The 820611-nt window shown below is 45.9% G+C and overlaps 6 protein-coding genes and 1 long non-coding RNA gene across 17 annotated transcripts in view; 5 read left to right on the top strand and 2 right to left on the bottom strand.

Moving 5' to 3' along the window:
* The first annotated feature begins 4713 nt into the window (after positions 1-4713).
* Positions 4714-143128, top strand: ccdc175 (coiled-coil domain containing 175). Of its 7 annotated transcripts, XM_086003297.1 has the most exons (20): positions 4714-4810; positions 14319-14430; positions 21778-21913; positions 52117-52345; positions 53324-53446; positions 62198-62307; positions 63594-63675; positions 76551-76687; positions 87083-87193; positions 94814-94885; positions 102784-102919; positions 110873-111004; positions 116621-116759; positions 118944-119023; positions 127961-128113; positions 141068-141170; positions 141773-141816; positions 141931-142084; positions 142174-142237; positions 143031-143128. In XM_086003297.1, exons 3-19 carry the CDS (start codon positions 21846-21848, stop codon positions 142221-142223), a joined length of 1923 nt encoding a protein of 640 aa, XP_085859423.1. In that variant the 5' UTR covers positions 4714-4810; positions 14319-14430; positions 21778-21845; the 3' UTR covers positions 142224-142237; positions 143031-143128. The 7 variants fall into 7 exon arrangements, with proteins under 7 accessions (XP_085859423.1, XP_085859422.1, XP_085859420.1 ...); XM_086003296.1 differs by having other exon boundaries at positions 141773-142084; XM_086003292.1 differs by lacking the exon at positions 4714-4810 and adding an exon at positions 21500-21583 and having other exon boundaries at positions 14349-14430; positions 141773-142084.
* Positions 142121-159716, bottom strand: jkamp (jnk1/mapk8 associated membrane protein). Of its 5 annotated transcripts, none has more exons than XM_086003302.1 (8): positions 159470-159574; positions 154027-154292; positions 153771-153859; positions 152082-152236; positions 147543-147749; positions 146969-147150; positions 144059-144135; positions 142121-143572 (listed from the first exon to the last, which is right to left on the bottom strand). In XM_086003302.1, exons 2-8 carry the CDS (start codon positions 154043-154045, stop codon positions 143354-143356), a joined length of 948 nt encoding a protein of 315 aa, XP_085859428.1. In that variant the 5' UTR covers positions 154046-154292; positions 159470-159574; the 3' UTR covers positions 142121-143353. The 5 variants fall into 5 exon arrangements, with proteins under 5 accessions (XP_085859428.1, XP_085859427.1, XP_085859430.1 ...); XM_086003301.1 differs by having other exon boundaries at positions 154027-154270; positions 159470-159562; XM_086003304.1 differs by lacking the exons at positions 154027-154292; positions 159470-159574 and adding an exon at positions 159617-159716.
* A 56-nt stretch (positions 159717-159772) lies between these two features.
* Positions 159773-170561, top strand: l3hypdh (trans-L-3-hydroxyproline dehydratase). Its single transcript, XM_086003299.1, has 5 exons — positions 159773-160253; positions 162135-162304; positions 165410-165532; positions 166212-166349; positions 169546-170561. Exons 1-5 carry the CDS (start codon positions 159773-159775, stop codon positions 169669-169671), a joined length of 1038 nt encoding a protein of 345 aa, XP_085859425.1. The 3' UTR covers positions 169672-170561.
* Positions 170562-182596: 12035 nt separating this feature from the next.
* LOC147109389 (uncharacterized) lies at positions 182597-247241 on the top strand. The gene is made up of 3 exons (XR_015080264.1): positions 182597-182670; positions 235058-235189; positions 246069-247241. It is a non-coding gene; the product is annotated as an uncharacterized LOC147109389 (long non-coding RNA).
* Positions 182630-187094, top strand: gpr135 (G protein-coupled receptor 135). The gene has a single exon (XM_086003290.1). It carries the CDS (start codon positions 182951-182953, stop codon positions 184244-184246), a length of 1296 nt encoding a protein of 431 aa, XP_085859416.1. The 5' UTR covers positions 182630-182950; the 3' UTR covers positions 184247-187094.
* On the bottom strand, positions 238284-503358 carry daam1a (dishevelled associated activator of morphogenesis 1a). Its single transcript, XM_086003291.1, has 27 exons — positions 503101-503358; positions 469898-470023; positions 433712-433941; positions 374826-374915; positions 318493-318564; positions 315061-315155; positions 314213-314546; positions 312783-312893; positions 312401-312504; positions 312252-312318; positions 312031-312148; positions 311413-311551; positions 311218-311276; positions 306685-306872; positions 306095-306409; positions 305625-305732; positions 304160-304189; positions 302293-302399; positions 281080-281164; positions 263969-264075; positions 262857-262945; positions 250934-251102; positions 249224-249331; positions 246995-247055; positions 245543-245674; positions 243173-243343; positions 238284-240245 (listed from the first exon to the last, which is right to left on the bottom strand). Exons 3-27 carry the CDS (start codon positions 433898-433900, stop codon positions 240039-240041), a joined length of 3255 nt encoding a protein of 1084 aa, XP_085859417.1. The 5' UTR covers positions 433901-433941; positions 469898-470023; positions 503101-503358; the 3' UTR covers positions 238284-240038.
* A 270627-nt stretch (positions 503359-773985) lies between these two features.
* LOC147109387 (potassium channel, subfamily K, member 16-like) overlaps positions 773986-820611 on the top strand; it is a 47021-nt gene continuing 395 nt past the window's right edge. Inside the window, exons 1-5 of the mRNA XM_086003289.1 lie at positions 773986-774193; positions 782423-782539; positions 794835-795001; positions 805994-806162; positions 816222-820611. The exon at positions 816222-820611 is cut by the window's right edge and continues 395 nt beyond it. Of these exons, the coding sequence (XP_085859415.1) occupies positions 773986-774193; positions 782423-782539; positions 794835-795001; positions 805994-806162; positions 816222-816616 (1056 nt within the window). The 3' untranslated portion in view covers positions 816617-820611. The remainder of the gene's footprint in view (positions 774194-782422; positions 782540-794834; positions 795002-805993; positions 806163-816221) is intronic.

The raw sequence follows: 820611 nt of genomic DNA, 5'->3' as shown, positions 1-820611 counted from the left end.
GCCCCCATCTCCCCCCGCCCCCATCTTCCCATGCCCCCTCTTCCCCCTCTGCCTCCTCCTCTTCCCCCTCCCGCTCCCCCTCTTCCCCATCCCCCTCTTTCCCCTCTTTCTCCTCCCCTCTTCCTCCTCTTCCCTCTCCCCCTCTTCCCCCTCCCCCCCTTCCCCCTCCCCCCTTCCCCCTCTTCCCCTCCCCTCTTCCCCCTCCCCCTCTTTCCCCTCTCCCCCTTTCCCCTCCCCCTCCCCCCTCTTTCCTCTCATCCCTCCCCTCTTTCCCCTCATCCCTCCCCTCTTTGTCCTCATCCCCTCCCCTCTTTGTCCTCACCCCTCCCCTCTTTCCCCCCCTCCCCTCTTTCCCTGCCTCCTCCCCTCTTTCCCCGCCCCACCTCTCTTTCCCCGCCCTTCCCCTCTTTCCCCTCCCCTCCCCTCTTTCCCTCCCCTCTTTCCCCTCCCCCCTCCCTCTTCCCTCCCCTCCCCTCCCCCTCTTCCCACCCCTCCCCACTCTTTCCCTCCTCCTTCCCCTCCCCCTCTTTCCCCTCCCCTCCCTCTTTCCCCTCCCCTCCCCTCTTTCCCCTCCCTCCCCTCTTTCCCCCCCTCCCCCCTTCCCCTCCCCCTCCCCCCTCTTTCCCCTCCCCCCTCCCCACTCTTTCCCCTCCCCCTCCCCCTCTTTCCCCTCATCCCTCCCCTCTCTCCTCACCTCTTCCCTCTTTCCCCTCCCCTCCCCTTTTTCCCCTCCCCCTCTTTCCCCTCTCCCCTTTTCCCCGCTTTCCCCTCCCCCCTTTCCCCTCCCCCCCTCTTCCCCTCCCCCTCTGTCCCTTTCCCCTCCCCCCTCTTTCCCCCTCCCCCCTCTTTCCCCCTCCCCCTCTTCCCCCTCCCCCTCTTTCCCCGTCCCTCTCCCCCTCTTTGCCCCTCCCCCTCCCCCCTCTTTCGCCCTCCCCCTCCACCCTCTTTCCCCCTCCCCCCCTTTTCCCCTCCCCTTCCCCCCCTCTTTCCCCTCCCCCTCCCCCTCTTTCCCCTCCTCCCTCTTTCTCCTCCCTCTTTCTCCTCCTCCCACTTTCCCCTCCCCCTCTTTCCCCTCCCCCTCTTTCCCCTCCCCCCTTTCCCCTCCCCCCTCTTTCCCCTCCCCCCTTTCCCCTCCCCCCTCTTTCCCCTCCCCCCTCTTTCCCCTCCCCCTCTGTCCCTTTCCCCTCCCCCCTCTTCCCCCTCCCCTCTTTCCCCCTCCCCCTCCCCCCTTTTTCCCCTCCCCCCTCTTCCCCCTCCCCCTTTCCCCTCCTCCCTCTTTCTCCTCCCTCTTCTCCTCCTCCCACTTTCCGCTCTTTCCCTCGTTCCCCCTCCCCCTCTTTCCCCTCCCCCCTCTTTCCCCTCCCCCCTCTTTCCACTCCCCCCTCTTTCCCTCCTCTCTCTTTCCTCCCCCTCTTACCCCACCCCCCCTCTTCCCCGCCCCCTCTTCCCCTGCCCCATCTCCCCCCGCCCCATCTTCCCCTGCCCCCTCTTCCCCCTCTGCCTCCTCCTCTTCCCCCTCCCGCTCCCCCTCTTCCCCACCCCCCTCTTTCTCCTCCCCCTCTTCCTCCTCCTCCCCTTCCCTCTTCCCCTCCCCCCTTCCCCCCTCCCCCTCTTCCCCTCCCCCTCTTCCCCGCCCCCTCTTTCCCCTCCCCCCTCTTTCCCCTCCCCCTCCGCCCTCTTTCCTCTCATCCCTCCCCTCTTTCCCCTCATCCCTCCCCTCTTTGTCCTCATCCCTCCCCTCTTTGTCCTCACCCCTCCCCTCTTTCCCCCGTCCCCTCTTTCCCTGCCTCCTCCCCTCTTTCCCCGCCCCTCCTCTCTTTCCCCTCCCCTCCCCTCTTTCCCCTCCCCTCCCCCCTCTTTCCCCTCCTCCTTCCCCTCCCCCTCTTTCCCCTCCCCCCTCGTTCCCCTCCTCCTCTTTCCCCTCCCCTCCCCCCTCTTTCCCCTCCCCTCCCCCTCTTTCCACTCCCACTCCCCCTCCCCCCTCTTTCCCCTCCCCCTCCCCCCGCTTTCCCCTCCCCCTCCCCCCTCTTTCCCCTCCCCCTCTTTCCCCTCCCCCTCCCCCCTCTTTCCCCTCATCCCTCCCCTCTTTCTCCTCACCTCTTCCCTCTTTCCCCTCCCCCTCCCTCTTTCCCCTCCCCCTGTTTCCCTCCCCCCCTCCCCGCTTCCCCTCCCCCTCTTTCCCTCCCCCTCTCTTTCCCCTCCCCCTCTTTCCCCTACCCTCTCGTTCCCCTCCCCCCTCTTTCCCTCCCCCTCTGTCCCTTTCTCCCCACCCCCCTCTTTCCCCCTCCCCCCTCTTTCCCCCTCCCCCTCTTTCCTCTTTCCCCCTCCCCTCCACCCTCTTTCCCCCTCCCCCTCTTTTTCCCCTCCCCCTCCCCCCTCTTTCCCCTCCCCTCCCCCTCTTTCCCCTCCTCCCTCTTCTCCTCCCACTTTCCCCTCTTCCCTCTTTCCCCTCCCCCTCTTTCCCCTCCCCCCTCTTTCCACTCCCACCCTCTTTCCCCTCCCCCCTCTTTCCCCTCCTCCCACTTTCCCCTCTTCCCACTTTTCCCCTCTTTCCCCTCCCCTCTCTTTCCCCTCCCCCCCTCTTTCCCCCTCCCCCTCTTCCTCTCCCCCTCTTTCCCCTCCCCTCTTCCCCCTCCCCCCTCTTACCCCACCCCCCTCTTCCCCGCCCCCATCTCCCCCCGCCCCATCTTCCCCTGCCCCCTCTTCCCCCGCCCCCCTCTTCCCCCTCCGCCTCCTCCTCTTCCCCCTCCCGCTCCCCCTCTTCCCCTTCCCCCTCTTTCTCCTCCCCCTCTTCCTCCTCCTCCTCTTCCCCCTCCCCCTCTTCCCCCTTCCCCTCCCCCTCTTCCCCTCCCCTCTTTCCCCTCCCCCCTCTTTCCCCTCATCCCTCCCCTCTTTCCCCTCATCCCTCCCCTCTTTGTCCTCATCCCTCCCCTCTTTGTCCTCACCCCTCCCCTCTTTCCCCCCTCCCCTCTTTCCCTGCCTCCTCCCCTCTTTCCCCGCCCCTCCTCTTTCCCCGCCCCTCCCCCTCCCCTCTTTCCCCTCCCCCTCCCCTCTTTCCCCTCCCCTTTTTCCCCACCCCTCCCCCTCTTTCCCCCTCCCCCTCTTTCCCCACTCCCCTCTTTCCACCTCCCCTCTTCCCCCTCCCCTCTTTCCCCTCCCCTCTTTCCCCTCCCCCTTTTTCCCCCCTCCCCTCTTTCCCCCTCCCCTCTTTCCCCCCCTCCCCTCTTCCCCCTCCCCTCTTTCCCCCTCCCCCTCTTTCCCCCTCCCCTCTTCTCCCCCTCCCCTCTTCTCCCCCTCCCCTCTTCTCCCCCTCCCCTCTTTTCCCCCTCCCCTCTTTCCCACTCCCCTCTTTTCCCCCTCCCCTCTTTCCTCCCTCCCCTCCCCCTTCCCCCTTTCCTCTTCCCCCTCCCCTCTTTCCCCATCCCCTCTTCTCCCCCCTCCCCTCTTTTTCCCCCTCCCCTCTTTCCCCCTCCCCTCTTTCCCCCCTCCCCTGTTTCCCCCTCCCCTCTTTCCCCCCTCCCCTCTTTCCCCCTCAACTCTTTTCCCCCTCCCCTCCCCTCTTCCCTCTTCCCCCCTCCCCACGTCCCCCTCCCCTCTTTCCCCCCTCCCCTCTTTCCCCCTCCCCTCTTCCCCCTCCCTTCCTTCCCCCTCTCTTCCTTACCCCTCCCTTCCTTCCTCCTCCCCTCTTCCCCCTCCCCACTTCCACTCTTCCCCCTCCCCTCTTCCCCCCCTCCCCTCTTCCCCCCTCTCCTCTTCCCCCTCTCCTCTTTCCCCCTCCCCTCTTTCCCCCTCCCCTCTTTCCCCCTCCCTTCCTCCTCCCCTCTTTCCCTCTTCCACTCTTCCCCCTCCCCTCTTCCCCCCTCCCCTCTTCCACTCTTCCCCCTCCCCTCTGCCCCTCCTCTCTTCCCCCCTCCCCTTCCCCTCTTTCCTCTCTCCCCTCCCCCTCCTTCACCCTCCTTACCCACCCCCACACCCCTCCCTCACCTGCACTCCCCTCCTCAACCCACACTCCCCTCCTAACCTCTCCCTGCAACATCACCCCACCCCCAACCCCAGATGTAAGAGACTGTGTCACCATCCTTGGCCTCTCAGCAAAACACATGGCTAGGAATGGAGACTATGACCTCCCTAACAACCACTGCAGCTCCCGCTGCACAGGCTACCTGTTTCACATCCTGAAAAAGACCAAAAGGGCCTGAAAGGAACTGCAGGAAAGAAAGAGAAAGACATACATTTATATAGCACCTTTCACGACCTCAGGATGTCCCAAACGCTTTACAGCCAATGAAGTACGTGAGAGGTGTAGTCACTGTTGTAATGTAGGAAATGCGGCAGCCAGTTTGCGCACAGCAAGCTCCCACAAACAACAATGTGATAATGACCAGATAATGTGTTTTAGCGATGTTGCTGAATGATCGGTATTGGCCAGGGACACTCAGGAGAGTGCATCCAGAAGAACCCTAAACTACCACCATTGCAGCATCCAGTTAGTTCTTGAATGTACAGATCACCAGAAGATTGATTTTTGGGGGATTTTTTTTGTATGATGTCAGCACTAAAATTTTGGGAGGAATAAAGAGCTACATTCTATACTCTGATGTATATAATTATAAACTTTCTGTTGAAAACCATGCTGTCACAATATCTACCTTTTTATTTCAGCTAAATGTACAATACAGGTCCAATTGTTAGGGTGTGTGAATAACTGGATATTGTTTGTTTTTCAGAAAAACAACTGAAAAAAAAAGTTTGTTTTGGTCATGATGGTGTTCGACATTTCACAGAAATTGCAGAAGGAATTAGTCAGCTGGTAAGATGTAGGATTTGTATAAAGTTTAAAATACTCATGTGGTTACCATCTTCATTTGTTTTTGTTCTGAGCGTGCCCGTTCGAGACAAAGGGTCATCGACCTGAAACGTTGACTCTGTTTCTCTCTCCACAATGCTGCCTGACCTGCTGAGTGTTTCCAGCATTTTCTGTTGTTTCAGATTTCAGCATCCGCAGTATTTTACTATAACATCCCATGTGAGGTGTTAATGGCAGTTTGGTCAGAACAATAGAGGCACCGAAACTAACACATTAGCAACTATTAGCAAGGTCACATTAATTACTAGTACAATAGCAAAATATTGCAGATGCTGGAAATCCGAAATAACAACAGAAAATGCTGGAAAAACTCAACAGGCCAGGCAACATCCGTGGAGAGAAAATAGAGTCAACGTTTCGGGTCAAACCCTTTGTCAAGACTGGAAAAGCACAGGAAATGAAATAGATTAAAAGGCCAGGCTGGGAGAGAACAAAAGAGAAGTGAAGAGACATTAAGAGGTATTCAAAACGAGACGAGATGGTGATAGGACTAGTGGAGATAAAAGACGGCTCTAGATTAGGTGTGAAATGCGCTGGCAGAATGGGAGACAGCTGCCATGTGGGAGAGAAAAAAAAAAGAAAGAGGGGGGTGGGGGAAACCAAAACAAAGGTGTGGATAAAAAATAAGTAAAAATGTAATGGGGGCTGAGGTTATGATCTGAAATTGTTGAACTCGATATTATCCAGGTCATCTCCTGTTCCTTTGTAACAGGAAACATCAGGTTAAATTGAATAGCAATTAAACCAAAGATGGCCATTATGTCAGGTTTGGAGAAAAGAAACCTCAATTCAATATACATTCTAGGCAAAGTCTCAAACAGCCCATGATTTGCCTTTAACAAATCCATGCTGTCTGTCCTTTATTAACCCATCTGAACCACAGGAGCAGATTTAATGTCTCATCCCAATAACAAATAGATTGGATATTATGGGTGGAAGGAAAACACTTGATGAACTAAATGACATGTTCTGTAGTTTTCTTATTATTACACCAGACATTAGCAATAACTTTGTTTCCAACATTTGTTGGAAGGTGGTGAGAAACTAAAGCTGGAGTTAACGTACATTCAGTGCAAACATAAACCCACATGAGACTCATGCCTCACGCCTTTAGTACCCTCAATTATCTCTTAGGTTATACCACCACTCTTTCATTGAAGTGCTCCCAAAACCACTTTCCATAGAATCAAAAGCGCTTATAGAACTGCGGTCTAATTTAAGATTAAAAAGTGCTTCCCTTTCCCTCCCCTTGCCGCTTTGGTATTGTTCAGCTTTAATCAGACACTAATTCACATCAACATTTCCAGTTCAGAACTGTCTTCTTCGGTTACACATCCACAGCTCACCTTTGTCTGCATTACAGCACATGGATTGAAACATTAAAAAAAAAAGTTTTGCCTGAAAAGGTTCACCAAGACACTCAGGGCAGGATTTTCATTGGGCCATGGAGGCGGGATTGGAGGCGTGCGGGTGGTTAAAATTGCAAAAACTGGCGGGCGGGCCTGACCCCACCTCCACGCAATTTTCAAAAATTCGTGTCTGATGGTCCCATCTCCGTCCCGCCTCCAAGAGGCGGGATAGGCTGTTAAGGCCCTTAACAAACACTAAATTGCCTCTATAATGCCATTTTGAATGGCCATTGCAATTTTAACCCTTTTCCCACGTGAAACGCGCCTGTTCTGAAACACGACGGTGAAACCTGGTGGGAGCACAATTGGATTGCTGACTATCAGCTGTAGGTCAACCATTAAAGAGGAGATTTGATCAGCCATTATTTGCAGGTGGCAGGACTTTGTAATCCCAGGTCTTGGGGGAACAAATTAGTAACAATACTGTGGAGGAGGAATTCCTGGAGTGTTTACAGGATGGTTTCCTGGACCAATATGTCGAGGAACCAACCAGAGATCAGGCCATCTTAGACTGGGTATTATATAACGAGGAAGGATTAATTAGCAATCTTGTTGTACGAGGCCCCTTGGGTCGGAGCGATCGTAATATGATCGAATTCTTCATTAAGATGGAGAATGAAGTAGTTGACTCGGAGACTAGGGTCCTCAATTTAAATAAAGGAAACTACGATGGTCTGAGGAGCGAGTTGGGTAGGATTGATTGGGGAATGGCACTCAAAGGGTTGATGGTGGATAGGCAATGGCAAACATTCAAAGACCGAATGGATGAACTACAGAATTTGTTCATCCCAGTTTGGCATAAAAATAAAACAAAAAAGGTGACCCAACCGTGGCTAACAAGGGAAATTAGGGATACCATAAGGTCCAAGGAGAGGGCATGTAAATTGGCCAGAAAAAGCAATAATCCTGAGGATTGGGAGCAGTTTAGGATTCAACAAATGAGGACAAAGGGATTAATTAAGAAAGGGAAAATAGAATATGAGAGTAAGCTTTCAGGGAACATAAAAACTGACTGTAAAAGCTTTTATAGATATGTGAAGAGAAAAAGATTGGTGAAGTCAAGCGTAGGTCCCTTGCAGTCAGAATCGGGGGAATTTATAATGGGGAACAAAGAAATGGCAGACCAACTAAATACATATTTTGGTTCTGTCTTCACAAAGGAGGACACAAATAACCTCCCAGAGATGCCAGGGAACATAGGGCCTGATGAAAGGGAGGAACTGAAAGAAATCAGTATTTGTAGGGAAATGGTGTTCGGAAAATTGATGGGACTGAAGGCCGATAAATCCCCAGGGCCTGATAATCTACATCCCAGGGTACTTAAGGAAGTGGCCCTAGAAATAGTAGATGCATTGCTGGTCATCTTCCAGAACTCGATAGACTCTGGAACGGTACCCATGAATTGGCGGGTAGCTAATGTTACCCCACTATTCAAAAAAGGTGGTAGAGAAAAGGTTGGGAATTATAGACCGGTAAGCTTGACATCGGTAGTGGGGAAAATGCTAGAGTCCATTATAAAAGATGTAATAGCAGAGCACTTGGAAAGCAGTGACTGGATTGGACAAAGTCAACATGGATTTACAAAAGGTCAATCATGCTTGACTAATCTACTGGAATTTTTTGAGGATGTAACTGGTAAAATAGATAAGGGAGAACCAGTGGATGTGGTGTATTTGGACTTTCAGAAGGCTTTCGATAAGGTCCCGCATAAGAGATTAGCATGCAAAATTAAGGCACATGGGATTGGGGGCAAGGTATTGACTTGGATAGAGAACTGGTTGGCGGACAGAAAGCAAAGAGTTGGAATAAACGGGTCGTTTTCCGAGTGGCAGGCAGTGACTAGTGGGGTACCGCAAGGATCGGTCCTAGGACCCCAGCTGTTCACAATATATATTGATGATCTGGACGAGGGAATTGGATGTAATATCTCCAAATTTGCAGACGACACAAAGCTGGGTGGGAGGGTATGCTGTGAGGAGGATGTCGTGAAACTCCAGTACGATTTGGACAGGTTGGGTGATTGGGCAGAAACATGGCAAATGCACTATAATGTGGATAAATGTGAGGTTATCCATTTTGGTGGCAAAAACAGGAAGGCAGATTATTATTTGAATGGCAATAGATTGGGAGAAGGGGAAGTGCAAAGAGACCTGGGTGTTCTTGTGCACCAGTCGCTGAAGGTAAGCATGCAGGCGCAGCAGGCGGTTAAGAAGGCAAATGGTATGTTGGCCTTCGTAGCAAGAGGGTTCGAGTACAGGAACAAGGATGTCTTGCTGCAGTTGTACAGGGCCTTGGTGAGACCACACCTTGAGTATTGTGTGCAGTTTTGGTCGCCTTACCTGAGGAAGGACGTTCTTGCCATGGAAGGAGTGCAGCGAAGATTCACCAGGCTGATACCTGGGATGGCAGGAATGACGTATGAGGAGAGATTGTGTCGATTGGGCTTATACTCACTGGAGTTTAGAAGATTGAGAGGGGATCTCATCAAAACCTATAAAATTCTGTCAGGCCTGGACAGACTAGATGCAGGAAGGATGTTTCTGATGGCCGGGGAGTCCAGAACCAGGGGTCATAGTCTAAGCATAAGGGGTAAGCCATTTAGGACTGAAATGAGGAGGAATTTCTTCACCCAGAGAGTGGTGAACCTGTGGAATTCTCTGCCACAGAGGGCGGTGGAGGCCAGTTCATTAAGTATATTCAAGAAAGAGTTAGATATATTTCTTAAGGCTAAAGGGATCAAGGGATATAGGGAGAAGGCAGGGACAGGGTACTGAGTTTGGATGATCAGCCATGATCTCATTGAATGGCGGAGCAGGCTCGAAGGGCCGAATGGCCTACTCCTCCTATCTTCTATGTTTCTATGTTTTAGAAGGCATAACCACAGCTGTGGAAGTTTGGAGTCTGACATCCATCTCCAGTGTGACCTCCTGGGAAACCCCTCTTGCCACCTTGACTGAGTGCTTCCTCAACTGAGGCATCTGCCAGAAGCATGGGAGCCATTTATTTCCTTCCCTTCTGGATATTAGATGAGGCTGAACAACAGCAGCAACAACAACAGCAGCCCCAACAGCAGCAGCAACAACAGGCACGCCAAGCTGCTGCTCACCCACCTGAAGATGCACAGGTCAGAAGGGGCCGGCGCATGGAAGCCTGTTGGCGCAGGAGATACCCCCCAAACAGGGTCTACAGACAGTGGGCCAGCTATCTCAACATGTCTGAGCAGCAGTGCCAAAGGCGGCTCCGACTTTCGCAAGAGGTAGTGGGTGACATCTGTGCAATGCTGCAACAAGACCTGCAGGCCAGAGGACCAGGTGGACAACCCTTACCAGTGGCCGTCAAAGTCACCACTGCACTCAACTTTTTTGCCTCAGGCTCGTTCCAGGGATCAACAGCAGACATCAGCGGCATCTCCCAGGCGGCCGCACACACTTGCATCATGCAGGTAACCGATGCCCTCTTTGCCCTCATGCACAATCACATCCATTTCACCAAGGATCGAGCAAGTGTCACGGCACATGCGGTTGGATTAGCTCATCTGGCAGGCTTTCCAAGAGTGCAGGGCGTAGTTGACTGCACACATGTGGCCCTTAAGGCACCCCATCACAATCCATGTATTTTTGTCAATCGCAAGGGTCTTCCACTCCCTTAACGTTCAGCTGGTGTGTGACCACAAGAAGGAAATTTTGCATGTTTGTGCCAAGTACTCTGGCAGTTGCCATGACTCCTTCATACTGCGCTAGTCTTGTGCGCCTCTGCTATTCAGTCCGCTAGACCAACTTAACAGATGGCTACTTGGAGACAAGGGCTATCCCCTGAGGACGTGGCTGATGACGCCATTGAGGAGACCATCCAACGAAGCTGAGGAGAGCTACAACTCCAGCCACATGTCCACCAGAGCCATAATCGAGCAAACCATCGGTTTGCTGAAGATGCGCTTCAGATGCCTGGATAGATCAGGTGGAGCCCTGTAGTACTCAGCAGCCAGGGTCTCCAGAATCGTCATGTGGTTTGCTGTGCAGTTCACAACATGGCACAGCGTCGTGGCTTGCAGATTCCTGAGGACCAAGTGGCTCCTCACATATCCTCATCAGATGATGAGGAGGAGGAGAGCGAAAATGAACATCCTGCAGAGGCCCATCAACCAGTGGCCGCAGTACGCGAGAACATAGTTGCCCGGGATGTAAGGAACGCACTCATCTTGGCCAGATTTGCTTAGCCAAGCCACTCAAGCACTTTTGCCTCGCAGCTTCTTACCTGAGCATCGACAATGGCCACGAACCAGCTGATTCCTAGCAATTTGACCACCATACTGACAATTGCAAGTAATCCTAAGCCCTCAATGTGGAAGTCCCATTCACGAAATGACACACGCCACAACTACAACAGTAGCCATCAGATTTTTTATGTACATGATTCATATGATGGCTTTTACACATAAAACATCAAATTTCACCCAAGTGACTACCCTTGTGACTATTTGTGCAGTATCTTCCTCTTACGCATGCTCCTACGTGGTGCTTCCCCTGTGGCTTCAGCAGATGTGGAGGCCCCTTGCTCAGTTTCTTGCTGCTCCTGTCTCGACACCTTTGGCGGGCGTCCTCTGGGGTGGCGAACCTGTGAGGGCTCGTCAACAGTCTGCTGCTCCTGTGGCTGTGCAGGGGTTGAGACACCGATCTCAGTTGGGTGTGGACTCTGGTGGGGCTCTGTCCGAGGGCTCTGCAGTGGCATGGAAGTGTGAGCGCTTGGAGAGGAGCCTCCACTTGATGTCTGCCACCAACTTCCCTCTCATGGGTCAGGTCCTCCTCAGCGCTCGCAAGTGGCTTGAGAGCACTTTGCTGCACATCATTGGGGCCATGGGGACCCATATCTGCAATGGCAGTCCTACTCAGAGGGACTGCCATGAAGGTCTGGTTTCTCTGTTCAATAGCTGACCATTGCTCCTCCAGAGATGTCAGTCTATTCTGAACACTCACCATGTTTTCAACACTCTGGTGACTTAGCACCTCCATGGAGGTTGCTATCCTTTCCATGGTGATGCGTTCATGCGCCAATGACTCCACAAAGGCTCTGCTCATGTTAGCGAGGGTCTCCTCCATTCGCTCCACACTTGCAGCGACCCTGGAGACAAAACCTGCCAGAGACTCCTGCATCTTTTCCTGGAGTGCCATCACCGCTGATACTGTGGATGGACCCAGAGGCAGAGGGTCGACATGCAGCTGAGCCGAGCTGGCAGAGTCCTGCGCCCTCCGACTAGGACTCTCCACTGCTGTCCCTGTCTCCACAATCTGCTGATGCTCACTTGTGAGCTGTGATACACCAGGTGACAACACTACTCTATGTCCCGAAGGTCCCACCAAGGTGTGAGTGTCTGCGCTCGCGCTGGGTGCGCTGAATTCTGCTGACGCTGCGCCCTCGGAGGTTGCAGCTTCCTCTGAGGTGTCTGGAGGCTCAGCCTGTTCCTCCTGGCTAGTGGGGACGGGTGCTTGCGATGGTCCTGTGAGAGAGTAAAGGAAAGAGTCAAGAGATGTGATGCCAAGGTTACATGCACATTGCATATTGCAAATTCTCATCATCTGTTAGAGCTTCCAAAACATTATCAGTGACTCATGCAATGTCAATGAGAGAGATGGAAAACTATTCTGTTATCAGCTTGGTGTGATGCACCCGTCTGTCCGTCCCCCACATGCGCGCCATCCTCACTCCTACAATCTCCAGGACCGCCTCCTCCCAGGGGGTGAGGTGGGCTACTGAGAGTGGCCCTCCTCCTGTCCTCGCTCGTTCTCTTTTATTGTGAGCTCTCTTTTCCTGCAATGGGGGAGACAAGTGGAGGTTGAGTGAGAATGAAGGAGTGAGTGTAGAGGATCCATAGCATAGATGCTTAGAAGGAGACAAAGATGGAGTGAGGATAACACGAAATGCGGATTACACAACACCAACCCGCACCTGAATTAAAATCCAGCCCTCACTGTCTAGAGATCAGGAAAAAAATTTGTTAAAGTTAACCTAAAAATAAATATATTCCAAATATAAGATAATAAAACTATAACTGTATTCACTTTCCTGCCTGCCGTGCACATTAAGGTCCTCAACTTTCTCCAATAGGCTCCAGCATGAGTTGCTCCAAAGTGTGGCCGGAGACTGCCTGTCTTTTTTTTTGGTTGTTCTTGGAATGTGGCCATCGCTGGCCCTAGTTTCCCTTGAGAAGGTGGTGGTGAGCCGCCTTCTTGAATTGCTGCAGTCCATGTGGTGAAGGTACTCCCACAGTGCTGTTAGGGAGGGAGTTCCAGGATTTTGAAGGAACGGCGATATACTTCCAAGTCAGGATGGTGTGTGACTTGGAGGGGAACTTTTTTTTTAATTCATTGATGTGATGTGGGCGTCGCTGGCTAGGCCTGCATTTAGTGCCCATCCCTAATTGCCCTTGAGAAGATGGTGGTGAGCCGCCTTCTTGAACCGCTGCAGTCCATATGGTGTAGGTACACCCACAATGCTGTTAGGAAGGGAGTTCCAGGATTTTGGCCCAGCGACAGTGAAGGAACAGCGATACAGGTCCAAGTCAGGATGGTGTGTGGCTTGGAGGGGAACCATGCGTCTGCTGCCCTTGTCCTTCTAAGTGGTAGAGGTCGCGGGTTTGGAAGGTGCTGTTGAAGGAGCTTTGGCGAGTTGCTGCAGTGCATCTTGTAGATGGTACACACTGCAGCCACAGTGCGCCGGTGGTGGAGGGAGTGAATGTTGAAGGTGGTGGATGGAGTGCCAATCAAGCGGGCTGCTTTATCCTGAATGGTGTCGAGCTTCTTGAGTGTTGTTGGAGCTGCACTCGTCCAGGCAAGTGGAGAGTATTCCATCACACTCCTGACTTGCGCCTTGTAGATGGTGGAAAGGCTTTGGGGAGTCAGGAGGTGAGACACTCGCCACAGAATTCCCAGCCTCTGGCCTGCTCTTGTAGCCACAGTATTTATATGGCTGGTCCAGTTCAGTTTCTGATCAATGGTAACCCCCAGGATGTTGATAGTGGGGGATTCAGCGATGGTAATGCCATTGAATGTCAAGGGGAGATGGTTAGAGTCTCGCTTGTTGGAGATGGTCATTGCCTGGCACTTGTGTGGTGCGAATGTTACTTGCCACTTGTCAATGGAGGTGGTGGTGTTCCCATGCGCCTGCTGCCCTTGTCCTTCTAAGTGGTAGAGGTCGCTGGTTTGAGAGGTGCTGCCGAAGAAGCCTTGATGAGTTGCTGCAGTGCATCTTGTAGATGGTACACACTGCAGCCACATTACGCCTGTGGTGGAGGGAGTGAATGTTTAAGGTGGTGGATGGGGTGCCAATCAAACAAGCTTCTTGAGTGTTGTTGGAGCTGCGCTCCAGGTAAGTGGAGAGTATTCCATCACACTCCTGACTTGTACCTTGTAGAAGGTGGAAAGACTTTGGGGAGTCAGGAGGCGAGACACTCGCCATAGAAAACCCGGCCTCTGACTTGCTCTTGTTGCCACAGTATGTAAAAATGTGGCTGGTCCAGTTAAGTTACAGGTCAATGGTGACTCCCAGGATATTGATGTAGAGATTGTGAGGGACTGTTTTAAATGTGTCTTTCCAAAATAACTTGCTGTAAGAAATTAAAGAAAGATGGTCACCAAAAGAAACAATGTTTGAGTACTTTTATTTTGAATGGCTCTATACTTTAAGCAAAAGGTTATCTTCCTAGACTCTCCTGTTTAAATCGACTATTTAGGAAAACCACCCAGACAACACACATTATTTCAATGACTTTATATGATGGGAGAGTGAGATAAGATCACCCACGTGTACACGCGATAGGTCGAGATGATCTGGAACTTCCTCCCTAAACTTCTCTGCCTCTCTACCTCTCTCCTCCTTTAAGACGCTCCTTAAAACTTACCTCTTTGACCAAGCTTTTGATCATCTACCCTAATATCTCCTTATGTGGCTCTGTGTCAAATTTTGTTTTATAACACTCCTGTGAAGCGCCTTGGGATGTTTTACTACGTTAAAGGCGCTATATAAATACAAGTTGTTGTTGTTACTAGGAAGAAGCTAGAAGGCACATTAATGAAGTACTTGAAGTGGAAACTATTGAAGCCAGTAAACTGCGGTACAAACTGTCTCACCTTCCTAACAAACTAAACCAGCAAATAGCAGGTAAGAAGATGTGATGCAGCTTTGTTTGATTTGTAACAAAGTTTTCTTGGTGATGTCATAGGGTGCGACGCGAATCTTTTAGAAAGTAATTTAGTAATTTATCTTAGATTTTGCAATGGAAGCAGAACTGTATCTCACTTCAAACAATTGTATTAAAAAGGCAAAATACCATGGATGCTGGAAATCTGAAATGTTAACAGAAAATGCTGGAACATTCAGCAGGTCAGGCAGCATCTGTGGTGAGAGAAACAGAGTTAACGTTTCAGGTCTCTGACCTTTCGTCAGAACTGGAGAATGTTACAGATGTAACATGTTTTAAGCAAGTATAGAGGCAGGGAAAGGGGGTGAGGGGAGGAGTGTGATAGGATAGAAGGCAGGGGTTATTTAAATGACTAAAGGGATGATAATGCAAGACAAAAGGGGGTGGTAATGGGACAAGTAAAGAAACAAAAGATGGGTCTAGAGGAGCTGTAAATGGCAACAGCAGAACCATTACCAGCACCTGCTATCCAATAAAATGGGGGCAGTGGTTATGATCTGAAATTGTTGAACTCGATGCTGAGTCCAGAAGTCTGTAAAATGCTTCTGTTGAGCTTCATTGGAACAGTTTAGGAGGCCGAGGTCAGAGTGGGAGTGGTGCAGGGAATTAAAGTGACAGGCGACTGGAAGCTCGGGGTCACGCTTGCGGACTGAACAGCAAAGCGATCACCCAATCTGTGTTTTGTCTCCCCAATATAGAGGAGACCGCATCGTGAGCAGCGAATACAGTATACTAAATTGAAAAAAGTGCAAGTAAATTGCTGTTTCACTTGGAAGGAGTGTTTGGGGCCCTGGACAGTGGGAAGGGAGGAGGTGAAAGGGCAGGTGAAGCATCTCCTGCGCTTGCATGGGAAGATGCTGCGGGGAGGGGGGCGGGTATCGGGGGTGATGGAAAAGCGGACCATGATGTCGTGGAGGGAACGGTCTCTTCGGAATGCTGCAAGGGGAGGGAAAGATATGTTTGGTGGTGGCATCGCGGTGGTGGCGGAAATGGTGGAGGATGATCCTTTGAATGTGGAGGCTGGTGGGGTGGAAGGTGAGGACAAGGGGACCCTAACATGGTTCTGGTGTAAGGCCTGCTTTTACCAGCATAAGAGTTTAAAAAGTTTAAAAAAAAAAAATTTTTCACTCATTTATAATGTAAAAATACTTTTAAAAAAGGTAAATTTATTTTTAGCCCCATAAAAAACTTAAATTTTTTTCAAAAAATTAAATTTTTGTTTAAAATATTTAATTTAATGTAATTTTAACTCATTTTAAAAACGTGATAATTTTTTTAAAATTTATTTAATGTTGTGGGATCCCCATTCATACTTTTGACACGTCTACCTGTCAAAAGTATGAAGGGGGATTCCCTTCACCCATTGGCTCGCCTGGCCCACGTGATCCCAGGGATGCTTGCGAACCGCATGCGCCCCGGGATACCTGGGTCTTTGCGCGTGTGCACCAGAGAGGCCCAGGAGCGGAAGAGTCCGGACCTCGGGAGCCCTCCTTTAATGGCGGAGATTTTTTCCCGATAGGAGGCACCCGCACACAGGAAGCCTCCTATCGGAAATTACGGGCCATTAACTAAAGGGGGTGCATGAACAGAGAGACTTGGGGGTATGTGTGCACAAATCGTTGAAGGTGGCAGGGCAGGTTGAGAAAGAGGTTAATAAGCATACGGGATCCTGGGCTTCATAAATAGGGGCATAGAGTACAAAAGCAAGGAAGTTATGATGAACCTTTATAAAACACTGGTTCGGCCTCAACTGAAGTATTGTGTCCAATTCTGAGCACCGCACTTTTGGAAGGATGTGAAGGCTTTGGAGAGGGTGCAGAAAAGATTTACAAGAATGGTTCCAGGGATGAGGGACTTCAGAGACCGGAGAAGCTGGGGTTGTTCTCCTTAGAGCAGAGAAGGTTGAGAGGAGATTTGATAGAGGTGTTCAAAATCGTGATGGGTCCAGACAGAGTCGATAGAGAGAAACTGTTCCCATTGGCGAAAGGGTCGAGAAGAAGAGGACACAGTTTTAAGTTGATTGGCAAAAAAAACAAAGGCGACACAAGGAAAATACTTTTTACCCAATGAGTGGTTAGGATCTGGAATGCACTGCCTGAAAGGGTGGTGGAGACAGATTCAATCATGGCTTTCAAAAGGGAATTGGCTAAGTATCTAAAGGGAAAAAATTTGCAGGGCTACGGGGAAAGGGCAGGGGAGTGGGACCAGCTGAAGTGCTCTTGCAGAGAGCCGGCATGGGCTTGACCGGCCGAATGGCCTCCTTCTGTGCTGTAACTATTATATGATTCTATGATAAGTCTTGCAGTTTATACGACTGTGTAAGAAATATGCTCTGGACAATTCCTGTGGACTGTATGTATTGATATCACTAATTTCTTTCATTTATGGGCGAAGCTACTTCTTGTTAAAAGCTCTAGCATGCTGTTTTTTATGCCTATTGAGGTCAGAGGGCACATTGGGTTTTCTCTGTGGAATTCTGTGTGAAATCTCAGTAAAAGAATAATTATTAATCATGAAACATGCTTAACTCCATGGCCTAGAAATTCAGTTGGTAGCGCCAGCCGCTAGCGCCTTAAGAGGGCGATAAGTGGGGCGCGAAGCGGCTAGTGCCCGGGCGCAGCGCGATCTGCACCTCTCTCGAACTTGAGTGAAGATTTAGCGGCGGCGCAAAACCGCAACGCCCGTTCAGCTGCGTGCACAGATCCTGACGTCATTTCATGGTGCAACGCCCTTGGTGCGCCCCGAACTGGAACTTCAGTGGCGCACCCCTTCTTTCCGCCTGGCGCTCCCAGCGACTGGTTGAGTGGAACGGTTCCCAGTGGCTGGGGGGGGCGCTATTTAAAGGGGGCTCTTCCTGCATTCTTTGTGGTAGCCATTTTAGACCACGCCTGTGTGAGAGAGAGAGAGATTTGCAGAGAGACAAAGGGAGAGAGCTTTCTGCTTTGACTCAGCGCTCGCACAGGTACTTCTGGCTTCAGCCCAGAGCTTTGCATTTGGATTTATTTTTCAGTGCCATAGCCTTGAGTGGCCACATATAATGGGGGCTGCAATGGGTGGAAACGTTGGGTTTCTCCATTGCATTGAGAGGGCTCAGAGACGCCGAGAGAGAGTGCCAATCATGGCCAGACGGAGGAGGGCCAACAGGCGTCGACACAGGAGGCCTTACCCTCCCAGGGTATACTGCCAGCAGTTCTGCTATCTCAGCATGTCTGAGGAGCAGTGCATTCAGAGGCTTCGATTCAGAAGGGAGGTGGTCACTGAGATCTGCCACGTGCTTCAGAGAGATCTGCAGCCTCAGCTGAGGAGCAGGACATCTCTGTCGGTGGCAGTGAAGGTGACAGTGGCTCTCAACTTCTATGTCACCGGCTCCTTCCAATCCGCTACTGGGGACATTGCCAATGTCTCCCAGTTCGCGGTGCATTGCTGCATCCGCCAGGTCACGCATGCCCTCTTCAAAAGGAGACGTCAGTACATTTCCTTCCCCATGACCCTGGACAAGCAGCAAGAGCGTGCAATGGGATTTGCAAGAATAGCGGGCTTCCCCATGGTCTAGGGCGCCATTGACTGCACGCATGTGGCTTTGCGGGCGCCTCTAGAGAATGCCGAGGATTACCGCAACCGGAAGGGGTTCCATTCGTTGAACGTGCAGTTGGTGTGTGATCACAGGCAGCTGATACTAGCTGTCAATGCCCGCTTTCCAGGCAGCAGCCACGACACCTTCATCCTGCGCCAGACTTCTGTGGCAGACATTTTCGAAGCCCCGGCTCACCCAGGAGGCTGGCTTCTCGGAGACAAGGGCTATCCTTTGTGCACCTGGCTGATGACCCCGCTCCGTGCGCCCACCACCCCTGCTGAAGAGCGATACAATGACAGCCATCAAGCGACGAGGAACATCATTGAGCACACAATCTGCGTGCTGAAGCAACGGTTCCGTTGTCTGGACCATTCCGGGGGAGCCCTACAATACTTGCCTGAGCGAGTCTCCCATTTCGTTGTAGTGTGCTGCATGCTGCCCAACCTGGCTATCCTCAGGACTCAGCCACTGCCATCAGACATTGGAGGACCACCAGAGGAGGAGGAGGAGGAGGAGGAGGAGCACCAAGACGGGAGGGAGGCACAAAGTGCAAGGGCCGTCCGTCAGCGGCTTATTGCAAGTCGGTTCTAGGCCCCCTCTCAGGGAATGGCTTGTGCCATTGAAACAACATGAATGGACCCGCTCCGCAAACCCTGAGCCGGTCAAGGCAACAAATAGTTCAAAGTGCAAACATGAACAATCCGAATAAAGAGAATTATTTATTTAACAAACTCTGTGCCCTTCCCGCATGACAAACAAATACAGAGAACCCCCCAAAAAAAGTCAGACACATAACTGGCTCTCACAACCTGGAGACAATTAACAAAAGAGTTAAACAAAAATGACCATGATCCTCGGCTTTCACAAAAAAAAACACAACATTTTGCCAGACCTCCTACTTTTTGGCCTGCGAGGGTGATCTGCCTCGCTCGCGAGTGTGGCCCCTTCCCACCTTGCAGCTCCTCCGCAATGGGACCCTAGTGGCTGCAGCAAGGCTGGGTGAAGGCTGCTGAGGGTCAGATAGTGAGTCGGCAGATGCCCTTGGGGGACGGCCTGGACCAGCTCTGGGCCTGGAGGGCCCAGCTGCTGACTTTCCAACTCTGCTTGGGCGGCAGCAGTCTGTCCTACGGGTGGTGGCAGCTGCAGTGGCGGAGTGACAGTGTTGGCAGCAGGAATGCTGCCAACCTGACAGAGCACATGCACTCCCTGGTCGGACGAGACACTGGCACTCGCACGGGGCAGCACTGAAGCATGCGCAGCAATCTGCTGAAGCACAGACTGCTGGCCCGCTGTGGCGCGGCGAGGGCCCCGGCGAATGCTGGCCGATCCAGCGAGGGTGGCAGCAGTTAGTGCTCGTGTGGCCCTGATCTGTGTCTGCATCAGAGCAGCCAGTGACTGCATGGCACGACTAAGCACTTGGCTGGAAGCTGCGTGTGCTGCACCGAAGTCCTGCAGACTCCTTGCCTGTGCTGCACCGACGTCCTGCTGACTCCTTGCCTGTGCTGCACCAACGTCCTGCTGACTCCTTGCCTGTGCTGCCCCGAAGTCCTGCAGACTCCTTGCCTGTGCTGCCCCGAATTCCTGTACACTCCTTGCCAGTGACTTTATGGAGTCAGGCATCCTTGCCACTGCAGCTATGAGCTCAGTGTGCCTGCGCTCCACCTGGGCGCCCATTTCACCAAGGAGCCACATCTCCTCTGTGCTCACTGTAGCAGGACTGGAGGCCACACTCTCCCTCCGGGGAGAAGGCCGCCGAGCTTCCCTACCACCTCCGCGTTGCTGCAGCCCGCTGGGCCCCGGAGCTTCACCCTCCTCAGACCCTTCCCCCCTGCTCCCCTCCAGGGAAGACGTGTCCCCATCATGGCCATGGGCTGCCTCGGCTGAGGGTGGCACCAATGTTCCGGCTTCCTCTTCCTCCTCCTCGCCTTCCGATTCACTCACAGTGCCAGCTTGAGGGCCCGCCTCCTCACCTGGCAAATCAGCATCTGAAAGCAGGGAGGTACAAGAGTTGCTTTAGTGTGAGGACAGGGCAGCAGCGAGGGAGGCATGAGTGCTGCAATGCACTGCATTGGTTCGATAGTGGCAAAGGATGCTGGTGTGAGGCACAAGTGGAAAGAGAGAGGTCAAAAAGGTGATGACCTTACCATTGCTGTCCAGAACGGGGTCGGCATCTCCAGTGGCGACGGGGCCAATCAGCCGGCCTGCCATAATCCATTCCACTCGCTGCTCCAGATCGCTGAGGTCTTTAAGTTCAGGACAGCCTCCCCTGGTCCGTTGCTGCTGCCTCCTATTGTAGGCCAGCTTGCCCTGCAAGAGAAAGGACGGGCTCTGAGTACAGTGTGAAGCCCTGATCTTGGCTGCACTGCCTCCCATGGTGGAATAGCCCTGACAGTGTCAAGCCCTGATCTTGGCTGCACTGCCTCCCATGGTGGAATAGCCCTGACAGTGTCATGCCCTCATCTTGGCTGCACTGACTCCCATGGTCGAATAGCCCTGACAGTGTGTAAAGTGGTGAATGTGCATGTGATTTTCATGAGAGTCCCATAGGTGTTGGATGAGGGCTGGGCATTGGGGCTTTCAGGACCCTTTGGCCATAAAGTGAGGTGCACATGCAGGGATGAAGAGGATACTGGAAAGGGTACTTATCCTGACAACCCGAGTGAGGCCGTTTAACTTCTTCCTGCATTGCGTTGGGGTCCTAGGGACCATGCTGCTGGAGGTCACTCTGTGTGCCACCTCCCTCCAAGCTTTTCTATATTCGCTGGGCAGCGGCCTCCTGCCACTGTCAGGAAAGAGGATAGGTCACCCGCGCTCCACTGCGCCAACCAGAACCTTCAGGGCCCCCTCACTGAAGCGCTGCGCTCGCTCCCTGGCCTTCTCCATGGTCGTAGGCGTAACGATGTCACAGCAGGTCTGTCCAGGCCTAGAATCAGGGCTCCAATGTGCAGGGCGTGGCTGCAAGCCAAATCGACCCTCCCCCTTTAAGAGGTGACCGGCGCCAGCGTGTCTGCCTGTAATCGCTAACTGGCCGCACCTGCGCTGCGCCCGCCCTCGGTGGTAGCGCCTCGGCTCGCCAGCTTAGCGCCTTAGGATAGTCGTGCACCACCTGCTTTAGCGCAGCAACAACCTCTTGGGGCGATGCAACTCAATTTCGGTGAAGGTGACGCTAAGTTGTGCCGGGTGCTAAATTTAGCGCACGCTCGACTGTAGCGCCCCAAACGTGGCGATACTGAATTTCTAGGCCCATAAGTTTTAGAGCATAGGAGATGCAGGTTTGCCTGTGGAATTTTTTTTTCAGTGAGCAGGAATAGTGTTGGGCAAAAGGCCCAAATTGTAACAGAGTATAACAATTTTGTTAACTACATGTCCAATTTTCATGTTATTTCTAATCTTTATTCCTTATGTATACACATCATGTGCTGTTAAATATACATTGAAATGTAATTCTTGGACAGTGGAATTGCTATTAACATCATCAGCGCAAGGACTAAAGCAGTTCAAGAAGGCCCACCACCACCATCTCGGATAATTAGGAATAGGTAATAAATGCAGCCATATCAGCACTGTCCTCATCCTGAGAAATTTAAAAAATCTATCCTCAATGATATTCAAGCCATTTTTTTTCTCGCTAATTTTTATTTAATACTCTGAGAAATGAAGCTTTCAAAGTTGGGAGTGACTCTGTAAAAGCATTCTTTTTCTTAAACACTAAAACTGTTCGCTTTTTTTTAAGCCGCTGTTGCTGCTGCCCGTGAGTCAAAAGCAACACACTTGAAAGAATTACAGGCCAAAATTGAGACCATGACACAACAAATTGAAGCATTGGAAAAGGAATACAGCAGGCTGGAGAAAGAAAATGCCTCCCTGTGGTAAGTACATATTAGTGGTACATCTTTCAGCACCCTGCATCGTACAGCATTGCACAACATATTCAACAGCACTCTAGGTTTTGCAAGTAAAAGATGTATTTTTTTCCCCTCAATGACTGCATGTTGCACATTAGTCTTTTGCCTCTGAGACCTTGGAGTGCATCCAATTAGAGTGATGGGATGAAAGTCTCATTTGTTTTCTGGCTGTAAGGATCCTATGTCATATTAGTTTGAAATGTGACTAATATGTTGGTACCATAAAATGTAAACACTTTATTACAAAATTGAGCTAATTTATGAGATTTTTTCCCCTTAAATTGCCAGTTCTTTGAGTGATGGAAAAAAGATTTTAAATAAATGAGCTATATCTAATTCTGTTATAACAAACACAAAAATAGCAACTTGCATTTACATAGCACCTTTAACATAGTAAAACATCCCAAGACGCTTCACAGGAGCATTATCAAACACAATGTTGACACCGAGCCACATAAGAAGATATTGGGACAGGTGACCAAAAGCCTGGTCAAAGAGGTAGGTTTTAAAGAGCGTCTTAAAGGAGGAGAGAAAGGCGGAGAGTTTTAGGGAGGGTATTCCAGAGCTTAGGGCCTAGGCAGCAGAAGCATGGCCGCCAATGGTGGAACGATTAAAATGGGTGATGTGCAAGAGGCCAGAATTGGAGGAGCACAGGGATCTCGGAGTGTTGTAGGGTTGGAAGAGGTTACAGAGATAGGGAGGGGCAAGGCCATGGAAGGATTTGAAAACAAGGATGAGAATTTCAAAATTGAGGCGTTGCTGGACTGGGAGCCAATGTAGGTCAGCGAGCACAGGGGTTATGGGTGAACGGGACTTTGTGCGAGTTAGGATACGGCAGCAGAGTTTTGGAAGAGCTCAAGTTTATCGAGGGTGGACGATGGAAGGCCATCCAGGAGAGTGTTGGAATAGTCAAGTCCAGAGGTAACAAAGGCATGGATGAGGGTTTCAGCGGCAGATGAGCTGAAGCAAGGGCGGAGATGGGCGATGTTACAGAGGTGAAAAGACATCCTTCAAATATTTAAATCTTAATAACATAACATTGTTTAACAAAAATAGCTTTATAAAATTGTTTAAGAAGTATTAATGGATTAAGAAATCTCAGCTTAGTCTGTACCCCTATTCCTCTGGCACCTTCTCCTCCTTTGAGCACTTCACCTTGGTCCACCCCGTTCGCCTCGCCCTTAAAATTCTCAATCTCTACTGCCCACATATGCCACACGTCAAGTTTCTCACCGCGATATCCTCACTGCATTCCTCTCGCAGCTTCTGCACTGAGCGACTTCTCATCCTCCATCTCAAAACACCTTGCCCTCTCCTCAGAGTTCAGTGCTCTCCTGTTCTCCAATAACCTCTCCCTCCATGTAAACTCTGCTATCTATACTCAAGGCCACCCCGTTGACCTTGCCATCTCACGTGGCCTCTCTATTCCCATTGTTTCAATCAAGATAAGACCATCTCTGATCACTTCCTTGTATTCCTCACCATTCATAGCCTCCATTCCCCCTTCCAAACCCACTTTCCTTCTGTGTCCGTCCCTGGAAAAAAAATCCCCCAAGTCAATCACAACAGCACTTTCAAGATCCAACGCTCTAGGCTTTGGACCGCCATTAACCATGATACTACTGCAGCTACCAGTCTGCTCAATCACACCCTCACCTCCACCTTTGATGCTCTTGTTCTCAGTAAAACTCTTAACATCTCCCAGTCTGGTCATTCCCCTTGGTACAAGCCCCATCTTAGCTCCCTTAAATCAAAGGGATGCAGATTGTGGCATACAACTGGTCTAGCCAAATTTGGCAGAACCACATCAAGCGCCACCGGGCCCTCGCTACTCCAGGGTCATCATGGAATGCAAAAATAACCCAACTTCTTTTCTCCACTACCAACCATGCATTTAAATCACTATCCCCTGACCCCTACACCCTCACCTCCAACAACAAGTGTCAGGAGCTCAAGCCACTAAGATTGAGACGATCCATTCAGCTGCCTCTGCTGCATCCGTCCTTTCCCCTTTCCAAAGCTCCCTCCTGCTCTAGCCCTAAATTTGACATTTTCTTTACTTTCCTATCTCCCCATATTCCCTCTCTGAGCTCGACTTGTCCATGAGACCCACCTCCTGCTCTCTCAACCTTAATCTCACTAAACTGCTGACCACCCAACTTCCCTTCCTGGTCACCATGCTAGCTGTTAATTGTAAATGGTTCCCTCTCCTCTGGTACTGTCCCCCTTGCTTGACAAATCTGCTGTCATCACCACCTCCTCAAAAAAAACCACCCTTGACCCCTCTGTCCTTACAAGCTATCATTTCATCTCTAACCTCCCTTTTCTCTCCAAAGCCCTTGAAAACGTGGTCACCTCACAAATCCATGCCCATCCTTCTTGCAACTTCATGTTTGAACCAATCCAATCAGGTTTCCACTTCTGCCATAGCACTGAAACAGCCCTAATCAAAGTCACAAGTGACATCCTATATGACTGTGACCATGGTCCACTATCCCTCCTCATCCTTCTCAACCTGTCTTCAGCCTTTGATGTTGACCACACCATCCTCCTCTAACGCCTCTCCTCTGTTATCCAGCTGAGTGGGACTGCCCTCAACTGGTTCTACTCTTACCTATCCAGATATAGCCAGAGAAACAACAGCAATGGTTTCCCTTACCATCCCCACACCGTTAACTCTGGAGTCCTCCCAAGGATCTATCCTTGGCCGCCTTCTATTTCTCATCAACGTGCTGACCGTCGGCGACATCATCCAAGAATACAATGTCAAGTTCCACTTGTACGCTGCCAACACCCAGCTCTACCTCACCACCACCTCTCTCGACCTCCCAACTGTCTCTGTGTTGTCAGACTGTTTGTCCGATATCCAGTCCTGGATGACCCACAATTTCCTCCAACTAAACATGGGGAAGACCAAAGACATTGGGCTCGATTTTCATTGAGCTGTGGAGTCGGGCTTGGAGGCGTGCGGGGGGTTAAAATTGCAAAATCTGGCGGGCGGGACCCCCCCCCCCCCCGCGCCTGGTTCCCGACTCTGAGCAATTTTAACTCCGGCATGTCTGATGGTCCTGACTCCATCCCGCATCCAACAGGCGGGACTGGTCTTTAAGGCCCTTAATTACTACTAAATGGCCTCTATAATCCTATTTTAACAGGCCCTTGCAACGTTAACCCTTTTCCCACGTAAAACACGCCTGGTGGGAATCACGAATGTGAAACCTGGCGGGAGCACTATTGGATTGCTGACTATCAACTGCAGGTCAACCATTAAAGAGGAGATTTGATCACCCATCATTTGCAGGTGGCAGGACTTAGTGGTCTCAGGCTTGGGGCAACTTTTACAAGGCTTAACCACACCTGTGGAAGGTTGGAGCCTCACACCCATCTCCAGTGTGGCCTCCTGGGAAACCCCTCTTGCCACCTTCACTCAGCGCTTCCTCAATGGAGGCATATACCAGAAGCATGGGAGCCATTTGTTTCCTTTCCATCTGGGCATTAGAGGAGCTCGAGCACCAGCCGCGGCAGCAGCAGAACCAGGAACAACAGCAGCACCAGCAACAGCAGCAGCAGCAGGAGCGCCAGGCTGCTGCTCACCCACCTGAGGCTGCACAGGCCAGAAGGGGCCTGTGCCTGGAAGCCGGTCGGCGCAGGAGATACCCCCCAAACAGGGTCTACAGACGCAGGGTCACCTACCTCAACATGTCTGAGCAGCAGTGCCAAAGGCGGCTCCGACTTTCGCGAGACGTAGTGACTGACATCTGCGCAATGCTACAGCAAAACCTGCTGCCCAGAGGACCAGGTGGACAAGCATTACCAGTGGCCGTCAAAGTCACCATCGCACTCAACTTTTTTGCCTCAGGCTCATTCCAGGGATCAGCAGCAGACATCAGCGGCATCTCCCAGGTGGCCGCACACACTTGCATCACGCAGGTAACCGATGCCCTCTTTGCCCTCGCGCACAATCACATCCATTTCACCAAGGATCGAGCAAGTGTCACGGCGCGAGCGGTTGGATTAGCTCATCTGGCAGGCTTTCCAAGGGTGCAGGGCGTCGTTGACTGCACATATGTGGCCCTTACGGCACCCCATCGCAATCCAGGTATTTTTGTCAACCGCAAGGGCTTCCACTCCCTCAACGTTCAGCTGGTGTGTGACCACAAGAAGGAGATTTTGCATGTTTGTGCCATGTACCCTGGCAGTTGCCATGACTCCTTCATACTGCGCCAGACTGAAGTGTGCCTCCGCTATTCAGTCCGCCAGACCAACTTAACGGATGGCTACTTGGAGACAAGGGCTATCCCCTGAGGACGTGGCTGATGACGCCATTGAGGCGGCTAGCCAACGAAGCTGAGGAGCGCTACAACTCCAGCCACATTTCCACCAGATCCATTATCGAACAAACCATCAGTTTGCTGAAGATGCGGTTCAGATGCCTGGATAGATCAGGTGGAGCCCTGCAGTACTCAGCAGCCAGGATCTCCAGAATCGTTGTGGTTTGCTGTGCACTTCACAACATGGCACAGCGTCGTGGCTTGCAGATTCCTGAGGACCAAGTGGCTCCTCACATATCCTCCTCGGATGAAGAGGAGGAGGGCGAAAAGGAACATCCTGCAGAGGCCCATCAACCAGCGGCAGCATTACGCGAGAACATTGCTGCCCGGGATGCAAGGAACGCACTCATCCTGGCCAGATTTGCTTAGCCTAGTCAATCAAACACTTGTGCCTCTCAGCTTCTTACCTGAGCATCGACAATGGCCAAGACCCTGCGGATTCCTAGCTATTTGACCAGCATACTGACAATTGCAAGTAATCCTAAGCCCTCAATGTGAAAGTCCCATTCGCAAAATGACACACGCCACAACTATGGCAGTAGCCATCAGATTTTTTATTAACCTTATTAATCTGATGGCTTTTTCTAACAATACATCAAATTTCACCCAAGTGACTACCCTTATGACTACTTGTGCTTTATCTTCCTCTTACGTGTGCTCCTACGTAGTGGTTCCCCTGTGGCTTCAGCAGATGTGGAGGCCCCTTGCTCACTTTCCTGCTGCTCCTGCCTCGACACCTTTGGCGGGCGTCCTCTGGGGTGGCGAGCCTGTGAGGGCTCGTCAACAGTCTGCTGCTCCTGCGGCTGTGCAGGGGTTGAGACGTCTATCTCACTTGGGTGTGGACTCCGGTGGGGCTCTGACCGAGGGCTCTGCAGTGGCATGGAAGTGTGAGCGCTTGGAGAGGAACCCCCACTTGAAGTCTGCCACCAACCTCCCTCTCATGGGTCAGCTCCCCCTCCGCGCCTGCAAGTAGCTGGAGAGCACCTTGCTGCACATCAGGGGGGCCATGGGGACCCGTATCTGCAATGGCAGTCCTACTCAGAAGGACTTCCATGAAGGCCTGGTTTCTCTGTTCAATAGATGCCCATAGCTCCTCAAGAGATGTCATTCTATTCTGAACAATGACCATGTTTTCCATACCCTGGCGACTAAGCTCCTCTATGGCCGTGGCCCTCCTCTCCTCTACTGTAGCCATCCTCTCCTGTACGGTAGCCAGCCTTACCACGGAGGTAGCAATCGTTTCCACGGAGGTAGCCATCCTTTCCGTGTTGATGCGTTCATGCGCCAATGACTCCACAAAGGCCCTGCTCATGTTCGCTATGGACTCCTCCATTCGCTCCACACTCGCAGCGACCCTAGAGACAAAACCTGCCAGAGACTCCTGCATCTGTGCCTGGAGTTCCATCACCTCTGATCTTATGGATGGACCCAGAGGCAGAGGGTCGACATGCTGCTGAGCTGAGCTGGCAGAGTCCTGCGCCCTCCGAGTAGGACTCTCCACTGCTGTTCTTGTCTCCACAATCTGCTGATGCTCACTTGTGAGCTGTGATACACCAGGTGACAACACTACTCTATGTCCCAAAGGTCTCACCAAGGTGTGAGTGTCTGCGCTGGTGCTGGGTGCGCTGAATTCTGGTGATGCTGCGCCCTCAGAGGTTGCAGCTTCCTCTGAGGAGTCTGGCTGCTCAGCCTCTTCTTCCTGGCTAGGGGGGACGGATGCTTGCGATGGTCCTGTGGGGGAGTAAAGGAAAGAGTCAGAGATGTGATGCAAAGGCTACATGCACATAGCTTTTTGCAGATGCTCATAAGTGCATCTGTTACAGCTTCACAATCATTATCAGCGACTCATGCAATGTCAAAGAGAGAGATGGGAAACTTTTCTGTCACCAGCTTGCTGTGTTGTACCCGTCTGTCCGTCCCCCATGCGTGAATCATCCTCAATGCCGATGATTCCCAGGGCGGCCTCCTCCCAGGGGATCAGGTGGGCTATTGAGGGTGGCCCTCCTCCTGTCCTGCCTCGCTCTCTCTTGTTGTGAGCTCTCTTTTCCTGCAATGAGGGAGACAAGTGGAGCTTGAGTGAGAATGAAGGAGTGAGTGTAGAGATTACATAGCATAGATACTTAGAAGGAGACAAAGCTGGAGTGAGGTTGCAAGACCAAGGGCCCTCCCTGTGTGTTGTCAGTTGTGTTCAAAGCATCAGAGTGATGGGGAGTGTGAGGGCTGCATAGTTGAATAGTTATGTGAATGTGAGCATAGGGAGGGAATGGGTAAGGGTGCATGGATGTCAGTGTCAAGTGGGATGTGGAGGAAGAGATTGCTAAAGCTGAGTGCTGGTGAGGAAAGGCAATGGAGATCAGATTGAGGGTGATGGGAAATTCATACTCACTTTTCCAGTGCGCTGAAGGTCATGAAATCTTTTCCTGCACTGTATCCAGGTTCGCCGTGTGACTCCCAAGGAGTTGACCTCCTCAGCCACCTGCATCCACACAGCCTTGGTCTGAGTGGGAGGCCTCTTCCTCCCTGATGAAGGGAACAGGACCTCCCTGTTGGCCGTAGCCCCATCCATAATGCCTGCAGTGCCACCTCGTCAAAATGAGGAGCTGCTCTTGCCCTCCCGCTTGTCATCTTTCCTGCAGGTCCCTCTGACACCAAATGGAGGAAGCTTGGAAGCCTGCAGAAGAAGCAAGACTTGCTGTGGACCTTAAATGCAGCAGCAATAATGATGTCATCGGAGGGGACTTTTAGTCATGAAAAACCCCTATGCAAAGGCTTCCCACACGTTGGAAATCAATTGGCCAATTGAGTTAAAATTGCATCAATCTCCCACATCCATTTAGATTCGTGTGGGGAACACGAAATTCGGATAACATGACAACAGCCCGCACCTGAGTTAAAATCGAGCCCATTGTCTTCGACCCCTAACACAAACTCTGTTCCTGAGCCACCGATTCTCTCCCCCTCCATGGCCACTGGCTCAGGCTAAACAACATTGTACGCAATGTCATCTACTTGACCTTGGGCTAAGCTTCTAACCCCATATCCTCCTATCACAAAGGCTGCCTACTACCATGTCCGTAATATCACCCAGCATTGCCCGTGTCTCGGCCCATCTACTACTGAAACTCTCATCCATACTTCTGTTAGATCGAAACTCAATTATTCCAATGCTCTGGCCAACCTCCCATCTTCCACTCTTCGTAAACTTAAACTCATCCAAAGCTCTGCTGCTTGTATCCTAACTCGCAACAAATCCCATTAACCAAGCACACCTGTGCTCACTGACCTACATTTGCTTCCAGTCTACCAACGCTAGACGTTAAAATTCTCATCCTTGCATCTAAATCCCTCCATGACCTCGCCCCTCCCTATCTCTGTAACCTCCTTCAGCTCAGCAACCCTCCGAGAACTCTGCGTTCCTCCATTTGCGGCCGTGCCTTCAGCTGCCTAGGTTCCTAAGTTCTGGAATTCCCTCCCTAAACCTCTCCGCATCTCTACCCCTCTCTCGTTCTTTAAAACACTCCATAAAATGTATCACTTTGATCAAGCTTTTAGTCACCTGTCCTAGTGTCACCTTCTTTGGCTCAGTGTCAATTATTTTTCTGATTAAGCTCCTGTGAACCACCTTAGCTCATTTTACTACATTAAAGGTGCTAGATAAATACAAGTTGTTGATGTTTTTTATTTCCAGTTAAAGATAAAAGTTTTTCCAGATGTGGCATAAGTAAAATGGTACAATTCCTTCAAAGTTATTGCTGCTACTCCTCATAGATTTTGCCTTAAATATGCAGCTAATGCAAATTGAAGGTTAAAAGTTGTATAAAAGCAAAACACTGCAGATGCTGGAAATCTGAAATAAAAACAGAAAATGCTGGAACTACTCAGCAGGTCAGGCAGCATCTGTGGAGAGAGGAACCGAGTTAACGTTGAAACATTAACTCTGTTTCTTTTTCCACAGATGCTGCCTGACCTGCTGAGTATTTCCATTATTTTCTGTTTTCATTAAAAATTATGTAATGTAATAAAAATTCTTAGATAGAAGTTCAGAAAAAAGCCATAGTGTAGGGAGGATAGGTTCAGAATCCTTACCAAACTATAGCAAATGGGGTGAATTTCTGCAGGTGTCCTCCCGCTCATCCGCCAGAAGAGCCGCAGAAATTCCAGAAAAATGTTTTTTTATGTTCATTTTCAGGATATGGGCATTGCTAGCAAGGCCAGCATTTATTGTCCATCGCTAGTTGCCCTTGAGAAAGTGGCGGTAGCCCTTATTATTGAACCGCTAATGTCCATACGATGAAGGTACTCCCACAATGCTGTTAGGAAAGGAGTTCCAGAATGTTGACCCAGCGACGATGAAGGAACAGTGATATATGTCCAAGTCGGATGATGTTTGACTTGATGGGGAACTGGAAGGTGATGGTGTTCCCATGCACCTACTGCTGCTGAAGAAGCTTTGCTGAGTTGCTGCAGTGCATTCTGCAGATAGCACACACTGCAGCCACGGTGCGCCAGTGGTGGGAGGGGGTGGATATTTACGCTGATGGATGGAGTTCTGATCAAGTGGACTGCTTTGTCCTGGATGGTGTTGAGCTTCTTGAGTGATGTTGTAGCTGCACTCATCCAGGCAAATGAAGAGTATTCCATCACACTCCAGACTTGTGCCTTGAAGGTGATGGAGAGGATTTGGGGAGTCAAAAAGTGAGCCACTTGCCGCAGAATACCCAGCCTCTGACCTGCTCAAGTAGCCACGGCATTTATGTGGCTGGTCCCGTTGAGTTTCTGGTCAATGGAGACCCCCAGGATGTTGATGGTGGGGGATTCGATGTTGGTAATGCCACTGAATATCATGGGGAGGTGGTTAGGCTCTCTCTTGTTGAAGATGGTCATTGCCTGGCACTTGTGTGGCACAAATGTTTCCTGCCACTTACCAGTCCAAGCCTGAATATTGTCCAGGTCTTGCTGCATGCGGGGATGGATTGCTTCACTACCTGAAGAATTGCAAATGGTGCTGAACACTGTGCAATCATCAGTGAACATCTCTACTTCTGACCTTATGCTGAAGGGAAGGTCATTGATGAAGCAGCTGAAGGTGATTGGGCCTAGGACACTGCCTACATTACAACAACGAATACATCTCAAAAATACTTTTTCGATTATGTCGCAGCATGATACAATTGAGTGGGTTGCTGGGCCACTCGGCAGTTAAGATTCAACCACATTGGTGTGGGACTAGAGTCACACATAGACCAGACCAGGTAAGGTTTTTACAACAATCTGACAGCTTCATGGTCACTTTTAGTGATACCAACTTTTTATCATGGATTTATTTTTAAAAACTGAATTCAAATTCATAAACTGCAATGGTGGGATTTGAGTTTGCATTCTCTGGATTATTAGCTCAGGCCTCTGGATTACTAGTCCAGTAACATAATCACTACACTACCATACTTAGAATCAGCACTAAGCTGATTTTCTGGGGTTTTCACAACTCCTTTGCTGAAGATAAGGTGGACAAGCAGGAAAACTCGTATGGAAATTTACTCCTAACATATTTTGTGGCAGTTGCTGCAGTGCATTCTGCAGATAGCACACACTGCAGCCTGCACCTGTACTCACAATAAAAACCGTGTTTTGCCCTGATTTAACACAACCATAGTGAAGAAGAGTTGAAAACCAATAATACTAATGGTTAGCACGTGGAAAGTCAGGACAAAGTGAATTTCTCTAAATGGATTAGTGATGCCCTTAGCACAGGTATGGGGAACCGCTTCTGGAGCTTATCAATTTCCCTCTGGTAGCAGAAGTGAGAAACTGCACGTGTGACTGTGTCACGCAAAGGGGGGGAGGGTGTGCACTGCACAGACCTGTTCACGTGGACGCAGGGTCAGTGTGAAATTGGTACAGGAAATTTATTATCATGGGTTAGGTATACAGCCAGCGCTGCTTATTGGCTGTGCGCTTGTTTGGGGGCAGGAAATCAGGTGTCTCTGATGCCACTTGAAGGCAGCCAGGACCTCTTAAAGAAGGGATGTACTGTGGTTGCTGACAGCAGGAAGAAACATCGGTAGTTGAAAAATGATTGGAAGAGATCCAGAGAGGTCACCCAAGTTCTTAAATGCAGTGTTGGAGGCCCTTGTCAATGCAGTGGTCAGGGGGAGGGAGATCATGTTCCCCAGGGGGGAGAAAGACCTTCAGGTAACACCTTGCTGCCAGTGGGAAAGGTTGCTAAGGAGGTCAATGCCATGAGATTAGCTCCCAGAACATAGCTCCAATGCCAGAAAAAGCTTAATTACCTCAACAGAGTTATCAAGGTAAGAATCTTGCCTCTCGCCTCAATTGCTCTCTCCTCACACCTGCATCACCTGCAGTCACACTGCTCACAACACTCTGCTCCCTCGTTTCCCTTCACTTTTCTACAATCACTGCACCACACTTCTCTTTTTTATTCACGGCATATGGGCGTCGCTGGCAAGGCCAACATTTATCCCCCTTCCCTAATTGCCCTTGAGAAGGTGGTGATGAGCCGCCTTCTTGAACTGCTACAGTCTGTTTGGAAAAGGTACTCCCACAGTGCTGTTAGGGAGGGAGTTCCAGGATTTTGACCTATCGACGATGAAAGACGGAAATATATTTTCAAGTCAGAATGTTATGTGACTTGGAGGTGGTGGTGTTCCCATGCGCCTGCTGCCCTTGTCTTTCTAGGTGGTAGAGGTTGTGGGTTTGGGAGGTGCTATTGAAAAAGCCTTGGCGAGTTGCTGCAGTGCATCTTGTAGATGGTACACACAGTAGCCATGGTGCGCCGGTGGTGTAAAGAGTGAATGTTTAAAGTGGTGGATGGGGTGTCAATCAAGCGGTCTGATGGTGTTGAGCTTCTTGAGTGTTGTTGGAGCTGCACTCATCCAGGAAAGTATTCCATCACACTCCTGACTTGTGCCTTGTAGATGGTGGAAAAGCTTTGGGGAGTCAGGAGGTGAGTCATTTGCTGCAGAAATAACCCAGCCTCTGACCTGCTCTTGTTGCCACAGTATTTATGTGGTTGGTCCAGTTAAGTTTCTGGTCAATGGCGACCCCCCAGGATTATGATGGTGGTGATTCGATGATGGTAATGTCACGGGGAGGTGGTTAGACTCTGTCTTGTTGGAGATAGTCATTTTCTGGCACTTGTGTGGTGTATATGTTACTTGCCACTTATCGGCCCTAGCCTGGATGTTGTCCAGGTCTTGTTGCATGCGGGCACAGACTGGTTCATTATCTGAGGAATAATGAATGGAACTGAACACCGTGAAATCATCAGCGAACAACCCCACTTCTGACCCTATGATGGAGGAAAGGTCATTGATGAAGCAGCTGAAAATGGTTAGGCCTAGGACACCACCCTTAGGAACTCCTGCAGCAATGTCCTGGGGCTGCCATGATTGGCCTCTAACAACCGTAATCATCTTCCTTTGTGCTAGGTATGACTCCAGCCAGTGGAGAATTTTCCCCTTGATTCCTATTGACTTCAATTTTACTAGGGCTCCTTGATACCACACTCGGGTAAGTGCTGCCTTGATGTCAAGGGCAGTCACTTCCACCTCACCTCTGGAATTCACTCTTTCGTCCATATTTGGTTCAAGGCTGTAATGAGGTCTGGAACTGAGTGGTCCTGGTGGAACCCTACTCACATGCTCTGCACTTTCTACTCTCAGCACTATTGCAACTCTCACTACCCAATCCTCACATTCTTACAACAGCTTACAAGGCTATCACTAACACACTCCCTTCTTTCTTGCAGGAGAAAGCCGCATACAACATGAGGCAGGAGGTGGTGACCAGAGGTGGCCTGTTCACCCTTACCCCACTGGAAGAAGCCGGGCTGGAGTTGAGTCATGGCCATGGCGAGTGACAGTACTGAAGGAGGCATTGCGCGGGATTCTTTGCAGCTTGTCCTCTTTTTCTCTTCTTACTTCTATCCCACCCTATGCAATATGCTTCTATCCCACCCTATGCAATATGCATGTCAAACTGACGCTATAGCAAGCACCAGCTCAGATTGGAACCATGGGTACTTCTAGAGGAGGGGTTCACATGATGAACCACTGGGAACAAGTGTGCAGGAGCTAAGGCGGGGGGGTTAGAAAGCCACAGGTGCCAGCTCAGGGTGAGATCACGTACTAACTCTGCTGCAGAGGACTCAGATACAGACTTCCAAGTGCACATGCTACTGAAGAAAGCTGATGAGCATACAACAGGAAATATGAGGGGCATCGGGCTGTCTGCCAGCGACCTTGCACACAGTGGCTCAGAGCATGGAAAGGTCCAGCTCCAATTTGTGCCGGGGCTTTGCGCAGAGCATGGAGACCATTCTGTCCAACAAGGAGCGAGTGGTCAGCTCTATGAACATAATAGTGGCCCCAACCATGATGCACCCTCTGGTGACAACACTTGCAGCTTGCATGGGGCAGCTCATACTGGTGCCATGGACGCTCAGACTGCTGTTCTCTTAACTCTGTGGTCCAATGTTGATTAGGGCTTCCATAGCATCACATCACTCCTGCATTCTGTTCTGGAGCAGAGCAGTAGGAATGCTGAGGCACAGTTCTTAGAGAGTGACCTTGGCTCCATGGGAGAAGCATCTGTTGTCCTCTTCCTGGATGACAGCATACCTGCTCCTCTGCTACCCGCTCTGCTAGTGCCCTTGTCAGTGCCAAATAACCAGCTGAAACCCAGACTTCCCTGTCCCATGTTGAGATGCTGCAGTCTGCCCTCAAAGCCCAGAGCTGCTTGAGATCGCCCACCTTTGCTGTCTAAAGTGCCCTCATTGGAAGCTCAGCAGTTTTCCACCTCCCAAACTGTAGCCATTGGGGGTGCACAATTAAGTAATCCAGCGCACAATACAGCCATTTGGAGTTTGCACAAGTATGATTCTTAATTATTCCTGTTAACTATTGTGTACATATGGAATAGAGTTGTTGGAGTAAATTCTTTTTTCTCTGGATGTGGCATTGGTGGTGTCATTTATAGTCAAGGGACAGCAAGCTGTCAGGGCGAGGCTGGTTCTGGACCCAAGTGCAGACAGACAAGGCGAGAAGCAGGTATGCAGTCTTAAATAAAAGTACTTTACTAGAATCACACAGGTAAACAGTTACAAACATAGGAGCTCAAGACAAGCTACCACTAGGCAAATGGCTTGTCAAGACTGAGCACAGAGGGAAGAAACCACAGAACTTAAATACAAGCAAAAACAGGTGAAACCAATAAACCTGATAAAAGGCAGTTAAGTAAACTAGTAACAATTTAGCAAAGGGAAACAAACAAGTGAAGGTGCCATCTAGGGGTTACTGAGGGAACTAACCGGCACCCTCACACAAGATCCATAAAGCTGGACTGAAGGAAGTCAATCAGATAGTGGTCGTAAGGATGGTAATGATAAGTATGCGGTACTGTTGATGTATTGGGGATGGGAAGCATGGTTCAGGTGAAGCACTCTTGGATGAGTTGCTGTCAGAGCTCTGGCAGCTAGGGGCACTGGTGGTTGATGCTGCTCCTGCTCTTCCTCCTCTTTATAGTGCTCTTCCTCCTCCTCCACTTCTTGTTGCCCAGGTGGTGGTAAGAGCCGGTCTCTCAGTTTAGCAAAGTTATGCAGCACACGACCACAAATCTCCTCCGAAATGGTCCAGCCAGCGGAAGCGTTGCTTCAGCGTGCCGACTGTCTGCTCAGTTGTATTTCTGGTGGTGGTGTATGGCTTTCGTTGTAGATCGCCTCTGCATCTGTGCCTGGGTTCTTGAAAGGAGTCATGAGCCATGTCTGAAGAGGATATCCCTTGCTGCCAAGTAGCCAGCCTGTGACCTGTCAGCCTGATTGGAATAATGGCAGCACAGCGGACGGGTGCAGGATGAATGAAGCTTGTCAGCTGCCGGGAAACTGGGCACAGACCTGCATGATGCGATGCCCGGAGCCACGTCATGATTCAAAAAGTGACGCGGACAAGAGGAAGCCACTGATTGGGTGAGTACGGCCAGGTGAGTATTTATACTACTCTATAGTTTGACAATTAAGATTAATAGTTTATAAAATTTAGAAGGTCATAATTTTTGTGGTTATAGATTCTAAGGTCTCCGTTGTGTATCGGGGAGTGCTAGTAACCAAGGGCCCTTGAGTATATCATTTAATTGTAGTGTAATTAGTGGTATTGATTTGATTTAATTTAATTTAATTAAAGGGTACGTCATGGCAGGACAGCTTGGCCCTGTGGCATGCTCCTCCTGCGCTATGTGGGAAATCAGGAACACTTCCTGTGACCCTGACGACCATGTGTGCAGGAAGTGTATCCAGCTGCAGCTATTGACAGACCGCATTGTGGTGCTGCAGCTGTGAATGGATACATACTGGAGCATTCACGATGCTGAGGATATCGTGAATAGCACGTTTAGGGAGTTGGTCACACCGCAGGTAAAGGCTGCACAGGCAGGAAGGGAATGGGTGACCACCAGGCAGCGTAGTAGGCGCAGGCAGGGGTCCCCTGTGGCCATCCCCCTCTCAAACAGATATACCACTTTGGATATTGTTGAGGGAGATGGCTTATCGGGGGAAGGCAACAGCAGCCAACTTCCTGGCACCATGGGTGGTTCTGCTGCGCAGGACGGGAGGAAAAAGAGTGGGAGAGCTATAGTGATAGGGAATTCTATTGTAATGGGAATAGATAGGCGTTTCTGCGGCCGCAAATGAGACTCCAGGATGGTATGTTGCCTCCCTGGTGCAAGGGTCAAGGATGTCTCGGGGCGGCTGCAGGGCATTCTGGAGGGGGACGGTGAACAACCAGTTGTCATGGTGCATATAGGTACCAACGAGATAGGTAAAAAACGGGATGAGGTCCTAAAAGCTGAATATAGGGAGTTAGGAGGTAAATTTAAAAATAGGACCTCAAAGGTAGTAAGCTCAGGATTGCTACCAGTGCCACGTGCTAGTCAGAGTAGAAATAGAAGGATATTTCAGATGAATACATGGCTAGAGGAATGGTGCAAGGGGGAGGGATTCAAATTTCTGGGACATTGGAACCGGTTCTGGGGGAGGTGGGACCAGTACAAACTGGACGGTTTGCATCTGGGCGGGACTGGGACTGATGTCCTAGGGGGAGTGTTTGCTAGTGCTGTTGGGGAGGGATTAAACTAAAATGGCAGGGGGTTGGGAACCTCTGCAGGGAGACAGAGGAAAGGGAAGCAAGGATAGAAACAAAAGACAGGAAGGAGAAAAGCAAAAGTGGAATGCAGAGAAATCAAGGGTGTAAATCAAACAGGGCTACAGTAAATAATAATTCTAAAAGGAGTAAGAGTGTTAAAAAAACAAGCCTGAAAGTTTTGTGTCTTAATGCGAGGAGCATTCGTAATAAGGTGGATGAATTAGCTGCGCAAATAGATGTAAACGGATATGATATAATTGGGATTACGGACACATGGCTTCAGGGTGACCAAGGCTGGGAATTCAATATTCAGGGGTATTCAATATTCAGGAAGGACAGGCAAAAAGGAAAAGGAGGTGGGGTAGCATTGTTGGTTAAAGAGGAGATTAACACAATAGTAAGGAAGGATATTAGCTCTGATGATGTGGAATCTGTATGGGTAGAGCTGAGAAATACCAAGGGGCAGAAAACGTTAGTGGGAGTTGTATACAGACCCCCAAACAGTAATGCTGAGGTTGGGGATGGCATTAAACGGGAAATTAGAGATGCGTGCAATTAGGGCACAGCAGTTATCATGGGTGACTTTAATCTACATATAGATTGGGCTAACCAAATTAGTAACAATACTGTGCAAGAGGAATTCCTAGAGTGTATACGGGATGGTTTCCTGGACCAATATGTCAAGGAACCAACTAGAGATCAGGCCATCTTAGACTGGGCATTATGTAATGAAAAAGGATTAATTAGCAATCTTGTTATGCGAGGCCCCTTGGGGAGGAGCGATCATAACATGATAGAATTCTTCATTAAGATGGAGAGTGAAGTAGTTGACTCAGACTAGGGTCGTGAATTTAAATAAAGGAAACTACGATGTATGAAGTGCGAGTTGGCTACGATGGATTGGGGAACGTTACTTAAAGGGTTGACAGTGGATAGGCATTGGCAAACATTTAAAGATCGCATGGATGAACTACAGAATTTGTTCATCCCTGTTTGGCATAAAAATAAAACAAAAAAGGTGACTCAACCGTGGCTAACAAGGGAAATTAGGGAGAGGACATATAAATTGGCCAGAAAAAGCAGCAAACCTAGGATTGGGAGTAGTTTAGGATTCAGCAAAGGAGGACAAAGGGATTATTTAAGAGGGAGAAATAGAATATGAGAGTAAGCTTGCAGGGAACATAAAAAACTTGACTGTAAAAGCTTCTATAGATATGTGAAGAGAAAAAGATTGGTGAAGTTAAGCGTAGGTCCCTTGCAGTCAGAATCAGGGGAATTTATAATGGGGAACAAAGAAATGGCAGACCAATTAAATACATACTTTGGTTCTGTCTTCACAAAGGAGGACACAAATAACCTTCCAAGATGTCGGGGAACATAGGGTCTAATGAGAGGGAGGAATTGAATAAAATCAGTATTTGTAGGGAAATGGTATTAAGGAAATTGACGGGATTGAAGGCCGATAAATCCCCAGGGCCTGATAATCTACATCCTAGGGTACTTAAGGAAGTGGCCCTAGAAATAGTAGGTGCATTGCTGGTCATCTTCCAAAATTCTATAGACTCTGGAACAGTTCCCATGGATTGGAGGGTAGCTAATGTAACCCCACTATTTAAAAAAGGTGGTAGAGAGAAAACGGGGAATTATAGACCGGTAAGCCTGACATCGGTAGTGGGGAAAATGCTAAAGTCCATTATAAAAGATGTAATAGCAGAGCACTTGGAAAACACTGACAGGATCGGACAAAGCCAACATGGATTCACAAAAGGTAAATCATGCTTGACTAATCTACTGGAATTTTTTGAGGATGTAACTGGTAGAATAGATAAGGGAGAACCAGTGGATGTGGTGTATTTGGACTTTCAGAACATAAGAACATAAGAAATAGGAGCAGGAGTAGGCCAATCGGCCCCTCGAGCCTGCTCCGCCATTCAATAAGGTCATGGCTGATCTGATCCTAACCGCCAATCCACTATCACAGAACCATCTCCTGAATCTAACAGAATTAGACACACGAAATAGGAGCAGTATCAGGCTACACGGCCCCTGGGCCCGCTCTGCTACCCACAGGGCCATGACCGATCCGAACCTAGACTCATGTCCAAATTCCTGCCACCTCCCCGTAACCCTTAATTCCCTTTACTTCTAGGAAACTGTCTATTTCTGTTTTAAATTTATGTAATGATGTAGCTTCTACAGCTTTTTGGGGCAGCATATTCCATGGACCTACCACCCTCTGAGTGAAGTAGTGCCTCCTCATCTCAGTTTTGAAAGAGCAGCCCCTTATTCTAAGACTATGCCCCCTAGTTCTAGTTTCACCCATCATCGGGAACATCTTCCCCGCATCCACCCGATCCAACCCCTTCACAATCTTATATGTTTCAATAAGATCGCCTCTCATTCTTCTGAACTCCAATGAGTAGAGTCCCAATCTACTCAACCTCTCCTCATATGTCCATCCCCTCATCCCCGGGATTAACCGAGTGAACCTTCTTTGTACTGACTCGAGAGCAAGTATGTCCTTTCTTAAGTATGGACACCAAAACTGTACGCAGTATTCCAGGTGCGGTCTCACCAATACCTTGTACAACTGAAGCAATACCTCCCTATTTTTATATTCTATCCCCCTAGCAATGAAAGCCAACATTCCATTGGCCTTCTTAATCACTTGCTGCACCTGCATACTAACCTTTTGAGTTTCGTGCACCAGGACCCCCAGATCCCTTTGTACTTCAGTACTTTCCAGTTTCTTGCCATTAAGATAATAACTTGCTCTACGATTTTTCCTGCCAAAGTGCATAACCTCACACTTTCCAGTATTGTATTCCATCTGCCAAATCTCTGCCCACTTACTTAGCCTGTCGATGTCCCCTTCCAGGTTTTTTATGTCCTCCTCACTCACTACTTTCCCCCCCATTTTGTATCATCTGCAAACTTTGATATGTTACACTCGGTCCCCTCCTCCAAATCGTTAATATAGATTGTAAAGAGTTGGGGACCCAGCACTGACCCGTGCGGAACACCACTAGTTACTGATTGCCAGTCTGAGAATGAACCATTTATCCCAACTCTCTGCCTTCTGTTAGATAGCCAATCCTCTATCCATGCCAGAATATTACCCCCAATCCCGTGATTTTTTATCTTAAGCAATAATCTTTTGTGTGGCACCTTGTCAAATGCCTTTTGGAAGTCTAAATACACTACGTCCACTGGTTCCCCTTTATCCACCCTATACGTTACTTCCTCAAAGAACTCCAGCAAATTTGTCAAACATGACTTCCCCTTCATGAAACCATGCTGACTTTGTCCTATTAAATTATGATTATCCAAATATCCTGTTACTGCCTCCTTAATAATGGACTCCAAAATTTTACCTACCACAGATGTTAGGCTAACCGGTCTATAGTTTCCAGCCTTCTGTCTACTGCCCTTTTTAAATAAGGGTGTTACATTAGCAGTTTTCCAGTCTGCCGGGACCTTTGCCGAGTCCAGGGAGTTTTGGAAAATTATTACCAATGCATCCTCAATCCCTACCGCCACTTCCCTCAAGACCCTAGGATGTAAGCCATCAGGTCCAGGTGATTTATCCGCCTTGAGTCCCATTATTTTACCGAGTACCACTTCCTTAGTGATTTTAATCGTGTTTAGCTCCTCCCCCCCTTTAGCCCCCTGTTTGTCCAGTGTTGGGATATTCTTAGTGTCTTCTACTGTAAAGACTGATACAAAATATTCATTCAGTGTTTTTGCCATCTCCATATTTCCCACCATTAATTTCCCGGTCTCATCCTCTAAGGGACCAACATTTACTTTAGCCACCCTTTTTCTTTTTATATAACTATAAAAACTCTTACTATCTGTTTTTATATTTTTTGCTAATTTACTTTCATAATCTATCTTCCCTTTCTTAATCAATCTTTTTGTTATTTTTTGCTGTCTTTTAAAGTTTTCCCAATCCTCTATCCTCCCACTAGATTTGGCTACCTTATATGCCCTTGTTTTTAGTCGAATACTATCCTTAATTTCTTTACTTAGCCACGGATGGCTGTCTTTTCTTTTACACCCTTTTCTTCTCAGTGGAATATATTTTTTTTGAAAGTTGTTAAATAACTCCTTAAATGTACACCACTGATCATGTATCGTCTTACCCTTTAATCTATTTTCCCAATCCACTCTACTCAATTCCGCTCTCATACCTTCATAGTCTCCTTTATTCAAGCTTAGCACGCTTGTTTGAGATCCAACCTTCTCACCCTCTAATTGAATATGGAATTCAACCATGTTATGGTCACTCATTCCAAGGGGATCCTTTACTAGGACATTTTTAATTAATCCCATCTCGTTACACAGGACCAGATCTAAGGTTGCTTGCCCCCTGGTCGGTTCAGTTACATACTGCTCAAGAAACCCATCCCTAATACACTCAATGAACTCATCCTCAAGGCAGCCCTGCCCAATTTGATTTGTCCAATTAATATGATAGTTAAAATCCCCCATAATTATAGATGTTCCCTTATTACAAGCCTCAACTATTTCCTGATTGATACTCCGTCCAACAGAGTTGCCACTGTTCGGAGGCCTATAGACTACGCCCACTAGTGTTTTTTTCCCCTTATTATTCCTTACCTCCACCCAAACTGTTTCATTATCCTGATCTTTTGACCCAATATCATTTCTCTGTATTACAGTGATTCCTTCCTTTATTAACATAGCCACCCCACCTCCCCTTCCTTCCTGCCTGTCCTTCCTGATCGTTAAATAATCTGGTATGTTTAATTCCCAGGCATTGTCACCCTGCAGCCATGTTTCTGTAATGGCCACAAGATCATACCCATATGTAGTTATTTGTGCCATTAACTCGTCTATTTTGTTACGAATGCTACGTGCATTCAGATAGAGAACTTTCAAAGATGTTTTGTGACACTTAGTTCCTGCTTTTGCCCTTTTTATTACTTTACCTTTTACTCCATACCTTCTGCCCCTTCCTGACATGCTCTGGATTTTAATTTCCCCACTGCTACCTAGGTCTATGACCTTCTCTGTTGTCATTTTTATTATTTGCTCTCTAGGAACCTCCCCCCCACTAGTTAGTTTAAAGCCCTCTCTACAGCCCTAGTTGTATGATCCGCCAGGACTCTAGTCCCAGCACTGGCCAAGTGAAGCCCGTCCCAACGGAACAGCTCCCTCCTGCCCCAGTACTGGTGCCAGTGTCCCAGGAAGCAAAACCCATTTCTCCCACACCAGTCTTTGAGCCACGCATTTAACTCTCTAATTTTATTTGTCCTAGCCAAATTCGCTCGTGGCTCAGGCAATAATCCAGAGATTATTACCCTTGTGGTTCTGCTTTTTAATTTGGCCCCTAGGTGCTCAAACACCCTCAGCAGAACCTCCTTGTCCTATCTATGTCGTTGGTACCAACATGGACCACGACAACTGGATCCTCCCCCTCCCACTCCAAGTTTCTCTCCAGTCCAGAGGAGATGTCCTTAACCCTGGCACCGGGCAGGCAACACAGCCTTCGGGACTCTCGCTCTCGGCTGCAAAGAACTCTATCTATCCCCCTAACGATACTATCCCCTACCACTACAACATTTCTTTTAACCCCCCCCCCACTTGAATGGCCCCCTGCTCCATGGTGCTGTGGCCAGGTTGCTCATCCTCCCTGCAGTCCCTGCTCCTGTCCCCACAGGGAGTAAGAGCCTCGAACCTGTTGGACAAGTGCAAGGGTTGCGGCTCCTCCAACACTACCTCCTGGATCCCCGTACCTGCCTCACTTCCAGTCACACCATCCTGACCCTGGCCACGGACTACATCTGAATTAATTAATCTAATTGGTGTGACTACCTCGTGATACACAGAGTCCAGGTAACTCCCCCCCTCCCTGATGTGTCTCAGTGTTTGAAGCTCAGACTCCAGCTCTTCAACACGGAGCCGGAGTTCCTCGAGCAGCCAACACTTACTGCAAATGTGATCACTGTGAGCATCAATGGTGTTCACCAGCTCCCACATATTGCAGCAGCAACACATCGCCTGATCTCCCATTCTATGTAATTAATTAAAATGTATTAATTTATTCTTAAATATCCTCTGCCCCGATTCTAGATGGTGAATATCACACCTTAGAAACTATAAACCAAAGAGATTTAAGCTTAAAAGGGAGAAATACTTATCAACCAATCACTTACCTGCTTTCTGGTGACGTCACACTTGGATTACTTTTTACCTCTCTCCTTCCAGACTGGAGACTGGTACGCCTTACCTGGTCTCTGGGACTTTTATAGCCCCACTCTGCCGCTCAGGATTCCCACCGACGCTGTGAGGCCTTACCTGGTCTCTGGGACTTTTATAGCCCCGCTTTTGATAAGATCCCGCATAAGAGATTGGCGTACAATGTTAAAGCACATGGGATTGGGGGTAAGGTACTGACTTGGATAGAGAACTAGTTGGCAGACAGGAAGCAGAGTGTTGGAATAAATGGATCTTTTTCCAAGTGGCAGGTGTATTGATTTCTTTGTGGGTTCAATGATGAGACACTTATGAAAGAGAATGAGTTTTAATCTAAAGTCTGTTCAACTCTTTCATACAGCTTTTACAGGAGACACGATGTTGTGATGCATCTAGAACGAAACCGAAACTAAACCAGCTGCCTTGCTTCTCTCGGTCACATGCCCTCTGCTGGTCAGGCACAAGCAATCAATACATGCAATCATGCTATTAAGGCATCATAATCGAACAGGCAAATACCATCTCTATTTGCTGATATCATTACATCTCCTTTTCTTAAAACAAAAGTATTTTACTTTTAACTAACAACATGTTTTCTTTGTATTAATCTGCATTTTAACTGTAACACTTAGTGAACTTACATTATCATTATCATGGTCAAGGTTTTTTAACCTTGCTTTGTGGGTTCACATGAAATATGTCAATACACTAGAACTTGAAGAAAGAATAAGATAACATGACTTCCTTCTATAACAATAGTCCTTAAATTTGCTCAATGAGTCTCTCAGGAGGCTTCACGTGTCTTGAGGATTTTCTGATTGATTGTCCTTGAATCTGAGTTGTTGCCTCAGATGATGTGTTCTCAGCTGTGTGATCAGGTTGTTCAACAGTATCAGTCTCTTGACCTGCTGTGGCTGGTCCCATGAGAAGATCCCTACGATTTCTTCTCAGAACAGCACCCTCATCTGTCTGAATGGTGTATGATCTTGGTTGAACTTCACTCAGGACAGTCCCCTTCTGAGTCCATGTGTTTGTTTTGTCTTTCAACCTTACTTGGTCACCAGTGTGGAGTTCAGGTAGGTTTTGTGTTCCTCTGTCATAGTAGTACTTTTGCTTTTCTTTCTGTTGTTCTTTGAATTTCCTCACTTTCTCCCCCTCTTTTGTTTTCAGGAGGTTCTCCGGGATGGGTAGGTTTGACCTTAGCCGACGTCCCATCAGGAGTTGGGCTGGTGACATACCACACTCGAGCGGCGTTGTGCGGTATACAAGCATGCTTTGGTAGAAGTCAGTTCCACTGTCTTTTGCCTTGTACTTCAGTCTTTTCACTGTGTTTGCGGGCTCTCCTGGGTCAACAGCTCTGGACAACGTGTCTGCTGTATACATCAGCTTACCCGGTGTGTACGCAACATTCAGTTCATCATAGACTGTCTCTCCTTCGCTTTCCACAACGAGGACTCTCTTTACCAGGTTCAGTCTCTCACAGGCTTTTAAACCTGTGGACCCCTCCGGAGGGTCGCTGCCCTAAGCTTGACATGTATGCTCAAGCTGTCAGGAGATGCATCAACGCCAGATTCATCAGCCGCACTCACAAGACAGTCCAGAATGTCACCCGAGCACAACGCAACGCCATCCACGCTCTCAAGACCAACCGCAACATCGTCATCAAACCAGCAGAGACAAAGGAGGTGCCATCGTCATACAGAACAGAACGGACTATTGCAAAGAAGTATACCGACAACTGGACAACCAGGAACACTACAGACAGTTACCCGCAGATCCGACCAAAGAACACACCCGCCAACTCAACAGACTGATCAAAACCTTCGATCCAGACCTTCAAAGCATCCTACATGCTCTCATCCCACGTACTCCCCGCGTGGGAGACTTCTACTGCCTCCCAAAGATACACAAAGCCAACACACCTGGACGTCCTATCGCATCAGGAAACGGAACCCTGTGTGAGAACCTCTCTGGATATGTCGAGGGCATCCTGAAACCCATCGTACAGGGAACCCCCAGCTTCTGTCGCGACACTACAGACTTCTTACAGAAGCTCAGCACCCACGGACCAGTTGAACCAGGAACACTCCTCGCCACGATGGACGTCTCGGCACTCTACACCAGTATCCCCCACGATGACGGCATCGCTGCGACAGCCTCAGTACTCAACACCAACAACAGCCAATCTCCAGACGCCATCCTACAACTCACCCGCTTCATCCTTGACCACAATGTCTTCACCTTCGACAACCAGTTCTTTACCCAAACACACGGAACAGCCATGGGGACCAAATTCGCACCCCAATACGCAAACATCTTCATGCACAAGTTCGAGCAAGACTTCTTCGCTGCACAGGATCTCCAACCAACGCTATACACCAGATACATCGACGACATTTTCTTCCTATGGACCCACAGCGAAGAATCACTGAAAAGACTACACGATAACATCAACAAGTTCCATCCCACCATCAAACTCACCATGGACTACTCCTCAGAATCAGTCTCATTCCTGGACACACGAATCTCCATCAAAGACGGACACCTCAGCACTTCACTCTACCGCAAGCCCACGGACAACCTCACGATGCTTCACTTCTCCAGCTTCCACCCTAACCACGTTAAAGAAGCCATCCCCTATGGACAAGCCCTGCGAATACACAGGATCTGCTCAGACGAGGAGGAACGCGATGGACACCTACAGACACTGAAAGACGCCCTTGTAAGAACGGGATATGACGCTCGACTCGTCGATCGACAGTTCCGACGGGCCACAGCGAAAAATCGCATAGACCTCCTCAGAAGACAAACACAGGACACAACCAACAGAGTACCCTTCGTCGTCCAGTACTTCCCCGGAGCGGAGAAACTACGCCATGTTCTTCGCAGCCTTCAACATGTCATCGATGACGACGAACACCTCGCTAAGGCCATCCCCACGCCTCCACTACTCGCTTTCAAACAGCCGCCTAACCTCAAACAGACCATCGTTCGCAGCAAATTACCCAGCTTTCAGGAGAACAGCGACCACGACACCACACAACCCTGCCACAGCAACCTCTGCAAGACATGCCAGATCGTCAACACAGATACCATCATCACACGTGAGGACACCACCCACCAGGTACATGGTACATACTCATGTGACTCGGCCAACGTTGTCTACCTCATACGTTGCAGGAAAGGATGCCCCGGAGCATGGTACATCGGCGAGACCATGCAGACTCTGCGACAACGGATGAACGGACACCGCGCAACAATCACCAGGCAGGAGTGTTCCCTCCCAGTCGGGGAACACTTCAGCAGTCAAGGACATTCAGCCTCCGATCTTCGGGTAAGCATTCTCCAAGGTGGCCTTCGAGACACACGACAACGCAAAATCGTCGAGCAGAAACTGATAGCCAAGTTCCGCACCCATGAGGACGGCCTCAACCGAGATCTTGGGTTCATGTCACGCTACATGTAACCCCACCTGATGCAGGGTCATCCAGACTCGAGTCGACATTGGCTTGTTCTCTCTACACAGATGCGGCCGGACCTGCTGTGATTTCCAGCCAAAAAAAATGTTTTTTGTCTTTTTTTGTTTTTCATACAGACCCCAGCATCTGCAATATTTGACCCCTTGTGACCCCACCTCATTGTTCTTTGATGTAATGTTTCCCTGACTGACCTGTTTGGACACCATTCACACCTTTGACTGCTGTGATTATCTCTCTGCCAAGGTGTGATAAATGGCAGTTGGAAAGGTTACCTGTAAACATCTGACATGATTCTCTGACTATATAAGCTGTGTCTTTATGTATTTCTCCACTTCACCTGAAGAGGGAGCAGCGCTCCGAAAGCTTGTGATTTCAAATAAAGCTGTTGGACTATAACCTGGTGTTGTGTGACTTCTTACATTTGTCCACCCCAGTCCAACTCCGGCATCTCCACACCATGGCTTTTAAACCTAGTATGGCTTGCACATCCTTTGGCACCACGATTAATGCTAGCGTGTGCTCTCTGTCCTTGTGTGTCACTTTGACAATGCATCTTCCTTTCACTGGTATTTCAGTACCTGAGTATCCTGTCACTTTCACTTTGATTCCATGTATCTTTGGTCTGGGTCTAATTTTCTTAAAATCAGTCTCTGATATCACATTAACTTGTGCTCCAGTATCCAATTTAAATGGAATGTGTATGTCATTCACTTTTAGTGTCAACATCCAGTCTCTTTCTTCTTGTTTGTTTTCAGACACAACATCTACATAGAACTCCTCTATGTCGCTTTCATCTACTGCATGGACCTTGCTTTGTTGCACTTGGTTCTTGCAGCAACGGACATAATGGTTGTTTTTGTTGCAACTATTGCATGTTTTACCATATGCTGGACACTTTTTTGGTGGATGCTGTGTACCGCATCGACTACATGTCTTTCGATTGTCCCTTTCATTTTCGTTCGCTGGCCACGCCTCTTTTTTCACATTGGCGCTCTTTTTGTTAAACGGTTTGTATCCGTTCTTTCTCACTGCATCCATGTTGCAGCTATTGTCACTGAACAGCTCCTTTGCCTGCAACTTCACAGTCTCTGTAGCCCTACACAGTGCTATGGCTTTTCCCAGGTCTAGATCTTGCTCTCTTAGCAGTCTTTCCCTTAGACCATTATCTGGAATACCACACACCAGTCTGTCTTTTATCAGCGATTCTGTCAGTCCCCCCTATTCACATGATTTGCTTCGGTTTCTTAGTTCAGTCACATACTAATGAATAGACTCTCCTGTTTTCTGTACACATGTGAAAAATCTATGCCTCTCAAACGTCACATTACATTTAGGTATACAGTAGGCCTCAAACTGTTCCATTATTTTATCTAGCTTCATTTTGTCTCCATTAGCAGCGAATGTGAAGTTATTATACACCTCCAGCGCTTCATCACCCACGACATGTAAGAACACTGACGATTTCTTATTATCACTTTTCTCGTCAGCTCTGATTGCTGATAAATACAACCCCACACGTTGTTTGAATCTCCTCCAATTTTCAGCCACATTACCTGTCAACTGAAGCGTCGCCGGTGGGAGTAAACCTTCCATTTTTCACTTCGTTAGCTATTCTCTAATGGTAAGCAACGATGTTCTCTTTTGGCTTGCTAATCTGTGGAGAGCTGATTTAACTTCAGATTTTTTCTCTTCATCTCTTTCAATCACTTCTGACACCATGTATTGATTTCTTTGTGGGTTCAATGATGAGACATTTATGAAAGAGAATGAGTTTTAATCTAAAGTCTGTTCAACTCTTTCATACAGCTTTTACAGGAGACACGATGTTGTGATGCATCTAGAACGAAACCGAAACTAAACTAACTGCCTTGCTTCTCTTGGTCACATGCCCTCTGCTGGTCAGGCACAAGCAATCAATACATGCAATCATGCTATTAAGGCATCATAATCAAACAGGCAAATACCATCTCTATTTGCTGATATCATTACAGCAGGCAGTGACTAGTGGGGTACCGCAGGGATCGGCGCTAGGATCCCAGCTATTTACAATATATATTAATGATCTAGATGAGGGAACTAGATGTAATATCTCCAAGTTTGCAGACGACACATAGCTGGGTGGGCGTGTGTGCTATGAGGAGGATGCAGAGAAACTCGAGTATGATTTGGACAGTTTGGGTGATTGGGCAGATGCATGGCAGATGCAGTATAATGTGGATAAATGCGAGGTTATCCACTTTGGTGGCAAAAACAGGAAGACAGATTATTATCTGAACGGCAATAGATTGGGAGAAGGGGAAGTGCAATGAGACCTGGGTGTCCTTGTGCACCGGTCGCTGAAGGTAAGCATGCAGGTGCAGCAGGCGGTTAAGAAGGCAAATGGTATGTTGGCCTTCATAGCGAGAGGATTCGAGTACAGGAGCAAGGATGTCTTGCTGCAGTTGTACAGGGCCTTGGTGAGACCACACCTTGAGTATTGTGTGCAGTTTTGGTCGCCTTATCTGAGGAAGGATGTTCTTGCCATGGAGGGAGTGCAGCGAAGATTCACCAGACTGATACCTGGGATGGCAGGAATGACCTATGAAGAGAGATTGGGTCGATTAGGCTTATATTCGCTAGAGTTTAGAAGAATGAGAGGGGATCGCATTGAAACTTATAAAATTCTAACAGGACTAGACAGACTAGATGCAGGAAGGATATTCCCGATGGCGGGGGAGTCCAGAACCAGGAGTCACAGTCTAAGGATAAGGGGTAAGCCATTTAGGACTGAGATGAGGAGGAATTTCTTCACCCAGAGAGTGGTGAACCTGTGGAATTCTCTACCACAGAAGGCAGTTGAGGCCAACTTATTAAATATATTCAAGAGGGAGTTAGATATATTTCTTAAGGCTAAAGGGATCAAGGTATATGGGGAGAAAGCAGGGACAGGGTACTGAATTTGGATGATCAGCCATGATCACATTAAATGGCGAAACAGGCTTGCGGGGCCGAATGGCCTACTCCTGCTCCTATCTTCTATGTTTCTATGCCTGTGGTGCCAAACAAGCTGCACATTCAGGAAGTGGTATCCCTTTCTAGTCTGAAAGATGCCAGGCTGCTGATGGGGAGCACACATGGTAATGTGGGTGCAGTTTTTGGTACCTTGGACCCTGGCGAAGTCTAGTGCCTTCTTGTCCTGCTTCGCTCTGTCCATTGGGAATGTGACGTTTGTGTTCCTTCTAGCATAGGGAAACTCAGCGACCTCCCGGATACATCCGTGCACTGGTATCACTGCTGCAGCCTGGGAGGATCTTGTTGCATAAAAGCTGCGGACCACGATGACCTTGACCACCACAGGCAGTGCTGTTTCTGCCCTGGTTTGGGGCTCGAGATGTGGCTGCAGCAGATGTCATAGCTCCCCGACAGCATCCTTGGTAAAGCAAAGGTCCCCACGCATTGCTCCTCGGTCAAGTTGAGGTATGAGAAGTGTTCCCCAAAGACCCGCTATGGATATGGCCTCCTGCGCAGTGCCCTTTTCTCAGCTGCTCCTGAACTCTGCTGTCTTCTTCGCTGCTGCACCTCTTCCTCCAGCCCAAAAGGCAGACCTATCAGACCACCCATGACTGCAATAAACGTGTTTCAAAAACAGTCCCGCACCAGCACAAAGTTGTTCCCAGAAGTCATATTTCACTTGTGGAATACAGAAAATAGGCAAAGAAAAGGCCCAGAAGTTAACCAGCAGCCTTAGAGGATAAACCAGCAACTTACTTCTATGGAGTGGATGAGCCCTTTTAAATAGTGTTCCTGCAGGGTCTTTGCTGACTCTTAGCGCCATGATTTGTTGGGCGAGTTTATCACATAGCGAATCATGTGCAGGGGCAGACAAATTTCACAAAAGCATTCTACAACAAGCGTAGGACCCTTATTTTAATATTTCCGGCACGCCTATAGGTTGCCTATTGAGCAGCCCGATCCAATATGGCGAGCACGCACTTCAGGCACAGAATAAGCACGTGCATGCCATCCGCAACATTGGATTCTTAGATGCCTGTAAAACGGGCACAACGCAATTGGATTTCTAGGCCGTGGTGCCCAAATAAGTGTGCAAATTTAATGGCCTGTAATTTGCGGTCTGCGGCGAAGAAAAGGCATTCGCTGCTGGGCCCAAATTAAGCTCGCGATCTCTGTGTCGAGAAGTTCGGGTTTTCTGACACGTAATTGAAATCAACGCAAGTTAAGGGGATTCCCAGCGAAGAGCTGCTGTGACATCAACATGCTGTGTAAGCAGCCAATCAAAATGCAGAATACTCACAGACAGGAAATGGGTAAGCTCCTTTGAGTCTAACTTTTTGAAAATGTTAGAGGAAGCAAAACAAAGATTGGGGCTCTCGCATGGGGAAAAGGTAAACCTGAAATAAAGATGAACGAACTTAAATTTTTAATTTTTTTTTTAAGTTTCTTAAAAATATTGCTTTTTATTAAAATGAATTAATTTGACACGCCACAAAATTAAAATTTGTTTTTTAGAGCCATAACCTTTGTTTAGCAGTCAATACGCTGTTAAAACCCCAGTTACACCTAATCCAAAAGGGTCTAACTTTTAGTGGGACATTTACTGCAGAAGAGCTGAAATTTTTGTCAGTTTCCATGATTTAAGAGAGTACACTGATCGCCAGCTCTGTGGGATAGGGCGGGGAGTGCAAAGCACAGCCTGTGGAGAAACAGTGAATGACTGATTGCAACTTCAGGATTTCCGCGTTAGGCTGCGCATGCACTAAATCCTGAAGTTGCGGTCAGTTTCAAAGGTGAAATGACAGCGAACGCTGCCAGTTTGCCATCATCAGGACCGCCAATTCCGGGCCAATATGTTGTATAGATATATGCTGAATTCAGAATGATAAAGGGTGCATGTGTAGAGATGAACAGATGAGTGAAACTACACACCATTTACTACATTAGGATGAACCAGTCATATTTTTTTGTATCATTCCTTTTCTCAGCCCTATACAACAAAAGGCAGGAGCACGATATGATGATATTGTATCCCTGTTGAATAACGTGATGGACGAGCGAACCAGTAACCAAATTACATTGAATGAAACATATGACAACATAAGAAAAACTCAACAGCAAACTCTTCATGTAACCAGAGATATTGCAGATTTGAAAGAGGATATGGAGCAGAAACAAAAAAAGTTTGAATTAGAAAAAGAATCCTTGACAGCAAAGGTAATTTCCTCTTGTGTTCTAAAGGAAAAAATGAAATTCTGTTCTACATTTTGAAATGAATTTAAATATTAACACAAATATATTTAGTTACAAATTTAAATTCAGAAATCTCTTTAACATTGCTTTTTAATCAAAAAATAGTTTCCCTGGGCATTTATGAGTCAGCGGCCTGGAATTTCCTGTGCATTTGCGCCCAGAGACACGCGCAATATAGGCGCAAATCAAATACGCGGCCTGGACGATTGGGTGTAAGTGAGTTATATGCGCAACTACAATACGGCCAAATCTCCTCGATCTTTCACGATCGCCTATTGATCCTTCTGCCCGAACACATCTTCGCCCATAATAAAGGCCCACCTCCAGGTTACAGAGCCTTGCATGCAAGTTTTCTACGGTTGCCTTTGCTCAGAGGCCCTCTTCAAATTATGACCCGAATTTCAGGCGCAGCAGGAAACCGGGGCATTTTTCTGGTGTTTTAGCAGGTTTTCGAGCGTTTTTTTCTTTGAATGGGTTTTTATGGCATGAGTATAAGTCACATTGAAAATTAAAAATCTTCCCCATTGCAGGTTCTTAAACATGCTATGCCTGGTGTGCATGAATGATGGTTAAATGAGTTGGAACTTTAATTTTCATATTTAAAGAAATATGTGATCTGAAATCGCCACATTCCTTGGGCCTCAATTGTTTACGTTAATTTGCACCTATTTTACATACGAGTGTATTCTAATAAGATTTTCAAGCGTAACAGAATAGGCACAGGAATAGCCGCATTTTCGGGTCTAACTGCCAGGCTGCATCCACAGAGGAAATTCCAGGCATAAAACTCTATAGGAAAACAATGAGATTTGTGTTTATTTGAACTTGCTTCTATGACACCTTAATTTTCAATGGTATGCTTACATGCAGTTTATATTTTGACATGTTTGTAATCTCCATATAAATAAAAGTAAAATTTAGGAAAAAAATATTTTATTTTAGTTTACAGAAATACATCTACAGGTTCAGGATCAGAACACAATTAATATTGACAAGAGAAACAAACTTGACGAGTTAAATGTGGAATTGTACAAGTTGAATGATAATGTGACGCTCCACAAAGAGGTAAGAGTTACAGTAAGACTTAAAATATCATTAATACAAAAGCAAAATATGACAGATGCTGGAAATCTGAAATAAAAACTGAAAATGCTGGAAATCCTCAGCAGGCCAGGCAGCATCTGTAGAGAGAGAAACAGAGTTAATGTTTCAGGTTGATGACCTTTTGTCAGAACTGGAAAAATTTAGAGATGCCACAGGTTTTAAGCAAGTGCAGAGGCAGGGAGAGGGGAGTAAAGAACAAAAGGGAAGGTATGATAGGGTGGAAGGCAGGAGAGATTAAATGGCAAAAGGGATCTCTCTGTCCCTGGCCTCCTGCACTGTTCCAGTGAAGCTCAATGGGTACTGAATTTGGATGATCAGCCATGATTGCATTGAATGGCGGAGCAGGCTCGAGGGGCCGAATGGCCTACTCCTGCTCCTATCTTCTATGTTTCTATGATAGTGCAAGGCGAAAGGAGATGGTAATGGGCCAATGAATTCTAAAGATTCACCACTCTCTGGGTGAAGAAACTTCTCCTCATCTCAGTCCTAAATGGCCAACCCCTTATTCTGAGACTGTGACCCCTGGTTCTAGACTCCCCAGCCAGAGGAAACATCCTGCATCTACCCTGTCAAGCCTTGTAAGAATTTTATATGTTTCAATGAGATCACTTCTCATTCTTCTAAACTCTAGAGAATATAAGCCTAGTCTACTCAATCTGTCCTCATAGGACAATCCCCCCATCCCAGGAACCAGTCTGGTGAACCTTCGTTGCACTCCCTCTATGGCAAGATAAGGAGACCAAAACTGTACACAATACTCCAGGTGTGGTATCACCAGGGCTTTATATAATTGCAGTAAGACGTCTTTACTCTGGATGATGGGTGCAAGTGTGGAGTGGTAAGTATGTTAGGTGAGTGCTAAGTGTTATAAAATGTTCACTTACCTTTGTTTCTGCCTACAGCCTTCAGCCGCGGTGGATCCAGAATCCCGACATCTTCATTGTAGATTTCACAGACGGTCTGTTGGATCCTCCGAACCAACAGCCAGGTGATTTCTGCAAAGTTGAAAGGCTTGATGAGTCCTAAACACAAGGACTCATCAAACTACAGAGAATGTCAGTGTTTGACAGCTTCACAGAGCTGTCAAACGCTGACATTTCTTCTTTCAAGAAATCTTGACAGATGGCACGTCAGACGTTGACGTGCTCTGTCAGTGACTTCCCCCTAAGAATCAGGGGAAATTACAGTCAGAATCAGGGGAATTTATAATGGGAAACAAAGAAATGGCAGGCCAACTAAATTCATACTTTGGTTCTGTCTTCACAAAGGAGGACACAAATAACCTCCCAGAGATGCCAGGGAACATAGGGCCTGATGAAAGGGTGGAACTGAAAGAAATCAGTATTTGTAGGGAAATGGTGTTAGGAAAATTGATGGGACTAAAGGCCGATAAATCCCCAGGGCCTGATAATCTACATCCCAGGGTACTTAAGGAAGTGGCCCTGGAAATAGTAGATGCATTGCTGGTCATCTTCCAGAACTCGATAGACTCTGGAACAGTACCCATGGATTGGAGGGTAGCTAATGTTACCCCACTATTCAAAAAAGGTGGTCGAGAAAAAGCGGGGAATTATAGACCGGTAAGCCTGACATCGGTAGTGGGGAAAATGCTAGAATCCATTATAAAAGATGTAATAGCAGAGCACTTGGTAAGCAGTGACAGGATCGGACAAAGTCAACATGGATTTACAAAAGGTAAATCATGCTTGACTAATCTACTGGAATTTTTTGAGGATGTAACTGGTAAAATAGATAAGGGAGAACCAGTGGATGTGGTGTATTTGGACTTTCAGAAGGCTTTCGATAAGGTCCCACATAAGAGATTAGCGTGCAAAATTAAGGCACATGGGATTGGGGGCAAGGTATTGACTTGGATAGAGAACTGGTTGGCGGACAGAAAGCAAAGAGTTGGAATAAACGGGTCGTTTTCCGAGTGGCAGGCAGTGACTAGTGGGGTACCGCAAGGATCGGTCCTAGGACCCCAGCTGTTCACAATATATATTAATGATCTGGACGAGGGAATTGGATGTAATATCTCCAAATTTGCAGACGACACAAAGCTGGGTGGGAGGGTAAGCTGTGAGGAGGATGTCGTGAAACTCCAGTACGACTTGGACAGATTGGGTGATTGGGCAGAAACATGGCAAATGCACTATAATGTGGATAAATGTGAGGTTATCCACTTTGGTGGCAAAAACAGGAAGGCAGATTATTATTTGAATGGCAATAGATTGGGAGAAGGGGAAGTGCAAAGAGACCTGGGTGTTCTTGTGCACCAGTCGCTGAAGGTAAGCATGCAGGTGCAGCAGACGGTTAAGAAGGCAAATGGTATGTTGGCCTTCGTAGCAAGAGGGTTCGAGTACAGGAACAAGGATGTCTTGCTACAGTTGTACAGGGCCTTGGTGAGACTGCACCTTGAGTACTGTGTGCAGTTTTGGTCGCCTTACCTGAGGAAGGACGTTCTTACGATGGAAGGAGTGCAGCGAAGATTCACCAGGCTGATACCTGGTATGGCAGGAATGACGTATGAGGAGAGATTGTGTCGACTGGGCTTATACTCACTGGAGTTTAGAAGATTGAGAGGGGATCTCATCGAAACTTATAAAATTCTGTCAGGCCTGGACAGACTAGATGTAGGAAGGATGCTTATGATGGCCGGGGAGTCCAGAACCAGGGGTCATAGTCTAAGGATAAGGGGTAAGCCATTTAGGACTGAAATGAGGAGGAATTTCTTCACCCAGAGAGTGGTTAACCTGTGGAATTCTCTGCCACAGAGGGCGGTGGAGGCCAGTTCATTAAATATATTCAAAAAAGAGTTGGATATATTTCTTAAGGCTAAAGGGATCAAGGGATATGGGGAGAAGGCAGGGACAGGGTACTGAATTTGGATGATCAGCCATGATCTCATTGAATGGCGGAGCAGGCTCGAAGGGCCGAATGGCCTACTCCTGCTCCTATCTTCTATGTTTCTATGAGACCCGGCAAGCAGCAGTCTGGCCTCCATCACGTCTCCATTGAGAAAATCCAGCCCAAAATATTTGTTTAATTTCTCTGCCATTTCTTTGTTTCCCATTATAATTTCTCCTGTCTCAGCCTGTAAGGGACCCACATTTACTTTCGCTAATCTTTTCCTTTTTACATACCTGTAGAAGCTTTTACAGTCTGTTTTTATGTCTCTCGCTAGTTTACTTTCACATTCCATTTTCCCTTTATCAATTTCTTGGTCCTCCTTTGCTGAATTCTAAAATCCTCCCAATTCTCAGGCTTACTACTCTTTTTGGCAGCATTATAAGCCTCTTCATTTGATCTAATACTATCCTTCTCTTGTTAGCCACAGTTGGACAACTTTTCCTGTGGGGTTTTTGTGCCTTAAAGGAATGTATATTTGTTGTAAGTTATGTATTAATTCTTTAAATGCTAGCCATTGCTCGTCCACTGTCATTCCTTTTAATGTAGTTTCCCAATCTTCCTTAGCCAACTCGCCCCTCATACCTACGTAGTTTGCTTTGTTTAGATTTAAGACCCTAGTTTTGGATTTAACTAAATCACTTTCAAACTCAATATAAAATTCCATCATATTATGGTCACTCTTCCTTAAAGGCCCCTTTACTACAGGGTTGTTAATTAACCCTTTCTCGTTGCACAATACTAGATCTAAAATAGCCTGTTCCCTAGTTGGTTCCTCAACATACTGATCTAGAAAACTATCTTGCATACATTCCATGATCATCCTCCACACTATTACTGCAAATTTGGTTTGCCCATTCCATTTGCCAAAAACCATCACAGTATTAAGGACCATATTTGCCAGGAATGGGCTGCCGGAACAGATATGTTCTGATAATGGACCGCAATTTGTGTCCGAAGAATTCAGAAAGTTCTTAAAGAACAATGGGGTAAAGCACTACACGTCCGCCCCATACCATCCCGCCACCAATGGATTGGCTGAAAGGTTTGTCCAGACCTTTAAGAAGGCCATAAAGGCCATGGGTAATGAAGACATAAAACTTCAGCACAAGGTGGATAACTTCTTATTTGCATATAGGAATGCAACACATATGGTTACAAACCAAACTCCCGCCATGATGTTCTACAATAGAAACCTAAGATGCCGGCTGGATTTGGTCAAGCCCAACATCCGAAGGGACGTGGAGAACCGGCAGTTTCAGGGCATGAATGAAAGGCCAACTAGGGCCTTCCAGATAGGCCAACCGGTTTTGGCCCGGGACTACCGTACCGATAAATGGCAGCCTGGAACTATCTGCACACGACTAGGACCACTGATGTATACCGTGGACATCGGAGAAAGCATAATAAGGCGCCATGCTGACCAAATCATCAAGTCATCCGAAAAGGGACAACCTACACCACCATGCTATACATCTAACGATGAAGTAGAGATACCCATATCTACCTCCGATCCGGTGATACTGGAACCCGATGAACCCGACACTGGCCTTCAAGCCGAATCAGCCTTGCCAGAAGAACCTACTACACCACCAGAAACTACTACACCCCCGAGGCGTTATCCGGACCGAGTCAGGAAGCCTCCTGAGAGACTAACTTATAATTAATTAATACAGCAATGTATATTATTTTGCATCTAACATGTAATTAATAATTACTTAAAATATGATGTACTAGTTAGCTAGAAGGGGAGGAATTGTGGTGTATGTGCCTTTAAGAGCAATTGTGGTGTATGTGCCTTTAAGAGCCCCAGGTGTGCGTAATGCCGGTAATTGCCACTTGGGCTATATAAGCCTGTGTATTGTGTATATCCTTTAGAACCCCCCCCAGACTTGCTTAGTAAATACCTATGAACCAACTCCTGTCTTCAGTGTCTTTATCTACACACGGACACTACAACAACAAAACAGAGCGAGCCAGGACAGGAGCAGGGACAGCCTCAATAGCCCACCTGACCCCCTGGGAGGAGGCCGCCCTGGAAATCATCGGCATTGAGGATGATTCGCGTGTGGGGGACGGACAGACGGGTGCAACACAGCAAGCTGGTGACAGAAAAGTTTCCCATCTCTCTGACATTGCATGAATCGCTGATAATGATTGTGAAGCTGTAACAGATGCACTTATGAGCATCTGCAAAAAGCTATGTGCATGTAGCCTTTGCATCAAATCTCTGACTCTTTCTTTTACTCCCCCACAGGACTATCACAAGCATCCGTCCCCCCTAGCCAGGAAGAAGAGGCTGAGCAACCAGACTCCTCAGAGGAAGCTGCAACCTCTGAGGGCGCAGCATCAGCAGAATTCAGCGCGCCCAGCATCAGCGCAGACACTCACACCTTCAGGACATAGAGTAGTGTTATCACCTGGTGTATCACAGCTCACAAGTGAGCATCAGCAGATTGTGGAGACAGGGACAGCAGTGGAGAGTCCTACTCGGAGGGCGCAGGACTCTGCCAGCTCGGCTCAGCAGCATGTCGACCCTCTGCCTCTGGGTCCATCCATAAGATCAGAGGTGAAGGAACTCCAGGCACAGATGCAGGAGTCTCTGGCAGGTTTTGATTCTAGGGTCACTGCGAGTGTGGAGCGAATGAAGGAGTCCATAGCAAACATGAGCAGAGCCTTTGTGGAGTCATTGGCGCATGAATGCATCAACACGGAAAGGATGGCTACCTCCGTGGAAACGATTGCTACCTCTGTGGTAAGGCTGGCTACCATACAGGAGAGGATGGCTATGGCCATGGAGGAGCTTAGTCACCAGGGTATGGAAAACATGGTCATTGTTCAGAATAGAATGACATCTCTTGAGGAGTGATGGGCATCTATTGAACAGAGAAACCAGACCTTCATGGAAGTCCTTCTGAGTAGGACTGCCATTGCAGATACGGGTCCCCATGGCCCCCCGATGTGCAGCAAGGTGCTCTCCAACCACATGCAGGTGCGGAGGGGGAGCTGACCCATGAGAGGGAGGTTGGCAGACCTCAAGGAAGTGGGGGTTCCTCTCCAAGCGCTCACACTTCCATGCCACTGCAGAGCCCTCGGTCAGAGCCCCACCGGAGTACACACCCAAGTGAGATAGATGTCTCAACCACTGCACAGCCGCAGGAACAGTAGACTGTTGACGAGCCCTCACAGGCTCGCCACCCCAGAGGACGCCTGCCAAAGGTGTCGAGACAGGAGCAGCAGGAAAGTGAGCAAGGGGCCTCCACATCTGCTGAAGCCACAGGGGAATCACTACGTAGGATCACGCGTAAGAGGAAGATAAAGCACAAGTAGTCACAAGGGTAGTCACTTGCGTGAAATTTGATGTATTGTTAGAAAAAGCCATCAGATTAATAAGGTTAATAAAAAATCTGATGGCTGCTGCTGTAGTTGTGGCATGTGTCATTTCGCGAATGGGACTTTCACATTGAGTGCTTAGGATTACTTGCAATTGTCAGTATGCTGGTCAAATAGCTAGGAATCCGCAGGGTCTTGGCCATTGTCGATGCTCAGGTAAGAAGCTGCGAGGCAAAAGTGTTTGATTGACTAGGCTAAGCAAATCTGGCCAGGATGAGTGCGTTCCTTGCATCCCGGGCAGCAATGTTCTCGCGTAATGCTGCCGCTGGTTGATGGGCCTCTGCAGGATGTTCGTTTTCGCCCTCCTCCTCCTCCTCATTTGAGGAGGATATGTGAGGAGCCACGACGCTGTGCCATGTTGTGAAGTGCACAGCAAACCATGACAATTCTGGAGACCCTGGCTGCTGAGTACTGCAGGGCTCCACCTGATCTATCCAGGCATCTGAAGCGCATCTTCAGCAAACCGATGGTTTGTTCGATAATGGATCTGGTGGAAATGTGGCTGGAGTAGTCGCGCTCCTCAGCTTCGTTGGCTGGCCTCCTCAACGGTGTCATCAGCCACGTCCTCAGGGGATAGCCCTTGTCTCCAAGTAGCCATCCGTTAAGTTGGTCTGGCGGACTGAATAGTGGAGGCACACTAGACTGGCGCAGTATGAAGGAATCATGGCAACTGCCAGGGTACATGGCGCAAACATGCAAAATCTCCTTCTTGTGGTCACACACCAGCTGAACGTTGAGGGAGTGGAAGCCCTTGTGGTTGACAAAAATACCTGGATTGCGATGGGGTGCCCTAAGGGCCACATGTGTGCAGTCAACGAAGCCCTGCACCCTTGGAAAGCCTGCCAGATGAGCTAATCCAACCGCTCGCGCCGTGACACTTGCTCGATCCTTGGTGAAATGGATGTGATTGTGCGCGAGGGCAAAGAGGGCATCGGTTACCTGCGTGATGCAAGTGTGTGCGGCCACCTGGGAGATGCCGCTGATGTCTGCTGCTGATCCCTGGAATGAGCCTGAGGCAAAAAAGTTGAGTGCGGTGGTGACTTTGACGGCCACTGGTAATGCTTGTCCACCTGGTCCTCTGGGCAGCAGGTCTCGCTGTAGCATTGCGCAGATGTCAGTCACTACCTCTCGCGAAAGTCTGAGCCGCCTTTGGCACTGCTGCTCAGACATGTTGAGATAGGTGACCCTGCGTCTGTAGATGCTGTTTGGGGGGTATCTCCTGCGCCGACGGGCTTCCAGGCACTCGCCCCTTCTGGCCTGTGTAGCCTCAGGTGGGTGAGCAGCAGCCTGGCGCTCCTGCTGCTGCTGTTGTCGGTGCTGCTGTTGTTCCTGGTTCTGCTGCTGCCGCGGCTGGTGCTCGGGCTCCTCTAATGCCCAGATGGGAAGGAAATAAATGGCTCCCATGCTTCTGGTATATGCCTCCGTTGAGGAAGCGCTGAGTGAAGGTGGCGAGAGGGGTTTCCCAGGAGGCCACACTGGAGATGGGTGTGAGGCTCCAGCCTTCCACAGGTGTGGTTAAGCCTTGTAAAAGTTGCCCCAGACCTGAGACCACTAAGTCCTATCACCTGCAAATGATGGCTGATCAAATCTCTTTAATGGTTGACCTGCAGTTGATAGTCAGCAATCCAATAGTGCTCGCGCCAGGTTTCACATTTGTGATTCCCACCAGGCGTGTTTTATGTGGGAAAAGGGTTAAAGTTGCAAGGGCCTGTTAAAATAGGATTATAGAGGCCATTTAGTGGTAATTAAGGGCCTTAAAGACCAGTCCCGCCTGTTGGATGCGGGACGGAGTCTGGACCATCAGACACGCCTGAGTTAAAATTGCTCGGAGTCAGGAACCAGGCGGGGGGGGGGGGGGGGTCCCGCCCGCCCGCCCGCCAGTTTCTACGCCTCCAAGCCCGACTTCACGGCTCAATGAAAATCGAGCCCAATGTACACGTATGTGGTGTCTTTAATGCAGCAAAATATCCTAAGGTGCTTTACAGGGGTGAATTTGTACATCAAGCAGTAACTGAAGAATTGAGGAAAGTGCCTAAAAGTGAGATCGAAGATGTGGATTGTGTAGAAACTTTTGACGGTGACGAGAAATGAAGCAAAGTGAGTAGTTATGAAAGAGAATTCCATAGAGCAAGGCCAAGGTGGCTGAAGGCTCTGTCGCCAGTGATTGAGCGGAAGGAGGGCAGAATCCACAGTAGTTTAGACCGAGAACAGTAAAGAACAGCAAGTTGGGAAGTAGGGCTGAAGGCTGGGATTAGGCTGTTTGGGAATCGGTTCATATTTAGTTCTGATTTTCTTTTAACCAAAATTAGGCTCAAATATTTTATTATTTACATTTCTATTTATATCCAATAGGATAATGAATTTTTATTTTAATCACTGCAGTGAATGTGTATGTTTTCTCCATTTTTGCAGAAGACTGCACTGTTAAGATTAGAGAATGAATATCTTAAAAAGGAAGAAGACGCACTTGAAAGGAAGTACAGTGAAGAATTGAAAGCAGCTGAAGAGCTAACTGCTGAGAAGTAAAAATAAATCCTGTTACATAAAATATTCTTGGGCAATTTATTATAAAATGATACAGATGCTTGTGCACAATTAGCCAATGCTGAAAGTAATTTTATCATTGATACTGTATTTAATTGAATTTAGGGATATATATGTGTAATATAGGAAAGAAGGAGCTCGGTACTGTAAACATCACACTGCATTACAGATGCAAAACAGTGTTAAATTTCTGGGTGTTTCTGTGCTGCAGCCTAAAACTGATGAGCACGTTCCAATCTTCAAAGGAAGAGGAGAGTGGAGGGGGAGAGGAAGGAAAGCAGTAGGGGAGGGGGAGTGTGGGTGGGTGAAAGGGGGAGAGAGGGAGGTTAGGGGACAGATGACAGGTTGGAGAGGGGAGAGGTAGGAATAGCAGGGCAGGAGAAGAGGGGGAAGGGAAAGGTTGGGGTGGGAAGGTGGAGAGGGAGGGGAAGGAGAGGGGGAAAGCATAGGGAGGGATGGGGAGAGGAATGACAGAATGGAGAGGGAACATAAGGAGTAGGGTGAGCATGAGGGTAGCGGAGAGATGCAGGAGGAATGAGTGAAATGGACGGAGAGGGGACAAATGGAAGGGTGAGGAATGGGTGTTTGGAGAGGACAAGAGGGAAGGGAGAGGAGATGTGGGGAGGGGAGTGTGGGGATAAGGGGGTGGGGTTGAGTAGGCAGGAGAAGAGGGTGGGTGGATGAGAGGAGGAGGGGGGAGAAGGAAAGATGATGGTCAACATTTGTCTCAGTCATAAGGTGTCAGGAAAAATCCAAATGTTGCCACAGCTATTTACATTGTTTCCCCAGGATTTCTACCCAATCTCCGTCTGAAGTTAACAGTAGGAGATTGCTAGAATTTCCATGGATATTCAGGGCCAGCGTACTTTATTTTGTTCTTTAGCTAACTTTAGAACTGCTTTTTACTTAAATCAGAATCTACAGCTCTAATCTAGTGCATACATGTTTAATACTGAATATATGAGAAAACTGCTTTCCTGGGCACAATAAAGGAGAAAGCATCAATTAATTACTTCATAATTTATTCTTCCTTCATTGCTATAACAAGTCATAGGAACTTTGCTCTGCATAACACACAGCCTGTATTTCTTCTTGACTCACATTAGTTTTATACAATTAAATCCTTAAATGGAGGATGCAAGTTATTTACTTGTTCAGTCTTTACAGCATGTAAATACTGTTAGCTTTATTGTTGCTTAAATAATTATTGAAGTTGCTTAAATAATTATTGAAGTATGATACTTGTGTATTTTGTTTTCAATAGGGATAAAATTACTGATGAATTAAATACCCTCATTGAAAATTTGAGAAGAAAAAGTGAAATTTTACACAAACAATCCTTACAGGTTGGGTCTTTTAATGTATTAAAATAATTATTTTGGTAGTATCAACAATATTGCGTGCTTCTGAGATTAAAAGAAAAACGTGAATACTATAATTCTGAAATAACAACAATAAGTGCCTGGAAATACACAGTTCCATCAGCATTTGAAACAGAAAAGACAGTTTAATGTTTCAGGTGGAGACTCTTTCTCAGAACCGTTCTACCCAAAATGTTAATTTTTTTCTCTCATTTGTTGACAGACCTGTTACATATTTCCAACATTTTATGTTTGTGTTTAATTTATATAACTTTGTTTTGGAATTTAGTTTGTCAATGATGTCCATTTGATATAGTATTAATATACTTTATTTTTATTCACTTATGGGATCTGGGCATCACTGGCAAGGCCAGCATTTATTGCCCATCCCTAGTTGCCCTTGAGAAGGTGGTGGTGAGCCGCCGCCTTGAACCGCTGCAGTCCGTGTGGTGAAGGTACTCCCACAGTGCTGTTAGGGAGGGAATTCCAGGATTTTGACCCAACGACGATGAAGGATCAGCGATATACTTCTAAGTCAGGATGGTGTGTGACTTGGAGGGCAACTTGGAGGTGATGGTGTTCCCATGCACCTGCTGCCCTTGTCCTTCTAGGTGGAAGAGGTCGTGGGTTTGGGAGGTGCTGCCGAAGAAGCCTTGGCGAGTTGCTGCAGTGCATCTTGTAGATGGTACACACTGCAGCCATGGTACGCCGGTAATGGAGGGAGCGAATGTTTAAGGTAGTGGATGGGGTGCCAATTAAACGGGCTGCTTTGTCCTGGATGGTGTTGAGCTTCTTGAGTGTTGTTGCAGCTGCACTCATCCAGGCAAGTGGAGAGTATTCCATCACACTCCTGACTTGTGCCTTGTAGATGGTGGAAAGGCTTTGGGGAGTCAGGAGGTGAGACACTCGCCGCAGAATACCCAGCCTCTGACCTGCTCTTGTTGCCACTGTATTTATGTGGCTGGTCCAGTTAAGTTTCTGGTCAATGGTCAATACTAACCTTTGAGATCTGGGTTCAATCTAGTTGAAGCATAGAATTATAATACAAAATTTATTTGGCCAATTTCAAACTGAAACACAGAAGGAAGATTAAAAAAGGAAGAACAGCAAATGAACAAAAGTTAAATAAAACTTGAATAGATAAGAAACCTGTGTTGCCTGTATTATATGGGGTGGATAATATTTGGTCAGGTCCTTCTTAAATACTGCCTGATTTTCCTATGATTTTTCCTCCTCCATGATATAGGCATATAAGGGTATGTTCCTAAGGGAATGCCATACCTTTTCCTGAGAAGCCGTCACCACAGGTATGGGGCTGAAAATCTCCCAGTGATCTCACATTGACAGAAGCAGTGAGAATCAGTTCTAGGCCTATGTAGGCAAAATGCCAGAAAGCACTGCAAATTGCCATTCTCCGATGCAGAAATTGCTACTGAAACTCTCTACACCCTTCAGACTCAGACATTTCATTTCTGTCTGTCTTAGCTGATATGGCAACGCTGCACCTTATAATTCTCTAACGTACCCCCGAATGCTTTGCAAATGTAAAAGCAAAAAACTAGGAGCCACAGTGCCACTTGCCTTCGGTATATTTAAATGAGCTCACTGGGGATTCAGTGGGCAGATCGTGGGAAGAGCGAGAAAGTGCAAACAAATTTGGAGCAATCGATTTATGAGGTGGAACATTTTTCAAATTAAATGCTTGAATCATGCCAAAAATGATGTGCATATTCTAGTCCCATATAGCCATTCAAAATATTGTGGTGGTTGGAGCTCAAACATCACAGCCCCAGGACATCACTGCAGGAGTTCCTCAGGGCAGTGTCCTAGGCCCAACCATCTTCAGCTGCTTCATCAATGACCTTCCCTCCAACATAAGGTCAGAAATGGGGATGTTCATTGATGACTGCACAGTGTTCAGTGCCATTCGCAACCCCTCAGATAATGAAACAGTCCATGCCCGCATGCAACAAGACCTGGATGACATTCAGGCTTGGGCTGATAAATGGCAGGTAACATTCGCGCCACACAAGTGCCAGGCAATGACTATCTCCAACAAATGAAAGCCTAACCACCACCCATTCAACAACATTACCATCTCCGAATCCCCCACCATCAACATCCTGGGGGTCACTGTTGACCAGAAGCTTAACTGGACCAGCCACATACATACTGTGGCAACAAGAGCAGGTCAGAGGCTGGGTATTCTGCGGCGAGTGTCTCACCTCCTGACTCCCCAAAGCCTTTCCACCATCTACAAGGCACAAGTCAGTAGTGTGATGGAATACTCTCCAATTGCCTGGATGAGTGCAGCTCCAACAACACTCAAGAAGCTTGACACCATCCAGGACAAAGCAGCCCGCTTGATAGGTATTAAATCCGTGTGTTAATGGAGACACGGAATGCAGGAGTTGGTTTAACAAGTCTTTACTGAATGGAGACAATCGGGAACTGAAACTACAGAAGGCTGCTAGCGCCTTTTTATACAGGGGTCATCACTGCCGGTACTGCAGTCTGAGACCAGTTATTCTCTTAAAGGTACACATACACAACAATTCCTCCCCTTTTAGATAAACAGTACATAACATTCATTTAACAACTAAATGATAACTAATTACAATCACAATTACGGTTGCTAGATACATTGGTTGAGGTTAAGCAATTATAAGTTCAGTCTTTGAGGAGGCTTCCTGATTCTGTCTGGATAACGCCTCTTTGGGGTATCAGGTTCTTCTGGCAAGGTTGAGTCGGGATCAATGTCGTTGTTTGGTTCATCTGCTTCCAATATCACCGATTCTGCGGTAGATGCAATTGGTACGTCGGTTTCATCGCCAGGTGTATCAGATTGTGGTGTGGAGTTGACGTTTTCCCGTGACTCTAGAATCTGGTCCGCATGGCGTCTTACAATGCTCTTTCCAACGTCCACGGTATACATGAGAGGTCCTTGCCATGTACAAATCGTTCCTGGCTGCCATTTCTCTGTGCGGTAGTCCCGAGCCAAAACTGGTTGACCTATCATAAAACTCCTGGTCGGTCTTTCATTCATATTCTGAAACTGCCTGTTCTCCACATCTCTTCTGATGTTCGGCTTAACCAAATCCAAGCGGCATCGTAGTCTTTGATTGAAGAACGTCATGGCAGGAGTTTGGTTGGTAACCGCATGTGTCGCATTCCGGTAGGCAAACAAGAAGTTGTCCACCTTGTGTTGTAGGGGTATATCTTCATTACACATTGTCTTGATAGCCTTCTTGAATGTTTGAACAAACCTCTCGGCCAATCCATTAGTGGCAGGATGATATGGGGCAGATGTGTAATGCTTAACACCATTGTTCTTTAAGAACCTCCGGAACTCTTCAGACACAAACTGTGGTCCATTGTCAGAGCAAATCTGTTTAGGCAGCCCATTCCTGGCGAATATGGTTCGTAAGACTGTAATTGTTTTTTCTGTGGTGGTTGAGGACATTTTTATTACCTCTGGCCACTTTGAATGTGCATCCACCGCAATTAAAAACATCAAGTCCATGATGGGACCAGCAAAATCAATGTGCACCCTTTGCCATGGAGATGAGGGCCACTCCCATGGATGTAGAGGGGCTTGTGGTGGGGCGTTTTGGACCTTCTGGCATCCTGTACAGCTCTTGGTCATCTCTTCGATTTCTCTATCGATTCCCGGCCACCACACAAACGCTCTAGCTAAGCTCTTCATTTTTACCCCTCCCAGATGGCCCTCATGAAGCTCATTGAGCACTCTATCCTTCAATTTGGGTGGAATTACTACTCTGGATCCACACATCAAGGTTCCTCTGCACACTGACAGCTGTTCTCTTCTCGGCGAGAATGCTGGCAGCAGTGGTTCGCCATGTGCTGGCCATCCCTTCACCGTTAAATCATAGACCCGGGATAGTGTCGGGTCATTTCGTGTTTCCTTTTCTATGTTTGCATTCGTCACAGGGAGACATTCGACTATGGTCGAGTGGAATATCTCCATTGGATCCACTGCAAGTTCTTCTTCCACCGTCAGCAACGGTAGGCGCGACAATCCATCAGCATTTCCATGCTGTTTAGTTCCTTTGTACTCAATGTCATATTGGTGTGCCCCTAGGAAAAGGGACCACCTCTGTAGCCGTTGTGCTGTCATTATCGGTACGCCCTTCTGAGGATTGAAAATGGAGACAAGAAGTTGATGATCAGTTATTAGAGTAAATTTTTGACCGTGCAGGTAGTGATTGAACTTCTTCACCCCCCACACTAGGCTGAGGGCCTCTCTCTCAATCTGGGCGTAGTTACGCTCGGCTGAAGTTAACGAGCGTGACGCAAAAGCTATTGGCCTCTCAGAACCATCAAGGAATTTATGTGACAGTACCGCCCCAATGCCGTAGGGAGACGCATCACACGCCAGTCTTATCGGTAGTGATGGGTTGTAGTGAGCCAATACTTCTCTTGAAGTGATTAGGTCCTTACTCTTCTGAAAGGCCCGCTTACATTCATCGCTCCATTTCCATGCTACTCCCATTCGTAGTAGGGCGTTCAGTGGATGCAGAATTGTGGACAAATTCGGCAAAAACTTATGGTAGTAATTCACCAATCCGAGGAATGACCTCAGTTGCGACACATTTTCAGGCGCTGGAGCCTTAACTACCGCTTCAATTTTGTCAGGGGACTTATGCAACCCCTCTTCATCACTCACGTGACCACAATACGACATCTGTTTCTTAAAAAACTCGCACTTGGGGCAATTGGCTCGTAGCCCATGTTCACGTAGCCTAGTGAGCACCTGCTCTAGGTTGGCAAGGTGTTCACTGTCATCTTCACCTGTCACCAGGATGTCGTCCAAGTAACACTGAGTCCTCGGAATCCCTTGCAGGACTTGTTCCATCGCTCTTTGCCATATCGCCGGAGCTGATGCTACTCCGAATACCAGTCGATTATACTGGTAAAGACCTTTGTGAGTGTTTATCGTGAGATACTTCCTAGAGGATTCTTCAACCTCCATCTGCAAATATGCTTGTGCGAGGTCAATTTTTGTAAAACGCTTCCCTCCAGATAGTGAGACGAAGATATCTTCTATCCTTGGAAGAGGATATTGTACTGTGTGAAAGACTGGGTTCACTGTCACCTTGAAGTCCCCACAGATGCGAACCTTCCTTGGCTCCTCAGACTTATTGTTTAACGTTTTCTTCATGACAGGAACGATGGGTGTCGCCCACTCGCTCCAGTCTACCTTAGATAACATGCCTGCATTCTCCAGATTCTCCAGCTCTGCCTCAACGGCTGGGTGAATTGCATATGGTACCGGTCTTGCTTTGAAAAACTTGGAATTGCATTCTCCTCTATTTTTATCAAGGCGGTTACGCCTTTAAGAGTGCCCAGTTCTTGTTGAAATACCTCTTTGGCGTCAGCTAAGATTGTTGACAATCATCCAGGAGTGACGTCGTCATCCTTTTTACCAGCCACAGTCAGTGCCTGAATGGAGTGCCAGTCTAAACTTATCTTTCTGATCCATTCACGTCCCAATAACGGTGGTCCACCATCTTGCAGAATGTAGAGATACAATTTCCGTATTTTCTTGCCGTTGTATTCGACAGGCACCCTTATTTTTCCTCTGGGGTATACTTTTTGCCTCGTATACGTCCTCAAGACAATGGATGTCTCTCTCAAGGGTATGTGTGAGAATAGCCGCTCGTAGTCTCGTCGATTCATGACGGTTAGAGCTGATCCTGTATCCAATTCCATTTTGACTTGGGACCCTGCTATCGTGAGGGTGACCCACATGGTTCGGTGATCCTCTTTTGCGATTACGTTGTGAAGTTTGAGACAGTTTAGTCTCTTGTTCCCAGATTCACTATCGCTCATCTGGTCTTCGGAACTACTGTCCGTCATCTTTTGTACTTTCCTGTACGGTTCCTTCATAGCCTTTTTATTGTCGTGGTCTTCATCTCAGACCTGCAAACTCGTGCAGTGTGTCCCATCTTTCCGCATTGCCTGCATATTTTGTCCTTGGACCAGCAGTCCTTCTGGTCATGGTTTGTTCTGCCGCAGCGATAACATTTTGAAAATCCCCGTGTCATTTCGTGGGTGCCGTATTCCTGTGGCTTTTGTTGTATTTCCGCAGCTCCCCTTGCTGCTGCTTCGTACGATACTGCCACGCTGAAAGCCTTATCTAATGTCAGCTCTTTCTCTGAGAGTAACCTCTTTTGGGTTCCTTCACTCAGGAGTCCACAGACAAATTTGTCCCGTAAGGTATCTGCCAGTCCTGCTCCGAACTGGCAGTGCTTTGATAGCTTGCGTAGTTCCGTAAGGTAATCAGCATTGCTCTCATTTTTATGCTGATTTCTCCTGTGGAATTTAAATCTTTCTGCTATCAGCAGCAGTGTAGGATTTAGGTGTCCCTGTAGGATAGCAACAATTTCGTTAAAACTCTTCGCCTTCGGTTTGGCTGGAGTAATCAGGTCCCGCAATAGGCCATACGTTCTTGCGCCCATTAAATTTAGCAATACCGATGCCTTTTTCTCCTCGGCTATTTCGTTTGCCTCGCAATATACCTCGACTCTTTCCACATACGTGGTCCAGTCTTCTATTGCATTATCGAAGGCAGTGATATCGCCAGTCTTTGGCATCTTGAAAATCTAAGATGGCGTCTCCCGCACTTTTCCTTCGTCCCCGATGGATCAAAATGGCGCCTCCCGCGCTTTTCCTTCTTCCCCGCCGAGTTAAGATGGCGTCTCCCGCGCTTTCCCGCCGCTGCCGCTGCTGTCAACGCCGCTCTCCGCGGTATTTTTATTTTTAACCGTTCCCGTCGTGGAGCGGACCCTCTTGGACACTTCCCTCCCTCTTCTTAGGTCCAAACGCTGCCCGGCTGCGAAGCACCGGCCGCGCCCTGTGTGCTCCACCCTCTCTCTCTCTCTTTGCTTCCCGACTCGCTGCCCGGCCCCGTTGCAGAGCCACCCGATCGAGCTCTAGCCCGCCGCAGCCTAGGAAGGATCAGTGCACTACCTGCCACAAGCCCGATTGGCTGGGAAACCACAGACTGGAGACCAAGCCTGGTTCTCGACAGTCTCTCCTGCACTTTTCAAGTCGATGATTTGGAGGCGGTTGCCCATGGTCGACGCCCGTTTCTCGAGTTTCTGTGGATTTTTTTTTTTTTTCTCCTGGCTTCGACCGTCAATAACGTCGTCTGAGGTGCTGCCGAGTTGTAGGTAAGTTCGTTTCTTACTCGTCGCCAGTATTAAATCCGTGTGTTAATGGAGACACGGAATGCAGGAGTTGGTTTAACAAGTCTTTACTGAATGGAGACAATCGGGAACTGAAACTACAGAAGGCTGCTAGCGCCTTTTTATACAGGGGTGGTCACTGCCGGTACTGCAGTCTGAGACCAGTTATTCTCTTAAAGGTACACATACACAACAATAGGCACCCCATCGACCACCTTAAGCATTCACTCGCTCCACCACCGGCGTACCATGTCTACAGTGTGTACCATCTACAAGATGCACTGCAGCAACTCGCCAAGGCTTCTTCGGCAGCACCACCCAAACCCGCGACCTCTTCCACCTAGAAGGACAAGGGCAGCAGGCGCATGGGAACACCACCACCTTCAAGTTCCCCTCCAAGTCACACACCATCCTGACTTGGAAGTGTATCGCCATTCCTTCATCGTCGCTGGGTCAAAATCCTGGAACTCGCTCCGTAACAGCACTGTGGGAGTACCCTCACCACACGGACTGCAGCGGTTCAAGAAGGCAGCTCACCACCAGCTTCTCAAGGGCAACTAGGGATGGGCAATAAATGCTGGCCTTGCCAGCGACGCCCAGATCCCATGAATTAATTATAAAAAAATGACTGATGCCTCATACAAATTTCAGATAGCTGCATAATGTGCTTATGAGTATTATAAATTTCATACAGTAAAAAATCACATCATATCTGCAAATTTCTTTCCTCAATAGAATAGCTTCTGATGATAGGTCAAATGTGATGGATTTTTTTTCCTAGTAGTTTCACAGCTTTACATCAGATAGAGATTTCTTTTGAAAAGCTTCATCAAAGGGATCTGAATTGTGCTGACCTTTAAATGATCTGGATTACCATAGTCATTTGTGAAAGGTCTTGGCATACTTCAGAGCAGAAAAGCCAGAAGGGATTAAACACCCTGTCCTTCAGAAAACATGAAAGGATAGAGTCCAGTGTTGGTGATCAAATGGATTGACTTTCTTTCCCTCTCGGATGTTAAGTCACATGGTCTACAGAAGCACTCTACTTTCTGCTCATAGACGCATTCTGATATATTCAAAAATTATTTTTGCTGTGTTATATATATATATATTCTTTAAATGATACATTTCAAATATGCTCAGTGGACTCCAAAAGGAGTTGGGCAGTTTTATTTTTAGGAAATTCCTCTCCCTTGGGGCTTGGAATGTCACACTATCTGTGCAGGCAGGGGAGGAATTTGCGACAGAACCCAGTTATGTCAACTCTTCACCTCTTTTCTCGATGTAACAAAATTCCACAAGAAGTGGAGATGGGCGCTCCTTACAACCGATGTCAATGAGAGAGGCAGAGCTGATGAGCTCATATCATCAGCCCAAATTCCACCAGTCCTACCTCAGTTGTCCCTGATGAAATGTATGTTTGCATGCAGCAGTTTTTAAAATATTACTGGGCCCCATGTGATCCTGGTGGAAGTGCGGCCCAGCTCTGTGAAGCCAGAAGAGCAATTTCTAGCCTGGGAACTTTTCATTTAACAAATCACAGTCAAAAAAACCTATGTCTTGCACTGCACTTTAGAGCACTAGTGTACCACACCCAGACTGAGACACTGCATAATTAATGTATTTTTTTTAAATGAGCTCAGTAACTGCTGGAACTCTTGTTCCATTTGAGGCAAGAATTCCAGCAACTTTTTGTTATTATGCTTTAATATTTTTTACAGATTGTGATGACCAGAAAACTATGAAATAGTATTTATGGTGGTTAAAAAGCCAAAATTTATAGCATTCAAAGTCAATAAGTATCCAAATGAGAATTTTGAGTGTAACTCATCTTCGAAACTAAGGCTCTGCTTGCACTGTTCAAATCTCCAGCAAGATCAACTCACTTCTTAATTTATTTTGTTCACCAAATTTCTGCCTTCCTCTCCTGAAGATGTTGGTTCTTTATTGGGGTACAGTTCTACAGCTGCTGACTACGCCCAAACACGTTGCCCAAGTGTTCATTGCTTATATGTTAGCCCTAACTGGGAGTATTAATGGGCCATTTGACAACGACCACACATGAAATTCCAGCAACGGTCACTGGATAGCGATATGAAGTGGAATTCTGCCAATTCCCACCAGTTTCTGCACCGCCCCCGCCCCCCCCCCCCACGCCAACCCCAAACCCGGCCACTTAACCTGGGGCATTGAGATCCATTGTAGTGCCCTACATAGTTTGTATACCTCAGCTACTCACTGGATACATTCGCTGAATCATAACCAAATTACAAAATATTAAATACTGTTTTTGCAATGGGAATAAAATGTATCTGTGCCTGTATAAGTGGTACTAGTTCAAATTTAGAACTTTTGCAAAGGACAAAGTTCACCGCACTATTTTTTTCTTATTCATTTGAAGCTTGAGCAAGTATTTTGATTATTATTGAAGAAGAAAATTATGCACTAGAAATTGGTTTGCCCCCGAAAACGGGCGCAGGGATTGCGATGCACGATCAACCAGCCCCCGTTCAGAGGAATGTAGGCAGCACGCGAACTTCGTTCTGCCTGATCATTCCCATGATTATGGCATTTAGCTCAGTGGTGAACATGCTGCTGAGTGGCTGAAAGCTCAGCAAGGGCCCCAAGTTTGTGCGCCACTTAAAGCCAACTTGCACTACTGAAAGGCAGTCTGCACCTTTTAAAGGGGAAGTGCATTCTGCCTGCAGCAGCTCATTGAACTGGCTGGGGAAGACAGTGAAGCACAATTAATGATGGCACAAGAGGGGAGACAGCGTGTACCAAAGTTCTCGGATGCAGCACTGGAGGCCTTGGTGCAGGAGGTGGATAAGAGGAGAGAGGTGCTGTTTCCACAAGAGGCCAGGAGGCCCTCCAGGCAACAGCATAGAGTACAATGGGAGCAGATAGCCGCTGTGTTGAATGCCAGCAATGTAGCTCCGAGGACATGGATGCAGTGCAGGAAGAAATTTAATGACCTCACACGAGTGGTCAAGGTCAGTGAATTCATCTTCAAATGTTATATCCCACAAACTGCAACACTAGCCTCACACACTGCTCGCTCAATGCACCACACCTCCATCACTCACCTACCAACAATCTCTACTAAATACGACTCATACCTCACAGTCATAGCTTCACCTCACCTTCGCACACTTACCACTGCTACAAGCCTCACACCTACATCTCACAGCTTGCACACACTGGCAGCTATTCAACCGTGGCAGGCATATCACCCAAACATATTGCATCACTTTCACTGATACACTTCCTTTTCCCTTGCAGGAAAAGGTGGCTTATAACCGACACCAGCTGCATCTAACCAGCGGGGGACGAGCGCACCTGCATAACATCACCCCCATGGAGGAGACGGTGCTGACCATTCTTGGGAGGGGCATCGCTGAGCCCATGCCGGGGCTGAAAGAATACAAGATGCCGGTATCCTCCTACATTATCCTCTTTCTCACATCCCACTTCCCCCTCATCCCACAATCTCTTCTGATTTACAAGTTGCACTTGGTGTAAGCATGCACCTCTTGCTTCCCCCCCCCTCCACAGCTCCTCTCACCACAACCCTACCCTTGTGCCTTTCTCATTTCAGAGACCCAAGAAATCCAACCTACCTAGCCAGTGGGTCAACAAGAAGTGGAAGAGGAGAGTGAAGAAGAAGAAACACCATCACTCGATCTGAATGTCTCAGCCACTAACTCAGATACTGGCACTGCGTGTAGTTTAGAGGGTAGCTTAGAGGCGGGATCTGCACGTGGTGAGTCACCGGGCACAAATGGGCTGCAGCCACGGCAGGGGGAAAGGGTAGCACAGGTGCCAGCTTCCCGGAGGGCGAGGTCGCACACGAGTTCTGCTGCAGAGGACTCAGATGGGGCGGCCTACAGAAGAATGCTGATGGGTATGCACAATGAAATGCTTGATGCATTGACAAGCCCACCAGAAAGCCTGAGTGCAATATCAAGGAGCATGGAGGAGTCAGGCACCAACCTTGCACAGGGCTTTGCGCAGAGCTTGGAGCTCACGATTTCCAGCTTGGAAGGGGTGGGTAGATCTATTAATGCATTTGTGGACCCAACCATGATGCATCATCTGATGGGCAATGTCTCAGCTTCCATTGGAGCACAAGCAGAAGTCACCCAACATCTGAGTGCTGCCACGCAAGCTCAGACTCCTGCCTTCATGGCTGCATTTACCAGTGTGGAAAGGGGCTTGCAGAGTGCCACAGCTATCCAGCATTCTGTCCTTCAACAGAAGGCTAGGAATGCTGAGGCGCCGCCCCGGGGGAGTGGGAGTTGCTTTGTGGAGCAAGAACCTGCTGTCCTCTCAGGATGACAGCATTCGTCCTCCCACCACTGCCACTCTGCCAGTGCCCTGTCAGCCAGCCAGCCCAGACTGTGGCCGCCCATGCCGAGGTGGCGGAGTCCGCAGCTGGGCCTTCTAGGCCCAGAGGTGCTCGAGATCGTCCTACAGTCTTCCCCACTGAAAGTCAGCAGCCTTCCACCAGCCATGCTGCAGCCACTGGTGTAGCCCTTTGTAGGAGCATTAGGACAGGCAAAGGCACATGCAAGACAGGCTAGGAGAATGCACAAGGGTGATTAGTTGACTTTGTTATGTAATATTGGATGGATTGATGTATAAAGTTGGATTGGAATGTTTCTTTTGTGGTGGCTTTTATTTCAGCATTGTGGCCAAGAGGAGGCTGTGATGGTCAGTAACAGAGGGAGGGTAAGGTGTGGGACTATTGCTGAATGGGGAATTGGGGTTGATCACTGGTACCGCGGCCGGATGAGTTGATCATGGACAGCCCAGGCAGAAAGGGGCTGTTTGGGTTGCCTTCTCCCTTCCTCTTCCTCCTCCTCTTCCACTTCCTCATGATGGCGAGGTTGTGGAGCATGCAGCAGACCACGATGAATCTTGAGACGCGTTATGGTGAGTACTGCACGGCTCCTCCAGTGCGGTCGAGGCAGCAGAAATGTTTCCTCTAAGCCAATGGTCTGCTCTATCAGATTCCATGTGATCATATGGCGCTCATTGTATGCATGCTGCCCACGTGTGGTTGGGTTGCGAAGCGGAGCTATGAGCCAGGTGGTCAGTGGATAGCCCTTGTCGCACAGCAACCACCCTCTTGTTTGTCTTGGTGGCTCAAAGACTGGGGGAACAGCGGACTGGCATGGAATAAAAGCATCATAACTCGGCATTTAGATGCGGCGCCCACAAAGCCACATGCATGCAGTTGATGGCGCCATGCACCATGGGGAAGCCCGCTATCCTGGCAAAGCCACATGCACGCTCCGCCTGCTTCTCTCTGGTCTTGGAGAAGACAATGAAATCCCTCTCCTGGCATAAAAAACATTTGTCACCTCTCTTATGCAGCAGTGGACGGAGAACTGTGAGATGTTACAGATGTCGCGACGGAGCTAAATTTTTCGCCCATATGTCTTTTTAATAATGAATGCAAAACATTCTTTTAGGTGGAGATTTAATGGCAATAATGAAGAGGACGGCAATTTCAGAATATGGTATCAGGATATTTAAGCAAAAAAACCTGTCATTTTAAAACTGTATAATTTTGCCACTGTCTCTTTTTAACCTGGTGATGTTCCTTTGTTATTAGCCTGCCTAACAGTCTGCTGTTCTCTACAGGCTCAGAAGGACATAAATGATGCTCAAGTGTTAAATCAGGAACTTGTAGACAAACGTGAAACTCGCAATGTAGCATTTGAGAAAGCAAAAGAATATGAAACTGCAACAAGGAAAAATTTGCTTAATCTAACAGAACGGTGAGTTTATCTAGCATTATAATCCACGTTGCAATCTTGTATTTTACAAAAAAGTATTTGCTACAAATAGGGAAGACAAAACTGGTATATTCTATCTATACAAACTAGTTGACCTCCGTTAGCATTGCTCACAAAATAGAGACCTCCTGTACACTCAAAAAGTCACAATAGTCATACACAAAGAACACAAGAAACCCTACACAAAATAGCAGTGCCACCCACACAAAACAAACAGACTCTGTTGTACACAAATTGCCAGATCCTCTGACACAAAAAGCAAGATCCCGGTAAAGAATATTATATCAAGCTCCCAACCTAAAACATTCAAGCTATCCCCTTCTTCCCACCCCAATCCTTCTACCCCGCCTCGCTGCCATTCTTTTCTCCCCCTGTCTTCACTCTCAACGTTCTCTCTCTTCCTTCTACTCGCCTTCCAGGAGATAGAGAGTAGGGATGAAGAGTTTGTTCTTTGATTGTCAGGATATGACAAGTGGTGTTCCCTAGGAGTCTGTGCTGGGGTCTCAGCTTTTCACCATATATATTAATGACTTGGATGAAGAAATAGAGAGTTGTATATCTGGAAGTCCGGGTTTCTCCAAACGCTGTGGAGGTTTAACTCCAGGACATGTGTGGATTTTCTTTTTCCCCAAGTTCCCCGGCCAAAATCCAGCCTGATTGACAGCCTGGGCTGACTGTCGGATGGGGAAGGTTGTGGCACAAGGCCACAGCCGAGGAGCAGGTAGGTTCAGTGGTGGTGAAGACACTTACCTTATAGATCCAGCACTTCTCACCACCTTTTACCTGCCAGGTTTCCCGAGGCCAAGGAAACCCGGCCAACATGAGTCAAAAATATAAACCTTGTTAAAATGAAGGCACGCAGCCTCTTTAAAATATTTCAATGACCGACCCGTCTCCTGAGAGTGGATTGGTCAGCCACCCCTCATCCCACCTCTGTTAAAACTGGAAGTGGATGATTTGGGATCCTGTTTCAAACTTTTAACATTTTTACTTCCCACCTGACCCAAACCCACTCCTTTTTGGGGGTTAAAATTACCCCTGTACCTCTGGAGGTGGCAGATTCAAGGGATTTGCCATGAATGTGAGTTTGGAGTATTTATGTGATTATTGAAGTTGAGGGAGGAAAGGAGGGCAGAGAATTCAAAGGAGACAAAGCAGAGTGAAGTTGCTAAGCTGAGGTTTCTCAGTGCAGCAGCTGCGTGACAACAGACTTTCATCAAGGAAAGCATGAAAAAATGCATTGGAGGGCCTTCGAGGATGAGGATTTTGAAAGTGATGCAGAATTTGGCTCAAAAGTCATCCTACATAAACCAATTTAATTTAAAAAACACAGCCACAGCTCAGTAATCAGCATGAATAATATTATTGAACTCTCAGCTCACCACAGAGATGCCAAGGATTGAACGTGACATAGTTTAATGTACTGCTAGCTGCTTTATTTTAATTTTACATATGTAACAATGAAATTATCAGCATAATCATCACAAACCACCATAATTTGGTCTCAGAATTCTAATAACTCAACCGTAGCTAGGTTCATGCAGCATAACTCAATTACAATATAACGCATCCGTAACTAGGTTCATGCAGCGTAACTCAATTACAATATAACACAACCATAACTAGGTTCATGCAGCGTAACTCAATTACAATATAACACAACCATAACTAGGTTCATGCAGCGTAACTCAATTATAATATAACACAACCGTAACTAGGTTCATGCAGCATAACTCAATTATAATATAACACAACCGTAGCTAGGTTCATGCAGCATAACTCAATTATAATATAACACAACCGTAACTAGGTTCATGCAGCATAACTCAATTATAATATAACACAACCGTAGCTAGGTTCATGCAGCATAACTCAATTATAATATAACACAACCGTAACTAGGTTCATGCAGCATAACTCAATTATAATATAACACAACCGTAGCTAGGTTCATGCAGCATAACTCAATTATAATATAACACAACCGTAGCTAGGTTCATGCAGCATAACTCAATTACAATATAACACAACCATAACTAGGTTCACGCAGCGTAACTCAATTATAATATAACACAACCGTAGCTAGGTTCACGCAGCATAACTCAATTACAATATAACACAACCATAACTAGGTTCATGCAGCGTAACTCAATTATAATATAACACAACCGTAGCTAGGTTCACGCAGCGTAACTCAATTACAACATAGCACAATCATAGCTAGGTTCATGCAGCGTAACTCAATTACAATATAACAATCTTAGCTAGGTTCAAAAGATAATTACGGATGAGGAAGGCCACTTGCCCCAACTCAGTTCATCCATCGAGAAAGAAATTAAAGTGTCTCCATTGTGGTTATGTTTTCCTTCACAAGGGTCAGCCTTGGATCAATGGTACCACTTTTGCTTCTGTGTCAGAAAGTGTGAATTCAATGACATAGGCCCCGATTTTTCCGGAGCCGTCGGGCGGGGTTTCAGGTGGGCAGGGGCTGAAAATCGCAGAAATAGGGGGTCACGACCCCCCCCCCGCCCGATTCTCCGCCCCGCCCGACTTTCGCCCCCGTGTTTCAGCACAACCCGAATCAGTCCCGCCCGCAGCAGGCGGGACTGGTCGGCGGGAGCCTAATGATCAATAATTGGCATGTTTAATCCCATTTTCAAGGGCCCTTGGAATTTTCAGCCGTTCCCCACGTAAATCACGCCTGGTGGGAACACCGCTGATGAAACCTGGCGTGAACAATGTTGGCTTGCTTGCTTTTAGCTGCAGGTCAATCAGGAATGAAGAGATTTAATCAGCCAGCATTTGTAGGCTGCAGGACCTTGTTGCTGAAGGCTTGGGGCAACTTGTTGAAGGCTTAGGCACAGCTGTGGAAGGTTGGAGCCTCGCACACTTCTCCAGTGTGAGCTCCTGGGAAGCACCTCTCACCACCCTAACTCAGCGCCTCCTCAACGGAGGCATCTGCCAGAAGCATGGGAGGCCTTTTGTTCCTTCCCTTCCTGGCATTAGAGGATCTCCAACAGCAGAGGAGGCTGGAGCAGCTCCAGCAACAGCAGCACCAGCAGGAGCGACAGGCTGTGGTTCAGCCACCTGAGGCAGCACAGGCCAGAAGGGGCTAGCGCATGGAAGGCCGTCGGCGCAGGAGATACCCCCCAAACAGGGTCTACAGACACAGGGTGAGCTACCTCAACATGACTGAGCAGCAGTGCCAAAGGCGGCTCCGACTTTCACGAGAGATAGTGACTGACATCTGCGCAATGCTCCAGCAAGACCTGGAGCCCAGAGCACCAGGTCGACACTCCTTACCAGTGGCCATCAAAGTCACCACCGCACTCAACTTTTATGCCTCAGGCTCCTTCCAGGGATCAGCAGCAGACATCAGTGGCATCTCCCAGGCGGCCGCACAAACTTGCATCGAACAGGTCACCAATGCCCTCTTTGCCCTCGCGCACAATCACATCCATTTCACCAGGGATCGCGCAAGTGTGAGGGCGCGAGCGCTTGGATTAGCTCAGCTGGCAGACTTTCCAAGGGTGCAGGGCGTCATTGACTGCACACATTAGGGCACCCCACCGCAATCCAGGAGTTTTTGTCAACCGCAAGGGCTTCCACTCCCTTAACATTCAGCTGGTGTGTGACCACAGAAGGAAGTTTTGCATGTTTGTGCCAGGTACCCTGGCAGCTGCCATAACTCCTTCATACTGTGCCAGTCTACTGTGCCTCCGCTATTCCGTCCACCAAACAAACTTCAGGAATGGCTACTTGGAGACGAGGGATATCCCCTGTGGTCTTGGCTAATGACGCCGTTGAGGAGACCAGCCAACGAAGCTGAGGAGCGCTACAACTCCAGCCACATTTCCACCAGATGCATTATCGAGCAAGCCATCGGATTGCTGAAAAAGCGCTTCAGATGCCTCGATAGATCAGGCGGAGCCCTACAGTACTCATCAGCCAGGGTCTCCAAAATCGTCGTGGTATGCTGTGTGCTTCACAACATGGCACAGGGTCGTGGCTTGCCGATTCCGCAGGACCAAGAGGCTCCTCACAGAGCCACCTCGGATGAGGATGATGCTGAGGAGGAGGAGGACGGAAACGAGCATCCTGCAGAGGCCCGCCAACCTGCGGCACCAGTGCGCGAGAACATTGCTGGGCGGAATGCAAGGAACGCACTCATCCTGGGCAGATTTGCGTAGCCTGGTACATCAAACACTGCAGCCTCGCTGCTTCTTAACTGACCATGGATAGTGGCCCATGCCTGTGCATTTCTACCTATTTGACCAGCTTGCTGACATCTGCAAGTTATCCTAAGGCCTCAATGTGATATCCCCATTCGACAAATGACAGACGCCATAACTGCAGCAGTTGCCACCAGATTTTTAATGTACAGGAAACTGATGGCATTAAAACTATTTACAAGATTTTTCACCCAAGTGACTACCCTTGTGATTAGTGGTACTTTATTTTTCTCTTATGCATGCTCCTACGTAGTGGTACCCCTGTGGCTTCAGCAGATGTGGAGGCCCCTTGCTCACTTTCCTGCTGCGCCTGTCTCGACACCTTTGGCAGGCGTCCTCTGGGGTGGCGAGCCTGTGAGGGCTTGCCAGCAGTCTGCTGCTCCTGCAGCTGTGCAGGGCTTGAGACTCCTATCTCACTGGGGTGTGGACTCCGGCGGGGCTCTGACCGAGGCCTCTGAAGTGGCATGGAAGTGTGAGCGCGTGGAGAGGAGCCCCCACTTCCTTGAGGTGTGCCAACAACCTCCCTCTCATAGGTCAGCTCCCCCTCAGCGCCTGCAAGTGGCTGGAGAGCACCTTGCTGCACATCAGGGGGGCCATGGGGACCTGTCTCTGCACTGGAAGTCCTGCTCAGAGGGACTTCCATGAAGGTCTAGTTTCGGTGCTCAATAGATGCCCATCGCTCCTCAAGAGATGTCATTCTATTCTGAGCACTCACCATGTTTTCGATACCCTGGCGACTAAGCTCCTCCATGGCCGCAGCCCTCCTCTCCTCAGCTGCAGCCCTCCTCTCCTCGGCCGCAGCCCTTTTTTTAAAAAAAATTATTAATTGATAGGATGTGGGCATCGCTGGCCAGGCCTGCATTTAGTGCCCATCCCTAATTGCCCTTGAGAAGATGGTGGTGAGCCGCCTTCTTGAACCGCTGCAGTCCATATGGTGTAGGTACACCCACAATGCTGTTAGGAAGGGAGTTCCAGGATTTTGGCCCAGCGACAGTGAAGGAACGGCGATACAGGTCCAAGTCAGGATGGTGTGTGGCTTGGAGGGGAACTTGTAGGTGGTGATGTTCCCATGCGTCTGCTGCCCTTGTCCTTCTAAGTGGTAGAGGTCGCGGGTTTGGAAGGTGCTGTTGAAGGAGCTTTGGCGAGTTGCTGCAGTGCATCTTGTAGATGGTACACACTGCAGCCACAGTGCGCCGGTGGTGGAGGGAGTGAATGTTGAAGGTGGTGGGTGGAGTGCCAATCAAGCGGGCTGCTTTATCCTGAATGGTGTCGAGCTTCTTGAGTGTTGTTGGAGCTGCACTCATCCAGGCAAGTGGAGAGTATTCCATCACACTCCTGACTTGTGCCTTGTAGATGGTGGAAAGGCTTTGGGGAGTCAGGAGGTGAGACACTCGCCGCAGAATTCCCAGCCTCTGGCCTGCTCTTGTAGCCACAGTATTTATATGGCTGGTCCAGTTCAGTTTCTGATCAATGGTAACCCCCAGGATGTTGATAGTGGGGGATTCAGCAATGGTAATGCCATTGAATGTCAAGGGGAGATGGTTAGAGTCTCGCTTGTTAGAGATGGTCATTGTCTGGCACTTGTGTGGTGCGAATGTTACTTGCCACTTGTCAGTCCAAGTCTGAATGTTGTCCAGGTCTTGCTGCATATGGACACGGACTGCGTTGGTATCTGACGAGTCTCGAATGGTGCTGAACAGTGTGCAATCATCAGCGAACATCCCCACTTCTGACCTTGTGATGGAGGGAAGGTCATTGATGAAACAGCTGAAGATGGTTGGGCCTAGGACACTGCCCTGAGGAACTCCTGCAGTGATGTCATGTGATTGAGATGAATGACCTCCAACAACCACAGCCAACTTCCTTTGTGCTAGGTATGATTCCAACCAATGGAGAGTTTTCCCCTTGATTCCCATTGACTTCAGTTTTGCTAGGGCTCCTTGATGCCACACTCGATCAAATGCTGCCTTGATGTCAAGGGCAGTCACTCTCACCTCACCTCTTGAGTTCAGCTCTTTTGTCCATGTTTGGACCAAGGCTGTAATGAGGTCAGGAGCTGAGTGGCCCTGGCGGAACCCAAACTGGGCGTCAGTTAGCAGGTTATTGCTGAGTAAGTGCCGCTTGATAGCACTGTCGACGACACCTTCCATCACTTTGCTCTCCTCGGCCGCAGCCCTCCTCTCCTCAGCCGCAGCCCTCCTCTCCTCGGCTGCAGCCCTCCTCTCCTCGGCGGTAGCCAGCCTTACCACGGAGGTAGCCATCCTTTCCATGGTGATGCTTTCATGCGCCAATGACTCCAATAAGGCTATGCTCATGCTCGCCATGGACTCCTCCATTCGCTCCACACTCGCAGCGACCCTGGAGACAAAACCTGCCTGAGGCTCCTGCATCTGTGCATGGAGATCCATCACCTCCTCTCTTGCGGATGGACCCAGAGGCATAGAGTCGACATGCAGCTGAGCTGAGCTGGCAGAGGCCTGCGCCCTCCGACGAGGACTCTCCACTGCTGTCCCTGTCTCCACAATCTGCTGATGCTCACTTGTGAGCTGTGATACACCAGGTGACAACACTACTCTATGTCCCGAAGGCCCCCCCGAGGTGTGAGTGTCTGCGCTGGTGCTGGGTGTGCTTACTTCTGCTGACGCTGCGCCCTCAGAGGCTGGAGCTTCCTCTGAGGAGTCTGGCTGCAAAGCCTCTTCCTCCTCGGCAGTGGCGACGGGGGCTCCGGATGGTCCTGTGGGGGAGTAAAGGAAAGAGTTAGAGATGTGATGCCAAGGCTACTTGCACATTGGATTTGGCAGATGCTCATAAGTCCAAATGATGTGGCTTCAGAATCATATCAGCAACTCATGCTGTGTCAATGAGAGAGATGGGAAACTATTCTGTCACCAGCTTGCGGGCTTTCTCCTGTCTCTCCTGCCCCAGCTTCCGCAGGCACGTCAGCCTCAGCAATCTCCATCACAGCTTCCTCCCAGGGGCTCAGGTGGGCGATTGAGGGTGGTCCTCCTCCAGTCCTCGCACGCTCTCGTCTATTGTGAGCTCTCTTTTCCTGCAATGAGGGAGACAAGTGGAGTTTGAGTGAGAGTGCAGGAGTGAGTGTAGAGATTGCATAGCATAGATACTTAGAAGGCGACAAAGATGGTGTGAGGCTGCAAGACCAAGGGCCCTCCCTGTGTGTTGTCAGTTGTGTTCCAAGCATCAGAGTGAGAGGCAGTGTGAGGGCTGCATGGTGGAATAGTTATGTGAATGTGAGCATAGAGAGAGAGGGAATGGGTAAGGGTGCATGGATGTGACTGTGAAGTGGGATGTGGAGGAAGTGATTGCTGAAGCTGAGTGCTGTTGGGAAAAGGCAATGGGGAGCAGGTTGAGGGTGATGGAAACTTCATACTTACTTTTCCTGTGCGGTGAAGGTCATGGAAGCGCTTCCTGCACTGCATCCAGGTCCGACGGGTGACTCCCAGAGAGTTGACCTCTGCAGCCACCTCCATCCATGCAGCCCTGGTCTCTTTGGGAGGCCTCTTCCTCCCTGAGCTATGGAAGAGGACCTCCCTGTGGGCCCTAACCCCATCCACCAATGTCTGCAATGAGGTCTCATCAAATTTGGCGGCAGCTCGGCCTCTGCCACTGGCAGCAGCTGGTGCAGGCTCCTGTGCCATTCTGTCCGACTGGTTGGGAAGACTGCAGAGGTTGAGAAGCTTGCTGGAGACTTTAAAAGCACCACGAATGATGACATCATAATGTGGGGCTTTCTGACTGGAATTGGACACTTAGCAAGGGTGCCCACACGCTGGAAATTAATTGGCCAATTGAGGGAAAATTGCATGCAGCTGGCTGACCCATTTAGATTCGGGTCGGAACCCAACATTCGGGGAACCCGACAATTCCCCGCACCTTCGGGAAAATCGGGGCCATAATGTAGGCTGACACTTCAGTGCAGTACTGAGGGAGGGCTGCACTGTCAGGTGCCGTCTTTCGGATGAGATGTTCAACCTAGTCTGCCCTCTAAGGTGGACGTAAAAGATCCCATGGCACTATTTGAAGAACAGCAGGGAGTTCTCCCAATGTCATGGCCAACATTTATCCCTCAGCCAACACCGAAAACAGATTAAAAATAAAAACAGAACATGCTGGAAATACTCAGCAGGCCAGGCAGCATCTGTGGAGAGAGAAACAGAGTTAACGTTTCAGGTCGATGACCCTTCGTCAGAACTGGAAAAAGCTGGAGATGTAACAGATTTTAAGCAAGTGTTGGAGCAGGAAAAGGGGGGAGGAGAGGAAAGAACAAAAGGGAAGGTCTGTGATAGGATGGAAGGCAGGAGAGATTAAGAGAGATTAAGAGATGGTGCAAGGCAAAAGGAGATTAAAACAGATTATCTGGTCATTATCCCATTGCTGTTTGTGGGGACTTGCTGTATGCAAATTGGCTGCCACATTTCCTACATTACAACACTTCAAAAGTACTTCATTGACTGTAAAGCGCTTTGGGACGTCCTGAGGTAATGAAAGGTGCTATATAAATGCAAGTTCTTTTTCTTTTTCATTACTCTGTCAGAAGTCCATTTCATGTATTGATCACTCTTTGTGTGAGGAAGAACTTCCTGATATCAGTCCTAAATTTGCCTTTTACAAGTTTAAACTGTGCCCCTTGTCCTACTCACACTAAGTAATATTCTAAGCTTAACTTTTACATATCATGAGCCTCCTTTCAATACTGAAAAGTCTATAGGGGAGATTTTCCTGGGGTCTGCATTCCTTCCATTTAAATTAAAGAACAAAAATCAGGCAGCATCTTTTACAAGTGTACTGTGGCCTACCTGTTTTTTTTTATATTTGCTGTGCCCAGATGGTCCAGTGCACGAGTGTAGACCCAGAAAAATCCAACCTTGAGTTTCTCTAGCTTTTCCTCCAAATTCAGACCGCTATCACTAGGGATCAGCTTTATATCTGTTCTCTGCACAGCCTACAATGCTTGAATGATTCCCCCATGATTTGGTGATGGAACTGGATGGAGTACTCAAGGTGTGGCATAACCAGAACACTGTACAGTTTGGGCATAACCAGAACACTGTACAGTTTGGGCATGACTGCCTCTCAACTGTATTATTTCACTGTGCAGTTCAGCATTCTGTTGATTCTGTTGATTGCTGCTCTGAATTGGTTGAACACGTTGAGGGTCGAGTCAACTAAGACTCTGCAGTCTCCTTCATCTTTACCTGATTCAATACCATTCATGGAATATGTGAGCCACCCATTTTCATTTCTATATGCAGTTCTGTACACTTGCCTACATTAAATTTCACCTGTCTTTGTTGCGTCCACTTGCATCTTTTGTAAATTCTGAGCTACTACACACCCTCCTAGTTTGTGTGTAGTCAGATGAAGGAGACCTTTAGCCAATTTCTTTCCATTCCCATGATTTACCTGAATGCCTACCAACTTAGTGTAACAAATCAGTAAAGTACAATTTCCAGATCACAATATTTTAAAAACGATGAACATTAAAAACTTTTCTTTTGTGTCAGATGCAAAAATTGTGCATTGTCAAAATATCAAGATATTTTATGGCAGTGCAAAATGTTTCTATCACTAGTAATTTCCATGGGAGTTCTCCCGATTGTAACTTTGATGGAAACCTCTGTGGAAATATTGCATTATGTGTTAGAAAATCGGGATGCCCGTGCGGAAATTCAACCCCAATGTTCTAGAAGGGTGCACGAGCACTGAAATGGATTTGAGGCACAGATCCATGATCTAATGGTGGAACGGGTTTGAGGGGCTGAATGGGTTACTCCCGTTCCTATGGTAAGACTTATTTTGCAGTGCACAAATAAAATAGAAAGATCTTAATTTAAAATGATGCCCTTTTAGTTTTAGAATGACATTTAGTTGTCTCTGTGCACTGTTTTCTTGTGATATTTTGACTCCCTTTTCAATAATTTCTGCAACTTCTCTCTCATTTCTCCCAGGGTGATTTTTGTGAATGTTACCGTCTAGCTGCTATAAATTATATTACCTGAATATCTTGGGTGAGAGAAAGCCAAATACTGAAGTGAAATTGTCAGGTCACAGGTTTCAAACACAAATTTCAGCAATATTATATATAAAGTTATAGGTTTGTAATCAATCAGTTTATTTAACATTCCAGGTTAGCTGCAATAAAAGCTTTGCTTGTTCAGAATGAAGAAAATGTGTCACAAATACGGAAGGAGATCCAAGAACTTGAAGAAATGCTACTATCTCTTGGAGAAAAACACAAGTAAGACAATTTAACATGTACTGACTAGCCATTAGGTAAAATATTATTGAGCTATTCTGCATTTACTCCAGCTACATATAAATAGACATGGTTCCACACAATTAATATATATAGAATTTTTGTTTAAATTTGTAGATCTTCAAATTCACCAGATTTACTTGTGTAAAAATTTAACTTGCTTAATCTTCACTGTTGAACTATACCCACATCCTGAGGTGACCAGAGAGATGCTTTTTTTTATTCGTTTATGGGATGTGGGCGTCGCTGCCAAGGCTAGCATTTATTGCCCATCCTTAATTGCCCTTGAGATGGTGGTGGTGAGCCGCCTTCTTGAACCGCTGCAGTCTGTGTGGTGAAGGTACTCCCACAGTGCTGTTAGGTAGGGAGTTCCAGGATTTTGACCCAGCAACGATGAAGGATCGGCGATATACTTCCAAGTCAGGATGGTGTGTGACTTGGAGGGGAACTTGGAGGTGGTGGTGTTCCCATGCGCCTGCTGCCCTTGTCCTTCTAGGTGGAAGAAGTTGCGGGTTTGGGAGGTGCTGCCGAAGAAGCCTTGGCGAGTTGCTGCAGTGCATCTTGTAGATGGTACACACTGCAGCTACGGTACACTGGTGGTGGAGGGAGTGAATGTTTAAGGTGGTGGATGAGGTGCCAATCAAGCGGGCTGCTTTGTCCTGGATGGTGTCAAGCTTCTTGAGTGTTGTTGGAGCTGCACTCATCCAGGTAAGTGGAGAGTATTCCATCACACTCCTTACTTGTGCCTTGTAGATGGTGGAAAGGCTTTGGGAAGTCAGGAGGTGAGACACTCGCCGCAGAATACCTAGCCTCTGACCTGCTCTTGTTGGCACAGTATTTATGTGGCTGGTCCAATTAAGTTTCTGGTCAATGGTGACCCCCAGGATGTTGATGGTGGGGGATTCAGCGATGGTAGTGCCGTTGAATGTCATGGGGAGGTGGTTAGACTCTCGCTTGTTGGAGATAGTCATTGCCTGGCACTTGTGTGGCACTTACCTGCCACTTATCAGCCCAAACCTGAACGTCATCCAGGTCTTGTTGCAAGCGGGCATGGACTGCTTCATTATCTGAGGAGTTGTGAATGACACTGAACACTGTGTAGTCATCAGCGAACACCCCATTTCTGACCTTATGTTGGAGGGAAGGTCATTGATGAAGCAGCTGAAGATGGTTGGGCCTAGGACACTGCGTTGAGGAACTCCTGCAGTGATGTCCTGGGGCTGTGATGAGTGACCTTCAACCACCACAACCATCTTCCTTTGTGCTAGGTATGACTCCAGCCAGTGCAGCGTTTTCCCCCTGATTCCCATTGACTTCAGGTTTACTAGGACTCCTTGATGCCACACTCGGTCAAATGCTGCCTTGATGTCAAGGGCAGTCACTCTCACCTCACCACTGGAATTCAGCTCCTTTGTACATGTTTGGACCAAGGCTATAATGAGGGCGGGAGCCGAGTGGTCTTGGCGAAACCCAAACTGGGCATCAGTGAGCAGGTTATTGGTGAGTAAGTGTCGCTTGATAGCACTGTCGATGACACCTTCCATCACTGCTGATGATTGAGAGTAGACTGATGGGGCGGTAATTGGCCCGGTTGGAATTGTCCTGCTTTTTGTGGACAGGACATACCTGGGCAGTTTTCCACATTGTCGGATAGATGCCAGTCTTGTAGCTGTACTGGAACAGCTTGGCTAAAGACGCGGCTAGTTCTGGAGCACAAGTCTTCAGCACGATAGCCGGGATGTTGTTGGGGCCCATAGCCTTTGCTGTATCCAGTGCGCTCAGCTGTTTCTTGATATCACATGGAGTGAATCGAATTGGCTGAAGACTGGCTTCTGTGATGGTGGGGACCTCAGGAGTAGGCCGATATGGATCATCCGCTCGGCACTTCTGGCTGAAGATGGTTTAAAACGCTTCAGCTTTGTCTTTTGCACTCACGTGCTGGGTTCCACCATCATGGAGGATGGGGATATTCATGGAGCCTCCTCCTCCCGTTGGTTGTTTAATGGTTTACCACCATTCACGACTGGATGTGGCAGGACTGCAGCGCTTTGATCTGATCTGTTGATTGTGGGATCGTTTAGCCCTGTCTATAGCATGCTGCTTCTGCTTTTTAGCATGCATGTAGTCCTGTTTTGCAGCTTCCCACCTCATTTTTAGGTGCTGCTCCTGGCATGCTCTTCTACACTCCTTATTGAACCAGGGTTGGTTGGTAATGGCAGAGTGAGGGATATGCCGGGCCATGAAGTTACAGATTGTGGTGGAATACAATTCTGCTGCTGCTGATGGCCCCCAGCGCCTCATGGATGCCCAGTTTTGAGCTGCGAGATCTGTGCTGAATCTATCCCATTTAGCACGGTGGTAGTGCCACACAACACGATGGAGGGTGTTCACAGTGTGAAGATGGGACTTCGTCTCCATAATGACTGTGTGGTGGTCACCGCTACCAATACTGTCACGGACAGATGCATCTGCGACAGGTAGATTGTGAGGATGAGGTCAAGTAGGTTTTCCCTCACCACCTGTCGCAGGCCCAGACTGGCAGTTATGTCCTTCAGGACTCGGCCAGTAGTGGTGCTACCGAGGCACTTTTGGTGGTGGACCTTGAAGTCCCCCACCCAGAGTACATTCTGTGCCCTTGCTACTCTCAGTGCTTCTTCCAAGTGGTGTTCAACACGGAGGAGTACTGATTCATCAGCTGAGGTTTCCTTGCCCATACTTGGCCTGGAGCCATGAGACTTTATGCAGTCCAGAGTCAATGTTGAGGACTCCCAGGGCCACTACTTCCTGACTGTATACCACTGTGCCGCCATCTCTGGTGATGGAGGAGTTTGGGACATTGGCTAAAAGGTATGATTCTGTGAGTATGACTATATCAGGCTGTTGTTTGACTAGTCTGTGGGACAGCTCTCCCAATTTTGGCACAAGTCCCCAGATGTTGGGGAGGAGGAGTTTGCAGGGTCAACTGGGCTGGGTGTATTGTTGCCGTGTCCGTAGCCAATGCCGGGTAGTCCGTCTGGTTTCATTCTTACTATGTTTCGTAGCGGTTAGTTACAACTGAGTGACTTGCTAGGCCATTTCAGAGGGCAGTTAAGAGTCAACCATATTGCTGTCGGTCTGGAGTCATATATAGGCCAGACCAGGTAAGGACGCCAGATTTCCTTTCCTAAAGGACATTATTGAACCAGATGGGTTTTTACGACAATCCGATAGTTTCATGGTTACCATTACTGATACTAGTAATTATTCCAGATTTATTTAATTAATTGAATTAATTCCCCAGCTGCCATGGTGGGATTTGAACTCACATCTCTGGATCATTCCAGGCCTCTGGATTACTAGCCCAGTGACATTAGCACTACGCTACCGTTCCTACAATTGACCTTAGTGACCCATAGATTAGGAAGAGGAAAATAGATGATGGTTCTTGCTCCTTGTTGCTATCCAGTGACCCATATTAGAAAGGTGCATGTGTACACGTTGAATGAGGTTAGGATTGCACTCGGTTGTGCTGCCTCCAACTCATTGTCAATGCTTACATATGAATAATGGTCACTTGGACAAGGTATCAGAGGGAGACCTGTGCCTCTAGAACAGTACAACAGCAAGGTTACAGACTGGATGGCTGTTCTAGACTAGCGTATTTGGCAGTAACCGTAAATTTCCAAAATTAGACTATTCTCATGAATGTGCAAAAATAATATTTTTGAACTTCAAAGTAGTTTAAATTGGGGGGAAAAATCATGGCAGATTTGCCACAGATTCTGTTATGATCCTCACCTCTAAAAGCTTTAGGCCATTTACACACCAGTACAAAATGAGTAGTACACCTCTTCATGTTTTGCAAGCCAATTTTGAATGGACATAATTGGTTGTTTCAACCAGATAAATATTTATCCAATAAGTGTTGTACGTTCATAGAACATCAGGTGATATTACACCTGATGTTATTTGAATGTTCATTAAATCACCTGTACTGCCAAACAGAGCATCAAAAGGAACATGATATCTGATACACAGTTACTCCTCTGAACTAGATTACAGCAGATGTTGATCAGAACCCATAGACCCAAAATCAGACAAGTAGGGCCTGTACTTTTTTCTACACTGAAATTACAACCCAGACAATTTAGAACAGTTGGAAGCTATAAACTACTAACACAAGGGAAGAAAGCAAAGATGATGAAGATTATAGCAAGAGGAAGATACCACAACACACTCAAATAAGAGATCTATACCTTAAAATTGTGCTGTTGTGCCCATGGGCAGACGAAGCATGTGACGAGACCCTCCACAGAGCTATTTCTGCATTGTACCATACAAGCTGAAGAGTTTACTGCAAAAAAACTAAGGCCGGAATTTTGCCGGCGCTCAGAGGGCGTGTTTGGAGGCAGGTCCACTGTCAAAATAGTAAAGATTGACAGCAGGTAAGAAACCTGTCAACCCGCCTCCACGCAAGTCTCCCAGGTGTTGGGTCTGTAAGCGCAGAACTGACCCAACACCAAGCGGTGGGGGAGACAATTGAGATCATTAAATGGCTTGTTAAGAGCCAATTTAATGCTATTTTGAGGCTTCCTTCCAATTTTACGTGCTCCCCCATGGGTTACCCGCTGCTCGGGGAACACGCCAGCTCACCCTGGTGTGATTTGAGTTTGCTCTGATGTATATCTGATAAGCTAACAGCTGCAGAAGTGGTGTAAAGGATGCCATGTTGCAGATGGACAGTTTCAGAGCGCAGAAACTGTTGGTTACTGCATTTGTAATAGATTTCTTTAGCTTGCAAGTGTTTAGAGGCAACTGTATATCCAGTGCCACCTCATTGGAACAACCTCTCTGACCATTAACAGATCGCCTCTGTCATCTCATCTGCAGCTTGATGTGCCTCAATAATTCCGAGACTCGATGTTAGCGAAACAAAACAAGGCTTTTATTAACTTAGAAGGTAACACGCAGTGGAGAGAGGTATCTTCCATCTGGAGGTCTGCAGTACTGGATATGAGGCCAGACTGAGCTTGCTTACATAGGGGCCAGGTATGGGCGGAGCCCTACACACAATACATTACAATATACAATACAATGGTGAGGAGACGGAACTGAGGTAAGGGAACTGAAACCTGAAACCAACCACAGTCACAGGCAGTGATGAATGGAATATTTCATCACACAGCTGCCACCTATTGCAGCAACATCGGTGCCCTTGAAAAAATCAGACTTTGGTCCTCTGAATCACGCCACGATCAGCCCCAACACCAATATCACCAGATACACCAACATCATCAACCTTATTCACCATCACCTGATGCTGCACAGGACACAGGGCATCAGCCCCTGACAACATTGCTGCCCGGGAGGCCAGCGATGACATCACCATGGCCAGATTTATTTCACTTGACGCTGGAAACCCTGGCTGCCACATGATGCACCAGGTTGACACCATCCCACACCAGCACCATAAAGCATCCCTTTAATGTCCAAGCCATTCCATGCACACTGATCACTATAGCGAGGAGGGGGGGGTTATGTCTGAGCGTTCACCAGAACACTTCTCAAGGTGCGCACAGATCTGTCCAATAAGGGGCAGTGTTGAAAATATAGGTTTCACTGTATGACAACACATTACCAGAACCATCACATGACATTGGCTAAACCTCTCAAGTGCCTACCCTTGTGTGTTGTTAGTTGGAATGCTTGCAGTAGGATGAGGGTGAGTGTGAGGGGTGGCTAGTGAGATGGGGAAGTGATAATGTAGATAGAGGGGGATGGGTGGAGGTGAAAGGTAAGTTGGTGTGAGTAAGGATGTGCAGGAGAAGGGTAGGGAAGGCAGAGTGATGGGGATGTGTTAAGTGGCACAGCAGGGTGAGTTTGAGTGTGGCTTTGCAGTACTGTTTCGTAATCCACTGAGATCATTGAAACGTTGGCGCCAATCCAGCCAGGGACCCCTGATGACATCCTTGCTTCTGCCCTCCTGTGCAATGTGCAACCAGGCTGCCTTGGTGTCCTGGGGAGGTCTCTTCTGCCCTTGGAAGGGAAGAGAAACCTCCCTGCATGCTGTGGCTCCCTCCATAAGCATATGGAGGGTGTCAGTGGAGAGCCTGGGTGCAAGCGTCCACCTTTGTGCGGTGCTTGTCAGTGTTTGTAGCACCTCAATGCTGTCAAACACTGACAGAACAACTGTCAAACTGAATGTGGCCATGGTCCCTTTAAGGAAACCGGCTGATGACATGTCATCAAATGACGTCATCAGACCCGCTTCCTGTTAATTGGCCGGACAGCCCGCTGCAGAGCAGCCGGGATCAGGACTGGAACACAGAAACCAGCCCTCCCGCCACCATTCCAACGCCGCTGAGAAAATCGCGGCCTAACAGTGGGCAGGAACAGGCTCCTTATCACATCTACTCTCCATGTTGCAACTCTTTTTATAATTTTCGGTCACAATATTTTGCTTTGGTTAACAGATATAATAGAATGTAGCTAGGCTTTTGTGCAAGTTAAAGGAAGAAAGTATTCCCTGCACAAAAATGTTGTAATTGTAAACTATCCTAATGCAAATAGATTTGATGCACATATTGAACAAAAAATTTAGAAAAGTCATTTGTATTATTTCTTGCCACATCATAATGTAACAGTAAGCATGCAGTTCTAATTACAAAGTCCTTGAATGTGTTGTCGCCTTCCAAATCTGTGCCCATCTTTTTTGCAACTCCATGTTTGAATCTCTCCAATTAGGTTTCCACATTGGCCTGAGCACCGAACTGATCCCAATAAAAGTCGCAAAAGACATCAAGGTGATTTTAGACTTTGACCCAAAATGGGCACCAATTCTGTGGTGTGCCAGCCACACCTGCCACCACAGTCACGAGGCCCAAACCGTGTTCCGGTACGGGCATAATTTGAATATTACTGTTGAGCTGCGAGTGCCAAAAAGATGCTCTGCTGCAGCTCACTGGTTTGGGATGGCAGAAAATTGGCCAGCTTCTGTAGAGAGCCAGCTGGCAAGTAGAGCCTTTGGGGGGTGGAGGGTGGGTGGCGGAGGGAGACTGGATCTGTGGGGTGGGGGGAGACAGGAATGGGCCAGCAGCGGGCCTTAAACTTTTGAAAGCTCCTCCTGTCTCCACAAAAATCTTTTTTTTTAAACTTATATTTTCCAGAGTGGTTAGTGCTCTTCTGGGTCCCACAAAGAAAGTTTGGGCCGCTGACGTCCTGGGTTGCCCCCCATCTTGTACATTCCCCCCTCCCCTCCCCCCCCCGCCTAGGTACTTACCTGAATGCTGGAAGCCGCCTGCTTTTTGCCACTGGAACCAACTGTACTTCCTCTGGATGCCCGTTTTGGGTAGGCAGCTGGTCACATCTATGTTAATGAGACATGACCCCTCGCAATAGCTCCCAGACAACAGGCCCGCATGTTCCACTGGCCTGGAGTTGAAATTCCTCCTATTGATTCCATTGGCATGCCAATGTATTTGTGAAGAGTTGGTGTAGCTCTTGAATCCTTAATTGTTTGATATAATGTTGAAACTAATATTACATGAAACAATTTTTTTTCTATTAATTTCAGTGAATGTTTTTTAATAAAGCTTAAGGTACTAAGAATTTATTTTATTTTAGGGATGATATGGATCTACTAAATGGGGAGTTGCAGAAATACGCAAACAAGTTTGAAAAAGAACAACAATTAAGGTAAGATTTGTAGACACAGAGAGGGCTAATTTGGATAGCCCCCGAAAACAGGCGATTAACCCGCACCTGTTTATTGAAAGAAAAAAATACTTATATTTATATTGCGCCTTTCACGACCACCGGATGTCTCAAAGTTCTTTACAGTCAATTAAGTACTTTTGGAGTGTAGTCAATGTTCTAATGTAGCAAACGCGGCAGCCAATTGGCACACAGCAAGCTTTCACAACAGCAATGTGACAATGACCAGATAATCTGTTTTTGTTATGTTGATTGAGGGATATTGGCCAGGACACCGGGGATAACTCCCCTGCTCTTCTTCAAAATAGTGCCATGGGATCTTTTACGTCCACCTGAGAGAGCAGACAGGGCATCGGTTTAATGTCTTATCTGAAAGACGGCACTCCCTCAGTGCTGTACTGGAGTGTCAGCCTAGACTTTTGTGCACAAGTCCCTGCAGTGGGATTTGAACCCACAGCCTTCTGAATCAGAGGTAAGAGTGCTACCCACTGAGCCACAACTGACACACAGGCAGCATGCCAATTTTGTGCTGCCTGCTCATTATAATGATTGCTATTTAGAGCCAGCGCTAACCACACTGTTCAAAGGCTGCATGTATCAACAGGGGGCCCAAAATCATAACTTCCTAGCATTTCTTAAAGCTAGCCTGCATTGCTTAAAGCTAGCCTGCACCTCTTAAAGGGGTGGTGCATTGTGGCTGGAGCAGATGCTGGCAGTCATGCAGGAAGTACTCTTCCCCCTGTCACTGGCTCATCCATGACTCAGACAGGCAGCCTAACAGTACAGAGATGGTTATGGAATCAGAGGAGGTTGTGGAGAAGTAGAATTGGGTACAGCCAGCATCCATATGGAAAATAACCTTCAGTCTATGGATGATGCTAACTTGAGAGGTAAGAAGAGAAGCTTGGGGAGATGATCGTTCTGGGGTGGGAGTAGAAATCAATGGGGGGATGCAGTGTCACTGCAGCCAAGGATATTTTTGTTGGGCCTGGAGGAGCACTCCTGCTTCTCCCAGTCCCTCAAAATACATTTCTGGGCTTCTCTGCAACTGGACCACCAACTGAAACTGTACAGAGCGTGCATGGCGCACACTCCACCCAGTTGAGTCTTAAAATGGCAATTGTAGTTCTTTGTATGTCCTAAGACCCTGATTTGCATACCTACCTGATTCAGGCGGGCACTTCAGCCGCCCAGCAAGAGGTTCTTGGGAGGTAGTGTGGCCGACGAGATCGGGGCAGCAATCATACCCCACTGTATTTCGGGAACTACCACCATACATCTGCTAGGAAAACAGAGAACTACAGACTGGTTAGCCTAACATCAGTAGTAGGGAAAATGCTAGAGTCTATTATAAAGGATGTGATAACAGGACACTTAGAAAATATCAATGGGATTAGACAAAGTCAACATGGATTTATGAAAGGGAAATCGTGTTTGACAAACCTACTGGAGTTTTTTGAGCATGTAACTGGCAGAATAGATAAGGGAGAACCAGTGGGTGTGGTGCATTTGGACTTTCAGAAGACCTTTGATAAAGTCCCACATGAGAGGTTAGTGTGCAAAATTAAAGCACATGGGATTGGGGGTAATATACTGGCATGGATTGAAAATTGGTTAACAGACAGGAAACATAGAGTAGGAATAAATGGGTCTTTTTCGGGGTGGCAGGCAGTGACTAGTGGGGTACAGCAGGGATCAGTGCTTGGACAGCAGCTATTCACAAAATATATCAATGATTTGGATGAGGGAACCAAATGTAATATTTCCAATACAATAGCAAAATACTGCGGATGCTGAAAATCTGAAATAACAACAGAAAATGCTGGAAATACTCAGCAGGCCAGGCAGCATCCGTGGAGAGAGAAACAGAGTTAACGTTTCAGGTCTGGGACCCTTCAGAACTGGAAAAAGCTGGAGATGTAACAGATATTAAGCAGGTGCAGAGACGGGGGGGGGGGTTTATGAGGGGAGGAAGGAATTGAAAGAATATACTGTACTTTTGTAAGGCAGGAAAGATAAAATGTTGCAAATAGGAATGGCAAAAATCATACAGCATGAAAAATGGGGGCAGGAATTATTATCTGAAATTGTTGAACTCGATGTTGAGTCCAGAAGGCTGTAAAGTGCCTAATCGAAAGATGAGGTGCTGTTCCTCGAGCTTACGTTGAGCTTCATTGAAACAATGTAATACGCCGAGGACAGAGAGATCAGAGTGGGAGTGAAGCGGAGAATTAAAGTGACAGGCGACTGGAAGCTCAGGGTCACCCTTACGGACTGAACGGAGGTGTTCCGCAAAGCGGTCACCCAATCTGCGTTTGGTCTCCCCAATGTAGAGGAGACCGCATCGTGAGCGGCGAATACAGTATATTAAATTGCAAGAAGTACAAGTAAATCGCTGTTTCACCTGGAAGGGGTGTTTGGGGCCCTGGACAGTGGGAAGGGAGGAAGTAAAAGGGCATGTGTTGCATCTCCTGCGCTTGCACGGGAAGGTGCCAGGCGAAGGGGAAGGGCTGTTAGGGGAGATTGAGGAGTGGATCAGGGTGTCGCGGAGGGAATGGTCCCTTCGGAATGCTGAAAGGGGAGGTGAGGGGAAGATGTGTTTGGTGGTGGGATCACGTTGGAGGTGGCGGAAATGGCGGAGATGTTACGTTGAATGTGGAGGCTGGTGGGGTGAAAGGTGAGGACAAGGGGAACCCTTTCGTGGTTCTGGGAGGGAGGGGAAGGGGTGAGAGCAGAAGTGTGGGAAATGGAACGGACACGGTCAAGGGCCGTGTCAACTACAGTAGAGGGGAATCCTTGGTTGAGGAAAAAGGAAGACATGTCGGAAGCACTGGTATGGAAGGTGGCATCGTCAGAACAGACGCGGCGGAGACGGAGAAACTGGGAGAATGGAATAGAGTCCTTACAGGAAGCGGGGTGGGAGGAAGTGTAGTCCAGGTAGCTGTGGGAGTCAGTGGGCTTGTAGTGGATGTTTGTCGAAAGCCGATTGCCAGAAATGGAGACGGAGAAGTCAAGGAAGGGAAGGGAAGAGTTGGAGGTGGGCCATGTGAAGGTGAGGGAAGGGTGGAAATTGGAAGTAAAGTGAATGAACTTATCTAGTTCAAGCCGAGAGCAGGAAACGGCACCGATACAATCATCGATGTACCGGAAAAAGAGGTGAGGGAGGGGACCTGAGTAGGACTGGAACAAAGAATGTTCCACATATCCCATGAATAGGCAGGCATAGCTAGGGCCCATGCAGGTTCCCATAGCAACACCTTTAATTTGGAGGAAGTGAGTGGAGTCAGAGGATAAGTTGTTCAACGTGAGAACAAGTTCAGCCAGGCAGAGGAGGGTGGTAGTGGATGGGGATTGGTTGGGCCTCTGTTCAAGGAAGAAACAGAGCGCCCTCAGGCTGTCCTGGTGGGGGATGGAGGTGTAGAGGGATTGGACGACCATAATGAAAAGGAGACGGTTGGGGCCAGGAAACTGGAAACTGTTAAAGTGATGGAGGACGTCGGAAGAGTCGCGAATGTAGGTGGGAAGAGACTAGACAAGGGGAGAAAAAATAGAGTCGAGATAGGAAGAGATAAGTTCCATGGGGCAAGAACAGGATGAAACGATGGGTCTACCAGGGCAGTCCTGTTTGTGGATCTTGGGAAGGAGGTAGAAGCGGGCTGTGCGGGGTTGGGGGACTATGAGGTTGGCGGCCATGGAGGGAAGATCTCCAGAGGAGATGAGGTCAGTAACAGTCTTGGAAACAATGGCTTGATGTTTGCTAGTGGGGTCATGGTCCAGGTGGAGGTAGGAGGAGGTGTCGGAGAGTTGGTGTTCAGCTTCCGCACGGTAGAGGTCGGTTCGCCAAACAACAACAGCACCACCCTTATCAGCAGGTTTAATGATAATGTTAGGGTTGGATCGGAGAGAATGGAGTGCTGCAAGTTCAGAGGGAGGTAGGTTGGAGTGAGAGAGGGTGAGAGTAATATTTCCAAGTTTGCTGACGACACAAAACTAGGTGGGATTGTGAGTTATGAGGAGGATGCAAAAGAGGCTTCAAGGCGATTTAGACAAGTTGAGTGAGTGGGCAAATACATGACAGATGCAGTATAACGTGGATAAATGTGAAGTTATCCATTTCAGTAGGAAAAACAGAAAGGTAGAGTATTATTTAAATGGTGATAGATTGGGAAATGTTGATGTACAAAGGGACCTGGGTGTCCTTGTATACCAGTCACCGAAGGCAAACATGCAAGTGCAGCAAGCAGTTAGGAAGGCAAATGGTATGTTGGCCTTCATTGCAAGAGATTTTGAGTACAGGAGCGAGGATGTCTTACTACAGTTATACAGGGCCTTGGTGAGACCACACCTGGAGTACTGTGTGCAGTGTTGGTCTCCTTACCTAAGAAAGGATATACTTGCCATAGAGGGAGTGCAGCGAATGTTCACCAGACTGATTCCTGGGATGGCAGGACTGTCGTATGAGGAGAGATTGGGTCAACTCGGCCTGTATTCACTAGAGTTTAGAAGAATGAGAGGGGAATCTCATTGAAACGTATAAAATTCTGACAGGGCTAGACAGACTGGATGCAGGGAGGATGTTTCCCCTGGCTGGGGGGTCTACAACGAGGGGTCACAGTCTCAGGATACGGGGTAGGACATTTAGGACTGAGATGAGGAGAAATTTCTTCACTCAGAGGGTGGTGAACCTGTGGAATTCTCTACCACAGAAGGCTGTGGAGGCCAAGTCACTGAATATATTTAAGAAGGAGATAGATCGCTTTCTAGACACAAAAGGCATCAAGGGGTATGGGAAGAGAGCGGGAATATGGTATTGAGATAGAGGATCAGCCATGATCGTGTTGAATGGCGGAGCAGGCTCGAAGGACCGAATGGCCTACCCCTGCTCCTATTTTTCTATGTTTCTATGTTCTATGTAAGTACACATAATCAATGCCTGCAAATTAAAACCTGTGCAAAGTCATTTTGTTATAAAACAGAACTCTTAAGCATAACTCAATCTGAAAATCCTTTCTGTGAAAATAAAATGATCAAAATTCCTGAAACATAACAATCATATATAGCTTCTCTGGGGACCCTCAAAAATAGTTGTAACTTTGAGAAACTAATAGCTTGTTTTACATTTTTCTGCTTCAAGTTCGTGTGCAACCAACTGTAGGAGAAAGTAACTGATCTGATCAGTTCTGACAACCTCCAGTCCTGCCTTCCCAATAATCTAGTTGGTTGATACTAACAATCTTCAATTCTAATGAGAAAAGCTTGTGAAACACGGAGAAGCTGGGACATGGGTTAAAATGCTGGTAATTGGCAACAACGTTAATACTAAGAATGGTAACTGACCAAATATATATTGTGAATGGAGCATGTGCATGTTATTTAGTACAAAATGGTAGATTAAAAATGAATACATGTGGCCTGTGTTTCATGTAAGAGTTTTTATTTACTTTTTGCAACCCATATATTACTTCTCACTGACTGATTATGCTTATCTGTTTGTACTTCACATAATACCCTTGTAGTAGTAACACTGGAGAAAAGAGTAACATTCTTTTGGGTTTTGGGGATGCTGTAAACTAGTGATCAGTGGCACTCCATGATATTTGTGTATTGGTATGGAGAGCGGAATATATTTGAGCTTTAGAGGATGTGACATACACTTTTCATCATGATCAAATCACTAACTTGAGTCCCAGTATCCTAATTCTAAGGTCCCAGATTTTGGCCTAAGGTGCTCTGCAGTTACTACAAGCAGTCATCTTTAAACCTGCCCATCCTTCCCTCCTGCTCAAATGCTGTGATGCTGCAGGATCTGTCGGCCCTAGCTACAGTGCTGCTCGGTAAGCTCACCTCTGTAAGTGGACCATGAGGTGGTGACTCAATAGGGCTTTACTGATGTCTGTTCAAGTAGTTTTGTGGTTTGTGTAGATTGTGGTGCATTGTGTAGATTGACCAGGACCTCAAACCCGGCACTAAGCTCATGGTCTACAGAGCAGCAGTGATACCCGCCCTCCTGTATGCCTCAGAAACATGGACCATGTACAGCAGGCACCTCAAAGCACTGGAGAGGTACCACCAACGCTGCCTCCGCAAGATCCTGCAAATCCATTGACAGGATAGGCGCACCAATGTCGGTGTTCTCGCGCAGACCAACATCCCTAGCATCGAAGCTTTGACCACGCTCGATCAGCTCCGATGGACGGGTCACATCGTCCGCATGCCCAATACGAGACTCCCAAAACAAGCGCTCTACTCGGAGCTCCGGCACGGCAAGAGAGCCCCAGGTGGGCAGAGGAAACGCTTCAAGGACACCCTCAAAGCCTCCTTGAAAAAGTGCAACATCCCCACTGACAACTGGGAATCCCTGGCCCAAGACCGCACAAAGTGGAGAAGAAGCATCCGGGAAGGCGCCGAACACCTCGAGTCTCTTTGCCGGGAGCAAGCGGAAGCCAAACACAAGGAGCGCACGTCAACCCAAGCACCCCACCCACCCGCCCCTTCAACCACCGTCTGCCCCACCTGTGACAGAGACTGTAGGTCCCGCATTGGACTCATCAGTCACCTGAGAACTCATTTTTAATGTGGAAACAAGTCATCCTCGGTTCCGAGGGGCCGCCTAAGAAGAAGAAGGTGCATTATGTTGTACTATTTGTTCTTGAATTGTAGATTAATATTTTTACTTTTTAGTTTTACATACATTTTATGTATGTTTAGAAGTTCTATTTTCAGTCTATGTTTTTTACAGAAGAAGGAATTAATATACAAGAAATTGAATGTCTGGAGCAATAGACTTAATTTGTTTACTGTCTACTGGCCCAGTGATTTTGTATCCTTGAACATGCAACAACTTTGCAGCATGTTATCTTTCATTTTTAAGAAACTAGTCAGAATCTTAACAAAAGTTGTTTTTGTCGTGACAGAGTTAAAGGTTTTGTGTGTTTCAAACTTTATTTCTGTTCAAGAAGAGAGAAGAGATAACGATCATTTTTGTATTTGTGTCAAGTGCAAGTCATGTCGGTGATGCATTTCAATGAAGGTTACATCATTTTGTTGTGCTGGTCAACAAATGAAAAAAGATTTGCAATTACTTCTCGATAATAAAATAATCCCCTATTTTAACTCTGCCCACCTGGCAGGAATGGTGCAGGTTGAGGGGGGGATTAAATGGTGACCGGGCAGAACTCACTGCCTTCCTGCAGCGTTTCCACCCCACCATTTTAACACCTGGCTTTATGAGAGCATGGAGGCTGCCTGCCAGAGGTAGGTGGGGCCACATAAATGTTGAATTGTCAGGTCCGCTGATGGAATTTGGACCCCGATATAATTTGAACTGTGATATGTGTAAGCAACATTGGGCCAGAAGAGGCCCAGGTACATAGTTAATATGAGGAGTAAGAATGCTCTTTCTGGCCCAAAAAGGAAACCTTAGGCCTACTTCCTTCCCCAACCCCACTCCCGGCTGCGGTTTCCCCAGATCCCCCTTCTTCCTGATTTAGCTTGTCGAGGACCACTTCCTTGGGTCCCGGGCGGCGTCAAGCTCCTGGCACGATTCCCGCTCCCGCCAGCCAGTCATGATGTCATTCTCACCGGTTTCGAATGAGAGACATACCTGAATGATTCAAATGAGGCCCGGGAGTTAAAATGGCCCAGGCCTCACGCTGAGACGTCCGCTTCGCAACCCACTTGCATCGAATGCACCCGAGTTAAAATTGAGGCTTATATCTTTAATTGTCTATACACATAAAACATGAATTTTGAGAGAGAATTGCAAAATGTAGACTTCATTACATTTTTAGAATGGTTTTATTTCATTTAAGGGAAATGTAACATCCTAGTTTCTGTTACTGAACTTTCACTTATATTGACCTCTTTTGTTCAACAAATAGAGTGACTACTCAGCATAAAAGAGAAGAAATGTCAAAAGAAGCGATGCTCATTCGAGGAGCTGTTGAAGATTACTTGGCTAACATGAGTTTACGTTCAGTCGCCTTGAAGAAGAAACGTGAGAATTTAATTGCAGAGGTATGAGCCCCGATATTTAGAGGAGGGAGCGGGGGGAGCACAGTTGTGCAGGGGTGGGGGAGAATCCTGGGAACGCGGGGGGTCCTGCCAAATTTAACGGCAGGACCTCATTGTTATTTCTTTTTCCATTTCCTGCCTGGCAGCAGGCCAGATTGACCAAGAACTGGGTGGGAAAGTCAGCGGCAGAAGGCCACCATTGGGGACGGTCCCCAGAAACCAGGAGAGATCCTGGGGCGGGAGGGCGTTGGACATCAATCGGAAGGGAGGGGGGACGGGAAGAGATCGTGTGGCAGAAGATGGGGGTTTGGACCAGCAATCGGGAGGGAGTGGACACCGGGAGAACGTTGGGCAGGAGTGGGGGGATTTGGGGGTGGGGGTGTGGATGGGGGTGGGGGTGTGGGTGGTGTGGGGTCGTTGGAGGGGGTGGGGTGGTGTGGTTGGTGGGTGTGTTGGAGGGGGGTGGGTGTGGGGCAGTTGGAGGGGGTGGGTGTGGGCGTTTGGGGGTGTGGGTGTTGGGGGGTGGGTTGGTGGGAGGGTGTTGGGTGGGGGTGTGGGTGGTGGGGTGTGGGTTGGTTGCGGGGGTGTTGGAGGGGGGTGGGTGTGGGGGTGTGGGTGTTGGGAGAGTGGGGTGGTGTGGGTTGATTGGGGGGGATGTTGGAGGAGGGTGGGTGTGGGGTGGTGTGAGGTGGGTGGTGGGGTGGGGTCGGGTGGTTGGGGGGGTGTTGGAGGGGGTGGGTGTGGAGTGGTGTGAGGTGGGTGGTGGGGTGGGGTCGGGTGGTTGGGGGGGTGTTGGAGGGGTTGGTGTGTGTGGTGTGAGATGGGTGGTGGGGTGGGGTGGTTGGGTGGGTGTTGGAGGGGCTGGGTGTGGGGCGGTTGGAGAGGGGTGGGTGTGGGGTGGTGTGAGGTGGGTGGTGGGGTGGGGTGGTTGGGGGGGTGTTGGAGGGGGGTGGGTGTAGGGCGGTTGGAGGGGGGTGGGTGTGGGGCAGTTGGAGGGGGGTGGGTGTGGGTTGGTTGCGGGGGTATTGGGGTGGGGTGGGTGTTGGGGGGTGGGACCAACAATCGGGAGGGAGTGGGCACCGGGAGAAGGTTGGGCGGGGAGGGGGGGGTTGGACTAGCAGTCGGGAGGGAGGTGGGATCGGGAGAGATCGTGAAGCAGAGGATTTGCTTGAGGGGTCGGGGGGAGCATTCCTGCTCCTCCTGGCTCACATGTAGTGCTATAAAAACAAGATACCTGCTTGATTTGGCTGCTCCCGTCTCCATTTAGCTGCCGAGTTAAAATTCCCCCCATGATGTTTTAATATTGGATGGTATAAATAATACTGAAATATTATTGAGCACATTTCAGTAATATCTTTAGAAAAACAATTAGGCTAATTTCCCTCATTGGCATCTGTTTCTGGGCCATTCCACTGTGGTAAAGTGGATGTAGACCCATAATGCTGGGTTTCTAGCCCAGTAGCACGTGACATGCATTTCTGGCTGGATATGGGGTAGGCGATGGAATTCTTTCAAAAATTGTTCTTGTAAAGTGGACTATGCTGACAAAACCACATTTATTGCCTAGTTGTCCTGAAAAGATAGCTTTGGGCCTTGAAACAATTTTTACACTGAGTTGCTTACTAGACCACTTAAAAGTGAGACTAGAGTCACCTGGAGGGCAGACTGGATAGAGAAGATTCATATTAGTGAACCGTTTAAGTATTTATGACAGTATGGCAGTTTCCATGGTAAAAAAAATTCAGGTACCACTTGATAAATTACAAGATTTATTGAATTCAATTTCACAACTTGCCATGGTGGCATTTGAACTCTGAGCCCCTGGGTTGCTAGTGTAAAACCATAACCAGCCAGGTGCTTCATTACAATAGGTAAATTCTTGGATAGCATTGTTCTGAGGCCCCCCACATCTTTTCACAGACTCTAAGGCCATTGTAAATCATGCCAATTTTAATTGGATGCCCAGGGTTGCCATGCACTGCCTGAAAGGGTGGTGGAAGCAGATTCAATAGTAACTTTCAAAAGGGAATTGGATAAATACTTGAATAGGAAATGTTTGCTAGGCTATGGGGAAAGAGCAGGGAGTGGGACTAATTAGATAACTCTTTCAAAGAGCTGGCACAGGCACGATGGGCCGAATGGCCTCCTGTGTGTAAGATTCTATATGAAGAGCAATACAGATAAGTAAATTTAAGGGGCCACAAAGAAACTTTTTATGTCTGAAGCCATTTCTGCCCCATTTTTCTGTTTTTCATGTTTTCCTCATGGCTCATTGGTTCTCAGGAGCCTTTGTGCCAGTTTTATTTTTTATGCCCATTGCACCATAATGGTTATCATATTGCTTAATAATTTCCCCGATGTGAGGTACAAACAGAGGTGTTCAGACCTCCCTTTGGTAAACGATTAATACATTCCCATGGTTCCAATTCTCAAGGTAGGTTGTGACAGCAGTCACTATAGCATAGACAAGTGTGAAGGTCTGACTAATCATTATATTGTATGGTTCTTCAGAAGCACCCCTATCATAGCATGTCTTGCTTTACAAGTGCTCCAGAAAAAGACCCATCACTTCCTTAGAGCAAACTAGGTATGTGCAATAAGCAAGGCCTTGCCAGTGTTGCCGACATCTCGAGAACAAACAGATTAGTAAAACCCATGGTCCTGCATGAAAGAAGGCATTTCAGCCATTATATGTTAGAAATCCCTTTAAGAAGTTTCCCCTGTGCAAGCGTGTACACTTTCTGGATCCTCAGGCTGAGTTCTGGTGCATTCACAAGATAGGTATAGATGAGCAAGGCCATTCGGCTTATCTTAACTCATCCACCTAGAAAGCTACTATAGTCCTTCCACCATCATCCAGCTGTTTATTAAATATAGGGGTTAATGATATAATGTGGAATTGCACAGAGGCTTTATTCTTTTTGTGAAGAACGTCCTGTCCTTGATTTGTGTTTTAGTTTGAACCTGTCCTTCCTTATCCAAGTGTCATAGTTTAGTTCGAGGTAGTGATCTGAATTTATCTTCTCTATACTGCTTACTACTTTATGTACAATTTTAAGGTTCTCGCTTAGTCTGCTTTAAGGCTGAAAAACACATTCTGTGGGTTAGAAATTCATGTGGTTTGCGCCACACGTTAGCGCCACAAGATGGCGCTAAAACGCCGTTGACAGCTGTAACGACAGCTGATGCCGGTTCCAGCATCACACGCCATATCGTTGTTGTCAGTAAACTCGATCGCCAGGGACCTCGCCATCATGGAGATCATGACGTCAGTGAGTGTGCAACACTCACTGGACATCCGATCTCCCAACTTCATTATAGCCGATTAGCTTAACAGCAGCGCAGAACAATGACAGGGAGAGTTGGCGTCTACTAGCAGGAAGCAGGCTGCAGCAGCGATATTTAAATATACCATCCCCAATCAGCTCCAACTAAGATGGTTCTGCAGTTTTAGTACCTGTTTGCTACTTTCTGCAACTGAAACAGCTCTCTTTAGTTATTTCAAGTTTTTTTAGTGACAGGGAGTGTTGATTCAAGTGCAGAAGTCACTCATTATTTGTTAAAGGCTTCTGCTCACAACACTTCTTCACAGTCATGGGGGCTGTGAGATTACAGGATTACCTCAGGAGGAGGAACAGGAGGCGGAGGCAGCAAGACAATTGGCCTTCTGGACGGACTGTCCATGACCAGCTCATCAGACTCCGATTCACATGAATGAAACCCCAGATCTCTGTAGCTCACCACATCCCCAGCATACAATCCCTTTCTCATGGCCTATCACAGCGTCCTCCTGGGCAAAAAGCTGAAATGAGAGAGACCACAAAATATTCCAAACACACTTAATAAATTTATCTCTAAACATATCACAAATTTGACATGAATTCTAATAACTAATGACCCTTGTGCCTGCCATAGTTGAATAGTTGTCATTGTGTGTAAGATGTGGGTGTGAGTGTTGCTAGGTAGAGATTTTTGGTGGGTAAGTGCTGGGGGTGTGGTGCAGCAGTGTGTGAAGCTTGTGGTACAGATGGTGGTATGAAGCATTTGTTGACGCCTTCACTCACCCTGACCATCCGTGTGAGGTCGTTAAACTTCTTCCTGCACTGGGTGTGGGTCCTGGGGACGATAGTGCTGCCCATGATGTGGTTTGCCACCTCCCTCCACATAGTCCAGCAGACTTGTGGCGAGGGCCTCCTGCCAGTTGGCAGGTACAGGACCGCCCGCCTTCTCTCCACCGTTAAAACCGATGCCTCCAAAGCTTCATCCGAAAACCTCCGGGCTCTCTCCCTGGGGCGGCGATCTGCCATCAGGATTTGAAAATAAGTGCTCCTTCTCCTTGTCCTTTTTATGGTTGTTGAGGCAGCTGCACACCCAATAAGGTGCTGTAGCATCAATGAACCTCCCCTTTAAGTAGTGAAAAAAGCCGGTGGCAATCATTACTTGAGTTTAGACTACACCCGATATTGGTCCATCCTTTCAGTGTAACGCCAATGAGCTTGGGTTTTTAGAAGAGAATCATGACTGCAATCATTTTAATGAGGAGTGAGGACGAATTTTGCATGCAGCCTAGATGATTTTCAACTGCCGCTACTTAACCATTTTTAGTCTAAACACTGCCCATTTCTTGGCTATAATGAATTTCTAGCCCATAGAATCTTAGAATGATACAGCAGATAAGGAGGCCAGTCAGCCCATCGTGCTTGTGTCGGCTCTTTGAAAAAGCTATCCAGTTAGTCCCATTCCCCTGCTCTTTCCCCATAGCCCAACAAATTTTTCTTTTTCAAGTATTTATCCATCTCCCTTTTGAAAGTTGTTATTGAATTTGTTTCCACCACCCTTTTAGGCCGTGCATTCCAAATCATAACAACTCGCTGCGTAATTTTTTTTCCTCATGTTGCCTCTGGTTCTTTTGCCAATTACCTTAAATCTGTGTCCGCTGGTTACCGACCCTTTTGCCACTGGAAACAGTTTCTCCTTATTTACTCTGCCAGAATCCTTCAAAAAATGTTAAACACCTCTGTCAAATTTCCCCTTAACCTTCTCTGCTCTAAGGAGAACAGCCCCAGTTTCTCTAGTCTCTCCACATAACTGAAGTCCCTCATCCTTGGTACCATTCTAGTAAATCTCCTCTGCACCCTCTCTAAGGCCTTGACATCCTTCCTAAAGTGTGATGCCCAGAATTAGCCACAATACTCCAGCTGAGGCCTAACCAGTGTTATATAAATGTTTAGCATTACTTCCTTGCTTTTGTACTCTATGCCTCTATTTATAAAGCCAAGGATCCTGTATGCCTTTTTAGCAGTCTTCTCCATTTATCCTGCCACCTTCAAAGACCTGTGCATGTATGCCCCCAGGTCTCTCTGTTCTTGCACCCCCTTTAAAATTGTACCATTTAGTTTATATTGCCTCTCCTCATTCTTCCTACCAAAATGAATCACTTCATACTTCTCTGTACTAACCTGGAGACAATGAACAAAAGAGTGAAACAAAAATGACCATGATCCTCGGCCTTCACAAAAAAAAAACACAACATTTTGCCACACCTCCTACTTTTTGGCCTGCGAGGGTGATCTGCCTCGTTTGCGAGATTGGCCCCTTCCCGCCCTGCAGCTCCTCCGCAATGGGACCCCAGTGGCTGCAGCAAGGCTGGGGGAAGGCTGCTGAGGGTCAGATAGTGAGTCGGCAGATGCCCTTGGGGGACGGCCTGGACCAGCTCTGGGCCTGGAGGGCCCGGCTGCTGACTGCTCCAACTCTGCTTGGGCGGCAGCAGTCTGTCCTACGGGTGGTGGCAGCTGCAGTGGAGGAGTGACAGTGTTGGCAGCAGGAATGCTGCCAACCTGACAGAGCACAGGCACTCCCTGGTCGGACGACACCCTGGCACTCGCACAGGCCAGCACTGAAGCATGCGCAGCAATCTGCTGAAGCACAGACTGCTGCGGCGCGGCAAGGGCCCCGGCGAATCCTGGCCGATCCAGCGAGGGTGGCAGCAGTTAGTGCTCATGTGGCCCTGATCTGTGTCTGCATCAGACTAGCCAGTGACTGCATGGCACGACTAAGCACTTGGCTGGAAGCCGCCTGTGCTGCACCGAAGTCCTGCAGACTCCTTGCCTGTGCTGCCCCGAAGTCCTGCAGACTCCTTGCCTGTGCTGCCCCGAATTCCTGTACACTCCTTGCCTGTGCTGCCCCGAATTCCTGTACACTCCTTGCCAGTGACTCTATGGAGTCAGGCATCCTTGCCACTGCAGCCATGAGGTCAGTGTGCCTGCGCTCCGCCTGGGCGCCCATTTCACCAAGGAGCCGCACCTCCTCTGCGCTCACTGTAGCAGGACTGGAGGCCACACTCACCCTCCGGGGAGAAGGCCGCCGAGCTTCCCTACCCCGCCCCCCCCCCCCCGCGTGTTGCTGCAGCCCGCTGGGCCCCGGAGCTTCACCCTCCTCAGACCCTTCCCCCCTGCTCCCCTCCAGGGAAGACGTGTCCCCATCATGGCCATGGGCTGCCTCGGCTGAGGGTGGCACTGATGTTCCGGCTTCCTCTTCCTCCTCCTCGCCTTCCGATTCACTCACAGTGCCAGCTTGAGGGCCCGCCTCCTCACCTGGCGAATCAGCATCTGTAAGCAGGCAGGTACAAGAGTTGCTTTAGTGTGAGGACAGGACGGCAGCAAGGGAGACATGAGTGCTGCAATGCACTGCATTGGTTCGATAGTGGCAAAGGATGCTGGTGTGAGGCACAAGTGGAAAGAGAGAGGTCAAAAAGGTGATGACCTTACCATTGCTGTCCAGAACGTGGTCGGCATCTCCAGTGGCGACGGGGCCAATCAGCCGGCCTGCCATAATCCGCTCCACTCGCTGCTCCAGATCACTGAGGTCTTTCAGTTCAGGACGGCCTCCCCCAGTCCTTTGCTGCTGCCTCCTATTGTGGGCCAGCTTGCCCTGCAAGAGAAAGGACGGGCTCTGAGTACAGTGTCAAGCCCTGATCTTGGCTGCACTGCCTCCCATGGTGGAATAGCCCTGACAGTGTCAAGCCCTGATCTTGCCTGCACTGCCTCCCATGGTCGAAAAGCCCTGACAGTGTGTAAAGTGGTGAATGTGCATGTGATTTTCATGAGAGTCCCATAGGTGTTGGATGAGGGCTGGGCATTGGGGCTTTCAGGACCCTTTGGCCATAAAGTGAGGTGCACATGCAGGGATGAAGAGGATACTGGAAAGGGTACTCACCCTGACAACCCGAGTGAGGTCGTTGAACTTCTTCCTGCATTGCGTTGGTGCCCTAGGGACCATGCTGCTGGAGGTCACTCTGTGTGCCACCTCCCTCCAAGCTTTTCTATATTCGCTGGGCAGCGGCCTCCTGCCACTGTCAGGAAAGAGGATAGGTCGCCTGCGCTCCACTGCGCCAACCAGAACCTTCAGGGCCCCCTCACTGAAGCGCTGCGCTCGCTCCCTGGCCTTCTCCATGGTTGTAGGCGTAACGATGTCACAGCAGGTCTGTCCAGGCCTAGAATCAGGGCTCCAATGTGCAGGGCGTGGCTGCAAGCCAAATCGACCCTCCCCCTTTAAGAGGTGACCGGCGCCAGCGTGTCTGCCTGCAATCGCTAACTCGCCGCACCTGCGCTGCGCCCGCCCTCGGTGGTAGCGCCTCGGCTTGCCGGCTTAGCGCCTTAGGATAGTCGTGCACCACCTGCTTTAGTGCAGCAGCAACCTCTTGGGGCGATGCAACTCAATTTCGGTGAAGGTGGCGCTAAATTTAGCGCACGCTCAACTGTAGCGCCCCAAACGTGGCGATACTGAATTTCTAGGCCGTAGTGTTTTCAATATGTTGCCAGCATATAATTATTAACCTTTGCTTTAGAGTTTGAGTAGATGGATTAAGTGCCTTATAAATAAATATGTTTGTTTACAAGGCCATTGTAGTAAAGAATGAAACATATTTTGTATTTACTATTTTATTCTTAAAACCAGATTAAGAGATTACAGCAGGGGATTGATGAGTACATTAAAAAGATTGCGGCTCTTAGACAACAACTTGCAGCAGAAGGAAATACAGTTGACAGCGAGGAACAGCTTTTGGCAAGAGAAGTCGAACAATTGAAAGTAATGTATAGTATGCCTACTATTTCTTATGCTATGCTCATCAGTGGCTGCTGATTACAAATTGCAGTCACCAACATCTACATCTTCTAACTGAAAATTGTAGTCTGGGCTTACATGCATACACAGAGCTTCATTTATAGCCAGCAATTTTTAAATGTTTTGAAAGTGCACACAGGAGTATCCATGTTTTTAAAACATAAAATAAATGTAATTCTAATTGATAAAGTACCTGTGATGTCCAGTAGACGTCCTGAACAATTTTAAAGCCTATTTGATACTTCACCGGAGTTAATAATCAATGAAGTGTCAAGTTCATGCGAGACGCCCTCCCCAAGTAAGTTTCACACTGCTGAGTTCCAGAGTCTGATCAGGAAGCCACTGTACAGTGACAAAAATAACATTATAACTGCATTTTTTAACATTGTCTGATGTTGCTTATAAGTGATTCAAATGTCAGGTACATGAATGACATTTATGTAGGACTTAAAAGTTACTTTTTGAACAAGTCACTTTTATGGGGAACAAGCATATCATCTCAACGTTTTTCCAAATTAAGGTTACACCTTTTCATTTTAACTTTTTTTGTAAATTTTATCTGTTACCCCAATGACATATACGGCATTCAGATTTTGGTGTCTTCGAGTGCTTTTGAGCAAACCTGCAAAAAATTATTAATCCTGATTGAGACAGAATCAAAAGGAAACCCCTGACTTGCACACCCCATCATCCACCATCATGCCCTTGTTGTTTCTCTGGATAGATTCCCTCTTACAGCAGTGAAGAATTTCTGCTCATCTTCAGATGAAAACATCATATTACCTTTTAAACCTTTAAATCGTATTTCTATTTTTATCTTGTTTAACTACGCAATTGTTGCTTGTTTAGGACAGATTAAAGTAGTAGAGCAATGGAGACCACTCTCTCTCCATATGAATTTCTATTCAGTAAACAGGGTCATAGAAGCCATAATAGATTGCAACTAACTAAATTGTGCTTCAAATTGATCTAAACAAATAGAAAGAAGGATCATAGATTCTATGGGGGAAAAATTCAGTTGGTTGCGCCACCCGTTAGCGCCTTAAGAGGGCACTAAGTGGGGCGCAAACCAACTAGCGCCCGGGCGCGGTGATATCTGCGCCTCTCGCGAAATTGACCGGACATTTTGCGGCGGCACTAAACAAAAGCGCCCGATCTCCTGCGCACGCAGATCTTGACGTCATTCGAGAGTGCAACGCCCTTGGGGTGCCCCAGACCGGAAATTCAGTGGCGCCCCCCACCTTTCCGCCTGGCGCTACCAACGACAGGTTGACTGGAACGCATCCCAGTCGCTGTGGGGCTGGGGGGGCGCTATTTAAAGGGGGCCTCTTCCTGGCTTTTCTGTGGTAGCCATTTTTGCACCACTCGTTCTGAGAGAGACAGAGAGATTTGCAGAGAGACAAAAGAGAGAAAGAGAGACTTCTGCATTGAGTCAACGCTGTCTGAGGTAGTTTTGGCTTCTGACCATAACTTTGCAGGTATTTTGCTTTTTGACCTTCATAACTTTGATTGGCCAGATACTATGGGGGCTGCAATGAATGGGAACGTCGTCCTACTCCATCACATTCGGAGGGCACAGAGACGCAGAGAGAGAGTGGCAATCATGGCCAGACGGAGGAGGGCCAACAGACCTAGGTACAGGAGACCTTACCCTCCCAGGGTTTTTCGCCAACAGTTCTCCTACATTAATATGTCTGAGGAGCAGTGTTTGCGAAGGCTGCGATTCAGCAAGGAGGTGGTCACTGAGCTGTGCCACCTGCTTCAGCCAGATCTGCAGCCTCAACTGAGGAGCAGGACATCTCTGTCAGTGGCAGTGAAGATAACAGTGGCTCTCAACTTCTATGCCACCGGCTCCTTTCAATCTGCTACTGGGGACATCGCCAATATCTCCCAGTTCGCGGTGCATTGCTGCATCCGTCAGGTAACAAATGCCCTCTTTAAAAGGAGACGAGAGTACATCTCTTTCCCCATGACCCCGGACAAGCAGCAAGAACGCGCAACGGGCTTTGCTAGGATAGCGGGCTTCCCCATGGTGCAGGGCACCATTGACTGCACGCATGTGGCTTTGCGGGCGCCGCAAGAGAATGCAGAGGATTTCCGCAACCGTTAAGGCTTCCATTCCTTAAACGTCCAGTTGGTCTGTGACCACAGACAGCTGATACTCGCTGTCAATGCCCACTGTCAAGGCAGCAGCCACGATGCCTTCATCCTGCGCCAGACTTCTGTGGCAGACCTTTACCAGGCACCGCATCACCCAGGAGGTTGGCTTCTCGGGGTCAAGGGATATCCTGTGTACACCTGGCTGATGACACCGCTCCGTTCGCCCAGCACCCCTGCTGAGCTACGATACAACGAGAGCCATCAAGCTACCAGGAACATCGTTGAGCACACAATCGGCGTGCTCAAGCAACGGTTCCGCTGTCTGGACCATTCTGGAGGAGCCCTGCAGTACTCGCCTGAGCGAGTCTCCCACTTCGTTGTTGTGTGCTGCATGCTGCATAACCTGGCAATCCTCAGGACCCAGCCAATGCCAGCAGACATTGGAGCACCAGCGGAGGAGGAGGAAGATGAGGAGGATGATCATCAGCAGCACCAAGGCGGGAGGGAGGCACAAAGTGGAAGGGCCGTCCGTCAAAGGCTCATAGCAAGTCGCTTCTAGGCCCACTCTGAGGGAATGGCTTCTGCCATTCAAATAACCTGAATGAAACCATCCCGCAACCCCTAAGCCGGTCAAGGCAACAATGAGTGCAAAGACCAAACATGCACATTTTGAATACAGACACTTCTTTATTTCACAAACTGTGTCTCATTTCCGCATGACAAAGTAATAGAATGAAACACAAAAAAAAACAGTCATTCACATAACTGGCTCTCACAACCTGGAGACAATGTCCAAAACAGTAACAAAAATTTGACCACGAACCTCAGCCTTCAATAAAACAATGAAAGACATTTTGCCACACCTCCTACTTTTTGCCCTTCGAGGGTGATCTGCTTCCCTTGTGAAATTGCCCCCTTCCCACCCTGCAGCTCCTCCGTAATGGGACCCCAGTGGCTGGAGCAAGGCTGGGGGAAGGCTGCTGAGTGTCAGAAACTGAGACTGCAGATGCCCTTGAGGGACGGCCTGGACCAGCTCTGGGCCTGGAGGGCCTGGCTGCTGACTGCTCCACCTCTGCATGGGCGGCAGCAGTCTGTCCTACAGGTGGTGGCAACTGCAGTGGAGAAGTGCCAGTGGTGGCAGCAGGAATGCTGTCATCTTGAGAGAGGACAGCAACTCCCTGCTCGACCGACACACTGGCACTCTCACGGGGCAGCACTTCAGCATCCGGAGCAATCTGATGGAGCACAGATTGCTGGCCTGCTGCGGTGCGGTGAGAGCCCTGGGGAAATCTGCCCGATCCAGCGAGGGTGGCAGCAGTCAGTGCTCGCGTGGCCTCAATCTGCGTCTGCTTGAGACCAGCCACTGACTGCATTGCAGCACTTAGCATTTGCGTGGCAGCTGCCTGTGCTACAGCAAAGTGCTCCACACGCCTTGCTAGTGATTCAATGGATTCGGGCATCCTTGCCACTGCAGCCATGAGCTCAGTGTGCCTTTGCACCGCCTGGGCGCTCATTTCGGCGAGGACCCGCTCCTCGTCTGCGTCCAGTGCAACAGGACTCGAGGCCATACTCTCCGTCCGGGGAGAAGGCCCCCGAGCTTCCCTACCCCCCTCGCGTTGCTGCAGCCCGCTGGGTCCTGGAGCTTCACCCTTATCAGACCATTCCCCCTTGCTCCCCTCCAGGGAAGGCGTGTCCCCAGTATGGGCATGGGCTGCCTCGGTAGAGGGTGGCGCTGATGATCCGGCTTCCTCTTCCTCCTCACCTTCAGCTTCACTCTCACTGGCAGCTTGAGGGCCCGTCTCCTCACCTGGTGAATCACCATCTGAAAGCAGGGAGGTACAAGAGTGGCTTTAACGTGAGGACAGGGTGCCAGCAAGGGAGGCATGAGTGCAGCGATTTAGTGATTTGGATTGAAAGTGTCAAAGGCTGCTGTTGTGAGGAACAAGTGGAAGGAGAGAGGACAAAAAGGTGATGACCTTACCATTGCTGTCCAGAACGGGGTCGGCGTCTCCAGTGGCGACGGGACCAATCACGCAGCTTGTCACAATCCTGTGGACACGCTGCTCAAGATCGCTGAGGGCTTGAAGGTGAGGCTACCCTCCACCGGTCCGTTGCTGCTGTCTCCTATTATGAGACAGCTTGGCCTGCAAGAAAAAGGACAGTGTCTGAGTAAATATGCAGCCATGATCTTGCCTGAAATGCCTCCCATGGTTGAATAGCCCTTACTGTATGCAGCCATGATCTTGTCTGAAATGCTTCCCATGGTTGAATAGCCCTTACTGTATGCAGCCATGATCTTGCCTGAAATGCCTCCCATGGTTGAATAGCCCTTACTGTATGCAGCCATGATCTTGCCTGAAATGCCTCCCATGGTTGAATAGCCCTTACTGTATGCAAAGTGTGGAATGTGCGTGTGTGTTTCATGAAAGTGCCATAGGTGTTGGATGACTGTTGGGCATTGGGGCTTTCAAGACCCTCTGGCCATAAAGTGAGGTGGAGATGGAGGGATGAAAGGCACTCACCCTGACGACCCGAGTGAGGTCGTTGAACTTTTTCCTACATTGCACATGGGTCCTCGGCACCATGCTGCTTGAGGACACTCTCTGAGCCACCTCCCTCCACACTTTCCTGTACTCGCTTGGCAAAGGCCTCCTGCCACTTTCTGGGTACAGAATGGATCTTCTGCGCTCCACCCCGCGAACCAGAGCCTCCAAAGCTCGCTCGCAGAAGTGCTGTGCTCGTTCCCTGGTCCTTTCCATAGTGTCTGGCTGCTAGATTTAGCCACAGGTCTGCCCAGGCCGAGATTCAAGGCTCCACTGAGCAGGGTGTGGCTGCAGAGCAAGATCGACCCTCCCCTTTAAGAACTGACCGGACCAGTGTGTCTGTGTTCAATCGCTAACTGACAGCACATGCGCTGCGCCCGCCCTTTGAGGTAGCGCCTCGCTCCTCAGCCTTAGCACCTTAAGAGAGTTGTGTAGCGTCTGATTTAGCATTCCAATCAGCTCCAGGGGCGATAAAAGCCAAGTTTGCTGTCAGGCGCTAATCTTTGCGCCAGCCGATAATTGCGCCCCAAATGGGGCGATACCGAATTTCTCCCCCTATGATTCTTCAAATTGATCTAAACAAATAGAAAGAAGAATTATAGAATAATCACCTGGAACATATCAAATGATAAGTGTTTAACCATAGAATTGTATTCCCCTTAAGAAAATCAGCATTGGCAAGTAGGGAGCTATATACATTTAGAAACTGAAAGTATCAGTGGATTGGACCTAATTTATATCCATTGTAAATGGGCAGTGCTGAACATTTGAATCCAACTGGTTTTAATAATTCAGTAGATAATTTATTGTAAAATATCAGGTGTTATTTGCAGTTGAAATGAAATATATTCCCCCTAACTTGTTAGTGAACTCACAAGTGTATTAAAGCACAAGTATAATAAGTATTCCTTGTATCTTCTATTTCTCTCTTCAAAAGAATGAAATTAAAGATATGAAGGAAAGCTTAATGCAGGTGAAAGAGGAACTACAGGCAAAAGTGTCCATCCAACAGGGTCTAGAATCCAAGCTTGCTGAAGAGACAGCAGGTTGTGCTGAACTACAGAAAGAACTTGAAGGTATTGTAATAACAGCATTTGAATTTTGCATTAAGATATATAAAGGAAAACGAAAAGTGCAGAAATTTGATGTTACAAGGAAACTTTTTTATCCGGCTCTGACGGGACCGGCGTGGTGCCGGTTTATCAAAAAGTCCGGATTACAGAGAGTTATAGTTAAAGGTACTAGAGCTCCGTACACAGTAACAAATCCAGGCTTCCCTGTTGCTTAGCAACAAGTGCAAGAAGCCCAGCCACAGACCAAGTGCCCCTGTTGCTTAGTAACAAGTGCAGGAATCCCCGATTACACAGCCAAGAATCAAGAAACGGCCACTAATATGAAGAAAAACTTAACTGAACCTACTCCTGAATTTTGCCGGTTAACCGAGATTTCCGGTTGTTTGGGTGCTGGTAAATCGAGAGTTTCCATTAGAAACTGCTGCTCAATGCACCAACTGAGCCAGCAGCATGATAGAAAAAATAGTACTGATAATGTTAAAAGGTTAAACTAGCAGATAGATTTATAAACACGTTCTGGAGAGATAAAATAAATACATTTCTCTAGGTTTCCACAGTGGCATGGTGTAAATTGGGGCTGACAGAGCCACCTTGCACTGCTGGTTTCCCCATTGCTCTCTATTGAAGAACAAAAGAGCTTTCTGTATCTATGCTTGCACATTTGCACAGGTCCCCAGTCACTAGCTTCTAGGTCTGGATCTTTATAGGATATGGGAGTAAGAGACTATGCCTATCTACAATATCATAAGTCATTTTTATATGCGTGTTAAAAACATGGGGGTAGTATTTCTGCTTTGAGCGCAATCGATGATCCAGGCACAAATTGCGCCCAAAATTGCGCTATTTTGAAGTGTTTTTTCTCGAGTTTCTGGTCAATCTTATTTGCATATCAACGAACATAGGTTCTGTCATGAACCAGCGCAATCGGCTAGCATTTTAGAATGTAATTTTTTTTTTTAATTTTGCTTCCAAAAATATTCCTTGATATATTTTAAAGTGGTAACTTGGTGCAGTTTGATTAATACAGCTGAAAATAAGTTTATCACAAAAAATAAGCATTTTTAATCAGAGTCTAGTCCACCACCTGTGAGTAACCTGATTTTAAATAACTGAAAATTACTTTTTTTTTTAAAACAGAACCATTTGTTGTTATAATGGGGTTACAGTAGTCAGTTTCTTAGTAAATTAAAAAAAAATTATATTCAGAAGCTTCTAAAATGTGCCAATTAGTGTCCTTGTGCCTAGAAAAAGCTTAGAACCTCCTCAAAGGCCCACAAACAGACACAATTAGCAGAAATTTGCAATGGTGATTAATTCAATCTAGGGGGCGCAGCCAGTTTTGTGGTGCTAGAACGATATTTTTTAAATTAGCGCAAAAGATCGCGGAAACTTGATTTGCGCTGAACATAATTGGCGCTTAAAATTCCGCGATCTTTTACACTGGTTTCGCCGTTTCAGGTGAATCGCACAGAAAAAACCAGCACAACTGAGCGAGTACTCCAGGCCATTATTTTGCCAAAACTAATCAAGCTAGGAATAGCTCCTATAGTGCGTGGAGGATGCATATCAATTGATAATTGAAGAAGACCTACGAGATAGTTAATCTAACTTTGTTGTTATAATGTTAACACAGTTTTCTTAAGAGTATAATCTGTAGGATCCAAAACTTTGTGAGCAGTAGAGCTCTTCACATACCCACAAAATAAATCTATGCATAATAATTTCCCCTTCCTGTTTAAAAAAATATTTTTTTTCCCTACCCCCCTTTGATTTTTCACTGTACTGAACAAGAACCCAGCCATCTCTTTTTAAGGAAATTCTAATAACCTCCCAAGGGAGTCAATAGCTAAATTAAATTTAAAAAGTTATTTTGATAACTTATTATTATTAGACTTGGAAGGGAAGCATGAGAAGTGTCCAGAGAATCTGCTATAAATATCTACCAATAGAACAAGACATCATTAGAGAATTAATTCATCACCAGCATATCCCCTGTATACTAACAATCTGTATTGTACCCATACTGTGCAGGGAAAGTATGATGTGCAAAATAACGTTCCTGATCATGCCAAGTTAGAGCATAAATTAAGTTTGTGTGCCTCTCCATTATTCAAAATGAAATGAAGTTTTGACTCCAATCTTTAAATATTACCGCTAAATAGGTGATTTTTTTCCATCTTTTTGCAGACAAGAAAAAAGAGAAATATGACCTTGATGACACCCTCGGTCAGTTAAAGATAAAAACTGGAGTGTTTTGTTCGTCTAAGGTAACATTCAAATTAGAACTGTAAATACTGGATAAGAATGTAAGAACATAATGAGTGGCATTGAAGACTTTCAATTAATTTAAGCCTTTCACCAAGTTATTGTAATATTAGTTACATGCCTACTTGCTTATATAAACATCTAAATTAAGATTCTTTTGCCCAGAACGGTACAGTAGTCTGGGAATTAATCAACCTAAAGTAAACTAACTGCTTGGCCATACTGTGTCTTATCACTTGAATTTGCATCACATCATCTGCATAGACTTCCCTTACCTTTTCCTTTCATCTTTATTGATGATGGTGTTGTCCCTAAAAAATCTCTTACCCTTACTATAGTGCATTAAAGAAGTTCATATTAAACAAGATGTGTCTTTGTGTGAAGTAGTTATAATTTTTTATATATTTACCAACATCACATGATTCAAATTAGAATATGTTATGCTGTAAAAACAGTCATTCACATTGAAGGCAAAGCTTGCGTTCTGCCCACCCATATAAACAGGCATTAGAGATTGCTAAGTTTTCTGCAACAGGAATATATGCACCACATAAAGGAAAGCTGGATGCCAAGAACAAGCAGGCATCCCCGTCATCCAGTTTTGCTATGATGCCAGTGAGGGGAAAATGGCATTTGCATATCATTTTAATATACCTGCCCATATAGGCAGACATATTTTTGTAATTTTTTTTAAATTTATTCATTCATTGACAGGATGTGGGCATTGCTGGCAAGGCCAGCATTTATTGCCCATCCTTAACTGCCCTTGAGAAGTGCTTGAAACGCTGCGGTCCGTGTGGTGAAAGTCCTCCCACAGTGCTTTTAGGTAGGGAGTTCCAGGATTTTGACCCAGCGACAAAGAAGGAATGGTGATATATTTCCAAATCACGATGATATGTGGCTTGGCGGTGTTGGTGATCCCATGCGCCTGCTGCCCTAGGTGGTAAAGGTCACGGGTTTGGGAAGTGCTGTCGAAGAAGCCTTGGCGAGTTGCTGCAGTGCATATTGTAGATGGTACACACTGCAGCCACTTTGTACCAGTGGTGGAGGGAGTTTAAGGTGGTGGATGGGGTGCCGATCAAGCGGGCTGCTTTGTCCTGGATGGTGTCGAGCTTCTTGAGTGTTGTTGGAGCTGCACTCATCCAGGCAAGTGGAGAGTATTCCATCACACTCCTGACTTGTGCCTTGTAGGTGGCTTTAGGGTCAGGAGGTGAGGCAGTCACTGCAGAATACCTAGCCTCTGACCTGCTCTTGTAGCCACAGCATTTATGTGGCCGGTCCAGTTAAGATTCTGATCAATGGTGACCCCCCAGGATATTGATGGTAGAGGATTCGGCGATGGTAATGCCAAGGGATGGTGGTTAGACTCTCTTTTGTTGGAGATAGTCATTGCCTGGCACTTGTGTGGCATGAATGTTACTTGCCACTTATCAGCCCAAGCCTGCATGTTGTCCAGGTCTTGCAGCATGCGGGGACGGACTGCTTTATTATCTGAGGAATTGTGAATGGAACTGAACACTGCAATCATCACTTCTGACATCATGATGGAGGGAAGTGTAGTGTATGTACCTTTAAGGGGAGAACTACTTTTTACAGCTCCTGTATACTGTAGTACCGGCAGTGACCACACCTGTATATAAACGCTGAGTAGGGATCTGTACTTTTAGTTTTAGAGTAACCCTCATCCAGTAAACACCTGTTGATTGTTCCTCTGCAGTCTTTGTCGATTTATTGAAGGACACCATACATCAAAATTCACAGATTTAACATTGGCGACGAGTCGATTCGAACCTACCTGCAACTCTGCAGAAGAAGGCCGATTCCACCAGTGCGGGCGGCGACCATCCAGAGAGGACTTGAGCATCGCAGAGGAGGCTGTGGAGAGCTGGGCTTGGTTCTCCAGTCGCGACGATCCAGTGCAGCGGGCTGGCAGCAGGTACGGCACAGACCCTCCCCGGACGGCGGCGGCTAGAGCCGACCGACGGCACAGAAAAAGGCTGAGCAGCGTCGACGGGGTAAGAGAGAGGGTAAGGCGCACAGGGCGCAGCCGGGGTTGAAGACCGAGCGGCGTCAATGAGAGAGGGTAAAGCGCACAGGGCGCAGCTGGGGTTGAAGACCGAGCAGCTTCGATGGAAAAAAAAAAGAGAGAGGGTAAAGTGCACAGGGCGCAGCCGGGGTTCAGGACCGAGCGGCGTCAACGAGAGAGGCGCGCAGAGCGCGGCCGGTGTTCAAGGGCTGAGCAGCGTCCGCGGGGGGGGGGGAGAAAGGAAGCGCAGGAGACGCCATTTGAGCCGCAGCGGAGAAGAAGGGAGAGCGCGGGAGATGCCATTTTTGAGCCGCAGCGGAGAAGAAGGGAGAGCGCGGGAGACGCCATTTTGAGCCACAGTGGAGAAGAAGGGAGAGCGCGGGAGACGCCATTTTTAGCCAGTCTAACCACACCCAGGGATGCCGAAGAGTGGCAGTGTCACAGCGTTCGACAATGAAGTCAAAGATTGGGCGACATATATAGAACACATAGAAGTGTACTGCAAGGCGAATGAAGTGCCAGATGCCAGGAAAGCACTGGTATTGTTGAATTCCATGGGTGCAAAAACGTACGGCTTACTGCGAAACCTAGTAACCCCAGAGAAGCCAGTGGAAAAGGATTTTGAAAGCATAGTGGCAATCCTACAGGACTACTTAAACCCCACACCACTGCTGATAGCAGAAAGATTTAAGTTTCACAAAAGGAACCAGCATAAAGACGAAAGTAATGCTGAGTATTTAACGGAACTGCGCAAGCTATCGAAACACTGCCAGTTTGGAACGGGACTAGCAGATACTTTAAGGGACAAGTTTGTGTGTGGGCTTCAAAGTGAAGGAACCCAGAAACGGCTTCTATCAGAAAAGGATCTTACGCTGGACAAGGCTTTCATCATGGCAGTATCACACGAAGCAGCCGCACGGGGCGCTGCAGAGATACAACGGAGACCGCAAGAATATGGCACAAATGAAATGTCATATGGAGCAGTGAAGTGTTATCGCTGCGGCAGAACAACACACGACCATAAGGATTGTTGGTTCAAGGACCAAGTGTGCAGACAGTGTGGAAAAGTAGGACACATAGCAAGAGTCTGCAGGTCGGGAAAGAAAACCAGCAGCAAGAAATCTCCACAGGAGAAGTACAAAAAGGTACATAAGGTGACGGAGAGTAGTTCAGACGAACAGAAAAGTGATACAGACTCCGGAAGCAAGGAGCTGGGTTGTCTGAAACTACATAATGTAATCAAAATGGAGGACCACCACTACTAGGACGTGAATGGATCCGGAAGATACAGTTAGATTGGCATTCCATACAAGCACTGACGGTAGATGCCAAAAAGGATGACGACGTCACACCTGGACGACTGTCAAAAATGCTAACTGACGCACAAGAAGTGTTCCAGGAGGGACTCGGAACACTAAAAGGCATAACAGTGACGATCAAAATAGAGGAAAATGCAAGCCCAAAGTTTTTTAAGGCCAGACCGGTGCCTTATGCGATCCGCCCAGCCGTCGAAGCAGAGCTGGAAGGGTTGGAACGTTCTGGAGTACTGTCCAAAGTGGACGGGAGCGAGTGGGCTACACCCATCGTTCCTGTAATGAAGAGGTCGTTGAGTAATACGCCTGGGGAACCAAAGAAGGTTCGCATCTGTGGGGACTTTAAGGTGACAGTGAACCCAGTCCTTCACACGGTATAATATCCGCTTCCACGGATTGAAGATATTTTCGCCTCGTTATCTGGAGGAAAACGCTTCACTAAGTTTGATCTGGCCCAGGCGTACCTGCAAATGGAGGTAGAAGAAGCCTCGAAACAGTACCTCACGATCAACACTCACAAAGGTCTCTACCAATACAACCGGCTGGTGTTCAGGGTAGCATCAGCTCCGGCTATTTGACAAAGGGCAATGGATCAAGTCCTGCAAGGGATTCCAGGGACCCAGTGTTATTTGGACGACATCCTGGTCACGGGCAAAAATGACAGTGATCACCTCGCCAACCTGGAGCAGGTGCTCACTAGATTGAAGGAATATGGGCTCCGAGCTAATCACCACAAATGCAAGTTTTTCCAGAAGCAGATCTCGTATTGTGGCCACGTTATTGATGAAGAGGGGTTACATAAGTCACCTGAAAAGATTGAGGCAGTAGTCAAGGCTCCAGCACCGGAAAATGTGTCACAACTGAGGTCGTTCCTCGGGCTGGTGAACTACTACCATAAGTTCTTGCTGAATTTGTCTACAGTACTACACCCACTGAACACCCTACTGCAAACGGGGGTACCATGGAAGTGGAATGACGAATGTAAACGAGCTTTCCAGAAGTGCAAAGAATTGATCACATCAAAAGAGGTGTTGGCTCATTTCAACCCAGCACTACCAATTCGGTTGGTGTGTGATGCATCACCCTATGGTATTGGTGCGGTGCTGTCGTACAAATTCCCGGACGGCTTGGAGAGGCCAGTAGCCTTTGCGTCTCGGTCACTAACCTCAGCCGAGCGTAACTACGCCCAGATTGACAGGGAGGCCCTCAGCCTAGTGTGGGGAGTGAAAAAGTTCAACCACTATCTGCACGGGCAGAAGTTCACCTTGCTGACTGACCACCAACCACTTGTCTCCATCTTTAATCCAAAGAAGGGCGTTCCGGTGATGACTGCGCAACGGCTACAAAGATGGTCCCTTTTTCTAGGGGCGAACCAATATGAAATAGACTATAAGGGCACGAAACAGCATGGAAACGCTGATGGGCTATCACGCCTGCCACTGCCTACTGCGGAGGAAGCACCAGCAGTGGACCCTGTCGAAATATTTTATTCGACTGTAATTGAACGCTTGCCAGTAACTAACGCGGATATAGAGAAGGAGACCCGAAATGACCCGACACTGTCTCGGGTATATGATTTGACGGTGAAGGGATGGCCAACACATGGCGACTCACTGTTGCCAGCATTCTCATCCAGAAGAGAACAGCTGTCAGTATGCCAGGGGACCTTGATGTGTGGATCCCGAGTGGTAATTCCACCCAAGTTAAGGGAGAGAGTGCTCAATGCGCTTCACAAAGGCCATCTGGGAGGGGTGAAAATGAAAAGCCTTGCTAGGGTGTGATGAAATATGTCATTCATCAGACTCTGTATTTAACTACATATATTGTATTGCCTGCTCCTGTGTTTTTACCTTGTATTGTATATAGTGCACCGCCCCCTTTCTCCCCATTGGGTGTGTCGGCTCCGCCCATACCTGGCCCTACTTAAGACAAGCCCAGGCTTGTCTTGCAGCAGAACAGCAGAATGCTAGGTGAAGACACAGGCATCTTTCTTTGCTAATAAAAGCCTAGTTTTATCCAGTTAACTTTGAGCCTTGAAGTTATTGAGGCGCATCAATTTTATTAGCAAACTTTCAACGATGGATCAACTTTTGAAACCGGAACGCTTGGATTTGGACCCGCATGCTTCGGATGCATCGGCACGGTTTGGACACTGGTTCCAGGGTTTGGACACTGGTTCCAGTGCTTGGAATTTTTTATGGCCAACTCCGAAGCCGTCACAGCCTCTAGAGCCACCGGAGATGTGAAACTCGGGATCCTGCAGAATCGGGTAAGCCACCGAGTTTTTCCACTCATCCAAGACGCCGCCACCTACCTGGATGCCTGCAACATTCTAAAGGCCCACTATCAGCGGCCTACCAATGAGGTGTACGCCAGGCATCTGCTTGCTACCTGCACACAGCGACTCAGAGAGTCGCTAGAGGCCTTTCTAGTCACCCTAAAAGTGCTTGGCAAAGACTGCAAATGCAAAGACGTGAAAGCCACGGTATACACAGACGAGCTTATTCGGGATGCCTTTATCGCAGGCCTTAGCTCTAATTACATCCGGCAGAGACTGCTAGAGAAAACGGGCCTAGATCTGACACAGGCTGTGGACACAGCGCGATCGACCAAATGTACGAAGAAATGTTGAGAATAAGCAATTCCAGCACATCAATGAGAAGCTGACAAGGAGCTTCAATGTAGGGCAACCAGTCTTGGCCCGCGACTACCGAACAGAGAAATGGCAACCAGGAACGATATGCACACGGCAGGGGCCACTAATGTACACAGTGGATGTTGGGGAGAACATTGTGAGACGCCATGTCGACCAGATCCTAGCGTCACAGGAACGAGTCAACCCCACGTCTCGCATACCTGGTGATGAACCCGACATACAGGTAGCATCTACCCCAGAAACAGTAGCATCGGAAGCTGATGAACCAACTGACGACAGGGGGGCAGAATCGCCTCCACACCAAGAGCAAGACACTCAGGAAAGGCGCTATCCAGAAAGGATCAGGAAGCCGCCCCAAAGACTGAATTTATAAATGGACTATTTTCAGTTAATGTTGCATGTTAAAAGTGTTAACTGTTAAATGAATGTTATGGTACTGTTAATCTAAAAGGGGAGGAATTGTAGTGTATGTACCTTTAAGGGGAGAACTACTTTTTACAGCTCCTGTATACTGTAGTACCGGCAGTGACCACACCTGTATATAAACCCTGAGTAGGGATCTGTACTTTTAGTTTTAGAGTAACCCTCATCCAGTAAACACCTGTTGATTGTTCCTCTGCAGTCTCTGTCGATTTATTGAAGGACACCATACATCAAAATTCACAGATTTAACAGGAAGGTCATTAATGAAGCAGCTGAAAATGGTTAGGCCTAGGACACTGCCCTGGGGATCTCCTGCACTGATGTCCTGGGGCTGAGATGATTGGCTCCAACAACCACAGCCATCTTCCTTTGTGCTAGTTATGACTACAACTAGTGTAGAGTTTTCCCCCTGATCCCCATTGACTTGGGCTCCTTGGTGCCACACTCGGTCAACATTGACTAGGGCTTCTTGATGCCACACACGGTCAAATGCTGCCTTGATATCAAAGGCAGGCACTCTTACCTCACCTCGGGAATTCAGCTCTTTTGTCCATGCTTGGATCAAGCCTGTAATGAGGTTTGGAGCCGAGTGGCGGAACCCAAACTGAGCATCGGTCAGCAGATTATTAGTGAATAAGTACGGCTTGATAGCACTGTTGACGACACCTTCCATCATTTTGCTGATGAGTAGACTGAGGGGGGCGGTAATTGGCCAGATTTGATTTGTCCTACTTTTTGTGGACAGGGCATACCTGGGCAATTTTCCACATTGTCAGGTAGATGCCAGTGTTATAGCTGTACTGGAACAGCTTGACTAGAGGCATGGCTAGTTCTGGAGCACAAGTCTTCAGCACGATAGCCGGGATGTTTTTGGGGCCCATAGCCTTTGCCGTATCCAGTGCTCTCTGCCATTTCTTGATACCACGGGGAATAAATTGAATTGGTTCAAGACTGGCACCTGTGTTGGTGGGGATCTCAGGAGGAGGCTGAGATGGATCATCCACTCGGCACTTCTGGCTGAAGATGGTTGTGAACACATCAACCTTGTCTTTTGCACTCGCATACTGAGCTCCGCTATCGTTGAGGATGGAGCTGTTCATGGAGCCTCCTCCTCCCATTAGTTGTTTAATTGTCCATCGCCATTCACGACTGGATGTGGCAGGACTGCAGAGCTTTGATCTGATCCGTTGGTTGTGCGATCACTTAGCTCTGCCTATAGCATGCTGCTTCCACTGTTTAGCATGCATGTAGTCCTGTGTTGTAGCTTCACCACATTGGCACCTCATTTTCAGGTACTCCTGGCGCTGCTCTTGTCATGCTATTCTACACTCATTGAACCAGAGTTGATTGCCTGGCTTGATGGCTATGGTAGAGTGAGGGATATGCTGGGCCATGAGGTTACAGATTGTGGTGGAATACAATTCTGCTGCTGTTGATGGCCCACAGCACCTCATGGATGCCCAGTTTTGAGCTGCTAGATCTGTTCTGAATCTATCCTGTTTAGCATGATGGTAATGCCACACAACATGATGAAGGGTGTCCTCAGTGTGAAGACAGGACTTTGTCTCCCCAAGGATTGTGCAGTGGTCACTCCTACCAATACTGTCGTGAACAGATGCATCTGCAGCAGGTAGACTGGTGAGGACGAGGTCAAGTAGGTTTTTCCCTCATGTTGGTTCTCTCACCAGCTGCCGGAAGCCCAGTCTGGCAGCTATGTCCTTCAGGACTCGGCCAGCTTGGTCAGTAGCGGTGTATCAGCTCTTTTTTTAACCACTGAAATTCTCTTCTGTTATAGAACCTGCTCAAAGTTCTTTGAAATAAAACCTATTTATTTGGAAGGGAAAATTAAGGACTAACAAGCAATGTTCCCGCGAATTCTTTTTTGGGTGCACGGCCCATTCAGAATTCCGCGCTTGCAGGGCTTTTCCATTTCAAAGCCGCTGAGCGGCCTGCACATGACCTCCAGACTGCTGCGCGGCCACGCAGCTTAATGGAAAAATTGCTAACAAGTGACAATTCAAATGTTTCAAAGCATGTATAATTGTATTTGTGAATGTACAGATTTGACACATTCCATAATTTGTCCATCATTTTATTTTAATATTTAACATAAATGCTATATTTAGTATAAATAGCAGGAAGTAGAATTTCCATGGGATTACTCCCGATCTCCTGCTATAACTTTGGCAGGTGACATTTTCTGCTGTTTTTCCAGGCTTTCTGCCAAAAATCCACTGAAGTTATGTGCAATTGGGAAAACCCCCACGGAAGTTCTAACCTGGTTTCTTTCTTGATCCTTAAATATAATTGGTTATGGAAATAGACCATTGGACACGACGCTCAGAAGGTCCCAGACTTCGTCATCGCACGTCATTATCAATTCGCACTTCCAGCAACTTCTGGGCCATTACGTTTTGCGAAGTGATTTTTTGAGTGATTGAAAAGCATCAAGTATACAGATGTCAGAATAGATATATTAAATAAATATACATTATCAGATTGTATTAATCTCTTTCACCAGCCAAATCTAAAATCTATGTTGTCTGCAACACGGAATAGCCTCTTCCACCAACTTAAAAATACTGCTGAGCAAATGAAATTGATTGAAGTAGATATATATGAGGCAGGTAGAAGACTTGAACATGTTACGATAGAAAACTGCAAACTGAAACTGGTGAGTAAAGAGCTATTTTTGTTTGTGTATTTTGTCTTCTCTGTGCTTGGAAAACCAAGAGTCTGCAAATACAGTATTGTGGTAGATGTCCATCTTAAACACTTCTACAGCAGTATAAACATCTAACAACATTTAATCAGCAACATCTCAGTATTTATATTTACTGATGTCACTGGATAGTTGTCCCAATATTTATGCGTTACAAACCAGTTGAAAGATAAGAGAATTTAATCCTGTCATTATACTATCACTCTTGCATTGGTGCAAAATGATTTGAGATCCACACCAGTGCAAAATTAGCAGTGTAAGTCAGGACCTAGGTCAATTATCTAAAAATTGAAGTACTGTAGTCATAATACAGCTTGACCTTAACAGTTGCTACTGTCTTGTTTTGCAGACTTTGTACAGAGATAATAAATTGCAGGACAACGGAGTATTACAGTTTAAACTCTTTTAATGAAGCATCAGGTCTGTAAGCTTTCTCAATCAGTACAGCACCGTGTGCACAAAATGGAGTCAGGACCCTGGGTCCTCCAAAACAATAGCAGTCCTTACAGATGCCTGCGGACCAATGATAATTCAGTATGCAAATGTTACATCCCCTTTCTTTTAAAAGTAAAATGTTATGCATTACTTTTGAACCTTTCTTCTACATAATGTTCTCAGTAGCATCAACATATAAGTAAACTCAACATTTAACTAGCACTGAAAACATCTCAACGTTTCAATAACGATGTACAGTTTTTTTTTAGGGCAGCGATCTGCCTACACCCTTTAGCAGTTCACAAGTCAAGGATAACTCTAGGCTTGACCTCTCGTCCCGACCTTGTGTGGTATGGAATTGAGCATGCTCCTGAATCGGTCAACAAATCAGGTTCAGGTTTAGGTTCAGGTAAGTATGATGTGTTTTGTGTATTGCTCTGTTCATCACACTCTGTTGAACTGATCCTCTCGTCGGAATGACGGTGTTGTTCCTTGGTGTTCAGGAGGTGCCTGCGATTGCGGCGGTACACCTGTCCTTCTGGGGTGCGGACGTGATACGATCGCTCAGTGTCAGCTGGCTGGATGACGACTGCTGGCTTCCAGTAGTCATGCTCCTGGATTCTGACGGATTCTCCATTGTGCAGCGGCGGCAGTAGTCTAGCTGACCTGTCATAGTATCTCTTTTGGTGTTGCTGTCTCTGTACACATTTTGCATGCACTTGCTTGCAGCTGACGACCTGCCAGGGCCTGTCTGGGATACGGTGAGGTATCATGGGCTCTTTGACATTTGATGGGCGGCGTTCTAGACAAATGGAACATTTTCCGACAATGTCCTCAATGTGTTTGCACATTCCGGGCCAAAACATAATGTCACGTGCTCTTTGTTTGCATTTTTCCATGCCCATATGTCCAGCATGAATTTTTGTCAACATCTCTTTGAGACTGGTAGGAATGATGATTTTCTCCCCTTTGAAGACGATTCCGTTGATTTGTGACAGTTCGTCTCTGTGGTTCCAGAATTCAGATATGCTCTGAGGGCATTTCCTCCTTTCCTCAGGCCATCCTTCGTGTATGACTTTGCTCAGCAGTGTGAGTTGTGCATCTTTCTCTGTTCCTGCTCGGATCTCCTTCAGTTTTGAGTCACTCACAGGTAAGCTGTTGTACACCATGTGCACCTGCACATCCATGCCTTCACTGAGGCTGCTGTCCTGGTAGCTAAGAGACTTTCTGGAGGGCGTGTCTGCGACAGGAATGTCTTTGCCTGGACGGTGAATGATTGTGAAGTCGTACTTCTGTAGCTGAAGGATCATTCTCTGTAGCCTTGGTGGGGCTGCGGCTAGTGGTTTCCTCATGATTGACTTGAGGGGCTTGTGGTCGGATTCCACAATGACTTGTCGGCCATAGACGTATTGGTGGAAACGCTTACATCCAAACAGAATTGCATATAGCTCTTTCTCGATTTGAACATAGTTGATTTCACTGTCTGTGAGAGATCTGGAAGCGTAGCCGATGGGCTTTCCTTCTTGCAGTAATACTGCGCCTAGTCCGTACTTTGATGCGTCCACTTGTAGTCTGAGCTCTTTGTTGGGGTCGAAGTAGGCAAGAACTGGTCCTGGTTCTCTGGTGATTAGGTCTTTCATTTTCTGAAATGCTGTGTCATGCTTTTTGTCCCACAGGAACTCATTGGATTGTTTGAGCAACTGACGCATGGGTGCGTTGATTTCGGAGAGGCTCGGGGCAAACTTGGCTAATTAGTTAACCATGCCTAGTACTGTCTCTAGCTCTGCGCAGTTCTTCGGCAGCTCCATCTTCTTGATGGCGGAGATTTTCTCTGGATCCGGCTTAATGCCATCAGTTGAGAGGCGATGCCCGAAATAACTGATCTCGGTGGATCCGATTATGCTTTTCTTGGGGTTGAGCCGGATACCTTTCTCCCGTGATCTTTGTAGCATCGCACGGAGGTTCCTGTCATGTTCCTCTCTATTCCTGCCATAGATGAGGATGTCGGCTACGATTGCGACTACTCCGTCGAGGCCTTCATAGGTTTCGTCGAACTTCTGCTGGAATTCATCCTGAGCTGAGATAAGACCAAATGGTAAACGCAGAAATCAGTAGCGTCCAAATGGTGTGTTGAACGTTGTTAGCTTAGATGACTTTTCCACGAGCTTGATATTCCAGTATTCTGATCGTGCGTCCATTACACTGAAGTAACGTGCTCCCACTAGCTTGGGTGTGATGTCATCTAGTCTTGGTAGAGGGTAGTGAGGGCGTTTGATAGCCTTGTTCAAATCTCTGGGGTCGAGACAGACTCTGAGCTTGCCTGTACGTGGTTTCTCAACCGCTACTAACGCGTTGACCCACTCTGTCGGTTCTGTTTCCCGGACGATGATTTCTGTATTCTCCATGCTCTGCAGCTCCTCCTTCAGGCGACTACGTAGAGCAAGGGGTATCCTTCTCGGTGGGCAAACCACAGGGGTTGCTGCTGGGTCAAGGTGACTAGTGCATTCACCTGGGAATAGTCCAATTCCTTTGAAAACATCAGCAAACTCCTCCATGACTGTCTGCTTATCAACTGGTGCCGTCAGTGATAGTACTAGCTTGATGAGGTCCATGTCTAAACATGTCTTTAGACCTAGCACTGGAGGTGCTCGAGTGTCAATAATGTAAAAGTCCAACATCATGTCGCTTTCTTTGTACTTGCATTTCATCACGCATGTGCCTTTTACAATGAGCTGCTCACCCCCATAGCCGGTCAGTCTGCGTGAGGTGGGCTGTAGCTCACACTCATCCTTCAAGCTGTGATACTCACTCAGAGGAATTACATTAACCTGAGATCCAGTGTCTAGTTTAAACTTAAGCTCTTTGCCCTGTTTTCCTATCTCAATATCGGCAAAAGCTTGCTCAGTCTCTGAAATCTGTTTTTTCTGTGACACGGAATCAATAAACAGTTCTTCTGCATTTGGCTCTCTATCTGGTATTTGGCTGTCACTCACTGTGTGTACTGCTTAGTAAAGTGGTTCCGTTTACCACATGTAGTACATTGCCTTCCTTTGGCAGGGCAGTACTCCTTTTCTCCATGCCAGTTGTTTCCACAATATCCACAGTTTTTGAAGCGTTTTATGTCTGTGTCGCCCATTTTTAGAACTCTCGCTGTTCTTTCTGTTCTGAAACACGCTCTCTGGGCAGTGTTCTTTGGTGTGTATCTATTAATTGCGTGCACTGTCTGTTCACTCAAGCTGCTCGTGGCGCCGGTTATGGTTTTCAACTGTGCTTAGGCTATCTTGTGCGATCTAGCTATGTCTATAGCTTTGTCCAGCGTTAGCCCGGACCCAACATTCAAAAGTTTCTCTCTCACTTTAGCTGAATGTATTCCAAACACGATGTGGTCTCTGACCATCTCATCTTTATCTGCATATGCACAGTCTTTTACCAGCAGTTTTAACTCAGTCACGAACTGTTCAAACGACTCACTAGCTCCTTCTACTTTCTCCTGAAACTTGTACCTAGCGAATATCGTATTTGTCTTGGGCATCACATATGCTTCAAAACGGTCAAAATAACTTTTCAGTACCTTTGCTTCATCCGCGGTGAGAGACCATGTGTTGAAAATGTCTCTCCCTTTTTCTTTAATCCACAGGAGTAGGTAGCTGCATCTTTCTTCCTCCCCTTTGCTTTTCAGTGGACCCGAGAACATCAATTCCACGTGTTGCTTGAACTTGCACCATTCTCTATGTAAGTTCAAAGATCCCCAATTCATTCGAGGTAAGGGAGCTCCAACGATGTCCATTTCAAATCCCTGTTCTGATACCATGGCCCCGATTTTCTGCCAGCCGTCGGGCGGCTTTTCAGGCGGCCGGGGGCCGAAAATCGCCGATAAAGCGGGTCGCGACCCCCCCCCCCCCGCCTGATTCCCCGCCCCGTCCGACTTTCAGACCGCCGTTTCACCGCGACCCGCTTCAGTCCCACCCGCCGCTGGCGGGACTGGCCGTCGGAACACAAATCACCAATATTACCTTGTTTAAGTAGATTTTGAGGGGCCGTTGCGATTTTGGGGCTTTCCCCACATGAAACACGCCTGCGGGGAACTCCGCTGATGAGACCTGGCGTAATGACAGTTGGCTTGCTTGCTGGCAGCTGCAGGTCAATCGGAGAAGCTGCGATTTAAAGGGACAGCACTTGTATGTTGAAGGACCTTGTTGCAGGTTTGAGGCTACTTCTTCAAGGCTTAGGCACAGCTGTGGAAGGTTGGAGCCTCACACACTTCTCCAATGCGATCTCCTGGAAAGCCCCTCTCACCACCCTCACTCAGCGCTTCCTCAGCAGAGGCATCTACGAGAAGCATGGGACGCCTTTTTTTCCTTCCCTTCTTGCCATTAGAGGATCTCCAGCAGCAGAGGCGGCGGCAGCAGAACCAGGAACAGCAGGATGAGCACCAGGAGCACCAGGCTGCTGCTCACTCACCTGAAGCTGCACAGGCCAGAAGGCGCCAGCGCTTGGAAGTGGCTTGAGAGTACCTTGCTGCGCTTTAGGGGGCCATGGGGACCCGTTTCTGCACTGGCAGTCCTACTCAGAAGGACTTCCATGAAGATCTGGTTTCTCTGTTCAATAGATGGCCAACGCTCCTCAAGAGATGCCATTCTCTTATGAGCACTCACCATGTTTTCCGTACCCTGGCGAGTTATCTCCTCCATAGAGGTTGCCAACTTTTCCATGGTGATGCGTTCATGCGCCAATGACTCCACAAAGGCTCTGCTCATGGTCGCTATGGACTCCTCCATTCACTCCACACTCGCAGCGACCCTGGAGACAAAACCTGCCAGAGACGCCTGCATCTGTGCATGGAGATCCATCATGTTGTGTCTGTGTGTTGATAGAGACACTGAAGACAGGAGTTGGTTTCACAGGTGTTTACTAAACAAAGTCTGGAGGGGAACTAACTGATACAACACAATATACAGGCTTATATAGCCCGAGTGGCCATTACCGGCATTACAGTACACATGGGGCTCTTAAAGGCACATACACTACAATTCCTCCCCTTTTAGCCAACCAGTACATAATATTTTAAGTAATTATTAATTACATGTTACAAGAAAAATAATCTACACATTGCTGCAGTTAATTAATTATAAGTCAGTCTCTCTGGAGGCTTCCTGACTCGGTCCGGATAACGCCTCGGTGGTGTAGTAGTTTCTGGTGGTGTAGTAGGTTCTTTTGGCAAGGCTGATTCGGCTTGAATGCCAGTGTCGGGTTCATCGGGTTCCAGTATCACCAGATCGGAGGTAGATATGGGTATCTCTACTTCATCGTTAGGCGTATAGAGTTGTGGTGTAGGTTGTCCCTTTTCGGATGACTCTATGATTTGGTCAGCATGGCGCCTTATTATGCTTTCTCCGATGTCCACGGTATACATCAGCGGTCCTAGTCATGTGCAGATAGTTCCAGGCTACCATTTCTCGGTACGGTAGTCCCGGGCCAAAACTTGTTGACCTATCTGGAAGGTTCTAGTTGGCCTTTCATTCATGCCTTGAAATTGCCGGTTCTCCACGTCCCTTCTGATGTTGGGCTTGATCAAATCCAGCCGGCATCTTAGGCTTCTATTGAAGAACATCATGGCGGGAGTTTGGTTTGTAACCATATGTGTTGCATTCCTGTATGCGAACAAGATGTTATCCACCTTGTGCTGAAGTTTTATGTCTTCATTACCCATGGCCTTTATGGCCTTCTTGAAGGTCTGGACAAACCTTTCAGCCAATCCATTGGTGGCGGGATGGTATGGGGCGGACGTGTAGTGCTTAACCCCATTGTTTTTTTAAGAACTTCCTGAATTCTTCGGACACAAATTGCGGTCCATTATCAGAACAGATCTGTTCCGGCAGCCCATTCCTGGCAAATATGGTCCTTAATACTGTGATGGTTTTTTCCGTGGTGGTGGAGGACATCTTTATTACCTCCGGCCACTTGGAGTGTGCATCAACCGCGATTAAGAACATTGAGTCCATAAATGGACCAGCAAAGTCGATGCGTACCCTTTGCCAGGGAGATGAGGGCCACTCCCATGGATGTAGAGGGGCTTGGGGTGGAGCGTTTTGGACCTTCTGGCATCCTAGGCAGCTCTTGGTCATTTCTTCGATGTCTCCATCGATACCTGGCCACCATACAAACGCCCTGGCTAGGTTCTTCATTTTCACTCCACCCAGATGCCCCTCGTGAAGCTCCTTTAGAACTTTATCCTGGAGTTTGGGTGGAATCACCACTCTGGATCCACACATCAAGGTTCCTCGGCACACTGACAGCTGTTCTCTTCTTTGCGAGAATGCTGGCAACAGTGGTTCGCCATGTGCTGGCCATCCCTTCACTGTTAAATCGTAGACTCGTGAGAGAGTCGGGTCATTTCTAGTTTCCCTTTCAATGGCAGAATTTGTTACTGGTAGACATTCGACTATGGTAGAGTGGAAAATCTCCACTGGGTCTACGGTAGGTGCTTCTTCTACCATTGGCAACGGTAGGCGCGATAACCCGTCAGCATTCCTATGCTGTTTTGATCCTTTGTATTCTATGTTGTATTGGTGTGCCCCTAGAAAAAGGGACCACCTCTGTAGCCTTTGCACTGTCATAATGGGAACACCCTTTTTAGGGTTGAATATGGAGATGAGGGGTTGATGGTCAGTCAACGAGGTAAATTTTTGTCTGTGTAGGTAATGGTTGAATTTCTTCACTCCCCATACCAGGCTGAATGCTTCCCTGTCGATTCGGGCATAGTTACGCTCAGCTGAGTTCAATGAGCGTGACGCAAAAGCTATCGGCCGTTCTGAACCATCAGGGAATTTATGCGATAATACTGCTCCTACGCCGTAAGGGGATGCATCGCACGCCAGTCTGATTGGCAGTGATGGGTTGTAATGAGCCAAAACTTCTTTGGACGTGATTAAGTCTTTGCATTTATGGAAGGCACGTTTACAGTCTTCGCTCCATTTCCAAATTACTCCTGTTTGTCGCAGTTCATTAAGTGGGTTCGAATCCCATCCTCGTCGCCACTGTTGTGTCTGTGTGTTGATAGAGACACTGAAGACAGGAGTTGGTTTCATAGGTGTTTACTAAACAAAGTCTGGAGGGGAACTAACTGATACAACACAATATACAGGCTTATATAGCCCGAGTGGCCATTACCGGCATTACAGTACACCTGGGGCTCTTAAAGGCACATACACTACACATCACCTCTTCTCTTGCGGATGGACCCAGAGACAGAGGGTCGACATGCAGCGCAACTGAGCTGAGCTGGCAGAGTCCTGCGCCCTCCGACGAGGACTCTCCACTGCTGTCCCTGTCTCCAGAATCTGCTGAGGCTCACTTGTGAGCTGTGAAACACCAGGTGACAACACTACTCTGTGTCCCGAAGGTCCCCCCCGAGGTGTGAGTGTCTGCGCTGGTGCTGGGTGCACTTACTTCTACTGACGCTGCGCCCTCAGAGGTTGGAGCTTCCGCTGAGGAGTCTGGCTGCACAGCCTCTTCCTCCTCCACAGTGAGGACGGGGGCTCTGGATGGTACTGTGGGGGAGCAAAGAAAGGAGTTAGAGATGTAATGCCAAGGTTCTTCTGGTGACTCCCAGCAAGTTGGCATCTGCTGACACCTGCATCCATGCAGCCTTGGTCTCAGTGGGAGGCCTCTTTCTGCCTGACCTAGGGAAGAGGACCTCCCTGTGGGCCCTAACCCCATCCAATAATGCCTGCAGTGAAGCTTTGTCGAATTTGGAGGCAGCTCGGGGTCTGGCACTGGCCACAGCTGCTGCAGGCTCCTCTGCCATCCTGTATGGTTCGTTTGAAAGCCTTCAGAGGATGCAGTGCTTGCTATGGACCTTGAAAGTACCACGAATGATGACATCATACTGTGGGGCTTTCTGACTAGAAATGGACAATTAGCAAAGCTACCCACATGCTGGGAATTAATTGGCCACTTGAGGGAAAATTGCGTGGAGCTGGCTGACATTTTTTTGTGTCAGAAACCCGACCATTTCCCACACAAGCCGAAAACCGGGGCCTATGTCTTGTTTTGCACACTTTGTACAAAGATAATAAATTGCAGGACAACGGAGTATTAGTTTAAACTCTTTGAGAAAGCTTACAGACCTGATGCTTCATTAAATCAGTACAGCACCGTGTGCACAATATGGAGTCAGGACCCTGGGTCCTCCAAAACAATAGCAGTCCTTACAGATGCCTGCAGGCCAATGATAATTCAGTATGCAAATGTTACAGCTGCAATGTAACTTTAAAAGTTGTCAAGGAGACCAATGGACAGCCTGGGAACTTCTAAATTTATGCTTGAATGTTTCTGCTTTGAGGAGAGAACGCATGTTCTCCTAATAAAATATGCTGGACAGCAGGTCTGCCTATGCATACTTGAATGTCTATGTAAACTATTTTGTCACGAGGATAAGTGTGACACAAAGCTGCCAGTATAACAGGTGAACATCTCAGTATACAGGTACCCAGTACCTGTACTATTATGACACCCAACCATTGTTTTGTACTTTGTAAAGGTTATATTATTTCCTGATAGCAATACGGTATAGTTAATACTGAAGATGACTGTGACAAAATACAAGGAGACATTAATAAACTTGCAGAATGGGTATGTAATTGGCAAATGAATTTCAATATAAATGTGAGATAGTGCAATTTGGTAGGAAGAATAAGGAAGTCACATACTCCTCAGAAAATAAGAATCTAAATGGGGTAGAGGAGCAAAGAGATCTAGGCGTACAGATACATTGGAGTTTGCACATTCTCCCCGTGTCTGCGTGGGTTTCCTCCGGGTGCTCCGGTTTCCTCCCACAGTCCAAAGATGTGCGGGTTAGGTTGATTGGCTATGATAAAAAATTGACCCTTAGTGTTAGGGGGATTAAATACATGGGGTTACAGGGATAGGGTGGGATATGTGTTGGTGCAGGGGTTATGGGGATCGGGTGGGATGTGTGTCGGTGCAGGCTCGATGGGCCGAAATGGCCTCTATCTGCACTGTGGGGTTTCTGTGAAGTCACTAAAAGTAGCGATGCAGACTAATAAGGCCATAAGAAAGGTAAACACAGCACTGGGGTTCATTTCTAAAGGGATAGAACTAAAAAGCAGAGAAGTTATGTTAAACTTGTATAGAACCTTGGTTAGAACTGTGCACAGTTCTGGTCTCCATATTATAAAAAGGATATAGAGGCACTGGAGAAGGTGCAAAAGGATGATTCCAGAACTGAGAGGTTATACATATCAGGAATGTTCGAACTGGCCGAGGGGTGACCTGATAGAGGTCTTTAAGATTATGAAAGGGTTTGATAGAGAAGATGTTTCTACTTGTGAGGAAGACCAGAACTAAGGGCCATAAATATAAGATAGTCACTAATAAATCCAATAGAAAATTCAGGAGAAACCTCTTTACCCAGACAGTGGTTAGAATGTGGAGCCCACAAGTAGTTGAAGTGAATTATGTCGATGCATTGAAGGGAAAGCTAGCTAAATACATGAGAAAGAAATAAAAAGGTTATGCTGATGGGGTTAGATGAAGAAAGTTGAGGAGGAGGCTCATGTGGAGCATAAACACCGGCATAGATCAGTTGGGTCGAATGGCCTGTTTCTGTGCCGTATATTATAGGTAATTCTGTTATTCCTAGTGTTGTTTAATGCAAGTTTATGTTCCAAAAGAATGGAGTTAATCGCCCCTCATACATAATCTATAATAAACATAATGAAATAGCATTTTTACAGTTACACTTTAATGACTAAAGCTTTTTAAAAAAAATTATATACAATCTGTGTTCATCAAGGACAGAAATGTTAGTTCTAAAAAATGAAACTTTTGCATTTTGGATTGCTGGTGTCAAGAATACCATTGTCAGATGCAAAATTCTCTACTCAGCTCCAGCAATGGCCCATGAGATTTCCAGTTTTGTGCAGTATGCTACCCAAATGCAGGACCCTTATAGCAAACAGACTAAGGAAACCTTCTAGCCTGGATATGAACCAAGCTTTAAAAAATCAAAAACGTCTAGCACTCAGTACCATGCCAGACCCCTTTTGTTTGCTTTTAAACCCATATCAGTGTGGTGTTTTTCTGCAAGGTTCTCCCAATCTCCCACTGTAACTTCAGCAGAAATCCTGGAGAAATTAAATAAACGGCCGTTTGAGCCTTTTACTTTGTTTCTCCAGGGGTTCCGCCGGCAGTGCACCAATAGATTAGGGGAAGCCCAGGTGACTGATTTTTTTTTGTGTTGATGTCCTCAAAATAGTCTTAAGACAAATAACTGTACATAATGACATTTCGCAAGCATTTCCAACATCTACACAGCTGAATTTCTTCAACAACTTGTATTTATATAGCACCTTTAACATAGTAAAACGTCACTTCACAGGAGTATTACAAGACAACACCAAGCCACATAAGGAGAAATTAGGGCAGATGGCCAAAAGCTTGGTCAAAGAGGTAAGTTTTAAGGAGTGTCATAAAAGGAGGAAAGAGGTAGAGGCGGAGAGGTTTAGACCGGGAATTCCAGCGCTTAGGGCCCAGGCAATAGAAGGCACGGCCACCAATGGTTGAGCAATTAGAATTAGGGATGCTCAAAAAGGCAGAATTAGAGGAGCGCAGATATCTTTGGGTGGCGGGGACCGATTTAATTGGAGAAAATTTCTGCTCATTGTAAGATTCGAAATTTTCAGGAATTCAATCACACAACAAAACAGGGTTGATAAGACAGTTTATTGACCAAGAGAAAGCTTGTACAGAAAAACCTTTGATAAAAAGGGGCATACAAAATGGCCGCCGGACCTCGTGATCAGTTTCTGGGACCATTTGATTTCTGTTACTGCAAGCCAGCCAGGCTTGTGGATTGAGGACAGTAAGCCCGCGAAAGCCAGTATCGGGAAACCGAAACTCAGGGAACTGAGCATACATATTAATTGGATTCTAAGTACAAGACAGTTTCAGGTAACAGGATGGGGCCCATCAAGAAATGGGCAGACAATTGAATGAACACTTAAACGGTCTTTCCTTTGTACAGTAAATGGGTTTAACAGCCATCAAGGGCAATCTCCAGACCGATCAATATGCAAACCGAGTTACGGTGACAAAGTAAAAGACATTATCGGCCAGGAAGGCCAGTTAAGCTATCACCGGCTCCCGTTACAAGACAAAGCGCCCCTGCAGAGATTTCTGCCCGCCAAAAATATTACAAAGACTGGACTATGATTTGGCGGGAGATAAGACTGTCCCAAAAAGGTATAACTATGGATTGAAAAGTCCATCAGTACGCTTAACGCTTCACGCTTCAGAACTTCGTCAGGAGCTTCGGAACTCAAACGGTTCTTCTACGGTACGCTTCTTCTGGAATTCAAGCTTCACCTCGGGTTTTCATTTCTTCAACGCACCGGGACAGACTCTCCGGTTAAGACAGCACTTCGGTTTCGGGACGTGGTCGATGTTCGGCCAGGCAAGGCTCGGCCACAACGAGAAGACGACGAGGGTGGCCCAGGTACTTTTGTCGGGAGATCATCAACGACCCAGGCCGAAGAAGAAGACACCCTCAGGAAAACCGACGATCCAGGCCGGAGAGAAAGGACATTCCGGGCCTAGCCCTCCAGGGCCTCAACATACCATTCGACCAGGGATCGGTGACTGAGTCTCCCATGGACATCCGGTTCTTCAACAACTTTTAACGGATTCAGTCATGACGAGCGCGTTGGGAGAAGCGATGGAGTGGTCAACCATGTCAAAGGAATTAAAAAAGTTAAGAAGGATGAGGAGGGATAGTTTACCTTTGTCAGTCACAAAGGATATCATTTGTGACTTTGATGAGAGCCGTTTCGGTACTGTGGTGGGGCGGAAACCTGATTGGAGGGATTCAAACATAGAGTTCTGGGAAAGATGGGCACGGATTTGGGAGGCGACAAGACGTTCAAGGACTTGAAAGGAAAGGGAGTTTGGAGATGGGGTGGTAGTTTGCAAGGACGAGAGAGTCGTCAAGGGTTGTTTTTTTGAGAGGTAATGACAGCAGATTTGAGGGAGAGGGGAGGACAGTACCCGAGGAGAACTGTTAACAATGGGAGCCAGAAAAGGAAGTTGGGTGGTCAGCAGTTTGGTGGTAATAGGGTTGAGGGAGCAGGAAGTGGGTCTCAAGGTGCCAAGGAAAAAAATATTCCTGCATGACAAGTTGACAACGTAAAAGAAGAAAGCATATTCACTTGGGTTTTTAAAGGAGAAGCATTAAGAAAAATAGCAAGAACTGCTATTGTGGTCAGGCATTGATAGGGGCACTACAGTGCCCTTAGCTGAGAAAGGTTAGAAATCAGTCCCAGGTTCCTCTGGGAAAATGTGCGTGTGTGGGCATGACCTGAGGGCAGAATTAGGCTCAGCTGTGATTGCACTGAAGAAATTCCACTTTAACAACTGTGTTTGAATTAAGTTTTCATTATTTTTCATTGGCAGTGCAATTTCCAACTGATTAAGGATATTGCCTCACTAGATGAAGAAGCAGAAAAGCAAAAAACAGAAAAGAAGGAACAGGATGTGGAACTCCAAATCATTTATGGTGCATACATGAAAAAAAAATTTTTTTTTTTTTTAAAGAAATAAACACAATATGCTGTAATGGTTTTGGTTCCAATGTTTAAAGATCACCTCTTAACTATTAAAGCTTACAGCTAGCTCTTATCCCCAAAACTTCCTCCCACAAATTAGCAACAATAGTGCAATCTTTGACTGATCATTAGGTACCTTGGATATAAATAATTTCATTGTAACGAAACAAAACATTTTAAATGCCCATTTAGCTATAAACATACTGCTCCAAGCATGCAAGTCAAATCTCTTGTTGTCAACTATATTTTGAATAGATTTCAGAATTTCCTAAAACATTTTATTTTGCTTCCAAAAATCAAATTTAAGTAGTACAAAGTTTTTCCTAGCACTGGTTTTCCTCTCATATACATGCACATATTACTGACATTTCAAGCAAGTCACGTACAATGTTGTTATCATTGCATTTCTAGCACACTTGCATGTATTAACTTCCAGCTACTTCAAAAAGTAAAAACTGTTTATATTTAATGTTACAAGGAACAAATGTACCTGAATTAAAGCTGTCTACCAAGTGTTCTAAAAAGCACACTATGATTTTTGTTTTGTTTTTAGACAACCTTCTGAAAAGCTGGGCATTGGATGCTAATATTCAAAAGGTAGCCAGTGACAAAAGCGTTTTCCCCCATATGTATTTATTCTGTACTTTATGTAAACTTGTTCATCAAAGACATAGAATTCATGAATGGTGTTGTTTCTTGCCACTTTTGCAGGAGTATGCAGAGTGTGACCAGTGTGTCCTTCATACCATGGAGGAACTGCTCAAAAAAATGCACCACAGAGAGCAGAAGGTTGGCAGCATTAGTGATCACCTCAAGGAGCATTTAAGTAAACTGCTATCCTTTGTGGGAAGCACACATTCTACTGGTAGGCCACAAACAAATAGGTTTTGATCAAACTTACTTTCTTAGGTGAATTAAACATGTTTTACGTTTTATTTTGTCTTTGAATCACAGAAGAAACAAAGGAAAAATGTATGATAAAGCAAACCAAATCACTTCAATGACTTTACAATATGGGGTAAGAAAACATCATTGAATTACATCAGTAACTGCATTTTAACTAGAATACCACGAGCTTTTGAAAAATATTTACAACTACTGTACTTTTAACTGGCTATATCGTAGGTCTCTGCTCTCAAAACATTTCCAGGTTTATTTGTTTGAAGAATTTTATCACTAAGTTTGCTGAAAAATATACTTGTCTGATTTTGTTTGTGTTGTATTCTGAAACATTATTTTGCTATTTTATTGCCCTAAAATGTGACTTACTCAAGGGTCTTCCTGCCTTAAGAAAAATGTAATCCCAAAGGTTTACCTCAAATAATAGAAAGCTAACAAAAGGATACAGGTAGAGCAGCATATGCTCCATTTAGAAAACGGTCAACTCAATCACAAACAGTGAAATAATGTGGACAGATTATTAGTGTGGCAACCTAAAAAAAAATTCTTATCTAAAATATCAAAACCAAGGACAGCGCCCGAGAAAAATTCAATCAACAATTTAGACAGTTCCCTTCAACTTTCTACCAATCAGCATGCTCAATGTACTGTCCTTCTGAAGGACCACTCCCATTGTTCATTGTGGGAGGATTGACTATGGAACATAGCATGAACACGACATAACATACCTGTTTCCAGAGAACAAGGGAATCTTTAGAAGCACTGGCAATAGCAAAAACTCAGAATGCCATGTCATCCCATCAGGCAAATTAGTGGTGGGGGAGGGAAATATTAATTGAATTTGGACAGCTACAATACTGCTTTTATATAAATCTTTTCCAACCTTCACCATTTATATTTTCTTTCCACAGGGTAACAAAGAAGCTGAAATTCACATCATTTATGTTATCCATGGTGGCTGTGTGATGTATTCAACTTATTTCAATAAAGTTTCTTTTGTGCATTTGAATGCTATTTTGTTAATGCACGTGAATATACACACATACATACTTTAAATATAAATAAAGCAGACAGCACATCAACTGAACAAGCAATAGTGTAAAAAAAGTAGTTTCTACAGTAATTACATTGATATTTCTACCCAGGCTTCTAGAATAATCTCTGGATAGTTTCAAACATCCATTGTTCTCATCTGTATTTTTATAATGTCCCCCTTTTCAATCCTCCAACTTCTTTAATGTCCATTGCCACCTTCTGACAGTATCCTTGAAGGCTCTGTGTATTTAGCAGTCAACAGGTAGAAAAGTGCTGGAGTGGGCACTAAAGCCAGCAGAGGCAGATCTTGATCCAGTTTATCTAATCTGGAAATTGAGATAATTCCATAGGCATGCAGCATCCAATGACTAAACAGGACAACCAGCCTCTTCTTTTTGGTGATCAGATCCTTGTATGTCTGTTGATGAAAAACAGTCATTTTTGAAATTATATTTATAACCTGATGTTACAACACAACCCCATTACATTTGATCTGCATTTTTAATAGTCTTGTACTGAAGACTGAATCAGAAATTTCATTATTTTTTTCCCCAAATAGAACTTCAGTAATTCAGCAACATCCTAAAACTTCTTCCGAACCATTAGCAGAGTTCATCATACTTCTCATTCCCATGATTACTTAAAACTGAGTAGTTACACAGCTTCCAATCATCACAGATTAAACTTATTTGTTTATATAACAATTCTTACAATAAAACCTTTGACGGCATATACTCTGATTTCACAAAAGATGAGCTTTAACTCAGTACCAGGTGCTAACGTTCTCCAAACCATGTTGTAGAGAAACAGTTTCTACAGCATTAAATCCACAAAACTGTGTACAATTTATGGTAAAATTACAAATAGTCTTCATAGTTTTGATTTTTAGAGTGTTCCAACTTACCTGTATTTCTGAAGCAGACATGTATACTGCCAAAGTTACCAAGGATAAGACCAGAATTATGTATGGAAAAGCATAATCTGAAATAAATGTATAGACCAAAAATTAGGATAACGTACAGAAAAGCAAATTATTAACAGACATTAAAATGATGTATAAGTGCATAAATTTTGCTAATAAGTTAACATACAATAATTCTATTTCTATATATAATAAAATTATTGGCTGTATGTTGACTTATTCACAAAATGTATACATTTATACAATATTTGAGATATATAGGAGACAGAGAGATCATATAACAGACACATATAAGAAATAGGAGCAGGAGTAGGCCATTTGGCCCTTCGAGCCTGCTCCAGCATTCAATGAGATCATGGCTGATCTTCTGCCTCAATTCCATTCACCGGCCCTATCGCCATATCCCTTGATGCCCTTACTAGTCAGAAATCTATCGACTTCTGTTTTGAATATACCCAATGACTGAGCCTCCACAGCCCTCTGGGGTAGAGAATTCCAAAGATTCACCACCCTCTGTGTGAAGAAATTTCTTCTCATCTCAGTCCTGAATGGCCTACCCTTTATCCTGAGGCTGTGGCCTCATGATTATATGGGAACCTAAATGGGGGATGATATTTCAACTGACCCTAAAGAGCCTTAAATGCTCAGCCATATTGTCTTGTAAAGAAAAGGAAAACTGACCTTTCCAGTGTTCAAACATAAATTCTGACTGGTCAAGTAAGGCAGCAGTGTTAACACTGGCCACAGAACTATCTGCAAGCTGGACTATAAACTGTCCCAATTGAGTATAGCATCACTATGGGGGTGAATCTGAGTCAAGGGAAACTGATTTTATTTTTTAAATCTTATACAAGGGCATTGTATCTTTAATTATGCAATATAATGTTTTCATGTGACTATTTTTGAGCAGATCAAGCAAACTTATAGCTGCACCAGGTGATAAAAAAATCACATTGGAATAAAATACTCAGTACTAGAGACCACATAACCTTAAGTCGCCTTCAAAAAAAAGGAGCCACATATTCACAGCTGTCTGTTTATTACAGAAAGATGACTACAGAAATGAACAACAGTGGGTGGGTGACATAATAAACCCCTGTGGAAATTCCAGGCACTCAAATATTGCAATACGGGGCCGATAACAGAGTCCAAGCAGACTTGCACCATATTACAAGGTCACCTCATTTACACAAGATGATGGTGTTCCCAGTGCACTCCTAGCAAGGGAGTTGGGGGCAGGATATATCATGCACCATCTCCTAAAGGGCTGCTCCTCACCATTTAATCTGCCTTGTGGGAAGAAATGGCTAGAGCAAGTTACAGAACTCAAATTGCTCCTTTCAATTAAGTTGGTTTGGAAGCACTGCTGTGGAAAATCCTTAAAAAGGCAGCCCTTTTTGGAGCTGAAGGCCACCCTGCAGTCAAGAGCAGCCTGGATGAAGGTAGCAGAAAGAATCATTGCTGTCTCACCTACATACCAGAGATTGCAAAGGTGCAGAATAAATATATACCATTAAGAAAGACACTACAGCAAGTTTCAGGATGCCATGGATAAATAAAGAACTAAAATTGAAGAAGAGGGCCTGTTGTTTTGGAACAAAAAAGAGTGAATACAATAAAATAAGGAAAGGAGGGAATATGACAGAATCTCAAAAAATATTTTAAAAAGCAGTGTTCCACAAATATATAGTTAAAAAAGAGAATTGTTCAATGTGAGGCGAGATCCTGGAGATGAGAGGATTTACGGAAATTGGCAGGGATACTTAACAAGTACTTGGCTTCAGTGCTTATAAAAGAGAGAGGATATTGGGGAGGAGGTAAATCCTCAATTGGTTAAAAGCAAGATAGTAGATATTATAGTAAAAGGAAAGCATTGGAAAAGTTAAGTTAAGCTAAAGGACAAAGTTCCAGTTCTTGACTGGATACATCAAACATCCGGTGGGAAATGGGGAAAGAAATAGCAGAGGCCCTCAAAATTACATTTAAAAGTTCTATTGAGTGAGGATGTGCACCAGAGGACTGGAGAGTGGTCACTAATACTCCTTTTTAAAGGAAGACAGAGCTAATGCAGGTAATTACAAGCCAGAGACACTGTATGGGTAGAAGCAGGCAATGTTGCAGAGGTGGAAATTCACCAGGCACCAAGATTGTGAAGTTTGATTCAGCCTCAGACAGTGGCCAGGGAGTGAGAATGGAATCAGTGGCAAGGGAACAGATTTTATGGTGGAAGCTAAAGACGATAGCTTCAATCTTCCCAATGTTGAGTTCGGGGAAGCTAGGACTTTAATTGGACAAGCAGTTTGACAGCACTAACTAGGGGATCAAACAAAGTGGTGAAAAGTCAGAGTGGGCATCATCGGTATACATGTGGACACTGACTCCCATGTTAGTAGATGATGTCACCAAGGGACAGATGCCGAAAAGAAAGGAGCCATGAATAGATCCTTGGACAGGGAGAGAAACCATTGCTAGAGATATACTGGTTGCATTCAGACAGGTAGGAATGAAGCTATGCAAGGGCAGTTGCATGGTGCTGCACAACGGAAGAAAGGCACTGGGAGAAACATGGTCAACTGTATTGAACATTGAGGAAAGGTCAAAGATGAGAAGGGACAGTGTATCGTGATTATAGACATAGAGGATGTCTTTCATGACATGGAATAATTAATGGAGCAGCAAGTAAAATTTAATATAGGAAACAAGATTTCTTTATCTGTCAATGATGGTCATTACATACCAAAAACTTCAAAATATGTGGCAACAAACTAACATTATAAAATCAATTACTATCTGTAATTGAAGTCAAGTAAGTTGTGGCCAAACTTTCAGTCAGAGAAGTTTTGAAATGTAGCTAGAACCAAAGGTAGCATCTAAATATGACAATGTACTTACAAAGCAGGCCTCCACCAACTGCCTGAAGCACTGTAAGAATAGGGAAAAAGTATAGGGCTGCATAAATACTTTTGAATCGGTCAGATTTTCCAAGACCACAGGCAATCTTTTTAACCAGGAGTGGACGAAGCAGCATCATAAAAACCAGACAAAAGGCATAATATATGAAGACGATAGTGTATCTGAAAACAAACAGACAAGACTGACTATCAGAATAACCATTAGAGATGAACAGTCAATGAAGTTGAAATTCTCATTTTTCAGAATGCTGGCTCCCAATTTAAGATGTATATTCCCTCACCACTTCTAACCATCAGTTCTTCGAGTAATAACACATGCTCAAAAGGTTGAAGGTGCATTTGCCTGAACTGGCTAGTTAATGGAAGTGGAAAAATGGCAGATACTCTAATAGTTTTTAATATGTTTGGATGTGCACCAGAGGACTGTATGGAGTTCTCACCTGTCTAGAAAACATTTTATGTCAAACACATACTTAGTTATGGCAGTGAATAAATTAATGTAACCATAAAGTGAACAAGTCAATGTTGCGCTTTACTGAAAATCATATACTTACAAAGGGAATACAGCTTCCTGTGTACAATGCAATGTGTTGATATAATCTGGACTGGGATTATAAAGCATTGTATACCAATCTGAAAGCATCTTCACACGGCAGGAGCGGATTTTCAACTCTCCTACTGGATCATTCACCAACAATGTAACAATAGCTGCAACACTGCATTCCAATAATGCAGTCACATGTTGAAAAAGTGCACTGGAACTGTACAAAAAAATAAAGCATCAACAATTGTTAAGGTGAACTTCAGTTTTTTCTTCAAAATACCGACAATAGATTTCACCTGCCTGGTATGAGGATATACAAATAAGAAAAACCTGAAAAATTGCAGGCTGTTTTCATTAGGATGAAGGAGATTTTGGGGCGATTTAAAATTATGAAGGAATGTGACAGAGTAGATAGAAATAGGCTGTTTCCAGTGATTGAAGGGTTTAGAACACGGACATAGATATAAGATTAAATGAGATTTAGGGCAGAGGAATTTTTTTATTTATTTATTTATTTATTTTTAAACAGAGGGCTGTGAAGCAGAGTTAGTGACTAAACAGAGACCATAATCAACATTTAAGAATAGGTGGTTGAAGGAAAGGGAAATAAAGCGATATGGGTTTTGAGCAGGCACATGGGATTAGGACCACTGCTCATGTGGAAGATAAACACAAATACGGACTGGTTGGGCCAAACGTTCTGTTTCTGTGCTACAATTTCTACATAATTCTAGCTTATATTGTCTACTAAAAATGTGTAATTTGAATGCACTTGTTTGATAATACTATCCAACGATGTGAGAAGTCATCCAGAAATGTCCCAGCCCATATGTGTCAGCCAAACCTCCTGACTGCACAGTTCCAGACAGGGAAATGGAGCAGTAAAATTAGGAAGTTTGCTTACAACACCAGGAGTTGGCAAGTACTGCGGCCTGCAGAATAGTTCATGAGACTTGCAAGATATGTACAATACTGCAAATCTGCTTTGTTGTTTCTCCCACCACAATGGGTAAATTAGTAAATAAAATGTTAGCAAAGCCTTCTTAATGTGAACATGTATACATTGTGTGAAAGGTGCAAAATTCCAGAGATCAAAGGCTTGTTCAGAATTCAGAACCTGCAGAAATTATTGCTGTAAATTCACTGGATAGCTCATGAACTAAATTGAAATGCTGTTATGTCGCTTTACATGCGGAGTCGGGGACTGGATAGTAGCAGAATGGATAGCTAGCTGGCTGAGAGTAGGTTTAAAGAGTAGCTATTCAGAGTGGCAGAAGGCGAGAAGTGGGGTACCACAAGGATCAGTGCTGCGACCACTGTTGTTCACTATTTATATTAACGATTTAGACTTTAGAATCAAAAGCCAACAACTTCTAAATTTGCGGATGACACCAAATTGGGAGGGATAGTTAACACTGAAGAGTACTGAAACAACTTACAAGACATTAATAAACTTGCAGAATGGCCATATAATTGGCAAATGAATTTCAACATAGATAAGTGTGAGGTATTACATTTTGATAGGAAAATGAGGGGATATATTACTTGGAAAATAAGAATGTAAATGGGGTAGAGGAGCAAAGGGATCTGGGAGTACAAAGACACAAATCACAAAGTACTGACACTGGTCAATAAGGCCATAAAAAAAGCAAAACCAAGCACTAGGGTTTATTTCTAGAGGGACTGAATTGAAAAGTAGAGAAGTTATGCTGAACTTGTATCGAACTTTAGTTAAACCACACTTGGGGAGTACTGCATACAGTTCTGGTCGCCATATTAGAAAAAGGATTAAAGAGGCACTGGAGAGGGTGCAAAAACGATTTACAAGGATGATACCGGAATTGCGAGGTTATACCCATCAGGAAAGGGTGAACAGGCTGGGTCTCTTTTCTCTTGAAAAGAGAAGGCTGAGGGGTGACCTAATAGAGGTCTTTAAAAATTATGAAAAGTTTTGATAGAGTGGATACTGAGAGAATGTTTCCACTTTTGGGGAACAACAAAACTAGAAGTCATCAATATAAGATAGTCACCAAGAAACCAAATAGGGAATTCAGAAGAAACTTCTTTACCCAGAGAGTGGTGAGAATGTGAAACTCTCTACCACAGGGAGTGGTTGAGGCGAATAGTATAGATGCATTTAAGGGGAAGCTAGATATGCATATGAGTGGAGCATAAATGCCAGCATGGACTGGTTGGGCTGAATGGTCTGTTTCTGTGCTGTATATTCCATGGCCTGTAATTTGCGGTCAGCGGCGAAGCAAAGGCATCCGCCGCTGGCCCTGAAGAAAGCTGCTCACAAAGATCTCGCGATCTCTGTGGCAAGGAGTTCGGCTTTTCCGATGTTTAGTTGAGATCAGTGCAAGTTAATGGGGAATCACTAACGCTAACTGCTGTGACGTCAACAAGCTGTCTAAGAAGCCAATCACAATGCAGAATTCTCACATACCAGGAAATGAATAAGCTCCTTTTATTCTAACTTTTTAAAAATGTTAGTGAGAAAATCAAAAATTGGGGCTCCCACATGGGGAAAAAGTAAACCTGAAATAAAGATGAACAAACTTTTAAAAAGTATATATATTTTTTTTAAGTTTCTTAAAAAATGTAATTTTTTTAAAAATGGATAAATTTGACACTCCACAAAATTAAATGTTTTTCACGGCCATAACGTTTGTTTAACAGTCAATACGCTGTTAAAACACCAGTTACACTTAATCCAAAGGGGTCCAACATTTAATGGGGTATGTAACAGCAATATTACTGCGGAAAAGCCAAAGTTTTCATCAGTTTCACTGATTTCCCGCTATGGGGGGGGGGGGGGGGGGAGCGGGGGCACAGTGCAGCTAGTGTCAGAGCAGTGAAAGACTGATTGCAACTTCAGGATTTCCATGTTAGGATGTGCATGCACTAAATCCTGAAGTTGTGGTCAGTTTCAAAAGGGGTAATAACAGCGAACGCAGTTCGTTCACTGTTATTACCCACCGCAAATTCCAGGCCTATGTACTACCACTAGAGGGAGATCTACTGGCTACATAACTTGCAGGGACTTTCAATGGCAGAAACCCAAATATGGTTGAATTTGTGCCAGTAGAAGCTTGTAGAATGCTACGGTGTCTCCATCCCTGCGCAATATAATTATATTAGTTTAGGGAAACAAGTCAAGTATCAGTAGATGTAGGAGACAAAAAATTCATACCAGGGTTAAATACTTTCTTGACAGACTACAATTTAAATAAAATTATTTTTTAAGAATTCTGCATGAAACTCATACCGTAGAGAGTGCTTCAATAATCTGATCAGACTATCTTGTAGTTTACACTTTCCTGATTACTTGTAAATGTACGACAAGTTCATGCATTTTCTTTATCATCTGTACCTCGAAGATATTTTCCCCTATGGTTCTGCCATTTGTAATTTATTGTCCACTTTCCCAAAATAGACCCAAGAAATTGGTGAAAAGTAGGCAGCGGGCCAGGGAACAGGATCTCCGCCATCCTGCCGACAGCCTGGACAAAGACCTTCAACGCTGCATTGGAAAAACTCACTGGAGCTCTTGCGGCCATTTTACACCTTTCCTGTTGTCTGCAGCCACAGTGCACCTCCCCTTTAAGAGCTGCTGGCTGCTTTTAACTGGCGTCAGAGAAGCTCGATTTTCTGCTTCCCCCAAACAGTCGCATAGCCAATAAACAGCGCAGATAGTGCTGGCAGCATGCCTGTCCCATTACAATGAGGTCCCAGCAGCAATTTCTTGTCATCCGTGTGGCCACGTGAACAGGCGCATGTGCGCCTCTTTTCAGGCGCAGTTTAATTTAGGCCTTGAAGAAATGCAATGGACAGAGAAATGCATGCTCGAATAACTGTTTCTATTATACCTATTAAATAGAAACAGCAGTCATTTTAATTCACAGACCTGGAAGTGTGAATTTAGCAGCATCTGCTGCCGCAAACTTCAGGATGTACTTGTTTACAGCAATTAAGACAATTTTAAGTGACCCTAAAAGGGACAGGCCAGTTAAACACAACTCCATTTTAGCAGCAAAATTATACATTATCAATTATGTGGTATAATGTTCCTGTCAATATAAAACAGTGCATCATCTGACTTACCATAGGCAATTCCTAGCATACAAGTAAAAGATATTTGATGTTCACCAAACTAAAGAAAACACACTTAAAATTATATTTTAACAGATGTATTTGTAAAGCAGAACAGCAAGAAATCACAGAAATCACAGAAACCCCACAGTGCAGATAGAGGCCATTTCGGCCCATCAGACAACAGCATCAACTTCAAGAGTAATTTAGAGAGAGAAAGAAATAATTACAATGTTCAGTTATGCCCAAGAGAAACTGAATTAAGATTGCTCAATCTCATTTCAGGTTGGCTCCTTGTAGCAGACAAAAAAGCGACTTTCACCCCCTCAGTCTCTGCTGGATTTAAATTCATGCCCCAAAGGTAAAAATCCAATGTTTAACCTACTGTGACACCTACACGTCTAGAAAGACTATACAGTAACACCGTTTATGTTGATGTTTCTCAAATAACACTAACCTCTTTTTGCCTGAATACCATTCAATAAAGAACCAATGCAAAACCAAAGGTAGCATTGCCATGAAACCAAGATACAGCCAGTCATATAGCTCTGGTGATGCCTCACATTGACGACAAATCTTCAGAGCATCTGTTCTTTCCCCTCTTGGGCATACCTGCAGAGGATTTTTTTTTAAATAAATGAAAAATCTTTTTATTATTTCATTACTATGTTATAAATAAATGTTTAGGTAGCCACATTGATACAGGTTTAATACATGGAAATACATTTACAACATATGCAATCTCTCTCCAATTAAAACAAACTTCCATGATCTAAATTAGAAAAAAATTCAACCTGGGGTTTGAAATTAGATCAGGGATGATAGTGGAATCACTAAACAACCTGCCATTGATTTGTTTCTGGATTCAAACTACAAATCCTTCCATTTCAACCTTTAATCACAGGCTGACATAACCTCGAATGCTTATAGTTTGAAGCAAATCAATGACAGGTTATTTAGTGACTCCACCTCATTCAATGTCAAATTCCAGGATGAATTACCTCTTATTCAAATCATGGAAGTCTAAGAGCTTTGCGGAAGTCGCCTGTCACTTAATTCTCCGCTCCACTCCCACTCTGATCTCTCTGTCCTCGGCCTCTTACATTGTTCCAACAAAGCTCAACGTAAGTTCGAGGAACAGCACCTCATCTTTCGATTAGGCACTTTACAGCCTTCTGGACTCAACATCGAGTTCAACAATTTCAGATCATAACCACTGCCCCCATTTTTTCACATGGCAGCTGTTGATGATTCTGCCATTGCCATTTACACCTCATCTAGACTCATCTTTTCTTAACTTGTCCCATTACCATCTCCTTTTGCCTTGCACCATCATCCCTTTTGTCTTTTAATCTCTCCTGCCTTCCATCCTATCACAGACCTTCCCTTTTGTTCTTACCTCCCCTCCCCCCTTTCCCTGCCCCTGCCTTAAAATCTGTTACATCTCTAACTTTTTCCAGTTCTGACGAAAGGTCATCAACCTGAAACGTTAATTCTGTTTCTCACTCCACGATGCTGCCTGACCTGCTGAGTATTTCCAGCATTTTCTGTTTTTACTTAAGTCTAAGAGCCCACTTTGAATATGCTCCTTTGAATACATATGAATAGGGTGATGTTATAAATTAATGAGTCTTAATATATTTCATTAAAAACAGACCAAGACATCAGCTTTCAGGTTGCAGTACTGCATAATGAATTCTGTATACAGATAACACAACTTAACCACTGATCAATAATGCTCATTTTGTCATTAGCTCTACACTTTGAAATATCCAACGTGCACATGTACTGTGAAAGCAATTGGCAAAAGTAGGCCATTCAAAAGAAAACACTGCATGCCAGAGTCCTAGCAGCAGTAAACAGCAGCAAATTAGTGGGTAGAAAATGTACTTATAATGATAATGTAGATCTATGACAGTATGATCAATACAAGTTCCACATACTAAACAATCATTGACAAATTAAAAACTTTAGTTATTTAATGATTACAAATATATATTATATACTGGATAACATATTTATTGCTTGGGTAATAGCTATCATTCAAGTAGGCCAGTGATCTTTAAACACTAATCCTGCCCAGTAATCATAAAATATTGTCAAGTTTACTCTATGCAAGAAATATGAAAATGCACAAAAAGCTCACCCCACAGTCTCCATATTGCAGCTGACTACCATTTAGGCTTTCTGTTATTTGCTTTCCACAGTATAATCCAAGGCACATTAAATCAACATCTGAAATTAAATTTACATTTTTTTTTAAAACAGAGTGCATCAACTGTTAAATTATAATTATTATATAAGCCATTTAAAAGGAACTGGATATCAAAGCAGCATTTGACTGAGTATGGCATTATGGAGCCCTAACAAAACTGAAATCAATGGTAGTCAAAGGTAAAAACCTCCAGTGGCTGAAGTCATATCTGATACAAAAGAAGACGGTCGTGATTATCAGAGGCCTCTCATCACTGCCCCAGGACATCACTGCAAGAGTTTCTCAGGAAAGTATCCATGGCCCAAACATCTTCAGCTACTTCAGCAAAGTCTTTCCCTCTGTCTTAAGTTGGGGCTGTTTGCTGACGATTCCAGTGTTCAACTCCATTCACAGCTCCTCTGATGATATCCCATGCCAGTCTACTGCAGGACCTAGAGAAGATTCAGGCTTGGGCTGACAAGAGGCAGATAACATTTGCACTACATAGATGCCAGGCAATAACCATTGTCGAGTACCCCAGCAACATCCTGGGAATTACCAGACCAGAAACTGAACAGGACCAGCAATATTAACACACAACTACAAGAGCAGGGCACAGGCTGGGTATTCTGTGATGAGGAGCTCGCCTCCAGACCCTTCAAAGCATCTCCACCATCTTCAAGGCACAAGTCAGGAGCGTGATAGAATGCTCACCACTCACTCGGATGGGCACACCTGCAACAACTTGCATTGATAGATAGTGTCTTTAACATAGGAAAACATCCCAAGGCGCTTCACAGGAGCGTTATCAAACAAAATCTGAAACCGAGCCACATAAGGAAGTATTAGGACTGGTGACCAAAAACTTGGTCTAAAAGGTAGCGTCTTAAAGGAGGAGAGAGGTGGAGAGGTTTAGGGAGGGAATTCCAGAGCTTAGGGCCTAGGCAGCTGAAGGCACGGCCACCAATGGTGGAGCGAAGAAAATCGAGGAGGCACAAGAGGCCAGAATTGCAGAAGCGCAGAGACTGCGGAGGATTGTCGGGCTGGGGGAGGTTACAGATAGAAGATAGGAGCAGGAGTAGACCATTCGGCCCTTCGAGATAGGGAGGAGTGAGGCCATGGAGGGATTTGAAAACACAGATGAGAATTTTAAAATAGAGGCATTGCCGGAGCCAATGTAGGTTAGCGAGCACTGGTGTGTGTGAACAGGACTTGGTGCGAGTTAGGATACGGGCAGCAGAGTTTTGGACTTGCTCAAGTTATGGAAAGTGCAAGGTGTGAGGCTGGCCAGGAGAGCATTGGAATAGTCGAGTCTAGAGGTAACAAAGGCCTGGATGAGGGTTTCAGCAGCAGGTGAGCTGAGGCAGGGGCGGAGACAGGCAATGTTGTGGAGGTGGAAGTAGATGGTCTTGGTGATTGAGAGGATATTGGGTCGGTAGATCAACTCAGGGTCAAATAGGACACCAAGGTTGTGAACAGTCTGGTTCAGCCTCAGACAGCGGCCAGGGAGACAGATGGGGACGGTTCCCAATGTTTAATTGGAGGCAATTTCTGCTCACCCAATACTGGATGTCAGACAAGCAGCGTGACAAACTGCAGTGGAGAGGTCGAGAACAACACTCAAATTGAACATCATCTAGGACACAGCAGTTTGTTTAATTAGCACTTCTGCCACTGAACGTAATAGCCACCCCCTCCATCACCAACACACTGTGCGTATAGTATCTAAAATCTATAGAATGCACTGCAGCAACTCACCAAAGTTACTCTGACAACACTTCCCAGCCCAGCAAACTCTACCACCGAGAAGGGCAAGCGCAGTAATGTTGTGGAAATACCAAGCCAGGCAAAAATAGATGGAGGCTGCAGTCCTTGTCGATGTACAGGAAACTTTCTGGTATCCAGCACGGACGGGACCGACCTGGTGCCGGTCCATCAACAATGCCGGATAACCAAATGCTATAGTTAAAAGATATGGAGCTTCCGAGCTCCGTCTAAAGCAACAAACCCTGTTGCTTAGCAACAGCTTCAAAACAATTAGCACAACTTGCAAGCGTCTCTGTAGCTTAGCAACAGCTTCAGCTACACGCTTGCACAGCCACAAATGAGTAAAAAAAGTAACTAAAAGTTAAAAAAATTATCTGAACCGACTCCTGAATTTTGCCGGTGGATAGAGCGTTCTGGTTATTTAGTGGCCGGTTAATCGAAAGTTTCCTGTAATAGGAATGAGAGTTCTAGGTGCAGGTGTCAAACACTTACATGTTTATTAAGTTAAACAAGTTAAATAAACATACTCTCAAAACACCCCAGAACACACGGTGATGCATTAATGAGTAATGTTATATATAGGCGGCCTGCTCCACAGTCTTTACAAAAGGAGAACAATCCCAGAACCACTGTAACCTAATTAGGTCACTGGGCAGAACTCCATAATGTCATTGCAGATGGAATTTTACATAAAATCTCAGGCTATCTCCAACTAGCAGCATTTTATTTTCATGTTAATATTTTTGAGTGATCAGGTAAGTAATACCAGTTCTCAGGACTAGCATTTTTATCATGTAGCATCAGTGTTAATCACTCCAAGGGCAAGCATAGTGTAAATTATGGACAGAGTAAATCTCATCTGCATTGCTCCAAGAATGTGTCTTTAACAGATTTCCCTATATCGTATGTGTGAGTTGTACTTTTCTCACACATTAACTGGACATTCATCGCTCTTGTATCTGGAACCTTGATGGGTGTAAAATGTTTAATGTGTTTACAACAACAACTTGCATCTATATAGCACGCTCAACATAGTAAAACATATTGTTTCCCTACAAAACAAGTCACTACACAAAGTCATTCATTGTGTGCAAAGTGTTTTCAGGCGTTTGAGATACCTGAAAAAGCACTGTATCAATGCAAGTATTTTCAATTGATATCAATGATCACAGAATCACTCGTACTTAAAATCTAGCAACAATAATCTGCCAAATAGAAGTACACAAATAAAAAATTACTCCAGTTATTCTACAAGGGCTTCCATTTTGTCTATGGGTGAGTTGTGCACTCCCATACTGCTATAATTCCAACCATCTTCCAGTAAACTGTAATGAAAACTGAGTGATGAGATAGATTTGCTGCAGTGTCTGTGGCTCCCAATCAGACACAAGTAGCTGGATTTCAAGATCAGCTACCAAATGACTTTAAAGCTTTTAAAAGTAAAAGCTTTTTGATTTACCTTGTTCTAAATACAGGTTAAGGGTACGCTTGAGGCCTTTCACGACCGGTGGGCACTGCAGGGATTGGCATGCATAATGGGTAATAGTAATACAATTATTATTTAAGTTTTACAAGTTCCCTTTGGTTTTGTGGTTAAGTTAGTTGAGCCCCTTTAAAAGGGGGGGATATTTTGTTTGGTTTTCATTTGGTGAAACAGGAGCAACCCAGTGTCTCCTTATGGGTTATTTCAGAAACAAATACAAGTTACGGGCATTTTCCCATCCAACCCCTGCACTTTAGACATTGGGTTAATTGCCCCTTCTCCATAACCCGCCTTCCTGGTCAGGACAGAAGCAGCCACAGCAGGTGACAAGTGGCCTGTACATGATCCATATGCACATGATCCAGCTTGTAATTCCTACACTTGATGCTTCAAAATGACTTCATTGGCTGTTAAGCACTTTGGGACATCCGGTGGTCGTGAAAGGCGCTATATAAATACAAGTTTTTTTAAATTCTCCAATGCTAACTGTCTTCTTAAACCCCTCTCCCGTTTCCTCCACCCTCAACTCAGACGACAAGCGTGAGGAGCTCATGGACTTTTTTGTCTCTAAGATTGAGACCATCTGTTCAGCTGCCTCTGTCACTTCCCTTCCTTCCCCTAGCCCACCAGGCCAAATTTCTTCTAAGGCTCCCCTCTGCACTAGCCCTGAACTCACATCTTTCTCCAGTTTCTCTCCAATCTCCCCTCATGACCTATCTGCGCTCATCTTGTCCATGAAGCCCACTTCCTGCTCCCTTGACCCTATTCCCACCAAACTGTTGACCACCCAAACTTCCTTTTCTGGCTCCCATGTTAGCTGATACTGTTAACAGTTCTCTCTCCTCAGGTACTGCCCCGCCCCCCCTCAAATCTGCCATCATCACCCCTCTCCTCAAAAAAAAACCCTTGACTCCTCTGTCCTTGCAAACTACCGCCCCATCTTCAACCTCCCTTTCCGCTCCAAAGTCCTTGAATGTGTTGTCGCCTCCCAAATCCATGCCCATCTTTCCCGCAACTCCATGTTTCAATCCTTCCAATCAGGTTTCCGCCCCTGCCACAGTAGCGAGACGGCTCTCATCGAAGTCACAAATGACATCCTTTGTGACTGTGACAAAGGTAAACTATCCCGCCTCGTCCTTCTTAACTTGTCCGCAGCCTTTGACACGGTTGACCACTCCATCCTTCTCCAATGCCTCTCCACCGTCGTCCAGCTGGATGGGACTGCACTCGCCTGGTTCCTTTCTTATCTATCTAATCGTAACCAGAGAATCACCTGCAATAGCTTCTCTTCCCACTCCAGCATCGTTACCTCTGGTGTCCCGCAAGGATCTATCCTTGGCCCCCTCCTATTTCTCATCTACATGCTGCCCCCCTTGGCGACATTGTCCAAAACACAGCATCAGTTTCCACAAGTACGCTGACGACACCCAGCTCTACCTCACCACCACTTCTCTCGACCCCTCCACGGTCTCTAAATTGTCAGACTGCTTGTCCGACATACAGTTCTGGATGAGCAGAAATTTTCCCCAATTAAATATTGTTTTCGGTCCCCGCCACAATCTCCGTTCCCTAGCCACTAACTCCATCCTTCTTCCTAACATCTGTCTGATGCTGAACCACACTGTTCGCAACCGTGGTGTTATATTTGACCCTGAAATGAGCTTCTGACCACATATCGATGGCCTATTTCCACCTCTGTAACATCACCCGTCTCTGCCCTGCCTCAGCTGCCATTGCTGAAACCCTTATCCATGCCTTTGTTAATCTAGACTTGATTATTTCAACACACCTCTGGCTGGCCTCCCATCTTCTACACTACGTAAACTCAAGGTCATCCAAAACTCAGCTGCCTGTATCCTAACTCGCACCAAGTCCTGTTTACCCATCACCCCTGTGATCGCTGACCTACACTGGCTCCAGGTTAAGCAACACCTCCATTTTAAAATTCTTCTTGTTTTTAAAATTCTCCAAGGCCTCGCCCCTCCCTATCTCTAATCTCCTCCAGCCCCACAACCCCCCACCAAGATATCTGCCTCTAATCCTGCTCTCTAGCATCCCTGATTATAATTGCTCAACCATTGGTGGCCGTGCCTTCTGTTGTCTAGGCCCTAAGCTCTGGAATTCCCTGCCTGAACCTCGCCATCTCTTTCCTCCTTTAAGACGCTCCTTAAAACCTACCTCTTTGACCAAGCTTTTGGTCACCTGCCCTAATTACTCATTATGTGGCTCGGTGTCAAATGTTTTGTCTTCCAACACTCCTGTGAAGCGCCTTGGGACGTTTTACTCCGTTAAAGGCACTATATAAATACACAAGTTGTTGTTATCTACGGGTGCACGGACTACAAGCGGAGCAGGTAATCGCTCGACAAGTAGCTAGTGAAGCGCCGACAGGCCGCCTTACCCATAGTGAGATCCAGTGGCGGCCGCTCCACAGACTCCGACACGGCGAGCCCGGGGTATTCCACACCGGAACACTACCAGCGTCACTCATCGCCTGCTTCCGGTTATGGCGGCGGTGACCTTTGCCCTTTCCCCTTTCCCCGCAAACCTTTAGTCGGGCGCTCGCGAGCGAGTCCGTTAACCCCCCTCCGGGGTCCGCGAGCCGAGTCCGTTAACCACTTCGGGGCCCGCGAGCCGAGTCCGTTAATTCCCCGGGCCCCCCGGCCGAGTCCGTTAACCCCCCGGGGCCCCCCGGCCGAGTCCGATGGAGTTGCGACGAGCACCGCCGAGTGACGGCGCCGTGCTGTCTGTGCTGGATATGCACACGGGCGGCGAGCCGCTGCGGATCGTGACCGGCGGCTTCCCGGCCGTCCCGGCGGGCGACATACTCAGCAAGCGGCGCTACGTGCGCGACCGGCTGGACGGGCTGCGGCGGCGGCTGCTGTTTGAGCCCCGCGGCCACGCCGACATGTACGGCGCGCTGCTGGTGGACTCGGAGCGGCCTGACGCGCACCTCGGCGTCCTCTTCATGCACAACCAGGGCTACAGCACCATGTGCGGCCACGCCGTGCTGGCGCTCGGCCGCTTCGCCCTGGATTACGGCCTGATCGCCGAGCCCAGCTCTCCCGAGACCCAGGTCAACATCCACTGCCCCTGCGGCCTGGTGCGGGCTTTCGTGCAGTACAACCAGGGCAAGAGCGGCCGTGTCCGCTTCCACAGCGTGCCCGCCTTCGTCTTCGCTGCAGGTGGGAGTGCCGGGGTGCGGGTCTCAAAGATATTATCAGCGCCCACAGCCGTTGCATAGGCTAGTTAGTTGCTTTTTAATGTCACAGTGCGCCAAATTGGCTGCATACTCAAATCTATGATCATCACTTGGCTCTTTTACTATCCTCTTCGAACTGTCTGCAGCCTTTGACACGGTTGGCCATACCATCCTCCTCCAACATCTCTCCCTGGGTAGGACTGCATTTGCCTGGTTCCATTCTTACCTATCTAATCGTAGCCAGAGAATCACCTGCCATGGCTTACCTTCCCGCTCCCACACTGTTACCTCTGGTGTCCCCCAAGGATCTATCCTTGGCCCCCTTCTATTTCTCATCTACATGTTGCCCCTTGGCGACATCATCCAAAAACAGTGTCAGTTTCCACATGTACGCCGATGACGCCCAGCTCTAGCTCACCACCACCTCGACCCCTCTGCTGTCTCTAAATTGTCAGACTGTTTGTCTGACATCCAGTACTGGATGAGCAGAAATTTCCTCCAACGAAGCCAGTGTCTTCGGTCCCTGCCACTGACTCTATCCCTCTCCTTGGCAACTGTCTGAGGCTGAACCAGACTGTTCGCAACCTTGGTGTCACATTTGACCCTGAAACTAGTTTCCAAACACATATCCGTGCCATTACTAAGATTGCCTGTTGCCACCTCCATAACATCGCCCAACTCAGCCTCTGCCTTAGCTCATCTGCTGCTGAAACCCTCACCCATGCCTTTGTTACCTCTAGACTTGGCTATTCCAACGCACTCCTGGCTGGCCTCTCACGTTCTAACTTCTGTAAACTTGAGGTCATCCAAAACTCTGCTGCCTGTGTCCTAACTCACACCAAGTCCCATTCACCCATCACCCCTGTGCTTGCTGACCACACTGGTTCCCGCCTCGATATTAAAATTCACATCCTTGTTTTCAAATTCCTCCATGGCCTTGCCCTTCCTTATCTCTGTAATCTCCAGCCCCACAACCATCCGAGATACCTGCGCTCCTCAAATTCTGGCCTCTTGAGCATCTCTGATTATAATCGCTTCACCATTGGTGGACGTGACTTAAGCTGCTTGGGCTCTAAGCTCTGGAATTCCCTCCCTAAACCTCTCCGCTTCTTTAACCAAGCTTTTGGTCATCTGTCCTAATATCTCCTTGTGTGGCTCGGTGTTAAATTTTGTTTTATAACGCTCCTGTGAAGCTCCTTGGGACATTTTTACTACATTAAAGGCACGATATAAATGCAAGTTATTGTTGAAGGTACTTGCAAACACTTCAGCCTTGTCTCTTGCACTTGTGTGTTGGGCTCTGCCATGGGTGAGGATAGGATGTTCACGGAGCCTCTTTTTCCTGTTTGTTTGTTTGATTGTGCTCCACTATTCTCAACTGGATGTGGTGGGGCTACTGCGAAATTTTCTCTGCCCGGTTCATTGTTTGACCATTTAGTTCTTTCTATAGCCTGTTGTTTTTAGTGTTTAGAGCTCATTCTAAGCTATACCTATTTCTGCTCCTGGCACACTGATCTATCCTCCCCATTGTAGCTGGGTTGATCTCCTGGCTTGCAGATTTGTGCACAATTTTCCAGTCATTATTTTTAAGTGGTTAACAATTGTGGGTAAACTGTGCCCAAATTTCCATACGTGGTGCTAAATGATGAGGCTCCATGTCACAAGCTCAAACTCACAAAATTAGTGTCTTTAATAAAGCAAAATGCCCTCGGGCATTGCAAATTGTCATTTACGCTATTCCTCAAGGAGTTCTACCAGTCTTTTGGACGTACAGCAGGAGACTGGCAGAATCCTGCATAAGTTCAGGGCCTTTATACAGATGTGTACATAGAATATACAGTACTAGTTTGCTGGTCTCTTTCAGATGTTGCGGTTGATGTACCAGGACATGGGAAGATTGTGGTGGATGTTGCATATGGAGGTGCTTTTTATGCATTTGTGAGTGCAGATCGTTTTGGTTTGGATGTTTGTTCCTCCAGGACCCGGGACCTTGTAGATGCAGCAGTAGCTGTAACTAATGCTGTGAAAGCACAGGTACATAAAGAAGCCAAGTACTGTTCTGATTAATCAGTGTTCATCCAGTAAGCAAGTTAAGTCACCTTGCCACAATCTATTTGCAAATTAGTGATACTGTTTTTTCTCCCCTAATTTCCCCAGAGGCTGGGAAAATGTGCAGATGTGAATATCAGCTAAGTGGATCACTCTTTCCTCAACTAAACTGAGATTGGTTATATGTAGTGAATTGAACACAAAACCATTTGTACAATTTTACTTATATTTTATCTTGCAGACCTAGCTATCCTAGCTTAAGGGCAAAAAAATGCTTTTAAAGAAAATTGGGACAAAAATGTTCAGCCTCCCCAGATCATACAGCTGTGGAACCTCAACACGAGGATCAGGCAGCTTTTGCACACTTTTTGCCTCCAGGTGGAATGCTGGAACTCAAAAATTGCTGCACATTGTGATCTAGTTTGGAATTGACATAACTTTCCAAGCAGGCCTATATGGACCTTGCAAGTCTGAGACGTTAACCCACAACTTTGTGACTAGGAGTCTCTTGGTTGCTGGATATTTAGGAGAATATTTTAAAGCATTAAGAAAGACTGTACTTTTAAATTTTGGAGTGAGTTACCACTATTTTTACAGTAGGGCTGAATGTTCAGCATCTTTCAGTTTGTGAAGGAATACAAGTTTAAATTACTAACCAGATGTAAAAACAAAGTTAGTGTTCATTTTGGCATTCTTCTTCATTCAGCATTCGCCACACTCTGCAAGAGTTGAGCAATACTGAATTCAACACTTGGTAAAACTATGGTGGATGTCATTGCACCATTGACTGACATTGGCACATACCAATGCCATATGACAATGAACCATTTGGCACCCGCGCTATCATTCTAATGAATGTTCGCTGTACCCTTTTACTGGTCTATATCCCCATAAGTTAGCCAAAATTGCACTCAGTACTCCAAGTATGGCCCCACCAATGTCTTGCACAAATTCAACTTTTGTAATTGATACTTCTATATATAAAAAACTTAGAACCCTATTTGCCTTTTCATGGACTTTTCTACCTGTGCTCTCATCTTTAAAGAGTTATGTATCTGCTCTCGTATCTGTTCCTCCACTCGGTTAAAAATCTTAATTATACCATTTCACGTTTCTCTGCACTGAACTACATCTCGTTTATCTGCCTGCTCTGCTGACCTGTCTATGTTCCCTTGAATTCTTGCTCAGGTTGCCTTTCCCTCTAATTTGGTATCATCTGATACCTTTGCACCTCGCAGCAGTTTTAATCCTTCATGACACTCCTGCATTAAGATTGATAGGATAGCTGATGTCTCAAATTATGCAGGCCATCTGGAAGTTAAATTTTGACAGGTCACCACCCATACCCAATTGGAATCAGAGTCTGGTCCTACACAAGTTAATGTACCCTCATTTCAAATCACATGCATTTAAGCCGCACTTTTGGTGGCTCTGGGTTGAGCTTGATAATTAGTGAAATCCAGGCATTGGTTGCCAGTCACCCCGTTTGTACAAGCAGTTCTTCGAACACCACCTTTGTTTCCTGCCTAAAGTAGATTCCCATTTTCATTTGTCACTTCCAATTGGATTTAGAATGTCACTTCCACTGTGAATATCCATAGAACTCTGGAAATTTATATGAACTGTATCAAATGACTAGATGCAACAATTGTGATATATGTGGTCTTGAGAGCCAAGGAAGACCATATTCCAAAGAAAGCCTTGCAAATGGATGGTGAAGGCCTTTGCTAATATTTATTTGGTTGGAAATCCAGCAGCCCAGTAAAAGATCATTCTGTTTCACACCTGCCTGAAACATATGCCCATCAATAGCATGTGTAAAACCACCAAATGGAATAACCTCTTAACATGTACATAGAAACATAGAAGATAGGAGCAGGAGTAGGCCATTCGGCCCCTCGAGCCTGCTCCGCCATTTAATGAGATCATGGCTGATCATCCAAATTCAGTACCCTGTCCCCGCTTTCTCCTCATATCCCTTGTTCCCTTTAGCCTTAAGAAATATATCTAACTCCTTCTTGAATATATTTAATGAATTGGCCTCAACAGCCTTTTGTGGTAGAGAATTCCACAGGTTCACCACTCTCTGGGTGAAGAAATTCCTCCTCATCTCTGTCCTAATCTTTAGACTGTGACCCCTGGTTCTGGACTCCCCCTCCATTGGGAACATCCATCCTGCATCTAGTCTGTCTAGTCCTGTTAGAATTTTATAAGTTTCAATGAGAACCCCTCTCATTCTTCTAAACTCCAGCGAATAGAAGCCCAATCGACCCAATCTCTCCTCATACGTCATTCCTGCCATCCCAGGTATCAGCCTGGTGAATCTTCACTGCACTCCTTCCATGGCAAGAACATCCTTCCTCAGATAAGGCGACTAAAACTGCACACAATACTCAAGGTGTGGTGTCACCAAGGCCCTGTACAACTGCAGCAAGACATCCTTGCTCCTGTACTCTAATCCGCACTACTGTTCACAGATTATAATATTTTTGGTAGATCAGTCCTGGTGGGAAGGATCTCTACCTTCCCCCCAAGGACCTTCTTCCTCCTTAGTCTCCAGGAGTGTGTGAAAGATACTGAATGGAAAAGAAATATTACCTACCTCGTGTGGTTTTCTTCATTGTTAAAATGATATAGCGGCCATACATCTTGCTACTTTGTTTAGTTTACTTCTGGTCAAATGAATAAGATTTTTATACAGTGGGTAACCTGGTGGATTGGTGTCACCCAATGTCAGTGCATACCAATGTCACTAGGAGGCATTACCCACCAAATAGTTTGCCCAGAATTCACTCTCGCTCCACTCTATCTCTGTGTGGAGGAGACATAATTTAAAAGAAATCTACCCTGCCAGGTAGATTTTTTTTTTGTTTTAACAGTAATTCAACTATATTCATGCCAAATACAGTAGTTTACATAGTACAAGTTCTACTAACAGTTGTTGGTTCACATTTTGAGATTCTGATGGGCACTTAAATATGAAAATAAGTAACTATTAAAATAGACTGTCTGCTGGTATGTACCAGAAACAACTACTGCTACTGATCCAATAAGTTAATATCAAACCCTGTTCAGTAATAATTTTTACAGGTTAAACTCCACCACCCTGACAGTGAAGATCTTGCCTTCCTCTATGGCACTATATTAATTGATGGGAAAGATAAATTTTCTGAAGAACCAACAGCAAATGTCTGTGTTTTTGCAGATGCTCAGGTAAGAAAAAGAAACACTGATTTGCAAATTTTGTTACAATAAATCTCACAATACAGGCTTTTGAACAGTTCTTGAAGTGTAAACATTGGGTGATCTTTAGTGATTTCATCATAGCCAATCTACACTGCATAATTAAAGTGACACAAAATAATCTTTGCTCAGAAATTCTGTGCTAGAGATTCTCAGTCAGACTTGTTTTTAAGACATACCAATTTACAATAAACTTTATTGATCAAAGTGTACATTACATCCCTTCTGTATTGTATAATTAAAAGGGAAAGAAAGTACTCCCTGTAGACATGATGAATTGATTAACTCAGTTGAAATTTCTGACAATTTTGAAAATGTCTTGTTTTCCTGCTGTCAGCTCCAGTAAAATCCATTATAGGGAAAACTCCCGCGTACACTAGAGCAACTCCATTGCAAGCACAAAAGGGGCACAATTAAGCAGGACTGAATACCATCTAGGCAACAGTTGGAACTTGCACCCTCACCTCTTGCAATGTCCTCTCTATCAAGATTTGATACTTTTCAAATTCCCAAAACCAAAATATTCTGCTCATCCTACTGTTGATTTTTAAGCTGAGAGAAAATTTTGAATTTAATGACTAAGTTCAAATATAATACATATATACAAAAAACATTTCAGAGTCATTTTTGTTTAACTTGTCTTGAGTAGGTCGACAGAAGTCCCTGTGGCTCAGGTGTGACAGCCCGTATTGCACTGCAGTACCACAAAGGATTGATTCTATTGAATCAGACCAGGACATTTCAAAGTGGTCCAACAAGCTCGCTCTTCACAGGAAAAGCTGTAGAGGTGATTGACAAATTATGAATATTGTTGCTTTTTGAACACCTAACATTGCAGCACATTTTGATCCAAACTGTAACACTTAGCAGCATTTAGATTTCTACTAAATCTTTGCTGGTAGCAATTTAAATAATAAGAGTCAGTAATCTATAACAAGTATATCTGGAAACTATAGCATCACTATGCAATATTCACCATAAATTGCATAAATTTACACTTATTCCAAGATATACGTGGTATAGAAATTAATGGTTATTGGAAATTCAGTTTTTTAATTGCATATGTAAGTTGCTTCTTTCAATATTCCTAAATGTTGCAATTGTTTTAAACAAGACATAACTTCAAGTGTATGATCCCCAAATCACTTAACAATAAGGGAGGTATTTTTCTTCATTATAAAGTTAAAGAAAAAATCTTATAAAATTATCTAATTTATCAGGACAGTAAATAAAATGCATTTTGCACCAATGTGGCACTCACAGGACAAGACTCATGCCATTTCAACTGCGCACTCAGTGCAAATCAGTTTAAGTTTCCCATTGCACTACCTGGAAACTTTTTCGTTTATTTTTTTTTAATTTTTTTTTTATTATAAATATTAGAGAGCCAATTCAGCTATCCTCTCAGCTTTTTACTAAAATTTAAATTTAACCAGAATTTAGTCATCAGTACACAGTACTTTCATCAAGTAGAGAATTATGTAGAGTGAATAGTATAACTTGGGTCTGTTCATTCCACTTTACTTAAAGTAGGTACCAGTCTTAAACCAGTATCTCTAATATACTGCCCAGAAATGCATTTGAACAAAGAATACACTTTTTCCTGTTAATTCCTTGTGCGTGGTGTGTTTCACTAAGTTTCTGTCTGCATGATTAGGATAAGGCAGAAAGAATTGAGAGATTATGCAAAGTGCCTATATGGCATGGTGAATGCTACTCATGCTCACCAACTAGTCCTTGAAGTGTCTCAAAACTCCTAATAAATGGTAATTTTGACAGAACAAACATGTTAGCAGTATATGGGGCAATTAAGAAATACCTAAGTGACAATGTGTGAATCAGACTACTTGCACAATCCCAGCACCTTGGGAAAGCCAGCTGCTGCATTAACATTTTGGAATATTTTCCCATTTTTATCAAAGCAGCTGTCACCTGCTTATAAATTTTATACAATTGGCAGGCAGTAAATAAGCCAGAAACAAAAGATGAGCAACTATCCAGTTGAATGTTATTAGCAAGTCTCTGCTCACCTGCAAACTCGGTCCTAAAATTCTGCTTAAAGTCAAACATTTTGTTTTTCAGCTGAAATTTTGTGTGCTGTTGGTTGTTCAGGTTAAGAGTACAGGAGGATGGCTCCTCTGTATACGTTGGCTTTCTGATGTAGTGCCTCATTGAAGAAATAAAGCTATCACATTCCTTCAGTTCTTCAATGCTTCTTTGCTAATGCTTGGACTTGATATTGGAGGGAAAATAATATGATGGTGATACAGGTAGACTACCCTTTATCCGGACTTCCGAAAACCGAAACCCTCTAAAAACCGAAGGTTTTTTCGTTCAGCGTAAGTCGTGCGTACGAACGAAAAAACCTTCGGTTTTTAGAGGGTTCCGGTTTCGGAAGTTCGAATAAAGGGTAAGTCGTGCGCACGACCCCCCCGCCGGCCCCGACAACCGCTGACCCCCCCGCCGGCCCCGACAACCGCCGACCCCCCCGCCGGCCCCGACAACCGCCGACCCCCCCGCCGGCCCCGCCGACCGCCCCGACAACCGCCGACCCCGCCAGCCCCAACAACCGCCGACCCCCCCGCCGGCCCCGACAACCGCCGATCCCCCCCCGCGGACCCCGCCAGCCCCGACAACCGCCGGCCCCGACCCCCGCCGACCCCGACTGACTTACGCTGAGCGTCAGCGTAAGTCCCGCGGACCCCCGCCGACCCACCTTCCGAAATCCGAAATTCTCCTTTATCCGAAACTCGGCTGGTCCCGAGGTTTTCGGATAAAGGATAGTCTACCTGTAGTGGCTGGTTATTCTCCTAACCAATTCATTCAGAACGCACGGAAAGAGACAGGCAGAATTGTGGGGTTTTTTCTTGTATGCACAACAAATTTAGAAAAGGACTGCAGTTAAATACGCACAAATTAATATTTCACCAATACATGAAATAAATGTTTTGCCTTTCTATAAAGACCCTAAATGTTTTCTCCAAGATAATCTTCAGATTTTAATGGCCTGGATTTTGCATTAATAGTAACGGTGAAACTAACCGCTCCTTTGACAGAATTTTTGACAATTTTTCCACAGAAGGAATTTGGAAATGAGTTACATTGAAGTGGTGTATTTTCAGGTTTGCACGGGCTTAAAGTTCTCCTTGCTGCAGCCACTGAGACAATGTCATTTGTGAGCTCATTTCAGACTTCCTGCAAACTTCCATCCCGATTATTGTTGGGATGACCCTATTCATACAGAAGCAGTTCAGTACAAGATCTTGTAATGGGGAGAACGGTCAGACAGATTCCCATTTGAGAGGTTGATTAAGCCCAGAGAGAGACGGTCAGTTTTTAGGGATACGGCTGTCCAGAAAAAGTTAAAAGTGAGTCTGCTAATGGCGATAGTGTGAGATTTTTCATTTGCCGAGAGGAGTGATATACACCAAATCATAGTGTGCTGAGAATTATTACAAATGTTTCTCTGTTCACTTAGCAATTGCAAAATAAACTAATTTGTGGATCTGCATTCAGCATGCCTCCTTTTAAGTGTAAAATGGTCTGCCTTTCGAAAAATTGGAGAAGCACACTTGAATGCACACGTGAAAGACACAATATCCTGTTCAGATTACAATTGTAACCTGGGTTATGATTAGAATGTAAGGCACAGGATCTGCTCATGGGAGTGACCTGCACTGCTGAACCTCAGAATATCTGAAGAATTGTAAGCAGAGTATTAGGTTCAGAAATGCATAATAATTATTTCTAACATTAACAGTTTCAAATTAATCTGGAACAAGTAACTAACAAAAAAAACATTTGTTAAAGCTGGTCAAAACAAAAGCACTTACTGTGATGGTTATTAGAATTACTCTGTCTATATAATATTAAAAGTTTTGCGCAACAGTTTCCTCGTCACATTTTTGTGATAACAGCTATATTGTTATCCTCCAACTGACCATGAACAACAAGGCTGCTAAAAATCTGTAACTTTTTTTCAGGAAACAAAATGTGGCGATTTCAAAGCTGTTATAGTAGAAGTATCAGGACAAGCACATTACACAGGAACGGCAAATTTTTATGTGGAAGATGACGACAGTCTGAAAGATGGGTTTCTTCTTCGATAAAGCATGGAAAAAAAATTTAACCATTTGTACTTAAAGAATCAAACTAGTATTTTAATAATGTTGAAGTCCTAAATCTACTTTCTTACTAAGTGCAATTTAGCATTCTTTATATGAATCTTAATATTTCTTAAGGACATTTTATTACAAATTATTCATGTATAATTAAGTTGACATCATGTATGTGCTTAGTAATCTGTTAAATCATGAGTTCAAATATTTGATGTACAATGAATTTAGAACCAAATGTTAAGTTATGATTTTAAAAATCAGTGTCTTACACCAGAAATGTTTCATACTGAGTAAATCTAAACTGATATTTCAATCTGCACTATGTGCTTTTCCTTTAGTTATTCGTGCATTATGCAATGAAATTCTGTGCAATATTAATTGTAAGGACTGTGTAAGCAGATAAGAGAGTTAGTCTCTGCAGAATATTTCTACTCCCATTGAATCACAATACACTCGTACTGTTATTGAAGATATTAATCTGAACCTTAGAACATGTATTGAAAATTTTAGAACCTGTAAAGTCACTGATTTCAAATATCACTACAAAAATTTCAAAAGTGGTATTTCTATATAGAGAAAAAGCTTTCAAACTAAATGTTGCTGCTGGAAAGCTAAATTTTGCTGCTGAAGAAAGTAATTACAAGAGCTACTTGAAATTTGTATTATGCATGTGACAAATTAATTTTTTTACAATTAACTTAATGTACACATTCTGCATCTTACTGTTTGTAAAATTAGACTTTGATTTTATGTATCCTAATTGCATAATTCTAAAGCAATTTTGATAAGTCTAGTACTGGCCAATCTACATTACAAAGTTAATTGTATATCATGTTTAATTAAAAAAAGCAGATGGAGACCAATAAAGCATTGTCCTGCCACGCTGTGCATTTAGTTTTGATTTGTAACAATTTTTGTTTGATAAAGCTCCTGGGACGTAGGCACAAGTTGTTGTTCCTGATAACAACACAGCAATCCATACAGGAAGTGCACCTATAAATAGTGGGTGAAGATAAGATTACATAGAAACATAGAAGATAGGAGCAGTAGGCCATTCGGCCCCTCGAGCCTGCTCCACCATTCAATGCGATCATAGCTGATCATCTAAATTCAGACCCCGTCCCTGCCTTCTCCCCATATCCCTTGATCCCGTTAGCCTTAAGAAATATATATAACTCCTTGAATATATTTAATGAATTGGCCTCTACTGCCTTCTGTGGTAGAGAATTCCACAGGTTCACCACTCTCTGGGAGAAGAAATTCCTCCTCATTTCAGTCCTAAATGGCTTACCCCTTATCCTTAGACTGATATCTTTCACAGTTCGATAGCCAACTGGCTCACATGAATAATGGTCACTTGATGCAGTATCAAAGGGTGACTGCCTTCAGAGTGAAGGACCAAAATATTGGAGAAAAAAATTGAATCACTTGAAATATTTTGGATCGATATAACTGGGCCATTCAGCCCCTCGAGCCTGGAAACTGACCCCGATGTGATTCGAACATTAAGCTTTCTGATCTGAAGTCAGACACGCTACTGTTGCACCACGAGGTCACTACAGTAACACAGCTAATGTGTCACAACAATGTGATGGGAAGTTTACAAGAAATGCGACATACTGTGTGCTATACATGAGACTTAATATGTTACTAGTTGATCTCCCATGGTGTTGAATGTAGTAAGTCAATGAATATAGTCACTGATGTTTTCATGTTGCTGTTTCTTGGTTTCTCTTTTGCCTCACTCCCTGTAACTCTTTTTGCTTCTCTGCCATTTTTATTTCTTTGGATGGGAGGTGGTGGCTGGTGACAGGGAAAGGAGCCACCAACAATTGTAGGCTGCATTTGGGTGTGGTTGTGAGGAAACTATGACCTTCGGTGGCTCCCCAATCACTCATGTTTACTGATGGTAAACATGGTACTGATGGATCTCAGTAAACTCGGCAAATACTTAGAATTTACAGCACAGAAACAGAACATCCAGCCCAACAGACCCATGCAGGTGTTTATGCTCCACACCAGCCTCCTCCCATCCTTCTTCATCTAACCTCATTAACATATCCTATTCCTTTCACCCTCATGTATTTATCTAGCTTTCTCTTAAGTGCATCTATGCTAGTCGCCTCAACTACTCTTTGTGGTAGCGAGTTCCACATTCTTACCACTCGGTAAAAAATTTCTCCGAAATTCATGTTGGATAAAATAACTTTTAACATTGAAAATACCCATTACAGAGCCACCTACAGGAGTAACCAATACGATTTTCAATGAAGCGCATGTCCCACATACAGAATTTAACATACAATATATATAGTATTTTAAGTAATGGCTCATTTTGTGGTTAATGCTACTAAATTTTAAACAAAAATAATAATTAGTCTTTTAATGTCTGGTCTGTGATCATATCCACTATTCTGAGAAGTTGGGAAGCCCTATCTGAGAAGTTGGGAAGCCCTATCTAAAAACCAGTAAGCAAATTACTACGAAGAGCTAAGCGCCAACTCCGTGGGTTCCCACTTCTGTGTTGAAAGAGTACAGGAAAGCTGCAGCTTCCAGACATAGGAGATACATCACTTGTTTACAGTAATTATTACTAGACAACTGAGAAAGAAGCCGGTTATAAAACCCCCAAACTAACAGATCACAATTCACTGAATGGCTGCCAATCCATTAATGATAACATCTGAACTTCAAAGCTCCGATGCTTTAAAAAGCAAATTCAATTGCTGGACTGTGTTGTACTTGGAAAACTGTTTTCTCTCTCACCCTATTCAATGCAAATAAGACAATTCAGTGCATTGAAACAAATGATCGTAAATTAACAGTTAGTGTTGCCTATACTGGCAAAATTGAAGATGACATTTGCAATACCAAGGTGCGTTAGGACAGCGGAAAATGTCACAGTGGGGATCACAACAGTCATTTCAGTAACTAACAACGTAGAATCATTGAATGATACTGCACAGTAAGGACATTCGGCCCATCGCGCCTCTTTGAAAGAGCTATCCAATTAGTCCCACTCCTGCTCTTTCCCCATAGCCATGCATTTTTTCTCCTTCAAGTATTTATCCAATTCCCTTCTGAAAGTTATTATTGAATCTGCTTTCACCGCATTTTCAGGCAACGTAATGTAAAAAGGTCCGTTTCTGTTTAAATTTCCATCAGAAATTGCCCATTTTCCTTACACTGAGGTTGTAGAGGTTGCAGCCCCTCTTCCATTATTTGAAGGGGCTGCTCCTCAATTTTTGGCTGCACTTCAGTCCCACGCTCCTGATCTTTGGTCACCCGGTGCGGAGGGGAGCAGGCAGGTCGGGGGACCTCCTCGTTGGACTGCTCCTGGGTCCAGGCAGCGAGCAGTCGAGGGGGTCGTTCAGCCCAACTGCCTGTCTCTCTTCTATGGCCAAGTTCGCGCCCAGGTGGCCCTGGAGATGGAGCACGCGGTGTCCGCCGGCATGCTCGAGGCCTTCCGCGGCCGGTGGGCACCGCAGGGACTGGAGTGCATCATCACCCCCAGCAACCAAATTTTAATTTAAGTTGTTAAGTTTCATTTAATGGTTTTTAAGTTACAGTTTATTTGTTTATGGTCCATGCAAAAGAGTACACTGAGGTTGTTTACCTTTCTGTACATGATCTGTACTCAGTAAGCTTGAAATGTTTAACGTTTGTAAATGTAACCATTAAAAACATTGAATTACATTTATGTAATTACACTTTTCCTTCCTAACTGATGAACATAAAAATCGTTAATCGCAACCAAAAACTGCGTCATCTAAAAATACGTTTGGATGTCACAAAATCTGGTATTCCTTTCGTCAATAAAATGTATTACTGAAGCATTCAAGAGTTCTCAATGGTGTTAGCGATCCACAACACTGGGCATTTTTATGTATTCTCTTTAATAGTTATGTCTTTATGTAGAATTTAATGTGTTGGTTTTTAGCTATGTGAATGCATTCACTATATAAGTTACGTGTACTGTTTCCCCCTCTCATTTAAAGAGCGCCAGTTTCCTCATGTTTTAAGTTTCCTATCTTTGGCTAGAGAGGTTTAGTAGCCTGTAAATTCAGAGGTAGCCCTCATCTTTCAGTGCTAACTGAAATCCATCTTTCAAGCCCCTTGACGCATAAGACGATAGTTTGTTTTTAAAATGTTGATTTAGGTTTTACCGTAGAATTGCCACACTGTACTTCAAAGTACATCGTGACATCCTCTGAATTTCCCCAAAATGCTGGAGTAATATGAGTGGACAAGTCTTTGTTTTGAGAAACACAGGCAAATACTAACTGACGTGCGATACCTTGGCTCCTGGCTGCATATTGGCAGGACAGAGATTGGCAACTTTTTTTTTTATTCGTTCCTGGGATGTGGGCATCGCTGGCAAGGCCAGCATTTATTGCCCATCCCTAGTTGCCCTTGAGAAGGTGGTGGTGAGCTGCCTTCTTGAACCACTGCAGTCCATGAGGTTACTCCCACAGTGCTGTTAGGAAGGGACTTCCAGGATTTTGACCCAGAGACGATGAAGGATCGGGCGATATACTTCTAAGTCAGGATGGTGTGTGTATTGGAGGGGAACTTGGAGGTGGCGGTGTTCCCATGCACCTGCTGCCCTTGTCCTTCTAGATGGAAGAGGTCCCGGGTTTGGGAGGTGCTGCCGAAGAAGCCTTGGTGAGTTGCTGCAGAGCATCTTGTAGATGGTACACACTGCAGCCATGGTGCGCTGGTGGTGGAGGGAGTGAATGTTTAAGGTGGTAGATGGGGTGCCAATCAAGCGGGCTGCTTTGTCCTGGATGGTGTCGAGCTTCTTGAGTGTTGTTGGAGCTGCACTCATCCAGGTAAGTGGAGAGTATTCCATCACACTCCTTACTTGTGCCTTGTCGATGATAGAAAGGCTTTGGGGAGTCAGGAGGTGAGACACTCGCCGCAGAATACCTAGCCTCTGACCTGCTCTTGTTGTCACTGTATTTATGTGGCTGGTCCAGTTAAGTTTCTGGTCAATGGTGACCCCCAGGATATTGATGGTGGGGGATTCGGCGATGGCAATGCCATTGAATGTCAAGGGCGGTGGTTAGACTCTCGCTTGTTAGAGATAGTCATTGCCTGGCACTTCTGTGGCGCGAATGTTACCTGCCACTTATCAGCCCAAGCCTGAACGTCATCCAGGTCTTGTTGCATGCGGGCATGGACTGCTTCATTATCTGAGGAGTTATGAATGATACTGAACACTGTGCAGTCATCAGCGAACATCCTCACTTCTGACCTTATGTTGGAGGGAAGGTTATTGGTGAAGCAGCTGAAGATGGTTGGGCCTAGGACACTGCCCTGAGGAACTCCTGCAGTGATGTCCTGCGGCTGTGATGATTGACCTTCAATCACCACAACCATCTTCCTTTGTGCTAGGTATGACTCCAGCCAGTGGAGAGTTTCCCCCCCCGATTCCCATTGACTTCAGTTTTACTAGGACTCCTTCATGCCACACTCGGTCAAATGCTGCCTTGATGTTAAGGACAGTCACTGTCACTCCCCAGCTGCCATGGTGGGATTTAAACTCACGTCTTTGGATCATTAGTCCAGGCCTCTGGATTACTAGCCCAGTGACATTACCACTATGCTACCTTTCCCTACTGTCAAACCAGGTAGATTCGTGAAGAAGGTCCTTATTTGGAAGCACATTACTGGTGTGGAACAATAGGGGTTAGCGACCTTTGAAGTGGTCTTATGTTTCAGTGCTGAATGTTTACATTGTTACTTGTCATTTCTGGACCAAGAGCCCCCCTACTCACTGGCCTGTGGATATAATGATATAACATCTCCTCCCTTGCCTCAGCTCATCCGCTGCTGAAACCCTTATCCATGCCTTTGTTACCTCTAGACTTGACTATTCCAACACACTCCTGGCTGTCCTCCCACATTCCTCCCTACGTAAACTTGGGGTCATCCAAAACTCGCACCAAGTCCTGTTCACCCATCTACCCTGTGCTTGCTGACCTACATTGACTCCCGGTTAAGCAGCGCCTCGATTTCAAAATTCTCATCTATGGGGCAATGTTCCCACTGGAGGTGGGATGGAGGCGGGTTTCGGTTTGGGTGGGTTTGAAACCCGCCTCCACTGGAAAGTTTTCAAAAAATTGCGATTTTCCCCTGATTGACCAGTTGATTTCAGTGGTGTGGGATGCCCTTGGTCAATTAGTGTTTTGGGACTGAAACTCGCCTCTGCTGACATCACTTTTCCAGCCTGATTTTAGGGCTGCTTGCTGCCTTGGATCATTCCACTGGATTTCTGCCGATGCTGCACCACCTGCAACATATTCTGAGAAACCACTATGTCCAATTCCAAGGCAAGGGCCTCCCCGAGGTTCTCGGATGAGGCGCTGCAAACGTTGTTTGAGGGGGTGAGCGCTAGCAGGGAGCTGCTCTTTCACTCATCTGGGAGGAAGAGGCCTCCCAAAGAAACCAAGGCTGCGTGGATCCAGCTGGCAAGGGATATAACCTTCAGATGTGTGTGCAGATTGGGTGAATGTTTATGTGTATTGATGAAATTACATCCCTGCTGGAAATCATTAAAATGATTTGATCCCAAAATGTTGGCGTTATGGCATCTGTTTTCTCGACTTAGGCAGCTCCACATTGCGGGCTCCACATTGCGGGAGTGAAAGGAGACCAGAGAGTCATGTCCATTGTCCCTATGATGTCTTAAGATGGAGCCAAGGATATGTGCCACCTTGGGCAGCCTATGCAAATCTGGCCAGGATAAGTTCATCCCTTGCATCACGGGCAGCCATGTGCTTGCGTGCTGCTGCTGTTCGATAGACCGGCTGTGGTAAACCACTGTTATACCTGTCTGTATGTGTATGTGTATTCCACTAGGTACAGGTCTGGACATGCCTCGGCTGACTCCTCCCACTATTCCAGGTATATAAGTGACTACCTCCCAGTCCCTTAGTATTCTGGACAGGTCGACCACTCGAGACTAGACCTTCATTCTTTAGTTAATAAAAGCTTGGTTGTTACTCGCTTAACCTTAGTCTTTTGAGTAATTGATGGCGCATCAATTTTATTAACTACATTTTTTATAATGGAGAAGATCCTCACACCAGCATGCCTGGACCTGGACAGTCGGGAAGCGGACGCTTCCACCAAGTTTGCTCACTGGCTCATGTGCTTCGAGGCATTCCTGACTGCCTCCACTGCGGTCGTAACGGATGCGAACAAACTGTCTGTCCTGATCTCCAAGGTGAACCACCGAGTGTACTCAGTCATCCGGGACGCGACCTCGTACACAGCCGCCCTCCAGCTCCTCAAGACCCAGTACACGCGCCCTGTGAACGAAGTTTACGCCAGGCACCTCCTGGGGAGTTGCAAGCAACAACCTGGGGAATCGACTGAGGAATACCTCCAAGCACTGTCCGTGCTTGGCCGGGCCTGTGGGTGTAAGGCGGTAACGTCCACTAAGTACACGGAGGAACTGATCCGGGATGCCTTCGTAGCGGGCCCCAGGTCCAACTACACCCGACAGCGACTGCTGGAGCAGAGTGACCTCACCCTCGACAAAGCCTCCGAAATCGCACTAACGCTGGACGCAGCCTACCGGGGCATGGATGCCTACTCCTCTGCACCGTGGACGCCGCGGGGAACGACAACCTGGGACACGGTAGGACAGCCCCATAGCACCGTGCCACCCCAGCCACAGCCCAACAACGGCCCAACCACCGCAGCAGTGTCCCAAAGCCAGACAGCAGTATCCCAAGGCCAGAAATGCTACTTCTGTGGCCAGGCCAAACTGCCCGGCGAAGAATGCGACCTGCTCGGGTTGCGGGAAAAAGGGACACTACGCTAGCGTCTGCAAGGCCAAAGCCACCCTGAGCGCCAGCAGCGCCGCGTGTGGGCCGTGCGAGCCGCCATCTTGGGCCCCCAACAGCGCCGCGTGTGGGCCGCCATCTTGGGCCTCCCCAGCCATGTGCGAACCACCGCAGCAGCAGCCATCTTGGACGACTCCAGCCACATGGGAATCATGGACGCCGCCATCTTGGACACCAGCCGGGACGCAGCAGGCCGCCAACCCCCCCCCATCTGATACCCGCAGCGACACACCGACCCCTACGCTGGCCTCTGTTACGCTGGACCAAACGAGACCGCACCAACTAGCTCGGTCCAAAATGGACGTTAAGGTAAACGGCCATGCAATAAACTGCCTTTTTGACTCCGGGAGCACAGAGAGCTTCATCCACCCCGACACGGTGCGGCGTTGCTCTCTCCCAGTCCTGCCTGCGCACCAGCGGATTTCTATGGCCGCCGAGTCCCAGTCAGCGGACATTGGCGGCTACTGCGTGGTGACACTAGTAGTAGATGGGACTGTGTTCAATAATTTTAAACTCCTGGTCCTGCCCCAACTTTGCGCTGCCGTTCTACTGGGGTTGGATTTCCAGTGCCACCTCAAAAGCGTTACGATGGCCCCCCTCCCCCCACTCACAGTCCGCAGCCAGCAGCCTCCAAATTGCCCGCCGCGCACCAGATGCAACCTCTCCACACTCAGAGTCCCACCCCCCCCACTGTTTGCTAACCTCACCCCCGACTGTAAGCCCATCGCCACAAAGAGCAGGCAATACAGTGCCGGGGACAGGGTTTTCATCAAAACCGAAGTGGAGCGGCTCCTGAAGGAGGGGATTATTGAGGGCAGCTCCAGCCCCTGGCGAGCCCAGGTTGTGGTCGTTAAGACCGGCGAGAAACAACGCCTGGTCATCGACTACAGCCAAACAATAAACCGCTACACCCTGCTGGACGCCTACCCACTCCCCCGCATAGCTGACATGGTCAACCAGATCGCGCAGTACCGCGTCTTTTCGACCACTGACCTGAAATCAGCGTACCACCAGCTCCCCATCCGCCCCGAAGACCGCCAGTATACTGCTTTTGAAGCAAACGGCCGCCTCTATCACTTCCTTAGGGTTCCCTTTGGCATTACCAACGGGGTCTCCATCTTCCAAAGGGAGATGGACCGGATGGTCGATCAAAACGCGCTGCAGGCCACTTTCCCTTACCTAGACAATGTGACCATCTGCGGCCATGACTTGCAGGACCATGACGCAAACCTCAAGAAATTCCTCCGCACCGCCCAACTCCTGAACCTGACATATAACAAGGAGAAGTGCATATTCCGCACAACCCGCCTCGCCATCCTTGGCTGTGTTGTGGAACACGGGGTCATCGGTCCCGACCCGGACCGGATGCGTCCCCTTATGGAACTCCCACTGCCCCACTGCCTAAAAGCTCTGAAGAGGTGCCTAGGGTTTTTTTCCTACTACGCCCAGTGGGTCCCCTACTATGCAGACAAAGCCCGTCCGCTGATCAAATCCACCTCTTTTCCCCTGATGGCAGAGGCCCGCTCGGCCTTCCACCGTATCAAGGAGGACATTGCCAAAGCCACCATGCACGCAGTGGACGAATCCATCCCCTTCCAGGTGGAAAGCGATGCGTCCGACTTCGTTCTGGCCGCCACCCTTAATCAGGCGGGGAGACCTGTGGCATTCTTCTCACGAACCCTCCAGGGCCCGGAGACCAGACACTCCGCGGTCGAGAAGGAGGCCCAGGCTATTGTGGAGGCTGTGCGTCATTGGAGGCACTACCTGGCCGGAAAACGATTTACCCTGCTCACTGACCAGCGTTCAGTTGCTTTTATGTTCAACAACAAGCAGAGGGGCAAAATCAAAAATGACAAGATCTTGAGGTGGAGAATCGAACTTTCCACCTACAATTACGAGATCTTGTACCGGCCTGGGAAGCTCAATGAACCCCCAGATGCCCTGTCGCGTGGCACCTGTGCCAGCACGCAGATCGATAGGCTGAGGGCCCTCCACAATGACCTCTGCCACCCGGGGGTCACCAGGTTCTTCCACTTCATCAAGGCCCGCAACCTGCCTTACTCCATTGAGGAGGTCAGGACCATGACCAAGAACTGCCAAGTCTGCGCTGAGTGCAAACCGCACTTTTATAGACCAGACAGAGCCCACCTGATAAAAGCCACTCGCCCTTTCGAACGCCTGAGCGTCGATTTTAAAGGGCTTCTCCCCTCCTCCGACCGCAATGTGTACTTCCTCAACATCATTGACGAGTACTCCCGTTTCCCGTTCGCTATCCCCTGCCCGGACATGACCAGTGCCACGGTCATTAAATGTCTGAGCAGCCTCTTCACCCTGTTCGGTTTCCCCAGCTATATCCATAGCGACCGGGGCTCATCGTTTGAGCGACGAACTCCGCCAGTACCTGCTCGCTAGGGGTATAGCCACAAGCAGGACCACCAGTTACAACCCCCGGGGGAACGGACAGGTGGAAAGAGAGAATGCAACAGTTTGGAAGGCCGCCCTACTAGCCTTAAAGTCTAGGGGCCTTCCGACCTCCAGCTGGCAGGAGGTGCTCCCCGATGCGCTCCACTCGATTTGGTCACTGCTCTGCACTGCCACCAATGCCACCCCTCACGAGAAAATGTTTGTCTTCCCAAGGAAGTCCACATCGGGGACAGCGTTACCGCCATGGCTGACGTCCCCAGGGCCGGTACTACTGAGAAGACACGTGGAGGACCAATAAAACGGACCCCCTGGTCGAGAGGGTCGACCTCCTCCACGCCAACCCCCAGTACGCTTACATTGCGTACCTGGACGGGTGGGAGGACACAGTCTCCATACGAGACCTCGCACCCTCGGGGACCGCTGTAACCCACTACCCATTACCACCCCCCCCCCCCACGACCCGATATCCAACCCCAGCAGCCGGCTCGCCTTGGACCGTCACCCACGAGGACTACAGTCCAGTGCCCCAGCCTACACGGGACGCGACGCCGGAAGCTCCACCACCCCTGCCGTCGCCACGTCGATCACAGCGGCAGACAAGACCTCCGGAGAGACTCCAATACACGAGCTTTTAAATACACTTCACCCCGCCGGACTCATTTTTAAACAAGGGGTGAATGTGGTAAACCACTGTTATACCTGTCTATGTGTATGTGTATTCCACTAGGTACAGGTCTGGACATGCCTCGGCTGACTCCTCCCACTATTCCAGGTATATAAGTGACTACCTCCCAGTCCCTTAGTATTCTGGATGGGTCGACCACTCGAGACTAGACCTTCATTCTTTAGTTAATAAAAGCCTGGTTGTTACTCGCTTAACCTCAGTCTTTTGAGTAATTGATGGCGCATCACCGGCGCTCTGACCTCCTCCTGCTCCTCCTCCTCCTCAGCCTCTTCATCTGAGGTCCATGGTAAAAGAAAATGAATGGTTCCCATGCTGCTTGCAGATGCCTCCGTTGGGGAAGTGCTCATTGCAGCGGGGAGAGGGTCCTCCAAGGGGATCCCACAGTTGATAGATTCAAACTGCAGCACCTCTGACTTCGGAAGGCCTGCTAAAAGTGCTCAAAGGCCTTCTAATGCAAAGTTCTGCCACCTGCAACTAATCCTTGATGAAATCTCCTATTTAATGTTTGAGCTTCAGCTGTGAGGAGACCACTCACTTGTCAACCCACCAGGTTTAGCTGGCGTGGTTTAGGAGGGTCGTGGAACACGCCGAAATAGTCGAAAAATAACGAGGGCCTCTCAAAGTAGGCTTAGTGACGCTCTTAACGAGCATTTAAACCTTTTAACAAGCTCTCTGGCCAGCTGAAGGCGGGACCGTTTCCCGCCCTGCAAAACGGGCACCTGCAAAATCCCGCGGAGGCGGGTTCCGAACCCGCACTCATTTTTTCCGATTTTCCTGCCTTTCCCGCCTCCAAACCCGCCTCCTTGGACCTCAGAAAATCACCCCCTTGTTTTCAAATCCCTCCATAGCCTCGCCCCTTCCTATCTCTAATCTCCTTCAGCCCCACAACCCCCACCCCGAGATATCTGTGCTCCTCTAATTCTGCCCTCGAGCATCCAATTATAATCGATCAACCCTTGGTGGCTATGCCTTCTGTTGCCTAGGCCCTAAGCTCTGGAATTCCCTGCCTAAACCTCTCCGCCTCGCTACCTCTCTTTCCTCCTTTAAGACGCTCCTTAAAACCTACCTCTTTGACCAAGCTTTTGATCACCTGCCCTAGTTTCTCCTTATGTGGCTCGGTGTCAAATATTTTATCTTAAAATACTCCTGTGCAGCACCATGGGATGTTTTACTACGTTAAAGGCGCTATATAAATACACGTTGTTGTTGTTGTTGCGTGCTTGTATTTGGTGCAGTGAAAGCTTTGGCCTCTGCAAATTGCGGCGCTGTTTGGCGGTGCGCAGACTCTGCCCCGTCCCTCCCCTCAATTCAATTCAATTCAATTCAAATCGCTTTATTGGCATGACAAGTTACATCTTATGTTGCCAAAGCATCGAAAAACATTCATGTTTGTACACAAAAATACAGATCTATCCATACAGTGTATAAACAGATATATCCCTGAGTGTATAAATATATACTTTCATATAATTTATATATACTCTTTTCTTATATTTAGTGGTTGTCCCTCTGTTTATGGCAAGCTGTAACATAGTGTGCCGCTAGTGTTACACAATTTCTCTCTTCCCCTAGTAGGTATGGGAGTTTTTGGTCGTCATTCAAATTTCTGAATTCCGGGCATATTTTTGTGAATTTTGGGTAGAAATTCTCCCTTATGCCTTGATATTTTCTACAAGCTCTCCCCATCCATCGCACCCGGGGAGGCGGCTTCAAATCAAGAGCTACACCGACCTTGCACAATGCAAAGGTGCGCAATGCAAAAACATTTCAGTGGCTTGCCAACATCAGCTCTCTCTTCAACCACCAAAAATGCAGGCAAGCCGTAGGTGGAAAAACAGCAAAAATAAAACATCAACTCCGCCCTGGTGACGCGGGACGCACGCTTGCCGTATGTACGTACGTGAGTGCGTGACGTCGTGGTCATGCGACTGGCAGCTGCCCCGCCCCCTCGTCATGGTCATGTGACTGACAGCTGCCCCTCCCCCTCCCTCCTCTCTCTCCGCCGGCTGGGCTGCAGTAACTCATGTAAGTTCACTTGTTATTTTATATGCTTATAAAACGTTGATACTCTTTCTAACTGCGTCTGCCATTTAAAGAGGCATCGATACACCAGTGGGCAGTTATTGCACAGAAAATGTGCAAATGAGGGGAGGTTGGCGAGAGGGTTCCGCCATTGGAGCCTGAAGCAGGTGCGGGACGTCCAGGTCCAGCTGCCGCAGGAGCCGCTTCCACCCCACTGTGTGTGTTGCCGCTGAGGAAAGTCCAGTGATGAATCCTCCATTTGGCGGATGTGTTGTTCAGCCCAATGGATCTTTCTACCCCGAGTCCCCTGTTGAACAATCTGGCGGCGGCCAACACCCCGCCCGCCGCAGTCAGCAACCAAACCGGGGCGGCTCAGCAGGACCGAGCCGGCGGCCAGCCCGACACCGGCTCCCTGCTCCACGGCATGGCCGTGGCTTCCAAGGCCCTCGTCCTGCTGCTCATCTTCCTGCTCTCCAGCCTGGGCAACTTGGCCGTGATCGTGGTGATTATCAAACACCGGCAGCTGAGGACGGTGACCAATGCCTTCATCATGTCCCTGTCCCTGTCCGACCTCCTCACCGCCCTGCTCTGTGTGCCCTTCTCCTTCATAATGCTCTTCAGCCGGGACGGGGTCTGGATCTTCGGTGACCGGTTCTGCGTCGCCAACGGCTTCTTCAACTCTTGCTTCGGGATCATCTCCACCCTCACCATGACTCTCATCTCCTTCGATCGCTACTACGCGATCGTCAGGCAACCTCAGGAGAAGATCGGTAGAGGCCGGGCCATCCAGCTGTTGGCCATCGTCTGGTTGACCGCGGTCCTTTTCTCTTCCCCCTGGTATCTCGTCTCGCAAGCCCAGGGTCAACTGGTTGTCCACAAGAAGGGGTTCTACCACTGCATGTACATCTTCCATTCAGGCAGCTCCCAGATGGGCACCAGTTACAGCATTGCCCTGATCGTCATCTGCTACCTTCTGCCCTTCTCCCTAATGTGTTTCTGTCACTACAACATCTGTAAGACGGTGAGGCTGTCGGCCATCCGAGTCCGCCCGGTCACCACCTACGCCCATCTGCTGCGCTTCTACAGCGAGATGAGGACGGCCACCACCGTGCTGATCATGATCGTTTTCATCATCTGCTGCTGGGGCCCCTACTGTGTCATGGGTATCATCACGGCCACTGGCGACTTCCATTTCACCCCCATCATGGACACTGTAGCCATCTGGCTTGCTTGGGCCAATGGGGCTCTTAATCCAATCATCTACGCCACCAGGAACCCCAACATCTCCATGCTCTTGGGCAGGAAAAGGGAAGATGGCTACAGGACTAGAAACATAGCGGCATACTTGTCCAGCCAGAACCAGAGCCACGAGGCCAGGAGTCAGGTGGACAGGATAAGAGACCGCTATGTCAATCGGCAGGGGGCTGGCAGCAGAATGTCCTCCTCCAGCCCTGCAAATGGAGACGTCGCAATGTGGGCCTGTAAAAACCCGGCTGTGCTATTCTGCAGCGATGGACAACCCGATACCGTGTCTGAGCCTGCTGTACCCAAATCAGAGACTGCAGACACCAGCCTTTAAATGGAATTCAATCCAGATTAATCACATTGTTGAAGTTTGATGGAGGGGGTTAAATTCAAAGTCTTTCTTGAAAGTGCAGAAGTTTGTAGCAAACAGTTTCTGGTGCAAAACCTGTATATGATGCAGTATATTTTAATATAATCAATTACTAATTTGGACTTGAGGTGGTATCATTCTAAATTGTCAATTACAAAGTAAAAGTTCAGTTCCCAACAAAGTAATTGGAAGCACCAGTGAGAACTCTTTTTCAAGCCTACTTTATACTTCAAGACCATACAATAGAGAGACTTCATTTTAGGAGGCTTAGTAAATGTTCTGAAATACTGAGTGCAACAAGATTGCATGTTGTGCCAACCAGTAATAAACATAAATAACACTGGAAAAATAACCTCTCCCCAATCCAGGAGAAAACCGCATTATTTTCAGTTGCTACATAATTTGTTTTCTTTTAAAATATCAAAGACCATATGGTAAAGTCTTTAAGATAATTACAACAGTCTCCGGTTGGTCTGTTTGGCAGTCTCATCTTGAGAGTAGCTGAAGCATACAGACTACAAAGTCCCAGCTTTGATTCTCAGTCTGTACTCTTATTTAACTGAGAACTCACATTTATATAGCACCTTTCACCACCTCAGGACACCCCAAATCACCTCACATCCAATGACATAATTTTGAAATGCAGTCATTGTTGTAATATAGGGGCAAGCAGCAGCCAATTTGTGCACAGCAAGGTCCCACAAACAGCAATGAGATAAATGACCAGATAATCTGACGAAGGGTCACAGACCTGAAATGTTAACTCTGTTTCTTGCTCCACGGATGCTGCCTGGCCTGCTGAGTGTTTCCAGCATTTTCTGTTGTTATTTCAGATTTCCAGCATCCGCAGTATTTTGCAATTAGACCAGATAATCTGCTTTGGCAGTGCTGGCTGAGGGATCACTATTGGCCAGGACACAGAGGAGAACTCTCCTTCGAAATAGTGCTATGGGATCTTTCACATCCACCTGAAAGGGCCTTGGTTTAGTCTGATCTGAAAGATGACACCTCTGACAGTGCAGCACTCCCTCAGTATTGCACTGATGGGTTCAGCCTACATTATGTGCTTGTTGATCTTAGAGGAGCAGTAGGTTCACTATGACTGGCCACAGCAACCCTTGATTAGAGAGAGGGAACACAAACCGCTCCTGCTCTTGATTGCTATCATCGGGCCCCTGCTACAGCTGTAGAGGTTAGGTGAAGACTGGATCAGCTGTGATGATTCCCCCTCTCGCCCCCTGCAACCCCCAATAGTAAGTCAACATTCACTATTGAAATTCACACACAAGTAATGGTCACTTGGGTAAGGTTTCAGACGGCGATCACCACCTATGGAACCATACCCCGGCAAGAAGCCAACACCTTGGGAGGGGAAGAAAGAAAACTGGTGAGAAAAGAATAGAAAATGAATGGGTAAATCAGTAAACAGACTGCAGGAGTTAGTTAACATTATACGGCGCAATGTTAGCAAGTGTACCTTCCATACAGTCGCTAATAATGTGCCAACATCAAATATCTGCGCCCAAAGTCCCAAAACAATAGGAGAAATTTTGTTCAAAAACCAACTAGTCTGTTAGACATACCTCAGTTGAAAATCATGTAATTTCCCAGCCTCATCAACTTAACAGTCAACAGTAAAAGCTAGTGACTAACTAGCCAATCAGAATCTCATCAGCAGCAATGCCCGAGAAATATAACTGTGTTACATTTTAAAACAATTAAAATATAACGACCACATGAAAACTTCTTCAAAAGGCCAATACCTTGGAGTTTATTGCTTCGGCATTCTACATTCTCCTGGTGACCTGACACTTGTTGGTTTTAAAGCCTTAAATATTGAAGCTTTGCAGTATAAAATACAATTTCATTCCTCAACTGCCTTTCTAAGACAGGGGTAAAAAGGAGCAAAACATTTGCCTGTGAAGCATTATAAAGCCTAATATAAATGTTTTATTCAGAATTTGCCAGTGTTTGTGAAAAATATTTTGTAAACAGATCAGAAATAAATTGTCTTGTATTTTACGTATCTTAATGTTGCTTTTATAGTCTTAAGGAAATGGTGCAAGTGTATTGCTTCAGAGTGCTGAATGTTTATTGTACGGTGCCAAACCACGCAACAATTTTGTGTATGCCAGTATGTTCTTTGTTCTGTTATTAAAGTTTAATTTAAGAAATATTTAGTGTTCAGTAGCAGTGTTGTCAATATGTGTCAACAGGGCAAGGTCACTGCATAGTAATATTAAAAGGTATTTAGTAAAATGTATTGACCAAAATGTACACTTTATTCATGCATTAACAATCTACATATATTTCATTGATTTACTGTAAACTGGTGTATCATTGGCCATGTCAGTACAAAAGCATGGTTTAAAATATAACTACTGTGGTGATCAGTTAAATGGATGGCAGAAATAACATTTTTTGTTTATTTTAAATTATTTACCCAAAAGGGTTGTTAATTATAAGTATTTATGAAATCATAAACTATTACCTCTTACATTTTTATAGGATTTCACAGTTAAAAAAAAATTCACAAAGCATTGGCGTATAGCCTTTGTTGTGTTTTTGTAAAATTAAGTTGCAAGAGTTCCAGTATTATGATTCCTTAGGTTTTTTGTTGTATGTGACCGCTGAGTGCTCAGAACTGATACATAGTGACAAACATGTAACAATGTTGTTTCCTCAGCACTGAACCCCTCACTGAAACCGCCCCTCCGCTTTTAAAATGCTGGTGTCAAAAATCTTCTGTGCTTCTGATTTATTCTGTAATGTTTGTTTACATGGAAGGCAAATTAAATTATTCCAAATAGTCTCTCTTTCTGTCATATTAAATGTGGTGGTACATGGTCTAAAACAATACTGACTGCATATAAATAGAAGAAATAAAAGAAATTATACACTTAATTTACCATAGCCAATTATGTTATCAGTGACCAACCCTTGCTGATAATTAGGACTATAGAATATCAAAAGATGTGTTAATAGTGTTTCAGTTTTTGTCAAACAAGCCTTTTGGACAATTATTTCATCTTGAACTTCATGGATTTTGCATCACACACGCCACAGATCCCCTATAGAGGGTGCCGCGCTGGATCAGACGCCTGATGACAGTAAGTTGCTGCTCAAAAGTCCACAAAATATCTGGGCCGCTGTCAGCGTAGTGAACAGCGAGCGCTGTTCCTTCGCTGCTGACTGCAAAATCCGGGCCATTATATAAAATCAGTGCAAACAAACGAGGTAGAAACTATGCATTATTTCAGACAATACAGCCAATGTAAGGACGGCATTAGATCGGTTTGGACCTTTCTAAAGCTGTAGTAATGGTTCAAATATAATTTTCAAAATCTGAGAGCTCACAATTAAAAGGGGAGGGGGTAATACAGCAGCACTATTAACTCCAAAATAATGTTTTTTGATAGGCTAAATAGGGGGAAAATATTTCTTCGGATTGGGGAATCAGTGGAGGGGGTGGAACTTTCAAGTACGACCGGGTGTAAAACTGGCGGTATTGCATCAGCTGCCTATTCTACAACACGATTTTCCTTTCCATTGATTTCAATCAGGCACATAAGTTAGAAAAGAGACATTTCTGATCTGCAAAAGTATATACGTAATTTATTGTGACCAGCGTAAGAGTGACATAGAATTTACAGCACAGAAACAGACCATTTGACAACAGGTCTATGCCCGTGTTTATGCTCCACACGAGCCTCCTCCCACTCTACTCACTTCAGCTAACCCTACCAACATATTCTCCTATTCCTTTCTCTCTCGCGTACTTATCTAGTTTCCCCTTAAATGCATCTATGCTCTTCGCCTCATGCAGCAGTGACTTCCACATTCTCACCATTCTGAGTTGTGACCATGTGGTGGAGATTTACATCTTTACCTCCCATTAAGCATCACCTGGGTGAAGTGCAGAGAGGAAATTTTTGGGGGGAGGATGACACCCTTGTTACAAAACATGTCTGATGAAAATCAGGAGGGTTCTGTTGGGGATGTATAATTGTCCCTGCTGGATTTTGCTCTCTCTGCTGCTCCCAAACAATGCTTTATGCCCAGGCAGTAAAGATGAAAACCCACCTTCGTGTCTGTTGTGAACACACATCAGTTTTCTTCCCCATTGGGTAAGTGCATATTTTGGGTTTTTTCTGCTATCCAATTGGTTACTTTATACTTTCATTATCTCACTAATCATATTGCACAAAGCTTTTCTCCGCAATCAAAAAACATTTTGAGTTACAGCCAACATGAAAGTTCCTCTACCCTACTATGTACCCTTAGAAATAAAATAAACGTACAAAATTCAAAAGAAGCAAAAAATTTCAAACCTATCCATCCATTTTCCAATTGTTCCACAACTTCTGGTCAATCAGACCTTGTAACATGTTCCATATTAGGTACAAAATCTGATAATTCATAGCCAACCTACCCAGATGAACCCTGATGTTCTGAGCTGAATAACAGAAATCAATGCATAGCCTGGTCTCGATCACAAATGTACAAAGAGCCCAATTCTACAATGAGACTGATGTGACATTACCAAGCAATCAGATCACAACTTCCAGAAGCCTGAAACTTCCCCACTCCCTCCTGGCTTCAAGCTTAACATAGCTGCAAATAACAACAGAAAATGCTAGAAAAACTCAGCAGGCCAGTTGGGTTTCCAGTCTTGACAAAGGGTTTCGACCTGAAACGTTGACTCTATTTCTCTCTCCACGGATGTTGCCTGGCCTGCTGAGTTTTTCCAGCATTTTCTGTTATTTCAGATTTCCAGCATCTGCAGTATTTTACTATCGTATTAACACAGCTGCATCCACTTTCAATCCACTGTCTTGATTTACTAACCCCGATTAAGCTGCTCCTGATGCAAATCCTGCTCGGGCTACTTTCTCTCCTCAAAAGGAGCTCATTTCAAAGCACTCTCCCTCGAGCAAGCCAAGCCCTGCCTCAGCACAAATCTCTGCTGTAGCCCCATGTTTAGATATTCCTTTTCCCTCTTATTGAAAAGAAAATACAGTGGGCATTTTACTTGCTTTCAATTTTTTTTAATTTTTTTAAAAAAGGTCAAGATATGCCACCGTGCTGATAATTCATAGCCAACCTACCCAGTTGAACCCTGATGTTCTGAGCTGAATATCAGCACGGTGGCATAGTGGTTAGCACTATTGCCTCACAGCGCCAGAGACCCGGGTTCGAATCCGGCCTTGGCTGACTGTCTGTGTGGAGTTTGCACATTCTCCCCGTGTTTGCGTGGGTTTCCTCCGGGTGCTCCGGTTTCCTCCCACAGTCCAAAGATGTGCGGGTTAGGTTGATTGACTATGATAAATTGACCCTTAGTGTTAGGGGGATTAAATATGTGGGGTTACGGGGATAGGGTGGGATATGTGTTGGTGTAGGGGTTACGGGGATCGGGTGGGATATGTGTTGGTGCAGGCTCGATGGGCCGAAATGGCCGCTATCTGTACTGTGAGGTTTCTGTGAATTCTGTAATATGCACAACTAAACAGATAATTTAAAAGTATTAATTTAAGAGAGAGATCGTGGGTGGGTGCAGGCAGAGATCGTGAGGGGAAAATAGCTCACAGCTGGTTGGCTTGAGGGCTGGGGGAAGCACTCCTGCTCCTCTTGGCCCACAAGCTGTGCTGCAAAAGCACAGATCTGCTGGATCTGGCAACTCTCATCTCCCTTCAGCTGCCAGATTTCCCGAGCCCTGGGAAACCTGGCCCACAGCCGTTACATTCAAATCGATGACAAAATCCGAGGCACAGAGCCTCATTTAAATATTATAATCACTGACCGCCTCTCCAGAGTGGGTTACTCTCCCAATCCCAAACCCGCCACGGTTAAACCGGATTGTAGGTGTGTTCGCGGCAGGTTGGGATCAGGTTTCTCATTTTTAATAATATAACTCCCTCCCCCACCACCCCCCTGACCCTGTCCCGCCCGTCCTGGGAGGTTAAAATTTCCCCCATTGTGTTTCTGACCGTTTCAATTACATTTTCTTTAACTAAAATTAATTAGTTAAGAAATTGATGTGTAATCATGCTTCCTGCTACATGATTTTGACCAATCAAATGTAGAAAATTTGATTGGTATATGTTAGAGGCAACGGGCTGGTTTGGGCATATTCAGGGAACCTTTTTACATATATTTTGGTGGGAAGCTTTTCCATCAAAGATCCCTCTGCAAACATGAAAGGAGCCACTTCCAAGACTCCCATCAGGAAAATCCTGTGGGATTGCTGAGCCAAAACAACTAGAGCTGGCTACAGAGTCTGGGATTTTCCCCACTACCCTGTATTTACCACCGAGTCCCATCCTTACCTTCTCATACATACTTTTTTTTAAAGCAAGTACAACCCAAGACAAACAATTGCTCATATTCTTTGTCTTGGGGAGAAAACAAAAGTTCCTTTCCTATGGTGTCTTGCCTGATATTATCCATGGTTCTCCTCAAACCCCTTGTAGAATGAGCTGTTTTATATGGTTTTCTTTCCAAAATCTGCTGTTTAATTATCAAACATCAAAGAATCCCTCATCAGTTTGCAGGCCTTATCTCTGCAACTGTCCACATTGTTTATCAGTTCAGGTATAATCTTACACAGGCTCCATTTCGTCCGGCTAACAAGTATGTTTCTTTCTCTCAGCATGCTGGGCAATATGCATGCTGATTTTAGTCAGGCTGACAGCTGTGTTCTTTACTAAGAAAGACGGGTTCATTCAAGCCCATTGTTTTAGTCGTCTTTAAAACAAGTATAAAAAGTCCAAAATCCTTGAGCACCAACCCTAGATTCCTACTCCTTATTGTTTCAAACCCCAACCCCAATTTCTCTCTTACCTGCACACGTTTCAGCAACTCCTCGGTAATCCTGTCCTCACCTCTGGCTGGTAAATATTAGACGCCATCTTGGTGTGTACTCTGGGCTTTTAAAAAAGGTAACACATAGAAAGTGAGAACATTAGTGAAGGAACATGTGTGAGAGCCACAGAGACATTGGGAGACATACAGAAGAGATGAGACGGACCAAAGGAGAATCTTACAGAAACATTGAGAGAGACAGATTTGGGCATCAGAGAAACAGACACCAGTGAGAAAAGTGTGCGAGAGCCGGAGAGAAAATGACAAGTGAATGGAGAAACAGTTACAGAAAGAGATATACCATACAATTTTTTGTCCTTAAGCACTGCTGATCAACCTGTGTAAACTAAATCTAGTGGCGGCAGTTAAAGCCTGTAAAACAATCCTGGAATTCACTCCAGCTTTGTTTGCATGGTTTATGATTATGATAAAGGAGTTAATAATTGTTTTTGACTGTCATCTGTAAGACAAGACTGAACATCTTGTAATTACAGAAATCTTGTATTCTCTTTGTAATAAAATGAAATGTAATTTTTTCTGTTAAAGTTTACAGAAGTACTTGCACTGCATTTTACAACATTCTGTGAACAGAACTATAAAAGCTGTAATTAACGGATATACTTAAAGAAAAAAAATTGTAGGGCTATGGGGAAAAAACAGGGAAGTGGGATTAACTGATAGTTCCTTCAGAGAGCCGACACAGGCACGATAGGCCTCCTTCTGGGCTTATGTCCCTTCTGTCCTAACTCGCACCAAGTCCCATTCGCCCATCACCCCTCTACTCGCTGACCTACACTGGCTCCTGGTTAAGCAATGCCTCGATTTCAAAATTTTCATCCTTGTTTTCAAATCCCTCTATGGCGTCCCTCCCTATCTCTGTAATCTCCTTCAGCTTCACAACCTCCACCACCCCCCCCCCCCCCCCCCCAAAGATACCTGCGCCCCTCTAATTCTGCACTCTTGAGCATCCGATTATAATCGCTCAACCCTTGGTGGCCGTGCCTTCTGTTGCCTAGGCCCCAAGCTTTGGAATTCCCTGCCTAAACCTCTTCGCCTCGCTACCTCTCCTTCCTCCTTTAAGACACTCCTTAAAACCTACCTCTTTGACCAAGCTTTTAGTCACCTACCCTAATTTCTCCTTATGTGACTCGGTGTCAAATTTTTTGTCTTAAAATACTCTTGTGAAGCGCCTTGGGACGTTTTACTACGTTAAAGGTGCTATATAAATACAAGTTGTTATAATTCTATGATAAACACCCCTGCAAAGATCAGTGGATAACACTACAGGCTATCTGTGATAAGCTCCAGCCAGTTTACAGTGGGATGCCAAGCAAGGCCTCCCCCTCAGGTTGGGAGAAACACTGGAATAGAGTTTTTACTCCTTTACGCCAGTAATATCAGCACAATCCGGGCGGAATCGGCTGAACCAACGCAAAAGATCGGAGAATTTAAAACGTGAGTTAAGCCCAAAAACAATTACGTTTCTGTTTTCTGTGATCTTTTACGGTAGTTCAAGATTCAACTTGCCCGGATCTGGCCATGCCCCCAGGTTGATATTGGGAGTTTCCACTGATTGTGCTGGTTTGGGAAAGCTTTTCAAATTATGCAAATTTTATTAGGCACTGAGGCACTAGTAGGCACGTTTTTAACATTTTTTCATATCAAAAAATACTTAATTTACTAAGAAACCTAGTGTACACCAATGAAACGTAAATGGTTCAGCTTAAATTTTAAGTCATTTTCAGTCATTTTAAATTAGGTTATTCGGAGAATTCAGTGGAGGACTGGACACATAGGAACAGGAGTAGTTCATTCAGCCCCTTGAGCCTGTTCTGACATTCAATGAGATCATGGCAGATCTGCGACCTAACTCCATATACCCGCCTTTGGCCCTTATTACTTTTGGTTAACATAAAGCTATCAATCTCCGATTTAAAATTAACAATTGATTGAGCGTCAATTGCTGTTTGCGGAAGAGAGAACCAAACTTCTACCACCCTTTGTGTATAGAAGTGTTTCCTAATTTCACTCCCGAAGGGTCTGGCTCTAATTTTTAGACTATGCCCCCTAGTCCTAGAATCCCCAACCAGCAGAAATAGTTTCTCTCTCTCTATCTTATCTGTTCCCCTTAATATCTTGAAAACTTCGATCAGATCACCCCTTAACCTTCTAAATTCTAGGGAACACAACCCTAATTTGTGTAATCTCTCCTTGTAACTTAACTCTTGGAGTCCAGGTATCATTCTGGTAAACCTACGCTGCACTCACTCCAAGGCCAATATATCCTTCCTGAGGTGTGGTGCCCAGAACTGCTCCCAGTACTCCAGGTGTGGTCTAACCAGGGTTTTGTATAGCTGCAGCATAACTTCTACCCCCTTGTATTCTAGTCCTCTAGGTATAAAGGCCAGCACTCCATTAGCCTTTTTGATTATTTTCTGTACCTGTTCATGACATTTTAATGATCTGTGTACCTGGACCCCCAAGTCTCTTTGGACATCCACTGTTTTTAGCTTTTCACCATTTAGAAATGGTTCTACCCTTGTTCGGTCCAAAGTGGATGACCTCACATTCCCTTCACCTCTTTAGTCGTCCATGGCTGGGGTTTTGGTAAGTAGAGCCCTTGCCCCTCAGGGTATAAACTGGTTCGGTATCACAAATTCTTTTTTGAACATCTCCCACTGATATTCTGTCGTTTTACCCATTAACAGATTTGCCCAGTTTATTATGGACAGTCTCTGCCTCAACCCATTGAAGTCGGCCTTTCCTAAATCTAGAATCTTAGTAGCTGTTTCGTGTTTCTCCCTTTCAAAAGTACGTTGAACTCGATCATGTTATGATCGCTATTGGATAAGTGTTCAGGCTGTTAACTAAATCTGGCTCATGACTAAATCTAATATGACTTACCCCCTTGTTGCCTCTAGGACATATTGTAGAAAACTATTCCGGACACACTGAAGAAATTCACTACCTTTCTGACAGGTGCTAGTCTGCCTTTCCCAATCTATATGAAAGTTAAAATCCCCCATTAAAACCACTCTGCCTTTGCTACACACTTGTCTAATCTCTGCATTTATACAATCTCGCACTTCACAGCTACTACCAGGGGGTCTATCCACAACTCCCACTAGAGTCTTAGATCATTTCCTACTTCTTAATTCAACCCATAAGGTCTCCACTGGCTGCTTACCTCTCTTTAAATCCTCTCTTACCATTGAAGTGATTTCATCCTTAATCACTAAGGCTACTCCTTCCCCCCCCATCATTTTCCCTATCTTTCCTGTAGACCTTATAACCTGGTATATTTAGTTCCCAGTCCTGACTGTCTTGCAGCCATGTCTCAGTAATGGCTACCATGTCATACCCTCCAATTTGAATTTGCGCCTGCAGTTCATTCAATTTATTCTTTATACTTCGTGCATTTGTATAAATAACATTGGGCCACACACCCTTCAGTTCTAATGTTTTACTCACATGTTTCTTATTTCTCTCCTGGTTTAATTGCTTTACTTTTAGTTTTCCCTTTACCTGTAGTACCTAATGCACAATTTATGACTGCTACTCTCTTCCCTTTCATTTGTTTTTGAACTACTATTTGTACTGCAATTTCTCCCTGAGCCATCAGGGGGAACCACAACAACTGGATCCTCCCCTCCCTCTCCAATATCCTTTCAAGCCGGTTAGAGATGTCCCTTACCCTGGCACCAGATAGGCAACATACCATGGGGGACTCTCGATCTTGCTTACAAAGGATGCTATCTGTCCCCCTAATTATAGAATCCCCTACAACTACCACATTATGCTTCCTCTCCTCCTCCTCCACCCGCCCGCCCTTAGGACAGCCTCCTGCTCCAAAGTGCCATGGTCCACATTCTGGCTGTCCTTCTGACAGTCTTTATTCGTATCCTCACAGGTAGCAAGTACATTGTACCTGTTGGATAGGATCAGTTTCTGTGGATCCTCATTCCCTTTCTTACCTGGGTTCCCCTTACTCTACACACTATCGGTCACATCAACCCCATTCTGATCCTGCACTTCTCTATAAGGTGTGACCGAAGTCTGGAGCAAACTGTCCAGATACCTCTCACCTCCCTTCTGTGTCAGAGTGTCTCCAACTCACACTCCAGCACAATGACTATGAGCCGGAGAGATCTGCTGCAGACGTGTTCGCTCGGGACAGTCTCGCTGTCCACAAACTCCCACATAGTGCAGTCCAGACACACAACCTGCTCTGCCATATCTTAGTCTAACCTTATTTTATTTAGTTAATTAGTTAAAGTCTTTATTTAATGACTATTTAGTTATATTAATTAGTTTAACTAGTTAAGTTAGAAATTTAATAAAGTGCGTTATAGTTTCCCACTCTTAGTTTAAACCACTGTCCTAGCTTAGAAAGAAAAAACGTTAATGCTCACCAACCAATCACCTACCTGCAGTCCTGTGACGTCACTCCTTGGTTTTTGTTGTTGTTGAAATTGTTGGAGGTGTCGCCTCTGCCGAGGCTGCCACCGCTTAGGACACTAATTAAAAAGGGTTATGTTTTGTGAGAAACCCATTTTCTGCTGATTTAATAAACCTGTACTGGGTTACCAATCTTAAGTACATCAAGGAATACTTATAATGGGGGAAAAAAATTAACAATTACGTTTTTTATTCAATTATGGGATTGTGGGTGTCGCTGGCAAGGCCAGTATTTATTACTCATCCCTTGTTGCCCTTGCGAAGATGGTGGTGAGCCGCCTTCTTGAACCGCTACAGTCCGTGTGGTGTAGGTACTCCCACAGTGCTGTTAGGTAGGGAGTTCCAGGATTTTGACCCAGCGACGATGAAGGATCGGCGATATACTTCCAAGTCAGGATGGTGTGTGACTTGGCTGGGAACTTGGAGGTGGTGGTGTTCCCATGCGCCTGCTGCCCTGTCCTTCTAGGTGGTAGAGGTCGCCGGTATTGGGAGGTGCTGCCGAAAAAGCCTCGGCGAGTTGTTGCAGTGCATCTTGCAGATGGTGCACACTGCAGCCACGGTGCACGGGTGGTGGAGGGATTGAATGTGGTGGATGGGGTGCCAATCAAGCGGGCTACTTTGTCCTGGATAGTGTTGAGCTTCTTGAGTGTTGTTGGAGCTGCACTCATCCAGGCAAATGGAGAGTATTCCATCACACTCCTGACTTGTGCCTTGTAGATGGTGGAAAGGCTTTGGGGAGTCAGGAGGTGAGACACTCACTACAGAATACCCAACCTCTGACCTGCTCCTGTTGCCACAGTATGTGTGTGGCTGGTCCTGTTAAGTTTCTGGTCAATGATAATCCCAAGGATGTTGATGGTGGGGGTTTCGGCTATGGTAATGCCATTGAATGTCATGGGGCGGTGGTTAGACTCTCGCTTGTTGGAGATAGTCATTGCCTGGCACTTGTGTGGCACGAATGTTACTTGCCACTTATCAGCCCAAGCCTGAATGTCGTCCAGGTCTTGCTGCATGCCGGCAGAGACTGCTTCATTATCTGAGGAGCTGTGAATGGCACTGAACACTGCAGTCATCAGTGAACATCCCCACTTCTGACCTTATGATGGAGGGAAGGTCATTGATGAAGCTGCTGAAGATGGTTGGGCCTAGGACACTGTCCTGAGGAACTCCTGCAGCGATGACCTGGGGCTGTGATGATTGACCTCCAACAACCACAACCATCTTCCTTTGCGCTAGGTATGACTCCAGCCAGTAGAAAGTTTCCCCGCCCCGCCCCCCCGATTCCCATTGACTTCAGTTTTACTGGGGCTCCTTGGTGCCACACTCGATCAAATGCTGCCTTGATATCCAGGGCAGTCACTCTCACCTCTGGAATTCAGCTCTTTTGTACATGTTTGGACCAAGGCTGTAATGAGGTCTGGAGCTAAGTGGTTCTGGCGGAATCCAAACTGAGCATCGGTGAGCAGGTAATTGGTGAGTAAGTGCCGCTTGATAGCACCGTCGATGACACGTTCCATCACTTTGCTGATGATTGAGAGTAGTCTGATGGGGCGGTAATTGGCCGGATTGGATTTGTCCTGCTTTTTGTGGACAGGACATACCTGGGCAGTTTTCCACATTGTCGGATAGATGCCAGTGTTGTAGCTGTACTGGAACAGCTTAGCTAGAGGCGCAGCTAGTTCTGGAGCACAAGTTTTCAGCACGATAGCTGGGAAGTTGTCAGGGCCTATAGCCTTTGCTCTATCCAGTGCACTCAGCCGTTTCTTGATATCACGTGGAGTTAATCAAATGGTGGGAACCTCAGGCGGAGGCAGATATGGATCATCCACTTGGCACTTCTGGCTGAAGATGGTTGCAAATGCTTCAGCCTTGTCTTTTGCACTTGTGCTGGGCTCCGCAATCGTTGAGGATGGGGCTATTCATGGAGCCTCCTCCTCCCATTAGTTATTTAATGGTCCCATCACCACTCACGACTGGATGTGGCAGGCCTGCAGAGCTTTGATCTGATCCGTTGATTGTGGGATCGCTTAGCTCTCCATAGCATACTGCATCCGCTGTTTAGCATGGATGTAGTCCTGTGATGCAGCTTCCCCAGGTTGGCACCTCATTTTTAGGTACATCTGGTGCTGCTCCTGGCATGCTTTTCTGCACTCCTTATTGAACCAGGGTTGGTCCCCTGGCTTGATGGTAATGGTAAAGTGAGGGCTATGCCGGGCCATGAGGTTACAGATTGTGGTGGAATACAATTCTGCTACTGCTGATGGGCTACAGCGCCTCATGGATGCCCAGTTTTGAGCTTGTAGATCTGTTCTGAATCTATCCCATTTAGCACGGTGGTAGTGCCACACAACACGATGTAGGGTGTCCTCAGTGTTAAGACAGGACTTTGTCTCCACAATGACTGTGCGGTGGTCACTGCTACCAATACTGTCATGGACAGATGCATCTGCGACAGGTAGATTGGTGAGGATGAGGTCAAGTAGGTTTTTCCCCCTCATGTTCGTTCTTTCACCACCTGCTGCAGGCCCAGTCTGGAAGCTATGTCCTTCAGGACTCGGCCAGCAGTGGTGCTACCAAGCTATGCTTGGTGATGGACATTGAAGTCCCCCACCCAGAGTTCTATTACGTTGTCCGATTGCAGGTTCATGGAAGATTTAACGTGTGATTATGCAAATGATCTTTAGTGCAATTTCAAGCGCATTTTGGGCGTAATTTCCTGATTGCGCCCAAAGCGGAAACTTTACCACACTCTGTCCACCCGATCCTAATAAGATCAAGTCCTGAACTGACATTGAAAGGCCAGCCTATTTAACCTGCCCAGGAATTGGGAAACTAAGTTGAAGGGCAAGGCACATAGTGTAGTACACCACAACGATTGAACAGAGCACAGCAAATGACCGGGTAAATCAGAAGGCATTGATTAGATAACATCAAGCTTGGCTATTAAAAGCCTGAACATTGTAGAAAGGAAAGACTGACCATGATAAAGAGTTGCAGAATTTTGATTTCTTGGGGGAAAAACGACTGCACTAAGACTTGATTTCAACACAGTGAAGATTCAGGAAGGAGGTGTGGGTGTATTTGGAGCTTAGGAAGGAAAACAGGAAAGTTCAGAGCAGCAATAAGTAGAACAACAACTTGCATTTATATAGCACCTTCAACATAGTAAAACATCCCAAAGTGCTTCACAGGAGCGTTAGCAAACAAAATTTGACACCGAGCCATGCAAGGAGATAACAGGACAGATGACCAAAAGCTTAATCAAAGAGGTAGGTTTTAAGGAGCATCTTAAAGGAGGAGAGGTAGCGACACGGAGAGGTTTAGGGAGGGATTTCCAGAGCTTAGGCCCTAGGCAGCTGAAGGCACGGTTGTCAATGGTGGAGCACAAGAGGCCAGAATTGTATGAGGACAGAGACCTCATAGGGTTGCTGAGCTGGAGGTGGTTACAAGATCGGGAGAGGCAAGGCCATGGAGGGATTTGAAAACAAGGATGAGAATTTTAAAATTGAGTGGTTGCCGGACCGGGAACCAATGTAGGTCAGCTAGAACAGGGGTGATGGGTGAAAGGTGATCTGGACTTGGTGCAAGTTAAGATATGGGCAGGAGAGTTTTGGATGAGTTCAAATTTATGTAGGGTGGAAGATGGGAGGCCGGCCAGGAGTGCGTTGGAATGGTCAAGTCGAGAGATAACAAAGGCATGGATGAGTGTTTCGGCATGGATGAGAGTTTCAGCAGCAGATGAGCTGAGGCAAGGGCAGAGATGGGCAATGTTACAGAGGTGGAAGTAGGCGGTCTTGGTGATGGAGCGGATACGTGGTCGGAAGCTCATCTCGGGGTCAAATACGACACTAAGGTTGCGAACAGTCTGGTTCAGCCTCAGCCAGTTGCCGGGGAGAGGGATGGAGTCAGTGGCTAGGGAACGGAGTTTGTCGCGGGGACTGAAGACAATGGCTTTGGTCTTCCCAATATATAGTTAGAGGAAATTTCTGCTCATTCAGTACTGGATGTCAGACAAACACTGTGACAAATGAGAGACAGTAGAGGGGTCAAGAGAGATGGTGGTGAGGTAGAGCTGGGTGTTATCAGCGTACGTGTGGAACCTGGCGTGTTTTCAGATGATGTCGTTGAGGGGCAGCATGTAGATCAGAAATAGGAGGGGGCCAAGAATAGATCCTTGGGGGGACACGGTGCAGGAGCAGGAAGTGAAGCCATTGTAGGTGATTCTTTAACTACAACTGGATAGATAAGAATGGAACCAGGCGAATTCAGCCCCACCCAACTGGACGATGGAGGAGAGTTATTGGAGGAGGCTAGTGTGATCAACGATGTCAAAGGATAGACAGGTCGAGAGGATGAGGAGGGATAGTTTACCATGGTCACAGTCACATAGGATGTAATTTGTGACTTTGATAAGGGCCATTTCAGTGCTGTGGAAGGAACGGAAACCTGATTGGAGGGGTTCAAACATAGAATTCCGGGAAAGATGGTGACATCACATTCAAGGAGTTTGGAGAGGAAAGGGAGGTTGGAGATAGGGTGGTAGTTTGCAAGGATAGAGTTGTCAAGGGTGGGCTTTTGAGGAGAGATAACAGCAGATTTGAAGGGGAGGGGGAAAGTACCCAAGAGGGGACCTTATCAGCTAACATGGGGGCCAGGAAGGGAAGTTTGGCCTGGTGACCGAGGGGAAGGTGTAAGGGGTGATGTATGTAGTCAGCTTTCCCTCTGACTCCTTGAGCGGTTCGAATCGCTCCCACTCCCTTGGTTCTAGACTTTGGACTTATTTGGGGGTTGTAATGAAATTGCAACAGACAACTGAGTTGGTGAAAAGAACTTGGATTTTTATTTGAGACAAGAAAATATACACAACACAATAATCTTACCACTCTAAAAGGGGGAACACTTCGGAATATACGAGGGAGAATGACAATAGACAAAATACTTCACCCCTCCCAATCCCACTACACTAACTAGGTTGGACTCCAGAGTACCAGGGAAAATGCTCACCAAATGACTTTCTTGACAGTTGTAGAGGTTTGCGATTTTGGGGTTCTCTAGGTGTGGCGGTTGGGGCCTGCCGTACCCCGGATGTGGTAGAAGACTTCACCTGCGTTGGTTTTTCAGCCTTTGCGTGTCCGCTGATGCGGTCGGGTGCATATTGGATCTATCGGGTAAGTACCCAATTTCCTTTGGTGAGGTATAGGGTTTAGAGTCTTTTTCATCAAATCTTACCCAGGGGTAAGTCAGGATAGCTTGTAGAGTGGAAACAAACTTGCGAATCTTCGGTTTCTTCCAGGTTGGTTTCTTGTTGGTCGCGGTGGCCCAATATTACCTAGTTGTTTGTTTCTTGGGGCCCTTGGTTGCCGCGATTCCTTTCTCCTTTCCTTCCGTTCTCCTTCTGTTGTCCTTCCGTCAATCTCCGATTCTCCGACTGTGTTGTTGTTCCGAATGACCGTTGAACTGACAAAGCAGGCCTCAGTTATACCGTTTGAGGCCTTGCTTATCTGCCCGCCAAATCTTCTCTGGCCCATTGTAAATTTTGGCGGGCTCATTAGCAGTAATAGTTTTGAATTTTTTTAACGGGTTCCGAGCTGGTCCCATCTATTTTTAATTGACTTAAGTTGGTGTAAACTAGTTTCGAGATGGTCCGTCGAAACCCAAATTGGCTTTTAATGCCTGTTTAATCTTTGGTCCGATTTGTAAGTTTTGTCTTCTCCTGCTGGGGTCAGGGTCCCTTTTGTTGATCAGTGGCATGTACTGTATTATGCATATTCTTGATGGCTCTAATTTTGGCAGGAACTGTTCTTCCGTGGGCCTTTTGTCATTTATGTGAACTGACTGAGACAGTCCAGAACATTCCCAGACAGTTTGGCCTATGCCAATACCCAAACTGCTTGTTTTACAGAGGCCCATCCCAACCCCTTTGTCGCAGCCTTCCACAGGCCTGGACATGTAAAATGACCAACATCCTGGGGTTTTAACTTTAAGCCCCTTTTTGGCCCAATATTCTTTAAAACAGTAATCTTCTTGGTTCGAACCTTACAGAAGGGAGGGAAGTGGCTGAGGCAGCTGAACGGATGGTCTCAGTAATGAAGTCGTCCATGAGCTCCTTGCACTTGGTGGAGGCGAGGGTAGAGGAAGCAAGGGAGGGGGCTTTATAAGAGGATTTGTAGTGGAGAAGAGAAGCCGGGGATTATCTTTGCATTCCAGGATGATCCTTGAATAGTGAACAGTTTTGGCAGAGGAGAACAGGACCTGAATGCTTTATGTGGTCCAGCCAGATCTGAATAGTTAAACCAGTTGTCTGCCATAAATGTTCAAGTCTGCGTCCTTTGGATGTAAGGGAGCAGATATGAGGGCTGTACCAGGGGGAACGACCAGGGTGAGAGAGAGTAACGATTTTATTGCAGATAAGAGCATCAAAGCTGGAGGTGACGGTATGATTAAGCCGATAGCAAAATACTGCAGATGCTGGAAATCCGAAATAACAACAGAAAATGCTGGAAAAACGCAGCAGGCCAGGCAACATCTGTGGAGAGAAATGAGAGCTGACGTTTCGGGTCGAAACCCTTTTTCAAAACTTGAAAGGAAATAAAATAGATCGAAGTCAGGGTTGCGATAGAATAAAAGAAGTAAAAGAGACATTAAGAGGTATTCAAAACCAGACGAGAAGCTAATAGGACAGTGGAGACAAAAGACGGCTCAGATTAGGTGTGAAGTGTACTGGCAGAAAGAGAGACAGCTGCCATGTGGGAGAGAGAAGAGAGGAAAAAAAAAGGTGGGGGGGCAGGGAAGAGAAGACCCAAAACAAACTGGTGGAAAAAAATAAAAGTAAAAATGTAATAGGGGCCGAGGTTATGATCTGAAATTGTTGAACTCGATATTGAGTCCGGAAGACTGCAAAGTGCCTAATCGGAAGATGAGGTGCTGTTCCTCGAGTTTACGTTGAGCTTTCATGGAACAATGCAAGAGGTCGAGGACGGTGAGATCCGAGTGGGAATGGAGCGGTGAATTAAAATGACAGGTGACCGGCAGCTCAGGGTCACCCTTACGGACTGAACGGAGGTGTTCCGCAAAGCGGTCACCCAATCTGCGTTTGGTCTCCCCAATGTAGAGGAGACCACATCGTGAGCAGCGAATACAGTATACTAGATTGTAAGAAGTACAAGTAAATCGCTGTTTCACCTGGAAGGGGTGTTTGGGGCCCTGGACAGTGGGAAGGGGGGGGGGGGGTATAGGGGCAGGTGTTACATCTCCTGCGCTTGCACGGGAAGGTGCCAGGCGAAGGGGAAGGGCTGTTGGGGGTGATAGAGGAGTGGACTAGGGTGCCGATCGGTAGCTGCAGAAATAACGTGGTGAATGGAGGGCAAAGTCTAGACAGTTGGGAATTTTAAAGTCCATGGCGATGCGAGTACCAATAAAGCACCAATGAAGACAAGGTACATAAACATATAATGGAAAGAGAGTTAAGAGAAGGATCACCTTTCAGGCAAACTTTTTACTATATCTTGTCCAGGAGTGTGAAAGTAGTACCAAAATTATTACAGAGGCTTCAGAATGCTATCAGGGCTTAGACGGTTAAATTAAGAGGAGAGATTGCATAAACGTGCTTACATTCCATTGAGTATAAGAGAATGAGGGGTGATCTGATTGAGGTCTTTAAAATGTTAAAAGGATTTGATAGGGTAGATACAGAGAAACTATTTCTCTGGTGGGGAATCAAGAACAAAGTTAGAATTAAAATTAGAGCCAGGCCATTCAAGAGCGAAATCAGGAAGCACTTTTTCACACAAAGGGTAGGAGGAATTTGGACTCTCTTCCCCCAATAGGATGTGGATGCTAGGACAGTTTGAGCTTTCAAGACCGAGATGGATAGATTTTTGTGAGGTAAGGGTATCAAGGGATATGGCGCAAAGGCGGGAAACTGGAGTCAAGGCCATGATCTAACTGAATGGCGGAGCAGGCCTTAGGGGAGAATGGCCTACTCCTGTTCCTAATGTTCCAAAATCTTTCCCAGGTAAAAGGAGCAGCATTCAAGTCTTAAATCAACTTTTGAGTTAATAACAGTTTGCATTTCTATAGCGCCTTTAACATAGTAAAACTTTGCAAGGTGCTTCACAGGAGCATTTTCAAACAAAATATGACAGCAAGCCATATAATGAGATGGCCACATGACCATCCAATCAGCTGCCTCTGCCACTTCCCTTCCATCCACGAGCCCACCGGGCCAAACTTCCTCTAAAGTTCCCCCCTGCCCTAGCCCGGAACTCGCATCTTTCTCCAGTTTCTCTCCGATCTCCCCTCTTGACCTCTCCTTGCTCATCTTGTCCAGGAGACCCACTTCCTGCTCCCTCAACCCTATTCCCACTATACTGCTGACCACCCAAACTCCTTTCTGGCTCCCACGTTAGGAGAGAGAACCATTAACAATGTCAGCTAAAGTACTGTCCCCCTCTCCCTCAAATCTGCCGTCATCACCCTTCTCTATGTTTGAATCCCTCCAATCCAGTTTCCGCCCCTGCCATAGTACCGAAACGGCTCTCCTCAAAGTCACAAATGACATCCTGTGTGACTGTGATAAATGTAAACTATCCCTCCTCATCCTGTCTGCAGCCTTTGACATGGTTGACCAACGCATCTCCACCATCGTCCAGCTGCATGGGACTGCACTCGCCTGGTTCCATTCTTATCTAATTGTAGCCAGGAAATCATCTGCAATGGCTTATCTTCCCACTCCCGCATCGTTACCCCTGGGGTCTTCCAGGGATCTATCCTTGGCCCCCTCGTATCTCTCATCTATATGCTGCCCTTTGGCGACATCTATTCCAATGGCTTCAGTCTTCCCTATATTTAATTGGAGGAAATTTCTACTCATGTCGGACAAGCAGAAAGCAGATGAATACAGACATTGAGGCCATGGAGGGATCGAGAGAGGAGGTGGTGGTGTGGTTGATGAGGTAGAGCTGGCTGTCATCAGCGTATATGTGGAATCTGACATTGTTTTCAGATGCTGTTGCCGAGCGGAAGCATGTAAATGAGAAATAGGACGGGGCCAAGGATGGATCCAGAGGTACCGACGTGGGAGCGGAAAGAGAAGCCATTGCAAGAGATTCTCTGGCTATGACTGGACAGATAAGAATGGAACCAGGCAAAGTTCCAGAGGGAAGGTGGTGATGGAGTGGGAGACAGTATTGTCTGACAGACGATAAGCTTTTTCTCATGTCCCATCCCAGCAGCAGAGTGCGGTGTGAGCAGTTAAAATCACAAAGGCATCCATTTACACTGGCTACCTGCAGAGTAAATGGTTGTAAAACATTTTTTTAAATGGACAGAAGGGAAATGTTTCTATTCCACGACATTTAATTACAGAAATGTTGCATTTTAAGATGAATACAGACATGTAGTTGAAAGTGAGAACGTTACACAACTTTAAAGTTTAGAGCAAAAAGTATAAGCAAGAAACCCCAATGGCAGAGCCAACAGTAAAGTGTTCTAAACAAATGCAATTTTTTGCAACTTTTGATGCAAAAATAGACAAAGTGTTGATTCATTAACAAAAAATTTCCTATTTCTGAACACTATGAAAAGAATTATGTATTAAAATGCATTTTCTCCTTTTAAAGAGAGAAAATCAGGCTATTTCTGTTCACCCTTTGAACTTATTCCTGCAATTCTTAGCCAGGCCACATGATGGCATCATTGTATCATAACACTCTAAATGCAGCAAAAGTATTTAAAGATTCTGGAATTTTGGTACAAAGCATACAATAGTAAATGTATAGTTTTTCTTCTAATGAGCACTTCACATATTTAAAAATGCATGAAAACATCAGTGATGTTTCCTTATCCTGTTTTTCAAAACCTTGCACTAACTGTCTCCTTCTGCAGCTCTGCACTTACTGGCAGATCAACAACAAAGGGCTCTGGGGCCAACATGCTTCCCTCTTCCCAGAGAAAAATGTAGTTAGTATCCCTTCTGAAATGAATTATTTTATTTTTTTTAAATCTGTAACTGTAAGCACTTTAGCTATGCTTGATATGATGAGTGAAAACACTCATCCTGTCAAGATGAAAGGTTGCCCAAAACACATGTTTGCCTGCCTACAATCCCAGAAGACATATTGAGAGCAGCTGGACCGGCTGGTGTGTGGTAGAATAAAAAAAAATCCGGAATCGTTTCCTGCAGATGAGGATATGTAGCGGAGGTGGAGTCTGCTGGGACAATGGGATTGTGCTGAGCTGAGGGAAGGAAGCAGTTATGTCATTGTGGAAATGGGCAAAAAAACAAGAAACCCATCAGCAATTATTTGATTTGAAAGCTCAGGCTAGTGTGTCCCAGGCTAGTGTGTCCCCAATAGTAGCAGCAACAAGAGGTTACCGGGAGCATTTAGAGCCGTTACTTAATGTGCACAGGTAGAATCATAGAATCTTACAGCACAGAAGGAGGCCATTCGGCCGGTCGTGCCTGTGCCAGCTGTTTGAAATAGCTATCCCATTAGTCCCACTCCCTCGTTCTTTCACCATAGCCCTGCAAATGTTTCCTTTTCAAATATATATCCAATTCCCTATTGAATCTTCTTCCATGCAGTGCATTCCAGATCATCATAACTAGGTGTGTAAAAAAAACTCATCTCCCCTCTGGTTCTTTTGCCAATTATCTTAAACCTATGTCCTTTGGTTACTGACCTACCTGTCAGTGGAAATAGTTTCTACCTACCTACTCTATCAAAATCCCTCATAATTTTGAGCATCGCTATTAAATCACACCTTAACCTTCTTTGCACTAAGCAAAACAATCCCAGCTTCTCTAGTTTCTCTGCCTAACTAAAGCCCTTCATCCCTCATATTGTGGTAAATCTCCTCTGCACCCTCTCCAAGGCCTTGACATCCTTCCTGAAGAGTGGTGCCCAGAACTGGACACAATACTTTAGCTGAAGCCTAACCAGTGATTTATAAAGGTTTAGCATAATTTCTTCGCTTTTATTCTCCATGCCTCTATTTATAAAGCAGAGGATCTCGTATTCTTTTTCAACAGCTGTATCAACTTGTCCTGCCACCTTCAAAGATTTATGCACGTGAACCTCAGGTCTCTGTTCCTGCACCTCCTTTAAAATTGTACCATTTTGTTTATATTGTCTCTCCTCATTCTTCCTGCAAAATCGAATTACTTCACAATTCTGTTAAATTTCATTTGCCCATTTCACCAGTCTGTCCTCCTGAAGTCTGCTACTATCCTCCTCACTGTTTACCACATTTTTGAGTTTTGTGTCATCTGCAGACTTTGAAATTGTGTCCCTTTTACCCAAGTCCAGATCATTAAGATATATCAAAAAGAGCAGTGGTCCTAATACAGACCCCTGAGGGACACCACTGTACACTTCCCTCCAATCTGAAAAACCACCATTCACCATTACTCTCTGCTTTCTGTCTCTATGCTGCCACTGCCACTGCCCCTTTAATCCCATGGGTTTCAATTTTGCTAACAAGTCTATTATGTCACACTTTATCAAACACCTTTTGGAAGTCCACATACACATCAACTGCACTACCTTCATCAACCCTCTCCATTATTTCATTGTAGAACTCAAGTCAAGTACCACCCATCCCTTTAACCTGGACATCTATTTTGCATGGTTAAAGCTAAGCAATCAATGGAATATAGATGGCTCATTCTATAAATAACCTTTATAATATAATTGTTCTATCTTAGCATTAACCCACTTGGGCTGGACCACAAAATTCTGGATTCATCCAGTAGAAGGATAAATTCAAACTTGGCAGATTGCAGGATGTGACGTTAAACTAGGTTTCGTTTTTGGCAGAGTGGCAAGCTCAGATTCCCTGCGGGAAGACAGCTGTTTAGGACTGCAGCCAACAAGGACAACCAGGAGAAAACTGGGATTTTGCATAAATAGTATCTGCTTATGAATGTCTCTCCTGCTCCAAGATACAAAAATAAAGAATTTAAGTGAAAAATAATGGCAATGTAAACAGTGATAGTCTTCCAGTCACACTGGATTTAAAAGGACGTCAGTTCAGCATAAAATTGGAAGGAGTTAGTCTTTCCTGCATCAGAAAGGTATTATTTGGTTGTTAAAGCCTCTTGCATAACAACTATAAAGCTCGGATTTAGATGTTAAAATTGTTAATCAACGTGTTGTCTGTATTTTTATACTGTGCAGTTGGAGTTGACTTAATGGGTGTGTTAAGTTGAGTCTATTGCTAGCTATTAGGGATAAAGATTCCATTTTTACCAGTTGTTCTGATTCAGAGGTCATGAAATTTGAGTGTTCTGGAAGCCATAGCATGATAATACAAGACAGTATGTACAAACTTTCTGGACTGTGAGGAAGTGTTGATGTATTTCCTTACTCCATCGTGACAAACAGCTAATTAGTGAGAGTCTCCTACTCACCACTGTAGTTGGAGGCATAGTCTGCAAAACTAAGGCATAGAGGAAACAATTGTTGATAACGCACCAGGACAAACTGCTCAATCGAAACATGCATTCTCACTGAGTGCCACCTACTTGTCCATTCCACACACATCCCTGAAATTCACTTTGGCTGTATCATTTAGAATCATAGAATGGTTACAGCACAGAAGGAGGTCATTCGGTCTGTCGAGCCAGTGCTGGCTCTCTGAAAGAGCACTTCAGCCAGTCCCACTCCCCCGTCCTTTCCCCGTAGCCCTGCAAATTTTTTTCCTTCAGGTACTTATCCAACTCCCTTTTGAAAGCCACAATTGAGTCTGCCTCCACCACTCTTTCAGGCGTTGCATTCCAGATCCTAACCACTCACTGCGTAAAGAAGTTTTCCCTCATGTCACCTTTGGTTCTTTTGCCAATCACCTTAAATCTGTGTCCTCTGGTTCTCGATCCTTCTGCCAATGGGAACAGTTTCTCTCTATCTACTCTGTCTAGACCTCTCATGATTTTGAACATCTCTCAAATCTCCTCTCAACCTTCTCTACTCTAAAGGAGAACAGCCCCAGCTTCTCTGGTCTATCCATGTAACTGAAGTCCCTCATCCCTGGAATCACTCTCATAAATCATTTCTGCACCTTTTCTAAGGCCATCACATCCTTCCTAAAGTGCGGTGCCCAGAATTGGACACAATACTCCAGTTGAGGTCGAACCAGTGTTTTATAAAGGTTCATCATAACTTCCTTGCTTTTGTTTTCTATGCCTCTATTTATGAAGCCCAGGGTCCTGTATTTAACCGCTTTCTCAACCTGCCCTGCCACCTTCAATGATTTGTGCACATATACCCCCAGGTTCATGCACCCCCTTTAGGATTGTACCCTTTAATTTATATTGCCTCTCCTCGTTCTTCCGACCAAAATGTATCGCTTTGCACTTTTCTGCGTTAAATTTCATCTTCCACGTGTCCGCCCATTTCACCAGCCTGTCTATGTCTTCTTGAAGTCGATCACTATCCTCCTGTTTACTATACTTCCAAGTTTTGTGTCATCTGCAAATTTTGAAATTGTGCCCTGTACACCCACATCCAAGTCATTTATATCAAGAAAAGCAGTGGTCCTAGAACCAACCCCTGGGGAGCACCACTGTATACATTCCTCCAGTCTGTAAAACAACCGTTCACCACTACTCTCTCTTTCCTGTCACTTAGCCAATTTCAGAGTTAAACCCATTTGCTTATTTTCTCTCAATTTTTGCAAGGAAATTATTTACCCCTCTTTAAGGACACTTCCTCTGATATTAAATCCAGTTAATAGTGTTTTTTTTTGAATAGCTGAATACCATTTTTCAAAGAATAAACCCATAATCATTACAAAAACCATCTTTCTTACTTTTGATTCTGAGGACGACACCTAAAGTTAGGGTCAAGTGATCTTTTTAGGAGTCTCACCTCTTGGGCCGTTTGTCTAGTCTTTCAGCACCAGGAATATCAATCAGTTATTCATTTGCTAACACAACAGTATTAGAAGTGGAAGCTGACTGTGTGCACAGACTGATAAATTACTTGAGTAGTGGTGCCCTGCAATCCGATGGTGGCCCCTTAATCTCGGGTCATGGTTGTATTGAATCCTAGTGTGTGGAACTGGTTTACATTGTTTATAAACCAAATGAAGAGAGATTAAAATACTAATGTGTTAGTGACAATTCTTTGGATTATATCCCTATGTACTATTACACTGCATTTCACACGTCTTCTGTTTCCTCCCAGAAAAAAATTGTAAGAAATAAAAGTTCACTGTTACTCATCAAACATAATAAAGGTGAGAAAAGATGATGGGCTGAATTTTAACGGGGAAGGCAGCAGAGGGTGGGGGGGGCTCCGAGGTGGTCAAGAAACCCGGGAGAAGATCGGGGTGGGGGGGGGTGGTCCGAAGAGAGTTGGGGCCGGAGAAGGACGGTGGGGGTGGGGTGAAATAGAGGTGTCCAAAGAGGATCGGGGGCTGGAGGAGCAGTACGGGGAGGGCCAGAGAAGGAGGGCGAGATGGGGAGGTCTTGGACGGGGGGGGGGGGGGGGGGGGAGGGTTAGGCAGGGACACTGGATCCAGAAGGTAGGTGTAAAGGCACTTACCTCCTGGATCTATAGCCCTCACCTTGCTGTAGCTGGCGAGCTATACGAGATGTACAAAACCGGAAGTGGGCGGGTTGGAGTCAGGTTCAGTTCAGGATTCTGATTTTTAACACTAATTATCTCCATGCCTCCAACCCACCTATTTTTTGGGTTAAAATTCCCCCACGTGTCATCAACACTCAACAGTGGAACCTCGTACATTGCCCTCCCCGCTTGATAGTGATGCTAACTCCTGGGGAAGGAAAAAAAAAGAAATCTATCACCAATTTCAGGAAAATCCAATAAATATCTCTCCAACTTCAATCAAAATTCTCCACGCGCAGTGTTACCCCATGAGACATCACTAGGCAAACTTAACAAACCATCCATCCTCAGGACTTCATCACGTCACTTGTTAATGATCTGATGTGTACTTAGCAAATCCACGGGAAACCCATTCTAGAGAGCAGCTACCCTTTGAAGAAATACTTCCTGGTATCCAATCGCTTGGCTTACATATTTTGTAGACATGTCCTTGAGCAATATCAGCAAAGTCATACCTAGCACAAAGGATGATGATTATGGTGGTTGAAGGTCAATCATCACAGCCCCAGGTCATTGCTGCAGGAGTTCCTCAGGGCAGTGTCCTCGGCCCAACCATCTTCAGCCGCTTCATCAATGACCTCCCCTCCAATATAAGGTCAGAAATGGGGATGTTCACTGATGACTGCACAGTGTTCAGTGCCATTCACAACTCCTCAGATAATGAAGCAGTCCATGCCCGCATGCAACAAGACCTGTACGACGTTCAGGCTTGGACTGGTAAGTGGCAGGTAACATTCATAGAATCGTAGAAAGTTACAGCACGGAAGGAGGCCATTTCGGCCCATCGTGTCCGCGCCGGCCAAAGAGCTATCCAGCCTAATCCCACTTCCCAGCTCTTCCCTGCAGGTTACAGCATCCCAAGTACACATCCAAGTACTTTTTAAATGTGGTTAGGGTTCCTGCCTCTACCACCCTTTCAGGCAGTGAGTTCCAGACCCCCACAACCCTCTGGTGAAGAAATTTCCCCTCAAATCCTCTCTAAACCTTCCACCAATTACTTTAAATGTGTCCCCTGGTTTTTGACCACTCTGCTAAGGGAAATAGGTCCTTTCTATCCACTTTATGCCCCTCATAATTTTATTCACCTCAATAAGGTCTCCCCTCAGCCTCCTCTATTCCAAGGAAACCAGACCCAGCCTATCCAGTCTTTCCTCATAGCTAAGATTCTCTACTCCCGGCAACATCCTTGTAAATCTCCTCTGTACCCTCTCTAGTGCAATCACATCTTTCCTGTAATGTGGTGACCAGAACTGCACGCAGTACTCTAGCTAAGGCCTAACTAGTGTTTTATACAGTTGAAGCATAATCCCCCTGCTCTTGTATTTTATGCCACGGCTAATAAAGGCAAGCATTCCGTATGCCTTCTTAACCACCTTATCTACCTGGCCTGCTACCTTCAGGGATCTGTGGACATGCACTCCAAGGTCCCTTTGTTCCTCTACACTACTCAGTGTCCTACCATCTAATGTTGTATTCCCTTTCCTTGTTCGCCCTCCCCAAATGCATTATCTCACACTTCTCCGGATTGAATTCCATTTGCCACTGTTCTGCCCACCTGACCAATTTATTGATATCTTCCTGCAGTCTACAGCTTCCTTCTTCAGTGTCAACCACACAGCCGATTTTAGTATCGTCTGCAAACTTCTTAATCATACCCCCTATATTCAAGTCAAGATCGTTGATATAAACCACAAAAAGCAAGGGACCTAGTACTGACATTCGCGCCACACATGTGCCAGGCAATGATTATCTCCTAAAAGCAAGAGTCTAACCACCGCCCCTTGACATTCAACAGCATTACCATCGCCAAATCCCCCTCCATCGACATCCTGGGGGTCATCATTGACCAGAAACTTAACTGGACCAGCCACATAAATACTGTGGCAAAAAGAGCAGGTCAGAGGCTAGGTATTCTGCAGCGAGTGTCTCACACCTCCTGACTCCCCAAAGCCTTTCCACCATCTACAAGGCACAAGTAAGGAGTGTGATGGAATACTCTCCACACTTGCCTGGATGAGTGCAGTTTCAACAACACCCAAGAAGCTCGACACCTTCCAGGACAAAGCAGCCCGCTTGATTGGCACCCCATCTACCACCTTAAACATTCACTCCCTCCACCACCAGCGCACCATGGCTGCAGTGTGTACCATCTACAAGATGCACTGCAGCAACTCACCAAGGCTTCTTCAGAAGCACCTACCAAACCCACGACCTCTTCCACCTAGAAGGACATGGGCAGTAGGTGCATGGGAACACCACCACCTCCAAGTCACACACCATCATGACTTTAGAAGTATATCGCCGTTCCTTCATCGTCACTGGGTCAAAATCCTGGAATTCCCTACATAATAGCACTGTGGGAGCACCTTCACCACACGGACTGCAGCGGTTCAGGAAGGCGGCTCACCACCAGCTTCCCAAGGGCAATTAGGGATGGGCAATAAATGCTGGCCTTGCCAGTGATGCCCAAATCCCATAAACGAATTAAAAAAAAAAAAAATTCTTCAGTGATGAATGAAAATCAACCATAGTCTCAGAAAATGTTAAATATCCAGCTTCATGTGTTCATATGTTAGATAGTCTGAGGGGATCAATAGGAGTAAAGCATGAATGTAGAGTTTAAAAAATGAAGAAATCGTTTGGCAACTGAGAAAATGGACAACTGCTGTTAGAAAATCCGAGCTTCCCAACACAGAAAAATTTATCGTCGGTACTGATGAGAAGAAAGGATTAAAACTTGGCAGGTCAATGATATCTTGGGACCTAACGCAAGTTTCTGCCCCAAAATCGTACTGGCAGATCTTCCTCCAGCCCCGACACCTTCAACTAATCTAGTGACGTTGCGTGTGTAGTGAGTGGGTCAGATTTCCTGCAGGGCCATATTCCCTCTTCTCTTACCCCATGGCACTCAGAGATGGACAATGCCTTAGGGGAAAAAGCATTGTGGGCCTGCTTGTGGCAAGCTTCATTATTCAAAGCCTGAATCACTGAACAGAAGTATTTACATATTATTACTTACGTTTTTAAAACTATTTTGAAGTTTATATTTTAAAAAAAAGTTTCTTTTTTCTTCAAAGTATGTTAAAAGCATATTTAAGGTTATTCTTAGTGGTTTTTTAAAAATTTTAATCTTGCAGACTGGGCCTCAGGAACCAATGGGACTTCCCTTAGACATCCCTTGTTCCTCTACTTTGATGAGGATCAGGAGGCCCACTGCGGAGATGCCAGGCTGAACAGGCAGGGTAGGCTGCCTCTAGCTATGCCCGTTGTTACTCGTGCCTTCTTGTCTGCGGGCACAGCTATTTCATTGTGACATAAGAACAGAAAATGCTGGAAACACTCAGCAGGACAGGCAGCATTCAGTGGAGTGAGCTAACATTTCAGGTCAATGACAATTCATCAGAACGAAGTTTTTATTTCAGCTTTCCAACATCCGCAGTATTTTGCTCGTTTTGTTTCATTGTGACCCTTGACACTACTTCAGATGGCTATACTACTCTCACACTGATTGATAACTGAGTTGTGCCAACTGGCAGACATCTACAGGCATTGCTCATAAGGAAGACCTTCAGTTCACTTGGAAGATTGAGGTGGTACTTCCTTGTCTTTAGTTGTTGGCTGTTTCACCTTTAAGAATTAAAGAGTGTGAAAGCCTCTGTGCCATCATGAAATGCAGTCCAGGTTGCAGAAGGCATCCCTGAAAGTAATTTGTCACTTACTGCCATCTCCTTCCATGGGTGCAGACCATGCCCTTTGAGGGTTGTCATCCCTTCATGCCAGTAACACCTCAACTGAAGAATCTGTCAATTTGTGGGCTCTGTATCCTGAGAAAGCACCAGCATAGACATTGCATTGAGCCATATGGTTACAGACACAAAATGGCTGTCTGGAACCTTTTAGCTGCTATAGCAGCATTGGATTTTCCTCTCACTGCCTCCCTCCCACCTCTAGAGCCTGGAGGCCACCATGAAATGAAGGTGCAGAGAGTAAAATGAGGTGGGTTCTCAGCTGTAACAGTGGGTTGAACAACAGATCTAGTGCAGTTCTGGTGGTAAATCTGCCGATGAGGAAAATCCAGCCCTTTGTCTCTGTACTTGGCCATCAACTCTGTTTTTCAGCAAGTTTCTTTATTAGGTCTCCTCTAACCTCATTGCCACTATTTCCACATTCTGTCAACTTTGATCATGGCACGAATCAGAAGCTGGATATGGTACTAATTATCTGTACTTGAAAAATAATCTTGTTTCTACCCCCCCCCCCCCGCCCACCTTCAAAGTCTGCTATTAATCTCTAATCTTTTGTACCAATGAAAAATTTCCCCTTCCCCTCATCCTTCATGAACTCAATTAGTACCTGCTGTTTTTTATTACCATCTTGTATCTGCTCCATCTGCTGCTACACTGCTTTAACAGCTTCAGTACCTAATTATGGCTCCATACGTACATTCCCAAATTGAACCTTATCTCACCAAGTTTGTGCTAGTTTGTAACAGATGCTACTTAACAAGAACCTAATCATCTAGTTAATTCTTCAGAAGACCAGAGGAAACTATAAAGGGATATTGATAAATTGGAGGAATGGGCTAAAAAGTGGCAGATGGAATTCAATGCCAGTAAATGTGAGGCGATGCCTTTTGGTAGAAAAATAGCAGCAATTATACTCTGATTAGAAGTCGACTCAGTGATGTGGAGAGCAGAGGGACTTGGTGTACAGGTTCACAGAACATTAAAGGCAGCACCGCAGGTTGATGAGGCTGTGAAAAAGCTAACAGAATTCTAGGTTTTCTCTCAAAAGGCATAGAATATTAGGCTAAGAGGTAATGACGAGCCTACATAGAATGGTTACAGCACAGTAGGAGGCCATTCGGTCCATTGAGCCCACGCCGGCTCTCTGCAAGAGCACTTTAGCTAGTCTCACTCCCCCGCCCTTTCCCCGTAGCCCTGCAATTCTTTTTTCCTTCAGATCCAATTCTCTTTCGAAAGCCACAATTGAGTCTGCCTCCACCACCCTTTCAGGTAGTGCATTCCAGATCCTAACCACTCGTTGCGTAAAAAAGTTGTTCCTCATGTCGTCTTTGGTTCTTTTGCCAATCAACTTAAATCTGTGTCCTCTGGTTCTCGACCCTTCCGCCAATGGGAACAGTTTCTATCTACTCTGTCCAGACCTCTCATGATTTTAAACACCTCTATCAAATTTCCTCTCAACCTTCTCTGCTCGAAGGAGAACAACCCCAGCTTCTCTAGTCTATCCACTGAAGTAACTGAAGTCCCTCATCCCTGCAGTCATTCTCGTAAATCTTTTCTGCACCTTCTTGAAGGCCTTCACATCCTTGCTAAAGTGTGGTGCCCAGAATTAGACACAATACTCCAGTTGCGGTCAAACCAGTGTTTATAAAGGTTCATCATAACTTCCTTGCTTTTGTACTCTATGCCTCTATTTATGAAGCCCAGGATCCCATATGCTTTTTTAACCACTTTCTCAACCTGCCCTGCCACCTCCAATGATTTGTGCACATATACCCTAGGTCTCTCTGTTCATGCACCCCCTTTAGGATTGTACCCTTTAATTTATATTTCCTCTCTCCATTCTTCCTACCAAAATGTATCACTTCGCACTTTTCTGCATTAAATTTCATCTGCCATGTGTCCACCAATTCCACCAGCCTGTCTACGTCCTCTTGAAGTCTATCACTCTCCTCCCCACTGTTCACTATACTTCAAAGTTTTGCGTCATCTGCAAATTTTGAAATTGTGCCCTGTACACCCACATCCAAGTCATTAATATATATCAAGAAAAGCAGTGGTCCTAGAACCGACCCTTGGGGTACACCACTTTATACCTTCCTCCATTCCGGCAAACAACTGTTCACCACTACTCTGTTTCCTATCACTTAGCCAATTTCATATCCATGCTGCCACTGTCCCTTTTATTCCATGGGCTTCAACTTTGCTGGTAAGCCTATTATGTGGCACTTTATCAAATGGGCAAAATAAAGGAAAATCCCAAGATGTTTTAAAAGTATATTAAGGGCAAGAGGATAACCAGGGAAAAAATAGGGCCCATTAGGGACCAAAGTGGCAATCTTTGTGTAGAGCCAGAAGATGTAGGTGTGGTTTTAAATGAATATTTTGTATCTGTGTTCACTATGGAGAAGGACGATGTAGGCATAGAAATCAGGAAGGGGGATTGTGATATACTTGAACAAATTAGTATCGAGAGGGAGGCGGTACTAGCGGCTTTAGCGGGCTTAAAAGTGGATAAATCCCCAGGCCCAGACGAGATGTATCCCAGGCTGCTGTGTGAGGCAAGGGATGAGATTGCAGGGGCTCTGACACAAATTTTCAGAACCTCTTTGGCCACAGGAGACATGCCAGAGGACTGGAGGACAGCTAACACAGTACCATTATTCAAAAAGGGTAGTAGGGATAAACCAGGGAATTACAGGCCAGTGAGCCTAACATCAGTGGTTGGGAAATTATTGGAAAAAATTCTGAGGGACAGAATTAGTCTCCACTCGGAGAGGCAAGGATTAATCAAGGATAGTCAGCATGGCTTTGTCAGAGATCATGTCTAACCAATTTGATTGCATTTTAAGGGGGTGACTAGGTGTGTGGATGTAGTCTAAATGGACTTTAGTAAGGCTTTTGACAAAGTCCCGCATGGGAGATTGGTCAAGAAGCTAAGAGCCCATGGGATCCAGGGCAATTTGGCACATTGGATCCAAAATTGGCTTAGTGGCAGGAGGCAGAGGGTGATGGTCGAAGGTTGTTTTTGTGACTGGAAGCCTGTGTCCAGTGGTGTACTGCAGGGATCGGTGCTGGGTCCTTTGCTGTTTGTAGTGCACATTAATAATTTAGATATGAATGTAGGAGGTATGATCAGTAAGTTCGCAGATGACATGAAAATTGGTGGAATGGTAAATAGCAAGGAGGGAAGCCTCAGGCTACAGGACACTATAGATGGGTTGGTTAGATGGGCAGAACAGTGGCAAATGGAATTTAACCCTGAAAAGTGTGAGTTGATGCATTTTGGGAGGACTAACAAGGCAAGGGAATACACAATGAATGGTAGGAAGGACAGAGGATCAGAGGGACCTTGGTGTGCATGTACATAGATCCCTGAAGGCAGCAGGACAGGTAGATAAGGTAGTTAAAAAGGCATATGGGATACTTATATTCTATGCCTCGGCTAATGAAGGCAAGAGCAGGGAGGTTATGATGGAGCTGTACAAAACACTAGTTAGGCCACAGCTGGAATACTGTGTGCCGTTCTGGTCGCCATACTATAGGAAGGATGTAATTGCATTGGAGAGGGTGCAGAGGAGATTCACCAGGATGTTACCTGGGCTGGAGCCCTTCAGCTATGAAGAGAGACTGGACAGGCTGGGGTTGTTTTCCTTAGAGCAGAGAAGGCTGAGGAGGGACCTGATTAAGGTGTACAAAATTATGAGAGGCATAGATAGGGTAGATAGAAAGGAACTTTTCCCCTTAGTAGAGGGGTCAATAACCAGGGGGCATAGATTCAAGATAAGGGGCAGGAGGTTTAGAGGGGATTTGAGGAAAAACTTTTTCACCCAGAGGGTGGTTGGAATCTGGAACACACTGCCTGAAAGGGTGGTAGAGGCAGGAACCCTCACAATATTCAAGAAGCATTTAGATGAGCATTCGAAACGCCATAGCATACAAGGCTACGGACCAATTGCTGGAAAATGGGATTAGAATACAGGGCTTCATGGCCGGCGCGAACACGATGGGCCGAAGGGCCTCTTTCTGTGCTGTATAACTCTATGACTCTCTGACGGAAGTCCATATACACCATGTCAACCATTGCCCTCATCAACCCTCTCTTTTACCTCATCAAAAAACTCGATCAAGTTAGTTAAACACGATTTGCCTTTAACAAATCCATGCTGGCTTCCCTTAATTAACCCATACTTGTCCAAGTGACTGTTAATATCTATGATTATCGTTTCCAAAAGCTTCTCCACTACCGAGGTTAAACTGACTGGCCTGTAGTTGCTGGGTTTATCCTTACACCCTTTTTTGAACGAGGGTGTAACATTTGCAATTCTCTAGTCCTCTGGCACCACCCCCATATCTAAGGAGGATTGGGAGATAATGGCGAGTACCTCTGCAATTTCCTCAACATCCCTTAGCATCCTAGGATGCATCCCATCTGGTCCTGGTGACTTAATTTTAAGTTCAGACAACCTTTCTAGTACCTCCCTCTATCAATTTTTATCTCATCCAGTAACTTCACTACCTCCTCTCTCACTATGACTTTGGCAGTATCTTCTTCCTTGGTGAAGACAGATGCAACATACTCATTTAGTACCTCAGCCATGCCCTCTGCCTCCATGTGTAGGTCTTCTTTTTGGTCCCTAATCGGCCCCACCCCTCCTTTTACTACACGTTTATTATTTATATGCCTATAGAAGATTTGAATTCCCTTTTGTTAGCTGCCAATCTATTCTCGTACTCTCTCTTTGTTCTTATTTTCTTTTTCACTTCCCCTCTGAACTTTCTATATTCAGCCTGATTCTCAAATATATTCTCAACCCGCTATCTGTCATACGTGCCCTTTTTCTACTTCATATTACTCTCTCTCTTTCGTCATCCAGGGAGCTCTGGCTTTAGTTGCCCTACCTTTCCCCCTCGTGGGAATGTGCCTCGACTGTACCCGAACCATCTCCTCTTTAAAGGCAGCTCATTGTTCGATTACAGTTTTGCTGGCCAATCTTTGATTCCAATTTACCCGGGCCAGATTCATTCACAAGTATTTTTACTCTAGATTGCTCCCTGTCCTTTTCCATAGCTAATCTAAACCTTATGATACTGCGATCACTGTTCCCTAAATGTTCCCCTACTGACACTTGCTCCACTTGATCCACCACATTCCCTAGAACCAGATCCAGCAATGCCTCCTTCCTCATTGGGCCAGAAACGTACTGATCAAGAAAGTTCTCCTGAGCACACTTCAGAAATTATTCCCCATCTCTGCCCTTTACACTACTACTATCCCAGTCTATATTACAATAATTGAAATTGCCCATTACTACCCTATAGTTCTTGCACCTCTCTGTAATTTCCCTGCAAATTTGCTCCTCTATATTTTCCCACTAGTTGGTGGCCTATAGAATATAGCTAGCAGTGTAATGGCACCTCTATTGTTCCTTAACTCTAACCAAATAAATTCTGTCCTTGACCCCTCCAGGACATCCTCTCTCTCCAGCACCAACATTCTCCTTAACCAATACCGCCACCCCACCTCCTTTCTTTCCTTCCCTAAACACCTTATATCCTGGAATATTTAAAACCCAATCTTGCCCTTTTTTGAGCCAGATCTCCGTTTTCGCCACGACATCATATTCCCACATGGCTATTTACGCCTGCAGCTCACCAACATTATTTACCACGCTGCGTGCATTTACACACATGCACTGTAAACTTGTCTTAGACCTTCTTGTCTCTCTCAATGGCCCAGAACTTCGGGTCCCCATGGGTGAGTACGCACAGGGCACTCACCCGTAGGCCCAACGGAAGTGCCGGTTTCCTGCATGCACTGCTCATGCGCGGGAAAGTGGAACTTCCGTTCCCTTAAAGGAAGGAGTTCAGAGGTCGAACGCGTGCGCCGGAGAGGCAGCACGTGCGCATGGAACTTAGGTTTTTTTTCCAGGTTTCTCTGGGAGGGTAAGTCTCCAGGAGTTACACATGTAAAAAGCAGGCGCAAGGCCTGCTTTTAACAAGGTAAGTGGTGAATTAAATAAAATTAAAACATTTTTTCCACAGGTTTATTATTTTTAAATACTTTAAAGAAAGGTAAGTTTATTTTTAGCCGTTAGAAAATGTAATTAATTTTTTCAAAAATTTAAATTATTGTTTAATAGTTATTTTATGTAATTTATAGTTATTTTAAAGTGATGTTTTGGGGCTTATAGTATTTATAGTTTTGACAACTCATCCTGTCAATTTTATGAATGAAGCATTCCCTGCTGCCATTGGCTCTCCATGGCCCACGTGATCCCAGGAGACACATCGAACTAACTGCGCCCCTGGGATACGCAAGCACTGTGCGCCGGTAGTTGGAGCAGGCCCAGGATCGGAATCCCACAGCACAACGGCCGGCGCGCTAAGTGCAGGCCGGAGGCTTACACCCACGGAAAGCCTCCGACCCGAATTTCTGGGCCAATATGACCCCACCCAATACCTTACTATTTCTTACACTAGTGCTATCTGTCTCTCCCAATCCTTTGTGCACTTTTCCTCCTTTCTAATGCTACATCCTGGTGCCCATGCCCCTGCCAAATTAGTTTAAACCCTCCCCAAGAGCATTAGCAACCTCCCCCCAGCCTGCGAGGATATTGGTTGTTGCTCTGTTGAGGTGCAACCCGTCTGGCCTGTACAGGTCCTACCTCCCCCAGAACCGGTCCCAATGTCCCAGGAATCTGAAGCCCTCCCTCCTGCACAATCTCTCCAGCCACACATTCATCTGCTCTATCCTCCTATTTCTATACTCACTAGTTCGTGGCACAGGGAGTAATCCAGAGATTACTACTTTTGAGGTCCTGCTTTTTAATCTCCTAGCTCCCTAAAATCTGCCTGCAGGACCTCATCCCTTTTTCTACCTATGTCATTGGTACCGATAGGGACCACGACCTCCAGCTGTTCACCCTCCCCCCTCAGAATGTTCTGCAGCTGCTCAGTGTCATCTTTGACCCTGGCACTAGGGATGCAACATACCATCCTGGAACCACGTCTGCAGCCACAGAAATGCCTGTCTGTTCCCCCAACCATCGAATCCCCTACCACTATTGCCTTCCCAATCTTCCTCCTCCCCCCACCCCATACAGTTGAGCCACCCATGATGTCGTGGACTTGGCTCTGGCTGTACTCCCCAGAGAAACCATCACCCTCACGAGTATTTACTGGTTGGCGAGCGAGATGCACTCAGGGCCCTCCTGCACTACCTGCCTGGTCCTCCTTGTCTGTCTGACGGTCACTCATTCCCTCTCTGCCTGCACACTCTTACACCGCGGGGTGACCATAAAACCTTAAGACCTCAATTAGAGTAATGTGTGCAGTATTGGGCTCCACACTATAGGCAAGATATTGAGGCTTATTGAGGGTACAACACAGATTCACTAGGATTCTGCCTGGAATGAGGAAATATAAATAAGACGACAGATTAAAAAGTATTTCATTAACACAACACAGATTCTGAGCTGCTTTAATAGAAGTTTTTTTTAATTGTTAAAGGATGGGACATGTAGATAGAAGCAGACCTTTTCCAGTAGGTGAGGGGTCAAGAACGAGGAGCTGTAGAGACAAAATTAAATTTCTATGTAAATTGACGCTGCCCCATTGACCAAGCGTGATCCAATGATATACTTAATTCCCCAAACCATCTCACTCCACTTGTGCACCCTGTGACGCCATTGACACCCTATATTCTTACTCACCTATTCTCACTTTCCACGTCACCAGTTCACACTCATCTCTCGTCTTTTCAAAAGGCCTTTGATAAGGTCCCACATGGTAGATTCATGACTAAGGTCAGAGCAGGTGGAGTCAGAGGACGAGTAGAAGAATGGATAGCAAGCTGGCTACAGAACAGAAAACAGAGTACGAGCTAAGGGTTGCACCTCAGAGTGGCAAAAAGTGGGAAATGGTGTTCCACAAGGATTGGTACTGGGACCACTGTTGTTCACAATTTACATAAACTATTTGAATACGGGAATCGGAACTAAAATTTCAAAATTTGCGGGTGACACCAAATTGGGGGATACAATTAATACTGAAGCGGACAGTGACAAAATACAAGATGATATTAATAAACTTGCAAAATGGGTGTGTAATTAGCAAATATATTTCAACATAAGCAAGTGTGAGGTGGTGCATTTTGGTAGGAAGAATATGGAAGCCACACGCTGCTTGAATAATAAGTCTAAATGGGGTACAGGAGCAAAGAAATCTAGGGGTACAGATACACAAATCACTAAAAGCAACATAGGTTAATAAAGCATAAAAAAAAGCAAAGCAAGCACTGAAGTTAATTTCTAGAGGATGAGAATTGAAAAGCAGAGAAGTTATGTTAAACTTATATCGAACCTTGGTTAGACCACAATTGAAGTAGTGTGTGCAATTCTGGTCTCCATATTACAAAAAAGATATAGAAGCACTGGAGAAAGTGCGTAAAAGATTTACAAGGATGATACCAGAACTGAGGGTACAATCATCAGGAAAGACTGAACCGGCTGGGGCTCTTTTCTGTAGAAAAAAGACTGAGGGGTGACCTGATTCATGTTTTTACAGTTATGAAGAGGATCGATTGAGTAGATGTAGAGAAGATGCTTCCACTTCTGGGGGAAACCAAAACTGGAGGCCATAAATACAAAATACTCACCAATAAATCCAATAGGGAATTCAAAAGATACTTCTTTACCCAGAGTGTTAAGAATGTGGAAATCACTACCACAAGGAGTAGTTGAGGCGAATAGCATAAGCTGCATTTAAGGGGAAGCTAGATCATCAACAATAACAACTTGTATTTATATAGCACCTTTAATGTAGTAAAAATTCCCAAAGCGCTTCACAGGAGTATTATAAGACAAAAATTTGACATGGAGCCACATAAGAAATTAGGGCAGATGACCAAAAGCTTGGTCAAAGAGGTAGATTTTAAGGAGCGTCTTAAAGAAGGAAAGAGGTAGAGAGGTGGAAAGGTTTTGGGAGAGAATTCCAGAGCTTAGGGCGAGGCAGCTGAAGGCACGGCCACCAATGCTCGAGTGATTATAATCAGGGATGCGCAAGAGGGCAGAATTTGAGGAGCGCAGATATCTCAGAGGGGGGGTTGTGGGGCTGAAAGATATGAGATAGGGAGGGGCGAGGCCATGGAGGGATTTGCAAACAAGGATGAGAATTTTGAAATCGGGAGCCAATGTAAGTCAGTGAGCACAGGGGTGATGGGCGAATGGAACTTGGTGAGAGTTAGGACACGGGCAGCCGAGTTTTGGATGACAAGTTTACAGACGGTAGAATGCGGGAGGCCAGCCAGCAGTGCATTGGAATAGTCAAGTCTAGAGGTAACAAAGGCATGGATGAGGGTTTCAGCAGCAGATGAGCTGAGGCAGGGGCGGAGACGGGCAATGTTACGGAGGTGGAAATAGGTGGTCTTAGTTCTGCCGCGGATAGGTGGTCGGAAGCTAGTTTCAGGGGTGATGCGCTATCAATTACTCATAAAAGACTGAGAGTTAGAAGAGTAACTAAAGGCTTTTATTAACAACAGAATGGAGGTCTGCCTCGCGTGGTCGACCGGTCCATGATACTAAGGGCTGGGGAGCAGTCACCTTTATACTAGGACCTGTGGGAGGAGTCAGCCGAGGCATGTCCAGGCATGTACACAGTGGAATACAAACAGGACAAACAGGAATACAAACAGTGGTTTACCACATTCACCCCTTGTTTAAAATTGAGTCCGGCGGGGTGAAGTGTATTAAAAGTTAGTGTATTGGAGTCTCTCCGGAGGTCTTGTCTGCCGCTGTGATCTGCGTGGCGACGGCAGGGGTAGTGAAGTTTCCGGCGTCGAGTCCAGCGTAGGCTGTGGCACAGGCGTGTCGTCCTCGTAGATGTCGAGCGGGTCGCGGGGCCCAGGCCTGCCGTCTGCTGGGGCTGGATATCGGATCGTGGGGGGGGGGGGGGGTGGTAGTGGGTAGTGGGTTACTGCGGCCCCCGAGGGTGCAAGGTCTCTTATGGAGACTGTGTCCTCCCGCCCGTCCGGGTATGCGATGTAAGCATACTGGGGGTTGGCGTGGAGGAGGTCGACCCTCTCGACCAGGGGGTCCGTTTTATGGGTCCTCACGTGTCTTCTCAGTAGGACCGGCCCTGGGGACGTCAGCCATGGCGGTAGCGATGTCCCCGATGTGGACTTCCTTGGGAAGACAAACATTTTCTCATGAGGGGTGGCGTTAGTGGCAGTGCAGAGCAGTGACCGAATAGAGTGGAGCGCATCGGGGAGCACATCCTGCCAGCGGGAGGTTGGAAGGCCCCTAGACTTTAAGGCTAGCAGGACGGCCTTCCAAACTGTCGCATTTTCTCTTTCCACCTGTCCGTTCCCCCGGGGGTTGTAACTGGTGGTCCTGCTTGTGGCAATACCCCTAGTTAGCAGGTACTGACGGAGTTCGTCGCTCATAAACGATGAGCCCCGGTCGCTATGGATATAGCTGGGGAAGCCGAACAGGGTGAAGAGGTTGTTCAGACATTTAATGACCGTGGCACTGGTCATGTCCGGGCAGGGGAAGGCGAACGGGAAACGGGAGTACTCATCAATAATATTGAGGAAGTACACATTGCGGTCGGAGGAGGGGAGAGGCCCTTTAAAATCGACGCTCAGGCGCTCGAAGGGGCGAGTGGCTTTTATCAGGTGGGCCCTGTCTGGTCTATAAAAGTGCGGTTTGCACTCAGCGCAGACTTGGCAGTTCCTGGTCATGGTCCTGACCTCCTCAATGGAGTAAGGCAGGTTGCGGGCCTTGATGAAGTGGAAGAACCTGGTGACCCCCGGGTGGCAGAGGTCATTGTGGAGGGCCCGCAGTCTATCGATCTGCGCGCTGGCGCAGGTGCCACGCGATAGCGCATCCGGGGGTTCATTTAGCTTCCCGGGCCGGTACAAGATCTCGTAGTTGTAGGTGGAAAGTTCGATTCTCCACCTCAAGATCTTGTCATTTTTGATTTTGCCCCTCTGCTTGTTGTTAAACATAAAAGCAACTGAACGCTGGTCAGTGAGCAGGGTAAATCGTTTTCCGGCCAGGTAGTGCCTCCAATGACGCACAGCCTCCACAATCGCCTGGGCCTCCTTCTCAACAGCGGAGTGTCTGGTCTCCGGGCCTTGGAGGGTTCGTGAAAAGAAGGCCACGGGTCTCCCCGCCTGATTGAGGGTAGCGGCCAGGGCAAAGTCAGACGCGTCGCTTTCCACCTGGAAGGGGATGGATTCGTCCACTGCGTGCATGGTGGCTTTGGCAATGTCCTCCTTGATACGGTGGAAGGCTAAGCGGGCCTCTGCTGTCAAGGGAAAAGAGGTGGACTTGATCAGCGGACGGGCCTTGTCCGCATAGTAGGGGACCCACTGGGCGTAATAGGAGAAAAACCCTAGGCACCTCTTCAGGGCCTTGAGGCAGTGGAAGTTCCATAAGGGGACGCATCCGGTCGGGGTCGGGGCCGATGACTCCGTGTTCCACAACACAGCCAAGGATGGCGAGGCGGTTTGTGCGGAATATGCACTTCTCCTTGTTATATGTCAGGTTTAGGAGTTGGGCGGTGCGGAGGAATTTTGAGAGGTTTGCGTCATGGTCCTGCAAGTCACGGCCGCAGATGGTCACATTGTCCAGATATGGGAAAGTGGCCTGCAACGCATTTTGATCTACCATCCGGTCCATCTCCCTTTGGAAGACGGAGACCCCGTTGGTGACGCCAAAGGGAACCCTAAGGAAGTGATAGAGGCGGCCGTTTGCCTCAAAGGCAGTGTACTGGCGGTCCTCAGGGCGGATGGGGAGCTGGTGGTACGCTGATTTCAGGTCAATGGTCGAGAAGACGCGGTACTGCGCGATCTGGTTGACCATATCAGCTATACGGGGGAGTGGGTAGGCGTCCAGCAGGGTGTAGCGATTTATTGTCTGGCTGTAGTCGATGACCAGGCGCTGCTTCTCGCTGGTCTTAACGACCACAACCTGGGCTCGCCAGGGGCTGGTGCTGCCCTCAATAATCCCTTCTTTCAGGAGCCGCTCCACTTCGGTTTTAATGAAAACCCTGTCCCCGGCACTGTATCGCCTGCTCTTTGTGGCGATGGGCTTACAGTCGGGGGTGAGGTTAGCAAACAGTTGGGGGGGGGGGGGGGTGACTCTGAGTGTGGAGAGGTTGCACCTGGTGCGCGGCGGGCAGTTTGGAAGCTGCTGGCTGCGGACTGTGAGTGGGGGTAGGGGTCCACCGTACGCCATCGTAACACTTTTAAGGTGGCACTGAAAATCTAACCCCAGCAGGACGGCAGCGCAGAGGTCAGGCAGGACCAGAAGTTTAAAATGATCGTACACGGTCCCGTCTACTACGAGTGTCACCACGCAGTAGCCGCCGATGTCCGCCGACTGGGACTCGGAGGCCATAGAAATCCGCTGTTGCGCAGGCAGGACTGGGAGAGAGCAACGCCGCACCGTGTCGGGGTGGATGAAGCTCTCCGTGCTCCCAGAGTCAAAAAGGCAGATTGTATCGTGACCATTTACCTTAATGTCCATTGTGGAACTGGCCAGTTGGTGCGGTCTCGCTTGGTCCAGTGTAACGGATGCCAGCGTAGGGGTCGGTGTGTCGCTGCGGGTATCAGATGAGGCGGTGTCGGGGGCCTGCTGCGTCCCGGCTGTCGTCCAAGATGGCGGCGTCCATGATCCCCATGTGGCTGGAGGCGTCCAAAATGGCTGCTGTACCGGTGATTCGCACATGGCCGGGGAGGTCCAAGATGGTGGCCCGCATGGCCCACACGCGGCGCTGCTGGGGTTCGGGGTGGCTTTGGCCCTGCAGACGCTAGCGTAGTGTCCCTTCTTCCCGCAGCCCGAGCAGATCGCGTTTTTCGCCGGGCAGCGCGCTCTGGGGTGTTTTGCCTGGCCACAGAAGTAGCATTTCTGGCCTTGGGGCACTGCTGTCTGGCCTTGGGACACTGCTGCGGTAGTTGGGCCGTTGTTGGGGTGTGGCTGGGGTGGCACGGCGCTATGAGGCGGTCCTACCGTGTCCCAGGCTGTCATTCCCCGCGGCGTCCACGGTGCAGAGGAGTAGGCATCCATGCCCTGGTAGGCTGCATCCAACGATAGTGCGAGTTCAGAGGCCTTGTTGAGGTCGAGGTTACTCTGCTCCAACAGTCGCTGTCGGGTGTAATTGGATCTGTGGCCCGCTACAAAAGCGTCCCGGATAAGTTCCTCTGTGTACACGGCGGCCTTTACATCCTTACAACCACAGGCCCGGCCAAGCACAGACAGTGCCTGAAGGTATTCCACGGTCGATTCCCCAGGTTGTTGTTTACGACTCCCCAGGAGGTGCCTGGCGTACACTTCGTTCACTGGGCGCGTGTACTGGTCCTTGAGGAGCTTGATAGCGTCCGCGTACGAGGTCGCGTCTTGGATGACCGAGTACACTCGGTGGTTCACTTTGGAGGTCAGGACATCCAGTTTGTCCTCGTCCGATTTGATTGCTTCGGAGGCGGTCAGGAATTTTTCGAAACACTTAAGCCAGTGAGTAAACTTGGTGGATGAGTCCGCCTCCCGATGATCTAAGTCCAGGCATGCTGGCGTGAGGATCTTCTCCATTATAAAAATGTTGTTAATAAAATTGATGCGCTATCAATTACTCATAAAAGACTGAGAGAAGAGTAACTAAAGGCTTTTATTAACAACAGAATGGAGGTCTGCCTCGCGTGGTCGACCGGTCCATGATACTAAGGGCTGGGGAGCAGTCACCTTTATACTAGGACCTGTGGGAGGAGTCAGCCGAGGCATGTCCAGGCATGTACACAGTGGAATACAAACAGGAATACAAACAGTGGTTTACCACAAGGGGCAAATTTAACAACAAGGTTGCGAACAGTTTGGTTCAGCCTCAGACAGATGCTAGGGAGGGGGATGGAGTCGGTGGCTAGGGAACAGAGTTTGTGATGGGGTCCGAAGACAGTGGCTTCAGTCTTCCTAATACTTAATTGGAGAAAATTTCTGCTCATCCATGTTGGACAAGCAGTGTGTCAATTTAGAGACCGTGGAGGGGGTTGAGAGAAGTTGTGGTGAGGTAGAGCTGGGTGTTGTCAGTGTACATGTGGAAACTGATGCCTTGTTTTCAGATGTTGTCGCCAAGGGGCAGCATATAGATGAGAAATAGGAGGGGGCCGAGGATAGATCCTTGGGGGATCTCAGGAGGTAACAATGCGGGAGGGGGAAGAGAAGTAATTGCAGGTGATTTTCTGGCTATGATTAGATAGGAACAGCAACTCATCTTCCGACTAGGCACTTTGCAGCCTTCCGGACTCAATATAGAGTTCAACAGTTTCAGATCATAACCTCGGCCCCTATTACTTTTTTACTTATAATTTTTTCCACCCCTTTGTTTTGGGTCTGCCTTTCTCCCCACCCCCTTTCCTTTTGTTTCTCTCTCTTACCTGCCAGTACACTTCACACCTAATCTCAGCTGCCTTTTGTCTCCACGGGCCTATTACCATCTCGTCTGGCTTCGAATACCTTTTATTGTCTCTCTTGTTCGATCGCAGCCTTGCCTTCGATCTATTTTATTTTCTTTCCAGTTTTGAAGAAGGGTTTCGACCCGAAACGTCAACTCAAATTTCTCTCCACAGATGTTGCCTGACCTGCTGAGTTTTTCCAGCATTTTCTGTTGTTATTTTAGATAAGAATGGAGCCAGGCGAGTGCAGTCCCACCCAGCTGGACAATAGTGGAGAGGCGATGGAGGAGGATGGAGGAGGATGGAGTGGTCAAACGTGTCAAAGGCTGCAGACAGGTCGAGAAGGACGAGGAGGGATAGTTTATCTTTGTCACAGTCACAAAGGATGTCATTTGTGACTTTGCGGAGAGCCGTTTCAGTACTGCCTTTCTCAAGGGTAATTAGGGATGGGCAATAATTGCTGGCCTCGTCAGCGACGCCCACATCCCATAAATGAAAAAAAAACATGACGGGCAGAAACCGGATTGGAGGGATTCAAAGATGGAGTTGCGGGGAAGATGGGTGCGGATTTTGGAGATGACAACATGTTCAAGGACTTGAGAGGAAAGGGAGGTTGGAGATGGGGCGGTAGTTTGCAAGGACGGAGGGGTCAAGGGTTGGTTTTTTTGAGAGGGGTGTTGACGGCCGATTTGAAGGAGCAGGGGACAGTAGCTGAGAAGAGCGAACTGTTAACAATGTCAGCTAACATGGGACCCAGAAAAGGAAGTTGGGTGGTCAGCAGTTTGGTGGGAATAGGGTTGAGGGAGCAGGAAGTGGGTCTCATGGACAAGATGAGCGCGGAGAGGTCATGAGGGGAGATCGGAGAGAAACTGAAGATGGATGCGAATTTAGGGCTAGGGCAGGGTAAACCTTAGAGGAAGTTTGGCCTGGTGGACTGGAGGAAGGAAGTGGCAGAGACAGCTGATCAGATGGTCTCAATCTTAGAGACAAAGAAATCCATGAGCTCCTCGCATTTGTTGTTGGAGGTGAGTGTGGAGGAGACAAGGGAGAGGGCTTTAAGATCGGAATAGATGGTTATGCTGAGAGTTAGATGAAGATGGGTGGGAGGTGGCTCATGTGGAGCATAAACACCAGCACAGACGAGTTGGCCTATTTCTGTGCTGTAAATTCTATGTAATACTCGAGATCCAAAACCTCTGAAGTCAATCCTTTCTCTTCCCCTCCCACAACTGTTTCAACTATCTCTCTGAATTTCATTTACTGGATCAATAATTCTAGCTGCTCCTTATGCATTCATACTTAGATTTTAAAGTATGCTTTTGGAGGGTCTGTAGACTTTCTCATCACCAGTCCCACCTGCTTACACTTGAATCCATCCACCAATTAGCTGAAGGAATGATTTGAAGAGGTGACTAAAGTAGTGGACAGGGGACTGTCTCTGGATGTTATTGATATGGGCTTCCAGAAGGCATTCGATAAAAGTCCCACATAAGAGATTGTTATCTAAGGTAGAAGCCCATGGAATAGAGAGCATATTATTGACCTGGTTAGGAAATTGGCTGAGCAGCAGGAGACCAAGAGTAGGGATAATGGGCAGATACTCAAATAGATAGGATGTGACTAGTGGTGTCCCACAAGGATCTGTATTGGGGCCTCAACTATTCACAATATTTATTAATGACTTAGATGATGGGATAGAAAGTCATATATCCAAATCTACTGATGACACAAAGATGGGCAGCATTGTAAACAGTGTAGATGAAAGCATAAAATTACAAAGGAATATTGACAGATTAAATGAATGGGCAAAACTGTGGCAAATGGATTTCAATGTAAGCAAATGTGGGGTCATCCACTTTGGACCTAAAAAGGATAGAACAGGGTACTTTCTAAATGGTGAAAAGCTAAAACAGTGGAGGTCCAAAGAAAGTTGGGGATCCAGGTACATAGATCATTCAAATGTCATGAACAGGTACAGAAAATAATCAGAAAGGCTAACGGAATGCTAGACTTTATATCTAGAGGACTAGAGTACAAGGGGGTAGAAGTTATGCTGCAGCTATACAAAAACCTGGTCAGACCACACCTGGAGTATTGAGAGCAGTTCTGGGCACCACACCTTAGGAATGATATATTTGCCTTGGAGGAAGTGCAGCGTAGGTTTACCAGAACGCTACCCGGTCATCAAGAGGAGAGATTACACAAATTAGGGTTGTATTCCCTAGAATTTAGGTGGTTAAGGGGTGAGCTGATCGAAGTTTTCATGATATTAAGGGGAACAGATAGGGCAGATTTGAGAGAGAAACTATTTCCGCTGGTTGGGGATTAGAGCGCATAGTCCAAAAATTAGAGCCAGACCTTTCAGGAGTGAAATTAGGAAACACTTCTATACACAAAGGGTGGTAGAATTTTGGAATGCTCTTCCGCAAACAGCAATTGATGCTAGATCAATTGTTAAAGTTAAATCTGAGATCGATAACTTTTTGTTAACCAAAGGTGTTAAAGGATATGTGCCAAAGGCGGATATATGGAGTTAGGTCGCAGATCAGCCATGATCTCATTGAATGGCGGAACAGGCCCGAGGGGCTGAATGGCCTACTCGTGTTCCTATGGCTGAAACATGCCACTCGTTCCATATGATCTGCATGTTCTGGACACTCCCAAACCATCAATTCAAGTGTGCATTCACCTTCTCTCCCATATTCTCAAACTGTGACAATCCCACTTCATAAATGGTTGGCAGCCACAGCAATGATGGAAACAAGCCTAGCAGATAGCACCACACTCTGGCCCCAAAATTCCATGGCGCTTTCAACATTTCTGCAGCCTAAGGTTGGGGCAACTCACTTTACTGGTCAGCAAATTGGAGTGGAAGCCCTTTACACTGGTTTTCCACTCCAAAACAAAACGCCCACATTTCCAAATGCGGTTTCGCCCTGTAATGAAATCTGTTTGTCTTGATCCTGTATTCGTTTTGCACTCATGTATATTACCCTCCCCCACTGTGTATAGTTTCACTTCCTCTTTCCCGACTAACCTGGGAGGTTCCAGGTCTTGGCTCTTGGCTCCGCCCCTGACTTCTCTTACATAAAGATCCCAGGATCTGTATGACTCATTCCTGTGAACCAGTCGGCGTGTTGAGATGTTAGCTCTGATCTTAAGTGATTAAAAGCCAACTTGTTTAAGTCTATAACTTCTAGTTTTGTGGTTATTGAAGGCCCATCAGGCCCTTACCATGATCTACTCGCTAAGTCCTCATGAACCTAATTTGAATATATTATAAAGAGAGCCAGTGGTACTGGAGCCCTAAATGTTCTGTAGTTACATTCACAATGCACTAGGGGCAAGTTAGAATGAGAAATATAGATGCAGCTATTGCCAGGATAAGCTGAGACTAGTGAAAACAAAGAGTTTTTGATTTAAACATTGGTGGAAGTTTGAGTACAGATTACTGGAGCTGGGAGTGATTTTTTTGCATTGAGCAAAGACTGCCTTGAACTTGGTTTGGACTGCCTGTGTGAGTGTAAGACCATCAGGAGATTTTGACCCCACTCCCACCAACCAGGAGGGCTTCTTCGGAGCCAGTATGGCACTCTCAATAGGCATACCTTTGTTTGCCATTATCTTGATGCAAACAAGAGTGAGGCAGCATTTAAAGAAAGATATTAATACCCCTCCCCTCCAAAGAATAAACAGGCAGCACAGGTTCTATGATGACCTTTGTGCAGATGTGTATTAGAAAAGTGTACTTTACCAAAGAGGCAATGGGGGAAGCTATGCCAGCTACTCCATGACGACCTGCAGCCACGGTGATTTGCTCACACTGCTCTGTCTGTGGCTATGAAAATGGTGACTTCCCTCAACTTTAATGGCACTAGGGGTAATTTTAAGGCAGCTATAGGGGATAATATCTCTACTGTCACCCAGGGGAACATATTGGCATGTGTTTGTCAGGTGACTGATATACTTTCCTGAAAAGCTGGGAATTCAGTCAGTGTGGCATCACAGCAAGGAACAGAAGTTAGGGCCAAGCTAACAGTAGAGCTGTCCAGTTTTTAATGCGATTTCTGGCTCTCTCAAGACCCAGGGATTGCACCCACGGTGCTTTCCAAGCTCCTATAGTTAACCCCCTCAACTTCCCTAAAAGAAGGGGCTTCCATTCCCTGAATGTACAGATGGTGTATGATATTATGCAAAGGATCCTGTGTGTCAACGTGAGATTTATGAAATTGCCATGATGCATTCATCCTTTGGAATTCAGCCTTTCCTGACTTCAAGGGAATAAAAATTATGACAACTAACTACTTATGGGTGGCAAGGCTTGCACCCTGCTCTCAAATATAGTGACCCCACTAAGTTTTACAAATAGTGGCAGAGGAATATTACAGCGAGGCATATACTTCTATTAACGTGATCATCAAAAGGACCATTGGGTCTTAAAGGAACACTTTTGCTGCCTTGACAGGCTGCACAGTATGCTCTAGTTAATGTGTCCTGCATACACTTGTGTATACTGTGCCTGGCACAACTTTGCCATCAAAAAAGGTCTGGATTTGACATTGCTGGGGAGACAGAACTACATAGAAGTTACAACATAGAAATAGGCCATTTGTACTGGCATTTATCCTCCATGTGAGCAAATAGACCTAATCATATTTACCCACCTTGTTCCCTTGACCCCTTTTCCTTCATCCATCTATCCAGTCTAATCCTGAACGTTGATATTGTGGTTTTCATTCAGTTACTGCTGCTGCTCTACATTAGACATGTTGGTGAATTGCTGCACAGCTGCTTCACCCTATCCACTTCTTTCATGGTGCATTCCAACTCCCCTGCTTCCTTTGAATGTTCACCCACACACAATACAAGTTTGCTAACGTGGTTCTTTATTTGTGAGTTTCCCCATTAGCCTCCGTTAATTCAGAAACATGCCTTGATCCACCCAGCCTGTTTGGTAGCTAATGTCTCCAGGGCTCCTGGAGCTAAAGCAGGCACAGCATCACCCTGTTACTTTTAGAATGAAGTATAAATGTTCACTTTATGTTAGACTTTAAGAGTTCAAACTAATTTTCAGTACTTACTCGGCTGCCTCTGCCACAACATCATAATCAACGAGGATCAACTCAAATCAAGTAAACTGCTGGAATAAAAACCATCTGCAGTTCATTTACTATAAACCTCCTCCCTAACCCATGTTAATTCATAAAATTCAAACTGAGTTAAGGATACCATGGAAACCTATTTTGGAGCAGTATAAAATCCAGGTCTGGAAGTAAACTACTATAATGTTTTTAAGTCATACAGTCTTCACAGTTCGGCAAAACCTTTTTTTTTGATTAAGCAGGGAGAATAGTGCAGCAGGTCCAAATGAGAGATACATTTCAAAGCAATTTACAGCACATCTTTGTCATTAAATAAAAAAAGGTTTGTCAAATACTTTTTCATTTAGATAACATCACTTAAAAGCAAAATACTATTCCTGTTACCTCACTAGAGATACCATTTTGCATGTGGCTTTATTATTAATATACAGTGAGATGCATACATCCAGAAGGTAGGGTAGAGGGAGCAAGGGCCAACTGGATTCCAAAATTGTAGATGTAAAAATAAAAACACCCTGAAAAGGAATGAAGACACACGAAAACATTTTAGAATAAAAGCCCTTAGCTGTTACACAAATTGCATACTAAAAAAGTTGTGCATGCTTTCCAAAATCCAAAACTTACTTCATTCTGCTCTTCACCACATCCCCAGAACTGCACAAAAGCCAGCTAAGGATATATTATGAATCAAGTGCTCAGTACAGGAAAGTTTTTTTTATCCGGGACCGACGTGGTGCCGGTTCATCAAAAATTCCAGATAACCGAAAGCTATAGTAAAAGATACGGAGCGGAGAGCTCCGTATAAAGCAACAAACCCTGTTGCTTAGCAACAGGTTCAGAACAATGGCCACAAGTTCCAAGCGGCTCTGTAGCTTAGCAACAGCTGCAGCCACACCCTTGCACAGCAACAGATCGAGGAAAGCAAGTAATAAAACTTACCTGAACCTACTCCTGAATTTTGCCGGTTAACCGAGATTTCCGCTTATTTAGGTGCCGGTAAATCGAAATTTTCCTGTACCACAATACAGAGTTAAGCAACAGATTAATGAACATTCTTTGCACTTTATGTCTGTGTTGATCTGTTGGTTTTCCTTAGAAGAACCAAGAGGAAAATAGAATGTCAATGCTGGCAAAAATGTGTTAAATTAGTTCTTTATACCACCATATTGGAAATGGAGGCTCTGCTTAGATTCCTTTACATATTTGTCAAAGGAGTAAACAATTGGTAGTTTATTCACAAATTCCCTTTATTAGTTTATTATGCCCATACATTTGGAATTTTTCAAGGCACTGTGCACACAGCACACAATATTCCCACGTCCCAGATGGACAGAAGGCTGATGACCTCATAGACCCCCAAGGGCTGCCATTTAAAAATCTATGTGCTGATTGTTTTGATGAAGTGACAGTACCACCAGTCTCAAAATCCTAGTTATTGTAGTTTACATATAAAGCAAACCTAATAAAATGGATATGCGATTGTACGAGACAGAGTTTTGTGGCCACTAACTGCTCCATTTCTCTTCCACCAGAAAATACATCCCAAATCTGAAAAAAAGTGAGCATCTACAATCACCACAGTTCATCATTTTCATGCCTTTCAAGCAGCTAGATTTCAAGACAAATTCTATTCCTTACTTTACCAATTGATGCGGACCAGTGAGGTAAAAAGAACACCATATAGATTGTGTGCAGATTTCTCCTGCCGTTTCTCTTCTGCTCATGGTGTTCTTACAAGTGTATCAGTAACTCGGTTGCTTGACTTGTGACTGGCATCTGAATGATTTGCTCCATAGGACTATGGCAAGGATCAGTGGTATGAACTTGTGCACCTTGCAGCTTTTGCTGTTGAGGCTAGTATTTCAGCCTCTCATGGTGATATTTTTAAGACAATCCTTGGAAATGATATCAGTACAATACAAAGTCACACCTGAAATAAAAAGAGAGAAATTATTTTAATCAGTGATAGGAAACCAGCAGTTTACACCAGTTTCAAAATCAAGACAACATAAACTTTGGATATTTGCAAGTTCTTAAAACTTACTGAAATTTGTTCCCAGAGAATAAAATTACATATGGCTCACTTATGGGAAGAGTGTAATGTGACACTTTTTTAAATCTTAAAATGGAGAGCTAAACAATTAAATAACATTTTTGTAGGTCAACTAAATTTTATGAAAATTAACATTAATATAAGACTCTATTGGGATAAAAAAGACTAAAATGAAAACATTGGTCAAAAAGTCCACAATGTTTGAAACAGATGTTGAAAATTAAAATTGAAGAATAAGGGCTTGGTCAAGTAGCAGCTTAGTAATTCTCAACATTTCACGTGGCCTTGTGAGCTGTGAAACCATTACTCAAACACATTTTGAAAATAAGACAAGCAAAAATGTAAAGTCAGAACTACCTTGACATCACCCATCTCCGCCAGATTAAAACTAAAATTTGGGACTAAAAATCTAAGTTAAATTCTGAGACTAAAGCAACAGTGATGACAATTTAACGGCAGCATGGAAATGCTTAAGCAGAAAACAGGAAATGGAGGTCACATCACAGGAGGGTGCCATTCAAGAAGGGACATGCATCTGTAAACCTTACATTTGGGATTTGCTCTCTTTACATTGCACAAAGAACAATTGAAAAATTAAGAATCCATAATAGTTTACCTTAAAATGTGAAGTGCTGTTTTTCTTCAATTCTTCAGATTTCACAAAGCTCAGTAGGATAGCCACTGTGAAAAAGTGTAACTCTATACTAATTCTGTCTGTGAAAGTCTGTGTACTTAGTGAGAGCATTTCAGATAGCAGATGTTTACAGTGACAACATTTTACTACTTTTAACTTGAGCCAAAAGAATGATTCACAGAACACAGCTCCACACAAAGCTACTCGTGTCCCTTTGTTTGAAATGCAGCTTCAGGACTGAATATTTAATTTTTCTCAAAGAAAAATGTCTTTGTCATTGCACCTAAAATACAATGGCCAAATGATTTCACAGGTGTATGTTCCAAGACAGTGGCAATTTCTTGTCCATTGCTGAAAAGCTTTGAGTTATATTTGGACATTTTCAAAATGGAGCTATTTTGACTAAACTCTGTGTTCCATGTTTTAAAAAAAACATTACTCCAAAAATACAACTTTTCTAAAAACTTATTTCTGGCATGTCACCATACATGTGCATTTAAGTTCCAGCAAATCCTCAATAATTTTAATACTGCATCTGAACATACCTTGTGCACAAACAAAATAATTTTTCTAAAACTACTTGTTTAACGAGCCTTATTGGCTGTCCTATCAGGAACTGGGTGGGCACTGTCTAAGCTCATTTCACATTGGGCCTTCATAGAGAGAGGAGAAATTTATTCCATCAGTCTGGGCTGGATTTAAACTCAGTTTCCAGAAGTGAAAAGACACTCAGCACATACCACGTCTCACAAATTGGGCAAATACTTGTTTGCAATTCTGTTGCACAATTTTTGCTCAAATCCTAGCCAGCACTGAATTTTCATTTGCAATGGAGTACCGAGGTGCAGGGTATCAATTACCACTCGGAACCCATATGCAATGAAAAGCAGTCCAAGAGATCTCATTGACCATGCGTACATTAACTGTTAATGCACTTACCTTTTATATGATGTGATCTCTGCCCCAGCAAAGAACCAGTCCAGTTCCCTCTTGAAGGCGTGCACAAGCCAGTAACACATTCCAGAGGCTCACTACTTTCTGGGAAAAGACGAACTGCCTAACATCTAGTTTATTCCAACTGTTGCGTGTTTAAATGCATGTCCCCTGTTCCTCCCCAAGCTGTCACATTAAAATAATCCATCAATATTCATGCAATCCAGCCTTTTCGTTATTTTATATAGCTCAATCAGCTTGCCTTTAAGTCTACGCTGTTCTGAAGTAAATAGACCCAGCTCTTTAAGACTATCGGAGTAACTAAATCAAGAACAGTGTAGGATTCTAACAAAATGTAGTTAAACCTAATGTTTCCCAAGAATAAAGTTATGCAAGTAGATTCCTATGAAGCACACAAACCGTGTTCTCCATAGCTTAAAGATACTTTCCATTGTTAAAAAAAATCTGATTTCAAACCATTGGAAATTTCGTGACTATTTTCAATCAGAATTAATAGCTATGTTTGGCCACTTAGATGTGGAAAATTGTTTAGTAATCTGTATTTATGTGTTTTAATGTAATCATGCAGTTGTTTACAGGAGGATATGGAAGGGATAGTGTGATCAGGATTCAATTTGTCAATATACACAATAACCTTTATTCTATATCACACAACCATAAATAGAAATTAGTTATCAAATCTGTTTATCTCAGAATTTTATATTAAAATACTTCAAATATATCATTGGGTAGTAAGGTCTTGAAGTAGAATTTTGATAAAAGTTTGCAAGTAGCACTAGAATGCCTAAAAGCCTGCCTGGTGATTTTACGATCAACCAGTTTTTCCAATAATTGATGAAGTCAGCTTGTCAACATTAGGCTCATTCACGTAGCTAAGATTTGTACCCAGAACACACTGCTTCATCAAAAAAGTTTGAAAAATGTCTAATTTCTTATTAACCCACAATAGAACAGCAGTAATGAATACATCCCACGTGTATGAGGCATTAAACCATATTAAATGTCAAGGTCATAAGTCACCAGCATTGGAAATTTAAAAAGCATTTAGTGGCTGGTTCACTTCATAAAACTACTTTTTGCAAATATTCACCGTCTTTTGACAGGATACACAAAACAATTGTTCAACTACTTTTCTTTATTGCATTTTACCATTAGGATCTTACAAGTCAAAAAGGTACATGGCATTTGTGACTGCTCACGTTATTAATGACATCCCACTAAATTACCATACAAATGAGATCCTTAGTGTACATTCCTGTTTACAAATATTATAACCATTTTTGGCATTATTTAAAAAAAGTCAAATAAACCCAAGAAACAAATGAGCTTCTACCTGAACCAGCACCAGTCTAAAACACTTTATAACAGTGGCACATGGAACTGCTTTCACACTTCCACTTTGGAAAGGAAAAGCAAAATGGGCGTATCAAAGTCTGTCAGGAAGGACAGGGTACATGTATACAAACATACACACACGCACACCAAACAGACCTAAGCTTTTATAGTGTTCTCACTCTTTACAGGACCAATCAGAACACTTATTTCCCCTAGCCAATAGTTTAAACTGCACAGTGTCCAAACAGTTTTAAAACAAAACATCAGATCCTGAATCACAAAACTTACTAGAGCGAGCCCTATTCATAAACACAAACCTGTTTGCAGGCACTTTGGTTAAGGGATCAAGTCACTGTACAGTGAAAAGAAAGGCTCTTCATCAGTTGCTACCAAATTAATGCCTTATGATTTGGCTAGAAAATTTGAATAATTTGTTACAGTACTTGAATATATATAATGTCTGAAACCTCTTCCCAAATATGTCCAAATATAAATAGGCTGTAGAGTTCGATTGTCTTGAATTATTCACACTGTCCTTTTTACAATAGCAATTTTCAGACTGCAGTTGTGAGTTATAGTTAGATACGAGGTTATGAATGTCATTTTCTATTCAAGTTTCAAGCACACACATTTTTCTTTTCTTCTTTTAAACAAAATTCTACACTTTTCCCCACAACCCCCCCCCCCACAAACCAATATAACTGACAAGAACCACTTCAATTATATTTTGTGTCTGGTTATGGTCCTGCTGTAGAGCTGCCAGCAGCAAGAAAAAGGTTCAACATTTCATTGTCCCTTACTATCATCCCCATTAATTATGGAATGTTTTTATAAAAGCAAAGGAAATCTGGATATCACCAAGGTACTATAAACATATTCCCATGATCATACTCGTTTTCAGTCAGAAAATAGTTTGAGTAAACAGTGTTTAAAATAAAACATTTCCCAACTAAGAATTGTTTTTAAAAAATGATCAAGGGAAATTACTCAATTCCTTGGAACCAGCTCAAAAGCCACAGATGTTTGAGGGTCTTCAGCAATACACACTTTAAATGTTCCTTTTATGCTCCACTTATTTAAGTCTATACGGTCTTCCCAGCATGCTTCAGCCACTTCAGATTCAAATCCAAGTAATCGTCAGCTCCATAAATCTCTTAATTGCATCAGCACCATCTTTAATCCATTAGGTCGCTTAATTTTTCCATTCAGTTCGGATGCAATGCTTATGCAGTGGAACATTTGTGGAAGGGTATATTTTTATTATGAAATCATGAAAACCGAGTTCTACTCATCAGTTGTGTGAATCCTAGGAATGCTTCAGTGTTTTCTGTGCTTCAGCACCACATAAACAAACTTCTCTTATATTAACAGTGGTGCATGCAAAACCCAGCTACAAAGAGGAAAAGGAGCCCGCTATGAAGAGCAGCAGCCATTAATAGGGCCAATAGGCAGTATAATCGGTCAGTATAATCACAACAGGACAGTAACGCGTAAGCCGGCTGCTACACAGCCATAATTCTGCACTACAGGCGATGGCTTAATAGTTGAGCTTCATGACTGGTCGTTCTCGGCTACCATCCGTCACTTGGCTGGTGCCACGCTTCCGGTTGCGCTTTAGCTTGAAATCTTTATCAAAAACTTCTCCTGAACGTAGAGCTGAAACGAGGTCATCAAATTCTCCACCCTCCTCACTACCTTCTTTTGCCTTTTTTGCTTTGCGCTCTCTTTCTCGTTGTTCTTTAAGCTAAAAAAAAGAAAAAGAACTTGTGAAAGCAGCCAATTGTTTCAACTGGAGATAAAAGACCATATTTTATATATTATACACACACATAGTACAGATTGCAGAATTTACTGCTAACTCACAGCCTCACTAAAAGAAAACAAAAAAAAAGGCTAAAAAAAAGGTTTCAAAAAACTATCACTTTGCCTCCACAATCACTCTATATAGAAATGGAGGAGGAGCAGAAGACTTCATGTTATGTATTAAAGTGTCCTAGGAGATCCGATGAGCAAACCTGCTTTGTTTAATGATAGTTATATTTTAGCTCCTGTATGAACAAATATCCAATCAAGGACAATGTAATATCCACATTGTCAGTAAAAGATCTTTTCAATTAGCCATTATGTATCCTATTGTTAAAAAAAATACTATTGATACAACACATCAGAATGACAAAGCAACATCACAAATTTTTGTTGGGTGGTAGGAACATACCAAAAGAGACATTAAAAGATAAGTTGGGGGAATAATAAGACTGCATAAATATGACAGCCAGCAATATGAAAAATATATCCATTAACTACAACTCACTCGATGAATTAACAGAAAATGCTGGAAATACTCAGCAGGCCTGATGAAGGGTCCCAGACCTGAAACGTTAACTCTTTCTCTCTCCATGGATGCTGCCTGGCCTGCTGAGCCTTTCCAGCATTTTCTGTTGTTATTTCAGATTTCCAGCATCCGCAGTATTTTGCTATCACTCAATGAATGACCTGATTGACTTTACTTGTTACTAGTGTATCTCTTACATCATGCCTACATTTATAACCTATCAAAGGTGATGGCTTATGTCAATTTTAAAGTTAGAACACGGTGGGCTGGATTGATACTGGAGGCGGGACTACAACTTTTGGGGTTGTAGTTCCGCCTCCATCGAGTTGTGGCCAACCCACGCGATTTTCACTTGATTGACCTTGTTGAGCCCGCCCAGCGGGCTCAGCAGGCCAATTAAGGACCACCCGGCAACAGGTGACATCACAGATTGACATTTCATCTGTCAAGAGCTTTTGACAGATAAAATATCAGCATTTGACAGCTATTTGAAGCTGTCAAACACTGACAATCTGTACACTAAGTTAATTCCTTCCTCTCAGGCTGATTTAAGAGATCTCTCCAGAACAGAAAGCAGAATGCTGCAGATTTTGACAGCTCGCAGCCATTCTGCTTTCTGTACCGGTGAGATGAGGGACTCCCGAGACCTGAAGGAAGGAAGGCTGTAAAGGTAAGTAAAACTTCTTTAAACACTCTACACACACCAAACACACTTACCTCTGCACTTATGCACCCATCACTCACCTGAACACCGGACATCTCGAACCCTCCAAGCCCTTCAGCCCGAGGGTCTGCCTCGCTAACTTGGCGTAGTTTGGAGCTGTCGGGAATCCCACACTTCAGGGATAAAAATAGGGATTAGGCTAAAAACTGCCTGTTAACTACCTGTTAACAGGCAGTTAATTGGCACTAATCCCCTTCCCGCCTTGGGGAGGCGGGTCCCAGCACAGGTCGGTTATCCGCCTCCTTTGAAACTGGCATGGAGGCGGGATGGATTCATGCCCCCCGATTTCGCGATTTTAAACTCTCACGTGCCTCCAATCCCGCCTCCACAGACCAATGAAAATCCTGCCCCTTGTCTTTATTATAAAGGATCTTTAACGTAAAAGCAAGTATGCAAACTAAAAAAACTAAATGCAACTAACCCACAGATGCCAAGCCAGTATCAGCTGTGAACAATGCAATTGAATAATTAATTTAATGTACACATCCGGGGTTCAAAATGATCCTCAGCTACAAAATCTACTTGTCCAAAATCAAGTTTCCTTGGTTACACTGGATAAGGAGGAGCTCCACACCAGATCTACAACATTCTGAACTCAGAAAAATCTGAATTGCATCAGAATTACAATAATTTGAAAATGTCTGGCTTTAAGACAACATATAACAGGAGCTTTCTTGTTTTTTTTACATCAAACTTTTCTGCAAACGTGATGCCACTTTGGAAGTACTGTACCTACTCTCCATAATGCCCTCTCTCACCATACAAATGCTTTAGGAAATAGTAGCATCAACTGGAAGGAGTAATATATATTTCTTGTAGATCTATTCATTCAATCTGTTAATGCCCATGTTGGTCTAGTAATTATGCATCCTTTTTGCTAGTATTTCAATGGATCCCATTATTATATTGGTCTAAAAGACTCTCTTATTGCTAACATCACATGTGCAAATGAATTTTAAAAAAGTAATCTGGGTAAAGAACAACCAAAACAAGGAACACTCCAGGCCATGTATGAATACAAAAATGCATCTACAAGACTGGTAGCATACAACTTGTAATTAGTTACAAGAAAAGCAAGAAATAAACATATAGGGAGAAGGATCACACACACAATGCTGTTGTGCTAGAAATCTGTAAAGGGTCCTTTGGACGTAAATATCAATTACATCCTAACCTAAGCTGAGTCAGTTCGCACTTCACAAACAATAAGCCAGGAAGGGACAACCACACTTGGGAGGAAATGACTCAAATCTTTGTGCCCAATTCTCTGTGAATGGACTATTTTCCAGCGCACTGAAGCCTGGTAACTGCTAGAACAGCACTATCTGAATGCAATGACATGGAATGAATGCAATGACATGGAATGAAGAACAAGAAATTATAGGTCAATCCATGTGGGATATCTAGATCAATTCAAAGAGACAGTTTAAAAAAAAGTATACATGGAACTTGAAATAATTGTCATTCATTCCTGCTACTACCTTCCAATTATTTCCAAATATAAAAATCAAAGGATACCTATTTATTCTGCAAACAGCTATATTTGTTCAAATTTGCTATTATTTAGCTTGCACACTAGAGTTTTCATGTTCCTATGAAATTCATATCATCTGACCTGTGCTTCCATTTTTGCCCTTCGTTCCTCCTCCTCTTTTCTCCTCCTCATGTTCTCATTTTCCTGTTTGGCCTCTGCGAAGGCTTGGAGGAACTGATCAAAAATCCCAAAGAATTCATCAGGCTGTATTTTGCCGGTTTCTTCTCCAAAGTGCTTTACGGCTTTATTAAACTGGGAGGGGAGATGGGGAAGAGAAGGGAAACAGAAATTTGTTTACAGATCAATATAAAAACAGAAAGCACATTTGTAACACCAAAGAAATAGTTTTCCAGTAGATAAAATTGCTCAAACAGTACAGTTCACTATTGTTTGTCCACTTTCAGTTGCACGTATCAGAAAATTCTCTCAACTTATGATTTTTAAAAAAAAAACGAATCTTTCCATTCCTCACATGGATTTCAGCTCAAAATATGTAACCCAAAATCTGATGCTTGGCCAAGTACTAGCTGCTAACACAGGATGCAATTACTTCTTTTTAAGATATCGATAATAAACCTCTTCCAATTGGATAAATTACAAATTTTGCGAAATAGCAATGAGATTTCTGAGACACATTTTTAGAACAAGAGATGTTTTTGAAACTCTGGAAATTCCTTCCTCATCTACATTTTTAAGTTATATTAGGATTTCATCTTCCCTTGCATCAATCCCAAACCTCATCCAATTCTACTCTGATCCTGGGTTCAATAACCTGCAGTCTCCCTGCCCCCCCTCTTCTGGGAAATGCCACTTCACAACTCATCATCTCTAGCAAGAGACTAAGTAAATCATGGCACAAATCTGCATTCTACTACAGTATTTGGCACCACTCTCTCTGTCTCCCCCATCCAAAAAGAAAAGCTGATTTACATGTCCACCATCTTCAATTGTGCTAATCCAGCAATGCTCTAGTTATACCATAGTCTTCTAATATTATACAACAGTGCCACATCATGCACAGAATTACTGGAGCAGGATCTGCACATTAACATGAATTAATATGCAATCTAGTTAGGTATTATCTGTTCCTGATTTCAGCATGTCTCTTCAACCCCCACCCACGCTCTCCCAAATCTTGTTCTGCTCCTCATCCCTATTCCCCCTTTACCAAGAGCCAATAAAAGCAGCAGTAAAAAGATTAATACACACTGTAGTGCACAACAATTTATTTTAGATCATAAAACTATAGTAAACATTTTATGAGTAAAACATTAATTTACTAAGTTGCTTTGATGTAGCTTTTATTTCCTCTCATCATACAGTTTCACTATTAATACCATCTGTACACATTTCTTTATAGGTCTGAGGGAAACGTATTCATTTTATTAAGCACAGAAGCTAGGCATGTAGCTTAGCATTCAAATAAAGGATGTATAACCACAGAAATTCCTAAGATCATCAGGTGGTCAAAAATATTCATTACAGAGCTAATTTCTACATGGCCGATGTTAGGCACATTTGTGTTCAGATATTAAATAATGACAACAGGGCCCCACTCAAAGACAAAAGATTTTCACTTCCCAAGATGAGTCATGGATGCAAACAGGCAGACCAAAATTTATAGGGAAGATTACAACACAATTAAATATTTAAAATAAACCATATTAAAAAGTTGATTGCCAATGAATTTCTAACAAAATTCGTGTTTGACAGCAGGGACTGATAAAAATGTTATTTTCCAATTGGAATAAAATTAATGTTCAGGACTCAAACAGTGCAACAATAAAAGGCTAACTTTTTGAATCTGTTCTTTTCCCATAGATTCTTAAATAAAATAGGTCATTTTTCAATTAATATTCTATAAGCACTTGACTTTTGCAGTTCTGCCACAGATCTTGACTTGATGTAACCATTTTTTTCTCCTGTGTAAGCGGTCTAGAAACAGCAGTCTTAATTGTGCTAGTACAGAAGCTGAAAATGGCAAATCATTTTATTTATACTGACTCTGCCAGCAAATATCTGGCTCTGGTTGTGTAGTTCTAAAACCAGGTAACTAGTGGCAGTACGATGTTGTTCCACGTTAGAACATCATCATGTGGCACCAGAGTGGAAGGAAGTACGTCTGACTCCCCGACTCCATAGTTTTCAATCTCAGTCATCCTGCATGGGGAGTTGCTGAGCAGTGACCAGCCTACTCCCTGTTGGGAGATAGTGAATCTCCATCTACAACTGTGCCACGGCAGTATTACCAGCAGTCCAAGAGCAGGATGCACACTCACGCAGCAAGTCCATGGCATGGAGAGACTGAAAGGTATAAGGAAAGAAAACTAGAAAAAATGGGGTTCATGTCCACAGGGGGCACAAGTCCCATAAAACTTCAAATGTACTGGGTTGATACAGTAAAGGGATACAAGATTCTAAAAATACTTAAAACTTTGTATGTTAATTTACCAGATCTTTAGCTTCCAACAGAAGATCCTCCACATCAGAGAAGCTAAAACTTGCAACAGTGATAAACTGACTCACTACAGAAGCAAACTTGTCACCGGACTGTGCAGGTTGTGACTTCTGATATTCCAACTCCTATGAAAAAAAAAACAGAAAGTGATCTACTTTTCTAATAACTCAGTTTAAAAAAAACATTGTTTAAATATTTTCCCCTCTTCACAGATCTTGACAGTTTATAGCACTGACAAGTGATTACAAAACTCCTTCAATATTGATACTCGGGGCAGAGGGGTGGGGGGAAGAACAGAAGTGCTTGCGGTAGTCTGACTAGCAGCAGCCATGTTTTTCATCAGCTCTTTTCTAGCTTCTGCTGATGAAACTGTATCACATTACAAAGAGTCATTTTACCAAAACAATTAAATGACAATTGTTAGCTAACCACTTTAAAAGGCTGCGTAGTATAAATACAGTACTAGAGTATTTCCCCTTTCCAACTTCATTTGTGCTTTCCTCCCACTTTTCTTTAAAGCACGAAAGATGAAAGACAAACAGGAATCGTGCAAGATCACAGCAAAGTGTGTTACTAAGCCAACAATAAAAAGCCACCCTTTTTGAATAGTGTACACTTATTTCCATCTGTGATGCATAGGCATAATTGTCAGCACAAATAACATGGCACTTATTAAAATAACTTAAAAGTCAGCCTTTACTTTTTAAAATACCATAATTTGAATTCCAAATCCAAATCATAAAGGGGAGAAATGTTGTATTCTGACCAAGAAATCAGATATGTAATGTTATTTCAGGCCTCACTAAAAATAACATTCATAAAGATTTCATAGTTAACGAAATGCAAAATAATTCTAACTTCAGAAATAATGCTATTAACTAGTTTATCGTATTACAATTCATAATATTCTAAAAGGTAGTCCAAGGATGCAGAGAAGGACAAGCCACTAAAAAATCCTACAAAGTTGATCTTGTGCATCTAGCTTCCCCCTTTTTAAATGCCTGTAACAATAGAATTACACAGGAAAGCTAAATAAAAACACAAAGTAACCAGCAAATCAGAGCTGGCCAATGTGTTTCCTGTGACTGAAATGCAGATCACGTACAATGCACGACTCCTGGTCACCTCCAAGTGTCAGCACAACATCGCACTATCAGTAGAAATATTTTGTACAAATGTGCAAACGCTGAATTAACTGTAACAAGCTTATTAAAAGTTACATTTGACACAGAGAAATCGGGGTGCTCTGGTGCAAATACAAGTGCACAATATGGAAAGGAAAAGGCACACATGTAGTGGAGGAAGGAAATACGTCTGATGTGAAGGGAAATGGGATAACACTAATGACCGTCAAGGCTTCCCACCCTGGCTTCCTTTGAATATATAATAAAGAAAACAATCTAACAAGGACTATAACAATGAAAAAAAGTACAGGGAATACTTACATTCTCCACAGCCTTCAGACCACTTCTCAAGCTATTGAATTCTTTTTCCAGCTCAATCAAACTACAAAAAAAAAATCACACATCTCTGATAAATGAACATGATACAGAGAACAACTTTCCAATCATTAACACTAAATCCCATTTTAAACTTTAAAAAAAAATTAAATCCCACTTCTCCAAGATTAGAGATTGATTTTTTGACATTTTAGAACATCAGGTTGTTTTATGGGGAGGGGGGGGGGGGGGGAGAATGACATCATCATCAATGTTACATCTAAAAGCCAAGCAGTTAAATTATAATTTCCAAGATCTGTTTATTTTCTGGTGCATTTCTAGAATGATTATTCAATTAAACATAATCAGTGAATGCTGAGATCATCATCATCTAGGTCACTCAGCCAGACTGGCAAGGAGTGGAAATCAGCTCTGAAATAGTTAAGAACTCACAATGCTTCAGCAATCCAGTCATTTGAGCTGTAGTTTAATTCAGCTTTTATGAAGTTAGACAAAGTTATTTGCTCCAAAAGACACACATTCTTTATCCCAACCCAACTCCACCCTACCCCGCCAGTGTTACCAGTGCTTATGACTGGCTCATCATCATGCGCAATCTCATCACTGACAAATCCCACTTTTTAGAGTCAGTGTCAAGTACCAATGCCTGATTTGCAACAACACTCAACAAGCTTGGCACCATCCAGGACAGAGCAGTCTGCTTGGTCGGCAGCCCATCCACCACCTTAAGCATTTACTCACTCCACCACTGGTTCATTGTAGCTGCAGTATGTACTATTTACAGGCTGCACTGCTGCAACTCACCAAGGCTTCTTCGGCAGCACCTCCCAAACCTACGACCTCCACCACCTAGAAAGACAAAATTCTGGAACTCCGTATCTAACAGCTCTGTGGGAGCACCTTCACCACGCAGATTGCAGTGGTTCAAAAAGGGGGCTCACCAGCACCTTCTCAAGGGCAACTAGAGATGGTCAATAAATGCTGGTCTTGCTAGAGATGCCCATAACACAAGAATGAATAAAAATAAAGGCACTGCATGTAGCCTGTCTCCTCCTTCAACCCAGGATGACTTGCTTCCACACTAAAAATGAGTTCTCCGGTGACTGATTAGTCCAATGCGGGACCTACAGTCTCTGTCACAGGTGGGGCAGACGGTGGTTGAAGGGGTGGGTGGGGTGCTTGGGTTAACGTGCACTCCTTGCACTGGGCTTCCGCTTGCTCCCGGCGAAGAGACTCGAGGTGTTCGGCGCCTTCCCGGATGCTTCTCCTCCACTTTGTATGGTCTTAGGCCAAGGATTCCCAGGTGTCGGTGGGTTGTTACACTTTTTCAAGGAGGCTTTGAGGGTGTCCTTGAAGCGTTTCCTCTGCCCACCTGGGGCTCTCTTGCCGTGCCGGAGCTCCGAGTAGAGCGCTTGTTTTGGGAGTCTCGTATCGGGCATGCGGACAATGTGACCGTCCATCGGAGCTGATCGAGCATGGTCAAAGCTTCGATGCTGGGGATGTTGGTCTGAGCAAGAACACTGACGTTGGTGCGCCTAGCCTGCCAATGGATTTGCAGGATCTTGCCGAGGCAGCGTTGGTGGTACCTCTCCAGTGCTTTGAGGTGCCTGCTGTACATGGTCCATGTCTCTGAGGCATACAGCAGGGCGGGTATCACTGCTGCTCTGTAGACCATGAGCTTAGTGCCGGGTTTGAGGTCCTGGTCTTCAAACACTCTCTTCCCCATCATAGCCTGTAATGCTTCAACAAGAGGGAAATTGGCATGAGGATTGGATGTCAAGGGTAGAGAAGGGCTGCTGGTACTTTTTCAGTTGCATGAAACAAGAGACATTTCATTCCTACAGATGCATGTTGTCTGAGATGACAACGTAGAACAGAAGTGATGCTGCCCAAGCCGTGCATCTTTTATACAGCATGGAAGGGAGAATTGCAGGACTAAAAACCTGATGCTATGTTATCACTAGCACTCAAAGTGGCACAATTTTTGCCATTCTATTAACAGCTCGATACGTGAAGGACAAAAATGAAGAAATCTGTTTCTGAATCACACGCCGTACGTATAATTCACTGTTGCCCGAAAAAATTCGCAAATTAACTGAAATAAATAGGGATGGCTCAACCATCATTTGGTTAAGTGGTTTAATCTTTCAAAAGCGTGTTGCGTAAGGCTCTCATTACACTAATTATTTGCAGTCACATGTCTTGAGAACTTACTTTACTTTGGCTGCATCAGGAATGCTATGCAACTCATCATAGATGTTCACCACTTTTGGGTATTTCTTCTCCAAAATTGTAATCAAATAGTGCAAAAGGGTAATGTTCCTTGAACAAGAATAATAATGTTAATTCTTTTTACGCAAAGATACAAAGCAATAAGAATCTATGATGCAACATCAAAGAGAACCCCAAAAGAATCTGCAGTCACAAAATGGCCAAAATATCTTCCTAATTCCTCCCAATCTGGACTGAGTAAAATGTAAAAGAAACCCTAAACATAACCTTATCCCCTGCTGTGATCAACTTCCAATGTCCAAATGTTCAACAAAAAAAAAAGGTACTTCCTTCTGGTATAATCATCAACTCCTTAATTTAAAGCCAAATCTGTTCCCTCTGACATTTGACCATGCTGGAGACGCTATGCAAGATGCATATGGAGATTCTATGTGAATGACGGCTGAATTTTTAGGGAGGCATTGTCAAAGGGGTAGGGACGGCGTGAGAAGGGCAAACAACTAATCTCAGTTGGAACAGTACCAATTTGTTGAAGGTTTTCGGTGTGGTCCAATAAATCTGCATTAAAAGCACACAGTGCATACTTCTTTATAACAATTTATAAAAGCAGGAAGTTACAAAGGGACATACAGACTATGTGAATGGGCAAAACTATGGCAGATGGGAGTTCAATGTGGGGAAGTGTGAGGTCATCCATTTTATATCCAAGAGAGACAAATTGGAGTATTTTCTTAATGGAGAGAGACTAGAAGCTGTGGAGGAGAAAGGGGATTTAGGTGTCCATGAACACAAATCATTAAAAACTAGTGCACAGGTAGAAAAAGTATTCAAAAAGGCTAGTGGAATGTTGACCTTTATCTCAAGGGGGATTGGAATTCATATGTGGGGAAGTGATGCTTCAGTTCTACAGAGCCTTGGTTAGACCCCATCTGGAGTATTGCGTTCAGTTTTGGGCACTGCAGCTTAGGAAGAATATATTGGCCTTGGAGGGGGTACAGCAAAGATTTACTAGAATGGCACCAGGGCTTAAAGGGTAAATTATGAGGTCAGGTTGCATAAACTTGGTTTGTATTCATTTGAGTTCAGAAGGTCGAGTTGTGATCTAATTGACATGTTTAAAATGATAAAGGGATTTGATAGGGTGGATACAGAGAAACTATTTCTTCTGGTGAGGAAATCCAAAACAAGGGGCCACCATTTTAAAATTAGAGATAGGCCTTTTAAGAGTGAAATCCAGAAGCACTTTTTTGTTTACACAAATAGTAGAAGAAATCTGGAACACTTGCCCCCAAAAGGCTGTGCATGCTGGGTCAATTGACATTTTCAAGACCGAGATCGATAAGATTTTTGTTAGGCAAGGGTATCATAAGGGATATGAAGTAAAGGCAGGTACAGATCAGCCATGATCTAATAGAATGGCAGAACAGACTTGAAGAGTTGAAGTGGATTGTTTTACTGATTTCTGAGGTTAATGTGTAAACCCCCAACCCGGCTTTGAACACTTGGAAGACTAGCCTCTGCTAAGGTCATGTTCTTGTTCAGTTTTAATGTTAGCCTCTATAGCCAACAAGCATAATAGACTGAAGAAAAATCTTTGATTATAATCTAGGTAAGGTAACAGGGAGCAGCACTGCCTCTAAAGTTGACAAAGCAGCAATCAACAATCAACGAGCAGAGTCAGTAATATCTTACTTTTCAATACTAGACTTGGTGTCTCCAATCTTGTTGAGACTAGAGAGTTTGAAACCATAAGCATTGCCTCTTTGTCCCTTGTTCATGTAATTGCCAAAAGCTAAAACCACCTCCAGCAGCTGCTTCAGATTTTTGCTCTGCAGAACTTCCTTGGAACTCGAACGAATAGCTGGAAAATAAAAAAAACAAATCACATTGGTGAAACTAGCTCTGATAATAGTATACTAAATCCCAGCTGAGGTACAAAATATTTAAAATTAAATGGACAAACTTTACAACTTAACAAAATTAAAAAGAAACTCAAAGCATATTCTGATGCTAGCTTAAGCTTTTGCTTGAAGTGATAAAGCAATGAAATTTGTCACTTTCGATGGTTTGGCAAAAATAAAATGAAATTTGCACCAGGAACTTTGCATTAAAATAGTAAACAAAACAAACTTGCTATAAAGGAGCAACCTTCCCAGCTCCTCTGATAAACAAGACACTTCATTTGCCAGGTTTCATAATCAACCCTGGATATAATACACTCAATTCAAATAATTTTTTTTAATAACCTCTAATTCAAAGTTTCATTTGGTGGGTCCTGAAACATGACAGTAGCATTCTAGGCATGACAAAAAAGATGCAAGTACAAGCCCTTGAATTAAATTGGGCCAGATATTTTGTTAAAATTTGACTAAAATTGTAACAGTTGAATTCTGATGGAGATTTGCTCTGAAACTGCTCAATAGAAATGTTAGTGTCGCATAAATAAGGAATGCTTTTTTGCGTGGGCTGACATTTCCTGAAATCAGTGGTAGTTACATTTCTGCCAATATTTCTCAGATTATGGTATAGTACTTGCTTGCTTATTTTAAATACTATGCCCGAGTTGAATTATGTAACTTGGAATTTTCATGGTTCAGAAACATAGAAGATAGGAGCAGGAGTAGGCCATTCGGCCCCTCGAGCCTGCTCTGCCATTTAATGAGATCGTGGCTGATCATCCAAATTCAGTACCCTGTCCCTGCCTTCTCCCCATATCCCTTGATCCCTTTAGCCTTAAGAAATATATCTAACTCCTTCTTGAATATATTTAATGAATTGGCCTCTACTGCCTTCTGTGGTAGAGAATTCCACAGGTTCACCACTCTCTGGGTGAAGAAATTCCTCCTCATCTCAGTCCTAAATGGCTTACCCCTTATCCTTAGACTGTGACCCCTGGTTCTGGACTCCCCCGCCATCAGGAACATCCTTCCTGCATCTAGTCTGTCTAGTCCTGTCAGAATTTTATAAGTTTCAATGAGATCCCCTCTCATTCTTCTAAACTCTAGTGAATATAAGCCTAATCGACCCAATCTCTCCTCATAAGTTATTCCTGCCATCCCAGGTATCAGTCTGGTGAATCTTCGCTGCACTCCCTCCATAGCAAGAACATCCTTCCTCAGATAAGGGGACCAAAACTGCACACAATACTCAAGGTGTGGTCTCACCAAGGCCCTGTACAACTGCAGCAAGACATCCTTGCTCCTGTACTCGAATCCTCTCACTATGAAGGCCAACATACTATTTGCCTTCTTAACCGCCTGCTGCACCTGCATGCTTACCTTCAGCGACTGGTGCACAAGGACACCCAGGTCCCGTTGCACTTCACCTCTATTCCCAATCTATTGCCGTTCAGATAATAATCTGTCTTCCTGTTTTTGCCACTGAAATGGATAACCTCGCATTTATCCACATTATACTGCATTTGCCATGCATCTGCCCAATCACCCAACCTGTCCAAATCATACTGGAGTTTCTCTGCATCCTCCTCACAGCACACACGCCCACCCAACTTTGTGTCGTCTGCAAACTTGGAGATATTACATCTAGTTCCCTCATCTAGATCATTTATATATATTGTGAATAACTGGGGTCCCAGTACCAATCCCTGCGGTACCCCACTAGTCACTGCCTGCCACTCGGAAAAAGACCCGCTTATTCCAACTCTTTGCTTCCTGTCTGCCAACCAGTTCTCTATCCAAGACAGTATCTTACCCCCAGTCCCGCATGCTTTAACTTTGCACGCTAATCTCTTATGCGGGACCTTATCGAAAGCCTTCTGAAAGTCTAAATACAACACATCCACTGGTTCTCCCTTAGCTATTCTACCAGTTACATGCTCAAAAAATTCCAGTAGATTAGTCAAGCATGATTTACCTTTTGTAAATCCATGTTGACTTTGTCCGATCCTGTCACTGTTTTCCAAGTGCTCTGTTATTACATCTTTTATAATGGACTCTAGCATTTTCCCCACTACCGATGTCAGACTTACCGGTCTATAATTCCCCGTTTTCTCTCTACCACCTTTTTAAAAAACATTAGCTATCCTCTAATCCATGGGAACTGTTCCAGAGTCTATCGAGTTCTGGAAGATGACCAGCAATGCATCTACTATTTCTAGGGCCACTTCCTTAAGTACCCTAGGATGTAGATTATCAGGCCCTGGGGATTTGTTGGCCTTCAATCCCGTCAATTTCCCTAACACCATTTCCCTACATATACTGATTTCATTCAGTTCCTCCCTCTCATTAGACCCTATGTTCCCCAACATCTCTGGGAGGTTATTTGTGTCCTCCTTTGTGAAGACAGAACCAAAATGTGTTTTTAATTGGTCTGCCATTTCTTTGTTCCCCATTATAAATTCCCCTGATTCTGACTGCAAGGGACATACGCTTGACTTCACCAATCTTATTCTCTTCACATATCTATAGAAGCTTTTACAGTCAGTTTTTATGTTCCCTGCAAGCTTACTCTCAATCTATTTTCCCCCTCTTTTTGTCCTCCTTTGCTGAATCCTAAACTGCTCCCAATCCTCAGGTTTGCTGCTTTTTCTGGCCAAATTATATATGTCCTCTCCTTGGATCTTATGCTATCCCTAATTTTCCTTGTTAGCCACAGTTGAGTCACCTTTTTTGTTTTATTTTTATGCCAAACAGGGATGAACAAATTCTGTAGTTCATCCATGTGATCTTTGAATGTTTGCCATTGCCTATCCACCGTCACCCCTTTAAGTAACATTCCCAATCCATCCTAGCCAACTCGTGCCTCATACCATCGTAGTTTCCTTTATTTAAATTCAAGACCCTAGTCTCTGAGTCAACTATTTCACTCTCCATTTTAATGAAGAATTCTATCATATTATGATCGCTCCGACCCAAGGGGCCTCGTACAGCAAGATTGCTAATTAATCCTTTCTCATTACACAATACCCAGTCTAAGATGGCCTGATCTCTAGTTGGTTCCTCGACATATTGGTCCAGGAAACCATCCCATATACACTCTAGGAATTCCTCCACCACAGTATTGTTACTAATTTGGTTAGCCCAATCTATATGTAGATTAAAGTCACCCATGATAACTGCTATGCCCTTATTGCATGCATCTCTAATTTCCCGTTTAATGCCATCCCCAACCTCAGCATTACTGTTTGGGGGTCTGTATACCACTCCCACTAATGTTTTCTGCTCCTTGGTATTTCTCAGCTCTGCCCATACAGATTCCACATCATCAGAGCTAATATCCTTCCTTACTATTGTGTTATACTCCTCTTTAACCAGCAATGCTACCCCACCTCCTTTTCCTTCCTGAATACCCCTGGATGTTCAATTCCCAGACTTGGTCATCCTGGAGCCATGTCTCCATAATCCCAATTATATCATATCCGTTTACATCTATTTACGCAGCTAATTCATCCACCTTATTATGAATGCTCCTCGCATTAAGACACAAAGCCTTCAGGCTTGATTTTTTAACACTCTTAGTCCTTTTAGAATTCTTATTTACTGTGGCCCTGTTTGATTTACACCCTTGATTTCTCTGCCTTCCACTTTTGCTTTTCTCCTTCCTGTCTTTTGATTCTATCCTTGCTTCCCAACCCCCTGCCATTTCAGTTTGAACCCTCCCCAACAGCACTAGGAAACACTCCCCCGAGGACATCGGTTCCGGTCCCACCCAAGTGCAAACCGTCCAGTTTGTACTGGTTCCCCACCTCCCCCAGAAGCGGTTCCAATGTCCCAGGAATTTGAATCCCTCCCCCTTGCACCATTCCTCTAGCCACGTATTCATCTGAAATATCCTTCTATTTCTACTCTGACTAGCACGTGGCACTGGTAGCAATCCTGAGATTACTACCTTTGAGGTCCTATTTTTTAATTTACCTCCTAACTCCCTATATTCAGCTTTTAGTACCTCATCCTGTTTTTTATCCTATATCGCTGGTACCTATATGCACCACAACAACTGACTGTTCACCCTCCCCCTCCAGAATGCCCTGCAGCCACTCTGAAACATCCTTGACCTTTGCACCGGGGAGGCAACATACTATCCTGGAGTCTCGTTTGTGGCCGCAGAAATGCCTATCTATTCCCCTTACAATAGAAGCCCCTATCACTATAGCTCCACCGCTCTTTTTCCTCCCGTCCTGTGCAGCAGGACCACCCATGGTGCCAGGAAGTTGGCTGCTGCTGCCTTCCCCCGATAAGCCATCCCCCTCAACAATATCCAAAGTGGGATATCTGTTTGAAAGAGGGGGATGGCCACAGGGGACCCCTGCACTACCTGCCTGGCGGTCACCCATTCCCTTCCTGCCTGTGCAGCCTTTACCTGCGGTGTGACCAACTCCCTAAACGTGTTATCCACGATGTGCTCAGCATCGCGAATGCTCCAGTATGTATCCATTCGCAGCTCCAGCAATGCGGTCTGTCAGTAGCTGCAGCTGGATACACTTCCTGCACAAGTTTTGAAAACTGATCCATGATCTGATCTCCTGTGTGACCGAGCTTGGCTGGTACGACTCAACACCAAGGGACCAATTTTAACTACCCTCGCCTGGCGGAAACCAGGCAGGAGCTGCAATTAAAATAACCGGAGTCAGTCGCCCCCACCCGACCGATCCCACTTCCTTCCCACTGTGCCCCCATATTAACCTGCTCTTTTGAATAGGTGAGCAGGACACCCGCAGGAAGGAAGTGGCGTCCTAGTTAAAATATGCAGATCGGGTCCAATTATGTCATCAGGACCTGATCTGCAATTTCAAGCTGAGTCTTGAGCGGGTAAAGGAACCAGTGTCGGCTCCCCTGTCAGGCAAAACCTGTCAGGAGCTGGATCCTGGGCCAGAAAAGGGTCAGAAGGTAAGTTGTAAATTTATTTTTCAGGTTTCCTTGTGAACCTCACAAGGAAGCCTTGGGCCTCCCTTGTCCTCAGCTCCCCCCTCGACTGCAGCCAGACCCACCATCGTGGCCAGAATGCCCCTCCACCCCCAATCGCAGCCAAATCCTCCAGCACCCCTCTCGATTGCAGACAGAGCCTCCACTAGCGGTCCCTGGCTGCGGCCTCCCGCTACAATTTCCTGCTCCCGCCTAGCAGCCAGGCTGTCAATTTGTCCGGCTGTCAGGCAGGAATCCGCATTCTTTTATTTAAATGAGACGCTGCCGTTAATATCAGCAGGGGCTCCACGTCCCTGGCCTTGCCGGGTTTTCCCCGCGCTCCCCCATTACTATCGGGGCCCAAGTGTCTGACTGGCTCCTACCCAAAGAGAAAACATAGAATTTGCAACATTTTGTGCGGCAACGCGGTAACTGCATGTGCTCACCCTGTATTTTTACTGATCAGGTCAAGGTTTTTTACATTTGAATGCCATTTGTTTTTTCAACTGGCACCGGTTAAAATTGATGCACACAATAGCTTACCATTATAATTTGTAGATATTAAGAGCTAGGTTCTGATTTTTAATAAGAAGGAATCAGTTTTTTCAACTATTTCACTAAGGATTTGGCACAATTGTTTTTGTGAATTTTCTTTCCAATAAAACAAATTACTGATGAACAGACTTTCACCATATTCAATTTGCTTGGGGTATAATTAGTCTGAATATATTGTCCTACAATTCTGATATACCACTTAACCTAACTGGATAAAAAGATGCACTTGCCCACGGCTCATGTAAAGCTTCATTGGTCTCCCAGAAGCCTATGGCAGCCACAAGAAAACATGAATTCAGTAGATTTTGTAATAAACTTCCACACGAAAGTTAATGAACCTTTTGTATAGGACTGTATTTAGCAGGGAGATAGAACAGGTGGAGATGACATCGGATGATGAGATTAGTATTGAGATAACTGCATTTAAAATAAAATTAGGAGATATATTAAATAAACTAATGAAACTCAGGATAAAACCCTTGGTCCGGACGGATTACATCCATGCATTTTAAAAGAATCTAGGGAAGAGATAGCAGAGGCATTACTACACATATTTAGTAATTCATTAGAAAAAGGTGTAGTGCCAGAGGACTGGTGGATAGCTAACGTAATACCTATATTTAAGAAGGGAGATAGAACATGTCCAGGGAACTATAGACCAGTCAGCTTAACATCGGTGGTAGGAAAAATAATGGAATCCCTACTAAAAAGGAGAAAATGGAAGAACATCTAGAAACTAAAAATATAATAATAAATAGTCAGCATGGATTTCAAAAGGGAAAGTCTTGCTTGACCAACCTAATTGAATTTTTGAAGAGGTAATAGAGAGAGTAGACAAGGGTAATGCAGTAGATGTAATTTATCTAGATTTTCAAAAGGCCTTCGATAAGGTACCACATAATAGACTAATGTATAAACATAGAAGATAGGAGCAGGAGTAGGCCCTTCGAGCCTACTCTGCCATTCAATGAGATCATGGCTGATCATCCAAATTCAGTACCCTGTCCCTGCCTTCTCCCCATATCCCTTGATCCCTTTAGCCTTAAGAAATATATCTAACTTCTTCTTGAATATATTTAATGAACTGGCCTCCACCGCCCTCTGTGGCAGAGAATTCCACAGGTTCACCACTCTCTGGGTGAAGAAATTCCTCCTCATTTCAGTCCTAAATGGCTTACCCCTTATCCTTAGACTATGACCCCGGTTCTGGACTCCCCGGCCATCGGAAACATCCTTCTTGCATCTAGTCTGTCCAGGCCTGACAGAATTTTATAGGTTTCGATCAGATCCCCTCTCAATCTTCTAAACTCCAGTGATTATAAGCCCAGTCGACACAATCTCTCCTCATACGTCATTCCTGCCATCCCAGGTATCAGCCTGGTGAATCTTCGCTGCACTCCTTCAATGGCAAGAACGTCCTTCTTCAGATAAGGCGACAAAAACTGCACACAATACTCAAGGTGTGGTCTCAACAAGGCCCTGTACAATTGCAGCAAGACATCCTTGTTCCTGTACTCGAACCCTCTTGCTATGAAGGTCAACATACCATTTGCCTTCTTAGCCACCTGCTGCACCTGCATGCTTACCTTCAGCGACTGGTGCACAAGAATACCCAGGTCTCTTTGCACTTCCCCTTCTCCCAATCTATTGCCATTCAAATAATAATCTGCCTTCCTGTTTTTGCCACCAGTGGATAACCTCACATTTATCCACATTATAGTGCATTTGCCATATTTCTGCCCAATCACCCAACCTGTCCAAATCGTACTGGAGTTTCACGACATCCTCCTCACAGCATACCCTCCCACCCAGCTTTGTGTCGTCTGCAAATTTGGAGATATTACATCCAATTCCCTCGTCCAGATCATTAATGTATATTGTGAACAGCTGGGGTCCTAGGACCGATCCTTGCGGTACCCCACTAGTCACTGCCTGCCACTCGGAAAACGACCCGTTTATTCCAACTCTCTGCTTTCTGTCCGCCAACCAGTTCTCTATCCAAGTCAATACCTTGCCCCCAATCCCATGTGCCTTAATTTTGCACGCTAATCTCTTATGTGGGACCTTATCGAAAGCCTTCTGAAAGTCCAAATACACCACATCCACTGGTTCTCCCTTATCTATTTTACCAGTTACAGCCTCAAAAAATTCAGTAGATTAGTCAAGCATGATTTACCTTTCGTAAATCCATGTTGACTTTGTCCGATCCTGTCGCTGCTTTCCAAGTGCTCTGCTATTACATCTTTTATAATGGACTCTAGCATTTTCCCCACTACTGCTGTCAGGCTTACCGGTCTATAATTCCCCGCTTTTTCTTTACCACCTTTTTTGAATAGTGGGGTAACATTAGCTACCCTCCAATCCATGGGTACTGTTCCAGAGTCTATCGAGTTCTGGAAGATGACCAGCAATGCATCTACTATTTCTAGGGCCACGTCCTTAAGTACCCTAGGATGTAGATTATCAGGCCCTGGGGATTTATCGGCCTTCAGTCCCATCAATTTTCCTAACACCATTTCCCTACAAATACTGATTTCTTTCAGTTCCACCCTTTCATCAGACCCTATGTTCCCCGGCATCTCTGGGAGGTTAGGGAATGCGGAGTCAGGGGGACAAGTAGCAGAATGGATAGTTAGCTGGCTTCAAGACAGAAAGCAGAGAGTAGGGTATCACTGCTGGGATCATTGTTGTTCACAATTTATATTAACGATTTAGATTTTGGGATCAAAAACACAATTTCTAAATTTGCAGATGATACCAAATTTTTTTTTTTGGGGGGGGGGGGGGGGGGTGGTGGGGAAGATAGTCAATACTGCAGAGGACTGCAACAAATTACAAGAAAACATTAATAAACTTGCAGAATTGGTATATAATTGCCAAATGAAATTCAACATAGATAAATGTGAGGTATTACATTTTGGTAAGAAAAATAGGGAGGTCACATATTACTTGGAAAGTAAGAATCTAAGTGGGGTAGAGGAACAAAAAGGGATCTCGGAGTACAAATACACAAATCACTAAAAGTTGAGCCACAGGTTAGCAAGGCCGTAAAAAAGCAAACCAAGCTCTAGGGTTTATTTCTAGAGGGATAGAATTGAAAAGTAGGGAAGTTATGCTAAACCTGTATCGAACTTTGGTTAGACCACACTTACAGTACTACGTACAGTTCTGGTTGCCATATTATAAAAAGAATATAGAGACACTGGAGAGGGTGCAGAGATGATTTACAAGGATGATACCAGAAATGTGAGGGTATACATATCAGGAAAGGATGAACAGGCTGGGTCTCTTTTCTCTTGAAAAGAGAAGGCTGAGGGGTGACCTAATAGAGCTCTTTATCAAAACCGTTCATGATTTTAGAGTAGATACAGAGAGAGTGTTTCCACTTGTGGGGAAGAGCAGAACTAGAGGCCATCAATATAAGATAGTCACCAAGAAATCCAATAGGGAATTCAGAAGAAACTTCTTTACCCAGAGAATGGTGAGAATGTGGAACTCGCTACCACAGGGAGTGGTTGAAGCGAATAGTATAGATGCATTTAAGGGGCGATTAGATAAGCATATGAGGGAGAAGGGAATAGAGGGTTATGCTGACAGAGTTAGATGAGGAGGTTCGAGTGGAGCATAAATGCCGGCATGGACTGGTTGGGCGGAATGGCCTATTTCTGTGCTGTATATCCTATGTAGGACTAACTCACTTTTCCCACACAATATTTTATATATATGTGTATTATTTTTATGGGGTGATTTTCCGCTAGGCTTCTCCCACTTGTCTGCCCTAATTTTGGCGGAAGACCCACGGAAACCCCAGAAAGATGCCATATTCCATGACTCTTGCACCAAATTATGGCTGATGAGCAGGAGAACCTCAGCGAAAATTCACCCTCATAGTGCCTTGATTGTTGATATTGTGATAGTTAGATAATGGGCCACAATTTGCTGTAGCAGGGCATCTAATGCATCTGCCCTTGCCATTTAGGTTTTTTTGCATGGCAAGTTGCTGAAAGTACGAGCTGATAACATCGCAGCGAGGGAAACTGGGCATCTGGGACCTGAGTGAACAGGGCAAGTAACTGTGCATCTCCAATCATATTGTGGATTGAGAAATAAACAGCATAAGGACTGAGGAGGAAGTCTAAATTAGAGTGGGTGAATTCAATGTCAAATCAGGTAAAGAAAGAAATGAAGAGGGAAAGAAAGATTGGATTAAGAGAGCGAGAGAGACAGAAAAGGAAAAGAAAAACATTTAAACATTTTAAATTTGACATTTAATAAATCTCCAACAATTAATACCTGAAGAAATGAGACTCCACACAATAGTTAACTTGCAGTGTCAGAGGTTGTTTGGCAGTAATTAACACTTATCACATCGTTTAAAGGGTACTTAGACTTGAAATGACAAGACTTAACTTTCTGTAGTAAGTTTAGTTCGTATCTACTGCACAAATGCAGCAACTTCATCACATTCAATGTATTTCAATGGTGAGGCAGACAGCAAGATACCATTTTCTTGAAGCTAACGGCTGAACAGCGCAACTCAGACAGCAACTTTTGGTTATTCGCATTTAACTGCGTATCTGTCCCTCGCCTGAAGTTGCTATACCATTTACGCATAAATAACAACGAGCAGCATTAGCCTCATCGTAATTTTGACAGCAAAATCTGGCCCAATATGTTTAGTTCTGCAGGCTTGTTCTATAACGGTCCATAAACAAAATGCACCATTGTAATTAGGGCCAAGTCTTAGAAAATCACAAGCTCTGATCACAGAAATTAGTTTGGAATAATATACCTGACTGGTTTTCCTGTTCAATTGTTTAACTGCACTGAAGCTATTTAAATAAATTATAGTTGTCATTATACCACCACAATGGCAATAATGCAATGGATTTCTGATGTACATCAACATGAATGTGCGCTGAAACTGGAAGTTGTAAGACCACCATCAGCAGATAGTCTTACACCACTTGAGCTTCACACCAGATGAGGATTTGCAGAGAAAGTCAACGACGTCTTAATTCTAATGCTTCGGGTACTATTTGTGGGACGTTAAAATTTGAGGGGTCTACCAAGGTGGGGGCCTCATTAGGGTAGACAATCGAAGTTCCAATTACTTTATGCTTTTCATCGGCATGTCTCCTGATAAATTTAGGGGGAAGTACACAACCTTTTCCAGTTAAAACCTGTAAATATAAGTAGAGCAAATTTTAACTCTTGTATGGGCCTAATGCACTGAGGTGAACCACTTCCAGCAGAAAAAATTTAATTGAGTGGGTGTGGCACTCTCAAGGTACAGTAATATGCATTGGGGGCTAAATTCGGTTATTTGCGCCTCCCGTTACGGGGCGCAAATCAACTAGCGCCTGGGCGCAGCGCCGCTAATGCTTCCCGCGAAATTCAGCGGGAGGTTAGCAGCGGTGCTAACTTTATCGCCCTGCGCAGTGCCCCGGCTGTAATATTGGGTGGCACCCCCCGACTTACCGCCAGATGCTACGTCTGCTGGGGTCAGAGGGGCCTACCTGCGGCCGGGGCAACGCTAGTTAAAGGGGAGGTGGTGGGCGACCATTTTTGTTGCTGACCGCCTGCTAGCACCTGCCCCCATTGCTGTCCCTGGCCCCCATGAAGCCCTCGCGTGGCGTGCCGGCTGCTCTCAGTGAGCCCGGCACTTCTCTCGAGTGCTGGGCTCGTTTGCCAGCACTCCCGATCCCTGGTGTCCCAGCTGGTCGCCGGGACACGCTGCGCCAGGCCCATCTCCTTTAATAATGGGAGGAAGGCCTGCAGTACCACAGCGTAACGTGCCGCAGTGCTTCCAGTAGCACCCCTCCTCCCTCTCGGGGCGCTACCTGGGAAAATTGGCTGCGGGGGCACTAACTTTTTCAAGACGCTACCCAATTTTTACCCCATTGTGTTTACACACACTAACTAAAAACTATTTAACTTATGATTATTGTTGAACACCACAGTCTTTAATTTTATACACTGTAAATAAAAAAATTGGTATATTATAAATCTATTGGCACACATTATGTGTTTCCAGCACACAGCATGACAAAGTGTAAAATTGCAGAAGAGAAGTCACATGCAATATTAAAGAAAATGTCCAACAGCTTTCCATTGCAAATTCTTAAAATAAACCTTATGACTTCTCTTATACAATGGCTTTTAGCAAGAAGCCCTGATGACAAGAACAAAAGTTGTACCTTCAACTTTGGGTTTAACTTCAGCTACTCTTTCAGCAAATTTCTTCTTGAAATACAGGGACTGTAATCTCTGCTGGTAGTGAGGAATTCTAGTGAAAATAAAATCAATACATGTAAACGTGAATGCAGAGTGTTTAGCAGCAATTTTATTAAAATGGAATTCCTGCTATCTTTCAAATCAGATCATTCTAACACGAATATGCATTTCCTTTCTAACATTGACATTTTAACATTAGGGTGTGACATCCTGGAGCTTAATGTACTTTAAAACTACTACCTGCAAAAATAATCTTCTCCGTATACACACACAAACAAGTCCTAAAGCGTTAACGTGTTTCTTCCAATTATTTAAGACTTTGGAGGTGAAATTCAACTTTGGCAGGGACACAAAATGAGATCAGCCACCTGTTATGCACCCTACCCAATTTTGTTTTCTTGACTTCAATGGAAAGAAGAATTGGGGCAGAGTGTATAACTGGCTGCCGATCTGCTACCGCCATTTTGCGCCCCCACTGAAGTTGAATTTCACCCCTTTTGTATTTAAAGCCATTTCTTAGTATAAATTTTTAAAACTATAGACAGTCTCTAAAATATTGATCAAATTATGGCACAGAAACCTACCTAAAATCTTTACGTCTATAACACTACCAAAAAACTATAGGTTGTTGCATTCCAAGTGTGAAAAACCATTTGTGTTTCTGACTGTAGTTCAGTGTCAAGAAATAAAATGAAGCTGAAAAATCCTTTGTGCATTTGAAAATGTTTTTGTTGGTTCAAGAAAGTTTTGGCTTAATATTTTTAATATAAAAAAATACAATTGTTTTGATACACAAAATCTTTTGTCAGTCTCTTTATCCCCCACTTTGCTTCCTCCTTTCCTGTTCAAAGCAAATAATATTCGAACAGTCTACAAGTTCCATGAAAGTGCCCTCCAATTCACTTGCCTTTTTAGATAACCCAGCCCTGATGGGAACTCCCCAATTGGGGAATTTGCAGACAAAAATATGTGCCCTAATAACATAGGGAACAGCATGTTGGCATACAAAAGCACGGCATCACTAAACTGTTTAGTTCACAGATTTTTGCTTGCATCAGTGTTTTGATGTACATACCTGCTCATTTCATACAAGAACCTGTCTGCTTTTGCCATGCGCTCAATTTCATGTTTGTGTTCTTCCAGCATATCAACATCACTCTTCTCGGGGACAAATTTCAACAGCTAAAAGGAAAATCATAAGTAATTTCTATAAAACACAAAAATAGGCTTTATTTGTTTACCTTCGTACAATTAACCTGAAGAATCTAACTCAGTTCTTGTAAGTTAGTTTTTGATTTCCCCCCCCACAAATTGAACACTCCCTGTGCTACATATCTCTGGTCAAAACAAAAAGCTGAAGAACCAATTAAAGCATTCCAACTAAAAAGTTTCTCCAAAAACATGAACTAGGTTGCACCTGAATAACCCAAAGACAAGTCACCAGCTCGATCAACTTTCATCTCTCCGCATGTGGAGCCTCCGGTCCCTTTTAGGAACTTCTACACAATGGCATGATTGATCATCTCCCATTACATGGTGTAATGCACTGCAGATCAATCCACTGTGCCAACATGCTTTTCAGGCACCATTTATTTTTGAATATTTGCAATTTCATTTTAGATGGCTAAGGTAGTGCAATAAGTTACAAAACTTTCCTTCATCTCAGGAAAGAATCCAACCTAAAGGTCATCGACCTGAAACGTTAACTCTGTTTCTCTCTCCACAGATGCTGTCTGACCTGCTGAGTATTTCTAGCACTTTCTGTTTTTATTTCAGATTTCCAGCATCCGCAGTATTTTGCTTTTGTAAGAATCCAACCTAAACTGATTTGGCGGGGGGGGGGGGGCGGCGCACTACCAATGACTGTAGGGGTTTTATGGAAATTAATCTGGACCATATTCATGCCCATAGCTTCAAACATTTTTTCCTAGCCTTATGGAAAAATTCTTACATCAGTTTGGGCATATAGACTGTGTTACTTGCTGGTATCAGGGACATAATTCCTACTTAATTTCTTTCTACCAGAGGCAATTGTTAAATTATGTTTATAGTAGTACAAAATCAGTTAGAAATTTAGACAAGCTGTCCTGATGGCTTAGCTGATTAAGACCAAGCCATACAGACCAGGAATGCTTAGTTTGATCCCTGTTTAAAGAGTTAGCTGATCGCAATTGAAGTGGTGGTAGGATCACTACAATTAGCCTCAGCACTCGAGTTTAAAAGGGGGGGGGGGGGAAAAGAGGGAAAAGAAGAATCTGCTGTGGTTCCTGATGGCTATCCAGTCTTAGTACGTGGATACAAGGTGAGAACAAGATCAGGCTCAGCTTTGAAGCTCCTCATGGTCAAATACCCCCAGCAATGTTCACTGCCTAAACTCATTTGGGTCAGGTATCAGAACGTAATCAACATCTATGGAACCCGTATCCTACCAAAGTCTTCAGGCAAGTGGAAGGAGGAAATGTGTGGTCGAAAAAAAAAAAATCAATCTTTTTTGATAAGCTGTGCTAATTAACAACATTTCAGAAGCACCAACTGAGGTTGTTCTGGCAACTGCATAGAGTATAGCAAAGTACTCCTAGTACTCGCGTATAAATAGATTATTTGACCTACAGCTGAACAAAACGTTTAAATATGTTGAAATCAGGTTAATTGTCTGAGCATTGTGGATTCTATTTAACTGAAATACATTTGGTTACTGACATTCAAAATATTTACAACAAATATTTTGAATATCTCAATTCAATTTTAACTAGACTTGTAAAACAAAACAATTAAAAACACTAATAAAAAATTTCTTGTGGTAATTAATGAAGAGTCATACTCCCTCTTTTGACCTCAAAGTTGTACCAGACCCCTAAGCTCCCTCCCAGTTTTTATTTTTCTATGGATACTTCAAGACTTTGGTTCAGGCAATTTATCCTCGACTTGTGACCTTAATGATCTAAACATCAATAGGTTTCAAGTCTCATAATACAAACATTTTACAAGAGAACTTAGTCCTTGAAGTAGTTGTGAAATTGTATTTTCCTCAGGTTACTTTTTGGTTTGGTTAACTGGCAACAGTCGGCAGTGACTGGTGCTTTTAATGCCTTTCCTTCATCTTAAGGAGCGAAGACCCTTGATCTGGACTACATTACAAAGCTCCCAATTCATGCAATCTTGAAAGAAGAACCATTTTATTTTGTTCACATTTTAAACTGTAACCAGCTGTGTCCACTCAGTTGACTAATGGCAGTCAGATGTGGCAGCATGAAGCTGAATTGATGAAAGAGAAGTGAATAAGGTGCAAGGAGATTCCTATAAAATAACGAGCCAGCTTCTGTCACCCTAAAGCAATGTTATATATGTCAAACATGAACAGAAAAGCTGTCTGTACTTTCAAATTGTAAACCACATGTAATTCATAATCCACTACTCAAACTTTTTACAAATCACTTAACTTCATTAAAGAGGTCTTGTATTTCAGAGCAAAAAGATTTAAATCCACAATAAACAGTTTTTTTTTTAAGAAAGTGCATGACTAACTGAAACAGTATTAATAACCTTTTAATGCCACTCCCCAACAGGTAAACAATATTCAAGTGAATGTACGAGAATTTCTAAATAAACCCTTAATATACACATTTCTAAACAACCTGATTTGGTGGTACATTAGTTTTCTTTAACTGAACAACCAATACACAAACAAATGCAAAGAAAAACACAAAACTGTCCATCTGTACGACATCAAGCAATCTGGCACTAATATGCTTTTGTTTAAGAGCTTGCCTCAGTAACTTCACTATAGAACGGCCTGCTTGAAATTTTAATTTAAAAAATGGTTCCGGCTTTCAACTCAATTTTAATTACAGTATTAATTATTTAAGTTTTTTAATTTAGTAAATTACAGTACATTTTAATACTAATCATCTACTTTTTGCACTTTATAAAGGTGCCATTTATTCTATTACTATGGAAGAGATAATGTGTACACATTGGGATGTACTTACTTCAGTGTCATTTAGGACAGTGTGGTAAACCACGTTCACTATCGTATCACTGTTAGTAGTTAGCACTGTTCACCACTGTTCGTTATAACTGTATCACTGACCACTATTGTATCACGGTACGAGGTCGCCTCTTGCCACACTGCTATACCTGGGATGACCACCGCCGACTCCGCCTTGGCTCCACCCACCAGGCCAGGTATAAAGGTGAGCGACTGACTGGTATTCCTCCTGCTTGGATCGGATCACCCACGAGAGTGGGCTCTGTTATTTAGTCAATAAAAACCTTTAGTCACCTTCGTAACTCTTCGCCTTTTATTGGAGGAATTGATAGGTATATCAATTTTATTGACTAAATTTAATGATGTCCGACAACGAGTCACAACCGGCGGAGGAGCCACCAGCGCAGCTCCCAGGAGCACAGCCACACCAGCCAGCTTGGCTGCGAGCCCTCAGACCGCCGTACCTGGACCTGAACCCACGAGCAGCAAACTCAGCCGCAGACTTTAAACACTGGCTGGTCTGCTTCGAATCATACCTGAGAGAATCCAGCGTCCCTCAGGCATCCAAACTAAGTGTCCTGCAGGCGCAACTGAGCCCGAGAGTATACACTCTCATCGAGGACATGACTACCTACGAGACCGCCATCAACCTGCTGAAACAGAAGTACCGGACCCCGGTAAACTACATGTACGCTAGGCACCTCCTAAGATCACGGCCGCAACAGCCAGGAGAATCAGTAGCCGAATTCTCACAGGCGCTATATGCACTCGCCAGGAACTGTGACTTTAAATCGGTGTCGGCAGCCGAAAATACTGAAGATAATATCCGCGACGCATTCCTGAAAGGCCTACGGTCCGAGTACTCACGGCAAAGACTGCTGGAAGCTAAAGACCTCAGCATGGAAAAAGCTGAAGCCCTCGCTATCTCCCTGGAAGTGGCCCACCAAGATCAGGAAGCATTCACCAGGTACTGCTCGCGACCCTGGGACTCGGGCCCGACCCCTACCACAGCACCCTTCCCAGCGCCGCCCCCGGGACCTACCTCTGCGTCGGCGTCCCGGACCCGACCGGCCCCGCCACCCCCGGCACCGGCCCCGACATCGGGCATCCGCGATCGGGCCGCCGGCTGTTTTTTTTGTGGCCAGGAGAAGCACCCGAGGTCGCGCTGCCCAGCCAAGAACTCCACATGCAGAACCTGCCTGAAGAAAGGCCACTTCTCCAAGGCCTGCAGGAGCGGATCCTCAGAGGCCAGCAGTGCCGCATGCGAACTATGGGGGCGGCCATCTTCGTTTAGGGCAACTGAGGCCAGCATCCCCACACATGAGTCATGGGGGTGGCCATCTTTGTTTAGGGCAACTGAGGCCAGCATCCCCACACATGAGTCATGGGGGCGGCCATCTTTGATTAAGGCAACCGACCCCAATAGTGCCTCATGTGAGCTACGGGGGCAGCCATCTTCTCCGTCATTTTGCCCTACCTCGTGGGAGACGCCATTTTACTCACCACGCCCGACCGCCTCGCCCGCAGATGACAACGACTCGCTCAGCTACACACTAGCTTCCGTCACCCTGGACCAAGCCCGCCCGCACCATCTGTCCAAGTCAATGATGGACATCAAAGTGAACGGCCACGCCACGACCTGCCTGTTCGACAGCGGAAGCACGGAGAGCTTCATCCACCCAGACACGGTGAGCCACTACTCCCTCTCTGTCCTACCAACGCGCAGCCGAATCTCGATGGCATCGAGGTCCCACGCCACGGACATCAGCGGCTACTGTGTCGTGACCCTGTCGGTTAAGGGCACGGAGTATAAAAACTTTAAACTCCTCGTCCTCCCCCATCTCTGCGCTGCCGTCCTACTAGGGCTGGACTTCCAATCCCACCTCCAAAGCGTAACCCTAGCATACGGTGGACCCCTCCCCCCACTCACAGTCAACAACCAGCAAACGTTAAACCGCCCACCGCGTAACACCTGCAGCCTCTCCACCCTCAAGGTCCCGCCACCCTCTCTGTTTGCTAACCTTACCCCTGACTGCAAACCCGTCGCTACCAAGAGCAGGCGGTATAGCGCCGGGGACAGAGCCTTCATTAGCTCTGAGGTGCGGCGCCTCCTGAAAGAGGGCATTATCGAGGGGAGCAGCAGCCCCTGGCGTGCCCAGGTCGTAGTCGTAAAGACCGGCGATAAAAACCGCCTGGTCATCGACTACAGCCAGACCATAAACAGATATACCCAGCTGGACGCATACCCCCTCCCCCGCATATCTGACATGGTCAATCAGATTGCACAGTATAAAGTATTCTCGACCATCGACCTGAAGTCGGCCTACCACCAACTCCCTATCCACCCTGAGGACCGCCAGTATACCGCCTTCGAGGCGAATGGGCGCCTATACCACTTCCTTAGGGTCCCCTTCGGTGTCACTAATGGGGTCTCGGTCTTCCAAAGGGAGATGGACCAGATGGTTGACCAGAACGAACTGCAGGCTACATTCCCCTACCTAGATAACGTCACTATCTGCGGCCGCGACCGGCAGGAACATGACGCGAATCTGGAGAAATTCCTCCGTACGGCCCAACGGCTGAACCTCACCTACAATAAGGAGAAATGCGTGTTTAACACCACACGCCTTGCCATCCTCGGCTGCGTAGTGGAGAACGGAATCATCGGCCCCGACCCAGAAAGAATGCGCCCCCTCATGGAGCTACCCCTCCCCCACTGCCCTAAAGCACTTAGGAGAACCCTGGGGCTTTTCGCCTACTATGCCCAATGGGTACCCAATTACGCGGACAAAGCCAGACCCCTCCTGAAAGCCACTTCCTTCCCCCTCACGGAGGAGGCGTGCGCGGCCTTCTCCCTCATTAAGGGAGACATAGCCAAGGCCACGATGCACGCAGTGGACGAGTCCATCCCCTTCCAGGTGGAGAGCGACGCATCCGACTTCGCCTTAGCCGCCACCCTAAACCAGGAGGGGAGGCCAGTGGCCTTCTTCTCAAGGACCCTACAGGGCCCCGAGATCCGACATTCGTCGGTCGAGAAAGAGGCCCAGGCGATCGTGGAGGCAGTACGGCGCTGGAGGCACTACCTGGCAGGCAAACGATTTACCCTCCTCACCGACCAGCGTTCGGTGGCTTTCATGTTTAATAACAAGCTGAAGGGCAAAATCAAGAATGACAAGATTTTGAGATGGAGAATCGAGCTCTCCACCTACGATTATGAGATCTTGTACCGGCCAGGCAAGCTGAACGAATCCCCTGATGCCCTTTCACGAATGACATGCGCCAGCGCGCATATCGATAGGCTTCAGACCCTCCACGACCAGCTCTGCCACCCCGGAGTCACCAGACTCTACCATTTCATTAAGGCCCGCAACCTGACCTACTCCATCGAGGAGGTCAGGACCATGACCAGGAACTGCCAGACCTGTGCGGAGTGCAAACCGCACTTCTATAGGCCGGACCGAGCAAGCCTGATCAAGGCCACCCGCCCCTTCGAGCGCCTGAGCATCGACTTTAAGGGGCCCCTCCCGTCCTCTGACCGTAATGTGTACTTCCTCAACATCGTTGATGAGTACTCCCGTTTCCCCTTTGCCTTCCCCTGCCCCGACATGACCAGTAGCACGGTCATTAAGTGCCTGAATGCCCTCTTCGCCTTGTTCGGGTTCCCGAACTATATACACAGCGACCGGGGCTCCTCCTTCATGAGCGAGGAACTCCGGCAATTCCTCCTAGAGAGAGGTATTGCAGCAAGCAGGACCACCAGCTACAACCCCAGAGGTAACGGTCAGGTGGAAAGAGAGAACGCGACGGTATGGAAGGCCGTCCTCTTAGCCTTAAAGTCTAAGGGCCTCCCAACCTCCCGCTGGCAAGAAGTCCTCCCGACAGCGCTGCACTCCACCCGGTCATTACTTTGCACGGCCACTAACACCACCCCCCATGAACGAATGTTCGTTTTCCCCAGGAAGTCGACTACGGGAACCACTCTACCAACCTGGCTGACCGCCCCGGGGCCGGTCTGGCTGCGGAAACACGTGAGGGCCCATAAAACGGACCCCCTGGTCGAGAGGGTGAACCTCCTGCACGCCAACCCCCAGTACGCCTACGTGGCGTACCCAGACGGGCGGGAGGACACTGTCTCCCTACGAGACCTCGCACCCTCAGCCGATCCGGAAACACCGCCACCACCCCCCCCAACCCCAGCCCAGGTAGACGGCATGCCGGAACCCCACGAGCCCTCGCCGACCACGCAAACACCAGCATCAACACCGGATAAGGCACCAGCACCGGATAAGGCAACACCACCGCTGCGGCGATCGGAGAGGCTTACGAAGCCTCCGGACAGACTGACCTACCAGAATTGGTAGTACACTTCACCCCGCCGGACTTAATTCTAAACAAGGGGTGAATGTGGTAAACCACGTTCACTATCGTATCACTGTTAGTAGTTAGCACTGTTCACCACTGTTCGTTATAACTGTATCACTGACCACTATTGTATCACGGTACGAGGTCGCCTCTTGCCACACTGCTATACCTGGGATGACCACCGCCGACTCCGCCTTGGCTCCACCCACCAGGCCAGGTATAAAGGTGAGCGACTGACTGGTATTCCTCCTGCTTGGATCGGATCACCCACGAGAGTGGGCTCTGTTATTTAGTCAATAAAAACCTTTAGTCACCTTCGTAACTCTTCGCCTTTTATTGGAGGAATTGATAGGTATATCAGACAGCAACATTAAAAAAAGAAAAACTGGTGGATTTAGAGTTAAACATCTGAACTGATGGACAAACACTATACTGTCAGTTCAAAATAAAAGTCCAACGACTGTATGGTAGTAGAGCTTGTGAGATTTCTATTATGGTACGCAATGGAGCAGGAGGATGCTAGCAACGTCGCACAATTCCCTCAAATCAACCTCCTGCTATTCGCCACACTACCTAGCATTTCCTTCTAAGGAGGAAAACCCAGCTGGTGTGTCACGCTGGACCATTATTGTACACTTCCCATTCATCAGCTTAATTACAGACGCTTCGGAGTAGGTCAACTGCATGAACTTCTGGTCACAAAACTTTTGGTACAGGACATGCTGGAGAGAATAAAAATGCATTTAATAATGGACAGGGACATGTAGTAACAACACTTCCATTGCATTTCACTTTTCCAATCATGTTGTTATTGCTAGAATGGCCTGCTGGCCCTATACAGTTCCCCATGTCAAGTGCCAATGCTGTGACTAGCAGGTGCCCTTCCATAGGGTGGCACAGCCAGAATCCCAGATATTCTTTCCCCAAAGGGATGACTATTCAGCAATCCCATTGAGAACTTACAGCATGTAGCTGAATAGACCAGAACACAGACATTGAAAAAGAAAGAATCAAATGAAACAACAGCAGCAGGAAAACAGTGAGCTACTAGAACAATGTCAATATTAACTAAAAATGTGAATGCTCAAATTTTCGGTCTCCACCCATCCCTATTTCAAAATCATATTATTGTTCATAGTAATGCGATAGCATTTAGATGATTAAAATGATTTCCATTCTTATAGTCTGGTAGCCATTTGTAATGAATTCCAATTAGATATTACTGGATTTTCCTTTACAAATACAGTAATTTTATGTACAATTTAGTTACCACCTTCAAAAAGCAGAGCAGCTAATACCAGCATTACTATGTACATAGACCTATCATAGAATCATACAGCACAGAAGGAGGCCATTCGGCCCATTGTGCCTGTGTCGGCTTTTTGAAAGAGCTGTCTAATTAGTCCCACGCCCCTGCTCTTTCCCCACAGCCCTGCAAATATTGCCTTTTTAAAGTATATATCCAATTGCCTTTTGAAAGTTACTATTGAACCTGCTTCCACCATCCTTTCGTGCAGTGCATTCCAGATCATAACAACTCACTGCGTAAAATAAAACTCATCTCCCCACTGGCTTTTTTGCCAATAATCTTAAATCTGTGTCCTTTGTTACTGACCCTCCTGCCAGTGGGAACAGTTTCTCCCCAAGTACTCTATCAAAGCACTTCATAATACTGAACACTTCTATTAATTCTCCCCATAACCTTTTCTGCGCTAAAGAGAACAATCCCAGTGGGGGAGTGGCTAGCTGAAGTGCTCTCAGGTTCAACGGGCTGAATGGCCTCCTTCTGTGCTGCTGTAGGAACTGGGGTTCCCAGCCGAAGAATTGAGATCGACTCAGAAAATCAAAAACAATAAAATTTAATGAACAAACAAAGCTGTACAGGAAACTGTAGGATACAATGCAAATAGGTCTGGTCTGCTTGAAAGCCTCTCTGGAAACTGCTGGAAGGTTCCGAGCTCAACTGCTAGAAGGTTCCGAGCTCAACTGCTAGAAGGTTCCGAGCTCTACTGCTAGAAGGTTCTGAGCTCTGATGTCATGACATCACGTTCTTCCCGCCGTTGAGAGATCACGTGACGGACGGCATGACATCATCACGCGGCGTACAGGAAAGAAGCCCTAGTACAGTTAACAGATACATTAAAAGGTGCAGCCCCCAGCTGTACTACATTGCTGTGAAAGGAATTATATATAATTGTCCGTAATCCTCTGGTGGTTCCGCCACATGTGCCCCCCTAGAATTGCTTTTAACAGAAGGTAAGGCGAGAAGGGGGTCTGACGAGTCTGTCCGACCGACTGCGATACCCCGGCTGCTGGAATGGAGCGCTAGAAGATGAACTGGCCATTGGCTGTGGTTGGGATGACGCCGCAGGCGGAGAAGAGGAGGCCGGCTGTGGTCGACCCGGTGAGGCGGGCACTGGCGACTCGGCGGATGACTGTGGCTGTACTGGACCGGCAGTCGACGGTGGACGACCACGACAAGGCGGCTGAGCGGGGACGACTGGTTCGCTCAGATCCAGATGCGCCGGTTTCAACCGGTCGATGGAGATGTGGTCAGGCTTACCGCCGACGTCGACTGTGAAGGACTTGTCACCTGACGAGATGACGCGGAACGGACCTGTGTAAGGCGGTTTGAGTGGGTTTTTGCGAGCATCCTGCCGAATGAACACGTATTCTGCGCTCTTAAGATCCACCGGGACATGGGAGCGCCGCAGGTCACGATGTGACGTAGGCACTGGGATGAAATTCCTAGCCGCTTCCAGGTGGCTGACGAGCTGCTGAGCTGGGGACCAGGGTTCCGTGTGAGGAGGAAGAAAATCGCCAGGCACTCAGTGGTTGGCCGTAAAGCAGCTCTGCTGAAGAAGAATGCAGGTCGTCCTTAGGCGCCGTGCGAAGACCTAGCAGCACCCAAGGGAGCCTGTCCACCCAACTAGGCCCACGGAGACTAGCACACAGTGCGGCTTTAAGGGACCTGTGGAATCTTTCCCACAGACCGTTCGCCTGTGGATGGTAGGCGGTGGTACGATGAAGCTTGGTGCCCAAACCTTGAGCTACGGCGTTCCAAAGCTCAGATGTAAATTGAGGCCCCCGGTCGGAGATGTCAGCCGGTACCCCAAACCGAGCTACCCACGACGAGACAAAGGCTCTGGAGACATCTTCCGCTGTGGTGGCAACCAAAGGAATTGCCTCTGGCCACCTGGTGGTTTGGTCTACCACGGTGAGGAGGTGAGCGTACCCGCAAGAGGAAGGGAGAGGACCAACCAGGTCCACGTGCACATGGTCGAATCGACGCTCCGGAACTGGAAAAGTGGCGACTGGGGCCTTAACATAGCGTTGTATCTTGGACTTCTGGCAACTCACGCAGGTATTGGTCCAGTCACTGACGTCGAGATGCATGCCCTTCCAGACAAATTTCTTTGCCATGAGTCGTTTTGACGCTCTCATGCCAGGGTGTGACAACCCGTGGATAGTGTCGAAAATTCTCCTGTGCCATTCGACTGGAACGATTGGACGTGGGACGCCCATCGAGATGTCACACAGGAGTGTGGTCCCTGCGGCCTGGAAACTGACATCAGCCACTTGTAAGCTGGAAGGTGCGGTCCGGTATGCCTGCACTTCAGGGTCTGCCTTCTGTTCTTTTGCCAAACCAACATAGTCGACTCCCAGGTGTACTGCGTGGAGCTGGGCGCGGGAGAGACAATCCGCCACCAGGTTGTCTTTGCCCAAGACATGTTGTATGTCGGTTGTAAATTCAGATATGTACGTAAGATGACGTTGTTGCCGTGCCGACCATGATTCCGCTGTCTTGGCCATCGCAAAAGTAAGTGGCTTGTGGTCTACAAAAGCTGTGAATGGGCGTCCTTCCAGTGGGAAGCGAAAATGGCAGATGGCCAGAAACAATGCCAACAACTCCCTATCAAAAGTACTATACTTGCATTCGTCCTTCCGCAATTGGTGGCTGAAGAAAGCCAGTGGTTGCCATGTGCCGTCGACCAACTGCTCCTGTACTGCCCCGATGGCATAATCAGATGCGTCGGTGGTAAGGGCAATGGTTGCGCCCGGAAGGGGATGTGCCAACATGGTCGCAGCAGCCAAAGCGTTCTTAGTGTCGAGAAAAGCCTGGTCCATCTGGGGTGTCCAATCGATCGGGTCTTTGCCCGATTTACCTCCGAGGGCCTCGTACAAAGGTTGCATCAACAATGCCGCCTTGGGGACGAACCGATGATAAAAATTGACCATTCCCAGAAATTCCTGGAGGGCCCTGACGGTCTGAGGAAGAGGGAACGAGATGACTGCTTCCACCTTCGTGGCCAGCGGGACGGCGCCTTCTGAGGTGATTCTGTGTCCCAGGAAATCAATGCTGTGCAACCCAAACTGGCACTTGGCCGGGTTGATAATAAGGCCATGTTGGCTGAGACGAGAAAAAAGGGTACGCAAGTGCGTAATGTGTTCTTTCGTGCTGTTACTGGCAATAAGGATGTCTTCTAGGTAGACGAAGATGAACGGCAGATCGCGCAACATGGAATCCATGAGACGTTGGAAGGCTTGTGCTGCATTCTTCAGCCCAAATGGCATACGAAGGAACTCAAAAGAGCCTGAAAGGTGTGATGACGGCAGTTTTGGGGATGTCCTGCGGATGCACGGGCACTTGATGATAGCCTCGGACGAGGTCTACTTTGGAAAAGATGGAATTCCCTGCTGGATGGGCCGAAAAATCCTGAATGTGAGGAATTGGGTACCAATCCAGTGTGGTAGCCTCATTCAGGCGTTTGTAGTCGCCGCATGGTCGCCATCCTCCGCCCGGCTTAGGAACAATGTGTAATGGCGAGGACCAAGGACTATTCGAACGTCTAATAATACCCAGGCATTCTATTGTGTGGAACTCCGCCTTGGCGGCTGCGAGTTTACCGGGTTCCAGCCTTAGAGCTCTCACATAAACGGGGGATCCTGTCGTGGTAATGTGGTGTGCCACACCGTGCCTCGCAACTGAAGAAGAAAATGTGGGCCTGGTGAGCTCAGGGAACTCACTGAGATGACGAGAGAACTGATTTGGAGATGGGACTGCACAGGCAACTGACCAAGACATCGCGGTGCTTCGGTGGCAGGGGACCGAGTGAAAAGTGGAGGCACTGATTAGCCGGCAGTGTCGGACATCGATGAGAAACCCGTTTGCGCAGAAGAAATTTTCCCCCAGGATGGCCTGTGAGACTTTCGCCATGATGAACTCCCAAACAAAACGTTGGCCGCCAAAACTCAACTGGACCCTACGCTTTCCGAATGTGCGAATGGCTGCACCATTGGCTGCCTCGAGGGGGGGAACTTGACCGCCGGATTGAAGATCTAGCTTCGACGCTGGTAGGATACTGCACTGGGAGCCAGTATCAGAGAGGAAACATCACCCTGACAGGGAGTCTGTAATGTATAGGAGTTTCCCTGTGGACCCGATGGCCATCGCAACTCCGGAGCGTCCCTTAGGCCTTATTGATCTTCTCAGAAACCGCTGGTTTGAGGTAGGATTCTTTTGGGGTGAGAAACTGCAAGGCGGACGGCAATTTCTGGCCTTCGCGCCGAAACGAGCATGGTATGCACACCAGCCTGCAGGAGGAGGAGGAGGATTCGCTCTTGTGGGGGATGGGCGCCTCGTGGCTGCACAAGATTGTTGTGAGACGGTGAATATTTTATCCGCTTCCGCGGCGAGTTCAGCACAATCCGTGATTGCGGAATTGGCCAAGGCCGTCTGTACTGGCTCTGGTAGTTGACAGAGAAACAGCTCACGGAACAGAAAACATTGCGATTCCGAGCCCAAAAGTGTGAGCATTTGGCTCATGAGCTCTGAGGGTTTTGAGTCTCCATGCCCGGCCTCGGGGACAAGTCTGCGAGCGTGCTCCGACTTGGACAGACCGAAAATCTGCTGTAAATGTGCTTTTAAAGCTTCGTACTTGCCATCGTTCGGTGGACTCTCGAGGAGGCCGACGACCCGCGAGGCCGTGGCGCTGTCGAGGGCGGAGACCGCGTAATAATAACAATGGGTCGAATCCGCTGCTACTCCCCGGATTGCAAATTGGGCTTCCGCCTGGAAAAACCATGCGGCCGGTTGTTGCTCCCAAAATTGCGGCAGTTTGAGGGTGACGGCGTTCGTGTCCATGATGTAACTTCAACGAAAATTGTTCAAAGAAATCGGGGTCACCAATGTAGGAACTGGGGTTCCTAGCTGAAGAATTGAGATCGACTCAGAAAATCAAAAACAATAAAATTTAATGAACAAACGAAGCTGTACAGGAAACTGTAGGATACAATGCAAATAGGTCTGGTCTGCTTGAAAGCCTCTCTGGAAACTGCTAGCAAGTTCCGAGCTCAACTGCTAGCAGGTCCCGAGCTCAACTGCTAGAAGGTTCCGAGCTCTGACGTAATCACATTCTTCCCGCCGTTGAGAGATCACGTGACGGACGGCATGACGTCATTACGCGGAGTACAGGAAGGAAGCCCTAGTACAGTTAACAGATACATTAAAGGTACAGGCCCCAGCTGTACTACATTGCTGTAAAAGGAATTATATACAATTGTCCGTAATCCTCTGGTGGTTCCACCACACTGTCACCATTCTGTGATTCTCTAGTCACTTCATATAACTGGTACCATTCTGGTAAATCTCCTCTGTACTCCAAGGCCTCGACATCCTTCCTAAAGTGTGGTGCCCAGAATCGGACACAATAGAAGACAACAACGACTTGCATTTATATAGCGCCTTTCACGACCACCAGATACTCCCACTTCTCTACATTAAATTTGCATCTGCCATGTATCTGTCAATTTCATCAGTCTGTCTATTGTGGTAAACCACTGTCATACCTGTCTGTATGTGTATGTGTATTCCACTAGGTACAGGTCTGGACATGCCTCGGCTGACTCCTCCCACTATTCCAGGTATATAAGTGACTACCTCCCAGTCCCTTAGTATTCTGGACGGGTCGACCACTCGAGACAAGACCTTCATTCTTTAGTTAATAAAAGCCTGGTTGTTACTCGCTCAACCTCAGTCTTTTGAGTAATTGATGGCGCATCATCTATGTCATCCTGAAGTCTGCTACTATCCTCCTCACTGTTTACTACATTTACAAATACTACATTACTTGTGCTAGTTTTAGTTCTTGGGAAATTTGGCCATTTTACCCAAGCCAACAGGACTAGACAGGAAGATGGAAGTAGTCCAGACCAAGGGTTACATTCTTTGGTGTAAATGGCCCAATCACAGCTCAATTCCACCTTCCGGAATCTGTGCCATTTCTGTCTCCAAACCTCAAATGTTTTTGCAGCATCTGTGATGACAAAGAGCTCGTAAATACAGTAACAAATGCAGTAGAAATTTTTTTTTATACTGGACAGAATTGTGTGATAATATATGGAAAAGATATATAGCAGTTATAAATACTATATACCTTCAGGGACATTTAAGAGTTTTTGAGGCATTAAATAAGCAATAAACAAGCAATAAACCTGTTACTCAGCAGGCTTGATAAGGGACTGGACTGTTTAATTTATTTTCTGGCCGTCTCTACTTTTTGCAGGAAGGTAAGGAGGGGTGGGGGGAATTTAATTTGAAAAGCGAAACATTATTTTGAAGAATTTATTAGAAATACATGAACCACAAAATTACTAGAAATCATATACTGCTGTAAAGGTAAATTCTTCATTGTGTTTATAATATTCTGTATCTAACATTTAACTTTGCTAACATATGACCTTTCTAACCCTGAACTAGCCAACAATCCTAAATGTTCAATCATAGCTGCAACTGGATCCGATTGCTTCAGTTAGCTAATCCAGTTCTACAAGTATCAATCTTATTTGCAACACATTTTTCTCTATTAACATGAAAACCAATGTACAGACTGAACTTTGAATACATGTGTTTTAAATTGAGAGAAAAGGCCAAACTTCCATTCGTGATCCAAGCAATGCTTATTTTATTTTGTGACTTAAAACACACACAGTGGTGAGTTTCACACCCTTTAGGTTGCTATTAATAAAGGTGTAGAACAAGAGGGTATGACCACAAGATTTAGAAGAAAAAACCTAACAGGGAATTTTGATGGTGATTCCTTTTTCAGAGAGTTAAAAGTTGGAACTGTCTCCCAGTGCAGTGCCGGCAGTAACTGCTGCTTTGTTGAAGTATTTGATACAGGGAAGACTAGAGTGTTACATGGTAAGATGTTTCCACTTGTGGGGGAGTCCAAAACTAGGGGACATAAATATAAGATAGTCACTAATAAATTCATTAAGAAATTCAGGAGAAACTTCTCTACCCAGAGCGCCAGAGTTAGACTGTCAAACCACAAGGTGTAGTTGAGGCGAATAGCATAGATGCATTTAAGGGAAGCTAGATTAGCACATGAGGGAGAAAGAAATAGAAGGATATGCTGATAGGGTTAGATGAAGCAGGGTGGGAGGAGGCTCGTGTAGTGCATAAACACCGGCAGAGACCAGTTGGATCAAATGGCCTGTTTCTGTGCTGTACATTCTATGTAATAGTGAATGACAACAGGCTACTGCATTTGCTGCTCTAATTGATCTGGAGAAAGGCTGGACCAAATGAGCTCAGACTCTCAATGACGAAAGAACAAACATTTTTTAAATTAATTCGTGGGATGAGGGCGTCGCTGGCAAGGCCCGCATTTACTGCCCATCCCGTACTGCCCTCAAGAAGGTGGTGCCGAGCTGCCGCCTTGAACTGCTGCAGTCGTGTGGTGAAGGTAGGAATGTCCAAGATTTTGACCCAGCAACGATGAAGGAACGGCAATATATTTCCAAGTCAGGATGGTGTGTAACTTGGAGGGGAACCTGGAGGTGATGGCGTTCCCAAGCGCCTGCTGCCCTTATCCTTCTGGTAGAGGTCGCAGGTTTGGGAGTTGCTGTCCAAGAAGCCTTGGCAAGTTTCTGCAGTGCATCTTGTAGATAGTGCACACTGCAGTCACGGTGTGCCGGGAGTGAATGTTTAAGGTGGTGGATGGGGTGCCAATCAAGGGGGCTGCTTTGTCTTGGATGGTGTCAAGCTTCTTGAATGTTGTTGGAGCTGCACTCATCCAGGCAACTGAAGAGTATTCCATCACACTCCTGACTTGTGCCTTGTAGATGGTGGAAATGCTTTGGCGAGTCAGAAGGTGAGACACTCGCCACAGAATACCCAGCCTCTGGCCTGCTGTTGTAGCCACAGTATTTATGTGGCTGGTCCAGTTAAATTTCTGGTCAATGGTGTGACACCCCCCCCCCCCCCCCACAATATTGATGGTGGGGGATTTAACAATGGTAATGCCATTGAATGTCAAAGGGAGGTGGTTAGACTCTCTCTTGTTGGAGATAGTCATTGCCTGGCACTTGTATGGCATAAATGTTACTTGCCATTTATCAGCCCAAATCTGGATGTTGTCCAGGTCTTGCTGCATGTGGGAACGGACTTGCATTTATCACTGTTGTTCTGTAGATAAACTATAAACTAGGAAAACAATTTGGAAAATCAGAAGTATAAGACAACTGTCCACTGATTAAAAGAAGTCAAGTCTGATTTCTGGCCAAGATTCTTATCTCAATGGCAAGGCACCAAGTGGAGGTGTGGTATTTCCCCACAGGGAGGGATAGTCATTCCCAAGCTCTTTCCACATGCTTCCTAGCAGAGTGACTTGGTAGAGACTCATCATCTCAGCTGATGTGTGGTGGCCCCTCACAGTCAAAAAGTAAATTACCGTGAAATTGATATAGCCTCCCATCACACTCCTCCACCCCACACCAAGTACACACATTATTAATTAATACAAAAAGCTTGTTACAAACAGCAATAGTACCTGTTCAAGCATGTCCTTAGGCAGATCCTCTTGTTCATCCATTGTTAAAATAGCACGTTTTATCTCCTCGTTGGACAGCTTTAACCTAAATAGATAACAGATACATAATTCAAAACACTACAGTGATGCAAGTTACTGCATATATACTGTAGCTGGATCTGTGAAAATAATGTATGCTTCCACATTATTTAGCGGTGGTTCTCCATGCCAAACCTCCTACCACTCCTACCTTAGCTATCATATAACTTCTTTTTTAAATGAGCCACCGAAAAGTACTCGTTAAGTCTGTAACTTGATGTGTGATTGAAACATAGGTTGAAGGGGGTGGTGCAGCAGTTAGAACACGATGGTTTCATATCTGGAACTCTAAATTCAAATCAACCCCTCACTGATGGCTTCATGTGCCAAGAGCAAAATGATTTCTGGGAAGGTTTGAATCCAGTTTCTAGAAGGAACAAGTTTAAGGTACAATTCTGTACCATTTGACAATAGCTATAAGTAAAACTTTTCAACCAGCTAGTCAAGGATGGTCACCTTTAATCGCATAATCCACTTCAACTCTATCTTGCACCCCAATTTACACATGCTGTGTAGCTAAGCAACACTCTTAGCTGAACCTTTAGTTTTGCCGCTTCAATACTGCATTTTTGGTACTCGCATAGCACCTTTGCGACACAAACCCAACACCAAAAGCACAGTATGAAATGGGTAACTGGTACATCAGCAGCAAAGTCACCTGGAAAAGATGATGTCCAGTGATTAGACTGAGCTTCAGCTGCAGTAACAAAAAGCAGCTGGAGTGAAACGCCACTAAAAAAAAAAGCAATATTTTTAAAATGGTGACCTATGATATCAGCATTTATATTTTAATAACAGATAGCTATATACGAGTTATAGTTTTAGTCATGTACTTTCACTTGTACTCTACAAGCTGAGACAGCCCTGCTGTTACAACGTTCTCTTGCTTATACTCACTGGAGAATAAGAGAAAAGCATATTGCTAAACTGAGATTTACTAATGTAGTCCATGCAAGCATGATAAATGTTTCTCGCCCCACCACTGATAGAATTGGGTCACCCTGGACATTTGATGGGTATGCCACAGGGATGGCTTGAGATGAAAATGGAAGTCTAATACCAGTGCAGTAGTGTGTGCTGGAGGCTCATTGGAAGGCAGGATAGAAGGAGTTGCATCAAAACAGTGCCACATGTGACTCGATAGTACTCAATGCAAGAAACGGAAAAGTGCATATTTTCCAAGACAGGTGCCACTCACTTACAGCATAAGGATCAGCATTTTTTTTTTTTTAATCTCGATTTTTCATTGCCTGCTGTATGAAAACTTAAATTAATGTTAACTAAAAAGTTTTGTTATTTTAATATTTTAAACACAATGGGCTGGCTTTTGTTGTAGAAATTAAGGTGAGGCTAACAACAGTCACTGCTACTGAAGTGTAAATCGGACAGCAACTTCCGGTGACCACAAATGCACAGTTAAATGCATAAATTAGGAAGTTGCTGTCCAAGATGTCCTGCTCCTCCATCAGCTGCGCTATATCGGTATCTCGCCGAGAGACTCAGCATTGGAATATATGGAACAGCATGAAGTTCCTGTACTTGCGTGATATATACCTACTAAACACGCCAGAAAAGGTATGGGCTAGTCCATTCCAGTGAAAGTACATTTTTAACGGCGTGATAAGTCTTAATTACTGCCAAACAACCTCTCTGGCACTGACAATTAACTAACATGTGTAGAGTTATAATCCTTCAGATTTTAATTATTGTTGGATATTTAAAAAAATAAAGTAATTAAAAAAAAAACTTTTTCTTTGTCTTTTATCTCTCTTAATCCAATCTTTCTTTCCCTCTCTTTATTTAGCTCTCTGTACCTGCTTTGACATTGAATTCAATATTGTAACTGACTTCCTGGTTCAGACTCGACACACCTCATTAACAATTCTTCAATCTGATTGGTAAAGGAGATACACAGTTGCTTGACCTGTTCTCACAGGTCCCAGATCCCCTGTAGAGGGTGCTGCATGTTTTGGCTCTCTAATTTACAGTAAGTTCCAGTGAAAAATCCCATAGAAAATCTGTGGGCAAGTGCAAATGTAATGAACATTTGTTCGCCGCTGAGAGCAAAATTTGGTCCAATATAAAAAGAGACAGTATGAAGTAATAAAATTACTTATAACCTGGGTGCAGATTTCTCAATTATTTTTAGTCACATAGTTAATTATTTAATATTCTCGATTATATAAATAGTCGTGTCCTGGGCAAGTGGCTTTAAATGCAGACCAGTAGATGCCCAAACCTTAGGGTTTATTGCTTTATTATACATTGGTAAAGGGTTGCCGCGAAATAAAAAAGCCCATCTGTCTCTGTAAAAGTTAGAAGGACATAATGTAAACTATGCAGACTGTAAGCACATCCAAGCCTATTCCACATGTTATCATTTTAAGACGTTCCCCAAGAAAATCCAATACATTTAGCTGTAGTGCAACTGGTATGCAATAATACAACAGATAGGTTATATGGTGCTCTTCTCATAAAGCTGGGGTGGGGGAAAGGAGAAGTGCAGACAAGTGTATGTGCAGCTTTAGGCAGCATATAGTGTAACGTATACTGAATGCACCTACTTTTCATTTTCGAAGGTCAACATAAGAATTAAACATAATTTGAAATATTATGTCTCCATAAACCCAAATTCATACCTGTTTCTCATTACATACTATGGGTAATCAACATTCACATACATTTCCAATTACCATTATACACTTTGCTTAATCCTCATTCATAAAGATGCTATATATTAATGACAACAGTTTTTCCCTTCATAAATGGAAGTATTATTAATGAAGGCTGATAATACATCTCCATTTCCACTATTAAATATACAATTATGAATGGTTTATGGTCCATATATTGGTTTATCAGTGCCTACTGCTCAAACATGTCATCTGATTAATGATTTATGTACATTTCATCCTTGTTTGTTTCTATACTGCTCGGAAGGCGAGGCTTTCATTTAAGATGTTTTTCAGAAGTTACAAAGCAGTTCATTCATTGATCCACTTATAATTTGAATCAACCTAATTTTGAAAGTTACAAAGTAATGAAGGCATAGAATAATTATGTAAGAAAAATAAAAGTTACCATAGAACAGTAGATCTGGTCCCAAACATGGCAAGACTTAAGTTGTGAGCCTGAATAGACCACCTCCTAGATTGTGAGACTTAAAGAATAGATCAGATTCTGGCTTTAAAGTACAAGATGGTAAATAACACAAGTTCAAAGCAATGCGGTCAGCCATCTTCTGGTAAAAATCCCAAGATTCTGTGATGGTCACAGCATTGAAGAACTATTTATATATGCTACTGTCAATGACTCATTTTGGTACCAAAGCCAGGAAATAACTGGCTATATTAGTAGATGGACTGTTTAATGCATTTGTATGATATTCTTCGTCACTATTTTAACAGAGGTGTTAACTTGTTTAAAATAAATGGGTTGATGCCCATATTAGAATATAAAACAAAGGAGCATCATAAAAACACACAGTATTAAGCATTCATCCATTAATATGGTCAAAAGTAATTTATGAGCTCAAAACCATTTAGCTGTAAAGCAGGAAACAATTTGAAACAGGCGTCAAGAAACAAGTATATTATTTTATCAATAGATTACCAGTGTACGTGATTTGCCTTTACCAGTTAGTTTCTGTCCAAATTAGTGAGGTATATGCCCTATAAAGTAGAATGACATGTTAAAAATATGTATATATGTATGCTTTTAAATAGTATCAAAATTAAATTCTCCATTGGGGGAGGTTGAAGGAGAAAGAGAACATGTCCCTAGAGTCCCTAAAAAAGTAAATCTTGGATGTGATGTACAGTAATACCCATTTCTACATTTTGATTTTAAAACTACATTGCGTGAGCTGAAATATCTAAAACAAATGGGAATAAAACCTGTAATGTTTACCCAAAATGATGCCTAAAAATGCAGATCCACTTTTTTTAAAATTTTTTTTTTTAAAACCAGGTGTATCTGGCCCCCAGCTCCAAAAAGGTTGGACATCCCTGATTTAACATCGCTCTCAGGCAGATGAACATGCCCAACAATTTTTTTGTTTAAAAAAAATCACTTGACAATTCTAGTTGCTACTTGACCGATCACGAAGCTCAGGACATCTGACAGAGGTTAAAAAAATACATTCCCTTAGATTGCACACCATTTAAAGCACATGAATATAGGAAACGATTCTTCAGGTCCAAATTTAACACTGCATACATTTCAAACATCAGTCTGAATATTTTTTCCAGTGCACAGCCAGGAATAGGTTTGTAGGTGGAATATTTTATGTTGTGGTCAGTTAGGAAATGCTCCACACAAAGGGGGTTAATATAGCAATGTTCATAGGCTGCAATATACAATTCAATTAACTTGATGGAAGTAGATTACAATGGGTATACAAGACAGCAGTATATTAAATCAAATCTCTTATTCACATATTGGAAGGATGAATGCCATTAAACACACCTCTTACTATCACATAGGAGGACAGCATAAGGCCAATTAACCAGAAGCTGTGGTTACTGCATTTACACTACATTGAGACTTATTGCTGCCGTCAGTTGAAAATGAATAAACCAAAGAACCATAGAAATTTACAGCACAGAAGGAGGCCATTCATCCCATAATGTCTGATCATAGAATCTTACAGCATTGAAGGAGGTCATTCAACCCATCGTGCCTGTGACAGCTCTTTGAAAGAGCTATCCAATTAGTCCCACTCCCCTGCTCTTTTCCCAGAGCCCTGCAATTTTCTCCCCTTCAAGTATTTATCCAGTTCCCTTTTGAAAGTTACTATTGAATCTGCCTCCACTTTGCTAGCTCTTTGCTAGAACAATCCTAAATGAAGCCCACTGCCCGTCTCTCGTCATAACTTGTAACAGCCTCTGTTTCAAACGTTAATCCAATGCAATAGATATGGCACTAGTGCCACCAGCTCAGGAGGTGCTCTTTCCACATGCCACTTGCCACCATTTTTTCTGGCTACCCATACAGGCCAGCAAAGCAGCTTTTGCATTGCTTACCTGTATCAATTTTTCCCAACAGTGTGGAAGGTCCATTAGCAGAAAATACAACTTGTGACGATGATTTTTAAACAACTGGACATGTAGTTTTATATTACTGTACTTCCAGCATTCTGAAATCTATTCTGCAATGTAAATGGGGTGAATTTCAAAGTACTGGCAGCCAAGACAAATGGAACCAATTCTATTTTAAGCAGCTCTGTTTAATATAAACATGGCATTAGTCATGGTGTGTTGTCAGGTTCCCACTTCATTTATTTTCAGGGTTAGAACAGTGTTATTAATGGGGAAGTAATTTCATTGCTACTACCTAAAACAATTGTGAATAGTAAAAAAAAATTAAACTATTTTTCTTTCAATAGAGTATTGCTATGAGAGAACTTAAATTGGAGGAGTTACTAAGCCCAGGAATGTGGGACACTGAATTATCAGTAATCATTAACTAGAGTGCTTACTCAGTTATATCCCAATGGGTAGGTGAAATTTCAGTTCATTTGCAGTCTTGCTCAGTAGCTAAAGTTAGTTCTCTAATATTGGCTCAGAATTTGTTGGAAAGTTTTAGCATTAAGCACAGTGTAAGAGGAGTGTCCCACCGTTTTTGCGAGGAAATTCGCACGCGACTGATTTAAGCAGGTTTTACACTGAAACATTGCTACGCACAAATTTCCTCGGTCTTGTGCGCCACTTCTGATCCACATTCGCCCAAACCCTCCACCATTCATTAACATTGCTCCGCACCCATGCAAAGACTAGCTCACGCAAATATCATGGCCCAGAAATTCGGGTCTCCACGGGTGAGTACGCAAGGGGTACTCACCCGTAGGTCCAAAGGAAGTGCCGGTTTCGTGCATGCACTGCGCATGCGCGGGAAACCGGAACTACCGTTCCCTTGAAAGAAGGGGTTCAGAGGTGGAACGTGTGCGCAGGAGAGGCAGCGCGTGCGCATCGAACTTACGTTTTTTTTCCGGGAGGGCAAGTCTCCAGCAGTTACACATATAAAAAGCAGGCGCAAGGCCTGCTTTTAACAAGGTAAGTAGTGAATTAATTAAAATTAAAACACTTTTTCCACAGGTTTATTATTTTTAAATACTTTAAAGAAACATAAGTTTATTTTTAGCCCAGTTAGAAAATGTAATTAATTTTTTCAAAAATTTAAATTATTGTTTAAAAGTTATTTTATATAATTTAGTTATTTTAAAAATGTGATTTAAAAAGAAAATTTATTTGAAGTTTTAGTGATGTTTTGGGGCTTCTACAGGAAACTTACTGATATCCGGCACTGACGGGACCGAGCTGGTGCCGTAACATCAAAAGTGCTGGACATACCAGAGTTAATGTTTAAACATACGAAACTGAGAAGCTCCGTGAGAATCAACAAACCCTGTTGCTTAGCAACAGCTTCAAAACAGTCGGCTGCAGCTGCAAGCGTCTGTAGCTGAAGCTGTTGCTATAGCTACAGACCTCGTAGTGCTTGACTGGGGAAAAAAAAGCAACGAGAACTAAAAAAACATAGAAAACGGCTCCTGATTTTTGCCGTTAGTTCGAGTATTCCGGACATATAACCTCCAGATAAACTAAAGTTTCCTGTAGTATTTATGGTTTTGACAGTTCTTCCTGTCAATTTTATGAATGGGCATTTCCCTTCTACCATTGACTCCGCATGGCCCACGTGATCCCAGAGGACGCATCGAACTAACTGCGCCCCTGGGATACGCAAGCACTGCACGCCGGCAGTTGGAGCAGGCCCAGGATCGGAATCCCAAGCGGGCCCACAGCTTAATGGCTGGCGCGGTAGGTAAGTGCAGGTCAGAGGCTTGCACCCGCGGGAAGCCTCCGACCCGAATTTCTGGGCCCATAGATTTACGTGAATAATGTGTGGGCGTAGGTCTGTGTCCAAAAATGTATTGCAGCATGGCCAATAGTCACCTGATATCGGTGTAGTTAAGATTAAGGAGTTTGATGGCTATTTATTTTTTGGATTTTTCTTACCAAGACCAGAACTATACTTAATCAGTGTGTTGTCAGTCTTAGTGCACCCAAACTTTTTTGCCCCCACCCATGTGAGCAGAAGGACTAAGCAGCTGGAATGGCCTTCTCAATGGGCATACCTCTTTTCCACAAAATAACGGAAAATGAACAGCATAGGTAAGATGCAGAGAGACTGAGACGCCATCGCAGAAGTACTGACAAGAGTGAAATCACTAGCACAGCAACTATTTCATATTCCACACGTGCAAGTTTCCTGATTTTACAAAAAAATCCACTAAATGCAATACAAACACGTGCAGCATATCTGAGGGGAATACACCGGTTAAAAAATATCATTTACAATTCTAACAAAAATGGGCAACAATTGATGACTCTGCATTTGCAGCTGTTTTACGCCAATTTTTACATTCCGGCTTAGGCAAATGAGCTCTGCAGGAAATTCAGGTGCAAGGTTCCGTTGGCAAGATCGACGGAGAAACACATTTCGGTATAATTTCTGTGTAAGTGTGGTACAGGAAATTTGGGCCATTATGAATACCAAGTAAAGAAAAAATAGCCCTGTAACATCAGAAACTAAAAGTAAATGTAAACATATTTCTTTGTAGCAGATTTTAATTTAATTGGGATTCAGATGATTGCTTAAAGTAATATTTAATAGAATTATTTTTTAATAGAAATTCATATTAGAATACAAAGAAAGACCACTTCAAGTACTTTAGTGCTAAACCATCAGTTACAGGAGCAGCTATATGACTGACTAGGTAGTAAATGGTGCAGTTTGTCACTAGATTTATGTAAGCCAGAGGCTCAACCTCAAAAGTCTGTAATAAATAATCTCAACTGGAGTGCCGAGTCCGGCTTTCTCTCCCTCTTATCCCGGAGAACTGGTGCACAGTTGGTTTATTTTTGTCTTTGTAGTCTCAGCATGCCACAGCATCTCCTGGGCAGGGAACAACTGGGAACCACCTCCATCTGCTGCCCATGACATTCCATGACCAGCTGCTAAAATTTGCACAAGCATAAGTATATAACATATTCCAAAAGGCTTAAATATGTATCTCAGCAAACTAAGTACATTACTTCTTAGGTGTATCCCCTTACAACATCCCAAAATAGCAGCGGTTTACATTTATCAGCTGCAGTATGAATTTTTGTAATATTCTTTATCCCCACTTGCCATTCCCTTCCCTCTAATTGCTTGTTAGAATCATAGAATGGTTACAGCACAGAAGGCCGCCATTCGGCCCATCGAGCACGTGCCGACTCTCTGCAAGAGAACTTCAGCTAGTCCCACTCCCCCACCCTTTCCCCATAGCCCTGCAAATATTTTTCCCCAAGGTACTTATCCAATTTCCTTTGGAAAGCCACAATTGAATCTGACTCCACCACCCTTTCAGGCAGTGCATTCCAGATCATAACCACTCGCTGCGTAAAAAGTTTTTCCTCATGTCGCCTTTGCTTCTTCTTCCAATCACCTTAAATCTATCCCCTCTGGTTCGCGACCCTTCTGCCAATGGGAACAGTTTCTCTGTATCTACTCTGTCTAGACCCCTCATGATTTTGAACACCTCTATCAAATCTTCCCTCAACCTTCTCTGCTCTAAGGAGAACAACTCCAGCTTCCATGTAACTGAAGTCCCTCATCCCTGGAACCATTCCTGTTAATCTTTTCAGCACCCTCTCTAAGGCCTTGACGTCCTTCCTAAAGTGCGGTGCCCAGAATTGGACACAATACTCCAGTTGAGGCCGAACCAGTGTTTTATAAAAGTTCATCATAACTTCCTTGCTTTTGTACTCTATGCCTCTATTTATAAAACCCAGGATCTCGTACACTTTTTTAACCGCTTTCTTAACCTGCCCTGCCACCTTCAACGATTTGTGCACATATACCCCAAGGTCTCTGTTCCTGCACCCCTCCCCCCCACCCCCCTTTGCCTCTCCATGTTCCTCTTACCAAAGTGCATCACTTCGCTCTTTTCTGTTTAAATTTCATCTGCCACGTGTCCGCCCATTCCACCAGCCTGTCTATGTCCTCTTGAAGACTATCACTATTCTCCTCACTGTTCACTATACTTCCAAATTTTGTAATTGTGTCTTGTACACCCAAGTCCAAGTCATTAATAGATATCAATAAAAGCAGTGGTCCTAGTACCAACCCCTAGGAAACACCACTGTATACCTTCCTCCAGTCCAAAAAACAACCGTTCACCACTACCCTCTGTTTCCCATCACTTAGCCAATTTCGTATCCATGCTGAACCTGTCCCTTTTATTCGTTGGGCTTCAAATTTGCTGGCAAGCCTATTGTGGCACTTTATCAAATGCCTTTTGGAAGTCCATGTACACCACATCAACCGCATTGCCCTCATCAACCCTCCCTGTTACCTCATCAAAAAACTCAATCAAGTTAGTTAAACACAATTTGCCTTTAACAAATCAGTGCTGGCTTTCCTTATTTAATCCACACTTGTCCAAGTGACTGTTAATTTTCTCCCAGATTATCGTTTCTAAAAGCTTCCCCACTACCGAGGTTAAACTAACTGGCCTGTAGTTGCTGGGTTTATCCTTACACCCTTTTTTGAACAAGGGTGTAACATTTGTAATTCTCCAGTTCTCTGGCACCACCCCCGTATCTAAGGAGGATTGGAAGATTATGGCCAATACCTCTGCAATTGCCACCTTTACTTCCCTCAGGATGCAAGGATGCATCCCATCAGGTCCTGGTGATTTATCTACTTTAAGTACAGACAGCCTTTCTAATTCATCCTCTATCAACTTTTAGCCCATCCAGTATCTCAACTACCTCCTCTTTCACTTTGACTTTGCATTTGTTTTACCAAAGGAAGATGCTGCCAAAGTCCTCATTTAGCACCTCAGCCATGCCCACTGCCTCCATGCATAGATCTCCATTTTGGTCCCTAATCGGCCCCACCCCTCCTCTTACTGCCCGTTTATTATTTATATGCCTATAGAAGACTTTGGATTCCCTTTTATGTTAGCTACCAGTCTATTCTCATTCTCTCTGCCCCTCTTATTTCCTTTTTCACTTCCCCTCTGAACTTTTTATATTCAGCCTGGTTCTCACTTGTATCTCAACCTGACATCTGTCATACGCGCTCTTTTTCTGCTTCATCTTATTCTCTATCTCTTTCCAGGGAACTCTGACTTTGGCTGTCCTATCTTTCCCCCTCATGGGAATGTACCTTGACTGTACCTGTACCACCTCCTCTTTAAAGGCAGCCCATTGTTCGATTACAGTTTTGCCTGCCAATCTTTGATTCCAATTTACCCGGGCCAGATCCATTCTCAACCCACTGAAATTGGCTCTCCTCCAATTAAGTATTTTTACTTTAGATTGCTCATCATTTTCCATAGCTAATCTAAACCTTATGATACTATGATCACTGTTCCCTAAATGTTCCCCTACTGACACTTGCTCCACTTGACCCACCTCATTCCCCAGAACCAGCAGTGCCTCCTTCCTTGTTGGGCCGGAAACGTACTGATCAAGAAAGTTCTTCTGAACACACTACAGAAATTCTTCCCCTTCTCTGCCCTTTACACTATTACTATTCCAGTTTATATTAGGATAGTTGAAGTCCCCCATCATCACTACTCTATAGTTCTTGCACCTCTCTAAAATCTCCCTGCTAATTTGCTCCTCTATAGCCTTCCCACTAGTTGGTGGCCTATAGAATGCACCTAATAGTGGAATGGCACCTCTATTGTTTCTGAACTCTAACCAAATAGATTCTGTCCTTGACCTCTCCAGGACATCCCCTCTCTCCAGCAATGTTCTCCTTAATCAATACTGCCATCCCACCTCCTTTCTTTCCTTCCCTATCTTTCCTGAACACCTTGGCCACGATTTTGCCGGCACTCAGATGTGGGTTCGGAGGCCGGTCCGGTCAAAATCGAAATGATTGACAGCAGGTTGGGAACCCACTCCAAACCTGCCTCCATGTAAGTTTCCAAAGTGTCGGGTCTGCGATTTCAAGTAGTGGGGGAGGCATTTAAGATAGTTAAATGCTTGTTAAACACTTGTTAACTACTATTTTGCCAGCGTATTTCTATTTTCCCACTTTTTAAAAAAAATTTTATAAACAGGTTTCACTTCATTCAGAGATCACGTCAGGTAAGTAGGTCGGGTTCTCTATGTCTCCCCATTGTTGTGAATAGGTGACAGCTGCAAAAGTGGTATGAAAGCTGACATTTCACAGCTGCACACTTTCCAATGTCGGTGGGTGGAGGTGCAAGGTAAGTTGGTGAGTAAAGATGTGCAGGAGTAGGGTAGGGAAGACAGAGTAATGTTTATGTGATGAGTGGCACAGCAGGATGAGGTTGAGTTTGGTTTTGCAGTAATGTTTCGTGATCTGCTTAGATCATTGAAAGGCTTGCGCCACTGCAGCCTGGTCCTCCTGACGACATTGCTGCTTATGCCCTCCTGTGCAATGTGCAACCAGGCTGCGTTGATCTCTTGTGGAGGTCTCTTCCGCCCATGGGAAAGAAAGAGAACCTCCCCGCGTGCCGTGACTCCTTCCATAAGCATATGGAAGTCAAGGGAGAGCCTGGGTGCAACCATGCACGTTTGTGCAGTGCTCGTCAGTGTTTGCAGCCCCTCAATGCTGTAGAACACTGACAGCATAACTGTTAAGATCAATATGGACATGGTCCCTTTAAGGAAACCGGCTGATGACACGTCATCAAATGACATCATCAGACCCACAACACCAGGTTATGGTCCAACAGTTTTATTTGAAATCACAAGCTTTCGGAGCGCTGCTCCTTCGTCAGGTGAAGTGGAGAGATGAAGGAGCAGCGCTCCGAAAGCTTGTGATTTCAAATAAAACTGTTGGACTATAACCTGGTGTTGTGTGACTTCTTACATTTGTCCACCCCAGTCCAACACCGGCATCTCCACACCATGTCATCAGACCCGCTTCCTGCTAATTGGCCTGGAACCTCGCAGGGCGGGCTTAACAAGCCCAATCGACGAAAAATCGCTTGGAGAGTGCGGGCTGCAGTAGGCAGCGGGCTGGGACAGCAACACCAACCCCGGCCGCCCCGGAGGGCATAATCGCGGCCCTTATTTCCAGGAATATTTAGTACCCAATCTGGCCCTTTTTTGAGCCAGGTCTCAGTTATCACCATGACATCACATTTCCATGTGGCTATTTGCGCCTGCAGCTCACCAACCTTATTTACCACACTTCATGAGTTTACACACATGCACTTTAAATCTCTCTTGGACCTTCTTGTATTCTCTCTTAGTCTGACTCCACCTAATACCGTACTATTTCTTACTCTAGTGCTATCTGTCTCTCCCAACCCTTTGTGCACCTCGTTTTGCCTTTCTAATGCTACATCCTAGTAGCCTTCTCCCTGTTCTTTTCATCCTTTTAAAAAGCTTCAAATACATTCCTAAGTGTTTCATTCACAATAAATTATAATTGCTGTGTAGTCGATGTTATATAGCCAACTGAGTTTTCTTGGTTTGCCACTTCTTTCATTGGAGAAACTTTTGCCAAAGTCTGCGAAAGCTGAAGTCTTAAGGGTAAATTTTGCAAAGCTTGGTTCCCAGTGTGGAACTTCATTCAATGCGAGCAGGAACAGGATAATTGGCCATGGAGGTCTCGGACACTTCCGATTTTGTGATGATGAAAAATAATGGGAATCTTACTTGTCTGATCTGTGAAATCTGATGTCCAAATTTTACAGCACTACATTTTTAAAAAACGTCTTTTAAGGTTAATGGAAAACTAGTACCTAGCGTAATCTTCAAACAAGATTTGGAGGGCTCCTTGCCCCTTTTCAGACGGTTCCTTCCAAACACCAAGAAACAAATTTAAAATAGGTTACAATAGAATAGGTCACACTACCAATAGTAAATTGTTGTCACAAACCACTATCCCTCTTCTAGTTAACATTGTTGTGTTATATTGGTTCAAAATTCGTCAGCTGGTCTTAAATACTAACTACATTTTCAATATTTTATGATCCAAACTACCAATAGCTGACTTACTCCGAATCAATACAACATTCAAACCATCCATCCCTTCTTGCCAGCTACCCGACATGCATTTCTTCCCCTCACTTTCCACAAAGTAGTGGCATTAAACCCTTCCTCCTCCATTATATGTAGACAGTAAGCCATCTTCCCACTTTCCCTTCACAGCTTCAACGTTGTTGCTTCTTGATGTCCTTGCAGCAACAGGAAACGCTATGAAGCATGAGGGAGGGGTACAGGCCGTCTCAGCATCCTGAACACCAGTGAAGGAAACAGATTACTTTCACTGTGGCCGAGAATGCTGAAATACCACTGCTGCCCTTGCAATCTCACTAGTACAGCAACAGTGAAAGGGAACTGCTGCACCAATAAAGGAAAGGCAAAAGCAGCAACTGGAATGGAGGGCAGTGGAAGCTGGTTCAGGTGAATACCAACATTTGGCAGCCTCATTAAGTTCTCATTTTCAAAAGTGTGAAATAGCAGCAGCAGTTACAACTATTTGATGATTTTATACAAGTAAATGAATGCTCTGACAAGAGCAGTGCACCAGTGCAAAGATTGTTTAGTGGAGACAAGTGCATAAAAACTTAAAGAAAAAAACTGCTACTAACTCTACCTCAACTAAAGCAAGGATAGGCAGAAAAAGAAAGATAAATGAAACTCTCAAGAGTAATACATTAATCTTGGAAGCACTGGACTAGCAACCAGACTTTTTCCTCCAGTAGAAAATACAGTGCCAGCCAATGGCAACATGCTTGAATAGGTCTCAATGACATTACTATAACAAGTCATTAAATGTATTTGCTTTACTACTGGATAGCAAAATTACAACGTTCATTCAATCATCAGCCTGCCTGAAAAGGACTTCTGACAATAACCTGTCACAAAAAGCTTTTTAATATTGACACTCTTTGAAAAAGATAATACAGTTGACTTTGAGCCTTGTGGCAAGCTACAACAAACAGCAAATGAAAAACCATCTGCAGACACTGAATGGAGTTACCAATCTGACCTACATAGACACAGCTTGTGATCATGACCTTCAGATGGCTGCATTCAGAGCAGAGCTATTACATCATGGAAAACAAACAGAGCAGTACATTAGTGACATTCTAAATAATCAAGACAGAAATCAGTGCTTTAAGATATTTTTCTAAAACACACATGTACAAGAAGACAAATGTCAATCAACAGAAAGTAACCAAATAATGTAACGAACGCAATGAAAAACTGCAGAAATATAAAAAAAGAATGCATTGGTTATTAACCTGCCCCACCTTCTATCTCTTCAAATATTTTGAGCCATTTTCTTGTGGAAAAAATGCAATTTCAGGGATAAATAGTGATAATGAACTAGAAATGTGTAACCTACAATGTTCAATCAACTATTTTTATAAAAACTGAATGCCTGCATACAGCTAATAGAGATTATAATTGCTGGACACCAGAGGGCAAGATCAACCACAGCTGTCTGTTATTTCACGGTCAACAGCCTCCTGAGGAGGTACATTAATAGAACTTAATGATTAAAATACACGTCTCCTCTATTAAGTATGCCATAGTGCCAAAACCTGTTTCTCTGTACAGTACCCAGAAACTATAACTATGTATCTATCATTAGTGCAGCTGCAACTTCATTTTAAAATATTTCTGCATGAAAACAAAACAAAATCTTGGTTTTCATCCTCAGTAGGCTAGTTGCTAAACTTCCCATTTGCAAGTCAACAATCTATCCTGCCACTGTGGCATCAAGCTGCAGCGTCCATTGGCGAGATATTTTTGAGGATGTACCAGGATATTTGGTGGCGGTATTTTTTTTGTTTTATAAAGCAGGCAGTGACCCAAAGGCAATAAGACGTCTATGATAATTGCTTCAGCAATGTGACCTGGTGGATGGTGTGGTAAATTCCACTTGGAATTTGAATGGAGCATGATAGGACACATCAGAGTTACAGTAACTTCGGTAAATAGTATTTATCCATTGAGGACACTCCATTTAAAAAAAAATCATTCGACGAAACTGCAGCTATTCCATCTACTTATTTGATAAATCTACCTAAACAGATTGATAGGTATCCTCTATTACACTTCATCGAGCACCCTCCCACATTTCTGATGCAACAACCGAAGCATGAGATAATATAAGTCTTGCATATTAAACAAAGAAAAAACCTTAATGATTGACTTAATAAAACTCACTACGCACTTGGTATGAGTATAAAGCAAGGCTTTAATCAACTTGTTTCAAACATGGAGGTCTAGTTGTCCTTCACTAGTTCCTTGTCTTACAAAATGTCCCTGGGCAAGCTGGGCCCACACCCAAGTATTTATACTCCTTGGACGGCGCCACCAGCTGGCCGTCCAGTGTTATTTCATGAGTCGTTTCTTCATGATGATGAGATTTATAACATTCTTCCTGCCGAAAAGATTTGGAAGTCCGACGACTTCCTCTGAACAGATTAGGCGGACCACAAATAGCCGCAGTCTTTTAGATCTTTGTTTATGGCTGGAAGGCACGTCTCCCCGGACCATGTTTTGGTCCCTGGGCAGCTTGATCTGTACTGGTAGATTGACAGGGCCCGTGTCACCTTGATCGACCTGTGGAAGACTGGGGAGATCGTGACTCCGGGTGCGGGTCCCCACAGGCACAGAGCTGGCGTCCTCTTGGTTGGTAGCCGGGGATTGACCGGCGTCCTGGCTTCGGGTGGCCATCCCACAGGGAGCGCTCAGCTCCCTGAGTGGATCCGGTGGGGTAGCCGGCAGATCTCGATGTCCCAGGTAGGGCGTCATCTTCAAAGGAGTGCAGAGTGTCGGCATCATTACCGTGGGGTCCCTCTATCAGTTGGGTCCGTGGGACCGGTTGGACAGGGAGCCAGATCTCGGAGTGAAACGGTGGACTCCCGGCCATCAGGGTACTGCACGTGCGTGTACGTGGAATTAACGTCCGTTAGTTCCACCTCGTCGAAGAGGGGATCGTTTTTGGAAGATCGGACGAATTTTCAGAGCAGCATGGGGCCGGGAGCTGCCAACCATGACGGTAGGGGCGTCCCATGAGTGGAGCAACGCTGGAACCTAAAGATTCGCTCGTGAGGCGTGACATTGGTGGACGTAGAAAGAAGAGACCTGATGGAATGCAACGTGTCAGGGAGCACAGTTTCGCACTGCTGGTCTGGTAGGTTGTATGACCTCAGTGCAAGACGAACGGCGTTCCAAATGACAGCGTTGTATCTCTCAACCTGTCCGTTACCAATGGGATGGTATGGTGTCGTTTTACTTGTGGCGATTCCCCGTTGGGAAAGATAACTTTTGAGTTCGCTTGACATGAAGGAGGGACCCCGATCAGAGTGGATGAAATTGGCCGTACCGCAAAGGGAAAAGACTTGATCGAGGCATTTGATCACTGTGGAAGTAAGCATATTGGAACAGGGGAAAGCAAAGGGAAAGCGTGAATATTCGTCCACCATAGTAAGTAAGTAGGTGTTTCGCGTTGAGGAAGGCAATGGCCCTTTAAAGTCAATGCTGAGTCGCTGCATAGCCTGTATGAGCGAGCCATCCGATGGATGGAAAAATTGCGGTTTTAATTCCGCACAAATTCTACAGGAGGAGCATGTTCTTTTCACATCTTCCGTAGAAAACGGGAGATTTTTAGATCACACAAAGTGCAACATATGGGTAATGCCAGGATGGTATAAGTCAGTATGAAGATCCGCAAGAGTCGAAGTTGACACAGAAGAGCAGAATGCCCGCGAGGGTATCCAGGGCCACATTCTCTTTGCCGAGTCAATAATGTACCAAAGGCGGCAATTCCATCCTCCAGAGTTGTATTTTGTTATTCTTGATCTTAGTACGTTTCCGGTTATCCAGCATTAAGGCCACGGAGCGCTGATCGGTTATAAGTGTGAAATGGCGACGAGCGAGAAAATGACTCCATTTACGTACAGCTTTGATGATGGCCGTAGCCTCCTTCTCGACAGGAGGATAATGGAGCTCGCTACCCTGCAAGGTTCTGGACAGAAATGCAACGGGTCAACCACCTTGATTCAAGGTAGCCGAGATCGCCGCCTCCGATGCATCGCACTCGACCACGAAAGGAAGATTTTCATCAATGGAACGAAACGTGGCTTTTTCCAGTTGTCGCTCGAGGAGGTTGAAAGCTGAAATAGCCGTTGCCTCCAATGGAAATGACTTTGCATGAAGCAGAGGCTGGATCTTGTCGGAGAAGTGGGGTATCCACTTCGCATAATAGGCGAACATGCCGAGTGCCCGACGAAGAGAGCCGAGATTCGTAGGGGGAGGGAGCTCCTGAAGCGGACAAAGTCGCTCTGGATCCAGTTTGAGGACACCGTTGCCCACCCAGTAGCCAAGGATGTTGCCTGATGGTATTGATTTCACAGATTTGGACTCATTTAAGGTTAAGTTGCGACGACGGAGAACGTCAAAAAATTTCTGGAGATTGGCATCATGCTCCTTCTGGTCATGACCAGCAATGGTGATATTATTCAGATATGGAAAAGTGTCCGTTAAGTTCTCCTGTTTGACTAGGCTATCCATTGCCCATTGAAAGACAGCCACCCCATTGGTGACCTCAAATGGAAGGTGACAAAACTGGTAAAGCCGACCATTGGCCTCAAAGGCCGTATACGTTTTGTCAGAGTCCTTTAATGGTACTTGATGATATGCGCTCTTTAAATCAAAAGTTGAAAATACCTTGTAGTTGGCAAGGTTATTGACCATGTCATCGATGCGTGGTAGTGGGTAGGCATCCAGGTCGGTATACTGGTTAATAGTTTGCGAGTAATCGATGCAAAGCCATTTCTTGTGTTGCTTCAGAGGATTTTTAGCAACGACGACTTGAGCCCGCCAGGAAGATGAACATGGCTCAATGATACCGTCAGCTAGAAGGCGAGAGATTTCTGCCTCGATAAAGGATCGATCATCTTGCTGAAACGTTGTGATTTAGTGACTATGGGCTTACATCAGGGGGAAAGATTGGCAAACAAGGAGGGCTTGTCGAGCAAAGCCGCCAAAAGCACACAAAACGGTACTTTGGAAATAGTGAGCTCCGGCTTTGACCCTCCAAACTCAAAAGTGAGTCTTTTGTGTTGTTTCTGGAAATCCTGTCCCAGGAGCACATCACTGCATAGGTTTTTGAACACCCCGAGCCAGGTGGAGAAATAAGTGCGGCCATTGAGAATAAGGTCGACAAGACAAAGCCGGAAGAGTTGGTGGTCAGTGTCGTCAGAGCCATTGCAATTTCCCTGTCCGAGGGGTAAATACGCAGTTTTAACTTACTGACAAGCCCGCTCACTAATGAAGCTGTCAGAGCTGCATGAGTCGATTAGTGCGCTCAAAATGTGTCCATTTACCGAAACCGTCGTGGCTGCATGGGACAGACTTTGGGGGAAAACAGCTGTGATGGGAGGAGGGGCAGTTTTACCCTCGACGGCTGTAACCTTAGTAGTGGTTCTTGGGGGAGGAGCAGTTTCATAGATAGCAGCTGTAACCTTAGTAGTGGCTCTTGGGGGAGGAGCAGTTTTATAGATAGTTGCTGCAAAACTAACAGGAGCTCTAAGGTATACCGGTTAAGAAAAGTGGCCTTTCTTACTAACAGAGGCTCTTGACTGGCATACCTTAGAAGTGACCTTTCTTGCTGCAATGATTGCAGGTTGCGTTACGAGCAGGACAACATTTCCTATAAATGGAACACACCTCCACAGAAGAAACACTTCCTTCCAGATTGTCAAGATGCCGCTAGGGCAGAGTCGTCATCAGTGAAGGCTTCTAGGGTAGGGTTGTCATCAGCCAGGTTGGAGTCATCATCCGTGAGGGCTCCCGCCCGAGGCCTATCGAAGGAGTCACTAAAAGTGATAGCAGTAGCCCGTGCACGTGGTGAAAGATAAGTATCTGCATTCCTCTTTGCTAAGTCCAGAGAACATGCCTGGTCATAGGCAGCCTGTAACTTGAGAGTTTTATTCTCCAACAGGCGCTGATGTATGAAGGGAGACGCAATCCCATTAATAAAGGAATCATGAATTAACTCCTCCTGGCACTGCTCAGCTGTGACATCTTTAAGATTACAATCCTTGCTGAGCCTGCAAAGTTTCTGAAGGAATTGTCGTTGTTGAGTTGTGGCCAGTAGATGCCGAGCAAAAATTTCGTTTGGGGACTTGACATATAGTTGCTGTAGTATTTGGATAGCGGTGTCATAGTCTATACAGTCTTCGATATGAGGGGATACATAATTAGCAAGCATTCATAACTTATTAGGAACATTCTCACCACACTCAAGGAATCACAGAATCACAGAAACCCCACAGTGCAGATAGAGGCCATTTCGGCCCATCGAGCCTGCACCGACACATATCCCACCCGATCCCCGTAAGCCCTACACCAACACATATCCCACCCTATCCCCGTAACCCCACGTATTTAATCCCCCTAACACTAAGGGTCAATTTATCATAGCCAATCAACCTAACCTGCACATCTTTGGACTGTGGGAGGAAACCGGAGCACCCGGAGAAAACCCACGCAAACACGGGGAGAATGTGCAAACTCCACACAGACAGTCACCCGAGGCCGGATTCGAACCCGGGTCCCTGGCGCTGTGAGGCAACAGTGCTAACCACTGTGCCACCGTGCTGAAGGTACGATACCAGTGTTTCCATACCTTAGCAGCTGTAAGTGAATTCGGGTCCAGATCGAGACAGGCGGGTCTGAGTAGTTTCTCCATGATGGATCAATTACTTCGTCCGAGTTCCCTTCTACGGTTTGAGTCGTAGCTGGCTGTTCCGAAATCACCCAGAGTGTGGTGTCGATAGCAAGTTGATTAAATTGACATAATAAAACTCACTACGCACTAGGTTCGAGTATAAAGCAAGGCTTTAATCAACTTGTTTCAAAACATGGAGGTCTAGTTGTCCTTCACTAGTTCCTGTTTTACAAAATGTCCCTGAACAAGCTGGGCCCATGCCCGAGTATTCATACTCCTTGGACAGCACCACCAGCTGGCCATCCAGTGTTATTTCATGAGTCGTTTCTTCATAATGATGAGATTTATAACAATGATGATTGAGACAGACATCTTCATGTTAGGATGTGAAATACAAGATACTCTCAATTCAAGTCGTGACTGTTGCTCATGGGCTACGAGTATCAGTCGGCTACATTGGCACAACCATCAACAAAATTATAGAGGGAATAACACATGCAGAGAAAGAAATAAAGAACGAACTTGCATTTATATCGTGCCTTTCACAACCTCAGGACATCTCAAAGTGTTTTACAGCCAATTAAGTACTTTTGAATTGTAATCACTGTTGTAATGTGTACACCCACACACTCAACTTTTCATCAACCTCTTTATTGCACTATAATAAGGATGATACTCAATGTGTAAGTTCAACAGATTTGTGTTTGCAACTGCAGTACATAGCTATCTTTGAAGAGCAAACATTGAAGGCAAAGTGAGCACAAACAGTATTTTGATTTGTTGAAAGACAGCTGCAATCAGCTGCAGGACAATGAGCAGGGGAGTTTTCAGGTGCCCAGGTTACAGAAGCCCGGGGGGGGGGGGGGGGAAAAGGGGGCACGGTGGTCAGAATCCGGAGCAAGGGAGTCATTTTCCCCATTGAAAACTGGGGTTGGGCAGGGTGGAAGAGCTCCCAGAATCAGGAGTGGAAGATTTGGGGGGGGCGGTGGGTGTGTAGAGCTGAGGGGGGGCAGGGGGTAGTGGAGAAAGAGAAAGTCACACAACCTGGAGCAGCAGAGGCAGCAGTGCTGGTGCAGTTGGCTCTTATAGTATGTTTGAGTTATTAAAGAGAAGCAGCAACACTTTCATACTAACTCAAAAGCCAACTCTACAAGCTGCTGTTCTAGATATAGCTAACAAATGTTGGTCAAGACATTCCCACCCATTGTGGGCAGAGATTGTGCCCACGGTATGCTGGTAACTTATTTCACAGTTTCATTGTGTGTCTATTGTGATGAATAATTAAGTATTGAGTGATAGGAATAATTATAATCCTTTTTAGAATTTATAATAATGCGAAAGTCAGAAAATAAAATTTATAAACTGAGTGTCAAGTTTTCTTGTAATATATTATAAAATAGTTACCTGGATAGAAGAATATTGCAATTCTGGGCTCTTCTCCCATCTATTACTGACAGTTCTTTGACTTTCTTGGTGGAATTTAATGTGTCTTCATTGGCTTCTGTCTCTTTCTGTGGTCCAAAAAAAGTTACAAGTAAACAGTAAATAAACTGAATCTGCCACCATAATATTTAACGGCCTAAGTAAAGCTCTATTTGAGAGACCACCTTCATAGCATATTTGTAAACAAATTTGAGGACCAAGTATCGCAAAAAATTTCTAGGCATTTGGATAGATCTATAAAGTTTGAGGGTTAAAAGGTATGATTAGCTCTGGACGTGGATTTACTTTTCAAGCCATAAAGATGGTCTGACAGACCAATGTATTCTCATTGAAGTAAAGATGATCCTATTGAGCGAGCCTCATTACCTACTCCAGACCAAAACCTTGCACTAGATATGTCAGTACTCGGAATAATGCACCATAGTCATAGAAATATCTCCAAAGTGTTCAAACTTTGCACAACTAATTAAGTTTTCCCCGGTCTGGGTGAAAAGCATAGTTAGGGTGTCACTGACGGCGCAGGGACAGACAAAATTCAAACTGAAATTCAATAACAAGCGTCATATAATATTCCCTCAGTTTTATCACTTATGGACGACAAACTAAGCTGTTACAGTCAGTATTAATATAAAACACAAGTCAATTTGTGTATAATTTGGCAAATATTCCTTAAAAGTAATTAGAGTGCCATGTGATGGCTCTGTTGGTAAATGAACTACCCAATTTGAAACTCAACTATATAGACAATGAGGTCTTGGATTCAATATATATCTATGCCAAGTTAGTAGCTATTAACTGGAACGATTGGCTTTAAATCCCTGGTGAGGGGGAAAAATATCAGTTAGGATTCACACTCCTGATCACTATCCACTGACCCCTGCTGGAAAGTGTGAAAGTGTGGGCATTGGTGAGGACAGGGATAGCCTTCACAGAGGTGCTTCATGGAGTTAAGTAGCACTGTCTAGGCTCAGACATGAAGAATGGCCAAAAGGTATAAAGAGCAAATGCAGTAGAATCCACATGTATGGATCTTTAATGCATGCAAACCCCCGATTGTATAAGCTTTTCTCATGTCCAAATTCCTTTACAATTATAGGAAATCTGTATAGTCCTGTGGTTAAATGTAGCCTCTCTGCACAGGGCAACCTATCCCATACAGTCATCATTTAAAGTGGTTAGATCTCTACTTTAGTAAATAAAAGTATTGCATGACCAATAAACTGATCATGAACTAAAATACGGAACATCTACATTTTATGTCCTTAAAATTTAGATACAAAGCACTTTGAGTTCACTATCATTTACTAGTATTGAAATTAACCTAGTTTTTTATTTCAACTTTGTGCAGATTTTGCCAATACTATTATGGATCATGATGCGTGTCATTACTATTAAATGAATAATGTTACAAGATTCATACCTAATTAAACAAATACTGGAGCCTTTATTGTCTCTAATAACTTTTTAATAAAATTAAATTAATCTGCACAACATTCTATTTCCTCTTCTACCTTGGTGATAGCTAAAAGTATTTCCAAATTATTTTAAAACCAGGCTGCAGTAGTAGTAACAATGATCATTTGCATTTTCTTAATAAATTATTCAGTATCTTTTATACCTTTGACATGTTTTCAGTGAGTTAGAAAGTGTTACATTAATTGACTTGTCAGTTATGATATAAATGTGCAGCTGAACATACGCAACAAAACTACCGACATGTGCTCATTACCAAAACTAACTTCAATGTGCATTTTCACCATTATAAACTTCATGCTGCGATTTATACTACAAGTAGACTCCTGCCACTTTATTAAAAGCACATGCTTACCTGCTTGGAATGATTGCTCAGAAAGAAGTCCTAAATGCAGGCCAAAGGCAAAAGGAGGATAACAGGTAGCATCAGTTAATAGCAATAAAAAACTGCAGTTCAGCGATTGTTGCAAAATGGAAAATAAAATAACAGACACAGCACAATAATGAAGGTAAAGAATTTTCAAAACAAAACGTGATTGGAGATGTACAAGTATCAAGCAACAATGCCATCTGCAAAAGTTAACCCTTTCACCATTACAAGGAAGCTCAGGCAAAGTAAAAGTTATGGATGAGTGCAAGTTTTTAGAACCTGGAAATTAACATTATTGTTGAAGTTATCAAACTACACAGTCCAAATACAGCCTGTTCACAGAATGTCAAAATTAATATGAAATTTCAATGATCCTAGGAAAAAGGTTAAAACTTGCAACACTCCAATGCTGTGAAAACTAATGCTATAGTGGTAAAGTTTTATTGGAGCTTGTAAACATGTCCATGTTACTGAAAAGGTTAGTGTGTCTCAGTGTGTTGGGTAATCAAGCAGTAATGCTTCATATAATGCAACAAGCTATGGCATGCAAATCAGAGACAATTTAAAAAGCCATATCAGCATTTCTGCAATACCAGTACATTTTATAATGCTTATAGGCGATTCACATAGAATGATTTGAAAATCTTAAGCAAAAGAAAATAATGCGCTTGAAATTCAAAATGAATAGAATCATAGAGGGTCTAGTACGAAGGAGGTTTTTTGGCCCATTGTGTATGTGCTGGCTCTTTGCTGGAGCAATCCAAAACTTATCACAGTACCCTGCTCTTAAAAGGGGCAATGGTCTCTGCCGTAACTACTCTCCAAGCTCCAACAACTCTGAGCATCAAGAAATTTCTGCTAAACTCTCACTCTTCACTTTCAGTGAGGATCTTTGATTAATTACTTCTCATCAATGACTCAACAAACAGATGATATAGTCTTTCCATGTACACACAGTCAAAAACCTTCACAATTTTTTTAAACCTCCACTGAATCCCCTCTTAGCCTTCTGTGCTGCACTGGAAATGGTTGCAGTATCTCAAGAATAAATTGCATATTGATTCTCTGACTGTCTCTCTGATTTGAGTTCTCCAAGCAAATTTTACATCATGTTGGTGATATTAGATGCTATCACATTTCTTTGGATACTGCAGAACTATTGGAAACATGCTGGATAACCAGTGTATCTATCACTACAATGAAGGCTTTACCATAACTTCTAAATATTATTGGATTCAAATGCAATTGTTCCATTGCTAAAACATACAAATGCCACATATTTCACGTACAGTAATCCAATCTGCTGCGGAGAAACAATGCAATGTGAGTGTATGTATTTGACCATAAATGAAACACAACAATTGATCTGATCAACACATGTTTTTATGTCCTGTTTTTTATGCCTATGTTTGTTCCACATTTGTTGAAACAGGAACTTCATTTAGGTTACCTGTTGCCTTTGGTAAGCAGAGAATGTCTTTTCTATGTCTTCCAAGTCAAGTACTTTGAAAACATTCAAATCATCAATTTCTAGCCAGACTGTTTCCCCAAGTTTGTTCTATAATCAAAACAAAATATTTACGGTTAACCAGTTCAAAATGCAGATTAGCATTGTGCAAATTCATAAAACACAGACCTCAAAATGAATTAAGTTGCTGTTTCTTATAATGCAACATTTGTAATTTGCTGTAGAATATATGAATCATGTAATTGCACACATATTGTAAGTCTACTGTAAGCCTTACTTAAAAATGGAGGATTACGAGAACTTGTAATTACAAAAACAATCAGTAAAATTGAAGTAAATTCAACAATCAATGCAGATAAAACATTTTAACTTAATTTCTTTTTAGACACAAGATTATTCAAACCAAAATGGTATCTTGCTGTTACGTTCAACATTAACTGTGTATAACTCACCTCTGGTAACTTGGACCAGTTGAAGGATTTTAAAGCATTTCCTGGTTGTGGAATATTTTTCTTCTTCAGTCCTGGACCCAAAGGGGCTCCGGGAGGAGGTAGTACACCACCCAATAGCAGCAGACCTGGAGGTGGAGGGGGTCCACCTGGGGGTGGGGGTGGGGGTGGGGGTGGTGGTAGAAATCCACCAAGCGGTGGTGGTGGAGGAGGCAGAGGGGGAACACCTACTGAAGGAAGAGCAGGAGGAGGTATTGGACCACCAGGGGCTCCAGGTGGTGAAAGGGGGCCGCCAGGAACTCCAGAATACCTTGCTCTCTAAAATTGAAACAAAATTGCAAAGAAAGCATTAGGCAATGAGCTGTCTATGTTTTAATATGATCAATACCAGATAGATACTTTCTCGGAAAGCTGTAGCAGGCAAAATAGACTGTACCAATATATTTATGTTTTCAACATCTTATGGTCAAAAATAATGTATACGGATTTTAAATCGTGTACTGCAATTAACTGAAGTATTGCAAAGAAAGCTCCAAACATGGCATGTTTGACAGGAAGCGATAAAACATGCTTAACTACACATAGGAACTTGCATTGCTTAGATCCTGGATCTGGGCCATCAGATCAGCTATCTGTTTCTTGGCAGCTTTGTGCTCCTGAGATTCTTTTTCCAGTTTTTCTTTCATTTTATTCAGTGTTTGCATCATCTCCTCCTTTTCCTGTGTCTTAGCTTCACACTCCCTCTCTTTTTTCTCCAGTTTTTGCTGTAGCTCATTGTGCTCTATAAACAAAGAAATCTTTTGAGATTCCTGATCAGCAAAAAAAAAAGCATAGGCTCTCTTACAAATACTAGTTCCAGTTAATTAGATTTTATTGAAATAATGTTTGGCTTTGTTTGCTAAACCTAAAAAAACCTATAAACCCTATTAAAAAAATGTTCACACAGAAGGTCCCAGGTTCAACCCCTGCTCTGCGCAGAGTCAGCAGATCTCAATTTACGCAGTTTGTTAGAGGTACGAGACTTATCCTCAGCACCCTTGAGTTACTATAGGAAGGGGAAGTCAGCCAGGGATCCTGCTTCTGGTTGCTATCCACTGACTCATGCTGGAAGATACATAAATATGGGCATCAGGTTGGCTATGATGCCCTTCATGGTGAACACTCGTGCACGGTCCTAGTTCACACATGAAGGATTACTACTTTGATGAACTATTGGACAGGTGCTGATACCCATGAAACAGCAAATTCAATAGCAGTCAGCACCGTCAGGAGAGGACAGATGATGATTTGGTGGGCAAGGTATAATTACATTTAAAGAACAGCTATTCACAATGACTGCACGGTACACATATATCACAGCAAAGAGTTAAAACACTATGGCCTAGAAATTGGGTATAGCCCCGCTTGAGGCGTTAGAACTGGCGCTGCGCAAAGTTTATAGCCAGACGAAACTTAGCGCTGCCTGGCAAGATATTGGGTTGCATCGCCCCCAAAGGGGATTGAGGCGCGAACTCAGACGTTGCATGGGGCTCCCAAGGCGCAAAGGTTCAGGCGCTACCCAATATCGGCGCGGACGGGCGCAGCGCAGGCGATCTCAATTACCGGAAACCATGAGACTTCCAGGCGCCGGCCGGCTCTTAAAGGGGTGGGTCAGTCAGCCTGAGCTGCCACACTCAACGCCCTGTAGGCCTCAGAATCGGCGCTCGCCCTTCTCTGGTGCAAGAAACTTGGTCAGGATGGAGAAGGTGAGACAGAGAGCAGAGCGCTTCAGCACTGAGGCTCTGGACCAGTTGATGTCTGCAGTTGAGCGCCGTCGAGATGTTCTGTATCCTGACAATGGCAAGAGGCCGAATCAAAAGGCTTACCGGCGATCTTGGAGGGAGGTTTCTCAGAGGGTCAACTCCAACAGCATGGCGACCAGAACCCCTGTTCAGTGCAGGAAGAAATTCAACGACCTCACTCGGGTCGTTAGGGTGAGTGCTGGTTATGCAAACTTCTGATTCCCTCCATCTGCACCTGACTTCGAGCACCCTGTTGCCATGATGCCCCAATGGCCATCTGTCAGCAAGCACCCATGGCCCTTTCTGGGCACACACATGGACATTTCACTCAAGGCCTCATGTAAGGGCTCTTGCACCATGGGGGGCATGAGATGATCTCTCAAGGCCTCATGTTACAGAACTTCCCCTTCTTTCCCCTGCAGTCCAAGCTGGCGGCGAGGCGAAAGGAGCAGACTCGAACCGGTGGCGGGCCTCCACAAGTCGTCACTCTGACGGATCTCGAGGAGAGAGTGCACCAGATTCTTGGAGGACGTCTACCTGGTCCTGTTACCATTGCAGCTGCCGACCCCATTTCCGACAGCGAGGGTAAGGCTCTCTCCTTTTTCAGCTGTTTCCTTCCACTTGGTCCCCCCGCCAGCATGCTTCCTCAGTGTGCAGCCATGTCAGAGCCTTGCCGCAATCTGGCATGCCTTTCCGCCAACCTGTCCTTTTGCTAAAGCCACTCTTCCACCTACCTGCTTTCAGATGATGCATCACCAACTCAGGCTCAACGCCCTGAAGCTGCCAGTGCCAGTGCCTCCGGAGGCGAGGATCAGGAGGAAGCCGGACCATCCATTCCAATCTCAGGGGAGCATACACATCTACAGACTGGGGATAGTAGTTCCCTGGAGGGGAGGGGGGAGGGCGCTCTGAGGATCAGCCAGTTGCCGGAACAAGCGGCATGCAGCAACGCAAGGGGGGTAGGCAAGTTCGGCCACCGTCTCCCCGGAGGGCAAGGCAGGTAGTGATGACTGCTGCACAGAGTGCAGAGGAGGTGCGTCGCCTGGCTGAAATGAGCACCCAGGCCCGGCTCAGGCACACTGAGCTGATGGCTGCAGTGGGGAGGATGCCTCAGTCAATAGAGACACTGGCAAAGAGTGTGTTGGACTTCGGGGCAACAATGGAGAGGACTCTCCAGGGCTTCGGGGCAACAATGGACAGGACTATCCAGGGCTTCGAGGCCGCTATGGAAAGGACTGTTCAGGGCTTCGGGCCAACAATGGAGAGGACTGTGCAGGGCTTCGAGGCCGCTATGGAAAGGACTGTTCAGGGCTTCAGACAATCCCTGGAAAGGTCTGTCCAGGGCTTGTCCAAGGCAGTGGAGCGGTCGGCACCGGCCTTGTCCGAAGCAATGGGAAGAACTGTCCAGGGCTTCTCCGAAGCACTGGCACCTGGCTCACAGGTCCTCACTGCTGCCACGCAGTCACTTGCCGGCCTCGTCCACACCCAGATTGAGGCAACGCGAACTCTCACTGCAGCCACCCTATCTGCATCAGCTAGGATCACCCCGGGCCCTTCCAGTCCCATACAAGGCCAGGAATCAGTGGAGCATGCGATTGTGGCGGATGAGCCGAGCCAGTCCCCTCAGAGAGCCAGTGTGCCGTCCGACCATGGTGCAGGTGTCCTCTCTCGGCAGGTGACCATTGCACATGCCAGCACTGGTACGTCTGCAGTGCAGCTGCCACCACCTGCAGGGCACACTGCTTCCAGCTATGCTCAGATCAAGCATCCTGCGTCCGCACCCTTCAAGCCCAGAGGTCGGCCAGGCCGTCCCTCAGGGGCTTCTGCGCTTCCACACAGTCAGCAGGCATTCCCCAGCCTTCACCCCGCCACTGGGGTTCAATTACGTAGGAGCAGCAGGGAGGGAAGGGGCCGACCGCGAAAGAGAAGTCGTTCTCCATCAAGGGGCCAGCAGTAAAGGGAGGTGCGGAGATGTTTCTTTGGCCAAATTCAAGGACACCCTCACCTGTTGTAATTGTTGGAAATGGTTTGTTTAAGTTTTGCGGCTTTGCTGAAGAGTTAACTGTTATTTTGTTAGTTATGGTTTCTGTTGACATGACGTTGTTTTGCTGTAATGAAAGACTTTTGTGACAATAAAGAGAAGTTTTAATGTGCTATGGTGCACGTGACTAATTTCAGTGATGCTGGCCTTCAGAGGCTTTCAAACATCCAAAGTGCGCAGGAGTTAAGACACTCATCATTCCGCCAGAGGGGCCTCGATACGAGTCCTGATGAGCCTCTGACGGATGGCCCTTCCACTTTCAGGAGCCCTTCCATCTTCCTCCTCATGCTCCTCCTCCGCCTGCTTCTCCAGGGTCAAAGGGAAGGTGATGAATTGACGCCTTCGCCTATAAAGGGCAGCTGTAACTTGCCGGATGCAACAGTGCACTGCAACCTGAGAGATATTCGCAATGTCCCCAATGGCTGACTGAAAGGATCCGTTGCCATAAACATTGAGGGCAACAGTCAGTTTAACGGCCACCGACAGAGAGGTCCTGCACCGTAGACGTGGCTGCAGATCCTCAGCAAGCAGGTGGCACAGCTCAGTAACAACGTCCCTCCCGATTCGGAGCCTTCGCACACACTGCTCCTCCGACATGTCAAGGTATGACACCTGCTGCCTAAAGACCCTCACAGCATACCCTCGGATTGGCCGACCTCCATTGCCCCTCCTCCTTCTGGCCAATCCCGGCCCTCTCTCCCGCCGTCTCTCTGCCCCTTCATAGTGTTCGGCCATGAGGCCGTCGCCCTCCAAAGCATCTCCCATTCCAATGCCAGTTGGTCAAAAGGCTGTTAGGTCTAGTGCTCCAACTGCTCCGGACAGGTTTGAGGGTCCCAAGTACTCTAATGCTAAATTCCAAAAACTCTGCTCCACAGTAGCTCACCAACTCTCTCCACCAACGATCGCAATGAACAGGCCAAGTGGCTGAAGCTTCTATACTAGAGCTGTCCCCTTTAAATAGCGCCCCCCGACTCCGAGAAGGGCCTGCTAACGCTCCTTCGAACTGTCACTAATAGCGCTAGGCGTAAAGGCTCCGGGCACCACCCAATATCCGCTCAGGCGCCCCTAAAAGGCGTTGCACAATGAAATGACGTCATGATCTGCTTGCGCTCGCGGGCGCGCACAAACACTTAGCGCAAGCGTTAAATGTATAGTCAATATGGGAGTTGTCGCTATCTTCATTGTGCCCGCCCCAACATTAGGTAACGCCCCAATTCTCGGTCTCTTTAGGCGCTAACTGCTGGCGCAAACAACTGAATTTCTAGGCCTATAAATTTCTTAAGTGAATAAAATAATGATCACACCTTTTCGCATTTTTTCTGCTTGCTCCTTCCATTGTTTGACTTCATTTTCATTAACCAACCTATTTATGTTGAACATTGATTACAAAAAAGACACAATAAGGTTTAATAGATAATATGAATAGGGTATGCTTCAAAATTAAAATATCTAATACTATAATTCTAAGACAAAGCAAAGTATAGGGGCAACAGACTTACATTCTAACAACATTCTTCACATTAAAATTTTCCAAAGGAGTAACATCAGGATCATGCCCTTTATCATTCTGTAAGACTATCTGCTGCAATATTCGGTCCAGCAGTAGCCAATATTGTACAGTGTTTCCACTTCGCTTATCTGAAAAAAAAAAGTAGAGGAAACTATTAAAGTGGAATAAAATTATAGCAAAATGCACAAAGCAGTTAACATAGTATTCAAAGCAAACTTTAAGATCAGTAATTGAGACAGTGTAAAAGAGTACTATTCAAAGATACATCCATAACATAAACCAGAATGGTGCATGGTATTGGAGCTTCTGCATTACAACTAGCTGGTAAAAGGGTTAAGCAGCTAATAGCATTACAGTAATAAAAGCAACATAGTTGTATATTGTTACTTTTGAATAGTTTATATAAGCAAATTTAATGTGTAGAGTCAACCATATCGTCTAATTGTTTTGAAGCAGAATTCAAAGATATTTCAGATGATAAGTCACATTAATTAAATATTTAACTATTATTTTAGATCAAGTTTTTCATTTTCTTTCATTTTGTTCGCTATTCAACTGAAAAGTAAATGCAACATTTTGCTAAATAAAAATGTTGTACAGTACTCACACGGCATTTGGAGACAATGATGGAGAATTGACATAAAGTGCGGGTATGCATCTGTGTAGCTGATTTTTTTCCTAACCAGTTCAAACACCTGGGTGGCACTTTTTGTGTCGATGTGGACCTGAAGTAATATGTTCATCAGCCATGAGTTAACAGAACATACTTTGTATTGGTTTCCACATTCCACAATGACACAAAACATAAGCAGCAACTCATCTACTCACCATATCAAATCTCTTTGCTAGTTCCATTTCGTCCTCATTTCTCAGCATCTCAAAGAAATCCAAATGCCTAACAAATCATTGAAGTTAGTATAAAAAGTAGCACCAGAAAATTTTCAGTAAATAAAATTGAATACATAAAGTACACTTACCTATCTAAAGTTGAATTTTCATGTTCACGTAATTTGTCAATAACAGGTTGAATACCTAACATCAAAAATTCATATCGGAGATGTACTCTAAAATCAAGACTTTCCTATTGAAACAAAATAAACAGTGCTGTAACAACAGGTATTCCTTTCTCTAGGGCTAAAGGTTTAAAAACCTACATTAAAGATAGAGGTGAAATTGGTCAATGGCAGTAGCACAAAACGGGCTGACAGTGAATCATTTTACACTGCGCCCAATAAAGCGGGCTGTCGATTTGCGATGGGCACGGTGTAAAACAGGCTGCTGATTTGCTATCAGCCTGTTTTGCACTACTGGTATTAATTAATTTTATCCCCCCTGAATAGCTGAGATAGAATTTCCTACCTCTCCTGACCCTTGACTTAGGACAGCATTAATGAAAGACATGACGGCAGTTTTGAGATTCACTTCATCCTTGTATCTTCCTGTGTTTCTGTCCAAGTCATTGACTAGTGTCTGATGGAGAGAAAAGTACCACACAATAATTCAATAGGAAAGCAACATATGGATACACAAAAACACTGAAAAGAAACATAACCATTTCCAGTATATTCCTCCTTTTTAGGCAGTCCCTCGGAACCAAGGATGACTTGCTTCCACACTAAAAATGAGTTCTCAGGTGACTGATGAGTCCAATGCGGGACCTACAGTCTCTGTCACAGGTGAGGCAGACGGTGGTTGAAGGGGCGGGTGGATGGGTGGGGTTCTTGGGTTGACATGTGCTCCTTCCGCTGTTTGTATATAATACTGAGGTATCTAGCAGTACTTGGTATTGGGGTAGAGAACCGATAGCTTTGGATCAGCAACCAAGGATAAAAAGGATGCCAGACCTGAACTCTTCATACACTTGCTCACTGACTGAGCCTGTGGCTGAATGTAAATGAGGGTCTCTATGCAACCTGATACATCTGGCCTTCTTGATGTAGTTGCAAGTCAGCCTTTCCCCCCAACAGGACATTTTTCATAGTGGTGCTGAGATATTAGTACAATAGATAGAAAGTATTTCCCATTTAGGTGTTAAACACCAAAGCAATTACTTTTCAAAATTTACGTTGTACATTTTATAAAAATTACTAAACAATCTATTGAATGCAAATTTAATGGTCAGACCAGGAACGTTGGTGGAGAAGAATTTTAAAAATGGCAAACTGTAGTAAAAGATGGCAATTAAAAGGAAAGCTAAACATTACATGGACCTTGCTGGAAGCACTGAGTACATGCTTACTTTTCATATGTTTATGCATTCACCATATCAACCCACGGTACAACAATATATTAGAAAGCAAAGGAACAAGAATGATTTCAGTATCTCAATCGCGGAACTATGAAGTCAGACTAAATGAACTTTCTAACTGAAACAGGAGATGTAACTTACTTTTTTTTTCTAAATCATGTGTGAGGCGGATAAGTGACTTTAATTCAGAGAAACTATACAAGAAGCAAGACAGTAATAAAAGGACAGATATTTTCAAAGACTAGGGATCTCGAGGTAAAACAGTTAGGAGCTACATGTTAATCAAATGTTGATCTGTCTGTATTCTACTGAGATAACATGCCTATGCTACAACTGGCTGACAATATATTCTAAAATTAAACTGAAAAGTAGTTAGTCAGGAAAGTTTGGCACAGGAAGTCAGGAGAAACTGATTTTTTTTAGTACATTCCTCAGCCTCATTTTAGCAGGGATGCATACTCAAATTTTTAGATGAATTAATTCCATTTGACAAAATTGCACATTTTCATTTTGCGGTTCACAACTAGTGCACAAACTGTACCTGGAAACGTGTTCTTTCACTTGCATATTTCTGGTAGTGCAGCATTGCCTCCAATACCTTCTTGTGACCGCCTGGCACCAAACACACAGCACCCAAAATTTCCAGGACTGCTACTTTAGTCTTTATATTTTCTGTTGTAAGACTTTGAGCTATTACATTAATACTCTCTACATGAGCCAAAACATGGGCCCTGCCCTGAGAGTTGTTCATTAGTGCTTTGATACAGCCTATTAGAGAGGTATGTATTCGAGATTCTGATGTTTCGTAGTCCATACTTTTCAGAAAGTTCAGAATGCATGTTAACCCATCCAAGTCAATGAATCTGGTAACAAACCTGCCAAATGGAAGAACATCATTTTCAAAAAGAGCAAATTAAATAATCCAGTTGATCCTATACAACTTAAATAAAACACTTAACAGCCTTATGTCCTTCTGGATGGGTGGCAAAAAATGTATTTACATGCTGTGTCAGGAACTACTGATGTAGTGTTTTTGGGGGGGGCGGGGAAAGGAAAAAAAAAACCACACCTAAATCTTAAGATAATTTAAAGCATGAGAGTTTCAATCAAGATTAACAACAGTGTAATGTATTTTTCAGTCTTCATGATACCCACTCACTGATTTCAGTCAAGCTACCTAATAAAATAGTCATCTTTGAAAAGCTTTATACTTCATATGCTGATCTGCCAATACATAAAATGAACAGGGCAAATTTAAGAACCTAAAGAAGCGTTTTATCGATTGCGAGAGAAAGTTATAGTAACGAATTGCAATTGATTAATAAAATTAAAACTATGAATGCTTTCTTTAATAATAGTCACATAAATATAAGACCAAAGATAGTTTGCCTCATTGGTTGCGTTCTTAGTGCAGTCTTCAAACTCTCGATGGTTTTATTCCTTTCTTCCTCGTCTTCTTTTTCCAAAGCCAAGAGTGATTTTCTCTAAAAAGAAAATAAAAGGTCAGCTCACTAATTCTTCATTTTATAATTACAACATGTGAAAATTGTGATGAAAATGAGCATACCTGCTGACACCATAGTTATACATTCTTTTCTGGATAATTTTATGACTAGGATTAGCTTCCCAGTTTCACAATCAATGAACCATCTTTAGGATTGAAGCCATAAGAGTCTATGGTACTATTTTCCACAACCATCAAGGGCACCATGACTGGCCAATATGAGAAAGATGTGCAGAAAAGAACACCATTTTCTTCAACACATAACACAAGCATCCCATTGACATTAAGGGGCTACACCAAATGACTCAGCCTAAATGGAGCCATTTCATTCTAAATAGCGTTAGCTAAGACTTTATGAATAGATCTGGGAGTTGAAACATGACCCTGTGATTAAGACAATCACTGAGTTATCAAGATATCAGTGATGGAGGAGTTCTAAATTTTAATGCCAGCATCATTTAGTTATTTAAGTAACACCTCTTGATGTCAAACATCTTTTATTTGTGGGCTGGGGGAGGTATGGAGATGCAGAGAGAGAAAATCAAACCAAAGTAATTAGGTCACCTTCATCAATATTCAGTCAAGAACAAATTCATATTTGAAGCCAATTGGCATCTTCAGCAAATAGAAATGCATGTGAGGAGGTCAAATCCAGTGTGAAAAAGTGCTTCCTGATTTCACTCCTAAAAGGCCTAGCTTTAATTTATTTTAAGATAATGCCCCATTGTTTTGGATTCCTCCACCAAAGGAAATAGTTTCTCTGTATCTCAAAGGGTTTTGACCCGAAACGTTGACTCTAATTTCTCTCCACGGATGTTGCCTGGCCTGCTGAGTTTTTCCAGCATTTTCTGTTGTTATTTCTATCAAATCCCTTTATCATTTTAAACACCTCAACCTTCTAAACAGAAGGGAATGCAAATCAAGTTTACACAACCTGCTCTCATAAATTAACCCTTTACACCCTGGCATCATTCTAGTGAATCTGCACTGTACCCCACCAACGTCACTATATCCTTCCTGCGGTTTGGTGCCCAAAAGTGAATGCAGTACTCCAGATGAGGTCTGATCAAGGCTCTTTACAACTGAAACATCACATTCTCACTTTTGTATTCCCCCCCCCCCCCGTCTTAAAGGAGGAAAGAGAGGCGGAGAGGTTTAGCAAGGGAATTCCAGAGCTTAGGACCTTGGCAGCTGAAGGCACGGCCACCAATGGTGGAGTGATTAAGATCACTGGTATTTGCATCCTTTTCACAGTGAAGGAAGAGGACCAAAGTATTCATTCAACAAGTATGTAATTTCCTTATTGTCAATTATACTCTCACCTGTATCTGTCTTTAATGGGCCCACATTCCCCTTTACCACGCTTTTCCTCTTAATATATTTATAAAAAAACCTTTGGTATCAGCTCTAACATCCCTTGCAAGGTTTTTTTCCACACTCCCATTTTGCAGCTCATTACTCTTTGTTTCCCTTTGTTGCTTTTTATAGCTCTCCCAGTCTACTGGATTTCCACTTTTCCATGCATTTTTGAGGCTTTTCTTTTAGCTTGATTTAGCCCCTTACCTCAATTGTTGACTATGATTGCTTAACTGCACAAATGGAGCCTTTGCTTGTTAGAGATAAGTAGTAGTTTTGTATTGTACCAAATACTTTGAATATTTCCCACTGTTTGTCTGTAGTTCATCCCAGTTTACTGTGTTTAATTCATTTCTCATCCCTTCGAAGTTTGCCTTACTCAAATTTAAAACCTTGGTTTGTGACTTTCCCTTCTCCCTATCAAACCTAATATTAAATTCAAGTTCAGCAGTTGACAATGAAACCAGACAGCTGACATTGCAGTGCTGCAGAATGGAAGCAACCCTAAGGCACATAGAAAGGATGTTAAAGTTGTACCAAGTGAAGTCAAATGTAATCCTATCAGAATGAACAGTTCCAATGCAAATCTTGCCATTTCTATTTCAGTGCACTATTCATTCTGATGCAGAACAAACCAGCAGCAGCTCTGTTACAACCCAAGCTGAAATCCATAATAAAGAGCATCACACTGGGATTCTACAATGGCTCAATGAGGCTATCCAGTGAAGAGCTGGATAGTACAGATCAGGAAGGTCCTAGCTTCAATCCTTGATCTGTGCCGAGTTATCTAATTTCAGCTGGAGTGGCAGTAGGGGACTAAAATTGGCTTCGGCACCCCTGGGCTGGGAGGACATGGCCAAATTCCCACCTTGCTTGATATCCAGTGGCCCCCTTCTGGAAGTGCATGTGCAGACATCATATGAGGATGGATCAAGCTTGGTTGCAATATTCTACTGTGGTGAATAGCCTATTGGCATTCATGGGCAAGGCTCATACATTTGAGAATAACCACTTGGGCGAGGTACCAGAGGACCATCAGTCTCCATGGAACTCCACCCTCAATACCTTCAGGAGAGGAGAAAATTGATTAGAAAGGAAAATATTAAGTAAAAGCTAATCAAAAATAAAAACATATCGAGCAGTGATGATAAAGGCCTACATTTCACTTTGCCAAGTGTGAAAGACCTACAACTTATGGGCAAGGTCTACGTTAACCAGGTTGTGTTACAGAAATTTCTGTCCCCATGCGTAAATGGCTTGACCTTCTGGCATTCAGGGAATGCATTTAAAAACTATAAGTAGGAATTTGAAGTAAGATATGGATTCTCTTGGGAAGGTATTATTGGTTCAGAACCATTTGTGAAATGAGCTACTACAGACTAGAGCTGAAGGTGCAAAATTTCACACTCACCAAGTGCTCTAGGAATTTGAATTAAAGGTTAATATTGAGAGGCTTTACGTTCTAAATTTTGAGTTGTAATACAATAGCTGCTTTCCCCCGCCCCCACCCCACTCATTAAATAAAGTAATTTAACAGCTTCTTTGTAGAACAATATGCGTTGTAGGAAAATACTGACAGAATTACAGGAAACTGTGTGATATCCGGCACCGACGGGACCGAGCTGTTGCGGTCCCATCAAAACTGCCGGACAAACCAGCGCTAATGTTGAAACATACGTATCTGGCAACAAACCCTGTTGCTTAGCAACAGCTTCTAAACAGTCGGCCGTACCTTGCAAGCGTCTCTGTAGCTTAGCAACAGCTTCAGCGAGACCTTGCAGAGCCTGACTGGTGAAAAAAAAGCAACGAAAAGAAAAAAAAACTAACGAAACAGCTCCTGATTTTTGCCGGTGGATCGAGCATTCCGGACAGTTAACCTCCGGATAAACCAAAGTTTCCTGTATGACTCTTAAGGAATCAATTGGTTTATAAATGTAGAAAATAGTAAAACAAGCACTCACAGCTGCCATAGAATTCAGTTGATCGATGTAAAACTCTGGCCAGCTTGTGGCTCCTTTATTTTCTTCTTGTTCCTGAAAAAGGCAGATTTCACAAATCACCATCACGTACACACCAAATATATTTTAGGAGGAGAGGAATGGAAGGGTTCATTAACAGGAATAGACCGAACCTTTCCAATGACCTGCTGGGTAAATACACCACCAAGTGTAGACTAAGTCATATAGACCAGAAGATTCCAGGTTTGATCCCTGGTCTGTGACGAGTTAACCAATCTCAGCTGGAGGAGGTAAAACTGGATCACAACTTTTCTGGGCTACGATAAGAAAATCTGCCAGGGTTGCTGTTCCCAAGTACTATCCAGTCTCCTCTGCTGCCAAGTGTGTGTTTGAATGTACAGTGAAGACAGGCTCAGGCGTGATGCCCTCGAGTGAATAGCCAGCCAATACACTGTACAAACTGCCAGGAGGAATGGCCACTACGTACCAGAGAATTGAACAACTGTGGAACTGTACCACAGCTCAGAAGAAAGAAGAAATGTTATAGGGATAAAACCTTAAATACAGTACATTTCTATGCATCACTTTGTGCATCAGTCTATCCTTACGTATTTCTAGCTACTTAAACCGGTACTTTTAATTAATTTGTTCTCTGGATGTGGGCAATGCTGGTAAAGCCACATTTAATGTCCACTCCTAGCTGCCCAGAGATGATGGGGAGCCTTTTTTATTTTACAACAGAATGGCTTGTTAGTCCACTTGAGAGCATTAAGAGTCAACCATATAGTTTAGGACTGGAGTCATGTGTAGGCCCAACTTGGTATGGGTGGCACGTTCCCTTTCCTAAAAGATAGCAGTGAACCAGTTGGGTTTTATATATCTATATATATAAAAAAACTAAAAGGTAAAACAATGAAGGTTAACGTGAACATGGTAACAGTTTCAGAAACAGCGCACTATGTTCTCAGCCTAAAGGCAATTCTATTATCTTCAAAATCAGAACTGATAGAACAAACATAGAAATGAGCTGTAGCTGAACGCAAATTGATTAGAACCAGTGGGGGGAAAATGACACAAAAGATGCACCTCACATACTATCGTACAGCCTTACAGGGCCAGTGGGTAAAAACAGTTAACACTGAGCAGAAAAGAGACATGAGGGAAGAGAGAAGATGGGCAAAGTTGTTCAGTGAGTTCCAGAGGCTATGGCCAAAGTAACTGAAGGAGCCATCACTGATGGAGTGGGAAACAAGGAGTAAGACAGCATCAGAACAGTGAAGGGTACACAGAGACTTATAGCTTTGAGAATTCTTTGAGGACGTAACATACAGGGTGGATAAAGGGGAACCAGTGGATGTAGTGTATTTGGACTTCCAAAAGGCATTTGACAAGGTGCCACACAAAAGATTACTGATCAAGATAAAAAGATCACAGGATTGGAGGTAATATACTGGCATGGGTGGAAGATTGGCTATCTAACAGAAAACAAAGAGTTGGGATAAATGGTTCGTTATCGGGCTGGCAATCAGTAACTAGTGGTGTCCCACAGGGATCAGTGCTGGGACCCCAACTCTTTACAATCTATATTAATGATTTGGAGGAAGGGACCGAGTGCAACATATCCAAGTTTGCCGACGATACAAAGATTGGAGGGAAAGCAGTGAGTGAGGAGGACATAAAAAACCTGCAAAAGGACATAGACAGGCTAAGTGAGTGGGCGGAGATTTGGCAGATGGAATATAATATTGGAAAGTGTGAGGTTATGCACTTTGGCAGAAAAAAATCAAAGAGCAAGTTATTATCTAAATGGAGAGAAACTGCAAAGTGCTACAGTACAAAGGGATCTGGGGGTCCTGGTGCATGAAACACAAAAAGTTAGTATGCAGGTGCAGCAGGTGATCAGAAAGGCCAATGGAATCTTGGCTTTTATTGCAAGGGGGATGGAGTATAAAAACATGGAAGTCTTGCTGCAGTTATACAGGGTATTGGTGAGGCCACACCTGGAATACTGCGTGCAGTTTTGGTTTCCATATTTAAGAAAAGATATACTTGCTCTCGAGGCGGTTCAGAGAAGGTTCACTCGGTTGATTCCGGAGATGAGGGGGTTGACGTATGAGGAAAGGTTGAGTAGGTTGGGCCTCTACTCATTGGAGTTCAGATGAATGAGAGGCGATCTTATCAAAACATATAAGATTGTGAGGGGGATTGATCGGGTGGATGCGGTGAGGATGTTTCCACTGATGGGTGAGACTAGAACTAGGGGGCATAATCTTAGAATAAGGGGCTGCCCTTTCAAAACTGAGATGAGGAGAAACTTCTTTACTCAGAGGGTGGTAAATCGATGGAATTTGCTACCCCAGAGAGCTGTGGAAGCTGCAACATTAAATAGATTTAAAACGGAGATAGACAGTTTCCTAGCAGATAAGGGAATTAGGGGTTACAGGGAGAGGGCAAGGAAGTGGACGTGAGTCTAGGTTCGGATCAGCCATGATCCTATTGAATGGCGGAGCAGGCCCGAGGGGCCGTATGGCCTACTCCTGCTCCTACTTCTTATGTAGCTAGTGGAGATCACTGAGGTAGGATGTGGCAAGCGTATGGAGAGATTTGAAGGCGAGGATGAGGATCTTAAAGTCAATTTGCTAAGAAACTGGGAGCGAATGGAGCTTAGTGACAAACTGGGCTGATGCGGATACAGGTGAGGAAATGGGCTGTGGTATTCTGCATATGTTGCAGTTTGAGTAGGGTGAAATGGGCAGGCTGGAGAAATCAAATTTCAAGCATCAATCCTGAGCGGCAGAGCGGGGTATAAAAGTCCCCAGAGACCAGGTAAGGCCTCACAGCGTCGGCGGGAAACCCGAGCGGCAGAGCGGGGTATAATAGTCCCCAGAGACCAGGTAAGGTCTCACAGCGTCGGCGGGAAACCCGAGCGGCAGAGCGGGGTATAAAAGGCCCCAGAGACCAGGTACGGCCTCACAGCGTCGGCGGGAAACCTGAGCGGCAGAGCGGGGCTGTAAAAGTCCCAGAGACCAGGTAAGGTCTCAGCGTCGGCGGGAAACCTGAGCGGCAGAGCGGGGTATAAAAGGCCCCAGAGACCAGGTACAGCCACACAGCGTCGGCGGGAAACCTGAGCGGCAGAGCGGGGTATAAAAGGAGCCAGAGACCAGGTAAGGCCTCACAGCGTCGGCGGGAAACCTGAGCGGCAGAGCGGGGCTGTAAAAGTCCCCAGAGACCAGGTACGGCCTCACAGCGTCGGCGGGAAACCTGAGCGGCAGAGCGGGGCTGTAAAAGTCCCAGAGACCAGGTAAGGCCTCACAGCGTCGGCGGAAACCTGAGCGGCAGAGCGGGGTATAAAAGTCCCAGAGACCAGGTAAGGCCTCACAGCGTCAGCGGGAAACCTGAGCGGCAGAGCGGGGTATAAAAGTCCCAGAGACCAGGTAAGGTTTACCAGTCTCTGAACTCAGAGGGAAGGAGAGAGGTCAAAAGTAATCCAAGTGTGACGTCACCAGAAAGCGGGTAAGTGATTGGTTGGTAAGTATTTCTCCCTTTTAAGCTTAAATCTCTTTGGTTTATAGTTTCTAAGGTGTGATATACACCATCTAGAATCGGGGCAGAGGATATTGAAGAATAATATTAATAAATTTAATTAATTACATAGAATGGGAGATCAGGCGATGTGTTGATGCTCACGGTGATCACATTTGCAGTAAGTGTTGGCTGCTCGAGGAACTCCGGCTCCGTGTTGAAGAGCTGGAGACCGAGCTTCAAACACTGAGACACATCAGGGAGGGGGAGAGTTACCTGGACTCTGTGTATCACGAGGTAGTCACACCAATTAGATTAATTAATTCAGATGTAGTCAGTGGCCAGGGTCAGGATGGTGTGACTAGAAGTGAGGCAGGTACGGGGATCCAGGAGGTAGTGTTGGAGGAGCCGCAGCCCTTGCACTTGTCCAACAGGTTCGAGGCTCTTACTCCCTGTGGGGACAGGAGCAGGGACTGCAGGGAGGATGAGCAACCTGGGCACAGCACCGTGGAGCGGGGGGGCCAATTCAAGTGGGGGGAGTTAAAAGAAATGTTGTAGTGGTAGGGGATAGTATCGTTAGGGGGATAGATAGAGTTCTTTGCAGCCGAGAGCGAGAGTCCCGAAGGCTGTGTTGCCTGCCCGGTGCCAGGGTTAAGGACATCTCCTCTGGACTGGAGAGAAACTTGGAGTGGGAGGGGGAGGATCCAGTTGTCGTGGTCCATGTTGGTACCAACGACATAGATAGGACAAGGAAGGAGGTTCTGCTGAGGGAGTTTGAGCAGCTAGGGGCCAAATTAAAAAGCAGAACCACAGAGCCACGAGCGAATTTGGCAAGGACAAATAAAATTAGAGAGTTAAATGCGTGGCTCAAAGACTGGTGTGGGAGAAATGGGTTTTGCTTCCTGGGACACTGGCACCAGTACTGGGGCAGGAGGGAGCTGTTCCGTTGGGACGGGCTTCACTTGGCCAGTACTGGGACTAGAGTCCTGGCGGATCATATAACTAGGGCTGTAGAGAGGGCTTTAAACTAACTAGTGGGGGGGAGGTTCCTAGAGAGCAAATAATAAAAATGACAACAGAGAAGGTCATAGACTTAGGTAGCAGTGGGGAAATTAAAAACCAGAGCATGTCAGGAAGGGGCAGAAGGTATGGAGTAAAAGGTAAAGTAATAAAAAGGGCAAAAGCAGGAACTAAGTGTCACAAAACATCTTTGAAAGTTCTCTATCTGAATGCACGTAGCATTCGTAACAAAATAGATGAGTTAATGGCACAAATAACTACATATGGGTATGATCTTGTGGCCATTACAGAAACATGGCTGCAGGGTGACAATGCCTGGGAATTAAACATACCAGGTTATTTAACGATCAGGAAGGACAGGCAGGAAGGAAGGGGAGGTGGGGTGGCTATGTTAATAAAGGAAGGAATCACTGTAATACAGAGAAATGATATTGGGTCAAAAGATCAGGGTAATGAAACAGTTTGGGTGGAGGTAAGGAATAATAAGGGGAAAAAAACACTAGTGGGCGTAGTCTATAGGCCTCCGAACAGTGGCAACTCTGTTGGATGGAGTATCAATCAGGAAATAGTTGAGGCTTGTAATAAGGGAACATCTATAATTATGGGGGATTTCAACTATCATATTAATTGGACAAATCAAATTGGGCAGAGCAGCCTTGAGGAAGAGTTCATTGAGTGTATTAGGGATGGGTTTCTTGAGCAGTATGTAACTGAACCGACCAGGGGGCAAGCAACCTTAGATCTGGTCCTGTGTAACGAGACGGGATTAATTAAAAATGTCCTAGTAAAGGATCCCCTTGGAATGAGTGACCATAACATGGTTGAATTCCATATTCAATTAGAGGGTGAGAAGGTTGGATCTCAAACAAGCGTGCTAAGCTTGAATAAAGGAGACTATGAAGGTATGAGAGTGGAATTGAGTAGAGTGGATTGGGAAAATAGATTAAAGGGTAAGACGATACATGATCAGTGGTGTACATTCAAGGAGTTATTTTACAACTTCCAAAAAATATATATTCCGAGAAGAAAAGGGTGTAAAAGAAAAGACAGCCATCCGTGGCTAAGTAAAGAAATTAAGGATAGTATTCGACTAAAAACAAGGGCATATAAGGTAGCCAAATCTAGTGGGAGGACAGAGGATTGGGAAAACTTTAAAAGACAGCAAAAAATAACAAAAAGATTGATTAAGAAAGGGAAGATAGATTATGAAAGTAAATTAGCAAAAAATATAAAAACAGATAGTAAGAGTTTTTATAGTTATATAAAAAGAAAAAGGGTGGCGAAAGTAAATGTTGGTCTCTTAGAGGATGAGACCGGGAAATTAATGGTGGGAAATATGGAGATGGCAAAAACACAATGAATATTTTACATCAGTCTTTACAGTAGAAGACACTAAGAATATCCCAACACTGGACAAACAGGGGGCTAAAGGGGGGGGGGAGGAGCTAAACACGATCAAAATCACTAAGGAAGTGGTACTCGGTAAAATAATGGGAGTCAAGGCGGATAAATCACCTGGACCTGATGGCTTACATCCTAGGGTCTTCAGGGAAGTGGCGGTAGGGATTGTGGATGCATTGGTAATAATTTTCCAAAACTCCCTGGACTCGGCAAAGGTCCCGGCAGACTGGAAAACTGCTAATGTAACACCCTTATTTAAAAAGGGCAGTAGACGGAAGGCTGGAAACTATAGACCGGTTAGCCTAACATCTGTGGTAGGTAAAATTTTGGAGTCCATTATTAAGGAGACAGTAACAGGACATTTGGATAATCACAATTTAATAAGACAAAGTCAGCATGGTTTTATGAAGGGGAAGTCCTGTTTGACAAATTTGCTGGAGTTCTTTGAGGAAGTAACGTATAGGGTGGATAAAGGGGAACCAGTGGACGTCGTGTATTTAGGCTTCCAAAAGGCATTTGACAAGGTGCCACACAAAAGATTATTGCTTATGATAAAAAATCACGGGATTGGGGGTAATATTCTGGCATGGATAGAGGATTGGCTATCTAACAGAAGGCAGAGAGTTGGGATAAATGGTTCATTCTCAGACTGGCAATCAGTAACTAGTGGTGTTCCGCAGGGGTCAGTGCTGGGTCCCCAACTCTTTACAATCTATATTAACGATTTGGAGGAGGGGACCGAGTGTAACATATCAAAGTTTGCAGATGATACTAAGATGGGAGGGAAAGTAGTGAGTGAGGAGGACATAAAAAACCTGCAAGGGGACATCGACAGGCTAAGTAAGTGGGCAGAGATTTGGCAGATGGAATACAATACTGGAAAGTGTGAGGTTATGCACTTTGGCAGGAAAAATCATAGAGCAAGTTATTATCTTAATGGCAAGAAAGTGGAAAGTACTGTAGTACAAAGGGATCTGGGGGTCCTGGTGCACAAAACTCAAAAGGTTAGTATGCAGGTGCAGCAAGTGATTAAGGCCAATGGAATGTTGGCTTTTATTGCTAGGGGGATAGAATATAAAAATAGGGAGGTATTGCTTCAGTTGTACAAGGTATTGGCGAGACCGCACCTGGAATACTGCGTACAGTTTTGGTGTCCATACTTAAGAAAGGACATACTTGCTCTCGAGTCAGTACAAAGAAGGTTCACTCGGTTAATCCCGGGGATGAGGGGATGGACATATGAGGAGAGGTTGAGTAGATTGGGACTCTACTCATTGGAGTTCAGAAGAATGAGAGGCGATCTTATTGAAACATATAAGATTGTGAAGGGGTCGGATCGGGTGGATGCGGGGAAGATGTTCCCGAAGATGGGTGAAACTAGAACTAGGGGGCATAGTCTTAGAATAAGGGGCTGCTCTTTCAAAACTGAGATGAGGAGGAACTACTTCACTCAGAGGGTGGTAGGTCCATGGAATATGCTGCCCCAAAAAGCTGTAGAAGCTACATCATTACATAAATTTAAAACAGAAATAGACAGTTTCCTAGAAGTAAAGGGAATTAAGGGTTACGGGGAGCGGGCAGGAATTTGGACATGAGTCTAGGTTCGGATCGGTCATGGCCCTGTGGGTAGCGGAGCGGGCCCAGGGGCCGTGTAGCCTGATCCTGCTCCTATTCCGTGTGTCTAATTCTGTTAGATTCAGGAGATGGTTCTGTGATAGTGGATTGGCGGTTAGGGTCAGATCAGCCATGATCTTATTGAATGGCGGAGCAGGCTCGAGGGGCCGATTGGCCTACTCCTGCTCCTATTTCTTATATTCTTATGTTCTTATGTAAGGTGGTAAATGCAATAGCTTATGGTTTCAACAATAGAAGAGAAGAGCTATGGGTGCAGGCAGACAATGTTTCAAGACATTCTAACATTTTTACAAATGTCAGAAGGGGAAATCCACAGCAACAGAAGTTCACTTGGAAAAAAAAATCATTGATGCAGCATGCATAGTGAAACTAACTGAAGTTTGAATATAAATATGTGGAATTAATCTGTAGTAATGATGGGCTCCGCACAGCAACATTATAGATATAAAAATTAAGATGCAATCAAATAAACCTTTAGTTGCTTGCTCCATGGACAAAAATTTACACCTAAATATGGATATATACACACACAAAATTTTATGCAATCTCAGTATTAATGATTTTCAAAAAAATACCAAACTCTTGAGCGGAGAGGAGGCATTTCCTCACTGAGAAGAGAAAAGGAAAGCATTTTCTTGCATATAACTATGACTTGCACTGCCTTGTGACTGGAAAAGAAATCTTTAAGCAGTCTCTCAGGACAGGAGAATGGTTAAAGGTTAAATCAAAGAGCAAAAAATCTGCTCAGTTTTCAAATAAAAGGACACAGCCATGTAAAAAAAAGGGATATCAAATTTATGGCATATAGGAACTGAACTTTACAGGTTAAGCTGCACCACTACTTTTATTAATTGGATAAAACACAATACTCCAGAGGTTAGGGCATTATTGGATCTACTGGTGCACAAAAGTTGCCAAAGCAGCATGAAAATACCAAGCTAGACATTGTATAATGACACAAATGCCAAGTATCACTTGAAGATTATCTAGGCTTTCCTCTACATAACAGCCCTAATTTAGCTGTCATTTTCAAATTCAACAGAGTTGATGGCACTTGCTTATGCCTAGAAATACTGTCATTATAAAGAGGTAACAATAAATATATATTGAGAGAAAACGGGACTTAAAACAGATACATAAATCAACAAATTAACAAAATGCTACTCAGTATTAAAAGTATTCAATGTTACAATGTTAATATGCAAAATACAGAAATTTTCAGAATATAACAGGAGGCATGTCAGCCTTCATCATGAGATGTTAAAAGGAATTTACCCAGCTATGGTACAATATACCACTTTCTGTGCTGATAAGGAGTTTATCATGACAGAAACCCCCAAAACAAGACTTTTGGTGAAGTACTCTGCCAGTGCAAAACTATAAAAGGAGAACAAGATGCACTGCAGCAACTCGCCAAGGCTTCTTTGGCAGCACCTCCCAAGCCCGCGACATCTTCCATCTAGAAGGACAAGGGCAGCAGGTGTATGGGAACACCACCACCTCCAAGTTCCACACTATACTGACTTGGAAGCATATCACCGATCCTTCATCGTCACTTGGTCAAAATCCTGGAACTCCCTACCTAACAGCATTGTGGGAGTACCATCACCACATGGACTGCAGCGATTCAAGGCGGCGGCTCACCACCACCTTCTCAAGGACAACTAGGGATGAGCAATAAATGCTGGCCTTGCCAGCGATGCCCAGATCCCATAAGCGAATTTTAAAAAACGGTCTTTGTGACAAAAAGTTTTACAAACTCTTTCCTGTTTGCTTAAAAGCTCCAACGCAGTTATGTAAATCATCTCAATACTTATGACCGAGGCACTTGACTGTGGTATCATTGTGATACATCTGGATCTGGACACATTGACAAACATGCTAGATTTAAAATTCTTACAGGGCTGGACAGGGTAGGATGTTTCCCCTGGCTGGGGAGTCTAGAACCAGGGATCACAGTCTCAGAATAAGGGGTCGGCCATTTAGGACTGAGATGAGGAGAAATTTCTTCAGAGGGTGGTGAATCTTTGGAATTCTCTACCCCAGGGGGCTGTGGAGGCTCAGTCATTGAGTATATTCAAGACAGAGATCGATAGATTTTTGAATATTAAGGGAATCAAGGGATATGGGGATAGTTCAGGAAAGTGGAGATGAGATAGATCAGCCATGATATTATTGAATGGCGGAGCAGGCTTGAAGGGCCAAATGGCCTACTCCTGCTCCTATTTCTTATGTTCTTATGATGAACGGCACCAAGGCAAAATGGCGATGAAAGAACAAAAGAGAAGTGAAGAGACATTAAGAGGTATTCAAAACAAGACGAGATGGTGATAGGACCAGTCAAGAGACAAAAGACGGCTCAAGATTAGGTGTGAAATGCGCTGGCAGAATGAGACAGCTGCCATGTGGGAGAGAAAAAAAGGGGGAAGGGCACAAAACAAAGGTGTGGATAAAAAATATATATAAAAATGTAATAGGGGCCGAGGATATGATCTGCAATTGTTGAACTCAATATTGAGTCTGGAAGACTGTAAAGTGCCTAATCGGAAGATGAGGTGCTGTTCCTCGAGCTTACGCTGGGTTTCAGTGGAACAATGCAAGAGCCCGAGTACGGTGAGGTCCGAGTGCAAATGGGGCGGTGAATTAAAATGACAGGCGACCGGAAGCTCGGGGTCACCCTTACGGACTGAACGGAGCTGTTCCGCAAAGCAGTCACCCAATCTGCATTTGGTCTCCCCAATGTAGAGGAGACCACATCGTGAGCAGCAAATACAGTATATTAGATTGCAAGAAGTACAAGTAAATCGCTGTTTCACCTGGAAGGGGTGTTTGGGGCCCTGGACAGTGGGAAGGGGGCAGGTATAAGGGCAGGTGTTGCATCTCCTGCGCTTGCACGGGAAGGTGCCGGGCGAAGGGGAAGCGGTGCTGGGGGTGATAGAGGAGTGGACTAGGGTGTCTCGGAGGGAGCGGTCCTTATGGAATGCTGAAAGGGGAGGGGACGGGAAAATGCATTTGGGGATAGGATCACGTTGGAGGTGGCAGAAATGGCGGAGGATGATCCGTTGAATGTGAAGGCTGTTGGGGTGAAAGGCGAGGACAAGGGGACCCCTATCGTGGTTCAGGGAGGGAGGGGCAGGGGTGAGGACAGAAGTGCGGGAGATAGAGCGGACACGGTTGAGGGCCATGTCAACCACGGTAGAGGGGAATCCTCGGTTGAGGAAAAAGGAAGACATGTCGGAAGCACTGGTGTGGAAGGTGGCATCGTCAGAGCAGATGCGGCGGAGACGGAGAAACTGGAAGAATGGAATAGAGACAACAGAAGGTGAGTTGAGCATGCGTGGGTGGCGAGGCTGCAGCAGCTCCTGTAAACACTGGCTGGAAACCGAGCTCCGAGAGCAGGAGGGGCGGACCTGCGAGAGGAGAGGCATGAGAGGCTGATTTAAACCGAGCTCCGAGAGCGGGAGAGGCGGTCCTGCGAGAGGAGAGGCGGGAGAGGGTGATTTAAACCGAGTTCCGACAGCGGGAAAGGCGGACCTGCGAGAGGAGAGAGAGAGAAGTAAAAAGTAATCGAAGTGTGACGTCGCCAGAAAGCAGGTAAGTGATTGGGTGGTGACTATTTCTCTCTTTCTCGCTTTTTTCCAAACTTGAATTTTGTGGTTTATGGTTTCAAAGGTCTCTGTTGTGTAGCGGGGACTGCTGGTAAACAAGGGCCCTTGAGTATATAATTTAATTATAGTGTAATTGGTGGGATTGATTTGATTTAACTTAATTAGAATTAATTAAAGGGTAAGTCATGGCAGTACAGCTCAGCACCATGGAATGCTCCTCCTGCACTATGTGGGAAATCAGGGACACTTCCTGTGTCCCTGACGACCATGTGTGCAGGAAATGTATCCAGCAGCAGCTACTGGCAGACCGCATTGCGGCGCTGGAACTGCGAATGGATTCATACTGGAGCATTTGCGATGCTGAGGACATCTTGGAAAGCACGTTTAATGAGTTGGACACACCGCAGGTAAAGGCTGCACAGGCAGGAAGGGAACGGGTGACCGCCAGGCAGAGTAGTAGGCGCAGGCAGGTATTGCAGGGGTCCCCTGTGACCATCCCCCTCTCAAACAGATATACCGCTTTGGATATTGTTGGGGGAGATGGCTTATCGGGGGAAGGCAGCAGCAGCTAACTTCCTGGCACCATGGGTGGTTCTGCTGCACAGGATGGGAAGAAAAAGAGGGGTAGAGCTATAGTAACAGGGGATTCTACTGTAAGGGGAATAGATAAACGTTTCTGCGGCCACAAACGAGACTCCAGGATGGTATGTTGCCTCCCTGGTGCAAGGGTCAAGGATGTCTCAGAGCGGCTGCAGAGCATTTTGGAAGGGGAGGGTGAACAGCCAGTTGTCATGGTGCATATAGGTACCAACGATATAGGTAAAAAATGGGATGAGGTCCTAAAAGCTGAATATAGGGAGTTAGGAGGTAAATTAAAAAATTGGACCTCAAAGGTAGCAATCTTAGGATAGCTACCAGTGCCACATGCTAGTCAGAGTAGAAATAGAAGGATATTTCAGATGAATACGTGGCTAGAGGAATGGTGCGAGGGGGAGGGATTCAAATTCCTGGGACATTGGAACCGGTTCTGGGGGAGGTAGAACCAGTACAAACCGGACGGTTTGCACCTGGGCTGGACCGGGACCGATGTCCATGGGGGAGTGTTTGCTACTGCTCTAGGGGAGGGTTTAAACTAAAATGGCAGCGGGTTGGGAACCTGTGCAGAGAGACAGAGGAAAGGGAAACAAGGATAGAAGCAAAAAACATGAAGGAGAAAAGCAAAGGTGGCAGTCAGAGAAATCAAGGGTTTAAATCAAACATGGCCACAGTAAATAATAATTCTAAAAGGTCTAAAAGTGTTAAAAAAAAACAAGCCTGAAGGCTTTGTGTCTTAATGCAAGCAGCATTCGTAATAAGGTGGATGAATTAGCTGCGCAAATAGAGGTAAACGGATATATGATTGGGATTACGGAAACATAGCTCCAGGGTGACCAAGGCTGGGAACTCAACATCCAGGGGTATTCAATATTCAGGAAAGACAGGCAGAAAGGAAAAGGAGGTGGGGTAGCATTGCTGGTTAAATAGGGGATTAACACAATTGAAAGGAGGAAGGATATTAGCTCTGATGATGGGTAGAACTGAGAAATACCAAGGGGCAGAAAACATTAGTGGGAGTGGTATACAGACCCCCAAACAGTAATGCGGAGTTTGGGGATGGCATTAAACGGGAAATTAGAGATGCATGCATTAAGGGCACAGCAGTTATCATGGGTGACTTTAATCTACATATAGATTGGGCTAACCAAATTAGTTACAATACTGTGGAGGAGGAATTCCTGAAGTGTTTACGGGATGGTTTCCTGGACCAATATGTCGAGGAACCAACCAGAGATCAGGCCATCTTAGATAGGGTATTATGTAACGAGAAAGGATTAATTAGCAATCTTGTTCTGCGAGGCCCCTTGGGGCGGAGCGATCATAATATGATCAAATTCTTCATTAAGATGGAGAGTGAAGTAGTTGACTCAGAGACTAGGGTCCTGAATTTAAATAAAGGAAACTACGATGGTATGAGGCGTGAGTTGGGTAGGATTGATTGGGGAATGTTACTCAAAGGGTTGACGGTGGATAGGCAATGGCAAACATTCAAAGATCGCATGGATGAACTACAGAATTTGTTCATCCCTGTTTGGCATAAAAATAAAACAAAAAAGATGACTCAACCATGGCTAACAAGGGAAATTAGGGATAGCATAAGATCCAAAGAGAGGACATATAAATTGGCCAGAAAAAGCAGTAAACCTGAGGATTGGGAGCAGTTTAGGATTCAGCAAAGGAGGACAAAGGGATTAATTAAGAGGGGGAAAATAGAGTATGAGAGTAAGCTTTCAGGGAACATAAAAACTGACTGTAAAAGCTTTTATAGATATGTGAAGAGAAAAAGATTGGTGAAGTCAAGCGTAGGTCCCTTGCAGTCAGAATCAGGGGAATTTATAATGGGGAACAAAGAAATGGCAGACCAATTAAATACCAACTTTGGTTCTGTCTTCACAAAGGGGGACACAAATAACCTCCCAGAGATGTCAGGGAACATAGGGTCTAATGAGAGGGAGGAACTGAATGAAATCATTATTTGTAGGGAAATGGTGTTGGGGAAATTGATGGGATTGAAGGTCGATAAAGACCCAGGGCCTGATAATCTACATCCTAGGGTACTTAAGGAAGTGGCCCTAGAAATAGTAGATGTATTGCTGGTCATCTTCTAAAATTCTATAGACTCTGGAACAGTTCCCATGGATTGGAGGGTAGCTAATGTTACCCCACTGTTCAAAAAAGGTGGTAGAGAGAAAACGGGGAATTATAGAGCGGTAAGCCTGACATCGGTAGTGGGGAAAATGCTAGAGTCCATTTTAAAAGATGTAATAGCAGAGCACTTGGAAACAGGATCGGAAAAAGTCAACATGGATTTACAAAAGGTAAATCGTGCTTGACTAATCTACTGGAATTTTTTGAGGATGTAACTGGTAGAATAGATAAGGGAGAATCAGTGGATGTGGTGTATTTGGACTTTCAGAAGGCTTTCGATAAGGTCCTGCATAAGAGATTAGCATGTAAAGTTAAGGCACATGGGATTGGGGGTAAGGTACTGACTTGGATAGAGAACTGGTTGGCAGACAGGAAGCAAAGAGTTGGAATAAACGGGTCTTTTTCCAAGTGGCAGGCAGTGACTAGTGGGGTACCGCAGGGATCGGTCCTAGGACCCCAGCTATTCAAAATATATATTAATGATCTAGACGAGGGAACTGGATGTAATATCTCCAAGTTTGCAGATGACACAAAGCTGGGTGGGCGTGTGTGCTGTGAGGAGGACAGGTTGGGTGATTGGGCAGATGCATGGCAGATGCAGTATAATGTGGATAAATGCAAGGTTATCCACTTTGGTGGCAAAAACAGCAAAGCAGATTATTATCTGAACGGCAATAGATTGGGAGAAGGGGAAGTGCAACGCGACCTGGGTGTCCTTGTGCACCAGTCGCTGAAGGTAAGCATGCAGGTGCAGCAGGCGGTTAAGGCGGCAAATGGTATGTTGGTCTTCGTAGTGAGAGGGTTTGAGTACAGGAACAAGGATGTCTTGCTGCAGTTGTACAGGGCCTTGGTGAGACCGCACCTTGAGTATTGTGTGCAGTTTTGGTCACCTTATCTGAGGAAGGATGTTCTTGCCATGGAAGGAGTGCAGCGAAGATTCACCAGACTGATACCTGGGATGGCAGGAATGACGTATAAGGAGAGATTGGGTCAACTGGGCTTATACTCGCTGGAGTTTAGAAGAATGAGAGGGGATCTCATTGAAACTTATAAAATTCTAACGGGACTAGACAGACTAGATGCAGGAAGCATGTTCCCGATGGCGGGGGAGTCCAGAACCAGGGGTCACAGTCTAAGGATAAGGGGTAAGCCATTTAGTACAGAGATGAGGAGGAATTTCTTCACCCAGAGTGAGTGGTGAACCTGTGGAATTCTCTACCACAGAAGGCAGTTGAGGCCAATTCATTAAATATATTCAAGAAGGAGTTAGATATATTTCTTAAGGCTAAAGGGATCAAGGGATATGGGGAGAAGGCAGGGACAGGGTACTGAGTTTGGATGATCAGCCATGATCTCATTGAATGGCAGAGCAGGCTCGAGGGGCTGAATGGCCTACTCCTGCTCCTACCTTCTATGTTTCTATGTTTCTATGAGTCCTTACAGGAGTCGGGGTGGGAGGAAGTGTAGTCCAGGTAGCTGTGGGAGTCAGTAGGCTTGTAGTGAATGTTGGTCAATAACCTATCCCCAGAGATGGAGACGGAGAAGTCGAGGAAGGGAGACGGAGAAGTCGAGGAAGGGAAGGGAAGAGTCAGAGATGGACCATGTGAAGGTGAGGGAAGGGTGGAAATTGGAGGCAAAGTGAATGAAATTGTCTAGTTCAGGGTGAGAGCAGGAAACGGCACCGATATAGTCATCAATGTACCGGAAAGGGAGGTGAGGGAGAGGACCCGAGTAGGAGTGGAACAAAGAGCGTTCCACAAAGGCAGGCATAGCTAGGACCCATGCGAGTACCCATAGCAACACCTTTGATTTGGAGGAAATGAGTGGAGTCAATTGAGAGGAGCAGGGAGGAGAAGGAATAATATCCATCAGGTTTGGAGAGATGGAGGTGAATGCGGGCATGGACTGCTTCATTATCTGAGGAGTTGCGAATGGAACTGAACACTTGTGCAATCATCAGCGAACATTCCCGCTTCTGACCCTATGATGGAGTGAAGATCATTGTTGAAGCAGCTGAAGATGGTTGGGCCTAGGACACTGCCCTGAGGAACTTCTGCAGCAAAAACTAAATTAGTCACAACAGCCGTGAACTGCATATATTTAAAAAAACACCCAAAGCAAGTGTTTTGCCACTGAGACACATCACTGAAATGAAACAATATAGTTGAGTACTGAATGTGTTTTAGAACTTGCACGTTTGTTAACTGCCAACAATGATTTTTTTAACTGCCAAAACAGATTATGGCTGGCGCTTTGAATTGTAATTTTAATTGAGGATTGTGCAGCCTCTTGCCTCCATGCTTCACATAAGGGGCTCTGGCCACTAAAGTGGATGACATGCTATTCTGTTTCCCACTCACTCCCTTTCACCTCCATCTCTCCAAACCTGATGGATATTATTCCTTCTCCTCCCTGCTCCTCTCCATTGACTCCACTCATTTCCTCCAAATCAAAGGTGTTGCTATGGGTACCCGCATGGGTCCTAGCTATGCCTGCCTTTGTGGAACGCTCTTTGTTCCAGTCCTACTCGGGTCCTCTCCCTCACCTCTTTTTCCGGTACATTGATGACTGTATCGATGCCGTCGCTCCCCTTCCAAAATGCTCTGCAGCCGCTCTGAGACATCCTTGACCCTTGCACCATGAATATCTTGGGGGTCACCATTGACCAGAAACTTAACTGGACCAGCTACATAAATACTGTGGCTACAAGAGGTCAGAGGCTGGGTATTCTGCGGCAAGTGTCTCACCGCCTGACTCCCCAAAGCCTTTCCACCATCTGCAAGGCACAAGTCAGGAGTGTGATGGAATACTCTCCACTTGCCTGGATGAGTGCAGCTCAAACAACATTCAAGAAGCTCGACACCATACAGGACAAAGCAGCCCGCTTGATTGGCACCCCATCCACCACCTTAAACATTCACTCCCTCCACCACTGGCGTACCGTGGTTGCAGTGTGTACCATCTACAAGATGCACTGCAGCAACTCGTCACGGCTTCTTCAACAGCACCTCCCAAACCTGTGACCTCTACCACCTAGAAGGATAAGGACAGCAGGTGCATGGGAACACAACCACCTCCAAGTCACACACCATCCTGACTTGGAAATCTATCACCGTTCCTTCATCGTCACTGGGTCAAAATCCTGGAACTCCCTCCCTAACAGCCTGTGGGAGTACCTTCACTACACGGACTGCAGTGGCTCATGATGGCGGCTCACCACCACTTTCTCAAGGGCAACTAGGGATGGGCAATAAATGCTGGCCTTGCCAGCGACACTCACATCCCGTGAACAAAAAAAATCTTTCGTGGCCAGAGCTCCTTATGTGAAGTGTGGAGGCAAGAGGCTGGACCATCCCTAATTAAAATTACAATTCAAAGCACCAGCTGTAATCTGGAGCTACTGAAGTACTGTTGTGATGCTGGATTTCAAACTTAATTCTTCAAATTTGGATGTTGAAAATTTGTCACTTCACGAGAATTTCTTTAAAAAAAATTTCATATCCACAAAAGTGATGCAAGTTTTGAAAATAAAAGCACAGCTTCCTCTTCCCAATAAATGAGTAACTTACAATAGATGGAGATACTCAGCAGGTCAGGCAACATCTGTAGAGAGAGAAACAGAGTTAACGTTTCAGGTCGATAACCTTTCATCAGAACAGTTCAACCTGAAACATTAACTCTTTCTCTTATTACAGATTATGTCTGACCTGTATTTCCAGCATCCACAGTATTTTGCTTTGGTTTTGAACTTACAATAGCTGCCTGGCAGTTTTCAAATGCAATTGCTATTTGTTTTAATTTTAATTTATTTTACATGGCAGAGATCATGCCCATAATCTTCTTCAAAGATTAAAAAATCTCTCCTTATAAGTTTAAAATGATCTTAATGCAATTTCTGATAATGGCAAACTTGAAAATCACCATCTTTTATTAATAGTTTTAATGTGTAAAAATGTTTGAAAGTCAGGAGGAGCTAATTCTAATAGAACAACCCAACCTTCCTGCTTCTCACTGTCCACTGACACATCAGCTCCTGGATAGGAAGTTAGTTCTTCTGTCTGCTTGCCTAAGCTACCAAGAAGATTTCAATTTTTTATACTTCATGGCTCTAATTCTGAAAACAAGCTATTCAAAAGATCTAATTTCAAAAATATTATCCAATTATCTAGAAAACTTGTTAGTGGAAACTTAGCCTTGTAAGATGATTTAAAAATTAACTTACGGACTAAAAGAGTCGACATGACAAAACTTATTAAGTTTGGTGCAGTCTAGATCCTGGGAGAGTGAAGCCAGAATGACTGCCTCAAATCAAATCCTCACCTTTAATATTTAAATCTGGTGCTGGTTTACTATAGGTGCATTGGAGGATGATTGGGTACATGGAGGCCACTGGAGGATGATTGGGTACATGGAGGCCATTGGAGGATGATTGGGTACATGGAGGCCATTGGAGGATGATTGGGTACATGGAGGCCACTGGAGGATGATTGGGTACATGGAGGCCATTGGAGGATGATTGGGTACATGGAGGCCATTGGAGGATGATTGGGTACATGGAGGCCGATTGGGTACATGGAGGCCAGTTCTGCTGTGCTGGCACAAAATATCTTGATATCCTCATGCATACATTGAGCCACTTAGTCTTAGATTATTTTTACTGATTAAAAAAAAATTACTTTCAGCACGTTTTATTTCCAAAATGTACCAAGAATCATTTCCCCCCCCCCCCAACTTTTATTTAAAAAGAAAAAATTCCAATCAATAATTGCCACTGAGGCGGACTCATTTATCAGTTTATTAACATCATGATTCAAGCACGCTGATGTATTGAAACGCTTCCATACATTTAACGACCCACCGGAGAAAGCCGTTTTAACAGTGTTTGCAAGACCCACGAAAAAGTAGGTCTGTTGGCAGTACGAAGAGCAACCTGTTTACATTGAGAAAGGCCACTGACTGCAGAAAAGCTGCAAGTTGGCAGTTAAAGGAACTGACCAGAACATAAATCTCAGCAATAATACCAAAAACACACACAGTGTAGAGGATAAGCAGACACAGTCGTAAATTGAGAAATTTCACCACTTTCAGTTGGAATGGGTGTACTTTGGGGCATCACCATAATAAATCTAACAGTATATGACACACGCACGCACACAAATTAAATGTATCCACTGAACTGTATTTTTTGTGCCTTTTAGTGCCTTAATTAAAAATATTAGTTGAAGACTTGGCCTATTCCAAAAATGCCAGGGCTTGGCCTTGATATTTTTGCCCAGAGCTGTGAATTGGCTAAATTTGGATTCTATCGTCTGTATATGTGCAGTGTACCTGATTTCCCAGGTTGCATCAGTACCAGTCAACTGGACTAATGGGATATTTTTCTTGAGGTCTCAACATTTTCTGCCGATTTGCTTTTCCTCAAAAATTTGGAACAACAGGACAAATTTTAAAAGCTTCACTCGGGTAAAAATGTATATAGAATGTTCTTTTCAAAGAGAGGCTTTGCATGTGTATGTATATGTGAAAAAATGACAGTGTTCTGATGGCACACCTATTGTAGCTCTTGATTTTTGCTCTAAAAAGTCAGAGTGTACGAGAGAGACATTCACCATTTAATATTACTGCATTTACAAATAAAAGTTGAAATTTTGAAGCCAACTAATTATCCCTACCTGTTTTTTGTTGACAGAAAATGTCAATGCTAATTGCATAGACCTGAAAGATAAAGATTCTGATACTAATGAGACCAAGGGAGAAATATAAATATATAAAAAGATAGACAGTTTCTTTCCTCATTCTAATTTCATTTTTTGAAAGAAAAACCAAGCTGGATTTTGAAAGAAAACAAGGCCAGTGAGGGTGAGAGAAGAAAGGACTGTGGGAAGAAAACTGGTTAAGGGCAAGGGGGCCTTTGGTCTGTCGCCACCCACCTTTCAGAGGTTATGAGTGGAGGGGAATGGATGGAGGGTTAAGCCTGAGGTGACTGACAGCAGAGCAAGGGAGAGAGGAGATATAGGGGTTGAGCTGGTAGCTCAAAGAGGAAGAGGTAGAACTAGTGATGGGAGCAAAGGAAATGGATAGTTTGAAAATGAATGGGTAGGGATAAAGTGGCAGTCAGGAGATAGGAAGGGGGCTGCTAAGGCCCACATTTTACCTGTAAACTCTTGCCTAAATGCAGTCCATCACCATTGGTGACTTATTTCCCTGCCACACCACACTACTACCCAAAAGGAAATTTTAAAAGCAGCAGAGAAGAGAGATACAGAAGCAGAAGGTGAGAGATGGAGAGAAATAGCAACACAAAGGGGTCGATTTTCCTGAAGCTGTCGGGAAGGAGGCGGGACTACAACTTTTGGGTTTTAGACCCGCCTACTTCAACGTCTGGCCAATCCGTGCGAATTTCCCTCGATTGACCTTGTTGAGCCCGCCCAGCGGGCTCAGCAGGCCAATTAAGGGCCACCCGGCAACAGGTGACGTCACAGACTGAAATTTCATCTGTCAAGAGTTCTTGACAGATGAAATATCAGTGTTTCACAGCTGTTTGAAGCTGTGAAACACTGACAGTCTGAGTTCTTACATGAGTCCTTCTGCACAGACTCAGTTAGAACTCTCAGCAGCACTCAAAGCTGAAGGCTGTCACTTTTCACAGATCACAGCCATTCAGCTTTAAGTTCCGGTTGAGTGATGGGCTCCAGACGGCTACAGGAAGAAAGGCTGTTAAGGTAAGTACAGGCAAGTAAAAGTTCTTTACACACTTTAAACACACCAAACACACTTACCTTTGCACTCATGCACCCATCACTCACCTGAACACTGACATCGCGGCCCCTCCAACTCCTTCAACCTGACGGCCCGCCTGCTCTAACCTGGCGTGGTTTGGAGCCGTCGGGAATCCCACACGAAACCCCTCAAAATAGGGATTAGGCTAAAAACTGCCTGTTAACAGGCAGTTAATTGGCACTAATCCCTTCCCGCCTGGTTTCAGCGGGTACCCGCCGCCCCTGAAAGTTGCGTGGAGCGGGGTTTTGGGCGGGATGGTGTCGGGACCACCAAATTCGGGATTTCCCCCCCCCCCCCCCCCACACGCCTGAAACCCTGCCTGACGGCTCCACGAAAATCAACGCCAAAGACACCAATGACAGATAAGAAAGTGACCATATTTCCCAACTTAATGTGTGCAATTCCACAGGAGCTCAGCTAAGGTATATTTCTCTCACACATACACAAAAGTACCTACAAGTAAAAGAAACATGAAGCCAACCCAACTGTAATTTAAAAAAATAAATATTTTAAATACTAAGTTTATTTTCAACAGGGTAGCTTCTGTGAACACCACGGAAATTAACACTTTTGTAAAAGTTTGTCCTGTGAAACAAATAATGGTATACGTCCTACTCCCTTGAGAACACCCACTTTATTTCTTTGGCTAATCTTTACATCTTGCCAACACTAACTGCAATTGAAGCCTGTAATGTTTAAATGAACCTCAACTAGCATGTGGCCTCTCAAGGGAGCTTCCATTAGAATGGCAACAATCCAAGCAGTTTATTGACCGATCACTAGATGTTTGCTGGATTACACTGAATATTACTCAGGAATGTTCACGGTTCTTGACTTATTTGCTACTGGGTTTTTTTTAAACTCAAAAATGAAACACCTGCACTCAATAGCAAATAGATGCAGATATTAAAATGTTAGAAAGGCAAAATACAAAATGGCTTGGCAATAAAATATAATTTTACTTCTAGCATTTGGACGAAAATCAGTAGCTTTGTCACAGATTGAGTGCTGTAGTTAGGAACTGACATACAGTTATATTAATGTCTATTCATACTGACCCAGCATCCAATAAAATACTTATAATCAAAAGGGTCAACATTATGTATTAATTTCAAACCTGCAATTTACATTTACAGGTCCATGTCAGGCGTTCTGAATTTGCAAATCATACTCTAATTTACAGAAATTCAGCCACAAAGGCACTCGACCAGTATCAAAATCCTTAACAGCAATAGTCTCTTGTTTTTAAACATGAAGCTATTCAACTAAGTCACTAATGTAGTGCTCAGATCCAACACAATCTGCAATGCTGTGCTTTCTCTTGTAGCACTGCCTTGGTTTTTGACAGCACACTATTTTGATAGCTTCTTTCTTTGCACATTTGAAATAAAATTGGAGGAGGACTCCCCAGTGACTTCCGATTCTCAAGCTTACTTCTTCCCATAGCAGTGATCGCATTTATACCCTAGTGAAGTGAATGCTACATCTCAGGACACCAACACTCAACTAGCCACTATACCTAGTCCAATTTATCAATGTAAAGCCAGTGCATTGTTCACATACAGGCTCTAATGACCTGTAACTCTGGGAGTGTGAGTAAAGAAGAATTCAAGCACACAAACAATGATTGTGTCCTCCAACGAATGCAATGGTGAATTAGGTGGTAGTTCTTATTAACAGGTTATCATTTGCACATTTGGGGGGATAAAAACTGCAGATCGAACTTACAGCAACAGACATCAAACCCCATGATTTGCTGTAAGCCATGGATGTCCAACTTTACAAAGCCGAAGAGATAGAGATAAATTGCATAAGAACTTGCATTTATATAGCACTTTTAACATGGAAAATTATCCCAAGGTATTTCAGAGGTGTGCGGGAACAGATGCTGAACCAAAGGCGATTAGGAGAGGGGACAAAGCGCTCCATCAGTGGTTGATTTTAAGGAAGGTCTTAAAAGAAGAGGGAGGTGGCAAGATATAGGGAATTAATTCCATAGAGTGGGACATAGGTGGCTGAAGGCAAAGTGGTCCGTAATGACAGTGAAGGAAGGTGTTTGCACAAGAAGCCAGAGGAGCAAGAGTTCGGAGGTGGGGGGGAGGGGGGGGGGCGAGTTGTACGGCTGGAAGTAGTAGATGTGGAAGTTATGGGCGGGGGGGTGGGGGTGGGGAGCCAGTCGACTAGGGAGAGGTTTAAAGACAAGGACAAGAATGTTAAATTTCAGGGGAACAAGGAGCCAAAGTAGGTCAGCGAGGACAGCGTGATTTGTTGCTGAATAGGATACAAGCAGCAGAGCTTTGGATGAACTGGAGTTAATGGAGATTGGGAAGCTGACTAAGGGAGCATTAGAGTAATTGAGTCTGAAAGTGGTAAAGGCATACATGAGCATTTCAGCAGTGGATGGGTTGAAGCGAGGGCAGAGGTAGGCAATGTTACAAAAATGGAAAAAAGCTGCTCTTTGGAATGGAGAGGATATGGAGTCAGAAACTCAGCTCAAAGTCAAACAGGACACAGAGGTTACAAACAGCTGAGTTCAGCCTGGGACAATGGCTGGAGGAGGGAATGGAGTCAGTGACCAGGGATGGGAGTTTTTGGCAGGCCTCTTCCAGTATGAATTTAATACAACTCTTTAGTTTTCATGTTACAGACTTGTGGACACCGCTTGTGTAAGATGCAAGGTTAACCATAGGTTTGTTAAACAAATCAGTCACACTCTTTTCTACAGTTTTTAGTCGTTTAATGTTCAATCATAAGAAAGTTCTAACCAATGTTGTCTGAGCTAACAAAGGCCTTCAATCTAATTAATAGTAGTTTAAATAAAACATTCTGTTCTTTAAATAAAGAGTATTTTGTATTTATTTTGGAAAATGCACACTGCGCTCTTCTTGGAGCTGCCAAACTGAGGTTTGGCTTTGTTCACAAACTGAGTGTTAACAGTTTAACGAGCCAACAGTTTGATTTGGTGCAATTGGCAGTTTTCACACAAAAAAAATGCACAACCACAGAACCTGAACAGTTTTCCTGTGGAATGTCATTCTGATAAAACTGGATGTAGGGCCTTCATAAAAGTAAAAGCCTCTGCATTTACAGACAATCAGTAACATGCCCAATAAGGTGGGTACAGCATTATCATTGCTAATGAAAACAACACGATTATTACTTATGGATTCATTTTGTGTATTTCATAGAACTACAGAAATGTTCTTCATTTCAAAGAGTAAAATACCATTTTAGCCTCAACCACTTATAGGAGGAATGGTCCCATGAACCCTCTTCCCCATCTGCTTATGGCCAGGATGTCCATTTGATACTGTTTGTTGTGTCCAAGAAATAACTTTCATCTGGTTCCTCTGTATTTCCATCTCAAGTTCTAACATTATAATGACACAAGGAATTTAGTCCAGTATTCTGTTCCAAAATTTTACTTTTATTCTTGGATATTTCTCTCAACAATTTAGCTTTCGCTTTCTATATTTCAATTTTAGTCAAGCTTCTCACAAAACTCAAGGCCGTCAGAATATTGAGAACAACAAAATGGTGCTTGAACATCAAATATTTCATTTGTCCATTTCAATTTCCAGTACCTCTTCCAAAACCTGTGAACGACTGACCAGTGTTGTAATCCTAGAAATAATTTTATAGTTTCACCTCTTACATTTTTGTGTTATTTTAGTTGTAGCCTTCACAAGCAATTCTGTCCTACTTTTCGTCTTGCGACAAAAAAAATTTTTAGTCAAGGATTGTTTGAGTCAACAAGAGTTGCTGGCTCTATCCATTAGCTTGTCATGGCTGTAATGTTAACTCAGCTTCATGCACTTGCACAGCATTGCCCACTTAAGGACAGAGCCATCATAGAAAAGATACAATTTCTTGACTGTTTTCTTGTTTTGTAACTAATCAAAAAGGTACAAAGTACTTAAGAAAAGGATAAGAATAGCCCAAATTGTTGCCAGAGATATACAAGGTCTTGAAGTTACTCCTCGAGTACAGTTGCATGAAACATTTTCCAATGCACTGCGGAATTACAAGATTAAAAGCAAAAACTGATCAGAAAATTTAAAAATCAATGCCAATGAAATTTATAAATTAATAATAGGATTGACTTTTTGGCTGAAGCATGTGCAATTGCTCTGAAAACAAAAATTAGATTTAAGCTTCCACAGGAATTTTACACCAAGCAGTTTCCTACATGAAAATCAGTTTCAACATGGTTTTTCAATTTTCAATGCAATTGTGAACAGAGTTAAGCCCCGATAGTCACTGGGGCAGGGTTCTACATAACATAAGAACATAAGAAATAGGAGCAGGAGTAGGCCAATCAGCCCCTCGAGCCTGCTCCGCCATTCAATAAGATCATGGCTGATCTGATCCTAACCGCCAATCCACTATCACAGGACTATCTCCTGAATCTAACAGAATTAGACACACGAAACAGGAGCAGGATCAGGCTACACGGCCCCTGGGCCCGCTCCGCTACCCACAAGGCCATGACCGATCCGAACCTAGACTCATGTCCAAATTCCTGCCCGCTCCCCGTAACCCTTAATTCCCTTTTCTTCTAGGAAACTGTCTATTTCTGTTTTAAATTTATGTAATGATGTAGCTTCGACAGCTTTTTGAGGCAGCATATTCCATGGACCTACCACCCTCTGAGTGAAGTAGTTCCTCCTCATCTCAGTTTTGAAAGAGCAGCCCCTTATTCTAAGACTATGCCCCCTAGTTCTAGTTTCACCCATCATCGGGAACATCCTCCCCGCATCCACCCGATCCAACCCCCTCACAATCTTATATGTTTCAATAAGATCGCATTTCATTCTTCTGAACTCCAATGAGTAGAGTCCCAATCTACTCAACCTCTCCTCATATGTCCATCCCCTCATCCCCAGGATTAACCGAGTGAACCTTCTTTGTACTGACTCGAGAGCAAGTATGTCCTTTCTTGAGTATGGACACCAAAACTGTACGCAGTATTCCAGGTGCGGTCTCACCAATACCTGGTACAACTGAAGCAATACCTCCCTATTTTTATATTCTATCCCCCTAGCAATGAAGGCCAACATTCCATTGGCCGCCTTAATCACTTGCTGCACCTGCATACTAACCTTTTGAGTTTCGTGCACCAGGACCCCCAGATCCCTTTGTACTTCAGTACTTTCCAGTTTCTTGCCATTAAGATAATAACTTGCTCTACGATTTTTCCTGCCAAAGTGCATAACCTCACACTTTCCAGTATTGTATTCCATCTGCCAAATCTCTGCCCACTTACTTAGCCTGTCTATGTCCCATTGCAGGTTTTTTATGTCCTCCTCACTCACTACTTTCCCTCCCATCTTAGTATCATCTGCAAACTTTGATATGTTACACTCGGTCCCCTCCTCCAAATCGTTAATATAGATTGTACAGAGTTGAGGACCCAGCACTGACCCCTGCGGAACACCACTGGTTACTGATTGCCAGTCTGAGAATGAACCATTTATCCCAACTCTCTGCCTTGTTAGATAGCCAATCCTCTATCCATGCCAGAATATTACCCCCAATCCCGTGATTTTTTTTATCTTAAGCAATAATCTTGTGTGGCACCTTGTCAAATGCCTTTTGGAAGTCTAAATACACTACGTCCACTGGTTCCCCTTTATCCACCCTATATGTTACTTCCTCAAAGAACTCCAGCAAATTTGTCAAACATGACTTCCCCTTCATAAAACCATGCTGACTTTGTCCTATTAAATTATGATTATCCAAATGTCCTGTTACTGTCTCCTTAATAATGGACTCCAAAATTTTACCTACCACAGATGTTAGGCTAACCGGTCTATAGTTTCCAGCCTTCTGTCTACTGCCCTTTTTAAATAAGGGTGTTACATTAGCAGTTTTCCAGTCTGCCGGGACCTTTGCTGAGTCCAGGGAGTTTTGGAAGATTATTACCAATGCATCCACAATCCCTACCGCCACTTCCCTCAAGACCCTAGGATGTAAGCCATCGGGTCCAGGTGATTTATCTGCCTTGAGTCCCATTATTTTACCGAGTACCACTTCCTTAGTGATTTTGATCGTGTTTATCTCCTCCCCCCCTATAGCCCCCTGCTTGTCCAGTGTTGGGATATTCTTAGTGTCCTCTACTGTAAAAACTGATGTAAAATATTCAGTGTTTTTGCCATCTCCCAGCAGGGGAGGAGCAGTTATGGTCAGGTTTTTTTTTTATATAAACAGATTCTTTGTGCAGAAGCCAGCCTGATTGACAGGCTTAGCTGCCTGTCAGGCGGGAAAGTTCTCCAGAAAAGGCCACAGCCAAGGGTCTAATAAGTTATGTGGTAGATCGTGGGGGTGGGTAGGTGTGGTAGGTAGAGCGGGATTGGAAGGGTGTCAGGGATGATGGGGGGGGTCGGGGGAGAGTCAGATGGTGAGGGAGATCAGGGGTCAGTGATTGGGGGGAGTTGATGATTGCGGGGGGGGGGGGCTGATTGGGTGGAGCAAGAGGAGATTACAGGTAAGCTTGTTGGGCCTGGAGGAAACACTTCTGCTCCTCCTGGCCCACAAGCAGTGCTGTAAATACACATATCTGATGGATCCAACTCTTCTCGCCTCCTTTTACCTGTCATGTTTCCCGATGCCCGGGAAACCCGGCCGACATGGGTTAAAAATAGAAACACTAAATTTAGAAGCACGCAGCCTGCTTAAAAACTTTCAACATCCAACCTGCCTCCGTTAAAACCGGAAGTGGGCGGGTTTGTGGCAGATTGGGTTCCTGTTTCAGATTTTTAACATTTTAACCTCCCACCCATTTTTGAGGGTTAATATTACCCCCATAATGTTCTAGACAGCACTACCCATTCACTAGAGATAAACTTTGTAACATCAGTAGAGATGAGATTCTACCCAAGGAGTCTATTTCAAGATTGTATGACTAGTGGACATGCAGACAGACACTCCTTTATATCATTTACGATTTTGTAGCAATTTTAAAAATGTGTTTGTGGGATGTGAGCGTCGCTGGCAAGGCCAGCATTTATTGTCCATCCCTAATTGCCCTTGAGAAAGTGGTGGTGAGCCGCCTTCTTGAACCGCTGCAGTCCGTGTGGTGAAGGTACTCCCACAGTGCTGTTAGGGAGGGAGTTCTAGGACTTTGACTCAGCGACGATGAAGGATCAGTGATATACTTCTAAGTCAGACTTGGAGGGGAACCTGGAGGTGGTGATGTTCCCATGCGCCTGCTACCCTTGTCCTTTTAGGTGGAAGAGGTCGCGGGTAGGGAGGTGCTGCTGAAGAAGCCTTGGTGAGTTGCTGCAATGCATCTTGTAGATGGTATTCTTCAATTGACTAGATTCTTGATTTAAACTGAATCCATATTTTAGTCAGGAATAAGAGGGTTCAAAAGGGAAGTAATAAAAATACAAGTTTGCGTACTGTCACTGATTCGTGCTGAGTTAGCTGATCTCAGATGGGGCAGTGGCAGGGGTAGTAGAATTGGTCTCAGCATCCCCAAGCAAGGGAAGGTGAAAAATAAACGAATGTTCACACTCCTGATCATCACTATCCATTGATGTTTAATTTTAGGACAACATACTCTCAAATGGCTGGCACAGCAGTTCAAGATCAGATGCAGTGAGAGATGCCATAATGCATTGGCAGGAAACTCGGCAGCGGGGCTATAAAAGGCCCCAGAGACCAGGTAGGCCTCACAGTGTCGGCGGGAAACTCAGCGGCGGCAGCGGGGCTGTAAAAGGCTCCAAGAGACAAGGTAGGCTTACTAATCTCCAATCTCACAGAGAGGGAGAGAAGTAAAAAGTAATCGAAGTGTGGCATCACCAGAAAGCAGGTAAGTGATTGGTTGGTGAGTATTTCTCTCTTTTTAAACTTTAACTCTGTGGTTTATAGTTTCTAAGCTCTCTGTGGTGTAGCGGGGACTGTTTGTAAAACAAGGGCCCTTAAATATACCATTTAACTGTAGTGTAATTGGTGGGATTGATTTGATTTAATTGCAATTAACTAAAGGGTAAGTCATGGCAGGACAGCCCAGCCCCGTGGTATGCTCCTCCTGCGATATGTGGGAACTCAGGGACACTTCCTGTGTCCCTGACAACCATGTGTGCAGGAAGTGTATCCAGCTGCAGCTACTGGCAGACCGCATTGCGGCGCTAGAGTGGCGAATGGATGCACACTGGACCATTCGCAATGCTGAGGACGTCGTGAATAGCACATTTAATCAGTTGGTCACACCGCAGGCAAAGGTTGGACAGGCAGAAAGGGAAGGGGTGACCAACAGACAGAGTACCAGGCGCAGGCAGGTAGTGCAGGGATCCCCGTGGACATCCCCCTCTCAAACAGATACACCACTTTGAGTACTGTTGGGGGGATGGCTTATCAGAGGAAGGCAGCAGCAGCCAACTTCCTGGCACCAGGGGTGGTTCTGCTGCACAGGACGGGAGGAAAAAGAGGGGTAGAGCTATAGTAGTAGGGGATTCTGCTGTAAGGGGAATAGATAGGCGTTTGAGGCCACAAACGAGACTCCAGGATGGTGTGTTGCCTCCCTGGTGCAAGGGTCAAGGGTGTCTCAGAGCAGCTGCAGAACATTTTGGAAGGGGAGGGTGAACAGCCAGTTGTCGTGGTGCATATAGGTACCAACGATATAGGTAAAAAATGGGATGAGGTCCGAAAAGCTGAATATAGGGAGTTAGGAGGTAAATTAAAAAATAGGACCTCAAAGGTTGTAATCTCAGGATTGCTACCAGTGCCACGTGCTAGTCAGAGTAGAAATAGAAGGATATTTCAGATGAATACGTGGCTAGAGGAATGGTGCAAGGGGGAGGGATTCAAATTCCTGGGACATTGGAACCGATTCTGGGGGAGGTGGGACCAGTTCAAACCGGACGGTTTGCACCTGGGCAGGGCCGGGACCGATGTCCTAGGGGGAGTGTTTGCTAGTGCTCTGGGGGAGGGTTTAAACTAAAATGGCAGTGGGTTGGGAACCTCAGCAGGGGGACAGAGGAAAGGGAAACAAGGATAAAAGAAAAAGATAGGAAGGAGAAAAACAAAAGTGGCAGTCAGAGAAATCAACAGTTTAAATCAAACATGGCCACAGTAAATAATAATTCTAATAGGTCGAAGAGCGTTAAAAAAACAAGCCTGAAGGCTTTGTGTCTTAATGCGAGGAGCATTCGTAATAAGGTGGATGAATTAGCTGCGCAAATAGAGGTAAACGATTATGATTTGATGGGGATTACGGAAACATGGCTCCAGGGTGGCCAAGGCTGGGAACTCAACATCCAGGGGTATTCAATATTCAGGAAAGATAGGCAAAAAGGAAAGGGAGGTGGGGTAGCATTGCTGGTTAAAGAAGGGATTAACACAATTGTAAGGAAGGGTATTAGCTCTCATGATGTGGAATCTGTATGGGTAGAATTGAGAAATACCAAGGGGCAGAAAACGTTAGTGGGAGTGGTATATAGACCTCCAAACAGTAATGTGGAGGTTGGGGATGGCATTAAAGGGGAAATTAGAGAAGCGTGCAATAAGGGCACAGCAGTCATCATGAGTGACTTTAATCTACATATAGATTGGGCTAACCAAATTAGTAATAATATTGTGGAGGAGGAATTTCTGGAGTGTTTACGGGATGGTTTCCTGGACCAATATGTCGAGGAACCAACCAGAGATCAGGCCATCTTAGACTGGGTATTATGTAACGAGAAAGGATTAATTAACAATCCTGTTGTACGAGGCCCCTTGGGTCCGAGCGATCAATATATGATAGAGTTCTTCATTAAGATGGAGAATGAAGTTGTTGACTCAGAGACTAGGGTCCTGAATTTAAACAAAGGAAACTACGATGGTCTGAGGCACGAGTTGGGTAGGATTGATTGGGGAATGTCACTCAAAGGGTTAACGGTGGATAGGCAATGGCAAACATTCAAAGACCGCATGGATGAACTACAGAATTTGTTCATCCCCGTTTGGCATAAAAATTAAACAAAAAAGGTGACTCAACCGTGGCTAACAAGGGAAATTAGGGATAGCATAAGGTCCAAGGAGAGGACAAATAAATTGGCCACAAAAAGCAGTAAACCTGAGGATTGGGAGCAGTTTAGGATTCAACAAAGGAGGACAAAGGGATTAATTAAGAAGGGGAAAATAGAATATGAGAGTAAGCTTGCAGGGAACATAAAAACTGACTGTAAAAGCTTTTATAGATATGTGAAGAGAAAAAGATTGGTGAAGTCAAGCATACGTCCCTTGCAGTCAGAATCAGGGTAATTTATAATGGGGAACAAAGAAATGGCAGACCAATTAAATACATACTTTGGTTCTGTCTTCACAAAGGAGGACACAAATAACCTCCCAGAGATGTCGGGGAACATAGGGTCTGATGAAAGGGAGGAACTGAAAGAAATCAGTATTTGTAGGGAAATGGTGTTAAGGAAATTGATGGGATTGAAGGCCGATAAATCCCCAGGGCCTGATAATCTACATCCTAGGGTACTTAAGTGGCCCTAGAAATAGTAGATGCATTGCTGATCATCTTCCAACATTCGATGGAATCTGGAAAAGTACCCATGGATTGGAGGGTAGCTAATGTTACCCCACTATTCAAAAAAGGTGGTAGAGAGAAAACAGGGAATTACAGACCGGTAAGCCGGACATCGGTAGTGGGGAAAATGCTGGAGTCCATCATAGAAGATGTAATAGCAGAGCACTTGGAAAACAGTGACAGGATCGGACAAAGTCAACATGGATTTACAAAGGGTAAATCGTGCTTGACTAATCTACTGGAATTTTTTTGATGATGTATGTAACTGGTAAAATAGATAAGGGAGAACCAGTGGATGTGGTGTATTTGGCTTTCAATAAGGTCCCGCATAGGAGATTAGCGTGTAAAGTTAAGGCACATGGCATTGGGGGCAAGGTACTGACTTGGATAGAGAACTGGTTGGCAGACAGAAAGCAAAGAGTTGGAATAAACGGGTCTTTTTCCGAGTGGCAGGCAATGACTAGTGGGGTACCGCAGGGATCGGTCCTTGGACCCCAACTATTCATAATATATGTTAATGATCTAGACAAGGGAACTAAATTTGCAGATGACACAAAGCTGGGTGGGCGTGTGTGCTCTCAGGAGGATGCCGAGAAACTCCAGGATGATTTGGACAGGTTGGGTGATTGGGCAGAAGCATGGCAGATGCAATATAACGTGGATAAATGTGAGGTTATCCACTTTGGTAGCAAAAACAGGAAGGCAGATTATCTGAATGGCAATAGATTGGGAGAAGGGGAAGTGCAACGAGACCTGGGTGTCCTTGTGCACCAGTCGCTGAAGGTAAGCATGCAGGTGCAGCAGGCGGTTAAGAAGGCAAATGGTATGTTGGCCTTCGTAGCGAGAGGGTTTGAGTACAGGAACAAGGGTGTCTTGCTGCAGTTGTACAGGGCCTTGGTGAGACCACATCTTGAGTATTGTGTGCAGTTTTGGTCGCCTTATCTGAGGAAGGATGTTCTTGCCATGGAAGGAGTTCAGCGAAGATTCACCAGGCTGATACCTGGGATGGCAGGAATGACGTATGAGGAGAGATTGGGTCAATTGGGCTTGTACACGCTGGAGTTTAGAAGAATGAGAGGGGATCTCATTGAAACTTATAAAATTCTGACAGGACTGGACAGACTAGATGCAGGAAGAATGTTCCCGATGGTTGGGTAGTCCAGAACCAGGGGTCACAGTCTAAGGATAAGAGGTAGGCCATTTAGGACAGAAATGAGGAGGAATTTCTTCACCCAAAGAGTGGTGAACCTGTGGAATTCTCTACCACAGAAGGCAGTAGAGGTCAATTCATTAAATATATTCAAGAAGGAGTTGGATATATTTCTCAAGGCTAAAGGGATCAAGGGGTATGGCAAGAAAGCAGGGACCAGGTACTGAATTTGGATGATCAGCCATGATCTCATTGAATGACAGAGCAGGCTCAAGGGGCCAAATGGCCTACTCCTGCTCCTATCTTCTATGCTTCTATAAATCAAATACAGTACAGAACTGCACCAAGCAATTCAGTGAGGCTGAGATGGATAGGAGTAAGCATCCACAATCCTCATACTCAATTCAATTACAATGTGGCAGCCCGAGTAAATGAGCAGCAAGTCACCTAGCAAAGGGGCAAAAAAGGCAATATTTTTTAACACTTCGTTTTATTTTGAGTTATTAGCTGAATTGCTGTAATGAATTAGCAATTGCTACTGTAAACAGAGGCAAGAAATGATTTTTTTAATATAAAAATATTGTATTGCTTTGTTGCAAAGCAGTTTGGATCTTAAGCTACTGAGCTTCATCAATCTAAAATGAGAGATAGTCGTAAAATTACTCCTTTACTGACGAGGTCTCAAAAATCATGCTGTGAAGGTTCTCTATACAATATTAAATCCTCTGCTCTGAAATAGGCATTTTTGATATTTTTCAGGGTTCAAAGGCAGACTGATCGCCAAATTTAGCTCAGATGTAATTTAAAGCTGCATTACTTCACTAGATTACACGTTAAAAAATTCCTCAGAGTGCCAACAGCAGCCATTTTGGCTTTTTATGGGGACAACCCTTATATCTAAATATAAAAGAATGTGTTGTGCTTGGAACAAGGAATAACTTCCATTCTTGACTAATGTAATGACCAAATGCACAAAACATTTTCATTTAAATTACCGCACATGACATAACTCCAGCTTTCTATTGTTACATTTGACTTTTCACATGTGCCAAAAATGTTCTGAAAACATCAACAGTTCTATTCCAATTCTAATTTTGAAATAACCACATCATTCACTGTTAAATTATACTTGGATCAACTATAGGTAATATAATTAAAAGTATATTTGGAAGTAAAACAATATTGTCTTGCATTTCAATAGCTATTTAAATTTATTGCTGTGATAAAGGAAAATCTTCATAGAGAACACAGCAATGTCCTTTTCATGACATACACCATAGAAAATTGCTACTGGTAGGAGTAGGGATGCAAAAGAAAACAATTTAGCTTTACACCAATTAGGGAATGTTGGTGTTCAGAGAGATTTAGGTGTCCTAGTACAAGAAACACAGAGTGTTTGCATGCAGGTACAGCAAGCAATTAGGAAAGCAAATGGCATGTTGGCCTTAATTGCTAGAGGGTTGGAGTACAAGAGTCAGGAAGTTTTACTACAATTCTACAGGGCTCTGGTGAGACCACACCTGGAGTACTGTGCACAGTTTAGGCCTCCTTATTTAAGGAAGGATATACTTGCCTTAGAGGCGGTGCAACAAAGGTTCACTAGATTGATTCCTGGGATGAGAGGGTTGTCCTATGATGAGAGATTGTGTAGAATGGGCCTATACTCTCTGGAGTTTAGAAGAATGAGAGGTGATCTCATTGAAACATATAAGATTCTGAGGGGGATTGACAGGGTAGATGCTGAGAGATTGTTTCCCCGGCTGGAGAGTCTAGAACTAGGGGGCATAGTTTCAGGATAAGGGGCCGGCCTTTTAAGACTGAGATGAAGAGGAATTTGTTCACTCAGAGGGTTGTGAATCTTTGGAATTCTCTGCCCCAAAGTGCTATGGGTGCTCAGTCGATGAGTATATTCAAGGCTGAGACAGATAGATTTTTGGACTCCAGAGGAATCAAGGGATATGGGGATAGGACGGGAAAGTGGCGTTGAGGTCAAAGATCAGCCATGAACTTATAGAGTGACTGCTGCCAACGACCGGAAGCTGCGCAGAAGCGTACTGCGCATTAATCTGGAACCGGAAGCATAATGTTTGTTTCCCCCCCCCCCCCCCCCCGGCATTGTTCCCCAGAGCCCCCTCCCTCCCCGGCATTTTCCCCAGAGCCCCCTCCCTGCCCGGCATTTTCCCCCACACCCTGCTCACTCCCCAGCATTTTAAAAATATTTTTAACGAGCCCACTCCCATAACGAGCCGGAAGCACGCATGCGCAGAACACTCCTACGGAGCTACCAATTCATTGGCAGCAGTCGCATCCACGATCTTACTAAATGGCGGAGCAGGCTCGAGGGTCCGTATGGCCTACTCCTGCTCCTAATTCTTATGTTCTTATAAAGTAAGAAAATGTAGAATACATTTATTAGCGTAAAATTAATGGTAAAACAAATGAGAGAAAGAATCATAGAAAGCCATTCAGCCCATCGTGCCTGTTCCGACTTTTTGAAAGAGCTCCCCAAGAAAGAAAGGGGGAAATATGCATCAACAAGGTAAGCAGAAATGTTTAAATTTAAATTTTTGTTTAAAATTGTGATTTTAATGTTTATTTTAGTAGTTCACACCTATTAACAATAAAGAAGTCCTGGGATTCAGTAGCTGGGAGGGGGAACTGAAAAAAAATTGCTACATTATGAAAAGGCCAAGAGAACGGACTCAAGCTCAAGAACAGCCTTATAAAATAGGTCTCAAGCCAGACGAAGAGAAGGAGTCAGACTGGAAGTGCTGTGTAACATGGAGTTGTCATAACTTAGGCAGGTATATCCAACATTCCATCACTTTTATTACAGGGGAAAAACCTAAAGTGCAGTTTTCCACAGTAGTAACATTGCTGAAGAGGATGCAAATGCTGAAAGGATGAGATTTATTTTCTAGTGGGATTTAGAGGCATATTCCGCTGAAATTTTAGATTTTTTTTTACATTTGGTGCATTTTGGAGCCTACTATTAATTGTACCTTCTCAAGCCAAAAATAAATTCCCCATGAACGGTGACAGACATTTTATGGACTTCAGTACAACTTTACAGGGTCCAATTCCTTGCATTGGAGAATCTCACCTGAGATACATCGTGTTAAACTGTCAAGTGAAACCTTTTACAATATGCACCCTAAAATAATCCCAACTAGTAGTGCATTCTATATTCACAAGATAAACCTGGTGCACTCTCACACCTGTCCATTGTCCAGTCCCCATAATGGAATTAACTGGATTGAGGGCACGTTGATTTAATTATTTAAGGTACAGAGGACTGGAAAAGACCACTGCAGTCCAGCTAGCCAGTCTCAAGAGTCTAGGAAATACCACAATACTTCTCACACCCATGCATCAAGTTTTTCAACGGGTACTCAGATAATTATTTCTTCAATTTGCAAATACAATCAGGTCTCATTGCCTCCTTTGGTAGCCCATTCCATATAATTACTATCCTCTATGTAAAGTATTTCAATCTAAATGGTCTTGTTACCCTCCCTCGTCTAAACTTTGAGGCAATGCCTTCTTGTAGAGTCTGTGACTATGTTAAAGATATTCACATTCATCTTGTCTATACCAGTTAGAATCTTGAATATTTCATTAAGATCACCTCTGAGCCTTCTCTGCTCCAGTTAAAACATTTCCAGCTTCTGCAGCATCGCTTCATAATTCAGATGCCTAATCCCATCCGTTTAATTACCTTTCATTACACCTTTACCAATATTGTTAAGATGAACCTTTATAAAACACTGGTTCGGCCTCAACTGGAGTACTGTGTCCAATTCTGAGCACCGCACTTTTGGAAGGATGTGAAGGCTTTGGAGAGGGTGCAGAAAGGATTTACAAGAATGGTTCCAGGGATGAGGGACTTCAGTTACATGGATAGACTGGAGAAGCTGGGGTTGTTCTCCTTGGAGCAGAGATGATTGAGAGGAGATTTGATAGAGGTGTTCAAAATAATTAGGGGTTTAGACAGAGTAGATAGAGGGAAACTGTTCCCATTGGTGGAAGGGTCGAGAAGCACAGGACACAGATTTAAGGTGATTGGCAGACGATCCAAAGGCGACGTGAGGAAAAGCTTTTTACGCACCGAGTGGTTAGGATCTGGAATGCACTGCCTGAAAGGGTGGTGGAGGCAGATTCAATAGTGGCTTTCAAAAGGGAACTGAATAAGTACCTGAAGGAAAAATATTTTCAGGGCTGCAGGGAAAGGTTGCGGGAGTGGGACTAGCTGAAGAGTTCTTGCAGAGAGCCAGCATGGACTCGATGGGCCGAATGGCCTCCTTCTGTACTGTAACCATTCTATGATTCTATGCATCTATGATTCCATACCTAAGTGTCTTACTCAGTGCAGTAACCAGAAAGTTGCCTCAGGTGGGGAGGACCAGCACTCTGTACAAACTCGAATACTTTGGGATTTGCAACTATTCACTGAAATAAACAAATCTCATTTTTAAGTAGCCTCAGGATAGACAAGGGTGCATGAAGATCATTTAAAAGAAAACTTTAGAACAAAGTTCTGTTGCAGGATTGCACCAAACTTTAACACATCTTTTCCTTTTAGAGTCATAGAGTTATACAGAGATGTTGATTAATCTGCTGCATAGAGTTATACAGAGATGTTGATTAATCTGCTGTGCATTTCAAACTTAAAACACGAGGCTAGAAAATTCTGCTGGCAACAATACTGAGCAAATGCTTAACATTTTGATATGACACTCTTCTATCCTTTACTTTAAAAGGAGCTGTTAACCAGCAAACCGGTTTTAAACAGCATAGCAAACTAGTTTCCCCAGTGAAGAGGACGGATGTAGGGTGGGATGAGGGCAGGTGAAAGCAGTTATAGTCTAATGCTGCTGCAGTCTGGAGATATGCTGATAGCAGAGACATAGGTGGGACTGGAAGATGGCATATAGAGCAGGGAGACACACGTCACCAGCAGCCCCACCCAACAGCCAATGCCTACAACTGTACAACAGCTGACAGAGCAAATGTGACAAAAAAATGCTGACACAGCAACTCACAATGGGAAATACAACATAAAATCATGACCAATAATAGGAAGTGAGACTTGTTGACAAAAAAGGCATGTCCTATGCAAGATTTTCTGTAATGTATATACACGTAGACTACCCTTTATCCGAACTTCCGAAAACCGAAACCCTCTAAAAACCGAAGGTTTTTTCGTTCAGCGTAAGTCCAGCGTAAGTCGTGCGCGCGACCCCCGCCGGCCCCGCCGACCCCCCCCCCCCCCGCGGACCCACGCCGGCCGCGACCCCCGCGGACCCGACCCCCGCGCCGGCCGCGACCCCCGCGGACCCCCCCGCCGGCCCCGACCCCTGCCGACCGCGACTCCCGACCCCCCCGCGGACCCCCGATGACCCCGACCCCCGCCGACTTATGCTGAGCGTCAGCGTAAGTCGTGCGCACGACCCCCCCCCCCCGCGGACCCCCGCCGGCCCCGACGACTTACGCTGAGCGTCAGCGTAAGTCGTGCGCACGACCACCCGCCGGCCCCGACCCCGACCCCCAAGTCGGCGGGGGTCCGCGCCGGCGGGGGTCCGGGCCGGCGGGGGGGGGGGGGGGTGTCCGCGGGGGGTCGTGCGCCCGACCCCCCGGCGGACCCCCGCCGACCCACCTTCCGAAATCCGAAATTCTCCGAAAACCGAAACACGGCTGGTCCCGAGGTTTTCGGATAAAGGATAGTCGACCTGTACCTTTAAGGGGGGGGGGAACTACTTTTTACAGCTCATGTATACTGTAGTACCGGCAGTGACCACACCTGTATATAGCATTGTGAGTAGTAATCTGTACAGGCAGTTCCACTGTGAGCCACGTTGAGTAAACACCTGTTGTACCGTTTCTTCTGCAGTCTGTGTCTTATTATACACGGACGCAACATTGACGACGAGGCATGTTCGAACCTACCTGCAACTCTGCATCACGTCCCGGGGATTCGTTCCTGGAGATCAGTGGATTGGAGGTCAAGGCCAGAGACTCAGGCGTCGACCACGGGCAAACGCCCAGTCATCCAGCAGAGACTCGAGAATTGCCGGGGAGGCTGTCGAGAGCCAGGCTTGGCTTTCCAGTCAAGGTGGTCCAGCGAAACGGGCTGGCGACAGGGAGTGCGCAGACCCTTCCCGGGCAACGGCGGGCTAGAGCCGGACCGAGCGGCACAGCAAAGGGCCGAGCAGCGTCAACGGGGGGGAGAGAGAGAGAGAGAGAGAGGGCAGAGCGCACAGGGCACAACCGGTGTTCAGGGGCCGAGCAGCGTCGGAGAGATGGAGAGAGAAGCGCGCGAAACCTACAGGGCGCCGCCATTGCCACGAGAACCGCCGGGAGCGGGGGAGGAAGGAAAGCGCGGGAGACGCCATTTTAAACCACACCCAAAATGCCGAAGCGTGGCAGTATCACCGCATTTGACAATGGAGTCGAAGATTGGACTACATATGTCAAACGAATAGGTGTGCTGCAAGGCAAAGGAGGTGTCAGATGACAAGAAAGCATCGGTATTGTTAAATTTAATGGGTGCAAAGACGTATGGGTTATTACGAAATCTAGTAACCCCAACGAAGCCAATGGAAAAGAGTTTTGAAGACATAGTAACGATACTAAAGGAACATTTAAACCCCACACCGCTGCTGATAGCAGAAAGATTCAAGTTTCACAAACGGAACCAGCATAAGGATGAAAGCAATGCTGATTATTTAACAGAACTGCGCAAACTATCGAAACACTGCCAGTTTGGAGCGGGACTGGCAGATACCTTAAGGGACAAGTTTGTGTGTGGGCTTCAAAGTGAAGGAACCCAGAAACGGCTTTTATCTGAAAAGGACCTTACGCTGCAAAAGGCTTTCAGCATTGCGGTATCATATGAAGCAGCAGCACGGGGCGCTGCAGAGATACAACAGAGACCGCAAGAATATGGCACAAACGAAATGTCATATGGAACAGAGAAGTGCTATCGCTGCAGCAGAACACAGGACCAGAATGATTGCTGGTTCAAAGACAAAGTGTGCAGACAGTGTGGAAAAGTAGGACACATAGCAAGAGTCTGCAGGTCGCGAAAGAAAACCAGCAATAAGAAACCTACCAATGGAAAGTACAAGAAGGTACATAAGATGATGGAGAATAGTTCAGATGAACAAAAGAGTGCTAACGACTCCGAAAGCAGGGAACTGAGTTGTCTGAAACTACATGTGATCACAACGGAGGATCACCGAACCATTTGGGTCACTCTCAAGATAGCAGGAGTCCAGGTAAAGATGGAATTGGACACAGGATCAGCCCTAACAGTCATAAACCGACGGGACTACGAGCGGCTACTCTCACACATACCCTTGAGAGACACAAAAATTATTTTGAAGACGTACACGGGGCAAAAAGTCTACCCCAAAGGAAAAATAAGGGTGACCGTTATATGTAACGGTAAGGAAACACCAAAACTAGACCTGTACGTATTGCAAGATGGAGGACCACCATTACTGGGACGTGAATGGATCCGGAAAATACAACTGGATTGGCATTCCATACAGGCACTGACTGTGGCTGACAAAAAGGATGACAACGTCACACCTGGGCGACTGTCAAAGATCCTAACTGACGCGAAAGAAGTGTTCCAGCAAGGACTCGGAACACTAAAAGGCATGACAGCGACGATTAAAATTGAAGAAAACGCAAGCCTAAAATTTTTTAAGGCCAGACCGGTACCTTATGCGATCCGCCCAGCCGTCGAACCAGAGCTGGAGAGTCTGGAACGTTCAGGTGTACTGTCCAAGGTAGACTGGAGCGAGTGGGCTACACCCATCGTCCCTGTGATGAAAAAGTCGTTGAGCAGCATGCCTGGGGAACAAAGGAAGGTTCGCATCTGTGGGGACTTTAAGGTAACAGTGAACCCGGTCCTTCACGCCGTACAATATCCACTTCCGCAGATTGAAGAAATTTTCGCCTCGCTATCTGGAGGGAAACGCTTCACTAAGATTGATCTGGCCCAGGCATATCTGCAAATGGAGGTAGAAGAAGCATCAAAAAAATACCTCACAATCAACACCCATAAAGGTCTCTACCAATACAATCGGCTGGTATTCGGGGTAGCATCAGCTCCGGCTATTTGGCAGAGGGCAATGGAACAAGTCCTGCAAGGGATCCCAGGGACCCAGTGTTATTTGGATGACATCCTGGTCACGGGCGAAAATGACAGTGATCACCTTGCCAACCTGGAGCAGGTGCTCACTAGATTGCAGGAATATGGGCTCCGAGTTAACCGCCCCAAATGCGAGTTTTTTAGAAAACAGATCTCGTATTGTGGCCACGTTATCGATAAAGAGGGGTTACATAAGTCCCCAGAGAAGATTGAGGCAGTAGTCAAGGCTCCAGCACCGGAAAATCTGTCACAACTGAGGTCGTTCCTCGGGCTGGTAAACTACTACCATAAGTTATTGCCAAATTTGTCTACAATACTACACCCACCGAACACCCTACTGCAAACTGGGGTGCCATGGAAGTGGAGTGACGAATGTAGACGAGCTTTCCAGAAGAGCAAAACACTAATCACATCGAAAGAGGTATTGGCCCATTACAACCCAGTACTACCAATTCGGTTGGCATGTGATGCGTCACCCTACGGCATTGGAGCGGTGCTGTCGCACAAATTCTCGGACGGCTCAGAGAGGCCAATAGCCTTTGCGTCACGATCACTAACCTCAGCCGAGCGTAACTACGCCCAGATTGACAGGGAGGCCCTCAGCCTAGTGTGGGGAGTGAAAAAGTTCAATCACTATCTGCACGGGCAGAAATTCACCTTGCTGACTGATCACCAGCCTCTTGTCTCCATTTTTAATCCGAAGAAGGGCATTCCGGTGATGACTGCGCAACGACTACAAAGATGGTCACTTTTTCTACGGGCGCACCTCTATGAGATTGAATATAAGGGCACGAAACAGCATGGAAATGCTGATGGGCTATCACGCCTGCCACTGCCTACTGCGGAGGAAGCACCAGCAGTGGATCCTGTCGAAATATTCCATTCGACTACAGTTGAATACCTACCGGTAACTAACGCTTGTATCGAAAAGGAAACCCGAAATGACCAGACACTGTCTCGGGTATATGATTTGACGGTGAAGGGATGGCCAGCACATGGCGACTCACTGTTGCCAGCATTCTCGACAAGGAGAGAACAGCTGCCAGTGTGCCGGGGGACCTTGATGTGTGGATCCCGAGTGGTAATTCCACCCAAGTTAAGGGATAGAGTGCTCAATGAGCTTCATGAGGGTCATCTGGGAGGGGTAAAAATGAAAAGCCTAGCCAGGGCTTGTGTGTGGTGGCCGGGAATCGATAAACAAATGGAGGACCTGACCAAGAGCTGCTCAGGATGCAAGAAAGTCCAAAATGCACCACCACAGGCCCCTCTACACACATGGGAGTGGCCCTCATCTCCATGGCAACGGGTGCATATTGATTTTGCTGGTCCATTCATGGACTCAATGTTTTTAATAGCCGTGGATGCGCACTCGAAATGGCCTGAGGTCATCAAAATGTCCTCCACCACCACGGAGAAAACTATTGCAGTCCTACGGACCATTTTTGCCAGGAATGGCTTGCCAGAACAGATTTGCTCCGACAACGGACCACAGTTTGTGTCCGAAGAGTTCCGGAGGTTCTTGAAAAAGAATGGGGTACGGCATTACACATCCGCCCCGTATCATCCAGCCACAAATGGATTGGCTGAGAGGTTCGTACAAACCTTTAAGAAGGCAATAAAGGCTATGTACAATGACAACATTCCGCTGCAGCACAAGGTGGACAATTTCCTGTTCGCCTACCGGAATCCGACACATGCAGTCACCAACCAGGCCCCAGCCATGATGTTCTTTAACCGAAGGTTAAGATCTCGCCTGGATTTGCTCAGACCAAACGTACGAAGAGATGTTGAGAGTAAGCAATTCCAGCACATCCATGAGAAGCCAACAAGGAGCTTCAATGTAGGGCAACCAGTCTTGGCCCGCGACTACCGAACAGAAAAATGGCAGCCAGGAACGATATGCACACGGCGGGGCCCACTAATGTACACAGTGGACGTTGGGGAGAGCATCGTGAGACGCCATGCTGACCAGATCCTAGAGTCACAGGAACAAGTCAACCCCATGCCTCACCCATACGTACCTGGTGATGAACCCGACGTACAGGTTCGCACCTACCCCAGAAACAGTAGCATCGGAAGCTGATGAACCAACCGACGACAGGGGGCCAGAATCGCCTCCGCACCAAGAGCAAGACACTCGGGAAAGGCGCTATCCAGAAAGGATCAGGAGGCCTCCCCAAAGACTGAATATATAAATAGACTATTTTCAGCTAATGTTGCATGTTAAAAGTGTTAATTGTAATTAGTTTGATATTTAATTGTTAAATGAGTGTTATGGTACTGTTGATCTAAAAAGGGGAGGAATTGTAATGTATATACCTTTAAGGGGGGGAACTACTTTTTACATCTCATGTATACTGTAGTACCGGCAGTGACCACACCTGTATATAGCACTGAGTAGTAATCTGTACAGGCAGTTCCTCTGAGCCACGTTGAGTAAACACCTGTTGTACCGTTTCTTCCGCAGTCTGTGTCTTATTATACACAGACGCAACGTTTTCCATCGGTGATTATTAGTGAATCATTCATGGTATTACTTATTACGTCCGTGAATGATTGAGACACGGACAGCAGGAGTGGAACAAAATAAGTCTTTACTGATGGAAGTCAATAGTGAAACTGAAACAACAGGGGCTCACTAGCTCCTTTTATACAGGGGTGGTCACTGCCAGTACTGCAGTCTGAGACCAGTTATTCTCTTAAAGGTGCATACACAACAATTCCTCCCCTTTTAGATAAACAGTACATAACATTCATTTAACAACTAAATGATAACTAATTACAATCACAATTACGGTTGCTAGATACATTGGTTAAGTTTAAGCAATTATAAGTTCAGTCTTTGAGGAGGCTTCCTGATTCTGTCTGGATAATGCCTCTTTGGGGTATCAGGTTCTTCTGGCAATGTTGAGTCGGGATCAATGTCGTTGTTTGGTTCATCTGCTTCCAATATTACCGGTTCTGCGGTAGCTGCAATTGGAACGTCGATTTCATTACCAGGTGTATCAGATCGTGGTGTGGAGTTGACGTTTTCCAGTGACTCTAGAATCTGGTCAGCATGGCGTCTTACAATGCTCTCCCCAACGTCCACGGTATACACGAGAGGTCCTTGTCGTGTACAAATCGTTCCTGGCTGCCATTTCTCATTGCGGTAGTCCCGGGCCAAAACTGGTTGACCTATCTTAAAACTCCTGGTCGGCCTTTCATTCATATTCTGAAACTGCCTGTTCTCCACATCTCTTCGGACGTTTGGCTTAACCAAATCCAAGCGGCATCGTAGTCTTCGATTGAAGAACATCATGGCTGGAGTTTGGTTGGTAACCGCATGCGTCGCATTCCGGTAGGCAAACAAGAAGTTGTCCACCTTGTGTTGTAGGGGTATATCTTCATTACACATTGCCATGATAGCCTTCTTGAATGTGTGGACAAACCTCTCGGCCAATCCGTTAGTGGCTGGATGATATGGGGCAGATGTGTCGTGCTTAACACCATTCTTCTTTAAGAACCTCCGTAACTCTTCAGACACAAACTGTGGTCCATTGTCAGAGCAAATCTGTTCAGGCAGCCCATTCCTGGCGAATATGGTTCGTAAAACTGTGATAGTTTTTTCCGTGGTGGTTGAGGACATTTTTATTACCTCTGGCCACTTTGAATGTGCATCCACCGCAATTAGAAACATCGAGTCCATGAAGGGACCAGCAAAATCAGTGTGCACCCTTTGCCATGGAGATGAGGGCCACTCCCATGGATGCAGAGGAGCTTGTGGTGGGGTGTTTTGGACCTTCTGGCATCCTGCACAGCTTTTGGTCATCTCTTTGATTTCTCTATCAATTCCCGGCCACCACACAAACACTCTGGCTAAGCTCTTCATTTTTAACCCACCCAGATGACCCTCATGAAGCTCACTGAGCACTCTATCCGTCAACTTAGGTGGAATTACTACTCTGGATCCACACATCAAGGTTCCTCTGCACACTGACAGCTGTTCTCTTCTCGGCGAGAATGCTGGCAGCAGTGGTTCGCCATGTGCTGGCCATCCCTTCACCGTTAAATCATAGACCCGTGATAGTGTCGGGTCATTCCGTGTTTCCTTTTCTATGTTTGCATTCGTCACAGGGACACATTCGACTATGGTCGAGTGGAATAACTCCATTGGATCCACTGCAAGGTCTTCTTCTGCCACCGTCGGCAACGGTAGGCGTGACAATCCATCAGCATTTCCATGCTGTTTAGTTCCTTTGTACTTGATGTCATATTGGTGTGCCCCTAGGAAAAGGGACCATCTCTGCAGCCGTTGTGCTGTCATTATCGGTACGCCCTTCTGAGGGTTGAAAATGGAGACAAGAGGTTGATGGTCGGTTAGTAGAGTAAATTTTTGACAGTGCAGGTAGCGATTGAACTTCTTCACCCCCCACACTAGGCTGAGGGCCTCTGTCAATCTGGGCGTAGTTACGCTCGGCAGAAGTTAACGAGCGTGACGCAAAAGCTAACGACCTCTCTAAACCATCAAGGAATTTATGTGGCAGTACCGCCCCAATGCCGTAGGGAGATGCATCACACGCCAGTCTGATCGGCAGTGCTGGGTTGTAGTGAGCCAATACTTCCCTTAAAGTGATTAAGTCCTTACTCTTCTGAAAAGCACGCTTACAATCATCGCTCCATTTCCATGCTACCCCCGTTCGTAGCAGGGCGTTCAGTGGGTGCAAAATTGTCGACAAATTCGGCAAAAACTTATGATAGTAATTTACCAATCCGAGGAATGACCTCAGTTGCGACACATTTTCAGGCGCTGGGGCCTTAACAACCGCTTCAATTTTGTCAGGGCACTTATGTAACCCCTCTTCATCAATCACGTGCCACAATACGATATCTGTTTCTTAAAAAATTCGCACTTGGGCGGTTGGCTCGCAGCCCATGTTCCCGTAGTCTAGTGAGCACCTGTTCTAGGTTGTTAAGGTGTTCACTGTCATCTTCACCTGTCACAAGGATGTCGTCCAAGTAACACTGAGTCCCCGGAATCCCTTGCAGGACTTGTTCCATCGCTCTTTGCCATATCGCCGGAGCCGATGCTACTCCGAATACCAATCGATGATACTGGTAAAGACGTTTGTGAGTGTTTATCGTGAGATACTTCCTAGAGGATTCTTCAACCTCCATCTGCAAATATGCTTGTGCTAGGTCAATTTTTGTAAAACGCTTCCCTCCATACAGTGAGGCGAAGTTGTCTTCTATCCTTGGAAGAGGATGTTGTACTGTGTGAAGGACTGGGTTCACCGTCACCTTGAAATCCCCACAGATGCGAATCTTCCTTGGCTCCCCGGACTTATTGCTTAACGATTTCTTCATGACAGGAACGATGGTTGTCGCCCACTCGCTCCAGTCGACCTTAGACAACACGCCCGCCTTCTCCAGATTCTCCAGCTCTGCCTCGACGGCTGGGCGAATTGCATATGGTACCGGTCTTTCTTTGAAAAACTTGGGAACTGCATTCTCTTCTATTTTTATCGAGGCGGTTACGCCTTTAAGCGTGCCCAGTTCTTGTTGAAATACCTCTTTGGCGTTAGCTAAGATTGTTGACAATCGTCCAGGAGTGACGTCTTCATCTTTTTTACCGTCCACCGTCATTGCATGAATGGAGTGCCAGTCTAAGTTTATCTTCCTGATCCATTCCCGTCCCAATAACGGTGGTCCACCATTTGGCAGTATGTAGAGATACAATTTCCGTATTTTCTTGCCGTTGTATTCGACAGGCACCCTTATTTTTCCTCTGGGGTATACTTTTTGCCCCGTATAAGTCGTCAAGACGATGGATGTCTCTCTCAAGGGTATGTGTGAAAATAGCCGCTCGTAGTCTCGTCGATTCATGACGGTTAGCACTGATCCTGTATCCAATTCCATTTTAACTTGGGACCCTGCTATCGTGAGGGTGACCCAAATGGTTCGGTGATCCTCTATTGCGATTACATTGTGAAGTTTGAGACAGCTTAGTCTCCTGTTCCCGGATTCACTATCGCTCATCTTTTGTACTTTGTACGGTTCCTTAGTAGCCTTTTTGTTGTCGCTGGTCTTCTTCCCAGACCTGCAAACTCGTGCAATGTGTCCAATCTTCCCGCATTGCCTGCATATTTTGTCTTTGGACCAGCAGTCCTTCTGGTCATGGTTAGTTCTGCCGCAGCGATAACATTTTGCAAATCCCCGTGTCATTTCGTGGGTGCCGTATTCCTGTGGTTTTTGTTGAATTTCTGCAGCTCCCCTGGCTGCTGCTTCATAAGATACTGCCACGCTGAAAGCCTTATCTAGCGTCAGCTCTTTCTCTGAGAGTAACTTCTTCTGTGTTCCTTCACTCAGGAGTCCACAGACAAATTTGTCCCGTAGGGTATCTGCCAGTCCTGCTCCGAACTGGCAGTGCTTTGATAGCTTGCGTAGTTCTGTAAGATACTCAGCATTGCTCTCATCTTTGTGCTGAGTTCTCCTGTGAAATTTAAATCTTTCTGCTATCAACAGCGGTGCAGGGTTTAGGTGTTCCTGTAGGACAGCAACAATTTCGTTAAGACTCTTCGCCTTCGGTTTGGCTGGAGTAATCAGGTTCCGCAATAGGCCGTACGTTCTAGCGCCCATTAAGTTTAACAATATCGATGCCTTTTTCTCCTCCGCTATTTCGTTTGCCTCGAAATATACCTCGACTCTTTCCATATACGTGGTCCAGTCCTCTATTGTATTATCAAAAGCAGTGATACAGCCAGTCTTCGGCATCTTGCAAATCTAAAATGGCGCCTCCCGCGCTTTGCCTTCTTCTCCGATTTAACAAAATGGCGCCTCCCGCGCTTTGCCTTCTTCCCCGCTGTTGTTAGCGCTGCTTTCCACGGTTTCTTGCGCGTTTAATATTTTTTTATTTTCCCGTCGTGGAACAACCCTGTGGGACTCTTGCCTCCCTCTTCGCGGGTCTATACGCAGCCCGGCTTCGTAGCACCGGCCGCGCCCTGTGTGCTCCACCCTCTCTCTCTCTTCTTCCCGACAACGCTGCTCGGCCCCGTTGCAAACCACCCGCTTGAGTTCGCGACCGCCGCAGCCCAGGAAGGATCAGTGCACTACCTGCCGCTAGCCCGATTAGCTGAAGCACCGTCGACAGGAACCAGGCCCCGCATCCGACAGCTTCTCCAGCAATCTTCAACTCTGCAACACAGGGCGGATGCCCACGGTCGACGCCCGTTTCTACTGCCTCTTACTTTCTTTTCTTTCTGGCCTCGACCTCTGCTCACTTCGCTGTAGGAATGGATCCCAGGAGGTGGTGCAGACTGTAGGTAGGTTCGTATCTGCTCGTCGCCAGTATTACGTCCGTGAATGATTGAGACACGGACAGTAGGAGTGGAACAAAATAAGTCTTTACTGGTGGAAGTCAATAGTGAAACTAAAACAACAGAGGCTCACTAGCGCCTTTTATACAGGGGTGGTCACTGCCGGTACTGCAGTCTGAGACCAGTTATTCTCTTAAAGGTACATACACAACATTACTCATGGTAAATTGGAAGATATGTATTGTAAGATTAGGAGTGTTACAGCAGGTTATAGAAGTGACTTCACTTTATTAAAGGGAGAATACAATTTATAGAAGTTTAGATTGGAGTTATTTATGAAATGCAAACATTAGAAATTTAATTTATAGCCATTTATTTAATATGGAAGCAGTTTATTAAAAAACAGGGCAGCAGAGGGAAATGTATTATTTAATTATTTATTTTAAGATCAGAATGATTTATTAATAAAAGGCTGGCAACTAGGAATGTTTTTTAAATTTTAACATTAGATGATTCATTAATATACTGGGAATGAAGTGGTTTAATAATAATGTTTATTTTAAGATCAGCAGTTGCTATTTAATTAAAGAGTGGTGCAATGACCTGGAAGAAACATTGAAGAATTTGTTTATGGGGGGTGGGGGAATGGGGTAGAACAGGAGAAATACAGTTGAAATTTAAAATAAAATGAAGCATTAATTGTGACTGAAAGTTGAAAAGAAAAACTGGGGATTGAGGACGTTAAAGTTTTGATCTGGGAGAAGTGAGCAATTATTTACTTTAGCAGAAAGAAGGAGTGGGAAAGGACACCAACAAAGAAAGTTACATTTTATATATTTGAAATTTAAAATGAATTAAATTATTAATGGTGAGGAAGAAAACAGCTACAGCTGGAAGTTAAAATTTTTAAATTAATTAATTTATTTATTAATGGTGAGGAGGAAAACAACTACAGTTGGAAGTTAAAAATATCAAATAAAGGGCTGAGGTAGGTCTGACCTGGGAGAAGCAGTGATTTACTCATCAGGGACAGAAGACCGTGAACAAGAGACTTATTTATAAAAGGCTGAGAATACACTAAATGAAGAAGAAAGTTTACCTGCATAATAGGGCATAAAATGGCAAACTGAGTTAGGAGACACATTTTATCGACTTATGCCAGAGCACTAGCTAGTAGCTGGAGTTCTGCAACAACATCACGACAGGCATTTGTTTACATGCAGACTTTTCATTCTAGGTATTTATATAGGCAATTTCAATTATAAATGTTGACATAAAAAGCATTGCTCAAAAATGTGACACAGGAAGCAAAGTTTGTGGAGAGGAATTGTGTGCCATTTGCAAGAATTTTAATATGTAGATGTTTATCAATATGCACACACAATCTGAATCTTATGGCATTCAAAATATCAAAAAAAAGTAGGCAGTCTATTTCTAGGGATTTAAGTGGCAAGTAACATTCATGTCACACAAGTGCCAGGCAACTACCATCTCCAACAAGAGAGAATCTAACTACCGCCCCTTGACATTCAACGGCATTACCATTGTCGAATCCCCCACCATCAACATCCTGGGGGGGGTCAACATTAACCAGAAACTTAACTGAACCAGTCACATAAATGCTGTGGCTACAAGAGCAGGTCAGAGGCTAGGTATTCTGCGGTGAGTGACTCGCTTCTTGACTCCCCAAAGCCTTTCCACCATCTACAAAGCACATGTCAGGAGTGTGATGGAATACTCTCCACTTGCCAGAATGAGTGCAGCTCCAACAACACAAGAAGCTCAAAACCACTCAGGACAAAGCAGCCGATTTGTTTGGCACCCCATCCACCACCTTAAACATTCACTCCCTCCACCACTGGCGCACAGCATCTGCAGTGTGTACCATCTACAAGATGCACTGCAGCAACTCGCCAAGGCTTCTTCGACAACACCTCCCAAACCCACGACCTCTACCATCTAGAAGGACAAGGGCAGCAGGCGCATGGGAACACCACCAGCAGCAAGTTCCCCTCCAAGTCACATACCATCCTGACTTGGAAATATATCACCGTTCCTCCTTCATTGCTGGGTCAAAATCCTGGAACTCCCTACCCAACAGCACTGTGGGAGTACCTTCATCACACGGACGGCAGCGGTTCAAGGCAGCAGCTCACCACCACCTTCTCAAGGGCAACTAGGGATGGGCAATAAATGCTGGCCTTGCCAGCGATGCTCACATCCCGTGAATGAATAAAAACATTTTTTTAATGTTTAGGCCTTTTAGAGATCTGCAGATCAACAGGAAGCAACAACTAATTACATAACCACTTAATATCTGATGGAAAATTACATTTGTGAAGGCTGTCAACATTTGGGAAACAAGGTATGGCAACTCCTTTTCAAGATTAAATAGATCTCTCCCCCAAAAAGCTGTGGGTGTTGAAACTTTGAGACTATTGGAGCTTTCAAGACTGCGATAGATAGATTTTTGTTAGGTAAGGGTATCAAAGGATATGGAGCAAAAGGGGGAAAATAAAGTGGAGGTGCAAATCAGCCATGATCTAATTGAATGGCAGAGCAGGTTTGAGGGGCTGAATTGCCTACTCCTGTTCCTAATGTTCCAATCAATGCTAGATCTTGAGTGTGCTTCTGAGAAGAACCAGATGAAGTCTCATTTTGGTTCTTCAGCAAACAGTTTGCCATACATGTGCTAATTTCATTTTCACCTAAGTGTTAGATACAAACTGACAGTTTGATCTACACCTTTGTTAATTATTCTGATTGATGACTTCAATTACCATGATAGTGATTGGATAAAATGCTGCCTAGTATATACCAAAAAAAAACCTGCACATACATAAGTGAAGGCTTGGAGAGTTATTTTTTTGGTTAAAAAAAACCCTCATTTCCCCTAACAATGTCAAGACTTGAGTCTGGAGAGGGAACTCTGAACAAGGCAGTTGCCTAAACAAGCAGAAACATTGAAGTGCCACAGGCAAAGGAAAGTTGCCATTTCTGACCATACCCTGGATACTGAAGTCAGATTAGAGGAGACAAATGGTCTGAGTATCTTACTACCTGCATAATGAACCTAAAAGTATATTATGTGAAACCGCAGAGCCTCGAGAGAGAGAGAGAGAGAGAGATATATATATAGTAAACTGACCTCCCGAATATACTGCCTTGTACAATGTGTGCTACCTGCAATGACTGCTTTTGGACAAATATGAAGAGATTTAGGCCGCAATTTTGTAAATGGATGCGGCTTGGGAGCGGGTCAGCTGGTTTCCGGGTTCCAGTCCCGCCCCCAACTGCATCCGGCCAACGGACATGATTTTATGCCGATTGGCCTGGTTAAGCCTGCCCTGCGGGCTTGCTGGCCAATGAAGAAGCCGGTCAGATGACATCATTTGATAACGCGTCATCTGCCAGTTTTCTTAAAGGGACCACGCACAATTTTTCTTTGACAGCATTGAGATGCTGCAAACACAGACAATGACTGTTCACAGGTAAGCTCTTGCACCCAGGCTCTCTAGTGACTCCCTCCTTAGGCTAGAACAGATGGCAGCTGCAGGTGAGGTTACAGAAGCGATCTGTCACTGGCGAGAGAGGTTCTCCCAATGAGGTGGGACTAGACAGCCAATTCAAAACTTGTTACCTACAGAAATGAGTAAATACATTAAAAATTATTTTCCCAACATTTTCTTACCTCTGAAACTCACCAGTGCACTATTGGATCCTTCACACCACTTCTGCAGCTGTCATCAATGCAGAAACATTACAGCAGACTCACAGCACACCACACTTACCTGGCATGGTGTCCAGACGTCAGGGAACCCAAAGCAGAAGTGGCAAAATTGAAAAAGAGCCTGTTTACAAGTGTCAAGTACCTGTTAACAGCCAGGTAAGTGGCTATAATCCACTTCTCGCCGCTAGGTGTCGGGTCCCTGTGCAAATCAGGGACCCGACACTTGGGAAGATTGATTGGAGGCGGGTTGACAGCGGGTTTCCTGCCCGCTGTCAATATTTGCGATTTTGACAGCGGTCTCACCTCCAGTCCCGCACTCTGAGGACCGGCAAAATTTAGGCCTTAGGCTCAGGACATATGTTCCCAAAAGGCTTACAAAATATCAGGATTTGGATCTTCTGTTTACCAGGCACTCAACTGCTCAAGAGTGCAGTGGGACAGGGGTAAATGCACTGAAGGCTGAAAATCAGCAGAACAGGGTGTTTGGGAGGGGATATAGGGCTAGAGGAGATCAGAGGTAAAATAAGGCAAGGCCAAGGAGAGGTTTGCATGCATGCATGCAAATGAGATACCACTTAGATTTTGAAATCATCTGTGATCTGCTCAGGAGGCGTGAAGAAGTGCATGGTGGCATAGTGGTTAGCACTGTTGCCTCACAGCGCCAGAGACCCGGGTTCGAATCCGGCCTCGGGCGACTGTGTGTGGAGTTTGCACATTCTCCCCGTGTTTGCGTGGGTTTTCTCCGGGTGCTCCGGTTTCCTCCCACAGTCCAAAGATGTGCGGGTTAGGTTGATTGGCTATGATAAATTGACCCTTAGTGTTAGGGGGATTAAATACGTGGGGTTACAAGGATAGGGTGGGATAGGTGTTGGTGTAGGGGTTACGGGGATCGGGTGGGATATGTGTCGGTGCAGGCTCGATGGGCCGAAATGGCCTCTACCTGCACTGTGGGGTTTCTGTGATTTCTGTGAAGATGGCATGTTGCTCCTCGTTACTTCCTTCCGATTCAAAAAGCACCAAGGATTATTTTAATCAAAGATTTTAGCATATAAATCAAAATAAATAGAAGCAGAGGAGGAATTTCAGAGTCAGCCCAAACCATTGATCTTTCTGAAGCAGACACCAAGACTTATATTAGTTGAACACACCTGTTCCCTTCTCAAATGATGCCAATAAATTATTTCACATAGAGGCAGAGAGAGAGAGAGAGGGTGCAAGTGAGAAAGAGGTAAACAAAGTCCCTAGGTCAGAGGTGTAAGATAGAGGTGGCACCCATGTATTTGTCACAGAATACAGAGGCTGTTGCTGTTGGTGCCCGTTAATAACTAGGCTGCAAAGCAAAAGATAGCTTTTGCTAAAAGCTAAATTTACCAGATCATGACTGGTTTGGATAGGCTAGACGGCAAAAGGCTGTTCCCACTAGTTGATGGTACAAGGACTAGGAGACACAGATTTAAGGCTTTGGGTAAGAGATACAGGGGGGATGTGAGGAAAAACTTTTTTATGCAGCAAGTGGTGAGGACCTGGAACTCGCTGCCGACAGAAGTGGTGGAAGCGGAGACACTCAGTGTTTTCAAGGGGAGACTGGATAGGCACTTGAGGGAAGTAAACTTGCAGGGCTACGGGGATAGAGCGGGAGAACGGGACTGACTCGATTGCTCTGCAGAGAGCCGGCATGGACTCGATGGGCCGAATGGCCTCCTTCTGTGCCATTATAACTATGACCATTTCCCAGCCACTTCAGATAGTGCTCAGCCTCTCTCAACTGATTCCATTAAAAGACTGGTACTACAACCAACTACAATGTTCTCTTATGCTGGAGGAATCTTTCTCCGAGTTGGAATGTTTGCAGTTCCTTTTGGAGGTGAATTGCAAACCCATATTTAAAGAGGTGGAACTGGTGCATTGCTCAAAGCCATCCTTGTCTTCAAAACCACTTTCCAGCACTTGAGTCATTCTAAGAGATGCACCCAGTGAGAAACAAAGACAACACTGTTGTTGATCATCACCAGCTGTAAAAGCTCCAAAACAGGATAAGCAAAATTCAAAGCCTGTTCCAGGCATGTATCAAAGCAAGTTTTAATTTTCTTTTTAGTTGAAAACAAAAACACTGCCCCACATTGAGAAAAATAATGGAGAAAACATTTAGCTGATTTGAGGCGAACACACTGACGAAAAAAAGTCAGCTGTTTGTACAAAATAGGAATAGCTAACTCACAAAGCAAAGAAACATCAAAACGTTTTTCTTCAACTGAAGAACAGTGGCACTGCTCAAGACTGGGGGAAAACAGAGGGCTGGTTCCAGTTCTTGGCTTTTTTACAGCATGGGAATTTTGGCAATTGGGAAAGAGATCACATGACTCAAGACTACAGCAAACAAAAGTCCCTAGTAGAAAACTATTGTGATTTTCTCCTGTTCAGCAATAAACCTAACGTAATGTATGTGGAGAATAAGTGAAAAGAGGAAGCTCTGTTCATTCTGCCTTTTGAAAGTGGGGCACTGTGAACATTTGACCTTAAAGACATGACCAAGTTTGATCTAGAGAGAGAACAATATCAAAAAATGTCAATGAAACATTCAAAATATGTCAAAGCTATTAGGCCAACCTTTCACATTTAAGCAAGTACGCCTCCCAGAAATAGAAAATGTGCTATCTCATTACACTAAATAGGCACTTTGCCTGCTTTCACCAAAATTTAATCAACACAAATGGAATGCTAGTTGCTATTTTAAATGGTTTTGTCCATTAAAGTAATTTATCAAGAGATATTTAACTTGATTACATTGTTATGTAGGACTTTGGTTGTTTCTTATTCCTCGCGCCCCCCCAAAAAAAAATTACCACCACTATCTCTTCCACTACCACCACCTCTCACTCCCCCTGTTCCAAGGTTGTTTTCAAAGCACCAGCACAACTGACTCCATCTCTTCCCTTCCCTTCCTCAACTTCTCCGTCTCCATCTCTGGGGATAGGTTATTGACCAACATTTACTACAAGCCCACTGACTCCCACAGCTACCTGGACTACACTTCCTCCCACCCCGCCTCCTGTAAGGACTCTATTCCATTCTCCCAGTTTCTACGTCTCCGCCGCATCTGCTCAGACGATGCCACCTTCCACACCAGTGCTTCCGACATGTCTTCCTTTTTCCCCAACCAAGGATTCCCCTCTACTGTGGTTGACACAGCCCTCGACCGTGTCCGCTCTATCTCCCGCACTTCTGCCCTCACCCCTGCCCCTCCCTCCCGGAACCACGAAAGGGTTCCCTTTGTCCTCACCTTTCACCCCACCAGCCTCCACATTCAACGGATCATCCTCCGCCACCTCCAAAGTGATCCCACCACCAAACGCATCTTCCCCTCCCCTCTCAGCATTCCGTAGGGACCGCTCCCTCCGAGACACCCTAGTCCACTCCTCTATCACGCCCAGCACCCCTTCACCTGGCGCCTTCCCGTGCAAGTGCAGGAGATGCAACACTTACCCTTATATCGCCCCCCCCTTCCCACTGTCCAGGGCCCCAAACACCCCTTCCAGGTGAAACAGTGATTTACTTGTACTTCTTGCAATCTAGTATACTGTATTTGCTGCTCACGATGTGGTCTCCTCTACATTGGGGAGACCAAACGCAGATTGGGTGACTGCTTTGCGGAACACCTCCGTTCAGTCCGTAAGGGGGACCCCGAGCTTCCGGTCGCCTGTCACTTTAATTCACCGCCCCATTCCCACTCAGACCTCACTGTACTCGGGCTCTTGCATTGTTCCACGGAAGCTCAACGTAAACTCGAGGAACAGCACCTCATCTTCCAATTAGGCACTTTACAGCCTTCCGGACTTAACATCAAGTTCAACAATTTCAGATCATAACCTCGGCCCCCATTACATTTTTTGCTTATATTTTATCCACATTTGTTTTGGCCCTTCCCCCCCCCCTTTTTTTTCCTCTCCCACATGGCAGCTGTCTCCCATTCTGCCCGAACATTTCACACCTAATCTAGAGCTGTCTTTTGTCTCCACTAGTCCTATCACCATCTCGTCTCGTTTTGAATACCTCTTAATGTCTCTTCACTTCTTTTGTTCTCTCCCAGCCCTGCCTTTCGATCTATTTCATTTCCTTTCCAGTTCTGAAAAAGGGTTAGACCCGAAACGTCGACTCTATTTTCTCTCCACGGATGTTGCCTGGCCTGCTGAGCTTTTCCAGCATTTTCTGTTGTTATTTCGGATTTCCAGCATCTGCAGTATTTTGCTATCGTGATTCCATCTCCTCTTTTCCTGGTTCTCTCATTATACGAGAATTAGTTACTTACAATGAGGAAGGTAATGCACTGTTCCACAGGGCAGATTAATAGCTTGACTTCCTATCTGGAAAATTTATATCATACCATTTGGAGTTGAAAAGGAGGGAAAGAAGTCAAACGGAATACAAATGCTACTGCACTACAAGGGGAGGAGAGAAAACACCGTGAGCTTCCTCTTCAATGCTATTCTCAGACACCCCACAACAGCCAGTTATGACAGCAGTAGAAACTTGGAACAATGCTGCCTCTCTATTCTCTTGCTGTTTTCTGAGTAGGATGAGAGAATGAAGAAAAGAAAGCAACATTTTTTTAAAAAGGAACACAAAAGTAATGGTGAATAATAAATATTCTTCCACTCATGCAAATCACGAGTGACAAGTATCCTCTGAATTCCGGTTCCTATACTTTCACCTTTGTTACTTTAAAAAAAAACAAGTTGTCCTCTTTTAAAGAGTATAATTTCTTACCTTTTTCTTACTGCAGTAGATCTGCCATTTCTTTTCTGCAGGAAGTGCAAACATGGCTTCCCTGTGTTTATCAGTAAGGTCAAGTTCATCCTAGGAAGATGAAATACAAAAGTTATGATCTTGGCAAACACAATATAACTATGTTTTAGTGCATATGTTGTCATTTATTACTATTACCAGTAAGCGTAATTGATATTAATAGTCACTAATTACAGGAAACTTTCGTTTATCCGGAAAGCTCTATCTACCAGCAAAATTCAGGAGTTGGTTCAGATAATTTTTTTTCTTTTCGTTGCTTCTTTTCTCCAGTCCTGGCTCTGCAAGCGTCTCTGTAGCTAAGCAACAGCTTCAGCTAGATGCTTGCAAGCTGCATCGACTGTTTTGAAGCTGTTGCTAAGCAACAGGGTTTGTTGCTTCACACGGAGCTCTGAGCTCCGTATGTTTTAAACATTAGCGCTGGTTTCTACGGCAGTTTTGATCTAACGGCACCAGCTCGGTCCCGTCGGTGCCGGATAGCAGAAAGTTTCCTGTATTTATATGCTGGGGTCTGGCTGGTGAAGTGGATTAGCACTTATCTTGTCACCTCTTGTACCTAGGTTGGAAACTGCCAAAACTGACCAAATTAAAAGTTTTTGTCCTCTCTGCTCTGTTAAAAGGTCCTGTGTAAAATCAACTTTTTAAATCTTAAACCTATTCCAAAGCCACAACGCAAAACATAATTCCACACAAATTGGCCCCAATCACTCAGAGAGGTCATATAAATAGCAGGTGTAAGATGAGTCAGGCTATTATAATTGAGAATGCACTTTTGAACCTAGGGTTTAAAGCACTTTTTTTTTTAAAGAGTAAGTTTTATGTTATATTGAACTTACATGGATGCTGATGTTGCAGGCTGAAGTTTTATATTGCACTAAACGGAACTGGAGGTATTCGAAACAGAAGCTGCTGTTGCAACAGTAGAAAAAAAATGTTCTATTCCCGGTCACCAACACCGCCACAGCCACATTTAGTAGCAAACTGTACAATCCACAATGAAGTGGAATGAACGTTTCAATATCTACAAAATCCACAAAACAAAATCTTGGCTTCTCAGTAGCTCCATGCATATAAGGTGTTATTATGCATGCGATTGAGCCTGCAATTAGGAGGTTATCAGATTTTATCCCTTGTCTGCACAAATTTAGCAGAGCTAAGCCAAGCCAATGGAGATACTTAAATGGGTGTCACAATCCCCAGGCTTTGGGAAGAGGGAAGAAAACAGCTGGTAGTCCAGCTCCTCATCACTATTCAAAACCTCATAGCATATGCTCATGTGAGGACATGATTGAAATGAGCTGTGAAACTCTCTCTTCAATTAACCTGATAATACTCACTATCTGCACTCACTCATGAAGAATACCCAATTGAGTGAAGTACTGAGGCAGTCAGCAAACATGGGGTGTGTACAGGGGGGGGGGGGGTGCGTGTGTGTGAGGGGGGGGGGGGGAAAGAGAGGGGGGTGTTTGCATGCGAGGGGGGAGGGGGTGCGTGTGCACGAGGAGAGGGAGGAAGAACGACCAAGGAAAGGAGAGGAATGAAGAAAAAGAAAGAATTTTGGCCAGAATAATAGGATATATCTTCAAGTAGCGATATGGGCTCATTAATGTCTGCCTGCGCCACCAGAACAGAGGTGGCCTCAATTTAACATCTCACCTGAAAAAGGGTGCCTCCCAAAATACTGAAATATCAGCTTAGATTATGATGGAAAAGCCAGAGTGACAAATATATTGTAAAAGTCTCCCTTAATTCACAAATCAGTTTTCTATTAAATGCAGTGATATAATTTGGTTCGCTTTTCACAACAGAACACACAATTTGACTTAAGCCAGCACTGGATATTTTACCCATTCTTACCTAGGATGTTTGTGTCCAGGAAAAATTTTATTACTTAGTGTCAAGGCAACCGCAAAATACTCAACAGCTCAAGAACAGCAGGGATGTCAAATCTAATTTTGCCACAATGGGTGATTCGTAACAGCACATTCTGGTGTATTTAAACACAACTTAGCTGTGTGACTGACACAATTAAAATATTGAAGTAATTTTGCTGCCACTGCATAATAAAGTTATTATAATATCCTGCAAGGGCTGGGGAAGTCAGTCTGAATAGTTTATTTCCAACACCAACTATGTGCATGTTAATTCAGTTCTTCACAGTCAGTAATGATTCTCAACCAGCCTATCACTTTTTAAATACAAAGTAGCAAAATAATTTAGCAATATTAGTCATAGTTTGTTTTTGCTTTTTTTGTTAAAAATAGCATTCTGGTGGGGTATCAAAAGGCTATTTTCTTCTGGTCTGGAGCCAGAAATTTGCAAGCACGTTAGACATTTTTTTTTGTTGTTCCTTCATCATCGCTGGGTCAAAATCCTGGAACTGTGGGATTACCTTCGCCACACGGATTGCAGCGGTTCAAGACGGCAGCTCACCACCAGCTTCTTGAGGGCAACTCGGAATGGAAAATAAATGCTGGCCTTGCCAGCGACACCCACATCCCGAGAATGAATACATTTTTAAAACAGCTCCTGTTAATCTGCAAACTTCCCTCAGCAACAGCAATTAACTTAAAGATTTCCTATTGGCAATACTTTGACCTGCTGTCTTAAAGGAACAGGCGTGGTTAAACATCGTAGCAATATAATAACATTGTGCATAATGTGGCATAAACAGAACTATAAAATAGTACATTGTGACTTATGAGCAATGTTATGGGAATCCACACACACACACTCTTCCTGTTGATCTTTCCATACATTATTTTAACATTTTCCAGGTAAAAATGTTCATTTAAGTTGAAATAACCAAACACAGTTCTAGGTATCATCAGTGTGGAGTTAGATGATCTCAGAAGTTACAGCAATTGGAGTAGATTTCTCAGAATGGTTACAGTACAATAGGAGGCCATTCGGCCCATCGAGCTTGTGCCAGCTCTCTGCAAGAGCACTTCAGCTAGCCCCACTCCCCAGCCCTTTCCCTGTAGCCCTGCAATTTTTTTTCTTTCAGATACTTATCCAACTCCCTTTTGAAAGCAGTGATCGAGTCTGCCTCTTACCCCCCTTTCAGGCAGTGCATTCCAGATCCCAACCACTCGCTGCATAAAAAAGTTATTTCTTACGTCGCCTTTGGTTCTTTTGCCAATCACCTTAAATCTGTATCTTCTGGTTCTCAACTCTTCTGCCAATGGGAATAGTTTCTCTCTATCTAATCTGTCTCGACCCCTCATGATTTTGAACACCTCTATCAAATCTCCTCTCAATCATCTCTGCTCCAAAGAGAACAACCCCAGCTTCTCCAGTCTATCAACATAACTGAAGTCCCTCATCCCTGCAATCATTCTCGTAAATCTTTTCTGCACCCTCTCCAAGGCCTTCACATCCTTCCTAAAGTGTGGTGCCCAGAATTGGATAAAGTACTCCAGTTGAGGCTGAACCAGTGTTCTATAAAAGTTAATCATAATTTCCACATTTTTGTACTCTACACCTCTATTTATGAAGCCCAGGATCCCATGTCTTTTTAACTGCTTTCTCAACCTGCCCTGCCATCTTCAACGATTTGTGCACACATACCCCCAGGTCTCTCTGTTCATGCATCCCCTTCAGGATTGTACCATTTAGTTTATATGTCCTCTCCTCATTCTTTCTGCCAAAATGTATCACTGCACACTTTTCTGCATTAAATTTCATCTGCCACGTGCCCGCCCATTTCACCAGCCTGTCTATGTCTTCCTGAAGTCTATCACTAGCCTCCTCACTGTTGACAATATTTTCAAGTTTTGTGTCATCTGCAAACTTTGAAATTGTGCCCTGTACACCCATGTCCAAGTCATTAATATATATCAAGAAAAGCAGTGGTCCTAGAACTGACCCCTGGGGAACACCACTGTGTACATTCCTCCAGTCCAAAAAAACCACTCACCACTACTCTCTGTTTCCTATCACTTAGCCAATTCCATATCCATGCTGCCACTGTCCCTTTTATTCCATGGGCTTCAACTTTGCTGGTAAGCCTATTAAACATAGAAGATAGGAGCAGGAGTAGGCCATTCGGCCCCTCGAGCCTGCTCCGCCATTCAATGAGATCATGGCTGATCATCCAAATTCAGTACCCCGTTCCTGCCTTCTCCCCATATCCCTTTAGCCTTAAGAAATATATCCAACTCCTTCTTGAATATATTTAATGAATTGGCCTCCACTGCCTTCTGTGGTAGAGAATTCCACAGGTTCACCACTCTGAAGAAATTCCTCCTCATCTCAGTCCTAAATGGCTTACCCCTTATCCTTAGACTATGACCCCTAGTTCTGGACTCCCCGGCCATGGGGAACATCCTTCCTGCATCTAGTCTGTCCAGGCCTGACAGAATTTTATAGGTTTCGATGAGATCCCCTCTCAATCTTCTAAACTCCAGTGAGTGCAAGCCCAATCGACCCAATCTCTCCTCGTACGTCATTCCTACCATCCCAGGTATTAGTCTGGTGAATCTTCGCTGCACTCCTTCCATGGCAAGAACGTCCTTCCTCAGATAAGGCGACCAAAACTGCACACAATACTCAAGGTGTGGTCTCACCAAGGCCCTGTACAACTGCAGCAAGACATCCTTGTTCCTGTACTTGAACCCTCGTTACGAAGGCCAACATACCATTTGCCTTCTTAACCGCCTGCTGCACCTGCATGCTTACCTTCAGCGACTGGTGCACAAGAACACCCAGGTCCCTTTGCACTTCCCCTTCTCCCAATCTATTGCCATTCAAATAATAATCTGCCTTCCTGTTTTTGCCACCAAAGTGAATAACCTCACATTTATCCACATTATAGTGCATTTGCCATGTTTCTGCCCAATCACCCAACCTGTCCAAATCGTACTGGAGTTTCACAACATCCGCCTCACAGTATACCCTCCCACCCAGCTTTGTGTCGTCTGCAAATTTGGAGATATTACATCCAATTCCCTCGTCCAGATCATTAATTATTATTAAACATTATGATGTTGCATTTTGTCAAACGCCTTTTGGAAATCCATGTAAACTACGTCAACTGCATTACCCTCATCAAACCTCTCGATTATCTCATCAAAGAACTCAATCAAGTTAGTTAAACATGATTGCTTTCCTTAATTAATCCACACTTGTCCAAGTGACCGTTAATCTTGTCCCTGATTACGGTTTCTAAAAGCTTCCCCACTACCGATGAAACTGACTGGCCTGTAGTTGCTGGGTTTACCTTTACACCCTTTTTTGAACAATGGTGTAACATTTGCAATTCTCCAGTCCTCTGGCAGCACCCCCATATCCAAGGAGGATTGGAAGATTATGGCCAGTACCGCCGCGATTTCCTCCCTCAATATCCTCGGATACATCCCATCCGCTCCTGGTGATTTTTCTACTTTAAGTACAGCCAGCCTTTCTAGTACCTCCTCTTTATCAATTTCTATCCTATCAAGTATCTCCACTACCTTCTCCTTTACTATGTCTATGGCAGCATCCTCTTCCTTGGTGAAGACAGATGCAGAAGTACTCAAAGGTGCAAAGTGGCCCAGAAAAATCTAAGTTAGGGATTACAAGGAGAGGGAATAAAGACCGTCAGCCAGGGTTCCTCTGCTGATTACTGTCCAGCGACTCATGGTGTGCACAGGTATCAGGTGAAAACAGAACCGAGTTGAGCTGTGATACCACTTTGTCAGATGCGGTGCCATTTAGGCTCACATAATAATTTGGGTTAGGTAATGGAGGGCGTTCAGCACTGATGGAACCATACTTCAGAAAGTCAGCATCTTACAAAAAGGGAAGTGGAAAAATTGTCAAATTTAAATGGGACAAACTTGCACCAAGAACAATGAATTTTATGAGTGAAAACTTGGGTCTCATTTTTAATCCTGCCACCATTTTCCTTCACAATACAAGTGACAAGTTTTATTAGAAATAGCAAAGCTTTTGTGGGACCCTTGTAGCAATTTGCTCATCCTTGGGATCTGTCACCACTTAATTCACTCTTTAGAAAACAGAAAAATATTAAACAGCAGACCACAGAACAGATGCATAACATATTATCCAGTTGATCTTGAACAGCTGTTCTGATGTAATTACAGTAAAACAAATGCCCTGCTTGAAATCCTGTCATTCAGCTAAACAAAGCAGGCACTTCCTCCCAATCTACTTTGATTTTAATAATAAATAGAAGCATTAGTAAAGCGTCTACAGAAGTGCAATGTTACCCAACAATTTCATAAATTGGTTAACACCAAAATCCACATTTTGGAATAAAGCACATTGTATAATTGATGTTATAGTACAGCTGTCTGAAGTGAATGCTGTAGCTACAGGATACATCAAACACCCAGATAGCTGTCTCCAGCTAAGTGCAGACGTTTGTATGGAAATGTAATCAATTACTGAATTGGATAAATTATGTGTTATACATTGTACATCAACATCCCACACAATGAAAGGAATCACTTCAACACAATGTCTGTTCACAAGTGTACATGACATGCATTTATAGTTCAAGGATAGTTTATCCCAGCTACCTAAAGCTGTATCCAATTAACTTGGACCAGTTACAAAATTACAATATCGTAATTATTTCATGTCGAAATATTAAAAATCTATTCAATGCTACAGATGGGGAACCATTATAATTATAGATTCATTTTCTAACAGTAATTAAATAAGCACAGCATCAAAATGAAAAGCACTATTGCAATACATTTTTACACACATTTAAATGTGAAGCGTACTGTTAACTGCTATCTATTCCAGACTACTCCTTCCATTCCATAGACCTCTTGAATCCGATCATCTCCTGCTGCTTGAACTCTTTCCCACGTCTGTTCCATTTTATTAGTATTGCCTTTTTTCCCTCAGTTTAGTCTGTTCAGCAATTTGTCTATCCTATTCAGTCGTTCAGGTTCCAATAAGACTATAGCTGCTTGTCGTTCTCATTCCCCTCTCAAACAGGTGAACAGTAAGTCATTTAAACCAGTATACTTGAGTAGTTGTTCCAAATTACCTTAAGAGTTTTACATTAACAAAGGCTCAGTCATTTGAGATTAGTGAGCCAAAATAATGCACTACGATTCCATTTTAAATCCAGTTTTCGTTACAAAATATGTATAATGCAAGCAATATTCTGCAGCATATAAAATAAATGTGAAGCTGTCAATTCATCAAAATAATTATTCCTCACTGTTATGAGCACACGTTCTTTTAAGCAGAAATATGGTGCAGGAAACTCGTTTAAACGGCACCTAAATATCCGGAATTCTCTATTAACCGGCAAAATTCATACTCCGAAAACAACACCTCAATAACTGGAAATGTTGCAGAGTCCGAGTCTCCCGTGGTGGCCGAGTTAGTCAGTGGGGGTAGTTCTCCAAACTGCCACTACTCGGCTTCTTGGCGCTGTCGGAAGTCATTAGAGTTACGGATTACCCTCAACTGGCAGTACTGTACTTAATCAAGCATCTTCCACCATCCATTTAACACAACATTCTGTAGGTGAGTACCCAATTACTGTATACTACACATTTCTTGATTTTTTAAATTTTTGTTTGTTAAAAATAGCCTCGGTAGATAACCCTCTCCGTCATCCAGAATTTTTAATCAACCGGCACCATCCCGGTTCCGTCGGTGCCGGATACCAAAGAGTTTCCTGTATATAGTCTAATTTCTTTAGAATTTTAGAATTAGGGCAGACTTAAACTTAGCATATTGCTCAAGCACTGGGGTTACAGCTACATTGCCTCTGGAGGAAAAAAATTCTCAGACTACACTGTCAGCTTAGGTCAGTTGGGAGCGCTCTCACCTTCAGGCAGGAGGTTGAGAGCTCAAGCCTCACTCCAAGACATCAGCATATAATCTAAGGTAACATTTTAGTGCAGCACTGAGGGAGTGTTGCACTGTCAGATGTGCTATCCTCCAGATGAGATGTTAAATCAAGGCCCAACATGTCTGTTCTGATGGTTCAGGTTCAAGCAGATATTCAAAATCAATTGCACTATTCAAAGAGAAGCAGGGAGTTTGTCCCCTACCACCGCCACCAGAAATATATTAATTGGTCATTTATCTCACTGTGGTTTGCTGTGTGCAAAACACTGTCATGTTTGCTTACATTTCAGTGATTTTTATTTTCTTATTCATTCTCAGGATGTGGGATTCGCTGGCAAGGCTGGCATTTATTGACAATCCCTAGTTCCCTTGAGAAGGTAACTGAGTGGCTTGTTAGGCTACTTCAGAGGGAACTTAAGAGTCAATCACATTGGTGTGGGACTGGAGTCACATATAGGCTTGACCGGGTAAGGACGGCAGGTTTCTTCCCTAATGGACATGAACGCACCAGTTAGGTTTTAATGCCAAAAGCTTCATGATCACTTTTATTAGTACCAGCTTTTTAATTTCCAGATTTTGTTTATTTGTTTTAAAGTTGAAATCAAATTTTCAAACGATATAGTGGGATTTGAATTTATGTTGTCTGGATTATTAGCCCAGATCTCTGGATTTACTAGTCCAAAACAACCTGTAAGGATTACATAGGATATACAGCACAGAAACCGGCCGTTTGGCCCAACCAGTTCATGCCGACGTTTATGCTCCACTCGAGCCTCCTCCCGTCTTTCCTCATCTAAATCTATCAGCATAACCCTCTATTCCCTTCTCCCTCACATGCTTGTCTAGCCTTCCCTTAAATGCGTCTACACTATTCACTTCAACCACTCCCAGTGCTAGCAAGTTCCACATTTTCACCACTCTTTGGGTAAATAAGTTTCTTCTGAATTCCCTATTGGATTTCTTGGTGACTATCTTATATTAATGGCCTCTAGTTATGCTCTTCCCCACAAGTGGAAACATTCTCTGTATTTACTCTATCAAAGTTTTTCATAATTTTAAAGACCTCTATAAGCTATTATACCCATCTAAAAGTAATTCATTGTGTAAAGTGCAAGTTGGTTTGTTCTTCAAATATACAAGTTATTTTAACACAGAAGTTAATAGTTTCATTTAAACTTTTGTGGAATGATGTGTAAAGATGATGAAGGAATAATAATAGATATCCAAGTCAGGATGGTGTGGGGCTTGGAGATGAACGTGGAGGAGATGGTGTTCTGACAACATTGCTGCTCTTGTCTTTTTTGGTAACAATGGTCCCAGGGAAGGGAGGTGTTGTGGAAGTAACCTTGGTGAGTTGCTGCAGTGCCTCCCGTAGATTATATATACACTGCAGCTACAGTGAACCATTGATGGAGGGGGTCAATATTGAGTCGATATTCAGTCTGATGATGGGGTGCCAATCAAGTAAACTGTGTTGAACTTAGAGTGTTGAGGCTGCACTCATTTGGAAAGTGCAGAGTATTCTCACACTCCTGACTAGAGCCTTGTAGATAATGGAAGTTTTGCGGGGTCAGGTGGTGAGATACTCATCGCAAATTACCCAGTCGCTGCCCTGCTCGTGTAGCCATGGTGTTGATATACACATGGTCCATGTGATCTCCTGGACTGGTTTTGATTGCCTGAGGGGGTCAGAAAGGAATTTTTCAGGAGGGTTTTTTTTCCCCTCTTATTGGCCCTGGGTTTTTCTGCGTGGCGGTATGTTATTCAAGGACTAATGCGTCTGTGAATGGTAGGCTTGTGAGGACAAGGTCAATTAGGTTGTCTCCCTGTGCTGGTTCCCCCTGACATAGGCTGGCAGCTATGTTCCTCAACAAATCAGCTAGCTCAATCAGTGGTAATACTACGGAGCCATTCTTGGTGGTGGATATTGAAGTTCCTACCCATTCTGTGCTCTTGTTTTCCTCAGAACTTCCTCCAAGTGATGTTCAACATGGAGGAGTACCGATTCATCAGTTGCTGGGGGGGGGGGGGGGGGGGTGGACAGGGGAGGAGGCTGTACGTGATCATCAGCAGGAAGTTTCCCCGTTTAACCTGCAGCTGTCCACAGAAATAAAAAAACTCAAACTACATGGTAGGAGGCCAGCTCTGTCGTCGTTCAAATCAGGAAAGTAAATATTAATCTGCAAAAAATAATCTGCAATCATCTTTGGATGCTTTTAAAACCTCCAGAGGTTTGGAATCAATTTTGCCCAACAGCGGATAATCATACCATGCACTTGTCATGAAACAATGTACCAGTCTACCATCTAACACTGTGAGCAACATCAGAGAGAGATTCACAAATCAATTAAGAGGATTGTTGCTCATCTTTACATCATCTCCAAGTCATCAGGACACAACGGTAATCAAGCAGTCTGATCAGCCAATGAGCATTTCCAAAAAAAGTCAAAACCAAGGATCTGATTAACCAAATCATGCTACCAGTGGGGAAAGTGTTGAGAAATATTAAGGATCGCAAAACACAACAAAGCAAGCTGCAAGATATTTGCAAATAATTCTTCTGACAAATGATGATATATTTTATTCAGAATATATATTTTTCTAGATTCACTGCATAGCTTTGTCATGCAGTATTTACAGGAGAATACAATGGTACATTGGGATTGTTCAACACACATTTGGAGTCAATAATTTGGTGGTTCTCTGGGGCTTGGCTCAGTCATCAGAAATTGGGAAAGTGCAGGACCAAACTGCATTCCATCTGGCCAGTCGCAAAAATCAATACTCCTCAATCATCCACTTGTCCAACTTTTCGCACACTACCTCTCTGGGAGGTCCGTTCCCCATGTTCCCGAACCTCTGCATAAAGCAGTTAAATCTAAACTGTCTGTGCATCTTCTCTTTTCTAAACCTGAGCCAGTATTGTCTGGTCCTGGCGTTTGTAGCAAACTCTAACATATTATCGAAGATCTTAAATACTTTAATGCTGCCTACTGAACAAGCAATCCTACGTTCTTCAACTTCTCTCCATAGCTCAGATGCCTTCAGGTTGGCATCAGTTTGGTTATATTTCTACACTGCTTCCAGTGCCTGGATATCCAGGGTCACATGCAGACACGCCACACCATGTTTCCTGGCATCTTTTGGCACTATTATTGATTTTGCCAGACGTTTTCGTGCGTTTAAAATGCGCTACAAAAGTAGCTCACACACCACTGCCAGCAGTCAGCTTCAAGATTCCACACTGAAAATGGCAGCTCGTATGTGAAACTGTCTCGTGGCTAAAATACTCAATATACTCCAATGTTGATGGTGTTTTTTCAGACAGAGAATGGTGCATAGGGTGTGGGAATGGAGAATTTTAAATGGTAAAATATAATCGTACCCTTTTTATTTAGAGAAGCCAAGGTGAGGGGCTAAGACCCACAGTGTAGGTTAACACCAGGGTTGAAAATATCAAGATAAATCAAGGTGATGCTACAATTAGTGGATTGTAAATGTTCTTGGTATTCCCAGTTCCTCGGGTTTTTAGAACGATACAAAACCTCTCTCGTAGTGAAATGACAGTAAACAAAGTATGAGCTGAACTCCCACTGTGACGTTTTACAGCACTGTTCTGTTCATTATTCAAGGTCAATGAAAAGAAGGAAGATGCAAGGAGACAGGGAGCGAATGCAAAGAAATGCAAGACCATAACATGGTTGAGTTCCATATTCAATTAGAGGGTGAGAAGGTTGGATCTCAAACAAGCGTGCTGAGCTTGAATAAAGGAGACTATGAAGGTATGAGAGCGGAATTAATTAGAGTGGACTGGGAAAATAGATTAAAGGGTAAGACGGTACATGACCAGTGGTGTACATTTAAGGAGTTATTTTACAACTTCCAAAAAAAATATATTCCACTGAGGAAAAAAGGGTGTAAAAGAAAAGATAGCCATCCGTGGCTAAGTAAAGTAATTAAGGATAGTATCCGACTAAAAACAAGGGCATATAAGGTAGCCAAATCTAGTGGGAGGATGGAAGATTGGGAAGTCTTTAAAAGACAGCAAAAAATAACAAAAAGATTGATTAAGAAAGGGAAGATAGATTATGAAAGTAAATTAGCAAAAAATATAAAAACAGATAGTAAAAGTTTCTATAGTTATATAAAAAGAAAAAGGGTGGCTAAAGTAAATGTTGGTCCCTTAGAGGATGAGACCGGGAAATTAATGGTGGGAAACATGGAGATGGCAAAAACACTGAACAATTATTTTGTATCAGTCTTTACAGTAGAGGACACTAAGAATATCCCAACACTGGACAAACAGGGGGCTCTAGGGGGGGAGGAACTAAATACGATTAAAATCACTAAGGAAGTGGTACTTGGTAAAATAATGGGACTCAAGGCGGATAAATCCCCTGGACCTGATGGCTTGCATCCCAGGGTCTTGAGGGAAGTAGCGGTAGGGATTGTGGATGCATTGGTAATAATTTTCCAAAACTCACTGGACTCAGCAAAGGTCCCAGCAGATTGGAAAACTGCTAATGTAACACCCTTATTTAAAAAGGGTAGTAGGCAGAAGGCTGGAAACTATAGACCTGTTAGCCTAACATCTGTGGTTGGTAAAATGTTAGAGTCCATTATTAAGGAGACAGTAACGGGACATTTGGATAAACATAATTTAATAGGGCAAACTCAGCATGGTTTCATGAAGGGGAAGTCATGTTTAACAAATTTGCTTGAGTTTTTTGAGGAAGTAACATACAGGGTGGATAAAGGGGAACCAGTGGACGTAGTGTATTTAGACTTCCAAAAGGCATTTGACAAGGTGCCACACAAAAGATTATTGCTCAAGATAAAAAATCACGGGATTGGGGGTAATATTCTGGCGTGGGTGGAGGATTGGCTCTCTAACAGAAAGCAGAGAGTTGGGATAAATGGTTCGTTCTCAGATTGGCAACCAGTAACTAGTGGTGTTCCGCAGGGGTCAGTGCTGGGTCCCCAACTCTTTACAATCTATATTAACGATTTGGAGGAGGGGACCGAGTGTAACATATCAAAGTTTGCAGATGATACAAAGATGGGAGGGAAAGTAGTGAGTGAGGAGGACATAAAAAACCTGCAAAGGGACATAGACAGGCTAAGTAAGTGGGCAGAGATTTGGCAGATGGAATACAATACTGGAAAGTGTGAGGTTATGCACTTTGGCAGGAAAAATCATAGAGCAAGTTATTATCTTAATGGCAAGAAACTGGAAAGTACTGTAGTACAAAGGGATCTGGGGGTCCTGGTGCAAGAAACTCAAAAAGTTAGTATGCAGGTGCAGCAAGTGATTAAGAAGGCCAATGGAATGTTGGCTTTTATTGCTAGGGGGTTGGAATATAAAAACAGGGAGGTATTGCTGCAGTTGTACAAGGTATTGGTGAGGCCGCACCTGGAATACTGCATACAGTTTTGGTGTCCATACTTAAGAAAAGACATACTTGCTCTCGAGTCAGTACAAAGAAGGTTCACTCGGTTAATCCCGGGGATGAGGGGGTGGTCATATGAGGAGAGGTTGAGTAGATTGGGACTCTACTCATTGGAGTTCAGAAGAATGAGAGGCGATCTTATTGAAACATATAAGATTGTGAAGGGGCTTGATCGGGTGGATGCGGTGAGGATGTTCCCAATGATGGGTGAAACTAGAACTAGGGGGCATAATCTTAAAATAAGGGGCTGCTCATTCAAAACTGAGATGAGGAGAAACTTCTTCACTCAGAGGGTGGTAGGTTTGTGGAATTTGCTGCCCCAGAAAGCTGTGGAAGCTACATCATTAAATAAATTTAAAACAGAAATAGATAGTTTCCTAGAAGTAAAGGGAATAAAGGGTTACGGGGAGCGGGCAGGAAATTGGACATGAGTCTGGGTTCGGAATGGTCATGGCCCTGTGGGTAGTGGAGCGGGCCCAGGGGCCGTGTAGCCTTGTTCTGCTCCTACTGTGTTCTAATTCTGTTAGATTTCAGGAGATGGTTTTATTCCTGTTTCTGGCTGGGGTGGAGATCGCCTTTACAGAAGGTAAGTACTGTAGAAAATATAGGGACAGAGTGATCTCCTGGAAGAATTTCGATCGCCTAGATGGGTCGGAGAGGAATTTCCCAGATTTTTTTCTCCCAAATTGGCCTCTCCCGGGAGATCACATGGGTTCGGGTGGATGCAGAGTGATAGAAGATTTGAGGTTAGGATCAGATCAGCCATGATCTTATTGAATGGTGGAGCAGGCTCGAGGGGCCGATTGGCCTACTCCTGCTCCTATTTCTTATGTTCTTATGTTCTTATAATACTTTCTAAATGGTGAAAAGTCAGAAACAGTGGAGGTCCAAAGAGACTTGGTGGTATATATCTTATTAAAATGTCATGGGCAGGTACAGAAAATAATCAAAAAGGCTAATGGAATGCTGTCCTTTATATCTAGTGAACTAGAATACAAGGGGGTAGAAGTTATGCTGCAGCTATACAAAACCCTGGTTAGACCACACCTGGAATACTGTGAGCAGTTCTGGGAAGCACATCTTAGGAAGGATACATTGGCCTTGGAGGGAGTGCAGCATAGGTTTCCCAGAATGATACCCGGACTTCAAGGGTTAAATTACGAGGAGAGATTACACAAATTAGGGTTGTAATCCCTGTAATTTAGAAGGTTATGGGCTGATTTGATTGAAGTTTTCAAGATAAAGGGGAACTGATAGGGTAGATAGAGGGAAACTATTTCTGCTCGTTGGCAAGTCTAGGACTAGGGGGACATAGCCTAAAAATTAGAGCCAGGCCTTTCAGGAGTGAAGTTAGGAAACACTTCTACATGCAAAGGATGGTAGAAGTTTGGAACCCTCTTCTGCAAACAGCAGTTGCTGCTGGGTCAATTGTTAATTTAATTCTGAGATGGATAGATTTTTGTTAACCAAAGGTATTACGGTATATGGGGCAAAGGCGGGTATATGGAGTTCGATCACAGATCAGTCATGATCTCCTTGAATGGCAGGACAGGCTCAAGTGGCGCAATGGCCTACTCCTGTACCTATGTTCCCTCTGCAGAGAGAGAGACTCCAAGGGTGTACCAGTGCCTTGGACTGACTTATCACCTCCTGAGATTTGTGCTGTTGCTCTGGCTATACATTTCATGATCAAGTTAGCTTTCCTTACTGCAGCCACACACTGCACTGCTAATTTGGTAAGCTGTTGAAATACCTCTCCTATGTTGCATCTAGTAGCCTAGGATCACTGTGGGGCCTAGGATCACTTAGTTTATGTTTCCTCTGCTTATTTCCCTTCCTTTGTTGCATTGTTTTGCATTTACCACTCATCAGCCTGCCTTTCATAGAAACATAGAAGATAGGAGCAGGAGTAGGCCATTCGGCCCCTCGAGCCTGTTCCACCATTTAATGAGATCATTGCTGATCATCCAAATTCAGTACCCTGTCCCTGCTTTCTCCCCATATCCCTTTAGCCGTAAGAAATATATCTAACTCCTTCTTGAATATATTTAATGAATTTGCCTCAACTGCCTTCTGTGGTAGAGAATTCCACAGGTTCACCACTCTCTGGTTGAAAAAATTCCTCCTCATCTCAGTCCTAAATGGCTTACCCCTTATCATTAGACTGTGATCCCATGTTCTGGACTCCCCCGCCATCAGGAACATCCTTCCTGCATCTAGTCTGTCTAGTCCTGTTAGAATTTTATAAATTTCAATGAGATCCCCTCTCATTCTTCTAAACTCCAGCGAGTATAAGCCCAATTGACCCAATCTCTCCTCATATGTCATTCCTGCCATCCTAGGTATCAGTCTGGTGAATCTTCGCTGCACTCTCTCCATGGCAAGAACATCCTTCCTCAGATAAGGCGACCAAAACTGCACACAATACTCAAGGTGTGGTCTCACCAAGGCCTTGTACAACTGCAGCAAGACATCCTTGCTCCTGTACTCGAATCCTCTCGCTATGAAGGCCAGCATACCATTTGCCTTCTTAACTGCCTGCTGCACCTGCATGCTTACCTGTCCAAATCATACTGGAGTTTCTCTGCATCCTCCTCACAGCACACATGCCCACCCAGCTTTGTGTCGTCTGCAAACTTGGAGATATTACATCTAGTTCCCTCGTCTAGATCATTTATATATATTAATAGCTGGGGTCCTAACACTGATCCCTGCGGTGCCCCACTAGTCACTGCCTGCCGCTCGGAAAAAGACCAGTTTATTCCAACTCTTTGCTTCCTGTCTGCCAACCAGTTCTCTATCCAAGTCAGTACCTTACCCCCAATCCCATGTGCTTTAACTTTGCACGCTAATCTCTTATGCGGGACCTTATCGAAAGCCTTCTGAAAGTCCAAATACACCACATCCACTGGTTCTCCCTTATCTATTCTACCAGTTACATCCTCAAAAAATTCCAGTAGATTAGTCAAGCACGATTTACCTTTTGTAAATCCATGTTGACTTTGTCCGATCCTGTCACTGTTTTCCAAGTGCTCTGCTATTACATCTTTTATAATGGACTCTAGCATTTTCCCCACTACCGGTCTATAATTCCCCATTTTCTCTCTACCTCCTTTTTTAAATAGTGGGGTTACATTAGCTATCCTCCAATCCATGGGAACTGTTCCAGAGTCTATAGAATTTTGGAAGATGACCAGCAATGCATCTACTATTTCTAGGGCCACTTCCTGTACCCTCGGATGTAGAGTATCAGGCCCTGGGAATTTATCGGCCTTCAATCCCGTCAATTTCCTTAACACCATTTCTCTACAAATACTGATTTCATTCAATTCCTCCCTCTCATTAGACCCTATGTTCCCCGACATCTCTGGGAGGTTATTTGTGTGCTCCTTTGTGAAGACAGAACCAACAACCTATCCAGATCCCTTCGTATTTGGTTTGCTTCTTCCTATTTTTGAATAGACCCTCCCTAATTTATCATCTGCAAACTTAAACAGCTTATTAAAAGATAATTACAGATGAGGAAGGCCATTTGACTCAGTTAAGTTCATCCATCCACAAAGACCCTAAAGTCCCTGATTTGCAGTATCTAATTATTTCTGAAATGATTCCAGGGTTTTCACCTCCGTGACTCTGCCTGACAGTCCATTCCATGTATTGATCATGGTGTGTGAAAAACAACAAAATTGGTTCCAATTTTACCTTTTATTAGTGACTCCTTCAGTATCAAGCAATTAACTGGATTTACCTTTCCTATACCATTAAACTATTTTGTACATCTCCATGAAATCACCTCTCTATCAGCTCCATTTAAGGCTGAAAATGGGGTTGCAATTCAGAAGTAAGGAAGTGATGCTTCAGTTGTACAAAGCCTTGGTCAGACCCCATCTGGAGTACTGTCTTCAGTTTTGGGCACTGAAAATCAGGAAAGATTTTTTGGCCTTGGAAGGGGTACAGCGCAGATTCACCATAATGATACCAGGACTTAAACTTGGCTTGTATTCCCTTGAGTTTAGAAGGCAGGGGGTGATCTAATTGAGGTGTTTAAAATAATAAAAAGGAATTTGATAGGATAGATACAGAGAACCTATTTCCTCTGATAAGGGAATCTCAGAAATTAAAGCTAGACCATTCAGGAGTGAAATCAGGAAGCACTTTCACAGAATGGGTAGTAAAAATGTGCAACTCTCGCCCCCCAAAGGCTGTGGATACTGAATGATTTTCAAGACTGAGGCAGATAGATTTTTGTTGTGTAAGGGTATCAAGGAATGTGGAGTAAAGGTGGGTAAAAGGAGTATAGGTGCAGGTCAGGCTCGAGGGGCTGAATGGCCTACTCCTGTTCCTATGTAACATAGCAGTAGACTTCTTTCCCATTTCAGGTCCTCCCTGAGGCAGTGTCTCAGCTACAGGACCATCAGTGAGTTCCCTATTGGAAACACTTGTGATTAGCATTCTTTCTGATTCTAGAGGCAGAACAAGGAAAATTCAACAATGGCAAATAGTCCTATGTTGCCAGTGCAGTGCCACCCGAAAAGGCAGGTCTGCAAAGGAAGGAAGAAAGATACAACTAAATTTTGTGTCGCCCAAATATATTTTTTGATGGGATGAGGAATGGGTGGGGGGGGGGGGGGGGGGGGGGGGGCGGTGGCGGTGGTTATAACTCAAAGTACTGCTACCTACAATTTCCATAAGAGTGATATATATACTGTATTGTCTCACCGCTGACAGTAAAGCCTGTAAAAACAGATATTCACAGCTGGTTAAAATATGTCATTTTATCTCTTCTTCAAAATAACCCCACAAAAAAATAAAAGCTTGTTTGGGTGGATCAATGACATGGAAACAATGCACAGACACCAAAGTAATTTTCCAGCAATTATTTCTTAGAAGTGGCTTTTACGTTTGTAGCAACTGAGCTGCTTATTGGACTTTAATTGTTGCATTTTTCTGCAAGAGCAGCTGTTCAAGACAGCCTGGAAAATGGGAATAAATAGTAGGCATGAGTGAAGGTTCACTATATCTTTCTCTTTCACGCAAGACATTAAACTGAGGCCCTGTCTGCCTACTCAAGTGGATAATAAAGGTTGCAGTGCACTATTTGGAGAAGAGTAGGGAGTTCTCCCAGTATCCTGGCCAATATTTGCGAGTTAGGTTGATTTGCAAGATGTGCGAGTTAGGTTGATTGGCTATGATAAATTGACCATTAGTGTTAGGGGGATTAAATACGTGGGGTTACAGGGATAGGGTGGGATATATGTGTTGGTATAGGGGTTACGGGGATCGGGTGGGATGTGTGTCGGTGCAGGCTCGATGGGCCGAAATGGCCTCTATCTGCACTGTGGGGTTTCTGTGATTCTGTGAATATTAATCCCTCATCCACAAGCCAAACAGATCAACAGTCAGAAAAATCAGACAATCTCCATTACCAGTGTGCGATCCTCGCTGGACGACTTTCCTCTATCTATTGCACCTAGGTGTTCCAATACGCCTAGGTGCAATCACAGCAAAATCTGCCCCAATAATTCTAAATTGCCAAACATCACACCACACAGAGCACTAGACTTACACTCTTTGCAAACAGAAGGCATGTGTGCAATGCAAAATATTCACAACTTAGTATCTGCACATACTTTACTACTTAGCAACTTATGTGCTAAGACAGTGTCTATTGCTGCTAGGTCGCTGAATGTTCTACATTTTCAGCCAAAGGCTACATTTATGCTGTAGCTGCCGGCTGAAGATCAGTGAACACAAACTTTAAAATTTAAGATTACAAAATCAGTTATAGTAATGAAAGCACGCTGTTGCTAATCAAAGCGTACAAATGAAAGGATTAATATTGAAATGAATAAGTGACCTTGAAGAGAAAATCTGGAGGTAACATGAACAGATAAGGTGTAATTTAACTAGCCGCTGTTGCATCAGGATCATGCAAGGGAGTACTCAATTAACACAAACCGTGTTCTGCTGTATTCCTTGCATTGTACCAAGATTGAATTACCTGCATTTATTATATGCATACATGCCAAATTATAAAATTAGCATAAACTGACAAACAGCTTCAAAAATATTGGTACAACCCCAAAAAATCCAACTTCTACAAAATGACCCTACATGTCATGTGCAAGCAAGTCATTACACAAAGTGCAGCAGGGCGCACTTGTAACTTAACCTGCAAGTTCAGTCCTACCCACTTGTGTCGACAATTCGAGAACCATTCTAATTGTTGACATAAGCGGTTCCCTTTGAAATTGTCGCAAAACTTTCTTCTCCCAGTAACAGCGGGTGATCTATAACTGGGAGATGAAAAGTATCAATTTTCTTGCCCAATAAAGCAAATACGGAATTGGAACTCAGGTTTAAGTGTCTATAGTCAGGCCTGTAAGCAGTAATTTACAACTACAGTATAACAATACAACAATCCTGCTACATGCTATCCCCTGCAGCCCACTTCGTACAAACCATCTGGTGGTGATTTTTATTTTGCCTGGGGTTGGGTGGGGGAGGGGGGTGTGGAGGACAGAGTCCAGGAATATTCTTCCTTAAAAATAGTTAATTGTAATAATAAAATGGTGCAACCTGGTTCATTTTAATCCCTTGTTAAAACTATAATTGATACAATTTTGATTTTTGAAAAATGATACAAACCAACCAGACCCTGCTTCCCTTCACTATCTTCAGTCTCCAAGTGCTGTTCACAGCTTGGCCTCTCATTACGCTACTTGGTGTACTTTATAGGCCACCAAATAGTGGGAAGGAGATAGAGGAGCAGATTTGCAGGAAAATTACTGAGGTGCATAAACTATAAAGCAGTGATAAATGGGAGACTTTAACTACCCCTGTGGTGTATGTAACCGTTCCACCTTTAAGAGAACTATTTTAAGGGTTGCACTACTTTATCTTGGCTGCTGTATACTGTAATACCGGCGGTGACCACACCGGTATATAAGTGCTGTGTAATGATTTATTGGGCAGTTCCGCCCTGACCTTCAACCAGTAAAGACCTGTTAAATTTTACTCTTGTGGTCTGTGTAGTAATTCTCAATAATAACACACAGACTTAACAATGGCGACGAGTACGATCTTACCCTGCGGCAGAGATACATCCAAGGCAGTTTAACGGGCGTCGAGAGGAGGCATCTGCCCTCATCATTCTGCTGAGAAAAGACTCGGGTCTGCAGAGCAAAGGAAGAAGGAAGAATTCTGACACGAAGCCTTCCATCAGCAACAGGCAGTGATCGTCCCTTCTATCACGGTGGTGGGTGAGCCGATCAGCGACGAGAAGCAAGTCGGCCACGTTGACTGTGAGTAGGGGAGAAAAAAAAACGGAGGATATAAGGGCGGAGAACTCAACCACGGCCGGGGAAAGGAGCCGGACAGAAGTCGGGGCCAGAGGCGCTGAGACTGGGGCAGCGTAAGGCACGGAAGCCGCGGTGAAGGCAAACGCAGCCGGTGCGAAAGACCGGGCTGCAAGCAGGCTGGGAGACGCAACAGCGTCGAGAGAGAGCTCGACCGCGACCGGTGAAAAAGGCCGGGCAGCTACCGAGGCCGCGAGGCGCAGCGACCGGGTCAGCGTAAGGCGCGGGAGAAAATTTAAAAAACCGCGGAGAACTCAGCCGCAGCCGGGGGGAAAGGACCGGACTGCAAGAGGGGCTGGGAGGCACGATTTGAAAACCGCTGGGGGAGGGCGAACGCAGCAAATCGGCAATCGCCATTACAGCCAGCGGGGGGGAAAGGCAAACGCGGGAAGCCGCCATTTTCGGAGGCAGGGGAAGAAGACAAGCGCGGGAAACCACCATTTTGTAAAAAAAAAAAAAAAAAATTCTTTTGTTTCTCAAGAAGATCGCGAGGATGCCTAAGCGTGGTAACATCAACGATTTCGACTCCGATGTTGAAGATTGGGCCACGTATGTAGAACGCATAGAGATATATTGTAAGGCAAATAAAATATCAGATGAAGATAAAGCACTAACCTTACTAAACTCAATGGGTGCGAAGACATACGGGCTATTGAAGCATCTTCTATCACCAGCTAAACCGGCGGATCAGACTTTCGCTAATATTGTTGCTGTCCTGAAGAATCATTTGAACCCCACACCGCTGATGTTAGCGGAACGATTTAAATTTTATGCGAGAATGCAACTGAAAGAGGAAAGCAACGCAGAGTATTTAATTGAACTGCGCAAGCTAGCAAATTACTGTCAGTTTGGGGAAAGCCTGACAGAGGCACTGAGAGACAAATTTGTGTGTGGATTGTCGAAAGAAGGAACACAAAAGCGGTTGCTTGAAGAGAATGATCTTACACTTGATAAGGCTGTCACTATTGCAGCATCGCACGAAGCCGCAGCGAGAGGCACCGCGGAAATGCAGCTGAAGGCAGCGGTACTCAGCGTAGATCAAATGGCTTCAGGTACAACGAAATGTTATCGTTGTGGGAAGACAACACACGATAAGAACCAATGCTGGTTTAAAAACCAGGAATGTAGAAAATGTGGCAAGCTTGGTCACATAGCTAAAGTATGCCGGTCAGGAAAGAAGACCAGCAACAAAAAGTCACCGCAGAAAAAGTACAGAAAGGTACATAAGGTGGCTGTGAAGAGTTCGGATGAACAGAATTCTGACTCAGACTCCAACAGCAAGGAACTGGGTAGTCTGAGAATTCACAATGTGAGTAAGGAAACTGACCGACAAACTATCTGGGTCACACTGCAGATTGCAGAAGTCCAAGTGAAGATGGAATTGGACACCGGATCGGCGTTGACGGTCATGAATAAGCAAGATTACAAAAAGTTATTCAAACATATTCCCCTACGGGACACGAAGATAGTATTGCAGACATACACGGGGCAAAAAGTATACCCCATCGGAAAGATAAAAGTCAAGGTGATACACAAGGGCAAAGAACACCAAGGAATGGACTTATATGTACTACCTGAGGGAGGTCCACCACTTCTGGGACGGGAGTGGATCAGGAAAATAAATATGGACTGGCACTCTAACGGTAGATTCCGGAAAGAAAGATGTCAAACCTGAACGATTGTCCAGAATATTGGATGAGGCTCAAGAGGTGTTCCAACAGGGACTGGGAACACAGAGGAATTAAGGCAAAAATCAAGATTGCAGAACATGCAAACCCAAAATTTTTCAAAGCCAGACCGGTACCGTATGCGATACGACCTGCTGTGGAAGCTGAGCTGGAAGGGCTGGAACGTTCAGGAGTACTGTCTAAGGTGGACTGGAGTGAGTGGGCCACGCCCATTGTGCCAGTCATGAAGCGTTCATCGAGTAACAAGCCAGGGGAACCGGGGAAGGTCCGCATCTGTGGAGACTTCAAGATCACAGTTAATCCGGTGCTTCACACGGTGCAATATCCGCTTCCGCGGATTGAGGATATCTTTGCTTCATTGTCTGGTGGGAAACGCTTCACCAAGATAGACCTGGCGCAAGCGTACTTACAGATGGAAGTTGAGGAAGAGTCGCGCCAGTATCTCACAATCAGCACGCACAGAGGCTTGTATCGAAAAATAGGCTGGTTTTTGGAGTGGCTTCGGCTCCGGCAATTTGGCAGAGGGCCATGGAACAGGTATTACAGGGAATTCCAAGCACTCAATGTTACTTGGACGATATCCTGATTACAGGAGATGACGATGAGGAACACCTTGCAAATTTGAAACTGGTGCTCACCAGGTTGAAGGGATATGGCCTTCGAGTTAATCGCCAGAAATGAGTTCTTTCAGGAACGGATCTCGTACTGTGGTCATGTCATTGACCAGGAGGGGCTGCACAAGTCACCTGACAAGATCGAAGCTGTTATGAAGGCTCCCGCTCCGGAAAATGTATCCCAGTTGAGATCGTTCCTAGGGTTGCTTAACTATTACCATAAGTTTCTGCCAAATCTATCCACGGTGCTGCACCCGCTGAATGCTCTTTTGCAGAAAGAAGTACCATGGAAGTGGAGCGAGGACTGTAAGAAGGCCTTTCGCAAAAGCAAGACATTGATCACCTCAGAGGAAGTGTTGGCTCACTTCAACCCAACGCTACCTATTTCGGTTAGCTTGTGATGCTTCTCCTTATGGTATTGGAGCAGTACTCTCACACAAGTTGCCAAATGGCTCGGAAAGGCCAGTCGCATTTGCATCCAGATCATTGACCTCCGCTGAGCGCAACTATGCTCAGATAGATAGGGAGGCTCTCAGCCTGGTGTGGGGAGTAAAGAAGTTTCATCATTACCTGCAGGGCCAGAAGTTTACACTGCTGACAGACCACCAGCCGTTGGTATCCATATTCAACCCTAAAAAGGGCGTTTCCATTATGACAGCGCAAAGGCTACAGAGGTGGTCCCTTTTCCTAGGGGCACACCAATATGACATAGAATACAAAGGATCAAAACAGCATGGGAATGCTGACGGGTTATCACGCCTACCGTTGCCAACGGTAGAAGAGGCGCCTACAGTGGACCCAGTGGAGATGTTCCACTCAACCATAGTGGAATGTCTACCAGTAACAAATTCTACGATCGAAAAGGAAACAAGAAATGACCCGACTCTCTCACGAGTCTACGATTTAACGGTGAAGGGATGGCCAGCACATGGCGAACCACTGTTGCCAGCATTTTCGCAAAGAAGAGAACAGCTGTCAGTGTGCCGAGGAACTTTGATGTGTGGATCCAGAGTGGTGATTCCACCCAAACTCCAGCAAAAAGTGCTAAAGGAGCTTCACGAGGGGCATCTGGGTGGAGTGAAAATGAAGAACCTAGCCAGAGCGTTCGTGTGGTGGCCAGGTATCGATGGAAACATCGAAGAAATGACCAAGAGCTGCTCAGGATGCCAGAAGGTCCAAAACGCCCCACCACAAGCTCCTCTGCATCCATGGGAGTGGCCCTCATCTCCATGGCAAAGGGTACATATCGGCTTTGCTGGTCCATTTATGGACTCAATGTTCTTAATCGTGGTGGATGCACACTCCAAGTGGCCGGAGGTAACAAAGATGTCCTCCACCACCACGGAAAAAACCATCACAGTATTAAGGACCATATTTGCCAGGAATGGGCTGCCGGAACAGATCTGTTCTGATAATGGACCGCAATTTGTGTCCGAAGAATTCAGGAAGTTCTTAAAAAAACAATGGGGTTAAGCACTACACGTCCGCCCCATACCATCCCGCCACCAATGGATTAGCTGAAAGGTTTGTCCAGACCTTCAAGAAGGCCATAAAGGCCATGGGTAATGAAGACATAAATCTACAACATAAGGTAGATAACTTCTTGTTGGCATACAGGAATGCAACACATGCAGTCACAAACCAAACTCCCGCCATGATGTTTTTCAATAGAAGTCTAAGATGCCGGCTGGATTTGATAAAGCCAAACATCAGAAGGGACGTAGAGAACCGGCAATTTCAAGGCATGAATGAAAGGCCAACTAGGACCTTCCAGATAGGTCAACAAGTTTTGGCCCGGGACTACCGTACCGAGAAATGGCAGCCTGGAACTATTTGCACACGACTAGGACCGCTGATGTACACCGTGGACATTGGTGAAAGCATAAGGCGCCATGCTGACCAGATCATAGCATCATCCGAAAAGGGACAACCTACACCACAACGCTATACGCCTAATGATGAAGCAGAGATACCCATAGTATCTACCTCCGATCCGGTGATACTGGAACCAGATGAACCCGACACTGACATTCAAGCCGAATCGACCTTGTCAAAAGAACCTACTACACCACCGAAAACTACTACACCACCGAGGCGTTATCCGGACCGAGTCAGGAAGCCTCCAGAGAGACTGAATCTGTGAACTGTTTTTACATTAAGTTGTGTATATATGTTATGATGTTATGTTTAATGGGAAGATGTACTGTTAACCTAAAAAGGGAGGATTGTGGTGTATGTAACTGTTCCACCTTTAAGAGAACTATTTTAAGGGTTGCACTACTTTATCTTGGCTGCTGTGTACTGTAATACCGGCGGTGACCACACCGGTATATAAGTGCTGTGTAATGATTTATTGGGCAGTTCCGCCCTGACCTTCAACCAGTAAAGACCTGTTAAATTTTACTCTTGTGGTCTGTGTAGTAATTCTCAATAATAACACACAGACTTAACAACCCCAGTATTGAATGGGTCAGTGATTGTGTTAAGAGCAGAGAGGAGGAATTTCTGAAATGTGTTCAGGAGAACTTTCTTAATCAATATGTTTCCTGCCCATCAAGGAAGGAGGCATTGCTGGATCTAGTCCTGGGCAATGAAGTGGGTCAAATGGAGAATGTCACAGTGGGGGTGCATCTCAGGAATAGTAAATCGTAGCATCATAAGGTTTAGAATAGTTATGAAGAAGGACAAGGAGCAAGCTAGAATAAAAATACTTAACTGGAGGAGGGCTAATTTCAGCGAATTGAGGAGGGATCTGGCCCGGGTAAATTGGAGTCAAAGGCTGGCAGGCAGAAATGTAATGGAGCAATGGACAGTTTTTAAAGAGGAGATGGTTCAGGTACAGTCTAGGTACATTCCCACAAAGGGGAATGGGAGGGCAACCAAAGCCAGAGCTTCCTGGATGACAAAGGAGTTAGAGAGTAAGATGAAGGAGGTGTATGACAGATGTCAGCTTGATAATACAAGGGAGAATCAGGCTGAATATAAAAAGTTGAGAAGTGAAAAAGGAAATAGAAGTGGCAAAGAGACAATTTGCGAATAGATTGACTGCTAACATAAAAGGGAATCCAAAGGTCTTCTATAGGCATATTAACAATAAAAGGGTTGTCAGAGGAGCAGTGGGGCTGATTAGGGACCAAAATGGAGATCTATTGGTGGAGGCAGAAGACATGAGGTACTAAATAAGCACTTTGCATCGGTGTTTACCAAGGAAGAGGACTTTGCCAAAGCTACAGTAAACGAGGGGGTTGTTGGGATACTGGATGAGATAAAAAAATCGACAAAGAGGAGGTACTAGAAAGGCTTGCAGTACCTAAAGGCCCAGAAATTCCGATCGTAGGCCTCCCGCGGGCAGAGGGCTGCGACCTGGAAAAATCTGCGCCAAGACCGGAGGGCTCCCAGGAGGCGCAGAGCTCCGTTGCTGGGCCTCTCCAAACTGCCGGTGCGCAGGGCCCACGTATCCCAGAGGCGCAGGCGGTTCGCAGCGTCCCTGGGATCACATGGGCCATGGGGAGCCAATCAGAGAAGGGAATCTCCCTTCATACATTTGACAGGAAGAACTGTCAAATATATGAATGGAAATCACCCCCAAAACATAGTAAAACTTTAAATAATTTTTTTTTTTAAAAATCACATTTTTAAAATGACTTTAAATTACATTAAATTACATATTTTAAACAAAAATGTTATTTTTCGAAAAAAATAATTAAAGTTTTTAACAGGGCTAAAAATAAACTTACCTTTCTTTAAAGTATTTTTAAATGATAACTCAGTGGAAACATTTTTTTTTTTACTTTTTTCAACTTATCCTGGTAAAAGCAGGCCTTATGCCTGCTTTTCCAGGCTCAAGAATTGTAAGTGTTTTCTGCGGGTGGAGGGTCTCCAAAAATCGAAACTCTTCCCCCGCAGAGGCCCTTCTCCCGGGCAACCGGAGGATCTAAATGCCAGTTTCCAGCGCACGCGCAGTGCATGCCTAAAACCGGCATTTCCGTTGGCCCTACGGGTGAGAACATAGCGCACCCGTAGGGAACGGAATTTCTGCCTCATTGTGAATAAGTCACCCAGTCCGGATGGGCTGGATCCTAGGTTGCTGAGGGAAGTAAGGGTAGAAATTGCAGAGATGCTGGCCACAATGTTCCAATCCTTCGTAGATACAGGGGTGGGGCTAGGGGACTGGAGGATTGCAAACGTTACACCCTTGTTCAAAAAGGGGGGGGGGGAGACAGGGAAGAACAAACCTGGCAGTTACACGCCAGTCAGGTTAACATTGGTGGTGGGGCAGCTTTTAGAAACAATAATCCAGGAGAAAATTAAGTCACTTGGACAAGTGTGGAATAATAAAAGGAAAGTCAGCACAGATTTGTTAAGAGAAAATTGTGCTCGACTAATTTGAGAGTTTTTTGATGTAACAGAGAGGGTGGATGAGGGCAGTGCAGTTGATAATGAATATATGGATTTTCAAAAGGTGTTTGATAAAGTACCACAAAATAAGCTTGTTGGCAAAATTGAAGCCCATGGGATAAAAGGGGCAGTAGCAGCACGGATACAAAATTGGCTAAAGGATAGAGAGTTGTGGCGAATGTCTGTTTTTTGGACTGGAGGCATTCCCCAGGGTTCAGTACTAGGGCCACTGCTGTTTTTGATATACATTAATGACTTGTTTGCATGTATGATTACAGATCTGTGAATTCTAGGTTAAAACATTTCATTTTACTGCATTTCTTGAACTGCCCATTTATGCACCATGAAGTACATTGGATTTATAATGTATTGTATAGCCAGACCAAGCTTTGCATAACCAACAACTTGAGCAGAAGGCTCAGTCTTGACTTATTTCAGTAAATATTACTGAACTGCACACAGTACAGTACATAGAAACATAGAAGATAGGAGCATGAGTAGGCCATTCGGCCCCTCGAGCCTGCTCCACCATTCAATGAGATCATGGCTGATCATCCAAATTCAGTACCCTGTCCCTGCATTCTCCCCATATCCCTTGAGCCTTAAGAAATATATCTAACTCCTTCTTGAATATATTTAATGAATTGGCCTCAACTGCCTTCTGTGGTAGCGAATTTCACAGGTTCACCACTCTGGGTGAAGAAATTCCTCCTCATATCTGCCCTAAATGGCTTACCCCTTATCCATAGACCGTGACCACTGGTTCTGGACTCCCCGACCATCGGGAACATCCTTCCTGCATCTAGTCTGTCTAGTCCTGTAGAATTTTATATGTTTCAATGAGAAACCCTCTCATTCTTCTAAACTCCAGCGAGTATAAGCCCAATCGATCCAATCTCTCCTCATACGTCATTCCTGCCATCCCAGGTATCATGCACTCCCTCCATGGCAAGAACATCCTTCCTCAGAGAAGGCGACCAAAACTGCACACAATTCTCAAGGTGTGGTCTCACCAAGGCCCTGTACAACTGCAGCAAGACATCCTTGTTTCTGTACTCGAATGCTTTCGCTATGAAGGCCAACATACCACTTGCCTTCTTAACCGCCTGCTGCACCTGCATGCTTACCTTCAGCGACTGGTGCACAAGGACACCCAGGTCTCATTGCTCTTCCCCTTCTCCCAATCTATTGCCATTCAGATAATAATCTGCCTTCCTGTTTTTGCCACCAAAGTGGATAACCTTGTAGGAATCGTCAGATCCCTAGCTGAAATACTGAGGTTGAGTCAGTCCGATAATTAAACGAAGTTTAATGTAAACTAAAGAACAAACAATGGAATGTAGGAGAAACAATCAACAGATCTTTTCTTAAGGCTGGCTTCACGAGGTCTAACCTGGGAACCTCCCAGCCGGACGTCATGACGTTTCCCGCCGTTCGGGACGTCACGTGATGACGTCATCGCGCTGGTTCTGGAACTTACCAAGAACGGGTTATTTACAAAGAGTAAACAAACATAGGTGCTGTAGCACTCTGTTAAAGGCAGTTATATAGTCATACAGGAGTCCCTTGGTGGCTTTGCCACATGCGCCCCCCCAGAAGTGTCTTTAAACACAAAAGTCAATCGCAGAGGAGGTCGGACAAGCCTGTTCGAACGACTCTGATATTCCCAGAGAGGAATGGGCTGGGCAGACGATGAGCTGGCCGGCGGAACAGTCCGGTCAGGTGTGGTGGCAGCGGGCGGCCGCCCACGACGCGGTGGCTGCGCTGCCTCGACCGGTCACTCGAGGTCCAGGTGTGCGGCCTTGAGGCGGGCCACGGAAATGTGGTCAGGCTTGCCCCCGACGTCCACTAAAAAACTCTTGGCACCCGCCTGCAGTACCTGGAAAGGGCCTGTATATGGAGGTGTGAGAGGACTACGGTGGGCGTCATGCCTGACAAACAAATTTAGCCTGCATAAGCTCCAGCAGAACGTGTGACGCGGGCAAACCGTGATATGACGTCGGAATTGGCCTAAAAGATTGAGCTGCGTCCCGGTGGGCCTCCAGTTGTTCGGCTGCCGACCAAGGTCGCGTTGGTGACGGAAGAAACTCGCCTGGCACCCGGAGTGGCTGTCCATAAACCAGCTCGGCGGCCGATGCCTGCAGGTCCTCTTCGGGCACTGTGCGTAACCCGAGCATCACCCAAGGCAGCCTGCCTATCCATGCAGCCCCCTGGAGGCTGGCCCGCAGCGACGCCTTCAAGGACCGATGAAAGCGCTCACAGTCCATTTGCCTGCGGATGGTAAGCCGTGGTCCGATGGAGCTTGGTGCCCAAACCCAAGGCTACAGCGTTCCACAGTGCAGATGAGAATTGCGGCCCGTGGTCCGACGAAATATCAGACGGAATGCCGAAACGTGCAACCCAGGAGGAAAGAAAAGCCCGGGTGACATCCGCGGAGGTGGTGGACGTCAAAGGAATGGCCTCCGGCCACCTGGTGGTACGGTCGACAATAGTCAAGAGATGTGTGAAACCCTGTGACGGCGGTAGTGGGCCAACGAGGTCGACATGGATGTGATCGAAACGCCGCTCCGGTACTTCGAAAACGGCTACGGGAGCTTTGCCGTGCCGCTGCACCTTAGCCCGCTGGCACATGATGTAGGTGTTGGCCCAGTCGCGGACGTTCTTGCGCATCCCTCTCCAGGCAAACTTGGACGGCAGTAGTTTTTGTGAAACCCTCACGCCAGGGTGCGCAAGCCCGTGGATGGCATCGAAAACGTTCCTACGCCAGGATAGCGTAACGATCGGGCGGGAGCCCCCCCAAGGAGACGTCGCAGAGCAAGAAGGTGCCGGCAGAGTGGAAAAGCACATCCGCTGGCTGAAGGCAGGAGGAGTCGGTACGGAAAGCTTGCGTTTCCGGATCAGCCGCTTGGTCAGCAGCCATGAGTGAATAATCGAGTCCCAGCTGGACGGCCTGGACCGTCGCACGCGAGAGGCAATCGGCGACCACATTGTCCTTGCCGGCCACGTGCCGGATGTCGGTGGTGAACTCAGAAATAAAGGTGAGCCGTCGTTGCTGTCGAGCCGACCACGGCTCAGCCGTCTTGGCCATGGCAAACGTCAGGGGCTTGTGATCCACAAACGCGGTGAATTGGCGTCCCTCCAACAGAAAACGAAAATGGCGGATGGCCAGAAACAACGCCAACAACTCCCTGTCGAACGTGCTGTAGCTGCGTTCGTTACGACGCAATTGCCGACTAAAAAGCACCAGCGGTTGCCACGTCCCGTCGACCCATTGCTCCTGCACGGCACCTACAGCGTAGTCCGAAGCGTCAGTCGTAAGCGCGATGGTGGCGCCAGGCAGCGGGTGCGCCAACATCGCTGCGTTTGCGAGAGCATCTTTCATGTCCACAAAATCGCAATCCATCTCTGGTGTCCAGACCACAGGTTCCTTCCCCGGTTTGCCTCGGACTGCATCGTAGAATGGTCGCATAAGCTGCGCGGCCCGGGGAACAAACCGGTGGTAAAAATTTACCATACCGAGGAACTCCTGGAGCGCTTTAACGGATTGCGGGCGTGGAAAAGCAGCAATCGCCTCCACCTTCGACCGAAGTGGCACTGCTCCTTCCACAGTGATGCGGTGGCCCAAAAAGTCGATCTGTCACAGCCCGAATTAGCATTTGGCCGGGTTAATTATGAGGCTATGCTGATGGAGGCGGCGAAAAAGGGAGGCGCAGGTGACCGAGATGTTCCTCTTTCGAAGTACTGGCGACAGGATGTCATCGAGATACACAAACAGGAACTTAAGATCCCGCAGCACTGAAACGCCTGCGCCGCATTCTTGAGCCCGAACGGCATTCGGAGGAATTCAAAAAGTCCAAACGGGGTAATGACCGCCGTCTTCTGGATGTCCTGGGGGTGGACGGTCACTTGATGGTACCCCTGGACAAGGTCGATTTTGGAAAAAAACGAATTGCCCGCCAAATGTGCGGAAAAATCTTGGATGTACGGTATTGGGTACCGGTCGGGCGTCGTGACCTCATTGAGGCGCCGATAATCACCGCAGGGCCGCCAACCACCGCCGGGCTTAGGGACGATATGAAGTGGCGAAGACGGTGAACAATCCCCAGCCGCTCCATGGTGGCGAACTCTGCCTTCGCGGCCTCAAGTTTACTGGGTTCCAGCCGCCGAGCCCGGGCATAGACCGGAGGGCCGGTCGTCGCGATGTGGTGCTCCACACCATGTTTAGCGGTCGTTGCCGAGAAGGTGGGCCGAGTTAGATCCGGAAATTCCCCGAGAAGGCGGGCGAAGTTGTCGGGCGCCGGCACGGTGCAGAAAACCGTGTGAGTCGCGCCTAAGCCCCGAAAGCACGGGATGGAAGCAAATGTGGCGGTGTGAATCAGACGGCGATTTCGTAAATCAACCAATAGGCCATTGGCACAGAAGTCGTCAGCGCCAAGGATTGCCTGTGCGATTTGGGCGGTGATAAACTCCCATAGGAAACGTTGCCCGCCGAAACACACCTGGATCCGCCGCTTCCCGAACGTACGAATAGCACTGCCGTTGGCGGCCTAGAGTGGAGAACTGCGCCTCCCGGCCCTGACGTCGAGGAGCGAAGCGGGGAGGATGCTGCACTGGGCACCCGTGTCACACAAAAACCGCCGACCCGAAATGGAGTCGGTGATATAATGTAACTTCCCGGAATCTCCAACCGCCATCGTAGAAGCGAAACCGACCTCGGGGTCGTTCTTCCATTCACACAGTCGGTGCTGTTGTTTTCTCGTTGCATTAGGCACGAAACTACAGGGAGGACGGCAGCATCTGGCTTTTGGGCCGAAACGGGCGTGATAGTAACAGAGACTGGATAGTGGAGGCGCCAAGACGGGGTTCTTTGGGGCGGGACGCTTCGAGGTGGCGCAGTACTGCTGCATCACCGCATTAATAGTGTCGGCTTCGGCCGCGAGCGCTACACCGTCCGTAGCCTTCGACCTGGCGAGGGCTGCTTGCACCTGCTCGGGGAGCTGGCTCAGGAACAGTTCCCGGAACAGAAAACACTGTGGCTCAGAACCAAGGAGCGTGAGCATCTGGCTCATCAACTCAGACAGCTTGGCGTCGCCTAACCTGGGCAGTGTGAGTAAACGTCGCGCGTGCTCCACTTTCGTGAGGCCGAAAACCTGCGTTAGTCGCGCCTTAAGCGTATCATACTTGTTATCCACGGGCGGGTTTTCCAGCAGGCTGATGATCCTCGAAGCCGTCAAGCTGTCCAGTGCGGAGACCACGTAAAGATAACGGGTCTGATCCAGCACGATGTTCCGAAGTTGGAACTGAGCCTCCGCTTGGACGAACCAGGAGGCCGCCTGTTGTTCCCAAAATTGAGGGAGCTTCAAGGTCACTGCATGAACATCCATCGTGCTGCGTCGCGCTTCCTCCACGAAAATCGTCCGCGAAGCTTCGGGGTCACCACTGTAGGAATCGTCAGATCCCTAGCTGAAATACTGAGGTCGAGTCAGTCCGATAATTAAACGAAGTTTAATGTAAACTAAAGAACAAGCAATGGAATGCAGGAGAAACAATCAACAGGTCTTTTCTTAAGGCTGGCTTCACGAGGTCTAACCTGGGAACCTCCCAGCCTGACGTCATCACGTTTCCCGCCGTTCGGGACGTCACGTGACCAACGTGATGACGTCATCGCGCTGGTTCTGGAACTTACCGAGAACGGGTTATTTACAAACAGTAAACAAACATAGGTGCTGTCGCACTCTGTTAAAGGCAGTTATATAGTCATATACAGGAGTCCCTTGGTGGCTTTGCCACAACCTCGCATTTATCCACATTATACTGCATCTGCCATGCATCTGCCCAATCACCCAGCCTGTCCAAATCATACTGGAGTTTCTCGGCATCCTCCTCACAGCACACACGCCCACCCAGCTTTGTGTCGTGTACATAAATTGCTTCTAGAATAAAACAAATAAAGTCATTCTATACTATTTCTTCGCTCCCATTCTACTTTACATATATTTAACTAGGATAAATGAAGTTCTAAAAAATGTATTTTGCACAATTACAATTGCAGTTAACTAGTTTTACTGACTTTGGTGCATTAATTAGTGCCCGTGGCCATGCTTTGCACCAGATAGCCACAGTAAAGACTCAATTGAAGCAACATTAAGAAAAACCATAACTTTAACTCGCAAAAAATGCTAAGTCGCTCTATTGCTATCAGAAACAGACAGGCTGTGCAAATTTCTGAAAAAACTACAAATAGTGTGCTGGAGTGAATATCTGTTTGTACAGCATTATCAAGAGGAACTGAATGATATCAACTTCCTGATTCCTTCCCCATTCACCTCAAGTCTCCAAACTAACAGTGTTTGTAAAGACAACAAATTGCCTTACATAGCTAATTTCTCATCAGTTTGAGACTGCAGCTAAATTACCAAAACAGAGCAGTTAATCTTTATTTCAGCCACCCTAGTCGCACAAGTAGTCCAGGAGCAACCATGGCAGTCAAGAAAATTACATGCTGAATGTGGCACGCAAAAAAAAGTGGTCATTTATAGGAATATACTCCAGGATTAATGTCATTATCCTTAATTAGTTATGCAAAAGGCCTCTTATGGAATTCAATTATTTTAATGACTGTCTCCCAAAATACTACCATCATATTTCTGATGCTAGATAGCATGTATTGATCTAGTTTTAGCTCCTGGCAACCCGACTGGTTAATTAAATGAGGCTAGGCACTGACACATCACTATTCTGCACCTGCACACAAAAAAAGCACCAGTGGTCATTTATAGGACAACTCCAGGATTAATGTCATTATCCTTAATTAGTTATGCAAAAAGTCCCTCATGGAATTAAATTATTTTAATGACTGGTCTCCCAAACACTAGCATGCATTGACCTGGCTTTAGCTCCTAGCAGCCCAACTGGTTAATTAAATGACGCTAGGCACCGACACATCACTTTTCTGTACCTAGATCTGGAAATGGAATTTTGGTGGTGAGCCCATGTCACGATTTCAATGTTTTAATTTTTTTCTGAGCGCTTTCTACAAGTAGAGGGGCCTAAAAATTCTGTGGGGGGGTTCTTCTGATCACCTGCCACAACGTCGAAAGTAGGGAAAGCAAATAGATGTCATGTACATTACTGATCTGTCAATACATGCAATACCAAAAGCACTATACTTCAGTTCGAGACAGCTCTGGTTTGTCCACACTTGCATTTTGATCTCCAGCTCTGGTGATGGACATTGAAGCTCCACTGACAGAGCAGAGAAAGGCAACAGGATCATACCTAAATTAAGGGGACAACTTTAGGGCTGCTGCAAAACGCATTCCCTAATAGCCGTATTAAAGTTGCAGTACAACTCCAGAATCAGGTCCCAACCTGATTCGAGAAGCTGAGTGAACCTGTTGCAGAAGGTAGTCTCGTGCAGCATAGAATTTAACTCTAATGCCGGGTCAAACCTAGTTTAAACTGCCCTATATATGTTAGGATTGACTTAAATGTTTAGAGAGTGCAGGCACTTCCACCTATGCTGTCTAAAGATTTAAATGTTAACTGCTGGAAGAGAGGCTCTGCATATTTGTGTAACCAGAGCTTGGAGACAGAGCTGGGAGATCGCAAATGGAGTGAATCGCAAGCAGAGTGGAGGAATTTTGTGAGCGCAAGAATCGGTGGAGAGGAGGAAGGCGGTGGAGACGCCTGACTGAAGAGGAGGAGCGGAGCCACAAACCCAAGGTCTCGAAGTGAATAGACATGAGAACGGACCTGTGGGAGAGCGAGAGGAGCGGCCGTAGAAAGAATGAAAGACTTGCATTTCTGTAGCGCCTTTCACAACCACCAGACGTCCCAAAGCGCTTTACAACCAATGAAGTACTTTTGAAGTGGAGTCACTGTTGTAATGTGGGAAACGCAGGAGCCAATATGCGCACAGCAAGCTCCCACAAACAGCAATATGATAATGACCAGATAATCTGTTTCTGTTATGTTGGTTGAGGGATAAATATTGGCCAGGACACCAGGGATAACTCCCCTGCTGTTCTTCAAAATAGTGCCATGGGCTCTTTTACGCCCATCTGAGAGGGCAGATGGGGCCTTGGTTTCACGTCTCATCCGAAAGACGGCACCTTCAACAGTCCATCGAGTGGGACTTGAACCCACAAACTTCCGACTCAGAGGCGAGTGTGCTACCAACTGAGCCACAGCTGAACACCTGAATAAAGGTAGCCCAAGAGCCCGGAGGGAGCACAAGTATCAGGGAGCAAGGTAAGTGACATCAGCACAAGGGAAGGAGCTGATTGAGTAGTTGGTCATTGTTTTTTTAAGTCACAAGTTTATTTAAGTTACTTAATAGTCTATTAAGTAGAGACATGGCAGGGCACCTTGGTCCTGTGGAATGCACATCTTGTGCCATGTGTCAGCTGTGGCTCAGCTGATAGCACACTTGCCTGAGTCAGAAGGTTGTGGGTTCAAGTCCCACTCCAGAGACTTGAGCACATAAATCTAAGCTGACACTCCAGTGCTGCACTGGGGGAGTGCTGCACTGTCTGAGGTGCCGTCTTTCGGATGAGACGTTAAACCGAGGTCCCGTCTGCTCTCTCAGGTGGACGTAAAAGATCCCACGGCACTATTCTGAAGAAAAGCAGGGGAGTTATCCCCGGTGTCCTGGCCAATATTTATCCCTCAACAAACCTAACGGAAACAGATTATCTGGTCATTATCACATTGCTGTTTGTGGGAGCTTGCTGTGCGCAAATTGGCTGCTGTGTTTACCACATCACAACAGTGACTCCACTTCAAAAAGTACTTCATTGGCTGTAAAGCGCTTTGAGATGTCTGATGGCCGTGGAAGACGCTATATAAATGAGTCTTTTTTTTCTTTTTCATGTGGGGACTCCAGGACGCTTCCAGTGTCCTGGACAACCACATGTGCAGGAAGTGTCATCAGCTGGAGGAGCTCGAGCTTCAGATTTCGGAACTTGAGCAGCAGCTGTCATCACTGTGGTGCATCTATGAGGCTGAGAGCTACATGGATAGAATGTTTCAGGAAGTGGTCACCCCACAGCGTAAGAGTGTGCAGACAGAGAGGGAATGGGTGACCATCAGACAGACGAGGACGACCAGGCAGGTAGTGCAAGAGGCCCAAGTGCATCTCGCTCTCCAACCAGATTACTGGTGAGGGCAATGGTTCCTCTGGGGAGTACAGCCAGAGCCAGGTCCATGGCACCACAGGTGGCTCAGCTGTACAGAGGGGGGGGGGGGGGGGGAGGGGGAGGAGGAGGAAGGTTGGGTAAGCAATAGTGATAGGAGATTCGATAGTATGGGGAACAGACAGGTGTTTCTGCGGTCGCAGAAGTGATTCCAGGATGGTATGTTGCCTCCCTGGTGCCAGGGTCAAGGATGTCACTGAGTGGCTGCAGATCATTCTGAGGGGGGAGGGTTAACAACCAGAGGTTGTGGTCCATATCGGTATCAACGACATAGGTAGAAAGAGAGAGTAGGTCCTGTAGGCAGATTTTAGGGAGCTAGAAGAGAGATTAAAACCAGGACCTCAAGTACTAATCTCCGGATTACTCCCGGTGCAACGAGCGAGTATAGAAATAGGAGGATAGAGCAGATGAATGCGTGGCTGGAGAGATGGTGCAGGAGGGAGGGCGTCAGATTCCTGGGACACTGGGACCAGTTCTGGGGGAGGTGGGACTTGTACAGGCCAGATGGGTTGCACCTCAACAGAGCTGCAACAATTGTCCTCGCGGGGGATTTGCTAGTGCTGTTGGAGAGGGTTTAAACTAATTTGGCAGGGAGATGGGCATCAGGATGTAGCATTAGAAAGGAGAAACAAGGTGCACAAAGGATTGGGGGGGGAGACAATTAGCACTAGATTAAGAAATAGTATGGTATTAGGTGGGGTCAGACTAAGAGAATACAAGAAGTTCTAAGATAGGTTGACAGTGCATGTGTGTGAATGCATGAAGTGTGGCCAATGGGGTTGGTGAGCTGTAGGTGCAAACAGACACATGGGAATATGATGTTGTGGTGATAACGGAGACCTGGTTCAAAAAAGGGCAGGATTGGGTACTAAATATTCCAGGATATAAGGTGTTCAGGAAAGATAGGGAAGGAAAGGAGGTGGGGTGGCAGTATTGATTAAGGAGAATATTAAAGTGCTGGAGAGAGAGGATGTCCTGGAGGGGTCAAGGACAGAATCCATTTGGTGAGCGTTGAGAAACAAGAGGTGCCATTACAATACTAGCTATATTCTATAGGCTGCCAACTAGTGGGAAGGATATAGAGGAGCAAATTTGCAGGGAAATTACAGAGAGGTGCAAGAGCTATAGAGTAGTGATAATGGGTGACTTCAATATCCTAATATAGACTGAGATAGTAATAGTGTAAAGGGCAGAGAGGGGTAAGAATTTCTGAAGTGTGTTCAGGAGAACTTTCTTGATCAGTATGTTTCTGGCCCAACGAGGAAGGAAGCATTGCTGGATCTGGTTCTGGTGAATGAGGTGGGCCAAGTTGAGCAAGTATCAGTATGGGAACATTTAGGGGACAGTGATCACAGTATCATAAGGTTTAGACTAGCTATGGAAAAGGACAAGGAGCAATCTAGAGTAAAAATACTTAATTAGAAGAAAGCCAATTTCAGCGGGTTGAGAATGGATCTGGCCCGGGTAAATTGGAATCAAAGATTGGCAGACAAAACTGTAATCAAACAATGGGCTGCCTTTAAAGAGGAGATGGTTCGGGTACAGTTGAGGTACATTCCCACAAGGGAGAAAGGTAGGGCAACCAAAGCCAGATTTCCCTGGATGACGAGAGAGATAGAGAGTTAGATGAAGCAGAAAAAGGGGGTGTATGACAGATGTCAGGTTGACAATACAAGTGAGAACCAGGCTGAATATAGAAAGTTCAGAGGGGAAGTGAAAAAGAAAATAAATGGGGAAGAGAGAGATGAGAATAGATTGGCAGCTAACACAAGGGAATTCAAAAGTCTTCTATAGGCATATAAATAGCAAACGGCTAGTAAGAGGAGGGGTGGGGCCGATTAAGGACCAAAATGGAGACCTACGCATGGAGGCAGAGGGCATGGCTGAGGAATTAAATGAGTACTTTGCATCTGTCTTTACCAAGGAAGAAGGTGCTGCCAAAGTCATAGTGAAAGAGGAGGTAGTTGAGATACTGGATGGGATAAAAATTAATAAAGAGGTACTGGAAAGGCTGGCTGTACTTAAAGTAGATGCATCCTCGGATTGAAGTAAATGTGGAAATTGCAGAGGTACTGGCCATAATCTTCCAATACTCCTTGGATGCGGGGCTGGTGCCAGAGGACTGGAGAATTGCAAATGTTACATCCTTGTTCAAAAAAGTGTGCAAGGATAAACCCAGCAACGACAGGCCAGTCAGTTTAACTTCGGTAGTGGGGAAGCTTTTAGAAAGGATAATCTGGGACAAAATTAACAGTCACTTGGACAAGTGTGGATTAACTAAGGAAAGCCAGCATGGATTTGTTAAAGGCAAATAGTGTTTAACTAACTTGATTGAGTTTTTTGATGCGGTAACAGAGAGGGTTGATGAGGGCAATGCGGTTGACATAGTGTACATAAACTTCCAAAAGGTGTTTGATAAAGTGCCACATAATAGGCTTGCCAGCAAAGTTGAAGCCCATGGAATAAAATAGACAGCGGCAGCATGGATACGGAATTGGCTAAGTGACAGGAAACAGAGAGTAGCGGTGAATGGTTGTTTTTCAGACTGGAGGAAGGTATACAGTGGTGTTCCCCAGGGGTCGGTACTAAGGCCACTGCTTTTCTTGATATATATTAATGACTTAGACTTCGGTGTACAGGGCACAATTTCAAAATTTGCAGATGACACAAAACTTGGAAGTATAGTGAACAGTGAGGAGGCTAGTGATAGACTTCAAAAAGACAGACAGGCTGGTGGAATGGGTGGACACATTGCAGATGAAATTTAACGCAGAAAAGTGCGAAGTGATACATTTTAGTAGAAAGAACAAGGAGAGGCAATATAAACTGAAGGGTACAATTTAAAAGGGGGTGCATGAACAGAGAGACCTGGGGGTATATGTGCACAAATTGTTGAAGATGGCAGGGCAGGTTGAGAAAGCGGTTAAAAAAGCACACAGGATACTGGGCTTCATAAATAGAGGCATATAGAGTACAAAAGCAAGGAAGTTATGATGAAACCTGTTTCAAACACTGGGTCGGCCTCAACTGGAGTAGTGTGTCCAATTCTGGGCAACGCACTTTAGGAAGAATGTGAAGGCCTCAGAGAGGATGCTGAAAAGATTTACCAGAATGGTTCCAGGGATGAGGGACTTCCGTTACGTGGATAGACTAGAGAAGCTGGGGCTGTTCTCCTTAGAGCAGAAAAGGTTGATAGAGGTGTTCAAAATCATGGGGTGTCTAGACAGAGTAGATAGAGAGAAACTGTACCCATTGGCAGTGAACCAGAGGCCACAGATTTAAGGTGATTAGAAGAACCAAAGGCGACATGAGGAAAAAACACAGCGAGTGGTTAGGATCTGGAATGCACTGCCTGACGGTGGTGGAGGCAGATTCAATTGTGGCTTTCAAAAGTGAATTGGATAAGTACCTGAAGGAAAAAAAATTGCAGGACTACGGGGAAGGGTGGGGTATGGGACTAGCTGAAATGCTCTTGCAGAAAGCTGGCATGGGCTCGATGGGCTGAATGGCCTCCATCTTTGTTGCAACCATTCTATGATTCTATGCACAGAATTCTCTGCTGGGCAGGGAAATGCAGTTCAAGTCAGGCAGCATAAATGAGGTGCACCCTGCCTGGGACTAACACTGCAGCTACCAATCAGATTCAAAGCTGCAGTATAAATGTACCAGTGTAGGAACTGGGGTTCCTAGCCGAAGAATTGAGAATGACTCAGAAAATCAAAAACAATAAAATTTAATGAACAAACAAAGCTGTACAGGAAACTGTAGGATACAATGCAAATAGGTCTGGTCTGCTTGAAAGCCTCTCTGGAAACTGCTAGAAGGTTCCGAGCTCAACTGCTAGCAGGTTCCGAGCTCAACTGCTAGAAGGTTCCGAGCTCTGGCGTCATCACGTTCTTCCCGCCGTTGAGATCACGTGATGGACGGCATTACGTCATCACGCGGAGTACAGGAAAGAAGCCCTTGTACAGTTAACAGATACATAAAAGGTGCAGCCCCCAGCTGTACTACATTGCTGTAAAAGGAATTATATACAATTGTCCGTAATCCTCTGGTGGTTCCGCCACATGCGCCCCCCCAGAATTGCTTTTAACAGAGAAGGTAAGGCGAGAAAGGGGTCTGACGAGTCTGTCCAACCGACAGATACCCCGGCTGCTGGAACGGAGCGCTAGAAGACGAATTGGCCATTGGCTGTGGTTGGGATGACACCACAGGTGGAGGAGAAGAGGAGGCCGGCTGTGGTCGACCCGGTGAGGCGGGCACTGGCGACTCGCCGGATGACTGTGGCTGTACTGGACCGGCAGTCGACGGTGGACGACCACGACGAGGCGGCTGAGCGGTGATGACTGGTTCGCTCAGATCCAGATGTGCCGGTTTCAACCGGTCGATGGAGATGTGGTCAGGCTTGCCACCGACTTCGACTGTGAAGGACTCGTCACCTGACGAGATGACGCGGAACGGACCTGTGTAAGGCGGTTTTTCCAAGCATCCTGCTGAATGAACACGTATTCTGCGCTCTTAAAATCCACCGGGACATGGGAGCGCCGCAGGTCACGATGCGACGCAGGCACTGGGATGAAATTCCTAGCCTCTTCCTGGTGGCTGACGAGCTGGGGACCAGGGTTCTGTGTGAGGAGGAAGAAAATCGTCAGGCACTCAGTGGTTGGCCGTAAACCAGCTCTGCTGAAGAAGAATGCAGGTCGTCCTTAGGTGCCGTGCGAAGACCTAGCAGCACCCAAGGGAGCCTGTCCACCCAACTGGGCCCACGGAGACTAGCACGCAGTGCGGCTTTAAGGGACCTGTGAAATCTTTCACACAGACCGTTCGCCGGTGGATGGTAGGCGGTGGTACGATGAAGCTTGGTGCCCAAACCTTGAGCTACGGCGTTCCAAAGCTCAGAGGTAAATTGAGGCCCCCCGGTCGGAGGAGATGTCAGCCGGTACCCCGAACCGAGCTACCCACGACAAGATGAAGGCTCTGGAGACGTCTGCCGCTGTGCTGGCAACCAAAGGAATTGCCTCTGGCCACCTGGTGGTGCGGTCTACCATGGTGAGGAGGTGTGAGTGTACCCGTGAGAGGACCAACCAGGTCCACGTGCACATGGTCGAATCGACGCTCCGGAACCGGAAAAGTGGCAACTGGGGCCTTAACATGGCGTTGTATCTTGGACTTCTGGCAACTCACGCAGGTATTGGTCCAGTCACGGACGTTGAGATGCATGCCCTTCCAGACGAATTTCTTTGCCACGAGTCATTGTGACGCTCTCATGCCAGGGTGTGACAACCCGTGGATAGTGTCGAAAATTCTGCTGTGCCATTCGATTGGAACGATTGGACGTGGGACGCCCATCGAGATGTCACACAGGAGTGTGGTCCCTGCGGCCTGGAAACTGACATCAGCCACTTGTAAGCTGGAAGGTGCGGTCCGGTATGCCTGCACTTCAGGGTCTGCCTTCTGTTCTTTTGCCAAACCAACATAGTTGACTCCCAGGTGTACTGCGTGGAGCTGGGCGCGGGAGAGACAATCCGCCACCAGGTTGTCTTTGCCCGAGACATGTTGTATGTCGGTTGTAAATTCAGATACGTACATAAGATGACGTTGTTGCCGTGCCGACCATGGTTCCGCTGTCTTGTCATCGCAAAAGTAAGTGGCATGTGGTCTACAAAAGCCGTGAATGGGCGTCCTTCCAGTAGGAAGCGAAAATGGCGGATGGCCAGAAACAATGCCAACAACTCCCTATAAAAAAAAGTACTATACTTGCGTTCGTTCTTCCGCAATTGGCGGCTCAAGAAAGCCAGTGGTTGCCATGTGCCGTCGACCCACTGCTCCTGTACTGCCCCGATGGCATAATCAGATGCGTCGGTGGTAAGGGCAATGGTTGTGCCCGGAAGGGGATGTGCCAACATGGTCGCAGCAGCCAAAGCGTTCTTAGTGTCGAGGAAAGCCTGGTCCATCTGGGGTGTCCAATCGATCGGGTCTTCGCCCGATTTACCTCTGAGGGCCTCGTACAAAGGTTGCATCAACAATGCCGCCTTGGGGACGAACCGATGATAAAAATTGACCATTCCCAGAAATTCCTGGAGGGCCCTGACGGTCTGAGGAAGAGGGAACGAGGTGACTGCTTCCACCTTCGTGGCCAGCGGGACGGCGCCTTCTGAGGTGATTCTGTGTCCCAGGAAATCAATGCTGTGCAACCCAAACTGGCACTTGGCCGGGTTGATAATAAGGCCATGTTGGCTGAGACAAGAAAAAAGGGTACGTGCGTAATGTGTTCTTTCATGCTGTTACTGGCAATAAGGATGTCGTCTAGGTAGATGAAGATGAACGGCAGATCGCGCAACACGGAATCCATGAGACGTTGAAAGGCTTGTGCTGCATTCTTCAGCCCAAACGGCATACGAAGGAACTCAAAAGAGCCTGAAAGGTGTGATGACGGCAGTTTTGGGGACGTCCTGAGGATGCACGGGCACTTGGTCATAGCCTCGGACGAGGTCTACTTTGGAAAAGATGGAATTCCCTGCCAGATGGGCCGAAAAATCCTGAATATGAGGAATTGGGTACTGATCCGGTGTGGTAGCCTCATTCAGGCATCTGTAGTCGCCGCATGGTCGCCATCCGCCGCCCGGCTTAGGAACAATGTGTAATGGCGAGGACCAAGGACTATTCGAACGTCGAATAATACCCAGGCGTTCCATTGTATGGAACTCCGCCTTGGCGGCCGCGAGTTTGCCGGGTTCCAGCCTTCGAGCTCTCGCATAAACGGGGGATCCTGTTGTGGTAATGTGGTGCGCCACAACGTGCCTCGCGACTGAAAAAGAAAATGTGGGCCTGGTGAGCTCAGGGAACTCACTGAGAAGACGAGAGAACTCATTTGGAGATGGGACTGCACAGGCAACTGACCAAGACATCGCGGTGCTTCGGTGGCAGAGGACCGAGTGAAAAGTGGAGGCACTGATTAGCCGGCAGTGTCGGACGTCGATGAGAAACCCGTTTGCGCAGAAGAAATCTGCCCCCAGGATGGCCTGTGAGACTTTCGCCGTGATGAACTCCCAAACAAAACGTTGGCTGCCAAAACTCAACTGGACCCTACGCTTTCCTAACGTGCGAATGGCCGCACCATTGGCTGCCTCGAGGGGGGGACCTTGACCGCCGGATTGAAGATCTAGCTTCGACGCTGGTAGGATACTGCACTGGGAGCCAGTATCACAGAGAAAACGTTGCCCTGACAGGGAGTCTGTAATGTATAGGAGTTTCCCTGCGGACCCGGCGGCCATCGCAACTCCGGCGCGTCCCTTAGGCCTTATTGATCTTCTCACAAACCGCTGGTTTGAGGTAGGTTTTTTTTTGGTGAGAAACTGCAGGGCGGACGGCAATTTCTGGCCTTCGCGCCGAAACGAGCGTGGTATGCACACCAGCCTGCAGGAGGAGGAGGAGGATTCGCTCTTGTGGGGGATGGGCGCCTCGTAGCTGCACAAGATTGTTGTGAGACGGTGAATATTTTATCCGCTTCCGCAGCGAGTTCAGCACAATCCGTGATTGCAGAATTGGCCAAGGCCGTCTGTACTGGCCCTGGTAGTTGACAGAGAAACAGCTTGCGGAACAGAAAACATTGCGATTCTGAGCCCAAAAGCGCGAGCATTTGGCTCATGAGCTCTGAGGGTTTTGAGTCCCCGAGGCCAGGCATGGAGATAAGTCTGCGAGCGCGCTCAGACTTGGACAGACCGAAAATCTGCAGTAAACGTGCTTTTAAAGCTTTGTACTTGCCATCGTTCGGTGGACTCTCGAGGAGGCTGACGACCCGCGAGGCCGTGGCGCTGTCGAGGGCAGAGACCACGTAATAATAACGGGTCGAATCCGCTGCTACTCCCCGGATTGGAAATTGGGCTTCCGCCTGGAAAAACCACGCGGCCGGTTGTTGCTCCCAAAATTGCAGCAGTTTGAGGGTGACGGCGTTCGTGTCCATGATGTAACTTCAACGAAAATTGTTCGAAGAAATCAGGGTCACCAATGTAGGAACTGGGGTTCCTAACCGAAGAATTGAGATCGACTCAGAAAATCAAAAACAATAAAATTTAATGAACAAACGAAGCTGTACAGGAAACTGTAGGATACAATGCAAATAGGTCTGGTCTGCTTGAAAGCCTCTCTGGAAACTGCTAGAAGGTTCCGAGCTCAACTGCTAGCAGGTTCCGGGCTCAACTGCTAGCAGGTTCTGAGCTCTGACGTCATGACATTCTTCCCGCCGTTGAGATCACGTGACGGATGGCATGACGTCATCACGCGGAGTACAAGAAAGAAGCCCTAGTACAGTTAACAGATACATTAAAGGTGCAGCCCTCAGCTGTACTACATTGCTGTAAAAGGAATTATATACAATTGTCCGTAATCCTCTGGTGGTTCCGCCACACTAGTCCATTAGTTACGAGGATAGGCTGAGAGATCGGATTATTGGCTTTAGAAAAACATAGGCTCATGAGAGATAGGGCTAAAGTTTTTTAAATTATGGAATGAGTGGAAGTAGATTTGGGCAAGATATTCAAAGTGGATAATAATAATGACTAGAGAGCATTTGTTATAGCCAAGGAATGGGCGGTGTCAGTAAAAAATTTGGAGAATTGGCGCCAGACGCAAATGCTTTCAACTGCACGCAAAATTCATGCTCACCGTTCAATAAAATGATTGGAGTCCTAAATCAAGTCTTAAAACCTAAGCTCATTGGTGTTACAGGGTGGACCAATCATAGTCTAATTACAACTCATCATTGCCACAGGCTTTTTTCACTACTTAAAGCGGAGGTTCATTGATGTTGCAGCACCTAATTCTGAGCATGGCAGATCCACGCCACAGGGAGAGAGCCCGCAGATTCTCCGATGAAGCACTGGAGACATCGGTTTTTGCTGTGGAGACATGGAGGGCGGTGCTCTGCCCGGCAAGTGGCAGGAAACCCTCGCCACAAGTCTTCCGTAGGGAGGTAGCCCAGCACATCTCAGGCAGCACTGTGGTCTCCAGGACCCCCACACAATGCAGGAAGAAATTTAACCACCTCACTTGTGGGGTCAGGGTGAGTCAATGCTTCAACAAATGCTACAAATCACCATCTGAACCATAGTCTGCAGACACTGCCCAAAGCACCACACCCCCAGCACTCACCCACCAACAATCTCTGCCTATCAACACTCACACACACATCTCACACCTTGCACACAACGTGACATCTGTTGAACTATGGCAGGTACATCACCCAAACACATTGCTCCACACTCACTTGCATACTTTCCTTTCTCTTGCAGGCCAAGGTGGCTCACAACAGGAGGGAGCAGGAGCGATAAGGCGGGGTACAAACTGACACCCAGCCACTGTCTGCACTGGAGAAGCGAGTGCTGCAAATCATTGGGTGCCAGGTGGTGGGCGCCGTGGCCATCAGCGACATTGACCCCCCTTGGGGAGATCGACGGTATGTTCATCGCTACTCCTTCTTCTCACATCCCACTCCCCCCTCACCCCACAAGCGTTTTGCACCTTCAGGCTAATCATGCTGTATGTATGCATTACTCCTTTCTTGCCCCCCTCCCATCACCGTAAGCCGGCTCTTGTGCCTTTATGCTTTCAGATAATCAGCAAACACCTGAGCAGCCTGTCCTCGAGGGCACGGTAGAGTGTGACGCAGGAGAAGAGGAGGAGGAAGAACACATCGCGTCACTGCATCTCACCCACAGACACCAGCTCAGATACTGGCACTATGCATTCTTTAGAGGCTAGTATAGTAGCGGGATCGGCACAAGGTGAGGCACCGGGGACAAGTGGGCAGCAGCAAGACCGGGGGAAAGGGTAGCTCGGGGGCCAGCTCCCTGAAGGGCGAGTTCTGCTGCACAGGACTCCGATGAGGACCTCGATGGGGAGACCTTTAGAAGGGTGGTGGGCATGCACACGGAGATCATAGGTGCAATGACAAGGTTGCCCGAGAGCCTCTAGGCAATGGCAAAGAGCATGGAGGAGTCCACCTCCAACATTGCAGAGCTCTGCGCACACCATGGAGCCCATCATTTCCAGTCTGCAAAGGATGGTGGATTCCCAGAGAGACCATGGCAACCCAGACCTGATGCCGCGTGTGATGGGCGATCTGGCAGCTTCCATTGCAGCACAGGCTGTAGAGACGTAATGTATTTTAGTGCTGTAATGCAGTCTATGCTTGGTGACATCCAATCTCAGACTGCTCTCATGCAGTCTCAGCTTGGTGCCACACAAGCTCTGACTGCTGCCATCATGGCTGGGTCTAACACCGTCAACCAGGGCTTTCATGGTGTCGCAGCAGGCCAGCAATCTGTGCTCCAACAGATTGCTAGGAATGCTGAGGTGCTGCTCCGGGGGGGGGGGGGGGAAAGAGTGTAAGTGGAGCAGGAACCTGCTGTCCTCCGTCAGGCTGACAGCATTCCTGCTCCCACCACTGCCACTCCAGCATTGCCCTTGTCGCTGCCTGTCATCCAGCCAGCCCAGACTGCTGCCGCCCATGCTGAGGTGGTGCAGTCTACAGCCAGACCTTCCAGGTCCCAAGCTGGTCGAGGGCATCCAACAAGGCCATCTGAAGTCTCCTACACGGACACTCAGCAGCCTTCCACCAGCCCTGCTGCAGCCACTGGGCCAACACTTCGTTGGAGCACGAGAGTAGGCAAAGGCACAGTAACGACAGGCACAAAAGGATCACAGAATCGTGAATAGTTAATATTTTTGGTGTAAAAATGTGTTCACTGATTTTTGATAAATTTATTCATTCACTTATTCTTTTCTGATGTCTGTCATTTCTGCTTTGCGCTGTAATACGGCCTGCGAGAGGGACTGAATGATGGGGATGTGGTGAGTAAAGGGGATCTGGGCTTTAATTCATCCTTGTGTGAAACTGGAGGTGGCAGCAGAGTTCTGTGACCACCTTGGTGAGGCAGAGCCATCTAATACACTGCTCCTCGCTTAATTGAAGGTAGGTAGGAGAAGTGCTCTCGGCATACCCTCGGAGGGCAAGTCCTCCCGACAAGAGCCCTGATGTCCTTCCTCATCTCTCTGCGCACATGTTCCTGTATTTCTCGCTGCCTACGCTCCCTCCGCCATAGATCCTGGAGGGCGAGGTGGCATGCCAGTACAGCCCCCATTAATGTTACCAAGTGTAGCAGTTTGATTCTTTGAACACTAAATGTAACTACTTTTTAGTTGCCAGAAGACTCCCGATACAAAAGAACCTTGAAGAAACTGAAACTGTTGCAGTGGGTGAAACTAACAAAAAAAATCACTGAAACTGCACTAACCCGACAGCTGCAAGTGATTACTGATGATCCCTTTAAATAACGTCCCTGGAGCCAGCTTCCTGGTGCTGCACGCCAGCTTGCCCAGTCGGTGTTTACTCCAGGCGGTGAGGTAAGTGGCGAGAATCAATTTTGCAAATCGGGCGGTCAGTGAGCGTTGCACGCCCACTGATGTAACTATCTTCCTGGCGTCGACGTTCCCGGCGGCACTACGGGAAGGGGTGGATGGATTTGGCATGCGGTGCTGGATTTGTCTCATCCCGGCAATACTAGTCTAGGGCCCCATTAGCGCCATCTACAGGCACTAACAGGATGAATTTTCCCCCCAAAGACTTAGAACAGATGCCAAGAAATATTTAGAGTTATAAAAACTACAGCACAGGAGGAGGACATTTGGCCCATTGCATTTGTCCTAGCTCTTCAATTGGAGACAACACATCAAAAACCCTTCAATGTACACCTTTGTATTTTTCCTTTTTAAATTATTAATCAATCAATTCCCCTTTAAGCAATGTTATTATCTTCTGGCAAGGCAGTTCCTGAGTTTAAGTTTCCTTGTTACAGATTTGCTAACTAGTAGAACTACTCTTTTTACTGTTTATCCTCTCAGACCTTACATTTTCAAAAACCTCATTAAATCTGCAGCAGCCGTCTCCATTTCTGTGAAAAAGCCACAATTTTTTTGAACTTTTCTGCATAACTATGAATTATCATTCTTGATATAATTCTGGTGAGCTTTCACTGTACTCTTTTCATGACTCTAATATCCTTTCTACAATGAGTTGCCCAGAACAGCTTGAATTACTATAAATGTGGCCTACAAATGTCTGGTGCAAATTCAACACCATTTGCTTGCTTTTGTATTCAATGCCTCTATATTAAAACCCAGAATCACATTTGCCTTTTTAATCATTTTTTTTTATGTTCTTTACATTTTTTTTTTATAAACATGCTCTCCCACCTCTAACTATCCATGAATCACACCATTAGATCCTTCTGTTCTTCTAAGTTGAAGAATCTGAAGAATTTATTTTCTCAAAAGGCATTTCCACCCTCAAAAACAGGTTAGCTATGGATATGACCTGTATGGTTATACTGCTCGCCTTCAAGAAAGGATCTGATGAGGTACAGAAAAAGGAGGAAGACACTGGAGTGTATCAGAGGAAATGTTCACCTATAAATCGCTCATGGGTAAATATGGTCTCCTGGAGCATGCTTGATTGTCTTAAGCAGTTAGGAAGAAATTTCCCATAGTTTTCCCTGAAATTGACCACAGATTTCTTTTGCCTCTCCGGAGTTAACATTACTAGCTGTTGGGAAGGACAGTCCACGAGTTTGCAGTATTTTGTGGATAGAATGAGCATTGATGGGTCCAAATTTTCTTTCGACACTGTTCCTTTCATATGTCCATAATAAAAGTTATGTAGTTATGAACTTTTAATTGTTTGAAAATTTTTAGATGAGCAGTTCTACACTTACAATAATGTGCAGCCACAACAGGGATAGTGCCCCTTTATTTCCACCCCCCCCCCCCCCCAATAGAACTAGGTTACACAAATCCATACAATTATTTAAATAATTAGGACAGGGATTCCACATGTTCCAGATTACATAACAGACAAAAAAGTGCGTATTTAGATAACACACAAAGTCCTGCAAATAAATAAGTCATATATATCCCCACCTTCAGTCTTTATAAAAAAAATTAACCAGTACTATTAGATTTTTACTGTTTGCTCTTGGGCATATGCCTCTGAAATACTTTAAAATGAAAAAATCATTGATTCTGCATGACCAGCCAACTGATTGATTCATGAACAAAATAGAAACATTAGTGTTAGCAATACTTCACCGCTCTTAATCCAGTTTTGAATTGGTCCTGGGCTGACCAAGTTAGTGATCTGATATTGTTGATTAAGCAGCCCGAATTTAACCTGTATATAATACAGTTGTTAAAAATTACAAATTACATCATGTGACTGAAGTGTGTTAGCCATCCTCATCCTCTCTGCAGCATTCAATATTGATGACCACCTAATCTTCCTCCAACATCTTGCTTCCATTGTCCAGTTTCATGAGACTGCCCTCAGATGATTGCATTCCTACCTATCTGAATAAGCCAGCTCATCTCCAGCTATGGCTTTTTCGCCCTCCCCTGCAGCATCCAAGGTCTTTTCCTGGCCCCTTCCATTTCCTCGGTGTTATCGTCTGCAGGCATGTGGTCAGCTTCACATGTATGCAGAAAATGCCCAGCTGTACCACTCCTCCACCTCCCTTGACCCCTCCAGTGCCTCTGTGCGGTCAGAATGCTTATCCAATATTCAGTCTTGGATGAATCACCAATTCCTCCAGTTTAACATTGGGAAAACTGAAGCTATGTTCATCAGCCCCCACCAAAAAGCTCAGCTCCCTTGCCACCAGTTACTTCTCTCTCCCCAGCCATCATCTCAGGCTCTACCAGACCATTCACAACCATTCCATTTTGTTCATCTTTGAGCTTTGTTGCAGACACACCTTCGTTTCTGCCACCACAAAAACTATTTACATCCACCTCCACAACATTAGCTCGCTCTTCCCCTTTTCCACTGAAACACTCATCCCTTCGTCACCTCCATTCTTGACGACTCCAACACTCTCCTTGCTGGTCTACCACCCTCCACACAAACTCCAACTTGTGCAAAACGCTGCTGCACAGATCCTGTCCCACACTGAGTCCACATGTCCATCACCCCATCCTCACTGACCTACAATGGCTCCCCGCCCCCAACATACTAAATTTAAAATCTTTGTTCTCATCTTTAAATCCCTCCATGGCTTCATCTCACCCTACGTCTGCAATTTCCTACAGCCCTATAATACCCCCTCCTCCTCACCCCACACTGAATGTTATTATTCCTCTGACTCTGGTCTTTTATGCATTTGCCCCTGCCCCATATCCTTTGTCCCACCACTGGTGGCAGAGCCATCAGCCACCTTGGTCCTACTCTCAAGAATTTGCTCCTTTAATTTCTCCACCTCCCTCTCATCCTTAAAATCTTAGAAGTCCATCTCTTCGACCAAACTTTCAGTTATGTCTCTTTCCTGGCTGAGTGTCTGTTTACCTTATACCCCTCAGAGAAGCACCTTGAGGCATTCTTAATGTTAAAGACATTATATGAATCAAAATTGTTGCTGTCTTTTAGGATTGCTACAAAAAAAAGAGCTATCATATGCCTCCTGACAAATATGATGAAACATTTCAATGGTCACACATAAATGTTCTAAAAAGTCCTGGAAAAGGTTCTGACTACAACTTGTTTTAAAGATTTGAAGGACGTAATAAGGCATTTCAAAGAGCAGTAGAAGTTTACAAAACAGGAGGAGGCCATTCAGCCCATCATGTCAGTGCTAGCTCTTTGCTAGAACAATCCAAAACTAATCCCATTATCCTGCTCTCTTCCCAAAGCCCTTTATTTTCCTCTTCACCAGAACTTTAGTCTACCATCATAAACAGATACAATGCCCTTTACCTATCAGATACTATGAAAGACAGCAAAAACTCAGTAACTGTAATGGAGTGGTCAGCTGCATTAATGGAAAAATTCTAAATCAACAGGAATAGATTCAGAACGATCATGAACACAAGATGTGATGCAAACCTTTCAGGTATATTTAAGACTGCAATTACAGTACAACTGTTGCATTGGTGCAAATCAGTTTTGCTTCACACTAATAATGCAATTACAGTGTAATTGGAGGAATCTCACTCCACTTCACCTTGACACCCGATTCACACTATGCAAATTTAACAGCGGTGCAAAACTGAACCACCGCTGCAATTCCAATGTAAGTACAGCCGTAATCTTCTAACACTCCAAGACATTTTAGACAAAATGAAATTTATACACTTATACAATATACTGTTAAACATGTCCTTTCACATGATCCAATACATAATCAAATCCTATGCTCAAATACTCGATTCATCAGATGACAAATGCTTGATCTTTAAATAGCACAGGAAAGCTCCATATCTAACTAACAGTTAGAAACCAGATTTTTCTTTAAATTGCTTTTTACGCATTTTGAACATTAGCAATCTCCCACTGAATTAACTTCAGAAATCCAATGCGAACACCAAAATGACATTTATAAACCTCAGCTGAACCCTTCAATTGAATTACTGCCAAGTTACTTAAAAGTGTACATAATTGTGCATCTCTAACACAGCTGCCAAGATTAGCAAGACACCTGTAATTGTACCAATAAGGAATTTACTGGGCTCCTCTACATAACAGACTTGAAAACCAACAACTGAATAAATCTAATATTACCAACAGTTTTAAATCTGTTATATTTTGACCCCTTTATGTTTTCAATGGAATCTAACGCACCAATACAGGATGGTTATAACAATATCGAAAGGCAGTGTTATTTTTCAGTTCAGCATATATGGAAAAGGATAGATTACAAGTGTATAATTGCATGGATCTTTGGTTATTAACTAGATATTCCAATGCAGTCTTACTACTCGAAATGTAACAAGGTCACACAGAAGCCAGTCTTCAGCCAATTCGATTCAGTCCACGTGATATCAAGAAACGGCTGAGCGCACTGGATACAGCAAAGGCCATGGGCCCCGATAACATCCCGGCTATCGTGAAGACTTATGCTCCAGAGCTAGCCGCGCCTCTAGCCAAGCTGTTCCAGTACAGCTACAACACTGACATTTATCTGACAATGTGGAAAACTGCCCAGGTATGTCCTGACAACCAAAAGCAGGACAAATCCAATCCGGCCAATTACCGCCCCATCAGTCCACTCTCAATCATCAGCAAAGTGATGGAAGGTGTCATCGACAGTGCTATCAAGCGGCACTTACTCATCAATAACCTGCTCACTGATGCCCAATTTGGGTTCCGCCAAAACCACTCAAATCCTGACCTCATTACAGCCTTGGTCCAAACATGGACAAAGGAGCTGAATTCCAGAGGTGAAGTGAGAGTGACTGCCCTTGACATCAAGGCAGCATTTGATCGAGTGTGGCGTCAAAGAGCCCTAGTAAAACTGAAGTCAATGGGAATCGGGAGAAAACTCTCCACTGGCTGGATTCATACCTAGCACAAAGGAAGATGGTTGTGGTGGTTGAAGGTCAATCATCACAGCCCCAGGACATTGCTGCAGGAGTTCCTCAGGGCAGTGTCCTAGGCCCAACCATCTTCAGCTGCTTCATCAATGATCTTCCCTCCAACATAAGGTCAGAAATGGGGATGTTCGCTGATGACTGCAGTGTTCAGTGCCATTCACAACTCCTCAGATAATGAAGCAGTCCATGCCCGCATACAAGACCTGGATGACGTTCAGGCTTGGGCTGATAAGTGGCAGGTAACATTTGCGCCACACATGTGCAAGGCAATTGCTATCTCTAACGAGCGAGAGTCTAACCACCGCCCCCTGACATTCAATGGCATTACCATCACCGAATTCCCCATCAACATCCTGGGGGTCACCGTTGACCAGAAACTTAACTGGACCAGCCGCATAAATACTGTGGCAACAAGAGCAGGTCAGAGGCTAGGTATTCTGTGGCGAGTGTCTCACCTCCTGACTTCCCAAAGCCTTTCCACCATCTACAAGGCACAAGTAAGGAGTGTGATGGAATACTCTCCACTTGCCTGGATGAGTGCAGCTCCAACAACACTCAAGAAGCTCAACACCATCCAGGACAAAGCAGCCCGCTCGATTGGCACCCCATCCACCACCTTAAACATTCACTCCCTCCACCACCGGCGTACCGTGGCTGCAGTGTGTACCATCTACAAGATGTACTGCAGCAACTCGCCAAGGCTTCTTCGGCAGCACTTCCCAAACCCACGAGCTCTTCCACCTAGATGGACAAGGGGAGCAGGTGCAGGAGAACACCACCACCTCCAAGTCACACACCATCCTGACTTAGAAGTATATCACCGATCCTTCATTGTCGCTGGGTCAAAATCCTGGCACTCCCTCCCTAACAGCACTGTGGGAGTAACTTCACCATACGGACTGCAGCGGTTCAAGGCGGCGGCTCACCACTACCTTCTCGAGGGCAATAAATGCTGACCTTGCCAGCGACGTCCACATCCCATAAACTAATTTTTTTTTTAAAAACACACAACATAACAAACCTTCAACATGTCAAATGACTTGGTTGGATTTATAAACCCAAGAATGTCACCTGAAGTGACATATGACAATGACAGTCTTGAAATCTACATTTTTTGTTCTATATAACACTAGGCTTTTTATTTTCGAGATCACAATGGCAAACCGCCTGGCTGAGTTAAACAATGAACAGAAATTGACCGAAGCGAGTAATAGTCACAAGATTGATACAGATAAGAAAAGCCAGTCTGCTCTAGCTCACCCATTCAGAAAATAAAATCTGCAATGCCCCTCCCCAAAATAACATCCAGTTGTTTAATTCCAGGATTTTTGCCTCCATTGCCCTATGTGGAAGTTCATGGCAGATGTTGGATCACTTCATGAGAACTTCCTGGCAAGTCCTATTTGCCAGTCTGTACTTCTGCCCCATTGTCCTGTCAAATTTTAATTTGCAGTCAGTATCAATATAACAGCATGAGGGCAGATTGGGTATTGTTATTTCAAAGTATGCATGCTGCAACAGGTTGATTCCGATTTTACACATTGCAATGATCATGTTTCAGAGTGAAAAAGATATCTGCAAACAAGCTTGACAATTTAGCTTCAGTTACAGCATTCAAAATTTGAAGATAGAAGGCAATATTCAATAAAACAGAAACTCCCACTTAATGCAATTAGGTTAATTATCAGCAAAATGGCATCACATACTTCAAGTCGCGAACATTATTCAATTACTGTTGTGGCAAACAAATTATATATTCTGGTAGCTACAAGAAATTATTTCAGCCAATCTTCTACCATAAACCACTTGGCAGAGATGACTGCAACTGAGAATCATAGACTGGATACAGCACAGGAGGTGGCCATTCGGCCCATCGAGTCTGTGCCAACTCTGTGCAAGAGCACTTCAGCTAGTCCCACTCCCCTGCCCGTTCCCCGTAGCCCTGCAAAGTTATTCCGCCTTTTCTGATGATACAGAGCTGGATGGGAATGTAAGTTGTGAGGAGGATGCAAGGAGGCTCCAAGGGGATATAGACAAGCTTAGTGAGTGGGCAAGAACATGGCAAATGGAATATAATGTGGAGAAATGTGAAGTTATCCACTTTGGTAGGAAAAAAAGAAAAGCAGAGTATTTTTTAAATGGTGAGAGATTCGGAGATGTTGGTGCTCAGAGGGACCTGGGTGTCCTTGTACACGAATCACTGAACATTAACATGCAGGTACAGCAAGCAATTAGGAAAGCAAATGGTATGTTGGCCTTTATTAAAAGAGGATTTGAGTATAAGAGTAAAGATGTCTTACTGCAGTTTTGGTCTCCTTACCTAAGGAAGGATATACTTGCATAGAGGGAGTGCAACGAAGGTTCACCAGACTGGTTTCTGGGATGGGGGGGGATTGTCCTATGAGGAGAGATCGCAAAGACAAGGCCTATATTCTCTAGAGTTTAGAAGAATGAGAGGTGATCACATTGAAACATACAAAATTCTTACAGGACTTGACAGGGTAGATGCAGGCAGGATGTTTCCCCTGGCTGGGGAGTCTCAGAATAAGGGGTCGGCCATTTAGGACTGAGATGAGGAGAAGTTTCTTCACTCAGAGCGTAGTGAATCTTTGGAATTCTCTACTCCAGAGGGCTGTGGAGGCTTAGTCGTTGAGTATATTCAAGACTGAGATTGATAGATTTTTGAATATTAAGGGAATCAAGGGATATGGGGATAGTGCAGGAAAGTGGAGGAGGTGGTAGAAGATCAGCCATGATCTTACTGAATGGAGGAGCAGGTTCGAAGGGCCAAATGGCCTACTCCTGCTCCTATTTCTTATGTAGGTACTTATCCAATTCCCTTTTGAAAGCCATGATCGAGTCTGCCTCCACCACCCTTTCAGGCGGTGCATTCCAGATCCTAACCACTCGCTGTGTAAAAAAAATATTCCTCATGTCGCCTTTGGTTCTTCTGCCAATCAGCTTAAATCTGTGTCCTCTGGTTCTCGACCCTTCCGCCAATGGGAACAGTTTCTCTCTACTGTCTAGACACCTCATGATTTTGGACGCCTCTATCAAATCTTCTCTCAACCTTCTCTGCTCTAAGGAGAGCAACCCCAGCTTCTCCAGTCTATCCACGTAACTGAAGTCCTTCATCCCTGGAATCATTCTCATAGATCTTTTCTGCACCCTCTCTAAGGCCTTCACATCCTTCCTAAAGTGCAGTGCCCAGAATTGGACACAATATTCCAGTTGAGGCCAAACCAGTGTTTTATAAAGGTTCATCATAACTTCCTTGCTTTTGTACTCTATGCCTCTATACATGAAGCCCAGGATCCCGCATGCTTTTTTAACTGCTTTCTCAACCTTCAACGATTTGTGCACATATATCCCTAGGTCTCTGTGTTCATGCACCCCAATTAGGATTGTACCCTTCAGTTTATATTGCCTCTCCTCATTCTTCCTACCAAAATTTCATCTGCCACGTGTCCGCCCATTTCACCAGCCTGTCTACATCTTCTTGAAGTCTATCACTATCCTCCTCACTGTTCACTATAATTCCAAGTTTTGTGTCATCTGCAAATTTTGAAATTGTGCCCTGTGCACCAAAGTCCAAGGTCATTACTATATATCAAGAAAAGCAGTGGTCCTAGTACCGACCCCTGGGGAACACCACTGTATTCCTTTCTCCAGTCCAAAAAATAACTGTTCACCACTGCTCTCCATTTCCTGTCACTTAGCCAATTTCGTATCCATGCTGCCACTGTCCCTTTTATTCCATGGGCTTCAACTTTGCTGGCAAGCCTATTATGTGGCACTTTATCAAATGCCTTTTGGAAGTCCATATACACGTCAACTGCATAGCCCTCATCAACCCTCTCTGTTACCGCATCAAAAAACTCAATCAAGTTAGTTAAACACGATTTGCCTTTAACAAATCCGTGCTGGCTTTCCTTAATTAATCCACAGTTGTCCAAGTGACTTATTTCTAAAAGCTTCCCCACTACTGAGGTTAAACTGACTGGCCTGTAGTTGCTGGGTTTATCCTTGCACCCTTTTTTGAACAAGGGTGTAACATTTGCAATTCTCCAGTCCTCTGGCACCACCACCCGTATCCAAGGAGGATTGGAAGATTATGATTAGTACCTCCGCGATTTCCTCCTTCGCTTCCCTCAGCATCCTGGGATGCATGAAGAACAGGCATTGGTTGCAATATAAAAGCAGATGGTGCCGAGCCTCACCAATAAAGGTACGTTTTTAAAGTTAAGACAAGATTTGGTAGTCTGCTGTACAATCATTTGCATTTGAATGATTTAAGATATTGGTTAACTTTAGCAGTTGTGATGAAGGATGGTGTGGGGCAGACTTGACGAACCAGCTGGTCTTTTCCTGCCTGTCAATTTTGTATGTTTGTAAAGTCCTGCCTTTCCCAACTTCAGAATAATGAGGGCAGGCAGTGAAAACCTGGCTCCCGTTTGCATTGCTATAGAATAGCACGAACAATGCATCCTTTGATGCAGTACAAATACGAGATTTATCATCTCTCTTTTTCTTATTTTTCTCAACATTTTGATTTTTCCTCTTGCTTTTGTTAATTTTTTTCTAGATTTTCTGTTACTCTTTGTTTTCAACACTCTCCGGATTGCAAACGAGTGCCTTTTTTTTTTTAAAACCATTTTCTCTCTGGGAAAGCCCATCTCCATGCTGTTTTGCAAGAGAAAGAAAATACCACAAAGCCACAACTCTAAACCCAGTGCAGACAGAAAACAATGATCCTCAGGTGGGAGGCTTGCAAGTAGGACCAGATCCTAGTGAGCGCCACAATATATAGCCATATAATGGGTATACTTAATCTGTACAAACAGAGCTGCTATTCTTGTCATCAACACTATCTCTACACCCACATTTGCAAGCACAGCTGAAAATAGGTACCCAAACTGGAGGTTCTGCATTCCACTGAAAGCTCCCTCTAGTCAGCAATTTCAAACCCGACACAAAGAACCATTGTAGATTTTTTAATTAAGTCCAATTTAATACGTGTATTTTTAAGAAGAGAACCCCTTCAATTATTTATTTTAAAAAAACAGAACTTTGTTTCATTGAATAAGAGAAATCTATGAGTCAGCATATTAATGATCCCTGTTTATTGTCCATCGACAGGCAACTGTTTATGTAATAAGATGCACACTACAGTGAACATTCTTATGAACTATACACAGCTCATTGCAAAAGGCGTTGTATAAAAAGCCATCTGTGGAGAATCTTACATTCTCTCTAGAATTTCAAACAATGTGATTACAACTGCAGAATTACCAGGTTAATGATGTTACAGTAACCAGATATATTTGTAGAGACTAAATGTACATTTGGTATGAAATAGAGTGCGCAGAAATGTGTATAAATTTATGCTTGGAAATGTACATATAAGCTGATCAGCACTCCTTTCACCCACCAGCCCCCCCCCCCCCCCCCCCCGGCCACATTCCTTCCTTTTGGTCTTTAGTATCTCTCATCCCATGGGAAGGAGCCAGGTGGCTTGTTTGCAGGTCTCAGCCAACATCACTGCAACACTAACATTACAAGGGATGAAAAAGTGGCATGGTTAAAAGTTCCCTAAAGTTTTACCTCTCTCCTGTCAAGAAGTTACCATCTCTTCCTAACATCTCAGCTAGGATTAGTAACTTGACACAGCAAATCAGTGGCACAAGAACAGGCGCAACAAGCACATATTTTATTAATTTCTAGTCATCAACACAAACACAATTATTCCTATTTTATGCAAGCCTTTACTTTTTCCACAGATTTCTTTGGAACAGGATTTCACAACAATTATGAACTCACACAGAAACTGGCATAAGTCATTGATGTGCAGCTTAAAATGAAGGTTAATGTTCAAATACACTGCTTGTGAAGACAATGTACATACCACAAGTTCAGTGAACATGATATCCAGTTCTTCAGGAGGAGGCATGGGCAATGCTGGCTCCATTGTCTGCAACGCAAAATTGCTGTCATTTCTTAGTCTGTACGTGATCTCTGGGTGGTCACTTCCTCGAAAGCAGCAGAATATGAAGGAAAGACCCCGACTACTTCTCTTTCGAGGGGCCATGTTCATAATTCTTTATTTACTTGTCACAGCTAATGGCTCCTGCAGAACTGAAGAGAGACAATAGCACTTAGTATAGAAAGAGCTAAACTCAAACTTCAGTGAAGTGTACATAGATTACAACATTCAGCATGTATTAACACTGTTAGTTTCCTCCTGCAAACATTCTAAATATTCTGCACACTCAATTTACACAAGAGAATCCACCAGTGTAATTTTAATTTTAATTCAACCTTTTGAAAACTAGAATTAATAATGGTTGTCCTTGAGTAATAAATGTTCTTTTCACTACAAGGTACTCGAGACATGTTTGGAGGAGCAATTTCAGTATTTAAAATAGCACTAACATAGTCACATCAGCTTCCACATATGTCAAGCAGCATACTTAGCTACGAAGTATTTCAATTTAGTACAACCATTGATAGAAACAGACAAGGCTGTTCCAGTGCCTATCTGCCAACACAGCATGACAAAAAGGTTTGCAATTTAGATAAATTTAGATTTCTGAGAGAGGATATGAACATATCCTGGTAGCCCATTTGGATGAAGAATAGTTCACAATGGGACTAGTAATCGGAGCAGAACAGGAACACAACTTTGAATGAGCAAAAATTTGACATCAATACTATATCCACCAACTGTTTTCCATAGTGTCGTACCAACTAACAGTCAGATATTTTAGGTCATGATTCTATTGCAAAATTTTCAGCAGTTATAATTGCTGTAAACTTGCTATGATTTGAGGCTTGCATTTCAAATGGAATTTATTGAATGTTTGACTTCCACACAAGTCATTGGACCTTCCCCCCCACCCCCCTACAAACCCTGTACAGTTGAGAGTGTAATGTGCACCAAAACATTTCAAGACAAGGGAGGGAAGGAAAAGAATGGTTCTTGTATAACCAAATGCGTTTTGGGGTATGTGTCTTACAAACATGCCACACCAATGTCGAAAATAAACAGTTCATTAGTAGATTTCAAACGTGTGTGGTGAATGCATATGGTTTTATTTTAGTAGAACTGCATTGTTCGGGCACTTAAGCTACAAAGTAGATTCAGTTTCATACAAGACTCAAATTTGTAAAGACAAACAATTCAGTCCCCAACTCAAAATATAATAGTCTAAAAAAAAAATCAGGAATAATTGTGTTACATATATGAGCACTTTTAAGAGATCAGAACCACAGGCAGTACAGTATTTATAATTAGTCACTACACAGTGTAACTTTGGCATAAAATTACATTATTCAAAAAAAGCAAAAGAAATTAGACAATTTTTAGTTTGTAATATAAAAACTTGCTCAACGTATTCCAAAAATTTTACAACAGTAACATTTACAGTCTACAGGAGTAAGAGAAATATGTTGGTGTTCTTTTGCTTGATTTCTAGATAAAATATGTAAATCTAGAATCGGGACCCCAACTAACTTCTTGCATTGAAGCCGATTGGCACCGACGATGGATACAGTGCAAACGCAGCCTATGTGGTTGCAGTCAAAATGCACAAGTCTCTTATGTGAGGAATTATAACAAAGCAAACTAAGCCAAGAAATAAGTTAGAAATTTACCATTTTTTTAACCCTTTTACAAGGCAGAGGAAGCAAGCTGCCTTGCAGTAAAAATCATTACATCTTTTGCTGCTTTTTCGATTAAAAAGCTATCCACCCTGAGGTTTTGAACTTGGATTTGTATTTGTTTTGCAGCATCTGCTGAAAATATGGTGCCACAATGCAGCTCCAGTTGGTCTCATTACATTTTTCTGTTCTGTTGTGCAAACGGATATTTTAGTTGCTATATGTTAACTAGCTGGTTAGCACGTACTGTGCAAGTAATATTAAGCAATGTAATTGGGTTTCCTCTGATCTTTTGGACCCTTTGCAATCTTGCATGAAGCTAGAATTTGAACATCTCCATCTGTACTTAAAGTATTTGGACTTTCAGAAGGCTTTTGATAAGGTCTCGCATAAGAAATTAGTGTGTAAAGTTAAGGCACATGGGATTGGGGGCAAGGTATTGACTTGGATAGAGAACTGGTTAGCAGACAGAAAGCAAAGAGTTGGAATAAACGGGTCTTTTTCCGAGTGGCAGGCAGTGACTAGTGGGGTACCGCAGGGATCGGTCCTTGGACCCCAGCTATTCACAATATATATTAATGATCTAGACAAGGGAACTAGATGTAATATCTCCAAGTTTGCAGACGACACAAAGCTGGGTGGGCATGTGTGCTGTGAGGAGGATGCCGAGAAACTCCAGGATGGTTTGGACAGATTGGGCAGAAGCATGGCAGATGCAATATAACGTGGATAAATGTGAGGTTATCCACTTTGGTGTCAAAAACAGGAAGGCAGATTATAATCTGAATGGCAATAGATTGGGAGAAGGGGAAGTGCAACGAGACCTGGGTGTCCTTGTGCACCAGTCGCTGAAGGTAAGCATGCAGGTGCAGCAGGCGGTTAAGAAGGCAAATGGTATGTTGGCCTTCGTAGCGAGAGGGTTTGAGTACAGGAACAAGGATGTCTTGCTGCAGTTGTACAGGGCCTTGGTGAGACCACATCTTGAATATTGTGTGCAGTTTTGCTCGCCTTATCTGAGGAAGGATGTTCTTGCCATGGAAGGAGTTCAGCGAAGATTCACCAGGCTGATACCTGGGATGGCAGGAATGATGTGTGAGGAGAGATTGGGTCGATTGGGCTTATACTCGCTGGAGTTTAGAAGAATGAGAGGGGATCTCATTGAAACTTATAAAATTCTGACAGGACTGGACAGACTAGATGCAGGAAGAATGTTCCCGATGGCCGGGGAGTCCAGAGCCAGGGGGTCACAGTCTAAGGATAAGGGGTAAGCCATTTAGGACAGAAATGGAGGAGGAATTTCTTCACCCAGAGTGGTGAACCTGTGGAATTCTCTACCACAGAAGGCAGTAGAAGCCAATTCATTAAATATATTCAAGAAGGAGTTAGATATATTTCTTAAGGCTAAAGGGATCAAGGGATATGGGGAGAAAACAGGGACAGGGTACTGAATTTGGATGATCAGCCATGATCTCATTGAATGGCGGAGCAGGCTCGAGGGGCCGAATGGCCTACTCCTGCTCCTATCTTCTATGTTTCTTTATACAACTTTTAATCTAATTATTTAACTAGCTGTTGAGTTCCTGTTTAAAAGAAATGCAATTCCATATTTCTACTACAAAATCCAGCCTCTATTGTTACTGGAGGCATTATTACATATTTATACCATTCAATATTTGACTCCATATCACATTTAGTAATAACCCTAAAGTTACGGAGTTCCTTTGTAAAGATTTGTCAATTTCACATTCTCATTTAAAATTCAAGAAACCTGTGCTTCGCAGTTGACTTGGGAGAAAGCATTCTCATCAAACTGGCTATTAATTACAGGGGAACCTTAGTGATCTCCAGTAATCTCTGCTTGGCGCATAAATGAAAACTAGCAGATAATCGAGAATCCCAAATATTGGGCTCCACTTACCACAATAGCTTTGACACAGGAATGACAAAGAATAAAATTAATTTAACTTTTCTTGGACTGTGAGGTTGATTTATGTTACACTGGAGGATACTGGCATCAGCAGGCTGTACAATGCGACAACTTTCCACACTTTGTTCTGCCATTGATAATTAGAATGAGGATAACTAATAGTGATAACTACCACCCCACCAAAATGGAGGTTCCAGTATACTACAATAAATTAAGATGCCTCTAAATTAAAAAAAGTTACAGAAATTCAGCTGCACAAGCTATTGTGCTAAAACGCTGAGAAATAAGAACATAAGAAATAAGAGCAGGAGTAGGCCATGTGGCCCCTCGAGCCAGCTCTGCCATTCAATAAGATCATGGCTGATCATCGACCTAAACTCCACTTTTCCGCCCAATCTCCATATGCCTCGATTCCCCTAGAGTCCAAAAATCTATCTATCCCAGCCTTGAATATACTCAAAGACTCAGCATTCACAGCCCTCTGGGGCAGAGAATTCCAAAGATTCACAACCCTCCGAGTGAAGAAATTCCTCCTCATCTCAGTCTTAAATGGTCACCCCCTTATCCTGAGACTATGCCCCCTAGTTCTAGACACTCCAGCCAGGGGAAACAACATCTCAGCATCTACCCGGTCAATCCCCTTCAAAATCTTGTATGTTTCAATGAGATCACCTCTCATTCTTCTAAACTCCAGAGAGTATCGGCCTATTCTACACAATCTCTCATCATACGAGAGCCCTCTCATCCCAGGAATCAATCTAGTGTTCTGACGAAAGGTCATCGACCTGAAACGTTAACTCCGTTTCTCTCTCCACTGATGCTGCCTGGCCTGCTGAGTTTTTCCAGCGTTTCCTGTTGTTATTTTGGATTTCCAGCATCCGCAGTATTTTGCTATCAATCTAGTGAACCTTTGTTGCACTGCAAGTATATCCTTCTTTAGATAAGGAGACCAGAACTGTGCACAGTGCTCCAGGTGTGGTCTCACTAGGGTTGCGAAGGGGTGGAAAGTTTCCGGTAAATTTCCAGAAATTTTCCACGGGAAGTTTAGCTTGGGAATATTAGCCAAAAAAGCACATACAGTACAAGCATAATATTGGTTTTTTTTTGTATTTTATATTTTTTTCCCCCCACAGGTCCTCTCTTAAATTTCTAACAGAGATGGAATCTTAATTATTAAGGAATTTCTTAATCAATATATGTTTATCTTCTTACTTGGCTTGTTTTTATAATTACAAGTTTTGTGTGTGACTGTGAACAACTGTGTCCTGATTGGTTGGATGAGTGGATGAGCGATTAGCCCCCTCTATTGGTGATCCCACCTTCATCAGTGGCCTCAATGAAATGGGTCACTTTTTGGGAATACGCATACAAAGGTGTGCAACAGGCTGACTAACAAGAGAGTGGAGAAACTGGTGGCTATCCGGGTGAACCTACAACTTATTGAGCCAGATACAGAAGTGTCCACCACACAGCTAGACAGTGACACAGAGGAGGAGCAATGATGAGTAGAAGACTCAGACAAAATAAGGACAAATTACAGGCTAAATAAGCTGACGCTCGTTTTATTTTATTTTAGATGGGTTTATTTTGTGGGGGTTCAATAAAGTTCAAAATTATAACCTAAATAAAGTTTTGAAAGCCTGTTTTTATTTGTATGGAACAGTATGTCTATTTTGATGACAAAGATAATATAAGGGTCAGAGACAAAAACCATTAGTGTGCAAAAAACTCAAAATTCCCATGGAAAGTTTCCTCTTGAAAATTCCCAGAATTTTGCAACCCTAGGTCTCACCAAGACCCTGTACAATTGTAGCAAGACTTCCTTACTCTTATATTCCAACCCCCTTGCAATAAAGGCCAACATGCCATCTGTCTTCCTTATTGCTTGCTGTACCTGCATGCTAGCTTTCTGTGTTTCTTGCAGGAGGACACCCAAATCTCTCTGAACACCAATGATGGGATGGAAATTTACATCCTCATTTCCACACTGGTTTTTGACCTGTGCAGTGCCCGAGAAATGTCGGCAGGCAAGTTGCATCAGGACAATTCCTTAAGATTAAGAGCAACAATGGCAGAGGCCTGGTAACAGGTTACAGATCTGCCCTCTAGGCCAAGCCATGACTTATAGCGTGGTAATATGGAGCTTGAACCAGCAGACAAGCTGAACACTCGAGACAGTCATTAGACCTGGGAGCTTTGAATTCAATTCACTCCAGAACTTGTCATGGTAAGCTGTATGTTCTAATGACACTCTTGCTTTATACCCACACCATCCAATTTCAAGGTATATATTAATTCAGATGCTGAGCACCGTCAGGCACAGCAGTTCCTCCAAGCCAATTTTCCCAATTAAGTCGTCAGCACTCAGTATTTGAAGAAAAAGTTAAAACCAATGAGATGTAAAAAGCTTTTGAGAATCATATCAACAACACTCGTACTCAACGAAATAAAACATTTTCTAAGGCATCAGAAGTCAATTTCTGAGAAGTTGTGAAGAAAGTGGCGGGTGGAAGAGTTGCAAGAAGAATATTAAATACAGTAATACGCTTTTCCTATTACCATAGACAGATTCAACAACTTGCCTCGTTAAATACAGAAAACCAGAAACACAAAGACCAGGCAAGTCAATGCCTATCAAATATAAAATAGACCAGCAGAATGTGCTCAATTAAAACTGCAGTACTCAACCATGAGACATTGGTGGTTATGTGAAACTAGAACATTATTAAAATGAGTGGCACGCGTTTTAACATGCGATTATATCACTCAGTGGGGCTATGACTCAAACTGTAATACGACTAACTGAAGTGAAAAAAACTCTTCAGTTTCACGTATAGCAAATTAAAACAAACCACATGAAACTTCTAGCAGGCATTATATTTGATAGGCCCTAACTCCACATACAGTGGAACTCACTATATCGTAACAATTTATAGGGAAACAATTTGTTTCTGAATTCAGTTACTATGTCATTAAATGCGATAAAATACCATTATAAGTTACGAGTAATTTATTGGGAAACCAAGTGCGAAGCCGCAACAGAATGCATCAAAGAGACTAATACCTCCACTTACAAAGCAGTAATCTCCATCTATAATTAGAAGTCTGTTGTTTGCAGTTTTTAAAAAAAAAGCATTCAAACCAAGTTCAGCTATCAATCTCAGCATTGCACTTTTGTGATGTATTCAGTTTCAGGTCATGTTTTATCTTGAAGCAGATAATGCAGCACGTTCTTTGGATTGCAGAGGCTTTGAATCATCATTCTTTCAATCAATGTTGAGAATGTCGCTCAACTTGAGTTGTTAATTTAAATATATATCTGGTCGCCTCCAGTCCAGCTCCAAGGTCATCCCATCCTCTGTCATCGAATTACAGTATGCAGACAGCGCTTGCGTCTGCGCTCACTCGGAGGTCGAACTCCAAACCATCGTCAACACCTTCACCGATGCGTACGAGAGCATGGGCCTTACACTAAACATCCGCAAGACAAAGGTCCTCTACCAACCTGCCCCCGCCACACAGTACTGCCCCCTGATTATCAAAATCCACGACAAGGCCTTGGACAATGTGGACCACTTTCCATACCTTGGGAGCCTACTGTCAACAAGGGCAGACGTCGACGACGAAGTCCAACACCGCCTTCAGTGTGCCAGTGCAGCCTTCGGTCGCCTGAGGAAGAGACTGTTTGAAGACCAGGACCTCAAACCCAGCACGAAGCTCATGGTCTACAGAATTAAACTACCTGCTGTCCAGGATATCTACCCCGAGGAGGTGACGGGGGAAGGCCCCGAGAATCATTAAAGACGCGAGCCACCCCAGCCACAACCTCTTCGCCCTGCTCCCGTCCGGTAAGAGATACCGAAGCATACGGTCTCGTACCAGCAGGTTTTGAAACAGCTTCTACCCCCAGGCCATAAGACTCATGAACGTATAATTTATTATTTATTACTGTTGTTTTATTTATTATTACTGTATTTCTATTAGTATTTTTTATCATTGTTATGCCATATTTATTCCAATGTTGGGAGACTTGTAAAAATCAACATTTCATTGTGCAGTGCACACGTCTGCTGCATATATGACAAATAAAATTGAATTGAATTGAATTGAGCAGCAGTGATACCCGCCCTGCTGTATGCCTCAGAGACATGGACCATGTACAGCAGGGCACCTCAAAGCACTAGAGAAGTACCACCAACGCTGCCTCCACAAGATCCTGCAAATCCATTGGCAGGATTGGCACACCGTCAGCGTTCTTGCTCAGGCCAACATCCCCAGCATCGAAGCTTTGACCACGCTCAATCAGCTCCGATGGACGGGTCACATTGTCCGCATGCCCGATATGAGACTCCCAAAACAAGCGCTCTACTCGGAACTCCGACACGGCAAGAGAGCCCCAGGTGGGCAGAGGAAATGCTTCAAGGACACCCTCAAAGCCTCCTTGAAAAAGTGTAACATCCCCACCGACACCTGGGAATCCCTGGCCCAAGACCGCACAAAGTGGAGGAGAAGCATCCGGGAAGGTGCCGAACACCTCGAGTCTCTTCGCCGAGAGCAAGCAGAAGCCAAGCGCAGGCAGCGCACGTCAACCCAAGCACCCCACCCACCCGCCCCTTCAACCACCATCTGCCCCACCTGTGACAGAGACTGTAGGTCCTGCATTGGACTCATCAGTCACCCGAGAACTCATTTTTAAAGGTGGAAGCAAGTCATCCTCGGTTCCGAGGGGCTGCCTAAGATGATGATATCTGGTCCCAAAGGAGTTTTTTTTTTATATAAAAGAAATTGTCAGTAATACCCAGCCAGGTCCCAACAACAAAACTCTTGCTTAGTTTAAAATTTCATCCACAGACAGGTTAAATTTCATTATTCACCTGCAAAGAATAATTCACTTTTACTACAATTGTCTACTCCTGTGCCACCTCAACAGGTTCCCGAGATCATGTTACACAGATATCTGGAAACAACAGAAAAAGCTGGAAATGCCCTGCAGGTTTGTGGCAGCCGACGTTCCAGGTCAAAGACTCTACCTCAGGACATTTTGTTACACAGATATTTGTTGTGGGCAAAATCTAAGTTCAATTACCACAAAGAACTTTTTTGCATAACTAGCAAATCTCCTATGGTGCTATTCAAGTAAGCTAGCAGCTATGCTTAACTGTGATGCCTACAGCAAGAGTAGTGTTATATGCAAGATTTTAATATACTGTATACAGATTTACAATTGTAAATCTTTACTTTCGACTGCATCTATCCATGCTGGCGCCTCCCAAATCCATGCTCATCTTTCCCAGAACTCCATGTTTGAATCCCTCCAATTAAGTTTCTGCCCCTGCCACAGTACTGAAACAGCTCTCATCAAAGTCACAAATGACATCCTATGTGACTGTAGTAAACTATCCCTCCTCGTCCTTCTCTACTTGTCTGCATGGTTGACCGGTCAACCTGTTTGACATGGTTGAGCGCACCATCCTCCTCCAACGCCTCTCCTCCGTCGTGCAGCTGGGTGGGGCTGTGCTCTCCTGGTTCCATTGCTATCTATCCAGTCGGAGCCAGAGAATCACCTGCAATGGCTTCTCTTCCTGCTCCGTTACCTCTGGTGTCCCCCAAGGATCTACCCTTGGTCCCCTCCTATTTCTCAGCTACACACTGCCCCTTGGCAACATCATCCAGAAACAGGACGTCAGGTTCCACACGTACACTAACAGCACCCAGCTCTACCTCACTACCACTTCTCTCGACCCCTCCACTGTCTCTAAATGGTCAGACTGCTTGTCAGACATCCAGTACTGGATGAGCAGAAATTTCCTCCAACTAAATAGTGGAAAGACCGAGCTATTGTCCTCAGTCCCCACCACAAACTCCGTTCCCTAACCACCGACTCAAACTCTCTCCCTGGCAACTGTCGGAGGCTGAACAAGACCATTCACAACCTTGGTGTCATAGTGACCTCGAGATGAGCTTCCGACCACATATCCGCACCATCACCAAGACTGCCTACTTCCACCTCCGTAACATAACCCGACTCCGCCCCTGCCTCAGCTCATCTGCTGTGAAACCCTCATCCATGTCTTTGTTACCTTTAGACTTGACTATTCCAACGCACTCCTGGCCGGCCTCACATCGTCCACCCTCCATAAACTGAAGCTCATCCAAAACTCTGCTGCTCATATCCTAACTCACACCAAGTCCCATTCAACCATCACCACTGTGCTCACTGACCTACATTGGCTCCCAGTCCGGCAACGCCTCAATTTTAAAATTCTCATCCTGGTTTTCAAATCCCTCCAGGGCCTCGCCTCCAGCCCTACAATTCTCCAAGATCTCTGCGCTGCTCCAGTTGTGGCCTCTTGTGCTTCCTCTATTTTAAATCGCTCTACCATTGGTGGCCATACTTTCAGCTGCCTAGGCCCCAAGCTCTGGAATTCCCTCCCTAAACCTCTCTGCCTCTTTACCTGTCTCTCCTCTTGTAAGATGCTCTTTAAAACCTACCTCTTTCTGTCCTACTATCTTCTATTGTGGCTTGGTGTCAAATTTCATTTGATAACGCTCCTGTGAAACGCCTTGGGATATTTACTACATTAAAGGCGCTATGTAACTCTACATAAAGAGTACCATCAAATAAACTGTTGATGCACGTGTTATGTGTATACATGTTCATTCAATTTTTGCAATGTTTACATGTAAATCCAACACTGTAGAACTGCAACATTGCTACTGGAAACAGCAGTTTCTACTGATTCATCATATGCTGGGCACAGATTATACATAAAGATTCTAGTAATTTGTTATTTTTTTGGGGGGGGGGGGGGGAGAAAGAGGGGGAAAAGAAAACAACTTTCAAAGCAGAATAAAACTGACGATTTTTAGGAAAAAATCTTTGCACTATGATTTAAAATAAATTTAAAGTAATGCAAATGGAACCAAATTTAAAAAGACATCTGTGTTTTAATTAAAAAGGCAGATTTCAACAGTAACTTGCATTTTTGTAATTGAATGGGTGGTGAAGTGGGTTGGACCAGTTCTGGGACCTGGGCTCAAATCCAGCCCAGACTGATGACCGCTTTAAGGGTTGTGTGTGAAAGGAGTTCGGACCTCCAATTCAACCCCAGTTGGCAATTTCAGGAAGGTATAGGAAGCTCAAACATGTTGCAGTGGTGCAGTAGGTGCTGATGTTGTGATTATGGCGGAGGCACATTTTTGGGCAGAATAATGGTTAGCCTTACTTCACATCTAGCTGTCCTATAACTGACCAAAGAGGGCTTGAAGTTGACATTGGGTGCCTAAAATGGAAAGTGTTCCACTCCCCAGCAGGACGACACTGCCATTCAACTTTGTGCCCTTATGAGTTTTGTCCACCATTAATAAAGACATTGGTTCATTTTAAACCCCTTTCTATATAATCCAATCTCAGCAGGTTTTGCTCCTACTTCAAATTATGTTGGTACTGAGTATACATAAAACTAACAAAAAACAATTCCTGGCATCCTGTCAGCATAACAAATATCAATATATTTCTCACAGACCAAACTACAGTAACTTAGAAACATACCAGACCCAAACACTTAGTGTGCTTGCATATCACAGCTATCTAATATGTCAGCAAAAAGATACATTCCAGATCCACAAAGCCTGTTTTCACTCCACCACAGATCTTGACATGAGATACTGGTTTCCTTCAGGGCTGTAGAAGTTACCTCCAAGCCATTCTCTCCAGAAGCCGTTCTCATACGCTAAAATAACTCTACTCTTCTACTTAAAAGTTTTAAACTATTTAGGTACAGCGCTTGCAATTGGCTCAACTACGAGCTGGCCATATGTAGCGTGCTGCTATCATAGGCCCATCTCTGCTGTAGCCTTTGTTTAACCCAAAACACTAAAATGACAACTCCATATGATAGTTATTTTAAACTTCACTTGGAGACACTGAGACGGCACAATAGCTGTCATTATACAGGAATATGACAGAAGATGACAAGTAGTATTTTGAGGTTATTATCTCTTCACTGGAGGCATGCTAAACCAGTTTATGTAGCCAACCAAAAATACAAATTAAGGTTTATTATATTAAAAAAAGACAATGAACTGCAAATTGACTCCAAATGTCTTCAGTAACCAATAAAAAGCAAGTGAGTAATCAAGAACAAAAATTGTTTTCTTACTCTTCACTCAGGATCTATTTTAAGTATTTTTAGATCATGCAAAACACAAAGCAGCAATGATGGGCTTTCTACATTGGGCTATTAACACAGCTCAACCAAGTTTCACAATTATACTGTCAAACTTTTCTCCATTTTATTCCAAAATTAATTTACCAATTTATACTGAAATATTGCCTTTGTTCTCAAGTTAAGGATCATCAATACTGGAGAACTAAGGATTTTTATCACCAATGTTTGCATTCAATGTCATCTGCCAGTGGCCAGATGCCCACAGAGTAGTCTCTGCACTGCCCGATCAATGCTCAAAACAGAAAAAGGGAGGGAAACTGGCCATACTATTTTGTTGAAAAAAAATAGATGCATGGTTGGCTTTGTACATATTTCACCGTTTCATCTGAATAATTTTTGTAAATAAATTTAAAAAAAAAAAAAAAAATTGAGACACCGTGGGGAAAGCCCAAAATCACCGCAGTTGAAGAGAACAGGAGACAAAAGAAGATAACCCAAGTAGTAGCGAGTAGGCCACACAAAGATTAGGATGTAAATGCAAATAGAACATAGAAGAAAGGGTCGACTGAAGGAAGTATTGAGTTCAAAAACTAGGATCCGAGGAAGAATGGGGTAGACACAACAGCAACCTGCATTTATATAGCACCATTAACATAGAAAAACATCCCACAGAAGCACAATCATAAAAAATTGACACCAAGCTAAAGAATGAGATGTTGTGAGGTGAGAATGAAAGCTTGATCGGAGGTAGGTTTTAAGGGGTGGTCTTAAAGGAGGAGAGAGAGCTAGAGGCAAGGAAGATAAGGGAAGAATTCTAGAGCTGAGGACTGAGACATTGAAGGCATGGCCACCAGTGGTGAGACGAGGGGAATGGAGATACACAAGAGGACGGTGTTGGAAGAAGCCAGAGTTCTCGGAGGGCTGTTGGGCTGGGGGAGGTTACTGAGGTAGGGAGGGGTGAGGCCATGAAAGTATTTGAATACAAGGATGAGGCGATGTTAGAGAGATGGAAGTAGTTTTTTTTTGCAAGGGGGCGGGCGAGCGAGCGAGACGGGGGCGGGCGAGCGAGCGAGACGGGGGCGGGCGAGCGAGAGAGACGGGGGGCGGGCGAGCGAGAGAGACGGGGGCGGGCGAGCGAGAGAGACGGGGGCGGGCGAGCGAGAGAGACGGGGGCGGGCGAGCGAGAGAGACGGGGGCGGGCGAGCGAGAGAGACGGGGGCGGGCGAGCGAGAGAGACGGGGGCGGGCGAGCGAGAGAGACGGGGGCGGGCGAGCGAGAGAGACGGGGGCGGGCGAGCGAGAGAGACGGGGGCGGGCGAGCGAGAGAGACGGGGGCGGGCGAGCGAGAGAGACGGGGGCGGGCGAGCGAGAGAGACGGGGGCGGGCGAGCGAGAGAGACGGGGGCGGGCGAGCGAGAGAGACGGGGGCGGGCGAGCGAGAGAGACGGGGGCGGGCGAGCGAGAGAGACGGGGGCGGGCGAGCGAGAGAGACGGGGGCGGGCGAGCGAGAGAGACGGGGGCGGGCGAGCGAGAGAGACGGGGCGGGCGAGCGAGAGAGACGGGCGAGCGAGAGAGACGGGGCGGGCGAGCGAGAGAGACGGGGCGGGCGAGCGAGAGAGATGGGGCGGGCGAGCGAGAAAGAGAGAGATAGGGGGGCGGGCGAGCGAGAAAGAGAGAGAGATTGGGGGGCGGGCGAGCGAGAGAGAGAGATGGGGGGCGGGCGGGCGAGCGAGAGAGAGATGGGGGGCGGGCGGGGCGAGCGAGAGAGAGATGGGGGGCGGGCGAGCAAGAGAGAGAGATGGGGGGCGGGCGAGCAAGAGAGAGAGATGGGGGGGCGGGCGAGCGAGCGAGAGAGATGGGGGGGTGGGCGAGTGAGAGAGATCGGGGGCGGGGCGAGCGAGAGAGATGGGGGGAGGGCGAGCGAGAGAGGCGGGGGGAGGGCGAGCGAGAGAGGGGGGGGGAGGGCGAGCGAGAGAGGGGAGAGGGAACATGCCTCAGTCTCTGCTGAACTAGGTCTCTACCCTTTTCCCTCTGCTTTGTGTAGAGAATTGAGAATTCCCTGGCACAAAGCAGAGGAAGATTGACCCCCTGTATGTTTAATATATATCAGAGACTACGGTCACTATTTTTAGCCACGAGTTAGAAGACATAACTAATCTGCTAATCTTTTCTGTTGCCCTCTATCTTCATTTTTCTCAAACCAGACAATAAAGGCACCATTGGATGAAGAGCAGTATGTCAAAGAATTGTCCCCCGCCAAAAAAACATTATTTTCAACCTTTTCCAGTATCAGACATCTTCCCCTGACTAAGGCAGCCTCTTCAAAATGTGAACTATACCTTGCAATCCGGGATCACCACTGGGCACCTACAACTCACTTAAAGAATATAGCTGGAGGCAATGAGTGTTTTGAAGAGGGTACAGATTCCTCCTTTCCAGAGATGCTCAGTAACATCAGTGCAGTCATAGAGTCATCCATTCGGCCCATCGAATCTGCGCCAGCTCTTTCGACAAACAATCCAGTCCGATTTAAACAGAGCTCCGAGAGCGGAAGAGGCGGACCTGCGAGAGGCACAGAGCTCCGAGAGCGGGACAGGCTGATTTAAACAGAGCCAAGAGCGTGAAAGAGAAGTAAAATGTAATCGAAGTGTGACGTCACCAGAAAGCAGCTAAGTGATTGGTTGGTGAGTATTTCTCTCTCTCTCGCTTTTTCCAAACTTAAATTTTGTGATTTAAAGTTTCTAGGGTCTCTGTTGTGTAGCGGGGACTGCTGGTAAACAAGGGCCCTTGTGTACATCATTTAATTATAGTGTAATTGGTGGGATTGATTAGATTTAATTTTATTTGAATTAATTCAAGGGTAAGTCATGGCAGCACAGCTCAGCACCGTAGTATGCTCCTCCTGCACTGTGTGGGAAATCAGGAACACTTCCTGTGCCCCTGACGACCATGTGTGCGGGAAGGGTATCCAGCTGCAGCTACTGGCAGACTGCATTGCGGCGCTGGAGCTGCAAATGGATACATACTGGGGCATTCGCGATGCTGAGGACGTCGTGGATATCACGTTTAATGAGTTGGTCACACCGAAGGTAAAGGCTGCATAGGCAGAAAGGGAATGGGTGACCGCCAGGCAAAGTAGTAGGCGTAGGCAGGTAGTGCAGGGGTCCCCTGTAGCCATCCCCCTCTCAAACAGATATACCGCTTTGGATATTGTTGGGGGAGATGGCTTATCGGGGGAAGACAGCAGCAGCCAACTTCCTGGCACTGTGGGTGGTTCTGCTGCACAGGACGGGAGGAAAAAGAGTGGGAGAGCTATTGTAATAGGGGATTCTATTGTAAGGGGAATAGATAGGCGTTTCTGCGGCCGCAAACAAGACTCCAGGATGGTATGTTGCCTCCCTGGTGCAAGGGTCAAGGATGTCTCGGAGCGGCTGCAGAGCATTTTGGAAGGGGAGGGTGAACAGCCAGTTGTCGTGGTGCATATAGGTACCAACGATATAGGAAAAAACCGGGATGAGGTCCTAAAAGGAGAATATAGGGAGTTAGGAGGTAAATTAAAAAATAGGACCTCAAAAAGGTAGTAATCTCAGGATTGCTACCAGTGCCACATGCTAGTCAGAGTAGAAATAGAAGGATATTTCAGATGAATACGTGGCTAGAGGAATGGTGCAAGGGGGAGGGATTCAAATTCCTGGACATTGGAACCGCTTCTGGGGGAGGTGGGACCAGTACAAACTGGACGGCTTGCATCTGGGCAGGACGGGGACCGATGTCCTAGGGGGGGGAGTGTTTGCTAGTGCTGTGGGGGAGGGTTTAAACTAAAATGGCAGGGGGTTGGGAACCTGTGCAGAGAGACAGAGGAAAGGGAAACAAGGATAGAAGCAAAAGACAGGAAGGAAAAAAGCAAAAGTGGCAGTCAGAGAAATCAAGGGTTTAAATCAAACATGGCCACAGTAAATAATAATTCTAAAAGGTCTATGAGTGTTAAAAAAACAAGCCTGCAGGCTTTGTGTCTTAATGCAAGGAGCATTCGTAATAAGGTGGATCAATTAGCTGCGCAAATAGATGTAAACGGATATGATATAATTGGGATTATGGAAACATGGCTCCAGGATGACCAAGGCTGGGAACTCAACATCCAGGGGTATTCAGTATTCAGTAAAAACAAGGAAAAAAAGGAAAAGGAGGTGGGGTAGCATTGCTGGTTAAAGAAGAGATTAACACAATTGTAAGGAAGGATATTAGCTCTGATGTGGAATCTGTATGGGTAGAGTGGAGACATACCAAGGGGCAGAAAACGTTAGTGGGAGTTGTATACAGACCTCCCAAACAGTAATGCGGAGGTTGGGGATGGCATTAAACGGGAAATTAGAGATGCGTGCAATAAGGGTACAGCAGTTATCATGGGAGACTTTAATCTACATACAGATTGGGCTAACCAAATTAGTAACAATACTGTGGAGGAGGAATTCCTGGAGTGTATACGGGATGGTTTCCTGGACCAATATGTCGAGGAACCAACTAGAGATTAGGCCATCTTAGACTGGGAATCATATAATGAGAAAGGAATAATTAGCAATCTTGTTGTGCGAGGCCCCTTGGGGCGGAACGATATGATAGAATTCTTCATTAAGATGGAGAGGGAAGTAGTTGACTCAGATTAGGATCCTGAATTTAAATAAAGGAAACTACGATGGTATGAGGTGCGATTTGGGTAGGATGGATTGGGGAATGTTACTCTAACGATTGACGGTGGATAGGCAATGGCAAACATTTAAAGATCGCATGGATGAACTACAGAATTTGTTCATCCCCGTTTCACATAAAAATTAAACAAAAAAGGTGACTCAACCGTGGCTAACAAGGGAAATTAGGGATAGCATAAGATCCAAGGAGAAGACATATAAATTGGCCAGAAAAAGCAGCAAACTTGAGGATTGGGAGCAGTTTAAGATTCAGCAAAGGAGGCAAAGGGATTAATTAAGAGGGGGAAAATAGAGTATGAGAGTAAGCTTGTGGGGAACATAAAAACTGACTGTAAAAGCTTTTATAGATATGTGAAGAGAAAAAGATTGGTGAAGTCAAGCATACGTCCCTTGCAGTCAGAATCAGGGGAATTTATAATGGGGAACAAAGAAATGGCTGACCAATTAAATACATACTTTGGTTCTGTCTTCACAAAGGAGGACACAAATAACCTCCCAGAGATGTCGGGGAACATAGGGTCTAATGAGAGGGAGGAACTGAATGGAATCAGTATTTGTAGGGAAATGGTGTTAGGGAAATTGACGGGATTGAAGGCCGATAAATCCCCAGGGCCTGATAATCTACATCCTAGGGTACTTAAGGAAGTGGACCTAGAAATACTAGATGCATTGCTGGTCATCTTCCAAAATTCTAGAGACTCTGGAACAGTTCCCATGGATTGGAGGGTAGCTAATGTTACCCCACTATTCAAAAAAGGTGGTAGAGAGAAAACGGGGAATTATAGACCGATAAGCCTGACATCGGTTGTGGGGAAAATGCTAGAGTCCATTATAAAAGATGTAATAGCAGAGCACTTGGAAAACAGTGACAGGATCAGACAAAGTCAACATGGATTTACAAAAGGTAAATCGTGCTCGACTAATCTATTAGAATTTTTTGAGGATGTAACTGGTAGAATAGATAATGGAGAACCAGTGGATGTGGTGTATTTGGACTTTCAGAAGGCTTTCGATAAGGTCCCGCATAAGAGATTAGCGTGTAAAGTTAAGGCACATGGGATTGGGGGCAAGGTACGGACTTGGATAGAGAACTGGTTGGCAGACAGGAGGCAAAGAGTTGGAATAAACGGGTCTTTTTCCGAGTGGCAGGCAGTGACTAGTGGGGTACCGCAGGGATCGGTCCTAGGACCCCAGCTATTCACAATATATATTAATGATCTAGATGAGGGAACTAGATGTAATATCTCCAAGTTTTCAGATGACACAAAGCTGAGTGGGTGTGTGTGCTGTGAGGAGGATGCCGAGAAACTCCAGTATGATTTGGACAGGTTGGGTGATTGGGCGGATGCATGGCAGATGCAGTGTAATGTGGATAAATGCGAGATTATCCACTTTGGTGGCAAAAACAGGAAGGCAGATTATTATCTGAACGGCAATAGATTGGGAGAAGGGGAAGTGCAACGAGACCTGGGTGTCCTTGTGCACCAGTCGCTGAAGGTAAGTATGCAGGTGCAGCAGGCGGTTAAGGCGGCAAATGGTATGTTGGCCTTCGTAGTGAGAGGGTTCGAGTACAGGAACAAGGATGTCTTGCTGCAGTTGTACAGAGCCTTGGTGAGACCACATCTTGAGTATTGTGTGCAGTTTTGGTCGCCTGATCTGAGGAAGGATGTTCTTGCCATGGAGGGAGTGCAGCGAAGATTCACCAGACTGATACCTGGGATGGCAGGAATGACGCATGAGGAGAGATTGGGTCGATTGGGCTTATACTCGCTGGAGTTTAGAAGAATGAGAGGGGATCTCATTGAAACTTATAAAATTCTAACAGGACTAGACAGACTAGATGCAGGAAGGATATTCCTGATGGCAGGGGAGTCCAGAACCAGGGGTCACAGTCTAAGGATGAGGGGTAAGCCATTTAGGACAGAGATGAGGAGGAATTTCTTCACCCAGAGAGTGGTGAACCTGTGGAATTCTCTACCACAGAAGGCAGTTGAGGCCAATTCATTAAATATATTCAAGAAGGAGTTAGATATATTTCTTAAGGCTAAAGGGGTCAAGGGATAGGGGGAGAAGGCAGGGACAGGGTACTGAGTTTGGATGATCAGCCATGATCTCATGGAATGGCGGAGCAGGCTCGAGGGGCCGAATGGCCGACTCCTGCTCCTATCTTCTATGTTTCTATGTTTCCACTCCCCCGCTCTTTCCCCATATCCCTGCAATTTTTTCTCCTTCTAAGTATGTATCTAAATCCCTGTAGAAGGCTACTATTGAATCTGTATCCAGCACCCTATCAATCAGGCAGTGCATTCCAAATCCTAACCACTCATTGCACAAAAACGTTTTCCCTCATGTTGCTTCTAGGTCCTTTGCGAATCACCTTAAAGCTGTGGCCTCTGGTTATCGACCCTGCAACCCTTGGAAGTAATTTCTCTTTATTGACTCTATCTAAACCAGTCATGATTTTGAACACCTCAATCAAATCTCCTTTTGGCCTTCTCTGCCTAAGGAGAACAACTCCAGCTTCTCCAGTTTATAACTGTAATCCCTCATCCCTGGAACCATTCGTCTTCACATCCTTCCTAAAGTGTGGTGCCCAGAATTGAACACAATATTCCAGCTGGGGTCAAACTGGTGTTTTATCTAGGTTTAGCATAACTTCCTGGCTTTTGTACTCTATGCCTCTATTTATAAAGCCCAGGATCCCATATGCTTTATTAACTGATTTGTTAACCTGCCCTGCCACCTTCAAAGATTTGTGCACAAACAACCCCAGGTCTTTCTGTTCTTGCACCCCCTTTAAAATTGTACTATTTAGCATGTATTGTCTCTCCTCATTCTTCCTACCAAAAGGTATCACCTCACACTTTTCTGCGTTGAATTTCATCAGTCATGTGTCCAATGTTTTCTCTTATTTTTTGGGGCCGTGCAACCAATTCACAGTTAACTTTAAAAAAGCTGGTCCCAAGTTGTGTGGCTGCATGGCCACACAGCTTATAGGGAACGATGCATGTGTCTGCCCTTTCCACCAGCCTGTCTATGTCCTCATGAAGTCTGTTACTATCTTCCTCACTGTTTACTACACTTCCAAGTTTCGCATCATCTGCAAATTTCGAAATTGTTCCCCGTACTAAGTCCAAGTCATTAATGTAGCAAAAACAGCAGTGGCCCCAGTATTGAACCTTACGGAACTCCACTGTATATCTCCCTCCAGACTGATGGAGCATTGCAGCAAGGAAGATCGAGATGAGCGTTGGTGCGATGACACAGCCTTGCTCGACTCCAGTCCGACGTGAATTGGGTCTGTGGTGGAACTGTTGGTCAGGATCGCGGTTTGCATGTCATCGTGAAGCAGGCGGAGGATGGTGACAAACTTTTGAGGGCAACCGAATTTGAGGAGGACACTCCATAATCCCTCATGGTTGACAGTGTTGAAGGCCTTTGTGAGATCAAAAGCGGCCATGTACAGCGGTTGGTGCTGTTCCCTGCATTTCTCTTGTAATTGACACGGTGAAGTTCATGTCCATTGTGCCCCTTAGTGGACGGAATCCGCATTGCGACTCTGGGAGGAGTTCTTCGGCCACTGGGAGAAGGCGATTGAGGAGGATTCTTGCGATGACTTTCCCTGTGGCAGACAGCAGGGAAACTCCTCTGTAATTACCACAATCGGACTTGTCACCTTTCTTGAAGATGGTCACAATTATGGCATCTGCGATCCCCCAGCATGCTCTCCTCCTTCCAAATAAGATAAATTAGTTCATGAATTCGTGCCAGTAGTGCTTCTCCGCCATGCTTTCGTGCCTCAGCAGGGATTCCATCTGCTCCTGATGCCTTGTTCTTCAGTTGTTGGATGGCCTGTTCAACCTCATGCCGGGCTGGGGTTGTGCGGAGATGGTGGGGGGTAGCATGCTTCAAGATGGAGTTGAGGATGCTCGCGTCGAAGACAGAGTCTCAGTTAAAGAGATCTTCGAAGTGCTCCTTCCAGTGGGCACTGACTGCCTCTCCATTCTTGGCCTGCAGTGGGGTAGAACCTTGGGTGCTTGGGCCATAGATGGTCTTGACTGCGCTAAAGAATCCACGCACGTCGTGGTTGTCAACTAGCTGCTGGATCTCCTGCGCTTTCTTCACCCATCTGTTCTTTAGGTCGTGAGTTTGTAGAGCGTCTGTAGAGCTGCTTTTTTGCTCTCGAGTTCTGTTGCTGTATCCAGATCAGGAATTCCTTGTGGCTTATTAGTTCCTGGATCTCCTGGTCGTTCTCGTCGAACCAGTCTTGGTGTTTCCTGGTCGAGTGACCGATGGTCTCGTCACAGGTGCTGATTATGGAGGCCTTGAGTGCAGACCAGGTGCTGTGGACACTCTGTCTCTGCATCACTGGGAGTCATTAGGTTTGTGAGGCGCAGGCTGAATAGGGCTTTCTTAGCGGGGTCCAAGTGCTCCAGCGTTGATTTTCCTGCAGCATTGTTTCTGTTGCCACCGCTGTTTTGGGGCTACATTGATGGAGATGACAGAGCAGATTAGGCGGTGGTCGATCCAGCAGTCGTCCGCTCCGGTCATGGTGCGGGTGATGCGGACGTCCTTGCGGTCCCTCGCTCGGACGAGGACGTAGTCCAGCAGATGCCAGTGCTTGGAGCGAGTGTGCTGCCATGAAGCCAGTCTGAACAGCCATTCACCACAACACTGTTTTCTATCCCTTAGCCAATTTTGTATCCATGCTGCTACTGCCTGTACAGTCCTGCACACTGCTTTGTTTGATGTTACAAAGCTGGGCATTTTAGATAAAAGGGCCCTTTTATTGGATTCTCACGGAAGTACTTTTTTCAGAACAGCAACAAAAAAAAAAAGCACAAAACGATCATAGAAAGCTTTATAAAAATGTCTCAGCTGTGAGACTACCAAACCACAGCTAAATAAGGAAGGTACTGCTAGAAATAGAACAGATTACATAATAAACTGTACATTACAAATACTAATTTAAAAAAGGCATCCTCTCAATTCAAGTCTTTGGGCAGAAATTGGAAAAACAGATTTCACTTGAAAGGAGACAGAAAAGGTCTAAGAAAGATATGCGAGTGCACATGTGGGAGGAGGAGCGGTTTCGATACAAACGCAGTGTTCATCTAGGCAAAGATTTTTTCATCCATCATAAAAGACTGCATCATAAGTGATAGTAATTGTAATGCTCTTTTCTCTTTGGCTGGAGGCCCACTATTTAGAAGAAGCTCCAAATGACGTCAGCAAGCAACTTAATGGGAAACCCTCAACATCCATGGAGTCTAGGTGGTGACCAGAAGACTGTAATGTCCTGAAGATTCAGTACTAGCGAAATGCACAACATTCTCCGCAAGGATGAGAAAGGAAATAAACTACAAATATCTCCTACTAGGTAGATTAACAATCTTGCATTATCCCTGGACAGAGAAATACTTTGCATCAAAACACATTCACATCTTCAAAGCAGATATTCTCCCCAAAAAACTCAGGTAAATTTCATGCAACGTTATGTTATTGCTGCTTAATGATTTGATAACTTGGCCTGATTCCATATGTGGTTGATCAGTTGACCCATTGAAATGGTTGAGTTTTACTTTGAGAAGATATTACCACTCGAATTCAAGGAGTTTTGTTGGTTCTCCCCTTGGTCTTCACGCTAAGTATGGCATTTCAAGGCCAGGGAGGGAGAGAGTGCAGAATTGCAACACCACATGCTGACCATAACCTACACTGTTGAATCAAGTGGCCTGCAAGATACAGGAAACTTTGGTTTATCCAGAGGTTGTATGTCCGGAATACTCAATCTAATGGAAAAAATCAGGAGCCATTTTCTAAAAGTATTTTTAGTTCTCATTCTTTTTTTTTTTTTCCCCCCCAGTCAGGCACTGCAAGGTCTGTAGCTATAGCAACAGCTTCAGCTAGAGACACTTGCAGCTGCAGCCAACTCTTTAGAAGCTGTTGCTAAGCAACAGTGTTTGTTGTCAGATACGGAGATGAAAACCTCCGTATGCTTCAACATTAACTTTGCATGTCCGGCAGTTTTGATAGATCGGCAACACACCGGTCCCGTCGGTGCCGGATATCACAAAGTTTCCTGTACTGAAATGTCAGTTATAGCAAGACTCATAAACCATGCTCAGCATTTTGTTACCCCCACGGGCAAACAATGGAACTACATCAAGCATGTATTTGTGTTATGCCCTCAATTAGGCATTTCACATTTCAAAACTCTCCAAAGAAGTCATTCACACTGTATAGATGCAGGGTCTATCAGTTTCCAGCTAGTGGGAGAAGGGGATGGATGAAAAGGTCTCGACTGCTGACAGTTCAGACTGGCGTGCATGAATCAATGCCGACGTGAAACCAAACAAGGTAGCCGTCATCTACACCAGCACCAATTTCTAACCCATAAATAAAACAATATATATACAGTAACATGTTGGAAGTTTGAATATAATCTAAATGCCAAAATAGTCTAATTCTTTGTATCCCCAGACTTTTAAAACTTTCCTTTTACTAATCCATACCAAATTCCAAGAAAATGCCAATATTTTCCAGTCATCACATACTTACTTCAGCAGACCCCACTTAATATCTACCTCTTCCAAGTCAATACTGCCACAGTGCAATTTCTGACTGCAACCAGTAATATTCCCAAAACAAGAGGTCAACTGAAAATGTTTCAAATCAAATGCTTCTTTTGGGTATGGACGTGCTACATGTGGAAACCGCACTTCAATCCTCTACCTACACATCAGCTATCAAAGACAAGCAAAGATTAAAAAAAAAAAACTTTTTAAAGGGTTGGGGGAAAGTGGAGGATGATTGCACTTCACATCAGTAATTCCCTTCAGGCAATGGAACTGTCTACATAAGTATCGATTCCTCCCTCCCACTATCTTGGCACTGCTCTGTATTTATTAATCATACTATACCAATCATACAAGGATTTAAAAACAATTGGTCAAAATAATGAAATCATTTGATTTTTTTACTCTTTTGGATTCCTACAAAACACAGCACAGAAAATAACAGACTAATGCACTAAAATGCTTTAATTCTCTTCCAATTTGTTGGGAATTCAAGTCATCTTCAAAAATACATTTCTGATCTTGATTCATAGCATTTCTCGCTAGGCGTCCCATTTCAGTGCACCACATTTTATCCCTAATCCCCAATGGCAAGTTATTACATTGCTACAGGCCAATCTAAGTACAGGTAATGATATTTTTTTGAAATAGCAGCTCCACAACCAAGCTTCTAGTGAATACTACATATCTACTGGGGAAAATTCTGTCAAATATTACATACATTAACAATGACAAATTACTATGGAAACAGCACATAGCATGATTCAGAGAGTAACATGAAATTCTGGCCATACACAGAAGAAAAGCATTCTTGCAATGTAATTAACATTTCTTAAGCAGAAATATTTAGTGTAAGTGTTGTATGTAAATATAGCTCAAAAAGTATCTTACAGGATTTAATATCAGGACACCAAAATAAGACCATCAATTTGTATCAGCTCACTCATCAGTAGCTTGCATGTTCATTCTAACCTGAACTGTATAACTGTATATATATACACACACACACTTCCCAGTTTTACAGAAATCAGACAAGTAAAACAAATTTGAAAGAAAAAAGCACAACTCTTAACAAGAAACATTTGGAGCCCTATGACAGAAGTAGAATTTTTAATTTTAATCTTAGGAACGGGTAAAATAGGGGAGATTTGCAATAACAGCACAACCTGGGTCTTACTGCGGGGGAAGTGTGAGTAGATTCCATTAAAATTAAAATTCCTGAGCTAATTTTTTTGCCGAGGACAACAGCGCTCTCTACATCCAAACATATGTTTCCAAGAGTCTATAGGGAATGAATGCGTGAGATGGCCAACATCCTAGGATAGCTCAGAAGATACTGTTTAGCATTATGAATGTGGAGGAGGTCTGGAGTGCTAGAATATGGGCCAGGGATGGAAGACAATCTACTGGACCTATTTGAAGCTACCAAGCCAATGCAACTAACCCAATATTTTTTCTTCTTTATATAAAAAAAAAGCAAAATTTGTGAATAAATCATATCAATGCCCATCACTGTTTTTCTGCATGAAACACTGATGGGAGTATATGTGGGTGATTAAAAAAAATGAACAAATTCCTCGATTTTAATAGCTAGCATTTTAAATAGTTAAAATGGAAGTAAGCTTCCCTTAGCAAATTTAAAAAGGGAAGTCAGGAGACAAGTGATCTGTGGGATCGGGTCTGGTTGACTGATCTGGAAATTAGTCGTTATGGGGCTTTTGTTCTTAATGCTGTTGAAATTATACTTGGTCATGGCATTAATATGTAGCAGACACCTAATTTGCATGAGATGGAATATACCCTATATTATATTTTTCTCCTGGTAACAAACATGAGAGAACCGGAAACAGACCACGCGCCATACTATTCAGAGAATGGTACAACCTCAAAACCACCGACTTCCCCCCCCCCCCAACTATACAAAAACACGTCAAAATCTGCAGCCAATTCAGAATATTCCTCTTAGAGGAGATGAGAAGAATTTTATTAAATATAAAACAGTGTGTTGTTAGAACATGGAACACTCTACCATAAATAGTTTTGGAAGCAGAATCCATAATAGCTTTTTTTTAATATGGGGGGGGGGGGGGGTCAATATATCAAAAAATTAAATTTTAAACGGGAGTGAGGAAATGGCCTAAATGGATAGCTCTTTCAGAGAGTCACTCCAGGCGTGATGAGCAAAATGACCTCCATAAGTGCTATAAAATTCAACGATTCAAATGCCTCCTTAAATTAATTAAGCATGGTCCCAGGAGACCACGGTAGCACATAACTTCCCATAATCCCAGATAACTAACTGCCGAACCAGTCCTCAAAAAACGTATCAAATTCTCTTTTAAAACTTAAAGGTAGCAAACGTAACCCCACTATTCAAGAAAGGAGGGAAGAGAGAAAACAGGGAACTATAGGCCAGTTAGCCTGGCATCAGTAGTAGGGAAAATGCTAGAATCTATTATTAGGGAAGTAATAACAGGGCACTTAGAAAATCATAATATGATTGGGCAGCATCAATGCGCATTTATGAAAGATTTATCAAATATGATTTCCCTGTTAAGAGTTTTTTGAGGATGTAACTAGCAGGATAGATAAGGGGGGGCAAAATGAGTGGATGTGGTGTATTTGGATTTTCAAAAAGTATTCGATAAAGCGCCACACGAGGTTATTCCACAAAATTAGGGCTCACGGGATTGGGGGTAATATATTAGCATAGATTGAGGATTGGTTAACGGACAGAAAATTCGAATAAACAGGTCATTTTCGGGTTGGTAGGCTGTAACTAGTGGGATACCACAAGGATCAGTGCTTGGGCCTCAGCTATTCACAATCTATATCAATGACTTAGATGAAGGGGTCAAATGTAACATACCCAAGTTTGCTGATGACACAAAGCTAGGTGGGAATGTAAGTTGGGAGGAGGATGCGAAGAGGCTGCAAAGGGATATAGACAGACTAAGTGAGTGGGCAAGAACATGGCAAAAGGAATACAATGTGGAGAAATGTGAAGTTATCCACTTTGGTAGGAAAAATTGAAAAGCAGAGTATTTTTTAAATGGTGAGATTGGGAAATGTTGGTGTTCAGAGGGGTTTGGGTGTCTTGTACACAAACCCCAGAAAGTTAATATGCAGGTACAGCAAGGAATTAGGAAAGCAAATGGTATATTAGCCTTTATTACAAAGGGATTGGAGTACAAGAATAAAAATGTCTTACTGCAATTATATAAGGCTCTGGTGAGAGTATTGTGTAGAGTTTTGTTTCCTTACCTTAGAGGGAGTGCAATGTAGGTTTACTAGACTGATTCCTGGGATGAGAGGATTGTCCCATGAGGAGAGATTGAGCAGACTAGGTCTATATTCCATAGAGTTTAGAAGAATGAGGTGTGATCTCGTTGAAACATAAAATTCTTGAAGGGTTCGACAGGGTGGATGCTGGGAGGATGTTTCCCCTGGCTGGGGAGTCCAGAACCAGGAATCACAGTCTCAGAATAAGGGGTCGGCCATTTAGGACCGAGATGAGGAGAAACTTATTCACTCAAAGGATTGTGAATCTTTGGAATTCTCTACCCCAGAGGGCTGTGGATGCTCAGTCATCAAGTATATTCAAGACAGAGGGCGATAGAATTTTGGATACTAAGGGAACTAAGAGATATGGGGTTGTGCAGGCAGGTGCAGTTGAGGTAAAAGATCAGCCATGACCTTATTGAATGGCGGAGCAGGCTCGAAGGGCCGAATGGCCTACTCCTGCTCCTATTTCTTAAGTTCTTATTTTAAAAGGACTGCAATGATTCCTTGCCATTGCATATTATAGCAGTCTGTTCCAGAGAACAAGGCATTATTCAACAAAAAAAATACTTTAGCATCCAACCTATGGATTTATATGTAGTCCCTCTAGTCCTACCACCCTTTCTATTTCAAATAACAAATCCAAACAAAGTCTAATCCTTTCCATCATTTTAAAAGCCTTAGTAATAATACTTCTAAGCAAGTATTTCTCCAAATTAAGTAACCCCAACTCTTGGAGCCTGTCCTTCGAACAGAGTTTAAAGAATAATTATTAACCCCATCACCCTCCTCTGCAACTTGTCTAAAGCCTGGATATCCTTTACCAGGCTTGAGACCAAAAACTGGACAATACTTCAAATGTGGCTCTACTAGAGTGTTACAAAGCCTAAATACAGTATTCTTAATTTTGTACTCAATTGTCCTAGATACACAACCTGATACCCTATTAATTTTCCCTATATCACTTCATCAATGATTAAAGGCACAACCAGTGTGAATTATTATCCCCAAGGCTCTCTTCCTGATCCATTACCTTTAACGGGTAACCCTGCATGCTATAAATATGCCTGGAATTTCCTAACTCAAATGCGTAATACAGTACTTCATTTGTCCACATCAAAGGATATCTGCCACATAATAGCCCATTCCATTAATTTTTTAATGTCATCAGCAATTTCAAGAACAGCTCTGTTTATGCCCTACTCTACATCGTTAATGAGAATAATGAACCGTCAAACTCTCCAAGTGATCAGAAATTGTGTCCCATAGAACCAACACAGGGGAAAAATGAGCCCAAAAAGGTCTATGCTGGTGGCTCTTTGCAGGAACAATCCAAAACTAATCCCACTGCCTTGCTTTTTCCTCATAGCCCTGTAACAACTTCTGCTTCACTAATAAATTTCCTTGTGGCCTTCTCTGCTCCAATATAAATAGTCCCAGTATTTCAAGTCTCTCATTTCAGTATCATTCTGGTGAATCTACACTGTACATTCTAAATGGCTTTATTGTCTTTTCTATAATGAGGTGCCCAAAATTGCACAGTGCTCCAACTGTGGCCTAACAGCTCCCTGTACAAACTCATCATAACCTCTTTGCCTTTGTCCTTTATCTACAAATACTAAAATGCAACTGCCCTTTCAGTAGCTTTAAACTACCTGCACTAGAACTTTCAAGGAATTCTGTATTTGCAATCCTAGGTCACTGTTTCTCCAAACCTTTCAGCATCTTTCCATTGAGTTCATACTCTCATTCTGTGCAGCACTTTCAGTTTTAAGTGCATAATGTTTGCTAAAAAAAATTTCTGCAGTTAGCTCTGTTGAAGCAATTTTAGGTGCAAACCTATCTTATAATACTGAGACAGTGGCATTGTCTTCAGAAGTGAAAAATAGTGCAAAGTATCTGATTAGCTCATCAGCCGTATATTTATCTTCCTATTTATGGACAGCTTGGCTCGCAAGAGCCCTTCGGTCTTGTTGTGTTTGTACCGCTATACACAACTACATAAAATAATAAAGCAGCAGAGACTGAGTGTAACTTCAAGTGATCTTTACTGGGTAACTGGAACTTCGGCACTGACTGTACAAATCGATACACGTCTGTTATATACGCTCGCAACTAAGGATATACATCCGCAATACAAAGTAGTCCCTTCAATGTTGTATACATTACAGGTCTGATATACGTGAGAGAATTTTCTCCTGTCTTTATTTCTGCCAGACGATCCAAATTCTGTGCATGTACTGAAATTTGTATAGCCATCCACAGACAACATCAAAGCATGAAAGCCAACTAAACATTCTCATCCAAGCTACCGTATGCCAGCCCCAACCGAGTTGCATCCAAGGAGTAAAGATCATAATATTGCATGTCAACGGTGGCAGTTGGATCAAGCGTCGTGCTCATGCAGTAGGCAAATTTCAGTCGGAATTTCTAACGGAATTACTTGAGGTTGCCAGCAACTGTAAAGCCCCAAGCTGGCCAGCATAGGAACTGTGGACCGTCTCTCATATGCTCTCCCTCTAAAAGAATAATGATCTAACAGTGGAAAAGCTAGACACACCCATTACATTAAAGTAGGAATGTCCAAACTTTTTATCTTCATGGGCAACTTAAGTGCATTCCATGGAGTCTTGTGGGCCATATAAAAAGTTTAAATGAACTCTCCCTTAATTTGTGTACAGGAAACTCTTCTTTATCCAGCACAGACGGGACCAGCATGGTGCCGGTTGATCAAAAAGTCCAGATTACAGAGAGGTATACTTACTAAGGTACGAGAGCCCCGTACATGGCCACAGATCCAGGAACCCCGGTTACACGGCCATTAATATGAAATAAAACTTACCTGAACCTACTCCTGAATTTTGCCAGTTAAGAGAGATTTCCGGTACATCTCAAGCTGCTGACTAACAAATCATGTTCAGATTATGAATTTATTCACTGATGAGTTAAGAGCACTGAGGTAGCCCTTTCCAAATCTCCAAGTCCATGAAATTCAAACAGGACAAATTTAAGCATAAATAGGAAGCAAGTTGCCCGAGTTTCATAGGCCAGATTGGCATGGCTAATGAGCAGCACATGGCCAGCGGACAATAATCCGGACACGTCAGTATTAAAAGCACTGGTAAAGTCATCATCTAGAGTGTATATAAACTAACTTTTAAAGAAGACCAGCTATTCTTTTCACTAGCAATTTTAGTGCAATTACCTTTTCAGCCTTGAGAATGTTTCTATGTTTTTATGAAACCATAGGAGCAGGAGTAGGCCATTCAGCCCTTCGAGCCTGCTTCGCTATTCAATAGCATAGCTGATCCTCTATCTCAATACCATATTCCCGCTCTCTCCCCATACCCCTCGACGCCTTGTGTGTCTAGAAATCCATCTCTCTTTCTTAAATATATTCAGTGACTTGGCCTCCACAGCCTTCTGTGGTAGAGAATTCCACAGGTTCACCACCCTCTGAGTGAAGAAATTTCTCCTCATCTCAGTCCTAAATGTCCTACCCCGTATTCGGAGACTGTGACCCCTCGTTCTAGACCCCCCAGCCAGAGGAAACATCCTCCCTGCATCCAGTCTGTCGAGCCCAGTCAGAATTTTATACATTTCAATGAGATCCTCTCTCATTCTTCTAAACTCTAGTGAATACAGGCCTAGTCAACCCAATCTCTCCTCATACGACAGTCCTGCCATCCCAGGAATCAGTCTGGTGAACCTTCGCTGCACTCCCTCTATGGTAAGTATATCCTTTCTTAGGTAAGGAGACCAAAACTGCACAGTACTCCAGGTGTGGTCTCACCAAGGCCCTGTATAACTGTAGTAAAACATCCTTGCTCCTGTACTCAAATCCTCTTGCAATGAAGGCCAACATACTATTTGCCTTGTAATATTGTTTGAGATGTAATAAAGCAGACGGCAGGTTGTAATGGGATGTTTGAAATGAAGATTTAGTTCAACCAAGATTTTAAGTTCCTCTGCCCATTAATCCTCAAAAAGGAAGTGAAAACAAAAATCACTAAGAATGGGTAAATACTTCAATTTGTGTTACAGCAAATGAAAATTACAAAAATAAGTTTGGTAATCATGTTGCATATATAAACAAAGAAGTTAATCAAGGGGAACCAAAACAACTGCTGCGCTTTTATAAATTAAGGGTTGTAAATTTTGTAGAACATTAACTATAAATTTGAATTCCTTGCTTCCACAAATAAATCTACAAGTATGGTATTTCCTTTAATACAGTTCCTATTAACAGCAATAGAGTCATAACGGTACAGAAGAATGGCCATTTAGCCCATCGGTCCGTGCCGACACTCTGTGGAGCAATCCAGTCAGTCCCATTACCCTGCTCAAAGCTAATAGTTTGGCAGAATTACTAAATTCCCTGTAGGCAAGAATATAAATACTTCATAATTTTTTTAAATTTTTTAATTGAATTGTTTTACAATACTTATGGTTTCTACAACAGTTAATATAGTACCACCACATAACTTTAAATTTATCAAGTGGTGAATCACACCCGCCAGCAATGATCAGGTGTCAACACTTCAGGTTGACTAGTTTATGCTGGTGATTAAACAAAAGTCCTTTCTCTTCTATTTAAAATACAAAAAAAACAATTGGTACAACTCCCCCCCGCCCCTTCTTTACCTTCTCAGGCATTGTAATGTGTTCGAACATAACCTCATTGCAAGTGATCATTAAATTACTACACAGAACTGTTTCATGTTGCATCAAACTTAGAATATTTAATAATGTATTCAAGTTTTTTTTTGCCTAGCTATTTGTGATGAGCCTGGATAGAAGGTTTTATACAGTACAGATCTGAAGCTGTAACATTTTCATCATGTGTTCCAGCTTTAGATATATTTAGACTTTTACAATTCACAGAAATTAAAAGGAGCTGTACATTCATACTACCTAGTTTTCTCACTCTCCACTATATATAAATAATTCACATTAAGGTACAAGAAATTCTTTATTAGCTTCTAACTTACAACACTAAGAGAAAGTGAACACGGTTGATTAGCTACCTGCATCACCATCAACATTCCAGGTTCATGCATCTCCAACCAGGCTTGATGACTGGTAACCATGATGAAAATCAAATGCAAAAATTCTCTCGTACCTCACGTTTTGCTACATGAATCCACTCCGCATGTATTTCTTTTAAATCTATATTGTAGACATCAAACTGAACACATTAATTTTTCTAATCAAATGCAATACTTCACTGAACGCCTGGCAGCCATTTTCTTTTGCACAGAAAACAAAAAGGGCCAATATGTCCACATCTGTTGCCAGCCTGTGAATAGCATGCAGTCAATAGGAACTGCACAGATGGGATTCTATATTCACCCCACAGATAAGCTGCAGCTCTTTTCTCTAATCATTAGAATCTCTTCACAGCAAGGAATATAATTCTAAACATGTATTGCCTAGTCTGAGGCAATTAGGAACAAAACTACTGCATTTGGTCTGAAAAGAAAAAAAAGCTCAAATGCACAGCCTGGAGGTGTCTGCTCTAAAGCATGTTTAGTAATTCAGTAAAATGTTGTGCAAGTGACCAGGCAAGTTGAAGATTGCGCAAGATTCAACTTGACTGCGTTCCTGTGGGGTAAAAGAAAAATAAATATTTTTGTGCAAGGCAACTTCTGTGTAACTATTGTTACCTTTTACGTTAGGCTACAGTATCCCTTTTCCATAATTTAAACATCTGAAGAACTTAAGTTTGTCTCTCCTTTCTAGGATAGCTTTAGCCGAACTGTTTTTCGTTAAATGAGTTTCACCAAATGAAAAAGTGCTCACACCCTTTGGCTCCCACATTTGTTCACAAATATATGACGCAGTGATGCAAATCATGAAACCCTGCATCATGTCCCTTGTGGTGTGAAGGAAATGATGCACTCCTCGTCTGGTTCTTCACCCGCCCTCAACAAAAATGATTGACCAAATGCATTTTCATAAACCCAGCGGCACTTCAAATTTTAATATAGCGCTCTTCCATTAATCTTATTAGGAATGCAGTGGCGTGAAAAAAACTTAGATAAACAAGGACAAGAACTCTTGGTCCTGTGAACATTTCACCAATTCTATTGGACAATACTCAGGATTCACACTTGCAGATTTGTTAAAAAAAAATTTAAAATATCTAATTTACAACAGAAAACATGCATGCAGAAGTGTTGTTACTACGTAATACTCTAAGTTTTGTGATACCTTTCTGTGTGATACAATTAATTCACCACAACAAATTGTTCCCACCACGACCACTGTCAGTGCAGAGCCGCAGCCACCAGTATGTCACTCCTATTATATAGTTCAAAATGTTTTCTCCAGCTAGAAGCCCATTTTGGTGCAACAGAACATTTAAACAGACATACACGGCTTTGTATTTTTCAATTGCACACAGTCATTAATCATACCGAAATCCTAAAACCACAAACGCATATTGCAAGTGATACTAATATTATTCCATAGATAAATAGGCATACTGATTTTACTACACAAAATTGGTAGGAACTTCAACTTCTATAATCACCACTTTCACAGAACATTTATCAATTATTCTTCATCCACCTGCAGTAAAGATTATTTTTGAAATTGTTATGTTGGCACATTGTAATTGTGGGGACCAGTTTTTAAAAAAATCTACAACTGTAAACTGCTTTTATCAGGAATTCCAATACAAAAACATACTGGACCAAATTCCTGTTGAACTGGACCAGAAATAGAGTGCAAACAAGGCCACTGGGCCGAAGGAGGCGAGGGGGAGGGGTGGGTAAAAAGAAGCAAGCTCTCAACTGCCCTCTGAATAGGGCCACTACTCTTCCAAATCAATAGGAACTGCCAGTATGCTCAGCTGTCTATCCTAATAAAAAAAAGCTGCACAACAGAATACAATCCCCAAAACAACGGTAAATATCCTGCAATCATTATGTAATAAAAATGGAATCTGGCATTCAATTACCATAAACCAAAGGGCTCAATTATAAACTGATAAAATTATGGAATGCAATCCCCAAAACACCCTTAAAAATCCCAGAAAATTCTATAATCCCATGTAACAAAAACTGAATTCAACTTGTTCTGTTGCCATAACCCGATGGGGCCCAATTAGAACTGGACTGGAACGCAGATTGAATCCCTAAAATACCTGTAAAAGTCTTGTAATCCCATGTAATAAAAACAGAATTTGTTTTTTTCAGTCATCATAAAACAGTGGCTCTGGTCAAGGTATCTGTAAAGCTGGTCTCCAAACCGAGCTGTACTGGAACTATTCCAGACACAGGCAGTACAAGTAGAAATGCATGAAACCTCTTTCCCATTATTGTTATAACCCTGTTATCTTTCCAATAATCTGAAAGCATCAGACCTCCAGAAATATTAACATTAATTTACATTTTCGATCTGGAATCATCAAAATTCTGGTGCTCTGAATGAAGCAAAAAAGCACAAGGTAGGAAATCCTGCCTAAGAACAGGGACCTATATCTTTCCTGCCGACCCATTAGACTACAAAAATCACAAATAATTTTGGTTGTCAGCATTATTAGCCTTTTTTTTTTTTAAATTCATTCATGGGATGTGGGCATCGCTGGCAAGGCCAGCATTTATTGCCTATCCCTCAACAAGGTACAAAACAAAATACCACCATGACATCTAGGAACCTGCCTAATTAAGAAACTACCTTTGCTCAAAAGGTAGGTACAGACTTCACTCTTTTTTAAATAAAATCAAAAAAAAGTATCTTTGTCCATTTCAAACCAATTCTTTTTTCATATCTATCAATGGCATACTTCTTCGGAAAACACCACTCCCCCTCCATTTACAGTTCTAGTATAAAGTAGCTGACGGGTACTGTGAAAAGATTAATTTATTACAGGTTACAACAAGCCCCTTCAAACCACTATATAATTTTATGACAGAGGAGTGCCTGGAGGCTAAACAGTTAATTTTAACCTTGGTAAAATGCAATAATGAAAACGCAGAAACGAACTGAACTTCTTTCTGCATCTTCTTTTAAGGAGTCTTGCGAACAAGCCAATAAGCAGCTAGTTGACAGATTACTATATCGCAATGTGAATCATCAGCACTTCAGTGTAATTATTAATTGGTGGCTTAACATCTCTAACAAGAACACAGGTCCAAATTCAGATACCATTCTGGCAGGCGCTGCATCTGCAGTTTACAGACTCAGCAATTTATAGTGCTACTTTTCGTTCACTGCATGGATAATTGCTGCACTCAATTCAGCTCACTTCCTTTCCCTTTGTCATGTTGTTTTCAGTTGATTCATAAAAATAAAATTGTAGTAGCCCAAACATTAATAAGAGAATTTACCTTAATGACTAGGTTGCGATCAATTAAGATAGTCTCCTTGAGGTAGTCACATCATCGGGGTGTTTGGAACCTGAAACGTGCTCTGAAGACTATCTGTCCAGTTATTAGTTAACTTTAATCCAAAACACATATTGATTTTGATCCTGCATTAGCAAGTTGCCAAGTCAATTTGAGACAGGTTTCACAACATACTGTACCCGCAGCTTCCTGAAATATGGCAAGTTTAATTTTAGACAAACTATCTGCAAACGTCTTTGACATATCATTAGCTTGCAGATCGCCTAGCTTTCCCTTCACAAAACTTTAAATTTTTAATTTTTATAAAAGCATTGAATTGGGTACTATACATCTAAAAAATAATGGGAATGATATAGGTCCAAAGGTGAGTACTGAAGTACAGGAAACTTTGCGATATCCGGCACTGACGGGACCAAGCTGCTGCCGATCTATCAAAACTTCTGGATAGACCAGCGCTAATGTTGAAGGATACGGAGGTTTTCATCTCCGTATCTGACAACAAACACTGTTGTTTAGCAACAGCTTGTAAACACTCGGCCCGTACCTTGGAAGCGTCTCTGAAGTTGTTGCTAAGCTACAGAGACGCTTTCCAGAGCCTGACTGTTTTAAAAAAAAAAAAAAAAATGCTAGAAGAAAAAAAAACCTAACCAAAACGGCTGCTGATTTCTGCCGTTAGATCGAGGTTTCCGGACATACAACCTCCAGATAAACCAAAGTTTCCTGTATATCAAAGTACTATATTGGGTAACACCAATAACATGCACCTTGTAGTGCAGATATATTTTTTTTAAATATTCCATAGTTACAGACAACCAGTAGTTCAACTGGATATCACTATACTCCTAACTTTAGATGGACAGACATATCCTGCTCCAGTTATATTGCCAATGAGAAATACAAAATCAGTCAACATTTACATGCAAGATGTTATAAAATGATCAATAGTGCACAATCTAATTATACACGATTATTGAGGTTTGACCCAAGTCACACTATCTCTGCAACCTCCTCCTGCCTACCCCCCCCCCCAACCCCACAGAGCCGGCAATCAGCAAAATCTCTCAAATCATGGAAACGGACGAAAATTTCGGCTCTTCCGCAGTAATTACACTGTTAAATATTCCATTAAAAGTTAGACACTTCTGGATTAGGTGTAACCAGGGCTTTTTTTTTTTTTTTTTTAAAAACAGCTTATTGACTGCTAAACAAAGGCCCTGAAAAACTAATTTTAATTTTATGGAATGTCAAATTTGTCCATTTTAATAAAAATTAAAATAAAAAACTTAAATATATTTTTAAAGTTTGTTCATCTTTATTTCAGGTTTGCCTTCCCCCCCCCTCCCCCCGCCATGCGAGGGCCCCAATCTTGGTATCGTTCTAACATTTTTAAAAGTTAGAATAAAAAAGCTTACTCACTTCCTGGTTCGCTGTCCGAGAATTCTGCGTTTTGATTGGCTGCTTAGACAGATTGTTGACATCACAGCAGCTCTTCGTCAGGAATCCCCTTTAACTGCCGTTGATTTCAATTACACATCGGAAAACCTGAAATTTTCGACACAGAGATCGTGAGTTCTTTGTGCGAAACGTACTTCGGGATCAGTGGCGAATGCTTTTGCTTCGCCGCTAACCGCAAATTCTGGGCCTATGTTCTAGTTTGAGCAAATTGCCCTTCTGGCAGAAAGAGCCATGTGAATTTCATACTCAACTTCAGGACTTATTTTTTAATGCAGGTGGAGAATAGTTTTCACAACAGCAACAACTCACATTTGGTGAAAGACGGAACAATTATTGCAAAAAGAAATTGGAAATATTAAACGTGCAAGCTGTGCTTATAAAAAAAAATCTCCACTAAAACTGGAATTTACATTTTTCTACATGTATAAAATGCCACAATTATAAACAGTGGAATGTGTATTGCAGTAATGAAGGTACAGAAACATTAAAAAAATCTCAAGACTGGTCCCACAGACCCAGTCTGCCTTCTTAGCAGTTGTATCTGATGCATTTCCCACTGATGCTTATCTAATCTAACTTGAAGATGTCAGCTACTTACCCTCTACATAAGCAGTTACAAAAACTGACTTTTGTCTCAATTTTTCCTTGCATCCCACCTGAAGCTCATGTTCTCATCACCTTGTTTTGTTGTCTCGTGCCAATACAAGTAGCCATGACTATCTTCCACATCCTTAAACCTTATTCATTTGAAAACCAGTCATAACCCCCACCACCCTATCTTATCTTCACCAATGAAGAGTCCCAGTTCTTTGAGCTTATCCTTATATTTTCTTTCACTACATTATAACCTTAGTAACTATTAACCATACTTTTTCCTAGGTCAGTTACATACTTACTGGGTTCCAAAACTGCACACAATATTCTAGGTGGAGCCTGACCATTGCTATTTATAATTGCAGAATTATTTCCTTTAATCTACACTCCATTTCTCTTTTTATTCCAAGCAAACGTCCTTAGGTATTTGACAGATGTTGGCTTATATCATGAGATCTCTATTTTTTTTAATTTTTTTTTTTTTATTCGTTTCTGGGATGTGGGCGTCGCTGGCAAGGGCAGCATTTATTGCCCATCCCTAAATGCCTGAGAAGGTGGTGGTGAGACGCCTTGAACCGCTGCAATCCTCGTGAAGGTACTCCCACAGTGCTGTTAGGGAGGGAGTTCCAGGATTTTGACCCAGCGACGATGAAGGGACGGTGATATACTTCTAAGTCAGGATGGTGTGTGTATTGGAGGGGAACTTGGAGGTGGTGGTGTTCCCATGCGCCTGCTGCCCTTGTCCTTCTAGGTGGCAGAGGTCGCGGATTTGGGAGATGCTGCCGAAGAAGCCTTGGTGAGTTGCTGTTGTGCATCTTGTAGATGGTACACACTGCAACCACAGTGGGCCGGTAGTGTAGGGAGTGGATGTTTAAGGTGGTGAATGGGGTGCCAATCAAGTGGGCAGTGTTGTCCTGGATGGTGTTGAGCTTCGAGTGTTGTTGGAGCTGCACTCATCCAGGCAAGTGGAGAGTATTCCATCCCACTCCTGACTTGTGCCTTGTAGATGGTGGAAAGGCTTTGGGGAGTCAGGAGGAGAGACACTCACTGCAGAATATCCAGCCTTTGATCTGCTCTTGTTGCCACAGTATTTATGTGGCTGGTCCATTTAAGTTTCTGGTCAATAGTGACCCCCCAGGATATTGATGGTGGGGGATTCAGTGATGGTAATGCTGTTGAATGTCAAGGATCAGTGGTTAGACTCTCGCTTGTTGGAGATAGTCATTGCCTGGCACTTGTGGCGCGAATGTTCCCTGCCATTTATCAGCCCAAGCCTGAACGTCGTCCAGGTCTTGCTGCATTCGGGCATGGACTGCTTCATTATGAGGAGTTGCGAATGGAACTGAACACTGTGCAATCATCAGCAAACACCCCCACTTCTGACCTTATGGTGGAGGGAAGGTCATTGATGAAGCAGCTGAAGATGGTTGGGCCTAGGACACTGCCTTGTGGAACTCCTGCAGTGATGTTCTGGGGCGGAGATGATTGACCTCCAACAACTACAACCATCTTCCTTTGTGCTAGGTAGGACTCCAGCCAGTGCAGCGTTTTCCCCGATTCCCATTGACTTCAATTTTACCAGGGCTCCTTGATGTCAATGGCAGTCACTCTCACCTCACCTCTGGAATTCAGTTCTTTTGTCCATGTTTGGACCTAGGCTGTAATGAGGTCTGGAGCAGAGAGGTCCTGGCAGAACCCAAACTAAGCATCGGTAAGCAGGTTATTGGTGATTAAGTGCCGCTTGATAGCACTGTCGACGACACTTTCCACCACTTTGCTGATGATTGAGAAGACTCAATCTACGGCAATTGGCCGGATTGGATTTGTCCTGCTTTCTGTGGACAGGACATACCTGGGCAGTTTTCCACATTGTCGGATAGATGCCAGTGTTGTAGCTGTAATGGAACAGCTTGGCTAGAGGCGCGGCTAGTTCTGGAGCACAAGGCTTTGGCATGACAGCCAGGATGTTGTCAGGGCCCATATCCTTGGCTGTATCCAGTGCGTTCAGCCATTTCTTGATATCACGTGGAGTGAATCGAATTGGCTGCAGACTGGCTTCTGTGATGGTGGGGACCTCAGGAGAAGGCCGATATGGATCATCCACTCGGCACTTCTGGCTGAAGATGTTTCCAAACACTTCAGCCTTGTCTTTCGCACTCGTGTGCTGGTCTCCGGCATCTTTGAGGATGGGGATATTCAGGGAGCCTCCTCCTCCAGTTAGTTGTTTAAATGTCCACCACCATTCACGACTGGATGTGGCAGGACTGCAGAGCTTTGATCTGATTTGTTGATTGTGGGATCACTTAGCTCTCGCTATAGCATGCTGCTTCTGCTGTTTAGCATGCATGTAATCCTGTGTTGCAGCTTCCCCAAGTTGGCACCTCATTTTTGGTACACCTGGTGCTGCTCCTGGCATGCTCTTCTGCACTCCTTATTGAACCAGGGTTGGTCCCCTAGCTTGATGGCAATGGTAGAGTGAGGGATATGTCAGGCCATGAGGTTACAGATTGAAGTGGAATACAATTCTGCTGTGCCTCATGGATGCCCAGTTTTGAGCTGCTAGATCTGTTCTGAATCTATCCCATTTAGCACAATGGTAGTACCACACAACATGATGGAGGGTGTCCTCAGTGTGAAGATGAGATTTCCTGGACTGTGCGATGGTCACTGCTACCAATGCTGTCATGGACAGATGCATCTGCGACAGGTAGATTGGTGAGGACGAGGTCAAGTAGGTTTTTCCACTTGCGTTAGTTCTCTCATCACTTGCCGCAGTCCTAATCTGGCAGCTATGTCCTTCAGTACTCAACCAGCTCGGTCAGTAGTTGTGCTACCAAGCCACTCTTGGTGATGGACATTGAAGTCCCCCACCCAGAGTACATTCTGTGCCCTTGCTACTCTCAGTGCTTCTTCCAAGTGCTGTTCAACATGGAGGAGTACTGATTCATCAGGTGAGGGAGGGCAGTAGGTGGTAATCAGCAGGAGGTTTCCTTGCCTATGATTGACCTGAAGCTGTGAGACTTCATGGGATCCAGAGTCAATGTTGAGGACTCCCAGGGCCACTCCCTCCTGACTGTATACCAGTGTGCTGCCACCTCTGGTGGTTCTGTCCTGCCAGTGCAACAGGTCATACCCAGGGATGGTGATGGAGGAACCGGGTCATTGGCTGAAAGGTATGATTCTGTGAGTATGACTATGTCAGGCTGTTGCTTGGCTAGTCTGTGGGACAGCTCTTCCAATTCTGGCACAAGTCCCCAGATGTTAGTGAGGAGGACACTGCAGGGTCGACTGGGCTGGGTGTGCCATTGTCATGTCTGAAGCCAGTGCCGAGGTCGATGCCGGGTGGTCCGTCTGGTTTTATTCTTATTATTGTTTTTCGTAGTGGTTGTGTACAACTGAGTGGCTTGCTAGGCCATTTCAGAGGGCAGTTAAGAGTCAACCACATTGCTGCGGGTCTGGAGTCACATATAGGCCAGACAGGGTAAGGATGACAGATTTCCTTCCCTAATGGACATTAGTGAACCAGATGGGTTTTTACAACAATCAGATAGTTTCATGGTCACCATTATTGATTCTAGCTTTTTATTCCAGATTTATTTAATTAACTGAATTAAAATTCCCCAGCTGCTGTGGTGAGATTTGAACTCACGTCTCTGAGTCATTAGTCCAGGCCTCTGGATTACTAGTCCAGTAACATAACAACTATGCTACTGTTTCCGTCTACTATGACTCCATAAACCTTTTCCATACCCGACATTACCTGCCGATGTCATTTGCTCCGAAGTGGATCACAAAGAAAGGCTTTTCCCTACAGTCCATCAGATCAACCACCTGCAATTTGAATTCATTCACCCTCTCACACCTAAGGCAACATACCTGGTGGTTATGGTCACATCTGCATATATTCTTGTCTTCATCTACCATTACTGTTATGCTCCTTGATATCCCTCCCCTTTGTTTCTGACTGGAATCTAAAGTGCACTGATTCTGTAGCCATCTCCTCAATCCCCATTTCCCAGACACGATACTCACCGAGGGAACAAATCTGTTCTGATCAAGCTCCTCCTCCCTTTTGAGGACAATCTACACTGGCCTTTCTCCTGTTTCGAACCGTGTCCCACAGTTTCACTTGCCCTCAACCTTTTTACCTTTTGCAGGGATAGCCACATAAATGGTTGATAAGACAACAGCACTAACGCTCAGGAGTAGCAAATAATCAGTAGCTTCTGAGAATATGAAGAGTCTGTCAGTTTCCTGCTCAGCTCAAAACCACCCATTTTTTTTTATTTTTTAAAGTCAGCAGGCAAGAGGAAACATGGCTCCTATTCACCCTTCCAAAGTCAATTTGCAATCCTACACAATTGCTTTTCCCCCACCCCATCCCAATGGTTGCTGTGCAGAAACTGGTGGCAGGATCCATTTTTAAGTAAGTGTGTAGGTACAGATATACATAATGCTCTTCCAGTTCCATTACTTTTTACCTCAGTTCACCCCTCTGCAGCTGTTCAAGTGAACTGAAGCAAAGCATGTGCACGGTCACCAGCAGCAATCATTAAAAGCAGCATTTATATTTATAGACACAGAATTCAGGAATAACATGCAGTAAAGAGATCTGGATAAATGGTCAAAACTAAAGTACATTATTTCAAATTTACAGCATCAACTACTTATTTAAAAAAAACTAAATTTAATTCCCGGTTTTAAAATCTATTTAATAGCACAATACTATGATCTTAAATTCTACACTGAACAAGAATTTCTCAGCATAAAAGGTGACAGCCAATAACATGCGGTTCCAGCCCCACAAACCAATTATGCATAAATATGGGGAGCTTTTCCTGGGACTGCGCCCAGGTGCGGTAAATCGACTGGGTGCAGCAAATATCGGAAAATCTGAGAGGTCAGAATGTAGACAGGTAAAGGAACTTGACCAATTTTCCTTCCAGACCCAGTAAATTCTCCCCTTGTGAAATCTTGTGCATTACAGAGAAAACATTACAGAGTCCAGCTTAAATTTCTGGAACTTTAAATAATTCCTCAGCTCACATCCATACACATTGATATCCAAAAGTAAAAAAACAGTTCGCTCATGTTGACATCACTGAACTTCCAAGAGACAGTGCAAGGCAAAAATCTTCCATGAGGAGTCCAGGAGGGCTGTTGCACAGCTCTAGATATAATGGTGACCCAAAGGTAGCTAAAAATTAACAACCAGCAGCAAAGGCACAAACATCAAAAATGAAGGTGAGCAAGAAAATCAAAATGGCAGCACAAGAGAAAGCAAAGCAAGCTGCGGGACTGTAAAGGAAGTGTTTAGTCATGATGCTCGAGCCATCACGGTGTGGGGCAGGCTGGATGGACCAGCTGGTCTTTTCCTGGCCATCAATTTCGTATGTTCTATGTTGATATAAGCTGGCTGGATCTGTGAGGAGCTTTCTGTATGAGCTTCTGACTCATAGATCTTGTACAGTCTCTGCAACACAAAACTAAGATACTGGGATTTACTAAAGCCAGTGGTTCCAAAGAGCTGTTTTTACCAGAACACATATATAGGAAGTCAGCACCACGAGTACAAACACAACCCCTGATGCCAAACAATTGCCTTTCATGTTTCTTTCTCGCTCTCTCCTAACTCCCCCACCCATTACAGAATACAGTCAGCTTATTACAGATAAGAGGCCAAGTTGCGTCCACAACTTCAAAGTCCATCAATATTATATTCCTGAGCTGTGCTCCTTCACAAATAACTGCAATGACTTTCTACAGTGAAAAACTATTAATTTCCAGTTAAACCCGAAACGTCAACTCAAATTTCTCTCCACGGATGTTGCCTGACTTGCTGAGTTTTTCCAGCATTTTCTGTTGTTATTTCGGATTTCCAACATCTGCAGTATTTTGCTATCGTACTAGTGTTTGGTTCACTGCCACACCTCTTCTAGGAATGCCTACCTTGAAGAAGTTCTGCCAGTTTTGAAGAAGGGTCAAACCCGAAACGTCAACTCAAATTTCTCTCCACGGATGTTGCCTGACTTGCTGAGTTTTTCCAGCATTTTCTGTTGTTATTTCGGATTTCCAACATCTGCAGTATTTTGCTATCGTAAGAGAATCTGCTTGATATTTTGTAGGTCTTTTACAGTGTAGCCAAAATAGAACACTCGAATTTTGAAAGAGTCTTTCACCTCAGTGCAAAAGTAATGGTATCACATGATGGCCTATATCTGTTGATGTAACAAGTCACACCAATCATCCTCGTTAAGACACAAGTTTATCAACCACTCTCCCCAGCAGTATAGAACACTATCAGCAGCTTCTTTACAGTAGAATTTTGTTTTCAAAATTTAGATATCATGGGGGGAAAGTCTAATATAACAAGAGATAGTAAAATCTTCAAACTCCACCAAGGCTCCAAATTGGCTACGTCAGAGCATAGTCTGGGCCTTGAAGTTCTTGTCACTAAACAGTAACGTAGCCTCCATTCCCGAATATTGCATGTCAAGGTTTGACTGCCACGTCCCGTCGTTCTACATTAATTTCTCTTTCTTCTCTCCTCTCCCCGCACCCACTCCCTTTGCGTACTATGGCAATCACGCAAGGATTGTTCAAAGGGAGCAAAGAAATATTCAAATCATACATAGTATATGACCAGGCATTGTCATTTTTAAAAAATAATTTCCCAAATCACACTTGTTCCAGCTAATCCCTACCAATCAAGACATGCAGGGAGGAGGAAGAAACAGAAAAACAGACAGAAGTTGCAAGCTGGTTATGGGAGACGGAGAGTCAGGAGAAGTGGCCATGCGAGTTCTCTTGCCTGCTGACTCAAAACTGCCCATAATCAAAATGGAGCAATTTTCTCAAGCTAGCTAATTCAGTTAAAATACTAATTCCATAAAATCGAAGGTCTGTTTAGCCAACAAGGTTCATTCTATCAAAACAAGCTCGGCCCATAAAATTTGTTTCCAAGGGGAATTGATACTGTCAAAACTGCAACTAAAACCCCAAAGTTCAAAAAACCTAGAAGTGTAAAATGCAACTTATGTTGCAGGTTTCAGCTTTAAATGTACAATACAGTGGCTACAAGCTTTAACTGTCCTCTATCTCTTAAAAATTAAAATCCCCACCAACACAACCAAGATCGTTCCATTTCATCAGATCTGTGAAGCAAGAGAAATATTTCAAAAATTGTATTAAAAATTGAATAACCAGTCGTCCAAGCTCCAACTGAAGCTCGTACTTTTCATTTGAAACACTAGGATCAGTACCCACAAATAGTTTAAAAACAATTATTTCAACACAATTAAATATTTGTGAGGCATTTTCTTGCAAATTAGTTTATGAAGGGAATGTCGAGAGATATGGAATGAGACCTTGGTCCCAATAGGGTTTGATCAGTAGGAGTAAATGAGGCTCCGCTTCAAACTGTTTGTTCTTATTAATAAGCTGAGTCACTCTACAATCCAACACAAGAAGCCACCGTGTCCTTGTAACAAAATAGTTAAGATGCTGTTATACAGTTAGAACAACTTTTATTGTTTTCTTTTAAAAAACTGCTCATCAAAATCTACCAAGGTCTGTCATAATCTTTATCAGTTCTTAGCCAAAATTGAACTGCACTAGGCTGCACAGACTTCCACAAATCCAAACCAGTCTGCCTTTCTGGCATATTCCAGAAGTATACTGGCATTGGAAGGTCAGGATATTAACAAGTGTATGCAAACCAGGGAGAACGGCAGTTGGAATCATTTATGAAAAAGGTGTATTTTACTTAACGTCAGCATAAACTGAACAGTTTAACATATTCCAATTTTCCTTAGGCTAGACAAACAAAGTAGAGGAAACGTCAAACATACTATTTAAAGCACATTTATGCTAGAAATAAAGTTCTGATGCATTTACCAGGTTATAATGCAGAGTTAATGAATGGATTTCTCTATGCCAAAAAACTACTCCATCTTATTAGAAGTAAACTGCATTAGTCTATTGAAACATGGGAATTTATGTTGCATTACTCAGTTTGTAAGTACAATTTCTAAAGTACAGGAAACTTTCGATTTACCAGCACCTAAATAACCGGAAATCTCGGTTAACCGGCAAAATTCAGGAGTAGGTTCAGGTAACTTTTATTACGTGCCTTCCTCCATTTGTTGCTGTGCAAGGGTGTGGCTGCAGCTGTTGCTAAGCTACAGAGACGCTTGCAACTTGTGGCCATTGTTTTGAAGCTGTACAGGGCTTGTTGCTTTATATGGAGCTCTCAGCTCCATATCTTTTACTATAGCGCTCGGTTATCCAGAATTTTTGATGAACCGGCACCACGTCGGTCCCGTCCGTGCCGGATAAAAAAAAGTTTCCTGTACATCTCATGAAAAGCGCATGGCAGGGACAAATTTGGAGTTGCTTTCTTACTATGAAAACATCCTCTCAGAGAACAGAGTCCTCCACCTACTACAGTATTGCAACACCACATTTTGATCAGTCTCCATTGACAGTTCCATTGGAGAAAACGTTAAGTTGTACAGAAACACAACCTAACCCTTGTGTGTGGATAGTTTCAAAACGTAAAATATAAAATGTATGGCTGTAAACTTTCTCTCTGCTTTTTGATTGGTCCAGCAGCAATTACACTGCAAAACCTCGCATGATGCAAAACCAAAGAGAAAAGTCTCCATGACAAGTACTGCTTTGAGAATCATGGAAGACTTTTAACAGCAGCAGGTGAGTGTTGGGCCTGAATTTGAGCGGCACTGGCAGGTCAGTAAGTTTCAGCAGCAGGAAGACCACAGGAGCAAGACCACAGTAAATATCAGAAACTATACGCCACATCCTGGACAACAACAACTTGCGTTTATATAGTGCCTTTAACATAATAAAATGTCCCAAGGCACTTCACAGGAGCATTATCAAACACAATTTGACACCAAGCCACAGAGATATTAGGACAGGTGAGAGGTAGGTTTTAAGGAGTGTCTTAAAAGAGGGGGGAGAGGTAGAGAGGGAAAGAGGTTTAGGGAGGACATTTCAGAGCCTGGGGCCCAAGCAGTTGCAGGCATGGCCGCCAATGGTGGTGCGATGAAAATCAGGGATGCGCAAGAGGCCAGAAAGAGCAGAGATCTCTCAGAGGCTCGTAGGGCTGGAGGAGGTTAGAGATAGGGAGGGGACAACCAGTCTGATGTGCTAGTTACTTAAGTAATAATGGAAGTGCAACCAAACCAAACTTGGGTCAACTGTGGGAAAAGGCGAGTTGCTACATAGAAGAAAGTACATACTTGTGAAGCTGAAGTAAAAACACTTGAAGTTTATGGTGAACAAATTCATTAATATTCCTTTCAGAATATTCAGGTACTGAAACCCTTAAAACCCAAATTAATAGGCAACACATTAGACTTTTACAATTCTGCAGATTAAAAATATCAACACAATTGTGCCCATTTTATATTTGCAAACATGCAAAAATCATCGACCTGAAATATTAACTCTGTTTCTCTCTCCACGGATGTTGCCTGGCCTGCTGAGTTTTTCCAGCGTTTTCTGTTGTTATTTTGCAAAAATTGAAAGCAGCTCAAAATTAGTTAAACATACAAGAAATATGAACTGACAAGGAATGACTAATAGCTAACCCAAAAAGTTCATGTGTGCAGAATCTTTCCTATGGCATCATAAAGAAAAGTCTCATTAACAATCCCCCGTCCCAAAACCAATTTGAATGTCCTTCAAAAAACAGCACCTTAGCAACAGTAAAAGTGGTTTAATAAAAACCAGAACTGGCTTATATTTCATATTTTACTTTGAGGACAAGATGTATTTAAATAAAACAATTTAAAAGATGGTCATTATATTCCGTGTTGAGCTACGCTTTTCATTTCAAAAACCAGACAATTGCTCTTAAGCCACAATGAAAGAGCCAGCAGAATAAAAGAACCAAGGGCCCTCTCCTTCTTGCTTCATCAAACTGTCTTTGTGATCAAGCATCACTGTTACTTTTGGCACTTCCCCTCTTTCTGTCCGCCCACCCCACCCACCCCACAAGCCACCATGTATATACATCCATTCTCATTATATGAGAAATAGAGGGCATGGAACACTCTTTGGTGCAACAAGATTGCCCTGCAGAAATCCAAGCAGCAATGATATCCGAGTCACAATAAATCATGTTTTCTCTTGATGTCTCCAGACTGAACCTTCCTCACATCTTCACCAGTCAGCAACACAGGTCTCAAGAGTCGAACATTTGTCATGAATGCATCTTTTGATTCAGCCAGCCAAAGAAGGGTTTTTAAATTATTGCAGTTGCACAAGGTTTTTTATGCTGAGTTATGCAGTATTATGAATTTGACCTATTAAGGTTAGACTAAAAGTGCATCGTTTCTATCACAAGAGAGTCTAAGAAGCATAGTAAAATGCCAATATTGAATCAAGTAATTTCTCCATCTAAACTTAACCACTGACATGCTATGCTCACTGGAACCAACAACTGGGTCACAAGAATCATTTGTTATAACACCAGTTTGTAGCAATCAAATTGACTGATGGTTATACTTGTCAGCACCACTTTAGTGTATTTTCTGCTCACAGCCACCTACTGTATCTTAGTGTTCTAAAGTCAAGTTAAAAAACAATTTTCCACTACAAATTGGAACCAGCACAAAAAACATTTTCCATTCTATTTTAAGCTCAGCATAATTTTTTGAATTATCTCTACTTTGAAACAACAGGCATGTTGTAACAGAGTGTCAGAATGTACTATGAACTGAGTGTTCAAACTACCTTACTTATTTGCCTCATGAACTACATGAATGAGAAAAAGCTATAACACGCCTTACAGTGCAAGGAGGATAGAACCAAAGTGTCAAATACAGCTTTAAACAACAAAAAAAACTACTCTGCAATGGATAGATATCAGACACTTTGGGGGAAAAAAAAGGCAGCTGGATTAAATTAAGAATTATTAATAATAATAATAATAATAAGAATCTATCGATATCTATAAGGCGGTTCTTCTGTCTGTCATTCCGTCTGTCTGTCTGTATTGAATAAACTCGAAAGTTATAGAGCGTACCTACACGTGTGTTACATCGAAAGAAAGCTTACGATTCCAGAACCGTCATAAGCGTATTTTACTTTTCGGTCGGACGAAAATTGTTCGCGCGTTATGCAAAAAACCTTCAAAATTAAACTCATTATCTGCTAATAGCACTGATTGACTGACGTCAAGGTCGACCAATCCTGTGCCATCACGATTGACCAATCCTACAGTTCAGTCGCCTGATGTTTGGCCAATCGCTGCATCTGTGGGCGGGACTAATGCTTTTCAACTCAGGCATCGGGCAGCCATTGCTTCACTACTTCCAGCTCAAAATCTGCTAATCCAGCTTCGAAAAAGTTAGCATCTCTTTTAAAAATAACATAACATTTACCAAAAACGTTTTATAAGTACTTTCACTTTCATCTTTGAAGCTATTAAAAAAAGGTAGAAATGTTACCCGGCAGCAGATTCACACAGGGACAGAGACAGGCCCCAAAGCCTGGGACTCGATTTTAACCGCCCGGCCCAAAACAGCCCTGGCAAAGCCGGGCTCCCCCAGCTAGTATATATATAAAGCGGTCGATCTGTCTGCATTGTATAAACTCGAAAGTTAGAGCGTACCTACACGTGTTACATCGAAAGAAAGCTGTCGATTCCAGAACTGTCATAAGCGTATTTACGTTTCGGCGAGACAAAAATTGCGCCAGCGGTATCCAAAAAACGTTCAACATTCTGCTCATTATCCGCTCATTAGCATAGAGTGATGTCGAGGTCGACCAATCGTACGGTCGACCAATCGCTGCGTGGCGGGGGCGGGTTCCTGGCGCGTGCGGACGGGCCCTCCTAGAGTCGAGTGACGGGACGATTGACGCCCCCCCCAGTCGCTCTCTCTTCCCCCCCCACCATCGCTCTCTCTCTCTTCCCCCCCCGTGTCGCTCTCTTTCCCCCCCAGTCGCTCTCTCTCTTCCCCCCCCCCGCAGTCGCTCTCTCTTCCCCCCCCACCATCGCTCTCTCTCTCTTCCCCCCCCCCCCCGTGTCGCTCTCTTTCCCCCCCAGTCGCTCTCTCTCTTCCCCCCCCCCGCAGTCGCTCTCTTCCCCCCCCACAGTCGCTCTCTCTTCCCCCCCCAGTCGCTCTCTCTTCCCCTCCCCGCAGTCGCTCTCTCTTCCCCCCCCCCGCAGTCGCTCTCTTTCCCCCCCCCCGCAGTCGCTCTCTCTTCCCCCCCCAGTCGCTCTCTCTTCCCCCCCCCAGTCGCTCTCTCTCTTCCCCCCCCGTCGCTCTCTCTTCCCCCCCCGTCGCTCTCTTCCCCTCCCCGTCGCTCTCTTCCCCTCCCCGCAGTCGCTCTCTCTTCCCCCCCGTCGCTCTCTCTTCCCCGTCGCTCTCTCTTCCCCCCCACAGTCGCGTGCTCTCTTCCCTCCCCCCCCCCAGTCGCTCTCTCTCTTCCCTCCCCCCCCAGTCGCTCTCTCTCTTCCCTCCCCCCCAGTCGCTCTCGCTCTTCCCTCCCCCCCAGTCGCTCTCGCTCTTCCCTCCCCCCCAGTCGCTCTCTCTTCCCCCCTCCCCCCCAGTCGCTCTCTCTTCCCCCCCCAGTCACTGATGTGATGGTTGACCAATCCTACAGTTCAGTGACGTGATGGTTGAGCAATCGGTGCGTCACGGGGGGGGGGGGGGGGGCGTTTCATTCCGTGTGTGGGTGGGCCTATTCCTGCAGCCTCCCGAAACTTCGCGAGAGAGAGAGAGAGACACAGGGGCAGGGAGAAAGAGGGGGAGGGACAGAGAGGGAAGGAGTGACACAGAGCGCGGGAGCGGCAGCGCCCAGCCGTAAACCACGCGGCCCAAAAAAGCCCTGGCAACGCCGGGCCCCCCCCCAGCTAGTTAAGAATACTGTAGAGAATTAACACATTCTGAAGGAAATCCTGTTGAAAGATAAAGAATGGTTTAATTGGTCCTTGTCCAAGTCTCGGCAAACAAGTATTCCAACAATCATATGTATGGGTTAATCTGCCTAATTAAGACCCTATCGAAGTCATGCAAGAAGGAGCTTAGAGTACATAACATAATTAACCACTTCATTGTCAAGTATCCATGACCAAAAATATTTCTGGCTAACAAGCAGCAGAGCTCTTTGGGACTATTCTTCCACTTTGTATGTCCGTACATTTCATAACATCCAGTTTGAGCTGGGAATGCCACAGCTGCCTTCCATCTCTGCCAATAGGAAACGTTTCAACGCAAAGTCTGTTCGAACTGAATTCGACACACGCAATATGCCTCTTGGTGCTTTTACATTTAAGAATCAGACAGATTGAGTAAGAGGACAAACACCAAAGCAACCTATTTGTACCAATCTACTATATTTATATTGCTAACTTATTCTTGTCTTCATGTAGGCAACAATAACTTGCATTTATACAGCACATTTAAAGCACCAACAATATCCCAGGGCGCTTCGCAGAGGCGTAATCAGACAAAAATGGACACAAAGCCAAAGAAGAAGATATTACCACAAGTTCCTTGCACTTTTTTGGAAGGGAGGGTGGAGAGAGGCAGGAGAGAGGGGTTTAAGGCGATGTTTGGTTGTGGAGAAGAGAGGCCGGGGGTAACCTTGCTCTCCAGGATGATCCTGTAGTACTGGGCGGTTTATGGCAGAGCAGTGAGAGATTCAATAGAGTTACGCCATAGGTGCGCAGGCTTGGAAACACTGCATCATGATACACTGCATCGTGCACTGAGCAGCATAAGGAGTTTGATGCTCAGCCTATCCTGTTGACTCACTGAACCACTACAGCACACTTAGCAGGGCAACAGGGGAGGTCACCCACTGCTCCAATTGCAACTCAGCCAACCTATTTTTAAAAAATTGAAGGCAAAATAGAAAACAAGACCTTCTCTCTCATCCATTGTCCTTCACCTGCAACACATCAAGAGAGGAAAGGTGGGTTTTTCGAGCAAGATAATTCCTAATGGTCTCGCTGATCTCTGTTCAACAGAATGGTGCCGATCAGTATCATAAGCATTAACCCACAGCGTAACACTCCATGACATTATTTGGAGCACCAATATGTTGCACCACTCCAATAATATATTTTAAATAACATAGCTCCATTGAACTAGTAAGCAGCAGTTGCTGTTTTTTTTGTGAGTTTCTTTCCCTGGAAAGAAGTTACAAAACTCTTACCACCAACATGGGAGACTTTTTGAAGAGGAGGGAAGTTTATTTTTTTTTATCTGCAACAGAATCAAAGGCAATTCTGAACTCGAGAAAACAGAATCTTACAAATAATTTGTATAATTGAATTAATAAATCTAACATTCCATACTACAGCAATTTTGCATTTAAATACAATTTTCCTTCTGCATCCCTGGATGGCCTTACAGCTCTTCTGGTTACATACATATCCAAAGCAGTTGGAGACAAGTAGAAATCCGTATCTTCTTTGCAGAAATTACTCTACCATTAAAATAAATATCAAGTCAATATTGCCGCCTCCTCTGTCCTTCGAGTCCTTTCAAACCACTACATAATAATTAAGGAGGAATACTTCATCAGAATGATTGTACTGAACACTGAATTAACAATTCCCAGCAAATCAACAGGAAGAGGAGAATTTGGATTCACTCTTGTCAAAACAAAATTATTAGCATAGAGTTATAGATGAATGTTACCAGCAATTGTACACCAATGATAGTTTGGAGTCCTGATTTGTTCAATTTGTACTTCAACAAACTGCCAATGTAAATTGATTAACTTGCTCACTTCACTTACTCACTTCTAAGAAAACTAAGTCTAGCAATCAGACACCAACAAAAAATACCAGTACCGAATATTATATTAAAATATAGACAACCACACTGGCACTGGCCACAGGGGTGAACGTGCAGTGTTGATCAAGCAACTTCAACTTGTCCAGAGTGTATGAAACCGTAAACAACTGCCATGCAATTACACTAATTTGGCCATAATCGTGACATTGTGGCAGAACCACTGAATGACGCTAGCTGACTATATATAATTCGCTTTAACGATGTTCTAACACCAGCCTAAATCTGTACCATTGCGTTAGGCATTACTGTGTTTTGTATATAGAGTTTGCATGTACGGGGCGTGGCCCCTTGAAGAGTGCGGAAAAACGCGGGCAAACGTGATGACGTCACATCGCAAGCCACAGGGCTGCCCAGGCAGTCCTCGTGGAGTCTCTGATCAGTAAAGACCTGTTTACTTGTTCCCTGGTGTCGATCTCAGTTATTTATAGGAATTGGTCAATTCCTACATTGGTGACCCCGTTTTTTGTGAACGTTTTCACAAAAGAGCACAGCATGGAAACAAACGCTGTTTCACTAAAGCTGCCACAGTTCTGGGAGCAGCAAGCGACCTCGTGGTTTATTGAGATCGAGGCCCAGTTCGCCCTGCGGAACATCGATGTGGATCAGACCAAATACCTGTGCGGAGACCGCATACTCGACAGCTCTACCGCCTCTCAGATAGTCAGCTTCCTCGAAAACCCCCCAACGGAGCGCAAGTATGAAACCCTCAAAGCGCGGTTACTGCAGGTTTTCGGGCTCACAAAATCAGAGCGTGCCCAATTACTCGCGATGCCCAGCCTCGGGGACTCCAAGCCTTCAGAGTTGATGAGCCAAATGCTCACACTCCTGGGCTCAGAACCGGAATGCTTCCTGTTCCGAGAAATTTTCCTCAGCCAACTGCCTGAACAGGTGCAAGCTGCCCTGGCCAGATCTGAAATCGTGGACTGTGCAACACTCGCTGCGGAGGCTGACAAATTTCACTGTAACTTGGCAGTACTGCACCGCCATGAGGCACCCATCCCCCCGCAGATGCCGCCCCAGCTCGTCAGCCTGCTGGGCTGTGTTTCTACCACGCGCAGTTCGGCGCGAGGGCGAAGCGTTGCCGCCCTCCCTGCAGTTTCCCCCCAAAAAAAAACAACAACTGTGACCACTGAGGAACAGGTCTAACGGGCACCCCGCGGCCACGATGGCGATCGGCAACCCGGGAAAGTTGCTCTTGATCACCGGCACTCTCTCCGGTTGCCGTTTTCTGTGCGACACCGGAGCGCAGTGCAGCATTTTAGCCACGTCTGCCCTCGATGTGCAGACGGGGAATCACGGCCCCACGCTTGAAGCGGCCAATGGCGGAGCAATTCGGACCTTCGGCAGACGGCGAGTTGAGGTGTGCTTCGGGGGGCAACGCTTTCACTGGGAGTTTGTTACGGCCAAAGTTTCCCAGGCCCTCCTCGGCACGGATTTCCTGTGCGCCAACAGCCTCCTGGTCGACATCAGGAACCGGCGGCTGATCAACGCAGCAACTTTTAATTCTCTCCAGTGTTACCGCAGTAACACTACGTCATGCACCGTCTCCTGTGCGTTCCAGACTCCTGATGAGTTCGCCCGCCTGCTCGGCGAATTCCCCGACCTGACAAGACCCACGTTCTCCTCCTCGGCCACGAAACATGGTATGGAACACCACATCACCACCAACGGCCCCCCGGTCTACGTGCGCGCCTGGAACCTGGCAAGCTGGCGGTCGCAAAGACGGAGTTCGCAACCATGGAACAGTTAGGGATTATTCGCCGGTCGAATAGTCCCTGGTCTTCACCCCTCCATATCGTCCCGAAGCCTGGCGGCGGATGGCGGCCATGCGGCGACTATCGACGCCACCACTCCTGATCGGTACCCGATCCCCCACATTCAGGATTTCTCTGCCCATTTGGCAGGGAACACCGTGTTTTCAAAAGTTGACCTCGTCCGGGGCTACCACCAGGTCCCTGTGCATCCACAAGACCGCAGTCATCACCCCATTCGGCTTCTTCGAGTTTCTACGAATGCAGTTTGGGTTAAAGAACGCCCTCCAGGCTTTCCAACGCCTGATGGACTCCGTGCTGCGGGACCTCAAAATTCCTCTTCGTCTACCTGGATGATATTTTAATTGCCAGTCCTACTAAGGAAGAACATACCTGTCACCTACGCACCCTTTTTCAACGTCTCAGCCAACACAGCCGGATCAACCCGGCCAAGTGTCAATTTGGCCTGCACCAAATCGATTTCCTGGGGCGTCGCATCACCTCAGAGGGAGTGGTTCCTTTACCTTCAAAAGTGGAGGCGGTGACATCTTTTCCACGCCGGCAGAACATAAAGGCCCTGCAAGAATTCCGAGGCATGGTAAACTTTTACCACCACTTCGTGCCTAAGGCGACACTGCTCATGCAGTCCCTGTATGAGGCCCTCAAGGGCAAGACTGGCAAGAACCTGGTAGACTGGATGGATGACATGGCCCGAGCGTTCGCCGACACCAAACGTGCCTTAGCCAACACGACTATGCTGGCGCACCCGCTGCCAGGAGCCACCATCGCCCTCACCGACGCGTCGGACTACGCAGTCAGTGCCGTGTAACAGCAGTGGGTGAACGGGACGTGGCAGCCATTGGCATTCTTCAGCCATCAACTACGGCAGAACGAGAGAGCATACAGCACGTTCAACCGGGAGTTGCGCGCCCTTTTTCTGGCCATCCGCCATTTTCAGTTCCTGCTAGAAGGACGTCCTTTCACCGCCTTTGTGGATCATAAGCCGTTAACCTTTGCAATGGCCAAGGCCGCTGAACCGTGGTCAGCCCGACAGCAGCGTCAACTGACCTACATATCCGAATTCACCATGGATATACAGCACGTGTCCGGTAAGGACAACCTGGTGGCAGACTGCCTCTCCCGCGCGATCATCAATACGGTTCATTTAGGCATCGACTGCACCCTCATGGCAGCGGACCAAGCCTCAGACCCAGAAGTCCAAGCTTACAGAACGGCCATCACTGGCCTCCAGTTGGCCGACGTCATGTTCCATGCGGCAGGTACCACACTGTTGTGTGACGTCTCCGTACAGGATCCTCACCCTGTCATGCCGGTCGTCTGGCGCCGCTAAGTGTTCGACGCCATACATGGGTTGTCACACCCAGGAATGAAGGCCTCTCAGAAACTGATGTCAGCGAAGTTTGTATGGCATGGCATGCATAAGGATGTCCGCGACTGGGCCAACACCTGCGTAGTCTGCCAAAGGGCCAAGGTACAGCGCCACGTCAAAGCTCCGTTGGCCACCTTCACAGTTCCGGAGCAACGTTTTGACCATGTCAACGTCGACCTGGTAGGACCACTTCCACCCTCCCATGGTTTTTCACACATCCTGACCAAGGTGGACCGCACCAGCAGATGGCCGGAGGCGGTCCCCCTGTCATCCACTACTTCAGCAGACGTGGCCAGGGCGTTCATTTCCTCCTGGATCGCTCGTTTCGGAGTACCTGCAGATATATCAGACAGGGGACCGCAGTTTTCCTCCGAACTCTGGAATGCAGTGGCCCAAGGACTCGGTATCAAATTACACCACACCACAGCCTACCACCCACAGGCAAATGGCCTTTGCGAACGCTTCCACCGGTCAATGAAAGCCGCCCTGAGGGCCAGTCTCCGGGACGCTGGATGGGCAGACAAGCTACCGTGGGTCCTGTTGGGTCTTCGCACGGCCCCCAAAGAAGACCTTCACTCTTCATCAGCGGAGCTGGTGTATGGTCAACCGCTGCGAGTCCCAGGGGACTTCCTACCAACATTGACAGAGCCATGGTCCGCGTCTGCTCAGCTTGCTAGTCACCAAGAGGCGGCCAGATGTTTCGCACCGGTACCCACTTCGCACCACGGACTGCAGAGGTCACACGTTCCCACGGGGCTTCAGAAGGCTGAATATGTTTTTATTCACCATGACGCACATAGGGATCCGCTCAAGGGCCCATATACCGGTCCCTTCCGCGTGTTGGAGGCAGGGGACAAAACCTTCATGGTAGATGTCGGCGGTAAACCGGACCACATTTCGGTCGACCGAATAGAGCCAGCACATTTGGACCTCGACCGCCCCATCGAGACCGCACAGCCGCCGAGACGGGGTCGGCCACCCGTTGTCGTCACCACAGACCAAGTGCACCCGCCCGCCAGACCGCCAGCCGCCCAGCAGCCTCCGCCTCGAGTGTACAGGAGTCGTTCTGACAGGCTCGTCAGACCCCCTCACCGTTTGACTTTGTCCGTTAAAGCGAATTCTGGGGGGGCGCATGTGGCAGAACCACTGAATGACTCTGGCTGACTGTATATAATTCCCTTTAACGATGTTCTAACACCAGCCTAAACCTGTACCATTGCGTTAGGCATTACTGTGTTTTGTATATAGAGTTTGCATGTACGGGGCTTGGCCCCTTGAAGAGCACGGAAAAACGCGGGCAAACGTGATGATGTCACGTCGCAAGCCACAGGGCTGCCCAGGCAGTCCTCTTGGAGTCTCTGATCAGTAAAGACCTGTTTACTTGTTCCCTGGTGTCGATCTCAGTTATTTATAGGAATTCGTCAATTCCTACAACATAATCAAAATGTTAAAGTTATTTATTCCTATGAATACTTTGACCAAAAAGAGACAACAATGGCCCAGGTTTTCCTGGAGACTTGCTCCATTGGAATAGCACATCTGCGACATAGGGTTTGACTTGCACCATACAAGTCCCAGGAAATTGCAGCATAAGTAAGTTATGCCATTATTCACACCACACCAAAATCTCCTGGGACATTTACACCGCTCCTCCCTTTCCCTCGCCATAACATTTGCTTCGCACCCCATCCCCCCTCCCCTTAAAATCAATGGTGATCGCAATATTGCGGAATGAATGCTGCTTTGATCGCCACTGCCACTTAAGATTATTAAATAATGTGGTTGATGTGCTGTGTGTTTGGTTAAAAAAAAGCAGGTTGATGAATTTATACATAGTTCTGCCTAACTTTTGCACGAAGAGCTTCACTTAAAAGTAGGAGAAATCTCAAATTAAACACCCACTAAATTTAAATCAGTTTGGACAGGCCTTTTTTGTCACTTTTTAATGCATTTCCATGTTATGGAGCAGCTTAATGTTCTCCGTGGACTTGTTTGTATTGCATTAAGTTGAAACGCGATCCTGATGTGCAGAAGGGCTGGCTCTCAGTAATAAATCTCTTTGGCTGCTGATCTACCCCACTGTCCAGACTGCCGTGACAAACACTTTCATCCTAATTAATCTTAACAAGCACTTTTTCAGAAAAAGTCAGGCAGAATTCCTTCCATAATACCCTTATCCGAACAAATTGCAGTAACGTGACAAATACCGAGTCCATTTGATTTCGATTCACCCTTGCGAGTTAGGACATGTCAAACCCAAACTAAATCAAACAGTTGTATTTTTTGGCTCCGAGATATGCTGGAGGTATATGTAACCCACAAAAACGGATGGGTTAAAATGCTAAAAATCTGAAACTGGAACCCAACCCGCCTACTTCCTGTTTTAACGGAAGCGGGACAGGGATTGGCGACCAACCAGCTCTCAGGAGGCAGGTCAGTCATTGAAACCTTTTAAGGAGGCTGCAAGTCTCAGTTTTAAGAGTGTTTCTATTTCTAACCAATGTCAGCTGGGGCTTCCTGGGCCTTGGGAAACCCAGCAGCTAATAGGAGGCTAGAAGGGCTGGATCCATCAGCTAAGTGCCTTTACAGTACTACTTGTGGGCCAGGGGGAGCTTGCGCACTTCCTCCAGGCCAAACAAGCTTGCTTGCAAGTACACCACAACCCCCCACCCCCACCTCCTCAATCTCACAACCCGCTCCCCCCCAAGCCCCGACACCCACCCCCAATCAAACCCCATCGTCGAGCCTCCCGATCTCCCCCGTAATCTCTGACTCTCCCCCAACCTCGCCATGACTTCCCGTGGTCTCCGACTCTCCCCTCCCCAACCCGATCTCTGACCCCTCTCCAATCTCTCCCCAACACCCTGCGATCACCCACGATCCACCACACCACGCTCTATCCACCCGCTCCCATCCCCCCAGGCGATCTGTACCCCCAACAATCACGAAACTTACCTTATCCTCGGCTGCAGCCTGTTCTGGAGAACTTCCCCACCCGACAAGCACCCAAGCCTGTTGATCAGGCTCAATTGCGGGAGGGAAATCGTTTTAAAGCTCCACAGCATTTAGGGAACCCGACCATAACTCCTGGCCGCCATCCGAAAGCCCGCCCCACTGACTATCAGGGCTGCTCTCTCTAAAAGAGGTACCGACTCCTGACACCAAAGTGTGTGTGGTGCAGAATGTGGGTCATAAGAACATCACACAAGAATTAGGAGCAGGAATAGACCATACGGCCCCTCGACCCTGCTCCGCCATTCAATAAGATCATGGCTGATCATCGACCTCAACTCCACTTTCCTGCCCTTGATTCCCCTAGAGTCCAAAAATCTAGCTAGCTCAGCTTTGAACAGGGACTCAGCATCCACAGCCCTCTGGGCAGAGAATTCCAAAGATTCACAACCCTCCAAGTGAAGAAATTCCTTCTCATTTCAGGTCTTAAATGGCCTACCCCTTAACCTGAGACTATGCCCCCTGGTTCTAGACACTCCAGCCAGGGGAAACAACCTCTCAGCATCTACCCTGTCAATCCCCTTCAGAATCTTGTAAGTTTCAATGAGATCACCTCTCATTCTTCTAAACTCCAGAGAGTATCGGCCTATTCTACACAATCTCTCATCATAGGACAACCCTCTCATCCCAGGAATCAATCTAGTGAACCTTCGTTGTACCGCCTCCAAGGCACGTACATGCTTCCTTAGATAAGGAAACTAAAACTGTGCACAGTACTCCAGGTGTGGTCTCACCAAGGCCCTGTAGAATTGCAGTAAGACTTCCTTACTCTTATACTCCAACCCCTTGCAATAAAGGCCAACATGCTATTTGCCTTCCTAATTGCTTGCTGTACCTGCAGGCTAACTTTCTGTGTTTCAAAAGGTGGTATGACAGAGTACTCTGAATACACCATCATACCGACCACAACTTCCGCCCCAAAATTGGCAAAAAATCCCAGGATGAAATTAGGAGAATTTCTTTTACACAGCGAGTTATGATGATCTGGAATGCAATACCTGAAAGGGCGGTGGAAGCAGATTCAATCGTAACATTCCAAAGAGAATTGGATAAATACTTCAAAAAAGGAGAAATTTGCAGGGCTAATTGGATAGCTGTTTCAAAGAGCCGCCACAGGCACGATGAGCTGAATGGCCTCCTTCTGTGCTGTATGATTCTATGATAGTGCTGTTAAATTTAGGAACTGTAACACTACAATTGACATCTATTTACCAATGATGCAATGCTACAGGTCCAGGCAAATAAAATTAAAATTCCACTATGGTGAATCACCAACTATTACTATATAAATCATTACATCAAATTAATGAAAAACTAATTTGTCACATTTTCTAAACAAAAAGGCAAAACTAGCCAAATATCCAAGAAATCTAATGACAAAATAAATGGAAATTGAAGTTTTTAAAAAAAGTAAAACACCTTCTTCACTTTCTCCAGCTAGTATTAAAAGTGAGAAGCTCAACATTATTTGAATTCCTAACAGTGTATAATATTTATAAATTTTATTTGATAAGTTTATGCCAAGTAGAATGCACAAACATATTCACTGGAGTATGCTCTAGTGAGTGCTTCTCAGATTCACAGCATCAACAATATTCTCCACAGTTTTTGTTGTATAAAGAGCAAATGTGCTTGAAATAAGCTTAACTGTTTTAGAAGCTAATGTGAAATCCATTCATAATGATGGTAAACAGATTTTTAAACCCCAATTCAAATGTTAGTTATTGCATATTGATAAACACAATACATAAACATAAATGCAGCACTTGTCCTCTATTAGTTAAAAAAAACCTAAAACAAAAATATGGAATTTATGTCAAGGATTATTGACCTGGTTGTTTGCCTTGAGGCGGCCCTGTGTAAAGGTTTGGTTTGGAGCCCCTACATTTTACTGGACTAAATACTGCCCACTTAATCTGGTGTCAAATCAGCATCCGAGAAAAGGATTCTCTGGAAGGGACTCCACCCAAAACATTAATCTGTCTCTTCAAATACTCACTGAGCCACTGCATAAATTTCAGCAGTTGTTGGTTTAACTGTAAAGAGTTGAGTTCCAACTAGCCTGTATTTGTTTTAGTCTGCTTCATTTTTAGAGACATTCCTTAAATGAATGGGCCTGAGTGACACCTAGCAGTGTGGATATGGGGGTGAAGGAACTCCCCAGCAAGGCTGAGGGCAAGGGAAATAAAGAAAATCCCAACAGGGCAAGGGAAGTAGGGAATTCCCCAGCAGCATGGAAAGGGAGAGAATATAGGCACCGGAAGAGGGGGGGGGGGGGGGGGGGGAAAGAGGAAAATTCACCAGCAGCTTAGGGGCTGCTCCTTACCCTTGACTCTCCTCACATTTTCAGAAAATTAATTGTATTCCATGTTACAAGCATACTATTGTCAAGCTACTTGCCCCATTAAAATAATGGCAGTACTTTATTATCTGGCAGTACTTCCTGTTATCTTGTACATCTGTTTCAATCATGAAAGTAGCCCCATAAACTGATATGGATCTATTGGGTACCATAACAAACAACTTCTGCATTGAAAGTGCTCTGTGCCATCAATAGAATAGGCAAGTTCAGCGTTACTGCCCTGACTTCTTTGGAGATGTGGAAAATGCAGAGCTGCTTCCTCCAAAAGCTGCTCTTGCATCATTCAAGACCCTCACTTGTGCCATCAATGACCAAATCGTGTATCTCGTGCTGACAACTGCAAGCCAAGAGGAAAGGTACTTTTACACTGAGCGACACCCACAACTTAAATCGGTCTTCCTGGCTGCTGATCTTTACAAGTCCCAGCAGTTTTACACTCGGCTTACAGCAGGGCTGCTTAAAACTCGCACTTTGGGAACCGATGGCATTAGTGCGGGTCTCACACATGTTAAAACAGCTAAAAGGTGCCAGCTGTTGCCAAAGCCAGCAGCCCAGACCAGACCAGCTAGAAACAGGTCCTCCCACCAAATCATCACAGTAAACCCCAACAGTTTTACATTTGACTTGCAGCTGACTATGCAAGACCCACACTTCAAGAAAAGGGAACACTGACATTTCTTGTGTAATGTAAAACCAGCTAAGCAGTATGCCGATAAAAGACACTCAGCGATCACAGGTCTCCGCTTGAACTCAGCATCAATGTAAAAGTGCTACAAGAAATTCATTTACCCAGGCCCATTTCAGACCTACCAACAACCCATAGCAGCGATGTGTGTCGGCACGGTTACAATCTCCTCTGCCTCCAAGAAAAAGCAAATACCCATGTAATTTTTTAACACAAAATGGAAATCAACAGTCAAAAGCACAGGTGTCAGTCTTGCATTACAAACAGAATAATCCAACGTCCGAATTAAGACTCGACCGGACTTGTGACCCAAAACTTTGCTCTTGGGTTATGAGCCTGGGCATTCACGGAATAGTTGTACTAGCCCACAGGATAATTGTGTAGTATCCTCTCCATGTACATGTTGGAATAGATGCAACAAATAGCCAGACTGTCATAGGACAAAAGTACACTGTAACGGCTCTAACTAGGTCATGAACAAATTCTCTGGGACTGACACAAAATCCCTCCTCGTCTGCTCTGCAGCTTTCGACACAGTTGTCCATACAATCGTCCACCAATGCCTTTCCTCTATCTTGCTCAATGGGACTACCCTCAGCTGGTTCCATCCTTACCTATCTAATCATAGCCAGAATGCTCATATGCCCCTCACAATGTAATCTCTAGAATCGATCCTTGGTCCCCTCCTCGTCTTTATCTACATGCTATCCCTTGTCAACATCATCCACAACTATGGGGTCAGTGTCATTGTGTACAGTGACGATACCTAGCTCCACCTCGCCACTTCTCTCAATCCCTCCAATGCCTTTGTGCTTGTCCAACAAGAGTCCTGGATGAGTCTTAACTTCCTCCAGCTAAACGTTGGGAAGACTGAATCCATCATTTTTAACCCCACCACAAACTCCACTCCTTTACCACTAACTCCACTCCCTTCCCAGGTCACTGTCTCAGGTTGAACCAGATTGTTCACAACACCTGCACCCTGTTCAACCCCAAGGTGAGTTTATGACCCCATAACCTCTCCATCACAAAGGCCATGTACTTCTATCGCTAACATCACACACCTCCACCCCTACCCCAGCCGACCTGCCACTGAAACCTTCAGGCCTTCGTAACTGGAATAGAAGTGACCGGTGTTACTATTGATTTTAACTCGATTACTCCTTTGTCGGTTTCACATTCTGCCACCCTCCACAAACTCGAGCTAATCCAAAACTCTCCTGTTAGAATCCTATCCTGCACCAAGTCCCACTCACCGATCACCTCAAACTTAACATTTCTCTTCAGGGACTTAAAAAAAAAAAAAAAAACAACTAGGCTATCAGAGACCATTTAGAAATTTAAAATATTGATGATGCAGAACTGCACCAATCATCTGAGCACTTTAACTGGGGAGAGGCACAGATTATTCACATATTTTGCCTGTTTCTGCTAGATGCCAAGACTGCAATTTACCAAGAGTACTGCTGCAGTAAAGACTAAAAGTGTCTATAATATAGGGAAGTACTGACTTTGGGTTATATCTTTCACCAGCACAATGGTAAATTGCTAATTAATGTAGCACACAATACACGGAGAGTAATTCACATATAAATTTTACCAATATACTGGTCTGACACCATGCGCTTAACAGGCACAAGCCCTGTTACTTTGAGTGACTGTGAATCACACTTTTGCTGTCAGTAGAGGGCTCTGCATGTGCACAGCTCTGCTCCCAACATTCATGGCTCCCAACATTCATGTTTTGAGAATTCTGTGTACTGGGAAACACACTTTGAAATATTCCATCACACAATTCAGAACACTGAGAAACATTGTACATACTAAAGAGCAAAACTAATCTCACTTTAAATTGAAGTCATCCTTCTTCCATTTTATTACCATTATTATATGCAATCCGTTTAGCTGACAAATCATGCCACACTATTTCACTGAACAACTTTCATTCCCACACCAAAATAACACAAAAGGTACTGAAGGTCCCAAAGCAAACCAATAATGCTGAAGTTAATATCAGCACTACAATAAAATTATTCAATCCCATCCAGTCTTTCTCCATAATGCCAACAGAACCTAAACATGTGCTTTCTCAATAAAAGTTACTGCATCAAGTATTTCGAAGCAGCTTTGTAATCTCCAATTGAATAACATTGGGCCTAAATAAGTTTACAGCAAAAGTCTTTAAATTTTGGAAGTTATTTAAGTTCATCCTACTTTCCAGGTGATCCAAGAATTCAATCCAGAATAGTTTTTATAGTTAAAACGCACTTACATCTTTCTAAACCTATATCTAGTATATTACGGACATGAAATATTATTCATTGTTCCTCCCCATGTGGCACTTTATAATTCATCCAAATAGTGGATTCACATTATTAAAGCGATCACTCAACAACTGACTTTTCTACAAAGCATGATCAACGTTTCATTTCTAAAAGTGACAGCCACAGTCTTTTGTTGCATCTTTTATGCACTAAATAATTCATCACAAATGGACTTTTTGCTCCAGTGATGTCACATGTGGAAGCCTCATAGCTTACAAAAACAAAAACAGAAAATGTTGGAAGTACGCAGCAGGTCAGTCAGCATCTGTGGGGAAGGCAAGTTAGCATTTCATGTTGAGATCTCCAGGACTAAAAGATAAATAAGCATTTTTGTAAAAATGGGACAAGAGGAAGAGGGCAGGAAAACAAATATTACAATCTCAGAGAGGTAGTTAATGGGTTGCATGACATGCAACCTGCTTAAAAGGAAAGGCAAGCGATTATTCGATGATGCAAAAAATCACGAGTGAAGCCGTAAAAAGACATTTACAAAAGATCATAGCAATAGCCAAGATGGAAAGAGGCCCACCCAAGGTAAAATGGTGAAATAGAGGGGTAACTGGGAGGAGAAAAAAAAAAGCCTGTAGATACAGATCTAAAATTAAAAACGGAAATGTTAGAAACACACAGCATGTATGTCAGTCCCGCAAGATGGAACAACAGGCCAACAGCAAGGATGTAATCCTCTTACCCACCCAAGAGCTGTGTTCTGACAAAAGGTCAACACTGGATCGTCAACCTGCGCCCCCTCCTTCCCCTAGACACCAACAAGTTCATCCTCCATCACTGCCTACTGTAAAGAAATGAGGGGGGTATAATTAAGTATTGAAGTTATTAAAGCCAATGTCCAAACAGAGAAACTGGCAGAATAGGAGTGAATCTTTGCAGGACGTGCACAAAAAGTATACTCTAGGTAGTACAGCTGTAGTGGGAATCAAGAGAAGGACCACATGAAGATGAGGGATGGTTCAAAATTGGAAGCATAACTAATGAAATTCTCATGATCAGAACAAGTGCAAGAAACAGCACCAACACAATCATCAATGTAACAGCAGAGGAGAGGGAGGGGTTCAGAGGTTTTTTTAAAATCCATTCTTGGGACGTGCGCATTGCTGCCAAGGCCGGCATATATTGCCCATCCATGATTGCCCTGAAAGGGCTGAATTAGGGCAGTTAAGAGTCAATTACATTGGTGTAGGACTGGAGTCACACATAGACCAGACCAGTTGAAAGTTCCACATACGATGTTTGGAATCAGGCAGCTTTTTAATGCTAGGGTTAGAAGTATTACAAGTTCAGTGGGACATAGATTAGAGTAAGAGGAGCAGATAAATTAATGTGGCCAAAATCACAGGGGCAGTTCTTTGTGATGTTTTTCCAATATTCTCCAGTTCCTCGCCTTTTGGATTTTCTTGTTAAAATGTCTTTTCACCACAGCACCCTTATCTAACAATCTTCTGCTTTTCTTTTCATCAAAAAATCTATTAACTTCCTCTCGGATTAAAAGTAATTTTTTTTGAGTGTACTAAAATGTTTATTTTCAGTTTTGAAGAGTTCTACTTGAAATATTGGCCCAGAATTTTAGGGAACTTTTCATCATAACTACAGCTTAAGAATGGTGTAGCACTTTTTTTTGCAAAGATATTCACACGCAACTGATTTATGCTGGTTTTATGCTGAAATATCAGTACACTCGAATTTCCTCGATCATTTGCACCGCTTGCAAAATACATCCGCTGAATCCCTCTGCCACTAGCTCCGCCCCCTGCAAAAGACCAATTTGATAGTGATTTTCTTCGCCATAGTAAAAAAATTCTTACTGAGACCAGCACTATATTTAACAAAAGTCTTAGTGCACCTGATTGGAAGCCAGCAACCCTAGAACTCCACTAAACACTATATAATAAAGGATTAAATGCCGTCCTGGAGGGGTCTTGCATCTCATTGCACTTGATAATCTCCTGAGTTATACTACTTCATTTGTATTGATGCATATTCAAAGAACAGTTTTGTATTGAAGCACCAGTCATAGTACCACTGCATACTGCATCCCTAATCAGCAATGCGTTACTACCATACCATATAAAAATAGGCTATTCTATAAGCTACATTCTAATTTTGTTTTCTCCCCTCCTTGCAAAATTTCCCTTACCAGCAGGTCACAATGGCCGATGTTTTCAGGCTGCATTGCTTTTGTGATGTTCACAGGAAAGTATGTGAGAAATGAATGACTGAGATCAGGAACTCAGTGTACAGAGGGATCAGGGGTTGCAAAACTGGTGATACTGCATAGTGGAGCGCTGTCCAAGTGTTTCATTATCACATACTGGTTGCAGCAATACACCTGTGCCTCATGCCTGCCTGCACAACATCAACTCACTATTCCGTCTCTGCCCACAAAATAAGTTTGAAGATGCAACTTATGCACTAGATATCACAATTTGCTCAAAAAGAGAGAAGTTCTCATTTTCAAAATCAGTCCTGGTCTTCCTGGAAACAAACAAGGAGACACTTTTCTCTACTTAAAAAAAATATTTTTTTAAGAAGCAGTATTGCAAATCCAAGAAGAAAGTCTTCTTTAAAGGATAGTAACTGACACACTGAATATAATGTTGTAGAACAATATACTGTTGTAGAACAAAAACCATATGTATTTGAAGGGTACAATTTAGCAATGAAATGACAGCACCTGTTATGTCTCAGGTTCAAATATATACATGCATAACTCTAACTCAGCTATCGCCTACAAACTAAAGTAATATCAAGACATGAAAATAAACACTGAAAACTGCTTAGATCATCCATTGCAAAAACTGTTATATAAAACAAAGCGCCAAAGTTCAAAATGGAAAAAAAAGTGAACAAAATATATCCTCCGATAAACTAAGACCATCGATGGAATGATTACTGATAACCAGTATTTCATAGAGAAAAATATGCCCTTAATACAACTGAGAAGTTATTCACGTTGTTCTCAATAACATATGATTCATAGTAACGCTTGTGCTTTACACCAACGCAGATAAACTATTTCTGTGAAACATCATCGCACACAGTTCAGCAATGCCATCCTATCCAGTTATGGCAGTCATTACCTGCCCCAGCTGTGAAACATCTATTTCTACATTCAAGAAAAATGCTGCGATCTTATCAATTGAATCAATTTCACACATCCTTACTGTTTAAAAACAAAACAGAAACTTATACTTCTGTTTAAATAGTCCTTATGTTCCTATGCCACACATTTTTCACAGACCTTCTTAAATGTTGGAATTTGGCATTTGCTTGCCCATACACTGATCTAATTGCAATGAGGACACAACTATTCCCAGCCAGATCTACATTCCCATAACTTGAAATCAGCATCGTGTAACTTGCTGCTGGAAGTTTTTTTTTAATGTGGCTTTTACTTCCCTGAGGATGAAGAAAAATAATCTTATACTAGAACAGAATGACCTATAATCATTCAGATTAATTAAATTACTCTTTTTATGGCCTTAGTTCCTTTCCCCTCAGCAATTCCTTTGCTGAAGGACTAGACAGACTAGATGCAGGAAGGATGTTCCCGATGGCGGGGGAGTCCAGAACCAGGGGTCACAGTCTAAGGATAAGGGGTAAGCCATTTAGGACTGAGATGAGGAGGAATTTCTTCACCCAGAGAGAGTGTGAACCTGTGGAATTCTCTACCACAGAAGGCAGTTGAGGCAAATTCATTAAATATATTCAAAAAGGAGTTAGATATATTTCTTAAGGCTAAAGGATCAAGGGATATGGGGAGAAAACAAGGACAGGGTACTGAATTTGGATGATCAGCCATGATCGCATTGAATGGCAGAGCAGGCTCGAGGGGCCGAATGGCCTACTCCTATCTTCTATGTTTCTATGTTTACTGATTTGTAAAGCACTGAAGTACATCAACATTTTACTCTGACAATATATAATTATAAACTAGCCCGAGATATGGTTTCATACCTTCAAACATAACGCTTGATGCAATTGCAGCCCTGTATATCTGCATGTCACACTTCTAGGAATTCTATAGCAGTATTCCCAACAGACATCTTTGACAACTTATTTTCAGAAGTAATGTTAATCATTAAACAGTACATGTTGTAAACCTCATCATATTCTTTCTGAAATGTAATATATTACATTAGTTATATTATATCTGGAGGTGCAATGTTCCAATCAACAGAAATAACCTTTTGTTCTGCATTACAATCGTGTTCACCGTGAATGCTTCATAATCATAAAAATAGAGTTTTAACTTTAAAAAAACAGGTTATAGAAACATTTGGGGCAAATGCAGGCTGTAATTGAATTAAAGAGGCTGGGATGACATTTACAATCTGCGAGAGCAGAGCTCAGGCAATTTAGAACAGAATCTGTACATTTCTGAAAGATAGGTTTAATCTAAACTGATTTGTCGAAATCATAAAATGTTACAAAAGCTAAGTACCTATACATTTTCAACATTTAAGATGGGGCAATTTGGAATATCACACTTGTCCTTTAACGAGAAATTACAGCAAGCTTTTTAAAGCAGTTTTGAATAAAACACTGTACTCCAAAGTTTTGATCTATTATACAGATTAAAATCTCAGTGCCTTAACTGGTAACCCCAACATTGCATTAATTTATGTTGTTATCGCTTGTTTAAAAAAAAGTCTAAATTGCTTTAAAACAGATGACATCTGCTTTGTATATTCAAACAAGTGTGTTATTCAATATTGACTAATCTGACATTGCTCCGCGTACGAAGGTAAACAACCTTCACCCAAAACATCTGTCCATGTAGACAGAAGAGCTTCGCCCACGCCCGACTTGTAAATTGCATCCTGTTCATAGTCTGACTCCACCTCAATCCTGGTCATCTGAACAGACCTTTATATAGACTACCACCTATATTTTGCAGCACGTTCTTACCTTTTACGAAGCTTTGTCTATTGATTCTGTTAAACCTTTTCCTTCTGTGACCTCACGCACAAATCGGACACACCCAAAATTACCATTTTATCACATAATCCAAATACATATATCTGACCGCAGTAATGCCCGCTTTCCATATATACGCACACACACCAATCCTCGCCAACCTCCCTCACCCCGTGTAGGAGCATACGCCTCCCAGTCCCATTTGGCTGCGTTAATTCTGTCTTTACCTCAACATCTCCCCCCGATCGCATGGCAAAATTGGCTGAAGATAGACATTACATACATTTCTAGTGGAGGTAGACTAGAAGCAAGTGTTTTCCCGACTCTCGGCTTCCTGAATATTGTTACGTGCAAGTCTGACGAAGTTACAATGAGGAGTCCACCGGTCTGGTTCCAGGGTAGAGCCCACACTGAAACCACAAAGCAAACCCTCCCCGCGGCCAGCTGTTTTAAACATACCATTTTCATTAGACACCACACAAAGAAGGGTGTAGGTAGGCTGCGGTGACCAGAAACACGGAATCCCTTTACAGGTGATTGTCTTCATCAAATTACAGTCCCGACCCCTCGCTCTCCCTAATCGGGAATATTTAATCAGCACTCTGGTGTGCCGGCAGCACGCCGCATTCTTTGAAACATCCAATACAAATAAATGATCACTCGCTTTATAGTTCTGTTCTCTTATCTAGCCCGCTTCGCAAACATCACAAAACAAGAGAAGCCTCCTGTCTTTAACCTCACCTTAACAAAAGCATCCACAACACTGACAAACAAAAGACGAAGCGCAGGATGGGACTGGGAAAGATTAATGATTTCTGACATGTGGGCTTGGCATTTTAATTCCATGAATCAGAAGAAAATCAGCCGAACAATTGACACATTCTTCGCTGTCTCGGGAGCGCACTCCCGGCTCTCGGGCACCCGGCACAAAACTCAAACTCGTCTGCAGACACGAAAGTAACAGCTGCAAATCTGTGGAATTTGGAGACTCCGTTAAAACCTCCCCATCGGTGAAAGGCAGAAAACGTGCAGGCGGTACATCCTTACTGAAGACAGCCCTTACAGCTCACGGCGTTTCCTTTTGTTGCGGGGAATGCAGGCTCGCCTGACAATACCTCTCAAGCACGGAACCCCGTGCAGTCCCACCCATGCTCGTGCCCTAACCTGAACGCTTCGTTCATTTTCCACCTACTTTTCCCTGATGAACACAATAAAGAGCCAGCCGCAAATGTCACCCTCACTGGAAAAAAATAACAAAAAAAATTGCTTACCAACAAATTCCACCCATCCGTGCAGCAACGTCCATATTTTTTCCCCTCTTCTTTACAAAAGGATTCAGTTTAACAATTTCCTCTCACTGCAGGTGACATCATCCTGTTTCACCCATAGAAGACAGCAGTGGGTTAATGCGCATGCGCTGCTAGCGCGCTGCACATTGGGAGTTGCAGTTCATTGGTCGGCGCAGGTTTGACACAGCGGAACAGCCAGTCAGACAGGACTACAATTCCCAGGGTCAGCGGCGCAATGGGGAAACGCCTCTTCATTGCAAAGGCCGTTGCTATTGGGTGTAGATAAGGTGCTGGCTCGGGATGGTAGCCCTGCCCCCATTGGCTGGGTGCGCGGCAGGGTTCTGCGCTTGCACTGGCTGCAATGTCGCTCACGTGCGGTGCCTTTATTTGTTGGAACGTCACCCGGGTGGTTCGAGGTCCGCGCGCGTCGCACCTGGCCCAGGAGGTGACCAAGGTGGCACTCGCTGCGCTCCAGTCAGCGCTGTGTGCTGCAGTTTCACATACAAACTTCGGCCCAAACAGCAGCGGACTCATTTTTAACACAAAAAAATTGGTATCTTTTAAAATTCCTGTGCCGTGATAGCGCAGGGCGTCACGCCTTCTCTGTACCTTGAACATTCGCTCATTTATGTCAATAATAAATGGATCTCTGTTTATGGTTTGAACCGTCGTGCGAACATTTAAAGTTAACTGTTGCTAAGGTCAAGTCAGTATTTTCTTTTTGTTCACCAAGGATGTGCGTTGCAAATTCGTCAAAATGGCCAGATCTTTTTAAACGGTGATCTGAAGACTGCTTATATCACAATGTGATTGTTTTCATGGCCATCTGACAAGGGTTTATTTGAGTACAGTCAGGTAGAAATATTCCCTCTGAACAACTCTAGGCAGGGGCAATACAGAGGACACGAGGAGCCATATGGCTCTTATTACACGTGTGTCAAAGATCGAATATACAGATCTTCCACAAGAGTGTAATGTAATACGTATCTCAGGAATCCGCGGATGTTTATATCAACAGCATGTTTAAATTAGCTTTTAAAAATACGTTGTAACATTTTTTTGCAAACTGGGCATTGGCAGCGTGACAATGTAACCAATGATGATACGATATAAAATAAATCACTTGTGTGATTTTATCATAGTTTCAACTCTTTTAGATTTGTTTTAAAAGCTAAATATTGGAGTTCGAAACCGATGACCACAACTGATTTGAAAGATCGATCGATTCCCTGGACTTACCGTTTTCAGTTTTTTAATTTAGGTCGTAATTCATTTTATATCCGTTTGGTAAATCATAAATGTTATTAGATCCAATGGCATTAAAACACCCGTGTGTGATAATGGACCACGCACTTGTGAAAATATTTGTGAAAATTTGGAATTTTTAATAGTAATTTAAAACATGTTTTCACAAAACTGATTGGAATTGTACATGTATCCTTTGTTTTTAAGCGCTATTCGGCATAACGTTGTGTGTACATTTCAGGTTTAAATTGTTTGTTTCTCTGTTTATTAGTTTACAAACTACATGGTTCATGTTTTTCAAGTTAATTAAAAAGCTTCTACATTTCCAGTTACTTTTCAAATAATAGAAACCAGTAGAGCAAAACAGTATTTACTCAAACCTGGTCAATTTACTCCAGAATTCTCAAACCAGATTAAAGTAAAATCAACAAATATCGTAATATACCCTCAACACTCAAATAATGTTTGCAAAAGTAATTTTCTGGAATCACATTGCGCAATAGCTTCTGTTTTATATACTGCTTTTACAACATTTCTCCAGTAAATTAAAATGCAACAAAATTGTATTGTCTTGAGATGACAACAGAACTCAATGTCTACAAAGAAATGGAAACTGGACCCTAATAGAATTCTCAGCCCCAGGGAGATAAGTTTCTAGATAATTGTGTGTAATCTGAGATATCAATATTGTGGCACAAAGCCATCAAATGCAACATGTATGCACTTAATCAACCTGTAGCCAAATCACTTAAGTACAAATGATCCTAAATCAATGAGCACTTGCTCATCAATAACCTGCTCACCGATGCTCAGTTTGGATTCGGCCAGGACCACTTGGCTCCAGACCTCATTACAGCCTTGGTCCAAACATGGACACAAGATCTGAATTCCAGAGGTAAGGTGAAAGTGACTGCCCTCAACATCAAGGCAGAATTAGACCGAGTGTGAAACCAAGAAGACTAAGTAAAACTGAAGTCAATGGGAATCAGGGGGAAACTCTCCACTGGCTGGAGTCATAGCTAACACAAAGGAAGGTGGTTGTTGGAGGCCCATCATCTCAGCGGCATGATATTGCTGCAGGTGTTCCTCAGGGCAATGTCCTAGGCCCAACTATCTTCAGCTGCTTCATCAATTACCTTCCCTCCATAATAAGGTCAGAAGCGGGAATGTTCGTTGATGATTGCACAGTGTTCAGTTCCATTCGCAATTCCTCAGATAATGAAGCAGTCCATGCCCGCATACAGCAAGACCTGTACAACATCCAGGCTTGGGCTGATAAGTGGCAAGTAACATTTGCGCCACACAAGTGCCAGGCAATGACTATCTCCAACAATAGAGAGTCTAACCATCTCCCCATGACATTCAATGGCATTACCATCATCAAATCCCCCACCATCAACATCCTGGGGGTCACCAATGACCAGAAACTTAACTAGACCAGCCACATAAATACTGTGACTACAAGACCAGGTCAGAGGCTGGATATTCAGTGGTGAGCGACTCACCTCCTGACTCCCCAAAGTCTTTCCACCATCTACAAGGCACAAGTCAGTAGTGTGATGGAATACTCTCCACTTGCCTGGATGAGTGCAGCTCCAACAACACTCAAGAAGCTTGATACCATCCAGGAAAAAGCAGTCCGCTTGATCGGCACCCCATCCACCACCTTAAACATTCAGTCCCTCCACTACTGTCAGTGTAGCTGTAGTGTGTGCCATCTACAAGATGCACTGTAACAACTCATCAAGGCTTCTTCAACAGCATCTCCCGAACCCCGACCTCTACCACCTAGAAGGACAAGGGCAGCAGATGCATGAGAACACCACCACCTGCAAGTTCTCCTCCAAGTCACACACCATCCTGACTTGGAAATATATTGCCGATCCATCATCGTCGCTGGGTCAAAATCCTGGAACTCCCTACCAAACAGCACAGTGGGAGTACCTTCACCACATGGACTGCAGCGGTTCAAGAAGTTGGCTCACCACCACCTTCTCATGGGCAATAAATGCTGGCCATGCCAGTGATGCCCACATCCCATGAATGAATACATTTAAGATATATTTTGAATCACAGATCAACATTTGTGGAGTAGCACATGACTAAAAAAGTGACCATAAATCTGTCAGATTGTCACAAATACCCAACTGATTCAATAATATGCTTTAGGGAAGGAAACCTGCTGTCCTTACCTGGTCAGGCATATATGTGACTCCAGTCCTACACCAACATGATTAACTGCCCTCTGAAGTGGCCCAGCAAGTCACTCAGTTGCCTCAATAGGGATGGGCAATAAAAGCCAGCTTTGCCAGAGATCGCCTCATCCTGAAAATGATTTTTTAAAATCTCTACATTGCGAACTGTTCTAACCATGATGGAGAAGATTACTACTGCCCTAAACTTTTATGCAATTGATTCCGTCAGGAAACAATGGGAGATCTTTGTAACATCAGCCAGTTGGCTCTGCACGCATGTATTCAGCAAGTGACCAATGTCCTCTTTGCAGGGCTACACAGTTCATGTAATTTGGCATGGCCCACACATAGATGAATGAAAGGGTTATCGACTTTAAATGTGTGGCTGACTTTCCAATGGCACCAGAGCCCTATCCTACTGTCCCAGATTTCCATGGGGAATGTGATGAAAGTATTTGCTCTAGCTGATGCAATCAGGAACTACAGACTGACTGATGTTGTTGATATCCCATGACAACCTCAAAGGAGCCACATGCAAAGAAGTTGAGGATTGCAATGATCTTGACTGGAACACACTGCTGTACTATCTGTGATAGTTGGTTGTGGGTCTTGTTGCGGGAGGGGACACAATATGTGATAGCCTCCCTAGAGAAGCACAGCCTGTTTATACACTGCTCCTCAGAGAAGTGCAGGTATGTTATCCTAGGCCTATACACTCTGTTAGGAGGGTAAGGACTTCTGCAAGTATGCCTCCTTCTATTTACTGTCCCTGCAGCTGCAGCTCTAGCTCTGCATTCTCCTTCCTCCTGAGCCTCCTTCACTTCCTCTAGCCAGAGTGGAATTGCCAGAAGGACGCCCTTGATTAAAAAAAAGGAATTGCCAGAAGCCCCTTCAGAGTTGAGAAGATTCTACAGCCACTACAAGCATATTGAAATTGTCTAAGTAGGGGTAAAGCACAATGTAATAGAGGCAAAATATCCCCAAATCTTTCCAGCATGTAACCTGAGAGCAGCTGAGCATCCCTTTCAATATCGCAGGAAATGGCCGTCTCCCGACTTTTACCATGCATGGTTTGTGGGGGGGATGGGTTGAGGAACTGGCGATAGCACCATGAGTGGAGACCAAAATGGCATCTGGGTCCTAAATGTGCATTAGAAACTTCATTTACATATATGCATTAGGTTCCCACCTGCTTCTGGTGGGAGTGCTGGCTGCCTACTCTTCATGCTCCTCCTCCTCCTCCTGCTGCACTTCCTGTTGCCCAGGTAGTAGTAAGGGCTGGTCCCTCATTATCACAATGTAATGCAGCATGTAGCAGACTATCACAAATCTGGATACCCATTCAGGGGTGTACTGCAAAACTCCTCTGGAATGGCCCAGGCAGCAGAAGTGTTGTTAGATTGCTTGTTCAATCATGTTTCTTGTGGCAACATGGCTCTCAATGTCAGCCAGCACTGCAGCTATGCCTGGGTTCTTGACAGGAGACATGTGCTGCTTTGGAAGAAGATAGCTCTTGTTGCCCAGTAGCCAGCCTGTAGCTTGGTGGCTTGGCTGGAATAAAGGTGGCACAGAGGACTGGCGCAGGATAAAAGAGTCATGATTGCTGCCAAGAAAGTGGGCACAGACCTGCATGATGCTCTGGCTGTGGTCGCAAACCAGCTGTAATTTAAGAGAGTGGATTCCCTTTCAATTGATAAAAATGCCAGGCTGGTGATGGGGAGCATGCAAGGTGATGTGGGTGCAGTCTATGGCACCTTCCAACCTGGGGAAGACTGCCATGCTGGAAAAGCCTAGAGCTCTATCACCCTGCTTTGATCTGTCAATGAGAACAAGATGTAGGTGTTCCTCCTTGTGTAGAGAGCTTTGTTGACCTCCCTGATAAAGTGGTGGAGTGCGATGTCACCTGTTGCAGCCTGAAAGTCGCCCATGGCATAAAAGTTAAGGGTCACGGTGACCTTGACAGCCACAGGCAGAGCTGTTGTGGCTGGATCAGATAACAGCTTGGTGGCAGCCTTCTTTGTGAAGCAAAGGCACCTCATACATTGCTCCTTAGTTAAGCTAACGTAGGAGCAGTGCTCCCTGAATATCTGTTGTGTGTATGGCATCCAGCGCAGTGCCCTCCTACTCCTCCCTCTAATGACAGTTGCTCCTGCTCTCTGCTGTCTTCCTTGCTGCTCCCTCTCCTCCAATCGTGAAGGCAACCCTATCAGACCACCCATAACTGCTGTCAAATTGTTTGCAAAGCAGCCAACAACAGTGCAACACCAGCAAAATCTTCTTCTCAGCAGACAAACTTAACTTTCCAGAATCAGAAAGCAGACCAAAAATCACTTAGAAGTTAACCAACAGCCTGAAATGAACAACCAGCAACTAACCTGTAAGTAATGCCTGATCCCTTTAAATAGCACTGATGAAGGGTCCTTCCCATTAGCCGCACGAGTTGCTGGGCGAGTTTAGCACATGACAAGTCAGCAGCTGGGGCATTCCAAAATCGGAAAAGCGTTCTCCCACAAGCGCAGGATCTTAACTTGAATAAGTTACTTTGTGTTTTCCATAGTTTTGGTGTGCACTCTGGATGCTTGTGGAGAAACCCAATCCAAAATGGCAGGCAGCACACTTCCAACTCTTAATGAGCACGCGCGTCTTGCCCGCCATATTGGAAGCTTATGCGCCTTTTTAGCACCTGAAAAATGGGCTCATCGTGATCGAATTTCTAGGCCTCTGTGTGAAAAAGCTAATTATGCAACAAACAATGCTTGGTGGTTTTCAGACACATACTGAAGTGGATTATATTATCTTCTGTCAAATCAACAGGTTTACTACAAGTGACTTAACGATAATATATGCAGATTATAGCATTCATTCTACTACAGGTCTTAAAATGGCTGGCGGGGGGGATGAGCACATAGAGAAATAGTCTTTCACAGTTCTATCTGAAAATACAGCGTCAGCCAATGGACCTGACAACTTGCAGGGTGAATACACTTTCCACTAAGAGAACATAAGATCTAGATGTATACACTGGGCTTTTGCTGATTTTGCATAAAAGGAAGCAACATTAACATTCATAGCCAACATCTGAAAATGAAGGTATGCAGCAGGAAAGTTACTGGTTCACTAAATTTCAGTTGAATATAGTGCTTTTAACAACACCGTCATCTGAGTTCCAGTAGAGCAATCTTTCAGATTTTTATTGTCCCAAAGTACAAGATGAACACTATGGGCTGAGCAGGTCATTAAAACATTGTGGACGCTACAAAAAATGAGAGCTGGGCTAGCAGTAGTATACCGACACACAGAAAACCCATTCCTGAAAAGCAAAGAACTTGTGCATGAACCCAACTGAAACAAAAGCTTGAAGGACGGTCCTGAGCTGGCAAGGGAAGCCAGAGATATATCAGTTCTGGGAATGTAGCAGAAGTGTAGCAACCTGCATCGCTCAGAATAGCTGACACAAGCTCAAAAAAAGCTAACAATTCAAACAATGTATAACTGAAAACTGGCCCTGAATAAAAGCCTGTGACCAAGGTCACTGTTTCAAGGTGACTGAGTAAGTTAAATTCCTTTTTATTACATTGGATTTGAGGATTGTTATTGGTGTTTGGGGATAACATTCAGGTTGTTTTTCTGTGAAAATTGAAACCCAACGGCCTTAGGTATGACATACGAAAATAAATAGTTACAACAGGGCACGGAATTTCCTCGGATCTGCTCTTGCTATGGAACTGTGGCCTAGAAATTCAGTATAGCCACTTTTGGGGCGGTAAAGTCGGGCGGCCGCTAAAGTTTGCGCCCGGCGCAAAGTGAAGGCCACTTTGCCGATATTCAGTAGCTTTGGCCAAGGAGTTTGCTCGAGCGCTAAAACTGGCGATGCACGGCTATCTTTAGGCGCTAAGCCGGCGGTGCAGAGTGATACCGCCGAGGCCGGGCGCAGCGCAGGTGCGGTCATTTCTTGATTGACAGCAGACACCCTGGCGCCGGCCAGCTCTTAAAGGGGGAAGGGTCGAGTTCGTCTGCTGCCACGCCCTGGATACTGCAGCCCTCCAGCTAGGCCTAAACACTGCTGCTGGAGAGAAATAGCGCCAGGAAGGATGCAGAGGGCCCGTGAGCGAGCGCAGCGCTTCTCTGCCCATGATTTAAAGGTGCTGGTTAGGGCTTTGGAGAGGAGACGCCATATCTTGTTCCCGGATAGTGGCAAGAAGCCTGCCACCAGGGTGCACAGGAAAGCCTGGAGGGATGTCGCCCAGAGGGTCACAGCCACCTGCGATGTCCCCAGGACTGGTATCCAATGCCGGAAAAAGTTTAACGACCTCACTCGGATTGTCAGGGTGAGTACCCTTTCCAGTGTCCTCCTCATCCTTGCATGTGCACCTCACATTATGGGCAAAGGGACCTCAAAGCCCTAATGGCCAGCCCTCATCCAGCAGCTATGGCACTGGCATGAACATCAATTGCACTTTCTGCACTTTACACACTGGCCAAGCTATTCGACCATGGGAGGCAGTGCATACAGCAACTGGGCACCACACTAGCCAAGCTATTCGACCATGGGAGGCAGTGCATACAACAACAGGGCACCACACTGCACTTAGAGGCTGTCCTTTCTCTTGCAGGCCAAGCTGGCCCAGAATCTGAGGAGCCGGACTGACACCGGGGGAGGCTGTCCCCAGTTCCAGCAGCTCAGTGACCTGGAGGAGCATGTGGGTCGACTCATGGGTGGCCGGCTGATTGGCCCCGTTGCATGTGGAGATGCCGACCCTGTGCTGGGCCCCAATGGTAAGGACATTGTTAAGTATGTGTATTGTATTGAACAATTAACACAAAGACTTAAACGTATAACTCAAACAGGTCTTTACTGGTTGGAGGTAGGGACTATACGTAGGTCTTTACTTCATGCCCACAGGCGGGAACTGAGGGGAGATCAGTACCCACAGTACTATTTATACCCCTATGGCCAGGAGTGGTACTGCGTATCACTGCGCCCAACAAGTAGTGCAGTCCTGTCCATAGGTTCAAAGTAGCACACATATTACATACACAACATTCCTCCCTTCCTAGCTTTACAGTCATCTCCCCATTTAACATAACGTAATAACATATATAACTTCAGGTTTACATAACAGAATAACATAGATACATAGATAACTTCATGTCAAAACAGATCACAGATTCAGTCTCTGCGGAAAACAGTTCACAGATTCAATCTCTGTGGTGGAGTCAGTTCACATTGCTGGAGTGACTCATTCAATAGTCCTTCCATGGATTTAACAGTTTGAACTTCCGAACTGAATTGGCTCCGTTCGGAGGGACCACGTGTGTGATCTGGTAGAGGTAATAATGGTTCAGATGGGTCATCTTCTGTTTCGACTTTTCCTTTTCTGCTTCTTGGAGACTCTCTGGGCTCCACTGTCAGCTGCCAGCTGCATGCGCAGTTCCTCCTTCTCTCCCTCCTTTTTCCGTAGTAGAGCCACCTTCTCCCGATGTTCCGTAGACTTTCGGTGCTCCTCCATGATTTCTGTATGGTGGGAGTCGAAGTTACAAGTTGGGCAGGACAGGACATAGTAATATTCGGTGTCGTCCTGATCTAGGCCAGCGAGAGGGTCTTCTATTTCCTCCATACCCAGCTGGGCGTTAGCCAGCTTTTGTTCCAAGTCCAGACATCTTTCCTGAAGAGACTTCTTCATGCGTACCTCTTCATCCAGCTTTTTCTGGGCTTTCAGCAAGTCGTTTACTAATGACCTCATTTGAGATTTTACTACTTCAACTTCTTTTGGAGATTGACTGATCGGACTATTCAATCCCTCTACCGGAGCAGCTGTTTCAGCGGTCTGTTGTTCTACGTTGACGTGAGTCAGCGTACTTTTGGCATCCAAGGGCTGCTCTGTTGCAGTCATCTCAGTCTGTGTTGCCACCTCAGCTCTTCCAATAACCTTTGAGAGCTCCGAACCCCTTTCGTTTGAATATTGAAGTTCGTGTTCACGTTTTTCCCATTTCAGAGTCCTGTCCTTCAGCATATGCAGGAGTTGGCTGACCGTTAACTCCTCTGACATCAGACGTTTTGTGTGCTCCTGCATTGGTGTCTCCTTGTGAAAAGGGCATCGGTAACCTGCCGGATGCAGCGATGCACGGCGAACTGGGATATGTTAGCTATGTCCCCAGCAGCGGCTTGGAAGGAGCCGCTTGCATAAAAGTTCAGAGCCACCGTGACCTTCACTTCCACCGACAGAGATGTCCTGCACATCAGCTGTGGACGCAGATCTCTGTGAAGCAGCTGGCAGATCTCTGCAACCACCTCCCTTCTGAAGCGCAGCCTCTTAACACACTACGCGGCAGTCATGGTGAGATAGGACACCTGCTGGCGGTATTCCCTGAGTGGGTAAGGCCTACGTTGCCGACGCCTGATGCCCCCTCTGCGTCGAGGCATGGCTGCCCCTCTCACACAGCGTCTGCGAGCCCTTCGCACATAATGCTGGAACTGAGGGTTGGCACCCCATGCAGCCCCCATAATATACTGGCAAACAATGAAATCACAATGAGGCAAATTGCCAAGCTCTGGCCAGAAGCCAAAAATACCTCTCCTATGTTGGGCCAAATCAGTAAGCTCTCTTCCTTGGTCTCTGTCCAGAAATCCGTTGCACAAAAGTCATTGCAGCAAAATGGCTGGCCTTTATAGTTCAGTGTAAGTGCCCTTTAATTAGCGCTCCCCGAGGCCCGCAGGGCCTCTGCTGCATTCCACTTCACAGTTCTTAGCACCGCCACGCCCACATTGGGCGGGCGCGACTGAAGTTCCGGATTGGGGCGCACAAAGGGCGTTGCACGACGAAATGACGTCATAAGCTGCGCGCGCAGCTGAGCGCGCGCAAACACTTTGCGCCAGCGCTAAATGTCTACTGAAGTTGGGCGTAGGCGCAGATCGCGCTGCGCCCGGCCGCTAAGTGCCTAGCGCTCGAAGTCTACTCCTCTTAAGGCGCTAACGGCTGGCGCACGCAACTGAATTTCTAGGCCTGTAACTTTTCTGAATGGGCGGCGCAAACAACGGTTCAACCGCACTTCCGACGAAGATGCGGCAGCAGAGCGGGAGCAGCACCAAGAAAATTCCTGGCCCAGGAATGCAGCAGGACAGGAACTTATCGCTTAAACTGCAACTATACCCAATATTCCATCAGTTCTACGATAGAGAAAAATCAGAAGTATACAAAAGTTTAATTTTTGCAGTGGTAAGGTTTATGAAGGGGGAATTGAGGTCTGATGGTGCAAAATGTATTTCCTAGGAGGACCGAGGACCCGGGGGTGGGCACATTTCCAGCATTTTGAAGTGTATTATGATTTTTTTCCCTTGCCCGCTTTTACTGCTCTTTTGGTATGTTTTCTCTTATATCCATATAAATTTATTCTTTTTTACCTTTCTGTTGAAATTCAGCCTTGATCTTAAATCTTTACCATATTCCACACTTGCGGAGTTGCATAGTCCCATTCTTTCGATCCATGAGACAGAATTACTGTAGTTAAATTAGAAAACTCAATGCAATCCAAAATGAGTGTGTCTGATATGAAACAAATAAATATGCAAGATAAAATGTGTTGCATTGTGTTAAAAAATGCCATTGGACAAATAATATTCCGTAACTATTAAGTTAATCTTTAGTTTTAATTTTGGAATCAAATAACCTGGTAGAGTTTATATACTGTGTTGTTTATATTTTATACTGAGTCTGAGGGCCACATTCATCAAGCTTCCATCTTTAAAATTAAACTTTCACTTTTACTTTCTATGCTGATTCTCTGCATAAGAATTGAATAAATTTCAGCATTAATGCCATTGTTTTAGTTCACCTGAATATGAAAGGGACAAATCACCATTATTTATACATTCTAGAAATCAAACAACAACAACGTATTTATATAGCATCTTTAACGTAGTAAAATGTCCCAAGGTAAATAATCATAATTAAATCTAAAATCTAACCTGGGCTTACCTGCCTTTCTATAAGGATTTTGTTATGTTACCAGTTGGTGACCTGTTGAAATTTAATCCAGTGTAAGTTACTGTAGTTCTCCAGATACAATCAAGAGATATTAAGCCATGGTTCCTGATCTATCATTTATCCATTAAACCATATGCAAAAATTACTGACTTTTTTTCTATCTTTGACTACACTACTTTTATTTTTGATGATCCTGCAGCCTTCAGTAGTGGAAACAGCATTGTTGAAAACAGAATTTACAGATATTGCAGTAGAAAGTATATAAGCCTGAATTAAACTGCTGCAGCTCTATATGTTGTTACACTATATTCTAACACACAAAACTGAGTGCAAAGTTTGAAATTGGTCTCATAAATTAAATGTTGTGAGCATTGTGACCAAATAATTTAATGTGTATAGATAGAGAATGGACTCTGAAAACAGGAATGAAAAGGAAGTAGCAATGCAGTCTAATAATCGGCAGTGCCTGCTAAATTACAGCTTGCCAGGCCTGCTGCATGCCCCACTTAAGTGTCTCCTATTATAATCTGTTAGTTCAGGTGAAGGGCCAATATTACTGTAGGGATAAGCAGACCTCGCAATGTTTCCAATTCCTACTTCCATCAGCGGACCCCAGGGAGTGATAAACATGCTCATAATGCATAGCATCTTCTCTCTTCTGCACATGCATGCAAACATAATGCATATACAGAAGAGGGAAGATGCTTTAAGGGATGCTTTAAGGGATGCTCCCAAGTGAGATTTTCAGCCAAACAGCCAGTCAAGTGGACAAAGGCCAAAAAAGCTAACTGGTGATTTGAAATAAGAGTGGTTGGCAACTGAGTAGCCTTGAATTACCGTGAAAGCAAAATTGTGACTGAAAGCACTTTCATAAAATATTTTGAGTGATTTTATTGGTCCACCTTTCCTGCTTGCTTAGTTGTTTTATGCTGCTCCACTGGCCACTTTCATGCCTATTTAGCCATCATTTAGGCAATCAGCATTGTTCCATTAATAGTGATTTGTTGTAATTGTTGCTTTTTTATAAATCATTTGCCCAGGATATTTTTGCTCATTTAGCCTTTGTAAGTATAACAAACACTCTGGGAGTGTAATGTTTTGATGCGACCTACAATATCTCCATGTGCTACAGATGTGTGCTAGATAGAAGACCTCTTGGCAAATGGAAGCATTACAAAAAATATAAATTGCTTTAGGCGAATATTTCAAACCCCAGTGAAAATGGCACTAAACCAGTAATAATTAATTTTATACAAAGGATATCGCAATGGTGCAGTTGGAGTGCTTTTCAAAGGTTCGAGTTAAGGCACATTGTTTGGTTGGTTGGATTTGGAGCTTATTGTTGCTACACAGCACAGGAAGATTTAAAATAACAACAAAAACGCTGGAAACACTCAGCAGGTCAGGCAGCATCCGTGGAGAGAGAAAAACAGAGTTAACGTTTCAGGTCTGTGACCCTTCAGTAGAACTCTATGGTTGAGTCTGCCAATAGGTACCTGAAATGGGAAAGTATTCCATCCGCAGTACAAATATCCCTAAACAGATCAGCACAAAAGTTCAGCAATTTTCTTAAATGGTGGCATTGGTGGTGGGAGAGACAATGGGGGCGATTTTGCCAGCCCTGGGGAGGCGGGTTTGGAGGCGGGACTGCTGGGAAAATGGCAGAATCTGGGGGCGGGTACCCATCCCGCCTCCAACCTGCCTCCGTGCCATCTTCCCAGGAGGCGGGTACCCGACCCGCGCCGGGTCCCGTCTCCTGGAGGCAGGAAGGGGATTACAGCCACTTAACTGCCTGTAAACAGGTAGTTAACAGGCAGTTAAGAGGATTATCCCAATTTTTCCATCAGAGGCGCGGATTTCCCGAGTCAGCGAGGTGAGCAGTGGGTCTGCGGCTGTCGGAGGGGTCCAAAAGTGCGCTGTGGAGGTGAGTGATGGGTGCAAGTGTGGAGAGGTAAGTATGTGAGGTGAGTGAAAAGTGTTAGAAAAAGTTTACTTACCTTTGTTTCTTCCTGCAGGCTTCAATTGTTGGAGATCCGGAGGCTCCAGCATCTCAATAGCAGAGATGACAGAATGGCTGCTGCATTCTCAGATGCAACAGCCATCTGCTGTGAGGGTGCCGGTCAGTTCCTTCAGTAACCTCTAGATGGCACCTTCACTTGTTTGTTTCCCTTTGTTAATTGTTTCTAGTCTCTCCTCTTTTGGTAGGGCCAAATAAATTGAACAAGTAAACTGTAACTAAACCTCTAAAAAATCTTTAAATAAACCTTAACAAATCAAATTAAAATTTGGTTGTCCAATCCAATTATGCACTCCAGTCCCCACGGCGCCCACCGGTCACGGAAGTGCTCGAGCGCGCCGGCGGACACCGCGTGCTCCATCTCCAGGGCCACCCGGGCGCGAACATGGCCGCGGAAGAGAGGGAGGCAATCTGGCTGGATGACCCCCTCGACCGCCCGCTGCCTGGACCAATTGATGGCTTTTTTCGCCAGGCCCAGGAGCAGACCCACGAGGAGGTCCTCCAACCTGCCCGCTCCCCTCCGCACCGGGTGACCGTAGATCAAGAGCGTGGGACTGAAGTGCAACCAAAAATCGAGGAGCAGCCCCTTCAAATAATGGAAGAGGGGCTGCAACCTCTCACATTCAACATAAACATGAAAAACGGACTCCTCCAGACCGCAGAACAAACAGGCGGTCTGGGAGTCCGTGAACCTATTTAACAATATATTGCACGGGACTGCTCCGTGCAACACCCTCCAGGCCAAGTCCCCAATAGAACAAGGGAGGACTCCCGCATAGAGAGCACTCCATTGGGGACCTCCGCCTCCGCCGGAAGACAAAACGGCACGCCACGGCGTGTCCGGACGGCAGGCGAAGATGACAAAGTGGAAAGTGTGCAGGAGCAGCCCGTACAGGAAACCCCTCCGTGTGGAATGAAAAGGCACGGAGGGCATCTCCTCGAGATGGCTCAAGTTGTGAGGCGCCGGTTCCCGAGGGGGGTTTCGGGGCAGGGCGCCGATGAGGAATTCCGTCCGAACGGGGGAAAGCTCGGATGGGATCGCCCCACGTGCTTGAGCCACCTCGATACACCTCGTGGCGCCGGGGTGCAGCGTCACTTTCACCGACTCAATGGCATCGACCGCGAGCCGGACGTTGTCCCAAGACATGCGCCGCGCCAACTCCTCCGGCGCCATCCAGCCCGCTCCTCCACCATCGAGTAGGTCCCCGACTCTAGTCACCTTGCCAGGCACAGCCCTGCGTTCCGCCAGCCACCCGAACTCGCGGACGTGGAGGTGCAGATTCCTGAACAGCGGCTCCCGAAGGACAGCCGCCATTCCTGACGGGGGAGAGCTCCGCCTGGAGGCGACGTAGTTCCAAACCCATAGCAGTTCCTGGTAGAAGACAGGCAGCTCCCGCAGGCTGATACGCCTGCCGCCCACTTCCAAAAACAGGAGCTGCATGTCGTAATTGAGGCCGTGCAGCTGGCGGAAAAAGTACGTCACCAGCGCACACCATCTCGGAGGATTCTCGACGTACAGGTATCTCTGCAGCGTCTGAAGACGGAAAGTCGCAGCCTGGGTGCGGAGGCACACCAACGCCTGACCGCCCTCCCTAAGCGGGAGACTCAGAACCGCGGCAGAGACCCAGTGCTTCCTTTTGTCCCAGAAGAAGTCGACGAGCTTCTTCTGTATCTTGGCGACAAACGCAGGGGGAGGGATCAAAGTGACGAACCGGTACCACAACATGGCGGCCACCAGTTGGTTTATGACCATCGCTCGACCCCTGTAGGACAACACTCGGAGCAATCCTGTCCAGCGTCCTAAGCGAGTGGTGACTTTGGCCTCCAACTCTTGCCAGTTCGCCGGCCAGGCGTCCTCGGCAGGGCTGAGGTAGACTCCCAAGTGGAGGAGGTGCGTGGTGCTCCAGGCAAAGGGCCTGAACTCCTCCGGCAGGGAGTCCACCTGCCACTGACCCACCAGGAGTCCAGAACATTTCTCCCAGTTGATCTTGGCGGAGGATGCGTCCGAGTAAATCTGCTGGCATTCCCGCATCCTCTGCAAGTCAGCGGGATCCGTGACCGTGAGGAGCACGTCATCGGCGTAAGCCGAGAGGACCACCTCCATGCCCGGTCCTTGCAGAGCCAGTCCCGTCAACCTCTTCCGCAAGAGGCGCAGGAAAGGCTCTACGCAAACGGCGTATAACTGGCCGGACATGGGGCATCCCTGACGCACCCCCCTCCCGAAGCGAAGGGGCGCCATCAAGGACCCGTTAACTTTAATCAGACACTCTGCGGCAGCGTACAGAAGTCAGATCCGGGCGACAAAATGCGTCCCGAACCCGAATGCGCGCAGAGTCCCGAAGAGATACTCGTGATCCACCCTGTCGAACGCCTTCTCCTGATCCAGGGAAAGGAAGGCGACCGACAGACCAGCCCTCTGGGAATGGTGGACCAGGTCCCGGACCAGATGGATGTTATCGTGGATGGTCCGGCCCGGGACCGTGTAGGACTGGTCTGGGTGGATCATGTGGGCCAGCACGGCGCCTAGGCGAGCAGACATAGCCCTGGCAAAAATTTTATAGTCCGTGCTGAGGAGGGAGACCGGGCGCCAGTTCTTAAGGAGGCGGAGATCGCCCTTCTTAGGCAGCAGGACAATAACCGCCCTGCGCCAAGAGAGGGGCATCTCCCCGGTCGCCAAACTTTCCCCCAGGACCCGCGCGTAGTCGCCCCCCAAGACGTCCCAGAACGCCCTGTGGAACTCCACGGTCAGCCCGTCCAGCCCCGGGGACTTTCCCCTGGAGAGCTGGCGGAGGGCGCCGATCAGCTCCTCCAGACTCAGAGGAGCGTCCAATTTTTCGGCGCCCTCCAGGCCGACCTTCGGCAGGTCCTCCCACAAAACTCTGCGCGCAGCCTCGCTGGACGGGTCCAGAGAGAACAGAGCCCGTAATAGGCGCGGGCCTCCGCGCTGATTCCCTCCGGATCCGAGACCAGAGATCCGTCGTCGGCCAGCAGCCCCAAGAGCTGCTTACGGACCCCCTGTCTTTTTTCCAGCGAGTAGAAGAAGGGGGAGCTGCGGTCCAGGTCCCGCAGGAACTGGATCCGTGACCTCACGTACGCGCCTCGGGACCCGACAAGCTGCAGGTCCTTCAGCGCGCCCTTCTTCTCTTCGTACACCATCCGCAGGGCCGGGTCCTTGAAGACTTGACCGAGACGGGACTCCAGGTCGAGCACCTCCTTCTCCAACCACCCGACCCGGGCCTCCCGCCTCTTGGTCGACCCCTTCACATACTCCTGACAGAAGAGACAGACGTGAGCCTTGCCCACGTCCCACCATAGCCTCAAGGAGGGGAAGCCCCCCCGCTTCGTTCTCCAGTCGGCCCAGAACCGGCGAAACGAATCCTGGAACCGCGCATCCTCCAGCAGCAGGTTATTAAAATGCCAGTACGCGGACCCCCCCCGTGCGCGCAGCGGAACGAGCTCCGCCCACACCAGGTGGTGGTCCGTGCACGGCACCGGCCGCATGGAAGCTGCCGGAACGCAGGAGACGTACGCCCGGGAAATATAAAGGCGGTCAATTCTGGACCATCCTCCTCCAGACCTCACGCTAGTGAAGGCGCTGGAGTCGGGGTGGAGATGTCGCCAGACGTCCACCAAGTCGAAGGACCCAACCAGGTCCCTCAACTTCTCCATCGCCGCCGGGCATCGCTGGGGGGCCGAACGGTCCCTCGCCTCGAGGGTGCAGTTAAAATCCCCCCCGAGGATGATGCACTCGCCCGCGTCGATGGAGCCCAGAAGAGCGGACACTTCTTCAAAGAAGCGCACTTGCTGCGCACCGGCCTGAGGGACGTACACGTTCACTAGATGGAGCGGCACACCCCCCAGGCGCACAGTGACCTGGAGCAAGCGGCCCGGCATGAGCTCCTTGACCCCCAAGATCTCCGGCTGAAAATGCGGGGCCAGCAAGATAGCCACCCCGCTGGAAACGCTGGAGAGGTGACTCATGTTGACCACTCCTTGCCACTCCAGGAGCCACGTGGCCTCGTCTCCCGGAACGGTGTGGGTTTCTTGCAGGAACCACACCGCATACTTCCCGTCCCGAAGGACCGAAAGGTTATTAAACCTGCGGCGAGCCTCCCTGCTGCCGTTGATGTTGAGGCTGTCTATGGTTATCTTCATCTCAGAAGCATAGTGCAACCTCTACCTACAACTAACGGGGGGAGGGAGCGCAGCCGCTAGTCGACCGCCACTCCCTCAGCAGCCCAGTGAGGAACGACCTGAGCCGACGCAGCTCAAGCGGGCTCATGTCCGCGCCCATGGTCTTGACAGCGGCACGGACGGACCCGATGAGCAGCGCCAGCTCCGACCACCTGGCGAGGGCCAGCTGGGTTTTGTTGGGACGACCCTGGCACACGGCCACAAAATCCCGCAGTTCCCTGACGGGAATGAGGGGGGACTCGGCGAGGGGCACGAGGTCATCCATCGCCTCGCCGGCGATGGAATCCAACTCGTCCTCCATGCCCATCACAGAGTCCCCATCCTCCTCCGGGGGGTCGTCGCCGGCGGCCGACCCGTCCGTCGCGCAGTGCGCAGCGAATGGCTCGGCCGCAACAGTCGGCCCCGCCTCTGCCCGGACCCCACCCCCAAGATCGGTGGCAGAGGAATCCTCCCTGGGCTCCTCTGGGGGCGCCGGGCCAGAAGAAGGCGGCGGTTCGAAGCCCCCCTCCGCCTCAGACGCCGGAGGAATCAGGGAAAAAACAAAACCCAACTCCTCCAAGACGTCCGGCGCCGGAGACACAGTCAGAGGGCCCTCCTCTTCCCCGCCACCGGCCTCCGACCCAGCAGATGGGGTGACCTCGGCTAAAACCTCGACCAGGTCGAGCAGCCCCTGGGAAATGTCCGGGACACTTTGGGCGAGCTCACTTCCATCAAACTCGCCCAGCCCAGACCCCAGGCTGCCCGACCCGTCGAGGGGTAACAGCACCGAGAGATAATCTACTTCTGCCGCGGGTTGTTCCGCGACCCCCCCCATGGGCAGGGTCACGTCCCCATCCCCGGGAGGCGTGTGCTGGACAGACACATCTGCCTCAGCCTCCCGAGGGACAGGCGACCCCTGCCGAACGCCGGAGATGGTGACAGCGGGGGGGGGGGGGCGCAGTATCCGCGGCGGGCGACGACTCCCCCTGTTCGGAGGGACCTTCCTCCTCCCCGTCCTCCTCCTCATCCAGGGGGTCGCGCCTTCTTTTTAACGCGGAGGGAGCGAGGGAGACCTCCATACCTGTAGAGGCCCCCTCCTCTGCTCCCTCCGGCGGGGCAGGTTCGTCAGGTCCCTCGGGCCCGAGCCCGGCCGCAGGTATTAACGTTTCCGCCTCGGCGGCGGCGGCCACAGGCTCGGGCACGAGGCCCCTCCCACCCTCGCCTGCCCTGACCAACTCCGCAATGAGTGCGGGTGTCAGGGGCTCTAAGTCCAGGGGCTCGCCCTCCACGGGGGGACCCACCCTGAGATGTTTGGATTTGCACCGCGCCTTCTTTCCGCCCGGATGCACTCCCTCCCCCCCCGCCGGAGGCCTTGATGGCATCGGCCTCCGACGACGACCGCGCATCAGTTGTTTGGGGGGCGCGGCCAGACCCGGGGAGAGGAGCGGTGGCGGCGCCAGCCTCGGCCACGCCAGACGATCTGGCGGCCTTGGAGGCGGGGCAGTTCTTTCTAATGTGCCCCACCTCCTTGCAGGCGTGGCACCGCACACCGTCCGACATCCAAAAGGCGCGGTAAGCGGTCCCCTCATGGAGGACGACAAATGCCCCGTCGGTGTCCTCCTCCCGCGCCAGCTGGATGTAGACCTGGTGCCGGAAGGAGAAAACGTGCCGAAGGCTGGCTTCCCGGCAGCCGAGCGGGATAGGCGCAATCCCCGACCTCACCTCCCCAAGTTGGCGCAGGTGGGGGAGGAGGAGCTCACCAGAAATGTACGGCGGGACGTTGGAGATAACGATCCTCCGCGCGGTGGCCTCAAGAGGATCCACCGGCAGGAAGGTCCCGCCCACGGTGAGCCCCTTGGCGATGGCCAGGGACACCGCCCGCTCCGACCCCAGGAAGAACACAGCCTTCCCGTACATTTTTGAGGCGGCGAGGATGGCTGAAGGGCCGACAACCCCAGCCATGGCCTTAACGCACGCCTCAATTGTCATGTTGGGGTGGGTGTAGCTCTTCACCCCAAGCTTTTTGGTAATAAGTTTAAAAGGTGACGGGGCAGCAGAAGAAGTGGGAGCGGCTGTGGCTGTGGCTGCCACTCTCATGTACGACCTGGCTGACCCCACCACCGGCGAAGATGTACTCGCCATTATGGGGTGGTTCTTTTTTTTTAAAAGAAAAAGCTACACTCACCCCAAGTCACAGGCCTGAAGATGTTAAAAGGCCTCCGGAAAATTAAAGTCTTCCCTTGAGCAGAGGGAGCTGTTAAACTAAAGGCCCACCTCTCCCCTTGTTAATTGGAATTGGGAGAGGGGCCTTCACCCCTCTGCTCAAGTGGCAATTAGTAAAAAGTTTTGAAACAGAGGTGCCTCCTGAGAGACAGGGAGAGAGACAGAGAGAGGGAGAAGGGGGGGGGTGGGTGGGATGGAGGGAGGCCGCAAAGGCAGGGGCGCCACTCAGGATGGCAGGTGGGTGGGTGTCGGCAGGGGGTGCACTCCCCGATGGAAAAACAAAGTCTCTTGTGGTCTTCAGGCAGGGGGAGAAGATGTCTTCACCTGGGAAAGCTGGAGAAAAGCCCAGGCTCAGCCCCACACCAGGTCTTCATGATGTACTGAAAAGGCTTCACCTGGGCAGCTCCAGCTAACCCAGGCCAGGCAATGGAAGGGGCTTTTGACACCCCTTGGTCTTCCGGCCCGGTCTTTTTTCCTCCCCCTACCCACAATACAAAGTCTTTGGGGAATGCACCAAATGACACCCCCCTGCAGAAGTTCAAATAGAAAAGAAGTTGCTCCTACCCTCCTTCCAAGTAGTGGGTGTTGAAGGCCGCTCCTCTCCCCTCTCTCCCTCTCCTGGAATGGAGGCCAATTTGGGGAGGCAGTGATGGAAAGGCCTCTCCTGTTGTAAATGCTGGCCTCCTTTTTCCCTCTCCTCTTCTCTCTCCAGGCACCTCGGTAGATGATGTTGGTAGATGGTTGATGGTAGTGGTGGCCTGGGGTCTCTCCTTCCCCTCCACTCCCAGGTCAAGGCGACCACCACTCTCCACTCAGCAGCAGCACAACCTGCTCCACAGAGAGCAAGGTCTGGAATGAGTGTGAGGGTGCCGGTCAGTTGCTTCAGTAACCCCTAGATGGCACCTTCACTGGTTGGTTTCCCTTTGTTAATTGTTTCTAGTCTCTTGTGTTTATTAGTTAACTGCCTTTTATCTGGTTCATTGGTTTCATCTGATTTTGTTGGTATTTAAGTTCTGTGGTTTCTTCCCTCTGGGCTCAGTCCTGACAAGGGAGTTAGTCTTGACTCGGTGCTCTGTCTTGACTAGGTGCTCTGTCTTGACTAGGTGCTCTGTCTTGACTAGGTGCTCTGTCTTGGACAAGCTGATTGCCCTGTGGTAGCTTGTCTTGAGCTCAGTTTGGACAAGCCGGTTGCCTCACGGTAACTTGTCTTGAGTTCCTATCTTGACAAGCCGGTTGCCCTGAGGTAGCTTGTCTTGACAAGCTGGTTGCCTTAGTGGTTGCTTGTCTTGAGCTCCTATGTCTATAACTGTTTATCTGTGTTATGTTTTGCTTGTATTTGAGTTCTGTGGTTTTTCCCTTTGTTCTCGGTCTTGACAAGGTGCTGACAAGTTGCTCAGTCTTGATAAGGTGCTCAGTTTGGACAAGCCGGTTGCCCTGTGGCAGCTTGTCTCGAGCTCAGTTTTGACAAGCCGGTTACCTCACGGTAGCTTGTCTTGAGTTCCTATCTTGACTAGCCATTTGCCTATGTGGTAGCTTGTCTAGAGCTCCTATGTTTTGTAACTGTTTACCTGTGTGATTCTAGTAAAGTACTGTTATTTAAGACTGCATATCTGCTTCTCGCCTCGTCTGTCTGCACTTGGGTCCAGAACCAGCCTCGCCCGGACAGCACGGCCCCGTGTCTACACGGCCCCGTGACAGCACCCTGACAATCTGCTTGCTGCTTAGAAAATAGGTTTGTTGAACCTTGAGTACAAGAATTCACCAAACTACAGAGAATGTCAGCGTTTGACAGTTTCTCAAAGCTGTCAAATGATGACAATTCATCTGTCAAAAATTTTTGACAGATGAAACATCATACGCTGGCATTCTCTGTTACCGGCTTCCCATTAATAGAAACATAGAAACATAGAAGATAGGAGCAGGAGTAGGCCATTCAGCCCCTCGAGCCTGTTCCGCCATTCAATGCGATCATGGCTGATCATCCAAATTCAGTACCCTGTCCCTGCTTTCTCCCCATATCCCTTGATCCCCTTAGCCATAAGAAATATATCTAACTCCTTCTTGAATATATTGAATGAATTGGCCTCAACTCTCTTCTGTGGTAGAGAATTCCACAGGTTCACCACTCTCTGGGTGAAGAAATTCCTCCTCATCTCAGTCCTAAATGGCTTACCCCTTATCTTTAGACTGTGATCCCTTGTTCTGGACGCCCCTGCCATTGGGAACAGCCTTCCTGCATCTAGTCTGTCTAGTCCTGTTAGAATTTTATGTTTCAATGAGATCCCCTCTCATTCTTCTAAACTCTAGCGAATATAAACCTAATCAACCCAATCTCTCTTCATATGTCATTCCTGCCATCCCAGGTATCAGTCTGGTGAATCTTCGCTGCACTCCCTCCATGGCAAGAACATCCTTCCTCAGATAAGGCAACCAAAACTGTACACAATACTCAAGGTGTGGTCTCACCAAGGCCCTGTACAACTGCAGCAAGACAATCATCACAATTACACATCAATAGTTCAGTACGCAGGGAATAAAATTAGGTATTTATCTGAACCATGGTACTTCACCATGCGAGTAGAATTGCCCAGCAAGAACATATAACAAATATAGATTTTAGTGTAATAAAGTACAAAATAGTAGAAACTTCTTCTACATCATAAAATCAATCATTCCAAAATGTTGTTTGCTCGTGATCATGATGGTTGATACCATGACCGTTCTCAGAATCACTTCACTGCGTCAAAAACCAGCTGATTCACTGACTTAAGGCTAAATTCTGAATTGGTGAATTCATACCGTCCGGATCACATGCCATGCTACTTGCAAAATGAAGAATGTTCTAAGCATCCAGTATCATTTTGGTCATAGAAATTCCAAGTGTTGTTAACACTGAATTTTTAATTCTTAATGAAAAAGTAAACTTTTATCATCATCATCTGAAAGAGAACAGTTAAAAACAAATGATTATTTCACAAGATAATTAAAACATGCACAACAGGATACATTTTATATTAATTAATATTCTGTGCAAAGCTATTGTTTGTTTTTTTGATTGCAACCCCTAGCATCCTGAAGATTTAAATAGTTGTCTGTCATTTGCTGGACTATACAGATATTTCTGATGATTTTTAAACCTTTATTTTAAATAGTGAAGAGCATAAGTCAAGCTGGCTTGGCTACAATGTTATTTTCTGATAAATCTTCAATGGACTTTTGTTTGTGATCCAACTTATTTACAGGAGAACGGTGAAAATATTGTTGCTATTTGTAAATATCTTCAATGATATAATGAGATATTGTCTTAGAAAACAAAACAGTACCCATTTTACTCAGACATATCAAAGCATCTTTGTATGACCAAATCATTTGTCAGTAATTGGCCTTCACTGAAATGTTGTTCTGATACAATACTAATTAATTCCACTGGTCAGTACAGAGGATCAACAATCTGCAACTGAGTATCATGCTTGTCATGCAGAAGTTTGCTTTGATTTTTCATGACTGAAAAATAATATTTTCACAATTTTCTATAGGTTTTTATAATGTTCAAGTAATGTTTGCTGTTTCATTTTGAAGATAGAATGGCAAACGCGATGATTTATTTGATAGCAAAATATTGCGGATGCTGGAAATCTGAAATAACAGCAGAAAATGCTGGAAATACTCAGCAGGCCAGGCAGCATCCGTGGGGAGCGAAACAGATGAAGGGTCCCAGACCTGAAACGTTGGGGTAGATTTTGCCGAACCTGTCGGGAAGAAGGCGGGACTTCCCCTTTCGGGTTTTTGACCCGCCTACTTCGATGTCCGGCCAACCCGCGCGATTTTCCCTTGATTGACCTTGTTGAGCCCGCCCAGCAGGCTCAGCAGGCCAATTAAGCGCCACCCGGCAACAGGTGACGTCACAGACTGCAATTTCATCTGTCAAGAGATCTTGACAGATGAAATATCAGTGTCTCACAGCTGTTTGAAGCTGTGAAACACTGACACGCTGAGTTCTGACATGAGTCATTCTGCACAGACTCATTTAGAACTCTTACCGGCACTCAAAGCTGAAGGCTGTCACTTTTGACAGATCGCAGCCATTCAGCTTTTAAGTGCCGGGTGAGTGATGCAGCTCCCGACGGCTACAGGAAGAAAGGCTGTTAAGGTAAGTACAGGTAAGTTAAAGTTCTCTACACACTTTAGACACACCAAACACACTTACCTTTACACTCATGCACCCATCACTCACCTGAGCGCCGACATCGCGACCCCTCCAACTCCTTCAACCCGATGGCCCGCCGCTCCAACCTGGCGTGGTTTGGAGCAGTCGGGAAACCCACACGAAACCCCTCAAAATAGGGATTAGGCTAAAAACTGCCTGTTAACTACCTGTTAACAGGCAGTTAATTGGCACTAATCTCTTCCCGCCTGGTTTCGGCGGGTCCCAGTGTGGGGCGGGTACCCGCCGCCCCTGAAACTTACGTGGGGCGGGGTTTTGGCCGGGATGGTGGCAGGACCCCCAAATTCAGGATTTCCCTCGCCCCCTATACGCCTGAAACCCCGCCTGACAGCTCCCCGAAAATCTAGCCCGTTATCTCTGTTTCTCTCTCCACGGATGCTGCCTGGCCTGCTGAGTATTTCCAGCATTTTCTGTTGTTATGCAAGGATTTATTTGATTGGCGCAGGTAATGGAGACAGCTATATGTCATTAGAGTGACTGAATTAATTATGGTTAAGGTTGATAGTAGAAAAACTTTGAATTCTCCAAATTGTCAGGTCACTGTTTAGAAGGATTAAAAACCCAAAGGGTAGGAACTAACATATATTCTTGATGTAAACTTTAAAGGACAAGTGTTTTAATCTCAAATGCATACATGCAAAGCAAATCTCGTTGTTCTTTATTTTAAAGATAATGGACAGTTGTCCCATCCCAACTGTTGTGAGATACTTCATACATGAGTATGCTGCTTACTCAACATCCTAATGTAAATTACAGATATATGGCATAATAACCTTGGAGATTATGCACAAGCTAATTTAAATGTGCACCATGCATTCTGCTCCATAAGCAGGAAATAAAAATAAGAGGTATAAGAAATAACTGCAGAGAGACAATGGCAGAGCTGAATTAAGAATTCATGGAGCCCTGAGCACCAACAACGTTTGTGGCCCCGCTCCCCCACCTTCGACCCATTAAACCTACCCCATCAGAAAAGGCTGGACTCTTGCTCTGCGGCACATCTTTGGCCTCACAGACGTTGACAGAGGGCTTCTTGTCCCAGTGGTATCTGAGGTGGGGAGGTTGAGCTAACAGCTGGGCTGCCTAGTGGGCGTGGCTCGCTGGACCTGGTGGCTGAGTCGCAGGCCCGTACATTAATGCACCCCTGCACCATGCAAATCTCAACAATGGACAATAATGGCTGATATACATACAAGCGTGGCAGCCATGATAGTGATTTACTGATTGCACTACATCTATACTTGTGGATGAAGTGCCAGCAACAAATATTCAGGTTAGAAGGATATACAGCAACTAAAGCCTTCCAATTTCATTTGAGGAAGGTGTTGTATCCGTGTGTTAATGGAGACACGGAATGCAGGAGCTGGTTTAACAGGTATTTACTGAACAAAGTCTGGAGGTGAACTAACAGATACAAGACACTATACAGGCTTATATAGCCCGAGTGGCCACTACCGGCATTACAGTACACAGGGGCTCTTAAAGGCACATACACCACAATTCCTCCCCTTTTAGACAACCAGTACATAACATTTTAAGTAATCAGTAATTAACATGTTTACAAGAACAATAATCTACACATTTGCTGCAGTTAATCAATTATAAGTTAGTCTCTCTGGAGGCTTCCTGACTCGGTCCGGATAACGCCTCGGTGGTGTAGTAGTTTTCGGTGGTGTAGTAGGTTCTTTTGGCAAGGTCGATTCGGCTTGAATGCCAGTGTCGGGTTCATCTGGTTCCAGTATCACCGGATCGGAGGTAGATACTATGGGTATCTCTGCTTCATCATTAGGCGTATAGAGTTGTGGTGTAGGTTGTCCCTTTTCGGATGACTCTATGATCTGGTCAGCATGGCGCCTTATTATGCTTTCTCCAATGTCCACGGTATACATTAGCGGTCCTAGTCGTGTGCAAATAGTTCCAGGCTGCCATTTCTCGGTACGGTAGTCCCGGGCCAAAACTTGTTGACCTATCTGGAAGGTTCTAGTTGGCCTTTCATTCATGCCTTGAAATTGCCGGTTCTCTACGTCCCTTCTGATGTTTGGCTTGATCAAATCCAGCCGGCATCTTAGTCTTCTATTGAAAAACATCATGGCGGGAGTTTGGTTTGTAGCCACATGTGTTGCATTCCTGTATGCAAACAAGAAGTTATCTACCTTATGCTGTAGATTTATGTCTTCATTACCTTTATGGCCTTCTTGAAGGTCTGGACAAACCTTTCAGCCAATCCATTGGTGGCGGGATGGTATGGGGCGGACGTGTAGTGCTTAACCCCATTGTTTTTTAAGAACTTCCTGAATTCTTCGGACACAAATTGCGGTCCATTATAAGAACAGATCTGTTCAGGCAGCCCATTCCTGGCAAATATGGTCCTTAATACTGTGATGGTTTTTTCGTGGTGGTGGAGGACATCTTTATTACCTCCGGCCACTTGGAGTGTGCATCAACCGCGATTAAGAACATTGAGTCCTTAAATGGACCAGCAAAGTCGATGTGCACCCTTTGCCATGGAGATGAGGGCCACTCCCATGGATGTAGAGGGGCTTGTGGTGGGGCGTTTCGGACCTTCTGGCATCCTAGACAGCCCTTGGTCATTTCTTCGATGTCTCCATCGATACCTGGTCACCACACAAACGCTCTGGCTAGGTTCTTCATTTTCACTCCACCCAGATGCCCCTCGTGAAGCTCCTTTAGCACTTTATCCTGGAGTTTGGGTGGAATCACCACTCTGGATCCACACATCAAGGTTCCTCGGCACACTGACAGCTGTTCTCTTCTTTGCGAGAATGCTGGCAACAGTGGTTCGCCATGTGCTGGCCATTCCTTCACCGTTAAATCGTAGACTCGTGAGAGAGTCGGGTCATTTCTCGTTTCCTTTTCAATGGTAGAATTTGTTACTGGTAGACATTCCACTATGGTTGAGTGGAACATCTCCACTGGGTCCACTGTAGGTGCCTTTTCTACCGTTGGCAACGGTAGACGCGATAAACCGTCAGCATTTCCATGCTGTTTTGATCCTTTGTATTCTATGTCATATTGGTGTGCCCCTAGGAAAAGGGACCACCTCTGTAGCCTTTGCGCTGTCATAATGGGAACGCCCTTTTTAGGGTTGAATATGGAGACGAGGGGTTGATGGTCAGTCAACAAGGTAAATTTTTGTCCGTGTAGGTAATGGTTGAATTTCTTCACTCCCCATACCAGGCTGAGTGCTTCCCTGTCGATCTGGGCATAGTTACGCTCAGCCGAGTTTAATGAGCGTGACGCAAAAGCTATCGGCCGCTCCGAGCCATCAGGGAATCTATGCGATAATACAGCTGCTACGCCGTAAGGAGATGCATCGCACGCCAGTCTGATTGGCAGTGATGGGTTGTAATGAGCCAAAACTTCCTTGGACGTGATCAAGCCTTTGCATTTATGGAAGGCACGTTTACAGTCTTCACTCCATTTCCAATTTACTCCCGTTTGTAGCAGTTCGTTAAGAGGGTGCAGAACAGTTGACAAGTTCGGTAAAAATTTATGATAGTAATTTATCAATCCCAGGAACGACCTTAATTGTGAGACATTTTCAGGTGTTGGGGCTTTTATGACCGCTTCAATTTTTTCAGGTGACTTATGCAATCCTTCTTCGTTAATTATGTGGCCACAATATGATATTTGTTTCTGGAAAAATTCGCACTTGGGGCGATTTGCTCGTAGGCCCCGTTCTCTCAGCCTAGTGAGCACCTGCTCCAAATTGGCAAGGTGCTCGTTGTCGTTTTCTCCTGTTACAAGGATGTCGTCTAGGTAGCATTGAGTCCCCGGAATCCCTTGCAGGACTTGCTCCATAGCTCTTTGCCAGATAGCTGGAGCTGATGCTACTCTGAAAACCAGTCGATTGTGCTGGTACAGGCCTTTGTGTGTGTTTATCGTGAGATACTTTTTAGAGGCCTCCTCAACCTCCATCTGTAGATATGCCTGTGCCAAGTCAATTTTGGTGAAACGTTTCCCTCCGGATAGTGAGGCGAAAATATCTTCTATCCTCGGAAGAGGATACTGTACCGTGTGAAGGACCGGGTTTACAGTCACCTTGAAGTCCCCACAGATGCGAATTTTTCTCTGTTCTTCAGCTTTATCATTATTCAACGTTTTCTTCATGACCAGGACGATGGGTGTTGCCCACTTGCTCCAATCTATCTTGGATAACACGCCTGCCTTTTCCAAATTTTCCAGCTCTGCCTCAACTGCTGGACGAATTGCTTATGGCACCGGCCTTGCATTAAAAAACTTGGGAATTGCCGCATCTTCCACCTTTATTGAGGCGGTGACGCCTGATGCGCTATCAATTACTCAAAAGACTGAGGTTAAGCGAGTAACTAACAGGCTTTTATTAACAAGAGAATGAAGGTGTGCCTCGAGTGGTCGACCAGTCCAGAATACAGAGGGACTGTGGAGCAGTCACCTTTATACCTGGACTCGTGGGAGGAGTCAGCCGAGGCATGTACAGACATGTACACAGTGGAATACAAACACCCACACAGGCAGGTATAACAGTGGTTTACCACATTCACCCCTTGTTTAAAAATGAGTCCGGCGGGGTGAAGTGTATTAAAAGTTTGTGTATTGGAGTCTCTCCGGAGGTCTTGTCTGCCGCTGTGATCGACGTGGCGACGGCTGGGGTAGTGAAGCTTCAGGCGTCGAGTCCCGCGTAGGCTGGGGCACTGGTGTGTAGTCCTCGTGGGTGTCGAGCGGGTCGCGGGGCCCAGGCATGCCGTCTGCTGGGGTTGGATATTGGATCATGGGGGGGGGGTGGTAGTGGGTAGTGTGTTACTGGGGCCCCCGAGGGTGCGAGGTCTCGTATGGAGACTGTGTCCTCCCGCCCGTCTGGGTATGCAATGTAAGCATACTGGGGGTTGGCGTGGAGGAGGTCGACCCTCTCGACCAGGGGGTCCGTTTTATGGGTCCTCACGCGTCTTCTCAGTAGGACCGGCCCTGGGGACGTCAGCCATGGCGGTAGCGATGTCCCCGATGTGGACTTCCTTGGGAAGACAAACATTTTCTCATGAGGGGTGGCGTTAGTGGCAGTGCAGAGCAGTGACCGAATAGAGTGGAGCGCATCGGGGAGCACATCCTGCCAGCGGGAGGTCGGAAGGCCCCTATACTTTAAGGCTAGCAGGGCGGCCTTCAAAACTGTCGCATTCTCTCTTTCCACCTGTCCGTTCCCCCGGGGGTTGTAACTGGTGGTCCTGCTTGTGGCAATACCCCTAGCGAGCAGGTACTGGTGGAGTTCGTTGCTCATAAACGATGAGCCCCGGTCGCTATGGATATAGCTGGGGAAACCGAACAGGGTGAAGAGGTCGTTCAGACATTTAATGACCGTGGCACTGGTCATGTCCGGGCAGGGGATGGCGAACGGGAAACGGGAGTACTCATCAATAATGTTGAGGAAGTACACATTGCGGTCGGAGGAGGGGAGAGGCCCTTTAAAATCAACGCTCAGGCGCTCGAAGGGGCGAGTGGCTTTTATCAGGTGAGCCCTGTCTGGTCTATAAAAGTGCGGTTTGCACTCAGCGCAGACTTGGCAGTTCCTGGTCATGGTCCTGACCTCCTCAATGGAGTAAGGCAGGTTGCGGGCCTTGATGAAGTGGAAGAACCTGGTGACCCCCGGGTGGCAGAGGTCATTGTGGAGGGCCCGCAGTCTATCGATCTGCGCGCTGGCGCAGGTGCCACGCGATAGTGCATCCGGGGGTTCATTGAGCTTCCCGGGCCGGTACAAGATCTCATAATTGTAGGTGGAAAGTTCGATTCTCCACCTCAAGAGCTTGTCGTTTTTGATTTTGCCCCTCTGCTTGTTGTTAAACATAAAAGCAACTGAACGCTGGTCAGTGAGCAGGGTAAATCGTTTTCCAGCCAGGTAGTGCCTCCAATGACGCACAGCCTCCACAATAGCCTGGGCCTCCTTCTCAACAGCGGAGTGTCTGGTCTCCCGGCCCTGGAGGGTTCGTGAAAAGAAGGCCACGGGTCTCCCCGCCTGATTAAGGGTAGCGGCCAGGGCAAAGTCGGACGCGTCGCTTTCCACCTGGAAGGGGATGGATTCGTCCACTGCATGCATGGTGGCTTTGGCAATGTCTTCCTTGATACGGTGGAAGGCTAAGCGGGCCTCTGCCGTCAAGGGAAAAGAGGTGGACTTGATCAGCGGACGGGCCTTGTCCGCATAGTAGGGGACCCACTGGGCGTAATAGGAGAAAAACCCTAGGCACCTCTTCAGGGCCTTGAGGCAGTGGGGCAGTGGGAGTTCCATAAGGGGACGCATCCGGTCGGGGTCGGGACCGATGACTCCGTGTTCCACAACACAGCCAAGGATGGAGAGGCGGGTTGTGCGGAATATGCACTTCTCCTTGTTATACGTCAGGTTCAGGAGTTGGGCGGTGCAGAGGAATTTTTCGAGGTTTGCGTCATGGTCCTGCAAGTCATGGCCGCAGATGGTCGCATTGTCCAGATATGGGAAAGTGGCCTGCAACGCATTTTGATCGACCATCCGGTCCATCTCCCTTTGGAAGACGGAGACCCTGTTGGTGACGCCAAAGGGAACCCTAAGGAAGTGATAGAGGCGGCCGTTTGCCTCAAAGGCAGTATACTGGCGGTCCTCAGGGCGGATAGGGAGCTGGTGGTACGCTGATTTCAGGTCAATGGTCGAGAAGACGCAGTACTGCGTGATCTGGTTGACCATATCAGCTATGAGGGGGAGTGGGTAAGCGGCCAGCAGGGTGTAGCGATTTATTGTCTGGCTGTAGTCGATGACCAGGCGCTGCTTCTCGCCGGTCTTAACGACCACAACCTGGGCTCACCAGGGGCTGGTGCTGCCCTCAATAATCCCCTCCTTCAGGAGCCGCTCCACTTCGGTTTTAATGAAAACCCTGTCCCCGGCACTGTATCGCCTGCTCTTTGTGGCGATGGGCTTACAGTCGGGGGTGAGGTTAGCAAATAGTGGGGGGGGGGTGACTCTGAGTGTGGAGAGGTTGCACCTGGTGCGCGGCGGGCAATTTGGAAGCTGCTGGCTGCGGACTGTGAGTGGGGGGAGGGGTCCACCGTACGCCATCGTAACACTTTTAAGGTGGCACTGAAAATCTAACCCCAGTAGAACGGCAGCGCAGAGGTGGGGCAGGACCAGAAGTTTAAAATTATCGTACACAGTCCCGTCTACTAAGAGTGTCACCACGCAGTAGCCGCCAATGTCCGCCGACTGGGACTCGGAGGCCATAGAAATCCGCTGGTGCACAGGCAGGACTGGGAGAGAGCAACGCCGCACCGTGTTGGGGTGGATGAAGCTCTCCGTGCTCCCAGAGTCAAAAAGGCAGGTTGTTTCGTGATCATTTACCTTAATGTCCATTGTGGACCGGGCCAGTTGGTGCGGTCTCGCTTGGTCCAGCGTAACGGAGGCCAGCGTAGGGGTCGGTGTGTCGCTGCGGGTATCAGATGAGGCGGTGTTGGGGGCCTGCTGCGTCCCGGCTGGCGTCCAAGATGGCGGCGTCCATGATCCCCATGTGGCTGGAGGCGTCCAAAATGGCTGCTGTTCCGGTGGTTCGCACATGGCTGGGGAGGCCCAAGATGGCGGCCCGCACAGCCCACACGTGGCGCTGCTGGGGTTCGGGGTGGCTTTGGCCCTGCAGATGCTGGCGTGGTGTCCCTTCTTCCCGCAGCCCGAGCAGATCGCATTTTTCGCCGGGCAGCGCGCTCTGGGGTGTTTGGCCTGGCCACAGAAGTAGCATTTCTGGCCTTGGGACACTGCTGCGGTAGTTGGGCCATTGCTGGGATGTGGCTGGGGTGGCACGGCACTATGAGACGGTCCTACCGTGTCCCAGGCTGTCGTTCCCCGCCGCGTCCATGGTGCAGAGGAGTAGGCATCCATGCCCCGGTAGGCTGCATCCAATGATAGTGCAAGTTCAGAGGCCTTGTTGAGGTCGACGTCACTCTGCTCCAACAGTCGCTGTCGGGTGTAATTGGACCTGTGGCCCGCTACAAAAGCATCCCGGATAAGTTCCTCTGTGTACACGGCGGCCTTTACATCCTTACAACCACAGGCCCGGCCAAGCACAGACAGTGCCTGAAGGTATTCCTCGGTCGATTCCCCAGGTTGTTGTTTACAACTCCCCAGGAGGTGCCTGCCGTACACCTCGTTCACTGGGTGCATGTACTGGTCCTTGAGGAGCTTGAGAGCAGCCGTGTACGAGGTCGCGTCCTGGATGACCGAGTACGCTCGGTGGTTCACTTTGGAGGTCAGGACATCCAGTTTGTCCTCATCCGATTTGACCGTTGCAGCGGAGGCGATCAGGAATCTTTCAAAGCACCTAAGCCAGTGAGCAAACTTGGTGGATGCGTCCGCCTCCTGATGGTCTAAGTCCAGGCATGCTGGTGTGAGGATCTTCTCCATTATAAAAAAATCTTGTTAATAAAATTGATGCGCTATCAATTACTCAAAAGACTGAGGTTACGCGAGTAACTAACAGGCTTTTATTAACAAGAGAATGAAGGTGTGCCTCGAGTGGTCGACCAGTCCAGAATACAGAGGGACTGTGGAGCAGTCACCGTTATACCTGGGCTCGTGGGGGGAGTCAGCCGAGGCATGTACAGACATGTACACAGTGGAATACAAACACCCACACAGGCAGGTATAACAGTGGTTTACCACAACGCCTTTCAAGGTTCCTAGTTCCTGTTGAAACACTTCTTTGGCGTTGGCCAAGATGTCTTTTAATCGTTCAGGTATGACGTCATCATCATTTTTTTTCTTACTGGTCACCGTCAGTGCCTGAATGGAGTGCCAGTCTAAACGTATCTTCCTGGTCCATTCACGTCCCAACAGCGGTGGACCACCATCTTGCAGAACGTATAAATACAACTTCTGTATTTCCTTGCCGTTGTATACAACAGGCACCCTTATTTTCCCTCTGGGATATACTTTCTGCCCCGTATATGTTTTCAAGATAATGGATGTGTCTTTCAAAGGTATATGCGGAAATAGCCGCTCGTAATCCCGTCGATTTATGACGGTCAGAGCTGATCCTGTATCTAGCTCCATTTTAACTGGAGACCCCGCTATCGTGAGGGTAACCCAAATGGTCTGGTAATCTTCTTTGGCAATGACATTATGTAATTTGAGACAGCTTAGTCTCTTGTCTCCGGAGTCACTATCGCTCTTCTGGTCTTCGGAGCTACTGTCCATCATCATTTGTACCTTTCTGTACTTTACCGTATTGATTTTTTTTTTGTCAGTGGATTTTTTGTTTCCAGATCGGCATACACGTGCAATGTGTCCCATCTTTCCGCATTGCCTGCATGCTTTGTCCTTGAACCAGCAGTCCCTCTGGTCATGGGTGGATCTGCCGCAGCGATAACATCTCTCAAAACCCTGTGTCATTTCATGGGTGCTGAAGTCCTGTGGCTTTTGCTGTATCTCTGCAGCTCCTCTTGCTGCTGCTTTGTATGATACAGCCACACTGAAAGCCTTGTCCAGTGTTAAATCTTTCTCAGAAAGTAGCCTTTTCTGTGTTCCTTCACTTAGGAGACCGCAGACGAATTTGTCTCGAAGAGAATCTGCCAGTCCTGCCCCGAATTGGCAGTGCTTTGACAGCTTTCTTAATTCGGTGAGGTAATCAGCGTTACTTTCATTCTTGTGCTGATTCCTCCTGAAGAATTTGAATCATTCCCCTATCAGCAGCGGTGTTGGGTTTAAGTGCTCCTGTAGGGTATCAACAATCTCTTTAAAATTCTTGTCCATCGGTTTGGCTGGAGTGATTAAGTTTTGTAACAGCCCGTATGTCCTTGCGCCCATTAGATTTAGAATTACCGATGCCTTTTTATCATCCTCTATTTCATTCGCTGTGCAATATACCTCCACTCTTTCCACATATGTGGTCCAATCCTCTACATCACTATCGAAAGCAGTAATATTGCCAGTCTTAGGCATCCTGAAAAAAAAATGGCGCCTCCCGCGCTTTCCTTTCTTCCCTGCCGAGAAAAAATGGCACCTCCCGCGCTTTCCCGCCGCTGCCGCTGCTGACAACGCTGTTCTCCGCGGTTTTTATTTATACAGATATTTTTAATAGTTGGAGACTCGTTCCCGCCGGACTCTCTGGGACTTTTCCCTCCCTCTGCTTGGTCCGAACGCCGACCTGCTTTGCAGCGCTGGCCGTCTCCCGAGTGCTCCACCCTCCGTCTCTGTTTGCCTCTGCCTTCGCTGCTCGGCCCCGCTGCAGAGCCAGCCGATCGAGCCCCAGCCCGCCGCCCAGGAAGGATTATTGCAGTACCTGCCACCAGCCCGGCTAGCTGGTGAAACCAGAGTTTTTTCTTTTTTTTTTCTTCGACCTTCGTCTGAGGAATCGATCTCCTTGAGGTGCTGCCGAATTGCAGGTAAGTCCGTTTCCAATTCGTCGCCACTGTTGTATCCGTGTGTTAATGGAGACACGGAATGCAGGAGCTGGTTTAACAGGTGTTTACTGAACAAAGTCTGGAGGTGAACTAACAGATACAAGACACTATACAGGCTTATATAGCCCGAGTGGCCACTACCGGCATTACAGTACACAGGGGCTCTTAAAGGCACATACACCACAGAAGGAGGTAACACGAAGGGTTGATTTCTCCTCCGTGAACCCACCCAAAATCAGGCCAAATAGTAGTGGAGAATGATGGAAAATTGAAGGACTGAGGCCAGCGCATCTGCTTTTTAGAAAGCTCCAGTTTGGTGTCTCTGGAGAAATCAAACTTCCACCTGCAGCAATAAGTATTGTTGCTGCCTCAATTTATCTGGTCTCTCCTGGGTTTACCCCTATAGCAATGGGGCATTAGGCCAAAAATGCAGCAGAGACTAGGAGCCCCAGACAAGTAGAGATACACATAGATGCCACCATAAACTGCAGCAACACACCTTCTCATTCGGCCCACTCAGCTCTGGCATTGCGGGATTTGTTTCCATCAGTCAGCTCCAGTTTTTCTTGGTGCCATGTTGCACCTCCTTTGCACTCTGGAAATATGAAGGACTAGGAAAGCAGGATTTGTGACCAGCTATGAAACTGGCAGAAGTCTCAAAAAGCTGTGGGAGAAAAATTGGGTCGCGCCCTCTCAGGGCACTAATGGGAGGCTCAAATCAACTGAATTTTTCCCCCTATAGCTCTTAACTTACTATATGCATCCATACACAGGAAAATGAGTTCCTATATAAAAAAAGTTGATTACTTTTTTAAAACTAATGAATGTTCAAAAAATAATAAATTCAATTTTCCTGAAGTCAATTGCTTTAGGCCATATTGCCATCAACAAAGTAGAAAATCATCACAACAGACACAATAAACTTTTCAGTGGAAATTTTATAAAGGGGGAGAGGGAGATCAATAGAGAACTAGATCTGACTAATGTCGAGAAAGAATAATCCATGACTTAATTGGTCGATTAAAATATAATCAAAAGGCAGATCAGGTGAATAATAATTGTTTGAAGTGAGATGATGAATGCATTTGCAAATGAGGTGAATGCATTTTTTAATGAGGCTATCGTGTATGATCGAGTACACTGAAGGCTAGATATGGGGACAGAGAGCTGATTGAAATGTGAGGTAACAGCTGAAAGCTGAAATCTGCTTATTCTAGAGCTCAGCTTAATGCATCATACACTGTAGTTAATAGTCGATGTACAGGATGAACTATATTTACATCTATTTTAGGTAACCATTTTTGTTCTACTTTTTCAGTTCCAGTTCGGAATTTATACTTAAAATACTACATTCTGCTGGTAAGATATATTATTGATTATTTTTTCTTCAATTCAGACCAATAACTGACTCAGAAGCTGGTAACTTTAGATGTTACTCAATCATCAAGTATTTTCTAATCTTTTATAATCTGGGGCTGTTACCAGCAAATCAGTCATCAAAGCAGTTTTTAGTTAGGGGTGCTCTACATCGCTGTTTTATATTTAGTAAGATGTACCACATGCTTGAGGAATGCAATTTAAAATGTAGACTGAGCAAACTACAGTCTCATGTTTCCACCCACCTGCAGCACAGTATATTTCTAGGGCGCAAGATATAGTGAATGACACAATAAGCTTGATATAACATCAGTCACTAAAGCCACTCAAGAGACAGGTGAGACCATTTGGGTTTGATATATCTTAGACTAGCTCCTCTGATAGCTCAGTGGGTAAGTACACCATGTGGAATGTACTAAGCCGTACAGACCATGACCATTGTAAATTCAATTTCTGGTCAGTTGGCTGTCCTCAATCAGGGCAGCAGATCAACATTTGATCTCAGGGCCCTTCAGTTAGGGAGGGGAAAATTAGCTGGGGTTCCCTCTCCTGAATGGTATCTACTGGACTCCAGTTTGCAAGAATGCAAGAACGAGGACAGGATTGGGCACAATTGTGAAAATGCCCTATGGTCCAATGGTCTGCAGGCACACAGGGGTAATCTTTACTTTGGCCGATGGTGTAAAACTATTAATATCGATTCAGCCGTCCATTATACACCTCACCTGGGAGGGAAAATCGGGCGAGATGATTAATGGCCGGTCAATTCGATTTCGCCCATTTTACAACATTGCCTGAAGTTAAAATTACCCCCACACTCTCTAGATTCACACATGAAGGTTGGCTACGTCAGTCAGCAAGGTGCATAAAGGCTCCAAAAACCCCAAAACCAAACTCCACAATGAATTAGTGCCTGCATTAGTGAGGAGAGGAGAAAACTGAAAGGGGGAAAAATGCCTTAATCTTTCTGCATCTGTAAAAAGAAAAGACAGGCTTTGACATTTATCATAACCTGTTATTACAGATGTTCACCGACCTGCTGTGTATATCCTGTATTTCCTGTATTTATTCCAGATTTCCAGCATTTGCATGTTTTTAAAAAAAGTTACTGCCTTAGTCTATCTATTTGATTAAAGGCTTTGCATCTGCCATATGTCTGACATTACTGAAGTATTCGTATTAGGAAGCCATGCTGATTGATTCATATTCACTAAAAGGCAACTAACAATAAAACACTTAAATATTCAAAAATACACAGTACATTTCACAATCTCTCAAAAAAATTCTCATTTACAGAAAAGGAACTCATTACAAACCTCATTGTTTTTCAATCATATCCTCGAAAAAGTTTTACAAAGTCCTTTGAAGCAGCCATGTTGACTTCCCACCCAGCCCACTAATATGCCTGAAAATAAAATTTATAACATAGTAATTAAAAATCAACAATTATATTTTAAAAAATCACAAATTTACCCTTTCAATCTTCCAATATATCCAACAACTTTCTCTCACAGGACCACTCACTCTCAGGGGCATTAAAGAAGCCTTCCATTCAATTTCCACAGTTTTAATTCTTCAGCTAGGGTTGCATCCCAGTATTGTTTCTGGCTACACACAGACAAGACCATCAAGGCATCTGTACTCATATGACCCCAATTCCCTCTGTGCCGCTCAGTAATTGCCAACCCTGCCACGCACCCCCCCCCAAAAAAGTTGTTTTTCATATTTACTTCTACAACATGAACAACTTGCATTTATATAGCGTCTTTAACATAGGAAAACGTACCAAGACACTTCATAGAAGCGTAATCAGAGAGACATTGACGCCAAGCCAAAGAAAGAGATGTTCGGAGAGGTGAATAAAAACTTGCTCAAAGAGGTAGGTTTAGGGAGGGTTTTAAAGGAAGAGAAAGGTGGAGAGGAGGAGAGGTTTAGGGAGGGAATTCCAGAGCTGAAGGCCTGGCTGCCAAATCATCAACACAATGCCACAGTTTAAGAGCCTGAAGGGAGTGGGGAATGTGTAAGAGGCTAGAGTTGGAGGAATGGAGGGTTCTCAGAGGGTTGAAGGGCTGGAGGAGATTGCAGAGATAGGAAGGGACAAGGCCGTGAAGGGATTTCAACAGAAGGATGAGAATTTTAAACCCGAGATGTGTACCGGGAGCCTAGGTAGATCAGCGAGCAGAGGATGATGGGTGAGTGGAATTTGGTGCGGATTAGGATACGGGCAATAGAGTTTTGGATCCGCTTAAGGATGGCAGGCTGTCCCAGAGAGCAATGGAATAGTCGAGTCTGGAGGTTGCAAAGTCATAGATGAGGCAGCAGATGGGCTGAGACAGGGGTTTAGAGGGGCGATATTATGGTGGTGGAGGTAGACGGTCTTTGCGATGGAGAGGAAATGAGGTTAGAAGTTCAACCTGGGTCAAATATGGCACCAAGGTTGTGTTCCGCTTGAGTCAGTGGCTGGAGAGGGGGATGGAATTGAAGGAACGGAATTTGTGTGGGGTGGGCCAAAAGACAATGGAGGAGAAATTCAGTATCACCCCATTTGGGGCGCAATTATATGCCGGGCGCAAAGTTTAGCGCCTGGCGCTAATTATTGCCTCCGACTGCAAACTTGACTTCTATCGCCCCTGGAGGTGATTGGAGCGCTAAATCAGGCGCTGTACACCTCTCTTAAGGTGCTAACGCCAAGGAGCGAGGCGCTACCTCAGAGCGCTAGCGAAGCTCATGTGATGTCAGTCAGCAATTGAACACAGACACACTGGCGCCGGCCAGTTCTTAAAGGGGAGGATCGATCTTGCTCTCCATCCACACCTTGCTCATTGCAGCCTTGAATTTCGGCCTAGAGAGACCTGTACATCAAATCTGCTGGAAAGAACAATGGAGAGACCCAGGGAAAGAGCTCAGAGTGCAGCCCCCATTGTCTCTTCTAAATCGATGCAAGGAAGGTCAAATCAAAATGAACCTGCAAAGTGTTGCTCAGTACCCAAAACTCCTCCACAGTGTTGAATATCTCCAGAAGTCTCTCTCTCAGAATGCGTGGTGTAAAAATGTCGCCGACAAAAAAAGGCAGGAAGCAGTCGCTTTTAAATAGTGCTCCCCCAGTCTCTTCCCGACTGCAAAACGCTCCCCTCAACTTGTCGTTGCTATCGGCAGGCGGTAAGGCAGGGGCGCCACTCAATAGCCAGTCCGGGGTGTTGCACGCTCGACTGACATCACGATCTGCTGACTCAGGAGATCGTGGCGGTAGTGTTTAGCGTCGCCACAAAATGTCTGGTCAATTTTGCGAGCAGCGCAAACATCGCCGCGCCCAGGCGCTAGTTGCTTTGCGACCCATTAGCGCCCTCTTAGGGCGCTAATGGGAGGCACAAAGCAACCGAATTTTTCCCCCTGTGGCTTCAGTCTACCGAATGTTTAATTGGAGGAACTTGTGGCTCATCCAGGTCTGGATTCTTATTAGGCCCACTTGTTGCCATTTACTTACTTCTTTGAAGACCTTGCATTCATATTTATTTACTTGATGTTTCAAAAACTCGACTGTTCAAAAATATTTATTCAATTATTTGAGGTTCAAATTGTTCATATTTACTTTTATAGTTCTTATAGAAATTGGGAGCTTGGGCCTAGGCTTGGGAAAGAGAAAATATAGTGAGGAGGGAGCTCAGTCATGCATACTTAAATAATTTCATTCTTTCTAGATGAATATATTTAATTCTTTTAGTCATTTAGCTCCCCAAGCCTAATATTTATCTTCCTAGCCCTACCTTCTTTGCCCATTCCACCACTGCCTCCCACCCCATGTTCCAAACCACCGCTCCCTCCTCACTATATTTTCTCTTTCTCAAGCCTAGGCCCAAGCCCCCAGTTTCTCTCATAGTATTTTTCATAGCAGCTTTAACTGCGCCAATTCTACTGTAGCTCCATACCTAGTTCCATTGGTATAGGAAAACCATTCAACAACTATAAAACCACCTCAACCCTAATGTCACACTTTCTCGCATGTCTGACCACTATACCACCAGCAGCATGATCCATGCAAACCCATGAGCATTGCCATGGGAGATCCATGAGCATTAGTGATAGAAAAAAACACAACACAACATTTAGAAGCCAATACAAAAAGAAAATACTGCAGATGCTGGAAATCTGAAATAAAAACAGAAAATGCTGGAGAAACTCAGCAGGTCAGGCAGCATCTGTGAAGAGAGAAACAGAGTTAACATTTCAGGTCGATGACCTTTCGTCAGAACTTCGTCAGTTCTGACGAAAGGTCATCGACCTGAAACATTAACTCTGTTTCTCTCTTCACAGATGCTGCCTGACCTGCTGAGTTTCTCCAGCATTTTCTGTTTTTATTTAGAAGCCAATAGCTGGGAATCTACTTTTTATGGCACAGGATCAACCCTGTAGGGGATAACTCTGCCATTAGTTAGGTCTTCATAGCTAAATGTGTGTCTTGCCTTACAACTCCGTTAACTAAGAGAGGAAGTCAATGCGACAGATTTTGCTGTCAAAATTATGGTGAGCCTAATGCTGCTTTCCTTTAATTATGCATAAATGGTACAGCAACTTCAGGCGAGGGGCAGATGCGTGATTAAACACGAATATCAAAAAGTTGCTGTCCGAGTTGCGCTCTGCTGTTAACTTCATAAAAATGGCATCTCGCTGTCAGGCTCACCATTGACATGCATTGAATCATACTGCCAGACTTGGACCATGACAATAAATCCCCAAAAAACCAAAGTCCTTGTGTTCCAGCAAAGATCCAGACATCAGGGACCCAAAATAAATTTCACACTAGGAACAACCAAAATTGAACAAACCACTAACTACACATACTTGGGCTTAAAAATCAGTTCTACGGGAAATTTCAAACTAGCTGTGAATGAACTGAAAGAGAAAGCAAGAAGGGCTTTCTATGCCATTAAAAAATCAATCCAAATAGAAATCCCAATTAGCATTTGGCTCAAAATTTTCAAATCAGTAATTGAACCAATTGCACTCTATGGCAGTGAGGTGTGGGGACCGCTAACACAACAAGAATTTGCAAAATGGGACAAACACCCAATTGAGATCCTACATGCAGAATTCTGTAAAAGTATCCTCCGGACTCAAAGGAAAACCGTAAACAATGCATGCAGGGCAGAACTAGGCCAATATCCATTAATAATCACTATCCAAAAAAGAGCCACCAAATTTTGGAAACACCTAGAAATGAGCAACCCCCAATGCTATCATTACGAAGCCCTGAAATGCCAAGAGAGGACCATAAAGAAGAATACCCTCAGTCAACTAGTCCTGGGACTCAGTGAAGTAACTACTAACACTACTAACAATAACCAGCCCCAGGACAGTGACAGCGTAACACAAAGAATTCGACCCAACACAATCGTCGCTAAGCAAAAGGAAAAATATCTGTCATATTGGGCAGAAACAACAAAAACCCAAAGCAAACTCAATTGCTACTTGGTCCTAAACAGACAATACAACATGGCTGATTACCTGACCATGGTAAAGGATAGCAAACTGAGAAAAACTTTGACAATGTACAGACTTAGTGAACATAACCTGGCGATCGAAAAAGGTAGACACAGACAGACCCGGCTACCAAGAGGGGACAGGATATGCTCTCACTGCAGTTAGGGAGTGGTGGAGACAGAGATGCACTTCCTCACAGCTTGTAGAAAATATCAGGGCATAAGGGAGAATTTCTACCCAAAATTCACAAAAATATGCCCGGAATTCAGAAATTTGAATGACGACCAAAAACTCCCATACCTACTAGGGGAAGAGAGAAATTGCATAACACTAGCGACACACTATGTTACAGCTTGCCATAAACAGAGGGACAACCAGTAAATATAAGAAAAGAGTATATATAAATTATATGAAAGTATATATTTATACACTCAGGGATATATCTGTTTATACACTGTATGGATAGATCTGTATTTTTGTGAACAAACATGAATGTTTTCCGATGCTTTGGCAACATAAGATGTAACTTGTCATGCCAATAAAGTGATTTGAATTGAATTGAATTGAATTGAATGGCGTGAAGTTGCTGTATTTGTGTGGGAGATAACGCACCACAGAAAGTTAAGTCTTGTCATTTCAAGTCTCAGTACCCCTTTAATGATGTAATTACTGCCAATCAACCTCTCTGGCACTGAAAATTAACTATTACAAGTGTGGAGTCTCATTCCTGCAGGTATTAACTGTTGTTGGAGATTTTAAAATGGCAAATTATTTTTTTTTTTTTACTTTTCCTTTCTGCCTCTTTTTTCTATCCCTCTTTGTCCAATCATCCTTTCCCTCTCTTTATTTCTCTTTCTGTACCTGATTTGGAATTGAATTCACCCCCTCTAATTTACACTTCCTTCTCAGACCTTGCACTGTTAATTTCCCAATCCTTCAAGCTGATTGGGTAAGGAGATACACAGTTGCTTGCCCGGTTTACTCAGGTCTCAGATGCACTGTTTTCCTCGCGGCGACATTATCAGCTTGCAATTTCAGCAACTTGCCACGCAAAAAATGTTAAAACCTAACCCTGCAAGAAAAAGTCTAACTAACGGCAGATGCCATTAGATGCCCTGCTACAACCAAATCTAAGCCATTACTATATTTCCTTCCCATGCAATGATCCTTCAGCAGCAACAGCAACCCAAACAAACTTAATTTTAAGGCTTTCCTAATGGCCTTGGGCAAACTGCACTTTCAGAAAACAAACACATTTTCTCCTCAATTGTAAATAATTTCACCGAATGACTAGGCAGATTACGTGTGTCATGCCAAAAATAAATTACTGATGTGGTTACATAACATCCAGCAGCATGACATGGCTCTTAAACAGCACAGCATCTGTAAGCAAAAATAGGGTGGTTTCACCTGGTTTCTCCTGGTTTTTGATGAAACTACCCTATTTATACTTTTGTAGCAGTCTTACCAACTGGAGAAAGAAAGAATGATGGCAGTGACAAAAATGGGTCAATTGGGACTTGGATTTTCATTTCATGTCATTAAAAATAAGCAAAGAAAAGAACATTAAAAATGTATTAATTTCAGGGTATGGGAATTGCTACAGCAGGCATGGTTGTATTATATTATAGTATTAGAAGAACATTATGTTAAAACAAAAGTTACATTCATCCCTGAACTTAAATTATAGTAAAGTCATCTACAATATTTGTATTTATTTCTTGAAAAGAATGGTGCTGATGATGGGAGCACTCTTTGGACTGATATTAAGAACATAAGAAATAGGAGCAGGAGTAGGCCATTTGGCCCTTCGAGCCTGCTCCACCATTCAATATGATCATGGCTGATCTTCTACCTCAACTCCACTTTCCTGCACTATCCCCATATCCCTTGATTCCCTTAACATCTAAAAATCTATCAATCTCTGTCTTGAATATACTCAATGACTGAGCCTCCACAGCCCTTGGGGTAGAGAATTCCAAAGATTCATCACCTGCTGAGTGAAGAAATTTCTCCTCACCTCAGTCCTAAATGGCCAACCCCTTATTCTGAGACTGTGACCCCTGGTTCTAGATTCCCCAGCCAGGGGAAACATCCTCCCTGCATACTTTGTCAAGCCCAGTAAGAATTTTGTATGTTTCAATGAGATCACCTCTCATTCTTCTAAACGCTAGAGAATATAGGCCTAGTCAACTCAATCTGTCCTCATAGGACAATCCCCCCATCCCAGGAACCAGTCTGGTGAACCTTTGTTGCACTCCCTCTATGGAAAGTATATCCTTTCTTAGATAAGAAGACCAAAACTGTACACAATATTCCAAGTGTGGTCTCAGCAGGGCCCTATATCATTGCAGTAAGATGTATTTACTTTTACACTCAAATCCTCTTGTAATAAAGGCCAACATACTATTTGCTTTCCTAATTGCTAGCTGTACCTGCATGTTAACTTTCAGTGATTCGTGTACAATGACACCCAGGTCCCACTGAACACCAACATTTCCCAATCTCTCACCATTTAAAAAATACTCTGCTTTTCTATTCTTCCGACCAAAGTGGATAACTTCACATTTCTCCACATTATATTCCATTTGCCATGTTCTTGCCCACTCACTTAGCTTATCTATATCCCCTTGAAGCCTCCTTGCATCCTCCTCACAACTTACATTCCCACCTAGCTTTGTATCATCAGCAAACTTGGATATATTACATTTGGTCCCCTCATCCAAATCATTGATATAGATTGTGAATAGCTGAGGCCCAAGCACTGATCCTTGCGGAACCCCACTAGTTACAGCCTATCAACCCGAAAATGACCCGCTTATTCCTACTCTCTATTTTCTGTCCATTAACCAATCCTCAATCCATGCTAGTATATTACCCCCAATCCCATGAGCCCTTATTTTGTTTAATAACCTCTTGTGTGGCACCTTATCCAATGCTTTCTGAAAATCCAAATACACTACATCCACTGGTTCCCCCTTATCTATTCTGCGAGTTACAACCTAAAAAAACTCTAACAGATTTGCCAAACATGATTTCCCTTTCATAAATCCATGTTGACCCTGCCCAATCCTATTATTATTTTCTAAGTGCCCTGTTACCACGTCCTTAATAATAGATTCTAGCATTTTCCCTACTACTGATGTCAGGCTAATTGGTCTGTAGTTCCCTGTTTTCTCTCTTTCTCCTTTCTTAAATAGTGGGGTTACATTTGCTACCTTCCAATCCGCAGGAAAAGTTCTAGAATGTATGGAATTTTGGAAGATGACAACCAATGCATCCACTATCTCTATAGCCACCTCTTTTAAAACCCTATGTTGTAGGCCATCAGGTCCAGGGGATTTATTGGCTTTCAATCCCATTAATTTCTCCAGTACTATTGTTTTACTAATATTAATTTTTCAGTTCCTCATTCTCGCTAGACCCTTGGTTCTCCACTATTTCCGGGAGGTTTTTGGCATCTTCTTCCATAAAGACAGACACAAAGGGCTGCATTTTACCAGTGCTCAGAGTGTGGGTTCGGAGGTGGGTATGCTGTCAAAATCACAAACATTGACAGCGGGTCGGTATCCCGCTGTAAACCCACCTCCTTGTCAGTTTCCCAAGTGTCGAGTCTGTCATCACTGAACAGACCCGCCACCAAGCAGCGGGTCAGCCAATTTAGATAGTTAAAAGCTTATTAAAAGGTATTTAAGAACCATTTTCCCATCTACTTACCATTTTATAAGGTTTTCAACGAGGTTCCCGGAGAGCGGCTATCACATCAGGTAAGTATGTCAGGTTTTCAGTGACTGTGGATTTCTGTGAATAGGTGAAAGCTGCAAAAGTGGTATAAAACCTACCATCTCACAGCTGTTCACTTCCCAATCTTAGAAGCTGGACATTTATACACTTTTGAAGTGTTTAGAGTAATCTTTCTCTATCCACTGTCACCTCCTTGGAACAACCTATCACAACACTGACAGATTACTTCTGTCATCTCAACCTCATCTGCCATCTATTCCATCAGCATCGCTGCCCTTGCAAAAATTTCACCTTGGTCCTCAGAAACCCAACGCGATCAGCCCCAACACCAGCATCACTGGGCACACCAGCAGCACTAACATCCAAACCAACCTTCTGCGCAATCAACTGGTGCTGCACTGGACACAGGGCATCATTACCCGTGCACATTGCTGCCCAGGATGCCAGCGATGGTCTCACCATGTCCAGATTTGCTTCACTTAACACTGAACACCCTGACTGCCAGATTAGCACCACCCCACACCAGCAACATAAAGCATCCCTACAATGTCCAAGCCATTCCTTTCACACTCATCACCATTGGGAGGGGGCTGACATTATGGGCTCAATGTTGTTACTGGGGCGGGCTGGGGCCGTGTAATCCGCTTTTCGTGTTAGCCACCCGATTCTAAATCAATGTGAGAGAATGATGCGATTTTAACTTAAGTGGGCAATTGAGTTCCAGCGTGTGGGAACCCATGGCTCAATTAGTTTTTTCAGTCTGAAACTCGCCTCCGATGACGTCATCATTGCTGCTGCATTTAAGGTCTGCAACAAACTTGCTTCTTCTGCAGACTGCCAACCTTTTGGCCTTTCATGTTAGAGGGACCTGGAGGCAGAATGACCAGCGAGAGATCTAGGTCTGCTCCCAGGTTTGATGATGTCGCCCTGCAAGCTTTAGTGGAGCGAGCAAGAGCCAATAAAGAGGAAGAAGCCTCCCCAGCAGACCAAGTTTGTGTGGATCCAGGTGGCCCAGGAGGGCAACTCTTTGTCGATAACCCGCAGAACCTGGCTTCAGTGCAGGAAGAGGTTTCATGACCTTCTGCGCACTGGAATAGTGAGTATGACTTTCCCATCACCCTCAATCTGATCCCCATTGCCTCTCCTCACCAGCACTCAGCTTTAGCAATCTCTTCCTCCACATCCCACTTGACACTGACATCCATGCACCCTTACCCATTCCCTCTCTTTCTATGGTCACATTCACCTAACTATTTGACTATGCAGCCCTCACACTCCCTATCACTGTGATGCTATGAAAACAACTGATAAAACACAGGGAGGGCCCTTGGTCTTGCCACCTCACTCCATCTTTGTCTCCTTCTAAGCATCTAGTCTATGGATTCTCTACACTCACTCCTTCATTCTCACTCAAACTCCACTTGTCTCCCTCATTGCAGGAAAAGAGAGCTCACAATAAGAGGGAAAGAGCGAGGATAGGAGGAGGGCTACCCTCAGTAGCCCAGCTCACCCCCTGAGAGGAGGTGGTCCTGTAAGAGTTGCAAAATTTCTACATTTCCCCAAAGGTTATTATTAATAAAAGGGACCCTGCGTGGACATTTAAAAAAAAAGGGTACCCAAGATGGCGTCCGTGCCTCATGGCAGAAAGCCTGTGAGATTTTAAAAACTTGGACTCTGCGGCACAGGCAGCTTGTGGAGAAATCGAAACCAAAGCTGCAGTTTCTGTGAAGAGAGACTTTGCATTTTGAAAACCAGACAGGACTTTGAATTATGTATTAGGCCAAATCGGAGATAGATCAAAACCCAGTTAGGCCTATACTTAAGGCCATCAAGCAGTTTGCATAAATAATCAGGAACAGCTTAAGGAAGCCATCGAGGCTGGACAGGCCCATTAAGATGTATTAATAGCAAAACAAGTCAATTATCAGGCCAGTAGATGCGATTACCGGCCATCTAAAAACAGTTAGTGTAGATTGCTACCATTATTTAAAATAGCCCACCAAGATTGGGACAAAGAACTAACCTGATTTGGCGCGCAGATAAGGGCCATCTGAAGGAGTATAACTGAAGGCCCCGGGTAGCAATCTCTCTCTTCTCCTTCTTGCTCCTCACCCTCATGGCTGCTGCTCTTCCCCCATCCCGCACTTACCCCCTGGCCTCTGCCCGCGCCTTTCCCCATTCCATCAGGAACGCCGGGCATTGCACCGGGCGGACATGGACGAACCAGGCCAGGCGGGACGCGACGAGGCGAGGAGGTGATCTTCATGCAAACTTCAACTGCCGACCGAGGAAGAGGAACCATCATCCCTGCGAGGTAAAGTACCCAAGCAGGGCCTTTAACTTTGGGGTACTTGTACCTGGACAATGCCCTTGCAGCACCCCGAGACCACGTGACAACGGCAGGCTCCAGAGAGCACAAAGAGCGAACCCCAAACCCCACCGCTGTTTTGAATTCATCAGATCTTTGATTGGTGAGCATAAATTCTGGCCCCTCATAGCTTAATCTAGTTAGGTATAGGGGGTGGACTAAGGATAAGGGGATTGTTAAGATAGTTGTTTTTCCCTCGATGAGCCGTGTGTTCCCCATTCCCTGTAGAAGTATAGTTATTTGTATTTGCCTGTAATTTTATACTGGTAACTTCTCGTAAGACTGTGTTATTTTTCTGTTGAATAAAATCCTGGTTTTGCTTACATCCAAACCACCTATCTACTCGAGTCTTTTTCTGTATCGCCACCTGTACCTAAGTACGGTGTCTAGAACCCAGGGGCATGGGAGCGATTTGAACCACTCACAAACAGCCAGAGGCATAACTGACTGGGCGCACCTGCCAACCTCACCACCACCCCCTACAGAAATGGCGACCATGGCAGGACACCAGCAACAGGGTTGCGATACAGTAGACAATGGTTCAGATGAGCAAACCATGATGGAGGAAAGGATTTCTGATTATGTGTTTAGCAAGGTGAATATCACTAAGTGGATCACCGCTCTGTTAAAGGCTGGGCGTCCGGTAGATGCAGCAGCTAAGTGGACAGAGGGAAAGGAACACAAGAAGTCCTTAGAGAAGGCAGTTTGGCTGATGTGTTTTAAAAAGCAGGTCCAGCTTTTTGACAGGCTCGTTGCAGCACAGGCAGTCGAGTTAAGGGAGTCAGCCCTAGAGATCCAGGATAAGGCTCTCGCAGGGGAGAAGCTATTAGTAGCTTTGCAGGCTTTGAATCAGGAGAGAGTGCATTTAGTAGGAGAACACAAGGCCCAGTTGGAATATCTACGGTGCCAAGTCACCGAGGCCAAGGGAAATGAGTTAAGGTTGCGGGAGAAAAACGCCTGCTTGGCAAGGCAGATTAGGGAACAGGAAGAGAAAGTACAGGAGGTAAAAGCTGCAAGCTAGCGAGCGAGCAGGGGTTTGAGGAGGCAGACCACGGCCCCTGTAAAGAGAGGATAGAAAATCTGAGCCGGGCCCTCCGGAAGGCAAAAGGCATGGTATGCCTCATAAGCCCAAAGGCAGGTCAGGCAGATTTTATGGGGAATGAGGGGAGGACAGTTCCAATGTCACCGGTAGTGCCTAGGGACGACCCGGTTAAGAGAGAGGAGACCTCACGACCACTGCCCGTAGCGCCAAGTTTCAGCGAGGTTTGGCAGCAAGGGGGGGTGGAACCAGGAGTGGAGCCAGAGGTGGAGGCGGAGGTAGAGCAAACCCCGCCCGAGAGGTCAGAGCCGGGACCGATGTGCCCAGCACGGCATCGGATGTTCGGCCCACCCGCCAATGCCGACAATGAGGGACCGCTCCAAAACCAGTTCGTATTACCCTTTAACACCCAACAGCTTAGCGTTATGGTCAACCATATCCCGAGGCTCCCCGAAAAGGGAGACCCCTCGATCCACTTCAGGGAAATAGAGCAGACAGCCAGCGTCAACGTCTGTGATGACGCTGAGAAGGCCAAGATGCTGCTATTCTCCCTGGAGAGTAGTCTCCTCCAATCCCTCTCTGACGAGTGTAAAAGGGGGCAGTGCGGGTACGAGGAGCTTAGAGATGCAGTTCTGGAGGCCATGGGGATGGATGAGGGAAGTCCTTTCTCCCATGTGGAGAAGACGATCCAGCTCCCAGGGGAAACCCCGCAGGCTTTTGCGGATCGGCTGTGGCCAGTGTACCGGAATGCCTGCCCGGGGACGCCGGACCGAGCGTTCCTGAACAGGGATTCCCTGGCCCATTGGCTCCGTTGCCTGGTGGCGAACAGCTTGCCACAGGTCCGGGCCAAGGCAGAAGCCTCGTTCGACCCCAGAAATCCCCAGACCACCGAACTTACGGTAATTAGGCAGCTCACTCTGGCCTATAAAAACGGTAGGGGAGCCGATGCACACCCACCCAAGGGAAAGGTGCATGAGGTAAAACCCGGACCGGGTAGGAAAGAGTGGCACCAGGAAGGGAGTAACCCCCTGCAACACGAAGACCAATTGTTACGGGTGTGGGAAAGACGGTCACTGGCAGAAGGAGTGCAAAAACCCTTGGAAAGCTAACAAGGGAAAGCATTCCACAGCCCCAGCCCAAAAGGCGGGGGGAAGGGATCCCTTCTGCAGAGGTCGAGTCATTTTTGGACGCCATGAGGCCCATATTGACTGGCCAGGGGAGGATAGCAGCCACTACAGGTGCGCTGACCCCGTCAGCCCCATCCAACCCACAGCCCTGACTAGAGCCAGCGCAGCCTGTCGACCTGTGTCCCCTTGAAAACGATGAGGGGAGCAGGCCCTGTGTTAAGATGTGGGTGGAGACGGTGCAGGAGAGATATTCGGTGGACACTGGAGCTTCCAGCACGGTGGTTCACTCGGAAGACCCGACCAATCCACCCAGGTCTAACAAGGTTCCATTTAGCTTAATGGGATCTGCAGGGAATGAGTAGGCTGGGGGAATGGCCAAACCTTTGGCCATAGATTTAGGATCCCTCCCTACCACGCGGGAGGGTAACCAGAGGGCCAATGAGGTAGCCGAACAGGGGGCCAGGGAAGGAGAGTTCTGGGATCCCTGTAGAGCAGGCCCGGTAGCCGCAATCCGGGACAAGGGAGGCACACAGGGGGTAGCTTTGGCCCCAGACCTAAAGCAGGTCCAGGCCCAGGATCCCGTCTGTGAGGCCATCCCGGTAAGGGAAGAGAACGGGGAGGCCCTAGAAGGTCCGTACGGGGCAGCGGACGAGGTTTTAAAACAGGCTGCTGGTTATATTAACCAGTGTAAGCTGTTTACACCTGAAAGGGGAAAGCAGTCAGTTGGGGTAGGTCTGAGGATAAAGCTCCTCAGCCTGCAGCAGGAGCGAGTTCACAGACTGCACAGGCAGGCGCTGTGGCTTGCTTGAAGGGAGGGGCCATCACGACCATCGATTGGGACACTCCCCACTCTTCTGGGACCCAGACGAGGGGGAGGGACCTGAGGGCAAAAACCCCGCCCCTAACCCAGGTGTAGAGAGGGAGGGAACTGAGGTCGAAAACCCCGCCCCGGACCCAGTCATGGGACCTGGGGGCAGAGAGTCTCAGTTCACAGCAGCAGGCTGCGAAGAGTTACCTGCCCCTAGACCAGGTTCGGGAGAGGTCAAGCCTGAGGGAGCAGCGGTTCGGGTTAAAGGCCCATCGGCCAAGAAAGCCCCGCCCGCCAAAGTCCCTAGAAGGTCCCCACGGATGCCCCAGCCAAGAAAGCCATGGTCACTGTTATGTTCATTAATAACTAGACATTCTTATTATGAACAGCTAGCTTCTAGCTAGACATTTATTCAGTACACGTTCTCTAGGTACAGCATCTGTAGAGATTCAGCATGTGTGCTTCTGTGTGCAGGCTTCCATCTTGACTACTGCCTCCTGGGTAGCCTATTGCATCGTGGGTAGTGTAGTCTTAAACACATAAAATGAAATATATAGCTCTATACAGCTCTACGGCTCCATCTAGTGTACCACTCCAGAATGACATGTTATTGATCATTACATCCCCCTTTCTTTGAGGTTAACAAAATCAATATCAATCAACTTTCAAGAAAAAACGATAAAGATGATATCAGTAACACTTTGTTAGTGCTCTATAAACATAAACATTTTCACAACAGTCAATACATTTTCAATATAGTTTTTCTTTGTTCTCAGAGATTAAGTCTATCAGGCTTTTTTACTACACGTGTGGGTCTTCTCAGCACGGGTAAGTCTGATGTGTTTTCATGAGATTGTTCTGGTGGTGAATGACAAGATTCAGTTGCGGCATTGTCATCAATCTGCTCTTGGATAGTTTCTTGTGTTTTCAGGAGGGAACGGCGGTTCCTCCTGAGAATCTGTCCTTCCTCAGTTCTAACAGTGTATGACCTTGGTTGTACTTCCTCAAGAACTGTAGCTTTCCAGTTCCATGCATCTGGATCCTCAATCCTGACAACATCATCCCTTGTCAATGGTGTTAGAGTTTTGGATGACTTGTCATAGTATGATTTCTGTTTCAGCTTTAACAGTTGAAGTCTCTGTCTCAGTTCCTTACTTTGCTGTTCTTTTGCACAGCAGGGTAGTGTGGTGCGCAACTTGCGACCCATTAGTAGTTCAGCAGGTGAAGAACCACAGTCTAAAGGTGAGGCTCGGTAGCTCAGCAGGGCGAGATAAGGATCAGACTTGCTTTCTGTCGCTTTCTTCAGTAGCTGCTTGAGAACTTGAACACCTTTCTCTGCCTTACCATTTGACTGAGCATACAAAGGACTGGAAGTGATGTGCTGAAAGTCATACTGTGCTGCAAACTGTTGCCACTCCTTGCAGTTGAAGCACGGACCATTGTCGCTAACGGCAATCCTGGGAATTCCATGTCTGGCGAAGATGGATTTCACATGCATTATGACACTGCTTGCTGATGTGCTTGAGAGCAGCGCAATCTCAGGATAGTTAGAATAGTAGTCAATCACTATTAGATATTCTTTACCATTTAAATGAAAGAGGTCCATACCAACCTTTTGCCATGGTGCTGTTGGTAAGTCAGCTACTATCATTGGTTCCTTTGTTTGTTTGTTTTGGTGTTTCTGACATGTCTCACATTTGTCTATCATGTTCTCAATGTCCTTATTTATGCCAGGCCAATAAACAGTGTCTCTTGCTCTCCTTTTGCATTTTTCAATTCCGAGGTGTCCCTCATGAATCCTTTTGAGCATGTCTTGACGTAGAGCCTGTGGAATGACTATTCTGTTCTGTTTTAGTAATAGTCCACTTGCGACACTCAATTCTAACCTTATGTGAAAATATTTTGGACAGGAACCTTTTGGCCAACCATGATGAATGTTCTCTATTACTGTTTGTAACACTGTATCTTTTACTGTTTCTTCTGCTATTTGCTTTGATTTTGTGTCTGACACGGGCAGCGCAGCAGTGACCATACTCACATGAACATCCACGTCTTCTTCAGTAGAGCTCACTTGACTCATTGTGGGTGCTCGGGATAGTGCATCTGCTAACACTATGTATTTGCCTGGTGTGTAGATCAGTTGAAAGTCATATCTTTGCAGCTTCATCATGAGTCGTTGAATCCTTGGAGACATCTCATTCAGATTTTTTTTAATGATGGCAACCAGTGGGCTGTGGTCTGTCTCAACTGTGAAGGTGGGAAGTCCATATATGTAGCCATGGAACTTTTCTAATCGAACTACCAAGCCTAGACATTCCTTTTCAATCTGGGCATATCGACACTCAGTATCAGTCATAGACCTGGAGGCATAGGCAACAGGCTTCCAATCTTCACCCTCTGCTTGCAGCAAGACCGCGCCTAGGCCATCTTTTAATGCATCCGTTGACACTTTGATTCTCTTTGTTGGGCCAAAGAAGGTGAGTACAGGTGTGGTTGTCAGCACTGTTTTGAGATTCATCCACTCTTGTTCATTTCTTTCTGTCCATGCAAACTCATTTGTTTTATGTAGCAGTTCTCGCAGACAGGCTGTCTTGGCTGACAAGTTAGGAATGAACTTTCCAATGAAGTTTATCAACCCCATGATGCGTAGCACTTCTTTTTTGTCAGTGGGTCGGGGCATGTTGAGTATGGCGTTTACTTTTTCCATATCTGGCTCTATTCCTTTACCAGATAGATTATCTCCTAGGAAAGTGACTTCCTGGACGCCAAACTGATACTTGGCTTTGTTGAGCTTCAGTCCATTCTGGCGTATGCTCTGTAGCACTTTAGTCAGTCTCTCATTGTGTTCTTTCAGTGTGGAGCCCCAGATGATGATGTCATCAACATAGACCCGAACTCCTTCCAGACCTTCAATTATGTGTTCCATCGCTCTATGAAAGATTTCAGATGCAGATATTATCCCAAAAGGCATTCTGAGGAAACAATACCTGCCAAATGGTATGTTGAAGGTACAGTATTTGGTGCTCTCTTCATCCAGTTTTAGTTGCCAAAATCCTTGTGAGGCATCGAGCTTTGTAAAGTATCTGGCACCTGACATTTCACTGGTGATTTCTTCTCGCTTGGGAATCTGGTAGTGTTCACGTTTTATATTTGCATTTAAGTCCTTTGGATCCATGCATATTCTTAGATCATTGTTCTTTCTCTTCACACATACCATAGAGTTAACCCAGTCTGTTGGCTCTTCGACTTTCCTGATGACTCCTAGTGTGGTCATTCTGTCCAGTTCTTTCTTGAGCCGGTCACGCAGGGGTGCTGGAACTCTTCGTGGAGCATGAACCACTGGCTGAGCATCCTCCTTTAGCTGGATCTTGTAAGTGAATGGTAGAACTCCAAATCCTTTGAACACATCCTGGAAATGATTTACTACAGAATCCACTGAGTCATCTGGTCTGTTTATGGCACAGCTTATACGGTATACTCTCTTGGCCAGTTCTAAGTCCTCACAAGCTTTGTCACCCAGTAGTGAATCAAGTCCTTCAGCCACAACAGAAAACATGAGATGATGTACTTTGTCTTTGACTGTCACTTTAAGTCTGCATACACCTAAGCTATCTATTTTCTGTCCATTATAGTCCTTCAGTAGTACTGACATTTTCTGTATTTTGGGCTTTTCTTTCATATTTTTAATGTTACTCATACTGATTAAGTTTGCTTTTACCCCAGTGTCTATCACAGAAATCACAGAAATCACAGAAACCCCACAGTGCAGATAGAGGCCATTTTGGCCCATCGAGCCTGCACCGACACATATCCCACCCGATCCCCGTAACCCCTACACCAACACATATCCCACCCTATCCCCGTAACCCCACGTATTTAATCCCCCTAACACTAAGTGTCAATTTATCATAGCCAATCAACCTAACTCGCACATCTTTGGATGGTGGGAGGAAACCGGAGCACCCGGAGGAAACCCACGCAAACACAGGGAGAATGTGCAAACTCCACACAGACAGTCGCCCGAGGCCAGATTCGAACCCGGGTCCTTGGCGCTGTGAGGCAACATTGCTAACCACTATGCCACCATGCTGTCTAGTGTCAATGTAACTAATGCTCCATTTACCTGCAGTGGGATCATCCATTTGTCCTCTTTTACTGCATTAATTTTATGTTCAGCATTGTCCATATCTGAGGGCTGCACATTTTCTGTATCATTTTTGACATTGTCACATGACACCATTCGTACAAAAAATGTCTCACTTAAATCAGTGTCCTCAATCATATTGACTTGTTGCCCTTTCTTTGCTTTTACTTTTGAAAAGCATTGTTTGGCAAAGTGATTCTTTCCATGACATTTTGTGCACATTTTTCCAAACGCTGGGCATTATTTTAACTGGTGTTTGTAACCACAGCATTTACAATTAAAAATTCCTTCCTCCGATTGCTTTTCATTTCTGTTCTGCCCATGTTGCTTCCCCTTGTAGAACACAGCACCGACAGCAGCACTTACTACAATTGCATCATTATTGATTTCACTGAAAGTCTTCGCGTGCTGTCGAGCTAGCTCACTGGCTTGGTATATATTCACAGCATTTTCCAATGTTAGTTCGGTTTCTCAAAACAGACGTTCCCTGACTTTTTTATCATGAATACCAAACACAATCTGGTCATGAATCATGGATGCTTTCAGCTCAGAGAAATTACATGTCTGTGCTTTCAGTTTCAGATCGGTCACAAAGCTATCAAAAGTCTCATTTTGCCGCTGTGTCCTCGAACAGAACACGTATCTTTCATAGGTTTCATTCTTTTTGGGAGAACAATGTGTATCAAATTTCTTTAGCACATCGTCTAAATTTTCTCTGTTCTCCTCTGGATTAAATACAAATGTATTAAATACCTCTATTGCCTGTGGGCCTGCAACCGTGAGCAGCAACGCTATTTTTCTTGCGTCTGGCTTCGTACCGAACCTGATGGCAGCAATGTAGAGTTCGAATTGTTGTTTGAAAGTTCGCCAATTGTAGTCGACATTTCCCGTGAGATTCAAAAACTCCGGTGGCTTCAAATTCTCCATATTGCGTTTCACAATTTTGAGCAGATCTTCACCAATCCTGGTACCATGTTATGTTCATTAATAACTAGACATTCTTATTATGAACAGCTAGCTTCTAGCTAGACATTTATTCAGTACACGTTCTCTAGGTACAGCATCTGTAGAGATTCAGCATGTGTGCTTCCGTGTGCAGGCTTCCATCTTGACTACTGCCTCCTGGGTAGCCTAGTGCATTGTGGGTAGTGTAGTCTTAATCACATACAACTAAATATACAGCTCTATACAGCTCTACGGCTCCATCTAGTGTACCACTCCAGAATGACATGTTATTGATCATTACAGTCACCAGCCCTCCAGTTACCAAGGACCGCCCCTCGAGTCAGGGAGAGGCCCAAGGACAGAGGTCCTCAGCCAGCAGCCACGGGCTGCAAGGGACCAACAGTGAAGGATGTTGCGGTCACGCCGGGGGTAGCGGTGAACCGCAGTCGGACCAGGGATTAGCCTGGCCGCCCGGAGATGGACGGCGGATGTATATAGTTTTAGTTTAAGTAAAGTTTAATTATTTAGCTTAAGTTTGGGTATTTTAGTTTAAGTTAAATAAGGTGATGGGTAGTTTTAAGTAAGTAATCTGCTAAGAGTGTGTATATTTGGGTCGAGGTCGTGGGACCCGACCATGCTTCACCAAGCCAGAGAATCTCTTGGGGGCCTGGCTGCATGTTTTTACATCTTTTTGCAGGAAGACTTTCAGGATGGAGGGGATCATGATCTTATTCGCCCTGATTGGGATGAGCATGGGAAGATGAGGCGACGCCCAGGATTCCCATATCTATGGGTGCTCGGGAGACAGGGCGCCTACAGCGACCGATGGAAGTGGTGAACGGGATGCGGAGGAGACCACCGTCTACGTCCATGAGGGAAGGTGGCCAGGATGGCTGGGGTCCAATTCGTCTCAGTACTCCAGCCAAACCGGATTCACGTACAGGGAGGCCTCCCTCCTGTGCCCCAGGGTACGGGTCGTTACCACGAGGGTCAGCGTCACCGTTGGAAAATGAATATGTTTAACGTGTAAAGGACACATTCCACTGGATAGGTGGTGGTGGCTCAGAAAGCTGAGCAAGGACATGAGGAACCCCGAAATCGACTGGGAACAGTTGGGGAACAACACCCACCGGACGATTACAGGGACTCATGGAGGATTAAATGTGTGTTGGGACAAGTGTTGGGAACCGGATCAAGGGATTTATATCTGTATGTGGGGGTCAAAGAAGGTCTGCCCCGCAGGCATATCCATTGTTTTCCACCAGCAGTGGCATGACACTGGGAAGGGGATGAGGTGGGATGCCAGCCGGAAGTTGTGCGCTGTCCCATTCTCCCCGATCCCAGTCAATGCCACTGAGCTGGTAACCCGCCCCCGTAAGCCCCCGCCCACGGCGCAGGCGGCGAGGTTATCCAGGGAAGGTTACCCCACCGCCACTAAGGGACCAGGGAATGGGTTGGTACTAGTCCCCACCGATCAGGTGCTGTACCAGGGGGTACACTACACGGTAGCCTCCGTGATTTTAAATCTCACCGAGGTACATTTACCAGAGTGGTGCCCCAAAGAAACAGAGCAGCTATACCAGGCCCTATTAAAGGACATGTTCAAGAGGTTTTATGAGTTCGATTTCGCCCACGTGGACAAAACCGAACTGTACACCACACACCGAGAATTTTTGGGTAATGCAGGGAGGCAAAGAAGGAGAGTATGGAATGATGTTTTTATTGCGTTTAATACTGGGTCCTCTGTCATCAACAGTTTAGATGACATAGAGCTGCAGACCCAGATAAATGGTTTAAAAACACAGTTAAAGAAAATATTACTGGATGAGAACAAGGTAGTGGGCTCGGAGTTGCATGAGGACCAGGCCATGACGGTCCATTTAAAGGAAATCATAGCCGAGTTGGAAAAGTATGCAAAGGCGGTAAATGCTCTCATAAGGGAGGACAGAAATGCTTCTGACCAGGCTGCGCAGAATGAGGTGTGCGTGCTATACGGGGCGTGGTTACTGGGCGAGGGCCGCAGTAATCTGGAGGATTTAAAACAGGGTTTAGTCCCCTCCTGGATTAGCAACAAGCATCTCGCAGCCCTCCACCCTTTTGAGAATGCATTGAGTCCGTGCCAACTCCGGCTAGCCTCTGAAGCCTACCCAGTCCCCGTGGATTGTGGACGTTCCAATCACACAATCATGGGAGTAGTAGTTAGAATGCCGGTCATGGGTAGGACAGCCCGACCCGCACCGGTACACAGGGTCGAGAACATTGGAGTCATTCAAGGGGGTGCGCACATTCGTTTCACAGCGGTCCCGCCTTACATCATTAAGTGGGAGCATGCTATGACAGGTACTGACCTCTCAGGGTGCCGGAACCGGGGAGCACACATAATCCTGTGTCCCCAGCACTTGAATGCCTATTCAAAACCGCAGTGTGGGTTCAGAGCTGCTGGCGCTAAGCCTATAAATTGTACCATGGAGGCAATGGCACAAGGCCATGTTCCCCCGCAGGTAGCATATATAGGAGGTGGGACATATTGTGTCACCACCGGCGCGTTCCACTACCAGCATGGACAGCATAGCTGGTGTCCGGTTAGTGACAGCAGTTTCTGTTTTAAACCCGAGGCAGAAGTTCAAGTGGCCCAGAAGTGAATTGTCCCCATTCCTGAACCCTCCACTGTTCACCTCATGGTGAAGGAGAATTTTACGAATTTCTAGAAGTACGTAGCGCACTTTGGCTAGGAAATTCCCCCTCTCCCTGAACACCTTACCAAAATACTCAAAGCCATTATAGTTTCGCAGAAACATTTTTACACTCTAGAGCAGAAAACAGTAGAGATAGGGACTAAGATATTGAATATTGTGATTCCACCCTGGTGGGACATTTTCAATAACATAGAGGTCCCTTCGTGGATCAGGCTGGCTTCCCACATTCTCTTGGTTTGTCAGTTAGGGATAGTGTTGTATCTAGTTTGCATTCAATGTAAGGGAAAAGGTCAGTGGTCAGAATTCCGAAACCAGAGGATCTGGAAGGAACATTATGTAAAGGTGGAGGGAGATACGCCTGTATTTTTGATTAAAGGGCGGTTGTTTTTTTTGTGTTTGTTATTTTTAATAAAGGTTTTTCTGGGTTTTTTTGTGACTCGTTTAATAAAGATGTATGTGTACCAAGTGGTGCAGGGGTGTTGGACCCCTCCATGCTTGGATGTGTGTAAAGTCTGTAATTTTATCCTAGGTATGCTTATGTACACTACATTTTCACGGAATGGGAAGTGCATGTGTCGTGGGTATATTGGGTAGGTAATTACAGGTGATGGTTGACTATGGAGGGTCAGAAAAATTTTGCTCACCTTGTAAGAATGATGCTTCAAGCAAGTTTTAGTATCACAGGGGGGAGTGTAAGATTTGCAAAATTTCTACATTTCCCCAAAGGTTATTATTAATAAAAGGGACCCTGCATGGACATTTAAAAAAAAAGGGTACCCAAGATGGCACCCGCGCCTCGTGGCAGAAAGCCTGTGAGATTTTAAAACTTGGACTCTGTGGCACAGGCAGCTTGTGGAGAAATCGAAACCAAAGCTACAGTTTCTGTGAAGAGAGACTTTGCATTTTGAAAACCAGAGAGGACTTTGAATTATGTATTAGGCCAAATCGGAGACAGATCAAAACCCAGTTAGGCCTATACTTAAGGCTATCAAGCAGTTTGCATAAATAATCGGGAACAGCTTAAGGAAGCCATCGAGGCTGGACAGGCCCATTAAGATGTATTAATAACAAATCAAATCAATTATCAGGCAGTAGATGCGATTACCGGCCATCTAAAAACAGTTAGTGTAGATTGCTACCATTATTTAAAATAGCCCGCCAAGATTGGGACGAAGAACTAACCTGATTTGGCGCGCAGATAAGGGCCATCCAAAGGAGTATAACTGAAGGCCCTGGGTAGCAATCTCTCTCTTCTTCTTTTGCTCCTCGCCCTCGTGGCTGCTGCTCTTCCCCCGTCCTGCACTTTCCCCCTGGCCTCTGCCTGTGCCTTTCCCCATTCCATCAGGAACGCCCGGCATTGCACCGGGAGGACACGGACAAACCAGGCCAGACGAGGTGGGACGCGATGAGGTGAGGAGGCGAGATGAATTGGGCGAGACGAATTGGGAAGACGATTGAAGACAAGCTTCGAATAATCGGGCCTTCAATCCAGCCGATTTGTGACTATCTTCATGCAAACTTCAACAGCCGACCGAGGAAGAGGAACCATCATCCCTGCGAGTTAAAGAACCCAAGCAGAGACTTTAACTTTGGGGTACTTGTACCGGGACAACGCCCTTGCAGCACCCCGAGACCACGTGATGATGGCAGGCTCCAGAGAGCACAAAGAGCGAACCCCAAACCCCACCGCTGTTTTGAATTCATCAGATCTTTGATTGGTAAGCATAAATTCTGACCCCTCATAGCTTAATCTAGTTAGGTATAGGGGGTGGAATAAGGATAAGGGGATTGTTAAGATAATTGTTTTTCCCTCGATGTGCCGTGTGTTCCCCATTCCCTGTAGAAGTATAGTTATTTGTATTTGCCTGTAATTTTATACTGGTAACTTCTCGTAAGACTGTGTTATTTTTCTGTTTAATAAAATCCTGGTTTTGCTTACATCCAAACCACCTGTCTACTCGAGTCTTTTTCTGTATCGCCGCCTGTACTTAAGTCCGGTGTCTAGAACCCAGTGGCATGGGAGCGATTCGAACCGCTGACCCCACCACCACCCCCTACATCCTGGAGATCGTGGGAGTGGAGGACGATGCGCAAGTGGGGGACGGACAGTCGGGTGCATCACAGCAAGCTGGTGCCAGAATAGTTTTCCATCTCTCTCATTGACATTGCATGAGTCACTGATAATGATTCTGAAGCTATAACAGATGGACTTATGATCATCTGCAATATGCATTGTGCATGTAACCTTGGCATCACATCTCTGACTCTTTCCTTTACTCCCCCACAGGACCAGCGACAGCACCCGTCCCCACTAGCCAGGAGGAAGAGCCTGAGCATCCAGACTCCTCAGAGGAAGCTGCATCCTCTGAGGGCGCAGCGTCAGCAGAATTCAGCGCATCCAGCACCAACACAGACACTCACACCTCGGTGGGACCTTCGCGAGCTATCGTAATTTTGTCACCTGGTGTATCACAGCTCACAAGTGAGCATCAGCAGATGGTGGAGACAGGGACAGCAGTGGAGAGTCCTCGTCGGAGGGCGCAGGACTCTGCCAGCTCAGCTCAGCTGCATGTCGACCCTCTGCCTCTGGGTCCATCCACAAGATCAGCGGTGCTGGCACTCCAGGAACAGATGCAGGAGTCTCTGGCAGGTTTTGTCTCCAGGGTCGCTGCAAGTGTGGAGCGAATGGAGGAGTCCATTGCAAACATGAGCAGAGCCTTTGTGGAGTCATTGGTGCGTGTACGTGTCATCATGGAAAGGCTGGCAACCTCCATGGCGGTGATAAGTCGCCAGAGTGCAGAAAGCATGGTGAGTGTTCTGAATAGAATGACATCTCTGGAGGAGCGATGGTCATCTAATGAACAGAGATACCAGACCTTCATGGAAGTCCTTCTGAGTAGGACTGCCAGTGCAGATACGGGTCCCCATGGCCTCCCTGATGTGCAGCAAGGTGCTCTCAAGCCACTTGCAAGCGCTGAGGGGGACCTGACCCATGAGAGGGAAGTTGGAGGCAAACATCAAGGAAGTGGGGGCTCCTCTCCAAGCACTCACACTTCCATGCCACTGCAGAGCACTCGGTCAGAGCCCCACCAGAGTCCACACCCAACTGAGATTGGCGTCTCAACCCCTGCACAGCCGCAGGAGCAGCAGACTGTTGGCGAGCCCTCACAGGTTCGCAACCCCAGAGGACACCTGCCAAAGGTGTCGAGACAGGAGCAGCAAGACAGTGAGCAAGGGGCCTCCACATTTGCTGAAGCCACAGGGGAAGCACCACGTAGGAGCACGCGTAAGAGAAAGATACTGCACAAATAGTCACTTGGGTGAAATTTGATGTTTAATATTAAAAAGCCATCAGATGGTTATTGTAAATAAAAAATCTGATGGCTACTGCTGCAGTTGTGGTGTGTGTCATTTCGCTAATGGGACTTCCACATTGAGGGCTTAGGATTACTTGGTATATGCCTCAGTTGAGGAAGCGCTCAGTGAAGGTGGCGAGAGGGGTTTCCCAGGAGGTCACACTGGAGATGGGTGTCAGGCTCCAAACTTCCACAGCTGTGGTTATGCCTTCTAAATGTTCCCCCAGACCTGAGACAACAAAGTCCTGCCACCTGCAACTGATGGCTGATCAAATATTCTATTTAATGGTGGAGCTGCAGCAATCCAATTGTGCTCCCGCCAGGTTTCACCACCGCATTTCAGAGCAGGCGTGCTTCATGTTGGAAAAGGGTTAAAATCACCAAGGCCTTTCAAAATGGGATAATAGAAGCAATTTAGTTCTTGTTAAGGTCCTTAAGGGCCTATCCCGCCTCTTAGAGGCGGGACGGAGACGGGACCAGTAAATACGATTTCTTGAAAATTGCTTGGAGGCGGGATAGAGGCGGGGTTGGGCCCACCCGCCACTCTTTGCAATTTTAACACCCCACACGCCTCCATTCCCACCTGCATGGCCCTGTGAAATTCGAGCCCTATATCTCACCATTCACCGAAACTCACTGAGACACTTTCAAAGGTGCACACAAATCTGTCCAAGAAGGCAAAGTGGTGACAAAAAGGATTTCAATGCTTGACAACAAATTAACAGAAAGTTTACACGAACATTGGCTAAAACACCCAAGTGCCTACTCTTGTGTGTTGTTAGTTGGTATGATTGGACTAGGATGAGGGTGAGTGTGAGGGGTGGCTAGTGAGATGGAGAAGTGATAATGTAGATAGAGAGGGATGGGTGGAGATGCAAGGTAAGTTGGTGTGAGTAAGGATGTGCAGGAGTAGGGTAGGGAAGGCAGAGTGATCGGGATGTGATGAGTGGCACAGGAGGATGAGGTTGAGTGTAGCTTTGCAGCAATGTTTCGTGATCTACTAAGATCATTGAAAGGTTTGTGCCACTGCAGCCTGGACCTCCAGATGACATCCCTGCTTGTGCCCTCCTGTGCAATGTGCAACCAGGCTGCGTTAGTGTGCTGGGGAGGTATCTTCCAGCCATTGGAAGGGAAGAGGACCTCCCTTCAAGAGCCTGGGTGCAGCCGTGCACCTTTGTGCAGTGCTTGTCAGTGTTTGCAGCACCTCAATGCTGCAGAATACTGACAGCAGAACTGTCAAAATCAATTTGTATTGGCCCCTTTAAGGAAACTGGCTGATGACGCATCATCAAATGACATCATCAGACCCGCTTCCTTTTAATTTGCCAGGAATCTTGCAGGGCAGGCTTAAGAAGTCCAATCAATGTAAAATTTTAATACAATAGCAAAATACTGCGGATGCTGGATATCTGAAATAAAAACAGAAAATGCTGGAAACACTCAGCAGGCCATGCAGCATCCATAGAGAGAGAAACAGAGTTAACGTCTCAGGTCGGAGACCCTTCTTGTTGGAGGCCGGGATCGAGGCAGATGCGAGGTGCCCCCATGCCTCGGACATCGCCCGCCATGGACCCGCCAAGGTTGGAAAAATCCAGCTCAAAGTATTTGTTGAATTTCTCTGCCATTTCCTTATTCCCCATTATAATTTCTCCTGTCTCAGCCTGTAAGGGACCCACATTTACTTTTGCTAATCTTTTCCTTTTTATATACCTATAGAAGCTTTTATAGTCTCTTTTTATGTCTCTTGCTAGTTTACTCTCATTCTATTTTCCCTTTCTTTATCAATTTCTTGGTCCTCCTTTGCTGAATTCTAAAATCCTCCCAATCCTCAGGCTTACTATTTTTTGTAACATTATAAACCTCTTCCTTTAATCTAATACTATCTTTAATTCCTTTTGTTAACCACGGTTGGACCATTTTTCCCGTGGTGTTTTATTCCTTAAGGGAATGTATATTTGTTCCAAATTATGAATTATTTCTTTAAATGTTTGCCATTGCTTTTCTACTGTCATATTTTTAAATCTAGTTTCTCAACCTAGCTTAGCCAACTCGCCTCTCAAACCTACGTAGTTTGCTTTGTTCAGGTTTAGGACCCTAGTTTCAGACTTAAATAAATCACTCTCAAACTCAACATAATATTCTATCATATTATGATCACTGCTCCCCAGAGGCTCCTTTACTACAAGGTATTAATTAACCCTGTCTCATTCCACAGTACTAGATCTAAAATAGCCAATTCCCACGTAGGTTCCTTGACATACTGATCTAGACAACTATCTTTAATGCATTCCATGAACTCTTCCTCTGCACTATTGCTGCAAATTTGGTTTGCCCAGTCTATATGAAAGTTAAAGACTGTAGAAATTAAAGGGGGGTATAACTGGGGTTATTGCCTCTGGCCAGTCAGAAGTATCTGAGCTGCTCCAGAGCCCCATGCGGTTTCGAATCGCTCCCCTTTTCTGGTTCTGACCACCGGACTTATTCAGTAGCGATGTAGACAAAATGAGACTCGTGGTTGGGTGCAAAGAAGACCAGTATTTATTGAAATAAAAGGAAATAAATTGAAAATAATCAATACAGCACACCTATGCTTAATACAGCGCTTTACTTAATACAGTACACTTTTGCTTACTACAGCACTCCTTTGCTTAATACAACACTCTTTTACTTAATACAGCACTTTTACCTAGTGCAGCACACTTTTACTTAATACAGTACACTTTTGCTTACTACAGCACTCTTTTGCTTAGTACAACACTCTTTTACTTAATACAGCACTTTTACCTAGTGCAGCACACTTTTGCTTAATACAGCAGACTTTTCTTAGTACAGCACTTTTACTTAATAGGGGAGAGGAAACAGACACATCGAGGGAAAATTGACTAAAATTACAATTTTAACACAATTTCCCTTAATTACCACCCCTAATACCTATCTAAGTTGCCTTGTAATGGGCCAGAAAATCTATGCTCACCAGTGAAACGCCTGCTCTGTGCCCCTGCGGTCTATATTCTTCACCGCCCCAAAGTATAGATACCCCAGTATTTAAAAGTAACTGCTGGTATTCCACTTCTTCGGGCAGGCTTGCTGAGCTGTTCTTCTGTAGGCAGAGCATGGAGGCGAGGCGGCAGAGAGAGAGAGAATGGCTTCCCGAGAGGCTATCTATATACCCCAATTGGGAGCCGAAATCTTCGCGCCCAAATCTGGATGTATCTGGGCTATACAAAAGGGAATCGATCTGTCCCCATTGACTGTGATGGGTTCTAATGTATTACCCCATTCATTGACTGGTTTGAATAAAGCTGTCTTAGTTTGAAAAAAACATGCCTGTTTCCTTAAGTGCTGAGTAAACAGCCCTTGGATGTTAGTGTAAACAAATCCATTGTCCTGCGGTCACTGCCCAACCGCAATTGATTGACAGTCTCAAGTACTTAATCTCTTGAGTCAACATTGTAGAGAGTTCGTGTAAACAAAGTTCTTTGTTCATGTTGCAGCTTCCCAAACCGTATTTGATTGACAGTTTAAATACCTCATTACTTCAGAGGCTGTTTTTTTTTCAAATCCTTTATCAGCCATCTTTGATTTTCCTTCCACATACACACAGGCTGTGTTGTGTCTTTTGCCACGAGGCCGGACAGCCATCTTTGATTTTCCTTTTCACATACACACAGGCTGCCTTTTTTCCTTCTGCCACGAGGCCTGACAGCCATTTTTGATGCCCTGGATTTTTAAGGTATATTCTACTTTTAATCAAAAATATAATCTTCGGGGCTGTAGAAATTTTGGACATTCTTGCGAAACCTTACAGTCCCCCATCAGAAACTAAAACTTGCTTGTAGTATCCTGTCCAAAGGTGAGCAATAATTTCTGACTCCCCACAAACAACCTTCCCTTATACTTATCTATATCTATCTTTGATCCCCCGACACCTCCATCTCCCCTACCCAGAGAGAATCGCAGTACACGGTAGGCATCTATTGACAGAAAAACATGATTACTACAATAATTCAAACACGGAGGGGGTCCAATGCCCCTGCACCACTGAGCCTTTACAATAATTCAAGCATGGAGGGGTCCAATGCCCCTGCACCACTTGTGACATAGTTTTAACACGATACAACATCTTTAATGGGATTACCACCAAGCCAAAACATATCTGTTAAAAAAACAAATGGAAGAAAATGAGCTTCCCTTTTCCTTTTTTTTTATATAATGCAATAGCCTGACACTTTAATAAATGGCACCATTCTACAGCCATAAATGTATTTCAAATTTTACAATCTGCAAACATGACAATCCATAGGCATATGTAATTTGTTCAATTAACTCTAAACGAGTAGTACAATCTTACAGTTAGGAACTAAATTCACCCATTATTTCCTTTGGAGTTGGGACCAATACATAATACAAAATATAAAATAATTAACAAGCTTTTTGTAAACTCTTAATCTTAATCGGGATCTCCAATAACAGTTTAAATGCTGTGGGCATCTGCCTCCTGCAGACCCCTCCCGTCGTGGGCTAGGGGTGCTCCTTTCCTCGAGCATCCAAAGACACGATGGTCCTCTGTACTTTCCGGAACTCTGAAAAAGGCTTTAAAAAGAAAACATCTAGCCAGGTCCCCTGGCTCAGGGGAGTGTGATCAGGTCCCGCGACCTTGGCTCACATAATACAACTTCTGGAATGGTACCATACTTAAAACTTATACTCTTTTAATTAACACTACCGATATTGCAATATAAACTTTAAAATTAACACGTTCTACCTTAATCCTTTATACACATTACTTGAACAAAGCTATATACAAGCGCCGCCCATCTCCGGGCGGCCAGCCTAATCCCTGTTTGGGCTGCCACAGGCTGCTCCCTGCGGCGTGGCTGGATTGATCCCAACTTCCAGTCCCTCGCAGCTTATGGCTGCTGGTTGGGGACTTCTGTCTTTTGGCTTCTCCCTGACTCGGGAGACCGCCGTATTCCACTGGAAAGCTGGTGACCATACTTTCCTGGGCTGGGGTACCCGAAGAGACCTCCTAGGGAGTGTCGCTGGTGGGGCTACCCCGGCGAGCGGACCCTTAGCTCGGGTCACACTCCTTGCTGGCTGGGGACCTCCTCCTTCGGGTCCCTCCCTTCCCAAACCTCTCCTGCACCATTTCCTGGATTTGCTGGGCCTGATTTGCATGCGAAGCCTCAGTTTCCCACCCACAGCCAGCCAGATTGAGAGGCTGGCTGGCTGCAGGCAGGTAGGCCTGCGGCTGCACAGAGGAGGGAGGGAGGGTTCACGTGGGTCCTGGCTGTTAAATGAATGGATCGCGGGGGTGGGTAGAGGATCGGGGGTCGGGCCAGGCTGTTAAGTGGATCGGGGCTGGGAGGTGGGTGGGTAGAGGATTGGGGTTGGGCAGAGGATCAGGGGTCGGGAGAAAATATCGGGGCCGGATGATGGGAGGGGTGGGTGGGCAGCTAGCCACCAGTGGATCGGGGCTGGCCACCAGAGGAACGTGGCCGGCGTGAGCATGATCGATGGGAGAGGGGGGAAGCCTGGGCGGGTGATTGGAGGCGTCATGAGGGGGTCTACAATCGCGGGAGGTGGGTTAGGCAGGGACCCTGAATCCAGGTGGTAGGTAAAAAGGCCATGCAGTAACTGCCGGGTTTCACCAATTGTGTGAAACCCGTCCACATGCAGTTAAAAAAGAGGCTTCCAGTCTCATTATAATATTTAAACTGACGTTCTGTCTCCGGGAAGTTTGCATGCTGCCTCCTGTACTTTGAATGGGCACGGGTTGATCCCGCATCATGATTCCCGCTCCCATTTTCGGGGGCAAATGAATTTTTAGCCCATAGTGTTCAATCAAAAAGTAAATCTACAAAAAATGTAACACAATTGTTAGTCAATAGCTTAAGTCTCTGAACACAGTGAAGTTTAGTGTAACAAATCAAAGAAATAGCAAGTTACATACCTGTTACATCTCTAATTTTTTCTAGTTCTGACGCAAGGTCATCGACCTGAAACATTAACTCTGTTTCTCTCTCCACAGATGCTGCCTGACCTGCTGAGTATTTCCAACCTTTTCTGTTTTTAATTAAAGATAGCAAGCTTAGCTAATGCTAGGGCAAGAGTACAACTGAAGAAAAAAGACATAAGCACAAATGACAATTCACCGCAGACGTCTTCAGCGGCGCTGGCCAAGTATGTCAGAAGAAGGCAGGAAGGCTTAACATCACAGCAGATAAAGGACAAGGTTGTGTATCTTATGCTCATGTCACAGAGCTACAGCTTTAATACTGGAAACTCATCAGTAAAATGTTGACTGTAATCTTGGATGCTGAATGTAGCTGTGATATACTGTTAAGAAAAATCCAGCTACTGTTTAAATATTGTCATATACTTAAATTATTATTGTACCTTTAAAAACATGGATTCTGTCAATTGATACTAAGAGGGGGTTCTCTTCTTTGGAGTGGAGTTCCAGTGGTGCTCATTAATTATGGACAATGGGCTCCTGGTAAGATTCCTACCATCACGAGAGAGCCTACCAGTGCAAAGGAGGAAACTCCAACCAGAAGATACAGTGAGGGAATTTAAAGAGGCTGAAGTGCTCCCAAGATCGGAAACCAAGACCCACTGAAGGTGTAATGTATGTACCTTTAAGGGAGAGAACTACTTTTTACAGCTCCTGTATACTGTAGTACCGGCAGTGACCACACCTGTATATAAACCCTGAGTAGTGATCTGTACAATTAGTTCTAGAGTAACCCTCATTCAGTAAACACCTGTTGAATCGTTCCCTGCAGTCTGTTGTCTGATTATTGAAGGACACAACATTAAGATACACGGATCTAACAGTGGTGACGAGCAAGTTCGAACCTACCTGCAACTCCGCATCACCTCCCAGGGATTCGCTCCTGGAGAACAGTGGAAGAAGGTCGAGTCCAGAAGCACGGGCGTCGACCACGGGCAACCACCCAGTCATCCAGCGGAGATTTGAGCATCGCAAGGGAGGCTGTCGAGAGCCAGGCTTGGCTTTCCAGTCATGGTGGTCCAGCGAAACGGGCTGGCAACAGGTACTGCGCAGACCCTTCCCAGACAGTGATGGGCTAGAGCCCGACTGAGCGGCACAGAAAAAGGCCGAGCAGCGTCGACGGGAAAGAGAGAGAGGGCAGAGCGCACAGGGCGCAGCCGGTGTTCAGGACCGAGCGGCGTCAACGGGGGAGAGAGGCGAGAGAGAGCAGAGCGCAGCCGGTGTTCAAGGGCCGAGCAGCGTCAACGGGGGAGAGAGGCGCGCAGGAAAACGCGAGGTGCTGCCATTGCCACGAGGACCGCAGAGAGCGGCATTGGCAGCAGTGCAGGAGCAGCGCACGAAACCCACAGGGCGTCGCCATTTGCCACGAGGACCGCCGAGAGAGACGTTGGCAGCAGCGCGGGAGATGTCATTTTAAGCCGCAGCGGGGAAGAAAGGAAAGCGCGGGAGACACCATTTTAAGCCAGTCTAACCACACCCAAAAATGCCAAAGAGTGGCAGTATCACAGCGTTCGACAATGAAGTCAAAGATTGGACGACATATGTCGAACGCATAGAAATATACTGCAAGGCGAATGAAGTGCCAGATGACAAGAAAGCGCTGGTAATGTTGAATTCAATGGGTGCAAAAACGTATGGCTTACTACGAAACCTAGTAACCCCAGAGAAGCCAGTAGAAAAGGATTTTGAAAACATAGTGTCAATCCTGCAGGACCACTTAAACCCCACACTGCTGCTGATAGCAGAAAGATTTAAGTTTCACAAAAGGAACCAGCATAAAGATGAAAGTAATGCTGAGTATTTAAAGGAACTGCGCAAGCTATCAAAACACTGCCAGTTTGGAACGGAACTAGCAGATACTTTAAGGGACAAGTTTGTGTGTGGGCTTCAAAGTGAAGGAACCCAGAAATGGCTTCTATCAGAAAAGGATCTTACGCTGGACAAGGCTTTCAGCATTGCAGTATCACATGAAGCAGCAGCACGGGGCGCTGCAGAGATACAACGGAGACCGCAAGAATATGGCACAAATGAAATGTCATACGGAACAGTGAAGTGCTATCACTGCGGCAGAACAACACACGACCATAATGATTGCTGGTTCAAGGACAAAGTGTGCAGACAGTGTGGAAAAGTAGGACACATAGCAAGAGTCTGCAGGTCGGGAAAGAAAACCAGCAGCAAGAAATCTCCACAGGAGAAGTACAAGAAGGTACATAAGGTGACGGAGAGTAGTTTAGACGAACAGAAGAGTGATACAGACTCCGGAAACAAGGAGCTGGGTTGTCTGAAACTACATAATGTGATCAAAACGGAGGATCACCAAACTATCTGGGTCACGCTCAAGATAGCAGGAGTCCAAGTGAAAATGGAATTGGACACAGGATCAGCCCTAACAGTCATAAACCGAAGGGACTACAAGCGGCTATTCTCACATATACCCTTGAGAGATACAAAGATTGTCTTGAAGACGTACACAGGGCAAAAAGTCTACCCCAAAGGAAAAATAAGGGTGAACGTTACATATAACGGCAAGGAAACACCAAAAATGGACCTATATGTATTGCCAGATGGAGGACCACCACTACCAGGACGTGAATGGATCCGGAAGATACAGCTAGATTGGCATTCCATACAAGCACTGACTGTAGATGCCAAAAAGGATGACGACGTCACACCTGGGCGACTGTCAAAAATGCTAACTGACGCACAAGAAGTGTTCCAGCAGGGACTCGGAACACTAAAAGGCATAACAATGACAATCAAAATAGAGGAAAATGCAAGCCCAAAGTTTTTTAAGGCCAGACCGGTACCTTATGCGATCTGCCCAGCCGTCGAAGCAGAGCTGGAGAGTCTGGAACGTTCAGGTGTACTGTCCAAGGTAGACTGGAGCGAGTGGGCTACACCCATCGTCCCTGTGATGAAAAAGTCGTTGAGCAGCAAGCCTGGGGAACCAAGGAAGGTTTGCATCTGTGGGGACTTTAAGGTAACAGTGAACTTGGTCCTTCACACCGTACAATATCCACTTCCGCGGATTGAAGATATTTTCGCCTCGCTATCTGGAGGGAAACGCTTCACTAAGATTGTTCTGGCCCAGGCGTATCTGCAAATGGAGGTAGAAGAAGCATCAAAAAAATACCTCACAATCAACACCCATAAAGGTCTCTACCAATACAACCGGCTGGTATTCGGGGTAGCATCAGCTCCGGCTATTTGGCAAAGGGCAATGGAACAAGTCCTGCAAGGGATCCCAGGGACCCAGTGTTATTTGGACGACATCCTGGACATGGGTTAAAATGACAGTGATCTCCTTGCCAACCTGGAGCAGGTGCTCACTAGATTGCAGGAATATGGGCTCCGAGCTAACCGCCCCAAATGCGAGTTTTTTAGAAAACAGATCTCGTATTGTGGCCACGTTATCGATAAAGAGGGGTTACATAAGTACCCTGAAAAGATTGAGGCAGTAGTCAAGGCTCCAGCACCGGAAAATGTGTCACAACTGAGGTCATTCCTCGGGCTGGTAAACTACTACCATAAGTTCTTGCCAAATTTGTCTACAATACTACACCCACTGAACACCCTACTGCAAACTGGGGTGCCATGGAAGTGGAGTGACGAATGTAGACGAGCTTTCCAGAAGAGCAAAACACTAATCACATCGAAAGAGGTATTGGCCCATTACAACCCGGCATTACCAATTCGGTTGGCGTGTGATGCGTCACCCTACGGCATTGGAGCGGTGCTGTCGCACAAATTCTCGGACGGCTCAGAGAGGCCAATAGCCTTTGCGTCACGATCACTAACCTCAGCCGAGCGTAACTACGCCCAGATTGACAGGGAGGCCCTCAGCCTAGTGTGGGGAGTGATAAAGTTCCATCATTACCTGCACAGGCAGAAGTTCACCTTGCTGACTGACCACCAACCACTTGTCTCCATCTTTAATCCAAAGAAGGGCGTTCCGGTGATGACTGCGCAATGGCTACAAAGATGGTCCCTTTTTCTAGGGGCGCACCAATATGAAATCGAGTATAAGGGCACGAAACAGCATGGAAACGCTGATGGGCTATCACGCCTGCCACTGCCTACTGCGGAGGAAGCACCAGCAGTGGATCCTGTCGAAATATTTCATTCGACTATAATTGAATGCTTGCCAGTAACTAACGCTGGTATAGAGAAGGAGACCCGAAATGACCCGACACTGTCTCGGGCATATGATTTGACGGTGAAGGGATGGCCAGCACATGGCGACTCACTGTTGCCAGCATTCTCATCCAGAAGAGAACAGCTGTCAGTATGCCAGGGGACCTTGATGTGTGGATCCCGAGTGGTAATTCCACCCAAGTTAAGGGAGAGAGTGCTCAATGAGCTTCACGAAGGTCATCTGGGAGGGGTGAAAATGAAAAGTCTTGCTAGGGCTTATGTGTGGTGGCCGGGGATCGATCAGCAAATCGAGGACCTGACAAAGAGCTGCTCAGGATGCCAGAAGGTCCAAAATGCACCACCAACATGCCCCTCTACACCCATGGGAGTGGCCCTCATCTCCATGGCAACGGGTGCATATTGATTTTGCTGGTCCATTCATGGACTCAATGTTTGTAATAGCCGCGGATGCGCACTCGAAATGGCCTGAGGTGATCAAAATGTCCTCCACCACCACGGAGAAAACTATTGCAGTCCTACGGACCATTTTTGCCAGGAATGGCTTGCTAGAACAGATTTGCTCCGACAACGGACCACAGTTTGTGTTCGAAGAGTTCCGGAGGTTCTTGAAAAAGAATGGGGTAAGGCATTACACATCCGCCCCGTATCATCCAGCCACAAATGGATTGGCTGAGAGGTTCGTACAAACCTTTAAGAAGACAATAAAGGCTATGTACAATGACAACATTCCGCTGCAGCACAAGGTGGACAATTTCCTGTTCGCCTACCAGAATGCGACACATGCAGTCACCAACCAGGCCCCAGCCATGATGTTCTTTAACTGAAGGTTAAGATCTCGCCTGGATTTGCTCAGACCAAACGTACGAAGAGATGTTGAGAGTAAGCAATTCCAGCACATCCATGAGAAGCCAACAAGGAGCTTCAATGTAGGGCAACCAGTCTTGGCCCGCGACTACCGAACAAAAAAATGGCAGCCAGGAACGATATGCACATGGCAGGGCCCACTAATGTACACAGTGGACGTTGGGGAGAGCATCGTGAGACGCCATGCTGACCAGATCCTAGAGTCACAGGAACGAGTCAACCCCATGCCTCGCCCATACGTACCTGGTGATGAACCCGATGTACAGGTCGCATCTACCCCAGAAACAGTAGCATTGGAAGCTGATGAACCAACCGACGACAGGGGGCCAGAATCGCCTCCGCACCAAGAGCAAGACACTTGGGAAAGGCACTATCCAGAAAGGATCAGGAAGCCTCCCCAAAGACTGAATTTATAAATAGACTATTTTCAGCTAATGTTGCATGTTAAAAGTGTTAATTGTAATTAGTTTGATATTTAATTGTTAAATGAGTGTTATGGTACTGTTAATCTAAAAGGGGAGGAATTGTAATGTATGTACCTTTAAGGGAGAGAACTACTTTTTACAGCTCATGTATACTGTAGTACCAGCAGTGACCACACCTGTATATAAACTCTGAGTAGTGATCTGTACATTTAGTTCTAGAGTAACCCTCATTCAGTAAACACCTGTTGAATCGTTCCCTGCAGTCTGTTGTCTGATTATTGAAGGACACAACAATAAGATACACGGATCTAACAGAAGGCTTTGGTGAAGACCAGAGCTTTCAATAGTAAGTCACTGGGAACAGAATAAAGGAAGCGGAGGCCATTACAAGGCCCTCTCCGTCCATGGGGACACCTCAGGGTAATTACCACTGCTTTCCGGTAACACCATTCACAACTCCTCAGATAATGAAGCAGTCCATGTCCAAGACCTGGACAACATTCAGGCTTGGGCTGATAAGTGACAAGTAACATTCGCGCCACACAAGTGCCAGGCAATGACTATCTCCAACAAGCGAGAGTCTAACCACCGCCCCTTGACATTCAACGGCATTACCATCGCCGAATCCCCCACCATCAACATCCTGGGGGTTACTATTGACCGGAAACTTAACTGGACCAGCCACATAAATACTGTGGCAAGAAGAGCAGGTCAGAGGCTAGGTATTCTGCGGCGAGTGTCTCACCTCCTGACTCCCCAAAGCCTTTCCACCATCTACAAGGCTCAAGTAAGGAGTGTGATGGAATACTCTCCACTTGCCAGGATGAGTGCAGCTCCAACAACACTCAAGAAGCTCAACACCATCCAGGACAAAGCAGCCCGCTTGATTGGCACCCCATCCACCACCTTAAACATTCACTCCCTCCACCACCGGCGTACTGCGGCTGCAGTGTGTACCATGTACAAGATGCACTGCAGCAACTCGCCAAGGCTTCTTTGGCAGCACCTCCCAAACCTGCGACCTCTTCCACCTAGAAGGACAAGGGCAGCAGGCGCATGGGAACACCAACACCACCAAGTTCCCCTCCAAGTCACACACCATCCTGACTTAGAAGTATATCGCCGATCTTTCATCGTTGCTGGGTCAAAATCCTGGAACTGCCTCCCTAACAGGACTGTGGGAGTACCTTCACCACACAGACTGCAGCGGTTCAAGGCAGTGACTCAGCACCACCTTCTCAAGGGCAATTAATGCTGGCCTTGCCAGCGATGCCCACATCCCATAAATGAATTTAAAAAACACAGTGAAGAAAGTAAAATCCACTGGAACCCGGTTCCTGCCCCCAAGCCACCATTTGCATGCACTGGGTGGGAAAGGACTGGGTAGCAGCAGTCCTGGTGGAGGTGCGGGAAGGGAAATCCCAGTGAAGGTGGTGAGGCAGTGGGTAAGCCTTGCCTCCCCATTTTCCCACTGTTTCTCCTGCAATCCTGCCACAAATCGAGTCAGATCACAGAAGAAAATGCCTACTAAATGTCCAATTATTTTACTATGATTCTTATCTTGTGTTGGTGTAATTGTATTATCATAGATAATGTTAAACAAAGTAATCTTAGTTTATGCATATCTGTCTCCGACTTCACCTTTGTTAACTCTGGGTGGTTGGAGTTAATTACATTTCACTCAATTTTGAACTGCAGTCCTGCTATGATTAATTTGTCTTGATTGACTCAATATAATTTAGATTGGTGTATATGGACAGGCCAAAGGTGAGCTAATTTAAATATACTATAAACCCTAGACATGAATGGTAGATCCAAATCCAATTTTTTGATGTGTAAATGTTGGAGTAAAGCGGTGAGGGGTGGTGGTGGGGGGCGGGGGGGGTGCGGGGGTGGTGGGGGGAAGTGGCTAGATATCTCTGATACTCTTCGCCTCATAAAGATAACGGGGCTATGAATTAATGGGGCAATGCATTCAGAACTAATAAAAATTACAATGCAGTGAAAAAATGCAGCTTTCAGCCCTTACTGCCTTTCAATAAAAAATGTACCATTAAAATGAAGTCCCAGAAGTCTTCAGCTCTTACAGCTGAATTCCCTTCCAAACCTCAAAAAATGGGAAAAGTGCCTCAGCACTAACACAAATGGCTCAGCAAGCCAGAGAAGGGGCATTCAGGGTCTCGTACGCAGCACTCTAGCTTTGTGCAGGGGATCAACACTGCAAGAGAGGTCCTCTACCCACAGGGGCCAGGAGGCCCTCCAGAAAGAATGATGTGGGATTGCATCATCAAGGACGTCACTGCCAGCAGTGTTGCCCCCACCACCTGGCTCCACTGCCCAAAGAAGCTTCATGACCTCAGACCACTGGTCAAGGTCAGTGAATGCATCTTCAAAAGCTGTCTCCTACCAACTGCACCACTAGCCTCACACACCGCTCAATGCATGACTCCCTCCATCCACCCACCCCCCCTCACTGCCGCCCGCATCACTTACCTAACAACAATCTGTACCAATCACAAAGCACACCTCTCATTCCTAGCCTCACTTCACCCCCTTGGAGGAAACGGTGCAGGCCATTCTTGGCAGGGGCATGGCTGAGCCCTTGGCCAGCGGTGGGGCTGAAAGGATAGAAGATGCTGGTATCGTTATACTTCTTCTGGGATGCACCTCTTGCTTTCCCACCCTCCCCTCACCACAACACCACCCTTGTGCCTTCCTCATTTCACACACCCAAGAAATGCAGCCTGCCTAGCCAATGGTTGACCAAGAAGAGGGAGAGGAGAAGGCCATCTGCAGTGACTGCCAGTGAAAGTCAGCAGCCTTCCACCAGCCATGCTGCAGCCACTGGGGTAGCACTGTGTGACATCACTAGGATAGGCAAAGGCACACACAAGACGGTCACTAAGAAAATGTTACGGGTAATGAGTTGATTTCTTGATGTCACATTGGATGGATAGACGTATATAGGTGGATTGGAAAGTTTGCTTCGTGGTGGTTTTTATTTCATCATTGTGGCCAAGAGGACACAGTGATGGTCAGTAACAGAGGGATGGTAAGGTGTGGGACTAATGTTGAAAGGGGAATTGGGGTTGTGGTCAATGGGACCGCAGGCGGATGATTCCATCCCGGATATCCCAGCCAGAAAGAGGCTGTCTGGGATACATCCTTCCATCTGATTCCTCCTCTTCTGTGTCCTCCTTTCCGTTTTCCTCCTCTGCAGCTTCCTCCTCTTCTGCTTCCTCCTCTTCTGTGTCTTCCTCTTCCCTCTGTAAGCAAATGCTGTAAATGTGAAATGACAGCATAAAATGCTGGAAATACTCAATTGGTCAGGCAGCATCTCAACCTGAGGCATGGGCCCCGATTTTCCCGAAGGTGCGGGGAATTGTCGGGTTCCGACCCGAATCTAAATGGGTCAGCCAGTTGCACGCAATTTTCCCTCAATTGGCCAATTAATTTCCAGCGTGTGGGCACCCTTGCTAAGTGTCCAATTCCAGTCAGAAAGCCCCACATTATGATGTCATCATTCGTGGTGCTTTTAAAGTCTCCAGCAAGCTTCTCAACCTCTGCAGGCTTCCCAACCAGTCGGACAGAATGGCACAGGAGCCTGCACCAGCTGCTGCCAGTAGCAGAGGCCGAGCTGCCGCCAAATTTGATGAGACCTCATTGCAGACATTGGTGGATGGGGTTAGGGCCCACAGGGAGGTCCTCTTCCATAGCTCAGGGAGGAAAAGGCCTTCCAAAGAGACCAGGGCTGCCTGGATGGAGGTTGCTGAGGAGGTCAACTCTCTGGGAGTCACCCGTCGGACCTGGATGCAGTGTAGGAAGCGCTTCCATGACCTTCACCGCACAGGAAAAGTAAGTACGAAGTTTCCATCACCCTCAACCTGATCCCCATTGCCTTTCCCCAACAGCACTCAGCTTCAGCAATCTCTTCCTCCACATCCCACTTCACAGTCACATCCATGCACCCTTACCCATTCCCTATCTCTCTATGCTCACACTCACATAACTATTCCACCATGCAGCCCTCACACTGCCTCTCACTCTGATGCTTGGAACACAACTGACAACACACAGGGAGGGCCCTTGGTCTTGCAGCCTCACACCATCTTTGTCTCCTTCTAAGTATCTATGCTATGCAATCTCTACACCCACTCCTGCACTCTCACTCAAACTCCACTTGTCTCCCTCATTGCAGGAAAAGAGAGCTCACAATAGACGAGAGCGTGCGAGGACTGGAGGAGGACCACCCTCAATCGCCCACCTGAGGCCCTGGGAGGAAGCTGTGATGGAGATTGCTGAGGCTGACGTGCCTGCGGAAGCTGGGGCAGGAGAGACAGGAGAAAGCCCGCAAGCTGGTGACAGAATAGTTCCCCATCTCTCTCATTGACATAGCATGAGTTGCTGATATGATTCTGAAGCCACATCATTTGGACTTATGAGCATCTGCCAAATCCAATGTGCAAGTAGCCTTGGCATCACATCTCTAACTCTTTCCTTTACTCCCTCACAGGACCATCCGGAGCCCCCATCGCCACTGCCGAGGAGGAAGAGGCTTTGCAGCCAGATTCCTCAGAGGAAGCTCCAGCCTCTGAGGGTGCAGCGTCAGCAGAAGTAAGCACACCCAGCACCAGCGCAGACACTCACACCTCGGTGGGACCTTCAGGACATAGATTAGTGTTGTCACCTGGTGTATCACAGCTCACAAGTGAGCATCAGCAGATTGTGGAGACAGGGACAGCAGTGGAGAGTCCTCGTCGGAGGGTGCAGGCCTCTGCCAGCTCAGTTCAGCTGCATGTCGACCCTATGCCTCTGGGTCCATCCGCAAGAGAGGAGGTGATGGATCTCCATGCACAGATGCAGGAGTCTCTGGCAGGTTTTGTCTCCAGGGTCGCTGCGAGTGTGGAGCGAATGGAGGACTCCATGGCGAGCATGAGCAGAGCCTTATTGGAGTCATTGGCGCATGAAAGCATCACCACGGAAAGGTTGGCTACCTCTGTGGTAAGGCTGGCTACTGCCGAGGAGAGGAGGGCTGCAGCCGAGGCGAGGAGGGGTGTGGCCGAGGAGAGGAGGGCTGCAGTCGAGGAGAGGAGGGCTACAGCCATGGAGGAGCTTCGTCGCCAGGGTATCGAAAACATGGTGAGTGCTCTGAATAGAATGGCATCTCTTGAGGAGCGATGGGCATCTATTGAGCACCGAAACCAGACCTTCATGGAAGTCCCTCTGAGCAGGACTTCCAGTGCTGAGACAGGTCCCCATGGCCCCACTGATGTGCAGCAAGGTGCTCTCCAGCCACTTGCAGGCGCTGAGGGGGAGCTGACCCATGAGAGGGAGGTTGTTGGCACACCTCAAGGAAGTGGGGACTCCTCTCCACGCGCTCACACTTCCATGCCACTTCAGAGCCCTCGGTCAGAGCCCCGCCAGAGTCCACATCCCAGTGAGGTAGGAGTCTCAAGCCCTGCACAGCCACAGGAGCAGCAGACTGCTGGCGAGCCCTCACAGGCTCGCCACCCCAGAAGACGCCCGCCAAAGGTGTCGAGACAGGCGCAGCAGGAAAGTGAGCAAGGTGCCTCCACATCTGCTGAAGCCACAGGGGTACCACTACGTAGGAGCACGCGTAAGAGAAAAATAAAGCACCACTAATCACAAGGGCAGTCACTTGGGTGAAAAGTCTTGTAAATAGTTTTAATGCCATCAGTTTCCTGTACATAAAAAATCTGGTGGCAACTGCTGCAGTTATGGCGTCTGTCATTTGGTGAATGGGGATATCACATAGAGGCCTTAGGATAACTTGCAGATGTCAGCAAGCTGGTCAAATAGGTAGGAATGTGCAGGCATGGGCCACTGTCCATGGTCAGTTAAGAAGCAGTGAGGCTGCAGTGTTTGATGTACCAGGCTACGCAAATCTGCCCAGGATGAGTGCGTTCCTTGCATTCCGCCCAGCAATGTTCTCGCGCGCTGGTGCCGCTGGTTGGCGGGCCTCTGCAGGATGCTCGTTTCCGCCCTCCTCCTCCTCCTCAGTATCATCCTCAGCATCATCCTCATCCGAGGTGGCTCTGTGAGGAGCCTCTTGGTCCTGCGGAATCAGCAAGCCATGACGCTATGCCATGTTGTGAAGCACACAGCATACCACGACAATTTTGGAGACCCTGACTGATGAGTACTGTAGGGCTCCACCTGATCTATCGAGGCATCTGAAGCGCATCTTCAGCAATCCGATGGTTTGCTCGATAATGCATCTGGTGGAAATGTGGCTGGAGTTGTAGCGCTCCTCAGCTTCGCTGGCTGGTCTCCTCAACAGCGTCATTAGCCAAGAGCGCAGGGGATATCCCTTGTCTCCAAGTAGCCATCCTTGAAGTTTGTTTGGCGGACTGAATAGCGGAGGCACAGTAGACTGGCGCAGTATGAAGGAGTCATGGCAGCTGCCAGGATACTTGGCACAAACATGCAAAATCACCTTCTTGTGGTCACACACCAGCTGAACGTTAAGGGAGTGGAAGCCTTTGCGGTCGACAAAAACTCCTGGATTGTGGTGGGGTGCCCTAAGGGCCACATGTGTGCAGTCAATGACGCCCTGCACCCTTGGAAAGTCTGCCAGCTGAGCTAATCCAAGCGCTCGCGCCCTCACACTTGCGCGATCCCTGGTGAACTGGATGTGATTGTGTGCGAAGGCAAAGAGGGCATCGGTGACCTGTTTGATGCAAGTGTGTGCGGCCGCCTGGGAGATGCCGCTGATGTCTGCTGCTGATCCCTGGAAGGAGCCTGAGGCATAGAAGTTGAGTGCGGTGGTGACTTTGATGGCCACTGGTAAGGAGTATGGACCTGGTGCTCTGGGCTCCAGGTCTTGCTGCAGCATTGCGCAGATGTCAGTCACAACCTCTCGCGAAAGTCGGAGCCGCCTCTGGCACTGCTGCTCAGTCATGTTGAGGTAGCTCACCCTGTGTCTGTAGACCCTGTTTGGGAGGTATCTCCTGCGCCGACGGCCTTCCATGCGCTGGCCCCTTCTGGCCTGTGCTGCCTCAGGTGGCTGAGCCACAGCCTGTCGCTCCTGCTGGTGCTGCTGTTGCTGGTGCTGCTGTTGCTGGAGCTGCTCCAGCCTCCTCTGCTGTTGGAGATCCTCTAATGCCAGGAACGGAAGGAACAAAGGGCCTCCCATGCTTCTGACAGATGCCTCCGTTGAGGAGGCGCTGAGTTAGGGTGGTGAGAGGTGCTTCCCAGGAGCTCACACTGGAGAAGTGTGCGAGGCTCCAACCTTCCACAGCTGTGCCTAAGCCTTCAACAAGTTGCCCCAAGCCTTCAGCAACAAGGTCCTGCAGCCTACAAATGCTGTCTGATTAAATCTCTTCAGTCCTGATTGACCTGCAGCTGAAAGCAAGCAAGCCAACTTTGTTCACGCCAGGTTTCATCAGCGGTGTTCCCACCAGCCGTGTTTTACGTGGGGAAAGGCTGAAAATTGCAAGGAACCCTGAAAATAGGATTAAACATGTCAATTATTGATCATTAGGCTCCCGCCGACCATTCCCGCCTACTGCGGGCGGGACTGAGTCGGGTCGCGCTGAAACACGGGGGCGAAAGTCGGGCGGGGTGGGGAATCGGGCAATGGGGTCGCGACCCCCTATTTCTGCAATTTTCAGCCCCCGCCCACCTGAAAACCCGCCCGACGGCTCCGGGAAAATCGGGGCCATGAACTCTGTTTTTCTCTCCACGGATGTTACGTGACCTGCTGAGTATTTGCAGCATGTTCTGTCTTCTCAAAGGCCTTCATTTACCATCTGAGCCTTTGCAAACATCCAGCAGCACGCCCTACACACTTAAAATACTTTTCACATCTATAGCAGCAAGCCACCACTTCAGTAAAATAAAAAAATAACAGTCCAAAATCTTAAATCCAAACTTACCTGAAACATAGAAACATAGAAACATAGAAGATAGGAGCAGGAGTAGGCCATTCGGCCCTTCGAGCCTGCTCCGCCATTCAATGAGATCATGGCTGATCATCCAATTTCAGTACCCTGTGTAGTGTATGTACTTTGCAGAAGGAACTATATTCTGCAGCCCCTGTATACTGCAGTACCAGTAGTGACCACCCCTGTATATAAGCCTGTGTAGTAACTTTTGCATAGTAGTTCCAGTTTGTCTCCACTCAGTAAAGACCTGTTATAACCAACTCCTGCAGTCCGTGTCTCAATTACACACGGACATAATACTGGCGACGAGCAGATCCGAACTTACCTACAGTCTGCACCACCTCATGGGGATCCATCCCTGAAGCGAAGTTGTCAGAGGTCGAGGCCAGAAGGAAGAAAGAAAAAAAAGTAAAACAAACAGAAGAAACGGGCGTCGACCGTGGGCAACCGCCTCTGATTCATCGGAGTTGAAGATTTGCAGGAGAGGCTGTCGAGAGCGGGGCTTGGTTATCCTGTCGATGGTGTTCCAGCTAATCGGGCTGGTGGCAGGTAGTACACTGATCCTTCCTGGGCTGCGGCGGGCTAGAGCTCGATCGGGTGGCTTTTCAACGGGGCCGAGCAGCATTGTCGGGCAGAGGAGAGAGAGAGGGTGGAGCACACAGGGCGCGGCCAGTGCTACGTAGCCGGGCAGCGTACGGACCCGAGAAGAGGGAGGAAAGTGTCCCGCAGGGTTGCTCCGACGACGGGGAAATAAAAGAAATTAGAAGCGCAGAAAGCCGCGAGGAGCTGCAGTTTGTCACGGGAACCGCGGAGAGCGGCGTTAGCAGCAGCGCGGGGGAAAGTGCGCGAAGACCATAGGGCGTCGCCATCAAGGCATAAAACACCAGCAACAGCGCTCGCAGCAGTGGGGAAGACGGAAAGCGCGGGAGGCGCCATTTTGTTAAATCGGGGAAGAAGGCAAAGCGCGGGAGGCGCCATCTTAGATTTCCAAGATGCCGAAGACTGGCAATATCACTGCCTTCGATAATGCAATAGAAGACTGGACCATGTATGTGGAAAGAGTCGAAGTATATTGCGAGGCAAACGAAGTAGCCGATGAGAAAAAGGCACCGGTACTACTAAACTTAATGGGCACAAGAACGTACGGCCTATTGCGGAACCTGATTACTCCAGCCAAACCGATGGCGAAGAGTTTTAACGAAATTGTTGATATCCTACGGGAACACCTAAATCCTACACCGCTGCTGACAGCAGAAAGATTTAAATTCCACAGGAGAAATCAGCATAAAGATGAGAGCAATGCTGATTACCTTACGGAACTACACAAGCTATCAAAGCACTGCCAGTTCGGAGCAGGACTGGCAGATACCCTACGGGACAAATTTGTCCGTGGACTCCTGAGTGAAGGAACCCAGAAGAGGTTACTCTCAGAGAAAGAGCTGATGCTAGATAAGGCTTTCAGCGTGGCAGTATCATACGAAGCAGCAGCAAGGGGAGCTGCGGAAATACAGCAAAAGCCACAGGAATACGGCACCCACAAAATGACACAGGGATTTGAAAAATGTTATCGCTGCGGCAGAACAACCCATGACCAGAAGGACTGCTGGTCCAAGGACAAAATATGCAGGCAATGCGGAAAGATGGGACACATTGCACGAGTTTGCAGGTCTGGGAAGAAGACTAACGACAACAAAAAGACTACTAAGGAACAGTACAGGAATGTACAAAAGATGACGGACAGTAGTTCCGAAGACCAGATGAGCGACAGTGAATCCGGGAACAAGAGACTAAGCTGTCTCAAACTTCACAACGTAATCACAAAAGAGGATCACCGAACCATTTGGGTCACCCTCACGATAGCAGGGTCCCAAGTCAAAATGGAATTGGATACAGGATCAGCCCTGACCGTCATGAATCGACGAGACTACGAGCAGCTATTCTCACACATACCCTTGAAAGAGACATCCATTGTCTTGAAGACGTATACGGGGCAAAAAGTATACCCCAGAGGGAAAATAAGGGTGCCTGTCGAATACAACAGCAAGGAAATACAGAAATTGTATCTGTACATACTGCAAGATGGTGGACCACCGTTATTGGGATGTGAATGGATCAGAAAGATAAGTTTAGACTGGCACTCCATTCAGGCACTGACGGTGGCTGGTAAAAAGGATGACGACGTCACACCTGGACGATTGTCAAAAATCTTAGCTAACGCCAAAGAGGTATTTCAACAAGAACTGGGAACTCTTAAAGGCGTAACCGCCTCGATAAAAATAGAAGAGAATGCAATTCCCAAGTTTTTCAAAGCAAGACCAGTACCATATGCAATTCGCCCAGCCTTCGAGGCAGAGCTGGAGAATCTGGAGAATGCAGGCGTGTTATCTAAGGTAGACTGGAGCGAGTGGGCGACACCCATCGTTCCTGTCATGAAGAAAACGTTAAACAATAAGTCTGAGAAGCCAAGGAAGGTTCGCATCTGTGGGGACTTCAAGGTGACGGTGAACCCAGTCCTTCACACAGTACAATATCCTCTTCCGAGGATAGAAGATATTTTCGCCTCACTATCTGGAGGGAAGCGTTTCACAAAAATTGACCTAGCACAAGCATATTTGCAGATGGAGGTTGAAGAAACCTCTAGGAAGTATCTCACGATAAACACTCACAAAGGTCTTTACCAGTATAATCGACTGGTTTTCGGAGTAGCATCAGCTCCGGCGATATGGCAAAGAGCGATGGAACAAGTCCTGCAAGGGATTCCGGGGACTCAGTGTTACTTGGACGACATCCTAGTGACAGGTGAAGATGACAGTGAACACCTTGCCAACCTAGAGCAGGTGCTCACTAGACTACGTGAACATGGGCTATGAGCCAATCGCCCCAAGTGCGAGTTTTTTAAGAAACAGATATCGTATTGTGGCCACGTGATTGATGAAGAGGGGTTACATAAGTCCCCTGACAAAATTGAAGCGGTAGTTAAGGCTCCAGCGCCTGAAAATGTGTCACAACTGAGGTCATTCCTCGGATTGATGAATTACTACCATAAGTTTTTGCCGAATTTGTCCACAATTCTGCACCCACTGAACGCCCTACTACAAACTGGAGTAGCATGGAAATGGAGCGATGAATGTAAGCGGGCCTTTCAGAAGAGTAAAGACCTAATCACTTCAAGAGAAGTATTGGCTCACTACAACCCATCACTACCGATAAGACTGGCATGTGATGCGTCTCCCTAAGGCATTGGAGCAGTACTGTCACATAAATTCCTTGATGGTTCAGAGAGGCTGATAGCTTTTGCGTCACGCTCGTTAACTTTAGCCGAGCGTAACTATGCCCAGATTGACAGAGAGGCCCTCAGCCTGGTGTGGGGGGTGAAGAAGTTCAATCACTACCTGCACGTCAGAAATTTACTCTACTAACTGATCATCAACCTCTGGTCTCCATTTTCAACCCTCAGAAGGGAGTCCCGATAATGACAGCACAACGGCTACAGAGGTGGTCCCTTTTCCTAGGGGCACACCAATATGACATCGAGTACAAAGGAACTAAACAGCATGGGAATGCTGATGGATTGTCACGCCTACCGTTGCCGACAGTGGAAGAAGCACCTGCAGTGGATCCAGTGGAGATATTCCACTCGACCATAGTCGAATGTCTCCCTGTGACGAATGCAAACATAGAAAAGGAAACATGAAATGACCCGACACTCTCCTGGGTCTATGATTTAACGGTGAAGGGATGGCCAGCACATGGCGAACCACTGCTGCCAGCATTCTCGCCGAGAAGAGAACAGCTGTCAGTGTGCAGAGGAACCTTGATGTGTGGATCCAGAGTAGTAATTCCACCCAAATTGAAGGATAGCATGCTCAATGAGCTTCATGAGGGTCATCTGGGAGGGGTAAAAATGAAGAACTTAGCCAGAACGTTTGTGTGGTGGCTGGGAATCGATAGAGAAATCGAAGAGATGACCAAGAGCTGTACAGGATGCCAGAAGGTCCAAAACGCCCCACCACAAGCCCCTCTACATCCATGGGAGTGGCCCTCATCTCCATGGCAAAGGGTGCACATTGATTTTGCTGGTCCATTTATGGACTCGATGTTTTTAATTGCGGTGGATGCACATTCAAGGTGGCCAGAGGTAATAAAAATGTCCTCAACCACCACAGAAAAAACTATCACAGTTTTACGAACCATATTCGCCAGAAATGGGCTGCCTGAACAGATTTGCTTCGACAATGGACCACAGTTTGTGTCTGAAGAGTTCCGGAGGTTCTTAAAGAACAATGGTGTTAAGCATTACACATCCGCCCCATATCATCCAGCCACCAAGGGATTGGCTGAGAGGTTCGTTCAAACATTCAAGAAGGCTATCAAGGCAATGTGTAATGAAGACATACCCCTGCAACACAAGGTGGATAACTTCTTGTTTGCCTACCGGAATGCGACACATGCGGTTACCAACCAAACTCCAGCCATGATGTTCTTCAATCGAAGACTACGATGCCGCTTGGATTTGGTTAAGCCAAACATCAGAAGAGATGTGGAGAACAGGCAGTTTCAGAATATGAATGAAAGGCCGACCAGGAGTTTTAAGATAGGTCAACCAGTTTTGGCCCGGGACTACCGCACAGAGAAATGGCAGCCAGGAACGATCTGTACACGGCAAGGACCTCTAATGTATACCGTGGACGTTGGAGAGAGCATTGTAAGACGCCATGCTGACCAGATTCTAGAGTCACTGGAAAACGTCAATTCCACACCACGATCCGATACATCTGGTGATGAAACCGAAGTACCAATTGCATCTACCTCAGAATTGGTGATATTGGAAGCAGACGAACCAAACAATGACGTTGATCCCGAATCAACTTTGCCAGAAGAACCTGATACCCCAAAGAGGTGTTATCCAGACAGAATCAGGAAGCCTCCTCAAAGACTGAACTTATAATTGCTTAACTTCAGCTAATGTATCTAGCAACTGTAATTGTAAATATGTTATTTAATTATTAATCGAATGTTATGTACTGTTTAGCTAAAAGGGGAGGAATTGTAGTGTATGTACTTTGCAGAAGGAACTATATTCTGCAGCCCCTGTATACTGCAGTACCAGTAGTGACCACCCCTGTATATAAGCCTGTGTAGTAACTTTTGCATCGTAGTTCCAGTTTGTCTCCACTCAGTAAAGACCTGTTATAACCAACTCCTGCAGTCCGTGTCTCAATTACACACGGACATAATACCCTGTCCCTGCCTTCTCCCCATATCCCTTGATCCCTTTAGCCTCAAGAAATATATCCAACTCTTTCTTAAATATATTTGATGAACTGGCCTCCACCGCCCTCTGTGGCAGAGAATTCCACAGGTTCACCACTCTCTGGGTGAAGAAATTCCTCCTCATTTCAGTTCTTAATGGCTTACCCCTTATCCTTAGACTATGACCCCTGGTTCTGGACTCCCCGGCCATCAGGAACATCCTTCCTGCATCTAGTCTGTCTAGACCTGACAGAATTTTATAGGTTTCGATGAGATCCCCCCTCAATCTTCTAAACTCCAGTGAGTATAAGCCCAATCGACACAATCTCTCCTCATCCGTCATTCCTGCCATCCCAGGTATCAGCCTGGTGAATCTTCGCTGCACTCCCTCCATGGCAAGAACGTCCTTCCTCAGGTAAGGTGACCAAAACTGCACACAATACTCAAGGTGCGGTCTCACCAAGGCCCTGTACAACTGTAGCAAGGCATCCTTGTTCCTGTACTCGAACCCTCTTGCTACGAAGGCCAACATACCATTTGCCTTCTTAACCGCCTGCTGCACCTGCATGTTTACCTTCAGCGACTGGTGCACAATAACACCCAGGTCTCTTTGCACTTCCCCTTCCCACAATCTATTGCCATTCAAATGATAATCTGCCTTCCTGTTTTTGCCACCAAAGTGGATAACCTCACATTTATCCACATTATAGTGCATTTGCCATGTTTCTGCCCAATCACCCAACCTGTCCAAATCGTACTGGAGTTTCACGACATCCCCCTCACAGCTTACCCTCCCACCCAGCTTTGTGTCGTCTGCAAATTTGGAGATATTACATCCAATTCCCTCGTCCAGATCATTAATATATATTGTGAACAGCTGGGGTCCTAGGACCGATCCTTGCGGTACCTCACTAGTCACTGCCTGCCACTCGGAAAATGACCCATTTATTCCAACTCTTTGCTTTCTGTCCGCCAACCAGTTCTCTATCCAAGTCAATACCTTGCCCCCAATCCCATGTGCCTTAATTTTTCACGCTAATCTATTATGTGGGACAGATATGTGTGTCCCTTTAAGAGGTGCAGACATCGCCACTGTCTCCCTACTTGCACGCCAGGTTAAACTGGCATGCTTAGGACCCAGCGCTGAATTCAGCTTTAGGGTTGAAGTTTGCACTTGTGACATTAAGTCAGCGTTGCACGCTGATTTACGTCACAACGCCGCCATTTTGTTCGGGATGGCACTGCCAGTTACTGGCAGCGCAAAGGACAAAAACGGCTGGTGTAGGACCCGCCAGCAGCTGGCAAAAGAGCGGCAGCCATCGTTTTAGCACCACTAAAGCCACGAATTTCTAGCCCTACATATTGGAATTTCCAATTATTTGGGGTTTAACTTTATCTATTCCACAAAATGAATCTTAATTCAACTTCTGAACTTGTATTTTGAAATTTGAATTGTTCATTTGAACACTATGGCGCTGAAATGTGGCTCCTGCCACATTGGCATTTCATGTTGATGGTGCACAGAGGGGACTTCCCAGGATTTCCTGCTCTCCCTTCATTGAAATGCAGCTGTGTGCTCCCAGTGCAATTCACATCATGTGCTGGGAGTATAGAGGTCGAAAGGTTGTCAGAATTTCCTGGGCAGGATCGTAAATGTCCTGGTGCAGCTTCTGATAAGTCACACCTGCAATTCCTGTTAACTGCACCGTTTGAAACTCGGCTTTTCCTGTGACATGTGATGCTGAGATGAGCCAGGAATTGGTTAATTCCCAGGGGACAGGGAGGACAGCCATTGTCAGGGAAAATGTCTTAAATGATGAGGTTCAATACTAAAGCTGAAACCAAAGAAAAGAAACAAATTAAGATCGAATCCAAAGCACAAGCAATGGTGCAATGGCTTGAAACCAAAAGAAGCCCATTAAGTAGGATGACTGTAATGTATGTACCTTTAAGGGAGAGAACTACTTTTTACAGCTCCTGTATACTGTAGTACCAGCAGTGACTACACCTGTATATAAACCCTGAGTAGTGATCTGTACAGTTAGTTCTAGAGTAACCCTCACTCAGTAAACACCTGTTGTACCGTTTCTCCTGCAGTCTGTGTCTTATTATACACAGACACAACATTGGCGACGAGCAGATTCGAACCTACCTGCAACTCTGCATCAACTCCCAGGGATTCGCTCCTGGAGAACAGTGGAAGGAGGTCAAGTCCAGAAGCACGGGCGTCGACAACGGGCAACCGCCCAGCCATCCAGCGGAGATTTGAGCATCGCAGGGGAGGCTGTCGAGAGCCAGGCTTGGCTTTCCAGTCACAGTGGTCCAGCGAAACGGGCTGGCAACAGGTACTGCGCAGACCCTTCCCGGACAGCGGCGGCTAGAGCCGACCGAGCGGCACAGAAAAAGGCCGAGCAGCGTCGACGGGGGAGAGAGAGAGGGCAGAGCGCACAGGGCGCAGCCGTTGTTCAGGACCGAGCGGCGTCAACAGGGAGAGAGACGAGAGAGAGCAGAGCGCAGCCAGTGTTCAAGGGCCGAGCAGCGTCAACGGGGGAGAGAGGCGCGCAGGAAAACGCGCAGAGCGCAGCCGGTGTTCAAGGGCCGAACAGCGTCAACGGGGGAGAGAGGCGCGCAGGAAAATGCGAGGCGCTGCCATTGCCACGAGGACCGCAGAGAGCGGCATTGGCAGCAGCGCAGGAGCAGCGCACGAAACCCACAGGGCGTCGCCATTTGCCACGAGGACCGCTGTGAGCGGCGTTGGCAGCAGCGCGGGAGACGCCATTTTAAGTCGCAGCGGGGAAGAAAAGAAAGCGCGGGAGATGCCATTTTAAGCCGCAGCGGGGAAGAAAGGAAAGCGCGGGAGACGCCATTTTAAGCCAGTCTAACCACACCCAAAAATGCCAAAGAGTGGCAGTATCACAGCGTTCGACAATGAAGTCGAAGATTGGACGACATATGTCGAACGCATAGAAGTATACTGCAAGGCGAATGAAGTGCCAGATGACAAGAAAGCGCTGGTAATGTTGAATTCAATGGGTGCAAAAACATATGGCTTACTACGAAACCTAGTAACCCCAGAGAAGCCAGTAGAAAAGGATTTTGAAAACATAGTGTCAATCCTACAGGACCACTTAAACCCCACACCGCTGCTGATAGCAGAAAGATTTAAGTTTCACAAAAGGAACCAGCATAAAGATGAAAGTAATGCTGAGTATTTAACGGAACTGCGCAAGCTATCGAAACACTGCCAGTTTGGAACGGGACTAGCAGACACTTTAAGGGACAAGTTTGTGTGTGGGCTTCAAAGTGAAGGAACCCAGAAACGGCTTCTATCAGAGAAGGATCTTACGCTGGACAAGGCTGTCAGCATTGCAGTACCACACGAAGCAGCAGCACGGGGCACTGCAGAGATACAACGGAGACTGCAAGAATATGGCACAAATGAAATGTCATACGGAACAGTTAAGTGTTATCGCTGTGGCAGAACAACACACGACCATAATGATTGCTGGTTCAAGGACAAAGTGTGCAGACAGTGTGGAAAAGTAGGACACATAGCAAGTGTCTGCAGGTCGGGAAAGAAAACCAGCAGCAAGAAATCTCCACAGGAGAAGTACAAGAAGGTACATAAGGTGACGGAGAGTAGTTCAGAGGAACAGAAAAGTGATACAGACTCCGGAAGCAAGGAGCTGGGTTGTCTGAAACTACATAATGTGATCAAAACGGAGGATCACCAAACTATCTGGGTCACGCTCAAGATAGCAGGAGTCCAAGTGAAAATGGAATTGGACACAGGATCAGCCCTAACAGTCATAAACTGAAGGGACTACAAGCGGCTATTCTCACATATACCCTTGAGAGATACAAAGATTGTCTTGAAGACGTACACAGGGCAAAAAGTCTACCCCAAAGGAAAAATAAGGGTGAACGTTATATATAACGGCAAGGAAACACCAAAAATGGACCTATATATATTGCCAGATGGAGGACCACCACTACTAGGACGTGAATGGATCCAGAAGATACAGCTAGATTGGCATTCCATACAAGCACTGACTGTAGATGCCAAAAAGGATGACGACGTCACACCTGGGCGACTGTCAAAAATGCTAACTGATGCACAAGAAGTGTTCCAGCAGGGACTCGGAACACTAAAAGGCATAACAGCGACAATCAAAATAGAGGAAAATGCAAGCCCAAAGTTTTTTAAGGCCAGACCGGTACCTTATGCGATCCGCCCAGCCATCGAAGCAGAGCTGGAAGGTTTGGAACGTTCAGGAGTACTGTCCAAAGTGGACTGGAGCGAGTGGGCTACACCCATCGTTCCTGTAATGAAGAGGTCGTTGAGTAATACGCCTGGGGAACCAAAGAAGGTTCGCATCTGTGGGGACTTTAAGGTGACAGTGAAACCAGTCCTTCACACTGTACAATATCCGCTTCCGCGGATTGAAGATATTTTCGCCTCGCTATCTGGAGGGAAACGCTTCACTAAGATTGATCTGGCCCAGGCATACCTGCAAATGGAGGTAGAAGAAGCCTCGAAACAGTATCTCACGATCAACACTCATAAAGGTCTCTACCAATACAACCGGCTGGTGTTCGGGGTAGCATCAGCTCCGGCTATTTGGCAAAGGGCAATGGAACAAGTCCTGCAAGGGATTCCAGGGACCCAGTGTTATTTGGACGACATCCTGGTCACGGGCGAAAATGACAGTGATCACCTCGCCAACCTGGAGCAGGTGCTCACTAGATTGAAGGAATATGGGCTCCGAGCTAATCGCCACAAATGCGAGTTTTTCCAGAAGCAGATCTCGTATTGTGGCCACATTATTGATAAAGAGGGGTTACATAAGTCCCCTGAAAAGATTGAGGCAGTCGTCAAGGCTCCAGCACCGGAAAATGTGTCACAACTGAGGTCGTTCCTCGGGCTGGTGAACTACTACCATAAGTTCTTGCCGAATTTGTCTACCGTACTACACCCACTGAACACCCTACTGCAAACGGGGGTACCATGGAAGTGGAGTAACGAATGTAAACGAGCTTTCCAGAAGAGCAAAGCATTGATCACATCAAAAGAGGTGTTGGCTCATTTCAATCCAGCACTACCAATTCGGTTGGCGTGTGATGCATCACCCTATGGCATTGGAGCGGTGCTGTCGCACAAATTCCCGGACGGATCGGAGAGGCCAGTAGCCTTTGCGTCTCGGTGACTAACCTCAGCCGAGCGTAACTATGCCCAGATTGACAGGGAGGCCCTCAGCCTCGTGTGGGGAGTGAAAAAGTTCAATCATTATCTGCACGGGCAGAAGTTCACCTTGCTGACTGACCACCAACCACTTGTCTCCATCTTTAATCCAAAGAAGGGCGTTCCGGTAATGACTGCGCAACGGCTACAAAGATGGTCCCTTTTTCTAGGGGCGCACCAATATGAAATCGAGTATAAGGGCAGGAAACAGCATAGAAACGATGATGGGCTAGCACGCCTGCCACTGCCTACTGCGGAGGAAGCACCAGCAGTAGATCCTGTCGAAATATTTCATTCGACTATAATTGAATGCTTGCCGGTAACTAACGCTGGTATAGAGAAGGAGACCCGAAATGACCCGACACTGTCTCGGGTATATGATTTGACGGTGAAGGGATGGCCAGCACATGGCGACTCACTGTTGCCAGCATTCTCATCCAGAAGAGAACAGCTGTCAGTATGCCAGGGGACCTTGATGTGTGGATCCCGAGTGGTAATTCCACCCAAGTTAAGGGAGAGAGTGCTCAATGAGCTTCACGAAGGTCATCTGGGAGGGGTGAAAATGAAAAGCCTTGCTAGGGCTTATGTGTGGTGGCCGGGGATCGATCAGCAAATCGAGGACCTGACAAAGAGCTGCTCAGGATGCCAGAAGGTCCAAAATGCACAACCACATGCCCCTCTACACCCATGGGAGTGGCCCTCATCTCCATGGCAATGGGTGCATATTGATTTTGCTGGTCCATTCACGGACTCAATGTTTTTAATAGCCGTGGATGCGCACTCAAAATGGCCTGAGGTGATCAAAATGTCCTCCACCACCACGGAGAAAACTATTGCAGTCCTACGGACCATTTTTCCAGGAACGGCTTGCCAGAGCAGATTTGCTCTGATAACGGACCACAGTTTGTGTCCGAAGAGTTTCGAAGATTTATGAAAAGGAATGGGGTAAGGCATTACACATCCGCCCCGTATCATCCAGCCACAAATGGATTGGCTGAGAGGTTCGTTCAAACCTTTAAAAAAGCAGTAAAGGCCATGTGCGATGACGACATTCCACTGCAGCATAAGGTGGACAATTTCCTGTTAGCCTACAGAAATGCGACACATGCAGTCACCAACCAGGCCCCGGCCATGATGTTCTTTAACCGAAGGTTGAGATCTCGTCTGGAATTGTTCAGACCAAATGTACGAAGAGATGTTGAGAGTAAGCAATTCCAGCACATCAATGAGAAGCCGACAAGGAGCTTCAATATAGGGCAACCAGTCTTGGCCCGCGACTACCGAACAGAGAAATGGCAACCAGGAACGATATGCACAAGGCAGGGGCCACTAATGTACACAGTGGATGTTGGGGAGAACATTGTGAGACGCCATGCTGACCAGATCCTAGAGTCACAGGAACGAGTCAACCCCATGTCTTGGCCATACGTCCCTGGTGAGGAACCCGACGTACAGGTCGCATCTACCTCAGAAACAATAGCATTGGAAGCTGATGAATCAACTGACGACAGGGTGCTAGAATCGCCTCCGCACCAAGAGCGAGACACTCGGGAAAGGCGTTATCCAGAAAGAATCAGGAAGCCTCCCCAAAGACTGAATTTATAAATAGACTATTTTCAGCTAATGTTGCATGTTAAAAGTGTTAATTGTAATTTGTTTGATATTTAATTGTTAAATGAGTGTTATGGTACTGTTAATCTAAAAGGGGAGGAATTGTAATGTATGTACCTTTAAGGGAGAGAACTACTTTTTACAGCTCCTGTATACTGTAGCACCGGCAGTGACCACACCTGTATATAAACCCTGAGTAGTGATCTGTACAGTTAGTTCTAGATTAACCCTCATTCAGTAAACACCTGTTGTACCGTTTCTCCTGCAGTCTGTGTCTTATTATACACCAACACAACAATGACCATATGTCCCTGTTGTCCGGGGACAGTCCCCGGATTAGTTACTATGTTCCCCGGCAAACAGGATATTGCCAATGGAGAGCTTTTGGAGGCGGGACTCCCACTTGTCGGGTTTCAGTCCCACCTCCATCAACTGCTGGCCAACCCACGCTATCTTCCCTTGATTGACCTTGTTAAGCCCGCCCAGCAGGCTTAGCAGGCCAATTAAGGGAAAGCTGGTTACCGAGAACGTCAACAAAAAATTTTGACAGACGAATTGTCATCTTTTGACAGCTCTGTGAAGCTGTCAAACAGTGACATTCTTTGTAGTTTGATGAGTTCTTGATTTCAAGGCCTCATCAAACCTCTTTCTTTTGTAGAAATTAGATGGTTGCTGCATTGGAGAATGCAACGGCCATCTGGCATCTCTACTGCGGAGGAACGAGACTCTCCGCTTACCCACTGATTGAAGCCTGCAGGAAGAAACAAAGGTAAGAACACTTTTTCTAACACTTTGCACTTACCTCAGATACTCACCTCTCCACACTTGCACCCATCACTCACCTCCACAGCACACTTTTGGACCCCGCAGACCCCCGCAGACCCACTACTCGCCTCAGTGACCCTGGCGGGTTTCGGAGCCTTCAGGAAGCCCGCACTTGTGTGGGAAAAATGGTGATAAGCCTATTTTCTGTCTGTTAACAGGCAGTTAAGTGGCTTTAATCCCTTCTTGCCTCCAAGGAGACAGGACCCAGCGTGGGACAGCTACCCGCCTCTTGGCTAGATGGCATGGGCACCCGCACCCAAATTCTGGCATTTTCCCGGCTGTCCCGCCTCCAAACCCACCTCCCCAGGGCTGGCAAAATCCAGCCCAATGACCCTGGAAGAATCCCCAGTTCAGGAAACCCTTCCCCAAATAGAGCTATATTCATTGGTCCGCTGGTTAGCAGAAGTTGGATTTTAACTTTATTTTTGAATAAATGGGAAAAATTCAATCTTTCTTTCTTTAAACACGAATGTACAGAAACCCTGGGCAGGGCACTGTAGTGTATGTGCCTTTAAGAGCCCCCTATGTACTATAATGCCGGTAATGACCACTCGGGCTATATAAGCCTGTATATTGTGTTGTATCAGTTAGTTCACCTCCAGACTTTGTTCAGTAAACACCTGTGAAACCAACTCCTGCCTTCCGTGTCTCTATTAACACACGGATACAACAGTGGCGACGAATTGGAAGTGGACTTACCTGCAATTCGGCAGCACCTCAAGGACATCGATTCCTCAGACGTCCAAAGTCGAAGAAAAGCAAGAAAGAAAAAAAACGGTGGTTTCACCAGCTAGCCGAGCTGGTGGCAGGTACTGCAATAATCCTTCCTGGGTGGCGGGCTGGGGCTCCATCGGCTGGCTCTGCAGCGGGGCCGAGCAGCGAAGGCGGAGGCAAACAGAGACAGAGGGGGGGAGCACTCGGGAGACGGCCGGCGCTGCAAAGCAGGTCGGCGTTCGGACCAAGCAGAAGGGGGGAAAAGTCCCAGAGAGTCCGGCGGGAACGAGTCTCCATTTGTAAATTTAAAAAAAACGCGGAAAACAGCGTTGTCAGCAGCAGCAGCGGCGGGAAAGCGCGGGAAGCGCCATTTTTTTTCTGCAGGGAAGAAAGGAAAGCGCGGGAAGCGCCATTTTTTTTCCAGGATGCCTAAGGCTGGCAATATTGATGCTTTCGATAACGATATAGAGGATTGGACCACATATGTGGAAAGAGTGGAGGTATATTGCACAACAAATGGAATAGAAAATGATAAAAAGGCATCAGTACTTCTAAATCTAATGGGCGCAAAGACATACGGGCTGTTACGAAACTTAATCACTCCAGCCAAACCAAAGGACAAGAATTTTAAGGAGATTGTTGATACCCTACAGGAACACTTAAACCCAACACCGCTGCTGATAGCGGAACGATTCAAATTCTTCAAGAGGAATCAGCACAAGAATGAAAGTAACGCTGATTACCTCACCGAATTAAGGAAGCTATCAAAGCAGTGCCAATTCGGGGCAGGACTGGCAGATTCTCTTTGAGACAAATTCGTCTGCGGTCTCCTAAGTGAAGGAAGACAGAAAAGGCTGCTTTCTGAGAAAGATTTGACACTGGACAAGGCTTTCAGTATGGCTGTATCATACGAAGCAGCCGCAAGAGTAGCTGCAGAGATACAGCAAAAGACACAGGACTTCGGCACCCATGAAATGACACAGGGTTTCGAGAGATGTTATCACTGCGGCAGATCCACCCATGACCAGAGGGACTGCTGGTTCAAGGATAAAGCATGCAGGCAATGCGGAAAGATTGGACACATTGCACGTGTATGCTGATCTGGACAAAAAAAATCCACGGACAGGAAAAAAATCAATAAGGAAAAGTACAGAAAGGTACAAATGATGACGGACAGTAGCTCCGAAGACCAGAAGAGCGATAGCGACTCCGGAAACAAGAGACTAAGCTGTCTCAAATTACATAATGTCATTGCCAAAGAAGATTACCAGACCATTTGGGTTACCCTCACGATAGCGGGGTCTCCAGTTAAAATGGAACTAGATACAGGATCAGCTCTGACCGTCATAAATCGACGGGATTACGAGCGGCTATTTCCGCATATACCTTTGAAAGACACATCCATTATCTTGAAAACATATACGGGGCAGAAAGTATACCCCAAAGGAAAAATAAGGGTGCCTGTTGTATACAACGGCAAGGAAATACAGAAGTTGTATTTATACGTTCTGCAAGATGGTGGTTCACCGCTGTTGGGACGTGAATGGATCAGGAAGATACGTTTAGACTGGCACTCCATTCAGGCACTGACGGTGACCAGTAAGAAAAAAAATGATGATGACATCATACCTGAACGATTAAAAGACATCTTGGCCAATGCCAAGGAAGTGTTTCAAGAGAAACTAGGAACCTTGAAAGGCATCACCGCCTCAATAAAAGTGGAAGATGCGGCAATTCCCAAGTTTTTTAAGGCAAGGCCGGTGCCATACGCAATTTGTCCAGCAGTCGAGGCAGAGCTGGAGAATTTGGAAAAGGCAGGCGTATTATCCAAGATAGATTGGAGCGAGTGGGCAACACCCATCGTCCCGGTCATGAAGAAAACGTTGAATAATGATAAACCTGAAGAACAGAGAAAAATTCACACCTGTGGAGACTTCAAGGTGACTGTAAACCCGGTCCTTCACACGGTACAGTATCCTCTTCCGAGGATAGAAGATATTTTTGCCTCACTATCCGGAGGGAAACGTTTCACCAAAATTGACTTGGCACAGGCATATCTACAGATGGAGGTTGAAGAGGCCTCTAAAAAGTATCTCACGATAAATACACACAAAGGCCTGTACCAGTACAATCGACTGGTTTTCGGAGTAACATCAGCTCCAGCTATCTGGCAAAGAGCTATGGAGCAAGTCCTCCAAGGGATTCCGGGGACTCAATGCTACCTAGACGACATCCTTGTAACAGGAGAAAATGACAACGAGCACCTTGCCAATTTGGAGCAGGTGCTCACTAGGCTGAGAGAACGGGGCCTATGAGCAAATCGCCCCAAGTGCGAATTTTTCCAGAAACAAATATCATATTGTGGCCACATAATTAACAAGGAAGGGTTGCATAAGTCACCTGAAAAAATTGAAGCGGTCATAAAAGCCCCAGCACCTGAAAATGTCTCACAATTAAGGTCGTTCCTGGGGTTGATAAATTACTATCATAAATTTTTACCGAACTTATCAACTCTTCTGCACCCTCTTAATGAACTGCTACAAACAGGAGTAATTTGGAAATGGAGCGAAGACTGTAAACGTGCCTTCCATAAATGCAAAGACTTAATCACGTCCAATGAAGAACCTAGCCAGAGCATTTGTGTGGTGGCCAGGTATCGATGGAGACATCGAAGAAATGACCAAGAGCTGCCTAGGATGCCAGAAGGTCCAAAACGCTCCACCACAAGCCCCTCGACATCCATGGGAGTGGCCCTCATCTCCATGGCAAAGGGTACATATCGACTTTGCTGGTCCATTTATGGACTCAATGTTCTTAATCGCGGTTGATGCACACTCCAAGTGGCCGGAGGTAATAAAGATGTCCTCCACCACCATGGAAAAAACCATCACAGTATTAAGGACCATATTTGCCAGGAATGGGCTGCCTGAACAGATCTGTTCTGATAATGGACCGCAATTTGTGTCCGAAGAATTCAGGAAGTTCTTAAAAAACAATGGGGTTAAGCACTACACGTCCGCCCCATACCATCCCGCCACCAATGGATTGGCTGAAAGGTTTGTCCAGAGCTTCAAGAAGGCCATAAAGGCCATGGGTAATGAAGACATCAAACTTCAGCATAAGGTAGATAACTTCTTGTTTGCATACAGGAATGCAACACATATGGTTACAAACCAAACTCCCGCCATGATGTTCTTCAATAGAAGCCTTAGATGCCGGCTGGATTTGATCAAGCCAAACATCAGAAGGGATGTGGAGAACCGGCAATTTCAAGGCATGAATGAAAGGCCAACTAGAGCCTTCCAGATAGGTCAACAAGTTTTGGCCCGGGACTACCGTACCGAGAAATGGCAGCCTGGAACTATTTGCACACGACTAGGACCGCTGACGTATACCGCGGACATTGGAGAAAGCATAATAAGGCGCCATGCTGACCAGATCATAGAGTCATCCGAAAAGGGACAACCTACACCACAACTCTATACGCCTAATGATGAAGCAGAGATACCCATAGTATCTACCTCCGATCCGGTGATACTGGAACCACATGAACCCGACACTGGCATTCAAGCCGAATCAGCCTTGCCAAAAGAACCTACTACACCACCAGAAACTACTACACCACCGAGGCGTTATCCGGACCGAGTCAGAAAGCCTCCAGAGAGACTGACTTATAATTGATTAACTGCAGCAATGTGTAGATTATTGTTCTTGTAACATGTAATTAATGATTACTTAAAATATTATGTACTGGTTGGCTAAAAGGGGAGGAATTGTAGTGTATGTGCCTTTAAGAGCCCCCTGTGTACTGTAATGCCGGTAATGGCCACTCGGGCTATATAAGCCTGTATATTGTGTTGTATCAGTTCGTTCACCTCCAGACTTTGTTCAGTAAACACCTGTGAAACCAACTCCTGCCTTCCGTGTCTCTATTAACACACGGATACAATAGGCACGTTTCTTGTTCCGTTCATCCCCGGTTTGAGCTCAGGATCGGTTTCCAGGAGCCGATTGAACGGAGGTGACGATGGCGGCCCCATCTTCCCACAATGCAGCGCAGCGGAGAAAAGGCCCCATCGATAGCTCGAGCCACACTGCACTCTGTGGGATTGAGTCTCCTGGCCCGGTGTTTCAGCCAATGGTGCACGGGAGAAGCCGAGGGCGCAATGAGTTGGTGGGTGAGTCTATTTACTTTACCTCAGAGATCAGCATGGTGCATCGTGTTATTTGTAAAGAATAAGGCAAGATCTAAATTCACCCACCAGGAAGAGGTTTCTGAAACCTTCTGAGACAGAGGGCGTTTCATACCTTATATGGAAAATCTCAGTCTGTTTGGAACAGATTTAAAATTGAGAAATGAATAGTTAGGGTATTTGGGGACAAGTTTCAATGGCACTATTGCCAGAACACATGCAAGATTCGAGATTCAGAGTAAAGTGAAAATGGCGTTGTCTCTACGCGTATTCCACGAACAGAAGCAACAAAGTCGGAATGCCAGATGTCTTGAAACGCGTCCTGGCTACTTTGCTGTGCTCCCACCCTGTGTGTCCCTGGATTCGGTTCAGAAAATATGGTCACCCTACCATAAACAAGGATTACTCTCACCAAAAGGTCAGCCCAGACAATTATAAATTTCTGATAGCTGCCTGCCTGCACAGTAGTGTGCTTTTCTGCAACTTTTTAAAGGTGCCTAGCCCTAGCCTTAAATCAAAGATACAACGCATCAGAATTCACGGGTCAGCAAGGATGTGCCCCCAAAGTAAGCTTTAATATAGCTTGCAGCACAGAGCAGTGCAAGCCTCCTGCACCCCCAATGCATGAAACATAGAAACATAGAAAACTAGGAGCAGGAGTAGGCCATGCAGCCCTTCGAGCCTGCTCCGCCATTCAATATGATCATGGCTGATCCTCTGTCTCAATACCATATTCCCGCTCTCTCCCCATACCCCTTTGACGCCTTTTGTGTCTAGAAATCTATCTATCTCCTTCTTAAATATATTCAGTGACTTGGCCTCCACAGCCTTCTGTGGTCGAGAATTCCACAGGTTCACCACCCTCTGAGTGAAGAAATTTCTCCTCATCTCAGTCCTAAATGTCCTACCCCGTATCCTGAGACTGTGACCCCTCGTTCTAGACCCCCCAGCCAGGGGAAACATCCTTCCTGCCTGTCTAACCCTGTCAGAATTTTATACGTTTCAATGAGATCCCCTCTCATTCTTCTAAACTCTAGTGAATAGCGCCCATAGGAAAATCAGGGTCAAGCACGAATTGGGCCTCTGAGACCAGTGCATCCCTGCACTGTTGCTGCATGGGAGCAGAATTTTATCCCCTAAATATTAATAATTTTTAGTGTAAAAAATGAAAAATTTACTATTGACACAATTACTGATTAGAAACAAATACCCCGATATTTACTCGAGCGGAATTTCCAAACTGGGGGGAGGAGTTCTGGGCGGGCTGAAGGCTGTGGAGTTTTAACTCCTGCTTCTGTGAAGCACCTTGGGATGTTTTACTACATTAAAGGTGCTATATAAATAGTTGTTGTTGTAATTTCATCCCAAATTTAAATGTTTTTTCTCCTAAGTAACCAACTTTAATGCTCATGGCCCAAACAACATATTCTCTTTGCTGTCCTGAACTATTGTCTCACATTCTACAGTTGAATATTTTATTGCTTCTTGCCTTACCTGTGCTTAATTTTCTCAACCACATTGTGCCACGTTGAATGCACTGTCATACAAATGGCCTTTAACCTTAGTGTTAGGGGGATTAAATATGTGTGGTTACGGGGATAGGGTGGGATATGTGTTGGTGTAGGGGTTACGGGGATCGGGTGGGATATGTGTCGGTGCAGGCTCGATGGGCCGAAATGGCCTCTATCTGCACTGTGGGGTTTCTGTGATTCTGTGAATTGTCCCACCTTTAGCATTGCATTGAGATGTCTCTTCTTTATTGGATAGTATCATTTCCCTCTTCTGAATAATATTATGAAAATGTACTAAAAATAGAACCGCACTAATCAAATCATTCCAAAGGGAAATTCTTTGAAAATTAGGTTCATAGTGTGGAAATGACCCACTCGACTATCCTTTTAAAAATTCTCTTCAGATCTGACATAAACATAAATATTATATGAGCAATGTTGTTTAGAACATGATGGTTAACGTGTTTACCATGAAACAACCAAGCATGCAAAACTGGTTTCATGGGAAAAGGTGATGAATGTTGTGTTTTTGAATTATTATTAAGTACATAGTGTAACAGAAATGTTTATGTAGTGTATGGTTGGGACTCCAGGCAAAGAGTTCATTTCTTAGGTAAGAACTAATGCAAACTTTTGCTAAATATGCCAACGTTAGCTCAGAAAACTGCATTGTAAGATATATTGAACTGTTAAACTGGCATAAGTCCATGTTAAGGTTTCAACAAATTTATCTTTGGATTCAATCAAGCAACATGTAACCCATATGTTATGTCCCTACTAGCAACAGAAATGTGTACTGTGCTTACATTGATAATTTATCTTAGAGGCAATTGTCTCAACTTGTTTCTTAGAGGTATAATTATAATTAGATGTTCATGAACTCACTCTCTCATGATAGAACAGGATATTCAAATGAAGCTAATAGATAAAAGTATTTTTACTCTGATTAGAAAGGTGTCAGTATAAACGCTGTCTCAATTTTAATGCGCCTGGACCATTGCTGCTGAATTTTTTACATCCTTTTGTAGGCCATTTGCTGTGCTATGGTCCATGTTTTATGCTATAATGCACAAAATACTTGGTTTCTCAGGGCTGTGTCATAAGGGTGGAATAAAATTAAAGAAGGTGGAATAGAATAAAAGTTCAGGTCTCAACCATTCTCTCTAGGCTAGTCAAACAGTTAAACAGAATGGTAAAACAGCATTGAAAGGATGAAAAGGCTGGGTCTCTTTTCTCTTCAAAAGAGAAAGCTGAGGGGTGACCTAAAAGAGGTCTTTAAAATTTTTTAAGGTTTTGATAGAGTAGACACAGAGGGCCAGATTTTCAGTGTGCCGTGAGGTGGGCTTTTAGGTGTGCGGGGGGCAAAAATCCCGAATTCGGGGGTCCCGACACCATCCCACCCAAAACCCGCCTCCACATAAGTTTCAGAGGAGGCGGGTACCCGCCCCGCACTGGGACCTGCCGACCTGAGGCGGGAAGGGATTAGTGCCAATTAACTGCCTGTTAACAGGTAGTTAACAGGCAGTTTTTAGCCTATTCCCTATTTTGAGGGGTGTCGTGTGGGATTCCCGACGGCTCCAAACCACGCCAGGTTAGAGCAGGCGGGCCGTCGGGTTGAAGGACTTGGAGGGGTCGTGATGTCGGTGTTCAAGTGAGTGATGGGTGCATGAGTGCAAAGGTAAGTGTGTTTGGTGTGTCTGAAGTGTGTAAAGAAGTTTAAATTACCTGTACTTACCTTAACAGCCTTTCTTCCTCTAGGCGTCGGGAGTCCATCACTCATCTGGCACTGAAAGCCGAATGGCTGCAATGTGTCAAAAGTGACAGCCTCCAGCTTTGAGTGCCGGTGTGAGTTCTAACTGAGTCTGCGTAGAAGGACTCAGGTTAGAAGTCAGACTGTCAGTGTTTGACAGCTTCAAACAGCTGTGAAACACTGATATTTCATCTGTCAAAAACTCTTGACAGATGAAATTTCAGTCTGTGATGTCACCTGTTGCTGGGTGGCCCTTAATTGGCCTGCTGAGCCCGCTGGGCGGGCTCAACAAGGTCAATCAAGGGAAAATCAAGTGGATTGGCCGGACATTGATGGAGGCGGGACTAAAACCCAAAAGTTGTAGTCCCGCCTCCTTCCCGACTGCTGAATGAAAATCCAGCCCAGAGAGGGGGGGCCTAGAAATTCAATGTTATAGTGCCGGCTGTTAAGGGTGGTTTTGTAGAAAAAATGGTGGCCGCCTCGCTTCCGCCTGCTTCTGGTGTGGGACACAGCGGCCGCCATTTTGGTAAGGGCCATAGCGCTGCCTCTCAAATTCAAATAAGCAGATTGTGATGTCAATCGGTGTGCAACGCCTGATTTGATGTCACGACTGCTAATTTGGACGTTCTCGCTCTCCAGGTCAGGCAGAATCCGTGGAGAAAGAAAGTTTACGTCTCAGGTCGAGATGCTGCCTGCTCTGCTGAGTATTTCCAGCAGTTTCAGCTTTTATTTCAGATTTCCAGCATCTGCAGTATTTTGCCTGTAGAAGACCACGTGCACACAGTTCTGGGGGGCACATGGAGATGAAGTAGAGGTAGAAAGGGGACAAGCCACTCGCAGAGGGAAGAGGAAGAAGCAGAATCTTAGAATCATAGAATGGTTACAGCACAGAAAGAGGCCATTCGGCCCATCGAGCCCATGCCGGCTCTCTGCAAGAGCACTTCAGCTAGTCCCACTCCCCCACCCTTTCCCCATAGCCCTGCAACTTCTTTCCTTCAGGTACTTATCCAATTCCCTTTTGAAAATCATGATTGAGTCTGCCTCCACCACCCTTTCAGGCAGTGCATTCCAGGTCCTAACCACTTGCTGCGTAAAAAAAGTTTTCCCTTAGGTCGCATTTGGGTCTTTTGCCAATCACCTTAAATCTGTGTCCTCTGGTTCTCGACCTTTCTGCCAATGGGAATAGTTTCTCTCTATCTACTCTGTCTAGATCCTCTCAAGCTTCTCTGCTCCAAGGAGAACAACTCCAGCTTCTCTAGCCTATCCACGTACCTGAAGTCCCTCGTCCCTGGAATCATTCTCGTAAATCCTTTCTGTACCGTCTCTAAGGCCTTCACATCCTTCCTAAAGTGTGGTGCCCAGAATTGGACACAATACTCGAGTTAAGGCCGAACCAGTGTTTTATAAAGGTTCATGATAACTTCCTTGCCTTTGTACTCTATGGGCTGGATTTTCTCAATAGAGATGAGTTGGAGGCGGGACTGCTGCTTGTCGGGTCAATGTCCCACCTCCATCAGCTTCTGGCCAACCAGCGTGATTTCCCCCTAATTGACCTAGTTAAGCCCACCCTGCGGGTTCAACAGGCCAATTAGGGGGGAAGTCACTGACAGAGCACGTCAACGCCTGATGTGCTATGTCAAGACTTCTTGAAAGAAGAAATGCCAGCGTTTGACAGCTCTGTGAAGCTGTCAAACACTGACATTCTCTGTAGTTTGATGACTCCTTGTGTTCAGGACTCATCAAACCTTTCAACTTTGTAGATTTCAGATGGCTGTTGGGCAGGAGAAAACAAGGTAAGTGAACATTTTTTAACAATTAACTCTCACCTTTCATACTTACCACTCCACACTTGCACCCATCACTCACCTCTACATCTTACTTTCAGGTGCCTCTGACCCCTGCAGACCCCCTTCATGTCTCCTCCAATCCGACAGGGTTCTTCGAGGTCGGGAAGCCTTCACCTGAGAAAGTAAAATGGCACTAATCCTTTTTTCTGCCTGTTAACTATTTGTTAACAGGCACTTGAAAGGATTTAATCCCTTTCCTGCCTCCAGGAGACGGGACCCGAAGCAGCATATCTTCCCGCCTCCTGGCAAAAGGGCACAGAGGCGGGATGGGGGCGGTTTTGCCATCCGACCCACTTTTTGCTACTTTACCTGCAGTCCGGCCTCCATGCCCACCTCCTCAGGGCTGAGAAAATCGGGCCCTATGCCTCTATTTATGAAGCCCAGGATCCTGTATGCTTTTTAACTGCTTTCTTAACTTGCCCTGCCACCTTCAATGATTTGTATACATATATCCCCAGGTCTCTCTGTTCATGCACTCCCTTTAGAATTATACCCTTTTGTTTATATTGCCTCTCCTCGTTCTTCCTACCAAAGGGTATCACTTTGCACTTTGCTGCATTAAATTTCATCTGCCACATGTCCGCCCATTTCACCACTTTCTATGTCTTCTTGAAGTCTATCACTATCCTTCTCACTGTACACTATACTTCCAAGTTTTGTGTCATCTGCAAATTTTGAAATTGTGCCCTGTACACCCAAGCCCAAGTCATTAATAAAGATCAAGAAAAGCAGTGGTCCTAGAACTGACCCCATGGGAAATCGACTGTATACCTCCTCCAGTCCGATAAACAACCATTCACCACTATTCTCTGTTTCCTGCCACTTAGCCAATTTCGTATCGATGCTGCCACTGTCCCTTTTATTCCATGGGCTTCAACTTTGCTGGCAAGCCTATTATTTGGCACTTTACCAAATGCCTTTTGAAAGTCCATGTACACCACATCAACTGCATTGCCCTCATCAACCCTCTCTGTTACCTCATCAAAAAACTCAATCAAGTTAGTTAAACACGATTTACCTTGCTGGTATTCCTTAATTAATCCACACTTGCCCAAGTGACTGCTAACTTTGTCCCTGATTATCGTTTCTAAAAGCTTCCCCACTACCGAGGTTAAACTGACTGGCCTGTAGTTGCTGGGTTTATCCTTACACCCTTTTTTGTAAAAGGGTGTAACATTTGCAATTCTCCAGTCCTCTGGCACCACCCCCATATCTAAGGAGGATTGGAAGATTAAGGCCAGTACCTCCGCAATTTCCTCCTTAACTTCCCTCAACGTCGTAGGATGCATTCCATCTGATCCTGGTCGCTTATCAATTTTAAGTACAGCCAGCCTTTCTAGTACCTCCTCTTTATCAATTTTTATCCCATCCAGTATCTCAACTACCTCCTCTTTCACTATGACTTTGGCAGCATCTTCTTCCTTGGTGAAGACAGATGCAAAGTACTCATTTAGTACCTCAGCCATGTCCTCTGCCTCTATAGTAAGGTCTCCATTTTGGTTCCTAAACAGCCTCACCCCTCCTCTTACTACCCGTTTATTATTTATATGCCTATGGAAGACTTTTGAATTCCCTTTTATGTTAGCTGTCAATCTATTCTCATATTCTCTTTCCCCCTCTTAATTCCTTTTTCACTTCCCCTCTGAACTTTCTATATTCAGCCTGATTCTCACTTGTATTCTCAACCTGACATCTGTCATACGCGCTCTTTTTCTGCTTCATCTTACTCTCTATTTCTTTCATCTACAGGGAGCTCTGGCTTTGGTTGCCCTACCTTTCTCCCTCATGGGAATGTACCTCGATTGTACCCGAACCATCTCCTTTTTAAAGGCAGTTCAATTGCAGTTTTGCAAGCCAATCTTTGATTCCAATTTACCCGGGCCAGATCTGTTCTCAACCCACTGAAATTTGCCTTCCTCCAATTAAGTATTTTTACTCTAGATTGCTCCCTGTCCTTTTCCATAGCTAATCTAAACCCTATGATACTATGATCACTGTTCCCTAAATGTTCCCCTACTGACACTTGCTCCACTTGATCCATCTCATTCCCCAGAACCAGATCCAGCGATACCTGCTTCCTTGTTGGGCCGAAAACATGCCGATCAAGAAAGTTCTCCTGAACACACTTCAGAAATTTTTCCCCCTCTCTGTCCTTTATACTATTGCCATCCCAGTCTATATTAGGATAATTGAAGTCCCCTATTGTCACTACTCTATAGTTCTTGCACCTCGCTGTAATTTCCCTGCAAATTTGCTCCTCTATATCTTTTCCACGAGTTGGTGGCCTATAGAATACACCCAGTAGTGTAATGGCACCTCTATTATTTCTTAACTCCAACCAAATAGATTCTGTCCTTGACTCCTCCAGGACTTCCTCTCTCTTCAACATTCTCCTTAACCAATACTGCCACCCCAACTCCTTTCTTTCTTTCCTATCTTTCCTGAGCACCTTATATTGAGGAATATTTAATACCCAATCCTGCCATTTTTTGAGCCAGGTCTCCGTTATCACCATGACATCATAATCCCACATGGCTATTTGCACCTGCAGCTCACCAACATTATTTACCACGGTTCGTGCGTTTACACACATGCACTGTAAACCTGTCTTAGACCTTCTTGCATTCTCTCTTAGTCTGACCCCACCTAATACCTTACCATTTCTTACAGTAGTGCTATCTGTCTCACCCAATCCTTCATGCACTTTGTTTCTCCTTTCTAGTGCTACATCCTGGTGCCCATTCCCCCTGCCAAATTAGTTTAAACCCTCCCCAACAGCACTAGCAACACCACACCCCTCGAGGACATTGTTCCAGCTCTGTTGAGGTGCAACCCGTCTGGCCTGTAGAGGTCCCACCTCCCCCAGAACCGGTCCCAATGTCCCAGGAATCTGACGCCCTCCCTCCTGCACCATCTCTCCAGCCATGCATTCATCTGCTCTATCCTCCTATTTCTATACACTAGCTCGTAGCATCGGGAGTAATCCGGAGATTACTACCTTTGAGGTCCTGTTTTTTAATCTCTTTCCTAGCTTCCTAAAATCTGCCTGCAGGACCTCATCCCTCTTTCTACCTATGTCGTTGAAACTGATATGGACCACAACCTCTGGCTGTTCACTCTCCCTCCTCCTGCAACTGCTCAGTGACATCCTTGACCCTGGCACCAGGGAGGCAACATACCATCCCGGAATCACGTCTGTGGCCACAGAAACACCTGTCTGTTCTCCTAACTATCGAATCCCCTACCACTATTGTCTTCCCAAACTTCCTCCTCCCTACCTATACAGCTGAGCGACCCGTGGTTCCATGGACTTGGCTCTGGCTGTTCTCCCCAGAGGAACTATTACCCTCACCAGTACTGAATACTGGTTGGAGATCGAGATGCACTCACGGGACTCCTGCACTACCTGCCTGGTCCTCCTTGTCTGTCTGGTGGTCACCCATTTCCTCTCTGCCTGCACACCCTTATGTGCTATCCACATAGCTCTCCAGACTCACGGAGGCACTGCAGTGATGCCTCCAGCTGATGACACTTCTTGTACACGTGGTTGTCCAGGACATGGGAAGTGTCCTGGAGTTCCCACATGGCACAAGATGTGCATTCCATGGAAAAAGCAAGACACAGAGAGGAGGAAGAAGAAGGAAGGATGCAACCCAGACAGCCCCCTTCTTGTCGGGATATCCGGGATAGAATTAGTCACCTGCGGTACCAGTGACCAAAACCCCAATTCCCCTTTCAACATTTGTCCCACTGTTACCTTCCCTCTGTTATTGACCATCACAGTGTCCACTTGGCCACAATGCTAAAATAAAAGCCACCACAAAGCAAACTTTCCAATCCAACTTTATCCATATATATATGGACCTGATTGGAGCGAGGCAGCACCGGAGGTAAATAAAAGTGGCAGCGAGGCTCAAGAGGCCCCATAGCGGACCTGATTGGAGCGAGGCAGCACCGGAGGTAAATAAAAGCGGCAGCGAGGCTCGAGAGGCCCCATAGTGGACCTGATTGGAGCGAGGCAGCACCGGAGGTAAATAAAAGCGGCAGCGAGGCTCGAGAGGCCCCATAGCGGACCTGATTGGAGCGAGGCAGCACCAGAGGTAAATAAAAGCGGCAGCGAGGCTTGAGAGGCATACCAGTCTCTGATTACTTTTTACTTCTCTCCCTCTGAGCTCAAAGTGTGACGTCACCAGAAAGCAGGTAAGTGATTGGTTCGTGAGTATTTCTCTCTTTATAAACTTTAACTCTGTGGTTTATAGTTTTTAAGGTCTCTGTGGTGTAGCGCGGACTGTTGGTAAACCAGGCCCCTTAAGTATATCATTTAACTGTAGTGTAATTGGTGGGATTGATTTGATTTAATTTAATTTCAATTAATTAAAGGGTAAGTCATGGCAGGAGAGCTCGGCCTTGTGGCATGCTCCTCCTGCGCTATGTGGGAACTCAGGGACACTTTATGTGTCCCTGACAACCATGTGTGTGGGAAGTGTATCCAGCTGCAGCTACTGGCAGACCGCATTGCGGCGCTGGAGCTGCGATTGGATTCATACTGGACCATTCACGATGCTGAGGAATTCGTGGATAACACGTTTGAGCAGTTGGTCACACCGCAGGCAAAGGTTTGACAGGCAGAAAGGGAAGGGGTGACCAACAGACAGAGTAGTAGGCGCAGGCAGGTAGTGCAGGGGTCCCCTGTGGACATCCCCCTCTCAAACAGATATACCGCTTTGGTTACTGATGGGGGGGATGGCTTATCAGAGGAAGGCAACAGCAGCCAACTTCCTGGCACCAGGGGTGGCTCTGCTGCACAGGACAGGAGGAAAAAGAGCGGGAGAGCTATAGTAATAGGGGATTCTATTGTAAGGGGAATAGATAGGCGTTTCTGCAGCTGCAAACGAGACTCCAGGATGGTGTGTTGCCTCCCTGGTGCAAGGGTCAAGGATGTCTCAGAGCGGCTGCAGAACATTTTGGAAGGGGAGGGTGAACAGCCAGTTGTCGTGGTGCATACAGGCACTAACGATATAGGTAAAAAACGGGATGAGGTCCTAAAAGCTGAATATAGGGAGCTAAGAGGTAAATTTAAAAATAGGACCTCAAAGGTAGTAATCTCAGGATTGTTACCAGTGCCACGTGCTAGTCAGAGTAGAAATAGAAGGATATTTCAGATGAATACGTGGCTAGAGGAATGGTGCAGGGGGGAGGGATTCAAATTCCTGGGACATTGGAACCGGTTCTGGGGGACGTGGGACCAGTTCAAACCGGACAGTTTGGACCTGGGCAGGGTCGGGACTGATGTCCTAGGGGGAGTGTTTGCTAGTGCTGTTGGGGAGGGTTTAAACTAAAATGGCAGGGGGTTGGGAACCTGAACAGGGGGACAGAGGAAGGTGAAACAAGGATAAAAGCAAAAGATAGGAAGGAGAAAAACAAAAGTGGCAGTCAGAGAAATCAATGGTTTAAATCAAACATGGCCACAGTAAATAATAATTCTAATAGGCCTAAGAACATTAAAAAAACAAGCCTGAAGACTTTGGCCTAGAAATTGGGTTGAGGCGCCAAAGTAGTGCAAAAGTTGCCTGAGCGCAGGATTTAGCGCAGCGATCGGAATAATACCGATCGCCAGAAATTCAGTTTCAGTGCCGCTCGAGGGACACGGGGCGAGGCTCGAGGCGCTCCGCGTCCCTCTTGGGGCGCTGCAACTGATTATCGCAGTGCAACGTGCCACAGCGCCACACGCTGCGGCACGGCACGCTGCGGTACTGCAGGCCTTCCTCCCACTGTTAAGGGGGAGGTGCCTGCAACAGCGCGATCCCCGCTTGTGAGTGCCGGCAAATGAGCCCGGCACCAAGGAGAAGTGCCGGGCTCTCGGGAAACAGCCGGCAATGCCGCTGGGGGGGGGAGGTTAGGAGGCCGGGGACGGAGGTGCTGGCAGGCGGCCGCCGAAAAAGCGGCCACCCCGCACCTCCACCTTAACTTGTGCCGCTGCCGGCACAGTAAGGCCCCGTGAACCGGGCGCGGGTAGCAAATGGCGCAACTGCGCCGTTCGCTACCAAATATCGTGAATGGGGCACAAATGGGGTGCTGCGCACACCGATGATGTCATCGGTGGCGGCACAGCGCAAATGCCTAACGCCACCATTAGCGCCCCTACTGAATATCACGGGAGACGCAGCCAGTGGCGCTACAGCCACTGACTGCCTCTTTAGGCGCTAACAGGTGGCGCTGCTCACCCAATTTCTCCCCCTTTGTGTCTTAATGCAAGGAGCATTCGGAATAAGGTGGATGAATTAACTGCACAAATAGAGGTAAACGAATATGATTTGATGCGGATTACGGAAACATGGCTCCAGGGTGGCCAAGGCTGGGAACGCAACATTCAGTGGTATTCAATATTCAGGAAAGATAGGCAAAAAGGAAAGGGAGGTGGGGTAGCATTGCTGGTTAAAGGAGGGATTAACACAATTGTAAGGAAGGATATTAGCTCTGATGATGTGGAATCTGTATGGGTAGAACTGAGAAATATCAAGGGGCAGAAAACGTTAGTGGGAGTGGTATATAGACCTCCAAACATTAATGCGGAGGTTGGGGATGGCATTAAAAGGGAAATTAGAGAAGCGTGCAATAAGGGCACAGCAGTCATCATGGGTGACTTTAATCTACATATAGATTGGGCTAACCAAATTAGTAACAATACGGTGGAGGAGGAATTCCTGGAATGTTTACGGGATGGTTTCCTGGACCAATATGTCGATAGATCAGGCCATCTTAGACTGGGTATTATGTAATGAGAAAGAATTAATTAGTAATCTTGTTGTACGATGCCCCTTGGGTCGGAGCGATCATAATATGATAGAATTCTTCATTAAGATGGAGAATGAAGTCGTTGACTCAGAGACTAGGGTCCTGAATTTAAATAAAGGAAACTATGATGGTCTGAGGCGCGAGTTGGGTAGGATTGATTGGGGAATGTCACTCAAAGGGTTGACGGTGGATAGGCAATAGCAAGCATTCAAAGACTGCATGGATGAACTACAGAATTTGTTCATCCCAGTTTAGCATAAAAATAAAACAAAAAAAGTGACTCAACTGTGGCTAACAAGGGAAATTAGGGATAGCATAAGATCCAAGGAGAGGACATGTAAGATTCGCAAAATTTGAACATTGTCCTATAAAGGTCTATTGGCAGAAGAGGCCTTAATTTTTAAAGACTGTTTTAAAAGAAGCCCAGAAAAAGGGGACACACGAAATGGCCGCCAGACCCCGTGACCAGCTTTTGGGACACTTTAAAATGGTTCCTGCAGTCCCCAGACAACCTTTGTGGATTCAACCCACAGTAAGTTCTGGAAGGCCGTTTCAGAGAAAACGAAACCAGACAGAACCACATACATATGGATTGGATGCAGATCCAGTCAGATCGGCCTGTAGATAAAGGCCATCTAGATGTTTACCCAGACAAAGGAAAACAGTTTCATATTCATATGGGGGAACATCAAGGACCGTTTAAGACATCAGTAGGACAGTAAAAACAATACAGGGTCATTCTAGACCAGAGATGGCCGTTACCGGCCATCCCAAAGTAGTTTAAAACATAATAACTACCCCACTGTGCTGCAAGCCTGCCAAAAGTTAAACAAAGACTAACCTTGATTTGGCGGGAGATAAAGGCCTCTTTTGAGAAGTATATCTGGGGACCCGGGGTAGCGATCGATGTTCTGAGAAAGTTCACAGGATCCGGGGCTTCATCTTGGGCTTCAGCTGGGCTTCTACATCGGTACGGGGTTCAAGCAGAGACGACGGAGGATCGAGGTTCGAGATGGGAGGTCGAGTCAGCATCTAGCCCCAGGGTAACTGTCGGGAGATCATTGACCAACCCCGGGACGCTGACAAGTACAGGTGAAACCTATATGAAATCGGTGAACCAACTGGGCTGTGCGACGAAACCCATACGAAAATGGTAAAACAGTTGGTCTCTCCCCGCACCGACTTCCAGGCCTGCTGACATCCAGCCTGTCCGTGACCTTCACCTTGAGGAAGAAGAGAGAGTGTTGCTGACCACGTGGAGACAGGACGCCTGAAAGGATCAAAACGCAGACCTTTTTCAAAACTCTATACTTTCCAACTGGATTGGTGAGCATGTTTCTGGCCCCTCACAATCTGATCTAGATAGGCTTAGGGGGTGGGCATTTAAGGGTTAATTTTAACAATAAGTTGTTGTCCCTCAATTTTCCGTGTGTTTCCCCATTTTGTGATGACTTTTGTAAAGTATAATATGCCTGTATATATCTTAGCCAGTACTGTATTATGATTTGTTTTCCCCTCCCATATACCTTATTGGCTTGCAGTTTGATCTGTTCCTTTATGCAATAAAGTTTCATTTTGTTTTCATTAAACCTGGTCTTTTGAGTTTTCGCTGCATTGTAGTTCCTGCCTCAAAGTCCAGTGTCTAGAACCTAAGGGGCGAGTGGGTCGAACCACTCCAGGTTTTACTGTGCAAGAGAGAGGGAGGCCCCTGGAGAGAGAGAGACCTCTGCGACCTAAGAAAACCCCTTACAGACATATAAATTGGCCAGAAAAAGCAGTAAACCTGAGGATTAGGAGCAGTTTAGGATTCAACAAAGGAGGACAAAGGGATTCATTAAAAAGGGGAAAATAGAATATGAGAGTAAGCTTTCAGGGAACATAAAAACTGACTGTAAAAGCTTTTATAGATATGTGAAGAGAAAAAGATTGGTGAAGTCAAACGTAGGTATTACGTCCGTGAATAATTGAGACACGGACAGCAGGAGTGGAACAAAATAAGTCTTTACTGATGGAAGTCAATAGTGAAACTGAAACAACAGAGGCTCACTAGCGCCTTTTATACAGGGGTGGTCACTGCCGGTACTGCAGTCTGAGACCAGTTATTCTCTTAAAGGTACATACACAACAATTCCTCCCCTTTTAGATAAACAGTACATGACATTCATTTAACAACTAAATGACAACGAATTACAATCACAATTACGGTTGCTAGATACATTGGTTAAGTTTAAGCAATTATAAGTCCAGTCTTTGAGGAGGCTTCCTGATTCTGTCTGGATAACGCCTCTTTGGGGTATCAGGTTCTTCTGGCAATGTTGAGTCGGGATCAATGTTGTTGTTTGGTTCATCTGCTTCCAATATTACCGGTTCTGCGGTAGCTGCAATTGGAACGTCGATTTCATTACCAGGTGTATCAGATCATGGTGTGGAGTTGACGTTTTCCAGTGACTCTAGAATCTGGTCAGCATGGCGTCTTACAATGCTCTCCCCAATGTCCACGGTATACATGAGAGGTCCTTGTCGTGTACAAATCGTTCCTGGCTGCCATTTCTCAGTGCGGTAGTCCCGGGCCAAAACTGGTTGACCTATCTTAAAACTCCTGGTCGGCCTTTCATTCATATTCTGAAACTGCCTGTTCTCCACATCTCTTCGGACGTTTGGCTTAACCAAATCCAAGCGGCATCGTAGTCTTCGATTGAAGAACATCATGGCTGGAGTTTGGTTGGTAACCGCATGTGTCGCATTCCGGTAGGCAAACAAGAAGATGTCCACCTTGTGTTGTAGGGGTATATCTTCATTACACATTGCCTTGATAGCCTTCTTGAATGTTTGGACAACCCTCACGGCCAATCCATTAGTGGCTGGATGATATGGGGCAGATGTGTAATGCTTAACACCATTGTTCTTTAAGAACCTCCGGAACTCTTCAGACACAAACTGTGGTCCATTGTCAGAGCAAATCTGTTCAGGCAGCCCATTCCTGGCGAATATGGTTCGTAAAACTGTGATAGTTTTTTCCGTGGTGGTTGAGGACATTTTTATTACCTCTGGTCACTTTCAATGTGCATCCACCGCAATTAAAAACATCGAGTCCATGAAGGGACCAGCAAAATCAATGTGCACCCTTTGCCGTGGAGATGAGGGCCACTCCCATGGATGCAGAGGAGCTTGTGGTGGGGCGTTTTGGACCTTCTGGCATCCTGCACAGCTCTTGGTCATCTCTTCGATTTCTCTATCGATTCCTGGCCACCACACAAACGCTCTGGCTAAGTTCTTCATTTTTATCCCACCCAGATGACCCTCATGAAGCTCATTGAGTACTCTATCCGTCAACTTAGGTGGAATTACTACTCTGGATCCACACATCAAGGTTCCTCTGCACACTGACAGCTGTTCTCTTCTCGGCAAGAATGCTGGCAGCAGTGGTTTGCCATGTGCTGGCCATCCCTTCACCGTTAAATCATAGACCCGTGATAGTGTCGGGTCATTCCGTGTTTCCTTTTCTATGTTTGCATTCGTCACAGGGAGACATTCGACTATGGTCGAGTGGAATAACTCCATTGGATCCACTGCAAGGTCTTCTTCTTCCACCGTCGGCAACGGTAGGCGTGACAATCCATCAGCATTTCCATGCTGTTTAGTTCCTTTGTACTCGATGTCATATTGGTGTGCCCCTAGGAAAAGGGACCATCTCTGCAGCCGTTGTGCTGTCATTATCGGGACACCCTTCTGAGGGTTGAAAATGGAGACAAGAAGTTGATGATCGGTTAGTAGAGTAAATTTTTGACCGTGCAGGTAGTGATTGAACTTCTTCACCCCCCACACTAGGCTGAGGGCCTCTCTGTCAATCTGGGCGTAGGTACGCTCGGCAGAAGTTAACGAGCGTGACGTGAAAGCTATCGGCCTCTCTAAACCATCAAGGAATTTATGTGACAGTACCGCCCCAATGCCGTAGGGAGACGCATCACACGCCAGTCTGATCGGCAGTGCTGGGTTGTAGTGAGCCAATACTTCCCTTGAAGTGATTAAGTCCTTACTCTTCTGAAAGGCACGCTTACAATCATCGCTCCATTTCCATGCTACCCCCGTTCGTAGCAGGGCGTTCAGTGGGTGCAGAATTGTCGACAAATTCGGCAAAAACTTATGATAGTAATTCACCAATCCGAGGAATGACCTCAGTTGTGACACATTTTCAGGCGCTGGGGCCTTAACAACCGCTTCAATTTTGTCAGGGGACTTCTGTAACCCCTCTTCATCAATCACGTGGCCACAATACGATATCTGTTTCTTAAAAAATTTGCACTTGGGGCGGTTGGCTCGCAGCCCATGTTCCCGTAGTCTAGTGAGCACCTGTTCTAGGTTGTTAAGGTGTTCACTGTCATCTTCACCTGTCACAAGGATGTCGTCCAAGTAACACTGAGTCCCCGGAATCCCTTGCAGGACTTGTTCCATCGCTCTTTGCCATATCGCCGGAGCCGATGCTACTCCGAATACCAATCGGTGATACTGGTAAAGACCTTTGAGAGTGTTTATCGTGAGATACTTCCTAGAGGACTCTTCAACCTCCATCTGCAAATATGCTTGTGCTAGGTCAATTTTTGTAAAACGCTTCCCTCCAGACAGTGAGGTGAAGATGTCTTCTATCCTTGGAAGAGGATATTGTACTGTGTGAAGGACTGGGTTCACCGTCACCTTGAAATCCCCACAGATGCGAATCTTCCTTGGCTCCCCGGACTTATTGCTTAACGTTTTCTTCATGACAGGAACGATGGGTGTCGCCCACTCGCTCCAGTCGACCTTAGACAACACGCCTGCCTTCTCCAGATTCTCCAGCTCTGCCTCGACGGCTGGGCGAATTGCATATGGTACCGGTCTTGCTTTGAAAAACTTGGGAACTGCATTCTCTTCTATTTTTATCGAGGCGGTTACGCCTTTAAGCGTGCCCAGTTCTTGTTGAAATACCTCTTTGGCGTTAGCTAAGATTGTTGACAATCGTCCAGGAGTGACGTCTTCATCTTTTTTACTGTCCACCGTCATTGCATGAATGGAGTGCCAATCTAAGTTTATCTTCCTGATCCATTCCCGTCCCAATAACGGTGGTCCACCATTTGGCAGTATGTAGAGATACAATTTCCGTATTTTCTTGCCGTTGTATTCGACAGGCACCCTTATTTTTCCTCTGGGGTATACTTTTTGCCCCGTATACGTCGTCAAGACGATGGATGTCTCTCTCGAGGGTATGTGTGAAAATCGCCGCTCATAGTCTCGTCGATTCATGACGGTTAGCGCTGATCCTGTATCCAATTCCATTTTAACTTGGGACCCTGCTATCGTGAGGGTGATGCAAATGGTTCGGTGATCCTCTTTTGCGATTACATTGTGAAGTTTGAGACAGCTTAGTCTCCTGTTCCCGGATTCACTATCGCTCATCTGGTCTTCGGAACTACTGTCCGTCATCTTTTGTACTTCCTTGTACGGTTCCTTATTAGCCTTTTTGTTGTCGCTGGTCTTCTTCCCAGACCTGCAAACTCGTGCAATGTGTCCCATCTTCCCGCATTGCCTGCATATTTTGTCTTTGGACCAGCAGTCCTTCTGGTCATGGTTAGTTCTGCCGCAGCGATAACATTTTGCAAATCCCCGTGTCATTTTGTGGGTGCCGTATTCCTGTGGTTTTTGTTGAATTTCTGCAGCTCCCCTGGCTGCTGCCTCATACGATACTGCCACGCTGAAAGCCTTATCTAGCGTCAGCTCTTTCTCTGAGAGTAACTTCTTCTGTGTTCCTTCACTCAGGAGTCCACAGACAAATTTGTCCCGTAGGGTATCTGCCAGTCCTGCTCCGAACTGGCAGTGCTTTGATAGCTTGCGTAGTTCCGTAAGGTACTCAGCATTGCTCTCATCTTTATGCTGAGTTCTCCTGTGGAATTTAAATCTTTCTGCTATCAACAGTGGTGCAGGGTTTAGGTGTTCCTGTAGGACAGCAACAATTTCGTTAAAACTCTTCGCCTTCGGTTTGGCTGGAGTAATCAGGTCCCGCAATAGGCCGTACGTTCTAGCGCCCATTAAGTTTAGCAATATCGATGCCTTTTTCTCCTCTGCTATTTCGTTTGCCTCGAAATATACCTCGACTCTTTCCACATACGTGGTCCAGTCCTCTATTGTATTATCAAAAGCAGTGATACAGCCAGTCTTCGGCATCTTACAAATCTAAAATGGCGCCTCCCGCGCCTTGCCTTCTTCCCCGATTTAACAAAATGGTGCCTCCCACGCTTTGCCTTCTTCCCCGCTGATTAAGATGGCGCCTCCCGCGCTTTGCCTTCTTCCCCGCTGTTGTTAGCGCTGCTTTCCGCGGTTTCTTGCGCGTTTATTATTTTCTTTTTTTATTATTTTCCCGTCGTGGAACAACCCTGTGGGACTCTTGCCTCCCTCTTCGCGGGTCTATACGCAGCCCGGCTTCGTAGCACCGGCCGCGCCCTGTGTGCTCCACCCTCTCTCTCTCTTCTTCCCGACAATGCTGCTCGGCCCCGTTGCAAACCACCCGCTCGAGTTCGCGACCGCCGCAGCCCAGGAAGGATCAGTGCACTACCTGCCACCAGCCCGATTAGCTGAAGCACCGTCGACAGGAACCAGGCCCTGCTTCCGACAGCTTCTCCAGCAATCTTCAACTCCGCAACACAGGGCGGATGCCCACGGTCGACGCCCGTTTCTACTGCTTCTTACTTTCTTTTCTTTCTGGCCTCGACCTCTGCTCACTTCGCTGTAGGAATGGATCCCAGGAGGTGGTGCAGGCTGTAGGTAGGTTCGTATCTGCTCGTCGCCAGTATTACGTCCGTGAATAATTGAGACACGGACAGCAGGAGTGGAACAAAATAAGTCCTTACTGATGGAAGTCAATAGTGAAACTGAAACAACAGAGGTTCACTAGCGCCTTTTATACAGGGGTGGTCACTGCCGGTACTGCAGTCTGAGACCAGTTATTCTCTTAAAAGGTACATACACAACAGTAGTGTGATGAAATATATTCCATTCATCACTGCCTGTTTTCTGTGTCTTGTAACTGCCTGCTTTCTGTGTCTTTTCCCTTCCCCCAGTCCTCATGTATTATGTATTGGAATGTGCTGGAATTGGTTGTGTGCAGGGCTCCGCCCATACCTGGCTCCTTTGTAATCTAAGTTCAGTCGGGCATCAGCCTCCGGAAGGAAGACATCTCTCTAGTTTACGTGTTATGTTCTAAGTTAATAAAAGCCTTACTTTTGTTCTGCTAACTTCGAGTCTCGGAATAATTGAGGCACATCAAGTAGGTCCCTTGCAGTCAGAATCAGGGGAATTTATAATGGGTAATAAAGAAATGGCAGACCAATTAAATACATATTTTGGTTCTGTCTTCATAAAGGAGGACACAAATAACCTCCCAGAGATGTTGGGGAACATAGGGTGTGATGAAGGGGAGGAACTGAAACAAATCAGTATTTGTAAGGAAATGGTGTTAAGGAAATTGATGGGACTGAAGGCCGATAAATCCCCAGGGCCTGATAATCTACATCCTAGGGTACTTAAGGAAGTGGCCCTAGAAATAGTAGATGCATTGCTGATCATCTTCCAACATTCGATGGAATCTGGAACAGTACCCATGGATTGGAGGGTAGTTAATGTTACCCCACTATTCAAAAAAGGTGGTAGGGAGAAAATGGGGAATTGCAGACCGGTAAGCCTGACATCGGTAGTGGGGAAAATGCTAGAGTCCATTATAAAGGATGTAATAGCTGAGCACTTGGAAAACAGTGACAGGATCGGGCAAAGTCAACATGGATTTACAAAAGGTAAATCATGCTTGACTAATCTACTGGAAATTTTTGAGGATGTAACTGGTAAAATAGATAAGGGAGAACCAGTGGATGTGGTGTATTTGGACTTTCAGAAGGCTTTCGATAAGGTCCCGCATAAGAGATTAGCGTGTAAAGTTAAGGCACATGGGATTGGGGCAAGGTATTGACTTGGATAGAGAACTGGTTGGCAGACAGAAAGCAAAGAGTTGGAATAAATGGGTCTTTTTCCGAGTGGCAGGCAGTGACTAGTGGGGTACCGTAGGGATCGGTCCTTGGACCCCAGCTATTCACAGTATATATTAATGATCTAGACGAGGGAACTAGATGTAATATCTCCAAATTTGCAGACAACACAAAGCTGGGTGGGCGTGTGTGCTGTGAGGAGGATGCTGAGAAACTCCAGGATGATTTGGACAGGTTGGGTGACTGGGCAGAAGCATGGCAGATGCAATATAATGTGGATAAGTGTGAGGTTATCCACTTTGGTGGCAAAAACAGGAAGGCAGATTATTATCTGAATGGCAATAGATTGGGCGAAGGGGAAGTGCAACGAGACCTGGGTGTCCTTATGCACCAGTCGCTGAAGGTAAGCATGGAGGTGCAGCAGGCGGTTAAGAAGGCAAATGGTATGTTGGCCTTCGTAGCGAGATGCTTTGAGTACAGGAACAAGGATGTCTTGCTACAGTTGTACAGGGCCTTGGTGAGACCACATCTTGAGTATTGTGTGCAGTTTTGGTCACATTATCTGAGGAAGGTTGTTCTTGACATGGAAGGACTTCAGCGAAGATTCACCAGGCTGATACCTGGGATGGCAGGAATGACGTATGAGGAGAGATTGGGTCGATTGGGCTTGTACCCGCTGGAGTTTAGAAGAATGAGAGGGGATCTCATTGAAACTTATAAAATTCTGACAGGACTGGACAGACTAGATGCAGGAAGGATGTTCCCGATGGTCGGGGAGTCCAGAACCAGGGGTCGCAGTCTAAGGCTAAAGAGTATGCCATTTAGGTCAGAAATGAGGAGGAATTTCTTCACCCAGAGAGTGGTGAACTTGTGGCATTCTCTACCACAGAAGGCAGTACAGGCCAATTCATTAAGTATATTCAAGAAGGAGTTGGATATATTTCTTAAGGCTAAAGGGATCAAGGGGTATGGGGAGATAGCAGGGACGGGGTACTGAATTTGGATGATCAGCCATGATCACATTGAATGGTGGAGCAGGCTCGAGGGGCCGAATGGCCTACTCCTGCTCCCATCTTCTATGTTTCTATGTTTCTATATCCAATATGACATCAGGAAATCAGCTCATCACCCTTATGCATTCCCTTAGAGACTGTTTTGTATGTGCCTTTGCCTAGCCTACTGATGTCACGCAGTCCTACCCCAGTGGCTTCAGGATGGCTGGTGGAAGGCTGCTGACTTTCGGTGAGGGACACTGCAAATGGCCTTGCTGGTGGAACTTGAGGAGCTGGTGGCTGGGAGTGTCAAATCAAATAACAGTGTTCTTCTTCTTCTGGCTGGGCAGGCTCAATTTCTTAGGTGTGTGCAATGAGGAAGGCACAAGGATAGAGTTGTGGTGAGGGGAGGGTGGGAAAGCAAGAGCTGCATGCTTATCCCATGCACACCTTGTAAATCGAAAGATATTGTGGGCTGAGGGGGAAGTGGGATGTGAGAAAGAGGGTAACATATGAGGATACAAGTATCTTGTATTCTTTCAGCCCTGCTGCTGGCCAACGGCTCAGCCAAGCCTCTGTCAAGAATGGCCAGCATGATCTCCTCCAAGGGGGTGAGGAGAAGCTAGGAATATGAGGTGTGCCTTGTGTTTGATACAGATTGTTGGTAGGTGAGTGATGGGGGAGTGGCAGGGGGTGGGGGCGGTCATGCAATGAGCAATGTGTAAGGCTAGTGGTGCAGTTGGGAGGAGACAGCTTTTGAAAATGCTTTCACTGACCTTGACCACTGGTCTGAGGTCATGAAACTTCTTTGGGCACTGGAGCCAGGTCCTGGGGGTGATCTGACCCCACATCATTCTTTCTGAAGGGCCTCCTGGCCCCCTGTGGGTAGAGGACCCCTCTTGCCGTGTTGACCCCCTGCACAAAGCTGGAGTGCTGTGTGCAAGACCCTGGGTGCCCTTTCCCTGGCTTGTTGAGCCATTTGTGTTAGTGCTGAAGCACTTTTACTTTATTTGACGTGCAGATGGCAGTTCAGCTTTAAGAGCTGAAGGCTGCCATTTCAGAATTATTTTTATCATTTAGTTTATTTTCAGAAGGCAGTTGAGCTGTAATGGCTAAAGACTGCCTATTTTTAAATGATTTTTATTTTTTCATTTTAGAAGTCAGTTCCCCTTTAAGGGCTCGAGACTGCTTTCTAAAATGACAGGCAAGCTTTAAGACAACACTGCCTTGCTCCAGGGACACTTCAGCCATGCTACATTGGGCCTCCTGCTGAGACTACCGCCCGAAACAGCTCGTTACATGGCAGGTTTTGCGCTCTTTTTACGGGCGGGAGTTAACCTCGCCCCGCGGTGGCATTGGCTGTTTTGCCATGCTGTCGAATTTCTAGGCCATGGCTTCCACAGCAATATTAGAGGCCATCAATATAAGATAGTCACCAAGAAATCAAATAGGCCGTATTTCTGCCCCCCAGGGCCAGGTACCTGCACTATCGGCTCTCCAGCCTCCGCCAGTCAGAAGGCGGAGACTTGCTGACACAGTCCCTATGAGCAGTAACAGGCAGCCAGTGCGATGTCTGTAAAATAATTGCTTTTGCCAGAACCTTTTTCATTTCAGGGATAGGGCCTGTGTATGGCCATGTTTTGAGAGGACTTGCACAGGCCTCTGTTATCTCTCTAACAGCAGCCCTGGTGTCTAATATTTGAAGAGTGGAAATAGCTGGAAATGGAGGCCATGAGGAAGAAATTCCACGCACATCCATCCATTTTTCCTGAATTTTCCTCCCCTCCCAGAATTTCCTTCCCCCTCTCAAAAATATTGGGCCCTTTTAAACAAATGGAATACTCCACAATACATTCTGTTATACCAGCGATGACAATAAAATGTTACTTTGTTCTAATGGTTCTTATATATCCTTTTTCCTCACAGGACTATTTGATAGACAACAGTGTCCCATCAGTTTTTATGTTGTCATGTGAGTTGCTCCCTACTGATCAAACTGAAATTAGTCCATGTCCTTGTCTTTAGGCAGAATGCTTTCAGTAGATTCTGAAAAGCTCCCCTTTGTACAGAGAATAACAGCAATCATAAAATAGATCTGGGAAGCATTGCTTGAGATTTTCTATTTCTACTGGCTTTTAATACTTCAATGAATGATGTAGACTGGGGTAGATTTTCTTGTTTAAGCACATTATTTTGCAGTGGTTGTTGCTAATTATCTTTTGTTGGCAGAAAGAATAAACAAGTAAAAGTAGAGGTAGAGAGTAAAGGATGTGAGAGAAGCAGCAAATAAGCAGAGGAATATAGAGAAGCAGAAGGCACAAGAGAAAAAAATGGTCAAAAAAGACAAAACAATAAAGACTGAGAAGACTAAAAATATAGGAATACAGTAAATTTTAAGCATTATATGGGATAGATTTTCAACTTGCCACCCAAGCATAAACCTGGCATTGCAGATTGGCTGCTCGTTACAGGAACGACCCAATTTACATTTCCTTTGAAATTACTGGAAATGAAAATCTGGTGATTTCTGTAACTGGTAGCCAATCTGCAATGCCAGGTTTATGCTTGGGTGGCAAGTTGAAAATCTGCCCAATAGTATAACCTCAGATCAATATTTTTCATTTATTAATGCAAGTGAAGACACAGCAAGAAAGGATTTACAAAAATCATTTCATTAAGTGCCTGATTTACACTCAATAGTATATCATAGATTTGACCTGGTCTCTTCACTGACATGACCAGGTCAAACTATAATAAGATGAGTCACAATTAATTACAGAATCTTTGTTAGTTAGTATGTAAATTTACTGGCAGGAGTTACAAGACCAAAATAGAACTTGAACTGTCCTTGCAATCTTGCTACCCTAGGCATCAGGTCAGAAGTGGGGATGTTTGTTGATGATTGAACAGTGTTCTGTTCCATTCACAATTCCTCAGGTAATGAAGCTGTCTGTGCCCACATGCAGCAAGACTTGGACAAAATTTAGGCTTGGGCTGATATGTGGCAAGTAACATTCACGCCACACAAGTGCCAGGAAATGACCATCTCCAACAAGAGAGAGTCTAACCACCGCCCCTTGACACTCAACGAGAAAACCATCACTGAATGCCCCACCATCAACATCCTGGGGGTCACCATTGACCAGAAACTTAACTGGACCAGCCACATAAATGCTGTGGCTACAAGAGCAGGTCAGAGGCTGGGTATTCTGTGGTGAGTGACTCACTTCCTGACTCCCGAAAGCCTTTCCACCATCTACAAAGCACAAGTTAGGAGTGTGATGGAATACACACCACTTTTTTTTAAATTCGCTTATGGGATCTGGGCGTCGCTGGCCAGGCCACCATATATTGCCCATCCCTAGTTGCCCTTGAGAAGGTGGTGGTGAGACGTCTTCTTGAACCGCTGCAGTCCGTGTGGTGAAGGTATTTCCACAGTGCTGTTAGGTAGGGAGTTCCAGGATTTTGACCCAATGACGATGAAGGATCGGCGATATACTTCTAAGTCAGGATGGTGTGTGACTTGGAGGGGAACTTGCAGGAGGTGGTGGTGTTCCCATGCACCTGCTCCCCTTGTCCTTCTAGGTGGAAGAGGTCACGGGTTTGGGAGGTGCTGCCGAAGAATCCTTGGCAAGTTGCTGCAGTGCATCTTGTAGATGGTACACACTGCAGCCACGGTATGTCGGTGGTGGAGGGAGTGAATGTTTAAGGTGGTGGATGGGTTGCCAATCAAACGAGCTGCTTTGCCCTGGATGGTGTTGAGCTTCTTGAGTGTTGTTGGAGCTGCACTCATCCAGGCAAGTGGAGAGTATTCCATCACACTCCTAACTTGTGCCTTGTACAGGAAACTTTGCGATATCCGGCACCAACGGGACCAAGCTGCTGCCGATCTATCAAAACTTCCGGATAGACCAGCGCTAATGTTGAAGGATACGGAGGGTTTCATCTCCGTATCTGACAACAAACACTGTTGCTTAGCAACAGCTTGTAAACACTCGGCCCGTACCTTGGAAGCATCTCTGAAGCTGTTGCTAAGCTACAGAGACGCTTTCCAGAGCCTGACTGTTAAAAAAATGCTAGGAGAAGAAAAAAAACCTAACCAAAACGGCTGCTGATTTCTGCCGTTAGATCGAGGTTTCCAGACATACAGCCTCCAGATAAACCAAAGTTTCCTGTAGATGGAAAGGCTTTGGGGAGTCAGGAGGAGAGACACTCACTGCAGAATACCCAGCCTCTGACCTGCTCTTGTTGCCACAGTATTTATGTGGCTGGTCCAGTTAAGTTTCTGGTCAATGGTGACCCCCAAGATGTTCATGGTGGGGGATTCAGTGATGGTAATGCCATTGAATGTCAAGGGGAGGTGGTTAGACTCTCGCTTGTTGGAGATAGTCATGGCCCGGCACTTGTGTGGCGCGAATGTTACCTGCCACTTATCAGCCCAAGCCTGAACGTCGTCCAGGTCTTGTTGCATGCGGGCATGGACTGCTTCGTTATCTGAGGAGTTGTGAATAGTGCTGAACACTGTGCAGTCATCAGCGAACATCCCCATTTCTGACCTTATGTTGGAGGGAAGGTCATTGATGAAGCAGCTGAAGATGGTTGGGCCTAGGACACTGCCCTGAGAAACTCCTGCAGTGATGTCCTGGAGCTTCAATCACCACTTGCCTGGATGAGTGCAGCTCCAACAACACTCAAGAAGCTCGACACCACCCAAGACAAAGCAGCCCGCTTGATTGGCACCCCATCCGCCACCTTAAACATTCACTCCCTCCACCACCGGCGTACCGTAGCTGCAGTGTGAGAGAGTTGCACTGCAGCAACTCGCCAAGGCTTCTTCGACAGCACCTCTCAAACCTGTGACCTCTACCACCTAGAAGGACAAGGGCAGCAGGTGCATGGGAACCCCATCACCTGCAAGTTCCCCTCCAAGTCACACACTATCCTGACTTAGTATATCGCCGATCCTTCATCATCGCTGGGTCAAAATCCTGGAACTCCCTCCCTAACAGCACTGTGGGAGTACCTTCACCACACAGACTGCAGCGGTTCAAAGGTGGCTCACCACCACCTTCTCAAGGGCAGTTAGGGATGGACAATAAATGCTGGCCTTGCCAGTGAAGCCCACATCCGATTAATTAATTTTTAAAAATCAGAGGGCATCATTATTCTGTCAGCCCTCCAGTCCTCAATTTCCAAGCAGATCTGACTAGCAATAGGCCTAAATGGAGTGCCATTGCAGTCTACAGATTTACTATAGAAACAACCTACTTGCATGGCTGCTCAAATTACTTCCATATTATGATGCAAGAACATTATGTAATTGTGATGTGAAAAAGGATGTGGTCTGAATCCACTGTGGCACTCCCAGTTTCCTGCACTGTGGGAGTGTGTCTGGTGTGACTCTTCACGTATTTTATGCGATTCTTATTATTCCTGCTTTTTATTGAAGTGGCCCTGCGGAAGATGAGGGGATTGAGGTGCCTTATGTTTGTATTATGCCCCTTGGATATTGTCTCCTTGATGCTGGCAGATTTCATACCTCCTCTTCCTCTGTCTTATATAACTCATCACCCTTCTCTTCAGATATGAATATGACTTTTTTTGTTTGAAGATTATTGTCGTGTTTGGAATGTACCAGAATAATATAATTTCATTAAATTTTCTTTCTCCAATTTTTCTCTTTCCCTCCTGAAAGCAGGTATTCCTGAAAGAAGCCCTCCATTACCTCATGAAAGTGGCCATTTTTCATGTATGACCCCAGACAGGGAGTGTTGATAAGCTATTCAGTTTTGAGGAACATGACAGCTGAGCCCAATCCTGTCAATAGATGTGTACTTGTCAGAAGAGTTTACTGAAGAGGGAAACTATGATTGACTTTTCCCCCTCCTTAGCCCAGTAGGCTGAGGTCAATGGCAGTGTCCTTATTATCACCCTAGCTAAGATCAGCAAGCCCTGGGATTTGAACCTAGAAGTGACTGTAGATTCAATCGATTTCCTTAATTCTTCTAACACTCAGTTGGTCTGCCCTATGTGAAGTCCCTTGGAACATTTTATTACATTAAAGAGACAATAATTACACAAGTTATTATGTAAATAAAATTAAATATCATAAGTAAATGATAGAAACTTTTTTAAAAATCTGCATGTGCAAATTTCAAATTCAAGCTCAAATTTTCATTTGTTTTCAAATTACTGTACTTGCCTTCGAATTTATTAAAGTACTTCATGATTGTAAGTATGACAGCTATTATCAGTCTCGGCTACCATGCTGAACACTGACAGGGTTGGGTGAGTTACTGCAGTAAGTGAGTCACTTCAGGTCTCATCATTGCAAAGTCATTTTAATTCTGTCCAATAACATCACATGCCTTGTGCGAGTACATATTTCTTTCAAAGATACAGAAGTACTTGATTAATTGCAGTTAAAAAGGAATACTTAATCTGTAATTAGCACAATATTATAATTTGAATCCCAGGAACAGTTATTTAGTTGTAGAGGCCTTGATTTTCTTCAGGGGTTCTGCTGGGCTCCAGCTGTAACTCTGGGAAGAGTCCAGCAGACCCCAGCAGAAAAAAGCAGAGAGCCGGTTGCGACAAATCCCAACTGTTGCTGGGATTTTCTAGGCAAATGATATCAGGGGATGTCCTCAGCTTGGGGGGAGGGGGGGGTGGGGTGCTGGTGGGGGGGAATGGGAGCCAGAGGCCGGGACTTCTTAGTTTGAACATCCACAGCTCAGTTAGGACACAGTAAAAGACTGCAGGCCAGTACTCCAAGATAGATGAGTGCTCTTGAGGCCTACTAGGTAGGGGACCAGGGCGAAGCCAGGAAACTGTCCTGGACCCCTGAAGAGAGGATTTAAAAAACGACATAACAGGATCAGCCTCCTTGCTCTGGATGTGGGGGCTCCATGGGGTTGGGGGCCTGGGAAATCCCCTTGAAAAGGGTAGCCAGGCACCAGTTTTATCAGCTGCATGGCAGGCAGGCACCAGATATGTCCCCAAAGTGGCACGAACGCCCACCATCCCCATGCAAATTAGGTGCCATCCCACAGCCCCCATAAACTCCAAGGGGCAGAGTCCTGACATAAGCACCGGGATCACAGCCTGCATATTTTAGGCGTCAAAGTAGTTTTGTATTTACCAGCGGGTCCATACATTGCAATGGAACAATAATAAATGGAATATCTACAGGAGCAAGAGATTATTTCCACTTACGTAACTGCCCTATAAACCTGCACTGTCTGGTATCACAGACCAGCAAACCTCATTTTGGTCACTGCTGGTTACACGAATCACTGTAATTGCAAGCCACAGCTGCTATCACATCTTTGCATTGACAGTTCCGTCCCTCAGGATCTGATTTGTGCCTATTTTACTGCAATCCCCAATTACCTTTTGCTTTTTAGTTTATTGATTACATCAGAGCTCTTTTAGAAATAAAATAACAAAGTCCAATGGACCAGGTTCCTGATTTAATATTCATTTTAATTACTTCTATGGAAAATATGATTGCGGATGCATTCGTTCCAGTTCTGTAATGAGGACAAAGAGTCAGCTGCTGTGCTGTAGGAACTGGGTCCAGCTTGTCCGTTGTGATTTATTAGAATTTCTATTTTTTGCCTCAATGCTGTCCATTAAAATACTAATCAACTCTAACAGAACCTCGGGACCCAAATAAAAAAAAAATCAACATTTTGGTCTGATCAGGTATGTGGGTTGTACAGTATGTTGATGTATTTGCATATTTATGATAAATGAAAATGCCATTACCTGTCAATTGCAGTCTCAAGGGAGATAGATTCCTGCAGCACTAATTATTTAATCACTAACCAGATGTGCAACTTTCTTTTCATTACATTTTCCCCAGGTTCTATTATAGAACACCAGCCCTAAGGACATTTTAGATAACCTTCATATTTGGATATCACCCATGAATGGCTTTAGATTGCAATGCGTCATACTTATTTTGCATTAATGAATGAAATAAATGGCCTATCAAATTTAGCCTCAAGGGAGAACTCCCATGCCAATAATTGCTCAGCCACTGCCCAAATATGTCACTTCGTGTTCTGCAGAGAGGGAGGCATTGACTATGGCCCTCAATATATTGATTCTGAAAAGACCCCACTCCACACAGCAGGGAAGCTGAATACAGATGAGAATCTAGAAGTCCGCACATTTAGCAACAAATATGACGGGGGTGAAATTGGGTCCCTTTGCGCCTCCTGTTAGCGCCCAGGGGTGCTAATGGGGCGCAAAAGGATTTGCGACCGGGTGCGGCGCTGACATCGACTCCCACCATATTCAATGGGAGTTTTGCGGTGGTGCTACAGCGTTGGGCCCCGATCTCCTTTGCCTGGAGATCATGACGTCATCAGCGTGCGCATCGCCCCGGTAGCGCCCCGGACCCAAAATTGACTTCCGCCCCCTGCAGCAGCGCCAGGCGAAACACCGACAGCTGCAGGAGGCGTGCATCGGTTGGTCGGCCACTTCGGGGGTGATGATTCACGGCGAGGTGGCCGAGGTAAGTAAAAATAAACTTACCTTTGTTGTTCTGCTTTTTTTCGTGGGATCCTGACTCTGCTTGAGTGCCGGGCTGATCACGCTGGATCGCGGCTGCCTTGGTGGTCCAGGTAGGTAATTTTTCTATTGCAGAGCCTGCAGCGATGGCCCTTCCCTTTAAGGGAGGGAAGGAGCCTTTGAACGCGGCAGCGCTGCATGGCCCAGTGTGCAGCGCTGTTGAAGTCTCCGCCCCGCCTACTGCCGATTGCGCTCCAAGAAGGAAGTGGAGTGCTTGATTTAGCGCTCCACTACCTTCTTTCAGCGCAAAACCACAATTTTTAGCGCCTGCTGCTAATATTCCAAACTTTTTTAATTTAGCGCCCCAAACAGGGCTATAATGAGTTTCTCCCCCGTAGCTTTGGATCAGTCTCCTCCCTCCAAAAGGAAGGAGGACCTAACATGAGAGCATATTCAGGGAAGAGAGTACCAATGCAAGCTTATAAATTAATTTCTGCCTTAAATTATATGAGACCCCAAACTGTTTGTTTACAAAATTCCACAAATGAAGTTATTTTCAAATAATGCATATTAAGGTCTGCATCAGTAAGACTACAGAGAGAGAGAGGGAGAGCGAGCATTTCTGCTGCTGGAATTATTTGTGTGTGCTAATGTCTGCATGCGAGTAGCTCTTGCCCAGGCTGGACTGTGGAACAAACAAGGGTTACAGTGACGTGAGTTAACACTGCTGATGTCAGTTACATTTTAAATAAATTATCCAGATAAAAGCAACTTGGTGGTTTTTTTTACTTTTAAAGATAGTGTCATTACTAATTTGTTTGCTGCTGCAAGATAACTGGTAGTAGCTTCTGCTCAGTCCCACTGGAGTCTTTGTATTGAATTAATTTATGATAAGAGAAGCTATTGTTGGCTCTGCCATGTGTGGGGATGAGGAGGGTGGGGGGCAGCAGTAGCGAGGGTGTATGCATAATGATATAGTTGTGTGTCACTGGCACTGCAAAGTTTACTACTTGGGGATTTGTTTTGTTGCTCTAACCAGGTTTAGACTTATTTCTTGTTAATTTGGTAGAAGATATTATGGCTAATGTGAAATCCCAGAAACCATATCAGAGGGAATGTGAGCTACTCATCACCAGAGGAACACTCCAACTGTCGGCTAGATACGAGGATTTTTATTGGCATTGACAAAAACAATATCTGTTTTTAAATTTATCATGTTAAGTCTTTCATCTATCACCATTTTGTTTGTAAATAAAATACAATAAAACAATATTGTATTCTGAGATACCATGATGTAATTAGTGAAGATACAGGAAGTAATTTTGCAAGGCTTGGTCCCCAGTGCCAAGCCTCATTAGCAGCAATAACAATTTGTATTTATATAGCGCGTTTAATATAGACAAATGTTCCAAGTTGCTTCACAGAAGTGAAATAAAAAAAAAATGGATGCCATGCTAAAGAAAAAGATATTTGGATGGGGTGACCAAAAGCTTGGTCAATGAGGTGGGTTTTAAGGAGAGAATTAAAGAAGCAGTGAGAGGTGGAGAGGTGGAGAGATTTAGAGAGGGAATTCCTAGTTGGCTGAAGGCATAGCTGACAATGATAGGGCTAAAGGAATGAGGAATGAACAAGGGGCCAGTAGGAGGAACATAAGTTTGGGGGGTGGGTTGTAGGACTGGAGAAGGTTACAGAGATAGGAAGGGGCAAGGCCATGAGAGAATTTAAACACAATATCAGAATTTAAAATTTGAGCTATTGGGGGAATCGGGAACCAATGTAGTCAGTGAGGACAGGAGAATGGGTGAGTGGGAATTGGTGGGGGATAGGATACAGTCAGCAGAGTTTTGGATGAGCTGAAGTTTATGGAGGGTGGATTGGATGTCAGACTACGATGTTCATGGGTCAAGAGAGGTGGTGGAGAGGGAGAGCTGGGTGTTGTCAGCGTACATGTGAAAGCTGACCCCATGTCTACAGGTGATGTTGCTAGGGGGAGTATGTAGATGATAAAGAGAAGGGGCCAAGGATAGATCTGTGAAGGACTGTAGAGGTAATGTTATGGGGTGGGAAAGAGAAGTAATTGAGAACCTATAATTTAGGGCTGAGAGAAAATGAACTAAAGGAAAGGTACTTGATGAACATTGAATCTGCCCACTTGACTTCATTGCATGGAGCCAAAGTGCACTGAATGAAGTGTTTTTTTGTCTGATAAAAGTGTTGGAATACTTAAACTTTGGAATGCAAACTCAGCAAGTTATAACAATGGTGCAATGTTGCACATCAGAGTGGGAGATATTGGGAGATTTATCAGAGATCACATATTTCTTCAGCAACACTTATCTTCAAAAATAAGCAGAATCTCCTCCCCAACACAAAAGTGAACTAAATTATAGAAAAAAAATCAGTACATGACATATTTATATTAATATGCATGTGGAATGTTCAGCTTCTATTTCTAATGCTTGATTGCAATGTCTCTCTATACTAATACAAAGTTTAGCGTCTGTATTCATAGATGAATGAATGTAAAACCATTGTCCCTTTTTTCCTGAGTAGTGAATACTAACCATGTGGTATTATGGGTCATATGGTTAACAGCAACAAATCAGTCTGAAATAACAAACTCAAAAAGTAGCATGAGAGTTGCCAGCCAACTCCACCTTCAGTTTCTACAGCCAACCTGGCAAACAAGAAAAAAAGTGACCACGATAAAACATTTTCATAACAGTGGCCTCCCACAGGAGCAGCTTGGCTTCATGCTTCATTCATATATAAAATATGACAACTAAGTTTTTTTTCTTATAAAGTAAAGAACTTGCCTTTATATAGCACCTTTCACGACATCAAGATGTCCCTACGTGCTTCACAGCCAGTGAAGTACTTTTGAAGTGTACTCATTGTTGTAATGTTAGGAAACACAGCAGCCAAGTCACACAAATAGCAATGAGATAAATAAGCATTAATTTGTTTTAGTAATGTTGGTTGAGGGATAAATGTTGGCCAGGACACTGGGGAGAGCTCCCCTGCTCTTCTTCAAAATGTGCCATAAGATCTTTTATGTTCACCAGAGAGGACATATGGGTGTCCATTTAACATCTAATCTGAAAGACAATATCAGCCTAGCCTCCAGAGTGGGGCTTGAACCAACAACCTTCTGACTCAGAGGCAAGAGTGCTATCACTTAGTCAAGCCTGAACTTACATTTTTCTCCACTTGTCCTCAACACGGTGACATCCTGCAATAAGGTTCTAGAGGCCAGTAGTTCTCTAGTACTTTGCTAAGTGACCACTGTTAATTTATGAAATTTATGAGCTTTTAGACTATTTAGGCAAATTGGCTGCTGCGTTTCCTACATTACAACAGTGACTACACTTCAAAAGTACTTCATTGGCTATAAAGAGCTTTGGGACATCCTGAATTCAGGAAATACATTTTAGAAGTCCAAGGCCTAGAAATTCGAGATCACTAAAAAACTGCCGGTGCCACAGCGGGTCGGAGTTAATGGCCGACAAAATTGATGGCACTGGCAGGACCGCGATATTCGTGCTGGTTGCTAATTAACATTAGCCCAGCACTAAACACACCATGCAAGGCCATTTTCGTGGTGTTAGTCCTGGCAGGAGGCCCAATGTAGTGTGGCCGTAGCATCATTGCAGCAAGGCTGTCTCTTAAAGCAAGGCTGTCATTTCAGAAAGCAGTGGAAAGGGGAGCTGCCTTCTAAAATGAAAAAAATTTAAATCATTTCAAAATAGGCAATTTTTAGCCCTTACAGCTCAACTGCCTTCTAAAAAAAATTATCATTAAAAAGAATTCCCAAATGGGAGTAAACCTGAATTGCCTTCTGCACCTATAAAAATGGAAAACGTGCTTCAGTACTAACACAAATGCTTCAGCAAGCCAGGGAAAGGGCACCCAGGGTCTCACACGCATCACTCCAGCTTTGTGCAGGGGATCAACACTGCAAGAGAGGTCCTCTACCCATAGGGAACCAGAACAACAACTTGTATTTATATAGCGCCTTTAACATAGTAAAATGTCCCAAGGCGCTGCACAGGAGTATTTTAAGGCAAAAAAATATTTGACACCGAGACACACAAGGATAAATTAGGGTAGGTGACCAAAAACTTGGTCAAAGAGGTATGTTTTAAGGAGCGTCTTAAAGGAGGAAAGAGAGGTAGCGAGGCAGAGAGGTTTAGGCAGGGAATTCCAGAGCTTAGGGCCTAGGCAACAGAAGGCACAGCCACCAAAGGTTGAGCGATTATAATCAGGGATGCTCAAGAGGGCAGAATTAGAGGAGCGCAGATATCTTGGGGGGGGTTGTGGGGCTGAAGGAGATTACAGAGATAGGAAGGGGCGAGGCCATGGAGGGATTTGAAAACAAGGATGAGAATTTTGAATTCGAGGCGCTGCTTAACCTTCAATAAAATATTAAAAATCCAGTCCAAAAGCTTAAACGTACCTGAAAGATGTGTGTGTCCCTTTAAGCATGGCAGCGTCTCTGTCAGTCTGCTGCACCCTCGCTTTTCAGAGCGAGCTTAGAACCCAGCGCTAAACTCAACACTAAGGTCCAAGTTCGCAGAGCGTGATGTTAAGTCGGCGTTGCACGTCGACTGACATCAAGCTCTCCATATTTGCATCTCCAGGGCCAGCACGGCTATCGGCAGCGCTAAAGCCTTCACCAAAATGGCGGCCGCCGAGTTCCGTGCCAGAGAAGGGCGTTATAGTGGTGGCCGCCATTTTTTCCAGGATTATGGCGGTAACTCATGGCAATAAGTAGCCCAATTTCTGGGCCTTGTTCTCTCTCTCTTTCTTTTTATCTTTCTATGGAGCATTACAGCTGAGCCCAACCCTGTCCTCATCTGATCTTTCCACACATGCACTTTCCTGCAGGGGCTGTTTGATAGTGATGAGGAGCAGAAATCCGAGCTGATAAAATTTTCACATTATCACCAAGCTGTTAATTTATCAAGATGTTAATATACTTTTCTCCATTTTCAGCACAGTGGCATATTGTGCATGCAATCACAGCCTAGTTGAAATTGTGCTAATTAACTTAATTGGCCATAAGCGTATCACTTGATATTCATAAGCAAGTTTATCTTGCGATTTCTTTCATCACAGTACCCTATTTACTTTGCAGGGTTTCCTCTTGTGTCAAGACCAGCATTGAAGGCATTTCTGTAAATTAAATAAAACCTAATGCCTCAGCCATTGGAGGCACCAACCACCCCACCCCACCCTGCTCCTACCCCCCACTCCCCCACCCCTCACTCCAGGATACAGCTGGCAGCAAAGATACACAGCAGCTGGTACCGCTGTTCAGGTTGGTCCCATTCTTTTGCGTCTGGCCATGGGTGGGGTAAGGTCTCAGTCCGCTCATACAGGCCTACAGTGTTGCTGGCCTATAGATAACTTCTTTTGACACTGGAGAAGCCCCTAACCAGATTGACAAAATCACAAATGCGACAGAACTTATTGCAAATGTGCAAATTTGTGTCGTTGTTTTAAGGTAGGGTTTGTGATCAGACCAATTGTACATGCTTAAATGCACAGATCTGTTGTTGCTACATCCACCCTGTAGATCCAATAGCAAAGGGCCTTGCTTGTGTTACAGAACCATTTCCAACGAAGTGGCTTTTAATGTCAAAGGCTTGTAACACTCTCCAACAATTATACAGAACTCTATGGTTTGGCTTGGAACAATTAACTGAGGGCTCAATGACAAATCTTATCAGGGAACTTGCCACAAATCATACACCTCCTTTCTCCAATTTGGGAATCATGGCTATCACATCTCTGATGAGACATTTAAAATAAATAGGTTAGTGCTTTTGTTGAAATAGCAGACAAAGGAATTCCGTGTCCTACTGAATTCTTTACCCAGCCCAATTTCACAGGCATCCATAATGCCTTTTACTAACACACAAAAGGCCTCTAGATTCCTCAGAAGCATCTCATTCTACACCACCAACAGCAGCCACAAGACCAGTCCCCTGATACCAAGTTCCAAGGCATCATAGATAGAACAGGTCTGTCTTCAGTCCTTCTAGACTGAATACAATGGGCCGGATATTCCGATCCCTACGGGTGTGTGTGCACTGTGTACACACCCATAGGGACATCGGAAATTCCAGTTTCAGGTATGCACAGTGCATGCGCTGAAAACTGGCATTTTCGATCTGTCAAGAATGTTCTTGACAGATTGGACGCCTGCCCTGGAGAAGGGCCTCCACGGGCAGAGAGTTCTGCTTTCTGGGGACCCTCCGCCCGCAGAAAACCCTTAAAATTCTTATGCCTGGTAAAAGCAGGTGGAAGGCCTGCTTTACCAGGATAAGAGTTGAAAAAAGTAAAAAAAAATGTTTTTTCACTCATTTATCATTTAAATACTTTTAAAAAGGTAAGTTTATTTTTAGCCCTGTAAAAAACTATAATTATTTTTTTCAAAAAATTAAATTTTTGTTTAAAATATTTAATTTATTGTAATTTCAACTAATTTTAAAAAGGTGATAGTCTTTTAAAAATTTATTTAAAGTTTTACAGTGTTTTTGCGGTGATCTCCATTCATATATTTGACAGTTCTATCTGTCAAGTGTTATGAAGGGAGATTCCCTTTTTCTATTGTCTCCCCATGGCCCATGTGATCCCAGGGACGCTTGCGAACTGCCTGCACCTCTGGGATAAGTGGGCCCTGCACACTTGGAGTTTGGAGAGGCCCAGGAATGGAAGTATACACACCTCGGGAGCCCTCAGGTAAGTTTGTAGATTTTTCCAGATCGGTGGCCTCCGCACGCAGGAAGCCTCTGATCGGAAAATACGGGCCATTACTGCTTCAGAAAGCAATAACAGAAGAAACACAACAATTAACATTCAGAAAAATGGAGGACCATATAAAGAAGATAAAGCCTGACTTTCTCCTCAATTAATGATCCTCTTTAAAAAAAACACTGGAAGACATGAATTCAAAACATTTAATTCCTGGGAAAATTATTTTTATTAGTTATAGAGAAAAACAGGCATTTTTTATTAATAGAGAAATTTGGCATTTTATTTTCATATACATGGAGCACCTCTGCATGTCAGTTTCAAATATTGCTAATAATTTCTTCTTTTTCATATAGATAATGGTTTAGAGAAAGCAGTGAAAAAGGAAGTGAAAGTGCTAAAGAAAGAGGAAAATATATGATATTATAATATATGTAAATGTTGGCAGTAGGGACTTGCGGGTGGATCGAGGGAATGACCAAAAAGCACAAAGCAACTCGGGATGTGATTTTATGGCAAAACACAACAGATACAGCTTCTGCCCGATTTTCTTTCCAAAACGGTCAATCTGTCATGACTATGCACCAAAAATACACTGAAAATGGTGAGAAAATTCAGCCCCCCTCAGTATTTTAAAAGCCTAAATTGTAACATTTATTATTTAGCACATGATCACACCTAGAATATAAGTTGTCAGCCTGTTACTTAATAACAACATTTAGTTCAAGAAATCAAAGTTAAATTAAAATTTAGTGTGATGGATGTTGCCATTTTCTGTGTTATATTTGAAACGATCATCTCACCATTATAGTTTTTGAACCCAATTAAACAATACATCAAACAAATGAGAAGGGCCTGCAGCTTAACTTTAACTGCTTTATCAAACATCTAACAGAAAGAGATATAAAATATATAGGTTACTAGCTGGGGGGAGCCCGGCTTTGCCAGGGCTGTTTTGGGGCGGGCGGTTTAAATCGAGTGCCAGGCTTTGGGGCCTCTCTGTGTACCTCTGTGAATCTGGTGCCGGGCAACATTTAAAATCGAGTCCCAAGGGCTTTCAGGCCCTGTCTCTCTCTCCCTGTGTGAATCTGCTGCCGGGCAACATTTCTACCTTTTAATACCTTGAAAGATGAAAGTGAAAGTACTTATAAAACGTTTTTGGTAAATCTTATGTTATTTTTAAAAGAGATACTAACTTTTTCAAAGCTGGATGATCAAAGTAGTTTGAGCTGGAAGCTGAAGTAATGGCAGTGAAACAATGGCTGCCAGATCCCTGAGATGAAAACGATTGGTCCCGCCCACACACACACACACTGATTGGCCAACCATCAGGGGACCGTACTGTAGGATTGGTCAATCGTGACGGCACAGGATTGGTCAAACCTTGACGTCAGTCAATCAATGCTAAGTAGCAGATAATGAGTTTAATTTTGAAGGTTTTTTGCATAAGGCGCGAACAATTTTCGTCCGACCGAAAAGTAAATATGCTTACGAGCATCCCGGAAGCGTAAGCTTTCTTCGGAGGTAACGCGCGCGTAGGTACGCTGTATAACTTTCGAGCGCATAGCCGGACAGACGCACACCCGAGGACAGACAGAAGGACAGACAGAAGGACAGACAGATAGACAGACAGATCGATTCCTTTATATATATAGATGTTGCGGATCCCACAAAGCATAAGGTCCAAATCATTCACCCATATGTTGCAAATTACAATAAATTTTAGGATCCAAAAACAGACTACTGATGGATTATTGAAAGGTCTTAATCTGAGTACCCACATTCGATGTATACTTAATTTTAAAGAGCCAATAAATATTAAAATATATAATTACATGATCGCACAGTACATTAAAATCTCATTGGAGTTTTCCACAATTTTCAACAGTCAGAATTATTAACTGTGCTCCCAACCAGAGACCAAAGGGTCAATTTTAACTCATCCAGACAATATCATGGGGTCTTGCCTCCCATCCCACACTGCACCCTGCCCACTTTGTCCCACCCCAAATTAAAATTGACCCACAATAATTCCTACAGGGAGAAAGGGAATGAAATTCAAAGGGGAATTATCCCAGGGAATTCTTATGAACTAACTGTTGGCAACAGAGTAGTACTGGTGGAGGTCTTTGAGCACGCCTGCAAGTTGTCCTGGGAAAAATGCACGTACAAAAAGCCTCAAGGGAAAGTGAGGAGGCATTAACAAAAATGCTTCCACGTGTGGAGGCAGAATGTTACATCAGTTTCCATTCGTTCATCTATATATCTTTCTTTCCAATTAAAAATCTTGCATCTGTATAGGGTGCAAGGCAAAGTTGTGATTTGCGCAAATCTCTGAGGGCTTGAAATAGCACAGGTGCGGCATAGCAGGAATCTTGGCTGGCCATAGGACGCAGACCCTGTCCCAAACTATGGGGATGGGTCATTAGAACCTGCAAGCATGAATATGAGGTGCCTGTCCTGATCCATCGGCAGATATCAGGGCAGCCCACAGCCGTTCCAGTGACGGGTCAGAGGCCTGGGAAGAGCTGAAGAGAAGCAGCGCCGAAAGTTAATAATGCTGCTAAGGGAGCTCAGTGCCACTATTGGAAAGGTAATCAATCTCCTCTGGGATCAATTACCTTTGCCTTTGTAACTATTGAGATTTTTCCAAGGGGCTCAATGGAACTCACAGTAGCTATCAGTTGACGAGAGTCCTGTTGAAACTTTACAAGGGTATAATGGGCAGAATTCCCAGAGTAGTCTGGAAACTCTCCCAGACATGCCTGCTTGATGTAGGGTTGTGGTGGAAGATTTCCCTGCTCCCCCCCCCCACCCCCTAGTCTGACCACAATTTAGGGTGGAAGTTCAAGGGGGTGGGAACTTGGCAGGTGATGCATCCAATCTCCGCCCTTTCCAGCTCCAGGCATTCAAAGCATCAAATGTTTAAAAAACAACAAATCATTAACCATTATTTGTTAAGCAAATCATCTTGGTTCACTAAAATGTTGCATTGACTAAACATGCACTAATCAAAATGCACTGTCCATTAAAAAAATTGAAAACATCCTCGCAAACATTAGCATTCACTCAAAAATGATGAAATACACCATGAAAAAGACATAAATTAATAATCAACATAAAAACCACATGAGAACTTCAATAATTCACAAAACTTTAAACTCTAAGCTTGCCCGCCCAGCCAACTGCAAACCACAGTCTCATTGTTTTACATTTTCAAAGGGAGTGATTCAGCCACTTCAAAGGAGGGGGCCAGTGTAGACCTTGGGAGGTTCCTGAGGTGGTGCAATGGGGGCAGGTGGAAAAGTCATTGCTAGAGATGCTCTTGCTGTGTCCAAATGCTGGGTAACGCGAAGAGGAGGTAATGGAGGAGGACAGTGTGATCAACCATATCAAATACTGCAGAAAGTGTGAGGACGTTAAGGAGGCACATCACACCATGGTCTGTGTCACAGAGGATGTCAATCATGAGTTTGGCAAAACAGTTTGAGCGCTGTAACATGGGTGCAAGCCAAATTGGAGGGATTCACACCTCTGGGGAGATGGGCACAGAAATGGAAGGCAACACACATGCTAGGACCTTAGAGAGGAAAGAAATTACCTGATAGTTAGAGAGGGCATGTGGGTAGAGGGTGACATAGAGATATATTGATTATTGTTTTTGATTATTAGTAGTTTTTTTTTAGATTCCATCCTTTGCTTACATTCTCATGTAAAGTATCATTGACTAACATGAGCTGAACTAGTCAAACATTGGCCTCGCAGGTCCCAGATAAACAAAGCCCTTGAGAGAGAACTGCAAGAACTCAATGAGCAATGAAGCAGTGACATCAGCTCAGTACATGTAATACATATAGAACACTGTTCTCCCAAGGCACCTGTGAGTAATGCCATGGGAGGTCTATTTAGTATTTATGTAAAAACAGTAATCACTCATCCAGACCATAATAAAAAACGAAAGGACTCTTATTTTTCTTTAATTATAACTCAGCTAATTTGAAAATCATTTCATAATTCTGACATTTCATAGGCTAGTAGCTGCAGCTAGAAAATCTACAGATAGCCTTGTGTTGCTGCAGTGATTCTGCATTGCCTGAACATGCCAACTCTAGTAGCGTGATGGGTTTAATCAGCTTGCAACCAGAATATAATGTGAGGCATCCTACCTAGCGACAAATGCTAGTCATTACTGGGGTGTCCATCTTGCCTGCAGTGAATGCGCCTTTGAAACATAGCTTCCACCAGCCACAACATCCTTGTGGGGTTCAGTGTTTTACCAGTCCTGTTTACCATCTATTGATTCAAGACATCCTACATTTCCCTTATAGCTAAGAAGTACAATACTTATCATGCTATTAAAAATTTACTTACACTTGAATGGACAAGCCCTAATAGCCTGTTTCCTCTGGCTGGAGAGTCTAGAACTGTGGGGCATAGTCTCAGGATAGAGGGTCAGCCTTTTAAGACTGAGATGAGGAGGAATTTCTTCACTCGGAGGGTTGTGAATCTTTGGAATTCTCTGCCCCAAAGGGCTGTGGATGCTGAGTCGTTGAGTATATTCAAGGCTGAGATAGGTAGATTTTTGGACTCTAGGGGAATCGAGGGATATGAGGATCGGGCGTAAAAGTGGAGTTGAGGTCAAAGATCAGCCATGATCTTATTGAATGGTGAAGCAAGCTCGAAGGGCTGTATGGTCTACTCCTGCTCCTACTTCCTATGTTCTTATGTTCTTACAATATGAAGAAAAGCCTCAAAAATTTGTGCTAAAAATAGAGAAAAGCACTGTCATAAATCTCATCATCGAGAAACTACCTATGAAATAACACTGGACGGCCAGCTGGTGGCGCCGTCCAAGGAGTATAAATACTCGGGCGTTGGCCCCAGCTTGCCAGGGACATTTTGTAAGACAAGGAGCTAGTGGATAAAACTAGACTTCCATGTTCTGAAACAAGTTGATTAAAGCCTTGCTTTATGCTCAAACCAAGTGCGTAGTGAGGTTTATTACGTCACGCACCATTTGCATTGTTGAAAAAGGAATCTCACTATTAATGTTCTTCTAAAGATTAAATTATTAAAAAAGTAATTCGGTTTAATATTCCTTTTTCATAAATTCCTGTATTTTTCATAACAAAAATTCTTTGTGCTAATGAAGCAGTGAGCAGTTACTGAGCCAAACAGTGTCAGGGAGTTGACTAGAGACAGTCACTGACCCAAGGTACATCAATGCTCTCACCATGTTAACTTAGCTCCTTCATTTGTTAGACTCAGGAACTGCTCCAGAGCAGTTCCCCAAATGAATTCATCAGCAGTCGTCATTGAAAACAAAATATTCAAATAAAATCAATGGATTTGACAGAAAAAAACAAGCTTGTTAACCATTATACTTTTGAACTTACATTTTAATAGCTTTATGGTGAGATTCTTTCTTTAAAGGATTACATTATAAAAATGGTTTACTTTGTCCAGATGAAATAGACCAGAGAGAAATCACGTATTTGTACAAGCTTTGATCAGTTGGAACTCAAAACTGAGATTTTTAAACTCAAAGCAGCTTTCTTTCTGACAGGAAACAGAAGGAGCCATTGTTTCCCCTCCAATGCACTAACAACTTCTTAAGAGCTTAACATATTTCTCACAAAATTTTATAAATTCAGTTGTACAACATAGTTTTATACAAGTACCTATTTTTTCAATTTTTGAAGGGTGAGGGTCAGGGACATCAGTCATGGAGATTGATATATTTTTCTGATTTGTGCATTTATTTTCAGCATTAAATACTCCTAAGGACCTTACAACCATCAGATAGAGGAAAGGTCATCACATCAGTCTTCCAAATTCAAACTTACATCCCAGAGTTAAAAGGACACAGTGAGGGAATTTTAACCCCCAAGGACGGGTAGGTTGAGGGCGTGTGGGTAGTTAAAATAAGTTATTATTAGATCGCGACTGCAATGCGGCTCCAATGCGCCCACTTTAACGGTTTAATGGAGGTGCATTTAGATGCCTGCGAATAACCTACTCGCCGAAGTCAGGACCTTAATTAATGCAGGCGGGCGAGTAATTTTCACAGCAATTAACATCCATATGGGACGTTAATGAGGTCTTTTAGCATTGAATTTTATTACCTTTAAATTTAATGTTTCCAACACGGGTTCAACAGCTGAAGGAAGGCGAGAATGGTCGGATCCAGCAGTGCCTTTCCAGCACTGCTTATGGGCCTGGAGGAGCAGGATGCCTCCTTCAAGCAAACCTGCTTCCCTCCTCGTGATCGGTCTCCCTCCCCTCCGCGATCCAATCTCCCCCCCCCTCACCTCCACAATCTCCCCCTCCTGACCTTCCATCCATGGTGTTTCCTGACCTTCCATCCACAATCTCGCCCTCCCTCCTCTCCGCTACCTGGCTGCTGCATACCAGTGCCGGCCTTCCCATCTGACAGCTAGCCAGCCTTTTGTGGTGTATGTGCCTTTTAGAGCAATTATGGTGTATGTGCCTTTAAGAGCCCCAGGTGTGCGTAATGCTGGTAATTGCCACTTGGGCTATATAAGCCTGTGTATTGTGTATATCCTTTAGAAACCCCCCCCCAGACTTGCTTAGTAAATACCTATGAACCAACTCCTGTCTTCAGTGTCTTTATCTACACACGGACACTACACCTTTCAATCTAGCTGGCTGGGAAATGGAGAAAAAAAATTAAATAAGGTCCTGCCATTAAATTTGGCAGGACCTCCACATTACCCACATTTCAGGGTTTCTTGGCCACTCCGACCCCCACCTGCCTCCCTCTAAATATCGGGGCCTATGAACTTAATATCTATTTCATAAGTTTCCATTAAAAAAAATTATGACTGATGATTGGATGAGGCTCATTGATTTAACAATTCTAAAGATCATTGTTACCACTGTGTTATAGGTCACTGAGTAGAAGAGTACTTTTTAAATACATACTTATGGTCATTCTTTTGTGCTCACAACATATTGGATGTCAACATAAGCATCAAATACTCTCAGGTCAGGTTCAATGAGCCAGATACAAATCTCCTAACCTCAGAATACCACTTCCTACTGTATCACGTTGACGACTCCACTTCCCACAATAGCCATTCTTATAAACTGCTTTCATATTGCTGTTCTTTAGTTCAGATGTTTACACTGCTAAATCTAGCTCCCTTATTCCAATGGCAGACTCACAAACACAGTTTTTCATGAGTTATGGTCCCTAGCAGGATAAGGGATTCAGATTTAGTAGAGTAAACATTACACAGGGACACCAAACTCCCAGAATTCAAATTAACTGGCACTGATATAAAAGCAGTTAGAGACTCTGAATGACTTTGACAATTTAGTATCTATTAGCACCAAATTATGACAGCTGTGCTGCAGAATCACATCTATTGGGAACTAGCTCGGGAGTATGAGAATTAATTCCTCTAGGATTCTCACAAGCACCAGCGAGAGGAGATAGTTATCTCATTAGTTTGCGTTGAATTCCAATCTATGTCTCAGTATTCAAGAAAAGTACTTTCAAATAGTTCTTTGTAACGCAGAGGGTTAGGCCATGGCAAGAATGGGACAACTTATGCACAATGGAATGAAAATCCCATAATCCCTTCATTTTATTCAGAGGAATCATTTTTCACTCTATCTACTGCTGAATTTCTATTTCTAACCCTTTAAAAATGTTAGCAGATTTTTTTATAATTGACCCTTCAAAATGTTGTTACGTACAGTGCCAAAAATAGATATCATTTGCAGGTGAGCAGCATTTAGTATTACATTATGATGGGAGCTGTCTATTGTACGCTACATCATCCCTATACAGGTACACTACCCTTTATCCGAAAACCTCGGGACCAGCCGTGTTTCGGTTTTCGGAAAATTTCGGATTTCGGAAGGTATTTTATAAGACTGGGAAATTTGTCAGGGGTGGGGGTCAGTGGGGGGTCGGGTCGGCGGGGGGGTCGGGGTCGGGGTTGTGCGCACGACTTACGCTGAACGAAAACACTTTCGGTTTTCAGAAGTGCGGATAAAGGATACACTATCCCTTATCCGAAAGGGTGGGGGTCAGGGTCGGCGGAGGTCGTCGGCGGGGGGGTCGGCGGGGGGGGTCGGTGGGGGTCGGCGGGGGTCGGGGTCGGCGTCGGGTCATGTTTTGCGCCACTTTCGGTTTTCAGAGGTTTTCTGAAGTGCGGATAAAGGCTATCCCTTATCCGAAGGGGTCGGGGTCGGCGGGGGGTCGGGGGTGGGGGTCGGCGGTGGGGGTCGGCGGGGGTCTGGGTCGGCGGTGGGGGTCGGCGGGGGTCGGGGTCGGTGGTGGGGGTCGGCGCGTGCGTACGGCTTACTCTGCCCTGCTCAGCGTAAGTCGTGCGCCACTCTGGTTTTGTCGTGCGCACGACTTACGCTGAACGAAAAAACCTTCGGTTTTTAGAGGGTTTCGGTTTTCGGAAGTTCGGATAAAAGGTAGTCTACCTGTACTACTAAATTCTTGATAGCTTTTCTGTGCTTATATTCTGCGACATATTTCTCTTAATCCGGTTGAGTGAATTGATCTCAGTTGAGGAGGTGATAGAGATACGACAATAGGCTTCAACATCCATAGGTTTAATAAGACAAAATCCATCAGGGTTCGTGCTCTTGATTGCTATCCAGCAATCCCCACTGGATGCAAAGATGTGCGGACATCAGGTGAGGATAGGATCAGGCTCAGCTGTAACACTTCATGTGGTCACAGGGAATAATGGCTACTTGGGCAAGGTACCAGAGAGTACCTGATAGCCATGGAAATGTACCCCACCAGTAGAGATGGAGGAAGGAAAGAAAGAAAGACTTGCATTTATATAGCGCCTTTCACGACCACCGGACATCTCAAAGCGCTTTACAGCCAATGAAGTACTTTTGAAGTGGAGTCACTTTTGTAATGTGGGAAACGCAGCAGCCAATTTGCACACAGCAAGCTCCCACAAACAGCAATGTGATAAGGACCAGATAATCTGTTTTTGTTATGTTGGTTGAGGGATAAATATTGGCCAGGACACCAGGGATAACTCCCCTACTCTTCTTCAAAATAGTGGATGGGATCTTTTACATCCACCTGAGAGAGCAGACGGGGCCTCGGTTTAACATCTCATCTGAAAGATGGCACCTCCAACAGTGCAGCACTCCCTCAGCACTGCACTGGAGTGTCAGCCTAGCTTTATGTGCTCAAGTCCCTGGAGTGGGACTTGAACCCACAACCTTCTGACTCAGAGGTGAGTGTGCTACCAACTGAGCCACAGCTGACAGGAAGGAGGAGATTGTTGTACACTACTCAAAAAATTCCTATGTAAACCAAACCTCAGGCCTTTTTTTAAATTATTTACACAAGAACATAAGAAATAGAAGCAGGAATAGGCCATTTGGCCCCTTTAGCCTGCTCCACCATTCAATAAGATCATGGTTGATCTTCTACCTCAACTCAACTTCCCTAAACTATCCCCCTATCCCTTAATTCCCTTAATATTCAAAAATCGATCGATCTGCCTTGAATATACTCAACAACTGAGCCTCCAGAGCCCTCTGGGGTAGAGAATTCCAAAAATTCACCACCCTCTGAGTGAAGAAATTTCTCCTCATCTCAGTCCTAAATGGCCAACCCCTTATTCTGAGACTGTGACCCCTGGTTCTAGACTCCCCAGCCAGGTGAACATCCTCCCTGCATACTTTGTCAAGCCCGGTAAGAATTTTGTATGTTTCAATGAGATCACCTCTCATTCTTCTAAACTCTAGAGAATATAGGCCTTGCCTACTCAATCTCTCCTCATAGGACAATCCCCCCAGCCTAGGAATCAGCCTGGTGAACCTTCATGCACTCCCTCTATGGCAAGTATATCCTTCCTTAGGTAAGGAGACCAAAACTGTACACAATACTCCAGGTGTGGTCTCACCAGAGCCCTATATAATTGCAGTAAGATGTCTTTACTCTTATACTCAAATCCTCTTGTAATAAAGGCCAACATACCATTTGCTTTCTTAATTGCTTGCTGTACCTGCATGCTAACTTTCAGTGATTCGTGTATAAGGACATCCTGGCTGCGATTTTGCCAGCGCTCAGAGGGTGGGTTTGGAGGCGGGTCAGAGGTTAAAGTAATTTTGATTGACAGCGGACCCCGAACCCGCCGTCAACCTGCCTCCAAACAACTTTCCCAAGTGTCGGGTCCCCGATTTGCGCATGGACCCGACACCTAGCGGTGGGAAGAGGATTAAAGGCAATTACCTGCCTATTAACAGGTAGTTGCCAGTAGTTGACAGGCGTTTTTTGAATTTTGCCGCTTCTGGGTCGAGTTTCCCGACATCCGGACACCACGCCAAGTAAGTGCAGTGTGTTGTGAGTCTGCTGTAATGTTTCTGGATTGATGACAGCTGCAGAAGTGGTGTGAAGGATCCAATGTTACACTGGTGAGTCTCAGAGGTAAGAAAATGTTGGGAATGCATTTTTAATACATTTACACATTTCTTTAGGTTACAAGTTTGAAATCCATGTCCAGTGCCACCCCATTGGGAGAACCTCTCTCACCAGTGACAGATCGCTTCTGTCACCTCACCTGCAGCTGCCATCTATTCCAGCCTATGGTGGGAGTCATTGGAGAGCCTGTGTGCAAGAGCTCACCTTTTTGCAGTGATTGTCAGTGTTTGCAACACCTCAATGCTGTCAAACACTGAGAAATCAACAGTCAAAAAAGAATTGTGCATGGTCCCTTTAAGGAAACTGGCAGATGACACGTCATCAAATAACGTCATCTGTATGGCTTCCTCTTAATTGGCCGGCAAGCCCGCAAGGCAGGCTGAACAAGGTCAATCAACGTAAAATCATGTCTGTGGGCCAGATGCAGCTGGGGGCGGGACTGGAAGCCGGAAACCAGCTGACCCGCACCCACCCCGACACGGAGGAGAAAATCACGGCCCCAGATCCCTCTGAACATCAACATTTCCCAATCTCTCACCATTTAAAAAATACTCCGCTTTTCTACAAATGTGGATAACTTCACATTTCTCCACATTATATTCCATTTGCAATGTTCTTGCCCACTCACTAAATCCCCTTGAAGCCTCTTTGCATCCTCCTCACAACTTACATTTTTTAGATTTGTTCTTAGAATATGGGTGACCCCAGCAAGGCTGCATTTATTGTATATCCTTAGTTGCCTTGAGAAGGTGGTGATGAGCTTCCCCTTGAACTGGTGCAGATCTTGTGGTAATGGTGCTCCCACATGGTGTTAGGTAACGAATTTCCAGATGTTGACCCAGAGTGTTGTTTTGCCCGCACCCATCCAGGCAAGTGGTGAGTATTCAATCACACTCTTGACTTGAGCCTTGTAGGTGGTGGAGAGGGGTCAGGAAATGAGTCACTCATTGCAGAGTACCCAGCCTCTGCCCTGCTCTTGTAGCCAGGGCATTGATCTGATTGATCCACTTAATATTTTGGTCAATGGTGACCATCACGATACTGAAGGTAAGGGAACACATTGATGTTGGTGTGATTGAAGGTCAAGGGGAAATGGCTGGGCCTTGTCTTGTTTGAAATGTTTGGCACTTATATGGTGTAAATGTTACCTGCCATCTGTCAGCCAAAGCCTGGATGTAATCCAGGTCCTGCTGTTTGCTGGCATGGCTTGCCTCATTACTGGAGGAGTTGTTACTGGAACTGAACACTGTGGAATCATCAGCTTTTATATAACCTGTTTAATTCAAAGCATTTATTAATCTTGATGTGTTTGTATACATATTTCATATAAATCATAAAAGCAAAGAAAAAATAAGTGCACAGACATTACAGAGTTCCTAATATAACAATACCAAAGGAAAAATCAGCATGGATGTAAAATGGTATCTTATAGATACTTTGTGGGATGTGATGATGTTTTAGTGGTGGGAGTTGTAGATTAATCATCTACAACTCAAAGTAGTTGTGCCTTCAAAACCACAATTGCAAGATATTTAATTTAATGATTGTGTGTATATTGTCGACAGACTGAAAAAACACCAATCACAAGACATGTCGATGAAATATAAGCCAGCGGACTTCACATAGGTCAGCTTACTGGTATTCAAAACATTACAGTTGTAGAAGATTATATGACAGTAGAGTGCAATCTAATGCAGTAAAATGTTAACTAAAATATTTACTGCAAACATTTTAGCAGGACAAAACCTTGCATCTAAATAGGTTAATTATATTATTTTATACTCACTGCCTTTCTTATTTTTTTACTCACAATTTGTTCCCCTTCTCTCCTGAGGCTGTGAGGCTAATTTCCATGTTGTCATGTCCTGTGTTTGACTATTCATGGGACCTAATGGCATGGAATAAGGAGTGGAGGGCCGTAACGCTGGGTCTCTGCCCCTTTAGCACATGACACGCATTCCCGGTGGCTGGGGAGCAGGTGTAGTTAGCTCCCACCTGTAGCAGGTTGCAGCTTTATGATATGACTGTAATGATACAGAAGTGTTGGAGTTATGTCTTCCATGTCATTTTCTGGCCATTATACTGGGTCACATCTCTTCCATATGTAATAGGTGTCCATAGTTCCTAGGTGCTCAGGTGTAGGCAGCAGTAAGCTTAAGGGCCTAGTAATGAGATTCAGTCAGCAGTTTCCACATCATTTCTGCAGTTTTTCACCACTTTTTCCTGCTGCTACTTAGGCTATCATGAGCTTTTGTGCCAATTGGTGTAAATTCTTTTTGCCCTCTGCACCATTACTTGAACCAGTGAGTTTCTCAATGGGAATCCGCTTTTCTAACATGTCTCAAGGAAGATGAGGACCAATGGAGGGATGCCAGGCAGGTCAGGCAACATGAGAAGTGCTCTGTGCCCATCCATCGTTGCCCATTGACTCGTACGTGCAGTCAGAGATGACCAGATTCCATGTTGACAATTAGTGATTACAGTGTCTCCTATTCCTAAAGGAAACACCACTAAGATATATGAATATACTTGACTAATCACATTGTTGGATAATTCCTCAGAAGTACCCGAATCTCAATATGTCATGTTTTCAATAGCACTGCATGAAAGAAAGCAAGCTGGACGATCATCAGCCACCAAAGATGATTGACCACAACACCAAGATGCTACCAATCATATTGTCATGCCTACTTGGCAACAACTTTGGTGAACGGTCTTCACGGACCCGGATCAGCAGGGAGCCAGATGTAGAATGGTACCAACTGCCTTAAGATACCTGCAGCGACCATGCAGCATAGTTTTGGTATAGTCAGTGACAATACTGGCCAGCTGTGGATTCAAGCCTCCTGCTTTGAGGCACGCTGCATCTTGGGTTTACGGGGATGTTGCCTTGGAGTGGCACAGAGGGCAACCCTCCTCACAGCCATCTCATGCAGAACCATCTCCACTTCAGCAGACATCAAACAGGGTGTCGGGTATTGGATTGTTCCAATACTTGCCTCCACCTTGGGTTTCTTATCTTTCACTTTTGCTATTCACTTATTAATTCCGTCCACTTTCAGAGCTGGGTCAATTCAGAGGTTTGGGGAGCAAACAGACAGGGAGTGATTTAAATAAAAACTTGAAACCTCAAATGCACAAATGTTGATATTCATTACATTTTATATTTACTTTAAGCACCATTCACCAGTAAGGAAGCAGTGGATTGAGCAAGCTCTGTAAAAATACAGGAGGGTAAACTAGCTTAGGATCACCTCTTAGGGATTAGATTTATTTTAACCAGGTTGGTTAATTAAACTGTCTGTGCTCTAAAAACTACGTCAGATTTATCTTTATCTCTTCCTATCTCTTATCGTTTCCGATTTAGACTCCCCCTTTGTTCTCCCCTTGTCCAGTCTCTTCCGACCTACATCTGTGACTCTTCCAATGCTCTCGCCACTTTAACAGTTTCCTGGCCCTAACCATCTCCTTTTCATCATGGACGTCCAGTCCCTCTACAACTCCACACCCCACCAGGTTGGCCTGAGGGCTCTCTGCTTCTTCAGAGGCCCAACCAGTCCCCATCCATCACCATCCTCCTCGGCCTGGCTGAACTTGTCCTTACATTGAACAACTTCTCCTTTGACTCCTCTCACTTCCTGCAAATAAATGGGAACCCATATGGGTCCTGGCCAATGTTCCTGTTAAGCAGTGTGGCCGCATGGCCATGCAGCACTCTGGAGGTCCCGCGCAGGCCGCACACTAGCTTTTATATGAGAAAAACCACACATGCGTGAACATGAATGGGCCGCGCAGCCCGTTAAAAGACTCACGCACCGAAAATAAAGTAAGAGGGAAAATTGGTCCTGGCTATGCCGGCCTTCTTGTGGGATACGTAGGACATTCTTTATTCAAGTCCGAATCATGTCCTCTCCCTTACCTCTTTTTCCGGTACATTGATGATTGTATCGGTGCTGCTTCCTGTTCTCGCTCCGAACTGGAAAATGTCATCAACTTTGCTTCAAATTTCCACCCCTCCTTTGCCTTCACCTGGTCCATAAGAACATAAGAAATAGGAGCAGGAGTAGGCCAATCGGCCCCTCGAGCCTGCTCCACCATTCAATAAGATCATGGCTGATCTGATCCTAACCTCAAATCTTCTATCACTCTCCATCCACCTGAACCCATGTGATCTCCCGGGAGAGGTGAAAAACCAGATAAAAAACCCAATGGCCAATTTGGGAGAAAAAACCTGGGAAACTCCTCTCCGACCCATCTAGGCGATCGAAACTCGTCCAGGAGATCACTCTGTCCCTATATTTTCTACAGTACTTACCTTCTGTAAAGGCGATCTCCACCCCAGCCAGGAAAAGGAATAAAACCATCTCCTGAAATCTAACACAGAATTAGAACACAAGAAGTAGGAGCAGAACCAGGCTACACGGCCCCTGGGCCCACTCCACTACCCACAGGGCCATGACCATTCCGAACCTAGACTCATGTCCAATTTCCTGCCCGCTCCCCGTAACCCTTAATTCCCTTTACTTCTAGGAAACTATCTATTTCTGTTTTAAATTTATTTAATGATGTAGCTTCCACAGCTTTCTGGGGCAGCAAATTCCACAAACCTACCACCCTCTGAGTGAAGAAGTTTCTCCTCATCTCAGTTTTGAAAGAGCAGCCCCTTATTCTAAGATTATGCCCCCTAGTTCTAGTTTCACCCATCATTGGGAACATCCTCACCGCATCCACCCGATCAAGCCCCTTCACAATCTTATATGTTTCAATAAGATCGCTTCTCATTCTTCTGAACTCCAATGAGCAGAGTCCCAATCTACTCAACCTCTCCTCATATGACCACCCCCTCATCCCTGGGATTAACCGAGTGAACCTTCTTTGTACTGACTCGAGAGCAAGTATGTATTTTCTTAAGTATGGACACCAAAACTGTATGCAGTATTCCAGGTGCGGTCTCACCAATACCTTGTACAACTGCAGCAATACCTCCCTGTTTTTATATTCTATTCCCCTAGCAATAAAAGCCAACATTCCATTGGCCTTCTTGATCACTTGCTGCACCTGCATACTAACTTTTTGAGTTTCGTGCACCAGGTAGTGGGGAAAATGCTAGAATCTATTATAAAAGATGTAATAGCAGAGCACTTGGTAAGCAGTGACAGGATCGGACAAAGTCAACATGGATTTACAAAAGGTAAATCATGCTTGACTAATCTACTGGAATTTTTTGAGGATGTAACTGGTAAAATAGATAAGGGAGAACCAGTGGATGTGGTGTATTTGGACTTTCAGAAGGCTTTCGATAAGGTCCCACATAAGAGATTAGCGTGCAAAATTAAGGCACATGGGATTGGGGGCAAGGTATTGACTTGGATAGAGAACTGATTGGCGGACAGAAAGCAAAGAGTTGGAATAAACAGGCCGTTTTCCGAGTGGCAGGCAGTGACTAGTGGGGTACCGCAAGGATCGGTCCTAGGACCCCAGCTGTTCACAATATATATTAATGATCTGGACGAGGGAATTGGATGTAATATCTCCAAATTTGCAGATGACACAAAGCTTGGTGGGAGGGTATGCTGTGAGGAGGATGTCGTGAAACTCCAGTATGATTTGGACAGATTGGGTGATTGGGCAGAAACATGGCAAATGCACTATAATGTGGATAAATGTGAGGTTATCCACTTTGGTGGCACAAACAGGAAGGCAGATTATTATTTGAATGGCAATAGATTGGGAGAAGGGGAAGTGCAAAGAGACCTGGGTGTTCTTGTGCACCAGTCGCTGAAGGTAAGCATGCAGGTGCAGCAGGCGGTTAAGAAGGCAAATGGTATGTTGGCCTTCGTAGCAAGAGGGTTCGAGTACAGGAACAAGGATGTCTTGCTAAAGTTGTACAGGGCCTTGGTGAGACTGCACCTTGAGTACTGTGTGCAGTTTTGGTCACCTTACCTGAGGAAGGACGTTCTTGCCATGGAAGGAGTGCAGCGAAGATTCACCAGGCTGATACCTGGGATGGCAGGAATGACGTATGAGGAGAGATTGTGTCGATTGGGCTTATACTCACTGGAGTTTAGAAGATTGAGAGGGGATCTCATCGAAACTTATAAAATTCTGTCAGGCCTGGACAGACTAGATGCAGGAAGGATGTTTCTGATGGCCGGGGAGTCCAGAACTAGGGGTCATAGTCTAAGGATAAGGGGTAAGCCATTTAGGACTGAAATGAGGAGGGATTTCTTCACCCAGAGAGTGGTGAACCTGTGGAATTCTCTGCCACAGAGGGCGGTGGAGGCCAGTTCATTAAATATATTCAAAAAAGAGTTGGATATATTTCTTAAGGCTAAAGGGATCAAGGGATATGGGGAGAAGGCAGGGACAGGGTACTGAATTTGGGTGATCAGCCATGATCTCATTGAATGGCGGAGCAGGCTCGAAGGGCTGAATGGCCTACTCCTGCTCCTATCTTCTATGTTTCTATGTTTCTATGGACCCCCAGATCCCTTTGTACTACAGTACTTTCCAGTTTCTTGCCATTAAGATAATAACTTGCTCTATGATTTTTCCTGCCAAAGTGCATAACTTCACACTTTCCAGTATTGTATTCCATCTGCCAAATCTCTGCCCACTTACTTAGCCTGTCTATGTCCCTTTGCAGCTTTTTTATGTCCTCCTCACTCAGTACTTTCCCTCCCATCTTTGTATCATCTGCAAACTTTGATATGTTACACTCGGTCCCCTCCTCCAAATCGTTAATATAGATTGTAAAGAGTTGGGGACCCAGCACTGACCCCTGCGGAACACCACTAGTTACTGATTGCCAGTCTGAGAATGAACCATTTATCCCAACTCTCTGCTTTCTGAGTCTTCCATTCCCTTCCTCAGCTTCTCTATCTCCATTTCTGGAGATAGGCTGTCAATCAATGTCTGCTATAAGTCCACTGACTCCTACAGCTATATTGATCACACTTCCTCCCACCCCGCTTCCTGTAAGGATTCTATTCCATTCTCCAAGTTCCTCCATCTCCATCGCATCTGTTCTGACGATACCGCCTTCCACACTAATGCTTCCGATATGTCTTCCTTTTTCCTCAACCGGGAATTTCCCTCCACTGTGGTTGACAGGGCCCTCGACTGTGCCCGTCCCATTTCCCACACTTCTGCCCTCACACCTGCCCCTCCCTCCCGGAACCACAATAGGGTTCCCTTGTCCTCACCTTCCACCCCATCAGCCTCCACATTCATAGAATCATCCTTCGACATTTCTGCCATTTCTGCCACCTCCACCGCGATGCCATCACCAAACATGTCATGTCCTCCCCTTCCCTTTCAGCATTCCGAAGGGACCGTTCCCTCCGCAACATCCTGGTCTACTCTTCCATCACCTGCTCCCCTTCCCATGCAAGTGCAGGAGATGCAACACCTGCCCTTTCACCTCCTCCCTTCTCACCGTCCAGGGCCCCAAACATTCCTTCCGGGTGAAACAGCAATTTTCTTGTACACTTTTAATTTAGTATACTGTATTCACTGCTCACGATGAGGTCTTCTCTACATTGGGGAGACCAAACGCAGATTGGGTGATCACTTTGCTGAACACCTCTGTTCAGTCCACAAGTGGGTACCTGAGCTTCCGGTATCTTGTCATTTTACTTCTCCACACCACTCCCACTCTGACATCTTTGACCTCTGTCCTACACTGTTCCAATGAAGCTCAATGGAAGCTCGAGGAACAGTGCCTCAGCTTTCAGTTAGGTACTTTACAACCTTCCAAACTCGACAACAATTTCCAATCATAACCACTGCACCTATTTTTTCGGACAACAGGTGCTGGTAATGGTTCTGCTATTGCCATTTACACCTCCTCTAGACCCATCTTTTGTTTCTTTACTTGTCACATTACCATCTCCTTTCATCTTGCACCTTCATCCCTTTTGTCATTTAATCTCTCCTGCCATCCCCCCATCACAGATCTTCCCTTTTGTTCTTTCCTCCCCTCCCTCCTTTCCCTGCCTCTACAGTGGCTTAAAACCAATTATATCTGTAACTTTTTCCAGTTCTGATGAAGCGTCGCAGACCTGAAACATTGAGGGGAATTGTAACCCCCAAATATGGGTAGGTTTGGGTCAGGTGGGATGTTAAAATGTTAAAAATCTCAAACCCGACCCCAACTCGCCATGAACCCACATATTTCCAGTTTTAATGGAGGCGGGACAGGGGGTGGACGAGCAACCCGCTCCCAGGAACCTAGTCGCTCATTTAAATATTTTAATGAGGCTACGTGCCTCAGATTTTATCTCCATTTTAAATTGAACCATGGCCAATCAGGTTTCATGAACCTCGGGAAACCTGGCAGCTAAAGGGAGACGAGAACTGTAGGATCCATCAGGTAAGAGTCTTTCCGCTTACCTGCTGGATCCAGCTTACCTGCTTACAACCCCGCCCCATGATTGGAGCCAGCCCCCTCCCTCGCCCCCGCTCCACAATCTTCCTCCGACCCACGATCTCGCACCTCCCCCTGGTTTTTCTGATCCCTCCCTCCCTCCTCTACTCTACTCGCCTTCAGCCTCCGATCTCCCCTCCCCTCCACCGACGCCTCCGATTCCCCCCCGCCCCTGCCCCCTACCATCCAGATGCCTCTGATCTGCCCTCCGGCCTTTGATCTCCCCTCCCCTCCACCAACGCCTCTGATCTGCCCTCTGGCCTTTAACACCCCTCCCCTCCACTAATGCCTCCGATCTCCCCTCCGCCCTTTGATCTCCCCTCTCATCCCCCACGACACCTCCGATCCGCTCCCCCCCCACGATGTCTCCGATCCGCCCCCACACTGCGCTGCCGATTGTCCCCTCTGACCTTTGATCGCCCCCCCCGCCACCCCCACCCTGGCCTGCCTGGTCCCTCCCTCCCTGCTCTCCACTCCCTGGTTGCAGCCAGGTGCCGAAGGCCTACCTGCTGGACAGCCAGCCTTTCAATCTGCCTGCCGCTAAATTCTGCAGGACCTGAGGGAAACCCATTCTTCCGGGTTTCCTGACTGCAAAATAGCCCCCCCACCCCTCTCACTGCCTCCGAGCTAATATTGGGGCCATTAACTCTGCTTCTCTCTCCACAGATGCTGCATGACTTTTTTTTATTCACTTATGGGTGTAACATTTGCATATTGAATTATCATTGGCCCGCAGGCATCTGTAAGGAATACCTATTATATTCACGTGATCACATGCTGAGTTGTCATTGGCCTGCAGGCATCTGTAAGGACTACTATTGTTTTGAAGACCCAGGCTAGGGGTTCTAATGCCAGGCTTCCCCCACTGGTGCTGCTATGAGTAAGATCACAGACCTAATGCTTAATAAAAGAGTTAAACTGTAATACTCCATTGTCCTGCAATTTATTATTTTTATACAAAGTGTGTAAAACAAGAGGTGGTGTCAGAAGTGGGATTGTAAATGGACATTGTTGGAGCTCCCTCGCCTCGAATGGATTGGGAATCTTTGAACTTACCTAGAGAATGGCGCAAGTTCAAGCAACACATGGAGTTGATGTTCTCGGGTCCGCTGAAAAGCAAAGGGGAGGAAGAAAGATGCAGCTACCTACTCCTGTGGATCAGAGAAAAAGGGAGAGACATTTTTAACACATGGTCTCTCACCGCGGATGAAGCAAAGGTACTAAAAAGTTATTTTGACCATTTTGAATCATATGTGATGCCCAGGACAAATACGATATTCGCTAGGTACAAGTTTCAGAAGAAAGTAGAAGGAGCTAGTGAGTCGTTTGAACAGTTCGTGATTGAGTTAAAACTGCTGGTAAAAGACTGTGAAAATGCAGATAAAGATGAGATGGTCAGAGACTGCATCGTGTTTGGAATACATTCAGCTAAAGTGAGAGAGAAACTTTTGAATGTTGGGTCCGGGCTAACGCTGGACAAAGTTATGGACATAACTAGATCGCACGAGATAGCCCAAGCACAGTTGAAAACCATAACCGGTGCCACGAGCAGCTCACGTGAACAGACAGTGCACACAGTTAATAGACACACACCAAAGAACACCGCCCAGAGAGCGTGTTTCAGAACAGAAAGAACAGAGAGAGTTCTAAAAATGAGCGACACAGACATAAACACTTCAAAAACTGTGGATATTGTGGAAACAAGGTGCATGGGGAAAAGGAGCACTGCCCTGCCAAAGGAAGGCAATGTGCTAAATGTGGTAAACGGAACCACTTTGCTAAAGTTTGCAGGACTGTTTTTGGATTAGCAGTACACATAGTGAGTGACAGCCAAATGCCAGATAGAGAGCCAACTGCAGAGGAACTGTTTATTGATTCTGTGTCACAGAAAAAACAGATTTCAGAGACTGAGCAAGCCTTTGCAGATATTGAGATAGGAAAACAGGGCACAGAGTTTACGTTTAAACTAGACACTGGAGCTCAAGTTAATGTAATTCCTCTGAGTGAGTATCACAGCTTGAAGGATGAGTGTGAGCTACAGCCCACCTCACACAGACTGACCAGCTATGAGGGTCAGCAGCTCATTGTAAAAGGCACATGCGTGATGAAATGCAAGTACAAAGAAAGCGAAATTATGTTGGACTTTTACATTGTTGACACTCGAGCACCTTCAGTGCTAGGTCTAAAGGCATGTTTAGACATGGACCTCATCAAGCTAGTGCTATCATTGACAGCACCAGTTGAGAAGCAGACAGTCATGGAGGAGTTCACTGACGTTTTCAAAGGAATCGGACTATTCCCAGGTGAATGCACTATTCACCTAGACCCAGCAGTAACCCCTGTGGTTTGCCCACCGAGAAGGATATCCCTTGCTCTACGTAGTTGCCTGAAGGAGGAGCTGCAGAGCATGGAGATTACAGAAATCATCGTCCAGGAAACAGAACCGACAGAGTGGGTCAACGCGTTAGTAGTGGTTGAGAAACCACGTACAGCAGGCAAGCTCAGAGTCTGTCTCAACCCCAGAGATTTGAACAAGGCTATCAAACACCCACACTACCCTCTACCAACGCTAGATGACATCACACCCAAACTGGTGGGACCACGTTACTTCAGTGTAATGGACGCACGATCAGGATACAGGACTATCAAGCTCACAGAAGAGTCATCTAAGCTAACAACGTTCAACACACCATTTGGACGCTACCGATTTCTGCGTTTACCATTTGGTCTTATCTCAGCTCAGGATGAATTCCAGTGGAAGATCGACAAAACCTATGAAGGCCTCGATGGAGTAGTCGCAATCGTAGACGACATCCTCATCTATGGCAGGAATAGAGAGGAACATGACAGGAGCCTCCGTGCGATGCTACAAAGATCACGGGAGAAAGGTATCCGGCCCAACCCCGAGAAAAGCATAATCGGATCCACCGAGATCAGTTATTTTGGCATCGCCTCTCAACTGATGGCATTAAGCCGGATCCAGAGAAAATCTCCGCCATCAAGAAGATGGAGCCGCCGAAGAACCGCACAGAGCTAGAGACAGTACTAGGCATGGTTAACCACTCAGCCAAGTTTGCCCCGAGCCTCTCCGAAATCAACGCACCCATGCGTCAGTTGCTCAAACAATTCAATGAGTTCCTGTGGGACAAACAACATGACACAGCATTTCAGATAATGAAAGACCTAATCACCAGAGAACCAGGACCAGTTCTTGCCTACTTCGACCCCAACAAAGAGCTCAGACTACAAGTGGATGCGTCAAAGTACGGACTAGGTGCAGTATTACTGCAAGAAGGAAAGCCCATCGGCTACGCTTCCAGATCTCTCACAGACAGTGAAATCAACTATGCTCAAATCAAGAAAGAGCTATATGCAATTCTGTTTGGATGTAATCGTTTCCACCAGTACATCTATGGCCGACAAGTCATTGTGGAATCCGACCACAAGCCCCTCGAGTCAATCATGAGGAAACCACTAGCCGCAGCCCCACCAAGGCTACAGAGAATGATCCTTCAGCTACAGAAGTACGACTTCACAATCATTCATCGTCAGGCAAAGACATTCCTGTCGCAGACATGTTCTCCAGAAAGTCTCTTAGCTACCAGGACAGCAGCCTCATGAAGGCATGGATGTGCAGGTGCACATGGTGTACAACAGCTTACCTGTGAGTGACTCAAAACTGAAGGAGATCCGAGCAGGAACAGAGAAAGATGCACAACCCACACTGCTGAGCAAAGTCATACATGAAGGATGGCCTAAGGAAAGGAGGAAATGCCCTCAGAGCATATCTAATTCTGGATCCACAGAGACGAACTGTCACAAATCAACAGAATCATCTTCAAAGGGGAGAAAATCATCATTCCGACCAGTCTCAGAGAAGAGATGTTGACAAAAATTCATGCTGGACATATGGGCATGGAAAAATGCAAACAAAGAGCACGTGACATTATGTTTTGGCCCGGAATGTGCAAACACATTGAGGACATTGTCGGAAAATGTTCCATTTGTCTAGAACGCCGCCCATCAAATGTCAAAGAGCCCATGATGCCTCACTGTATCCCAGACAGGTCCTGGCAGGTCGCGGCAACGGATCTGTTCACATGGAACAACGAGGACTACATAGTGACTGTTGATTACTACAGCAGATTTTTTGAACTGGACAAGCTTCACAGCACCACATCTGCAGCTGTGATCCACAAGCTAAAGGTAGCCTTTGCCAGGCATGGCATGGTAGAGACTTTAGTCTCAGACAATGGCCCCCAATACAAATCAAAAGAGTTCGAGTCGTTTGCCAAGGCATGGGATTTCACACATGTCACATCAAGCCCACATTACCCTCAAAGTAATGGCCTTGCTGAAAAAACTGTCCAGATTGCAAAAACACTCATGGACAAAGCCAAAGCGGACAAAAGAGACCCCTACATCAGTCTCCTTGAGTACCGCAACACTCCAGTTGACAACTTCAAGTCACCAGCACAGCTGTTGATGAGCCACAGACTTCGCTCAATCCTTCCAAGCACCAACCAGCAGCTGCAGCCAGAGGTCATCAGTTGCAAGCAAGAGCATGCAAAATGTGTACAGAGACAGCAACACCAAAAGAGATACTATGACAGGTCAGCTAGACTACTGCCGCCGCTGCACAATGGAGAATCCGTCAGAATCCAGGAGCATGACTACTGGAAGCCAGCAGTTGTCATCCAGCCAGCTGACACTGAGCGATCGTATCACGTCCGCACCCCAGAAGGACAGGTGTACCACCACAATCGCAGGCACCTCCTGAACACCAAGGAACAACACCGTCATTCCGACGAGAGGATCAGTTCAACAGAGTGTGATGAACAGAGCAATACACAAAACACATAATACTTACCTGAACCTAAACCTGAACCTGAATTGTTGACCGATTCAGGAGCATGCTCAGTTTCATACCACACAAGGTCGGGACAAGAGGTCAAGCCTAGAGTTATCCTTGACTTGTGAACTGTCAAAGGGTGTAGGCGGATCGCTGCCCTAAAAAAAAACCTGTACATCGTTATTGAAATGGTGAGATGTTTTCAGTGCTAGTTAAATGCTGAGTTTACTTATATGTTTATGCTACCGAGAACATTATGTAAAAGAAAGGTTTAAAAGTAATGCATAACATTTTTCTTTTAAAAGAAAGGGGATGTAACATTTGCATATTGAATTATCATTGGCCCGCAGGCATCTGTAAGGAATACCTATTATATTCACGTGATCACATGCTGAGTTGTCATTGGCCTGCAGGCATCGGTAAGGACTACTATTGTTTTGAAGACCCAGGCTAGGGGTCCTAATGCCAGGCTTCCCCCACTGGTGCTGCTATGAGTAAGATCACAGACCTAATGCTTAATAAAAGAGTGAAACTGTAATACTCAGTTGTCCTGCAATTTATTATTTTTATACAAAGTGTGTAAAACAAGACAATGGGATGTGGGTGTCGCTGGCCATTTATTGCTCATCCCTAGTTGCCCTTGAGAAGGTGGTGGTGAGCCGTCTTCTTGAACCGTTGCAGTCTGTGTGGTGAAGGTACTCCCACAGTGCTGTTAGGTAGGGAGTTCCAGGATTTTGACCCAGCAATGATGAAGGATCGACGATATACTTCTAAGTCAGGATGGTGTGTAACTTGGAGGGGAACTTGGAGGTGGTGGTGTTCCCATGCGCCTGCTCCCCTTGTCCTTCTAGCTGGATGAGGTCGCGGGTTTGGGAGGTGCTGCCGAAGAAGCCTTGGCGAGTTGCTGCAGTGCACCTTGTAGATGGTACACACTGCAGCCACAGTACGCCGGTGGTGGAGGGACTGAATGTTTAAGGTGGTGGATGGGGTGCCAATCAAGCAGGCTGCTTTGTCCTGGATGGTGTCGAGCTTCTTGAGTGTTGTTGCAGTTGCACTCATTCAGGCAAGTGGAGAGTATTCCATCACACTCCTTACTTGTGCCTTGTAGATGGTGGAAAGGCTTTGGGGAGTTAGGAGGTGAGACACTCGCCGCAGAATACCTAGCCTCTGACCTGTTGCCACAGCATTTGTGGAACTGGTCCAGTTAAGTTTCTGGTCAATGGTGACCCTCCCAGGATGTTGATGGTGGGGGATTCGGCACTGGGAATGCTGTTGAATGTCCAGAGGCGGTGGTTAGACTCTCGCTTGTTGGAGATAGTCATTGCCTGACACTTCTGTGGCGCGAATGTTACCTGCCACTTATCAGCCCAAGCCTGAATGTCATCCAGGTCTTGTTGCATGCGGGCATGGACTGCTTCATTATCTGAGGAGTTGTGAATGGCGCTGAACATTGTGCAGTCATCAGCGAACATCCCCATTTCTAACCTTATGTTGGAGGGAAGGTCATTGATGAAGCAGCTGAAGGTGGTTGGGCCTAGGACACTGCCCTGAGGAACTCCTGCAGTGATGTCCTGGGGCTGTGATGATTGTCCTTCAATCACCACAACCATCTTCCTTTGTGCTAGGTTTGACTCCAGCCAGTGGAGCATTTTCCCCCTGATTCCCATTGACTTCAGTTTTACTAGGGCTCCTTGATGCCATACTCGGTCAAAAGCTGCCTTGATGTCAAGGGCAGTCACTCTCACCTCACCTCTGGAATTCAGCTCCTTTGTCAATGTTTGGACCAAGGCTGTAATGAGGTAAGGAGCAGAGTTGTCTTGGCGGAACCCAATCTGGGCATCAGTGAGCAGGTTATTGGTGAGTAAGTGCCACTTGATAGCACTGTCGATGACACCTTCCATCACTTTGCTGATGATTGAGAGTTGACTGATGGAGCGGTAATTGGCCGGGTTGGATTTGTCCTGTTTTTGTGGACAGGACATACCTGGGCAGTTTTCCACATTGTCGGATAGATGCCAGTGTTGTAGCTGTACTGGAACAGCTTGGCTAGAGGCGCAGCTAGTTCTGGAGCACAAGTCTTCAGCACGACAGCCGGGATGTTGTCGGGTCCCATAGTCTTTGCTGTGTCCAGTGCGCTCAGCTGTTTCTTGATATCACGTGGAGTGAATCGAATTGGCTGAAGCCTGGCTTCTGTGATTGTGGGAACCTCGGGAGTAGGCCGATATGGATCATCCACTCGGCACTTCTGGCTGAAGATGGTTTAAAACGCTTCAGCCTTGTCTTCTGCACTCACGTGCTGGGCTCCACCATCATTGAGGATGGGAATATTCATGGAGCCTCCTCCTCCTGTTAGTTGTTTAATGGTCCACCACCATTCACGACTGGATGTGGCAGGACTGCAGAACTTTGATCTGATCTGTTGATTGTGGGATCACTTAGCCCTGTCCATAGCTTCTGCTTTTTAGCATGCATGTAGTCCTGTATTGCAGCTTCCCCAGGTTGGCACCTCATTTTTAGGTAAGCCTGGTGCTGCTCTTGGCATGCTCTTCTGCACTTCTTATTGAACCAGGGTTGGTCCCTGGCTTGGTGGTAATGGTAGAGTGAGGGATATGCCGGGCCATGAGGTTACAGATTGTGGTGGAATACAATTCTGCTGCTGCTGATGGCCCACAGCACCTCATGGATGCCTAGTTTTGAGCTGCTAGATCTGTTCTGAATCTATCCCATTTAGCACGGTGGTAGTGCCACACAACACGATGGAGGGTGTCCTCAGTATGAAGACGGGACTTTGTCTCCACAAGGACTGTGCGGTGGTCACTGCTACCAATACTGTCACGGACAGATGCATCTGCAACAGGTAGATTGGTGAGGATGAGGTCAGGTAGGTTTTTCTCTCATGTTGGTTCTCTCACCTCCTGCCACAGGCCCAGTCTGGCAGCTATGTCCTTCAGGACTCGACCAGTTCGGTCAGTAGTGGTGTTACTGAACCACTCTTGGTGATGGACATTGAAGTCCCCCACCCAGAGTACATTCTGTGCCCTTGCTATACTCAGTGCTTCTTCCAAGTGGTGTTCAACATGGAGGAGTACTGATTCATCAACTGAGGGAGGGCGGTAGGTGGTAATCAGCAGGAGGTTTCCTTGCCCATGCTTGACCTGAAGCCATGAGACTTCATGGTGTTCAGGGTCAATGTTGAGGACTCCCAGGGCCACTCCTTCCTGATTGTATACCACTGTGCTGCCACCTCTGGTGGATCTGTCCTGCCGGTGGGACAGGACATACCCAGGGATGGTGATGGAGGAGTTTGGGACATTGGCTGAAAGGTATGATTCTGTGAGTATGACTATGTCAGGCTGTTGCTTGACTAGTCTGTGGGAAAGCTCTCCCAATTTTGGCACAAGTCCCCAGATGTTGGTGAGGAGGAGTTTGCAGGGTCGACTGGGCTGGGTGTGCCGTTGCCGTGTCCGTAGCCGGTGCCAAGGTTGATGCCGGGTGGTCCGTCCAGTTTCATTCTTATTATGTTTCGTAGCGGTTAGTTACAACTGAGTGGCTTGCTAGGCCATTTCAGAGGGCAGTTAAGAGTCAACCACATTGTTGTGAGTCTGGAGCCACACACAGGCCAGACCAGGTAAGGACGGCAGATTTCCTTCCCTAAAGGACATTAGCTGCTGGGTATTTTCAGCATTTTCTGTTTATATTTCAGACTTGTCTAAATTTGTGTAGAAGTTGGATTTTTCTGCACTGAATAAGGTGAATAGGGCAGAAGTAAGCTATAGTCCAACTGATCTTTAAAAACAAGTATATCGCACACACACTTTCGGTGACTACTCTCAAATGATGAGACACAACACTCTTAACTAAATGCAACTAGCATAGATGTGGATTACTTTTGTTTTCCTGAAATAGTAAGGACTTAAACAGATTACAACTGACATTGTATACATGCTGTTCCTTTTTATTTGGCTATGATGCAGGAGTGGGTCACGAGGCAGTGGAAGATTATCCACTGACAGTCTCATCCAGGAACATCAATAATGCTCACAACCCTGACATCACCAGAATACATAAATGTCTAATTGTTAAAAGCAGCTTCAGAAAAATAGCCTTGAGGATAGTTCTGCTTATTTAGTAACGGCTATAATCTATTTACAAAGGTTCAGGTGTCATCATGAACTGCAAGCGTTAAGTGCAAAATAATTTATCAATATTTGCTGAATTTGTAAATTAGGTTACAGCCTTATATTTATTGTCTGCTATTTATTGTCTATAATGCTGAATATGCTCCTCATTGAAAAAAAAACATTATAACTTTCACTTCCAATGTTGTTGGGAGAGTTTCACTGTCTCGGTGCTGTATGATCTGGCATTGACTGGAGGGTATTAACCTCTTTTTCTTTTACAGTGTCATTACTAAAGTATTACTCGGAAATTGTGTTAGATTAGAGAGAAGCTCTGTATATAATATTTTATATTCATGTGCTCATGGTGAGATGTAGTTGTTCAGCAGGAAATGTGCACTCGAAATAATTTGGCCATGGAATACTAGAGGGCTGTCACCAAATACTCTGTTACTTGAGTATCCAGGTGCAGCATTGCTTATCAAATGAAATATTTTCCATTTGACTGCTTGGCTGAGTCATTAGTTTAGCTATAACCCTGTATTGTGATGCTGTGATGAAGCACGAGAAGCAACATGTGTCTGTGCAAATTGAATTATTTCAGAAGCAGGGGATGAAGTAGGAAATATATCAGCTACTCAGCCAGTCCTAAAGTGGAAGTGGCAGGACAAGTTCTCTTCAAAAAGTAATTTAATCAGTGTGTGAAAGCAGCGTTAGGAAATAGATCCAATGTTTAAAAAATACTGAAGGCAAATATTGTTGTCTATGGTGGGAGGGGAGAAGAACAGATAGAAAGTTAAAAAAAATAGTTTTCCAATTTTCACCCCTCTTCTCCTAACTTGTATGGTTTCACAGCCCCTAGTGGCCCTATGGTATTTTGCGTAAGTCTCTAATTTTTCGCTCCTGCTTTCTTGTTGGTGCTAAGTCGTATCGCATGGTTCCACCAATGCTGGTACCTTCCAATACCTCACCAAGTAGCCCTTCTTTACCGTGAGTCTAGACAGTGAGGGTTAGCAGGTTTTTCAACAGTGAAAAGCACCAGAGCCCAGCTCAATTTCATCTCACCTGATGTCCGCACACATGCACTTACCAGTAAAGATCTGTGGAGAGCTTAATAGGAGCAGGATCCGAGGCTGATTTTTTTTCTGCCTTGGCTGAGCCAAGTGTACCACCTCTATTGACTTCAGCCAACTCGGCACCATCCAGAAATCAGCTTGAGACCTTCTGGTTTGTGTGGCCCCGTTCTACAAGAAGTAACTATCTGGGAGCTTTTTCTTTTTCAAGATATGAGAGCTGTTCTGTCTTAAGCTCTGGTGCAAAAAAAAGTCTGGAAAATTAAACTGAACAAAAGGCAAAAAAGCCATTTGTTTCACAGTGAAAGATGTTAGGCCAATTGAAAACATGTGAGGGTATAATTTGCAAGGATAGACTCCTAATAAGGACCATCCATGGGCGGGAGTATGGATCAGACAATTAGGTGTGGAGTTCAGCATGCCCAATTCTCACCACTTCCAATTTTCATGAAATGACTAGAGAATTGGAAGAGCCTTGAATTGGACGAACTGACCTCTACGTCCGATTCTCCCATCCGCACTCCTGCCAAGCAAAGCCCCGCACTGTGAATCTCCCCTTGCAAAATTTACTCTATGTTTCAGAGATTCAGAGCTATTGTCCTCCTTCAGTGCATGGAAACTAATTAATTATCAGAAAGAGATATTAGTAGAGTTGCTGTTTGAATAAATTCTGGCATCAGACTAGTAACCAGCTGTATTTTTAGATTCCTACATTACTCTCATAATCCACTATATTGCTGGAAAGCAGCAGCAGAACTTCAAAAGCTTGTAAATACCTACATACCTGACTGATATACTCTAGTCAATAGCAATTAGGAAGATGAGTGACACAATACTAAAAAAAGGTCAATGATTACTCCAAACATTCAACAAGGGACAAAACTCAACTGAAAACAAAACAACATTAGCTAATGTATCCAAACTGCAGTGTAATTAATGATTGCATCAACTACTGGAGGTCCAAGCTCAAGGCCCTCAAAATATTATTAAATAAGAAAGCGAGAAACTTGTAAGTACACAAGGCTTTATCATGTCCTTGGAAGGCCCCAACGCACTTTACAACTGGATTACCGTTGTGCAGTCAAACATGAACAAAAGATTACACTGGAGAAAATACAACATGAAGGTATATAAAACTAGTTGATCCAAGCCACGAACACTATTTCCCTAATCACCTAATGGGCAAAGGCATGATCTGGTGTAGAACTAAACAATACAGACCAAAAAAGTCCCAGGCTTGAACACTGGTCTCTGCTGAGTTTGTTGATTGTAACTGGTGAAGCAGTTAAGTGGTATAACTAGCCTCCATGTCCCTTAGCTAGAGCAAGGAAGATTCAGCTAGTATTCCTGCTCCTGAATGGTATCCGGTAGACCTCGACTGCAAAGTGTACGAACATAGACGTGTGGTGAGAATAGGATCGAGCTCAGCTAATAGTCGAACAATGTGCCAACACTTATTGACTATGTTCACATATTATAGTTACTTGTGTAAGATACCAGAGAGTATCTGTTGGAAATGTATCCCAACATCACTTGGCATCTGCAGGAAAATAGGGGAGAAAAAAAACCTGACACTCCATAGTAACTGATGAGAACTTATTGAACAGAGCACAGATCGAGAAACCTCTTGCATTATCAACAACAATGCCTGAGGGGAGGCATCAAGCCAACTCTTCACTTTCCCAGTGATCTTCACATGTTGTATCTCAATCTTCCAATATGATGTAAAAGGTTTAGCTTTGAACATCAGCTTCCAAATGTCAGACCACAGATAATTGAAGAATAGATTTTAATTTAATAGACCTGATATTACTGACCTGTGATGATGTTTGTTTTATAGAACCATGGTTTAAAAGATGGACATTTTTGGGAGACAGTGGGATCAATGAGGATGTTTCACAAAGCTTGTATGGTTTATTTTTGGAGTTTATATATAGCAAGATTCTCAGGACTGACAAGGAGACCTATTTGTACCAACAGTCTCAAGAAATGACACCATTTGAAATTGTTCTTGAATACATAATTGGCATTGCAGACAAATGGTACACATTTACTGGAAATATCTTCCACTTCCACTCGTTGGTTTTTGGTATCACCTATTAGTATGGTGAAGAACAATGAGCATCTTCTCCATCACAGACAAGGCCATCTCTGATCACTGCCCTGTATCCTTCATTACTCACATCCTAAAACCCCCTCTAAACCTCCTTCCTCTGCATGCATCCCTGGAATCCAAACTCTCCACCAAGTCACTTATAACTGCACGTACAAACTCCCAACACTCTAGCCTTTGGTCCTATGTTCACCGCATTACTTCTACAGCTATTGATCTTCTCAATCACTCCTCACCTCTGCCTTGGATGCTTCAGTCCCCAGTAAAACCCTTACTCTCTCCCACCTATTTCAATGCTCTTCTGGCCGACCTCACATCCTCCATAAACTTCAGTTCATCCAAAACTTTGCTGCCCGTATCCTAACCCACACCAAGTTACGCTCACCCATCACCCTTATGCTCGTTGACCTACATTGGCTCCACCAAAGCCTCCAATTTAAAATTCTCATTCTCTTGTGGAAATCTCTTAATGCCTCGCCCCTCTATAACCTTCTCCAGTCCTACAGCCATCCAAGAACTCTGTGGCTTAGAAGTCCAATCGCGCCTCAGGCCTCACCATTCAGGCACATGGAATCTTCCCTGCGCCATCCGCACACCCAAAAATGGATGCGCTCAAATTTCTAGGCCTGTGTTCCTCCAACTTTGGACTTTGCGTAGCCCCCACTCACTTTGTCCCACCATTGGTTGCTGTGCCTTCAGCTGTCTCAGCCCTAAGATCTGGAACTCCCTCCATAAACATCTCTCTCTCTCTCTCTCTTGCTCCTCATTTAAGACCCTCTCTCCTCCTTTAAAACCTATCTCTTTGACCAAGCTTTTAGTCATTCTTCATAATATCGGCATCAATTTTTGTCTGATTACACTTCTGTGAAGCACCTTAGGATGTTTTCCTGTACCAAAGTCAATATACAAATGCAAGTTGTTGTTCTTGTTGTCCTGTATTTAGTGCATCAATAAGAAAATACTCAGAAGTTCCAATAACCAGCTTCACAAACATCAGGTTTTTTTTTCTTTGATTGGAAATATACCTAGAAATAGAGACAGATCTCAACCTTAACTATTGCCCTCATCCCAGGCCAGGCTATTGTTCTTTGAAGAATATAAAAAAATACATTGGCCCAGAGTTTCCGATCGGAGGCTTCCCGCGTGCGGATGCTTCCGATCTGGAAAAAATCTACGAACTTACCTGCTGGCTCCATAGGTCCCGACACTTCCGATCCTGGGCCTCTCCTGGTCTGCACACGCAGAGGCCCAGATATCCCAGGGGCGCAGGTAGTTTGCGGAACTCTCCCCCCGCAGAGGCCCTTCTTCAGGGCAGGTGGATGATCTGTCAAGAGGATTCTTGACAGATCGGAAGTGCTGGTTTTCAGCGCATGCGCTTCACATGTCTGTAACCAGCACTTGCGAGGCCCCTACGGGTGTGTACACAGCTCGTACACACCCGTAGGGATCGGAAAATATGGGCCATTATGCTTAACCAAGAGCTCTGACTGACTGCCTAACAGAAGAAGTAAACCAGGCAATTGTTAACATGAACCATAGGACTGAGTGAAAATCAAGGAGGGTGAATGGCTGTAACAAAAATAACTATTGTAATGATGATTTGATGTTCATTTAATTTTACCATGCCGATTATAAGTAAATTGCAAAATGAATGACCTCTGGAGTAGTCATTGTCAATTAGGGTTAGATGAGTTAAGTGAGTTTAATAAATACTTAAATCAATCGGTTGTGCAAGTCCTTATGGTTTGACCTAAATTGGGTGCCTCTAACTAAGTCAGCAAAGAGGATCAATCAGGAGAAAAAAAGTTTGCAAAAATAAATCCACACGTTAAAGATTTTGCATTGAATCATCATGGCCCGGAGTTTGTTTTGAGAATAATGGTGAGACTAACAGCACTCACCGTTATTATGGAGTAAATTGGACTTCCAGAGTATGCACATGCGCAGTTAAACGTGGAAATCCGGAAGTTGCGGTCCAAGTTACCCTTCTCCTCCACAGGCTGCGCTATAACAGAAACTCGCTGATAGACTCGGCGTTGAATTCAATGTAAGGGCGTGAAGTTGCTGATCTTACCCACTAGTTACGCACTAAACATGGCAGAAAAAGTTAAGGCTGGTGCATTCAGGTGTAAGTGAATTTTTAACAGCATGATTAGTCATAATTGTTGCTAAACAACCTCTCTGGCGCAGAAAATTTACTTTTACAAATGTGGAGTCTCATTCCTTCAGAATTTAATTAGTATTGGAGATTTTTTTTAATTAAAGCTTTTTTACTTTTTCTGTCTGTCTCTTTTATCTCCTTCTCTTAATCCCATCATTCTTTTACAATCTTTATTTCACTTTCTGTACATGATTTAAATCTAATTTATAATTCCTGGTTTATACTTCATGGTTTAGACTCTGCATGCCTCAGTGAGGATTCTTCAATCTGATTGGTTGAAGAATCTTGCTGTGTTTGTCCTGCTCACACACCACAGATCCCCTGTAGAGGGTGCTGCACTGGATCAGATACCCGATGACAGCAAGTCTCCAGCCAAAAGCCCACGAACAACTCTGTGTGGGCAGCTGTCAGCGTAGTGAACGGCGAGCGCTGTTCCTTCACCGCTGACCCTGGTTTGAAGTGTTAGGTTGCATGTCTAGCTGTACTCTAATTTTGTAACAATGCATGGAGGTATACATATCTGTACTGGGCACCTTCACTAGATCTCTTCAAGTATTCTAGTCAAACAGTTCTGGTATGTACATCAGCAGAAGTCAAAAGAAAGCACTCTCAATAAAGTGCCAAGAGGCTCTGTGTGCCAATATAACATTTTGAAAAATTGCTTTAGCGTGTTGTTTCAAATTGGGTAACAATGAATAATAATAGATATAATTTTATAACATGGAGTTAGTACTTGCTGCCACATCAAAACTACCATCTTGAGATCTCCTTTTCAGCCTAGTACTCTGAAGCATTACCTGAACTGTTCTGGTACACAAAAAGATTCAAGAAACCAGTCATGTGCAAGTACATTATTCTATTTTATTTACAAGCTGAATATTAGTATTGAACAAAAGGTCCGTTGATAATTTCAATGCCATATGTCACTAAGTATCACAACACTGAAGAGTGTTGTGTATATCACCTGTTCCACATTGTTACCATTTGGCCAGTAAATTATTAAATATGATAAATTTTTTAATTGTTCATTATAAAGCAATGAATGAGAGCCAAGTGCATCTCCACAGACAAAGGGTTATTAACTCATGGTCCTGTCACGCACTTCCAAGTACCAGATTACCGAGTACCATAAACCGAAGTAGTGGAGAAGATATGGGCTGAAGAACAGTAAGTGCAGCGGAAGTGAAGAAAATTACATAGTTACAGAAAATGTAGCAAATATTTAAAAATGTGCATTACTGTATACTTGTTAACACCAGATATATATCTTGTATCAAATAACCATGGTGAACTAAGTGGAAGAAACTTTGACTATTTACACCTCACTTCTGTGCATGTAATGCCACCTGGAGGCTATGCTGTGCAGTCACAAGTAATATAAAAAATAGAGTTAACTCCATTATATGTAATTAAGAAATATTTCTATTAATTAAATATAAACTGAAAATCCAAAATCTATTCCTATTGTACAGCAATATTTGTCTTAACTGAATGTTTTAGCTACAGGTTTCTGTTCGTGAATATTTTGGACTAGAAAACAATTTAAACATCCTTCCTCGTTTTCTCCTTGCCTTTCCTAAAAGTGACACTAAAGTTGTCCTCAGTGCTGGGGCAATATTCCATGGATGCCGGCAGCCTTCTGCTACTTTGCCAGGTGGCCATTCTTAATGTACGAACCCAGTCACTGTGCACCAATAGGTTGGTTAACAATGGAGAGCATTGCAGCCAAACTAAATCCTGTCTTCACCTGGCATCCACGCATGCACTTTCCAACAGGGCCTCCTGGAAAGCGATTAGGAGTGGAAATCCTGGTTGATGTTCCTCACATTATTCTAGAGATTCTAAGACCAACTACAGGGCCTTCATTGCCACCCTGTTACGTAGAAATTACGACACAGAGACGGGTATTCTGCCCAACCAATCCATGTTGGTATTTTTCCCCACATGAGCAGTTTCTTTCTTTCTTAGGCAGTCCCTCGGAACCGAGGATGACTTGCTTCCACATTAAAAATGAGTTCTTAGGTGACTGATGAGTTCAATGCGGGACCTACAGTCTCTGTCACAGGTGGGGCAGACGGTGGTTGAAGGGGTGGGTGGGTGGGGTGCTTGGGTTGATGTGCGTTCCTTGCGCTGCCTGCGCTTGGCTTCCGCTTGCTCCTGGCGAAGAGACTCGAGGTGTTCGGCGCCTTCCCGGATGCTTCTCCTCCACTTTGTACGGTCTTGGGCCAGGGATTCCCAGGTGTCGGTGGGGATGTTGCACTTTTTCAAGAAGGCTTTAAAGGTGTCCTTGAAGCGTTTCCTCTGCCCACTTGGGGCTCTCTTGCCGTGTCGGAGCTCTGAGTAGACCCGTCCATCAGAGCTGATCGAGCGTGGTCAAAGCTTCGATGCTGGGGATGTTGGCCTGAGCGAGAACACTGACGTTGGTGCGCCTATCCTGCCAATGGATTTGCAGGATCTTGCGGAGGCAGCGTTGGTGGTACCTCTCCAGTGCTTTGAGGTGCCTGCTGTACATGGTCCATGTCTCTGAGGCATACAGCAGGGCGGGTATCACTACTGATCTGTAGACCATGAGCTTGGTGCTGGGTTTGAGGTCCCGGTCTTCAAACACTCTCTTCCTCAGGCGACCGAAGGCTGCACTGGCACACTGAAGACGGTGTTGGACTTCGTCATTGACGTCTGCCCTTGTTGACAGTAGGCTCCCGAGGTATGGAAAGTGGTCCACATTGTCCAAGGCCTTGTCATGGATTTTGATCATCGGGGGGGGGGGGGGAGCAGTACTGTGTGGCGGGGGCAGGTTGGTAGAGGACCTTTGTCTTACGGATGTTTAGTGTAATGTCCATGATCTCGTACGCTTCGGTGAAGGTGTTAATGATGGTTTGGAGCTCGACCTCCGAGTGTGCGCAGACACAAGCATCGCCTGCATACTGTAATTCGACAACAGAGGAAGGGACGAGCTTGGATCTGGACTGGAGGCGACGTAGGTTGAACAGTTTCCCGTTTGTTCTGTAAATTAGCTCCACTCCAGTGGGGAGCTTACTGAGGGTGAGATGGAGCATTGCCGCAAGGAAGATCGAGAAGAGCGTTGGTGCGATGACACAGCCTTGCTTGACCCCGGTCCGTACATAAATTGAGTCTGTGGTGGAACCGTTGGTCAGGATCATGGCTTGCATGCCGTCGTGAAGCAGGCAGAGGATGGTAACAAACTTTTGAGGGCAGTCAAATTTGAGGAGGACACTCCATAATCCCTCACAGTTGACAGTGTCAAAGGCCTTTGTGAGGTCAAAGAAGGCCATGTACAGCGCGGTTGGTGCTGTTCCCTGTATTTCTCTTGTAATTGGCGCGCGGTGAAGATCATGTCCATTGTGCCCCTTAGTGGGCGGAACCCGCATTGTGACTCTGGGAAGAGCTCTTCAGCCACTGGGAAAAGGCGATTGAGGAGGATTCTTGCGCTGACTTTCCCTGTGGCAGACAGCAGGGAAACCCCTCTGTATATACGGCAATTGGACTTGTCACCTTTCTTGAAGATGGTCACAATTACGGCATCACTGAGATCCCCTGGCATGCTCTCCTCCTTCCAGATAAGAGAAATTAGTTCATGAATTTGCGCCAGTAGTGCTTCTCCGCCATGCTTTAGCGCCTCAGCAGGGATTCCATCTGCTCCTGAAGCCTTGTTATTCTTCAGTTGTTGGATGGCCTTTTCAACCTCATGCCGGGCTGGGGTTGTGCTGAGATTGTGGTGGGTAGCATGCTGTGGGATGGAGTTGAGGACACTCGCGTTGAAGACAGAGTCTCGGTAGTCCTAATTCCAAGTCCCTGTTCTGTTCCAATATCATTTATTCCTCTTTCATCTAGATATTTCATTTTTAATTAAAGATTCCAAAATTTTCCCTTTGTTAAACTAAATGGCCTGTAATTACTTGGGATGGTTCTGTCTCCTTTTTTTTGAAAATGGGTATTACATTGGCCACTCTCCAAACCTGCAGCACACACCCGCTCTCAATAGAACCCTGAAATATAATTTTGAGGGCCTCTGCTATTTCTTCCCCCATTTCCCTCAGGATCCTTGGATGTATCCCATCAGGTCCTAACATTTTTTGTCCTCCTTTATCCTAACTAACTTATCTAATACTTTCCTTTTATTTGTTATCCCATCTTGATTTTAACCATTTAAGGATTTTTCTCCTCCCCAATATCCTTCTATTTTGTAAACAATGAAGCAAAGTACTTGTTAAGTATCCCTATCAATTTCTGTTTATCCTGTAACTCTCCATCCTCTCCTCCCAGGGGTTCCACCCCAACATTTAACAATTTTCTTTTTACTAACATACTTTACTATTCCTTTTAATATTTTATGAGATTCTCTCCTCATACTCCATCCTTGCTTCTGTTATTCCTTTCTTAACCTCTTTCCTTATTTTCTTGTATTATCTCTTTGTTTTAATCATACCTACAGGAACCATATAAAGAAAGAAAGACATATTTATATAGCGCCTTTCATTACCTCAGGATGTCCCAAAACGTTTATAGCCAATGAAGCACCTTTGAAGTGTAGTCACTGTTGCAATGTAGGAATATGAACTTGGCCTAGAAATTGGCTCACTTACCGCCACGAGTTTTCGCTGCGAACCGGTCTAAAAATGGCGGCTGCCACTCTAGCGCCTTTCTGTGGCGCGGGACTTGGCGGCTGCCATTTTGTTGAGGGCCTTAGTGCTGCCGATAGCAGTTCTAGCCCTGGAAATGTAAATTAACAGAGGGTGACGTTAGTCAGCATGCAACGCCGACATAACATCACCTCAGCAAACTTGGACCTTAGCGCCCAGCTGGGTCCTAAGCTCGCCATGAAAACCCAGCGTTCAGCAGATTCAGAGGCACTGTCAGCACCTCTTAAAGGGACACACACATCTTTCAGGTAAATTTGCATTTAAGCTTTTGGACTGGATTTTTACTATTTTATTGAAGTAGTGGCTTGCTGCAATACATGTTAAAAGTTTTTTAAGCGTGTAGGGAGTGCAGGAAGTGCTGCTGGATGCTTGTAAGACCTCGGATGGTAAAGGAAGGCCTCTGAGAAGTCAGAAAATGCTGGAAATACTCAGCAGGTCAGGTAACATCCATGGAGAGAGTTCACGTCTCAGTTCGAGGTTCTGCCTGACCTGCTGAGTATTTCCAGCATTTTATGCTTTTATTTCAGATTTACAGCATCTGCTCGCAGAGGGAAGAGGAAGAATCAGAAGAGGAGGAAGCAGAATAGGAGGAAGCAGAAGGAAGGGTGCATCTCAAACAGCCCCTTTCTGGCCAGGATATCTGGGATGGAATCATTCGCCTGCGGTACCAGTGACCACAAACCCAACTCCCCTTTCAACATTTGTCCTACACCTTATCTTCCCTCTATTACAGCGTCCTCTTGGCCACGATGCTGAAATAAAAGCCACCACAAAGCAAACTTTCCATTCCAACTTTATACATCTATCCATCCACTATGACATCAAGAAATCAACACATCACCCTTATGCATTCTCTTAGTGACTGTCATGTGTGTACCTTTGCTTATCCTACTGATGCCACGCAGTGCTACCCCAGTGGCTGCAGCATGGCTGGTGGAAGGTTGCTGACTTTCAGTGGGAGACACTGCAAATGGCCTTGCAGGATGACCTTGAAGAGCTGGTGGCTGGGAGTGTGGAATTCAGTGACGGTGTTTCTGTTTCTTCTTCCTCTTCATGCTCCTCTCCCTCTTCTTGGTCACCCACTGGCTGGGCAGGCAGCATTTCTTGGGTATGTGAAATGAGGAAACACAAGGATGGAGCTGTGGTGAGGGGTGGGTGGGAAAGCAAGAGGTGCATCCCAGACGGAGGATAACGTTACCAGCATCTTGTATCCTTTCAGCTCCATCGCTGACCAAGGGCTCAGCCATACCCCTGCCAAGAATGGCCTGCACCGTCTCCTCCAAGGGGGGTAAGGTGAAGCTAGGAATGGGAGGTGTGCCTCGTGATTGGTGCAGATTGTTGGTAGGTGAGTGATTGGGGGAAGGGGGCGGGAGGAGTCATGCATTGAGCAGTGAGTGAGGCTAGTGGTGCAGTTGGTAGGAGACAGCTTTTGAAGATGCATTCACTGAGCTTGACCACTGGCCTGAGGTCATGAAGCTTCTTTGGGCACTGGAGCCAGGTGGTGGGGACGACACTGCTGGCAGTGACGGCCTCGGGGATCTGGTCCCACATCGTTCTTTCTGGAGGGCCTCCTGGCCCCAATGGGTAGAGGACCTCTCTTGCAGTGTTGACCACCTGCACAAAGCTGGAATACTGGGTGCGAGATCCTGGGTGACCCTTCCCTGGCTTGCTGAGCCATTTATGTTAATGCTGAAACACTTTTCCCTTTTTTTTTAGGTGCGGAAGGGAATTCAACTTTAAGAGCTGAAGACTGTCATTTGGAAATTCTTTTTAATGTTCATTTTTTTTCAGAAGACAGTTCAGCTGCAAGGGCTAAAAACTGCATATTTTACATCATTTTTATTTTTTTCATTTCAGAAGGCCCTTTTAAGATCCCGCAATGCTTTGCAAAATCACAGCCTCGCTTTCAGCGGTTGTGGAAGCAGCAACGCCGTTTCTGGACGCCACATTGGGGTCTGATGCCGGGACGAACACTATTAGGAGGGCGTTACACGGTGAGTTTAGCGCTGGACTAATGATCATTAGTCCCCAGTGCCAATTTTTCAGTCCTGCTAGCGCCACCCTTATCGGCGGCCATTAACCCCCCCGGCCGTGGTGGCACCGGCTGCTTTCGCAGCAGCCACAAATTTCTAGGCCATAGTCTTTCACTTTAGGTTTTTTTCAAATCTCTCTATTTATCCAAGGCATTCTGAAACTTAAATTAGGCTTCCTCTTTAATGTTACATATTTATTCTGCAACTTGCAATCTTCTTTCTAAGAATATCCCATTGGCAATTTACAGACCTGTGTGCCAATTTCTCTTTCCACCTCACCTGACCAAGAGCATCTTCTAAAATCTGCCCTACTTGGTGCCCTTGTTCTTGTACTAACATTTTCACTTTCTATTAGGTCTTGAACCTTATCATATTATGCTCATTATTCTTAAGGTGCTCACCCATATTTTACTTATCTACTTGATCTATTTCATTACTCATAATGAGATCCAGTAATGCCTCTACCCCAGTGGTAGCACTCTCACTTCTCAGTCAGAAGGTTTTGGATTCAAGCCCCACTCCAGCGATTTCAGCACCTAATCCAGGGTTGACACTTTGCTGCAGTGCTGAGGGAGTGCTGCACTGTTGGAGGTGCCTTCTTTTGGATGAGACATTAAACTGAGGCCCTGTCTGCCCTTTCAGGTGGACATAAAAAAATCCCATAGCACTATCAAAAGAAAAACAATGGGGGAGAAATTCGGTATCACCCCGTTTGGGACGCAATTATCGGCCGGGCGCAAAGTCTAGCGCCCGGCGCTAATTATCGCCTCTGACTGCAAAATTGGCCTCTATCGCCCCTGGAGGTGATTTGAGCACTAAATCAGGCGCTACACACCACTCTTAATGCACTAACGTCGAGGAGCGAGGCGCTACCTCAGAGCACTACCGAAGCTTAAAGGGGAGGGTCCATCTTGCTAGCCAGCCACACCCTGCTCATTGCAGCCTTGAATCTCAGCCTGGAGAGACCTCTAAAGCAATTGTGCTGGAACCACTAATGGATAGGCCCAGGGAAAGAGCTCAGTGCTTCAGCGACCGGGCCTTGGTGGCTCTGGTTGGTGCAGTGGAGCATCAACGGGCAGTGTTCTACCCAGAGAGTGGCAGGAGGCCATTGCCCCGGGAGTACAGAAGAGTCTAGAGGGAGGTGGCTCAGCACGTCTCCTCGAGGAGCCTGGTGCCGAGGACCCACACCCAATGTCGGAAGAAGTTCAACGACCTCACTCGTGTGGTCAGGGTGAGTGGCTGCTTTTCAATACCTCTACATCCCTCCATCTCAACTTCACTCTGTACCTAGAGGGTTTAAAAACCCCAATTTCCCAACACTCATCCAAGATCTATGGCCATCTCATAAAACACATACGCACATTCCACACCTTGCATACATTAAGGGCTATTCAACTATGGGAGACACATCAGGCGGGAGCAGCAACACACGGGAGGAGGACCGGCTGACCTACACACCCTCACCGATTTGGAGGCGTGCGTGCACAGGATCGTTGCCAGCCAGGTCATAGGTGCCATGGCCGCTGGAGAGGTCTATGTTCATCAGCTTTCTTTCCTCTCTCATTCCACTTGCCCCTCACAACACCAGCCTTTTACACTTTCAATCCAACTTACTAACTGTCTCCAGTCCTTGCTGCCTTCCTGCCCCCCTGTCCTCACACTAAAGCCATTCTTGTACCTTCCTGCTTTCAGATAGTGAACCACCAGCTGACCAGCCTGTCCCTCAACCTGCCAGTGGCAGCGACACCCCAGACGAGGAGGTAGAGGAAGCCAGAGCCTCGCCGCCTGCGTCTCCCGAGGGAGCCCATTCTGACACTGGGACCACGCCTTCCCTGGAGGGAAGCAGGGGGGTAGGGTCTGATGAGGATGAAGCTCCTGGACCCAGCAGGCTGCAGCAACGCCATGGGGGTAGGGAAGCTCGGGGGCCATTTCCCCGGAGGGTGAGTAGGCGAGCGAGTCCTGCTGCACAGGGCTCAGATGAGGACCGCGCCATCGCGGTCATGAATAGCCAGGCCTTGAGCATACACACTGAGCTCATGACTGCAATGGCAAGGGTGCCCGAAAGCATGGATGGACTGGCTAGGAGTGTGGAGGAGTCGCTGCAGTACAGGCTGACGCAACGCAACGATTTAGTGCTGCAATTGAGTCATTGGCTGGTGCCATCCAGTCTCAGACTGCTCTCATGCAGTCTCAGATTGATGCCACGCAAGCACTGACTGCTGGCATCCTCACTGGGTTGCCCACAGTCCACCAGGGATCTCACGGTGCTGCAGCAGGCCAGCAATCTGTGCTCGTGTAGATTGCTTCAGATGCTGAGGTACTGCCCCGTGGGAGTGCCAGTGTGTCGGGCGAGCAGGAAGGTGCTGTCCTCGCTCAGGATGACAGCATTTCTACTCCCACCACTGGCACTTCCCCATTGCACTTGCCACCATCTGCAACACAGCCAGCCCAGACTGCTGCTGCCCATGCAGAGTTGGTGCAGTCTGCAGCCGGGCCCTCCAGGCCCAGAGCTGGTCTAGGGTGCCCTTCAAGGGCATCTGCAGTCTCAGGTTCTGACAATCAGCAGCCTTCCACCAGCCTTGCTGCAGCCACTGGGGCCCCATTACGGACGAGCAGACACAGACTGCAGGAGAAACGGTACAACAGGTGTTTACTCAACGTGGCTCACATTGGAACTGACTATACAGATTACTACTCAGTGCTATATACAGGTGTGGTCACTGCCGGTACTACAGTATACATGAGCTGTAAAAAGTAGTTCCCCCCTTAAAGGTATATACATTACAATTCCTCCCCTTTTAGATTAACAGTACCATAACACTCATTTAACAATTAAATATCAAACTAATTACAATTAACACTTTTAACATGCAACATTAGCTGAAAATAGTCTATTTATATATTCAGCCTTTGGGGAGGCTTCCTGATCCTTTCTGGATAGTGCCTTTCCCGAGTGTCTTGCTCTTGGTGCGGAGGCAATTCTGGCCCCCTGTCGTCGGTTGGTTCATCAGCTTCCGATGCTACTGTTTCTGGGGTAGATGTGACCTGTACGTCGGGTTCATCACCAGGTACGTATGGGCGAGGCATGGGGTTGACTTGTTCCTGTGACTCTAGGATCTGGTCAGCATGGCGTCTCACGATGCTCTCCCCAACGTCCACTGTGTACATTAGTGGGCCCTGCCGTGTGCATATCGTTCCTGGCTGCCATTTTTCTGTTCGGTAGTCGTGGGCCAAGACTGGTTGCCCTACATTGAAGCTCCTTGTTGGCTTCTCATGGATGTGCTGGAACTGCTTACTCTCAACATCTCTTCGTACGTTTGGTCTGAGCAAATCCAGGCGAGATCTTAACCTTCGGTTAAAGAACATCATGGCTGGGGCCTGGTTGGTGACTGCATGTGTCGCATTCCGGTAGGCGAACAGGAAATTGTCCACCTTGTGCTGCAGCGGAATGTTGTCATTGTACATAGCCTTTATTGCCTTCTTAAAGGTTTGTACGAACCTCTCAGCCAATCCATTTGTGGCTGGATGATACGGGGCGGATGTGTAATGCCTTACCCCATTCATTTTCAAGAACCTCCGGAACTCTTCGGACACAAACTGTGGTCCGTTGTCGGAGCAAATCTGTTCTGGCAAGCCATTCCTGGCAAAAATGGTCCGTAGGACTGCAATAGTTTTCTCCGTGGTGGTGGAGGACATTTTGATGACCTCAGGCCATTTCGAGTGCGCATCCACGGCTATTAAAAACATTGAGTCCATGAATGGACCAGCAAAATCAATATACACCCGTTGCCATGGAGATGAGGGCCACTCCCATGGGTGTAGAGGGGCCTGTGGTGGTGCATTTTGGACTTTCTGGCATCCTGAGCAGCTCTTGGTCAGGTCCTCGATTTGTTTATCGATTCCCGGCCACCACACATGAGCCCTGGCTAGGCTTTTCATTTTTACCCCTCCCAGATGACCCTCATGAAGCTCATTGAGCACTCTATCCCTTAACTTGGGTGGAATTACCACTCGGGATCCACACATCAAGGTCCCCCAGCACACTGACAGCTGTTCTCTCCTTGTCGAGAATGCTGGCAACAGTGAGTCGCCATGTGCTGGCCATCCCTTCACCGTCAAATCATATACCCGAGACAGTGTCGGGTCATTTCGGGTTTCCTTTTCGATACAAACGTTAGTTACCGGTAGGTATTCAACTGTAGTCGAATGGAATACTTCGACAGGATCCACTGCTGGTGCTTCCTCCGCAGTAGGCAGTGGCAGGCGTGATAGCCCATCAGCATTTCCATGCTGTTTCGTGCCCTTATATTCAATCTCATAGTGGTGCGCCCCTAGAAAAAGTGACCATCTTTGTAGTCGTTGCGCAGTCATCACCGGAACGCCCTTCTTCGGATTAAAAATGGAGACAAGAGGCTGGTGATCAGTCAGCAAGGTGAATTTCTGCCCGTGCAGATAGTGATTGAACTTTTTCACTCCCCACACTAGGCTGAGGGCCTCCCTGTCAATCTGGGCGTAGTTATGCTCGGCTGAGGTTAGTGATCGTGAGCAAAGGCTATTGGCCTCTCTGAGCCGTCCGAGAATTTGTGCGACAGCACCGCTCCAATGCTGTAGGGTAACGCATCACATGCCAACTGAATTGGTAATGCTGGGTTGTAATGGGCCAATACCTCTTTCGATGTGATTAGTGTTTTGCTCTTCTGGAAAGCTCGTCTGCATTCGTCACTCCACTTCCATGGCACCCCAGTTTGCAGTAGGGTGTTCAGTGGGTGTAGTATTGTAGACAAGTTTGGCAAGAACTTATGGTAGTAGTTTACCAGCCCGAGGAACGACCTCAGTTGTGACACATTTTCCGGTGCTGGAGCCTTGACTACTGCCTCAATCTTCTCTGGGGGCTTATGTAACCCCTCTTTATCGATAACGTGGCCACAATACGAGATCTGTTTTCTAAAAAACTCGCATTTGGGGCGGTTAGCTCGGAGCCCATATTCCAGCAATCTAGTGAGCACCTGCTCCAGGTTGGCAAGGTGATTACTGTCATTTTTGCCCGTGACCAGGATGTCGTCCAAATAACACTGGGTCCCTGGGATCCCTTGCAGGACTTGTTCCATTGCCCTCTGCCAAATAGCCGGAGCTGATGCTACCCCGAATACCAGTCGGTTGTATTGGTAGAGACCTTTATGGGTGTTGATTGTGAGGTTTTTTTTGATGCTTCTTCTACCTCCATTTGCAGATACGCCTGGGCCAGATCAATCTTAGTGAAGCGCTTCCCTCCAGATAGCGAGGCGAAAATTTCTTCAATCCGCGGAAGTGGATATTGTATGGTGTGAAGGACCGGGTTCACTGTTACCTTAAAGTCCCCACAGATGCGAACCTTCCTTGGTTCCCCAGGCGTGCTGCTCAACGACTTTTTCATCACAGGGACGATGGGTGTAGCCCACTCACTCCAGTCTACCTTGGACAGTGCACCTGAACGTTCCAGACTCTCCAGCTCTGCTTCGACTGCTGGACGGATCGCATAAGGTACCGGTCTGGCCTTAAAAAATTTTGGACTTCCGTTTTTCTTAAATTTTAATCGTCGCTGTCATGCCTTTTAGTGTTCCGAGTCCTTGCTGGAACACCTCTTTCGCGTCAGTTAGGATCTTTGACAGTCGCCCAGGTGTGACGTCGTCATCCTTTTTGTCAGCCACAGTCAGTGCCTGTATGGAATGCCAATCCAGTTGTATTTTCCGGATCCATTCACGCCCCAGTAATGGTGGTCCTCCATCTTGCAATACATACAGGTCTAGTTTTGGTGTTTCCTTACCGTTATATATAACGGTCACCCTTATTTTTCCTTTGGGGTAGACTTTTTGATCCGTGTACGTCTTCAAAATAATTTTTGTGTCTCTCAAGGGTATGTGTGAGAATAGCCGCTCGTAGTCCCGTCGGTTTATGACTGTTAGGGCTGATCCTGTGTCCAATTCCATCTTTACCTGGACTCCTGCTATCTTGAGAGTGACCCAAATGGTTCGGTGATCCTCCGTTGTGGTCACATTATGTAGTTTCAGACAACTCAGTTCCCTGCTTTCAGCGTCGTTATCACTCTTTTTTTCATCTGAACTATTCTCCGTCATCTTACGTACCTTCTTGTACTTTCCTTTGGTAGGTTTCTTATTGCTGGTTTTCTTTCCCGACCTGCAGACTCGTGCTATGTGTCCTACTTTTCCACACTGTCTGCACACTTTGTCTTTGAACCAGCAATCATTCTGGTCGTGTGTTGTTCTGCCGCAGCGATAGCACTTCTCTGTTCCATATGACATTTAGTTTGTGCCATATTCTTGTGGTCTCTGTTGTATCTCTGCAGCGCCCCGTGCTGCTGCTTCATATGATACCACAATGCTGAAAGCCTTTTCCAGCATAAGGTCCTTTTCAGATAAAAGCCGTTTCTGGGTTCCTTCACTTTGAAGCCCACACACAAACTTGTCCCTTAAGGTATCTGCCAGTCCCGCTCCAAACTGGTAGTGTTTCGATAGCTTGCGCAGTTCTGTTAAATAATCAGCATTGCTTTCATCCTTATGCTGGTTCCGTTTGTGAAACTTGAATCTTTCTGCTATCAGCAGCGGTGTGGGGTTTAAATGTCCCTGTAGTATCGTTACTATGTCTTCAAAACTCTTTTCCATTGACTTCGTTGGGGTTACTAGATTTCGTAATAAACCATACGTCTTTGCACCCATTAAATTTAACAATACCGACGCTTTCTTGTCATCTGACACCTCATTTGCCTTGCAGTACACCTCTATTCGTTCGAGATATGTAGTCCAATCTTCGACTTCATTGTCAAATGCGGTGATACTGCCACTCTTCGGCATTTTGGGTGTGGTTTAAAATGGCGTCTCCCAATGACTTAAAATGGCGTCTCCCGCACTTTCCTTCCTCCCCCGCTGCTGCCAACGCCGCTCCCGGCGGTTCTCGTGGCAATGGCGGTGCTCTGTAGGTTTTGCGTGCTTCTCCTGCGCTGCTGCCAACGCCGCTCCCGGCGGTTCTCGTGGCAATGGCGGCGCCCTGTAGGTTTCGCGCGCTTCTCCTGCGCTGCTGCCAACGCCGCTCTCGGCGGTCCTCGTGGCAATGGCGGTGCCTCGCGGGTTTCTGTGCCTCCCTCTCTCCCTCTCTCCGACGCTGCTCAGCCCCTGAACACCAGCTGCGCCCTGTGCGCTCTGCCCTCTCTCTCTCTCCCCCGTCGACGCTGCTCGGCCCTTTGCTGTGCTGCCCGGTCGGGCTCTAGCTCGCCGCTGTCTGGGAAGGGTCTGCACACTACCTGTTGCCAGCCCGTTTCGCTGGACCACCTCGACTGGAAAGCCAAGCCTGGCTCTCGACAGCCTCCCCCACAATTCTCGAGTCTCTGCTGGATGACTGGGCGGTTGCCCGTGGTCGACGCCCGAGTCTCTGGCCTTGACCTCCAATCCACTGAGCTTCAGGAACGAATCCCCGGGAGGGGATGCAGAGTTGCAGGTAGGTTCGAACTTGCCTCGTCGCCAATGTTCCGTCCGTGTATAATAAGACACAGACTGCAGGAGAAACGGTACAACAGGTGTTTACTCAATGTGGCTCGCATTGGAACTGACTGTACAGATTTCTACTCAGTGCTATATACAGGTGTGGTCACTGCCGGTACTACAGTATACATGAGCTGTAAAAAGTAGTTCCCCCCTTAAAGGCATATACATTACAGGAAGTGTGCAGGGGATGGAGATCACCCTCGAAGGGCAAACAGTAGGATGTGTAAATAAATGGTGGGAATGTTTGTGGTAAAGGTTAAGGTTCCTGTGATTACATTTGTTTATTGTTTTGCCGTTTATCTCCATCTTGTGAGAACCAGTTCTGTTAGTTCATGATTTGTTGTGTTTGTTTCTAATTGTTTGTCCTGAATAAATGACACAGAGTTTGTTAAATAAAAAAGTTTTTTAATTCAAAATTTAAATTTTTGGTCTTTTGAGTCATTCCAGCTTTGGCCGTCTATAGGGGTTGTGGGTTGCTTTCCATGATGTTGTTCTCCATGCCAGAAGCCATCTTCTGAGTAGTGGCCTAGAAGTGGCTTCTTATCAGCCATTCATAGACGGCCCTTACATTGGCAACATTGTGCACCTCCCTCCCACGTTGGTGCTACGGCTGATCCTCCTCCTCATCCTCCTCCTCATCATCCTCCTCCTCCTCTTCCTCCTCCTCCTCCTCAGGTGGTGCACCAATCCCTGGTGGCATTGGCTGGGTCCACAGGATTGTGAGGTTGTGAAGCATGCAGCACACAACTATGAAGAGGGAGACTCGCTCAGGAGAGTATTGCAGGGCTCCTCCTGAGCGGTCCAGACAGCGGACCATTGCTTCAGCATGCTGATCGTCTGCTCAATTATGTTCCTGGTGGCGATATGGCTCTCATTGTATCGCAGCTCAGCAGGGGTGTTGGGGTTACGGAGCGGTGTCATCAGCCAGGTGCAGAGTAGATAACCCTTGTCCCCGAGGAGCCATCCACTTGGGTGACGTGGTACCTGGAAAAGGCCTGGCACACTAGTCTGGCGCAGGATGAAAGCATCATGGCTGCTGCCAGGATAGCAGGCATTGATGGCGAGTATGAGCTGTGTGTGGTCACAGACCAACTGCACATTTAAGGAGTGGTAGCCCTTGCGGTTTCGAAATACCTCTGCATTTTCATGCGGTACCCGGAATGCCACATGCGTGCAGTCAATGGCGCCCTGCACCATGGGGAAGCCCGCTATCCTAGCAAAGCCAAATGCGCGTTCATGCTGTTTACCCCGGGTCATGGGGAAATAGATGTACTGGCGTCTCCTTTTATACAGGGCATTTGTCACCTCCCGGATACAACAATGGACAGCGAACTGGGAGATATTGGCGATGTCCCCAGTAGAAGCTTGAAAGGAGCCGGTGGCATTAAAATTCAAAGCCACTGTCACCTTCACTGCCACCGATAGAGACGTCCTGGTCCTGAGCTGAGGCTGCAGATCTGGTTGCGGCAGGTCGCAGAGCTCAGTGACCACCTCCTTGCTGAAGTGCAGCCTGCACAAACACTGCTCCTCAGACAAATGAAGATATGGGTACTGCTCCCTGAATACCCTCAGAGGGTAAAGTCTCCTGTGCAGAGGCCTGTTGGCCCTCCTCCCTCTGGCCATGTGTGCCACTCTCTCTCTGCGCCTCCGATTCTGCAGGTGAAGGACGACACCCCAATTCAGTGCAGCCCCCATAGTCTCTTCTAAATTGCTGGAATGAAGGTCAAATCAAAATGAACCTGCAAAGTGCTGCTCAGGACCCAAAACTCCTCCACACAGCGTTAAATCTCTCCAGGCATCTCTCTCCCTCTGTGTATGCGTGGTGCAAAAATTTTGCCGACAAGAAAAGGCATGAAGCGGCCACCTTTAAATAGCGCTCCCCCAGCCCCTTCCCAACTGCAAAACGTTCCCCTCTACCTGTTGTTGCTAGCAGCAGGCGGAAAGGCGGGGGCGCCACTCAATATCTGGTCCGGGGCGCTACCGGGGCGTTGCACGTTCGACTGATGTCACGATCTGCGGACGCAGGAGATCGTGGCGGTAGTGTTTAGAGCCGCTGCAAAATGTCTGGTCAATTTTACGAGCGGCGCTAAAATCGCCGAGCTCAGGCGCTAACTTCCTAGCGCCCCGTTAGCACCCTCCGGAGGCGCTAAGCAACCGAATTTTTCCCCCAATATGTTTCCCATGTCTCTTCGAGGAGCCTGGTGTTGAGGAGTCACACTCAGTCTAGGAAGAAGTTCAACGACCTCATTTGGGTGGTCAGGGTGGGTACCTGCTTTTCAAAACCTCTACATCCCTCCATCTCAACCTCACTCTGTGCCCAGAGGGTTTATAAACCCAAATGCCCAGCACTCATCCAAGACCTATGGCCATCTCATAAAAGGCACATGCACATTCCAAACCTTGCATACATTAAGGGCTATTCAACTATGGGAGGCACATCAGGCAAACACATGGCTGCACACATTAAGGGCTATTCAACTATGGGAGGCACATCAGGCAAACACATGGCTGTACACATTAAGGACTATTCAACTATGGGAGGCACATCAGGCAAACACATGGCAGCACACTCACTCAGACGCTGTCCTTTTTCTTGCAGGCCAAGCTCTCTCATAACAGGCAGGAGCAGCAATGCACGGGAGGAGGACCAGCTGACCTACACACCCTCTGACCAATTTGGAGGCGAGAGTGCACAGGATCGTTGCCAGCCAGGTCATAGGTGCCGTGGCCGCTCGAGAGGTCGATCCCCTTGGGGATAGCAATGGTATGTTCATCAGCTTTCTCTCCTCTCTCATACCACTTGCCCCTAACAACACCAGCCTTTTACACTTTCAATCTAACTTACTAACTGCCTCCAGTCCTTGCTGCCTTCCTGCCCCCTTGTCCTCACACTAAAGCCATTCTTGTACCTTCCTGCTTTGAACCACCAGCTGACCAGCCTGTCCCTCAACCTGCCAGTGGCAGCGACGCCCCAGACGAGGAGGAAGAGGAAGCCGGAGCCTCACTGCCTGTATCTCCCGAGGGTGATAATTCAGACACTGGGGCCACGCCTTCCCTGGAGGGGAGCAGGGGGTTAGGGTCTGAAGAGGGCGAAGCTCCTGGACCCAGCGGGTGCCATGGGGGTAGGGAAGCTCAGGGGCCATCTCCCCGGAGGGTGAGTAGGCGCGCGAGTTCTGCTGCACAGGACTCGGATGAGGACCTTGATATTGCGGCCATGAATATTCAGGCCTTGAGCATACACACTGGGCTCATGGGTGCAATGGCAAGGGTGCCCGAAACATGGATGGACTGGCTAGGAGTGTGGAGGAGGCCGCCACTAGCACAGCTGGCATCTGTGCGCAAACCCTTGAACCCATCCTTGCCTTGTTGCAGAGGATGGTTAAATTGCAGGGAGACAGTGGGGACCCAGAGCCCATGCTGCGTGTAATGGGTGAGGTGGCAGGATCTATTGCAGCACAGGCTGACGCAACGCAATGGCTTACTGTTGCAATTGCGTCATTGGCTGGTGCTATCAAGTCTCAGACTGCTCTCATGCAGTCTCAGATTGATGTCAGACAAGCACTGACTGCTGCCATCCTTGCTGGGTCGCTCACAGTCCCTCAGGGATCCCATGGTACTGCAGCAGGCCAGCAATCTGTGCTTAAGCAGATTGCTCTGGATGCTGAGGTACTGCTTCGTGGGAGTGCCAGTGTGTCGGTCGAGCAGGGAGGTGCTGTCCTCTCTCAGGATGACAATATTCCTACTCCCACCACTGCCACCCCCATTGCACTTGGCATGGCCTGCAACACAGCCAGCCCAGACTGCAGCTGCCCATGCAGAGTTGGTGCAGTCTGCAGCCGGGCCCTCCAGGCCCAGAGCTGGTCGAGGGTGTCCTTCAAGGGCATCTGCAGTCTCTGCATCTGACATTCAGCAGCCTTCCGCCAGCCTTGCTGCAGCCACTTGGGCCTCATTACGGAGGAGCAGTAGGGTGGGAAGTGGGGAAGTGCACAGGGGATGAAGATCACCCTCGAAGGGCAAACAGTAGGATGTGTAAATAAATGGTGGGAATGTTTGTGGGAAAGTTCGAGGTTCTTATTATATTTGTTTACTGTTTTGCCATTTATCTCCATGTTGTGTGAACGAGTTTTGTTAGTTTATGAATTGTTGGGTTTGTTTCTAATTGTTTGTCCTGAATAAATGATACAGAGTTTGTAATATAAATATTTTTTAAAATTCTATACTTTACATTGTTGGTCATTTGACTCATTGCAGCTTTGCCCAGCAATAGCGGGTGCGGGATGCTTTCGATGATGTGCTTCTTCATCCCAGAAGCCATCTTCTCAGTAAGGGGTTAGAATTGGTGTCTTATCAGCCGTTCACGGACGGCCCTTGCAATGGCAACATTGCGTGCCTCCCTCCCATGTTAGTGCTGCTCATCCTCCCCTTCATCATCCTCTTCCTCCTCCTCCTCAGGTGATGCACCAATACCTGGTGGCATTGACTGGGTCCTCAGGATTGCGAGGTTGTGAAGCATGCAGCACACAACAATGAAGAGGGAGACTCGCTCGGGAGAGTACTGCATGACTCCTCCTGAGTGGTCCAGACACCGGAACCGTTGTTTCAAGATGCCGATCGCCTGCTCAATGAGGTTCCTGGTGGAGCTATGGCTCTCATTATACTGCAGCTCGGCAGGGGTGTTGGGGTTATGGAGCAGTGTCATCAACCAGGTGCAGAGTGGGTAACCCTTGTCCCTGAGGAGCCGTCCACTAGGTTGATGTGGTGGTTGGAAAAGGTCTGGCACACCAGTCTGATGCAGGATAAAAGCATCGTGGCTGCTGCCAGGATAGCGGGCATTGACGGTGAGTATGAGCTGTGTGTGGTCACAGACCAACTGTACATTTAAGGAGTGGAAGCTCTTGCGGTTTCGGAAAACCTCAGCATTCTCATGCGGTGCCCGCAATGCCACATGCGTGAATTCAATGGGGCGTCCTGAACCCCTCTGTAGGGGGTGGCGTGTGCCCAGTCAGCTTCACCTCTGACTGTCTCTGAGCGGTTCGAATCGCTCCCACACCCCTGGGTTCTAGACACCGGACTTAGGTACAGGCGGCGATACAGAAAATCAAGTAGACAAGTGGTTTGGTGCAAGTAAACCAAAATTTTATTAAAGGCAGAATAAAAACACAATCTTACTGAGAATTACTGATATAGTTACAGACATAAAACAATTACACTTATATGGGAATGGGGAACACACGGCACATCGATGGAAAAAAATACATTAAAACCCCCTTATCCTTATCCCACCCCCTAATACCTAACTAGATTAAGCTACGAGGGGCCAGGAATTCATGCTCACCAATTCGAAACCTGTTGCTTTAACCGGTTTGGGTTTTGAGGTTCACTCTTTCTGTCCTTTGGGGTATTTCGTCGCCATGTGGTCACGGTGCGGCGATGGAGTTGTTTATGCGAATCACCCTCCTTTTCCTCAGCTAACGTCGTGGTCGAGTCGCGATGGGTCTTCTTCTTCTTCCTCGGGCGGTTTGGTCGCTGACGGGTTTTTTAAATGGTTGGGGCTCGGTTGGCAGTTTACACTGTCAAACTGATTTTACTACCTATGCTTCAAACGCCAGCTTATTCGTCAATTGGGGTTTTACTGTCCATTTACTTAACGCCAACTTATTCGTCAAACGCCAGCTTATAACTGGGTGTTTGTCCCCCAACGCGTCTTTCCGCTGCCCTTCTCTGCCTCTATCGGTTTCCCGTATTCTTCGTCTCGTCTCGTCTGCCCGTTTGTAGCCTGTGTGTCCTGTGTGTTTTCGAATTCGGGTCTCGTTCTCCTCCCGCGTTTGGCCCTCGGTGTAGTAATGGGCGTCCTTGGTGTTGAGCGGCGCGGGGAGCGAGAAGAGAGCCCGCCACGAGGCCAGGGCATGAGAACGAGAGGCAGGAGGCCAAGGCCAAAAGAGGTGGGCAGGAGCAAGAGCGATAAGAGAGCAATCACTACCGATGGGCCTACAATTATACCTGTTCTTCACCCCCTTATCTGCGCGCCAAATCAGGTCAGTCCTTTGTCTAACTTTTGGCGGGCTCGTATAAAATGATTACAGTGTAGGAATGTCTAGTTCCTATCCAAAGACTGAGGTCCACTCAGGCGCTTAAACAAAACGAAGTTTAATGGAAACTAACAGGTTTAAACAAGTAACTGCAGGAGAACATCGAGTGTAGGTCTATTCAGTTCGGAGGCTCCACGAGGACTGCTGGCTGGTCCCGTGGTTGACGTCATGACGTCATCACGTTCTTCCCGCCAGTGGGGGATCAGGTCATCGTTGTACGTGTCTTCGCACTGTTCCCTTTGGGGAACTGTATGAAGTGGTGGAAGGATTTCTGGCCGCGTTAACGCTCCTTCCGTGACCGTAACCATCTACATACCAGCCATTAGGGTGGTTAGTCCTATTCACGTGGTCGAATCTGCGCTCCGGAACAGCGAAGGTGGCCAATGGAGCTTTTACATGACGCTGTACCTTGGCCTTTTGGCAGACCACACAGGTGTTGGCCCAGTCGCGGACATCCCTTCCAGACGAATTTTGGCGACATCAGCCTTTGCGAGACCCTCATGCCAGGGTGTGACAACCCGTGTATGGCGTCGAACACTTTCCGGCGCCAGGCGACTGGAACGATAGGGCGGGGAACTCCCATGGAGACGTCGCAAAGTAGCGTGGTGCCTGCGGCATGGAATTTGACGTCGGCCGCTTGGAAGCTAGAGGGGCTGGTCCTGTAGGCTTGGAACTCTGGGTCCGAGGCTTGATCCGCAGCCATGTGGGCATAGTCGATTCCGAGTTGGACTGCGTGCACAATCGCGCGGGAGAGGCAATCCGCCACCAGGTTGTCTTTGCCGGACACATGCTGAATGTCCGTAGTGAATTCTGAAATGAACGTCAGGTGACGTTGTTGCCGAGCTGACCACGGTTCGGCGGTCTTGGCCATAGCGTACGTCAGTGGCTTGTGGTCCACATAAGCTGTGAACGGACGTCCTTCTAGTAAGAACCGGAAATGGCGGATGGCTAGAAAAAAGGGCCAGCAACTCTCAGTCAAAAGTGCTGTACTTTCTTTCATTTCGCCGTAATTGGCGGCTGAAAAACGCCAGCGGTTGCCACGTCCCATTCACCCACTGTTCCTGCACTGCGCCGATTGCGTAGTCCGACGCGTCAGTGGTAAGGGCAATGGTGGCACCTGGAAGCGGGTGTGCCAGCATGGTTGCGTTGGCCAAGGCGCCTTTGTTGTCGCCGAACGTCCGGTCCATCTCGGCCATCCAGCTGATCGGATCCTTACCGGACTTGGCCTTGAGGGCCTCGTACAAGGGCTGCATAAGCAGAGCCACCTTAGGGATGAACCGGTGATAAAAATTGACCATCCCGAGGAACTCCTGTAGGGCCTTGACGGTCTGCGGGCGCGGGAAAGATGTAACCACCTCGACCTTCGTCTGTAAGGGGATTGCGCCGTCTGATGTAATGCGGTGGCTCAAGAAATCAATCCGCTGCAGGCCGAACTGACACTTGGCCAGGTTGATAAATAAACCGTGTTGACTGAGGCGTGTGAAGAGGGTGCGCAGATGGCAGAAGTGCTCCTCTTTGCTAGGGCTGGCGATGAGGATGTCGTCGAGGTGGACGAAGAGGAATTTTAGGTCCCGAAGCACGGAGTCCATCAAGCGCTGGAAAGCCTGTGCAGCATTCTTCAAGCCAAATGGCATCCGCAGAAATTCGAACAGGCCGAATGGGGTGATGACTGCGGTTTTCAGGACGTCTTGCGGGTGCACGGGGACCTGGTGGTAACCACGGACGAGGTCGACTTTTGAAAACAAGGTATTTCCCGCCAAATGGGCTGAGAAATCTTGGATATGCGGGATCGGGTAGCGATCAGGAGTAGTGGCGTCATTCAGGCATCGGTAGTCACCGCATGGCCGCCATCCGCCGCCGGGTTTCGGAACAATGTGGAGAGGCGAAGACCAGGGACTATTTGACCGGCGAATAATCCCCAGCTGCTCCATCGTGTCGAACTCCGCTTTCGCAGCTGCAAGCTTGCCGGGTTCGAGTCGTCGGGCCCGTGCGTAAACCGGGGGACCGGTGGTGGTGATGTGATTTTCCACACCATGTTTTGTAGCCGAGGAGGAGAAAGTGGGCCTGGTCAGATCGGGGAACTCTCCGAGGAGCCGAGTGAAGTCGTCTGGAGGTGGGAATGCACAGAAGACAGTGCGCGGCACGGCGTTACCGCGGTGGCCCGGGATGGAGTGGAACGTGGCCGCATTGGTCAACCGGCGGTGCCTGACATCAACCAGGAGGCCGTTGGCGCACAAAAAATCTGCCCCAAGGATGGCCTGCGTGACTTTGGCCGTGATGAATTCCCAGTGGAAACGCTGGCTGCCGAAACACACCTGGACCCGCCGCCCTCCAAAGGTCCGAACAGCCACACCAATAACCGCCGCGAGGGCGGGGCCGTGGCCCCTAGCTAGTATATCGAGATTTGACGCAGGTAGGATGCTACACTGCGCCCCGGTGTTGCAAAGGAAACGTCGACCGGATAGGGAGTCGGTGATGAAAAGAAGCTTCCCTGAATCTCCGATGGCCATCGCAGCCACGGGGCACTCATTAGACCCGGTCCTCCTTCGCCAGGGTGGCTATAGATGTGTTTTTTTTGTGCGAAAAACTGCAGAGAGGGAGGCAGCATCTTGCTTTCGTGCCAAATTGGGAGTGGTAAAAGCACAACCCCGCTGATTGAGGAGCTGGAGCAGCGTCTGTGGGGGGTGGGCACCTCGTGGCCGTGCAGTGCTGTTGTGTCACCGCGAAAATCTTGTCCGCTTCGGCAGCAAGCTCCGCGCAGTCTGTGACTTCGGACCTGGCTAGGGCAGCCTGAACTTGCTCCAGGAGTAGGCTGAGGAATAGCTCCCTGAAGAGGAAGCATTCCGGCTTGGACCCGAGGAGCGTGAGCATCTGGCTCATGAGCTCAGACGGCTTGGAGTCCCCGAGGCCAGGCATAGCGAGCAGCCGGCGGGCGCGCTCCGACTTCGTGAGCCCGAAGACCTGCAGCAACCGCGCCTTTAAGGTGTCATACTTGCGATCAGTAGGCAGACTACCGAGTAGGCTGACGATCCGCGAGGCTGTGGCGCTGTTGAGGGCAGAGACCACGTAATAATAATGGGTCTGATCCGCAATGATGTCCCTGATGGCGAACTGGGCTTCAGCCTGGATGAACCATGCGGCTGGTTGTTGCTCCCAGAATTGCGGTAGCTTTAAGGTAACGGCGTTCGTTTCCATGTTGATTATCTTCTGCGAAAACCGTTCGCAAAAGTCGGGGTCACCAATGTAGGAATGTCTAGTTCCTATCCAAAGACTGAGATCCACTCAGGCGCTTAAACAAAACGAAGTTTAATGGAAACTAACAGGTTTAAACAAGTAACTGCAGGAGAACATCGGGTATAGGTCTATTCAGTTCAGAGGCTCCACGAGGACTGCTGGCTGGTCCCGTGGTTCATCACGTTCTTCCCGCCAGTGGAGGATCACGTGATGTACAGCATGACGTCATCGCGTTTACCCGCGCTGTTAAAGTAATCACGCTCTGTACAAGTAAACAGTATAATTAAAGATACAGGCCTAGAAATTCAGTGCCCTTAGCACCGATTTTGTGGCGCTAGAGGGCCTAGCGCTGCAATTGGCGCCGGTTCCTAAATTGTCTGGGGCCCTTCCGCGGCGGTAGACCGGTAGCGCTGCGCCGGCACCGATGACGTCATCGGTGTGCGCAGCGTCCCGGTTGCCGTGGTAACCCGGCCCCAAGCCGAAATTCAGTTGCGGCCGCCTCGCCAGTGGCAGCCGCAACTAAGACTCCGGCAAACGAGTGTTGCCGGAGTCTGCGCCGGCGCTTTAAGGAGGCGCGGCGGCCGGCCGCTTTCCCGCCAGCCGCCTGCCCGCAGCTCCCTCCCCGGACTTCTCTCCCCCCCCCCCGGAACAGATGCAAGCCCGGCACTTGTCCGAGGTGCCGGGCTCATTTTTGCAGAGATTTGCGCGGGCCGCGGCCGGGTGCAGGCAGCTCCTCCTTAACGGAAGGAGGAGGCCTGCACTTCCCGAGCCTGCCGCACCGCAGCGGGCGCCGCAGCGCCGGAATAGCGCCGCAATGCGGCGCGTTGCGCCAGTTTTCAGGCGCTAAAACCCTTCAGTAGCGCCGGCAGCCGTTTGGGCGCGGCGCTACTGAATTTTTGGCGCGCGCAAAGGGACTTAGCGCCGGCGCTAACTTCCGGCGCTAAAGCCCTGGCGCAGCGCAAACTCAATTTCTAGGCCACAGACTCAGGCTGTAGCTAACATGTTGTTAAAGGGAATTATGTACAAACGATCTGAGTCCTTTAGTGGCTCCGCCACAACAGCCATTTACTTTAACGACTTCTGGGGCGGTTGTCTCCTGGTATAATAGCTTCGATATCCTGGCTGTTTGTCATTTATGAAACTTAATCGGGTTTCCTGACTTGGCAGCTACCTGTGAGCTGTTACCGATTATTTATGCGAAGAGTAGATGGCTTTCAGATTAGGGCCATCCTGGCTTGATCTGTTCCAAGGTGAAGAATGCATATTCTGTGTTTACATATCTGTCTGGCTTTACAAAGTCTTTTCACAGATTCCTGCATGTTAGGTTTCGTTTCAGGGCCTGCCTTTTTGCAGGGCCTTGCTTTTAAAAATCCTGTCAGTTTTGGTCACGAGGTCTAGAAGCCATTTTGGGTACCCTTTTTTAATAACTTGTGCATTCAGGGTCCCTTTATCCATAACTTTCGGGGAATGTGGGAATTTTGAGAACCCTACACCTCGCAAAGCCACATGCGCGTTCACGCTGTTTGTCCCGGGTCATGGGGAAAGAGATGTACTGGCGTCTCCTCTTATACAAAGCTTTTGTCACTTCCCAGATGCAACAATGGACAGCGAATTGGGAAATATTGGTGATGTCCCCCGTAGCAGCCTGAAGGGAGCCGCTGGCATAAAAATTCAGAGCCACTGTCACCTACACTGCCACCGACAGAGACGTCCTGGTCCTGAGCTGAGGCTGCAGACCTGGTTGCACCAGGTGGCAGAGCTCAGTGACCACCTCCTTGCTGAAGCACAGCCTGCACAAACACTGCTCCTCAGACAAATTAATGTAGGAGAATTGCTCCCTGAATACCCTGGGAGGGTAAGGTCTCCTGTGCAGAGGCCTGTTGGCCCTCTTCCCTCTGGCCACTTTTGCCACTCTCTCTCTGCGCCTCTGCTGCCTCCGAAGGTGAAGTTGGACGACGACGCCCTGAGTTAGTGCAGCCCCTATAGAAGCTTCTAAATATCGTTAATATGAAGGTGAAATAAAAATTAACCTCCAAAGTGGAGCTCAGGACCCAAAACTCCTCCGGACAGCGTCGCATCTGTACCAACGTCTCTCTCCCTCTCAACCTGCATGATCCAAAAATTTTGCTGACAAGAAAAGGCAGGAAGCGCCCGCCTTTAAATAGCGCTCCCCCAGCCCCTTCTCGACTTGAAAACGTTTCCCTCTACCTGTTGTTCCTAGTGGTCCAGGGCACTACCAGGGTGTTGCACGTTCGACTGACATCACGATCTGCGAGCGCAGGAGATCGCGGCAGTAGTGTTTAGCGCTGCTGCAAAATGACCAGTCAATTTCACGAGCAGCGCTAAAATAGCTACGTTCGGGCACTATGTTCCTAGCGCCCCATTAGCGCCCCCCGAAGGCGCTAACGGGAGGCGCTAACCAATTGAATTTTTCCCCCCTTGTGTTTATTTTCCACTCCTGCCCAGTTTTGCAGCCAAGTTTCTGTTAGTGCTATTAAATCTGTATCTTCCTGTGACAAAGCTGCTTCTAATTCCCCCAGTTTATTTTCTGCACTTTGAGCAATGCAATACATACACTTTATCACCTTTTTTTGGATTTAATACTACTCCTTCCCCCTTGATTTTTTTTCCTCCAAAGGCAACACCTCGTTCTTTTATTTCATTCTTTTCCCTGCTTATAACTAGTCCATTTGATTTTCCTCCTCCACTCTCTTTATTTCTTCTGTGTGCTATCCCTTTTGCTAAATTCTGTTTTATTTGACAGCTATTTCTCCATTCTCCATTTGTTCTTTCTAATTGTGTTACTTCCCTTGACCCTCATCCCCTAGTTTAAATGGGGGAGAAACTGGTCTTTATTTCACTCATTCTTTGAGTGAAAAATTAACGTTGGGGGGCCAATTTCTGAGAGCGATCTCTCATGTTTGGACTTCCCCGGAAGTGCCATATTGGCAGTTAGTGACTTTCAAGTGTCCGGGTGCACGCCTGAAACAGGCATGTTCGCGCCCAGGTGGCCCTGGAGATGGAGCATGCGGTGTCCGCCGGCACGCTTGAGGCCTACCGCGACCGGTGGGCGCCGCGGGGACTGGAGTGCATCATCACCACGGCCAATTAAATTTTAATTAAATTTGTTACGGTTCTTTTAAAGTTTTATTAATTTACAGACGATTCGTTTAATCACCCAACCAGAAGAGTACACCTGAAACAGGCATTAGCACCTTGAATATGTTAATCAGGGTCCTAACACCTGTTTTAGGACCGCACTCCCCAAATTCAACATAAACTGGGTGGAGCATGCGCCATGCATGCTCTGCTCAGCTTTTTCCGTGTCTACAGCAGGTTAAAGGAACCGCTGGAGGCCGCGGACTACAAGGTTAGTAACTTTTTTTTAACTTGCGTTTATGTAAAGCCACGAGAAGCAGGACTGCTCCTCCTGGCTCCAGAATAGTACTGTGGGTTGCTGCCGGTCTGGGGTATCCCTCGTCCCGTTCACCTCCTGCGGTCTGGCTTGGTGTCAGGGCCAGACAATTCTCCTGGGGCCCCGACTGGCGAGCATCAACTGGGACACCCGATTGGCATCCACTGCATGCCGGATTTATGCAGAGGAGGCCTGAGGCCCAGTTTGCAGCAAGCCTTGAGCTGATGCCTTCAGGTGCTTTGAAAAGGGGTGAAGTGATGACACTCACACTTTGAAAGGTAACAAAACTTTAATTTAAATGGAATTTTCTGAATTTGCTCAACTGCCGACGGCAACATGCATTTGCTCAAGTTTTTATTCTGTGGCTTCAAAAATATTTAGAGGCAGTCTGGATGGATTTATCATACTTTTTCTTACTTTTCAGACTTCTTTACTTAACGTCTTAAAAGGATGCCACCAACAATGATGTAGTAGTCCCTCAATACTGTACTGAAGTGTCAGCTTAGACTACAGGCTCAAGTACTGCTGTCTGCCAAATGAGCCAAGCTGACGAATGATTAACTTTAATATTCATTTATTTTCCTATTTCTGTTGATTTGGAAAGCTATATTAATAGGTAGTGATGATACTGTTTTGGGAATTAGTTTGGAAGTATTACTGAGTGAACTAATGGTTGAGAGCTGAATTAGCAGTCGTACAAATAGTCATTAACTCTGCAGTGGTTCCGTTCTAATTATGCTTTGAGATTTAATTTACCTACACTATTGGATTCAGTAACTCGCCCATGCCAGTTCTTCAAGCACCCATGTGTCGACATCACACAATCAGGACCATGTGTATCACAAATCACCTTACAGCATATTAAATATACAGGGGGAGCTTCCTCTTCCAGTGTACAGCCTCAGAACACAAGTAAAGCACAAAGGCACCACATTGTGGCATGATGTAGGTACTACAATCAATTTTTAAAAAACATGCTCACACAAAAAGCAGGGATTTTACATCAAAATACACACTGGTCATAGTTGAAGTGATCTTCTTAGATTGTGACATGGATTTTATACAGACAGACTTTGGATAGCTATACCAGCTGGATATGTAAGAACAGACAAGGTAATATAAAATAAAATTGTCACAGAACCAATTAAACACACTACTGAAAAAACACAAAAGAAAGAGCACAAGAAGCATACCAGACACCAGTGGAATCAATTCAACATAACACTAAACAAATACCAAGAAAGTCATCAGAAAGACAAACGACAATTAAAAATATTAGTCTCCGGAATATTGCACAGGAGGCAAAATCAAGACCCACACAAGGCAGAACATACAAAATACAAGGAAAATAAACCCAAGGAGGTTACACACCAGACAACGGCCAATAGCTGATTACAAAATATTCAACGTTGCAAGACAAAGCAACTAGGTACACACAAAACAAGCAAACAGATCAAACACACAAAGCAAATACTAATGATCCATATTAACCGACCAAAATGGACAACTCAAAAACCACTTAAGTGGTAAACATCTAGTAGAAACATCTCAATGACACCAAGGCAGCACCACCACAAATAATCCGTAACTCAGGATACAAAAATGTATAAATCATAACCCATTCAACAAATTAAATAAAACATAATTGAAATTTATAAATATCTTAAGGAAATGAGTGCTTACATCTACAGCTGAACAAAACACAGTGCTGTGGCAAAGCCACCAACGGACTCCTGTATAAATGTATAACTGCCTTTAACAGAGTGCTACAGCACCTATGTGTGTTTACTGTATGTAAATAGCCGTTCTGGATAAGCCCCAGAATCAGCGCGATGACGTCATCACGTTGGTCACGTGATGCCCCGAATGGCGGGAAACGTGATGACGTCATTACGTCAGAGAGTGGGAGGTTCCCAACTCAGACCTCGTGAAACCAGCACCAGAAAAGACCTGTTGATTATTTCTCCTGCATGCAATTGTTTGTTCTCTAGTTTCTATTAAACTTCATTTTATTATCGGACTGACTCGACCTCAGTGCTTCAGTTAGGGATCTGACGATTCCTACAGTGCCACAAGATGACAAAGGCACGAAGACCAGACCTCTTCAGTGAACAATGCCCAAATCTCAGGAGCTACAATCACAGTTAAAATATACATCTCAGTAAATAGCTTCACCAAGCAAAAAGAAAATTCCACTTCAGACTGGAGTTAGTCCAGCAAGGAAAAAAAGCCAAACAAATTTAAGTGTTGGCTACTGTTTACGTTTCTCATTTAATTAGATCTTATATTCTTTTTCATACATTCCTTCATAATGTGAGTAAAATTGTAATCTGTACTCATTTTCCTATCTTTCAACAGCAAATGATTGTGCTGGATGCCCGGCAGACAGTAAACCTCAGCAGTTTAAACACTGGTATCTCACTGCTACCATCTAGGTTCAAAAATACAGCCCAGACTGATAAGGAGGACGTCTGTCAGCTGGCTATACAAAAGGCTTGCATTTTGCATTTATATAGCGCCTTTCACGACAACCGGATGTCCTAAAGCATTTTACAGCCAATGAAGTACTTTTTGAAGTGTAGTCACTGTTGTAATATAGGAAACGCAGCAACCAATTTGTGCACAGCAAGCTCCCACAAACAGCAATGTGATAATGACCAGATAATCTGTTTTATTTTTAGTGATGTTGATTGAGGGATTAAATATTGGCTACGGTTAACCCCCCTGCTCTTCTTTGAAATAGTGCTATGGGATCTTTTACGTCCACCTGAGAGAGCAGACGGGGCCTCGGTTTAACGTCTCATCTGAAAGACGATGGGGGGGAAAATGGGTGGCGTCCATTTTGGGGCATTAACGTCGCCGGAGCGCTAATTTTAGCGCCCCGAAAAAGTTAGCGCCCCCGCCGTAAATTCAGTAGTAGCGCCCCAAGCAGGAGGTGTGGCACTACTGGAAAGCGCTTCACCTCCTTCTTGGGGCACTACTACTGAATTTCCCACCGGTACGTGCAGCAGCGCCACACGCGGTGGCACATAGCGCCGCGACATTGCAGGCCTCCACCCCTGATTAAAGGGGAGGGGCCTAGTGCTGCGCGCACCGGGGCCCTGCCGGACCACTGGGGAGCGGGTGCCAGGAAAAGAGCCCGGCACTCAAGAGGAGTGCCAGGCTGAGCGATCGCTGCCGGCAGCCCGCATACAAAAGCAAAATAAAAATGGCCGCCTGACACCTGCCCTTTAACTTGCAACGCCACTGCTGCCAAACCGCCTTCTGATCCTGTCGCACATATCGTGCGGCGATAGGTCAGGGGGCGCAAGGGAAGTTTGCGACCGGGGCGCAAACGGGGCGCAGCGGCGTGGGGCACTAACAGCTACCGCCACCACTAATCTCCCGCTGAATTTCACGGGAGGCGTTAGTAGCACTAGGGGATTTGCGCCCCGTTAGCACCCACCGGGGGCACTAATGAGAGGCGCAAACCAACCCAATTTTTCCCCCGATGAGTTCTGTGTGTAATGAGCTTGAGCAGTCTTAATCCCAGTTCCTGTTGGCAATGGGCCCACACACAAAACTTCTTCTAATTCAGCCCTAAATTGGCGATCTCATTCAAATAGTTGGTCGGCGATCTAGCAAATGTCACAAAGAATGTAAATCACAAAGTAGTGAAACAGAAAATGAGATTATGTTTTGCAATTGAAAGTAACAGTCGTGAATAGCAATAAAATCGATAGAACATTTCTGCCTTAGTATTGACCAAGATCACAAGACCTCCCAGAAAATGATCCATTTACAGTAAAAAAAATTGCAATATTAGGTTTATTAACTAGCAAAATACTGAAGTCAATGGAAAGGAAAATTGGGCAGGGTTGTATAAGTGATTTAAGCCGATCCACATCCACCAGTTTTCCGCCTGTGTTCAAAGTGAAAATTACCCCCATAATCTCTAAAATAAACTTTATCTGCTTATAATCAAAACAAGATTCACTGTGGCAGGAAGTCAAATGAAAATTATCAGCTGCAGCATGGTGGCGTAGCACGTGGAAGCATCAATACACCGGTTATTGGCTGCGTACACTAAAAGACAAATCAAACAAATCAACAGATAGACTGTCGCTACACATGTTTAACAAGTTAAGTAAGTGGGCAAACTGTGGGGAAGTGTGAGGTCATCCACTTTGGATCCAAAAAAAGACAATTCGGAATATTTTCTTAAAGGTGAGAAACTAGGAATTGTGGTGGAGCAAAGAGATTTTTTGGGGGGCGGGGGCACTATTAACCCCAAAAGGCGGGTGAGTTGGGGTCAGGTGGGAGGTTAATGAATTAAAAAACTGAATCCTGCCTCCAACCCGCCCACTTCCAGTTTTAAGAGAGGCGGGCAACCAATCCGCTCGCAGGAGGCAGGTTGGCACTTTAAATATTATAATGAGGCTCCGTTCCTCATGGTGATCCACCTTTTTAAATTTAATTCTGGCTGGTCGGGTTACCCACGCCTTGGGGAATAGAGGCTGGCTGGCTGTCAATTCTGTTCTATTGATTTTATTGCTATTCACAACTGCTACTTTTAATTGCAAAATATAATTTCATTTTCTATTTCACTACTTTGTGCCTTTCCACTTACCTGCTGGATCCAGTTTCCTGGCCTTGCCAACCCGCTGCGATCGGACACCCCCCCAACCGTTCCAACGGCCCCCGACCCTCTTCCGACCTCCCCCCTACAGCCCACAATCACCCCCAGCCCCCGATCTCCTTCCGACTGCCCCCCGATTCCGCCCCCCACCCCGATCTCTCTCTCCCTCCCTCCTCTTTGTAGCCTGGTGCTGCAGGCCTACTCGTCCGACAGCCAACCAGCCTCTCCAGCTGGCTGGCTGCAGGTGGGAATCGATGCTTTGAAATGCTAATCAGGCGCTGCCGTTAAATTCGGCAGAGCATGTGGGAAACCTGTTCTCCCGGTTTCCCAACCTCTTTCCAGCCCCGCCCCCAAATTAAAATTCCGGCCTTGGTGTCTATGTACACAAATCACTAAAAGCTAGTGGATAGGTACAAAATGTAATTAAAAAGGCTTATGGGAAGTTGGCTTTATCTCAAGGGAGCCGTAGAGAGGGCTTTAAACTAAATAACGGGGGTTGGGGGGGGGGTCCAGGTGAGCGGGAATTTAAAAAGTCAATGAGAAATCCGAAAGCAATAGAGCAGGATAGAGATGGGGGAAATAATAACCAGAGTGTGACAGGAAGGGACAGAATGTTTTAAAAATAAGATTGCAACAGAAAATAGGGCTAAAACAAGGAGAAATGGTAAAAAGACATCTGAGTGCACGCAGCATTTGTAACAAGATAGATGAGTTGACGGCACAAATAGATACAAATGGGTATGATCTGATCGCCATTACAGAGATGTGGTTGCAAGGTGACCAGGGCTGGGAACTGAATATTCCAGGGTATTTGACAATTCGGAAGGATAGACTGAAAGGAAAGGGAGGTGGGGTGGCTTTGTTGGTAAAGGATGGGATCAGTGCAGTGGTGAGAAGTGATATTGGCTCAGAAGATCAAGATGTAGAATCGGTTTGGGTGGAGATAAAACAATAATAAGGGGAAAAAGTCACTGGTGGGCGTAGTCTACAGGCCCCCAAACAGTAGCAATACTGTTGGACAGAGTATAAATCAACAAATAATGGAGGCCTGTAAAAAAGGTATGGTAATAATCATGGGTGATTTTAATCTTCATATTGATTGGACAAATCAAATTGGCCATGGCAGCCTTGAGGAGGAGTTCATAGAGTGCATCCGGGATGGGTTCCTAGAACAGTATATAATGGAACCAACCAGGGAGCAGGCTATCTTGGATCTGGTACTGTGTAATGAGTCAGAATTATTAAATGATCGCATAGTAAAGGATCCTCTCAGAAAGAGTGATTATAGCATGGTAAAATTTCAAATTCAGTTGGAGGGTGAGAAAATTGTATCTCAAACAAGTGTCCTGATCTTAAACAAAGGCAATTACAATGGCATGAGGACAGAACTGGCTAAAGTGGACTGGAAAAATAAATTAAAGTGTAAGACAGTTGAAATGCAGTGGCGGACATTTAAGGAGATATTTCCTAACTCAACAAAAATATATTCCAGTGAGAAAGAAAGATTTTAAGAGAAGGGAGCACCATCCGTGGCTAACTAAGGAAGTAAAGGATGGTATCAAATTGAAAATGAAGGCATACAATGTTGCCAAGATTGGTGGGAAACCAGAGGATTGGCAAATTTTTAAAAACCAGTAAAGGATGACTAAAAAAATAATAAAGAGAGAGATGAATTATGAGAGTAAACTGGCAAGAAATATTAAAACAGATAGTAAGAGCTTCTACAGGTATATAATAAGGAAGAGAGTAGCTAAAGTAAACATTGGTCTCTTAGAGGATGAGACTGGGGAATTAATAATGGGGAATGGGGAAATGGCAGAGACCCTGAACAAATATTTTGTACCTGTTTCACGGTAGAAAACACTAACAACTTCCCAATAATGGATAATCAAGGGGCCACAGGGAGGGGGGAATTAAAGACAATCACTATCACTAAGGAAAAAGTACTTGGTAAAATAATGGGACTAAAAGACAACAAATCCCCTGGACCAGATGGCCTGCATCCCAGGGTCTTAAAAGAAGTGGCTGCAGAGATAGCGGATGCATTGGTTGCAATATACCAAAATTCCCTGGACTCTGGAGAGGTCCCAGCGGATTGGAAAACCGCAAATATAACACCCCTATTTAAGAAAGGAGGGAGACAGAAAGTACAAAACTATAGACCAGTTAGCCTAACATCTGTCATTGGGAAAATGCTGGAGTCCTTCATTAAGGAAGCAGTAGCAGGGCATTTGGAAAATCATAATGCAGTCAAGCAGAGTCAGCATGGTTTTATGAAAGGGAAATCATGTTTAACAAATTTGCTGGAGTTCTTTGAGGATGTAACGAGCAGGGTGGACAAAGGTACACCAACAGATGTGGTGTATTTGGATTTCCAGAAGGCATTCGATAAGGTGCCACATAAAAGTTACTGCATAAGATAAGAGCTCATGGAGTTGGAGGTAATATATTAGCATGGATAGAGAATTGGCTAACTAACAGAAAGCAGAGAGTCGGGATAAATGGGTCATTTTCCGGTTGGCAAACGGTAACTAGTGGGGTGCCACAGGGGCTTCAACTATTTACAATCTACATTAATGACTTGGATGAAGGGACCAAGTGTAATGTAGCCAAGTTTGTAGATGATACAAAGATGGTTGGGAAAGCAAGTTGAGCAGAGGACTCAAAGGGGTTGATTTTATCTCAGGTGCGGGGAATTGGCGGGTTCCCCGAATTTAATGATTCCAACACGATTGTAAATGGGTCTGTGAGATTGATGCAAATTTAACACAATTGGCCAATTGATTTCCAGTGTGTGGGAAGCCTTGGCAATTGAGTATTTCCAGTCAGAAAGTCGCAGAATATGACGTCATCATTGCTGTTGCTTTTAAGGTCCACAGCAAGCCTTGTTTCCTCTGCAGGCTTCCAACTTTCAACATTAAGATGGCACAGGAGCCTGCAGGAGGTACGGCCAGCGGGAGGGCCAGATCTGCGCCCAAATTTGATGAGGCTTCACTACAGGCATTACTGGGTGGTGCTAGGGCCCACAGGGAGGTCCTCTTCCCTTCTTCAGGGAGGAAGAGGCCTCCCAGCCAGACCAAGGCTGTGTGGCTAGAGTTGGCAGGTCAAGTCAACTCCTTGGGGCTTACACGAAGAACGTGGTTGCAGTGCAGGAAAAGATTCCATGACCTTCGCACTGGAAAAGTAAGTACTGTATGATGTTTCCATCACCCTCAATCTGATCCCCATTGCCTTTCCTCACCAGCACTCAGCTTTAGCAATGTCTTCCTGCACATCCCACTAGACACTCACATCCATGCACCCTTACCCATTCCCTCTCTCTCTATGCTCACATTCACAGAACTATGCCACCATGCAGCCCTCACACTCCCTCTCACTCTGATGCTTTGAACACAACTGACAACACACAGGGAGGGCCCTTGGTATTGCAACCTCACTCCATCTTTGTCTCCTTCTAAGTATCTATGCTATGCAATCTCTGCACTCACTCCTTCATTCTCACGCAACCTCCACTTGTCTCCCTCATTGCAGGAAAAGAGAGATCACAACAGGAGAGAGCGAGCCAGGACAGGAGGAGGGCCGCCCTCATTAGCCCAGCTCACCCCCTGGGAGGAAGGCGTCCTGGAAATTGCCAGGGCTGACCGAGATGTGGACATTGGGGAAGGACAGGCAGGAGCATCCCTGCAAGCTGGTGACAGAATAGTTTTCCATCTCTCTCATTGGCATTGCATGAGTCGCTGATAATGATTCTGAAGCTAAATCATATGGACTTATGATCATCTGCAAAATGCAATGTGCATGTAACCTTGGCATCACATCTCTAACTCTTTCCTTGACTCTCCCACAGGACCATCGAGAGCCCCCGTCCCCACTGTGCAGGAGGAAGAGCCTGAGCAGCCAGACTCCTCAGTGGAATCTGCAACCTCTGAGGGCGGTGCGTCAGCAGAAATAAGTGCACCCAGCACCAGCGCAGACACTCACACCTCGGTGGGACCTTTGGGACATAGGGTAGAGTTGTCACCTGGTGTATCACAGCTCACAAGTGAGCATCAGCAGATTGTGGAGACAGGGACAGCAGTGGAGAGTCCTCGTCGGAGGGCGCAGGACTCTGCCAGCTCGGCTCAGCTGCATGTCGACCCTCTGCCTCTGGGTCCATCCGTAAGATCAGAGGTGATGGAACTCCATGCACAGATGCAGGAGTCTCTGGCAGGTTTTGTCTCCAGGGTCGTTGCGAGTATGGAGCGAATGGAGGAGTCCATAGCGAACATGAGCAGAGCTTTTGTGGAGTCAGTGGCGCATGAACGCATCAACACGGAAAGGCTGGCTACCTACGTGGAAATGATTGCTGCCTCCGTGGTAAGGTTGGCTACGGTAGAGGAGAGGAGGGCTACGGCCATGGAGGAGGTTAGTCGCCAGGGTATGGAAAACATGGTGAGTGTTCAGAATAGAATGACATCTCTTGAGGAGCAATGGGCATCTATTGAACAGAGAAACCAGACCTTCATGGAAGTCCTTCTGAGTAGGACTGCCATTGTAGATACGGGTCCCCATGGCCCCCCTGATGTGCAGCAAGCTGCTCTCAAGCCACTTGCAGGCACTGAGGGGGACCTGACCCATGAGAGGGAGGTTGCTGGCAGACCTCAAGGAAGTGGGGGCTCCTCTCCAAGCGCCCACACTTCCATGCCACAGCAGAGCCCTCGGTCAGAGCCCCGCCAGAGTCCACACCCAATGGAGATAGAGGTCTCAACCCCTGCACAGCTGCAGGAGCAGCAGACTGCTGGCGAGCCCTCACAGGCTCACCACCCCAGAGGACGCCCGTCAAAGGTGTCGAGACAGGAGCAGCAGGAAAGTGAGCAAGGGGCCTCCACATCTGCTGAAGCCACAGGGGAACCACTATGTAGGAGTGCGTGTAAGAGGAAAATAAAGCACAAATAGTCACAAGGGTAGTCACTTGGGTGAAATGCTGTGTATTTTGAAAAAATGCCATCAGTTGTGTGTTTTTCATAAAAATTCTGATGGCAACTTCTGCAGTTGTGGCGTGTGACATTTTGCGAATGGGGCTGGAGGTCCTCTAATGCCAAGAGGGGAAGGAAAAAAAGGCCTCCCATGCTTCTGGTAGGTGCCTCAGTTGAGGAAGCGCTGAGTGAGGGTGATGAGAGGGGTCTCGCAGGAGGTCACACTGGAGAAGTGTGTGAGGCTCCAACCTTCCACAGGTGTGGTTAGGTCTGGTAAAAGTTGCCCCAGACCTGAGACAACAAAGTTCTGCCACCTGCAAATGATGACTGATCAAATATCCTCTTTAATGTTGGACCTGCAGCTGATAGTCAGCAAGCCAATAGTGTTCACGCCAGGTTTCACAGGCGTCATCCCCACCAGGCGTGTTTTACGTGGGAAAAGGGTTAAACAGGCAAGGGCCTGTTAAAATGGGATTATAAAGGCCAATCAGTGCTGTTTAAGGGCCCTAAAGACCAGTCCCACCTGTTGTAGGCGGGACTGATTCGGGTCAATCAGACACACCTAGGTTAAAATGGCGCGGAGATGGGAACCAGGCGGGGGGGTCGCGACCCCCAGGTTTTGCAATTTTAACCCCCCGCACGCCTAAAAGCCCGCCTCACAGCCCAATGAAAATCGAGGCCAAAGAATCTGTAAAGGGATATAGACAGGCTAAGTGAGTGGGCAAACATTTGGCAGATGGAGTATATAATGTGGGACAGTGCGAGGTTATCCACTTTGTAAGGAAAAATAAAAATGCAAATTATTATTTAAATGGAGAGAGATTACAAAATGCTGCAGTTCAGAGGGACCTGGGGGTCCTTGTGCATAAAACACAAAAAGTTAGCATGCAGGTACAGCAAGTAATCAAAAAGGCAAATGGAATGTTGGCCTTTATTTCAAGGGGGTTAGAGTATAAAAGCAGGGAAGTCCTGCTACAACTGTACAGGGTATTGGTGAGACCACACCTTGAGTACTGCGTACAGTTTTGGTCTCCTTATTTAAGGAAGGATATCATCATCAGTGACCACTCGAATTCGAGTATGGTATGTCCTTCATCAGTCATCTACTTGTGGGTCTTCAGGTGGCTGTGGAGGCCAATCTGAGATCCACAGACTCTACTACAGTGTGGGCATGTAAGACTATTGGTAGTGACTGGAGTATTGGTCTTCTTAAGTTGTTGTCTCTCCTTATGGTGCTGGCGTTTATCCTCAGCGGCACGCTGGAGATTCTTTTCATGTAGTGCGGCACCATTGTGGATGCATTTTCTCCAATTGTCTCTGTCCAGTGCGATTTCCTCCCAGTTATTAATATCGATATGGAACTTTTTAAGGATTACTTTGATGTTATCTTTGTAACGCTTCTTTTGACCACCAGGAGACCTCTGCCCTTCCTTCAACTGGGAGTACAGAACCTGTTTTGGGAGACGTGAGTCTGACATGCGAATGACATGTCCAATCCATCGGAGTTGATGCTGCATGATGAGCATAGTGATGTTGTAGATATTGGCCTCTTCAAGTATACTCCAGTTGGTACGCTTGTCCTCCCAGCTGACCCTCAAGATTTTGCGTAGAGAGTGTTGGTGGTGTTGCTCTAAGGCTTTGAGATGTCTACTGTACGTAGTCCAGGTTTCAGCTCCATATAAAAGGGTGGGAAGGATGATGGCTTTGTATACAAGAATTTTCGTTTAGACTTGGAGGTCATGATTTTCAAAGACTCTCCTCCTCAGTTTAGAAAAGGCTGCACTTGCACAACTCAGGCGGTGATGGATTTCAGAATCAATGTCAGCTTTGGAGGATAAATGGCTACCAAGATATGGAAAGGTGTTGACATTTTCAAGGGTGTTATTATCAATCTTTATAGAGGGAGGAGTTGCAAGCTGATTAGGTGATGGCTGGTGGAGCACCTGGGTTTTCTTTATATTCATGGTGAGGCCCAGAAGTTTGTAGGCTCTGGAAAAAGCATTCAAGGTGTTTTGTAGATCATGCTCAGAAAGAGCTGTGATGGCGTTATCATCTGCATATTGTAACTCCATAATGGTAGTGATGGAGACTTTGCTCTTGGCCTTAAGCCTGTTGAGATTGAAAAGTCGGCCATCAGTACGGTAAAGGATTTGAATTCCGGTGGGCAGATCATTGCCGATGAGATGGAGGACAACTGAGATGAACACTGCAAAAAGGGTTGGAGCAATGATGCAGCCCTGTTTTACTCCTGTCTCAACTGTAAAGGGCTCTGAAATAGAACCACTGCTGCTGAGAACTGCTGCGGACATGTTGTCATGTAGCAGCCTCAGAACTAAGATGAATTTATCGGGGCAACCAAGCTTAGACAAGATATGCCATAAAGTCTGGCGGTGGACAGTGTCAAAAGCTTTAGTTAAGTCTATGAAAGCTATGAACAGTGGTTGCTTTTGTTCACGGCATTTCTCCTGTAATTGACGTGCTGTGAAGATCATATCAGCTGTTCCTCTGGATGGTCGGAAACCACACTGTGACTCCGGAAGCACCTCCTCAGATAACGGCAAAAGTCTGTTAGCAAGGACACAGGCAAGCACTTTTCCAGTGGAAGAAAGAAGGGAGATACCTCGGTAGCTACCACACACCGACTTTTCCCCCTTTTTAAAGATAATAACAATCAAAGCTGTAATGTATGTACCTTTAAGGGGAGAACGACTTTTTACAGCTCCTGTATACTGTAGTACCGGCAGTGACCACACCTGTATATAAACCCTGAGTAGTGATCTGTATAGTTAGTTCTAGAGTAACCCTCATTCAGTAAACACCTGTTGAATCGTTCCCTGCAGTCTTGTTGTCTAATTATTGAAGGACACAACATCAAGATACACGGCTCTGACATTGGCAACGAGCAGATTCGAAACTACCTGCAACTCTGCATCACCTCCCAGGGATTCGCTCCTGGAGAACAGTGGAAGGAGGTCGAGTCCAGAGCACGGGCGTCGACCACGGGCAACCGCCCAGTCATCCAGCGGAGATTTGAGCATCGCAGGGGAGGCTGTCGAGAGCCAGGCTTGGCTTTCCAGTCACGGTGGTCCGTCGAAACGGGCTGGCAACAGGTACTGCGCAGACCCTTCCCGGACAGCGGCGGCTAGAGCCGACCGAGCGGCACAGAAAAAGGCCGAGCAGCGTCGACGGGGGAGAGAGAGAGGGTAGAGCGCACAGGGCGCAGCCGGTGTTCAGGACCGAGCGGCGTCAATGGGGGAGAGAGGCGAGAGAGAGCAGAGCGCAGCCGGTGTTCAAGGGCCGAGCAGCGTCAACGGGGGAGAGAGGCGCGCAGGAAAACGCGCAGAGCGCAGCCGGTGTTCAAGGGCCGAGCAGTGTCAACGGGGGAGAGAGGCGCGCAGGAAAACGCGAGGCGCTGCCATTGCCACGAGGACCGCAGAGAGCAGCATTGGCAGCAGCGCAGGAGCAGCGCACGAAACCCACAGGGCGTCGCCATTTGCCACGAGGACCGCCGAGAGTGGCGTTGGCAGCAGCGCGGGAGACGCCATTTTAAACCGCAGTGGGGAAGATAGGAAAGCGCGGGAGACGCCATTTTAAGCCGCAGCGGGGAAGAAAGGAAAGCGCGGGAGACGCCATTTTAAGCCAGTCTGACCACACCCAAAAATGCCAAAGAGTGGCAGTATCACAGCGTTTGACAATGAAGTCGAAGATTGGACGACATATGTCGAACGCATAGAAGTATACTGCAAGGCGAATGAAGTGCCAGATGACAAGAAAGCGCTGGTATTGTTGAATTCAATGGGTGCAAAAACGTATGGCTTACTACGAAACCTAGTAACCCCAGAGAAGCCAGTAGGAAAGGATTTTGAAAACATAGTGTCAGTCCTACAGGACCACTTAAACCCCACACCACTGCTGATAGCAGAAAGATTTAAGTTTCACAAAAGGAACCAGCATAAAGATGAAAGTAATGCTGAGTATTTAACGGAACTGCGCAAGCTATCGAAACACTGCCAGTTTGGAATGGGACTAGCAGATACTTTAAGGGACAAGTTTGTGTGTGGGCTTCAAAGTGAAGGAACCCAGAAATGGCTTCTATCAGAAAAGGATCTTACGCTGGACAAGACTTTCAGCATTGCAGTATCACACGAAGCAGCAGCACGGGGCGCGGCAGAGATACAACGGAGACTGCAAGAATATGGCACAAATGAAATGTCATACGGAACAGTGAAGTGCTATCGCTGCGGCAGAACAACACACGACCATAATGATTGCTGGTTCAAGGACAAAGTGTGCAGACAGTGTGGAAAAGTACAACACATAGCAAGAGTCTGCAGGTCGGGAAAGAAAACCAGCAGCAAGAAATCTCCACAGGAGAAGTACAAGAAGGTACATAAGGTGACGGAGAGTAGTTCAGACGAACAGAAAAGTGATACAGACTCCGGAAGCAAGGAGCTGGGTTGTCTGAAACTACATAATGTGATCAAAACGGAGGATCACCAATCTATCTGGGTCACACTCAAGATAGCAGGAGTCCAAGTGAAAATGGAATTGGACACAGGATCAGCCCTAACAGTCATAAACCGAAGGGACTACAAGCGGCTATTCTCACATATACCCTTGAGAGATACAAAGATTGTCTTGAAGATGTACACGGGGCAAAAAGTCTACCCCAAAGGAAAAATAAGGGTGAACGTTATATATAACGGCAAGGAAACACCAAAAATGGACCTATACGTATTGCCAGATGGAGGACCACCACTACTAGGACGTGAATGGATCCAGAAGATACAGCTAGATTGGCATTCCATACAAGCACTGACTGTAGATGCCAAAAAGGATGACGACGTCACAACTGGACGACTGTCAAAAATGCTAACTGACGCACAAGAAGTGTTCCAGCAGGGACTCGGAACACTAAAAGGCATAACAGCGACGATCAAAATAGAGGAAAATGCAAGCCCAAAGTTTTTTAAAGTCAGACCGGTACCTTATGCGATCCACCCAGCCGTCGAAGCAGAGCTGGAAGGTTTGGAACGTTCAGGAGTACTGTCCAAAGTGGACTGGAGCGAGTGGGCTACACCCATCGTTCCTGTAATGAAGAGGTCGTTGAGTAATACGCCTGGGGAACCAAAGAAGGTTCGCATCTGTGGGGACTTTAAGGTGACAGTGAACCCAGTCCTTCACACTGTACAATATCCGCTTCCGCGGATTGAAGATATTTTTGCCTCGCTATCTGGAGGGAAACGCTTCACTAAGATTGATCTGGCCCAGGCGTACCTGCAAATGGAGGTAGAAGAAGCCTCGAAACAGAACCTCACGATCAACACTCATAAAGGTCTCTACCAATATAACCGGCTGGTGTTCGGGGTAGCATCAGCTCCGGCTATTTGGCAAAGGGCAATGGAACAAGTCCTGCAGGGGATTCCAGGGACCCAGTTGTGGTGTCCGAGGATCAATAATACTCAGACTGCAAGAGAACAATAAAACAGGTATTTACTGAACAGAGAGTAATTGAAGACTGAAGTACAGAAGCCTGCTATGGCTTTATATACAGGGGTGGTCACTGCCGGTACTGCAGTCTAGAATCAGTTCTTCTCTTAAAGGTACATACACAACAATTCCTCCCCTTTTAGATAAACAGTACATAACATTCATTTAACAACTAAATAATAACTAATTACAATTACAATTTTCTCTGTACTATATACATCAACTGAAATAATCATTTATAAGGTCAGTCTTTGAGGAGGCTTCCTGATCCTGACTGGATAACGCCTTTCTCGAGTATCCTGTTCTTGCGGCGGAGTTGATTCTGGTTCATTGTCATTGGTTGGTTCGTCAGCTTCCAATACCACTACTTCTGAGGTAGACGCAATCTGTACTTCGGGTTGATTACCAGGTGCACCTCCTCGTGGTATGGGTTTGGCTTGTTCCTGTGACTCTAGAATCTGATCAGCATGGCGTCTCACGATGCTCTCTCCAACACCCACTGTGTACATTAGTGGTCCCTGCTGTGTGCATATCGTTCCTGGCTGCCATTTTTCTGTTCGGTAGTCGCGGGCCAAGACTGGTTGCCCTATCTTGAAGCTCCTGGTTGGCTTCTCATTTATGTGCTGGAATTGCTTATCCTCAACATCTCGTCTTATGTTTGGTTTGAGCAAATCCAGGCGACATCTTAGCCTTCGGTTGAAGAACATTATGGCTGGAGTTTGGTTGGTGACTGCATGTGTCGCATTCCGGTAAGCAAACAAGAAATTATCCACCTTGTGTTGTAGTGGTATGTTGTCATTATGCATTGCCTTTATTGCCTTTTTAAAGGTCTGAACAAACCTCTCAGCCAATCCATTCGTGGCTGGATGATATGGGGCAGATGTGTAATGTTTCACCCCATTATTCCTCAGAAACCTCCGGAAATCCTTGGACACAAACTGTGGCCCATTGTCGGAGCAAATCTGTTCTGGCAAGCCATTCCTGGCGAAGATGGTCCGCAGAACTGCAATAGTTTTCTCCGTGGTGGTGGAGGACATTTTGATGACCTCTGGCCATTTTGAATGGGCGTCCACAGCGATTAGGAACATTGAGTTCATAAATGGACCAGCAAAATCAATGTGTACCCGTTGCCATGGAGATGAGGGCCACTCCCATGGATGTAGCGGGGCCTGTGGTGGAGCGTTTTGGACCTTCTGGCATCCTGTGCATCTCTTGGTCATATCCTCGATTTCTTTATCGATTCCCGGCCACCACACAAACGCCCTGGCTCGGCTCTTCATTTTTACCCCTCCCAGATGACCCTCATGAAGCTCATTGAGCACTCTATCTCTCAACTTGGGTGGAATTACCACTCGGGATCCACACATCAAGGTGCCCCGGCACACTGACAGCTGTTCTCTCCTTGGCGAGAATGCTGGCAACAGTGAGCCGCCATGTGCTGGCCATCCCTTCACCGTCAAATCATAGACTCGAGAGAGTGTCGGGTCATTTCGGGTTTCCTTCTCTATACTTGAGTTTGTAACAGGTAGACATTCGACTATGGTCGCATGGAATATCTCAACAGGGTCCACTGCAGGTGCTTCCTCTACCGTAGGCAACGGTAGGCGCGACAGCCCATCAGCATTTCCATGCTGTTTCGTACCCTTGTACTCTATGTCGTACTGATGTGCCCCTGGAAAAAGTGACCATCTTTGCAGCCGTTGCGCCGTCATCACCGGAATGCCCTTCTTTGGGTTAAAAATGGAGACCAGGGGCTGATGATCAGTCAGTAGGGTGAATTTCTGCCCGTGCAGATAGTGATTGAACTTCTTCACCCCCCACACCAGGCTGAGGGCCTCCCTGTCAATCTGGGCGTAGTTATGCTCGGCTGAGGTTAACGAGCGCGACGCAAAGGCTATTGGCCTCTCTGAACCATCAAGGAATTTGTGTGACAGCACCGCTCCGATGCCGTAGGGAGATGCTTCACATGCTAACCGAATCGGTAGTGTTTGATTATAGTGGGCCAATACTTCTTTTGAAGTGATTAGGCATTTACATTTCTGAAAGGCACGCTTACACTCATCACTCCATTTCCATGTTACTCCAGTTTGCAGTAGGGCGTTCAGTGGGTGCAGAATTGTAGATAAATTCAGCAAGAACTTATGGTAGTAGTTCACCAACCCGAGGAACGACCTCAGTTGCGACACATTTTCCGATGCTGGAGCCTTGACTACAGCCTCAATCTTGTCCGGCGACTTATGCAACCCTTCCTCATCAATCATGTGGCCACAATACGAGATTTGTCTCCTGAAGAACTCGCATTTGGGGCGGTTGGCTCGTAGCCCATATTCTTGTAATCTCGTGAGCACCTGCTCCAGGTTGGCAAGGTGTTCACTGTCATTTTCGTCCGTAACCAGGATGTCGTCCAAATAACACTGGGTCCCCGGGATCCCTTGCAGGACTTGTTCCATCGCCCTCTGCCAAATAGCTGGGGCTGATGCTACCCCGAATACCAGTCGATTGTACTGGCAAAGGCCTTTGTGAGTGTTTATCGTGAGGTATTTCCTAGATGCTTCTTCCACCTCCATTTGTAGATACGCTTGGGCCAGATCAATCTTTGTAAAGCGTTTCCCTCCAGATAGTGAGGCGAAAATATCTTCTATCCGTGGAAGTGGATATTGTACTGTGTACAGGACTGGGTTCACAGTTACCTTGAAGTCCCCACAGATGCGAACCTTCTTCGGTTCCCCAGGCGTGCTGCTCAATGATTTCTTCATTACAGGAACGATGGGTGTGGCCCACTCGCTCCAGTCCACCTTGGCCAGCACACCCGAACGCTCCAGACTCTCCAGCTCTGCTTCAACGGCTGGGCGGATCGCATAAGGTACCGGTCTGGCCTTAAAAAATTATGGGTTTGCGTTATCTTCGATTTTTATCGTTGCCGTTACTCCTTTTAGAGTCCCAAGTCCTTGTTGGAACACCTCTTTCGCGTCAGTTAGAATTTTTGACAGTCGTCCAGGTGTGACATCATCATCCTTTTTGTCAATCACAGTTAGCACCTGAATGGAATGCCAATCCAATTGTATTTTTCGGATCCATTCACATCCCAATAGTGGTGGTCCTCCATCCGATAGTATATATAGATACAGTTTCTGTGTTTCCTTGCCGTTGTATTCAACTGGCACCCTTATTTTTCCTCTGGGGTAGACTTTTTGCCCCGTGTATGTCTTCAATACAATGGACGTGTCCTTCAAGGGTATGTGTGAGAATAGCCGCTCATAGTCTCGTCGATTCATGACAGTTAGGGCTGATCCTGTATCCAATTCCATCTTTACTTGGGACCCTGCTATCATGAGGGTGACCCAAATGGTTCGGTGATCCTCCTTTGCGATCACGTTGTGTAACTTTAGACAACTTAGTCTCCTGCTCCCGGAGTCATTATCACTCTCCTGATCTTCCGAACTACTGTCTGTCATTTTTTTTACTTTCTTGTACTTTTCCTTTGTAGTTCTTGTAGTGTTGGTTTTCTTTCCCGACCTGCAGACTCTTGCTATATGTCCCATTTTCCCACATTGCCTGCATACTTTGTCCTTAAACCAGCAGTCCTTCTGATCATGGGTTGTTCTGCCGCAGCGATAGCACTTTGCTGCTCCATACACCATTTCGTTAGCGCTGTATTCTTGTGGTTTCTGTTGTATTTCCGCAGCTCCCCGTGCTGCTGCTTCGTAGGATACTGCCACGCTGAAAGCCTGTTCTAGCATCAGGTCCTTTTCCGAAAGTAGTTGTTTCTGGGTTCCTTCACTCTGGAGCCCGCAGACAAACTTATCCCATAAGGTGTCTGCCAGTCCTGCTCCGAACTGGCAGTGCTTCGATAACTAGCGTAGTTCCGTAAGATAGTCAGCATTGTTCTCATCTTTGTGCTGGTTTCTTTTATGGAACTTGAATCTTTCTGCTATCAGCAGCGGTGTAGGGTTTAGGTGTTCCTGTAAGATATTAACAATCTCTTCAAAACTTTTCTCCATTGGTTTAGCTGGGGTAATTAAATTCCGCAATAGGCCGTACGTTCTCGCGCCCATCAAATTTAATAATACCGACGCCTTCTTTCCATTGGCCACCTCATTGGCATTGCAGTACACTTCAATTCTTTCCACATACATGGTCCAGTCTTCTACCTCGTTGTCGAAAGCAGTGATACTGCCACTCTTCGGCATCTTGGGTAATTTAAAATGGCGCCTCCCGTGCTTTTTCTTCTTCCCCAATGTAATAAAATGGTGCCTCCCGCGCTTTTCCTTCTTCCCCAATGGAATAATATGGCGCCTCCCGCGCTCGTAGCGTTCTACAGGGTAATGGCGGCGACCCGCAGCTTCGGCGCGTCTCACTTTTCCTTCATCGCGTTCTATCCTCTCCACGCTGCCCTGTTCTTGAGCACCGGCCGCGCCCTGTGCGCTCCACCTTCTCTCTCTCACTTCCTCCCGACGACGCTGCACGGCCCCTTTGCAGAGCCGCTCGATCGAGCCCGAGCCCGCCGCAGTCTGGAAGGGTCAACGCACTACCTGCTACCAGCACGACTTGCTGGAACACCTCGACTGGGGAGCCAGGCCCAGCTCTCCACAGCCTCCCCTGCAACTCTCCGATGGATCCCTGGGCGGTTGCCCGTGGTCGACGCCCGCCGTTCTGACTTCGACCTCCAAGAAGCTTCTCTTCGGGGAAAAGATCCCCGTGAGGTGATGCAGTACTGCAGGTGAGTTCAAACCTGCCCGTCGCCAGTGTGGTGTCCGAGGATCAATAATACTCAGACTGCAGGAGAACAATAAAACAGGTGTTTACTGAACAGAGAGTAATTCAAGACTGAAGTACAGAAGCCTTCTATGGCTTTATATACAGGGGTGGTCACTGCCGGTACTGCAGTATAGAATCAGTTCCTCTCTTAAAGGTACATACACAACACCAGTGTTATTTGGACGACATCCTGGTCACGGGCGAAAATTACAGTGATCACCTCGCCAACCTGGAGCAGGTGCTCACTAGATTGAAGGAATATGGGCTCCGAGCTAAGCGCCACAAATGCAAGTTTTTCCAGAAGCAGATCTCGTATTGTGGCCATGTTATTGATAAAGAGGGGTTACATAAGTCCCCTGAAAAGATTGAGGCAGTAGTCAAGGCTCCAGCACCGGAAAATGTGTCACAACTGAGGTCGTTCCTCGGGCTGGTGAACTACTACCATAAGTTCTTGCATAATTTGTCTACCGTACTACACCCACTGAACACCCTACTGCAAACGGGGGTACCATGGAAGTGGAGTGACAAATGTAAACGAGCTTTCCAGAAGAGCAAAGCATTGATCACATCAAAAGATGTGTTGGCTCATTTCAACCCAGCACTACCAATTCGGTTGGCGTGTGATGCATCACCCTATGGCATTGGAGCGGTGCTGTCGCACAAATTCCCGGATGGCGCGGAGAGGCCAGTAGCCTTTGCGTCTCGGTCACTAACCTCAGCCAAGCGTAACTACGCCCAGATTGACAGGGAGGCCCTCAGCCTAGTGTGGGGAGTGAAAAAGTTCAATCACTATCTGCACGGGCAGAAGTTCACCTTGCTGACTGACCACCAACCACTTGTCTCCATCTTTAATCCAAAGAAGGGCGTTCCGGTGATGACTGCGCAACGGCTATAAAGATGGTCCCTTTTTCTAGGGGCGCACCAATATGAAATCGAGTATAAGGGCACGAAACAGCATGGAAACGCTGATGGGCTATCACGCCTGCCACTGCCTACTGCGGAGGAAGCACCAGCAGTGGATCCTGTCGAAATATTTCATTCGATTATAATTGAATGCTTGCCAGTAACTAACGCTGGTATAGAGAAGGAGACCCGAAATGACCCGACACTGTCTCGGGTATATGATTTGGCGGTGAAGGGATGGCCAGCACATGGCGACTCACTGTTGCCAGCATTCTCATCCAGAAGAGAACAGCTGTCAGTATGCCAGGGGACCTTGATGTGTGGATCCCGAGTGGTAATTCCACCCAAGTTAAGGGAGAGAGTGCTCAATGAGCTTCACGAAGGTCATCTGGGAGGGGTGAAAATGAAAAGCCTTGCTAGGGCTTATGTGTGGTGGCCGGGGATCGATCAGCAAATCGAGGACCTGACAAAGAGCTGCTCAGGATGCCAGAAGATCCAAAATGCACCACCACATGCCCCTCTACACCCATGGGAGTGGCCCTCATCTCCATGGCAACGGGTGCATATTGATTTTGCTGGTCCATTCATGGACTCAATGTTTTTAATAGCCGTGGATGCGCACTCGAAATGGCCTGAGGTCATCAAAATGTCCTCCACCAGCACGGAGAAAACTATTCCAGTCCTACGGACCAATTTTGCCAGGAACGGCTTGCCAGAGCAGATTTGCTCTGATAACGGACCACAGTTTGTGTCCGAAGAGTTTTGAAGATTTATGAAAAGGAATGGGGTAAGGCATTACACATCCACCCCGTATCATCCACCCACAAATGGATTGGCTGAGAGGTTCGTACAAACATTTAAGAAGGCAATAAAGGCTATGTACAATGACAACATTCCGCTGCAGCACAAGGTGGACAATTTCCTGTTCGCCTACCGGAATGCGACACATGGAGTCACCAACCAGGCCCCGGCCATGATGTTCTTTAACCGAAGGTTGAGATCTCGTCTGGATTTGCTCAGACCAAATGTACGAAGAGATGTTGAGAGTAAGGAATTCCAGCACATCAACGAGAAGCCGACAAGGAGCTTCAATGTAGGGCAACCAGTCTTGGCCCGCGACTACCGAACAGAGAAATGGCAACCAGGAACGATATGCACACGGCAGGGGCCACTAATGTACACAGTGGATGTTGGGGAGAACATTGTGAGATGCCATGCTGACCAGATCCTAGAGTCACAGGAACGAGTCAACCCCATGTCTCGGCCATACATACCTGGTGAGGAAACCGACGTACATGTCGCATCTACCTCAGAAACAATAGCATTGGAAGCTGATGAATCAACTGACGACAGGTTGTTAGAATCGCCTCCGCACCAAGAGCAAGACACTCGGGAAAGGCGTTATCCAGAAAGAATCAGGAAGCCTCCCCAAAGACTGAATTTATAAATAGACTATTTTCAGTTAATGTTGCATGTTAAAAGTGTTAATTGTAATTAGTTGATATTTAATTGTTAAATGAGTGTTATGGTACTGTTAATCTAAAAGGGGAGGAATTGTAATGTATATACCTTTAAGGGGAGAACTACTTTTTACAGCTCCTGTATACTGTAGTACCAGCAGTGACCACACCTGTATATAAACCCTGAGTAGTGATCTGTACAATTAGTTCTAGAGTAACCCTCATTCAGTAAACACCTGTTGAATCGTTCCCTGCAGTCTTGTTGTCTAATTATTGAAGGACACAACATCAAGATACACGGATCTAACAAAAGCATCTCTGAGATCTTGTGGAATTTCTTCCTGCTGCCATATTTTTAGGAGGAAGGCATGTATGTGTGCCAGGAGCTCAGGGCCACCTTTTTTAGGGATTTCTGCTGGAATCCCATCTGAGCCGGCAGCTTTGTTGTTTTTCATGGACCTGATGGCATTCTGCACTTCTACAATGCTTGGGGGTGCCCCCATTTCCTCCATTTCTGGTCTCTGCGGTAATTGATTGATGGACTCCAGATCTGCGCTACTGTGTCGGTTGAGCAGTTCTTGAAAATGCTCCCTCCATCTTGTGTCAATTGCCTCCTTGTCCTTGAGCAGAGTTAAACCGACCTTAGAGCGTAAGGGGTTTAAGCCACGGTAGCTTGGTCCGAAAACTGCCTTGGTGGCACTGAAGAAGCCTCTGGAGTCCCCAGTATCAGCCATACGTTGTATTTCTAGGGACTTTTTAGACCACCAGTTGTTCTTCATCTCCCTTATTCTCTGCTGGACATCTGCCTTAACTCTAGCATGAGCCTCTCTTTTGGCCTTGCTGCTGATGTTGTTTTGCCAGGCACAGAAAGCTTTCCTTTTCCTTTCTATGAGCTGCTCAATTTCTGAGTCGTTCTCATCAAACCAGCCCTGATGTTTTCTGGACTTGAAACCGAGTATGTTCTGGGAGGTGTTGAGGATAGTGGCTTTCAGCAGTTCCCAATGTTCTCCAGTATCATGTGGGTACTCCTTTGGAAGACTTTGCCTGATGGAATCCTGAAAGCACTGCTGTATGGCAGTGTCCTCAAGACATTCAATGTTTAATTTTGGCCGGAACTGCTTCTTCTGAGCACGTATCTTGGGCTTTAGTTTGAGGGACATAGTTGCTCGGATAAGGCGATGATCTGTCCAGCAGTCATCAGTGCTGAACATGGCCCTAGTGACCAGAACATCACGAAGGAAGGATATACTTGCATTGGAGGCAGTTCAGAGACGATTCACAGTTGATTCCTGAGAGGAGGGAGGGGGTTGGCTTATGAAGAAAGGTTGAGCAGGTTGGGCCTATGCTCATTGGAATTTAGAAGAATGAGAGGTGATCTTATTAAAACATATAAGATACTGAGGGGGCTCGACAAGGTAGATGCAGAGAGGATGTTTCCCCTCGTGGGGAAATCTAGAACTCTGGGGCATAGTTTCAGAATAAAGGGTCGCCATTTTAGAACTGAGATGAGGAGGAATTTCTTCTCTGAGGGTCATAAATCTGTGGAATTCTCTGCCCCAGAGAGCTGTGGAGGCTGGGTCATTAAATACATTTAATGTGGAGATAGACACATTTTTGCAAGATAAGGAAGTGAAGGGTTATGGGGAGCAGGCTGGGAAGTGGCTTTGAGCCCAAGATCAGCCATGATCTTATTGAATGGCGGAGCAGGCTCAAGGGGCCAAGTAGCCTATTCCTGCTCCTATTTCTTATGTTCTTATACAAAGGGGAGGAAGTTATGCTTCATTTGTACAGAACCTTGGTTAGACCCCATCTGAAGTCCTCCGTTCAGTTCTGGTCACCGCAGCTCAGGAAGTTTATATTAGCCTTGGAGGGGCTGCTGCACAAATTCACTACAATAATACCAGAGCTTAAAAAAGGAGTTACATAAACTTGGCTTGTATTCTCTTGAGTTCAGAAGGTTGAAGGGTGATCTAATCAAAGTGTTTAAAGTGACAAAAGGATTTGATAGGATAGGTTAGGGTAGAAAAACAATGTCCTCTAGCGGGGCACAATCTTAGAATTAGAGCTAGGCCATTAGGGAGTGAAACCAGGGAACACTTTTCACACAAAGGGTAGTGGAAATATGGAACTTTCTCCTCCAAAAGGCTGTGGATATTGGGTCTATGAATATTTCAAGACTGAGATTGATAGATTTTTGTTAGCAAAGGGTATCAAGGGATATGGAACAAAGGTGGGTAAAATGGTGGTTTGGTGAATGAATGGCAGAATAGGCTCAAGGGGTTGAATGGCCTACTCTTGTCCATATGTTCTTATGTATAACTACAATAATACACATCCCTTTAACGCCTTGGTATATGCCTGTATTTAAGAAACAAAACCAAAAATTACATCTGTCAAATATATTCTTATATAAATGAATGTAGTTTCTCTCTCTCATATATATCTTTGAGTGTGTGAGAGACAGAATATATTTTTATAACTTTTAAAAATATTACGGAGCCCCGCACTGACTCAATGATTTTCTTTAGCAAATAGCCACACAATTGAGGGTGATTCCAGATTTGATACCTGGTCAGTGGCTTAAGAACAGCGCCACACTGGTTTAGCAGTGTACACAAAAGAAACACTCTGGTGGGGACATACTTCCACATGCAAAGTGGAAATTGTGGGTTCAAGCAGCGGAGTTGTAGTTTTACCCAATAACAGTTTTGGCCAGTTTGCTGTCATCAGTCTCTGTCTCATCCCATTAAAAGTTAGCCTTACCAAAATCTAGAATCTTTGTGTTCAGTTTTTCCTTTTCAAACGTAACACTGAATTTGATCATATCTTGATCACTGTTAGATAAAGGTTTCCTTACTGTTAGATTATTAACTAAGTCTAGCTCGTTACTCATTACTAAAGCTAGTATGGCCTGCCTTCTTGTTGGTTCTAGAACATATTGTTCCAGAAAACTATCTTGCATTCAAGAAATTCACTACCTTTCTGACGTGAGGGACTCTGCTCTTCCCAATCTATATGAAAATTAAAGTTTCCCATTAAAACAACTTTGTCTTTGCTACAAGCCTCTGTAATCTCTGAATTAATACATTCTGCCATTTCATAGCTGCTAGTAGGAAGCCTGTAGACAACTCCCACTAGAGTTTTAAGTCCTCTCTTATTGCTCAATTCTAACCATAGAGTCTCCGCTGATTGCTTTCCCATACCTACATCATCTCTTACTAATGGTGTAATAGTATCTTTAATCAATAAGGCTTCCATCCTCCTTTTCCAGTTTCCCTATTGTTGTGTATGTACCTTTAAGAGAAGAACTGATTCTATACTGCAGTACCGGCAGTGACCACCCCTGTATATAAAGCCATAGCAGGCTTCTGTACTTCAGTCTTAAGTTACCCTCTGTTCAGCGCCGGTGCGCTTGAGTATTTCCGCGACCGGTGGGCGCTGCAGGGACTGGAGTGCATCATCAACCCGGATAACCAAATTTTATTATGATTTGTTAAGTGTTAGTTGAACTTTTGTTTACAGTCAATTTGGTTTTTTTTTGGTACGAAGAAAAAGAGTACCCTCTGTTCAGTAAATACCTGTTATTATTGTTCTCCTGCAGGTCGTGTATTATTTATACTCGGACACTACATTGGCGACGAACAGGTTCGAACTCACCTGCAGTACTGCATCACCTCACGGGGATCTTTCCCTGAGAAGAGCTTCTTGGAGGTCGAAGTCAGAACAACGGGCGTCGACCGCGGGCAACCGCCCAAGGATCCATCGGAGTTCGGAGAGTTGCAGGGGAGGCTGTGGAGAGCTGGGCTTGGCTCCCCAGTCAAGGTGTTCCAGCAAATCGTGCTGGTAGCAGGTAGTGCGCTGACCCTTCCGGACTGCGGCGGGCTCGAGCTCGATCGAGCGGCTCTGCAAAGGGGCCGTGCAGCGTCGTCGGGAGGAAAAGAGAGAGAGAGAGGGTGGAGCGCACAGGGCGCGGTCGGTGCTCAAGAACCGGGCAGCGTAGCGAAAATAAAACAAGGGGAAGGAAAAGTGAGACACGCCGAAGCCGCGGGTTGCCGCCATTACCCTGCAGAATGCTAGGAGCAGCGTGGCAGCAAGGGGAAGAAGGAAAAGCGCGGGAGGCGCCATCTTATTCCATTGGGGAAGAAGGAAAAGCGCGGGAGGCGCCATTTTATATCACAGAAGATGCCGAAAAGTGGCAGTATCACTGCTTTTGACAACGAGGTAGAAGACTGGACCACGTATGTGGAAAGAATTGAAGTGTACTGCGAGGCAAATGAGGTGGCCAATGGAAAGAAGGCGCGGTATTATTAAATTTGATGGGCGCGAGAACGTACGGCCCATTGCGGAATTTAATTACCCCAGCTAAACCAATGGAGAAAGGTTTTGAAGAGATTGTTAATATCTTACAGGAACACCGCTGCTGATAGCAGAACGATTCAAGTTCCATAAAAGAAACCAGCACAAAGATGAGAGCAATGCTGACTATCTTACGGAACTACGCAAGTTATCGAAGCACTGCCAGTTCGAAGCAGGACTGGCAGACACCTTACGGGATAAGTTTGTCTGTGGGCTCCAGAGTGAAGGAACCCAGAAATGACTACTTTCGGAAAAGGACCTGACGCTAGAACAGGCTTTCAGCGTGGCAGTATCCTACGAAGCAGCAGCACGGGGAGCTGCGGAAATACAACAGAAACCACAAGAATACAGCGCTAACGAAATGGTGTATGGAGCAGAAAAGTGCTATCGCTGCGGCAGAACAACCCATGATCAGAAGGACTGCTGGTTTAAGGACAAAGTATGCAGGCAATGTGGGAAAATGGGATACATAGCAAGAGTCTGCAGGTCGGGAAAAAAAACCAACACTACAAGAACTACAAAGGAAAAGTACAAGAAAGTAAAGAAATTGACAGACAGTAGTTCGGAAGATCAGGAGAGTGACAAGGACTCCTGGAGCAGGAGACTAAGTTGTCTAAAGTTACACAACGTGATCGCAAAGGAGGATCACTGAACCATTTGGGTCACCCTCATGATAGCAGGGTCCCCAGTAAAGATGGAATTGGAGACAGGATCAGCCCTAACTGTCATGAATCGACGAGACTATGAGCGGCTATTCTCACACATACCCTTGAAGGACACGTCCATTGTATTGAAGACATACACGGGGCAAAAAGTCTACCCCAGAGAAAAAATAAGGGTGCCAGTTGAATACAACGGCAAGGAAACACAGAAACTGTATCTATATATACTACCAGATGGAGGACCACCATTATTGGGACATGAATGGATCCGAAAAATAGAATTGGATTGGCATTCCATTCAGGCACTCACTGTGACTGATAAAAAGGATGATGACGTCACACCTGGACGACTGTCAAAAATTCTAACTGACGCGAAAGAGGTGTTCCAACAAGGACTTGGGACTCTAAAAGGAGTAACGGCAATGATAAAAATCGAAGATAACGCAAACCCAAAATTTTTTAAGGCCAGACCGGTACCTTACGCGATCCGCCCAGCCATTGAAGCAGAGCTGGAGAGTCTGGAGCGTTCGGGTGTGCTTTCCAAGGTGGACTGGAGCGAGTGGGCCACACCCATCGTTCCTGTAATGAAGAAATCATTGAGCAGCACGCCTGGGGAACCGAAGAAGGTTCGCATCTGTGGGGACTTCAAGGTAACTGTGAACCCAGTCCTGTACACAGTACAATATCCACTTCCACGGATAGAAGATATTTTCGCCTCACTATCTGGAGGGAAACGCTTTACAAAGATTGATCTGGCCCAAGCGTATCTACAAATGGAGGTGGAAGAAGCATCTAGGAAATACGTCACGATAAACACTCACAAAGGCATTTACCAGTACAATCGACTGGTATTCGGGGTAGCATCAGCCCCGGCTATTTGGCAGAGGGCGATGGAACAAGTCCTGCAAGGGATCCCGGGGACCCAGTGTTATTTGGACGACATCCTGGTTACGGGCGAAAATGAGAGAGATCACCTTGCTAACCTGGAGCAGGTGCTCACGAGATTACAGGAATATGGGCTACGAGCTAACCGCCCCAAATGCGAGTTCTTCAGGAGACATTTCTCGTATTGTGGCCACATGATTGATGAGGAAGGGTTGCATAAGTCGCCGGACAAGATTGAGGCTGTAGTCAAGACTCCAGCACCGGAAAATGTGTCGCAACTGAGGTCGTTCCTCGGGTTGGTGAACTACTACCATAAGTTCTTGCTGAATTTATCTACAATTCTGCACCCACTGAACGCCCTACTGCAAACTGGAGTAACATGGAAATGGAGTGATGAGTGTAAGCGTGCCTTTCAGAAATGTAAATGCCTAATCACTTCAAAAGAAGTATTGGCCCACTACAATCCAACACTACCGATTCGGTTAGCATGTGAAGCATCTCCCTACGGCATCGGAGCGGTGCTGTCACACAAATTCCTTGACGGTTCAGAGAGGCCAATAGCCTTTGCGTCGCGCTCGTTAACCTCAGCCGAGCGTAACTACGCCCAGATTGACAGGGAGGCCCTCAGCCTGGTGTGGGGGGTGAAGAAGTTCAATCACTATCTGCACGGGCAGAAATTCACCCTACTGACTGATCATCAGCCCCTGGTCTCCATTTTTAACCCAAAGAAGGGCATTCCGGTGATGACGGCGCAACGGCTGCAAAGATGGTCACTTTTTCTAGGGGCACATCAGTACGACATAGAGTACAAGGGTACGAAACAGCATGGAAACGCTGATGGGCTGTCGCGCCTACCGTTGCCTACGGTAGAGGAAGCACCTGCAGTGGACCCTGTTGAGATATTCCATGCGACCATAGTCGAATGTCTACCTGTTACAAACTCAAGTATAGAGAAGGAAACCCGAAATGACCCGACACTCTCTCGAGTCTATGATTTGACGGTGAAGGGATGGCCAGCACATGGCGACTCACTGTTGCCAGCATTCTCGCCAAGGAGAGAACAGCTGTCAGTGTGCCGGGGGACCTTGATGTGTGGATCCCGAGTGGTAATTCCACCCAAGTTGAGAGATAGAGTGCTCAATGAGCTTCATGAGGGTCATCTGGGAGGGGTAAAAATGAAGAGCCTAGCCAGGGCATTTGTGTGGTGGCCGGGAATCGATAAAGAAATCGAGGATATGACCAAGAGATGAACAGGATGCCAGAAGGTCCAAAATGCTCCACCACAGGCCCTGCTACATCCATGGGAGTGGCCCTCATCTCCATGGCAACGGGTACACATTGATTTTGCTGGTCCATTTATGGACTCAATGTTCCTAATCGCTGTGGACGCCCATTTGAAATGGCCAGAGGTCATCAAAATGTCCTCCACCACCACGGAGAAAACGATTGCAGTCCTACAGACCATCTTTGCCAGGAATGGCTTGCCAGAACAGATTTGCTCCGACAATGGGCCACAGTTTGTGTCCGAGGATTTCCGGAGGTTTCTGAGGAATAATGGGGTGAAACATTACACATCTGCCCCATATCATCCAGCCACAAATGGATTGGCTGAGAGGTTTGTTCAGACCTTTAAAAAGGCAGTAAAGGCAATGCATAATGACGACATACCACTACAACACAAGGTGGATAATTTCTTGTTTGCTTACACATGCAGTCACCAACCAAACTCCAGCCATAATGTTCTTCAACCGAAGGCTAAGATGTCGCCTGGATTTGCTCAAACCAAACATAAGACGAGATGTTGAGGATAAGCAATTCCAGCACATAAATGAGAAGCCAACCAGGAGCTTCAAGATAGGGCAACCAGTCTTGGCCCGCGACTAACGAACAGAAAAATGGCAGCCAGGAACGATATGCACACAGCAGGGACCACTAATGTACACAGTGGACGTTGGAGAGAGCATCGTGAGATGCCATGCTGACCAGATTCTAGAGTCACAGGAACAAGCCAAACCCATACCACGAGGAGGTGCACCTGGTAATCAACCCGAAGTACAGATTGCGTCTACCTCAGAAGCAGTGGTATTGGAAGCTGACGAACCAACCAATGACAATGAGCCAGAATCAACTCCGCCGCAAGAACAGGATACTCGAGAAAGGCGCTATCCAGTCAGGATCAGGAAGCCTCCTCAAAGACTGAACTTATAAATGATTATTTCAGTTGATGTATGTAGTACAGAGAAAATTGTAATTGTAATAAGTTATTATTTAGTTGTTAAATGAATGTTATGTACTGTTTATCTAAAAGGGGGAGGAATTGTTGTGTATGTACCTTTAAGAGAAGAACTGATTCTAGACTGCAGTACCGGCAGTGACCACCCCTGTATATAAAGCCATAGCAGACTTCTGTACTTCAGTCTTAATTTACCCTCTGTTCAGTAAATACCTGTTATTATTGTTCTCCTGCAGTCCGTGTATTATTTATACTCGGACACTACACCTATCCTTTCTAAAGGCCTTATAATGTGGACAATTATTTAGCAGTTGCATTATTGTGTATGAAAATAACCATTTCTGCATATTTCAACAAAAACCTTAACCATAAATGGAACTTTCTATCAAATGGAGTTGAAAATAGTTTTATGGAAATAGGTTCTGTCTAAAATTAGTGTCTGTGGTTCCCAATAAAGACGAAGTGAAACAAATGTTAGAAATGTAGTTCCTGTTTTTGTCAAAGCTCCAGCACGCCAAGACATACAAGGAAATAATGGGGGGACTTTTAACCCGCAAGAACAGGTGGGTGGATGGGTGGGGTGAAAATTTCAGATTTTTAGAGTGGGAGTGCAACCCGGCTCAAACGCGCCCACTTCCGGGTTTAACGGAGGTGCGTTTGGATGTCCGCGAGTAACCTACATGCCGAAGTTGGGGATTTAATAATTGGATGCAGGCAAGTACTTATTGGTGCAATTAACATCTTCAGGAGACGTTACTGAGGTATTTTATAATTGTCTTTAACTTGGCTCCAAATTTTACTTGAGCAGGGCTCGGGAAACTGATCAGGGACACGGAGGCGAGTTTGAGCAGCAGTTGATCATGACAGATCTTCTACCTCATCTCCACTTTCCTGCACTATCCCCATATCCCTTGATTCTCTTAATATTCAAAAATCGATCGATCTCTGTCTTGAATATGCTCAGCGACTGAGCCTCCACAGCCCCCTGGGGTAGAGAATTCCAAAGATGCACCACCCTCTGAGTGAAGAAATTTCTCCTCATCTCAGTCCTAAATGGCCGACCCCTTATCCTGAGACTGTGACCCCTGGTTCTAGACTCCCCAGCCTGGGGAAACATCCTCCCTTCAACTACCTTGTCAAGCCCTGTAAGAATTTTGTATATTTCAATGAGATCACCTTTCATTCTTCTAAACTCTAGAGAATATAGGCCTAGTCTCTGCAATCTCTCCTCATAAGACAATCCCCCCATCCCAGGAACCTGTCTGGTGAACCTTTGTTGCACTCCCTCTATGGCAAGTATATCCTTCCTTAGGTAAGGAGACCAAAACTGTACACAGTACTCCAGGTGTGGTCTCACCAGGGCCCTATATAATTGCAGTAAGACGTCTTTACTCTTATACTCAAATCCTCTTGGAATAAAGGCCAACATACCATTTGCTTTCCTAATTGCTTGCTGTACCTGCATGTTAACTTTCAGTGATTTGTGTACAAGGACACCCAGGTCCCTCTGAACACCAACATTTCCCAATCTCTCACCATTTAAAAAGTACTCTGCTTTTCAACTGCAAGGAATATTAGTATATCAACACGCAGCTGGTGTGAAACCACAAGAAGAGGTTCATGCAGGTCTGCTCCAGATTCCCTAGGAGCTGTCATGAGGTCTTCATTCTGTGGCAGTCCAACATTCCAGACCTTTTTGTTCCAGGAAGCAAACATATGGGCTGGTTCATAGGAGACAAAGAATAATGCCTTCAAACTTGGCTCATGACACCTGCGAGGAACCCCACCACTGAGGCGCAGGAGAGCTAGAACGAGAGCCACATGACTACCAGGTATATCATCGGGTGTTGAAGATGTGCTTTAGGTGCCTAGATAGGTCTGGAGGCGCCCTTCAGTACTCGCCAGCGAGTGTGTCCAGAATGATAGTGAGGTGCTGCATTGTGCACAGCAGAGAGGTTTGCAGGTGGAGGAGGACGAAGGGGCTCAACACTCATCTTCGGATGAGGAGAACATAGAGGAGGTGGAGCAGCATTGCTGCGAGGGATGCCCTAATGTCGCAAAGGTTCACCTAGTGTGAAACATAAGAAATTAAAACCTATGGTCCGCTCCCACCAGCAGGACCACCCCCCCTCCACCCCCATGTCCACCATTCATCCAGAACACCTCCAATTTCCATTTGTGCAGTGTCCCTTTAAAAATAGCTAAGATCACATCATATGGGTGCGCATCACGCCCGCTGCGCAGCTTGGAGACGCGAAAACACGAAAGTCAAAATTAATTGCTAAAATTCAGTTTAGATCGCAGATTACGATCCACTCAGTTGACTTCTGGGTTTCCCCCCCCCGCCACCACCCACCCACCCCGCCACTCAGAAGCCAGATTCATATTAATATCAGGGCCAGTGTCCTCAACATTAAAGAAATCAACCAAAAATCACTTCATTACATTTCACAAAACAATAGTTGATCTCAAAGAAAGTAGTCTCTATGACATTGCAAACTTTCCTTTCAATCTCATTGTTTGGAAACTAGTTTGTTTTAGGTATTCTTATTTTCTGCAGCTGAATTCCTATCATCTCACATTCAATAAGAAAGAAACAAAGAGTTGCATTTGTATAGGGCCTTTCACAAGCTCAGGATGTCCCAAAGCACTTTACAGCCAATGAAGTACTTTTGAAGTATTGGCCAAAAGTTTGTGCGGGGCAGTGGCAGGGGGAGGGGTGGTTCGAGGGGGGTGGGAAACCTGGGAGGCCGACTTTACTGGCAGGGCCTAATTTGAATGTAAGGCCTCGGTTTCCTGTCTGCAGCCAGCCAACATGAGTGGCTGGATGGCTGCGGGCAGGTAGGCCTCAGTTGCAGGAGGGGGGTCGGAGATCGCGAGAGGGGGGTCGGGATCGGGAGGGGGGAGAGAGGATTGGTGGGGGTCGGCAATCGGAAGAGGGGTAGAGAGGATCGCAGAGGGTTGCAGGATCGGCAGGCGATGGGGGAGATCGGGGTTCGGCAGGCAAGCGGGGAGATCGGGGTGGATCGGGGATCAGGGGGATCGCGCGGGGGAATTGGGGATCATGGGAGGGGGATAGAGAGGATCGCAGAGGGTTGCAGGATCGGCAGAGGGATCGGCAGGCGATGGGGGAGATCGGGGTGGATCGGGGATCAGGGGGATCGCGCAGGAGAATTGAGGATCGCGGGAGGGGTTGGCCAGGGATTGGGGGGGCGGAGGATTGGGGCCGGGCTCATCTTCATCGTTGGCGGGGGAGGCCAGGGCAGCGATTGGAGACCTCATGGGGGGAGGGGGGTCTCCGATCGCGGGGGGTGGGTATGGTCGGGATCCTGGATAAATCCACTTATCTCCTGGATGCAGCAGTCCCCACCTTGGTTTAACTGCTGGGTTTCATGAATTGTGTGAAACCCATCCACAGGCAGTTAGGGGGCAATTTTGTGACTGGGGGCGCGTTGGAGGCGGGACTGCTGCTTGTTGCGTCAATGTCCCGCCTCCATCGATTTGTGGCCAACTCATGCTATTTTCCCTTGATTGACCTTGATAAGCCTGCCCAGTGGGCTTAGCAGGCCAATTAAGGGACAGCCGGTTGCAGAGCACGTCAACGTATGATGTTTCATCTGTCACAAATTTTTGACAGATGAATTGTCATCGTTTGACAGCTCTGTGAAGCTGTCAAACAGTGACATTCTCTGCAGTTTGATGAGGTCTTGAATACAAGACCCCATCAAACTTTTTTCTTTAACAGAATTGAGATGGTTGTTGCATCTGTGAATGCAACGGCCACCTGTCAATCCCAACGCGGAGGTCCGAGATTCTCCGCATACAAACCGACTGAAGCCTGCAGGAAGAAACAAAGGTAAGTACACTTTTAAAAACACTTTGCCCTTACCTCAGATACTCACCGCTACACTCTTGCACCCATCACTTACCTTCACACCACACTTTTGCACCCTGCCCCCCGACCCCCGCAGACCCAGTACTCGCCTCGCTGAGCTGACGTGTTTCGGAGCCTCCGGGAAGCCCACACTTGTGAGGGCAAAAAGGGGATAATCCTATCTTCTGCCTGTTAACTACCTGTTAGCAGGCAGTTAATAGGCTTTAATCCCAACCCGCCTCAAAGGAGACGGGACCCGACACGGGACGGCTACCCGCCTCCTGGGAAGATGGCATGGAGGCGGGTTGGGCATCCTCCCCCAAATTCTGCCATTTTCCGGCAGTCCCGCCTCCCAGGGCTGGCAAAATCGTGCCCTGAAATTCAAAATGGAGGGGAAAATAGAGGCTTCCAGCCTCATTACAGTATTTAAATTGAGGTAACTCTCCCTGGGAGCAGGTTGGTCGCCACCCCCTGTCCTGACTCCAGGGAAATCGGAAATGGGCAGGTTGGAGGCGGGTTGAGGTCAGGATTCACATTTTTAACAATTTAACTGCCCCCACGCTCCAAACCCACCCATTTTTTGATGGGAACATTCCGGCCATCGTCACTGTTGCAATGTAGGGAAATGTAGCAGCCACAGCAAGGAATCACAAACAGCAATGTGACAATGACCAGATAACCTGTTTTAGTGATGCTGGTCGTGGGATAAATGTTGACCAGGACACCAGGGAAAATCTCCTTGCTCTGCTTCGAAATAGTGCGATGGGATCTTTTATGTTCACCTGAGACGTATTTGAATCTAAGCATTTGAATTTCATTTTAAGATGAAGTTTAAAGAGCTCTCTCAGTGTCTCAGTGAATAACCACATTGGGCAAAAAATTCAGGGGCTTTACGCCACCCATTAGCAGCACAAAATGGTGAAAAGAGGGCAGTCCCATGCCGTCCTCCATTTTCCCAGGTCCGGCAGTGCTGCCGTTAAGATATATCGCTCTGCAGATTTAAATGAGGTATCGGTGACATCAGTCAGCGTGCAATGCCAACTTAACATCACCGTGGCAAACCTCGACCCTAGCGCTGAGTTCAGCGCTGGGTTTTAAGCACGCCAGGTAAACCCAGCATGCTAACAGGCTCACGGAGGTGCTTTCAGGTAAGTTTGCATTTGAGCTTTTGGACTGGCTTTTTTGATTTTACTGAAGTAGTGGCTTGCTGCAATACATGGTAAAAGTTTTTGAAGCCTGTAGGGAGTGCTGCTGGCTGATTGCAAGGCCGCAGATGGTAAAGGAGGGCCTCTGAGAAGACAGAAAATGCTGCAAATACTCAGTCAGGCAATATCCGTGGAGGGAGAAGCAGAGTTCACGTCTCAGGTCAAGATGCTGCCTGACCGGCTGAGTATTTTCAGCATTTTATGCTGCCGTTTCAGATTAACAGCATCCACTCACAGAGGAAAGAGGAGGGAGCCGAAGGAAGGATGCAACCCAGACAGTCCCTTTCTGGCTGGGATATCCGGGATGGAATCATCTGCCTGCGGTGCCAGTGACCACAACTCCAGTTCCCCTTTCAACATTTGTCCCACACCTTACTGTCCCTCTGTTACTGACCATCACAACGTCCTCTTGGCCACGATGCTGAAATAAAAACCACCACAAAGAAAACTTTCCAATCCAACTTTATACATCTATCCATCCAATATGACATCAAGAAATCAACTCATCACCCTTATGCATTCTCTTAGTGACTGTCATGTGTGTGCCTTTGCTTATCCTACTGATGTCACTCAGTGCTACCCCAGTGGCTGCAGCATGGCTGGTGAAATGCTACTGACTTTCAGTGGGGGACACTGCAAATGGCCTTACTGGTCAAACTTGAGGAGTTTCTTCTTCTTCTTCACTCTCCTCTCCCTCTTCTTGGTCACCCACTGACTGGGCAGGCTGCATTTTGTGGGTGTGTGAAATGAGGAAGGCACAAGGGTAGAGTTGTGGTGAGGAGAGGGCGGGAAAGCAAGAGCTGTATGCCAGAAGGAGGATAACTTATGAGGATACCAGCATCTTGTACCCTTTCAGCCCCACTGCTGGCCAAGGGCTCAGCCATGCCCCTGCCAAAAATGGCCTGCACCGTTTCCTCCAAGGGGGTGAGGTGAGGCTAGGAATGGGAGATGTGCCTTGTGATTGGTGCAGATCATTGGTAGGTGAGTGATTGGGGGTGGGGAGAGTCGTGCATTGAGCAGTGTGTGATGCTAATGGTGCAGTTGGTAGGAGATGGTTTTTGAAGATGCATTCACTGACCTTGACCACTGGTCTTAGGTCATGAAGCTTCTTTGGGCACTGGAGCCAGGTGGTGGGGACAATACTGCTGGCAGTGACGGCCTCGGCGATCTGGTCCCACATCATTCTTTCTGGAGGGCCTCCTGGCCCCCTGTGAGTAGAGGTCCTCTCTTCCAGTGTTGACCCCCTGCACAAAGCTGGAGTGTTGCATGCGAAACCCTGGGTGTCCCTTCCCTGGCTTGCTGAGCCATTTGTGTTGTTGCTGAAGCACTTTTCCCATTTTTTTAGGTTTGGAAATGAATTCAGCTTTAACAGCTGAAGACTCCCATTTGGGACTTCTTTTCAATGTTAATTCTTTTTAAAAGGCAGTAAGGGCTGAAAACTGCAATTTTTTCACTTCATTTTAATTTTTATTAGTTCTGAACACATTGCCCTTTTAATTTATAATCCTTTTAATTACCTACAATTCCTTGGCAAACTCCATAGGCTCGCTCCCAGAGGCTGTTAGAAGTTGGAAAGCCACTTCAGGACGGGAACTTTGACTTCCATGCCTGCACTAATGCCACCAGGAGGGGGGTTACACAGTAAGTTAGCACTGGGCTAAAAATCTTTAGCCCCCCCAGCGTGAATTTTTCTCCGGTAGAGCTTCGGCCATTTTCAGCGGACGTTGATGCGGGTTGCCAGTAACACCGGCAGCTCTCGTGACGGTCACAAATTTTTCCCTCGCTCTGAATCACTTAGACCAGAAAGCCCAAGTTTGATCTGTCATTTGTGCCGAGTTGGCTCAAGCAACAGTAGAAGGGCTTCAATTTGGGGGCCGGAGAGGAATTTTACACTTTTTTCTCCTAATTGGCCTGGGTTTTTTATCTGATGTTTTGCCTCTCCCAGGAGATTACATGACTCCAGGTGGAGTGGGGAGTTTATGTATTGTGAAAGGCATCACAGCTGTGTGGCACAGGCTAGATGGACTAGTCATTTTCCTGCCCATCATTTTCCTATGTTCGTAATTGGCTTCAGCATTCCTGGGTTGGGAAGGGAAAAGATCAGCCAGGGTTTCTGGCTCCTGATCAGTGATGTAATGTTTTTCAAGGCCAGGATTGGGCTTATTTATGATGACTTTTGAGTTTAATAGGTTACTGACACTTTGGCTTAGAAATTCCCTACATTAGCGTCGCGTATTAACGGTGGTTTTCTTGAAAAAATTGTGGCAGCCTCCCTTCCGCCCGCTTCTGGTGCAGAACACGATGGCCGCCATTTTGGAGAGGTCGATAGCGCTGCCGTTGCCGGCACTCAACTCTCCAACGCTAATGTGCAGATCGTGACGTCAATCGGCGTGCAACACCTGATTTGACGCACAACTGTGATTTTGGACATCACTGTATGCCATATTGGTCCCTCCAAACCGCACATGGAAAAACGTGAGTGCAGTGGTATTGCAGAGACGCTGTCAGCACTTCTTAAAGGGACACACACATCTTTCAGGTAAGCTTGGATTTCAGCTTTTGGAGTGGATTTTTATTGAAGTAGTAGTTTGGTGCAATACATTAAAAAAGTTGTTAAAGTGTGCATTGAGTGCTGCTGGATGCTTGCAAGGCTTTGGATGTTAAAGGAAGGCCTCTGAGAAGATCACTTGCTCACAGTCCTGGGGGGAACATGGAGATGAAGCAGAGGGAGCAAAGGGGACAATCTGCTCGCAGAGGGAAGAGGAAGAAGCAGAAGAGGAAGAAGCAGAAGAGGGAGAAGCAGAAGAGGAGGAAGCAGAAGGAAGGCTACAACCCAGACAGCCCCTTTCTGGCCGGGATATCTGGGAGGGAATCATCTGCCTGCGGTACCAGTGACCACAACCCCAATTCCTCTTTCAACATTTGTCCCCCACCTTACATTTCCTAGTGTACGCTCATTTGCCTCAGCCCTTGAAGTCTGCAATGAGTCCTCTGCAGCAGAGCTAGTACGAGATCTCGCCCTCCAGCAAACTGGCACCTGTGGTGTCCTATCCCCCTGCCCTAGCCCCTCCACACTTATGGCCAGTGATTCACCATGTGAAGACCCCTCCACTAGCCTAACCTCTAATGTACGCGTGGTGCCAGTCTTTGAGCTGGTGCTTGCTAGGGTCAGATCAAGTGAATCTTCAGGAAGGCTGGGCTGCTCTTCCTGAACTGGCACAGGGGCATGGACATTTTTGGTACCTGCAATGAAAGAGAGAGACAAGGGTAACTTTTAGCGTGAAGGGAGAGCAGAGAGAAGTGGCTGCTGAAAGCAGCTGCAGTTTGTCGTGCAGAGTGGGTAGGGTGAGATAGAAGTAAGAAGGGAAAAAGAGAAGGTGTGAAGAAACCCTGCACGATGTCTCCTCCAGTGTTGTCACTCGCCATGGCCATGACTCTCCCCCTGCCCGTGATGGCCAGTGCGTTCTCTTCCAGACGGGGCAGCATGTGCAGGCGGGTTCAGCCTCCTCCTGCTGCATGTTGTGCGAGACCTTCTCCTGCAAGAACGAAGGGAATGTGTTAGTGACAGCCTTGTGAAGCGGTTTGAGAATGTGCCTGTCATGGTAAAATAGTTTGTATGTTGTGTGGAAGATGTGAAGTGTGGGGAAATGAGATTTGCAATACTGATGAGAGCAACCACGTGAAAAGGCGTGTTCAGTGCTCGCTCCGCCCCCTGTGCGCTCCTTTTCGGGCGCGATCACATTTCTATATCACAATTTCTAAGCTTATGCCTGTAACTATATTTTGGCTGGTTTTTCAGTTTCTCAGCTGCTTAGTAAATGAAGTTTCTTTTTGGAAGTAATGATTGGTTTGTTTTGCGGTTGTTGCTGAAAGGTAGCTTCTACTTCTGTGAAACTGATGATATACACAGAAAATTACTTTAGATAATTTTAGCATAGTCTAACTTGACATGTTCCAAAAAAGAAGTCAGCTTCTAAAAAAAATATGATTAAACTCAACAAGCATATGTGAATATCAATATTCCAATCTGAACTGCAATCTTCCACATTCAACACCTTAAATAAGCAGGCCATCACGATGTTAAAGTCAGGCAGGAAATACAACAGTGCAAAACACTATAGATTAGCAATGTTTTCAATTTTTCTACTTCTATACCAATACAGATTGTTGGTAAGTGAGTGATTGGCAGAGGGGCTGAGACCAGAAAGACAGATAGTTGGGTTTTTCACCTGGTGACTCACAGTTCACAAGTGAACAAGAGCAGATGGTGGAGTCAGGGACAGCAGTGGAGAGTCCACAGCAGAGGGCGCTGCCTTCTCCAAGCTCTGCTCACCGGGACACAGATGCTGTGCCCCGGGGGCCATCGATGAAGAGGAGAATCATTGAGCAGCAGCAGACAATGTGCGATGCACCGATAGGTCTTCAAAGTAGACTCACCGTGATTGCAGAGAGATTAGAGAAGTCCAGCTCCAGCATGAGGGAGGTGATGGTGCAGGCCAATGAGATGATATCTTTTACCATGGATAGAGTGGCCAGCACTTAGTCCATGCACGCCTTGAACACCACTGTGCAAACTCTGGATGCCAACATGTCTGCCACCTTAAATAGGTTAACAGATACCTTAGCCTTGGCCTTACAGGGCAGCACTGATCTGCACGATACTGTCCTCCAGCACAGTGGTAGCAGTGAACTCTGGCTGGGCCATGAGAGGGATGATGGCGAATGGTGACTCCACTCAAAGCTCTGCCACTTCTCACCCACAGCTCACCTCTCGGTCAGAAGCTCACTTGCTGCCTCGTCTCCCGATGGCCGAGTCTGCCCCTGCACAGGTGCAGGTGAAGCAGTCTTTGGCGGGGCCCTCACGGACTCCAAATCCCAGAGGACGTCAGCCACAAGCATCTCAGCAGCCAGAGCGGGAATGTGAGCAGATGCCTCTACCTCTGCTGAAACCACACAGACTGCACCATGTAGGAGTAGCAGAAAAAGGAAGAGTAAGGCTTTGTAATTGCACAGTGGTATGCACATATCTGAGAAAATGTTGTTTTGGTAAGTTTTTGTTCTTTATTTAGCTCACATAAATGTTATTTTTTCACCACTTTCTCATCTTGTCCATTCTTGGATGTTGGGTGGTAAGTGGCCTTCTAACTTGTTTGATGATGCATGGGAAGACATGAATTGATGGGGGTCAATGGGGGGGGATGTTCGATGGGTGGTTGATTGGTTGCAGGACTGCTTTGTGTCAGTGGAATTGGGGGGAGGGGGGGTGCGCCAGGGGAAGAGTGACCGTTGCATTTTCTGGTGACATGGGTCCACTGCTGCAACCTAAGTGAAGCGCGCATTCTGGGCAGTAATGTGAGCAGCTGGAGGCGCATCGGTCTCATTACCCTCCTCCTCCTCCTTCTTCTTCCTCTTCCCCTTCCGAATCGTCTGAAGAGGATCTGAGCTCTTTGACTTCTTCCTCTTGCAGGTCCAAGCCCCTCTGTTGTGCAATGCCCTGTAAGGCCAAGGCTAAGGTATTCTGGAGACCCTGGCTGGTGCGTACTAAATGGCGACTCCAGATCTGTCGAGGCACCTGAAGCACATGTTCAGCATGCCGATGGTCTGTTCAATCACACATCCAGTGGTGATATGGCATTCATTGTAGCGCTGTTGGGCTTCAGTGGTTGAGTTTCTGATGGGTGTCTAGATGAGGGAACTAGATGTAATACCTCCAAGTTTGCAGACGACACAAAGCTGGGTGGGCGTGTGTGCTGTGAGGAAGGTGCCGAGAAACTCCAGTATGATTTGGACAGGTTGGGTGATTGGGCAGATGTATGGCAGATGCAGTATAATGTGGATAAATGCGAGGTTATCCACTTTGGTGGCAAAAACAGGAAGGCAGATTATTATCTGAACAGCAATAGATTGGGAGAAGGGGAAGTGCAACGAGACCTGGGTGTCCTTGTGCACCAGTTGCTGAAGGTAAGCATGCAGGTGCAGCAGGCGGTTAAGAAGGCAAATGGTATGTTGGCCTTCGTGGCGAGTGGATTCGAGTACAGGAACAAGGATGTCTTGCTGCAGTTGTACAGGGCCTTGGTGAGACCACACCTTGAGTATTGTGTGCAGTTTTGGTCGCCTTATCTGAGGAAGGATATTCTTGCCATGGAGGGAGTGCAGCGAAGATTCACCAGACTGATACCTGGGATGGCAGGAATGATGTATGAGGAGAGATTGGGTCGATTGGGCTTATACTCGCTGGAGTTTAGAAAAATGAGAGGGGATCTCATTGAAACTTATAAAATTCTAACAGGACTAGACAGACTAGATGCAGGAAGGATGTTCCCGATGGCGGGGGAGTCCAGAACCAGGGGTCACAGTGTAAAGATAAGGGGTAAGCCATTTAGGACAGAGATGAGGAGGAATTTCTTCACCCAGAGAGTGGTGAACCTGTGGAATTCTCTACCACAGAAGGCAGTTGAGGCCAATTCATTAAATATATTCAAGAAGGAGTTGGATATATTTCTTAAGGCTAAAGGGATCAAGGAATATGGGGAGAAGGCAGGGACAGGGTACTGAATTTGGATGATCAGCCATGATCTCATTGAATGGCGGAGCAGGCTCGAGGGGCCGAATGGCCTACGCCTGCTCCTATCTTCTATGTTTCTATGTTTCTATGTCATGAGCCAAGTTTGCAGTGGGTATCCCTTATCGCCTAGCAGGCACACCTTAAGTCTGCTTCCAAGTCCGAAGAGATCAGGGAGCTTGGACTGCTGCAGCATGAAAGCATCATGGCATTGGCTGGGAATCTTGCGCACACCTGCATAAACATCTTTTTGTGGTTGCACAGCAGCTGCACATTGTTGGAGTGGAAGCCCTTACAGTTGACAAATACTCCTGGTTGGGGTGCCTGGATTGTCACGCGTGCAGTCAATGGTACCCTGCATCTGTGGGAAGCCAGCCAAAGCTGCAAAGCCAAATGCCCGCTCATTCTGACTGGCATCATTGCAGGCAAAGTTGACATAATTGCCGGCCCTGGCAAACAACCCATCAGCGACCTGCCATATGCATTTGTGGGCAGCCAACTGGGAGATCCTGAATATGTCTGCGGCAGAGTCCTGGAAGGAACTGGAGGCAAAATAGTTGAGGTCGGTGGTGACTTTGACAGCCACTGGTAACGCGTGGCCACCAGGTCCAGCAGGTCTTCTTCTAGGATGCTGCAGGTCTGCCACCACCTGACGTGACATCCTGAGCCTCCTGACACACTGGTGTTCAGACATGTCAAGGAAACTGAGCCTCTGCCTGTAAACCCGGTTTCGTGGTTAGTGCCTCCTGTGAGCTGCACTTCTCCGCCGGTCCCCTTTCTGGTGTTCAGCTACAGGTCTGTGACCAGCAGGCTGTGGGTGCTCTTGCTAGTCATCTTGGTCCCCATCTGAGGTCCAATCTAAGGCAGCATAAGCGGCACCCATGCTGATATGATAGAGCAAACCTCCACAGTGTAGAAAGTTAACTCTCAACAAAAGTACTGTGAACAAACCCCTTCCCACTAGCATAGAAACATAGAAACATAGAAGATAGGAGCAGGAGTAGGCCATTCGGCCCCTTGAGCCTGCTCCGCCATTTAATGAGATCATGGCTGATCATCCAAATTAGTACCCTGTCCCTGCTTTCTCCCCATATCCCTTGATCCCTTTAGCCTTAAGAAATGTATTTAACTCCTTCTTGAATATATGTAATGAATTGGCCTCAACTGCCTTCTGTGGTAGAAAATTCCACAGGTTCACCACTCCCTGGGTGAAGAAATTCCTCCTCATCTCAGTCCTAAATGGCTTGCCCCTTATCCTTAAACTGTGACCCCTGGTTCTGGACTCCCCCGCCATCAGGAACATCCTTCCTGCATCTAGTCTGTCTAGTCCTGTTAGAATTTTATAAGTTTCAATGAGATCCCCTCTCATTCTTCTAAACTCTAGCGAACATAAGCCTAATTGACCCAATCTCTCCTCATACGTCATTCCTGCCATCCCAGGTATCAGTCTGGTGAATCTTCGCTGCACTCCCTCCATGGCAAGAACATCCTGCCTCAGATAAGGCAACCAAAACTGCACACAACACACAAAACTAGCAGGTAAGAAAGCAGCTGTGAGTACTGATTATTTTTGTCATATTTGCCTGAGATTGATTCAGCCCCCTCAATTGCCGCTGTGTACTCGTCTTGCTTTCACTGGTGAGTTTCAGGAAACCCGGAAAAACCGTGAACCCGACATTAAAGTTAAAAGTGTGTTAAAATATCGCTCTAATTGAGTGATTAACATATGGTAATTGACAACTCTCCTCTCACGAGAGGGTTGCTCGCACGCAGCCTAACGCGCTCAAGTGAAATGGGGAAGTCAGTAGGTTGGAGCTGCATACAGTAACGTATCATCCCCATAAGCAGTGGTTTTGAAACTTGTCTATATGGGAAATAAATTGACAGACTCCCTGTCCTAACTTCTGAATGAGTGTCAACTACCCAAAGGAAAACTGTGCTATCATTGCAGAAAATATTTTTTTTATTGGTTTCCAGCTACAAAAACAATAGGAGTACGTCAACAAATACAGAACAATATAGAAACCTGATGGCCAGGAAGAGCCCAAGTTTTAAAAACCTATTTCCTTTTATGAAAATCGTCCTGACAAGACTTTGCAGGCTATTCAGCCAGCACCATTTTTTTGTAAAGGGTCTCCTGTGTCCAAAACACAAATCCATCTCTCCTCCCTCGAGACACTGACAGACCCACCTCATGTCACCAAGAATCTCTGCTGTAAAGGAACTGGAGGACATAGCCAAAATACGAAGGGGGAAAAATTCAGTATCACCCCATTTGGGGCGCCATTATCGGCCGTGCGCAATGTTTAGCGACTGGCGCTAATTATCGCCTTCGACTGCAAACTTGGCTTTCATCGCCGGTGAAGTTGATTGGAGCACTAAATCAGGCGCTACACACCTGTCTTAAGGCGCAAAGGCCGAGGAGTGAGGTGCTAACTCAGAGCGCGGGCGCAGTGCAGGTGATGTCAGTTAGCGATGGAGCACAGACACACTGGCGCCGGACAGTTCTTAAAGGGGAGGGTCAATCTTGCTCTCCAGCCACACCCTGCTCATTGGAGCCTTGAATCTCGGCCTGGAGAGACCTGTGCCTAAAGCTTGCAGCCGAGGACTATGGAGAGGGTGAGAGAACAAGCACAGCACTTCAGCGAGCGGGCCTTGGAGGCTCTGGTTGGCGCGGTGGAGCGCAGAAGATCAATACTGTACCCAGAGAGTGGCAGGAGGCCTTTGCCACGCGAGTACAGAAGAGTGTGGAGGGATGTGGCTCAGAGCGTCTCCTCCAGGAGCATGGTGCCCAGGACCCATACTCAATGTCGCAAAAAGTTCAACGACCTCACTTGGGTCGTCAGGGTGAGTGGCTTTTTTTCAATACCTCTCCATCCCTCCATCTCAACCTCACTCTATGGCCAGAGGGTCTTAAAATCCCAATGCCCAACACTCATCCAACACCTATGGCACTCTCATGAAACACACACGCACATTCTACACTTTGCATAGAATAAGGGCTATTCACCTATGGGAGGCACATCAGGCAAGACCATGGCTGCATAGAGTAAGGGCTATTCACCTATGGGAGGCACATCAGGCAAGACCATGGCTGCATAGAGTAAGGGCTATTCACCTATGGGAGGCACATCAGGCAGGAGAATGGCTGTATATTTACTCAGACACCATCCTTTTTCTTGCAGGCCAAGCTATCTCATAATAGGAGACAGCAGCAACGGACAGGTGGAGGGCGGCCTCAGCTGCAACCCCTCAGCAATCTTGAGGCGAGCGTCCACAGGATTGTGGCAAGCCGAGTGATCGGTCCTGTCACCACTGGAGAGGCCGACCCCGTTCTGGACAGCAATGGTAAGGTCATCACCTTTTTGTCCTCTCTCCTTCCACTTGTCCCTCACAACACCAGCCTTTGACACTTTCAATCCAACTTACTAAATCGCTGCACTCATTCCTCCCTTACTGCCACCCTGTCCTCACGCTAAAGCCACTCTTGTACCTCCCTGCTTTCAGATGGTGATTCACCAGCTGAGGAGACGGGCCCTCAAGCTGCCAGTGGGAGTGAAGCTGCAGGCGAGGAGGAAGATGAAGCCGGAGCATCAGCGCCACCCTCTCCCGAGGAAGCTCATGCCCACATTGGGAACACGCCTTCCCTGGAGGGGAGCAGGGGGGAAGGGTCTGATGAGGGTGAAGATCCAGGACCCAGCGGGCTGCAGCACTGGATGCAGAGGAGGAGCGGCTCATCGCTGAAATGAACACCCAAGCGGTGGACATGCACCCTCAGCTCATGGGTGCAGTGGGAAGGGTGCCCGAATGCATTGAATCACTGGCAAGGAGTGTGGAGCACTTCGCTGTAGCACAGGCAGATGCCACGCTAATGCTAAGTGCTGCAATTCAATCACTGGCTGCCATAACCCCATCTCTGACTGCTCTCATGCAGACTCAGATTGAGGCCACGCGAGCACTGACTGCTGCCATCCTCGCTGGTTCGGACACATTTCCCCAGGGCTCTCACTGCGCCGCAGCAGGCCAGCAATCTGTGCTCCAGCAGATTGCTCCGGATGCTGAAGTGCTGCCTCGTGGGAGTGCCAGTGTGTTGGTCGAGCAGGGAGTTGCTGTCCTCTCTCAAGATGACAGCATTCCTGCTGCCACCACTGTCACTTCTCCATTGCACTTGCCACCACCTTTAGGACAGACTGCTGCCGTCCATGCAGAGTTGGTGCAGTCTGCAGCCGGGCCCTCCAGGCCCAGAGCTGGTTGAGGCTGTCCTTCAAGGGCATCTGCAGGCTCAGGTTCTGACAATCAGCAGCCTTCCACCAGCCTTGCTGCAGCCACTGGGGTCAGTAGGGTGGGAAGGGGGGAAGTGCGCAAGGGAAGGAGATCACCCTCGAAGGGCAAAAAGTAGGAGGTGTGACAAAATGTTGGTCAATTTTTTATTAAAGGCCGAGGTTCGTGGTCAAATTTTTGTTTAGTGTTTTGGACATTATCTCCAGGTTATGAGAACCAGTTATGTTAATGACTGTTTTATTGTGTTTCTTTCTGTTAGTTTGTCATGAGGAAATGACACACACAGAGTTTGTAAAATAAATACGTTTTTGTATTCAAAATGTACATGTTTGGTCTTTGGAATTATTACTGCATTGGCTGGCTTAGGGGTTGCGGGTTGGTTTCATTCATGTTGTTCTCAATGGCAGAAGCCATTTCCTCAGCAGGGGCCTAGAAGCGGCTTGCTGTCTGTTGTGTATGTACCTTTAAGGGAATAACTGGTCTCAGACTGCAGTACCAGCAGTGACCACCCCTGTATAAAAGGCCCTAGCAGGCTTCTGTAGTTTCAGTTTCCAGGTTGTCTCCATTCAGTAAAGACTTGTTATAATCAACTCCTGCAGTCCGTGTCTCAATTATACACGGACATAATACTGGCGACGAGTAAGAAACGAACTTACCTGCAACTCGGCAGCACCTCAGACGATGTTATTGAAGGTCGAAGCCAGAAGAAAGAAAAAAAAAAATAATCCAAAGAAACTCGAGAAACAGGCGTCGACCGTGGGCAACCGCCCTCCAAATCATCGAATTGAAAAGTGCAGGAGAGACTGTCGAGAGCCAGGCTTTGTTCTCCAGTCTGTGGTTTCCCAGCTAATCGGGCTGGTGGCAGGTAGTGCACTGATCCTTCCTGGGCTGCGGCGGGCTAGAGCTCGATCGGGTGGCTCTGCAACGGGGCCGGGCAGCGAGTCGGGAAGCAAAGAGAGAGAGAGAGGGTGGAGCACACAGGGCGCGGCCGGTGCTTCGAAGCCGGGCAGCGTTCGGACCTAAGAAGAGGGAGGGAAGTGTTCCAGAGGGTCCGCTCCACGACGGGAATGGTTCTTCAATTAACGGAGCAAATATTGAAGCGCGATAGAAAAATAAAAATACCGCGGAGAGCGGCGTTGGCAGCAGCGATCGGGGAGGTGCGAAGACCATAGGGCGTTGCCATTACAGGATTGTAAAATAAATATAATCACCAGCAACAGCGTTGGCAGCAGCGGCAGCGGCGGGAAAGCGCGGGAGGCGCCATCTTAACTCGGCGGGGAAGAAGGAAAAGCGCGGGAGGTGCCATTTTGATCCATCGGGGACGAAGGCAAAGCGCGGGAGGCACCATCTTAGATTTTCAAGATGCCAAAGACTGCCGATATCACTGCCTTCGATAATGCAATAGAAGACTGGACCACGTATGTGGAAAGAGTCGAGGTATATTGCGAGGCAAATGAAATAGCCGATGAGAAAAAGGCATTGGTATTGCTAAATTTAATGGGCGCAAGAACGTACGGCCTATTGCGGGACCTGATTACTCCATCCAAACCGAAGGCGAAGAGTTTTAACGAAATTGTTGATATCCTACAGGAACACCTAAATCCTACACCGCTGCTGATAGCAGAAAGATTTAAATTCCACAGGAGAAATCAGCATAAAAATGAGAGCAATGCTGATTACCTTATGGAATTACGCAAGCTATCAAAGCACTGCCAGTTCGGAGCAGGACTGGCAGATACCTTACGGGACAAATTTGTCTGTGGACTCCTGAGTGAAGGAACCCAGAAGAGGTTACTCTCAGCGAAAGAGCTGACGCTAGATAAGGCTTTCAGCGTGGCAGTATCGTACGAAGCAGCAACAAGGGGAACTGCGGAAATACAACAAAAGCCACAGGAATACGGCACCCACGAAATGACACGGGGATTTGCAAAATGTTATCCCTGCGGCAGAACAAACCATGACCAGAAGGGCTGCTGGTCCAAGGACAAAATATGCAGGCAATGCGGAAAGATGGGACACATTGCACGAGTTTGCAGGTCTGGGAAGAAGACCAACGACAATAAAAAGGCTACTAAGGAACCGTACAGGAAAGTACAAAAGATGACGGACAGTAGTTCCGAAGACCAGATGAGCAATAGTGAATCCGGGAACAAGAGACTAAGCTGTCTCAAACTTCACAACATAATCGCAAAAGAGGACCACCGAACCATTTGGGTCACCCTCACGATAACAGGGTCCCAAGTCAAAATGGAATTGGATACAGGATCAGCTCTAACCGTCATGAATCGACGAGACTACGAGCGGCTATTCTCACACATACCCTTGAGAGAGACATCCATTGTCTTGAGGATGTATACGGGGCAAAAAGTATACCCCAGAGGAAAAATAAGGGTGCCTGTCGAATACAACGGCAAGAAAATACGGAAATTGTATCTCTACATTCTGCAAGATGGTGGACCACCGCTATTGGGACATGAATGGATCAGAAAGATAAGTTTAGATAGGCACTGACGGTGGCTGGTAAAAAGGATGATGACGTCACTCCTGGACGATTGTCAACAATCTTAGCTGACGCCAAAGAGGTATTTCAACAAGAACTGGGCACTCTTAAAGGTGTAACCGCCTCGATAAAAATAGAGGAGAATGCAATTCCCAAGTTTTTCAAAGCAAGACCGGTACCATATGCAATTCGCCCAGCCGTCGAGGCAGAGCTGGAGAATCTGGAGAATGCAGGCGTGTTATCTAAGGTAGACTGGAGCGAGTGGGCGACACCCATTGTTCCTGTCATGAAGAAAACGTTAAACAATAAGTCTGAGGAGCCAAGGAAGGTTTGCATCTGTGGGGACTTCAAGGTGACGGTGAACCCTGTCCTTCACACAGTACAATATCCTCTTCCAAGGATAGAAGATATCTTCGCCTCACTATCTGGAGGGAAGCGTTTCACAAAAATTGACCTCGCACAAGCATATTTGCAGATGGAGGTTGAAGAATCCTCTAGGAAGTATCTCACGATAAACACTCACAAAGGTCTTTACCAGTATAATCGACTGGTATTCGGAGTAGCATCAGCTCTGGCGATATGGCAAAGAGCGATGGAACAAGTCCTGCAAGGGATTCCGGGAACTCAGTGTTACTTGGACGACATCCTAGTGACAGGTGAAGATGACAGTGAACACCTTGCCAACCTAGAGCAGGTGCTCACTAGACTACGTGAATATGGGCTACGAGCCAATCGCCCCAAGTGCGAGTTTTTTAAGAAACAGGTATCATATTGTGGCCACGTGATTGATGAAGAGGGGTTGCATAAGTCCCCTGACAAAATTGAAGCGTTAGTTAAGGCTCCAGCGCCTGAAAATGTGTCGCAACTGAGGTCATTCCTCGGATTGGTGAATTACTACCATAAGTTTTTGCCGAATTTGTCCACAATTCTGCATCCACTGAACGCCCTACTACGAACGGGAGTAGCATGGAAATGGAGTGATGAATGTAAGTGGGCCTTTCAGAAGAGTAAGGACCTAATCACTTCAAGAGAAGTATTGGCTCACTACAACCCATCACTACCGATAAGACTGGCGTGTGATGTGTCTCCCTATGGCATTGGGGCGGTACTGTCACATAAATTCCTTGATGGTTCAGAGAGGCCGATAGCTTTTGCGTCACGCTCGTTAACTTCAGCTGAGCATAACTACGCCCAGATTGACAGAGAGGCCCTCAGCCTGGTGTGGGGGGTGAAGAAGTTCAATCACTACCTGCACGGTTAGAAATTTACTCTACTAACTGATCATCAACCTCTCGTCTCCATTTTCAACCCTCAGAAGGGCGTACCGATAATGACGGCACAACGGCTACACAGGTGGTCCCTGTTCCTAGGGGCACACCAATATGACATCGAGTACAAAGGAACTAAACAGCATGGGAATGCTGATGGATTGTCGCGCCTACCTTTGCCGACGGTGGAAGAGGAACTGGCAGTGGATCCAGTGGAGTTATTCCACTCGACTGTAGTCGAATGTCTCCCTGTGACGAATGCAAACATAGAAAAGGAAACACGAAATGACCCGACACTCTCCTGGGTCTATGATTTAACGGTGAAGGGATGGCCAGCACATGGCGAACCACTGCTGCCAGCATTCTCGCTGAGAAGAGAACAGCTGTCAGTGTGCAGAGGAACCTTGATGTGTGGATCCAGAGTAGTAATTCCACCCAAATTAAAGGATAGAGTGCTCAATGAGCTTCATGAGGGTCATCTGGGAGGGGTAAAAATGAAAAACTTAGCCAGAGCGTTTGTGTGGTGGCCAGGAATCGATAGAGAAATTGAAGAGATGACCAAGAGCTGTACTGGATGCCAGAAGGTCCAAAACGCCCCACCACAAGCCCCTCTACATCCATGGGAGTGGCCCTCATCTCCATGGCAAAGGGTGCACATTGATTTTACTGGTCCCTTTATGGACTCGATGTTTTTTAATTGCAGTGGATGCACATTCAAAGTGGCCAGAGGTAATAAAAATGTCCTCAACCACCACAGAAAAAACTATCACAGTCTTACGAACCATATTCGCCAGGAATGGGCTGCCTGAACAGATTTGCTCTGACAATGGACCACAGTTTGTGTCTGAAGAGTTCCGGAGGTTCTTAAAGAACAATGGTGTTAAGCATTACACATCCGCCCCATATCATCCAGCCACAAATGGATTGGCCGAGAGGTTTGTTCAAACATTCAAGAAGGCTATCAAGGCAATGTGTAATGAAGATATACCCCTACAACACAAGGTGGATAACTTCTTGTTTGCCTACTGGAATGCGACACATGCGGTTACCAACCAAACTCCAGCCATGATGTTCTTCAATCGAAGACTACGATGCCGCTTGGATTTGGTTAAGCCAAACGTCAGAAGAGATGTGGAGAACAGGCAGTTTCAGAATATGAATGAAAGGCCGACCAGGAGTTTTAAGATAGGTCAACCAGTTTTGGCCCGGGACTACCACACAGAGAAATGGCAGCCAGGAACGATCTGTACACGGCAAGGACCTCTAATGTATACCGTGGACGTTGGAGAGAGCATTGTAAGACGCCATGCTGACCAGATTCTAGAGTCACTGGAAAACGTCAACTCCACACCACGATCTGATACACCTGGCGATGAAACCGAAGTACCAATTGCATCTACCGCAGAATCGGTGATATTGGAAGCAGACGAACCAAACAACGACATTGATCCCGACTCAACCTTGCCAGAAGAACCTGATATCCCAAAGAGGCGTTATCCAGACAGAATCAGGAAGCCTCCTCAAAGACTGGACTTATAATTGCTTAACTTCAACCAATGTATCTAGCAACTGTAATTGTAATTGTAATTAGTTATTATTTAGTTGTTAAATGAATGTTATGTACTGTTTATCTAAAAGGGGAGGAATTGTTGTGTATGTACCTTTAAGGGAATAACTGGTCTCAGACTGCAGTACCGGCAGTGACCACCCCTGTATAAAAGGCCCTAGCAGGCTTCTGTAGTTTCAGTTTCCAGGTTGTCTCCATTCAGTAAAGACTTGTTATAATCAACTCCTGCAGTCCGTGTCTCAATTATACACGGACATAATGTAAGGATTCCGGGGGCTTCTTTTAAAGTGGTTTAAGGTAATCTACCTGGCCAGCAGTCTTTTTGCTGCTGCACTCTAAACCAATTTACAAAACAGCGGTTTCGAATCGCTACCCCTCCTTTAGTTCTGAGTAGAAGAACTTATAATTAATGATATTAAAACAGAACAAGTGTTTTGGATGAGAGATAAAAAAATCAAGCTTTATTAACTAAAAGAAACTATAATCAAAATATCAAACTATCCCACACGAACACAGTGAAATTGTAAAACTATACAACAGGGGGGTTGCAGACGGCGAAAACGAGGGATACAATGGCTACAATGTTATTTAAACAATCTTAGCAATTCCCTTAAATCACCATCCCCCCTTAACTCCTGCTAGGTTGCCTTGTTGAGGAGTCAGAAACTCTGCTCACATGTGGTCCAGCGAAGAGAGAGAGAGAGAGAGAGAGAGCTCACCTATGGTCCCAGGAAGTCAAGAGAGAGCGAGATAGCTTCAGCATCTATCTTTATACCTGGTGAGCCCCTCCCGTCCTGCCTTGCAAGGCTGTGTGCAAAATTCCCCACCCAAAAGGGTCCAATACACAAGAGAAAGCTGTGATAGGCTAACTCAAAGTGGTTGGATTGAGTTAATGTGATTTTCGGAGCTCCCTGTGCTGAAACAAAAGGGAGATACAACTGCTCTATTGTCCAGTACTGGGGTGATTTAAAATCCATTCAAATGTTAACGCTTCCCATTCAAGATACAAAAGTCTCTTCTGCAGTTTAGATGTCCTCCACTCGATATACAAACAAATGCTAATAGCATTCAGTTGCTTTGTAAACAAAGCATTGTCCTTTGTCTTCATCGAACCTTACTTCCAGACACAGAAAGCTGCATTCCAAGCCTCTTTTGTCATTCGGCCATGTGGTGCGACTGCCATTTTTATCCCTGGAAATTTAAAAGCACATTGCCCAGGGATACTTTAATCAAAAAAAATGAATCTTCAGAACTGTAAATTATTGCAAATTCTTACAGTTCGCCCTTGGATACTTCCAGCTTGCTTGTAGTATCCTCTTGAAGGAATGAGCAATGATTTCTGACCCCCCACAAACAACCATCCCCTGTATTTACCTAATAGCTATCTGCCACTGATCCCCGTCCCGTCTATTCCCCTTAAATCAGAAAAAAAAAAACATGGTACGGTAGGCATCTTACAGATACTTCAGCTTTCAATAAGGGGTCTCATACCCCTACACGCTTGTAAAATTATACAGTGTAAACCAAATTTACAATCACCTTTTTTTTTTACATCATAAGTTATTACAAAATGTGGCAATCTTAGTTACACAATGTACTCAAATTATCGCAAGCACGGAGAGGGTCCTACGCCTCTGCTCAACTTGGAGTTGTCACTAACTGGTCCCAAGCACAGAGAGGATCCGACGCCTCTGCTCAACTTGGGGCTGCAACACAAAATACAAAAAATCATTAAACAACATGCTTAAATGAACCCCGATCATCACGTGCCGATGATGGGTTGCGAAATTCGAGTGGGTATTGCTCCTCCCACTCGGGCAGTAAAAGTACCTTCCACCCCACTTTGATCAGCTTAAACTTTAAAACAGGCAGAATGGATTTAGCGACCAGCCTGCTCCGCCAGCCCCGAACCGTTCCCTTGTCCCTTTGTGGAGGCGGGGTACCCCTCACGTTTAAAATTTACCTTGGCACAGACTGAGACCGGGGAGTATGGGATCTCATGACTCCCAGTCCCTCCCCCTCCCGTCTTCCCTCGACTGGCTGCAGAAAATGATGGGTGCCTGTGTGGTGGCTCTCCCTGGCCCCACACTGATCTGGCCACCCACTCATCCTTCCCAGCCACACTTATCTTCTTTGCCCGTGGGCCCCCGGGTGAGTTCCTCCCTCCCCCGACCGCACCCACGTGACTCTTGGGTCTCCCCCTCCTCTATACAATCATCCCGGGCCATCACCACCCACCCCCGGGGAACGCATCCCTATCACCAGGTGCCCGCGCTTCCCCATCGTGACTCCTCGACAGCGAGGTCTCCCGCAAGTGAACTTCGGTCAGGATAGTGCTGGGTTGGGGGCCGTGCCCCACCCAGCTGGGGCCATCTCCTCCCCGTAGGAGGAGTAGGCAAGTTCCTCCGGACTCTGTCCGGGTTTTCCCGAAGATCGCTGCGGGGTCTCCTGGATTCGTCCAGTGGCGAGGTGATCCCCAACATTCCGTATCTTCATTCGATGTCCAGCTCGGGCTGGGCGAACATGGCTGCTTCATTTTCCAATCTCCTGCAAAACTTAAAAGGACATGCAGCCAGGTCTCACTGACCTGCTGCCTTAGGTGGAGACATGGTCGGGTCCCTTGACCTCGGACCAAAACACAAACATTTGGCACACATGTGAACTTAAACTCTTTGCACTTTAACTTAAAACTAGTTAAATTAACAAAACTTAAAATCCACCTTAAAAAATTATACACACACATAGCTATAATACAAATGCCGCCCGTCTCCGGACGGCCAGTCTAATCTCTGGCACTGTCGCAGATTGCTGCTGGCTGCAGCGAAGCTGGACTGCCTCCTGACTCTGGTCCCTCGCAGCTTATGGCTGTTGAGTGGGGACCCCTGTTCTCTGGCTTCTCCCCGGCTCGGGAGTCCGCCCTACGCCACTGTAAAGCGGGTGACCATGCTTTCTTAGGCTGGGGCACCCGCTGAGACCTTCTGAGGGGTGTCTCTATGGGGGAAACTTTGGCTGGCGGACCCTGAGCTTGGGTCACAGCCCCAGCTGGCTGGGAACCTTCTCCCCCATGTCCAAATAGCCCGCACTGTGTAATGTACCTGGCAGCCTGCCGGTGCAAATCTCTCTCTGGGTTTGTCTGCTCTTCCCTGCCCACTCCTGTGCTGGGCGCAGGTATACTCTCACCACCCGCTGCTGGTGGCTGGAAATTTTCCTCCCCATGTTTAAAACCTGGTGTCAGCTCCCTCCCTATGTCTCCTGCAAGAGAGATTGCTATCCCTGCCCCCGCAGGGTCCCACATCATGGGGGGGACCACTCTAGAAGCGGGCTGGGAAGCTGGCTCCTTTAGATAGGCCACAGTGCCTGTCTTTACAGGCGGTGAACTTGAACTTGCCTTGTTCAATTTGTCTGAATTTCTCTGTGCCCCATCCCTGCCTGTAATCACTGCCACTGGCCCGGACCCATATGGGTCCCAGAAAGTGCCTGCACGTGCACTCTCTTTGACCAGCATACCGGCCAGTCATTGTGGGGAGGCAGAGGTGGGCGAGGGGGTTGCAGCACCATTGATGGCTGCTACCTTTCCCTGGTTGGTCAGGAGAGACCGCATTGCTTCCAGTAGCGACTCGACTGAGGCGGGGGAGATTCCTGTCTCTACCCTTTGGGCTGGGGCTGGGGGATTCTTTCCCTTGCTATTCTTCCAGGAATTCTTACAGTCTTTTCTCCAGTGACCGTCTTTCCCACACCCATAGCAATTTAACCGAGCCTGGGAGGGACTGTTCCCCTCCTGGTGCCACTCTTTCTTATACTGAGCCCCAGGTTCAACCTCGTGGACTTTACCCTTTTGCTGGGGGCTCTCACCATTCCTCCCGTTCCTAAATGTCACCATGAGCTGCCGGATTACAGTCTCTTCGGTTACTCGGGGGTCTCGGGGGTCAAACCATGCGTTGGCCTTTGCTCTTATCTGGGGCAGGCAATTGTACACCAGGCAACGAAGCCATTGGGTCTGCTGCTGCTGGTTCAGCTGTGCCCTATCTTGTCCCCCTGCACAGGCACGGTTGTAGACTGGCCACAGCCTGTCTGCAAATGCCTGTGGGGTCTCCCCTTCCTGCTGCTTCGTTTTACCTATGCGATCAAACGGATTGCCGTCGTTCGCACCCATGGCTTCCAGTATTTCCTCCTTCATGTTCTCAGAACCCTTCTGCCCTCTCTTGGCATCATTGGAAAGGGTCTGATAGAGCCTGCTATCCACAGAGAAAAGCAACATTCTGGCTTTCTCTGCATCATCACAGCCGTTAACACCGGCTGCCTGGTCTACTTGTTGGAAGTGCATTGAGGGGTCTCCCTTTCCAGAGGGCATGGGAATATGGTTCACCATGCCTCTGAGCTGTGGGGTATCATAAGGTATGAGAAAGGTATTCTGAACAGCCCCTGGGTTATCATTCACGGGCTGACCATACCTCCGTTGTCTGAGGGGGTACACTGGTCCTGGTTCCCGCCTGCCTAGCGGGACCTGCTGGCGTTCTACCACCCCATTGTCCACCCCTCCTTGCTGCCCGAGCTCCCCAAAACCCGGAGCTGTGGGCTGCAGTCTTGGGATCTCTAATTCCCTAGCCAGCCTTTCCCTGGGTGTTGCCTCTGGGGCGGTTTGATTTGGGCTGCCAGTAAAATCCAGCTGACCTGCCTTCGGGCTGATCACGCAAATCATTCCCCTTGCTACCTTTAAAGCCACGTTAAGACTTTCTATCTCTGCCCTACAGGGGCCATGATCTGCTTCACCAAACCTGGCATTCTCTTCCCGCAGTCTCATCTCATTTTCCCTGGCCTCAGTGATTTGGTACTTTAGGAATTCTATCTCGTTTCTCGCATGGCTCTCTCCCTCGCTAGCTTCTTGGGTGAGGTGTGCATTCTCCTCTTGTAGCCTCATCTCTCTGTCCCTCGCCTCTGTGACTTCCTGCACAAGGCGCTCTATAAATGCCTGGCATTTCGTGACCTCTAGTGTGAGGCGTGCATTCTCTTCCTGCACCCTCATACCACTAGCTCTGGCCTCATACACCTCTCTGAGGCGTTCTACCTCCGCCTGGCATTTTCCAAGCTGGAACTCCCGATTCTTGGCCTCTTTAAACTCCTCCTGCTCTCCCATCTCACTCTTCGTAGCCCAGCCACCTATACCCCGATAGGTCAGCTTACACACTGCCACTACCTTCTGCAGGGCTGCCCACAGACTGAAAGCAAGAAAGACAATAACTGATGCTTTCCCTAGATCCAGACCACTTATCATATCAAAACTGCCTCCACTCCTACCTGGCTCGCCATTGTAAGGATTCAGGGGGCTTCTTTTAACTGGTTTAAGGTAATCTACCTGGCCAGCAGTCTTTTTGCTGCTGCACTCTTAACCAATTTACAAACAGCGGTTTCGAATCGCCCCCCCTCCTTTAGTTCTGAGTGGAGGAACTTATAATTAATGATATTAAAACGGAACACGTGGTCTGGATGAGAGAAAAAAAAATCAAGCTTTATTAACTAAAAGAAACTATAATCAAAATATCAAACTATCCCACACGAACACAGTGAAATTGTAAAACTATACAACAGGGGGGTTGCAGACGGCGAAAACGAGGGATACAATGGCTACAATGTTATTTAAACAATCTTAGCAATTCCCTTAAATCACCATCCCCCCTTAACTCCTGCTAGGTTGTCTTGTTGAGGAGTCAGAAACTCTGCTCACATGTGGTCCAGCGAAGAGAGAGAGAGAGAGAGAGAGCTCACCTATGGTCCCAGGAAGTCAAGAGAGAGCGAGATAGCTTCAGCATCTATCTTTATACCTGGTGAGCCCCTCCCGTCCTGCCTTGCAAGGCTGTGTGCAAAATTCCCCACCCAAAAGTGTCCAATACACAAGAGAAAGCTGTGATGGGCTAACTCAAAGTGGTTGGATTGAGTTAATGTGATTTTTGGAGCTCCCTGTGCTGAAACAAAAGGGAGGTATGACTGCTCTATTGTCCAGTACTGGGGTGATTTAAAATCCATTCAAATGTTAACGCTTCCCATTCAAGATACAAAAGTCTCTTCTGCAGTTTAGATGTCCTCCACTCGATATACAAACAAATGCTAATAGCATTCAGTTGCTTTGTAAACAAAGCATTGTCCTTTGTCTTCATCGAACCTTACTTCCAGACACAGAAAGCTGCATTCCAAGCCTCTTTTGTCATTCGGCCATGTGGTGCGACTGCCATTTTTATCCCTGGAAATTTAAAAGCACATTGCCCAGGGATACTTTAATCAAAAAAAATGAATCTTCAGAACTGTAAATTATTGCGAATTCTTACAAAAATACTATCAGACGTTGACGGACGGCCCTTCCAGTTTCAACATTGTGGGCCTCCCTCTTGCCTGGGTGCTGCTGATGATCATCCTCCTCCTCTTCCTCCACCTCTCCCTCCTCCTCCTCTGGTGGTGCTCCAAAGCCTGGTGGCATTGGCTGGGTCCTGAGGATTGCCAGGTTATGCAGCATGCAACACACAACTATGAAGAGGGAGACTCGCTCAGGCGAGTACTGCAGGGCTCCTCCTAAGTGGTCCATACAGCGGAACCGTTGCTTGAGCATGCCGATTATGTGCTCAACGATGTTGCTGGTAGCGAGATGGCTCTCATTGTACCGCAGCTCAGCAGGAGTGTTGGGGGTACGGAGCAGTGTCATCAGCCAGGTGCACAGTGGATATCCCTTATCCCCGAGAAGCCAACCACTTGGGTGTTGCGGTGCCTGGAAAAGTTCTGCCACTGTTGTCTGGCGCAGGATGAATGCATCGTTGCTGCAGCCAGGATAGCGGGCATTGACAGCGAGTATCAGCTGTCTGTGGTCACAGACCAACTGGACGTTTAAGGAGTGGAACCCCTTTCGGTTGCGGAAATCCTTTGCATTCTCATGCGGTCACGCAATGCCACATGCATGCAGTCAATGGCGCCCTGCACCATGGGGAAGCCCGCTATCCTCGCAAAGCCCAATGCGTATTCATGCTGTTTGGCCCGGGTCATGGGGAAAGAGATGTACTCTCGTCTCCTTTTATAGAGGGCATTTGTGACCTGACGGATGCAGAAATGGACCGCGAACTGGGAGATGTTGGCGATGTCCCCAGTAGCTGCTTGAAAGGAGCCGGTGGCATAAAAGTTCAGAGCTACTGTGATCTTCACTGCCACCGACAGAGACATCCTGGTCCTCAGTAGAGGCTGCAGCAGGTGGCAGAGTTCAGTGACCACCTCCTTGCTGAAGTGCAGCCTTCGCAAACACTGCTCCTCAGACAAATTAATGTAGGAGAATTGTTGCCGAAATACCCTGGGAGGGTAAGGTCTCCTGTACAGAGGCCTGTTGGCCCTCCTCCATCTGGCGATGATTGCCACTCTCTCTCTGCGTCTCTGTGGCCTCCGATTCTGCTGGCGCAGGACGACGCCCCTAATCAGTGCAGCCCCCATAGTCTCTTGGTAATCAAAGTAATGAAGGTCAAAAACCAAAGTACCTGCAAAGTGATGCTCAGTAGCCAAAACTACTTCACACAGCATTGACTCAATGCAGAAGTCTCTCCTTCTCTCTCTCAGAATCTCTCTCTCTGTCAGAACAAGTGGTGCAAAAATGTCTACCACAGAAAAAGCCAGGAAGAGGCCCCCTTTAAATCGCGCACCCCCAGCCCCACAGTGACTGGGAAGCGTTCCAGTCTACCTGTCGTTATTTGCACCAGGCGAAAAGGAGGGGGGCTCCACTCAATATCCGGTCCAGAGCATCACAAGGGTGTTGCACGCTCGAATGACGTCAAGATCTGCCTGCGCAAGAGATCGGGGCGGTATTGTTTAGTGCCGCCGTAAAATGTCTGGTCAATTTTGCGAGAGGCGCAGATATCGCCGCGCTCAGGCGCTAGTTGGTTTGCGCCCCATTAGCGCCCTCTTAAGGCGCTAACGGGAGGCGCAAACCAACTGAATTTTTCCCCCGAAATTACTGAAGTCAATGTTCAGAGAGCTGTAGCGAACTCAGAAAAGACGAGATATTGTTCTTGAAGTTTGTTTGAGCTTTATCGGAACACTGTAAGTGAACATGAGGTCAGGTTGGGTACGGCAGGGAGAGTTAAAGTGGTGGGTCACAGAAAGCTCAGGGTCAGAGGAAGCTCAGGGTCAGAGAGAGACTCATTTTTGTGTATTTTAGGAAGGAAGTGGAAACAGACTGTGTCCGTTGGTGAACTACAAGCTTGTAAGCACAAGGAAGGAAGATTGGCAGAAGAAATTAAATCAATAACTGTTGGGGGACTGATGGCTTAGTGTATGGTAATGGAGTTATGGTCCAGAGGGAGGCAGGAGGACTTATTGGTGAGTTGGGCCTAGAAATTGGGGGGTTTAATCACCACCCGTTACCGCCAGATTTGGGCAAAAAAATGGCGACGGCCGCTCTTCCACCAGCTGCGCTGCCATAATCAGCGATTATGTAGGTGATGCAGATTGTGATGTCAGTGAGTGTGCAACACTCATTTGACACCCGATCTGTGAGTTTGGAGTTTGCTGTTCAACTTACCGGCATGCCTTAAGTGCGATGAGCTGAGCAAGCATTAACAAGCAGGAAGGAGGCTCCAGCAGTGGTATTGAAACTGATCATCAACAGCTACTTGCACCTGACATGTTTGTTCCATTTGATGGGCTCTATACAACTTTCTGCAACTCCAGCCGCTTTATAAACTTCCTTCAAGGTTTTATGGTGACAGGGAGTGTTTTTGCAAGTGGAGGATGCATTCATTCTTATTTAAAGGCTTCTGCTCACAACACTTGCTCACAGTCATGAGGGTTCTACTGGAAGTCCCCCTCATGCTCGAGTATCTTCAGGAGAGGGAGAGCGGAGGCAGCGAAGAAGAGGAGAAGATGCGTGCAGAGGGAGGAGGAGGAGGAGGGCCAGGAAGGCTCTCAACAGGAGGCCTTACCCACCTAGGGTCTTCAGAGAGCACTTCTCTTGTATCCATTTAAGCCAGGAGCAGTGTATTAGGAGGTTACGCTTCACCAAGGAGGTGGTCACAGAACTCTGCCACCTCCTGCAACCAGACCTGCATCCTGAGAGCAGGGCGACCACAGCTCTCCAAGTGGCAGTCAAGGTCACCGTGGCCCTCAATTTCTTCGCCAGTGGAGCCTTCCAGTCTACAACAGGAGACATAGCTAACATCTCACAGTTCACCATCCATCACTGCATCCAGGAGGTCACTGAGGCTCTCTACACCAGGAGAAGGGACTACATTGTTCTCTCTCTGGGCAGAGAGAAGCAGGACAAGCGTGCATGTGGCTTTGCCAGGATAGCGGGCTTCCCCGTGGTGCAGGGTGCCATCGACTGTACACACATGGCTTTACGGGTGCCGTATAACTTATCCTGAGATCTTCCGCAACCGCAAAGGCTACCACTCACTTAATGTGCAGTTGGTGTGTGACCACGTCCAGTGCTTCCTGATGGTCAATGCCCACCATCATGGCAGCAGCCATGATGCCTTATCCTGTGTCAGTCCGGTGTGCCAGCAATCTTCCAGCCACCACAACAAACTCGAGGGTGGCTGCTCAGGGACAAGTGCTATCCGTTTTATACCTAGCTCATGACTCCCCTCCGCAACCCCAACACTCGTGTCCAGCACTCATATAATGAGAGCCATGCTTCCACCAGGAACATCATTGAGCAGACCATCGGGCTACTGAAGCAACAGTTCCATGGTCTTGACCGCTCGGGAGGAGCCCTCCAGTACTCGCCAGAGCGGATGTCGCATTTTGTGATGGTCTGCTGCAACCTCCACAACTTGGCCATCATGAGGGCGCAGCCCTTGCCAGCAGGGATTGTGGGACCACCGCAGGAGGTGGACGAGGGAGAGGAGAATGAGGATGAGGATGAGGAACAGGAGGGAGGGAGGAGGCAGCGAAACAATCGGCCTACCGGACAGGTTCTCCGTGACCGGCTCATCAGACTTCGGTTCGCATGAATGAAACCCTAAATCCCCGTAGCTCACCACATCCCCATCATACTATTCCCATCTCATGCCATATCACAGCATCCTCCTGGGCGCAAAGCTGAAATGAGAGACACCACAAAAGATTGCAAACACAATTAATAAATTTATCTATAATCATCTGACACAAATTTACATGAATACTATTAACTAATCACCCTTGTGCAATCCTTTAGTACCTGTCTTTCATGTGCCCTTTTCTGATCTAGTGTTCCTACACAATGCACCCCAGTGGCTGCAGCGCGGATGGCGGAAGGCTGTTGAGCTTCCGTGCGGGAGACAACAGAAGGCCTTATAGGATGACCTCGACCAGCTCTGGCCCTAGAAAGCCCGGCTGTAGACTGCACCACCATGGCATGGGCGTCAGCCGTCTGGGTTGGCTGGCTGTGACAGGCAGCTGCAAGGGCAATGGCAGAGTGGCAGTGGTGGGAGTAGGAATGCTGTCATCCTTAGAGAGGACAGCAGGTTCCTGCTCTACTGATCCACTGCCACTCCCCCGGGGCGGAGCCTCAGCATTCATAGCAATCTGTTGGAGCACAGATTGCTGGCCTGCTGTGACACTGTGAAAGCCCCGGTCGATGGCAGTAAACCTAGCCACGATGACAGCAGTCAGAGCTTGGATGCCACCAAGCAGAGACTGCATGAGAGCAGTCTGAGCTTCCGCTGCCGCACTAAGATGTTGGGTCGCTTCTGCCTGTGCTGAAATGAAAGTTGCGTCATCGCTCATCATGCTGCCATCACGTCTGGGTCACCACGGTCTCTCTGGGAGTTGTACGGAATTAACAGCGGGGCTGGGGTTATTTGTCTCTGGCCAGTCAGAAGCCTCTGAGCTGCTCCAGGGACCCCCTTGCGGTTTCGAAGCGCTTCCCTATTCCTGAGTTCTGACCCCCAGACTTATTCGGTGGCGATGTAGACAGAAAACAACGTGACTCGTGGTTTGGGTGCAAAACAGAGCAGTATTTATTGAAAACAAAAGAAAGAAACAACTTAAAATAATCAATATGGCTCTTATGCCTGGTACAACACTTTTGCTTAAACGCAGTACACTCAGTGTCCACTAGAGGGCTCCCTGCTCAGTGCAACACTGCTTTTATTTTAAATCCAGTACTTTTTACTTAAAAGACCCTTTACTCACTACAGCAGCTTAGCTTAGTGGCTTTTACTTAAAAACACAGCACTTTAATACAGTTACCTTAAAACAGCTAACAGCGTTCACCATAGCAGTCCTTTGCTTGGTGCAACACCCCTTTTAATACAGTTTTAAATACAGTACTTTAAAACAGCTACTCCTTTTAATACAGTTTTAAATACCGAATCCAGTGTTCACTATAGCACTTCTCTGCTAGGTGCAACACTGTCTTACTTAAATAGGGGAGGAAAAACGGACACAACGAGGGAAATCGACTAAAATCACAATTCTAACGAAATTCCCACTTTTACTCCCACCCCTATGCCTATTCTAAGTTGCCTTGTGGAAGGCCAGAAAAATATATGCTCACCACTGCAATGCCAGCTCCGTGCCCTGCGAACTTAGATCTTCACTGCCCCGAAGTGAAAAACACCCCAGTGTTTTAAAAGTAAACTGCTGGTGTTTCACTTCCACAGACAGACTCCCACGCTGTAGAGGCACACGGAGGCAAGGCCAGAGAGAGAGAGAGCTTCTGGGAAGCTATCTTTTATACCCCCTTTTGGGGTCCGCCCAGCTCCGGATGTTTCTGGGCTAAAACAAAAGGGATCCAACTGTCCCATTGTCCAGTAATGGGTGATTCATCCAAACCCATTCATTTTAAACTGTTCCTTTTCTCAGTCTAAATGTCTCTTCTATGCTGAGCTTTGAATGTAAAGCTGCAGTTTGGATGTGTCTTCATTGTGTGTGATGGGCTATTGAACCATTTCCATTCATCCTGATAGTAATGCAGCTCCATTCAAAACCTATGTATGGAGCTGCATTACTATGTAAACAGCTTGGGAGGAGTGTAAACAGAAGGCCATTGTTCTGTGGTCACCCGAAACCGCAGTCTGAAGTGGATAATCCCTTGTGTACACAAAGTAGCATTTCCTGTAAACAAACATCGATTGTCTCTGCAGGGAGGGAACTCCCCGAACTGCCTTTGATTGGCAGTTTAGTCAGCCATCTTTGATCCTCCTTTTTCATGTCGATTGTCTCTGTGTCCTGACACGAGGTCGGGCAGCCATCTTTGATCACCCCTTTTTCACAGACACACACTCAAGCTGCTTCCAAGTCCCTTTGTCTTCGGCCATGCAGTCTGACGGCCATTTTTATCCCAGGAAATTTAAAGGCACATCACCCAGGGATTCTTTAATCAAAAAAATTAATCTTCAGAACTGTAAAATTATTGCGAATTCTTACAGAGTGTACCATCATTTCCAGACTGGAAATCCTGGGCTCCATGCTCTGTGCAGAGCCCCGTGCAATGTTGTCACCGGACTCCTCCTCGCCCCTTGACATTGTCGAAAGGCTCTTTGGCAGCCTTGCCATTGCACCTACCATTTCCATGTGCATGCCCATCACTCTTCTTCTGAAGGCCTCCCCATCGAGGTCCTCATCTGAGTCCTGTGTAGCAGAACTCGCATGCGAACTCGCCCTCCAGGTAGCTGGCCCCCGAGCTACCCTTCCCCCCCTGGCCTTGTTGCAGCCCACTCGTGCCCAGTGCCTCACCCTGTGCAGATCCCGCTACTAGACTAGCCCCAGCATTGTGCCAGTAACTAAGTTGCTGTCTGCAAGTGACAGATGCAGTGACGCGATGTCTTTTTCCCCCTCGCTCTCTGCGATTCCCTCAGGTACAGGCTGCTCGGGTGCTTGCTGATTATCTGAAAGCAGAAAGGCACAAGAGTCGGGTTATGATGAGGGAGGGGGGCGGGATGGCAGAATCGCATGTATACAGCATAAGTTGCTTGAAAGTGAGAAAAGATTGTGGGCTAAGGGGGAAGTGGGATGTGAGAAGAAGGATTAGGAATGAACATATGCTGTTGTCCCCAAGGGGGTCAACACCACAGGTGGCCATGGTACCAACAACCTGGCACCCAATGATCTCCCGCACTTGTGTCTCCAGCTGGCTCAACTCTTCAATGTTGGCTTGGCCCCTGCCTGTCTGCTCCTGCTCCTGGCGATTGTGAATGACCTTAGCCTGCAAGAGTAAGGGAACTGTGTTAGTGAGTGTGGTGCAATGTGTTTGGGTGATGTGCTTGCCATAGTTGAGTAGCTGTCGTTGTGTGCAAGGTGTGAGATGTGGGTGTGAGTGTTGATAGGTAGAGATTGTTGGTGGCTGGATGCTGGGGGTGTGGTACATTGAGCAGTGTGTGAAGCTTGTGGTACAGATGGTGGTATGTAGCATTTGTTGAAGCCTTCACTCACTCTGTCCACCTGTGTGATGTCATTAAACTTCTTCCTGCACTGGGTGTGGGTCCTGGGGACCACAGTGCTGCCCGTGACATGGTCTGCTATCTCCCTCCACATAGTGCGGCAGACTTGTGGTGAGGGCTTCCTGCCATTGGTGGGTACAGGACCACCCGCCTTCTCTCAATCGCAAAAACCAATGCCTTCAGAGCGTCATCCGAGAACCTACGGGCTTGCTCTGTCCTTCTCCATTCTGCCATGGTTCCAACGGATGTCTTCTAACTAGTGTTTGGTTTGTTGTTGGGGCAGCTGCACAGCCGGCAATCCTGAGAATGAGGTGCTGCAGCATCAATGAACCTCCCCTTTAAGTCGTGGAAAAAGCCTGTGGCAATCATGAATTGCAATTAGACTGCCCCCGATATTGGTCCAGCTTTTCAGTGAAGCGCCAATCAGCTTGAGTTTTTAGACTAGAATCATGACTGCAATCATGTTAATGAGGAGTTAGCAAAAATTTTGCATGCATCTGAGACAATTTTCAGGTGGTGCAGCTTAACATTTTTTTAGTCTAAACACTGCCCATTTCTTGGCTATAACGAATTTCTAGCCCTATGTAATTACCTCGTGCGAGGTCCAGAAACATAGAAATGTAGAAACATAGAATGGTTACAGCACAGAAGAAGTCCATTTGGCCCATCGAGCCCGTGCCAACTATCAGCTAGTCCCACTCCCCTGCCCCTTCCCCGTAGCCCAGCAATTTTTTTCCCTTCAGATAATTATGCCACTCACTTTTGAAAGTTAAGATTGAGTCTGCCTCCACCACCCTTTCAGGCAGTGTATTCCAGACCCAACCACTCGCTGCGTAAAAATTTTTTTTCTTATGTCTTTGGTTCTTTTGCCAATCACCTTAAATCTGTGTCCTCTGGTTCTTGACCCTTCTGCCAAGGGGAACAATTTCTCTCTATCTAATCTGTCCAGACCCCTCATGATTTTGAACACTTCTATCAAATCTCCTCTCAATCTTCTCTGCTCCGAGGAGAACAACCCCAGTTTCTCCAGTCTATCAACGTAACTGAAGTCCCTCTTTCCTGGAATCATTCTCGTAAATCTTTTCTGCACCTTCTCTAAGGCCTTCACATCCTTCCTCAAGTGTGGTGCCCAGAATTGGACACAGCACTCCAGTTGGGGCCGAACCAGTGTTTTATACAGGATCATCATAATTTCCACCTCTATTTATGAAGCCCAGGATCCCATAAGCCTTTTTAACTGTTTTCTCAACCTGCTCTGCCACCTTCAACAATTTGTGCACATATACCTCCTTTCTCTCTGTTCTTGCACCCCCTTTAGGATTGTACCATTTAGTTTATATGTCCTCTCCTCATTCTTTCTACCAAAATGTATCACTACACACTTTTCTGCGTTAAATTTCATCTGCCACGTGTCCGCCCATTTCACCAGCCTGTCTATGTCTTCCTGAAGTCTATCACTCTCCTCCTCACTGTTCACTATACTTCCAAGTTTTGTGTCATCTGCAAATTTTGAAATTGTGCCCTGTACACCCAAGTCCAATTCATTAATATAGAACAAGTCCTAGAACCGACCCCTGGGGAACACCACTGTATACGTTCCACCAGTCCGAAAAACAACTGTTCACCACTATTCTCTGTTTCCTATCACTTAGCCAATTTCGTATCCATGCTGCCACTGTCACTTTTATTCCATGGGCTTCAACTTTGCTGGCGAGTCTATTATGTTGCACTTTGTTGAACGCCTTTTGGAAATCCATGTACACTAAGTCAACCGCATTACCCTCATCAACCCTCTCTGTTACCTCATCAAAAAACTCGATTAAGTTGGTTAAACACGATTTGTCTTTAACAAATCCATGCTGGCTTTCCTTAAGTAATCCACACCTATCCAAGTGGCTGTTAATTTTGTCCTGATTACTGTTTCTAAAAGCTTCCCCACTACTGAGGTTAAACTGACTGGCCTGTAGTTGCTGGGTTTATCTTTACACCCTTTTTTGAACAATGGTGTAACATTTGCAATTCTCCAGTCCTCTGGCACCACCCCCATATCTATGGAGGATTGGAATATTATGGCCAATACCTCCACGATTTCCACCCTCAATTCCCTCAACATCCTAGGATGTATCCCATCTGTTCCTGGTGATTTATCTACCTTAAGTACAGCCAGCCTTTCTAATACCTCTTTGTCAATTTTTATACTATCAAGTGTCTCCACCAACTCCTCCTTCACTATGTCTATGGCAGCATCCTCTTCCTTGGTGACGACAGATGCAAAGTACTAATTTAGTACCTCAGCCATACCCTCTGCCTCCTGCATAGGTCTCCTTTTTGGTCTCTAATCAGCCCCACCCCACCTCTTACTACCCATTTACTATTTATATGCCTATAGAAACTTTTGGATTACCTTTTATGTTGGCTGCCATTCTATTCTCATACCCTCTCTTTGACTCTCTTATTTTCTTTTTCACTTCTCCTCTGACCTTTCTATATATAGCCTGATTCTCAGATGTATTTGCAGCCTGACATCTGTCATACGCACTCTTTTTCTGCTTCATCATATTGGCTATCTGTTTCGTCATCCAGGGAGCTCTGACTTTAGTTGCTCTACCTTTCCCCCTCGTGGGAATGTACCTTGACTGTCCCTGAACTAGTTCCTCTTTAAAGGCAGCCCATTGTTCCATTACAGTTTTACCTGCTATTCTTTGATTCCAGTTTACCCAGGCCAGATCCGTTCTCATCCCACTGAAATTGGCCTTCCCCCAGTTAAACATTCTTACTCTGGATTGCTCCCTGACCTTTTCCATAGCTAATCTAAACCTTATGATACTATGATCACTGTTCCCTAAATGTTCACCTACTGACACTTGCTCCACTTGACCTACCTCATTCCCCAGATCCAGATCCAGCAACACCTCCTTCCTCGTTGGGCCCGAAACATACTGAACACAATTCAGAAATTCTTCCCCTTCTTTGCCCTTTACACGATTACAACCCCAGTCTATATTAGGATAGTTGAAGTCCCCCATTATTACTACTCTATAGTTCTTGCACCTCTTTGTAATTTCTCTACAAATTTTCTCCTCCATATCTTTACCACTATTTGGTAGTCTATAGATTACACCTAGTAGCGTAATGGCACCTCTATTATTTCTTAACTCTAGCCATATGGATTCTGTCCTTGACCCCTCCAGGAGATCCTCCCTCTCCATCACTGTAACATTCTCCTTGACCAATACTGCCACACCACCTCCTATCTTTCCTTCTCTATCTTTCCTGAACACTTTATAATCAGGAATATTTAAATCCCAATCCTGCCCCTTTTTGAGCCAGGTCTCAGTTATTGCCACAACATCATATTCCAATGTGGCTATTTGTGCCTGCAGCTCACTTACCTTGTTTACTACACTATGTGTGTTCACATACACACACTGTAAACCCATCTTAGACCATCCTGTATTTTCTCTTAGTTGGACCCCACCTAATACCTTACTATTTCTTACTTTAGTGCTCTCTGCCTCTCCCAATCCCTTGAGCACTTTATTTCCCCTTTCTAATGTTACATCTTGGTGCCCATCTCCCTGCCAAATTAGTTTAAACCCACCCCAACAGCACCAGCAAACCTCCCCGTGAGGATATTGGTTCCGGCCCTGTTGAGGTGCAACCCGTTCGGCCTGTACAGGTCCCACCTCCCCCAGAACTGGTCCCAATGTCCCAGAAATCTGAAGCCCTCCTTCCTGTACCATCTCTCCAGCCACACATTCATCTGCTCTAGCCTCCTATTTCTATGCTCACTTGCGCGTGGCACTGGGAGTAATCCGGAGATTACTACCTTTTGAGGTCCTGCTTTTTAATCTCTTTCCTAGCTCCCTAAAGCTGCCTGCAGGACCTCATCCCTCTTTCTGCCTATGTCATTGGTACCGATATGGACAACGACCTCTGGCTGTTCACCCTCCCCCCTCAGAATGTTCTGCAGCCGCTCAGTTACATCCTTGACCCTGGCACCAGGGAGGCAACATACCATCCTGGAGTCACATCTGCGGCTGCAGAAACGCCTGTCTGCTCCCCTAACTATCAAATCCCCTATCACTATTGCTCTCCCACTCTTTTTCCTCCCCCTCTGTACAGCTGAACCACCCGTGGTGCCGTGGATTTGGCTCTGGCTGTACTCCCCGGAGGAACCATCGCCCTCACCAGTGCTCAGAACTGAATACTGGTTGGAGAGCGAGTTGCATTCAGAGGACTCTTGTACTACCTGCCTGGTCTTCCTTTTCTATCTGGCAATCACCCATTCCTTTTCTGCCTGCACACTCTTTATCTACGGGGTGACCACCTCCTGAAACGTTCTATCCACGTAGCTCTCAGCCTCGCGGATGCACCACAGTGATGCCAGCTGCTGCTCAAGCTCCGAAACCCGAAGCTCGAGCTCCTCCAGCTGACGACACTTCCTGCACATGTGGTTGTCCAGGACAGGGGAAGCGGCCTGGAGTCCCCACATGGCACAGGATGTGCATTCCACAGGACTGAGCTGCCCTGCCATGCATCTATTTAATTGTCTCTTAACTAACTTACAGAAACTTAAAACTAAGATGTATCTGATTCAAGTTAATATAACTGTTACTAATCTCCAAGTTTCTGCTAAATTCCTAGCCAGTTATTTAACCCCGGCCCCTAACTTGAAGAGCAAAAAAAACCAATGTGACCTTTACCAACCAATCAGTTACCAGCTATCCTGTGATGTCACTCCTAGATTTATTTTTCTCTCCTCTCTGTTCCTGACCAGGTTCGCTGCTCTGTGAGTCTGGGGCTTCTCGCCGCCGCTCCTTACATCCGGCTCTACTATCTGTTCCCGACCAGGTTCGCTGCTCTGTGCATCGTAACACGTCGGGAAGACCAGGAGCGCAGCATACAGCCTATGCATTGGGAAGACACGCCCACAAAATCTGTCAAAAATAAGCCACGCCCACAGAATTTTCTCAGTCTTTTACATTGAAATTACATTTTAAAACCTTCTAAAAAAAAGACTTGAATTTATATAGCACCTTTCACGACCACCGGACATACCAAAGCGCTTTACAGCCAATGAAGTACTTTTTTTTGAAGTGTAGTCATTGTTGTAACGTGGGAAATGCAGCAGTCAATTTGCGCACAGCAAGCTCCCACAAATAGAAATGTGATATTGACCAGATGTGTTGGTGATGTTGAAAACCTTCTAAAAACTTTTAATTAAACTGGTACTTCGACTTATTTCATTTATCAGCATTTTGTTTTTTTTTCGTCCAAACTCACAATTTATTAGTCCTTATGCATATAACCTCCTGTTTAGATAGTCAGTAAAGGTCTAACACTCCTACAAGTAATGTTGTTGAACTTCAGAAAGAGATTCCCAGCTATATATTCAATATTAATTTTCAGGATTAAAATATACTATTCAGACCTCATTTAGACTGGTAATAAATAAATCTATTTTCCTTGTCATAGATCAATTATATAGTTTGTTATGTTGTTCATTTTTGAGTTGAAAGGACAGAATTGGTCACATAAAACAAAAAGCTTTATTCATCACACAGAAACCTCAGTATATCCATAAAATGACTTTAAACAGCTCTGCAGTCAGTTCCTGTTAAGCGAGTAGTCTGTTTTCTCTTACTTATGCATTGACAATTTGTTTTAACGTGACAATTCTGCAGTTGTAATGTATTCATGTCGTTAGTGATCATTTGATTTCCACAAGTTCAGTAAAGATAGTTTTGGTACACATTTTATAACAGAGATCTTCAGAATTGTTATCTAATTTATTCGGGCTGTACCCTATCATACTGCAGCAAAAGACATGGGCCAAACATATTGCAAGTTTAATTATCAGGTTTCTCTTTACAAAGATATATTTACCAATATTATTTGGGGAAATATAAGTAAACGACCAAAATATATATACTCCTAAAAATGCAAAGTGGTGATTTTTCAACCGCAGATCTTCTTTTACAGTGTGCTTTGAGCATTAAAATATAACATTGGCAAGAACACAGATTTCTTTTGCCTATCACCTAATCCCCAAAAGAGCTGCCACCATTTGCTCTTGGCATGTGTCTAGAAAAAATATAGTCCATTGTGGTTCTAACCATGGCTGCATTTGGGGTTAATAATTAATGAAGTGAAAGACAGCAGAAATGAACTAGATATCTGGAAAGGCAGCTTCTGGATTTTAATGGCTTCAGCAGCTGGTATTAAACTAGTGTGATTTACTTTATTCACTGTAAATTTACAAGGCCCTTGTGCATAATGCCATGATTAACTCCAACCGGTCCAGATACTGTAAAAGTACTAATATGGTTGAAGTCATTTCTTTAAGTGAACAGGAAATCAGGCTCCTATGCTTGCTTTCAACAACGTAAGAGTTTTGTCCGTAATTGCTGGGCAGTTGGTGGGCAAATAGCCCAAATCTACACCAGTGAGTTCCTCAGTGGTTTGGATGATCTGTCAAAGAAGATTTCTTGACAGATCGCAAGTTCGGGATTCAGCGCCTGTATTTCAAAGGCAGTATGACGGCAATAGCCACTGCCAAATCTGGGCCATTAATGTTTTAGGTGTAACAGCCTTGCTCAGAGCCCACCTCACAGATACTGATGGACCTACTGCTTCCAGTTGTTTTTTTTGTTTCCAGTTTCCACTATTTGCGATATTCTGCTTTTTAGAAAAATATTCTGCACACATTGCAACAGAGAAGGGTTGCAATGCTCCATCTCACCCTCAGTAAGTTCCCCGCTGGAGTGGAGCTAATCTACAGAACAAACGGGAAACTGTTCAACCTCCGTCACCTCCAGACCAGATCCAAGGTCATCCCATCCTCTGTCGTCGAATTACAGTATGCAGACGATGCTTGCGTCTGCGCACGCTCGGAGGTCAAGCTCCAAACCATCATCAACACCTTCACCGAAGCGTACGAGAGCATGGGCCTTACACTAAACATCCGTAAGACAAAGGTCCTCTACCAACCTGCCCCCGCCACACAGTACTGCTCCCCGATTATCAAAATCCACGACAAGGCCTTGGACAACATGGACCACTTTCCATACCTCGGGAGCCTACTGTCAACAAGAACAGATGTTGATGACTAAGTCCAACACTGCCTTCAGTGTGCCAGTGTAGCCTTCGGTTGCCTGAGGAAGAGAGTGTTTGAAGACCAGGACCTCAAACCCAGCACCAAGCTCATGGTCTACAGAGCAGTAGTGATACCCGCCCTCCTGTATGCTTCAGAGACATAGACCATGTACAGCAGACACCTCAAAGCACTGGAGAGGTACCACCAACGCTGCCTCCGCAAGATCCTGCAAATCCATTGGCAGGATAGGCGCACCAACGTCAGTGTTCTCACTCAGGCCAATATCCCCAGCATCGAAGCTTTGACCACGCTCGATCAGCTCCGATGGATGGGCCACATCGTCCGCATGCCTGATACGAGACTTCCAAAGCAAGCGCTCTACTCGGAGCTCCGACACGGCATGAGAGCTCCAGATGGGCAGACGAAATGCTTCAAGGACACCCTCAAAGCCTCCTTGAAAAAGTGCAACATCCCCACCGACACCTGGCCTAAGACCGCACAAGGTGGAGGAGATTCCTCTAGGGCATAAAAACCCAAAAGGGGGACCAAGAAATTGATAAAGAAAGGGAAAATGGAATATGAGCACAAACCAGCGAAAAATATAAAAATGGATTGTAAAAGCTTCTATAGGTATGTGAAAAGGAAAAGACTGGCGAAGGTAAATGTAGGTCCTTTACAGTCAGAGACGGGAGAATTTATAATGGGGAATGAGGAAATGGCAGAGAAATTAAATAAATACTTTGTTTCTGTCTTCATGGAGAAGACACAAAAAACCTCCCAGAAATATGAGAAAACCAAAGGTATGACGAGAATGAAGAACTTAAAGAAATTATTATTAGTAAAAAAACAGTACTAGCAAAATTAATGGGACTAAAAGTCGATAAATCCCAAGGACCGGATGACCTACATCCTAGGGTTTTGAAAGAGGTGGCCATTGGAATAGTGGACGCATTGGTTGTCATCTTCCAAAATTCTATAGATTCTGGAACGGTTCCTGCAGATTGGAGGATAGCAAATGTAACCCTGCTATTTAAGAAAGGAGGGAGAGAGAAAACGGGGAACTACAGACCTGTTAGCCACACATCAGTAGTTGGGAAAATGCTGGAATCTATTATAAAGGATGCAATAACTGGGCACTTAGAAACTAATAGTAAGATTGGGCAGAGTCAACATGGATTTATGAAAGGGAAATCCTGTTTGACAAACCTATTGGAGTTCTTTGAGGATGTAGGAAGGATGTTCCCGATGGCAGGGGAGTCCAGAACCAGGGGTCACAGTCTAAGGATAAGGGGTAAGCCATTTAGGACAGAGATGAGGAGGAATTTCTCTACCACAGAAGGCAGTTGAGGCCAATTCATTAAATATATTCAAGAAGGAGTTAGATATATATCTTAAGGCTAAAGGGATCAAGGGATATGGGGAGAAGGCAGGGACAGGGTACTGAGTTTGGATGATCAGCCATGATCTCATTGAATGGCGGAGCAGGCTCGAGGGGCCGAATGGCCTACTCCTGCTCCTATCTTCTATGTTTCTATGTTTCTATGTAACTAGTGGAGTAGGCAAAGGGGAACCGGTAGATGTGGTGTATCTGGATTTTCAGAAGGCCTTCGATAAGGTCCCACACAAGAGGTTGGTGAACAAAATTAGGGCACATGGAATTGGCAGTAATATACTAGCATGGATTGAGAATTGGTTAACAGACAGGAAGCAAAGAGTAGGGATAAACGGGTCTTTTTCAGGATGGCAGGCTGTGACTAGCGGGGTACCGCAAGGATCGGTGCTTGGGCCCCAGCTATTCACAATCTATATCAATGATTTGGATGAGGGGACTAAATGTAACATTTCCAAATTTGCTGATGATACAAAGCTAGGTGGCAGTGTCAGTTGCGAAGAGGATGTGAAGAGGCTTCAAGGGGATCTCGGCAGGCTCAGTGAGTGGGCGAGAACATGGCAGATGGAATATAATGTGGATAAATGTGAAGTTATCCACTTTGGTAGAAAAAACAGAAAGGCAGAGTATTTCCTAAATGGTGAAAGATTGGGGAATGCAGATGCTCAAAGGGACCTGGGTGTCCTTGTACATGAGTCACTGAAAGTGAATGTGCAGGTGCAGCAAGCCATTAGGAAGGCAAATGGTATGCTGACCTTCATTACAAGAGGATTTGAGTACAGGAGTAAAGAAGTCTTACTCCAATTATATAGGGCCTTGGTGAGACCACACCTGGAGTACTGTGTACAATTTTGGTCTCCTTACCTAAGGAAGGATATACTTGCCATAGAGGGAGTGCAACGAAGGTTCACGAGATTGATTCCTGGGATGGCGGGACTGTTGTATGAGAAGAGATAGAGTAAACTAGGCCTGTATTCTCTTGAATTCAGAAGAATGAGAGGGGGTCTCACTGAAGCATACAAAATTATTACAGGGCTTGATAGGGTGGATGCTGGGAGAATGTTTCCCTTAGCTAGGCAGTCTAGAACCAGGGGCCACAGCCTCAAGATAAAGGGTAGGCAATTCAGGACTGAGATGAGAAGAAATTTCTTCACACAGAGGGTGGTGAATCTTTGGAATTCTCTACCGCAGAGGGCTGTGGAGGCTCAGTCATTGGGTATATTCAAAACAGAAGTCGATAGATTACTGACTAGTAAGGGCATCAAGGGATATGGCGATAGGGCCGGTGAATGGAGTTGAGGCAGAAGATCAGCCATGATCTCATTGAGTGGCGGAGCAGGCTCGAAGGGCCGAATGGCCTACTCCTGCTCCTATTTCTTATGTTCTTAAGCATCCGGAAAGGCGTTGAACACCTCGAGTCTCTTTGCCGGGAGCAAGCGGAAGCCAAGCGCAAACAGCAGAAGGAGTGCACGTCAACCCAAGCACTCCACCCACCTGCCCCTTCAACCACCTTCTGCCCCACCTGTGACAGAGACTGTAGGTCCTGCATTGGACTCATCAGTCACCCGAGATCTCATTTTTTGTGTGGAAGCAAGTCATCCTCGGTTCAGAGGGACTGCCTAAGAAGAAGAGTTTTGTCTGTAATTGCTGGGCAGTTGGTGGGCAAATAGCCCAACTCTACACCAGTGAGTTCCTCAGCGGTTCGGATGATCTGTCAAAGCAGATTTCTTGACAGATGGCAAGTTCGGGATTCAGCACATGTATTTCAAAGGCAGTATGACGGCAATAGCCACCGCCAAATCCGGGCCATTAACGTTTTTGGTGCAACAGCCTTGCTCAGAACCCACCTCACAGATGCTTACGGAGCAACTGCTTCCATTTTTTTTGTTTCCAGTTTCCACTATTTGCGATATTCTGCTTTTTAGCAAAATATTCTGCACACATTGCAACAGAGAAGGGTGCAGCTCAGAAAGCAGAACAATCGTTTTCAGAAACTCGTAGAGAATATGCAGTAGAGGGGAGATTTTTTACACAGCGAGATTCAATAGTAACTTGCACGGATTCAACTTTCAAAAGGGAATTAATTATTTACTTGTAAAGGAAAAATATTGAGATTGAGCTTTCATTGAGATTTTACAGTTTTGCAAGAATCACTTCCTATTTTTTTCTGAAATTGAAAGAGGAACTCTGCCTCTTGTCCCACCCAGAGTGCAGTGAGTGTTCTCCAACCTCCTCCTCCAGAACCCTTACATGCACCTGCCCCCGGCCCACTGCACGGGGAGTGTCCACCCGGGGAGCAGCGGTTTCGCAGCCAGTCAGTTTCAGCGGGATGTCTGCACGGAGAAGGTGTCTCAGCAGGACGGTGCTCCTCTTCCTGGGCTACTTCGTCTACTTGCTGATGGGCGCCGGCGTCTTCCAGGCGTTGGAGCTGAATGAAGAAAACAAAATCAAAACCCAGATTTGGAAAGATAAATTGCGATTCGCGAATAACTGCAGCTGCCTCACCCGCGAGGTGCTGGAGAAGTTCGTGGAGTTAAGTATTCTCTTCAGTTTCTAAAGATACGTTTGGGTTTAAAGAGCTTAGTTCCACCTCAGACCAAAAAACAAGGGGGAGTGTTCATGTTACAGCTAAACGGTGGAAACTCAGAAAAACATAGCATAGTTTCTCTTTGGTGTTACTGGAAAGATGCGCTCATGGAAAACTAGGGATTATCATCGGTGAATAGAGTTGCACGTGTGGTAACACCTCTCCGGCAGTTACATTTTAATTATTTGGCGAGTGGGAGGCGGCAGCAGCATCCACATTCCCCTCAATATTACCTCCAGGTAGGTTTGAAATGTGTCCTGGAGGTCCCAGGGCTATGCGCTGTTAAAACCTCCTCCTCCTCCAGAGAGGCTTCTCCCCAGGGTCAGGTCAGACCATAATTTATACCACAAGTTTAGCTCCAGCGCACCAATGCCAAGATATTAAGGTAAATGTATCCTTCGATCAACACCCTCACTCCTAACATTTTGTCAGTGATGGTAGCTCTGTAGAGTCAGCAAAAGGCATGGGAGAGAGGAGTGACTTTCTCCAGCACCCCCCTAAAAGGATGGGACTGGGTTCACAATACTACATGCTATAGAATATTACAATGTTGTATGTAAAGTCGCACCACAGTGCATTTCTGTTTATGATATTCATTGGCGATATTATTGTTCTGAGATACATAAGGTGTTTCTGTGCCTCATGCACTACAATGAAATCTGACATTTTAATTGGTGAAATCATCCGAAAATTGATAAGTAGATTGCCACTTAGCTCAGTGAATGCTAATGGTTCAAGCTGTCAAGAATACAGGGTTGTTGCTACAGACAGGAGGAATATAACAGCTGTCTGTGGGTGCTGATTGTGGAGCTAAACAATGGAATGAGCTGGCTGGACTCGCGGCTCTCCTCATTCTTGACTTATGCCAGCCCACTCCTGTTAAATATCCTTGAACATGTTGTCGCCTCCCAAATCCGTGCCCATCTTTCCGCAACTCCATGTTTGGATCCCTCCAATCAGGTTTCTGCCCCTGCCACAGTACTGAAACAGCTCTCGTCAAAGTCACAAATGACATCCTTTGAAACTGTGGCAAAGGTAAACTCTCCCTCCTCATCCTTCTTGACTTGACTGCAGGCTTTGACATGGTTGACCACTCCATCCATCTCCAACGCCTCTCCACCATCGTCCAGCTGGGTGGGACTGCACTCGCCTGGTTCCATTCTTATCTATCTAATCGTAGCCAGAGAATCACCTGCAACGGCTTCTCTTCCTGCTCCCGCATTGTTATCTCTGGTGTCCCCCAAGGATCTGTCCTTGGCCCCCTCCTATTGCTCATCTACATGTTGCCCCTTGGCGACATCATCCGCAAACATAGCGTCAGTTTCCACATGTACGCTGACGACACCCAGCTCTACCTCACTACCTCTTCTCTCGACCCCTGCACAGTCTCTAAATTGTCAGACTGCTTGTCCGACATCCAGTTCTGGATGAGTAGAAATTTTCTCCAAATAAATATTGGGAAGACCGAAACCATTGTTTTCGGTCCCCGCCACAAACTTTCTAGCTACTGACTCCATCCCTCTCCCTAGCATCTGTCTGAGGCTGAACCACACTGTTCACAACCTTGGTATCATATTTGACCCTGAAATGTGCTTCCGACCACATGTCTGTGGCATAACTAAGACCGCCTATTTCCACCTCCGTAACATCGCCCTTCTCCGCCCTTGCCTCAGCTCATCCGCTGCTGAAACCCTCATCCATGCCTTTGTTACCTCTAGACTTGACCATACCAACACAATCCTGGCTGGCTTCCACATTCTACCCGATGTAAACTTGAGGTCATCCAAAACTCGGCTGCCCGTGTCCTAACTCGCACCAAGTCCCGTTCACCCATCACCCCTGTGCTCGCTGAACTACATTGGCTCCCGGTTAAGCAACGCCTTGATTTCAAAATTCTCATCCTTATTTTCAAATCCCTCCATGGCCTCGCCCCTCTTTATCTCTGTAATCTCCTCCAGCACCACAACCCCCCGAGATATCTGCGCTCCTCTAATTCTGCCCTCTTGAGCATCCCTGATTATAATCGCTCAACCATTGGTGGCCGTGCCTTCTGTTGCTTAGGCCCCAAGCTCTGGAATTCCCTGCCTAAACCTCTCTACCTCTCTTTCCTCCTTTAAGACGCTCCTTAAAACCTACCTCTTTGACCAAGCTTTTGGTCACCTGCCCTAATTTCTCCTTATGTGGCTCGGTGTCAAATTTCTTTTTGTCTTATACTACTCCTGTGAAGCACCTTGGGATGTTTTATTAGGTTAAAGATGCTACATAAATACAAGTTGTTGTTGTGTAAAGAGGGTCCATACATCAATCGACTGCTGTATTCTTCCAGTGACTGATTCTCATGTATTTGGTAGGGTTCAATCATATTTGTGTTGACTCCATGTCTGCTCTTTATATAAGTATTGCATCTAAGGTCATTTTACTTAATTTTTTGCTAAACTTAATGCATGAAATTACTGGGCACGTGGGCGATTAAATCCTCCTGAAGTTTACTGAGTGGAAGAGGCACCAGTCTGGTTGTGCAATTCATTGAGAAAGGATCACGTTGTAGCTATCCAGACTCGAATGATAGGGGTGAAATGATAGCACACTGCAGTTGCTTTTCTCGCAGTGTTCTGAGGTACACAATGTGTATCTGTGCCTTGCATGGAGATATAAATTTGGAGAAATCATTTAAATGAGTCTCAGCGAGGTATGGTCATATGCAAAATAATAGTATCGATGAAAATTATGTCAAAAGAATCTCCAAACTGGTCCATAGCTCTGAACCCACAATGGCCCTGAATTTGCGGTCGGCGGCGTAGCTAAGGAGTACGTCGCTGACATCCGAACAAAATCTGCACTTACCTCGTGCGAACCCCCCTTCGCGAAGTTGCTTTCAAACGCTGTAGAGTTGTGCGCGGCGTAGTGCCCAGGGATGCACCATTGTGCGTCTGTGAACCTGGGATCACACAGGGCGGTCGGTACTTCTTTTACTTCCTGATTCTTAGCCAATCAGGAAACAGAGGAGATTACTGATTTGCCCACAACTCATTTTAAAAGGTTACAGAAATGAATAGTACTCGGTGCTCAATTTTGGCCCAACATTTGCGATCGGAGGCTTCTGGCAGGCGGATGCCTCCGACCTGTAAAAAATCTACGCATTTACCTGGTGGTCCGGGAGTTACGGAGGCTTGCGATCCTGGACCTCTCCGGGTACACGCGGGCAGAGGCCCATGTATCCCGGGGTGCAGGCGGTTCGCAAGTGCCCCTGGGATCATATGGGCCGGCCCAACCAATAAAAAAAGGGAACCCCATTCATACTTATGGGAGTTCTGTACATACACAATCCCCATAAGTATGAATGGGGATCATTTAAAAAATACACGAACACATGAAATTTTATTTTAATTACATATTTAAAATGAATTAAAATGCCATTTAATTAAATATTTTAAACAAATTAAATTTTTTGGAAAAAAAATTATGTTTTAATGGGGCTAAAAATAAACTTGCCTTATTGGACAGGGTTTTTAATGTATAAATGAGAATTTTATTTTTCTATTTTTAAAAATTCTTATGCTGGTAAAAGCAGGCCTTACACCTGCTTTTACCAGGCTTAAGAATTTCATGGGCATTCAGCGGGCAGAAGTTGGGCAAATAGCACATCTCCTGGGGATGCAGAGGATCTGTCGCAAGTCCCAGGATTTAGCGCCTGCGCTTCGCATGTCTAAACCCGGAACTTGCGCGGTCCCTACAGGCGCATGTGCACCTCGTACACAACTGTAAGGGTTGCAAAATACGGCCCTGTATTTTTATGCTTCCAGTTTCTGTTGTTTTAAAGTCTTTGCTGCTTTTCAATGTTCACTGTAAGATTTCTTAATTTTACTACTTTGTTTCAAAAAATGCATGTTTAGAACACACAGTTACATTATATGTGGAACATGTTTTACATCCTCTCTCTTTTCAGCCAATCCCCTTATGTTGTTTCTATCATTCTCACTGATTCTAAAGATCACCTGACCTTGTCTGTAATTTTCTTTCTGCCACAACTTCTGTGGAAAAAGGAACAAAAGTTTAACCGTTCAGGTCTCATGACCCTTCTTCAGAACATTCCACAGATGCTGCCTGACCCACTGAGTGCATCCAGCATAGAATTACATCGAAATTACAGCACAGAAACAGGCCATTTGGCCCAACTGGTGTATGCCGTTGTTTAGGCTCCACATGAGCCTCCTCCTGCCTTACTTCATCGAACCACATCAGCATAACCTTCAATTCCTTTCTCTTTCATGTACTTATCTAGCTTCCCCTTAAATACACCTACGCTATTTGCCTCAACTACTCCATGTGATAGCAAGTTCGACATTCTAATCACTCTCTGGGTAAAGAAATTTCTCCCGAATCCCTTATTGGATTTATAAGTTCTGATTTGGTTCACGGATTTGTATTTGTAATGAGGAAATGGATTGTATGATATTGAAGTTCCTAGTCAACTATCAGTTGTAGGTATTATGGTTACCAGTAATTACACTGACTCAACAAGAAATGTCAGTTGGAATAATATTTGATTTCAGATTACAAATTATGTAGGACACTACTTGTAGAACTGCTACATATATATCCCACCTACAAGGGAGAAGATAAGGGGGGAAAAGTATGTGAACTAGACCTAATATGTAGTATGGACTGAACTAGACCTATATGTAGTATGGACTACACTATCAAAATTTCGAAACCTTAGGACACAGATCGTTTTGGACACAGTGGAGTGACTAGTTGAGAGCTGATTGTACTGCTAACAAAGGCACACCAGTTTTCATGCCATATGAGCGAGGCAGTGCTAATTAGTTTCCTGTTATATTGGCCAGTGCTCCAGTTTCATCTGAAACTGTCTCACTATTAATTCATGCAGCCGCACACATTGTTCAACTGAAATACCTGTGCATTCCAATAGAGCCGGCTTATGGGGGTGGTCAGAATCACAGGAGTAATTGGACTTCATATAGCTAATATCAGCTTCAGCTGTTATACTGGAGCCAGGCACCACTACATGCGTGTCCCCACAGGATCTGACTGGAAAAGCACAAGTAGAGGACCCTCATCCATGCCTTCATCACCACCAGGGTTGACTTCCAATGCCCTCCTTGCTAGCCTCCCAGGCTCTATCCTATGCAGAATGCAACTCATTAGGAACTCTGACATCCACATCTTCTTTCATACTAATTCCTGCTCCTTGTCCTCATCTCACTCTAGTGGCTCCCTGTACACAGCGCATTGATTTCAACATCCTTGTTCTGCATCCTCCTCCAGCCTTACAGCCCAGCTCACACCCACACTTACACTCTTCCATTTCTGGCCCACTTTATGTTCTCCCCTCCCTACATAGAAACATAGAAGATAGGAGCAGGAGTAGGCCATTCGGCCCTTCGAGCCTGCTCCGCCATTCAATGAGATCATGGCTGATCATCCAAATTCAGTACCCTGTCCCTGCCTTCTCCCCATATCCCTTGATCCCTTTAGCCTTAAGAAATATATCCAACTCCTTCTTGAATATATTTATTGAACTGGCCTCCACCGCCCTCTGTGGCAGAGAATTCCACAAGTTCACCACTCTCTGGGTGAAGAAATTCCTCCTCATTTCAGTCCTAAATGGCTTACACCTTATCCTTAGACTATGACCCCTGGTCCTGGACTCCCCGGCCATCGGAAATATCCTTCCTGCATCTAGTCTGTCCAGGCCTGACAGAATTTTATAGGTTTCGATGAGATCCCCTCTCAATCTTCTAAACTCCAGTGAGTATAAGCCCAATCGACACAATCTCTCCTCATATGTCATTCCTGCCATCCCAGGTATCAGTCTGGTGAATCTTCGCTGCACTCCTTCCATGACAAGAACGTCCTTCCTCAAATAAGGCAACCAAAACTGCACACAATACTCAAGGTGTGGTCTCACCAAGGCCCTGTACAACTGCAGCAAGACATCCTTGTTCCTGTACTCGAACCCTCTTGCTATGAAGGCCAACATACCATTTGCCTTCTTAACCGCCTGCTGCACCTGCATGCTTACCTTCGGCGACTGGTGCACAAGAACACCCAGGTCTCTCTGCACTTCCCCTTCTCCCAATCTATTGCCATTCAAATAATAATCTGCCTTCCTGTTTTTGCCACCAAAGTGGATAACCTCACATTTATCCACATTATAGTGCATTTGCCATGTTTCTGCCCAATCACCCAACCTGTCCAAATTGTACTGGAGTTTCATCAATAGTGGCAGAAGCTTCCCTGCATTCTGGACTTCTCTCCCTATCTTCCATCTTACTATATCTCTCCCCCCCCACTTCAATGCTTTCTCAAAGTTCAGGTATTTGATCACCTTCAGTCACTTGTCTTAACTATTCTCGCAACTCCTGAATGGTGTCCAGTTTCCCGTTCCTCCTCCCCTGTGAAGCACCATGGAATGGCAGGTTTTGCTACATTCAAGGTGTTAAACAAGAGTGCAATGTTGCTGGATATTAACAGTGATTGTATGGTGCAGGGGAGCCTTTCTTGTACCTCTGTAAAAATATAATTTTGACCAGGTTAGCGGGCTGTTGAACCAGTACAAATGAAGGTGATTCAGCCTGTCTCTTTTTTTTGCTGACTCTTTGCTAGAGCAATTCAAAACTATTCCCACTGCCCGACACCCTAATAAGCCCTCTGCTTCAAAAATTTATCTCTGTTTTCCTTACAAGATGCCTCAACCATTCCCTATGGCAAAACATTCCATGTTTCAACAACCCTCTGTGAAATTAATTTATCCTAACCTCATTCCTCATTCTCTTAGTGATAATTTTAAATTGCAACCAGAAGGAACAGCATTTCTTTATTCATTCTATCAAAACATCTATTAAATGCCCATTTAGACTTCTCTGCTGGAGTGGAAATAGTCGCTTGTTTTAAGTCTCTCCTCATAATTATAGTTTCTCATCTCTGCCATCATTCTGGTGAATCTACACTGTACCCTTTTATAGCTTTAATGTCCTGTCTATAATGGGGGACCAAAAACTGTACACAGTACTCGAACAGTGGCCTAACTAATGCTTTATACAAACTTATCTTAACATCTTTACTCTTGTACTCTTTGTTCCTGTTTATAAAACCTAAAATGCTGTTGGCCTTTTTTTATGATTTTATCTAACTGTGCTTGCCATAAATCGCAACTTCTACAAGAAGTAACTCAGGAAGTACTACTGAACGGCCAGCTGAGGGCACCGTCCGAGGAGTATAAATACTCGGGTGTGGGCCCAACTTGGCCAGAGACAATCTGGAAACAGGAAGCTAGTGACTACTAACTAGACCTCCATGTTTTGTTACAAGTCAATTAAAGCCTTGCTTTATGTACAACCAAGTGCGTAGTGAGTCTTTATTATGTCAGTGCTCACACTTTCAGGGCATTATGTATTTGAACCCCGAGGCCCCTCTGTCCACCTGCACCATTCATCATCTTTCTATTTGCGTGTATGTTGCCTTTCCTCGTTTTTTTCTTCCCAAAACTTAGTCCCATTAAATTGCATCTTTCACCTGTCTGTCCATTCCACTAACTTTTGTAAATCATCCTGAAGTCTTTTACAATCCTCCTCTCTGTTTGTCAGATCAGCAGCTTTCAAGATTATGCTCCGTGCGCTCAAATCCAAATCGTTAATATGACGCCAAGAACAAAAATGGACCCAGCACTGACCCCTGTGACACACCATTTCCAACCCTTCTCCAATCCATGCAAACCCATTTACCCTAAATCTTTTGAGTGATTTTCCACTTTTACTGCCATGCGGAAAATGGGAAAATTCACCCCCTTGTTTCCTGTCTATCAGCCAACTTTCTATCCATGCAGCTACATTTCCTCTTGTATCATTTGCCTGAAATTTTCCAACGAGCCTTTTGTGATACACATTATCGAACGTGCGGTGAAAGTCATGAGATATACATGACATATATCCAATCAGTCACTTCTTAAAAAAAAAGCTAAAGAGGGATTGATATTTCGTGTTGGAGAATAATCAAGCAGGAATATTGAGGCCCAGGTGCAGTTTTTGGATATAAATCACATTCAGTAAAACAGCTACTTTACCCTTGTTTCAAAGTTTAATACTGATTTCAGAAGAAAAAAAATTCTGTATTGGAATGAAATAATATCAGTTATGTTTCCTATTTCTACAGGCAGTAACTGAATCCATAAAGCATGGAGTGAATCCTATTGGAAATAATTCCAAGTCTTCCCACAGTAACTGGGATTTTAGCAGTTCTTTCTTTTTTGCAGCTACAGTGGTGTCAACAATAGGTGAGATTCACATTTATTGAATTAATCCTTTGAAGAGAAACACCAAACACAGTGAGAGTTATTGGGGAGACCAAACGCAGATTGAGTGACCACTTTGCGGAACACCTCCATTCAGTCCGCAAGCGTGACCCCGAGCTTCCGGTCGCCTGTCACTTTAATTCTCCACTCCACTCTGACCTCTCCGTCCTCGGCCTCTTACACTGTTCCAACGAAGCTCAACGTAAGCTCGAGGAACAGCACCTCATCCTTCGTATAGGCACTTTACAGCCTTCTGGACTCAACATATGCAACAATTTCAGACTATAACCTCAGCCCCTATATTTAAACATTTTTTTCCCCCTTGTTTTCTCACATGGTAGCTGTTGATGATTCTGCCATCGCCATTCACACCTCATCTAGACTCAGCTTTTGTTTCTTAACTTGTCCCATTACCTTTCTTTTTGCCTTGCACCATCATCCCTTTTGTCAGTCAATCTCTCCTGCCTTCCAGCCTATCATAGACCTTCCCTTTGTTCTTTCCTCCCCTCCTCCCTGCCCCTGCTTAAAAATCTCTCTTCTCTAACCTTTTCCAGTTCTGTCGAAGGGTCCTCGACCCGAACGTTGACTCTGTTTCTCTCCCATCCACATATTCTTCCTCATGTGTTTATCTAGCTTCCCCTTAAATGTATCTATGTTAGTCGCCTCAACTACTCCTTGGGGTAGCAAGTTCCTCATTCTAACCACTTTTTGGTAAAAAAAAAAGTTTCTCCTGAATTCCCTATTGAATTTATTAGTGACTATCTTATATTTATGGCCCCTAGTTCTGGTCTCCCCTGCAAGTGGAAACATCTTCTCTATGTCTACCTATCAAACCCTTTCATAATCTTAAAGACCTCTTATCAGGTCACCCCTCAGTCTTCTCTTTTATAGAGAAAAGAACCCAAGCCTGTTCAATCTTTCCTCACAGGTATAACCTCTCAGTTCTGGTAAAATCATTCCAGTAAATCTTTTTTGCACCTTCTCTGGTGCCTCTATATCCTTTCTATAATATAGAGACCAGAACTGTGCACAGTACTTTTAAGCGTGGTCTAACCAAGGTTCTATACAAGTTTAACATAACTGCTCTGCTCTTCAATTCTATCCCTCTAGAAATGAACCCCAGTGATTCTGATTTTTTTTAATGACCTGTGTTGATAATTTTAGTGATTTGTGTATTTACCCCCCAGATCCATCTGCTCCTCTACCCCATTTAGACACTTATTTTCCAAGGAGTAGGTGGCCTCCTTAATCTTCCTACTGAAATGTACCATCTCACACTTATCTATATTGAAGTTCATTTGCCAATTACATGCCTATACTGGAAGTTTATTAATGTCTTCCTGTATTTTGTCGCCGTCCTCCTCTGTATTAACTACACCGCCCCAATTTGGTGTCATCCGCAAATTTTGGGATTGTACTTCCGATTCCCAAGTCCAAATCGTTTATGTAAATGGTGAACAACAGTGGTCACAGCACCAATCCTTGTGGAACACCACTTCTCGCCTTTTACTAGTCTGAGTAACTACCTTTAACCCCTATTTTCTGTTTTGCAGCCAACTTGCTATTCACTCTGTAGATTAAACTAATCACCCTTGTGTATTCCCTTAGTGTCTGTCTTCCGTGTGCCTTTGCCTGTCCTAGTGCTCCTGTGCAGTGCTACCCCAGTAGCTGCAGCATGGCTGGTGGAAGGCTGCTGACTTTCAGTGGGGGAGATTGCAGACGGCCTTGGAGGACAACCTCGGGAAGCTCTGGGCCTAGAAGGCCCGGCTTCCGACTGCACCATCTTGGCCTGGGCGGCAGCAGTCTGGGCTGGCTGGCTGATGGGCAACAGCAAGGGTGTTGTGTGGGTACCTTTCTACCTAGACACAATTTAGGACTCAGAACTCAGAGATTCAAACATGAAGTGCTTTATTGGAAGGAAAGGAAGTTCTGGAAAGTTCCGAACAAAGAGAGCTAAAACTTAACAGTGAACACCCAACCATTTATCTCCTGTGACAGCGCCACCACAGGTGGGAGGAGAACACACAATACATAACATTTCCTCCCCTCTTAAATGGAAGGTCCACATTATTCCTCAACAGGTAAGTTACTTTTAATGCACTCAACTAACCAAGGGTAGAGGTAGATTGCCTCAAACCCTGACTTTACCCTGGGGTTTATTCTGCCCCAGTCTTGTGGGTAAGTCACTAAGCCTACAGATCCAAGCGTCTTGGAGGCTGCCGCTCTCTGACAGGATACCGGCGGTCATCGCTGGCTTCCACAGCAGTAGGCATTGACACAGGCCTGGATGGAGAAGGTGCCTGTGTCAGTTGAAAGTCAGGAGTTTGCACAGGTGGAACAGTCTCTTTGACTTCCTGTGTTGGAGAAGAGCACTGTGGCAAAGGATGCTAGTTTGCGGTATCATCCGGAAACAGTTCAGGCCAACCAGCCGTTGGAGCCTCTGTGGCTGTCTCTGCTCCTAGCAACAGTTGATCTGTGTGTCTTCTCCAGACGACGTCCTCAGCAGTCTCAACCATGTAAGACACAGGGCCCGTCTGCGCGATCACCGTAGCAGGAACCCATTTCGGTCCAGTGTTGTAGTTTCGAGCTAGGACGTGCTTTCCCGGATGAAACCGTCTCTCCTTGGCTCTTTTCTCTCTCTTTTCAACTTGAGCTTGTTGTTGACAATGGACAACCTGTTCTGCCCTTGGAAGTTTGAGTAAGTCAAAACTTGTCCGCAACTGCCTCTTCATCATGAGCGAAGCGGGGGAAGTTTTGGTTGTGGCATGCAGCTCGTTCCTGTAGGACAACAGGAAGCTGTTCAGACGTTGGTGGATTGAGCCCTGACCTTGCGATGCCTTCAAGGCGTGCTTCAAAGTTTGCACAAACCTTTCTGCCTGGCCGTTAGTAGAGGGATGATAGGGCGCAGACCTGATGTGTTGGACACCATTCACATGCAGGAAGGTTGCAAACTCCTGTGATACAAATTGTGGACCGTTGTCACTTACGAGTTGTTCTGGTGAGCCATAACGGCTGAACATCTCACCAAGTTTCTCAATTGTTTTCTCTGCCGTGGTAGACCTCATCACAGTGACCTCCGGCCACTTGCTACGAGCGTCCACAACCACCATAAATATCTTCCCTTCAAAAGGACCGGCGAAGTCCACATGTACTCACTGCCACACTTCTGCAGGCCAATCCCAGGGGTGTAGGGTTGCCAGCTGTGCAACATTCCGGACCCTTTGACATGGGGAACATGTTTTGGCTTTCTCCTCAATATTCCCATCGAGACCTGGCCACCAGAAGTAGCTTCTTGCCATTTCCTTCATCCGAACCATCCCACTGTGGCCTGTATGAAGTTGTTGCAGTATAGGTTCCCTCAGAGGTGGCGGAATGATGACACGGCGTCCCCAAAGAAGACAACCTGCCTGGACGGAGAGCTCATTTCTTTTTGAAACGTAAGGTTTCAAACTAGGAGAATCTCCTATCTCTCTCCCTCGAATGACATCGTCCATTACCTCAGACAGGACTGGATCGTTGCGGGTGTACCTTCGCACCTGAACTGCAGTGACAGGTGCTCCCTCCACTTGTCTAAAGTAGAAGATGTCTATCTGACGAGGCTCTGGGGGAGTAACAGGCAAGGGTAGCCTCGAGAGACCGTCTGCGTTGCCGTGCAAGTCTGATTTGCGATATTTGATGTCGTATGTGTGTCCTGACAACAGTAAAGCCCACCTTTGCATCCTGCTTGCAGCGAGAGACGGAATTCCGGTGTGGGGCCCGAAGATTGAAGTCAATGGACGGTGGTCCGTCAGGAGTGTGAACCTTCTCCCAAACAGGTACTGATGAAATTTTCGAATTCCAAAAACGATTCCCAAGGCCTCGCGCTCGATCTGCGCATAGTTACTCTCGGCCTTGTTCAAGGTGCGTGATACGAAGGCGATAGGTTTCTCTTCACCCGAAGGCATGATGTGGGATATGACTGCTCCCACACCGTATGGTGATGCATCACATGCTAGCTGCACGGGTAGCTTTGGGTCAAAGTGTGTCAGGACCTCCGAATTCAGCAATGTTTTCTTTGCTTGGGCGAGAGCTTCGTTGCACAGTTCAGTCCATTTCCATGTTTTGCCTTGACACAGCAACTGATGTAACGGCTTCAGCAATGTTGCTAAGTCTGGAATAAACTTCCCATAGTAGTTAAGTAGCCCCAGAAATGAACGTAACTGGCTTACATTCTGGGGTGCTGGGGCCTCCACGATCGCCTTGACCTTTGGCGGCGCCTTATGCAGGCCAGTAGCGTCAATCACATGCCCCAGGTACTCAACTGAAGACTGAAAGAATTCACATTTATCTTTACGAACTCTGAGTCCGTACTCTTTCAGTCGTTGTAGTGTCGCATCCAAGTTCAGAAGATGATCCTCCTCATTTGTCCCAGTGACAAGGATGTCGTCCAGGTAGCACTGGACTCCTGGCAGTCCACTCAAAATCTGATCCATTGCCCTTTGGAATAGAGCAGGGGCCGACGTAATTCCAAATGGAAGGCGGCAGTACCTGTACAGCCCCTTGTGTGTCACAATTGTCAGCAGCTCCTTTGATTTGTCATCGACATGCATTTGTAGATAAGCCTGGCATAAGTCTATTTTGCTGAACTTTTGCCCTCTGGCCAGGCCCGTAAAAAGATCATCAATGAGGGGAAGAGGGTACTGTTCCACAGACAGCACCGGGCTAATAGTCACTTTAAAATCCCCGCAGATTCGAACAGATCCATCCTTTTTCAGGACAGGAACAATGGGTGTGGCCCATTTGCTCATGCTCCAGGACTCCATTCTCGACTAAGGCCTCCAAGTTAGCCTCAACTTTTGGCCTAATTGCATAGGATACAGGTTGGGCTTTGTGAAACTTCGGCTTGCTATCAGGTTTAATGTCCAGTCTCACGCTGATCTTTTTCATGCTCCCAAGTTCCCCATTGAAGAGTTCTGCATGTTTGTTTAACACTGCAGTCAGACCTGACTCCCCTTTTGACATCATGCGGACTGCAGGCCAGTCCAGCGTGATTCTCTCTAGCCACGCACGTCCCAGTAGCGATGGGTAATTTCCCTTTACCACATATAGTGGCAGTTTTGCAGTCTGTCCATTCAATTTAACTGTCACCTCAATGACTCCTCATGGCCACAGGTTCGCCGGTATACGTCTTTAGCACAATGTTTGTTGGCTGAAGGGTAAGATGCTTTAGCATTTTGTTGCAGACAGTGTCTGAAACAAGGGACACAGCCGTGCCTGTGTCCACCTCCATCCACACTGATTGTCCCTCCACCAGTGGTGACACCCAGTAGCCATTTGAACCACCTGCAACCGTCAGTATGTGCACCTCTTCCTCCTCAGAGGTGTCGCTCCCCTCTGTTTTGCTTGTTCCATCATACTGCACTGAATGAACACTCTTTTTCCTCTCTTGTCCAAATACAGACATTTTGCTTCCATGCTTCCCAGCTCTGTCTGTTCTTTTTTTACCTCTACAGGTGTGTTCAATGTGACCCTTTTTGCCACAATTTCGGCATTCCAGCTCCGTACACCAGCAGTCATTAGCGTGATGGCCCGTTTTCCCACAACGGTAACATGTGCCGTTCCACGCACCTTTAGGCTCAGACGACACCTTGTGAACTCTCCCTGTTGAACTCAACTGGTGAGCCTCCTTTTCCGCCATCTCCATGGAGACACTAACTTCAATGGCCTTTTCAAGAGTAAGGTTGTCCTCTGTAAGAAGGCGCTTCTGTGTGGCTGCATTTTGCAGACCACACACAAGTCTGTCTCTAATGGTGTCCTTCAGCACCTCCTTGAACTGGCAGTGTTCCGACAACCTTTTTAAAGCAGCAATAAACATCGTCACTGATTCCCCCTCCTCTTGATTCCGTTTGTGAAATCTAAATCTCTCAGTAATAACCAGAGGTTTTGGTGAAAAATGTGCTCCAAGAATTTCCACTAGTTGCTTATATGTTTTAGTTCCTGGCTTATCTGGCTGCACGAGGCTGTGAAGTAAATTGAAAGTCTTCGGCCCGATTACACTCAAAAAGGTAGGCACGACCTTTTCATTTGCCACCACACTCGCCAATACAAAATAGTCAAAACGTTCCGTATATGCGCTCCATTGCGCCACATTTTCATCAAAATCACCGATGTTTCCTAATATAGTAGCCATCTCACGTTTCAAATTAAATTTTCTGTTTACTCACTGCACCCGTAACGTACGCAGATTCATCCGCTCCTCGTTGCCACTTGTTGTGTCGGTACCTTTCTACCTAGACACAATTTAGGACTCAGAGGTTCAAACATGAAGTGCTTTATTGGAAGGAAAGGAAGTTCTGGAAAGTTCCGAACAAAGAGAGCTAAAACTTAACAGAGAGCACCCAACCATTTATCTCCTGTGACAGTGCCACCACAGGTGGGAGGAGAACACACAATACATAACAAAGGGCACTGGCAGAGTCACAGGGGTGGAATCACGAATACTGTCATCGTGAGAGAGGACAGCAGGTTCGTGCTCATGAAGCCATTGCCACTCCCCCGGGTGGCGCCTCAACAGTCCTAGTAATCTGTTGGAGGACAGATTGCTGGACTGCTGTGGCACCCTGGAAGCCCTTTGAACACTGGCATCCAGAACAATGATGGCAGCAGTCTGAGCTTCCACTGTAGCACTCAGATGATGGGTGGCTGCTGCTTGTGGTGCAATAGAAGCTGAGAGGAGAAAGTCAGTTGCTGCAGCATGGTTGCTTCCACAAGTATGTTGATGCAGTTGGCCACCAGTTTCATGCTGAAAAGGCTGGGGTCCAAGCTCTGCGCAAAGCCCTGTGCCAAGTTGGTGCCGGACTCCTCCATGCTCCTTGAAATTGAGCGCAGGCTTTCTGGCAGGCTTCCCAATGCACCAAGCATTTTGGTGTATACACTCATCAGCCGCCTTCTGTAGCCTGGCACATCAAAGTCCTCAACTGAGTCCTCTGCAGCAGAACTCGTGTGTGACCTCACCCTCCGGCGAGCTGGCACCTGCCCTGCTGCAGCGCGCTTGTGCTCGGTATCTTGCCACATGCAGATCCCGCCTCTATGCTATCCTCTAAATTATGCTCAGTATCAGTATCTGAGCTCGTGGCTGAGAGTGTAAAATCAAGTGATGGTGTGGCTTCATCATTACTGTCGTCTTGCTTTTCCTCCACTGCCTGGACAGGTTGCAGGTAGTTCTTGGGTCTCTGAAAGGAAAAAGGGAGAAGGGTAAAGTTGTGGCGAGGGGAGAGGAGAAAGTAAGAAGTGCGTGCTTACACCATCTGCGGCTTGTAAGTCAGAAGAGATTGTATGAGGAGGGGGAAGTGGGATGTGAGAAGGAGGATTAGGTATGAGGATACCGTCCTCTTCAATGGATTCAGACCCGCCTCAGCAATGGTCCTTCCCATAATGGCCAGCACCGTCGTCTCCATGGGGATTAGAAAATGCAGGTGCACCTCCCCCAGCGGTTAGTTCCTGCTGCCTCCAGTTGTGCACCACCACCTCCTGCAAGAGAGAGAATTGTGTCAGTGAGTGGCGTGCAACATGTTTGGGTGGTGTGGCTATTATGGTTGAATAGCTGGCAGTGTGTGCAAGGTGTGAGATGTGGGTGTAAGGCTTGCAACAGTGCTAAGTGTGTGAGGGTGAGGTGAATCATATGCATACGAATGAGTCCTGATTGATAGCGATTGTTTGTAAGTGAATGATGGGGGTGTGGTGAATTGAGCAGTGGATGAGGCTAGTGGTACAGTTGGTAGGATATGGCATTTGAAGATGCATTGACTGACCTTTATCACTCGTGCAGCACTGCATCTAGGTCCTCAGGGCTAAACTCGTGGCATTGACCTCCATGGCTATCTGTTCCCATTGCCTTCCCATCGTGTATCTGGAGGGCCTCCTGAGGATGCAGGACATCTCTCCTCCTTTCCACCTCCTCCACCAAGACCTCCTGTGCAGCGTCCAAAAACCTGGGTGCCCGCTCTCTCCCATGGTCAGCCATTCTTCACTCTTTCCCACGTCAGATTCAGTTGTAGAACGAGTCCCAGCACCTGCTCCAGCCACAATGCATCTCCCCTTTAGGAGGTGCAGGCTAGCTTTAAGTAGTGAAAGTTACTAACGATATTGGGCCCCTTGCTGATGCATGCAGCCAATGAACAGTGGCAAAAATCATTATAATGAGCAGGCAGCATGAAGTTGGCATGTTGCCTGCATTACACTGAATGGGCGTTATTGGGGACTTGGCTTGGAGAGTGTTGCACGGAGCAGTCCCGTGCAATATGGTTTTAAGTAGGTTCACGGACTCCCAGGCCGCCTGCCTTTTCTGCGGCCTGGAGGGGTCAGTGTTCCACATGTATATCAAATGTGAGAGGTTGCAGCCCCTCTTCCATTATTTGATTTTTTGGCTGCACTTCAGTCCCATGCTCCTGATCTTTGGTCACCCGGTGCGGAGGGGAGCAGGCAGATCGGAGGACCTCCTCATAGGACTGCTCCTGGGTCTGGCCAAAGTGGCCATTAACTGGTCCAGGCAGCGGGCGGTCGAGGGGGTCGTTCGGCTCGATTACCTGCCTCTCTTCCACGGCCATGTTCGCAGCCGGGTGGCCCTCGAGATGGAGCACGTGGTGTCCGCCGGCATGCTTGAGGCCTTCCGCGACTGGTGGGCGCCGTGGAGACTGGAGTGCATCATCACCCCGGCCAACAAAATTTTAATTTAATTTGTTAAGTTTTATTTAAAGTTTCATTAGTTACAGTTTATTTGTTTATGTATCCATCAAAAGAGTACACTGAACGGGCGCAGGTTAATTGCGCATCACGATCTCCATGCCCGTTTTTGGGGGCTACCCAATTTAACCCCCATTATAATTAAAAAATTGGTAAGACAATCCGTAAGTCATAAAGAACAAACGTGCATTTATATAGCACCTTTCAGGACCACAGAATGTCTCAAAGCACTGTACAGCCAATTAAGCACAATTTGCAGTGTAGACATTGTTGTAATGTAGAGAAAGGTGGCAGCCAGTTTGCACACAGCAAGGTCCCACAAACAGCAATGAGATAAATGACCAGATCATCTGTTTTTGGTAGTGTTGGTTGAGAGATAAATGTAGGCCAGGACACCAGGAGAACTCCCCTGCTCTTCTTTGAATAGTGCCATGCGATCTTTTACATCTACCTGAGAGGGCAGATTGGACCTCGGTTTAACATCTCATCCAAAACGAGGGGGCATGTTACTCAGGTACCTGGCATAAGTGACTGAATGTCACAGTCTGTTGCAGAGCCACTAGGTGAACAGTGTAACATGCAAAACAATTCACAAAAGTTGGTTTACAATAAAATATCTTGAATTTCAAACTAATGTTACTGTCACATTTCAGGAACTTCTAACAATTTTTTCACAAAGAATTTGAAAATAAGAGTTAATTTTCATGTTTTATTTTAACAAATTAAAGTGTATTCAGACTACTTATGGAACTAACTGATGCCAGTGAACTCAAGAAGGTACCTACGTGAGTCTCGAACCAGGATAGATTTATAATGACAATTGGCCATTTACAGCATCGCTTACAGACATAACTGGTACTGTAAATACATGTTGATACTTTAAAAAAAAATTCTTCCGTATAGGAATTCTCAGTGAATTCTGAAACAGAAAGTTGAAACTCATTCAGGTCAGACTCTGGGAGACCAACATCTGAGAGTCAAGCTCCCTAACACTATTAAATAACGCTCCCTTTTCTTGGTGGTAGATTCATAAGAGTCGATCTGATATTCTGCTGCTAGGATTAAGGACATTGGATTTAATAGTGTAAACTTGTGGAGCTAGGTCACAGATGCCAGTCTCTTGGAATCTGTGCCAGTTTTAACTGCTTTAATGTTAGCTGGACAATATTATTTCAAACTGTATCTCAAGATCTTCAAACATCCCTAATGCACAGTAATAAAGACGGATTGAGGTTATACAGTAATCCCTCCCCAACCGTGGGGGATATGTCCCTGAAAACCCCTGCGGTTGGTAAAACCGCGGTTGGCAAATATAAGACCCTATGGGAAAAATGGGGTTAGGGGGAACGCGGCCGCATTTACACTCGTCAGAGTCTATGTAAGTTGCTTGTTCTTTTAATAAACATAAATAAAATACACAATAACCTAACAAAAACAATAAATGTTCAAATAGCACAATAAAAAAGATCAACTGGGCGGGTTCTTAAAGAATTCTGTAATGGATGGTTGACTTTTTTTTTCTGAATATCTTTCTGGACCTGCTTGTATGGTCTCATTAAATCCTCCAAACCTCGCTTGAATTTTAAACTATGCTCCAAGAATGGGTCAATCTCCATAAAGAGGTCTGAGAGATTATTGGCAAGGAGCATTGCCTTGCTAAGGTTGGCACTTGTCATCTTCGACTTCTCCACCATATCCTTGTCTTTGTCCTCTGCCTCACAAGAATGCTGTATCAGCTCATCAAGGTCCTCCTCTGTCAACTCCTCACCATGCAACTCAAGGAGCTCCTCGATGTCATCAGGCTGTATGTCGGCCAGCCCCTCGCCTCCCAAACGTCGCGCAACCTTCACAATGCGCTGAACTTCAGCGTCAACTGTAGGGAAGCCTCGGAAGTCATTCACTGCCTCCTTCCAAAGTTTACCCCAGCAGGCGTTGATTGTCATCCTCTTCAGTTCATCCATCGATTCTTTTATGTTGGTGATGCAGTCAGCGATGGTGTAATCCTTCCAACAAGTTTTCACCATCAGTGTTGCATCATCCTCCATAGCCTCCATCATGCGGTCAAAGCTGCGTCGTATGTAGTATGCCTTGAAGGTGGCTATCACACCTTGGTCCATGGGTTGAAGAAGTGAAGTCGTGTTGGGAGGCAGGAAGATGACTTCAATATTAGGGTGGGCGAATTGGAGTACCGGCGGGTGGCCGGGGGCATTGTCGAGGATGAGTAGGACCTTGAAGGCCAGATTTTCTCTCGCAAGGTACCACTCCACGTCATGCACAAAACAGTTATGAAACCAGTCCATGAAGACTGCAGCAGTAACCCACGCCTTGCGGTTAGAACGCCAAAAGACAGGTAGATAGTTTTTGGAACTAAGGGCCTTCTTACGTACCCATGTGGAATTAACATTTGCTTTTTTCTGGTTCTGGTCTTCCAACCAGATATTAAGTGCCTTCTCCATTTTTTCAAGCTTATGGTCCTGTGGCATAAACGACATTTTAGCATTTTTCGAAGAGCCACCCGCAATACTAGCCCTTATCGACACCTCACTTTTTTTATGGTTCTAATGGTGGACTCGTTAACCCCCAATAGTCGTCCAGCCGACACTGTACTTTCACCACGGGCAAGTCTATTAACATCTAATTTCCTATCTAAGGTTAGTACATTCCTTGCCCTTTTCGCTATTGATTCACCTTTACCACTGAGATTACGCTTAGGGGCCATGATTAAGGGCTAAACGTACACACACACACACACACACACACACACACACACACACACACACTATATCCACGAGTGGAGCGAGACCACACGTGGTAGTAATTATGCTGAAAAGAGTAGCGCGGTTGAATGGAGTCTCGTGTTTGGACGCGCGACCCATGAAACTTGCAAATTAAAAACCGCGTATACGCAAAATTCACTGCCACGGTTAGCAAAAATTGTCGCAGAGAGGAAACCGTGCATACGTGAAATCTGCGTATGGCAAAACCACGGTTGGGGCGGGATTCCTGTATTTAAATTCTCGTTTGTTTCAATATTTGCGGAATATGTTAAATATCCCAGAAACCTTCCCAATAGCTGCAAGTAATATATTTTGCGCCTCATCCATTAAACCAAATTAACTCCATTTCTTCCTCCACTAGCATTGTTGCACGGTGTTTCTCATTTTAATTTTTGTATGTACAGACCTTCTTTACCCATCCCTAGTACAGTACTGAAATACTTTTTCCATTCCAGCACTCTTATTTTCAAACCCATCCCAAAAGGTAAAGTCTTTGTTAATCTAAAGTCAACAAAGAAGAGTGCACTTAAAAGTGACAAACTGGATGTACAACCACCCAATAGAAAAGATTTCACTGTTTAGCTGACATGAGTTCGAATGTACACAGGTCTTTGAACATTTATGTGTAAGAATGCTTTTAGTTTTTTTATGAAAGAATTTTCTGTTACTCCCACTTCACAGGTATGATTTAAATCTGTCTGAAGAAATGCCGTTTTGTAGACAATGATTGGTATGTAGGCTTTTGTTATAAAACATTTTTATTTTCTCCCATCCCAAAGGCTACGGAAACCTCTCGCCCAGGACAGCTGGAGGTCAGATCTTCTGCCTTTTCTATGCACTCTTTGGAATCCCCCTGCATGTGATTATTCTCGGTCTCGTTGGCAAAAATCTATCGTCCCACTCAGAAAAAGTGCGCACATGTCTGTTCAAGAAAGGAATGAAAGAGGTACAGCTACAAAAAAAACTACACAAAACCTTTAAAAGGTTGTCATTTATATAAGCATTAAAATCTATAAATGCAAATTATATATATATCCTGATGCATGATGCCTCATTTGATCCTTTTTTCGACGGTCTTAATTTTAACAAATCAAATAAATAATAAATTGCATTGCTTGAAAAAGGACGTCAGTTTTGTCAAGATCAAATACAGAGAACAAATGCAAAAATAAGCTTTTACATTGCTTTACCAAATGCAGATCAGAAGATTATTCCATGCTAGTGTAACATCATAAAGGTGTTTCCGCATTAATGCAAATGAGTGCTGAATTCAGGGCAGGTTAGGCCTATACACACTCGGAACTAAAGCCGCTCCCCTAAAGGTTCCTATATTTTTTTGTTCACTCTGGTCTCCTGGTTGCCAGGAAATATACACGGTGCTGTCCCTTTGTGAAGGATGGCACTTTCCCAACCACAGCAGTGTGGCAGTAGGACCTTAAGGGAATGCCAGAATTGAACATGGATCCCACAACTCCAATGTCTCCTGTTGGAGTTGCATTGCCTGCATTATTCACTTATGACCATTAAAACTGATCTGCACTTCCTGGTTACCTTTGAACTCTGCTACTAAAAGTGAAAGGTTAGCGTTCTGGGATCATATTGCTGCCTTAAAACATATACTGTAACATTTAAAATTTGCCAATAAAGTATTTGTGGTGGTTTAAAAACAGGACCTAGGTTGGCTCAGAAATACTTAATTGATTAATGTTGATATTTATATAGCTTGTGCTAGCAAAGACTGCTGGTTGCAATTGTGAAATATGTTTTATTTACATTACACATTCCCTAGAGCTACAGCAGATTTGATCAGACTTTTTTTTTATTCGTTCATGGGATGTGGCCGTCGCTGGCAAAGCCAGCATTTATTGCCCATCCCTAATTGCCCTTGAGAAGGTGGTGGTGAGCCGCCTTGAACCGCTGCAGTCCGTGTGGTGAAGGTACTCCCACAGTGCTGTTAGGGAGGGAGTTCCAGGATTTTGACCCAGCGACGATGAAGGAACAGCGATATACTTCTAAGTCAGGATGGTGTGTGACTTGGAGGTGGCGGTGTTCCCATGCGCCTGCTGCCCTTGTCCTTCTAGGTGTTGGAGGTCGCAGATTTGGGAGGTGCTGCCAAAGAAGCCTTGGCGAGTTGTTGCAGTGCATCTTGTAGATAGTACAAGCGTGAATGAGAGCTTGAGCACAGAGCTTGGAGACCGCGCTGGGAGAATACAAATGGAGTGGATCACAAGCAGCGTAGAGGAATTTGGTGAGCACAGGAATGGGTGAAGAGGAGGAAGGCAGGTGAGACGTCGAACTGAAAAGGGGGAGTGGAGCCACAGAACCCAAGGTCTCTAAGTTAATAGACACGAGAGCGGACTTGCGGGAGTGCGAGAGGAGTGGACGCAGAATAAGGTAGGATCAAGAGCCTGGAGGGAGCGCGAGCATCGGGGAGTGAGTTAAGTGACATCAGCACAAGGGAAGAAGTTGATTGGTGAGTAGCTGGTGATTGTTTTTTTTTTAAGTCTTCAGTTTATATCTGTTAAGTTACTTAATAGTCTATTAAGTAAAGACCTGGCAGGGCACCTCAGTCCCATGGAATGCACATCTTGTGCCCTGTGGGAACTCCAGGACGCTTCCTGTGTCCTGGACAACCACAAGTGCATAAAGTGTCGTCAGCTGGAGGAGCTCAAGCTCCAGGTTTTGGAGGGGGCCACCCCACAGCATAAGAATGTGCAGGCAAAGAGGGAATGGGTGACCGTCAGGCAGGACCAGGCAGGTAGTGCAGGAGGCCCGAGTGCATCTTGCTCTCTAACCACTGGTGAAGGCTGTTGTGTATGTACCTTTAAGAGAATAACTGGTCTCAGACTGCAGTACCGGCAGTGACCACCCCTGTATAAAAGGCGCCAGAGAGCCTCTGTTTAGTTTCGTTTATGCCTTTCACCAGTAAAGTTCTGTTTGTTTTCTCTCCTGCTAGTCCGTGTCTCAATCATTCACGGACTTAACACTGGCGACGAGTTAGAAACAAACTTACCTGCAACTCAGCAGCAGCTCCGACGACGCTGTTGAAGGTCGGAGCCAGAAGAAAGAAAAAAAAAAAAAAAAATAGGCCATTGAAACTCGAGAAACGGGCGTCGACCGTCAATCATCGAGTTCAAAACTTGCAGGAGAGACTGTCCAGAGCCAGGCTGGGTTCCTCGGTCCGTGGTTTCCCAGCTAATCGGGCTGGTGGCAGGTAGTGCTCTGATCCTTCCTGGGCTGCGGCGGGCTGAAGCTCAATCGGGTGGCCTTTCAATGGGGCCGGGCAGCGAGTCGGGAAGCAAGGAGAGAGAGAGAGGGTGGAGCACACACGGCGCGGCCGGTGTTTCAAAGCTGGGCAGCGTTCGGACCTCAGAAGAGGGAGGGAAGTGTCCCAGAGGGTCCGCTCCACGACGGGAAGATAATAAAAGGAAACGAATTAATATTTAACGTGCAGGAAACCGTGGAAAGCAGCGCTAACAACAGCGGGGAAGAAGGCAAAGCGCGGGAGGCACCATTTTGTTAAATCGGGGAAGAAGGCAAAGCGCGGGAGACGCCATTTTAGACTTGCAAGATGCCGAAGACTGGCTGTATCACTGCTTTTGATAATACATTAGAGGACTGGACCACGTATGTGGAAAGAGTCGAGGTATATTTCGAGGCAAATGAAATAGCGGAGGGGAAAAAGGCATCCATATTGCTAAACGTAATGGGCGCTAGAACGTACGGCCTATTGCGGGATCTGATTACTCCAGCCAAACCGAAGGCGAAGAGTTTTAATGAAATTGTTGCTGTTCTACAGGAGCACTTAAACCCTGCACCGCTGTTGATAGCAGAAAGATTTAAATTCCACAGGAGAACTCAGCGCAAAGATGAGAGCAATGCTGAGTATCTTACGGAACTACGCAAGCTATCAAAGCACTGCCAGTTCGGAGCAGGACTGGCAGATACCCTACGGGACAAATTTGTCTGTGGACTCCTGAGTGAAGGAACACAGAAGAAGTTACTCGCAGAAAAAGAGCTGACGCTAGATAAGGCTTTCAGCGTGGCAGTATCGTATGAAGCAGCAGCCAGGGGAGCTGCAGAAATTCAACAAAAACCACAGGAATACGGCACCCACGAAATGACACGGGGATTTGCAAAATGTTATCGCTGCGGCAGAACTAACCATGACCAGAAGGACTGCTGGTCCAAAGACAAAATATGCAGACAATGCGGGAAGATTGGACACATTGCACGAGTTTGTAGGTCTGGGAAGAAGACCAGCGACAACAAAAAGGCTACTAAGGAACCGTACAAGAAAGTACAAAAGATGACGGACAGTAGTTCCGAAGACCAGATGAGCGATCGTGAATCCGAGAACAGGAGATTAAGCTGTCTCAAACTTCACAATGTAATCGCAAAAGAGGATCACCGAACCATTTGGGTCACCCTCACGATAGCAGGGTCCCAAGTTAAAATGGAATTGGATACAGGATCAGCGCTAACCGTCATGAATCGACGAAACTATGAGCGGCTATTTTCACACAAACCCTTGAGAGAGACATCCATCGTCTTGACGACGTATATGGGGCAAAAAGTATACCCCAGAGGAAAAATAAGGGTGCCTGTCGAATACAATGGCAAGAAAATACGGAAATTGTATCTCTACATACTGCCAAATGGTGGACCACCGTTATTGGGACGGGAATGGATCAGGAAGATAAACTTAGATTGGCATTCCATTCATGCAATGACGGTGGACGGTAAAAAAGATGAAGACGTCACTCCTGGACGATTGTCAAAAATCTTAGCTAACGCCAAAGAGGTATTTCAACAAGAACTGGGCACGCTTAAAAGCGTAACCGCCTTGTTAAAAATAGAAGAGAATGCAGTTCCCAAGTTTTTCAAAGCGAGACCGGTACCATATGCAATTCGCCCAGCCGTCGAGGCAGAGCTGGAGAATCTGGAGAAGGCGGGTGTGTTGTCTAAGGTCGACTGGAGCGAGTGGGCGACACCCATTGTTCCTGTCATGAAGAAAACGTTAAGCAATAAGTCCGGAGAGCCAAGGAAGATTCGCATCTGTGGGGATTTCAAGGTGATGGTGAACCCTGTCCTTCACACAGTACAATATCCTCTTCCAAGGGTAGAAGACATCTTCGCCTCACTGTCTGGAGGGAAGCGTTTTACAAAAATTGACCTAGCACAAGCATATTTGCAGATGGAGGTTGAAGAGTCCTCTAGGAAGTATCTCACGATAAACACTCACAAAGGTCTTTACCAGTATCATCGATTGGTATTCGGAGTAGCATCGGCTCCGGCGATATGGCAAAGAGCGATGCAACAAGTCTTGCAAGGGATTCCGGGGACTCAGTGTTACTTGGACGACATCCTTGTAACAGGTGAAGATGACAGTGAACACCTTAACAACCTAGAACAGGTGCTCACTAGACTACGGGAACATGGGCTGCGAGCCAACCGCCCCAAGTGCGAATTTTTTAAGAAACAGATATCGTATTGTGGCCACGTGATTGATGAAGAGGGGTTACATAAGTCCCCTGACAAAATTGAAGCGGTTGTTAAGGCCCCAGCGCCTGAAAATGTGTCGCAACTGAGGTCATTCCTCGGGTTGGTGAATTACTATCATAAGTTTTTGCCGAATTTGTCGACAATTCTGCATCCACTGAACGCCCTGCTACGAACGGGGGTAGCATGGAAATGGAGCGATGATTGTAAACGTGCTTTTCAGAAGAGTAAGGACTTAATCACTTCGAAGGAAGTATTGGCTCACTACAACCCAGCACTGCCAATCAGGCTGGCGTGTGATGCGTCTCCCTACGGCATTGGGGCGGTACTATCACATAAATTCCTTGATGGTTTGGAGAGGCCGATAGCTTTTGCATCACGCTCGTTAACTTCTGCCGAGCGTAACTACACCCAGATTGACAGAGAGGCCCTCAGCCTAGTGTGGGGGGTGAAGAAGTTCAATCACTATCTGCACGGTCAAAAATTTACTCTACTAACCGATCATCAACCTCTTGTCTCCATTTTCAACCCTCAGAAGGGCGTACCGATAATGACAGCACAACTGCTGCAGAGATGGTCCCTTTTCCTAGGGGCACACCAATATGACATCGAGTACAGGGGAACTAAACAGCATGGAAATGCTGATGGATTGTCACGTCTACCGTTGCCGACGGTGGAAGAAGAAGACCTTGCAGTGGATCCAATGGAGTTATTCCACTCGACCATAGTCGAATGTCTCCCTGTGACGAATGCAAACATAGAAAAGGAAACACGGAATGACCCGACACTGTCATGGGTCTATGATTTAACGGTGAAGGGATGGCCAGCACATGGCGAACCACTGCTGCCAGCATTTTCGTCAAGAAGAGAACAGCTGTCAGTGTGCAGAGGAACCTTGATGTGTGGATCCAGAGTAGTAATTCCACCTAAGTTGACGGATAGAGTGCTCAATGAGCTTCATGAGGGTCATCTGGGAGGGGTAAAAATGAAGAGCTTAGCCAGAGCGTTTGTGTGGTGGCCGGGAATCGATAGAGAAATCGAAGAGATGACCAAGAGCTGTGCAGGATGCCAGAAGGTCCAAAACGCCCCACCACAAGCTCCTCTGCATCCATGGGAGTGGCCCTCATCTCCATGGCAAAGGGTGCACATTGATTTTGCTGGTCCCTTCATGGACTCGATGTTTGTTTTTAATTGCGGTGGATGCACATTCAAAGTGGCCAGAGGTAATAAAAATGTCCTCAACCACCACGGAAAAAACTATCGCAGTTTTACGAACCATATTCGCCAGGAATGGGCTGCCTGAACAGATTTGCTCTGACAATGGACCACAGTTTGTGTCTGAAGAGTTCCGGAGGTTCTTAAAGAACAATGGTGTTAAGCATTACGCATCTGCCCCATATCATCCAGCCACTAATGGATTGGCCGAGAGGTTTGTCCAAACATTCAAGAAGGCTATCAAGGCAATGTGTAATGAAGATATACCCCTACAACACAAGGTGGACAACTTCTTGTTTGCCTACCGGAATGCGACACATGCGGTTACCAACCAAACTCCAGCCATGATGTTCTTCAATCGAAGACTACGATGCCGCTTGGATTTGGTTAAGCCAAATGTCCGAAGAGATGTGGAGAACAGGCAGTTTCAGAATATGAATGAAAGGCCGACCAGGAGTTTTAAGATAGGTCAACCAGTTTTGGCCCGGGACTACCGCACTGAGAAATGGCAGCCAGGAACGATTTGTACACGACAAGGACCTCTCATGTATACCGTGGACGTTGGGGAGAGCATTGTAAGACGCCATGCTGACCAGATTCTAGAGTCACTGGAAAACGTCAACTCCACACCACGATCTGATACACCTGGTAATGAAATTGACGTTCCAATTGCAGCTACCGCAGAACCGGTAATATTGGAAGCAGATGAACCAAACAACGACATAGGTTCTTCTGGCAATGTTGAGTCGGAATCAGATACTCCAAAGAGGCGTTATCCAGACAGAATTAGGAAGCCTCCTCAAAGACTGAACTTATAATTGCTTAAACTTAACCATATGTATCTAGCAACAGTAATTGTGATTGTAATTCGTTATCATTAGTTGTTAAATGAATGTTATGTACTGTTTATCTAAAAGGGGAGGAATTGTTGTGTGTGTACCTTTTTAAGAGAATAACTGGTCTCGGACTGCAGTACCGGCAGTGACCACCCCTGTATAAAAGGCGCTAGAGAGCCTCTGTTGTTTAGTTTTGTTTATGCCTTTCACCAGTAAAGTTCTGTTTGTTTTCTCTCCTGTTAGTCCGTGTCTCAATCATTCACGGGCTTAACAAAGGCGATGGTTCCTCTGGGGAGTACAACCAGAGCCAAGTCTATGGCACCATGGGTGGTTCAGCTGTACAGGGTGGGTGGGTGGGGGGTTGGAGGAGGAAGATCGGGAAAGCAATAGTGATAGGAGATTCGATAGTTAGGGAAACAGACAGGCGATTTCTGCGGCCGCAGACGTGATTCCAGGATGGTATGTTGCCTTTCTGGTGTCAGGGTCAAGGATGTCACTGAGTGGCTGAGAACATTCTGAGGCGGGAAAGTGAACAGGCAGATGTTAGGGAGCTGGGAAAGAGATTAAAAAGCAGGACCTCAAAGGTAGTAATCTCCGGATTACTCCCGATGCCACACGCGTGAGTATAGAAATAAGAGAATAGAGCAGATGAATGTGTGGCTGGAGAGATGGTATACAAGAGTGAGGGCTTTAAATTCCTGGGACATTAAGACCGGTTCTGGGGGAGGTGGGACCTGTACAGGCCGGACAGGTTGCACCTCAACAGAGCTGGGACCAATGACCTCATGGGTTAGCTAGTGCTATTGGGGAGGGTTTAAACTAATTTGGCAGGGGGATGGAATCCAGGATGTAGCTTTAGAAAGAATAAACAAGGTGCACAAAGGATTGGGAGAGACATATAGCAGCAGAGTAAGAAATAGTACGGTATTAGGTGGGGTCACACTAAGAGAGAATACAAGAAGTTCTAAGATAGGTTTACAGTGCATATATGTGAATGCATGAAATGTGGTAAATAAGGTTGATGAGCTGCAGGTGCAAATAGACACATGGGAATAGGATGTTGTGGCGAAAATGGAGACCTGGTTCAAAAAAGGGCCAGATTGGGTTTTAAATATTCCTGGATATAAGGTTTTTTTTATTCGTTCATTGGATGTGACCGTCTCTGGTAAGGCCAGCATTTATTGCCCTTGAGAAAGGTGGTGATGAGCCGCCGCCTTGAACCGCTGCAATCCGTGTGGTGAAGGTACTCCCACAGTGCTGTTAGGGAGGGAGTTCCAGGATACTGTCCCAACGACAATGCAGAAATGGCGATATATTTCCAAGTCAGGATGGTGTGTGACTTGGAGGGGAACTTTGAGATGGTGCTGTTCCCATGCGCATGCTGCACCTGTCCTTCTAGGTGGTGTAGATGGTACACACTGCAGCCACAGTACATTGGTGGTGGAGGGAGTGAATGTTTAAGGTGGTGAATGGGGTGCCAATCAAGCGGGCTGCTTTGTCTTGGATGGTGTCGAGCTTCCTGAGTGTTGTAGGAGCTGCACTCATCCAGGTAAATGGAGTGTATTCCATCACACTCCTTACTTGTGCCTTGTAGATGGTGGAAAAGCTTTGGGGAGTCAGGAGGTGAGACACTTGCCGCAGAATACCTGGCCTTTGACCTGATCTTGTTGCCACAGTATTTATGTCGATGGTCCAGTTAAGTTTCTGGTCTATGGTGACCCCCCAGGATGTTGATGGTGGGGGATTTGGCAGTGGTAATGCCGTTGAATGTCAAGGGGCAGTGGTTAGACTCTCGCTTGTTAGAGATAGTCATTGTGTGGCGCGAATGTTACCTGCCACTCATCAGCCCAAGCCTGAATGTCGTCCAGATCTTGTTGCATGCAGGCATGGACTGTATCATTATCTGAGGAGTTGTGAATGGCACTGAACACTGTGCAGTCATTAGCGAACATCCCCATTTCTGACCTTATGTTGGAGGGAAGGTCATTGATGAAGCAGCTGATAATGGTTGGGCCTAGGACACTGCCCTGAGGAACTCCTGCAGCAATGTCCTGGGGCTGTGATGATTGACCTCCAACCATCTTCCTTTGTGCAAGGTATGACTCCAGTCAGTGGAGAGTTTTCCCCCCGATTCCCTTTGACTTCAGTTTTACTAGGGCTCCTTGATGCCACACTCTGTCAAATGCTGCAATCACTCTCGCCTCACCTTTGGAATTCAGCTCTTTTGTCCATGTTTGGACCAAGGCTGTAATGAGGTCAGGAGCCGAGTGGTCTTGGCGGAACCCAAACTGGGCATCATTGAGCAGTTTATTGGTAAGTGCTGCTTGATAGCACTGTCGATGGCACCTTCCATCACGTTGATGATGATTGAGAGTAGACTGATGGGGCGGTAATTGGCCGGATTGGATTTGTCCTGCTTTTTGTGGACAGGACATACCTGGGCAGTTTTCCACATTGTCGGATAGATGCCAGTGGTGTAGCTGTACTGGAACAGCTTGGCTAGAGGCACGACTAGTTCTGGAGCACAAATCTTCAGCATGACAGCCGGGATGTTGTCAGGGCCCAGTGCACTCAGCCGTTTCTTGATAACACATGGAGTGAATCGAATTGGCCGAAGACTGGCTTCTGTTATGGCGGGGACCTCGGGAGGAGGCCGATGTGGATCATCCACTCGGCACTTCTGGCTTTGTCTTTTGCACTCGTGCTAGGCTCCACCATCATTGAGGATGGAGATATTCATGGAGCCTCCTCCTCCCGTTGATTGTGGGATCTCTTAACCCTGTCTATAGCATGCTGCTTCCACTTTTTAGCATGCTGTTGTCTTGTGTTGCAGCTTCCCCAGGTTGCACCTCATTTTTAGGTACGCCCGGTGCTGCACCTGGCATGCTCTTCTGCACACCTTCTTGAACCAGGGTTGGTCCCCTGGCTTGATGGTAATGGTAGAGTGAGGGATAAGCCGGGCCATGAGGTTACAGATTGTAGTGGAGTACAATTCTGCTGCTGCTGATGGCCCACAGTACCTCATGGATGCCCAGTTTTGAGCTGCTAGATCTGTTCAGAATCTATCCCATTTAGCACAGTGGTAGTGCCACACAAGAAGATGGAGGGTGTCCTCAGTGTGAAGACGAGACTTCGTCTCCACAAGGACTGTGTGGAGGTCACTGCTACCAATACTGTCATGGACAGATGCATCTGCGACAAGTAAATTGGTGAGGACGAGGTCAAGTATGTTTTTCTTTCGTGTTGGTTCTCTCACCACCTATCGCAGGCCCAGTCTGGCAGCTTTGTCCTTCAGGACTTGGCCAGCTCGGTCAGTAATGGTGCTACTGAGCCACTTTTGGTGATGGACATTGAAGTCCCCCACCCAGAGTATATTATGTGCCTTTGCTACTCTCAATGCTTCTTCCAAGTGGTGTCAACATGGAGGAGTACTGATTCATCAGCTGAGGGAGGGCAGTAGGTGGTAATCAGCAGGAGGGTTTCTTGCCCATGCTTGACCTGAAGCCATGAGACTTCAATGGGTCTGGAGTCAATGTTGAGGACTCCCAGGGCCACTCCCTCCCGACTGTATACCACTGTGCCGCCACCCTGGTGGATCTAACCTGCCAATGGGACAGGACTTACCCAAGGATGGTGATGGAGGAGTCTTGGAGATTTGTTGAAAAGTCTGGGAAATTGGTTGAAAATTCAGGGACATTGGCTGAGGCAGGTAGATTGACATTTGAACAGCCTTGCTGTAGGTGGAAGTGCAGCTCCAGTACGAAGCTGCAAGCAGCTTCTTAACTTTTAAATTCAGAGAAAATGTAGGAAAAAAAATCACAATTCACATTAGCTAAGTGGTAGCACAACACCTGAAAATAGAGTAATAAGCAACAGCTTTATAAACTAAAGGGGCTTTTGAACATGAGCAATCCCACTTTTTCTAAAATAATAGTCAATTCAATAAAAAGAATCTACATTTTGAAATGGCAATCTACAAAATTATGAAAGAAGCTTTTAAGTGTAAGCCACACTTCCGTACAATTTAAATATAGATTTTGCATTGCAAAGCCACACTAAAACACATTATTACTGGATACATTTATTATTATAAATATATATGTACATGCATATAAAATGGATTCCTTAAGGATTAAAATACTTGGCATAACATAGTTCTAGCATACTGTGTGGTTGACAACAATTAATAATTTAAGAAGCATCTGGACAGAAATGCAAAATACACTAGAAAGAACTTTTAAATTTGAAATAATTTGCTGTAACTTTCAAATCTTGTGTTTACAAAATATTTGATTTTTAAAATAATTTTATGGTTTTTTAAAATGAATTCTTATTCAAATTGCTACCTGCCATTTATATATTAAATGCATCTTTCTCTATTTCAGAAAAGAGTGAAGTTTTTAACATTCCTGTTTATGCTGGTGATTGGTGCTGTAATATTCCTGGCCTTACCACCTTTAGTCTTTTGTATTATGGAGAAGTGGTCCTACAGGGAAGGAGTTTACTATGCATTCATCACTCTCAGCACCATTGGTTTTGGTGATTATGTAGTGGGTGAGTTATACCACACTTTTTTTAACTGATAAGAATATATAGAGGGGTAATCTCATTTTCTTAAAATTACAAATACATAGAAAATCCTGCAAACATGCCTTGTTGGAATATGAATACTGCATATTTATACTCAAATCTACATAACCCTATTTATACAATATGTTCTGCAGATTAAAAAAACATATCCTTCGTTATAAAATTTAATTATAATAGAATTGCATGACCTGATATTAGAGTTTTTATTTGTGTGAATCACATTAATACTGCAGTTATCTGAGGTGTAGTATTTTAGCTATCTGTATACCACATAAATGAACAGAAAATAGTAAAGTGCAAAGACTGAAGGGATCTTTTTACAACACATCATAATTAAATACATCTCTAATTTAATAATCTTGGCTAACAATGTTAATATGTACCAAGAAATTGCCAACATTAAGGAATTGTTTCATAACACTTCATTACTGCAGTACGCCCTATAAATGTAGTAATCATTGATATAATTAGCACTTTGACTCTGTATTTGATAAAACAGTATGTGAGTCACAATAATGGGAAGCTTCAACCCTGCACTTTAAATCATTTAGCTAATCAGTCTTCACATGCTCTTTGGATGGGTGAATATGGTGCTGTGGAGCTGCAACCAGGCACTGAATTCTGCAATAGATGGTCTCATTATTTGAATGCAAATCAAAATTTTGTATAACTCAATTGAGACTCTAAATTACACAGTATATTCCATGAACACTGAAGGGAGACACCCCTCCCCAACTGAGTGTTCTCTTTTTATTAGTCCAAATTTGTGCATCTCTAAGTGGAGGTGTGACCTACTTCTGATAGCCTATATACATGCTTATATTTTAAAACATTCTTAAACCCTTAAAAATGTAGTCTTGTGCATGAAGGCAGTTCAAGCTAATTGTTTGCTGTTGTTGGTTTCAGCAGCTACAGTTGATACAACCAGCCATAAAGATCACATTAAATGTGATTAAACTCCAAAACTAAACATTATTTTAAGCGTTCTCCCTCATTTCCATGCAACGCACATTCAGAATTTCTTCTTTGACCCTGCTTCGATATTATTAGTATTCATAGCACTGCTGAATTTGAAACACACGCAGCCAGTGAACCAAAATGCTAGAATTCTGTTGTCTTTGTTGCTTATCAAAAGCAAACAAATTTAACAGCTCGTGCAGAATCAAATGTCAAAGAATAATATAAATGGTGATTTAAGATACCCATTCTTCATCGTGTATGTACTCTAGATTAATTTATACATAGACCTGAGAGCCTAAATTGCTGTAGTTTTATCTTCTAGCAGTAATGTATCTGCAGTCAGATGATACAAATTATTTTATTACTCGTCCTTGCTGTTAGTTTTTTGATAAGTTAAGTGATTGCACAATATCTTCTCGCTCATGTAGGAAGTAATCCCATTGATCACACCAGTGATGCAGGAAGACTGGGGCCCTTTACAGTGATTGCTCCACTTGATACTGAAGTAATTGCACTTCTGTTTACTTTTCCATTTGTTTAACCAACGAAGAGGACAAATACTTTTGGACACTTTACAGCAAGGTGTCATTTGTCAGTTGCTAGGATTTAATCAAAAGGAAATTTTGCAGAGATACCGGTTGCACATCTGTTACATTTGAGTTTTGCCACAGGGAAAAAGCTATCTTTTAAATTGGCATATTAGCCAGGGCAGTGTGCCTCTGTGCAAACAAGTGGCGAGAGCTTTTAATGGAATCCTGCTCACCCAAAGGGAGTTCATTTGGACTGAATATGAAATAGGTGCTTTATCTGAATTAAAATTATTCTACAAAAGGCAAACAGCAGTATTCAGTCTTAAAACAAAAGATTTCTATGGGTCTAACTTCAGAATGAAACCATCCCTGTAAAACTATTGGACAGCTTGTGGCCATCATTTACAAACATGTAATGTGATGACACTTACCTGCACAGTGCTAAAATACTATTACCTTACAAAAGTGTTGTTGTGTCACTTGCGTTTTATTTCATAAAGTAAAACTTGAAATCCCTCTGTTAACAATGATTACTGTATAAAATCAAATCTGTTACAACAGCTATCCCAGCTAATACCGCAAAACTGTTCTCCCTGCTCTGTGGTTGTATAGCTGAATTTAGAATGTCTGTAGTCTGCAGCAGTGTAAGCTTTTTAGACATCAACCTAATACTTGGCATCCTACTGTGCAATTGTTCTGAGCAGATGTGTAATTGTTGGGTGTGAAATCTAAACAGTCAGTCTGGAAACCTCTACTCACAGCCAGTAATGTTTGTGCTTCATGTTATAATCTTCTATTATGTTTGTAACCACCGAAAAGCTGGATTTCTCACACTCCAGCAGGAAACCCAGGAACCTGCTCCACCAGCTTGGTGCTGCCTCACTGCCCCCACATGCAGCACCAAAGGTCAGTGCAGATACCATTGCTGCCTGCCTCCAAACCAACTCGAAGGCAACGACTATCATGGAGAACAAACGCAGAGTGAAAAAGCTGCTTAAGCTCTCTGCAAAAAGCTGCTCTGCACACCACTTTTTCTGTGGCATTCACCACCGAAGAGGTGGACACAGTGCTGATAGCCACCAAGTCTGGGAAGGCCACCAGGATCGATGGCATCTTCCTAGAATTCCTCAAGAACCAGGGCCCAAATGGACAAATGTGGTTTGCCAAACTCGCCTCCAACATCCTTGATACTGGGATAATCCCAGAAGTCCGGTGCCATTCCAAAGTCATTGCCATCCTAAATCCGGGAAAACCAGCCAACGAATCTCAAAAGCTACCACCCCTTCTGTTGGATCCGTGGTTCAGTGGATATGCTATTATTAAATAATCACACGGATGCTGTACATTAACAAATAACAGGTCTTTACTGGAGGAGGGTAATCTCTAGACTGGGGGTACAGAGGCATGCGCAAAGCTTATATACCGGTGTGGTCACTGCCGGTACTACAGTATACAGGAGCTGTAAAAGTAGTTCTGACTTAAAGGCACATACACTACAATTCCTCCCCTTTTAGATTAGTAATACCCCTAATATTCAAATAACAATTAACATTTCAACATGTACATTAAACAACAAAAGTCCATTTATAGATTCAGTCTTTGGGGCGGCTTCCTGACCCTTTCGGGATAGCGCCTTTCCAGAGGTTCTTGTTCTTGGTGCAGAGGCGATTCTGACCCCTTTTCATCGGGTAGTTCATCGGGTTCCACTGCTACTGGGTCTGAAGTAGATGCTACCGGTATGTCGGGTTCATCCCCAGGTACTCGAGACATGGGGTTGACGCGTTCCTGTGACGCTAAGATCTGATCAATGTGGCATCTCACAATGTTCTCCCCGACATCCACTGTGTACATTAATGGCCCCTGCCTTGTACATATCGTTCCGGGTTGCCACTTCTTTGTTCGATAGTCACGGGCCAAGACTGGTTGCCCTACATTGAAGCTCCTTGTCGGCTTCTCATTGATGTGCTGGAATTGTTTGTCCTCAACATTTCTTCGCACATTTGGTCTGAGCAAGTCCAGACGAGATCTCAACCTTTCGGTTAAAGAACATCATGGCCGGGGTCTGGTTGGTAACTGCATGTGTCGCGTTTCGGTAGGCCAATAAGAAATTGTCCATCTTATGCTGTAGTGGAATTTCATCATCGCACATGGCCTTTATCGCCTTCTTAAAGGTTTGTACGAACCTCTCAGCCAATCCATTTGTGGCTGGATGATACGGGGCGGATGTGTAATGCCTTACCCCATTCCTTTTCATGAATTTTTGGAACTCGTCGGACACAAACTGTGGTCCATTATCAGAGCAAATCTGCTCTGGCAACCCGTTTCTGGCAAATATGGTCCGTAGGACTACAATCGTTTTCTCTGTAGTGGTTGAAGACATTTTTATCACCTCAGGCCACTTTGAATGAGCATCCACTGCTATTAAGAACATTGAGTCCATGAATGGACCAGCGAAATCAATATGCACCCGTTGCCATGGAGAGGAGGGACACTCCCATGGGTGTAGAGGGGCATGTGGTGGTGCATTTTGGACCTTCTGGCATCCTAAGCAGCTCTTAGTTAGGTCTTCGATTTGTTGATCGATTCCCAGCCACCACACAAGCCCTAGCAAGGCTTTTCATTTTCACTCCCCCCCAGATGACCTTCATGTAGCTCATTTAGCACTCTCTCCCTTAACTTGGGTGGAATCACCACTCTGGATCCACACATCACTGTCCCCTGGCATACTGACAGCTGTTCTCTTCTGGATGAGAATGCTGGCAACAGTGAGTCGCCATGTGTTGGCCATCCCCTCACCGTCAATTCATATACCCGTGACAGTGTCGGATCATTGCGGGTCTCCTTCTCTATATCCGCGTTTGTTACTGGCAATCGTTCAATTATTGACGAATAAAATATCTCGATAGGGTCCACTGCTGGTGCTTCCTCCACAGTAGGCAGTGGCAGGCGCGATAGCCCATCAGCGTTCCCATGCTGTTTCGTGCCTCTTTATTCTATTTCATATTGATTCGCCCCTAGAAACAGGGACCATCTTTGTAACCGCTGTGCAGTCATCACTGGAACGCCCTTCTTAGGATTAAAGATGGAGACAAGTGGTTGGTGGTCAGTCAACAAGGTGAACTTCTGCCCATGCAGATAGTGGTTGAATTTTTTTACTCCCCATACTAGGCTGAGGACCTCCCTGTCAATCTGGGCGTAGTTGCGCTCGGCTGAGGTTAGTGACCGAGACGCAAAGGCTACTGGCCTCTCCAACCCGTCTGGGAATTTGTGCGACAGCACCGCTCCAATACTGTAGGGTGATGCATCACATGCCAAACGAATTGGTAGTGCTGGGTTGAAATGGGCCAACACCTCTTCTGATGTGATCAATTCTTTACACTTCTGGAAAGCTCGTCTACGTTCGTCATCCCACTTCCATGGTACCCCTGTTTGCAGTAGAGTGTTCAGCGGGTGTAATGCCGTAGACAAATTTGGTAAGAACTTGTGGTAGTAGTTTACCAGCCCGAGGAACGACCTCAGTTGTGACACATTTTCCGGTGCTGGAGCCTTGACTACTGCCTCAATCTTGTCAGGGGGCTTATGTAACCCCTCTTCATCGATGACGTGGCCACAATACGAGATCTGTTTCTGGAAAAACTCACACTTGTGGCGATTAGCTCGTAGCCCATACTCCTTTAATCTGGTGAGCACCTTCTCCAAGTTGGTGAGGTGATCACCGTCATTTTCGCCCGTGACCAAGATGTTGTCCAAATAACATTGGGTCCCTGGAATCCCTTGCAGGACCTGATCCATCGCCCTCTGCCAGATAGCCGGAGCCGAGGCTACTCCAAACACCAGCCGGTTGTATTGATAGAGACCTTTATGAGTGTTGATCGTAAGGTAATGTTTTGAAGCTTCTTCTACCTCCATTTGCAAGTACGCCTGGGCTAGATCAATTTTGGTGAAGCGTTTACCACCAGATAGCGAGGCGAAAATATTCTCAATTCGTGGAAGCGGATATTGCACCGTGTGAAGGACTGGGTTCACTGTCACCTTAAAATCCCCACAGATGCGGACCTTCTTTGGTTCCCCAGGCGTATTACTCAACGACCTCTTCATTACAGGAATGATGGGTGTAGCCCAGTCGCTCCAGTCCACTTTGGACAGTACTCCTGAACGTTCCAACCCTTCCAGCTCTGCTTCAACAGCTGGTCTGATCGCAAAAGGCACTGGTCTGGCCTTCAGAAACTTTGGGCTTGCATTTTCCTCTATTTTAATCGTTGCTGTTATTTTAGTGTTCCTAGTCCCTCCTGGAACACTTCTTTTGCGTCAGTTAGCATTTTTGACAGTCGTCCAGGTGTGATGTCGTCATCCTTTTTGGCCTCAACCTTCAGTGCCTGTATGGAATGCCAATCTAATTGTATCTTCCGGATCCATTCACGTCCTAGCAGTGGTGGTCCTCCATTTGGCAATACATATATATCCATTTTAGGTATTTCCTTGCCTTTATATGTCACTTTCACCCTTATTTTTCCTTTGGGGTAGACTTTTTGCCCCGTATACATCTTCAAGACAATCTCTGTAGCTTTCAAGGGTATGTGTGAAAATAGCCGCTTGTAGTCTCTTTGATTTATGACTGTTAGAGCTGACCCTGTGTCCAATTCCATTTCCACTTGGACTCCGTCTATCTTGAGTAACCCAGATAGTCTGGTGATCCTCCATTTCCGTTACATTATGTAGTTTCAGACAACCCAGCTCCTTGCTTCTGGAGTCTGTGTCACTTTTTTGTTCATCTGAACCACTGTCCATCACCTGGTGTACCTTTTTGTACTTCTCCTGTGGAGATTTCTTACTGTTGGTTTTCTTCCCAGACCTGCAGACTCTTGCTATGTGTCCTGCTTTCCCACACTGTCTGCACACTTGGTCCTTGAACCAACAATCTTTCTGGTCATGTGTTGTTCTGCCGCAGCGATAGCACTTCCCTGTTCCATAGGACATTTCATTGGTGCCATATTCTTGCGGTCTCCGTTGTATCTCTGCAGCGCCCCTTGCGGCTGCTTCGTGTGATACTGCCATACTGAAAGCTTTGTCTAGCGTAAGGTCCTTTTCTGATAGAAGCCGTTTCTGGGTTCCTTCACTTTGTAGCCCCCACACAAACTTGTCCCTTAATGTGTCTGCTAGTCCCGCTCCAAACTGGCAGTGTTTCGATAGCTTGCGCAGTTCCGTTAGGTACTCAGCATTGCTTTCGTCTTTGTGTTGGTTCCTTTTATGGAACTTAAATCATTCTGCTATCAGCAGCGGTGTGGGGTTTAAGTGGTCCTGTAGGATTTCTACTATGCTTTCAAAATTCTTGTTTACCGGCTTCTCTGGGGTTATTAGATTTCGCAGTAACCCATAAGTTTTTGCACCCATGGAATTTAACAGAACCAGTGCTTTATTAGCATCTGGCACTTTATTCGCCCTGCAGTACACCTCAATACGTTCCACATATGTCGCCCAGTCTTCGACTTCATTGTCGAACGTAGAGATACTGCCACTCTTCGGCATCCTTGAGTGTGCGTTAACTATCACAAATGGCGCCTCCCGCGCTTCCCCTTCTTCTCCGCTGGCACAAAATGGCGTCTCCCGCACTTTCCTTCCTTCCCGCGCTCGCCCTTCTCCACTGCGGCTTCTAAAAATGGCATCTCCCGCGCTCTTCCTTCTTCTCCGCGTCTCAATGGCGTCTCCCGCGCTCTCCCTTCTTCTCCGCGTCTCAATGGCGTCTCCCGCGCTCTCCCTTCTTCTCCGCGGCTCAATGGCACCTCCCGCGCTCTTCCTTCTCCGCGGCTCAATGGCGTCTCCCCTTTCTTCGCCCCGCGGACCCTGTTCAGCCCGTGAGCACTGGCTGTGCTCTGCGCGTTCTTTTTATATTTTTCGACGCCGCTCAGTCTAGAACCCGGCTGTTTCTTACCCTCTCTCTGGTTTGTTTTATTTTCCTCGACGCCGCTCAGTGTTCAACCCCCGACTGCACCCTGCGCTCTTCACCCTCTGTCTTACCCCGTTGACGCTGCTCGGCTCTCTCTCTGCCGTCGGCCGGCTCCAGCCGCCGCTGCTCGGGAAGGGTCTGCGCTGGACCTGTCGTCGGTCTCTTATTACTCGTTGTGGCTGGGGAACCAAGCCCGGCTCTCCACAGCCTGCCCTGCGAAGCTGGATCTCTACCTGACTGCTGGGCGGTTGCTTGTGGTCGAAGCCCGTGTTCCTGGCCTCGACTATTTAAAAAAAAATTTTTTTATGTTGCAGGTAGATTCGAATCGACACTCATCACCACTGTTGGATCCGTGTTTCAGTGGATATGCTATTATTAAATAATCACACGGATGCTGTACATTAACAAATAACAGGTCTTTACTGGAGGAGGGTAATCTCTAGACTGGGGGTACAGAGGCATGCGCAAAGCTTATATACCGGTGTGGTCACTGCCGGTACTACAGTATACAGGAGCTGTAAAAGTAGTTCTGACTTAAAGGCACATACACTACACCTTCGCCCTTCTATCTATGGTCTACTAGGTGGTCAAGCAACTCGTCCTTAATCGGATAAAACCGGCATTAGAAGCCGCCCTCCCAAACAAGCAGGAAGCTTCAGAGAGGGAAGAAGCTGCTCTGACTAGGTCCTTGCACTCACTACCAACATTGAGGCAGGGTTCCAGAAGCAGCTGAAGACTGGAGCTGCCTTCATAGACTTGTCATCGGCATGTGACACTGTTTGGCACGAATGCCTGCTACTGAAGCTTTCAGTAATCATCCAATGCTGCAGAACTCTCAGGCTTATCAACACCCTAATGAGCAACCGTAAGTTCCGAGTCTATCTTGGTGACAAGACCAGCCGAACACGGATGCTCTGCCACGGGTTGGTGCTCGTACTGGCATTTTCAACAGTTCGCCTATGCTGATGACATAGCACTGCTGATGCAGGCATCAACACTAAAGGAAGCAAGTAGGATTCTCACAAGCGACCTGGAGCTCCTGGGATGCTACTTCCAGACCTGGCGTCTCCGCCCCAATCCAGAGAAGACAGTTTTGTCAGCGTTCCATCTGAACAACAACACCATCAGGAAAGAACTCAACGTTTCCTTCTGCGGAAGATGATTTACACATGAACCCCACCCAAAATACCTGGGCATCACCCTGGACAGGACTCTCTCCTACCAGCCTCATCTCACCAACACCAGCCAAAAAGTAAAAACCAGGGTGAACCTGGTTCGGAAACTCGCTGGAATATCATGGAGTACTTTGAACACTTTGCACCGCAACTGTGGCCCTGGTCTACTCTGCTGCAGAATACTGCTCTGCCTCATGGTCCTGCAGCCACCACACAAAGATCGTGGACATGTAGCTAAACGCCGCCATGAGGACGGTGTCAGGGACGCTTAAGTCCACGCCAACTGAGTAGCTCCCGGCACTGTCCCATATTGCCCCGACTGCCGTTTGCCATGATGCCACCGTGCTCCGAGATGGAAAAAAATCATGAGCAACATCGACCTTCCCATTCACGAAGACTTGAAAAATCCACTATGAAAGCACTAAAATAGCGCTGGCCATTCTGGGAACCAGCAGCCAATATTCATGCTGCCGGTATCAATCCACTATCCAGATGGAAGGAATTGTGGGAAGCATGCAACAGAAAGAACCAACACCTCATCACTGACCCAACAGAAGTCGTCCCTGGCTTCGACCTCCCTCGGTGACGGTGGACAGAGCTCAACCAAATCCCCAGAGGGCATGGATGATGCAGTCACCTGCTCCACAAGTGGAAGATGAGGGACGACCCAAAGTGCGACTGTGGACTATGACCATGGGTCCCAGACCATGGAACACATCACATCAACCTACCCACTAAGATTTGTTGCGAGAGGCACCTCATTTCTCCACTCTGCATCTCCAGAGGTCATGGAATGAATAGCCAAACTAGACCTCCCATTATAAGCTTTTCCTGTCATATGAAAGTAGTATTGTTTGTAAAGACATTGATCCACCTAACACTAACTGCTTTTGCCGGGAATCTATTTCACATATCAATTTCAGTGTTTGAAGGTGCAGTCATTAGCTTTTTGTATAAGTGTGCAGTAATTTTTTCTCCCTAACTGATTCAAGTATAAACTGAAAATGTTGGAAATACACAAGGTCCTTCAGGTTCTGAACAGACAAAAGACAGACTAATGGTTCAGGTGAGGATAAAAGTTCTGATGAAGGGTCTCCACACCAAACATTGACCCGTCCTTTCTCTTTACAGAGTTAATGTGTTAGAAATTCACCTTGGACTGTAGAGCTAAATGGGTTCTTGCATCGGCCATCTGTTATACGCCCCGCTTGATACTCTGTTCCATTGAAGTAGATAGAACTGAATATCTGGTAAGAAGTGCAATGGGTGGTTGATGCGATACTGCCTGAGATGAATTTCTACCCAAATACATCTGCAGTTCTTCACTGTATTTTCTGTTTTCCTTATTTCAGATGTACAGTATTTAGTTTTTCCTTTAATCTCTAAGGTAAACTATTCATATCTATGTCGCCAGGTGTCAATCCCCACATCAAGTACAGAAGATATTACCGGCCATTGATGGCAATCTGGATCCTCTTTGGCATGGCATGGCTGGCACTTCTTTTTAACTTACTGACCACCTTTATGGAGAACACTGAAAAGAAAATTGCACAAATTAAGAAAAAGAAAAAGGCAGCAAAGGTAAACGTGAACATTAGATATGATGCAAATGCAAACTCTAGTTCAGAGAATGTTTCAATAATATTGGATTCAGAGACAGGTGTGAAGAAAGGAGTTCTGAAAGCTTCTGAACAGGAAGAATCATCACAAGGTGAATTGAAAAGAGTAGCTTCAGATCCTGATGAGAAGGAGATGAAGCCTGAGTCAGAACCTTTGAATGCAGAGATTACGGACCAAGAAACTTCATAAAACACAAGTCATCCAATCATTCCAAACCACTGGAAGCCAGATTTTCCTAGGTAGAAGATGTCACAAAATCACTGATTAATGCTGGTGACCAAAGTTTAAAACAACAATGGGGTAAATTTTTATCTTCACTGATTGGGTGGTAATCTGGCAGAGTGAATTGCCCACCTGTTATAGCACCTGCCCAGTTTTCAATCCATTGAAACAAATGAGTTCTATAACGAGCGGGTGATCTGCTCCGCCAGCTTATCGCTCCAGTTTATCAAGCCCTTTAGCAATCTCTCCTCAGCCTTGATGACTGATGGCGAAATGCTTGGAAGAACTGTGACATATAGAATGGATTCCTTATAGAGAACCCCACAGTACAACCTGAAGGATCAAACCTTCCTCGCAAACAGTGGACAACCATCAATTGCCTCAGAACCGGTCATGGTAGATGTTGCCACCTTCTCCATAGATGGAAGATTAAAGCATCCCCATCATGCGACTGTGGAGCTCCTAATCAGCCCCTGGAGCACATCATTGAGCACTGCCCTCAGAGGAAATTCGCAGGCAGCCTACAAGATATCCATGCTGTTACACTGGAAGCTTTGGCCTGGATATCTGACTTGGATATTGACATTTGATTTGCTTTGCTACTACCATATGAAAGAAGCAGCTCCTGCGGTAAAAATGGAAATGTATCCCCTCATGTTCTATAAGTAGCTATAACTTTGAACAATCCACTCAGGAAGAAAAAGCTTTGAGGAGTTAAAGTATTGCAGATTTAGAATACTCCTAAACTGTTCCTCAGATAGAGATAACCTAGGTAAAATACATTACTTCAATGTAAGTGAGATAGGCTAAAAAGGATAGATGGTATTTATCCTAGAGTGCTGAGAGAGACTCTGAAGGAGATTTGTGAGTTATAACGATCACTATGAGGGAATTAGGGAGGTACCAGTGGACTGGGAACAGACTAATATCGTGCAAATTTCAAAAAGGGGGACAGGACAGACACGGGCAACTACAGGCCCATAAGTCATTCCATATAAATTATTGGCCCAGAAATTCGGGTCGGGGGCTTCCCGCGGGTGCAAGCCCCCGACCTGCACTTACCTAGCACGCCGGCCGTTGAGCTGTGGGCCCGTGTGGGATTCCGATCCTGGGCCTCCTTCAAGTGCCGGCGCGCAGTGCTTGCATATCCCAGGGGCACAGTTAGTTCGATGCGTCCCCTGGGATCACGTGGGCCATGGAGAGCCAATGGTAGCAGGGAATGCTTCATTCATAAGTTTGACAGGAAGAGCTGTCAAACCTAAAAATACTATAAGCCCCAAAACATCACAAACTTCAAATAATTTTTTTTTTTTTTAAATCACATTTTTAAAATAACTATAAATTACATGAAATAACTTAAACAATTTAAATTTTTGAAAAAATTAATTACATTTTCTAACGGGGCTAAAAATAAACTTACCTTTCTTTAAAGTATTTAAAAATAATAAACCTTTGGAAAAAATGTTTTAATTTTAATTAATTCACCGCTTACCTTGTTAAAAGCAGGCCTTGTGCCTGCTTTTTAAAAGTGTAACTGTTGCAGACTTACCCTCCCGGAGAAACCTGGAAAAAAAACGTAAGTTCGATGCGCACGTGCTGCCTCTCTGGCGCACGCATTCGACCACTGAACCCCTTCTTTCAGGGGAACGGAAGTGCCGGTTTCCCGCGCATGCGCAGTGCATGCACGAAACCGGCACTTTCGTTAGGCCTATGCATGAGTACCCCGTGCGTACTCACGCGTTGGGACCCGAATTTCTGGGCCAATAGAATTGATCATCAGGAATAAACTTGAGGATTATCTATACAATAATAACCCAGTAAACTGCAGTCAAATTGAATTCAGAAGGAGATGATATTGCCTTACCAGCTCCCTCAACTTTTCTGAGGAAGTGACAACTCAAGTGGACTAAGGAAAATCCAATAGCACAGTGAACCTAGGCCTCAGTGTTGGCACTGCACTTACTTCTGATTTACATCAATAGATTGGATTCAGAAACTTAATGCAAATGGTCAAATATATAGAGTATACCAAACTAAGGGGCAGTGGAATTAGAAGCGTCAGCTCAGAATGAATTGAACAAGATAGAACAAGGGCAACTGAGAAGAACACAGGCAAGCGTACTGCACAGATGGAGAGGAAAAGTGGATAACACACTCCATGAAAAAGACTTGAAGCTCAAGTCCAACCAATGCAGAATGGCAATCAACAAGCTCAATACAATTCTCAACTATATAACCAAAAGAGTAGAATATAAGTCACAGGAAGTTATGCTGGAACTGTACAATGTCCCAGTCAGATTACACCTTGAGTACTGTGTCCAGATCTGGCCACAGAGAAACAAGGGAGACATTTAAGCGATGGAGGCAGTGTAGAGAAGAGCTGTGAGGCTGATCCCTAGTGAGAAGGGCTGGAAAGTACTCTTCTATCCATAATCACAGAAATGCACTGCAGGTCAGCCAAGTCTGATGCTGTTTATCTTTCATATTCTGCAAAATTAATTCAGTGCAGATTCAGAAATTGCTTAGAAGCTTGTACCCAACATTTTGTGTTTTGGCACAACCAATCATTTTTTTCTATTTGGCTTTTTCAGCCAGTTTGCTGCATAACTGCATGTAAGCTTTAAAATAATGAGAAATAAAATAAATGCAGACTGTATATATTAGACAATAACTGTCAGCTGACAATTAGTTTAAAGAGTCCCAGGATTCAACTGATGTTTTGCTGTTTCAGTTTATAATATTATTAAGACTACCTCATTGAATGCCTATCTTGGAAGGAGAGCACATCTTGGGGCAATGAGCATTTTGGTGTTGCAGGCTGCCAAAATCATACAAGTATGTTATGTAGCTGCTTTATTTGCTGACATGTAGGCCTAGATTTTCTGCGCATTGACTGCCCATTTTCTGGCAGTTTCTCTGCAGGTAGGAGCAGCAGGTGTGGGAAATGTCGATCTGCTGCTACTTTAATGATCTTCTGCTGGAAGTGATGGCAGACACAGAATACACCTGACCATATTTGGGTGTATTCATATGAAATGCTAAAGACAAATATGTCGTCTGATATTTTCTGCCCCAATAACACTGGGTGTCAGGAAGGCCATTGTGATTGATTGCATTAGGCATGGGAGAAAATTAAAAATTCAATGGGGTAGAAATTTCATTAGGCCCGATCAGGAGGCCCAAAACCAGCCTGAAATTTGGCTCAGGGCTCATTAATATTGTTTGGTCGAGCTGTCTCACCTCCACAGGCCCATTTTAAGAAGAAGATAAATTTCACGCTGTGAGCCTTGCCGGCAATGGTGGGGGGGGGGGGTGGAGGGAGTGGGGAACCAATCGGGTGTAACCGTGGAATTGGGGGAGCACACCTGCTCCTTCTGGCTCCACAGCAATGATTTTCTTCAAATAATGTTTTTAAAACTTACCGGCTGCTGAAGAATCCTGTTCGGATTTTTAAAATATCTGCATAAAAATATATTATTAAATACATTTTTATCTTCAGCTTTTTCCTTGCTTTAGAAGATGTCAGGAGATTTGCTAATACATGTAATAATATTGAAGTTGGTGTCAGTTATATATGGAAACTGACTAAAGTGTTGTAAAATCATATTTAATCTGTTCAAAAGATATTGGGGGTGAATTTCCACTCGTTTGCCATAACTTCAGCCTTTTACCACTTTTACGGAGTATCCACAGAAATAATGAGACTATAATGCTGTACCTTGAGAATGTACTGTTTGAATGATGCTAAATATAAATCATGATATGGATGATATACATAATTATTCAATTGTTTACATGTGATTCATTTACAATATATGATTCATATACTATTACAATATAAGATTCACACACTGGCACAATAGATGGTTCCTGCATTGTTATGTGATTCATTGTGATACAAAAAACTGATGTCTGATGTCTGTAACAGTAAATGAATCATATTAGAACAGTATATGATTTAT

Source organism: Somniosus microcephalus, chromosome 12 (genome assembly GCF_052327205.1).
Source record: "Somniosus microcephalus isolate GS21.2 chromosome 12, FLI_Smic_1.0, whole genome shotgun sequence".
Taxonomy (NCBI): domain Eukaryota; kingdom Metazoa; phylum Chordata; class Chondrichthyes; order Squaliformes; family Somniosidae; genus Somniosus; species Somniosus microcephalus.
This window is presented reverse-complemented; position numbering and strand designations above follow the sequence as displayed.

Bases quoted from the DNA above. Each gene is read 5' to 3' on its own strand.
- ccdc175 (XM_086003296.1), top strand. From the start codon at position 21,846: ATGACACAACAAATTGAAGCATTGGAAAAGGAATACAGCAGGCTGGAG. The intron at 62,308-63,593 runs GTAAAAATAAAT...TGTTTTCAATAG, and splicing joins GAAGAGCTAACTGCTGAGAA to GGATAAAATTACTGATGAAT. The intron at 94,886-102,783 runs GTAAGATTTGTA...TTCAACAAATAG, and splicing joins GAAAAAGAACAACAATTAAG to AGTGACTACTCAGCATAAAA.
- jkamp (XM_086003302.1), bottom strand. The intron at 147,750-152,081 runs GTTAGTGTTATT...TTTTTTGTACAG, and splicing joins TGGTATTCAGGCAAAAAGAG to TTCCAGTGCACTTTTTCAAC. The intron at 147,151-147,542 runs GTAAGTATATGA...GTTTGTTTTCAG, and splicing joins CAGGAAGCTGTATTCCCTTT to ATACACTATCGTCTTCATAT.
- l3hypdh (XM_086003299.1), top strand. From the start codon at position 159,773: ATGGAGTTGCGACGAGCACCGCCGAGTGACGGCGCCGTGCTGTCTGTG. The intron at 162,305-165,409 runs GTACATAAAGAA...TAATTTTTACAG, and splicing joins CTAATGCTGTGAAAGCACAG to GTTAAACTCCACCACCCTGA. The intron at 166,350-169,545 runs GTGATTGACAAA...ACTTTTTTTCAG, and splicing joins TCACAGGAAAAGCTGTAGAG to GAAACAAAATGTGGCGATTT.
- gpr135 (XM_086003290.1), top strand. From the start codon at position 182,951: ATGGATCTTTCTACCCCGAGTCCCCTGTTGAACAATCTGGCGGCGGCC.
- daam1a (XM_086003291.1), bottom strand. From the start codon at position 433,900: ATGAACATGGCCCCTCGAAAGAGAAGTAGTCGGGGTCTTTCCTTCATA. The intron at 312,894-314,212 runs GTACAGTTTGTG...TCTCTCCATCAG, and splicing joins GTGAAAGAACACGTTTCCAG to ACACTAGTCAATGACTTGGA. The intron at 306,873-311,217 runs GTGTGATCATTA...CTTTGTTTATAG, and splicing joins AGCAGAAAAAATGCGAAAAG to AGCACAATGAGCTACAGCAA.